Here is a 1,153,433-nt window from a genome sequence, read left to right on the forward strand (position 1 = left end):
CTAAAATTAGAACGTGGTTAAAAAAATAACAATGCAGCCTTAGATTTTTTTTCCTTAGGCTATTTAGAAAGAGCAAGCACTTTGCCTTGTCACATACAGATAATAAAAACATATATATACATTTGTGTGTGTGCGTAGATCTCTTTGGCAGTTTAATACATGAAGTCTATGGACCCCCTCTTTTAAATGCAAAAAATTAAATACATAGGCATACAAAGGAAACTAATTATATTGAAATACAATTTAAAATATTTTAAAAAGCAAACTCACAGATTCCAGGTAAAGAGCCACTGGCCTAAGCCAAACCTTCCTCCTAGCGTACTTATTTCTGTAGAGGGTATCACCATTCTTCCATTCCCCCAGATTCTCCTAGACATCTACAACTCCTCATTTTCATTCTGATATCCAATCAGTTGCCAGGTGGTGTCGATTATGCCTCCATAACATCTCTTGCATCTGTTCCCTTCTGTTCATTCATATGGCCATCATCCTAGTTCAGGCCCTCATCTCTCACATGGACTACTGCAATAGCCTTCTAATTGGTTTCCCTGATGCTAGCCTCCCCCTCTCCAGTCCATCCTCCAGACAGTTGCCAAGGTGATATTCCTAAAGCAAAATTCTGTCTGATCATGTCACTTTTTCTACTTGAGAAGTTTCCATGGCTTCTAATTGCCTCTGGAATTAAATATGCTCTCTTCTATTTGCCATTTAAAGCCCTTCACAATATGGCTCTAACTTAATCTTTCTGATTATACATTCATGTCCTCACATTCTAAGTTCTTTCTGTTTTCCCTAACATAACATTACATCTCTCATTTTTATACCTTGAGTGCCCTTTTTCCACATCTCTGCTTCTTGAAACCCCTAGCTCCCTTTCTCAAATGCCTCTTCCTACAAGCAGCCTTTCTTGATTCCCCCAGCTGTTAGCGCTTTTCCCATCCCCATGCCACAAAGGACTTTGTATTCCTCTCTCTCTCCCCATCTCTCTCTGTAAAATTCTTGAGGGCTGGGATTATTTTGCTTTTGTCTTTGTATTACCAATACCTGGTACATAGTAGGCGCAGATAATAAATGTTTCATCAAATTGGATTATATATTGCTTTTACATATATTATCCCATCTGAGCCATTTAGTAACCCTTTGAGGTACTTATGGCTGCAGGCATATATGTTATCCCCATTTTACACAATGGAGGAGGAGAAGAAGAAGAGGAAGAAGAAGACTATAATAATGTGACTATAGAACAGATAATGTAATGAAACAGGCCTCTTCCCTGAAGGCAAATAGGTGGAAGACTACTAGAACAGAATAATTATATACATTGTCAGATATTTTAACTGTTTCAGATGTTTTTCCTTAATTGATTTTGTTTTCATCATAGAAAGGTTTCAGGTAGATGGAGGGGCTTGGCCTCAGTCTTGAAGGAATCAGGGGATTCCAGGGGGCAGAAATGAAAAGAAAGTGCATTCTAGACTTGGCAGACAGCCAGTACAAAGGCATGAAGACCCACGTGTGGAGAACAACAAGAAAGCTAATATGGATACCCTGGAGAGTGTGTGTAGGAGTGAAGATGATAATTAAACCTGGGAGAGCTGATTAATTTGCCAGAGAGGAAATGTAAAGAGACTAGAATAGTGGGTCCGGTGCAGAGCCTTAATTAGAGGGTGTGATGTGGATGATGATCTAATAAAGAAGGCTGAGGAGGACTCAGAGAGGTAGTAAGGGGACCAAGAGATGGTGTTATGAAAATCCAGAGGAGAAAGTATCCAGGAAGAGACAATGATCAACAGCATCAAGAAACTGCAAAGAGGACAAGAGGAATATGGATTGAGAAAACAGTATTAGGTTTGTCAAGCGAGAGATCCTTGGTAACTATGGAGAGAACAGCTTCAGTCGAATGATGTCAGAAGCCAGATTAAAAAGGGTCGAGAACTGAGAAAAGAGGAAGCAAAGGGAACAAATGAGAGTAGATGACTTCCTCTAAGGGGGAGTGTCGCTGAAGATAGGAGAAAAAACAGAGGCTGATACCTAGAGGGATAATAAGGTTTAGTGAAGGTTTTTTTTTTTAATGGTGGGAGAGACTTGGGCATCATCCTCTGCCTTGGGACTTAGTCTCTGACTGATATTAACCAAGGTGGGCACGAATACTCTGAAAATGGCAGCTAGTTTTCCTTAACAATAATAGTTTCAAAGTTCTCCAGGGGTGTGATTGATGTTCTAATTTTGGGGAAGTTGTCAAGATATTATAAAAGGAACACTGCTGGGGGAGGCAACCCGTGACACTACTGAAAAAAAAAAAGAAATAAGTAGGAAAAGTAGGTTAAATAAAAACCAGTTTCAGTAATGCTACTAAGAGGAAATGGCAGCAGGAGCTAGCTGAAAAATAATGTGGTGTGAACTTTAGTGGTGGATTCTCAGAGATGGGTAGGAGGGTAGAGCTCAAGTTACTGAGCATTCTCTCTCTCTATGTCTCTTTCCATCCCTGAGTTCAACCTTTTTATTCCTCTTGGCTTGAGTACTTGCCTACTCTACCATCAAGTCTGTTGTTAAACTTTCAGTGCGAATATTTACACCTCAGAATTTGGGCAAATACTACAAATCAGGGTTTGATTTATTATTTTGTTGACTGTCTTGATTTAAAGTGAAGGATAATTTTTTTTTTTTTTTTTTTTAGGCAATTGGGGTTGACTGACTAGCCCAGGATTACAAAGCTAGGGTTAAGTGTCTGACGCTAAATTTGAACTCAGGTCCTCCTGACTCCAGGGCCAGTGCTCTTTCCAGTTCAACACCTAGCTGCCCCTGATAAAACATTAATAATGAGGACTAAACTTATGTTATGCATACATTTTTTTTCCTGGAGACCTGACTGTTGAGTATTTACTATCACACCCCTGGCAACACCCCACAATGTCAGGTAGGAAAGGGAGAACGAATAGAGAATGGGAAGAAGCCATGGTCTGGAGAGAAGTCTCTGGATGTTCCTTGGTTGGGAAACAGATACCAGACCTTTCTGCCCCTATCATTGTCACTTACAGGTAAAGCTGACCACAGATTTGATGCATGAATTTAGAGACTTCTCCCTTCCAAATGACAGTTGTACAGACTACTTGTGTCCGACCTATGGTAGCTCATATTGGTATGATTAGCCACAGCTGGACACACTGTACATTGACCTGGACAAACAACAACATAGGAACAGAATGGTGAGAAGTACTCGACAGAAATGAACGTCTTCTCTAAAGCCTCTTCCCTTCAGCAGTCATAGACACAGTTCAAATTTCAGACCTGCCACTTTACTACCTTGTGTAACCTTGGACAAATTACTTTACCATTTTATAGAGAAGTAAACTGAGATTCAGAGTTTAGACTAGGGAATCTCTGGGGTGTCTTCCATTTCTAAATGTAATGATCTTTCCAGTTCCTACCGACTCTATTATCTCCTATAGCTCCTAACCAACTGTCCGTATCAATAGGAGGAAGAAGTCTTCTGAGTATTCTTAATTCTCAGACTGGTAATGTGAAGTTCAAATAGAAAAAGGTGAAGCTGTTAGAATGTGAGCTCTTTCAAGGGCAGAGACCATGTTTTCGATTTTCTTTGCACAATTAGCACTTAGTACAGTGCCCGACACATAGTAAGTGCTTAATAAACGCTTGTTGATTGGCCTATTCCATCTAGTTGCCCTTTCATCTAAGTGGAATAAGGGTTCCTTAAAATCTACCAGTTGCCACATGATACCTGAGACCCTAGGCTGACAGGATCTAACAATAGATAGTGAACAGTGCACTCAGTCTTTGCTGCATTTTCCTGAGATTTGATGGTCATATGATCATAGATTTAGAACTGAAAGGACCCTCAGAGGTCATTTAGTTCAACCCCTTATTTTTCAGATAAGAAAACTGAAGCACAGAAAGGTTAAGGGAGTTTCCCAGGTCACAGGGAATAAATGGCAGAAACAGAAAGCATAAAAATAATAATAAAGTCTTGCCTTTATATAGTGTATTGCTATTACAAGCATTTTTTATATACCATAGGCTGGGTAACCAATCTATTACGTTCACTTTTTATTGTTCTGTCCACCTGGAAAAACTTGTCTTCAGAACAGTAGCTTATATGTTTATGGTCCTGGTGCTTCATCAGGTGTTGTTGAGCTGTTTCAGTCATGTCTGACTCTTTGTGACTCCATTTGGGGTTTTCTTGGCAAAGATGCTGGAATGGTTTGCCATTTCCTTCTTCAGCTCATTTTACAGAGGAGGAAACTGAGGCAAACCAGTTTAAATGACTTGTGCAGGGTCACACAACCAGTAAGTAGCTGAGGCCGGATTTGAATTCAAGAATATGAGTCTTCCTGACTCCAGCCTGGCCCTCTATCTAACTGTACCACCTAGCTGCCCCCTACCATCAGGCACAGAGACGTGTAAGCTCTGTTTGGACCTGCCAACCTGGAAGTGCTTCAAGTAAGGGATTGGTGATGGATTAGGTCAGGGCTGTCCAAAATATGGCCCGTGGGCCGCATGCAGCCTGCAGTGCAATTTTATGCAGCCCACCTGTGGGTTTTAATTTTCATGAGCGAAAAAAATAAAATAATAATTTGCATGGAATGTGTATTAGATTTTTTTAAATCCATCACTAACAAATAATCTCGTTGATGTTAATTTTCTTTGGTGTTTTTAAGAAGTATTACAGACAGAACATATCGCATGGAATATTCAGTCGATCTGTGGGATGCGTTCCTTCTGTATGATGCAGACTAATCAGTATGCACCTACCTTTATACTGTTGTGTTGTTGCTTTGTTGTTTTGTGTTTGCTTTCGCACTTCTCACCTCCGCCGGTCATATTGATGACGCGTGATCCCCCACTTTCTATTAGTGTACTGTATTTTTTATTCTGGGTGCGGCCCTCGAATAATTATTTTATTTTAATGCAGCCCTAAGATAACCTAAGGTTGGACAGCCCTGGACTAGGTGTTTGCCATTCATTCTAAGATTTGCCCAAGTTTCTGAGATCAACGTAAAGAGGCTAATTACTAGGCTGGATACAGGGTGATGAATTTTCTGGCCACAACTACTTAAATCTTTTTTTCTTTCAGTCTTTTGTTTTTATATCCCCTTTATTTTGAGATATATCTTTTTCTTTTTCTAACCGGAGAGCTATCCATTGTAACAAAATGAAAAAAAAGAGGAAACTACAGCAAAAATAGCAGTTTAGTAAAACTCACCAATATATCTGTCAAGACTATTGTATATGTGACGTTCCACACCCAGTTTCCCACCTGTGCAAAGAAGAGAGGGAGGGAGGTGCATTTTTTTTCTCTCTTGGGCCAATCTTAGACACTATTAATTAAATGGCATACCTCTCTCCCAACCTCAACTATTTCCATTGTTATGATTTTATGTGTTTTTCCTGGTTCTTATTACTTTATTCTGCATCATTTCATGAGTCTTCCCACACTTCTCAGAATTCCTCATATTCATAATTTCTTAAGGGCTATTAATTCCATTATATCCACATACAACAATTTGTTTAGCTCTTCCCCAATCAATAGGCACTGTTTCTAGTTCCTTGCCACCACAAAAAGTGCTATTACTGAATATTTTGTTGTATATGTGATCTTTTCTGTCTGATGCCTTTGTGTTACATGCCTAGCCTAGCAGTGAGATCTCTGGGTCAAAGGATATGGACATTTCAGTCATTTTTAAAAAGCATAATTCCAAATTGCTTTCCAGAATGGACCAATTCATAGCTCTATCAGCAGTGTACTAGTTTGATCACAGGAACTATTGAAAATCTATTAAGTTGCTGGGAAATTCTCTGTCAAAATGAAGCTGGGTTTTCAAATGGGCATATCATAAGTAATTATTTATGGACTTTACCTGAATGAGGTCTAGTTTATAGCAACATTAGCAATTCAAGGGCTAGTGAACTATCTTGTTAGGTTACCCCTGCCCTGATTCCTCCTATTTTCCTCTGGCATGTCTAATTGAACTTTTCATGACTTACAAGCAATTCTGCCTTGGGGATAGCAAAAAAGGAAAAACAAATAATGGAAAATTCAAATCTTGCTCTCCATTCTTATAGATTAATAGGTCTGGCAAATTTCAGAGTAGAAATGAGATTGGAACTGTGACTTGAGGCTTGGATTACTGTGAATTTGAATTATTTGTACTATATTTATAACAACTTTCTGTGAATATTTAGGAATTGATTTTTAAGTATTTATGAAAAAAAAAAGCTCAGAACTAGGGAACTAGTTCTATTCTAGTTTATTCTTTTACCCATTCTTGTTTCCCTATCAGTTGAATATGGTTAATGATAATCAACAAGCACCTATTAAGCACTTATCATGTGCCAGGCACTGATAACATTTTTTCCCCCTTTTTAAAAAGGTTATTGTAAGAACTGAGGAATATTTGAATATCAAGGCTGCTTTCAAGACATATCTACATACAATTTCTGCTTACATTTCTTCTTTTCCTCATCTTTTCATTGTCTCATAGAAACAGGTGAATTTTTTCTTACCTATGTGTCTTGCCTATGGACCACCTCCTTTACTAAAGCCTAGGACCCGACTTTGGAAAATCCAGATAGACTAAATGGTAGAATCTGGTTGGGAAGGAATCTCAACTCTCTGGGTGGATCAAAATACAGCAGAAAGCAATACTTATGGCCTATCATTTCCTCATTGGGTGGAAGATGTAGGTTATGGAAGCAAAACAGGCCTGTAGAAAAGCTTGTTGCTCTGCAGTTGGATGCCTATTGTAGCTTTATTCCAGGATGCACCGAGTCCAAGCTTTCTTGTGGTCATGAGGTCATAACTTTAGGGCTGGGACTTTAGATGTCAGAAACTTACAGATGAGAAACTTGAGGCCCAGAGAATTAAACTAACTTGCCCAAGGTCACACATGTGACTGAAGCAGGACTTACACCCAGGTCTTTCTGACTCCATGTCCAGGTACCCCTCTCAACTATTCCCTTGAAGTTTTGGCCTAATCTACTCCTCTGTTTTCCCCTTAAAGCAGATTGCTTTACAAAGCACTAAATTATTCTGTATCCAATCTTCAAACTAATCCTATGTGTAAAGAATGTGACGAGGAGGTCTCTTGCATTAGGAAACATGTTGGACCTTTAATTTTCCTTAACTCTTAAGGTTTTGTGCCATATAGAAAAGAACAATTGTCTTTGAAGAAGGCTGTGCACAAGGATTCTGACCATTCTATTAGAAGACAAGGGTGTATCCTGGAGATGATGGTGTTTGACACTTGTAACAACAATGTTACTAGCTGCTAGCACAGCTTCTTTGATCTGCTTTTCTAAGGAAAGCAACTTTAAGGGGTTAACAATTGTACTTTAATTAAGCATACATATATCTTTCACTTAGTTCAGGGGAAAAAGTCAGCACCATGAACTTCAGAGCAAATGCAAACAGAAATTACAAACAGAGAAAATAACACAAATCAACAGACAGGCTTCTGTCTGACCATAGCAACACATACATAGTTACCAGAGAGAGAAGCACCAACATCTGGGTTTTCAAAGCTGGGGGGGTGGGGGCTCCTTAACAGCTACCCAGAGTCTTGTCTGGCCAAATCACAGGAACATTCTTCCAATGAGTGAGCCCCAAAACCAAAATGCTAACCTCAGAGTATATATACACTTCTTCAGGGTCAGAGGGCGTCACAACCATGTGACTCAGGCTTTCTTGTGACTTAAGGAGGTCATCAAAGACTCTTGATTCAATCAAAGCCTCTTGATTTAAACCAAGGTAAGAGTCAATCAAAGGTACTTGATTGCTTTAGACTGAGAAGAACTAGAACTCCAAAAGAAAAAAGAGCAAAACAAAAAGTCCCACTTTGCTTGCCATTACAACACTCCATGGAATCCTAAGTTGCACAACTTTGGTAGAAGTACAAAGTTTTAGCTACTTATTTTGACTCTGAGAAATGGGTCATTAAATAAAATGGTTGAAGGCTCTGCTAATCATTAGTAATCTGACTAGCATTTGAGCTTAAAATTCTAATTTAAAATTCAGGCTTCCTCTTCATAAATATATTTTATATGATAAGTAAATAAGTTTATAATATTTTAAAGTTGTTTCTGCTTTTTACATTTTTCAAAGTTAACTTTAATGCCTGGCAAATTCCCCACTACTTAGCAGTGCCATGTGGTATAATCAGGTGTATGGCAAACTTCTGCTATATTTTAATCATTGTTGCAAAAAAGGTGTAGGGAATTTTTATGGAGCAGTTGGTGTTGAATGAAGTGACCATAGGGATTTCTGTGGATTTTTATAAGACAGTTGTGGTCTAAGAACCTAAATACAGCAACATATAACATCTTGTACCATTATTAGATCAGCAGCACCAGGAAGATAGGGTGGCTTTTGTTGTTTTGGGGAATTTTACACAAGTGACCTAATATTTAAGTACTTTAAAATATTTTAAGTCATGTTAAAAGCAATTTTGTGCTCCCTAGTACCAAGTGGCACAGAAGTGCAATGCTATGAGTAAAAGGAAATTTAAAAGTTGAGACTGGAGGAGAATTAGAGGTTCTAGAATTGCCCAAAAAAGGGCGATTCTCAAGCATTTCTCAGACAATAGGGCACTCCAGTAAGGAGCAGCACTATATCCTTTTCCCCCTGAAAATAAAGGAACTGAGTTCGAGGATAGAGAATGATATTTCTTCTGGGACAGCACCAGAGATCTGAATTACTACCCTTCAGACAAAGAAGGAAATTACACCATAACGAATCCTATTCCATACCTCCCAAGTTAGTGCCTGATGTAGCCTGGGTGTCCCAGCTTCAGGTTGGGAAAGACTGATGCCAAAATCATCCTGACCTTCTGTGACAATGAAAGTCTGTTGTTGTTCAGTTGTGTCTGACACTTCGTGACCTAATTTAGGGTTTTCTTGGCAAAAATACCAGAGCAATTTGCCATTTCTTTCTCCAGTTCATTTTACAGATGAGGAATTGAGGCAAATGGTTAAACGATTTGCCCAGGGTCACACAGATATTAAGTGTCTGACGAAGGTTTTGAACTCAGAAAGATGAGTCTTCTTACTCCAGGCCTGGCATTCTATCCACTTTGTTACCTAGCTGCCCAATAAAAAAGTACCAGGAGTTAATGACTACATGTGGGCTTTTTGCCAAATGTATGATTAGAAACGAAACTTGTTGCTGGTAGCTTTCCGATGGCTTCTCATGTTAAGAAATGATGAAACTGGTATTTCCTCAAGAAAATCTATTACTAAAGATCAAATGACTACATGCTGTTGCTTCCCTCTTTAAGATTGCCTAATATGAATACCATATTTTAAGAGAAATTAATAATTATCAAGGTGATTTCTGATTGCCCTAATTTAAAAGGAAAACACACAAAATAGGGGTATAATGAATAGTGGATAAAGAATCCGTTTGGAAATAGTTACTTTAAAAGACCAATTTTTCTTAGTAGCAGCAGCAGATGCCAGCATCATAGGTAAAGAGGAGTCCCAGTTGGGACACAGCCCTAGGATTTTGAGTTGCCCTGTTTATACTCCCTCTCCCACTAGTGATGTCAGAATCTGTGGCAGAGTGCCACAAACTAGTGGCATTATATGGATTGGGGGGAATTTTGCTATTCTGTTTAGTTATGTCTTTTTCCTTTAGGAGAAAAAAGAGATCAACTTGTCTCTGTCTAGTCCCATTATACCAACTGACTCCAGCCCAATACTTTCTGTTGGTGGTTTAAGATTCAAATCCCAAGTTAAGTGATTTTGAAACTGCCTTTTTGTCTAGCTTGAAAACCAAAGTATGCTGTACTTCATAAAAGTTTGAAAGATTCAGATTTTTATTTTAATATTCTCTGATGAAATTTACCTAGTGAGACCACTTCAGATTTTTTTCAGGTTCAATTCTATGCTGAGCCTAGGGTTTCTTATATCACTATACTAAACTGGGCATAAAACTTGGAGGTTATGCAAATAAGTTCATCTAATTCAAGATTCTGAAATCAATATTATATGTAAATAATTTATTTTCTTTTTCCCCCTTTATTAATTCAAGCACTGATTCTCTCTCCATCCCACTTAACTCCTCTTCTGTTGAACAAACAAAAGTGAGGAAAAAAACAACTAAAATCCTTCAAAAAGAAGCAAGTTTCTTAATGGATCAATGTTCAAAAATGCATGTCTCATTAGGCATTTTCAGTGTATCATCATTCTTTTAAGAAATGGGTAACATGCTTCATCTTCAGTCCTCTGAACCATGGTTTGTCATTGCCTTGATCAAAGCTCTAAAGTTTTTCAAAGTTGTTTTTCTCAATAATGTTGTGACATTGTATAAACTGTTCATGTTGTACAAGTTTCCCCAATTTTTTTGAATCGTTTCTTCTTACCTATTTCTTCAAAAACATAATTCAAGTTACTTGAAAGGATCCTTTTTGGTTCTTCTCTTGAAATCAATGACAGTTCCACAATGACCATAAAGTATGTGCATTACACTTTGATAGCTGTTAGACACGTTATCATTAGTTTATCTTGTTGTATATATTCCTTTAAGAAATTGGTTCAGCAGTCCTTCAGAAACTCTTCTATAAATAAAATCCTATAATTCTATCTTTTGAAGTCTGTCTGTGTCACTTAAGTATCGATCACTTAAAGACAGTTTATCTACAGATTCCTCTTTTTGCTTAGTAGTCTTTACAAATCTCAAAAGATTAACAATGGCAGCAGGAGTCATCCCGGGTATTCGACTAGCAGCTCCAATCTAAGACGGGAAAAGAGTAAATAAACATAAAGCCACGATCATAATTGCTGTGCTTTAAAGTTTGCGAAGTACTTATTATTAGAATTAATTATTAATAATAATTAATAATTATTAAATACTGTTCAATCTTCACTACAATCCTGGAAGGTAGGTACTACTATCTTCAATTTACAGATGAGTAAGGTGGGGCAGAAAGAAGTTAAGACTTACCTGGGATCACAAAGGTAGTAAGTATGTGAGGCTGGATTTGAACACACATCTTCCCAATTCCAGGTCTAGGACTCTATGCCTTATAGTGATATCCCTAATTCCATTGTGAAAAGAGGAACTACCAACTAAAAAGCACACTTCTCCAACCATGTACAATTAATTAATTGCTTAGAGGTAGTTGTAACAAACACTAATAATGCAGCAGTGAAAAACTTTAGAATGAACTTGCTAATAATAATACCGGATACTTAACACTTGCAAAATTAGCTATGTAAAACATAAATAGGCATTATTCCACTTTATAGAAAAATAAATGACCACACAAAAACATGTGAGCTAGGATTAGACAGTTGTTTCTTCCTAAGATATGAAAACTAGGACAGTGAGGATGGGTTTAGAGGCATTGGTGTCCTCCATTTTGCTCTGTTTAGCCTTATCTAATATACTTTAAACTATATGAAGGAAGATGCCATGTACTTCACAAGTCTAACATTTAGTAGATCGGTTAAAAAACAAAAGGTCTGCAGAAAATGTCATCACTTCATGAAATCCAGAGCATTGGCAGTGCTTACATTTATCAAAGTTTACCTCTTTCTAGCATACCTTGTATATCCAACATATTCCCTTTTTCAGTAAGCTAAAGAAAAAAGTTTGCCTGTAATAAACCCTCTCTAGAGCAGCTGACTGGAATGGGGCCCCCAACAACACCCACAATACTCCAGAGTGTTCCTCAATAAGATTAAAATGTAACTGGGAAATATTTAATAAAATAAATAAAAATACGATACAACATAGATAAAATTAGGTTTTCTAAGTCAGTTTCTATTTGAGTTTGACACCATTGCTCTAGAGTTTTCCCCCCAGGAAAATCTAACCAAAAGTTAATAGAAAGGCTAGGTAGGGTTTATTACATATAATGCTTGATTTCAGTGATTGGCAGCTGGGGGGGAAGGGGAAGGAAGGAGAAGATGGAGGGGACAAAACCTGTGATTTCACTGTTATAGGGAGCTCCTAGGGAGAAAATGCCTGTATGTTAAAGCAGGTCAGCATCTGTTCTGAAACTTTATGGAGTTGCCTAGGGGCACTTGGAGAGGAAGTCACTTGCCTAGAGTCACAAAGTCCATCTATTTGAGAAATAGGACTTAAATCCATTCAGATCTTCTTGACTCTGAGACCTTAGCTCTTATCCACCACTCCATACTGCCCATCATCTGAAATTACTAATCAGTAATTATTACCAAGAATAATTCCATGCCTTTCATAGTCCCTCCTCTCAAATGAGATTTCCACAGATATAAGATCATAGCAATTAAAACTATAAGGGGCCTTAGAGGTGAAGGTCAAAACTCTTGTTTTATAAATGAAGAACATGAAGCCCAGAGAACTGAAGTAACCTGCCTGAGGTCACACAAAGGTCATACAAAGTCAGGACCTGGCGCTCCTAAGCCAAAAGCCACTATTGTTTCCATATCTCTTCTCATTAGATTCTAGTCCCTGAGTTCTAGGCCCTGAAATTTTGAAGCGATGGCACATAACACTGTTGTACTTGATAAAACTCATACTTAAACCATAGTTTTTGACTAGAAGCTCTTTGTTCAAGTCTCTGACATACAAAAATAAAAGTACTCAACAAAAACCTGACACAGCCCCAGACATCCTGACACTCATGACAAAATTAAAGCTCTGCTTCCTCATACATGTCACAGTCCTCTCATGTGTCACTTACTGTTTGTGGACGACTGGAATGCAGCTTCTCTCGAACTTCATGGGACAAGGAAACATCTTGGATGGTCAAATAGTCCAGATCTTTTGGGAGCTGAAGGGCTTCATCTCGTTGAACTTCCTCTATTTCCTGTTGTTGAAGAATGAGACTTAATTCATAAGTGGCTGGTGAAGAAGAAAAGTAGAAAAGTTATGTTACATTATGTACAGATATTATAGATATTCTGTATATCACCCTCATTTAAAAAGAAAACTGGAATCAAAACTAAAATAAAGATTTCTAAAAATAGATTTTATTCTAAATGCAGACTTGGTGTACCCAGTCCCTCAATTTATATTCCAGAGCCTTGAGTTTCACTATGAATTAATGTTTTTACAATAATGATCCATATAAAAGAAGCCGAAAATGAATTTTTGGTGAGCAGGACCTGCCCATCTCTAAAGATTGTGCTAAAGGTACAATTCACCAATTATTTTAATAATCTAAATTAGCAGCTAACATACATACATTCTTCAAGCTACCAATCAATTAAACAATATGTACTAGACTCTGCGCTTACTGTTGGACATACTGGGAACATCCTGGAAAATTAAAAAAGTGAAATAAAAGGACCTTTTGCTTGTTCCATAGACAATAGGGGAAGGGGCTGGTAATTAGTCCAGCTTTAAAATTCAGTATTAGGATGGGAAAAGACAGATTGTGGCAGGAAACATTTAGTGGTGGCAGTGAGTAGACTAATTTTCTCCTGAAGTCTGGGAATAAGTGCAATTACCAGTCTAGAAAGAGAAAGCTTAGAAATTATACTGATGAAAAGCTTCGAAATGAGTTTGTCACAGTGAGTACTCTTTTTCCCTTCTGGAAGTATAAATTTGGAAAACCTATTAAGTCCAATTTATTGGTAGATCTCTATTATCCAAAGAAGAGAATGCATCTCAAAAAAACTAGTGCTTTGATATCAAAATTAAGATAAAAGTTTGGATGCTATCTGTCCCTATCACTAAACTGACAGGCTAAAGTAAGTGTGTGTGTGTGTGTGTGTGTGTGTGTGTGTGTGTGTGTGTGTGCGTGTACATTCAAAATAAATATACAGTGATTGAGGGAAAAATACTGAGATTTCCCTTGGTATCTAGAAGCAGCATGTAGAGGAATACTGGACTTGAATTCCACTTTTGGCTGTGCTAACTCATTTTTTGTGACAATTCTGGATAAGGCCCCAGGATTTTCATAGAGGTGGTATTCATTCACTTCTCTTCTGGACTACTGAAATAATCTAAAATGAGAGATCTGGAAAAGATAACATCTAAACATAATTTAATGATAGGTAAATGACAGATCCATATTACATAACACCAAGGGTCCCCAACCTTTTTGTGGGGAGCAGCTATTTTTTTTAAGGTCCTTGAAATTTTGAGCAGTGAATACTATATGAAGAGGGCACGCTGAGATTCAGAGGAATGTCAATGTTAAGACTGCTGAATGTGATCTAAATAGCTGAGTTTTAAATTTGTTATATTATCACATTAAATTGGGCCACACTAAATAAATGCCAGCGAATCACAAAACCCTGTAAGATTTTGGGAAGAACATCATGGCTGGAAGCTGCCTTCAGTCAGTAAATATTTATTAAACATCTATTGCCAGGCACTGTGCTAGATGCCCGGGGAAACAAAGGAAAAGTGAAATCAGTATCTGCCCTCAGGGGCTTGGGAAAATGACATACATACTTTACCTTCTATTTTCAGTCTGTTCATTAGTTCTTGACATTCAGCAAACTTTGTCAAGGGTTCTGGAAGAACCTTTGCTAACATTGCCATGTCAATTTCTTCATATTTCAAAATGTCCAGAGCACTACAAATACCAAAAGGTTTACTTAACAAGGGAATCACAAATCACATGAAGCAGATAAAGAATCAGAGTCCATGAACTACTTCCATGGAAAGAATTATATTATATTTTAAAATGACATCATCTTCTTATTTTTGCCAACTCTGATAAATTTTAGGAAAAAAAATTTCCACCTAGAAGAGTCATATGCAACAAAAAAATGCAACTGATTAGAGGAACCAAATAAGTCCATCTTTGAAAGTAACCAGACGGAATGAAAGCAGAAAGCTTCCTCTTTTGGTAGAAAATGAAACAAAGTAGCAGTTTTTAAAAGTTCTCAAAATTAATATAAATGCAATTATTGAATGCTGAACTTTGTTGTTGACAAAATCATTACTGCACATGTCTAGTCTGCTCTCCTTTCCCCTTATCTCTGGAGTTCCTTTCTATGACCACTCTAACTCTTCTCCATGCCCATTTAATATTCCCTCCATTCTTTGGGTGGAGAATGAAACAAAGCACAAAGAATAATAGTACAATGTACAATACATTTTTATTTACACTAAAATTTGATGTTAACTGTATTAGTGCATATTCACAATAGGATAAAAATTCCATGGAGCTATGGCTCATTTAATTATATTTTAAAAATTCAATCAAGAAGCACTAGGCATAAGTAAATGCAGATCTGGAGTTATGAGACAGGGAATGGACCTGTGATTTCACTGATATAGGGAACTTCATCTACGAGGGCAGAGAGCCACCTTCTCTGTAACTTATAGTTAACAGAGTTGGCTGGAGCACTGAGAGACCAAATATCTTGCCCAGGACTACACAGCTAATATATGCAAGAGGTAGGACTTGAAACCAGGTCTTCTTTCCAAGGCCATGAGGTCACACTGCCTCTCAGGATATATACAAAATAAGTACACTGCATTCGGGAGGGAGGTGACTAACAACTGGGGGAATCAGGAGAGAAGGGATGGCACTAGAGCTGAGCCTCAAAGGAAGTCAGGGATTATATACCATTACATAATAAACTATGAACATGATGAATACAGAATTCGTGCAAAGACTTGCATAAACTGATGTAAAGTGAAGCAAGCAGAGCCAGAATAACAATACACACAATTACTACAAAAATGTAAATAGAAAGACCCACCACAAAACACATAAAAATTAATGCTGTGAAATTATAAAGAGCAAACTTGATCTCAAAGATATGAGAGAACATTTTCCCTTGCTCTTTTGCAGAGGTGGTGGTGGGGGAGCTCATGGGTGTGAAACACTGCACATAACATCACATTTTTTCCTGATATATATGTTCAGTTTTGCTGAATTTTTTCTTCCTCTTTTTTCTTTTTAATAATTTTTTTTTTATAAGAGATGGCTCTGTGGAAGGGGAAGAGATACAGGAGGAAATCTAGGAGATGTAAAAACAAAATATATCAATAAAAATCTCTTTTAAAATAAAAGGAGGTAAGGAGTGAGAGCATTCCAGGCACCTCTACTAGAGAAGACAGCCAGGCATCTCTTGGCAAAAGTTCACAGAATGTCATGTATAGGGAATATCAAGTTAGTTAGCTTGGTGAGAGTTTAATAGCATGGGAATAATATGCAATTGCCCAAGCAAGATAAGTGATAGATTGTGAAGGGTTTTGAAAACTTAAGAAATTTTATCCTAAAGGCAAAGGGGACCTGGTAAAGCTTTTGAGCAGGTCTATGACAGCATCAGGGGGCAGTTAGGTTGGCAAAGTGGATAGAATGCAAGGCCTAGAGTCAGGAAGACTCATTTTCCTGAGTTCAAATCTGGTCTCAGACACTTACTAGCTGCGTGATCCTGGGCAAGTCACTGAACCCTGTTTGCCTCAGTTTCCTCATCTGTAAAAAGAGCTGGAGAAGGAATGGCAAACCACTCCAGTATCTCTGCCAGGAACCCAAATGGGGTCATGAAAAGTTAGACACGACTGAAACGACTGAGCAACAAACATGACATCGTCAGCCCTGCACTTGAGGAATATCAATTTGGCAGTTATGTGGAGAAAGGAGGATGAACTGGATGCAGCAAGAGTAAGCAAGAGGTGATAAAGACCTGGACACCGCACAGTGGGGGCTACGTAAGTGGAAATTAGCAGAGAACAACTGCATTCAACAAATTTGGTTTAACAGATATTTATTAAGCGCCCATAGTGCAAGGCACTTAACTGTTGATGCTGGAGACACTTCAGTCCCTGCCCTCGAGGAGTTTACATTCTACCAGCAGGATATAATTTCTAAAAAAGAAGAGTTAAACACAAGGTAATCTGAAGAAGAGCGCTAACAATTAGGAGGCCTCAGAAAAGGCTTCTCATGGAGGGCGGCCGCTGAGCTTGAAGTAAAATAAGGATTCTGAGGCATGAGACTGCTTGTGAAAAGACACAGAAGTATCAGATGGAATTCTAAGGATGGCAAACAGCAATTAGACCAGTTTGGCAAGAATGTGGAGCATGTTAAGTGGTGTAATGTGAAATAAGTTTTGAAAGACAGGCTGGATTTTTTGTGTGTGTCAGATAAGGTCTGTAAACCAAGTGTATGTCCATTTATTGGGTAACTGCTAAGCAAATTGGTACAAGAATGTAACAGAATATTAATTATAGCACTGTAGAAAATGACATACAACAAATTCAGAAACATGGAAGACTTGTATGGACTGAGACATGATGAAGAAACCATGAAGAAAATGATACACAGCAACTATAGTAATATAAATAGAAACAGTAACAGCAGCACAAAAACTGGAAGCCTAACAATGAATAATTATAAATGATACGCTTGGCCCTAGATAAGAGTTGAGAAAATGCATCTTCCTTTTTTTTTCAAAAAATTTTATTTTTCATTTCCCTTCTTTCATTGCAAGGGTATGGGACTATGGCTGTGGAATATTGCCTCTTAGACAACTGGGGAATGGCTGAACAAAATGTGGTATATGAATATAATGCTGTGCTATAGGAAATGAGAAAAATGCTTTCAGAGAATCTTGGGTATTATAAATTGTCACAAAGTGAGCTGAACTGGGAGAATAATTTATACAAGGACTGAAGCATCATAAAGAAGGGGTGGGGAAAGAATAACCATTTATTTAGCTTCTACTGTGTGCCAGGCTCTGTATTAAGTACTGGGAAAACAAAGAAAAGCAAAAAAGTCCCGGCTCTCAAGAAGCCCACACTTTAATGAGGGAGAGAACACAAAAACAACTATGTACAAACAAGCTAGATATAGGATAAATTAGAGATAATCAACAAAGGGACGGCACTAGCATTAAAGAGGACTGGGAAAGATTTCCCAGAGGATTTTAAATAGGACTTGAAGGAAGTCAGGAAAACCCGGAGGCCAAGATGAGGAGAGAGAGAATTCCAGGGCAAAGGGGGCAAACAGTGAAAAATGACTTGGTATGGAGATGGAGTGTGTTGTCTAAGGAATGGCATAGAGGCCAGTGTCACTGGATTGCAGAGTGCATGGGAGTGGATAAGGTATAAGACTGGAAAAATATAAGGTGGTCAAAGTTATAAAGGGTTTTGAATGCCAAAAAGAGAATTTAATATTTGGTCCTGGGGTAACAGGGAGCCACTGGAATTTACTGAATGGAAGTGACATGATCAAAGTTGTACTTTAGGAAGATAATTTGGCAGCTGAGTGGAGGATGGACTGGAGTGGGGAGAGGCTTGAGGCAGGGAGATTAACTAAAAGGTGACTGCAATAGTCCAGGCACACAGTGATGAGCATCTGCACCAGTAGGAGTAGTGTCAGAGGAGAGAAGGGGGGAGTGTGTGAGATGTTATGGAGGTAAAACTGACAGATCTTGGCAACAGATTGGTTACAGGTGGAGGAGGGAGTGTGTGAAAGTGTGAGGAGTTAAGAATGACACCTATGCTGACAGCCTGGGTGAACAGGAGGCTCATGGTATGCTTGACAGTAAGAGGGAAGTTGAGAAGTTGGGAGAAAACATAATGAATTCAGTTTTGAACACATTAAGTTTAGGATGTCTACGGGACATCCAGTCTGAGATGTCTAATAAGTCAATTGGTGACATGAGTCTGGTGATCAACAGAGAGGGCAGGGCAAGACAAGTAGATCTGAGAATCATCAGCAAAGAGATAATTTAATCCATGGGAGATGATAAGATCATGAAGTGAAATAGTACAAAGAGAACAGAAGAAGGTCCAGGGCAGAACTCTAATCAAAATCATAATAAATCAAAGGTCCAAAAGAATGAAGAAAAAAATTTCCTTAAAGTACAGAAAGAGATATACATTTTTGGACATGGCCAATGTGGGAATTTGTTTTATTGGACTATGTAACTGTGTATTGAGGGATTTGTTTTCATACTTAAAGAAAAAATTTTCATTGTGGGAGAGAAAAGGAGGTAATGAGAGTGACAGATTAATAGAAATGTTATGTTCCAGAAACTGTTTAAAGGTTATAAAATTAAGAGGCAACATGAAAAAACAGAATGCTGACCCAGCAAAACTGAGTATCATGCTCCAAGGCAAAATATGGATTTTCAATAAAATAGAGGACTTTCAAGCTTTCTCAGTGAAAAGACCAGAGCTGAATAGAAAATCTGACTTTCAAACACAAGAATCAAGAGAAGCATGAAAAGGTAATCAAGAAAAAGAAAGTGCAAGGGACTTACTAAAAGTTGAACTGTTTTGTTTACATTCCTACATGGAAAGATGATGTATAAGATTCATGAGACCTCAGTATTAGGGTAGCTGAAGGGAATATTCATATATATATATTTGTTTTTGTATATATATGTATATGTGAGTGTGTATGTGTATATATATATATATATGTATGTGTATATATATATATATATATGGAGAGAGAGAGAGAGAGTGCGCGAGCGGGCACAGGGTGAGTTGAAGATGAAGAGAAGATATCTAAAAGAAATAAAATCAAATTAAGGGATGAGAGAGGAATATATTGAGAGAGGGAGATAGGGAGAGATAGAATGGGGCAAATTATCTCGCATAAAAGTGACAAGAAAAAGCAGTTCTGTAGGAAGGGAAGAGAAGTCAGGTGAGGGGGAATGAGTGAATCTTGCTCTCATCAGATTTGACCTGAGAAAGGAATACCATACATACTCAATTGGGTAACTTACCCCACAGGAAAAAAGGAGGAAGAAGAAGATTAAAAAAAAAGGGAGGATGATAGAAGGGAGGGCAGATAGGGGTGGAGGTAATCAAAAATAAAATAAAAAGGGGACAGGGTCAAGGGAGAAAATTCAATAACAGGGGATACGTTAGGAAGGAGCAAAATATAGTGAGTCTTTCACAACATGAGTATGGTGGAAGGGTTATACATAATGATACGCATGTGGTCTATGTTGAATTGCTTGACTTCTTAGGGAGGGTGGGTGGGAAAGGAAGAGGGGAGAGAATTTGGAACTCAAAGTTTTAAAAACAGATATTCAAAAACAAAAAAAAAAGTTTTTGCATGCATCTAGAAAATAAGATACACAGACAATGGGGCGCAGAAATTTATCTTGCCCTACAAGAAAGGAAGGGAAAAGGGGATGGGAGGGGAGTGGGGTGACAGAGGGGAGCGCCGACTGGGGAACAGGGCAATCAGAATATACGCCATCTTGGAGTGGGGGGGAAGGTAGAAATGGGGAGAAAATTTGTAATTCAAACTCTTGTGAAAATCAATGCTGAAAACTAAATATGTTAAATAAAAAAAATGTAAAAAAAAAAAGGAAAAAAAAAAAGAAAAAACAGAATGCTGGATTTAGAAATATAAGACTGTGATTAAAATCCTGCCTCTAATACTTACTGAACTGTGTGATCACAAGTCATTGTGATCTTCAGTTTCCTCATTTGTAAAATAGATATTATACCTACTTTATGGGTTTTTTGGTGAGGCTCAGATAAACTATTTCAAGTACTTCGTGAACTTTAAAAGTACTACATAAAAGCCAGTTATCATTATTATTTACAAATATTAAAAATGGGTAATTTTATCTAAATTAATTTACTTCTTCAATGCCATATCACACCTACCAAAAATTATTTTGTAGAGCTAGAAAAAATAATAGCAAAATTCATCTGGAAAAACAAAAGGTTGAGAATATCAAAGGAATTAACGAAAAAAGAAAAGTGATGAAAGGTAGCCAAGCTGTGCCAGATCTCAAACTGCACTATAAAGTGATAATCATGAAAACAACCTGGTACAGCCTAAGAAATAGAGTGGTGGGTCAGTGGAATGGAATAGATTAGGCACACAAGACACAGTAGTAAACGACCATAGTAATTAGTGTTTAATAAACCCAAAGAACCAAGCTTTTGGGACAAGAACTCACTATTTGACAAAAAACTGATGGGAAAACTGGAAAACAGTATGGCAAAAATTAGGTACAGACCAACATCTTGCACCATCAAAATAGGTACATGATTTAGACATAAAGAGCCATACCATAAACAAATTAGAGAAGCAAGGAAAAGTTCACCTGTCATATCTATGGAGAAGGGAAGAATTTATGACCAAACAAGAGACAGAAAACATTATGAAATACAAAATGGATAATTTTGATTATATTAATTAAAAAGATTTTGCACAAACAAAACCAATGCCACTAAAATTAGAAAGAAAGCAGACAGCTGGGAAACAATTTTTACAGCAAGTGTCTCTGATAAAAGCTGCATTTCTCAAATATATAGAGAACTGACTCAAATTTATAAGAATACAAGTCATTCCCCAACTGATAACTGGTCAAAGGATATGAACAGGCAGTTTTCAGAGGAAGAAATTAAAGCTATCTAAATCACAATTGATTAGAGAAATGCAAATTAAAACAAGTACCTCAGACCTGTCAGATTGGTTAATATGATAGAAAAGGAAAATGATAAATATTGGAGGGGATGTGGGAAAATTAGGACACATGCACTGCTGGTGGAGTTGTGAACTGTTCTAACCATTCTGGAGAGTAATTTGAAACTATATCCAAAGGGCTATAAAATTGTGCATACCCTTTGATCTAGCAAAACCACTTCTAGGTCTGTATCCCAAAGAGACCATAAAAATGGGAAAAGGACCCACATGTACAAAAATATTTATAGCAGCTCTTTTTGTGGTGGCAAAGAACTGGAAATTGAGGGGATGACCATCAACTGGGGAATGACTGAACAAGTTGTGGTACATGAATGTAATGGAATACTACTGTGTTATAAGAAATGATGAGCTGGATGATTTCAGATATAAACCTGGGAAGATTTATATGAACTGATGCAAAGTGAAGTGAGAAGAATTAGAAGAACATCATACATAGTAACAGCACTACTGTATGACGATCAACTGTGAATGACTTGGCTGTTCTCAGAAAATACAATGATCTAAGACAATTCCAAAGGATTTATGATGAAAAATGCTATCCACTTCCAGAATACAGCATGAATGAATACTGAAACATACTATTTTCCACTTTTTTTAAAAACTTTTTTTTTTGGGGGGGGAAGCATATCTATTTCTTCTTTCATAACATGACTAATATGGAAATATGTTTTGCACAATTGCACATGTATAACCTATATCAAATTGCTCACCATCATAGTAGGGAGAGAGGAAGAATCCGGAACTAAAAATTTTAAAAAATGAATGTTAAAAATTGTCTTTACATGTAATTGGGAAAAAATAAAATATTTAAAAAATAAAGACAAGAATGTAAAGCAAAAAAATGGGTAGTCAGGATATTTGGGAATTCTTTTTCATACTCTTTACTGATACATTCATTGAACAGACTGAAGTTCTCGATTCCTAGGACATTTCATAAACATTTAAAAGACGCACTAAGACAAAAAAATATGTAGTGAGGAGGGGGTCATGGGTATGGTGATCAAGAAGGGATGAAAGTTTTTTAATAGAAATGAGTGCTGTACTTTATCAAAAGCTTTTTATGCATCTATTGATATAATCTTTGATTTTTGTTACTTTTATTGATGATATAATCAATTACATTAAAGTTTTCCTTATGTTAAACCATCCCTGCATTCCTGGTATAAATCCTGTTTGCTCATAATGTATAATCTTTGTAATACATTGTTGTAATCTCCTAGCTAGTATTTTATTTAGGATTTTTGCATTCATACTCTAAAGAAATTGGTCTATAATTTTCTTTCTGTGTTTTTACTCTTCCTGGCTTAAGTATCACTATCATATTTGTTTCATAAAAGAAGTTTGGTAGAACTCTTTGCCTATTATTCCAAATAATTTATTTAATACTGGAATTATTTGGTCTTTAAATGTTTGACAGAATTCACTTGTAAATCTGTCTGGTCCTGGTGCTTTTTTCTTAGAAAGTTCATTTATGGCCTGTTCCATTTCTTGTTCTAAAATAGGTCTATTTACATATTCTATTTCCTCTTCTGCTAAGAAGGAATAGAAGCTAATAAAAGAGGTTCCACATTTTTCTAATAATTATTATTTTGAATACTGTCAAAAATAAGAAAGATCTACTCAAACTCTTACCTTTGAGGCTCACTTTTAATAATGCTGACTGGGGCTTCTGGAATCAACTTTTTCCATTTGTAGCTAGAAAACTGGAGAGATTTCAGCACTGAAATTCCTTCTTCTAAAGAAGACTTCATCAAAGAAGCTCGATTGTACCGCTGCTGAGATACGCAACCAGCCTCCTTGTAGCCTGGGGAAAGAGAACAGAGGAGCAAGATAAGTTTTTTAAAAGCCAATTATGTCAGGCACAGAAGTCACAGGGAGAAGATATAATTACCTCGGAAAGTAAGTCTGCTATCAGCATTATCAGGCCGGAGAGACACACGAAACTCCACTCGGCTAGTAAACATTCGATATGGTTCGCTGGTGCCCAGTGTGGTAAGGTCATCAATCAAGACCCCAATATAGCCCTCTGTGCGACTAATGATAAATGGAGGTTTGCCACTGGCCCGAAGACTGGCATTGATGCCAGCTATTATACCCTACAAAAAACCAAAACCAAAACCTGAAAAGTTTTAAGGATAATTATGAATACAGATGTGTCATATTTAAAGAGGATCACAACCTAACAGTGTAAGAAAATAACATGAAACATGCCAATGAACTTAAGTGAAGCTTAAAAATATGGCCCATATTTTATAACTGATAATGGCTAATATTTCCTATTAGCCAAAGAACATGATTTTAGATAATCAGAAAGGATACAAGCATTGTTTCTCTTCTCCAGTTCAGAGGTGCAATGCTGTAAGAGGCAGCGTGACATGATGGATAGAGTACTAGAATCTGAAGTCAGTAAGTACAGGGTTAAAATTTTGCCTCTCACAGTGTGTGACTCTCAACTGTGTGACCAAGGGCAAATCATTTGATTTATTGGAATGTCAGTTTCCTCATCTGCATACAAAGCATCTGGAGGACCTCAACATCTAGAGGAACCCTTTCTTCCAGATGGACTCTAAGCTTTACACACTCCACGACAGCAGTAAACACCTTTGTGGAACATATGTCTCCCCGTTTTATGACTTACCTGATAATCAGTTGTTTCTGTGGTGGTTGTTATGAAGGGATATGCACATATATATGAAACTACTTGTTGGACAAAGATCTTTAAGGCTGAACTTTGTTCTACCTCGTTGAAAGTTTTCTGTACCAACAAACAATAAAAACAGCAGGATCCTTTATTTTCTACACCTTTCAGGCAACTGTGTGATACTGTAAAGGTGTGGTCTGCTGTAGAAAACATCAGTAAACTAGTCCCTTCTCATATTTTAATCAAAGACACTCAGTACATGTATAGATTATTTTTATAATGATGAGAAAGTAGAAATTTGTAATTTTCACATTCTGTTGATCACCTTTTTCATAGTATTTTCTGTGATCTTATTCTATTCTTTTGGTTATGTTCCCCTCTTTGAGATATCTTAATTTAAAAAAAAAATAACTTTTATTATTATGAACTTGGCAAATAGGAACATTTCCCTATACACATAAGAACAGAAACTATGAATACCCACTAAATGCAGTTTAGCTCTTTTTATATATTTCAAATTTAATATGGGACAACCAACACTTTTCTGCTTGTGTGTCCTCTTCTGACTTTTCATCTGCTTTTTTCTGTTGTCTTTTTTTTGATGATTCGCTGACATTCTTTTTTTTAGCATCACATTTACTATTCCCTAATTTCTTCCCAACTCTCTTCTACCCTCCCCCCGAATAAAATTCCTTCCTTTTAACAACAAAGAATAGTCATACAAAACAAATCCATAGCTCTATTTTAAAATGTACGTCTAATTCTGTATCTCTAGTCCATCAACTGTCTGCCAAGAGGTGAGCAGCATTATCATGCTTATACATCACCAGTTTTGTGGGGTGGGATTGGTCTTTGCATTGATCAGAGTTAAGTTTTTCCTTATAATGTTATAGTCACATTGTATAATGTTCTCCTGGTTCTGCTCACTTTGGTCTGCTTCAGTTCACACAAGTTCTTCCAGTTTCTCTAAATCTTGTCTAGTCTAGACACTCCCGAGATCCCAGTTCTTCACAAGCTCCAACAGGAATATAGTTATCTCCTGTTTTGAGGGGGTACAGCAAGTATCTTTAAACCTTATTCATACTGAATTTGAAGTGCTTGATGCCCCAGAATGAAGTAATCAAGTGCATTTGGTTGTTCTTTCTTTTTGGTTGCTATCAGGGCTTTCTTTTTTTGCTTTAGAACTGTTCTGAGATGAGAGAAATTTTTTTGGGGGGTAGGGCAGGGTCTTTTTCAGTGGAGGGGAACTTCCTTCAGGACTTGATGAGAAACTCTGATAAAAACAGACTGCAATAATTCCAGGGTCATAACAATTTTCTTAAACTCCTTTAACAAATTCAGTGTTCTGGTTCTCCCCTGAAGAACACATGTACATACAGGGTGAAGGTATCATGGAGCAGCAGGAAGGGAATAGGCATTCTTCCCTTTACACTTATGTGCTGCTCTCTCTTTCCTAGGCTTTCAACAGTCTCCTGCTCTCTGCCAGGGAACATTCAGATCAAGGATGGCATGACTTCTTCCTATTTGACTGTGACTATGATGTTGAAAATAAATTATAAAATTCTGATAAATCTGTTCCAGTTTCTGTCTTCTTAATATCCTCCTCTAGCTTGTATCTATATATTTTGTGATCAACTCAATTAAGTCTAATATCAGACTCTGTAAAGACTTGCTTCTGTTTCCACTGTTTTTTGATTTTAAGAGGCAATGCTGCTCATAATCTCCCAACCTTTTCCATAATGATTTACTAACATGTTTATACTCTAAAAATGGTATTTTTGGTTACCACCTCTGGCAATGAGATCAAATATGTGCTGGTTAGGTTAGTTTCAGGAATCTTTTGAACTCTTTGTTGTGGCATCTATTATACATCAGTTAAACTTCTGTAGGAAGTAGTAAAGGCAAGATCTTTACCTTTTCCCATTTCCAACTTCCTTAGTGACAGCAACTCATTTGATTAGGTCAGGGTGAAGCTGTTATTTTAGTGCTGTCTTCTTTATGTGTCCTTTCTTCTGATTTAGCTAATTTTTATCTCTACTGTAACTAATCATTAGTTTGACTCTATACAGACAGTCAATTCAGAAATGACTGCACATCATTACTAGTTGTTTTCTTTTTGTTAAAATGTGGTCAATTTAACTTTCTGTGTGATAGTTTGATGTTCATCCCATCCTTCCAAGCCTCTTAATGAAGTAGTCATGACATATAGATGTGAGGCTTCTTAGTATGAATGAATGAAAGAAAAACATTTATCAAATATTTACCGTGTGAAAAGCCCTGTGCTAAGCACTGGGGATACTGACAGAAAAGGAAGACAGTCTCTATTCTAAAGGAGTTCATATTACAATATTATATAGTATTCATTATATTATATAATATTCATATTATGATGGGGGAGACAACATATATATATATATACACACACACACACACACACACATACATATATATTATTTTATCTGCAAATCAGAAATAAAAGCATCATGGTCCTCTTATGGTACAGCAGCAAAGAAGATGGCAATATATCCTCTTTAATGTTATTTCCATTGATAAAACTATATCTGTTTATCACGTTTAATTATGTGGTAGTACTAAGGACTTTGGTGGTAAGAAATTTCTTTTCTGGATTTTCAGTAGCTGAAGAAGTGGAGAACATCTCACTCAAGATCCCTGACTCTCTCTCTCAGTGTCTTGCTTGGAATATATGATGTCCTGTCTTCTGAGTCATCTACAAACCTTTGTTATTGTTCCTTTATTAAATCTGAACCACATTTTCCAACATACTTTTTGCTGTATTCTCTCTTTGCAGTAAAGTCACTACAAAAATATGTGGACTTGGCTTGAAAGATGTTTTCAACTTCTTCATATGACAATAAAATAGACAGTAACTGCTCTTGTAATTCCCTAAGCAATGAATAAATATTCCACTTCCAATACCCCCAGGTATTGCCATCTGATCTAAAGACTTCTGGGCTTTGTCATCTGTCCTCACACCTTAAGGACCACCACATTTGGCCTTTCCATCTGACCTGCAGCTCAACTGTCCTGTATGTCTTTTCTCACTAATTAGAATGTAAGCTACTGGAGAGCAGGTACTACCTAGCTTGCTTTTCTATTTGCAATTCCTAAAACATGGGTTAATGCTACAAAGACTGTAAGCCCTTAATGAATAAGGACCTGAGTTCAAACCCCACCCCAGATACTAACTATGTGTGACCCTAGGCAAGATTAACCCTGTAGGCCTTATCTATCCCTATCTATAAAATGGCGGAGGCTGGACATGATTTCTTCTAAGGTTCCTTCCAACTATAAATCTATGATCCCACAAATGCTGTCCCATTACCTTCCATATATAGCCACTTACTTGGGCGGCTGCTTCTTCATAACCAGTGGTACCATTTATTTGTCCAGCAAAGAAAAGTCGCTGAACCAAATGAGTTTCAAGAGAAGGTGTGATCTGACGGGGGTCCAAATAATCATACTGAACACCATAACCTATCCAAAGAACAAGCAAAAAGGATAAGGTAATGTGATCCAGATTTTCCTCCAAGTAGAAATGGTACAAGGAATATCTTTATAATTCATTTAATAAACAAGACAGAGTACCTTCATGGACATAGTTTGGTATTTAGGTTTTCTATTCCTAGACTACAAGCAGTGATGTAAACTATGACCTCTTCTCTATACTCATGCATCCACTACTTTGGTTCAAAACTTCATCATCTCTTGCCTAAAGTATTCTAACAGCCTCTTAACTGGTCTTTCTGCCACAAGGCTCTTCTGTTCCAGGCCATCCTATATGCTGTTGCCAAAATGATTCTTTTCCATGCCACTCCCTTACTTAATAAATTCTACTGGCTCCCAATTACCTCTAGGATAAAATATGAACTCCTTAGTTTAGATTTTAAAGCTATTCAAACCTTATGCCAACCTAAACTTCCAGCCTCATTGTACATAACTCCTGTTTTCTGTTCCTCTCCTATCATACTCTTATCTTCTGTCTGTGCGTTTTTGCAATGACCGTTACATATGCCTGGAATTCATTCCTTCTCATAGGATCCCTCTTTTCAGTCAAGACACAACTCAAATATCATTTTCTACATAGAGCCTTCTCTGATCCCTGACCCAACACCCCACTGCTTGTATTTTCCCCTCCTAAACAGCCTTGTATCTATTTTCTTTATATTTTTTCTGCATATACTTAAACTCCTTGAGAATAAGGATTGTTTCATTCTTAATACTTGTGAATCCCCAGTGTCTATAGCAGATAATGGAGGCTTAATAAATGCTTACTGGCTGATTTACTATCAGGTAAAGTAGTGCTAAACTTACACAGAAGGACAAATATAACCTATTACCTGGCTGTATAATCCTGGCTTTCTCCAAGCCTCTGATAGATGTGATCAGCTGTTCTTGCACATCAGGTGGTAGTGTCATAGAAAGCCCTTGTGGATAGATGAGATCGGAATCCATTCCTTCTGGTTCCAACCAAACTTGATGTATACGGTTTGGAAAACGTAAAACCTTAGATTCAATTGAAGGACAGTATCTGTCAACAGAAAATTTGAAAGAAATGAAGGAAAAACCAAAATTAACAATAACATCAAAAGAAGATTCACTAACTTGGGAACTGCACAACTAGAAAAGCGAAAAAGCAATAAAAAAGAGCTAATATGGCTCCATTTAGACTAGGTCAGGCCACTGCAATTCTGCTCAGATACTAGCTGGGTGATCCCGAGGAAATCTTTTAACCTCTGTCTGCCTCAGTTTCCTCATCCATAAAATGGGAATTATAATGGCATCTCCCTTATGTAGGGCTGTTGTGAAGACCAAGTGAGATAACATGTAAAACACTTTGCAAATCTCAAAGAGCTATGTAAATGCTACCTATTGCTATTATTATCTTGAGAGGCTAAACCAGAGGTGGGGAACTTGCAGGCTGGAGGCCACATGTGGCCTTCTAGGTCCCTGGGGAAGCCTTTTGACTGAGTCCAAGTTTTACAGAAAAAAATCCTTTTATTAAGGGGATTTGTTCTGTGAAGTTTGGATTCAGTCAAAGGGCTACACTTGAGGGGGCAGATTCCCCACCCCTGGGCTAAACTGTTACACTAAATTTTAAAAGCTGATGTAAAGGATTACATTTAACCTCAAATAAAATGGGCATTTCTATATACTTAGAACAGAAAAAGAGGACTATATGTCAAACTACAGGTATCCATTATGTATATCTTGCTTTTCTTTTAAATATGTATAATAAATTCAACATTACACTTGATTTCAAAAAATTACCTTCATGAGTATAATAAAGAATTGGCCTGGTTTGAAAGCAATTTGTCTTGAAAAGATCTGAAAGCTTTAGTATAATGAAAGCTAAATATAATTTAACAGTGCAATAGTGCAGCCAAAAAGAAAACATTAGCTAATGACAGGCATAACTTCTAGGAATAAAGAGGAGATAATCCAACTGTACTCTGCCCTTATCAGACCGTATTTGCAATATTATGTCCAGGTACTACATTGATAAACTGGAGGACACCCAGGATGGTGAAGGGCTTCAATCCTAAGTCATGTTAGGACCAGCTGAAAGAACTAGGAGTGTTTATCCTGGAAAAGAGAAGACTTGGGAGTTGAGGTACAGAGTACAGACATGTATTTCAAGTATTTGAAGGGTTATCATGTGGCAGACATGGTCCAATCATGTCATCCTCCTACTCAATAGACTCCCTATCATCTCCAGGATCAAATACAAAATGCTGTTTGGCATTCAAAGCCCTTTATAACCTCTTTCCAGCTTCCCTGCCGAGCCCTCCCCTGCACCACGCCTCCCCCCCACCCCAATTTTCTTACAACTTATTCCCCACTGGATTTCAGTGACACTAGCCTCCTTGATATTCCATGAACGAGATACTCCATTCCATGAACGAGATACTCCATCTCTAAGCTCTGGACATTTTATCTTTGTGCCTGGAATCTCTTTCCTTCTGGCTTACTTCCAGTTCCAACTAAAATCTCATCTTCTATAGGGAGCTTTTTCCAACCCCTCTTAATTCTAGTGCCTTCTCTCTTTTAATTATTTTCTATTTATCCTGTATATAGCTTGTTTGTATATATTTGTTTACTTGTTGTCTGCTCTAATAGACTGTGAGTTCCTTGAGGGCAAGGACTGCCTTTGGTCTTTTTTTAAAATCTCCCAGCACTTAGTACAGTTCCTGGCACATAGTGGATGGTTTGTTTTTTTTAGATTAATTTATATTTAGTTTTCAAGACTCATTTCCACAAGATTTTGAGTTACAAATTTTCTCCCCATCTCTCACCGCCCCCCCGCCCAAAGTGGCATGTATTCTTTTTTTTTTTTTGCTTTTTGGCAGGGCAATTGGGGTTAAGTGACTTGCCCAAGGTCACACAATTAGTACGTGTCAAGTGTCTGAGGCTGTATTTGAACTCAGGTCCTCCTGACTCCAGGGCCAGTGCTCTACTCACTGCACCACCTAGCTGCCCCTAGTGGCATGTATTCTGATTGCCCCTTTCCCCAGTCTGCCCTCCCTTCTATCACTCCACTCCCCACCACCCCTTATCCCCTTACTTTATTGTAGGGCAAGATAGACTTCTATACCTCACTGCCTGTATATCTTATTTCCCAGTTGTATGTAAAAACAATTTTTAACGTTAGTTTTTAGAACTTTGAGTTCCAAATTCTCCCCCTTCTTCCCTCCCTACCCTGCCTCCTTGAGAAGGTAAACAATTCAACATAGGTTATACATGTATCATTACGCAAAACATTTCTATAATAGTCATATTGTGAAAGACTAACTGTATTTCCCTCCATCCTATCCCATCCCCCATTTGTTCAATTTTCTCCTTTGACCCTGTTCCTTTTCAAAAGAGTGTTTGCTTCTGACTACCCCCTCCCCCAATCTGTCCTCCCTTCTATCATCCCCCCCTTATCCCTCTCCCTCGTATTTTCCTGTAGGGCAAGATACCCAATTGAGTGTGTATGTTATTCCCTCCTTAAGACAAATATGAGAGTAAGGTTCACTCATTCCCTTTCACCTCCCCCCTTCTCCCTTCCATTATAACAACTTTTTCTTGCCTCTTTTATGTGAGATAATTTACCACATTCTATCTCTCCCTTTCTCCTTCTCCCAACATATTCCTTTCTCACCCCTTAATATTTTAGATATCATCACTTCATATTCAACTCACCCTGTGCCCTCTGTCTGTAAGTATATTCTCTTCAACTACCCTAATAATGAGAAAAGCCTCATGAGTTACAAATATCATCTTTCCATGTTCAACAGTTCAACTTTAGTAAGTCCCTTATGATTTCTCTTTCCTGTTTACCTTTTCATGCTTCTATTGAGTCTTGTATTTGAAAGTCAAATTTTCTATTCATCTTTGGTCTTTTCATCAAGAATGCTTGAAAGTCCTCTATTTCACTGCAAATCCATTTTTTTCCCCTGAAGCACTATACTCAGTTTTGCTGGGTAAGTGATTTTTGGTTTTAATCCTAGCTCTTTTGACCTCTGGAATATCATATTCTAAGCCCTTTGATCTCTTAATGTAGCAGCTGCTAGATCTTATGTTATCCTGATTGTGTTTCCAGAATACTCGAATTGTTTCTTTCTAGCTGCTTGCAATATTTCCTCCTTGACTTGGGAACTCTGGAATTTGGTGACAATATTCCTAGGAGTTTTGTTTTTGGGATCTTTTTCAAGAGGCCATTGGTGGATTCTTTCAATTTCTATTTTACCCTCTGGTTCTAGAATATCAGGGAAGTTCTCCTTGATAATTTCTTGAAGGATGCTGTCTAGGCTCTTTTTTTTGATCATGGCTTTCAGGTAGTCCAATAATTTTAAAATTATCTCTCCTGGATCTATTCTCCAGGTCAGTTTTTCCAATGAGATATTTCACATTGTCTTCTATCTTTTCATTCTTTTGGTTCTGTTTTATAATTTCTTGATTTCTCACAAAGTCATTAGCTTCCATTTGCTCCATTCTAATTTTTAAGGAATTATTTTCTTCAGTGAGCTTTTGGACCTCCTTTTCCATTTGGCCAATTCTGGTTTTTAAGGCATTCTTCTTCTCACTGGCTTTTTGGACCTCTTTTGCCATTGGGGTTAGTCTATTTTTTAAGATATTATTTTCTTCAGTATTTTTTTGGGTCTCCTTTAGCAAAGTGTTGACTTATTTTTTTCATGATTTTCTTGCATCCCTCTCCTTCTTTTCCCAATCTTTCCTCTACTTCTCTTGATTTTCAAAATTCTTTTTGAGCTCTTCCATGGCCTGAGACCAATTCATATTTTTCTTGGAGGCTTTTGATGTAGAATCTTTGACTTTGTTTTCTTCTTCTGGCTGTATGTTTTGATCTTCTTTGTCACCAAAGTAAGATTCTACAGTGAGTTTTTTTATGCTGTCTGCTCATTTTCCCACCCAATTCAGAAATCTGACTGACTAGAAGAGGAATTAGAATTGTTCTCTTTGACTCTAGAGGGTAGAACCAGTAAATTGAAAAAAGTCAAATTTAGGCTTGTCTGGATAAACTTCCTAACCATTAGTCCTGACAGTGGAATGTACACCTTTTTGAGACAGTAAGTTTCCTATTATTGGAGGTCTTCAAGCAGAAGCCAGGTGACCAGTTGATGGGTATGTTGAAGAGGGGATTCTTTTTTGAGTACAGGCTGAATTGCGTGGCTGTTGAGGGAGATCCCTTTCAATTCTAAAATGCTGTATTTAAAAAAAAATACATTATTCAGTACATTCTCAGAACAGTTCATTCTTACCGGGGTCCTTTGGCAGTTTCCTTCACATGAGTGTTAAGGTGAATGTTCTCATTAACTATCTGTTCGACTCTTGAGTTGGTATGTGTTAAGTAACATGGTAGCTGATCTTCTGGCTAAAAAAAGATCAGATTTGTTACAAAATTACTTTGAATCCTTAGTTTTCCCTTTAATCAAATCATGAATTATGAGATAATTTATAAAAACTTTTTATTGATATTAAAATATATGAAGAATGAAAGCATTAACTTCATAATTCCTTTTATTTTAAAGAGAAAGTGGCTTATCCAAAGTCACATAATATTTGGAATCATGATTAGAAACTAAAACCTTCATTTTAAAATTCTCAACTCTTAAGTGTACAATATAATTTTTAAAAATTGAAATGATGAGGAAAGCTATTGAGAATTAATAAGATTTTAAGAAGTGTATGGGTAATTTTTTTTTCCTAAATAAATCCTTTTAAAGATTTGTTGTTTATACATAAAACAACAGCATCCAGAAATCTGGAGTGATATTAAACAAATATGAAATGACTTTCTTTAGTGTTAACTACCAAGACTTCTAATGCATTCCAATTACTATCATAGCTTTGAAAATTCTTACCCTAAGCCAGACTGCTTCATTGAGAAAGCTGAATGGTACAGATGGGTTGTCAGGCATCTGCTTATTCAAATTGCTAAAATTAATAGAATCTTTGGCAATTCGGGGTGGAGTCCCTGTCTTCAACCTCCCCATAACAAATCCCAATTTCTCCAGAGTCTGTGCCAAGCCAATAGAAGGCTGATCTCCTAGACGCCCTGCTGGATACGTTTCCAATCCAATCAGAATCATTCCTCTAAGAAATGTGCCAGTAGTAAGGACAACACTCTCAGCATAAACTCTGCTTCCATCCTCTGGATGATTAAAAAAGGGAAAATAAAAGAGAACAAAATCAGCTGTTTTTGTTCTAGTCATTACCAAACTGGATGATGACCATTTCTTTATATCACTTTGATGGGGTGCTCAGACCCTAGCCCTAGGACCATATCTTTTCCCAGCCCAAAGACCCTATCTCTGGCAATAACTCATGAGTGGGTCCCAATGGGGCAAACTATCTCTCCCTGTTAACAAGAACAAGCTATTCCTGTAGAAGTTCCCTTGTACAAACAGGATTATCTTGTACCAGCAGAACTATGATGTACTGATTCCCACAGCTACCATATTTAATCCAAAGGTCAAGCTATAGACATCAACTCCCAAGGCTATCGTTATAGACAGAGATGTATAGAAGTACAGACATACAGATCCCTCAGAAGCCCCTCCCCCCACTCCCAGGCCATGCCAATAGTGAATGATGCCTGCACCCAATGTATAAAAACTGTATGCTCCTCTAGAAGCTGACTACTCCTTGATCCCACCCCCTCCCCACCTAATTAACATAGTTGCCACACAATTCACTGTACCTTTTCTATATAAGGTTTAGCATCACTCCTGTTAGGCTGCAAGTTCCCTAAGCTCTGCTCGCCATATTACCTTTACAATAAACTTTTTGCCACTTAACTGGAAGACTGCTTGAGGCCTTGAATTATTTCCAGATGACTCCGTCTTGTACCTCAATAATTTTGGGGTCCCTGCACCCCTAAACTGCATTAATTTGACTAGTGGAAAGCTTTTAATGAATTTCAATCTCTAGAAATCTGAGATAGGTACTGAATTTGTAAGCTGGACTTTCCTTTGTCAGCAAGTCCAAACTTGCTGGGTGGGGTTTCAAACTTTGTGTCTACAGATACTCATGGGACCCTCTCCAGTTGTCTCAACCTATATCTGGCTACTGGACCCAGATGGCTGTGGAGGAGAAAGTGAGGCTGGTAACTTTGCACAGCCCTCCCTCACTTAAATCCAATTCACTTGCAAGTCATGGCATCATCTTTCTGATGTCATGATCCCCTTTGAGAACAATGGACAAACTGCAACCTGTGAGTAGTCGAAGCCACCCCACTGGGGACCCAACTGGACAGTTCCAGTTGGGCAACTCAGCTCCTCTTCTCCCTTCCCTCCTCTATGTCCTCTCCCTTCTTCTCCCCTCCTCTCTCCACATGGGGTATCACATCCTTACCTGAGGGTGCTCTGCCCAAAGGAAGGTAAATTTTGAAGGCAGAAACCTACCTAGATATCTTGTGGTATTTTGGCTAGATTTCCTTCTTAAAGACCATCCCTTAAACCAGACCTGTACAACAAAAGGCCTGTGGGCCGCTTGCGGCCTGCCAAAGGATTTCAAATGGCCCTGGCCTGTGAAAAATGTAGAGGATGTAAAAGAAAATAAAGATGTAATGAGCACTTTGTCCCTGCCCTGCTTAACCCACCTTCCACTAGTCACTACTGTGCCTGTCATGTCACTTGGCAAGTGGGTTGCTACTGCTCAGTCTCTCCTGTTTTGTCACGTGACCTTCAGCAACCAACCACATCAGTCAGTCTCTAGTTTGAGAGGAGCAAGAATCATATCTTTTTGATGTGTTTTTGGTTGTCACTAAATGTAAACAGTAAAAAAACCTGAAAAATTTATTAAAACTTGTACTGTTTAGCAAAGTAATTTTTTTTATCATTAATGTGATTTCATGATAAATAAAAATCTTAGTAAGTGTAACTAATTGATATTAATTGGAATTTCCCTTTTTAAAAAATATGGTTTATTTGCAAAATAGCTTAATCATTAATCATACCTTTACTTGCTTTGGCCTGAAGAAGTTTAACTTATTTTAATTTTGGCTCCCACCTATGGCCAAGTTGTACAGGTCTGCCTTAAACATAATTCACTCTGGCTCTCACTGACTGACCAACAATAGGTCCTATACCAAAGCACCACTTATTATTGTTTGGGCCCAGATGGCTCAGATTGAATAAGAATAGTAATTGTTTCTCTTTTGTCCAGAAACCCTGAGGGTCTTCCCCTTCCAGTTTGATTTTATTTTTTTAACTAAAAGGGCCATCCCTTGACTCACTTCTTAAACAGCTCTAATCATTGGTTGCCTGAGTCAAAGTGAGAACTCAAAAGACCTTAGCTTAAAAAGGCCACGGTCTCCCACTGCATCCTAGGCCATCTCCAGTTGTCCTGATCTAAATCTGGTCATTGGACCCAGACGATTCTGGAGGAGAAGTGAAGTTGGTGAATTTTCACAGCCCTCCCTCACTTAAATCCAATTCACTTGCAAGTCATGGCATCATCTTTTTGATGTCATGGTCCTCTTCAAGGACAAAAGACAAATTACACCACACACAGATACCCAAGGATTCCATGGATAGATTTCAGAGGGTCTGTGAACTTGGATAGGAAAAAAAAAATCACTTCTTTATTTTCCACTAACAACTAAACTAAAATTTAGCATTTCCTTAAATTACTTAAAAACATGATTCTGAGAAAGGGTCCATAGGCTTCACCAGACTACCACAGGAGTTCATGACACAGAAAAGGTTAAACAGCCCTGTGCTAGAAGTGAGAATGGAAGTAATCTAAATAATTGAACTTTCCTTTTAAAAAACAAACAACAAAAGACCACAAAAACTCAAAGCTTTAAAAACAGATACTATCATAAATCCTATATCTAATATATACCTAATACAACACCACTGACACAACAGTTTCCTGGGTGGTCTGAGTCTGGTTCCGTAAGAAGAAGATCTTCCACAGCTGTCTCTCGAACAGTTAGCAGAGGTGTGGTCAAGATTTCCTCCTACCGACAGACAAGAAATTGGTGAGAAATTTTAGTCAAATTGTTTCCCCACCAATTAATGAGTCCCCCAGTTTCATTTTTCTTTTATTAATCGATAAGTATTTATTGGTCTACCTACTCTATTCCAGGCACTAAGGATACAAAGACAAAAATGAAACTGCTCCTGACCTCGAGGTGACAACATGTGTATAAACAAGGTTATACAAAATAAATACAAGGTAAATCTCTGGAGTTTTTTGGGGGGAGGGAGGAAGGGCCACTAACTGCTCTGCATAAAGTAGGAAAGGCTTCATGTAAAAAGTGTTACTTGGTCAGAGTTTTTGAGGAATAAGGGATTCTATGAGGCAGAGGAGATGCTAAAGCATATTCTAGGCATGAAGGACAGCCAGGACAAAGGTAGAGAAATGTGCAAAAGGAACAACAATGAAGTCAGTTTGGCTGGACAATAAAGTGCAAGAAGGGGAGCGATGTGTAATAAGGTTGGGAAGATTGGTTGGGGGCAGGTAGTAAAGGGCTTCAAAAGCTAAACCAAGGATGGATATATACTTTATCCTTGAGGTAATGGCTGGTTTCTAGTTCATTGAGTAGGGGAGGGACACTCCAGTAAACTCCCTTACAATACACTGAACTTCAGAAAAATCACTTTAGCAGATTCATGCAGGATGGACTGGAGAAGGGAGAAATTTGAGGCAGAGAGATCAATAAGAAAGCTAATCCAAAAGTGCAGGTAAGAAATGCTAGGGGCCCAAACTAGGGATATGGCCATGTCAGTAGAGAGAAGAGGATGGATGTAATAGCATTGTGGAGATAAAAACCTTAAGGTTTGGCAACTGTCTGGATATGTGGGGCGAAGGAGAGTCAGGAATCAAGGACAACATGAACCTGGCTGACGGGAAAGATAGTAGAGCCCTTGATAGAAATAAGACAGTTTGAAAGGGATTATTATTGGTGGCGGATGGGGGGTGGAGAAGGGTTTTACACACACTGAATTTGGGAAGCCTAAGGGACATCCAGTTTGCAATATCCAAGAGGCAGTTGAAGATGTATCACTGGAACTCAGAAGAGAAACTAGGACTGGACAGATTGATTTAGGAGTCATATTCGTAGAGATGATACTTAAAACTACTGGAGCTGATGAGATCACCATGGGAGAAACTACAACAAGAATAGAAGAGGGCCCAGGCCAGAGTGCTGGGATACACCCACAGCTAGGGGGCATGATACAGATGGTGCGCCATGAAAGGAGACTGTGAAATAGGTAAGAGAAGAACCAAGAGAGAGCAATGTCACAAACACCCTGAGGAGAGAAAGGACGTCCAGGAAGAGAGGGTGCTCAACAAAGTTAAATGCATTTAATTCTTACCTGCATTTTCTGTTTATAAAGTTTCCTATCGATCTGAGCTCGGAGACCCCAGACAGCTGGGCCCTTACGCCGGTTCAGTACTTTATAATGTATACCAGACTGATCACAGATCCGGGAGCACAGACCATCCAGGGCATCCACCTCCCTCATTAAATGCCCTTTCCCAATGCCTCCAAAGGAAGGATTGCAGGACATCTGACCTGAGAAAAGAAGATACCAAAACAAAACAAAAGAATACCTTAGTAATCATCACCATGAGATGAAAATGAAAGCCAGGTCAACAACATACTAAAAACTAAGTAAACAAGCAGCCAAACTTTCTTTTCTTGTTGTTTTTGTTTATTGATGTTCCTTCCCTTTCTTTTTTTTTTTTTAACATCGTCATTTCCAGATTTCCTCTCCAACTCCCTCTCTCGTAACAAGCAGTAAAGCAAAATAAATTAACACATTTAGACTAACCTTCCAAAGCGGTAATTGATAATGACTTCTTAACAACTCTTAAGATTCTAGTGATTATCAAAACTGATAGATCTAGAACTGAAAGGAACCTCAAAAGGCCATCTAATTCACCTCCCTCCACTTTCAGATAAGGAAACTGAGGCCCTGGGAGATCAAGTGACTTGCCTCAGGTAATAGAAGTGTTAAATTTCCAAGGCAGTTTTTGAATCCAGGCCCAAAGTTCTTTCTACTATATTCCAACCGAAACTCATATATAATTACATTCTAACAATTCACGTTATTTATACAACTTTTCAAACTAATCTAATGCAATCAAGGTATACCAGAGAGCAAAAGAAGGAAAAAAGAATTGCATTGATAATTCACAAAATAATTAGTCCAATCACAAGGAACACCTTCTGCTGTAAGATATTCAAATGCTGTTCCATCTAAGACTTTGAGGTAGCCCACAAACTACACCAACAGCCTGGGATTTGGCCTGTTTGACTACAAGCCTCCTTGTGTTCCTTTGTCCCCCAGACCTCTTATTTCTGTTTCTCATACTTCAATATGGCTGGATCAGTCTGCCCCAGCCAGAAGACTCGTTTGACATCTGCTATGATGATTTTCTCAATGAAAACTCTTGAGACAATTTCTGGTTCAGGTCTCTCTGGTTGCTGGTGGCAATGGCTGGCTGTTAAATAGCTACTACATACAGCAACAGTGGGCAAGCCGGGAAGTGGGTAGTGAAGGGAATGGACATGTCAAAAAACAAACCCCAGGAAAGAGCAAGAGGGGAAACCCAATTAATTCTTTTTGCAGATCCATCAACTAATGCATGTTAACTTCCATCCAAATTAGCCCACAGTGAACAAAGAACCCCTACTATAGAAGATACCTAACAAGTATTCCTTTTCAGCTTCTGTCTGAAGATCTCCAATGAGCGACCCACTACCTAGCAAGGCAGCTCATTCAACTTTGGACAGCTTTAATTGTTAGGCGTTTTCCTCCCTGACTTAGAATCCTAAAACTGTCTTTTTGCAATGTTTTGCAATGTCTACTCACTGCTCAGGGTTCTACTGCGGTCAAACGGAACAAGTCTGATCCCTCTTCCAAATGACAGATTTCAAATAAATGAACACTGTTACAGTGTCCCCTTTCCCATCTCCCTCCCTCCTTCCAATTTTATCTTCTACAGGCTTAATGACTCTAGTTCCTTCAACCGAATCTCATGTGACACTCAAGAGGCTTCCATATAATCTGACTGCCTTTCTCTAGACATTCCCCAGATAATTAGTGAAGTGAGTCTATCAATTCAGATGTAGTTAAGAGCAGGACAGAATACTATCAGTAATCTGTTCTTATAATCTATGTCTCTCTTTAAGCAGTCCAAGATATTATTAGCTTTTCTGGCAGCCAAATCAGACTAATGAATTAATAATATGAAGCCTGTTATCTCTAGAGTTTTGTGATTTATCCTCTCAATTAAAGAAACTGGACCAAAATCTTGAACTGAATTTTCGGTCCTAAGTAGTGATGATGGTACAGCACGACTAAGTCAAATTATCAACCAATACTTTCAGAGTTTCATGGAGATTCACAGAGTTTTTCTTCACTCTGGCTGTTTTTTCTTGGACATCCAAGCCTCTTTGCGACTATTCTAACTCGGTCATATGTAGAATACAACATAAAGATTCGGCATAAAATGTGGAAATTACAGCTTTACATCTCTAGGAATATTTCACAAAATTCAATTTAGCAAATGTTTGTTAAAGACAACCACGTGCAAAGCGGAAGGGGGAGAAGGAAGCACCTCGAGAAAGACTGAGGGTCACCGACAAGGGTTCTTGTTGAAAAAAATTCTGATAACACTATTTTCAATATAACAGATTTCCTTTGTCGTTTTATTGAATTAGAGGTCCACAGACTTTACCGGACCAAAAACGGTGAAGAAGCCCCAATTTAAAGGCCGCAAAGGTCATCTCATCCAATCCTCTCATTTCACACAAGAGGAAACTGAGTCCCAGAAAAGTTAAAAGATTTGCTCAGGATTAAACGGAAAGCGGCTGATTCCCTTCCCTTTCCCTCAGGATGCACAAACGATAGCATTCGTTCCATAAGAAGTCTAATTCAGCAACTGACCTAACTTCCTGCGGCCCTTTCCCCGCAATTTGAGGCCCCTCCCTGCCACCCTCTCCAAAGCCTCCAGATGCCGGAGGAGTCTCCGGCGGGGGGGGGGGGGGGGGGGGGGGGGGGGGGGGGGAGCGCGCAGGCGCACTTGGGGCCCCTCCATCCCAGGCCCGGCCCCGACCCCGCGGCGGCTGCCCTCACCGATAGTGTCCACGCGGTGTGTGAGGAGCAGAGTCCGGGAGCCACAGCGAGCCGCGGCCGCCGCCGCCTCCGTCCCCGCATGCCCCCCGCCAATGACCACTACGTCGTAGTGCGGCACCGCGCTGCCTCCGCAAGAGCGGGACAGCGGCAGGGGCTGTTTGCTGAGGCGAGCCGCCACCCGGCGACCCCAGCGGCCGAAAGGGAGCATGATGAGAGCGGGGCAGAGGCCGCCGCTGCCGGCAACTGTGACTAGGGCGCCACGGGTAGTCAGTCAGTCAGTCAGTAGGGGCTGAAGTCTGCAGGGGGCCGCCATCTTTGGTGACGTCATGACGCAGCACGCGCGGCTGTCGAGAGCCGTGAGCCCGCCCCATTACTCCTCCAATGGTCCTGTGCTCCATGGGACGGGAGGGAGGAGGAGGAGGACATAACCACGTGCCCCTGGGCTAATTCCCATATGAGTTCTGCTTCCCTTTCCTAGATCTTGGTGTTTGGTCAGAGTCTAAGCCTGCGGTGGGGAGCATGGGGCCCCACCCCTGGTCTAAGCCGTGGGGCTTTGAGCTGGCATCAGCAGTTAGAAAAACATAAAAAAGGACACATTTTATTTTTTACTAATCTCAAACTGAAAGGTGGCCTTTCCTTCAATTATGAATTTAAAAAGGAAACAAAATCCCCTACATTCTGCAAAGGGATGCAGGAGGTTGTCGTAGGGGTCCGTGACAAAAAATTCAAGACACCTCCTCCCTCCCTCCCCTTAACCCCCTAGTCCACGTGAAGAATACAGTGTTTGCCCTTTCCACAGCCCCTGGCCCCTGGTGGGCTCTGTGTTATTAGTTGTGTGTGTGTGTAATTAGATATCTAAAGGTCTAAATTCTTCTTAAGAGTTGTTAAAACATCCTCCCTTTCCTTTACAGGCTGTCCTTTATTGCATTTTGCCCAGTCAACTCTCTCTTTTGCCATAGTTAGCATCCGTGGCTTTGCACAGCCCTCCCTCGTTTAAATCCAATTCACTTGCACCTTATGGCATCACCTCCCTGATGTCATGGTCTTCTTCCAGAATGAAGGACAGACAACAACAACCCTGTCAGTAAATGACAGGCATTTAATAAATGTCTATTAGCTACCATGTACTCTGCTAGGAGCTGGGGGTACCAAGAGAAAAAATGAGACTGTCCCTGCTCTTAAAGAGCATACCCTCTACTGGGAGTATCTACTGGGATTCAATCAGCTTCAGTTCCCCAAGCTTTAGTTCAAGTTCCACTTGGAGGTCAAACTTTTGCAGAATTGGGGTTTCTAGGAAGTAGAAACTTAGTGGGCCCAGTCAAAGGTTTCTTTTTCAAACTGTGAATTTATTTTAGAATCATGTATTTCTGTGGAGAATGTCAGTAAAAATTTAGGAGATAGGATTTGAAGTCTGTACATTAGCATTTCATAACTAACCAAAAAAGTTTCTAAGTCAAGTGACTAAAAAAAAACCATATATTTTCTTGTGACTTTTAGAAACTGGTTTGTATAGCTGTTGAAAATATGTTGGCCTAAATAACATTGTAATATTTTTAAAGTGCAAGTATGTATGAACTAAAATTGGATTTATTTGCTAAGTAAGAAAATAGACTAAAATAGTCTCTGTATTTTCCAGTCAACTGGTTGAAAGTCCTACACACACACACACTCCCCTTCAAGAGAAAAAAAAAAACTTGTTTAAAATCTCAAAATTGATATTCATGACTTTTCAGCTTAAACATTTTCAGACATGGTTAAGTCATAGTTAGTTAATCCTTACTGCTATATTGAAAGGGTTTAAAGTGGTAATCACTCTTCTAACATGTATGTACTGTGAGTTTTGTTGATCTAAAACTTTTAAATCCAAATAAAAATGGAATTTGCAAAATTTTAAAAAAGAAAAAGAAGTCTACAGCCCGTGCCTCTGTCTTTGCTTCTGGGATTTCCCAGGATTCAACCTGTTTACCCATGCCTTCTGCCTTTCACTACATCAGTCCCATCCAAAGTGACTGCCTGTGGTTTCCTCACTCAAGGTGTCCTATGTCAGCCACTTAGGGACTCAGACTATTCAGATTCTCCAGTGTTCTAGAGGCTGATCCCAGACTAGAACTACCTCAGATTTCTGTCTGGACTCCCAGCTCCTGTCTGTTGAGTTGGGCCTCTTGGGACTCAAAGGACTCCCAACATTACCACCTTCCACAAGTCTGGACAAAGGGAGGGCCCTGAATGATCTAATGACTTTCCTCCCTCATGGACTTGTTTCCAGTCACTGATAATCTGTCTAAACTTATTCTTCAATGGTTAGCATACTCCCACTCCATCTCAGAAATTCTAAACCCAGGCTGGCATTATACAAACCCCATTCACAGTCCCCCACTTCCCTTTCCTTTTCAATCTTCCCCTCCCAACTGGGCTCTCTGGAATGTCTGCTCTATAGTTAGCAAACTTGCTTTCATCTTAAACCTTTTCCTTTCTCACTCTTTACATTCTCTTGCTTTCACTGAGACTCACTTCCCCCCGATGACATCACATCCTGGGCCATTCTTTGGAATAGTGGTTGCACTTTTATTCACTCATTGATTGTGATGAGGGAGTGAACCCTCCTTGCTACTCTGCCTCTTTTTTACTTTCTCTCTCCTACTATCACTCAGTAATCCCTCCTCTTCAATCCATATTTATCATATTCAATCCATCTTTATTGCTCATTCAATATTCTGGTAGCTATTATCTATTGACCCTCAGGACATTTTTCTTCCTTCCTCTGTGAGTTCAGCTCCTGATTCAGTCTTTCCTCCCCCAACTCCTACTATCATATTAGGGGACTTCAATGTACATATTGATACACTTTCAAACATCCTAACTTCCTAGCTCCTCAAATGAGTCAGCTCCTATCACCTGTTCTTCTGCTTCACCTTCACTACATGAAGAGATGGTCCTTTCCTTGATCATGCCGTCACTCACAAATGTTTCAATTCCGTGTTCACCAACTCTTAAATTACTTTATCTGATCACAATTTTTTCCTTCCATTTTACCCTCTGTCCTTGTCTCAATCCTGTTCTTTATCCTCACAGTAACCTATAGACCTTCCACACCTTAGTTCTAAGCCATCACATCTGCCCTGGCTTCACTTCCTGTCCAGGGAGTGGGGGGAACCAAAATGTGAGAAGGTGACTATGACTCCACAATTAATGCAAACTACCTTGAGTATAATGTAAACAGCAAAAGAAGCTCTAAATATCCTGTGGGAAAACTCGCATATGACTCTGGGCCATCCGTAGCACTATGCCTTCTTTGTTATGTTTTTATATAATATCTGAACTGGCCTAAGGGTGCTGTGGGGATTCGTCATTCTGTCCTCTTGCTGTCCAGGGCTTGTCTTGTGAGTAATCTCCCCCAATTAACCCTAATAAAACCTATTTGCTACCCAAGCTGGCATTGGCCCCTCTTTCTTCAATACCCTTAGTATTCTCTCAAAGGTGTCTGCCACCCTACAATTGGCATAATCAGGGCAGAATAGATTTGCCACCTTATTCTTCCCTTTCTTCCCCATTTTAACCCCTTTGTGAACTGGTTCAACTTTGCACTATTTTCTATACAGGAGTTCCTTGCTCTCCTCCTAACACCAAATATGCCTCATCAAACCTCAACCTTGGATTACTATCACTAATCTGCTGCCTTCATTCTTATTCTGTGTTGCAGAACATAGCTGAGGACAATCACTAAACTGTGCAGACCTGGTCCACTTCGAATTACATAATTCATAAATTATATGCACAGTGTCCAAATTACATGATCTCAATTGTGCCTTAATTTCATCGAGGCAATTCTTTTTAGCTCCCTAATCAGCTTTTCCAGACTTTTTTCTTTCTCCTTAAATATCTTATGGCTTCCCACTCCCTTCCCTCTCAGCTGAGAACTTTCTTCCTCTTCTCACATCACACAGTGCCTTCTCCCACTATCTTCTTTACTTTTACACAAAGAGGTGGCCCTACTCCTTGCATTGGTGATATCATTCCACCTTGTCTTCTCCAGCAGATTGACCTCTCTATCCTTGCTGCTATTTCACTGATCTCTCTTTTCCTGTTTATAGGCTGCTTTCCTGCTGCCTACAAAAATACCCACATCTCCCAGATCCTTAAAATACCCTCACTTGATCCATCACTCCCTGCTAACTGTCATCCTAGATCTTCCTTTTTGTGGCTAAAATCCTAGAGAAAAATCATCTATGATTAGTGCCTCCACTTCCTCTCCTCTCGTTGTCTTTTATACCTTAGCAGTCTGGCTTCCAACTTCATCATTCGATAGAAACTGCTGTCTCCAAAGGTAACCAAGAGATCAGTTAATTGCTGGATCTCAAGTGCTTTTCTCAATCCTCATCCTTTATGACCTCTGTGTACACTTTGACTCTGTTGATCATTCTCCTAACACACTTGTAACCCAAGTCTCAAAATTCATTAGTATTGGACTTTCTCCTCATTGGTGGAGATCAATGCCCTGCACCTGTGTGAAGAGTTAGGTGGAATTGTAAAGAGTAGAAATGAAGAGAGGCTCTTCAATCCCTTTGAATCTCTTCAGTTTCTTTGGGTTCTGCAGTCACTTTGGGCCTTTCTGGCTTCTAGCTTTAAGAGAAATGGATGATGCCGAACCCTACTTGCTGAAGGAAAAGACTTTGGGAAGAAGTCATTGTGAGAGGAGCTTGTAGTCTCTATGTTCCTATCTCTAGCTTGCTATATCACAGACTTTGGGGAACTTCCTCTCCGGTAAGATCAAGAGCTGTTACCTCACTCCCAATGAGAGAGCTCCTTCACTCTGTATTGTCTGGTGTAGAGTCTCCTATGTATACTTTCTCTGATTTCTGTTTTTCTGTTGGTGTGGATAAATGGATTTCTTTGCCACCTGCTATCTGTATTCATTGTGGAGCTGGTATATGGTAGGAAGGAGGTCAAGCCTTGGATATAAACTTTGGAGTCCTGCTTTAAAAAACCCTTTTAACAAGTAAGTATAATCCAGCTAAACAAATTCCCACAGTTATCATATCCAAAAGTGTATGTCTCATTCTGCATTTTAAGACCACCACTTCTCTGGCAGGAGGTGCTTCACTGTATAAACTGTTTTAGTTCCATTCATTTCATTCTGTATCATTTCATAAAAACCACCTCAGTTTCCTCTGAAATTGTTCATTTTATTGTTTCTCATGGTATAATAACATTTCCATTATATTATTGTTTGACCATTCCCCAACAGGAAGTTACCACCTTAGTTTTCATCTTTTTGATACTACAAAAAAGTGCTGCTACAAATATTCATATATACATATATTTATATATGTATTTATATTTACATATGGGTCTTTTTTTTGTTTCTTTGATCTCTTTATTGTATAGGCATAGTAGGGGTATTATTGAGTCAACAGGTATGATTTGGGGGACGTAGTTCCAAATTGCTTTCCAGAATGGCTGGACCAAGTCATAGCTCTACCAGCAGTGCATTATTATACCTGTTTGCGGCCTTCCAACATTTGTCATTTTTCTCTTTTGTTATTTTTAACAATCTGATGAATATGAAGTCTAGTAGAACCTCAGAGTTGCTTTAATTTGTATTATCAGTGATTTGGAACTTTTTTTGTATGGTTTAGGATAGCTTGGATTGTTTTTCCTGTGAGAACTACCCTTTATATCTTTTGACCATTTATCTGTTGGGGAATGGCTATTAGTCTTATATATTTGAATCAGTTCCTTCTTTCTATATCTTGGATATCAGCCCTATAAAACTTGCTTCAAAATTTTTCCTGGTTACTGCTTTCCTTTCTAATTTAAACTGCTTTAGTTTTGTTTGTGTAAAAACTTTTAAATTCTATATAATCACAATTATTCATTTATCCATCTTTCTTCCATCTTCTGGAACTCAGTAAGATTTGGGTCCCTTCTGATGATACTACTTTCCTTGCACCCTTTCCAGTTCTGGCTACACTTTTCCTCATACCCTCTGACTCACTGGCCTAAGTGGGGGAGATAGACTATCCTTGCTCCCCATTGCCAATCATATACTCACCCTCTGCCATATGGCAGTCCACATCCTAGAGGATTATCCATGGACACCCCGAACATTTTCCTTCTTTCCTTAATGAGTTAAGTGCCTTAGTTTCATAGTTTTTCTCTCTACCCCAACTCCTGACCTCAAAATAAGAGACTTCAATATGCATACTAAGGCTCCCTCTAATACCTTAACTTCCCAGTTTCTCAGTCTATTCCATTTCCATCAGTTAGCCAGTCAATAAGCTTTTATTAAGCACTTAATATAGTATTGGAGATAAAAGAAAGGAAAAAATTCAGTCATTAATCTCAAAGACCTCATATTTTAATGGGAGAGACATGTAAATGCCTAAGAATATACAAGATATATGCAAGTTAATGGAAGGTAATGTGAGAGGTAAGGGACTAGCTGGGAGGAGTCAAGAGACAGGAAGACCTGAAAAGGTCTCCTGCAGATGGGATTTAAGCCAAGACAATTTTTTTCATTTTATGGTTCTTTTTTTTTTAACATTTAATTTTTCCCCAATTACCTGTAAACAACAATTTTAAAGATTTGTTTTTAAAACTCTGAGTTCCAAATTCACTCCCTTCCTCCTTCCCCAGCCCCCTCATTGAGAAGGCAAACAATTCTATATAGGCTATATATGTGTAGTCATGTAAAACACTTCCATAATAGTCATTTTGTGAAAGACTAATTATATTTCCCTCCATCCTATCCCACCCCCCATTTATTCTATTCTCTCCTTTCACCTTCAAAAGTGTTTGCTTCTGATTGCCCCCTCCCCCAATCTGCCCTCCCTTGTATCATACCCCCGCCTCCATCTCTTATCCCCTGCTTCCCCCTCTTATCCCCTGCAGTCCCCACTGCTTTCCTGTAGAGTAAGATAGATTTCTATATCCAATTGAGTGTGTACATTATTCCCTCCTTAAGCCAATTCCAATGAGAGTAAGATTCACTCATTCCCTCTCTCCTTCCCCCTCTTCCCCTCCACTGTAAAAGCTTTTTCTTGCCTTTTTTTATGTGAGTTAATTTGCCCCATTCTATCTCTCCCTTTCTCCTTCTCCTAGTACATTTCTCTTTCACCCCCTAATTTTGTTTTTTTACATATCATTCCTTCATATTCAACTCACCCTGTGCCCTTTGTTTATATATATTACCTCCAGCTACCCTACTAATGAGAAAAGTCTCACAAGTTACAAATATCATTTTTCCATGTAGGAATGTAAACAGTTCAACTTTAATAAGTCCCTTATGAGTTCTCTTTCCTATTTACGTTTTTCTGCTTCTCTTGAGTCTTGTATTTGAAAGTCAAATTTTCTATTTAGCTCTGGTTTTTTCTCAAGAATGCATTAAATTCTTCTATGTCATTGAACATCAATTTTTTTCCCCCATTGATTGCACTCAGTTTTGCTGGGTAGGTGATTCTTGGTTTTAATCGTAGCTCCTTTGACCTCTGGAGTATCATATTCCAAGCCCTTTGATCCCTTAATGTAGAAGCTGCTAAATTTTGTGTCATCTTGATTGTGATTCCACAATACTTGAATTGTTTCTTTCTGGCTGTTTGCAATATTTTCTCCTTGACCTGGGAACTCTGAAACTAGGGTATAATATTCTTGAGAGTTTTCAATTTCTATTTTACCCTGTGGTTCTAGAATATAAGCGCAGTTTTCCTTGAAAGATGATGTCTAGGCTCTTTTTTTGGATTGTGGCTTTCAAGTAGTCCAATAATTTTTAAACTATTTCTCCTGGATCTATTTTACAAGTCAGTTGTTCTTCCAATGAGATATTTAATATTGTCTTCCAGTTTTTCATTCCTTTGGTTCTGTTTTATAATATCTTGAATGATTCATTAGCTTCCATTTTCTCCATTCTAATTTTTAAGGAATTATTTTCTTCAATGAGCTTTTGGACCTCCTTTTCCATTTGGCCAGTTCTGCTTTTTAAGGCATTCTTTTCTTCATTGGTTTTTGGACCTCTTTTGTGATTTTGGTTAGTCTATTTGTTAAGCTGTTATTTTCTTCAGTATTCTTTGGTGGGGGGTCCCCTTTAGCAAGCTGTTGACTCATTTTTCATGATTTTCTTGCATCACTTGCATTTCTCTTCCCAATTTTTCCTCTGCTTCTCTTATCTGATTTTCAAAATCCTTTTTGAGCTCTTCCATGGCCTGAGATCAATTCATATTTTTCTTGGAGGCTTTGGATGTAGGAGCTTTGACTTTGTTGTGTTCTTCTGAATTTATGTTTTGACCTTCCTTCCTTTCCAAAGTAAGTTTCTATAGTCTGAGTTTTTTTCTGTTGTTTGCTAATTTTCCCAGCCAATTACTTGATTTTTAAACTCTTTGTTAGGGTAGGGCTCTGCTTCCAGTCTGGAGGGCATACTGTCCTAAGCTTCAGGGGTTTTGTGCAGCTGTTTTCAGAGATAATTCTAGGGAGCTGTAAGTTCTCTGTTCTTCCAGGGTGGTACGATCTAAGGAGAGTAGTTTACTCCTCTTTTGGCCTGTGTTCTAGTCTGTGAATAACCACAAGCACTCTTTTCTGCCCTGGAACTGTGAGGAGGTTCCCTCTTCATTGCTGCCACAAGCTCTGCTATGCCAGTGCTCCTCCTCGCCCCAGGACTTTGACCCAGATCCAAGTATGGGCAAAGCAACAGAGTCCTGCCTCAGTGCCAGCAAATAGACCTTGTAATCTCCTTCTGATCAGTTGTTCAATCCCCTTAACATCTGTGGGCTGAGAGCTCTGGAAGCAGCCACTGTAGTAGCTGCTGCTGCTTCCCGAGGGCTGTGCTGGGGCTGGGGTTAGACTGTGCTCCTCTCTCACCCAGGTTGGACAGCCCTTTGCTACTGACCTTCCAAGTTGTCTTTGGTGTTTGTGGGTTGAGAAGTCTGGAAACTGCCAAAGCTGCCAGTGATTCAGTCTCCTGAGGCCTGAGGTTTTGCTAGGGCCTGGTCTGTGCTGGTACAGCACTCCTTTCTCAGCCTGGTGCAACAGACCTTTCCTGTTGACCTACCAGGTTGTCTTGGGCTGGAAATTTGTTTCACTCTCTTTTTGTGGGTGCTGCTGCCCTAGAATTTATTTAGAGTGATTTTGAGTTTGCAGGAGAGCTCAAGCAAGTCCCTGCTTTTACTCCACCATCTTGGCTCCCCCCCCTTCCCCCCCCCCACCCTTAGGTCAAGTCTTAAAAGAAAGCTAAAAATCTATGAGTCAGAGATAAGGATAGAGACCATAACAGATATGGGAACATCCAGTGAAAAGGCACAGAATAGGAGATGGGAGTTTTCTCTGTCAGAAACAGGAGGTAACCCAATGTAACTGGAACACAGAACATGTGGAGCGGAGTAAAGTGTAATAAGACTGGAAAAAGGCAGGAAAGGGCAGATTGTAAAAGACTTTAAACAGCGGATGTTCCATTTGATCCTGGAGGTAACAAGAAACTACTATAGTTTACTGAGGAGGGTGATGTTGTCAGACCTGCACATTAGAAAGATCACTTTAGCAGCTGAGTAGAAGAGGGACTGGAATGGGGAGACACTTGAAGCAGGAATGCCAATTATGAGCTCTTGTAATAGTAGTCCAGGTATAAGGTAGAGAGGGCCTATAAAATGGTGGCAGGTGTGTCAGTGGAGAGAAGGGAACATGGGAGAGACATTGTGGAGGAAGAAACAAGATCTGGCAACAGATTAGATATACAATACTGGAAGACTAAGGATCTGGTTGCTAGTTCTTTTTGAATGCCTCCATAGCCACTCTAAGAGCTTCATCTTCGCAGAACTGAGAAGAACAAGCTACAGAATGTCTACGGATACTCTAGTGTATATCTGAAGTATTTCCATTACATGTCATCACAGCTCTCCTGAGAAGAGCCTCCCACATGGAACTCTCCCACATGGAGGTCAAAAGCACAATGCAAATGGTGGGGAACTTGCAACCTCCAGGCCACATGTGGTACTTGGCTGCAGCCTTTTGACTGAGTCCAAGTTTTACAGGACAAATCCTTACAGAAGAATCTTACAAAAGAAAGATATCATACATGCCAAAATATGTATAACAATACTTTTTGTGGTAGCAAAGAACTGGAAACAAAGTAGATGCCCATCAATTGAGGAATAGCTAAACAAATTGTGGCACATAATCATATAATGCAAGGCATCTTAAACTGAGGACAATGTAAAACAAATATTTTGATAACTAAATTTTAATATAATTGTGTTTCTTTGTAATCCTATGTGTTTTATTTTATGCATTTAAAAGCAATATTCTGAGAAGGGGTCTAGTACATATTTCTGTAAACTTAGAAAAATTATTTTTAAATCATTTATTTATTTAATATTTTTACTTGTCAGCATTAATTTTCACAAGAGTTTGAATTACAAATTTTCTCCCCATTTCTACCCTCCCCCCACTCCAAGATGGCATATATTCTGATTGTCCCATTCCCCAGTCAGCCTTCCCTTCTGTCACCCCACTCCCCCCATCCCCTTTTCCCTTACTTTTTTGTAGGGCAAGATAGATGTTTATACCCCATTGCCTGTATATCTTATTTCCTAGTTGCATGCAAAAACTTTTTTTTTAACATCTTCTTTTAAAACTTTGAGTTTCAAATTCTCTCCCCTCTCCCCTCCCCACCCACCCTCCTAAGAAGGCAAGTAATTCAACATAGGCCACATGTGTATCATTATGCAAAACCCTTCCACAATACTCATGTTGTGAAAGACTAACTATATTTTGCTCCTTCCTAACCTATCCCCCTTTATCCAATTTTCTCCCTTGACCCTGTCCCTTTTCAAAAGTGTTTGCTTTTGATTATCTCCTCCCCCATCCACCTTCCCTTCTATCGTCCCCCTTTTTTATCTCCTTCCTCCTTTCCTGTGGGGTAAAATACCCAGTTAAGTTTGTATGTTCTTCCTTCCTCAGGTCAAATCCAATGAGAGCAAGATTCACTCATTCCCCCTCACCTGCCCACTCTTCCCTCGCAACAGAACTGCCACTTTTATGCAAGATAATTTACCCCATTCTATCTCTCCCTTTCTCCCTCTCTCCCTCTCTCAATATATTCCTCTCTCATCCCTTAATTTGATTTTTTTTATATATCATCCCTTCATATTCAACTCACCCTGTGCCTCTGTCTATATATATATGTACATACATATATATATACATATGTGTATATATATATATATATATATATATGTATGTATATTCCCTTCAGCTACCCTAATACTGAGGTCTCATGAATTATACACATCATCTTTCCATGTAGGAATGTAAACAAAACAGTTCAACTTTAGTAAATCCCTTGTGATTTCTCTTTCTTGTTTACCTTTTCATGCTGCTCTTGATTCTTGTGTTTGAAAGTCAAATTTTGTATTCAGCTTTGGTCTTTTCTCTGAGAAAGCTTGACAGTCCTCTATTTTATTGAAAATCCATATTTTGCCTTGGAGCATGATACTCAGTTTTGCTGGGTAGGTGATTCTTGGTTTTAATCCTAACTCCTTTGACCTCCGGAATATCATATTCCAAGCCCTTTGATCCCTTAATGTAGAAGCTGCTAGATCTTGTGTCATCCTGATTATGTTTCCACAATACTCAAATTGTTTCTTTCTGGTTGCTTGCAGTATTTTCTCCTTGATCTGGGAGCTCTGGAATTTGGCAACAGTATTCCTCGGAGTTTTCTTTTTGGGACCTTTAGAGGAGGCTATCTGTGGATTCTTTCAATTTCTATTTTGCCCTCTGGCTCTAGAATATCAGGGCAGTTCTCCTTGATAATTTCTTGAAAGATGATATCTAGGCTCTTTTTTGATCATGGCTTTCAGGTAGTCCAATAATTTTTAAATGATCTCTCCTGGATCTATTCTCTAGGTCAGTGGTTTTTCCAATGAGATATTTCACATTGTCTTCCATTTTTTCATTCCTTTGGTTCTGTTTTATAATATCTTGATTTCTCATCAAGTCACTAGCTTCCACTTGCTCCAATCTAATTTTTAAGGTAGTATTTTCTTCAGTGGTCTTTTGGACCTCCTTTTCCATTTGGCTAATTCTGCCTTTCAAGGTATTCTTCTCCTCACTGGCTTTTTGGAGGTCTTTTGCCATTTCAGTTAGTCTATTTTTTAAGGTGTTATTTTCTTCAGTGTATTTTTCAGTATTTTTTTGGGTCTTCTTTAGCAAGTCGTTGACTTGTTTTTCATGGTTTTCTCGCATCACTCTCATTTCTCTTCCCAATCTTCCCAATTTATTTTATGCATTTAAAAGCATTATTCTGAGAAGGGCTCTAGTACAAATTTTTGTAAATTTTAAAATTTATTTTAAACTTTAATACAAAATGAGAAAATAAAAGCATTGCCATATACACAGCAGAACACGAGAAGATTCAATATAAAACAATAAATTTCCATTTCAAGAAAACCTTTGTAATAAATACTATACGTTTTCAAAGCTGTTTTTCTCTGTTTGTAGGCCTTTTTTGTTCTCTGCTGTGTACTTCCCACCCCTCCCCCCCACCTGTTCATTCCCCTCCCCACCCTAAAGAAGGCTACAATTAAGTATGAATAAATATGGATATACATAGATGTATGTACATATATTTGTACATACATACATACACATATATGTAAGACCATATTATGATTGTTTCCACTTGTCATCTGTATCTTTGAAGGTGGATAGCTTCTTCCTTCCTAAGTCCAAGTCTTTCCATGTTTTTCTAAATCAACCAGCTCATCCTTTCCTATACCATGCAATATTCCAACCCAATCACATCCTATCTGAGAGATTTTCTTTGAAAGTTTCCTCCCAATTTTCTGCATTCCTTCTATTCTTGGCTATATAGGTTTTATTCATACAAGAAAATTTTAATTTGAAATAATCAAAATTATCTATTTTACACTTCAACAATGCTCTCACTTTATAATATAGTTTAAGGTCTGATAACTGCTGAATCTACTTCCTTTATATCTTTTTCCTCCTGGTTTCTTTGAAGCTCCTGACCTTTGGTTCTTCCAAATGAATTGTTATTATTATTTTCTAACTCAGTAAGATAATTTTTTAGTAATTTAATTGGGATGGCACCGAATAAATAGATTAATTAGGTAAAAATGTCATTTTAAAATTATATTGGCCTTACCTACCCATGAACAATCAATATTAATTCAATTGTTTAGATCTGAGTTTATTTATATAAAAAGTGTTTTATGTTTATATTCATATGGTTCCTGTGTCTGTTTCAGCAGGTATACTCTCAGGTATTTTATACTGTCTAGTTATTTTAAATGGTCTAAAACAATATTGAATAATATTCCTGACACATAGTGTAGTTTCCCTATTTTTCTCTTTTGATTAAATCTATTTTAGCTTTAACTTTGTCTGAGATCATGATTACTATCCCTGCTTTATTTACATAACAAATCCTATTCCTGACATTTATTTTGTCTTTGTGCATATCTCTCATTTTTATAATGTTTCCTGAAAGCAATATATTGTTGAATTCAAATTTTTAATCTACTGTCAGTTTCTATTTTATGGGTAAATTCATCCCATTCACATTCTAAGCTATAATTACTTGTTGCATATTTTCCTCCTTCCTATTTTTCCTCACTATCCTTCTCACCCTGTTCCTATTTCTCCAAACTCCTCTGCTTTACTTCTACCCCATACATTGCCCTCCTAACTTCTCCAAGAGTCCCTCCCTTATCCTCTCCCCTACCCTATCTCCTTGCCTCTTATTTCTTTCTGAATTTAGAAGACTTTTATACCCTTCTAGATATATATATATATGTATAAAATATATATATATATGTGTGTGTGTGTGTGTGTGTGTGTGTGTGTGTGTGTGTGTGTGTGTTGTTCCCTCTTTAACCCATTCCTCATGAGAGTAATCCAGCACCATCCACCCTCCCCCTTACTAGCTTCTTCTGTATTAATTTTTCCTTTTATGTCTCATTTGTATGAGATAATTACTCCTTTTTATCTCTCTCAACAGTTTTTCTAAAATCACTGCATCATACATAGCTCAGCCCAAGCCTTTCTTTGAAACTTCCCAAATAATGATAACAGTCATAAGAGTACTCATAATATTTTCACATATGAGAAGTAAACAATTTGACCTTATTGAGTCCTTTATAATTGGTTTTTGATATTTACCTTATATTTCTCCTGGATGTTATATGTTGAATTTTCTTTTAAGTTCTGCTATTTTTATCATAAATACCTGAAAGTCTTTCAGTTCGTTAAATGTGCATTCTTTTCATTCAGGATTATATTTAACTTTGCTGGGTAAGCTACCCTCAGTTGTAACCCCAGCTCTTTTGCTTTATGAAATATACTATTCCAAGACCTACACAATCCTTCAACATAGCAGCTGCTAGGTCTTATATAATCCTTATTGTAGTTCCATGATATTTAATTTTTCTTCTTGTTGTTTCCAACAATTTTCTGCTTAACCTGAGAGCTTTGAAACTTGGCTATGATGTTCCTGTAAGCTTCCCCCATAGGATCTCTTGTGGTTATTGGTGGATTTTTTTTTTCTATTTCTACTTTGCCTTCTTTTTCTAGAATGTCAGGGCAATTTTCCTGGATAATTTCTTATAATTTTGTATCAAGATTCTTTTTTATTGTAATTTTCAGACAGTCCAACTATTCTTACATTATTTCTCTTCCATTTGTTCTCCAGATCATTTGTTTTTCTGATGAGATACTTCACATTCTCTTCAATTTTTTCATTCTTTTGATTTTGTTTAATTATTTATTGGTGTCTTAGGAAGTCATTAGCTTCCCTTTGCCCAATTCTAGTTTTCAAGGAATTATTTTCTTCCTTCAGTTTCTGATTCCTTATTTCAAGCTGGTTGATTGCTCCTTTTTTTTTCTTCTAATTTTTCCTCAATCTCTATTATTTGATTATTAAAGTCTTTTAAAAGTTTTTCCAATAACTCATTTTGTGATTGGGACCATTTGACATTTCTCATTGAAAAAGTCATGGCCTTTTTTTTAGAACCCAGATCTTCTTTATCCCCATAGTAGCTATTGTGATGGAATCCTAGCCACTGCCCCTAACTAGCCATTGCCCCCAGATCCAATATCCCAACTATGAAGAAGTTGGGATATTGGGTCTGGGGGCAATGGCTAGGATTCCATCAGTTGGGTTTTCTCCTTTGCTTACTCATTTTTTTGGTTTTATTTTGCTTTTAGCAGCTCTGGCAGTAATGAAAGTCTCCCTTGGAGCAAGGTGAGGGGAGAAGAGGCTAGAGATTCTATCTTGCCTTCCTTAGAGCCACCCACAAGGACAGCCCTTGCTACAGGTGGGCCTCCCTATTGTAGGGAGGCTCTTCTTTCCATTATAAAGAATGAGATGACAAGACACTGTCCTTCTTCAATCTTTTACAGAGGTGGGGGTGGGGCGAAAGCATGTGTGGAACACCACATATAACCTCAATTTTTTTCAATGTATTGTTCAGTTTTGGTGATTTTTTTCTTTTCTTTTAAAATTTATTATAAAGGATAACTCTCTGGGAGGGGGAAGAGGAAAGGGTATGGGGGAAATCTAGGAGATGTAAAAACAAAAAGATAACAATAAAACGTACTTTAAAAGAGAAAGCCTATGCTGTAATCAAGATTAGACTTGGAAAAATGAACTCTCTGTGAAAGGTATGCTTAATATACATTGTGATTAAAATGTGATTCCACGATGAAGATTGAAAGAAAGATTTTAATCTTGCCAATCCAAAGCCAAATTGTACAAAGTGATTGCAGCCTAAGGACATACTGCTTACTAAAAAGTTTTTGGGGGTTTTTTTGAGTTGTAAAAAGACTCCATCCTAGTTAATTGCTCAAAGAGGGAACCTTAGGACAACTGGGGGTTTCCCTTCAATCTACGTTCTTGTCACTCAGACTTCCCGCCTATTTCATAAGTTTCATTTCCTTAGAATTGCACCCCCCATCCCCTCCTGCGCCCTTGCTCCAGTCAATCCTAAACCCGCACTCCCCACCCTCATTCCTACCTCTTCCTGGAAAGCCTTTTTCCTCCTAGAGACACAAAGGCGAGAGACCCAGGAGACCTCGGGTGGTCCGGGATGGAGGGGACAGTGACAAGGGCTCCGGCAGTCCGGCGCAAGAGTGCTACCCAAAGTTCCCGCAAGAGGCAGGCAGCACGAACCCCGGCTCCCCGCCGCCCCTCTCAGGTTGCCCCCGACCTTAAGGACGCAGCCCCAGGAAAGGGCTCCCACTCCAATGGGTCGGAATCTCTGCGGGAGAAGCAACCCCCTGTCCTTCAGGAGAAGAAACCCCCTGTCCTCCAGGACATGCAACCGAAACCCCCTGTCCTCCAGCAGAAGAAACCCCCTGTCCTTCAGGAGAAGCAACCGAAACCCCCTGCGCTCCAGAAGAAGAAACCCCTTGTCCTCCAGGACAAGCAAACGAAACCCCCTGTCCTCTGGGAAAAGCAACCCCCTATCCTCCAGGAGAAGCAATCCCCTGTCCTCCAGGAGAAGCTCCCTGCCAGGGCCCCGGGGTCTCAGGCCACTAAGAAGGGGCTTCCCCACTCAGAGGTCGGACATACTCAGCAGGAAGGGAGACCCATCCTCAAGGAGCATCACCCGCCGGGAGCCCTGACGCCCGTGTCCAACAAGCAGGGAATTTTGCCCAAGGAAAAGACGGATCCTGCGGTCCAAGAGAAGGGTGTCCTCCGCCAGAACTCCATTGGCTGGAGGCCACAGCATGTAATCGAGAAACTGAAGCTGCGGCGTCAGGCGACATCCCAAGCCAGTGCGTTGGTGAACAAGGTTGTCGACCACCTGCAGCGACGGCTGCCCCTCTGCGACCCAGCCTTCGAGGGCATTGTGAGTAAGGGCACGGGCAGCTACTACGAGCAGGTGAAGGTGAGTTGCCAAGGGTTTGCTCACTCCTATAGCCCCACCTCTCCATCGAGAATGATAATAGCTGTCTTCCTTATAGATCTTGAACGTTTGCAAAATGCTTTGCTTTACGTAATCATTATACTTTACATACATTACTTCTGGCTCTCTGCAGTCCCCTTTTCACCAAATTCCCAATTCCTCTTTGCCTCATTGCCGCGTAGCTGCTCATTTTTCTACGGAGAAAGAAAGCTGGATTTGGAGTGGGAAATGGTTCACATTTCAGCCTTGCTACCTGTTGAGCAAGTCGTTTAACCTCTGTGGGCCTAGGTGTTCACAGATGTGAAACTGTAACTGATCGTTATATGGCCTTTAAATGCACACAACTTATTTGAACCTCACAACAGCCACCTACCAGAGGCATTAGGTCCCCCACTTTACAGATGAAAAACTGATACTCACAAAGGTTAAGGGAATTGTTTGGTCAAGGACAGAAGTGGAATTGAAATAATTTTGATAACTGACATTTATATAGCACTTCAAAGGGCAAAAAAGTAGGAGGGAGGAGAAAAGTGTGATAAAACTTCATGATAGACTAAAAATTAATACATTTTATGTTATTATTTTTGTCCAGATCAGTGATTTTGTTGGTGTAGGGCATCGCCATTTGGTAACTGCTGTCTGAGAATACTGAGATTGATTCTGTATCATTTTCTTATTGATCCTTTTTACAATCAATTCCTGTAACTGCTTAAGTCATGGTTCTTTGTCTCTGTACTTGCTTCAATGTTCAGTTGGCTTGTAATGGGTTAAGCTTAAGAATCATTTCTCTTCAAGGAATTTTGCTAACCTTGGGGAATGTGTGTGAACAAAAAGAGTTTGGGCCTCTGACAGGTTATCATCCTTTAAGCATGTCTGGTTTGCTGTCCAGACGTCTGGGCTGCTATCTCATACCTGGACTCAAACAATGAACACTTCTTAGGCTCATGAGAAAAGGAGCAGGGGTGGGGGTGGGAGGTATTTGCTAGTCCCCATTACCTTCCAAAATTCCAAACATTTATATTGTTCTTTGTGCCTCAGCTCTACAACCCATCACGTTGCCCTTAATCCCATGATTTCATCTACTTTGTTCTGTTCTTTGTTCTGTACTCCTCCAAACCACTGAAAAGGGAGCTATCTATCTGCTGAGGGGAGGGGGGGAGTGTCCTTTGGCATTAATGGAGGAAAGCCGCTGACTCACCTACTGATAGGCATATTTTTGCTAATAATTGTTATCTTGTTCAGAGATCTGCCTCACATTAACCTTTTCTTCAAATTCTGTTGCAGCATGTCCATCTTAGAGGCCTAGGGACACTGAAAAGTTAAGGTGCTTTTCCCTCAGTCACACTGGTAGTGAACCTCAGGGCAGGATTTAACACCAAGTTCTCTCCTAACTCCTGTTTTCTCACTACATTAGAGGTCAGACTGGAATGAACTTGAACTCACTTCCTACCCTAAAGCTTATGATCTTCAGCTTTTCAGGGGAGGGTGCAGGGAAGGAAGAGGGTGGAACTTGTTTCTCTTAGAGCCAATGATACTCCTGTTGCCACCCTCCTTTGGTGAAGAGTTCTCATGACTCATGTTTAGATGTGGAGGATTTACTCACAAAAGAACAGTGAACTTAAGCAGAGTTCAGGCTGGGCTGCCCTTTGCACAGTTTCCCAAAGTGGTCGATACCACCCTTGGGGGCACTGGAACAATGGGGGAAGGCGGTAGAAGTCTTGGGTGCAATTGGGGAGCATTGAATAAAAATAAGGGGGCAGTGGAAGCATAAGGAGAGAAGAGAAGATAAGGAAATTTTGAAAAAAACGTTCGTATATGTTTCATCTGTTGTGTAACAGAATTAAAGTTGCAGTGATTACATTTAGTTTCCAAATAAACACACAAAATGCAACCTAAAACCAATCAGTGGTCAAATACAATGACAGATCTTAACAAGCAAGCGTTGGCAGGCAAGCATTTCTCGAATAATGGGAAGTCCAGCATGCATCAGCAGGAATGTGTGCCTGTAATGACTTGTTTACAATACTATACGGTTACGTGATGCCTTATTGCATCATCAAAATTTCAATGCAGGAAAAAATCCACAAATTTACAATAAATTATTAAATTTAAGATGAGTCATTTAAAAATTATATATTTTTTTGAAATGATGCAAATTAAAAAAAAAGCTGTTAAAGAGTTTAAGAAAGTAGATTTCCAGGGGAGCTCTGAGTAATTTTTTTAAAGAGGACAGTAGGCCAAACAAGTTTGGGAACCTTTGCCTTAACAGTTTGCATGTCATGAAAATGACAGATGCAAGGGAACTGTGAAACCTTAGGAAAAAAGGGTGTTACTCTTCAAAATCTTCAAGTGCTATATATAGTCTTTGTCCTTATGGCACTTCCTTTTTTTTGGAGGGGAAGAGGGGAAGGCAGGGCAATTGGGATTAAATGGTTTACCCAAGGTCACACGGCTAGTAAGTGTGTCAAGTGTCTGAGGCCAGATTTGAACTCAGGTCCTCCTGACTCCAGGGCCGGTGGTCTACTTATTGTGCCACCTAGCTGCCCCTTCTGGCACTTTCCATCTATGATGGATGGTAGGAAACTTAATGCCTTATTTCTATACCATACCCAGTGGTCAAGGTTATAGTTTCCTCTAAATCCTGGGGAGTTTTGCAGTATAATTCTGCATTTGCTATCAGACATCATTTTATTTTGTGAAAATAAAACTGAAATTTCTCTGTGTTAATATTTCTAAGTAAAACTGAGGGTTATTTGCAAAAGAATTTCCTAAAAGCAGCAGTTATTAAGCTATAACTAGTTTAATTAAATTACTATCGAATGCCAACAATGGTAAAGTATTATGAACTGGGGAAGGTTCGTTCATTCATTCACTCAACAAACAATTCTGGGATGTCTACCATGTACAAGGCATTTTGGATCTATAGACTTTAGTAATCAAAATATTGCAGGGATGTCTTGTGTAAGGAATGGGGGATTCATAAGAAGAAGCATGAACATAGATTCTTGTAGGAGAAAATTCTTAGATCCCTATGCTGCAAATGCTTTCATAAGATGATAAATTTAGAGCTGGAAGAGACTTTAGAGGCCATGTGGTCTAATCCCTCCTTTTTTGTAAATGGAAAAAACCCTGCAAAACTGAGGTCCAAAGAGATTAAATGATTTATACAAGATCACAGAAGTGTCAGAAGTGGGATTTTAATTTAGGTCCTTTTAACAATAAAAACATTGGTGTTAAAAAGATTAAAATAAAAGAGATAACGTAGTATCAAAGAGAATAAAATTCCATTTTATATCATGACTGCACTAAAAGTGGTATTCTCTTTGTTGATTTTTCCTCCTATCGAAATCTGTCTGACCACTCCCCAGTCTCCTTTGCTGCTTTCCTATCATGTTCTGTATCTGTGAGTGTTCCCAAGGTTTTGTTTTAGGCATTCTTTTCTTTTCCCTCTATACTTTCTCTTAGTCATCTCATTAGCGCCCATGGATTCAGTAACATCTCTATGCAGATAACTAACGGAGCCATATATTTAGCAGTAAATGCTCCCCTGAGCATCAATTCCACATCACCAATTACTTGTTGTACATTTCAGACTGGATGTCCTAGAGACATCTTAAGCTCAGTATGTCCAAAACTAAACTCATTATCTTTCTCCCCCAAAGCTTCCCCTCTTCTAAACTTCCCTATTTCTATCAAAGGCACCATCATTCTTGTAGTCTCTTAGGTTCAGAGTCTTGGCATTATTCCAGATACCTCACTCTCCCTCACTCCATCTATTTAATTAATTTTCAAATTTTGCTATTTCAACCTTCACAAAATTTCTCACATCTGACCCCTTCAACTCAAAGCTATGTTCACCTATGTTCAGGCCCTCATCATCTCTCACTTAGATTATTGCAGCTGTCTCCTAATTGTCTCCTTGAACCAAGTTTCTCATTACTCCATTCTATCCTATACACTGTTCCCAAAGTAATTTAAAATTATATCTGACCATGTGACTCCCCTACTCATTCAACTCCAGAGGCTTCCTGTTGCCTCAAGGGTAAATATAAAACCTTCTGTTTAGCTTTTAAAAGCCCTTCACAGCCTGGCCCCAATCTATCTCTCTAGCCTCACTGAATATTATGCCCTCTCCCACACTTTACAATCTAGCCAGACTAGTCTTTTATCTGTTCATCATATGTGACATTCCATTTCCCACTGGCCACATCACACCTCCCCTTCCATGTCTGGAATACACTTCTCCTTATCTTTGCCTCTTCTTTGCCTTATTTTACCTTACCCACTCTTTCTTTAAGATGCTGCTCAAATGCCATACCTTGCATGAAGTCTTTCTTGATCTTCCATTTCTGCTAGTGCTCTACCTTCCAGACTGCCTTGTATTTAATTACTTTGTATATGTTTGTATTTATTTATTTTATATTTATACTCAAGGGTGTTCTGGTGAATGTTTAATAGCTGTGGGAGGAAGGGTATGTATGCATATGATATTTTAAGTTTAATCCTCATCATAAACACTTCCTGAAGTCTAGAATAGACAATTAATCAAACAATAAATCAAACCCTGATTTGTAGGCGTCGTTGATTTCTGAGGTATAGATGTGCAGACTGAAGATTTAACAATTTGGTGTTGCAAGCATTTAGAGCTGGCTCCAAGGTACCTGTTTATGTTTCATGCACAGACACACACATTATTATATTATATTATATTATATTATATTTATAATATAATGTTATATATTATATACATTTTAATATGAAATTGTTGTTTTCCCCATTAGAATGTACATTCTTGTTTCATTTGTTGTATTTATATCCCTAGGGCTCAGCACATAGAAGGTATATAATGTATATTTGTTGAGTGAGGTTGAAAAAGTAGCCCAAGAAGCCCCAGTTACATATAAATCAAAGGAGAGAATATTTATAAAGAGCTTTACGTACTTTAAAGCACCACACAAATGTGAAGTGTTAATATTATTATTATTATAACCTAGCAAGGGGAGGATGATGAGATGAAAATTGCTCCTAAGTGATCTGGTCATTCATTCAAAACGTTATTTAGCACCTATGATATATAAAGTATTGTGCTACTTAATATGGGGGATGCAAAGATGAATAAGGCAAAGACAAATCACAGACTCCCTGGGCCCTTTTCCCCCTCAACGAGTGGGTTAGATAAACATAATCTCCAAGGTTTCTGGTCCTTTAAATTCTAAATATATGACCCTAATCTAGTAGAAAGATAAGATGTGTGCACAGGTAATCAATCCTAGAGAGGGTATGTAGGAAATGTACCAGAAGAATGGTATAGAATTTCAAAGGAAGGAAAGATGACATGTCTCTGGAACTAGAGAAGGTTTCATGGGTAAGGTAGCCTTTGAGTTGAACTTTGAAGAGTGGGTAGCCTTTCAAAAGGCAAAGGGAGAGAGAGGTGGAGTGTGGAAGGGGTGGGGCAGGCATTCAAGGCGATGATGATAGCATGATCTTCAAAAGTGCAGAAGCACTGAATGATTGACTGGTTACTTATACCGACAGAAATATGATTTTCTGAATTTCCTTATCTTTTTCATATATGCCTTTGGATATAAGTCTCCTGTCCCTCCTTTCTCTTTCCTTTATTTACATTTCCTTTGTACATTTTAATTTGCCTCTTGTCCACTTGTGATTTGCTGGGGTGGTGGGGAAGGAGTGAGGAAGGGGAGAGAGAAAGCATGGCTTGTAGACTCCACATTGTAGGGGACAATACTGCTAGACTTTAGTCAGGAAAGCAGGGTGCAGATCCCAGTTCTGACACTTCTGAGCCATGCAACAGTTGACAAGCCCATGAACTTCTTTGAACCCATCTCCTCACCTGTAAAATAAAGTACCACATAAATGTTAGTTGTTGCTTTCCTCTTCAGTACTTCCTATAGGATTTTACTTTTGTCTATTTTTACCCCTGATTTTTAAAAACTTTTCATTTTCCCGCTTCCAGGGATTTTTGTTACAAGGAGTTTTTTTCTTCAGTAGAGGCATGGGGGAGCTCAAGAGAGAAAAAAATGAGATGATCAATAATTGAGAAAAATACAATTTAATTTTGAAAAAGTAAAGGTCTAGTTGCCTGGAAACAATGACATTTGTATACCATTTTACAATCCACAAAGTTTCTTATATACGTTATTTCATTTTTATGTTATGACAAATAAGAAGCCAGAGAGGCAGAGTTTCTGGGCAATTAATAATCAATTTATTAGTTAGGCTAGCTGATAATTAATAAATTGATGGTCACTGGTCTCCCTTGGTCACCAAAGTCAAAACCATGGAGATCCCTGACTGCTTAAATACTTTTGAAAAAGGAGGTGCCCTTGACAAGTGAAAATCAACTCTGACTGGTGAACAATTAATGAGGGGGTAGACATTTTAATGAAGAGGTTGACTAAAAGTCTTCAGCTCCTCCTGCTGAAAATGGGACTTGGTCATGAAACTCAGCTGCCCCCAGCAATCTGGACAAAAGAATCCCTCTCTACCTGAGCCTCTCTGATTGGTTTTCTCCTTCATGAGCTGGGTCACCTTAAATTCTAATGGAGGGTCTGTAAGGGCATAGACTTAGTTTCTAAGAATTCACCTAGATTATATTCAGTTTGTAAGATCTTCTAGTTGGGTGGAGTCCTACCTAAGATCACAGAGCTTATTTGGAGGATTTAGGCGATCTCATCTATCAGCAATGGCCTTCAGAGACTGATTAACCTGCAAGGGCTGGTCCTTGAGTGAGGAAATAGAAAGGGAAAACCTCAATCCTAATTTAATAATTGGTTATTAATAGAAAATAATAATTTCTCTCAATGTCTTGTCTAAGATTACAACTATAGGAAGTGGTGAAACCTAAAACTGAAAGAAGATCCACCAACTCTAAGTTCAGCATTCCTTCCTATACTAAGCAGTCTTTTTCAATTATTTGGATCATTCTCTGTCTCTGCTACATAAATATGCTATTACTTCTTTACAAAAATACCTGCAAAGACTAGTCCAATATAAAAAAGAATCCAAACCAGAAAAAAATAAGGTTGGGGACCACAATGAGACAAGATTTCAAAGGATGCCACATAATGACAACAATACTAGCTAGCACTTCGATAATGCTTTAAGGTGTGCAAAGCACTTTATGAAAATTATCTCATTTTTTTCTCACAACCACCTGAGAGGTAGGTGCTATTTATTATCACCATTTTAAAGATAAGGAAATGGAGGCAGATAGAGGTTAAATGATTTGCCCAGGGTCACATAGCTAGTAAGTATCTGAGATTAGATTGGAATGGCTATCTTCCTGACTCCAAGTCCAGATCTCTGTACCACCAATTTGGGGACTTAAATTCTTTTGAAAATCAAAAGAGGACATTAGAAAATCTATCCTCAACCAAGGTGGGAGGGAAGAGTAATGAACATGGAATCCTGTGCTGGGTAGTTAATTCTTTTGCTATGAGACACCAGATTATATCCCAAAGCCAAATCACCTGTCTCAAAAATGTGTGCCAATGGCCAATGGGCAGAATATTACCACCAACATGGTATTTCAAAAGGACTGAGAAGGCTCCCTTTTCTTCCTCCTTACTAATATTTACCTTTCTTCTCATTCTTTAGATTGATAAATACTGATAAAACGTTAGCAAGTTGGAAATTTTCCCAGAGGGGGTAGATATTCCAATATTTTGCATAGTAGAATGATTTATGTAACTTTCCATCCAAATAGGGCTAAAGCCACTAGTACCTTAATTCCTCTGCTAATTAAGGTAACGAGTCATAGCTAGATTGATGGAAAGACAGACCAAAAAAATAAAAATAAAAAAGTTGAAATCAGAAAAGTGATTAAAATCAAGGAGGCCTCATCCAAGGACAGGAGCCTATAAGAAAGCAACATCAAAAGAGGGAAGAAACAACTACACAAAATTACTCCCCAATCCAATGGGTGAATGTCTGAAATTCTAAGAGTTACATGTTCATTTGGCATTGGTCCTTGATCACATGTTCCAATGGAAATAGCTCCCTTCTTCCTCTCTTTCTCCATAAGATTAATAGGCCATTAGAGTTACATTACAAGTAGGCCATTACAAGTCAGTCACTTGTAATTTAGGATAAATGAGGATACCAGATCCTATCTTGGGAAGTTTTAATGAGGAAGAATAGAAAGAGAGCAGGACCATGATGGGAAGGAACCTATCAAGTCTAATCTCTTCATTTTACAGATGAGGAAGCTGAGGTACAAGGAGGTTAAAATGACTTGCCCAAAGTAATTAGAGGTGACATTTGAGCTCTGGTCTTTTGACTCTTTCCACTGTCCCATCTTACATCCCTATGGTACTAGACACCTAAAGACCTATATTGAATACCAGTGAGGGGAACAAAAGATTAAAGAAAAAGGAAGTCTGTCTCATTATTTACCCAGGGCTGTTCCTTCAAGAAAGAGTGGCTACATGGGTAAGTCCATCCTCAATACAGGAAGAACAACTTGAGGTATAGATCTTGGCAATGGTGGGTCACTAGTATTTTTACAAACGAATAACATGATTCCTTACTATAGAAAGGAAGAGCAAAGAAATAATAAGCAAAGATTTATTCAAGGTCCTAGCCCATTCTATGAGCTCAATATACTTCTTTTAAAAAATATTTTTTTTTATGGAAAACTAAACCCAGAAAAACTGATTTGGGGACAAAATCTTAGGAATTTTGCAAATTCAATTAGTAAATGAAAATTCCAAGGAAAATTCAATTTTTGGTAACTCAGCAAAACATTAAAAATTGCATCATACATGTTAATGTAATTTTTTTTGCCTGTTTCACAGATTTCTGCTCCAAATGAATTTGATGTCATGCTTAAACTGGAAGTTTCCAGAATTGAACTAGAAGAATATGATGACAGTGGTGCCTTTTACTTTGTGAAGTTTAAAAGAAATCCAAAAGGAAACCCTCTGACCAATTTTTTAGATAATGAAATATTATCAGCTTCTAAGCTGCTGTCTCAATTTAGGAAAATCATTAAGGCAGAAGTAAACCATATTAAAGGTAAGAAGTTAGTATTCTCTGTTCTTGAAGCTCTGTTTGTACAGATTATATCTGCTCTTTGCCTTTTATTGTAGTCATAGAATTACATAATACATGACACTTAAAAATTAACTCATCTTCACAGCCTACCAGGAAATATCATAAAAATGTTTAATTGTGTGGTTGGTTTTCTCTTTATATTTCCATAGGAAACTGTTTAGGTACATTTCTCAATGGCTTCAGCATTGGTTCATAGATTTTTTTCTTCCTTAAGAGGTTTCAGAATGTTTATGAAGCCTCTCCCATCGTGATTACACAATTCTTCAACTTTCTTCTCCAGACAGAATTACAGAGACATACTTTCGGACTTGGCCACAGAGTAGATTTGTTTTGCTTGACTTTGCTTATTTGTTACAAGAGTTTTTCCTTTTTCCAAAAAATAAAGTAAAGTAGAAGTTATTTATACATGTCTTCTGCCTATTGGCAAATGGGTGGTGACAGTAGGTTCAGAATGAGATATATTTTCACATAAGGCCAATATATTAATTTATTTTGATTGCACTTGTTTATTACAAGGGAAGGTTCAATTGGGTATTGGTGGTAGGGGGAATAGTGAGGAATTAATCATTTCAATTCTACCACTCTCATGAAATTACTCTCTAAGGTTGTTTTGTGATTTTCTAACTGCCAGTTTCAATGATTTATTTTAGTTCTCATTGTCCTTGATCTTTCTGCTGTATGGTACTGATAACTGTTTATTCATTCTGGTTACTGTTACCATTTTCTCACAATCTCCCATGTTTGGAACTTTTGGCAATAAATCTTTGATGCTTTCTTTTCCTTTACTTCTTATATCCAATTGGTTACTAAATCCACAATTCTTTTCTACTCTCTTTACCACCATGCTAATAAAAGACATAATTACTACTTGTCTAGAGTACTGAAAAAACTTCCAAAGAGAACTTTCTGTTTCCACAATTTTCCTTTTCAATCTATTTTTCATATCACTGCCAGACTAATTTTTATTATGCATAGATCTTGTCACTCTTCTGCTCAAATCCTTCTGTCTAGCAAATAAAGTTCAAATTAAGTCACATAATATAGTTCAAGATAAAGAAATGGGAAGGGTTCAAAGGAATGTAGACTCAGAAATACCATACTTATGCATCATGAATACTTTCTTCAAAAATAATTAAGAGATTCTAGATATGGTGAATACTGGATGAGATGGTACTGCAATGTCATTGATTTTCATGTTGCCTCTAGCAATGTGTAACACAACCCATCTGTGCTTGCCTCTCCTGTGTTACTCTTACCCCTGTCTTCCCATAAATGTAAGTATATGGGTGTATGAGTAGGAATCAATTAAACATACTAAAGGCCTTCATTTTCTTTTAAAATCATGAAGATACCAGTAGTGCACTCAAGACTGTCTTTTGGTTATATCTCATTCTTACTTTTAATCAGTCTATTTTCTTTTTCTGATCACACTTTTTTTGGATGCCATTCTTTACTCTTAATTCTTTATATTTCAGTATTTGTTATATGTTGCCTAACACAAGTATTTCTCTACTACTTTGTGAGTGATGTTCACTTTAAAATTTTTCATAAGCTATAGTATTCCATAAATCACAATCAGTAGAATATTGGTATTAAAAAGATGAATCTTTGTTTCTGGGAGAAGTCTGGGGTCATGAATGAAACTTTAAAATTTCCCAAAGGCAATTCAGTCCACTTTCTTTAACCTATTTAATTCTGTGTCCAAATTACTGTCTATTTACAGTGTTTGCTCAAGATATATGTACTGATGGATGTTGTCCTTCTAACTGCACATCATAATTTGGAAAATAGCTTTAGAAAGAATTTATTTATACATCAATGATGTGTTTGGACAAGAACCTTAGTTGTTTTTTTTAAACTTTTATTTTTTGGAAAATTATTGTTTCCCTTTAAAAAGAAAGGGAAAACCATCTATGATAGAGTCCTGTACAGAAGAGGGAGAAGACAGATCATGAAGCAGGGGAAAGATGTATGTGTATGCATACACACAGACAGACAGAAAGATAGACAGAGATACACACATATACACAAGATGAAGGAAAGGGAGACTTGACATCTAAGATCAGGGCTCTTGGCTGGTCACTTGTTTCATGTAGTTTTTCAGCAGGTACTTTTTTTTAGGGGGTGATCGTCGAATCAGCAGGTACTTTGTTAAAGGCTGTAGTGTTTATTTACAGCTTAGTGTATTCAATGGGCTGTCAATGTTGTATTCTCACAGGAGAATCTGGGTGGACAATAGGACATCGTGATATTACACAGGGCTGACCACTTGTCCTTGAGGATCTCCAAGCAGATATAGCTTTGAATGCCCACACATAACAAGGAATGACAAACTTCACAGTGGGATCATTAAAGGAGTGGCCACTGGCAAACTCCTAGAAGTGCTTGTACCCCAGGTCTTCATGTATTGTCTGTTCCAAGCTGCCCCATGGATGGTCTTACCCCATTTAAAGAGATTATCTGACTTAGGAAAGGCAGAAATTCCTTTAATGATGGTTCTAGACATCATTAAAGTAATCAATTCTCTGTAACCTTTTGCCCTTGGACTCCTTACTTGTGACCAGGTTGAAGTTTTGATGGTTAGGCCAAACTCTCTTGAGTGGTAATGGGTCTCATCCAGGAGACTCTGAAATGTTTCAAGGCTTGAGACAACCAGCAACATCTACAAATAGCAGCATTTGGAAGATTTCACATCTATAGGGAATCCCTCTTCAATTTGAACTGTGCTGAATCTCCTTCATGACAGTGGCAAACACTTTTGGTGAGCATTCATCCATCTGTTGTACATGTTATTTTGTTATGGGTCAGAAAATTGTTAAACTGTGTTCTCTTGGTTGTTGTCTTGTTCATGGACTTTTGAATGATTTTGGTATGCCCTTTTGGAAGGAGGGAGCCTTTATGGTGGTGGTTTGTTCTAATGAACCATGAGATCATAAAAAATGAAAATCTTAACAGCTAGGAAATTGCAGATTATGGGTGAAACAACAATCCCATAATCAACTGTCTGCATGAAATAAAATCATCTGTTTAGAACAAATATCAAAATAAGCAACAAATTAGGAAGAAAATATAAAGATGAATAGAAGACACTGTGTGTACTTAGAACAACTCCAACCCAATGGGCTAAGCTATCAACTCTGAAAAATGGTTAAAATTAAAGATATTCCTTAGGGAAAGATAGCAGCAAAAGTAATTGATACATTTAAAAATATGGCAATATATTCATTTTTCTGCATCTGTGTACCCAGTACCTCTCTAAATGAGTTGGGGGAGATATCTTGTCATATCTTCTCTTTGGGTCCTTGCTTATCCTCTGTTTTACGACATTCTTCTTTGGTTGTTTTGTTGTGGCTTTTTTCCATTTCCATTGTTGTAGTTATTGTATATATTGTTTTCCTGCATCTGCTTGCTTTACTTTGCATTACTTCATGTAAAACTTTCCATGCTTCTCTGTATTCAGCATATCTACCATTTCTTACAGCACAGTTAAATTCCATTACATTCACTTACCACATTGTATTTAGTCATTCCCCAGTTAATGAGTATCTCCTTTGTTTCCACTTTTTTGGAAATATTTCAATTTTTGTAGTTAGCTTAATGCTTTGTACTTGGCCTCTTTTCCATGATTAAGTCCTGGGATTTCAAAGACTGATTCCCTTACATGAAGAAGTGGCAAGTGGCACCTAAGAAAATGAAGTCAAGAAGTTGAGAATTCATTATCATGACCAAATCTATGCTTGAAGTGACATCATTTTAAAATCACTGAGGGATTGATTTTCAAGATATTTCAAAGAAGGAAAAATTCCAAAAGAATGCAAAAGATCACAGATAATGCTTTTGCAAAAAAAAAAATTCAATGGTGAGGTGACGTCAACAACTATCAATGCATGTCTAATTTCTCAGGTCTATAAAATCATGAAAATAGTCTCTACCCATTAAAATGATCTTGGATATAAACAAGAAAAGGTGCTGAGCATTCTTTTCTTATAGTTTTCCATGGGCCACCTTTTTAGTCATAAATTTGACTGGTAACTATAGAGAATAATAGTAACTTACAATTATGTAGTACTTTAAAATTTGAAAAGTATTTTAAGCACATTATTTTGAACTTCACAATGGCACTGGGAGGTAAGTACGGCAGGTATAATTATTCTTATTTTACATCAGGAAACTGATGCTCAGAAAGGTGGATGACTTGGCCACAGTCAGTTATTAAGTAACTCAGGTAGGATTTGAGCCCAAGTTTTCCTCACTCCAAATCCAACATGTCATCCATTGGGCCCCAGTGCCTCTCATTATATCTCTCTGTTACTTTTTGATTTTAAAAAGCATTTGATTTGATAGCATGAAATATAGCTTTGTAGAGGATAAGGAGATGAGGACTAGACATGTGATATTATTGATATGGGAAATTCTTTGAGGAGGGAACTCCCTCTACCAAGACAGTTTGATACCTTCTCTGCAGTTTATAGTCTTAGTTGCCTAGAGCATTGAGAAGTTAAGGACCTTGCCCAGGATCACATAGCCAATATGCATCAGAAGTGAGACTTGAAACCAGGTCTTCCTGACTGTAAGGCCATTATATTACAGTGTTTCCTGTGTATATGTTAAAATTATACAAGAAATCAATTATAGATATGGTTACGGAGCTAACTTTGTTTAGTAATACACTGGGCGTTGACATAAAGCAAATCATAAAACCACAAGCCATGTGTTTACTTAAGTTATTGACCAGTGTCATAGAAGATGGTTTATGTACAATATAAAGAGCAGGATTTCCTATTGATGGAGAGTATCTCTAAATGCTTCTGTTTTCAGTTGATACTGTACTAATTGCATTGTCCCAAAATATCAATGAAATCCATAGCACTGTAAATAATATTAGACATCTACCCTCAAAAAACAAAGTGGATGAAATGTATATTGCCTAGAATCATGACATACAGCTAGATGGGCAGTCCTTTACTTAGTCCAGCAATACATATATTTCTTAGACTGAGTACACCTATAGGTGGGCAATGAGGTGAGACCAAAATTGACTATGAAGAGATCAACAGGATCACACTTGGGAGACTGCTATGCCTTGAATGATACCAAACTGCTCACTGATGCCAAAGCTTAGTTTTTTAAAAAAAAAATAATACCAATATCCTCCTGGGAATGGTATATGCTTGCAAATCATGTAACATTATGATTTCTGAAAAATCAAAATTACCAGTAAATCAAGAGCCAATGGAAATATTCATGGTGGGTACCACGTAGGCTCCAACATTTTTGGCAATGATATATGAGAAATGTCGCAAAAAATCATCAAGGACATTTATTGTTTCTTGTTATGTCATGATGTCGTTAGTTTACATTTGCCCAATTCTAGTTTTTAAGGAATTATTTTCCTTGGTGAATTTTTGCATTTTTTTTCCATATGGCCAATTCTGCTTTCCAAGGGCTTCTTTTCTTTGGTGAATTTTTGTTCCTCTTTTACCACTTGGCCATTTTAAGATGTTATTTTCATGGGTATTTTTTTTTTTGCCTCTTTGACCAAGCTGTTAATTCCCTTTTCACAATTTTCTTGTATCACTTTTATTTCTTTTCCTGATTTTTTTTCTCTACTCTTCATCTCTTTCTTTGGCTCTTCCAAGAATTCTTGTTGGGCTTGTGTCCAATTTGCAGTTTTCTTTGAGGCTTTGGTTGTAGATGTTTTCACATTGTTCCCATCTTCTGAGTTTGTGTCTTGATTTTTCTTGCCATCAAGGAAGCTGTTTATGGTCAAGTTCTTTTTTTTTCCCATTTTTCCAGACTATTTCTTGACTTTGAACTTTATGTTAAAGTTGGAGTAGGGAGGCACTGTCTCAAGCTTCAGGCTTTTTTAAAAATTTTTTTATTTTTTATTTTTTTGTTTTTTTTTGCTTCAGGCTTTTTTTTACCCTGCTGTGTGCAGAACTAGCGTTTTTTTGGGGTCAGGTGAGGTCTGTAAGTTTTCAGTGCTTCCAGCGTAGTAGGATGTAGGGAGAAGCATGGTCACTGCTCTCCTGGTCTGTGCTCTGGTCTTTACCCAGGAAGGGCCCCTGTTCCCCTGCAGCTGCAAGCTCTACCACTCTTCTCAGCCTTGGAACTTTACCAGGGCCCCTTCTCCTTCATGAGTGGCCACAAATGCTCCTTTCTGTTCTGGAACTTTGATGCTGAACTGTGTATGGGTGATGGAGTTGTCAAATAGCACCCAGTCCTGTGCCCCGTGTCAGTTCACGGTCCCTTGTAATATCTTTCTGACTAGTGTTCAATTCTCTTACTGGCTCTTGTCTGAGATCTCTCAAAGCTACTACTGCTGGTGCTGCTGCTGCAGCCGCCCAGGCCCACTATTGATGTTGCCTTTCTGCGAACTTCCTGTGCACCCTGGTGTCACAGACTTCTCCTTCTGACTTCCGAAGTTGTCTTGGGCTGGAAAAATGTCTGACCCTGACTTTTATTGGTTGTGCTGCTCCAAAATTCACTTTGAAGTATTATTTCAAAGTTATTTAGGGGAAGATGTTAGGAGAGTTTGTCTGGACTGCTGCCTCTACTCAGCTATCTTATCAAGGACATGTATACTTGGAAAAGAAAGAAGGCTAGTCATGTACCAAGAATATAAAACAACACTTTTAGAAGGTTAGCTTTTGGGAGGATAAAGACTTGATGAGGGTGGGAAGGGACATATTTGAAAATAAAAGTGATGTAAAAAACAAATTATATCAATAAAAACATAAATTTTTTTCTGTTTATATCTACTGGCCATTTATTCATTGTTGAATGGGAATTACCATTGTAGAATTTTGATACTTAGCTATATATTTGAGATGTCAAAATTTTTATCTTTCATATTTGCCATAAACATTTTCCCTAATCTATTTATATAAAGGAAATAGCACCTTAAAAATTCCAGCATATGTGTATGTATGTGTGTATATAAATACATGCATATACATATATGTATGTGTATATGTGTGTGTACATATATATTTGCATAAAATATGTTGTGGGGATAAGCAACTTGGGATTATTAAAAGTGCTACATGATTTCTTTAAAACAAATTGTGAGGAGACAACAGATGAACAATCAAAGCATGATACTGGTACCCCTAGAAATGTTAAGGAACCAGAGGAAGGCCTCTAGTGTGTTGAATGAATCTTCTTAAGAGATTTTTGGGAAGTAAGGTTAAATTAGGATTGCACAGAACGAATAGGTACAGAGGGATTGCGATTTTCCCGAGAAAAGGGAATTAGAACATTTGGTCAAATCATAGCTCCATGTAAGTATATAAGTATGGTTATTTTGATATGTGCCAGAGTCTGCTAAGAGACAGCAAGGGTAGTTACCATGAGGGTACGTACCATAATTAATAAACTCTTTCTCTTTGCTAGTGTCTAGCATAATGCTCAACCACGTAATAAATGTTGTTGAATTAAATTATGTAACTTTATCTTTTAAATATTTAAACAGAAATGGATATTATTGTGGAGAGAAAGAAGCCTTCCAGCCCAGCAGTAACCCTCCTAATTAGAAAACCTGAAGAAATATCAGTGGACATAGTCCTTGCTTTGGAATCAAGGAGCAGCTGGCCCCCAAGTACACAGGGGGGCCTAACAATTGAAAACTGGCTAGGAAGAAAAGTAAAGATGGAATTTAAATTCAGGCCAGTTTACCTTGTATCTAAGCCTGCAAAGGAAGGAAATGGTTTTCAAGGTATTTTGAATATTAAATACTAATAACATTAATTCAAGCATACATGTATATATATATATGTATCTGTATGTGTCTCCATATATATATTCAAGATATTCATATATATACATATGGTTTACTTTATGCTTTTAAAAATAGAATGGAAGCAGCATTGAAAGGACAGAAAATTATTAACTTTCTGTTCGATTGCACCAATCCTGTTTGGACCAAAATTTCTTAACTTCTTTCTTATGTCATAGACTCTTTTGGACCCCTACTCAGAATCATGAGTGCTGTTTTCTCATGCTGTTGAGGTTATATATTTTCATGAGATCACAGCCAAAGATACTTCAGATGCTTTCTGTCTCATATGATTAGAATAAAAGAAAACTATCAAAACTACTTTATAAATCATGTTGATTACTTAGCAAATGACTTGAGGTAGGGAAGCTGCTAAAACGTCTTGTATGCCATTAATTACTACATGGAAATCATATGATACATATTATATGAAATGTGATATGATAACCAAAGGGTCACCAAAATTTCTCTCTGCTTAAAATGGAATTTCTTCTCAAAACATCAAGTTAAAATAATACTTCTTACTGGAAATAACTTGTATTTATGTAATTCCTTTGATTTTTCTCTGACCTTCACCTTACTGATCCTTATCCCAAAATAGCTCACTTTTATATATGTTTTCCTCACAAGGAACCTGTGACGAAGGTAGTATCCAACTTTTATAGTTGGAGAAACTGAGGCTTAGGACTATTAAATGACTTACTTAGGGTTATATAGCCAGTAAGTGTTGGAACTAGGATTCAAACCTAGGTCTCCAGATGCCAGGTCTATGTTCCCTGTACTGCATCACCTCTCCTACATCTGGGAAGAAAGCAGTGCCACAATAAATTGACAGCAAAGTTGCATCTAGAACACAGCTCCGACTAGGTTCATACCACCTTCAGTATACTTTAAGTCCAAATAATCTTTTAGAGAAGTCCATATATTTTACACAAATTTTCTAGTTATATAACCAACCTTTTTATGTGGTTGCCAGAAAGTACATTCATATTTGGAGATCAGTTGAAGTTATTATGCTTCAGTGTTTCATACATTCTGTGGTAGGGTTTAAAAGCCAACTACCTGAGAATATTTTGGTTAGGCTGAGGGAGAGTGGTCTTTTTCAACCTACTTACCTTTACATGAGTATCCTACCAAAAACTCACTTATTAACCACCTGCTATATGCCAGATACGATGCTAAATGCTCTACAAATATCTCATTTGATCTTTACAACAATCTTGGGAGGCATATGTTATTATTATCCCCACTTTATAATTAAGGAAACTGAGGCACACAGGTTACTTGCCCAGGGTTACATAGGTTGTGTTTGAGCCTGGATTTGAACTTAGGTCTTCCCAACTCAAGGCCCAGCACACTATCCACTGCACTACCTAGCTGCCAAAATTCATTTTTAATTATAAATTTTTTTTATGAGTTGACTTCAACATAAATTACTTTTTAATACTAAATATCTATTGATTTAGGAACACCTTCCCTTGCTCCTGCCCCTGCTCCTCCAGTAAACAGAAAAAATAAACCTGAAATATAATTCCAAGCCACTTAAAAAATTTCACTCCTCTTCAAAATATTAGAGGTTATATAGCATTGAATTATATAAAATATCCGGAGACCTGGGTTCTAGTTTTGATTCTGCCACTAATTAATTAGGTACCAGACCTCAGTCAAGTCCCTTAATTTGTCTGGGCCTTAGTGCCTTCATCGGTAAAATAAGGGTGTGGGGCAAGATGACATCTCAAGTTCCCTTTAATTCCAGGTAAAGTAACCCTGACCTGCTGAGGTTTTGATGATGTGTATGAAATTAAACATATTAGAGATATTTTCTAAGGTTAGGATGGTGTTTTGTTAGATAAAATTGATTAGCTATTTACCTGCATAGATGGAACATGATATTTTCATAAACCGATACTTTTCTATTTACTTTTTAAAAAATTCAGCAAACACATGGCGCCTTTCCTTCTCACACATTGAGAAGGACATATTAAAGAACCATGGAAGTGCTAAAACGTGCTGTGAAACGAATGGAGTGCCATGCTGCAGGTGAGTTATGTGTCTGGTTTTCATGCTTCTTTATTAGATGGTCATTAGAATGTAGAACAGGAACCGTTTGTTTTGTTTTTGTTGTTACTTCTATTTCCCTGAGACTAGCAGTGCCTTTTAGTAGCAAGTCCTTTCTTGAATTGATTTTTTAAAATCTATGAAGGCTTTCTCTACAAATCTTAGTGTTAGCGTGCCCCCAAAGAGTTAATTTAGCATACTTTAAGCCTAGATTCAGAGGAATTGTTCATTTACCTTTTAAAGCAGGTTTTAAGATTTTAAATACAGCAAAGAGTAGTATTAAATCAGAAAAAACTAACTTGCTATCAGAAGGATTGTATAGCCAGGAGTGGGGAACCTGCAGCCTTGAGGTTTGGATTTAGTCAAAGGGCCACACTTGAGGACCTAGAGGGCCACATGTGGCCTTGAGGCCCCAGATTCCCCATCCCCAGATAAGCTTTGATGTATGAAGAAACGATCTGCACCCTCCCTTCCCAAATAAAAAGAATCCCAAACCCTACAATGTGGTATTCTGTACCTGCTAACATTCCCAGCAATATACTAAGCACTGCTATGTAAGATATAGTCCCCACCCACAAACCTTTGTAATCTATTCTGGGAGAAATTAGCTCCAAACAATTAGAATACAAGACAGCAAAAGTGCCAGTCTTATAAATGCTTTTTCTTTAACAGGAAAAAATGTTTAAAGTTGATGAAATATCTTCTTGAACAGCTGAAAAAAAAGTTTGAGAACCGGAAGGAGCTGGATAAATTCAATTCCTATCACATGAAAACTGCCTTCTTTCACTTATGTGCTCAGAAACCAAATGACAGTCAATGGCAATTAAGAGACCTAGAACAATGTTTTGATGACTGTGTGAGTTATTTCCTTCAGTGTCTTCAGGCAGAACAACTTGTACACTTTTTTATTCCTAGATGTAATCTGTTTAGTCGTGACCTTATTGGCAAAACCAGTCAGGTATTTCTGTTAAGGCAAATTGAATTTCAAAGAAAAAATAGGTTTCCAGTGTTTGATGAATAAGATTATGCTTAGAAAAGAATCAAGACTTATAGTTGCTGTCACCTTAATAAAGTAATTTCTGAAACTGTAATTGGATTTTCTTCTCAGAGAACAGACATATATTCTCCTTTTGGTAGAATGGGGCAAAGAATGGGAGGTTAGAATGGAGTAGGTGGGGCAAAGAAAGACTAAAAAGAAGGATGTTTCATATTCTGTCAGGCTTTGCCAGAGTAGCGGAAAGGACAGTTTTCTGGCAAACTGGGATAAAAAAATTAAATATCAATAAAAGCTTAAAAATTTGTCATTGAGATGGCAGCCACTTTTAAATTGGAATTTTAAAAATAAGGTATTCAGTAAACAGTAAAGAAATCATAGTTAAAAATCCAAATGCTATCCAATTAGGATGATGACTACAAATCAATTTAATTCAATCACATATTATGTGGTCAACGTTGAGATGTTGGGAGAGCAAAAGTATGAAATGACCTCTGCGCCCTCAAGAAGAGTTATAAAATGATTAAGATTGATTGTAAAAAGCTACATAATGGTACAGGACATGTGGCTGAAGGAATTAAGAGAGGACAAAGAGAAGTGGATTTTTGAAGGAAACAGGCCCCAGGACGAACTGGTTATAGATTTGCCAAGTCATTAGAGTTTCTGTATATGTGAATATGGCTACAAAGAAGTCCTGTCAGAAAATGTTAAGTAGACAGACATTTATTAAACTCTTACACTGCAAAGAGCTGGGGGCAAAAGCAGTTCCTCCTTAAAGGAATTTACATTTTAGTAGGGGAAGACAACATGCAAACACCTATGTGCATGTAAGATATATACACACATATACATACATACATACATACATACATACATACATACATATATATACACATACATATTAAATTGAAGGTAATTTCAGAGGGAAGGCACAGAGGGGGTCTGAGAAAGGCTTGAAGGAAGCCAGAGAAGGCAGAAGATGAAAATGAGGTAGGAGGGCATTCCAGGCATGAGGGAGAGCCAGTGAAAAGACACGGTCAGGAGATGGAGGGTTTGTAGTTGAGTCACTGGATCTGAATAGATGGAGGGGATTCAAGTGTAAGAAGATTGGAAAGGTAGGAAGGGACCAGGTTTTGAAGGGCTTTAAAAGCCATGCAGAGGCTTTTATATTTGGTTCAGGAGGTAATAGGGAGCCACTGGATTTTACTGACTACGGCAGGGAGGGCTAATATCATCAGACTTGTGCTTTAGGATGATCACTTTGGTAGGTGAGGGGAGGATGGATTGGAGTAGGGAGAGATGAGGCAGGAAGACCTACCAGAAGGCTATTGCAACAGTCCAGATGTGATGTGATGAGGGCCTGCATCAGAATTGCTGTTGTGTCAGAGGACAGAAGGGTACATATAGCACAAATGTTGCAAAAGGAGAATCAACAGAACTTGGCAAGAGATTGAATATGACTGGTGAGAGGAAGTGGAGAGTTGAGGATGACACCTGGATTGTAAGCCTGTATGACTGAGAGGATGGTATCCTACAGCGACAGGGAAGTTAGGAAGAGGGGAGGCTTTGGGCGGTAAGATACGTTCAGTTTTGGACATGTTGAGCTTAAGATGTCTACAGGACATTTTGTAATGTCCAAGAGGTAGCTGGAGACAGGAGACTGGAGGTCAGGAGAGAGGATGGAGTAGATAAATAGATCGGGGAATCAATTGTGTAGACATGATAATCAAATCAGTAGGGGCCAACATAGATCACCAAGTGAATTACTATGGAGGGAGAAGAGAAGAAGTCCTAGGATAGAGTCCTGGGGTCATCTGGGAAAAAAGACTGAGGAGTGATCACATTGGTAGGAGAACCAGGAGAGAGCAGTGGTATTAAAAACTATAGAAAAGAGTGTCAAAGGAAAGAGGGTGATGACACCAATGACAGCCAATGATCTAAATTTTTTTCGGTGAAGTATGAGGCCAGATTTTCAGCTGAGGGGGTGGAGGAGCAGAAGGTGAGGTTTAAAGATAGACAATAAAATTTGGAATAGGTGCTGTGGAGAGTGGGATAATGAATTGATTAGAGAGGAATAGAATATTTGCCTTTATTCACTGATGGCTCAGTTCAGATTAGATAAATTTGGACCTAGTCAGCATGGTTTTTATGACTTTGTCCAGCTCTATTCAGCAGCATGATTAGAAGGGAAGGCAGATGGGAGTAATCCAAAGTTGGGGCTTTACAAATCATAATTGAGGATAAAGGGGCAAGGGATTGCTGGGTAGAGGATTGTGTAGAATTGAACTGATTCACCAAGGGGTCAAGATGGGGGAAAAGAGGGGAACCAGTGCAGGGGTGATGGCCTAGAAGATGAATGAGTGGTGGAGAGATTGGAGGTCACATTAAGAGGGAAGAACAATGTTAGGGGTCTAAGCATAGGGGGAGAGGGAATGATAAAAGATTGTGATAAGATAAATGAATTTCAGAGTTCACAAACATGCAAGTGGGACACTTGTGGCCAAATCAAGGGTATGACTATCTCTGTGTATAGGTGAGGTCGATGAATAGGTGATGGGAAGTGAGCAAATTAATGAACCAGGAAATTAAAAGTGTTCCAGGGAATAATAGTATGTATGTTGAAGTCCTTTAGTATGAGGGTTGTAGAGAAGACTGTGAGCCCATTGACGGAAGAAGGTAAGTGCCTAAATGTACTGAATGTTGGAAGATAACAGCTACCAGAATCTTGATTGGGGATAACTATGGATTGATTTGGACCTCGGGAACAAAGTTTACTGAGTAAGGGTAGTAGAGGGAAAGTCCCAATGTAGCAAAAGGGAGCAAGGATTATTCTGACTCACCACAACCAGTATGTATGTGTACTGCAATAGGTACTAAAAAGGATGCAGCAAATCAGGAATGAGGCAGTTCTGAGTGCAAGAAAATGGAAGGAAGGAAAATGTTTAAGATGAAAGTAAGTTTGTTAACTATGGAGCAATAATTCTAGAGAGCACAGTGGAAGGGGTAGGTAGATTTGAAGTGGGTCATGGGATAAGGTGGTTAGGATAGAGGAGACAGTGAAGGATGGAGAGTGGGATTTGTACCATGAAAACTTCGAGTTCAGAATCACTAAGATGGGGAAGAGTATGATGGGATGGGGGTTGGCTAACCATTGAGGAAAGAGTTCAGGAATATTATCAGTGGCTAGAGAGAAGTCTGTTGAGGGAGGAATGTCAGTAGATTGTTAAAGGCCTACAACCTTGAGGCAAGTGATAATGTGTCCTGTGGGGCCTAGGAGGAATGATTCTCTGCAGGAGCAAAGGTACATCCTAGGAAAGTCTAGATAGAAAGCAGGAGGTGGTCATTTGAAGTAGGGCTAATCTAGAAACTGCTTCTAAAGCACTGGGAAGGCCCTTTGGTAAAAACAAAAGCCACAGGTCCAGTCATGCTGGAACAGGGTAACAGAAATAAAGATGCATCATGAGAAGGAAGGGAAAGTTCTAATTCTTTTAGCATATGTAGTCTAATTATGCAAGAAACAGTTTTTTGGGCTTTTTTTTGAGGGGGAAGAGAATCAGGAGAAGGAAAGACTCCAAAAAGCCCAAACATTTTAAATATAGTTTTGATTTTAATAAACAAAGTACAAAAATGTTCTAAGATGTCTACATCTTTAAACATTATATTGACGATTGAACTGTCCCTTCATATGCAAGTCAGATTTTCTCTACTTCCATTCAGATCTGAACTTTCAACGTTCAATCAGAAATTTGTAATACTCTTGTTTCCTCACAATATATTAAAAAAAAAAAAACAAAAAAACCCCAAATCCCATCTTTCCTCCAGATGTCCTCCAGCTTGCTAACTGTTCAGCTTTTGCTAAGTTGAAAGGCAACAACCCCAAAAGTAAGTTGTTCTCTGGATTGTATATGCTTCCAAAATCAATAAATGTTTCTTGTCCTTACACGAGTTCTTGCTATGTTTCTTTCTTCATCTTTTTTCTGCTTGTGTTGTTTATATCGTTCAGCCATTAATATAAGCTCATTAGGAATTTCCTGAAATCATTAAATGCATTAGGTTATCTGAATTTTATTAAAAATTGCTTTTTGCAGTGCTATTCCACATTCTCAGTAGTAATTTGAGGGGAATTTTTAAAGAGATGCTAATTACTGAGATTAAAAACACAAAACACCTGATTTCTTAATAGTAAATTTGCAGATCTTATCATGAAATCTTACAAAATTAAATTTACTCTCACATTTGCTAACATAACTAAAACATTTGTTCATGTTTGCTAACAAGCAAAAATTAAAAATTAAAGAAATTAGGAAATACCAAATTATATCTCCTCACCTGGTTGGCTCTCTCCAAAATATTGATTAATTCACCAGCTACTTTCCAATCATTCCTAGTAAGTAGAGTAATTGATTCCCCTGTATGCCTTTAAGAGAAGAGTCTCATGTAAATAAACTCTTACCATGTTTTCTATTTAATATTGAAATAAGGTATGCTATGGTTTTGTTGATTTACTAATGTAGTTTCGGGTTAGTAAGCAAGTTTGACAAGGATATGAAGTAGCAGAATATCAGGTAGAGGAGGCCTGCTATAAAGTTATAGGAACAGTGAAGAGATTTGCCTGGTTAGAAGTAACGAAAAGTGAAAAGTTCTGTTAAAGCATAACATTCTTACCCAGCTCTTCCAGTACGTCCTACTCTGTGGACATACTCCTCAAGGTTCCGAGGAAAATCAAAGTTAAAAACATGGGTGATATCTAAGACATCAAGACCTCGTGATGCCAGATCTGTAGCTATCAATATTCTTACCATTCCTAGAAAAATTTACAAACCAAAACCAAAGATTTAATATATATATATAATATTATATATTTTATATGCAAACCAGGCTGTTCAATTTACTAAGCCCCAAGGAATACATCTTCAATCAACATTGGAGATGTTTTTATACTTCTTAGGTGGGTACTATTATTTGTTGGTGCTTACAGGTCTTTTTTTTAATTTTTAGTTTTCAACATTCATTTCCACAAGATTTTGAGTTACAAATTTACTCCTCATCTCTCCCCTCCCCCGACCCCAAGATGGCATGCATTCTGATTACCCCTTTCTGCAGTCTGCTCTCCCTTCTATCACTCCACTCCGCACCCCCCACTTATCCCCTTTCCCCTTACTTTCTTATAGGGTATATCTTATTTCCCAGTTGTATGTAAAAACAGTTTTTAACATTGTTTTTAGAACTCTGAATTCCAAATGTTCTCTCTTCTTCCCTCCCCACCCCTCCCCCCCTTTGAAAAGGTAAGCAATTCAATATAGGTTATACATGTATCATTATGCAAAACAATTCCATAATAGCCATGTTGTGAAAGACCAGCTATATTTCCCTCTATCCTATCCTATCCTATCCCCCATTTATTCAGTTTTCTCCTTTGACCCTGTTCCTTTTCAACAGTATTTGCTTTTGACTACCTCTCCCCCAATCTGTCATCGCCTCCCCCTCTTATCCTCTTTCCTCCTACTTTCCTGTAGGGTAAGATACCCAATTGAGTGTGTATGTTATTCAATCCTTAAGCCAAATCCGATGAGAGCAAGGTTCACTCATTCCCTTTCACATCCTCCCCTCTTCCCTTCCACTATAACAGCTTTCTCTTGCCTCTTTTATGTGAGATAATTTACCCCACTCTATCTCTCCCTTTCTCCTTCTTCCAATATACTCCTCTCTCACCCCTTAATTTTATTTTTTAGATATCATCACTTTATATTCCATTCACTCTGTGCCTTCTGTCTATATGTATATTCCCTTCAATTACCCTAATACTGAGAAAAGTCTTCATGAGTTACAAATATCATCTTTCCACGTAGGAATGTAAACAGTTTAACTTTAATAAGTTCCTTATCATTTCTCTTTCCTGTTTAACATTTTCATGCTTCTCTTGATTCTTGTATTTGAAAGTCGAATGTTCTATTCAGCTCTGGTCTTTTCATTGACAATGCTTGAAAGTCCTCTATTTCCTTGCAAACCCATTTTTCCCTCTGAAGTATTATACTCAATTTTGCTGGGTAGGTGATTTTTGGTCTTAAGCCTAGCTCCTTTGACCTCTGGAATATCATATTCCAAGCCCTTTGATCCCTTAATGTAGAAGCTGCCAGATCTTGTGTTATTCTGATTGTTTCCACAATACTCGAATTGTTTCTTTCTGTCTACTTGCAATATTTTCTCCTTGACGTGGGAACTCTGGAATTTGGCTACAATATTCCTGAGAGTTTTCCTTTTGGGATCTTTTTCAAGAAGGGATTGGTGGATTCTTTCTATTTCTATTTTACCCTCTGGTTCTAGAATATCAGGGCAATTTTCCTTGATAATTTCTTGAAAGATGATGTTTAGGCTCTTTTTTTTGATCATGGCTTTCAGGTAGTGCAATAATTTTTAAATTATTTCTCCTGGATTTACTTTCCAGGTCAGTGGTTTTTCCAATGAGATATTTCACATTGTCTTCTATCTTTTCATTCTTTTGATTCTGTTTTATAATTTCTTGATTTCTCATAAAGTCATTAGCTTCCATTTGCTCCATTCTAATTTTTAAGGAATTTTTTTCTTTAGTGAGCTTTTGGAGTTCCTTTTCCATTTGGCTAATTCTGGTTTTTAAGGCATTTTTCTCCTCATTGGCTTTTTGGACCTCTTTTGCATTTGGGTTGGTCTAGTCTATTTTTTAAGATGTTATTTTCTTCAGTATTTTTTTGGGTCTCCTTTAGCAAGCTGTTGACTAAGTTTTTCACGATTTTCTTACATCCCTCTCATTTCTCTTCCCAATTTTTCCTCTACTTCTTTTACTTGATTTTTAAAATCCTTTTTGAGCTCTTCCATGGCCTGACACCAATTCATATTTTTCTTGGAGGCTTTTGATGTTGGATCTTTGACTTTGCGGTCTTCTTCTGGCTTTATGTTTTGATCTTCTTTGTCACCAAAATAAGATTCTATAGTCTGAGCTTTTTTTACTCTGCTCATTTTCCCAGCCAATTACTTGACTTCTGAGCTATCTGTCAAGGTATGACTCTGCCTCCAGAGTGGAGAGTGCTTTGTTCCAAGCTTCAGGGGTTTTGCACTGCTGTTTTCTGAGCTACTTGTAGGCACCTGTAAATTTTCAGTTCTTCTGAGGTGGTATGATCCAATGAGAGGTGTTTACTCCTCTCCTGGCCTGTGCTCTGGTCTGTGAGTGACCTCAAGGACTCTTATCTGCCTTGGAGCTGAGAGGAGGACTCCCTCTCCACAGCCACCACAAGCTCTGCCAGACCAGCATTCTTCCTCACCCCAGGACTGCCAACCAGAATGATGACCCAAATCCAAGCAGGGCAGGGCAAGAAAACCCTGCCTCAGTGTCAGCAAAGAGATCCTTGCACCCCTGCTCCGAGCAGTTGCTTGATTCCTCCCACTGTCAATGGGCTAGGAGCTCTGGAAGCAGCCGCTGCTGCTGCAGCCATCTCTGCCACCCTGGGGCTGGGGCCAGACAAAGCTTTTCTCTCACCGAGGTTCAACAGTTTTCTTACTGACCTGCTAAGTTCTCTTTGGCATTTATGGGTTGAGAAGTCTGGAAACCACCACAGATCAGTGATCCAGTGCCCTGAGGCCTGCTCCACCCCATATGCTCTGACCTGGTCTGTGCTTGCGTGGCCCACACTGGGCTACGCTCTGCTCCCAGCACAATGTGATAGACCATTCCCAGTGACCTTCCAAGCTATCTTGGGCTGGAGACTTGTTTTATTCTGTCATTTTATGGGTTTTGTAGCTCTAGAATTTGTTTAGAGTCATTTTTTACAGGTGTTTGGAGGGATTTGGGGGACAGCTCAAGCAAGTCCCTGCTTTCACTCTGCCATCTTGGCCCCACCCCCTCAAGCCTCTATTGTGCTTACAGGTCTTATGTACCTCATCAATGGTATTTAAAATTCTGAGTCTAGAATTAGTTTAAAGACATAATAAATCTGAAGCATGATTCAGTAGAATAGTAATTGTATAAGCATACCTGTTTTAAACTCGTTCAGTGCTCGCTCACGATCACTTTGTTCTCGATTACCATGTAATGACTGTACAGGTAAACCCTTAATGCTCAGGTCACTGGATATATCATCAGCACTAAAAAAAAATTGCCAATTTAAAATGCAATCTGAACTACTAAATTATAGGAATTTCTAGCGGTACCACTACCAACTCAAGAGGGTGGTATCTTATCAATGCCATACTTCTCAATTATATTTTGGATTCTAATGACAAAAGAGACACAAATAAGTTCAGTAAAATTTGATGTCTCTGAGACAGGTGGACAAATGAAAGACAGTACTCACATAAGTTTTCTCCCTACAAAAATAATTACTTTATCTTCAGGCTTCATTGATTCAACGAAGGAATGTATAAGAGCAGGTTTCTCTTGTTCTGTGGTTATGATTATTTTCTGCTTTACAGTATTCACAGCCTACCCCATTCAAGGAAAGAATATTTCAGCTTTAGAAAAACAGGTAAAGTAAGATACAAATGTTATGTTTTATAAGTTATCACCCTTTAGCCCTCATTCATCCAAAACATAAGCAATAGACTGCTATGCGTAGTTTCATAACTTCTTTAGAGCAGTTTTTTTTATTCCCACAGAAAAACATGAACAAAGTCCATGTCTTATCCCTTGATTTCCTCTGAATGTGCCTTAATATGTGAACTATATCCCTGTTTTTCCTGAACCAGGAAACAATCATTGTATTATATTTTAAAAATTGGTCAAACCATGCCATTTTTTTTAGGCTGGTCAGTTAAAGAGTCCCAAAGACTAGAGTTCCAAAGGCCTAAGGTAGAAAAGTCTTAATAAAAGGAAGAGTCCAAGTCCCTAGTGAAACAGGATTACCATGGGGCCTATATATACCTGCCATCCAGTGGTTGGAGCTCACTCAGACCCTTAAAACACAGAGAAAAGGGGAGGGATTATGCCATGTGTCCCTGCTTAAGATGTTTTCCTAACAGCATGTCAATGACAGGATCTCATTCTCTATGTAGGATATGGAAGCTACAACTGCCTTCACTGACTTGCAACATAAGCCGCCTTATACCCACTTAAAAGAAGTGACACAAATTCCAAGCTGAAAAAGCTTACAGCAAGATCCAGAGTTCCAACATAAACAATCATTGGATCATTCAAATATTTTTGTGAAAGTCGACGTACAGCATCAGGCCAAGTAGCACTAAATTAAAGAAAAGATACATGGAAACATGTTAGGTTTCTAGATTTTGGCTTTAAATGGAATATGTGATAGTGTAAGCCACTGTACTACATACTAGAAGAGATAACAAATATAATGAAGACCTAAGCCATAACCTCATGGAATTTCTAATCCAGTAGGGCAAAAATAGGAAGTGATCTCTCCTTTCCTTCTATGTGTAGGGATGGGACAAGAGGTAATTAGGGAAGTTTTCATGAAGGTAGCATTTGATCTCAGTCATAAAAGGAGGAAAAGGATTTCATTAAGCTGAGAGGTAAAGGAATTTAGCTATATTGTACTGAGTAAGAATAGCTGAAAGTTTAAGAAAGCAAAAATTGAAAAGGCAGGGTGGCACCACATTGTAAAGTATTTAGGTGAGCAACAACTGAATGGTTTGAAAAAGCAAAGACAATCACCTCTACATATAAGGAAGATTAATTTGGTGGTCCTGGGATGGATGGATTGGGGTTAAGTGAGTAAGGATAAATGTGGAGAGACTTAAAGAGGAAGTAGATAAGTACTGCTATGACATTAAGAAGGCCTGGCTTTGGATCCTAGGTTAGACACATACTAGCTATGTGACCCTGGATAAATCATTTAACCTCTGAGCCTCAATTTCTTCATCTGTAATATGGGAATACAGAGGCACTCCTCCCCCGCAAACACATACTCATGGGTGGTGGCAGTGGGATTCAAGGAGGAGAGATATGGATATAGAACACAGAGTGGTAAGAGATGAAGGTAAAAGGAGGTGTCTAGCATAAGTGACTGGTAATGCCACTGATAGAATGTCAGAAAGAACTTTTTTTGGCAAAGAAGAGGTATGACTTGAGAGATGTTACATTTCAGGTCAGAAGGGAAATCAGGAGAAAATAAAAAGAACTGGCAGTTAATCTTAAATGTGGTTTCATTATGTAGTTGTTAACTAGGTTTAGCATTCACTTTGTTAATACTATTCAAGGGAATAACTTAGAACTTTAAGAATTAGCCTTCATAGTACATTAGGAAATTGTGAAATCAGAAGGAGGCTAGAGATTCTGTTAATTCTATTTTATGGATGGAAATAATGTCATTTACATACCTGGTCATAATAGTTTGTCTATCTGGCCGTACATCTAATAAAATCTTCATTATTTGAGGTTCAAACCCCATATCTAACATTTTATCAGCCTCATCTAGAACCTGCAAAAAATTGGAAATGCTATTTTAAACACTTCTTTTAGATCTCATTTCCCCCCCACACCCAACCTAAAACCAATCATTTAAGACAGTGTGGTTCTTAACCTTTGTTTCATGGACCCCACTGGTGATCAGAAGAAGCCTATGGATCTTTTCTCAGAATACTGTTTACTGCCTATATTCATAATTAAAAGAAGTGCTACATTTCAGTTAGAGGTTAGTGAAAATAAAGATGTAATTTCTTTTCTCATTCAAATTTATGAACCACCTGATAATCTATCCACATATCCCAGGTTAAGAACCTCTGATTTAAGAGGATTTCTCTACAAAAGTTATGGTTACTTGATGTAATACACAATAAAATCTCCTTTGGGTTTCTAGGAATTTGATTTTGTAATCTACTTACTTTCTAACACAATAAGTATGTGCCTATTGTGGCCATACATACCTCACTGAGAATGAAATGAATGGTTGTTGGGGTCTTACATTAACAAAAGTTAAAAATAATTTGGGGAAGGTCATTTTTTTTTCATTCCTCTCTTCCTCCTGTCCCAGTCTGAAACAGACTTACCAAATATGTGATGCTATTCAGGTTGATGAATTCATTCATTTGAAGGTCATTGAGTCTACCAGGGGTAGCAATGACAATATCTACACCCTTAGTAACATGTTCAATCTGACCTCTTCTGTCTCCACCACCATATATACAAATGCTGCCAAGAGTCCACAAGTTTTAGTTACAAAAAAAGATCTTCCCAACAATCATGGCAAATATCCAGTGAACAGAAATAATATTAAAATCTAACCAGCAATACAAATTACCTTTTAATTCCTTTATAGGTATATTTTTTACATTCACTCTCGACTTGTAGAGCCAATTCTCTGGTTGGTGTCAGCACAAGCATTCCAGGACCATCCCTTTTCTCTCTGGTTTGTTAGAGTGGAGATCAAGAAGTGTTAGTTATACTCAACAGGAACCATGCTTTGCTATTTTAAAAAAAATAAAAATCAAGTCTTAGTAATTTAATTAGATGAGAGTGGAGGGTTGGAGGATGATAAGGGAACTCTAACCTGACCAAAGCTTTAAGCCTGGATGTAAGAGAACGGTGGTTGGATCCAGAAAAAGGAAGTTAGGCAGAAGATTTTAGTATTAGAGAAACTTATTCAACAAGTCAGGTGAGAGGTTGGCAGGGTGGGTGAGGGGGGTGTCAAGATTAAGATACTGGGAGTCATATGCATGGGTGATAGCTGGAAGATGTGAGAATAGTAGATTATCAGGTATGAGAAGAAAGGTAGAAGAAGTATGAGAAAACATCTTGGAGAAAGTCTATAATTTAAGAATAGGATCTGATACCAAATATTAACTTAGGGTTGCAGGTGATGGATATTTGAGAAAATATTTTGCCAAATATTTCAATTATTTAAGTAATTACTTCTGTGGGGTCTCTTAATTTTTTAGTTACAAATACCCTAAAACTATATGTGGCTGAAATCTATTGTGGAAAGATGCAAGTGTGCCTTAAGACTTGATTTTAGATTAATTCATTAATTATCAAAGATTTTAAAATCCCTCATAAAAAAACAGAAACCAATAAAACCTTTTACACTATCAAAACAGGAAAATAAGAATCCTTACTCTGGCTGCAGGTCAAGATGAATAAATCCTGGCATTAAATAGGCCAAAGTCTTTCCTGTGCCAGTTTGGGCAATGCCAATTAGATCAATTCCTTTTAATATTATTGGCCATGCTTGTGACTGAAAAAAATGACAAGCATTAAAACCCAAACTACAGCTTTAAATGTAATTTCCCTAGTGCAACTGTCTTTTCCCTCCCTCAAATATTATACCCCAGCAGTTTATAGAATACCTGTATAGGTGTAGGTCTTGTGAAACCCACTTTCTTTATATTAGCCATAACATCAGGATAATGATGAAACGCATCTTCAAATGTACATACTGGATTGGGAATGATACGTTTTTCATTTTCTCTTAAGTCATCACATATTATATTATTGTTTTCTTCCCTGTAAAGGAAAAAAAGAAAGCTTAATAGCACAGTCCCTTTACAGCTCACTAATCTGGTGTACGAATAAGCACTGACCCTTCTCTTGTGTTTAAAAATTATACACCATCTGGAGTTGTGAACTGATCCAACCATTTTGGAGAACAATTTTGAACTATGCCCAAAGGGCTATAAAAATGTGCATACCCTTTGACCCAGCAATACCACTTCTAAGCTATATCCCAAAGAGATCATACAAATGGGAAAAGGAACCCCATATACACAAATATTTATAGTGGCTCTTTCTGTGGCGGCCAAGAACTGGAGACTGAGGGGGATGCCCATCAATTGGGCAATGGCTTAACAAGTTGTGGTATATGAATGTAATGGAATACTATTGTGCTGTAAGAAATGATGAGGAGGCAGACTTCAGAAAAACCTGGAACAACTTATATGAACTGATGCTGAGTGAAATGAGCAGAACCAGGAGAATACTGTACAAAGTTATACCACACTGTGCGATGACTAACTTTGATAGACTTGGCTCTTCTCAGCAATGCAAGGTTCTAAGACAACTCCAAAAGGCTCATGATGGAAAATGCGATGCACATCCAGAGAAAGAATTATGGAATCTGAGTGCAGATCGAAGCACATTATTTGCTTTCTTTTTTGTTTTGTTTCTTCTTTCTTGTGGTACATTCCATTGGTTATAATTCTTCTTTACAACATAACAAATGCGAAAATGTTTAATATGAATGTATATGTAGACCCGATATCGGATTGCATGCCATCTTGGGGAAGGGGGAAGGGAAGGAGGGGGAGAAAATTTAAAACTCAAAAGCTTGTGGAATTGAATGTTGTGAACTAAAATTAAATTAATTAAAAAATATTTTTGAAAATTATACACCATTAAGAAAACTTACATATTCCAATATAAATGAGTATAAGAGAGAGTTTGAACACAGAACCATATATTCCTACCTTCTTTAACAAAGCATAAAGGAGAGTAAAACAAGGCCAATAAAAACTGTGTTTACAAATGATGATATATTTAAAGAAAGCTATCCCTGCAAAGCTGTCATAATTTTGACAGATACGTAAAAATTCATACAATGGATGCCATAAGACTTTTACTCCCAGATTAATCTGAGATGGAGTAGTGGTAATTATCACTTTATTCTCAGTCTAGTAGTATCAATTATTATAGAGGTGAGATTTTCCATTTCAATTTGCTGGCATTTGACTTTCTTGGTACATTTAAGCCAACTGCAAACAACCATACAGTGAGTTCACTTGAAGTACTTCAATATATAAAAACTACTTACCTCCACTTATCTACTTGTGTTTGTGACATTAATTTTGTCTTTGAAGATTCTATGTAGAAATCTTTCTTAATTGGAGGAAGACCTCAGTGGAAAAAAAAGAACTCCATTAGTCAAAGTACTTGGAAATTCTAATTAGAATTAAGATGTATATAAATATAAGTGCCTAAATATGTAGCAGGTAACCATTAACTTCAACTGGACATCAAGCTCACTAAAGGAAAATAAAGCTCTTGCAGTGTGACATTTTCAATCATTTTATGACTTGTCTCAACCACAGTTAGCATACTTTACAAAAAGAAGTATTGATTCATAACAATCATGAAATCAGAATGGGTCGTAGAAGTCAACTATTCTAACACAGTCAAACCTAACTTGTTCAGCAATAACCTCTCCAACAACCATGTCAAATGGTCATCTAACCTCTACTTAACATTCCTAATATCTCCAGGGCACCCACCTTGAAGATGCTTTGTTTAAAGTTTTGCTTCTCCTTCAGCCCTCTGGAATTTAGAATAATTATTCCATATGACAACTCTTTAAATATTTAAAGAACTCAGTAAAACTTCTCTTCTGTAGTTCTTTCAGTGTTCCCCAAGACATGGCTTCTAGACCCTTCTTTATTCTTGTTACCTTATCTTTTCTTTTTTTAGATTTCTCATTTGTTTTAGTTTATTTTTTTGTTATATTTTAAGTTCCAAACTGTCTCCCTCCCCACCCCACACTAGAGAAGGCCACCACCTGACGCAAATATATAAATATACATTAAACCATACTATGCATACTTCTATTTATCAATTCTTTCTTTGGAGGTGGATAGCATCTTCCTTCATAGATCCTTTATAGTTGATTTGAATATTTATAGTACTCAGAATAACTTGGTTCACAGTTATTCTTCGAACAGTATTGCTGTTACTGTATATACAACATTCTCTTGGCTCTGCTCACTTCACTTTTCATTATTTCAGGCAAGTCTTTTCATGTTGTTCTAAAATCAACCAGCTCACCACTTCTTACAGCACAGTAGTATTCCATCACAATCGTACACCACAATTTGTTCAGCCATTCCCCAGTTGATGGGTATTCCCTTAATTTCCAGCTCTTTGCCACCACAAAGAAAGCTGATATAAATATTTTAGAACATAGAAGTTCTTTTCCTTTTCCCCTGATCACCCTGGAAAACAGATCTAATAGTGGTACTGCTGGGTCAAAGGGTACACACAGTTTTATAACTCTTAGGCGTAATTCCAGACTGCCTTCCAAAATGGTTGGATTGACTCAAAGTAACATCAACAATATAGTAAAGTCCCAATTTTTCCACATCACCTCCAATATTTGTCATTTTCCTTTCTATCATTTTAGTCAGTCTGATAGGTGTGAGATGATATGTCAAAGTTGTTTAAATTTGCATTTCTCTAGTCAATAATAATTTAGAACATTTTTTCATGGCTATATATAGTTTTGATTTCTTCATCGAAAAATTGCAATGTTCGTATCCTCTGACCACTTACCAATCGGTGAATGACTCATATTCTGAAAAATAAAACAAAGTTCTCTATATATTTGAGATAATGAGTCTTTTATCTTAGAAACTGTCTATAACATTCCCTTCACTCTCATTCTCTTTTCCTTCTAATCTTGGCTACGCTGGTTTTGTTTGTACAAAACCTTTTTAATTTAATGTAATTAAAATTATTCATTTTATATCTCCCAGTGCTCTTTATCTTTTGTTTATTCATAAATTCTTCTCCTATCCATATGTCTGATAGGTAATATGTTCTATATTGCTCTAATTTACTTATGATGTTTCCCTTTATATCTAGGTCATGTATCCATTTTGACCTTACCTTAGTAAATGGTGTAATATATTTTCGGTCTACACCCAATTTTTGCCAAACTGTATTCTAGTTTTCCCAGCAATTTTTACCAAATAGTTTATTCTTATTTCAAAAGCTTAAATCTTTACTTTTGTCAGACACAAAGTTACTATAATTATTCACTTCTGTGTACTATATGTCTACTCTGTACCACTGATCCACTCTTCTATTCCTTAGCCAGTACCCGATAGGTTTGATAATTACTGCCTTATAATATAGTTTAAGATCTGGTATTGATAAGCCTCCTTCCTTACCTTTTTTTTCATTAATTACTGATATTCTTAACCTTTTGTTCTTCCAAATGAATTTTATTATTTTTTCTCACTCAATAAAACAATTTTTTTTGGTAATTTAATTGGGATGGCATTAAATAAATAGATTAGTTTAGGAAGAATTGTCATTTTCATTATATTGGCTCACTTTACTTTTTCAAACTTGGATTTTGGAACCGAACTAAAGAAGACAGGGCAGTTACCTCCTTATTTGGACTTTATTGATATGACCTAAGATTAAGAGGCCCAGTGGAGTATTGGATAGAAAGCCTGCCTAGGGTTGAGGAGAACCTAGGTCCAAGTTAAGACCACTTAACCTTCCAGTGTCTCAGGCAGCTCTCTAAGGCTCTAAATCAGAATATAAGCATAAGACCTGCTTTGGTAACAGGATTTTACTATACCAGTGAAATCACAAGTCTGCATTCCCAAAGCCCTCTTCCTGAAACTACATGCATTACCAACACACACACACACACACACACACACACACACACACACACACACACACTCACACACACACACACACACACACCCTAAGATGGTTTGTAAAAAAAGGACTAGAGAGAGCCAATGTAGTCATATCACACAGTAGTCAGTTACTGCTTGCCTTACCCTTTAGCAAACAACTTGTGCAAAGGATTAAAATAAGATTATGTCCTATAAAACTGTTCATGTTCCTTTTTCAGTACAGAATTCTTCAATAATAGTAAGAGAAGTATATTTTACCAGAATTATTATTTACATTTAAGACAAAACTCACAAAGAATGTTTATGTTGTACTAACCGTCCCACTTTGTTTTAATGTAGTGGAGGTGGTCCTCTTTAATAGCCTCCCAGTCAATCACTGGTACTTTTTTTTCTGGGCCATTTTCATTACAGGATGATTTCAAAGTGTTTCCTTCAGGGTGCAGAGAAGTTAAGAAGGGAAAGTCATGAGAAGTTCAAGAAAATTACTTTGTAACAATTTCTGCTTTCATAAACACTGTCTCCCATTTATTAATAAAGAGAAAACTCTTTAACATAAATTAGTTTTACTAGTTGAGTATGACATGTTGGTCATGACTTCTAAGATATGTTTTTTAATTTAAAAAGTAGGTAATGTGGAAAGAACAACAAACATTCCTTACAGTTGGGTTTGTTTGGTGTTTTTTGTTTTTTTTTTTGAGACAATTGGGGTTAAGCGACTTACCGAGGGTCACACAGCTGGTAAGAGTCTGAGAATGGATTTGACCTCAGGTCCTCCTGACTCAGGAGCTGTGCTCTATCCACTATGCCACCTAGCTGCCCCTTATAGTTTGTGTTTTTTTTTCTTTCCCAAGAAGCGAGTAGTAATACATTATTTACGAATCATAGTACTTACCTTGCAGGGTTGTGAGAACACTTTGTATAACTTAAAATCACTATATAAATATGAATTATACAGTACTATTTTTGAGTATAATTAATTTAGTAATTCTCAAGTTAAACATACATGTCTAACTGTTGCCAGCAGCTGTGGCACTGAATGGCTGGAGATGGCCGAATGCTGTGGAGAGTGAAAAGAGTACACGGGCCAGGCAGAAGAGTACAGCACAGCTCCGTTTATTAAGATGAAGAAAAGGGCTTATATACCTTTTTAGGCAAGCAGATCAACAAGTTCACATGCGAGACATTTGTTACACTGCATGACTTCCTCGTGCTTTGTTCCCTTTTTGTCATAACAATATTGTGTTAATCAGCTCACAGGTGGTGTTTAGTGTGTGTGTGCCATGGGGGTTTTGGAGAGCCCACGTGCTGAGTTATCAGCCCAAGGGCAAGAACAGGCTTCAGGGAAAACCTGGCCTGTATCTTATCCCACAATGGACTTTCTCAGAGCTGGCCCTTTACATCTAACTGTTGTAACAATTCGGCTAGCAGCTGCTGTGGGGGTATAAAACCAACAACAACCAGCACACAGAATGCTTCGAGCCCAAGTTCTTTTGATCTGCTTTACTAAGGAAAGCAATGTTAAGGGGTTAACAATCTTACTTTAATCCAGCATACAAATATCATCCACTTAGTTCAGGGGAAAAAGTCAGCACTCTGAACTTCCAACCAAATACAAACAAATTACAACCATCAACAGACAGACCTTGTCTGATTCAAATCTCAATGCATAGTTACCAGAGTTTAACAAAGTCCAAACATCCGGGTTTACAGGCTGGGGGCTCTTAACCACAGGTGCCCAGAGTCTACGCATCAGCACACCGCCAAGAGTGAGAGCCCCAAACAAATACCTCTGTTCTCTCTTTTTATGCACTCTTTAGCCATCATCAAATGTCATCTGAGGGACCAGAACTTAAGCTCTTACTATTGGTTCTGGTCTTAGCAACTCCCCTTAGGACCCTGGGGGCTTCAAGCCCACATAAGCTTAGCATCTAGTAGCTAGGGGTTTTGGGCCTACTTGGGAGTGAAGATATAATCAGACCTCCCTTCACTAGCCCCACCTGGAGCCCCACCTTAGTTACCAATGCACTAACAAACTCAGGCTTTCTTTACCAACTCATTATGTGCACCTCATTTTTCTCATCTACAAAATAGGATAATAACTGTACATACTACCCAATTCACTGTATTGTTCTGAGAATAATATTGTATATGAAAACCCTTCAAAAACATAATAGCAACTCACATTCCTATGGCATTTTAAAGATAACATTGTATGCTCATAAGAGCCTAGTGAGATGGACTGTACAAATATCCTATTACATTCATCATAGGGTCACAGCTCTAGAACTTTAGAGGTCAATCAACAAGATGATCCCATTCTGAGGGAACTAAGACTCAGGTAGGCTAAGTCAGCACTTCTAAAACTTCTTAAACCCCATATGGGATCTTGACCCACAGTTTATGAAGTGCTAAAGGGGTCAGGAGTGGAAAAAGTTTAAGAAGTCCTGGGCTAAGTGACCACCCCCGGGTCACACAGGTGATCAGATCACAGGCAGGATTTAAAACCAGGAAATAATCACAGAACATACTTCTGCTTTTCTATCCTCCAAAAGCCTAATGCAATACTAAGTTTGTACAAAAAGCAGGTTATACTATGTATGATTTTACAACTTTATATATCATATAGACTTAATAGTGCTGTCTTTTGCTGGTCACTAACACTATTAAGGCTAAGTCAGTATGTTCGAATCAGAATTTTGGGAGTAGTTGTGGATACAATTACAAAGTGACAAATGTCATATTTTTCATGACAGCCAACTAAGGAAGCTAGGTAGCACTGTGGATGGAACACTGGGTCTGGAGTCAGGAAGACCTGAGTTCAAATCTGGCCATGGGCAAGTTACATTCTGTCTCAGTTTCCTCAGCTGCAAGATGGGGACCTATCTGGAAGGGTTGGATCAAATGAGATAATATTTAAGTGCTTAGCACAGGGCCTGGCATACAGTAGGGCACTTAATAAGTGCTTCTTTCCTAAGGCAAGGGGTATGGACTAGAGAAACTGGGAAAACCTCTGGAAGACGAGATTCATTGAAATTTAGTAGAGAAAGGGTGTTGGGGGAAGGAGTAAAATGTTATAGCTGTCAAGGTCCAGCAACAGTCAAAAATTCATTTAATGGCTTTTGCATAGAGGATTCTGTTAGAGTAGTTGTTTACATTTGTGATAGAACATTAGCGTACTCACCAGTTTTTGTGTCCTCTTTAGAAAACTTTTCGATTTTTTTTACTATTTCCTCTATCATTAACTTAGCTGATTTCTGGTTCTCCTTGTTGCCATATATTCTGGTTTCTGACTCGAGATCCCCCTTTATTATCTAAAAATACAGAAAGACATCAATAATCATAACCTTACTATACCCATGTCTCCAAATTCATAATGGTAAAAAATTTAAGTAAATATAATAAAAGTGGTAATGATGTGAATTATCAAGTTTCAGAAGCTGTTTGGCTCATCTACTAGAACTATCTTCTAATTTCACAAGGGATATATGTCTATTAGTTGATCGAGATATTTACTCAGGATGGAGCCTAGAATAAGGTCTAATCCTCTAATAAAGCAAATGTTAACAGAACTGTTTCAGGAAAGTAGAATTTTTTTAAAAGTGTTTCAATATGACACAATGGTCAATTAAGATAAGGATATCATTTCAGTTGACAAGACAATAACAAAAAGATAGTGAAAAAAGCTTTCCAGAGGGCCTCTATCTTTTAAGATAGAGTAAGGGGAAAAGAGATCATCTGAATCTCTTCCCCAAAGCTACATTGCTCACCCTCCAGGAGAGTAAGGGTTTACAGAAACACCATGTGCCACTGAGGCAGAGCACCTGATTAGCTACATAAACTTAAATTCTGTTTCTTAATCACCATCCTATTCCACATATCCCATCCCTTCCCCCTTCCCAAGAACCATCTCACATGACATAAAGTATTTTTTTTCCCCAAGAGGAAAACAAAAAAGTCAGAACTGAAAAATTCATTAAGAAAGTCTGAAAATATGTGCGATGTTTAACCTCCGACCTCCCACCTCCACAAAGGGCTAGGTGGGGGTGTGTTCTCATATCTCTTTGTTTGAGTTCTATTCAATCTTTATAATGTTGTTTACTTTTTCCTGTGCATCGTTGGTCTTTCCATTTACACTGTTGTAATTCCTGCGTATATTGGTTTCTTGGCTCTGCTCATTTCAGATCTTTCCAGGCTTCTCTGTATTTACCATATGCATCATTTCTTATAGCACAGTAATGTTTCATTACATTCATGTACCACAATTTATTTAACCATTCCCCAGCTGATAGGCATCTACTTTGTTTTCAATTCTTAGCTATCACAAAAAGTGCTGCTATAAATATTTTGGAGTACAGGGGGACTTTTTTCTTATTGATAGCTTAAGGTATAAGTCTAGTAACGGAGTTTCTGGCTCAAAGGGTATGGACATTTTAGTCACTTTATTTGCATAATTCCAAATTGCTTTCTAAAATGGTTATACCATTTCAAAGACAATGTATGTGCCTTCTTCCCACAGCACCTCCAACAACCATTTTTTGTCATTTTTGCCAATTTGGTATGAGGTGAAACTCAGAGTTGTTTAGATTTGCACTTCTCTTGTTATTATGGATTTGGGGCATTTTTTCATATAGTTGCCATATGACCTTGGGCAAACTTTTGAGTTTCACCTATAAAACAAGTTTAACTCCTGCCTCACAGGGTAGTTACAAAGAACACATGAATATATGTGAAGAATATATGTGAAGGCAATTTGATGCCTAGGCTGATATAAAAAAAGCAAGGAATTGCATGACAAATTATTAAAAGCAGCAAAGCTAGACATTAAAGTAGAATCAGAAGTTGCCAGTTCATACTTTGCTCACCGTTCACCAGCAGCTTTATGCCAATTCCTTTTCCATTGCCACACTTCAAAGAATACCTATGATGATCATATTTTGTGAAATCATACGTCTAGTCCTAGAGCTTTCTTTTCAAGATGATGAAAATTAACATTTACCTGAATTTTAGAACCTGTTGCTTCTTGAATTTCCTTTATTTTTGTTCCACCCCGACCTATTAAAACATTTATGAATTATACAAAATAAGTATGATAAGATTTGGACAAACTGTTGGGTTAATTATCAGGTATCTAAGACTACTATACTAAACTCAAGGGACTCTCTACTTTCTCCTTCCTCCACTTCTACCTTATGGCTAACTGGTTATTCTGCCCACATACACATTTTTTTTTAAAAGAGAAGAATGAACAAACATTTCTTTGACCTCCCAAAACAGACCAGTTGAAATAAAAATCAAACTTGCATTTGTTGTATTGGGTGCAGTTTTGTTTGGTTTATATATTGCAAGTACTCTTCTCTTCCCCAAACCTGAAGAATAAGCTCCTCAGGGGCAGCTAGGTGGCACAGTGAGTAGGGCACTGGCCCTGGGGTCAGGAGGCCCTAAGTTCAAAGCCGGCCTCAGACACTTGACACATGTACTAGCTGTGTGACCTTGGGCAAGTCGGTTAACCCCAATTGCCCTGCCAAAAAAAAAAATTCAGAACAAGAGTAAGTTCCTCAAAGGCTGGGCCTTTTCCTTCTGTATCCCTACTGCTTCAATAATGCCTTCCTCAAAGGTTGGGCTTAATAAATACTTGCTGGATCGGACTGGTAAAAGGACTAGATTGTTCTACTGGAATAGACAGATAAAAAGGTTTTTTTTTTTTTTTTTCCAGTAACTAAAAGATCATAGCTTTAGAGTCCGTCTACCACCTCGAAAAACAAAAGTGATGGACTCAGAATGCAGATTTTTTTGCTAACACGGGTTTTGTTTTTCTTGTCTCCTCAATGAGGGAAGAGAAGGAGAGTGTTTGATTGATTGAAAAAAATAGAGCTTATCTAGTCCAGTGGTTGTTCTCTCTATAAGAGAAAGTGAGACCGAGTCTCAGAGTTTTATGTAACTTGCTTAAAGTCATACCGGAGAGCGAGGAAATGAGCGGGGACTTGAAATCAGTTCTTTTTGACCATACCAGATATTCCCCAGCTTGTTATTTTACCTAAAACCGAACAATTCCTTTTAAAAAAGGCCTGCGGGTTTTAGAGTCTGTAGGTTTGAAACGCAACACCCCACCCCCCCAAGGGGATCGTAAACACCTTTATCTGTTAACAGCTAACACCTTCTGGGTGTAAACATACGATATGAGACCTTTGGGGGTAGGTTTGGATTGGATTACCAATGAAACCCAACCTCTGAGGAAGGCAAAAGGAATGAGAAGCAGTAAGGGTGCCAGGCTCAAAGTTTACAATCCCTTTCCTAGGAAGAGGAGCTCCGGTCTGTCCTTTCTACAGGGTACGTAGGAATCTATCTCCTCCTTCCCCTTCCTACCCTAATCAGTCCCAAGGGGGAAGGGTGGGGTGGGAGTGGGGGAAGGGGGAGGAATGCTCCCCGACCGACGAACGGGGTACGGCGGGAGTTTGGGTCAGCCTAGATGAAGCTGGGGGCCCCGGCACTGGAAAGGGGTCAAGGGAAGCACAAGTTCATAGCATCAGGGGGAGGGCAGGGAGGCCACACCCTTTGCGAACTCTGCTCCTCAAGCCAAGCCACCCAGCATTTATTAAGCTCCTACAGCATACCAGGTACCGTGTGTCAAAGCAAATCCTTTCTAAATCAATTCCATTCCAATCAAAGAGCGCGTATGAAGAGCCTACTGTATATGACAGGCCTTGGAGAGACCCACGACCACCACACTAGAGAAGGGAGGAGAAGTTAACAGCCCCTGCCCTCGAGGGTCCGGGGTCAAACCCAAAGGCCAAGCAGACGACCCCGCCCTCCCGTGGTCCCGGGATCCCCCCAGCCCCTCACCTATGACCGCCCCTACGACGGAGTTGTCGAGTTTAAAACAGAGCGGCGCTTCTCTGTAGCAGGAGCCTCGGGCCCTGTACTCCAGGACTCCCAAGGGCCCTCGGGAGGCTCCGCGGGCGCCGCCGCCGCCGCCACCCCGCCCCCTTGCATAGCTTCCCGCCGCCCGAGGGGGCACTGTGGGCGTTTTCTTGTCAGGGGCTGGGCCGCGAGAGGCGGAGCTGGGGTTGCGGGAGGCGCAGTTGGTGTGAGGTTCTTTGGTGGACATTGCGTGGGCGGGGCGGGAGTGGCGGGATACGTGAGGCGATGGAAAAGTTAGAAGGAGAGCGTCGGGTGTCTCCTGTCGTCGACGTTAGGAGCCTTCCCGGAGGTGGCAGAGCCAGGAGAACCGAAGCTGTGTCCGGCAGTGACCTGAGCCCAGCCTCGCCGACACGAGGCCCAGTTTACATACCCGAGACCTGCCTCGGCCCTCTGAGACTTCAACACCTCCCGAGGAAGCGATTGGCTGGCGGGTGAAGAGGGGCGGTGCTTCTGGGGCACGGCCAATCTCTTGGAGCCCTGAAAAGTTGTCCCGTTAAGGGGTGGGGCAGGCGCATTAGGGCTAGTTCTTTCTTTGCAGTTAGTTATACCCTGTGTATCTAAAACTAGATATTGATAATGATTAATGATAACAGCTCTGATTAAAGGGACTTTTAGCGTTTGCCTTTCCTCCTAACGAGGCCCCGTAATATGGGGGAATGCAAGTCTTTTTTTTTTTTCTTTACAGATTTGGAAACTGAGGCTCAGAGTGTACGTGATGTTTTCTCCAACACCACACTTCCTTCTTAGTGGACTGCTCAGCAGATCCTCAATCCCCCTTCGACCGTAGCTTTTTCTGGTCTATTTCAGGAAAGCCAGCTGAGCACTTGAGATTCGGAAGCGTTATTTACAAATAAAGGAAAACAATTGGAAAGAATGGAACGTACTCTTGGCTTGGGGTGGGAGCCCCAGATTTCTTGATAATAAGTGGAAGTATTTTGGCGCTTTGGGGGGCACACGTCTTGGGCACAATGTGACTGTTTCTATCGGTAGGTACATCGTTCTGTGCCATACTCTTTTCTTATTCACCCTACTGCAGGGCTCAACTGAGGGCCTTTGGCAACTACACGACTTGACAGTCTTACTTTGAACCGCATTTAAAGACAAGGCTGAGCCAGAGTTCCCTAAATGCAGACACTGTGCATGTAAATGAGTTGGTTCTTCTAACTATTCAGTTATCTTTCTATAACCTGGAGGCAGGAAAGTGTGTCAAATGGAATAGTGTAGAGCATTGGGTAGCAAGAAGCCTGGGTTCTTCTGTGCCCCTGGGAAGATCATTAACTTCTTGTGGGACTCAATTTCCTTAATCTTGAGAGAGTCTGCCTGATTTCCAGCCCTGATTCACTACTACAAAATAAAACACAATATTAGATCAGCTTTTCCACTTTCATTGGTCTATAAACTAGCTATAGTTAGAGGGGAAAAGGTGAGGTAGAGGGAGGTTATGGTAGTAGAGAGGAAAGAGCCCCCAATCTATAGTTGTCCAGAAATTTGCATTCAAATTTCAGCTGTTTTTGTTTGTTTGTTTTTACCAATACAGGTAATCTTTTTGAGTATCTGCTTCCTTATTTGTTTATTTAAAAAAGAAGAGGAAAAGAAAGAGGCATGCACTAAGCACTTTTTATGAGGCAGGCACTATGCTGAGCAAAGAAAAAGTTCAAAGATGGGGATCCCTAGCTGTCCCTGCTCTCAAGGAGCTCACGTTCTAAGGAGGGAGACATTTGTAAGAAATATTAGTAATAGTTGCCCTGCCTTACTCGCAGAGTTATGGTGGGGTTGGAGTGAGGAGAAAAATTCAGCGAAAATAATTGTACTTCTATTTTTCCTTTTTTTTTTCATACTACCCTCCTTTGGGAAGGTAGAGTAGAGGAAGGGAAACCTTGAAGTGAGATTTGTTAATTATTATTATTGAAGGCAGAAACTCTGTATCTATGTGTTTCCCCAGAAGAGCACTCTCTGTGAATGAATGCATGCATGGCTTTTGTTCTTTTCTGAGAAGAGTCCAGTAGAAAATATCTACCTGGGATTTTAAGGGACTTCTCTTCTTCATTTCTTCAGAGTAATAGAAGTCAACTTTTACCTCTTCCTTGAATGGAATTGCATTAGTTACTGAAGTTCCAAAAGGACCTTGTAATACAATTTATCCCTCTATAAATACCATCTCAATGTAAGGAAAGCATTAAAGAAAACTTTTGTCCAACAGTTTATCCATATATATTGCTTCAGTGGTGTCCTCTATGCTTATGACTTGCAGATTAATATCAACAAGTGTTATCCTCTCATCAGAGGACCATTCCTAAATCTTCATCTGCCTACAAGATATCTCCACTTAAATGCTCTATTGTCACCCAAGCTCAAATATTAAAAACTGAAATGATCATGTTTGGTGTATTAAAAAATGAGAAGAACTGAGTGAGATGGGGTGAGAAGAGAAAGATTTAGGGACAAATTGTCTCACTTTCCTCCTACTCCTTTTGAAAAGGGGACTAATATGAAATAAGTTTGGAAAAGTAGGGTGATCTGACCCTACTTTTACTTTGTCTATAATATCACCCTACTTTTCCCAACCTTATTTCATATTAGTTCCCTTCAGGAATTCTAACTTTCTGACTGTTCCTTAGAGTTGATACTTCATCTCCCACCTCCATGCATTTGCATAAGGTGTTCACACTTGTAAAGAAGTCTATCTACAACTCCACTTCTCAAAAATATTTTATTCCTTCAAGGCTCAGCTCTGGAGCTAGCTCCTTTGTGGATTTCCCCAAATGCCTACCTTACTCATCAGTTGTTAGTGCTCTCTCCCTTCTCAAATGACCTTGTATTATATCTATCTGTGTACAACTTATTTTCCCAATAGAATATAAGCTCCTGGAGGATGAGATACTTCCATTTTTTTCTTCATATAACCAGTATAATTTGCACATAGTTGTCACTTCAGATATTTTGTGAAATTGACTTGAGCATCCTTCAAAAGGCTTTTGGAATTAAAAAATGAGGGTGGATGAGTGAAATTGCTCAGAGAAGGTACTGTTGACCACCTTCCACCTTTCTATAACAAGGGGAACAGGGATGAGTGAATTACTTGCCTTTTTTAAAATTCAATTTTATTTTCATTTCCAAATTCCCTCCACACACCTCCCCTGCCCATTAAGAATGTAAAAATACAATATCCATTATACATGTAAAGTCATGCAAAACATATTTCTGTATTCGCCATGTTCTGGAAAAAAATAATGAAAACAAGGAAAAGAACATATGCTTCAATCTACCATTGGAGTACATCAGTTTTCTATCTGAAGGTGAACGACATTTTTCATTATGAGTACTTTGGAATTGTGGTAGACCACTGCATTGATCAGAGTTATTAAGTCTTTCATAGTTGATTATCTTTATAATGTAACTGTTACTGTGTACATTGTTCTTCTGGTTCTGCTCACTTCACTGTGCATCAGTTCATATGTCTTCCCATGTTTTCTGAAACCATGCCCTTCATTTCTTGCAGCACAATAGTATTTGATCACATTCATATAATATATCTTGTTCAGCCATTCCCCAATTGATGGACTTCCCCTCAGTTTCTCATTCTTTGTCACCACTAAAAGGACTGCAATAAATATTTTTGTACATATGGATCTTTTCCCTTTTTCTTTGTTATCTTTGGTGTATAGACCTAGTGGTGGTATTTCTGAGTCAAAGAGTATACATAGTTTTATAACTTTTTGGGCATAGTTCCAAATTAACTCTCTAGAGTGGTTAGACTAATTCCCTTCCCCACCTACAGTGAATTAGTGTATCTATTTTCCCCCATCCTGCCAGCATTTGTCATTTCATGTTCTTTTTCTGTTATTTTAATCAATTTGATAGGTAGGAGGTGCTATCTCAGAATTGTTTTAATTTGCATTTATGTAATTAATAGTGATTCTGAGAATTTTTTAATATGACTATTGGTGGCTTTAATTTCTTCCTTTAAAAACTGCCTGTTCATATCCCTTAAACATTTATCAATTGGAGAATGGTTCTTATTCTTGTAAATTTGGCTCAATTCCCTATATCTTTGAGAAATGAGACCTTTATCAGAAGAACTTGCTGCAAATTTTCTCCTCCAGCTTTTCTTCTAATTTTGGCTGTATTAGTTCTGTTTATGCAAAAACTTTAAAAAATTTTATGTGATCAAAATTATCCATCTTATCTTCTGTGAATCCCTCTATTTCTTGTTTTGATATAAACTCTTCCCTTATCCATAGATCTTACAGGTGCTTTCTTTCTAACTTATTTGTAGTATCGCCCTTTATATCTGAATCATGAACCCATTTTGAAATTACCTTTTTATATAATATGAGATATTGATGTATGTCAGGTTTCTCCCAGACTGCTTTCCACTTGTCCCAGCAGTTTTTGTTAAATATTCTTGTCCAGATAGCTGATATCTTTGGGTTTATCAAACACTAGGATAGATACTGGGTTCATTTGCTTCTGTATATTGTATACCTAATCTGTTCCATTGACCAACTACTGTTAGTTCTTATCCAAATCCAAATTATTTTGATGATTATAGTTTTATAGTATAGTTTGAGATCTGGTACTGCTAGACCCCCTTCCTTCACTTTTTTTACCCATTGATTCCTTTGATGGTCTTGATCTTTTGTTCCTCCAGATAAATTTTGTTATTATGGCACTAAGTAAATTAATTTAGTTAGTATTGTCATTTTCATTATATTGGCTCAGCCTACCCAAGAGCAATTAATATTTCTCCAATTGTTTAAATCTATCTTTATTTGCAGGGAGTGTTTTGTAATTGTGTTGATTAGTTCCTATGTGCGTCTTGGTGGCAGGTAGAATCCCAAATATTTTATACTATCTTCAGTTATTTTAAAAGAAATTTCTCTATATCTTCCTGCTGAGTTTTGTTGGTAACATAAAAATGCTAAAGATTTGTGTAGCGACCTGTGACTTTGCTGAAGTTGCTAATTGTTTCAGCTACTTTTTTTCAGTTGATTCTCTAAGCATACTATCATATTATGTACAAGTAGTGATAGTTTTAAATGCCTACCTTTGTGACCTGGGATAGGAAATAGATGTTTAGAAACTGAAAAAGTTTGTTGTTGTCATTCAGTTGTGAATCCCATTTGAGGTTTTCTTGTCAGAGATACTGGAGTGTTTTGCCATTTCCTTCTCCAGCTCATTTTACAGAGGAGGAAACTGAGGGAAACAGGATCAAATGACTTGCTCAGGATAGCCTGGCTAGTAAGTGTCTAAGGCCAGATTTGAACTCAGGAAGGTGAGTCTTTTGGACTTGAGGCCCAGCCCTCTATCCGCTGTGCCACCTAGCTGCATGTGATAATATTAGGCAGAGTGATAATGAGGTTGCACAAGTGCTGGGAATCAATCACAAAATCATAATTGAAAGTGTCACACAGCCAGTACATGTCAAAGACAGGATTTGAATTCAGGCCTATTTTTGCTTTTTCTTTGTATCCTCCACTCACAGTACAATACACACCTCCACCCTCCAATCCCTATACCCATGGAATAATGCTTAGCCTATAGTAAATGCTTAACCATGTTGGACAATTGACAGATTAATCGATGGGTGGATTCTTGACTTGAAGATCTCTGCCTTCTATCAATCCACTGCCACACTCTGCCCCTCATTTATTAAGAAAGATAATAACACTTGTACTGCCAACTTCCCTCAGCTGTTATGAGCAAAGGAAATAGCATCGGGGAGTCCTTTGTAACCATAAAAAAGAATTGTCATCGGAGAGAATGAACAGTTTCCAAGCAAACAACAAAAAGCCAGATTGTAAATTAGAAGAAAAGTCAGTGTCCATCAATTTTCATATTCAAAGTACCCATACAGAAAGGTTAATTACGGAAATAAGGTAATAGTTCACACTTACATAGGGGCTTTAAGGTTTGCAAAATACCTTAGAGACCTTGTCTCGTTTGACTCTCATTAAGAGCCTCCTAACAGGAAAGGAGATACTATTATTACTGTTGAGGTTTTATAGAGAGGGAAATGGGCTGAAACATGGTAAGTGAGTTTTCCAGTTAGAAAGGAGGTTGAACAAGCCAGTGATCTGTCTACGATGCCACCTAACTGCCCCTCTTTAAAAGGTGAGAGTTAATTTCCTTCCCATGAGTTAAACACACAGTATGTGGGTAAGATACTCTTGACGTCTTGAAAATTGAAGGGGGGGGGAACCCTGAGAAGCTGGTGGAAAGTTAAGAAAAAAAGGGTGCTGTCTCTTGATTCACCTATCTGGGAGCTTGCAAGTTGCCAGGATAATCCGATAACACTTCACGAGATCCCAGTCTCCCCACTTGTGCAAATGGGAGGAGAAAAGATTTGTGTGTCATCCGAGGGCTGTATCGCATTGGGAGGTTTTCTTTTAAAGTTTATCTAATGCCTTCAGACTTCAAGCGGAGACTCCACGCTTAAACTAGTCAGGGAAAAAGAGGATGAAGAGAACGGAATCTCGTTTTGTCTTGGTATTCCCAGAACCAACCCGGTTCCTGACACGTAGAAGGTTCTCAGCAAATGCTGACTGGATTCGATTAGGCAGCACACCTCCAATTTCAGGAAGCCTAGTTTCGTCTAAGTTGTTTTAAGTGCTGCTGCTGAGGCAGAGGGGCGGAGGGAAGCCCTTCTGCATTCTTTGGAAACCTAGGTGGAATTGGCCCTCAATCTGAACACGAAGACTGACGCCACCCGACCCTGCCTTCCTGGGGAGATGAGCGGCACAAAGCGACCAGCATCTGTTCTCCTGTGGCTTAGAATTCACTCCATAATGTCTTCATTCCTTAGGAGCCCAAGGGCTTTATCTGACCCTGGTGGTAGTGGGGACTTCTGTTTTACACTGTATTTAAAGAAATTGTGGTTCAAGCGGAAGACACTTTACTTTTAGAAGTTGGGACAAGTATTGAGACATGATGCCAGAGAAAGAAGAAAAACCAAACAAACTAGCGAAGGAGCTTATGGCCATTCAGGGAAATATCTTTGCTCCTTACTGTGACAGCCAGGTATTATGGTGGGAAGAATGCTTGGCCTGGAGTTAAGATCTGAGTTCAGATTCAGCCTCAGACACTAGCTGTGTAAGCCTAGCAAATTACTTATTTTCTGTCTGCCCCCATTTCCTCAACTATAAACGGGGATTAATAATAGCACCTACATCCCAGGGTTGTTGTGAGGGTCAAATGAGATATTATTTGTAAAGCACTTAATGAGGAGCCTAACACCTTGTAAGAGCTATATAAATGTGTATTATCTTTCTTTTCCCTCCCTGCTGCTCTAATTCAATGAACAAACCCAGTAGTAGCATTCCCAAAATTCACCCCACAAAGACTGATAGTTCTTGCTTAGTAGGAGCATCACAACTGAACAGGAATGGAATTCTTCCTACCATTGGTGTCCCTTCGGTTTCAGTCACAACCCTTCCAAGATTCTACTTTATTTGCTCAGGGTTCCTATTTAGACTAGCCCAAGATGCTCAGGGAATACTGCTAAAGGGAAATCTGATCACTGCAGTGACCAATCATGAATGAGTCCACAGGGCACACAGTGAGGCATCCTGCCCACCTTGTGGTGTGGACATTTTGAACTGAAGGAGTGGTACATTCTTAGTCTAGTCAGTATATTAATTTGTTTTGCTTGACTGGACTTATTCCTTATAAGAGAGAATTGTAACATATTGCCATTGAGAAATGACAATTCTGTAACAAAAAGAAAAGAGATGAAACATTTTAAAAGGAACCTTCTTTTGTCTGGGACATCTGAATTAGATGAATGTGAATGAATGGGTTTTTCAAAAATCATTTACTAAGTGTTTACAATATTCTGAGCACTCTGCTAAGTAAAGTTGGGATGAAAATACAAAAGCAAAGACAGTACAGGGTGTTCCTAAAGTCTGGACACATAGGCAAAAATGCCTATTTTCAAGAAATGAAATGAATGAAATTTTTATTTAATTGGAATATTAACAAATAACATCTTCAATTTGATTTCCATCATTTGTGATTCAAAGGCTGATGCGCTTTGCAAGATTCATGTGACCCAATGCAATAACTCCACATTGCCATCAATTGCCTACGTGTCCAGACTTTAGGAACACCCTATATATGAGGCATATGAGGCAAAGTGTGGGGAGAGGAGGGAGGGATTTTAGGAAAGGAGATTGACACATTCCATCCCATAACAATGGCAAAGTTGATGTTGATTTGCAGCTAGGTAATCCATGAAAGACTGTGGCTTATCATTACAGTTGTATTTATGTTCAATACCTCCTTTCCTTTCTTTTTTTTTTAACCTTACCAGGGTTAAAGACATGAAACAGAATATATATGCAGTTTCTGGAGGATAGGATTTTTTACAAATTTTTTTATTGTTATCTTTTGCTTGTACATCACCCCAATCTCCCAGTCAGAGGCAGCATGGCCTCTTACTTAGGGAGCTGGTCTCTGAGTAAGGGAGACTGTATTCAAATCTCCTCTCTGACTCATACTGACCTAGTGACCCTGTGCAAGTCACTTAGCCCTTCAGTATTCTAGGCAGCGGCCTTAAGACTCTAAGTTACATTATACACAACCACAGATAAATAGATTCTGTGATGACTAACCCTGATAGACTTTGCTCTTCTCAGCAATACAAGGTGCAAAGACAACTCCAAAGGACTCATGATGGAGAAAGCTATCTACATCCAGAGAAAGAACTATAGAGTCTGAATGCAGATTGAGACACACTTTATGCTTGCCTTTTTTTTTCCCCTTTTTTTTCTCTTTTGTTTTTGTCTTTGTTTTTTTTGTTTTGTTTTGTTTCTTCTTTCTCATAATTCATTCCATTGGTCATAATTCCCCTTTACAACTTGACTATTGTGTAAATAAGTTCAATGTGAAGTTATTTGTAGAAGATATATTGGATTCCATGTTGTCTTGGGGAGGGAAGAGGGGAAGAGGGGGAGAAAATCTGGAACTCAAAGTTATGTGGAACTGAGTGTTGTAAACTAAAAATAAAAAATCTTAATTATAAAAAAAATAAAGATAAAAAAGCAAACAAAAGGCTATGTGTGACTCAGAAAACACACACACACACACACACACACACTCACAAAAGACTCTAAGTTGCCTGGCAGCTATAGAGCTTCATTCATTCCTGGAAATCCTTACCTGGAACTCCTTCCATTAATGAAATCATAAGTCTGGGCAAAGACAACAAACAACAGCAAAATTTCCTCAAATATTTCTTTCCCCTCCCAAGTGAGAATTTTGAATCTTAAACAAACAAACAATAAATTATCCTTGGTAATCCTCTTGTTTGTTGAAATTTATCATCTAGAAAAATCTCAGTCAGGAGTTGATTTATTTTTATTTCATTACCAAGGCACTGTCTCCTCTTCTCTCTGAATTCTAGGCTTAAAAAACAAACAAAAGTCTCATCCAACCAAGATGGATCAAAAGTATTTTTTTTCTGCTCTCCTTCTAATCTTGGCTATGTTGGTTTTATTTGTACAAAACCTTTTTAATTTGATAGAATCAAAATTATCCATTTTATATCTCACAATGCCCTCTGTCTCTTGTTTGTTTATAAATTCTTCCCCTATCTATAAGTCTGATAGGTAATATGATCCATGGTCTTCTAATTTACTTGTGATATCTCCCTTTATATCTAGGTCATGTATCCATTTTGACCTTATCTTGGTAAATGGTGTAAGATATTGATCAATGCCCAATTTCTGCCAAATTGCTTTCCAGTTTTCCCAACAATTTTTTTTGGCTAAATAGTGTATTCTTTTCCTCAAAGCTTAAATCTTTACATTTGTCAAACACAAGGTTACTATAACTATTTACTACTGCATATTATATATCTGTTCTCTTACGTATTTCTATTTCTTAGCCAGTACCAGATAGTTTTGATAATCATTGCCTTATAGTACCATTTAAGATCTGGTACTACTAAACCTCTTTCCTTTACTTTTTTTTCATTAATTCCTTTGATAATCTTGACCTTTTGTTCTTCAAATGAATTTTATTATTTTTTTCTAGCTCTATTAAATAAATTTTTGGTAATTTAATTGGGATGGTGTTGAATAAGTAGAATAGGTAGAATTGTCATTTTATTATATTGGCTCTGCCCACCCATGAGCGATTAATATTTCTCCAATTATTTAAATCTGACTTTATTTGTATAAAGAGTGTTTTATAATTATATTCATTTACTTCCTGGGTTTATTTTGGCAGGTATACTACCAGGTATTTTAGGCTGTCCTTGGTTATTTTAAATGGAGTATCTCTTACTATCTCTTTTGGCAGGATTTTGTTGGTGATATATAGAAATACTGATGATTTTATGTGGGCTTATTTTATATCCTGTTATTTTGCTAAAATTATTACTTCAGCTAGCTTTTCAGTTGAATCTCTTGGATTTTCCAAGCATACCATCATATCATTTGCAAAAAGAGATAGTTTTATTACCTCATTGCCCATTCTGATTCCTTCCATTTCATTTTCTTCTTTTATTGCTATTGCTAGCATTTCTAATGCAATATTGAGTAATATTAGCAATTTTGAGTAATTTTAGTGGTAATGGGCATCCTTGTTTCACTCCTGATCTTATTGAGAAAGCTTCTTGCTTATCTTCATTACAAACAATGCTTGCTGATGATTTTAGGTAGATGCTTCTTATAATTTTAAGGAAAAATCTACTTATGCCTATGCTTTTAAGTGTCTTTAATAAGAATGAGTGTTATAATTTGTCAAAAGGTTTTTCTGCGTCTATAAATATAATCATACAATTTTTGTTATTTTTGTTACTGATATAATCAATTATGATAATAGTTTTCTTTATGTCAAACCATCCCTGCATTCCTGACATAAATCCCACTTGATTACCATGTATAATCTTCATGATATGTTGTAGTCTCCAAGGTGGTATTTATTTAGGATTTTTGAATCCATATTCATCAATTAAATTGATCTATAATTTTCTTTCTCTGATTTAGGTATCAGCACCATATTTATTTCATGAAAGGAGTTTGGTAGGACCATCCTCTCCCCCTGCCCTCCTTTTCCTCAATGTACCCACACTTCTAAGATTCCCTCCCTTATCTTAACCCCTTACCCTCCTATTTCTTGATCTGCACACCCTTCTAAGAGTCCTTCCCTTATTCTATCCCCCTGATCACCCATTTCTCTCTAAGTTAAGACTTTTATATGCTTCTAGATGTATATGTCATTCCCTCTTTAACTCAGTTCTAATGAGAATAATGTTCTAGCACTACTAGCCCCCTATCTCCTCCTGCCCTTTACTGTAAGTTCTTCCATATGTTTGTATGAGATAATTGCTCCATTTTACCTCTCTCTACCCAATTTTATTTTTTAGCCTCATCCTATCATAATCAACTCAACCTCAAACTTTCTATCTATATATGCTCTTTCGAACTCCCCTAGTAATGATAACATTCTTAAGAGTTACAGATAACATTTTCTTATAAAGAAGTAAACAATTTGACCATATTAAATCCCTTATAATTGATGGAATTTCAAGGGATTTTTTTCTTTTTATGTGCATGTGAGTATATGTCCACCTTGGTGAATATAAAGCAAGCAGTGTTTTTTTTTTTCACAGTCCAATCAGCCTGGCAGATACAGCAATAGAAGCATGTCTATTTTTGTTCTAGCTGTAGTTTCATCAGTGGTGAGAGTGGGACAACACCCTTTAATTGATTTGGGTGGGGGGTGGGCAAGAGAAGGAGAGCGAAAAAGGGGGAGAGATAAAGGAAGAAAGTTTAAGCATGTTGAAAAGGGTTTGAAGAATGGGAAAATTTATGTGGTTATTCTTTATGATATGTAGCTTGAAATTCCTTGGGCTCCAAACCTGGGTAATGGGAATGGCAAGTTGCTATTCAGGGCCACTCTTTTAGGTTATTTGGGTGGTTTGAAAGGAAATTAAAAAAAAATATATAGGGAGCTGGAAATGCCACCACATATCTTTAAAAATAAGTTTATTGATAATAATGGGCTTTCTTTTTTTGAAGTGATAATACCAAATGACCCTTAGATAAATTGAGGTTTAAATGTTATTATTATCAATTATAAATCCAGATTTAATATTGTCCTGAAAAATATAGCAGAATGTGCTCTTAAGTGTGCTCCCCTGTTGGGATAATTGTGGTAGATTAGAGCCTAAAATGAGGGAAAGCCATTTTAAATCTTTGGGAGTGGACTAGCTGAAAATACTAGGCCTTATGAAGTGCTTGAAATTAATGGGGCCTGTAAAAAATAATACTAAATAATTAAAATTATTTCTTGAGTATTCTATATGATACCATTTGGGAATATAGATCCAGGTATAATTGAATTAATTCTGGTTTCATTTTAAGCGGGACAATTATGATCAGTCAAACTTTATTCTAGTATTTGGCACTGAGACAAAGTGTTGGGAAAATGCATGGATCAGAAAATTTGATAGCTGTGTGATCTTAAGTCAGGCTGTTTTAAAGGTGGTATGGTACTTCCAGGGTTTTGGAAACCTAAATGATATAATGATTGAGAACTACCTAGTTATTATTTGATAATTCATTGTATTAGAAATATTATTAGAAAAATGAACTCTTCCTTGATTCTCTTGGGGTATAGATTGTTAAAAGATACATAAATATGTTTGAAAACTATTTAGAAATATAGAAGATAGTGATAATGGTTCTCTATAGAGTTGGTATAGCAAGGACCTCTTAAAATGTTCTCATCTGTGAAAAGCAGAGCCCTAAGATCTTACCAGCCCTGCTAACAGTTTGAAGTAATTAAATTTGAGAAATAGCGCTGAGTGCTGGACTCTTACAATGGACTTAGGACTGAGCAGAATGTCAGTATTTTAAGACTTTAAAATCTAGCCCCTTGCTCAGGTTAAAGTTAAATTTGAGAACTAACAATTACAAAAGAAAAGATTTAGTTTGCATGCCCATCCATTGTACCACATTGCCCTGAGAATTTTTAAAGCCTTATCTTCTTAGCCTACTATAAATGATATAAAAGGTGGGTCAAACCCACCCACCTTTCAGCATATTTTTTATAAGAAACTCTTGTTTATAGAGTATTTAGCATCAGGCCTTGCCCGTACAGTGCTCCATTCTAATAGTATTTGTATATAATACAAAGCAGCTAGGTGGCACAGTGCCAGACCTGGAGTCAGGAAGAGTCATCTCCCTAGTTCAGTTCTGGCATCAATTACTAGCTGTGTGACCCTGGGCAAGTCAGGCTTGTAACCTTGTTTGACTGACTTCCTCATCTGTAAAAAAGAACTGAAGAGTGAAATGGCAAACCACTCTAGTGTCTTTGCCAAGAAAACCCCAAATGGGATCACAAAGAGTTGGGACACTGAAAAACCACTCAACTACAACAACAAAGTTATATAATATTTTAAATGTTTCCTTATATTGTGCAAATTGGGAATCATTGTATTAACTCTCTGTGTTCTGTAAAAACTCTCAAGAACTTCCGATGGGTCCATGCCCTGTCTATATCAGACCAAGCTCCTTAGGGCTTTCTGCCTGGGTCAAAAATCAGTCCTCTACCTAGAATCTTGGAGACAGCAATGACCTCTAATATTTGGCCAGCATACTTTGAGCTATCCTGATAACAGCAGTTGTGAATCTAAGCTGGTAGAGCTGTATATGTGTTTCCTAGTATGTTAATGTAAAATTAAGTTCATACTTATATTGTGAAACTTGGTTAACAACAACAAAGCTAGAAAAATGACTTCTCTTGTAATTTGGATACTGTTGTGTTCTATTTAAACACCCCTATTCCTCTTATTTGGTTACAGTTGTGTGGCCATTAAAATTAGGCTGGAAGTCACCTACTTACAAAGAGTGTTGTTACTTATGTGCTCATGTAGAGGATGAGATCTTTAGCAGCATCTGGTCCTCCAAAGGGGGAAATGGGCAACTTGGCAGCTAGAGTGAATAACTAGAGTAAATAACTGAAGAGAACAGCTAAAGTGAAAATTTTTTGAAAATATAACAAGATCAGATGGTTATATATGTCAAATATAAATGTTTCTAATGGGATACGAAGGCCATGAGCATAGTCTAATAACAAGTTCTAAAAACTGGGCTCAGAATTTTATATGTGCAATTGTAATGGTCACCCTCTGCACGAATCAGACAATTTAAGAAGGTTAGTTGTTATTTGAATTTCCTAAATATATCAACATAACAATTTGCTAACTTACTTCACAGGATAGTTATAGGTAATAAAACTAGTTTCTTCCCTTTGTGGGGCTTGAATCTGAGGTGAAGAATGAAATAAATGAAAACCAGTCTAAAGTAATTAATTGATGGTGGAGTCAATGTCAATTTTAAAAAATATGTAATTTATTTATTTTTAGTTTTCAACATTTACTTCCATGAGTTTTAAATTTTCTCTCCCTCCCTCTCCTTTCCCCTCCCCAAGATGGCATACAATCTGATATAGGCTTTACATATACATTCCTATTAAACATATTTTCATATTAGTCATGATATAAAGAAGAATTAGAACAAATAGGAGGAACCACAAGAAAGAATAAACAAAACAAAACAATAAAAGAAAAGGAGAGCAAATAGCATGCTTCCATCTGCATTCAGATTCCAAAGTTCTTTCTCTGGATGTAGATAGCATTTTCCATCATGAGTCTTTTGGAGTTGCCTTAGATCCTTGCATTGCTAAGAAGAGCTAAGTCTATCAAAGTCCGTCATAGCACACTGTGGCTGTTACTGTGTACAATGTTCTCCTGGTTCTGCTCATTTCACTCAGCATCAGTTCATATAAGTCTTTCCAGGTTTTTCTGAAGTCTGCCTGCTCATCATTTCTTATATTCCATTACATTCATATACCACAACTTGTTCAGCCATTCCCCAATTGATGGATGTTCCCTCAGTTTCCAATTCTTGGCTACCACAAAAAGAATTGCTATAAATATTTTTGTTGTACATGTGTGTCCTTTTCCTGTTTTTATGATCTCTTTGGGATACAGATCTAGAAGTGGTATTGCTGGGTCAAAGGATACGGACAGCTTTATATCCCTTTGGACATAGTTCCAAATTGTTCTTCAGAATGGTTGGATCAGTTCATAACTCCACCAATAATGCATTACTGTTCCAATTTTCCCACATCTTCTCCAACATTTATCATCTTCCCCTTTTGTCATGTTAGCCAATCTGATAGATGTGATGTGGTGCCTTAGAGTTATTTTGATTTGTATTTCTCTAATCAATAGTGATTTAGAGCATTTTTTCATATGAATATAGATAGCTTAAATTTCTTCATCTGAAAACTGCCTATTCATATTCTTTGACCATTTATCAATTGAGGAATGACTTATATTCTTATAAATTTGACTCAGTTCTCTACATATTTTAGAAATGAGGCCTTTATCAGAGACACTGACTGTAAAAATTCTTTCCCAGTTTTTTTGCTTTCCTTCTAATCTTGGTTTCATTGGCTTTGTTTCTGTAAAAACTTTTCAACTTCATGTAATCAAAATCATCGATTTTGCATTTCATAATGTTCTGTATCTCTTGTTTGGAGATAAATTCTTCCCTTCTCCATAGATCTGAGAGGTAAACTATTCCTTGTTGTTCTAGTTTGCTTATAGTATCAGCCTTTATATCTAAATCATGTATCTATTTTGACTTTATCTTGGTATAGGATGTAAGATATTGGTCTATGCCTAGTTTCTGCCATACTATTTTCCAATTTTCCCAGCAGTTTTTATCAAATAGTCATTGATTCTAAGTCATTGACTATTGTGTCTTGTGTACCTAACCAATTCCACTGATCTTCCACTGTGTTTCTTAGCCCATACCAAGTAGTTTTAATAATTTCTGTCTTATAATAAAATTTAATATTTGGTACAGCTAGGTCACTTTCCCTTGCATTTCTTTTAATTAATTCCCTTGATGTTCTGACCTTTTGTTCTTCCAAATGAGTTTTGTTATTGTTTTTTCTAGCTCTATAAAATAATTTTTGGTAGTTAGATTGGTATGGCACTGAATAAATAATTTAAGTAGAATTGTCATTTTTATTATATTAGCTCAGCCTATCCATGAGCAACTGCTATTTTTCCAATTATTTAGATTTGACTTTATTTGTGTGAGAAGTGTTTTGTAATTGTATTCATATGGCAATTTAAATGCCAATTTAAAAGGCACTCTTAACCTTAGCTTACATAACTATATTAGTAAATATAAAATTTTAAATTAGAAGGGCTCATTTTATAAGCCAGATCTTCAAAGACTTTTTAGATGATTTCTTCAGCTTGTTGTTGGCAGAATGTAAATCAAGTACCTGGTTTAGATAAAGATAGGAGCAGCGAGGAATATGGAAAAACTCACATTCTCTAGTGTAGGAGTTCTTAATTTGATGTTCTTATTAGACCCACAAAGTTTGCACTAATTTTCAACACATGACCTAGTCATTGGCAAAGCAAAATTAAAGTGACTGTATTAAATTATATTGAGATCTGTTTTGCAAAAAATTTTAACAAAAACAGCCAGGGATCTTTACAAGTGATCTGAACTGGAGAATCAGATCTGCTAGAAGAAGATTCTCTAAGTAAAGGCCCAGTCAAGAATGACTAAGAAGCAAGTTTACCAGGAGACCACATGACTGCATAAGGAGATGTTCTCAAAAACCAGACAGCCGCATAAGACATTTGAGCCTTAAGATATAGTGAACTGATGAAATGGACAATAGAAATGGATTGCTAAGACACTGAATGTTTCCATTTCACTCTTTTCCCATGAGCTGCTATCTTTGTAAGGCATGCTTGGGATCCCCATCAATTGGGGAATGGCTTAGCAAGTTGTGGTACATGGTTGTGATGGAATATTACTGTGCTATAAGAAATGATGAGCTTAGTGATCTAGAAAGGCATGGAAAGACTTGCATGAAATGGTAGAGTGAAGTGAGCAGAACCAAGAGAACATTGTATACAGTGACAGCAATACTGTTTTAAGAATGATTTTGAGTGACTAAGTCATTTTGACTATTATAAATACACAAAATAAAAATAAAGGACATTTGAAGAAAGAAGCTATCTGAATCCAGAGAAAGAAAAGATAAATAGAAGCATATATAGAATAATTTTACATAAATATATGTAAATATATATAATATAATATATGTATATATATGTGTATATATATGTATATGTGTATATATATATATACACCTATTTGTGTCTAATGGCAGACATCTCTAGGGAGGGTGAAGGAGGAGGGAAAAAAAGAAAATAAAGAAATTTACATGATAACTTTATTATATAACTAAAAGGAATAGCTTGTACATAATAGATTTTCAGTTTCATGTACAATCATCTTTTTATTATACTATATTATGAAAATGCTTGTTTTATTCCATAAATTAAAAATAGAATAACTTTTAAAGTAAGGCCTGCTTACCAAAGGGTTCTGTCAATTAGCTGGTAAATTTCTCTTTCTCATCCCTTCACAGTATTTTCATCATGTCAAAACACTGAAGCCTCATAGTTAAAAACCCTTAATGAAGTATTGAGTACCTTGAAGTCTTTTTGTATCCTGGTGGGTCAATACTGAGGTTTGTAATTTTCATGTCAGCTGGCAATTCATTGAGGTGACTATGTCCCTCAGTGAATCAAAGGCAGTGGAGGAGAATGAGGAAAATTAACTATGTTGTATCATTTGATAATTGATATTACTCTGTAATATATCCTTTCTTGTCAAAACTCCCATCTCTTAGCCTGGCTCATCAGGAGACCACTCCCAGCCAGAACTAAGGTGTGGTTGAGGAACTCAACTCCCAAATGAGATCCTCACTTCTGTTCTCTTTATAGACAGAAAAATAGTTTGAGGTAGCTAGGCTGTCTCCAGGGGACATTTCTCATGTTCTTGCTTTTTAATCAAGATTTAAGGTGATTTGGTCTCCAGTAGCGAAGGCAAAACCAGGGTGAACCTGATTGACACAAGATTGCTGTAGGAAACTGTCTGTCATGGAGCAAATGGTATTCCTTGAGTGTCAGAGAGAGGTGTAATCAGCCACACTTGTAGGCCAATCTGCCTACTAATCAGGGTTTCCTTACGTTTTCCAGGGGAGGTCCCAATAATGTACTGTGTCACGTCAATCAGAAGGAAGACATACCTCAATTTAAAGGGTCCTGTGACCCTTAAATAGGGTCTTTAGTAACTGTGAGAGATGAACAACCTCAATTTATTAGCTATTGCTAGCCTAAATGATAAATTAATTAATCATTCTTGGAACTTCGTCTCTTAGAATTTCAAATGGCACAACAGCACAGCTCATAGTTTCCTTGAGCTATGCAATTCTCTCTGCCATGACAGGGCAGTAACCTAGGAAGAGGATGAGACAATAACTTCAGCAAAACTGTAGGCTACAAAATAAACTCTCAAAAATCAAGAATGTTTCTATATAATGATATCAAAATCTAAGAGACAATAATAGAAAGGAAAATCCCACTCTAAAATACTATAAAATGTCTAAAATATTTGGGGATCAACTTACCAAAGCACAAAAAATATTTGTAAAGATTCAGTTACAAAGTATTTGTGGTATTAATGTGATTAAAGATCTTCCCTGACCATTTAATAGGCCTCAGGGAGATGGAAGCTTGATTACAGGAGGCTTGTTTGTAGGAAGGCCCACACCCTTTAGCTAACTAGGTGTTAAGCCCCAGACCCACACCCATTTTGCTAACTAGGTGTGAGGCCCCAGGCCCACACCCTTTTGCTGATTAGGTATGAAGCCCTAGGGCCCTAAGAAGGGTATGTATGTATGTATATATGTATGTGTGTATGTATATACACACATACATACACACACACACACACACACACATACATATCTCCTGAGGGTAGCCACTAAGCTGAGACAGAGGACTTCAGAGACACAGAGATGGAGCACTGGGAGAGAGTGAGAGGCAAAGAGAGAACTATAAGGGCTAAGAGAGAGATGCAGAGAGAGAGAGAGAGAGAGAGCGAGCTGCAACGGCTTTCAGAACTGAAAGCTCTCAGAACTTTGGGAGGAGAGGATGCGGGCAAGCAGACAATTAGGATTCGTGACTGAGTATTTACAGGAAGGCTCTAGCAGAGGGGAATGTTACAGATGGCTTGGCTCCTTGCTGCGATATTGTGTTTTAATTTCCTTGCTGTTACGTTGAAGTGGACTTACTGGTTTTGGGATATAGTTGTTGCTATATCGAATTGGAATTATTAGTTTGGGACTTGATCCTCTGGTGTCTGAATAAATGTTTTATTTTTTCTGCCTTCTACATAGAGAGTCTCTTATATTTTGCAATTCCAAACTATACAGGCATATTCATGGTCACTATTAATATGGTGAATCTTGCCTTACTGATACAGTACTTCTTAAATAAAGAGCGGGGGGGGGGGGGGGTGTAGAATCAAGATGTTCGAGTGAAAAATCAGCATTTTTGCCTTACCGTCTCCTCATTCTCTTACACAATAACATAGAAAATGCATCAGTTCAAATTCTGATTGAGAAAGCCAAGAAAAAATTCATAGTGAGTCATTTTTCCAGCCTGAACAGCTTAGGAAGATAGATTTTCAGACATTGGGGTGGGGGTTGGCCAGCAGCACAGCTGTGGGCAGGAGCAGGAGCAGTGTGATAGGGAGCATAACAATATTCAGAGATCATAATGGGACTGAATACTAGGGTAGGACACAGTTACAGGTGTTTGGTCTTCTATTAGTCTAGGTATTTTACATTTTTTAAAGCTTTCCTATTTTTATTTTGCTGTTCAGTTTTGGTAGCATGTAACTGCATTGTGGGTTTTGATAATTCTTTGTATTTCTTCTGGTTTTGTTGTGATTTTAGGGGACTCCTTTTCTAGCAGCGGGAGCAGTAACAGGTGCCATCTGGAAACTTGGATGCCTATTACCCAGACTTGGGTCACAGTTCAAGGACAGAGAGAAGTGGTTATGAGGGAGCCCTACTTGTGTAAGGAACAAGTTCCAGAATCATAGTTGTGTGACTCTGAGCCTAAGAGCAGAGTGGAGACTCAGTTCTAACCTTTAACCCTGCAAATAAGACTGAAGTGGAATAAACCAGTACAAGAGACCAAAACTAAGGGGAAGTCAGCAGTTACTCTGAACCTGCAGAACTTTCTAGTAAACCAACAGTGACTGAGTCCAGCAGCAGTTTTATAGAAACTCAACCACACATAAACCAACAGACTCAAACCTGGGTCAGCAACTTGCTAAGCATAGACTAGGAAGGCAAGGCAGTGAACAGACCACTCCCTGAATCATACCACTTTCTTACAGGCTCCAGCTTGAGTTGTAAAAGCAATAGAACATAAAAAGATAGAAGCTCAAGTCAGACATCCCCACAGAAATAAGCAGAGTCCAAAACTAACATAAAGTCCAAAGTCAAGAAGTAGGCTAGAAAAAATGAGGAAACAAAAAAGAACACGACCATAAAAAAGCTACTATGGAGACAGGAAAGTTCAAGACATAAATACAGAAGAAGACAATAACTAGAAAACGTCTATAAGCAAAACCTCAAAAAAAAAATGCATATTAGACAGAAGCCCAACAAGGATTCCTAGAAGAGTTAAAGAGATTAAAAGAAAAAGAAAAAAAGAACTAAAAACCAAATGAGAATGTAGAGGAAAAATTGGGAAAAGAAATGAGAACCATGCAAGAAAATGACGAAAAGAGAATTGATGGTTTGGTAAAAAGAGGTACAATGCAATGCTGAAGAAAATAGCTCCCTAAGATTTAGAACTGGCCAAGTGGAAACTAATGATGGATATGAAGACTTCTGGTAAATAATACTTTTGTGAGCTGATACAGAGTGGGATACAGAGAACCAGAAAAACAACATCCACAATGACTACAATGATATAAATGGAAAGAATAAACAAACAGAAGGAACTGAATTTTGGGTAATTATAATCACCAAGCTTGGTACCAGGAGAAGATAATAAAATGCGCTTCCATTCCTTCTTTCTGACATGGGGGATTATGGATGTAGAATATTGTGTATACTGTTAGACTGGGATGATAAATTGATTAGTTTGCTAAACTGCTTTCTTTTCCTCATTTTAAAAAATTCTTTGGTCTAAGAAATGACTCTCTGGATAGAAGAAGAGGGAGGGATATATTCAGTATAGGTGATGAAAAAATAAAATATATCAATTACAGCTAAAAATTTTACAAAACAAAGCATTATATAAACAGAAACAGAACAGAAAGCAGAACCAGAATAAAATGTACAGTGATTCCAGTAGCACTAGTGAAAACAACATGCAAAAACAGATGAAGCTTGGCACATTGCAATGGATTTTCTTGGTTACAAAAACAGAGTGTGCCAAGCTACCCTCTCAGCTGTGAGGGTGAGGAAGAAGGATACTTTGGGAATAGAATGTTGTCAGACCCTGTTACTTTCTTGGGTAGATATGTTTACTATTTTGTTGTTGTCCCAAGGCAGGTTTTAATGGGGTATTGTGGTAGTAGTCCTCTGCTACATATATTCCTGTATATGAGGCAGTGACTGTAAAGTCTTTATTTTAAGGATGCAATTTATAGCAGAGGGAAAAAACAAAACAAAACAATCTCTTACATTTTGGCAGATGTTCTACCTGTGCAGGAGACATGTGCTTTCAGACTTGACCAATGTGTTGGTTTGTGTTGTTAGACTACATTTATTTGTTATGAGGGAGGGCAACTACTGAGAGGAAATGTGAGTCAATGAGTAGTAATAGAGGCACAATTTATTAAAAAAAAAAAAGCCCTTTTGCTGTCAGGCAATCTTTCATCTCCATATAGATTGTATAAGCCCGTTGATAGATCTTTTATTTTCCCCATTAAAAGGTGAGCTGCTTGAGAGCAGGGAATGTTTTTGCCTTTTTTTAAAATTCCTAGTACTTAGGCCTTTGGGCTCCTAGTTTTTACTAGTGATCTGGTATTTGATTACTCTTTGATTCAGTGTTGGTTGACTTATTGTTTCTTTAGCTATCTCAGCACCCACCTATTGATTGCTTAATAAGTGATTTTGCAGCATTTGCATGTCAGAATTGTTTGATATGTGGGTTCATTTACCTAAGCTGTTTTTCTCCCTCTTTTTGTGTTTTTTGTTAAAGCGAGAGCTCTCTGGAAAGGGAAAACAAGAGGAATTCCTTCGGGAAATGCATGTCAAGAAAAATCTGAAGATATCCAGAAAATTTTTTTTGTAGTAATTTTTTTTAAATTGAATTTAGTTTTCAGCATTGATTTTCACAAGAGTTTGAATTACGAATTTCCTCCCCATTTCTATCCTCCCATCCACTCCAAGATGGTGTATATTCTGGTTGCCCTGTTCCCCAGTTGCCCTACTCCCCTCCCATCCCCCTTTCCCTTCCTTTCTTGTAAGGCAAGATAAATTTCTATGCCCCATTGCCTGTGTATCTTATTTCTTAGTTGCATGCGAAAACTTTTTTTTGTTTTTGAACATCTGTTTTTAAAACCTTGAGTTCCAAAAATTCTCTCCCCTCTTCCCTCCCCACCCATCCTCCCTAAGAAGAGAAGCAATTCAACATAGGCCAAATGCGTATCATTATGTAAAACCCTTCCACTATACTCATGTTGTAAAAGACTAACTATATTTTGCTCCTTCCTATCCTATCCCCCTTTGTTCAATTTTCTCCCTTGACCCTGTCCCTTTTCAAAAGTATTTGTTTTTAATTACCTCCTCCCCCTATCTGCCCTCCCTTCTATTGTCCCCCCCTTTTTATCTTCTTTCTCCTTCTTTCCTGTGGTGTAAGATACCCTATTGAGTGTGTATGGTATTCCCTCCTCAGGTCAAATCTGATGAGAGCAAGATTCATGCATTCCCCCTCACCTGCCCCCTCTTCCCTTCCTACAGAACTATTTTTTCTTGCCACTTTTATGCGGGATAATTTACCCCATTCTATCTCTCCCTTTCTCCCTCTCTCAATATATTCCTGTCTCATCCCTTAATTTGATTTTATTTTTTTAGATATCATCCCTTCATATTCAATTCACCTTGTACCCCGCCCCCTCTCTCTTTCTCTCTACATATATATATATATATATGCATATTCCCTTCAGCTACCCTAATACTGAGGTCTCATGAATCATACTCATCATCTTTCCATGTAGGAATGTAAACAAAAGAGTTCAACTTTAGTAAGTCCCTTGTGATTTCTCTTTCTTGTTTACCTTTTCATGCTTCTCTTGATTCTTGTGTTTGAAAGTCAAATTTTCTATTCAGCTCTGGTCTTTTCACTGAGAAAGTTTGAAAGTCCTCTATTTCATTGAAATCCATATTTTGCTTTGGAGCATGATACTCAGTTTTGCTGGGTTATTCAGAAAATATTTTAACAGGTTTCATTTTATTTTTTCAATGAATAAAATGCTGTTTTCCCTCCTACCTCCCCTTTTAGGGAATGAACTCCTTAATACCAATATCCCCAAGCAGGCAAAATGCCATGGCCGAAAATAGGTTTCAATTCTTCATCCCTAGTCCTCTGGGATCAAGGTGAGTCATGGCACTGATTCAGAACAGAGTCTTTGAGAAGTCCATCTTTGCATCCCCATTAGTACTCAGCTCAGAGTAAGTCATTAAGGGACGTTTTCTGAAATTGAAAAGGACTGAAATAGAAAGGCTCTACTGGAATGGAGAGACTCCAGGACAAAATGTGAGATGTCCTTCAGTTGTCTGGGGGCAGCTGTATTCTTTCTTCCTTAAAATCATCTAAATCCATATTGTTTGATTGCTGGTTTTTTTTTTACCAACTAAGCACATATTCCACTACATTTTGTCCTCTTCCACATGCTTCTTAGGTTCCATGGATGTAGACAGAATGATTTCCTTTCTGCTTTGCTGCTTATGCCTGTGCTTGTGAGCTGCTCCATGGCCCTTGTTGTAAGAGCCCCTAGAACCTGTGCAAAGAGACTGGAGGAAGGTGAGATGTGGGCCTCTGCTTCAGGGTGGGGGGAGCAATAGGAGGTGAAGAAGAGGAAGAAGGACTCAGCCCAAGGACCCTGAGATTGCCTAGCAGAATGAAGACAGGTAGCAGCACTGGGTGTCTGTAACGGGGCTAGTTAGAGCTGACCCCTGCCCTCGCTGGACCTCCGCGCCCAGGGCCTGCTGAGGTAAACTCAGGGCTCTCAGGTAAGGGTGGGACAAGATGGCGCTAGGAGGAAGGGTCTTGCCCTTGTTGGCAACGTGGCAGTTCCGGGTCTTTGTCCGGATTTGTCTGAGCACAAGGGAATCATGGGGAGAGCGCGGGAAGGAAAGGGGAGGAGAGTAGCAGGAACCAGGGTGGCCCTCGTGCCTACGTAACCAAAGCTATAAAAGTTTTGCTACTAACCTGAATAAACGGAGTTGTTCACCATCTTGCCTCCCACCTCATTCATTGTCCACGAGATCAGGCCTTTGCTGGACAAAGGCCTGGGATTTGGGGTGATAGGGATCCCCGACAAGTGGCGCCCAACGTGGGGCGAGCGGAGCCACACGCACCCCCACGATCCCCAGGGAGCCTCCTTCCTACGAGAGGACTGAGAAGATGGCACGCACAACCCTGGGACGAATTTGCAGTGCGGGAGGAGCAATCTGTGTCTCTGTGGGCAACCCGGCTTCTACGCTGGTGAGGTAAGGAATCTCCCTTATCATGGGGCAGGCGGAGTCCTTAGGAGCCACCAAGGATCAGGCCGCATTTATAAAAATCATAGACAAGACGGCCAAGGATCAGGGGTGTACAATCACTCCCCGGATTATCAGGGGTTTTCTTAAAGTTGTGGAAAAAATATCCCCTTGGACCACACAGCGACCCCCGTTACCGCGGGGTCTTGGAAAATTGTAGGAGAGCAGTTAACAAGCTATGAGTCAGAAAATCCCGGAGGTTTGGAACCCAGCACATTTTTTCTATACAACATTATAAAAGCGGCTCTTGAAGCTGCAGAGGGTTGCTGTGAGAAACAGCCCAGGCAGTTTACAGCCTCCACCCAGACCACCCCCTCCACGTCCCCTGGTTCTTCTCCAGAACAGTCGCCACCCTCCTCCCCAGATACCCTGATTTAGATCAGTTTCAGGAACAAGTGAGAGAGGAGGAGAGACAGAGGCTGCAAAAAGAAAATGAGGAGCAAATTAGAAAAATTGTCAGCTCAGTCGGACCCACAGAAAGCTGTCTGCTTCAAAGAGGAAGTTAGCCAAAAGCAACAGGGGAATAAGACAAAGGCAGAAGTTCCCGCGAGAAAAGAGGAAGTTAGAGAGCAGGCACTCATAAGTGAAACTCGGGCGCCTCCTGGTGGAGGAAACGAATCATTACACCTGAGTGGGCTGACCCCTGGTGGCAACATGTCCCCATTACAACAAATGATAAAAAAGATGAGAGAACAAGGGGAGGAGGAATTGTGGGATCTCCTAGGAGTAAGGGCTTTCCCAGTCATAGAGGAACCCAGCCTTCAGGTGGAGGAGGATGATCCCGACAATCCAGGGCAGAGGAGAGTAAGACAAATTCCTCCAGTGAGAAGACACACTCCCATGTCCCCTTTCCTGATAAAAGAGCTAAAGAGAGCAATCACAGATTATGGTCTCAAATCCCCTTATGTCAAGATTAGACTGAGAGACTTGGCTTCCCACGTACTTACTCCCAATGATTGGAAGCTAGTTATGAGAGCCATTCTCTCCCCAGGTGAGATGGTAGTCTGGACCTCCCTGTTCTCGGAGGAGTGCCGGGATATGGCTATTCAGTATAATCCAGGCAACCCTCAAGGGGCTCAGGGATATCTTCAAATGCTGTCAGGGACAGGGGACTTCCTTATGGATGCTCAACAGATTCATCATCCCACAGAGCTATATGAGAGACTTGCTACCTGCGTGGAGAAAGCCTATGATAAGATACCTGTGAAAGGTGAAAGGACCACGCAGTTATCTGCCCTAAAACAAAAACCCAATGAATCCTTCCCTGATTTCTGTGCCCGGGTCCAGGACGCAGTGACTAAAATAATGGGGGAAGTGGAAGGCACGATTATAGTCATCAGAGAGATTTTAAGGAATAGTTGCAATGTAGATTGTAAAAAAGCCATTGTAAAAAAGATTGTAAAAAAGACTTAGAAAAGATGCAGGGATAGAAGAGATGCTTCAAAGATGTGAGATGGTAGGTACAGGGGTTGTCACTGCACAAGTGAGGGCAGCGGCTTACGGGTTCAAGCCACAACGGTCCCAAAGCCAGCAGGGGGCTAATTAGGATAAATGGTGTTTTCCACGCGGAAAACAGGGGCACTTTAAGGAATGTAGAGCCGCCCCGCAAGCCGGAGGAGGAGCTCGCCCAAAGACACCTTGCCCCAAACGTAAGAAACCAGGGCATTGGGCCTCTGAATGCCGCAAGGGAACACCACCTCCTCAACAGTATTTAAACACCCTGGTGGGCCACCCACCAGCCCAGGAACAATGGTGGGATCAGCCGAACGCCAATACCACAGCGCTTCGCCAACAGTACCAGCAGTTGGCGTCCATGCGGCCCCCTACCGGACTATAGATCTCCATAATAGAGGGTATTACAGTATCAACCCCCTCACCACTGTCATGGCACCTATGCAAGAGACTATTACTATGAAAGCAGGAGAGCTCGGCCTTTTGGTGGCTCCCCCGGCACATGAATACACAGGCTTAGTCCCTATAATTCACCTTTTTCCCAGCAACCTTCCTATTACTAAAATACCTTTAATGAACACCACTAACACAGAAAGTACCCTGGATGTTGGACAAAAGATGGCAGTGCTATTAATATTTACTATGGAAGGTCCTGCCACATATTTCTCACAGGCATTGACCACCCAGCGCCTGCAACTCACCATCAGGGTGGGTGGGCGCCTTTTCACTTGCCTAATGGACACCGGGGCCGATCGCACCGTTTTTCCCCTTGAACGGTGGGACCATACTTGGCCCTTAGGTCCCACACAACACCTCTATGGAATAAGGGGCATACAACCGGCTGCAATGGCTGCCCAACCTCTCACATGGGAATTTGAAGGAAAACAAGGTCAGATCAGTCCTTATGTGGTCTCTGGCCTCCCAGTAATTCTATGGGGGTGAGACCTCTTGGCCCAACTGGGTATTACCATCACCACCCAGAGTTTTTCATAGGGCCCCCTGGCAAGGCTGCACCACCCATTCAGGTCCCAGCCCTCACTTGGACAAGTGATGAGCTGACATGGGTGGACCAGTGGGCCCTGTCCAGAGAAAAAATAGCAGCCCTCAAGGTGATAGTTCAGGAACAATTTGAGGCTGGTCACATAGAACCTTCTACCAGCCCATGGAATTCTCCTGTGTTTTGCATCAAGAAAAAATCAAGTAAATGGAGGATGCTTACTGACCTTCGTTAGGTCAATGCCTCTATGGAAACGATGGGGGCACTTCAACCAGGGCTCCCTTCACCAAACATGGTCCCAAGAGGATCTAAAATTTGGGTTATTGATATAAAAGATTGTTTTTATAGCATTCCACTGCATCCTAATGATACCAGGTGATTTGCCTTTTCCATTCCTTCAGTAAATTTACAAGAGCCTTATGTCAGATATCAATGGAAAGTGCTCCCTCAAGGCATGAAAAATAGTCCCACCTTGTGCCAATGGTATGTTCAACAAGTTCTCCACCCTGTCCACGAGAGCTACCCAACTGTTCTCTTAATACATTATACGGATGACCTTTTGGCAGCTCATCCCGATTGTGACCTCCTGGAAGAGGTCCTGCAGGCCATTGTTACACAGTTAGAAGTTTATGGGTTTACTGCAGCTCCAGAAAAGATCCAGAAGGATTGCCCACAGATTATTTGGGAGTAAAGTTACATGAACAGGAGGTGCAGATGAGACAACCCTGTTTAGAACCTTGTAAGGTCCGCACCTTGGATGATTTTCAAAAGCTTATTGGAGGTATTCAATGGCTCCACCCCTGGTTGGGGCTAACCACTCAACAGCTTGCCCCTTTATATGAAATGCTCCGGGGACCCTCTGACCTTAACTCCCCCCAGCATTGGACCCCTGAGGCCCTTCAGTGCCTTCAGGAGGTACAAGCTGCCACCCATGCCGGATCCACTGTGAGATTCCTTGCAACCAAACCCTTAGAGCTTACTGTCCTTCACACTCCCTCACTCCCCACAGGGGTTCTTCATCAGGCAGCTGGGATTATTGAATGGGTACACTTAGATCAAGAATAGGAAGTGCTCTCCCTATAGCAATCTTGTTGCCCAAGTTGCCTGGAAGGGCATAGTTAGAGCACCAGCACTCAGTGGCAGAGACCCTCAGGTCATCTACACTATGTATACTAACCAACAGTTACAAAAATGTTTCCAAGAGGACCCTGATTGGCAGATTATAATTGGGCACACCTTTCACCATGGTACACCTCTTCCTCTGGCCCACCAATTCACCAGTTGGCCTTGGGCATGGGGGAACAAATTTTCTTCTACACCTGTTAATGGGATCAATGTATCTACTGATGCCACGAAACTGCATGAAACTGCATATACATAGGTCTAGGAACAGCATTCAAGTCTTTAAGATTCCATTCACTTCCACTCAACAAAATGAATTGTTTGCAGTCCTCCAGGCCATGCTTTTAGACACTCCCATTAACATCATTACTGATAGTCATTATGTTGCAGGTCTTATACTGCATTTGGAAACAGCTTATGTCCCTCCCCACCACGATTCTATTACCCAGCTCACATTGGAGATGTGGGGCTCTTCTCCCTTTCTTATCATGCATATCCATTCCCATTCTGGATTGCCTGGCCCCCTTGTGCATGGCAATGCTACAGCTGATGCTGCGCTTCAGGGAGTGGCCCTAACATCACCTGCCCAATTTGCTCATTCCAAATTTCACCTTTCTGCACACTCTCTCTGGCACCTGTATGGTCTCAGCAAAACTGAGGCACGGAGAATTGTAAAATCTTGCACCAGCCGTGTTCCTTTTCTTCCTCCCTACAGGATGTAACCCATTATTCCCCATTTGGACGCTCTCAATATGTTCATGTCTGTGTGGACACATTTTCCAGCTTCACCATGGCTACTGCCAGAACAGGTGAGGCAGTGAAGGATGTGACTGCACGCCTCCTTTCTTGCTTTGCCAATCATGGCATTCCAAAAATCCTCAAAACTGATAATGGTCCCGCTTATACTGCACAAGCCTTTCGGGTCTTTTGCCTGGAACGGTCTATTACTCACATCACTGGGATCCCTCACAATCCCACTGGACAGGCTATTGTGGAATGGGCTAACCGCTCTCTGAAAACTTTTCTATGAAAACAAAAAGGGGGAGCCAGGTCTGGTCCACAGACTAGTTTGAATCTGGCCCTATACACAATGAATTATTTAAAATGCGATGATCATAACACGTCCCCAGCAATGAAATACGTCCTCGGCCCACTACAGAAGTCAAACCCAGGAGACATTGCAATATATGAACGATGTGCGGTTTTTCCACCTGTGGAGTTGGGCGTTGCAAGGGGAAGACATGTCTCCCCTAGAAAGCATTCATTGGCCACGCCCTTTTTGCACACCTACAAACAATCCCAATATCACGCTCTGGCATAATTATACAGGTTTTCTGCCATTTATAGACTGTCTATAGACATCAGTGCCAAAAGACTGTTGTGAGTTTGAATGGGACCAATCAGACTCTCACTTCTTGCCATAACCTCTCCTAATTTACTAATGACCACTTTATTGCAGGATACCCAATCCCTTTATACACTACCAAAGAAGGTCGGTTTACCACAGGACTGGCACAGATAATCCTTGCTATTGGGGGTCCAAGTGTCCAGGTGTTTCATGTCCTGGAGTCATTATCAGGGATGCTCACAAACAACGTAAGCCTTACTGGGCGTGTGTGTCTAGGGACCTCCCATGCCTTCCTGTGGGACTGCACCGGCAACTCCACCCTTATTCCCCACCACAACATATCAGGGGTGTTCAATTTATCCTGTCCAAGATGCTCGGTACATGTATGCATGGGGCAAAAATTTACCAAGGGACGGGTCTTCATCATTACCAGGCCTCAGTATGCCCTCACTGTAGTAAGAACCGAGGGATGGTATTGTACCCCGGCTGGTCATGCACTCTCCATCCTTTGACAACCGGATAACAGCCTTGACTTGCACCAGATGGTGCATCTCATGTGTTGTGCTTGGTATCACCTTGCTGGTGGAACTCATCATTGGTTCTACGGCCTTAGCAATGGCAGCCTCAAACACACAGAATGAGGTTCGGGAAACCACCGAGCTACATGACCTCATGCGTAATGTTTCCCTTGGGTTCAGGCATCCGGCTCAGATAGACTTTTACCAAGCTATTAGAACTTTACAAAATGCAGTGTGGGTATTAGGCACAGAGGTGGAGTATCTGGAATTACAGGCCAAACTACAATGTGACTATCATTTTAACTCTTTCTGCCTTACCTCAAAACAATATAATGCCACCGAACACAACTGGGACATAATCCACATGCAGTTGCAGGGTGCTGTTTTGGACAATATCACGCTCAAACTCCAACAACTAATAAGCTTGGCAGAGGACATTAACCTTGCATCACACGATGATTTGCTCCCTGATAAAACTGTGCAGCACATTCTGGACTTTTTTCAACAAGCTGACCCATGGGATTGGCTGAAGCAATGGCTCATTCCCCTTGGCATAGGGTTTCTGTTCCTGGTTCTGGGTCTTTGTCTCCTCCCCTATCTCTTTTGTTGCCTCCTTTCCCTTATGCACCACTCCCTGTTTGGCATGAAGTGCGACATTATGGTCCTCCGTGACCTGTCCACTTCATGGCAAAACAAAAAGGGGGAGTTGTAACGGGGCGATTTAGAGCTGACCCCTGCCCTCGCTGGACCTCCGCGCCCAGGGCCTGCTGAGGTAAACTCAGGGCTCTGAGGGAAGGGTGGGACAAGATGGTGCTAGGAGGAAGGGTCTCGCCCTTGTTGGCAACGTGGCAGTTCTGGGTGTTTGTCCGGACTTGCCTGAGCACAAGGGAATCATGAGGAGAGCGCGGGACGGAATGGGGAGGAGAGTAGGAGGAACCAGGGTGGCCCCAGTGCCTACGTAGCCAAAGCTATAAAAGTTTTGCTACTAACCTGAATAAACGGAGTTGTTCACCATCTTGCCTCCTACCTCATTCATTGTCCACGAGATCAGGCCTTTGCTGGACAAAGGCCTGGGATTTGAGGTGATAGGGATCCCCAATAGGTGTCCAGGTGGGAAGAGCCTACCTGAATCCTGTTGTTGGTGATGGGACTTACTTAGGCTCTGCTGGAAAAACACAAGGAACCACTCGGGACTTTGGAGACCTTTGGGGAGGATGGGTACAGGGCAGGGAAGACAGACAGGAGGAAGGGATAGTATGTTGAGAAAGGGCTGGGGCAAGGGATGACTCACCAATAAAGGCTCCTACTCATCTCCTACACAGTAGTAGACAAAGTGCTGCCTTGGGGCATAGTTTGGCCCATGGAATCTGGGACCTTGGCTTCTGCCTCTCAGCCTTCCACTCCTGCCCCTATCTTGGCTTGGGCTTGGGCTTCGGCGTCTGCTTCGAGGAGCTCTTCTGCTTCGAGGGACTCTTCTCCTTCTCTGGGTTCTTCTGCCTTGTGCATGTCTGTATTCCTCCTCTTCTTGGAGGTCACTCATGTTTCCAAGAGTATTTATAGTTCCCTGCAGCTATGGCAAGAATTTGATGTATGTTTAGAACCCATCATCTCTTTTAAAGATTGAAGCAAGAGTTCCACCCCTTCCTAGTCCTGCCCCCACCCTGCCATTGGGTAGAACCTTTGGAGTCATCCAATCCCTTTCCACCTCAAGTGATCTTTTCACACTTTCACCCAGACTTGCACCTTCTCCCTCTTCCTCTCTTTCTAACCTCCACCCATCCCTTTCTTTGTGTGGGCTGGTGAAAACAGTTCTCTGGTTTGCAAGACTGATTGAATCCTCAAGATGAGGAGGAGGTCAGGAATAAGGAGAGGTGAGAAGGAAAAAATCCAATTTTCAGATTAGGAAAGGAACAACAAAAGTGCAAATGTGCTTTTTGATTAGGTCATCTGGTCATCTGCCCAAGGGAGCTGTAACACATTCTTAGTGCTCTTCAATTTAATTACACACACACACACATATATGTATGTATGTATGTATGTATATATATACACACACATATATATACATACACACATATATACACATGTCTCTATATAAATATATATGTATATATACATACATACACACACACATATATATACATATGTCTCTCTATATATATATATGAAGTGCATACTAGGTTCAAAAGTATGTTAGGCACCTGTGACAACAATATTACTTGTAGTTACTGTGGAGATGTAAGGCCAATAACACCAGTACACAGGAGGGCTGTTAGGAAAGCAACTTTAAGGGGTTTACAATCTCACTTTAATTAAACATACATATATCATTCGCTTAGTTGAGGGGAAAAAGTAAGCACCCTGAACTTCAGAGAAAACACAAACAGAAATTACAAGCAGAAATTATATAAACAAAGCAAATAACACAAATCAGCAGACAGGGATTCTAGTGGTCTGTCTGTAGCAATACATACATAGTTACCAGAGAGAGAAGCACCAATATCTGGGTTTTCAAATCCAGGAAGGTGGGGGGAGTGTTCCTTAACAGCTATCCAGAGGTTCCACAGACAATCTTCCAATGTGTGAGCCCCCAAGTAAAACCTCTTCTCCTGCAGTTCTGGAAGTTCTGATTCTGAGTTCAGTGGCTATGGTCTGGGTATATATACCCTTTTTCAGGGCCCAAGGGATCCACACCTCTTGTGACCTAATTAGCTAAAGGGTGTGAACCTTCCTACTTGATTGCCTTAGTACTGAGCACTTCAAAAGAAAAAAACAGTAAAAAGTCCCACTTTGCTTGCCCTTATAGCACCTGGTATAACAAAGACAGAAATTAAAGTATATCCTTAACCTCAGAGAGCTTACATTCTGTCTAGGGAGGTTGCAACCTACACCCAGAGAAATTTTTACAAAGCAATTTTAGAGAGAGATGGAGGAAAATATAAAACTAACTCATAACTTTAAATGTGGATGGATTAAATAATCTAATAAAAGAAAAAAGTGACAGGTTAAATTAGAAGTCAAAACTCTATAACTGATTGTTTAGAAGATACACATTTGAAAAATGAAGACATACACAAAATAAAAATGAGAGGATGGAAAAAATTTACTATGAATCAAATGAATCCAAAAAAGCAGGAGTTGGGGCAGCTAGGTGGCACAGTGAGTAGAGCACCAGCCCTGGACTTCAAATCAGACACTTGACACACTTACTAGCTGTGTGATCTTGGGCAAGTCACTTAACCCCAACTACCCTGCCTTCCCCCCTCCAAAAAAGCAGGAGTTGCCACTATGCTACCAGACAAAACAAAATAAAGATTCAAAAAATAAAAAGGGATTAACGAGGAAACTATATTATGCTTAAGGGCAACATAGAAAACAAACCAATATCAGTAATAAACATACATTCCAAATGCCTTGGCATCCACATTCGTAAAGGAAATATCTGGGCTTCAAAAATATACAGACTAACACAATGGTGCCGGGCAACTTCACTATCACTTTATTATTTTTAGATAAGTCTAACACAAAGATAAACGAAAGGGAAAATATGGAACTGAAAAAATTCCTGAAGAAACTAGAGTTAAAATACATGGCATCTTCTAAATGGGTCAGTAAAAGAATATACATGTTTCTCTGCACCACATGGAACTTTTACAAAAGTTGATCATGTATTAGGGCACAGAGATACTGCCAACAAATGTACAAAGGCAAAAGTAATTAGTACATCCTTTATAGATCTAAATGCAATAAGAATAAAAATTGTTTCAGAACCTTTGGACAAAAAAATGTAAATCCAAATGGAGACGATGATGAAATCTTAACCCCTTTGTGGAGGTGGGAGGTCCCACAGGTGTTACACATGGCATATGTATTCTGACTTTCTCAATAACTGAGGAGTTATGCTGATTTTTTCCCCCTTTCTTAAAAAACTCCCACTATTTGTCACATGGGATGACTCTGGGGGAGGGGATAGGGGATGGATACATGGGATCCTATGGTGATGTAAGAAACAGAAGATATCAATAAAATTATTTTTAAAAAATCAATTGAAATGATAATTTTGGCAGGATATAAAACAAATTCACAGAAATCATTAGCATTTTTGTATAGTGACAACAAAATTCAGCAGTAAGAGCTAGAAAAAGAAATTCCATTTGAAATAACTGTGGCATGAATAAAGTACTTGGAAGTCTGCTTACTGGGTTATATGGGAGAACTATATAAATACAAGTACAAACCATTGATAACAGGAATATAGACAAACATAAAAAACTGGAAAAATGTTAATTGCTGATGGGTAGATGGGTAGATATAATAAAAATTACAATACTACATAAATTAATGCATTTATTAAATGCCATGCCAAACTCCCAAAGAATTCCTTTATAGGATAAATAATAATGAAATTTATATGGCGGCCCAAAATGTCAATTGTCTCAAGGAAAATAGCGAGAAAAATGGGAATGGAGGGGTCCTAGGAGTATCAGATTTGCTTTGCTACAAAGCAGCAATCCTCAACACAATTTGGTAATGGTTAAAAAAGAGAGAAAGATCAGTGGAACAGATTACTTATACAACACACAGAAGCAAAGGAACGTAATAGCCTAATGGTTAATAAACACAAAGAACCCAGGTGCTGGGAGAAAGACTCCCTATTTGATCCAACCCTGTTTTTGGAAATTGCTCAGCAGTATGGAAGAAATTAGATATAGATCAACACCTGGAGGTGGCAGGGTGGATAGAATGCTGGGCCCGAAGTCAAGAGTTCTCAACTTCATGGGTTCACATCTAGCCTCAGATGCTACTTGTGTGACCCTGGACAAGTCACTTGACCCTGTTTGCCTCAAGTTTCCTCATCTGTAAAATGAGCTGGAGAAGGAAATGGCAAACCATCCCAGTATCTCTGCCAGGAAAATCCCAAATGGGGTCAGAGAGAGTTGGACATGACTGAACAACAACACCTGACAACAAAGTAGAATGGTTTCCAATAAAATCAGGAGTGAAACTAGACTGTCCATTGTCACCAACTGAAGGAGTGGATGGAGAACTGGCCTCAAAATATAAGAAGACCTGGGTTCAAGTCACTCCTCTTGACACATCCTGGCTGTGTGACTCTGGTTGAAGCAATTTACCTTTTAGTGCTTTAAACTCTCTAAGAGCAACATTTAAGTATCAGAGAAGATGCCTGCTTACCTGCAATGGTAGATGGAGTTTCCTCACCTGAGGGTTCCTCCTTCCCATGAAATCACAGGTATAGTTCCTATACCTACCCCTGTTGTGTTAGTTAGTCTCTTTCTACCACAGCCCTGGAGGGAGACAGGCTAAACACTTGTCCTTACATTAAAATTTAATGCAGAAGAGAAAATACATGGCCAATGGACACTTGTCTAAGTAGAATGCTGTTGTAAATCATGGCTGTCTGTTGTCATCCGTTGACTGGCTGCTTTACCTAATTTTTTGTGTGATGCCGATGCATATGCCCAAGTCTCCTGGGATCCTTTAAAACAAAACAAAAAGCCAAACGGCAACAATCCTTCACTAGATGCAGTTTTTCTATATTTCTTTTCCTCTTTTCATGTTTCCACACCTTAGAAACTGCTATAGAAATGCAAGCCCCTTTTGCTTTAAGGCAATCTTCCACATTCTCCATATAGATGTTTTATAAGCCCATTGATGGACTTTTTGTCTTCCCCATCAAAACGGGAACTTCTAGAGGGCTGGGACTAGTTTTGTTCTTGTATCCCTAGTACTTAGCACATTGTCAGGCACTAACCACTTCTTAAGTACTAGTTGATCCTAGACTGATTATTTCAGGAAAAAACCCCAAACCCACCTCCCCACTATTATACAGTGTACACACAGACAGTTTTAGTAATTAGGTGTTGATGGACTGATGACTGGAGAGGAGAAGAAGCTGGTTGGTGTGGATGAATGCATAGAATGTCCTATTTGATTTGTTGCTTCATTTAGAACTATTTTTCTCCCTCTTTTCTGTCTTTTGTTTTAAAGGAAGACTCTCTGGGAGAAGGAAAGGAGAGGGATTCATTTGGGAAATGTATGTCATGAAAAAATAACAAGATAATCATAAAATTTGATAGATTTTATTTTATTTTTATCAATGAACAAAATTCTCTTCTCTCACCCATTTCCCCCTTCCTACCTCTGAAAAGGAAAAAAAAAGAAAACACATCCCTGAAAACCAACATACCTAAGTGGGCAAAATGCCCACTTCAGTTTCTTGGTCCAAAATGTCTCATAATTAATACTGAGCCCCACCTCTTGTCAGAAGGTAGGCAATATTCTTCATTCCTAGTCCTCTGGGATAAAGGTTGGTAACGGCATTGACTAGGAGCAGTGTCTTTGAGAAGTCCATCTTTGCTTGCCCAAGTAGTACTCAGTTCAGAGTAGGTCATTAAGAGATATTTCTTTTCATTTTTTTTCTTTTTGGAGCGGGGAAAGCAGGGCAATTGGAGTTAAGTGACTTGCCCAAGGTCACACAGCTAGTAAGTGTGTCAAGTGCCTGAGGCCCAAATTGAACTCAGGTCCTCCTGACTCCAGGGCTGGTGCTCTACTCACTGTGCCACCCAGCTGTCCTAAGAGATTTCTTAAAATTGAAAAAGGATTAGAATAGAAAGGCTTTCCTGGGATGGAGGAAGTTGGGACCAAAATGTGAGATGCCCTTCATTTGTCTGGGGGCAGCTGGCTTCTCTCTTCTTTGAGTTCAGATTAAGTTCTTTTTATGTGCTGGCTAGTGCCAACTGAGCATACATTCCACCACATCTCACCCTCTTCTGAAGGCTTCATAGTTTCCATAGATGTGGCTAGAATGTTGATTTCCTTCTGCTTTAATGCTTATGCAAATAGGTGTGAGCTGCTGATTGCCTTTATTTTAGAGTCCTTTTTTGTTGTTGTCCTTTGTTCTTGAAGAGGACCAAAATGAGGTCAGCACAACGGCTCTGTAGACCTTCAGTTTGGTAGTCAGTCTAATATCTCTTCTCTCCCACACTTTCCTTTGGAGTCTCCCAAACACTGAGCTAGCTCTGGCAATGTGTGCATCTACCTCATTATCAACGTGTACATCCCTGGAAAGGGCACTGCCAAGGCAAGTGAACTTATCCACAGCATTCAAGACTTCTCTTGAAGTCTTGAAGTCTCTTAGGGGGCCGATAGCAACGGTCATTTACCATCAAAGACCTGTTCTTCTCATGACCTTCTCATAACCAACACTGTCTTCATTTACCTAAACACAGTAAAACTTTGTGGATGCACCCTCGCAGCAAACATCCGCCTTTAATAAACTATGTGATTGTAAGGAGAGATAGACGGGATATGAGAGTGACAAAGGCAATGTGTGGTGCAGAGTGCTGGATTGATCATAGACTTATCCTCTCCAGGCTAAATATTTGCATTCAAAAAAAGCGGTGTCCCCACGGCAAAATGACGACCAGAAGAATTAATGTCAATAAATTAGAGCTCTTCTCTGTCAGTTTGTTGCTAACTTGGAGGGAAAGTCGACAACGATGGAGCAGAAAAGGAGGGGGCAGCTTTCAAATCTCTGAAGTGGAGATGGGATGAAATGGGATGGAGGGGGAAGGAAGGGGAGGGAGGGGGAGAAAATTTAAAACTTCTGGAAGTGAATGTTGAAAATTAAAAATAAATAAATTAACTAATAAAAAAAATAAACTACTTAGGTTCTCATGCCTGCTGGAGAAACACAAGGGGCCAGTTTGGGCCTTTGGGAACTTTGGGGAGGATGGCCACAGGACAGGGGAGGGCTAATAACCTCAACAGGCTGCAAGGGGTAGGTAGTTGAGGAAAGGCTGGTGCAGGGGATTACTCACCAGTAAGAGCTCGACTTCAGGTTCGTAGGCTTCAGGCTCGCAGGCTCGAAGGCACCAGATTCGTAGGCTTCAGGTTCATAGGCTTCAGGCTTGTAGGCTCCAGGCTCGAAGGCTTTAGCTTCTGTTTTAGCTCCAGCCTCTAAGGCTTGGGCTTTGAAGGCTTCGGTTTCGTTGGTCTCGGAGGCTTCATCTACCTCTGCCTCCGGGGCTGCTGCTGCTGCTTCAGTCTCAGCCTCAGCTTCGCAGACTTCTGCCTCTGTCATGGACTTTCTGCATTCTCGTTGTGCTTGTTGGGGGCGGCTGAAGCCTTGCTCCGTCAATCCTGCTTCTTCCTGGAGGTTGCTCATGTTTACAGTATCATGCAGGCATGGCACGATTTTAAATTTGTGATTTTGAGTTTCTGGAATGCGCTACCTCTTAAAAGGTCCAAGCAAGAGTCCTACTCCTTCACTGCTCTGCCCTCTGCCATTTGCTATTGGCTAAGCCCATTGGAATCATCCGATACTGTCACATCTGAAATTACACCTCTACCCATTCACTCTCACCACTCCCTTGGTCTTTCACTGTTTCTCTCTCATTATCCCATCTTCATCCACCCTCTTCTTTACAGTTAACTAGATTAAAAAGGGTTTCCTGATTCAAAAGACTAAATTGTCAAGATGAGGAGAACAAGTCTAGGGAGAGGGGAGAAAGAAGGAGCCCAATTTGCTGAATAGGAAAGGAACATCTGAAGTGTGACTGAATCTGATGATTATGTTATATGTTTCCTCTCCCTGCCAGGCTGAAGCACTTCCTTACTCTTCAATTTAATACATTTATGTGGTGCCTATAAGGTTCAAGAATTATTAGGCACATGGGATGCAAAGACAGAAATTAATTTAAATCCTTGCCCTTGGAGAGCCTACATTCTGTTAGGGGGTTGCAACCTGTACCCAGAGAAGGAAATACATGTTAATTTCAGGAGGATAAATGCACTAGATGAAGTATGAGAGTCAGAAAATCCTTTACTAAGGAAAAATCCCCCCAGTTCAATTCCATCTGATTCAACGAACCTTTATTTAGTATTTGGGGGCCTACTCCAAGCATGTGAAGACTTCCCCTAGCAGAATGGGCTGATGAGAACAATTTGTTTCAACAGCCATGAAAGTAACTGAAGCAAACATGGTAGAGAACTTAGAGCTTGGTCAGACGTCAAAGACACCAAGGATATCCACTAAATCTTGGGCCATTGGCGGTCGTCCTGACTTCTGTCTTGTCACTGGATTTCGATGACTCTGGGAGAGAGAGAGATTGAGTCTGATGACTTTATGCAACTCTGCTTCACTTAAATCCAATTCAAGGAGTCGTCGACATCACTCTGTGGGCATTGGTCTTCTTCAAAACGAAGGACAGCAATTTCCTACCTGATATGTGCAAGGTACCATGTTTGGTGCTGGAGATACAAAGACAAAAATTAGTCAATAACTCTAGAAGCTTGCCCCTTATTAGGGAAAAAATGGAATTTGTACTGTGGAGAGTGAATCCAAATGGTTTAAAAATGAAATACAAACATGAGAAGGGAAGTATTAACTGTGGGCATCAATAAAGATCAAGATGTGAAAAAGAAGGGGCCCTTGCAAATGGCCCATGCATGAAGCTAAAAATGTCCTAAGGGGGAAGAATTATTGTAATGTTATCACCACACCCATTTTCTATTGACAAAAAAAAGCATGTTAACTCAGATCCTCATCCTCTCCTACCACCTCAACCCATCCCCCTGGAAAAAGCATGAAGTTAAATCAATCAATCAATCAACATTTCATTAAGTGCCTACTTAAAAAACTGGCACTGTACTAAGCTCTAGGGATGCAAAAAGAAGCAAAAGACAGCCCAAGCCCTCAAGGAGCTTACTATCTAATAGAAGACACAACATGCAAATATATACAAGATAAAAAGAGTAATTAAGAGAGGCATTAGAATTAAGAGGGCTTAAGGTAGGCTTCCAGTAAAAGAAAGGATTTTATTTAGGATTTAAAGGAATCCAGGGAGGTCAGTAGTTGGAGCAGAGGAAGATGAGTATTTCAGGCCTGAGGTACAGACAGAGAAAATGCCTGGAGGAGTAGTATTTTATTTGTGGAACAGCTGGGAGGCCAGTGCCACTGGATGAAGAGTGCATGGTGGGGATTAAGGTGTAAGAAGACTGGAAAGGTATGAGGAGGCTAGGCTCTGAAGGGCTTTGAAGGCCAAACAGAGGATTTTTTAATTTGATCCTGGAGACTATAGAGAGCCAATGGAGTTTATTGAGTAGGGGGATGACATGATTAGACCTGTCTGTGCTTTAGCAAAATCCCTCGAACAGGAATTGGAACTCTTCACTTGAGTCGTATAGACTCACCAATAGATTATTGCAATAGTTTAATAAAAAGGTGATGAAGGCCTACACCAGGGTGGTGGCAGTATCAGGACAGAGATGTTGCAGAGGTGAAATCAACAGGCCTTGACAACATATTGGATAGGAGGTAGTGAGAGGCAATCAGGAGCTGAGGATGACATCTACATTTCTACATTCAGAATATGAAGGACTGGGAGAATGATATTGGCCTTTACAGTAATAGGGAGGAGAGGAGGAGGAGGAGGAGAGGAAAAGGGTTTATTGGGAAAGATAATGAGTTTATTTTTGGATGTATAGAATTTAAGACGTCTACATCCAAACTGAGGTATCTTGAAAGGCAGTTGGAGATCAAAATTGACAAAGAGGCTGGGGCTGGATAGGTAGATTACAGAATCATTAGCATAGAGCTGATAATTATATACCTAGGAGGTGACGCAATCATTAAGTGATGTAGTATAGAGGGAAAAGAGAAAAGGGCCCAGGAAAGAAACTTGGGGGACACCTACAGTTAGATGCAGTGATCTGGATAAGTAAGGTTTCAGCCAAGGAGACTGAGGAGTGATCTGATAGGTAGAAGGAGAATCAGGAGAGAGTAGAGTTCTACAAGTCTAGAGAGAAAAGAGTATCAAGATGAAGAGGATAGTTGACAGTGTCAATGAAGGCAGAGATGCTGAAAAGAATGAACATTGAGAAAAAGCTACTGGATTTGACAATTAAGAGATTACTAGTAACTTTGGAGATAGCAATTTCAATGGAAAGATGAGACTGTAAGCCAGATTTTAAGGGGTTAAGAAGAGAGTGAGAGGAAAGAAAGTGGAGGCACCTATTTTAGATAGCCTTTTGAAGGAGTTTAGCCATGTAAGACAGAAAAGATATAGTATGACAGTTGGTGGGGAAGAAAGAATCAAGTGAGGGTTTTTTTCCCCCAGGATGGAGGAGAAATGAGCATGTTTATAGACAGGAGAGAGGAAGCTGATAGACAGTGAGAGAATGAAGATAAGTAATAAAGTGAGGATGACAGACAGCAGAATGGATTAGAAACCAGAATCCAAAAATATGTTGTTTATAAGAAACACAGAGAAACAGAGTTATTTTAACAGAGTTAAAATAAAGAACCAGAACAGAATTTATTATGCTTCAGCTGAAGCAAAAAAGGCAGGTTAGCAATGATGATCTCAAACAAAGCAAAAGCAAAAACTATACCTTAAAAGAAATAAACAGGGAAACTACACAATGAATTTGTGTCAATACTCAACATAAATGTACCAAATTATACAGCATCTAAATTCTTAAAGGAAAAGTGAAATAAGTAACAGGATGAAATAGACAGTAAAACTGTAAGGGTGAGGGACCTCATTTACTCCTCTCAGACTTAGATAAATCTAATCATAAAATAAACATAAAAGAAGTTAAGGAGACGAATAGAATTTTAGAAAAGTTAGATATGATAGATGTCTGGAAAATATTGAATAAGAATAGAAAGGAGTATACCTATTTTTAAGCCCTATATGGCACCTTCACAAAAGTTGACCATGTATTAAAATGTAAAAGCCTAACAAATGTAGAAAAGCAGAAATATTAGGTAAATCTTTTTTTTTTTACTAAAATGCAATAAAAATTACATTCAATAAAGGGCCTTTGAAACAAAGGTTAAAAATTAATGGAAAACAAAATAACTTAATCCTAAAGAATAGGCAGGCAAAGAACAAATCATAGAAATAGTCAATAAATTTCATCAAAGATAGTGTGACAACAGTAAGACAACATACCTAAATTTGTGAGATATAGCCAAAGCAGGACTTAGGGGAAAATGTATATTTCTAAATACTTACATCAATGAAAGAGAGAAAGAGCAGATCAATGAATTGGGCATGCAACAACAACAACAAAAAAACCCTAGAAAAACAATAAATTAAAAGTTTTCAGTTAAATACCCAAATTGAAATTCTGAAAATCAAAGAAGTGAATAATAAAATTAAAAGTAAAATATACACATGTAACTAATGAATAAAACTAGCAGGAAAAACTAGCAGAAAAAACTAGAAGAAAAAAAAAACCACAATAAAATAAATAAACCATTAGTTAATTTGATTGAAAAAGAAAGAAGAAAACCAAATTATCAGTATAAAAGATGAATAAGGTGAGTACAAAACCAATGAATAAAAAATAAAAGCATTTCTTACGAATGATTTTGCCCAATTAAATGCCAATAAAATTGATAATTTAAATGAAATGTAGGAATATTTATAAAAAATATAAAATTGTTCAAATTATCAAAACAGGAAATGGAATACTTAATTATATTTTAGAAAAAGAAATTGAATAACTATAAATGAACTCCCAAAGGACCAAATGGATTTACAAGGGAATTCTACCAAAAATTTAAAGAACAATTAATTCTAACACTTCACAAACTGTTTGAAAAAATAGATAAAGAAGGGTCCTACCAAATTCTTCAAAGATCTGCAATTTGGAATTGTGCCCCAAAAGCTACTAAATTGTACATACCCTTTGACCCAAATAGCTTATACCCCAAAGAGATTAGAAGCATACAAAAAGGACCCATATGTGCCAAAATACAGATCTTTTTGTTGGCAATGGCCGAATAAGTTATGGTACATGGAACATAATTGGTATAAGGTATAATGAAGGGGATGATTTCAAAGAAACCTAGAAAGATTTCTACAAACTGATATATTAGTGAAGTGAGCCAAGCCAGAACAATTTATATAATAAAGATGACGTTGTAAAACCAAACAGCTTCAAAAGACTTAAGAAATTAAACATGATTCCAGAGAACAGATAATGAAAAATACTGCCTACCTCCTAACATAGATGGGATAATATTTCAAATAAGATATACATTTTTGGACATAGCCAATGTGGGGATTTGCTTTCCTTGTCTGGACATATTTGTTACAAGGGTTTTGTTTTCTTTTTTTTTTCTTCCAGTGGGAGTATTTTTGAGGGTGGGAGAGGATGGAAAATAAATTATTGTTAATTGAAAACAGAATTTAATTAAACAAAAAGAAAGAACAGTTGGGAGGACTGCATCTGTTTTTTTTTTTTTTATTTTCTCCAAATCCACTATACTGCGAGGATTTCTTCACTTTAGTTGGCATAGAAGTTAGTGTCTCACACAGTGCAACCTGATGGTGATAGGGCCTTTGAAAATGATTACTTTTGCATTTATAAGTAAGATTGAGGAGCAAGGGATGGACAATCTAGAATTGGGCTCCTCGCTAAGCCCAGAAGTTGTCTTTCTCCTATGAAAGCCCACTTCTGCATTTCTATTTCTCAGCAACGGGTTTTTTTTTCCTCCTGTATCAGCAAGGCAATAATATGTTGTGATTACTGCCTTGCTGATATACCTCCTGAGGGAAGAACTAGCAACATCCTGAATGAGAGGGTGACAGTTTTTCTTTGGAAGAAATGAAAGAAGAAAGAAAAGAGGAAGAAAAAAAGAGTAGAATAAAGGAAAAGAAAATGAAACTCTTTTTCTCCCTTTCCTTCACCTTCATTAGGTAGTTTTATCTATTGCTCCTATGTTCCTGAATAGGTCATTCAGTAGGAAATAGCTTTCTTCAGGTACATCTCCCTCTTCCTTCTCCAACATATTCAACTTTCATGGGTTGTTGGCTCTGGGGATACCGAGCTTTTTTGTAGATCATATGGATCACGCTGACAGATTTCCTCATTTTCAGGAACCAGCCAGCCATTGACCTTCTTCTGCCAGGACTGTTGAGTTTTGGAAGCCTGAATCTATAAGCCAGTGACGATCCCAGCTCCCCAAAACATGGTGACCACAAAGATCTCCACACCTTCGATGGATTGTCATGCTGCCTTTGGCTTTGGATCAGTTCTTCATCCTACATTTGTGTTTTGTTGCTAGCACATTCTAGTAATCCAAGCTGAGATGCTCATGTGAATATATGGTGATTATGCAGGTGGCCAAAACATTGTGGAACGTGAGAAGACGCCAATGCTGACCATAAGTTTCTTCAGCTTTATGTTTTAACCTGTAGGAAGTAGAAAAAGGCAATACATTCTGAGCGGATAGGTGTCTATGACGAATTAATGAGCAAATTTCTAAGACTTTAAGTCTCAGATGAGTTGCCTAACTATACTGATAATGATAATAATATTATCAAAAACAATAACATTGATATGGCGCCTTAAGACAGCTAGGTGGCTCAGTGGATAGAGTACCAGGCCTGGAGTCAGAAATACTCATCTTCCCAGGTTCAAATATGGCCTCAGATGCTGACTAGCTGTGTGATCTTGGGCAAGTCACTTAACCCTGTTTGCCTCAGTTCCTCACCTATAAGATAAGCTGGAGAAGTAAATGGTAAACCACTCTGGTATCTTTGCCAAGAAAACCTCAAATGCGGCTGTGATGAGTCAGATACGACTGAAACGACTGAACAACAACAGCATATGTCAGGAACTGCGCTATGCAATGGGGATATAAAGGAAGGCAAAAATAGTTCCTACTCTCAAGGAGTGTACATTCTAACGGGAAAGAAAACAAAAAAAAAAGGTTCACACAAAACACATACATAGTAGATTGAAGGCAATCTGAGAAGGAAAGATAGCCTCTGAGGGGGAACAGGAGAGGCCTTCCTATAGAAAATGAAATTTCAGTTGAATCTTGAAGTAGGACACGGAAACTAAGAAACACAGTGAAAGGACGGAGCATACCAAGTCTGGGGGACTGCCAGTGCAGATATGGGAAATGAAGTGTCACGTTCAAGCAACGGCAAGTAGGCCATAGCAGAGGGGAGTAAAATGTGAGAAGATTGCTACCGTTCATTCTTTGTTTTCAAAAAGGACCAGTGACATCACTGGAGATGTCTTAACCTGCTCATGAATTGGATTTTAGTGAGGCAGAGTTTCACAATGTCATCATCCTAGCTGTCTCTTCCAGAGTCACTGAAATCCAGGACAAAAGTCAGGACAACTGGCAATGGCGTGGGATGAGGTGGTTCACTTTGGTGTCTTCCATATGTCTGACCAAGCTCTAAGCTATCCCCAGTGCTTGCTTTAGTCGCCTTCCTGACTGTTGGAGCAAATTGTTCTCACTGGTCCCTCCTACCAGGGGAAGTCTTCGCATGCTTGGGGATAGACTCTCAAATACTAAATAAAGTCTTGTTGAATCCAATTGAATTGAATGGAGGGGATTTTACCTTAGTGAAGCATTTTCTGACTCTCCCATCCAATCGATGCATTTTCCCTACTGCTTGGGGAAGTCTTCACAGGCTAGGGGGTAGACATTCCCTTAACACACCGACAGGCTTGAGGACTATCAGTTACCCTGAACCTGTTTTAACATATTTGTTGATTTTTTTGACACCTCACCATGTCTGTGCTTCCACCTTTCACAGAGTTTAAGTTTATGGCTTTCACTTCTTACTGTTTTTTTTTGTTTGTTTGTTTCGTTTCTGGGTTGTTTTTTTTTTTTTTTTTATGACTTTTCCCCAATCAGGACCCCACACCTTTGTTCTCAAAGAGAACCAAAATGACATCGCTATGTTGGGGTCAAGGTATAATGTGTTTGACTGTGACTGATCAAACCAATACTAGCTCAGAAGTCTCTACCACAGGTTGGGTATGAATAGTACACGTGAATCTCTAAATTTACGCATCTCATGTTTCTTTTAAGCAAATGCAATTCTGCTTTGCTCATAGAATACAATGCATTCTTTGATGCAAGTATGCTATGTCTGCATGGGGGTCCTGTGCCAGTGTCTCCTATGTCTCACAATGGATTCCAGAGTTCTTTAGGCTTCTCCTGATCTCCATGTGAGCGCCTTCCTTCTGTGAGTTCTCCATTAAATAGTCTTTTAGGTAAAACGTACATTTGGCATTCAAAAAACCTGGCCAGCCCATCGCTCTCTGCAGTAGAGCCTGAGAAAGGACCTCAGTGTCCTGTACCCTGTCTTGCTTGTTATCTTCAGAATCTTCCTAAGACAATTCATATGGCAGTGGTTCAGTTTCCTGGCATGTTAGCTGGTATACAGTCCAGGTTTCAGAGGCATACGACAATGAGATCAGCACAAAGGCTCTGTAGATCTTCAGTTTGGTAGTCAGTCTAATACCTCTACTCTCCCATACTTTCCTTCGGAGCCTCTCAGACACTGAGTTAGCTCTGGCAATGCGCGTGTCAACCTTACCATTTATGTGTACATATCTGGAAGGTATATTGCCAAGGTAAATGAACTTATCCACTGCACTCCAAATTTCTCCATTTGCTATAATTGATGCTTCCACTTATGGATGGTGTGGTGCTGGCTGGTGGAGAACCTCTGTTTTCATGGTTTTGTTAGGCCAAACTTAGCACGAGCGGCAGAGAATCAATCCATATTTTATTGCATCTCAGCCTCAGAGGCTGATATGTGTATGCATATACATGCACATATGCATAAAAATAAATATATGTGTACATATATCCGTGCATGCACACACACATATATAATGTTGTGAAGTTAGAAATAAGATTTGGCAACAGACTGTACGTGTGGTGTAAATAAGGAGGAATTAGGGATGACACTGAAATTGTAAGCCTGGGTGCCTGAGAAAGTATCCTTGATAGTAACAGAGGAATTAGGAACAAGTGAAGCCTTGAGAAGTTTTTTTTTCCCCCATGAAAAATTCTTACTTTTTCTCCCCCTCATAATTAGCATTTCTTTAATGATTTAAAGTTTGCTATCTCATTTTATCCTCATAAGCACCCTGGGAAGTAGGTATTTATGTTATTATCTTCATTTTATAGAGAGGGAAACTGAGTCAAGCAGAAGTGAAGTGACTTCCCCAGGGGCATACAACTAGTGTCTCAGGAGGGATTTGAGAAAATCGATTTTTGTTTATTGAAAACAATAAAATAAAATGAAAAAGAAGAGGGTGGACTAGATGATCTCTGAGTTTCTTTTCAGATTTAAATCTGTGATTCTGTGAAAGCCAAAGGAGGGAGGATCAAGTGAAGGAATTCTTTGATTGTAGGCATCAGAAATATATGAGCAAGAAGCAACTAATTGGGTGGCAGAAAAGGGACAGAGGATTATAAAAAAAATCAAGAGTCCTTTAAGTCAGACCCTGGAAATGAGACAACTCTAAAGTATGATATGATTATCATGACATCCAGATTTCACCATCTCAAATGTAGGGCTGTTGTACATTTGAGGGGTTTCATTCCAGAACTTTGATGTACAGCATACTCTTGCTTTTCTCCCTTTTAATAAACCATCACTAGTGTGCATTTTAAAAAGTTTTTCCATTAAAAAGTACAACTTTGCTAAATTTTATTTCTTTGTTTGCAAAAGAAACTTAAAAAACACACAAACGCATTTAACTATGAAAATGATTCCTTTAAGTCAAAATTAAATATTACCCCAACTACTAAAAGTTCTTTTGAGTTCTTCAGCTTTCTGAATGAAGTTTGTTACCATCCTGCTGAAACTCATAATAATTTCTAAAAGGAAATGATATAGGCAATTTCTATGGAAGGGTTATAGCTCTTATACCATATACTACAGTAAACTCAAAATACAGATACCACCTCAATATTAAAAGTCACACCCATTTTTTAAAAATTAGAAAAGAACCTTTTACAGCTGTAGCTAGAGAGATAACATTTTAAATTTCTGCTTCCATTTTATTTTCACTTTAAAATAATTTCTTGCTATTTTTTGTTTTTATATCAGCTATACAGGGTGTCTCAAAAGTTTTAATCAAAGTCTAAGTCTTCTGGGACACTCTATTTTCCACTGTGCTTTTTCTAAGAGAAAGCCATCCCTTATAACAAAGAAGAAACATGAGAAAGTTTCTCTGTAGTCTTTGTGCATGACATTTAAAAAAAAATACACTAATGATTATGACAATGTAAACTGGAAAGAACAACTAAAAAAAAAAGTGAATGCTGATAAATTATAAAGAACAAACACAGATTAAAAGAAAAGATAAGAAGACACCCTTACCCCTTCATGGAGGTGGGAGGTGTTGGACATAGAATATATTTTCATACTTATTCAATGTATTGATCAGTTATGCTCCCGTTCCACCTTTCTTTTTCTTTTTGTCTTTAAAAATACTATTTGTTATATGGGATGGCTTTCTGGGACGGGGAAAGAGAGGGACACTAAAGGAAACCAATGATGTAAAAAACAAAAGACCTAAGTAAAAACATTTTTAAAAAATAAAATGTTTTCAGAATAGTCCTGTATTTTTTTTTCTTGCTTTTACATCAACTATATTTCCCAATGAATCCTTCCCCACCTCTCCTACCTAGCGAAAAATAAAAAAATTGGGAGGGGGAAAACGTTTGGCAAAATTAACCAACATGTTGAAGAAATCCTCCTCATAATTAGCATGTATATAATGATTTAAAGTTTGCCATCTCATTTTATCCTCATAACCACCCTGGGAAGTAGGTGTTTATGTTATTATCTTCATTTTATAGAGAGGGTACCTGAGTCAAGCAGAGGTGAAGTGACTTCCCCAGGGTCATACAACTAGTGTCTCAGGAGGGATTTTTTGCTTGGATTTTCCATGCCTACAGTCCCCAATTCTGCAAGAGAAGTGGGGAGAGGTCTTGTATCTATTTTATACATACTTAGATTGGTATTGTCTTGCCCTACTAGATTATAAGCACCTAAAGGGCAGAGACTGCGTTTTGGCTTTTTTGAGGGGAGTAGCATTTAATTCCCTTCTCAATCTGGCTCCAGATTTTTCAAGTCTGATTTTACCCCGGGTCAGTCAGTCAAGCATTTATTAAATCCCTGGTGTGTGGCAGGCACTATGGTAAGATACAAAAAAGGGAGGTTAAAGTCTCTGCTTAAGGGTCTGACAGTCTAACAGGACAGACAACATGCAAACAACTATTTACAAACAAGATACCTACAGGATACACTGGATTTAAGCCCACATTCTATGTTCCAGTAATCTCCTGCCTTCTTACCTTCTCACAGGGTGTTTCTGTCCCTCCCCCCTTACCTGAAATACTCTCTTCCTTTCAATTTCTTGGAACCCCTACCTACCTCAGCTCAAAAGCAATTTCCACCAGAAGGCCTTCCTGATTCCTAGAGTTTCTAGTGTTTCCCATCTCTCTCAAAGGAAAAAAACAAACAACCCCAAATCTGTATTTATTTTGTAGCTTGGACTAGTGGAAGGAAAGGTGACTCTGGAATCAGAGGAAGGCACTTGGAATTACACTTATGACTTCCGTGACCTTGGCAAGCTATTTCTCCAAGCCTGTTTTCTCATCTGTAAAATGATGGAGTTGGACTAGGTGATCTTCATAGATGTGTGTATGTATGTGTGTATATATATATAAACATATACACACATATATATACATACACATTATTTATATACATATACTTTATACACGTATATTTTATATATGTATACACATATTTTATATGTATTTTACTTGTATTATATACAGATATCTTATATATTTATATACATATATTATTTACTTATCTGTGTACTGAGAGGATGTGAACTTCTTTGCAATAGCATCAATTTTGTCTTTATATCCTCAAGTGCCTGCTACATAGTAGGCTTAAGTATTAGATATAATTAATCAACCCACCTAATTCTACCTGAGTCATTCATCTACTACTCTGCAAAAAGGAGGCTAGGAGGTGCCTGGAGTTGGAATTCAGAATAGAGCTGAGTTTGAATCCAGTCTCAGTCCCTTAGCTCTGTGACCTGCTCTAAATCATTTAATCTTTCTCCTTCTCAGTTTCATAATCTGTAAATTGGGGTTAATAATAACCCCCTGGTGGGGGGGGGGTGAAACGTGGGAAAAGAGGAGAGCAGCTAGGTGGGGCAGTGGATAGAACACTTGGCCGGTCTTCCTGAGTTGAATCTGGCCTCAGACACTAGAGGTGTGACCCTGGACAAGTTACTTAACCGTTTGCCTCAGTTTTCTCATCTGTAAAATGAGCTCGAGAAAGAAATGGCAAACCACTCCAGTATCTTTATCAAGAAAACCCCAAAAGGGGGTCCAGTTGGTTAGAACACGACTGAAACCACAGAACTTAATGGATTTTGGTAAGGAAGAAATGAGAAAATACATAAAGTGTTTTTGCAAACTTTAGACAGTTTTCAGCTTGCTAACTATGGCTGTAAGGATCAAATGAGATAACATTTGCAAAAGCCTATATACATGCCAGCTACTATTATATATTAATATTAATTAATAACAATTTAATAGCTTAATAACTTAATGATAATAAAAATTAAACATCTTTTTCCTCTTCTCCTTCTCTCACCATACTCTTTACTGCACAATCAAATCACTCGGTGAAAGACAAACATTTTTCTAAAGACAAATACCCTCAGTGGAAAGGGCTGGGTGGGTGGGCTGGAGAAAGATGGATTCCGAAGCCTGGGAGCGGGGGTGGGGTGGGGTGGGGGGAGAGGCGGGAGAGGCACCGCCCCCAGAGGTTGAGGCGAGAAGGGATTGGCTGATTCCGAATCGGCTCGGGCCAATGCCGGGAGGTCTGTGAAGGGGCGGGCCTCTTACCTGTGCCTTTGAAATTGGACTTGGGCTTATCGAAGCTCCGTCTTTTTTCTCGGCTTCTTGGCCCGCTTCACCTGCGTCCCGAGGACACCATGAGCAGTAACCAGCTTGTTCGAGAAGATTATAACCAGACCCGTCCTCGGAGACCGAGACCCAAGCCCCAAGAAAAAGGCCCTCTGCGGTTCCTGGTCGAGGCTCGGCTCGTGGGGGCCCTTATAGGTGAGTGCTCGGGGAGCCGCACCCCCGCTTCCTCTCCTGGTCCCCTCTCGTGCCCTCCTCGACTCGCCGGTGGTCTCCTCCCCACGCCCCCGCCCCGGGAGAGCCCCGGGAAGGGAGCCTGCGCTCCAGCCGCTGCCCACGTGGCCGCTTCCCGGCTCTGCCTCTCCCCCGTCGGGGGCGGAGTGTGGGGTCCTGGGGGGGTCGCAGCCGGCGACGCTTGGTCCTTTCCCAACGCCGGTGCCGTTTCGAGAACCCTCTCCTCTCTCTCCTTTGTTCCCGTGGTTCTGGCTTGTGGATTGGGGGGTTTGGTCGCCTCTATTTGAATACTTAGTGCTCAGCCCATGCCTGGCACGTAGTAGGAGCTTAATGGACGCTTGTTGACTGACTCAGGGCTGAAAGGATCGAGGATTCGAGCCATGGAGACCCTTTCGGGAGCTCAGATAAAAATAGATCTGTTCACTCAAAAGGAAGACGGTGAAAAGTCCGAAAAAGCAGAGGTGCAAGTTTTCGGAAGCAACCACAGTAGACTTAGAGCCAAAGAACTGGTCGAATGTATCATCAGATGGTATCCACCGGCCTCCGACGATGGTAAGTGACTTAGCCCGGGTGGGGTGTAAGCACACTTCCGGCCCCCGGGGTCTCCAGCTCACGTGCGCTTGGATTCCACCCAAATTCAGCCCCTGGAAAGTAGATTTGTTCCATTCCTTGCATTTGTATCCGCAGTGCCTAGTGCCGTGCCTGGCACATGGTAGGCCCAGTGCGGATTTAATAAATAGCTTTTGCGGCTTGATTTCAAGAGAAGGTTTCTTAGTGGCCTCTTGCTTGGCTTTGGGGATACAAAAAAAAAAGACAGCAACGCAAGACTGCCTATAGCTGAGAATTGGCAGTCACTGGCCCCTCCATTCAAATCCTGCCCCTCTGACTTGATTTAATTGTGGCCTTGGGTAAGTCTTTTCAAATGAGATAAAATGTGTGTATCTGTACACATATTGTATGTGTGTATATATGCATATATATGTATGTGTATGTGTTTACACACACACACACACACACACACACACAGGATCAGTGTAATGAGTAACTGGCTTAAAGTCAGGAAGACTCTTCCTGAGTTCAAATCCAGCCTCAGACAGTTACTAGCTGAGTAACCCCGGGCAAATCACTTAACTTTCACCTCAGTTTCTTCCTTTGTAAAATGGGTTGGAGAAGGAAATGGCTAACCACTCCAGTATCTCTGCCAAGAAAACCCCAAATGGGGTCCCAAAGAGTGTTGGACAGGACTTAAATAATTACTGAACTCTTCTTTCTCTCATTTATGTTTGCTTTATAAACCAGCAATTGTTAGCTTCCTCATCCGAGATGAGGGGCAGGTGGATTTCTAAGGCAACTTCTGGGTCAAAACTAGGATTTTTATGGTCCTGTCTATACATAGTAGAGGGAAGAAGAGGCTCAGGTGAACTGTTGTGAATGAGTAGGAAGTGCTGGTAAGCCATTGAAGACTGCAGAGAAGTGGTGGTGATTATTATTTGAGCCCAGGTGTTCCTAAAAACCTTGGGGCAGGGAGGAGATGCTAAGTGGAAGAATTGGGATTCAATTAGGATTTCCTGTCCCTAGCTTTTCTTTTTTGGAATAGGAGGGGTACAGTTAGTGAATGTTCCTTACTCCAGGAGTTTTTGAACTTAAACTTTTTTGAATTTTGAGTTTGAGATGCCGGCTAGACAAAGGTGGGGAGACGTTTAGCAGGCTTTTGGAAGTAAGATAATGGGAATCCAGGGATGGACGTAAGAGATTTGGAAGTCCTCTGCGAATAAGCTTTTTAAGTTTTGCAAGCCTGGGAGGTAAGTAGGTGCTATGCCCATAACAGATTAGAAAACTGAGGCTGAGCCATGTGACTACCAGGTTACTCTTTCTAGTGTCTGAACAAGATTTGAACTCAGGATTTTCTGAATCCAGGCCCCAGGGCTCTATGCATTGTGCCACCAGATAAACAATGGGAAACCCCTATTTTTAGGGGTAGGAACCAGAAAACAGTGGAAGATGTTGCTAAGTCAGCATGTTGCTTACTGATAAATTGACTAAGAAAAGAACTCCCTACTTGCAAACACAGGAGATTTGGCGGTCTGGACAAAAGGACCAGGGTGAAGAAATACATTAATTGAACTACTTCCATAACCCTAGATATATGCATGTAAGGGTATGTACAACACCTTAGAGAAATAAGGAGTCATGACCTTCTAGTCACAGGATCAAATCTTTTTCTTTCAGCTGCAGATGAAGCACAGAAGGCTGTTGCCCAGATGTCCATTCAGGAAGAGAAGTAATATGCAGCCCAGCTGGTTTTTGTTAATTTTATACAAATAAATTATGTTTCTGTATTTTTGCTTTTTTTTTTTTTTGTAGGGGATAGGGTTGGGAAGGAACAATCATCCTAATTTTTCCTGCTTACCTTCTCTTTTTTCCACCTCTGCCCCAAGATGAAATTTATATCTAGGGGTGAGTAGAATAGGATTATCAGGCATGCTTTACTCTCTCCAGCTGTCCCTCTGGTATTTGAAGGAGAGATTTGAGGTGAAGTAAAGATGGAGAAATGAAAAGGGATCTCTCTGAGCTGTGGGTTTTAGGAAGTAGATGGGTTTCCTGTCTTAAGATCACTGGGGACATGCAGAAGACAAATAGGAGGATTGTTTGGCTTTGCTTGGCTGTTTTCCCTCTGTAAAGACTATTGAAGTCATGCCCAAAAGACAATAGTAACTATTTAGGAGCAGGCTGGGATAAAATAATCCCCACCCCCAGGGTATAAAAAACTAAGGAATTTTTGTTGATGGTTTGGGTAGGCTAGGATGAGGAACATGAAGTCATGGGCTAGACAGGAGGAACAAGTAAAGATCTTGAGTATGGTGAGGGAAGGGGAATGAATTTATTGAGTTAGAGATGAGGCCCAGGTTTGCCCTTCCCTTCCTTTGTGTACCCTTGGTTTTCCTGTACTTATCAACAGGTTTTTTTTTTTTAAAGGCAATCAGGGTTAAGTGATTTGCCTAGGAACATACAGCTAGTAAGTCTGAGGCCATGTTTGAAGTCAGGTCCTCCTCTATCCACTGTACCACCAAGTGCCTATCTTGACAAGTTCAGATAAATCTTTTCCTTCCTGGATCAGAGGTCCTTTTCTTTCTTGAAAGATTGCCTTTATTCTTTTCCTGTTTTAACTCCATTTAGGCAGGAAGGGTTCAAAGAAGATAGTCTTTTGTCTGGGGTCACAACTAGGATATATATACTTCCCTCCAAATCTAGTATTCTAATGAATACTGTAATTCTAAGAAAAATGAGTGGCCAGAGAATTTTTTTAAACCTGAATACCTACTTTCAGTCACTAGTGTTGGACCACAGTTCTCATGGCATAAAAGGGTATAGGCTCTTCCCAAATGAGAAAATTGGAAATGGATTATTTTCATACATTCAATTTAACCTTTGAGGGTAAATGAGTGGGGTGGTGGAACCTAATAGATGAAATTGATTCATGTCTAGGGTTTTGTGCAGAGGATGCTTTGGGCATTAAAGCTCATTATTTGGGCTAAAGGTTAGATTGAGAACCTGGGATGAAGGGGTGGGGTGGGATGGGACAGACAGAAAATACGGCCTCAAGAGAATTCTAGTCACTTAACTGCCTACAGTGCAAGCAACCATCAGAGCTGGCAGACATTTTACTGCCTGTGCTTAGTGGGTACAGCAAAGACATTTTCCTGAAAAGGTGTAGATAAAAAATTGGAGAGAAGTGAGCAGACCAAGGAAAAGGTATTACTGAATAATGATCAAAATGAATACTTCAGTTTTGGCCTGGGAAGAAACGGTGAGAAAATATACCTCTTTGTAGTTGGTGGGAATAATTAAGTTAAACTGCTTATTTTTTTATTTACTTTATTTACTTTTTATTTAAAAACGATGGCTCACTGGGTAGAAAGGAAACTGCATTTAGTGAGCACCTACTGTATGCCCTAAGCATTTTGTAAATATCTTATTTGATCCTCACAAGAACCCTGAGATAGTTTTTTATTGTACCCTTTTTTTTTTTTTTTTTTGGGCAGATAAATGACATGCCCAGGGTACATACACAACACAGCTAAGAAATGTCTGAGGCTTGATTAGAACTTTGGTCTTTCTGCCTAGTGCTTTATTTACTGTAGAGATTGACAAAAAACAGCAATAATATTTTTTATGAGATGTTTCAACGAACAGGAGACACAGTTAAGTGTCCTAGTGGACAGAATAATGGATTCGGAGTTTGGAAGATGCGAGAAACCATCTGATCTTGGCATATCCTTTTTCAGCTTCATTTTCCTCATCTCAATGGGGACGATAGCCTTTGGGATTTTGAGGATCTAGTGAAATAACATGAGATATTACTTAGAAATGCTAGCTACTGTGAGTTCAGAAATCACTTAGTATAAGGAGGTGTTTTTTGCTCCTGCCACAATTTAAGAACACAACAAAATCCCGAAGCCCAAGACACAGCTAGGGTCAGGATGAACATGTGCTGTTCAGGGTATTATGATCTTCAGAAGTCATTCATTGGTATCATGGTGGGGCTTCTCATCTTTGGTAGAAGTGCTTTTGAGATCTAGGGAGACTCTACCTGTTGGGGCTCCGTGGGCACTGGAGGGGTTCTCCGCCTCTGTAGCCTGTTGGACAGGACTTCTTGAGAGACTGAGAGACATTGTCCAATCCTTAAACAGCTTGTGTGTGTGAGGTACAGGTTTGGTGCTGGGCCTTCAAAGACAAAAAACAGCCTCTTGTCCTTTTCTTCCTACCTCACATAGTGCAGATAATAGGATTGAACATCTACATAGCCAGAAGGGTCCTCAGATGTTTCAGTTGTTTGTTGCTTTTGACTCTTTGTTGACCCCATTTGGGGTTTTCTTGGCTGAGACTAGAGTGGTTTGCCATTTCTTTCTCGAGCTCATTTTACAGATAAGGAAACTGAGGTAAATAGGCTAAGTGACTTGCCCAGGGTCACACAGCTAGTAAATGTCTGAGGCTGGATTTGAACTCACTGGGCTCCCTGACTCCAGGCCTGGCATTTTATCCACTGATCATACTTCTGTATAGCCAGAAGGGCCCTCAGAAGTCATATCTAATTCAGCCAACCCTTTACAAATAAGGACAGTGAGTTTTAGGGCAGCTACAAAGTGACTTGCCCAAGGGCATATGGGGGCGAAAGCCTCAGAGACCACATGTGAACCTTGGTTCTCTGACTCCAAGGCCAGTGCTTTTTCCATTGTACTGTATAATTAATAGTCTACAACCATTAGAAAATCTCTGAGCAGAGCAGTAGTATTTCTAGATTTCCAATTAAGAGACATCTGGAGATATGTATCCTGCCACCATTTGCTAAGGTCTGCTAGACTACCTCTAGCCTTTTCAAGTCTCAATAGGAGCTTGCTGCTGTTCTCACCGTCAAACTGGTTCCACCCCTACCTCAAAGTGGGGGTGTGGGGGATGGGGATGGGGGAGGTGTTTAATGAGTCAGAAGGCTGTAGCTTCTCACTAGGACTCAAGAGAAGCAGTATAGGTGACTGAGCCAGGATGCCCGTTGGTCAGCAAAGACTAGCAGTAGTCCGAAGATCAACAGGCCTTGGCAAATTGAGTCATAGCTAGTAAGTGTCTGTGGCCTAGTTAGAACTTGGATCTTCTCTCTAGGCCCAGCACTCTCTCCATTGCATCAACTGAGGAGTGGGGTGTTAAGAAATTTGTATACCGTTGCTTTGTACCTCAGGAAAAAAGAGACTGGACTGTATGTGCATAGCCCAATCAGAGGGAATGGAGATGGGGAAACTTTAAGAGGCTGTGGTTAAAAGGAGATGATTGTATTTTTTTTATCCTGGACTCTTACAATTTCCCCGTGTTCCTTGACTTATCCACTAAATTAGTCCTAAAGGTCATAAAAAAAAACAACACAAAAACTTTGTCTGACTTAAAAAAAAATCTTTTTCATCCAGCTTCAGTGACTCCCACTTGTCTCTGGGATAAAATAAGAAATTTTATTTGAAACTTAGAAGCAGCAGCAGCAGCAGCAAGCAGTTAACCTTTATATAGCATTCACTATGGGCCAGGCATTTTACAAGTACTATTTTAGTTGATCCTCACAACCACTTTGGTTATCCCCATTTCACAGATGAGAAAACTGAGTCAAACAGGGCTTAAATGACTTGTTGATGGTCAAACAACTAGTGAATATCTAAGGTCGGATTTGACTCCAGGCCCAAACCCGTCACAATCTGATTGCAGCTTAAATTCCAGACCATTTTTGTGTAACTCCCTCCTGTATTCTACATTCCAGCCAAGTTGAACTATTTAATGCTTCTATATATGACATCCCATCTCCCATAGACTTTTGCACAGGTTGTTTCTGTCCCTTCCATCTGGGATGACTTCTTCCCTCTGTCAGCTTCTTCCTTACCTCTTCCCTAGCTTCTTTTGAGGTTTGACTCAGGGATCACTTCCTAGATGAGGCCTTTCTTAAACCAACCATTTTTTAGTACTTTATGCCCCCTCTCCAAATTATTCGATATTTACTTTGTGTATGTTGGATACTTAATACTTCTCTATGTATATGGCTCTGCTCAGGAAATACGGTCTTTGGACAGAGGTTATGTTATTTTTATCTGTGGATCATACTGTCTTTCTCAGTGCCTCGCCCACAGAATCAGAGTTAGATGGCGTATATGGGATGTTTAAGGACTAGCATCACTGGTGTGAAGGCCTTTGGAGCCCTTTTCAGGGCTGCTCATCTACCTTGGCACTCAACTCTTACCTATGGCTCCAAGAAGCTGTAGCACGCGCAGCGGCCGGGTTAACTGTCTCAGCAGACAGGCTAAAACCAGGTTGAGAGTAACCGGATAGGGGCAGCTAGGTGGGACAGTGAGTAGGGCACCAGCCCTGGAGTCAGGAGGACCTGAGTTCAAATCCAGCCTCAAGACACTTGACACATTTACTGGCTGTGTGACCTTGGGCAAGTCACTTAACCTGCCTTCCCCTGTCAAAAAAAAAAAAAGATTTTAAATCTCCTGAGAGCAACCCATAGGCCTCAAACCTTTAAGTGAGTTGGGGCAGGGGGAGGGGGGGGGCATCTACCTCAAGCATATAAAGACTTCCCCTGGCAGAGTGGGCAGATGAGAATAATTTGTTCTAATGGCTGGGAAGGCTGTGGAGTGCTGACTCAGACATCGAAGATGCCAAGGTTATCCACGGTATCCTATTGCCATGATCTTGGCCCATCACCAGTCTTTTTGAGTTTTGTCTTGCCGCTGGACTTTGACTCTGGAAGACAGAGCGAGGCTGATGACTTTGTGCAACTCTGCCTCCTCATTCGCTCCCAAGTCAAGACGTTCCCCGGTGATGTCACTGGGCCTCTTCAAGAACGAAGGACAAACAGCAACATCGATTTAGAAGCAGAAGGCATTGTAGTGGCCGTCTAGTCTAAACCTCTCATTTCACAGTTGAGGGAACAGAACCATCTGAAGTTTTGCCTAAGTTCCTATAGTAGTTAGTAACAAAGGTAGAGGAGCTAGGTGAAGTGGATAGAGAATGCTGGACCTGGAGTCAGGAAGACTCATCTTGAATTCAAATCTAGCCTCAGACACTAGCTAGGTGACCCTGGCCAAGTCACTTAACCAGTTGCCTCGTCTTCCTCATCTGTAACATGAGGTGGAGAAGGAGATGGCAAACTATTCCAATGTCTTTGCCAAGAAAACCCCAAACAGCGTTTGACCCCAAAGAGTCAGACACGACTGAATCTCAACGACAACAAAAACAAGGGTAGAATTTGAATCCGGGGCCTTTGCCTCCAAGTCCAGTGTTGTTTCCATTGTGACACACTGTCTTTCAACTTTAATTGCTTGTTGGAAAGAAAGCTTGGTGGGTAGGGGAAAGTAAGATATATTCAGAATTGAACACCGTATAAAAAACAAAAGACCAATAAAAATAAGATACTTTAAAAATGCTGGTTGAATTCAGTTAAATCTACCCCTTCTCACAGAGTCTCCGGGAAGGCTCTCTAATTTACCTGCAGATGCTATTCCAGCATTGTAGCTCACCTAGCATTGTAGACGCTTAATAAATGTTAATTGAATGAATGAGTGGAAAGCATTTACTAAGCTTATTTGCCAAGCACTTTGCACCGGGGATACAGTTAAAAAAAAAAACCAAACCCCGGGCTGTCCCTGCCCTTGAGGAGCTTACATTCCAATAGGGGAGACCATACCCTGGGAGTGGTAACCTGGTAAGGTCCCTAAGATGAAACGTGGAATAATAAAGGCAATCAATCAACATTCCTTTCCAACTGATGAGAGAGAGAGAGAGAGAGAGAGAGAGAGAGAGAGAGAGAGAGAGTGTGTGTGGGTGTGGGTGTGGGGGAGGGGGAGGCCTGGGGGTGGGGGCGGGGGTGAGTAATGGATGACTTCATAGAAAATGGCCCCAGGTAGTACCCAGTTCAGCAGCTTAGTTCCTCCCTGACACAGTCTTTGGAGATTCCATATTGTGCCTAATGAGATCTTTATTGTGGTGGGAGTCATGGGATCTAATTTGGCCAATACTTAGTAGCTAATAATAAGAGACATAAGCAAACATTCAAAAGGCATTCGAATGAAGTACACCAGAAGTACCACTTGAGGGTGTAAAAGATTCACCATAAATCAGAAAGATGGAGCTGGGCCTAGAAACTGAGCCGAATCTGTAGCCTGCAAAGAACTCTGAGTAATGAGAAAACACACACACACATGCACAGACACACTCACTGTCTCTCTCAAAAAGAGAAAATCTAGAAAGAGAATACCTATAGATACTCATGTTTATATAGAAGTGTAGGGACTCTGTACAATTTTGAGTTGTACTAATAATAGCTGATAATTATACAGAATGTACCAAAACTCTTAGTTCAGTTAAGTGGTTAAAGCTTAAACCTGCACTAAGACTTTTAGGACATTTTGTATTGTGCTTTAAAAGTTCACAAAATTATGAAGTCAGCTCTGGATCTCAGGTTCTCTTTGATGGAAGATAAATATTTCAGGAAGACTTCTATATAAATATGACATTATTGTATGTAGTTTTTAATAGTAACTAGACCATTTCAGTGCTCTACCAATTCACAACTGTGCCTGTTAAAACCAGTTTAAATCTCACCTCTATCACCTTTCCAAATAATAAATCATTTATTTAGGATTTTCCTTGAATTAGTGATTTCTCATCTATCTAATAAAAAAAATGCAATCCAATAAACATTAAGTGCTTGCTGTGGGTAGCAAGGTGGCACAATGAATACAGTGCCGAGCTTGGAGTCAGGAAGACCTGAGTTCAAATCTGGCCTCAGACACTTACTAGCTGTGCGACCCCGGACAAGTCACTTAATCCTGTTTGCTTCAGTTTTCTCATCTGCAAAATGAACCAGAGAAGGAAATAACTGACTGATCCAGTGTCCAGTGTCTTACAAGACTTGAATTTGCATCTTAGTGATGAGATTAGATTAATTCCGGGTAGGCCCTTAATAGATGCTTGTTAATTGATTGCCACTAAGATCCAAAGCTGATCCGATCACCACCATTAGCCAGAGAATTTATTTCCTTGCAAAAGATGTAAACTGAGGAGCCTCTTAATTTATGTGTTTCATTTTCTGACAGAGAAAAGCAAGGTTGCCTGCAGAGACAGACTTTCTTGGTGCTGAAATCTTGAGATTCTTTCGAGGATGCTAGGAAGCTAGGAGCTAAAGCTGGAAAGGATGAAGCCTGCAGGTCATTTGTAGATGACTAGAATGAATTTCACAAAGTAAGGGACAGAGATGACATTTGCCCCAGGATTGTCTTAACCTTTGGCCTTTCTGTCTCCTCAGTGCTTCGAACTGTGCCTACCTAGTACGCTGTAATTAATCACTCAGTCCATAAACATTTATTCTTGCCTGCTATGTGCCAGGCACCCGTGTTAAGCCCAGGGGATACTTTTGTTGCTCTGTGAAGTCTGACTCTTTTGAGATCTCATTTGGGGTTTTCTTGGCAGAGGTACTGGAGTAGTTTGCCACAAAAAGAGGCAAAAGACAGTCCCTGCCTTCAAGGAGCTCACAATCTAATGGAGAAGACAACGCGCAAACAAATATATACAAAGCAAGCTATATACGCTGTAAATAGGAAATAATTAAAAGAGAATTAAATGCCTGGGAAAGGCTTCATGTAGAAGATGGAATTTTAGTTGGGACTTGAAGCCAGGGAAGTCTGTAGGCAGAGTTGAGGAAGAAGAACATTCCCTCTGAGAGATGGATTTGTGGAACACCCTAGAGACCAGAGACACTGGATTGAAGAATGTGTGGCAGGAAGTAAAGCTTAAGAAGACTGGAGAGGTTGGGGGTGGGTGGGTAGATAATGAAAGGCTTTGAATGCCTTTTGGATTTGATAGGGAGGTCATAGGATACATTAGGGTGGGGAGAGAGAGTTGAGGCTGTAGACCCAGGCTGTTGCTATAGTCCGGGACTGAGGTGAGGATGGCCTGCCTCAGAGTGGTTGGCAGTGTCAGAGGAGACAAGGGGGCATATCCAAGAAATACTGCAAAAGTGAAATCAACAGGCCGTAGCAACAGATTGGATATGGGAGGTGAGAGATGGTGAGGATTTGAGGATGATTCCTAAGTTTTGAGCCTGAGATACTGGGAGGATGGTGTTGGGGAGCATGGGGATGGGGTGGGTGGAAAAATGGTTTAGGGGAAAAGATAATGAATTCTGTTGTGGATATACCGAGTTGAAGATGTCTCCCGGATATCTAGTTTGAGATGTCTGAAAGGCAATTGTAGATGCAAGATTCGAGGTCCCCAGAGTTTGTGGTAGGATAGGTAGGTTTGAGAATCTTCAGCATAGAGCTGGTAATTAAATCCTTGGGAAGTGATGAGGTCATCAATTGTAGAGGGCCCAGGACAGAATTCTCCCTGAGGGACACCTATGGTTAGAGGGTGTGGTGTGATCTGGATAAGAATTGAGCCAAGGAGTCTAGAGGAGCAGTGATCTGAAAAGACCTTAGCCTAAAAGGGCCAGGGTCTCGAAATGCCTCCTGGTGGATATCAGGCCACTGGACCCAGATGCCTCTGGAGGAGAAAGTGAGGCTGGTGACCTTGCACAGCCCTCCTTCACTCAAATCAAAGTCAACTACCAGTCATGTAATCATTTCCCTGATGTCCTGGTCCTCTTCAAGAATGAAGGACAAACACAAGAAGGATGAAAACTAGGAGAGAGTGGTGTTCCAAAAACCTGGAGAGTGATGACAGATCAAGAAGTCAAGCAGAATGAGGGTTGAAAAAAATTCAGTTGGATTTGGTATGCACTTAACACTCTCTGACAAAGGCTAGTATTTATATTTAAGGTTTACCAAGTGTTTTATATGTGTTATTATTAGTATTATTTGATCCTCACAAACCTGGGGGATACAGATGAAGAAACCGAGGCTGACGCTAAGTGTTAAGTTCAAGGTTCAGACGCTGCTAAATATCTGAAGCGGATTTGAATTCAAGTCTTCCTTACTCCAAGTCACATATTCTATGCACCGAGCACCCAGCTGGCTCAAAATCAGTTATTTTCACAAAGCGGGGCTGGAATAGAAAAGATGAATGGGGCAGCAGATGCCGTACTCCCAGTCCTACATATATCTTTTTTGTACATAATTGTTTACAGTTTATCTCCCCTATTAGAACTGGTGTTTTTTTCTCTTTTATCTCTGGTACTTACCACAGTGCATGGCACATAGTAAGCAATTAATAAACACTTATTGACTGTGAGGCAAGAGATCTGAGTTTCCAGTTCATTCTCCAGAAATTAGGCTGGATTTTCCCCAGGAGACCTGGGTTCAAATACCAACTTTACTACTTACTAACTTTATGTTCCAGTTTTGTCCAGCTCTTTGTGACCACATTTGGGGTTTTCTTGGCAAAGGTACTGGAGTAGCGTGCTATTTCCTTCCCCCTCTCATTTTCACAAATGAGGAAAATGAGTCAAAAAGGGTTAAGTGACTTTCCCAAGGTCACACAGCTAGTCGAGTCTTCCTGACTTCAGACTTGTCACTCTATCTACTTCACCACCCAGATTCCTTTATGACCTCAGGCAAATCACTTGACCTTTCTGGGTGGGCCTGAATTTCCTTATCTGTTAAAATGAGGGTCAGTTGAGATGATCTCTTTGGTACCTTTCAACTCCAGATCTGTGATGCTATAACTTAAATCTATCTGAGCCCAGTTTCCTCATCTGCAAAATGATGATAAATTATTACGATCAAATGAATTATTACTAAGGCCCCTTCCAGCTCTAAATATATGTCTCTGTGATTCTATTAGGTAATAATTTTCCTAGTGCAGTAAGTGACCTCCCTCTAGAGAAATTCTATTCATCGTATAAACTCAATTTAAATCTTAAATCGAATTTAAATCTTTTAAATACCTTCATATATATATATACAGACATTGGTTAAAATTATGCATTACAAAGTACTCTCTTCACAACAACTCTATGAGTTCTATACTACAAATAATATTACTTCCGTTTTACAGACAAGGAAAATTAGCCTAAGAAAACTTAAGTGATTTTGTCTCCGAGGCAGGATGTGAACCTACTTCTCTTGATCCTTGCTATTATTCGACAGTGTCTTTCGTTAGTCAAGTCTCAGTCTGAATAGTATTTGTCCATGAACTAACCAACACAGGAGCTGGGAAGGGGTCTGGGTTCCCTAGTATAGTTTCAATCAATTAACTTAACAAATGGCAGCCAGGTGGCAGTGAATAAATAGGGCTAGAAGCACTCTGAGTTGGGTCACCGACATTTAATAGAGGTGTGGCCCTGGAGAAGTCACTTAACCGTTGTCTGCCATTAGTTTCTTTATCTGTAAAATGGGGATGATAATAATACTTCTCTTGGTGGTCTTGAGGATAAAATGAGATAATACGTGGAAAGCCTTAACTGTTAAGCACTGTGCTATGTGCTGGCTTTAAGAAAAGAAAACCAAACAACAACCCTCCCTCCTCCCCATCCCTGCCCTCTAGGAGTTTACTTTTGACTGGGGAACGACCTTGGGCAAGTCACTGTCCCTCTCAGACTCTCATTTCTGAACTAACAAAATAACAAAAATTTGAGGGAAATGCCTCATAAACCAAAATGAGATATTAATTAGGAAAATAGGGAGTAATATCGTCAGGAATATTTGTATGTTACTCCTAACTCCAGAAGCTTCAGTGGTTCCTCTTTGCATAGGATTAAATAGACTCCTGCATTTAGAGTTCCTTACAATCTTGCTCCAACCTACCTTTCCCGACTGATTACACATTATTCTCCGTCAGGCACTCTATACTCCTTTCAAACTGGGTTATTTGCTTTTTCCCACCTGTGATATTCCATCTCCCAACTGTGCTTTTGGGCAGGCTGTCCATTATTCCTGGAATGCCCTTCCTCTTCATCTAAACCTCTTGAAACCCCGAGTTCCCTTCAAGGTTCAACTCAAGTTTCACCTCCATAAAGAGGCCTTTCCTCATTTCCTGCTCCCGTGCTCCCTCCAAGTGACTGTGTATTCATTTTTTTATATATGTTGGACTTGTTTTCTGCTAACATGTTGTATTTTTCCAAGTAGAGTAAATTCCTTGAGGAAAACACTTGAACTTATCAAGTACTTACCCTGTACTTGACAGTTCTAAATCTGGCTGTGTCCTAGATGAGAGAACAAAATCCCTTCTAAAATATCTATCCCCTGAAAGCTTGTTGCTTTGAGGGCCATGGGCCTTGAGTCTAGGGATTCCCTCAGCCCAAGCTAATGTGCTTGGATTATTGAATGTGATGCCGAAGGCAAGGCTTTAGGACATCTGTAGAATGTCCTCCTTCTAAAACACCTGGGGCACATGGGGAAGGTTGCTCAATCTCTCTGTCTCGGTAGATTTCCCTAGACCTGGTCTTCCACGGAATACTATTGTTGGGTGTCCCCCTTACTTAAGTGGAAGTTGAATCTCTTTGAATTATTTCTTGTTTGAGAGAACTGATGAGAAAGCATGCTACCCACCTGAGAGGTGATTGACTCAGAATGCAAAATAAGACACAGGTGTTTTGAATATGGCCAACGTGGGAATTTGTTTTGCTTGAATATAAATATTTATTACAAGGGTTTTCTTTTTTTTTTTTTCAGTGAAGAGGTGGAAAGAACAAAAATTGGATATTTGTTAATTGATACCTATTGATTGAATTCCTTTGTTAAAAAATCAGTTTGATACTTTAAAAAAACCGGATACTATCAGTTCTCAATGACCTACTCTGTTCCTTCAACACCTAGAACCCTGCCTTGTAACAAAAAAGTATAGTTAAATAGAACAAATCAAAAGGCTGACCATGTCTAAAATGTATGCCTCCTTGTTCACCTACTGTCCTACAACCTCTAGGCCAAGCGTAGGGAAGCATTCTTGCTTCACTATCAGTTCTCTGAAGTTAGGGAAAGTCACTGAATCCTGAAGATTTCTTATGTATCTAGTACTGGGAATAGGAGGGAGTTGGAGGTTTGCCCAGAGTTTTCCTCTGATTTCCTCGTCTCAGCCTCAACCTTTTGGCAGAGCTTGCTTATAAAGTTAATTAACTTCATAGGTTCATAGATTTAGAGCTGGAGGGACATTAGAGGAAATCTAGTTCAATCCCTTCATTTTACCAAAAAAAAAAAAAGCCCAGAGAAGTTGAAATCACACAGTGGCAGAGCTAAGATTTTAATCTGGGTGCTCTGCCAAGCAATCAACAAGCATTTATTAAGTGATTACTATGTGCCAGGTGCTATACTAAGCTCTGAGTATACAAAGTGTTAACATGGGCTTTGTAATGACTCTCAGTTATACAACAACTAGCCAATCAGAAAGGCTTCTGAAGCTCAAAGCTGCTTGACATACCAGTGATCCTTTCCGAGTGAACTCTAGCCAATCTGGAGATGCCTGTAGCTGCCAGAACCCAAACAGCTGAAGGGCAAACTTGAGCTGCAGCTGCAGACTCTAGACCAGGGGTGGGAAACCTTTGGCCTTGAGGCCACATATGGTCTTCTAATTCCTTGGTTGTGGCCTTTTCACCAAGTGAAAGTTTACCGAACAAATCCTTTTATAATTAAGGGGATTTGTTCTATGAAGTTGGATTGAGGCAAAGTGCTGCACTTGAGGGCCTAGAGGGTTAGGCCACAGGTTCCCCACCCCTGTTCTAGACCTGACTCAGGACTTTCTAAACATGATGGCTTATTATGTCTACAGATGTCTTCTCCCTTACCAGTTACCCCCACCCCCTCTTCTCCCTAAGCCTCGAGAAACCCTATTATTTCACCCCTTTCCACTCCCCTTTGAGCAGCTATCTCCCTTTCTGCCCCTTTGCTGGATCTTCTCTGCCCTACGAGCCTTTTCTTTGACAATAAAGTAATTTGTGATCAGACTGTTTCATTTCTGGTCCCTCTATGGACCTGGGGGTCTTTTGTTAACACAAGAAAAGCAGTAACAGTTTCTGCCCTCAAGAAGCCTACATTCTAATGAGGCAGGCAACATGTAAGAAAAAAAAAACAAACCCAACAAAGACAAAACTAGGAACATATAAGATGGAAGTCCTCATTCCTACCCCTAATCTTGTCGTTACTCAGTTGTTTCCAACTCTTGGTGTTGGGGTTTTCTTTGCAAAGACAGTGGAGTATTTTGCCATTTCCTTCTCTAGCTCATTTTACAGATGAGGAAACAGAGGCAAAGAGGATTAAGTGACTTGCTCAGGGATCACATAGCAAATCAGTGTCTTTGGCCGGATTTGAACTAATGTCTTTTTGACTCTAGGCCCTAGCCACTGTGTCACTGAGCTTCCTCCAACCTCTCCTCCAGTAAACTGTTTCTACAGAAGATACCGCCCCCACCCCCCAGCCTCCCAGTTACCCAGTCTAAGAATTATTAGGTTATCTTTCAGTCTTTACTCTTACTTGTAATCATGTCCAATAGTTTGATGAGTACTGGCCATTCTGCTTAATCCATGTCTCTGAAATCCATTTTCCTTTGGCTACTCATTCTTTCTGGCTCAGATCACCTCTCACCTGGGCTATTCGCCTGGCCTTTCTGCCCCAGTCGCTTTTTCCTTGAATCTATCCTTTATATCATTGAACATGAAATCTTTCTAATGTAACACTATGGACACATTATTCCTCAAAAGTCTTGATGACTAAAATAAAGAATAAATCCCTTAAGGATCAGGATTCAAAAATCACCCACAATTATGCACTCCTATTAACAATTCTATTTCAGCATTGCCTCATTCTATTCCCTTTCTTATACCCTTGCCAAACTGGTCCACTCACTAACCTCCATTCTCACTCTTCCCTTCCCTTTGTTCTTGTTAATCCTCATGTCTAAGACAGACTCCTCCCGAAGTTCTGGTCCTTGGAATTCTTTTCTTCCTTCAAGACCCTATCAGATGCAACTTCCTCCATAAATTTTTCTTACTCTTCTCTGGCTACAAATACTCTTTATCTCTTATTGGTCATAGCGTCTTAGACTTCTCTTTACCACTTTTTATTTTCTCTCCTATTATAAACTTCTTAAAAATAAGGAGTGGAGAAGACTTTTGAGAGTCCTTTGGACAGCAAGGAGATAAAATCTGTCAGTACTTAAAGAAATTAATTCAGGCTATTGATTGGAAGGTCAAATACTGAAGCTGAAGCTTAAATAATACTTTGGCCACATAATGAGAAGATGGGACTCATTGGAAAAAACCCTGATGTTGGGAAAGACTGAAGGCAAAAAGAAGAGGAGGGCAGCGGATAAGGTGGATGGATAGTGTCATGTAAACAATGAACGTGAACTTGGACAGACTTTGAGAGACAGTGGAGGATAAAGGGCCTGGCATGCTATGGTCTGAGGGGTCACAGGAAGAGTCAAACAGAACTGAATGACAACTAACAACCAAAGGTAAGGATTGTCTTAGTTTATATTTGTATTCTCAGTGCTCGGCCTTATGTAAATGCTTTTTCAGTGAAGTGAGTAAGTCTAGTGGTCCCTGGTCTGTTTCGGAGTAGCCTAATAACAGCAAAAACTTTCCCCAGGCTTTCTGGCTGATAAGATCATGGCACACCTCTACGTTATAGCCTCCGTTTTAGGGAGGGCCCTCACCAGCCATTCTTCATTCCCCTTCAGGCTCAGCTTTCCTTGTGGACAAGCATTTAAACTCACTTTAATTATTAAGGCGGATTTAAAAAATCGGAGTGTCTAAACATGATTTTTATTAACCGTAACAGCGCTTGCATATGAATTGCTTGGGAACTAACCCAGCAGAAGCAGCACATCTGTGTACAGGTACCATCTGGAGAAAAATGTTCTACAAGGGTGTAGTCGCCACCCCTAATTTCAGTTCTCTATATATTAGCATACTGTTGCCACTTTAGCTAATGTTAGAATAACTGGGCTTGAGAACAATAATGTGTGTTTGATTTTTTAAAAAAAAGCTCATTTTATTAAGTTATTCATCTGTTACGATGCAAAGAATAGTATCCACCAGAGAGCATGGAGAGATAGACTAGAAATGAAGAAACACAGATGCTTAGGAAGGACTGCAAGAGGCTTCATTATCTAAAACTGATTATGCAGATCTTTTCAGCTGTTCATATTGTAGCACGACATAAAAAAGGCAAAAGAGATGCACAGTTGGCTTTCTTGACTAAAGAAATACTGTTTACAATATTGTTTGTGTATCAAATACAAGATCTGTTAGTCTGCAGGGGACAGATGTAACTCAGGAGCTCAATTATATCTGAAACCCATAGAGTGGACAGTTTTCTTATTAAGTGACATTTCTATCAGCTGGAGCATTGATAAATGAGATTTTACTCAAAAAATCCCAACATGAGATTTCCAAACATGGAAACCAAGGCTTTGTTTCTTTGAAATGTGAGCAGCTTGACAGGTCTCAGCGATGATAGCTGAGGAATGGACAACTCTAAAATAATGTTGAGTATGGCTCCTAGCCACTCCCCTCCTTTACTTTAAGTGGAATCCATATTTTATTCAGAATTCCTAATAGTGGGTCATTTCTCCGAAATTAACACTCACATTTATTCCCTACTTCCCACACCCTTTCTTTGCCATAAGTGTCTGACTTAAGTTCTTAGTTTAACTGAATATACTCTATTAGTCTCTTTTAGTGTCTACTGAACAAAAAAACAAGGTTGTCTGGTGAAACATAAAGAGACAAAGCCATAGAAAAGCCTACTGTTGTGTTTTGGAATCTCTGGTTTCTTACTCAAAATAATTCAAATCCATTGCACATTTGGGAATCTTGGACATATACACTTGCAGTGCCAAGCACTCAACTCAAGCATTTCTTTTCCTAAAGCTAATTAATATTGCTAAAAAGGAAAAAACTGGTAAAAACAAGCAATCAACAAACAATAATACTTTCTTCTTCTCAAGTTATTACCTTCACATCTTCCTCATAATCTCCTTGTAGCCCACACCGGAGAACATCTTCTGGAGAAATTGCTCTTTCTGGGGTTCTCTACTTTCCAGAGTGGTGACTAGTTCTCCCCACCTTAGTTTCAGCAAAGCTCCAGCTGTGATTCTTTTAACTCCCTTTTCTAAAGGCCCCTCCTCCACAAAATACCTTTCCCTTTCCTCCTTTGGGTCCTGGAACCAAGAATCAAGATCAAATCAACTTTGCCTTTGTTCCTGGCTGGGGTGTGTATCAGTGCATTCCCCAGATCCATTCCCCACAGTCATCTCTTTAATTTACCATCTGTCTCCTTAATTTAGTCCTTCCCTGGATTCAAATTTCCTGGATTCATACTCTTCTATGTATGTTCTCTCCTCCTTTAGAACATAAACTCCTTGAGGGCTGAGACTGTCTTTGCTTTATTTGTATTCCCAGTAATTTGCACAGTGTTCGGCACATTCTTTCAAAAACAAAGCACCTTGCCACAGTAGATCAGGTTCTTCAAGAATAAAAATCTGTATGCATGAACTGAATTTTACATATATGGATCTTTTCAGGACCGTTATTGGGACTGAGTTCTATGTTAATGCTTCCCATCCCCTCTTCCCCCAAATATTTCATAATACCTTTGTTTTGGCTACCTAAGAAAATAAGATCTTTCTCCCCAAATGATAGTGTCAGTAGTGAAGGCTTCACGTTGAATCAGAAAATGGTCCTGCAGGGATGAGGTTGTGCAAAGGCTTTGTGGGTAGGGTGGAAAAACCTTTTCTTTCCCTTGTCACTTTTTGGGTTTGCTGTGAATCCTCACAGAAAATGGTAAATAAAGCCAATTTGACTGCAGAAGGGGAGGGGTGTCAGTTACAGTTTGATTAGTCTTATGCTGTGCCTCAAGTCAGTGCTGAATTTATGGGGCTTAAGTGCAAGGTCTGAGAAGTCCATCCTCTGCTAAGATCTGCAATGCTACCATGATGAATTCCTTTGGTTTCAGTGGTTCTTCTCCAGGCATCTCTTAAAATTTACCTCAAGAAAAATAAGAGGCTGAATCTGAAATATCTTAGTGTCAATGAATTTATCAATTCCTTTTCCTCCTGAGTGATTGACTGGAGAAATTTCCGAGGTGCCCGTTAGGGAATTAAAAGGGTCCAAAAGGCAAAGAAAGAGGATGGGGGAGGGGCCTTGAAGACCTTGCCCACTGCAGTTTTATCTAGAACTGTCTCTATTCTGGATAGATTGTTCATTGTCAGCATATGAGCCTCATGTCACCTTGTCAAAAAAATTCAAAGAAATTGGGTGATAATTTATCTCCATAGTACTATTTTGGGGGGGGGTATCGTCCATCTACTGTGCTCTGCCGCTCACTGCCCATGACATCCACTTGGGCATGTCACCTAATGTTTCAGGGCCTCTGCTTCCTCATTTGTGATGAGAACATTAAGAGATAGTGTGGTTTTGTGCCTAGAGAGCCATCCTCAGAGTCAGGAGGACCCTAGGCTCAAATCCTATTTCTGAGATGTACTGGATTCATAACTGTAGACGAGTCATTTAGCCTTGAGGTGCTTTAGGCACTTCTGAGTTCAATGTGACCTCAGATACTTAATAACTGTGTGACCCTAGGCAAGTCACAGAACTTCTGTTTGCCTCAGTTTCTTTATCTGTAAATTGGGTCTAATAATAGTACCTGTCTCCCAGGGTTGTTGTGAGGATCAAATGACATGATAATTATGAAGTGCTTAGCACAGTGCCTGGCACACAGTAGGCACTATATAAATGTTAGCCGTGGCCGCCGCCGCCGCCTTTTGGGGTTTATAAGATGCTCCTTGATCATTATTTCTTCATTGCTGTTTCTGCGCCCCAACATAGGTCTGACAACTATCAGTTAAAAATCTCTAAAAATACCACTCTTAAAATTGTCTTGGTAGTTCAAGGAACTGTGGCACACTGAGACTACTTAGAATGAACCCAAGGTTTTTGGGGGCATAACTGATGAAGGGATGAAAGATGTCTTAACACCTGTTACTTCTCCACAATTATTCTGAGTAAAAAGGATCCGTACATTTTTTTTTGGGTGTGTGAGGGCATTATAAGAATGGGATAATTTCTTAAAAGTCATTTTTGCATTGTTTTGGTAGGAATTTGCATGATAATTTTACCCAATAGAGTCCTGAGTGCTTTTCCTATCTAAGAAAATTAAACATAACTCCTTTTTTGTATGCTTCAGATGCCTTATGTTTACTACAGTCTATTGTATTTATTTTATGGACAGCCAAATTTTTAATTTTTTAGGATCACAAGGACCTTATAGGTCACCTAGTCTAATACCCTTATTTTAAAGATTAAATTAAAATTCTGAATTTACAAAAATTAATTTTCTTTCTCTCCCACCCTCCCACCCCCCTTGAAAAAGAGAAAAAAAACCATGTAATAAAGACAACATCTTCATTTTAAAGATGAGGAAACTGAGTTCCAGAGATTTTAAGTGACTCAAACAAGGTCACATAACAATTAAGTGTCAAAATTGGATTTGAACCTAGGTCTTTTTGACTTCAGGCAGCTAGATGGCATAGTGGATAGAGTGCCAAGCTTGGAGTTAGGAAGACCTGATTTCAGATCTGGCCTCAGACATTTACTAGCTGTGTGACCCTGGACAAGTCACTTAACCCTGTTTGCCTCAGTTTCCTCACTTGTAAAATGAACTAGACAAGGAAATGATAAATCACTCCAGTATCCTTGCCAAGAAAACCTGAAATGGGGTCACAAAGAGTCGGAAACAATCGAAACAAAAGAATAACAACAAAACTTCTTGACTCCCAGTCCTGTGCTCTTGGATATTGCCGACCTCAGAAAATTGCTCTTTCTCCAGGTTGTTCTTGTTTATTTCTTTCGTTTGCATTGTTTTAAAAGTTATGTGATGTCACAGGTAACTCACAATTTAGTTCTGTATTTGTTGCCTTTAAGGAAGTAGCTGGATTATCACCTTCACTTTCAGTATGTCTATCAAAACAAAAATACCTCTCAGCATCCCCCACTTTGTTCTAACACTAGATCCTAAATATTTTCTATTATTTATAGATTGCCTCTCAGGTAAAGCATAGGAAGACCTACCCCAGAGATAATATAATAGCATTAGAGTAAGGAGAACTGGTCCTGTGAGGGTTATCTATCCGTAAGTAAGCCTGGTAGCTTTTGGCTCTTTGCCATATATCCCCTAGGATTTTGAGAATGATCAAATCTTGTTTTCTTCCTTCCTTCCTTCCTTCCTTCCTTCCTTCCTTCCTTCCTTCCTTCCTTCCTTCCTTCCTTCCTTCCTTCCTTCCTTCCTTCCTTCCTTTTTCTTTCTCTTCCTTCCTTCCTTCCTTTTTCTTTCTCTTCCTTCCTTTCTTTCTTTTTCTTTCTCTTCCTTCCTCTCTCTTACTCTTTCTTCCTTTCTTTCTCTTCCCTTCCTTCCTTTCTTTCTTTTTCTTTCTCTTCCTTCCTTCCTTCCTTTCTTTTTCTTTCTGTTCCTTCCTTCCTTCCTTTCTTTCTTTTTCTTTCTCTTCCTTCCTTCCTTCCTTTCTTTCTTTTTCTTTCTCTTCCTTCCTTCCTTCCTTTCTTTTTCTTTCTCTTCCTTCCTTCCTTTCTTTCTTTTTCTTTCTCTTCCTTCCTTCCTTTCTTTCTTTTTCTTTCTCTTCCTTCCTTCCTTCCTTCCTTTCTTTTTCTTTCTCTTCCTTCCTTTCTTTCTTTTTCTTTCTCTTCCTTCCTCTCTCTTACTCTTTCTTCCTTTCTTTCTCTTCCCTTCCTCCCTCTCTCCCCCCCCCGCCCCAATTTATAAGACAGGGAGAGGAATAAGGAATGGATCTGTGACTTCATTGGCACAGGGCAGCAGGTCTTAAACTTTGTGGTCTCAGGACTCCTTTACACTCTTAAAAATTATTAAGGATCTATCAAAGAGCTTTTGTTTAATTGATAGTTACTGTATTGGAAATTAATAAGCCTTAGTATTATTAGAAAAATTACTAGCAAAAAATCATTGGTAAAATTTGATCTCATGGACCTCCTGGAAGGGTCTCAGGGACTCGTGGTGGTCCTTGGACTACACTATGGGAATTACTAGCCTAGAGAACTGCTGAATAAGGAAACTCCCTCTACTAATTCTGGTGTGCACCTTTTTTTTTTTTTTTGCAACTTTAAGAGTTGCCTCTAGGTATAACACAAAATAGGCATAACAAGACTAATTATTTCATCTTAAGCGTGCTGAGGAAACTGCTGTTAGTTAATGCTTATTAGGCATCCATCTAGAGGAGAATACTGCTTGAGTGCAAAGTAATAATTTATATTACTTTCAGAGGATATGATGATGATAAATTTGATAAAGTTGCTGATAAATTTGAATTTCCAGCTCCTGCATTCTACCTTATGGCAGAACAGTGTTCAGTCTGAAAGAATCACTACATTTATAATAGCAATGAAGAAAATATATTAAATGGAGGAAAGAATAATGTACAAATACGTACAGATGCCATTGGGTCATAGATTTAGAGGCAATATAGACTAAACCCTTATTTTACAGAGGAAAACCTACATCTGGGTAAGTTAATTCAGCTCATCCAAGAACATCCAGGTATAAAACCTGTGTCTTAATAAACCAGTATGTGAATGAATACAGGTTTTTTGCCTTTACATCTTGTGTACTTTGCCCTAAATTATGTTTTCTCCCATTAAATTCTTCAATTCTGTAAACAGGGGGTGCTTAGCTACCAGACTAAGTATCTTAAAGGCTGCCTATTTGGGGCTGTTATGGGGACTTGAGGAAGAGGGGAAAAATCAGGCAGGCATAAAGGGGTAGTGGGAAGACATTTAAGACCTAACAGTTGGTTCATGTGCTCAGCAAATACCATTACTATGAAGAATTTCAAAGTAGATGTCTTATGAGCAGGTGAATAAAGTATGAGTAGTTTTAAACTAATACAATTTTGCTGCAAAATAAAAAGAATGCTCACCTTAAAAATAGTTTCAGGACCACCAAAGACTTAGTGAATTGACTATTTTTGTTGGGGGTTGGAGAGAGAACTGTGATTTTATCTGTGTGGAGTGTCCCTCTATGAATGCAGAGTGGCTATTCTGTAAATTATAATCTTAGAGACTTGTCTCCGTTACTTGTCCGTGGTCACACAGAGGGACCTGAACCCAGGTTGTCCAGATTCCAAGGCTGGTTCTCTTCACTGCAATGTAGTGCATCTTATCAGTTGAATCAGCTACCACACAATATTTTTTAAGACTTTGTCTATGTGGCCAGGCATGGTGGACTACAACCCAGGGAGGCTGAGCTTGGTGGATTTCTTGATCTCCAGAGTTCTGAGCTGCTATGAGCTAAGCCAACTTGGTGTCCACAGTAAGTTCAACATTAATAAGATGAGCCCTGGGGTAGGGGTGGTATACTGGGTTGCCTAAGGAAGAATGAATAATCCAGGTCAAAAATGGATAGGTCTAAGCTCTCTGACCAACCATTATGGGATTGGGTGGTATAAAGTTGCCCGTGGGTGAGATAGAGAGACCCCAGTCTCAAAAACAAAAAGAGTTCATGTGTAGTTAGATTGAAATGACCAGTGAATTTAACCAACCATCCAGTCAATTTAGTGAAAAAACCTTGTCAGATTGGTTGTAGAGAACCTTAAATGCTTCCATTAAAAAAGCAAACCAACATTGACCCTTAAATGATATCGAAGGAGGCAACTAGATTTCAACAGTCACCTGAATCAGTTGTGATATTCCTGATTTATTTGTTCTTGAGAAAAAGACAATTCCATTGTCATACATGAATTTTAGAAATGCTCATTGAAGTGCACACAATTATATTAAATAAATTAAGTTACTCTTAAGAGAACACAAGCATGTTATTTAAGGCGAAAATACCAACTTTTGTGAGATAAATTAATGTGAATGACCCTTTTTTGTTCCTGTTAAATGAAAGGAAGGCCTAAGGGTAAACTCATTAGTTTAGCTGCCCTCTGCCCAATTCTCATCATAAGTCATAGTTCTTCCTCACTAACTAGCTAGAGGAATTGGGCTCTCTAGGCCCAAATTTCTCCTTCCCATTCACTTCCTCCTATCTGCAGATTTAGAACTCTCTGATCTCTGTGGGAATCAAAGGGAACCAAGGAAGGCACCTTAAAACACAAGCAAAAACAAAGCCTCAAAAGCTTGATAAAGTTTGTTTGAATAATATTTGAAATCTGCCAATTGGTCCAGATGGACAGAGGTGTATGTAGTATTCCCATGAGAGATCTGAAATGTTTAGAAAACCTTGGTCAACTACACAAAAGTGGTGATTGTGATCAGATATTATCATGCCCAGATGGACACATAGAAGAAGGTAGGAAAATTCAAATTTAGAAAAAAGTCAAATGGTTACTCAGTGCTTGGCAAATTGTGCTTCGAGACACCCTGTGGAATTTCCCAACTGGAATTTGTCCCAGTATAAATCTGGGACCATCACCCATTTCCCATAGGATCCATGGACAGCGATACATTATATACAATCCTACAGGATACATGTACTTTCACATAATAAGTCAATCATGTAATATCCAATAATTCTTGTGTAAAAAGAAAGATGGAGGCAGCGGTGATCACATATTCAAAGTAAACAGTTCAAGTTCTTCACAATACAGTTTACAGAGCTTAGCCATGATTAAGACTGCTGGGACAGGCGATTTTATTTTCCTTTTTCTTAAATGAATTTTAAATTCTAACCAGGTCTGTCCATAGCGTTAAACTCAGGCATGTACAGATTATAGGCCAGATGTGCCGGCACACCTGGCTTGGGTGCTATTCAGACCTACGGTCAAACTGTGCCAAACCTGAGGCCTAGGTAGGTGTCCCCATACATTCATAATTCTTGCTGCCAGTGGGGGTTTGATTCAGGACAGATTGTCCAAAAATCAGTGCTACCTGAAAGTTGTGTCTCCTTTTTTTCCCTCCTATCCATTAATATTTGTTAATTGGTTATTTGTTAATAACTCCATTAATACTGAGAGCCCACTAAGTGTATGGAATATGTGAGGCTTAAGGTAGGGCAAAGGTCTAGCTTGATTGTAGCCTGGTTAAGGCTAAATGGGGATTTAGAAGTCAAATGGGGACAGGAGGTTTATGAGCAGCTCTTGAAAAAGTACATCCAAGTGAGAGAAAGAGATGGAGGGGCTAGGTAAGAAAGCCTAATTGCTAGTATCTATGAAACCCGCATGTTAAGGGAAATGGTTGATTACATGGGATCTAAGAATTTTATGAAAAAAAAAAATCTTAGACACAGACTGAGGACAATCCACTTATGTTCCTCTAGCCATTGGCCTACCCTATTCCACTGCTGCTCTGAGAACATAGCTGCCATATACAGTGACTCTTACAGGGAAGCATTGATTGGCAAAATTAATTCTGCTATCTGGAGAGGCCAAAGCATAATCTGTTTCTGAGTGCATGTGTAGCTGGATGTAGACTTAGCCCAGCTGTATTTGGAAGCATATTGGGACACTGTTAGCAATACTTCTTTTTTGCCCTTTGAATTTAGTTGTGTTATGGTACCTTGGGACAGATGGTCTGAGATTTCTCCTGCTACTCTGGGTGACCTTACTACACTGGTTTCTCACAGGCAATCAGTGTTTCCTGGCTGGGACTGAAAAAGGGCTGTTTTCGCTCTTATAAAACAGCTTTCTCATCTTTACTTTCCCTTTAAACTCTCTGCTGGGTTTCTGTTGCATACATTTTGATCCTCAAGCCCTTCTAGTCCTGGTAGATTTCTGACTTTGAATTTTCATAGCAGAGGATTCAAGCTCCCAGATTCAGGGTGGCATTCTTAGACATTACACAGATCTTTCCTTAGTGTATAAGACATGGATGCAGCTTGCATTTAGACGTTTATATGGAGAATGTACTCATATCAGAACAAATTACTCTCTGGGCATTGAAGAGAGGTAATTAGTAATTTTCAACAATGATGAGGCCACCAAATGACCTTACTTTTTTTTTTTTATGAAAAGGGAATGATTTGAGCCCAAAGTGGTGGTGCATACCTATAATCCTTGCAGTTGGGGAGATTGAGACTGGTGAGACTGCCTAAGGTTGGGCAAACCAGGCCATGCTGGAAAAGTGGAGTAGGTTAAATCTTCTGTGTTGATAAAATTGAGATAAGTATTGGGCCCTTTAATGGCACTGTGCTTCTAGCTTGGGCAAGACAGGAAGAACCAGTTGCCCCTCTGAAAAATGTAGGGTGGGGAGAAATAATTTGCATGTTGAATCCATCAAATATTGGAGAAATGTTAAGAATTCTCAAATAACACTGCTCTTCCATCTTTTGATCTGCTCCTGCTAAATATATTTTTCACTGGTTTGTTTTGCTTTGCTCACTACCTTCCCTGGGCCTTTTTTTTCTTTCTGGGGGTAAGCCACTATTTTCCTGGTTCTGTCCTTTCCTTTCATTCACTTCTTGTCTTACTTCAGACCCATCTAAATTCTCCATCTCTCTTGTGTGTGTGCATTCTACCTGTCACTGTCAGCTTTGTGGGAAAGAAACAGCTCCCTTGGGAGAGAAGGAACAATAGGACCTATATCCCATTTCCTTAGAACTCCACTGTTAAAACACATTAATTTCAGAAGAGTTTAAAAGCAGCATTGGCATGACTTGGTGGGAGGCTGTGCCCCCATCACTGAAATAACTGGACCATGCAGCAGTCAGACCAGTTAACTTTGGCTGTCTTCCTGGCCAGTCTGGGTTATCCTATGGTCGAGTGGGTTGATTGTGCAGAAGCCAGTTGTTGCTACAGCCCCAAGCCTGGAATCAACCAATTCGGTTGGCCACAGTTGATTCAATTATCAAGGAAGAGCTTTCTCTAAACCTGATATCCCCAAACACTGGGCCAATTTGTTTGCTTTTTCCACTGACCTCAAACTTTTTCATTTGCACATTTCATAGAAAAAGAATGTTTGGTGCGTAAACTCATTTACCCCAACACTGTCACCCCCAAATTACAGAAATCAACATTTTAAAGTATATTAAGGGATAGCCTAGGAATGACACATCTATCTTGCGATGGTAGCCGTTTCTAATATTCCCGCATATGCTTTTCATGGTACCTTGCCAGCAGTTGGAAACAGTCTTTTGAGTTATAAACATACACAATGGCCCAGTTTTGAAAATAACATTTTTGTATTTAACCATGAAGCAAAAATGCCTTAAATTTTAAGATTTTTACTTCCATACTTTCAAAATACAGTATCAATTTTCATAAATGCTCAAATTTTTCCTTTTTTCATCTAGCCCATAGCTGTGTAAGATTTTTTTTTTCCTTCAGGATTTTAACCTCTGGTACCTTATTAAATGAATGGGTTAATGTAGGTGTACCTTGGAATTTCAGCCATCTCTGAAACATGCATTTTCATGCAATTAGAAGATAATGGGCTCTTAAACTGCCTTTCTTATTCTTCCTGATTCTCATTATTTTATCTTTTAAAAAGGGCTTTCAAAATAGTTCATGCAATGATATGTATGGCTAAAGGAAGTGCTAAGCCTAGAAAGAAAATCAAGAAATTATTTAAGTTTGACTTGAGGCAAGCTGAGTACATCTGGACTTTCTCCTGCCTTACAAATGCTTTGAGATGATCTTGACATTCCAGTCCTTAGAGAGTCAGAAGGGAAAGCTGTTTCCTTGGCAGACTGAGAAATGCTATCCAAAGTCTCAGTTTCTGTCTCTTCTAGGCCCACTTCTTCATCAGTTATAAATAAAGTGGACTCTCTCCATTTGGGATAAAACTCTTGGCTGCCTCTGGAGCCCCCCGAGTCACTACCTGAAAGCTGCACATTCAGTTCCTCTGTCGATCTGATTAGGTTTTGTACAGATAATGATTTGCCCAAATCTTTCTGCACTGGAGGGCGAACAGACAGCAGGGTCTCTCCTCCCATGTCAAAGCTTTTTCTCAGGGAACGATCCTTGGTTGGGTTTGACTGTATAGATGGAACGCTTTCTTTTGAGGCAACGAGGCAGGCAGTGACATCAGAGATACTCTCCTGCATGGTGGCAGGGCTGATCTGTATGGGCTCAGGTTTGGGGATATGTTTGATGGCTGGGAGAGGGGGGATTTGTAAGGTGGTTGGGGCCACCGGCTTGGTCACCTGGTGTATTTGGTTTGTAATGTTGTTGGTGACCACCATTGCCGGTCCATCGCTTTGACTCATTGGCACCGGTGTTGCTTGGCTATGCATAGTTGGGCTGAGAGCATAGAAAGTCTGCGTGCTGAACTCATTTGGTGTAAGTATAAACTGCAGGCCTCGGGAGATGTTGGCGCTGGCCGACCTGGATAAGCAGCCACTAGTTTGTGCGGAACTAGGCAGATCTTTGCTGTCCACAGGACTTTGATAATCGGATGTTTGTTCACATTCGAAAGGTGGAATTTGAAATGAAGCCAAAGTCAGGGCTGATGCAGAGCCTTTCCTTAGGACCTGTTGATATATGTCTAGTAGGCAGTCCAGTTTTGATTCTATAGACTGTACCTAAAAGGCAGAAAAATGGTACACATGAGTATAACATGTCATTATAGGATCATAGGTTTAGGATGAGAAAGGTCCTTGTGGCAAATCCCCTTATGAGGAAACCAAATACAAGAGATGGACCAGGAGTGTCAATTGCGTAAGTTGATGCAAGAATTTTTAAAAATGATTTTTTTATAATTTTACTATGACTTAACTGTAATTTCTCCTATCTGTGCATATATACTTTAAACAGAATTACAAGTAGGTATTATGATTTTACTTTAAAAAATTCAATTTTATTTTTAGTTCTAAATTTTCTCCCTTCCCCATCCATCGAGAAGGCAAGAAAAAAAAAAAGCCTGTTACAAATATGTAGTTATACAAAACAAATTTATGCATTAGCCATGCCAAAAAGAAAAAAAAAAAGAAAAGAAAATATGCTTCTGTCTGTACTTTAAATCCATTTGATCTCTATCTAGAGGTCGCAGTGAGTCTCTAGCACAGTTAAGTCACTGAGTCCTTTGGAACCGTGGTTGGTCATTGTGTTGATCAGAGTTCCCAAGTCTTTCAAAGTTGATTATCTTTACAATATTGTTATTACGGTATAAATTGTTCTCTTTGTTCTGCTCACCTCACTTTGCATCAGTTCATACAAGTCTTCAATAAAAACTTCATCCTACTATCTCTGGTATGTGCAAATGCTCTGTGCCAATTGATATATCTTGGTCCTTCAAGGCATTCTTAAACTCTGATCCTTCTACTGTTAAGTGTCACACAGGCAGTCATGCTAGAAGAGCCAGGATTCAAATCCATTTGATTCTCAAATTAAGACTCACCCTAATGAATCACAGGGCCTTCCAATTTAATGGAATTAGCATTTATTAAATACTTACTGTGCTGTCAGGTACTATTCTAGATTCTGATGTTAAGAGCAAAAAAAACCAAAGCAGAACAGTGTGTGCCATCAAAGAGCTTATATTCCATAGGAGAATGTTACTTTAGGATGTAGGAACTGCTTTAGAAGTTTACATCTTACGTCTGATACTTCCTGGCTCTGTGATCATGGGCATGTCCCTTAGTTTCTCAGATGTAATATGCTTCTTCAAAATACTCTTGATAATATCTGTAGTACCTACCTCACAAGGGGGTTACTGTGAGATTATGTATGCAAGATGCTTGGAAAACTTGAAAGAGTTTTAGAAATGCCAATTATTGCTACTATTCGTATTGATTTTGGGCATCTTTTACTCTCCCTGGCATTTAGTATGTTCTTAATCAATGTTTATTGAATTAAAAGAAGCTTAACTCTAGGAGAATTCTCCTATAGAATTGCTCCTAGAGGTCAGAGACTCTTCTATCAGGGAAACATCCAAGAGTTATGTGACAAATAGAGGTAAACTTTCAAAGGTTGACATTTTTAGAATTCAAAATTAAAATGAAGATGTGTCAATATGCATAATGAGAAATTACAAGATATAGCAGAAAGGATGCTGGACTTAAAATCGGGAGGCCTAGTTTCAGATATTGGTCTCTCATTTAACAGCTGAATGACATTTAGCAAGTCACTTAATGCATCTGTGTCTTAGTTTACCTATCTGTAAAATGTATGTAACAATATTTTCAGTATTTACCTTACAGGGTTGTTGTAGAGAAGATATTTCTTTAAACCTTAAATCACTACTCAAAGGTGAGCTATTAATTGTGATTATCATTATTCAGCCAATTATATTTAGATTATATATATGTGTGTGTGTACATATATATACACACATATATACATATATATATATATACATATATATATGTATATATATTTCAGGTTAAATTATTTTGGCTAGGAGGCTTAGATTATGTGTTTTTTGTGTTAAATATTCAGACAGACCCTGAGAATTTTCCCACTAGCTGTGCATTTAAAATTATAACAAGTTTTCCTTTATTAAAAAAAGTATAGTGATAAATTAAAAGAAGCTAGTAGAAACTAGAACAGAAGAAAAGCAGGCTTTGCCTTTCAGAAATGAAAACATGCAGTGGTTTCCAACTCAAATTATTTTAATCATTGCAGTAAACTACTATATTTATTATTTGCATATATCCTAGAAAAAATACTCTATGTACACACCTAATATACTTTTCCATTTTTCCATTCCTGCTGGGCTTTATCTTTCCTTCTGGATGTGTGCTACCTGAAATGTACCTGACCTCCTATGATGAAGCCAGATAGATAAGACAAAAGGAAGGCCAGACAGCTACCAAGGTTGGCTGAAACATACCTGTTTCTCAACCTTGACCACACGGCCTAGCATGCTGAGGTCATCTGCAGTTTCCAGCTCTGCAGTGTTTTTCTCTCGGCTCTTCTTATCTGATGTGATTTGCCCTTTTCCAAGAATTTGATCAACGCTGTCAGAGAACAAAATCGAAATGAGTATGGCACCTAACAAAAGAAGCCTTGACACAGTCTGGTGGGTGAAATGATTTGAAAAAAAAAGGGAAATACAGTCATTTAAACATATGTTGAAAATGATTAAAAAAAAAGTTGACCTTGTTCTTGTTGGGACTCATTCCAAGAGATGTATGATTTTACTCACATAAACACACCTTTTTCTTCTTCTCTTTCTCTCTCCCTTCTTTCCTTCCTTCCTTCCTTTTTTCCTTCCCTCCCTCCCTCTCTTCCTTCCTTCCTACCCCTCCTCCTTCTTGTCCTCCTCCTTCTCCTCCTCTTCCTTCTTCTTCTTTCTCTCTCTCTCTTTCTCCTTCTTTCTTACCATTGCAGGTGGGGCTATGGCCCCTTCATGCTAAAGACACTTTTCCTTGAGTTGCCATGGCCAAACCATACTCCCTCCTCCCTGCAAAAGACCCAAAACAAAACCAAAACAAACAAACAAACCCAACCTTATTACCTGGTGGCCTACATCTAGTGATAGAGCTTTCCAAATTTAGCTAGATTGGTTCTCAGATGACAGATACAGAGTCCTAGAATCATGGACTCTACGATCTGAGAAACTTCCAAGGTCATCTAGTCTAGCCCATCTATAACCAAGAATCCCACCAACAATATCCCTCATTGGTCATCCCACTTCTGCTTGAAGATCTCCAAAGAGGGGTAGGGTAACCCACTAGCTTGTTGAGGCTCATTCCACTTTTGGACAGTTATAATCATTATGAAATCTTTCCTGCCATCAACCCTAATTTTGTCTTTTTTCAACACCTACCTATTGCTCCTAGTCCTCTTTGGGACCAAGTAAAATAAATCTAATCCCTCTTCTATATGACAGCACTTGAAATAACTGCAGAATGCAACCGTGTTTCCCACTCTCTGTCCCTGTGTCTTCTCTTTGACTGGTACCCCCATGGCATCCTCTCAATTTTTCACACCATCCTGTTCATCCTCTTCTGAATGAACTTCAGAATGCCTCTCCTGAAGTGTAGGGCCCAGAGCTAAACACAGTACTTTAGGTGTGACCCGACCAGGACAGAATTTAGGACCAGCTTCGTGCAGTGGACAGACTGCTGGACTGGGAGTAAGGAAGACTTGGATTCAAATTATACCTTGGACACTTATTAGCTTTGTGATGCTTGATGAGTCACTTAATCTCTCTTAGCTTCAGTTTTCTTATCTGTAAAATAGGAGAGTTAGACTCACTGACCTCTCAAGGTCCTTTCCAGCTCTAAATTATGATTCTGAATTTGTCTCTTTTAACTCAGCCTAGGTGGTGCAGTGCATAGAGTGCCAGGCCTGGAGTCAAGAAGACTCATCTTCATGAGTTCAAATCCAGCCTCAGATACTTACTAACTGTGTGACCCTGGACAAGTCATTTAACCCTGTTTGACTCAGTTTCCTCGTCTGTAAAATGAGTAGGAGAAGGAAATGGCAAACCACTCCAATATCTTTGCTAGGAAAACCCTAAATTGGGTCACAGAGTTGGATATGACTGAAAAATGCCTGAACAATAACTACATGTATATACACACACACACACACACATATATATACACACATATATATGTATATATGTGTGCATATATACATATACACACAGGCATATATACATACATATACATACATACATGTATGTATGTGTATGTATGTATTCATGAGAGGTGGCATGGTTCAGTGGATAAATGACTAGCCTTAGTCAAGAGGACCTCTGTTCAAGCCCTGCCTCTGACACAGACTAGCTATATACCCAGGAGCAAATCATTTAATCTTTTTGTGCCTCTGGCAACTAAGACTTCACTGATTATCTGAGGCTGCTAGGTGTGTTCTAGCAGTGGCTAGAACACCAGCCTTGAAGTTAGACCTTAGATCAAATCTAGCTTCAGGTACTTACTGGCTGTGTGACCCTAAGCAAGTCACTTAACCCCTACTGCCTCCCAAAAAAATATGTCGATTACTTGTATAGAGTTTTCATACCAAGAATTCTCTACAATAATGAAATCATAGGAACCACCACTACCACCACCACCACAACAAAGTGTGGGCACGTGGAAGAAAGCTGCCATAAAGTAAACTGTATTGTGTGTGTTAGCATCTTTGTTCCACTTATCCTATAGGAAGATTATTGTGATGAGAAGCACTTTGGAAGCCTTAAAGAGCTAAATGTGTGATCACTATCACCACTGTCACTGTTTTTGTGTTTCCTGGGTTGCCAGGAGAGCAAACACTAATGAGGTCACAGATTCATCCAAGTATTATTATTTTTAGAAATACCCTTAAAAGAAGGTTATCAAAATTAAAGTTATGATTTTCTAGCTTGGGAAAGGCCAATTATGTGTGGTTTTGTATGAGCTAGTGACTGAAATAAAAGGAAATGATTTGGTGCCGTAAAATCTTTTTTCGCCTCTCCTGACACCATAAACAATTTCAATATGAAATAATATAAATTTCGGTATAAAAATTTAGGGACCTAATTAATAAATCCTTTGAAAGAAAAGCTTGAAATGATTTATTTACCCAGGGGCAAAGTAAAGTGAAGAATTAAAATAGCTGCTGGGCCATAAGGACAGGTAGTGTCTTTTTGCATGGAGGGACAGAGTGCTGGCCTTGAAGATCCAAGTTTAAATCTTACTTCTGGTACTTCCTGGCTCTGTGATCATGGTTTAGCCTCTCTGGGTCTCAGTTTCCTCATATATAAAGAATGGCTGATAATACCTCCTTCCCAAGGTGTTGGTGAGGTTCGTGTGGGATTATGTATGCAAGATGCTTTGAAAAACCAAAAGCTATAGAAATGCCAATGATTATTACTATTCTTATTAATTTTGGCATCTCTCATACTGCCTGGCCTCTAGTATGTTTTAAATTAATGTTTATTGAATTTAAAGGAACTTAATTCTAGGTGAATTTTATCTGCATCAAAAACACCAACAACAACAGCTTGCTTCTATCTTAATTGTGTGTTGGAACTGAATTGCCTGGCCAATTATCTCAGCTCTTTGTTTTATTATACACATGAAAGCCATACCTATCCAAAGCCAAGTTATTTGGTCTGCAAGACTGATAGATTGATTAATTGAATGGAGAAGCTTACAATCAATCTACAAACCCTTACTCTGTTCCAGGCATCAAGTTAGGTGCTGGAGAGAGCAGGAATTATTCCATTCATTTTTATATCTTCCGTAGCTCTTAGCTTAGTATTTTCACAGTATTTCCTATATTTGTTGTTATTCAGTTGTATTTTGTTTTTTTTTGGAGGAGGGAAGGCAGGGCAATGGGGGTTAAGTGACTTGCCCAAGGTCATACAGCTAGTAAGTGTGTCAAGTGTCTGAGGCTGGATTTGAACTCAGGTCCTTCTGACTCCAGGGCCAGTGCTCTACTCACTGCACCACCTAGCTGCCCCTGTTCAGTTGTTTTTAGTTGTGTCCAGTTCTTTGTGACTTTGTGACTTGGGGTTTTCTTGGCAAAGATACTGAAGTGGTTTGCCATTTCCTTCTCTAGCTCATTGTACAGATGAGGAAACCGAGGCAAACAGGGTTAAAGTGATTTGTCCAGGGTCATAAAAGCTAGCTAGTAAGTGTCTGAGGCCAGATTTAAACTCAAGTCTTTTTGACTCCAGGCCCAACACTCTACCCACTGTGGGATGGTTAGGATTTGTATAGTTGGATGGAATGGGAAGAACCAGTTTAGCCAAGGAAGAAAACCATGAGTAAAGGCATTTCTGTAAAAAAACTTTTTTGAACACAAAGGTGACTGTAGATTCCATAAGGGTGATCTCATATTAAATGCAACAAGATTAATTTGATAATACTTTCCTCCTTTTTCGATGTGATGGGGATCTATGTGAATGGAATCCTTATTGCATGCTTCAGAACAGAGACTACTTTTCATTCTGTCTTTGTATTTCTAGACCCTAGCATCGTGCCTCGCACATGGTAGGTGTTTGATCGGTGCTTGCTAAATGGATTACGATATACCCGGAAGAACCTTGTTACCTTCTTGAAGGTTAGTTATGTCATTAGAACAAAAGTTCTGGTAGGATTTACTAGGTTAGTAGGGCTTTTAATAGGATGTCTGGTGTGGCCAGTGTTTTGACCTGAGGAACAAATCTCAGGGCTAGTACATATGTACATTCCAGCTATGAAAAGATCCAGTTACTTACCGTGTTTGAAGACTCTTGATTCTGCAAAGCATGTCCAGATGTCCAGCAGAGTATTGCTCAATGACATCTTTCACATCATAGGGACGTAATGTCTCTTTAAACTTCCTTTTTGCCACATGGAACTTCATAATTCTGCAAAAGAAATGCATTTCCGATGACTCAGTCCTTTTGGTTAAGGAAGTCACTGAGGTTGGTGTAAAAGTGGACATGACTGCAGTACTTCTGTGATCCCATTAGCGTGGAGATTCCCTCCAACCATGGAGACTAAAGGATTTCCAACTATGCTTTGCCATAAGTTTGCCACAAGAGGTCCCCAGAGTGCTGGGGGGGGGGTCTTCCCCAAATTGTCTAGACATCATAAAAAATCAATAATCCAACAAATTATTAAAAAAATTTTCACCATATCATTTCTAAAAAGATACATTTTTATTTATATTTTTTTCTTTTTCATCATCTATATTTTCTGATGTAAGCCTCCTCCAATGCTCCCCAGGAAGAAATCCCTTTTAACAAAGAAAAAAACTAATACTCCCCCCCATCCCCCACAGTTCAACATAACTAACCTACATTGCAGAAATAGTTTGACGTTACATGTAGTGTTCCCTACTGCAGAGAAGCTGGGGGTGGGGTGGAGGGAGGAGGGAATGGGGCTTTCTCATATCTCTTCTTTGGGGCTAGTCTTGGCCATTATAATTCACACCATTCAGTTTTACCTTTTTTTTTTGTTCTTTCCATTTATATTGTTATCATTGTGTAGGGCAGCTAGGTGGTGCGGTGGATAGAGTGCCCGGTCTGGATCTGCCGGAGTTCAAATCTGGCCTCAGGTACTTACTAGATGCGTCACTCTGGGGAAGTCACTTTAACCCTTCCTCTGTAAAATGAGCTGAAGAAGAACGTGGGAAACCACCCCGGTATCTTGGCCAAAAAAAACCCCACATGGGGTCACAAAGAGTTGGACAGGACTGAAAATGACTAAACAAGGAGGACCAATAACATCACCAGGGCCATGCCTTGACTTGCTCAAGAACTGGATTTAAGTGAACCAGAGCTGCACAAAGTCTTACTTTGCTTTTTGCCAGTTCACATAAGTCTTCTCATGCTTCTCTATATTGATCAGATTCAGTATTTCTTAAGGCACTATAATATGCCATTATATTCACCGACCATAACTTGTTTAGCTACTCGCCAATGGGTTCACATCATTTCCAGTTCCTTACTACCAAAAAGTGCTGCAATATTATTTCTTAAGGCACTATAATATGCCATTATATTCACTGACTATAACTTGTGTAGCTATTCACCAATGGATTCACTTCATTTCCAGTTCTTTGCTACCAAAAAGTGCTGCAGTATTATTTCCTAAGGCACTATAATATTCCATTATATTCACCGACCGTAACTTGTTTAGCTGTTCACCAATGGGTTCACATCAATTCCTGTTCCTTGCTACCACATAAGTGCTGCAATAAATATTTTAAGTATAATATGGAGTCTTTTTATTATTCTCCTCTCTAGGGTATATACTGAGCAATGGAATCTCTGGGAAAAGTGAATATTCAAATATACAGTCCAAATATTATTAGCTCCTTTTCATAAATGAGAAAGCTGAGACCCAGAAAAATTAAATAATTTGACCAAGGTGGCAGCTGCTTTAAGTGGCAGAACTCAGCTCTTTTGACTCCAAGTTCAGTGTTCAATCCAATATACCATGGAACCTAAGATTAATTTGGACTAATTGGATTAAATATCCCAGGCCTGTCACCTTTTGATTCTATAGGAAAAAAACCTGAGTAACAAGATTTAGAAGTCTCTCGTTCTGCTTTTAAAATTAAGGCCAAAATGCAATCCTGCTTTTCTCCCCCAAGTGATCTGGATAAAGTTGAAAGGTCTAGACACAATTCCTAGAGATGACATCTATTCAGAAATTGTTCCTGTGGTTGAAGGGGCCTTTTATAAATCTAGATTCCAATTTCAGAGATGTTAGTATATATTCAGAATTCTGTTTTGTTGTTAGACTTACAGAAAGTCCTTTAAGGAATATGTAACTATCTCTTTTTGTAAAGACCACAATAATAATATTCTAAGGTCTATATATCATTTGAAACTCACAACAACCCTATGAAGTAGGTGTTGTTATTCTCCCCATTCCACAGAGGGTGAAACTGAGCATTGAAGAGGTTGTGTCTTGCTCAGGGTCACACAATAAATAAACCCAGTAAATAACTATCTGAGGTAGGATTTGAATGTAGGTCTTCCTGACTCCGAGTCCAGTTCCACTGTGCCAGTTAACTCTAGAGCACCCCCCCTCCCCATTCCACCCCAGCTAAAGATAGCTATGTGGTGGGCCAACAGTTTCTTATAATATACTAATATAGCTACATTTTTTGGTCAAGTCTTGTAATTTCATTGGTGTGGGGGGCCCACTTAGATATAGATCGGAGGAGATGTGTGGTTGTGTAAACCTGCTCACTGTCACAAGGCTAGAATTATGAGAGGTGGTCTTGAGCAAGGCTTTTCTGACTCCCAGGCTGGTCCTCTAGTACACCATGATGCCTCTCATGGCTACCTATGTTTTAAAAAAAAATTCCTAAAAGCATTCAAAGATAAAGATAGGAGATAAAAAAACAGAGTAAAAACAAAAAGTCACGGAAAACAAACCTATCCATGGGAAATGTACACACACACACACACACACACACACACACATACACATACATGCTTGTATGCATGCGTGTGTGTGTATGTGTGTGTGAAAGCACAATTCTGAATACAGAAACTTGTAGTACAAGATAGGCTAAATTCTCCCAGGAACTCCAAATGGATAGATTGTAATACAGTTAATTGCCAACCAGGGAAGAAAGAACCGGAGCTCAGAAAGCTACGTAACAGCCTTTCTGTTTTCAATACAATACATTCCTTATTGGATGAATCATTTGCTTCTCTGTCTTTTATATCAGAGAAACTGTGGCATCGACAACTTCTAACGTGTCAGTGCTGTCTTTGGGATGGTCTTTTTCCTACTGTAGAGCTGAAAACTTAGAGTATACATTCAGTTGTTTTTCTGTAACCCATATCTGTTCATCCCTTCTTCCCTCCATTAGTTTTTCCCCTTATGACAGATTCTTTTCCTACAGAAAGAGTTAAGTAATCAATTATGTAGTAATTAAGTAATCAATAATGCAGGACAGTTTGTTTCAGTTCGGCACCTTGCTGTTTTGGTGTGGTGATGATGATGACGGTGACAGTAGTTAATATTTATTTAGTGCTTAATGATTTTCAAAGTGCTTTATATACATATTCATCTTATTTGAGCCTCTCAACAGCTATTGGAGGTAGGTGCTATCATAATTCGCATTTTACAGATGAGAAAACTGAGTTTGAGAGAGGTTAAGTTACTTGCTCAGTGTCACACAACTAGTAAACATCTGAGGAGGCATTCAAACCTAGGTCATCCTGACTTCCGAGTCCACTACTCACTCCGCTGATCCACACTACTTCCCTATGTCTCTGGCTTTTCCTTCATAACTTTTGTAGAAGCTGACTGATTTTGGCCATATTTGGCCTACTTGAAAGGCTTTCAAGATACTTGTCCAACTTTTGGAGGATTTGTGGGTCACGTTACCATCTTGAAACAGCTGAATAAATGGACTCCAGGAAAAGTTTTCTAGTGGGTGTGATTGTACTGACTGAGGGCCACAGGACTGGGAGTCATCTGCGCGTCATAACACAGTAATATTAGGAGCGGAGAAGGTTTGAGGCCGTAGTGCCATGGCCCATGAAAGCTATTTGCTCTATTTTAAGCTGCTGCTTCTCACCTAGTCATAATATTTCATACAAAAACATTAGCTAATTTAATTTTTATTGCACATAATTTACTGTCTGTAAAGTAGCCAAGACTAAGAAAAAAAAAGCCCATGGTTTATCATTGTGATCAATATTATTATGTCAAATGTAAGGCCATGAAGCTGGCAGGTTTTATTATTTCTTTATGACAAGATGATGAAAAATATGCAAAATGGGTTTTAAAATGTCTAATGGGTGACCAATTTGATTGCTTCACAGAATACTGGCTTTCCAAGTGGCATGGGCTGCCACATTGATTTATCAAAACTATATGCTTACCCATGGGATTCATAATATTTGGAATGTTTGAAACTGAGCATATGAGGCAGACTTACTAATTAAGGACTAACCATTCTAAGTTAGAAATGAGACATTTTTTCCTATTCTTGGAGGTGGGAATGGAGGAGGGGGCTAAAAGATAACCATGACAATAGCTGATATTTCTATAGTCTTGTAAAGTCTGCAAAGGGATTTCTATACATTATCTCTTTGGAGTCTATGAGGTAGCTACTAGAAATCATAGATTTAGAACTAAGAGGTATCTTAGAGGATCCAGTCCAATCCTCTCATTATACAGAGGTTAAGGGACTTGTCTAATATCACAAAGGTAGCAGGTGGCAGAGTCAGGATTTGAACCCAGGTCTTCTGACTTGAAACTGCTCCTTCCACCAAACCCTATTGTTTCCCTCAACAATAAACAGTCAAAAAGGCATGAAGTAAGATAGGAATCGTCTGATTCACTTAAATAAACTTGAGAAAACAGAATGGATTCATAAAACTAGCTAATTTTTTTTTTATTAATTTAGAACTATTTACAGAGTATGATAATTCTCTGTGTTTTCCCAGAGAATATCAAGAAAAAAGAGATTTACACTTCTAGGCTCTGCTAGAGAGGGAGTGTGCAGGTAAGGTGTATGCCATAGGGTAGGTTTCCCTGTAGTGTGGTCTGTGGACTCCTAGGGTGTTGAGACTTTCAGGAGGTCTGATGAGATAAAAACAATTTAAAAAATAATGCAAATATATTATTTGCCTCTTAAAATACTGTTCCCTTTTCAAACTACCATGCAAAGAAAATTCTAAATTTTCTCCGTATACTTTAACCAAAACAACATTTCTCAAAAGATAGAATCCAGAAGCAGATATGGGAATCTAGCTGTTGTCTTCTATTAAGCCAGCCATTAAAGACATGTGCAAAAATATGTAAAACAATGATATCCTTCTGACTTAATTTTTTTGGTTTTGGAAAATATAGTTATTTTTCACAGAAATGTTATTTATGTCAATATATGAGTTTATTTTTGTCTAAATGAATTAATAAATATTTTAACATTTATTAGTTTTAATTTCCAATATGGCAAATATCAATATATCTATATATACCACAGAACCAAGGCTGTTTTTGGGTCCGCAGTTTTTTGTGTTTTTTTTTTTTTTTTGGCAAGGCAATCAGGGTTAAGTGACTTGCCTAGGGTCACACAGATAATAAATGTCAAGTGTCTGAGGCTGGATTTGAACTCAGGTCTTCCTGACTCTAGGGCTCATCCTCTATCTACTGTGCCACTTAGCTGCCCCCTGGTCCTTAGTTTTTAAGAGGGGTCCTGAGACCAAAAAGTTTGAGAACTGCTGGTGTAGTAGAATGTTTCATCTTAGATACCTCTTTATTGGAGGTCTTCAAGGAAAGGCTGGATGATAATTTGTTAGATATTTTAACAGAGATATTTAAATGTGTAAAGGAGCACATTTTTGTTTTCATTCAAAGACCTGAGCATTATTTGTAATAGGTACTTCTGTTATAGATTATAGGCAATCTCAATAAAAGCCTATGTATGAATGAGCTGGTTTTTTTTTAAAGCTCTATTCTCAAGAGCAGAAGGACCCTTTGGAGTTATACCGGGGGCAAAATCTACAATGAACTTTCTAGAAAAACCCAACAAAAAATAACCTTTACTTTCTCTCTACCCTTCCCCACCCTGAAATACCTAATTCACAGTATATCAAAGGGATAGGATCCAATAATCTAGGTAGAACTGAAATTAGAATTATAATGAGCCAAAATTTTCATATCTTAAACTCTGGCTGTGAATTCGTAGCCTTGTATAACTTGCCTCCCTCTTACTTTTCCAAGTCTTCTTACATTTTATCCCCCCTCTTGTCCTCTATTTTAAATAATCTTCCCATCTCGTGACTGCCTCCCATTCTATTCCTCAAACAAGACACTCCATCTCTTGATTCCTCTGGGTATTTTCACTGACTGTTCTTCATTCTTCATGCCCAGAATACTCTTCCTCATCTCCACTTTCTGGCTTCCCTGGCTTCCTTCAAGTACCATCTTCTATGAGAAGCCTTTCCTGATCCCCCTTGCTAGAAGTGTCTTGTCTATTGATGATCTCCAATTTATCCTGTATATAGCTTGTTTGCATATTATCCTCCCCATTAGACTGTGACCTCCTTGAGAACAAGGACTGCGTTTTACTTTTCTTTGTATCCCCACTGCTTAGATCAGTGCCTGGCATACAGTAGTTGCTCAATAAATGCTTACTGACTTATTGAAGGAGTAGATTCTAACTATGTAGAGATTAAGAAATGAGGGATAATTATATTACACTAAAAAGTCACAACTACCAAATATCAGTCTGGAGAAGGCCGATATGAGAAAATGGAAAGAACAAACTATTTCTTGACAGCCTAGTGCCAAGTAGGACAGCAGTGGATAGAGCTGTGGGCCTGGAGTCAGGAAGACTCATCTTCCTGAGTTCAAATCTGGCCTCAGACCCTTATTAGCTGTGTGACCCTGGGCAAGTCAATTAACCCTGTTGGCCTCAGTTTCCTCATCTGTAAAATGAGCTGGAGAAGGAAATGGCAAACAGCTCTAGGATCTTTGCCAAGAAAACCCCAAATGGGGTGACAAAGATTCAGACATGACTGAAACAAGTGAATGACAAAAGTACCAAACATATACAGGTAACTAATAGGGGAAATTGTCAGGGGAAAAAGGGAATATGGATAGATTACTGAACATATTTTATACTGTCTTAGAGTCTAAGCTAAATGACCATAAAGCATGATGGAAGGAACCATGCAAGGAAAGGTCTCCAGAAAAGGAAATGGAGTCTCCTGTTCTTAAGATGGCAGGAAATATTTCCAAATTCTATAATAATAGCTAGTATTTATATAGAGATCTTTAAAGTTTGCAAAGGGCTTTATGTATGTTAACTCATTTGGTCTATGACCTAAAGTTTCTCTAAGAGGTAATGAAATATATCTATCTGGGTTCCTATATATTTAATTCATCCTCTAGTGTAGAGGTTTTTAACCTGGAGTCTGTGAATTTGTTTCTTTTAACATTTTGATAATTTCATTTCAGCATAATTGGTTTCTTGTTATTTCATTTCATGCATTTAAAAAGATGATTCTGTTTTCACGCTGCCATCTTGGTTCCACTCCCAAAAAGATGATTCTGAGAAGGGCCCATATGCTTCACCAGACTGCCAGAGGGATCCATGATACAAAATAAGTTAAGAACCCCTGACCTAATGACAAAAAGGCAACATGAACTCCAGTAGCATAGTGAGGATCATTGAGTCACCTGACTCAATTAAATTAATTAATTTATTATTTAATTAATTGATTAAAGGTTAGTCCATTTGCCATCCATCTCTGCCTCTTTCTTCTTTAGAGAAAGGAGGCCTGGTCAAAGTCTCCAAAACAATATGGACTGGAGAAAGCCCGTATTTAAAAGGTAAATGATTGTGTAGCTTGTCCTTGACCATCTCAGCCTCCTTCCTATCTCTGTAGTACTTGTTCCAATATTCTTCAAGGCTACTTTAAAAATTATCTTTCTCTCTATTCCTGTCCTCAAATCACCAAGATGAATTATGGGATCAGAACTTAATGAGATCATGGAGACCATCTAGTCCAATTCCCTCATTTTATAGATGAGGAACCTGAAAGTCAAGTAACTTTCCCAAAGACACAAAAGTAATAAGCATCAGCAGCAAGATTTGAACCCAGGTCTTCTGACTTCACACTTAGGGTGCTTTCTACTGTACAACATTGCCTCCTTTTTTATTATCCAATCCAATTTGGCAGCTCATCCTCCACAAAAACCCTGTTGCAGTGACTCATCTTGTCCTTGCAATGAATCGGGATTCTCAAGAGATTATGTAAGAGAATCTCCTGCTCTAAAAGTTCTGTAAAGTAAGGAAGGATCTGAGTATTTTCCAGGGGACCAACTCCTGTGGAGGTGTGATCTGGCAACTATTTCTGCAATTGAGGAAGCCCCCACCAGTTCAGCAGCCACAACGAATGAAGACCTGACAAGGAATTTTCTTGGCCCCAAGATCTAGGACCCTATCAGATGGTTTAGTATCAGAAACAAAGGTGATTTTATCAGTAGAAATAATAATAGCTAACATTTCTATAGTGCTTACTATGTGCCAGGCACTGTGCTAAGAACTTTACGAGTATTATCTCATATGATCCTCAAAACAAGGTATGTGCTATTATTATCATCCCATTTTACATATGAAGAAACTGAGGCAGAGATTAAGTGGCTTGCCCAGGGTCATATAGGTAAATAAGTGTCTGAGGTCAGATTCAAACTCAGGTCTTCCTGATTCCTGATATAGCATTCTATCCACTGAACCACCTAACTGCCTCTTAATGACTCTAGCCATCAGGGGACCTTCCTTTTGACTTGCAGCTGAAACCTACTCTATGCGAATTGTCATCATTGTAATCCTGTGAACTTCTTGAAAGTATGGACTATCTTTCTCTTCCTCTCTCTAGCACTTAGTTCCATGATTTGCAAAGAGATGAACATATAATAAAGGCTTTCATTCGTTTGTTCATTCATTCATTCAGTGATAGATTATATTTGCTGAGGACCAAGCCTCATAAAGTCTGGAGAGGTTCATTACCAGAAGTGGGTTACTATATAGAGTAGATAAATATAAATAAATATAAAGATAAATAAATACATAGAGTAGATAAAAATTCAAAATGGTCCTGTCAGTCCTGTGTGAGTCCCCTTCTATTTCTTCAAGGACAGTGCCAGAGTGATGGACATAGAGATTATAAGAATCATATGCAGTTGTTAGATCAAAGGTTAATTTAAATGTTGGTACTTTCAAGGAACTGGCAGCTAGGTGGCATAGTGGATAGAGTGCCAGGCCTGAACTCAAGAAGACTCCTTTCTGAGTTCAAATCTGTGACTCTGGGCAAATCACTTAACTTTGTTTGCCTCAGTTTCCTCATCTGTAAAATGAGCTAGAGAAGGAAGTGCAAAATCACTCCAATATCTTTGCCAAGAAAACCCCAAATGGAAACACAAAAGTAGAACACAACTGAAACGACTCAAAAACAATTAATTTTTAAGAGGTGATCCATTGTCTTATAATCAAGGAATTGTTCCAAGCATGGAAGAATTGAATCACAACCATACTGATGCTTTGACTATAGATGGACAAAAGAAGTGCCTGCCAATTAGATGTATGGCTCAGAGCCCTCCCCAGAGGTGAATATAAATGCATTATCATTAGCCCTAAGTCAGCAAACTTCATTTCATGGAACACTTGGTCATTTTGCCTTGTCCTGATTGTGATGAGCTGAGAAAAAAAAAAAAAAGACCATTATGAAGATGACCACAGTTTATATGTTGCAGATTTTGAAGAAGGAAAAATTCTCTAGGGAACTTGACAAGATGCTCCCAGCTAAATCAGTATAAACTTTGGTTCTCTGTGGCTTCAATGGAAAGGCTAGGAGGAACAAATATAGTAAGAAAATGAAAAGAATAAACTATTTCTTAACAATCCAGTATCAGATATATACATATATATGCACACGCATGCATATATATGTACATGTACATACATATAATATGTAAATCGTTGATTGTTTAGATGGATGAGGTTGGAGACAACTATTAAATTCCTATTTACACCATCACAGGGTCATAGACTATCTTTCCTAGCACTTAGTACAGTGATTAGCACATAGCTCTTTATAAATGCTTGTTGATTGACTGACTTAAGTTCACAATAAAAAAGAAATTTTTTTTTAAGAGGGCTGTTGAGTGACTTGCACACAGCTAGTGAGGTCGGATTTGAACTCAGGTCCTCCTGACTTCAGGGCCGGTGCTGTACTCACTGTGCCACCTAGCTGCTCCCCCCCGCCCAAAAGAAAATTTTTAAAAATGGCCAGGTGTTATTTGGGAAAATTAAAAAAAAAAAGCTTTATATCGATGGGGATGTAGTTATGTGAGATGGTGTCTTAATCAATCAGTTAACCAACCAATTAATCAAAATGCAAATGTTATGTTCTCACTATAGCCAGGCACTGAGCTAGGCTCTGGGGTTACAAAGACAAAAATAAAACAACCCCTGTCCTCAAGGAGCTTATATTCATTTGGGGAAGATAACAGTATACATATTATATGAATATAGAGAAAATATATATATATTATATAATATAGAGAATTATAGAAATACATAATGTAATAAAATATGGTAATATATAATAATAAATATTTAAATATAACAATAGTTATAGAAAATATAGTATAGAGAAAATATGTACAAACAAATAAAAGAAATTTGTGGGTGAGGAGGCAATAGCAGCCAGGGGACCAGGAAAATTCTTATATAGAAGGTGGCATTTGCAGAAATGTAGAGATTCCAACAAGTGGGGTTGAGGAAGGAGGGCATTTCAGGCATGGGGAACTGCTTGTACAAAGGCATTGATAAAGGAGTTGGAATGCCATTTGTGAAGACCAAGAAAGCCAATTTGGCTGTACTGCGTGGTGTGTGAAAGGCATTAGTGTGTAATCAGTCTAGCATGCTAGGTAGATGATGTCATCTTGGTCAACTAATAGTACTATCTCTTATCTCTTCCATTGTTTTGTAATCTTTCTAAGATGTCTTGAAAATTTATCTTAGCTCCTTTAAAGTTGTGTGATCTCCAGTGTGGAGTCCTTCTGCATGTATCTTTGATCAGGTCCAGCCACTCTTCTTGACATCACTTCTTAAATGCCACTGCTACTTATTCCCATACCCCTCGGTATTAAGTAGCATTTCTGTAAAGATGAGTTCAGGAGATGATGGTGGAAATGATGTTGGAAAATGTGGTTAGGGATCAAGGAATGAAAGCAGTGAAAGGACTGTGGTCTATTTAGTCAGAAGTTTTATGCCTATAAATAGGCATATCCCACCTCTAATCCCCAATTAGAAAAATAGAAGCATTGTAACAAATATGCACAGTCAAGCAAAACAAATTTCCATATTAGCCATGTCCAAAGTAAGTCTCATTCTGCATCCTGAGTTTGTAACCACTCTATCAGGAGGTGGGTAGCATGGTGGATCATGATTACTTTCTCATGATAGCAGAAAGCAATCATGTAAAAGAAAACAACACTGAAAAATTTCATTACTCTGATGAATGCAGTGACCATTTGTGATTTATAAGCACCAATAGCACCTCTGGAGAGTAAGGCATACATTAGTAGATGGGGCCAATGTGTGGTTTTCTTTTATTTAGCTGCACTTCTTTGTTACATGGGAGGGATCTATTGGGTATTGGGAGGCATGATGGGAAGTAGCAGTGATGTAAAAAAAATAGCGTTAAAAAGTAAAAGAAAGTAGAATGTGTTGGACATGAAGAGGACCAAACAATATCACAAAAATTAAAACTGACTGTATCTTTATATTCAGGAACTGACTGGTTACCAAAGTGGAAGTCATTTCAGAATCAGTCATCTGTGTACAGTCACACAGTATTAGAATTGTTTGAACAAAGCTAAAACAATCAATACAAGTTTGAAGAAGGGATAAAATGAGAAGTCACTGTGATTACAGCAGATCCAACCTGCCCTATTTGAACAATCTGTCAACTGTGTGAAAGAGAGGGCAAATGTAGGAAGACTGATTTACTATTTCTTAGATTCCCTTCTTTTTCTTCAGATTTCAAACTTTCCGTATGTCCTAGACATTAATTTAAATTGGGGAGGGGAAAAAAACCCCAAGGAAAACTCTAAATGCAGTGTACATAGAGTGCTGGATTCAAGATCAAAGAATCACTTTTGGCCAGGGTTTTGCAAGGTCATACCAACTTTTTCAACTTCTAGACTCAGTTAATCTTGAGTTGGGCTTTCATGCCTGAAGCACATTGGAGGATCAAGACAAAGCTTTGTTGAGCACCCAATGGTGCTAAAAACAAAATGTGTCATTAATGTTGTAGGAAAAGGAGCTTTTATTTATTTATTTGCAGCTAAAAGTAATTTAACTGAACATTCTGTTAATTTATAATAAATTCCAGAGGGGTCAACTAATAGCCTCATTTATTTGAAGAAGTACTTAATTTGAACACAAATGAACATAGCTAGATACTTTCAAATATTTTTCATTCATGTGTTGCCCTTGAATACACAGGCATCTTTATGGCATCTTTATCAAGATGTTATGTCTTCACGTGGGTGAGAGCTGCCGAGGACACTGAACTGAACTGCCTAAGTCTCACACCAAAAATATGGAGGCGGGGGGGAACTTGAACTTAGATCTCTGACTTTGAAGGTACTGTTTTCCATCTACAATAGCAAGCTGCCTTACATAGTAGCTGTGAAATAAAAGATGGGCGAGAAAGAAGGGAGCATTCAAATGACACCAAAATGAAGTACCCAATCACCACCACTTGAGGGTGTCAAAGACTCATCATAAATCAGAAAGGTAGCTAGAAACTGAGCTCGAGAGCTTGCGAAGCCTGCATGTGAATTCTGAGCAAAGAGAAAAATTAAAAAAAAGAGGGAGGAGACAAAATCTTTGCTGATGATCGCCAAAGACATACACACAAATATTGTATGTTGGTGCCGTTGTTCTCATTGTATACTTCTGATTTCCGGCAGCCACCTGAAGAGAACCTTTGTCTGTGAAGGTGGGCTGTGGGCTCCAGGGATCTACGCTCGGCTTTGAAAGAATGGAGACATCGGCCTACAGGTACGGTTTGACTCCTAGGTAATTCCCCATAGAGGCCTGTGTAATTCTTGTGTCATGTTGTGACCTCATTTGGGGTTTTCTTGGCAAAGATTCTGGAGCAATTTGCTGTTTCCTTCTCCAGTTCATTTTACAGATGAAGAAACTGAGGCAAACAGGGTTAAATGACTTGCCCAGAGTCACGTAATTAGTATCTGAGGCCAGATTTGAACTGACTCCAGTCCCCACACTCTATCCACTGTGCCACCCAGCTGTCCCCTTCATGTGTCATAGGATCATAGATATCGAGCTAGAGGGCACCTTAGAGGCCACGTAACCACTTTTCAGAGGACCCAGGGGTTTCAGAGGAGTCTCTCCAGATGGGCTAGCTGGAAGAGATCAGATCCCTTGTGGAAAGGAGATACGTGTCATCTGCTGAAGAATAGAAGACCTGGAATCGGGGAGAAAAAAACTGCACTGTAAGAGTTGGAGCCCCTATGGAATGAGAACCACAGGAAGTGGGAGCTATAGTAGAACTGAGCTACAAGAGATGGGGCAATGGATGACATCAGTGTTGGCAGCTGAGCTGCAGGAGATGGGGCAATTAATGAACATCAGCACTGGCAGCCGAGGTATAGAAGCTGGAGCCAAGGTGAGCAATAATCTGGTTCTTTGGGGAGTACCAACATCAACTAAGAAGAGCTATAGGAGAGCAGAGACTGATGGGGACAAAAAGCTCTGCTCTCCATTTTTATGGAGCCTCCAAACAGGACAGTGAAAGTTATGAGACAGCATTGATTTCTGGCGGAAGGACGGCCCCATCGGGCCCTCTCCAAGGGCTTGCACACGAGGACTTTCTGTACCCATTAACTTATCAAAAATAAAAAAAACCAAACTGGTTACATTTTGAACATTCTGAGTACCTTCAAGGCAAACTTGTGGCTATCTTTAGGGAAGTGCCAGCTTTATATTTGAATGGGGGCCATAAGCCAGTGAATGGCACTATCCAGGCAGTCCCAAGCACTACTTAGATAGTCTCATTAGAGTCTTGCATAATGTGGACCTTAGAGGATATCAAATTCCACCTCCTCACTTTACAGATGGGGGGACCCCCATTTTGTGAACCCAGATGTTGGTGCTCCTTGTCTGGTGATTATGTATCTATTACTTTGTTTAGACAGTTGGAGCCCTGTCTATTGAATCTCTGTGCTAATTTCCCTCTGCTTGTATTTTCTCCATGTTCAGGGTGCTGACCTTTCCCCTGAACTAGTGAATGGCCTTTACCTTCTTTACTTACGTATCTTTAATTAAAGTAAGATTATCAACCCCTTTGAAGCTGTCTTTCCTTTAGAAAAGTAGATCAAAGAACCTGTGCTGGCAGGACATCCTGGATGTGCTAGGGTGCTTGCTAGTACACAAGGTCATCCACTGTATTCCAGGCCATCATCAGTTGTCTTGACTTTTGTCTTGCCATTGGACTCTAATGACCCAGGAAGAGAGAGCGAGGCTGACAACTTTGCACAACTCTGCCTCATTTAAATGCAGTTCATGCACAAATCAAGAAATCACCCATGATGTCATTAGTCCTCTTTGAAAACGTAGGACAAACAACACCAGCAACAACTGCCTCCATAATTGCACAACCACATTAACAAGAGTCCTCTTCCCAGGGCAAAGGAGAGAGGGTAGAGAAAAATCATGAGTCTGTGAGAAGAGGGTTCCTTATTGTACACTCTCCTTACTCACAGCACAGAGAGAAGGGATTGGTTCCTCATCACTCCTTAGCACTCATTTGCTAGTAAGAAACCCAAATGAACCTTCCTTAATAAGTATTTCATGTAAATATTATTAATTATGATAACTAACCTTACATAGTATTCTAAGGTACACCAACCTATTAGATTGACAGAACAAATATTTTTGTTCCTGTTTATAATTGAGGAAACTGTCAGAGAAACAGTGAGTTGTCTATGGTCATACAGTTTAGGTGGGCTTCAGCTGAGACTTGATTATAGGTCTTATGACTTCAGGTCTAAGTGTTAGGAAAGTCAGCCCAGGAAGGATGGGAGGGTCTCAAAAAGGAAATTCTGAAGATGCAAAAAGAAATTATTCCAATGAGGAGAAAAAGGTGTTTTCTAAAGAGGCAGAAACTGATACACAGGGAATTCATCAACAACCTTAGATTTTTAAAAAAGATGACAGTAAAGGTAAGTAAGTGAGGATGAATATGAAAGCTGGCACAACCAAATAAGAATAGTATCAGCAGTCATAGTAAAGTTCAAAATGAATTAAGACTTTCAAAGAAAGGTTATATCAACAAAAAGGTTTTTTTTTTTTTGTTTTTTTTTTTTGCTTCTTTTTAGCTCTCTTGGGAAAAGAGATGATAGGCTCATGCTTGGAGGGAGTGGAATGATGAGAAACTGACAACAGAGAGGAGACAGATACTTTAATCTTCTTTTGCTTCTGTTTTCCCCGTCAAGCAGAATGACTTTTGTACTGAAAGGGCACGACAAAAATGGCCAATTGGAAGTTGATAGATAACTGAGGAGATAGAGAACACCTCATTGTCCTTGATGAGTTTAAGTCACCTGGCCCTTGCACAATGCATCACAGGTGACTGAAGGAACCAGTAGATGTGGTTACTGAACCACTGTCAATGATCTTTGAAGGATCATGGAGGGATACATAAAGAACTAATTCAAATTTATAAGGGCAAGAGCCATTGCCCAATAGATTAATTGTCAATGAACAGTCAGTTTTCAAAGGTAGGAATTAAAGCCATCAATCTTGATAAAGGTTGCTCCTCTTTCACTAACAGAAAAGCTGATCCAAATCACTAACAGTTGTAGAAATGCAAATTAAAAATAGCTCTGAAGTTCTACGTCACACTCATCAGATTAGCAAAGATAGCACGTGAATGAGAGAAGAGTAGCCGATGGAGAGGATTTGGGAAAGAAGGCACACTGATTCCCTGTTGGTGAGGCTGTGGATTGGTCTAGCTTTTCTGGAAGGGAATTTGTAACTAAGCCCAAAAGGTCTCTAAACTGTGTATACCTTTGGACCCCACAAAAATATTACACTAGGCCTATAGCTCAAAGGGATTAAATAAAGAGGAAAAGGACCTGTATATTCAAAGATAGGCATATGTATATATATAGTCAGCTAGGTGGCTTAGTGGATAAAGTGCAAGAACTAGAGTCAGGAAGACCTGAGTTCAAATTTGGCCTCAGACATTTACTAGCTGTGGGACCCTGAGCAATTCACTTAACCCTGTTTGCCACAGTCTTCTCCTTTGTAAAGTGAGCTGGAGAAGGAAATGGCAAACCACTCCAGTATCTTTGGCAAGAAAATCTCAAATGGGGTCACAAAGAGTCGGACACATCTGAACAATAACAAATGCAAAGATATGCAGAGCAACTCTTTTCATAGTAACTAAAAATTGTAAACTGTAAACTAAGGAGGGACACTTACCTATTGGGGAATTGGTAAATGAATTATGGTATATGAATCTAATGGAATATTGTCCCACGAGCACTGATTAAATGGACAATGTCGTAGGAAATTATCAAGACGTCTATGAACTAATGCATGAGAACAAGGAGAATATTTTATATAGTAACGGCATTGGAAAGAAAAACATCTTTGAAGGACTTTAGAGCTCTGATAAACTATAATATATAATGATAAACCATGGGTCTTAAGGACTGAGGATGAAGTGTGCTATTGACCTCTGAGATGTGATAACTTAGGAGACAGAATGAAGCATACATTTTTGTACATGGCCAGTGTGGCAATTTGTTTTGCTAGGCTATGCAGATTTGCTACAAGGGTTTTCTTTTCCATTAAAACAAAGGTTCAAGGTGTGTGTGTGTGGTGGTGGTGGGGGGTGGGGGCAGGGATAGTAGTAGGGAGAGATAATAAATACCTTTTTTTTTTTTTTTTTTTTAAAGAAAGATTGCGGAAAGCAATGGACTGCAGGACTGGAGACAGCCAAATGTTATCCCATTTTTCTAAAAGAGAAGAGGGTGAATTCTGTAAACTCTAGGACATTAATATGCATCTTAATTGCTGAAATATTAGATAACATTAATGGTATGATTGCTAGAGGAATGACTGTAAGGAATCAGCATAACTTCTCCAAGACAGGTCTTGCCATACTAACTTCATTTCCATCACTGACAAGGTTGTTAGCTTGGTAGGTCAGTGGAACACTGTTTTCTTAGATTTTTGTAAAGCATTCAACAATGTCCCTAAAGTTATTCTTGGGGGGAAAAAAGAGACATATTAGACAATTAGATGGCCACAGAACCAGTTCCATGGCCAAAAGCAATACTTATTCATTAATGGTTATATATCAAATTCACAAGTTGGATCAAGTACTCAGAAGAGGGCAACCAAGATCATGCAATATGAAGGTTAGCTAAAGAAGCTGAGGATATCTAGCTTGGAGAACAGAATATTTAGCAGGGAGGTGATAGTTATGTTCAAGTATATAAAGGACTCTTATGAAAGCAGAATTAGACTTGTTCTGCTTGGATTCAGAGGGCAGAACTAGAAACAGTAGGTGAAACTTGCAAGGAGGCATATTTAGGTTGAATTTAAAGAAAAAATGTCTAATTCTTAGTTATTCAAGAGTGGAATGGGCTGCCTTGGAAGGTAATGAATTTCCTTCAACAGAGGTCTTTGAGCAATGTCTGGATGGATGATCACTGGTCAGATACGTTGTAAAAAGGACTTTTGTTAAAGTTGGAGTAGGTGGCCTCTGAGGTCCCTTCCATCTCTGAGAAGCTGTCTGGAGAGCGATATATTTTTTTACACATACTGTGGAGTCCACATTTCTTTATTTTCTGCTCAGCAAAAATAGCTCCACATGAGGATAGCAAGAAGGAGTTAAGAGATGCTAGCATTTGATCTCCAACTGGGAATAAACTGGGCACTGAGCCGAACTATCATTCGTGACCATACAATCTCAAAGTGATTTTGAACAGGGCAATAGAACCTCATTTGTGCAACACCCAGGTCTTTAGGTGGTGCAAAGAGTGAGAATGTAATGGCTGCTTTCACAAGTGACTGAAATATATACTTGACTACTGGGAGAGGGGATGTACAACAGACATAGGGGCATTCCAATCTTCCCAGCATATTCTGAAGAGGGTTTGGCCAAGTGTGTCATAAAACCTCTGATAAGTCTCTCTTGGCCCTCAATTGTACCTTATAACCTGTCAAGAATTATATGACTATTTGGATGGAGAAATGGACAGATTATTACTATCAATCATCCCACTAATGTTATTTAATTTTTCCAGCAATTAAGATGAATATTAATGTTATATAGTTTATAGAATTCACTCTCTTCCCTTTTCGAAAGTTGGGATAACATTTACCTGTCTCTATTCCTACAGTCCATAGCTTTCCACAATTTCTTTAAAAATATTTTTTACATATATTTTGTTTTCCCCTCAATTACATGTCAAAACAATTTTTTAACATTTTTTGAAAAAAAATTTTGAGTTCCAAATTCTATCTCTTCCTCCCTCCCTCCCTCCCCTTCTCCCTGAGATGGTAAGCAAACAGATATAGGTTATACATGTACAATCATATAAAAATTTCCATATTAGTCATTTTGTACAAGAAGATTCAAAGAAAAAAAAGAATTAAAGAAAGAAATTATTTAGGGCCATCATGTCAGGGCTTCCCATATTCTTTTGTTCCAAAGTTTGATTTCCCCAGCTCTTGTCCCCATTCCCCTCATCAAACTTAAACTGAATGTTTTCCCTTGTATTTGCCTGTTTACATTTATATTCACCTTTCTTTACCCCACTCCCTTTCTCCTTGAAAGTCGGACAATTCTTTCCTTAGATGTATCCTATCTCTCTGTAGAAGGAGGTGACAAATTTATGGATTCTTAAGAGTAAGGCAAAAAAAGAAAAAAAAAAGAAAAGAGGAAGGCACTTTGGGTTGAATCTCAAAGTGACTGGAAGCTTTAGGTTATAGAATCTATTTTAAAGCAGATTGAACCTTTAAATGATTGAGCTGCTAGAATTCAAAAAGAAACTAAGTAATGAAGGGGACTTAATTTTATCTTTTTTTTTTGAGTAGTCAAAATATATTTTTCCATCTGTTTACAAATTTTGTCAATGATATATTTGTGTTAATATAAACATCAAGTTCATTTGCCAGGCTTGTGATTTCACTGGGTGACTTCCAATATAGAAACTCTCACTAATAATGTATATTGGCAACTCATTTCTAACTTAATAGTTTCAGAAAGTTGGGGGGAAGGTGAGGAGGGGAATGCACTGAAAACTTAAGTGTTTGCCCATAATCACACAGGTAATATGTGCCAGAAGTAGTACTTTAATTCAGGTCTTCAGGACTCCAAGGGCTGGTCTTTTATCCGGTGTGTGTGTGTGTGTGTGTGTGTGTGTGTGTGTGCGCGCACGCGCGTGTGCGCGCGCGTATGCGCACACACGTGTGTATGTAGGCAGTTCAATGATATATAAAATTTTCCACCATAAATTTGTTCTGTTTATTTGCTAATTCTTTAGACTCATCCTGAAGAACAAAATAACTCTTTCTATTACAACCTAAGTTGGACTTCTCACTATCTCACAACCCCATATCCAATCTGTTGCCAAGGCCCGTTGATTTCACTTTGCAACATCTTTCAAATACGCCACCTTCTTTCCTCTGACACTTCCACTGCGGCAAGCCCTCATCACTCATGCTTGGATTCTTGCAGTAGCCTGCTGGTTCATCTGCCTGCCCCAAGTCTCTCTCCACTCCAGTTCATCCTTTATTCAGCCATCAAAGAGATTTTCCTAAAGCACAAGACTGACCATATCACCCCTTCTACTCAATAAACTCCAGTGGTTCCCTGTCACCTCTAGGATCACATACAAAGGCCTGCATAACCTAGTCCACTCCTGTGTTTCCAGTATTCTTACACTTTACTCTCCAACATGTAGTCTTTGATCCAGTGACACCAGTCTTCTATATGTTCTCAAACAAGACACTTCATCTCGAATCTCTGGACATTTTCTTTGGCTGCCCCACCATGCCTGGAATGCTCTCTCTCCTTAATCCTGTTTACTGACTTCTTTTAAGCCCCTGCTAAAATCACATCTCCTACAGGGAGCCTTTCTCAATCCTTAATTCTAGTGCCTTCCCCTTTTAAGTTATTTCTGATTTTTTGTGCACACACGCGCGCGCACACACACACACATATAATTTGTGCACATTTGTTTGCTAATTTTCTCCCCAATTAGATTGTTACCTCCTTGAGAGCAAGGACTGTCTTTTGCCTCTTTTTGTCTTCCCTATGCTTACTACAAATCTGACACATAGTAGGTGCTTAATAAGTGCCTATTCCCTGATCAACAGATTGGAATTCTATCTAGCAACAAAGATATCATAGTCAAAGGCATGGTCTTTGGAAACATGCAGAGCAATTGTAGTCAAGTCTTGCTATCAACTTATGGCAAGATATTGTGGAGACTGTAGAGTTCCAGGAAGCATCTTTTGCTTTTCAAAGTGGTCTCTCATGAGATGTTCATCAATAATGATGAGGATTATCATACAATTTCCAGGAAGTCATTATCCTGGAAGGTACAGAGGAGTGAGAAGACATCATCATCATCGTCATCATCATCATCATCATCATCATCATCATCGCTAATTAGCACTTACTATGTGCTAGGCAGTATTCAAAAGACTTTACAATTACTATCTCATTTGAACCTCACAACAACCTCACAACAAGGTGTTATAATTATCCCCATTTTATAGATGAGAAAACTATGGCAAACAGAGGGTAAGTGACTTGTCGAAAGACAAACAATCCAGTAAACAGCGGCGTTTAAATTTAAATTTAGGCCCTCCAATGCCAAATAACTCTACTCTGTCACCTACAGCAGTACTGTTTTTGATCATGGGTGGAAGGATTGTACTTTTGGTTAGATATTATTCTATTCTTTACAGGCAACTTTATAGGAAATATTTTAGTAGATCCTATTAGGTTTTATGGTAAGAGAGTCAGAGGAATAAAGTCCATGGAAGTTTTCCTTATTAAAATATAATCTATAAGGACTGTATTGGTCTGAGTTTAGATTGAAATTCTACTCCATAACCCCCATCTCACCTATAAATCTGATATGAAACTTGAGTGCAGTTTGTCATTGGGATCATAGTTCCATAGATAGAGAAGATATGATTTCATATTAGATTCTTAGGACCCCAGCATATTTTCATGGTTCTTGTTAAAGGGTCACAGGCCCTTTTTGTCCTGGGGCTGATTAACTGATAGGTTATTCATTATGAGACAAAAGGCTATTTTTTTTTTAATTTTAGATTGGAAAAATGGGGGAAAAATGAGTTGGAGGCTGAGACACGGTTATGGAGGAAAATTTAAAAACAGTAGTTATTTACTAGGCTAAAATAACAAGAGAAGAATTATCGCTTAGTGGATAGAGAGACAGCTGGTCTTGGAGTCAGGAAGACCTGAGTTGTAGACCCACTTTTGAAATAGCTGGGCTGTGTAACCTTGACCTTTCAATGCCTCAGGCAACTTTCTAAGCGTCTTATAAGTAGAGAAAGTTCACTTAGGATGCTGCTCTGGGGATGAAATTACAGGTCTAGGTTTTGAAAAAAGAAGAAACTACAAGCCATAGTGAAGCAGGAATGAAATGTAATACTGGTGTCATTGGAGGTAAGCAAAAAAAGAAAAAAACCTTCAAAAGCAAGCTGATGGTATATTCCATTTTAAACAACAAAGATGAAATGGAATGTTAATCAGCCACAAAAGCATCAATTAAAGCTCTCAGAATGAAAAGCCATTGAATTTAAAGCTATTGAATTAAAAGCATCTTAGACAAAATTTAAAAGAGGCATCCTCTGAAATTGGAGATGTCTTTCCCAGTTCTCCTTAATCTTAGTTCCTTACCTCTGAGACTACCCCCAATTTATCTTGTCTGTATCTTGTTTGTACATAGCTGTTTGTATGTTGTCTCTGCCATTAGATGGTGAGCTCCTTGAGAGTAGGGGCTTTTTTTTCATTTTCTTTGTATCCCTAGCAGGTGGCAGTGTCTGGCACATAGTAGGCTATTAATAAATGGCAGCTGATTGATAGAAAAAGTTGCGTCTTGCTTGCATGGAGACAGCACTAGTTCTGTGGTCAACAATGAATTTCATTGAAAAGTTGGTAGAATAACAATGGTATGCCCTCAGCTGTTGGGAAACATACATATTAGTTTAGCCAGATTAGAAGTATCGATGAAATGCTTATGTTCTATATACTGAGCAATATGATGATGATTGAGAATGGAGCAAATTTCATCTCACTGGAGATCATGGGAAATGAAAACCTTAAATCATAGCTATTATGGCTGATGATCCAAAGCCACAATTGTAATGGGATGAAAAATATTTCCAAAAGAAACACTTCCAGTGGAATAATTGTGAGATGTCAAGAAAGAGGCTGGGTGATGGCTGAATTACTGGTTGACTGGTTTTCAGTCATGTGGAATTAAGAGGTTGGTAGCTCTTCAAAAAAAGGCAAAAGGGCATTAGAGAGAGCCTTATGCCTGAAGCTAAGAAGATTAGAACATCAAAATCTGACCTTATAACCCAATTAAAATTTTATCACCTGGAGATATTTTTGAATATACATACTCATTTTTATTTAAGGCCAGCTTTTGAGAATAAGCCCTTGTAAAGTCATTCTTTCTAAATAACACAACTGACTTTTTCATGAGGGCACACCTTTACAAAAGTAAGAAGTTGACTTCTATTCAATTGGCTTCTAAATTTTGTGGGAAAGAATAGTTCTTAAATTTCTTGCCTAGGGCTTCAGAATGCCTTTCAAATGCAATTAATGGTAGAAAATACAACAAATTGAGAAATGATCTGGAAATAAAGTACAATGAAAATGATAAAGAAGAAGAAAGCATTGATGTTTAAAAAGAATGGAATATCTATTTGAATTTTTAAAATGTAATAAAAGTCCCTTTCATGGAAAATATGTATATTATTGTAGTGATTGTGAATTAATTTTTCAGAGACATAGCACAGTATAGTGCAGTGATTCTCAAAGTGTGGTCTGAGGACCTCTGGGAGTTCCAGAGTCTCCATGAGGCAAAAACTATTTTTATAAAAATATTAAGACATTATTTGCCCATCAAAACACTCTTGTCTTTTGAAACTACATATATATATATGTGAGGCCAGATTTTCTCATATATACTTCAACTAAAGCAACATAACAGATTGAATGCGGAAGCAGATATAAGGAGGTTGGGGCCAAGATGGCATAGTAGAAGCAGTAACCCAGCCAAACTTCCATTTCCTTCAAAACAACTTTAACATAATGCATCAAATTGAATTCTGTAGCAGCACAGCAAATAAAAGTTCTAGGTAAGACATTTTTAAAGCCCAAGATAACTTAGGAGGTCAGCAGGACACCAGGGTAGGGCCCTGGCCAGTGCAGGCAGCTGCAATAGCTGTGGGCCTTGGATTCAACTGCAGCAGCAGCAGCTTTGGGTGTGCTCAGACTAGAGCTTGTAAGGGGATTGAACAACTGGTCAGAAAGAGATTATAGAGGACCTTGAGCTGACACTGGGCATAGGACCTGGTACTACTTGGCAACTTTATCACCCATATACAGTTCTGGGTCACAGTTCCAGGGTGAAGAGGAGCACTTGTGGTTGGTCATAAGGGAGCAGGGTCCCTGGTCACAGTTCCATGGCTGAGAAGAATGGTAGAGCTTATGGCTACAGGGGAGCAGGGGTACTTCCTGGGTTAAGACCAGAGCATAGACTAGGAGAACAGTGACCACATCTCTCCCCAGTTTTCACCACCTTGGAAGACTGAAAATTTATATAGATACCCAGAATGAGCTCTGAAAAAAGAAAGCAAAAAAGCTTGAAGCTTGCAACAGTGCCTCCCCACTTCCAGGTGATCAAAACCCAATTTTAACATAAAGTTCAAAGTCAAGAATAGGCTTGAAAAATGAGCAAACAACAAAAAAATAACCTGACCAAGTTACTATGGTGGCAGAGAAGATCAAAGACACAAACTCAGGAGAAAACAATAACTTGAAAAGAGCTCCAAGGAAATCCTAAAAGAGAAATGCTAATTGGATACAAGCCTCAAAAGAATTCCTGGAAAAGTTAAAGAAAGAGATAAGAATGGTTGAGGAAAAATTGGGAAAAGAAATGAGAGTGATACAAGAAAACTATGAAAAGAGAATTAACAACTTGGTAAAAGAGGCATGAAAATGATGAAGAAAGTAACTTAAAAACCAGAATTGGAAAATGGTAACAGAGGCACAAAAAATTCTGAAGAAAATAACTCTTTAAAAGAAAAGAATTGGCCTAATGGATGAAAGAAGTAAAAGAGGAAAAATTCATTGAAGAAAAGAACTTAAAAAATAGAATTGGGTGAGTGGAGGCTAATGACTCCATGAGACTTCAAGAAACAATAAAACAAAGTCAAAAGAACAAAAAAAAATGGAAGAAAATTTGAAATGTCTCATCAGAAAAACAACTGACCTGGAAAACTGATTGAAGAGAGATAATTTAAGAATTATTGGACTCCCTGAAAGCCATGACTGAAAAAAAGAGCTTAGACACTATATATTTCAAGAATTTATAAAGGAAAAATACCCTGATAGCTTAAATCCAGAAGGTCAAATAAAAATTGAAAGAATCCACCAATCATCTCCTGAAAGAGATACCAGAATGAAAACTCTCAGGAATACTACAGGGTGTTCCTAAAGTCTGGACACATAGTAAATGTGGAGTTATTGTATTGAGTTCATGTGAATCTTGCAAAGCGTATCAACCTTTGCATCACAAATGATGGAAATCATATTGAAGATGTTATTTGTTAATATTCCAATTAAATAAAATGTTGTTGAAAATTTCATTCATTTCATTTCTTGAAAATATGCATTTTTGCCTATGTGTCTAGACTTTAGGAACACCCAAATATAAGAGCTTCCAGGTCAACAAAAAAAAACTGTAAGCAGCCATAACAAAACCATTTAGATATCATGGAGCCACCATCAGGATCAAACAAGACTTGGCAGCTTCCATATTAAAGGAGTGGAAGGTTGGGAATATGATGTTCTGGGGGCAAAGAAGCTAAGATTATGACCAAGAGTAATTAACCCAGCCAAACTATGAATAATTCTTCAGGGAAGAAAAATGGATTTTCAATGAAATAGAGGATTTGCAAGCATTCCTGATGAAAAAACCAGAACTGAATAGAAAATTTGACATTCAAATACAAGACTCTAGAGAGGCATAAAAAGGTAAAGATGAAAGAGAATTCATGAGGGACTTAATAAGGTTAAATTATATGGGAAGATGATACATGTAACTCCTAACTTTATCATTATTAGGTCATTTAGAAGGAGTCTGCATAGACAGAGAGCATGAGTGTGAGTTGACTATGTTGAGATGATCTCCAAAAAAAAGAAAAAGTGATACACTATGAGAAGGGGGAAGGCAGAAGAAGAATGGGAAAAATTATCTCACATAAAAAAGGAACATAAGGAAAAGCCTTTACAGCAGAGAGGAAAATGCATGTGTGTGTGTGTGTGTGTGTGTGTGTGTGTGCATATATATGGATGTATATGTATCTCTGTGTGTATATATATAATGTATGTGCATATATGTGTGTATGTATATACATATATAGTGTGTGTATGTGTGTGTGCATAGATATAGATGTATATATATATCTGTGTGTATATATATATGTATGTATGTGCATATGTGTGTGTATATATATGTGTGTGTGTGTGTGTGTACACACACACACATACTAGTTGGGCATAAAAATCTATCTTACCCAAAGGAAAGTAGGAGAGGAAGGAGATGAGAAAGGGGGAAGGAATGACAAAAGGGAGGTCAGATTAAGGGAGACCGATCAAAAGCAAAACAAACTTTTGAGGAGAGACAGGATAAAAAGGGGGAGAGAAAGAAAAACAGAAGAAAACAGGATAGAGGAAATACACAGTAATCATGAATTGTGAATGTGAATGAAGTGAACTTAGCCATAAAGTGGAAGTGGAGAGCAGAATGGATTAGAAAGCAGAATCTAACCATATGTTGTTTATAAGAAACACACTTCAAGCAGAAAGACATACATAGAGTTAAAGTAAGGGACTGGAGCAGAATCTATTATGCTTCAGCAGCAATCATGATCTCAGACAAAGCAAAAATAGGCCAAATTAAAAGAGACAATCAGGGAAACTATATGTTGCTAAAAGGTACCATGGACAATGAAGTAATTAATATCAAGCATTTTTTTTAGCAAGTTTATTTTTTTTCACAGCAAGTTTCTCTAGATTTTTCAAATATAGAGGGGAATGGAATAAAATTTATAAAAATAGTAGGTATTCCCCAATTGTTAAATGGTTGCAGGATATGAACAGGCAGTTTTCAGAAGAAGAAATCAAAGCTATCAATAGAGCATAAAAATACTCTAAATCATTATTGATTAGAGAAACACAAATTAAAACAACTCAGAAGTACCACCTCACATGGTAGTCAGATTGGCTAGCATGACAGAAAAGAAAAATGACAAATGCTGGAGAGGATGTATAAAAATAGGTACACTAATGCACTATTGGTGGAGTTGCAAACTGGTCCAACCATTTCTGGAACAAAATTTGGAACTATTCCCAGAGGGCTATAAAACTATGTATACTCTGATTCAGCCATACCTTTGCTAGGTCTATATCCCAAAAAGATCAAGGAAAAGGAAAAAGATCTTAATGTACAAAATATTTATAGCAGCTCTTTATGTGGTGGCAATGAAATGGAAATTGATGTGGTAAATTGGGCAATGACATAATGAATTGCGGTTTGTGATTGTGATGTAATACTATTGTGTTAAAAGAAATGATGAGGGCAATGATTTTAGAAAATCCTAGGAAGACCTGTATGAATTGATGCAGAATGAAGTGAGCAGAACCAGGAGGTCATTGTACAGAGTAACAGCAATATTATAATGATGATCAACTGTGAAAGACAGCTACTTTGATCAACACAATGAGCTAAGACAATTCTGAAGGGTTCATGACGAAAAATGCTATCCCCTCCAGAGAGAGAACTGATGAGCCTTGAGTGCAAATTGAAGTAGAATGTTTTCACTTTATTTTTTTCTGATATAGCTAATATGCAAATAAATTATGCATGATTTCATATGTATAATTGAGATCATATTGCTTGCCTTTTCAATGAGTAGGGGAAGGAGGGAGAGAATTTGGAATTTAAAAAAAGAATATTATAAATAATAAATTTAAAAAGCAGATGTAGGAATCTAGCTGTCTTCTATTAAGTCAGACATTAAAGAGATTTGAAAAACTGTAAAACGATGCCCTCTTCTCGATAATTTTTTGAAAATTAGTTATTTTTCCATGAAATATCAATGTTAACATAAATTTATTATTGTTGAGTTTATTATTATTCTTAAATAAATATATTTAAAAGCAATAAGTTTTAATTTTGATTATATTAAAATAAATTATTTTTATTATATTGATAGGTATAACCCACATAAGTAAAAGTTCTTTGGTGTTCTCAATAATTTTTAAGAGGGAAGGGGTCCTGAGGCTAAGAAATTTGAGAACCTGTGGATAGAACCTTGGATGACTTGAGTTCAGTTTCTGCTTCTAACACATACTGATTATATGACCCTGGGCAAGTCCCTTAACCTATTAATGTCTCCAGCAATTTTCTAAGATCTGCATTGTTAGAAGAACTTTCCTCACATAGGAGATCCTTATGCAAATGAAATTATAGGTACAGCACCACTCCTCCATCCTTCCCCCCTGCCCCATTTCAGTTTCCTTTAAAAGAAATCTCATTTTATCTTCAGATTATAATCAATTTGGGAATTTTTAAAGGTTAGAAAATAATGCTCTTTAGAATACACATTCAAAACAAGTAACTAAATCATTAAATAAAATTAATGCTATCAATTATTGTAAAGCACACATTTTATTCATAAAATAATTACAAAAATTTATAAATTAGTATATTTACATATAATATCACTTAATTATATATAGTTAATTATTAAGTAAAATATGTTCTAGCTATAATCTCTGATTAATATATTAAAACTAATGGTAAATGGTGATGGTAGTGAGTTTAATTTATTCTCAGGTACAATGTCTATATGATCTTTATCAGTTTAGTGTCAATACTCTATTGTAATGAGGCCAGAGGGTAAAATTTAATTACCAATAATGATACGGTTAAAAACAAACAAAATCTTCCAAACAGAAATCTGACTGTATTCTTGGTACAAAAGCCAAGAAATTTTGAGTTGGAGTAATTACTAAATAAATTCCCTCTTTGTGAAGTCATAATATGGCATGGATTTGGATGTTGTGAATTTCTCTAGTGCCTTGCAAACAAAGTCTTTATCACTTCTTTTAAAGTAGCAGAGGGATAGTGAACAAAGTGAAAAACTACCTGTGATTAAACAGGTGATGTACTTGAAAAAACTTCATGATACCGAACATGTTTCTTCTCTTTTGGGGCAGTATTTGCATCCCAAGTAAGAAAATTTAAAACCTCTATTTGAGGTCTAAGTGAATTAGTCCCAATACCTGTGTAAAAAATAGGCAGGAACAAAAGAGAAAAAAATAGACAATAATAGAGAGAATGGAAATTCTACTATTTTATGGAAAATTATCAAACTTTTCTAATATTTAAAATTGTGTTTAAATACTGGCTGTTTATTATCTGATTATTTTAACAAGATTAAATTATACAAACGATCTATTCTGTTGCCTGATGAAATAATGTATGTAAAAGTCATTTGCAAACCTTAATAGTATTATATAAATGCTAGTTGCTATTATTATTATTATTAGTTCAGCAGCATTTATGAAGTACTTACTATGTTCCAAGCACCCTACTACATCCTGAGAGAGAGAGACAGAGAAGAGAGAAAAGAGATAAACACAGACAGAGAGAGACACACAGAGATAAAGATAGAGAAAGAGAAGGGGAGACACAGAGAAACACAGAGAAGAGAGAGAGAGAGGAGAGAAGGTGATAGATTTCAGAGCTTAGGTAACACACCTAGGAGAAAAGTGCCTGGCTCTCTTGATTAGAATCAACCTTAGATGGAGCCCAAATCAATTTGTTTCCCTCAGCCATGAAATCACAGAAGTCAAAAAGAAGTCTGATTGATACTTTTTGTTTGTGTATAACAGTCATCACATTTGGATATAATCTGCCCTGCTACCATGGAATGGGACTCTTCCTTCTTACAAGGAAGAATCTTTAAAGTGTTAAGTCTTTTTTCTCCGGGCTACATATCCCCAGTTCTTTCACCTGATCTTCTGTGGCATGGATTTGAGTCCTTTTAATATCTTGATTTCTCCCATCAAGAAATTCTTTAGACTATCAGTGTAAAGGAGAAATTAGGCTAATTCCTAAAGTATGGCTTTTCTGACTGAATACTATATTCTAGATGTTGTCCGGAAAGGGCAAAATACAGCAACAAGAGTCTTACCTCCCTCCTCACCCCCTCTCAAATTCTGGATACTACATATCTCTTAATGTAGTTTTCTTAGCTGCCACAACATATTGTTAATTCATGTTTAATTTGCAGTCTACTAAAACCCTGTCTTTTCCTAATGAACTGCTATTTAGCTATGCCTCTCCCAACTTGTGAAATTGTTTTTTTGAATCCCAGTGCTAGACTTTACATTTATCATGATTATGAAGATAATGACATAGAGGAATTTTGAGGTGTCAGGAAAGGGAGCAAGACAGATGGCCTCAATTTTTTCAGTCAAGTCAGAGGTAAACTAATTGCTATGAGAGAAGTTCAGGGTGATGGGGCCTTGCGGGGAAGAAGAGAAAATTTGGAATAATGGTGAACACATTATTCCATCTTCCAACTTTGGGCATTATATTTTCATTGGCTGTCCTCCATTACTGCAATTCTCTCCCTCCTCATCTCAGCCTCCTGACATCACTGGATTCCTTCAGGTCACAGCAAAAATCCCTTCTTATGCAAAAAGCCCTTCCCTGTCCTCCTCAATCTTAGGATCATCCCTCTGTTGATTATCTCCAATTTATCTTGTATGTACTGTATCTTTTTTCTATATAATTATTGGCAAGCTGTCTCCCCCATTAGACTATGAGCTCCTTGGGTGCATGGAATGTCTTATGCTTTTCTTTGTATCCCAAGCACTTAGCACAGTGCTGGGCATATAGTGGGTATTTAATAAATGCTTGTTAACGGGTCTTGACTGGACATGATAGCGAATCAATCAAGAAAGCATAAAAGGAGTGCCATACATGCTTAGTTGTAACAGGATAATATGAATTTCTAGTGGAGCCAGCCAAGCAAATCTGGGTAACTTTCACCAGCAACATCCAATAATATCATTTAGCAGCTGAAGAACAGGGGCAGGTGAGGTGATTGTTACAGTCGATGAGGACTGAAGAATGGTAGGTAGGTATGTGATAAAATAAAGACGAGGGGAGTGAGGAGAAGAGATAGTCAAGAGTGAAGGACAGTGCATAGTTGAACTATTTAACTATAGGGTCAAGAAAGAAGGAAGGAAAATGAGTCCAGAATAGGGATAACTAATGGAATGGAAAAGCAGGGAGGGGTGGAGGTAATAGAGCCCAAAGTGATGGCAAAGAATGGATTTAGAAGGAGGGAAGAAGTGAGAGAAATGAAAGGACGGGAGATTGTGATCAGAGAGGGGAATTTTAGCATTCCATAAAAATGTTCAATCACATGATAATATTAATTACCACAGAAAATATATAGTAATTAAAGCTTTACAAGTAGCAAATTCAATGCATTTATTTTTCTGTACTGCCAGCTCACAAATAAAATAATTTTTTCCCATCATACCATTTAGTTTTGTTTTCAGGAAACAATTATGTCATGACTGGGTTACAAAATGTATTTCTAACCACTGATTAAAGTTAACAAAAGTTAAGCACCAATAACATAGGCAAAAACACAAAGGCAAAATAGCACTAACCAAAAAAGATAGATCACATGAATCATGAGCAAGTTTCATCAACAATAAATAAACTCAGATTACCATGGTACTTTAGTTATTAGGCTTGGTGGATGAGTTGTGGGTTCAGGCTAATTGAATTTTCTGGCTATGTAGCAAAGATGCTCAGGGGAAGGGCACTCTTGAATAAGATGTATGGACTTGAACCTCCAAATGCCTTTTCAGGTGTAGATAACTAACGTGATCCTTTAATCTTGTACCTATAACTAGAAAAACAGCCACAAATGGTTCATCCACTAATCAGGCCATCCCCAGAGCACCACGATGGAATCATAAGATTTTAGCACTGAAAGAGGGACCTCAAAAGACAAATGGGACCAAGGTACAAAGTTAAGAGTTGTTCTTGCTGATGTTGCCTGAGGAAAACTAACTTTGAGAGAGAGGGGAAGAAAACATTTCTGTAAGATGTAGAAACTAGAAAATTTCAGAAGTCAGGAAAAAAGGAAAAATAAAATCTAGTTAAAGATGTAAGAAGCCAGAGATGAATCTTCAAAGCAATGAAGCATTGGAAAGTACTGAATAAAAATGATACTAGCTCATGTTTATAAAACACTTCTCTCACAGTAACCATATGAAGTAGGCAGTTAATCTTATTGACTCAATTTTATAGCCAAGGAAATAGAAAAGTTAAGTGACTTGCCAATGATCATATAACTTTTAGATGGAAGAGGCAGGATTCACTTTCAGGTCTTCTTGCAGTCTTTTTCCAATATGTCATGCTGTCATTAAAGAGACAGTGACACAAATGTTGATATAGAGCTGCCTTTGTCTCTCTTGACGAGCAGATTAAACCATAAATGGAGGCCAATTTGTTTCTCTCAGGTATAGGTTGAAACCACAGAAGTAAAAAGTAGAAACATTTTTTTAAAAGTTCTTGAGATATGACAGGTAAATGGGCTAAAAACCTATACAGTGGTTAACAAATATTTTAGTACTTTTTGTGGGTTCCACTAGCCTTTATTCCTCCTCTCTAATTTATGGACATTGTGATGTTTAAAAAGTTTGAGAGACATAGTTTCTGAGTAATTTAATCATTTGATTAATAAGCCTAGCATGCTATTAATAAAAGAGGTCAGTGGTACTCTTGAATGCCAGAGACCCCTCATGGCAATGGGCTTACCCGATGTCCTTGAAAGAGCAGGTGTTCCTGAGGGTGGCAATCAACTCTGATTGGTTGTTGATTAATGAAAGAATGAATATTACAATAAGAGGTAGGCTATATTACAATGAAGGTCTAGAGGTACGTGACACTGAGCACCCAAATCTTGGTCCAAGAGAAATCATTTTCTATATGACCTCTCTGATAAAAGGGAGAAACCATATTTTCCTAGAGCTGTCTGAGTAAACACAATGAGAAGAAATCCACCCATTTGCCGAAACTTAGAATTTCTTTTGCTCTCTTTTATTAGATCTTAGCTTGGGTATGTCTTTGAGCAAGATTTCCAATACTGGTTGATTTCTGGATGAGGAAGTAGAAAAGGGGAAAAACCTTGGTCCTAATTCAATAATTAATTATTAATATAAGAAAGAACCATTTCTCTCAACACCTTGGTAGCTATTATCAACATGGAAAAATCTTTCAAGGTGACTTTGAAAGCGTCCTCTCCCCCTTCCCTCTCCTCCCCTCCCCTCCCACCCTTCTCCTCTCCTCACTTCAGGAATCTTTTCCCCTGGATCTTCACATTTATAGAGCACAGAACCCACCAAAGATCTCCAGGTCTCCTATATTGCCAGTTACTTGAGGTTTTTTTTGTTACCTATTGGCTAACCATGAGAGAGGAAGATGAAGGTAGTTGAGGGATTATTTTATTTATCTTCTGGCCTAATATTGCTCATACATTTTAAAGCTTTCCAGACTCACTAATATTTTTTGCTATCCCAAAATATACCTTACTACTTCTAATATTTACCAAAATCACTACATATACATTGATTTCCAGAAAGTTAGACTGAAGGTATGCAGTGAAAAGTGTCTGGGCCCAGAGACTTGCAGGGGCTTGAATGGAGCAGGATGACAAAGATCCAGCTGAAATTAGGAGGAAATCTATCCATCATTGGAATGTTCATAAATACCTGGGGGTGTTGGGTTACTTCTTAAGTTTTCTACTGGCTCTTTGGCTTTGTATAGACCCAGTCTAAAAGGAAGCATTTTCTTGCACTAGAGAGATCAATCAATAAATCATTAAGTCAATCAGTTAAGAATTCACAAAGTACCTAATATGTGCCAGGCAGTGTGCTAGACTCCCTTCAAATAGAACAAACTCCTATGAAAATTTTAACCAAAGTAAATAGAGACAGCAGACTGAGAACCTGATGTTTCTTTGGGCTCCACTTTCTGAGTCCTTTGGGGACAGAAACTTATTCCTTTGAATGTCTCTTTTAGCTCCTCGTTCATTAAAGACAGGATAAAAGCCAAGGACAGCCTTTGAGTATAACATTTCACTCATGCAAGGCCTAGTATAACTATAAAATCGTTTTGTGTCTATCTTATGTTCAACACATTCTAAGCCATCCTATGGGGAGATGAAGAGATTTAAAAAAAAATAGAGAGTGCCAGTTCACAAGGATTTCAAAAAGTCGAATGGCATTTAAGTTAAATGTCTTTAATGTAGCAAATTATAGTCAAGCCAACTATCATATGGTTTTTCTCCAACTTCGCCTGACTTTTCAGACTCCATCCAACATCGATAAAACCCTTGGCACCGAATCCAATGTATTATCTCTATCATCAAATGGAATAATACATAAAGCACTCTGCAGACCTTAAAATTCTATATAAATGTTAATTATTATTATTACTAGGAGCAAATGTTTCAGCCTTTGATGGGCACGTTGACTAATAGGAACCCAAGGCAGAAATCATTACAAGAGGTTTACCAGTAAAGAGGAGAACACAGCGGCATAGTGATTCAAACGATCAGCTCTGCGCCTCTGCCACCTTTTTCTCACCTACCTGATGGCCCTAATGACAGTTTTCAGTGGTGGGGTGAGGTCTTCTACTGAAACATCACATTGACATCCTTTCTCATCATATACATCATCTGTTCCAAGAGCGGTGTCAGCTGCAAGATAAAATTATGAGTTGAGTAACAAATCCTTAAAGCAAAACCAATGATTTAGAACACAACCTGCTGTTTGTCTTTAATTGAAATATCACCACTGCATAAGCCAAAAAATATAAACCTTCTAATCCAAGATGGGCAGGTGGTCTGATCTGAGCTAATATCCAGTGCCCTTGTACTGGGTGGCTCCCACATCTGGGACATTCTCTTTCTTGTCTCCCATCTCTTAGAATCCTTCCAAACCCAGTTCAGGCACCAGTAGGTTGTTCAGTTGTGTCTGATTCTTTGCGACCCCATTTGGGGTTTTCTTGTTAAAGATACTGGAGTGGCTTGCCATTTCCTTCTCTGGCTCATTTTACAGATGAGGAAACTGAGGCAATAGGGTTAAGTGATTTGCCCAGGGTCACATAGCTAGGAGGTATCTGAGGCCAGTTTTGAACTCAGGAAATTGAGTCTTCCTGATTCCAAGCCCAGCACTCTGTCCACTGTGCCACTAACCTGTCTGCACCACTGTCTACCCGAAGCCTTTTCTGCCTTCTCTACATGCCAGTCAGTGTCTCTCCCCTCAACACTCCCAAATTATTTTCGATTTGTTTTCTTCATATTTTGCAGATTTTTATATATGTTCATGTTGTCTTCCCCAGCAGATTGTAAGATTCTTGAGGTCAGGAACTTACTTTCCGTCTTTAGCAGTTCAAACACCTAGCAACATGCCTGATATATAGCAGGAGCTTTATAAGTGTTGATTCATTGATTAAAAAAAATTGGTCTCTTTGTGCTGTCATTTCCCTTCCTGTATTTCTTCACAGCAGGGTCACAAAGTTTAACACAGTATTAGATGTCTCTGGGTTGCAATAGCCTACCTGGTTGTCCCCATGCTAATCCATTCTCCACTCAGCTGTCAAATTAATCTTCCTTAATCACAGGTCTGACCATATTACCTTTTTATTCAATAAACTCTGGTGGTTCCTTGTTCCCATCAAGATAAAATATAAAATCTTTTGTTTGGTTTTTACAATTCTTCATAGCTTGGCCCCTTCCTACCTTTCCAGTTTTCTTATACCTTACTCTCCTCACATACTCTGTAATACACTGACACAGCAAGAGAGGAAGTCCGACAATTCTAAATGATTTTCTCAAGCTTTGTTGTTGTTCAGTCATTTCCAGTCATATCTGACTCGTTTGGGGTTTTCTTGGCAAAGATACTGGAGTGGTTTGCCATTTCCCTCTCCAGCTCATTTTACAGATGAGGAAACTGAGGCAAACAGACTGAAGTGAGTTGCCCAGAGTCACACAGCTAGGAAGTGTCTGAGGGCAGATTTGAACTTATGAAGAAGAATCTTCCTGAGTTCAGTCCCTGTACTCTATCTACTTTGCCACCTAGCTGTCAGTGGCAGAACTACGTCTTGAACCCAAGTCCACAGCACCGCAGCATACTATGGAAAATCCTTAAAGCAGTTCTGTGAACCACAGTGTCTTCAGAACTGGAGAGAGAGAGACAGACACAGACACAGACAGAAATAGAGAGAGAGAGAGAGAGAGAGAGGCAGAGAGAGACAGACACAGACACAGACAGATAGAGAGAGAGAGAGAGAGAGAGAGAGAGAGAGAGAGAGAGAGAGAGAGAGGCAGAGAGAGACAGACACAGACACAGACAGAAACTGACAGAGAGAGAGAGACAGGCAGAGAGAGAGAGAAAGACAGGCAGAGAGATAGAGAGAGCTGGAGACGGTAAAAATATAGGAGTACTGATAAAGTGTACATTGCATGTAACTGTAGCATGGTATGGTGGCTAGAACTCCAGCCTTGGACTGAGGAAGACCTGGGTTAATGTCCTGACTCAGACGCTTCCTAGCTTTATGACCCTGGGCAGGTGCCTGTTTTCCTCATTTGTAAAATGGTGATAATAATATCCATAGTATTTAACTTAAAAGGTTGTGAGGTTCAAAGGAGTTAATGCATATAAGGTGCTCTCTGAACTTTAAAGTGAATTATAAATGTCCGTTGTTAGTCTTGCTGTTCTCGCAGTTTACAGAGCAGAGAATCTACAGGTGGGCCATTAGGGAGTTTTTGGGAGATGCCTAAGCATTAGACCTTGACATTTTCTTCTGAGTAGATAACATATGAAACATTCTAAATATAGCATTTGAATACTATGTATAGTAAGAACTTCCCTTAAAAACTGTCAAATGCACATTCACGTCCACATTTTATCAGATTTAATACTGTAGGAAACCAAGATGTTTCTATACCCTCTTCCCTTTATTTCCTTATGTTTTGCATTAGTTGGGCAGACTCTAAGCAGGCTCCGTAATATAAGCACATGATAGACAACATTTCAAAATGAGTTTTCATTACTATTCATTTTCATAGTTACTTCAAGATACAGGTATTAACCTAGTTCTTACGTGTGAAGAAAATGCGACATCTCTTGGATCCAGCTTCTCTTTAATTTAGAGGCAGTTTAGGTGGCACAAGGGATAGAGTGCCGGGCCTGGTGAAGTCAGGAGGATGATGTGAGTTCAAATCCAGCCTCAGAGATGCCCTAGCTGTGTGACCCTGGCAAGTCACTTCCCCTCTCTTTGCCTCAGTTTGCTTGTCTATAAAATGGGGATTAAAAATAAACACCTACTTTGCAGGGCTGTTGTGAGGAACAAATGAAATAATAACCGCGACATGCTTAGCACAGTGCCTGGCACACAGTAAGTACCATATAAATGTCAGCGGTTATTATTACATGACTTTTTAATTTTTTGCTTTTGGAGGCAATCATGGTTGTAAAAGTAGTAAGTGTCTAAGGCCAGATTTGAACTCAGGTCCTACTGACTCCAGTGCCTTTATGCACTGTACCATCTAGCTGCCCTGCCATGACTTTTCACATGGGCTACTGCAATTACCTAACCAGTCTCCCCTCTTCCAGACTTTTTACTTTCTAATCCATCCCAGCTAGAGTCATCTATTTGGAACTACTGATTTAAAATCTTCAGTGGTTCCTGATGGCTAACCAAAAAAAAAAAAAAAAAAAAAGATCCAGACCTTAGTTTGACATTCGAGATCCTTCACAATCTAGTTTCAATTCAACCTTTCCAGGCAAACATAATCGATCATTCTTTACGTACTTTGTACTCCAGTCAGAACTGGGCTTTTTACTTCCTTCCCCCAAATCTGATGCTTTTGCCTTTGTTCATGTTTTTTTTTTTTTTTCCCTATGCCTAGGAGTATTCCCTCCTCAACCTGCCCTTGCACCTAATCCTTCCCCAAATTTTCACCTCGCAAGGTCCTGGTCAAATAATATCAGTTTCTCCAGAAAGCCCTGATCTCCGAGCTGGTAATGATCTCTCCCTTATCTGATATCATAGCCCTCTATCTCGTGCGCCTGTTGATTATATTCTAACTTGCATCATATTTATTCATGCGCATGTCACCTCCTCTATTGGCAGAGACCCGCCTTCTTTTATCTTGTACCTCTCCCGGTTCATTGTTTTTGTCGTTTAGTTGTTTCAGTCATGTCCAACTCTTCATTTGGAGTTTTCTTGGCAAAGATACCGGAGTGGTTTGCTGTTTCCTTCTCCAGCTCATTTTACTGATGAGAAAACTGAGGCAAACAGGGTTAAGTGATTTGCCCACGGCTGGATGTGAACTCAGCTCTTCCTGGCTCCAGGTCTGGCACTCTATTCCCTGCACTTCCTAGCCACCCAGTTCCTAGCACAGTGCATTGCGTAGTTGATGCCTAATAAATATATACTGAATAAATGAATGGACCAATGGAAAAGTGAAGTAGGTTGGGTTATAATATATGATGATGATAGTGATGATGATGATGATGATGACAATGAACTTTTATATGGTACGTTTCCTCAACACAACCCTTTGAGGTAATTAGTACAAATGTTATTGTCCTTATTTTAAAGATGAGGAAAATGAGGTTCTGAGAGGAAAGGTGACTTGTCCATGATGACACGACTAGTAAACATCAGAGGTAGAATTCAAATGCAGGTAATTCCAGTATTCTATATCTACTACTATCATACAGTCTCTTTATTTTAGATTCCAGATTTATCTACTAGGCAATACCAATGCTCAGGGAAAGTAGTCAAGGGTAAAATTGGTAGAATCTCAATCCCCTTTGGGTTGGTGCAAGGAAAGATGGTGGAAAATGCAGCCTTGGTTGTCACGGCCTAAGAGCTGAATGGAGATTCTCCCCTTCCCTTTCCCTGAAATGTGTTTGAAAACCACTAAGATACTGAAAATGCCATCTTTCTGGTTCCTAAGTACCTTGAGCAGTCAGTCCTGCTGCCCTTGATGCAATTAGTACATACATTAAGTGCTTACACTATAATCCCTAAAGACTTTAAAAAAAATCCAACAAATCCATTTGATAATCATCCATGGGTGGAAACGTTCTTTTTTAAGAAACTGAATGGTCTTTTCATCAATGCAAGGTTCAAAGACAGCTCCAAAAGACTCTTGACGGAAAAAGCTATGCACACTCAGAGAAAGAGCTATGGAGTCTGAATGCAGATTGAGGCAAACTATTTGCTTTTTTTTTTTCTCCTTTTTTGGTTTTGTTTCTTCTTTCTCATGATTCATTCCATTGGTTATAATTCTTCTTTACGAATAGACTATTATGTAAATAAGTTCAATGGGAAGGTATATGTAGAACCTATATCAAATTACATGCTGTCTTGGGGGGGCAGGGGGGAGAAGAGGGAGAGAAAGAAAATTTGGAAATCAAAAACTTGTGGAACTGAGTGTTGTAAACAAAATAAAAAATAAATTAATAATTTTTTAAAAAATGAATGCTATTTATAGCTTTTGTTTTTACATCATCTACATTTCTCATTGAATCCCTTCTGTCATCTCCTCCAAGAGAGCCATCTCTTTTAATAAAGAATAAAAAGAGAGGAAAGGAGGGAGGAGGAGGGGGAGAAAATTTGGAACTCAAAAACTTGTGGAACTCAGTGTTGTAAACTAAAAAAAAAAATTAATTAATACAAAAACTCAATTAAAAAAAAGGAAAGAAAAAACATTTAAAAATTTACCAATGTTTCAAAAAGCCAAATGTTATCTGAATTATTCTATCTCTGGTCCCCCAACTCTGCAAGGAAGCTGAGGTAGGTGTATTCTTGTATCTCTTCTTTGGGACTAAATTTGAACATTTATAATTTCTGAGTATTTAGTTTCTATTGTTTTATTGTTGATATTTCCATTCACATTGTTGTAATCATATATATACGTATACACACATTTTCCTCTTTATTTCATTTTGTATGTAAGTCTTTATATGTTTATATGTTTCTCTACACTCATCATATTTATTTCCTATAGCAGAGTAATATTCCAATACATTTATATATCACAGTTTATTTAGCCATTCTCCCGTTGGTGGGCATCTACTTTGTTTCCAGTGTTTGCTACCATAAAAATACTGCTATAAATATTTTAGTGGATATGGGGGCTTTTTGTCATTGACTTCCTTGGGGTATATACCCGGAATAAATGAATGGACCAATGGAAAAGTGAAATAGGTTGAGATATCATATCATATCATATCATATATGATGATGATGATAACAATGAACTTTTCTCAGCACAACCCTTTGAGGTAGATAGTACAAATATTATTTATTGTCCTCATTTTAAAGATGAGGAAAGTGAGGTTCTGAGAGGAAAGGTGACTTGTCCATGACCACACAACTAGTAAACATCAGAGGCAGAATTCAAATGCAGGTAATTAGACCCCATGTCCAATACGCTATGCCTACTACATCATACGGTCTCTTTATTTTAGATTCTAGCTTTATCTACTAGGCAATACCAGTGTTCAAGTAGAGAAGTCAAGGGTAAAATTGGTAGAATCTCGATCCTGGTGGAAACTTTGATTCTAAGGATAGGAAGAGTCTGATCATTCTCTTCGAATAATTCCAAATTGCTTTCCAGAATGGTTGGGCCAATTCACAGCTACGCTAACAATACACCACGACCTAATGCAGGCCCTCATCACTTCAAGCCCGGACGTGACAATCATCTGCTGGTGGGTCTCCAAATTTTGTCTCCTCAAACATTCCATCCTCCATTCAGCTATTAAATTGATCTTCCTTAAGCCCAGGACGGACATTTTTATTCAACAATCCAGTAGCTCCCTATTCCTATCAGGATAAAGTATAAAGTCCTAGGTTTGACCTTTAAAGCCCCTTCATAACCTGGTCCCTTTCTACCTTTCCAATTTTCTTATGCCTCACTCCTGTCACATACCCTGTGATCTGGTAATATAGATCTTTTTGCTGTTCCTAACATAAGACATTCCATCTCCTAACTCTGGGCAATTTCATTGGCTGTCCACCATGCCTGGAACTGACTCCTTTTTCATGTCTGTCTACTAGCTTTCCTAGCTTCCTTCAAGTCTCAGCTAAAGTCATACTTGCTGCAAGAAGCCTTTCCTAGTCCTTATTCTTAGTGCCTTCCCTCTGAGATGATCCTCACTTTATCCTACATATGTCTCGTTTGTATATAGTTGTTTGAATGTTGTCTTCCTCGTTAGACTGTGAGCTCTTTGAGAGTAGGGACTTTTTTTTTTTTGCCTTTCTATATATCCTCTGCCCTTAGCACAGTGCCTGACATATAATAGGTGCTTAATTAAATGCCTATTAGCTGACTGTATCAATGTATCCATCTTTTGCAGTCCTTCTAATATCCATTATTACCATCTTTTGTCATCTGTGTCATTTGGCTGAGTGTGAGGTGAAACCTCTGGGTTGTTTTGATTTGCATTTCTATTACTAGTGATTTGGAGCACATTTTTATATGGCTGTTGATAGTTTGAGACTCTTTTATGGATTTTTTGTTTATATTGCTTTGCCTCTTATCTATTGGGTCATGACAGGTATAGAAAGTTTTTAATTCCAGACTCTCCTCTTCTGTCCTTCAGTGTTTTCTGTCTGCCACCTATTTCACCTGTGTTGCTGCCAGGCATTGTATGCAACTAATATTAATGTTATTGGCACATGATTTGGAAGGGCAATCTATATTGCCAATAGGGTGAAATCCCTCAAAGTCATTGTTCTGTTCATTACAACAGAGTTGTTCACCATGACCACTGTCGCTGCCAAACATTGATTGAGTACCTCAATAAATGTAGGTGATACATGGAGGTGTAAGACACGCTTTCTTGTTTTCAACAGGGTAAGTTGGGACCATAAAAAGAACCTATAAAAAGTCCTAAGACTTGGTCTTAAATTGAAGGGAAATAAAAAAAGCATTCATTCAATTTCTTATCCAGTCAAGTTGGGATTTTGCTTTCAAATTTTTTAATTTTATTTGGAACTGTAGAAATTATATCCTGAATTTTGAAATTCAGGAATCAAATTGTACCTTGCCCATAGCATACTGGGAAAATAATTGCTTGGACCTTGGGAATTATTAAAGGAGTTGAAAAACTGGGATTCTGCGTCTTTCGTTGCTTCCAAAGTCCATAATTTTGCTTCCACTGCAAATTCTTTCCACTGGAATTCAAAACTGTGAATAGAAGCATGGTGGGCAGATCCAAATTATCCCCTTCCTGCCTGACTATTCCATCTTAATGTCAGTCAGTTGGTCAGTCAATAAGCATTTACTGAATAGTTCCAATGAGGGCTTAAGCACTGAGGATACAAAGAAAGGCAAAAGACAGTCCCTGATTTCTAGGAATTCACAATCTAATGGGGGGAGACGATATCCAAACAACCATGTATAATCAAGATATCTATGAGGAAAACTTGAGATAATCAGCAAAGGGAAAGCACTAGCATTAGAGGGATCAGGAAAGAGGGTGGGATTTTAGCTGGAACTTTGTTGTTGTTAATTTCTTATTAAGAATTTTTTTTTTGGGGGGGAGTCAGAATGTATTTCTGTCTGCTTCCTACATAGATTACTCTTTCCTTCTATAAGGATAGGGACTATACCTGTGATTTCATCAGTGTGGGGAACTCCCAGGTAAGGAAACTCCCTCTACCTTATCTACAATTTATACTCTTAAAGAGTTACCTAGAGCACTGACAGGTTAATTAATTTGCCCAGGACCACACAGCCAGCCAGTATGTATCAGAAGCAAAACTTGAACCTAGTTCTTTCTGACTCTGTGTCTGGCTGTCTATCCATTACGTAAGCCATGCTGCTTCTCTTTAGTCCAAGATCTCTAAATTTCCCTCTTTAGTCCAAAGGAAATCTCCCAAATCTTTTAATTAGTTTGTCTCTTTGAATTCATCAATGCTCCAAGAAAACAGGACTTCTTTCTTGCCAACGGAACCTTCCCAGAAAGCTCACTAGAGACAACATGGTGTCCTTACAAAGCAGCAGCAGCTGGTCCTGACTTATAAAAAAGCAAAAGAAATGATCTTCAGTCTCTTTAGAATTATAAGAACTGGTGGCAGCTCTCTACCATATTATCCCAAGGAGACTTAAAAAAAACCAAACCAAACCACGAAACAGCTTTAGGATAATCAATCTCTTGCATTTCAGTTCTGTCTTCTTTACCCTTTGGTATTTCCTTTGACCCATACACTTCATGCTTGGATGATTACTTCTTCTTTTTTTAAAGTAGTTACTTATCTTGTTACACATGAAAAATTCACGTCCCTTCTCATCTTGACACAGGATCAGGAGGCTGCCAAACATTTTAATTCCAGGAACTTAAATGACACATGAAATAATTCTACCCTATCACATTGCAGGAGAGTACCTTGATGTGACCATTACTTATGGTGTTGAAAACTAATTCATAACATCATGCCATGAACTACAATTCATTTTCCAAGAGCTCTTTACTTCCTCTGCTGGTTGGGTTTCTTTTACCTTCCCTCACTGCTGTCATTTCCTGACTCTTATTAAATAACATCCTAAATATAGACATCATATTAAATTCTTACCAAAGATATCTCCGACTAGAATTTAAAGTAGCTGGTTGGGCCCTGATGCATGAGCACTGTTTCTGTATGCGGTCCTGCGTCCTTGCTTAAAGCTAATTTCTCTGATACGTGGCAAATGATGCATAGTTATCAAGGGTCGTGCTAGGCTCGTTCAACTTTCCTATTTCTGTTGAGTGTACTGCCATCTTCTTGGCACCCAGATTCACAGCTTGGACATCATCTTTAATGTTTCCCTCCACATTTCCATCTCAATCTTAGTAATTCTAGCTGGAGGCACAGAGGCACATGTGAGGGGCTCTGGAAAATACTTCAGAAAATTTCTTCTGCTTTCAACTGTCCTTCTAGGTTCTTGTTGACTGATGTGGGTTTTCCAACTGTGGTTATTTGTCCCTCATTTTCAAAGAGGACTAATGATATCATGGGCGATGTCTTAACTTGCTCGTGAACTGGAATTAAGTGAGACAGAGTTGTGCAAAGTGGTCAGCCACACTCTCTTTCTAAGTCACTGAAGTCCAGTGGCAGGACAAGAATCAAGAAGATTGGCAGTGGCCCAGTATGGACCAGGATAACCTTGCCATCTTTGAAGTCTGACCAAGCTCTAACTAAGCACTCCCCAGCGACTGCTTCAGCTGCCTTCATGGCCATGGGAACAAACTGTTCTCATCTGCCCAATCGACTGGGGAAAGTCTTCACATGCTTAGAGCAGACATACCCCTAACTCACTGACAGGTTTGAGGCCTACTGGTTACCCTCAACCTAGTTTAGCTGCTGAGATGGTTTACCAGGGTGTGGCTGTTGCACATGCACACCTTCTTGGAGCCACAGGTGAGAGATGGGTGAATCAGGTGGACACCAAAGGTGGATAAGCAGCCCTGAAAAGGACTCAGCAAGCCCTCACACCAGAGGTGCTAGTCTTCTCTGAACACCCCCCCACACCCTGGATTTTCTTTCTTTTTAAAATTTTTATAAAATTATTTATTTATTTTTTTAGTTTACAACAGTCAGTTCCACAAGGTTTTCGGTTCCAAATTTTCTTTCCCTCCCTTTCCTTCTCCCTCCCCCCTCCAAGACAGCATGTAATCCAATGTAGGTTCTACATATACCTTCCCATTGAACTTATTTACATAATAGTCCATTTGTAAAGAAGAATTATGACCAATGGAATGAATTGTGAGAGAGGAGAAACGAAACCAAAAAAGAAGGAAAAAAAAAGAGCAAAAAGTTTGCCTCAATCTGCATGCAGACTCCATAATTCTTTCTCTGGATGTGCATAGCTTTTTCCATCATGAGTCTTTTGGAGCTGTCTTTGAACCTTGCAGTGATGAGAGGAGTCAAGTCTATCAAAGTTAGTCCTTACAGATACCGTGTGTCTGTAATCATGTATAATGATCTCCTACACCCTGGATTTTCTAGCTAGTCTTTCAACAGTGAACAGAACTTGAATGTCTCTTGGCTAACACACAAGATGGCTTTTTGGTGACAGTGAAAAGCATCCCTGGCAGAGAAGATAATAAAAGAGAGCAAAGTGCTATAGAATGATGAGGTGTTATAAATGGATCACTGTAAAGAAATTGCCAATCTCTCTTTCATTTGGCTTCTTCAATGCCAACTATTTCTATAATTAGGGTTTTTAAAAAGAAAAATTAATCAATACTGAGTTGGTCAACAAGCATTTATTAGGTGCTAAAGTTCCAGGGACTGTACAAATACTGGAAATACAAAGAAAGGCAAGAGCAGTCTTTGCCTTCAAGAAGTGAATTCAAATCCAGCCTCAAACACTTGCTAGCTGTGTCCCTCTGGGTAAGTCACTTAAGCTTAATCTTCCTCAGTTTCCTCAACTGTAAAATGGGGCTAATGATAGCACACACCTTTCAGAGTTGTCCTGTTATCAAATGAGATAATATTTGTAAAGCTTTTAGCACAGTGCCCAGCACATAGGGGGCACTTAGTAAGCGCTCATTTCCTTCTTTCCTTCTAGTGGGGGAGACAACGTGTAGACAACTAGGTCCACACAAGGAATGTACAGAGTACATGAGAGGCAATTTCAAAGGAAAAACAGTTGAGGAGGACAGTGAGAGGCCTCTTAGAGAAGGTACAATTTAAGCTGAGTTATGAAGGAAGCTAGGGTATTGAGGAGAGAACTCCAGGAATGAGGGACAACCAATGAAGAATGAAGATGGCAGATGCAGTGTGCCGGGTGAGGAATGCAGTTACGGTGTGTGCGGGGGAGTAAAGTCTAAGACTGGAAAGAGAAGAGACCAGGGTAGATGGGAGGGGGCCCAATTATGAAGAACTACTAAAGGGAAGGGGCAGCTAGGTAGCACAGTGGAGATGGCACCAGGCTTAGAATCAGGAAGACTAATATTCATGAGTTCAAATCTGGCCTCAGACACTTACTAGCTGTGCGACCCTGGGCAAGTCACTTAACCCTGTTTGCCTCAGTTTCTTCATCTGTAAAATGAGCTGGAGAAGGAAATGGCAAACCACACCAGTATCTCTTAAGAAAACTCCAAAATGGGGTCATGAAGAGTTGGATAAAACTGTAATGGCTGAACAACATTAGAAAAGGAAGAGGCCAGGGTAGGCTGAAAGGGGCCAGTTGTTAGCTCTTCCTACTCCCAGAAATGACTTTGTACATATTTTATATCTTATTACGTGTGCATGTGTTATTTTCCCTAGGAGGAGGTAAGATCCTTGAGGTCAGGAATTGCTCATTTTTCTTTGTTTTCCCAGCTCACAGCATAGTGCCTGGCACATAAAAAGTGGGTAATAAATGCTTGAAGAATTGATTTGAATGTCCTTTTCTTTGTGTACAGTTTCCCTATTCTGATACGTGATATATAACCTGCCATGCATCCAATAATTCTATAGTCTTTTTTTTTAAGGAAGTATACAAGTGAAATTTCTATTTTGCAGACAAAGATACTCTTAATAAAATCTGATACACAAATATTTAGATTATCAAGGTTTCTGCCACTAGCACTTTACTTCAGGGTCCTCTTGGAGTGGGGACTTGGGGACCTTCCTTTTATAGTAGGGGTTTTTAACCTAGGACCCACCATGGATAGACTTTGCAGGGAGGAGTCCTACAAACTTGAATAAAAAACAAAACCTATTACATCTCTATTCTCACTGACTTCTGAAATTGAGCATTTCCTTCAATTTTGGATGTAATGAAAAATTCAATGAAAAATTATTTAGAAGGGGTTCGTAGGCTGCAAAAGGGGTCTATGACAAAAGAAGTTAAGAACCCCTATGTTAGGGTATAACTGGAATAACTGGCTGAGTGACTTTTCTGAATTTTGAAACTTTCCCCCCCTTCTACTCATATGCTAAATTTTCAAAATTTTTCTTTTTCCCCAATGGCAAAGTAACAGTTATTTCTTTTTGTCCAGTGGCAAAGTTAAGTTAGTCAATGAAAATATTTAATAGAGCACAAAACGTTTACATGAAGAAAGTTACTCAAATCCTTACTCTATTGCACACTTTCATTCCATCTTTGAAAATTAATACTTATGTGACTTGGATAAGGTACTTAGCTTCCCCAGGTCTCAGTTTCCCCAACTGTAAAATACTGGAGTTGGGTTTGATGGGGTTGGAGGTCCTGTGTCCTTCTACTCTTGCTTTCTTGTACCCTCATGATGCTATTTGATGAACAGAAGGCATCTTTTAAATTAGTTGTCTGAGAAGTTGGAATTCTGAGAACACAATGAATATACACTCATTGATGGAATCCTACTGGTATTCCCAGCTGCCCTGTTCTGCAGACCCAGAGCCTCCTGAGCTCTACTGCCTCCACTGGAAGATAAAGGTAGTGATTTAGAAATTGGTATTTTAACCAACTGACCTTTGGTGTTACCTTTCACGGCGCAGTGGATAGAGGGCTGGACCTGGAGTCAGGAAGACTCATCTCCCTGAGTTCAAATCTGGCCTCAGACACTTATTAGCTGTGTGACCCCTGGACAAAGTCACTTAACCCTGTTTGCCTCAGTTTCCTCATCTATAAAATGAGCTGGAGAAAGAAATGGCAAACTACTCCGGTATCTTTGTCAAGAAAACCCCAAATGGGGTCATGAAGAATTGGACACGACTGAGATGACTGAGCAAAAAAGAATTTATCCCATACTCAAGGGCACGTCAGTGGCTTAGTTTTAGTTGGACAATTGTGAATAAACATTCACAGAATTTTTTTTTTTGTTGCTTTACTGTACAGGAAAGTTTTCAACATTGTGGGGGTTATAAATACATTCTTTGTGGACCTTTTGGACAAACATCTACTTGACATCAATGGGACTGTATAAGGAAGGACCATACCCTGAAAGACACAAAATTTCATAGCCAGTGGTTTGCTCTGGGTGTTAGTGCCTGAAACAAAAATATATATTACATGATCAAGATATATACTCTATATAATATATGTATATATTACATATACATATATGTACATGCATTATATATAATGTTAAATCATTATATAACATATAAATATATAATATATTACATATGATATAAATACTGTACATACTTTATATTATATAATAATATATAGTATATATAAATATATAATATTTAGATTATATGTACTATATAAAATATATAGTATATTGTAATATATAATGTATATTATATAGTATATGCATATGTATATGCACATATATGTATATATGTGCACATATATGTACACACATGTATACATGTATACAATATACACATGCAACACACACACATCTATCTATCTATCATCCATTTATATATCTGTCTATCTATATATATCCAGGAATACATACTAAATGACCAGGAATGTGTTTGCTATTTCAACAAAAATTGCATAGGTAATGTATACATAAATATTAAAGTGAATCCTGTTTTAGTTTTACAAATAATACTTAAGTTTTTAGGATTTTTCCCAGCAAGTGTTTTTCTAATTGGCATTTTCAACACACTTCTCCATGGCTCTAGTGCAAAGCCTCTTCATGCTCTCACCTATGACTATATGATTGAGAAGAGCCCCAAGCAAAAGGGCAGATAAGACAGGTTATGAACTTTGAGTCCATTGGAAAATTTATGAATCTTAGGAAAGACTAGTGCTTGACAGTGACCTGGTCAAAGGTATTGGAATTGAACCATACAGCTACAGCCCATGCATACCAGCCAGATTCCAACACACAATGCTTCATCTCCTGTCTACATGTATGTGCACTGGCTGTCTCTCATGCCTGGAATACTCTTCCTTCTCACTCTTACCTCTTGGAATCCCTAGTTCCTTCAGGACTCAGTGTAAAGCACCTCTTTCTTCAGGAGGCTCTTCCTGGTTTCCTGGAAACCTACTGCTAGCACCTTCCCTCTAATGTTACTTAGGCTTGTATCTATATGTACATATATGTATCTATGCATATTAAGCATGTATGTATATAAATATTGTTATATATGGATATATTCATGTGCAAAAATTTATGTATGCACATACAAATGTGTATATACACAATACATCCACATGTTGTCTCCCCTAGCAGAACATAAGCTCTTTAAAGACAGGCATTGAGAGAGGATTCTGGGAAGATGGCAGAGTAGGTCAGAAAATTCCAAGCTCTCCTGGGGTTCCATGTCCTGGGGTTAGTTGGTTTGAGAGGCTGCCTTCACCCCAGCCACTGGAACTTTTTACCCTGGGATAGTGAGGGGAGTTATGTGTTTGAGGTCAGGAAGATTGAGGGAACCTCTGCTGATGAGGAATGCCAGACCCAGCTGTGCTGCAAAGAGCAGTGGGGGCGAGAAGGAACCAGCACACGCAGGGTGAGCGCAGAAGCAGTGAGACAGAGAGCCCCTGGCTGTGGGCACTTACAGGAGGTTGGAGGTTTGGCTTTGGTTCCAGGCTAGAAGGGAGAACTGGAGATCTGGGGCAAGAGGTGCCATTTCCCATACCCCAGGGCTAGAGGTGATTACAAAAATCAAGCTATTACCACAAAAAATGCACAGGCAAAGGAGAAAGAATCCAACCATAGAAACCTATTATGGGAATAGAGATGACTGGGGTTCATCTTCAGAGGAGGATAATGAAGTAAAGAAACCCCTAAAGAGCAACATCAAATGGTCACTTGCCCAAAAAGAATTTATAGAAGATCTTAAAAAAAGACTTTAAAAATCAAATGACAGAGATGGAGGAAAAACTAAAAAAAAAAAAAAATCCAAGAAAAACAAGAATGTTATGAAAGGAAAGTCAACCAATTAGAAGAGGAGATCCAGAATCTCAAGGAGGAAAATGACACCTTGAAAACTAGAATTGGGCAAAGTGAAGCCAGGGAAATTATAAGACATCAAGAAATAATTAAACAAAACATGAATAATGAAAAAATAGAAGAGAAAGTGAAACATCTTAGAAAAACAACAGATTTGGAGAATAGATCAAGAAAAGAAAGTATAAAAATAAACAGACTAACTGAAAGTTATGATCAAAGAAAGAATCTTGATCCAATAATACAAGAAATAATTAATGAAAATTGTCCCAAAGTGTTAGAACAAGGCAGGGAAGTAGAAATAGAGAAAATCCATCGAACACCACTTAAAAGAGATACTATGAGGAAAATTCATAGGAATATCATAGTCAAATTCTGAAACCCCCAGCTCAAGGATAAAATGTTAAAAGCATCAAGATTAAAACAATTTAAATATGATAGTGCCACAAGTAGAATTACACAAGACCTAGCAGCAGAGACATTAAAGGACCACAGGTCTTGGAACACAATATATCAAAGAACAAAAGACCTGGGTCTCCGGCTGAAAATATCATACCCTTCGAATTTCAGTATTACCTTGAATGAAAAAAAATGGACATTTGACAAACCCTCAGACTTTCAAGACTTTGTTAAAAAAAAATACTCAACTCAATAGAAGATTTGACGTACAAGAAACAAGAGAAACATAAGGTACACACCAAAGACTGACTATAAGGGATTCATAAGGACAGACTGTTTACCTTTTATATAACATAAAATGTAAAATGTATGTCTGAGATTCTTATTAATATTGTCGAACTCATAAGAAAGAGGGGGATAAACCTGACTATGATATGAGTTTAAAAAGTAAAACCATTTAGAAACAGCTAAAAAAGAGTATTTTATACAAAAGTGGTACAAGAGGAAGAAAGGATATAGAGAATTTAGATGGCGGAGGAGGGTTGGTAGTTCTGGTAACCTACTTTCATTGGGAATGGGTTTAAGAGGGAACAACACATACATGTTTAGAAGAGTATAAAAGTCTTTTAAATTTATGAGAAATAAAATGGTACAGGTATAGTGAGGGGGGAGAGGACAAGGGAGGGATTAGGATGAGAGAGGGATTTTTAGAGGGGAGAATGAGGGAATGGGTAAAGGGAATTTAGATTAATGGGAATGGGAGGATAGGGGAGGGATACTTAGAGGGGGGAAGGCAAGTAATAGGAAGGCAATGTAGCAGGTAGAAGTAAAGTAGAGGAGGCAGGAGGGATAGGAAACAGAAGATAAGTACAAACAAAAAACAAAAATCAGGAGTAGAGTATGTTTGGGAAAGTATATGTCTACATACGTATGTATATATCCGTATGTGTGTATATCTAAATTATATTGTAGCCTTCTGGAGGGTGGGGGGAGGGGAAAAGAACAAAGTTAAAAAGTTCACAGTAGAGAACAAAAGAAAACATAAGGAAGCAAAGAAAAGATGGACAATTCTCAACACAAGGTGTATCATTTATCATACAGGCTTTCTTGAAATGAAAATTTATTGTTACATATTTAGAATCCTCTCCTATGTTCTGCTATGCACATGACATGCTTTTTTTTCTTTCTTTATGTTTAAGTTTCAATATTTAAGTTTATGATATGTTTTTGTTTCTTTTCTCTATTTTGTATTTGTGTTCTGATAAAATAAAATAAAAAACTTTAAAAAAGAAGAGAGGCATCATTTCAATTTTGTCTTTGAACCTCAGCACTTAGCACAGTGCCTGGTACATAGGAGTACTTAACAAAATGCCTGTTGATTGATCACAGAAATATAGCTAGAACAGATCATAGACTCATTTAATAGAAGAAGAAACTGCCCAAGATCACACAATTAACTCATGAAAATGCTTAATGAGGCACAGGTCTACAAAGGGAAAGGTTCTTAAATCCTAACTGTATTACAAACTGTCATATAAACCAAATGTCTATTCATGATGCTATTTGAGGAAATATGAATGGAGAGAAACTTTTATTTTAATTAAGCTGTCCAACAAGCAAGAATTCTGAGGTAGAATTCAAACCCACGACCTCTGACCGCTAATCTCACACCCTTTCTGTTGTACCACTCTGATTCCCAACCAGTAACTTGGTCAACTGTTATTAATATAAATTTTAGGTGGTGGGGAGAAGAGGGAAAGGGAACAAGCATTTATAAGTATGTGTAGGCACTATATGAAGCATTTTATAAATATTATCTCATTTGATTTTCAGAACAACTCTGGGAGGTAGGTGCTACCATGACTCTCATTTAACAATGGATGAAACTAAGGCAGATTAAGGTTAGTGACTTGCCCAAGGTCAAAGAGCTAGTCAATGTCTGAGGCCAGATTTGAACTCAGCCTTTGTGACTTTAGGCCCAGGGTTTCTATCCGCTGCCCTGACTCACTGCCACTCAATTTTAGCAGAATTCCAAATGGAAAAAGTGGATAGACTAATGATATTACTATGACATTTGTGGACATAGTCCCACCAGAATGCCACTTTTATATCATGTTCTGCTGACATATTTAAAAGAAAATGGTGGCTGGCAAATGAAGAAGAAAAGAAATGTCCTGAGCTCATGTGTGTAGACTGCATGCTTGGTATCAGCAGTCTTATGCAGAAGAGTTTTCAAAGGGAAACCACAATTCTAATTTATTACATACATTCATAAATTACTGTGAGGAGAGGCAGAACGGCATAGGGTATAACAATAACAGCTAGCATTTATAATGTACTTTACATTTTTTTCAAAGCACTTTATATGTGTTATTTCAGTTGATGCTCAAAACAACCGTATAGGGTAGGAGTTCTATTATGCCCATTTTACAGATGATGCAATTGAGAGAGGTTAAATATTTGAGCCAGCATTCAAACTCAGGTCTTCTTGGCTCAGATAAATTGCCAATCTGTACCCATGAAGAAAGTTTCCATACAGGGAATTCTATATAGTAATGAAATTATAGGTGTGCACCAACTGATAATTATTGTGATAACTTTAATTCTTAAAAATTTATCATAGGCAATAGGGTTAGTATCACTGATGTAGATGCAATTATAGTATTTTTACTATGTAAATTTATTAATTCAGAGATAATTAATATAGAAAGTACTGTTAGTTTACCATAAAATTACTGTGAGAGGGAAGCTTAGTGTAGTGAACAGAGTATGGAACTTGGAGACCTGATTTCATTTCCCAAAGCAAATCTGAGCCTCAGTTTATGCATATGTAAAGTGGATATAATTTTACTTTTACTACCTACCTTACGGGATTATTGTGAGGATCATCTTTTATAACCTTAAAATACTACATAAAAGGAAACTTTCATTATGTCAGTTCTGGGCAGTTGGAGGTTCTTTAAGTACTAGAAGGGGCAGGGGTCTTATGAGTCACCCTGAGACTTTAAAAAGCCACTGAATTATTCATCTCAGCTGTCCTCGTTTTCCATTTAAGTTTTTCACTCTAGTCAGCCTGTCCTTGGTCCTAACTTCAACTTCCTTTCTTGCATTTTAGTGTCTGACATATATAACAGAACACTTTTTCATATGTCAATATATGTATGTGTGTTTTTGGGTCAGTGTTGGGACATGGGAAGCAAATAGTAGGGACAAGTGACATGAGGGAGACCTAACAATTGTTTAGGCTTCTGAAGCTTTAGAAATATATAAAAATAGTAGGAAAAAAAATATTGGCCTAGGAATCAGGAACCAGGGGTTGCTGTACTGTCCATCAGCTTGAATCCGGGAAAGCCATCTAATCTGGAGGAGTCTAGCACTCATCTCTAAAATGAGGATATTGGGTTACATGCATATTAGATTCCCTCCTAGATGTAAATTTTTGTCTCTCTTTTTTTTTGGAGTGGGGAAGGCAAAGTAATTGGAGTTAAGTGACTTGCCCAAGGTTACACAGCTAGTAAATGTATCAAGTGTCCAAGGCTGGATTTGAACTCAGGTCCTCCTGACTCCAGGGCTGGTGCTCTACCTCTTGTACCACCTAGCTGCCCACTAGATGTAAATTTTTGGGATCCTATTGGTCCCCCCTGCCCATGATCAAAGTGGGGTCCCAGAGAATCTGCCTAGGTTGGAGAGATTGTTAAGCTAAGTATTTTCTCTCAATCACAAATACACTGACAATAATTCAAATCAAATAAAGCTTTAAGACATGTGACACAGGAAAAAGGATGAACCTAAAACAACATATTTTATAGATACAGTAATAGATTCTCAGAGAGCCCAAGTTGGTCCTTCTACTAGTATACACTACGTGGTTCTCTCTATGGTGTTAAAAAATCTTTGCTTGTTTAGCTTTCTCTTTGAAGGAGACCATCAATGGAGTTGTGAACTGGTCCAACCATTCTGGAGAACAGTTTGGAACTATGCCCAAAGGGTTATAAAACTGTGCATGTACTTTGACCCAGCAATACCACTATTAGGTCTGTATTCCAAAGAGATCAAGGAAAAAGGAAAAGGATTTATATGTACAAAAATATTTGTGGCAGCTCTTTTTGTGGTGACAAACAATCGGAAATTGAGGGGATGCCTGTCAATTGGGGAATGGCTGAACAAGTTGTGGCATATGATTGTAATGGAGTATTATCATGTTATAAGAAATGACAATGGAGGTGGTCTCAGAAAAACATGACAACAGCCTACATGAACTGATCCAAGATGAAGTGAGAACAACTGGGAGATGGTTGTGCACAGTAACAGTACTGTTGTAATGATGATCAACTGTGAAAGACTTGGCTGCTCTGATCAAGAGAATGATCAAAGACAATTCCAAAGGAGTCATGATGAAAAAATGCTATTCACTTCCAGAGAGACAACTGATGACCCCTGAGAGCAAATCAAAGTATAATTCTCTCGCTTTCTTGATTTTCTTGCTTTTTTTTTGAAATATGGCTAATACAGAAATATGTTTTGCATGAATTCATATGTATAACTGATAGGTTGCTTGCCTTAGTGGGTGGGGGAGGGGTGGGAGAGAGGGAGAAAATTTGGAACTCAATGTAAAAAGAAAAGAACCTTACAAATAAAGAAATAAATAATGATTTTCAAAAGATTTCAAAAGAAAGAGATCATTGAATCTAGAACTGAAGGGGATGCTTTTGACCTGAGGCACTGCTGACATATAGGTTCCAGGGCCAGGTAAATTTTTCTGAAGCTATACTTAGCAACACCGGAGTGGAGAGCTAGGACTGGTAACCTTTGCCATGCATCTTTACAATTATTCACAGGTCTACTGTTATTAGACTTGCTGAAATATATTTTTTACTTATAATAATCTTTGAGTGCATAGTTTACCATAGAGAATTTTAGCAGTCATTCCTATTAGTAAAACGAGTGGAGGTAGAGTGAAATAAGTGGGAGATATTGCCCTAGCGGTCCCCTATCTTTTAAAAGATTGAATCTCCCCATCTTTCCCAGGCTGACAGTGTAGATGGGCTACTCATGGGCTGATCCTACTACTGATTGGCATGGGAGCATTGACATGCTCCATTTATGACCTGTAACAGTTTGCCTCTCCTTGGGAAACCTGGTGGCTCCCTCTTTGGAGGTGGTAGCACTCACCATAACGATTCCACACTCAGTGAAGACACCTGGTTGGCTTAGCCCACTACAGCCCAGAACTCCTGAAGTCAAATGATCCATTAATAAATACCTAGGATTGCAGGCATTCATCATTACACCAAACCCTGCTCTTCTTTAGGAGGTGGCCAAAGCTTGTTTTTTTTTACAGTAATAATTTCATTGTAAATAATAATTCATAATTATCCCTTATGACTGCGTTGCCTCAGGAATTCCCACTTGTTTTTGCTTTTTTTTTTTTGACAGGATTTTCGATTTAATCCTGGAGAAGAAATTCCTTCTCCCAATGCAGATTGCACCTGATCTGCAATTTACAGATTCAGTGTTTCGTTGGGGGCACTAAGAGGCTAAGTGACTTGTCTGGGGTTACCCAGCCAGTGTATGTCAGAGGCAAGGCTTGAACCTGAGCCTTTCCGATTTGAATCAGGTCTCTATCAATGACATCAGAGGTGTCAAACATGTCTACAACAGTCCCTGGTGTGGCCTGGAATCAGATTAAAATATAATTGGGAGATATTTACAAAAGAAATAAAAATACAGTAAAATGTAGTGATATTATACTATGTGGTTAGTTATATTAATTATAAATGATTATACGATTATTATATTAAGTATAATTAATTATAATTTGTGGTATGCTATTTGGTCAGTCAATATGAAGCTCACAGGGATCCTTATGTACAGTTTAGTGGCTCTTGTTTCTATTTCAATTTGACCCCATTGCTCTACACCAAGATGCCTCTCCCACCTGTTGTTTCTGCCCAGAGAATAGTATGTTCTACCGCCACTGCTTAGAGATGGCCATTTTCTTAGAGAGTAATGCTATTGTTGGTGGGAAACTGCTTAGACATGGATAATTTAGGGGAACATGGAAAGTCTGGCCTATCTCACTCATCAACAAATATTTTTAAGTGGCTACTATGAGCCAGGCCTTGGGCTAGGCACTGGTGATACACAGACAGATGTGAAATAGTCCTGGCCTTCAAGGGGCTTACAGTTTTGGGGAAGGGCAGAGGGAATGGAGAAAACATGTACATATAAAGTCTATATAGGGATAATAACTTCACTTTGAGATTTTCTTGAAAAGGGGAATTCTCCAATGTGAAACTCTCTCTTTAGGTAAGCACCTTTTCTTAGACTAATATTCTTAATTACCTAAAGCAACGAGAGGTTAAGTGATTTACCACCCATGTTGTCAGTTAATCAGTAAACATTTGCTAAGCTCCTACTCTGTGCTAGGCACTGTGTTAAGCACTGGGATACAAAGAAAGGCAAGAGATAGTTCCTGATCTCAAGGAGCTCACATTGAAATAGGTGAGACAACATGCAAATATCTATATATCAACAAGAGATATACAGGATATGTTGGAGATATTCAATAGAGAGAAGGTGCTAGAATTAAGGTGAATCAAGAAAAGCTCCTTGCAGAAGGTGGAACTTTAGCTGAGACTTGAGAACCAGGGAAACTAGGAAGCAGAGATGAAGATGGAGAAAGTACTAGGCATGGGGGCCAGTCAGCGAAAATGCCCAAAGACTGCAGATGAAGTGTCCAGTCTGAATAACAGCAAGGAGGCCAATGTCATTGGCTCAAAGAATACTTGGGGGAGGTAGAGTGTAATGTATAAAAAGATCGGAAACAAGAATCCACTTTGTGTCAGAGGAAGAACTTGAACCCAGGTTTTGTTGACACTAGAGGGTCAAGTCTCCATCTATAATGCTTTACCTAAAACGGATATAAAGTAGTTGTTGGGAGAAAGCACTAGCAGTTGAGAGGAATCAGGAAAGGTTTAATATTCAAGGTGGATCTCCAGTTGAACCTTAAAAGAAGCTAAGGACTTTTAAAAGAGGTGGAAGTTAGAAGGGGGTGCTTGTCAGGTGTGAGGAATAGGCAAAGTAAAGGCATAGAAATGAGAGATGAAGTCTCTTATGTGACGAACAGTAAGAAGGTCAGTTTATCCACAGAGTGGATGAAGGGGAATAGTTTCTAATATGACCAGAAAGGTAGGTTAGATCTAGCTTATGAAGAGCTTTAAATGATAAACAAAGGGGTTTTATATATATTATATATATATACATACTTTATATACAGTATATAAAGTATATTGAGGTATTAAGAACCAGTGTATCTTACTGATCAGTCCTCTATGCTTTAGGAAAATCCCTTGGGTAGCTAAGTGGAAGATAAATAGGAGAGAAGAGTGTGTGGAAGCAGAGAGACCAATTAGAGAGCTGCTGCAATAGCCAGGTGAGAGATGATGAGAGCTTGAAGGATGGCAGGGACTACGTGAATGGAAAGAAGCGGGCAAAAGATGTTGTGGAAATAAAAACACCATGATTTAACAACTGAGTGGATGTGTGAGGAGCCTGAGGAACTGAGCAAGACACCGAGAATGCAGACCTGTGCCCTCCAAGTTAAGAGAAGCATTTATTTAGATACAAAAACATGCAAAATCCCACAAGAAGGAAAGCACCACACAGCGTGTAAACTCTGTCAGGAACTCAGATCTCCTGAACTGTCCTGGTACTGAACTCCTGTTTAGCCTGACTCAGGTTACATCTCATTACACAACCCTCGAACTCTGATGCTTCTGATGCAGATGTCACCCTCCGTCTTTGGACCTTCATCCCAGTGCCCTCAAGAGCTGATTATTGCCTTGTAGCATCTATCTCAAGCTTCTGGCTTTTCTTGGAGTAGGAATATGTCCCTATATTTCCTAGTTCCCTGGTTCGGGAGGCCTTAATAATAATAGCTAACTGTTATATAGCACTTACTATGTGCCAGGCACTGTGCTAAGCATTTTATAATTTTTATCTCCTTTGACACTCACAGCAACCCCTGAAGTAGGTGCTATTATTATCCATATTTTACAGATGAGGAAACTGAGGCAAACAGATGTTAAGTGACTTGCTCAGGGTCATGAAGCTAGTAAGTGTCTGAGGCCAGATTTGAACTCTGGAAGAGGAGTCTTCCTGACTCCAGGGCTGACACTTTATCCCCTGTGCCACCTAGTTGCTGAGCATGCCTCAATACCAATTATTAATACTGTGGGTACCTTATCATAATTATAATTTAACTATGTCTATCAAAATATGGAACAAGAAGAAATGAACAAGAGAATTTTGTGGTTTAGCACCCTTGAATTATTTTGTCCTTACACTTGCCAATCAGCAATGTTCAGTAACACTAGAACAATTAAACAAGGAGATACTACTTACTTGTGTAAGATACTGAGTAGTTTCTCTTTAAGATCAAAGCCATTCTTTGCATTGACTGAACCCCTAAGTCATAGATTATCTTGGCATCTTAAGCTAAGCAAATTGTGTGCCACCTATTTCTATATTCCTGGATTCTCTGTTAACAATTGTCAACTAATTTTTCTTATAGGCTAGAGTTTGAAAAATAGTCTGCAAAAATACTGTCAAAATTTCGTGGACTAGTTGCTGACATAAAAAAGGTGACTTTATATTTTGAGTAATGGTATGTAGCATCAGAGGGTTTTTAAAAACAATTAGTCTGGTTTCTCTACAGCAAAAATTGATGATTCTTTCACAATAATGGCTTAGTAATGGCTCATAAAGAAAATAGGAAGATGCTAAACCATTTTGTTTTCTTTGTTCTTCTTAATTGTATATATTGTCATATTTACAATCTTTACTCAAAGAGAAAGGCTTGAGTATGCTTTCATGTACTCCTTCTAATTTGTTGCAGTGAAAATTGCAAAGCAATCCAGAGCTTTTTATTATCATCTGATCGCCCACCTGTTATATACATTGATATCCATGGCTAACATTCTGAATGTTTCTGTAGCTCAAAGAAAATGTCACAAATCAATCAATCAATAAAATTTATTACAACTTATTCTATGCCAGGTTCTATGCTAAGCATTGGGACTATAAAGAAAATATCAGCTCATGTCCAAGTGTCCGCAAAAAGGGAGGACCCTCAACTCTTATTCAAGCACTCAGGCTCACAATACACTGAATATAGCATTGGCTTTATTTTATTTGACAGAAAATGCAAAACACAAAATACTTGAACCCAAGAACTGAAATAGTGAAGAAAATTCTCCTTTCCTCTCTGGCAGGTCCTTGTATTGGTAAATAAGGTGGGACTTTTTTTTTTTCTTACTGTTTTCTCTTTTGGAGAACTTAGGTAATCAAGTACCTTTAATGAGTTTGGCCTTGGTTTCTTTGATTAAATTGAGAATCTTTGATGATCTGCTTATGTCAAGGGAAAGCCTAGTTCATGTAGGTTTGAGTTGTGTGGCTGTGACGCCCTTTGACCTTGAACAGGGTATATAAACTCAGAGGTTAGTGTTTTGTTTGGGGCTCTCACTCACTGGAAGAGTATCATGTGATTTGACCAGATGAGACTCTGGGTAGCCGTTGTTAAGGAGCCCTTCAGCTTGAAAACCCAGATGTTGGTGCTTCCCTGGTGACTAGGTACTTAGATGTTAGACAGAAAGCTAAAAGCCTCTCTACTGGTTTGTGTTATTTGATCTGCTGATATTTTCTGTTCATAATTTTTGTTTGTATTTGCTCTGAAGTTCAGGGTGCTGGCTTTTCCCCCTGAACTAAGTGAATGATATATGTATGTTTGAATAAAGTGAGATTGTTAACCCCTTAACATTGTTTTCCTTAGAAAAGCAGATCAAGAATCTGTGCTGGCAGCTCTTCTGTGTGCTGGTGTTGTTGGTCTTACACAGCCACAGTAGCTGCTAGCTACGTTGTTGTTACGGTCCTCACCTTGGCTAGTCACTTTTACAGCCCTGTGATGGCTGTTTTGCCTCCCTTCTCCCCCCATCCCTCTTTAATCATTCAATAAAGAAACATTTATTAAGTATCTATATGTGCCGAGGAACTGTATTAGGTGTAGGGAATACAAATACAAAAGTGAGACAGTCCTTGTCCTCAGGAAGCTTATGTTCTAATAGGGGGATACAACACATATTGTTGACTGACTGATTGGGGGGGAAGTCTAAATGGCTATATAGGCTACTATATAGGCTATAGGGCCCCCAGGAGGGGAAGGAAAGTTGTCATAACTTTTCATAGACTTGAGTTCAAGACTTTTCTGTTATTTTTTTTTCTTGACCAGGTAAAAACCTATCCTATATATTGTTATATATTGAGTTGTAATCTTAATTGCTTGCAAGGGGACTGGGTTGTCCCTTTTTTAATGGGTACTTGGAAAATACTTGGGGTCATGAAAAGTGGATTCTCATCCCCTTAACCCGTACCATTCACAGACTTAACAGCATCAGTGAAGGGTAAGGCCCAAGTTTGCCCCCCTGAATCATTGCTCAGACGATACTCAAAGGCCCTAGCTTCTGATTAGCACTAAAACTGTCCCATTTGGCTCAGGAACTTAGCATTGCTCAGGGCATACTCCTCTGTGCCCAGGGCACTTTCCCCTGAAATTCCTCTACTTTTTCAGGGACTCCCCATTGTTGCATTGTCCAGCTTGGTCCAGGAACCCAATACTGCTTCTAGCTGCTGTTATTTCTGTTCTCTCCAGAGGCTTCATGTTTCTCTGAAGGGGTCTCAGAGATGCTCAGGTTTTTCCTCCAGGGAACCCAAGCCAGATTTCTGTATTTAGGATTCCTCCTCTCTGATCTCTCAGCTATGGCTTTCTCTGTTGCTTGTGGCAACTCTGTCCTTTGAAGATCATGTGTAAGGGCATGGTTTAGGAGTACAATAAGCCATGACTCTATTAATCATCCTCAAATGGCTTGTGAATGGGGATGTTTCTACTTTCTGTAGGCAGACAACAGTGTCTCCTCATTAGGAGATGGCGATGAGGAGCCAGGCCAATGCCCAACATTTCCTATATGTTCATTTATCAACGCTCCATTACCTGCCTACTATGTGCTAGATGAGGCAGTATGGAGAAGCCGAATTCAGAGGCAGCTTTGATCCCTGAAAAACCTGGGTTTTTGCTTTCGAAAATGATAAATAGAGGCTGGTTTTTTTTTTCATAGGGAAAATGACAAGTTGCAAATGGCAAAATCTAGGTTAGGCTATGCCCCAGGGTGACTATCTTCATTAAAACAAAAAGCTGGCTGATTTGGGCAAGGCAGCTCCAATTACCCAGAATGACTGATTCCATTATTGATTTAGGTAATTGGAGCAGCCACTGCCTGGAGCCTGGCAGCTTTGTCCCAAACTGCTGATAGTAAATTCATGATACAAGAGAAGGCTTTGGCTTCCATCACTTCCAGTCAACCACCACGCCAGCCTCCCTTGCACAGCAATACAAATAGCCTAGGTTCAAAGTAGAAGAGATGGACAGATAGGCAATTTGCCTTGGCCATGACCCCTTCCACCATAATGGCCAAGACAGCTGGTGCCTTCCCTGGAGGCAGATCACATGAAACTAGCTGAGTGGTTGGCAGAATCATTCCAAATTCTTGGTAAGCTTTGCTCTGCTTCCCTGGGTGGTCTGTTTTTAACCATTCCCCATAATAAATGGTCCAGGCTCAACGAATCAGTCTAATTGGGTTCCAGCCCCAGCCAATAGAGCTCAGTTTTACAATAGCCAGGTATATAGCATTTCCTTTCCTCATCACTTGGATCCTTTGGGGAAATGTGAATACCCCTAAGAATTTTCTCTTAATTCTTCCCTTCATTTTGCTGGTGGGACACACTGGCAGAGGCTGCCAAATGCTTGCAAGTGGTGTCAGTAAATACGACAACAGCAAGAATCCTAAAGAATTGTAAGATCAGTTTGTCCAGAGGTAGTCACATTCTTATTTTTGTTGCTCACTCGTTTCAGTTGTGTCCAAGCCTTCACAATTCCATTTGGGGTTTTCTTGACAAAGATACTGGAGTGGTTTGCTGTTTCCTTCTCCAGATAATTTTTGCAGATGAGAAAACTGAGGCACACGAACTTAAGTGCCTTGGCCAAAGTCACATAGCTGGTAAGTGTCTGAGACCAGATGTGAACTCAGGAAGATGAGTTTTTCTGACTCCAGGCCTGGAACTCTATCCACTCTGCCACCTAGCTGCCCATTATTATTATATATAACATATTATGTTATATATAATCTATAGTTATTATTATAGGTAATAGATATTTGGAGTCACTGGGACATTGTATAATATATACATATATGTGTGTATATCTATATCTATCTATCTATCTAGATATACACAGTTATATATAATCCAATCAAATGCTGTGTCTTCTTGGCTCACATTCATTCCCTTCTCTAGGCCTTCATCACTTCTCCTCTGGATAGCAGCCTTCTAATTGGTCTCACTGCCTTTGGTCTCTTTCTCCTCTAATCCATTCTCCACACAGTGGTGAAATTGTCTTCCTAAAGGGCAAATCTGATCATGTCACCTCTCCCCTCTCCCTCCCCCTACTACTCCCAAGCTTCAGGGACTTCTTAGCATCTCTAGGAGAAAACTCGAGCTCTTCTGTTTTGCATTAAAAGTCCTTTATGTATTTTTTCTAGGCTGATTACATATTACTCTGCCTCTTTGGTTTTTACATTTTTTTTTTAACAGCAAACCTGTTTTACTTGATATTGCCTGAACACAACATTTTCGCCACCGTCTTTGTGTTTAAAATGAACTCTCTCCCAAACTCTTGGAACCCCTAGCTCCCTTCAAGGCTCGGCTCAAGGCCACCTCTTAGTCAAGGCCTTTCCTGGAACCCCTAGTTATTGAATCTTCCCCTCCTCTTGAAGTTATTTTGTGTTTACTCTGTATCTATGTTGTAGTTGATTACCTGGGTATGTGTTGTCTCCCTCCCTGCCCTCCCATCCCACCCCAGAATATAAGTGTCTTGAAGGTAATGAGTGTTTTTTCTTTAAATTTTAAATCTCTAGAGCATAGCATTATGCCCATTGCATGGTGGGATTTCGAATTGCACGGTGATTAAACGTGCTGGACTTGGTTTCAAGAAGATCTAAGTTCAAATCCTGCCTCAGACACTTACTAGCTGTGTGACCCTCTCTAAGCCTCAGTTTTCTCATCTGTAAAATGGGGATATTATTATTTTTTTTTTTAGAGGGAGGAAGGCAGGGCAGTTGGGGTTAAGTGACTTGCCCAAGGTCACACAGGTAGTAAGTGTGTCAAGTGTCCAAGGCTACATTTGAACTCAGGTCCTCCTGACTCCAGGGCCGGTGCACTACTCACTGTGCCACTAATAATATTATTTATCTGACAAGGTTGCTGTGAGAATCAAATGAAATAATATATGTAGAGTGCTTGGCATACCTCAAAGTCAATGCTAGCAATTATTATTCACTAGGGAAGCTGGAAGAGATAAATTTATAGCATGTGGATGAGAAAGGGGCATGGATAGGACTGATTTTCTAAATTCTATAAACATGGAGTTGGCAGTCTGTTTAGTTAGTGCATATTTATCTAATGAACACTTAGAATTTTCAATTTAAAAAAATATGCTAATGCATAACATAAACTGTAGTGTTAAAAAAAAAAACCCAAAGCCTCACCAAACTAGCTTCCAATGACTGAGGGCAAGATTCAATGGTTTTTGAAATCTCATAAGTATTCAATAGAACCATGGGAAGTATCATAGGGAGAAACTGTATGAGTGATGGGAATGCTGGTTGTTCCTCGGACAGACTCATGAAAGATGGAATCTTTCACAAGCAGAAGGCAAGGGAGATACCTGAGAACTTATCTCCATAAGTGAAGGTCCCAAGAGTAAATTTATCCAGGAAACGTTCTGCTAAGGCCTATGTGTTCTTCTCTTGGACAACGGGTGGCTTTTCTGCAATGGATATTGCAAGACTACTCATCTATATGGGGCCGAGACCCACAGTTTAGGAAGTAATGAAGGGGTCGAGAGTGGAAAAAGTTTAAGAAGCCCTGGACTAGATGACCACTTGTCAGGGAGGATTCATACTTCCGTGGCAGTAGAACCAAATGACCTCTAAGCTCCCTTTCAACACAGAGACTCTGATTCTAAAAATGAGAAAAAGTTGGGCCAAAATCATGTGGAGGAAAGGGGCATTGGGGTATAGCTGAACAATGCAGCTGAATTCTGTACTGAGGAGAGCAAAAAGGAACCAGTGGACAACTTCATGTTTTTTTTTTTTCCTGTGTCAGCCATGTACTTGTGAAAAAAAAAAGAAAAAAAGTCCAGATCTGTCTAACCCCCTTTTTCTTCTTTATCAAGTATAGCACATCATGAAAACTTTTAAATATAATTTTAAAATTGTTTCGTATTGGTATGTTTTTATGAAGCCAATGGCCAAGTGTGTATTGGAGAGGAAATAATTTAAGATCTATGAATGGAAGATACCATGTATCAGAAAAGTGCTTCTCCAATATGGGCTAGATTCTGGGATTTGTGTAATAGCTAATTTTGTGCTTATTTTAGAGGTCAACTACAGGATGGCTCTGAAAAATCAGAGGTTGAAGGATTCTGAAGATTAGATTTTTTTTTTCTCCAAAGCTGCACAAAACCCTGTGAAAAAGGGTTATAAAGGGAAGCAAAACTCTTACCTCAGACTAGGTAATATCAAGGATATAAGTTGTTTGAAGGGAGACACCACATCTTTTATCTCATGTATATCTCCCACTGTGCCTAGCATAGTGCTGTCCATATGGCATGAAAAAAAAAAACTTATTGAAATGGATAGAACTGACTCAATTGGGAGTTTTCCTAAACTCCCTGAGTAGGGCCTCTTTTCCTGACACAGATGGGATTGGATTCAATTCAATTCTATATTTATTATGTCTGTGCTGTGTACAGAACACTGTCATAGGAACAGGGGCAGAGAGAGAAGAGACATATAGAGTTTAGGTAAAAATCTAGATGAACAGTTCTTAACCTGGAGTTCATGAACATGTTAAATTTTTTTTGATAACTATTTCAATATAACTGGTTTCCTTTGTAATTCTATGTATATTATTTTATGCATTTAAACCTATTACTCTGAGAAGCAGTCCATTGCTTTCACCAGACCGCCAAAGCAGTCCATGACACACAAAAAGCTAATTAACCCTTGGAAGGTAGAGGCATCATTGTAGTGGATCAAGAGCCAGCCTCAGAGTCAGGAAGACTGATCAGGGGCCAAGACAGGCTCATGACACATATTGGCTGTGTGACCCATCTGGCTCAAATGGCTCAACCTTTCAGGGCCCCAGGGCAATTCTTGAAGACTTGGAGAGAAGGTGCTGAGCTTCACTGGTAGAGGAAGTTATATCACCTGGGACTTAAATGGATTAAATCAAAGGTCTAGGTAAAAAATACAACTCTGCCCTCAAACATCCCCCTCCCCCCAAAACTCCACCAGACTCATAAGTATAAACAATATTTTCAAGAAATTGGGGTATGAAAGTCATAGGAGAGATGGGACAATTAGTGGTTGGGACTGAAGGACCAAGAGAGGGATTTTTTTTAAAAAGATGGGGGTATTTTTTGGCAGACTAAGGGCAAAGGAGGGATTGCAACTGAATGAGAGAAAGGGGGAAGGATGGAACAAGGTCCTAGGGGAGGAAGGAGGTGATGGGATCAAGTAGTTGGGTAGAGAGATTAATTAGCCTTATTAGGGTTTGGAGATGCCTCTTATTAAGATAGGATGAAAGGAAGGGAGAGCAGAATTAGTGCTGAGAAGCGTCTAAGGGTGGAGCTGAGGGAGTCCTCCATTAGAAGGCTTCAACTTTCTCAGCAAAATACACTGAGCTGTAGAAAATGTATCTCCTATGACTATGGGTGCTAGAGACACAATAAGGATTCAAAGAGAGAGGAAAAGGTTTAGAAAAATTGTTGTGTGGAACGAGACACTAAGGGAGTCATTGCTACTGTTCTTGTTCAGTGGTTTCAATCGTGTCTGACTCTTCATGACCCCATCTGGGGTTTGCTTGGCAAAGATACTGGAGTGGTTTGCCATTTCCTTCTCCAGATCATTTTATAGATGAAGAAACTAAGGCAAATAGAGTTAAGTGACTTGCCCAAGGTCACATAGCTACTACGTGTCGGAGGCTGGATTTGAACTCAGGAAGGGGAGTCTTCTTGACTCCAGGCCTGGCGTTCTATCCATTATTATCACCTAGCTGCTCCAAGGAAGTCACTAAGGGTGACTAAAAAAAGTCTTCTGGGCAGTAGTGAGAAACTAGTTGAGATTATTCTTGTTTTTGAACTGGACCTTCAATTTCACTGGTAAAGGAAACTCAGGTGCTACCACTGCCACTTAGGGTCTAGTGAGTCCCCTAGGGACACTCAAGAGGTTAAGAGATTTGCCCAGGGTCACACTGCCAATATGGTCAGAGGTAGGATTAGAACCCAAGTCTCTCCGGCTCCAAGGCAATCCTTTATCAACTGCCTCCATGATTTATTATACTGGATGGAATTGGGTAAATTTTGCAACTTTCTTCAGTGATGCACATTAGCCTTGGAATAAGAAGGAAGAAATGGAATGGTGAGGGTGGTGGTTATCTAGATTTGAAGATTATCAGGTGAGAAACATCCAAATGTGCAGCGCAGTGAGTGATTCTTTCTTGATTATCAGGTGGGGAGGGGTCTGTTGGCAATGGAGTAGGTGTAGAAGTGGTGACATTGAGTGGTAGTAGGTAGTGACTGTTATTTATTTTTTAAAGTAACTGTTGGTGTCCTGTGACTGATTCAAAAGGTAGGTAAGAAATCCCTAAAATGAAAATACCATTTTTTTCCAACACAGTACTTCCTCAGTCAGTTCCCATATAGACTTTTGTTTGGACATCTTCAAAATTGTCAGAGAAGTCACCATTGGTAAAGTCACAAGCACAGCTCAGATAATCAAGGAATATTAAGGTTGAAAGTGGTCATCCAGTTTAACTTCTCACTAAATGCATGAATATCTTTTTACCATATCCCTCTACAGGTCTGGTCTTCGTTTGACCATTCCTACTATTTAGTTCCAAGTGTTCATTTCCATTATTATTAAAAAAAACTTTAATTTTGTTTTTGGAGGCAATTGGGGTTAAGTGACTTGCCTAGGGTCACACAGATGGTAAGTAGCTGAGGTTGCATTTGAACTCAGATACTGCTGACTCCAGAGCCAGCGCTCTTATCTGCTGCACCACCTAGCTACCTCCCTTGTTGAGTTCGAATAGTTAGAATTGTTGAAATAGTTCTGTTAGTTCTTCCTTTACGTGAAGTTGAAATTGGTGCTAGTTCTGCTCACTGAACAAGCCTGTTTCTTCTTTCATATGATGACCCTCTCATTCTTTGAAGATGGGCAGTATGTCAGGGTAGAAAGATCACATGGAGTAGAAATCCTTAGGAGATGCCTAGTTAATCCCAGCCCTCCTACTATGTAGCTGTCATTTAACCTTTTGGGACTCTAATTTCTTCATATATAAAATGAGATGCCAGGAAAAGGTCATCTCATTCTGTGCTTCTGTACTTCTTTGATTCTACCTCTCACCTTAGTTTTTTGTTCTGCAGGTTAAACACCCTCAGCTCCTTCAACTTTTCATAAGATAGAGTTTACAGATTTTTCACCATCTTTCCTGTCTTCTGGATATACTATAATTTATCAATAGTTCTCTTAAAATGTGGCACTCCCAACTGAACACCACAGTCCAGATGTGCCTCTGACCAATACAGAGCAAAGTGGAATAATTATTTCTGGTAAATATTTCTGGGACACTATTAGGAAGTGTCAGGAAACATCAGACTGTAATCACTAAGACCGAGCTGGAGCTGGATGACCCATGTACAGGGGTGCCAGAGTAAGAGCAAAGTTAGAATAGCGCTTGGCATCCAGTGGGAAATCCCCAGCTGTTAACTGGATGGAAAAAGAAGAGTCGATGAAAAAAAGAGGTGGATGGAAAAGAGGAGGAAAATCGACCTCAACCTTATGTGAGAGATTTTTGGAAAAGAGAAAGCTCAGTGCCCAGAGAGGGGCTCTTGCTCAGACTCTCACTATGGGGAAGGACCTTTAGTGGCTGTAAGTTAGGGTTCTCAATCTCCCTGAAAGATCTGCCAGTTTCTTAGTCAAGGACTTCAGCTAAGTCCAGAGCTGGAGGGAAGGGCAGAGTCAAACATCCAATCCCAATAATAACACCCAATGAACAGCAATGCAAAGACATCTTGAGTTAACACTGGGAGCCCTGCAGTGCTGGATGTGTCTGTTGTCCCTCCTCATGCATTTCCCAAGTGGAAAGTGCTTATTCTTGAGATCTCTCCTTGCCTATCCTTCCCATTAATGGTATATATGTTGGTGGGAGAGTATGCCTTGTTTTGGAGGAAATGTTCTACTGTGAATTTTATTACTATGCCATAATAAATGACAAAATGGAGAAACTCGGTGGAAATTGGGAAGATCTTTGTGAACTGATTCAAAGTGAAGTGAGCAGAACTAGGTGAACAATTTATATAAAGATAATATTATAAGAAAAAAAAACAGCTTTAAAAGACTAGAACTCTGATCAACAAAATGATAAACCAAGAGTCCAAAAAATGCATATGTAACATGTCACACCTCACAGCAGAGAGGTGATGAATTTAAGAGGCAGAGAGAAACATACATTTTTGGACATAGTTAATGTGGGAAGTGCTTTTGCCAAACTATGTACTAAGGGATTTTTCAAAGGTTTTTTCAAACCTTTGAGGGCTTGAAAATTTTTTTAAATTTGTTTAATGAGGGGAAAGAAATAGGAGGGACATAGAAATAAAAGAAAATTAGTTGCAAAATAAAAATAATAAGCTATTTAAAAAATAAATCTTATTACTCAGCTATTCCAATAAATGCTTTTGCATTAAGGTTAAGAAAAGAAGCAGAAAAGAGAGATGGAATAAAGAGAAGGAAAATAGCCAGTGTAGGCAAGTCGATTATCTGTAAAAATTGAATTGTTGATGGTTATTCCATTGTTGACTATTAGTGAAGTACAAGTCACCACCATTGAACTGATAGACTAAACCTTTTTATCTTTACTCCTTCTGAGTTTATACTGACAGTCTTCAACAGGGCAATTTTAGTGCATTGGTGGTACTAGGGATAAAAATGTAGTTGGAAGGAGTATTTGGATATTATATGATTATAGATTATATTATATGATTATGTGTGTGTGTGTGTGTGTGTGTGTGTGTGTGTGTGTGTGTGTGTGTGTGTATTATATTATACAATTATAGGCCTGGAAGAAAATTCAAAGACAATCTAGTGAGAGTTAGAGTTAGAAACAGAATTAGGGTTATAAATAAAATAGAAATGGATTTAGGCTCTTGTGGATGACGATAGAGAAAGGCGACTTCAAGGGGGAGAACAGGGCAGATTATACTGGGTCTCTCCTAAGCATAGCCATAGAAATGAGGATTGGACCTATGGTTAAAGGAAAATTCCAGATGAAGAAACCTGATCTACCAATCACACACTTACAGAGTTGTCTAGAGTACTGAGAAACTAAGTGACTTACCGAGGGTCATATAGCCAGTATGTATAAGAGACAAAGAGGTGTTCCTGGCTCAGAAGCCAGTTCTATCCACTATATCAGAGATGTCAAACAATACAGCCTAGGGGGCCACATAGATGGACCATAACACTCCTGAGTATAGCCAAAAACCAGATTAAAATGTAACTGGGAAATACTTATTAAAGTAAGTAAAAATACAATAAAACTTAGATAATATTACTATGTGGTTTTCTAAGTTAATGTCATCTGCACAGATCCTTATATATGGTTTAGTCAGCCCCTTTTGCACCTGGGTTTGATACCACTGTACTTATATCTTTATGTCCCTTTGAGCATATATGGGTGAAATCAGGATAAAAATGAACATCAAGATGAGTCCTAAAGTGGAGAAAAGTTACAAACCATGCACCTGAAGAATGTGTGGAGATGGGAAACAGGATAGACTAAGCACTTTGCTTGTTTTTTGGACAATTTTTCATCTAGATCTATATCTATCTATATGAATTTTAGGTTTTTTTTTTTTTGCGACAGTTAATGGAGCCAACTCTTTTTTTCCTTTCTGCTCTTTACCCACCTGTTCAAAGCAGGGGGAGTAGCATTCAAAGCTAATTTGCTGTACCCTAAAAACAGTTCTGACAAGAACCATATGATTCAGAGATTCATCAGGCAAAAAGGAGAGAGGTTGGATGGTAGCTTAGAAGGGGGCAGATCGTCAATTGAAGGGTTTTTTTTTTTTGCCTAGCAAGAGAATTAGAATAGAAGGGAAGGAGCCTATGGAGAAGAGTTAAAATCCTATCTTTGTCAATCACTATCTGTGTTACCTTGGATAAGTCCCTTAATTTCCTTGGGTCATAGTTTCCTCATTTGTAAAATGAAAGAGTTGGACCCGATTGTCTTTCAGGTCCCTTCCAGCTCTAAATAAGGTACTATGAGTGCATTCTAGGCTTGGGGAACAGATTATTCAAAAGAATAGAGATGGACTGTGCTGTGTGGAGGGACAGTGAGCTGGCCAATTTGGCTAGAATTGTGCAAAGGTGAGTAATGTACTCTAGGTTTGGGGAAGTAGGCCTGGGCCAGACTGTGAAGGGCTTTCCATGCTGTATTCAACAAGCTCAAGGTTTCATCACCTTGTACTTGGATTATTAGAACAGTCGTCTTACAGGTCTCCTTCACTTCAGTTTTAACTCCTCTCATCCATCCTACAGCTAGGTGGCTTAGTGGATAAACTGCAAGAACTGGAGTCAGGAAGACCTGAGTTCAAATCTGGTCTCAGATACTCACTAGCTGTGGGACCCTGAGCAAGTCACTTAACCCTGTTTGCCTCAATTTCCTCATCTGTAAAATGAGCTGGAGAAGGAAATGGCAAACTACTTCAGTATCTTTGCCAAGAAAACCCCAAATGGGGTCACAGAGAGTCAGACATGACTGAAATGACTCAGCAACAACCCATCCCACATAGATCATGGATAGACTAATCTTCCTAAGCATATGGCTCTCATCATATGATATACTCCGAAGCTTCAATTTTCCCCCATGGCCTATCGTATCTTAGTTGGCTTGGACTCCATGACTATTAGATCTGGAAAGGATCTTAGATAACAACATTTTAATTTTAGAGATGATGAAATTGAGGCCAGGAGGCCCTCCATTCTGGTCCAACGCCTTTCATTTCACGTGGAGGCTCTCCATAATTTGGCTACACTGTACTTACAAAATTTTATGTATCACTGATTTTTAATTTACTGCTCCAGATAGGTCTACTCACATGATCTTCATTCCCATCTCCTGCTGTTGGAGTATGAACTTTTGAGAGCAGGGACTATCTTTTCTATTTGTATTCTTGACAGCACAGTGCTTTGCATATAGTAAAAATTTAAAAAAATTCTTTTTCATTCATTCATTTATTCATTCTCTACTAGATGCCTCATAGGGTTGGGAAGAGAGGTGTTTTGATAGTTAGAATTCTATGTAGATGTCAGCTAATATTAACTTTCATTTTCCCCTCAAATAGAAAAGTAAAGTGTTTTATAAAAGTAAATCCACATTCCACTCAAGAAAATATGTTGGCCGGCAAGCCCACTTGTCCTGCTGCAAGATGTTCAATCAGTATAAATTTAATTCCTTGACAGAAGGAAAATTCCATGCCTTTCCCAATGTGCTTGCATTTGACTTACCTTGGAAGACTGTAAAAGGGTCATCCAGTAGTAATCTCTCTAAGGCCAGTTGATTTTATGATAGATCAGCTATGACAGAATTGGCAGTGGTGCCTACCTTGCTTTCTAAGTGTTTAATTAAAATCAGAGACTTTGCCTAGTACACATGAGAGACTTAATACAGCACTGTACAAAGTCAATGGCAGCCTGAAAGACCAAATTTGATCTGAAGCAACAGAGACTAAAAGAAAGCCCACATTGGTCTTGATGGGTTTATCTGAGAAATAGCTGATTTTTTTCATAGTTATTAGAGAGGAACTAATGAAATAAATATCCTTTTCAGGCCACTTTCTTTGAAGTGTTGCCTTTTTTTTTTTTTCTACTGAAGCTTTTTAAAAAGTAAAATTATATTCTTTATAGTCTCCCAAATGCTCAAAGGCAAAGAATGAATTTTGAATAAAGACACAGTATTCTCTCCTAAGGGTTGTTTCCTCATTCTTCAAGCAGTCCCTTGGACGATTAGTTATTTAATATGATCTAAATACCACATATCAACTACAAAATGGGCATGGAGAAAATGAAAAAAAAAAAAACCCCAGACAATTCAAAGACAAAATAGGCATGGGGAAAACGAAAAAGCATCTCACCATCTATTACTGGCTTTGGCTGAGAACTTTTGAGACGCAGGGAAGGTCTGAAGCGAGTTCGGTCATTGAAACTCCAGCTTTTCTGCACTTTGGTTGGGCTGCTCTCAGCCGTGATGTCTGTGCTTGGCGATCGCCGGTCTCCCACCGATGCTTGTCTGCTTTTGATACTCTGACCTCTTGGGCTAGCCATCCGGACCCGTTCTTTAAAACTTAGCTTCTGGCTGTGAGAAACAGATGGGGTGTTTTATTATAGCTCGATGTATTTCTTCATCTTCACTTGGAAATTTAATTCGAGTCACCTGTACGCAGTGCGTATCTTAGGCAGTACAGCAATTCAAAAAAGAAAAAAAACTGGTTCCCACCCTCCCCCATCCTAAAAAAAAAAAAGAAGCCTTTCCAATCTGTGTGATTGCACACCCTTGAAATCAATCACATTTTATAGGTAGTTCCTCTTGGATTAACTGTAGAAAGGATTAAAACAAAGCACGGAAATTTGGAGAAAATCCAATGAAAGAGAACTACAAGCCAGCTAAGTTTTTACTTTTAGGAGACAAGCAGGTGGTTTTCCTGATGGTTTTAACTTTAGAGAGTTTTCATATTTATTTCCTGTTCAGAGCAGGGTTCAGTGCATTTCTAATCATTTCTACAGGAAAACAGTTATTGATATACATATATATTTTCCACATGCTGCTTATTTTGCGGGCAAGGAGGTTATGATACTGAGAGATTCATGCATTTTCATGACAGCTGGCAATACTGCATACATATTGTCAGACAAACAACACTCCACACTTCACATTTCCTTTAGGCTGACATTCATTTGTGTGAGACAGACAACAGGCAAGAGAGAACAACTCTGAGATGTAATGAGTATGATGACCGATTAACAGAAACGTGATGCTATGTTCCATGTTCACTAACACAATTTCCTGCTGTTAAACAGGTTATTGATTTGCTGTGGCAGCTTGTAAATTATTTCTGGCAGGGCAGCCAAGTTCTCAAATGCCAGCTAGGTTTGCATTAACAGTGACTGATAAAAGTTGGACTTTTAAAATATCAGACACAGGACATCACATACATCTACAGGTAAGGCATTTCTTCTCTATCCATGTGCTTGCAAGTTGGTGACTCTGCCTGGCGTTCTTTTGCATACGTGTGAGTCATTTCTGCTTTGCCCTGTAAGTCTGTGCTGGTACATTATGAGTATTGTGTATCTGCTTGGTTTGCTTCAGTGTTCCACCCAGAAAATAGCTAGAAGTATTTGCAGGAGGGTGATACACAGTTAGCTGTGTGGACAAACTTGTGTATTGGCTTTATAGGATAATGAGGTCGCAGGCTCAAGGTAGAGTTCCTGGCAGTTCCATGGGATCTGAAATCATTTCATTGGGTCTAATCGAAGGCTGTTGTGTCACAGCCTTTGGGAGGTATGAAGATGGGTGGGAGAAAGAGGCATTTTTATTGACAAGGGCTGTCCAACTACTCATGAAGTGGAGGCCTTGTCTTTTCCACTTACCGCAAGGTCCATTGTCCCAAACTGCAGCATGCCAACAGCAAATGTGTTTAGTGGATATGTATTTTGTAGCTAACGAGAAACATTAACATTTTTTTCCATGCCTAGTTGCTTAACAGATGATACTTTAAGGAGACACAACATTTTATGTGTGCTTATACAGTATGAAAACAAATCAAACCATGAACTCCTGAGGTCATGAAATTCTGGAGAACAATCGACAGCTTGACCATGCACTTGACTGCTCTTCATTTGGATACAAACATGGCTGAGTCTAGCATGAATGGTTGAAGTAGAGGGAGTGGGAGTGGGAGACACATGCAAAGAACATGCTGGGCAGCTTTGTAAAAGGGGACTGTTTCAAGAATTCTTTAAAACAATCACATCAGTAACAAGATTTGTATGTGGTAAACCACATTGTCTAGGTGGCAGATTACCTTAGGAAAAAACAACTAATGTAAAACACCTACATTTCTATATTCTCATACTACTCTATAAAAGTCACTAATGGTTGAAAAAAGAACATCATGTCACTGGAGAGCTAAAAAATGTCACCTCCTCTCACACAAGATGCTAACAAATCCTGGTAAACAAAATCCTACAATTAGCTGACCCTCGACTCATTTTTTTACCTAGGAAAAAGGAAGCAAGTGTTCAGGCTTATTATACTCCAGTTCAAATCACCTCTTAATCTCTGGACATTTGCTTAATCACTTATACTTGTGACTAGTCCAAGAAGCTTCTAATGGCTAGGATGTCTTCACCAAGATTAATGAATGGCTCCAATGATATACAACTATCATTACATATATTCTCTCTTTACTTAATTTAATTCCATTAACTTTTCCAGGTTTATAGATGGCAATTATTATTGAAACTTGGTTTTAAATGAAGTAAAATGATTTTTCTTAAGCTTTGTCTCTTTTTAGCATTTGCTAAATGAATGGAAGAGGTGGCAAGGAGTAATAGAGAGAGAGGCAGCCTTGATGCCAGGAAGACTTGGGTTCAAATCTTGTCTCTGACACAAGTTAGTTGTATGACTCTGTGTGCAAATCACTTAACCTCTCAGTGCTCTAGGCAACCCTCTGTTAGTGGCAGAGAAGGTGCCAGCCTGCATTGGTGGAGAGGGTTTCCTTACCAAGAAGTTTCCTATGCAAATGAGAGCACATAGTCAGTCCCTACCTCTGTCCCTTTCTAGACCTGTCTCTTTCTTGTACTAATTAAATGAGTGGGAAACTGATAGAAAGTGGCAGATCAAGAATAATATGAATCTTATTTGTTCTGTTTCTTATTTCAGCTGCTGCAAAGTAAAAATAAACAGTAGAAATTATTGGTTTCATTCAATCAACTCAGATTTTCATAAGACAAGAAATGACTACTTTAAAAATGAGCCATTATGAAAACAGGGTTCAACATTAACTATAAAACAGAGAGAAAAATGGGTCATATTTCAGTGGAATATTATTTCATTTGCTGAATCCTGGCAACCAAATGGAGTAATGATGAGGGTGAGGGATATGTCTCTATGTACTCAGCTTTTTGACCTTTTTTTGGTACACTCAATAGCTATTTACTAAGGTCCAACAGGAACACAAATTCCGTAGTCTTCAAGAAATTATTTAGTAACAAATTCGACAATATTGAAACTGTCAAGAATACTAAATTTCAAAAGATTCACTATCTTCTTTTTCTTTTTCATAAATGTATATTAATGTGTAGTAAAAGAGTCAAATTCTAATCTCCTAACAAGCAAAACTTTCCTTTAGAGCAGGAGTCCTCAAACTGGCATGTCAACTTGGTTTATTATTTTTAACATTTTGATATCTGTATTTCAGTATAAGTGCTTTCTTTTGTAATCCTGACTATTTTATGTATTTAGAAACATTATTCAGAGAAAGAATCCATTCACCAGACTACCAAAAGGGGACCTGACACAAAAAAGATTAAGCACCCTTGTTTTAGAGGCACAGATCTGGCCTTGTGCCCACTTATTGCTTTTATTAGCCTATCCACTTCTTTTCCTCACTGGAAATTAATAGAACGTCTTGATTAGGCAGTTATTATACTGATTAGGGAGCTATTATTGAAAAGTACACTGATTAAGATTCAGGCTTTCTACTGGTTAGCTTAGGGAATTTACCCTTTTCTTATTTCTTTCTTCCCCTCCCTCCCCTCCACCCCAAGAATATTTATGTGCCAGTGTTTTGAGTGAGAAATTTCTGAATTATCCCTAAGAAATTAATAAGCTAAATATTCACTTTGGGGGAAGGGCATCAAGAAGGCATCAGAATCCAACTAAATCAAAGCTCTGCTCTGGCTAAACCTGGACCCTCATACTTCCAAGCCTACACAAACCAGCTCTAAGAAGATCTTCTCTTCAACAGCAACCAGAAGTAAGTATAGGGTATTCATACAGCCCAGCATGCAGTATATTCCAAAGGTTTCCTACAAGGGAATGTGGCTGCAGCATCATAATACCGCCAACACTATTCCAGTAAGTCGTTTGGGCTTAGAATGAAGTAGTCAGATGAATATGCAATGACGAGTTGAGCCTTTCATATGATTAAGTATCTTTAAGTTCCCGCCTTGGACACAACTGAGTTGAACTCAGCTTCCAGTGCAGCTGGAACAATTTTTCAACTAGATGGATGTGCCAGGGGATTGAGAGATAACACTATGATGGCATCGCTCAATTGCCACTGTAGTAGATATATCATGACAGGCAACAGGCAACAGGGAAAATTACAAGCAGGTTGAAAACCCCCCAATCAAGAGAGAGTCCCTAGAAGTCAGAATCTGTAAAGCTCTAAGGAGGGAGAGGGAGTGTAAACTAATCATGCACCTGATGTTAGTTGGCATTCTCAAAGATCATGTCAATAGACAGGATGCTGGATACCTATGTTTCCGAGAGGTGTACATCTTGAAGAGCTTCTGTTTATTACTACAGAGCTTACTAGGGGAAATAGAGGATCACATTACTAAGCATTTCACTACTAGGAAAGGGCTTAGGTTTTTTTTTTTCTTCTACAAATCAAGCCAAATCAGGTTCCTGCTTCATTCATTTGTAATTCTCCTGTGAATGCAGAGACCATAGAAGCAACAAGCAATACTTTTTCAGTTCTGTTACATGAAAGGAATGCAAGGCCATTTCCAATTAGGTTGAGGGGGAGGGGAAAGAGATGTGAGAGAATCATTATCACAACAAAATTCTGTAGGTGCACACATCAACTTCTATTTTAAATGAAAATGATCACGTATATCATCAGTTACTATGGAACTATCCTTATTGGTAATAAATATTAATTTAATGAATTAAGAATAAATGAAATATTTCATAGTGTTTCAGCAAACATTTATAGAAACATATTGAAGATCACAGTAATTGCTCAAAATTAGTGGCTTGAATTTTTTAAGAAAGTGGACTCATGTAGTTTCTCTGTTTATAGATGGCATCTAGATGCAACCAGTTGTGATTAGGATACATCCTTTTGATCCTTTTGTGTAGGGGTGTGCATGTTAAAAATGACCAGACAGTGGAAAAGAAAAAAAATGATCCATACTTATTATTTGGCAGAGGTAATAGTTTCTTACAATATTATAATGCAGTATGTGCATGTAAAAAGAATCAAATTCCCTTCCTGACCAGAAGAAGAGAACTGGAAGCAAAAATGATGTTCTTGAAACAAATGAACATTTTGCCAATAAAGACACATTTTGACTAAATATGCAGAAAAATAGAGGGAGGTCTCATTTAGTCAAGATTCACATCACATGCAAATCATTCAAAACAACACAGTTAGGAGAAATAGAAAGTGATGAGTAGAAGATATGAGTAGGAGAAACCCGAGGTAGCAGACATTTGGCAATTTTTGAAAATGTCCCAAGACAACAGACCCCCCACACTAAGAGCTATACACAATCACCAAAAATATCATGCTTCAGAAAAGGCACTTAAACATATCACAACACATGATTTCACTAAAACATAGAATATAATTTCTGTTTAAAATTTTAAGATGTTTCTTTTTATGACCATTCTCATGAATACAGGATAAATCAACTTTCACTATCGCTGAAAGGTTCAAAAGACTTTTATTTATACCTTGAAAACTTTACTATGAAGCTTAATGCAAAATTAAGGTATTTAGCCACCTCTCGATTATTGTTCATGATAGAGAACAGGTGTACCATGACACTGAAATCCATAGCTAATCTGCAAACCTTAATTTAATTAATAAGAATACATATGACCTCATTTCCCAGCTAGTGAAAACAAGCTGGTAGGAAGTAGCAAAACTGACTGCTCTGAGTTTCATATTCTCTCTCTACTCCACTTGCTGGAAGGGGTAACATATGGGGGACAGGGACAAAAGATAGACTATGTGAGGGAGGAACTGAAATAGAGATCCTAAATATCAGGATAATTAGATAACCAACCTCTCAATAATCAAGAGTTGGCTGAAGAGGAGTCGTGGTTCATTCAGAAACAAGTGTAATTCATGACAAATAGCTGTCTTTTTGAATGACCATATATGGCAAAACTAGAACATTTTCTTATCTCTGAATAATTCCATTTAAAAGCATTGACATGAATAACATTCTCCACTTATGTGACAATAAGTGGGCTACCTGGGGGAGATGCAGGGAAATACATGAAGTGACTGGGAAAACAAATGATCGTGTGAGTAATGCTAAAGTTTTCTTTATGCTATAGGTAGGTAGGGCAGGCTCAGGCGAGTATAGTAGGAAATGAGTCATAATAGGCCATGTAACCAAAATAAGGACAGACTAGCAGATAGAAATCTTATGTTCACCCTAGCTCAGTTGACCTGCACTAAAAGGTCATGGCTGTTTTCTTGCCAGAGTTAATGTGATCTTTCCCTTTAGTTGGGAACTCTGTTGTAAATTTTTAAAATAATTCTTTATTTACATATTTTGTTTTTACATTGCTTATATTTTTCTCCCTGTATCCTTCATAATTGTATAGAATTATCACCACATTGGGTTGCTCCTGTACCATTCTCCCTGATCTGAGAAATACCTAGTATGAACTTTGTTTAAACATTGCCTTAATAATGAGTGATGTGGAGAAAATATTTTCTCACTGCTACTAAGCATATCACAAAATATAAAATGTACCTCACATGTCATGTCATAGATGTCACAGTGCATTGGAGTGTTTACAAATAGGCATGCTGATAAGCCCATCCAGAAATAACTGGAATGCTATTACTCTTTGAAAGAAGCCTCTGAGGCCTCAAATAGGAATCTGGCATGTACTTGTGGTAGATAATCACAATGAACTAAACAATAAAACTATTAAAAGGCATGTGGGAGACATTCAGGCTGTGAGAACTTGGCTTTGACAAGCTATAAAGACAGGGAAAGATGACATAATGAATTTTTATCTAAAGTCAGGGCCAATATTCCTAAAGGTTTTGTATTGGCCTAAACGTTGAACCACCTTCAAATGGGGCCGGTTTGCTCATTTACAGATACTATACTCTTAAAGCTTAGATTATTAATCTATCTGGTGAAAATTACTATGAAGTCTTATCCTTTTCTGCATGTTTAGCATGGTTAAGGGATAAGTTTGTCATATATCTCAAGATGATAATTTTCACCTGTCTTCCTTGAGCTTCATTTTCCTCCTCTGTAAAGGTGGGGGATACCTAAAAAACCCACCTTGCATGTTTTCTACAATGCTCAAACACGATGATGTATGTAAAGGGTTTTGTAAACTTAAAGGGATATACATAAAAGTTAGTTATTATTAAAAAGGCATTTCCTGCTCAAGTGGAGGGAGTTATCTACATGATGCATCCTTATTCATGTACCTGTGCATCATCATTACATTCTTAGGGAACCAAGACTGATTAAGTATATTTCAGAGACAGGATTAGTGAATAGGAAAGTGGATGCATCAAAATAGGAGTATATATCTGAAATTTGTGAATGGGATAAAAAATGACTATTTTTAAAAGTATTGCTCATTAAGTTGTCTTTCTCTACTAGGAAATGAAAATGTCACTAATATAAAATAAGCTGTGGCTTAATTAAAATGTTATAACAGAAGGGTGGTGGTCAACATAGGATCTAAAAAAGAAGAGAATCAGAGTCTTCGTTTTTTCAGTGTTTCTGGAAAAAAAATGTCCAAGGGAGAGGGTGTTCTGATTTTAATGACCAGGTCTAGTTATCTGGATGGAAATATCCCTTTAATGGAAAAGAGAGGAATTACTTAGGTTACCTTGGCTTGATGGAAATACCCCTTAAGGATATCTGTCTTTTGTCTGATTCTATGACAAACAATCTTTTGATTTGGTCTCTTGAATTGAACCTTTCCCCTGGAAGGGAATCCCTTGGGCAAACAACCAGTAATGGTTATTTTTGTCTTTCAGCTATATCTTCCCTTGTAAACCAGCTAATTGACATTCTGAATTATTAGGCAAGTCTCTAGTGGGTTTGTATGGCATGAGCAGATGTTTCTCTGCCCACTCCCTAAGCTTCTATCCTGAACGGAAAGGGAAAAATCAGGTTTCTGAATATAAAAAGCTAAGGACCAGCTAGGAGCATGTGGTTCCCCCATCAAGGTAAGCCCATGTTATGAGACTCTACCTGGCTTTAAAAGCTCCTGGCCCAGGATTGACTGTGGTCAAATTATGAAGCAGGACAGGTTTGTTTTCAGGAATCTTCATCTCCTTCCAGGCACCCCACATTCTTATGTTGTGTCTGCCACCCTTGATGAAGTGCCTCCTCAAGCTTAATTCTTTCTAGTTACTACCTGTACTCCAGAATATTCTTGAGTCCCTCACCTGCACCAAACATTATCTGTCCCATCTCCCTTCCCCACAGGGTTTATGAATGCATGAATGAAAAAAAACCTAACTTATTAAGCTCTTAATATATTCAAAATAGTATGAAGCTCTCTGTTATCTAATCTGATAAATTAATCTAAGCTAAGATGTTAATGGCTGATAAAGAGATATTTGTTAACTTTCCCAATAATATAACTGCATTTAAAAGAGCCTCTTCGAGCTGGGGCCTTAACTCAAAGCAATGACTCTTGCAGGTGAGCCCCTCAAATCATTCCCTTAGGGAGCTACCTGTTTTGTCCACTTGTTAAGTTCTCCATGCTCATGGCTCTTGAAAACACACATTTGCCTTTATTCTCTAGATTACTATATTTGAATGCCTCAGCATGATTTTTGCCTAGCAGTGGGGCAGTAAGGAGTCACCAACAGCTATTACCCTTCCCCACCTCCCTAGAATAGTCTTTGCTCAATGGAGTGTATAAGGCAGCAGGTGAGTGATCAATGAAACATTTTCAGACAGTCTTGGGAAAGGTCACTTTTAATCATTTTGTATGTGTTGATCGATTTTTCCCAGAAGAAACCCATTTAAAACATCCACCAGATACCTGGCTTATAAACAAACATGTAACAAAAGAGAAATCACAAACCTGCTGGACGCTTCCCCTTGGTCTTTCCTTCAGGTGTGGGTGCAGATGGAAGAGAAACAATGATGATGTCAGTCAATAATGCATGTAAATATTTGACATTTGATGTATGTTAAATTGGGAATTGGAAAAAATACACATCTAAAATAAACCTTTTATGGAAGAAATATTTAAGCAAGTTTCATAAATATGATATCCCTGAAAATAATGATACTGGCAACTTTAAAATACACATACACACACATACACACACACTTTGAACTGCAGACTGTCAGCCAAACATTTATTTAACAACCACATTGTGTGCAATATACAGCAAGAAATGATAGACTTCTCATTAAGCAAAGTAAGCTGTAATAAGAAATATGGGTTTGATTCAGATGGAATAAGCAGACATTTAAAAGGATGCTAATGCCACAGATGTATCCTGATTTATTTTAGTTCAGCCGTCCTATTCTTTATCTGGACTCATTAATGTGTGAATGTGCCTCTGTGGTAGAGTCTCTGACTGAACCAGCTTTTCTCATCGTGTAAACCATTCTCCAGGAATAAATTAGGTGCTTTGGAAATCTACAGGAATTCTCCTGGGCTATGATTGAGTAGTATTTGAATATTTTCCAGTATTAAGTTTAGTTATAGAAAAATGCAATGGGAAATTGCCACATTAGTAGTACCAAAAGGTGTCCTGGTGGTTTCCAAGAGTTAATGCAATTTCCTAAAATCATTTGACTTGTTTCAGACAGTAACCTTTTCACTTGCATTTTACTGCTTTCTGAATATTCTTTCCCACTTGTTTTAAGAAGGGCCAAGAAAAGCATTTTGTCTACAAATTCTGACCTTCATACCCACCCTCAACCTCAACTCTCTTTGAAATGACAATTGTTGCTGCCAGCAGAGGCTTTTGTAAGAGGAAACAGCAAAGCATTAAATTGAAGAACTGGCATATCCATGGGTTTTGGAAGGGGTTTCACTCTCTGCCCTACCCCAGCAGTTGTCTCTTAGCCTATTCCACCTTTATCTCTTCCTCTGTTCTACTTTCCCTGGGTGTCCATAGACACCCCACTGTTCCTGCAAACCAATGTGGAGTGTTAGCAGTGAGCTGGAACTGCCTGATTCATCTCTTAAGGTATTATTTTCACAATTAAAAACTTGAAAGGAAAGGAAATTCTAAGTGTAAATACTTCTTTCAACTACTTTTGAATCTTACTGATCTAAAATATAAAATATGTATTAAATCAGTCTTTTTAAGAAATGAAGACTTGTCAAAGCATGGTGTGGTAGATGGGGCATTAGATTTGGAGTCAAGAAGGCTTGGTTCAAACCCTGCCTCAGACACTTACTGGTTTTGTGACTTTGGGCAAGTCATTTAACCTTTCTGGGCCTCAGATTCTTCATTTGTAAAATGAGGGTTGGATTTGATAGTCACTGGGGTCCCTTTCAGTGAAATCTATGATTCTGTGAAAAGTCTTAGGACAACAAAAGTCCAATTAATTGTGCCACTGACTGCCATGGAAAAACTCGTTTATTTAGTAAATGAAAATGAGACTGTCAGTAATAAATAAAAGCTACAGGAGGTGGCAGACCATTATTTAGGTATTTATGTAATTCTTCCTACTCTCCCCCAACCCTGCTTAGAGAGAAAAGATAGGAGGTGAGGTGGAAGAGGGAGATTATTCAAGTAAAATGACAATATATGCACTAGGAGAATCTGACATGATATTCCCTGCTTATAAAAATCAATTTTTCTACATTCCAAAATGACTTTTCTAAAACTGCTTGGGGGATGCTGAATAATCTCATGTGATAATAAACTACTTTATTTTTATCACTTTAAAATTTAGTTTTTTGGCTTTCTTTCTACCCTTCTCTGTTTAAATTCATGTAGCAAACACTTGTTTGCATAAGTTCCCTCAAGAGGATTAGAAATACAAAATGCTTCCAAATTCTACTTATTTTTTCCTCTTCCAAGATTCATACCCTAAGGAATCACTGGCAATTTGCTATGTTCTTTTTCGTAAAATGTCACAGCTTCTTAAAACTGCAATGGTCTGAAACCTTTCCCTGAGGCCCAGTCCTCAATAAAGTGAACCCATATGGTTTATATGTTTATCTTCTTTATACATGAATAAAGTATTCATTCAGCATGTATCCATCAATTATCTCTAAGGTCCTATGTAGCGCTAAAATCCAATGTCTATGCATAGAACTGTCCTTGGTGCTGATGTTGTTCTGACACTGACATACAGAATCACAGAATTTCAGAGATACCAAGAATCATAGGATAATAGCTTCAGCACTATTAGGGATCTTAGAGATCATTATAGATGAGGCAACTGAGGCCAAGAGAAATTGTAACTTGATCAAGATCACATTAGCAGAGCCAGGTTTAAATTCAGGTCCTCTGACTCTAAGTTCAACACTCTTTTCACAGCACCATGAAGCCTCATTTTCAGAACCATCTAGGACAATTTCCATATTTTGCAGATGAAGCCCAGAGAGAAGAAGTGGGTTGCCTAAACTTACAAAGCTGGTTAGTAGACAGAATTAGAATCAATGTCTCCTCACTATCATTTGAGGAAGTGAGAGTCATTCTGGAATCAGCACAAACAGGGAAGTTTCCCTGTTCAAGAATAGAACCCTGGCTATTGTAGTTAAGGCATTGAATCAGTTCTACTTGACCACTAAGTTCTGAGTCAGGGTTAGACTGGGGTTAGAAGATCAAATGTTTTAATGTCCTAAATGGGAGAAGCAAAGTGGCAATGTTTAAACATTTAGAAAACAGACACAATCCATTTTAACTAACCCATATAAGACTCCAATTCAAGAAACATTTATTGGTTGCCTACTCCATTAACTGCTTAAGTGATTTTAATTGGTGAATGGCTCAATTTAGCAATAGCCACTTGTCAAGGCTCTATACCTTGGAACAGGTACTGTCAATTTTTGTTGAGGTCTTTGGCAGATATTACCTTGACATTTTTGATTGCTAATGATAGTACTGTAATGAATTTTTGATCTGATAGAGAAATTGTTTAGCCTCACTATATAATCAAGTTAAGTCTGTCCTCCTTATTTTCCTGCTTCAACAATTACGTTAGTTTGACCTCAAAGTGAAAGTTTAAGAACTGGAGTTTCTTGAAATAATGATATCCAGATGATACTTATTCTTAATAGATCTGGCAGATTGAGTCACTTGTCTTTTGAGAGGGATTTAGAATCAATATATAGAATATGAAGCTGAGGGATTTTTTTTACCCTTCTAGTTGTCCTCAGATTGTTGCTGTTATTATGGGATGGAGGCACTTAAGGAATAGGATGAATATTAGAAATAGTGTTTTGTGCACATGTATATATCTGAGCCTATACACTGTATCCATATGTAGGTTTAATTTCTGATTATTCTGATATTGTGATGATATTCACAGTTTTTGCTATAAATCATTAAAATTCATGGAAGTAATTGATCACTAAAAAGTTGTTTGTGCACTATTCTTCATGCCAACATACAAAGAATTAGCAAAACAAACAACATACCTATTCATCTGTCTGTGATTATTAACATCTTTAATGAATATTAACAAAGAATTGGTATCATGAGGTTGATTTCAGTGGGTAAAGAATCTAGGATTGTGAGACTCTGGGCATCGTCCTCCTAATCTATTTATTTAGCACCACTGGTAGTTGGCAATGGGTTTCACTGGGCACACATTAAATCTGAAGTCCAAGTTGCTACAAACCAGATTTGAAACTCTCAAAGAGATACACAGAATGAGACAAACCAAACATTAATGCTCATTAAAAACAACAAAAACAATGAAACCAAAAACCCCAAAACAAAAACAAAACAAGCCGGAACAGACATTGAGCACACCACTGACTCTCAGACTGGTACCTACTTGGTAGGACTGCAGGTATGCAAGGCCTTCAAATGAGGCTTCCAGGTAGCAATGGAAACTGATTTCTCATCAGCTGCATAACTACGCCATACACACTATGGGCCGGATACATGATTAAAAAAAAAGAACAAAAAAAAGGAAAGAAAGGAAAAAAAAGGCAGAGGGAGCAGAGGACAGAACAAAAATGGAAAAGCTGATTAGTAAAACAATACACATTAAGGGATTTTTGTCCTTATCATTCATAGTCCTGATACATGCCTGAGGGGTGGAAGAATACTTTTATAATATTGTGAGGTGGCTGCTAGGCTTGTTCCTCTGCAGTCAGTCAAATAAATTCACCAAGCAGCCTGGTATCAGGAAAGAATAGAAAAGCACAAGAAAACCAACATAGTATGATATTAAATAAATTAAAAATTGATTATGGAAAAAAATTGATTTGGCCTAAACCAAGGGCATGGCTTGTTGAACTAGCTCAGGAAACAATACCAGGAAAACTTGCAGGAAAAAGTCCTTGAAAACCAAAATATGATAGAGGAAAAAACAGTCATCCTGAACCTCTTTAATCAAAGATCAATTAGACAGCTGCAAATAGCTTTTAAATAGTTTCAAATCCAATTAGTAAGTAGACATGAGTGGTAAATGATTTCAATTTGTGAAATTTCCTGAGGTGGAACTTATACAATTATTTTGAGGCTAAAGATGAAGACAAATAGTGATAATACAATCCAAGACCAAAATTAGAGGAGGGGAGAAAAGATTCTACAAGGAGTGCATTTTGGGAACATTGAAAGGCTGAAGTTCAGGACTGGCTGTTGGCTCTGTTTATACAATGACAGAGCTTGATGGAAAATTAAAAAAAATTAGTTTACCACCCAAAATACATTTGTTGTGTAGACAAAGCATCCAAATGACAGGCTGAATTTGTCTCTCTTAATCTTGTGGCTGCGGCAAGAAATAGTTACCTTTTCTAGAAAAATCACCCATTAGAGACCACCTTTCTAGGGACATTTAATGAGCATTCTTGCTATGTACTTGACCTGCAAACAGTGTCACGATAAAGTATTTACTCAAGCAACTGGGGCAAAATATGTTGTTGCAACCAACATGTCAAAATAATTTTACTTTAAATGATAAGTTCATTTAAACATATCAGGCCTCTATTTTAGGCTCCTTTCATTCATGATTAGAAAAACCACAGGTATACTATTCAAAGAACAACATTAGTGAGTGGGCCCAGTAATGCATGGGAAAAATATTGTAGAAACGACTATTTTAAAAACACGCACATTAGGGCTAATAAAATAAATTAGATATCTTAATGCAAGGAGGCAAACTACTTTAGAGGGAGCATGACTTTGTGGGGCATGACTTGTGTTGGAATGTGGCAATAGGAGACACTTTATTCAAGTTGAACAAAAAGGAGTGGTTAAATAGCATTGTCCATCAAAAAGATATCCTTTTTGTGAGGAAATTCAGGAATCAGAGTGGTCGATGGCAATAGGTTTTATTGGGTTCATTATATGAATGTATGTTGGCATGGTTGAGCTTGGAGGAAACTATTTGGGGACAATTCAGTGTAAGGAAGATTATTACAGTGGGAGTTTACTGCAGATTTTCTGATCAGAAAGCACAAATACATGATGAATTAAAGAAGAAAGATCACAAATCAGGCATTGAAGTCTAGGATCATAGATTTAGAGATGGAGGGTACCTTTGAGGTCACCTAGTCCAATTCTTTTCATTTTATACTTGAGGAAACTGAGTTCCAAAGATTACATGTCTTACCCAGGGTTACATAGGGAGTAAGTGCCAGAACTGGTATTCGAACCCTGGATCTCTGATTCCAGATCCAGGACTCTTCTCACTAAATCATGTTGTTTCCCTAACAGCTGAGAGATTCTAAATCTGAATGGCACAGTAGTAGTCTTCATATGGGAAGAGAGAGTGCCTGGGACAGAATTTCCATTAGAATATAAGCTCCTTGAGAGGAAGGATTGTTTCTTCGTATTTGTATCTCCAGTGCCTAGTACAGTGCCTGGCACATAGTAAGTTAGGGAGGAGGGTGCACCTGAGTAGATCCAGAACAAAAGTGCTGAAGTATATGTGGGTAGGAACTGGGCATCTGGCCCATTGCATTGAGACAGTTCAGCAACCTAAAGATGATATGATGATTAGTTTTGTGCTAAACTTGAAATGTGGTTTTCGGATATTAAATTGGTATTGCTGATCATTTATTTCATTTGTGTCTGACTTGTGACCCCATTTGGTTTTTTTTTGGTAAAGATACTGGAGGGGTTTGCCGTTTCCTTCTCCAGCTTGTTTTGCAGATGAGGAAACTGAGGTAAATAGGGTTAAGTGGCTTGGCTAGGGTTACACAGCTAGCAAGTGTCTAGGGCTAGATTTGAACTCAGGAAGAGGAGTCTTCCTGACTCCATGCCCAGCACTCTACCCACTGTGCCGCCTAGCTGTTCAGATATTAAATTGCACTATCTATATGTGACATGTGACAATTCATGGATTTTTTTTTGGCATAACGTGCTCTTTATGCAGAAAACCCAACAGATCTGTGGTCATAATGGAAATGGCCACTCATTTAAAATCATTCCCATGAATATCTGTATTTGGATCCTGGTTCTTTGAAATCAAAGCTGGTGTGGACCTTCACTTACAGTCCACACTCATCACTGAGCCTGAAACTCTGTCACCTTCCCCTACCCCCAAAGATCCCAACACAGCAAACCACAACAAAACAACAAAAAGGGACTGAGACATCACTCACCAAGGCCATAAAGAACATTAGGCAGAATGGGTTACACTTCAGAAAGGTTGAAAATTTTCTTTACCCCAAGGCCTAGCTTCTGACCTCATTTCTATCTGACATGTTCTTAACTGCCAATCACTGGCTTCTTCAATCCTCTCTTCTAGTCAAAATGGTTTTTATAGACAAACAGTACAGAAGGGACTAAGTGGCACCTGTCTCAGGGCTGATGCTAGTTTTTAGTCTAAAGCAAAAGGAACAAATAGTTCTGCTAGTCCTTTCTCAAGAATAACCTTGACTTTTCCTCATGTGCGTTTGAGGGACTCTATCTCTGCTAATTGAAATAGCAGAGAAATAATAGGCTGCCAGTACATATTGGGAGATGAACTCAAGTAGTTTCAGTAGCAAATGATTAAGGGACTGATGTACTGACAATTCAGAACATCCAAATTTTTTTTTTCGGCAATAATCAAATTTTGGTAGAAAAAACAAATAGTGTCTAGGGGAGATCCTAACACATATATGCCAAAGGCCAGCTTTATGTGATGAACAATGAAAGATAGAGTTGCTTGTTATTTGATAAATTTGGGGCTATGTAGAAAACAATCTAATTCAAATCTCAATACATAATTATATGCATGTCAGACATAACTTGAATTTTCTTATGGGAGTGGAGAGGATATAAATTAGACACTTAATGATCATTGTGGCCCGTTGCATTGTGGTTTTACTGTATATATTACCTTACATAGTAACTGACCATGTGAATACAGGCTAACATGGAACTTTGGGAAGATTTTCTTTTTAAATACCAATTCAAAAGCTTTGGAATTTTTGATAGCACTTAAGAATTGGGCAGCTAGGTGGAGCAGTGGATAGAGCACTGGGCCTGGAGTCAGGAAGACTTATCTTCCTGAGTACAAATCTGGCCTCAGACACTCACAAGCTGTATATCCCTAGGCAAGTCACTAACCCCCATTTGCCTCAGTTTCCTCATCTGTAAAATGAGCTGGAACAGGAGATGGCAAACCACTCCACTATCTTCACCAACAAATAGGGTCACAAAGAGTTGCACATGACTGAAACGAACGATCAAAAACTTACAAATTACAAGGCTTTTGCAAACATATAAATGTTTAAAAAGATATATCTTTTGTCATAAGTTATTTGCTTTCTCTTAAATGAAAAGTTTATTTAAATATATTATACAAAATACTGCATTTACAGTGGCTATAAACTATGGTGCTTTTGTATTTTTTCACTAAAGCTCTGAAATCCCAGTGATGGTGGTTGCTTCTTGGATATGCACTGAATTATTTGCATTACCCTCCAGAAAGACAATGGCTGTGATTTAAACCAAATAGGATTAGGTTTGGGCTTGTTCTTCTAAACACTTTGCTGTCCAAGAAGGACTTAGCGGATAAGGGAAATGAACGATACGTCAGCTCATGAAGCTGGTTTACAAATCTAGTGCATAGAACAAATTATACAGATGTATGGTGTAGATTCTAGCTTTTGGGCCCCAATTCTGGCTAGTAGAAATAATGGTGAACACATTCAAGAATTATCCTTCTATTTATACTGCAACTAATTCAGTTGACTGCCTTTTAAAATGAACAGATTCTGACTTGATTACTGGTCATTAAGAAATAAAACCTTCTTTGATGGCACAATTTTTTTCCCCCAAATTTCATAATTGTCCTATTTCCCATTAGAAAGTCAAGATCACTGAATACTTTCATATGTTAAAAAATAATTAGAATCAGCATTGGAAGGATAAACAGAAGGATAATTTACAAATTTGGTAATTTTCCTTCCTGTTGGCTAATTTGTAGTTGTTTTTTCTCCCCGTACACCTGGGGCCACTCCTATTCTTCTACATAATACAATGTATCCTGGGTTTCCAAGCTAGACCTCCTCAACCCAAGTTGATTGAAAAACAAATAGCTCTCTATGGAAAGGGGCTCCTTCCTTTTTCATGGGCTCTCCTATGATGCCGTCATTGTACTTCTCTACACCTCTACCAGTTTGCTTCAGCAGCAGCTACTTACTATCAAATGAAAAAGTTCATTTGGGATTCATTTTCCTCAAACAATTTAGGACTTGAGAGGAATGGTTCCTGTCAGATAAAAAGAATGGTTTCCTTTATTCTCTTATCATAAGTGTATCTTGTGATAGATATTCTGCAAAGGGCCTCACTTTCAAACACAGCTGCTGATGCTCTGGAATGAAGCAAGATTAAAGGACAGTGGTAGTGAGGAGAATAATTCATTAATAATACTGAATACACCAAACAACCAATCAAGGCTCTCTTAAGGATTAAGAAATTCCTGGGTCCCAGGACAACTTTTAGAAATTGAAACAACTCTCCTTTACATAAGTCCAGATGTTTTGGCTCCCAGAGCTCAGAAGCAATTTCTTTTCCCCCTAGCTTAGAAAAGGGGAACTTATTAACTCTCCCCCTCCCCCAATTTTATTTTGAAAACTGGGAATTTAAAAATGAAGTCAAGTTTTACCTTTACTGGTAATTTAATTGAGTATTACATATACCTCTGTTTTCCATGCCAACAGGTAACAAGGGAGAACTCAGATTTAAAACAAAACAAAACAAAACAAAACAAAACCCATTCAATCATTAGATTACAAGCACTCTTTCCCTGAGCTAATAAAGAGAAGAAAAATGACTGGTTTCAAATTTTCCTTTCTCTCTCTTTCTCCACTCAACCTCTGGCAAAGGTACCAATAAGCATCAAAATGGCTAAGAAACTGACAGGAAGAGAAGCCAGATACCTAGAAAAAAATTCACATGTTGGATAATCAACTTCTGTATAATCAAAAGCTGACTGTGTATTATTGGGTCATAAGGGGGAAAAGGAATTTGACTGGGGAAAAAAATGTGTGTTAAATTCCCTACAAGGTCCAACAGCAGGCGGCACGCCAGTAAACTATGGATGGCAAAGAAGGGGGAAAGCATTCCTTTGGCTGTTGAACACAAGTTCAGAGCCACTGAATAAGAAGAAATGCTGACTAAAAAGTCAATGCTTCTGTGAACTGGCTTCAGCTAAACATCATGCTTAATTTTTCACTTTCTCCAACACTGAATTCCTTCATATTGCCAACCAAAAATGTACAGTCAGCTTGTAAATATGGTATCTGTTTCAAGTTGCTGCACAAAATGATAGCAGTAATAATTTACCATAAAACTCCAACCTTTACATTCTAAATAAATATATTGACACCTCAGATTCTTGCTATCCTCTCAGCTTGGAAAAAAAAATTGAATATGGGGCTAGTACCATGTTCTGCTCCATCACTTAATGATCAACTCCGTTTTTCTAGGTTACTCACAAAACAAATTAATTCATCCAGTAAGCCACCCAGCCACTGCCCTCTGCTTGGCCTTATTGGTAAGGCTATTCATCTGAATGATGCATGAATGAGGCATTGAAAACGTACATTTTCCTCCTTGGAAAAATTGAACCAATAAACCCAAATCCAAGATGTTTTCATGTTATTGTACATTTGGTTCAGGCTTCAGGCTCCTTTAAACAAAACAACAATTCTCCAAAACAATGAAGCACAAAGACTGTAAAATGTACCCAACAAGTATTTAATGGAGACAGATCCTGCTACCTACCTATTACATAGAAATTTACCTGAATTAGGCTGGCAGCTGGATTCCTTCTTTTCTCAAAGTGTTTCTGGCGGTGCTGTTCCTGCACTTTTAGTGCAAATCCTGAGCCAAGAATACCCTGGAATAAAATACAAAACACAGCCACTTTTGCATTTTTAAGGACACTGTTAAAAAAGTGGATATCAGAAAACCCAAAAATGATTTTTTAGTGATGAAATCCTATCCTTAACAGTCTTGGTTTTCCATGGAGCCTTTCCTGATCCTTCTTCAACCAGAGGTTTATTTTCCTCCAAGGCAGGGGTTGGGAACCTGCAGCTTCAAGGCTACATATGACCCTCTAGAGCCTCAAACGCAGCTTTCTGACTGAATCCAAACTTCACAGAACAAATGAAATAAGGACTGCACTTGAGGACCTAGAGGGCCACTTGTGGCCTCGAGGCTGCAGGTTTCTCCCCCAGCCCCCCATTCCAAGGGTTTTACCAGCATCTGTACCTCTCATTCATTCAATTTTACAGTGTACTTTGGCACTGTATCTCTTTATATGGTTAATTTCATCCCCCAGATTGTAAACTCTAAGAGGGTAGGGATCATGTTTCATGCTTCTTTGTTTATCCTTTAGTGCCTAGCACCATACTTTACACATCAAATCTGCTAATAACTAGTGTTTATGGAAATGATTTGGATACAAAGCATATTACTTCTTATGAACACTGGGGCTGGTGTGTTTACATTTTAATGTAATGTCAAAATATCAGCACCACAGTATTAGAAAGTATCGCTTAAGAACCTTTTGTAGGATGCCATTAATTAGTAAACTAAAGAGGCATTGTCATTTGCTGGCTTCTCCCTGAATATTCCCAGAAAGTCTCACATTCAGTAAAACCACAGCCTTCTCTTGTTTCTTGTTTACTCCATGCTGACATTTCTTGGTGACTCTCAGAGATGGGGGAAAAGTCTTATTAAATGATAATACGGGGAGAGAATGGAATTCTGCTTTGGCAGAGTACTGTTGTTTTAAGTTGTGATGTTTCTGATGGGTACAAGTTTATATTAAGAAAGCAGTTAAAATTTGCCTGCTGCTGATCCACAAGTACTTGTAGCTCTTTGCAAAATCTATGTTAATTTCCAAATTGTCATCAGGCCATGTTGACAAAACAAAAATTATCCTAGTATTGAGGACAGAGAAGGATTAATGTTGGAATCACAGTATCTCAATGGGCTGCCATCATAGACATAAACATATGAATTACCCAAAGAAGGGGGGGATTCTGATCATTTCATTCAGGTGTCTATTTTTTTTCTTTTGTGTTTTGTGCTTTTAAAACATAAATGCCTTTTATAGTGCCTTACATGCTATAGGCACTTAAATGCCTTTTGAGATAAATGCTCAGCATTTCTTACTGTTCTAAGTCTGTTTAACTAACTTATTTCGGAGGATCACAAAACTGATCCCCTACTTTACAATGGATGAAATGAGCTATTTCATTTTCCTGTGACACTTTCTGAGAAGCAGTGCAGTAGAGTGGATAGAGTCAATCTTAAATTCAGGAGAATGTGCCTCTGACACATACTGACTGTATAATCCTAGACAAATCATTTAACATCTTAGTGTTCTGGACAGCTAACATTACATCTTGCAGTAAGGGTGCTAACTTGCATTAGAGGAAAGAATTTCCTTTTTGGGGAGTTTCTTATGTCAATGAATCACAAGTCTAGGCCTATTGCTATTCCTATGATATTCTCATGCTCAGTTCCTGTCTGTTTTCTCTACATTAATTTGCTTATCTGGCTTCTCTGCTGCTTGGAACTTTTGAATAAGGCCTTTGGTGGGGCCTAACTGCCACTATTTTCGTGTCTTTCAAATGTATTCCTAACTATAGACCTACAGCTTTGCTATTGTCCATCTGGGTCCATGGGGACCCAGATCTGTTTGTATTTCAGATCCTATCTCTTCTTTTGATTGGGGTCTTAAAGGATCCTGGTCTTCTGTGGAATACCCTTAGATCTCCACAGTCTTGCTCTCACTTTTCTCACTGGTCATGTGGGACAAGATAATTAAGACTGCAGAACATCGTGGGGATAGCCGATTCCTCCAATAATATGTTTTGGATAGGTTTGTTTTCCATTTAAATATCAAACTTTCTGCATAATAGGGATACCAGTTGCCTTCTGGTTCCAGCACTATTTTAGCTCCCAGCCTTGTTAAGATTGCATTTCTGCATCTTTGTCAAGTTTCCACTTGACGGTCATGAAATTAAAAAGTGTATTCCTTTGGGCCTATGCATTTTGCTTATATACTTAGACTTACATTAACACAGAAAGAGTCTCCCATTTGGTTACTGTTGTACAGTAATGACAACAAACTTGCCAGTAAGTAAAGAATGGATCTTTGGATTTTTGTTTTCTTTCTTTTTTTTTTTTTTTGGCAGCTGAAAGTATGTTACTGCCAATCATTAAACAATGAGTAATTCAGTTACACTTTTGGAGTAGTGGGCTATTATGGCATAATTTACTATTAATAAGCAATTACTGTTTCTTTGAGGTGGAATATCTGACATGTATATATTGAAAATGGGAATTGTCACAGTCCTTGTTTTCCACTTCTTTTTAGTGGCTCTCTTTTTGGCATTTATTTGCTCCATTCATTCAGGTTTAGTTAGATTCCAGCCAATACAATGATTTTGTTTAACCATTTTGGTCCTACTCTCTGTCTTTGGTTTTTATGATAATAGCTGTGGATTCCTGAGTCAGAGTCAGATGATGGTCCACTGTGATGTCCAGATTTCACTGTAAAGCCCAATGATGATAATGAAGGAGCCCATTTACATAGAGCTTTATGGTTTACAACCACTTTTCTCACAACAACTATGTGAAGTAGGAAATGCAACTATGGTTATTCCCATTTTTTTATAGATGAGGAAACTGAGGCTAGATGTTTATGTAACCTACCCATGGTTGCACAACTTTTAAGTGGTAGAGATAGGATTTGAATTTAGGTCTTTTTATTCCATGTCTAATGTTTCCCCTCCTTCCCCTAACCACCATATTGTCTTTTAAGAAATCCATTAGATTGACCTTTCTTATAGTCATCGTTATTTCATTTGATATGTGTCAATAAAAATAAGGGATATACATGGAAAATGTGATAATAAAATTGTAGTATTAAGTCTAGGAAGAAAACACTTTTTTTTAAAAAAGCAAAAGAATATCTATGTATACACAAAAGTCATCTTTTAGGTTGCTACTCTGACTTAGATATGGACTTAAAACAAAAACAAACCTTCCCAATATGGCACCTGTCATGGCTAAGATGACTTCTGAACACTCAAAACTTTATGTCTTTTGTATTTGGAATTTTGGATTGAGACTGTGCCCATTGGAAAAAGAAAAAAAACTCAGCATGGCACCTATCCAGAAAGTGTTACATGAACAAAGCTGTATTTACCGGGCATTGGTTGAAAATCCTATTGACCTTATTCCAGAATAATGAATCTAGGCTATGGTAGTGCTTGTTAAGTCTCTCTCTCATCAGACTATATAAATCATGCCAATTATTAAACCAGGCCTGTTCATTGTCTTATTATGGCATTGTTCCAGTTTTTTCTTCCTGTTTTTTTGTTTTACTTAGTACAGAACCCTCAGATAGAGGCCTGTTAAAATGAGATCTATTAATATTAATAGCAGTGGTAAAGAGAGATAGCATTTATATGGCGCTTAAAGATTTACAAAGTGCTTTAAATATATTATTTCATAAGATCCTCGCAAAAGTACTGTGACATAGGTGCTATTATTATTCTCCATTTTACACATGAGGATACTGAGGCTGAGAGAGGTGAAATGGGTGTGACTGGCTCAGGATCACACAACTAGTAAGTTTCCAAGGCAAGGTTTGAACCAAAGTCTTTCTAGTTCCAAGGGCTCTGCTCCATCCATCCCACCATGTGGCTGCCTATGGATCTAATGTGGTATTATGTTCACGGCAAGTATATTATTGTCCCTGTCATGACCTTGCTTCCCCCCGTTTATCAGTCTTCCGAGTTTCATGGGCGTCTTGAACGAAACTCAAAAGGGAGTACCGGGACAGGCAATAGTGGGATTATATTTCATAGCTTTGCTTTATACTTTTGTACTTAAACAGTATGGATACCAGAGTATATCAGCAATTTGATAAAAAGTATTCCTGCAGTATTAAAGGGAGGGATATGTATAAATTTTGGGTAAACATTTAGTATGGAGGTAGGCAGGAGTATGCTGGTTAATGTTTCATAACCAGTTTGGGGGAAGTGTGTATGCACAACATACTTTTAAGTGCATTATTAACAGCATCTAGGTGGCACAGTGGATAGAAGGTTGGGCCTGAAGTAAGGAAGACCTGAGTTCAAATTCAGTCTTAGACCCTTACCAGCTGTGTGACCCTGGGCAAGTCACTTAATTTCTAGATTCAGTCATAAAATGAGAATAAGAATAGTACCACAGGGTTGTTGTCAGGATAAAATGGTATAATATTTGTAAGGTGTTAATTATAGTGCATGTCACATAACGGGCCCTTAACAAATATGTAATCTTTTCCTATATCATCATCATCATCATTATCGTCATCATCTCCTCCTCCTCCTCCTCCTCCTCCTCCTTCTCCTTCTTCTTCTTCTTCTTCTTCTTCTTCTTCTTCTTCTTCTTCTTCTTCTTCTTCTTCTTCTTCTTCTTCTTCTCCTTCTCCTTCTCCTTCTCCTTCTCCTTCTCCTCCTTCTCCTCCTTTTCCTCCTTCTCTTCCTTCACCTTCACCTTCTTCTTCTTCTTCTTCTCCTTCTCCTCCTTTTCCTCCTTCTCCTCCTTCTCTTCCTTCACCTTCTTCTTCTTCTTCTTCTTCTTCTTCTTCTTCTTCTTCTTCTTCTTCTTCTTCTTCTTCTTCTTCTTCTTCTTCTTCTTCTTCTTCTTCTTCTTCTTCTTCTTCTTCTTCTTCTTCTTCATCACTTTCTCAAATTTGCCAGGGATTGTCAAATGAGGACCTCAGGGTCAGATTTGTCCAGTTGTCTTTTTTTTTAAATGGCTTTATTTAAAAATGTAAAAACGATTCTTAGTTCCTAGACTGCACAAAAACAGGCAGTGGGGTTGTTCTAGACCCTGGGTTTAGACAATCAACATGACAGTAATTCAAGCTTCGAATTGTAGTATTTGCCAGTTTCCAAGGTGTAAATTCTCACAATGAAAATGTAGCAATTGACTGGCTCCAGAATACTTGGGGATGTAGGGAAGATTTAACAATTTCTGATCCTGAAACTTATTCTTCTCTGTTTATTTCACAGCGAGAACTGGTTGTTCTATTTTATTGAGGGGTGTTGGGAAAAAGGAGTGGCGATATGAGAAATGGGGACAAAATGTGCCCAGAAGGGTATGTAGGTAGTGACTTCTCCAGCAACAAGGGAAAAGAAAATCAGTAGTGAGAAGCCAACAGACCCATTCTAAAATGTATTAAAAATGTCAACACATGCCTCCAATCTTCAGCAAAGCTTTACAATCCAAAGGATACAGAGGCCCTAGTGACATTTCTAGCTATTTTGGTTTTCTAAAAAAGGTGCTTGATTATATCCTTTCATTTGTTCATTCATTCGATAAAAGTATATTGAGCACTATATTGTACATTTGTGCTGCTCATAGTAACATCTCCTTGCTCTTGAATTGTTGGGGAATAGAGAGTTACACACAAATGAATTTTCCATGTAACTAAAGTTTAACTCATTAAATGCCAATTAAAAAGAAGTAAATAGAGAGGCAGAATGGCATTGTAAATAGAGGATTGGTCCTGAAGGCAGGAAGACCTGAGTTCAAGTTCTGACTGACATACACTGGCTGTGTGGCTCTTGGCAAGTAATTTAACCTGTGGTCCACTCTACTTTCAAAGTCTATCATTTAAAGATGAGTATTTCTTACACCAGTGAAATCTCAGGTTCAGATCAAATAAAATAAATTAGTTATTTTGAATGAAAGTCTTTCTCAAAAGGTACTACATGCTTTCCTGAATTCTTGAAAGACTTTTATCCCAAAATGTTACTTTATTTTTATTTTTTGGAACTGATGATGATCAGCCTGAACACAGTTAAATTACTTCTTGATTATGCAGTGTTTTCATTAGGAAGTATTAAGTGAGATAGGACCATTTGTTCCTATCCCAAAAGGTCCAGATTGCTGTGTTTTTTGGTTTCTCACATTTATTTTTATAGGGGTCTTTTGGTCCCCTTGTATTGTCAGATTTTTAGTTGTCACTTTCTGTTTTCAGTTTATCTATCTTTAGCAACCTCTTTTCTCTTTTAATTTGCATCTTCTAATAGTCTATGGATGGAAATATCTGTGAATTATTAGGATTTTTGTAGAATAAAAAAGTAAATAGGCCTTGATTGAGGATCTAAGTGCTTCTGTTATAAGACACATATGTGGGTTTTATGACATCTGTTTTGGTTGCTCAAAGGTCCTTTCTTCCTCTTTCCTGATTTTTAGCCATGTTCGAGATAGTTAAGGACAGTGGATAGGTGATCTCAGAATTTCTACCTATACTTAGAAAATCTGCCTATACTTAGATTAGACAGTTCAAGATTATTTTAAAATTTATTTTCTGATTCTTGAGATATGCCAAAGAGTTGAGGCTGATGGGCAAACTGACCTCTGAATAAATGAAGTGGGACAATACATGCTATAGCTAAATAAATCAAATGTTTAGAATGGTCTTTTGTCAGTCAAAAAGCATTTATTAAGCACGTACTGTGTCCCAGCACTGTGTTGTGCACTGACGATATGAAGAAAAGCAAAACCAGTCCCTGTCCTCAAGGAGCTTACATTCGAATGGAGGAGACTACATGTAAATAACTTGGAGTATACAAGGTATGTACAAAGTAAATGGAAAGTAATCTCCGAAGAGAAAGCACTATCAGCTGGGGGAACCAGGAATGGCCTCCTATAGATATTGAGACTTATGTTGACACTTGAAAGTCAGAGAAACCAGGAATTAGAGGGGAGGAGGGAGAATATTCCAAGAATGGAAGCCAGCCAGTGCAAAGGCAAGAAGGGAAACAGAGTATAGATAGATTGTAGAGTGAATGGAGGGGAATAAGGTATAAGAAGATTAGAAAATTGCTTAGGGACCATATAATGAGAGGTTTAAATGCCAAACAGAAGACTATTTTTGATCCTGGAGGTAACAGTGAGGCCACTGGGGTTTACTGAGTAGGAGAGGGCAACATGGTTAGAACTAGACTTGAGAAAAATCACTTGACAGCTGAGAAAAGAACAGGTTGGAGTAGGAGGAGACTTGAGATAAGAAGATCTATTAGAAGGTGGAAGCAACAAGATTTGACAGTAGATTGGGTAGATGTGGTGAATAGCATTGAAATGTTTCTTCATGTGTAATTGGTTTTGCACCTTTCTCGTGAACTTAGCATGTATATTATGGTGATTTTTGTATGTGCCATAACTTGCTGCTGCTACTACTACTACTAGTATCACCACTACCGTGATTACTACTATTACTACTACTATTGCTACTAGCATATACATAATGCTTTAAGGTTTTCAAAGTGCTTTACCAATATCATCTCATATTATCCTTTCAACAACTGTGGGGTGCAGGTGGTATTATTCCCATTTTGTAGACGAGGAAACTGAGGCATCACAGGTTAAGTGACTTACCCAGGGACACAACTAGTAAGTGTCTGAAGCTAGACTGGAAATTAGGTCTTCCTGGTTCCAGGTCTGTCAGGTCCAATACTCTTTCCACTAAGCCACCTAGCTCAGAGCCTAGACTTTGATCTTCCTTAGGGCACCAATCGCCTCTTCTTCTGTTACCCCCCTCCCCAGATGCATGGCACAATATTCTGACCAAAGTAAGAATTTAGCAAAATACATACTTAATGCAATAGTCTTCACATTATCCTTCTACTTTGAAATAGGAAATATTTTTTCCAGACCCAGAAGAAAAGTCCCATTTGTCTTTCACATTCTGCCTTTTGCTCATGATTATGCAGAAGCTTAAGACAGAAACAAATGGCTGTTCCACAGTGATGTTTGGGCTGTGTCATAGTGACCAGGCTCCTCTCACAAACACTACTGGGGCAAAAGGAGAGCCCTGGGGAGGAACAAAATGACGTAAGTTTTGCTTCCTCAAATCCTTTCTATCCCTAGCCATTTCCCATGTCAGTTTCTGTGCTGTGCTGTGAAGTGGGGCTTCTGAGCAAAGCTGGAATTGGTACCATTGCATCTGAGTGTGGACAGAAGGGACACTTTTCTTCACATGAGCCCTCATTGATGATACTTACCCCTCTCTATGCTGATTGGAGGAGGAAAGGAGGTGTCAGGGGAGAGGGAAGGGGAAAGGAAGAAATGGATGGGGAGCAGGGCAAAAAGAAGCATGGTTTTACTAAGTATCTTTGGGTAACCAGAGAGCATAATGATGATCACTGTTTTACCTCTACAAGAGAGCTAAACAGAAATGTATGAAAGAAACAGAAAATGTATATGCTTGTCTACCTGCTGACAAAACACAGAGGCTATGCATTAAGAAAATTGATGGCTATGACATAAAGAAGAAAATATCCGATACTTTAAACACTTAAAGGTCATACTGTTTTAGTGCATACGAATCTAGGGACATAAATATCCAACATATACAAACTCATCTGTAGCAGGGAAGCTGAAATCATAGACCAAACTTAAGCTAGTATGTTTCACGTATAACTTTTAATATCTGTATAGATTTAAAATTTGTGAAGGATCCAAATAATTGATATTAGACCATGTCTGAATGACTGTTTGCTCATAGACAAACAACTACTTAATACTGGTTAAGTAACAAAGTAACCCTAACTAGACTGTTAGTGCCATTTAATCTCTGTATCTTCCACAGCATTCTGTGCAGTGATTCCTACCCAATGGGCACTTAAAAAGTTAGTGGAAGTTCAAGTAATTCTAAGCCATCCACATGAAGGTCCAGGCTATCTATCTACCTATCATCTATCTATCTATCTATCTATCTATCTATCTATCTATCTATCTATCTATCTATCTAAATATCGATCTTATCTATCTATCTACCTTTAAGAATTTTATTTTGAAATTATGGAAGAAAACAAACATTTCCATAGCATAGTACAATAAAAAAGATGATTGCACACGAAATTACAAATCTACCATACTATGCACAGTTTGCTATTCCTTTCAAATATACAACAAAATTATCATGTAAATTTTTCTCCCCCCTCCCCCCCAGTGGCTACCATTAGACACAAATAGGTGTATGTGCATATATATATATATGTATATATATATGCACATACCTATATATATATATATATAATTTTTCCATACGTGCTTCTATTTATCAGTTCTTTCTCTGGATACAGATATCTTCTTCCTTCATATGTCCTTTATAGTTAATTTGGGTATTTATAACAGACAAAAATAACTTTTTCACTTAAACTCATTCTTAAAACAATATTGCTGTTACCGTATACAATGTTCTCTTGGTTCTTCTCATTTCATTCTTCATTATTTTGTGCAAGTCTTTCCATGTTTTTCTAAAATCACTGAGTTCATCATTTTCTTATAGCACAGTAGTATTCCATCACAAAAAATGCCAAAGAAATATTCCTTTTGGCAAATAGTTTGGATAAATGGATTAAATTATGGAAAGATCAACATAACATTTCCTTAAAGGCTAGTTTTGTCTGCTTGATTTTTGCAAAGATACTCACAGCGGGTAGCGCAAAGAAAGAAATGCCAAGGAGGGCAAAACCTGCAGAAAGCAATCTTCCGAGCCAAGTTAGGGGAGTTTTATCTCCGTAGCCAATCGTTGTCAATGTGATCTAAAAACAAAACAAGCAGAACGTGCAACTTAAGTATGTACGAGGAAATTTAGAAACTGCATTTGGGAGGCAAAGTTACTTTTCTACTAAATCATTTTCTGATGTGTTTGGTTGGCCCTCTTGATTACAGGGCTTTAATTTTCTGTGACATATAACAGAATGCCTCTTTGAGAAAAGGAGTAATGCACATACTTGCCCCTCTCTTAAAACGTAATTTTTAATCTTAAAAGGTATCTTCAAAAAAATTGTTTATGTGAACAGAGAAACATTCATTCATGCCACTCCAAGATTGTCATGGATGGGTGAGTTCAGAGTGAGAAAGGTCCATAACACAGTCATTGAGTTAAGTCTAGAGATTCCTTGTTAATATCAGAGCTAATTTTCAGGTTCTATTCCATTAGAAGATTTAGTATTGATGTCTTTCCAATATGGAAATATTTTACCTGATTGCACATGTACAACCTATATCTGCTTGCTTACTGTTGTGGGAGGGCAGGGAAGGGAGGAGAGAAAGGGAGGGATAGAATTTAGAACTTAAAACTAAAGAAATGTCAAAAATTGTTTTAACATGTAATTGGTGGAAAATTATACACACATATTACATAAACACATACATATACGTATATATGTGAATATATATAAAATTGATGTCTTTGAAAAAGTACACTAATTCATTACACTTTTTCTGCAAAAGAGTTTAATCTTTTTCTGTGGACTTTTGGAACTTATAATAGCCAGAGGGATATATTGCATGACCTGATCATGGTAAAAGCATCAGATTTCATAGTTGGTCATTGCATCTCATGTCTTAGCCTGGTTATCACAGAATAGACTTAAAAATACTGACTCTCATCTTGAAAAATCAATTATAAGGAACTATATATTCAGAGCCATGCTCAGGGTGTCCTATGTATTTTACCCACTCTGCTAAAGGGATTCAATTAATTGACAATAGGTATTATCCACCAGGCACTGTGCCAAACACTTGGATTACAAAGAGAAAAGTGAAGCTATCCTTATTCTCAAAGAGCTTATATTCTATCAGGAAGACAAGGTATATACACATATGTAGAATATCTATGAATTAAATATAAGGTGGTTTTTAGGAAGGAGTGCATGAGCAGTTGGGGAAAGATTTCATGTAGTGCTTGAGTTGAATCTTGAGGAATAGCAGGGTTCAAAGTGGCTGAGGTCAGGATAAAGAGCATTCTAGGCACTGGAGTTAGCCAATCAACATGAAGACACAAAGGTAGGAGCTGGAGCTTTGTATGTGCACAACAGTATCTAGGCTATGGCTAGATTCCCTTTCCTCTCATAATTCTTTCCTTTTTATCTTGTACATATCTTGCTTTGTATAAATTTGTTTGCATGTTTTTTCCTCTATTAGATTGTAAGCACTCTGAGAGCAGGGACTGTTTTTTGCCTCTTTTTGTATTCCAAGAAGTTAGCATAATGCCTGGTGTATAGTAGGTGCTTAATAAATGTTTATTGATTGATTGAAGAGTTCATGGAGGGGAGTCATGTGTAAGAAGATTGGAAAGGTAGAAAGGGGCCCGGAAGAAAATACCATATGGTCTCTTCCATGTTAATTTAATTCCCCCTATAGGACGGGAGAGTGGGATTTTGTAAACTGACAGTGAAAACCAGGATGCCCTTCTGTATGTTAATATATGAGAAGTTCTCTTCTTCATCTTCTTTCTATACTTTAGAGATTCTCTACCTTAAAGCCTATCATGACCACAAGAGGCTATATCCAGCCTCACAACCCTTGGATAAAGCATCCCGAGGGTTCTCTTAGGTTAGATTCCATTTTTCCCAGCATTCACTGCCCTCTGCTACTTTTGAAGCCACACAGGTAGCCTACTAGGTTGGCTTCTGGGGAAGACCTTGGGTCCAAGGCCAAACTTGGGAAGAAAGGAGACTCTACAAGGGAAGAGTGAGCTTTCTTCTCCCTGCCTAGGAGAGCACATTGCTTATGTCCTGCAAGGTGCAGTGAGAACTTGGTCCAATACCCAGCTGTCAGTGGCAGTCTTTTTACATTTATTTTTAGATATTTTATTGATGACTTTGTACACCTCATAGTCATTTCCAAATATGTCTCACCCCTAATGAACTCTCTGTAATATTGAAAATTAAGTTAAGAATTAGGAAATTTAAGAAAGTTAATTTAAGAAAAATCAACAGATAAAATGAGCATGTTGGGTAGTGTACGCAACATTCTACTCCCATAGTCTCTCACCTCTCAACCAAGAAGAGGGACATTTCTATTCTCTGGGGCCAAGTTTGGTCACTGCATTTAATCTGAGTTTGATGTTCATGTTCTTCTTACGTGTTCCCCCATGTCTGGAATGCAATCCCTCCTCATCTCCAACTTTTAAGATCCCCAGTTTCCTTTAAAGCTCAGCTCACAACCACTGGCTTCTTTGTAAAGTGTTTCTTGATGTCCCCAGTTGATAGTCTCTCCCTTTCAAAGCTACCTTGTACGGTTATCCCTTCTACATTGCAGGGGTTGGGGCATGGAACCCCACAATCTGGAAAATCTGCAAAAAAATTTTTGGTTCTCCTCTTGTACCAGAGAAGTCTGAATTATTATGGTACTAAAAGATAAAATATGTTGATATTACACAATGCTATACATACATTTTATGCATTCCTGAGTTTCTAAACTTTTTCTGTGTCATCTGCTGGGCTTCACGTGTCATCTGTGGCTTCTGCAAAAGTCCCCCCAAATTCCCATTTAATTTCTTATGCCAACCCATGATATATCAAAACAGTGATGAGAAAAGTTGTGATGTGGAAGGGATAACTATTTATTTAACACATTTTATATATACTTATGTATATATGTGTTGTTTTTGCTGAAAGAATATAAACTCTCTGAGAGCTAAGAGTACTGTCATTTGTTCCTCGCACAGTGCTTAGCATATAATGGGTACTTAATAAATGCTTATTGATTAGTTAGTAAGTGCAATAATTTCATTTTCTCTCACTAATGTTGACCATAGTCAACAATAGGTTGTGAGTTTTCTCCTTCCAAGAATGTTTGGTATTGGTGACAATTTACATGGTGGAGGCTTTATTTCCAGGCATGTTCTAGATCAGATCAGGACCTAGGTTCCTCACAATTTAACCCCACCTACATCTTCATTGACTCATCCAACTTAGAGGTCAATCTGCCTTTTTCTGTATCTGTGATTTTCCCTGGTTTAAACTACCCATTAAAAAAATCTTTCCTTAGTAATTAAAAAGTGCTCAATATTTATCAGCTGATGCTTTGCACATTGGTTGAGCTACAAGAGGAAACTGTCTTTCTCTTCTCTCATCCTAAATGGACCAAAAGTTTATTTCTATCTTCCTATAATTTTTCTGACCATTGGCTTGTCAAACTCAATAATTTTTTTTTGTGAGTGTTGGTACAAGCAAAATTATCTGGGAAATTGTAACACCCCCACACTTCTTTTCCTCACCCCTGCTTTCCTTCATCCAAGAATCAACAAATCTATTGGGATCTATGCCCAGAGCAAGCCCATAACATAGTCTCTTAGACTGAACCTGACTCTCACTTTGTATTCTGTTGTTATGTAGCCTGCTTTCAGAGAAAATGCAAAAAGTCATGCAGACATGATTTTCATGACTCATTATCTTTGGGAGTATTTCAGCCCCATTGTCTTTGGTAGCATTTGGGGCACAGCTTTTATCTTTATTGACATAGTCAAAAGATGTGCTTTCTGGAAAATTCTTCCTTAGTCTGAACCTCCAGAAAAGGACATCGACCTTCTAAGATAACTACAAGTTATGGCAGGTCAAGTATTGATTGCATCGTGTCATATTTGTTTTGCCATCATAAATGGTGTTAAATAAGGTTGCGTACTGGTTCCAGATCTATTGAACTATAGGGAGCAAGATGACATAAAGCCTACTCCTTCTCTGTAGAGCTCCTGAGACTACTTTAGGCCTCCATTATGCTTAGGAACACCTATGGGGGAGCCTCTCTCTTGCCAATGACTGATCGCCAGGGACACCGAGCAAAGGAATCACATAGCTGGTGCCTGATGACTTTACCCAATCATCACAGTGCTCATGGTAAATTAGGCAACAACAATTTTGTCTTTCACTTATGAAACCTTGACTCACTGTGGAAAATCTTCAGTTGCACAGCTTGATTAAAATAAAAACAAACAAACAAACGCCATTGAATTAAATAAGTTTCTTCCAGAGAGGGAAGGAAACAAGCATATATTAAGCACCTACCATGTGCCAGGCACTGTGCTAAATGCTCTACAAATATGATTTCATTTGATTTTCGCCATAACCCTGGGAGGTAGGTGCTATTATTATCCCAATTTTGCAGTTGGGAAAGCTGAGGCAGACAGAAGTTAAGTGACTTGTCCAGGGTCACAGAACTTATAAGTAAGTATCTGAGGCTGGACTTGAAGTCAAGTCTTTGCAACTTCGGGTCCAGCTCTCTACATATGCACTATAACACCTAGCTGCCTCTCAGAGAAGAGGATTTAACTCTGAAATAGGAAACTTGGTGCATCCTTTGGTAGACTTATGGCTATTATTCCACTCCCCGACTCCCCCTTACTGCTTTGTGTTCTGGGATAACACAGCAGGATGGGGGAAGGGAAGGGGAAAAAAAGAAATTAACCTGATAACTTTACTATATATTTAAAAGGAATAGCAAGTTTTACATAACAGATAAGCAGTTTCATGTGCACCTTTTTTTAAAAATTATACTATGTAATGGAAATGCTTGTTTTATTCCATGAATTAAAAATAGAATAAAATAAAATAGAGAATTTAAGGGTTGGGAAAAGTAAGGGAAGGCGCTAGAGTTTAAGCACTGGACTTTTTTCTGTTCAACTCACTTCACTATATGTATTAAGCATCTACTAAATGCCAAGTCACTTTACCAAGTGCTGGAGATACAAAGACAAAACAAAGAAATGAGTTTCTGTCCTCTAAGAGCTTATATTTTACTCAGTTATATAATCTGCATACAAATAAGTAAATATTAAGATAACTGAGCAACAAAAGAGTACTAAGTACTTACTGGGGGATGGTGGTGGTAGATATCAGGAAAGGCTTTGTTTAGGAGGTGAATGTTGAACTGAGTTCTGAAGGAAGCTGAGTATGTTAAGAGGCCAGGGTGAGGAAGGAATACATTTTAAACATGGGGGACAGCCTGGGCAAAGTCATCGAGGTGGGAGAAGAAATACTGAGATGGGGCCACCTAGTAGGGAACTCTGGTTGGATTATACATTGCAAGAGGGGAAGTAATATGGGATAAGTCTGGAAACGTAGGCTGAAGTCAGATTGTAGAGGATCTTAATTGCCAGGCTAAGGCATCTGTGTTTTATTCTGAAGGCAACAGGGATCTAGTGAAGATTTTTGAGTGGGTGAGTGATACGGTCAGACCTATGCTTTAGGAAGATCATTTTGGCAATAGTATGAAAGCTGGATTAGACAAAACGCAAACCTGGAAGGATGAATACCAATTAGTTAGACAGGTTTTGTAATAGTGTAGGTGAGACATGATTAGGGCCTGTACTGGGTGGTGGTGACATGGGTGGAGAGAAGGGGCCAAATGTGACAGATATTGTTGGGGCAAAATGGACAGGATTCGGCAGTTAACTGTATATGGGGCAGGGTGAGAGACAAGGAACAGTCAAAGATAATTCTAAAGTCATCAGTCTGGATGATTGGAAAAATAATAATGGAGTTTAGGGGAAAAGAAGCATTCCATTTAGGGCATCTGAGTTAGAAATGTTGACAAGACATCCAGATTTTTTTTTACAAATTCCACTGAGGTCAACTGTCTTTTGATACTGAAGCATGCATGCATATATAGGTGAGAGTAATCATGGGTGCAGGATTGCTAAAGAAAATAAAGAACAGATCTGTAGGGGTGAGATAGGTATCGTTTTTGGAAAAAGGGTTTTGATAAATTATGACAATATACGTTTAACTATTTTAGGAGTATTAATGGTAGAAGTACTTGGTCACATTGGTGTTGGGGAAAGGACCCATCCTTCTATTATGAGCTAATAATGTTTTATTCAATGTGGATTTGTTTTTTTAGGGAATGAATGGAAACATACTATATATGAGTTCATATAATGATGGGTCCTTTTATAAAGGGGTGTTATCCTTTATAGCATGAGAAACTTTCATGACGATTCATCAAAATATTTTTATATGGTAGAGCAATTAAAAGGTACTCTGATTTTATGTAAAATAGTTTTATTTAAGCATACATGTGTGAATATGTATAAGAAAGACATGATTGAGAGAGGTTTCTTTTACTTCTGTTACTTAACTTCGTTTAGGTTCTTTTTTGGCGGGGAGAGAGCTGGCGGTGGGAGGGCAGTTCTGTGATGTCTCTGACATAAGGAATTACTAGTGTGAAAAATCTCTTCACTAAGTGAATCAGTGATTGATCTGTAGTTGATATTCTCAGAAAATTGCCCGGAGCATTGGGAAGTTAAGTGATTTGTTCAAGGTCACATAGCTAGTATGTGGCGGGATTTGAACCCACTTCTTCCTTACTTCAAGGAGGACCTACCTGCTGTGACACACTCCTTATTTTATATCTATGGTGTATAGAAATAAACTTACTGGCAAGAATGGATTAATTCCCTCTTTAAGAAAACATCTCACAATTTCATGATTCTTTTTATTTTCCGAGAGCTTGAAGTGACCTGTCCAATGTCACATAGTTCGTTATTAGAAGAGATGAGACTAGCACTCAAGGCTTTTAACTTGTAGTCTTGTTCTATTTCTTCTCCATCAAATTGACATGCTCTGTGTGTCCAGGTGTACAATTAGGAGGCCTCCTAGTTTCCGGCTGGTTGCCCTGACATTTTTATCTTTTGTCACCTGTTAGTTAAATATAATATTTTCCCTGCTTTGATCTGAACCCTGCCTTTGAGACCAGATTTTCTTGACCTTCAATATGGAAGATTTCCTTTTCTCTTTAGAAGTTTTGCCTGGTAGAGAATATAGTCATCCATTTGTTTCAGGGTCCTGGTCCTGTTATAACTGAAATCTCTTTCATCTTTGCACTTTGGAGATGGAGTCACTGGGAGATGTTCTTTGTAAAATGTCTAGAAGAGAAAGGCCTCCCACTTAATCCGTACCTTTTATAAAATAAAAATCTCTACTTCTGTACCCAGTGACAACTTTTAGTCTTCAGATTGTTTCACTTAATGAATCAATATCAACAAACGTATACTGTGGATGGGCAATAGGTTTTGTAATTCTAGAAGCTCAGAATCTTGGGAGATTTTTACTCATATTCAAGAATAGTGGGATGTGTGTGTGTGTATGTGTGTGTGTGTGTGTGTGTGTGTGTGTGTGTGTGTGTGTGAGAGAGAGAGAGAGAGAGAGAGAGAGAGAGAGAGAGAGAGAGAGAGAGAGCCATTCAAGATACTGGTAAGTACAGGGCCATCATCAGTCAAAATAGTAGCACTACAAATAAACAAATCAATGAAAACGTGTTGACTTCCTTTAGAATGTCACAGATATGACCTTTTAAGAAAATGCTATGTGGGTTATTCTGGCAAAAGAAATAAGCTGGTGACTAAGTGAGAAGCATATTAAGAGTTTCCCACATACTGTTTAACACACAATACAGTGATTTTTATTGGTAGGGAGGGAAAAAAAGGAATGCTAATGGGAAAGGAGGATAAAGACTGCCACGTTGAGCCCACTAGAAATTGAATTTTAATGGTGAGAATTCATTCGTGTGCCTTAGCAATTTAAATACATTAGAATTCTCTAAAAAAAGAGTAAAGGAAAAAAATACCCCAAACAGAATAAGAATTTGTAGCTTTCAAGGTTTGGTTAATCAATTGTCTCCTTTTGCTGGCACAGAAAATCCTTCTGTTTTCTCAGTTTACACAGTTTATCTTCCCATGAGTCATATATTTTCGTTTGCCTTGTACACAAAAAGGTATTTTAAGCAACCATTTTGCCAGATGACTGCCCTCTTTCAGGTTTTCTGTTTTGTTATATGCGTGTTTGTGTTGCATGTTTCTCTCTCTCTCTCTCTCTCTGTCTGCACAATGCAAAATGTCCATTAGTGCTTGGGTGGGTTTGGAGTGGTGGGGGTTGGGAGAAAGTTATAGAAGAAAATGAAACAATCACATTAACAGAGGGCTTGTGGTTATGAAATGTTCTAATATCTATTCACTTTATTAGTTAAAGAAAAAGTTTCAAGTTAAATCAGGAGTTGTTAACTTTTTTCAGTGTCATGGACCCTTCAGGCAGTCTAGTGAAGCCTATGGACCCCATCTCACAATAACATTAAAAAAGCACATTATATTATTTAAAATATTATTATCCATTTAAATAATAAAATAAATACATAGGCTTCCAAAGAAAACCAATTGTATTGAAATATAGGTATCTGTCATCTATCTATGTGTCCATCCATTTATCTGTTTATTTACCTATCTACCTATTTATTTATCTCTCTCTTCCCTATCCATTTATCTATTTATCTACCTATTTATCCATCTATCTATATTTTTCTATCTATTCATCCATTTATCTATTTATTAACCTATTTATCCATCTATCTATATCTTTCTTTCTTTCTATCTGTCCACCCATCCATTTATCTATCTATCCAGGTTCACAGACCTCGGGCTAAGAACTCCTGCATTAAATAATTCTGATTTTTGTTCCCTGAATGAATGAAATCCTAAATCCAGACCCTATGAGTCAGTCAGTCAAAAAACATTTTAATAGTGCCTACTCTGTGCCAGGTATTGTGCTAAGCCCTGGGATACAAAGAAAGATAAAAGACAGTTCCAGCTCTCAAGGAACTTACACAATCCCTGTTGACATTCTGCCTTCACGGAAATCCTACTGTGATGTATCATCATGGTGTGGAAGTGATCTTGGGTTCCACTCAAAAGCCACCTTCTACATAAAAGTTTTTTTCTGGTCTGCTCCAGCTCCTAGAGCCTTTCCCTATAAGGTTACTTTCTACCCAGTCTGCATGCTGCTTTTATGTAGCTATTTACATATAGTTGCCTTCCTTATTAGACTGTGAGCTCCTTGAGGGCAAAAATTGTTTTTTTTGCCTTTCTTTGCATCTATAGCACTTAGTATTGTGCCTGACACATAACAGAAACTTAGTAAATGCTATTGATTGATTGAAAAAAAATGCTATCCTTGTGGAGATTTAGATCTGACAGGTCTTACCAATTGGGATGAACTTTGCATAGGAACCTAATGAAAGCCTATGTCTGCTGTTTGAGGGCTATCTTAGATCATTGCAAAGAGGCTCTTCACCAGAAGGTTATTGGGTGATTAATTTTTTTGATGACGTGAACCAGATAAAAATGCAAAGTGGCTCTCAGTCCAGTTCTTCAATGGTGATGGTGTCAGAAGGGCAGAAAAAAGGGATGAAGGTTAGAGAGAAGCTAAGGATAATATAGTTCTTAAATTATCTACAAACACTAATTTAATTTCTGGTATAGTTAATGTACAGTCTTTGTCCTATGACTGATAGATGCAGATGCTATCAGAGGAGTGGAACCATATCCACATAGACATTCTTGCTAGAACAAAATGAAGTTATAGATAAATGGAAGAATACTTTACAAGCTCTCTTTGACCAGGCAAATAAAAGAATTGCATCTAAAAGCAATAAGAAACATCACTTAATGGGGCAGTTGGTCATTTAACTTATGGCAGTCATAATGAGCATGAGTAAAGAGAAACATGAAAACAGTGAAAGCTGATATTCTAACATCTGTTGCAAAGGATAAATTGTTAGAGAGATTCCATGATGAACTCAACAGGAGCTTCCAAACTAACTCAAAAGATACCTTGATACTTAATTGACTGATGCAGAGGAAAGATGCTGCAACTGTGTGGGGAAATTTTCTTTGAATCTAAGAAATGAAAAAGGTAAAAAAGGCTTTTAAACTGTTTCATTCAGAGGCCTCACATAGAAACTTTGAAAGATTATTTTTTTAAGAAGAAAGTCAGAGGGTGTTGCTATTTTTTTTAGCATTAAATATCAACAACAAAATAAAATTGTCTGTAGCCTGAGACAGCAAATGACTTTTTGTAGTATAATCATCAACCACTCAGAGCAAAAATAAAAATCAGTATCAAGTTAGAATAAAAATAAAAATATGACATTGCATGTGACTCTGGCAGCTGGACTCTGACCACTTTCATCCTCCCCAGGGTCCGCCCCCCCACCCATGGAAAATATATAAAAGTAAAGACTGATTCTAGTACCATTTACTACAAGTATTTCACCAATGAAAAAATCACTATGATGAGGAAATCAAGAGATTAGAAACCATCTCATCCAGCAAAACCTTTGATCTTCTTAGTCAAGAGACATGGCATCCAAGGCACCACTAATTTCAAGTACAAATTCATTTGCAAAACATTATGGGGGAAATATGGTGGAAGAATATAAATAGTGTTGTTTCTCAAAACATTAAAAAGCAGTTGAGAGGAAAAAAAGAACCTACCCTTAATAAATCAGTAAAGCAACATTTATTAAGCACCTACTATGTAGAAGGCTCTGGGCTAGGTTCTGTGCATGTGACGACAAAATAAAGCAATTTCTGCCTTCAAAGACTTATTTTCAATCAGGGGAAACAATATATACATTTATAAGTTTATATTAGAAATATAGACAATAATCCCCAGCATTTAGCACAGTGCCTGGCACATAGTAGGCAGTTAATAAATGTGTATTATATTGTGTTGTGTTGTTTCCCCCTAAAAGAATGTGAGTTCCAGGAGAGCAGGCATAGTCTTGCTTTTCTAATTGTAATCCCACTGTCTGTTGCAGTGCTTAATAAATCCTTTTCATTAAAAAAGAGAAATATACAAAATAAACACAAGATATTTAATACAAAATATAGAAAATAAATACAAAGGTAAAGTCACTAGTAACTGAGACCCAGTTAAGCTACATCATCCTGAGAACACTTGTAGATATTACTGGAAGATGAGGGGAAAATGCCAAACAAACCAAAACAGTCATTAAAAGAAAGAGACCTGTATTCTCTGTAATAATTCTGTATTCTCATCAACATTGATAAATGGACTCTACCAACTCAGTATCCAATGACAAGTACAATGATGTTTAAGAAGATTAAGTCTATGAGTGTTGCTAGACCTGACTATATTTGAACAAGAGAAATCTGCATTGGAGATAAAACAATTTTAAAGGTACTTAGGGCTGATTTTCAAGATATCTTAATGAGTAAAAAATTTAAAAATAATGGAGAAGATAACAGATTGGATTTTAATAAAAGAAGACAAAAACCCCAAAAGGTAGCCAAAGAGATGCCAGCAGCTGCCATACTATATGCCTGCTTCTTCATCTGTATAACACATTTAAGAGAATGGTCTACGCATGCCTCAAGGGCATTTATGACACAGGATGAGAAGGTACTAGATATTTTTGTACATAGTTTTCTATATCAGACCATATCTTCCTAATCCTATAACTGACTAAAATGTAGAAAACATAAGATCCTCCTCTACTATTTGATTTAAAAAAAAATCTGATTCAGTATAATAAAATGTATCTTAAAGTCTCTCTTCAAAGAATGTGTCTACTATTCATATGTTAAATCATATAAGATTGTGTAGCAGATGTGACCATGGAAAAACTTTGCTTTGTAGTTCACTCTGAGTCAACAGCAAGTAAGGCATAAAACAGGGAGACATACACTCACTTAAGTCATTTGCAGTTGTCATGGGGGACTATCTTGCATGGAATCCAAACAGAAGGATTCCCTATTGATGGGAAGAAGGATTTCTTATAGATGGTGAGCTTCTCCAAATTCTTCAATTCACAGATGCCAATATACTAATTATATCAAGGCCCAGAACATTTCAAAACTGCCTCAAATAAAATCCTTATCATGGTCATGCCCACAAGGACCATCTAGGAATAAAAATAGAAAAGTAAGACAGTCCCTGCCTTTAAGGAACACACTTTCTAATGGGAGAGACAACACACATAGAAGATTTCAGCTATGAGTCAGATGGAAAGGTTGCATGGTCCTTAGGGTGCAGCAGCAGAGCAGATGGTAATATTTCTTCTTTAATGTCATTTCTACTGATGAAACAATATCAGTTTATGATGTGGGACCACTTGACAAAGCCAAAGACTTTGTTGACGTAATGGACAAAGCAATATGCATGGTAAATGCAAGTAGGTGGCAACATATTAACAATGCTGATATGCAGAAGGAGTCATGGAAAAACTAAGAAACATGATATGTATGAACATGGGGTAGGTCATACATGAGATGAGAATGAGATGCAACAGACAATCTGATGCTGTACCTTTCATGGAACAGAAAAAAGACCAGACAATATGATTCATGGCAGTGGGGGGAATCCTTTATGGAAGACTGACAGAAAGATGTGGGCAATAATCTCATGAGATGGAAAAGAATGGAGGGATTGCAATCTGCATAGAGGGTGGGAGGACTGACACTAGTGAGATCATGAATTCATCCATGAAGAATTCAAGTATTACAAGTATTATTATTTTCCAACCAAGGACTTGAGTGAGCAATAACTGATTTTGACATGCTGATAGTTGTGTGGAACTATTGATGAAGTTGCAGATACATTTGAGCGTATGAATAATAGACCTCTTAGTCTTTTGATCCAAACAGCAGAAAAACTTTTGCCAATGTTGAAATGTCAATTTCTTTTAATTTTCTTTTTGTTTTTCTATAATCTGAGGTACAATAAAAATTACCAATGATTTGTCCAGAGAATTCACCTTTATGGAATAGATGTATGCTGTGTGGTAATGGATTTATTGTGGATTCAAAGAAGTTTGTAGAAATTTTGGAATGCTTTACATTTTCACAAAATGATTCCTATTTGGCCTTCTTAATCAAAGGTGATGCCCAAAGAAATATAGTTTGACATTACAAAAAATAAAAGGAAAAAAGATAACTAAAGTCTGTGAGCTTATTAGAGAATACAAGAAAAAAAATCAGGATTTACAGACCTAGCTTGAGCAGTTTTCTAACACTTTTCATTAGGAATAAATTCCTTCACTGAGTCCTCTGATGCTTTATCTTTTTTTTAGATTATACATGTATAATCATGTAAAAAATTTCCATATTAGTCATTTTGTGGAAAAAAGTTGAATAAAACAAAGAAAGAAGGGAATAAAGATGCAGAAAAAGAAAGGAAGAAAGAAAGAAAGTGAAAAATAGTATGCTTTGGTCCATATTCAGATGTCATCAGTTCTTCCTCTGGAATGCCTTATCAAGATTAAGTCAGCAGAGCCAAAATCTAACAGGTCCTGCTAAGCTAGAGGGCTCCGAGAATGAGCCTGGGGATAGACTGCATGTCTACTGGCTCATCATCAGATTGTTCACAGGATGATGACTTTTTTTGGTCATAATAAATCTGGAAGCAACACTACTGACTACCCATTCCTTTAGGATTTTCTTTCCTCTTTGGGATTTTGCGACCCTGCTCTCCTCTTACCTGTATGAACGTTTCTTCTCAGTCTCCTTTGTGGGTTCGTCTTTCATACCATGCCCTCCTCTGTGGGTTCATTTCAATGCTGTGTTATGCCCTTTTCTATTCTTCTTTCTACAGTAGGGGTTCTCAAATTTTTTTTGTGTGTGTGTTATGGGCTCCTTTGGCCATCTGGTCAAGCCTATGAACCCCCTTTCAGAATCATATTCTTAAATAACTGAAACACTAAATTTTAGTTAGAAGTCAATGAAAATAAGGATGTAATTTTTTTTCCCCAACCAAATTCATAAACCCTTATAATAAGGTTGGGAAGGCAGGTAGAGGCCAAGTTGTGAAAGACTTTTATGGGTAAACAGAGAAGCTTATATCTTGATCTTAAAGGTATTAGGAAGCCATGGGGGTTCTTGAATTAAGGGGGTGACAAGATCACACCCACAATTTATGAAAATCACTTTGACTACTCTATGGAAGAACCAAAAGGGAAAGTGTCAAAAAAAAAGAGGAGAGAGAATACAGAAGGAAAGTGTGGTTGACAGCGGCAAGCACGTCATGAATTATTATGGCCAAAAAAATCGAGACTTGAGACAGACTGTCGTTCTTTCTGTTCTTCACACATGACCCACCAGCTCCCATTTCTGCATCTTTGCACTGGTTGTTCTCTGTGCCTGAAATTCATTCCCATTTCAATTCCACTGAGAATTTCTTGTTTCCTTCAAAATGCTACTTACATGACACATTCTAAAGCCATTTCTTATCTTCTTAGCTCCTAGTGCTCCCTCTCCAAATTTACTTTGTATTTTTAAAAATTCATTTTGAACTCAAATACATAAAGACAATAAAGAACATTTCTACATATACAGAACAACATTAAACCATGAATTTATGTTTCACACTGTTCACTTTTTTTGAAAAACTATATAATAAATATTGCACATCATTTTCAAAGCTACTCTGCTTTCTGTGCTTCCTTCTAAATTTTCTTTTATTCTCTGCTGTGCATTTTTAATATTTTCCCTTCCCTTTACACCCCAGCCTAGAGATGGTTACCATTAGCTACAAATATATATGTATATATACATATACATATATGTACACATTACACATATATACATATATACATATACATATAGAACCATACTATGCATACTTCTATTTACCAGTTATGTCTCTGGAGGCAGATAGCATCTTCCTTCATAGGTCCTTTGTTATTAATTTGAGCATTTATAATACTCAAAATGAATTAGTTGTATTTTTTGTATATACTTTGTATTCATTCAGTCATCTATCCATTCATGCATCCATCTATCTTTCTATCCATTTATTTACACATTGTCTATCCCAGTAAAATGTGATCTCCTTGAGGACAGCAACTGTTTTATTATTGTCTTTGTGTCTCCAGTGTCTGGAATAATGCCTGGTGCTTAATAAATGCTTATTGATTTATTGGTGACTATCTGTTCAGGAATAGAGAATTTTAGATCTGCCCAAGTAGAGAATATATTCATGCCAAGGGAATAACAGCTTTCTGAAGTATTACAACATTCATACATTATTGAAGAATTTTAAGGCCTCAAATGACCAAGCTCACTTTTTATGCTGTTGTAGGTTATAGGTTGATTTCACAGGTTATAGGCAGACTTCTACTTTTTACTTCTCATGTTTGCTTTATTTTCATGCCACAGTTATTTATTAATTGCTAATCCTTAACATGGTACATATATGCTGAAGTGGTTTTTCTGAAGTTAACGGCTTTCAATGGAAGTATTCACAAGTAACATTGCATAGCACTCATCCGATGATTACACAAATGATTATTTCGATACTTACCGTACCCCACCAGAGAGCATCTGCATAAGTAGAAAACTGTTTATTTGCATCCTTTTCCACCAGGTAGACAAGGAAAGATGAAAAAATAAGAACCAAAAATCCTATGTACCAAGCTGTGATTAATTCCTGGATATAAAAGGAATGAAAGAATTTTAAATAGGAAAGGTAAAAAAGGAAATATACATGCATATGTAGTTATATATGAAGGAGGGTATGATTGTGATTGTGGTGTGAGAACTCCCTCCACCAATGTAGAACTTAATCAACTTATGACTTAGTAGATATGTGCTAGGTCTTTTCCTGAGGCACACGTAAGTTGTGATTTGCCCAGGGTCACACGGCTAGTAAATGTCAAATGGAGGATTTGAACCCAAGTTTTCCAGATCCCAAGGTCAACATTCTGTCTACTATGCCATACTGAATCTTATATTTAACTGTAGATATAGAATTTTTAGCTGCACAGATTACATCAACAAAGGCACTTGTTTTCCATGTCACAATGCATAGTGTCGGTATATTATTTATGATCAAATTTTGAAAAAAAAAACATTTACCGACCAACATGTAGCTGACCAGCATCAATCAACATCTAACATAAGGATTTGGAATTCAAACTGATACATTTATTTGTTACATTTAATTAAGTACTGTAAAAACAATTAATTGACATTTCACATTTACATAGTGCTTTAAGGATTACAAAGTACTTTCTTTACAGCATCCTCAGGATGTTGGTGTATATTATTATTGCATTTTACAGATGGGAAAACTGAGGCTCTGGGAGGGTGACTTTCACTTTGTATCTGAAGGGGGATTTGAACCTCATGATTCCACATCCAACCTTCTTTTCTACCATGCCATGTATCCAATGAAATGTTTGAATAATCTTGACCCGTGATGCAGAAAGCAAACTTACCTTGCTGTGAGCATAGACAACTGAACCTAATAATTTCCAAGTTCCTCCTCTTCGGTCCATACGCACCATGCGGAGGATCTGTAGGAAACGAAGACTTCTGAGTGCGGATGTTGCAAAAATATTACCCTGAGTTTTTGCAGAAACAACTGCTATTGAAGCGATGAGAACAATGGTATCTGAAAGAAACATGGGACAGTGGCCATTAGTGGCATAATCCGGAATTTTTAGATCTCGAGCAAACATTTTTGACCAGGCCCTTTTGCCTTTGTTTAGGTACAAAATTATCAGAACTTCAGCCTATCTCTTTGTAGTATGGTGATTACTCAGGTGGCATTTATGCCATCAGAGAGGGAAATCAAGGTTGCGGTAGGCAGACGCTTTATTCTTTGCTCTGAATCAAGCTTGCACTTTTGCGCTTGCCCCAGTCAGACTAACACCATAGAGCATTCAATCCTCAGGAAGCTAATTAACGGATCTATGTGTGCCTGCCTAAGATTAGGCAATTTGGCTAAAGTTGATGCTATATATATATAAATACATCATCTTGAGCTTTTAGAGGTCTGGTAGCAGTTAGGTGGTTCAGTAAGTAGTGCACTGGACCTAGGGGCTGGAAGGCCTGATTTTAAATCCAGCCTCAGACATTTACTAGCTATGTGACCCTGGGCAAATCACTTAAACGCTGCCTGCCTCAGTTTCCTTATCAGTAAAATGAGGGATAATAATAGCATCTATTTAAGAGGGCTTTTGGGAGAATCGGATACGATATATTCATAAAGTGATCTGCATACCTTAAAGGTTTATATAAATGACATTATCATATAAATGACTCTTATTAAAAAGACATTGTTGAGAAATCAGTGCCATGTTGAGATACTAGCATATGGTTACTCTTATGTACTTAGTCATTAATGTATGTATTCAGCATGCAAATAATATATTTTAATAGCAATATAGCTTCAACACATAAAATATATACATACATATAAATATATGTTTCACATATCTACATTTCAGTTTCTAAAACACATGGGCACCTTGAAGCTAGGGAAACAAAGTGAATAAAAAAGAGAAAATAGCTTAGAAAAGATAAAACAGGATCTGACATCCTCAATGGTGGAATCTTTCTGGAGGGACAGGCACTTTGTAGTAGAAGAAATGGAGCTGAATAATAGTCTATCATGAAAATTTTTACATAAGTTAATTTGACCCTAATATCCTCAAATAAAATTCCCTTTTTGCTCTGAGTGGACCAGGCCATACAGGGCTTTCATACACCAAAGCAGTGTTAGACTTCAAGGGCACTTACTACATTTAGAATCCCTCTCTGATTTTCCAGGTTAATAACTATATACATATATACATATACTGTTCAGCTCCAGCTTCCTCTGGGTACTAATCGAGAAATGCACAGTGTTCAAGTGAGAGAAAAAAGAGCATTCTATTCTCTACTAATAGTTCCTTGGAGAAGTGAGTGTGTTAGGTATAGGCCAGGAGGGAGCAACTGAAGGAAGATTCTTCATGGGCAGAGAAGGAAGTAGGAGTAGGACCTCAAGCATTGTGTCTAGGGATGGTCCCAGCCTCTTGCCCACCTCCTTCCGGTTTTCTATGTGTATTCTGGTGCTAAAAGTCAGTGGAGATAATAATAATAGCTAGCATATATCATATTAATATTATTATGTAATATATTAACATTGTTCTATTGTTTATTATATTAATATATTAATAATATAGGGCTCTCAGATTTGCAAAGCACTGTATATATGTTCTCATTGGATTCTAACAACAACCTTGTAAGATAAGAGATATTTTCAAATGAAGAAACTGAGGCTGAGAGAGATTAAGTGGCTTGACTAAATTCAAATGACTAGTAAATGTCCGAGGAAAGACTTGAACTCAGGGCTTCTGGTCTCCAGCTCTAACACTCTCTCCGCTGTGCCAGCTGCCTCTTGGTCTAGAGATTCTTTCTCTAATGTAAGTCATATGAGAGGAAGAAAATAATAAAAACTCTAGTTGTTATTTTAATTTGTAAATTTTTAATTCATTTTTTGCTTTTATATCACCCAGGTGGTACAACTTGGTGGTTTATTGGACACAGTGCCGTGCTTGGAATCGGGAAGACCTATATCCAAACTTTGTTTTAGGTCCTAACTTAGCTGTGTGACCCTGTCAAATCCCTCAGTTTTCTCATCTAAAACATTGGGTAAATAATAGCACCTACTTTAGAGGGCTGTTCTGAGAATCAAACAAGATAAAGTGTAAAATGCTTCATAAACCTTAAAGTACCATATAAATGCCATTATTATTATTAATTATCATTATTATTATTAATTTTCAAATGCATTCCTCCTTTCTTTCCCATCCAGAGAGCATCTAGGGTAGTTAGGTAGTGCAGTGGATAGAGCACTGACTTGGAGTCAGAAGGACCTGAGTTCAAATTTGGCTTCAGAAACTAGCTGTGTGACCCCAGGCAAGTCAACCCCAAATGCCTCCTCTGCAAAAAAAAATAAAAATAAAAAATAAATAAAAAAAAATTTAAAAAGAGTGACATGAGGTCCCAGAGAGGCAACCCTTGCTACCAAGAATAAAAGCTAAGGAGCAAGAAAAAAGGTAGCTCTGTAAAACCAGCCAATATGTCTATCGTCTATCAGTACATGCAATGTCTATACCCATGATCCTCCACCTTTTCATGGAAGCAAAGGTGATTTATACATTTTCTTATTTTTTTTCAGGGCTAAGCTTTATCAGACTTACATAGTATTTAATTTAATTTTGTTTTTGTTTCCTGTTTCATTGTTTTAGTTATTGTATATGTTAAACACTTAGCATAGTGCCTAGAACTCAGCACATTTTATTTAGTTGTTTTTTCAGTCACGTTTAAGTCAGTGAGACAGCATGGGGTTTTCTTGGCAATCATACTGGAACGGTTTGCCATTTCCTTCTCCAGCTCATTTTACAGATGAGGAAACTGAGGCAAACAAGGTTAAGTGACTTGCATACAGCTAGTAAGTGTCTGGGTCACATTTGAATTCAGGAAGATGAATGAGTGCTCCTAATTCCAGGCCTGGTACTCTATCCACTGCACCACCTAGTTGCCTGTCTGGTACATAGAAGGTGCTTAATAAATGTTTATTGGTTGACTTTCCTGGTTATGATTACTTCACTTTGCATCAGTTCATATATCTTTCCAAGCTTCTCTGAACTCTTCATATTAATCATTTCTTACAGTGCAAATTCCATTACACTCATGTGCCATAATTTGTTCATCCATTCTCTGACTGATAAGCATCTACTTTGTTTATAATTCTTTGCTACCACAAAAAGTGCTACTATAATATTTGTAGTATATCCTTGCATACAGGGACTTTCTTTTTATCAATGACCTCCTTGGAGGTTTATGCCTATTAATGGGATTTCTAGTTCATAGGATCATGAGATCCCAGGACCATAGATTTAGCATTGGAAGACACTTTTGATATCATCTAATCTAACACGTTCATTTTACAGATGAGGAAACTGAGCTCCAAAGAAGTTAATTATTTTGCCCAGGGCCAACAAAAGATGGGATTTGAAAGGAGATAGATATCTTAGTTGCTTTCCTAGCATGATTCAAAATTACTTTTTGCCGTAGCTGGACTAATTCACAGCTTCACCAATAGTGTATTGATGTGTCTGTCTTAAAATCTACTTCCAGCTCTAAAATTATATGATTTTATGAAAATATTAGCAATATCAGAGATAATAACAGTTTGTATTTATATATTACTTTCTTCTCCACTGCCCTGTGAAATGGGTAGTGTGTTATTATCCCATTTAATAGACAAGAGCATGAGAGTTCAGAGAAGCTAAGTAACTTTCCCATGGTCACCAAGCTATTAAGTAGAAAAGTCAAGCTGGGATTTGAAAGTCTGCATAGTGCCTGGCACATAGTAGGTGCTTAATGAATGTTTATTGAATTCAATTGATTCCAGAGTTAAGATTATTTCCATTTTCCCATCTTGTTTTTGCAGTCTTTGTCAGGAAAGAGCATTGAAAAATAAGAGAGAGAATAATGAGTGAAATATATGTATATATATTATATAATTTATATACACACATACATACATACACATATATTTATAAATATCATAAGCCATAGAATATTTTAAAAATACTCTATATCTTATAGCATGCCAAAATAAAAACAAAGTTCATTAGCAAGAAAGCAGGGGAGAAAAATCAAAGGAACAGTCATGGGTTTGAGTTAATTTTTAAAAAATATGCAGTGACTCAGTCTAAATGTTCAAAGTCACCAAAATATGCAAAGGTAAGAGCAGATCTGATTTAATAATCTCATTGTAATTCAGATCAGAACAGAAAGTCAAAGTTCAGTGAAATTAAACCATAAATGAGGAACCAAAGCAGAAATGGTGAATGTTGCTTGAAAAAAAATTTTTTTTCTTGTTAGGTTACATTCATATGCCAGCGTTGTCCATTAGACTTCTTGTTTTCAAAATTCTCTAGAAGTTTTTCTGTTCTAACAACATTTTAGAAGTTTGAAGCCATTTTAACTTAATTTGGAAGCATCTGTTGCTTTTTATTTCACCAAGAATTCAGTCTCACTGGTGTGATTTCATTTGGAAATGCTCAGTTTCCCTTCTCTTTCTAATGATGTTGGAATGGAAAGAAGTCGCAGTTTGAAGTCAGAAGTCCTAGATTTCAACCCTGGCTCTAATATTTACTACCAGTGTGAGCTTGGACAACTCATTTCCATTCTCTGGAGTGCAGCTTCCTTGTACACAAGATGAGAGAATTAGACAAGACGATTTACAAGGTTTTATTCTTGTTTACCTGAGGGCAATAAAACCACTAACAGGATAAGCTGTTTTTCTGTACTTCATGAATGGTTTAGGGAATTAAGTCATAGATTGGACCACAGATTCAGAATTGATAGGGACTTCAGAGAACTAGGCCAATATCCTTATGGTTTCATATCAGGAAATGAAAATTTCCAGGGAAATTGTCCAAGGTCACATAGATGGCATCAGAGCCAGGATTTGAACCCCGACTCTCTGATGCCAAATTTAGTGTTCTTTCTACTTTGCTGCACTGGCTTTTCATCTGAAATAATAGAAGTTTTCAAAAGAATCGATGAGATATTAGGTGCTGTGAGGGATAATATCATAACAACTTCTCAGCATAACTTATAAAAATGAAAATCATGAAGTTCTGGAATGTGAACTTATAGCAAGACAGAAGTTAAAGTGAATGAATTTGCTCATCTGCATAGTAGAATTTGAACATATGAGAACCCCATGAAAGGAAGAGTGACCAGATCATAAAAGAATGTAAAAGCTTCTTAGAGAAGATCTAGTTCAACCTCCTCATTTTAGAGATGATACAGAAAGGAAGAACATATTGGGTCTCTAGTCCTTCCATTTTTCATGAACTTCATCTGCTCCAACTTGCCTTTCTCTCCTCTCTTTGTCTAAATCATTAGCAAGGCTATTTAGGGAAGGAGGTAGCAGAAGGTATTTTCTCTTTCTTTCTTTGTTCATTCACTGGAAAAAGAACATGGCGAGGATCTAATGAAATGTGAACACCAGCCTATGATCCTTTTTCCTAGTCACATCAAGCAGATGGAATACACAAAAGCCCCTTTGCCTTCTAAGTCCCTTTACTAACGTGCCCATAGACCCTTACCCTTAAGTTTCTGCAGACATCCCAACCTGTACATCACTAAGCCCCATGGAGCAAGCAGTCAGTGAGGAGGCAGGAATCATTGAGTCCAGAAATCACCTCAGGCCCTGGAATTGTATTACTCCCATAATAACATGCCTTGAAACTAGTAACACAAGCTTTCTCTGGGAGAACAACCAAAAAAAAGGCATAGAAGCAGAATCATTGTGAGATTTTTTTTCTCTTTCTGAAACCCCAATGAAAAGGTATAAAATTGAACTACATAATAAGGGGCTATAAAATTTAAGTATATAGATTATAGTTCTTTTGAAAAGAAAAATGCTCTGCTAAAGAAGGATCTATTTTTTTCTTTGTGAATGTTTCTTTTCAGTCTTTATGGGTAAAGGCAAGTATCCATGGATTAAGAAAGTCAGTAGCAGAAGAGATAATAAGGGCTAAAAAAGTCAAGTGGAAAATCAAAAAAGAGTAAGTTACCTCAATGAAAAGTTGTGGGGAAAAGAAAAGGGCATGGGGAATAAAGTAGGAATGAAACCTATGCCCCAAATAACTGGAGCTTTCATAGCTATGGAAAGGGAAGATGAGGCTATAGGCAAGAAAAAAACAATGAAGCGCAGTTAACAATTGAGAAGATGTCCTAACTAATGCTTTAAAAGTACTTTTACCACAAAAAGAGCTGCTATGAATATCCTTGTACATATGGGTCCTTTTCCCGCTTGTGTGATTTCTTTGGGATACAACCCTAGAAGTGGTATTGCTGGGTCAAAGGGTATGAACATTTCTATAGCCCTTTGGGCATAGTTCCAAACTGCTCTCCAAAATGGCTGGATCAGCTCACAACTCCACCAGCAATGCAACAATGTTCCAATTTCCCCACATCCTTTCCAGCATTTATCATTTTCCTGTTTTGTTATTTTAGCCAATCTGACAGGAGAGATGTGGTATCTAAGAGTTGTTTTGATTTGCATTTCTCTAATCAGTAGCGATCCAGAGCATTTTTTCATATGCCTATAGATAGCTTTAATTTCTTCCTCTGAAAACTGCCTGTTCATATCCTTTGACCATTTCTCAATTGGGGAATGGCTTGTATTCCTATATATTTGGCTCAGTTCCCTGTATATTTTAGATATGAGGCCTTTATCAGAGATACTAGTTGCAAAGATTTTCTCCCAATTTTCTGCTTCCCTCCTAATTTTTGTTGCATTGGCTTTTTTTATACAAAAACATTTCAATTTGACATAATCAAAATTATCCATTTTGCATTTTGTAATGCTCTCTATCTCTTGTTGGGTCATGAATTCTTTACTTTTCCATAAATCTAGTAAGTAAACTATTCCTTGCTTTCCCAAATTACTTATAGTATCAGCTTTTACTCCTAAATCATGAACCCATTTTGACTTTATTTTGGTATATGGTGTAAGATATTGGTCTATGCCCAGTTTTTGCCCTACTATTTTCCAATTTTCCCAACAGTTTTTGTGAAATAGTGAATTATTAGCCCAGAAGCTGGCTTCTTTGGGTAGCCAAGAATTGGAAATCAAAGGGATGCCCATCAATTGGGGAATGGCTGAACAAGCTGTGGTATATGAAGGTGATGGAGTACTATTGTGCTGTAAGAAATGGGGATGATGCAGACTTCGTAACAACCTGGAAAAACCTACATAACATAATGCTGAGTGAGCGGAGCAGAGCCAGGAGAACGTTGTGCACAGCCACAGATATATGGATTCTGTGAGGACCAACTCTGACATACTTCGCTCTTCTCAGCAACCTAAGGTTCAAGGACAACTCCAGGGGACTCATGACGGAGAATGCTATCTTCATCCAGAGAAAGAACTGTGAAGTTTGAATACAGATTGAGGCAGACTACATGCTCGCCTTTTTTGCTTCTCTTTTGTTTTTGTTTTTGGGGTTTTTTTTGGTTCTGTCTCTTCTTTCTCATGATTCATTCCATTGGTCATAATTCTTCTCCACAACTTGACTAGTGTATAAATTAATTCAATGCGAAGTTATACATGGTAGTTATATGAGATTCCATGCCATCTTGGGAAGGGAGCGGGGAGGGAAGGGAGAAAATCTGGAACTCAAAATTATGTAGAACCGTGTGTGGTAAACTAAAAATAAATAAATAAATTAAAAAAAATAAAAAAAAATAAAAGTACTTTTAAAGCCCCACACTTCCAGAGGAATAGAAATGAGAAAAAAATCAGGAAATTCAGGGGAAAACTAGTTAATATCTCAAAGCAATCTAGCAAACATCTGGAACATTTGCACCTATACAATTTTCTAGGTACAAGCAATGCAGTTTAGAGAAGGTGAAGAAAGAGACTAACATACTTTTTGCACCACTTAATATTCTAGGACTTTTTCCAAAAGCACTTTGAGAAGATTGTGAATGATAAAAACATATACGGATAATAAAAGCCTATTCTTAGAGTATGCTATAGTTTTGCAACAGCATTATTTATGTGATTAGAGATGGAAGGGAACTTTGAGGTCATGCAATCCAACCCTTTCATTTAACTAATGAGTCAACTGAGGCACAAAGAGGTTAAATTGAACTCGGGTCTTCTGGAATCCAATTCTAGTGCCCTATTCACTACCCATTTTGCTTATTAGTGAATTAAATATAAGTAAGATTTATTATGGGTCTCTATGTGGCACAGTGGTTCAAACATCAAGCCTGGAGTTCAAAGCCAGCCTCAGACACTAGCTGTGTGGCACTGGGTAAGTCACTTAATTTTGTTTACCTCAGTTTCCTTATCTGTAAAATGAGCTGGAGAAGGAAATGGTGAACCACTTGAGTATCTTTGCCAAGAAAACCCCAAATGGGGTCATGAAAAGTTGGTCATGACTGAAATGATTGAACAACAACAACAAGAAGATGCATTATGGGCAATATCTAAGGGTGTTTAAGAAATGAAATACTAAGAAGAGTCATATTGTCCTTGTTATGGAACTAACATCCCTTCTCATGGAACTAAGAAAAATCAAAATTCCAGGTAATCCGGGATGACTATATCCATGAAGACAATTAGTAGGTATACACAATCATTCCTGATGCTTTCCTCTTCTTCATCTCTCCCATTTACAATCATTTGCTAACTCTTGTTGCTTCTACCTGCACATCTTACACTGTTTCCATTTTCACCACTCACACAACTATTATCTTAGTTCAAACCTTTGCAACTTCTTGTATAGACTGTTCTCAAATTCCTAGTCTTCTCGATTCCAGAGGATCTGGAACAATTTCCCAAAATAATATTCCCAAAGCATCGGTCTGATCACATCACTCTGATCAAAACTCTTTTATGCTTTTAGAATAAAATAGAAGCTGCTCAGAACATTATTTAAAGTCCTCCATGGTGCAGACCTACCTTTCCAGACTTATTTCACTTCCCTTCATGAACATTACATGCCAGTCAACCTGGCTTTCTAGCAGTTCCCAACTCTGCATTTTATCTCTGTTCTTTCACAAAGGCCTCATGTTTCTGAATGTGTAGAATGCACTCTTTCTTTGCCTTCTATCTCTTGGAATCCTTAGCTTCCTTCCAAAAATCAGCTCAGTTTGGGGTGAAGCCAAGATGGCAGCTGGAAAGCAGGGACTTGCCTAAAGCTTACCCCAGGACTCTCCAAATACCTATAAAAATGGCTCTGAATAAATTCTAGAACTGCAGAACCCACAGAATAGCAGAGGGAAGCAGGGCTCCAGCCCAAGATAGCCTGGATGGTTGCTGGGTAAGGTCTATTGCACCATGCTGGGAGCAGGGTGGAGCAGAGCCCAGAGTGGGCTGCGCCCAGACCAACCAGACCGGGAGCTGGGTGGAACAGGCTTTAGTGCCCTGAATCAGTGAGCTGTGGCAGTTACCAGACTTCTCAACCCACAAACACCAAAGACAACAGAGAAGGTTAGTGGGAAAAAACTGCGGGGACAGAGTGAAAGGAGTTCACGGTAGGCCACAGCCACTGGGGTGGCAGAGGTGGTGCAGCTCTGAGGCTGCTTACAGAGCTACAGCTGCAGTTGCTTCTGGCCCCAGGCCCACCTGGTGGGAGGAATTAAGTGGCAGATCAGAGCAGGAGTGCAGAGCCTGCTTAGATCTCAGTTGAGGTCCAGGTTGGTGGTTCTTGGGGGAGGAGGAATGCTGGTGTGGCAGAGCCTTCTGTGTAGAAATAGCTCTGAAACAGCAGTGCATCCCCTCAAGCTTGGGATAAAGTACTCTCTACTCTACAAGCAGTCCAGCTGTGGCTGCTTCCAGAGTCCCTGGCTCACACTGTGGGAGGAATCAAGCAGCAGACCAGAGCTAGAGTGCAGGGCTTGCTTTGCCCTGCTTGGATCTGGGTTGCAATCCTGGTTGGCAGTTCTTGGGGGAGGAGGAGTGCTGCTGTGGCAGAGGTTGCAGTGACAGTGGAGTAGAAGTAGCTCTGAAAACAGCAGCACATCCCCTCAAGCTTGGGTTAAATCACTCTCTACTCTACAAGCAGTCATATCCTGACAAAAAGCTCAAAGGTCAAGTAGTTGGCTGGGAACACGGCCAGGTAGTGAAAAAGGATGCAGACTCAGACTCTAGAATCTTTTTTTAGTGACAAAGAAGATCAAAACATACAGCCAGAAGAAGTCAACAAGGTCAAAGAGCCTACATCAAAAGCCTCCAAGAAAAATATCAATTGGTCTCAGACCATGGAAGAGCTCAAAAAGGATTTGGAAAAGCAAGTGAGAGAAGTAGAGGAAAAATTGGGAAGAGAAATGAGAAGCATGCGAGAAAACCATGAAAAACAAGTCAATGACTTGCTAAAGGAGACCCAAAAAATACCGAAGAAAATAACACCTTAAAGAATAGACTAACTCAAATGGCAAAAGAGCTCCAAAAAGCCAATGAGGAGAAGAATGCCTCGAAAGGCAGAATTAGCCAAACGGAAAAGGAGATCTAAAAGACCACTGAAGAAAATACTACCTTAAAAATTAGATTGGAGCAAGTGGAAGCTAGTGACTTTATGAGAAATCAAGAGATTATAAAACAGAACCAAAGGAATGAAAAAATGGAAGACAATGTAAAATATCTCATTGGAAAAACCACTGACCTGGAAAATAGATCCAGGAGAGATAATTTAAAAATTATTGGACTACCTGAAAGCCATGATCAAAAAAAGAGCCTAGATATCATTTTTCAAGAAATTATCAAGGAGAACTGCCCTGATATTCTAGAGCCACAGGGCAAAATAGAAATTGAAGGAATCCACTGATTGCCTCCTCAAATAGATCCCAAAAAGAAATCTCCTAGGAATATTGTCACCAAATTCCAGAGCTCCCAGATCAAGGAGAAAATATTGCAAGCAGCCAGAAAGAAACAATTTGAGTATTGTGGAAACACAATCAGAATAATCCAAAATCTAGCAGCTTCCACATTAAGAGATCGAAGGGCTTGGAATACAATATTCCAGAGGTCAATGGAGCTAGGATTAAAACCTAGAATCACCTACCCATCAAAATTGAGTATCATGCTCCAAGGCAAAATATGGACTTTCAATAAAATAGAGGACTTTCAAGCTTTCTCAGTGAAAAGACCAGAGCTGAATAGAAAATTTGACTTTCAAACACAAGAATCAAGAGAAGCATGAAAAGGTAATCAAGAAAAAGAAATTGCAAGGGACTTCCTAAAGTTGAACTGTTTTGTTTACATTCCTACATGGAAAGATGATGTGTATGATTCATGAGACCTCAGTATTAGGGTAGCTGAAGGGAATATTCATATATATATATATATATATATATATGTATATATATATATATATACACACACACACACACACACACACACACACACATATGTTTATGTATATATAGGTATATGTGAGTGTGTATGTATGTATATATGTATGTGTGTGTGTGTGTCTGTATATATATGCAGAGAGAGAGAGAGAGGGCACAGGGTGAGGTGAAGATGAAGTTCAGAGAAGAGGTGCCAAAAATCATTAAGACGACGACAAGATCCACTGGGGAAAAATCGTTTGAGAGAGCAAAGTGTGTATTGTTTAAGGTATATAGACAGAGGGCACAGGGTGAGTTGAATATGAAAGGATGATATCTAAAAAAAATAAAATCAAATTAAGGGATGAGAGAGGAATATATTGAGAGAGGGAGAAAGGTAGAGATACAATGGGGTAAATTATCTCACATAAAAGTGGCAAGAAAAAGCAGTTCTGTTGGAAGGGAAGAGGGGGCAGATGAGGGGGAATGAGTCAAATCATCAGATTTGACCTGAGGAGGGAATAACATACACACTCAATTGGGTATCTTATGCCACAGGAGAGAAGGAGGAAGAAGATAAAAAAGGGGGGATGATAGTAGGGAGGGCAGATAGGGGGAGGAGGTAATCAAAAGCAAACACTTCTGAAAAGGGACAGGGTCAAGGGAGAAAATTGAGTAAAGGGGGATAGGATAGGAAGGAGCAAAATATAGTTAGTCTTTCACAACATGAGTATTGTGGAAGGGTTTTGCATAATGATACGCCTGTGGCCTATGTTGAATTGCTTACCTTCTTAGGGAGGATGGGTGGGGAGGGAAGAGGGGAGAGAATTTGGAACTCAAAATTTTAAAAGCAGATGTTCAAAAAAAAGTTTTTACATGCAACTAGGTAATAGGATATATAGGCAATGGGGCATAGAAATCTATCTTGCCCTACAAGAAAGTAAGGGAAAAGGGGATGGGGGGGGGAGTGGGGTGACAGAAGGGAGGGCTGACTGGGGAATGGGGCAATCTGAATATAAGCCATCTTGGAGGGGGTGGAGGGTAGAAATGGGGAGAAAATTTGTAATTCAAACTCTTGTGGAAATCAATGCTGAAAACTAAAAATATTAAATAAATAAATATTAACAAATGGAAAAAAAAGAATCAGCTCAGTTTTCATTTCCTCCATTAAGTCCTTCCCAATTAGAACACCTTCTCTTTTCTAATCCCCTTGTATTTACATATCAGAGTACTACACATTGTATTCCCCAGTAAAATGTAAGCTCGTGTGGCCAGTGGCCATTTCATTTTTAATTTTATATTCCCACTGCTTAGGATGGTGTCTGCTATACAAGAAATGTTTAGTATATACTTGTGAAATTGGATTGGGATCAATTTTGTTTTTGTCTTTGTATTTCTAATATATATATATATATACATATATATATATATACATATATATATATACATATATATATATATATGTATATGTTGACTAGAATTGACATTAAGTATAAGGCTAGAGTGAGTAGCCACAGATAAATTGCTTTATGCCAGATTATCTGGTGACTCATTTTGATTCTTCTTTTGGTAATTTGTTCCAGTGTCACAGGAAACATTCCTTACTGCTGAACAGAAATTCTCCTTCTGCACTTTTCTCCTGGCAAATAGTAGCTGCTTAATAAATGTTGATTGATTGATTTCATCTTGTTTTGCTTCTGGATCTAATAGAAAATCAGGGCACCTATCATTTCCTTATAATTAAGACTGTCTTTTATGTTTATATTGTGGCTTATAAAACTCATTTTGCTTGATGTTTATAAGAGAGGCAGCTAGGTTGTGCAGTGGATGGACCACTGGCTTGCAGTGAGGAAGATCTGAGTTCAAATCCTCTGTCAGACACTTATTAGCTATGTAACCTTGGGTAAGCGACTTAATTTTTTTCTGCCTCAGTTTTCTCAGTTGCAAAAAGAGGAAAATAATGGCACCTACTTCGCAAATTTCTTGAAAGATTCAAAGGAGATAGTGTTAGCACAGTGCCTGGAACATAGTAGGAATATATAAATGTTAGCTATTACTACCGATGATGCTGTCATTATAACAATCCTAATAGGCAGGGAAAGTGTTACTGTTCCCATATTACAGATAGGGAAATTGAGGATCAGGGAAGTCAGGTGATTTGCTTCTGGCCACATAGGTAGTAGGTGGCAAAGTTGAGATTTAAGTCCATGTCTTTTGACCACCATGTTCAAGTTTAATGGTTTTTCCAGTTACATTAGACACATATTGTATCTTAAAGCTTTGATTGCTATACCCTTCCATGATTTCTTCTCCAGACAAAATAATTCAAATTACTTGAGCCTTTCCTTAGAGACATATGTTTGAAGTTTTTAGTAATTTATGTTGTTTGTTATCCACCTTTCAAGAATTCTAACTGAAGGCACTCAGACTTGGAGTCCTTTATGTTGGAAAACAAGGAGAGAACTCTCCCATTGTGAAGGATTGTAAGCACCAGCCCAGTTAAGGACATGGCATAAATCCAAATTATGAGGTGAAAATTACAGAAAGAGATCCAGCCAGGCAAACTGAGACTTCGTTAATCTGAAGAAATCTGGGCAGATCAAAAGAAAGATGGGATACACAGGAATGGAATTAGACAGCCAATTAAATGTCTGCTGTGAAATCTGCCCTAAAAGGATAATATTGAGGTTATATACCCTAAGGCATTGTGTCACAGAACAAGGAAGTATTCTCTTCCAAATCCCCCAGTACTGTGCTAGAAAGACTGCTTAAAAGGAGTTCAGAGAAGAGGTGCCAAAAATCATTAAGACAACGACAAGATCCACTGGGGAAAAATAGTTTGAGAGAGCAAAGTGTGTATTGTTTAAGGTAGCCAAAAACATCAGTTTTGCTGGGACAATAATGATTTTTCTGAGGTTAAGAAAAAGCTATATATAGCTGTAATAAAATTAATCTGATGAGGGGACTTCTTGAATTATCATACCCAAGGAAAAGTGGGTAGGTGGTAGTATACAAGAAAATTTGCAGGTTTTATAGCATGTAAGAAAGGTAGTGTGACATAGTGGTGACATAGGACCTAGAAGACATAGGACCAGGAAGACTTGAGTTCAAGTCATGCCTTTGGCACTTACTGGCTGTGTGACCCTAGGAAAGTCATGTAACTTTCAGTGCTTTGGGCAACTTTCTAAGTTTACAATTTGCAGAGAAGGTTCTAACCTGCATGGGAAGAGGGAGTTTCCTAATCTGGGAATTAAAACATAGGTTCAGTATTTATCTCCAAGCATGTAAAACCCTGGCTTTGTTGGAGAAAACAACACAGCACTCTTTTACTTGGTTGCTTTGCAGTGAGGGAGTTACCAATCTTCTTGTCTTCTGTTCAGGCTGAGATCTGGTATGGAGGGATATGGAAGAAAGGTTCCTCATTAAGTCAGAGTCACAACTTTTATGGTGCCCCTCTCTCCTATCAACTGAATCAGTCTGGGAACTGAACATTGGAGAAGGACAGTGTGGAGCCCTAACGTAGGCCCTGAGGCTTTGCTTCAGGGTGACTGGAGAAGAGGGAGTAGCATTCCATCTCTGCAATTGTACCAGGTAGCATGGTGTCAGTGAAGGACTGTGAGACATATAGGGACAACATGCGGAGGAATTACATCCCCCTGGGACTCAGTATTTGCATTTTGGGGAAATATGAGTACTTTCTCTGTACCTTGTTTGGTTCCGGCTGCCACTCCACTGCTAGAACACCTCTTCCCCAAGGATGTTACAGCAGTGAATGTTGCCCATTTCCATATGGCTGTGACCATACCTGACTGGCATTCTGCCTGGCTTGGAGAACTGTGACACATGGGATACCTATGATCAGCTGAAGTGGCATTTTTACTGGCTTTGAGGCATTCCAGGGTCTCCATTCCCTACCCTCCCTACTGCTCAACTGAATTTTTACCAGGTGCCAAAATTCTTTGTCATAGTTTTGAGATGGTACCTTGGTACTGCTTGTCTTCTGCTGATGAGGTAAGACATTTTGAAAACTGGAAAAATTTTTTAGATATTATCTAATTTAATGATGGCAGTTATAGATAAGGAAAATGGATCAATTAGAACTTAAGTGACTAGTCAAGTCAATAGGCATTTATTAAGTATTTACTATGTGCTAGGCACTGTGCTCCAGGATACAAATACAAGCAAAAAAGAAATTCAGTCTTTGTCCTTAAGGATCAAATGAGACAATGTTTTCAAAGCATTAACACAGTTTCTGACACATAGCAGGCACTTAACATATGCATTTTCCCCCTTCCTCCTTCCCTCCCTCCCTCCCTCTGTTCCTTCCTTCCTTCCTTCCTTCCTTTCTTCTTTCCTTCCTTCCTTCCTCCCTCCCTTCCTCCCTTCTCTTAAAGACTTCACATTCTAATGGGGGAAGATAACACCTAAAAGGGAGGTGAAAAGTGGAGTGGGGCAATGATGGTGAAATTCAAAGAATCAGAATCAGAGATGGGAGAGAAAATGAAAGTCTTGACTCCTTCCACAAAATAGAGGTTCCAAAAATAACTCATCAATGGGAGAGAGGAGCTGTAGGGCAGAGGGATGGTCCAGGATGATAAGGCAGAGATATGAGGGAATTTCCTAAACGAGAAGGCTACTTGTGCAAGGTCACACAGCTAGTAAGGGGTGAGGCCAGGACTAAAATCTTGCTCTTCTGACTCTCAGCTCAGTTTTCTTTTTTACTACACCAATACCCCTTCTTATCGTTAGCATAGCTAGGCCAAGCGACAACTCACTAGGAATGTACAAAGTCTACAAATGGACAAATACCATAAGACAGTAAGAGTAAGAAGGATTTAGCTTAGTCTAACTCAGAGCCAAGGGGCATTATTTTGAAAAAAGGAAATTTAGCATGGTCTGATACCAGTAAATGTCAAACATGACCTTTTCTTTTGAGTGTGTGATGTTTGTATTTCTGCCACAGCTACGTGATGGACAATCTCTGTTCCAAGTATAACTGGTTTCTTTCCTAGAAGAGAAGGTGAAGGGGCTCAAGGAACACCTCTCTACATTGTAGGTTCTCAGGGGCAATGACATACTTCTTAAAAAACAAACACCCACAAAAAAATGAAGAGGGACCTCATATGGAGAAAAAAGGCATCTAAAGACAGAAAGGAAATCTGACTGGTCAGGAGATTGGAGAGTGGAAAAATGAAAGGAAGAAGGACGTCTGTAGATTTGAGGCCAAAAGCTCCAATTTTAAGCTCTTCCTGAAGAGGAAGCAATTTGATGATCTCAGGAAAAAGTGCCGGCTTTTCTTTCTTAGGAGTGATAAAGTAGATTCTCAGGGGCTTTTGAATAAGACATCCAGTAAAGGTCAGAAGAAGAAGAAGAGTAGTGGAGGTTGGGGACTCTCTGTTCAGGTGAGCTGAATCAGCTCTTTGACAACAATTGATTGTAATGGCAAGCAAAGTGGGATTTTTTGACATTTTTTTCTTTTGGAGTTCTTCTCAGCATTAAGCCAATCAAGTGCCTTTGATTGAGTCTTGCCTTTCATTGAGTCAAGAGTCTTTGATTGAATCAAAAGTTTTTGATTGGAAACAGTATATATTGCTTGGAGAAAGAGAAGCAGAGAGAAAGAGGAGCAAGTGTGAGTGGGCTAGGGGAACTTGCTTGTGGGGATGCCTAACAGAAAGATTGTTTGTGATGTTGGCACCCTGCCTGTTGACCTGTGTTAATTTCTCAGGCATAAGTCCTGTCTATTGATCTATGTTGATTTTTCAGACAGAAGCCCTGTCTGTTGATCTGTGTTGATTTCTCAGACAAAAGCCCTGTCTGTTGATCTATGTTAATGTGTTAATGTGTTGATCTCTGTTAATGATGGTGCTGGTAATGTGTATAAATATTATTGTAGCCCTGTTAAGCTTTGCTTTCTCAGAAACAGAATCTGTGGGCAGGAGCCCCTGGAGCCTGCTGTTAGGCAGGAGCAGGAAGAGCTTGGAGTGGAGCAGTCCTTGTGAGCTGAGACAAGGAGGAAGAGTAGAGAGCTGCCTGCACATGAACTCAGACAAGAGCTGGGAGCAGTTGACACATGGAGAAGGAATCGTGGGGTTTGCAAGTCAACCTTGAGTCAAGATGAAAGAGGACTTTACTTAGACACTGTGTATTGATTGAAGATTGTAACTTACTGTGACCTAGAGGTGAATGGTGTTTGTATTTTCTGCTATCCCTTAAGGATGATATATTGTGCTAGAGAAGACCCTGGCCTGGCACCTCCTGCTTCTGCATGCAATGATATATGCTGTCTGAGTATTCTGAGGAATGCTATAAGATACACTGAATTATATTTTTTGTTTAAGACTATGTGGCCACCTTAGTAATAAGTTATGTTATGTTGTTGTGAATGTTATGCTTCAGTTTTCTGAATAAGGTTTAGTTCTGAATAAACAGATCATTCATTATACTACGTGATTAGACCCTTAAAATTATTCACAGTAGCAGTCCTCAGGTGTGCTGCCATGATTGGCTTTATGTTGATAAGTCTTTTTTTTCCCTAGGCATAAAAGAGATCCTTCTATAACTTTTCAAAATGGATGAAGACTATCCATTCATGGTGATTCACATAAGCAGAGATGAGTCTTCCAGAAGGAACTTTGAAACTTTTGCTAAAGATTATGTACTCTTGGGTAAGAATCTGGGTACCAGTGGCATTTTCACACAGTTTCCCATTGAAGGCAAGGAATACAGAAGAGAAAACTGATTTTGGAAGTAAGCAGCTGGTTAAAAAGGTGGTTTCTGAGGATGGGATTTGGATTTTTGTACCATGACTTAAATTACAGTAATGACTCACTTCTAGCTAGGGATGGAATGTATTGAATGAAGGTTAATAAGAACATATTTATCTAGTGTCTTAAAAATTTAGTAGGAATGGTTTTAAAGTGAAAAAGATGAGAGAGGCATATGATTGTAATGGAATACTATTGTTCTATAAGAAATGATGAACAGAATGATTTCAGAAAAACATGGAAAGACTTACATGAAGTGATGCAAAGTGAAGTGAGCAGAACCAGGAGAACACTGTACACAGTAACAGCAATACTGCATGATGATCAACTGTGAATGACTTAACTATTCTCAGCAATACAATGATCTAAGAGAATCCCAAAGGACTCATGATGAAAAATGCTATCCATCTCCAGAGGAAGAACTGGTGAAGTCTGAATGCAGGTTGCAGCATTCACTTTATTTCCCTTTATTTTTTTCATGGTGGGTTTTTTTTTGGTTTGTGTTTTCTTTCACAACATGACTAATATGGAAATATGTTTTGTAAGATGAGACATGTATAACCTATATCAAATTCCTTACTGTATCAGGGAGGGAGGGAAGGAGAGAATTTGGAACTCAAAATTTAAAAAGATGAATGTTGAAAATTATTTTTACATATAATTGGGAAAAATACTGTTCAAAAAAGAAAAAGCACATTAAAAAAAAATGAGGGAGGAAGAAAATGTCCTTGCATATCTACCAAACTATACCACTATAGAGGGGAGCTATAATATAGGAAAAGAAAAAGCAGTTGAGGAAATTCAGAATTGAAAGGGCACAAAATCCATGAAAAGAGCCAGCACTGTTTTATCTCAAATATCTATACACATACACAAATGAATCAAGTTTAGACAACAAATAAGAGGCAAAGGGATTCTAGTACAAGGAGAGAAATTTGACTTCATAGGTTAGACTGAGACTTGGTGGAATCTGATCTCTTCCTGGAATATGGCTCTGGATGGGCATACTTTATTAAAAGAAAGAGTCTAGGTAAAAGGAGGGGGGGGGAAGATAATACTCATGAGATCATGAGTTCATGGATTCAGAGATGAAAGGGAGATTAGAGGTTATCTAGTTCTCAATTTACAGACTAGAAAACAGATCAAGAGAAAGTAAATTATTGGCTCAAGGCCACACAGATAGTTAAGTGGCAGGTCCTCTGACTCCAAATCCAGGGCTCTTCCTACTGTCTCATGGTGGTTCTCCAATGTACTTGCCTTAATGAGAATTTCACACTTTACAAGACAGAGGAACTAACAAGTGGGAATTATAGTATGGATCTAGCTCTCACAAAGAGGGAGGGACGTGCTGTGGTGAAAATGATGGGGAACCTCTTAAATTTCTTGTTATAGCAGGAGAGGAAAGCCAAGAAGAGACTGACAGGCACTCTAGTTTCTTTTCTTTGTTGCAAGGTCTTATGAGAACTTGAAATGCAACAGGCATTCTCGCCTTCCAGGCACCTACCACAGCAGTTGTTATATTAACAGCAGCAGGGCAGCTTAGACTAAAGGGAAAGTATTGGGGAGACACAGATAGGCAGAGAGAGAGACAGAGAGAGAGACAGAAAGAGAGAGAGAGAGGGAGAGAGAGAGAGAGAGAGAGAGACAGAGAGAGAGACAGAGAGAGAGACAGAGAGACAGAGAGACAGAGAGAGAGAGAGAGAGACAGAGAGAGAGAGAGACAGAAAGAGAGAGAGAGAGAGAGACAGAGAGAGACAGAGAGACAGAGAGAGAGACAGACAGACAGAGAGTGAGACAGAGACAGAGAGACAGAGACAAAGAGAGACAGAGACACAGAGACAGAGATTGACAGAGAAGAGACAGAGACACACAAAGACCCAGAGACACACCCAGACATAGTCACAGAGACATAGAGACACAGAGATATACAGAGACACAAAGAGACAGAAATAGAAAGAGGAGAGAAGGGTGGGGGAGAGAGAGACATAGGGACAGAGAGACAGAGACATAGAGACAGACACAGACATGGAGAGAGACAGAGACACACAAAGACACATAGAGACACACAGAGACACAGGGAGACAGATTGAAAGAGGAAAGGGGGGGACGAGAGAGAGAAACAGAGAGACAGAGAGAGAGAGAGAGAGAGAGAGAGAGAGAGAGAGAGAGAGAGAGAGAGAGAGAGAGAAAGCACACTGATAAACTTTATTATGTAGATGTGAAAATGGCCAATTAGTGGATTTAGCATAGAACCTATCAAATGTCTCAATGAAGCTTGGATATTAGCTCCTCAACTGCCTGTAAACATTCTATGGTTCTTTATTGCTTAGCATTCCTTTGTCTGTGTGGAAACAGAACTACCTTTTACATACCTGGGGGGAGAAGATATATTAGAAGACGGAAACAAGGTTAGATAACAGAGGATGAATACAAAAGCATGTGTGGTCCTAAAAAAAAAAGTGTTAAAATTCTGAATGAGATGAGGCTGGTGAAAGAAGTTAAGGACAGTAATGAAGTTTATTTTCAGCTCTATTGTGGTACAAGGTGGGGGTCCAAGAAAGGATGGCATTGTTGCTTGGAGGTGACGGTATGATGACAATAGACAACAGAGAGAAGACAGAAGTGTTTTTGATTTTGATTTCTCATTTCGCTTCTCTTTTCTCTGCTGAGAATGACCTTTGGTTTAAAAAAGGTAGTACAAAAATGCCTAATAGGATTAAGTTAAGAAAACCCCTAGCCACCCTTAATGAATTCAATTTACTTGGCTCAGATTAACTTCATACTCATTTAGAAGAACTGGCAAAAGTGATAATTCAGCCACTATCAGTGATATTTAAAGACTGTGGAGAATAGGACTGGAGAAGGATAAATGTCTTGATTTTCAAAAAAAGGAAGAGAATAACGTCTGCCAAGTATTGATTGGTGAGCTTGGTTTCAATCCCTGGCAAAATTCTAGAAGATCTTTTTTAAAAGAGATGGCTAGTGAATATCTAGAAAAAATAAGTGGTTTTCACAAAGAGATGCCATGGTTTTAGTAAGAACAGGCCATTCCAGACTAATGTCATCCCTCCATATCTTTCTCTCTCTCTCTCTCTCTCTCCCTCTCTCTCTCTCCCTCTCTGTCTCATATCAATCTATCTATATCTATCACCATCTCTCTATCTTTCTCTCTATCTCTATCAATCTCTCTAACACCATCTATCTATCTATCTATCTATCTATCTCTATCTATCCATCTCTTTATCTATGTCTATCTATCTATCTATCTATCTATCTATCTATCTATCTATCTATCTATCTGTTTATCTATCTCTATCTGTCTCTGTCTGTCTCTCTTTGTCTATCTATCTATCCATCCATGTATCTATCTATTATTCATTTATTTTAGGCAGTTAAGTGGTGGAGAAAATAGAGTGCTGGGCTTGGTGTCAGGAAGACCTGAGTTTAAATCCAACTGCAGACCGTGAAAAATAAGGCAGATAACACTATGGAAGTCATCTGACTAAAGGGGCTGGTGTCTATCAAAGACAAACCACACTAAGTGATTGTCCAAAGGGTGCATGAGCTGTATGATCTGGAAGAGACTCCCGTGAGGTGGAAGGATGAGAGTGAGCGAACCAACAGACTGATGCTGATAGGCAGAAACTTAGATAAGGAAATCCTTAAATATCTATTTATAGATACAGTGACTGAGAAACAAGAAAGCAGTTGACACTACATTTCAAAGATGACCAAGTCTGTCCTTAACGCTAGAAGCATTTGTAATCAAGACTGGATGATACACTGGGGGAATCAATTTTTTGCTGTTCTTGAATCTTTTTCATGGCCACTGTTATGGATTCTAAGATCTTCTTTTAAGTTTTTTCTTCTATGTATTACATTAAATAAATATTGTAAAATTTTCAGTATTAAATAAATATTATAAAATTAAAAAAAAACCTCACACGCTTGCTTGTTGTGTGTCCTTGGGCAAATCCGTTTGCCTCACTTTCCTCAAATGTAAAATGAGGATAACAATAATATATACTTCCCAGTGTTGTTGTGAGTATCAAATGAGGCAATATTTGTAGCAAGCACTTCTTTTTTTTTTAAATTTAATTTATTTAATATATTTAGTTTTCAGCATTGATTTTCACAACAGTTTGAATTACAAATTTTCTCCCCATTTCTACCCTCCTTCTCACTCCAAGATGGTGTATATTCTGGTTGCCCTGTTCCCCAGTCAGCCCTCCCTTGTGTCACCCCACTCCCTTCCCATCCCTTTTTCCCTTCCTTTCTTGTAGGGCAAGATAAATTTTTATGCCCCATTGCCTGTGTATCTTATTTTCTAGTTGCATGCAAAAACTTTTTTTTTTGGTTTTGAACATCTGTTTTTAAAACTTGGAGTTCCAAATTCTCTCCCCTCTTCCCTTCCCACCCACCCTCCCTAAGAAGTCAAGCAATTCAACATAGGCCACATGTAGCAAGCACTTCTAACAGTGATTGACATGTAGTAGGTACTAGATAAATATTAGCTATTATTATTATTATTGTTGGACAGGGTGACTGAACTGGCATACAAAGTGGATATTGTAAATTTAAGCTACCTCAATTCAATTTTACCAAAGCATTTAATAGTGTCTCATGCCATTCTTTTTGAAAAGATAAAGAGATGTGGGCTAGATAGAGGTACAACCACATGGATTTGAAACTGACTAGTCATTAATGGCTTGATGTTAACTTGGCTGGAGGTTTCTAAGGAATACATTAGGGATCTTTGCTTGGACTTGCGCTGTTTAACATTTTTATCAATCACTGGGATAAAGATATAGATGGTATAAACTCTGCAGTTAAGCCAAAGTTAGGAGAGAGAGCTAACAATTCAAATGACAGAGTCAGGATTCAAAAAAATCTCAACAGGTTAGAACATTGGACTGAATAGAAGAAGTTTAAAAGACATATGTATGAATTCTTACTGTGTGTGTTCACTTGTTTTTAGTTGTGTCTGACTCTGCGGCCACATTTGGGGTTTTGTTGGCAGAGATACTGGAGTGGTTTACCATTTCCTTTTCCAGCTCATTTTACAGATGAGGAAAGTGAGGTCAACAGGTTAAGTGAATTGCCCAGGGTCACACAGCTAAAGTGTCTGAGGCCAGATTTGAACTCCTGAGATGAATCATCCTGATTCCAGACCTGGCACTCTATCCACTGTACCATCTGGTTACTCTAGATTTAAGGCTATCCATTGCTCCACCTAGCTGTTAAAAAAAGTGACTTCAGAAGTATAAGTTGGGGAAGAAATAGTTAGACAGAAGTTTAATTTAAAAAGACCTGAAGGCTTTGATAAGCTACAAGCTCAATGTGTTAATAATGTGTGATATGGCAGTTAAAAAAAACAACTCGTACTCCTGTGGCACTGAAATGTAAGGAAAGTATCCAAGCTATAGATTTACAAGAGAAAATTTCAGAGAAAACACTCCATCCCTCCTTAGTTAACGTAACTTTTTTGAATGACACTTTGGATGACTGAAGAAGCGAATCAGGGAAGAGGCATGGAGGGTGTCTTCATTTTATGGGGTCTTACTGTAAAGATACAGAAATGTTCGTACAAAAATATAGAAATCAGTCAGTCAATAAACAAGCTGAGGATGGGAAAGACAAGGAAAAAATAATTCTTGCTCTCAAGGAGCTTATACTCTGATGAGGGAGACAACATGTATATAAATATACATACAAGATACAGGTAGAATAGATGGAAGGTGACCTTAGAGGGAGAATGCAATAGCAGGTGTGTGTGTGTGTGTGTGTGTGTGTGTGTGTGTGTGTGTGTGCGCGCGCGCGCGCATGTGTGTATGTGACCAGAAAAAGTCTCCTGTAAAAGGTAACGAGTTTTGAAGGATATGAGGGGTTCTAAGAAATGAAGTCAAAGGGAGAGAACTTTCCAGACTTGGGGGGGCAAGATGTATTCAGTGAAAGGTTGAAGATTAATTCTTCGAACCAGAAATGTAGGACTTTAATACTCTAGTTAGGGCAGCTAGGTGGCATGGCAGATAAAGCACCAGGTTTGAATCAGAAAGACTCATTTTCCTGCGTTCAAATCCAGCTGCAGACACTTACTAGCTGTGTGACCCTGAGCAGGTCACTTAACTCTGCCTCAGTGCCTAATGTGTAAAAATGAGTGGGAGAAGGAAATGGCAAACCATTACAGTATCTTTGCCAAGAAAACCCCACATAGAGTCAAGAAGAGTCGGACATGACTGAAAAATTACTGAACTAATGACTCTAATTACACTTAAAAAAATTCCATGTTATCCTTCGTTTCTTTCTTTGTTTCTTCCTTCTTTCCTTCCCTCCTTCTTTCCTTCCTTCCTTTCTTCCTTTCTCTTCCTTCCTTCCTTCCTTCCTTCCTTCCTTCCTTCCTTCCTTCCTTCCTTCCTTCCTTCCTTCCTTCCTTCCTTCCTTCCTTCCTTCCTTCCTTTCTTTTCTTCCTCCCTCTCCCCTTCTTTCTTTCATAATAGTTCTGTGATTTTATCAGTGTGGAGAGCTTCTGGGGAGTAACTTCCTCCACCAATACTTATCAGCACCTTCTCTGCAATTTAAACCATCTGAGTGTTGTCAAAGAGATTAAGTGACATGTCCAGCAGTACACAGGGAATATGCTTGAAAGGTAGGCCTTAAATACAGGTCTTTCTGACCTCAAAGCCAGGTCTCTATTCAGTATGCCAAGTTACCTCTTTGCTACTGACCAAAAATGCAAGGCTACATTCAGACCAAGCCATGAGCGAAATCCCATACTGCTGCTATCTGACCAGAAAACTAAAAACAGAATTGGCTTCTCCCCAATGAATGATCAAGGGAGAAACTTCTATCAAAAATCCCCCATGTCACACAGTGAAATCTAACACTTGAAGATCTTGTTCAGTGTCATACCCTGCATACTTATATGTCAGCAACTGACAATGTTATCTCATATTAACTCTGTAAAGTAAAAATGAAAATATCTAACTAAACACTTTCATTTTGCACACCCTCTGGGTGGATGACTAAGACGCAATGAATCCTGGCACTGAGGCACTTTGAGTAATGTTTGGTATATGAAGTTTCTTTGTGGTAAGAAACTTGATACTGTGATTCAGACATGATGCAAGTTCCAAGAAATCATCACCTACTAGAGAATTACTGGTAGCAAGTCCTCAGGATGTTCTTTGGATTGATTGTATTATTGGCATTCTGAAGATAGAGATGTCACTTTAGCTAAAAAGTTGCAGAATTCTAGTGTATATGATGCCTATGGGTGCTAACATCATGTTAAGTAGTTTTCTGGGGAAATCGATGATCACCTAGTTCCCCTGCTATTCTTAATCTTTTTTTTTTTTTTTAGTACACAAAACAATTTGGTATTTTTAGAAGTGACCAACTGGCTATGGTTTAGGTTCTAATACTCCTTAGGGATAAACACTGGGGCATGGAAATGGACTCGTACTTTGGTGAGGAACAAAATGATGCTGTTTTGTGGAATTGGTTTGGATTAAATAAAGCCATAAATGAATAACACCTAATGATCCATTGGGATTTTACTGAATCTCTGCTTCCTACTGCCCTGTAACTTTTTTTTGCTCTAGTTAACCAAAATGAAAAGTAGGCACTTATTCACTTCAGTCTTTCCTTTCACTAATGAATTTATACTTTTTTTTGATGGATTTTGTTTACAATGAAACCAGGCACACAATAGTTTCTGGAACTTTGTGATTCTGTAATTACTTTGTATTGATTGCTGCTTATCCATTCAACTTAATATTTACCAAGCAACTATTATGTGTAAGGAACTGCAGTATCAACCTGTGAGAGTAAGTTAGTTTTCTTATGTATACTTTAGAAAGGAAGAAAAACAGGCTGAGATGGGTTATTCAAGGTTATGTAAGGCTTGTTCAGCCAGTTTTTTGCAGAAGTAGAATTAAAATTCCTGTTACCTGATATATTAGAGGTGTATAATGAGAAATTTTCAGACATAGCCAACATCTTGAATTGTTTTGCATGGCTATCCTTGTTATAAGGGAGGGCCTTCATTAATTAATCTATCTATCCATCTATCTATTTCTGGGTTGGGAAGAATGAGGGTAGGGAGACTGAAAATGAAAGAAAAGAAAGAATGTCATTTAATCACTAAAAAAAACAACCATGAAGAAAGCATATGGAAGTTCAGAAGGGGACACAGACAAACAGGGGCAGTGTTGGAACTACGTTGTTAAATTTGAAATACACCGCCCCTCCAAAAAAAACCCAAACCAAACCAACTTGTGTAAAGTTGTGTAAAGTAGGGATTCATGTCCATTTTAAGTGCTTTGTTGAGGGAAATATTCATATATGTCTGGTTCATGAAAAAAGGGAAAATTAAAAAAACAAATAACACCCCCCAAACTCAACACATCGCCCCAATCCCAAACCAGACTAGCAATAAGACTGTTCTCCATGCTATAAGATAAAACCCTGCTTTGAACTCACATTTTTCTTTCTCACTATCAACTCCTTTGACTCCTGCCGTGTGATTTTGGAGTATGTCACTCTTCGATTAAGGGAGAATAAACAGCAGGGTTTATTGACAACATATGCTGATGTAATGCTAGAAGTCCTTTGAAAGGAAACCACAGATAGTCACCTTTTGTGGGGAGCTTAACCACCATTCAGCGGCTACAAATGTTGCTACAAACAGAAGACTCAAAAATATCCCAGTAATGTAATGCAAAAAAGGGGTTTTGTGCACAGTTTCATGTCATGACCAACAAATAGCACAATCCCACAGAAATTTGATAAGAGATCAATTCCAGAGTCATCAAATTGCAGATTTCTTGGGGATTAGCCACGGCACTTTGATCTCCAAATTCCAAACACAGATTTGGAGCCTGTGGTGGGAGGAAAAATCAAATATTTTAAGCATTTTGTAAAAGCCAGAAGGGAAAAACAAAGAAAAAGCCAGCCTTAGAACTGCATGGCTTCATTTTCAAAAGAACACACAAATGCACAAGAAAGCATTTAATTTAATAACTAAGTGCATTTACATGAGCAAAGCATGATGGAAAAAAGGGATTGGCTTATCTAAATTATTCATGGAAAAAAAAATAAAACCCCTGATTTTACAGAAATGTCCTGATAAGTGAGGCAAACACATTTCCGGCATTGTTTAGAGAATTGTCTCCCTTTTTTTCATAATATTCTTTATTAGGTCAGGATGAAGGCTCATTCCCTGGAAACATACATACAAACAGTGTGGTAATTCTACTACTCAGAAAGATTTCCTGTATATGGCCAGGGTGGGGGTGGGAGGCACGGTATGAATAAATACAGAGAAGAAAAAGACCCAGCCCTGGTTGAAAAGCAAATTCCTTTAGTTTAAGTGTGTAGTTTCCAAATATTTATTAGTCCACTAAAGCATTTGTCATTTTTCAGTTGAGTCCATGACCCACTTTGGGGTTTTCTTGGCAAAGATACTGGAATGGTTTGCCATTTCCTTCTCACTTTACAGATGAGGAAACAGAGGCAAATATGGTTAAGGTGACTTGCCCAGGATCACACAGCTATTGAGTGTTCGAGGTCAGATCGGAACTCAGTTAAAAGAGTCTTCCTGACTTCAGGCCCCATGCTCTATCCACTGTGCTACCAAGGAAGGTCACAAGGAAGGTCACATAGAAGAGGTGCCACTTGCGCTGAGTCTTTAAAGAAAAATGAGGATTCTGAAAGACATCAGAAGGGTTATATTATGGCAAGGGAGATAGCCTGTGAGAATTTATAGACATGGGAGATGAGGGACTGAGTTCAAGGAATATTTTGTACTCCTAGCTGGGCTGGGGATGTAGAAGGGGAGTAATGTGAAATAAGCCCAGAGAAATAAATTGGGAGTCAGATTACAGAAGTCCTTAAATGGCAAAGTGAGGCATCTATCCTTGAATCTCTAAGCAGGATTCGAACGAAATCCTACTAGCAGGGCATTATTTTGGATAAGCCGACATTTTTATTTGGCATTACTGGGTTGCTATGAAGATTACCAATTTCAGGATCTTTTCAAATGGCAAAAACATACAGCTTGCCCAATTTTGGTAGATATTTGTTTTTAATACTCTTATGCATTCAATGTTTTGATTATGCTTTCAATGCTCTTTTAGAGAATACCACTGTGGGTTATAAAGTAAAGGCATAGTGACTAGAGGCAGCTAGGTGATGCAGTGCATAGACTGCTAGGTTTGGAGTCAGGAAGACTCATATTCCTGAGTTCAAATCTAGCCTCAGACACTTATTAGCTATGTGACCCTAGGCAAGTCACTTGCCCCTGTATGCTTCAGTTTCCTCATCTGTAAAATGAGCTGGAGGAGGAAATGGCAAAGCACTTTAGTGTCAATGCCAAGAAAATCCCAAATAGGGTCATGAAGGACAAATGGGGACACAAGTGAGCAACAACATATGTATTACTGCTTTTCTAAATGCTATAAAATTGCTAAAAAATAAAACACAAATTTCTTTAAAAGTGTTACTGAATTCATGGTAGCCTTTTTATCATCATCTATTTTCTTGGTTGTGCAAAGTATCTGAGACATTTTGATGTTTAAAAAAATGGAATTCTCATATTTAAAATGGTTGGGAACCACTTGTATAGAGAGTTTGAGTAAAGGAAAAAGGCAGGAGGGAAAGAAGTTATATCAGTGAATAAATATACTACAGGTTTCCAAGACAGGTGGAGTAAATGTATGATAAGTTCCTGACATATACCACAAAATTGGCAAAGATAAAAAATGGGATAGATTTTACTTTTTGAGACATATGCCAGAGATCTCAGCAAAAAAGCAAGCATCTGATAATTAATTTGCTTTGATGATAATGTAAACTTTTATAAGGTAGGAGAAGTGATGAATGAGGTTTCTACTCTGGACCAACAAGAAAGAACAATTTGCTGGAGTAAAATGGATATGGAAAGTGGGAGAAAATAATGATGTCTTCCTAGAGTTTGTGACAGGCAAGGAGGGAAAAATTAGGAATAGTCAGATATGTATTCTTCTCTTTAAGATAGTGGATTTTATCAAATCTGGAGAACAGATCTCCAGACCATGGTCTCATGGTTTGAGGTTCTTAAGTAGAATACAGCTCAGGATAGAAGGCACTCAAGATCAAAATTCTAATGACATAGCTTTGAATGACTCCAACAAGGAAGAAAAAAGCAATGATATCTAAGGAGTCCTATTACATGACAGAGCCAATGGAAAAAAGATGTACAAACAACAGAAGCAGAGGCATGTAAGCAAGGAGGAATATTAAAGTATGGTACTGCCATAAAGAAGGCTAAAACCCAGGATGAACTGAAGTGTGCAGAAAATTCTAAGGATAACAAGTAAGATTTAAAAAAATATATATTGGGGCGGGAAGAATAATGAGGAAGGGGCTAGGCCCTCTGTTTGAGATGAATAGGGTGCTGTTAACTTGGTAAAGGCAAATCTATCAGATTCCTGTTTATTTCCATCTTTATGAAGGAAATTTACTTTCAGAGTAAAAATGTATAAGAGAAAATGGGATATTTCAGAACTCCAACTGATGTGTGAACTCATCAATATGGATATTCTTAACAATGATACACATTGTAACATCCATGCTTGCTGATCCTGAGCAACTCTTGTCCATGTTCTCCAATACGTCCACTGCAGGGGTATATCCAACACTTGAGGGCCTTCCTTTCCTCCTCTTAATATTGCATGAATACTAGCAGAACATGTGGGCTATCCATTAGTTATGCCTCACTCTGGTTATATGACAGCCTATTTTTTTTTGCAGGCATCCATTTCTGCTTCTCCTGCAAAATTAAAAAATGTATTTGTAATGCTTTGCAGCCCATTCAGCACCACCACATCCATTGCTGTTGCCCTTAGGGTGTCTTTGGCTTTATTTTTTCAGAAATTATAGCATTCAGCGACTTGTAATCATACAACAGCACCAGGAGAATACAGGTATTAAAAATATGGGCCTGAGTTTTGGGGACAAGCTCCGGGACACTGCAAGAATTGTGCAAATTCTCATCACATGAGTGACAGAATGGAGAGAATTGAAGATAAATGAAAAGCTAATATAAGAGAAGCATCTACATGCTTTAAATTAGCTCAAGTCACCTGGTTCAGACTATATGAGAGTAATTAGGTGGATTTATATCTTGATGAAAAATTATATTGAGAACACTGATTAATGGGTTGTTGTCAACCTGGAGGGAAGAGCTACATCTCCATTCCTCAAAATTTGGCCCTATCCTGTTCAATATTTTTTTAAATCAAAAATCTGGGTAAAGATATAATATCAGAGGATAGTATATATGGGGATGGAAGGAAAGGAACAAACATTTATTAAGCAATTGTACCAGATGACCTCAAAGGTACCTTCTGACTCTGTCTGGGGTCCTCTGAAACTGGGGTAGATACTGTATGCTCTTGCTTTTAGAAATGCTGTAAATGCAAAAAAAATAGTCCAAATCAAAGGATGACTAAGATGTCTCTGTTTCTAATCTCTACATATAAATATCCAAATTCAAGGGATTTCTCTGAGACTCTCTCATAAACACATACTTGGTTTCCAAGTCTCTTGTGGAATAATTCAAGTGGATTAACTCTCAGACCAGAGCAGATAACACTGGATTTACTCTAGTTCATTGACTTTTCAACTAAAGGTAGTCCAGAGGATGAAGTAATTTTAATAAAAAAACTTTTTTGTATCTATTCTCAGAAGATAGCTAGGATACTTAATGATAAAACTTGGTCCTTTCCTTCAAGGAGCTTATAAATGAAGACAAGACATATAAGCAACATATTAGAGACAGGAGAGGTACCAGGAGAATGGGTCAGAATAGAAACAGAAGTTCTAAGGATGAAGTCAGTCAAAAGGGGTATAACTTTTGAAGTACTATGGGAACAAGGAAGGGCCTGTGAAAAAAGATTCTAAAAAATGATTAGAGAGGTAAAAGAAATAAGGTTTGAAGGTCCCAAAAATTCAAGATGAGCAGGGATGGATAGAAGGAAAGGGTAATCACAGAATCTCTGAGTTGGAAACAACCTCAGGGACTGAATAGAAATAGTCTGAATAGAAATCATCCCTACATCATACCTGAAGAGTGGTCATCCAGGCTTTGCTGGAAGAGCTTTGATGAGGGGCAGGCCAGTTCCTGAGGCAGAACACAGCACTTTTGTGCAACAATTAATTGTTAGGAAGCTCTTCCTTATATCAAGCCTAAATTGGCTTCTATGCAATCTCCAAACATTGCTCCTAGTTTTGCCCTTTGAGGCTAAGTAGCCCTCATTTGAGTGACAGACATTCAAATATTGAAGACAACTATCATGTTCCCCCTAACTTTTCTCAAAGGTAAACAATGCAGCACCTTTAACCTTCAATGTGCCATGATTTCAAGGTCCTTCAAATGCTGCAAGTGTCAACTGTTGAAGAAAGATCGAGAAATATGGATGAGAATCAAATCAAATCTTGAATTTCATCCATTGGAGATTACTGGATAAATTTACCTGCTATGAGAATTGATTTTATTTTGAAATATGGAAAATGTACTGAGGGAAGTTAGGCAGAGAGTTGGAAGAGATAAAGAAATGGTAAAGAGTAACTTATTTAGTGAGTTTAGCTGTGAATGTAAAGGCATTAGATGTGAGGTAAGGGAGTAGAGGAGCCCATTTTCATATCCAGTAGGGCCATGAAAATGAATGTTGGGTGCTTCAATATTTATAGGTCTAACCAGCACCATTATATCATCATAGCTGCTTTAAACAGTTTATCTTGTTGGAATTCTACCCTTCGCCTATATATAATACAGCAGAATTTCATTTTAGGAAGTATCATTAGGACTGATTTCAGTAAGATTTGCTTAAGTAAGGGTTTTTTTTTCTTTACAAAGTCAGTTTCAGTTCAGATTGCATCACTCCAGAAATGTGTACATTATTAGCTTTTTAAATTAATTGGTCTCTAAACACAGCACTCACCTCGAAATCAGATTTACAAACATCTATCAGAGTGTGAAGAACTACATTTTTATTTGTTCCTTGATCCAAATCGCAAAACTTACTATTTTTCTGCAACTTTGGCTTTTTAAAATGTTTCTCAAATTTACAGAAAAAATAGAAACATATACTTTGTAAATTACTGGAATAAAAAAATGTAGTTAAATTTTACATCAGGATACATACCATTGCCAAGGAAGACATTCTAGGCATCTTCATTTGTATTTTAAAAGTATAATGGGAGGACTTGCCAATGGGGGTTAAGACTGCCTTGGGGCAGGCAAAAGACACTGCATATCCTCCAAGGACTGGGTTCCTAATGGCCACTCTTCACCTTCCTCTCCTACATCTTAGGGAGGTGACATTGGAAAGAATGCCAGACTTGGAGACAGAAGATGTTTTTGTTTTGCTATTAACTGGCTCCCTTGGTCAAGTGATCTCAAGAAAGTCATTTAATTTTTCTGGGTCTAGGTTTCCTCATTTGGAAAATGTAAAATTCATACTGACTAACTTGCAGCACTGCTGTGTCGATCAGATGAGATTTTATATATTCATATATCTATGTCTCTATTGGTGTGTGCATGTGTGATATAAATATATATGTACATACCTGTATAGATGCACATACGTATACGCGTATATGTATGTATGTATGTATATGTGTGTGCCTATAAATAAATACACATTTGCAACTATCAAGCTTTATATCATGAGCTATTGCTCCCCCCCCCCCCACAGTGTAGTAGCAATTTAGATTTGAAGATCTTTCCCATCCATTAATAGTCCATGTGACCTGCTTACATCACAGGAAGCCATAAGTCACATGTGGTGGGAGGAGCTTCCTGACAGGAAAAGGAAGTTATGTCACAGGAAATGCAAAGAGAGAGAGCAGTTATGGCTGCTAATGGCCACCCTCCTGATAGAACTGAACAGGCTGACTTATCTGTACTGCGAGTTTGTTTTTGGGAAGACCCCAGCGGTGGTGGGAGAGATTTTGGGATGGCGAGGCTCCATGTTGTGATATTGTGTATGGAAGTTTTACTGCTCTGACAGATTGGGTAAAAGACTTGTGGGATCTGGTGCTCTGAAGTCTGAATAAATGATTTACTTCTTCTACCTTCTATGTGGAGAGTCTTGTATACTTTGCAATACAGAACTATAAAGGCATTTTGACAATTATCATCTACGTTGTGATCACTGCCTTACTGATACACCCAGGCAGCTAAGAGGTACAGTGGCTAGAGTGTTGCATTTGAAGTGAAGAAGGCCTGAGTTCAACTCTTGCCTTGGGCACTTAACTTGCTGTGTGACCCTGGGTAAGCCAGCCTCTCTTAGCCTCAGCCTGTTCTGAAGATAATTTGTAAAATGGGGATAATAACAGCACCTACACCCTCCGCATCCCGCCCCCCCCCAAACCAGGTTGTTGTGAGGATCTAATGAAATAACATATGTAAAGTCTCCCCAAAACTTAAAGCACTCTGTGAGCTAATTATTATCATTGGATTTGATAAATAAGGAAGACAACAATTGACCATGAGCCCCTGCTCACTATATCCTGAAATGCGTTGGCAGTGACTTCTGTTTACAAGATTAGGCCTCCTAGAGGTAAATCAGCCCTAATCAGAGGACTCCTCTATCAAATTGAGATTACGGCCTTAGGGCCTGACTCTGGGGACACCAGATACTCCATTACCCAATACAGGGAACCTATTTTTCTCTTATCTAAAAGCTTCTATTTTGGGAGCAGATAAGATCTTAAATCCTAAACCTTGTCCAATATATATGCAGGAAACAGACAATAGAAATATCAGCATGCCTGAAGTCATGGGGCATAAAGTATCCCTGTGGAATGGATGACAAATGACAAAAGAAAAGCAAGAAGAAATGCTCTTTTCTTTTCCCAGAAAATGAGGACACTTGGGACATGACTATTCCTTATACGGTCCTTTCATTCTGTAAAACTCCCATGGGATGACTGGAGGGTGGACAGTCATCTGGCATGTTTTTCTCATGAAGTTTTTAACCAGCTGTTTCCTCTTAGATCTTTTTAAAGGACAGTCTTGCACCTCAACTGGATAAAAAAAAAACTTTCCTAGTTTCAAACTGGGGAAAATTGGGTAATATTTGGATTTAAATCCAGAATACCTGGGTTCAAATCTGGGCTCTGCCACTTAACACCTATATCAGCTTGAGAAAGTCACTTAACTTTCCTCTGTGGGACTCAGTTTCCTCATCTGTAAAAGGAAAGAGTTGGACTAGATGACCTCTAAAGACCTCTCTTGTTCTAAATCTCATTCTATGATCATGTGAAGAACAAAGATCTCCTTTAACACTATATCTGACACCACCTGACATAGCCTGGAATCCAGATCCAGAAAAGAATATTGCAATTCTAGTATTAAAAAAAATCCTTTTGTTTTTACATTACATTCATTTCCTGATATTTTCCTCTCTTCCACCATTCTCCCATTGTAACAAGGATTAAAAAAAGAGGAAAAAATAAAAGCTCAGCAAATCCAACATATGTCAGATAGTATATGAAATATCCCACACTCATTGTCCTACACTTCTGCAATGAAGGGAGGGAGGCAGCTTTTCTCTGCTAACGATCAAACACAAATGGAGGTGACACACAAGAATATAGGTTTTTAAACAAGGCATTCTGGTCACAAATCCATGTTTTTCTGCCTCCCTCATTAGTATCCTATATGTAGCTTTAAAGGATTATGCCGCAATTAAAATAGCATCTAATGAGAGGTGGCAAATTAGGACAAGAGGCTTATCAGGAGACATGGAGTGTGTTCCTGGCTGCACTGCTGACTTGTTATTTGGTAGATGCCTAAAAGGACTCCCATTTCCTGTCTCCCCAATGAGAATAACAATCTTATGCTGAGATCCTGCTGCTTTAGGGGTCCCATGTTCTTCCTGGACCCCAAGTTTCTTTATAGAAAGGTGCCCTCCCTAGAATTTTCCAAAGGGTATTTGTATTATTGTTGGTAAGCCTAATAAGAGTGAGGGTTTAAAATCTAATTTTAAAAGCCACCTACTACACTAACTACATTGTCTGCATTTTCAAATCCTGCTCTCAGCTAGCAGACTGAGTCACTGGATGGTATTTATTAAAAAAAAAAAAAGAAGAAAAATGCTATCGTGCATTTACAAAACTCTGTGGTGGCTTGACTAAAGGACTCCTACTGAAATTAATGGGATTCACGCTGGCAAATCCCAAGCTCTACTTTGAAAATTTGCCCCATAGTGATAGTTTAATGTTGCAAACAGATCGTAAGTCTTTTGGTAGAACATCATGGCAGCTTGTCACAGAAACATAAATGTTAACCAAATAAATCTATGGTGTGACATGTACAGCAAGGAGCATGGAGCAGAGTTTTATGCCATAAGATTTTAGATTTATAGTTGGAATAGACCTTAGAGGTTGTCTAATTCAATCCCTTCAATTTACCATTGAAGAAATTGAGGCCCAGAGACACAGAGGTTTCAAATGGGAGTTGGAATTTGAACCCATGTCCTCTCTCTTATTTTATTTAATTTTGTGAGTCTGCATCTCTCTCTCTCTCTCTCTCTCTCTCTCTCTCTCTCTCTCTCTCTCACACACACACACACACACACACACACACACATACACACACGCACACAGAGGAAGCAAGCGCAATGGTTACAGACCTCACTGATGTTACATTTAGTGTGAACATACGGCTTTAGTCCTAACCCTTCAGCCTTGCAAGAGGGCTAAACTGCAGAACTGAAGTCATGTACCATCCTTAGCCTTCCTGGTAGCATCGACAAGAGGCGTGAACCACCATGCTTAGCATTTCCAGTTCTCTTGCCATTGTATCAGTCACTACGCTTCATTTGAGAATTTGCTTAACACTATAAAGAGTTGTATTCAATTTAGTGATAGCAAGGTTGTAAAATAATTTATATTACATTCTCCTTGACTTCAGCTCCTCTTATAAAGTAAAATTATAAAAACCAATACAGTGAAAGCCAGGAAAAATCCTCAGAGGTCATCTAGTCCATGCTTCTCGTTTTACAGATGGGAAAATTGTGATTCAGTGAGGTCAAGTGCCTGAGGCAACAAGGTAGTATGGTGGATAAAGTGTTGGACCATGGAGTCAGGAAGACTTAAGTTCAAATCCAGTCTCAGGCACTTAGTAGCTGTGTGATTCTACACAAATAACTTAACCTAGGTTTACCTCAATTTCCTCATCTAGCAATATTGTTTTAAGAAGAACTTTGAGTGAGTTAGTCATTTTGACTATTATAAATAATCAAATTAACTACAAAGGACATATGAAGGAATACATTATCTATATCCAGAGAAAGAACTGACAAATAGAGGTACGTACAGAATGATTATGTATGTGTGTGCATATATACATATATATACCTACATATTATATATATATTGTATATATTATATATGTATATACACATACACACATATTTGTGTCTAATGGTAGCCATCTCTAAGGTGGGGAGGAAGGAAAGAAGAAAAATAAAGGAAAAAAAGAAATTTATATGATATTATATATCATTATATATTATATAATATATTTAAAAGAAATAGCAAGTTGTATATAATAGATTTGCAATTTCATGTGCAATCATCTTTCTAAATTATACTATGTTATGGAAATGCTTGTTTTATTTCCTAAATTAAAAATTAAATAAATAAAAATTTTAAAATGGGATAATAACAATCTCAGGATTATTGTAAGGATAAAATGAGATAATATTTTTGTAAAGTAATCAAAAAAGTGTCCTGAGAAGGGGTGTCCAGGCTTCACCAGCCTGCCAAAGGGGTTCTTAACACACACAGAATGGTTAAGGACACCTGCTCTTATGCTGCTGATCTGCTCTGGTATAGTATTGAGGGGTGTGTATATTTCAATGGATTTCATTCCTATGGGAACAGAGGCCTCTAAATGTTAGCGTCTTCTCTCTGAGATTACCTTCTATCTACCCTTTGTATATTGTGTATGTACATAGTTGTTTATATGTTGTCTTCCCCGTTAGTATGTGAGTCTCTGGAGGGCAGGGGCTGTTTTTACCTTTCTTTGTGTCCTCAGAACCTAGCATAGTGCCTGCCACAAAGTAAATACTTAAATACTTGTTGACTGACTAAAAGTTCTCCATGAGAACTCAGGAAAGGTTTCATGCAGAAAATGGGGCTTGAGCTTTTGAGAAAGAGAGAAACTATGAGGTGGAGATAAGGACTGAGTATATTGTAAACACAGAGGACAATCAATATAAAGACATGGAGAGCTTGGCAAATGTTCAAGTACCATGTGAATGCTTCATACCGTTGCTGCTGTTATTATCATTCTATTATATTTATCACTACTTTTCTGGGAGTTGGCTCCCTAGCCTCCTCCACATGGGGAGATGTCAGAGACGCTCTGCAGAAGTATCGGTTCTTGTTACAAATGTGTATGTGTTGTTTCCTTCACCAGAACATAAACTCCTTGGTGGCAGAGATTGTTTCATTTTTATGTTTGCGTCCCCCATCCATGCACAACGTATGACACATAGTACATGCCTCTTAAATGCTTGTTAATTCATTGATAACTATGTAAAGCACTTCCCCTTTCAATGCTATATCAGTGTCAGCTATTATTGTTTTATTAATTTATTGCTTTATTGTTAAGGGATTGCCCCACTCCATCTTGCTTGAATAATTATTTCTGTAATTGTTAAAAAAAAGACATGGAGATGGGAGATGGAGTGTCACATATAAGGAATAGAGAAAATGCTGTATTGAAGAATACAGGAAGAAGAGTAATGTCCATTGAAGGTGGAAAGAGAGATTGGGGCCAACATGTGCTAAACAGAAGAATTTATATTTATCCTAGAGGCAGTAGGAAACTACTAAAGTTGGTCAAATTAGGGCATCACAAGGTCAGATTTGCATTTAAGAAAAATAACACACCTTCGCATCAGTGTATAGGAAGGATGTCCTGGAGTAGGGAGAGACTTGTGGCAATTAGGAGGCTATTGAAATAATCTGGGCAAGCAGTGATGAGGACCTGAACTAAGGTAGTGGCTGTATGAATGGAGAGAAAGGGTCAATACGAGAGATGTGAAAATTTAAATGGCAAGATTTAATGGTGAAAGGCTGATGCAGTTAGTTATTTTTATGAATGCTGGAAAGTCAGGCAATATGAATCACACCCATTCCTGAATAAAAGGTTTGGGTTGAGGTTCTGTGACATTATTGTGCCTCCAGGAATCAGGATGCACGCTGACCTTTTGCCAAGATCTGACAAGGACAGGCTCCATCAGCCAGACTGTGGGGAGAAGAGGTGCTTCTAGAATGGAAGTTGGTGAATATATGCAGTGCCTTAGGCTGCTCTAGACATAGACCTTTAAATCAGGAATAAATTGAGAGATCAGTGAGATTAAAATTCTCTGCCACATTCAATTATCTGCATGGAAAATACTCATTGAGAAATACTTATGGGAATCTAGTTGTGACTGCACTACCATGTACATCTTACTTTTAAAAATCCTATCTGTCCTTCGAAGCCCAGCTCAGTGCCTACCCTGATCACTCTAGTTAGAAATCAGTCAACAAGCATTTATTAAGCACTTTACTATGTCTTTTCTTCAGACATTACATAGTGCTTATGTAGTTAATGTATACAGTTATCCCTGCCACATCGCGACTTTCCCCTTTGCAGTTTTGATATATTGGGTTAGATAGATTATGTATTTTGATATATTGGGTTAGATAGTAGGTTGGCATAAGCAATTAAATGGGAATTTGGGGAGAGTTTTGTGAAAGCTGCAGATGACAAGCAAAGGCCAGCCATGATACAGAAAAAGTATTTTTACTTAACATTGACCTATATATAGCCTATGACCAAATACTTAACCCAATTTTTACAATAAGGTACTGTAAACACCCCATTAAAAAAAAGAAAAATTCAGACTTCTTTTCTGGTATGAAGGGAGGGCCAAAAACTTTTATGTGGATTTTCCAGATTGCCCAGGGGGGCAGGGGAGGGCAGGGAAGGAGGAGATCTCTGAAGCGCCCCTAACCCCCACAATATGGAAGGGATAACTGTATTTGTTGTACGGTGGTCTATGTTAATGTATATGTCATATCCCCTCTGCTTGATAGTGGGCTCCAGGAGAAACTTTGATTATTTCTGAGTTGTCTTTATTTTACCCTTGGAACTGAATGAAACATCTGAGGAAGTTAATAAATAGTTAAGTGGATGAATTAATGAATGAGGGAAGTGAAGCAGATGCTTTGCAAATCTCTCATGCATTTATCAGGTATTATTTGGTAGTATAATTATTTGTAGGGCATCTAGGTGGCATAGTGAACAGAGTTCCAGACCTGGAGTCAGGAAGACTAGAGTTCAAATTTGGCCTCAGACATTTACTAGCTGTGTGACCCTGGGCAAGTCACTTAGCCTGTTTGCCTTAGTTTCCTCATCTGTAAAATGAGCTGGAGAAGGAAATGGCAAACCACTCCAGTATCTTTGCCAAGAAAACCCCAAAAGGGATCATAAAGAGTTAAGATACAACTGAAAAATGACTAAACTACAACAAACAAAATAAATATTTGTACACGTGTAATCCCTTTGTGGGATCGTAAATTCCATCAGGACAGGGACTGTCAATTAGTCCTTATATATTCTTCAAGCACCTAGAACTAGTCAATCAATCAATTGGTCAATAAACATTTATTAAGAGCCTACTATGTGTCAGGCACTGTGCTAAGTGCTGCAGAAACAAAAAGAGGCAAAAAGAGTCCCTACCCTCAAGGAGCTTACAGTCTAATGGGGGAGACAACATGAAAAAGGAATACACACAGAGCAAGCTCCATACAGGATAAATGGGAGATAAATAACAGAGGGAAGGCTTGCTGTAGAAGGTGGGATTTTGGTAGGGACTGAATGAATAAATGTTTATTGAATGAAATCATAATCAATTTTATTATTGAAAGAAGTCTTGGAAATCATCTTTCACAATTTTACCAATGAGGGAACTCATCTTCAGGGAAAAGAAACAATTTGTCCAAGTTAGCGGTAGAGCAAAGACATTTAGAAAAAAATGACTTAAAGAAAGGAGGATCCAGAAGCCAGAATTGAGATGAGAATACAAGCCTTTTTCATTTTGGATGCTTTTTTGTTTACTCACGTTGGCTGTATTTTGGATTTTTTTGTGTTTAATTTGTTTGCTAATAAGGTATGATAATAGAGTTCATAACTAGAGGGAACCTCTGAGAATATCCAGTCCAACCTCCTCATGTTACAGGCGAGGAAACAGGCACCAACAGTTTAATTGACCTGACACGCTCACAGCTAGCTAGTGGAGGAACTTGGACTCAGATTCAGGTTTCCTAATTTTTCATCCAACATTCTTGCTACTCCACCATGCTGTTTCTTTTATTCATATTTAAGGATCCAATTCTTACTGATTAGGATTAAACTGATGTCTAATTATTCCACCTAATTTCTTAAACCTAAATAAACTCTTTGTAAAATGTCCCCCGTAACATATACAGTATAGCATATTCTTAAAAAATTGAAGTTTACATCGGTAAAAAAGGTAACTACTCAGTAAAGTCAGGTAAATCCACATAGCTTTAACTTTTGAGAAACAGCTGTACATTTTGCTGGAAGCAAAACATTCTATGGATTCTCCCAGATCATGCCTGGTGTTCAGGCTACTCCATGAGTTCAAATTTAGTGTACCAGAGTAATAATTTCCTAAAAAGGCACCTGAGTGGCCTTTAAGAACTAACAAGCATTCCAAAGTATTCCCAAGGAGAAGTTCTCTTGCTCTGGGCAATCTGGCCAATTAGGAGATATGCTGGAAGCCAGGTAGCAATGTTTATTATGGGGTGAAATTTGGTATAAAGCAGGACTGTTCTGGATCCCATCCAAGAAGGTGGTGAGGTGCCCACAGGAACTCATTTTGTGGTTATTGCTCTGCCATTTCCCTCAGGGCAGCACTCTGGGAGCCTCAAGTATAGATGGGAAGTGCAAAGTAACTACAAGTTGGGTTATTGCTTTTTTTCCTAGTTCTCTTTCAAGGCAGATGGCAGCAATAGGCAAACTGATTCTGTTACCTTCATGGATGCAAAATACATATCTAGCATCTTGTCTGCAAATTTCGGACCCATTCTTTCTCTTTTTAAAAGAATTTGCTGAGGATTCCCTGATTCCCTGAACATTTTCTGCTGGCTATGGATACCATTTAATTTAAATCAAAAGCAACAAAATAACTGAGCATATGGCATTTCTTGACTATCCAAGTAGGTTAAAGGTTTGGCTAATTCATCATGGTTATGTCTCTTCTGTTCCATAATCTTTTTTTTTCTTTTTGGTATGGTTACTTTGACTGAAATGGAAAACAAATATCATCTTGGTTTGCATCAAAGTAGGCATAGCTTTCAGGAATTAAAGAGGGAGTAGTCATTCTACCCCCTGTCTTTGTCAGACCACTTCTAGAATGTTGGGCTCAGGTCTGGGTGTCACAGTTTAAGAAAGACGTTGATAAACTGGAGAGTATCAAAGGAAGGTAACAAGACTGATAAAGGGCCAATGGGCAGCTAGGTGGCCCAGTGGATAGCCTGCCAGACCTGAAATCAGGAAGATTCATCTTCCTGAGTTCAAATCTGGCCTCAGACATTTACTAAGTGTGTGACCCTGGGCAAGTCACTTAACCCTTTTAGCTTCAGTTTCCTCATTTGTAAAATGAGCTGGAGAAGGAAATGGCAAACCACTCCAATATCTTTGCCAAGAAAACCCCAAATGGGGTCATGAAGAGTCAGACACTACTGAAAAACAACCAAACAACAACAAGAGAATGAAGGAAGTGGATATGTTAGGACTGAGAGTAGAAGAGTTAGTTTTATGAGGAATGTATTGATAAATAGAGCTGTTCTAAAGTGGAACGTGGGCTGTCTTGAGTGGTGGTAGATTCTTTTTCATAGGGAGTCTTCAAACACAGGCTGAGTGACCTTGCCAGATCTGTTAAAGTGGGAATTCCTTTTGGGAATGGGTTAGAGAAAATGCTTACTGAGTTGCCTTCCAACTCAAATTCTATGGTTCTGATAAAACATTCTGTTTTTCATGTGACCATTAGGGCTCAACTTCAGGTGATCAATTTGGACCAACTTGTAAAATTAGTCTATGTGTTTTTTTAGACTGCGGACACATTGAATTAATGGAAAGTGTGAGCTAGAAATATGTCACTGAGGAAATAGTCTAAAAATCTAAGTTAGAACTGTGTGGAGAAGACAAATTAGGTGTGAAAAATAATACAATTCTTTAAGAAAACGCTTTAAAACTAATATAGAAGAAGAAGGAACATGCATATGTATCAGTTTAAACATGGTGGGGGGTGGAGGAAGAGTAGTTTTGGAACTCCATTGATCCACCTTTTGAATATATGGGCAGCTGTCTCCTTAAGATGATCTCACACTGAGAGACCAGGATGGGTACAGGAATGCAGGCTATTATAATACAGCTGTAGTCACTTTACTTTTTGGTTTTAGTAAAGCTAAGAGTCTGGTTTATGATTTTTTTTCTTTTCCTAAACAGAACAGTTATTGACATTTCCTTGAAGCTTGGTATAAAGCTTCAAAGGAATATGTTTGAGAGAGAAATCTCTCTCTTGTTATTTACCCCCCTACTCCTAATCAGGGATCAACTTGCTTTAAAAAAAAAGCTTTTAAAACAAGAATGAAAGAGATAAAAGAGACCTACATATATATATGTGTATATATATATATATGTTATGTGTGTATGTGTGTAGGTGTGTGTATATAATTCTAAGTATAGATTCATGCATAATATCAGACTGATGTCTTATGCTTCCCAGGAGATACACTGCCAGATTGAAAAAGATGTACAAATATAGTTTTCTTCAGAAGAAGACACCAAAGGGCCCAAGGAATCACTGCTAGAAATAATTTGTCAGACTTGCTGACAGATTAGGCTCATTACGATAATTTAAGTACCACTCTTTGGTGACTGGAAGGTCATTAATGAAAGCTAGAAGAGAGGACTATGAAATCACTTTCGTGAGACAATCTGAACATTTTTACCACTTTGGATGCTGATCTGAATAATCTGTGTCAGACTGCAAAGTTAATCACCAAGTGTTTATAGTGGAGGTAGACAGGCCAGGTAAATTAAGGACAATGTGGGTAGTAATTATTAAGTGCTAAACAAAGAACATTCTGTCAACGAGGAGTATAATGATCAATGCCCAAAGCTGTGAAAATATCATTACTACCACGCTGGGAGGGATGTGCATTGATATTTGAGGAAGGCAGAATTTATGATTTCAAAGAAAATCTCATATGTGCCTAAAAGGTCCGGAACTGCAGGATATAAGGAATTCTCTAGGCAGAAGGCAGGAGAACTAAAGCATGTATTTACACTCCACAGTAACAAGCCCACAAACCAGCGTCCCCATTTTGATATTTTCATCAAAAGCTTCCAGGCCCAATAAGTCCGCCTCGCAAGGGTAACCAGGAGGCCACAGAGAAGCGAGATGGTATAAGGCAAAATTGTATACATGCTTCCCCTCTACGGTAAGGAGATTACCCACTAGCCTCCAGTCAGCTCTGCTACCGGCAGCTCAGTTTCGGCTGTAGGTGTCTCCGGCTCCAACCGGAAAAGGAAGAAAGGATCTTCAAGCTGTCCTCTCCCCTCTTATAGAGTTTTTGACATCATCAAGTGCCACCTGAACGACTAGGGCCGATTGGTTCTTGACTTGGCCCCTCCCCCTTGCGTAGACCAGGTTAACACACCTCCCCTCAGCCAGCCCCATGACTCATCACACAGGAAGTTCTCTGATTCCTGGCATGGTCGCTGGGCTTCCTGCCCCGGAAGAGCAAGCCCCAGTGTCCAGGGAAGCTCAATGAGGTAAGCTGAGTCATTCAAAGAAAACAAAGTCCATTCTGGTTACAATTGAACACACTGGAGATATAAGAGTGAGGTTCTTTTACTGAAGACGGGTTCTTACCAGCTTTAAAGTAACTCTCCCCCAAATACAAAGGGAGTTAAATCAATAAAGTGGTGAAAGAAAACTCCTAGTTTTAAGAAAGGACATAGATGTCTTCATTCAATTTAAACGTAGCTAAAAGATTTTATAAAACATGAAAATGTAGATATGTGTAATTTTCACAAGTTGATGATTTCTTGCAGTGCTTTGTCACTGTCTTTTTGGCATCGTGGGGCAGAGAGAAGAGTCTGGGAAGAGAGAACTGGAAAGTTGTTGAGACTTGGCCCTTGCCTACATACAACAACAACAAAAAAGAAACAAACAAATCCCATATTGCAGCATAAAACTGTGAAATAGTCATTCTGGGGATCAACAACACAAATGGGCCGCTAGTCACTTTGTAGGCTACAGTTAGCTGTGATTAACTGGCAAGATGGGCCAGTGGACACTGACCATGTCTACCGTGTCAAAAGTAGTAGTCTTCACGGATGTTCTCATGAACCAATACTTAGGCCACAACAATCTTCCGGATGCTCTCCTTCTGTGAATAATTGAGGGCTTTCCAAGTGGAGTTCAAGGAGGACATTCGGCATGGGTATCAAACCACAGAATCCTAGGGGTCAATGAGAAGTCATGTATTCCATTCTTTTACCTCTTGCTAAGGTCAGAGCTATGCTGCCCTTAGACAAACAAGAACCTGTTTTTAATAAACCACAGGGCTCTATTTGAGATTCAGAGTGGTACAGTGACTAGAGAGCTGTGATGTTAGAATCAGGAAGACTTGGGTTTCAATCCAGTCTCTTATATGTAGTTCCAATGCAACCCTGGGAAAGTCCCTTGACCTGTTAGTGCCCTAGGGAACTCTCTATCACTACAAGTTGCAGAGCAGGCACTGAGGTGAATTGGTAAGGGGAGTTTCCTTAACAGGAGTTCCCCATACCAATGAAATCATAAATACAGACCTAAAAACATGGTACTCTATAAATGTTAGCTTAGATCATGACTATGATCATCATTAATTAATCTGATTTTATTCTACAATGGCCAAGAAAAAAGTAGTCTGAACAAGAACATAATATTTGTGCAACCTGTTGTAATGCATTTACTTCACCTTATTTATTTATTCTGTTTTTTTTCCTGAAAACACTGGGACAACTAACTCTTTTATCTCATGTAGTTTTCATTTGTGATTTTTTGAAATATAATTCTGGTAAACCAGGCATTGACAAAGCTCATTGGGATTCAAATGGAGCTACTAGACTGTGTCTTTAAATCCAGATCATTTCAGCTTTCACTGATTAGCTAATAATGGGCTCCCAGCCCAAGCCTTACTTGCTCACTGTTTGGGTTTTGATGGCTCAGAGCGATTGTAAATAGCAATTGTTTCTGTTATGGCCAGAAACTTTGAGGGTCTTCCCCTTCCAGACTGATTCTTTTGTGAAGTCAGAGCAGGCATCTTTTGCCTTAATTCTTGCTTGGCCTTTAATCACTGAATGGGTGTGGCATCAGACAAACTGAGAACAGGGAAAGACCTTAGCTTAAAGAGGCTAGGGTCTCCCATGGAATCTGGGGCCATTGCCAGTCATCCTGACCTATGTCTTGCCACTGGCCTCCCATGACTGGAGGAGACAATGAGGCTGCACAGCCCAGCCTCACTTAAATCCAGTTCACTTGCATGTCAAGATGTCACCGCCCCCCCCCCCACCCCATGTTACTGGTAATTTTTGAGAACGAACAACAACAGAGCTTTATTTTGTTTTTGTTCAGTTGTTTCAGTCGTGTATGACTCTTTCTGAACCTATTTGGATTTTTCTCGGCAAAGATACTAGAGTGGTTTGTCATTTCCTTCTCCAGCTCATTTTACATATGAGGAAACTGAGGCAAACAGGGTTAAGTGACTAGCCCAGGGTCACACAGCTAGCAAATATCTGAGGCCATATTTAAACTCAGGAAGATGAATCCACTGTGCCATGTATCTGTTTTATTACTTTAATCAAATTCCTTTCATGACAGGCTATGCCACTACCAAATGAACCTCCATTGTAGCATAGCTCATTATTACACAGATTTAGTTAGATTCCAGATGAGAGAGGTAGAGAATAACCGTTAATATAGTGTCTACTATGCATCACGTACTGTGCTGAACACTTTACAAATATTATGTCATTTGATGAAATCATAACAAGTACATACAGTATAAGCTAGAAGTAACAACCCAAATGCGAGTTCTGTCCCTTGAACCAGTTATCACTGGGCTTCACTTTGATGACATTAACTCATTTTCAAAACATTTTAAACAGGAATAAAGCAATAAATGAAAAGACCAGACCAATTGAACTCAATTAAATTGCAGCTATCTCTACATAAAATGACACCCAAACTGTAAAATATGTATTAACCCATATGGGCCTCTAGCAGGAAGGATGGATCAAAGAGAATAGGATGCTATTTTTCAGTCTTTTTTTTTTTTTAAAGAAACATTAGTATCTGAGGCAGGAGGAGAGGGGATTCAAGAACTAAGGACAGCTGATGCAGCCACGGACGAAAAGCAGTTATCAAAAGGTAGCAGGTTCTTTATAGACTGAATTTTCTTTCTAGCTCTTAACGCCAGAATAAATGCTGCCCCAACTCCTGGTATTGGAGAGAAACCAATTTTAAATTGTTTTTTAAAATCTGGGGTGGGAGATTCCTGTAATCATCCACAAAACCTTTCTCATACAGTAAAAGTTGAATGAATTTTGGCTGCCTGACTGTTATCTGGATTGGTTAGTTTTGGTCTCCTGGGGAATAGGACGTACTTTTTGTGAGGCAGTCTGGAATCAGGTTACCATGCCCTATGATGCAGCTTATGCTGGCTGGGAAGGTAGAGAGTGAAACAAGCAAGTCTGAGTAAAATCAAGTCTCTTTAGTTACATGCTTCTGGGTGAGCTATCCCTGAAAATTAAGGATTCCCACACCCACCTGGTTGCCTGACAACAGGAAAAAAATCACATCTTCTGAGAGAAGGGATACTTGGACAAATAAATAGCAATAGCCTGGATCCAGCCCCAGAGAAGCATCTGAGGACTGTGATAATTTACAATTCACTTTGAGTTTTATCTTTTTTCCCCCCAAGTGTGAAAAAATAATGTTGAATCTTGAGATGAAAGACCCAACTCAATAAAACATTCTGTGAAAAAAAAAGCAGCCAGATAATGAAAAGAAATGGTCAATTTGAATAAATCACAGAATGTTAGCATTGTAAGGTATCTTAGCGATCCCTTAGGCCAACCCTCTTTATTTTAGAAACCGAGGCCCAGAAAATGGGAAGTAAGTTTCTTGTGTTCACACAGTGGGTTAGATCTAGCTAGGATTTGAACACACTTTCCAGACTCCCATTCTAGTGTTCTTTCCAGTGTACCATGCTGTTTAACCATAACAAAGTCTTCCAAGTTTATCTTCTATAAAATGGGGTTGATTATTTTTGCCTTACAGAAATACTATGGGGAAATCAATTTGTAAACATTAAAAGATTTCTACAGAAAAGTGAGCTATTCTTATTGTTAATGAAAAAGGCAATTCATATAACTAAATATGAGACAGCTCCATGGCTTTATTGAGAAGAAAACTGGATTTGTAGTTACAAAATCTAGGTTAGAATCCCTGCTCTGCTACTGCTACTTGTATGACTTTGGGCTAATTGCTTTCTCTCTCTTGGTCTCAGTTTCCTATCCTAGGAAATGCGTAAGTTGGGTTAGATGACCTTTGAGGTCCCTTCCAGACTCATGTAAGCCCAATTCACATATAAGTCAAGACATTACCAGTGATGTCTTTGGTCTTTGACAAACAATGACAATAGTTCTAAATCAGTGATGGTGAAACAGAATAATGGGTAGGGTCCTGGAGTCAGCAGGATCCGAGTTCAAATTCTGCCTCAGATACTTATTAGATGTGTGACCCTTGGCAAGAATCTCTCATCCTCTGGGACTTCCTGGAATCAGCTTCTAAGAGCAAAGCTAGCCCAGTGTTCTTCTGCTGGCTAGTTTCCTGTAGAACTGAATGTGTCATCAGGAGGAAGAGGGAGAGAGCCAGGAGTGATCTCTGGGTGACAAAGCAGTGCAGTTCCAGGGATCTAGTTCCCGAGCGGCTTCCCCTATCTGTCAGTCTGAGTGTTTCTCTGTTGTGCGTGTACCTGGGCAGAATCTCACGTAGTGGATTGTGCTATAGACTTCTGGAGATTTTAAGGCACAGAATTCATGAATAGGCCTGGGAAGTAACAAGTTAGTGACAGCTGCATGCCTGAAAACACCTTCTGAACACTATCTGCATGACCTTGGGCAAGTCACTTAATTTCCATTAGACCTCAGTTTACTCAACACAGGCATTTAGGTAGCACAGCAAATGGAGTGCTGAGCCTGGAGTCAGGAAGTCCTGAGTTAAAATCTGGCTGCAGATGCTTGTCAGCTTTGTGATGCTGGACGAATTCTTTAATCTGTGTTTGCCTGTTTCCTAAATTGTAAAATGAGTATGATAACAGCACCTATTTCACAGGATTGTTGTGATGAAAAGAATGTGTAAAGAACTTAGCACACTTGTTCCCTTTCCTCCTTCCTTCATCAATAAAATTAGCACATTGAACTAGATGCTCTTTGAGGTCTAAGATCTCATTATGTGTCTTTGTTAGAGGTCACGAGACTTTTGTAGTTAGGAGTCACGTGACCCTTGATACTTAATATTTAAGAAAAAAAAAAAGGGAAAGTGTCAATTACGGTAATGACGGAAGAAGAGGCCCAAACAATGCTGCAGTCCTCACAGTCGATTTTGGTTTGAACTTCAGTATGAAAATTGAGATGGAGAAAGATCAGAGAGAATGAAGGAAAACTCAGTCTTTGATAAATCATGCAGGGGATAGGATACTTGTCCTAAGTTCATTGTTGGTGTGGGAGCCATGCTATTTGTATCATCAGTAATGACATCTGACATTATGCCACTTTATGCTGGTATCTGAGTAGAAAGGATTCTGAGCACCCTTGTTGGGCGCAGATTCGGTGTTGGTCTGCTTACACCGAGGAAGCACTTAGCAAACACTGTACACACACCTTCGCAAAGTCTGAAATGGAACTGTTGTTATTTAATCATTTCAGCTGTGCCTGACTCTTCGTGACCCCGTTTGGGGTTTGCTTGGCAAAGATTACTGGAGGGGTTTGCCATTTTATTCTCTAGGTGAATTTACAAATGGGGAAACTGAGGCAAACAGGGTTGAGTGACTTGCCCAGCATCACCCAGCTAGTAAGAGTCTGAGGGCAGATGTGAACTCAGGAAGATGAACCTTCCTGACTCCAGGCTCAGCACTGTATCCACTGGGCCATCTATCAGCCCCCAAAATAAAACTAGAGTGAGACAAATAATACTTCTGCTGGACAATCTTTGAATCTGCCTGTGTTAGTAAGTAGAAGACAGGAACCACTACATCTTGCCTGGGGCTGATTGTATTAGCTTGGTCTGGGAAAATCCATGGTGTATGTCCCCAGGGTTCAAAAAACACTAAAAACTAATTAAGTCTTACTCACTAATTGACTGTCAAATAATAAAATGTGAGACACACTGGTAGGGGCTTGTGAGCTATAGTATTAGAAAGACATTCTCTCTACCCCGAGCCCCCTCAACTGTTCTAAGGGATACCCTTAGTGCCTTGAGGGGATATGTAGTAGTTGCCCCTGGGGACCTACTCTGCCAGTGTGGGTGTTGGGAAAGTAGCTTCAGAGCAAAAGTCTGAGATGACTTTAAACCAAGTCTTCCTTGTCTAAACAAGTAAGCCCCCACTCCATATTTCTCAAAGGTCTTTAACAACAGAAATGTGCACTGTGACTTTTGGTACAGGTCATCACATTTTAGGTTTCCAGACCGACAGGGTTGGTTGGTGAGGGACTATGTGAAAGTAGTTATGACGACTTAGGGTTATCTAGAAACTGATAATTTCTCTCCAGCCCTGTGTATCCTTAAAAAAAAATCCAAGCCAGCTAACCAATCACAAACATGTTCTTTTGTGTCAGTGAAATCCTTTGAATGTGATATTTCCATGGTGCTCATTGATGGGCATTTTTGTGACTGTTAGACATTTACCCACCCAAGTAGAGTACTGTGTCATTTATCACAGTAAAGAGGAATGCTGGTACATATTGAAAGCAATGCTCAGTTTAGATCATCCCTGAAGCACTGTATCAATTTCACCTGCATCAATATGGGAGACCCAGAAAAGGATTTGGTGCTATTGTTTCTGGTCTGTATCATTGTTTTGATGCTCACCTATAACACAGAATGGTTTTCTGGCAAATCGCAATCTTCCTTGCCATCCTCTGTAGCGACAGCAGCAACCAGCTGACCAGATACGGATGATGAACTCCAAACCAAAGACGACAATCATCACAAACTCCTATAAAAAGGACAAATAAAGAAACATATTTGTGGTAGGCATTTCAGAGGAAGCTAGCAGGCTTTTGGTTAGCTCTGGACATGTACAGTCATCACCTGAAACTCTTAATTTTTACTGGACCTTGGACGTCATCTAGTCCAAACTTCTCAAACTGAGGCCCAGAGTGGGCAATGACTTACCCAAGGTCTCGAGAAAACTAATGATAGTGCTGAGATTCAAATCCAGGGGTTCTGACTTTTTCTATTACATTGCACCAAGATTTTTTCCTACTATATCATGCTAGTTTTATTTCTCTTTTCCGAATCAAACTACAACAAAACAAGATTCTCATGCATACGTGGCAGCTGGTGGCTCAGTGGATAGAGCACTGGGCCTGGAGTCAGGAAGACTTGAGTTCAAATCCAGCTTCAGACACTTTCTAGCTGTGTGACTTTGGGCAAGCCACTTAACCTCTGATCGCCTGACAAAATGGACCCACTAGATTGATTGAAGAAGAAAATGGCAAACCATTCCAGTATCTTTGCTAAGAAAATCCCAAATGGGGTCATGAAAGATTGGACACGACTGAGCAACAACACATACATGCAACAAAATATTGTTCCTCTTCAAGTCTTTACATTTTAGGGATCTGATCTAATTCCAGATATATAAGATAAATAACTGTCATATCCTGTCCAATCCATATGGAGGAGTAGTTGGCTTTATATTAGCTACCTAGTAATGCAGAAGGTATGAATTTAAAACCAGGAATCTAATTTCAAGTATATATATATATTGGTTAGAAAACATTTTCATTTCAATACATGAGAGGGAAAAACACACACAGAGACAGACAGAGAGAGAGAGAGAGAGAGAGAGAGAGAGAGAGAGAGAGAGAGAGAGAGAGAGAGAGAGAGAGAGAAAATCCTCAAGCTTGTGAGGTTGACCTGCTTAGTCGGGAAGCAAACCTTTACATATTAATTTTGTTCCTTTTTTATAGTTTTAAATGAGGCAGCATGGTGCTGTGGATTGAGAGCTGGCCTAGGAGCCAGGATAGTCCTGGGTTCAAGCCTTGCCTCTGTCGCATACTGGCTGTGTGACCCTGAGGAAATAACTTAACCTCGCCTTGCTCTAGTCAACTTTCTCACTACTCTACGTTGCAGAGGAAGTGCCAACCTGATTTGGTAAAGGAATTTCTCACTTGAGAGTTCCCTGTATTAATGAAACCACAGTTTAATCCCTTTCTTCATAATTTAATCATGTTTTTATAAAACAGCAGACCATGAAACTGTGGACATTCATTTGTAGTACACATCTCTTGTAGGAGAGGAGAAATCAAATCCCAAGAACTTGGTACCCATTGATAAGTTAGCTTGTTGCCCCTCTTTGAGGCATGATAACATCATGGTTATGGATCCATGACTCTGGAGTCATTTAGGAAGAGTTGGGAATTAACCCAGGGAAAAAGGCAAACTCAAACCGGCTCATTAAGTGGCTTGTCATAGAATAAAAGGCCAAAATTACATTTGGAAGGTAAAAGCTTTTTCCTGTCAACAATAACATAATTAACTTGTTGTACTGATTAGCAAGGGAACAAGTGCTATGTTGATCAAAACTGGTTCTTTGCTATTTCATGGCACTCTTAAAACAAAACAAAAAAAATCAGAGTGACCCCAATTCTTTTCTCCCTATGTGGTAGTAACAATAGATGGAGTCAGAAAGTTTGGAGTTCAAATGCCACCTCAGATTTTTACTATCTGTGTCACCCTGGGCAAACCACTTGACCTCTCTCAGTCTTAGTTTCCTTATCTGTAAAGTGGGGATAATCATAGCACTGATCTCACAGAGTTATTTTGATGATCAAATGCGATAATGTATGCAATATGTTTGGCTAACTTTAAAGCACTATAAAAATGCTGCTGCTGCTACTAACTACCTCTATTACTGCTACTATTAGTACTATTATAACTACTTCAACTACTACTACTATCATGATAACTATTTCAACTACTACTACTATCATGATAACTATTTCAACTATTACTACTATTATGATAACTATTTCAACTACTACTACTACTACTACTACAACTCCAACTCCTGCTACTACTACTATTATAACTACTTCAATCACTATTACTATAACTACTTTGACTACTATTACTGTTACAACTACTACTACTTCTCCTACTATCATAACTGCTTCAACTAGTACCATAACTACCTTGACTACTACTGTTATAACTATTTGAACTATTGCTACTACTACTTCAAATACTATGACTACTATTATTATAACTACTTTGACTACTACTGCATTGACTACTACCACTATTCCCACTAGCAATAATAATATAAATAGTGATTAGTGATACATATAAACACATGGAATTAATGACAAGCCTGATGCTTCCCTTATGCTGAAGAGGGTACACAGAAAATGCCCTCTTGCTTGTGAAATGGAAACATCTTGAGTTACTGATGAAAGATGGTGGCAATAGTACAAAAAGTTAAGTCGTTGATGCATACATGATATAAGAGAATCTTCAATTATGTGGTTATGGGGTCATAGGATCATAGGATCATAGGGTTAGAAAGCCATTAAGTTTCAACTCTTCTTTTTTTTCCTTTTTTAAAAATTTTTTTTATTAAGATTTTTTATTTTTAGTTTACAACACTCAGTTCCACATAATTTTGAGTTCTAGATTTTCTCCCCCCCCCAAGATGGCATTGAATCCTATATATCTTCTACATATAACTTTGCTTTAAACTTATTTACACAATAGTCAAGTTGTAAAGAAGAGCTATGACCAATGGAATGAATCATGAGAAAGAAGAAACAAAACAAAACAAAACAAACAAAAAAAAAAACAAAAACAAAACCAAAAACAAAAGAGAAAAAAAACAAAAGAAAAAAAAAGGAGAGCAAACAGTTTGCCCCAATCTGCATTCAGACTCCATAGTTCTTTCTCTGGATGTAGATAGCTCTCTCCATCATGAGTCCTTTGGAGTTGTCTTTGAACCTTGTATTGCTGAGAAGAGTGAAGTCTATCAAGGTTCGTCATTACAGAATCCATATATCTGTGGTTGTGTATAGTGTTCTCCTAGTTCTGCTCCACTCACTCAGTATTATATTGTGTAGGTTTTTCCAGGTTGTTATGAAGTCCGTATCTTCCCCATTTCTTATACCACAATAGCATTCCATTACATTCATATACCACAACTTGTTCAGCCATTCCTCAATTGATGGGCATCCCCTTGATTTCCAATTCTCTTCTACTACAAAAAGAGCCGCTATAAATATTTTTGTACATATGGGTCCTTTTCCCACTTGTGTGATCTCTTTGGGATACAACCCCAGAAGTGGTATTGCTGCATCAAAGGGTATGAACATTTTTATAGCCCTTTGGGCACAGTTCCAAACTGCTCTCCAGAATGGCTGGACAAGTTCACAACTCCACCATCAATGTAACAGTGTTCCAATTTTCCTACATCCTCTCTAGCATTTATCATTTTTCTGTTTTGTCATTTTAGCCAATCTGACAGGAGAGATGTGGTACCTAAGAGTTGTTTTGATTTGCATTTTTCTAATCAGTAGTGATTTTGAGCATTTTTTCATATGCCTATAGATATCTTTAATTTTTTCCTCTGAAAACTGCCTGTTCATATCCTTTGACCATTTCTCAACTGGGGAATAACTTGTATTTCTATAAATTTGGTTCAGTTCCCTGTATATTTTAGAGATGAGGCCTTTATCAGAGATACTAGTTGTAAAGATTTTCTCCCAATTTTCTGCTTCCCTCCTAATCTTTATTGCATTGGCTTTTTTATACAAAATTTTTCAATTTAACATAATCAAAATTATCCATTTTGCATTTTGTAATGCTCTCTATCTCTTGTGTCATGAATTCTTTGCTTTCCCATAAATCTGATAGGTAAACTATTCCTTGCTCTCCCAAACTGCTTAGAGTATCAGCTTTTATTCCTAAATCATGAACCCATTTTGACTTTATTTTAGTATATGGTATAAGATATTGGTCTACGCCCAGTTTCTGCCCTACCATTTTCCAATTTTCTCAGCAGTTTTTGTGAAATAGTGAATTCTTAGCCCAGAAGCTGAATGCTTTGGGTTTACCAAAGAGCAGATAGCTACAGTTGTTGGCTATTGCGTCTTGTGTGCCTAACCTATTCCACTGATTCACGACTCTGTTTCTTAGCCAGTACCAGGTAGTTTTGATGACTGCTGCTTTATAGTACAGTTTAATATCTGGTATGGCTAGGCCACCTTCCCTAGCATTTCTTATCATTAATTCCCTAGATATTCTAGACCTCTTGTTCTTCCAGATGAATTCTGTTATTATTTTATCCAGCTCTGTAAAATAATTTTTTGGTAGTTCAATTGGTATGGTGCTGAATAAATAAATTAATTTAGGTAAAATGGTCATTTTTATTATATTAACTTGGCCTAACCATGAGCAACTGATATTTTTTCATTTATTTAGATCTGACTTTATTCGCATGAAAAGTGTTTCATAATTATGTTCATATAGGCCCTGGGTTTGTCTTGGCAGATAGACTCCCAAATATTTTATAGTGTCTACAGTAACTTTAAATGGAATTTCTCTTTCTATTTCTTGCTGTTGGGCTTTGTTAGTAATGTATAGGAATGCCGAGGATTTATATGGATTTATTTTATATCCTGTAACTTTGCTAAATTTTTTTATTATTTCAAGTAGTTTTTACTTGATTCTCTAGGATTCTCTAAGTAAATCATCATATTATCTGCAAAAGTGATAATTTAGTTTCTTCTTTGCCTATTCTAATTCCTTCAATTTCTTTTTCTTCTCTTATTGCTACAGCTAACGTTTCTAGTACCAGATTGAATAATAGGGGTGATAATGGACATCCTTTTTTCACCCCTGATCTTATTGGGAATGCATCTAGCTTATCCCCATTACAGATAATGCTTGTTGATGGTTTTAGGTAGATGCTATTTATAATTTTAAGGAAGGCTCCATTTATTCCTGTGCTTTCTAATGTTTTCAATAGGAATGGGTGTTGTATTTTGTCAAAAGCTTTTTCTGCATCTATTGAAATGATCATATGGTTTCTGCTAGTTTTGTTGTTGATATAATCAATTATGCTGATAGTTTTCCTAATATTGAACCAGCCTTGCATTCCTGGAATAAATCCTACCTGGTCGTAGTGTATTTTTCTTGTGATAAGTTGCTGCAATCTTTTTGCTAATATTTTATTTAAAATTTTTTCATCATTATTCATTAGGGAAATTTGTCTATAATTTTCTTTCTCTGTTTTGTGTCATCACCTCTTCTTTTAACAGTTGAAGAAACTGAATTCCAGACAAGTGACTTGTCCAGGGTAACAAAATTAGTAAAGAGAAGTTTTGAGAAGAACCAACTAAATGAAAGAATCTAAAATTAACATGATAGACTGGACTTGGCTATTGATCTTACTAGTATTATGAGACTCCAGGGGACAGAAAAACACAGAGGGTGTATTTTTCAAACCTTGCCTATAGGCAAGGGGAAATACTTTGTATATTGTAGAAAGGGACAATCTGTCTTGACATATAAATTAGTAGTGTTATCCTTCCTAAAACCAAATGTGGTATTTGCATCATTTTTTAAGACCAAAAATTAGAGATTATGAATTTCACTATATAAATTTTATTACACGAAGACTAGAGAGTGATATTTCATATTACTTTTCTATTAACTATTACCTAGCAGAAATAAGCATTGTACAGAAGACAAACCAGTATTTAGAGTCAGAAGACATGGATTCAAATTCATGTATAGCCTTGTATTCATGTATTCATGTATAGCCTTGTATGAGATATTTAACAAACCAGTATTTAGAGTCAGAAGACATGGATTCAAATTCATGTATAGCCTTGTATTCATGTATTCATGTATAGCCTTGTATGAGATATTTAACCCTCCGGGTTTCAGTTTCTTAATCTGCATAATGAGGGGATAGGGATAGGAAATATCAGGGACTCAACCTTTTTTTTTTCGTGTGTGTGCCACACAATACTCTTTGGCATTCTAGTGAAGCCTATTGGCTGCTTATGATAATAATGTTTTAAAAATAATTTAAGGAAATGCTAAATTTCAGTTAGCAGTCAGTGAAAATAAAGATGTAACTTTTTTCCCATCTAAGTTCATAGACCACATGAAATCTATCTGTGGATTCCGGTTAAGAATCCCTGAGGTGGGTAATCTCTAAGATCCTTTCCAGGTCTATATCCTATAAGGGAAACAGATCACAGGCTGATTGAGACTTGTCTTGTTCCTCCCTTAATCACTAGCAGTTAGAGGTCTAATTCATCAGTTTTGCTGTTTATTTCCACTGATTAATTCAAACTACTAGACATGATGGTCTCTACAGGGATGAAGAGAGTATGGGCCCAGTATACTGAGGTGTGCTGCACACCCTAGGGGCAAACTTGACCATTGGCTCCCAAGTGAAGGGAAAGGCACAATGGTAAAACCTAGAGATTTGCCTAGGGCACTGAGGATTTAAGTGACTTACTTATATTTCCCAAAACACTATGTATCAAAGACTATTTGATGCTTCATTTCATTTTTAAATATTATCATAAATCTTTCTTTGGTAGTGAAACCTGTTTATTTACTATTAAGGCTAATAATATGATTAGTAATAATAGACAGATATAGTGCTTTATAATTTTCAAAGTGCTAAGTAAATGTATTATTATTATCTTTCCCATTTTTTAGATAGAGATATGAGGCACACTTACCTAAGGTCACACAGTGTTAGAGCTGGGATTTGAGCCCAAGTGTTCTGACTTTAGTTCAGAGCTCTTTCCACTACACCACAGCTAAATTGTATTCTGGAGTCTCTATACTTGATTTAAACAATTTGTGCTAGGGATAGTTCTATTCATTTTGAACCTTACAGTCAGGTATGTAATAGTTTTTGATTTTGCCACTCTTTAACTATAGGTCTCTTGTGAAGTTGGTTAATTTTCCTTGTCTTTGTTGTTGCTGTTGTTCAGTTGTTTCAGTCCTACCCAACTCCTCCTTACCCCATTTGGGGTTTTCTTGGCAAAGACACTGGAGTGGTTTGCCATTTCCTTCTCTAGCTCATTTTACAGATGAGGAAACTGAGGCAAAGAAAATTAAGTGATTTGACCAGGGTCACACACCTAGTAAATGTCCAAGGCTCAATTTGAACTCAGGTCATCCTTACTGTGGTACATTGGATAGAGCACCAGGTCTGGAATGAGGAAGACTTTTTTCTGAATTCAAATCTGGCTGCAGACACCAAGTAGCTGTGTGACTCTGGGCAAGTCACTTAACCCTGTTTGTCTTAGTTTGTTACTCTGTAAAATGAGCTGGAGAAGGAAATGGCAAACCACCACTCCAGTATCCTTGCCAAGAAAATGCCAAATGGGACCACAAAGAGTAGGACATGACTGAAAACAACTAATAATAACAACTTTCTTAGTCTAGGCTTGGCTCTCTATCCACTGTGCTACCTGGCTACTCCATCCTTGTCTTAGTTTCTACCTATAAAGAAACGTTCACTCTTTTCTTAAGAAGGTAGAAAAAGGCCATGTGAAATAAGATTCGATGCTTCCTCAGAAGAAAGGTGTAATGTAAAGAAAGTAATACTATAACTAATTTTTGCTACTTACCTGCTGTAGCTCTCAGAAGCCCAATGATTCACTTTTTTTTATCAATACTGAAATACTACCCACAATATACTTATTGTCTAAAGTAATACGTACATCCTGTTTCGCAATTAAAAATATTTAACATACATTATTCTGTTCGATTCTTACAACTCTGTGAGGTAAGGAGCATTAGATGCAGCATCACCCCCATTTTACAGAAGAGGAAACAGGATTAGAAGTGAATGAATGGATGAAATTCACATGATTAGTAAGCAGCCTTGACAGAGAGGCCTTTTCATACTGACTCCAGGGCTCTGTGTGCTATACCACGTTAGACTTCTAAATGTGCTCCCTCTCTCATTAATCCTTATAACATACCATGAGAAACATATTTCCTGTCCTTGGTGTAGAAGTAAGGAAAAAAGACACAGAAATTAATAAAACCAAGATTCAGTGAGAAAGATGTGAATAATATTCATGTCTATCGCTTCCTAGGACAATGATCAAGCCATTAACCCTATCTTTTGGATATTAAAGATACAAAAGTACTCATTTAACAAACTCTAGAAATAGCTTTTCCACATGTCTAGGGATTTCAAACTAGTCTTGGTGAGTTATGTTATTCTTCTGTTTCCTAAAGTGGCATTAAGTCAAAATTGATTGATTTTTGTAAGATGCTTCAATGCCAAATAGCCCATGTTCTAGTTGTTTTCTCATTAATTAAGAGCACTGTTCGTTAAAACACCAAGTGACCTTTGTCTAATTTGCGAGATAGCTGCTGTGACCACTTAGCTTTTCCTGGTTTTATGCTATCAAGTTGAATTTTTTTGTGAAAATGAAATGTTGACATTATAAACCCTGTGACATTTGCACCAATTCTTGAAGAGCTGTGGCTAATTAGTCACACCAAATTGGAGCTCACAGTTCTATTCAGAACATCAGCACAATCAATTTCCAGCTTTTCTCATTCCTTTTTTTCCCTTTTCTATACTAAAGTAACCTAGGGCAGTCAGGCCAGGATCTCTTCTCATAGAATCCCTATGGGGAAAAGATTTGTGACGTAAACCGAGATGTAAATCTTTGAGAAAGATATCAGTCAGAAGGGTTGTGGGTATAATTATGGGGAAAATGGAAAATTCTGGAACCATAAAAATAAATGGTGATAAAATCTACACAGGACTCTTTCCTAAAATCAGAACATGAAGATCAATGTACAAAAAAAATCACTGAGTTTTAGAAGTGAGATGCTGAAGAGTGGAAATAGCTGAAACAAATGATGGACTAAGTGAATGCAGAACAGTTTATTAAGGACTTACTATGTGCTAAGCACTTTGATAAGTACTAGGGATAATGTAAAAAGCAAAGGTGATAGTTCCTGCTCTCAAGGACCTTATATTCTAAAAGGGAGAGTGGTGTCCAGGGAGAGATATTTTGGTGTGGAAAGTAACAGGGATGGGAAGGGTAGCCATAGGAGAGTAGATTGACACACTCTTTCCAGGTACAATGACAGATTTATTTGATTTTGGCTCCAGAACTAGAAAGAGGTAGTAGTGGTTTTGGTGGTGTGGTAGATTTACAACAGACATCACTTATCTAGTGTTAGATGTTTTAAAACGTCTTGCAAACTTTTTTTTTTGTATTTTGGACTTTACACATAACTTTTGTTTGATGTGAAAACCCCTAGCCAAATGGCTTATTTATTTTTAGTAAATTTTAAAACTTTACACTTAAATACACAATGAGAAAAGAAAAAAAATCTTGCCATGTACATAGCAGACCATAAGAGAGGATTCAGTATAAAACAATACATTTCCATTTCAAGAATATATATATATATACATATATATGTATATATATGTGTATGTGCGTGCATGTATGTGTGTGTGTGTGTGTGTGTGTGTAATAAATACTATACATTGTTTTCAAAGCTGCTCAGCTTTTCTTTGCTTCCTTGATGTTTTTTTTTGATCTCTGCTGTGTACTTCTTACTTTTTACACTTAAATACACAATGAGAAAAGAAAAAAAATCTTGCCATGTACACAGAAGACCATAAGAGAGGATTCAGTATAAAACAATACATTTCCATTTCAAGAATATATATATACATATATATGTATATATATACGTGTATGTGCGTGCATGTATGTGTGTGTGTGTGTAATAAATACTATACATTGTTTTCAAAGCTGCTCAGCTTTTCTTTGCTTCCTTGATTTTTTTTTTGGTCTCTGCTGTGTACTTTTTACTTTTTTCCCCTTCTTTCCCCCTCCTCCCAAAATGGCTTTTTAAAAGCTCCATTAAACATGTGTCAACAGCACCACATCCCACCATTGGTAGAACAGGAACATTTTAGCAGTGTTGGAAGCATTAACTCTTTCAGGCCATTAACTAGACTCCTATTGAACAGGAAGAGGCAACTGATAATAGAGAAAACTAATGATCTTTCATAAAAATGGTAATTTGACTTCTTTTCCCACTAGCATCCCAGGACCATTCTACAGGAGCATACTGTCCCATAATTTCAGAGTAAGAAGGGATCTCAATGCACATTTGGTTAAACTCACTTTAAAAAAAACCTACTATAACTAGATTGCTATTGTGATGGTAGTTGTGATAAGTGGTCATTCAGCCTTTTTTTTTTTAGTAGACCTACAATGATGAGAACCATAACTACCTTCCAAGACAGCCTGTTTCACCTTTAGTCAGCTTTAATCATCATAAAGCTCCTCCCCACCCCTATATATTGGTGTTTATAAATGGCCTTTTTCCAACCACATTTCCTTGTTTTTCTTTCTGGGGCCACAAAGAACAAGTCAAATTCCTCTTCCACAAGAAAGACTTTAAGATTCTTGAAGATAGCTGTCAACTCCCCTGAGTCTTCTCTTTGACCCATTTAATGTTCATTTCCAGTATTGAACTTTGGAATTGGGCTGGTGGAGACAGTGACGTAAGGCAAGGCAAATGGTCCCCATTCAATTTTCTTTCTCCTCCCATGAGGAGACGTAAAAAGAGAAGATCAGTGTTCTCCTAGAAAGGCTCTATCTCCCATATGCAGTTCTCAGAGAGCTAGACCCATTGGTAAGTTGTAGTCTTATTGAGAAAATTATCCCCCTCTTTACAGAAGATTTCTAATGGTACTGTATTCAATTCAAGGACAAGGAAGGTTCCCTCTTGAACAGGAGCTGCCTGGTCTTTTAGCAAAACAGTCATAGTCATGGTGCTAATGATTATCTCCACTTCTTTAAAAATCCGTTAATAAACATTTGTTAAGTGCCTACTATGTGCAAAGGGGAATGATGGAATAGTCCAAAGGAGTGCAGCTGGTGGAAAATGAAAAAACAGCTGGCCTGGTCACCCTTCTTAAGTGGAGGTTCTGGGAGGAACTCTCAGCTTCTGGCCGTCCAATCAGAACCCTCTGTTTTATTTTATTTTATTTTATCTATCTATCTATTCCCTTTATTATTATTATTATTTTCTTCACAGTTATTTCCCAGTATTATTGTACCCCACCCCCCCATAACACTGGGTTCTCCATTTTAAGAAAAAACAATTAAGTAAAACTTTTAGATAAAGCAACTTAGAATTTACAGCATAGGCAATATTCAACCATCTTACTACCAAGAGGAGGGAAATGGGTTTCATCATCTGTACTGTGTTATTCTCACTTCTGTTGCTAATAAAAATTTGCTTGGACATCTGACTATCCGCTGCTCCCTGGTGCCACTCAAGCTTTCTATGTAGAATGTGTAGCTAATGATATCACATGGCCTTTATTCTTACTTTCTGGTAGAAGGAGTGTTTTCCAAACACGATTATAAACCTGAAAACCACATCTTGGACACAAAACACCATGCAGCTCATCAACTTTTAACAGATCTGGAATCAGCAATCAATTCACTTGCTCCTGTTAATTTCTGATTGGATGCATCAGTACTTTAAGGATCTGTGATTTCATTGGTGGAGCACCTAAGCTACAAGCCATCCACATCATAGAAGCCTTGGGGAATTGCCCAAGCCTCTGAGGAGATTAAGTCATTGGCTCACAATCACAGAGCTAGTAAGTACCAAAACCAGGAATTGAACCCAAGTCTTTCTTGCTCTGAATAGGAATAGTAAAAAATCAACCAATCAGAAGCATTCATTAAGTGTTTACTCTGTATCAGGCATTGTTGGAAGCGCTAGTGGTACAAAGAAAGACAGTCTCTGCCCTCAGTAGGCACATACAAGACACAATAACAATGACAACAATAAAATTAAATTCATACAGTATTTTAGGGTTTGCAAAGATCTTAAGTACATTATTTCATTTGATTCTCCAAGAACTCTATGCTGTAGATTCTACTATTACACCCATTTTCCAGGTGAGATAACTGAGACTAAGAGGTTAAGTGATTTGCCCGGGTCACACAGTTACTAAGCATCTGACTCTTGGCAGACAAGTGTCAAAATCTTGGCTCCCAAGGTTCCAGCAAGCAAATATCTATAAACATACTGCCTTGAGTTTACTTGACCATCTTAACTTCCCCATATTAATAGCTCAGCATGTTCTTGACCCTAAATATATTTCATTTGGTCATCCTCCAAGACTTCTGTCTGCCCACACTCAAACTCATGCTCTCTGCTTATTTTAATGTCCATTTTAGGTTAGTGACACAAATTATGAGTGGGAGATGGCTAGGTATTCTTCATCACCCTGCTCCCCACCCCCCCCAAAAAGCCTGGTAGATCCCAAGTGTATTTTAACTAAGTAACTAAAGTATATGATGTTGAGGAGGTTCTGGGTTAAAGTGTATTGGTACTTTACTTTGGCATGTTCCTCACCCTCAACCCCTACCCCTTTCCCTACAGTTGTTCATTCTTGGACAATTTTGCAGCTTTGGCCAGATGTAAAAAAAACCCAGCCAATGAGTGAAAAACACTGGGTTCTTGGGAAAATACAAAGAAAACTAAAACACATTTCATATGCTTGTGATATGCAGGTAGATAGAATTGGAGATGATACAGATACTATCACCTTCAATATTAATGAAAGGTAGCTACTGGTAATAGGCTTGGACATTTTTTTTTCAGGCATAAGGGACCTATGACCATTCAATTGACTCTTGATTTTCTAGTTTGTGGATTATCCACAGTGATCTCAAACCTACACTCCCTTAATGATCCACTCCAGGCCAGACACAGAAAGGGGTGAGAATGTATGTGTGAAAATTTGTCTGAATGTATTACAAAGGCAAATAGAAGATGATTTTTAAATTATCTATTCCCTCGTACCACACATATCTTACTTCTCTTATTAGCATCAATAATCGAGAATTCATTCTAATTTCATAATAATGAAGAATTTATCTGGCCAGAACCAGACTAACGAGTAGGTGTAGTAGGCAACTGTAGTAGGCAACCACTTGTGTTATTTTAGGAGTGTTCCCAAGGACCTTCCTCATTCCAGTCAAGTGACTACTACTTGGAAGACTACCATCACACTTTCGTCCCTTTCCCCTGAATGTTTATCCCTCTTAGAAGTCCCATAGGCAGAAAGTGATATTATGACTTACTATTATTCATTAATGTTTATTCACCAAAAATTAATTTAACTTTTTGTATGAATGAAGAATTTAAGAACAGGTTGGAGGGAGATGGGGGGATGAGAGGAGAAGAAGGAATAGCGGTAGCATGAGGGTATTGGGCACCTGGAGGGGGACAAGAGGGTCCTATGAAAGTTTCAGAGAAGAAGACAGATGTGTAGTACAGGGTTGCCACTGACAGATTTGGCTTTTGAAGCATTACTGCCTGGGCTAGCACTATACCTGGACCTCTGAAATTCTAAGTTGTTACCAGTGTTTTAATGACTAGGAATTTACTCTAACATTTTTTTTTTATCTCTTTAGTAGTTTGCAAATGTCTCAATAAAACCAGACTGCCTTTTTCCCGTCCTCCCTCCCCATGCCCTCCACATAATGGTCCGTTTGAAAATCCTGCATTTTAGCTTTGCATTTGTGTGAAGGAAATCTCAGGCAATACCTCTTTTTTTCTGCCTCTCCTTTTTATAGGGCCACATTTATCAAGATGGTGATGGATGGCTCTAGTTAGACAGTAGGGGGACATAATCTTCTTTCTCCTTTTGTACCTTAACTGACACTTCAGCAGAGGTTTTCTAAAGTTGCCACCCCACACCAACTGGGGTCATGGAGTTCTTTTCCTAAGACCTTGTTGTAAAGTATGTCTTTGTATCAGGAACCTGTAACTGAATCATGAACTCAAAGCTGGACTCATACAAATGATAATAGGTAATTTCTCTCCAGTGCTTTAAGCACTACAAAACATTTTGCTCCTACTTTATCATTTGATACTCATAACTTTGACAGGTCGGTGACTATTATTATGCCTACTTTACCGAGGAGGCAGATGAGACTGAGAGAAATAAAATGAGTTTTCTAGGGTCAAGCAGCTGGTAGGTGTCTAAAGGAGGATTCATCCCCAAGTGCCACTTGTGTTATTGGTTTTTTTTTTTTGCTGTTTGTCCTTCAATCTTTTTTAAAGATTTATTTATTTTTAGTTTTAAACATTCATTTCCACAAGATTTTGAGTAACAAATTTTCTCCCCATCTCTACCCTCTGCCCGCCCCAAGATGGCATGTATTCTGATTACCCCTTTCCCCAGTCTGCCCTCCCTTCTATCACCCCACTCACCCCCACTTATCCCCTTTCCCCTTACTTTCTTATAGGGCAAGATAGATTTCTTTACCTTATTGCCTGTATATCTTATTTCCCAGTTGCTTGTAAAAACAACTTTTAACATTTGTTTTTAGAACTCTGAGTTCCAAATCCTTCTTCCCTCCCCAACCCTCTCCTTGAGAAGGCAAGCAATTCAATAGGGGTTACACATGTATCATTATGCAAAACACTTCAATAATAGTCATGTTGTGAAAGACTAACTATATTTCCCTCCATCCTATCCTGTCCCCCATTTATTCAATTTTCTCCTTCGACCCTGTCCCTTTTCAAAAGTGTTTGCTTTTGACTACCCCCTTCCCCAATCTCACTACTGCACCATCCCCATCCCCTACTCCCCTACTTTCCTGTAGGGTAAGATACTCAATTGAGTGTGTATATTATTCCCTCCTTAAGACAAATCCGATGAGGTTAAGGTTCACTCATTCCCTTTAACCTACACCCTCTTCCTTTCCATTATAACAGCTTTTTCTTGCCTTTTTTATGTTAGATAATTTACCCCATTCTATCTATCCCTCTCTCCTTCTTCCAATATATTTCTCTCTCACCCCTTAATTTTATTTTGTTAGTTATCATCCCTTCATATTCAACTCACCCTGTGCCCTCTGTCTCTGTCTCTCTCTCTCTCTCTGCATGTGTGTGTGTGTGTGTGTGTGTGTGTGTGTGTATTCCCTTCAACTACCCTAATACTGAGAAAGGTCTCATGAGTTGCAAATATCATCTTTCCATGTAGGAATACTTCAATTTTAGTAAGTGCCTTATGATTTCTCTTTTCTGTTTACCTTTTCATGCTTCTCTCTATTTTTGTATTTGAAAGTCAAATTTTCTATTCAGCCCTGGTCTTTTCATCAAGAATGCTTGAAAGTCCTCTATTTCATTGAAAATCCATTTTTGCCCTTAAATATTACACTCAGTTTTGCTGGGTAGGTGATTCTTGGTCCTGAATATCATATTCCAAGTCCTTTGATCCCTTAATGTATAAGCTGTTAGATCTTGTGTTATCCTGATTATATTTCCACAATACTCAAATTGTTTCTTTCTGGCTGCTTGCAGTATTTTCTCCTTGACCTGGGAACTCTGCAATTTGGCTACAATATTCCTAGGAATTTTCCTTTTGGGATCTTTTTCAAGAGGCAATTGGTGGATTCTTTCACTTTCTATTTTGCCCTCTGGTTCTAGAATATCAGGGCAGAGGCAGCTAGTGGTGTAGTGAGTAGAGCACCAGCCCTGGAGTCAGGAGGACCTGAGTTTAAATTTTACCTCAGACACTTGACACACTTACTAGCTGTATGACCTTGGGCAAGTCACTTAATCCCAATTGCCCTGCCTTCCCCCTTTGAAAAAAAGAAGAATATCAGGGAAGTTCCTTGATAATTTCTTGAAGATGGTGGCTAGGCTTTTTTTTTTTGATCATGGCTTTCAGGTAGTCCAATAATTTAAAAATTATACCTCCTGGATCTATTTTCCAAGTCAGTTTTCCAATGAGAAATTTCACATTGTCTTCTATTTTTTTTCATTCTTTTGGTTCTGTTTTATAATTGTTTGATTTTTCATAACATCATTAGCTTCCATTTGCTCCATTCTAATTTTTAAGGAATTATTTTCTTCAATGATCTTTTGGACATCCTTTTCCATTTGGTCAGTTCTGCTTTTTAAGGCATCCTTCTCCTCATTGGCTTTTTGTACTTCTTTTCCCATTTGGGTTGGTCTATTTTTTTAAGGTGTTATTTTCTTCTGTATTTTTTGGGGTCTTCTTTAGCAAGCTGTTGACTCATTTTTCATGATTTTCTTACATCACTCTCATTTCTCCTTCCAATTTTTTCTCTACTTCTCTTACTTTATTTTCCAAATCCTTTTCAAGCTCTTCCATGGCCTGTGACCAATTCATATTTTTCTTGGAGGCTTTGGATGTAGGATCTTTTATTTTATTGTCTTCTTCTGGATGTATGTTTTGATCTTCTTTGTCTCCAAACTAAGATTCTACAGTCTGAGTTATTTTATGCTGTCTGCTCATTTTCCCAGCCAATCACTTGACTTTTGAGCTCTTTGCCAAGGTAGAACTCTGCTTCCAGAGTGGAAAGTGCTCTGTCCCAAGCTTCAGGGGTTTTGCATTGCTGTTTTCAGAGCTACTTGTAGGCACCTGTAAATTTTCAGTTCTTCTGAGATGGTATGATCCAATGGGAGGTGTTTACTCCTCTCCTGGCCTGTGCTCTGGTTTGTGAGTGATCTCAAGCACTGTTTTTTGCAGTGTAACTACCAGGAGGACTCCCTCTCCACAGCTACCACAAGTTCTGCCACACCAGCACTCCTCCTCACCCCAGGACCACCAACTAGGACTATGACTCAGATCAAAGAGGGCAAAACAAGAGAATTCTGACTTAGTGCCAGCAAAGAGATCCTTGCACTTCTGCCCTGATCAGCCACTTGATTCTCCCCACCATCTGTGGGCCTGGAGCTCCGGAAGCACTTGCTGCTGCCGCTGCTGCAGCTACCTCTGTCACCCCTGGGACTGAGGCTGGACTGTACTCTTCTCTTACCCAGGTCCAACAGAGTTTTCCTACTGACCTGCTAAGTTGTCTTTGGCGTTTGTGGGTTTAGAAGTCTGGACACTGGCACATATCAGTGATTCAGTGCCCTGAGGCCTGCTCCGCCCAGTCTGCTTCTGCTTGGTCTGTCCTGCTGTGGCCCAGGCTGGGCTGCACTCCACTCCCAGTGATAGACCCTTCCCAGAGACCACACAGGCTGTCTTGGATTGTAGACTCGTTTCACTCTTGTCATTTCGCAGGTTCTGTAGTTCTAGAATTTGTTTAGAGTAATTTTCTACAGGTGTTTGGAGGGATTTGTGGGAGAGCTCAAGCAAGTTCTTGTTTTCACTCTACCATCTTGGCTCTGCCCCTGGCCACCTGTGTTGTTGTTCAGTTCCTTCAGTCACATTTTACTCTTTGTAACCCCTTTATGAGTTTTCTTGGCAAAGATACTGGAGTGGTTTGCCATTCCCTTCTCCAGCTCATTTTATAGATGAGGAAACTGAGGCAAAGAGGGTTAAATGATTTTTCCAGTATCACACAGTTAGTAAGTGTCTCAGACCAGATTTGAACTCAGGAAATTGAGTCTTCCTGACTTCAGGCCCAGCACTCTATTGTACTACCTACCTGCCCCAGTACCACCTAGACAGATTAGTTTTGTCAATCTTGAATTGAACATGAATATTACTATTTTTTCTTACTGAATTACTTAAAAGATTATTTTTCCAAATAAAATTTGGTGAACTGGTTCAAAATAGCAGTGAATCTCTGTTTTCCAGAAGAATGGAATTAGAACAAAACTGGATCAAAATGTTGTGCAAAATGAACTGAGCCAAACCAATTTTTCATTTGGTTCAAATCCTTGCCTTTTGTGTATGTCTCCTGTTCATTTGTTTTTGAATCTTTAGGTGGTACAGCAGATAGAGTACTGGGCTTGGAATCAGGAAGGCTCATGTTCATGACCTTAAATACAGCCCCAGACACCAGCTGTGTGACTCTGGGCAAGTCACTTAACCATATTTGCTTCAGTTTCTTCATCTGTAAAATGATCTGGAGAAGGAAATGGCAAACCACTCCAGTATTTTTGCTCAGAAAATCCCAAATGGGGTCATGAGGAATCAGATGTAACTGAAACTATTGAACAATAAATAAAAAAATGCCTATTCTGTGTCAGGCACTGTGCTAAGCTCTGGGGTTACAAAAAGAGTAAAAGACAGTGCCTACTCTTATGGGTCATACAATATAACGGAATCAGAAAAAAAGAAGTTTCAGCTAAATGGGAAGGATGGCTCATGGATTTTCTTTGAAGAAGCCAATAAAGGAGCTGGTAGAATATAAATTCACCACGTATTCAAGGGCAACCAGAAACAAAGATGGGCTTATGGGAGGGTAAGGGTTGTAGTTACAGCTGTTAGATGGCACGGTGGATAGAGTGATGGGTTTGGAGTCAGAAAGACTCATTTTCTTGAATTCAAATCTAGCCTACGACACTTGACTAGCTGTGTGACCCTGGGCAAGTCACTTAAGCTGTTTGCCTGAGTTCCTTCATCTATAAAATGAGCTGGAGAAGGAAATGGCGAACCACTCCAGGATTTTTGCCAAGAAAACCCCAAAAGGGGTCACAAAGAGTCAGACATGACTGAAACGACTAAACAATAAATAACCAAGTATTAGGCCTAGGGTGATGAAAAATATAATGGAAAATATAGTTCTTGGTTTAAAAAAGGCCACTGGCTTGTAAAATACACAGAAATCTTGCTCCCATCTGACACTGTGCTAAGAACTTTACAAGTATTATCTCAATTGATCCTCACAACAACCCGGGGAGGTAGGTGCTGTTATTATCCCCATTTTAGAGATGAGGAAACTGAGGCAAACAGAGGTTAAATGACTTGCCCAGGGTCACACAGCTAGCAAGTTTCTCAAACTGGATTTGAAGGCCTTCCTGACTCTATGAATCTCCTTTATCAATGCTATGCAATAAAAATTCTGTAACATTTTACTTATTTACATTAAAAATCATTAAAATTTTGCCCACTCCGTGATTTTCTTCCTATCCCATATGTTCAGCTTTGTTGACACTAATTGGAATAAGGGTAAGCCTAGTATCTTATCATAAGATGTCTTTTATGCCAGGATGTACCTTTTTTGATTAATCTCTGCAATAGGACATTTATGGTAATTAACTGATTTCACTTTTATGATTTCTAATGCTTGAATGAGATGCTGCTTTTCATTTTGGGAACATTGAACATTCTCTCTTCTTCACACAGAACGCAAGACAGTTTCTTCTTTTGCATCTTGCTCTACTTTTTCTGACTCTCGGATATCACCATTAATGTTTCCTGAGGTAGGAGGAATGTTTGTCACCTTTGATACATATCATGGACCTTTTGTTACTAGAGAAGGAGGAAAGGGACAAGAGGGAGGGAGAGAAGGTGGGTCCCTTCCGTTTTTTTTTTTTTTTTTAGCATATTTTACTTTGGCTCTGCCAGATGTTTTGGCATCTGGAGTTTCAGAGATGGAACCAAGGCACTGTAAATCACTGCCATTGACAGGACATAGCTTGAAGGATTGTTGTGAGGGAAAGACTTTTCAAGCCTTGAAGAGTTCTACAAATAGGAAGGGAGGAAACAAACACTTATTTAAGTGCCTACTATGTGCCACTGTGCTAAGGACTTTACAAATATTATTTCATTTGATCCTTACCACAACCCTGGGAGGTAGGTGCTATTATTTACCCCCATTTTACAGCTAAGGAAACTGAGTCGGAGGTTAAGTGACTTGACCAAGGGTCACAAAGCTAGTAAGTACATATTGATTTAGAAAACCATGCATAATTATCTATTTTTATTTATTTTGTTAAACATTTCTCAGTTACATTTTAACCTGGTTTGGGCTGTTGAATTAGATGACCTTCAAGGTCCCTTTGAGCTCTAGATGTATGAGCTATATGAAGGGGACAGTGACATTTAGAGGAATGGCTTTCAGAGATTTGTTACTTCATTAGGGAGTAAAACTAGGGACAGGGTGGAGTTGGTGTTCACCAAAACCAAGATTTTTTGTTTTTATCATTATTATTATGATTAAGTTTAAAATAGTACAAGCTCTTGGCAGAGAGGTGCCACAGTGGATAGAGCACCAGGCCTGGAGTCAGCAGGAACTGAGTGCAAATCCGGCCTCAGACAATGACTAGCTGGGTGACCCTGGGCAAGCCACTTACCCCTGTTTGCTTAAGTTTCCTCAAAAGTTTCCTGTAAATGAGCTGGAGAAGGAAATGGCAAACTATATATGGTATCTTTGCCAAGAAAACTCCAAGAGGGGTCATGAAGAGTTGGATACAATGGCTGAACAGCAACAAAAATGTTGGCTACTCTGTAGATTTCTACAGTACTTTACAAATATCCAAAGGTTTGTTTGGGTTATCTGACTCAAATTCAAGCTTACGTTATTGTGTAATGAAAAGAAGTCTGGGGCCCTGAGTTCAAATTCTTTCTCTGACATTTACTACCTGTGTGACCTTGGGAAAAGTCACTTAACCTGCGTGTACTTCAGTTTCCTCAATTTAAAATTAGAGAGGTAACATTATATAGACTCTCAGACCCCTTTCGGTTCTTGATCTACGGTACCACATATGTGGTTTTCTGAGTACTCTTGAAAAAAATAACATTGCAACTTGCCTTATATTCTGGTCTTGGTTTGCTTACCTATTGTTCAAAGGTTATTTTTTTCTATATAGTTACCAAAACAAAATATTTATACAGTTAATTCTTGAGGGACTTCATGATTTATATACTAAACCAGTAGCCTTAAGGATGTATATTTGTTTTATGTTTGATTATACTCATTTGTTTCTAATACTGTTATTGTGTTCTTTATTTCTTTTCATCAAGGTTTCATCAAAGGATCATGGGAGAATAGAACTGGAGCTGGGAGGGACCTCAGAAAAACTCTATGCATATACTTCACACACACACACACACACACACACACACACACACACACACACACACACACAGATGTTGGTACTAAATCCAAGTAGATCTGAGCAGTGGGGAGGGAAGAGATACATATATTTAACAATGAAAATTTGGAGAAGACAAAATTAATAGAACACATAACAATGTATCTGTCAGCGCACAATCTGTTCAGAACACAACTGACAATAAGTAAGAAAAGCCACAACTTAGTAGGTATAACTGATTAACTAATCCACACTGCTCCTTTTACAGATGAAGAAACTCAGGCCCAAGAGGTTCAGTGACTTGCCCTAGGTGTTGCAATATTAAGTGGCGGAGCTGGGAATGAAAGCCAGGTCCTATGTGACTCCTTACCTTCTTTTGTAGCTATCATTGCATATTTTTCTTTCTTTCCCAGCTAAACTCTTAGAAGAAAACTATCTATGTTCGTTGCCTCCACTTCTCTCCATGTACTTCTCAGTCCTCGAAATGTGACTTTCAACTTAATCATTAAACTGAAATTGCTCTTTCCAAAGTTACCTCTTAACTGCTGACTGCAATGGTATTTTCTGAATCCTCCCTACAACCTTTGGCAGTGTCCTCTTGGATACCCTCTCCTCTCTGTGTTTTTGGGATGCTACTCTCTCTTGGTTCTTCTCCCACTTGCCTGACTATTCCTTCTCAAGCTGTTTTGTTGGATCAGTATCCTATCCATGTCCCAGCCCTTAATTATGGACGTATCTCAAGGCTTTGTCCTTGGTCCTGTTCTCTTTTCTCTTTATATTCCCTGGGTGATCTTATTGGCATCTATGAATTCAATAAATATCTCTATGCAGCTGACTCTCAGATCCATCCATCTATCTATAGCTAGTCCCTCTCCTTGAAACCAGGCGGTTGGAAAACTACCACTTGAAGACCAAATGTAACCTAAATGTGTTTTTTATATTTTTGAATATAACAAAACTATTTAAAAATGTAAAAATCATTCTTAGGTCACTCCCAACCCCTTTTTACTTTGGCATGATTTGAGGGCATGTGCAGTGCAAAATGCACATACTTTGTGTTTAGAACCAAGGCTGCAGTGAAGTTGCCCTATGCAAAACAGGCAAGCACTGCCAAAAAACACCTCAGATTCACAATGCATTTAATTTTTAATTAATTTAACTAATTTTTGGTTGTTGCGTGTTCAGATACCTTTTACTATTGCCAAATTTTTCACAACCCACAGTTTAAGAAGAGCCGCTCTACAACCATAATAATAGATTCCTATTGTACATTTCCAACTGGAGCCAGGTAAGCATCTCAGAATTAACAGTACAAAATACAACCCATTATCTTTCTCCCAAAACCTACCTTTATTTAATTTCCTTATTTATATCATTGAATCCACCAATATAGCTTTACAATCTCAGCCATCCTCCATGCTCACTCTTACCTCTTATGATCAATGAATTGCCAAGTTTTGTTGATTCTACCTCCGTACCATCTCTTCCTCTAGGCTTTTCTCTCTACTTATATTGCCACTGTCCAAGTTCACATTCTCATACTTGAACTACTGTGACAGCCTCCTAATTGATCTCCTTCATACCCTATGAAGCTGCCAAATTGATATTCTTTAAAATGACATCATTCCCCTGCTCAAGCCCCTAGAGTCACTCTCTGTTACTCTAGAATAAAATACAAACTCTTGTTTGGCACTTGGCCATTCTACTCCCTTAGATATATTAAAATTATACCACTTCCCTTCATGTGCTCTAAAATCTAGCCAAAGTAGCTTACTTGTCCATCACATACTAGTCCTACATGCATTTCCTCCTCACTTCTCTCTCTTAGAATCTTCATGTTTTTCAAAAGTCAGTTCAAACACCTCTTCCTACATAAGGCCTTTTCTGATTTCTACCAGCTACTTATATCTCTTCCCACTTAAAATTAACTCTTGTTTACTTGGTATACATTTTGTTTCCACTTTTATGTGTTTATTGTTCCTGAGATAGAATGTAAGCTCCTAGAGGGGAGGACCTGTTTTTTTTTCCTTTGAATCTCCAATGCCTAGTATAGTTCCTGGCACTTAGTAGGAATATAAAACTGCTGATATATTATCATGCTGTTTGAGCAGGCTTCATGGTGTTAAGATATGTAAAGAGATAGATAAGACAACATCCAAGGTTGCTGAAATTTTACTTCAGAGAGGAGGAAAATAAGTAAAAGTGCAACGACCTGTTTGCTTTTACTTTTCCAGGCTATGCAAGAGGAATAGTCATGTAGGGGTGGCATATCCTAGACTTACAAGGGCCCTGATTGGAGGATTTAATATTACAGTTCTCTCCCATGCGTTTGAGAAGCTGGTACTGGATCTCAAACGTGAAAATGATTTCACATCTGACATGCTACAAAATATTCAGTATTCTTAAATTAAAACAGAATAGGGGTGTGTGTGTGTGTGTGTGTGTGTGTGTGTGTGTAGAACCAGCATGAGATTAAATGGTCAAATGAAATCGCTAAATGAGTGTGATCCTATTTTAAGCTTACGCTCTACACCCTGCTCCCCCCCACCACCTCCCCACCAATGTTGGGACTCAATCTAAGTAGGTTTGAGCAGTGTGAAGAGCAGAGACATAAATTCAACAATGAAAACTTGGAGTAGACCATATTAATAGAAGGCACAATCCATCAGTTCAAGGTGTGGGTCCATTAGTATATGGAACCCCTTGATGAAGAAACTCATGTCAGCACCTTCCATTCACCGCTTTTGTCTTATAGAGTTGCCTAGGATTGCCCTTGGTCATGCAGCTACTATTTGACACAGGTGAAGCTTGAATTCCAGTTTCCTAACTCTGATGCTGGCTCTATTTACCCTTCCATGATCCTCTTACATTGATAATGACTTAAATGTAGAAAAGAATCTGAGATCTTGTGCCCTTCAAAACAGATCACATAAACAAGAACAGAGAATGTTGGTTCCAAACTGTTAATCCCAATAGAGATGGAATTTTATTAAACATGCAAACCTCAAAAATACATTTCAGTTGTCACCTCTCTGGAGATTTTGGATTCTCTGCATTTTTCTCTCTTTATCCAAATCATATAACACTAGCCATATAATAAACCTCCTAAATACTTGCTCAATATTTATAAATAAAACAGGTTGTTGTTGAGTGGTGTCCACCTTGTGGACCATACTGGCCATGGGGTTTTCTTGGCAAAGATTCTGGAGTGGTTTGCCATTTACTTCTCCAGTGGATAAGTGACTTGCCCAGGGTCACACAGCTAGTAAGTGTCTGAGGCCACATTTGAATTCAGGTCTTCTAGACTTCAGGCCCAGTGTTCTATCTGCTGCTGGTTCTATCCACCTAGCTGCCTCCAAAAACAGATTAAAATTCTCATTTATAAAACAACCTCAAACTAATTGGATGAGTTTCTGGATTGCCATTTATTTTATTTTAATAGGAAACTTTTAAAATCAATTCTTTTTCTGTATTTAAACAAGCACTCCACAACAACTGCTTCAGACACCTTCATGGCTGTTGGAAGAAGTTCTCATTCATCCATTTGACCCAGGGAAGTCTTCACATGTTTGGGGTAGACATCCCCCTACCTCACCAATGGATCTGAGGCCTGTCAGTTACCCTCAACCTGGTTTTGCCTGTCTGCTGCAGGTGGTCTTACCAGGGTGTGGCTTGCTAAAGCTTCTGGAGCCACCAAGGTTGCTGTTGTTTGTCCTTCGATTTCAACGAGCCCCATGACGTCAGGGAGGTAATGCCATGATTTGCAAGTGAAATTGGATTAAGTGCGGAAGGGCTGTGCAAAGTCACCAGCCTCACTTTCTCCTCTGGAGCCATTTGGGTCAAATGGCAAGATATGGATCAGGACAAGTGGAGATGGCTCAAGATGCGGTAGGGGACCTTGGTCTTTTCAAGCTAAGGTCTTTAATAGGTCTCAGTTTGACTGAGGCAGCACTCCTTCAATGATGAAAGCTTAAGGAAAAATGAGGCAAAGAATGGCCTCTTTAAAAGAAGTAGATCTGGGAGGAGAAGACCTTCAGGGTTTCTGGCCCAAAAAGAAACAATTGTTATTTACATTCTTTCTCGAGGCCAATCAGGGCTCAAATAATGACCAGAGTGATTTGAGCCACAGGTGGACACCAAAGGAGGATGAGCAGCCCTGAAAAGGGCTTAGCAAACCACATCAGAGGTGCGAGTCCTCCCTGGGCACCCCAGATACCCCAATATAGTGACAGAGAACTGGGCTTAGAGGCACAAGGCCTAGGCTCAAGTCCCACATCTGACACACAATGACCAAGTGACCTTGAGACAGGCCCTTAACCTCTTGGCACTCTAGGCAAATCTCTCAGATTATAAATTGCAGAAAAGATGCCAATATGCCTTGGAAGAGGGAGAGTCTTTGTCAAGGAGTTCTCTATCCTAAGGAAATTATAGGTCTAGTCCTTACCCTATTTCTACTATTTTTTTGGATGCTGCAAGGAAACATTTTTGTTTTCATCATAGATGTATCTTAATTAATATTCCACTTCTATGCCAGCACCAAATACCCAGTAAGTGCTGATGGCATCCATCAACAACATAAATGGCACTTGGCTTGGTTTGGGAAAATCATACGGTGTGGGAGAGAAATGATATGTACTCATAAAAGGAAGCTTGGTTCCCTCCTCCCTCTTTATTTGGTTGTAGAATTAATTCTTTCATTGAAGCTTCTATGGGGATAATACAACCCTTGGTTCAGAAAAACATTAGTATTATTTTGACATACAAGTAATAAGGTTACTGATTATTGTGCTTTTGTGGAAAAAGCATTAGATTTGGGGTCAGAACCCAAGATTTAAGTTTTATTATTCATAAATTGTGTGTTTAGGTCAGTTATTGAGACTTTCTGGGTCTTTTTTCTTATGTGCAAGATTCAGATTGATGATATCTGTACTTTTTCTCTCCCAGGGTTGTTGTGAGGCTCAACTAAGACATTGTATGTGAAAGTACTTCTTTGTCTACTGTTAGTCTTCTTACAGATCTCAAATGCTGCCCCCTCTTCCACAGAATCTTCTTCCATGTCCCAGTTGGTAATGGCTTTCCCCCAACAATTGTCATAGCACTTAACGCATCTCTTCTGCACTTAACACATATTAGTTCGCATTATAGTAGCTCTGGTATTTGCCAGACTGGTGTTTGTGACTGTAGGAAAGTCACTCAACCTTCTCTGGGTTTTACTTTCCTCATCTAGAATATTAGGGGATGGAATGGATGATCTTTCAAGTCCCTGCCAGCTCTAAATCTGTCAACTCAATCCATAAACATTTATTAAGTGCCTACAATGTGCCAGACCTCTGATTCTATGGCCATGCTAGTCTGAAAGCGCTGTAAGGAAATGGAACATACCTTGTCTAAACTTCCTATCTTTCCCGGGAATTAACACAGTGCTCCTCATGCATTCAGCACTTAAACATTTCTTGAAGAAAAGATAGATGCAAACATGTAAATTAGTAGAATTCTGATTTCTAAAGCTTTCTGTTTTAAGCATCATGACATATTGGAGAGGTCAGTTTCATAGTCAGGGAGACCTAGGTTCAAGTCTGGAATCTGACACATACTGGCCATTTAACCATGGGATGAAGGGGAAGGGAATAAGCATTTATATATGTGCCAGGGGCAGCTAGGTGGTAGAGTGGATAGGGCACTGGGCTTGGAATCAGAGAATGAGCAAATCTGACCTCAGACACTTACTAGCTTTGTGACCCTGGGCAAGTCACTTAACCCTGTTTGCCTCAGTTCCTCTTCTGTAAAATGGGCTGGAGAAGGAAATGGCAAAACATTCCAGTATCTTTGCCAAGAAAAACCCAGAAGGGGTGACGAAGAGTCTGAAATGACTCAACAACAACTATGTAGCTGGCACTGTGCTAAGCACTTTAAAAATATGCTCTTATTTGATCTTCACAATGGTCCTGGGGGGTGGGTGTTGTTATTATCAAATCAATTATTTACACCCATTTACAGCTGGGGAAACTCAGGCAAACACAGGGTAGGTCCTACCACTACTGAATGTTTGAGGTTGGATTTAAACTTAGGTCTTTCTGACATCAAGCCCAGTACTCTACCCACTGCACTGCCCATTGTTTCCCTGGGAAAACCACCTCACCTATCAGGGCCCTAGGTAACTTTTAAAAACTCCAAAGTTACAGAAAAGTCAACAATTTGTATTGGAAGAAGGACCTCCTCCTTGGGAATGAAATCACAGGTCCTATTAAAACAAAACGAAACAAAAAACATGCAACATTCTATACATAATCAACGACAAAAGTCCATGCTATAGATGCTATTATGTTAGCTTTGGAATTCCAACTTGAAGGAATACTTTGGGCAAAGCTAGATCCCCTACACAATTAATACTCTGCCTGGAAAAGTAGTTGTAGTTGTGAATGATATTTAAGGATCGGATGCCATCCACTCCTTATCTGCCTACTGTTTCATGAGCACCATCTAATACCTGAATAGATGTAAAGTGATACAGACGTGTCAAGTTGACCTCTTTTAAGATCCACACAAAAAGAGTCCCAGAGCAAGGTGCACTGGAAAGTAAATTTAAAACAGAGCTCAGAATGACCAATGACAACTGAGCTGTATGAAAAATCAATAAGGAACTCATAGAGTTTTGGTCCCCACTATGGAAACCAAATAGACAAAGGCAATGTATTTTTCTTCGCTTGAAGGGAAAGGGAGTTTCTCCCTATTTGCCATTTGCCATTCTTTCTTCTAGCCGCTGCCAACCTCGACTGCTAGCTTCCAGGAAGGCATTTCTGTTATGCCAGTTTCCAAATGAGTGTAACAGTGCCCTCTGAGAGGGAAGAAGATTAGGTCATAGTGAAGATGGAAGCATCTGTCTGTTTATAGCTGCTGTCTTCATCCTAGGCAATGTCTCCTTTCACAGTAGTTGACAGAGCATGAGGGTGTGTAGGAGGGGAGGGAATGGAGGCAAAGATAGAAAAGGCAAGGAGGCAGAGAGGCAGAAAGAGAAACTCTTCACCTGCTTATTTCACCAAATCACCTGGTGCTGGTACATAATTCAGCCTCCTGATGGTCCATTTATTTCCATGTTGGTAGAGAAGAACAGACTCAGGAACGAGGCTTATAACATGCTTTAGGATGATTTACTTATTTTGTACAGATCCCCAAATGATATAACATCTCTGGAGATTCTTGCTTTCAAACACACACAATGTAGTATGATTAAAAGAATGGTGAATGCTGAATAATAGAGTTTGGGAGTTGGAAGGGACCTCAGTGGCCATTTACTGCAAACCATACATGAACGGAATCCTCATTATAACTTTTTTCCCTATAACATAGTACAGTAAAAAAAAGGTGAGAGTACATGAAATTGCAAATCTATTATGTACAACTTGCTATTCCTTTTAAATACATAATACAATTATCATGCAACTATTTTTTCCTTTTTTTCTTTCTTCCTCCCTGCCTGCCCTGGAGATGGCTACCATTAGACACAAATATGCTATATGCAAAATCATTTTATACATGCTCAGTTCTTTCTCTGGATTCAGACAGTATTTTCTTTCATAGGTCCTTTGAAGTTAATTTGGGTATTATAATAGTCAAAATGAGTTAATTGCTCAAAAGTGTTCTTAAAACAATATTGTTGTTACTGTATACAATGTTCTCATTTCATTCTTTATTATTTTGTGCAAGTCTATCCATGTTTTTCTAAAATCAACCAGCTTGTCATTTCTTACAGCACAGTAGTATCCTACAACGATTATATATCACAACTTGTTCAGCCATTCCCCAATTGATTTCCAGTTCTTTACTACCACAAAGAGATCTTCTATAAATATTTTAGAACATATATATTATTTTGCTTTTTCTCTAATTATCTTTGGAAATAGACTTAGTAGTGGTATTGCTGAGTCAAAAGGTATAGGCAGTTTAATAACTCACTGGGCATAATTCCAGATTGCTTTCCAAAATGATTGGGTCACTTCACAGTTTCACCAACAGTGAATTAAATTCTCAGTTCTTCCACATACCCTACAACATTTGTCACTTTCTTCTTCAATCATTTTACCCAATCTGATAGGTGTAAAATGATATTTCAAGGTTGTTTTAATTTGCATTTCTCTAACCAGTAATAATTTAGAACATCTTTTTCATATTACTATAAATTGTTTTGATTTCTTCATGGGAAAGCTGCCTGTTCATATCCTCTGACCATTTATCAATTGGTGAATGGCTTGTATTCTTATAGATTTGACAAAGTTCTTTACACATATTTGAGATGTGAGATCTTTATCTGAGAAAATGTATATTAAAATTCCAACTGCCTTCCCAATTCCCCAACTTTCTGCTTTCCTACTGATCTTCGCTACTTTTATTTCATTTGGACAAACTCTTTAATTTCATGTAATAGAATTATCAATTTTGCATCTCACAATGCTATCTCTTATTTGTTTATTCATAAACTGTTTACCTATTCCTAAGTCTGATAGGTAATATATTCAATGTTTGTCAAATTTCCTTGTATTATCACTTTTTATATTTAGGTCATACGTCCATTTTAACCTTATCTTGGCAAACCCTATCCTTATGAAAAGTGTAACATGCTGGTTTATGCCCAATTTCTGCCAGACTGCTTTCCAGCTTTCCCAATAATATTTTTTACTGAATAATGAATTGATATCCCCAAAACTTAGTGATCTACCTTTCTATTTCTTAGCCAGTACCAGATAGTTTGGATAATTATTGTCCTATAATATACTAAGATCTGGTGCTGCTAAACCTCCTTCTTTTACATTTTTTCCATTAGTTTCTTTGATAGCTTGATTTTTTTGTTCTTCTAAATGAATTTTATTGTTATTTTTTCTAATTTAATAAAAATTTTTGGTAATTTAATTGGGATCTCATTGAATATATAAATTATATATATAGTATAATAATATATTACATACATAATACATACACACATCACAATATGGTGTATAATATATATTATATAAATAGTTTAGGTAAAATTGGCCCTGCTTACTTGAACAATTAATGTTCTCCAATTATTTAAATCTGATTTTATTGCATAAAAGTATTTTTTTACACTTTTGCTCATATAGTTCTTGGGTTTGTTTTGGTAGGTATATTCCCAGGTATTTCATATTGCCTAGAGTTATTTTAAATGGAGTATCTCTTACTATCTCTTCTTGTAGGGTTTTATTTGTAATATATAGGAATGCTGATGATTTATGTGGATTTACTTTATATCCTGCTTCTTTGCTAAAATTATTGTTTCAATTAATTTTTTAGTTGAGTCTTTGGGATTTTCCAAGCACATCATCAAATTGTCTGCAAAAAGAGATAGGTTTATTACCTCTTTCCCTATCCTGAGTCCTTCTATTTCTTTTTCTTCTCTTATTACTATTGCTAGAATTTCCAACACAATACTGAATAATAATCATGACAGTGGGCATCCTTGTTTCATACCTAATTTTACTGGGAAGGCTTCTAGCTTCTCCCCATTATAAAGAATGTTTGATGATAGTTTTAGGTAAATATGCTTTTCATCAATTTAAGGAAGAATCTATTTATGCCTATACTTTCAAGTGTTTTTAATAGAAATGAGTTTATCAGAAGTTTTTTTCCTATTGATATAATTATATGATTTTAAACTTCTATTATTATATAATCAATGATGTTAATAGTTTTCCTTATGTTAAACCATCCCTGAATTCCTGGTATAAATTGTGCTTGGTCAGAATGTATAATCTTTGTAATATATTGCTGTAACCTTTAAGATAGTATTTATTTAGGATTTTTGCATCCATATTCATTAGTGAAATTGGCATATAATTTTCTTTCTCTGTTTCTACTCTTCCTGATTTAGGTATCAATATCATATTTGTTTCATAAAAGGACTTTGGTAGGATCTCTTCTTTGCCTTTTATTCCAAATAATTATTTCTTGTAATTAGTTGGTTTTTAAATGTTAGAATTCACTTGTAAATTCATCTGTTCCTGGTAATTTTTCTTATGAAGCTCATTTATGGCCTGTTCAATTTATTTTTCTAAAATAGATCTATTTAGGTATTCTATTTCTTCTGCTAATCTAGGCAATTCATATTTTTATAAATATTCTTCCATTTCACTTAAAATGTTAAATTTATTGGCATATAATTGGAGAAAATAACTATAGTTGCTTTAATTTCATCTTCTTTAGTGGTATATTTATCCTTTTCACTTTTAATAGTAGTGATTTGGTTTCTTTCTCTCTCCAAATTAACCAATGGTTTGTCTATTTTTTTTGTTTTTTTTCATAAAACCAACTCCTAGCTTTATTTATTAATTCAATTTTTACACTCAATTTTATTAATCTCACCTTTAATTTTTAGGATTTCCAATTTAGAGTTTAATTGGGGATTTTTAGTTTATCCTTTTTTTAAAAGTTGCATACCTAGTTCATTTGTCTGCTCTTTCTCTATTTTGATGCACTTATTTAGAGATATAAATTTTCCTCCAACTACTGCTTTTGCTGTATTCTTTAGGTTTTGTCATGTCTCAACATTGTAATTCTGTTTAATGAACTTATTGTTTCTATTATTTGTTCTTTAATCCGCTCATTCTTTAGGATTAGGTTGTTAAATCTCCAATTAGATTGTAGTCTATGTTTCTGTGGTACCTTACTAAATATAATTTTTATTGCACAGTGATCTGAAAAAGATAGTTTTAATATTTCTGTTTTTCTGCTTTTAACTATAAAATTTTTATGACTTAATATATGGTTAGTCTTTGTGAAGGTAATATGAACCACTGAGAAAAAAGGTTTATTTCTTTCTATTCTCATTCAGTTCTCTCCAGATATCTATTATATCAAGCTTATCTAAAATTCTATTCACTTCCTTGACTTTCTTTTTTTTTTTTTTGTTAGATTTATCTAGCTCTTAGGTGGGAAAATTAAAGTCCTCCACTATTATAGCACTACTATCTAACTCCATGTGTAATCCATTTAACTTTTCTTTTAAAAATTTAGATGCTATAGTATTTCATGCATTCAGTATTGATATTGCTTCATTGTCTATGGTACCTTTTGTCAAAAAGCAATTGCCCCATTTATCTCTTTTAATTGAATCTATTTTAGCCTTAAATTTGTCTGAGATCATCATTACTACCCAGCCTTTGTTTTTCACCATCTGAAGCACAATAAATTCTACTCCAACCCTCCATTTTAACTCTGTGCATGTCTCTCATTCTTAGATGTGTTTCTTGTAAACCACATCTTGTTGGATTCTGATTTTTAATCCAGTATGTTATCCATTTCCATTTTATGGTTAAGTTCATCCCATTCACATTCAAAGTTATAATTACTATTTGGGAATTTCCCTCCACCCTATTTTTACTCACTATTATCCTTCTTGGCCTTTTTACCCCACCCCTATCACCTTATCCTCTCCCCTTACCCTCCTAATCTTTATTTTACCCACCCCTCTAAGAATCCCTTCTTTATCTTTTCCTCCATCCTTTTTACCTTTTCCTACACAATTTTGTTTTTTCACTATAAGTTCTCCATGTAATTGTTCAGATTCTGTGTGAAGACCTCCAAGTGGGGGGGACTGGGCCATAGTCCTATTTATGTTACTTGATAGTTTTGTGACTTTGACCTCTGATCCTGTTTCTGCCTCTGCAAAAAGATGTGGTTGAATTGGATGATTTAGAAGGTCCCTTCTAGCTCTAATATCCTATTACACATATATGCCCAGGACTTATTACTGATCTAACTTCTATAGAGGTCAAATTGTGCAGATGGTTGAAACTTCCCATTTGAAAATTTCTTCACTCTTTCACTGCATTTGTTATAGTGGCACAGGAAGATCTTATAAGCTTCAAGAACATAGACACAATAAAACCTCTTTAATTAAGACTGCTAATTTAGGAGTTGTGATATTATTGATTTTGCTAAAGTTTATACTTGTAGGATCTAGGAAGATGAGTTTTGCTAAGGGAATCAATTACATACATGAAATTGTTAGAAAAATGTCTAATTTAAGAGAACACATATTTTGGGTACTTTAATAGAATTCTTTGCATATACATGATGAAGGTGCTAATTTCAAATGAGTCTTCCATTAAAGTAGGGTCCAGCCAGATCATCATTTGTTGACAACTAGAATTCTCACTTTTGATAAAGATGGAAAAAGATGCAGCTTGGCCCTAATTTGAATTCCCTGTCTTTAGTTATATCCATTACTTATGAGGGTGTATAAAGAATCACTCAAATAAGGAATGACTAGCATTCCGCATTCAATAAACAAACACTATCACTGTCTGGCTCCAGTCACTACTGGAATCTGGCTACTGTTAAACTCCCCTGACACTTTAGATTTCCTTGGAGGGAAAGGAAGGGCAAGAGGCAATCAGGCATTGGATTGGGTCAGAGAAAATACCAGGGGATCATGAATTTGATCACAGCAGAAGAGAAAGATGAGATTCAGGAACTAAAGTTCAAATGAAAGTTTGGTAGAGGGTATTAAGGCTTCAGGAATTAGAGTACTGGAAAAAAGGATCAAGAATAGAGAACTGGGCAGGACCAGATGGATGGATGAAGATTTTTCTGATAAAAATTGCCCTGGCTACATATCAGATATTTGGTCAAGGAAAAATAACATTGTGCAAATAACCACAGTTGGTGTAGGTGGCAGGTTATAGAGAACAAGAGAGTAACTAAATCTCTTCTTACTGTAGGGAAGAGAGTAGGAATAGAAATATGAATAAAAAACCAGAATGTACCTGACATACACCTAAAGTATATCTTAAATTTATGAAGTTATGCACATCCTCATTAGATATTCAAAATACAATTCAATAAGCATTTTTTAAACACTTAGCATATGGAAGGCACTGAACTAGGCTTTAATAATAAACAATAAAAATAAAACAATAAAAACGTACATCCAGTACTGTGCAGCAAGATTGCAAATACAACTCATTCATCTTGTCTAAATGTCTATGAAATCCTTGAGGATTTGGATAAGCCTAAATAGCAGCCAACCTAAGAATGATTTATATTTACCTTTGGCATATGCTTTTCTAATTTAATTTCAATATACTTGCCTTGAAGTTCCGAGAATAAATAATACCTAAAGACAATGAATTTATACAGACAAAATCCAGGTAAGTAGGATATAGAAAATCATCCATCTTATCGCTCTTGTTCTCCTAATCAAATTCTCTCCAAGCCTCATTTCATGATCTGAATAGAAAACATCACTTTTGAGATGCTCTCCTTTCAGAATGGTAATGTACTATTACAAAAAGAGCTCTGGTCTTGGGATTTTGTATGGATTTGTATGCTAGCTCTGAGCCCTAGATTGTGACCTCCTTGTGGGCAGGGACTGTCTTTTGTTTCTTTTTGTAACCCCTAGTGCTTATTACAGTGACTGGCACGTAGTAGGCACTTAATTAATGTTTATTGGTTGACTGATTGTGTGATTACGTTCAAATGATTACTTCCTTTAGAGTAAATTTTCTCATCTGCAAAATGGAGATAATATTTTACTAACAACCTCATAGAGCTTTTTGAAAAAAGTGCTCTGAAATACTTTAACAGATCTGTGATCACACTGATATGGGCTATGCCCACCTGTGGTGTACATAATAACTCATCATTGTGATTCTTGTGCCTATCTTCTTTTTTATTTTATTTTTTCATATTTTATTATTTAATATTTTAGTTTTCAACATGGATTTCCACAAGATTTTCAGTTACAAATTTTCTCCCCATTTCTACCCTCCCCCCACTCCAAGATGGCATATATTCTGATTGCCCTGTTCCCCAGTCAGCCCTCCTTCTGTCACCCCACTCCCCTTCCCCCCATCCCCTTTCCCCTTACTTTCTTGTATGGCAGAATAGATTTCTATGCCCCATTACCTATATATCTTATTTCCCAGTTGCATGCAAAACCAACTTTTTTTTTAGCATCTGCTTTTAAAACTTTGAGTTCCAAATTCTCTCCGCTCTTCCCTTCCCACCCATCCTCTCTAAGAAGGCAAGCAATTCAACATAGACCACACATGTATCATGCAAAACACTTCCACAATAATCATGTTGTGGAAGACTAACTATATTTACCTCCATCCTATCCTGTCCCCCTTTATTCAGTTTTCTCCCTTGACCCTGTCCCTTTTCAAAAGTGTTTGCTTTTGATTACTTCCTCCCTCATTTGCTTTCCTTTCTATCACCCTCCCTTTTTTCCCCTTCCCCCTACTTTCCTGTGGGGTGAGATACCCAATTCAGTGTGTATGTTATTCCCTCCTCAAGTCAAATCCAATGAGAGCAAGATTCAGTCATTCCCCCTCACCTGCCCCCTCTTTCCTTCCAACAGAATTGCCTTTTCTTGCCACTTTTATGTGAGACAACTTACCCCATTCTATCTCTCCTTTTCTCCCTCTCTCAATATATTCCTCTCTCACCCCTTTATTTTATTTTCCTTTTTAGACATCATCCCTTCATATTCAACTCAACCTGTGACCTCTGTCTATATATGTGTATATGTGTTGGTAAGCAAAATGGGCTCCTTAGCACTTAGTTCAACAAGTGCCCTTGAAGAGTTTGGCTTTTGTTTGCTTTGAGTAATTCAGTGTATTTCATTGAGTCTTACTAAGTGCTAAACCCTAGGCCCAAACCCCTATTAGATGTAAAACCTATGTGGGTGTGGATTGGCAACTAAGGTGGGGCCCAAGATGGGGCTAACTCCAGGGAGGGCCTAGTTTACATGTCTGGGACAGCAGAGGCTTTTAGACCACGTGGGTTTAAGTCACCTCTTTGTGATGATTCTAGGTCACGTGGGTGAGTCGCATGTGTGACTCACCCCTGACCCTGAAAAAGATATAAAACCAGGGATTGGCTGTCTCTTCTTTGGAGCTCTTCCCCACAGCAGTGGTGGTGTGCGTGACTCTGGGCCAGCCCTTGTTCTGAGCTCCCAGGCTGAACCTAGATGTTAGTAACTATGAATCTGTATTTGGTCTGTCTGTTGGTGTTTGTAATTTGTTTGTAATTTGCTCTGAAGTTCAGTGTGCTGGTCTCTTCGCCCGAACTAAGTGAATGATATTTGTATGCTGAATTAAAGTAAGCTTGTCAACCCCTTCACCTTGCTTTCCTTAGTTAAGCAGATCAAAAGAACCTGTGCTGCTGGCAGCTTTCTGGGTGCTGGCTGTGGGTGGATCTTACACCCCCACAGAAGCTGCTAGCTGGATTGTTGAAACAGTATATTCCTTTCAACTATCCTAATACTGATAAAGGTCTCATGAATTACACACATCATCTTTCCATGTAGGAATGTAAACAAAACAGTTCAACTTTAGTAAGTCCCTTATGATTTCTCTTTCTTGTTTACCTTTTCATGCTTCTCTTGATTCTGGTATTTGAAAATCAAATTTCCTATTCAGCTCTGGTCGCTTCACTGAGAAAGCTTGAAAGTCCTCTATTTTATTGAAAATCCTTATTTTGCCTTGGAGCATGATACTCAGTTTTGCTGGGTAGGTGATTCTTGGTTTTAATTCTAGCTCCTTTGACCTCTGGAATATCATATTCCAAAGCCTTCGATCCCTTAATGTAGAAGCTGCTAGGTCTTATGTTATCCTGATTGTGTTTCTACAGTACTCAAATTGTTTCTTTCTGGCTGCTTGCAGTATTTTCTCTTTGACCTGGGAACTCTGCAATTTGGCTGCAATATTCCTAGGATAGGAGTTTTCTTTTTGGGATCTTTTTCAAGAGGAGTTGGGTGGATTCTTTCAATTTCTATTTTACCCTCTGGTTCCAGAATATCAGGGAAGTTTCCGTTGACAATTTCTTGAAAGATGATATCTAGGCTCTTTTTTTGATCATGGTTTTCAGGTAGTTCAATAATTTTTAAATTATCTCTCCTGGATCTATTCTCCAGGTCAGTGGTTTTTCCAATGAGATATTTCATATTGTCTTCCATTTTTTCATTCCTTTGCTTCTGTTTTATAATATTTTGATTTCTCATAACGTCACTAGCTTCCACTTGCTCCAATCTAATTTTTAAGGTGGTATTTTCTTCAGTGGTCTTTTGGACCTCCTTTTCCATTTGGCTAATTCTGCCTTTCAAGGCATTCTTCTCCTCATTGGCTTTTTGGACTTCTTTTATCATTTGAATTAGTCTATTTTTAAGGTGTTATTTTCTTCAGTATGTTTTTTGGGTCTCCTTTAGCAAGTCATTGACTTTCATGGTTTTCTCGCATCACTCTCATTTCTCTTCCCCATTTTTCCTTTACTTCTCTTACTTGCTTTTCCAAATGCTTTTTGAGCTCTTCCATGGCCTGAGCCCAAGTCATATCTTTCTTGGAGGTTTTTGATGTAGGCTCTTTGACTTTGTTGACTTCTGGCTGTATTTTTTGATCTTCTTTGTCACCAAAAAAGATTCAATAGTCTGCGTCCTTTTTTGCTGCCTCTTCATGTTCCCAGCCAACTATTTGATCCTTGAGTTTTTTGTCAGGGTATGACTGCTTGTAGAGTAGAGAGTACTTTGTCCCAAGCTTTAGGGTCTGCGCTGCTGTTTTCAGAGATACTTCTACTCCACTGTCACTGCAAGCTCTGCCACAGCAGCCCTCCTTCCCCAAGAACTGCCAACCAGGACCGTGACCCAGATCCAAGCAGGGCAAAGCAAGAGAACCTGCCTCTACACCAGCAAAGCACTCCTTGTACTCCCACTCTGGTCAGCCGCTTGATTCCTCCCACCATGTGAGCCAGGGACTCCGGAAGCAGCCGATGCTGGAGCTCTGGAAGCAGCCACAGGAGCTTCCTGCTGCCGCCGTGGCCACTGTGTGCCCTGTCTGCCACCCCCAGGGCTGGGGTTGGACTACACTCACCTCTATCCAGCAGTTTTCCCACTAACCTGCTCCGTGGTTTTTGGCGTTTGTGGGTTGAGAAATCTGGTAACTGCCACAGCTCAGTGATTCACGGCCCTCAGGCCTGCTCTGCCTGACCCTGGTCTGGTTGGTCCTGGCACAGCCCATGCTGGGCTGCTCTCTTCTCCAAGCACTGTTGATAGACCCTTCCCAGTGACCATCCAGGCTGTCCTGGCTGGAGACCTGCTTCCCTCTGCTATTTCATGGGTTCTGCAGCTCTAGAATTTGTTCGGAGCCATTTTTTTACAGGTGTTTGGAGGGATTTGGGGGAGAGCTTAAGCAAGTCCCTGCCTTTCAGTCACCATCTTGGCCCCTGTCCCTCACCCCCCATCTTCTAAAAGAAGATCTCCCTAGGGCTCTGGAAATCTTCTAGGTATTTTTATATCCAGTTGGCACCAGGGAAGCCTTTGACCTCTTTGCCTGTTATTTCTAACTCTTGTTCCATGACTAGTTCATTAAAAAGACAATTATACATTTACTGGATGATCTCTTATATGCCTCTTCTTAAATACACTACAAAATAGAACTTAAGTGTATCTTTCTACTGGCCTTTGGGTCACCCATAAATTGGAGTCTTGGAAGAAAGAGATTTTTTTTTCATGATTTGTAGCAATAGGGCATCACCAGAAGAAAGAATATTGACATTAAAAAGTTGGGGTTTTGTGTCATGGAGCAACCCAAGATCACTGAAGTGTTTGATGTAGATAGAGTTCTGGGCCTTGAGTCAGGAAGACCTGAATTCAAATGTGACTTCTGACACTAGCTCTATGTGACCCTGGGAAAGTCATTTAACCTCTGCCTCAATTTCTTTCCTTTTTTCTTTCCTTATTTCCCTACCTCCTTCCTTCCTTCCCTTTCTCCTTCTCTCCCTCTTCCCCTCTTTCCTTCTCTCCTTCATCCCTTCCCTCTTTCCCTCCTTCCTGTGCTCCTTTCTTTTGTTCCTTCCTTTCTTGGCACAATACAAGTACTGATGGACCAGGTCAACAGCCTGCTCATCCAACTTCATTCCTCACATACTACAATCCATCTCTCAGCTTCAAGCATTTGCACTGGCTGTGCCTTCTCTCCTTGCTCCTATGCCCCCATGTACGGAATATACTCTTCATCTCCACTTCTTATACTCCATGGTTTGTTTCAGAACTCAGCTTATATCATTTTCTATATGAAAAATTTCCAGATCCTCACCCTGGAGTCCCCTCTCCCAATTATATTCTAATTATTTTGTATATTTTTTAATGTACTTATATATGCATATTTGGTATCTCCCGAAAGAATGCAAGGACTTTGAGGGCAAGGAGCTTCATTTTTTTCCCAAATTCCTGGTGCGCTGCCTGGCACATATTGAGCACATAATAAGTGTTTACAAGAGTAGGCAGTTTTCACTAATTTGTTTCTTTTTCCTTTTTGGATTGTTGAGGTAATCTCTTTTGAGAGATCCAGGATTTCGCTGAGAGATTCCTGCAGTATCCTGGTGTCTGCTACAATTAGGACAGTATTCTCCACAAACAGGAACATCTGGAAGAATACACCATCTACAAGGAATTTTTTTATTTGGACTCTGAAGCACACTCTTCAAAACTGTAAAAATACCTTTAGGGAGCATCTCTCTCCATTTTATGCCTCATTTGACTTTGACAATCAAAGGGTCATGGAACAAAGTTACCACCATGACCACATCTCTCATGGCATCAATTTCTTGATGGGAGAATCTTTGTTGAAAGAGAGCCATGAAGATTATATTTTGATCTATCTAAGAAAATACTTTAAAAATACTCAACAAAAGTGCAGGGTTCACCATGACCACTATGCACCTATCTTGAAGAAAATATTAATGATGTATAGGAATGAGTCTTCTGAATAGTTTACACATTTTTGGCCTCTTTCATTTCTTAATCTTGAGCTATATTTTCCTACGTATTTTTTTTTACCATCCTCCTACGCCCACTTTTCCACTGACATCACAGAGTATTGATCTATATGGTAATAAGAATAATAGCTAGCATTTATGTAGCACCTTACATGTGTTATCTAATTTGGACATTGGTTTGGAGGGTCTTGCCAAGTTCCTCACAGAATTTTTTGACCATTTCATCCTATGCCAACACATGTTGGTATGTAAGCATTCATTATGAAGACTGCACAAGGTGAGATGAATATCCTACGAAAAAAATGTTTCCTGTATCCTTTAGGAGCTTTATGAAACCCAGGCTGCCTACTCCTTTATATTCTCTTCAAGGTGAACCTGTGAACCATTCTTTCATTTAGCTGTGACTTCTCTTTCTCTTCTGGTTTCATTTATAGCTAGAATCTCAATATCTTCAAGATTCAATTCCTCCAATAATAGAACAACTCTCTGATCACTGGAAAATGACATAGAAAAATGAATATGTCGAGATGGTCTAAACACTGTGTGAGTCTTAGTCTGCTTTGCTCTGTTTTCTGTTCTTTTGCTTCAGCAGAAGTGTAAAGGGCAGGTTAGGGTTGAGGATCATTTTATATTTTTCTTTCATAGGTTGTCATGGCTAAACAATTCATTTCTAATGGATGACCTACTTAGCTAGGCTAGTCCTTAGACAGCAGACACCATCTTTGGAGCCTTTCCATCATGGGAAGGCTTTCAGAAATGAAAGTTTGCATCATCTGAATCCCTGACGTAATCAAATGTTTTGACATCAGAAAAGGAAAACCTGAGCCTTATAGACTCTCTTCCTTCAAGATTCAATTCAGCCACATGGACCAGCAGAGGCCTTTTGCAAAGGTGCTTTTTAAAGCACTACATAATCAGTATAGTATTATTATTATTGAAACAATGCAGGAGCCTTAGAAGAACTCTTATTTTTTAATTAAAAAATTTTTTTTAGTTTACTGTGTCAGTCTCAATGCTTCTTGGGTTGATATAATGACTTGGGGAAAAGGAGTAGGGATTAAGGGAGAAAGGAAAACTTTTTTTTAGAACAGTGGACAAAAGGAATTCAGTTTCTTTAAAAGATTATTTCTGGTGCTTGAGTTAAAGTGGGAAGTAGAGAGTTCAAGGTTAACAATTTTAGCCCCAGGATACATAATAATAGCTAACATTTACATAGACATTGAAGGCTTGCAAAGACCTTTACATATATTATTTCATTTGATCTTCATAACAGCTCAATATAGGAGGTACTATTATTATCCCCACCTTACAGATGAGGAAATTGAGGCTGAGAGAGATGGAAGTGACTTGCCCAAGGTCACACAGCTAGTAGAAGATCTGAGGCAGACTCTAAACTTAGGTTTTCCTAACTCCAATAAAAGCACTCTATCCACTCCACCAAGGTGTATACTAAATAATTATCAACAGCGACGGGTAAGAACCTTAACAGAGGGCTTGAAAGGAAAATAGTCCAACCTATATTCAACCAGGGAGAACTTAAAAGATTTTTTTGAGAAGAAATCACAAAATAGCCAATAAGTAGCATTATTTAAATGTTAAAAATCTTGGACTATAGAGATAATGAGAATATGTGATATTTAGTGAGTCAACATGTATTTTATTAAGCATATTAATTAAGTATATTAATATACATACCTAGTACTAGAGAAGAAAGGCAAAAGACGATCAGTGGCTCTCAAGAAGCTCACAGTCTAATGGGAGAAACAACATGCAAACGGTCATGAAAAACTCTCTGTGTCTCTCTGTCTCTGTCTCAATAGGGTTTGTACATGGTCATTTGCATTATATAATAAAGACATAGATAGATGAGTGATAGATGCATAGATAGATGATGGATCAATATCATCTATTGATCATCTGTCTGTCTATCTATCTACCTATGATAAACTGGAAACAATCAACAGAGAGAAGGCTCTCTAGCTTTAAGGTAGATGAGAAAAAGCAGGAGAGACTTGAAAGAAGTGAGAGATACCAGGAGGCAGAGATGAAGAGGGAGAGAATTCCAGGTACCAGGAACAGCCAGTGAATGATGTAGGAATGTTTTTGTTAAAACTGTTGGCTTTAAGGTGAAAATTAAGTATTGCCCCTTACAAGCTCAAAGTCTAGTCAATTAGTTATATACTATTGTATATAGAAAAGATACCTTGACTAAGAAAAAGTTTTTGTTTTTTCAGAATGACATTAAAAAAATGGCCATGCATTTATTGTAGTATCCAGGTTATTTTTATCTACTTGGTTAAAAGTTTCAACTTTATAATTAAAGAAATTTTTTTTGGGCAGTCACTAGACATATAAACGGAAATCTGAGATATGGTTATTTGGATTAAATAAATGACATGTTATCCCCATAAACTGATATATTTTTGTTGAATCATAAGAATGGACCATCTCTCATATTAGATGAAGTCTTGCTGGTCATCTTCCTAAATGATTAATATTTCCTCCTTGGTTCCCAGGCTTTAGTTTTTTATTTCCAGAAGTTGTTTGATGATTCGGTCAAGAAAATTTTCATAGCCAATCAACCTGTGACTGTTTGTTGTAATGGTTAGAGCCTTCAGTTCATGGGGGAGCTTGTACTGGGGACTGGAACACCTACAGTTTTCTGCTGACCTTGATTGTGTTTATCCCTTCCTGATCAAGTATTTAAAGAGAATGGACCTGGAGTCAGAAAGACCTGATTTCAAATCCAGCCTCAGACACTAATTGTATGACCCTGGGCAAGTCACTTAATCCATTTGCCTGTTTCCTCAACTGTAAAAAGATAATAGTACCCATTTCCAAGAGTAGTTGTGAGGCTCAAATGAGATAATATTTGGAAAATACTAAAATTATAACCAAATCTTCCTTGAAGCTTCACCCCTTGATGAATTCTACCTTCTTTGATTTTCAAATATATTCACTGAAAACAACTACAGACAATAGTCCCTGTGGTTTTCAGTCTTTGTTTTTTCCCCAAGGCTGGATGTAGGGTCTTGCCTGGCTCATAGAGAATTTTTATTAGGATTCTATTTTATTACTTTAAAAATGACTCACATAATTTTATAATTTTTATTATAGGGATCAGAGGATAGCAATAAAAGGGCAGTCATGGTCATCTGTTATCTAAGCAAGGGAATTGAGATTTTTTAGCCCATTTTACAGACTACATTCTGGATTAGTTCCTCAGATACACTCTAAACACTGCTAAATAAATCTGCAGCTCTAGCCTGGAAAGGCCTCTTGACCTTTCAGAAGATTGCCATCTGGGGGAAGTTGACAGTCCACACTAAAAAAAAATGTTTTCTTTATTTAAAAAAATGTTGCTCTTACTTCCCAGTGACTGTCCTCCTTCATCACCCATGGAAACCTCTTCAGAAACAAAGTACAATTAAGTAAAACAAATAAACATAATGATCAGTATGATATTGTATGCTCAGTTCCACATCTGCAGCTTACCACCCCTCTGATAAGAAGTGGGAGGTATGCTTCATTGACAATCCTATCGGGAGCTGGAATGGGTGACTGCACTGATCAGAATTTTGATGTCTTTCAGTATTGTGTTACTTTCCATTATTGTGGTCATAGTGCGAATTATTCTGATTTTGGTAACTTTATCAGTTCCCAAGTTTTTCTGAACTCTTCATATTAATCATTTCCTAAGTAGAAATAATATTCTATTACATTAATAGATCGTTGTAAGGGCAAGCAAAGTGGAACTTTTTACTATTTTTTTTCTTTTGGAGTGCTTCTCAGCACTAAGGCAATCAAGTGCCTTTGATTGAGTCTTGCCTTTGTTTGTAGGGCGGCCCACGCCCTTTTGCTAATTAGATCACAGGAGGTGTGAAGCCCTCAGGTCCTAAGAAGAGGATAGCCATTGAACTCTGAAGAGAACTCTCAGAACTGTGGGAGGAGAGGTTTTGCTTTGGGGGCTCACTCATTGGAAGAGTGTAGTGTGGAGACTCTGGGTAGCCGTTAAGGAGCTCCTTGGCTTTGAAAATCCAGATGTTGGTGCCAGTCTCTCTGGTAACTACGTATGTATAGCTTTGGTCAGACAGCTAGAAGCCTGTCTGTAGACTGGTATTTATTTGCTCTGTTTATATATGCTCTGAAGTTCAGGGTGCTGACTTTTTCCCTAAGTGACTAATAACTAAGTGAATGATATATGCATATTTATCTAAAATAAGATTGTTAATCCCTCAAAGTTGTTTTTCTTAGAAAAGCAGATCAATGAACCTGTGCTAGCAGCCCTCCTATGTGCTGGTGTTATTGGCCTTACACCCCCACAGCAGCTGCTAGCCACATTGTTGTTACAACCATGTTTGGTTCTGTCTTTCCCATATCAGTGGGCACCCACTTCGCTTCTAGATTTTTGGTACCACAAAAGTACTTCTATGTAAATTCTGTGCATTTATGTATTTGTTGTTTAGTCATTTTCAGTTGTGTTCAACTCTGTGTAACCCTCATTCAGGATTTTCTTGGAAAAATACTGTAGCAGTTTGCCATTCCTTTTCCAGATCATTTCACAGATGAGGAAACTGAAGCAAACAGGGTTAAATGACTTGCCCAGGATCACACAGCTAATAAGTGTCTGAAGCCAGATATGAACTCAGGAAGATGAATCTTCCTGACTCCAGGCTCAGGGCTCTATCAAGTGTGCCACCTAGCTGTCCATATATATATATGTATATATATGCAGGCATACGTATGTACATATACACATATGCATAAATATACAATATACATATGCACATATACCATTTCCTCTGTTTTTTATATCCTCAGGGTATATGCCCAGCAGAGACATTGACATTCCACACTGGAGGGTGCATCACATAGAAATACAGTGAATTTTTAGATAAACCTCCTCAAAAATAAAGTCTAATTCCAAAGGCAGTTCAGAGGAGATACCAGAACATTTCTATTTTCTTCTATCCAAAATTATATAGAATATTCATGAATGAAAAATGATTCTCATTTTCATCATACTTCTGCATTGTCCAAGCCCCTGATGGAGCACCATGAGAACTTGAAACCTGAATCAGATCCCAAGCAGTCCAAATGATCATGCAAAGTTATGGCCTAATATGAGGGAATTTACTGATTATCTTGAGAAAACTAAAGATCTCTTAATCTCCTTTGCACCTATGTTTAGGAACAAAGAGGAACCTGTCCTGGATAGACCTGGGTTAATTAAAAAGAAACTGAAGAATGTACATAGGGCCTATGATCATCCAATATATAAAGCCTCATCTAATAATTTTCTTACCATTCAAAGATCCTCATCAATTTGTTCTTTTCCCTTTCTATGAGCTTAATCATTTGATCAATTAATTAATAAACATTTATTAAATACTTTTGGGGCATTCCTCAGTCAAGAGATCCTAAGAGCCTGCTGAAGAGTAATTCCTCACACTTATGTCCATTTGACGGGAGTCAAGAGGTCAAGAAGAAGGGCTAGAAGATAACATTTTTAATTAATATCAGCTGATGGGTGGTTGCCAGGTAGGTATTAATTCCACAGAACAGAGGAAGATATATACTTTTTTGGGTACTAGGTGGTGCAGTAGGTAGAGTGCAAGGCCTGGCGTCAGGGAGATCTAAGTTCAAATCCAGCCTCAGATACTTGCTAGCTGGGCAAAGCACTCAACCCTTTTTGCCTCAGTTTCTTCATTCGCTACACTAGGTATGCATCTACAGACCTTAAGAGTCTTCAATATCAGCAAAGAATCGAACTCAGGATTTAGTTTTCTTACAATGAGGAAGCCATGGATATTGCATCTCACTACATCTAGGAAGCACTGGACCTATATTATAATTTTATTTTATTTTTTAAAAATACTTTATTTCCTCCCAGTTACATGTAAAGACAATTTTTAACATTCATTAAAATTTTTTTTGACTCCAAATTTTCTCTCTCCTTCCTTCACCTCCCCCCCTCCCTAACACAGCAAGCAATATAGGTTATATTTGATATAGGTTATGTGTGTTCAATCACTACACGATTGTTTTAAATAAGTCTATCAGCAATAAGAGAAAGCCTGGTTATTTTAATTCTCCATGATTATTTGGAAATTAATGTAATAAGGTTGAAAGCAAGAAAAGAAGGGCTATATCCTGGACCTGTGATTTTATTAGTATTCAGAACTTCTAGTTAAAAAAATTCCCTCTACCAGTACAGGTGAGTACCTTCTTTGCAACTTAGAGAGTTCCATAAAAGCCTGAGAAGTTGTGACCTGCTCACGGTCACGAAGCCAATATGTGTCAAGGGCAGAACTTCAACCCAGGTCTTCCCAGGTCTAAGGCCAACTCTCAATCTGCTGTACCCCTGCTAGAAGAGATAGTCAGGTTAATTCTTCATTTGAAGGTTTATTTTATATCTCAAGAAAATATTAACACATGAATAGCTAACTACATGTTGTCAACATCCTTCATCTCTTGAATTGTTCTCAGTTGGCACATGTCCCAACATGACACCACTATGATAGGTCCAGTTTTTGAGTGGATTCAATTCCAAGTTGGGTGGTGAAACAAAAAAGTGTTTTGATATATATATTTTTGACTATAAAAAAAACCCCAAAACCAAAACCTGAGAACCTACTTGAGAAGTGGGGCCTTCAAACAGAGTAGCAGTTAGTGCAGGAAAGCCAATGAGTTTTGGTTCTGGTGGGGTATATAATATTTATATTGAAAGTTTCAGTTGAATAATCCATGTTAGTGCTGAAACAAGGAGGCAATATGCCACGCCCTTCAAAATGATACCATGATAAAAATGTCCATTTCTCTGCTGCTTAATGGTTTTCAAAGTTCTTTTGCCACTCTCACCCTCAGAGGTAGGTATTGCAAATACTGTTATCACCAAAGTGCTTTTCCTAAAGTACAGATCTGACCATGTCATCCCTTCAACTCCAGTGACTCCTAACATTCCCTCTAGGATTAAATAGAAACTCCTTTGCTTGGCATTTAATGCCCTTCAACAACGGATCCCTTCCTACCTTTCTAGTTTTTTTTTTTAAACACACTTTTCTCCTCTTCCCACTTTATGGTCTAGCCATACCAGCCTACTCACTGCTCCTCACGCACAACACCACGGTTGTACCCCATGCCTTGAATGTTCTCTTTCCTCATCTTTGCCTCCTAAAATCCCTGGCTTCCTTTAAGACTCAGCTTAAGTACCACCTTCTGCAGGAAGCCTTTCCTAGCTGCTAGTGCCTTCCCCTCTGAGATTACCTTCTATCTACTGTTGTGGTTCAGTCATTTTAGTCCATGATCCCATTTTAGGGTTTTCTTGGCAAAGATACTTGTTTGCCATTTCCTTCTCCATGAGGAACTTAGGCAGAATTAAGTGACTTGTCCAGGGTCACACAACTAGTAAGAGTCTGAGGTTGAATTTGAGCTCAGATCTTCCTGACTCCAGGCCCAGCTCTCTATCCACTGTGCCACCTAGCTGCTCCTTCCATCTAGTCTTCTACTCTGTATTGCATCTATATATATGCTACCACTAAAATGTAGACTAGTCAACAATAGGGATTGTTTTTTTTTTCTTCCTTTCTCTTTATATCTCCAGGACTCAGCATAGTGCCTGGCACATAGTAAACACTCGAGAAATGCTCGTTGATTGATTGATAAAGGAAGTGGCATTTCGGAAAGGTAAATGACTTTGACAAAGCTGCGAAATTTTCAAGTAAACAAACCAGGATTCAAACCCAAGTTTCCTGACTTCAGAATGTGCAGTCTTCTTTCCATTATACTGCACTGCTTCCAAGCTCCTGTTCCTCCACCGAGTCACACATCAGCCTAAACTATGTTCATTGACATTATCCCTGTTCCTGCTTAACTTTTGAACGCTTACTCTGTTCATCTGAATAAGCAGTAGCATTAAAAAAGAGTACAATATATGTTTTGAAGAGGAAGAAAGAAAGGTCTCTTTAATCATTTCCATAAAATATGTGCTTAGTTCAATTAAAATGTAAAAATTCTCCACCTGATTTAAAAAGAAAAATCAACCTAGCAGTACCATGTCAATCAGGAATCAGGATTGTATGAATATTTAAGCTAGAGATATGAATTTCATGTCATATTAATATTCTAAGAATGATTGCACTTTTCTCAAACTGGGGCCTTATGACACCAAACATCTGGATGAAAACTGAAAAAGGTGTTCCATCATCTGGGATATCTTCCTGTATCTAGACACTGGATAATATTGTGTAGTCAAGGTCAAGATCTGGGGAACCCATCAAAATCTTATGGCATTTCTCCCCCCGCCCCCATCCCAACTTCTGGTTCTTGAGTGGGTTGGGTTTTCTGCACAACTCATAGATTGTTTATTTTAAGATACTGTTTCCTAGGAAAGCCTCTGGGAAACTCAGTTTATAGCACGCCCATGGGGGCAGCAGTCATGAAATGAGACCAGCACATGCATCCTACAAGTTACACTAAAAATATAAAGCAAAACATTTTGTCTAAAATAGCAGAGGAAATGTTTGCTTACTCTACTTTGACAAGGAGACTGAGACCCGGTTCAGGAGAACAGAGGCACATTATACATAGTAGAATCTGCAAAGTATGATTATCTATTAATTTTGAGAGGTAGTGTAGGCAGCTAGGTGGTACAGTACCAGGCCTGGAGTCAGGAAGACTCATATGCCTGAGTTCGAATCTGGCCTCTGACACTTACTAGTTGTGTGACCCTGGGCAAGTCACTTAACCCTGTTTGCCTTGGTTTTGTCATCTGTAAAATGAGCTGGGGAAGGAAATGGCAAACCATTCCAGTATCTTGGCCAGGAAAACCCGAACAGGGTCATAAAGAGCTGGATGCAAGTGAAAACAACTGGACAACAACAAGTGGTGTTACTGGACCTGGAAGCAGCAAGATCTGTGTTCAAATATCATCTCAACACCTAAAAGTTGTGTGACCCTGGGCATATTGTTTAACTTTTCTTTGCCTCGGTTTTCTCTTTGGTAATATGAACACTTAAGCACTCCTGAAGTTCTTCCTAGTTCTAAATCTATGTTCATATGTCAATGATTGCTGGGCTACTGTCACTCTCATAGATTCCCGTGGTTCTTCTGCCTAGCCTGTTCTAAAATAAAGAAACACAAGTTTCGAACTTTAATTTTCAAAATGATAATTACCCATTTTGTCCCTCAAAGTACAGAATGAGGACAATTAGAATATCAAACCTTTGTTTTCTGCATGGCATATTTTGTATATTTGTTTTCATTTACTCACCTTTTTTACTTAATTCACTCATCCTTCCATTCAATTTATTTATTCATTCATTTATCCATGTATGTATAGATGCATGTATGTACCTAGCTGTCTGCTTTCTGGTGAAAGGATTGGCATATATAAGCTTAGCCTGTACAGATGTCTCCAAATGAGTTGTCATTTTTCAGTCCTGTCTGACTCTTTGTGACTCCATTCGAGGTTTTCTTGGCAAAGATACTGGAGTAGTTTGTCACTACCTTCTCCAGCTAATTTTACAGGTGAGGAACTGAGGCAAACAGGGCTAAATGACTTGCCCAAGGTCACACAACTAGTATCTGAGGCTAGATTTGAACTCAGCAAGCTGAGTCTTCCTGACTCTAGGCCTAGCACTCTATCCACTTCTCCATCTCTCTGCCACATGAGCGTGTGGCTGCAAAAAGCAGTTACTCATTTCTCAAGCGAGGAGCTTAATGCTGCCAGGCAGCTGATGCCTCGACAAAATATCTTGAGACTACTTTGCCTCAGCTCCATTACCTAGATTCAGAATCATCCTAAGAGTATAGGAAACTGGGACAACTGTTTCCGAGTCTGAGCTTTGGAAGGGACCATGATAATGGTTCCTTGGCAATGACTATCAGGATCCTTATTCCTGGACCTCTCACTCTGGCACCAAGGGTGAGTCATGGAGGCCAAGGATTCTGTGTTGTAGAGAGCAAGATGATAATAAGCCTTGATGACATGAAATCCACCATCTTGTGATATGGAGCATCCATGCCCCTAAATGTTAACAGACATCTTTGCTAAGAGTTCCGCCATCCTTCCAGTCCTTTCACTTCCTATCATCTTCAACTTCCTACTCTCACTAACCCACATATCCAACAAGTTACCAAATCTTTATGCTACCTCCACAATGTCTCTCAATCTGTCTTCTCTCTGCCTACACAACCACTACCCTCACGCTTCTTACCTGAGTCATCTTAATAGTCCCTTAATTGTTCTCCCTGCTTCAAGTCTTTCCTTATTCTAATCTATCTTCCACTCAGCTGCCAAAGTTATTTTCCTAAAGCACATCTTTGACTCTCATGTCACTCTCATATTCAATAAACGCTAGTGCTTCTATATTACTTCAAGGTTCTTCTCTACCACCTGACAGTAATTTTCCAGACTTTTCCAGCAAATGACATTACTCACCTTCACCATTCAGCCAAACTGGCTTTTCTGTTACTGTTGGTCAGTTATATTTTCAATTGTGTCTGACTCTCTGTGACCCCATTTGGGGTTTTCTTGGTAAAAATACTGGAGTGGTTTTGCCATTTCCCTCTCCAGCACATTACAGATGAGGAAACTGAGGCAAAGTCAGTTAAGTGATTTGCCCAGGGTCACATAGCTAGCAAGTGTCTGAGGCCAGATTTGAACTCAGGAAGGTGCCATCTTCTTGACTCCAGGTGCAGTACATCATCCACTCTAGCAGCCCTCCCATTGGATTGTCTGTTTCTCATCACTGTAATGCACTCCCACTTCACCTCTGCCTTTTCTTCAGGGCTTAGTTTATTTTTTAAAAATTATTTATTTTATTTTTAATTCATGGGATAAAACAAGCATTTCCCTAACATAGTATAATAAAAAAAAGATTGCAATGAAACTACAGATCTATTATGCATAACTTGCTATTCCTTTTAAAGTTATCATGTAAATCTCCCCTCTTTTTTTCTTCTCTCCCCCCTCCCCACCCTTGATATGGCTGCCATTAGACACAAATATGTACATATGTATACGTACATATATATGTAAAATCATTCTAGGGTGTTCCTAAAGTCTGGACGCACAGGCAATTGATGGCAACGTGGAGTTATTGCATCGAGTTCACGAGAATTTTGCAATCTTTGTATTATAAACAATGGAAATCATATTGAAGATGTTATTTGTTAATATTCCAATTAAATAAAATGTTGTTGAAAATTTCATTCATTTCATTTCTTGAAAATATGCATTTTTGCCTATGTGTCCAGACTTTAGGAACACCCTGTCTACATACTTCTATTTATCAGTTCTTTCTCTGGATGCAGTCTCAATTTAAATATTACATTCTACATAAAGCAGCTGTTACCGACTCCCTTCCCTTATTATTTGCTTTTATTTTGTATGGAGATAAACATGAACATGTCTCCCCCTGCAAGATTTTAAGTTCCTGGAGGGCAGAGACTGTTTCATTTTTGTTTTTGTATTACCACTGCCTAGCACAGTTCCAGGCACACAGTAAGTTATGAGAGGCAGCTAGGAAAATAAACATGAAAGGCAGCTAAGTGGTGCAGCAGATAGAGTGCTGGTCCTGGAGTTGAGAGGACTTGAGTTCAAATCCACCCTCAGACACTTAACAGCAATGTTAGCCTGGGCAAATTACTTAACAACAGTTTGCTTCATCAAATAAGATAATATTTGTAAAGTACTTTATAAAACTTAAAGGGCTATATAAATGTAAGCTATCATTTTTAAACCAGCTCCCCTATTTCCCTCTCCTAGGAAGACTTGTAAGCCATCTTCTGTTTAGCTGCTTCTTCCTTCTCTCTAATGTTTTATAAATAAAACAATTTGTACCATTGTCATGTTAAATATTTTAAAACAGCATGAATATATTTATATTATGATATTAGTGATATTGATTGTAGTACTATTATATTTATATTAGAATGTAAATTGATATTAATTAGAGCAATATTATATTATATTTAATAGTAAACTAGGAAGTAGCTCAGTGGATGGAGTTCTGGGCCTGGAGTCAGGAAGACCTGAATTCAAGTGTGACCTCAGACACTTATTAGTTGTGTGACCCTGGGCAAGTCACTTAAATGTGTTTGCCTTAATTCACTGGAGAAGGAAATGGCATTCCAGTATCCTTGCCAGGAAAAGTCCATGGACAGAAAGGGTCATGAAGATTTGGACACAACTGAATGAGTGAATAACAACAACAAATCCTTAATAATTATTGTAATTATATTAACATAGATACTACATTTATACTATATGTTTATATATTTTATTATATTACAATATTTTATTATATTTAGGTTTTCAAGATTTTTATGCCATATTATTTAGTGCTATACTCTCTTCGGTCATTGGTCAAGGATTTCACATGGAAAGTATCAATAGCTCAAATAAAGATGGTGTAAAAACTGCATGACTCTTCATACTTGCTGCCCTCTTTTTCACTAGTCTGCCACCATTAATGAAGACTCAGAAGGGGCTCACACAGGACTGAGGAACATTTTGTTTTTTCTTTGATTCATGGATTATCATGACTAATTAATTCCTCACCAAGAGGCCAACCTCCTGAAGATATACCTCTTTGTATTTTAGGTAGGCCGGTCCGCAGAAAGACAATTCAATCAGCTGGCTGGGGTTGTACTAAAAGTCTTTCCAACCCTGTAGTCTTCTAGAGCTACTGGCTTTTCCTTCATGTAATCAGGGTCACCACTATGTCACCAAGGGGCTAAAATATAGGACTAAATTACAATATTTTAATACTGAAAATTTTATAGGAAGTCAAAATTAAAAAAACCCATATTACAAATTCCCTTTATTTTGCACCTTCACATTTCCCTATAACCAGATGCATTTACTTCCCTGCTTCTGGCTAAAAGGCCTCAAGAACCCAAGGTTTCTGTCCCTATGAGTTTCTGTTCCTATGGGAATTATATAAGAAACTTCTGACTGGGAAAGATTTTGACTTAGAATTAAGGCCTTCTGCCTTTTTTTTTTTTGCCTTAACTACAACCACCTCATTTAAGTTCCTATAGACTTCTTGGGTCCTGAGTGTAAAATGGGTTTAACTTAGTACTTTGCTTGAAACTATAACAGCAATATGATATCCGCTTGCCAGTCCTTGTTTTGAGCCATTATCTTGATATGTTCCAGTACCTGCTAGCACCCATATAGAATACTTTCATCTAGTTCCTAACTTCCAATTATAACTTTATGATTTAGGCACTTTTCTCAACCCAATCCGACTCCTACTTGTTTTAAGGCTACTCTATTCCTAGTTCCTTACTTTGCCTCTGTGATCCACTGCTGTCCATGGTACAGAACATTTTTTTAATAGTTTGAAGTGTGTGCTTTTTTTTTTTTGGTGGGGGTAGGACAAAGGAAATGATGTTTATTTGTTTAAATATTGTAATAAAAGGTTCTATATCTATAGGGTTATGATTGAAATTAAAGCCAGAAAAACCAGATCTATATCATTCAGATTTATTATCAAAACTCTGAACAAAATACTTTTAAAACTCAAGGTCTCATACTGATAATGATTACTATTGACTATTTGGTATTGTGCTTTCCTTCCCTGTACTCTCTAAATAACTTTGTATTTACTTATAATACATTTTGTCACTGATAATAATAGTAGCTGGCATTTATATAGCACTTGTTTAGTCACTCTTCAGGCATGTCTGACTCTTTATGACCCCTTTTGGGGTTTTCTTGGCAAAGATACTGGAGTGGTTTGCCATTTCCTTCTCCAGCTCATTTTACAGATAAGGAAACTGAAGCATACAAGGTTAAGTGACTTGCCCAGGGTCACACAACGAGCTACTAAGTATCTGAGGGCAGATTTGAACTCAGGAAGATGAGTCTTCCTGATTCCAGACCTGGCACTCTATCCACTGTGACATCTCACTGCTCCATATAACATTTAAAGGCTTACAAAGAACTTTACAAATAGTATTATCTCTCATTCTCACAACAACCCTGGGAGATAGATACGGTTATTAAGCCTGTTTTACAGATAAGGAAAATGAGGCAGATAGAGGTTAAGTGACTTGACCAGGATGACAGAGAGTGTTTGAGGGTGGATTTGAACTCAGTTCTTCCTGACTCCAGACCCAGTGCTATATCCACTACCTTTCTTAGATTCCATTGGGCCACACAGCCAGTTTCATACCCTTATTTATACATCATTCTCTTTTAGGTTTCACGTAAATAAACTATAAAGAGACAGAGGAAAAATAGCCAGACTCTACAGTATGGCTATAAAACATATCTCCAGATGACTATTAGAAAGAAGAAAATTATCAGTTTCCAAATTACCCAAACACTTAGTCTGTGATCTCATCCATCTGGGTATTGCCTTTAACAATGTAGAGCACAACTAATCTATGCTTGCCCATCTTGTACAATTTTTTCCATATCTTCCAACTGGATCACCAAAGGCATCCACTGCATGGCCTGGAGACTTCATTGCCCAGCACCCGACAGTGTAGATACACCAGTAGAGCACATATGCTGCCCATCACTCTCGTCATTTGATCCTCACAACAACCCTTGGAGATAGGTACTGTTATTAGTCGCATTTTAGAGATGAAGAAAACTGAGGCAGACAGAGGTTAAGTGACTTGCTCAGGATCACATAGCTAGTAAGTGTCTGAGCTGGATTTTTCCATTATACATTTCTTTGTGACCTCTTTTACTCCACTTATCCTCAATAATTCCTTATTGGTAATGTGCAGCCTTCTCACACCCACAGTTCCACTCTCCATTGCCATCTGCATGATAGTCCTTTTCAATTCTTTAGATCCTATAGCATTTCAGGACTAGCAATCATAACAACAAAACTAATAGAATATTGGTGTTAAAATTGTAGACATTCATTCAGGCAGAAGTTTGGGGTCATTAAAAAACTGCAATTTCTCAAAGCAATTCAGGCTATTCTCCTCCTCCTGTTTACTTATGTATGTGTCCAACTCAATACCCACTTGCCACGTCTATCTGCAATGGATTCCTTGGAGGATGAACTCTTTTGTGTGTTTAACTCGATCCATTTGTTGCTTTTCTCCCCATGGTCAGGCAGATTCTTTTGAGTGATTATAGATCTCAACGGGGAAATTCTGTAGTTGCCCAAGGCTTCATGCAGCTAGCAACATGGAATACATAACCAAGAACATATGGAGGATCTCATCACTTATATGGAATCCCTCTTCAACTTGAACGTTTTACTGGATCTTTTCCATAACACCTTTGGTGAGTCCCCTATAATATTATGCCTCACCTAATATTAATAATACTATACATTTAAGTCCACTCTTACACTGGATTCTATGTGTACTTATATGAAAGGGTGCTGTTGGGTGGAATATTTTGTATCAACAATTCTTACTATACGACCATAGTAAACATTCTTTTCTAAAAGCTAATTGGGACTACTGGCCGGTTATCAATGGGAATCACAATGGTGGAATCTTTGATGGATAGTACAAGAAACTCTATCCCCTCAGGGTTACCTCTAGAACTCCAAGGGGAAAAGCGATCAGCTATTCTCTGGGGAGCCAACCCATCAGTAGAAGTGAGGTGGCTACACGTACATACAATGTGCTATTAATTATCCTCTTCTCCTGAAAGCAAGGGAAAGAGGTTAGCCTATTGGTCCTCTCCCTTGTTATATTATAATTCATGGGGTTTTTTTTCCCTCTTCAAGGACAAACTTGATTATTTTAATCCAGAAGTATGTAGTAGGTATAAAAATATTTGGTTGGGGCAAAGGTGGACAAAGTGTTGAGCATACAAGGTAATTTTTCCAGGCCCCAAACTCTTGTCATAACCCTGGGCCCTTCCTTCTTTATTTCTTATGTCTTTTCCCCTAACGCAGTGGACCTGTTTAGAGTTCTCTCTTCTTTTTTTAAAGCTGTGAAATTTTTTTTATCATATTAAGATCCTCTCAGAAACACACAGCTATCATCCTAACCTACTCTTCAGTTTGGTCAAAGGTAAATGGACAATAACGTTTAATATATCTATATCAAATATAGACACAGATAGAAACACATACAGTTATAAATTTCTAATTCTCCAAAATTGTTTTGGTGGTTTTATCTTGATTTACAGATATGAGGGAAGCCAGGTTAACAGCAGCTTTATTTAATCCAGGCTGCAAATTTTTTTTTTTTTTGCCTGGCTGACATTTAGAGTTTGGGAACATCTAACTTTCCAGAAGCCGATAATGTCTTCTAACAGGTGATTCATCTTATTTTTACCTCCTTTAAACTGCGGCTGCATGCCAAATAAATATCTCCACCTTGTTGTTTCTAAGACAATTCAATTCAACAAACATTTATTAATTGCCTAGTATGTGCTTTGCACCCTCCCCACCCCCCCAAAAAAAACCCAGCCTTTGCCATAAAGGAATTTATCTTCTACTGGAGAGATACAACATGAACTCAGATACGTAAAGTTGGCAGCAAGGGATAGTGAACAGGACCCGAAGTTAGAAAGACCTGAGTGCAAATCCAGCTCAGACACTTACTAGCTATGTGATCCTGAGCAAGTCACTTAACCTCTGTCTGCCTCAGTTTTCTTCATCTCTAAAATGCGACTAATAACAGTACCTATCTCCAAGGGTTGTTGTGAGGATCAAATGAGATGATATTTGTAAAGAACCTAGCACAATGCCTGGCACATATTAAGTGCTATATAAATGCTAGCTATTATTACTCTTTTTGCCTTCATATTCCCAGCACAGTGACTGTCATATAGTAGGTGCATAATACTTATTTCCTTTCTTCCCTTTGCTCTTCCTTCCATCCTTCCTTCTTTCACTCCTTACTCCCTTCTCTCCTTCTTTCTTTCCCCTTGTCCTTCCTTTTCTCCTTCCTCTCTTCCCCTTTCTCTCTTTCCTTTCTCCCTCCCTCCCTCCTCCCTTTCTTCCTTCCTTCCTTCCTTCCCTCCTTCTTTTCCTTCCTTCCACTGGCAATCTATTAGGAAGCTCTCTACTGACTACTTTTCTAACACTTGAAACCCACGTTCTAATTAAATGTAGTGTAGAATGGAGCTAGGATCACATGTGACTGTCCACACCTGTGTACCAATATTATCTGTCTTAATTTTTTTGAAAAGGCATGCATCTAATGAGATTTTTTACAGGCATAACTTCAATATCTCTAACTTGTAAAGCTACTTCCAGAAACATTTCAAATACTTTAACATAGCAACTTACTATATTATTATCCTCTAGTTAAGATTCAGTGTAGGTGGTTAACTACTTGAGTTTTTTTTTTACTCCTTACAGTCACCAGTGGATTGATGATTTAAAAAGTCTTCATGAATCATTTAAAGTTTTATTTGCATTTTTCTTGATGAGAGTCAAGTGAGAAAATAATTGCATAGTTTTCCTTGTTTCTTGGGCAGATATAAAAGCTCTTCTCCTTAAATTGCAAGGTTATGATATTAGAGTTAGCTCACTCTCACTCATGCTTCTTATGTCATACTGTCATATCTTATAGTTTGTCATTTCAGTTAAAAACACAATATAGCCATATTTGAATGGGCTATTATTTATATTCTCTGAGATCCTGTCATATCATATTCAATGCTAGAAGTTTTAGCTGAACAAGTATTATCTTTTTTCTGCATCTGATCTGTATAATCCTATGCACAAAGATATTCTACTCTAGCAAAATTTATTTCTGAAAAATGTTTGTGGCAAGAGTTGTTTCTTTTGCCAATTTAAAAGTTGTAGAAGTGTCATGATAGAAATGGCTCAGGAATCAGAGGACTAAGGTTCAAATACTGTCTCTGAAGCTTGCTAACAATGTTACCTTGGGGCAGTAACTTAACTTTCCTGGTTCTCCTGTTTTCCTTCTCTGTAAAATAAAGGGGTTGATGAGATGACTTGTGAGCTCTCTTCTCTCTCCAGATCTGTGACTCTATGATGGTAAATTGTGGTAACAAGGTAGTTTTTAGTCAAACTTTTCCCATAGGAGTAGAGGTTTGGGAGGAAGTAGAACATGCCGATAAGAAAAGCAGAGTGATTTGGCAAATTAAAAAGAATGAAAATTGATCAGTAAAAAGGTTATGCTGATATTAATTTGTATTCTTACCTGTATTATTACTGGGGGGTATATTCATACATGGGGCTTTCTTGTTCTGGAATAGTATATCTGACCCCCACCCTGAAGTAAATTATTTGTTCCAAAAAAAAATATAACCCTTATGAAGGAGTATGTTGTTTCCATGGATGATTCAATCAGATTGCAATCATGACACCTGATCAGTTTCTGGTTGGCATTATGCAGCAAATCTGTTTTGGGAATAAGACAGCTAGGGCTTATTATTCAATAAGTTTCATCTAGGGAAAAACTTCCTAAATATCTGAGTTATCCCAAAGTGGAATAGGGTGCCTAGATGGTGGTGAGTTCCCCATCACTGGAAACAGACTGCATAAGTTTTTTCTTACATCAAATCTAACATTACTTTTTTTGTTGCTACTTCCACCCTTCAATTCTAATTTTGTTTTCTGATGCCATGAAGAACAGATTTAATCCCTCTTTCACGTGATAACCTTTCAGATGCTAGAAAACAATGATTTAATTTTTCCTGTTTTCTCTTCTTTAGGCCAAACTACCCCAGTTTCTTCAGCTGGTCTCCAGTCCTCCCATAATGCTGGTAGCCCTCTTCTGGATATGTCACGTTTACTCTAAAGGGCATGGATTGGATTCAATCATTTCCAAGATTCCTTTGAATTCTTAAATTTTGTAATTTTATAAAGGGTTCAATGAGCATAACATATGTCTTTCTTGTTTAAGTCCAGAATCCAATTAGTGCAAAAAAAACCTTTTCCCCAAGTCTTCAAGTCTTTCCTTTCTGCTAGAAAATGCTAAAATGTTTGGGGATCATCAAAAATTAAACCAAACAAAAGAATTCATACTTATGAGACAGACAAGCTTTACACTTTACAAAGAAGACAAAAATGTGTTCTTTTAATAGCCAGTTCAACTATTGTACTTAACATAAGATAAAATAATGGGTGTAAGATAGATGCTTACAATTTCAGGAATACATCAATTGGGCAAAGCAAGACAACAGCCATATTTGTTTTGCTACCTACTGAAAAGAATGATGCACGATCAGCAAATTATAAGTTCTTGCTGCGTTTATAATGTGTTGACTATCCAGGTGTTCTGAAACATCTATATAACCAAACACAATTTACCATTTCTCAGTCAGATGATGGCAATGTTTTGAAGTTTTCATGAGACCCTTTTCACATTTCTCAAATTGGTAATAGTCTTCCTGACCACCAACTGTGGAGGATGGGTTGCATACCATTTTAAATGGGTAATACAAAATAAATACTTGTGAATGGTGTGGTCATCATATGGATGCTCCCATTTGCAGGTGACACTGTGTTTATTGCATTAATTCCCAGAATGCTTCAAAACCTTCCTGGAGAGACTGTCACTCAAAGGAGTTTGTCCTATCCTTCTTCACAGGAACGATCAAGTAGATGAGGAATGTTCATTTCTCAGATTTGAACATTCATTTTGGTGTATCAGGAAATGCTTCATGTAGAAGATATTTGAATTGAAATTTGGAGGAAACTAGAGATTCTAAGCAGTGGAGATGAGGTGGGAGGCTGTTCTAGGCCTGACAGATAACCTGTGTAAAGACATGGGGTGAGAGATGGGGTGTCACTTATAAGAAATGTCCAGAATACAGTTTGGCTGGACCCTGGAATCTTTGGAGAGCTACGAATTGCCTCTCACTGATCAATCAATCAGTTGACAAAGAGTCAGGAAAATCTAGTTTCAAGTTCTGACCCCAAAACCGAATTGAAATTGCTGAAACAGAACTGCCCTTGAATTACGATTTGTGAGGATTAGAAAAATCAGTGTTGCTAGTCAGAAGCAAATTTAGCAAAAGAAATGGTGGCCTAGATAGCACATTTGACTTGAGCTGGGTCTGTACAGAATCAAGAGTCTATATGCTTTCCAATCTTTAAGTTCAGTCAAGTCAATCAGCCCCAGTCCATCTACACTGTAGTGTAATCTGAATAACTGTAACTGTAGGGTCATTCCTGTTCATGTTCAGCTTTGTCACTGCACATCCTTGGGTACATCATGACTGACTCTCATTTCCTCCTGTCCCTAAAGATAGAATTATATGGCAAAATGAAATTACATTATTCCCAGAATAGATCATAGGATATAGAACCACAGAAATTTTGAGCTGGAAAGGACTTGAAAGCACATCTAATTCAATTTCTTTGTTTATAGATGAGGAAAGTGAAGTTCAGCTTTACATGCAGCCACCAGGATGAAAAACAACACAAACCAAAAGGAGGTAGCATAGTACTCTGGATCTGCTGTCAAAGGATCTGGGTTTGAATCCTGGCTCTGCCACTCACTACATGAGTGCTTTTGAACAGGTCATTTCAACTCTTTGGGTCTCATTTTTATCTGTAAAATGAGAGGGTTGGACTACTTTGTCCTTAAGGTCCCTTCTGGCTCTGCATATTTGATTGTACAAAAACCCTGAGATCATCCACAAGTAATTGGATGAGAGAAGGTAGCCAATGCTTCCCTACTAATGAGTCTTTCCTCTTCCACCTATCAATTGATCCATCAATCAAAATTTATTAAGCATCTACTATGTGTCAGGCACTGGAGACACAATTACAAAGAATAAAATGATATACATCCACAAGGAGCTTACAGTCTAATGGAAGAGAAAAGTATATAAATAAATATGTACAGTATAAATATAACAGTTTATATTTCTATATAATAAATAATAATAAAAATATAAAGGTAATAAATATAAATATCAATAAAGCAATTGAATACAAGGTAGTTTGGGAGGTAGGGCACAAGCAGTTGGGGAGAGGAGTCAGGAAAAATTTCCTGCAGAAGATGGTGTTGGAACTGAATCTTAAAAGAAGAGGACCCTAAGAACTCTACCTGTACCTTAGCAGGGCAGATAAGGAAAGAGTGAATTCTAGGCATAAAAGATGGCCAGATCAAAGGTATGGAGATAGAAAATGGACTATCATGGGTGAGGAATAGACATCACAGAGTGGAGGTGGAGGAGTAATACCCAGTGAGGCTGGAAAGATAGGTGGGAGCCAGGTTGTGTAGGGTTTTAAAAGCTAAACAGAAGAGTTTTTACTTTACTAAAGAGGCTATAAGAAGTTACTGGAGTTAGCTCTCCCTCCCTCCCTCCCTCCCTCTCTCACTCTCTCTCTCTCTCTCTCTCTCTCTCTCTCTCTCTCGGGGGGGGGGCACGGGGGACTCCTCATGATCAGATCTATGTTTAAAGAAAATGAATTAGTTTCACAATGGTGTGAGGGCCCCCCCCCCAGCTGGATAGTATGATTTTCTAATATATTCCAGTGAGCATGACTGTGAGATTTCTTTCACCTTTGTTTAGCAGCTCACAAGCAGGAATGGAGGAGGTGGAGGTAGGGATAATCCAGGGTTGAGGTTTGGCAAAAAAAAGAATGACAGTACAATAAAGGTGTGAGGGGCTTAAGAACACAGGTCCCTGTAAAGTTGGAATGGCTAAATACTGGGTTGAAGCTAGAGAGAGAGAAAAGTAAAGTAAGAACAGGAGTGATGGCTTAAGAAAATACTAAGGGGTAGAGGGAGTGGAGGTATCAATGAAGGCAAAGAATAGGTGTAGGGGGTTGAAACATAGGGAGAAGCAGAGTGACAGCAGGTTGTGGTCAGATAGGGAAATGTCGGCATTTTAAATTAGGGACATGGAACATATGTGGGTAATGACAAGATTGAATGTGTGACCATCCCCATATGTGGCTAAAGTTGATTAAAGCACTAAGTCATAAGATCTAAGGAGGTTAAGGAGATAGGAGGTTAGGGAGGTTGAAGGAGTATCTTTGTGGATATTAAAGTCTCCTAGTATAAGGACAAGAATTGAAGAGGGGAGGAAAATGACAAGTTAGGTGCTAAACTTAAGAAAGGAGACTGACCTGTGCAGGCCAGCATACTACAGTTTTCATAATACCTATCACAGATAGGTACTATTTCTCAATTTGGTAAACAATCTGTAATAAAAACATTTAGGAGTCTAAAACTAATATCTTAAAATGAATACAATTGAAAGCAAATGGCTCTCCAAGTAAGAATCAGGTGAATTCCAAATGACTTTCTTTCAGGAGAGAGGTTATAGATTTCATATCTTAAAATAAGAGTCTTATAGAAATATAAAGTTCCCCATAGTAATTCAGCATGAAGACCCGACAGTGCTCTTTATAAACATGCACTCACCTCAAGGGAAGCAGATTGTGATTGGACATAGCAGAAATGACAGCTTTGCTTCATTTACTAGGTTACTTAGATCTTGTTTCCTTACAACAATCCCTACCAATTTTTGTTTGGAATTCTCGGGACCAAGTTTGTGGAGAGTCCAGGATTAATATACTCTGATAAACTGGGCCTTTACTATTTACTATTTACTCCAAGAAAATAACTTTTTAGGAAAACAGTTGCAAGCCACACTTGTAGCAAATATTGTAACCAAAACATGACCACGTTTGGAAAGAGAGCTCAGACAGAAAAGTCTGCATTGGGTGATGGCAACGGTACTTTGGAAGGTCGTCTTTAAGTAAGAGAGAAACAAACTCCAGGAAATGCATATGGCATGAGGCTATAAGCTGCAGGGAAGAAGCTTAAGTTCCACATTGTCCTTGGAATTCCCATATACAACTTCATGTCATGTTGTGCTCACAGTTTTGAGTCATTGGATGGAAGCCACAATAATCAACTCTGTCAGTTTTGGAGCTCTCTCAGCCCAATGTTCTACTCAACAGATGTAGACCTTTGATAGAACAGTTGATAAAACCATGAAAACTGTCATCAGTCCCATCAAGATCTGTTTTATTAGTCACTGGAAATAGAAACTAGTTAGAAAGAGCATATGTCTCATACTTAATGTGTGCCAATGAAATCCATTTAGCTGGATTAGAATGTGAGAAAACCTCACATAATTAGAAGACATTTGACCATAGTTTTAAGATTGCTATAAAAATCATTATTTTTCAAAGATGATTTGTAATATTTTCCAGACCAATATTATCAAAATTCCACAATTATCCTGCATTTCTATACATAATAATACAAGAACTTGTGCTGATACACTAAAGAAGTCACTTTCACCAACCCATCAAGAATATGAGACTTATGTAAAGAATGAAATTCCACCTCTTTTGTTCCATATAATTTAAAAGTCAAACAAGCAAACAGATCCATCAATTCTAGGATTTGGAACATGGAAAATGGTCATTGAATGTGCTATGTTTTTTGCCTAATTTGTGTTTATCTGACTGATAGCCTGGTTTGGTTTAATAAAATAGAAATAGAGTGGTTGAGAATAAGAAGAGGAATGGATTTTTCAGGATGGGGCAGGATATGACGATAAGTTGAGACATTTATGATTTTTGGCAAAGTCTGGTGGACTCAGACTATTCAAAGTCATTGGGCAACAGGTGAGGGCAAACTGGGTCCAGAGAAGTGGTAAATAACCAATATGAATTTTTTCAACTCTTAATTACCCCAAGTAACTAATACTGTAAATTGCACAGCTTGTGGTTATCTCTATTGATGGAAGCAGGCACTCAAAAGGAACTGCCTTTAGCTATAAATCACAGGTCTGATAAAAAAAAGGTCAGAGAAATATCCAGGTGAATGAGATGATGTGGAAGAAAGTGAGCTTGAGAGATGTGTCTGACGGTCAAGATTTCAACCACAATGTGATCCACTCTATAGATCTGTGCATGTTTAACTTGCATAAAAACATGGCCCAAGAAGAAGAAATTAGATAAATCATGTAATGTATAATAGGCTTATTTAGAAACAGAATTTAGAAATGAGGGGGTCTTAGGGAAGTTCTTCAGATGAGAAAATTGAAGTCAATCAACAAGTATTTAAATGCCTACTATGTGCCCAGTCCTGTGCCAGGGCTTGAGGATAAAAAGAGAAAAAAAAAGAGAGTTCCTTTTTTCAGGGAGTTTACATTATTTTGAGGGAGCCCAAAGAGATTAATAAAGGAGGTAATTAGCAGAGCTGAGATTTAAATCCAGTCATATGATCCCAAACCAGGGTTTTGCCCACTACCTCATGCTGGGTAGGGTAGAAATCTACTTACAAAAAAATGAAAATCATGATTGTATGGTTTATTTTTTTCCAATTTAATTCTCTACTTTTAATGGAAACAAAAGTCAAAATTTCACTTTTCAAGTTCTGATTTTTTATAATCCCCAGGAAAGAGACTCAATTTGAAATCAGTTTAACTAGCTAAATATTCTATATTAAAATATGAACAACATACTCCTCAAATCATTATGCATGCTAGAATTTCCTACTTCTTTCCCCACTAGTCTACAGCAATTATACAATTAGTATAAGTGACATGAAAATATTAACTGGTGAAAAAATTAGTATGCATACTTTTTTGCTCATTAATTTCCAGTTAAAGGGAAAAAATGGGCAAACCGTGGACACACTTGAGTTTGTGCTGTCTAATTAAAACACTACATTCTTATGGAAACTGTTTTTAGTTTTCATCAGTGATTAAATCATAGTTAGCATGCAACACATTGGGCATATTTCTAAGTTGATTTTAACAATGCTGTTCTCTTCAAAGAGCAGAGTGCCCTGAGATACTTGATAATTCATCACAATTTGCATAAAAGGAAGATGACTAACAAATCTCCTCTCTTATAGGAAAGCACTTAGCAACAGCTTTCTGAGAACTAGTGTTGTAAGTACTGACTGCCCACCATTGTTCAAAGCAGTGCTCCCACTTATACAGAGGCACTCATCTTGTGATAAATCAGAATGCTCTTAACATCAAGGGACTTAAGACTACTTCTCAAATGGCCGTATTCAGACTTACTGCAAATGACTGAACTGCTGCTGGTCAACTCTTCCTTCCTCACTAGCTATAAAAAAAAATCATGATTGCCATGGAATTCAGTGTAATGTTTAGTTATCTATTATCAATAGCTAACATATTAAATGAGTGCTGTTAGTCTCTTGGGTTACTGGGTGTATTTACATTGTGCTCCTGAGTAGGTCTTTACGTTTCATGAACAATAATTTCCTGGCCACCAGAATGGCTGATTTCTGCAAATTGCATCAGAATGATTAATTAAGTGCATTGCTAATGTTAAATAATGCTGGAAAATGATCATAGCTTTGGAGTTAGAAGGCACTTTAGCAGTTATCAAGTGTAACCTCTTCATTTTCTAGTTGTGGGTAAAGGGACTTCTCCAAGGTTATATAAGCGGCAGAGTCAGGATTGGAACTGAGGTCCTTGGGCTCCAAATTTAGTGATTTTTCCACTGGACTGTGCTGCAAATAACATTTTAAAATACCTTCTTTCACTCTCTACCTCTACAGAACATCTAAGGCAGTAAAACTTATTTTGTTCAAATGAAATGCTTTTTCATCCATGTAACTTGTCTTTATTTTGGGGGATGAATTGGCACACCACTTCGCAGGTGTGTAACTGAGTTGGAATTAATAGAAAGGTTTCATTTATGGCTTATTTGGAGAGTCCTTTAAGACAAGAATGGCCACTTCTAGGCTCCAGCAATGCTAAGGACTATATTAGACAGCTCACAATAAGTGGAAAAGAACAGATTTTAAAATTATATTTGCTATAGTTCTTATAATAGTTCATTTGAGTTGTATTAGAAAGTGTGAGTCTCTGTTAGAATGTAAACACCTTTGGAAATTGAGGAGATACCCATCAACTGATGAATGACTGAACAAGTTGTGGTATAGGATTGTGATGGAATACTACTATACTATAGAAATGATAGGCAGGTTGATTTTAGAAAAATATGGAAAGATTTGCATGAAATAATGAAGAATGAAATGGGCAGAACCAAGATAATGTTGGATACAGTAACAGCACTATTGGAAGAATAACTATGAATGACTAAAGCTCCTCTGAGTATTATAAATATTCAAATAAACTACAACAGACCTGTAAAGGATGATGCCATCCACCTCCAGAGAAAGAGTATGCCTACTATGGTTTTATCTATCTATCTATCTATCTATCTATCTATCTATCTATCTATCTATCTATCTATCTATGTGAAATGATGCCCTTCTCTAGTGGGGGTGGGGGGGAAGGAAGGGAGGGTGTAACAACAATGTGGCTAGCAGCTGCTGTGGGGGCATAAGGCAAACACCACCAGCACACAGAAGGGCTGCCCACACAGGTTCTTTGATCTGCTTTTCTAAGGAAAGCAACTTTAAGGGGTTAACAATCTCACTTTAATCAAACATACATATATCATTCACTTAGTTCAGGGGGAAAAGCCAGCACCCTGAACTTTATAGAGAATACAAACAGAAATTACAAACATACATTATATAAACAGAGCAAATAATGCAAACCAGTCTATCTATAGCAATACCTAGTAGTTACCAGAGAAGCAACAACATCTGGGTTTCTTCAAAGCCAGAGTGGGGCTCCTTAACACCTACACAGAGTCTCCACACCAACACTCTTCCAATGAGTGAGAGCTCCAAACAAAAGGCTAACCTCTGAGTTTATATATCCTTCTTAGGGCCTGAAGGCTTCACACCTAATCAGCAAAAGCATGTGGGCCTGGCTGGGGCTTTGCACCTAGTTAGCAAAAGGGTGTGGGCCTGGGGCTTTGCAACTAGTAAGACTTAATCAAAGGCACTTGATTAGCATTCTAAAAGAGAAAACAGTAAAAAAAAGTCCCACCTTAATTACCAATACAGAGGGAGACAGCATGGAACTTAAAATGCAAAAAAAGTAAATAGAATTAAATAAAAAAGAATGTAAATCCTGTACAGGTAGGCACTGTTTCATCTTTTATATTTATATTCCTAGCTTCTGTCACAGTGCCCAGAATATTGTAGGCAATTATATCAATCTTGTTGATTGATTTAAGTGTGATAGTTGAGTGTGTGCTAGATTTGGAGTAAAAAGCCAGGGTTTAAATCCCAGCTGTCCTACTTACTTCTTGTGTGTACTTGGGAAAGTCACTTTACCTTTTGGGCCTCAGTCTCCCCATCTGTAAAATCAAGTAGTTGTATTACACAGCCCCAAAGGTCCCTTCCAGCTTCATATCTATGACAAAAAATAATTCAGACTAAAAGATCTTCAGGGAACTTTTCTTCTAATTTTAAAAAAAGAATTTCATATGTCTAGAAAGTTTGACAGCCTAATAGAAACTGAGAAAACTGCTGATTACATGAGGGCAACTGCATCAGCAGTGGAACTCTCAAAGCAATCTGGTGGTTGATATAGCACATGAAAGAGCCACCTATGTTTCTACCAGATGCCACATTCTTATTCCCTATTCAATCCATGTTCATTTCTGTTCAATTGCTGCCAAACTGGAGTTGTTGAGTACCTGCCATTATACCATATGATGAGAGACAGAGGAAAAGGAAAGAGAAATCCCTTGCAGTGGCTGGTACTTTTCTGATAACTTGCTAATTAGGATATATAAATATAATCACCAAAGTGCTTTCTAATGTTGTCTGTTCTTTATTATGTACTTTAAACCCCCTAATTTGCAACCCATGATTATTCATTACATAAATTATTTTTTAAAAATTCTGGACATAAACAACAAGTAAAACAGGCATTTAAATATACAGAGTAGAACAGAAAAAGAGCACTGTATCTGAAACTATGGCTATATTTTGTACAGCTTGTAACTTTCAAAACTATCCTGCTTGTACACAATTCTTCCTGATTTTCACTAAACTTTGAAACTGATGCACTCCATTGTTTATCCTTTTCATCTCTGATAGAATTTTTGGAAAGAAGATGCATACTCTAAGTGACACAGACATACAATTTGTAATTAGGCAATGTTTAGACTTTATGTAGGTTTCTGTTCATAAGTTTCACTTACCAGAATCAAGAGGCAACTAGAAGCCAATTTTGTGTGTTCAGGGATGGTAGAAAACACTGACAAAATCAAGCAACCAAAGACAAGGAGAAAGCTGAAAAACAGAAACAAAAAATTAAACCCGATAAGGACATTGAATTAAGATTGTAGACAGATACATTTAAATTGGTGATAATAAAAACACTAGAACCATTTAAATTAATAGATGTTGAATTATAAAGGTAGTTGGATGGCATAGACATTCTCAGTGTCAAAATATACATGCTTCTGTTCAGTGTTGAATGATTTGAGTCACTGATATAGTGGCTGATATATACTGATATAGTACTTTTAACTTATTGAAGAGTGTTTCTTGGTAGATGGTTCCCTTTTATTCTCTCTAATAAAGAATCTGTGAGTTCCCCAGACAGTGGTTTAATTGCTAACTTTCCCTAAAAAACAATTTGAGGGTGGGAGAGGGAGGAAGGGCAGAAACTGTTAATTTGCTGGAACAACCATGGACAGCTCCTTTTCAGGAACTGACTACAATTCCAATGACAAGGCATTGGCTTATTTGAAAAGGTTGATACACCTTCAAGATTCTGAACCATTATTCCTTTGTATTCTTAAAAGTAGAAAGAAAGGAGGAGTATGAAATTCCCAATTAAATTAATTTGGCAACAGACTTTACTCCTCTCTAACCATTCTTATTACTGCGGTTGTGGGTCTCAGAAATAGAGTTGTTAACTTTAACTAATAATTCAGGTAAGGTGCTTCTTCTTGGAAATATAGAGACAGATTCTCCAATTTTAGTATCAGGGTGACATAAATCACATGGCTTGATAAAGACCTCAGGATAAGTCACTTAACCCAAAGGAAGGTTCACTTTGAAAATCAGAAGTAAATCACCTTGTGTAGCAGGACAAAAAACCTTGGTTACTTACTCTGGGACAGATTTATAATTCTGAACCACTTATGAAAAGCTCATGCAATCAATAGATTGTCTGCATTATAAATATGAGGAAGATTGGCAGCTAGCAAAGAAGGACTGTTTTTGGTGGTAGTGTTCAAACATCAAAGAGAGAGAAATGATTGTCATTTTTGAGAGAAATTTACTTTACTTCAGAAAAAATATTCAAGGATTCCAAAGTAAAAAAAGAAGGAAATGTGTACTACAAGGTTCACATTGTATTTCACTCTCTTTTTTTCATATTTATATTCATTTTGTATCATACTTTAAACCAGTTCACCAATATATACAATAAACAAATAAGAAATATAGCCTTAGCTTAAGTGGTGTCTCTCAAAGACTCCATGGAATCAATGATCTAAACTGTATGAGAATTCCCTTCAACTATGCATATCATAATCCACCCAAGCCTGCCATTTGAATTTTAAACATATTATTTCCATAAGTTCACTATTGGGGGGAAGGTGTCTAGTCAACATACTAAAAACCATACTTGCTTTCTCTTAAATTTGCAAAGACGGTAATGCGGTCTAGACATTTGTTGTTTATCCCCCTGCTCTCTGTCCACATGTAGCAACAATGTGGCTAGCAGCTACTGTGGCTATGTAAGACCAACAACAACCAGCACACAGAAGAGCTGCTAACACAAGTTCTTTGATCTGCTTTTCTAAGGAAAGCAACTTTAAGGGATTAATAATCTCAGTTTAATCAAACATACATATATCATTCACTTAGTTCAGGGGGAAAAGATCAGCCCCCTGAACTTCAGGGCAAATACAGACAGAAATTACAAACATCAACAGACACACCTTGTCTGATTCAAATCACAATTCATAGTTACCAGAGAAGCACCAACATTTATCTGTCTGGGTTACAAAGCCAGAGGGGTGGGTTCAACAGCTTGCCCAGCAGCTCATCTGCATATTCTTTCAATGAGTGGACCCCCAAAAGTCAAACACCAACCTTGGATCTTATATACCTGTCTCAGGGCCCTGGGACACTTGATTACCTAAGCGCTGAGAAGCACTCAAACAAAGAACAGTGGAAAGTCCCATTTAGGGTGCGGGAAAGTTGGTTAATCCCTAGTACTACCATATACATGGTTTCCAATCAATGACTCCCAACCGTCTTAGTGCTGAGAAACATTCCAAGACAAAAAAGATCCCACTTTACCTGCCCCATTCAGACAAAGGCCAGAATCATTAAAGGCACTTAAGACAAGAACAGAAAAGAGCCTCGCCCTGATTACCACTACACCACACAACAAAAACCACTGGTCAAAGTGGGAATCTTTTAATTTACATGGTATCAAATAAAGAAAATTGACAGCATTAACATTGAGATGCAGCTTCAATATTCCAGGAAGATGAGAAATCATGAAAGTGAAGGAGGGATTTATTTAATCACTTAAACACCTCTATGGATTTCATGATGGCAATTTTATTATTTCTTCATTTTCTTTATGGAACAAATGGATCTTGGGTAGATATAGGCCATGTAATCTCAAGATACCACCTTTCCTTACTATCAATTCTCTTACTTCCTTTTTCTATCATCTCTATTGTTGCATATTCTACACAACAATAAGAAGCACATCTTACCCACATAAGTGATTTTGCAAGGAAAACCTTTACATTAGAGCAACATTTTAGTTGGTAACCCTCAGAGTATAAACCACTACAACCATAGATCCATTTTGGCACATGAAGAATCTCTACTTCCCCCACCCTGGTGCCCAGCTTCCCTAAACTTCCCCTAGAACCTGGAAGATAATCATTCTTATTGCACTGGTCTGCAGAAATATTGTGTGGATCAACTGCTGCTATCACCACTAATGGGATACTAGGCTTCATTGTGCAATCAATCACATGTATTTAGAGTTTAGCATTGGACTGGATGCTGCAGGGATACAAGATAATAATGAGATATGGTCACTAATGATTTATTATTTGCATGTATATATGTATACACACAAATATGCATATATACACACAATTATATATAGGCTCTTATTTTTGTGAAATTGCTACAGACTTTGTTTCAGAGTAATCCAGAGTTCAAATCCCTGTTCTGCCATTAACTAGTCATGATCTTGGTTAAGTCATTTCACTCTTCTAATCCCTATTTTCCTCATTTTTAAAACCTAGGGACTGCACTAAGTGAGTGCTAAGATCCTTTTCCAGCTCTACTATTACATGTTTCTAACCCATCTTCATTTACTCCTTTTATCTTTTTGCCCTTCTTTGGGAGAGACTGACTACAAAAAATAGGGAAAGGTATTTGTAAGAGATGGTGAGTCCCAAAATATTTCAGCTTCTGAAAAGAAGCTTTCATAAACTTGTTTTATGAGCTAAATGAGAATCAATAATACAAAATACAAAATCAAAATACAAAATGTGCAAAGTTTTACTTTAGGGATTTCATGGATGGTTTATAAAATAGATGATACTTCTAAACTAAGCACATGTTTAAAGCATTAGCCAGGGAGGTGACACCATCCCTTAAATGGCATGCTATATATACTCACTAAAAATTTTAAAAAGAGTTTTCACCAAATCATTTAGAATTAAAATCATCTGAAAAAGGCTTCCTAAGAGAAAAAAAAAGTTTCCTAATGACTCTTCATAAAATGAACCAAAGCAAACAACACTATTAAACTATCAACAAACCCAAAGCACTAATAATTTGAATGGCATAAAATGAGGAAAATTATAAATAGGGTTGATCTTTAAATTAGACAGCTCACTGTATTTAGCCTGATGCAAAAAATGAAATGTTTTCATGGACTTCACTCTTGGCCATAGAGCTGAAAGGAATGTTAAAGGTCATCTAAGGCCAATTCCCTCCTTTTAGTCCATGAAAAACTGAGGCCCAATGACTTGTCCGGGGGCCCATTCCTAATAAATAACAAAAGTGGAAGGTGAACCCAGTTCCTCTAACTCCCAACCTAGGACACATTGAACTATATGGAGTCACCCTGGCACTGCTTAGATATACCAAGAAACTCCCATGTATAATGAGTTCTCTGTAAGCATTCTAGGGATGCTATACACTTTTCAAAGCCAAATAAAAGAAATAATAGTTCATATATGTTATTTTTCTTTGAACTGAGCATTGGCAGAAATAGTATGGTAGAAAGTATGCTGGATTTGGAGTCAGAAGACCTGTATTCAAATTTTAACTTTGTTACTTAGCATCAATATATCTTTAGGAAAATCACTGAACTTGCCTGAATTTTGTTTCTCTCATCTGTAAAGCAAGAGGACTGGACTACATGACCCATAAGGTCTCAGCAGCTTTAATGCTATAATCCTATGAAACTACCCTCTCTAAAATTTGCATTTGTCTGACTTTCCATGTGTTTAGCAAGGTTAGTTTTTTACAAGATTTGCAACTATAAGGACATGTCCTAGGCTACGATGAAGTAGTATCATTATTACTACTACGTTTCGTAGCAATGATAGCATGAACAGTCATGAAACAGAGGAAGAGAATCAATCAGCATTTATTAAGTGGCTGCTATATATCAGACTCTGTGCTAAACATTTTTTAAACATATATCTCATTTGATCCTCACAGCAATTCTGGGAGGTAAATAATATTATTATCTTCATTTTACAGTTGAGGAAACAGAGGCAAACAGAGGTGAAGTGACTTGTCTGGGGTCACACAGCTTCTAAGTGTCTGAGGCTAGAGTGCTGAACTCATCTCCTTCCTGGGCATCATTGAGAAATTTAAAGTGTGCCAAGGAATAGTGAAGTCTTACATGTCCAATTTAGCAGCATTCAATCTACCTTAAACAACATAGAGATGCCAGCAGTTACACCCTCATCCAAGAAAACAAAGTACTTGATAAAGAAATCCTTTATTCACTATGTCACCTAGCTGCACTAACATAGCACTTTATATTATATAGTTTATATAGTTCAATCAACAAGCATTGTATAAAGCACTCAATAAGTGCTAAGAATTGTGCTACATTCCAGGGAAACAAAAGTAAAAATTAAAGTCTTTTTTGCTCAATATTCTATTCTGAGAGATAGATATTCATCAAACAAAAATAATATTTAATAAGTATAGATAAAATAGTTTCACTTTGACGTGAAACAGTGCATATTAAGTATTTTGTCAACATAAAGCTTGATTCAAATCCAGGTTATTATTTTCACTGTATAATAGGAGTATGTATATATTAGCATCTATAGAAAACACATTGGCAGATAGTGTTTGCCTGGCAGACATGCTACCTAATGTCAACAAAAGAGTGCATTTGTCAAAGGGATCCGTTGAAGTCTATTTCATTCCCAAGTATCTTGAAATTACATTTCTTTTGAAACTTGGTAATTTGCAAAATGTTCTATCTGAATGATTCTTCTACAGAAGAAAAGCATTTCAAAGACAAAATGTACCTGATAACATGCCCCAGCTCCCACTGCAATTCAAGGAGAATTAAGTACAACGTTACTTAGAATCTTTAAAGTTGATTTGGAGTATGCAGTTGAATAAGTCCCTCTCCTTCCCTCCCTCTAGCTAATGCAACAAGTACCTCTTAAGCTTTAAATATCCATAAAGAGCTTTAATCTATAAGTAGAATTACTGGAATAACTGCAAAGTTTTAAAAGCAAGGCTATCAGCTAATATTTTTGAGTGTTCATCTTCCACATTCTGGATGTTTATATCTGGGTTGAGACGAAATCAGATACTCTGGAAAATAGCATTTTCCATGGTGCTTTCCTTCCTAAGAGTTATAGCTGATGAAATAAGCCCAGACAATCTGAAAGCAGGTCCAAGAACTTTCCTTCAGCACAGTCATTATAATCTAATATAAAAAGGAAGAATACTCAGACTTCTGACTGTAGAAGCAATAGAATCTTAGAGTTGGAAGACACCTTAAAAACCATTTCAGCTCAACTTCTCTCCCAATTCAAGAATCCCTTCCCCAAAGTTTCAGCCTCTATTTTGATACTTCTTCTGATGGGGATCTCAGTTCATTCCATTTATTGATAGCTCTTACTAATAGAAAATTCTTCCTTATGTTAAGCCAAAATCTGACACTGCAATTTACATCATTGGCCCTAGTTTCTGCTCTGTCTGATCCTGCTTCCACATTATACTCCTTCAGATATGTGAAAATAGCTCTCATGACCCTCTAAATCTTCTCTCTCCAGAGCAAACTACAGAACCGTTCTTTCAACTGATTCCAATATGGCAGTGTTTACAGATCCCCTTCCATCTTGGTGGCACTTTCATTCATACATTTTAATGCGTTAATATCTCTTTACTGATAACACTGCTCCAGATGTGGTGTGATCAGGGACAGTGAACTGTGGACTATGAGGAACTAATACCTTTTTTGATGTGGACTTTGATTTTATTAATGTAGCCTAAGATTACCCTAGCTTTTTTTCTTTTATAAATGTTTAAAAGAAAAAGACATGTTCTTAACTTACATTGAGCTTTTGGTCAACTAAAACTTCCAGGTCTTTTTCACATTTTAATCAGGGTATCCTCAAAATTATACAATGCAGTTTAATATCTGAAGTCAAATATTAGATTTTCTAGTTATCCCAGTTAAATTTCACCTTGGTAATTTCAGCCTACTGTTCAAATTTATTAATATATTTTAAAAATCCAGATTGTGTCATCTATAGTAATAGCTATTTCCTCCCAGCTTCGTGTCATGTGAAGTGTTGATGGGCATTCCTTTTGCATATTATTAATTCAGGTTACTTTGATGTTAGTGGTTTTAGTGATGTGGGCACACTTTTTAATGGTATAGATTGTAATCCATCTATGTCTTCAATCCAAGTTGTTGATAAAAATCTTGGGTAGTACACCATCAAGAACATAGCCCTATAGTATCAACAAGATATCAGTCTCAGGGTTGATATTGATCGACATTCATTGAGTATTATTGGTCAACCAGATGAAAATCCTACATTTTACCTTCTTGTGCACAATTCTATCATTTGAGACTTTATTAAATACCTTGACAAAATGCATTATATTTACACAATTCTTTTGATCTACCAGCCTGGTATCTCTAGTGAAAATCCTCTATAAAATCAAAATGATATTTAATTTTACCTGACTTGCTAGTGAACCTTTTTTTCTTCTAGTGATTGCTTTTTCTTCCCCTACCCCACCCTGAGGGCTTATAAACCATCTGTTAAAGACTTCTGTGGATGGTATAGATCATCCCTTCCCTTCAATACACACACACACACACACACACACACACACACACACACATACACACACACACACACACACACACTTTTGAACATAATGACATTTATTGATCGCCATTCTTGAGCATTTCCCATTCCTACTTCCCAAAGATTTCTCAACAGTAGTTCTTAGATCACACCTGCAAATTCTTTAAGTAACCTGAGATAAAATTTGTCTGGATCTCAAGACTTGACCTTATGTGGACTATCTAGGTGCTTTGTCACTATGCTTTCACTATACTACGTTTCATTTCCCTCTTTACCAACTTTGTTCTATACATCCCAGATTGATGATCATTCTCTTTGATGGTGAAGCTAAATAAAATTTAGTTTTGTTTTCTCTCTATCTGCCTTAAGCAGGAATCATAGCCTACTTTTGTTTTCCTCCTTGTTACAAATGTTAATATTTTAAAAATTTTGTTTTACTTGGCATATACTTTTTTTTTTTAAAGCCACAGTTGATTCCGAGTTTCCTACTTCCAGGGGCTAGTCTAATAAGTTGCTAACTCTCACCATATTGATCCTTTGGTTAGGTGGCTCTTTCATCTTTAGTGTATGTTCTCTTAAATCTGGCTCATCAGAGCTCAGACTCTGATGATGTGACTGTTCAGTTACAGTTGGAATTTCACTTTTAGAGTCTCTAATTCCTTTTGCGTCGTTATCCCTCTCATAGTCATCTAAGATGGTGTAGCGGATATAATGCTAAATTTGGAGTAAGAAATGCCTTAGACGTTTTTTACCTATGTGACATTTAGCTTCTCTCAGCCTCAATTTCCTCATCTGCAAAATGTACATGATAACAGCACCTACCTCATGGAGTTGTTGTAGGGATCAAATAAGATAATATATGTAAAATGCTTTGCAAACTTTAAAACTCTATTTTTGTTCAGTTGCTTTTCAGTGCTGTATGAATCTTCATGATGCCATTTGAGGTTTTCTTGGTAAAGATACTGGAGTGGATTGGCATTTTCTTATCTAGCTCATTTTACAGAAGAGGAACTGAAACAAACAGGGTTAAGTGACTCGCCCAGGGTCACACTGCCAGTAAATATCTGAGGCCAGATTTGAACTCATGAAGATGAGTCTTCCTGACTCCAGGCCTAGCACTCTATCCACCATGCTACCCAGCTGCATTTAAAGCTCTATAGAAATGCTATTATTATTGTGCTTATTATTATAGAATCTCTGGTGATATTCTAGTACCTCCGTTTTTCTGGGCTAAATCATCCCTTTAGTCACCTCCCATATAGCCATATCACTCTTGTGCAATTTATCATTGTAGCCTAAACTTTCATTCAATTCAATTTAATTCAATTCAAATATTTTTAGAATTAAAGAAATTCTTCACATTCTACAATATTATAAATGCATTTCATTGGTTATAGGGAGCCTAAGGATGTATGTGGATGGGTCAGAGCAAATAACATCACTGCTGGGAAAACAGTGTAAACCATTTATCAGATTGACAGTAGGCTAACAGCATTGTCTTTGTACATAAAGATATATTTTTTCCCCACATGGTAACTATTACTTATTTATTATGACAAATCATATTTGTTTGGGGCCTAAAACCTATGCTTATGAGACCCACCATATTTGAAGCTCATAGGGATACACCAAACCATTTGAGATGTTCAAGTGATGTGGATATCTTAATACCTGAACAGATACATCATACGAAGGAGTTGGATATTTCCTCTAAAGATGCGGATCATAATTTAATATCTACTCATCTTGGGAGATGCTTATACATGTCCTCTCTTAAATTTGTCACAATGTGTCCACCCAACTTGCTGAAGGCCTTTCTCATGTTCTGAAGTTAATTGGATACCAATGGAACTTGAAGGACATGTATCTGTTACATTAGCAAAACTCAGAGAAATAAGGCTCTTCCTGTTGCTTAACAAATACAATAGTTTTGAAGCTTGACATTTATAGTCCTATACACTCAGGCTCCAATCTGCTTTTCCAGGTTCATATATTCCCAACCCTTTCAGAAATCTGATGTTCCTCCCAAACAGAACTACTCTCTGTCTTCCATTCTTATCCAACTCTCTTCTCTCAACCTTTTTGTAACATTGGTCTTCTTCGAGAACGAAGGACAAACAATAACAACAACACCTTTCATGCTTGCAATGAATTCCTCCCCATCTCTGTATTTTAAAACTCTCTTTCTTTAAAGCTGAGACCAGGTGCTATCTTCTCAAAGAAGTATTCCCTGATTCCTCTACCATCCCATCCTTGTTTCTGACTGTAAATGGTCTTTTCCCTTCTCAGAGTTTTTATAGTACTTTGCCTGGCCCTCCTCCTGGTGCTTAGCATATTCTGTCTAGTGTTATGGTCCCCAGAATCCTTATCTTATCTTCTTTCACTGCTTGATCCTTGAGAACAAAAGCTCTGTTTTCATCCTCACATACCTAATGCCTAACATGTGCCTTGTGCCAACTAAGTGCTTAATAATATTTGAATTGTTGAATTAATGTGCTAAATGTTCAAATATTGAATAACTCTACAATCACAGTATTTCCCCACTGATAAACACCTCAACACACTGTAGTTCTAAAAGACTTAACTTCAGTATGCAATTTCTTATCCGTTTCAGTTCTGTAAAACTACTGGACAAAGTCATCTATATCCATATCCCACAAATTAATAGAGACAGCAAATCTACTCAGTTGCAAAGTTTGGATAAGATAAGGTCCTTGTTCTCACAGGCAGTGGGTAAGGCTAGTTGGCAAGTAAGTCACAGAGACCTATGATGTAAACCATTTCATGCCATATAGAAGTCACATTGTCTTTGTAGTCAGAGGACCTGGGTTAGAATTCTAGCTTTGTCAATTAGTAAATTATGGTTGGCTTATTGCCATTAACTACCTTTTTTGCCTTTGGTCCAATCATTTAATTTCTCTGAGTCTGAGTCTCCTGATATGTAAAATGAAAGGGTTTGACTAGATGAACTCTAAGCTCTCTTCCAGCTCTAAATTGATGATTCTATGATCTGTGTGGCATACTTGTAGGTACTTTAGCAGAATATACTGATTCATGACCTCAATGGAAAATCAAAATAACCACTGACAACTGGATTGAAATAGAAATAATCTAATTTGTAACCAGAAGATCAGGGTTTTCACCTCAGTTTTATCATTCACTGCATGTAAGACCTTGGGTAAGTCACTTATTTTCTCTGGGTCTCTGTTTTGTTGTTGTAAATGAAGGCATTAGAAGAGATAATTTCTAAGGTCTCGATAAGCTCAAAAATCTATCAACTCTGCAGTTTGGGCCCATCACACTTTGGTAATATGCAAACAGATCTTATTCTTTATGGTCAACCAAAGGTAGACATTATAGTATTCTGCTAATCCTAGCTCCATTTGCAATCAAAATAATTATCTTCATTTTCTAAGTGAAGAAGAGAAACTATTTATTCAATGCACATGACCTTCCCCTTTAAATCATCTTTTCAACAGACCATTCATTGCTGACACAATGGAAAATAATCCAATCTAATGGTTTTGATAACATAAACCATGTGGATTAAATTTTCCATCCTTTGTTTCAAAGGACTTGTTTATGCAAGAAAGTGAGATATGACAAAGGTTGTGCCATTTGTTAAAAAATGTTTGACAATAATTGTCTGGGCTTGAAGCATTTCTCCATAAAAATTAAGCTTGTAAATGTATCGTGCAAACTTCTGTTTTAAAGGCTCCTTTCTTATGAGCATATGATAAACTAATGCTCTGAAATTAAAAAAAAATAGAAATTGATCCTGTTTAGACTCTATGGGGAAGCTAGCTGACAACTGATTCTCCCCAGAGATTAGTTTATTGTATTTGGCCTGTAGAGATAAGGTAGTGAAGTGACTAAGACAGCAGATGGAAAAAAATCCCTTTGAGTAGTTAAAGTGCCATTGGCAGCAGACTTTATGATCTGGTATAACATCAGGAAAAAATAAAGCCACCAGACAGATGTCTCCAGAGAGCACAAAACATAAATTCCAATGCTTACTACACCATAGAGTAGCGCTTCAAGAGAAACAGATAAACAACTCCCTTTGGAATTGGTGCTTAATGGGGTTTGTTGTCTTCCTATAGGAAGCTGAATGCCAACATCACACTATTTTGGAAGCAATGAGAGATTCTGTAGATTGTGGAAGGTTGAAAAACAAACATAAGGCAACAGATACTTAACAGATAGAGTTTCCTATCACTGAAAAAAAATGTCCACAATCAGCTTTAAAACCAGTCTTGCTCCTGCTCCTCTAGACTCCCCAAATGACTTGGTATTAAGGGAGGTTAATCCCTCTTAGTATGCAAAAGAGTCTATATTCTATTGCTACTGACACACACACACATACACATATGTACACATGTACATATACATACATATATAAATACTGAAACTAGAACTTGATACTTATAAAACTGAACTACATAGGGAAGATAAACTTTAATATTTATGAAGATTTTTATTATTTTGAGGTTTTTATGGTTTAACAGAAAGTCATTGGAAGTTATACACACACACACACACACATGTATAACATGCATGTGTGAATGTAGGTACTAGATAGGTTTGAAGTTGGAATGTTGGAATTTGAGTCAGGAAGACCAGATTTCAAATCCTGTCTCATATACCTAATAGCTGTGTGATCTTGGGCAAGTTACTTAACCTCTCTCAGCCTCAATTTCTTCATTTGTAAAATGAGACAATAATAGCACCTAATCCAGAGAGTAGTTGTGAAGCTCAAATGAGGTAATATATGTAAGACATTTTGCAAACCTTAAAGCATTATTATTATTATTGTAACATACACACATACACATATATATGAATACATCAGTACATTTTGTTTCAAAATATTTGTATGCATACAGATAAAGCCACAACTTAGAAAAGTATATAGGTTATAAATATAGATTGTTATATAACATCAAGGGGGAAATAGAAGTTTTTATTGCTTTTAAAATGATGAGGGGCACAAGAGGTTATTGTAGTTTGTGTCTGGTAAGGAAGGATGTCTAGAAATAAGTAGAGTTGAACATAAAAGGTAGAAGTGATGTCATGGAAGAGTAAAGAATGCTTAGTAGGGAAGCACTGGCAAAATTTTCTCATCCTATTACTCATGGATGGTCTTAGGATATACATAGGAGACTGTAGAGCTAGAAGTAACATTAAAGATAAACTATTCCTACCCCCTTCCTCATTTTCAGATGAAGATGGGACTCCTGGTTGGATGACTTGTTGAATGTCACAAATGTATTAAGTGGCAGAACCACTATTTAAAACCAGGTCTTCTGGTGTCAGATCCAAAACTCCTTCCAAAATACCATGTGGCCTCATTTTGTTTTGCATTGGTTATCATACTTCTATCTGCATGTAAGACTAAGTCTCACTTTCCTCATCTGTAAAATGAGGGGATTAAATTAGCTGCCCTTTTAAGTCCCTTCCAGATTTAAAATTTTTTAGGTTTTCTAAACCACAACCATTCTAGGAATACTGGAGTCTCATTTTATTGTAGGATTCTATCCTCAGGAAGGGATAATAGGAAATCAATAGGCATGGTATTCCCAAGGTTATTCAGTGGGAGAGCTAGATGTTGGAACAGGTCTTCTAACACTCAGACAGCCATTGTACTGCAGATGAACAGCAGAGACCCTACAGTTGCTCATTTGGATTATACTAAAGCAGGGGTGGTGAATCTATGGCTTTACGGCCACATGTGGCCTTCTAGATCCTTAAGTGCAGCGTTTTGACTGTATCCAAATTTTGCAGAACAAATACTTTTATTTTATTAATATGTTTTTGTTTGTCTTTTATATTTTTATTTTATTTTTTAAAATGACTGTATTTAAAATACCAAAGAATGAAATGTTTCAATAAAATTATCCTCCCAGATTGACTGGCACAATTAGAACATTAGTAAGCCATAAGGGCTAAATTGACAGCTGCTATACTCATTATCTAGTTCTAACTTCCCCCGCCTGACTGGCACCACTACTGCACCAGGCTGGTATGTGAGAGTTTATGGGGGTCGAGTATGCCAGTCTATTATCGGCTTTTGACAACAGTGCACTGTGTTTCTGTTTGAAGTGGAATTTGTCAATAGTTGCACCATTCTACAGTATTTTTTAATTCTGTCTGCTTAACAGCCCATCATGTCAAAGAAGACCAAGAGAATGATGAAGGAAGAAAACAGATTTTTTTTTTAATGAGGATTAGGAATTGCAATATTATCTTGTTTCTGCTAAAGATAAGATGATTTGCTTGCTTTGTGATAACTGCAATACCAATATCAAAGAAATTCAATGCTCATCAGCATTATAACCCTCATAAGGACCACAAATATTTTAAATTAGAGGGAGAGGCACAAAAGGTTGTATTGCAGAAATTAAAAGATTAAAAGCAAAAGCAAAGACTTTCAAGTAGCAATAAGACCTGGAAATAATGCCACTGAAGCAACTTATAAAGTAGTTTATATACTTGGGAAAAAGAGAAGCCATTCAGTGATGCAGAAATTGTGAAAAATACCTTGTTGAAGTTGTAGGATCCTTAGACTCTGATAATGTTTCAAAGTACAAACTTCTACCTCTTTCAAGGAGAACCATAACTGATCAGCAGCATGAATTAGCCTTCAACTTAACAGAACAACCTCACGTAATACTTCAAAAGGAAAATATATATTATTCAATTGCTTTGGATGAATCAACTGATACTACTGACTTGGCACAGGTTTTACACTTCATTCAGGTAATAACATTGTCAACAGAACACAGGGAATAGATATCTTCAGCGGCTTTCAAGATAAATGTCGTGAAGTTGGACTGAATTTGGTAAATTTAGTGAGTGTATGTACAGAAGGTACATCATGGAAAGCATGAAGGGTTTATTGCACAGATTAAAAAATTAACAGATCCAGATGCTCTCATTTCTTTTCATTGCTTCTTAAATCAGCAAAATCTCTGAGCTAAAGCTACTATTTTAATTGACACTTTGCAACAAGTTATAAGTATTGTTAACTATATTCATACAAATGCAACATGGCATTGTCAGTTTCATAACATGCTAAAGTTGAATGATGAGGTATTCAGTGTGGATTTGCCATATCATTCTAAAGTGGGGTGGCTATCGCAGGGACAGGTGTTAGCCAAAATTTTATTTCTGTGAGAACAGACAGTTAAACTTTATGAAGAACAAAATCAGCAATGTGAATTGTTCAAAGATCTCTATAGGAATGCTGCACTTCTGTGTGATATCCTATCAAATCAAAAGAACTTGAATATTTCTTTGCAAGGTTAAACCAAGTCTATACATGATATGTGGCAAAAAATCCAAGCATTTCGAAAAAATCCATCTTTTTTCAAAACACTTCTTCAAAAGGAAATATCAGATGAACATTTTCCCCAGTTGAGCAGGATGACATATGTAAATCATTTGAAGACTACACAGCTGTTATAAACCTAATGATCGGAGAATACAATGAAAAGTTCACTGACTTTGAGAATCATGACATCACACTCAAATTAGCATTTCAGCCTCACCTAGTTGATATCACCAAGGCACCTAAAGAACTACAGATGGAATTGGCTGAGCTCTCAGGTGATGACACTTTAAAGTCATTGTTTGATGCGAAGAAAGATCCAATTCAAATATGGAAAACAGCAGTAAATACCCATGCTTTCAGCAACAAGTTCAAAAAATGTTTTCTTGCTTTTCAACTGCTTATTACTGCACATCCACATTCTCCTACCCAATCCAAATCAAGATGCCTTTAGGGTCACAAATGACTGATACTCATCTAGAGGACCAACTGAAACTGCCGACCTCCATGCTGCAGCAAAATATTCAAATGCTTTCCAAAAAGAAAGAAAACACAACAAAGTTATTGAAAGGTTACTTAACTTTAAAATTAACAAATAGTTTTCATTTTTTGAAATTATTAAGTACAAAGTAGTTAGTTTTACAAAATAACATACATTTTAAAGTATATCTAATTGAAGTTTCTTGAATGTAGCCTTGTTTGATTGCAGCTAAATATTAATGCGGCCTTCCATCAAGAAAAGGTTCCCCACCTCTGCACTAAAGTGTGGACAGAGAGAAGCTGAACAGATTGGTAGTTGGAGTACAGGTTGGAAAAAAAGAGAGACACAGAGATTGTGTCTACATAGACACAGCTCCTGTCAAATGTGACGCCTGGGCTACCATTCCTTCTGATGAATTCTCCTCTGTGAAGCAATGCTGAGTCTCGGAACCAAGAGTCTCAGAACCATGTGCTCACATGATATTATTCAATGGCAATTCAATTTCATGCAACTCACCAAACTGTACAACATGCTCATAAATCTGGACTAAAAAACCAAAACAGCAACAAACAACAACAACAAACAAACCAAAAAACTTTGGACCAGATTGGCAATTTCGTTGATGTAAGGGAATTCCCTGTGAAGAAAGTCCCCGTACCAATGCAAAATCAACACTGATCCTGCAATTCATGGTATTAGTTGCCTAGGGGCACAGAAAAGTTGGATAACTTCTCCAAGGGATCATAGCCAGTATGTCTCAGAGACAGTCTCCCTGACTCTATGGTTGACTTTCTAACCATTTTTGTCATGTTGTCTCTCATTTAACTATGCACAATTTGGATTTTGTCTCTTGTTTTCCCAAGTGCTTCTCCAGTCTTCTGACGTGAACAAGGCAAAGAAATCCATGATTATCTCCTAATTCCTGACATGAGACGGTTCTACTCAATGTTTTTATGTGGCGAGTACAGGAAAGAGGACTGTGTTTTTGAAGTTCAATGGTGCGGGCCATATGAGTATCATCTTGAGCAGGTCATTTGAATATCATTCATGTTACTTATAAATTGCATTATTTGAAAAAGAGGACCACATCATTAGCTCTTCCATGGCCCTCTGTGGCAGAGGGTGTAATAGGATTTCAGAATTCAGGGTCATGTTCAAGATTATTCTCATATAGGTTGTAACCATGAGAAAAGCTTCTCTGTATAGCATAGTTCATTATGTGTTTTTAAGTATCAAAAGACTCAAAAGACAAATGGATACAGCAAAGTGATGCTTCATATTTTGAATTCTTTTTGGCAGGCTTGACTATACCTCTGAATGATTCATTGCTGTTAAGTGATTGACAGAATGGAGGGTAAATCAGTTTCCCCTCTTCATTATTTCTGCTGAGCCATTAGTATCAAATAGAATCGGTTCTAGTTAATCAGAACAGTATTTGATCTTTGTCTTCTGCGTTTAACACTGGCAGGTTGAAAAGTATGGTGGAAAGGAAAGATAGGAAATTAAGCAGGTGCTATTATCTGTAATAGGTGTCAGGTCGCTTTTATATCAGGCTAAAACTTCAAGTGCTAAAAACTTTTTCTGAGCATCTTTCTTTTGCCATGATGCTTTAGGCAACACAAAGAACTTTTATGCTCTCATTTCAAAATGATTTTCAATAATCATTCAGTCTTTTACAGAATTTCTGTAGACCTGTGCATAAGGAAAAAAAAACCCTTAGATATCTTAATGCATTTTCAATTGAAAGAGATATTTTTCTTGTGCTTCTTAGAATAAATTTTTAAAATTCAATACTTTTCACGCCTGGAGTTTATAAGAACAGTGCTTGCCCTCATTTTAAAATTTTAATTTCCTTTCTTCTCAGTATCTAAATTTTAATTTTACAGACATAGATTTCCTAGTATGATGTACTGGAAAGCACAACGGACTGGAAGTTTAGAGATCTGGGTTCAAGTTCAGATTCAGTGTAACTTTGGACAAGTAATTTTATTTCTCTGGGCCTCAGTTTCCTCATATATAAAATTAGCATCATTTGCTTCAAAAGATCATTGTAGGGAAGGACTTTATAAACTGAAAAACTACTATCTACATCTGAGCTATTATTATGTGGAAACAATATCTGCATCTTTATCAACCTGATATATCTTCAGACCTGCTGACCTGCAAGCTCAGTAACCAGGGTCTCCACGTCAGGGATTAATGGAGATGTAGTCTGTTGCAGATAAAGATACTTAGTTAATTCTATCAGTGGTAGGCATATGATATATCCATACATGCCTATGAATGTGTGCTGCACGTATATATAATAAATAAATCACAAGTGACCATGTAATTTCACTAACATGAAGAATTTCAGGTGTAGGAACTCCCTCCACCAACTTAGATCAAGCCATCCATGATAAAGTCTAGGATGCTGCCTGACACCCACAGAAGTTTAGAGACTTGCCTAGGTCACCCAGCTAGTAAGAGGCAGGACCAGAACCTACTTCATTCTGTTTCTAGGCCCAGCATTCTATCCAGTTACCTATGCTACCTCTTATGAACAGATTGTTTTTTACAGATAGTTAAATCATATGTATATGCATATATATGTACACATACATATGTGTATATATACATATACACACATGAATATATACACATATATACATATACACATACATACATCTTGACTTGTGATTTCATTAGTATAGGGAATTTCCTCGGTAGAAACACTTCAGTGATTTAGCTAGGCAATTCTCTATATCTTGCAGTTAGAGAGCTATGTAAGGCATGAATAGGTTAAGTGGCTTGGCCACGGTCTCATAGGACCACATATATCGGCCAGGACTGGACTTCATGATTCCATAGCCAGACCATACCCACTATGTCGCTATGTTATATTACCTCTCAATAAAATATATATATGTATATATATATACATGCATGTATAAACACATGCATGCATGCATGAATGCATTCATACATACATGCATAAATTTTTCTCACTAGGATAATTCTATTTCAGTATGGCTTATTACATTTAATGCTTTTAAATGAAAAGTGGAATATACAGTCTCCTTACAAGAATAGGCTATTTCTGTGTTAGAGATATGAAAAGGAAGCATTTCAGAAGATATTTTTTTCAGCGTAAAGGATTGCTCCCAAATTTATGTAGGTTTTCAGAGGTAGTGGGCACAAGCAGATGGTCATAGAAATTCTTCAAAGATATCTTGAGAGGCATCACTGATCTTGGCACCACAGAAAGTCTAACAGACACACTCTCCTTTGCCAGTAACACTACTGGAGAATGCCACGCCACAGAAAAGGCCTGACGGAAAATCATTACGGAAAATAATCTTGATAGATTGGACACTTCAGTGTCTCCTAATGTTCCATCCACCTCAACTGGCTAATCCAGTTTTGCATCAAAGAAACAGACTCTGGAGAAAAAGCCACTGAAGTATTTCATCTTCTGCTGTCTGTGGGGAAAGCTGCTAGTCTTGCCACATAAAGTAATTATAATGGCTCATATTTATATAGCAACCTGAGATTTCCTTACAGTAACCCTGGGAGTTAGATAAAGCACATAGCCTTATCCTCACTACACAAAAGAGAAAACTAAGACTCAGATAAGCTAAACGACTTGCCCAAGGCTCCCCAGGTAGTAAGTAAATGGCGGAAATTGGTAATGAGATTCACCTATATAATTGAATTATGCAGGCAAGAATCACTTTTACATTTATGAAGATTAAAATAAAAAGCCAATAATATTATTTCTTATTTTGAAGTTTTTAGGATTTAACAAAAAGATGGCTTAAAAGCTATTTTGGGATTAAGTAAGAGTGATTCAGAATAAACTGGCCTCTCTGTTCCAGTGTTATATTCTTGTTTACTAAAGAACAGAACCAGCCGTGGGCAAAACTGTTAAATAAGGAAAATTTATCTCCAATATTCTCTCTCCTTATCCCAATTCCCCGTGCTTTCGATACCTTCTTTCTTGTTATCTAATTCCTTTCAGTTGCCCATTGTCCTGCCTTCTATGCCTGCCCTACTCAGGTATACCCCATCCTTCCCATCAACCTGTTGTGTTCTCTTTCCTGATTTTTATTTCCAAAAAAAGATAAAGGGAGTGAACTCATCTGTTAATAGGTACTAGTGGCTTTAAGTGTTAACCTTTTCCGTTCAAATATTTGCCTTTTAGCCAGGGTCTTCTGGAGATGTAATGCCTTAAGTAGAGGGAGAGAAAATTTCAGACATCATAGAAGACTGGTAGTAGTGATATTTTTCATCAGGCAGGTCTTTTGTGTTTCTCAAATCAATATACTTGAAGGAATACAGAGCATTATTTATTCATTGTGTCATCTTTCCTGGTTTTTTTCATCGTTGGAGAAAGTTCAAGATTGTCTAGTACCTTCTTGAAATTCAATATGGATTAATTGATGAGAAATAATAGGATCTCCTTATTATTATCTTTTCTCTTTACATCAGACTTCCTTCCTAATCTCCACATTTCTGTCAATGGTGCCTCATATTTTTCTAGTTGCCCAGACTTTAAAACTTAGTTACGTTTGACTTTTTCTTGTCTTTCATTCTCCCTTTCCATACCCCCACCCCCAACTCACACTCTGTTCAGTCATCCATCCCATTCCTTATTTCTTTGAAATGTTTTTCACATCTATCCCTTCTTCTTCATTTCTGCTGCCACTGCTTTAGCTCAGACCCTTATGATTTCAAGCCTAGATGACCTCCTAAATAGACTCCAACTCTAGGGTCTCCTTGTTTCAATCCATCATGCACTCTAGTGCCAGAATAATCTTCATTTGAAGACATCATCTTTATCATGTCTCACAAGGTCATTATTGCTATCAAGTCCAAATTCCCCAAGTCCAAACCTTGTCAAATTCAAACTACTCCTACTGGTATCCGACGTTTTCAATTGTTTGGCTCAGGGCAGCTAGGTGGCACAGTGGATAGAGCACCACCCCTGGAGTCAGGAAGACCCGAGTTCAAATGTGACCTTAGATACTTACTAGCTGTGTAACCCTGGGCAAGTCACTTAACCCTGATTGCCTCCCCCCAAAATAGTTTGGTTCACTATGCCCCAATATGAATCCTTTGCTCTAGGTACCCAGCTGGCCCCACGATGGTCATTCTTGTCTGGGCTCATAGTAACAATGATGATGAGGATGATGGTAAGTGGTATTTTTATACACATTATATAGATGAAGAAAATGAAGAACAGATAGGTTAGTCGACTTGCCCAAGGTCATAAAACCAATAATATCTGAGGCAATATTTGACTCCAAATTTTACTCCTTATCACTTCACTTTTCTCTGATTTTGTTTCTTTTTCTGTATCTAACTCTACCTCCTTTCTGTCTATTTAAATCCTGTGCATTCTTCAAAGTTCAGCTCAGGTTCTACTTTCTTCATGAAGCTTTCATTAAATAGCTTAGCTCACACAGATATCTTCCATCTCCAAATCTATAGCACTTATGTTAAGTACTACACAACTTAGCACTTCTTCATCTTCATCTTCACCACTACCACCACCATCATCAATTTTCGTATTGGACTTTTGGGAACTTCCAGTAAGGAAATCATCTGTCAATAAAGACTGGCATCTACTCTATAACTTACAATCTTGGATTGTTGCTTAGGGTACCAGGAAGTTAAATGAGTTGTCTAGGGTCATATATCCAGTATGTAATAAAAATAATGATCGTGATGATAAGAAATAGAATTATAATGTTTTAAAGTTTGCAAAACATTTCACAGGATGTTTATTCTCACAACAACCCTAGCAGGTAGATATTATTTCACCTTTACAGATGAGGAAACTGAGGTAGATGGTAGTTAAGAGACTTGCCCAGGGTCACATAGCTAGTAAGTGTATGAGGTCACATTTGAACTCAAGTACTCCTGACTTCATGTAAGACTTGAAGATTTTATTGATGTTCTTTTAAAAACATCACTGTCTTTTCTCAATGAATTATCTTCCACAATAGAACCATTCCTTGTATTGAAGATGTACAGTTACAAAAAACCAATACATTGGCCATGGCTGACAATATATACCTTATTCTTCACCTATAGGCCATTACTTCTCTACTAAGAGAAGGAAATGGTCGTGGCTTTAATCAGAGCGCTAAACGTTATTTTCCTTCACCTTTTAAGCTATATTTCTTCAACTATTGTTTCAATTATTTCATGCGTATTGGGTTTTTTGCCCAAACGCCAGTTTCTTTTCAGTTCTCTCTGTGTGACTTGTCTAATATGGTGCAGAGTAGATGGTGAATGCTCAATAAATACTTGTTGAGAAATACAGGCTATTGTTTAAATACTTCTTATTCATGGGTATAGCTCAAAAATCACAGTACCCATTTCATCTGGAAATAGAGATTATAGCATTGAACAGGATCATGGTGATAGAATTGATAAGAAACCTGACTACCAAAAATCACAAAGGGAGGCTCTGAAAACTTCACTGAACCGAGGTGATAAGACAAAAAACTTTTTTTATCCCCTAAGGAGACTTATGGGGAAAAAAAACAAACAAACCAGAACTTGCAATTAATACCAAAACATTCTTAAGTCAATGATCCCCTACTTCCTGTGTTGATAAGAAGAGTGATGCTAGGCTTTATAAGTGCTGACCCTTTTACCACACCCTTCTCCACACCAGGCATTGTGTCATTATCATTATCTTGTTTTAGTATATGGTTACACTATGGAAACAGAGGGAGAGAGGGTGCATATCTGTGTGTGTGTGTGTGTGTGTGTGTGTATACATGTTTTTCTTTGAAATGAAATGAGAAGGAAGAAAGGGATTAATTCGTAAACAGAACTGAAAGATCCTGGTCTTGTGAACATTTCCCAGCCATCTTATATTTTCTGAGTTCTAGTAAGTCAGACCACTAAGACTTGGACAATCTGCCTTGCTCCTCCTCCAGCCCAAGAAAAACAAGATTAGTTTTTAAGGCCAAGTTGAAATGGTTCCATTTCACGTCAGCTGTTCACTGCCTCTGCCAAAGAGCTATTCCAGGTACTGACATGGTTTTTTAACTCTTGAGGGAAATGCTTCAGGGTCATAATCCAATATGTATAATGGGGGTAAGAGGAAGAGAAAAAGCATTTATTAAATACCTACTATATACTCAGTACTTTGTAAATATTACCTTATTTGAGCCTCACAACAACCCTGTGGGGAGGTGTTATTATTATCTCCTTCTGTAATTGGGGAAACTGAGGCAGGCAGGATAAGCAACTTGTTCAGGATCACATGACTAGGAAGTATCTGAGCTTGTATTTGAATTCAGGTCTTCCTGACTCCAGGGCTGGTGCTCTATCTGCTGTGCCACTTAGCTGAACTTTCAAACTACTGAAGATATCAGATAACAGTAGGAGTAGTTTGGACTTGCCCCTAACAGGAAGTGGGACTTGAAGATCTTATTGGTGCACTTTAAAAACCTCGTTGTCATTTTTCAGCTAACCTTCCTCTTCCCCTCAAGAATAATTCCTTGTAACAAAGTGTCCTTAAATAAAACAAGCCATTCATTACAAGGCATGCCTTATTCTGTACCTACAGGATCTAGCTAGAGGAGAGGTTTTGTTCTGTGCCATGTATATAATCTGGCAAAATCATCCCATTTGTGGTTCTACTCAAAGTAAAGAAATAGTCATTTTATCAGTTTCTTCTTTCTAATATTCTTTCTGCTTTGCTGTAAATCTCTTCGAGAAGTATCACAAAGTTAAGAATTACTTCCTAAACAACAGGTTTCTTGAAAATAAAAGGGAAAATTTAAAATCTCACTAAGCTAATTTGTAATAGATTTTTTTCAGAAATGTCTAAATTAATTATTGATAATGTCTCAAATGAAGCTCATCAATCTATTTGGTCTTGTGATAATTGCTTACAATAGATGTGGCTTTAAATCTATAGCTGGTTTAAAACATTCCTAGTGTGGCAAAGTGGAAAAATCACTGGATTGGGAGTTAAGAACTGGATTTTAGTCCAGATTTGTCACCAACTAGTTGTGTGGCTTTGGATAAGTCACTTAACCTTCTTTCAATTTCCTCATCAACAGGTAAAAAACTAAATGGTCTCTTCTAACATTCTTTAATTTATGACGTATCTATACCACTCTTAAAAACAAGTTAAAAATGTCCTATGTACAGAACCTTAACATTTATTAGTATGGTTTTGTTAGTAAATCACATCCCACAAAGTGCACCCATCATATTTCGTCATAATATGATCCATCACAAAATGATCTTGGGTTCTTGTCTGTAGAGCACAAAATCTGAAAGGTTCTACTACAATGGAAACACTTTTGAGTATAGCCTTAGCATTAGACCACATATACTTTCTGAGGATCAATCTAACTAATTACAGAAAAATTCGTCATTAGTAGCTAAGTGCTTGGTGATGAATTCTTTGATCACAGCAAAATTGGAAAAAGAGGTGATTTTCACGCAATAGGGGCAAGAAAAAACTGATGAACAGCCCATATGCTCAACCAGCACCCATATGATGCCAAGAGACTCGAGGAAAGTCCTCCAGCATTTGAATGTACTCTCCATACAAGATTTATGAGAGGATATGCAATGGAGTCACACAGGATGAGAAGGGGGATGGGTTGCAATCTGTGTAAATGGATGGAGTACCTGCCTCAATAGGATCATAGATCCACGGAGATATTGAAATATCTAAGCACAACATACTATTTGAACTCAATTTAATTTTATGTTTAGCTACAATTCTTAGGAGTTCTAACTCTTGATTACTCAGAAAAATGGTCCTTAAGTTTCTTTGCTTTCTCCTCCTGGTTTCTTTGGGCTCTTTGTGCTAATCTTAGTGCCTTTCTCAGCTCCTCAGGTAATGTGAAAAATGTTTAGGTGGTGAGTGAATAGATTGCTGGACTTTGAGACAGGAAGATGTGAGTTTAAACACTTAGGCCTCAGATACTTACTAGTTGTGTGAAATCACTTAACCTTTGCTTGTCTCAGTTTCTTCATCTGTGAGATGGAGTTAATAATAGCACATACGTCTGTTGTTGTTGTGAGGATGAAATGAGATAATATTTGTAAAGTGCTTAGCACAACGCTCTGCGAATAAAGGATATACACCTTTTAGGGGTCGTGGTGAAGATAAAATGGGGCAATGTTAGTAAAGTGCTATTTAAAATCTAGCTAGATTTTCTGATAGGTATGAATAAAAACTTAATAAGTCCTTCCTTCCTTGCTTCCTTCCTTCCTTCTTTCCTTTTCCCATTTACCACTAAAGAGCATAAAGATTTCTTCATGTAAACGAGGGAAAATGAAAACAACAACAACAAACAACAACAACAAGCCTCTTCTGGCTCTATGTGAGCAGCCAAGTACCATGAAACATTTAAAGAAATAGATGGACCTTCTTCAGGATAAACTCGCCTGCTTGATTCATGAGGTGTATTTACAACCAGCCGTTGCTACAGATTGGATTTAAAGTTTCACAAACATACAAATTATTAATAGCTGTAGAAACCGATCAGGCATTGTCCAATAATTCAAGCCAAGACATCACAGGTCAATGGATTACAAAACAAAAATGAGGAGCTCAACTTAGATTTAAAATTCACAACATACAATGTTCCTGGCTTAATAGTGTTAAAGATACAAAAGGAAAAAAAATAGGTTATTTAAATTGTGCACAGCTATCAAGAGGTACGATATACATAAAATTAATTGTAAATTAATTGTAAATTAATTAATGTAAATTAATGTAAATTAATGTAAAATTATTGTAAATTAATTATTGAGCAATCGGTTTTGCTGCTATTGTTCTTCCATAAAAATGGGCTCTTAACCTTTTAATAAAACATACACAATATTTAAAATCGATACCTGTATGCCACATAAAAATTATATTATTTTTGATCTGTCATTGCTCTCGTTGGATATGAAGGTGCCCAGTGTAGCCTGGATAGGTAAAGAGGAAGATGTAATATGAAAGACTGTACATATTCTCAAGGGAGCATATATTGTTTTATTTCAATGATAATGAGGTTTGCTGTTACTATTGATTTACTCTGCAATGGATTTAATACATCCTTACTACAATCAAAACATAATTATATAGGTCACATACAGGAATAAAATGAGTAAAATAGATAACAATATGTGTTTCAGAAATCACACTTTTAAATATATGTACCAGGGCACAAATACAATTAACTGGAAATTGGAAAGTTAATTGAGTAAATCCTCTGTTGGTTCAAAGCTTAGAAAGTGCTCTCTCTCTCTCTCTCTCTCTCTCTCTCTCTCTCTCTCTCTCTCTCTCTTTCTGTCTCGCTGTGAGTGTTTCTCTCTCACAAAATACAGCTGTAAAAATGGACAGGATAAAAACTATGTGGTCTTTTTAATGAAACACTGTTTTCCCCTTTTTCCCCACCCAGTGGACTATTATATCCCCATGGGAACTCTATGTAATTTTGAAGTCATAGTGTATCCCAATTGACAAGGAATAGATTTAAAGAAACCTCTTTAGAATGAAATCTATGATTAAATAGGGAATGGTTATCTTTCCAAATGAAGATAATTTGTCTTTCTTTCTTACGAATATTTCTACAATCTATAATAGAATTTATTTTATATAGTATTTAGTAAGAGTGCATATTTTTAATTTAAATAGATGATGTATTTAATTCTAGAAAGATGCAGATTTGCTCTGGGAAAGCAAAGAGAAAACTATTTCTAAACCATATAAGACTGGGTCCTTGGGTAACAGTCTTGAAAAAGATAAACCTATTCTTGCTTATGTCAATAAGGTTTTTTTTTCTTTCTCCATGGGTGTTATGTATGTTGGGAATAGATGGATGGAGAAAGTGACAGTAAGTCCATCTAGTGGACAATTAACCCTCAAAGGATTTATGTAATAAAGGACTTATTTTCATGTGAGAAAAACAGTAACCTCACATCCATCTCCTTACTTCCAGCAAATTTAATGTTTCCCACTGGGCCAGCATTCGTAATGCCTATCCATTCCTAGCTTAATAAAATCACTCCATCAGGAAAATACATAAATATTTATTATTTATTTTTCCACACAAAACATTTTATTTAATTTCTAGAGATTTTGCTGTTGTTCTCTAGATACTACCAGACCCTATGCCCATAAATCCAGTGCCAATTTTCAAATATAGAAAGAAAAAAAGGAACCTCACATTAGATTGTAGAAGTAGCTGCGTGGCAGTTGGTTGTTGGTATTTTCTTCTATTTTGGAATCCATGTTTCTGAAGGAATATGAGGTATGATTTAAAACTGGGTAATTTTCTGAAGTAATTTTCCAGAAGGGATGACACCTTGACCTGCTCATTATAAAATAAATAGTTAAGGGCCCCTTCTTCTGATATCCAATGTCAACGAGTAATGACAATTTCAATACTGTTTGGCCCCTACTTAACATCAAGAGAACACAAAGAAGGCTCTAAGCACATTGAAGCCAAATTGTATCTCTTAAGGAGAATTCCTGGGTTTTGACGTGGAGGAGATTTTAAAGCATAGATAGGCATGGAGGGGTTGTGAACCTTAGGAATCTATTCTTCCTAGTGCAGCAATCCTAATCACATGAGCTGCCTAATGTATCTCAGTTGTGCTTTCAAGGCCTTAGCAAGAGTTACGTTTCAAAGTCTTTTTACTCAAGGTGTCCAAATGTCACTTGAAGAAAAAATGGGCTTCTTTGCAACAGAAGTTCAAGAGATTTAACTTGTGCTGGAATCTTCCAAAATAATACATTTTCAAGCATTCTGCTTCCCCTCTGGCCTGGAATTGGCATGTTTTCAAAACACAGCAGTCAGCAAAATTTCTTAGCAGCCCACAATTCTTCGGTATTATCTTCATGTCTCTTAGTGCTAGACAATGAAAGCTCCTAGTGAAAGTTTAGTTGAAAAAACACACCAATACCTCCCACACTTGGGAGTTGGGATGTCATTTCTGTAATTAGGTGTGTATTGCTCTGCGTACAGCCTAGCTCCTGAAGTTTATTAATAAACTTTTATTCATCATCAACACCGCCTCCCCCCTCCCCCAGCTTTCTGTGACAGAACTACCATCTTGCATTTAAAAAGTTAGAGTTACAATGAGAAAGTTTAACCTGTTAGCTGCCCCATTCAAATATATCGAACATGAAAATGACTGTGGGATGGCTATTCACCCCGTCTTCTCAACTTGTAGAATAGTGAGCAAGTGATTTTTCCACAGGCATTGGGGATATTGGCTGCAAAGGAGGGAGGACGGTCACTTTAAAGATGCATACATGAGTAGTTAGGTGGCATGGTGGCTAGAGTACTATCTCAGACACTTACTAGATGTGTGACCCTGGGCAAATACTCCTGTTTGCCTCAGTTCCTCATCTGTAAAATGAGCTAGAGAAGTAAATGGCAACCCATTCCAGTATTTTTGCCAAGAAAATCCCAAATGGGGTCATGAAGGCAGACATAATGGAAATGACTGTGTGACAGCACCACATAGGTACAAGCACTTTGCTAGCCCTCAGTACCAGGACTTTCTAAATGTAAAGTAGTACAATAGAGGAATGGGCTCTTAGAAGAAGAAACAGGCAAAACAGAGACCGATAGGTCAACACAGATGGCAGCAACCAGTAAGAAGATGTCTCTTTTGAGGCAAAGGCCTCGGATGGACTAGGCATCTGAGCCTGGCATATGATAACGAGTGCTATAAATGGCAGTGAGTGGTGTAAAGCTCAAAGCAGGCTTTACTCATTCAGAAGGCCCAAAATACTACTGGATGCTCAGAGACTAGTTCAGTTCCACTAACACATGCACAAGAGTCAGTCTAGCAGCTCCACTTAAAAATATTAAGGACACATGTACAGAACATATAGGCCTATAAACATGCTTCCTAATAAAATCAGAAAAACTTGGCTCTAGATTAAGAAATGGGTCTCTTGGTATCTTCAAGTTCAATGATCTGTAAAAGAATTTCACTTTATTGTCCAAATACATAAGCTAGTGAGGATCAGGTGCATGGGAAGGATACAGAGAATTGCAAAGTGAAAGTCAGGTTGGCCTCTAGCAAGATTCCCAATCAATTGAGCTATAATTTTAGTTTTTAGGATCACAGGATTTGGAGCCAAATAGTATTTTGGAAATCACTCTAACTGAACCCCTTCCTTTTATAAATGAGGAAGCTGAGGCCTCAAAAGATGACGTGATTTGTTCAGAGTCACACAGTCGGTAAGTAACAGAGCTGATCTTTGATCTCAGGTTTATCTTGACCTGAAGAGCTCGGTTCTTTTCCATTAGACCACCCGCACTGCCTGCTGAGCAAAACCTTTTCTTTCTTTTCTTGTTAATCTTGTACTTCGTGACTGTTACATTTCATTGTGTTTATTGATGTTTTTATGTATTTCATAACAGGGCTCAAAAGAGAGGTCGTTAAACTCTTGTACTTAGAGCTAAACCTGATTTGCAATATAGATTTTGAGAAAGTAAAATCCTAGGGCATTGTTTTATTTGGAAATATTAAAGTCTAGCCCAAAAATGTTGTAGAGAAAGAACAAAATACATAATTTTGCACATAGTCCCATACCGCTGGTGTCATTATGGTATAAAGGGAAGTACAACTAGACTTCTATTGTTAGGTGTCACCAACAAGAAAGATGACAAAAATACTGATCTTAGTTGTTATAGATATTTTGTTGTTGTTGTGTCGTTTTAGTTATGTCTGACTCTTTATGACCCCATTTGGGGTTTTCTTGGCAAAGATATTGGAGTGATTTGCCATTTCCTTCTCCAGCTCATTTTACAGATGAGGAACCTGAGGCAAACAGTGTGACCTGCCCGAGGTCACACAGCTAGTAAGCATCTGAGGCCAGATTTGAACTGAAGTCTTCCTGGCTCCAAGCCTGACGCTCTATCCACTGCACCGCCTAGCTATCCCTATAAGACATAACCTTAAGGGAAATAGTCACCAGAGAATTCATTATCCTTTACTTTTCTTTTTAGGGCTTGTGATCCTACAGTTATTTAGAAGCCTGCTAGACCAATGTCAAATGCTGATGCCCAAGCCATCTCCCGTTACATATTTTAGAGTATTCTGTGACATCATTACTGGGAGTTATTGTGTTAAAAGACCCTCCTGATCTACTTCCTTAGATTGCTCCCATCATTCAATTGCAGCTTCATGGTGTTCCAGGCAGGCCAAAACTCCGAATTTGGTGCAGAGGGTGAGGACCAGAAGAGAAACTGCCTGAGGAATTTAAGCAGTCCACAAGCTGTCAACATGAGTTATCCACCCGTAAAAGATGCCTTTTTATGGGGAAATCCAGAAGGTGGCCATGTTATCTTGATTACACTACATGAAGCACATCTGGGAATTGTTTGCATGAGGCTATTGGCTAGACACTGTGTCTGGTGGCCAAACATTGATTCTAACATTGAAAAGGCTGTAAATGAGTGAAGAGGAGGCCAGGCAACATCGCATAATGCTCCTAAAGCATCTACTCTTGGAAACACACAAGAGGATATGGTTGGAATACTTATTGTTGAAGGATTACTTCAGGACAATAACTTATTGGTTGATGCCAATTTCCTTTTAAATTAGATTGAGTTGGATAATTTTCTCATAGAGAGAACTGATGCATTTTCTTTTTTCAATGTCATGAGACTCAGTTCTGAAGGTAGAAAATACTTAAAAACTGCTATTCTGGGAATGAATGATGGGGCCAAAAAGAGGACTGATTCCCTTTAGACCTCTTCAGGTCAGAAGGGCACTGGACATGGAGTCAGGAAGACTTGGGTTTAAATCCTGTCTTAGCTTTGTGATACTGGGCAAGTTTTAAAAACTCTATATGCCTCATTTTCTTCATCTATAAAATGATAGATTGGACTGGATGGTGTCTAAGGTTTCTCCCATTTCTGAACCTATAATCCTATGACTATCTAATTTTTGTTTGGCTTACTCTGGAGTGGACGAATTTTTGGACTACAACAGGGGCTAGATGCAGTTTATTAATATTTTGGACACCAAGGACTGAATCAGTTAAGTTAAATTCAACAAGCAAGTATTAAGAATATATTCAAAACATCAATAGGGTAAGACACAAAGATAAAAAATTAATCTTTGCCCTCAAGGTCTTTCAGGCAAATGGGAGAACTGACAAATGCCCAAATAACTGTAATACAGAATAGACTATGACAAATGCCTAGGAGAGGAACAAAGCACTATTGGAGTTCAGAGAAAGGAGAGGCTGCTTCTCAATGGGGGCAACAAGGAAGGCTTTATTGGGGCTCATCTAAGCCATACTTTGAGCTTCAGGAAGGATTTTAGCAGCAGAAAATGAGACAAAGCAAATGCCAAGTCATAAGGCAGGTTTCATTTTTTTCTTCGGCATTTCTGGAATATTTGGGGGAAAGTAATGACTTTAGGCTATATCACAAAGAAAAGTAATGCTCAGTGATTTTGATTTTTGAAACGTATATCTTGAAATGCTTTATCACTATTACAAGATAGAACACGTATACGTGAGTGAAAAGAACATGACATTGTTGGCAGCCTGCTAGACTACAAACCCTTTAAAAATATATCTCAGATGAAGATATGGAAGACGTGTATCATATTAATAGATGACATAAATCTGAGATGGATGGCTAATACATGGGATGATATGGTTAGGATCCAGAAAAATCTCAACCTATTGGAATATGAAGAAATTGAATAGGAAAATATGTAAAGTTCTGCATTTGAGTTAAAAAACATAACACAAACACAAGATGAGAAAGGGAGGGGAGGGACTAAATATTATTAGGCACCTTCTATGTGCCAGGCACTGTGCTAAGGGCTTTAAAATATCTCATTTAATCTGAATTAAGATGGAGATGTGTCTAGACAATGATTCTTATTAAAGTGATCTTGTGATTTCTTCAGTAGACTGAAAACAAATATAAGTGAAGGTTGTGTAACGACAGCCAAAACCCCAAACACAGTACAATGACGCATTAATGTAGGCATAACAATCCAGACTCCGAGTACTAGTAGTAGTTCTGGTATATTCTGTCATTATTTGATCACATCTGGAAGACAGCACTGAGTTTCGAGCAATCCATTTTAGAAATAATTTCTGACAAATTAGAGAGCGTCTAAAGGTGGGTGACAAGGAAGGTGAAGGTGACTGGACACCATGACATAGAAGAATCCGTATAAGAACTGGGAATGTTTAGTCTAGAGACAAGAAAAGAGAGGAAGGGAATAGACATTTATTGAGTGCCTACTAAATTCCAGGCATTGGGCTAAGCACTTCTTACAAATATTATCTCATTCGATCCTCACAACAACTCTGGTTGGTGGGCGCTATTACTGTTTCCATTTTCCAGCTGAGGAAAAGTGTTTAAGTGACTTGCTCAGGGTCACACAGAGAGTAAGTATCTGAGGCTGGAATTGTAGGTGCTTAAAATAATAATAATGATGACAATAGCTAGCACTTACATAGCACTTTAAGATTTGAAAAGTGCTTTATACATATTATTTAAACTGAAAAAAAAATCTATCCCCAGAATTCCCGAAGTGCATGTAGTACAGCAACCAGATATTTCTTCCTTTTCTATTAAAGGTACAAAGTTCCCACTAAGAGATAGAATAGATTAGAATAGTTAGCTTTTAGTTCTGAGTCTTCGTAAAACTAAAACCAATTAAAAATTCATTTAAAAGTGGGGAAAGATCAAATAAGTAGAGGTGCATTCCAATAAAATAACCTAGTTTTTTCAATTTTTTATTTAATAAAAAGCCTCAATTCTAGGTTTAGTGCTGAGTTTAATGGAACACAAGCCGAACAGTACAGAAAGCCTTTAGATGTTTAATTCATGCTGCATTTTCATGTTTATTCATCCAATTTAAATTTAAATTTTACAATTACACAATACTACACCACACTAGGAACATACATACAGGCTCACTCTTGACTGTGAGTGACTATGCTAACATAAAATAAAGAAATGAAAAATTACAGAACAATGGTCTGTTAAATAGCCTTAACTAAAGTTTATATCTATCCAAGGGCTCGGGTTACAGCCAAATTTCCATGATGCTACTGACTTAAGAGCCTTTGAAGACCTCTGCCAGAAGACTTTTCCTATCTGGTAAAAAGAAAACAAAAGCAGATCTTTTCCATGAGTTAAGTACAAATCCCAAGTTAACTCATTCCAGATAAAAAGATAGTAACAGCTGACAAGATGAATCAAGTCTCCGAGCACACGGCCCCACCAGCAGCAGGTTTCTATCAGCTTTCATTCGGAGGTTTGTCCTTCACTTAAAAGCCTCGTGTAGTTGTATTAAACAGATGTCAGACACAATTTTATTACACAAATGGAGACAGCCATCAAAACCAACTTTCAGTACCAAGTTATTTGAGGGAAATGTGCCTTTTTTTTTTTCCAAAGAAAAGACACTGTGTGGTACAAAGTCTTCAGCTCAGATCTTTGCCAACTGCTGACTGGGGACTGAGAGAAAACCCTAACCAATGAGCAGGCTTACTTCAAAAAAGTTTTCAAATAAGAAAAGAAATGGCTTACTCAATTGGACGGAAGATTTAGCAACAATAAAAAAAATCTCAAAAATCTTTAAAGGACGCAAGGAATGTACTAAGTGAATTCCTGGCCACCAAAGCCCAACTTAGTGTGGTTTAATAACCTTGCTTTAAATGGATAAACTGGAGAATGCTGACTTCGGTTATCTTAAGTGGGTACTTTTATTTATCTGCTTATCTTTTCCTGTCAGCATTACTGTATTACTTCGTTTTATTCATTATCCAGCCACCTACCTTATTCTTGCTCTCTTCCCCACCCCCCCTTTCTTGGTCTCACTCATTTTGGTCTCTTTCATTTGGTTTCTCATTTCTTGGTCCCTGCTTCCTCCCTCAGTCATTACAATAATAATTATAATAATAGCTCATTTTTATAGCAATTGTTTCTGTTTTTGGCCAGAAACCACGAGAGTCTTCTTCTCCCAGATTGATTCTTTTTTTTTTTGAGTAGGTAAAAGATGCCATTCTCTGCCTTATTTCTTACCTAGTCTTAATCATGGAATGAGGCATTGCCTCAGTCAAACTGAGACCCGTTAGAGACCTTAGTTTAAAAAGGCCAAGCTCTCCCATGGCATCCAGGGCCATGTCTAATCACCCTGATCTATAACTTGCCACTGGACCCAGACGGCTCTGGAGGAGAAAGTGAGGCTGGTGACTTTGCACAGTCTTCCCTCACTTAAATTCAATTCACTTGCATGCCATGGCATCACCTCCCTGATGATATAAGAATGAAGGACAAACAACAGCAACAGTGATGATAGCTAATTTTTATAGCACTTTAAGGTTTATAAAGTACTTAACATATATTGTCTCATTTCATCCTCAGAATAACCCTGTGAGGTAGTGCTGTTTCTATAGATGAGGAAAATGAGGCTGAGAATAGTTCAGCGAGTTGTCCAGGATCATAAAACTAGTAGGTGTCTGAAGCAGGATCTGAACTCCGAGCTTCCTGACTCCAAGTTCAACACCTTATCCACTACCCCAGTTAAACATATCTGAGAGTCCCTTGGAGGTCAAAGAGGCCAAATCAGTCAATACTTAAAGAAATTAATTCAAATATTGAAGCTGAAGCTCAAACACTCTGGCTATATAACAAGAAGATGGGATTCATCGGAAAAGACCCTGATAATGGCAGAGACTGAAGACAGAAGTCGAAGGGGGTGGCAGAGGAGGAGATGGATGGATAGATGGTGTCATGGAAACAATGAACATGAACTTGGACAGACTTTAAGAGATAGTGGAGGACAGAAGGGTCTGGTGTGCCATTGTGGTCCATGGGATCGTGAAGAGTTAGACATGAGTGAATAAATGAACAACAAAAGAAATTAAACGTACCAGTAAGAAACAGACAGGATTAAGTTCCATTCAATGATGTGTCTATTGATCCTAATTTTATAGTTGGGAGTATTTAACCAGAAACGATGCATTTATTTTAGTGATTCTTTTTGGTGTCACAGATCAATGTATATGGATAAAATGGTTGAATGTAAATATAAATAAAACATACCTCAATTTTACCTGATTTGAAGGTTGCTGAACAAAGGTTTTTAAAGATTATCAAAGAGTGTGAACAGTGAAATAGAGAGTTCACTTGTGCTGATTCCATTAAATTGAATAAACACTCATTAAATGTCCACTCTCTGAAAGGCGCTATGCTAGTTGCTGTATCTACAAGGACAAAAACAATTCCTGCCCTCTGGGACTTGAACTGTACTATATACACTTTCATCACTTCATTCTCTTTGCTCTTTGGTGAATCAGTTCAACACTGTACTATCTACTTGAACCCTTGTCTCATCACTCCAGTGGCTCCCTAATTACCTCCAAGGTCACGCATAAAATCTTTTATTTGGCATTTAAAACCATCAGAGCTGGCTTGTTGTTCCTCCATATCCTTATTTAGTGTCTTTTCATTGGCTGCTCTCTTCCCCCAATCCTCCATGCTTGGGGTGATCCTCCCTCCCCTTTTCCCTTTGCCTCCTAGTTTCCCTGGCTTCCTTCCTAGTTCATATCCTACCTTCTGCTAGCAGTCTTTCCCTCTGGGATTACTTTCTATTTTTAAAAAAATATATTATTTATTTATTTTTCATATTCATTTAAAAAATGAGTTCTGAATTTTTTTCCTCCCCCTACTCCCTCCCCCCACACACTGAGAAGGAAAGAAATATGATATCAATTATACATGTGAAATCATGCAGAACATATTTCCATATTAGCCATGTTGTGAGATTACTTTCCATTAACCCTGTATATATCTTGTAGGCATAGTTATTTGCCTATTGTCTCCTCCCATTAGAATGTGAGTTCTTTGCAAGCAGAGACCATAGATATTTTTCCTTTCTTTGTATCCCCAACACTTAGCACAATGCCTGGCACCTAGTAAGTGCTTAATAAGTGTTTATTGACTGATTGACTATGGAAGAACTATACCTCAATGCACGAAAAATTACAAACATAAAGTGGGGAGTTGAGAGCATGGGAGATACAGGATCTAATGAGTTAGGAAAATTGGAAGTGGGAGAGAGCAACTATGGAGATCAGGAAAGATTTCCTGTAGGAGGAAGCACATGAGAAGAGCCTCGAATAAAGAAAAGGAGGCAATGGATAAAAAGAGGTTTCAGATGAGCTTGAGAGAAGGAATAAAGTTATCCTTTCCACATTTCAGGGGTTGGGGTGTGGTGTCCCTGTGATCTGAAAAATCCTTGTAAAATTTTTGGCCTTCCCTTTGTACCAGAGAAGAAGTCTGAATTATTATGGTATTAAAAGATAAAATGTGATATTATATAATACTATACATATATTTTGTGCATTTCTGAGTTTCTAAATTCTGTGTCATCTGCTGGCCTTTGCTTATCATCTGCAGCTTCTGCAAAGCTCCCCCCAAATTCCCATCTAATTTTTTATGCCAACTCACAATATATTGAAACCACGATGGAGAAAGCTGTGATGTGGAAGAGATAACTGTGATTGATGACTATAATTCCAAAAGGAGATACAATCACAGGATCTTACCATGGCTCTAGAAGTATCCAATCCAATCTTTTCTTTTTTTTTAATTTTAAATTTTATTTTTCCTTGTTATGAATGTGAGCATTTCAGCAAAAAAAAAAAAACCAGAGAAAAGGATTGTATATGAAAAAGTGAATCTCTATTATGGACATTTTGCTTTTTAAAAAGCACATAAAAATTTAACAGGATAGTACCAACAATGACTTGGTTGTCTGAAGTGATTGAAAAGGAAGTGATTCCCCTTCAGAATTTCCTTCTACTCTGTTCTACATTCTTTCTTTTCTTCTTTTGTTTTTTTGGGAGGGGAAAGGAATCACTATCTCTACCCAACCACTTTGCTCCCTAAGTAAGGATAGTCAAGTAAAACAAATTCCTACATTGGCTGTGCCTGAAAATGGATGCCTCGATTCTGTCCTTCCAGTCCATCACTTCTCTGTCAGCAGACGGGCAATAGGTTTCATCGTCAGCCAACATCTTCATGTTACAGGTGAGAAAACTCAAATCAGGAGAGGTGTGGTGATTGGCCCAAAGCTCTGCCAGTCATAGAGATTTACAGCGATTTACAGGCACCAGAGGGCCTTGGCAAGAAAGGCCTCCTTTATACTCTGAGACTAGAGTAAGGAAGGGGTTAATGTCTGAACATAAGAGCGATTTTGAGTTGTAGAATAAGGAAGATGAAGGAGCTAAGAGGGATGGCCTCAACGTTCTTAGTTCTAGAAGAGGCAAGATCATCAGCTATGAAAGTGGGGATTTGTTCTGGGGCTTTGAGAAGAGAGGAAAAGGTGAGGATCAATCAAGGAAGACTAAAATGATTCCTAAGGTAGCAGTGAGGTTCCAGTAAAAAATTGTATAATATCGATGTCAGTGAGTGTGAGAGTACCTTGACTATTTTTTTGAACAAAGACGACTGGGTTTTGTTAGGGAATGGCAAAAAGAATGAAGTATAGAATAAATGTCCTATGATGTCTCCTCTGCTTTGTTTCAACTTTCACATATGTTTGCACAGCATCATCGTCTTCCATTTCTACATTTTAAAAGCTAGTCATAGTTTTAAAGGACAGAAGTTAAACATGGCCACGGGAGGTGTAGGTAGGGTAATAAACACTAAATGCACTCAGGGTTGAGTTGAGGGGGAAGGGCTTGAAAAAGATTGGAGCTATTATCATGCGTGGGGTTATAGGTAAGGGCTCAGAATGAAAGCAAGGATGAGAGGTGAACAATGGGAAACAGAATTTCTGATTTTTTTTTCATATGACATACTTTCTGTCCATATTCTTTAATTGTGGGAATTATATGTACAACATGTGACAGACCTCTTCCAGCAAAAAAAAAACTCATGGAAAACCAAAATAAAAGATTTTGATAATGTGGTCAGTAGTGCTTTTTAGAGATGATCAAGAAAGTATCATTTCCTCCGAACTTTCAGAATAGCTTTGCCAAACGTAATGGTTAAATACAGGAAGAAAATTCTGATTTATAGCTGGCAAAAACCAGGTCAGACTGATCTCTGGAATAATGCCCACTAATTAGATTGCTTCTACAAACAAATGCATCTTAATTGGATAAAGAAGATGTCAGTAAAAGCTCTTCTCCTTTATATGCCAACTTGATTCAACATACCAATATCTGTTTACTAGAAATCAGTCTGTAAAAAATTTGGGGCACTGTGTAAATTATTGTATAGAAAGTAAACTCTTTGAGGGGAGGCACCAATTCACTTGTGCCTTTGTATTTCCAGCACTTAGCATGGTAATATTAACAACAGCAATAATAATGAACATTTCTTTAGTGCTTTAAGGTTTGCAAAGAGCTTTTCATCTCTTACATCACTTCATCCTCACAATGACTCTTTGAGGGAGATCCAATTATCATCCCCATTTCACAGATGAGGAAATTGAGACAGATAGTAGTCAAACGCCTTGCCCAGGGTCATAGCTCTTGTCTGAGGTAGGATTTGGAGTCTTTCTGACTCCAAATCCAGTACCTTATCTTCCAGAAATTCTTCACAATGACAAAATCACATTTCTCCTCCTCATCCCTGACTCCCTACCCTACCTTTTAATAAAAAAAATAGTTTTCTTGTTGGGGAGACAGGACATATATGGATAAAAAGACCTAAAAGGCCCTTAAAGAAGTAAACATTTAACCATATGCAAAGAGTTAATGGCAGGATCAATTTTAATGACAGTAAGGGAAGAGATATGAGTGCTGGCAACTGCAAATAGAATCTGAATGGGAATTGGAAGGGATAGTGGTGAGACAGTAAGGGTGAGGTTGAAGACGGCATTGCTGAATTCGATTCAGCCTGTTAAAACACTAGCAGGAAGGAAAGAGTTAAAGTTACAGCAAAGGGAAAAGGGAATTTCAAAGGATGCCAAACCTTGTAACTTAGCTCCAGTTCACACCATGTTCACTCAGTTCAGGTTCAAAAACAATTTGTGAACCAGAGCTAAGTTTAGAATTTGATACTGAAACCTGAAGCTACATTATTTGTCCTTGTTTTTGAGTTTTTATTCAGGTGGAATTCCTTTCAAAATTCAGAGTGCATCTCGAGAAACTTACAATATATAGAGCAATTTGCCTAAAAGAGGTTTTTAGAATACAATGGTTTAGAGGGGAGAATGGCTGAATGTGAAAGTACTCAAAAAAATGTAAAAGCGCCCTACAAACATGGACTATTAGTCTATATTTAGCACTGTGCCATGGTAACAAGAGGGTCTAATGAAAGTGCTTGATGGATGGTGATGATAATGATGACACATCTAAATAATATACAGCTAAAAAAATAGGAGAAATGTTGGCATAACTGACAAAGTACCACGTGTACTTGATTCATTTGTGTCTTTGTGTATGTACAACATGTACGCATATATGTGCTGATTGAGTAACTCTGAAGTTGTGATTCGGCTTTTTCAGACACTTCTGCTTAAACAACAGGTCAGTATCACTCCCATGGGGTATCCCTCCTCTCTACTTCCCATTCTACCACTTGACTTCTTATCTCCTCCTTGGCAAACTTACAGGGCCATATTTTCACATGGACAGATTGTTCTTAAGTAATTACTTAAGCATGTTAGGCACAAACATTTCCCCTTCATATCTGTCCTATGTTAAACAAGTCAGGATGTCTCATTTCAAAGATGACCTTTACTTCATGAGTGAAATATGAACCTCATTTCCATACTATGGTTCTAAGCTTTCTCACAATGGTGTCATTTGGAGAGAACAATTTCTCAATGTACTTTACCTTTTCTCTTCCATTCCAGGAATCATGTTAGCTACACCACTTTGTGTGCCAACACTCAACTTTACAGGGTCCCTCTGGACTCCCCTAGGGCAAAATCAGAGGTAGGGAGGGCTGTTCAAGGTTGGTTCTAAGGACTTTATATGGCGTAGGCTGGGGATGAGAAAAGGACATGATGAGTGATCCTCATGATGAGAGGCACCAGAAACATGGGTTTGGTTCTTTAGGGTCAAGATCAATGGCTGGAAACATGGGCTGAGCTGGGAGTCAGAGGGAGAAAAAAGGTTGTAACAAGTCTAACAGTAGTGAGTAACAAGATCAAACAGAGTGAGGACATTAAAAAAAATGCAGTCAGAAGATCCAGTTGAAGGGTTTGACAGTGAGAGCTTGAGTTCTTCAATGAATTTCCATCATTTGCTATACTTAGTTTCCTAGAGGCCTGGGCCTGGATATACAAGTCTAGCCCGGCCTTCCAGCTCATTCTAAATTAGTTACAATTATATTCTGGGTATAAATGTAGAAAGATCTGTTTGGGGATGGTGTGCAAAGAGAGTGTAAGGTAGTGACAGTGGACCTGCCTATTGAGATCCAGGCCAATTATAAGAGACAGAGGCACCGAAGTTCTTTTTTGTTGTTCGGTCATTTCAGTTATATCTGACCCTTTGTGACCGCATTTGGGGTTTTCTTGGCAAAGATACTGGAATAGTTTGCCATTTTATTCTCCAGTAGATCTATTTTGTCAGGCAATCAGAGGTTAAGTGACTTGCCCAGGGTCATACACCTAGGCAGTATCTGAGGCTTGATTTGAACTCAGGTCTTTCTGACTCTACTGAGGCAAGAGCTGCCTCAATGAAGTCCTTGGAGTGAGATATTGAAATGGAGACTTACTTCTCCCTTCCTACTTGGTCTCTGTGGAAATACTCTGGTAACAGAGAACTGGGCTGATTGTCATTTGAGATATTCTGTTAACTTGAGTCAGCTTCATGGCTTCCATATAGTCCTGTCTGGTACATACTCCTCATAACTCAAACAGAATTTCAGGAAGTCAGAATGACTTAAGCATACCCTGGGAAACTCCTTAATTGGTTTTTAAAATTCAATTCTTTCAAATAAACATGTCACAAGCTAATCACCAGCTTTATGAGGAAAAGGCCACATCTAAGTAGTGTTAGTCATAACTAAGTAGTTGTTTTTTTGGAGAGAATATATCTGTGATTTATCTGTGGAGGGAGTTCCAGCAAGGAAACTTCCTTTACAGATGCAAAACAGGACCTGCTATGGAACTTACAGGTGTAGAAAGCTACTTGGGTACCAAGAAGTTAAGGAACTTGCCCAGGGTCACACAACCAATATGTGTCAGAAGTTGGACTTGAACTCAGGTCTTTTGGACCCTGACTTCCTAAATACTACACCACAGTTGCCATTCAATTTGTGTACTAACATGGTACATCATCATACTTGGGTCAACTGTGTCTCCTTCAGTGTGTCAGGATTTAGGCAGCTGGGTTGTGCAGTGGATAGAGTATTAGGCATGGAGAAAGGGAGACCTGAGTTCAGATCCAACCTCAGATACTTACTAGCCCTATGACCCAATCCATCCTGGGCCATCTCCAGTCATCCTGGTGAATATCAGGCCACTGGACTCAGATGGCTCTGGAGGAGAAAGTGAAGCTGGTGACCTTGCACAGCCTTCCCTTACTTAAGTCAAAGTCAACTGCAAGTCATGTCATGTCATCATTTCCTTGATGTCATGGTCCTCTTCGAGAATGAAGGACAAACACAAGGCAAATTGTAAACTCTGCTTGCTTCAGTTTTCTCAACTATGAAAAAGGGGTAATGATAGCACCTACCTCCCAGGGTTGTTGTGAGGATAATATTTATAAAGCATTTAGAACAATGCCTGCCACACTGTGGTATATAGATGGTAGTTACTATTTCATTTTAAAATCTTTCATTCTTATTCTATGATTTTCTTCATTGACACAATCTCTCAGCGTCCCAGGTTCACCTGGGAAATAAATTAATAAGACGTGATGGATAGAAGAAAAAAAAAGATGACAAAAACCCCAAAATCAACCAATTATCAAAGGTCCACAATGTCACAGTATTCACATCCATGATCATTAAACCATATTAGCAGAACACACACCTTACATTTTGGATAGAATGAGTGTCTATATTAAAGAATTAAGAGTTTAATTGAAGGGAGAAGTTAGGTGAAAAAAAATGGATGTGTGGCACATAAAGAATGCTAGAAGCTGCCATCACAGTTTGGGCGCTCACCCTCTATCAATACTGCAAAGCTTCCACTACTTCTGGAAATATTTAGTTTTACAAGATCAGTTTCACAGAACCCTAAAAGCAGCGGGAGGAGTCAAAACAAATAGCTTCATCAAGTCTGGGGAGAAAGCCATATTCCCACATTGACAAAGCAATAACAGAAGCTTATGGACATGACCAGCTCAGGATTTTAGGATTAGAAGGAATTTGATCTCACAGAATCTTCTGGGGAGGTAGAGGTACAAGCAAACATGGTAAGTTCTGGGAGCTTGTCTTCAGGAGGCATATTGGCAAATGCATCCAATGTGTTTATTTCCCCTAAACTTTGCTGTCTCTACAGATAGCTCTTTGGAGTTCAAGGCCATATTGCTGCTTCACCAACAACATTAATAGAAGGGGACCAGTTTGCTCTTCTGGTGTCGGGAACTTCCCAGGGCTGCTACCTGTTAGTAATTCCCTTGTGGATCAACTTTCCAGAAATTAAGCCTGTAACTGGTTGTCAGTGAAGGTCCCAGTGGCTAATACTTTGACTGAGAGTGCCTTAGTCATCAGTGATATACCAGGGGAATGTGAACACAACAGCTGTCTATTTGATACTTTTTAATGCAATGAGACAACTGGGAGGTGCTTCAGTGCTGATTAGTCATTCTTGCTCTTTCTTTATAAATCAAGATAATAACAATTTTAACTTTACATACACTTTACTCACCTTTCTCTGTTACCCATTTTGCACAATCCATTCCGCAACGCTTTGTGTTCAGTCCCAATTCCACCCAAAACCAGGAGAAGTTTTAGTTCCTCTGGGTGAGAAAAGTTACTTAAGAATGGACCAAATAGATGTGTGGCTACTGAAATGGGACTGTGACAGTTAGTTTCCCATCGGTGAGGCAGAGAGTCAAAGTAATTGCCCAAATAATTCAAGTTTTCTTTTAATGAACACATTAATTAGCAATATGTAGTTAGAATTTTCTATCTGAATTTCAGATAATTTTATTTTTCTTTGTGAAAATCGAATCTCATTTTTCTCTATTTAGGAACACTAGATAAATCTCTAACTCCCACCAAATGACTCACCATAAAGAATATAGAGTGACAGATAGTATTTTAATAAATGGTTTTACCAAGGTATGCTGGTGGTAGAACATGGATAGAGAACTGGATCTGGAGACAGGAAGATCTGAGTTCAAATCCAGATCTGAGCTCAAAGCGTCTCAGACACTTCCTTGTGGTATGATGCTGAGCAAATCATGGGACTGCTTTCTGCCTCAGTTTCCCCATCTGCAAAATGGGTGTAATAATAATAGCACCTACCTTCCAGGGTTGTTGTGAAGATAAAATGGGATAATATTGGTAAAGCACTTTTTGTAAACCTTAGGGTGCTATATAAATGTTGTCTTCATTATGGCTGTTTGTTGTTGTTATTTAAAGACTTGGTATTGGCTTTGTTTACAGAGTTCTCTCATACTAAATAAGGATCAGGCAAAATAAAGTACCAGTAAATAGAATAAGATGACATTACAACATTGAATCGATATCTTAATGGACTTGAGATATTTCCCCATGGTTTTCCTTGGAGGATCTTGCTTTTTCAATAAGCTAATTTACCATGATGAAAAAACAAGTATGGAGAGAAACTGAAGTAGTATGCTACAGAAGGGAGAGCTCTGGACTGAGAGTCAAATGACCAAAGTGGATTGGAATGCTGGTCTTGCCACCTACCACCTGCATGAATGACCTTGGGCCAGCTATTTGGCCTTAGTTCTTTGATCTATAAAAGATGATTAGATTAGATGAGCTTTTAATTGCCTTCTAGTTCTAAACCTAGGATCTTATGATCTATTTGGTCCACTCTTAAGTAACTTTTCTCACCCAGAGGAACTAAAACTTCTCCTGGTTTTGGGTGGAATTGGGACTGAACACAAAGCGTTGCGGAATGGATTGGGCAAGATGGGTGAGTAACAGAGAAAGGTGAGTAAAGTGTATGTAAAGTTAAAATTGTTATTATCCTGATTTATAAAGAAAGAGCAAGAATGACTAATCGGCACTGAAGCACTTCGTCATTTATAATCCAATTAAATTCAATTAAGCTATGCTTAACTAAGTGCCTATTGTGGGCAAGGAGTTGGAGCTAACTGACATTGGCTTGTACAATGCCAAAACTAGCTGTAAGAGAGTTTGGCATATGGAATTTAATCAATTATTGACTTAAGGGGATAGGAAAATGGTCGAATATTATATTATTTTGTGAATGTACTACAACACATAAGCGGTGGGAATAACCGAAATTTGCTAAGCAAGAAGAATTTTAAATCCTTTTTCACATATAGTTTGGAATACTGATATGACAATGTATCTGAATTGGGTTTGTAGACCCAGGAAAAAGCTGTATTATCAGAAGATGTTTACTTCTAAACAATCTATTTTAAATAAGTTTGAATGAAGTAGTAGCTTTAGGATTTGTATGCCTATCTTTGCTCATCATTTATAGGTAAAACTCAAATTACAACTGGTAAATCTGAGAGGATGTCTGTGTGTTTTTTGTGTCTATACATACAAACACACAATGCAAAAGCCCCTAGACATGTCTTTGTGCATGCTTTTGCATCTGTAATAATTCTCACCATCTTATATATTTACCTTTGGAGCATGATGGCTGTGTCATAATACCCAAGAAGCAGGAAAACAATAATTCTCTTGCTAATTTGTGGTATGAGACAAAGTCCGAAAAAGGGAGCAGTATCTTAAGATAGATCATCTGACATTGAATAGTTATCACCATGGACAGAATTAATGTTGAACTACTGTTTAACCCAAATTTCCAATTTCTATTATGATTTCAAGATTGTAAAAACCTTACTTTTGAATTAAGAATGGATGAAGACATTGCTGGAAATGTTATTTACATCTATGAATAACTACAATTAAGTGCAGCAGCACTTCATCTTCCGACATTGCAAGCGACATTAATGGGATAATGATAAAGAACTTTGGACCAAAGTTAAGTATACATCTCACCACCTCATACCTCTAGACATCCTTGTTACTCTTTTATTTTCCTTTGATGAAAATCCTCTCTGGTTCCAAAATCAAGTTGGATTCTCTCAACTATACATATTCCTGTTTATTCACCATCTTTTCAAAATATAACAAAAATCATTTTTTAAAAAACGATGACAAATTAAAGTGAAATTCAAAACTAAGGGCTTTTATAGTCTTGAAATCATAATGGAAATGGGAAATTTGGGTTAAACATTGGTTTAACATTGATTCTGTCCATGTTGATAGCTATTCAATGTCAGATATTCTACCTTAAAAGACTGCTTCAATTCATTAATGTTTTTGTTTTATCTTTTCAGTGTAAATAAAACTGAAATGATCTGCTAGCATTTCAGCATTTGCAGTTAAGCAAGTTACCTAGATATACCACTGATACAGACTACAGTTTAAAGATATATATATATATATGCATATATATATATACACACACATAATATATGTAAATATACCATTTGGAGGCAAAGTAAAAATGATAATAAAAGATATGTGTCAAATTATTAAGACCCCCCCTCTGTATAAATATATAATCACATGTAAACATGTACACATAGATACATAGAATAAAAAAAGCCACAGACCAGAGAAAGTAAGCAAGAACATCATCACATTATATTTCCCAAAGGAGAAAAGAGTAACTAAGCACTGATCAGCAATATGAAGTAATGATAGAAAAGTTGGCCTCAAGGGAAGAACACCTAGGTTCAAGTTCTGCCTTTGACACATACTGGCTTTGTAATTTAACTTCTTAGTGATGTAGTTAACTTTTTTAAAAAATTTATTTTTTATTTTTAGTTTGCAACACTCAGTTCCACAAGTTTTTGAGTTCCAAATTTTCTACCCCTCCCTCTCCTCTCCCCTCACCCCCTAGGATGGCATGTATTCCGATACAGGTTTATTATATACCTTTGCATTAAACTTATTTGCACAATAGTCAAGTTGTAAAGAAGAATTATAACCAATGGAATGAATCATCAGAAAGAATTAAACTAGTTAACTTTCTAAGTCTATACATTGCAGAGTAGGTGCTAATCTACATTAGTATAGGGAATTCCTCACTGGAAGCAGAGTGTATCAATCAAAGAGAAGGTCTAGTAAAACAAACAAACAAATGAATAATAAAACAAAAACAAAACTCTCCAAACACAGTACCTTTACCTAGAAACCACAGGTGAGAATAAAAGTCTTTGGGTAGAATAAATACAACACTGAGTGGGGCATCTGCCAGAAGATGTAGGATAAGATAGTGAAGAAAGTTCATATGCCTTTAATGAGTTTGTCCTGAACCCTTAGGAAGTCAAATCCTTTCCTTGTCTAGTAAGACCTTAATGAATCTTGAGCTCTTATTAATTGAAGTTCAGCGGAGCAGTTATTTCAAAATTACTTTAGTCCCTTGTAGCATTGAGAGTTGCTTCCTAGAACAGGGGAGTACAATCTTAATTGTCCTGAAAGATCCTAATAAAATGAATTATAAAGATATCTGCATCTAATTTATTACAGAATTACATCTGACTAAGTGAACAAGATGGAACTGGGTTTTTGTTGTTGCTGTAAAAATGACCATTTGACAAAATGTTTTAAAAAATAGAATGATCAGGTCTTATATGAGACCTCAGTCTTTGTTTTCCAGGCATAGTATATACACAGATCTAATTTTCTGTATATGACTTAATCAGATATATTTTTTGGACCTCAGTTTCTCCATCTGTAAAACGAGAGGGTCGGACTAGATTAATAATAGCAAGAACAACAATAAAAACATTTGTATAGCACTTACTGTGTGCCAGGCACTGTGCTAAGCATTTTACAATCAGCATCTCATTTGGTCCTCAGAACAACCCTGGGAGGTAGGTGCTTATCCCCATTTTACATATGAGGAAATTGAGGGCAAACAGCGGTTAGGTGATTTGTTCGGTGTCACAGGGCCAGTAAGGTCACTGCAGTTCTTGATTTCTCTTTTCCAATTTATATATTGATTGAGATATCGTGCTGGCTCTAGGGTCTTTTCAATGCTTACGACTAATTCAGGGCTGTGAGACAGTGACAAAACCGTTAAACTTGGGACTGTACTTGTAGAATAGAAGCATACAAGATCATCAGAGCTCATGATGGAATTTAGAAAATGCAAACCAAAAAAGACTGCATCATTTCCAAGGTTAATAGAACAAAATTTTACTCACCCCATAGCCTATCATAATCATGATAAAAAACAAACAAACAAAACACTTGTTGAGAACTATTGCGTACAAGGCACTGTCATTAGTCTAATACCATAGTTAACACTGGGTTTTCCAAGTCAATCTTCTTGATGTATGTTGATCCCAGAGGGGTACCTTGTGAAAGAAGGATGGTTCATAGAAAATCTATTGCTGCTAGCAGAAGAATATAAGCTCATGTCTTACTGAAGCCGAGTCTTTAGCATCCTACTAGGGTATGAAGGGTAAAATAACTCAATTGATATGTGGGAATAGAATGCAGAAGACTAGGGACCTAGCACTGGTTCCTTAACTAACTATAAGTTCTAAAGGATAAATCTTTTACTTTTACTGTATGTCTCTGCGGTTTTCTTGGTGAAGATACGGGAGCAGTTTGCCATATCCTTCTCCAACTCATTTTACAGATGGGGTAACTGAGGAAAATAGGGTTAAGTAGGCTTGTAAGTGTCTGAAGCTAGATTTGAACTCAGATCTTTCTGACTCCAGACTTGGCACTCTATCCACTGTGCCACCTAGGCACCCAATAGATAGAATGCTGGCCCTGGAGTTAGGAAGACTCATCTTCTCAAGTTCTAGTCAATTGAACATTAGACGATTACCAGCCGTGTGACTCTGGCAAATCACTTAACTGATTGCCTCAGTTTCCTCATCTGTAAAATGAACTGGTAATGGCAAACAACTCTAGTATCTTTCCAAGAAAACCCCAAATAGGGTCATGAAGAGTCAGACATAACTGAAATGACTGAACAACATTTATATGTTTTGTAGGGAAATGGATGTAATAAATCCTTTCTTGCACCAATTTCATAGGACTTTGGTAAGGATGTATACACATGTGTGTATGTTTATATTTATGTCATCTACATCTGTAAATGCACACACACACACATACACACACATATATACGTTTGTATATGTGCATAATCTTTACAAAGGCGATAAGATATTCAAATGCATTTAGATAATATATTTAAACACCTTAAAATTCTTGGAAGCCATATGTGTTACATGCAAGGTAGAATCAGTGCCAACGAAGTGGAGCAATTTGCCATTAAATTATTCTATCCAACTTTCTTTTTATCATTCTCTTAATGACTATAGATTAATTGGAGTTTAGAAAGGTAAGAGATGCTCTAGAGTATCTGGTGGGGTGCAGAAGGGATTAATCAAATTCAAGAACAAATATGACATTTGTAGAAGTTCATTTGAGGTGGGAATTAAGATTTCTCCTTTGCTCCATTCATTCTAAAGGCAAACATCTTATTTCCCCAAAGGAGCATTACCCTGATTCACCTCCTACCTTTTTAACATCTCCTCTGCTTTGGCTGCCTCCTCCTCGTCTTCTCTAGACTATTCCTCTTAGCCTTACCTGTTAACTTCTTTATAGTTTTTGAAGGCCAGTTAAAATGTTACTTCTTTCAGGAAGCCTTCCATTATTCTCCTTTCCCTTTCACAGAATATTTTGCTCATAATCTTCTAATACATTTATCCGGCATTATTCCTGATATCGTAGTTGTATATATGCCATATTACCCTAGTAGAGAGTAAATCCCATGAAGGTGGAGGTCATATCCTACCTAAAGCTCATAGTTTAGATTTTTGCATACAGTAGGTGCTTACTAAATATTGCAATGTAATTGAATTGGATTTCTTATGATGATGATCACCACAATATTACATAATGAAGTAAATATAGACATTTATCAGTCACATTTCAACCAACCCACCAATCAATCAAGAAGGAGTATGTGAATACTTTCTATGGGCCAGGCACTGTGCTAGGTGTTGGGGATACAAATTCAGAGACTGAAGAAAGGCTACTTATTCCATGTCCATAACTTTTCTCCTTTTTAATTGATCGGTCACCTACTTTTGTTTACAATTATCCTTTGGCTGTTAAGGATATTTTACAAAACAGTTAATATTTTTATCAAGTAACTATTAATTTACCCAAGAGAAAACATGGCATAATAGAAAGAGAGATGACCTTAGTGTCAGGAATATCTGGATTCAAGTCCTATCCATCTTGGTCATGAACTGGTTGTGTGAACATGGGCAAATCGCTTGACTTCTCATTGCTCTACATAACTCTCTAAAACTACTATAAGTTTCAGAAAAGGTGCTGCCTCACAATGGTAGAGTGGTTTTGTCACCCAGAAATTCTCTGTTCCACTGAAACCCCAAGTGTGGTCCCTACCTAGTCCTAGTCCCTATTCATTTAATGAATTTGATCTGAATTATATATTTTTTGTATTTCCTAAAAGCATAAGGAAATGGGTATTTATGTTCTAGTTTATGCTTACAGGGTATAAGAAGCACAACACAGATAGACCTACAAAACCCTTAGTGTTTAATGCCATTATCTCTTTTGAACCACATTGGTTTGGATCGCTGATCACGACCACTATTGAATGTCACTGCAGTAAAGTACTGTACCAGTGGAGAGACTTCTTAATTGAATAGAAAACTCAAATTGCCAAATTAAAAACACATGAGCTCTCCTCTTTTTTTAAAATAAACTCCCTATGAACTCATGATTTTCCACTCATGTAATAAAATTATTTTAAAAACACATCTTAGATAATATTATTATGGCAACAATGAGCTATTTATGCCCTGTACATTTATAGGGTCTAATCTGATATGAAAACCTTCACAAACATCACCGTTCATTGCATTCACTAACTACTAGGGTTGAATAGGAAAACGAAAAAGAAATTTTATGGACATGGAAGAACAAGTCACCACCACAGCAGTTCAGATTAGCAATTTAGGCAAAAGGTCAAACTTTGCCCTGAGAAATCTGATAACTTCAATGCCTATTTTGAGATTTAGAAGGTTTTGTCCTATGTCACTGGAGAAAATTAGTGTCTTCTAATTTTCATGTTGCCAATGAGAGTAAGATCTAAATGTGGCTAGTCTCATGCTATGGTGGGTCATGACTAAGCATGGTTTTTAGTCCTTGCTCGAGTTTTGAGTGTCTTCTAATTTTCATGTTGCCAATGAGAGTAAGATCTAAATGTGGCTAGTCTTATGCTATGATAGATCATAACTAAGCATGGTTTTTAGTCCTTGCTCTCTGAGGCACCTTTTGTCCCACTAACATTGCCTTTGCTGCTTCAAGTTACATACTGGATGGCACAGGGTACTTCCTATCCATCTTTCTGCTATATCTGGACTTCCATCTACTCTTCAACTGTCAATCAACAGCTCACGTAAACACAGAATAGAGGCTAGAAGTCTTCCTGGGACGTAAGTAAAAAACCAAACCAAGCAAAACCTCATAACTACCCAAAGTTTTGATAAATGGAGTGAGATGTTCATAGGAAGCCTTTGAACTAGGTACTGAACCCCTCTGAAAAAGTAGGACAAATGACCTGGGGACTGAGACTGTTGCCACCAGGATCAGAATAGGATGATATATCTAGATGGAATAAACCTTTGAGGAGAAGTGGTGAGTGATGGTGTCAGAGAACATATGTAGAACTGTCAGTGAGTAGTACATCTCTTCTTCCTCACCCTATATTTCATGGGGGCAGAGATACATTCGGTATTGTGGATGGCTAGGGATGAGGGTGGCCAAGGATGCTGTATGTGCTGGCAGGGAGTCAGGATTCCATGACTGCAAGAAGATGGAAAAAAGTATGAGAAGAGAGGTGGAAAGCACAATGGTTAGAGAGCTGGCCTCAGAGTAGGGGAGACCTGGGATGAAATCCTGCCACTGACACACACTGGCTATGTGACTCTGGCCAGGTCACTTAACTATTGAATCAGATGACTCTCAGGCTATAGGTTGCAGAATAGGTGCTAAACTGAGAAGAGATTCCTCATTAATAACTCCCTGCATCAATGTGGAAAAAAGACATGGAAAACAGAGGTAAAATACGGGTGGTGGTTTGTTAACAAAAGGACTAGAGTTCTACCAGAACAAGGTGGTTTGGACTCTAAGTCTATGGTCATGGGACATTTCAGGGTGTTAGGTGGCAAGCTGCTAGGCCCTGGGTCCTCACTGATTATAGTGCAGTTAGCTTATTCCCACGGGAGCTAAGTGGCACAGGGGACAGAGCACCAGTCCTAGAGTTAGGAAATCATCTTCCTAAGTTCAAATCTGGCCTTGGACACTAGTTGTCACTTCTTCCAGTTTGCCTCAGTTTTCTCATCTGTAAAATGATCTGTCAATTAACCCTGTTTGCCCAAGTTTCCTCATTTGGAAAATGATCTGGAGAAGGAAATGGCAAACCACTCAAATATCTTTGCCAAGAAAACCCCATATGGGATCATGAAGAGTCAGACGCAACTGAAAACAACTGAACGACAACAAAAAACTTATTCACTTTCCTTATAGAAACATGGCCTAGAGCAGTGTTCAAGTTTAATTCAACTCAAACAGAAAGGGGAAGAGAACTAAATGATGCATAAGAATCACTGCTGGCTGTATGCTGACTTAGAAAACCATATATTAACATCATCTCTGTTCTATTATATTTTTATTTTGTTAAACATTTCCCAATTATATTTTAACTTGGTTCTGGTGCTGGCTGAGAATCCATGGGCCTCATATTTGACACCCCTGGCCTTAGATGATAGAGAGGTCATCTTAAAATGAGGAAGACCCAGGTTCATCTTCCCTCTGGAACGTACTGACTGTGTGATCCTGGGTAAGTCATTTAACCTCTCACCCAGACAATTCTATAAGATTGAGTAGGTTATGAATTATACTGGATTCCTCACCTGGGATTTCTCTATACTAATAAAATTACAGGTCCTGTCATATTGCATATTTCTGAACAAGGACAGCTCTGTCCCAGGACCAGCTCCATTTCTTAAATACTTCATGCCAATCTGTATCAATATTTGTGTTAACACCCCCACAAGTACCCTAACTTCCAGTTCCTCAATGTCTTTGACTTTCAAGATCGGTACCTTCACTCCTCCATAGTGGTGTCCATAGTCTTGTAGTCATCATCACCATCATCCATAATTGTTATACTTAAACAATTCTAACTATGAGATTCACATACCCATCCATAACCTGGGATCACAGGACCATAGCTCTACAGCTGGAAAGTATCTTAGAGGCTACTTAGTAAAACCTGCTCATTTTATAATGAACTTGACATCCAAATGGCAGAGGCAGGCTTCAAATCCAGGTTTCATTTCTCTAAGTTCAGCACTATTTCTCTGTATTCTCTATCTTCTATCTATCCTCCTATCCTAAAATTCAGCTCAAGTGCCATCTTCTACAAGAAACCTATTCCCTTGATTACTATAATAGCCTCCTAGCGGTTCTCCCTGAATCTAGCCTCACTCTCCTCTCCAATCCATGCTCCACTAGAGCTGCTAAACTGATATTAAAAAAAATATCTCTGACCAGGACAATCTTCTGCTCAAGAAATCTTAGTGGCTTCTTATTCTTGCTAGGATAAAATACAAACTCCCGCATGGGGCAGTTAAAGACCTTCACAGTCTGTCTCCAACTAATTATTTGAGATTGATTTTGCAGCATTCCTTCTTGTGCGTTCTTTTGGTTCTACATCTCCACAAAGGACAGAAAGTGAAGAAGCAATGGAGAGATGATATGGTCAATTTAGATTAGATAATAAGAATTTCCTGTTGTGATAATTTATGAAGGAGAGCAACTTGTTAAGATGCCCAGGTATTTGGAAACCCAGTTCATTCCTTCCAATTCATGAGTGAAGAAGGCAATTGTTTTTCTCAACTCTGAAGCTTTCGAGGACAGATTATGAGAGGCAAACCAAGAAGCTGCTGGAATTATGAAAAACTGACCTATTTGCTTTTCCTTGTTGGTTATCTTACCATCTTCCTCTGTGCCTTTGTATATGTTGTCTGACATTAATGCTCTCCCTTTTTACCTCCACCTTTCAGAGTCTCTATTCCCTTTCTTTCTCTTTTTTTTTTTGCAGGGGGGAAGGCTTAAGTGACTTGCTCAAGGTCACACAGCTAGTAAATGTGTCAAGTGTCTGAGATCGGATTTGAACTCAGGTCCTCCTGACTCCAGGGCCTGTGCTCTACTCACTGCGCCACCTAGCTGCCCTGTCTATTCCCTTTCAAAACTGAGTTCAAGAGGCATCTTCTGTATGAGGCTTCTTGATGCCCCCAGTTCTTAGTGCTCCAACATCCCTTGAACTTTTTTTGTATTTTGTTGTGCACTTGCTTCAGTTGTGTCTGACTCTGCCTGAGATAGCGGAGCGGTTTGCCATTTCCTTCTTCAGCTCATTTTACAGATGAAGAAACTGAGGTAAAAAGGGTTAAGTGACTTGCCTAGGGTCACGCAGCTAGTAAGTATCTGAGGCCGGATTTGAACTCAGGTCTTCCTGACTCCAGGCCTGGTGCTTCATCAACCGTGCCACCTAGTTGACTTGCTTTGTGTTTACTTCGTATCATATTTGGACTTGTGTCCCTTCCATAGAATGGAAGCTTCTTGATAGGAGGGGTCATTTCATTATTATCTTGGCATCCTTAGCGACTAGGACAGTGCCTAGATTAAACCAATGCTTGCACATTTACTTACTACAATATTCCAAAGAATGGAAGTTGAAATAGTTAACTCAATGATAATAATAGATTTACCTTGGATAATGGACACATTACAATCATTGCATATATAATGAAGTTTCAATGGTAACAAATATAATTTTGGAGTCGTGAAGCCTGATTTTAGTATGTCTAGTCCATTTTGACCATAGAGGCAATTTTAGTATAGTTAATTGAAAGGTGACTCTGACACATATTGGCTAGATGATTCTGGGCAAGACACTTAACCTCTCCGTAGGCAACTCTTTACAACTACAAATTTCAGAGAAAAGGCTGACTTACATTGGTAAAAAGAGTATCTTTACCTGAGAGTACCCTATGTCAGTGAAATAACGCATTTAGTTCTTATCCCTTATTTTGACCACATTGCATCTTATAAGAGAAATACTATCAATGATGAAAGAGAAACAACTAGTGTTAAGAATCTAAATATTTAAAAGCAATAAGGGAGAAAAGATAAATTAAGACACACAAATGATTATTCTATAAGCTCAGTAATTTATCTAACTTTCTCTCCAAATGAGTTTACTGAAAATTTAGTTATTTTACTTTTAATGACAAATTAGTCCCAGATCGTGTTCAATAATTTTTAGATGATCATATTGCACTCTTTGAATACCATATAATTTCTGAAGATTCATGATGAATAAGTACAGGTGTTTCTGTATGTTATTAATAAAAAGATGCTATTATTAACTCAGTTGCCTGATTAATTAGAAGCTTCAAAGAACTGGAAAATGATTGCTATTTTCTATAATTTACTGTTGGAAGAATTAGTAACTAAAAATAATGCCAAGTCTCACTGAGACTATGGTTGCCTTTATCTAATCCTCACAAATTCTTGACATTAGAACCTCTCATCTGAGTTTATGATCTGAAATAATTCTAGCTCAGGATGTACTAAATACATGTTACATGGTGCACAGTGAAGAGCAAGGCTGTCTCATAAGAAATAGGCATTTATTAAGGAAGAAAACAAACCAAGCGTTTACTAAGTGTTTACTGTGTGCCAAGCATTGTGTCAAGCAATGGGGATACATATAGACAAGCAAAAAGAAAGACAGTCCCTAATGCTTCCTATGAGGAGTTTTTATTCTAGTGAAGGGAGACAACACACAAAAGGGAGATGAGAAGCTGAGGGGGAAGTTGAATGGGGGGTGGAACAGATGAAGATACTCTGCATAGGAGCATGATTTTGAAGTCTAGAAAGTCAGAAACAGGACCAAGAGGGAACAAAGTCTGTCTGGCCTGGACCCCTTCACAAAATGATGGCCTGTAATGAATTAACCAGTAGGAGAAGGGGGCAGGCCCTGATTTAGACTTCATAAGACTAGAGATTTTCGGAAATTAACCTGCACATTTAATGCTTCTTTTACAAAGAATGTGTGACAATAACATGCATTACCAGGCAGGCAGGAACTTCAGTTCCTATTTAAATTGTAAATGAGAAGAAACTGTCTTTTCTTTTAATGCTGAGTTGCTCCTCTGGTTGCACCAATGGAGTTTTCAGGAAAGGTTCTAAAATAGATTACCTCATTTTTCTCATCTCCCTTTAGAACAATTTGATTCTGTGGGTTTAGTGAGCCAACTAAGTCTGGATCTCTTTGTTTGTAAACTGAAAAATTAAAAAAATGTAATCATTAAGAATTATCTCCACCTACACTACTGGCTATTTTATGCCACGAAAATAAGCAAAACAATTCAACTATTTTTCTTGAAAATGGCTCAACTGGGTAGTGTGGATTGATGCAGCCCAAGGCTTAATGAGGCTTTTTTTTTTTTTTTGCCCAGTCATTTCGATGATCTCATTAGTGTGGGGATTCTCACCACCGAGGTAGTTTGCAAGCTTATAATGCCTTTGAAGATAGTTTTTTGATTTGTTGTGCACTCTTTCCTCACCCCTTCACTCTCTTCTCCTCACCCCTCACCCCACCTCCCACCCCCAATTCAACATTGGGTAACCTCTTTGAAGTAGATACACTGGTTCCTGGATGAAAGATTCGTATTTGTCAACAGGTCTATAAATTTCTACCTTGGTAGAACCTGCCAGGGTGGAGGTCCTGTTGACATGGCCTTTCACATATCCATAAATCATAGATTTAAAGTTATAAGGGCCCTTAGGGGCCACTGAGTTCAATCCCCTCATTTTAAAGATGAAGAAACTGAGGCTGAGGTTAAATGATTTGCCCAGGGTCACTCAGCTAGCAAATATCTGAGGCAGGATTTGAATTCAGGCCTTCCTGACTCCAAATCTACTACTAGAACTCAGAATCAGTATCTCATTGAGGCATCAGACACAGGCCTTAAATATTTGGTTAATCAGTTCAGCCAAAATAGTTGATCTGAAAACCTCCCCAGACAGTCTCAACGACAACAAACAGCAAGTACATAGAGCAACCCATTTGGCACTGAGATCATAAGATCACATGCTTAGAACTAGAAGGGGCATCATGGGTAAGTTAGTCCAATTCTATTATTTTACATATGAGAAAACTGAGTTTCAGAGAGGTTAAATTACTTGTCCATGCGAATAGTACACAGCACTGTGTGGATTTGGGCCTGATTTGGACTCAAGTTCCTTGGCTCCAAATTCAGTGCTTTTCTGCTCTACTGCATTTAGAAAATGAGAGGTAAAGTAACTTTCCCATGGTCATAAAGTTAGTGTGTGTCAGAGGTAGGATTTGAATAAGGTCTTCCTGAATCCAAGGCTAATCCTCCATGCATTATTAACCTGTGTTCCCTTTCTATGAATATAATATAATAATATCTGTGGATATTAGGGAAAAGCTGGTAAGCAGTTTTTTTTCCCTTAAAGAAAGACAATTGTGACTTTGTTTAGAGAACTGATATACTACTTAAATGGTAAGTAAACTTTTTTGCAAATGATCCAGAAAGTTAGCACACAATTAGGGCATGGCAACAGGGATTTTTCTGCATTTGCACCAAATTCTTCCATACCTTTTTGTAGCCAATTCCTTGAATTTCTGATGCGCAAAGCCCAAGGTTGAGTTTGTTACAGCTGCCAAACTGACAGCTGCACAGCCGATGTGTCAAGTGTCCCCAAAGTTTTACATTTTTATTTGGAGCAGTGTTAATCCACCCAATGAACACTTGGTCACATGCGAAACCAGCCAAGGATAAGGACACTGTCATGTATTTACACAGAACAGCTCTCCGGGGAAAGGGTGTAGTATTGTTATTCTGGGTCAATGATGGTTTAAAATTTTGTCTTGCTAATTTCTAGAAAACATGACCAAGAAAATGAAAGGGAAGGCTGTATTCAAGAGACGTCTGTGACCGACTCAATACGTCGAAGGAGACTTGCATTCCAGATGTGGCCAAATTGGCAATTTGTTTGACTTGACTAGGCTTACTTGTTATAAGGGCCTTGCTTTATTTTGTTTTTCTCTAGGGTAGGAGGTGGAAGGAAGAAAAAAGAAAAAAAATGCTTGTTAATTAAAAAAATGTAAAAAAAAATGAAAGAGAAAGCATATATTTACTAATAATTATCTTGAAATGTATAAAGTTAAGGATATTGATACCTCTTTTCCTTTTCACTAGCTGAATAGCCTTTCTTCCATTTCAATTAGAAAACAACACACTAAAGCTGTACCTATGTGGAAGGAGTATTTTCAAGAGGACTGTGTTTTAGGGTCTAACAATATTTTTCCCTCGTATAAAAGTATAGGAAATTCACACAATTGGTGAGTAAAGAAATAGCTCTTGCCCAGATGATCATATCTTCTTGACCTAAATATTTTTGTTGAGTCCTTTTTAGTCATGTCTGACTCTTCAGGACCCCATTTGGGGTTTTCTTGGCAAAGATACTAGAGTGGTTTGTCATTTTCTTCTCCAGCTCACTTTTCAGAAGAGGAAACTGAGGCAAACAGAGTTAAGTGACTTGACCAAGGTCACACAGCTAGTCAGTGTGAGGCCAGATTTGAACTCAGAAAGATGAGTCTTCCTGATTCCAGGCCCAGCACTCTATCTACTGTATCACCTAGCTGCCGGATCTAAATATATTTTGTGCCATTACCTCTACTTCATTCTTCGAAGTGAGAATTAATAACAATATGCCCTCTAGGATCTCGGAAGGTTGCTCCACATCTGTCATCTCCTGCCACTGATCTTCTCTTGAGGGAGAGGAGAAGTGGTGGATAAAAAGGACAGGCAGGAGGAAATATATGAAGGTTAAGGGTATGAGAGATGGGAAAAGATCCTATCAATCAAATCAGATGCAATACCTTTTGTGATTTTTTTTTTGGAGGGGAGAAGGCAGGGCAATCAGGGTTAAGTGACTTGCCCAAGGTCACACAGCTAGTAAGTGTGGCAAGTATCTGAGGCCATATTTGAACTCAGGTCTTGCTGACTCCAGGGCTGGTGCTCTACTCACTGCACCACCTAGCTGCCCCCTTTTGTGATTTTTTTGGGGGGATCTAGATTAGTGATTTTACTGAGGTAGGGAAGTTGAGAGATAACAATACCCTCTGTACCCCTGGCTACAACTAATCTGCAACATAGAGTCTTATAAACTTGCTTGGGATAGCTAAATGGTTAAGTGACTTGTACTTGGTCACACAGAGTGCATGTGGGTCGGGGCAGGATGACCCAGTTCTTTCTAACTCTAAGACTTATACCCTATTCCCTATGCCATACTGCCACATGAGAGCACACACAATTCTCAGAGAAGTGACTCGTTCAAAGTAAAACGGTTATAAAATGGCAAAAGAGCCAAACTCAGGTCATCTAACTTCTTCATCTGGCGTTCTTTTCATTGTATGTCCTACTAGAGCTAGAAATAGTATGTCTTTTGAAATTTCAACTAATTTGACTGAGATAATTTTATTATTAATGATAATGGAAGACATTTGCATTGCGTTAAAACTTGTAACATATTTATCTTATATACATGATTTAATCTGGTCTATAAGTGAACCAGAATTCAGAGTTTTTTCATTCAAGGAAAGACAATTGAGGGTTGAGAGTGGTGAAATGATAAAGCATTATGTTTAGAGTTGAAACATTCTTTTAAAGCTCAATTCTGCCAGGAGGGCAGCTAGATGATACAGTAGATAGGGTGCAGGGCCTGGAGTAAGGAAGGCCCGAGTTCAAATCTGGCCTTAGACACTTAGTAGCTGTGTGATCCTGGGCAAGGCATTTAGCCCTGTTTGCCTCAGTTTCCTCATCTGAAAAAAGAGTTGGAGAAGGAAATAGCAAACTACTCCAAGTCTCTGCCAAAAAAAAACCCCAAATGAGGTCACAAAGAGTCAAACACGACTGAGCAACAACAATCTGCCAGTAGCTGTGTGACCCTTTACAGATCTTTTGTCTTCTCGGAATCTTTGTTTTCTCATCTGCAAAGTGCTAAAATAACTATATGGCATTGTTGTTGTTATAAAACAAACACAATTTTTACTCCTGGAAGATACTGCTGGAACACTGCTCGTGTTAGATCAGCTAACACTAGTTGGTAAGCTTAGATGTTACTTCATTTCCTAATCTTTAAACTGAGAGGAGTATTAGATGAACTCTATGGTCTTATCTAGCCCTAAATCTTATGACAATATATTAATTGATATTAATTTACTTATGACGTCTTTGACAAAACCGTGAATCCTCTCCTTTGGTTAGCATAAGGAAAGCAAAATATCCACTTGAAAAAGTAAAATCATAACCTTTACTTATATGATTGCAAACAAAGCACATAACCATTCCAATCTGGAGTAAACAGCTATAGTTGAACAAGAAATCTTGTAGAAATACTGCCCAAGAAGCACTATGCATGTCAAGGCCTCTCCTTCTCTCTGTCTGTCTGTCTGTCTCTGTCTCTCCCTCTCCCCTCCATGTCCCTTTTTTTCTGTATCTCTGTATCTCTGTGCCTGTTTGTCTCTCTGTCTGCCTCTGTCTGTCTATCTCTCTCTGTCTCTGTCTCTTTCTCTCTGTTTCTCTCTCTCCATGTCCCTTTGTCTCTGTGTCTCTGTCTCTCTATGTCTGTTTGTCTCTCTGTCTGCCTCTCTTTCTCCCTCATAGAGAAATTTATTTTGCAAATGACAAAAGGACAAAGGGAACCTTCTGAAAATTTTGCTTAGGGGCCCAGAATTTAACCTTAGCCAATTATGGAAAACATCATCTATCATCCTCGATAGAACTGTGCCCTGTAAAAATGTCCTTTTAAAATTCCTAAAGCAGAGAAGAAGAACCTGTGGAATTTTAGAATGGTTGGAATGAAATCACAGACCCTTATTTCCTCTCCTAGCTTGGAGATGGGGCCATCGGTGCTTTCGTCAAATCCCTGCATTCAGTACTCGGTCCGAACCCTTGAAATCTTGCTTACCCTGTGATTATCTTGGAGCCCAGCCAGGGCTCTTTCTGGTACAGCCTCCAGGGTTCAGCAAAGTGAGTGTGTCAGAGCATTCCCATCCTCAGCAAGCCAAGCTTGCCTCTACCATCTCTCCAACCAGTTCCAAGGACTCTTTCAGAGCTCAACAAATAGTAAAACGACCATAATAATTACAACCCTGTGCCAGGCATTTCAAGGGTTTGTTTCTGTAAAATGCCATCTTTACATAATCTATAATACTGTACAAGGATGAAAGGGTTTTGACAAAGCGGAGCTGTTGTATTCTTATCAATGTAACAAGCAACCTGCGGTGGTTTGGAAATAGCATTGCTAAGAGGGAAACCTCTTTTTAAAAATTTAATTTTAAATAAAAATTTGCAATTTAAATCACATCCAATTATAGGGCTAGAACTTGCATATTTATACCTCATGGTGTGCACTGGGAGCTAGTCACTGTGAAAAAATGTAGTTTTGACACATATCTTTCCTATGTGGAGCCATTACTGATGCCGTCTGTTGTTCTTGACCTCTCTTTCACCCACTACCAGTTACTCTGTATTTACTATGTATATATTTGTAATTATCGCTATACATGCTTCTTCCCAGGAGACTGTAAGTTCTTTTAGAACCAGGGCTATTTTATCTTTCATTTTTGTTTTTCTACACAACACAGCACCTGGCACATGGTGAGTAATAATTTATTGAGTAAATGAATTATACACATACACACACACACACGCACACACACACACACACACACATATATATATATATATACACACACACACACATTTTTGTTCAGTTTTTCACTTGTATGTTATTCTTCATGAACCCATTTAGGGTTTTCTTGTTCGAGATATTACAGTAATTTGACATTTCCTACTCCAGCTCATTTTACAGATGAGGAAACTGAGGCAAACAGGGTTAAGTGTTCAGGTTCACACAGCTAGTAAGTGTGTAAGGCTAGATTTGAAGTCAGGAAGATGAGTCTTCCTGATTCCAAGCCCAGTTCTTTATCTACTGTGATCCCTAGCTGCCCCATATATGTGTGTGTGTGTGTGTGTGTGTATATATATATATGTATATATATGTATATATATGTATATATATGTATAGATGTATACAATATACATCTATACATACAATAGCTAGCATTGCATGGTGTGTTAAGGTTTGTGAAGCATTTTACAAATATTTTCTCATTTTATCTTCATGAGAACTCTGCAAAGTAGGTGCTAGTACTTGTCCCATTTCACGGATGAGAAACCTGAAGCAGACAGAGGTTAAGTAGGTTGCCCGGGGTCACACAGCTGATAAGAAATCCAGCCACAGAATCGGGAAGACCTACTGTTAGATCTTCCTCTCACACACACTGGTTGTGTGATCCTGACCAAGTCACTTAACTTCTCAGTGTGCCAGGCAATTTTTTAAGACTGTAAGTTCCAAACAAGTGCTGAGCTGAGTTGATAGAGGAAAGTCCCTTATTGGGGGTTCCTTATACCAACAAAATTACAGCTTGTGGTGACAAATTTATCATATGTATGTATGTATGCATGTATGTATGTATGCATGTATGTATATGCTTCTTAAGATTTAGTCTGACTTTTTTGGATGGTACCAAAAATGGAATAAGAAGTTTTAAATTTGGGGCAGCTAGGTGGCGCAGTGAGTAGAACACTGGCCCTGGAATCAGGAGGACCTGATTTCAACCTGAGTTCAAATCTGACCTTGGACACTTGACACATGTACTAGCTGTGTGATCTTGGGCAAGTCACTTAACTCCAATTGCCCTGTCCCCCCAAAAAAGCAAAAAAAAAAAAAGAAGTTTTAAACTTTATTAGTTGAAGTGTGAAAAGTGAAGTAAACCAAGAAGAGAGTGTTCTCTGGATCTGAAATGAGGTTTTTTATTCTTCTGTTTTCTGCCTGGTTTAGGGGAGGCTGGCTAATTGCTTCAATTCTCCAATTTACTTTTTGGGAAGAGATATGCCTCCTATTTCATTACAATCATATCTACGAGACAGGAATGTTACGGGAACAAAGCAATTATGTACATTGGTCTGGATATCAGATTCTTAATTTGGGGAACATTTTATTTGATTTGTTTCAAATTAGTGAATTCTGTTACCTTGTCTTTTTATTTATTTGTTTGTTTGCTAGGTTTCTTTTGGAGTTCTGGTGTAAAGTCTTGGTAAAGTCTTTCTTGTACTCTCTATAGCCTTTCGGTTGGCAGTCCAATGAATATAATGAAGGTAGAAGACAGGGAAGGATGTTAAGAGAAATCAGAAAAATTTATTTAGTTGTCTGTGATTGGTGTGTGTGTGTGTGTGTGTGTGTGTGTGTGTGTGTGTGTGTGTGTGTATGTGTATGAAAATGGAGAATAGAGTTTTAGGAACTAAAAATAAAAATATTGAAAGGTGAAAGATCAGAGAAGTATAAACAGGTGACAATATTATTATTTAGCTGTGCATGATATTAGATATGAAAAGAGAGTTAAAATATACAAAACTATAATAAAATTTTGTAACAATATCTATTTAGAATGGGAGACACTGGCACAGCATGGTGTGCCCGCATCAAAGAAGGCACTGTGCTCTACGAGCAAAGCAGAATTGCAATAGTTCAAAAGAAATGAGAGATGTGCAAATTTAGAGACATCTCCACTTCAAATGTTCATGTGGACTATTTGTACCTGACCTGTGGTAGACCCTTTTAAGCTCTTATTGGTCTGATCAGCCACAGTTGGACACACTGTACCTTGATTCTGACATAGTGATGCCATTTTGGTCCTCTTTGAGAATGAAGGACAAGCAATATACTCAAAGACTATAATAACATAAATGAAATCCCTTACAAAGAAGCCAAATCACGAGGAACTGTAATGACCTGTATTGGTTCCAGAGAACAGACAATGAAACATATCAGTATAGTATAGTAGAAAAAATCTTGGATTTGGAGCCAGAGGTCTCTGGTCCAAATGTTGCTTTTGCCATTTAAAAACATGACTGTTGACAAGTCACTTAATCCATCTGGACCTTGGGATCCTCATCAGTAAAATGAAAGAATTGGGTAAAAGAATCTCTAAGGTCCTGTCCTAGCCTAAATCTACGATCCTAAGAAGTGTAAAATGAGGGTTTTGCATTAGATAATATCCAAGGTCTCTTCCAGTTCTGAATGTGTGATGCCACAATCTTTCTCTTTGGGAGAGGGATGTGGGGGATATTGGTTATTTTTGTATAATGTTTTTTATTTATTACAATAGAGACCTTAATTCTGGGGTCTGGGCAAAGGTGGTTGGGGGGCGTCTATATTCAACGATGACTATGATGTTAAATTTAAAGTCATCAGTAGAACTTATTACAAAAAAAGATGAAATGAGAAAATATGTGAATGTGCTTTATAAACTATAAAACATTTTATAAATTTTAAAAAGGGGACTTGATCCTCTTTACCTTACATTTAATATTCTCTCCCACTAACTCAATACAAAAAGGAGAGAGGAGAAAAAATCATAAGGTAATCGATAAGAAGGCCTTGAAACACTTGGCTTGGTAGGCCTAGAGATTACTCTTTAATACTTCTGTTTTGCTTCTTAATGTAAACATTTGAAATAAAAAAAGATAAAGTTATAAAGAGAATAAAATGCATCATTAGTTTTTTATCAGTTAAAATTTAGGATTTAGATGTTGGATTGAACCAACTAGGTTATGACAAATGTCTGTTTTGAACTTAATCACCAATGAACATTATCAGTTGCTGAGCCAGGCTTTTCTAATATGCTTAAAAGACTGGTGAAAAAAATCAGAGAGCTGATTCCTCTGTAAGTTTTGAATGGGAAGCTCAAATTCATAAGACAATTATAATAGATTGGGGCCAAAATGTTAATCATATAAATTTAGTAAAATGATAAATTTATTAACCAGTTCAAGCCTCTATAAATTAAAAAGAAACTTTCCTAATAGAGCTACTTAATCCTATCATCTCTAACATGAGCTTCCTTCATTTTAGTAAACTTTTTGAGTAGATTTTTGAGCTTTCAGGATTAATTTTTAAAGGAATATTTTTTATAGAACCTGAAGACTCCAATTTTATGTCAGGATACACATATATGCATATATACATATGTATATTCACATGTATACATATACATATATGCACATATATGTATATTCATGTGCGCGCACACACACACACACACATATATATACACACACATACATATATATACACACACACACATTTATATATAAAAATGTAAGGGCAGGAAGGTGGCACAGTAGATAGTGTGCTTGGCCTGGAGTCAGGAAGACTCATTTTCCTGAGTGCAAATCTGGTCTCATTTACTAGCTGTGTGACCCTGGGCAAGTCACTTACACTGTTTGTCTCAGTTTTCTCCTCTGTAAAATGAACTGGAGAAGGAAATGGCAAACCACTGAAGTATCTTTCCAGGAAAACCCCAAATGGGGTCATGAAGAGTCAGATATGAAAGTCAGACAGAAATGACTGAACAACAACACAAAAATATGTATAATGTATATCAGTGTGGAATAGTGGAAAGAATGTTAGGTTTAGAGTTAGAAGATAAATGTTTGAATCTTGACTTTGTATTTTTATTACCTTTTTGATCCAAGACAAATGTCAAAACATTTCTGGTCCTGTGTTTCCTAATCTAGAAAATGAGAGATTGTATTGAATGGATGTTAAAATCTTTGCCAAGTCAAAATCTATGATTCTAATGAGGATAGCATTAATGAAGGTAATGAAGTTTGATAATGAGACATGAATATTAATGAAAAAGAAGGGAGTTAAACCCTAAGAACCATGTGGATGCAGGCCAGTGATTCTCAGGCACAAGAGAACTTTCTATTGTATGAGGTAATTTGGGGTTATGTTAACACAAAGAAGAGATCTAGGAATTTGGAAATCCTTGCAAATGGTAGTATTGAAAAAAATTACTCCCAGCTATATGTTATTTAGAATTCCAAACACATAGCCAATCTTTCAAAGATCAGGTGATTTTATTGACATGAAAAAGTCCTTCCCTCATAGACCGAAACTTCTGCATGTCTCAGTAGACTCTTCACAAGTGGCTGACAAAAATTGTCTGCTGCTGGCCATCCTTCTGGTGGTGAGCAGATACAAACTTAGACATGCTGGTCAAAACCAGGCCTTGTTTCTAATCTATAAAGCAAGGCAAATGGACTAGATGCCCTCTAATTGATAAACAAGTATTTATCAAACACCCCCTGAGGAAACAGAGAGAAAGGCCACTTTGGGCTCTAAAGCTTTGATTTAAGATTAATTCGGAATTGTTCAAAAATATTTATGGATTACCTCTGATGGTCAAGGCACTGTGATAAACACTCTAGGTGTATACAAAAAAGACATGAACACTATTTCAATCTGATAACTAATTGGTTAATTATTTCTTTAATTGGTAATTCACTCTAATTGGTGTCCTTTGCAATAGTGTGTATTTTATTTTATTCATTTAAAAATATTATTCTGAGAAGGGGTCCATAGGGCTAACCAGCCTGCCAGAGGGTTGCATGACACAAAGAAGGTTAAGAACCTCTGACACTTGACACAGAGTAAGAGCAGAGCTGAATCTTGCCAGGACTAGATAAGAGCCCTCACCAAAACTACATGAGAAGGTTGAGTGGAACAGATAATCTCCACCCTGAAAGTAGGAATAATCTTTTACTTCAAATAAGGTCTTCATTTTGGGGAAGTTGCTAGTTATCCTAAAATGCACTCCTTTTCCACATCTGCCTCTTAGACTTCTCTAGTTGCCTTCAAAGCTAGCTCATGGGCCACATTGTATATAATTCCTTTCCTAATCCGTCCAGCTTCCGCTGCCTCCCCACTTATTTGTGTTTATTTTGTGTGTCTAAACATATAGGTGCGTATGCATGTATACATGTGTGATGCACATATAGCATACCATATATACATATACACACATGTATATGTAGAGAAACAAAACAAATATATGTGTATATATAGTCAGACCTGTGTGTATATGTGTGTGTATGTGCTATAAAGACACATACACACACACAGTCTCCCTTGATAGAATGTAGTTACTTGAAGGAGCTAGGTGGCCCAATTGCTAGAGTGCTTGGCTTGGAGTAATGAAGATCATAGTCCAAATTCAAATATTTACTAGCTGTGTGACCCTGGGCAAGTCATTTAACCTTTGCCTCAGTTTCCTCAACTATAAAGTGAGGATAATAACAATACCTACCTCACAGTATTGTTGTGCAGATTAAATGAGGTATTTATAAACTGCTTAGCACAGTGCCCGACACACAGTGGGTGCTGTATAAAAACTTCTTTCCTTCCCTTCTTTAAAGGTAAAGACTATCTCATTTCTGTCTTTGTATCCATTGTGCCTAGCAGAATGCTCAACATACAGCAGTCACTTAATAACTGCTTGATTTATTGACTGAAGAGAGAACAACTTCGGCAGTCTAGAGGCCTAATTGCCTCACCTATGTACCATCTCCATAATGCCCACACCTTGTGCCACCTGAGTACTTAATTTATTTGAAAGTTGTAGAGCTTAATCTCTTAATAGAGTTAGGATAATAAAGGCCTTAAAGACCCAGCTTCTGAAAATTGACTTTTTTTTCAACTTGCCAAAAATTAGAGTAGTTAAATAAATTATAAGCAAGCTGGAGATGGTTGCTCCTCCTACCTACCTGTTCTGGAGTCATTTTAAAGACTGGCACTACATGGGCATTCTCTTCCTAAAATCTGTTTCTGACCGAGAGAGTTAAATTTTGGTTTCCTATAAATCAGTCAATTGATTCATGACCTGTTTTCTATTTGAGAAAGAATACATTGGCTCATGGGAAATTAAAATGTTCTTTCCCCTACTTTGTATTAAAAAACAGGTTGCATAATAAATCGAGCTAAACAAGGTTGTAAAAAAAGTTGATAACTAAAATAGATTCCAAAGCATCTCTGCCAGTAGTAAACAAGAAAGACTTTTATGTTTGAGGCATTAGTTTCTTCCACATTCATATTTCTACACTAGTTGGGAAAGCTGAGCAATCCTTCTTAAATAATATAAGTATATTGCTTTACTTTCTTTAATAAATTGATACTGTTACCTTTGCACATACAGGTAAGTGGAAGTATTTGATGATAATAGCCTAATTAGAGACTTCCTTACACTCTTGTTAGATACAATACAGATTGCCTATGGCTCTGCAAATCACAAATTTTACTCATTTTACATTTTCAAAAACTGAAATGTAATTACATGGAAATGGATGCCATACTATGAAGTATTTTATACAAACTCAGTTCAGCTCTAGAAACAAGTACAGATACGCAAGTTATTTTCTACACCATAGTACTGCTAATGCAGGTATAAAGCAATTAAGAAGGCAATGTGATGTTCTGAGTATAGCTCTGGACTTGGGTTCAAATCCTGCTTCAGACACTATTAGCTCTGTGACCCTGGGCAAGTCACTTAATCTCTCTGATCCTCAGTCTCCTTATTTGTAAAATCAAAGGGCTTGATGACCTTTTATACTCCTTCTAGCTCTAAACCTATGATCTTATGAATGAAAACAGTTCTCTACATGATGAATGTAATAAGATGAGAGATCATAGGTTTAAAAAATAATTTTAAAAAATTAACTGTTGGGTGCAGCTAGGTGGCACAGTGGATAGAGCACTGGCCTTGGAGTCAGGAGGACCTGAGTTCAAATCTGGCCTCAAACACTTGACTCTTACTAATTGTGTGACCCTGGGCAAGTTACTTAACTCCAATTTCCTCACCTCCCCCCCCCGCCCCTGCAAAAAATTAAAAATAAAGTATTGGATGAATGTAGGGAATCTCTAGACAACAATTCATACTAAAAAGACCTGGTAGTTTTAGGGGATTATAAACTCAATAAAAGTCAATACTAAAATGTGACACTGTTGTGATATGATCTTAAATGACATGAACAGGAACATAGTGGCAGGTGATACTTCTGTTGTGCTCTGCCCAGGCTAGACCAATGTGAGGTAATATATTTAGTTATGGGTCCCATATTTAAGAAAAGAAATTGACAGGGTGATATGTGTTCATAGAGTGGCGATCAGGATGGAAGTAGTTCTGGAAACCATGTCACATAAGATTAGTGGAATAAACTGGAGATGTTTAGCTTGGAGAATTGCTTGAAAATGGGAGGATACAGTTAAGACTGTTGGGGTGGGGGAGCCAGCTTTATGTGTTTGAGAAACAGGAATTAAACTTGCTTCAATTGTTCATAGTTGACAGAACTAAGAATAATGGATAAAATATAGAGGTACATTTCATCTCACTTAAAGGAAAAACTTCTTCAAAATTGGAAAAGGTCATCTTAGGAGGAAGAGGATTTTACATCACGGAGGTGTTCAAATGGAGGCTAGATCACCATTAATTAGTGGTGGTATAGAAAAACTTTCTCTTCCTACATGAATGGGAATAGATGTCCTCTGAGATCTCTTTCTAGTCTGAGATTTATAATTCTATGACATCTCAACAACTAGAATAGGTTGGAAAACAGACAAGAAGAGAATGGGACATTTGTTTTTAGCTGATACTCCTGAAAGTTTGTTATATGAGAATACACGATTTCTTAACATTAACTAAGTCATCATAGAAGACTCCTAATTCAACTATAAAATAGCATTCAGATTATTGCCCCACCATATTAAAAATTCTAAGAAACATGGAAAGACATGTACCAAGTGGTAAAGCAAAGACAGTAGAACCAAGAGAGGAATATACACAATGGCCATAGTAATACAAATGAAATGAAATAAATGATGTTAATGAAGTGAAATGAATGAACTGTGTTCCTGGATTAAGGATTAATAAAGATTAAATGATGAGGTAACCTGCCTTCCTCCTCTCTGCAGAGGAGTACAGAACTACCACTGTAGAATGAAGTATATTTTGTCAGATGTGATTACTGTGTCAGTTGGCTATGCTTTTTTTGGGGGAGGGGGAAGGGTTAAAAGGGAGGCTTTAAAAAGGGAGGTGAATGTTAAGGGAAAAGTCTGTCTGTGCTAGAAAAACAAAAAGCAGAACCTAAAATAAAAAAAAATTTGAAAAATTGAGGAAAAAGAATACTTCCTACTATAGGGTACTAGGAGAGACTGTTGTGTAGTGGCTAGAGAGCTTGTCTTGAAATCCTGAAGAACTGGGTTTGAGCACAGCCTCTAACACATACTATATTACCCTGGGCAAGTCAACTAGCCTTTCAACACTCTAGGCAACTCTGAGTGATGAGAAGGTGCTAATACGAAGAGAAGGTATTGACTTGAATTGGTAGAGGGAATTTCCTTACCTGAAATTTGCCTCTCCGATGAAATAACAGGTCTAGTTCCCATTCCCTTTCCCTAGAGGGCATTCAACAATGAATAGATTTGCTAACATATAGGATCTATCCAATATCATATATAGCTTAGAAAATCAAGAAACATCAGTAAAATGTTTTTATATTAGAAAAACATTTTCTGAAATGTAGAAATAATTTCTTGAAAAATATTATCATATTTCAGAAAAACTGCATTTATCCCCAATTGACAAATCGTTCATGAATATGAACAGGTAGTTCTGAAGGGAAGAAATTCGGGTTATCAACAGCCATAAGAAAAAACTTCTCCAAATAATAATTAGAAGAATACAAATTAAAGCAACTTGGAGGTTCCACTTTACTTCCACCAAGTTGGCAAATTAGATAAAATAAATATCAGATATTGTAAGGACAGTGGGCAGAAAACCACATTAATGCACTGTTGGTGGAGCTGCAAATTTGTCTAGCCATTCTGAGCGCATATTGAAACTATGCCTTCCAAAATTGTTAAATTTATTTATCCTTTTGATGCTGTAATGCCATTACTAGAACTATAATTGAGAGAGGTCACAGAATGAGGAAAAGGCCATATGTGATGAACATATTTAAAGCATCTCTATTTTTGTGTATGTGGTGGTAGAGAACTGAATATTAAGAGGATGCCATCAACTGCAGAACGGCTGAACAAATTAAGGTATACGAATGTAATGGAAAGATATTATATTACAGGAAAGGAAGAAACAGTGTCAGAGAAAACTGGGAAGATTTGTATGGACTGATGAAAAGTGAAGTAAGCCAAGCCAGAACTTTTTTTTCCTATAACATCAGTATTGTTATTTTGAAAAGACTTAAGAATGCTGAAAAACACAATGATTAATCAGGATTCCAGAAGACACAAGATAAAGAATGCTACCCATCTCCTGACAGAGAGGTGAGGGAATAATATGTGGAAAAAAGCCCACAGGAATCTATTTTGCTCAACTATAGTTTTTCTTTTCTTCTTTTTTTTTATTGGCCAGAGGCAGGAAAAGGGAGGCAGGCAGAGGGAGATGGGAAAGAGAAACAAATTATGCTTATAATTTAAAAAAAGAGCTTAATTAAAAAGAAACATTGCATGTCCCAACTTTTAAAGATAAGAAATTGCCAGCAAAGAACATTAAAAACAAATTAATATGAAGAGAATTTAAAATATTTTGTCTCTCTGTATGAATATGTAATAAAACCCTGAAACATTCTAAATGGTAGAAAATGACCCTAGCTATGGTGTACCGTATTTGCTTTTCGATTTTTTTATGTGGTAGAGTTCACCCTCTTTGCAATGAAACAGAGTAGTCATTCAAGTTCAAAAACAGTGAAAACCACTAGCTTTTAAAAAGTGGATAGAAAAAGTGTATAGACATTCCCTTCAGATCTCAGGTACTTTTCAAAGAGAATAGGCTATCATTACTATTTTCCTTCCTGTTTGTGGTCTATCATTTCTTTCAGAATAAGGTATTATTATATTTCCCATTCTGAGTTGATAAAAGGTAAGGAAAGTTTCTTATTTTTGAAAATATATGACTGTGGTAGAATATAGCGAAGGTGTGAATCTGAGAATGGGTATGTTTCATGGCCATCTCTCAAACTCTCTCATGCACTTTGGTATCCAATTAGAAAGGGGCAACAAGGAGTAACAGGCATTCTGGATGAGTCTGTGCAAGGACTAGCTACATATTTGATTATGAGAAAGGACAGATCAATGCTACTCTTTTCAAAATTAACTACAATCAAAGATGACCCAATTTGCTGCAGGGAACAGAGGTTAGTGAAGAAATGTAAAGGTTCAATGACTCTATTAGTCAGGTAATAAGCTTCAGCAAATTGTGAATAACATTGGAATTATATGATCATCAGGTCAACGAAGTAACTTTCTTGATTTACTAAGTCAGAAGACAGCTTGAAAAAGCAGATTTGATTTGAACAAGCAAACCCATCAATGACTCATTCGTTTACTGCATTCAATCATTTCCACAGCTGGTATGAACATTTGTTAAATTTCAAATGAACAGAAGTCAACGTGTTACATTAATTACATTACGAAAGCAATTAATGTAAGCAACATATGCATAAACATTATCAAGTAGAATTGCATATGGTTAATTAAAGTTTCCCTTAAAGGAGACCTGTTTAACCTTACTTCAAGTACCATTTGGGAAAGGGTTCCCTTAAAATGGCCAGATGGCTTGGCTGTGGTGATTAGTTGAATCATATTAATGACATCAAAAGGGAGTTAAAACCACATAGCTTACTATTTGGTTAACAGCAAACATGCTTCCTAATACTCTGGTTATTTTCAAGAGGATTTAGACATCCCAGCCCAGGATAGCTAAGATACTCAAAATCCAAATTTAAGAGTTAGCCTTTCTGGAACCAATTGTGATGTTATAAATTTGGGAAACTAACAGTAAGTAAATCTTAACTGAACTTATCCTAGTGAATTTTCTGTTGAGACAACACATGACATAGCTTCTTCTGGCTGAAAAGTTTTATCTGTTCTTAAAAGTTAGATATTTTAGAACTTTCATTTTTATTAATTTCATTCATTTATCCACCCATTTAGACAAACAACTGACCAATAGATTTATAAGATACTATTTCTGCCTCAGTACTTTCCATTGCAAGATTGCATTTACGGATGGAGACAGCCTGGTTTGGCTTTTTTCCCCTCAAAATACCTTCAATCACTCTGGCTAGCAATTCTATCTTATAAATGATTAAAATGTTAAATTTTCTTAATACTTAAAAGACTCATTATTTTCTCTTTGTAGATCATGACCCTTCACTAATGCAAACAATAAACCAACAAACTGTTCCAGATACCTTAGTAGCCCATATTTGTGAAAATAAATGCATCACCTGGTGGCCCATCTAGTGATGAGCCTCCCTCAACTCATCTAGACTGTTCTTGGAAGAAATGCAATAACAAGAAAAAAAACATTCATATCACCACCAGGACCATCTTCAAAGAATTTCCAGTTTCATACGACTTGCCAGATTTGTGTTCCTCTAATGTAGCTTTGGAGAACTCAAGATTCATAGGAAGGACTGAAATTATTCTGAGTCAATTTTAGCCTCTACCCTCAATCAGATGCATTCTTTAGATTCCACTCCACCATCACTGCCCCACTCCTGAAAAGCTTATCAGCAGGAAATACCCCAGAAATTACTTCAGTTCTGGTATTCACACCTCATTAGAACCCTCAGAAGCCTCTGCCCTTCCTTTGGAGGGCTGGAAGGGAGAGAAAAAAACCTTTCTAGCCCATTAGCTATACTCTTTGAATTCCACTCCATCATCATCATGCCCCTTCTGTGTACCTTCTCTTATTCCTCCCCTTTCTCTGCCCAGCTTTTTAGCTTCCTTTTCTGTGTTTCCTTCCCTTATTAGATAATAAGCTCCTTGAGGGTAGGGACTTTTTCTCTTTTTCTGTTTTGTATCCTCAGGGCTTATAGTGCAGCACCTGGTACATTAACAAATGAATATTATATTATATTGCATCCTATTTATGCCCTTCCTCTCTGGCCATTTTCTTGCTAAAGCTCTTGACTTTTTTTTTAAATGTATTTCACTTTAACCGCTTTTGCACAATCATGTTTTTGAAGATCCATGACATGAAGATGGCTTCTTGCTTCCCAATGCTTACTTTATTCAAGGTTTTAATAATAAAAAAAACTCTCCAGATCTCTCCAGTTTCCTGGCCAACCGAAAATGCATTTGCTGGCAGGTAGTCTCCGTGCCCATAGAAAGTAGCAGAGTTGATGGGCAGTTCAGACTGGCCATTGGGTCTTATTTCACAGAATTCTTCTTCTTCTCTCCTTCAAACATGGTTTTTAACTCCCTTCCCTCATCTGGACAAAATAGGCATTTGATGCCCAAACCCTTTTAAGTTTAGTCCAAGTCACAGAATCTTAGAATTGAAAGGGGCCTTGCAAATAATTTAGTCTCATATGCTGATTTTACAAATGATGAAACTGAGGCCCTGACTTGCCCAAGATAAACCACTGAGATAGCAGCCCCAATTCTATTCTAGTTTCTATATGAATACTGGATGATAAATTTAATCATATTGTATTATTTGTAGACTCACAAGCTGGAAAGAAACCACAAAATGGACTATATTTTAAATCTCCTATCACCCTCAACAAACATTAAGTGCTTACTGTGTGAATTTGGTGAGTGTCGTCCCTGATTTGTGAAATGTGGTATGCAAACGTCATGGAATATGAGAAGAAACAACACATTTGAAGAATTCAGAAAAGTTTGAGCAGACTTCGAGGAACTTATGCAGAGGGAAAGAAGGAGACCCAGGAAAACAATGTATACATTGATAATCAAAACATGCAGGAAAATAATATTAAAAGATTTCTGAACTCTAATCAATGCAGAGATTGGCTGTGACTTGAGAGGATTGACAGTGAAACACACCCTAGCAGAGGGATGGTTGATTACAGGGCATAGAATAGGTGAGCCCTATGTTTGGGACATGGCCAGTGCATTGATTTGTTTCCATTAACTATACTTTTGTTACAAGGAGAATTACTATAAAGTCACAGCTACATAAAAATAAAACATCAACAGGTCATTTAATTAAAAAAGAGGATATTAAATAATTAACAGCTTTATAGAGCTGATAGGGCAAATTTACTCCGTTATTTTGGCATGTGACCTCCCTTATGGTGAGATTAAGAATCACTTTTATTTCATTATATATTCTTTTCCAGGCATGTTAGGGTTTGTCTACAAATAAGGTTTCCCTGTCTTCATGCTTCCTAAACATGTATTGTCTTTTCCTTTCACTATTGGTTAGGTCAGTGTGCCTTCAATGATATTAATGACCTTTTCTACTAATTTTAATGATTTGGACTGTCTACACAAATCCATGCAACAACAAGCCATTTTATAATGGTGTACTATACAAGTCATTGTGCATTGCTTCAAGCTAACTTATCTATTAAATAGAGACATACAAAATCTTTGAAGAGGGTAATTATTCTCTTTGCAGAGCACTTCTTTCCTTTGTAAAGGAATTCCCAAATAGGTGCCTTTAAACAGCTATTTCCTCCAATACATTTTAAAATATAATTTGATTTATACACCTATTCTGGATTATGTTCAATGATTTTTCAGTTATGTCTGACTCTTTGTGACCCCATTTGGGGTTTTCTTGGCAAAGATACTGGAGTTATTTGTCATTTCCTTTTCTAGCTCATTTTACAGGTGAGGAAACTGAGACAAACAGGGTTAAGTGACTTTCCCAAGGTCACACAGCTAGTAAGTGTTTGAGGCCAGATTTGAATTTAGGTCTTCCTGACTCCAGACCCAGTGCTCTATCTACTCTGCCACCCAGGTGCCACAGGATCGTAGTATAATAGATTTAGAGCAAAAAGAGAACTTAAGAGGTCATCTAGTCCGAGTACCTCATTTTTCAGAAGAGAAAGCTACGGCCTAGAAAAGGGTTAAAAAAAACCTTGTCCAAGGACATACAGGGAGAAAGTGACAGTCAGGATTTGAACCCAGGTCTTCTGAATCCAGATTGAGCTGTCTCTTTACGGTACCATTCTGTCCTGAGGAGCCTTCTAGAAACAGCTATATCTGAAACCCTGGCAGTATCTCTCCCAGTCTTGCAAAGTGCTTTAATACATTGTCTGATTTGAGTTTCATTAAGAGCCTGTGAGTGGCGGCACCTAAGTGGCTCAGTGGAAAAAGCAGCAGGGTTGGAGTAAGGAAGACCCGAATTCAAGTTTGACCTCAGATATTTACTACTGTGTGATCCTGGACAAGCCACTTATCCTCTCTTGGTCTTAATCCCCTGGTGAAGGAAATGGCAAACCTCTCCAGCATCCATGTCAAGAAAACCCCAAATGGGGTCACGAAGAGTCAGACTCAGCTGAACAAGACATTATGAAGTGAGTACTGTAGTGTACAATCACCCCCTTTTTGCAGGTGAAGAAAATGAGGCTCACAGTTAAGATGACTTATTCAGCTATTAATTACTTCCAGGATCACATAAAACGTCCTCTTTTACCTCCAGGAATGAACATAAAATCCTTTGTTTGGCATTTAAAATTCTGCAAAACCTGACCCCTTCCCACTTTTCCAGTCTTTTTACATTTACTCCTTTCCACATCCTCTATGATACAGCAACACTAGCTTGCTATCATGATGTTCCTTGAATGTACATAGCTGTTTGTATGTTGTCTCTACCATTAGAATGTGAGCTTCTCGAGGGAAGGGACTGTATTTTTGCCATCCTTTGTATCCCATAGCTTAAAACAGTGCCTGGAACATCGTAAATGCTTGTTGACTGATTGGTCCTTTACCTCATAATTCTTGAGTTCACAGGGATAGTTCAGTTGCATTTATATATTAGAAAACAATTGATAATGATAAAAATAATCGCTAACCTTTATACAATGCTTATTATGTGCCAGGCACTGTGCTAAGCACTTTACAATTAACATATCATTTGATCCTCACAACTCAAATAATTTTGCAATCAACTGGGCAAGTAAGAATGAGTGTTGTATTCTTGGATTTGTCATTTTCTTGCTTAATATTATGTTCTAGCCAAGTTACTTTTAATTCCTCTGTTGGAATTTCTTCACCTGTAGAAAAGATGCTAAAATTCTGTCTTTGAGGAAAGGCACCAAAATGGCAGTAAAATATCCCGGAAACATTAAATGTTTAATAAAAACAAAGACTGGCCAAGAGCCCTTTTAACCTTATGTTACAATCTCATGCAACTGGATGAGGGTAATATTTACAGTTATTAATCTGAAGAACAACCATTAAAACATTTGTCCAATCTATCGCTTAAAACAAAGTTTCATTTTTTGTGTTTCAATAAGTTGAATGAGTTGTAACTAACAAGCAAGAGCAGTACAGCCTGTTGTATAATTAAGGACTTTTGACTAAAGAGATTAAGATGATACTATTTCTTCCTGGGCCCCAATTTCCTAAAGTGGTTACAACAGAGAGCAATATCACGTCGATAACGATGAAACTCAAGCATTTTCTAGTCTTTATTTAAGAAAAACGATAGTTCTGCTATTGTTCATTTCTTCCAAAAAGTCATTGCCTGTACTGTCTTAAAAGTAGTACATCTTGTTTCTTCCAAGAGTGTTTCTTTTTTGAAGGTCTCTGGTGTGTGGTAACATGAATAATTTTAAAGTCCAATGATAGTTGACATTATCCAAGAGGCGTTTAATCACTAAAGCTTATTTCCTAAGATCATGAAAAAAGAAGCCCGAACAATTAAACTACCAATCGCTGATGATCGCCTATTAACTGAAAGCAATTGACATAAAGACTTAAAGTATGCAGTAGTTATGTAAAGTACAAAGTTATATTATTTGAACAATGGTCCCCAAACATTTTGCTGTCTACCGTATGGAGACCAGCTAGGTTCTCTGGCTATTTCTCTTATATGATATGCAGAGCTATAGTATCATAGACTTGAAATGATGATTTTGCCGATGTGAAGAATACATTCTGCTACTTGCTGCTACTGTGTGGCCCTAAGCAAGTTATTTGTTTACCTGTGTGATCCTTGCCTCCACTTCCTCATCTATAGAAATGAGGAACAGATAATCTCAAGGATTCCTTTCAGCTAAGCATCTTTTGGTGTTCCATCCTACCAAAGAGTTTTCATTCCTTTGGTATCTACCTCTTGGCTTCCCTGGCTTCTTTCAAGTTTCAGCTAAAGTCTCAGCTTCCAAAAGAAGCTTTTCTTAATCCTCCTTAATGCTAGTGCCTTTGCTCTGTTTATTATCTCCAATTTATCTTATATCTAGTATGTTTCATACATGGTTGGTTGCTTGTTATCTCCTCCTTTATACTGGAAGTCTCTTGAGAGAAGGTATTATTTTTTGCCTTTTTTTGTATCCCTAGCACTTGGCACTGTGCCTGTCACATAGAAAGAGCTTAATAAATGCTAGTTAATTGATTGGTCCTTTTATTCTCATCTTTTATTCTTATGATCCAATGAGATAATATTTATAAAGCACTTAGTACAATTGCTGGCACATAGTAGGTGTTATGTAAATGCTTATTATTCTCTTCCCCTCACACAGGGCTAAAGGTCTCTCGGACTTGATGTCTACAAAAGCTGCATAGACTGAGGTGCTACACAGCAAAACAATTCATCTATGAAACAAGAGTGAACCTGCCTAACTCATTCTTAGTGTAAACAACTCAGATAGTTTTCCAAGTGAGAGATGAACAAGTCATATTTTCTGGAAATTTTTCTTAAGCTTGTCACAGTTGAAGTGCATGAAAATCTTGCTGGGACTCAGTCCAGAGATTTCTGACACATATTACAAAAGCAAAATTCTTTGTGGTTGTAATTTTAAAAAAATTTCATTTTCCATGCAGTTAATAGAGGACTACAAAACACTGAAATAGCTACACATTTTTATTTCATGTGGCCAAAGTCTGATGGATATCTGGCTTTGGGAAATTTTCAGAGATATATTTCCCAGTGTCGATGTTTTGGAATTTGATTTTTAAAAAATGACCTTTAATTTATAGAATCATGGATTTAGAGCTGGAAGGGGCCTAAATGCCATCAGATCCAGACCTATTATTTTATAATGAGGAAATCGATGCACACAGAAGGTAAATCATTTGTCCAAGGTTGTGTAGCTAGTAATTATGTGATGTGGAATCTGAACCAAGAACTTTCTGATTCTAAATTCTGAGCTCCATCTACTACTCTTTGCAGGTAGAATTTATAATGTAGAATAAAAATAGCAGTATTTTTTTTAAAACAACACTCTAGAAAAGAGAAAGTTCTTGGAGTACTTAATCTGGCTTTCTATATTTCTAAGGAAATATAGTTTCCATTAGCCTTCCCTTAAAGCTTTATAAGAAGAGGATTTGCATTTTTAAAACAGTGGTAAATTCTGCAAGATGGAAGCTTATGCATTCTTCAAAGAAATGTCATTAACCATCTTAACTATTCAAGTTAACCTGCTCCTTGTTACTAATATGAGGTTTAGGGAAAATCAGAATGATTTTTGTACCTGTCTTAGCACTCATCTAAGATTATGGGTTCTTTGAGGGCATGGTCTATGTCTTATTCATCCTTCTATCCTCTCCTGGCCTAGTACTGTGCTGTGCACATAGGAGGTTCCTTGTGAATATTTGTTTATTGAAATGCTAAGAAAATGATTAATTATCATAATTTACTGAGCCTGCTATTATAACTAGGATTATTAATTAGGCTGAAAAATGCATATCCTTCCAAAATCTAAAATAAAAGAGAAGGGAAGAGAGAGGTAGGAATTAAGGAATGAGACAGCAGTAGATATCACAGGACCGATATTTTATATAAACAATTTAAATGTGTGGTTTCTTTTTTCATACTAGTGTAGCTTTTAATAAGCTGATAATTTCTTGGTTTTGCAACATTAATTAATATTTTAAAGTTAGCTCTGTGTTTCAAGCCAAAAGAACTGTACGGGGGAGAAGTTTATTATCTTCTACAAATTAGATTACTTTTATGCAATTAGACTTGGCAGAGGCAGAACCATAATCTAGGTCTTTTGCCCCTAATTCCAATGGTTTTTTCCACTGTATTATATTGGTGGGATCATAAAAACAAATAGTGATGCTTATGATGTTTGGGGAAACCTTTCTCCCCCTTGCCTAAAATAAAATACCTCCTAAACATTTTTAAAAATACTATCTTTAACCTCAGTCACATTGTCGATATGTGTTGGAGGATGAAGTTTTTATTATTATTATTATAATTTTTATTCATTTTTGATATATTCTAAAAAGTACTATGGCCTTTGAGTCAGTGTCTACTTAATGCCAAAGCAACCTATTGAAAACTGAAACAATAATTCATGGCCTACAGGCTGAACCACTGTTTTGACTGATTGTTTCACCCAATTAATGGATTTAGGACTGGAAGCATTTGTAAAGCTATTTTAATTTCAAGATCCATAAATAGTCTATACCCTCTCACTGCCACCATCAATAAAGTGCTGATGTGGATACCCAAGTATGGGGTATCTTTATCCACAATTTAGTGTGTTTACTACTATTTTGGAGGGGTGAAGGGTTTAATGGTTCAGACTTCATCACGGAAGATAAGCAATTCATTTGTAATTTAAAATCTTAGAGAGAGAAGTATCTAGAGTGCTGAGAGGTTTATGTGACTTGACCACGGTTACACATTTGTCAGAGGCCAGACTTGAAGCTAGGTTTTCCTGACACCATGTTTGGACCTCTAGCCTTTACCATACTGTCTTTTTTAATTAAACAGAGTGGCTAGAAAAGCAGGCTCAAAACCAGGAAGACCTCCATTCAAATACTGTCTCTGACCCCTCCTACTGTTTGTATGCTCCCTGAACAAGTCATTTACCTATTTAGGGCTCTAAGCATCTCTAGAAGATGATAAATTTCAGAGAAGGTGCTTACATCAGTAAAGGAAATTTCTTCAACTGAGGGTTTGTTTTAACAATGCAATCATGGGTCCAATCAATCGTCTGATATTTCTTAAGCATTTACAATGTTCCAAGTTCTGCTCTATGATTCTAAGTCCAAAGAAGGAAATAAATCCTACTCTGGTCCCTATTCTATTTATTTTTGCAAATTCTGATTTTATGAATTTTTGATCCAGAGCTGAAAGGGGCCCTAGAGAAGGGACCTGTAATCATTCTTCCTTATTCACCTTTCACTGAAGGGTTATTTACTTCAGAGAGGATGTTTTCATTCTTAGGTTCACCTATTTCTGCTGCCTATTGTTATCTAAAAATAGAGTTCAGCCCAAGTTTCCAAGACCATGGGGAGATGTCTGGGAGATGATGGATGTGTCTCAGGGGATTGAGCCTTCAAGTGGTAAATTAGCAGCAGAAGCAGATGATCTCTTAGAACAAAAATTCCTTTCATATTAAAAACTCCTTAGGAAAAAATGAGGAATTAAAAATGGAAACCAGTGAGAGTAGTATCCAAGTCAAATGTTCATCACTGTTTCCCTTGAGGGACTGGTTAAACTTTGTGTCAAAAACAAGAACTTTGGTTTGATGGCTGCTTCGCTTGTCAGAGATGTTGCTGGTAGGATTCGTGCTTAGGGAGCACCATAGTACGAAGGAAAGGGCATTGGATTTGGAGCCAGAGGACCTAAGTTGGGGTCCTATCTTGCTTCTTACTACCTGGGCGATGTTGGACTAGTCAATAAGCTCACTGTTGCTCCATTTCACCGTCTGTAAAATGAAGGAGGTGACATTTATGGCCCTTTCAAGCCTTCAAGCTCTCTATCTATGATCCTATGTTTTAGGTTGTTGTTGTTTGGGCCTCTTTCAGTCATGTCTGACTCCTTGAGACCCCCTGGGGGTTTTCTTGATGCTTTGACACTTAGACATTTAGAATGGTTTGACATTTCCTTCTCTAGCTCATTTTACAGATCAGGAAACTGAGGCAAATAGAGTTAAGTGACTTGCCCAGGGTCACACAACTAGTAAGTATCTGAAGCTCGATTTGAACTCAGAAAGACTCATCTTCCTGATTCCAGGCCCGGCATTCCATCCACAGGCCCGGCATTCCATCCGGCTGCTCCCTTGCTTTAGGTTAGGGGTTAGAGTTTGCAGACTTCTCAGGTCCTTTTCAACTCTAATATTTGGTGATTTAATTGGAAGATCTTAAAATCTTATAATATTATGTTACACAGGGAGGAAAATACATTGCTCATCTACTGAATGACATGCAGATATTTATTAAATGCCTCCTATTGACTTAGCACTGTGCCAGATACTACATGGAGCTCAAAAATAAACCATGGTCTCCTGCTCATCAAATCATGGCAACTAGAAACAGAACCCAGGGCTGCTAACGCTGTTAATCTCTTTTGTTAGCTAAAATTTACTGCTAACGCTAGTATTAATAGTGAAAGTGTTTGAATTTCCCTAACACTCATTTTCCCTTTTGGGGAAGCATGCAGTAGTAAATAAGAACTTCAGGCTGGAAGGGAAATTATAATGAAAAATTATTATCTAATTAATAACAAACATTCACATAGTGGTTTAAAATTTGTAAAGCACTTTACATACATTATCTTTTTTTAGCTTCATAAACAACTCCATGAGGTACTCACTAGGAAAATGTCTGTATGCATACATACACAGATATACACAATAGGAAAAATACACATATGTATACATATATACAAGTACATCTGTGTGTATACATATTAGGATGCAGGAAAATTCTTTATATAACACGCATATATGCACAAATGTACGTATATACGTATATGTACTTTCTGGCAATGAGGAATTTTTTCCTACTGGTGCAAACTTGTCTTGAAATTTATAGTCTTAGAGAGTGGCCTGGGGGCACCAAGAGGTTAAAGAGACTTGGCAAGGGTCACACAATCAGTATGAAGCAAGTACAAACAAAGGGCTTTTGATTCTGAAGCCAGGTCTCTATTCACTATGCCATATTGTCCATACTTAAAATTTAAAAAATATTTTATTTGTGTTCTCTAAAAAATCATTGTTAACTCCAAATTAATCCATCCACTCCTCCCCCCAAATAGAACAGCAGAACAGCTAAACAAAGAAATGAACTCATTGACAACATCTGACAGAGTATACCTCATTCCACACCTCCACTGAAGATGTTATAACTAAATACAGGTCATAGAGGACAGCTAAATCTAATAGAAAATTGGACCAGATGATGTCCAAGGTCCCCTTTAATTCTATAATTCAGTGATTATATACAATTTGGAAATTCTGATATCCAATCTCAATTTGTTTCATCAAATCACTTTTGTGGTTGGCTTACAGAATCCAAAGAAGAAAGTGCAAGTAGTAACTCAAGAGTAGATTTTTGTGATGATTTGAATGTGCCTTCAAAATATATAGACTAAGGTTATTTCTACATGGGCCAAACAAAATATAAGAATTGCAAGTTGGACCTTTTGGCTCACCATTTAAAGACTGTTGCTGATTCATTCAACTTTGAAAGCATAGCATAAAAATCATTTTTTTTAAAGCAGGGAAGCTAGAGGCAAATAGATAAAGGTCCACTGTGTTTTAATAGAGGAGTAACAGATTATGTAAAGCTTAGGTAAAGGATGAACATCATTAGGATATTCTGAAGGAGCAAAAAGCCTATTTGAACATTTCTTTACTGAAAGAAATATCAAGAAAATGTTAAAGGTTGTAGTTTTCTGATGGTGAGAAGTAGAAAACATCTATAAGGCGCTAATGATCCCACTATTATGACACTGGACTTCAATGACTCAGACAGATTTGCCCAACTCTGCCTCACTTAAATCCAATTCATGTGCAAGTCAAGACATCACCCCATGATGTCATTGGTCCTCTTTGAAAACGAAGGATGAACAAGAGCAGTGGTCCCACTGTTAATAATAGCATAATGAGGTATGGAGAGCTTTGGTGGTTTGCCTAAGGTCACAGATCAATTCAGGTTTTCTAACTCTAAGTTCATTTTCTGTTTATTAGGCCCATTTGTACGATATTTAAAATCACAACATTTCTGGAGAGTCAGTACAAGAATGGAGGGGGAAAGGATGACAAGAGAATGGAACTGAAGAACAGCCTAGAAAGATGCAGAAAGATGGTTCCTTTTGGTTCTCCACTGCTCCCAGGACACAGTGGCATGGGAGGATTCCTGCAGTAGGCAATAGTATGGCTTTAAGGATGATTAAATCTGCTCCCCGCCTCTCTGTTGAGACTTGTGATTACGAATTGACCAAATGTAAAGACGAAGAGCCCTATTTCTTAGAGCTGGGGTTCCTAGGCTTTAAACTCTAGGTAAAATGCTAAGCATAGAAAAAAGCATCTAAGAAGTAGCATATGGCCATTTTATCTTCGATACGGTAATTCATAAGCAACCCAAGCACTTCACAGTTTATCTTCAACTACATAAAAGGTCCCCCCCTGTACTTGGAGCACAGCCTTCCTATGGAAGAGCTTCCAAAGAGGCAGCTTGGGATCACTGAAAGTGCTCCAGTTTTTCAAATGCTATCCAGCTTTCTTCCCCTCTTGCATGATGAGGCAGAACAAATTTTCTGGGATGTCTGCCACCCACTACAAGTAATTTCAAACCTGGGCTTTTGGTTTATCTTAAGCATGTCTCATACTTAAGATATTGTGCAGGCTACGGCTAGTGTCAAAATTGTGAACCTAGGATAAATGCACATGCAATAGTAATAATAATTATGCCACCTTTAGGATTTATACAGTGCAGTAGTTAATCTTGAAACTTGACTCAGTGACTCCCCAGGCCAATAATGGAAGCCATGGGCTCCACTTGGGCTTATCACTCTCTCCCACTCTCTACAGTTCAGTGAATTAATGCACTGAACTTGGAGTCACTAAGATCTGAGAGAGATTAAATGATTTGTCCAGGGTCACATGAACAGCAAGTAAGGCAGGATTTGAATTCAGGTCCTCCTGACTCTAAGTCCATCACTTTATCTACTAGCCTGTTGCTCAATTTTTATTATTCCTTGAGTACTTAGCTAAATTCATGATCATTCCAACCTGAATTTTCCCTTTACTGTTACCATTTGCAACCTGTCTATATCTTATCATCTCAACTCTTGTCTATGTTTATTCTTCATTAAAAAAATCTGTTCAATGCCATGGGTGTCATTCTCTGGTTCTTTTAAGATATCATGAATATGAGCCCATTATTTCGGCCCTCTGTATGTTTCACTCAGCCTCTCTCCATGACCAGCTAACTTCCTTTTCTATTCACACAGACCAGCTTTGCTAACATTCTGTGGCTTGTTTGTATTTACTATGCCTTCTTAGTTCCCTTGTAATTTGAAATCTCATTGGTATTTCAAGAATTAAACCTTCAAGCATTTCTAGTAGAAAGAACATTGAAATAAGATGGTCTTTTACTGTAGGGAATAGTTTGGGACAATTAAAAGAGCTGGTCAATTTTCCAAATACAATGCAGTTTACTTTCTTCCTTCTCTGAAGTTTTGGGCCTACACAATTATTCATACTCAGTGACTGTCCAAGAAATGTATATTTTGGGCCACCTCAATGGGCTTCCTGTTTAATTGTACATCACAATCTGGATAATATGCACTTATTATCCACCTTGTTTTTCCAGTGTGGATGTTTATGTGTTGCTGGGTGAGATGACTAAGTCTTGGGTAAAGTTACGTTTATCGTTGCAGTTGAGGATATGGTGAAACTGATTCAGTTAACTTCTTTAATTGTCTGACTGAGGACAGCATGTGAACCATATTTCTATTTAACCACATGTTCTTGCTTTTTTTTTTTTTGCAGGGGGGAATGCAGAGCATTTGGGGTTAAGTGACTTGCCTAAGGTCACACAGCTAGTGTGTCAAGTATCTGAGGCTGGATTTGAACTCAGGTCCTCCTGACTTCAGGGCCGGTGCTCTACTCACTGCGCCACCTAGCTGCCCCTAACCCCACCTTCTTTATGTTAAAAAATGTTTTATTTCTTGTAAGGTTGTTGGACAACTACTCCTCACTGAGTACTACCAATTAATATTTTCTAACAGGCTAACAGGTTAAATTCTTTATGATTCTTTGTACCCTCTTCACCTTCTTCTGTCACTTTGCCACCATCACTGTAAAAGATGAAGTTGTTCACAAGACCAAGAGCTGTTTTATATTTTTATCTTTTTCATGATTTGCTACGGCCCAAGCAATGTCATCGCCTGTGGACAACTGTCTGGTGATGTGCCTCGGTGCACTCACTTACTGTAGCCAGGCCATTCCTCAGACAACAGACTCAAGTTTATCCCGGATTGATGCTTGATAGAATCTGTTTGAACTTGACCTTTGTTGGAAATCTAAGTCACCTCCATAACACAATGATGCGCTAGAGAAGTACGTCAACATTGCTGATAATAACAGCTATTGTTTAAATAATGTATGAGAGTTTACAGGGTGTTTTATACCCATTATTCCATTGAATCCTTGCAGCTGCCCTTTGAGTTCATAACACTGACTCTAACACCAAAACTCCCTTCCAATCATTCCCCTATAATGTCAATTTTACATATGTGTAAACTGAGGTCCAATGGGGGGATGGAAGATCTAGAGCTAGAATGAACCTCAGAGACCACATAGTCCAGGGCCTTGTTTTTATAGTGTGAGAAAACTGAGTTCCAAGGAGGTTAGGTGACTTCCTAGGATACCATGGTGGCAGTTTGGTGTCAGAAGCAGGATTTGAAATCATGTCTTCTGGTTGAGCTATTTCCTAGCTGTGTGACCCTGCACAAGTCACTTAACCCTGTTTGCCTCAGTCCGCTCATCTGTATAATAAGAGGGAGAAGGAAATGGCAAACCACTCCTGTATCTTTGCCAAGAAAGCCTCAAATGGAGTCACGACGAGTCAGACACGAATGAAACAACTAAACAACAGCTTCTGATTTTATAGTCAAGGCTCTTTCCATAGTACCGCACAGCCTCCAATTAAATAGCTGTCCTTTGTGTATTGTATAAAAAGTTATCATATGTATAACTTCTCTAGCTTTACCCTTTTTCAGATTTTGTTGATTTAAATTCATCTCTACTGCATCCTTGTGAAGTAGGCTGAAGCAGAGCTGACACTTTCAATACAGCTAAAGTTCATCTGTCACAGAAGCCTTTCTTCCCTTCCAGTTCCCCTTTCCTAGCTTTTCTTCTTCAAGATACCCCCTATAATTAGGTTGTTGGGACTCCCAGTAATTCAGCAAATGCATCTTTGAAGCTGCTTCCTAACCCTCAGGCGTCAAGGACTGAGTAACATCAAGAGCGCTAGGATTCCTTCACAGCTGTGCCCTCTTGAGCAATTCTGTTCTATCTGCTGCTCTCAGAGAGGCGTGTTGGCTATGGCTCCTCAGATTCCTGTGCAACATGGTAGGAGTACCTCCCTTCAGCTGGAGGCCAAACCAAGCTGTAGGCAGCTTGGGTGACGCGCGCCCCACTCCCATGCTACCATGAGTGAGGTCCATTCTGTAGTTAGGCCTGAGCACTGATCCTCTTACTAAAGGTCTGTACCTGGGGTAGCATCATTGCTTCCTCCTCTTAATTATTCTTACCTCCATCTTAGCAAAGAAGAGGCCAGAATTTCCCCTATATGCCACATTCCAACCATATATCTACCTTTTGATCCCTGCTTCCACTCTCCTAACCCCTTCTTTCCATCTCATGCTTTGACTACAGTTATCAAATAAACAGTATCATTGCTTTGGGAAAGGGCATGTGGTTGAATGCCCTATCAATCATCTTACCATCCACCCTTGTCACTCCCCAGCCCAAAACACCTTTCCCTGACCACCATTCCTCTATATGTGTTTTTTCCTTTATTAGTATGGAAGCTCCTTGAGGGCAAAAATTGTCTCACTTTTTGTATTTGTATCCCTACTGGTTAGTATGGTGTCTGGCACATAGTAAGCTCTTTTTTTTAGATTAATTTGATATTTTATTTCCCCCATTGTATATAAAAACAATTTTAACATTCTTTTTTTTTCAAATTTTGAGTTCCAAATTCTCTCCCTCCTTTTCCCCCTCCCCCATTGAGAAGGCAAGACATTTGACATGTGCAGATGTAAGTTCTTAATAAATTGTTTTCGTTCGTTAATTCTCCAGATCAATTTTGTTAAAAAGTGCTTTGTTTCCAAAAGAATCGGTCACATAGGTACCACTGTATTTTTCAGAGGGAGGAATCAGGCATAAAGAGACTACCAAGTATAAAGTTCAGGGCAAAATATTTTCTATAGGTGCTAAGGAATGGAATATTCCCCCAGCTGCTCTCTAACTTATCCTTACATTTATTAAGTTCCTACTATGTGCTAAGTTGGCTTGTGGCACGTAAAATATGTAGCAGAGCTCCCATACAGAAGAATAATTTTCAAGCCTGAAGATTAGAAGCTGGGATGGTGAAGAATCATCCTCAGGATTTATATAAGTTGTGGGAGAATTCAGCTCCCTCTTATCTTGGATAGGCAAACTGTAAGGGGTGGAGCTCTTTCACTCGAGACTTCAGAGTTCACTGCAGAGCTAGTATGGGAGAATCAGGCTGAACACAAAAATCTGTTATGCTGATGTCCTACTCTATTACAGCTAATGAGCCAGCAATACCCTGAAACTTCTGCACAATTATTATTACAAAGAGTGAGCTGTCCATATGTACAGCTTCTCATTATAGTAATCATTCTCCTCCCTGCTACCCTCAGAATCTCTATTTTTGATTCCCCTCTGACTCATATTTTCTCTACAATGCTCTACTGAAATGCTTAGGGGAATGTAAGCTAATATCAGCTGCTGGAGGGCTTTCTTAGACGTATTAATGCAAGCATGGTACTGGTGACTTATTAGATTATGACCAGGCAAGGCTTAGGATAAGACTTGAATTGTCTCTTTTTTGATTTATATTAAGAATTATTTCCCATTATTAATCCTGGGTAAACAATGAACTTGGCATTGTGCTTCTATGATAATATGCAATGCAAAGCTGCTGCCATAGAGACTAATAGTGATTCTTGACAGTGACTGTGGTTTTGTTCCATTAGAGATGTGCACAGACATATACACACACATGCGCGTGCACACACACACATGTGCACACAAACTTTGGTTTAAATGTTCTTGAAATGAAAAAAAAATTTTCTTCTATGTGTTCAGAAGTAATATCTCTTACCTTTTTTTACATTTGTGTTAAGGTTAAAGGCAAGCTTTGGTTAATGTCCATAGCAGGGAAGTACAATTAGGAGATTAATGTGCTGACCTTTGCTTATATTTTTATTCCCAAGGTAGGGGTTGTTTTAATTAAAAACTTCTGTCCTGATTATAGGTCTTTGTAGAGCATGTTTCCATTTCATAATTTGCTTGAATTTCCCAAGTCTGCTGTTTTCCTTCAGGAAGCCAGATTCATTTTCATATGCTCATAGGTAAGCAGGATTTTACTTAGATGAATAATTGGGTGAGATGAGGAGTGTAAACAGAAGCACAAATGATGAGCTTCTCATCATTTATTATTGGAGATAGTAACCTAACACTTTGTATTTAGCATCAAGGATGCTTATATTACAATTTTTTTGGACAAACCTTAATTTTATCACTGTCACCTCCACCCTCCATGACTAAAGCCCCTCATACTATTCCTTGGTTACCAGGGCAATCTACTTCACTTACCAATCATTTTTTTAAAAATCAAAACTTAGTGGTCCTGTGACCCATTCTTCATCCTCATATGTCTCTGCTAGCTAACTACCTTGCCAATCTGATAAAGTCATTTGAGTTCAAATATTAATGATTGGTAATTTCCCAGTGTATAATTTCCTTCCAGATAACATGTATTCTGATACCATTCATCATTGGAATACCATCTATTCTAATACCATTTAATTCCCAATAATGAAGACTATGGTAATTCTAAGTACTGTGGAAGGGTAAATGGAGATTTTAGTGGGGAGTGGGTAGAGTTAGCTCCCATATATGTTAATATATATATATATATATATATATATATATACATATATGTATACACATAGGTATATATTTTTCCCATCCTGATCCAGTGAAATAAGATATACTTGTTACACACACACACATTCACACCAACACACACACATACCCCACACACTCAGGATAGATTTAGAAGCAGAAAAGATTTAGAACTTAATTCTGCATTTTATAAATGAGTAAATTGAATTATAGAGAAGCTAAGTGTTTGACCACAGTGACAGAGGTAGGTAAAAAAATAGAGCTGGGTTACAAACCCAGGTCTTTAGACTCTTAGCTTAGTGAATTTTACAATATTCTATACTGTCTGTTTAGTTTTAACACAGACACACACACATATAAAATATGCACATAGATATGCATACACACATATACACATTCCACCTTGTAAAAAATTTAAAGCCTCCAAATATTTTAAACATTCAAGTCACTATGATTTTCACTTTTCATAAAGAGTTAAGATATGATCTTCTGTCAGGAAAATAACAGTATCCTCTAGGTTAATATATCCGATGTCTTATAGTAATTTACAATTTTTAACTGAACAAAGATATAACCTTTCTCTCCTATTTAGAAATGGAAGAATCAGAGGTTTATGTAACACTTAGGAGAGGAAACAGAAGCAAAAATGATGAGCCCATCATTCATTATTAGAGATGGTAACTAACACTTTGTATTTAGCCTCAAAGGTATTTATGTTATATTTTTTTGGACATACTTTAATGTTGGCACTGTAACTCCCACCCTCCATACCCAAAGCTCCCATACTATTGCTCCCTGGTCATCTTCCTTCCATGCTATCGCTCATGGCATACTCCCCTCATCACCTTTCACTGCTTGCTCTAGGAGTAGTAATTTAATCAACACTACTATTCCTGGAAAGGATGTGTTTATCAATTGCCCTATGATCTCACTAACTTCATGACATCCCAGATTCAAGCATTCCACTTTGTTTCTCCTCTGGGCTCATCATTCAGAAGGTAAGCTCTGTGAGGGCAGGGATTATCTTTATTTTTTTTGCATTTGTATCCTTAGTGCTTGGCACAGGCCTGGTGGATAAGAAGTGCTTAATATATGCTTTTTAATTAATCAATTAATTCATTCATTCATCATACCACATCTTTCACTAAAACTCATCACTTATATATCTCTACTCTGGTCTAAATAAGCTAAATTGCTTTCCTCAAATCTTATTTCTAATGCATGTATCTTTTCTGTTTCTCTTTGCTGCACTCATACCAATTTAGTTTTCAATACATGGTACCTCAGGGTAAAAAATTCCTCTAATGAAGTGCATACTCTTGTTGTATTGAGCAAGGATTATTTACAGGACATTAGGTACTATATTCAGCATCAGGTTGATACTTTATTGGCACTACTGAATTATAATTAGTTTGTAACATGCTAGGTTTTTGAGTATACTGTCTACCACTACCTCCTCTTGGATACGATCTCTTCCCTTGGACTCCATGAAACTATTCTCTCCTGATTCTCATCCTATCAGGCTGTCCGACTTTTCTGTCTCTTTTCCTGGATGATCATCCATTGACAGTACTCTAACTGTTCTCTAAAATTTTGTTCTCAGCCCCTTTTCCTCCCTTCTCTTTATGCTCTCTCTATTGAGTCATTTAATCATCTTTCACAAGCCCGATGATAATCTCTATATAGATTTAATAACAATTTAAATTTGAAGATCTTTCCCACCCATTAATAGGCCATGTGACCTATGTCCAATTTCATCCTATGGAAGATGAGACCTTTGCCCCTTACCCCAAGATTTTAAGGCCCGTTTGTTTGAGGAGGGAATGATGATATTGTTTTATATGTTTATTTTGTGTAATCTCTGTTATATTGTAAAGTTCTATTGACACCAGTTATCCCAAAACTCCTATTGATTGCCCCATTGACCTATATAATAGATAAGAAAGATCTTGGGGCCGAAATGTAATAACAATTTAGATTTGAAGATCTTTCCCACCCATTAATAGAACTTGTGACCTGCTTATATCACAGGAAACCTAAGTCACATGTGGTGGAGAGAGCTTCTTGAGAGGGAAAGGAAAGTGTGTCACCGGAAATGTGGAGAGAGAGCCGTTACAACTGAGGGAGAGTGCAGACGTGGTGGCTGTGCTATGAGTGATTGTTGGTGGCAAGGCCCCAGCAGGGGGTGGGAAGGTTATGGGATGGAGTGGTTCTCTGCTGTGACATTGTATATTAAATTCTTTGCTGCTGTGATGGATTGGGCTTATTGGTTATGGGATCTGGTTCTCTGGTGTCGAATAAATGGTTTACTTCTTCTACCTTCTATATGGAGAGTCTCATATTTTGCGATACAGAACCACATAGGTATTTTGACAATTATCGTCTGTATTGTGATTATTGCCCTGCTAATACAGTAGATGACTCAAAAAATTTATTTGCCCAGTTTTACTTTCGTGAACTCCAGTCTCATGTCATTAACTATTGCCCGCTGGGACTCACACATTGGATGTCCTGTCAGCATCTCAAATTCAACATGTCTGAAATAAATTTATCTTTTCCCCTAATTTTACACCTCGCACCAACTTCCTTATTTCATTGTTCTCACAGACAATTCAGATGAGCAACCTCAAAGTCACCCTTGAATTTTCCCTCACCCTCACCCCTGTATCCACTCACCTGCCAAATCTTTTCAATTCTTTTTTCCACAACCTCTCTTGAATTCATCCCTTTCACTGGTCTCAAAGAGCCATCAACATCATTACTTTTTATTGTAGGAGCCTCTGAATTGGTTTCTTTGTTTCCAGTTTTTCGCCTCTGCAATTTACCCTCCAAAAAGTGCCAAAATATTCTTTGTAAAACATAGGTCTGATCATGTCATTCCCTGATTAAAACCCTTAAATGGTTCACTATTTTAGGATAAAATACAAGCACCCCAGCTTTGTATTTAAAGGCTTTCATAAATTGCTTCGAAGCAACCAGTCCAAAGCTACCATCCCCCATTATCCAACCTATAACCTAGCCAAATGGGCCTACTACCTATCCTGAACTTAACATTCTATCTCCTGTTCCCAAAGCTGTCCCTCATGTTTATGCTTCTAAGTTGTTATAATAAATATTCCTTCCTTATCTATTAGAATGTTTCAAGGTTACTTCTTTTAGAGTTCAATTCAGTTGCCTCCTTCTACATGGATCCTTTCTTTATTATCCATTTTTTAGTTCTTTCTCCCTTCTTAAGTTAAATTATCTGGTATTTATTAATCTATTTAAATGGTTTGTCTCCTTGTAAATACATGTGCCTTGAGAGCAGGAACTGTTTTTCATTTTTGTCCTTCTATCCCCAGAGTCTTGTGCAGTGACTAAATAGGTGCTTATTAAATGTATGCTGAATTAAATTGAATAATGTACCACTGAGCATTTCACATGTGGTATACAGCATAGCCATATAATTTATAGTTATCTCTCAAATAACATCCTATTTTGTAATGATTATTTCTCTGATTTATCAGAGTTTACTTTGTTCTTTTGGCTTTAATCAGCTATGATTTTATAAGATAAATGGTTATATGACATGTATTATATGATATTTATAGGCAATGCCTTTCATTTCTAAGTAGCAATTCTAAATTGTAATTGCTAGTCAATAAATATTTATTAAGCACCTAGAATATGCTAGGCAGTATGCTAACTACTTAAGATACAAAAAGAGGGAAAAAAAAGTATCTCCGCCCTCAGGGAGCTCACAATATAATGGGGAAGATAACAAGCAAAAAATGCATAAACACACACACACACACACACAAAGAGACACACACACACACACACAAAGAGACACACACACCCAAAAGGATATAATTAGCAGAGGGAAGGTACTAGAATTAAGAGGGGTTGGGAAAGGTTTTATATAGAAAATGAAGTCTTAGTTGGGACTTTAAGAAAGCCAGGGAAGTCAGGAGGTAGAGATAAAGAAAGAGAAGATTCTGGGCATGGGGGACATCTGAAGAAAACGTCCAGAGCTGAGAGATTGTCTAGTTTGAGAAATAGGAAGGAGGCCAGTGGCACTAGATCAAAGAATAGCAAGAAGTAAGGTGAATGACAACTGGAAAGGTAGGAGGGGATTGGGTTATAAAGAGCTTTGAACACCAAACAGAGGATTTTGCATTTGATCCTGGAGGCACTAGAGTTTATTGGTTGGGGGTAGGAAAGATTCAGTACTAATGGCAGTACTTCAATGGATCTGGGATCTCAGCTGTGTAGGCATGTCTGTAAATTGTGCGGATCATATAATTCATCCCTCCCTCGCCCATCATCTGTGAAGTTCTTGATTACCCTCTGTTAAAAATCTTCTACAAGGACTTCACCCAATGGACTATGGGATTCTTAGGTCTTTTGACATCCTGTGAGTACCAGCACAGCGCACAGATCTTTCCATCAGTTATCTCCCCTGCTGATATAGAACTGGTACATCTCTTTTCCTGATGTTTGATGACATGTTTTATTGCACTTCTTGAGTTCAATTCACCCTAGGCAAAATGCTATGTTGTATTCTTGCTCGTCAACTGTTTTATCCACTGTTTTTTTGAGTGAGTTACTGTAATAGTAATTAAGGTGGGACTTTTTGCTGTTGACCTTTAAGGATTCTGGCCTTTGTTTGAATGGGGCAGATAAAGTGGGTTGTTTTTGTGTTTCTCAGCACTGAGACAATTGGGAGCCATTGATTTGTATCTGATGTAATATTGGGGGTGGGGAACTTCTCCATGCCCAGCCTGGGTGAGGTCGGGGCCCTTCAGGAGCCCTGAACAGGATATATAAGTGCAGAGGTTAGCGTTCTCTCTTGGAGCTCTGAGCCACAGCAGGAGTGGCACGTGACTCTGGGCCAGCTGTTATAATGAGCTCCCTGGCTGTACACCCAGATGTAGAATTGTATTTGGTCTCTAATTCAGGGTGCTGGTTTTTTTCCCCTGAACTAAGCAAATGATATTTGTATGCTGGATTAAAGTAAGATTGTTAACCCCTTAATGTTGCTTTCCTCAAGGAAAGCAGATCAAAAGGACCTGTGTTAGCAGCTTTCTGGGTGCTGGTTGTTGGTGGATCTTACACCCCCACAGAAGCTGCTAGCTGGATTGTTGAGTTAAAAATTTGGTTCTTTGGTTCTTTGAAGATTTTGGCATTCTATGATTTATACAACATCTCTAGAAGAATATTAATGTTAAAAGATGGTTTTTTTTTTGTTTGAGAGAAAAGCTTGAGGCCCTTAAAAGCACTGGTTAAATTTTCAAGTCCATTTCAGCCTGCTTTCTTCCTCCTATTAAATTTTGAGTTCCGTTTGTTTTCCTTCTTCAGTATCCATCCAAGATTTCTGATGGACTAGCTCTATGGGCTCTTCATCTAACTGCATATTATAGTCTGGAGAGTACATATTCTTCATCTACTTTGTGTTTCTTGTGTGGATGGTTAGGATGAACTCTTTGAGTAGAACAAATTCTCATTTAGGAGGCTCTTTAGCGTTCTGGGGTTAATGCAATAAGGAAAGGTCATCTGAAGAGAGTTGCATTTTAGAGGATGCCATTATCAATCAGAATTCCCTTTTCCGTGTAAACTCTATGGTAGACAGACTCCAAGGCAATAGCAAATATTCTTGGCTGCCACATCATCCTGCTTGGCAAGGAAATCAAGTGCCTTGTCACTTAGCTTCTAGGTTGATCTATTCTAGACTCTTCCTTGTGGCAAATTTATTTGCATTGTTCCAAACTTCCATAGGATATGATGATAGTCTGTTTCAATGTCTATAGCTTTATCCATTTCCCACTTTTAAGTATCAATAATTTTAGTAAGTAGGTTATGCATGAATTGTTTTAACTGTATACCATACAGTCTTCTCATCCTTATTTTCTTTTTATTTGGTATTAATTTTAATGTATACTCTACAAAATACTGAGTAATTAACCTTGACCTGACCACTGTCACATATTTTTCCCCAAGGTTGATAATGTCATTCATAATTAACTAATTTTAAAATAATAATAATAATAATATAATAATAACTCACATTTCCATAGTTCCTTATGGTTTATACAGAGCTCTTTCCTCATAATAATGCTGTGAGATAGTGCCAAGTGTTATTACCCCCATTTTATAGAAACAAATCAAAGCAAAAACCAAAGGTCTGAGAGGTTAAAGGACTTTGCCTACCACATACAATGGTACATTCTTCTAATTCTTGCTACTAGGGGGTGCTGAGGTTGGTGAATCACTTGGGTTCAGGAGTTCTGAGCTATATTAAAACTAAAGCTAATCAGGTATCCAGCACAAATATTATAAGGACCTGGGAATGGATGGCCACCAGACTACCTAAAGAGTAGAAAACCAGTCCAGGTTGGAAACAGAACAGGTGAAAACTTGCACACTTATCAGAAATAGGATCAGCCTCTGAATGGCTTTTGTACTTACAGCCTGAGATAGGGAGACCCAGTCTAAGGAAAAAAAAGAGAAAAAAAACCCAAACAAACCAACCCATCCCCATACCAAAATCCCTTTCTCAATATCACATACAGCTAGGATCAGAGCTGAGATTCAAGTCCAGGTTTCCTGACTCTAAGTCTAACATTATATAGCATATTTAAAGCTTTTAAGCACCATATAATACACTTTTAAACTCACAATAACTCCAGTTGTGGACCATGGTATTGGTTCACAATTTACCTGTCTCTAGTTTATTAATAATAACAGTTTAACACAATTACAAGAATAATTTGATCCACATAATATTTGAAAAGTAGTTAGCACAATGCCTAGTACAAAGTAAGCAGTATATAAATGCTAGTTATTCTTATGATGGTATTATTATTCCCATTTTAAAGATGAAGGAACTGAGGCTGAGAAAGGTTAAGTGACTTGCTTAGGGTCACATAGCTAATGATATCTGAGCTAAGATTTGAACTCACGTCTTCTTGACTCCAAATCTAGCGCTCTTACTCACCGTGATCTGTATCTGTATCATATCTTTATATCTATATCCATATCTATGTCTGTATCATCTATATCTATATGCATATTTGCAGATACATACATATAAACATAGTCACATGTATCCATGTTTATGTGTGTATATGTATTTATATATGCATGTTTCATGGGTTGTGAGAATGATGGACAATTCAATTATATCTGTGAAAATAAATTGGGACCTAGGAGAAATGACAAATGCTGGAGGGGATGAATAAAAATAAGAATATTAATGAATTGTTGGTAGAGTAGTGAACTGATCTAACCATTCTGGAGAACAATGTGGAATTATGCCTAAAGGGGTATAAAATTGTGCATACTCTTTGATCTAGCAATAATATTACTAGCTCTATATCCCAAAGAGATCAATGAAAAAGGAAAAGGATCTATATGTACAAAAATATTTATAGGAACTCTTTTTGTGGTGACAAAGAATTGGAAATTAAGGTGATACTCATCAATTGGGAAAAGGCTGAATAAGGTATGGCATGACCAAGTATTATTGTGCTATAAGAAATAATAAGGGAGTTGATTTCAGAAAAAAACAATGGCAAGACCTATATGAACTGATGTAAAGTGAAGTGAGAAGGACCAGGAGATTATTGTGCACAGAAAGAGCAATGTTATAATGATGATCAACTGTGAAAGACTTGGCTATGCTGATCAATACAGTAATCCAAGACAATGCCTAAGGACTCATGATGAAAAATACTATCTACCTCCAGGGAGAGAACTGACAAATTGAGTACAAATTGAGGTATAATTCTCTCTCTCTCTCTCTCTCTCTCTCTCTCTCTCTCTCTCTCTCTCTCTCTCTCTCTCCCTCTTCCTTCCTAACTTCCTTCCTTCCTTTCTTTCTTTCTTTCTTTCTTTCTTTCTTTCTTTCTTTCTTTCTTTCTTTCTTTCTTTCTTATGTGATATAGTTAAAGTGGAAATACAATATGCATGATTTCACATATTTAATTTATATCACATTGTTTGCCTTCTCAACGAGTGAGGGAGGGGTGGGAGGAAGAGAATCTGGAACTCAAAATCTAAAAAGAAAAAAAATTAAAAATAAATAAATAGTAATAAACTTCAAAAAAAGAAACTGAGTTGAGGAGAGTTCTTTAATATATTGGGTAGATGTTCAAAGGAGGGGTCATAGAAAAATATGTAAACAATCACACAAGACGAGAAAGTGTGGATGGTCTGTAATCTGTACTGGCAGGAATGCCTACACTGGTGAGAGCAGGGATTCATTGAGGTACATTGGCATGAAATATTTAGTTATCTTCTATGAAAATTCCATTCTGATGTCCCATTTTAGTTTTCTGAAGGCCAAAATCTCAGGAAGGTCCTACTCAGTGATGAAGTATATATTTATCATCAGAAGACTAGCCTATAAAAATTAGATTGGAGCAAGTGGAAGCTAGTGACTATAAGAAATCAAGATATTATAAAACAGAACCAAAGGAATGAAAAAATGGAAGATAACGTCAAATATCTCATTGGAAAAACCACTGACCTGGAAAACAGATCCGGGAGAGATAATTTAAAAATTATTGTACTACCCAAAAGCCATAATCAAAAAAACAGCCTAGATATCAGCTTTCAAGAAATTATCAAGGAGAACTGCCCTGATATCCTAGAGTCAGAGGGTAAAATAGAAATTGAAAGAATCCACCGATTGCCTCCTGAAAAAGATCCCAAAAAGAAAATTCCTAGGAATATTGTCACCAAATTCCAGAGCTCCCAGATCAAGGAGAAAATACTGCAAGCAGCCAGAAAGGAACAATTTCAGTATTGTGGAAACACAATTAGAATGACACAAGATCTAGCAGCTTCTACATTAAGGGATCTAAGGGCTTGGAATATGATATTCCGGAGGTCAATGGAGCTAGGATTAAAACCAAGAATCACCTACCCAGCAAAACTGAGTATAATGCTCTAAGACAAAATATGGACTTTCAGTAAAATAGAGGACTTTCAAGCTTTTTCAGTAAAAAGACCAGAGCTGAATAGAAAATTTGACTTTCAAACACAAGAATCAAGAGAAGCATGAAAGAGTAAACAAGAAAGAGAAATCATAAGGGACTTACTAAAGTTGAACTGTTTTGTTTATATTCCTACATGGAAAGATGATGTGTATAACTCATGAGACCTCAGTATTAGGGTAGTTGAAGGGAATATATGTACATACATACATATATATATATATATATACACACATATATATGATTTGACCTGAGGAGAGAACAACATACACAATCAATTGGGTATCTAACCCCACAGGAAAGAAGGAGGAAGGAGATAAAAAAGGGGGAATGATAGAAGGGGGGGCAGATAGGGGGAGGAGGTGATCAAAAGCAAACACTTTCAAAAAGGGTCAGGGTCAAGGGAGAAAATTGGATAAAGGGGGATAGGATAGGAAGAAGCAAAATATAGTTAGTCTTTCACGACATGAGTATTGTGGAAGGGTTTTGCATAATGATACACATGTGGCCTATGTTGAATTGCTTGCCTTCTTAGGGAGGGCGGGTGGGGAGGGAAAAGGGGAGAGAATTTGGAACTCAAAGTTTTAAAAAAAGATGTTCAAAAAAAAGTTTTTGCATGCAACTAGGAAATAAGATATACAGGCAATGGGGCATAAACATCTATCTTGCCCTACAAGAAAGTAAGGGAAAAGGGGATGGTTGGGGGAGTGGGGTGACAGAAGGGAGGGCTGACTGGGGAATGGGGCAATCAGAATATATGCCATCTTGGAGTGGAGGGGAGGGTGGAAATGGGAAGAAAATTTGTAATTCAAACTCTTGTGAAAATTAATGCCGAAAACTAAAAATATTAAATCAATAAATAATGATTTATGTAAAAAACAGAAAGAAGACTAACCTAACCACTACTGGAGAGGCTCACCATTAATCTGGCTATAAGATAGCTTTTATATATATGTGTGTGTATATATGTATATATATATATATACATATATATGTATATATATACATATGTATATGTTAAAAGAATGCTTTTTTCAGTCATAGAAACTCACAAAGACCATCTAGCAAAATGCAGCAGAGTTGAAATTGTCACTGGGTGAGGGAATACCCACACTGTTGAAATCATAAATTGCTGAAACTATTATCTTATGATTCTCAAAATGAATCTGCAGTGATGCAAACATTATGATCTTCATTTTAGTAATAAGAAAGCAGATTCAGTGAGGTCACATAAATAATTAGTGATAGAACTAGAAATTGAACCCAGGTCCACATATCTAGGTTGCTTTCTACCATCCCATATTATAGCCTGAAAACTCTAAGTTAAGATATAATTATCTTATGATTCTCAAAACAGGCCAATTATGATATAAATATTATGATCCTTACTTTAGCGACAAAAACAAGTCCATAGAGATCACATAACTAATTAATGGGAGAACAAGAAACTGAATTCGAGTCTTTTCTCTTAACATCTAATAGGCCTTCCACTATCTCATACTGCATTCTACAATACCACAAGTGGAAATCTAATTGTAGGTTGTTATTTGTGCTTATGGCAACAGAAGAAAGATTGCAATTGGAATGTCAGATTGACAGAAAAATAGGATATTTCCTAGGAGTCAGTTTTATTTTATGTGTCCATTTTGAGTGAGGATGAATGTACAAGTATGTTCTTTTTTCATAATTTGCAAAATAGACTTAGTAGTAATAGTATAGAATTTATATACATATGTGTACACACACACACATATATCATTGCCATCTTAGATCCTAAAGTCTTTAAATATACTTTGTTTTTCTAATATTCTTAAATAAATCTCAGGGATAATCTGGGTACTTTTCTTCACTCAATACTAGTATAACAATCATGGAACTATTATTTATTTGTATAATAAAAGGTAAAAGATAAAATCAACTATTTTTAGTGTTGGTAAATCACAAAAACTTCATGTAACAGAGTGAAAGAGTGTTTAGAATAATAGGAGTTGAGAGGGGAGAATTCTTCATTAGAGAAAATACTTATAAGTTCATTAAATGAATCCATCCATTCATTAGGACAGAAATATACGTAGTCATGGATTCAGCAAGTGGTCATTGAGTGTCTGCTATATTCTGAGTGCTATGTTAACAGGCAATACATCATTCTTACCACACCATCAACATTTTTAGTCCATCAGTCATTGAGTCATTGAATACTAGAAGTAGGTGGGTTACAGTGCAACTCTCATTTAATAGATCGGGAACGAACATTTTAGAACCTTTTCAAGTTATCTCTCCTCAAATTCGGGAAATGATGTTAACATCAAATAATAGAAGTCATCTGTGATGATTCACTTCAATTCAAGAGAAGTTGCACACACTTCTGCTTATTTTCATGTCTTTATTCTTATAGTTCTCCTCTCTTAGATTCAATTAGGCAGTTCAAATACTTATATATGTGTTTGCTGCAGTGAAGAATGACAGCAGGTCTGTGTTCTGCCAAATAAAGAGGAAAAATGCCTGAGCAATACTTTTTTAAAACATAGAAACCATCAGCAAAACTGCCAGCATAGAGAATAATTCAGTTTTAATATGAGAACAGTGCAAAATCTTTAAGGAAAGTTGAAGGCCAGATGGTAGCATGGCACACAAAATCTTTTTAGTTTTATTAGCTTGGAAAAAGCATATAAGAAATACATAAAGAATCAATCTATACAGATTGATATATGGGAAGCCTAATCCTAATTATACACTTATGGTCGCCAGACAAAAGTAAAAGAGAATTAAAGAAAGACAAAGGGAAAGAGGAAGAAAGAGAAAATGAATGAGATGGAAGAGAGAACAGTAAAGAGGAAAAGAGATGGAAGAAGGAAGATTCAGACTAATCTTTAAAAAACTTTAAAATATTCTCACATTTGTATAACAGTATAATGGCAAAATTTTCATATATATCCACATATATGTATTGTCTTAGTCAATATTTGAGCCCTATGAGATAGTCAGAAAAGGTATTATTACTCTCATGTTACAGATGAATAAACTGAGGTCTGAAGGACTAAAAGACTGATCAGAGACACGTGGCTAGTAAGTGACAGATCCAGGGCTTGGATCTAAGGCTTCTAATGGGAGAGACAACATGTAAGTAAATAGGTACCCACAAGATACCGACTGAATTGATGAAAGATAACTTTAAAGGGGAAGGCTCTGGCAGCTAGTTGGGAATAGGAAAGAGATACTGGCAAAGGCATTCTACAGAGGGTAGAATCTGAACTGAACTTGAAGGAAGGAATTAGATCTTAAAGGAAAACAGAGATTCTCAGAGGTATAGATGATGAGGGAGAATGTACCAGCCACAGGGGTCAGCCAGCAATAAGGCACTGAGATGAGAGATGGAGTATGGGATAAGACAAAGACATAAATTATAAAATGTCACGTGCACAGATATACAAAACCCATACTTTGTTTTTCTAGCTACTTTGTTCATCACTAAAGAACATACGTAACAGACATATCACATTCTAGTGTTTTGCTCATTATAACAGACGTCCAGCTAAGGACTGCTCCTGTGGCTGTGTTCTGCATTGAATGTGGAAATGCCATAGAAATTTTCTTGAAAAAATTACATCCAGAAATATTTCTGATTCTACTGGAAATACAGATAGCACTAGTGCCTAATTAATACTCATTACTGGAAAGGAGATGTCCTTTTCAGCTCCTTTAAAAGAATACTCTTAGCCATCCCACCCAGGCTTCTTTTCTTCCCCATTCCCTTTTCTTTTCCTTTAGCTCCTACCTTTTGCACATATTGTGTCAGGCCCAGGCATCCTTTTCTCCAATTTCCTGAAATTCTCTTTGCTGTCCCACTGGGACTCTTGCTGACTTCTTGGACCTAAAAATGGGCCAGATCTCAAAGGATCTCTTCTCTATGGGAAAAGATGCTAAGAAATGCACTGTAGGCTGATCTGGAGGAGGAAATACTTTAGAGGACGTTGCCTAACAAAAGAGAGTCCTTTCCCTACCAGAACCTTCTCTGCTCCGTCCTGGTCCTTTTCAGGTCCTGAAACAACAAGGACTAATTCTATTGTCTCCAAGAAGATTTCTGTGATTCTACTTCTCCATCTTTTCTTTCTGAACTTCCCACTGGACTTTGTACTAGAGTTATTTACATGCAAGTCTCTCTACTACATTGTAAGCTCTAAGGATTGTGTGTTCCTTTTTTGCTGCTTTTCTAGAACCTATGTAGGGCTCAGTAATATTTGAATAAATGATAAATACTATTATATCTTCCCTGTAATTCCTTCCTAACTAATCTCCCAAGCTACTATTTTATATTCTCATTTTCTTTCTCCTCTTAATAACTACATATATGCTTTTGCAATTTTAATCATCCTCTCACCTCAAGTTCTCAGTCCTCTCAATCTCCTGGTCCATGTAATAGATTTTGCATCTAACTCTGTGTGTATTCGCAGGCAGGTCTCAAGCAGCCCTGAGCCCAGTGAAAAGAGCATTGAATGTGGAATCAGGACTAGGATTCTAGTTCTTGTTTTGTCACTTTGTAGCTGAGTGTGAACTGGAAGACACCACTTAATTCATCTGAGTCTTGGGTTCTTCCCCTTTAAAATAGGGAAAATAATAATTTCCAGTCTCACCTTAAAAGGTCATTTTAGGGTCAATAATCAGTCAATCAAGGTAACAATAATAAATCATGAATATATGTAAAAACATTTTCCAAAGATGGTTAGGGATAAAAGGAAAAGAGCCTATATGTTCTAAATATTTATAACAGCTCTCCTTGTGGTGACAAAGAGCTGGAAATTGCAGGGATGCCCAATAATTGGGGAATGGCTGAACAAGTTGTTGTGGTACATGACTGTGATGGAATACTACTGTGTTAAAAGAAATGATGAGTTCAATAATTTTAGAAAAATATGGAAAAACATGTACGAAATAATGAAGAGCAAAATGACCAGAACCAAGAGAAAAGTGTATACAGTAACAGTAATATTGTTTTAAGAATGACTCTGAGCAAATTAGTTATTTTGACTATTATAAATACCCAAATTAACTATAAAGGACATATGAAGAAAGATGCAATCTGCATCCAGAGAAAGGACTGATAAATAGAAGTATGTATAGAATACTTTTACACAACTTGGGCTCACTCATGACTCCATTTGCCCTCATTCTCCATATCCAACTTCTGTTGGTCACCAACTCTTGTCAACTCAACCTCCACAGCATTTTTCATATCTGCCTTCTTGTTTCTTTGAGTTCAGGACCTTATCATCCTTTGACTGAAGTATGCAATAGTCTTCTAATTGGTCACCTTGTTGCTTCTAGTCTCTCTTAACTTCACTCTTACTGCCACATGGGTGCCAAATTGACATTCATTCATAAAGCACAGTTTTGACTGTGACACTCCTCAGCTAAAGAACCTTCATTAGATTCCCTCTAGCCTGTGGGGGAAAAATAGCAAATTTTGACATTTAAAGCCCTTCACAGTTTGATTCTAGCCTATGTTTACAAGTATCCTGGATACTACTCTCCTTCATCTGGCCTGTAAAATTACTCTACTTGCTATTCCTCCAATCTAGTATTCCATCTCTTGCCCCTCTGCCTTTGTGTAACCTGTCCCCCATACCTTGGCACATGCTTCTTCCTTTTCTCCGCCTCTTAGAATCCTTAGCTTCATTAAGCCTCCTCACCTCAAGGGTCACCTCCTAAAGGAACATTTTCCTGATTCCTTTACTTATCAATATTCTTTCCTTTTCAGATTTACTTCTATTTAATTAGCTCTTTACATACTGTGTGTTCCATAGAATGTAAGCTTCTCAAGGCCAGATGCTCCTTTCAATCTTACCATTTGTATCTCCAGTATCTGGCAAAGGGCCTTGCACTTTGTTACTTAATGAATATGGATTGAGTTGAATTAAATTCCCAGCACCCCAGAAGTAACACTGTATAGACTGTTCCTCTGGCTCTCAATAAGGTGTAGTTTTCCTCAGTGCTTTATCTACTGTGTGAGCCAGCTTGGACTGGGTCCTGAGAATGGATTATGGAATTTTCAGTGTGTGCTTTGACACCTAGGAAATCAGCAGATGCTACAAAATGAGGGCTTGATTTATTGTTTTGTTGATTGTTGATTTTGTAAATTTATGAAAGTGATTAGAAAATGTTGGTAATGTAGATTAAACCTAAAAAAGTGTCTTGTACTTATATTTCCTCCTCCAGAGAGCTGATTGTTAAACATTTCATTTACCAGTACACTATTGTTAATCGATATTAATTTCTAGGAGCATCCATGTCAAGTGTCTCTATTTTAGCACCATGACTCCAACTCAAGTACTGTGATATTGGTAAGTTTGTATATGAATGTATATTTCAGTGCCAATCCATGCACTGGGAACTCATTTACTTTTGGCTGAATAGAGCATAAATACTGAGGAAACTGATTGCAAGGTCAGTGGAGTTTTAGTGGGGCAAAACAACCTCAGGGATCAAAAAGACCTCAGATGAGGAATAAAAAGGGAGAATCAATCGATTAATCAATCATTCAAATAAGCAGCAAAGTTATTAAGCATATACTATGTGCCAAGCACTGTGCTAAGCACTGAGAGTACAAGAAAAAGGCAAAAACAGTCCCTGCTCTCATTTTAACGAGGGAGACAATGTAAATAAACCACAACATACAAGATAAATACAGAGTAGTTGGAAGGTAACCTTATAATTATGCACACATATGCATGCATATTTGTAACAATAAAAAAATCCTTCTGACCCATAAAGATTTATTATAAAAATTTTTAAATGTTATTTTCTAAGAGATTTGTAAAAGATGAAGGAGTAGAATGGCAGGTTAGTCAATTGCACGAGAACTTTGGCATTCAAGGGCATGATATTTATAACGCTTTATTTAATAATTTATCATTTTCTATCTTATGCCATCTGCTTTTGTTTTACTCTTTCATCACTTAAAATACTGGGGATCTCCCCTCCCATCCTTAGATATTATTCCTTATGCTAAGTAATAGTAGTGAAAGCACTCTAAGTATTAGAGCTTAACATGTAAGTGTGTTTAACTGAAATATGACATATTTCCATGCCTTCTTTCATAATTAAAATGTAAACATTTTTCTTTTGTACAGACCTCTGATTTCATTGTTGGAGAGAGGGATGACGATAACTTGGAAAAAGGTGATTTTCAGATTCAGAAGGGAACTTAGTAGCCATCCAAACCAAATTTTGAATACCCAACTCAAAGTAAAACAAGAATCCCCATTGTAATAACCTGACAAGTAGTCACCTAATCTCTGCTTTAATACATCCATAAGGAGGAAACCTCTAACTCTCAAAGCAGATCGTTCCGGTTACTAATTATAAGTTAAGGTTTTTTTCCTCTTCTAACTAGCTAAAATTTGCATCTTTGCAACTTCTTCCCATTGATTTTTATAGGAGAGAGAGGTGGATAAAGGAAAGAAATCTAATCATTCCACATGATAACTTTTGAAATACCTGAAGACAGTTATTTATTATGTCTTCCTTAAACCACCTCTTTCCTCTCTAGGTTAAACTCCCTTAATTTCTTATGGATCTTCATGTTACAGACTCAAGACATTTCACCATCCTGGCTGCCATCTTCTGGGTGTTCTCTTTCTTTAAATATAATGTCCAGACCTGAATGTGGTACTTTAGATGTGGTCTGATTGTGGCAGAGTTTAGTAGGATACAGTATTTCACTGCAAACTGTTGCAGATTTTATGCCAAATTTTTGCAAAAAGTGGGGTGCGACCACTATGTGAAGCTTTAAAAAAGACTGTGCCGATATTACTTAAAATTATTTATTACTCAACTGTCTTTGGTGCAACATTAGGATGCATGGAATACTTGTGAATATACCTTAAAATTGGGAAGATGCTAGTCTTGCCATATCAAGTGACTTATTCATGGAATCTTTGCCTGCCCTCCCCTGCACCTATGGCTCTTCATTGGGTTGAGTGACAATACCGTTAGTACTACAGTGCTCTAAACAAACCATGGAAGTTGGCTTTCAGAAATATAGTGACAAGGCACATGTGCTGAGAATTCTAGGCTCATGGTTGGCAGTATGTGGCAGATAAATGGGTATCCATATGCCACTGGTGAATACATTGCTACTCTGTTTACCTTTGAAGCAGCAGGATGAATTGAATTATACCATGTGATGATTACATGATGTAAGGTTATAAACCAATTTTTGCACTAAAAAAAGGTGTGATGATTATGCAGTGGTGACTATTATGCAGTGAAATACGATAATCACATCTTTATTTCTGGAAGGTTTGCCTTTTCTTACTATAGCCTAGCATATTTTTAAATTTGCATACTAGCTAGCATTTTTAAAGTTCAATGATTCTCAAACTTTTCGGTCTCAAGACATCTTTACATTCTTAAAAATTATTGAAGACTGAAGAACTTTGGTTCCTGTTTACTATATTAGGAATTAAAGTAGTATTATTACAAAAGTTGTTTTGAACTCACAGACCCCTGGAATAATCTTGGGGTCCCCAGGGATCCTTGGACATACTTTGAGAGTGGCTGATATAGTTTCAAGAACATTATATATCTTATCACATTTGATCCTCATAATAACCCTGTGAGAAAGGTGCTATTATTCTCATCCACACTGTAAAAATGAGAACAGCGAAGCTGAGAGAGGTTAAGTGATTTGCCCAGGAATATGTACTTAGAAAATGTCTATGGCAGGATTTGAACTCAGGACTCCCTGATTCCAAATCCAGCACTCTATCTATTATACTACCTCATTTCCACCTCGCACTATTGACTCATATCAAGATTTCAGTTCACTAAAACACAGCTCTTTTTACAGATAAACCAGTATCTAATTTTGTCCTTTCTATCTTACATTAGTACAATAAATTTCTTGAACCCAAATGTAAGACTTTACATTTAAAACTATTGAATATCACATAATAAAATTTAGTTCAACTTTTGAATCTGATAGCTCTTGGTATAGAAACTCTCTCCAGTGAGGCAGATCAGCAATCCTTCTTGAACTTAGCATCTTAGGGAGTTTCCAGGATGGGAGGAAGTTAAACGACTACCCTATGGCCAGTATATGCCAGAGCCCACAACTTAACATAGGTCTTTCTGATTCCTCTTATTTACTCTGTCATGATACCTTCCTTCTTTTATCATTAAACTTATACAACATAAAACAGGTTGATAATTGTTTTAGAGCAACTTGAAAAAGCAACAAAACAACTACTAATGAACAATTTAGTACCTTTTTCATTAATTGTTAACTTTCCCTTTAGTGATTCATATTGAATCTTTTAAGTCAAAAGTTCTTTCTGGGAGTTTTTCTAACTTTTGGGCTTGGGTGCTATTTTTTAAAGCAGCTCTGGCCTGCTTATCTCTCAGAAACTGGTTGTAATTTCTTTTTGTTTGGGCTGTAGTTGGTCTGTTCCTCTAGACAAGTCCATGTCACTCTGAAATAGCAAGTCTGCTTTAAAATGGTCTGTTTCTTATTTTTTTTCCCTATGGCAGAAGCCAGAAGACAAAGAAATAACTCATAGTGAGACGCAATTCCCCAGTATCTTTTCCCCCAGTCACATGAAAGTGCTTCCCCATTTTCACTTTTTAGTTTTCCTTCTCTTAATAGCATTCTCTAGCAAGGGCTGCTGGCTTGACTTAATCCAATTTTACATATAATAAATAGGACAGGCAACTTGTTAGTCCTATGTCTTTAAATCTAAACTGCCTTATTTAAACTTAAAGGGGTTAAATCTATTGCAGAGAACAGAAATTTCCTAACAAAAATTGAAACAGCAAATCTAACGAGTCGAACTGATTTCACCACACAGTTTTCTACTTGATTTGTTTCCCTGGTTTCCCCCAGCATCTTCCTCTTCTCTTTCTGGTCTGGGCTAGGGGAATGGAGAGTACTGGAGATGATTTAAGTGTCTACTTACACTCTTTTACTCTTGTGTCTCCAACGATGCTAGCCTTGGACTTGAGCCATGGTGCAGCTTGAAAAATGTATTGCTGGGTAATTCTCCTCACCTAAGCTGCAACTGTTACTTTCTTCTGTCTCCATCAGTGAAAATGAACTGATGTTGGCAGAAGATAGTCATCTGCACTTAGGCAAAATTTATTCTTAGTGCTTTCATTTTCCAGAGGTCTGGCCAAATAAAGGACTTTGAGATTGCATATGCCCCCCCTTCCAATTTCATCCTCTCTTTTCTTCTTGCTTTTTCTATTCTATTTCACCATGTCAATTTCCTTTATTCTTTTTAAACTCCATTATGGATCATGGGGCATTTCTTTTCTCTTAAGGTTCTGTTATAGAAGTTGTCATCTAGAGAATCCTGTCTCCTGTCCTATACTTGACCTCTCCTATTAAATCTGATTGCTGAAACTTTTTCTTTTAAATCTACATTTTTATAAAAGTGATTTTATGATCTTGTTTTCTAATATTATTAAACTTATCTTTTCCTTTTTATATAACACTTCTGATTGACTACTACTATTTATTCCTTGATGTTCAACAAGAAAACATAAAAGAATGTCAAGAAATGACCACATGCAATTTTTTTCTATTAGTCCTCTATTCAACTTAGCAATAGCATGTCAAATATTACAAATACAGACGTAGGAATATATTTCTCTATATATCCATGCATTCATATGTATGTACAAATAGACAATTGCATATACATACTATTCATACGTATGCACACAGCATGTCAGATATTATATACACGTACATATGTGTATGTATATATATATATATTTGACACGCTGTTGCAAAGTTAAATAGAGGATTAATAAAAATACATAAGTTGAATCCAAAAAATGCAGTTTTGAAAAGGCTCTTCTGTGTTTCTATATACAGATGTGCTGCATATGTATATAGAAACATTATATACTAGATATTACATATATATGTAATATTTATATATAAACATTTTAAAGACTCATTTGTCTGTTTTAGATATATTTATATAAATATTTACATATATTACAATGTATTCAATATTTACATATGTAAACACAGACAAATAAGAGTCCTTTCAAAATTGAATTTCTTGGATTTAACTCCTTTAGATTATAACAAGAGCAGAACATATAAAGTTCCAGTAATCTGAGTCTTAAATTAATCTACTTTTTGCACTCCAAATATGTTTAACAAGTATCATTTTTAACAAGAAAAACTAGAACACTAAAAGATAAGGTAGTTTTAAGTTAATTAACCTCAATACTCTGATATTTATTTAGAATATTCCTAAATATTGTGACATATTAACTTAGCAAATTCTAATTCAGACAAAAGTTTTTTTTTCTGTGTGCTTTGACTCCAATATCAGTGGACACCTTTATCAATCATGGCTAATCCAAATCAATGCCATTTCTATGTTCTTCAAATTTTGGAAAAAAGGCTTTTTAATCTAAGAAAGTTCATTTTGGCCTGTGTTCAGAATTGTGTTTCGATAAGCCTAAGGTATTAATGTAATCATTCTAGAGCCCTCTATGGCATTGCTTGTAAGATTTCCTCCACAGGAAATGCCCTAGTGCTCATCTCAGACTCCTCCTAGCTACATCCTACCAAGCATTCAAGGGCTAGCTCAAACTCCACTTCCTCCTAGAAGGCTTTCATGATCCCAGGAAAGGGGTCAGTGTGGAATAATGGAAATGGTGGTGAATTTGATGTTAGAGGAGCTTGGTTCAAATCTTGACTTTGGCACTTAGCAACTTAGTGACATTGTGAAGTCAGGTAACCGTTTTGGAACACAAGTTTCATCAGTCTAAAATGAGGGGACCACATTAGATGTCCTCTAAGTTCCCTTTTTGCTCTAGATCTTTGATTCTAAAGTCCATCCAATGAATCTTTATTCTTCCTTTGAATGCCCATCGAACCTTGTGAGCAGCACTTACAACACTTTCTATTATTCTTATTGATTTCATACTTCCTTGTGTTTTAGTTTCCGCATCTATAAAATGAAGGGATTGTACTGGATAAAGAGCCTCTGCGTTCCCTTCCAGCTCTTTGTCTATAATACAATGAAAGAGCCCTTGGAAGTCTGAAGAACTTTAGTACACTGTAAATTCCATGAGGGAAGGGACTGAATCATATCTAAATTTTATAGCTCCTTCATCACCCACCAAATGGTTGTGTGCACAGAAGATACCTGATAAATGTTTGCTGAATTTTGTTCACAGCCTGAGTTTAAATCCTTACTGTTTCTTGTACTAGTCACATGATCTTGGATAAGTCATTTTAACCTGCCTGTGCCTCAGTTTCCTCATCTGTAAAAATGAGGTTAATAAGACTTGTCCTATCTACCTTACAGGGTTATTTTGAGGATCAACAAAATGATGCATGTGAAAACACTTTATAAATGTAAGACATGATAGATAATTCATCAGGATAATTTTAGGTTCTTTCTGGGTATTCAATTTGGGGCTCAATCCCTCCCATAGTAGGTTTTGCACATAGCTTATAACAGACAACAAATAATTTCCGGTAGAGAATGATTAGAGAATGGTTAGAGAATGAGCCTACAAAAGCCCCAGGAAATACCTAGAAATTTCCTAAGGACACTCTCTGCCTGTTATCCTATAATTCTTCTTCTCTTAGTCTTCCATCTGGATATCAGAAACACTGATAACAATCAAGTATTGATGGCCTACTTTGTGTAGGCAATTGTCTCAGCCATTGGGGATATATAAAAGTTATAACCTACTTTTCTTGGGCATGAGCAGTCGAGATATAGAAAAATTGATCTTTAATCAATCTGATTTTTTAGAATTTGTTTAACCACTAGATTTGAAGCAATATAATTTTCTTTTTGTCATGGTAAATGCAAAGCATTTAATCTATATTATGGATTAAATAAACTTTTGGATGTAAGCCAAGCAATCTAGTGACCATTTATAGCATTTTCCTGTGGTGGTTTCTTGGTTTTAGTCTGACTTAAAAATGAACATTTGGCACAGAACTCATTTGCAAGTTGGAGCTTCCTGTATATTTGTTGCTCTCCAAATTATGGAGCCTAAGTAAGAGGCTTCATTAAAGATTGACGTGTTAGGCTCTGTTTTTTAAAAAAAAAATTTCATAACATTTTAAACTGGAACTTGATTTGTGCTTTCAAGAAATATTTCATGCACTCTGACATCCATAGATCTCATCTATTTCTTGACTATAGCATCTTAGAGTAAAAATGAGATGATTCGTCAAATAAACAGTTTTCTGGCTATTATGAATTGTCTCAGATGGGCAGCAAGGACATCACTATATTCTCTGGGGAATGGCTAAAACTTCTGGAGTAGAGACAACGCCTTATTGAATGCTAATCTTTTAGACTGAAGATTAGATGGAATTTTAAAGGAAGCAGCTAAACATCACTTTTGTACCCTTTAAAAATGAGTAATACAGGCTTATACAAGTAGTCAATAACATGAGATTAATCCAAGGAACATATTATATGAAGCTCTTGACAAACTATAACTGCTTGGGTAACAGGCAGATAGATAGCTGTTTCATTGCTTAAAATGAAGGATTCTTTGCCTTCCCTAATTGAACAGGATCATAGCTCTAGTGTAGGAAGGGACCATGGAGGTCATTTCATTTGGCTCCTTCATTTTATACATGGAGAAACTGAGACCCAGAGAGGCTAAGGGAATAACTTATAAGCATCATTTTTGTATTGGCAGTTTTACAGTCTCTTAAAAGATGCCTCCTACAGCATACAGTGCTTGCTTTCATTGAAAGTTCCTCCTCTTCCTAGAGGAACAACCCTCTTAAAGACATTCTTCTGAACTGTATCACAGTATCCAAGGTGCACTTGTCACCTTCTAGGCCAAATATGGTTGAGTTTTCACATTTCTCTTTCAACTTTTTTTTTGGCTAAGACTATTTTTTCTCGTGCCCTTAAGAGTGAACTCTTATCAATGAACTTCATCCTTTGAAAAAAAAATTTCCTCATGTAATTGTTTGCTTCCATTTGGTTTCTGATGAATGCTAAAAACAATCCTAATTTTTACTTCCCCAAGAAGAATTCAAGCTTCTTGAGGATGGGGACAATTTCACTTTTGTCTCTGTTTCCTCAGTACCTACCACAGGGTCAATTTTGGTTATTTTTGGAATGAAGTTGTGAAAAAAAAGAGAATGATGAAGGCAATGGAATTAAAAGACACACGACAAAACCTTCCTTTTAGCACAGATTGCTTTGTGATGATCTTAAGCTTTTGTACAAAATCATATGAAATGATACGTAAGAAACTCTGATGCAAGCAATAATAATAATAACAATTTGTATTATTATGACTTCGTTGGTTAGAACACAGTGCTGGTAGGCTAAGCTATGGTCTCAGTACCTCGGTAGGATGGTTATATTTGTTCAGTGGCCATAGGCTGCACCCTCAACTCTTGGTCAACAGACTTGAAAACATATGTCATGGTCAATAAGTACACAGTTGAAAGGGTGTGGATAGTTTAGCACAAATATATCTCCACTGATGGAAAAATAACTTTTAACCCCTACTAATGATAGAACGGGCAGCCAGGTGGCACAGTGGATAGACTGCTGGACCCAGAGTCAGGAAGAGTCATCTTCATGAGTTCAAATCCAGCTTCAGACACTGACTAGCTGTGTGACCCTGGGCAAATCACTTAATGCTGTTTGCCTCAGTTTGCTCATCTGTAAAATGAGCTGGAAAAGGAATGGCAAATGATTCCAGTATCTTTGCCAAGAAAACCCCAAATGGGGTCATGAAGAGTCAGAAACAACCGAGATGACACAACAACGATAGAACAGTAATACTGTATTTTTATTATTATAAGACAGAAATGGAATATTCTGCCATGGAAGCAAATAGAACATATGTGATATACTGCAGTATTTTAATGAGAGAACTGATTGTACCTTCCATAAAAGGTACATGCCTATCCTGGTAAGGAAACTTTATTCTTCTTTGACCCAGTGGCTGCCAGGTGTTCTTTCTTTCTCTGTGTGAATGGCAAGGATTATCCTCTCAAATCAGGAGATTTATAGGTAGAAAGGACCTCAAAGTCTATTTAGTCCAACCCCCTCATTTTACACATGAGGAAACTGAGGTCCAAGGTCACACAGAAGAAGAAAGATTTGAATCCACATCCTCTGCTACTAAAGGTGGTACAGTGGATAGAAGGCTGTGCCTCTAGTCAAAAAGACTTGAATTCCAATCTAGCCTCAGACACTCACTTAGAGTTATGACCCTGAGCAAGTCACTTAACCTTTATGTGCCTCAGTTTCCTCATCTGTAAAATGGAAGTAATAATAGCATATATCCCCCAGGGTTGTCGTGAGGACCAAATGAGTTAATAATTGTGAAGTATGTGGCACACTCCCAAGCTCCTAGTATTACATAAATGTTAGTTGTTGTTATTTTCACTGTACCACCATCTCATCTTGGTGATTTCTCCACCCCAAATTACACACTCATTTCTGTTGATCAGGAACCAGATTCCATTTCTATAGCCATGATACTCATTCACGAATGGGGGAACAATTCTCTAAAGCCTCTTACCCTCTGAAAAGTCTTGTTCCAAATGAGAGAGGAGTTTGAGATTGTCCTAAAAGAATTATATAGCTTGAGTTAAGTCTGAACTGTTCTCTCTGATCTCCCCCCATGGTTTTCCTCATATGACATTGCTTCCCAACAGGCCGCATATCAGAGTAATTGAGCGCTCCATTTAGCTCTAGTTTACTCTTCTGCCTGTGCCATGCTTAAAAAGACTGTTTTGCTTTTTTTTTCTTTTCCTCTTGGAGATAACCAGGTATGGAAAAACTTACTTAAGATGGAAAATTCTAAGGTAGGCAAAAGGAAAGATATATCCCTTATTCTGCCTCCTAAATCTTGTCCATATGTCTCTTCTTGTTAATGTAATTTTACTATACTGCTGTAGTTACAGCTTCCATTTTATGGGCTTTAGAAATCCTTACTGATAACCATTAGAACTTGTTAAAAGTATGGTACAATTTTATTGCTTAACTCAGTAAAAAAGAAAGTAGCCATTTTAATTCATAGCAGATGTATCTCTCATAAGAAAACAAAGAATCGCTATTATTGTTTCTGAAACAGACCCAGAAAATCCATAATAGAGGATACCTTATTTTTTTTAAAAGAAAGGAAATGTTCTTTACAAAATACATACTGCTAAAAATTGCTGAAGCATGAGTGTCAGTTGGCAAATTGCTTTTTAGCTAGAGGAATCTGCTCCCATTGAAAAACAGCTCACAGACATTTCCCATTCTAGTAATTGGTGGAGGAAATCCTACTGTCATATCGTATTACAGTCAGAAACATTTACTGTCACTCCCCAGGTCTGCTAGTGATGTTCCTCCATAGTGAAACCAAATGCCTAGTAATTCCCTTCAGACATCTGTGGGAACTTTCATCACAAAGATGAGAGTTACCACTGTTCCCAATAGGCCTGGTGGTGGCTTTTGAAAAATAAAATTCCCAAAGGTTTCTGGTTAAAGTTCAGGGGCTCAAAAAAATTGAGAGTCCAAAATAATAATAGCTCACATTTGTATAGTTATTACCTTAAAGCTCATAAAACCCTTCCCTCTCAACAACCTGGTGAGGCAGGTAGTGGTAGTATCATCCGCATTTTACAAAAGAAGAAACTGAGAGTCAGTGAGTTCATGGCAAAGCATGTTCTCTTGGGGAGGGTACGTGGCTCAGTGGATAGAGTACTGGGCCTAGAGACAGGAAAACTCAGCCATTTCCTAGCTATGTGATCCTGGGGAAGCCATTTAACCATTTGCCTCGTTTTCTTCATCTGCAACATGAACTAGAGAAGGAAATGGCAAACCACTCCAGGATCTTTGCCAAGAAAACTCCATATTGGAGTTGTGAAGAGTCAGACATGACTGAACAACAACAGGTTCTCCTCACTCCAAGTCAGATGCTCTTTCCTTTACCCAAGCACTGGATTGGCCCTGAATGGAATTGGATCTCTACTACCATTGAAAAATATATGGAATCAAATCATATGGATTGCCTTAATATTACAGATTCAGGCAAAACTGGTGCTTCCGGGAACAACAGTTAGGCATGAAGTTGTATAATGTGGATGAATTTTTAGGATCCCCCTCATAGATCCTAGTACAGAAACCACAATACTAATTAGATATTAACTGATGCAGATTTGTTATGTTAGTGAAGAAATGGTTAATAAGGGCATGTACTTTGGTCAGTGACTACAACCTATTTAATAGCATACTTGTTTTTAAATTTTAATTTTTTAAAAAAATTCTGAGTTTTAAAGCACCATAGAAAATAATCATTTCCACATATAATAGACTAGAAAGCACTGTACATGAAACTGAATCTTTATGACGTATAGCTTAAAATGTTAAATTAATTCAACATGTACTTTTCAAAGCCTTCCCTCTCATCTGTGATTTTTTCTGGCCTTGTATCTCTTGTACATACTAATGCCATCAATGACCTTTTCTTTTTTTCTTTTTGGCAGGGAGTTGGTGGGGACTATGCTATCCCTAGCTCTACTCTCCCCCTGTTCCCCAAAAGGTAGAAAAAATAAAACAAAACCCTTGAAGCAAATAATAACACTGAAAATATATTAGGCTCTCCTGACTCCATAGGCAGCAGTATGAGCAAAAAGCATTATATTCAGGCTCACTGAGAGTAGCAATTAAGGCTTCTTTATCTTCATATCTCATAAATTTTGTTCAGGGGGTGATGGCAGGTGAATTTTACATAATATTTTTTGTCATGCCTAATGGTATTACAGTGTACTACACAAGCTTCACAAATAATGCACAGCATCTGAATATATATGAAATTGATTTTGTTATGTAATAATACAACAAAGATCTATCTGCTAGTGCTGTTGTCCGTATGACAATCTCATTTTTCCAAAGATGAAGGGAATGCAAAGAGAAACTGACTAATAAGGAGAGGTTAGTTACTAAAGAAGAAATGATAAACTTTTTAGGGAAAGACCCCTTAGAGGCTGAGATTAATGAGGAAGAGAAAGCTAGACATGGTTTGGTGCCAACACAAGATTTTGGGACAGTAGATTTCTAAGACTTCAGATTAAGGATAGCAAGGATCTAATGGCCTAAGTTTCTACAAAGGAAGTCAATTAAAAAATATAGGATGCTCTCAAGTAAAATTCTGAAAATACAAATAAATGATTTTGATGAGGAAGACAAGGGAAAAAATGCAAATAAGTGATTCTGACGAGGAAGACAAGGGAAAGTTGTCTAAAAACACATTTTGTGAACTGATGCTGAGTGAGGGGAGCAGAACCAGGAGATCAATACACACAATTAAAGACACATGGTATCTGTAAGGACTAACTTTGATAGACTTGGCTCCTCTCTTCAATGCAAGGTTCAAAGACAGCTCCAAAAGGCTCATGATGGAAAAAGCTATGCACATCCAGAGAAAGAATTATGGAGTCTGAATGCAGATGGAGGCAAACTATTTGCTCTCTTTTTTTCCTTCTTTTTTGGTTTTGTTTCTCCTTTCCCATGATTCATTCCATTGGTGATAATTCTTCTTTACAAATGGACTATTATGTAAATAAGTTCAATGTGAAGGTAAATATAGAACCTACATTGCATTACATGCCATCTTGGGGGGGGGGAAGGGGAGTAGAGGGAGGGAGAAAAAATTCAGAACCCCTGTGGAACTGAATGTTGTAAATTAAAAATAAAAAAAAACAATTAAAAAAATTTAAAAAAATTAAAAAATGAAAACACATTTTCTATCCACAGGGAACACATCAGCCAACTCAGACTTTAAAAGGATATATTCAAAAGATGGAAGCAAGAGAAAAAAAATACAGCTTTAATGAAAGTGAAGATTTCCAAGCATTCCTGATGAAAAGGCCAGAACTGTTAGATACTTTGACATGGAGATGCAGAAGACAAGAGAAACATAGAAAGTTATGCAGATTTTATCAGTTGGAAGGAACTACATAGGGATGAATTGTTTATATGCTATTAAACTGGTGCCTGCTCAGAACTCTTTTGTCTTCAATGGAAATTTAAATGAGCCAGGAAGAGAGCCTGTGGATGGAGGCGGGAGGGGGGACAGAGGGGAGGGGGTTTGTTCTGTTTTGATGGTCTTACCATAAGAAGGAAATGGGAAAGATAGAGGAGGAATAGAAGGGGAAGAGGAAGGAAACAGTATTTCATAGAACAGAGACGTGCAAGGCGAAGAGTACTCAAACATAGGAAAGAGGTGGGGGAGATGGATATCCATGAATCTTACTTTCATCTGAAACAGATAAAGACAAGTTGAACACAAGTATACCACCACCACTCCTTCCCCCAAATATAGTGTTACAGAAACACTTTACATTCAACAGGGAAATATGAGGAGACAAGGAGAGGGAACTATAAGAGGGAGGGCAAGATGGTAAGGGAATAGAAATAAGCAAAATAAATGGCAATGTTGAAAGGGGGAGCATGAGAGGAGTGATGAAAAGGAAAGAAGAAAGTAAAAACTTGTGATCAGGGAGGTCAAGGGGAAAATAAGAGGGTTCAATAGAGTAGAAATAGACTGCTTTATTTATAGCTCATATATGTTAGGTATATAGGTATAGGTTAAGTATATAGGCATATAGAATTTTTCCTATATAGGTATGTAGATTTTTTCACTTTTGCCATTTTCTTCTTATAGAGACAGGAGGGGGTGGGGCAAGGAGAAAAAAATACAAGAACGTATGATGGAGTCAAATGCACAATACTCATAACCATGAATGTGAATGGGATGAACTCATCCATAAAATGGAAGATATTTTTAGGATGGATTAGAAAGCAAAATCCAAAAATAAATCATTTTCAAGAGACACACTTGAAGCATAATAATTCACACAGCGTTAAAATGAGGGGCTGGAGCAAAATGCTTCAATTGGAATCTTAAAAAAAAAGCAGGGCTATCCATTAAGATTGCAAAGACAGTAAAAAAGATACTATAAAAAGAGATAAGCAGGGAAACTACACTATACTCAAAGACACAACAGATAACAAATTGGTATCCTAATATTTAATATATATGTGCTGAATGACATTGAATCTAAATATTTAAAGGACTGGTGAAGAATGGTGGTACCCTTGACAGAAATAGGCACAAAATCATTGCTACCAAGGAGCTGCTGATGTCAAAACAAAGCATCCTGTATTCATATTGTACACTTTTGAGGGGTTATGGTGTCAGGAGTGAGGAAAGAGGATGATTAGGGAAAAGGGATGTCTGCTGAATGACTAATGCTGGCCTGGAAGCTAGTCTAGCAATTTAAGTGTCAAAAGCAGTTAGCTGAAAACTGTCAATCCCAAGCTATTGCTCCTCTGCAGTTCTCTTTTCTACTCAATCTTTGCTGTCTAATTAAGAGAACAACACAATTTGTGCTGCCTCCTGCTATACTATTTCATCATGGTGCTAGTTCTTTATGGCACTCCAAAGGCAACAGTCAAGCAGAGTCAAGGTGTCTGTTTTAGCAATTATGTCAGAGATATTCTGAAGGTCCTTTGACAACTTCTTGTTAATGGCCATGTAACTACTCTTATAACTTTTCCTTTAAGTGGGAAGGTCTGGTTGGACCACATTGACTCCTCCTGACTGCAGGAAAGGCTTGAAGGAGAGATTTAAGGACATTGATTGTTTTCCTGGAGACTCTCCTATTATCTGCCGCTGGTTTGATACTGACCAAGTTGTACCTGTGAAGAGGTAAAAATGGATGAAGGGGTAAAAGCTTAGATCAGCCTTAATTTCTGAAACTGTGAAGCATGAACTTTGCCATCGACAATAGAAGCTATATATTTTGCTTACTCTTTTGTGCCCACTTAAGTTCAATAGAGTGAGTTTTACTGATTGCTGCTTACGATAATCCATTTATTTATTTATTTTGGAGGCAGAGTTAAGTGACTCGCTCAGGGTCACACAGTTGTGTCTGAGGCTGGATTTGAATTCAGTTCCTTCTGACTTCAGGGCTGATGTTCTACCTACTGCACCACCTAGCTGCCCCTTTACAATAATTTGTTGAAAACAAGTGAAGGAACCAGGCTTTTATGGGCAATTCAAAAAAGATAACAGGGCCATCAAAATCATACCCCCTCAAAATTCCTTTGAATTTTAAGAGGCAAACAAGATTAGTTAAAATCAGTTGGTTAAAATGTTACTATTTTACTGGTATATTATTCTTAGGTTAAATTTATGATATAGTTAGTGACATTTTTGTCTAATACTAGACATGGAGTCTGTAGAGATGGGTTCAAGTCTCAGACTTGCCATTCATTGGCCTCGTAACATTAGCAAAGTCACTTGACATCTCTGGGCCTCAGTTTGCCAATCAGGGTTACCAATTCATAGGATTCTGGAGAAGTTCAAAGGAGACAAATATGAAAGCATTTTGTCATTATAAAGTAAAAGATAAGCTCAGATATTATTAAAAGCAGCTGGGTAGAGCAGTATATAGAGTGCTGGACCTGAAGTCAGGAAGACTCATTCTCCTGAGTTCAAATCCAGCCTTGGACACTTACTAACTGTGTGACCCTGGGCAAGTCATTTAACCCTGTTTGTCTCAGTTTCCTCATCTGTAAAATGATCTGGAGAAGGCAATGGCAAACCATTCCAGCATCTTTGCCAAGAAAATCCTAAATAGGGTCACAAAGAGTCAAACATGACTGAAATTACAAACAACAGCAGTAAAAATTGGTGTAGCAATGAACCTGCAGCCAGGAAGATCTGAGTTTAAATCTGACTGCAGACACTTACTAGCCATGGGCAAATCACTCAAACTCTGTTTAGTTTCATCAACTGTAAAATGAGGATGACAACAGTACCTACCTTCAGTACAATTGTGAGGCTCAAATGAGACAGTATTTGTGAAGTGCTTAGCCAGTGCTAGGCACGCAGTAGGTGCTACATAAATGCTTATTCCTTTCCTTCCCACGACCATTCTGTGTTATATGTCTATGTTTTGTTGTTGTTCAGTTGTGTCCAACTCTTTGTGACCACATGGACCACAGCATGCCAACGTTGTCCATGTGATATTTTTGGCAAAAATACTGGAGTAGTTTGCCATTTCCTTCAGTAGATTAAGGCAAACAGAGATTAAGTGACTTGCCCAGGGTAACACAACTGGTGAGTGTCTGAGGTCACATTTGAATTCAAGTCTTCCTGACTCCAGGACTGGAGATCTTTGCACTGAGCCACCTAGCTGCCTATGTTATATTAAGATAATATGATTTAATACAATTCAGTTTTGGAAGGCAGAATGGTACAGTGAAAAGACCTCTGGGTGTATCACTCTTATGTGGTAGAACTAGGGCCTGAACTCATGTCCTCCAGTAACGGAGAACCAGTAAATCAGGGTTTCATAACTGTTTTTGTATCATGGGACCCACTGGCAATCTAGTAAAGCCTACGGACCTCTTCTCAGAAGAATGCATTCAGATAAAATGAAATAGTCAAGAAACATTCATTAAGCACTAATATGTGTCAGCACCATGCTAAGTGCTAGGGATTAGAATAATCAAAAGATAGTTCCAATTCTGAAAGCACTTACAGTCTAATGGGGGGACAACGCGCAAACAATGATGATGTCAACGATGTTAACAACAACAATAGCTACCATTTATAGTGTTTACTATGTACCAGGCAATGTGTCACTTTACAAATATGATTTCATTTGATCCTCACAACAACATTGGAAGATGGGTGCTATTATTACCAACCTTGGGAGGTGGGTGCTATGATTAACCCCATTTTATAAATGAGGAAACTAAGACAAAAGAAGTTAAGCAACTTGCCCAAACATTTATGTACAAACAAAATAGATATACAAGTAGGTTACATGGATCTCAGGGTACATGCAAGGGAATAAGGTGTAAGAAGACTGGAAAAATCAGGGAGTCATCATGAAGGGCTTTGAATGCCAAACAGATATTTTTATATTTGATTTTGGAGATGATAGGGGGCTACTGGAGTTTATTGAAGAAAGGAGAGTGATATGGTCAGAATTGAACTTTGGGAAGATCACTTTGGCAGTTAAGTGAACAATGGACTAGTGGTTAGAGACTCTTGTTAGGCAGACCAACCAGCAAGCCACTACAGTAGTCCAGGCATGGAGTGATGAGGGCCTACGCCAGAGCGGTGGCAGTGTCAGAGGAGAGAAAATGAAATATGTGAGAGACATAATGAAGGCAAAATCTATAGGCCTTGGCAACCAATGGGACATTAAAGATAATAGAGGAGGGGGGAGTTTAGGATGTCACCTAGGTTCTGATCCTGAGTAACCGAGAGGATATGAGTTCAGTTTGGATATATTGAATTTGAGATGTCTGTGGGACTGCTTCTTCAAGATGTTAAATAGACTGTTTGTGTTGATGTTAAGTAATTGAAGATGTGAGAGTGAGGATTGGATAAGTAGATTTGACAATCACCAGCATAGGCATGATTAATGAATCCATGAGAACTGAAGAGATCGCTAAGTAAAATAGTATATATAGAGAAGATGGCCAGGACAGGGCTGTCTGAGACACCCATAGTCAGCAGAGTGACCTGGATGAAGATCCAGCAAAGGAGACTGAGTGGTCAGAGAGATAGGAGGAGAACCAGGAAAGAGCAGAGTAACAAAAACATAGAGCGAAGAGAGCATTAAGAAGGTTTTCCATGGGGATGCTGCAGAGAGGTCAAATAGGATGAGGACTGAGAAAAGGCCATTAGATTTGGCAATTAAAAGATTACTAGCAACATTGGTTGAAAGATGAGATCGGTTGAAAAATGAGGTCAGAGGCTAAATTGTAAAGGGTTAAGAAGACAATGAGAAGGAAGGAAGTGGAACTACCTATTTTACGTTGTTTTCTCAAGGAGTTTAGCCACAAGAGAGAGGAGAGACATAAGATGATAGCTATCATGGATAGATAGATAAGCGGGGGTTCTTTGAAGATGGTGGAGATGTAGACCTATCTGTAGTGCATAGGAAAGCGGCCAGGAAAGTGTGAAGATAATCAAGAGAGTGGAGGTGACAGAGGGGGCAATGTCCTGGAGAAGACAGGATAGAATAGGATCATTTAAACATGTAGGGGAATCTAGCTTATAAGGAGGAGGGCCACTTCATCATATAAGACAGGTGAAAGCAGAGATGGTGGTAGAAGTCATTTGGCATATGTGAGCCGAGGAGGAGGGAAGAAGGGGGAGCTCAGCAAAATGGCCACAAATTTTTCAGTGAAATCTGAGGCAAGGTTGTCAACTGAGAGGGTGGGGAGAGAGGGAGCTATGGGAGGTTTGAGGAAGAATAAAAAGGTTTGGAGTAGCTGCTGTGGTAAACGGGATAGTGAGTCAAATACAGAAGTGTAAAGTAGATAGGATTGCAGAGGAAAGCAAAGGTTCCTGAAATAAAGATATGTATTTTACTACCCAAGTTCACTCCCCCCAATTTATCCATGGATCCATTAGGGAACTGGGGACCCCAGGTTATGAACCTCTGCAACAAACATTTTTGAGTAAAGGAGTAATGGGGTTGACACAATATATTAAGATTACTTGGAAAGTGCTGTATAGACTGGAGAGAAAAAAATACCAGTTATAAGATTCTTATTATAAGCTAGGAAAGAAGAGAGTAAAACCTGGAAGAGGTCATGAAGTCAGGAAAATAATAGCCACTATATACATAGTGCTTTAAGATTTGCAAATATCTTTCCAAATGTAATCTCATTTTATCCTTACAACAACCCTGGGAGGAGGTATTATTATCCCCACTTTACAGATGAGAATACTGAAGCAGACAGTGTTTAAGCGATCTGCCCAGTGTCCTACACAGCTAAGAAGTACCTGAAGTAAAATTTGAACTCAGGTCTTCCTCATTCCAGGTATAGCACACTAGCCATTGTGCCACTTAGCTGCCTCAAGAACAAGGTACTCTCAGAGTAAGAGTCTGGCAGAGGTGTACATGATGCAATGTCTATACTACATTTTGTGCATTTCATAGGACTTGAAGCCTAATTTTAATATTTTAGCATAACATTGTTCCTATGAAAAAAATGCTATCTACTTTATAGTGATCTGTTTTATGATGTGGGTCCCAAGGATAAATTCTGGAGAAAAGTATAGGGATTGCTTGTTCTTGGTCCAATGCAGCAAGATAGACTAGGGTGGGTAACTTTTCTATCAATCCAGTAAATAAAAGGCTATTTGCTCTGGCTGATCTTATCTGGCCACTTAAGGAGCTAATATTCAATCGAGAAACACTTATTAAGTACTTATTATGGGCCAAACACATAATGGCACCCCCCTTCCCCATTCTCAGGGGACTCATTCTAATTGCCAATATCCATTTAACAACACTTCGTTTCTTTTTTTTTTTTGGTATAATATTCTATTTCCCCCAATTACATGTTAAAACAATTTTAAAACTTAAAAAAAAACAGTTTTGGATTCCAAATTCTGTCCCTCCCTTCCTCTTTCCCCTCCCTCTTCTCTCGCTTCTTTAGAATCAGAATATTCTAAGGCTCAAAGCCTTTGTAGTATGCCCAATAGCCTAGTGAAGTAGTACTCTTTTATTCTTTCTCTGATGCTCTAGTCTTCAATGGTATGGAGTATTTCAGGGTCTTATTTGGTACTCACTTTGACTTTTCAAAAGAAGGAATGTATAATCCAGGGGTGGGGAACCTGTGGCCTCGAGGCCACATGTGGCCCTCTAGGTTCTCAAGTGTGGCCCTTTGACTGAATCCAAACTTCACAGAACAAATTTACTTCATAAAAGGATTTGTTCTGTAAAACCTGGACTCAGTCAAAAGACTGCATCCAAGGATCTAAAAGGTTACTTGTGGCCTTGAGGCCACAGGTTCCCCACCCCTGGTAATCAATCAGTGAGGCTGGGGACTGTGAGGGCTCTATGTAATGAACTTCTGCAGGGAAGAAAAAGTTTCCCCATCAGCGCACAAAGGTACCATTGGTGCATGTTTGCTTAAAAGGGTCCACACTTTGCTTCCTCTAAGAATACTAGAACATTTAACAGAGCCAAGGTTTGCTCACACCTTCCTAGGGTGCGGCAATGATTATCTTAAAGCTTAAGTTCTGGGAGAGCAGAGAAGGTATGTATTTACATGCCTGTTACATTCTTAAAAAATATCAGATAATGATAACTCTGACCTTTACTATATGCCATAATATATTATTAATGACAACCCTTCCTTGGCTTGAGCGCCTTTATTTCAACAGCACACCTGCACATTTGCCACTCAAGGATTTTCCCCACTAATCCACTTTCTTTTAGATTCTTCCTTCTAGTGCGGTTCTGCCTCTCTACTTCCTTATCTTTTGTGCTGGCTCAGCCAGCTGCCCAGTCATCTCTTATTCTCACTCATCACCTGCTGTGTGGTGAGTTGTCGGGTGAGGATTTCCTGCAGGTAGCAGTAGGAACTTCTCTGTTCTGTCCTCTTGCAACCTCTGCCCTTATACATGCACAAAGCAGAATGCTTTCTTCTTGACTTTTATCTTTTCCTGGAACTTACTAATGTTCTATTCTCTTGACCCTTTTTTTCTAGTTGGCTCCATCCCAGGTATTTTTTTTTCACATTGGATTTTCTTCCTTTTCTTTCATTTTTTTCAGAATCCTTTAAAAAATGTGAGCTTTGATTTTTTTGAAAGTAGGCTGTAAAATCCAACAATGGATACCTCATGGGTTTTAAATAGAGTATGAGCTTAGCATAAGGAGTAGTCTTACCAGGATTTTTCCCCTATTATAATTCCCACTCACCTGTACAAACAAACATTAGGACTCATATGGTTCATATTTATGAAACAAAGTATTTTTACATATTTTGATATTTCAGTGCTTATAAAGATCTGTGATTTGTCAGGATGAAATGTGGCACAGCGAGAGAGCATAAGCTCTGAAGTTCTCAGAGGACTTAGTTGAAATTTTGTCTTGGATGCCTACTACTTGTGTAACTTTGGGCAAGTTATTTAACCTCCTGGACCTCAGTTTCCTCTCCCATAAAATTAGAGGTCTGGACTATATGACTTCTGAGGTCTCTTCCTGCTTTGGTTTTATGATCTGTGATGGTACACTCGGCACTAACACAGAGGGCAACATCTCCATGCTGACAAGCTTCAGGAGTAGCTGGGGCCAATCATCTGCCCCCAAACCCATCACTAAATGAATACTTAATTGTAATGAGTCCTTACATGTAGCTGTTTTTGCTCAATGTCCAATTCTGTGATCCTGTGGACCACAGCACACCAATACTATTCATGAGGTTTCCTTGGCAAGGATACTGGAGTGGTTCGCCATTTCCTTCTCCAATGGATTAAGGCAAACAGACATAAAGTGACAGCTAGTAAGTGTCTGAGCCCAAATTTGAACTCAAATCTTCCTGATTTTGGGTCCAGTACTCTACCAACTGAACCATCTAGTGGCCTCTAATATATCGTAGACACTTAATAAATGTTTGGTGAATGAATGGTTCATTTGAGAAAGGTGAAAAATTGAAGTTATAGAGTAAGATTTATTAAGATAAGGGAAAATTCTAGTTATCATATGATCTAATAGCTAAGTAATCAGATGAAAAGTTCAAGTATAAAATTCATTATACTTTAAAGTTAGAAATGAATCTCTTCTCTTGATATTGTATTTCACTGTCCTAATGTGTGAAAGATGGTTTTGCTGTCAGAACATCTCCAACAGGGAGGCAAACAAGCAATACAAAAGCAAGAAAGAAGGCAAAGTAAGGCTCATGGCTGCTAGAAACCACATAGGAGATGATGGTTCCTATGCTTATGATTAATTATAGGCCAACAATTGCATGAGTCATCAGTCATTAGTTACATTATAAGTCTTGATCAAGATGAAAATAAAACAGGACAGAAATCTGTTTTTTAAAAAATCAAGTTACTTGCAACAGAAAGCTCTGAAAGCCACAAAGACAATGGTGTATAGTTTTAATGCATTTTTAGATGAATCTTATCACTTTGAAAAAATTCAGAAAGCCAGAGGCCCAAGAGTCTAAAATGATAACTAGCTAAGACAGATCCCCAATATACTTTGCAAGGACAGAACAGAGTAAAGGTAGAAGTTAAGCATTCATATTGGTACATGATAATTGTAAAAGGCAATGAAGACTGGTTTTAGGGAAAAAAAATAAGCCTAAAAGAGAAGTGGTGAGTATTCAAAGACTTTCTGAACACTTGGATTAGATTCCGCTAACAACTGTACTTTTGTAGACTTTTATGTTTTGTGCTTTCCCAGAATACATCTCGTACTGATCGCGCTATTTGAGGTGCTATTATGCTTGGTACTTTATTTACCTGTGTGCAATCCTACCTAGGTCTATTTAGAAATGAAGTATTCTGAGATTTTCTCAGGTCTATTAAAAAGTATATTTCCCTTTGATGTGTGTAATATGTTGTACTGTACTGGGCAACACAAACAATTCTGTAATCTAGTCTGGGAGTCACCTACGTTTCCCTTCAACAACTCAGTTTGCTTTGTAAGATAGGACTGAAATTAAGAACTTTAACATATCCCTAATTGCATGGGCCTTTAAAAATTTATAATTAAGTTATTTAGGCATGACTAAAGGCTGGGTGTCTTCATGGATAGAAATCTAGCCCTGGATTTAGGAAGACCTGGGTTCAAGTCCTGCTTCTGACACATACTGGCGGTGTAACACTAGGCAAGTCCCTTTCCATCTCCATGTCTGAGGCAGCCATCTCAGATTGTGCTTGGTAGAAACAGAGCTTCCTATACCAATGAAATCATAGATCTGGACCATTTGGATGAGAAATAGCAATTATATATATATATATATATATATATATATATATATATATATATATATATATTATCAAAATCATTAAGCAAAAGGATGATAGAAGATCATTAAAAACAAACAAACCAACCCCAAGGCAATCTATTAGGCAAACTCTATGGGAATTTGCCAGTCTCTGTGCTCAAGGCTTCTTTCATCAATTAGACCGACATCACAAAGCTCCCAAGATGAGAATGAATCATAATCAGTGATTGGAAGGCAAATGAGAAGATCGCCTGGTTCATTCCTCTGCTTGGCAAGTCAATAAACATGCTATTATCCCATTTGAAGAATTTCCCCCATTCTTCCTTCTCTCCCTCCCGTTTCCTCTCCTCCTCCTCCTCCTCCTTTTCTTCTTCTTCTTCTTCTTCTTCTTCTTCTTCTTCTTCTTCTTCTTCTTCTTCTTCTTCTTCTTCTTCTTCTTCATAAAATCACCACTGACAAAAGTCTTCTTCACATTGAAACTCTATTCCATGTGTATTTAAGTTAATTTCTTCTACCTCTGTGTTGGGTGCAGATGGATGGCATCTGGTCACCAGCATGAGTTCCATTATTAAGTCACTCCCCCGCTTTCTTTTTCTTCCAGCTTCTGTAATTACAAGGGTTGGAGACTATCTTCTCATCTTGAATAATTTTATTATCCTACTCTAAACCCCCTTTGATTTCATCATATCTTATCATAGCTTATAATTTGGAGCCTGGAATTAAACACTAGACTCTACTAAGGTCAACTAGTCATTATAGTCCTAATGTTTATGTGTTGTCAAGTGATGGTTGCTGGGGTGAGGGAAAGACGGGCCCAAGTATATTTGTTCTATGGTTGATACACTCAGCTTGTAGTCAGTGATTATCCCTGAACTGTTTTGTTCTATACTCCCACAAAGCCAAGTGTTCTCAGTAATTAATGTATGTGGGCTTTTCATTGTGTATTTGTCCCTTGATTCATTCTTCACCTTTTAAAGACACTGTTGTATTCTGATCCTTATTCTTTATGATGGGTATCATCACCTGGGTGACTTAATCAGATCACTGCTCTTCATTCATGGCACTGGAAAATATGTTAAATGCCAACTGCTCTGGGCCCTGCCCTTACAAAACATCATCAAAGTACGCTGCCTAGGTCATACTAATCCCTTGATAATTAAACTGAGCATGACATCATCACTACTTGTCCCTGAATCCTGGATTGTGTAGTTTATAGGTACTTTCCACAGACTCAATAGAATGTAAGCTCCTTGATGGTAGAAACTAATTTTTTTTATGTCTTCAAAACCTATCACAGTGAGTGCTTGAAACAAAGGAAGAAACTTATAAATGCTTGTGGAACTTAATTTTATCAAATTGGCCTGGGAGAAGTGCTGGTAAAATAAAGAAATGCCCATTTATCTTTTTTTCAGTTTAATACACTAATAATCCAAACAAAGAGCCATATGTTCTTTTTTTTTTAAGAAGTGGAAGGCAGGGCAATTGGGGTTAAGTGACTTGTCCAAGGTCACACAGCTAGTAAGTGTGTCAAGTGTCTGAGGCCAGATTTGAACTCAGGTCCTCCTGACTACAGGGCCGGTGCTCTACTTACTGCACCACCTGGCTGCCCCTAGAAAGGCATATATTCTTAAGGATGAAGGTACCTCAAAAATCATCTAGACCACTGCTCTCATAAAGAGAAATTTAGTTAGACTGATAATATTTTGTTTAGAATCACAAGAACATACATTAAGAGCTGGAAGATCTCTTAGAAATAATCAAGTCCCACCCCATTATCTTAGTAAGGAAGCCCTGAGTTAAAATCCAGCCTTGGATGCTTACTAGCTATGTGACCCTGGTCAAGTCATTTGATCTCTGTCTACCTCAGTTTCCTTACTAAAGTGGTGATAACAATAGCACTGACCTCAGAGGGTCGTTGTAAGGATCATATGAGATAATATTTTCAAAGTGCTTTGCAAATTTTAAAGTGCTATATAAATATTATTATTAAAATGATAATTATAGATGAGAAATTGGTTTGCCTACAGGCACAAGCATAGTAAGTAGCACAATAAAGATTGAAACTCAGGTCCCAGGATCATAGACAGAGAATTGGAAGTAATCTCAATGGCCATTTAATCCAACCTTTTCATTTCACAGCTGAGGAAACTGAGACTCAATGAGATTAAATAATTTTCTCCAGGTCACACAGGTAGTGCCCAAGGTGGGATTTGAACCTAGGTCTTCTGACTCCAGAGCCAGATCTTTTTTCATTGTGCCTCATATTGGAAGCATGTGACAATGTTTCTAGGCTAGCTTATTTTATATTTCCAAGTTGTTCTAAGTAGAAATCGAGACTATAATAAATAACAGGGAAATAAGAATCCTTTCCCATCAATGTAAACATTACACATCTGGGTGGACATTTTCATTATATATCCAAAAATGCCAACACCAAATGAAGAATAAATTCTTCCAACTAGATAATTAAGTAGATTGTAGTCTTCTATTTCTTTCACATCACTGCTCAGTGGTTAGAACTTGCTTATTATGCATTATAAAAAGAGTATGAAGGAATCAGAGGAATCTTAAATGAACATTCAATAACATCCATTTCTCATCAGATAACTACAGAAAGATCCAGGCTGCATAATGTCTTTCCTTATTTAATAGGCCCTGGAATTTTAACAAAAGCCAATGATTTCAACAATGGAACCTTTTTCTATACCTATATGCTATGCATGTTTTGAAGGGTTCACTGAAGATCCCCTTGCCCTCAAATATCTATCATTGAATATCCATACATAATTCTGGCATCAAGTATTCCCCCCCCACCTTATTCTTGAGAGCCCTATTAAAATGCAAATGCAAATGTCTCTAGAATGGTTAACATCCTTCTATAAGTCATGAGTTGTTTCAGCAGATGGACTAAACCAGGTTGAGGGTAACTGGGCCACAAAACCATCGATGAGTTAGGGGAATGTCTACCCCAAGCACGTGAGGGCTTCCTCCAGAAGAGTGTATGGATGGGAACAATTTGTTCCAATGGCCATGAATGGTGTTGAAGCTGAGGAGCACTTTGAGCTTGGTCAGACATAGAAAATGCCAAGGTCATCCACTGTATCTTGGGACATTGCCTGTGATCTTGACTTCTGTCTTGCCACTGGACTTGGATGACTTTGGAAGAGAGAGTAAGGCTGATGGCTTTGTGCAACTCTACCTCACTTAAATCCACAAAGGAGTCAAGATATCACCCCATGATGTTATTAATCCTTTGAAAAAACAACAAATAACAGTTGGTTTTGTATAAAATTAGCTTGTCACATGATTTACAACTTGATAGCTAGTTGAGAGCTGGACCCAATGTAGTCATGAGGGGTCTAGAAAGATAGGTCTGGAGTATAGGTGCATGTTAGAAATGACAGCCTTGAGAGGGGCAGCACAACAGAGAGTCAGGAAGAATGGGCACATGTGTAGTGTGGCAAGGTTAGGGAGCACCATAAGGTGGAAGACAAATGGAGGGAACAGGAGGCAAAAGTTTCACAATTCTGTGTTGGCCTGGCCTTGCTCCTATGTTGTTACTAATTGACAAACTTTAGAAAGGTGCTATGTCAACTAGCAGCCCCTGAAGAAAATATTATGATATACTAAAACTTTTTGAGTTTCAAAAATTGGTCTGGAAATCTTATGAAAAAATATTCACTAAAACCTTGGTATGCCATATATAGAAAGTGGGGATAATAATATTCCCAGATCCAGTTTTATATGTTTTATGTTGCCAGCTTGCAAATTCAACTCAACAAATATTTAGAAATCCTATATGTTTTATGGTATGCATTTAGGATAGAAAGACAAAAATGAAACGGTCTTTGACCTCAAGTAGATTACATATCAGGGATTCCCCCCCTTTTTTGGCCCACATACCCTCTTGGCTTTCAGTAAATTTCCTGTACTCCCATTTAATATAAAATAAGTTCTAGAGTTTATCTTGCATTTGCACATAAAAATAAAACAAAAAATCATTTTTTTTCCATATTCCCCTGACAAGCTTCTTGTACTCCCTGGGGTATAAGGCTAGAGGATTTTGTACCCAAGTTAGGAAACCTTGAACTAGATCAAATGAGTTGATGTATCTAGAGAATTTGAGAAACCTTAAAGTGCTACATGAAAATCATCATCACCATTTGTCACTCTATGATATCCCAGTATCTTGTTGTCTAGTAATCTTATTTTAAAAAATTAAGCGAACTGACTATGGCATGATCTATTCTTGACGAACTCTTACTGGTCTTTAGTGATAAATACCTCTCTTTCCAAAAGCTTTCCAAAAAGCCATTCAGTAATAGCTCTAAAATTTTGCCAGAAACTAAGTGAAGTCAAGTTCACTATATTACAGTTTGAAAATTTTCCTTTCATCCTTTTTATGAAAAATGTGACAGTTGATCAATCTCCATGTCCATCTTGCACTGGAATGCATTCCCTCCTCCTCTGCTTCATAGAAGTCTTGTTTACCTGAAAGAATCAGCTCAAAATCCATCTCCTGCAAGAGGACTTTCTTGTTTCCTCCGGCTGCCTGTGCCTTCTCCTCTGAGATTACCTCCCAACTTCTCTGTGTATGTTGTCTCCACCCTCCCACCCCATCAGAATGTGAATGGGTCAGCTAGGTAGTGTAGTGGATAGTGCACCAGGCCTGGAGCCAGGAAGACTCATCTCCATTGTGGGTGCTTAATAAATTGAGGGAGAAATAATTTACCTTAGAAATTCACTATTTAGTCATTTTTCAGTCACGTCTGACTCTTCATGACCCCATTTGGGGTTTTCTTGGCAAAGATACTGGAGTGGTTTGCCATTTCCTTCTCCAGCTCATTTTATAGATGAGGAAACTGAGGTGAACAAGGTTAAGTGACTTGCCTAGTAAGCACCTAAGGCTAGATTTGAACTCCGATCTTCCTGACTTCAGCTCCAGCACTCTATCTACTGTGCTACCTCAGTGAAATTCCCTGAATTACTGTTAAATCATTTACCACATATATACATACATACACACGTATATATACATACATATGTATGCATGCATGTATATATTATATATACAAACACATATATGTGAGTGTATGTATATGTACACACACATATATACACACACATACACACATATCAGTTCTAAATGATCCTGGGAGGTCCCAGAGCTGCCTTTTTCTCCATTTTCACTACTTAACTGTCTTATTTCCTCTATATACAAATAAATCACCGCATATTTCTTCCATTCAGGTAGATGAATGTGAGTCTTTTTTCCCATAAAATTTCCCATAAAAATACAAAATAGCATCCAACTTCTTTTGTGGTGATAGTCATATTGCCTTCTTTTCATCCCACAGAAGTTTCATCTCAAGAAATGGTATGTAGTGTTCACCCAAGGTTAGCAACAATTCTCTCACTTTAAAGAAAATCCAAAACATGTGAGGACTTTTAGCTTGGAAAAAGTGTCTTCATTTTTTTAATCAACAAATTATTTTTTGTGGCATAGGATATACAAGGTAGGCCTTGAAGCCAGAAAGACCAGGGTTTAGGTTTCACTTCTGACACATACTGGCTGTGCAACCTTGAGTAAGTCACCTACCTTTTCGGTGTTCTAGGAAACTCTTTAGGATTGAAAGTAGCAGAAAGTCTTCCGACCTGCTTTGGTACAGAAAGTTTCCTTATCTAGGAGTGTCCTAGACCAGTCCCTATCCCTTTCCTAATCTTTTATGTTTCCTCTTTATAGATTCAAGAAATAAAGTTCTTAGAGTTCTTGACACTTAGAGAGGAGTGACAAGTTTTTGCAAGGTACACGCTGACTTAATTCTTCAGACAGTACTTTCTGTAACTCCTAAAATCTTAGACTATTTCCATTTAGATGTACCTTTACACTGCTTTCCCAGCCAGGAAGAAGATAACCTGAGTTTTTCAGATTATTTTTAATGTATGACACTAACCATGCTACTCCTATTGAAATGCACCTGAAATTTAATGAAATGCTAAGATGACTACTAACATGATTAAGCAGAAAGTACAGAATGGCTCTTCCTAAGCCAGTTAGAGTCATTGGACCTGCTGTCTTCCTCCGTAATAAATCACATCTGATATCTGGAAGCTGAAATACCATGTAAGCACTTCTGGTCTTACTCTGTCCAAAAAAGTTGGAGAATTTTATTAGAATAAGATTTCTGATGGAAGGGGAAAAAACCACCCTATTCAGACTTTAGAAGTACATGGAGAATTTTTTCCCCTATTACAGCTTGGGTTTGTTTACAAAATCCACAGAAAAGTTTCTTTATATCTGCAGAAGATGTGCTACAGGTTCAAGTTGCTCTGACCCCGAGACTAAAATTACCATTCATTACTTAGCTATTACTAAACATACACACACACACACACACACACACACACACACACACACACACACATCCATCCTTAAGAGGAAGGGAAAGCCCATTTCTAACAAGCTGTAGATAAATATTTGGAGCAGAAAGAAATGAGTCTGAATTCAGTTTTCATTGAACAAGTTCACATATGGCATTAGTAACTTTAGGACCAGAGTAGAAAGGTTAATTAAAAAAGTTGTGTGAATATTAAATCTCAACATGGGAGAGTCCATTTGTACTAACTTTCCACTGATGACTAAACAGAAAATGGGTTATAATTTTTTTCCAGATGAAGCTTAGTTTGAATGATACAAGGGCAAAGAAGTCTTTTACTGTAAGTGTGAGAGATGCTGGAAAGGTTGCTGAGGCAGATTTTAGCACCTCTCTTCCTGGAGGACTTTGAGTTGAACAGGTACATCTCTCTGGGCTCATTTATTAAAGTTTTGTCTGGATAAGACTATATGATCTTTCTAGATTTCTTTTTACTATCTGGTTTTATATTCATCATAGAAAAATATTTTTAGACATCGTAAATAAATGTAGAATTTCTTGATTTATTCTTCCTTGGGGACTACATGTAAGACACTGTCTGTCACAGATGGCAAGGTTCAGAACTGGAAGGGACCTCCAAGATTATCTGGCTTAACCTCTTCATTTCATAGACTAGGAAACCAAGGCCCAGAGGCTAGAAGTCACTTGCTTTAAGTCACAGATGCATTAAGGAGAGGGGCCCAAATTCCAACCCAGGTCCCCTGACTCCTAACCCAGAAGGACCTAAAAGCCTTTTGGGCTTATGGACTTTGACAACAACTCACACATATTTGGTATTTCAAGATACCTTTAGTGCTTAAGGTGAGGATAAAAAAAATTAAAATTATTCCTCCCTGGGCAATGCGTCCCCATCTGACCACACCATCCACCCACCACTTTAGAAGAAAAGGTGATAGGACAATAGATTCATAGGTTCAGATCTGGAAGCGACCTTAAAACCCATTAAGTCTGCAACCTCTTTTACAGATAAGGAAACTGAGGTCCAAGGAGGTTAATGGATTTTAACCAAGGTCAGTGCATAGGTATCAAGTGACAGAGCAGGAAGAGAAGAAAGAAAACAAAAGAGAGTGAAGAAAGAAGCGAAGAGAGTAGTTCCAGAACTGTGGAACGATCTGGAGTACCAGAAGAACAGTATTTGACGTTAAGATTGCAAAACACTTCACTCAGTCAGTCAACAAGCATTTATTAAGCCTTTACTAGAGCCAGACACTTTACATACCATAGCTCATTTATGCTTCACAAAATGTGAAGTAGAGGTAGCTGCATAGAATGAACTAGGTGGTATGGTGGATAGAGTGTTGTATCTGGAGTCAGGAATACCTGAGGGCAAATCTGGCTTCAGACTCATTATGTATCCCTGGGCAAGCCATTTAACCTCTGGCTGCCTCAGTTTCCCCATCTGTAAAATGGGAATAATAATGATATAACACCCCCACCCCACCCCCAAGGGTTACTGTGAGGATCAAATAAGATAGTATTTGTAAAAAGTAACACAAAAAATGCTAGCTATTATAAATTCCCATTTAACAGATGAAAAACTAAGCATTATACTCTATGATTTTCCTTTTATACCAAATACTTCCCATATAACTATATATATATGTATATATATATATATATGTACCTATATAGTTTTGATGTGCTATAGTTTCTTATATTTCAAGAAAAAGAGTTTTTTAAGGGCATGTAAGGAAACTAATTGTCTAAGTTTATAACAACTGCATTGAAGAGGGACCTTTAGCAATGCTAAGTTGTCTCTCTTCTCCCCTGTGACTCAGCATGTGACGGTCCAGGATTTAAACAGCTTTAGCAGGCAAATTGTTATTGAAAAACAAGTCATAGTAGCTCAAACAACTTGCTGCCATAAAATTGTATATAATGATTATTTTCTTGCTGACATTTTCGGTGCCCTTGGTTCTACATGGTTTCTCGTTATTTGACTGTAATAGTAAGTGGGTTTTGTAGTGCTGCAAGGGCCATTCCCATGGTATAGAAAAGGTTCTGAGACCTTTGCTGCTTATGGGTTTTGAAGATCTACACCAGAGCAAATCTGGGCATCCCATACTTGGTTCTGGGAAATCTATCCTGGGCCTGTTGCTTGGTAGAACAGGTAACTTCTATACCCTGCTTAGCTTTCCAAGTGGTATTAAGTTCCTTAGGGTCATAGACAACAACTTGAAATGGCCAGAATCCCTTTGGAATAACTTTAAACTTCATGAGTGGGAGCAGAAGGAAGGATAAGGAGATCCAGCATACCTCTGAGTATCTTCAAGATGAGTCAGGGTGGACAGAAATTTCCTGAGTCTATTTCAGAAACTGATCCTAGCCTTGGGATCCCTTAAGTCACCCCCTGGTTTGAGCCAGTAAACTTAGCAGCTAAAAAAAACCGAAATGAAAACAAAACAACCACAGATCATTAAACTTGTGATTAACTAGTGTCTATTCAACCATTGTATAAGAGGAGACTCTCTAGAGTACTTCTTTCTATCTTTATTTCTCATTTATGTCTATATCTTGTACTGCAAGGCAGATTTTAGTATATTTGGAATTTGTCAGTATTCTTCCTTGGATGTCTCATTATAGCTTGAGGGTGTTCGGTTTTGAGAGCAGTGAGTCAGTCAGTTGACAAGAATCTGCTAAGTTCATTTATGCGCCAAGCACTGTGCAAAGCCCTGGGGATACAAAGTTAAAAAACAAAACAAAAACCCAAACCCAAAACAAACAAACAAAATCTTTGTGCTTGCTTTCAAAGAATTCGAAGTCTAATTGAGTGTGTCATTCCTACCTTTTTAGTCTCAACACCTAACATAGCACTTGTCACTTAGAAAACACTTAAAAATTGGGCATGATCTTGGGTTGGAATTAAAAGGCTATGTTCTATCTATCAAGAAAGAAAGACTTTGAATATGAGAGAAATGGGCCAGCATGGAGTAGGAAAATTCTAGGGTAAGAAGGCAGTAGAGTGATGGTGGTAGATTCCGGTCAGTTAGAAGCATGGCTGTGAGGAGAATGAAACCTGGCTGGCCTGGCCCCATATCCCAAATGGAGCCCCCTGGAAGGAACTCACAAATGCAACACGGAAGCAGGCATGGACTCCTTATAACCTTGGAGAAATGGGGGCTGGGGAAGAGGAGGAATCCAGAGTTTGTTAATTAACTTGCCTAAAGTCACACAGCCACAACTTATCAGAGTAAGGACTTTAATTCCTATCTTCCCAAAGGCAGCTCTCTATTCACTATGTCACTTTGTATCTCAGTTGATCATTAGGAGATATAAACAATATATTTCCCCCTTAATTCATTTAGTCCTTAAGATGATTTGAAGTAAATTTCTATAAAATTTTAAGAATTTGCCGATAATTTTTTCTCTTTTTTTTCTATTAAAATTAGAAGACCAGCAAATATGTGTTTTTCCCCCAGAAAAAAAAATCTCAATTTAAGTATTGCTTCTTTTTAGAATAACATGACAATACGTCTTAGAGAAAACTGTGAGTTGCAGTGGATAGAGTGCTGGCCTTAGAATTAAGAAGGTCTGGATTCAAGAAGGAAGTATATTGGCTGTGTAACCACTTATTCCCTGCTTAGAACAATTGCTGATTTGCATTGGAGCAAGGAGCTGCAGACACTAATCAAATCACAGGTTTAACACCACCCTCTCAACACCTCCTTCCCCACAAATGCCTAGAATATTTTTTTTTGGTAGCTCATAAAGAAAACGTTTTTCTTTAATTTTGCTCTCATCTTCTAAAGGAGAAGTGATTTTTTTTTTAATTTAAGTGAGCTGTGGCTAAAACAAATTGCTACACTTGGTTCACAAGTCATAACTAGGGTAAGGTGACTAGAGCTTTGTCACAGAGCACCGCATTTAGAGGATATTAACCGAATTTGGAGTGCTTCCACAGTGTAGAAACAACAGAGCCTAGAACCAAATTAGGAAGCATAAATTAAAACAGGAAGCTACAAGATTAGGCAAGTCCTTCTCTTCACCTTCCCTGATTCCAATGCAAAGTAACATCCTCACCATGATGGATCTCTTTCTCCTGCCCTCATAGGTTAGGGTCTAAGACTTCATTCCCAAAGGAGAATTTGTTTTCTAATGGTTGTCCTGGGTTCCAAAATTCCCATCTGGCTGGCTGTAAGACAGATTTATTTATTTATAAAAATCGAAAGGTAAAGCTATCACGCGGCTTATCATGTTAACAAAAGAATGGTGAAGAAGGAAAGAAAACATAGGGAAAAGTAAAGTGCCAGAAGTCTAACTTTATTTGTTTATCCTGAATTTCATGCCAAAATTTTCACATTAAGTATGAACTTTGGTGTTAATGTCTCATGGTTCTACTTTGTATAAAGTACATTGGTATTGCATAATTATATTTGTGACTGCAAAACTATGATATGGAAATGGAAGCAACAAATTAAAAAAGTAATTGACAACTTGAATTAGCCTGAACTAATTTGCATTTCTCAAATTAATTTTAAAAGCCAAACTCAAATAAATATTTTAAACCACTTCTTTTCTTCCCAAATAAAATAAAAATTCCAGCCAAATTCTTTGTGAATTTGTGCAAACATATAGCTATAAATTTGTTAGCTGAGGACAGCAAGGCAATCATGAAATTTGGAATAATGGCATTTTCATTGGACAAAATCAAAATTAATCAAGGATGACCTGTATTTGGTCTAAGTGCTATAAAGCAAGAAATGTAAAACAACTTTAATCTTCATTGAAAGATTATATTATAAACACACTAAGGTAATTTAAACTTACAGCATGAGAACATCCAGTTCTCAGCTAATGCATAGTATGTCTATGTCAGAATATTGCTGCAAAATGGCTAGAAGCTGATCCTAAATAATATTTAAAATAAAATAGTGGGGCTTGAATTATCTATTTGGAAATAATAGAAATTCTCCTTTTGGATATAATGCTTCTATTTTCTATAGTGATTTGATTTCTGTGGCAAACACTGCTGAAATCTTTACTACAACTGATATTGGCTTTTTAACTTGTTTGCCCAAAATCTAACTTTTGAAGCTATTGACAAAAAAGCAATAAAAGCACCAACATTATTTAACTCTTTTACATTTTAGATAAGAGATGGTTAAGAAAATAATTTGCTGCGAGCAATAAAATTGGGATGGATAGTTTGTTGGTTTTTGATTTAGTTTAATATTGTTATTATCAAGTTGTTTCAGCTGTGTCTGACTCTTTGTGACCCCATTTGGGGTTTTCTTGGCAAAGATACTGAAGTGGTTTGCCATTTCTTTCTCTAGCTCATTTTACATATGAGGAAACTGAGGCAAACAGGATTAAGTGACTTGCCCAGGGTTACATAGCTGGTAAGTGTCTGAGGCTGCATTTGAACTTAGATCTTTTTGACTCCAGGCTCAGTGCTCTATTCACTGGGCCACCTAGCTGCCTTTTTAATATTAGAGATGCCTTTAAATAGTCTTTTAGAAAGAATGTCAAAATGATGATGGCATCTTTTTCTTTCTTTGTTTTTTCCTTTTGGCCAAACACTCTGAAAATTGAATGAAACACTATAGCTGGATCAGTGATTCATGGAAATCTTAAAGAACAAAATTCAGCATTGGGGAACTCTTAAATATATTCCATTGGCAATAGTTTAACCATCTGGTAAGAAGGAACTGAAATCAAGGTAAAAAACAGAATTCTGGCTGTGGAGTATATTGATATTTATTGGGTTCTCATATTTTAAATATAACAACAGCATATCTTGCTTAATTAAAATACTCCCAAAATTTACCTCCCCAAATTTACATTCATATAAAACACATGCATATATGTATATATATATATACACATACATATACATATGTATACACATGTATGTATGTATGTATGAGAGGCAGCTGTGGCATAGTGAATAGAGAGCTGATTTTGGAGTCAGGAAGATCTGAGTTCAAGTTTTGCCTCTGACAAAGACTGTGTGACCTTAGGCAATTCAACTAATTTCTTGGTGTTATAGGAAATTTTTTAAGACTTTAAGTTGTAGTATGGAGTTGACCTACATTGGTAGAGGGAGTTTCTTATACCAGTGAAATCATGGGATATCTATACTTGTATACCTACCTGTATATTTGTACCTGTGTCTTACCTGTACCCATCTCTCTGTCTCTTTTCTGTCTCTCTCTGTCTCTCTGTCTCTGCCTCTTTCTCTGTCTCCCTGTCTCTCTCTTCTCCTCCCTCCATCACCCTCTCTCTTTCTCTCTCTCTTTCCATCCATCCATCATCTATCCATGTATTTATCAGCTGTATACACACACACACACACACACACAAACACACAAATGTATAACTGATTATGGGAGATATGCTTAGCATCACTATAGATTTATACCACTACATCAGGGCTTAATATACTGAATGTCTAGTAAATTATGGTTAAAAACCAAAAAGAATTAAATTGCTAGAGATGTGAATGCAAGGAGGAAATGAGACAAGATTTTGCAGAAGGAAAGAAAAGTGCCCTAGTTATCTAAACCTCTTCATTTCTTAAGCTAGCCATATTAATGGATGATTTAAGTATATCTTGAGAGGGCTTCAAGATACTAAGGAAAAAGCCTTGTTAAGTGAGGTCAAGGGCCTAAAACAGAGGAAATAGATTATAGCTCAGATCCAATTCTAATTTTTTTTCAGACCATACAATAGAATAGTAGTAGCTCTGAAAAATATGTTATATGTTTATGAAGATAAATTCTGACTAATGGAAATGTTTGGCCTCGACAAGATAAGTGGGGGAAGGAGAGGAAGGAGGTTCAATGATTCCAAGTCAAGATTTCAAGTATTAAAAGGGCTACTGTATGGAAGAGGGAAATTAAACTTATTTTTCTTTGATCCATATGGAGGTCAGAGCTATGACCAATATGTAGAAGTTGCAGAAGTTGTAAATTTAATATGAAATAAAAAGAACTCTCATGATTGAAGTCATTCAAGAATGGAAAAGGCTGACTCAAAAAGCAGTGTTACCTTGTTAAATTATTTCGACATTTTAAAAAACTTTGTGTGACAGTTCACATTTTCTTACAAAACCTTTTTTGCTGTTTTGAATATTGAGATATTTGTGTTTTTTGATGATTAAGTTCATAATAAGGAACTAAAGTAATGAATTCCCTCAGATACTTTAAGTATTCAAATAGAGGATAGATGCCCAACTGGAAGGGATGCTGTAGAGGGGATCCTTTTAATGGAAAGGGGCTTGATCTCCAGGGCCTCTTCTGACTCTGTTTTTATATAATTCTGTTCACCAAAGAAGGAAATGGCAAACTACTCCAGTATCTTTGCCAAGAAAACCCAAAATGCGGCTACAAAGAGTTGGACGTGTCTGAAACACACAAAAAATTCTTTCCCCAATTTGTACAATCTAAACTTTAATGAACATAGCAACAACCTCAGTTCCTCAATGTTTCCACGTTGCCATTACTATTTTTTTCAGGAAGTGATCCCATTAACTAGATTTTACCATGGTAAGAATGACGAGGTCAAATATGCAGCAATGTACCAATGTGGCAGTCGTATAAGCCGTATCAGTTGAGTCGATTATTTGGTAGGTGAAAGGTTTGGCCACGTTGCAACTTCTTTGGCCATACATAATTATAAAGTCTAACCATGTATTAGAGGAAGAATGGAGAATGTATATTTCACTAACTCAATTCAATAGCCATTTATTAAATAACCACTATCTGCTAGGTACTAGGGCAACTAGGTGGCGGAGTGGATAGAGTGATGGGCCTGGAGTCAGGAAGTCATCTTTCTGAGTTCAAATCTGGCCTCAGACATTTGCTAGCTGTGTAACCCTGGTCAAGTCACTTAACCCTGTTGGCCTTAGTTCTTAATCTATAAAATGAGCAGGAGAAGGGAATGACAAACCACTCTAGCATCTTTGCCAAGAAAATCCCAAATGGGGTCATGAAGAGTCAGACGTGACTGAAATAACTGAACAACAAAGCTAGGCACTAGCAAAACAAAGACAAAAATGAAAAAAGTTCCTGTCCTCAATGAGCTTATGTTCTACTGGGAGGATGTGACATACATGTAAATATACATGCAACTATATTATAATATAATTAAAGACTGAAGAGGACAACAAAATGAACATAGAAAGTGTTCTAGAAATATTTATAAGGAATGATGGAATACTAATAGTTGAGTATTGAGTAAGTGGGTTGTATGTGGAAGGCAGCACCTGAACCGAGCCTTGAAAGTTGATAAAGGACCAGAAAGTTGGAAACAAGAAAGGAATGCATCCTTCATATCTAACCATTACCATTACAAAGCAGAGAAATGGACAGATGATTGAAATGGAAAGAGAAAAAGATAAAAAGACAAAAACCATGTACATCCTTGTCTGTCTGCAGGTGGTAGCATGTACTAAAATTATAGAGAGCTGGATCTTAACAGACTCTATTCTCTTGATTTAAACCAGTATGCTGTCCACAGTTCCCATAATGCATACATCTACTCCCACCAAAGACATATTCAGGTGAATTTTTTTCTCTTCAGAAAAATACTCTCCCTTGCCCCAAATCTAAGTTTATTAAAAAATACTCTCCCTTGCCCCAAATCTAAGTTTATTAAAACTCTGTGGAAGCAAAGTTAAGTGATTCTTCCATGATTCATTTGGTGCTTTGGGATCCCCTTGGGTGAAGGGCTCATACAAGCATAAGCCATTATTAGTGATCTCTAATTGTCAGTGGTAAGTATATAGCCAGGAACTAAGTAAATAATATGCCCTAATTTCAACACATTGTTGGGTTTGGAATTGGGGCCAAGTTTTCATGACACAACTCCAGCTGGCATCCCACTGGTGCTAGTTTGTTGGATGGCAAAACATCCTATTCAAGATCCCTAGTGATCTGAAGAACTAAGTATGGGGATTAGGCTGTCAAAGAGATAATGCACTAAGTCTCATAGTGTGTTTGTGGCAGGGTGACTGCAGCATTATATACACCTCAACACAGGTAGAATATACTGTAGTGAGAGCAGTAATTCCATTTCTCTGCCTTTGGTTATGGTGGAGTGAGGGTGGCATTTTCAGTTATTTTGTCTATTGACTAATTTGTCTCTCCGCCAATGTCACTTCTTTACGTGTATCATGTTGGTTTTGGGTTATGGATATTGATACAATGCTAAAGGGACTACCAGGTTAATTCATGTAGTCTTTAATACATCAATCATCTAACAAACATGTATTAATCATTCACTCTATGCCAGGAACTGTGGTAGGTGCTGGGGATATAAAAGCAAAAAATGTTCTACTCTCAAGAAGCTTGCATGATATGTGTTTAAGAGGGAGAATGGTGGAGTAGATAAACAGGCAAGTCTTAAAGTTAGAAAGATGTGAGATTATATCCTGGCCCTGACTCATATAGGTTTGTGACCATTGGCAAATTGCTTAATATCTCAGTATCCTGTGCGAATCTAGAAGAATCCAAGTGAGACAGACTGCTGGTTGGAGTTGGTAAGGGAATTTTCTACCCTGATGAAGTCATGGTTTTAGACTGAAAAATCTTTCCCCAAACCAAAGCAATACAACCCTTTCCCCCCACTGATAAGGAAACTGAAGCCCAGAGAAGTTTAGTGAATTCCCAAAGGTCACATAGCTAATAAATAGAAGAGGGATTTGATTTAAAAATCCTATTACTCTAAGTCTGATGCTCTTTTCCCTGTCCCATGATGCCTCTTTTCTGTGTAGATAATGGGAAAAAAGATCACTTGATGTGTCTTGTGTGGGTTTGAGAATACATGTATACATACATGATGAAAAGAAATGCCAAGTTAATTTATATGGTCTTATTTACATGCTGATCAGTCAACAAACATGCTTGGCACTGGCCTTGGTGCTAGGGATACAAACAGAATCCTCCTACTAGAAGAACCTTTATTATTCTTGATTGGGAAAGCCCAGTCTTCTGGAATAAAGGGTTAAAAGTTTGATCAGGTTCTAGTGATTAAGGATCTATATTAGCTTTCAATTGAAACCCTACTCTAATAATGACTTAAATGTAAAATACTTTGTATTATATCATTAGTCCTTTGAGCTTTTCATTTCCTATATTGCATATTTAAATTGAATTTATTTTTATAGTTAGACTTCAAATAAATTTTTGAAAAATCAGTATCTTTTCACAAAACTAGACTTACTTCAACCAGATCTGATAATATTTTGCACGTATAAATGAGCCCTCTTTTAAGAACTTCAAATTGTTTGCAAACAATCCAACAATCCTACTGAAGAAACAGATGAGAGAGGTTATGAAACTTAAGTAGGGTCATACGTTGAGTGAGATTTTCCCAGTGAGCAAAAGTTACACCTAGGAGATACATTAGGCACTTTTCAAGGGGCATTAAGATTGAGGCCAATGGGAATCTCTTTAATAATTTACTGTTTCTGTATACTAAGTAGTTCTGTCCTAAGGAGCCCTGGCAGGCCAGTATTACCTTATTGATTAAATTATGAGCAAAATACAATGAAGATTGGATTAGAGCAAGGAACACTTTACTGTCTGCTTACCTTAGAAAAAAGAAAGAAAAATGAATAAATCTGCTTGACTTTTTGGAACTCTGATTTTGTTGGATATTACAAGGAAAAGAGGCTCCTTGGTGAAGGCTTTAATTCAGGAGAATAGGAAAACATAGATTTCTAAAAACAATTGTAATGGTCTTTGATGATAGTTTTGCAATAAATATTTCTAACTCAGAAATGAAATGGATTTTAGAAATGAAATATTAATTGGAGTGTACCAAAAACATTTAATTGTAAATTGCTACAAACTCAGCCTTTTCATCTACGTCACTCCTAGTTATTCAAAGCTCAAATCAATGTCTACTTTTCTCCCCAGGGACCTTCTACAAGTACACTAGCCCAAACTGTACTATCACATCTCTGAATTCCTATCGAATTTATATTTGATATCACACAAATGAATACCACAACCCATATTGTCTTATGAATGAAAATTTTCATATGTGCAAGACTTTTCCTTATGCCCAGATTATATGCCCTTTTAAGGAATGAATCAGGGTGCACAATTCTTTCATGTCAGTCAATTAACAAGCATTTTTAAGACTGTACTATGACTCAGGCACTGTGCTAGGCACGGGGTATACAAAAACGAATACAAAATACTCTCTTCCCACAAGGACCTTAAATAAGAAAAAGGGAAACTATCTAAGAAAATACAATATATTCAATACATACACATATAGATGTGTGTAGTACATAGGAAGAAAGGAAACAAGTATTTATTAGATACTTACTATGTGCCAGGTACTGTGCTAGGTGCTTTATTAACAACAACTCTGTGAGGGAGGTGCTATTATGATCCCCATTTTACAGTTGAGGAAACTCAAACAGAGGCTATGCAATATGCTCACAGACACAGGAAATGATTGTCTAAGGCAGAATTTGAACTCACTTCTTCCTAACTCCAAGTCCAGTATCCCATCCACTGAACTATTTAACTTCTACATACAATATAAACGACAAGGGAGTTTACAGAGAGAGGACACTAACAGCTGAGGGTGAGAGGAGAGGGAATCAGGAAAGACTTTTATTGAAGATAGTTCTTGAGCTATGTCTTTAAGGAGAAAAGTGATTGTAAGTGGGGGAGGTGAGGGGTGAGTGCATTCCTGTCTGGGGGGACAGCCAGAGCAAAGACATGAAGACAGCAAATAGAGGGGCATATGTGAGCGTAGAACAAGAAGGCCAGTTTGTCTGGACTGTATTGTGTGAAGAGAACAATACCTAATGAGTCTATGAAGGTAGATTGGCAATAGGTTTTAAAGGACTTTAAGAGTTAAACAGAGGTGGCAGCTAGGTGGTGCAGTGAGTAGAGCAACAGCCCCGGAGTCAGGAGGACCTGAGTTCAAATCTGACCTCAGACACTTGACACACTTAGTTGTGTGACCTTGGGCAAGTCACTTAATGCCAATTGCCCTGCCTGCCCCCTCAAAAAAAAAGAGTTAAACAGAAGAATGTGTATTTAGTCACAGAGTCAAGGAATTACTGGAATGGATTGAAGAGATCGACATGGCAAGACTTATACTTAAGGAAAATGACTCTGTCAGTGTGGGTTGTGGTTCATCCTTCATTCCTGAAGAGGACCAGTGGTGGTGTGGTAGATGTTTTAAAAAGGAGAAAGATTTGAGGCAAAGAGTTCAATTAGGACAGGCAACTGCCATAGTAGAGGAATGAGGTGAGATGGAAGTGAACTAGGGTGGTGGCCATTTGTGTTGTGAGAAGGAGGCAGATGCAAAGCATGTTTTGCAGGTGGGAATGGAAAGATTCCCAAATCGATTGTATATAAGAAGTGATGGAGAATAATGAGTCATAATGTTGAAGCTGTCAACTTAGGAGACTGGAAGGACACTTGCACACTTGATAGAAATGCAGAAGTTTAGAAAAGGGGTTGTTTGGTTAAGGATGGGACATGAAGATAATGTTTTAGACTGCAGCATGTCTAAATGAATGTATTGTAATGTCAATCACGGTACTGGCCAATACTGGAAGATAAATGAATACTTGCTGATTGGCATCTCCAAACTGATGACTGGGAACTGGCATTTCTACTTCAAAAGATGATCACCAAAAATTTCTATTTCAGACAAGTTGAAATTACAGACTGTCAAGCAAACATTTGTTGAGTTTTTATGAAGTCCAGGTCATATTATATTACTCCTTAGGAATATACATATATGCATATATATATGTATATATACACACACACTCATACATACAGACATATATAGAGCCAGACATCTGTGTGTGTCTACACACAGATACACACACAGAGACAGAAAGACAGACAGACAGAGGCATAACACATATGCCCCAAAAGGTTTTTAATCTAGTTTATAAATTGTGCCCCCATCTGCCTTAGGCTCTAGGACTATAGAAGCCTGACACACAAATTCCTAGTGGTTTCTAATCTAACCCATATATTATAATTTGGATAATATCTTTGGCCTAGCAGAGTTCCATAGTCAAATAAAAGTGGTGATTTTGAGGCTAGTTTCTTTTTTAAAAGAAAAAGACCAATTGAAATTACAGACTGTCAGGTAAGTGGTTACTGAGCATCTACTATATACTGGTAATTGTGTGAAGTTCTGGGATTATAAAGACATTTAACACATAGCCTCCAAAGGGGTTTTAATCTAGTGGCTAGATTCTAATCTATACTTTTCACCCTTTAACTGCCTTTATTGTTGAGAATTCAGAGCTATAACACATAGACTCTAAACGGTTTCATGTCTAGTCTACAGATTGTAGTGTGTCTGATATCTTTGGCATAAAGGAATTCTATGTTACAGTACAGCAAAATTTCAGAATAGATGGTCCCCCCACTCTGCCAATCTAAATTATAGTATTTTCTGTCAAGGAGACCATTCCTCTGCTGTATAGGCTAATTCCATTAAAAATAAGGTATTTCCCAAAGGTCTGCAAAATCAGGACTCACCCACACAGACGACTAACGTGATACTTAGGAATGCATCCTTGGAGAAGACTTTTGGATCAAAGAAGTCTCCAGATCAACAGAAGCTTCTGGGGCAGAAATTTGCTCCTGTTTATGCTGGGATATCTGGCAACTTACTGGCAGGGATTAACATTTTCCATTTTTCCAGGTCTGGCAAAATTACAAAGTCTATATGTGGTTATAAATTATTGAAGTAGAAACAGAGAGATTAGAGGAGGTGCTGATCTCTCCTGGGAATAATATTTCCTTTGTCTCAGATCCATAGTTCTTCCTAGAAAGCTGTCAGGGATTGTGTCTTTGATAAATTTTCTTATAGAACATGTTAAGTTCTATCAGTTTACTAAGTATGAAGTGGAAATCTTATATGCTTCGAAAATATGCCTATGCACACAGAATTGAGTGGAGACCTGAAGCAACTAACCAGACATTCTTTTGCTGAAATATACCCTAAATTGCCTCATTTAAAGAAAAATGGGCCTGAAAAGTCCAGAAAATGTCACCACTTTATCTTCTTTGCTTGTGTAGTTAAAATGATGGGTACATTCCTATGAGAAAAGATAAAATAAACTTTAGCTTTTAGCCTAGAGACAAGAATTTATTACTGTAATTCAAATATATTTGGGTTAAAATTAAGTTTGTATGGAAAACAATTTATGGGAAAAATATTGAGAGCTGTAGCAGACTATAAAGCTTAACATGAATCAATGCAGTCAGATAGTCAAAAATGTTAATGTCATCTTAGGCTACATTGAGAGCTAGAGTGCATTTTATAGAGCAAGGGAGGTGATAGTCCTACTGTATTTTGTACTGAGTAGATTACACAGAGAGTATTTTCTTCAATTCTGGGTGCCACATTTTAGGAAGGACATTGACGAACTGGAGAATGTTCAGAGGAGGACAACCAGGTCAGTCAGGAGAGACTGTAAGACCATTCCTAATGAAGACTAGGAAGGAACTAAAGATGTTAAGCTCAGTGAGAGAATTAAATGTATGTGTGTGTGTGTGTGTGTGTGTGTGTGTGTGTATGTATGTGTGTGTAGATGCTATACATTTTCTTTTTTAAAAATTATGTTATTCTTCATTTATGGAATAAACCAAACATTTCCATAACATAGTACAACAAAAAAGATGATTGCGCATGAAACCAAAAAATCTACTATGCACAACTTGCTATTCCTTTCAAATATACAACAAAACTATGATGTAAATTTTTTTCCTTTTTTTCTTCACTGCCCACCCCCCAGAGATGACTACCATTAGACACAAATAGGTATGTATGTATCTATACATATATATGTAAAATTATTCTATACGTATTTCTATTAATCAGTTCTTTCTCTGGATACAGATGGCATCTTTCTTCATATGTCCTTTATAGTTAATTTGGGTATTTATAATAGCCAAAATAACTTACTCACTCAAAGTTGTTCTTAAAACAACATTCCTATTATTGAATACAACATTTTCTTGGTTCTGCTCATTTTGCTTTTCATTATTTCGTGCAAATAAAAAAAAATGAATCAAGTGTGTATATGGGGGAAATGCTATATGTTTTTAAGTGTTCAAAGGCTATCATTTGAAAAAATTATTTTATTTGATTTTACTGTTGAAAAGTCTTGAGAGAAAGCAGAAAGCTATGTGGGGAAGATGCATTGCGTGAATCTGCCCACAAATTCTAATTAACCTCCCAGACTATAAAAGAGGTGCTCTTCAATGCTAATGATAGAGGGAGATTTGGCCTAGTGGCAAGATTTGGCGCAAGGTATTTTATTACAAAGTGAAAAATGGTTATGGAATAAGCCAAGTAGAATGGAGAAATTCAGAATAGGTGTTGAGTAAGGCAGAGTGAATATAAAGAAGGAAGAGCATATGAGTGTGGATGCTTGGAGACAATTCTGTGTTGGATGAGTTGGTTCTAAGTGCAAGGTACAGGCAGGCCACCCCTTCCAGTGTAGCCAGCTGAAAGACTGTGGGTCCTGTGCTCCAATCCCAATGCTTTTTGAATGGCATCAGCATTTGGGAAGCTGTGGTAACCAACCCCGGTCAGATGTAATTATACAAGTGGAACAGTTCTGAGCCACTAGTAGATGCTTCATAGGAAATGAGAGTGCTCTGGGAGAAGTCAATAAATGCATAACCAGGATGTGAGCATCATTAGAAAGACAAGTAACTGTGAAGGGTTAAAGACCTCTGATCAATGTAATGAGCAACCATAATTCCAGAAGACTGATGATGAATGTTACCCGTATCCTGACAGAGAAGTCATGGATTCAAGATATAGAATAAGGCAAGCATTTTGGATGTGGATAATATGTCAATTTGTTTTGCTTGACTGCATAGTTGTTACAAGGGTTTTATTTTTCTTTTTTCTCTCCTTTAAATTGGGGGTAGGTGTTAGGGAGGAAAAAAAACCAAGAGAAAATCTTTGTTAATTGAAAAATAAAATGAAAAGAGAAGCAAATGTGAAAGGCTTTTGAGTCTCTCTCTCTCTTTCCCTCTCTCTCTCTCTCTTCCCCTCTCTCTCTCTCTCTTCCCCCACCTCTCTCTCCCTCTCTCAATATGGGGGAGGGAGAAATTAATGTAAACCAGGGACCAAGAGGCAGAACTAGGAACAGCTAATTGACATTGCAGAGAGGTAGAATTGGGGTGGATGTAGCTGTCCAAAAGGGAAATAGGAGGGAGCAGAAGGATGCTCAGAATATATCAGCTTCCTTTTCATTGGAGGGTTCCAAACAGATTGATGATCACTCAGGAATCTTGCAGAAGGGATTCCTGGCTTTAACTAGACGGCCTCTGAAGTTCTAATGTAAAAATTCTGTGAAATTACATATTATCGATTCCTGCATTATTAGCTTCTAGTACTTAGCTTATCAAATCCTTTAAGTTTTTTTTTTGTAGAATTTTAAAAAATCCTCATCCTTGGTTGTCATTGTCAATAAAAAATCTAATGATATATATGCTATTTTCATGACTGTCTATAGATGTTCATTCTGGTCAGTAACTGGAAGGGTTTATGTTTGATCTTGCAAGCTGCTTGGTGACCACCAGCCTAGTCATCCTAGCTATGACATACTTCAACAGCTGTAGGAATAGCAGAAAGAAGCAGGAGCAATGAACAATATAAGCAAGCATAGGGATAAAAAGATTAGAAAACTAAGGGGAAGATAACAGCACTTGACAATTTCCAATGCTGAAGGAGATTCTGAGAACACATTCTAGTGAAAGGGATGACAAAAAGGAAAACTGGGAGGTAAAAAAAAGGAAAGAAGGGGCAGCTAGGTAGCACAGTGAGCAGAACACTGGCCCTGGAATCAGGAGGACCTAAGTTCAAATGCAGCCTCAGACACTTGATACATGTACTAGCTGTGTGACCTTGGGCAAGTCACTTAACCCCAATTGCTCTGCCAAAAAACAAACAAAAAAACTAAAAGGTATAAAACTTAAAATCCCTAGAAAATGGAGAGAGGACAACTAAAAATTGTAAATTTCTGTTAACGTGTGGCTTCCATAATCAAGACTGCATAAGCTTTTTGTGGCTATTTCCCATAGCATTATGATGTGGGAGGGAAAAAAACAGTGAAATAGAAAAATAGACATTTGCCATTATAGGAAGGTGCCTTGGGAATATTTAATGAAGAATTGATTTGTTGCTGAATATTTACATACTTTGAGCATTTATCTCCTATAGATAAAAATGTCAGACTCATACCTTCACAGACTACCTTAGTAAGCCTCAGTGGCTGAATAAAATGCATTTTTCAGTGATCAGCCTTCTACTGATTAGTTCCACTGAATTTAGTTAGGATAATATTTGAACAACAGACACACAATCTCTTCCTGGACTTGTTCTCAGAACCTTTCCAGTCCCAGCTTGCAACCCACAAGTATGACCATTGAAAGCCCAGGATCATTTTCCAGGTATCATATCAGGATTTTGTTGGTGGGCTTTAGCAAGGTAGAAACTCGAGTGAACTTAACATTCTTCAAGCAGACTAAAGGGTAGGTAGTAGGAGGTTTCATGGTGGGAGCAGGGGACAGAGATGTTGGGAGGGGAAGATACTCAGAATCCATTTGAGTTAATCTACTCCGATACCCCTTCCAATGTAAGTCATGTAAGCATCTCCTCTACAATATTCAAAACAGCCGTGCTTCAACATTTTAAAACATGTTTTTTAAAATAAGATGTAGAAGAGAGACAGAGACAGAGACAGAGGGACAGAGACAGACAGAGACAGAAATACAAAGAGGCAGAAAGAAGGAGAGAGAGATGGAGAGATGGAGAGACAGAGACACACAGAAAGAGACAGAGAAAGACAGAAGGAGAGACAGAGAGAGATAGAGAGGCACAGAGACACAGAGACAGAGGGACAGAGAGAGACAAACAGAGGCAGTGACAGAGAGAGATTACTTTGAAGAAACATATCCAGAAGATGAAAAAACGGGGAAGATGTTTAGAGGACTTAAGCTGGAGGATAAAGAGAAATATGAACATACATATAAAGCTAGATTTGGAGAATATACAAAAGAAAATTTGTAGGAGGTTATGTCAGGGAAAAAATTCAGGACAAAAAGCAAAGGTATATAGTATTACGTGATACAATAAACTCGTGGTTAAATCCAATACAGAATTTAGAAAGGTCAAGGAAGCAGTTTGCCCCAGAAGAGGTTATGGAGTGGCAGAGACTGAAAAAGATCTGAGGACAAAAAATAGGTAGGGATAGAGGGATGAGGACACTTGCAAAGTAAATTTTTAAAAATTTAGTTTAACATTCATTTCCACAAGATTTTGAGTTACCAAAGTAAATTTCCAAAAAGCAAATTTAAGAATTTCCAAAAAGGGAAAAAAAAAGTTGCTGGAAGCGGTGATGTCAAACTGGATCCCTGGAGGTTGCATATCGACTTAAAAAACCATGAGTGAATAATATCTATGTTGTATTGCATTTTTATTTGTTTTGTTAAGCATGTCCTAATTACATTTTAATGTGGTTGAGGCTTCATTAGGGACTTTTGCTGGCAACAGATTATATAACAGGAATAGTTACATTTTGTTATTTTATTTCATTATTCGCTAAAAGTATTCAGTAGATTAATGGTAGGTGGGACAGCAAGTAAGAAAGCTAGACTTGGAATAAGGAAGACCTGCATTCAAATTTTGTCTCATACTCATTAACCGTCTGGCCCTGACAAAACACTTGACCTTTTAGACTCAGTTTTCTTATCTGCAAAATGGGGATTAAAATAACCTACGTTACAGGGTTGTTGTGAGGGTTAATGACATAATAGATGTACAGTGCTTTGCAAACCTTAAAGTGCTATGTGCATGAAAAGTGTATATAACATGAGTTATTATTGTTATATCAAAAACCAGTGAGCATTTATGAAGTGTCTACAATGTGCCAGGACCCGAGCTCAGTGCTGGGGCTGCATAGACAAAAGTGATGGAGCTTATATTCTCATAAGAGTGATAACATGAACATATATAAGCATATTCAGAATAATAATAATGTTATAGTTGCAAACAATTTTAATAATTATCTGCTAAATGACCTCATTTTTCTGGTGAGGAAACTGAGCTCAAACACAGTTACATGACTTGTCTAAGGTGGTCAATAACAGCACCCAGATTTCTGGTAAGTGATCGTTTTACTGTATCTTGCTGCTTTTCTAGCTCCCCTCCCCCATCCCTACCCCGCCACCCCGTGGAGAACAAAAAGGGTTAAGGGAATTGGAAAAAGTGCTTGCCTTGAAGTCAGAAAAAAGAAATGTACTTAAATCCCACCTCTGAGACTGACTAGCTGAGAGAACATGAACAAGTTACTTAGCCATCCTGGGGGTCTGTTTACTCATTGGAAAAACTGGGATAATAATAACTGTGTGGCATACCTCACTGGGCTCCTTGTTAAACTCAGATGGCACCATGTTCATGAGGCACTTTGCAAACCTGACAGCACTACAGAGTTTATGCAGAGGCCACATGGTGGAGTGGGTAGAGCGCTGCCTTTATGGTCGGTGAGATGTGGGTTCAGATCCTGCCATGGACACAGACTAACTGTATGTAATAACCTCTCAGTGCCTACAGATAAATCTCTAAGATTGTAAGCTTTGGAAGTTACCAATCAGTATTAATAGAGGGAATTTCCACATTTGGTGTTCCTTAAATTGGTGAAATTACAGGTATGGACCCTATCCCTTCCCAAATATATATCAGTTACCATTGGCTTTTGGATTACCTGTTGGAAAAATGGAGACCAGTAGGGCTAAAGTCCAGATATCCTTTAGTGTAATGTTATTAATTTCATTACCCTCTGCTTCTTACTTCCCATTCACTTACTCCTTACAAGCCAGCTCCCAACCTTACCTCAAACTGACATCTTAATTTCCAGATCTGATGGTCCTTTCTCAATCTCCATACTTCTTGATCTCCTTGCTGAATTTGACACTCAAGAACCCCTTGTCCTAAATGCTGTCTCCTACTTGGATTTCACAACTTGGCTCTCTTTGGATCTCCCCTTACCTTTTTGCTTCCTCTTAAGTATCCTTTGTCAAAACATTCCCTGTGCATGGAGGCAGAGCCCCAGGATTCTGTCCTGGGCCCTCTTCTCTTTTTGAAATTTTCTCTCTTGGTAAACTAATCAGTTCTGCAATGCTTAACTATGATCTTTATGCAGATGAGTCATGGAGCTAGCTCACAGTATCAATCAGTCACCTGTTACAAATATCCAATTACATGCCCCACAGACATCTCAAACTCAACACGTCCAAAACACAACTTATTACATTTTCCCACAAACCGGACCTCTTTTCCTGACCTTGTTTTTTTCTATTGTAGGCACCCTCATCTTTCTGGACACCCAGGTTTGTAACTTTGGGGTCATTCTTGATTTTTTTGTCTCGAATTCAATTCTCATATACAATCACCTGCTGACTCTTGTCACTTCTAACAGCTGCTCTCAGATTTATTCTTTTCCCCCACCCCCAGCTCACACAGCCGCTACTGTAGTTGAGGCTCTTAGCATTGCTTCTTGGGATTATTAGAGACGATTAAGTGGTGCAGTGGTTAGAGCACTGGGCTTGGAATAACGAAGACCCGAGGTGAAATCTAGCTTCAGTCACTTATTAGCTTCGCAAGTCACTTAATCTGTCTTATTTTCCTATTTCATAATAGCACTTACCTTCTGGGATTTCTATGATGATCAAATGAGATAATATTTGTATAAAGTTTAGCATAGTGTGTGGCACATAGTAGGCACTTTATTCATATTTATTCCTTCCCCCCATTACAAAAGCATCATAATTGATCTCTCTTCCTCAAAACTCTCCCCTATCCAATTCATCATTCATATAGTTCTAAGCTGATTATATTTATAAAGTGCTTAGCAGAGGGAGTGGCACATAGTAGGCACTTTACACATGTTTATTCCCTTCCCCCATTACAAAAGCATCCTAATTGGTCTCTCTGCCTCTAATCTCTCCCCTGTCCAATTAATCATCCACACAGTTACCAAATTGATATTCCTAAAGTACAGTTCTGACCATTTCATTCCTCTACTCAAGAAGCACCAATGTCTCCCTCTTGCTTCTAGAACAAGATACAAATAACATCCTTTACAATGTGGCTTCAGCTTACCTTTCTGTTTATTGTACATCACTTTACTCCTTAAGCTCTAAATCCCAGTCTTGCTATTTGTCACAAAGGAAATACTACCTTCTGTAGTCATACATCCACCCAGGCTGTTTCTCATATCTCAAATGCATTCCCTCCTCATTTCCAACGCAGAATTTTGAGCTAACTTCAGCGCTGTTGTTATGTTGTTGTGCAGTCATTTCAGTTGCGTCCAACCCTCCCTTTGTGACCCCATTTGAGGCTTTCTTGGCAAAGATACTAGAATGGTTTGCCACATCTTTCTCCAGTGGGTCCACTTAGTCAGGCAATCAGAGCTTAAGTGGCTTGCCCAGGGTCACACATCTAGTGAGTGTCTGAGGATAGGTTTGAACTCAGGTCTGCCTGACTCTAGGCCCAGTGCTCTATCCTCTGAGCCACGAGCTGCATCAATTTCAGTGCTAACTTAGACTAAATACTATTTCTTCCTGACAGCTAACCTGATCTTCCAATTGCAAGTTTATTTTATACTCATATTTTATACTTATATTTTTCTGTATATAAGTCATTTCCCACTAATAAAGTATAAATTCTGTGAGGAAAGGGACTTTGTAAGTCCAGCACCTCCTGTAGTGCTTGGCATGTAAGTGGTACTTAACAAATGGTTTTGAACACGTTAATAAATTATCTGATACCCCCCTATAATGGAACGATCATTGACTTGGGTGTCAGAAGATCTAGGATCCAACTGGGCCACTAAGTAGCTTGGAAGAGTTACTTAATCCTACTTGATCTTCCTTTCCTCACCTATAAAACCTCTCAGGTCCCTTCCCACTCTCAAAATTTTATCAAACAGTGTCACTCTGGCTTTAACAAGCAATGTTACCCTATGCCTCTGAAATCTTTCTTCAATAACTTTGTAATACAGTACGTGATGCTTCCTGAGTAACATTGTCGTTTTGTTTTTTGCTTATTTGTTTCTTTTGTAGAAATCACCGGTAATATTTTCAGAGCATGACCCATTTATCCAAATAACAAATCTTTTCTAAGTTGGAAATTTATTTTTAAAATTAAATGCAAGAGAAAAGACATCTTATCTGGCACATAATCTTACTCATCTATCTTTTATGCCCCAGCCTGACTCTCCTCTAGTCATCCTTCCCTTCCCAATTCCAATTCAACACTCATTTTCTCTCTCTCATTTGGATGTCAATTGTATTTATTGACTGCGCTACATGATTTGGCACTTAACTGTATTTTAAGCTCCTTTCCATTTCATTTGTGTTAGTCTTGTCCCACTAACCACACTGCAAGTTCCTTAAGGTCTTATATAAGGTCTTTTGTATTTCCTACAATGCCTAGCACAGTGCCGATCAAGCCCTTAATAACACTTGTTAATATTCAGGGTTGGACTCTGTAATACACATTGGGAAGACTCCCATGATTTCAGGCCATTAGGCAGTTTCCAGGGCAACAAGCCACTTCTGCTTTTTCTCTTTAGAACCCAAAAAGTACAGAAAGTGCAAAATTGCACTGTAGGGTCTTCCAGCCCTACACTTTATCCAATAAGGAAAACATTATGGCCAAAATTTGGGATGTTTTCCAGGGCCTAATGCTGCATGTTTTTCCTTCATGTGAGATTATTTTTTATTTTTATAAAAGATTATGGGAATTTACAAATGAGGCAAATACATAAATGGAATCATTTGGAGAGTTCCCCATTACAAGAAGTATATAAATACCACCTCACAGGAGACAATTCCATTTTCAGATAATGCTAATTGTTAGAAGACTCTTCCTTATATTGAACATGAGCCTATTTGCTTGTAAAATGCTCTATGTGTTGCTAAAGTTTCTTCTGTATCCTCACCTTTATTTCCAAATGGCACCACTTACTATTAAACTTTAACTTTAAAACAAGTAGTTCATACATATTGTACATATATATCATATTGTATATATAGTTCTTAATAGACACATATTGTATATACATACAATAAATGTGATATACATATGAAATAAATGAGATAATATTTATAAAAAGTGCTTAGCATAGTGCTTGGCACATGGCAGGTATTTAATAAGTTCTTCCTTCCTTCCTCCTTCCCTCCTGCCTTCTTTTCTTTTTCAGATTTGACCTATGCTCCTGCATAGTTACTGGTAGGATGAGCATAGAAGACCTGGGAATGAATTTGCTATTTCTGAGCTGTGTGACTATTGGCAACTGACTTCTCTGGCTTCAGTTTACTGATCTGTAAAATTTGGATGATGTTGCTTACATTATTTATCTCAGGAGATGATATAGGTAAAGTAGTCAGAATCTTTAGTTTTCTTCAGGACTCTGCGCAGGTGCCACCTTCCAGAGGAAGCCTTTCCTGATCTCTTAGTGTTGGTGTTCTCTTTCTCCTTCCTTAAGTTATTATGCACCTACTTATCTATTTACAAGTTTTATTCTGCAGTATAATTCTTTGAGGAAAGGAATATTTTTGTTTTTATTTTTGTCTTTGTACCCCTGGAGCTCAGCACAACATTTCACACATATCAGACACTAAGTATGTGTTTGTTGAATTGAGTATATCAAACAACCCATAAGCATTTATTAAGTGTCTACTATGTTCCAAGCACTGTGCTAGGTGCTTGAGATAAAAAAGGAGGGGGATGGGCAAAAGTCCTCAAGGAGCTTCCATTCTAATGATTAAATTCAAAATATTATTAGTATTACTGCTGTTTTAATTAGAATTCAATGTAATTCAGAAAAATACTGATTTTATGTTTTAAGTACTATAATATGCTTAGTGCTTGATGTCTTCACTTAAGGAAATGTTATTTAACAAAATCGTGCCATCAAGATTCTGGTAAAAATAGAAAATGGATTGATTTTAATATTTGCTTTAAAAATAGATCTTCTTCCCTACTAGATAAAGTTATCAGCAGACTTGTGATGAGAATTCACTAAGGGAAGTAACTTTTGGTCATGCCTAAGAGAGCAGACTCCCCACACTGATATGGGTACTTGAGAGCTATTAAAAATAATTTAACAGATAAATATATGAAAGAAAGCTTGTAGCCTAATTCAAAAGTTTCATATCAAGTAGCTCCTCTGAGGACTTATTTTTCTGAACAGAAGAAAATTGTGTGAAAAAATTAATAATAAAAGTTAATGTTAGAACTCTTAAAATTGAATAATGTCAAAACAGAACTACTGTCTGTGCATTTGTGTTCAATTGTAACTTTTAAAAGACACTAGGAAGCCAAGCATGAGTGTAGGACTTCCTTAGTTCAGAAGACAGTGTAGTAGTGTTGTTTTTTTTTTACACTTGGACCTGGGGGGGAGTATCTGCCAGGGGTGGGGAACCTGCAGCCTCCAGGCCCTGTATGGCCTTCTAGGTCCTTGGGTGCAGCCTTTTCATTGAGTCCAAGTTTTACAGAACAAATCCTTTTATTAAGGGGATTTTTCTGTTAAGTTTGGATTCAGTCAAAAGGCCCTACTTGAGGATCTGGAGACCGAAGGTTCCCCATCCCTGGCTAGCCAATATGCAAGAGGTTTTGTTCAGACTTCTTACTTTTACTTCTTTGCTAATTCATATCTCAAAGTAAACATTTTCACAACATAAGGGTTAAGTTCCATTCTTCCTGAAGTAGAAATGGACATTTATATTGGCAAAATGAATTTTAAAAGATAGCTTTTGTCTTAAATGTAAAACATCTATATAGCAGAGGGTGATTTAAAATGCATGTTGAATTTGATACTTTTTGTCTGTATCAATGCTTGTTTCTTTGCTTAATATGTTTCTGACTTATAAACTACTTTCTTTTAAGCACAGGATCCCATTTCAGGTGGATTGGACAGGACATACTCTGAAATCCCTTCTATCTTAGGCATTCTGTGATTTTTGTGACTTCCACAAGTGTTTTTTTTTATCATATACTACTGTCAGCCAGAATTTTACCAAAGCTCCTTCCTAAAATTGCCTCATAGCTTAACATAATTGGCATCTTGTCAGAATAATTTACTCTTAGTAGTCAAGAATGCCTTTCCAGAAAAATCGAATGCAACTTGTTTTGCTTTCTGAAATACACAATCAATTGAAATGTGTGCATGCGTGCCTGCGTGTGTGTGTGTAGCCTAATGGATATTCAAAAGATTATTCAAATAATTGTCTGAATTTATTTTGCATATCTGCACGTTGTCATAAGTATTATTAAGTATCCGTGGATATTCTAAAAACTGCCTTGTATCTCTATTTGGTTTGGTTTTTACTACCCTGGTGCAGACCTTCATCACCTCATGCCTGAACTATTGCAATAGCCTGCTGGTTGGTCTCCCGCCTTCAAGTATCTCCCCACTTGAATCCATCCTCTACTCAGGTGTCAAACTGATCTTCCTAAAATGCAGATCCGGCCATATCATTACCCTTTTCCATTCAATAAACTTCAGTGCCCCCCTATTACCATCAGGATCAAATATAAAATCCAGTTTTCAAAGCCTATCCATGAACTGGGCTTTTCCTACCTTCCCAGTCTTCTTATACCTTACTCCTCCTCCATATACTCTGTGATCTAGTAACACCAGAATCCTTGCTGTTTGTTCCTCACATTAGATACTCTATCCTAGTGTTGTCAATGGCTTTGCTCCATGCCTGGAACTCTTTGTCTCCTTATCTCTGCCTTTTAGCTTCCCTGGTTTTCTCCTATTCTCAGCTAAAATCCCACATTCGGAATGAAACCTTTCTCAGTCCTTACTAATCTTGTCCCTTCCCTTTGAGACTAACCCCAATGTATCCTCTTTATATCTCGTTTATACCCAGTTGTTTGCATGTAATCTTCCCCCATTAGATTGTGAACTCCTTGCAGGAATGTACTATTTTTTTGCCTTTCTTTGTATCCCGTGTTTACAACAGTGCCTTGTACATAGTAGGCACTTAATAAATGTTAGCTGTCTGTCTGCTAAACAAACCCATATACTGGTAAAAGGGGAGAGATGAATTTAGCTAATGTGTCTGAGATGACAGACATCTAATTTCTAGATAGTTTTATGTATAGTTTTTATGTTCTCTAAAAATTCATAAAATTTGTAAAAAGACTAATTCTGTTTAGTGATATAAGTAGAATTGACAAGAAATTGTCAGTCTACTGGAGCATAGTTCTGACCTTCCCAGGAAAAGAGAACACAGATATTTAGTATGGTGTACAACTGGTTAGAACAGGATCTGTAGCCTTAGTCAAAATTTGGGATTATTCTTACACTTATGTCACCCATACTCCCCATGTTTGATAATTGGTATAAAACAATGGCCACCAAAGAATTAGATCTTGCATAGTGCTCCATGTTCTTCAGAATAAAGGCAAAGCCACGTCATCAATGATACAAAATGTCAATTTCAAGAGCAGTTTTGTTCAATGATGCCTGGGAGACTGAAAATGATAATTATGCTTTTGTTCCACAAAACCATGTAATTAAAACAGGAAAACTGTGAAAGCATAAAAGACAATTATCATCTGACATGATAAAATTAATCTATTTGCTTTTTTTATCACCCACATAATATGGTTTGAGTTTATGTGGCTACTGCCCACTATAAACTATTCAATTACTGTGATAATATACTTTTGCTGGCTTTGTAGATGTTTCTATTTTTTTATGCTATTAAAAGTATTTATGAAATGAAAAAGATGCAAGCAAAACAGCTCCTTAAAAAAAGAAATAGTAGGTTTCCAGTATCAATCCTATCCTGATACCAAATTTTTTAAAACTGAGGGCACAGTAGCTTTTTTGGATTGTTCTCTTAAATTAATATACTACATATAAGAGACAGAATGCCATGACAGATAGAAAGCTGGCCTTGGCGTCAGGAAGGCCTGAGTTTCAGTCCTTCTTTCTGACCCAGGATGGCTATATAATGCGAGGCCAGTCGCTTAATCTCTCAATGCTACAGGCAACTTCTAAGACTGTAAGTTGCAAAGGAGATGCAGATCTGTTTTGGTAGAGGGCATTTTATCGTTGGGATTTCCTAAAGCAATGAAATCACGTGTCTTGCCCCCCAAACAAGACGAAACTATGCTCTTATTTTGTGCTTTAACACTACATTAGAACCTTATTACTACTTGAATTTAGTTAGTACAGTGCCTGGCATCTAGTAGGTGCTTAATAAATGCTTGTTGATTGATCATTCCAGATTAAAAATCATTCCCATGAATCACAATTGCGTAAAACCTTGATACAGTTAGCTTTTGGTATAGATGCTATTTCTGTCCTCTAATATCAATACTATGAAAAGGACATCCACTTTCATTAATTTTGTTTAGTCAGCCAGTAGTTGACAAATATTTATTTAGCACCTGCTATTTGTCAGGCACAATGCTAAGCTGTGGCAATACAAAGAAAGGCAAGAGACAGTCCCTGTTCTTGAGGAGTTCAGTGTCTAATGGTAGACAAGATTAGGGTGATTGTGTATTTATGTTAATTAATTTGAGACATCCACTGGAAAGAATCACATCTCTTTCAGGTTTACATATCATGTCTAATTTTTGTGCTCATGCCATCAGCTTTGCTTCAAAGTATTACCAATTTTATCAACCCTTCCTGCAAACTAAGTACTGTGTGAATAAAATTTTACGACCTTTCTAGTAAACATTTCTTTCTTTTAAAGGGGGGGAGGGGATAATATTTTTAAAAATTGAATGAATTTGTTAAAGTTCAGTGTCTTAATTCTAATCTATTCTATTATGTACAGATTAAGATGAAATTTCTTTTGGCTTTTAAACATTTCAATAGGATTTTCTTTAAAACTATACTATCCCCATATACTATATCCCCATATACTATACCCAATCCCCATATACCATGCTTATACTAACTGGATTATTAGATAAGCATCTGCTTCTTCAGATACTAACTTCACAATCAATCTTCTTTATATGCTAGATTTAAATTTTAAAAAAACTCTCTCATCTTCCAAACATTTGTATTTCTTATTTGCTTCTAAAAACAAAATGCAATATTGAAGATTCTTTGATATTTTATCCATTTAAACCCCCTTTCCAAGTGCAAAATTTAGGTGAAACTATTGAGATGGCTTTAATTTAAAATTAACTTCAGCAAAACCTGGGTGACTTTTTTTTTCAGTCTTTTTCAGAACAGCCAAGTCTGGTATAAACTCAGGATTAGGAGTAAGGATTGTTTCATTCCTTCCTCCTCCCTCCACCTTGTAGTCCTAATTCCTAGCACAGTGTTTCCCATATAGAAGCTTCTTAATAAATATTTGCTGACTAATTTGTTGAATATCTAGTCGCAAGTATGGCGTAGACTTAGGTCATCATGACATGAAGCACTTGACACAAAGTCTTGTATAGATTTGACACTTACAAAGCATTTGTGGAGGGTGAGGAAGCATTTTAAGAAAAAAAATTGAAATATCTCAGTATTAGAAACTAAACGCACAACCTCAATGGCTTTTTAATAATGTACTCCCAAACCATAATTCTATGAAAATGGCTTTCATCTTTTTGTATCTTATCTTTTTATATTTGTAAATGAAATATCTAATCATATAGGTAATATGTACACTAGAACTCAATTATAGCACTATCCTTGTGACATATGGCATGTCTTATCATGTAATAGTGAGATCCTTTAGCAAGCCATTTGACAAGGGCCAAAAAGAACCTTATACCCAATGTTATTTCTATGATCAACAATCTAGATCTTAATAGGACATCTTGTCCAACCCCTTAGAACCATGCTAGCACATATTAGGTGCTGAATAAATGCTCATAGCCTGTCTGCCTTCATATTTTACAACTGAGGAAACTGATCCCCAGGGAGGTTAAGTCACTTGCTAAGATCACACAACCAGTAAGTGTCAGAGGTGGGTTTTGAACCAGGTCCTTTGACTCTAGAAAATGTATATTAGTGATGTGTCACTGTATTAATAAATCAAAGTACTTTTTGACAGCACTATTTTGTAGGAGGTGGGTAAGAAATTTCTGTCTCCCTAAGTGGAGAGCCTGGTCTTTTGAAAGAGGGAATACAAAAGATAAGTAGCCAAAAATTTTCCCTGTGGTGGAATGTGTGCTTCTGGAAGTTCACATCATTTTAACTTGTGTTTGAGATTGCAACTAGAAATCTCTCTCTCAAATGTCATTTTGAAATTGAATGGAAATCATATTGATCCTATCCTCATTTGGGGGAAAAGAAAGGGAATATGCCAGGCACTGTATTAAATGTTCTACAAATATTATTTAATCTATCCTTACAAACCTAGGGGGTAGGTGCTATTTTCCCCCCATTTCACATTTCAGGAAGCTGAGGCAGGCAATGGGTAAGTGATTTTTCTAGGGTTACACAGCTCATAAGCATCTGAGGCTGGATGTGAACTCAAGTATTCCCTACTTCAGTCCCAGTACTCTATCCACTGAACCACCTAGCTGCTTCTAAAAATAAGACAAGGAAATGGAAATTGATATATGGTCCAAGTTTAATCTCTCTTGTGTATACCTGTGTATTATTGTTGTCCAGTCATTTTCAGTTGGGTCTGACTCTTTGTGACCCCATTTGGAGTTTCTTGGCAAAGATACTGGAGTGGTTTGCCATTTCTTTCTCTAGCGCCTTTTACAGATGAGGAAACGGAGGCAAACAGGGGTAAGTGGGTTGCCCAGGGTCACAGAATCAGTAAGTGTTTGAGATCCTGAAGAAGATGACTCAAGGACTTCCTGACTCAATGCCCGGTACTTAATCTTCTGTGCCACCTGGCTGCCCGGTGTGTATATACTTTGGATTAAAAACTACAGATAAGCCTATAGGCTTGTAAGCCTATAGGAGGTATGATACCTTACCAGCCACATTCACATTTATGCCAGAAGTGATCATATCCATACCAGGTAGAAGAAGTTAACAATGATTAAGGAATCATAAAGTGTAAAAAAATAATGCTACATGTTACAAATTTAAATGCTTTTGTATTATCAGAAGCCCAGAAAATGATGCTCAAACACTGAAATACAGTAAATTGTTTAAAGCATACAACTGTTGCTTTTTGCCTTTTTTTTAAAAGCTGGTCCCAGATTAACAGCTGGATATAAGCTCAGTTCCTGACTGCTGAGTGCTAATTAATACGGCTATTGACACACAGCACATGTCGCACAGAATTTTTTTTTTGTATAAAATGTCAGTAAGTGGATAACTTTGCATGTAGATTGACATGTTAAAGAAAGATTTTTATTATGATTTCAAAATCATTCCACAGGTTGTCAATTTTTTTTTAAAAAATTAGCAACATTGTTATCAACTGCTTAGACAATCCCAAAGAGATTAATAACATTTGTCTTAATTTGGCAATCATTTGTATCATTCGTATTGTTGTTCTGGAGTGGATGAGTTTAAAAGGTAGTATGTACACTTTTATTCAATTGCAGTTGGTCACTAAACAATCAATTTCTTTTAATTTGTGAACCTGTTCATAAAGATCTTATTTAAAACAACTACGATTGCTTTTAGTAGACTTGGGAACAGGTCTAACTTTTAATACATAGCAAGTAATATAGATTTTATGCCTGCACTCTCTTCATTCTAAAGTGACGAAAAAAGATATTGCTGGGGGATATTTATTTCTAGGAAAATACACATTCTCATCTTTCATCAGAGACAGTAAATTACAGAATCACTCATTGGCTCATTGGCTACCTTAGAGTAACAAAGCTATAAGCAAATGGAAACCAAAAGAGAAACCTGGTTCACTGTGGAGCTAGGCACTTCTGTTTTGCGAAGGAAGAATCACACCATGGTTTCATGTTTATGTAGCACTTTTATCTGAGGATTTCAAGTACTTTATAAACATTAACTTGCCAATTTTCATAGCACCTCTAGGAAGTGAGAAGGACCGTTATTAACATTTAAGAGTGAGACAATGAAAGTCTTCAGCTTTTGGTTAATTTGGTCAATTCAACCATCAGTCATGATTCTAGAGAACCAATGATTGAAGTAGGCTCTCCTACTTCTGACAGAGAAGTAACAGAATCAAGATGCATTATTTGGACATGGCCAATACAAGAACTTGTTATGCTCAACTCTGTATATTTTTATGAGGGTTTTGTTTTTCTATTTTTTTTCCAACAGGGGAGCAAGGAGAAAAAATAAATGCATGTTAATCAAAATAAAATAAAACATCTTGAGAATTAGAGATAAAGCCATACAAGTGAAGCGTAAAGAACACTGGACTCTGAATCAGAAGACCAGGATTCAATGACTGGATTTGCCACTCAATAGCTTGATAACCCACTGAGAATTCTCTTATTCTTACACCCTGAGCTTCAGTTACCTCGTCTATTAAGTGGTCATAATGACAATTGCAGTACCCACTTTGCTGTAAGTAAAGTGCTTTGGTATACAGAAAGAGGTATTTTATCTACTGTATTTTGTTGTTGCTCAGTTGTTCAGACATGTCCAACAATAATATGTCCAACTCTTCATGACTCCACGGGCCATAGCACTCCAGGCCCTTTCGTCCTCCACTATCTCTTAAGGTCTAACCAAGTTCATGTTCATTGATTTATCTCATTCTCTGCTGTCCCCTTTTCCTATTGCCTTCAATCTTTCTATCCATTTATATTATCTCCTATATACCAGTCTAAAAATCCTTGATTTTAAGCTTAATAAAATTGATCTCAACTTTTTTTAAATAAAATAAGATGGGAGCTATTTTTATTACTGACCGAAATCACAGAGGAGCTTACAGTAGTTTAGCACATCACCTCACACAGTGGTGGCAGAATGTCTTTGTGGAAAAAGAACTGGTGTAATAAGCAGGCTCTGCCACCAACTTTGTATCTTTGGTCAAGTGATTTTACTTCTCTGGGTCCCTAGTAATTCTTTCCGTATAATAAGGAATTTGGACTAAATGATCTTTAAGGTTTCTTGTTATTCTAAAATTCTATGATTGTATTTTTTGGCCTCAAATCAGAGATAGACCTGCCCATAGACTATGCTTTCCTCTGCTTCATTAATAGCAGACCCTGAGCCATTTTGTAACAAACGCTTCATGGAAATGGTACCCCCTGTTCTGAGCCAGCGGCTACCAGCACTTCCCTCTGAATATCTCAAGTACTTCATAAGCATTCACTTGCCAAATTTTCCCAGCATCACTAAGAGGTAAATAAGTGTAGAGGATTATTATTCCCATTTGAAAGTTACAGATAAGGAATTAGCTTAAGTGTAGAGAAAACTGGATTGGAGCCTGAAGAACTAAACCAGCCAGTACTCAATAAGAAAGCTTAAGGCAATACCGAATTGAACCTGGACTAACTGATTTAGAGAAATCTAGATCTAGGGTAGACGTACCTGAGATCATAGAGTCACATCTTTAGAGATGGAAGAGAACACGCTATCGTAGATTTAGACCAGAAACATCTGCATTAATTACCTTATACTAGAGATGTAGAATCTGAGGGCCAGAGAGGTGAAATGATTTTCCTTATGGTCCCATAGGTAGCAAGTGGAAGTGCAGTTATTTGAACCCAAGTCCTCTGACTTTGAGGTCCTTTCTAGCTGTATGCCTATAATTCTATGATTTCATGAATATAAGTACAATGCTTTCCCCATTTTATCACACCATCTTCCCTAGGCCCACAAAAGGTTCTAGAATAGATTCATGTGTTGTTTTCAAAAAGAATAGCTAGACTTTATACAGCATGTAAAAGTTTGCAAGACATTTTGCAAAAAATCTAATTTTATCTTCACAACAGCACTGGGACGTAGGTACCATTATTATTATTATTATTCCGGATTTACAGATGAGGAAACTAAGGCAACAGTTAAGTAACTTGTCCAGGCTCATATTACCTCTGAATAATGAATGAATCCCCTGGAAGACATATCTGGTATTCTATCCTACCTTTCTGTTCAATTTCTAGTGCTCTCCAAATCTTGAAATAACTAAGTTGAAAAGAAGGAGGTAACCAGATGTAGTGGGGCAGGTAGGTGGTGCAGTGGATAGAGTGTTGGGCCTGGAGTCAGGAAGACTCATTTTCCTGAGTTCAAATTTGGCTCCACTTTCTAGTTGTGTGACCCTGGGCAAGTCACTTAACCCTGTTTACCTTAGTTTCCTTATCTGTAAAATGAGCTGGAGAAGGAAATGGCAAACCATTTCAGTATCTTTGCCAAGAAGACCCCAAATGGGGTCACAAAAGTCAGACACAACTGAAAAATGACTGAACGAGAACAACGAACCAGATGTGGTAAGTATCATGTAGCCTGAGCAGCCCTGTGGGGATAGGTCACCTTTATGGTTCCATAAAGAGTTAATCTTATGTAGGTATTTGCAACATACACTACCATGGGACCTCATGGAACTTGCATACAGCTTAGCTGCACTCAAATCAGATTTGTTTAATTAAGAAAGATATCTTTGTAGGATTTGATACTCTCTGCTCCTGAACCTATTCTGCATTTTTAACAGCACCGATCTTGGATCTCTTTTCTAGTCCTCCTTTATCTGTCTGTATTTTGAATGATTGGTTTAAAAAAACTCTTAGAGATAATGTTCTGTATTTCAAATTATATCAGTTGTCTATATAGCTAAGCCTGCATACACTCTCTTCTACCCTTAATTAATTACGAGATACAACTGTTTAACAGTGGAGCATATTTAGTTTCTCAAGCATGCTTTCTTCAATCAGAAATCCAGACAGAGTAGGATCAGACTCTTCCTCCTGCAAGCTACCGGGTAACTATCATTAGTACCGTATTCCACTAGCAGTATTGTGAAGGGTGGGAGCAAGAGCTGTCTGATCTGTGAAGACTAAGGCAGAATCCCCCTTTCATACTTAGTTTCAAATTACATAGGAACACTGATTAGATTTCTGATAGTGACTTTTTTTTAGTTAAACTTGGTACTATTGTTCCACATTAATGCATGTAAACCAAAGAGCTGTGGACAGTCACTTCAAAGAAAATTGTTTTCCCCTCTTCACCTGAGTTTAGTGACAGGAAAACTTAAATGGTAACTAAGATACTCCTGCTTTTTTGTTTTTCCAATTGAATTTTGTTATTATTTTTTTAATTCACCTTCAAAATTTCTTTTATCTAAGTGGTTACTGTTAACACAACAGAGAGTTTGACCGAGAAGAAGGGTTCTTCATTCTTGGCCCGCTCTCCCTTGACTTCCAAAAGCTATAGTCCTGCCCTTTCACCCACTCAGCTCTGTTGTAGTGAAAGTATTTTTTTTTTAAAATCACCTTATTCCAACTGAGAAAAGTGACTCTCAAATGACTTCCTAGAGCAAAACAGTAAGTGTGAGAAAAGGCATATGAATCCCAGCTCTCTCTTGACTCAGGCTCCAGCTGTGGTCTTCCTAGTGTTTCTCCAACTCCACCAGAATAAGAAAACAGTAGCAAAATTGATTTGGTAGAGAGAACTTTACTGTTGTCATTATTTTCAATTGTTGCCATAAGACTAGCTATGTGACAAGTCATGCAGCTCACACATAATCTGTAATTTTCCCAAGCACAGTAGGTTTATTTTATTATGAAAATTCATCAAATGACCATCAAGTAGATTACATTAATTTAGAAAATTTAAGTTTAATTGTGTTTCCTAGAATTTTGTCCTGTGTAACTAGCACAAGGCCTGATGCTTGTTGATTTGTTGGTATTACTGTTTTTCAATTTAGCTAATATTGTTTGTGACTTATATATACATATATATGTATACACACATATGTACATATATTTATGTGTGTATATATGCATACATACATACATATATACACACACATATATGCACTGTAGTAGAATGCTTTTGCTTCCTTACTTTGGTATCACCTGTAGACTAGTAAGTCAATTTTTCTCATTTTACAGATGAGAAAAAACTCAACATAGAACTTAAGTGACTTGCTCATGGTCTTGCACAGCTAGTAAATGTCTGCCTTTAGTGTTACTACCACATGAGGTCCCATCCTGGTGTTGATAGATGATCCTGTAAGGTCAAAGAAGACTTGAACTCAAGTCTTCCCAACTACAAGGCCACCACTTTATCAAACATACCATGCTTCCTGTAGTCCATAATTACACCTTGGAAAAGTCCAGGTCAGATCTATGTACAATGAGACCTTTATTATAACAGATCTTCATTCAATCGTTTATTAAATAGCCAATGATAGACTTCAAACTTCCCTTTTCCCTTTTAGATTACTTATCTTATAGCTAATGCCTTATCATATAGATTTAATTCCGAGATTTACTCCATCTGCCCTACATATAGAAAGGATGAGCCTAAGTTGCTCCTAAGTTACATCAGAATAGTGCTTCTACTAAAGAATGTTTAAGTATAACACATAATCTTTCCATAATGTCCTCCAAACAATAGTTTTGGTTTAAGATTAAAATATATGTCTACTTTGATTGATCCCCCCAAAGGTATGATTTCCTAGTTATTTTGGCAGCTGTTATTATAGTTTGTTGTGCTTAAGTGCTTAATTGGGAGCCTTTAGAAAGTTTTGTGTCAAGCTAAAAATATTTCTAACGTACACTTTCTGCTTACTCAAAGCTGCGTGGGGCTGTAATTTTGTAAAGGAAACTTGTTTCCTTAATTGTTCTGTCAGTCGGCAAAAGCACAGAGAGCAAAGCACAGAATTAATTCTGTTTATATTTAGCTGGTCATGCAATGGTACAACCTTCATGCAATTTAGGAAAAGGTTAGGAATGTCAGTTCAATAGAGTCAATTGCCTTGTAATGTACCTTACTCTTTAGATGACATAATTGACTAGATTTCCACAGTAGCGCTTGGAGTCTAAAGAATAATTTTTTCCCCCAACATTGGTAAGATTCTTCTAGGTCAGTTTTTCTAGGAATTCATATATAGTGTTAACTTTGGTAAAATGTTAGTGCTATGAAATTAAACCAATAAATAAATAAAGCTTTCAATATTAGATAGATAAAAATCTGTATCCAGTTTAATGACTAGAGATTTATTTGGATCATATTAACTTATGCCTTGAATTTTTAAAGAACATGTTTCATCATGGAATAGATAGACCTAGAGATGAATAAATTAAAGGTAATTACATTCCTTTTAACATTTTCTAGGATGACTCATCTATTTGCTGAGTCTGATGAGAGGAAGAAGTAGAGAGGGGGAGGAGGAAATGGGGGCAGGAAAGAAAACAGAAAGAGCAAGTGTGAGAGAAGGCAATCCGTACTGTTCCATATCTGGGATAACTATTCTTAAAAATTGATTTTTTAGAATACTGATCTTAATAAAAGTGTTACCATTTCTCAAAAACCAAAATTTCATCAGTGATACACTGATCTACTTAATTTATTATCAAAAATAGTAATATATCAGTAATTCTGGGTAGCTATAAAATCTAAGAGAAAGAACTGATAAATAGCAGTGTGTATCAAATAATTTTACACACATACACATACCTATTTGTGTCTAATGGTAGCAATCTCTAGGGTGGGGGAAGGGAGAAGTGAAGAAAAAAGGGGAAAATTTACATGATAACTTTATTATATATTTAAAAAGAACAACAAATTGTATATAATAGATGTACAGCTTCATGTGCAATCAGCTTTTTAAAAAATTATACTATGTTACGCAAATGTTCATTTTATTCCACAAATAGAAAAAGAAATTTAAAAAAAACGCAAGTTAAGTCAAGGGACACAGTTATTATTCTCATATTGCTCATTCTCATATTGCTTTTAAGTTTAAGAGTGGAGGAAAAGAGGAGGTGATTGGAGAATACTTAATCATGTATGATGTTGTCATTTGGGAGTGATAGATGTACTAGTCTCTTTAATTCCTGATCTGATTGCCGTGCTCCCCAGTGATCTCGAAAAGACATTCCCATTTTCATAGTCCATTAGTTTGTAGACTCAAGTCCCAGTCTATGCTCTCAGGCAACATAAATACTTCAGTCTATTTTCAGCTAAATCATATAATCTGCATATATCTTATTTGTACATAGTTGTTTTTATGTTGTCTCCACCATTAGACCATGAGTATCCATTGAGAGCAGGAACTGTATTTTGCTTCATACATATATCCTCAGTGCCTGGCACGTAGTAGGAGCTTAAATGCTTATTGACTAACTTTGGAAGGGTCATCTGGTAATCCTGTTGAAAGCACATGTCATTTCTAAAATCTGCCACAGAGGTGATCTTTCAGTCTCCACTTGAATATATCTATAATAAATAAAAAGGAATTTACTATAAATTAAGACAAACCATTCCATAATTCAAAAATCACTAAGTACAAGTGAGGCTTATTAGTAAAATGCTGACTGTTCCTTTATTTTTAGGAATGACAGGGACTCAAATCTTAACTCAATTTCTTTAAAGAGGATACCTCAAAAATTTAGTGCAGTATTAAACTACTAATGCTTAAAATTGCACTATGATTTTTATAGAAGGGAAAATTTCTGTGAATATGATTGAGAAATAATAGCTGTGAATAAGTCAGGCAGAGGAAGATCCTGTGTTCATAGTAATACTAAGCTAATGATGACAGAGCAATATATAATCACAGTAAGAAATCCTGCTAGTGCCATAACCTGAAATATATATGAAGGCAAAGCATTCGGAAGCTTAGAGCATAAGAGCGCTGCATGCATGGGAAAGGAAGTACCATAAAGAGATTCATAGATATATTAGTCATTTAAAGAGACCTATGAGACAACCTAACCTAGAGATGGTTTTGATTGTCATTAAGAGTTCATTTGAGGGTGAAGCAGAAAATAAAGTTGGAGACATAGGTGGGAATGGAGAATATAGGTCTTGAAAATGAGTCAGAGTTCAACTTTGTAAGAAACAGAGAGAGGCTGGCACTTCTTTAATAGAAGTGGAATGATGTGATTTGTGAGGGACATTTGAAAGACAAGTAGAGAAGTGGAACACAGAAGGATCAGAGAAGGGGATAACTTGAGGAAAGGGAAAACCAACAGAAGGCCATTCCAATAATTTCAATAGGATGAATTTAGGGAAGATAAAGTGAATAATTTTTCCAAGAGTGAGATTTCTTAAGTTAGTGAAGAGTTGTAGAATTTTTTTCTCCAAAGATATTTAAAAAATAGAAAAGATTGATACCAGAATGAGATGGTCTAAGCAAGCTTCTAGGTAAAATTCAGAGAACAGAATAGATGACTATTCATTGTCTTCCACAGACTAAGAATTTAGTACAGAATGTCGCATATACATCTAGAAGAATGAACAGAATGAAAGGCATCGACTTGGATTGGGTGGACTTGGAAAAATAAAATCACATAATATACTCTTTTTGTTTTCTGAGAAATACCTAAAGACCACTAACAGCATTACACATTACAATTGGAAAGCTTGAAATGAACACCATAAAATTGTTATAATTAACCAGAGGAAAAATTCCTTTCAAGCTCTTGGAATCAGTCCTACATAAAAAATGAACTGAAACACTATTTGGCAATGCTGGGTGAGTAGAGAAACATTTAAAATCCACAGTTCATTCCATAATTTAACAGACTTCCAGGAAATGCAAAATAAATCAAAGTTTACAGAGAGGACACTGGCTACATATTATCTTGATTAGGTTATTAAAAAAAACACCTATGAAATTCACTTTCAGTACCCAAAGATGAAAACTTGGAAACTGGTTTTAAATCCATTTCTCCATAATTTTTGGTCACTAATTCAAGTATAATGTGTTTCTCTTGGACTAGAGTTTATATAAAACAGAATTTAAGAAAAAATATGTGTTATCATTTATTAGCATAAAACAAATGGACAGAGTACTTGGATAGTAAACTAATACTAATAGATAATTGTTGTTGTTGTTGTGTCTGCCTTTTTGTGACCTTATTTTGGGGTTTCCTTAGCAAATATACTAGAGTGGTTTGCCATTTCCTTCTCCAACTCACTTTACAGATGAGGAAACTGAGGCAAGCAGTGTTAAGTGATTTGCCCAGGGTCATAGAGCTAGGAAATGTCTGCAGGCAGATTTGAACAGATTTGAAGATGAGTCTTCCTGATTCCAAACCCAGTTCTCTATCCACTGTGCCACCCAGCTGCCCCTGGCTAATTAAGAGAAGGTAAATATTCAACAGTGAAGGGAAAAGGTCTCAGATAAAATTTTCATATTCTTATTTTGGTTTCTGTTTATCACAACCTGAATAAAATACTTTCTTTTGGTTTTTGCTAAAGGTGAAAGACTTGCTAGAAAAAATTAGTATTTCATTTGTTTTAGAAACATAGGCAATTCATCTCCTTAATTGTTGCTTATATATTGTAAGTAGTAATCCATTCTGTGAGGGCTACAGGCCTCTGAAGGGCTACAGAACAAGCAGAGGATTACTCAATTATAGAGTATATGGGAAAGACATCAGTGAGATACTAAATCTGTATTTATAGGTTAATACTGGAATATTACTAATATAAAGCAATGTTAGAGGACAGTAAAGCTAGAGGCCAAAGGATCTGGTGTTAGAAGATTTATGTGAATTTTGTGATATTATTTGTCTAGTGTGGTTTTTATCAACCACTTTAGCCCCCATGGATAACAACCTTCAGGATAATCTTCAAATACCAAGGACAGCAACATATAACTGTGCTGAATTTCTCAGCATATTCTTCCATGGTCACTACTAAATACAAAAGGGAAACGTTCTTCAGTGTTTTTGAAATTAAAGTCCATCTCTGTGTTTTCTTGCAATAGCCAATGAAATACAGTGTTTCGCACCATGACTAATAACCCCTGCCCCTTTCTGTCTTTTAATGTCACAGAATCAAAGTTTCAGAGTTGAAAGGCACCTTCAAGGTCATCTTGTCCAAACCTGGACTTGAAGAACACTAGTAAGGGGGAAACCTACTACTGTTCAAAAAAGTTCTTTCCATTTTTGGATAGCTATAAATAGAAGGGGACTTTCACTTACAACAATGTAAAACCTACCTCTATGTAACTCCTACTTATTGTTCCTAATTCTGGCTTCTGTGGTCAAAGATATCAAATTTATTTCCTCTTATATGTGACCATCTATTATCTTTCTCCTTCTCCCTCTCCACCAGTCCCTTCCTCCCTTGTTCCTTTGATTGTCCCCCATCTGGCATGATCTTAAGATTACTCATTATTCTGACTACCCTTCTCTGGACACCTATTTAGTTTACCAATGTCATTCCTAAAATATATACCTATTTATTTACATGTTGTTTCCTTGATATAAACTCCTTGATGGCAGAAATTGTTTTTGCCTTTCTTTTTTAATCCTCAGAGCTCAGCACAGTCCTTGGCACATTGCAAATACTTATATGCTTATTCACTTGACTAGTTTTTCTCCCCAATAACACTGCAAGCTTTAAGTCTGATACATCTTAGCACCGAATACAGTATTATGCATGACATATATTCTACATCAATTACACTTTATTCTTTAATAAAAACCTTCATTTGGGAAATTTGGGAAGGGGGAGGGTGGCTTAATATATTAAAAGGCAATATTGTTATAGCTTCACAATATGTTGTCTCACTTCTAATCCATCAAACAGTAAGAATTTACTACCTGCAGAATTTATAGTCAGGAGGAGATACAACATGTACCTCCTTTATAAAAGTAGTTTATGTTTATATGGCACTTTAAGGTTTACAAAACAATTTCCTTACAACATCTCTCTGAAATAAGTAGTGTAAATAGCAGAGTCCCCATTTTACATATGAGGAAACCGAGAATCAGGGAGGTAAAATAATTTTCTCAGGATCACAAACCTAAGTGTAACAAATTTTAGAACCAGTCCTTGAACCCAGGTCCAGTGCCCTTTCCATATGCTATGCTACCTTTCTATCATGGAGTTTGCAGCTAGTTAGGAGATAAATCACAAATGTATGTGAATATGATACTCAATAATATATTATTAATGCATTACAGAGCTACAAAACAAAGTGTAAACTTGAGATCCTAAAGGGAATATAGGTCATTACTGAAAGTTACATAAAGTAGGTGGCATTTTTTGGAGAGGAGATGGGAAGGCAATTGGGGTTAAGTGTCTTGCCCAAGGTCACACAGCTAGTAAGTGTGTGAAGTGTCTGAGGCCAAATTTGAACTCAGGTCCTCCTGACCCCAGGGCCAGGGCTCTACTCACTGCACTACCTAGCTACCCCCAGTAGGTAGCATTTAAACTGGGTTTTAAAGGATGGGTAGGAATTTAAGAGGAAAAGAGACAGACTTTAAAGAACGAAGGCAAGGAACAGAAGTTGGAAAGTACATGGAATGTTTGAGGCAGAGAGGACAGACCAGTTTGCTTGGAATATAGAGTGGATTGAAGTACTAATAAAACATAAGGTGGAAGAGGTGGGTTGGTACGAAGTCCAGTAAAGGAGTTTAACCTTTACTAGATGGGTAATAGAGAGCCAATGAAGATTTTTTTTCAGCAAAGGAGTGAAATGACCACTTATACATGTAAGGAGATCGCTTGGATGGAGTATGAAAGATAAATGGAAGGGGGAATCATTTCAGCAGTATATTTTCCAACAAGGGTAATAGTTTATGATGGTCCTTCCTTCTTGTCATGAATTATTGTGAATAATAAGATAATGCAGCATGCCTCTGTCTTAATAGCCAGATTCACTGGTAGAGATTGGCAAGATTTTAATTTTGTTTTGCCAATGTGGATAACTGACAATCACCCAGAGATTAAATAACCAGTATCTTTTATGTTAGGCTTGTAGCAGAACTTTTTCTTCTTTCCTATTCAGCTCTTCAAATTTTTTGAAAGTTTAGTTCTGTTGTATAAGTGACCTATAGCTTAACTAGAGTGTCTAATGAGGTTCCTTTTCATGCAATATCAGCATTATCCTTGCTCTTTCTGGTCATCACCCTTCACTGTATACTCAACTCATCCTAAAAATTACCATAGTAGTGTTGACTACAGAAGAGACAAAAGGAAAAAAAAAAGAATCCACTTTGTGCCCATGGCCACAGATCTTTATTGCCAGAAGTATATTATCCTGGTTGAAAATAATAATAGACAGTCCATCAAAAGATTAGTGATGAGAAAATACATTCCTTATATTCTGATTTCAGAAGGGACAGTATGTTTTTTTCTACAAAACCAATGATGGAAATATTGGTCAGAGCCGAAGAATAAAAAATGTGACTGGTGAATAAGTGATGCCATGCTTTAATATCTGGACTTTGAAGTGACTCAGTAGAGTGAGCACGTCAGCCATTTGCAGGAAACTAAGTCTGTGACTCATTGCATAATTTGAAGAAAAGTGATACTAAGCACTGATACCACTGATTGTGAATGTGTTACATACATATTATTTATATACACATAGGCAATGGAATGGAATAAGCATTTATTAAGCTTCCTTACACCTATGTGCAAGTTACTCTAAACATCTTACAAATATCTTTTCATTTGATTCTCACAATAACCTTATAAAGTGGATACTATTATCATCCCTATTTTACAGTTGAGGAAATTGAGGCAGACAGATGTTAAGTGACTTACCCAGGGTCACACAGCCAGTAAGCATCCAAGAAATGAAATTTGAATTCAGGTTTTCCTGACTCTAGGCCTAGCAATCTACCATCTGAGCACATGCACATGTACATACATATAACCATATACAAGCACATAACCAGGTGCATATATGTAGGCATGTGCATATTTGGTGGGATCCAAACCTATGACTTCACTGGCATGGGACACTTCTAGTTTGGAAATTTCTTAGAATCTCTCAGAGGGTTGCCTGGGATGCTGTTAGGTTGACATGTCTGTAACTATTTGTCAGAGACAGGAATTGAACACAGGTCTTTCTGACTCAAAAGGTGAACTTCTATCCAATCTGATTGCGTGAAAGAACAGCACACTTTTAAAAGCTGAAGAAAGTAGAAAAGAGAAAAAACCCCTAAATTATGGTAAAATGAATATATTTCTGAAGTGAGGCTCTCAAGGAAGCACTTGGATATTAGGTTGTCTGAAATACAATAATTAACGTTTAGGGAAAATTGACTACAATTGTACTCCAAGTCATATGAAGAGAGTTATTCATCTAAGTAGAGGAAATCAAGCCTTATTTTTCCCCTCAGAATCAGGTAACCCAAAATGGCCCGATTCAGCAGTATTTTTAATAATGTGATTTTTTAATGGTAGCTGGAAAATGATATAAAGCAAATGGGACCTTGGATCAAATGAAAGCACTCACATTCCTGGCCTCTCTTTCACATTCCAATTGAAAACCATCATACAAAAATAGCAGAGTTGGAATATTCTTTTGGATCATCTTAATGGAAGTTTCATGTGAACGTTAAGAACACATTATAGGCTCCAGTTTAGCTTTTCATGCAATATAGCAAAGCTGTTACCATATGAACAAGCAGACAAAGGTGAGCAGAGAGCCCAGCATATACCCCAGTCCAAGCCTCCCTCATGTGAATTAGGCTCAGATCAATTGTTTCCCTCTGTCTTCCTACCAAGTGGCATGACAAGGCAGCTTGCCAGTTTTTTATATTCTGTGCTTTGCTTTATGATGTCCTGTGAGCAGCCAGATTACCTGGAAATCATATTTCTAATATTTTCAAAATCAGGCCATGGGCTGCCTAGGCATTCATAAAGTGAATTCTCTTTATAGTCATTTTAAAAAATCAAACATCATGTTTTTCCTTGCTTTAGTACAGACCTCTGAGTCAGATGTGACTAACAACTAACTGTTCAGCCAAAATAGAATTCTCCCCTCTGCGATCTTCGCATTGAGTGAACTTCCTACCGTTAAGGTCTACTGCAAATCCAGACCAGGTAAAAGTTCCTAATAATACTTTGCCGTTCAAGAGATTTCAGGAGGGTAAGGCCCATGTAGCGTGGAATACACTTGTCCAAATGCAAAAGGAATAAAGAAAAAATGCTTAGAAGGAAGCATGCTGAATAATGATAAATAATGTCACCTTTTATTATCTCAGACCTATTGGAGGGGATGAAAGAAGCTAATTACTTCAGGACTAAGGGCTGGGGAATATGGAAAGTCTTAGTGTTTTACGACTATAAATGCCACTCAATTGCAATCAAATCTATGTTATAGTTGCAAAGGGTCTTAGAGATCACTTCATCTAACCCCTTCACTTTACGAAGGAGGAAGCTAGCTCCCCAAAAGATTAAATGATTTACCTAAGGTCACACAGCTGGTATGCTTTTCACATTGGCATGTCTGCTCTATTTTTAAAAATATAATTTTGTGGGATTGTATCTATTAAAGGAAGCAGTCAATTAGAGAATTTTATGTAGATAAACTCTTATTTATTTCCAAAGTCACAAACAGCAGGAATCTGGTGCATTGGAGAACGGATATATGTTATGACTTGTTGATGGAGACATGCCTATTGACCCTTGAGCATAAGTACATGCAGAGAGGTGGATCAGACCTGCTCAAACATGGATGGAATCATTCTGTTCATGAATGCACAGAAGATACCTGCGCCAATGAATATGTTGCCTCCTTGCTCGTACTTTACCGTGTCCAAGTTAGGATGGCATGAATTTAAAAGAAGCTTTATTAAAAGGTAAAAAAAAATTAATTTAAAAATTTGTAAAATGAACAAAATTATTTCAAAAGTTGATAAAAAGCTGGCATTTTAATATATTGTGTTTAGTATTGCTTTCACTAGAAATTTCTCTACTTTCCATCAACGGCTCTGCTTGGTTTTGACTCCATGAAACATCATGCCTCTCTGAGGGTAAAAGGATCACCTGAAATCTCATCGTCAGGAAAATTGACTCAGCTTTTGATACTCCACAATTTCTCAACTCCATCAGTTGCCTCTCCTCTCTGATTGGACAGAGGGTGGACCGATGCATTCCTCCTGAAGTCTTCCTTTATAGAGGGCTCGGAACTTTGCAGGTAACTCCATTTTCCAACAGTGGCTCAGAACATCATATACCTGTACTGGGTACCTTCTGGTGCATCCCTCCCTTTTAGTTTCTTTTTGTGTGTTCCATTAGATTGTGAGCTCCTTGAGGGCAGGGACTGTCTTTCTATTTCTTATTTGTATCCATAATGCTTAGCATAGTTCCTGGCACGTGCTAGGCACTTAACAAACATTTATGAATAAATCAATAAATATTTATTTATTAAATTGAATCATCGCTAATGGGAAAAGCAAGATGGAACCTGACATGGTACTGGGTACTGCCTACTGGTGCAAACTTTTGGGGGTGGAAATGGGGATATTTGGCCTATAAGCTATTATTTTTGATCACATATTTTTCAAGGTTTTTTTTTCTCCAAAGTTTGGAGGTACAGAGGTCATTGTAATAAGCTAGGAAGATTGAGAGGTTGAATTTAGTCATGTGATTATAGAGCTTATGCTGTAAAAGGTCACAGAGACTATCTAATTGAGGTAATCAGAAATGAAATGGAAAGCAAAATACAAATTCAGATAAGGGAGGGTGAATTTGACAGCAACTTATAGCGGTTAAGCAGTTGGCTTTATGAGTGTATGGGGGATTGTGAAGAATAATTAGTGTCCCTAGGACCAAACTGTTCCATCTTTCACTCTCATTGACTGTCATTTAAGATGTGTTCTCCCTTCTAGACTCTGCAGAGCCACTGGCAGGGGGCTGGTAGTGGGAAGAACACAAACAAAAAGGACAAGGAAAGTCAAGGGACCAAAATGTATGAGAAGCACTAACCTAGAAAAGGGAATGCCTGCTCAGTGTGTATGAGAAGTCAACAAGAGCTGTGGTTAAAGGAGTGGAGAAAGGTGGGATTATACAACCTTTAAAGGAAAAGCATACACTTTTGGTTATCAAATGAAATATTTTGGCAAAAGCCAATGAAAGGAATCAAGATATTTGACTTGGATAAAACAGTTGAGTTTTTAGCAAGCATGCCAATCATTTAGTCTGGGAAGATGATTTCATTGGTGTAGGAAACTGTCAAAGAAGAAACTTTTTCTACCAATGCAGATTGGCCATTATTCAAATTACAGTCTAGGTCTTCCTAGCTGCCATCTTTCCTAGTCACCCTGGTTTGTGGCTTCAATGGCCTCCTCCACTCTTCTCTCTCACTCATCTTACATGAAGAATCAGTTGTCACATATTGTTGATGCTATCTTGATGACACATCTTCCATATTTATTCTTGTCTCTGCTCACATAGCCACCGCTCAAGTACAACACCTCATAACCTCTCACCTGGTCTACTCCAAAAGTCTCTTAATTGATCACCCTGCCTTCAATCTCTCCCCAATGGCACCCAGGTCTGACTGAGTTCATTTCCCTACTCAATAAGGCATCAAAACTCATCATTTAGGATTCTTCTAGGATCATCTATATATTCTTCTGTTAGTATTCCCCCAATCAGACGTGATCCCCTTTGTCTCCATAATTATAATAATAACAATAATGATGACGATGATAGCTAATATTTACATAGATGTTTAAAGTAAGCAAATGAATTTTGCATATTTGATTTGCTTCTACCACTAGCCTTTTAGGGAGGCACAATAGTTATTCCATTTTACAGATAAGGAAACTGGGCCTGTGAGAGGTTAAGTGACCAGGCTGTTAAATGTCTGAGGCAGGATTCAAACTCAGTTCTCTCTGACTACAAGTTCAGCACTCCACTCCTGTACCACATTGTACCATGAACTATAGCTGTTAAGTTGTTTCAGTCGTGACCAACTCTTTGTGGCTCTTTTTTTTGGGGGGGGTGGGGTTTCTTGGCTGAGATACCGTAATAGTTTGTCATTTCCTTCTCCAGCTCATTTTACAGATGAGGAACTGAAGCAAACAGAATTAAGTGACTTACCCAGGGTCACACAGCTAATAAGTGTCTGAGCTAGATTTGAACTCATGAAGATAAGTCTTCCTGATTCCAAGCCCAGTGCTCTATCCATGGAGTCACCTGACTACAGTTAGGCTGTATATTTGTCTAATCTTCCCATCAGATTATAAACTCCTTCAAGGTTGAAATCATATTTATTCTTCTCTATGTTCCCACTGAAGAGGTTATTGGTAAAAATGATGATGGTAGGGAACCATAGGTTTCTAGGGGTGCTCGAGACCCCAAAATACCAACACGCCGGGTCCTGCTGAAAGAATTTGACTCAAGCCTTCTCAGCCAAGGGAAAAGACAAGGTTTATTAAGGATTCACCATAATGCGTTGCTTTAAGAAATCCCACCCTTTGTGACGCCTGTTTCCACAAGCGGGCCAGATTCAATTTACTGAGCTAGATCGAACTTGAGTGCCTTCATGTTGGCAAGATGGAGATTATATACACAAAGATTGTAGGAGGGATTGAGGGGTGGTCTGGGGTGACTAGAGGAGGGGTTCAGGGAGGGTCTTGAGGAGGAGTCTAAGGAGGGTGAGATGAGGTCAGAGTCCAAGAACCAAGAGAATGGAATTAAGGGTTGGAAGTAGCTGAAGGCATGGATATTGACAGTATCAAGGGTTGGGAAGTAACTGAAGGCATGCATATCTATAGTAACAATAGAGGGCAAGGTTTAGGTAGAGATTTGGGCCTAATGATAATGTGAGGCTATAGTCTTGGGGAGGGCCAGATCTAGTTGGAAGATTCAAGGACAGTTCAAGGGGGCTCCCAGAGACTGTATTCCAGATTCAAGGGGGTTCCCAGAGACTGTGCCCTCATCACCACTAGCTCTATAATATAATAGGCACTTTTAAAATTTGAATATAATAGTTCTAATAGTTTGAAAAATTACTGGAGGCTTTATCAAACCCTGCTAAATAGAGTATTTCATCCTTTATGGAAAGATCAATCTAAATTTATGTTAATATGAACAATCAGCTACAACAGCCACAGAGGTGCCTTGTCTTAGATACATTCCTAGAGAATTATATCAATCAGATTTTTATAAAAGTAAATCCTTTTTTGTCTTATTACTTTGAATTTTAATTTCAGAAATGTACTCCCAGAGGAAAACTTTTGGCTTAAGACGCCATAAACATAACCCTTAAGAACTCAGCAAACTTTTGAAAAGTATTTCATATAAGAGAAAAAATGAAAATCTTCTGATAACATAATATAATTCTAATACTTTAATTAGATCTAGCTGCCACTGCCAACATTCAAACAGTGAGATGGAGCAACTGGCAAAACTCTAGGGAACTCTGCATTTGGTTTGACTTTGATTTTTCTCAGATCTGGCTCTACATTTTAAAAGAGGGAAAATTGGAGAGCTATGACTCTACCCAAAACTTTAGTAAAACTATCTGCTTTACTGTTTGGGTTCCTGTACAGAGCATGCACTGAAACTTACCCAGTATTCCTTTCATGGCTTTACAGATCTAGACATTGGGCACATTTTTAATTTTTAAAATGACCAAATTTAAGAGTGAAGAACTCTAGAGAGCCAAAGCCTTCATATTACCTATCTTGTGTGATAATAATTCTTATTGACCCAAATCATAAAATAAAGAGGAGATCTGGGATTCAAACCTCAGGCTTCAGAGTACATATGCAGGATTTTTTCTACTGGGTCATGTTTCATCTAGTAGCATCTCTCCCCAGATTCTAAGTCCCTTGACAGCACAGCCTATACTGTTTTAATTCTCTAGCACACCACCTAGAACATGGTAGAGTCCTATTAAATCAAATTGAATTATTACAGTTATTTGTTGGACCTGATGGTGAATAGGATTCTTTTCTTGTTGGTTTCCTGCTGCCTGCAGGGGTGAGTCGCAGTCCTGCATAAAGGCTTATATAGGGAAATGAGGCTATTTTGGATGATAGGTGAGTCAAGCACCATATGGCCCCGACAGTGTGAGAAGTGACTCTGCCTATACATCCCCCTCCTGTCACAGAACCTCAGAAATGCTTGGTGATCTTTTGTATTTGATCTTTAGTTGGCAATGGGCCCTAGCCACAGGTGTGCATAGACTGCTGAGGGGGAGGAAACACCAATAGGAATGTTCCTCCGGAGTGTGCCCTCTTACTCAGCCCACTACTCTATGATTATGTTTGCTGCCAACATAAGGCACCCTCCATGAAAAAAGACCATGGAGAGGACACCTCAAATGACTCTTTCTGCACTTCTTAATACAGGTGTTTTCTAACAGGAATGCTATAGGAAATCACTAATGCTTCAAGGCTTTCATCAGTAAGACTTTTAAGTACCCCCATTCTCTTGCCCCGAGATTTTAGCAAACAACTCAATTCCTTTCTTTAAATTTAATGATCTGTAACTAAAGCATGCTACATTCTCTTCAGGACCAGTTGATCTAAACAACAATCCCCTCTACCTGTGTTCTTTGTAACATTATCTACTGATACCTCCCTTTTCTAGGACCTTGTCCCCCAAACATTTTTACTCTCTCCAGTATCTTCAATATCTGGTTCCTTCACCTCTGCCTTCAAACAGTACAGAACTCCCCATTCTGAAAAAGCCTTCTTTTGACTGTTAGCCCTCAAGCTAATCATTTTATTTTCCTTTTTTTCATCCTTAACTTGTCTACATTGATAAAATTGCCACTTGTATACCCACTGTCTCCTTAACACTCTGCAGTCTGAGTCCCACTACCTACCACTCTATTGACACTGTATTCTTCAAGGTCATCAATGATTTTCTAATGACTAAATCCAAAAGGCATTTCTGGTCCTCATCTACTTTTCTCCACTCTGAAGTACATGACACTAGTGAGGACAGATCCTTTGGAACTTTCTTTTCCCTTGCCTACCTAATGTTACACTATCCAATTTCTTTTCCCACCTTTCTGATTTCTTCACTGGCCCATTTTCCCTCTCCAACCATCTACATGTAGGAATTTCCTAAAGTTCTTTCTTAATCTCTTATTCTCTATACTACCTTCTTTGAAGACCTTGTCTTCAAATGTCCCATCTACCTACATGGCTTTCAAATCTGTAACTTCAGCTCCAAATTGAAGTTCTAAGTTTTGGATTTCTTGACCTTGGTTACAATCTTCCATTTTCAAATGACCAGTGGATATTTTCACTTGGAGATCTCACTATTATCTCAAACTCTACTTAGCTAAAGCTAAACTTATTATATTCCTCTTCAAATCAGGATTTTCTCAACTCCTTTATTTCTTTTAATAATACCACCACTTTCTCTGTTTGGGCTCAAAATTTTGGAGATTTCTCCAGCTCCCATTTTCCCCTCCTATTTCCAACATCCAGCCACTCATTTAGTCTTGGCAGTTCTTTCTTAGGCACGTGGAAATAATAGCAGTCCTCATTTATATAGTGCTTTAAAATTTTGCAAAGCCTGTTACGCACAAAACACTTTGAGGTTTGTATTTATAATAGTTGACATTTGTATAGTGCTTTGAGGTTACAAAGCACACATTACATACATTATTTTATTTGATCCTCATAACAACACTGTGAGGTAGGTGCTATAGATATTATTATCCCCATTTTACAGATGAGAAAATCGAGGCTCAGAAAGGTCATGTGACTTGCCTATGCTCATACAACTGGTATGCAACAGAGATAAGATTCTGTGAGCTGACACGCTTTCCCCTGTATCATATTGCTTCCTACTGTTTTCCCAGCTCAGGCCTATCATTGTTGTTCAGTTGTGCAGTTGTGTCTGACCCTTTGTAACCTCATGGATCATAATGTCCCTGGGGTTTTCTTTGCAAAAATACTGGAGTGGTTTGACATTTTTCTTCTCTAGTAGATTAAGGCAAATAGAGGTTAAGTGACTTGCCCAGGGTCACATAGCTAGTAAGCATCTTAGGCTGGATTTGAATTCAGGTCTTCCTGGCTCCAAGCTCTATCTACTGAGCCACCTAGCTGAGAAGATCAATCTAAGTTTACAGACCTACCACATTTTACCACTATCTTACCACTAGTAATCTGAAAAATACTATTCCTTTCTTCAGACCTTCTCTTCTTTAACCTATCCTACATTAGTTCTATACTATTACCATATTAATCTTCCAAAAACCATAATGCAAATCATGCATGTTTAGCCTGGTGTTGAAGACCTTCTATAATCTACCTTCTATCTATATTTCCCCGTTCCCATATATGCACCCTCCACTTCAACCAAACTGGTTTACTTGATGTTCACTTAGAGGTGGCTGTTACCTCAGTGGATAGAGCACCAGGCCTGGAGTCAGGAAGATCTGAGTTCAAATACAGCCTCAGATACTTCCTAGCTTTGTGACCCTGGGTAAGCCACTCACCCTCTAGCTATCTGACAAAATGGATCCATTGGTTTATTTTCTGTTCATTAACTACTCTTTTGAATTTCTACCTCTAAACCTCATGTTATCCCTTCTCCTTAGAATGCCCTTTCTTACCCCATTTACCTACTGAAATCTTTTCCATTATCCAATCTGTAGCTTCAGTGTTGTAACTTCCCCTGTGAAGTCTCCCCTAATCATCCCAGACAGAAGTGATCCCAGAGGGCAATCTCTGAATGCTCAGCATCTGTTGACTCTTGTATTCAGAACTGCATAAGCTCATCTCACATACTCAATCTGTTGTCAAGGCTTGTCATTTCTACCTCGGTAATATATTCCTCATCTATGTACTCTTCTCTCTAGTGACACTATCACAACCTGGGTACAGGGCATAATTACCTAGTGCCTAGCCTATTGTAATAACCTTCACGCTGATCTTTTTGACTCCTATTTCTCCCTACTCCAATGTATCCTCCACTCATTCACCAAAGTAATTTCATTAAAGCAAAAGTCCAAAGTCATCCACATACTCAGTAAACTCCAAGGGCTCCCTATTACCTTCAGGATGAAGTGTAAAATACTCTTTTGGCTTTTAAAGCTCTTTGCAACTTAGCCTCTCCCCACCTTTCCAATCTTCTTACACCTTATTGCTCTCCACATACTCTATGACTCAGCTATAGTGGCCTCTTTGTTGTTCCTCCCACATGACCACTCCATATATTTTCACTGCCTATCCCCTATACCTGGAATTTTCTCCCTCCTCACCTCTGCTTCCTGGCTTCCTTGGTCTCCTTCAAAATTCAGCTTGAATCTTACTTTCTGCCAAAGACCTTTCCAGGTCCTCCACTTGTACATAGTTATTTCAATGTCTTCCATACTGGAATGTGAGCTCCTTGATGGCAGGGACAATGTTTCTGTTTTTCTTTGTATAATTTTGTATAATTTTTATATAATTTATATAATCTTTGTATAATTAGCATTTAGTCCCTGGCAAACAATGAGAGCTTAAGAAAAGTTTACTGACTATCTGTATGGCAATTATCATGTGTGGCCTTTTATTGTTTTTATTTATATTGGTATCTTATGTTCTTTGTTAAGGCATAAGCTTTTGAAGGGCAGGGAGAAGATGCGACTTAATACATCTTTGTATCCCTCAAAGAGCTTGGCATAATGTTTAACTTTGTCATAAAGCACTTAATATGATAAAAGAAAGAGCTCCAGACTAGGATTTAGAGAACAATCATTATGGCACTAATTCTGTTATTGACTATCTGATGATTAGAAAGTCGTGTCATCTTTTGAACTCTCATTTTTCTTATCCACAAAATAAAACACTTGAACTAAATGATCTCTAAGGTGGATTAGAGCTCTAAAATTTAATTTTTCTGAGAAATATTTTCAAATGAATAAACATCACTGATTAAATGATATCCATTTATTGACAAGATGGAGAGATAAAGTCTGGGTTATAATGAAGTGAGGTGTGTTTGGAACTGGTTGACTGAATATTGATGAACAAGTCTATATTAACCAGGAAGAAGGTCTTAGGTGGAATGGCTCCTGGGAATCTATCTATGCCCTGGTTCTGTTCAATACTGATGTCAACGATTTGGATCAATTCAATCTAATTGAACAAACAATTATTAAATAGCTGCAAAGTGCAGAATACTATGTTAGGAACTGGAAGTGATAAAAACTTTACATGAGAAAAGTTGTTGCCTAATGCCTCTATGGAACTTACAATTTATTGGAGGACTAACATATAAAAACTACAATAACATATATATGTATATACATGCATACATATATAAATATATACATATATGTACATATAAACATATATGCACCTATACATATGCACATCCATATACATACACAGATAAATTATTACAGCAATATATTATAGTATATTATATATTATATACACATACATATACACATATAAAGATATACAAGATATATATGTATATATAAAACACATGTTATAATTTTTTACATCTTATCTCTCTAATAAATTGTAAGCTCAATAGAGGCATCAGGTGACAAAATTGTCTTGGATAAATACTATATCACTTTCATTATATATAATATATATTTATATATATATATATACATATGTACATAGCTATAGTCATACATATATGTTATTATGCATTTAATATCTTATTTCATACACAATATGCCAATTAGAGAGTTGCAAAGCAAAGTAATACATAAGATTCCAAGGGAGGGTAATTAACATTAGAAGGTATCAGTAAGCACTTCATAGAAAGGGCGGCATTTGAATTGTGCCTTAAGTGTTGGCTGGAAATTCAACAGTCAATTGAGTGAGTAAAGATGTTCCAGGCATAAGGAACAGAATGAGCAGCAAATACAAGAATGAGGATGTGTAGGGTCTTGGGTTTGGGGCTAGAAAACCTTTGATTTCATTTTCTCTTCTACAAAACTATTAGTCTATGAATGAATGAATGGATATTAGAAGCATATGGACTCACTATTTTAGAAAGAAGAATCAGATACGCAATTAGTACCCATGACGTACTGTGACCCCTTCTGGACCTTCCTGGCCAACACAATCTCCCGACGCCACCCAAGTGCTACCTGAAATTGTATCATTAGAGTTTCTTTTTCTGGTTCATAAAGGTTTTATAGTCTCCAAGCATCTATCAAAATATTTTGTGATCAGTTTCTATGGTCCTTCAGAAATGGGCAAAGTGCTAACAATGGGCATGGTAAGACTGGGCTTTGAAAGATGCCTCTCAGACTTGCTAGCTGTGTGATCATAAGCAAAATCATTTCACTCCTCTGACTTAATTTTCTCATGTGTAAATTGGGGAGAATGATGCCTTTAGTACCTCCCTCATAAGGTTATTGTAAGGCTCACATGACATAATGTATGTAAAGTGCTTTATAGTCTTTAAAGTTTTATATATATGTATATATACATATATATATACATATATACATACACATATATATGTATTATTACTAGGCCTCAGGATAGAAAGGTCCTTATGAGGAAGGTGTGATGGGGAAGAAGGCCCTAAGCCAGAGGAAATGATGGAACATCTGCTTCACAAGTAAACTGTATCTGGCCATGGTTTAACTAGCATCTTTAAAAATTATTTTTTTAATTAGTGACTTGTGTAGTCTTAAAGCAAGGAATACTTTTAGTCACATGTTTCAAGGCCACAGCAAAAATGCTAGGAAGTGGAGACAAAATATGTTTAAGTACATCTTTATATAAACACCTTCATTAAATGAGAATCACATTAGATATTTTCCCCCAGCATGGTTTCTTTTCATGCATTAACTTTTAACCTCTGAAATAAAAAGACTGATAAGGAGATGCTGTCACTATTTCTAATCTACAAAAAAGATGAGTGTTTCTAAATTAGAATGGGATAATTATCTGGTTTTTCCTAAGGCATTAACAAGGCTAATCATATCAGGAGATCTAATAACTAATCTCAGGGGAAGATATGACTGGTGACTGAACTCTTTCCTAATACTCTGTGGTTAAAGCAGATTCAACTGGTATCTTTACCTTGCAATCTTGTATTCCCACTTTTGAAATAATTTGTTCCCTTTTAAAACTTAGCGTTAAGTTGTATGTAAAGTGCAGTATTAAGAAGATAATATTGCCTCCATCCAAAAGAAAGCAATGGATAGAAACCTCCGCTGGTTGGTCTATGAGCAGAACATCTGTGCCCATCCCACTGTGATTCTCTGAAAAAGAACAGGTCAGGAAAGTTTCTAAACCAGCCCCACATCAATCAATAACTCCACTGACCATGGAATTTATCTTGTTTTGGGCTAACTCCAACAATTCTGTCAAAATGACTTAATTAAAAAAGATCTGTATGGGAGAAACAAAAGCTAAAGTGTTTTTTTTTAATTTTTAGGGTTAGCATTAGAAGCCAAAGATTAGTTCTATAAAGTCTCAGTTGGTGTTGGTGTTAGTACTAGAAACTAGAGTGTTCTGGCCTCTTAATTAGTTTCCCTGCCTCTAGTCTCCCTCTATACACTTGCTGTCAAAGTAATGTGCAGATCTTACTATGTGACTCCATTAATCAATTAACTCCAGTGGCTTCCTATTGCCTCTAGGATAATATAGAAGCTCTTCTGTTTGGCTTTTAAAACCCTACGTAATTTCAGCTCAGTCTATCTTTCCAGCCTCATCAGACATTACTCTCTTTCCTTCACCCTGCAGTCATATCAAACTGGACACCCCTGTTCCTCACACATGGCACTGCATCCCCCATGCATTTGTTTGCATTGGCTGTCCTACATGGCTGGACTGTGCTCCCTCCTTCTCTCTTTATAGAGTCCTTCTCTCCCTTAGAAACGCATTCAAACATCCTAATGTAGTTCTTCTGAATGAAGCTTGTCCTTACAACTGTTAAGACCCTCCCTTCAAAACTTCCTTGTATTTAACTTTGTATATATTTACACTTCTTAACTTTATATTTATGATCTCTACATTTTTCAATGCACTTATTGGCTTTCAAACCAGAATGTAAGTTCTTCAGGAATGGAAATTATTTCATTGTGGCACAGTGGATAGAGTGCTAGGCCTAGAGTCAGAAAGACTCATCTGCCCAAGTTCAAATCTGGCCTCAGACACTTAGTAGCTGGGTGACCCTGGGCAAGTCACTTAACCCTGTTTGCCTCAGTTTCCTCATCTGTAAAAAGAGCTGGAGAAGGAAATGGTGAACCACTCCAGTATCTTTGCCAAGAAAACCCTAAATGCAGTCATGAAGAGTTGGACACAACTGAAAAAACCCAACAACATGTATTTCTATCCTCATTGCCTAGCAAAGTGCCTGACACATAATAGGGGCTTGATAAATACTTGTTGATGGATTTATAGAGGGACAGGGAGGTTACAGGCTAGGGTAAAAGTACCAATATTCTAATTAATCAGGGTACGGGTACTATGCACTAATTTGCTAGGAGCATTCTTTCTTTTTTAATTTGCAAAATTAGGGTTGGGAGTGAAGTTATTTTTAAAAGGCTTAATGAATTATGGATTTCATCCGCTGAAGCTTTTAAAAGGATACCAGAATGATAGATATAAGAGACCATTTAACATTCTCTTATATTTAAATTATAACCCCAAATTTGCTTGATATGCAATTAAATGGAAAATAAGAATATCAAGTAAATCTGTTCCTAATGGAAATGACTAGTTTTGTAGTTGATCGAGGTCAAAGGTTAATCATCTTTCTTTAACAAGTATAGGAATAAAATTACCTCCTCTGGAAGCTGATTGTTTATCCAACCAAATGTACAGAATCAGATGACTTAGAACTTTAAAGAATTTTAGAAGTCACCTTGTACTATGCCATCATTTTATAGATAAAAAACCCAAGGCACTGAGAAGCTAGATTACATGCACAATATCATAATAGCAGTAAAGAGTAGAGCTGGAATTCAAATCAAGACCCTCTGATTTTCCCTTGGAATGGAGTCCTTAACATTTTTTTGTCTGTCATGGACTTCTTTGACCATCTTGTGACCATCTTGACTCTTCAGAATAATGCTTTTAAATGCACAGAATAAAAGACATAGAACTACAAAGGTATCCAATCATATTGAAATTCAATTATCAATTTATTTTAAAGTATACAGGGGGCCACTAGGTGGTGTAGTTGATAGAGCGCCATGGCTGGAGTCAGAAAGACCTGAATTCAAATGCCTTATCAGACTGGATATGTGGCCCTGGGCAAGTCACTTAACCTCATTTGCTTCAGGTTCCTCATCTGTAAAATGGGCTGGAGAAGCAAATGGCAAACCACTCCAGTATCTTTGCCAAGAAAACTCTGACAGGGATAATGAAGAGTTGGACAAGATTGAAAAAAGACTAAAGGACAAAAAAGTGTATAGATCTGAGGTTATGAACCCATGCTCTACAAGACCTTAAAAGATTTTTAAAGTTTCCAGACAGAACTCTTTGGACTTCTCCTTTCACCATATTATATTCCATTTTTTAATCTCATATTTATCTGTATATACTCTGTTCTTTTTCATCCATGTTATTTTTTGCTCCAATTGAAATGAATTGCTTGTTATCCTTCTTTCAAGATTAAGGATTTGTATTTGTTTGTTTGCAGTTTTTGGCATAGCCCACTCCTTAAAGAGCCCCTTTCTTTAGAATATGTAAAAGAAATGAATCAGAGCAACAATACCTAACATCTGTGTGGAGATTTTCTAAGTACCTTCGCAAACACATTATGTGATAATCTTTATTTTTCAGTCTTTTTTCAGTCACATTTGACTCTTTGTGACCCCTTTGGGAGTTTTCTTGGCAAAGATACTGGAATGGTTTACCATTTCCTTTTCCAGATCCTTTTACAGATGAGGAAACTAAGACAAATACGGTTAAGTGACTTGCCCAGGGTCACTAGCTAGTAAGTATCTGAGGCTGGATTTGAACTCAGGAAGATGTCTTCCTGACTCCAGGATGGGCACTCAATCTGGCTGCCCAGTAGGTGATATTACTACTACTTTACATTTGAGAAATGATTTGCATTTTATAAAACACTTTAATGTCATTACATCACCTGGTAAATAATCCATCAACAAGTATGTATTAAGGATCTACTAAGTGTCAGGCAATGTACTAGGTTGGGGTTACAATGAAAAAAAATTGAGAAATAATCTCTGCTTATAACATATCAGGTGAGATAATATGTACATATATAAGTATATACAGAATAAATACAGAATTAATGCAAAACAAATATATTCATTTAAATAATAAACAACTAATTAAATTAATTTGTATTAAATTGAATATATTAATTAAAATAAATATATTTAAGTTAAAATAAATATATTTAAACAGATAATTAAATTGGTTTATATTAAATACATTTCTTAAAATAAATACATTTAATTCAAATAAAATAAATATAAAGTATCCAGGAAGGAATGATACTAGCATTTGGGGGGAGATCAGGAAAGTCTTCATGTAGAAGGTGGTGCCTGAGCTGCATGATAAAGGAAGAGAAGGATTCTCTGTGACAGAAATGAGGAGTGAATACCATCCAGCCATAGGGAATGGCCAGTGTAAAAGAAAGAATGCCTTGTGTGAAGAACAGAGAGGAAGCCATTTGCACCAGACAAGAAGTTCTTAAGATAACTGTGGAGATTTCAGGGGTCTATGAACTTGGATAGGAAAAAAAACTACATCTTTATTTCAATATAAATAAGGCGTTTCCTGTACCACCCCACATATTTTGTTTTAATCATTTAAAAACATTACTCTGAGAAAGGGTTAACACCAGACTGTCAAGGGCTCCGTGATGTAAAAAAATGTTAAGATTCCCTGAACACAGGATGAGAAGATAAGTAACATGTAATTTGGCTGGAAAGATAAATTGAGGCCAGTGTATAAAGTGTCTTAAAAGCCGAACAGAGAAGATCATATTTTATTCTACAGGCCATAGGGAGCCACTGGAGTTTATTGAGTTGGGATTGATATGCCCAGAGCAACACTTAAGGAATATCTCTTTTGCATCTAAGTGGAGGTAGGCACAGACCTGAGGCAGGGAGACTGATTAGGAGGCTGCTGTCATAGTTTAGGCAAACTATGGCAGACTAAGGTGGCAGCTGTTTGAGTTAAGACCAAAGAGAAGATCTGAGAGCTGCTGTGGAAATTCTATTATGGTTATGAACCTGGGAAACTGGAATGAAGGTGTTACCCTTGACAGAGAGAAATTTCTTTAGATATTAAATATTTGAGGCAGTAGACTGGAAAAGGCCAGTAGACCTGGAATTAAATGATCTGGACTTTTCCACTTTCTGGCTGTATAACTTTCACATCATAGGCACTGATTGAATGCATATTGGTTGATGTATTGAATGTCTGATGTCATTCAACTTGAGCTTCACTTTCCTTATCTCAGAAACAGAGATCATAGCATCTGACCTAGTTGTTACGCAGATTAAATATCTTATAAATAAAGTTCATTATAGTCGTAGAAGCACTATATAAATACATACTTCCTTCAAGAGGTCTTTTCTGATTTTCCCATTTTTAGTGCTTCCCCAAAATGCTGTGGACTTACTTTGTACATATCCTGTATTTCTTGTTAAGGGGCAGCTGGGTGTTACAGTAGATAGAGCACCAGGTCTAGAGTCAGGAAGACCTAAGTGCAAATGTGGCTTCAGACACTTACTAGCTGTGTGACCTTGGGCAAGTCACTTAATCCTGTTTGCCTCAGTTTCCTCATCTATAAAATGAGCTAAAGAAGGAAATGACAAATCACTCCCGTATCCAGTATTGCCAAGAAAACCCCAAATATCCTATATTTACTTATACACAAATATGTTGTAAATCCCTAATTGAAAATATATTCCTTAAGGGCAGGGATTGTCTTATGTTTGCCTTTGTATGCCCATTGCTTGGCACATAGTGGGCATTTAATAAACGTTTGTAGATGGATTTATTGATAAATGAGTTATCCCATCTGTATATGTAGCCTTTACCTCTTTCCTGAGTCCATATCACCATGTGCCCCCAACTCTTCCATTTTTCAATACTTCACTCATCTCCCAGATCACCTGTTCACTCTCCATATTTTTCTACCAATTCTCAGCTACCTTTCCACCCTAGAAGATTGCTCCACCCTTGCGGCTTCCTCTTTTGATTGGTGAGCTCCTCCTGGAAAATCCATTTTGAGGAAGTGTCCAGACCAGCCATGCTCACTCCTTCACTGGGTTACGTTCCTGATTCTCTGGGTTACGTTCCTGATTCTCTGAACTTCTCCACCATTGCCCAACCTTCCTCCTTTTAGCACGTGTGTGTGTGTGTGTGTGTGTGTGTGTGTGTGTGTTATCTTCCTTCATAATAATTTAAGCTCCTTGAGGGGAAGGATTTTTACTTGTATTTATACTCCCAGGCCCTAGCACAGTGCCTAGCACTGACTCGACGCGACTTGTCTGCTAGACATCTCCATTCTGATGTCGCATAGGTATCTCAAATTCATTATGTCTCAAATCGAATTCATCTTTTCCTCTAAATCCATGATACCTACAAATTCCCCACCTTTCTTCTAATCATCCAGTTTTATAACCTTTGGGGTCATCCTCAGCTCTTCCCTCACTCTCACTCCTCATATCCAAGGCTCATCAATTCAACCTCCACCAGGTTGCTCATACCTGTCCTCTTCTTTCCAGTAGTTCTTACCTAATCATTCCCTCGTGCAACATTCTTGAGTGGTCCCTCCTACTGTCAGTCAATCAATAAAAATTTATTAATGTCTAATATGTAACAGACACTGTGCTAACCACTGGAGATACAAAAAAAGGCAAAAAACCCACCTCCCTACTCTCAAGGAGCTCACAGTCTAACGGAAGAGATAGTATGAAAATAACTACATACAAAGGAGCTTTATACAGGAGAAATTGAAATAGTCAGCAGAGGGAAGGCACTAGAATAAAGGGGTATTGGAAGTAATTTCCTATAGAAGGCAGAACTTGAAGTAAGGTAGGGAAGCCAAGAAAGCCAGAAGGTAGAGATGAAGAGGAACAGCGTTCCAACCAGGGGAGAATGCCAGTGAAAATGCATGAAATCAGGAGACAGAGTTTCTTATTTGAGGAAGAACAAGGAGGCCAGAGTTACTGAATTGCCAAGGGTAGAGGGGTGTGGCTTAAAGTATAAGAAGATTGGGGGCAGCTAGGTGGCACAGTGGACATAGCACTGGCCTTGAGGCCAGGAAGGTCTGAGTTCAAATGTGGCCTCAGATACTTGACACTAGCTGTGTGACCTTGGGCAAGTCACTTAACCCTGATTGCCTCATCAAAAAAGAAGTATAAGAAGATTAGAAAGGTGGAGGTAGAGTGAGTAGTATTTGAAAATCCTATACCAGACAGAAAATTTTAGATCAGATTCTGGAATTGATAGGGAGACACTGGAGTTTATTGAGTAGGGGAGTGACATGGTCAGACCTGTGACACTTTAGGGAGATCCCTATTTCCTCTAGTGTGAAATATTAGCTACTAAGCTTGGCATTTAAAAACCGTCACAGTGTTGCTTTAGCCCAGTTTTTCAGAGTTATTTCATCTTACTTCTTGTCACACACTATGAGTTCCAACAAAACTGGAGTCCCTGCTATTCTCTGAAGTTGGCATTAAATCCCCTGTCTCTTTGCTTTCACATTGCTGGTGCTACATGTCTGTAATATCTTCCCTCCTCACCCCTACCTCTGACTCTTCTGCTTTCTTAAAGGCTCAGTTCAGGTACTACCACTTATGGGAGGCCTTTTCTGATGCTTTTTAAAAACACTACTTATTAAGAATTACTAGTAATCCTCTAATTATCTTGCACATGTCTGTGCAAATATCATGTATCTATCTAGTTGAATATAATCTTCTAGAAGTCAGGTTTTCTCTTCCTTTCTCCTCCCTCCCTCCCTCCCTTCCTTCCTTCCTTCCTCTCTTCCTTCCTTCCTTCCTCTCTCCTTTTCTTCCTTCCTTCCTTCCTTCCTTCCTTCCTTCCTTCCTTCCTTCCTTCCTTCCTTCCTTCCTTCCTTCCTTCCTTCCTCCCTTTCTTCCTCTCTTCCTCTCTTCCTCTCTCCCTCCCTTCCTTCCTTCCTTCCTCTCTTCCTTCCTTCCTACCTTTCCTTCCTTCCTCTCTTCCTTCCTTCATACCTTTCTTTCTTCCTTCCTTCCTCTCTCCCTTCCTTCCTTCCTCTCTCCCTTCCTTCCTTCCTCTCTTCCTTCCTTCCTACCTTTCTTTCTTCCTTCCTTCCTTCCTCTCTCCCTTCCTTCCCTCCTTCCTTCCTTCCTCTCTGCCTTCCTTCCTCTTTCCCTTCCTTCCTTCCTCTCTCCCTTCCTTCCTTCCTCTCTCCCTTCCTTCCTTCCTTCCTCTCTTCCTTCCTTCCTCTCTCCCTTCCTTCCTTCCTTCCTTCCTTCCTTCCTTCCTTCCTTCCTTCCTTCCTTCCTCTCTCCCTTCCTTCCTCTTTCCCTCCCTTCTTTCCTCTCTCCCTTCCTTCCTTCCTCTCTCCCTTCCTTCCTTCCTCTCTTCCTTCCTTCCTACCTTTCTTTCCTTCCTTCCTCTCTCCCTTCCTTCCCTCCTTCCTTCCTTCCTTCCTTCCTTCCTTCCTTCCTTCCTTCCTACCTTTCTTTCTTCCTTCCTTTCTCCCTTCCTTCCTTCCTTCCTTCCTACCTTTCTTTCTTCCTTCCTTTCTCCCTTCCTTCCTTCCTTCCTTCCTTCCTTCCTTCCTTCCTTCCTTCCTTCCTTCCTTCCTCCCCTCCCCCCTCTCTCCTTCCTTCCTTTGTTCTTACTTTCCTTCTTTATTACTTTTTTTTTAAATCCCTGGTGGCTAGTACAATGCCTCATACATAGTAGATGCTATGACTATATCATCTCCTGTTCAATAAACTCCAATTGGTTTCCTATGAAGTTCAGTATTTAACTTAAAGTTCTCTGATTGGCATTTAGGGACTGCAAGGGGGCACAGGGGATAGAGCACCAGGCCTGGAGTCAAGAAGACTCATCTTCCTGAGTTTAAATCTGACCTCAGACACTAATTGGCTGTGACCCTGGGCAAGTCACTTACCCCTGTTTGCTTCAATTTCCTCATCTGTAAAATGAGCTGGAAAAGGAAATGGCAAACCACTCCAAGATCTTTGCCAAGAAAATACCAAATGAGTTCACAGAGTCAGACATGACTAAAATGACTGGGCAACAAAAGTTTGGTATTTAAGACTCTTCACAACCGGGCCCCTTCCAACCTTTCCAGTCTTTTCACATTTTACTCCCTCCTACATACTTCCATGGTCCAGTGATACTGGCCTAGTTGCCATTCCATATAACACCTCTCTCACATTGGTGCCTTTGCATTACTGTCCCTCAGGCCTGGGAGCTTTCTCCTCACTTCTATCACTTCACATCCTTAACTTCTTTCAAAACAGAACAAATACCATCTCCTGAAGGAGGCTTTCATGGTTCCTTTCATTTCCCCCCCTAACCCCTCCAATCACACAAGCTTTGCCGTTTCTACTCCATATGTATCTCTGAGCTCTTAATTTAGGTGTTGTCTTTTCCTGTTGTATGTCGTAAGCTCACTGAGGGCAGGGATGATTTCTGTGTTTTTGTCTTTCTGCCAACCATAGCTTATTGAAGGATTAGTGCTAATTTGCAAGAGCTGAATTATAACTTAAGTACTTCAATCTACTGACTTGGGGTATTCAGGTCTTTTGATGGTGCTTCCCAAGCAATGCTGTTTCCCAGCTTGGGCTTGCTCAGTAGGTGATACTTGGCACAACACCACCAGACTGCAGAGAGCGACTCTCATTTCTGTTTTAACAGCACTGATGATTTGACATTGACAAGTAAATGCATAAATTAAAAGGCAGGTTGATTTTTACATCCATTTCACTTGCTTAGTAGAGAGAGAAAACCATCAATATCTGCTAAATGGAAAAGAATAAAAAAGCATGAAAAATGTTTACTTTGCAAAGTATGAAAAGTCATAATTACTGGATGTAAAATCTCAAGAAAGATAGGTGACATTCCTAATTCAGCTATGTTTCAATTTTCTTGCAAGAAAAATTAATTTTTTTTTGTTTTCAATGAGATATTTTAAGGAATCATCTCAATTCTTCAGAGACAGGCATTTGCTAAACCGCAAATATCACATCTTGCTCAATCCATTTCCCAAACAGTAGTCAGGATGATAAGGTTTGTCATATACCAGCAGGAGAATGTTTTAACTGAATTAATTTTCAGAAATAATATGGGAATTGAATCTCTGAAGCCTAATTTACTTCTCCCTGGGATATAGTGACACTCAACAGACAAGAACTATGGGGGAAATATCAGAAATTGTATTTATTAATAGAAATATTTTGGAAAAAATTAAATGAATCCAATGAAAACATATTTAAATGTTTCACATGTTGGGGATTCTGAGGAAAGAGCATTCTTAGACAAAAAGAAGAATATGGATAATGAGGATAAAGTAATTTGGTTTTTATATATTCAGAACTCACTAGGTCACATTTCTTTTAAACATGGCTACAGGACTGATCCATGCTTATTAGACTCATTAACTATTTAGAACATTTACTCTTTCTACCATTATTTTCTTCTCTTCTCTAACTGTCCAGCCAACTTATGAGGTTTGCATTACAAAATGCAGCATGCCCTGCTGGAAGTAGCAAAATGCAGACACTATGCAGCATCTCGTCGACTCAGAAAGGGCTTGAGGTCAGGAACTTGGAGTGAGCCACAACTCTTGCCAGTGACTCGTGTGATCCTTATTCTGCAGCTGTTACTGACACACAAATTACTACTGGGAAATAGTTTGTGCCCAGATTCAATGGAAAAAAAAATAAGCTCAACCCAACCCAAACTAAACCAGCTAGACAGTGAGGAAGGGTCTACAGGAAGGTTACTTTAGAACAGGCGTTCTTAGCATATGTGTGTGTGTGTGTGTGTGTGTGCGTGTGTGCGTGTGTGTGTGCGTGTGCGTGTGCGTGTGTGTGTGTGTGTGTGTGTGTGTGTGTGTGTGATAGAGTCCTTTGGAAGTTTGGACCCTTTTTGAGAATAATGTTTTTAAATACATAAAATTTTTGAAAAACAGATTACGAAGGAAACTATTTTGAAATACAGTTAGCAAAACACTTGCATTTTTAAAGCAGCATCATGGACTCTAGACTAAGAACTGCTTTAAAACTTTTGCAAGTTCTTGCTCACAAATTTTAAGGTCCGATTCAGGGACTGTGGCAAACTAGAAATTTTATGCTTCTTGGGCACTGGCTCTTGTAATCCAGACGAAGGTTTTGTTAAACTTTTACCATAGTGTCTTTAAGAGCACATGCTGAAATTCTTGTCCTAAAAGCATAAACACACAGCACAGCCCTCTGTTGGTCATTAACGATCATCTTCCTGACATTCTTCAGTAATAGTTTTGGTTTCTTCAGCTGAATATTAAAGTTTTAATTCCCAATTCAACATTGGAAAACTTTCATGCATAATTCCAAATTCACAAAAAAGGAAGAGGTTATGAATTAACTACACATATTCCCAATAAATTCTTCAATGTTCAGTTAAAAAGAAACAATAAAAAACGCTCCCAAAGATCCCATCTACATAGAATCACCATTGAACTTATGAAAGAATTGCTGCTAGAAAATTCTACCACTCGTGCTTTATGCCTTTAAATAGTTTCAGTGCTTACTGGGATTCAAATCATTATAAAGCATCTGTGTAGGGTGTTGACCATATAATTTATGATCAGGAGGAAATTGTTTTCTTCTAATGAGTCTGTCATTCAATTAACCAACAGGCAATTATTTAGGAATACCAACAACAACAAACATTTAAGTGCCTACTGTATATATAACCCTATACTAGGTCCTGGGGACAAAAGTTTATGCAAGACATGGTTCCTGCCCTCACAGAGCATATAGTCTAGAAGGAGGAGGAGACATCCAAGCAGACAGCTATAATACAAAAGGTATGATATACCTGCAGGCAACTAAGTTGCTCAGTGGATAGAGTGCTGGGCCTGGAGTGAAGAAGACCTGAGTTCAAATCTGCCCTTAGACACTCACAAGCTGTGTGACCCTGGGCAAGTCATTTAATCCTGTTTGCCTTAATCCTTTGGAGGAAGAAATGGCAAACCACTCCAGTATCCTTGCCAAGAAAATCCCATATGGGGTCACAAAGAGCTAGACATGACTGAATGACTGAAAAACAACAAAATAATATAATAAATATAATAATATAATAAAGCAACAAAATAATATAATGATAATAATATAATAAGACTATAAAAGAGACAATTAGGTGGTGCAGTAGATAGAGCACTGGGCTTAGAATCAGAAAGACTCATCTTCATGAGTTCAAATCTGACATCGGACACTTCCTAGCTCTATGGTGAGCCCCTGTGAGTGGGAGGAGGGGGTCACCTTGCTGCCTAAAGAGGGGGAAAATAGTTTTCACTGGAAACAGATCTGGTAAAAACTCCTGTGTTTATCAGTAGTGAGTTGGAGCCCATGAATGTCCACTGTACTTCCATCCTAGGTGAGATAGGGAGACCCTACTCTATGCCAGGCATTCTGTTAAGGGCCTTATAAATATAATCTCTTTTGATCCACACAACAAACCTGGGAGGGAGGTGCTATTGTGATCTCCATTGTACAGCTGAGGAAGCTGAAGTAGAGAGAGGTTAAGTGATATGCCCAGGGTCACGTAACACAAGCGTCTGAGGCCAGATTTGAACTCTTGACTTTGGGCCCAGTGCTCTATCCGTTGTGACACCTATTGACTTTAAAAGGAATAGTTACATTGAGATGCCTCAAGGACAGATGTGAGACTTAAAGAAAAAGAAAAGCTTTGGAAGTGAGCAGAGAGTCATGAAGACAGCTAGGTGGCACAGCGGATAGAGTACTGGGCCTGGGGTCAGTCCAAATCTGACCTCAGACACTTACTAGCTGTGTGACCCTAGGCAAGTCACTTAACTGCCTCAGTTTCCTCATCTGTAAGACGAGCTGGAGAAGGCAATGGCAAACTTCTCCAGGATCTTTGCCAAGAAAGCCCCAAATGAAGAGCTGGACATGACTGGAAAGGACTGAACAATGACAACAACAAAGGTCGATTCAAGACTTCTTTCTCTCTTGCCTTAACATTTGAACCTGTAAGAGAGCATGTCATGGCTGGGTGTGTTAATGTAAAGGGAGGTGGGCAGCAGAATCCGTTTAACAAAATCACTTCTAGGAAGCTAGGATTGGAGTGGGGGCAATATAAGAGGAGTCATTCTCCTGTCAGGAACTATCCTGAGCTAGAAGTATTGAAGTGATATCTGAGAAAGCTATCATTCATAAAATATAATTGTAAAATGGAGAGACTCTAAATGGATAAATCAAAGATGAATATTTTACATGGTCACTAAGTGAATATCTTCAATTGCCCAGATTTCTTTCTTTTTTTTAGGGGAAGAAGGCAGGACAGTTGGGGTTGCGTGACTTGCCCAAGGTCACACAGCTAGTAAGTGTGTCAAGGGTCTGAGGTCGGATTTGAACTCAGGTTCTCTTGACTTCAGGACCAGTGCCCTACTCACTGTGCCACCTAGCTGCCCAATTGCCCAAATTTCAAAACACATTTGGATGGATATTCTGTAGGGCTTGTCCAGCAATGTGTTTATGTGGCACAGACAGTACAGATGACCAATGAACAGAATTCAAGAGGATGAGGATTGGGAAACTGCAAAGTTCTTTTTACTGACCCCAAGATTTCCAGGAATGCAATGGTTCATCTTTTCAATTTAAATAGTTTACTGGCCTTGTTATATGGCAACAAGATGGGGAATACTGTTACCTACAAAAGAACTAAAGATGAACCTGACACAGAGGATAAAAGCCAAGCTTATGGTGGGCATGAGCAGACTATATCATCTAGACAACAAGGAACTCAAAGGAGAAGAGGGGTAAAGAACATCATGGAAGTTGAGTTCAAATGTTGTCGTCTCCATTTCACTTTGAACTCCTTGATAGCAGGGTCTGTCTTTTTCTTTTCTTTGTGTCATCAGCACTTATCATAGTGCCTGGCACATAGTAGGTATTTAAATGTTTATTAATTGGCTGACCAGAAGATGGCAATCCAAAGAATGACACATGTACACATGGAAAGCTGCACTAGTATTCCCATGATATCCCTTAGGAAATAGCAAGAAAGGCCTCCTTCATTCTGGGTAGATCCTGCTATGGTTCTTTTGGGTGTGTGTGATATAAACGAGAGTCACACATGTTGGATAGGCATGAATAGGTTATGATCTGCATTACTAGAGGGAACTCCTGAATCAACGATATCACACTGTGCATTGTTTTGTGTGGTTTGTCCTTCATTCTCAGAGAGAACCATGACATCAGGAAGATGATGCCATGACTTGCAATTGAATTGGATTTAAGTGAGGGAGGGTTGTCAAAGTCATCAGCCTCATTTTCCCCTCTAGAGCCATCTGGGTCCAGTGGCCAGATATGGATCAGGACAGCTGGAGATGCAGTGGGAGATCCGAGTATTAATTGAAATTCAGGTTCCTTTGATCTGTCCCGCTTGGGATTTGATTAAACAGAGGAATATTGGGGGGAGGGGAGGGAAGGCCATGGAATGTAACATCCATTGGAAAGTCTTACCTATATTAGTAAGCCAATTGCATCTATTTCTACAAAACATTATTTACGGGGAACAGGCCAGTCAGTCCTGGTTTTCTGAAGCTAAAACAAGCTCCTGAAATAGAGTGATTTTATGCAAAAGAGCAGACATTATTAGTTTATTCTCTGATTTTGAATTGTATACTTTATTTGGTTCCTTAATTTACAAATTTGTCTGCTGCTCAGACTAGCTCTTCTCACATTGTTAGGCATAGTCTAGAAAGAAAAATAAATGCATAGCATGTTAACCAAAAAAAAAATTGTTCTTCCCTAAGTAATTTTGTTACAATCTCCATGTTGTACTTTCCATGAATATCTCTCATTGTTCAAACTTGCCTCTCCGAAAATATCACAATAGCAACAGAACCTTTAAAAACCGGCTGATGTACGGGCAACAGAATTTTGGAACAATGGCCAGGATCACATTAAAGATGGCTTCCATCAGTCAAACTGGAAGTTAAGAGGCTTTAGTTTATCTTAGATAAGATAGCTTTATCTTACCTTAGATGCTTCATTTCACAGATACCTTCCTGAAATAATCCTCCACCACCCTGATACTTTTAAACTTTACAGATTCTTTGGTGCATGAAAGTTCCTATTCGTAAAAGGTACTCACTGATTCCACAGATTAACTTTTGTGACCTCAGCTTTAAGAAAAGAGTTAAGACAAAATGATCATGGGAATAAAAGGGCTTCTTCATACTTCCTTTATACAGTTGATGATTTAAAGACAAAGCAAGAGAAGAATACTAAAGCAGAAAAAGACACTGAGCATGGAATCAGGAGAAGTAGTTTCCACTTTTGGCTTTAACATTCTCTAGATGTGGGCACTAGACTTAGCTTCCTCATATTTAAAACGAAGGTAGTGTACTACATAATCTCTAAGGCTCTTTCCACATCTATAATGCTGCTTCATTTTAAGCAAACCAGGTACCAAACTAACTTATGATGCTTAGAACTTATAGTTATTCTCTAGTCTAAAATCCTTATTTTTTGGAAGAGGAAACTAAAGCCTATAGAGGTTAAGTGATTTATTCAAGATCTTCTAAATATCGATTTGTTGTTCAGTTGTGTCTGACTTTTAGTGGTCCCATTTGGGATTATCTTGGTAAAGACACTGGAAGTGAATAGAGCACTGGGCTTGGAATCAGGAAGACTCATTTTCTTGAGTTCAAATCTGGCTTCAAATACTTACTAGTTGTGTGACCTGGGCAAGTCACTTAACCCTGCTTGCCTCAGTTTCCTCATTTGTAAAACAAGCTGGAGAAGGAAATGGCAAACCACTCTAGTATCTTTGCCAAGACAACCTCAAATAGGGGTCACAAAGACTCAGACATGACTGAAAAAATGGCTGAATTGTAAGTATTGAACTTGGAGAGCCCGGATTCAAAGCCCAATATTTTCAGTTCAGATGCTGTGCTCTTTCTACTACATTCTGTCTCTCAAAAGAAGTTCCCAACTCTAAGATGTCTTCTCTACAAAATATTTTTCTGTAAATCCTGAAAAACTTATTGCTAAACTACGTGCAAACTAAAAAATTACACATTTTCGTACACCCAACCCCTCCCTGAACTCAACCAACTTCTTACTAGATGATTCATTATAATAGTTTGCTAACTTAGAACCTGGAGGACTATATAGAAATGAGAGGTTCTTAAGCAAAAAGGGCAGTTGCCACTAAAAAAAGAGAGAAAGATGAGTTTGCCAAAATCCTTTGCCTTAAACAACCCTAAATTAGCATGAAACAGAAAGTTTGGCATCAGTGTGAAGAGTTTCTTTTTATAGAACAAACTGTGGACTTTAAAATCTACTATAGCTGTTTAACTTGGGGAGTTTCATTGCAATTTAAAAATTTAACCCTCCCAAAGATACCCACATGCTAATTAAGCAATTTGGGGATTTGGGTAAATAACTAGAAGTTTTTTGTTTTTATTGTATAATCTTCCTTTAGTTTTCATTGTGAAAATTATTTTCTATGAAAATTGGCACAAATTTGGCACAAAATTGGAAAAATTGCCTACATCTTGCATCTCTCCCCCACTCCATTCCCCAAGTCCTATCACTCCTCAGGAATGAACGAACACATACAAATAAAGAGACATACAAAAAAATTAAGGTTTGGGATTACTGATTTTTCTGCAATCACACCTGTGAATATGGCATGGAAGGTAGATACACATGTGAGAATATGAGGGAGGGCAGTTAGTCACAGAGGCACAGAGTGGTCTTTAGTTTTCAAGTAGAAAAGTCCTTTAAATTAACATCCTTTCGAGAAGAAGAAAACTAGCATAATGTGCTTTGTGGGGGAAAGAGAAAAGCTGAAAGAACAAATGATGTGAAATCCTTTTTTCTGGTGTATATTTCCCATGTGACCTAGGCAAATCAGCCATTTAGTCAGTTGGTCAGGCAATAAGCATTTATTAAGCACCTACTATATGTCAGGAACAGCTAGTTATCTTCTCTGCACCTCATTTTCCTCACCTGTAAAATGGGTGGATTGAATTGGATGTCTTTTGAGGTCCCTTCTATCTATAATTTTACATATTCAAGCCATGCACAAAGCATTTATGCAGAGCCCTTGTTTCCTGTAAGAGGACATTATAGTTATGAATTAATTTATTAACAGATGGTTTTTGAGGAATGCTGTGGCTTTTCTAGTATGGAAACTATGTTCTAGCAGAAGGATGCTAGGTTTTGCTTCAGGAATTCTGAATTGAATTCTGACTGATAATTACTATTTTTGAGGTCATGGGAAATCTTTTAGTATCTTTGAGCCTCAGTTTCCTCATCTGTAAAATGGAGATAGCACCTATACCAATGTTCTAGGTGGTTGGGTGTACTATATAAATTTATGGTCCTATTTATTACTTGAATATGACCTTTGATAAGTCATTTAACGTATCAGATTTCCATTTTCTCATTTTTTAAAATGAGGGGATGATTATGTGAGGGTAGACTAGATGATCTTTAAGGTCCCTTTCAGCTCTAAATCATCCAGGCTTAAGATCATATGGTGCATTAGAGTGCTACCTTTCCTAAAGCAGGGTGAGGTGTCAAGTGGGAGGTATAGAGTGACTATGACAGAGAAAGAGAGAACTCCGAAGGAGAAAAAAAATCAGAGAAGACAGCCATAGTTGCTTTTGCTTTCTTGGCCTTATTAGTTATACTGGAGCATAGAAACAGACCTAAGCATGATTGCAGACAGCAATAAAATTCTATTATCTGACTCTCTAAGAGGACATTCAGCTTTCTTAGACCTCAGAATCACTGACTTAAAATTCAGTGATCCAGAAAAAAATGCTATTACATATTAACTATTATAAATATGGTAATTTAGAGGATCATTGTAAGAGTGATGTTTTTCCAAATGGAGACCCATATAGTTAATCTTGTGATCACTGGAATGTTTTATGAGGACATTTATAAATGTTAAAAAGGCATGTTAAGTACGTTAGCCACTCTGGAAAAGAAATTCTCTTCTTGATCATTCCACCCAGATATTCCTTATTTTGGAAATGAATTCTAGAGTAGCAGAGTCATAATTCTAAAATTAAAAAAAAATTAGCCCCAGCTATGAAGAAATGCAAAGGTGGAAGATGACACAATGGTATTTAGTTCTAATATTAATCGCATTAAAATTTTTAAAATACCTCAAATAAAAACATCAGGTCCTACTCTTTCCTTGTCTTTCTTTCTCTTCTTACTCCTCCTCCTCCTCCTCCTCCTCCTCCTCCTCCTCCTCCTCCTCCTCCTCCTCCTCCTCCTCCTCCTCCTCCTCCTCCTCCTCCTCCTTCTTCTTCTTCTTCTTCTTCTTCTTCTTCTTCTTCTTCTTCTTCTTCTTCTTCTTCTTCTTCTTCTTCTTCTTCTTCTTCTTCTTCTTCTTCTTCTTCTTCTTCTCCTCCTCCTCCTCTTTCTATTTTTACTTCTCTTTCTGTTTTTTCTTCTCTTCCCATTTCTCCTCCTCTTCCTTCTGTTTTTCTTCCTCCTTCTCTTCCTTCTATTATTCTTCCTCTTCCTTCTGTTTTTCTTCTTCTTCCTCTTCCTTTTCCTCCTACTTTTTTCTTTCACTGTTTGATGGCTAGTAACTCCTCAGGTCATTCAAACTTTAAACTGATAGCTCAAACTTTAAACTATATCCCAAATGGCACCAGCTGGTTTTAGAGGTAGGCACCCTGATTTTGAGCCCTCCACTACTTTCTACCTTTGTAAACTTGGCTTCTCAGGTCACTACTTTCCTCATTTGTAGATGATCTCTAAAATACCCTTTGAATATAAATTCCATGATTCTATGAAATTCACCCTCAAAAATGGACTTTATTTTAAGTATGCATGCCACCCTTGACAAAGCATATGAATAACTTTATCTTAAATATGTATATGAACCATAACAGTATAGGAGTGAGCCAACTGCATTATTAAAAAATTCTAGATAATTTCTTAAATAAATTGTTAACACATAGAGGTCGTGTCTCATATGGCTTGGTAAAAACATGTATGTGTCTATAAAATGCCAGTCACTTAAAAAAATTTCCTTTAGCAGCAATGCAAATATTTTAGTTAAATATTAATGGTCATACAGAGTTGAATTTCATGTGTGGTTAGCTTAGCCTTCATTAAAATCAATAATTAAAATAACTGCACACACACACACACACCATGGGAATAATATGTAATACACAAAATGACTCGTCTTAGCTGTTCTATTGCTACCATTTGCTTACTTTCTGAAATAATATGAATTCTTTACATTGGGAGTTTCTTAATGGTACTCCTCACCACAATGTAGTTTATATTAATAAATGTCCATATCAAAATAATAACAAAATTCATTTGGAAAAACAAGAGGTCTAGAGTATCTAGGATATTAATGAAAAGACATGCTAGAGATGGTGGCTTAGCCACACCAGATATTAAACTGTACTACACAGCAGCAGTCATCAAAACTGCCTGGTACTGGTTAAGAAACAGGGGTGTGGATCAGTGGAATAGGATAGGTACACAAGTAGGTGAAATCAACAAGTTTAGCAATCTACTCTTTGATAAACCCAAAGAGGCCAGTTTCTGGGCTAATAATTCACTATTTCACAAAAACTGTTGGGAAAATTGGAAAATGGTAGGGCAAAAACTGGGCATAGACCAATATCTTACACCATATACCAAAATAAAGTCAAAATGGGTTCATGATTTAGGAGTAAAAGTTGATACTCTAAGTAATTTGGGAAAGCAAGGAATAGTTTACTTATCAGATTTGTGGAAAAGTAAAGAATTCATGACCCAACAAGAGATAGAGAGCATTACAAAATGCAAAATGGATAATTTTGATTATGTCAAATTGAAATGTTTTTGTACAAAAAAAGCCAATGCAACAAAAATTAGGAGGGAAGCAGAAAATTGGGAGAAAATCTTTGCAACTAGTATCTCTGATAAAGGCCTCATCTCTAAAATATACAGGGAGCTGAGCCAAATATATAGGAATACAAGCCATACCACATCTCTCCTGTCAGATTGGCTAAAATAACAAATCAGGAGAATGATAAATGCTGGAAAGGATGTGGGGAAATTGGAACATTGTTGCATTGCTGGTGGAGTTGTGAGCTGATCCAGCCATTTTGGAGGGCGGTTTGGAACTATGCCCAAAGGGCTATAGAAATGTTCATACCCTTTGACCCAGCAATACCACTTCTAGGGTTGTATCCCAAAGAAATCACGCAAGCGGGAAAAGGACCCATATGTACAGGAATATTTATAGCTGCTCTCTTTGTGGTAGCCAAGAATTGGAAATCAAAGGGATGCCCATCAATTGGGGAATGGCTGAACAAGCTGTGGTACATGAAGGTGATGGAATACTATTGTGCCATAAGAAATGGGGATGATGCAGACTTCATAACAACCTGGAAAAACCTACACGACATAATGCTGAGTGAGCGGAGCAGAGCCAGGAGAACGTTGTGCACAGCCACAGATATATGGATTCCGTGAGGACCAACCCTGACATACTGCGCTTTTCTCAGCAACCTAAGGGGCAAGGACAACTCCAGGGGACTCACGATGGAGAATGCTATCTTCATCGAGACAAAGAACTGCGAAGTTTGAATACAGACTGAGGCACACTACATGCTAGCCTTTTTTGCTTCTCTTTTGTTTTTGTTTTTGGGTTTGTTTTTTTTTTTTTTGGTTCTGTTTCTTCTTTCTCATGATTCATTGCATTGGTCAAAATTCTTCTCCACGACTTGACTGGTGCATAAATTAATTCAATGCAAAGTTATACATGACAGTTATATGAGACTTCATGCCATCTTGGGGAGGGAGGGGGGAGGGAGGGGAGAAAAACTGGAACTCAAAACTATGTAGAACCGTGTGTGGTAAACTAAAAATAAATAAAGAAATTTATAAAAAAAAAGACAGAAACAAGGGGAAAAAAAAATAAATGTCCATATGAAAATACTGGCTATAGTAATGTTACAGTTTTAATCAACAGAGGGAAACAAGTTAATACTTTAAGTCACACTAACATGATTAGATAGCATCTTAAAGGACATTTTCCTTTATTTTAATCAGTATTTACTCACACTAAATTAATCCAAATGTAAAGGATAATTCTGACTATCTGAATATTGATCCACATACTTACCTTCTAATGGCTTTTCATAAGATATAATGCATGATTGTACTTTATGCCACTTAGGGTTTATTCAATTTGAGTTTTAATATTCAATTAATTAAGCTGAGGGAAATCAATACACAAAGCTATCTACAATTTTATTTTGCCAGCTGATTTACCGACTTAGGACCCACTGTGAAATAAGTTTTAAGTAGTCAAGTAACAGCATCTTTGGAAATTCCTTCAGCAGTCTGGGCCTCAGTTTCCTCAACAATAAGGGATACAAGAGAACAATCATTTATAAAATGCCTACTCTGTGCCAGGCACTGTGCTAAGAACTTTATGAACATTATCTCATTTGATCCTCACAACGACCCTGGGAGGTAGGTGCTACTATTTATCCCCATTTTACAGTTTCAGAAACCGAGGTAGACAGAGGTTAGGTGACTTGCCCAGGGTCACAGAGATAGGAAGTATTTAAATTCTTAACTCAGGTCTTCATGACTCTATCCACTATGCCCATTGGCTGCCTCAGATTAATAATAATAGTTAACATTTTCAAAGCACGTTGAGGTTTACGAAACAATTTTACAAATGATATGTCATGTGACCCACTTAACAACCCTGTGACAGAGGCGGTATTATTATTATCCCCATTTTACAGATGAGGAAACTGAGGCCTAGTGAGGTTAGGTGACTTTCCTAGGGTCACACAGCTGAGGAGTATCTGAAGTAGGATTCTAAACCAGGTTGTCCAGGCTCCAGTACCAGTATCTGATCCACTGTACCATCTTGCTGCATATCTGGAGAACAAGGGAGATGGTCCTGATAATCTCTAATTTTTTTCCCTATCCAGTACACTGTCCAGTGAAGCTATTTTCTTAATTTTGTTCATAATTTTGAGTATCTTTGACCTAACATTATTGTAAAATAATCCATCATTTTCCTTTTTATTTGTATCATAACAACATTTCTGAAGCATAATTTTTAAAAAAAAATCTAGTTTTAATATCCTGTACATTTGAGAAAATCAAGTCTCAAACACTTTGTTCCACTAACATTTTATTGTGAGACCATATAGTGGTATGGAGGTAACCCTGGGATCTCAAAAGCAGAGCCAAGGGGAAGCAGATTCTGGAAGTTCACACTAAGCTGGAAAAGACTGTTAAATCTTTTACCTGAGGCCCAATCAAGCTTAGCTCATAAAGGTTTGTCTCCATATTGACCTCAACATGATAAAATTTTTGCAGCCCAGTATCCCACAATGACTTTCTAATAACATGGAGGGAGGATCTACAGCAATGAAATTTGGGAATTTGATGTAGTAGGTAAACTGAGACATTAAAAAAATTAAGATCATAGGTTTATAGCACGAAGGAATCATTTATTCCCATTCCTTCATTGTACAGACGAAGAAACTAAAGCCCAAGGTCACACAGTTAGTATCTATGAGAATTGGGATTTAAAATCAAGTCATCTGACCCTAAATCCAGTGCTTTCCCACTGCACAAATCTTATAATGTTATGTGTTTTAATATAAACTGGTTTTGAATATGCTAGTGAAAAAGCTTTACTCTCCTCTTTCCTTGATGAGATACCTAATAACAAAAGATTAAAAAAAATCTTTTAAACCTCTTTCTTAATCAAGACAGTCTAACTGGTGAGATGGAAATAATGGACATATTTTCAAGCTTGATTCTCTCCCATTCTTGTTTCCACTTATGAAATGGGAAAAATGTATTCCCACTCCTTGTCTCTTAAGATTTATTTAGTTCTGGAGCAAATCTTGACTTCACTAAATTGATGCACTAGTCTCCAATGGCTTGCCTAGGTTGTCTGCTTCTGAAAAATGGTGCTAGAGCCACTTAGCAATGACCCCTAAGTCCACCACACGTGCAGAGAGATCCATTTCCCTTACTCCCATGATCACCCACCACAGATGCAGAGAGATCCATTTCCTTTACTCCCATGATCACCCCATTCTACTAGTTTACAAGAGTTAATTTCTTTGATACACCTTGAGGATCATCCATTCAAAGAAGGCTGTTACTTTGTAATCATAATAATTTATAATCCTCATTTTACAAATTAAGGTACAGAGGGTACAGAGACAGTGTATGATATAATCATAGTCACAGAGATTACAATCAGTTCCTTATGATTTTTTTTAAAAAATGCAAATTCATTCTATTGCAATTGATGTATTAGAGGACAATTTGATCATAATCAAAATTTTGTGTTTGCTTATATACGATTTCATGTAGCAAAACATGTAGAGAACACAGAAAACTACACCTCTTTGTAAGAACTCATAAGAAGCAACCCTCCCAACATCCACTCCTGCAAGCAAACTTTAGGTCTTTGCACAATTATAAATATTTTTTACATAAAATTTTCCTATTAAAAGTGTCTTTTTTGGATTTAAGTCTTTAAATAGTATTCCTGACAAAGAGGTCATGCACAGTTTAGTTACTTTTTGGGCATACCTCCAAATTTCTTTCCAGAATATCTGTACCATTTCACAGCTCCACCAATTTTTTTTTTACTCATGCATATTAACTATTAGAGCTATCAAAATCCCTTCGGTAGACAAATCAGATATTAGTCACTTCTTGTAGATTGTCTGGATCAATGGCTGATTTGGGCTAAAATCCAGGATTTGAGGTTATGTTCTTTTCCAAGAATTCTATTGTCTCTAAATTCCACTTCTTCACTAAACTCAATTGACAATTTTCTTAGTGATAATTCATACATGGGAATCTAAAAGGAGTAAAATCCTAAAGGACTCTGAGGGGATAATACCATGATGTTATCTTACAGGCAAGTTCACTTTTAAAAATGATGTCCTTCAGTGCTTGACCCATTCAAAATCCTTCAAATCTTATCTTTGAAAAAGCATATGTAATGTCCAGGTATGAGATTTTTGAGTAGTTTCTAAACTCATAATTTCATTCCTTTATCTGAACCATATTTTCCAGAAAAGATTTCACCAAACTCCCCTTTCTACATTTCTGCACTGAAATAAATGAGAATCAAAGTATGCAATTTGAAAGATATCTAAGGCTATACGTACACACACATAATATTTTTGTATATCTCCAATTAAGGATGATTTTAAAAGAATTAAAAGATCACAAATGATAATTGTGCCCCCTCCCTAACCTGCTCTCACTAAAAGTATTGTCAAGGGCAATAACAACTGGGTTTATGGCGCATTGATTTAAATAAAGGATTTTGCTGGTCAGAATAATATGTAACCTTAAAAGCTCTCCTAGGACAAGTTATCTTTCGTATATGCATCAATTATCTTCTAAAGCCCTATAACACATGACTATATATAGGTAAGTGAATGTAGACATTAGGCAAGGTGTTAAATGTAGAGATATATGCTCACTAAGTTCTCACAAGTGTCATGGAAGATGTTCTGAATAAGATCTAAAGAAAATAAATTATTTGTTAATAATGAAGTTTTTCAAATGCTGCATTTTATGTTGTTTAGTTGTTTCAGTCATGTCCAACTTTTCATGATTCCTTTTTGGGCTTTTCTTGGCAGAGATACTGGAGTGGTTTGCCATTTCCTTCTCTAGCTCATCTTACAGATGAAGAAACTGAGGCAAACAGCGTTAATTGACTTGTCCGAGATCACACAGTTATTAAGTGTCTGAAGCAGGACTGGAACTCAGATGTTCCTGACTCCAGGTCTTGCACTTTATCCAGTAAGCCATGTAGCTACCTCTTTCAAACAAATACTCATAAACTAGTAAAAATATTGCCATTGCCAGACTTCTGTCACCTAGCTGCCCCCTTCTGTTTATAGAAGACACCATATTAATTGCATTGAGCCAACGAATTCTGAATTATTGGTGAATTTTCAAAATAATGAAGAAGAGATCGGTGGATTAAAGTGGATGAAAATGTATATTTCCTAATTTTTACATGCAATGTAGTGGGCAGCCCACTGAAATAGTTTACTGATGTTTCTATCTTGGGTAGCTAGGTGGTGCAATGGATAGAGCTCTGGTTTTGTAGTCAGGAGGACCTGAGTTCAAATCCACCCTCAGACACTTACTAGCTGTGTGACCATGGGTAAGTCACTTAACCCTCTTTGCCTCAGTTTGGTCATTTGGAAAATGAATTGGAGAAGGAAATAGGGTCACAAAGAGTCAGACACGACTGAAATTATTCAACAACAGTCTTGAACAGGTACTGCAAATGTGCAACCCACTGAAATGAGAATTGGGAGGAAGAAGATTGTGTTGGATTTCGTTTGGGAATATAACTTGGCTTTCAATGATTCCTCCATTTGCCAGCTACCACAGAACCCATTGAAAGTACACAAACACTCTCACAGAGGTGCCATATGGCTACAAAACATACAGCAGCATACTTTCAGAAGAATTAAAACGGAAGTTGTAATAGGGCAATGTTGACCACAAACAGGCTAAAGAACATTACTAAGGATCACTCGTATGATAGGATCCAAATTAAATACATCGTAGAGAACATGTACTCAAATATGCAAGTGTATCCATGATCTTATTGCTTTGGGTGTTCCTTCCAATGAACTACAGTCTATTCATGTCTGCCTATCTCATGTGCCTCTCATCCGTGTCTCCAAGTTCATCATAGAAGGTCCACTCAACCTGCTGGAGGGCTTCCTCCTTTCCTGTTTCATTACAAGTGGATCATTCTGGCCATCCACCTATCATTCACTTCCCACATGACTAGCCTGTCTTTTCTTTCTCCCATACAAGTCCTGAGGAAATGTATGATTGAAAAAAAGAGGTGAATTAGACATTTAATAAGAATAAGGTAAAATAAATGGACAGCCTGAGCAAAACATAATATCTGCTCTACCATCTCTCCCCTTCAAAAAAAAATAAAAAGGAAAGTATCTGCCATGTTGGGCAAATCTGAAAATCTGATCTCTTTCCTTCTTAAAACTCTTAAGTATATCATGGGAGATTATCATCTTCTGGATCAAATAAAAAAATTCTTCACTTGGCATTCAAAGTCCTTGAGAACCTTCAGCTCTCCTGCTTTTCTAGTCTTCTTACACCTTACTCATCCCTATGTACTATGCGATCTAGTGACAATAACCTCCTTGCTTTCTAGAAACAAGACACTTCATCTCTCAACTGCACTTTCATTGAGGCTGGCCTCTATGCCTGAGGTTTTCTCTCCTTATCTCTGACTCCTAGCTTTCCTGGCTTCCTTCAAGTCCCAACCAAAACCCTACCTTTTTAAAGAAACCTTTTCCAATCCTCATTAATACATCCTTATATTTTTTATTCTGGTTTATCTCGTGTAGATCTTATTTGTAAGTAGTTATTTTTATGTTGTCTCCCCCAGGTAGACTGTGAATGACCTGAGAGCAGAGACTATCTTGTCTTTTTTGTCATTGTTATTAATATCTCCTAGCACTTAGCACAGTGCTAGGCACATAGTAGGTACTCAATAAATGATTGTTTATTTGACCTGACTACATGCACAAATAAAAAAATTGCCATCCTTGTTTCTATTTTAGAATAGACTGTCCTCCAGGAAATCTGAGGTAAGATGACCTAACAAGAAAAGGTAGAAAACAAACATTTGTGTTTTGTGACCCATACACATAAAAGTGGTTGGAATACACATTTAGGTTGAGCCAGAGATGTAGTTGGAAAAAAACAAACAAAAGGAAAAGAAGATATGAGAAAACAAGATACAATCAGAAAAAAAATTTATTTCAGTTGACAGAGGAAAGGGCCACCAAAGGGCCAGTTAGTGGTATGCATTAAGCAGTTTTAAGAGATTCAGTGAAACCTCACATGCATTGCTGCTCAAGAATAATGCACATTGAAATGCATGGCAACTTTCCACTTCTCAGGTTTTTCTTTGATGTGTTTGAAAAGTGTGAGATTGAGAGTACTTTTGAACAACATCTTTAATGAGAATAGCTACCACAGCATGGGGCATTTCTGTCAATGAATGCCACATGGAAGAACAAAGAGTGTTTAATATTTTCATCCTGATTCTGCAAAGAACTTATCTTTCCACCATTTTTTTTATCTGTGAGAATTAAAGGGCCATTATTTTTCTACTAGTCCTGTTTCTTAAATGGAAATAATTCACAAATTATCACCAATTAATGAAAAGAAAAGCTACCCCAGCAAACACTAAGGTGTTGTAACAGGATCATAGCTTATGAACATATTAAGTGAGATCCTTACAGTGCCCAAGGTCCTCTGGAACATGTCATTACTGGGACAGGATAGATAGACAATTGCCTGGGAGGTGGGGTGTAGCAGAAGAGCTAGTACAGAAGTCTAGAACCATCAATTATTCTTAGATTTACCCCACTGGAACCACAGTTTAATGGCTGCGCTATATTTTCTTGGAACATTCTTCATCACCTTTTTATCAACTCCTCATTGGTCAAATATATTATCTTGCTTCCTTTCTCTTTCTCCTGTCTCTCTACTTCCTGGTCTTTTCTTATTCTCCTGTTTCTCTTCTTTTTCTATTTCTCTTCTTTTCCTTTTCCTTCCTTGAGCCCTGGAATACAGCAAACCTTTTTCAGTAAAATCTACAACAATGGAAAAGAGATTGGTCTGACCATCCAGGTTTTGGTTTGGCCTTTCATAGAGGTGGGAAGAAAGTCAAAGTAATCTTCTGTCTCTCTGTGTGTGTTTCTCTCTCTCTCTCTCTCTCTCTCTCTCTCTCTCTCTCTCTCACACACACACACACACACACACACACACACGCGTAGCACACAGTAGGTCTGGATGACAGTCATTGTGACAACCAGTACTAGAGTCCATCAGATTATCTTTGTGCCTCCTCACAAATAACCAATGCCATCTTCCCTTAAATTCCCTCCCCCTCCCAATCCAATAAGTGAGGACGAAATTGAGGCATTGTATGAGAATCAGTGAGCTATGAATAATTTAGAGGAAAGAATATAAGCTGGGGAGAGGATACTATTCAGGCACCCTAATTATCTTTCCTTCCCACACATTAGATAGCTTATAAACTACTAAGTATAGCATCCTTATTTTGTAGTAAGAGAAAAAATTCTAGAATACTACAAGAATAATTGTTTCTTACTGTCCTTGGAATACTTCGTAGTGTAGAATCTTCATAATGAAAGAAATTTGCTGAAACGTCAATACTACAAGAGTCTATAATTTCAGTGGAACAGGTATTTTCTTCACTGGTGAAGATCATGACTCCTTTACAATTTAGCAGATGGTCTTAGAATCATAGAATCACCAAAACTCAGAGTGAGAGGGTACCCAGGATGGCATCTGGTTCAAATAGTCCTTTAGCTGGAATCACTTCTGCAATATTCCTTTACAGTAGACGAGGACATAATTTCCATGTAGACAACTTGGTGATGAACCAGAGTTGAACTTTCTCACTGGTAGAATCCTCCTCATAACGTCTTTAAAACAAAACTACCGAAATGTTTACTTGGTGTGTGTGTGTGTGTGTGTGTGTGTGTGTGTGTGTGTGTGTGTGTGTGTGCATACCAATAAAAACATTCATTTTAGCCACAGGCCCCTGACAAAAGCCAACATGCAAAAAGGTGCAGTCATCAAATTACATGGTTTTCTAACAAGAGAATAAACAACACCTCTAGAAAGGAAAGGATGACTGCCTGAAAAGTAATGTCTCTCTAAACGGTGCCCAGAAAGCAAACTTGGGTTTCTTCCAAGATTTTACATGCTATATCGTAACACTACCCTATAAATATATTCTCAAGCAAAGCTAATTGGACATTCCATTGGAAAATCTACATTGTAACATGCTTAAATAATAATCCATCATTTATTTCTGCTTTAAAATTGTATTTCCTAATAATTCAAATGACTAACCACAGCAGATCATTAGAGGTGTGGAGGAGTATATCTGGCTTGTGATGGATTTTATTTATTTAGTCTCACTAACTCCTATAATCTCTGAAACATTTTCCTGCATCTGCTGTTGGTGCTCGTTTGCCAGGAACTGTGGCCTCTTGGTGCATCTCGGCTTTGAAAGTAACCCAATCAATCTCGTTATTCCCATGCACAGCAAATAAAACTATCATCCTTCATTACTGGTGGAGTGATGTTTCTCATTCAGAGTGGCTCTTCAACTCTATCTCATTTCATGCCACCATTTTTTACTGCCAATGTTCAAAGTTACATTGTGTGCACAGTTTTGGCAAGTGGCCATAACTTTTACTCTGACATGCAAACAAGGATTTTTGTTTGTTTATTTGGTTTGTGTTTGCAGAAATACTGGTCCTGAGACATTCCTTCTCCATACTATCAAGAATGGCTGTTCCGTACTCAATTTTAACTGAATTAGTTGAATGGCATGTAATGTCCTCAGCACTAAAATGATTTCATATATTCTCTATAGTAATGTTCAGTTGTTTTCAGTTGTGTCTGACTTTTTGTGACCCTATTTGGGGTTTTGTTGACAAAGATACTTGAGTGGTCTGCCATTTCATTCTTCAGCTCATTTTACAGATGAGGAAACTGAGGTTAACAGCATTAGCTGACTTGTCCAGGTTCATACATATAGTAAGCACCTGAGGTCAGATTTGAACTCAGGAAGATAAGTCTTTCTAACTCCAAGTCTGGCACACTATCCATTACACTATCCATTATCTGACCGGGGTACTATAGTAATAGCAGCATACAGATGTTCAATAAAAATATGCCCATTACAGGCTGTGCTTTTCACCTAAAAATGTGACATTGCTGATGAAATTCATAGGATCATGTCATCATAGGATTTGGAGCTGGAAAAGGATCTTAGCTATCACCTTGAACAGCCCCCTCATTCCAAAGGAGGAGATTTAGTTGAAATGAGTGTTTGTATCTAGAAAATTGGCTATCTATCATCTCTCTATCTTTCTTTCTTTCTTTTCTTTCTTTCTTTCTTTCTTTCTTTCTTTCTTTCTTTCTTTCTTTCTTTCTTTCTTTCTTTCTATCTATCTTTCTATCTGTCTGTTTGTCTATTCATCCATCCATCCATCCATCCATCCATCCATCCATCCATTCATCCATCCATCATCTATCTATCTTTCTTTATATCTATCTATCTATCTATCTATCTGTCTATCTACCTACCTATCGACCTATCTATCCTTCTATGTAATTTGGTCCAGACATGCTATTTATTAATGCAGAGATCTTACATCATGGAAACTTACTCTAACTATGCGGGTCAACAACTCATCTGTAACTTAATCTTACAGTGTTGCCTGCAGACACTAAGAGGTTAAATTATTTGCTCAGGATTGCACAATCAGTATAGATCAAATGCAAAACTTGAACCCATGTTTTCCAGACTCTAAGGCTAGCCCTGTAAATACTGTACCACATTGCTTAGTAAATGCTTATTGATTAATTGATTGCCCTTCATAGCTTTAATATAGCATTTTTATGTTAACTGAGCTTTAGAAAACTTAAGAAAACCAAAATAAAGGTCCTTCTTAGGAGGAGAGAAAATTAGCATAGATCTAGAGATGAAGGAAATTCAAAGGTGACCTAGTCCAATTCCTTTTTATAGATGTGGAACCTGAGGCTGAGTGTGATTCCATGAAGTGCCTAAGGCCACACAGTTAGTTTCAGAGTCAGGATTTGACTGTGCTCTTTGCACTGTACCAGCCTCACCCTTTCTTCCAACAACGATTTTATTTCTCTAGACTGGAAAGTTAGCAGTTTTCCAAGGTCACTTCAAAAACATCACAGGAAACTGTTGTACAGTCTCCATGTCATCTCTTGCCCATTTATTTGTGTGCTTTTGGCTCTGGCCATCTCTCACATCCTTGCTACCTGGCTGAGTCTATATTTGAGTTATGCTGTATCAAATTAGGACCATATTCATTACTGGAAAGAGTTATTTATATTTTTGTATATGGGTACAAGGAAATGGTCTCCACAGCGTTTATGAGAGTTCAGTTTCCTCTGAGAGGGAAAAGTTAGGCACAAGATCTTGTTAGCACTTTAAAAATTGCCCAGTGTAAAAACGTTAATAGTGGGCTTGGGGTCAAGAACAAACTAGAGGATGATGCCTTTCATAGCTGTAAAAACCAATATGTCAAAATGGGAAATATAATAATTCTGAAAGTATTTAATCCTTACTTTTTTTTTACCCCAAGGTAATGAATGCGTAGGCATGACTGATATAGTGTTTTAGTTCTAAATCTTCCCTTAGGTACTACCAAAATAGCAACTAAATGACTGTCCCACTTCTTCAGGTATGCAATAACCATCATTTCTAGCATTTTATATTTTAGCAGTTCGAAGTGTTCTCAACAACTATACAGTCTTTTATTCATTTCCAGAGAATACTGAAGTGGCAGTATGGTGAAAATTCTGTTCCATTTTTACTCTGAGAAACTACAAGATTTTCCAACTCTCAAATTTCCAAAGGAAAGCTACACACAAGGTTATAGTTAGCAAACATTTGGAGACTTTATGGTCATATGCAGAATACATAATATATATTAGCCTAGTTCTAGTGTTTTTATGCATGTTATATGTGTACTGTGTTGTTCAGTTGTATTCGACTTTTTGTGACCCTGTGGACCACAGCATGTCAATATTGTTCACGGGGTTTCTTGGCAACGATACTGGGATGGTTGGCCACTTCCTTCTCCAGTAGGAGAATTTTCCCAGTGGACTCCTTGCCCAGGGTCACACAGCCAATAAGTATCTGAGACTGAATTTGAACTCAGGTCTTGACTCCAAGCTCCAAGCTGCCTCTATGTATACTGTACCTACCATTTAATCTTTGATTTACCATACTACTTACTGTGTCTAGAAGAGACTTCACGTTGTAATGAAAGGGTGCTGATGCTGGGGCTGGAGCATTCTGTCAAATCCAGTCTTCGATACTTAACTACCTGTGTGACTTTGGGCACGTTATTCATCCTTTCTGGGCTTCAATTTCCTTCTCTGTTCAATGAAAGGATGAGACTAGATTTACTCTAGTCTAAGGTCCCTTCTCGCTCTTGATCTGTGAGGCTATGAACATGATACTTAAGGTCCATTTCAGCTCATCATTTATCACCTATGATTAGTTGAGGGTTAGATCAACACTTATGAGTCGTAAACTTTTGTAAGCAAGATAACCAAAAAATTCAGAGGCAGTTGGAATAAAGAGATAAAGAGAGAGCACTGAGTCTGAAGCAGAGGTTAAAGTCTTGGGTCTGCCCCAGACCAATTCTGTAATCTTGGTCAAAACACTAAATTTCTCAAGGTCTCAGTTTCCCCATATGTAAAATGCAGGGTCAGACTAGATAATTTTTAGGGTTCCTTCCAGCTATAATATTTGCTGTCTTAGAACTATGTTATTTCTTTTAAAAAGAACAAACCAGACAGATAATGCCAATTCCTACCCTCACTCCCAGTATCTATTCACATCAGCTTCTTCTTTAGCACAGGAAATACAGAACGAGGAATTAGTGCCATTCCAGACTTTTATGGAAATCAACCTGTGTGAGTTGCCAGTATGTGTTAAGTCACTTAACTAGAATGTATTATAATGATATATGTGCTTTAGATAAATAAGTGGTAAACACTTATTATTACCCATAGCCTCTAATGAAGCAGCACTATATTGCCTTTTATTGGTAAGTTTCTTAAGTCATTCGGAGATCATTAACATTCACAACAGAGCCAAACAGAAACTGTGACAAGCGCCTCTAAAAATACTGCTTATTGGCAGCCGCTTCATGGAAGAGGTATTTTGTGTTCATTGGAAACATTAGTGTGTGAGTGAAATTTTCCAGCTGTCTACAAAAATACAGACCTGGATCACATAAAGGGCACATTTATGAACTTTTAGAAAAGAAAATAAACATAACAGGAAGTATTACAAAGGAGCACAACTGTGTACTCTCTAGGTTGATTTAGTCTACTGACCCTGAACCAGTTTTGTCTTGATAGATTGGTTAATTGAGATGTAGCTGTTATTCTAAGTTTCTGGTGGTTGTTGTCAACAGTATTCTGCAATTTTTGGTCAGTCATTTTCAGTCATGTCCAACTTTTCATGACCTCATTCAGGATTTTCTTGGCAAAGATACCAGAGTGGGCTGCCACTTCCTTCTCCAGCTTATTTTACAAATGAGGAAATTGAGGCAAACAGGGTTAAGTGACTTGCTTAGGGTCACAGCTAGGAAATGTCTGAGGTTGTATATGAACTCAGGAAGCCAAGTCTTGCTGACTCCAGTACTGGCACTATATCCACTGAGACATCTAGTTGCTTCATGTCTGTTGAATTGAATGCGTTATTATTTGTATGTTTATAGGACCTTTTTCTTCAGTCCTTGTGTTTCATACCTTTGCTCAACTGGAGGAGAATTGAAAGTATGGAACAGTAGAAGAACGGAATCTGGCCCCATGTCATCCAATTAATCAACAAGCACCAACAACCTGTCTATTATGCACTGTGCTGAAATGAGGGAGCCAGGATTTGACGTGCTAGACAGTAAAAGCTGAGGCTTCACATTCCTGATATCTCCACGTGCCTGGTTCTGCCACCACATAGCCAAAGTTTGCTTTGGTGGCAGTGCTTTCAAAAGTGCACATGCTTCTCAAAATGCACAGAAAAAACCCAGACAGCTATTTCCTTTTGAGTTTCAGTGTATGGATTTTTCTTGCTTTTCTGGGCCATTGCATTCATGGTCTCCAGTTACTGAGACATTGGGCTGGGCATCCAACTAGAGCCAGTCCTGATTAATTTCCAGTTTTCTGGAGCCTACCTTTACAACATCTCTTGAATTTGTCCTCCTCACTCCATTCATACAGCCTTTATCTTAGTCATCTCATTCAGACTATTGCAGACTAATTTGTTCCCTTGACTCCAGTCTCTCTGGAATAGTCTAGTCTATCCTGGATGTCATATCTGTCCTATCAATATGAAATTGGTATTCCCCAAAGAAAAGATCCAACTGTGTCATCTATAATGGTGCCATAGTCTCTTTCTTTATATTGACTTAAGTGACTTGTCCAGGCTTACACAGCTAGTAAGTGTCTGAGGTTGGATTTGGACTCGGGTCCTTCTGACCTCAGTCCAGTGCTCCATTCACTGTGACATCTAGCTGCCCTGGCACTTTAGTTTCTTGAAAATAAAAGATGAGCTCCTTGGCTCGGAATTTAATCTGATGCCCTTCTAAGTTTCTTAAAAACAGAGTTTAGGTACCACATCCTAATCAAGGTCTGTCAGTCTGTCATACTCAACCCCAAACTCTACCATCCCCCATCCCACAATTATTAGTAGTTCTCTTGAAATAACTTAGCTTGAATGTGTACATACTTTGCATTTATTTACTTTATACATATCATAACCCCTCCAGTGAAACATAAATTCATTGAAGTTAGGATGTTTTGTTTTTGTTTTTTGCATACTCAGCACATAGTAATGTGCTTTATATTTAGTAAGTCCTTAAATCATGCTGATTGAAGTGAATTGTTGAATTCTGCCTGACTAATGAGTGAAGGATTCAAAAAACCTAGTACTGTAAACCATAATTTTTCTTACTCTTAGTTAAGATTTATTCTATGTAGCTACTATAAGTCATTGGGATCAACAAGTAAACAAGATGAATTATGATTTGGCAGAGTTAAAAATAACATCAGTCTTTGAGGTTGTGTCTATATCCCACATAATAAAGCCAAAGCTTTAATATGATCAAAAAGCCCATTCAGCAACATATTCAAGAAGGTTCAAACTCAAATGTGGAAGGTACAGATTTCCATTCTGATGTATTTAATTCATGAAATTTGATTACCTGCACCTAATTTGCATTTAGTCTCTGATGTATGTAGAAACACAGGGTAAAGCGGAAATATGCTATTAGTTGCTTAATTTGATCAATGTAGATGGCAGAGTAGATGATTTGTCCCAAGTAATTCAGTTTGCTCAGTTGAAATTAACCTCAGAGACGTGCCCATTCTAGGCCTGCAATATATTTCAATTTAAACTTCCTGTTTTTTTTCTAAATCAAGCTGCAATAAGCCTCTTATCCTTGTAGTTGCTACTACAGGGCCCAGTCTTTGTGATAGGAAATTACTTGGAAAATTCCTGGCTTCTTTCAAGTAAAAATCTCATTATCTACAGTAAACCTTTTTCAATCCCCCTTTATGCTAGCGCCTTTCTTCTGTAAGTCATTTCTAGTTTATCCTTTATATGTCTTCTTTGTATGTAGCTGTTTACATGTTGTTTCCCTCTTGTGAGTTCCCAGAGAGGAGGGACTATTTTTTTGCCTTTATTTGTATCCCCAGTGCTTAGCCAGTGTAGGCACTTAGCAGGCACTTAATACATGTTTGTTTACTGTCCAACTAAAATCTTAGAATCTTACAGCTGAAGAAGACTTTATGGATCATTTAGTCCATGTCACCCATTTTACAAAAAAGAAAACCAATGACTTGGTATACAGTTTTGCCCCACAATATCTCAGAAGTTTAGAGCTGGAAGGGCTTTTGAAGATGAAGAGATTGAGGCCCAGATTGTTAGAGTACCTCATGTAAAGTGATAGAGCTGCACAGCGGAACAATGGGGACCAGAAACCAGTTTTCTTGATCACCGCTTGTTTTATTCTGCAAGTTAGTCACAGAGGCAAGACAAGAGCCCATTGGACGCTCAGTAGATCCTGAGACAACCTCTTAGAAAGTAGGTAGATGGGGGTAGCTAGGCAGCACTGTGGATAGAGCACTGGCTGTGGAGTCAGGAGGACCTGAGTTCACATCCAACCTCAGACATGGATTAGCTGTGTGACCTTGGGTAAAATCACTTAACCTTGATTGCCTCTGGGGGAAAAAAGAAAGCAGATAAGTGGCTCGTTGATGATCTAGGAAATGTGGTACTCTTAGTAGGATTCTACTCTCCTCCCCTCCCCCCACTTCTTTTCTTCTGGTAATCACTTTTACTATTGAAGTAGTAAGAGGACATTTTATATTTTTATTTGTAGTGTCCCCTGTGGGTCCTCTTCCTTCTCCTAACCCACACTAGCAGATTAGGACCCCAGAGCAAGGTAAACTACTTCCAAATTCAAGGTACTTCATCAGGCAATAAATACAATGAAAACTATGACCCACAAGCTTCCTTAAAGGTAAAGGTTTACCATTAAGCTATGATAATTCAAACAGCTCATATTTTTCCTATACTTTCTTTCTTCTTTCTTTCATTTTCTTTTTTCTCAATTATATGTAATTTTTTTAACAGTCTTTTTAAAATTCTGAGTCCTAAAATCTCTCACTCCTTCCAGCCCCTCCCCCACCCATTGAGAAGGCAAACAATACGATACCCATCATATTATATGAAGTCATGTAAAATGCATTTCCATACAAGCTATGTTGCAAAAAAAAAATAACACAGGACCCTCCCCCCCACCCCGTGTTAGCAAGCAAAATGGCCTTTGTTTTCTTTGAGTAACTCAGTTTATCTCATTAAGCCTTACTAGGTGCTGGGCCCCAGGCCCAGAGCCCTATTAGGTGTGGAACCTTAGTGGGTGTGGATTGGCAACTAAGGTGGGGTCCAAGGTATGGCTAACTGCAGGGAGGGCCTAGTTTACATGTCTGGGACAGCAGAGGCTTTTAGACCACGTGGGTTTAAGTCCTCCTCTTTGTGATGATTCATGGGGCTGGCTAAGGGGAGGTGTTAACTCCAGAGCCATGCCCTATTGGGTGTTAACTTAATCTATGTGGATGTGAGCCTCCCAGGGTCCTAAGAGGAGGGGCCAACTCAAGAACCAATCACCAGAGCCTGGCCTCTGGTCATTCAGGCGACGCTTGATGATGTCAAAAACTCTATAAGAGGAGAGAAGACAGCTTGAAGATCCCTTTTCGGTTGGAGCAGCAGTGGTGGTGAGTGTGACTCTGGGCCATCCCTTGTTCCGAGCTCCTGGGCTGAACCTAGATGTTGGTAACTATGAATTGTATTGGGTCTGTCTGTTGATGTTTGTAATTTATTTGTATTTTATTCTGAAGTTCAGGGTGCTGGCTTTTTCCCCTGAACTAAATGAATATTCTGAAGTTCAGGGTGCTGGTCTCTTCCCTTGAAGTAAGTGAATGAATCTGTATTTGGTCTGTTTGTTGATGCTTGTAATTTGTTTGTATTTGTTCTGAAGTTCAGGGTGCTGGCTTTTTCCCCTGAACTAACTGAAAGCTGTCTGTATGCTGGATTAAAGTAAGCTTGTCAACCCCTTTGCCATGGTTTCCTTGGTTAAGCAGATCAAAAGAACCTGTGCTTTCCCAGTGTGCTGGCAGCTTTATGGGTGCTGGCTGTGGGTGGATCTTATACCTCCACAGAAGCTGCTAGCCGGATTGTTAAAACATCCCCAAAACAAACAACCAAGAAAGATAAAGTAAAAAAAAGTATCTATTGATGTGCATCGGTTCTTTCTCTGCATATCTTTCTATGTTTTCAACTACTGCTCTGCACTCTGGTCCAAAGCCAACTTTGTGATAATTCAGTTTGTGTATCTGTGTCATAATTTCAGGACTATACAATCCCCCCACCGGTTCTGGTCCAGCTTCTTCTCATTGCCTTAACAAATGGTTCAGGAATCCAGGAAATCAGAAGGAGATGGTTATGGAGGGGAGGAGAGGAAGGAGAAGGAGAAAGAGGAAGAAGGAGGAGGAGGAGGAGGAGGAGAAAGAGGTGAGTTTGGCTCACCTATATACAATGAAAAGAACATTGGTTCTGGATTTAGAACACTGGCTCCAGACCTGAGTTCAAATCTTCCATCTCTTACTACCTATGCCACCCTGGGCAAGTCACTTAACCTCTCTGCTCCTCAGTTTCCTTATCTTTACAATGCAGGTAGGATTAGTTGGCCTCTAAGGTCTCTTCCCAGCCTTAAAACTATGTTCCAATGATTCCTTATTTCTCCTCCAAAAATCCAGGTATACTGCTGTCAAATACAATAGCTCTTGTATTATGATAACCCATATTTTGGGAGGGGGATGGGTCTCTTGAGCCAAAGCACTTAAAACGAACTACTCTTCCATTGTCATAATATGCAACTTAAACTTCAGGGGAGATGGATTGATCCTTAGATCATGACTGCTGTTATTCCAAAGGATACTTTGTTATACCTTGGGTTAGCACTTGACCTATCTGTAAACGGCAGACAAATTTTTAACAGTTACCCAAGAGTCCCCAGCAGAACTATCCATAGTATCGCCTGATGGTAGTTGATATTGGGAAGAGGGAGATTTGGAGACTACTGCCTGATAGTTAATATAGGATTGTCAGATGTGGAATAAAAGAGATTTATCTCAAAATTAGCCAAGATGTATATGTGTATGTGTATGTGTATGTGTGTGTATATATATATGAATATACATACACACATATACATATATATACAAACACATATACACATATATATTACACATGCATATAATATACACACACAAGAATAATTTTAAAGTTCTGTGAAACTATTTATTGATAAGATATCTAAAAACTTAAGTGCTTATTGACAAATAGTAATGGGACAAGCAGGTCACAAACTCCTTGGCAAGAGCTACATCTGATAGGATTTTTCTCTTTTTGTATCTTTCAGAAGCATCATGCATGGCACTGTATAAAAATAGATAGTTGATGGGCATGTGTTAATTTATTTAAATAATAAAAACAAAACTATACCATTCTCTAAAGGGAAAAAAGAGAATGGTTCCCAAATTGAATTTTACAAAATATTTGTCATCAAAATAAAAATGAATAGTTGCAATAAAACTCACAGACCATATATATTAAGACAGCAAGAAATAATAATTAAACCTGATAACAGATATTGGTGCCCTCATCATGAATTGGAAAGGAAGTGAAGGTTGTTTATTATGGAAAGTCCACAATTAGATTTGGTTCATATAATAGGAGGAAAACAGAAAACAAATTATACTAAACTCCAAAAGAAAGCAGATAATGACCTGCTCATGATCTCAAGCAGGGAAACAAAGATAAGTAAACGACAGAACTAGAGAATAAAACTGAAGAAAAATAGTCGAGCACCAGGGAAAGTGAAAAAAAAGTACAACAATATGAGTGAAAGAAGCCTCAAGAGGTTATCCTGGAATTAGCAATGTGTGAGAAATAAAACTTTGGCTGAAAATCCAGGCTCCAAATAGCTTATTGAATGCCATCAGGGGAAAATAAAATGTTGGTACGATATTCTCCACGAATTCTTTTTGACTCAATAATTTTGCATTGTGCTTGCTATGATTTCTCTTTTCTAACCATCTCTAATTTTCCTTTCTTTTTCTTCTCTTTATTCTCCACATTACTAGATTATGAGCAAAATATCCCAAAGTGAGTAATCAATAGTAAGGATTCATTGGACCATGGTTATATGTTAAAAAAAGGACTAACCTATTAATTTTGAGGTAGGAAGGCAAGAGAAAGGTAAAGAAGACATAGACCTTATACTCAAGGACCTTTTAGTGGAACATCCAAAGCAGCTGAGCTTTCATCAGCTTTGGAACTCCTGATATGGGAATTCATGCCACTGAAACAGATTACACCTTTCTACGATATAGTGCACAATTCCTAAGGAACTTCCTGAATCACACAAAGGTTAAATGCCTTGCCCATAAAAATAGAACTGGTAAATGTAAGAGATTCAATTTAAAACCAGGTGTTACTGGATCTCAGAACTATATTCTATCTAAAAATCCATGTCATCTATTTTAGAGTATACATAAAATTGCAAAATGATATGGAGGTCCCATTTTAGAAATGACAAAAATGGTAGAGAAAGGCTAGACAGGAAGTCATACATTTTGTCCACTGCTTAATTTTCACTAGCCTGCCAATTTCCATTAGGCCTTGAACATATGGGTCAGTTATTTCCTTGGCTAAAATTTCAATGATTGATTATAATTATTTGCACCTGATCACCAATTATCTTCCAACATTAGCTTTGCAATTGGTAGCAGTTTAGTACTCAGAAGATGACCTAGATAATTTCTCTCCTTGAACTTAAGCTTGACAATGACCTTGGTGATACAAGAGAAAAATGTTACCCATATTACATCTCTCCCAGGTGAAAACACAATTTGCTGGGATAAAGGAACATTTATTTTTCTGGACATTTGAAGAGCAACTTCGGGCAAGGAAATATGAAGTGAATGTGCATGGGAATTAACATTTAGCACAGATCAACAATTTTGCTGAGAAGTGTCTGAAATCACACTTGGATCTCAAGTTCCCTGGAGTCTGAGAAAGGGCCGGGGTTATCTTGTTTATTATAGCAAGTATAGAAAATATTTCAGGTACTCAGAAAAAAATTGCACAGTTCCAGTGTTTCTGAGGGGAGTCCAGCAGGTGACTAATGTACAGGACTTACTTATCCTGCCTTTGGGGGATATTTGAGTCCAGACACATTAGACAGACCAAGCTGGTTTAGCAAGTTATGCTTTTGGAACCATAAATTGTCTAGCATAGGTGTACTTTTAAGCAACAAAAAGCCTATTTTCAAAAAATAAAAGGTTAAGGCTATGCTACACAACAAACATATGTCCGTGGTGATTATTTTCTGAACCAAAAATCTGTAAAAATGATTTGACAAAGAATTTTTGTCTGATTTCTGAATGTTTTTATGTTAAAAGCTCTTTCAAAAGCATAAAATTAAAACAAATTTAGCAAATTTACTTTTCTGAAATGAATACAATTTCAGAAAATAAATGGAAAATTATTAAAAAATAAACATTGATGATTTATTATTTTGTCATCATTTTTTCCACTGCTAGAATTGATGTCATACCGTTGTTCCATTTTTAATTGTCTAAAGAACTCAACTTGCTCATGAGAATTTTTCTTTCAAGCATCTCTTGGCAAGCTTCTGGACATTTCATTTTCATTATCAAGAGAGATTTTAAAGTCATAGTGGCCAATGATAACTTTTCTTATCCTCTGAAAAGTTGTTAATAAACAAAAGTGATCTCATTATAACGTTCATGTCCAACAGTGAGAAGACAAATTTGCTCTCCTTTTAAAAATAGCCATGTGGTATATTGGAAAGGGCACTGAATTTGTGTTCAGAAGAACTGGATTTAAATTGAGCCTTTTCTACTTACTACCTTGGACACGTCTAGTAACCTTAATTTCATTTTTTTCTTCTGTAAAATGGAGGTATTAGTGTAGATGCATACTAAAGTCACTTCCATTTCTAACTCCTATGGTTCTATAATAATCTCAAAAAATGTTTAAGTATGTCCAATCATCTATGATTTTTGGAGAGTTTATCCTTGTCTCATTGGTTAGCAAGTGTTCAGTATGCTCAGTATTAAGAACATAAGGATATTTAAAAGCGTGACAAAATACAAATGATTTCTATTCTAATGATCTCCTTGAGATCAGTTCATTCTGGACTTCTTATTTTCAATTGAATCCATGACAATTGATAGAAGTCATAAAAATTTGCTTTTCAAAGGTATAAATATCTAATGTACAAATCAAATCTTTAGCATTTTTTTCCTGCATTTCTCCCAGAGTGGGAAAAATTTAGAATTTTTCCTTTGTTTTAAGTTCCTATTCAATCCTAAGTATTCAAAAAGGACATCTAATAATAACAGCTAACATTTATATAGCTCTTTAAGGTTTCAAAAGCGCTTTTATGGGCCACTTGGTGGAACAGTGGATAGAGTACTGGACTTGAAGTCAGGAAGACTCTTCTTTCTGAGGTCAATTCTGGCCTCAGACACTTAATAGATATATGAATCTGGGTGAGTCACTTAACCTTGTTTGCCTCAGTTTCCTCATCTGTAAAATGAGCCAGAGATGGAAATAGCAAACTGCTCCAGTATCTTTGCCAAGAAAACTCCAAATGGGGTAACAAAGAATCAGACACAATTGAAAAAATGATCGAACCATAAAAACATTTTATGTGTTACATTCAATCTTTACTACAACCCTATGAAACAGGTGCTATCATTGTCCCATTTCTTGGATTAGGAAACAGATACTCAGAAAAGTTAAGTGATTTGCCCAAGGCAACACATCCAGTATCTAAGGCAGAATTTGAAATCAGATCTTCCGGTCTCTGAATCTAACACTGTACTCACCTTGTTACTGAGCTTCCTAGATCTAGCACTTATGTACTTATATATAAGAGCTACCAAGTTCTGACCCTGGACCTTCTAAAATTTCTTAGGAATGATGAGACTATTGTCAACTGATTAAAAAAAATCATAGTGACTGAAACATTTTTAATTCATATTCTTTTAATAGGCATCAGTCTCAGAATTCTTATGCAAAGATGTGAGAGAATTTATTTATACTGAACTTCAACAAAATCATAAAGTCATATTAGCATCACCCCTTATACCATAGAAACAGAAAATTTTGAATATTTTTACAATCATAACTTATAATAACGCTGTAATAAATTATATAATTGTAACAGTTGTATTCAATGCAACAGATTTTCAATAATATTCTGTTGCAATTACCTGAGAGTTTCTGGAAATTATATTATAATTTATATTTTTAGAAATATAATGTTTGCATTAGTATCACAAAATCATTGACTGGGTGTAGTTGAAAGAGTACTTATTGGACCTGAGGTTAGAACTGAGTTCAAATACTCACTCTAATATTTTCTAGCTATGTGACCACTGAAACTCAAATTTCTTCATCTGTAAAGGGGGGAAAAGTATTGACATGATTGGATTTATAGATTTGCTGTGGACAAAGAGGGCTTTGTAAGCCTTAAAGTTTGGTATAAATATGGTCCATTCTTAAAGATCTTTTAATGGATAGAGAGATGGCCTTAATGAGGAGGTCCCAGGTTCAAGCCCTAGCTAAGATGTATACTGGCTATGTGACCCCAGACAATTCCCTTAACCTCTCAGTACACCCATGCAAATCTCTGAGATTATAAATTACAGAGAAAGTACTTATTTGCAATAGTAGACATAGCTCCATCTAATGATGAAATCACAAGTTGCTAGGTGACACAGTAGATAACATGCAGGGCTTGGAGTCAGGAAGACCTGAGTTCAAATCTTGCCTCAGACAATTACAAGTTGTATGACCCTCACAATATCTCAGAATTAATTTTCTCATCTATAAACTGAGGGAGGGGGTAGGGATTGGATTTATGACCTCTTAGGTTTTTTCTGGCTTTAGGTGTATGATTCTGGGTCTGGGACATCTCCCCCCCAACTCTCTACCTCCAATTTAAAAAAAGTATCTATCTATCTATCTATTTATCTATCTATCTATCTATCTATCTATCTATCTTTATCCATTCATATCTATCTATCCATATCTATCTATCCATTCATATCTATCTATCCATTCATATCTATCTATCTATCTACCTATCTATCTTTATCCATTCATATCTATCTACCTATCTTTATCCATATCTATCTATCTATCTTTATCCATTCATATCTATCTATCCATCCATTCATATCTATTTATCTATCCATCCATATCTATCTATCCATTCATATCTATCTATCTATCTATTCATATCTATCTACCCATTCATATATATCTATCTATCCATCCATATCTATCTATCCATTCATACCTATCTATCTATCCATCCATATCTATCTATCCATTCATATCTATCTATCTATCTATCTATCTATCTATCTATCTATCTATCTATCTATCTATCTGTGCTGCAAGCTTATTGCAGCCTAGAACAGAGGAAACATAAGTATTTAATTGCTCAACTCTCTTACCTGGCAGGACCTCAAGTCCAAGAACTTTCACATTAACTTCTGTCCTTTCATGAAAATATCCTGCTGTGAGAGGAACAACTTCTCGAACTTTGTGGTTAGCTATATCTATCCTAATGGCAAGACTTAAAGTGCTGCTTAATTTCTGTCACAAATCTTTTGTACTTCAGAAGCAAAATTTTTCTCATAATCGCTTCTATTTTTGTTCATGCTAATGAAAAATTTGGTTCAAACAAAGCAGCCTAAATTAGCTTAGAGGTGCAATGTAGAGATCTGAAACTGTGCTTGGATATTAGGGTGTGAATGAGATTGGTAATGACTACTTCTTTCACTACTTGTTCTATTGTATTTATCTATTATTTATTTGTACATAGTTCTTGCCCAGGATGGAAGTGCAGGGGCAACTTACAGGTCTGATCCCACTCTGATCATCATAGGAGCTTTGAACTACTTCATTCCCAATCTTGGCTGGTTAGCCCCTCCTTAAACAACCCATTGGTCTCCCCACCCTCCACTCCTGTTGGCTCACCATTATTTTTATTGTTGTTGTTTGACTCTTTGTGACCCTATTTGGGATTTTCTTGGCAAAGATTCTGGAGTGGTTTGCCATTTCCTTCTCCAGCTCATTTTACAGATGAGGAAACTGAGGCAAACAGGGTTAATGCCCAGGGTCAAACAGCTAGTAAGTGTCTGAGGCCAGATTTGAACTCACTAAGATGACTCTTCCTGACTCCAGGCCTGGTGACCTATCCACTGCTCCACCTAGGACTCACCATCTTAATGTAAAAATAGTGCAGTCACTGGATCTCCATAGCACCCTGCATCTCAGAACTCAGATGCTCAAGTGATCTAAAGGTCTCAGCCACTCTGGTAGTGAGATTATAGGCATCATGGACCACCATATCCAGATTGACACCAGCTCCATTTTAAAAGAATAGTCTCTAGTAAGAATGTCTTTTCCCCCCATGGAGATACTGGAAGCCACAGAATCAACAACTAAGTGATATTTGTTTGACCGAATATCTGCAGGGATGTCAGGTCTCCTGCTACACAGAACATTTCTCAGTTGCAGACCTGAAATAGGAGTCTAGGTCCTCTGATACCCAATCCAAGGCTCTTTAGCTACATAAACCACACTATTTTTTTCATTTAGTTATTTCCAAATGATTCTGGATGTCATTTAGCATTGTCAATAGAGAGGACAAGAAAAGAAAACTATCAGGCAGGGATATTCTGGCAACATTTATATTACAATTAACACACTGAGTATTATGTATATTTTACCTATAGAATTATCATCCCTTCATAGTCAATATTTCATATTTAATAAAACTATAATTTTCCACCAAGGAACTGCTGTATTATTAGGTATGTTGTTGAGCTGTGTCTGACTCTTCATGACTCCATTTGGAGTATTCTTGGCAAAGATACTGAAATGGTTTGCCATTTCCTTCTCCAGCTCCAGGCAAGGAAACTGAGGCAAGCAGGATTAAGTGACTTGCTCAGGGTCACATAGCCAGTAAATGTCTGAGGCTGGATTTGAACTCAGGTCTTCCTGACTCCAGGCCCTAGAGTTTAGTGAACTACACACTCAGCAGGGTAGCATGACAACCAAATAAGCTAATGCAATGTTAGGCCACAGTAGGAGAGACATAGTGTCCAGAACACAGGAGATATGAATCTTGCCCTATAGATATGGAAAATTGTGTTTGATTCTGGGCACCATGTATTAGGAACGGCTTTGATAGGCTGGAGAACAGCCAAAGAAAGCTAACCAAGATGGTGGGGCACCCACGACAGGGCCATAGAAGAAATGGTTGAAGGAACAGACTGAAAAGGAGTAGACTTAGGGTTCATGATAGCTCTTTTCAAGTGTTTGAAAGACTGTCATGGAGAAAAGGAACTTGACTCCCACAGGACGGAAACTGAAGGAAAAGGTAGAAGTTTCAGAGAAACAAATTTAGGTTTTAAGTAAACACCACCAACAACAATGATGACTACAACAACAACCACCTTTCTAATATTCAGAGCTATAGAAAAGAGTGATGTAATGCCTCTGGTAGTACTAGGTTTCCCCTTCATTAGATGTCTTAACAAAGGCTGAATGACCATTTGCTGGGGATGTTGTAGAAAGAATTCTTACAGAGGTATTTCAACACATCACATTTTTTTCTAAGTGCTTCTTCTGGGATATAATGAAAACCAAAGACTCCTGTTCTAACAAAGCTTACATACCTATTAGGAGGAAGCTACATATACATGCACAACTCTGCTGTCCCAGAAGCCAACCCAAGGAATCTCAGTGGTAATGACATGGGAGACAGTGGCACAGGACCACCCAGCATGGCATGCCCTCATCAAAGAAGGTGCTGTACTCTATGAGCAAAACAGAATTGAAGTGGTTCTAAAGAGACATGAGATGTGCAAATTTAAAGAATCCACCCCAAAAGTTCACATGGACTATTTATACCCAACCTGTGGAAGAGTATTCCAAGCTCCTATTGGTCTGATCAGCCAGTCGGACACACTGTAACTTGACTCTAACATAGTTATGTCCTTTGGGTCCTCTTCAAGAATGAAGAAAAACAACCAAACAACCATCCAACCACCCAATCAAAATAATTCCAGAAAGAGAGAATACATTTTATATGAGTAACAGAATGCATTTCCAGAGTTATGGGTTGGACTAGATAACCCCTGAGCTCCTTTCCAATTCTGAGATCTATGATTCTGGGAAATAAATACATAGACATAGATATATGTATTGATTTAGACATCGATACATAGATATAGATATTCATAGACTTTTTCATCTAAATTAAGACATGATTAGGATGTATACCAATAGACTATATTATGGCTGATACGCAATAGTGGAGGTAAATTGTTTTGCAAGTCACTTAAATTTTCTTGGTCTCCTCCACTGTAACATCAGGGAGTTGCCCTAGATGACTTCATGTGCTCCTTCCAAAGCTAGCATTCTAGGCCTCAATTATTTGATGTCTTTTTAATTATCTGCAATGTATACCTTTTACCTCCTCACAGAGTAACTGTGTACATACACAGAAACTTAAAGGCAGAGACTTTCATTTTTGTCTTTGTATCCCCAATTCCTAGAACAGAATGGGTAATAGGCACTTTAAAACTTGCTAAACGAAAGAATGAAAGCATATTATGAAATTTAAAGTATTATATAAACATGAGTTCTTTCCTAATTCAATGAATTACTAATCCTAGAGAAATAGCCAGTATCCATTCTACATTTTATATGTGTGCTAATTCATTTATTAAAAAATATGTGTTCCAGCTAATTGTAAGCTACTATTCTGAAAATTATCATATTGATGATTCCAATAATCTACTTTGCTACTTTGGAAACTTTTTTATGTAAGCAAATCAAATATAGCCTCATACAAGAGTTGATTAATTCTCCCCTGATGGTAACTGTTGGAGTTCTGACAGTCTTAAAGTCATTGGAGTTCCAGTGCAACCACAACAAAGACTACCTATGCTTTAAGATTTTGGTGAAGCAAAGGCTGACAAAGATGACATTCATTGTGCAAAAGCACTCGATTCTGTTTACATGGTATTCTGGCAATATGGAATATTTAAGTTGACGAAAAGCTTTATATATTTAATATCAGAAAGAAATACAAACCTTTCCATAAAATTTTGCCTAACAGTATGTGACAATCAGCTTTTCCATTTTTTAGGGAGTAACTGAAATGAGCCAGTGAACAGAAAGAATTTAATACTAGATATCTACTTGGTATAATCCAGTTTCTTGAAGCTAAAATCTCATCTGCCTGAAAACTCTTTCATTAGATCCCAAACAGAATTATTATTATTATTAGCTCTTCTTACACTTTAATTCTATTATAACAACACTTATGCTTCCACTTTTTTAACCTCTGAACTATTTATCTGCATTCTAGTAATTTCATTTTATAATATTAAGTATATTCCTCCAATAACTTGTTCTTCCTTTGGGGGTTTATAATGGTGTGGAGCCGAACTTGGGTTCTTGAAGAATGGGAGTAATATACAAGCTCTGGCAGGTCCTACCAAGCTGTGAAGGCTCTAAGTAAATACCCAAGGATCAATGATAGGTTTTTGTTTGTGTTTTTTTTTTTGATCAAGGACTAGGCTAATTGAGTTTGTAAAGGCTCAGTTCCAGAGGGATGGCTCCCTAGAGATAAAATTTTTAGCCAAAGTAACTCATTACGTGAGTCTATGTAAGTGAGCAAAAGCTACCATCTGCCTCAATGGGGGGAATACCCATACTGCTGAAATTACAGATCCTTTTAAGTACTGAGGTTAGATCAGTGCACTGTTTGCTGTTAATGGGGCAGGTAGGTAGTGCAGTGGACAGAGCACTAGGCTTGGAATCGGGAAGACATCTTCATGAATTCAAAACTGGCCTCAGACACTTCCTAGTTGTGTGATCCTCTGCGAGCTACTAAACCCTGTTTGCTTGTTTCTTCATTTGTAAAATGAGCTAGTGAAGGAAATGGCAAACCATGACAAATCTTTGCCAAGAAAATCTTCAAATGAGCTCACAAAAAGTCAGATGCAACTGAAACAACTGAATGACTGTTGTTTATAAATCAATTTGCTTGGTATGGTAAAGCGGGGATTCCCTTTGCATAAGGGAATAGATGGTCCCTGAGGTTCCTTCTTATTCTCAGAATTTGTGATTCCTCACTCGACTCCTTCAATTTCTTCTCCTCACTAGCCACCTTGCTTTTCTCATGGGTACTCTTCTGCTTCCCAGGTCTCATTTTGTGTTGTTTTCCATTAAAATATAAGCTCTTTGAGGGTAGATGCTAGTTTGCTTTCTATCACCAGTGTTTAGTACAGTGAGTGACTCATAACAAACAATAAACGATATTTGTACCTATATTTATCTATGAAAAATATAGTGTGTTTCCCTGAAGCTCATAGATTGGGTCACCATAGGTCCCTGCCCAAGCTCCACTTAATGGCTTTATTTTGGGCCCTCCTGCCTTAGAGTGAATGTCAATGGTGACTGTTTCTCTTTGGAACAGCAACTCTGAGGGTCTTCCCCTCCCAGCTTGTTTTTTCTTTTCCTTTTTTCTAATTAAAGGGGCCATCCCTTGACTCACTTCTTAAAGAGGCCTATTCACTGAATGGGCATTACCTCACTACAAGGGAGTACATGAAAAGGCTTTAGCCTAAAAAGGCCAGGGTCTCCCATTGCATCCTGGGTCATCTCCAGTCATCCTCATCTGGTCACTGGATCCAAATGGCTCTGGAGGAGGAAGTGAGGCTGGTGACCTTGCACAGCCCTCCCTCACTCAAATCAGAATCAACTGCAATTCATGTCATCATTTCCCTGATATCACGGTCCTCTTTGAAAACGAAGGACAAGCACAACTCCAAGAATAGCAAGGCATGTGCTTTCAATGGTTGTCATTTTTTTTTTCAAGTGAAAGGTAGTAATGACATGGGCACATGTTCGACCTACATTTTCCAGATTAGTCAATAACAATTGTTTCTGAGAAATCAGGTTAGGGTCTGGTTAGAAGCATAGGCTACGTGGCTCACATGGGCCTACAGCACCATGACCATAAGACTTTATTAACTCCAAACTCTTACTAATTAATTGAACCAATTAGCTATAAACAAGTTATTCCAAATTCCTAGAATGCTGTGAGATCACAAGAATCTCTTCTAACTTTGCATCTCTACAACACTTGGTTCACATAATCATTAGACAGGAGGCAATCATGTTACAATTCTCAATCTTGGTCAGTCATAGTTGATTGATAATAAAAGCTGATGTAGCAAGTGATTGTTAATTGCTGTTAAGTAACTGTTAAATAATTGTTTCTCTCTCTCCCCACCCAAAGACAGTCAACAAACAAATATTATAGTGAATATTTGTTGTCAAATGAGATGAAATTTTAAAGTGCTTATTAGCACATTGTTTGGAACATAGAAGTCACTTAACTGCTTTTTTCCTTATCTTCCTCTCCCCCCAACATGTGTACTTAGAAAAACCTGAATACCTTTGGAATGCCTTAAAACAGCCTACTCATAATAAATAAATATCAATATTTAGGTAAATGGTTAAGACCAGAAGCACAAAACATTCTGTCTTTAATTATATCTATTTCTGAGAATTTGAAAGCTTTAAGTCACTGTTAGGAAAAGCTGCCTGCCCATTCAGGATTCATTTGAATTCTGTTTGAAGGTGTTCATTTTCTGAAGTAAGCACAAATATATTTGTAGTATGACTATTTTCTGCTGGCAAAGAATCCATTCAAATGGTGTTCATCCACCATAATTAGGGGGCATCTAGATCAGTGGAACCCAAGGTATAAAGAAAAAAAAGAAATCAGAGCTACTTTTAAATAAGCATCTTGAGCTAAGAACTAAGCTACTATAGTAATGGGTTGCTTAGAAAGGCTAACATAACTGGGAAAACAAGAAAAAAAGGACCTTTGTCATTTTGTGAGAACTTTTTGCATTAACTCTTTGAATCCAAGTTTAGGAGTAAGGTATGAAAGAAATTGAGGTACAATGCTTGACATTCAATAAATTCTTGTTGATTGAATGACTGACGTATGAATGAATTAACTTCAAATTCTGATTGGCATCACACTTTTTTGTTCATATTTCATGATCTAACTAATTTTTGCATCTGGGACCATATTTAAAGATGAGAAGATGACGGTCACAACTTCTCTGGGCCTCAATTTCTGATCTATAAAACGGGAGTGTTGAATTATATGTTACCTAAGATGTTTTCCAACTCTATCATTCTCTGACTACTTTTCCTCATTTTTGTTATGATAGATGTAAAACAATTTTCAATTTAGAGGTTGCTTCCATCCCCTGGTGGGTCATGAGACAACTGAGGTGTGTGGTTGGGGGTTGTCATACAGAGATCTAGCCTGGAACTCTCCAGGTCCCCTTTGTTCATGCTGTCTCATTCCTGTGCTGCAAAGGCTATATTCATCTCTTCCTCATTAGCTGCCCTAAACTCTCTCCCTCTCTTAAACTCAGCATCTCCTGCTTGGCTTTATTCCCTCAGAGAGCAGCACCCTGGCTAGCCTCCATGGGTTTGCTTTTTGCTAAAGCAATGACTTTAGTATAATACTGTAGATACACTGAGGTAATAAAAAGAATTCTTTACATTACAAACACTTTTGTTATTACCTAGAAAATAAAAAAAAATGTACGCAAACACCTTACCTTAGATGGTTCTACGGTCACCCATCAAAGAGCTGAGCTGATTTTGCTTGTTTGTTTTTTAAACTGACACTTCATTCCAAAATGCCACATAATCTAATAGATTGCAAACATCATGGCGGGGAGGAAAGACATAGATGTATGTTATTTACCTTGTATCCCATAGCAGCCAGCACATTGTCTACACTTAGTAGTCACTTAAAATTTTTTTGAGTTGAAATAACATTTATTTCATCAATAAAGTATTTAAAAAAGCTAAACCACTGTTAATATCAAGAAAGTTTCCCATTGTTAAATTTAAAGCTACAATTTTTTGACTAGTTCAATAAAGCACATGGAATTAAATCACATTTCCTTCCTGCTCATAATTCTATAATTCTTTAGAGAGAATATGGTCATCACTTTCTGTCAGTCTTCATCATTTGACAGACTCATTATGTCATGGAGGTTACTGTGGGTTCTCACAGTCCAGGCTGGAAGAACACAAGCTCTGGAAAAGTAGGATGTATGGTGCCAGCAACAAACTATGTCTGATTTCTGAGGGATAGCCTTAATGCATATGGACAGACTCATCAGCAGTAAGTTGGCCATTTGGTGATGAAATCTGTGGCCATAGAAAACAATGAAACAAAGTAAAACACATAATAACCCTTGGTCATGTGTGATCCCCTTCCACTGCTGCAGTGACAGTGGTAGAACGGCAGAAAGGGAGAAAGAAGGTTCTAAGAATCCTAAGTTTTTGATAATAACTATAAATATTAATTTGGATCTTAGCATTCTAGATGTAACTCAGGATCCTTTTCTGAAAAATGAGGGGGTTGGACTATGTGATCTTGGAAGTTTCTTCCAACTCTAAATCTATGCTCCTATGACCCTACACTACTTGTGCTAGAGCATAAAATCAACTTTGACCTTTTCTTTATAAATGCAACTAAATGCAAATTTCCACTGAATGGAAGGATAAATCACTTTTTCTTTGGAGTACCAAATAAAGAAGTTGCTACAACTGGCTAGATCCCAATTAGTGTGAACAACAGCTTCTCTGAAAAGATCACATTATTTGAATTTGCATGGAATATTGTCGTTGGGCTGGAACCAATGACTGTAATTTATATAATCAAAATTTCAAATAGTGCCAATTTGAAGACATGCAATCACTTCCGTATTTGCACTCATTGGGACCTAGCTATATCATGGATCCAAAGGCAATAAAAATAGTACCTATTGGGACATTTAGTCATTTGATATGGTGGTGTTCTTGATGAACATTTTTTTGTGAAGTAATCAGGGTTAAGCGATTTGACCAGGGTCACACAGATAGTAAGTGTCAAGTGTTAGGTGTCAAATGTCTGAGGGTGGATTTGAACTCAGGTCTTCCTGACTCCAGGGCCTGTGCTCTATCCATTGCATCACCTGCCTGCCCCCTTGATGAACATTTTCAAAAAGTCAAGCATCACAAGTATAGCTCATGTGCCAAAATATATTGCAAGAGGTAAAGGGGTGGAGAAAGTATAGGGAGAATTGCTAGTGTCTACAATAATGAATCATCATATATTTCACTATTCAATGTCTTCAACACATAGTGGGAGATTCCCAGAAACCTTATGCCAATTACTTCCTGAATACCTTCTTTAAGAAAAGAATAGGAAGGCCGTGGACTCAGGTAGCACCAAATAAATTCAACATTAACAACAAACAATGAAATGAATGATTAAGAAGACATGAGTTCAGATATTCTTGTAGACCCTTATTACCTATGTGACCCTGGGTGTGCCTCAGATTATTCGTCTGTAAAGATAAAAAGATGTTGAATTTGAGGCTAAGGTCCCTTCTCTAAATTTATGATCGTATGAATTCATTACTGACATGAGAGTCATTTCTGAATCAATGGATAAACAACCTCAGTTGTTAAAGCACAGAGCAAAATTAACTTTTAAAAAAACTGATGCAAAATAGAAAAGAAATATGGCATGCAATGAAAATGACTTCCAGCCTGACCTATTTAAAAAGTTAGAGTGGATAGAGAGCAGGCATCTGTATCAGCAAGGCAATAATCACAATATAGATGATAATTGTCAAAATGCCTATGTGTTTACATATCACAAAATATAAGAGATTCTCCACATAGAAGGTAGAAGAAATAAACCATTTATTCAGACACCAGAGAACCAGATCCCATAAGCCATCCACCCATTCTATCACAGCAACAAAGAATTCAATACACAATATCACAGCATAGAGCCTTACCATCTCATAACCATCTGCCTCCTGCTGGGACCTTCCCCAAAACAAGAAAAACTTACAGCACAGCTATCACAGGTCAGCTCTCTTTCCCTCATCTCTAAGTGTCATAACTGCTCTCTCAGCATTTCCTGTGACACAACTTCCTTTTCCTCTCAGCAAGCTCCTCCCACCACATGTGACTTAGGTTTCCTGTGATGTAAGCAGGTCACATGGCCTATTAATGTGTGGGAAAGATCTTCAAATCTAAATTGCAATTATAATTTGTGATATGGAACCACATAGGCATTTTGAAAATTATCATCTATACTGTGATTATTGCCTTGCTGATACATTTGGCATGACAGACAGGATTGCAAGGTATAAGATCTCTATTTGGAAGTTCGAGGGCTTTAGAAGAAGAAATGGTTATCCCAGGATAAGAGGAGGTATGTTATTCTTCCCTAGCAAGGGAATGGGCTAAATGCCAGGACTGTGTGGGGACTGGAAACAGAAGCTATAGAGAGGAGAACCTAGAGATTTGGAAAGATGTTTGCAAGAAATTACAGTTAAGCCAGGGAGAAAACTACCAACAGAAATCTCTGGACAAGGTTGGAGTTTACTCACAGCATATCATATATGAAAGCAGGGACAGACTGTTATGAGAAAGAAATCAGACTCAGACAGTTACCAAAACATCTAACTCAAATGACAATATTTCTTCTATAACGCAGCAAGATGGGGAATCTCAGGGGCAGAACAACAGATTATTGTTCAGGAATCTACTGATTTTGCAGTTAATTTGGCTAGAAGGCAGAGGGAGACAAGGAGGTCAAGAGTGCACCTCAGTTCAGCCCAGGTCAAGTCTAGCAGCCAGTCTGATCACCACGGTGACAGGAGGAGAGAGTGTAGAGAGAATGAAACAATATCAGAGGCTGAGGCATGAAATGCTACTTTGTGGTATGATGCTCCTTTGCCAGAGAATGGTACAGTATCAGACTAGGCTCCTCAAAGAGCAGTGCACCCCATACAGTGAAAGAGGCAAGAAACCCAAGATAATAATATAGTGTTCAGAGATATGTTGGAGGATTTTACACAGCAGGAAAACACAGATGTCTTGAGTAGGCTCACCCAGAGAATGGGAGAAACATTAATATCTTGGATGGTGAGAATCAGTGATGACGGGGCCACAGGAGTATCTGAAGATACTGTGGATTGTATGAGATTCGTAAGTATAAGAACCCTTTTGTACAGCAAATTTTTAGGGATTATAATTTGCAAGGAGGTAACCAAACAACCAATCTGTTAGCTTTAGCTGCAAGAGGTTGTAATAGAGAATATCCTGCTGATTCTATGTGGCCTACTGCAGATAGACCCTGGTATTCACTTAGGGACTATATGAGAAATTTAAAGGAGGAGGTAATGAAGACTGCTATTGTGTTGGGGAACGATGAAGTTTATTAGGATACTCCCTTGGGAGTCTCTCATAGGAATATGATTGTTAAAATGGCTCCCCCCACTTATAAACACCTAATTCTGATTCTGCTAATTGCAGAAGTAGGGAACCCTCTTTCAGAGGTGTTGGATAAGATTTCACAGTTAAGTGACTTAGGAGACTGGGGAAAAGATAAATTTCCTCAAGAGAGAAAGGTGAATAACCAGTGGATTCAACATCAGAATAGAGTGACAAGAAAAGAAATGTTTACTGCTGCTCTATTGAGAGCAGGAGTAGATTTTAGAAGAATAGATGGTATTCCAGCTAATGAGCTATACAAAATGTACCAGGATAAGGGACTTAATAGCAGATGGAATAGAGAAGTAAGAACCGCCTCTACAAATCCTACAGATCTTGAACCCTTATATCCAAGTGAGTCACACCTTCAGGGAGACTAGGGAATAGGCCAAGCCCCAGCTCAGATTAAAGAAACACACAGATGGGATTAAAGACCCCGTATTAATCTGTCTATATATTGGAAAAATGGATCAAATAGTATAACTAGGGCATTGATCGACACTGGGGCAGAGGCCACCTTGATTTATGGAAATTCTGACAAATTTAAGCATGGGGCTTCTATTACCATCACAGGACTAGGAGGGACTGAAGTATCAGCCAGACAAGTCAAACTGGTGATGAAAATTGGACAATTGCCTAAGAAAGAATATAGTGTGGTCATTGTACCTATTCCTGAATACATCATTGGAATAGATATATTGAAAGATATGACTCTGAATTTACCTGAGGGGAGATATCAATTTGCAGTAGGAAAGATAGGAATTAATACAGTTTTAGTGGGAAAAATAAAAATGGACCCAATCACTTTACCTGAACCTTCTAAAGTAATTACTTTGAAGCAGTATTGTGTGCCATGTGGGCAAGATGAAATTGCCAACACTATAAAGGAATAAGTTGAAGCAGGAGTGTTAGTCCCTACAACCACTCAATGGAATAATCCTGTATGGCCAGTATGAAAGTCAGATGGAACATGGAGAATGACAGTGGATTATAGACAATTTAATAAAGTGACTCCTCCCTTGTATGCTGCTGTTCCAGATACTGTTACCTTCATAGAAAGGATCCAGAAATGCGATGGGACTTGGTACGCAGTTAATGATTTGGTCAATGCTTTCTTTAAGATCCCAATAGACTCCAAACAATAGGACCAGTGTGCTTTCACATGGCAGGGCCAACAATATACTTTTACCTGATTGCCACAAAGATATCTGCATAACCCAATTTTTTGTCATAGGATTGTGGCTGAACATTTGGATGAATCAAAGTTACCTGGTATACAGCTTATCCATTACATAGATGATATTATGATACAGGGAGAAAATGTAAAAAGTAAAGCATTTGATACTTTTAATTGAGCATATAAAAAGCAAAGGATGGGAAATTAACCCTGCAAAGATTCAAGGACCAGTTCAAACTGAAAAAAATTTGGGGGTATACAATGGACTCAAAGATTGCAAGAAATTCTCCCACAAGCTTGACAAAAGATTCAAGATTTTCATATCTCCACCAATAAGAAGGAGGCCCAAAAGTTCATAGGACTATTTGGATATTGGAGACACCACATTCCACATTTAGAACAGATTTTGAAATCCTTATATAAAGTTACCAGGGAAAAATATGAATTTGATTGGGGACTTGAACAGAGTAAAGTTTTGAAGAAGCCAAAGCTGCTATACAATTGGCTCTAGATTTATGGCCTGTGCAAAGTGGCCCCGTGGAATTACAAGTGACTGTGTAGGATGAATATGTGAATTGGAGTTTATGGCAGAAACCACAAAGCTGAAATGCACCGTTAGGATTTTGGTCAAGGAAACTACCTTCATCTGGAATACAGCATATATCTTTTGAAAAGCAGTTGTTAGCTGCATGTTGGGCTTTGGTAGAGACTGAACAACTGAGTCTGGGCCATGAAATGATATTAAAGCCTGGAATTTCAATTATGACTTGGGTAATGAATACCCCAGTATCTCACAGAATTGGACATGCACAAGAGGCTACTATAATTAAATGGAAATGGTATATTCAGAATAGCTCAAAAACAGGCAGAAGTGGAGTTTCTGCTCTACATGAATCTATAGCAAATATAGACACTGATAGAAATGACAAACCCCCTGAACCAAGGCAACAGTTGGTACAATCCTTGGTAAAATGGAATGATGAACTGAAGAACAGAAGAAATGTGCATGGTTTATTGATGGGACAGCAAAATATTTGGGCTATAAAAGACACTGGAAAGCAGTACCCTATTACCCATGTACTACGTAGACTTTGAAAAGTACTGGGATAGTTGGAAGTAGTCAATATGATGAACTTATGGCAGTACATCAAGCTATTAAAACAGAGAAAGAAGGAGTGTCATATATTCACTGGTTTGTGCGCAGTAGCTAATGGATTAGCTACATGGATGCCAATATGGAAAAATCAAAGTTGGGAAATTCATGGTAAACAAGTTTGGGGCAAAGAATTACGGGAAGCTATATGGGACACGCCTTTGGTTACTAATGTTTTAATTTTTCATGTAGACGCTCACATGACCCTCACTATGCCAGAACATGAGTACAATGCACATGCTGATTGACTAGCAAAGATTGCTACTGACCATATTGTCCCTACTCTGACACCCACTGATGATCTGGTACTAGCAAAATGGGTCCATCAAACAGCCAGCCATTTAGGCATCCAGGCAATACACCAGTGGGCACAAGATCACACTATCAGTATTTCTCATTCATTGTTAAAGCAAGTAGCAGAGGAATGTTATGCATGTCAATTGGAAAAGGAATGCACTATTCCTTGGGTAGTAACTGGGGAAATAGCAAGGGGAAAAGTTCCAGCCCAAATTTGGCAGATAGATTATATTAGACCACTACACCAAGATAAAGGATGCAAATTTATATATACTTGTGTTGACACCTATTCAGGTGTACTAGTGGCTTGTCCTTATAAGAATGCAACCTAGAAAAATACCTGTAAAACTCTAGATATTATAAATCTATATTATGGAACTCTAATGCAGATTCAAAGCGATAATGGGTCACATTTCAAAGTAATGAGTTGAAGAGATAGTGTGTATTAAACAATACAGAGTGGATATATCATATTCCATATCATCCACAAGCATCTGGGTTGATAGAAAGAATGAATAGATTGTTGAAAGAACAGTTAAGAAGATTAAGTTCTAATAATTTGTATGAACATTAGAAGGATAATTTGTTCCCTCCTTTACATAATTTGAATAATAGATTAGGAGAAAGTACACCTTTAGCCAGAATGATGACCACAAATCTGCAAATTAGAAAACAGCACAACATAAAATCCAAAATATTGAGTATTGGACTGTGAAGGAAGATGTCCCACCACCGTATACAGGAATACCTGGTGCAGCAGGATATGATTTACATTGTTTAAAGGACTTTTGGTTGGATAGAAAAGAGATAGGAAAAATCTCTACTGGGTTATATAAGAATCATATTGGATGGATATTACCTAAATTAGGATTAGCAGCTCAGGGAATATATGTATTGGCTGGAGTGATAGATTCTAGTTATCAAGAAGAAATTATTGTAACATTACAGAATTTGGGTGAAGAACCTATGCAGTTGTGTAAAAATGATAGAGTAGTTCAATTGATTATTATTCCTTGTGAAACAATATCCATTGTGAAAACTGACCCTCCTTCCAAAATAACTAGCAGAGGAAAGGAAGGATTTGATTCTACTGATAGAATAAAATTGGGAGCGAAAGTATGGGTAAAATGAAAGCCGGACAATGTTCCAAAGGCTGCAGAAATTATGGTACATGGGAAAGATAATACTGTAACAGTTGTTTACCCAGGAGAAAATGATTATGAAAGTGTATCCTTGACTCATGTATTCCACCGTGAATGAGGCTATGATAGTCTGCTTCTTTTTGGATTTTTGACTGTTAAATTTGTGTGCTATATTTGTTTCCTGCAGGCTTAGTACCATCCACTTGCAGATGCATGATCGCTTAAGCCAGACGTCACCAGATGTCAGAACATGTTCAAATGTCACCGTTGGACCTGTCCATGACCATGATGTGTCATCCCTGGACCTGGTGTCAACCGCGTTCCAGATGCCAGCTTGCTAAAGAATTGACCTCTCCAATGGGACTCTTGCCCTCTTGGGGCAGGGACAGCTCTACATCCAATTTCAGAAGGAAGAAGCTATGGAGGATGAGACCTTTACCTCTTACCCCAAGATTTTGAGCCCCATTCATTCGAGGGAGGAATGATGACATTGTTTTATATGCTTATCTTATGTTATCCTTGTTATATTGTTGTGTAAAGTTCTGTTGACACCAGTTATCCCAAAACTCCCATTGCCTATGTAATGGATATGAAAGATATTGGGGCCAGATATAACAGCAATTTAGATTTGAAGATCTTTCCTACTCTTTACTAGGCCACGTGACCTGCTTATATCACAGGAAGCCCAAGTTACATGTGGTGGGAGGAGCTTGCTGAGAGGAAAAGGAAGTTGTGTCACAGGAAATGCAGAGAGAGCAGTTATGACGGAGCTGAAGGAAAGAGAGCTGACCTGTGATAGCTGTGCCGTAAGTTTTGCTTGTTTTTGGGAAGGCCCTAGCAGGGGGCAGAGGGTTTTGGGATGGCAAGGCTCCATGCTGTGATATTGTGTATCAAATTCTTTGCTGCTGTGATGGATTGGGTAGATGACATATGGGATCTGGTTCTCTGGTGTCTGAATAAATGGTTTCCTTCTTCTACCTTCTATGTGAAGAGTCTCTTATATTTTGTGATAGAGAACCACATAGGCATTTTGACAATTATCATCTATACTGCGATTATTGCCTTGCTGATACAGCATCATATTCAGGAAAACCCACGTTCAAGTCCTTTCTCTGACACACAACACTGGGCAATCTGTTTAATATCTCAGTACCCTAAGCAATTCTCTAAGACTAATAATTGCAGAGAAGGTGTGAATCTGCATTGGCAGAGCTCCATACACTGATGAAATGAAATGAAAGAGAATTAAAGTGGGAAATGGATAGAGGAAAGGACATTATCAGTGACTGTTAAAATAAAAAAGACCTGGAAATCACTGGAGCCAGTAGTGGTTTAATCTCCTTGACAAGCAGAGAAAACCAACACTAGTTAAGAATATAAAATTGTTTGCAAAATTTCATGGAGACAGATGATAGAATACTATGAGCAATATTGCCTTTTATGATAGCAAGAAAACAAATTTAAAGAAAACCTAGATGAAGACCCAACTAGGTGAAGTCATCCTCAGAGTATTTAAAGATGTAACTGAGAGCAAGCCAACAAACATACCAAAGATGGGAAATGTTTGCAAAATTTGTCTTAGTAAGAAACTCTTTCAACCATTAAAGACACATTTGGACACCTAAGGTCAGAGTTCTGGATAGAAGAAGTAAAAAATGGTACTGAAGAAAACAAAAATGGGAAAAGCAGCTAGACTAAACCAAGGACATACAGAAAAAATATCTGTTGAAGCCAACAATTTTGAAAGCACTGAGGGCTCAACTCACATGGTGGATGAAAAAGAGGAGGATACCAAAGTATGGAAAAAACATAGGATTTTATTATTACCTTCCAAGAGAACTGAGATAATATCTAAGGGAATTGATTAAAAGAGCTCCCTGATCAATTTGTTGAATTTATAGAATGTGAACCTTTTTGGGAGGCACCTGATAGATATGGAAAGTACAGACATGAGAGGATAAGGAAGGTGTCTTTACCATTTTTGAATGACTATGGCTGATCCAAAGATATCCAGATACTTGGAACTCTGGAAAAGCCAGACTTCTGGCACAGACTAAGTGATATATAAATGTTAGCTATTATCATTATTATTATTATTATTATTATTATTATTATTAGTTGTTCCCCTCAGAACTTTTTACTTTCAACTTTTTCCTATTCAGAATCCTACCCAGAATTTAGCAGTGTAGATTCCAATGTGGGGAGATGGGGAGAGCTCTGGATATGAGCTATCTACTCCCCTTAGGGACTCTTAATGGTTGCCTTAGGCAGAAACCCATAGGAATCATATGTGTTAGCCCAGAGCTTTGTTGCCTTGTGGCTGGGGATCAGAGTTCTTAGCATTACACTTTTTCAGCTCAAGACAAAAGCCAGGACAAAACCATAGTTCTTACAGCAGCATGTCGCAGAAATAGATATGAGCTTGCCTAAGCAGCTCAATTGGGAATCATGGACAATGTTCCTGAACTGCAACCTCCTGCGTTGGATTTTTATTTCCTAGGTAGCATAATTCTAGAATCTAGCCTTTTAAACCAAAAGGGAGAGCTGAATAGAGAAAGCCTCAAAAGCTGCCCCCAGAATAATTCTAAATTAAAGAATTTCAGAGGTCAGAACTGAAAGAGCAAGGGCACTTGGGGGGGGGGAGATGGGGGGTGGAGAGCGAGAGAGAGAGAGAGAGAGAGAGAGAGAGAGAGAGAGAACAGAAAGACAGAGACAGAGAGAAACAGAGAGACAGAAAGAGAACAGAGGGACAGAGACAAAGCAGAGGTACAGACACAGAGGGAGAGAGAGAGAGAAAGAGGGAAGGAGATGGCAAAGGGGGGAGAGAGAGACAGAGAGAGAGAGAGACAGAGACAGAAACAAACACAGAGAGGTACAGACACAGAGGGAGAGAGGGAAGGAGATGGAGAGAGAGGTGAAGGGGAGAGTGAGAGTAAGAGACAGAGAAAGGCAGAGACAGAGACAGAGAGAGAAATAAGGAATTTCCTGAACAGTGTGCTTCTTAGAGAAAGAAGATTGACTTTTTGCTTTTCTTTGTATCTCCAGCACATAGAACAGTGTCTGGAGCATATTAAATGCTTGTTGACTGACTTGTTAACTAAGGAGGAAGAGGAGAGACACGGACCTTGCCAATTCTCATTATAATGAATTATCAGGGCAGAGTGGATCCAGTAGAAGGTAATTGTTTATTTAGTAGCCCCCAACATGTGTATTCTTTCAGGAGATATCAGAATCAGAAAGGATACCATGAGTTTGGAGAGACTAGGTAAAGCCACATGGTAGAGCTCAGGATTCACTGAAATGTCAGAGTATTGTCCCTTTGGCTATCCAAATTTCAGTTCCTTATGAGATGGACAGCTGTAAATACCTTATGTTTTCTGTATTTATTTCTAGATCTCTTTAAGTCTTTTTGGATCTTTTTTTGTAGGGTGAAATAAAGGCTATTTTGCACTAAAATGCATTTGTTACCTTGAGTCCTTGTATGAGAACTAGGGAACCTATTCCCCATTTGTGGAACTTAGACATTAGCTATGTTTGGAGATGTCCCAGAGTAAACTCTGGGTGGGAGCAAAATCAGCCAAAGAGAATATTCACCCTCTGGCTTAGGCTTTAAAATCATACCAAGTTTGTAGGATCCCAGAGTGTTCTGTGGGGCCCTGGGCCACAGCCTACATTAATAATCACAAATCCATGGCACTATTTTTGCACTTTTATAATTTTTATGAGAATAATTTATACAGACATTGAAGCATTGATGAGTGTCTCAGAGGTAAATGAAATGGTAGACTTTTGCAAGGAGTGTTCCATAACAGATTACACATCTACTATCCTTTCATTGACTGAATGATAGAGATTACAAAAACCTCACTTTGCTTATAGTTGGCTGACTATAAAAAGGCATTTGATTTGTTGCCCTGAAGGCTCTCCTCCAATCAGGTATCTTCCATGTAGCCAAATAGCACGGTGGAGATAGAATGTTAGACTTGGAGTCAGGAGGACCTGAATTTCAATATTGAATTGAGTTCAATCACACACTTACTAGCTATGTGAACTTAGGCACTTCATTTAAACATCTCTCAGACTCAGTTTCCTCACCCATAAAATGGGGATAATAATAACACCTATCTCCCAGCAATGTAGTAAGAATCAAATGAGATAGCCCATGTGAAAGTGCTTTTCAAACCTTAAAGTGCTATGTAAATGTTAGCTGCTATTGTTAATATACATCAAAATTGTAAGAGATATCTTCAAAGATGGAATAGATAACTTTATTAAATGATTTTCAGATTATTAATATCCAGTGAGGTACAAAATAGGGAAATAGAATCAGGAAAAGGGTTAACTCCTATCATGAAGAAGGTCTAGTGCAAAACTGAAATATAGAAAGGATTCTATGTAGAGGGTGAGGACCCTCAGATGTACCTGTTTGTAGAAAACACTACCACTTTCATCAAGTCCCCAAACATTTCAGAGCCTTCGCTATCAGATCTGTAACCACTTGGAAAAACTGACCTAACTCTGCAGAGAGGAAAAACTCAGGAGATGAAAAATGTCTATTATCCAGACTATGATTCATAGTTGGATGTGCAACTTATAGAGATTATCCATTATTACATATATCTTGAACAGACACTGGAAATGCACAATGATCTGGATCCATGTTTAAACAGGAGAAAAATAACAGACTAGATTATCATTGAGATTCTATTTCTTTTAATAACCTTAGCTCCTCCCTAAAACAAAGACCCATCTTTTTTATTTTTTTAAACACTAGCATTCTATTTTTCTGCTGCTGTTGCATGGATGCATGGGCACTACAACCTCTAAAGAACTAAAGCTGAGAAACATTCAAAGAGGGTCCCTGGTGGGTGTCAACAGGTTGAAACACATTACATGTGAGGAATTATACTGAAGGAATATAAAGAAAAATGTACAAGTGGAAAAAATGATGGGTCAGTCCAGAAGTGTGCTAGAGCCAGCTCATACCACTTTGGGGAAGCAGACTGTTACATTTTCAGTATGAGCATCTACACCTAAGAAAATGGCAAACCCTATAAAGAGAGCTTGATTCATTATGTTATTGAATGTCTAGACTTAAGAAAGTCATGGAGAAAATGTAAATAATACATAAAATTTAAAAGTATCTTGTGCATACCTTCCCCACCTCCTTCCTCCAAAGTCAGTTACTAATCATTTACCAGCATCCCACCCCTGTGCCGTTCATATAATGAGAGTAAGTCGGTGGGCAGCCCACACATTTGACTGAAATCCATTCAATGTAAAAAGAATGCAAGTCAAGCCCACAGAAATTGGATGGACCTTTTGTGGCAAATCTATTTGAAACCACTGACAAAGTTTCACCAGATAGGTAGGCAGGTATGACTAGTGATAGGCATTGTTAGAGAGAATGCCTATGTCAATGAAATAATAGACCCATGGGGTAAACAATTGTTTCACTGTTATTGAATGCCAAAAATTTGGCTTATTTAAAATCCAACACAAGATAATCTAAGTGAGACTATAAATGCAGATGGGAAAATCTACTTAAATATTCCTATCTATAGACATAAATAGAAAGTAAATAGTTGTACACACCTCTAGCTACATGAGTCCTCTTGCCATAACTTGAATTAAATACTCTATAGGTGTGGGGGTCACTAACTGACTATTCCTAACATCTAAATCACATTAATAGTATTTCATTAATTTCCTCTTTCCCTTGTCTCATTGCACACCATGGAATGCATCTTTCGGATGCAAAAAGCTATCCAGGAAAGCACTGCACATCACAATACCGACTCTCTTTCCGCTTTAGACCTCTCACACATACAATGAAATATTGAAATATATGTGTATGCATGTGTATGCCTCCTTCCCAAGACTGCAACAGCATTTTTTGGTACTTAAAACTGAATCTTTAGCCACAACAATTCACCCATATCTTATGCAGAATTATTCTTTAACCTTCTGAAAATACTTCTGGCTTTTCTGTCCACTATCACACATTCCCTAAATACATATGGATAATCTTTTAGTTTTGAATTTGCTGAAACGGCCTTGAAATAGAGACATTAATTACATGCTTAGTCAGAGACAATGTAATGAGGCTCCTTTGCCAGAGTAATTGGAACCCTGCAGTTATGCTCTCCCGGTTATTATAGGGCAGCAACAAGTTTCAAAGAACACAGAACAATCTGGGCAGGTTGAATTATAACAGCACCCTCAAAGTCAATTGGGAGAGTAGTTCATCTATCTTTAAATTAAGATGAAAAGTCTACACAAAGTATTGAACTGTTCTAGTCCTCAACAGCATGATTACCGACAACAAAGCATAACCATTTTAGAGTCATGTTTATTTTAAGATCCATTTCATTCAAAAGTTGATTTCATTGTAGGAAACCCAGGGGACACATGGCTGGTTCCAGAATCCTGTATGTATCAGGATGACTTCAGTATTTTTTTTTACTGTTTTAAAAAGAGCAAAAGATTTATGTGACAAATTGCCCCTGAAAACAAGTAAAAGATAAGGCACTTCTAAGAAAAATAAGATTTTGAAAAAGATCCTGAGGAATATTTTCAAGAAATAGAGAGAACTTAAGAAAGAGTAGGAAAAGGACAAGAGTCTAAAAGACAAAAGAATTCCAGAAATGGAACCCACAGCTTAGAGTGTAATTATAGAATCTCCTATGTATTAAATTAAAAAAATTCTGAATTATAAATTTTTAGAGTTCTAAAGTTTCATTCTTGAAGATTTCAATTTGTATAGCTCATTAAATCCATTCTCCTCCCATGTGAAGACATCATTCTACTATTCTCTAAATGACTGCTTTTCCAGAAACACTATCCATCAAGAAACCTAGCCAAGAGTCATTTGATAAGACACCAGAAGCTAGAGAAAGATGACCTTGGAGGACAACTGTAAATTTTCCCAGGCGCCAGTACTTTTCACACTTTCCTAGTTTGTGTGTGGGAGAGTTGTGTGTTCAGAGGGTTGGAGGAGATAGGAAATAGGAAGGGAGGATTTCCGGTTGAAGGGAAAAAGGGGAAAAAAGAACAATATGGGTTTGTAATCCCTAGAAACTCAGCTTAGTCCCTAAACTTCACGGGGAACTTTACCTCATTGACTTTGCAGACATGGCCTTTTCCTGATGTCCATCCTGCCTGAGACATGAGCCTTGTCTTAGAACCTTCTTTATATATAACAAGTACATCTGAATTCATATTTGTCTTGTTCTTTAAGGTTTACAAAGCTCATTTCTCATAGCAGCATAGAGAAGTAGGTCTGTTTACGCTAATTTCTATAGAGAAAATTTCTTTTAGGCCGACAACTTTATCACCTACCTGTATGAGAATTATTCTCTTTAGGTCAACGTTGGCTGATGTACATGGAAAACAACTGACTTTTTATTAGCCTCCCATATTTTAAGAATTCTTTCAGTCATCATACATACATACATACACACATACACACAGACATATATATGTATATATGTATATATATATATATTACTTACTCAAAAGAAGACATTCAAACAAGTTATTTTTTATGTTTAATTAATTGTTTATAACTATGCCAAAACTGTTCTATTAAATTAATTCTTGAACTTGTCAGTATCATATTTAAGCTATCTAAAATATAATCAACACAGATAATAACAATAACAATAAAAATAAAAATCTCCTAGCCACTGGAGAAATGACATGATGATGATGATGATGATGATGATGATGATGATGATGAGATATAGATCTAACCTTCACTGGGGAAATGATATTATTATTATTATTATCATCATGAGATATAGATCTAAGCTTCAAAGAACAGTAGGATAAACCAGATTGCTCACATCAGTTCTGACTAGATGACCCCACATTTGAAGATTGCTTTTTCTTTGGTTTGGTTTTTGTCCTACATGTGCTATTTCTTCTTCTGCCTTCCCCTTAATTAATTATTTTTGCATTTATTTATCTCTTTATTTTGACAGGCTTTTAATCCCCCCTCTTTTACTGTCCCTTCTCTAGTTGATTAACAATAATTTAAAAAAAGAAAAAGAAAACACTTGTAACATCTGCATAGTCCAGAAAAAGAACTCCCCATATAAGCCATATTCAAAAATGTAAGCCTCCTTCAGCATTTTAAGTCAATCACCTCTTGGACATCTGTTTTTAACTCTATGGGGAACTCCTGCTGTCAAAACTTCCTACACTGATATAGATAAACAACTGGGGTATTTTTAGGAAACAAGAATTTGCTTATATTTAAACCAACCTTCTGATGAATTTCAGAAAGATTTGGAAATAATCAACAAAGAACGAATCCTGACAAGTTCATTCTAGTTTTGTGTTTTATTAGAACACTGTAGGGATCCCCTCATCCCAATGCTATTCATCTCTTCTTGTGTGCTGGGTCCCATCCAAGTTCATTATAAAATGTCCCTTTGTGAAACACAAGCACATTCTGTTCACTGCTTCCCTCCCTCCCCCTCCCCCCCCAACATGTTCTCTCCATCCAGCCTTCAAAAAACAAAACCCTACATTTATCATGGAGAAAATACTTACAAAAATCTTACTAGGTTCCCTCAGACATATTTAAGTACTCAATATCTTGCAATTTTTACAGGTTTGTCCTTTGATGTACCCCCCGCCCCACTACTTCCCAGATAAAGTAAATTGTGTTATTAAACTAATTGAAAATATATGACCTAATTCTCTTGCTATTAATTTTCTTACTGTATTAATCATTCTCATTGACATCAAGCCAATTTCTCATTTTAAGATGTTTTGCCATCATACTGGAGATTTAACAATCTACAGTTTCACTTCAATTAAATAAACTTTTATTAGGCAACTACTACATGTGTGGAACAGAATTAAGAACTAGGGGATAGGGTCAGCTAGGTGGTAGAGTGAGTAGAGCACCAGCCCTGAAGTCAGGAGGACCTGAGTTCACATCCAGCCTCAGATGCTTGACACATGTACTAGCTGTGTGACCTTGGGCAAGTCACTTAACCCCAATTGCCCTGCCAAAAACAAAAAAAAGAACTAGGGGATATAAAGATGAATAAGACATGAACCATCCCATGAGGAACATCAAAATCTAGGAAGTTAAAACAGAAATAACATAATAAATATAAATAATAACAAAAAAGAAAAATCCACAAATAAATATGATAAACAATGAAGGGAGGTACGAATAAGAATACTATTATAGTTTTGACAAAGAGAGAGAAAACTTCTTTCTGAGGGCATCAAGAAAGTCTAGACAACCTCTGAGGTCACTCCAGGTTTTAAATCGATGATCCTTCTTTTCTCCCCAGTTGTATTTGTTTTCACTCTAAAGTTTCTTCTAAATCCTGCCTATGAAAAGAGTGTTTAAGTGGGGGGTGGGGAAAGGGAGGAGTAAGCATTTTTCATGGATTTTGTCTTGATTTAGAGCATCTTCACTTTTTAAAAAGTGATTCTTTCAAGGCTTAAAAATTTAAGGTTAAATTTTACAAATTAATTTAAAAGCTTTTCTCATTTAAAAAAGTAAGAAGAAAAAAAATCTTTTGGTGTTTATAGGTAGGATTCCCACAAGAATGGGGAGAAAGACCCACGTAGATTGTGGAGGGACCAGAATTTTTACTTGCCTATATCTGAGCCAATCAGATCCACTTTCATTAGGTTAGTCATTTCTTTAGGTAGGGGCTGGCAGTACTTGGAAATGCAACCATTTTCAATGTTAATACTAGACAATCGGATTTAAAAATGAAAATTGATATCAACAGTAATGCAATAGTGAAATTGTCTCTCTGAAGACGTTCCAGAATTTTTGCCTCTTCTTCTCCACACTGACCCCTCAAAAAAAGAAAACAAGACCAAGTGGAGAATGGTACACACAGAAGCCTTAGCCATGAACTTGAAGGCCAAATGAATGATCTCATTTAAGCTCTGCAGGGATCATTGATGGGTTTGTGGGTTTAAATCATGGCTCTGTGACTCAGGAACTGTAGATCACATCACTCAAGCTTGCTAGGCCTTCGTTTCCTCATTTGTAAGGGGGAAGAAGAAGAGAACAAATATTTATTAAGCACCTACTATGTGCCAGGTATGGTGCTAAGCATTTTTAAAATGTCATCTCATTTTATCTGTAAAGAAAAAGCACTGGACTAGGCAATCTCTAAGGTCCCTTTTAGCTCTAAATCTATAAATTCACAAAGGCAGCGGCTCTTGTGGTAGGCCTTGATGTATAGGTAAGAATTCAACAGGTAGAATTTGAGAAGAGAGTGCATGCCCAGAAGGGTTGTGGAATACAGGCAACGATATAAGCAAAGATATGGAGTTTGGAAGAGTAAAAACGTTTGGGAGAAGCTGAATAATCTTGTTTCGTTGAGGTATTAGAATCTTCACATGAAAGGGAATGGTTAGAGATAAAGCTGGAGAAGTCAGTTAAAGTCTGATTGTGCCAGGCTAAGGAGCAGACCTTATTAGGTAGGCACCGGGAAGTAATTGAAGGTTTCTGAGGAGAGGAGTGACAAAATCAGAACTGTGTATTAGAAAGATTATTACTCTGTAGGATGTCTTGAAGTGGGAGAGATTACAACAAAGGGGACTCATTAGGTGGTTATAGCAATATTCTAGGGGAGAAGTAACAAGGGCCTGAACCGTACATTATTAGCAGTGGGAATGGAAAGAATGGAAAACATACGAGAAATATTGTGGAGTTAGAACTGACAGTCTTTCACACCTAATCGGCTATAGGGCCTGAGGGAGAAAGAGAGAAGTCAAGCATGAGTGCAGTTTTAAGCTTGGTTGACTGGAAGAATCATGATGACATTGACAGAATTTAAGAGATTCGTGTCAGGCTTTGGGGAAACGGTGAAGAGTTTGGCTTTGGACATACCGGGCTTGTGGTGCTAGAGGAACATCTATGTGGAATTGTGGTTAAAAGCACAGATTTGAAAGTCAAAGAGTTAACATAATATAGTGGAGAGAGATGGCAAAAATGGAGAGAGTTCTGGACAGCCTAGATGTCAATTCTAGTCATGGGTTGGCCTCTAATTTCATGTCCACAAACAAATACTTTAGGCCTCAGTTTCCCCAACTGCAAAATAAGAGTATTAGACTACATGACTTCTAAGGCCCCATTCAGCTCTAAAATGCTATTTCTGTTTAGGAACCAAACAATAACAAAAGGAATGCATTTTTTTTAATGCATAGGGCATCACTTCCCCAAGTATTTCACATTGTAGGAAATGAGTCCAAATGATAGAAATTCAGAGCTAAAAAATATCCTTTATGGAAAATATATTTTGATAACAGAAGAAAAGCACAATTTCTTTAAAATGACTAAGTTTCTTTCATATATCTATTAAGGCAGTAATCTAGTATTGTAGCTCCAGTATTACATTCGAAAGTTTATAGGATTTAAGTTTATAGGATTATTTTACATCTTGTATTTTAAAATTCAAATAAGAGCTTTGAAAAAGAGAAGACTTTAGGAACTGGCCATTAATGATGATAGCTATCATCTGCATAGCTTTTTAATTATATCCATTAAATTTTTTTTATAAGTTCAAATAGTCCGTGACATATATGTGCAGCTTAACGACAAATAGGCCCAAAGGATTCTGAAGGCACTGAGGATTCATTCTTCTACCATTTTAATTTTCTTCACTAATGCTGTCCTTACCAAAACCTATGGACCCTCCCCTATGTCTGCCATTGGTCTAGTGCTGGCTGGCCAGGGTTTAGAGTTATGGGATGTACTGGTAAGAGGGAAGAAAAAGAAAGGAGCAATGAAAAAGCTTAGGTCAGCCATATTTCCTCTATGTCTCCCAACTCTGCAATTCTGTAACTGTAACAGTTGTGAATAATCCCCATCAATTATGTGAATATGAAAAACAGAAATATGGTTTTGAACTTGGAAAATTTGTTTTTGGGGAAAACAAGTACATGTCATATAGATTCATTAGGATATTTTATTTATGAATAGCATGGATTATTTGGTTGTCCAGTCCTGCTCTTTTTCAGATCATATCCTTTTCAATGATTATAAGCAAAGGTATGCTGGTAAATGTTTAACTACAATCTCTCTAGGGAGTGGTAAATATATGCATAACACACTTTTAAATGTATTCTGCATCACTAACATTTTCTTAAATTTAGACAATAAAATGATACATCAAGCCCTAATTTGAAGCTCTTGCTGATTTTAGATGTGTAAATGTTTGCTCTGAAAATTTAATAATCGGCTTATGACCCAGTTCAAGCTGGCTGAAGCATACATCTGGTTAAAAACATGGGGATAGGGTCCTGATATCTAATTTCACTACTGTATGGGTATTCAGATTGTGGAAACTATCTCCACTAATTCAGGTCAGCAACCTATAAGTAATGTGCAGTTTAATAGAACTGCCTGGCGCATTGAGAGATTGTGGTTTGCCCATGGTTACACAGCTAGCCTGTGCCAGGATTTGAACTCAGGCCCTCATGATCTAGCCTCTCAATTACAAGCCTCTCAATTACAAGCATTATGAAAATAAAAATTATACTATTAATCTACCATCAGCAGAAGATTAGCAATGGTTGTATCTATGCTACAGGCATGTTAGATTTTATATTATACTCATAGAAAAAGCTGTTTAAAATGAATTTTGTAAATTGAATAATTTTAAATGCATTAGGGGATTCATTGCATACAACAGAAGTGCAATAAATACTTGTTTATTGCTCTATAAAGGAATAATCCTATTTTAAGGCAAAGTATTTTTTCTGCTTTGTAAATTAGATTAAATTGGATTCAATAAATATTAAATGTTGACCATCAAACAATGAAGTTTGATCTTTTAAATTTATTTTTAAATATATTTTTTCATTCTGAACTTTAAAATCTTGAAAAATAAAATGGGTATTTTGATACACATAGTAGAATAGATAAAGAAGATTGTGGATGAAACTTAGAACTTATGCACTATTTGCTTTGCTTTTAAAAATACACGAATATTTACACACATATATAACATATATGTATACATATATACAGACATATATATATATAATGTATAGACAGACAGATAGCATGAAGCTTTCAAAGCTGTCTTGCTCCTCTGTGATTTTTTTTCTGGACTTCTATTATTTTCTGTGAACTAAAGAAAGCTTCAATGACCTTTTTTTCCTTTTTTAAAAATTTCTTCCTTAAAAAAAAACACAACACTACAACACCCCTATTCCCTTTCTCCCTTGCATCCTCTCAACCCTCCTCCTTTTAAAGAGGAGTATTCTCCTACTGATGCTATGTGTATGAAAATATCGCAAAAACAGACTCAGAAGAATAGAACTTTTGGTTAACGCGGAGAGAAATGGAAATACACATGATGGGTATAAGTTGGCTTTGGTGTATTTCCAAACATGACTTATATGCAAGAACCGGATTTCATTGAGAAAATATATGTAGGAAATAGGAAGTAGGTTGCTAATGAGTTGATGGCAAGAAATACCAGATGAACATCTAGGGCACCAGTACCCACAGAAATGGGAAAAAAGAAAACCTCACAGGAAAACTTCCAATGCACTGGATGGATCTTCTGCTTAGACTCTAGAAAAAAGACAAGAGTCATGCAGGATGAGATGGTATGCATTGGTTGTAATCTGAACCAATCGAGGTAATGAACATGAGACCACATCCTTAAGAATGTACTAGGCACTGTGCTGGATACTGAGGATACAACTACAGAAAGCAAGATTTTTAATTTTTAAGTGGACTTCTTCAATATATACCAACTCAAAGCCTGGAAGTACTGTTGCTGGCCACACTTGCAAATGAAAGACAGGGATCTCAAACAATAGATTGTTCAGGATATTTGCATTGTGAGAGCCTCATAGTGGCACTTAGATTTCTTGTTCATGCCTTTTTTGCCCATTCATTTGCAGAGAAGGACCCAGCAGATATAAGGGGCTGAGGAAAATGAAAGTACTTCATTCATATTAGTGGGTTGGGGAGAAAGTCCACTGAAATTATTTGGAAGTAGGGGCTGTAGGCTGACAGCAATCAGAAGGGTTAAAGGAGATCTTTACATAGAGGCTTAAGATAAGGTCATGCACTCTACCAGGAAGAGGAAGTGAGTTCAAAAAATAGACTTAATCTGTGGTCAGTTTGCACAGGTGTTGTTCTTTGGTCCTTTCCTGCATATTGTAGCTTGAAGCTTTGTCTTTGACTAGACATGCCAACATGCCTTTATCCAGGAGGGAATTTTTAGTCACTACATTATGGCAAATGGAAGTCAAGGTGGCCAGCTGTACCCCTGAAGAGAAAAAGCCCAGAAATTGATAGGAGCGAGAAGTTCAGTAACCATGAACCCAATAGAGATGCACTATACCCATCAGGAAGCAACTGAGATGCTATTAAGCACAGTGAGGAAGTGAGGAGGAGTGGAGATGGCAAATTTATTGGCAAACAATGCTTGATGCAGTCTTCAGCAGGTAGCAGACTCAGAAAGCGTAGCATGATTATTGACCAAAAGACACTGGAGATCTTTCAGCATCTAAAATGTGCATAATCATTACAGATAGTTTGGTCACATGTTTTAAATATATGTACCCTTCTTAAATGTGCCTTGGACAATTGAGTTTTCTTATGTATTGGGTCCACATCTTTCCCTTTGTGTATGATTGTCTACCCTTTCCACTGGGAGTAAAAGGGGAAAACATGTCCCAGGTTTTGGGGAGTAGTGTTCTATTGTTCTTTTTCTTTCTATGCTATTTCATTAAATACCTTTGCTTTGAATTAATGGCATCTTCTGACTAGTAAACATGTAGGTGAAGTCTCTTAAATTATGTTTTTTAGTTTATGCAGACTCACAGAATCAACCTGGGGGAAGTTTTTCTGGGTGCTTACAGGTATAGAAAGATAATCTGTTTTCTTTATGTGAAACTTGCTTGTATTGGTCGTGGGCATACATTTGTTTTCCACTTTGAAATCTAGGGCTAGGATAGAGTGCACAATAATTAAATGAAATGAAAATAATTGGTCTTTATGAAGATCAAGTAAGTATTCTTGCTTTATGCAATATTGTCCTGTAATTAACAGGGCCAACTCTATAATTGCCAGCATATAAGGATGGGGTAGATCAATCAATATTTATTAAGTGCCTGCAATGTGAGAAACACACAGACTCTTGTAGTAACAAAAATCTAAAATTGAGATTGAGATTTTTTTCAGAGCTAATAGACCTTGCTATCTTCAGAGTCTTCTATCTAAAATCCACTTGGCCTTTTCATTGCAAATATTTTTTTCCCAGGACTCTGGGGACTCTTCAGTGCACTCACATAAGTCTTTCTATCTCATTGCTGTCAGTGGGCTCGTCACAGTCAAATTCCTCGTCTTTCCTTATAGCTAAGAAAAATGAATAGCCAGTCCAGGAAAACCAAAGTCAACAAAGAAGAAATTGAAAATAAGGCCAGACATCAGAACTCAGGAAAGGAAAATGTCCTTTTACCTCAAGCTGTTTACTTAGATCTTACAGCAAGCTACTGTAGTACTCGACAAGGCTGATGTTGTGACACTTTTCATTAAATGGTATGATATTCTTTGCTCTCCCCTTTCCCCAATTTCTTTATCTGGAAGTACATACCTAGGATACTTGTCTGTACTACACAAAGCTTTCTTTTGTCAGAGGGTGGGGGGAGGGCAGCTGTGGGCTGCATCCTTCAAGCTAACAACATACTGTTCTGTGATACTTTATTTCAATGTATTTTGGGTATTTCACTTTGCTGTTTATTACCCTACATAACCACCGATTTAAAAGAGTTCTCTTCAGTACCTACAATGGGGCATACTACAATATTGTTCATGCTATTCATGTGTCAAAGACAGTGAGGTATGGGCTAGAAGGAGGTACAATTAGATAAGAAATGGTTTGAATGGGTAAACTCCACGTCCAATGGTTCAATGGTAACTTTCAAGAAGGTCTTTGAGGGAGTCCCTCAAGGATCCATGCTGGGCTCTACACTATTATCATTTTTATCAGTGACTTTGGACGAAGGCATAGACTATACATTTATTAAAGGGATAGCAAAAAAAATGGGTGATAGATTCCAAAAGAACATGGTAAAACAGAATGTGGGGCTTAAATCTAATAAAATGACTTTAGATAGGAAATCAGCTTTATTTGCACAGAAGGTAGGAGGCATGGTTATGCAAGTTCCAAGTCTGTTAAGGGAAAACTGAAGGTAAAACTGTTCAGAAAGAGGTTAAAATGGTAAAATCGAATGTTAGAAGTATCCTTAATAGCTAGGAATCATTCTTATTCTTTCAATAGCTTTTGAGGTTTGTAAAGCACTTTACAAATACTCTCTCATATGATCCTCACAACAACCTTGGGAAGTAGGTAGTATTATTATCCTCATGTTCTGGATGACAAAATTGAAGCAGACAAAGGTTAAGTGACTTCCCCAAGGTCACACAACTAGTGTCTGAGGTCACATTTGAACTTGGGTCTTTCTGACCTAGGTTCAGAGCTCTATCCACTGAACTACTCAGGTGACTATGTTAATGTTGATAGAGCACTGGACTTGAGTCAAATATTGTCTCAGATATTTTTTAGTGATGTGACATTGGACAAGTCATTTAATTTTGCTGTGATTTATGAGTAAAGTGGGGATAGTATTAGTACCTCTCTTGTAAAATTGTTTCGAGAAACAAATAAATTAGGCAAAGTGATTTATAAATGTGTAGTGTTGGAACTGGATTCAAGAAGACCAGAGTTCATATCTAGCCTTGGAAGTTTCCTAGCTGTGTGACCTTGAGCAAGTCACTTAACCTTGCCTGCCTCAGTTTCTTCAACTGTAAAATAGGGATAATAATAGGACCTACCTCACAGGGTTATGGTGAGGAACAAATGATACAAATGTGTAAAATGTTAAAACATACATAGTAGGCGCTAAACAAATGCTTATCTCCTTCCCTTCTCCTGGATTCCCATCTTACCCTAATAAAATAAAGATGCTGTATTTAATATAAGACTTGATTCTTTATGTTATTATAGTTCAAACTTGTGCTTTCCTTAGGTTAGTGAGATCCTATGGGGAACTCCCTCCACTAACACATATTGACACATTCATAGTTTTTAGTTCATAGTCCTAGAGAGTTGCCAGGGGCTCTGAGAGTTTAAATGGGCTTCCCATGCTCACACAGCCAGTGTGTGTGTAAGAAGTAAGGATTAAAATCTTGTAACAGCAATATTGTTTTAAGGACGACTTTGAGCGACTAAGTCTTTTTGACTATTATAAATACACACATTAAAAATAAAGGACATCTACCTCCAGAGAAAGAACTGATAAATAGAAGTATATATAGAATATCTTTACAAATATTTCTATTTGTGTCTAATGGTAGTCCTTTCTAGGGTAGAAGGGGAAGAGGGAAAAAAAGAAATTTACACGATATCTTTGTGGTATACTTTGGGGGAAAATAGCAAGTTGTATATTTGCAGTTTCATGGCAATCATCTTTTTTATTGTACCATATTATGGAAACATTTGTTTTGTTCGATGAATTGAAAATTTTTAAAAATGCAAAAGAACAAACAAAAAAACCATGTACTCACAACTCTAAGGACAATTCACTATGCATCACTACACCATACTTTTTTGGTGGGGGGATAGTTATCTAAGGTATTAATCTCTTTAGAGAGAAACACATTGAGATTATATTTGCAACTATATGAATTTTGACAAAAATACAATCACATAATTTCCTGTTTGGGCCAAGTAGCTTTATTGATTCTGAGGACACATGTAGCATCTGACCTTTAATGGCTATAGCTACCTTACCAATGTCTGCTGGCAAGGTCAAAAGGTCTATCTTAATGCTTTATTTTTATAAGCAAATGTACACACACACACACACACACACACACACACAATATATGAGAATATATGGGGACTCTGCAGGCTGGATGTACAGGGGCTAATCATGGGTCCAATCCCACTTCTGATGGGCATGGGACATTTGACCTGATTCCTATATAGCCTGGGCCAGTTCACTCCTCCTTAAGCAACCTGGTGGTCCTCTGCTCCCAGTGGTTCACTATATTGAAGTTTAACTTAGTAAGGGCACTCAACTGGCACAACATGCCGAAGCTCAGAACTCCTGAGATCTCCAACCTCAGCTCCCCACAGGCAAGTGCTTCCTAGCTGCCAAGTCCTGTACAAGGAACTAGGGATATGAAGACAATACCAAAATCAACTATATCCTCAAGGAACTTACATTCTACCAGATTTTTCAAATTAATCAACATGTGTTTATTGAAAAGTACAACGGAATCAATATTTGTGATTTCAAGGGTGCAGGGGACATCCTGTACCAATGCTGACTGCAATCTCTAACTTAAGAAAGAGTCAACACGACTTGACGTGAACAAAAAAAAAGTAATCACACTAGTGGGTTAATTTTCTTTTTTTATTAAATAGAAAATTACTATCAAGCTTTATCTGGACTATGGATCACAAGTTAATTATCTTTACAGTTTTAACACTGATACATTGATTTTCTAGATATAAAGAATCCTATATATACATATATAAATATTATTTTTTACAGATTTTGTAGAGAAGTTCTTTAAGGACTATGCAGATAATTTTCAGCTCCCTACAGATTTCTTTAAAAAATTTTAATTTATGGGATAAAACAAGCATTTCCATTACAAAGTATAATAAAAAGAGATTGCACATGAAACTGTAAATCTATTATGTACAACTTGCTATTCCTTTTAAAGTAAGTTTTCTAACAAAAGGTCCATCTAAATGTAGCCAGGTTGGCCCTCAGATGACAATCTGCTCCCAGGTCTATATTCACACCTTTTTTAAGCCTTGGTAGGAAAATTAGGTAGGGCCTGTTGGACATTACCAGTTGTCATTTGGTCTTAAGAAAGTCAGGGCCACCTCTACGCCAGAAAAAGGTAAAAAAAGTCTACTTTTTAGGGATTGCATGGAAATGCCTTATTAAAAATAATAGTTTTTCTTTTGTTGCATGGCTATTCTGCACAACATTTCTATTGGAGGTATTTGACTCAAATTATCTTTGAGAAACTCATGCTGAATTCAACTTCTGTTATTATATGCTGAAATCAACAGAAGTAGAAATTACACTGACTAGTTCAGCCCTTGGAAAAACACTGAAGCTAACGGAGAAGACAAAGAGAGTTGATGAATGAGACATTCATTTTTACACATTTTTAGACATGGCTAATGTATTGATTTGTTTTGCTTGGGAGAGGGACTGGGATAGCAACTAGACCTGTGATTTCATTAGTAAAGGAACTCTTCATTGTCTTTTGGTCATTTTTCAGTCGTGTTTGACTCTTCATGACTCCATTTGGGGTTTTCTTGGCATTGACACTGGAGTGGTTTCCCACTTCCTTCTCCAGCTCATTTTACAGATGAGGAAACTGAAGCAAACAGGATTAAGTGACTTGCCCGGGCTCACACAGGTCTGAGACCAGATTTAAATTCAGGAATATGAGTCCTCCTGACTCCAAGGCTGACTCTGTCCATTGCTTCTCCTAGCTGCTCCCGAGGGAACACTTAGTTGAAATATTCCCCACCAAAGTATCTTGACACCTTCTGTCTAACATTTCATTACAGAGCTGCTTGGAGCACTGTGAAAAGAGGGGCACACACAGCCAGTGGGGGCAGCTAGGTGGTGCAGTGGATAGAGTGTTGGGCCTGGAGTCAGGAAGATTCATCTTTCTGAGTTCAAATCTGGCCTCAGACACTTAATAGTTGTGTGACTCTGTCACTTAACCCTGCTTGCCTCAGTTTCTTCATCTCTAAAATGAGCTGGAGAAGGAAATGGCAAACCATTCCACATCTTTGCCAAGAAAATCCCAAATGGAGTCACGAAGAGTTGGTCAAGACTGAACAGTGACTGAACAACAACAACAAACAAAAGACCGGTATGTTTCAGAAGTAGGACTTGAACCCAGATTTGGTGGCTCTGGATCAGCTCTTTCTCTACTACACCACATTGCCTCTTTTATGGAGAGTGAGGAAGTCTATCTGTGGAGGTGGTTTTAGTGAGTCATGATAGAGATGTAAAAAAATGAAAAACCAGGAAAGGAAAGAATCATCAGTAAAACATGAAAAAGCACACAATAAAAGGAAGAAGTTGAGAAGAGGAAACAAACAAGGCAATTTTATTACTACCATGTAAAATGTGACACACTTAAAAAAAACAAACTGTACATGACACAACTTCTTAATTTTAAACACAATTTTCTCTTGTCAATTATTTTTTAAATATTGAGATATTCATACGTACCAATGCTTCTTATGCTCACAATAAAAATGAAATGGTTAAAAGAGAAGTCAAAGAAAGTGTTCTGTTCTATTTGGTTTTCAAATGGAGAGAATAGTAATTCTTTGGAAAGGGAATTGAATTTGGAATCAGAAGAACCATATTCAAATCCCAGCTTTTACATTTATTATTATGACTGGTCATGTCACCTAACCTTGCTGGGGCTCAGTTTCTTCATCTGTAAAACAAGGGGGTTGAATAAGATGACCTTTAATGTTCCTTCTGTAACTTGATCTATGATACTATTTATTTTTCATTGCTAATAACAGAGAAGGCTGTGTGGTACAGTGGAAAGGGTCTGATGTCAGAAGACCTGAGTTGGGATCCAGGGTCTCTCACTTAATTTCTGTGTGACTCTCAACAATTCCCTTAACCTTTCTATTCTTCAATTTCCTCATCTGAAACTGAAAAGGCTGGACTATAGTGGATGACCTCAACAGAGCAGCTAGGGGAGTAGATAGAGAGCCCTGGGCTTGAAATCAGGAAGATTCATCTTCCTGAGATCAAATACAGTGTCAGGCACTTACCAGCTGTGTGACCCTGGACAATTGACCTAAATCTGTTTGCCTCAGTTTCTCATCTGTAAAGTAAGCTGGAGAAGGAAATGGCAAGCTGGTATCTTTGCCAAGAAAACTCTAAAATGGGGTCACAAAGAGTTGGACACAACTGAAACAACCCAGCAACACAAAGATGACCTCAAAGATCTCTTCAAAATCTTAGGCAGCTAGGTGGAACAGTGGATAGAGTGTATGACCTGGAGTCAAGAAGACTTGAGTTTAAATCTGGCTTTAGACACTTCACAGTTGTGACTGGGCAAGTCACTTAACCTATTCCTCAGTTTCCTCAAGGGTAAAATGTGTATAATACTATCACCTATCTCACAGGGTCATTATCAGATGAGATATTTGTAAAGCACTTAACACAGTGCCTTGTACATAAGTACTTAATAAATAAAATGTTCATTCTTCCTTCTACAACCATGATCCTGTGTTCATGCTGCACAGCTGAGCTTTGACTAAGTACTTATCATATATACCAATTTAATAGCATAAAGTTTTTGCGATATGGAAATGTAAGGAAAAACAAAACATTGGACGGGAAGGTAAGCATGAAAGGGGCATTAGATTGATTGAAACCAACTGTAAGCATAAACCCATTTCAAGGGGGGACAAATCAGCCTCTGCACAGCGGCATACAGTATTGATTTTGTTCAATGTTTTGGTTATTTGAGAAATAGAAAAAAATTGTTAGCACACGTTTAGTATTTCATTCAGATGCTCCAAACAAGTTAGGAAATATTCAAGTTTAAATTATTCAGTTGATGTGATTATAATAGATTATCCACTATATTGATTATACGGGGTGTTCCTAAAGTCTGGACACATAGGAAAAAAATGCATATTTTCAAGAAGTGAAATGAATGAAATTTTCAGCAACATTTTATTTAATTAGAATATTAACAAATAACATCTTCAATATGATTTCCATCATTTGTGATGCAAAGGTTGATGCGCTTTTGCAAGATTCACGTGATTCACGTGTACTCGATGCAATTAACCACATTGCCTTCAATTTTAGCACATTCACTTTTCATGCGTTCAATCAAGAGTGTTGCATCGGTGATTTTAATTGAGTACACCGTCTCCTTTAGCATACCCCAGAAAAAGAAGTCGCTGAACAACACAGAGTCTTTGGTGAAATGGTTAATGAGATGTAATGAGATTTCCTATGTGTCCAGACTTTAGGGACACCCTGTATATTTATATTATGGGATTTTTCAAGTTCACTATTGATGGTCAAGAAAACAGATTAATATATGATATTGAAATAAATTGTGTCCCCAGAACATTTGTTGTATTTAAATCAAATATTTTAAGTGTCAAGTCCAATTTATTATCTATAGAGCAATCATAATGAATTAGGTACTGTATAAAACATTAACATTGTATGGTGGCCATTTTATTTTTATTTTTTTGGCCTGAGTCCATCATTTCATAGAAACTTCCTTCATTCATAGCCAACATACCCCTGCAATTTATGATCTTAGAGAGTTTCCAGAGGCACTGAGAGGTTGAGGAAATTTTCAGCAGGAGACCTTGAACCAGACCAGTTCACTGGACTTCAAAGATCTCCCTTTACCTACTATGTAAGGCTGCCTCTTATTATGGTGGTCATTTGGATTTCATTTGGCCATTTTAGATAAAATTCCTATTGATTTTTCCTCTTCTTCTTCCCTTTCACTTTCTCTTCATTCCTTTATCCAATAAATTGCCAAGTCTTATCAATTCTACCTTCATCACGCTTTCCCCATTCATCCCGTGCTTTTTGTTCACACAGTCACAACCCTAATTCAAGTTCTTACCACCTCTTTCCTGGACTATTACATCTCCTCCTAACTGGAATCCCTGATTCCATCCTTTTCTCTCTCTAATTCATTTCCACATGGCTACCAAAATACTCTTCCTAAAGAATGGGTCTGAGTCATGCGAGTCTCCTAGTCAAGAAGAGTCAGTGACTTCCTATTGTTTCTAGGATGAAATATAAACTTATCATTTTGGTATTTAAAGCCCTAGAAAAACTCCACATTACTAGAGTCACAAATAGCCACTTAAGATATTTGCATAAATTATAACGGATCATCTTTTATACACCCAGAGAAAGCACATCATCAAGCTGTCTTATTATTTAAAAACATATCTGATTTGTAATTTTTTTTGAATTTATGAATACAAAAATTATGTAAACAACTCAATTGGCCTAATTGCTATTCTCCAAAATTGGCATTCCATCTCTTGTCTTCTATGGCTCTGTACAGAAATGCCTAGCCTGCCTTCTCAGCCTCTGCCTGTTAGATTCTTTAGCTTCCTTCAAGACTTATGTCAGGTACTATGTCCTACAGGAAGTCTTTCTTTATCTGTCCCCCCAAGCCCTGCCAATTTTTAATGCTCTTTCCTTCCTCAAACACATACACACACACATATATTTTTAGTGTTTTTTCCCTCCTCAGATTATATCTTTCTCTCTCTCTCTCTCTCTCTCTCTCACACACACGTTCTATCCATCCAGAAGAATGTAACCAGGCATTGTTTTACCTTTATAACCTCAGTGCCTCATACAATGTCTTGCATGTAGTAGGCATCTAACACATGTTTGTTGGATTGAAATGACTTTCCTATTTATTCACTAATTTAACAGCTCTTCATTAATAAAAAAAAGCTTTTTTGAATAATAAGGAAATACTATGAGGAGATCCAGCTTTTCCCTGAACATCACTTAGATCAGTATACAGATTTATAAAAGATGAAACTTATAATTTATACTTTTAATTATCAAGGGATAAATTATTCATTTTGTGAATTATATTGGCCCATTGTTTCTCAGTGCTTTGCTTGCCTTTCAATTTCTTTTGCTTGGCACTGCCACCAAAGGATAGACAGTAGACCCTGAAGAGATTAAAATGAAATTCACCCATATTAGCCTTCACACAATCAAATCATTCTTATGAAAAGTCAAGACTATTTAGAGCTATGCGAACAATTTTCCATTGGTCACATGCTACTTTTCTGCATTGACTGGATGATTTCTATTACTATTCTGGCTTTAAAAGATAATGCTATCTTTATGTCATACACAACAGCATTGGTAATCTGTTAAACACAGCAGAGACTGTGTGGGATTCTTTAATATTCATCTTATTTGATAAAATTAGAAGTTTAATCATACTGACTAAATGTTATATGTTAAGAGAGAGGAATATTCATTACTCTCTAGCCCAGTTTATTCACAAAATTTCAGAATATTTCAGTTAACCTTGGTTTATATCTACATATCCATATCTAATCTATATATGTACATATTCATAAGTAAGCTATTTGCAATAACCGATGTCAAAATATACTTTACTTTGTTATAGCTTCAGAACCTAGCTATAATTCTTTATGAGATCCTAGCTAGTATACAATTTGTGTTAGATCTAAAAGGGGGCATTTAAAAATCTATATGTATGGGGTAGGTAAGTGGCACAGTGAATACAGCACCAGCTCTGGAGTCTGAAGTTCAAATTTGACCTCAGACTCTTTCTAGTTGTGTGACCCTAGGCAAGTCACTTAACCCAATTGCCTCTCCCAAAAAATCTATACCTATGAGAAATTAATTTGTTCAAAGAGATGAAATGTACTGAGGCTGCGTGGTTTAGTAAGTAATTAGACTACTATTCTTAGAGCTGGATAAACCTGGGTTCAAGTCCTACCTCAGTCCCATACTGGCTATGTGAGGATGAGAAAGTCACCCAACCTCTCAATGCTCTAACCAGCCTTCTAAGACCTATAGTTGATGGAGAAGGTAGTTATTTACCATGATTAGAGAGTTGCCTCACTTGGGAGTTTTCTACATCAGAGGTATTAAGCACCTGGCCTGGCCCACAACACTCCTGAAAAAGGGCCTGAACTCAAAATATATTTGAAAAATATTTAATAAAATAACTGAAATACAATAAAACATAAATAACATTACATTTAAAAATTAAGCTAATATGTGTCCTGAGGAAAACCTTGTGTGAATTAGTGGCCTCCATTTCCATTTGAGTTTGACACCACTAATATATATCAATGATGTAATTGTGGTTTGAGTTCCTATACTATTTTACATATTTAACACTGATTTAAAAAATCTAATTTATTGTTACATAATATATAATGACTTGCACAACCACTACTGATAACAATGTTAATAGTATAGTTCAAAAATGTTCTTCTTGTTGTTGAGTTGTTTCGTTTGTTTCCAACTTGTCGAGATTCCACTTGGGGTTTCCTCCACAAAGATACTGGAGTGGTTTCCCACGTCCTTCTCCAGCTCATTTTACAGATGCGGAAACTGAGGCAAAGAGGGTTAAGTGACTTGCCCAGAGCCACACAACTAGTAAGTGTCTGAGGCCAGATTTGAACTCAGAAAGATGAGTCTTCTTGATTCCAGACCTAGCACTCTAGCCACTACACCACATAGCTGCCCCAGTACAAAAAAATAACCCTTACTAATTCTGACATGTTAAGAAGGCAGACTTCAGGAAAGGCTTACTTTAAGGCAAATAAAGCAACTTAAATAATTTCCTAATGAAATGTTAAAGGTCCTACCTGCTTCAAAGAATTCTGATGACAGCCTTGTAATTAGCACTGCTTTTTATCATTTCATATACCATTATTTTTAAATATAGCTCATTCTCTTAACTAGGAGCTTTGTCCCCTGCAATCTTGCTTAGTAAACCATTTCTTCATAAAAGTAAACTTCAGTCAGGTCAACTGATAAAAAGGCTGAATCCAAATGAATGAAATTAGGCTGTCGTTGCACATTCACTTAAAAGTAATGGTTGGATTTTCTTTACACATAAAGATTCATTATAACTTTTAAGGTTTTGGATGCATAATGAGTCATTAAATTATTATGCTTAGTTGGTTAGGTTTTTCCATAAACTTTTAATGGAAGCAGCAAGTGATTTTTAATGACAGATTAAAAAAAATTAGATTTATTTACAACTTATAGTAAAATTTTCAGAAACACTTTCTTCCCAACAATACTTGGAGGTAGGTGGTCTAAGTATGATTCCTTATTTTGCAGCTGAGGCTTATGTAGATTATAAGTGATTTGTCTGTGGTCACATAGTAAGTGTCAGAGACAGGACTTGAACTCAGATGTACATTGATTTAATAATTTCATTTGTGTTTAATGCTTTTAGGATATTCTGTTACATATTTTGGGCATTGCCTACGGATGCAGTATTAGTAGTTGGAAAAGTACTAACTGAGCCTTGAGTAAAGAAAGATCTTGGTTCAAATAGTCACTCTGCCACTAAATAGACATGGAGCCAGGGGAAGTCAATAATCTGAGTCTCAGTTTCCTTATATGTAAAATTAGGATGATAACAGTACTACTACCTAACTCGCACAGCAGAGATGAGGAAGATGTGTGTAAATTGCAGAGAGCTACACAAATCACTCATCATTTCAGTCATGTCCAAGTCTTTGTGATTCCATGTGGGATTTTCTTGGCCAAGATACTAGAGTGGTTTGCCATTTCCTTCTCCAGCTCATTTTACAGATAAGGAAACTGAGGCAAAGAGGGTTAAGTGACTTGCCCAGGGTCACACAGCTACTAAGTGTCTGAGGCCAGATTTGAACTCAAGATGAGTCTTCTTGACTCCAAGCCAAGCATTCTATTTACTGCACCACCTAGTTGCCCCTACATAAATCTATATTGTAAAAATAAATTTGTAAAGGAATTCAATTCAACAAAAGCTATTAATCATATGTAGCACACTAGGGATTCAAACATGAAGAATAACAGTCCCTATGCCTAATTGAATAGGGAGATAAGAGATGAAAACAAATACGTATAATAAATATTTGCACATATTAAATATATATTACAGTTTAGAAAATAATAAAGGACATAGGAAAAGTCACTATTATTTTTGAGAATTAGAGTAATTTAGTATTAGTTGAGATGAGAACTTACCCTAAAATGAAGGGGAAGAAGGAATTTGAAAATGTAAAATAGTGAAATCTGTTCCAGACTATTGGGGATGTCATAGGTAAGAATGGAAGAGACAGGAAGGAGAACAGGGAAGAAGGTACTGAAGGAAGTAGAGGTTAGAGAGACAGAGAAAGATACACAGGCAGAGACAGGGAGAGATAAACAGATAATCAGAGATAGATGAGAGCAAAGAAAGACAGAAACAGAGAAAGACAGAAAGCAGCAAGAGACTGGAAAACGGAAATCAATACATAGAAATGCCCAACAGGTAGTTTTCTAGAGTTCATGGTAATGGAGGTGGCTGGAAATACAGGCTTAGGCATCATTTCTAAAGAAATGCAAAGTCAGTTACCTTATATTCAGGTTTGTCAATCAAATCAATTAATTAGAATATCATAATATTTACTTCTATTACATTTCATTCCCTTTAAAGAGCATCCCTGGAGATAAAGCTGCCAATTTTTTTTTTAATCTAGAAGAGCAAAGCAGATTTCTTCTGATGCAATCGCTGCTTAAATTTTCTCAAACTTCCAAAGCCCTTCCTTTCCCTGTGTGCCTCCCTCCTCATGATTCCTCAACCCCCTGCCTTCCCCTCCCCCACCCCAGCTCCTCAAAGCAATGGAAGCACCATTACAATCTATTTACAAACTAGAGACAAGCAACCTTTCTCACTAACAGTCAGCTGATGAAGGTGTTTTGAGGACTTCTATTCTGATACCTCTGTTTCCTACTGCTAAATTTAAACTGGTTGCTGTTTCTTTTGCTGGAAGTAGTTTTGCAAGTTGTATCTACTAGAGGCATGCTTTCTTCAGGAGCGTTTGAACGAGGGTATAGCACCTGTCGGCACAGAGGCTAAAAATAATTCTTAAATAGTCTGGCTGACTTCCCACTTCAATCAAATTAACAGCTGTTACTCTTTTTGCTTCTTTCTTACCTCTAAGATCAAATAATCACAGAGTTAGTGTAGGAAAGTACCTCTGAAGTTAACTTTTTTTAATGGGAAAGGCAGTTATTTTTTCAAATCTTGACCTTGGATGACTAGCTCAAGACAGGGCCACCAAAGAAAGGGTTTGTGAAAGGGTCATCTTCTGGACCTGTTTTCTGCCATTTGCTACTGGTGGTCATTTTGCATCAGCCAGAGCACCTGCTCATATCATCAAGCATTATGTTTTGCCACATTACTTCTCACCCATATGGCCCCTTACAATTTGTGATTTATTACTCCATTGAATATTTCATAGAAGTCATCTCTCCCTTCTCTGAACCAGCATAACTCTTTTGACCCTCCACTATTGCACCTTCTTTTATAGTTTGTCTTGATGTCCTATTCGATCAGTGATTCTTAGACCCCTGGGGGTGGGAGTATGTTTTAGAGAATCTTTCAGAAGATATCTGAGGTTGAAACTATTTTCACAATAATACTAAGATGTTATTTGCCTTTTTCACTCTCACTCTCTCGGGACTCTAAAGTAGAGTTTTCCAGGGGCTACCTTATCTGTGATGATAGCATTAGAATTTTCTAGAGAAAATTAAAATTTTGGAAAATATGGAAAACTCTTTGACCTTGACAACTTGAAGGCTTTTCTGATGAGATCAGTGGTGATATCAATGAATGTGTGTGGTTTTTTGTTAGAAGAAAATGCATCAGCCATCATTTGGAAGATTTGCATAATTCAGGAACCAAAATTTTCCTCAATGTATGTTGTATGTAAAAGAGATGTATCATGTATGATGTATGTATAAGAGATCCATTCAGAGTGTAACCTGGACCAATGGAGTTTAATGTAACATACTATGAAAAGTTAATAGATATGGTTTTAGAATTCATATTGCAACTAACCTTTAATAAATTACTATTTGTTGAGTTTTGGTGTAGTATCAGAAGGAGTAACATTATCTGAAAGGGCTTTTAAAATATGCTTCCGTTTCTAAGCACATATTGGTATGAGGCTGGATTTTCTTCATATTCTTCAATTAAAACAACATGTCACAACAGATTGATTCCAGAAGCTGATATGAGAATCTGCCTATCTTCTATTAAGCCAGACTTTAAAGAGATTTGAAAACATATGTAGAACAATATCCTCTCTCTCACTTTTTTTGAAAATATATTTTTCATAAAAATGTTAACATGTAATGGGTTTATCATTGTTGTTTTAAATGAATTAATACTTTAAAATAGTATCAGTTTTATTTTCCTACATAGTAAATATAATCCATACTAGCAAAAGCCCTTTGGAGTCCTCAATAATTTCGAAGGGTGTAAAGGGATCCTAAAGACCAAAAAGTTTGAGAATTACTATACTGAAGGTTAGGTTCCATAAGGGACACTGTCTTATTCTTTCTTATAGTTATCAGTAATTCAAAAGGTGCTTCCAAGTTTACAATGTACTTTACACAGATTTTTTTTTAATCTCACAGCATCCCAGTGAGGTAGACACTACAGTTGTTGTTATTTGAATTTTATAGATGAAGAAACACAGGTTTAGAGAGATTTTTTTTGTGACACGTCCAAGACCATGTAAGTGTCAGCAATAAGGTTTGAACTCAGATTTCTCCTGATAAAAAGTCCTTTATTGTTCAATATTATATTTTGAGTGGGTTTTCTTAGAGAAATTTATGTTATAGCAAATGCACAAGGTCTTCTGTTATTTTTTACCTTAACTGGGTAAGATAGAGGTCTTAACATTTGTGTGTTTGTGTGTGTGTGTGTGTGTGTGTGTGTGTGTGTGTGTGTATGTCAGAGAGAGAGAGAGAGAGAGAGAGAGAAAGAAATGGGGGGAGGGACCCTTTCTGGTAGTTTAGAGAAGCTTAAGAACCTCTGCTTAGAATAATATTTTTAGTAAAATTATAGAATTATAAGGAAAACAATTATATAGGAATATAGTTAGCAATTTTTTTAAAAAAATCATGGACTCCAGGTTAAGAACACTTATTATAGATACTATAATTGACTTGTAGTCTATATATTGCTGCACTTTTAATTCTATGTTCAAAACTCAGTATCAGTTGTGAAAACATAAAGAAACAGGTCATAGATTCAGAATTTGAAGGGCCATCAGAGGTCATCCAGCTCAACACTTTTTAAAAGATGAGTAAACTGAGGTTTAAATGACTTGCTCAGGTTCTCACAGAAAGGAAGGAAACAATTATTTATTAAGTGCTTATTATGTGCCAGGCAATGTGTTAAGCCCTTTACAAATATCTGACTTGCTCTTCAGAACAACTCTGGGAGGTATGTGCTATTATTATCCCCATTTTAAATTTGGGGAAACTAAGGCAGACAAATTAAAATGATTTATCTAGGGTAACAGAGCTAGAATCTAAGTGTCTGAGTCTGAATTTGAACTCAAGTCTTCCTAGCTCCGTTGCCAAAGGAGCTAGCCATAGTGCAACCAAGCTGCCTCTAAAAGGTTTTGTTCACACTTGTTTTGGAATGATAATAGCTTACGTTTACATAGAGGCTTATGGGTCATAGTTGGTTTTTTAAAACTTACATTATTTCATTTGATTCTTACAATGATCCTGTGAGGTAGATAATACAATCATGATCATTGTATTATAGAAAAGGAATGGTGGTATTCAGAGTAGATGCCAAAGAGACAGTGGATATTCTGGAGGCAGCTCTTTCTCAAATTTATTTCTCTACATCATGCCACTTTCATTCCCCAAACATGTCAGAAATTATTAAATGAAAACACAGTGGCAAAGCTGATAAAAGATGGAAATTGTTAATGTTGAATGGGCTGTGGAAAAGCAGGCACACTAATACACTGGTGGTGGAACTGTTAATTGGTCCATTCATTCTGGAAAACTATTTGAAATTTTGCTGAAGAAAAGGTGGCTAAACTGTCCATTCTGTATGATCTAGAGGTCCATCCCACTGCTAGGCACATACCTTCAGGAGATGAAAGATAGAAAAAAGGTCCTACATACAGCAAAGTATTCCTAGTAATATTGTGTGTGTGTGTGTGTGTGTGTGTGTGTGTGAGTGTGAGACAGCAAAGAACTGAAAACAATGTAAATGTCTATTTATTGGTGAATGGCTAAACATAATGTAGTACATGAATGTAATGGGACATTATTATATTGTAAGAAATGATGATAAACAATTCAAAGAAGCAAAAGAATAGTTATATGAACTGAGGCAGAGTGAAATAAGTGGAGCCAGAAAAACAATACACATAATGATTACTACATTATAAAAGGAAAGAACAATATCAAAAGCCAATTGAAAGCTGTGTAGTTATAATGACCAAACTTGAAACTAAGGAAGACTTGAAAAAAATGTACCTCTCTCCCATCTCTGGCAAGGTGGAGGGACCTTTAATGTGGAAGGTGGCATATGCTCTCAGGCATAGTTGATATATTGGCTGGGTTTGCTGATTTTTTTTATTAACTTATTTAAAATATTTATTTATTTTTAACATTAAAAAAATGACTTCCACATTCTCTCCTTTTCTCTCACCCCTCCCCTGCCCACTAAGAAGGCTTGAATGAATCTTACTGAACTTTTTTTTCTTCCTTTTAAAAGGTTTGTTTTAGGGGATGGCCCACCGGACAGCAGATGGACAGCAATATATTAATATAAAAACAAAAGATACTAATTAACTAATAAGAATTTATTATAATTATAAATAAATTGTGACCGACACTGTGCTAGGCACAGTGGGAACAAAAACAAATAATAATAGCTAACATATAGCACCTACTATGTGCAAGGCATTGTGATGTATGCTTTACAAATATTATCTCATTTGATATTCACAACTAATTATCCCTATTTTAAAGGATCCTCCCTCCCATTTGGAGGATGAGAAAATTGAGGCAAATAGAGATTAAAGTACTTGCTTAGGGTCACACAGTTATAAGTATTTGAGGCTGGATTTGAATTTGGGTTTCCCTGACTCCAGACTCAATGTTCTATCCACTGCACCCATAGCTGCCTTAAAAGTGAAACATTTCCTGTCTTCAGAGAGCTTATGTTCTAGTGGGAGAGATAATATGTAGGTATATAAATAAATGTACAAAACAGATAAAAGGTAATTTTGGAGGAGGAGGCACAAACAGCTAGTGGAAGGGGGTGGTTAATAAAATACATACATATATATATATATATACATATATATATAGTAGCAATTGCTCTGAGCTCTAAGAGAAACTAGCATTCTAAAATGGAGGGGAAGAGAGATGGACAGTCTATGCAAAAAAAGTCACAGAGATGGGTAAAAGAATGCTACCTATGAGGAACTGTAAGAAGGATGTTCTAGCATGAAGTGGAGTAAAATGTAATAAAATTTGAGAGGTAGGCTGAGACTAGGTCATAAAGGCTTTGGTTGCAGTATTGCAACCTTACCTTCCTTACATCCTTCCTTCTAGTTTCAAAGAGTGGGTGTGAAAGGATTGTGGGAAAGATCATAGGTTCAAATATGAACATGTTGAGTTTTGTATGTCTATAGGACATAGAGTTCAAAAAGTTCAATAGATAATTGGTACTATAGGAAAGAACTAAGGGGGAGACTAGCTCCACACATATAGAGCTGGGCATTCCCCAAAGAGAGATGACAATTAATAAAAAGAAATTAATTTTATTAATGAATTCATTTGTGGATAAGGACAGAAATGATTTCCCAAAATTCTAGGCAATGGAAATGAAGATAATGCTGAAATGTTTATGAATATTATAGGACTATTTAAGAAGTTACCTTCGGTTTTCTATAACTAAAATGAATGAATTGATTAGAAATATTGGAAGAGGATTGAAAAAGAAACAAGGTGGATATGAAGAAATAAATCAGCTCAGAGGGAGAGAATTTTTTCTTTTTAAATTAATTTTTTTCAATAAACAAAAATGTACCCCCTACCTCACCACTTTATTAAAAAACACAAAAAAAGCAAGAAAAACAAATTCCTGTATTAGCCATAGCCCTGCCCCAATATGTCCCAATCTGTACCCCGAATCTAGCACCTCTCTGTTGTGGGGTGGATATCATGTTTTATTAACAGTTTCAGAGGGAGAGAATTAAAGAATACAAAAAATACATGCTTTACAAATATACACAGTAAATGCTATCTGATTCTTCAAATCATATGGAAGGGGCCATAAAAATAAAACTGGCTTAGCTGTTTAATCTATCTATCTATCTATCTATCTATCTATCTATCTATCTATCTATCTATATCTGTCTATCACCTATCTACTTGTCTGTTTTTCATTTACTTGCTTTTGTCAAACACTGGCCACCATATTCTCCAAAGGCCAGTATTTGTTGGCTAACCTCAAAACTAAGCCCATCCCAAACAAGTGCAAGGTTTAAAGTCATTCTACTAACATTTGCCAGTTGATTCAATTCCATTCTATTCCATTCGACAAGCATTTGTTAAGCTCCTACTATGAACTATACCCTACACTAGGTATTGGGGATACAAAGACAAAAAATGAAACAGTCTCTTCTTTCAAGGAGCATTTATCTATTGGCTTATAAAACTGGCTGACATATGTGTGTTTGTTTATAAACACATGCTGTTCTTCCATCATTCTGAGTCATCCTTGTGTGTCTGATTTCATTGTCATATCTTCCCATCTTTCCAGCAGTCTAAAATGGATAATATTTAAAAAAAGTGTCACCTTGTGAACCCTAGATTGAGATCTAGAAGGGACCCTCATAGACCATCTGTTCCCATTTTCTTTATTTCTTTATCCTGTACTTAAAAAACATCAAATAAGATGAACATTTCCATATATGTAGTCGACCAGAAACAGAGTATGGCAGGTGAAACTATGACTCTCTTATGTATAGATTCCTTTTCTTTTTAAATATAAATTAAATTTCAAATGTAACTTTCAAAGTTGTCCTCTTATGTAATTTTTTTCTTCCCTTCCTTCTTTGCCCTTCTGTGAATTTAAAAAATTCTTCTATGATGCTCTTTTCTTTTTCTTTTTCCGCATTCTCTTTCGATCTTCCTCTTCTTCCCAACCCAAGTTACTCAAATAGAAATAAAGGAAAAACAAAACTCCTGCCACAAATATGTATAGTGAAGGAAAACAAATTCCTTTGTTCACCACATCCAAAAAGTCTGTCTTATTCTAAGTATTGAAGTTACCATCCCTTTGTCTGGAGGCAGGTTGCAAGCCTCATCAGAGACTAGGATTTGAATGCAAGTCTTACTCCAACATTTTGTTGTTGTTCAGATGTGTCTCACTTTTCCTGGCCTCATTTGGGATTTTCTTGGCAAAGATACTGGAGCGGTTTATGATTTCCTACTCCAGCTTATTTTCCTAATGAGGAAAGTGGGGCAAACAGGTTAAGAGATTTGCCCAGGTCCATCTGAGACTGAATCTGAACTCAGGTCTTCCTGACTCCAGGCTTGATACCCTATTCACTAAGCCACCTAGCTGCCCTTCTTACTCCAAATTCAGTGTTATTTCCAATGTATACCATACTTGCTCCCCCTTAAGAGATTACTGGAATCATCAAAGTAGGATAGGCTCTGAGATTCTTATTATTCATTTAGAGCATTTTGGCTTTTTGAAATACATAAATTTTAGTAGGAATAATGTGAAATTCATAGTTGCTGAACATACTGTTTGGAATTTTCTTTCTGTACTAGTTTGAAAAAATAAGAGATAAACTGGGTACCTTTAGGGTTGTTGTTCTGGTCATTTATTTTGAGTCTATTTTAATTGGAGTTACAAGCAATTCTATGAGTATTTGCTTATGATGAATCTTGACATATAACAATAAATAGCACTATAGCCTGTCTTTTTTATGATATCATATGCATTTGCTTAGCAGAAGACTTACTGAGAAACATTGGAAATTTGCACACTATTGGGAAAGAATATGACAGGAGATGAGTGTGTGTGTGGGAGAAAGAAGAAAAATAGGTTCTTGAACCTGTAATTTTGACTCCTACACTGTTTCTTTCAACTATCTACATCGATGGTGTTTATAATAACTCATTCCTTTAAGGCCACCATATACGGGTTGTAGGGCTATTAAGCTTGCTTGCAGAAACAAATTATTAATATGTTAATTTTAATGACTTTCACTATACTATATTGGTGTTATATGTAACATCCAGAATTCACTGACTAATTCTGAACTATAAGTGAGAGTATATTCTTTTACACTGAAAGTAAATTGCTACGATTGTTTAAAAAAAGGTATATGAATGGTTCGTGATTATTATGTAAAGTCTAAAAGTACTATTTAGGGATGTCATTTTCAGGGCACTGAGTTTTATTATGAGGTGTAAAAATTCAAGATTGTCTCTGATTCTGAACAATAGTTCATTAATATGCTGTGTAATTTAGTGTTTTTTTTGGCATTCACTGAGTACTTTGTTGAAATGGTTTCAGTGCTGCACCACTAACTTTATTTCTTGTGAAGATGAGCCTAAACATTTAAATCAGATTCAAATAATAATGTCAGACCAATTTAACTGAACACATAAAAGGAAAACTTAACTAAAATAGATGAATGTAATATATTTAGTTAAATAATTCATAAGGCACAGCAGTAAGTAGGAGTCCTATCTGTTGAAACAGTGGCAAACATAATGCATAGTTAAACATTTAAGCAATGCAATAAAATACTTTTGCTAGGACAAGAATATGTTTTACTTATGCCAGCATATGTATAGATCAATGTAGATACATAGAAATCTTATGAAATGCAGCTCATGAGTGGGTAATACACAAATAATCTTTTGGCTCTAGCCTAAAGTAACTTTCAGCTGAATGCCAATGATCTCTTAGATTTTTGGCCATACTGCACCCTCTTTTGGTTCTGGTGTTTTTGAGCAGGCATCTGTAGCATTAAATTTAGCTACTGGAGAAGGAGGATATGCTTCCCGATTAATGTGATAAATGGTCTTATTTCTCATTGCTAATTTAGGCTTCTCAAAAATGTAAATGATGAGGAACCAAAAGATAAAGATGATTAGAGTTTAAAATTAATATCATGCTTCCTAAATACTACTTTATTCAAACCATGAACATAAACATATATACAAATGTGTATATTTATATATACCTATATATGTCTTATTATCGATGCAAAGAATTAGCTCTAAATAGAACCTCTAATTTTGGGGAAAACTAGTGTTACAAGATACAAGTTACAGCTTACAATAAATGCTAGAAATTAAATAGTCAGAGAGCAAGGAATTTTATTAAAAAAAGGCAATTCTCCTGAAGTATTATTTTTCAGTGAACTGAGTCACTGAGAGGTGAAATAGCTCAAACTGATCCTGTTATTGTGGCCAAAGTCCTTTACAGAAGCAAAGCTTCATAGGCTCATGATGTTATCATATTTAAAAACATAATATTTAAATCTAACCCTTTTAACCCAATGAAAAGTGGGATTTAATCCCTCAATTAATGTAAGTAGAAGAGAAGTGTAAGGAAGGGCATGTAGGCTCAGTGGATAAAGTGCTGGGCCTGGAAGTCAGGAAGATTTATCTTCCTGAGTTCAAATCTGGCCTCAAATATTTACTATGTGACTATGTGACCCTGGAAAATTCATTTAATGCTATTTGCCTTGGTTTCCTCATCTGTAAAATGAGCTGGAGAAGGAAATGGCAAATCACTCCAATATCTTCACCAAGAGGTGGGGTGATGAAGAGTAAGACATGACTGAAATGACTGAACAACAACAAAGTGTAAGGACGGTCACAATGATTAAATTTTTAACATGTAAAAGAGATGGTTTATATCCTGTGATGTCTTATGTGGTTTGAACCCTTTGGATTGTGTCAAAAGACAGTAGATGATTGATTGGCTAATCAAATAAAATAATCATGTCCAACTCTGTCAGTTTCTCTGTCTGTCTTTCCTTCTGCCCCACCTATCCTACCACACCTGTTTCTCCTTGACCATGTTATTGGAGAGACTGGACTAGTTGAAGACACACAAATTGACTAGGAGATGAGAGAGGTACACTGAAGACAAACATGTATGTACACAGACATTACAGACACCCAGAGAGGAAGCAACTTTGAAGAGCATGAACCTTTGGACCAAAAAGGAATACTAGTTATGCATTCAAGAAAGAACCTCTAGTAACCAAGAGTCACGGATTTGCCATATATACATATACATACACTCATATTCCTGTGGAACTTGTATATTCTTTAACAAGAGTGTACCCCAGGCTTTTGGGGAGAAAATGTTTTGTTCCAACTGTTCTTACTATAACACTTTCGTAAATACTCTTGCTGAAGGCTAATTGAGGCTACTATCAGATAATAAGTTGAAGCACAAGTGTCGGGGCTCATAGGCAATAATACTAGAAATCCCCAGGCCCTTGGGTTAAGCTTTAGAAACCTGAGGAGAGAAGTAGTTGGTCATCCTCTGAGGACTTACCCTACCAAAGTTGGTAGTAGTTGGTCAAGTAATCCAAGAGAGATAGTAAAGCTCCAATTTCTAATGTAATTTCAAAAAATATTTTTTCAATGGCAAAATAGATACTAAAAGAATTCATGTACACTTTCTCCTTCTTATCGGACAAAGAGCGAAATAAACAAACCAGAGCCTATCAATGACCCAGGTTGTTTTTGCCTTGAGTTATGTCAAAGGGTTTTGGATACCAAAAGTGAATATTGTAGTGGAAAGCACACTGGACTTAGGATCAGAAACCCTGCATTCAATTTTTGCCCAAAACACTTATTAGTTGTGTAACTATGAGAAATCTTTCTGAATTACAGTGCACACAGCTGTAAAATAAGGAGAGTTAGCAAACTACCATCTATGGGCCATGTCCCAAGGGTGGTTTAATTTTGTATGGTCCATGAGCACCATGAGGTGTTTGTAATTTTAAATACAATAAAATTTATTTTAAAAAATGCAAAAACAATTTTTAGCTCACTGGCCACATAAAAACATGTGATGGGTTGGATTTGGCTCTTCAGCTATTATCTGAGGCCCCTACACTATTTGATCTCTAAAGTCCTCCCTAGCTCTAACATTCTATGAGCCTATATACTAGAAATTCTATGTTGGCCTATGTATGCTTCATCTTGTGTAGAAATGGAACTTGGTTCTTATCTATGCCAGTGAAATTTCATTTCTGGAAGGTGTTAGTATTCTGCGAAGCCTTTGTGTATTGTGTTTAAAACAGTTTATGCTTATTTTCTGAGGATCAATATAGCTAAGTAGAGAGAGATTCATTGCCAGTGGACTGGACACTTGGTGATGAAGTTTTCGACATGATAACAACAAACAACGCAAAATGTCGCTCAGCCTATCTGAACTTGTTTTTTTTTTTGGAATGACAGTGGTGGAATGTCAGAAAAGGGGCCAAAGGGTGCTAAGAATCACCATGTAGGGTAGCCCACGAACCAACGTTAACTTAGCTGTTGGTACTTTTAATATGAGAATCTTGTCCAATGAATAAGTGTCCATCATCCACACAGTTGCCCTAATTATATTCTTGAAATATATCTGACCATGTTACTGCTCTGCTTAGGAAATGTCAAGGGCTTCTTATTGAATTTAGGATAAAATAAGAACTTTTCTAGGCAGCTAGGTGGTGCAGCGGAGAGAGTACCAGGCCTGGAGTCAAGAAGACCTGAGTTCAAATCCAGCTTCAGACACTTATTAACTGTCTGACCCTGGGCAAGTCACTTAACCTTGTTGCCTCAGTTTCCTCATCTGTCAAATGAGCTAAAGAAGAAATGGCAACCCACTCCAGTATCTTTGCTAAGAAAACCCCAAACAGGATCACAAGTCAGACACAACCAAACAAACAAAAAATAAATTCTTCTTGGCATGTAAAAATCTTTACAATCTGGCTTAATCTGTTTTTCCAGACTTATTATACATTATAGCCCTTCATATTCTCAACAGTCCAATCTGGTTTATATGCATATGTTTCATCTTTCAACTCCATACCTTTGTTCAGGTCATCCCCTTTGCCTCTCAGAATATCTATTTCCTTTCCAAATTCAGCTAGTGCTACTTCTTATATGAAGATTTTCCTGATACCCCCTCCTACCATTGCTACTACTGCCTCCTCAAATGACTATATTTACTTTATATACATATGAAGATACGTATTATATATATAGGGATATATATACATACATATACATATATATATTTTCTTATGTTTCCATAATGTCCCCAGCAATAAGATGTAAAGTTCATGAGAATAGGGGCAATTCCTTTCTTTCCTTCTTTTTTCTTTCTTTCTTAATTTCTTTCTTTCTTTCCTTCCTTATTTCTCTCCTTCCTTCTTTCTCTCCTTCCTTCTTTCTTTCTTTCTTTCTTAAAAGTGTATCCAGCCATTGCATAGCGCTTGACACACACTATGCTAGTATGCACTTAATAAATGGCTGTTGATTGACTGGAGGAACTAAATCATCAGCCTTGATATTCTCACTATAAAATTAAATGAGACAAAAGGAAGTTGAAAGTAAATGGAAGGAGAGCTCACAGGTCCTCCTTGGAGAAGCAAATAAATTAGTTGGAGGAGTTGGTTCAGACACATTGTTTCATGAAATCATTGGTTATATAGGATTATTGTACTTATGATGGCCATCTGGAAAAAGATCGTGATAAAGATAATTGTGTTTTATGTACCAGCATGTTGCAGAGGATGAGGTGATAGAGAAGTTTTTTTTAAAAGAACTCTATAATACACTCCAAATTAAATCACCATACACTTTGATATCCAGTGACTTCATTGAAAATGTGGGTGTAGGGGGTGATGGTAGAAAAATGTGATGGAAGACATGAAATGTGTAAGAAATAATACTCCAGAGATTGTCAACTAAACAGAAGTTTCACATCTATATATCATGAACACTTTATTTATAAAGAATATCAGGAGGCTACTGACACCTATACATTGCAAACCTGACATAACATGACAAAAATGAGATATAATTTTTTTGTTAATTCTTGATATAGGAGTCAATACTGATTCCATTATCTTTTTACAGTCAATCCATCTATTTTTTAAAGCAAAGAACAATTTCAATATTGAATTAAAAGAATAAAAATGAGAAGAACATTTGAAGGTAAATGAGGCAACTGTATTAAAAATAGGAAATGGATAAAAGAACAGTCATTGACATAGTGTATCACCATATCCTAAATAAATTTAAGCAATATAAACCAATTATCACAGTGAGGAGACCAAAGAGTCCTAGATGCAACCTCATTTAGCAAATGCTCACTTAGCTGAGAATATATATCAACCAAGGGAAACATCAGTTTGGAATATCAATCCTTCTGTAAAATGTTATTAAAGAAGATGATGGATATTATGAGCACTATGAGAGAGAGAGAGAGAGAGAGAGAGAGAGAGAGAGAGAGAGAGAGACAGAGAGAGAGAGAGAGAGGGAGAGAAATTTATGAAAAGCTTGGCAAGAGATATAATTAAGGCAAGGGCATTTAGGTATAAAACTGGTAAGAGGACAGCATGCAGATGAAAAATGGAAAACATCTGTCAAGATTTCTATAAGAAATTATATTCTCAGTCAATTGAACTTTAGCTTCCACAGATGCATTTGATCACAGTTGCAAATATATTGCTTACCAAGTATACTCCTGGGAAGCCCTTTCTGATGGCAACTTGTTTTAGGGAATTACCGGACTAAAAAAAAAATTCTTCTCAAGTTTATCCTTGAAACAAAGATCTATCTTTTTTGTATCAATATCTTTTAAGCAAGGCTGTTTAGTTATGAGTCACAAAAACATTACTATCATCTCTGAAGAATTAGAGTTCCAAGTCACCCCAAAGCAATGGAGAGTCACATAATGGGCATGTAGGCTGCAATATATTACCAACCACGAATTACATTGGAAAAGTAGGATCAAATATAATATCAGAGAAGTCTATAACTGAAAATGGAGGTGGGCCATATAGCAAAAGTGAGGGATAACTGATAGATTATCCATTTGCTATATTAGTGACTAAGCAATATCAAGAGCCTTTTGTAGAGGAAGGCTTCCAGAACATTGGCTGGACCCACTTCAGGTGGATTTATCAAAGGTCTTAGATGAAAGTCATATAGATGGGAAAGTTTGGATAGGTAGAGATCTGCATCTTTGGAGAGAATGCCTACAACAGTGAGATTATGTCTTTTTGAAGTGTAAGGGAAGTCTTTATGATTAAAAGATTTATTGCTTACAACTGTGAATACTTTTTACTATATGTATATACCCTTCCTTGTCAGCATCTAGGTGAAATGGTTCCAGTTTTTTCCTCATAGATCCTGGACTCCATTTGGTTTCAGACTTTTCCCCCTACCTCATCCAAACAGCCCCTCTGAAAAAAAAAGCAGTGTGGAAGATATGCTTCATCTAACTGGAGAAGGGAAAAGGGTCAGTTCCATAATAAGAGTAGTGTATAGGGACATGGGAAGCAGCTTCAGTAACAAAATAGTCCTTACATATAACCTTTTCCCTTCCACCAAGCAACTCATCTATCTGGAAGAGAAGTTGAGGAGATAACTGAGAGGGAAAAATAAAACATGCCCATTGTCTTCCAGCTCTAGGATTTTGAAGTTCTTTCTAGGAATTTCAGAGGCCTCTCTTTCATTCCCAGTCTCTAACATTCTTAGAGTAGCTACACAACACAGTGGATAGGCCTGGAATCTGGAAGAATCATCTTCCCAAGTTCAAATCTGGCCTTCAACACTTACTAGTTGCATGACCCTGGGCAAGTCACTTAATTCTTTTTGCCTCAGTTTCCTCATCTGTAAAATGAGCTGGAGAAGGAAATGGCAAACCACTATGTTTGCCCAGAAAACCCCAAATGACATCATGAAGAGTTGGGCATGACTGAAATGCCTGAATAACAACAGTATTCCTACTTGAGAATGTACACAGAATTCCTGAATTTATCTATTGGACAGTGTTTCCAAAGAATGTCTAAGAATGTTGTGTTTAAATATGAATGAACGAAAAATCATTTATTAAGTTTTTACTGTGTTCCATATAGTGTCCTAAGCACTGGAGATACAAATGCACAAAAGCAAGACCATCCCTACCCTCAAGAAGCTTGTATTCAGTATGTTTTGAAAATGAACATCCCCATTTTTCTAGGTGTGACTGCAACAGATAGAATAAGATGCTAATTTCATACTTCTCTCTCTCTCTCTCTCTCTCTCTCTCTCTCTCTCTGTATGCACACATGTACAAGTATATAACCTATATTTAAAATATTATATGGTTAAATAATTAAATCTAGGAAATATCACAGTATAATACTTCAAAAGGTCCAGTATTTCATTGATGTGGATGTTTCTAGCACTGACCTAGATCATAGCTCCTCCATACCTCAGGCCAGTAGTTCTCAGTGTAGTCTACAGATCCCTTGGGGTCCCCAAGACGATTTCAGGGAGTCTTCAAAGTAAAAAGTATCATAATAATACTAATTTGTCTATTAAAATATTCTTCCCTTTTTCCAACTACATATTTGTATCAGGCCAAATTTTCTTCATATACTTTAACCAAAACAACATATTGGAACAGATCAAATGTAGAAGCAGATTTGAGAATACAGCTGCCTTCTATTATGCCAGACATTAAAAAGACTTGCAAAAACATAAAAATCCTACCTTCTCACTTTTTTTGTTTTGAAAAAACAACCAACTTTTTGCAAAAATATGCTATTTATGTATTGCTATTTTTAAATGATTTATTTGAAATTTTGTTAAACATTTTCATACAATCATTATCTATAGACATAACCCACATAAACGAAAACTCTTTGGGGTCCACAATAACTTTTAAAAGTGTAAAGGGGCACTGACATTAAGAAAAAAAGGGTTTGACAACTCTTGTCTTAGGTGATGGTGATTCTCATGAATTGTTGTGGCCAAAAATGCTTATAGCCTGGTAGCCAGGCCTCTGACAATGAGATGTCATGAACATTTTCTAGGCTAGTTCACATATGACAGACACATAGTGTGTCGCTAGGCCTAAATATGAAATAGTTCCAGCTCAGGAGACCCTAAAAGAACTTGCCCCTTTGGGCTGAGGGTGATGTCTATACCAAAACGAGGTGTCAGAGCGAGATTCTATCCTATGACAGATATAAAATAGTATATTATATACATTATATATGTATATATACATGTTATATATTTACATAAAATTTATATATAATATACTTTATATACAGACATATGTAAAATGTCCACTATAGAATGATTAATAAGATATCATTAACATTTTAATTAGGTTTAGCCTTTAAGCCTCAGTAACGTGATAAGTAGACTGGCATATACAATCTTCCCAATAAAGCTAAAACAAAAGGGAAAAAATGAAAGAAGGTAAGGGGTAACATAAAAAATACATGTATAAGGGCAAGTCACTTATTTTAAATAATGTTCTTTTTGCCTTTAAAGACCAGAAAAAAGTTATTTCAAAAATTACTGTGCTTTTAATTTTTTAGTGATATTCAGAAAATTATCAAGTTCTTAATATTTTAATATCTGCAAGTATGAATCAGTGGTGATAGCTAACAGATAATACAGCCTCAATTCTATAAATCTCAAAAACAAAGATAAGGCTAGATTTTACTCACTGTGGCCACCAACACTGATTCTACTATTTTTGCTATTATCAACCATCTCACATGGAAGAGACAACATTTATAAAGGGTCCAGCTAACAAGTTTGGGTCCTCTTTTTGTCCCTCAGTAATTTTTCATACCATAGCATGAAGCAGCTATAAAGAAAATTGATATTCAGTGGAATAGGTTAGGTATGCAAGACACAGTAGTCAATGATTATACTAATCTACTGTTTCATAAACCCAAAGACCCCAGCTTCTGGGACAAGAACTCACTGTTTGAAAAAAGCTGCTGGGGAAACTGGAAAATAGTATGGCAGAAACTGGGCATAGACCAATGTCTGACACTGTATACCAGAATAAAGTCCAAATGGGTACATGATCTAGGTATAAAGGTTGATATTTTTAAGAAATAGGGGACCAAGGAGTAGTTTATCTGTCAGATTTATGGAGAATGCAGGAATTTATGACCAAACAAGAGATAGAGACCATAAAATGCAAAATGGATAATTTTGATTACATTAAATTGAAAAATTTTCGCACAAACAAAGCCAATGCACCTAAGATTAGGAGGGAAGGGAAAAACTAGGAAAGAATTTTTACAACTAGTGTCCCTGATAAAGGCCTCATTTTTAACATATATAAAGGAAATTGAGTCAAATTTATAAGAATACAAAGTCATTCCCCAATTGATAAATGGTCAAAGGATATGAACAGGCAATTTTCAGAGGAAGAAATTAAAGCTATCTACAGACACATGAAAAAATGCTCTAAATCACTATTGATTAGAGAGATGCAAATCAAAACAACTCTGAGGTACCACACCATACCTATCAGATTGGCTAACATGACAAAACAGGAAAATGAAAAATGTTGGAGAAGATGTGGGGAAGTTGGAACACTAATTCATTGTTGGTGGAGCAGTGAACTGATCCAACCATTCTGGAGAGCAATTTGGAACTATGCCCAAAGGACTGTAAAAAACGTGCATACCTTTTGACCCAGCAATACCACTTTTAGGGCTGTATCCCAAAGAGATCATAAAAATGGGAAAAGGACCTACATGTGCAAAATTATTAATAGCAGCTCTTTTTGTGGTGGCCAAGAACTAGAAATTGAGGGGATGACCATCAATTGGGGAATGGCTGAACAAGTTGTGGTATATGAATGTAATGGAATACTATTGTACTATGAGAAATGATGAACAGGTGAACTTCAGAAAAACCTGGAAAGCCTAAATGAACTGATGCTGAGTGAAGTGAGCAGAACCAGGAGAACACTGTACACAGTAACGGTCACAGTGTATGAGGACTGATATTGTTGACTTATTCCTTCTCTGCAATGCAAGGACCTAAAACTTTTCCAAAGGACTCATGATAGAAAATGTCATCCACATTCAGAGAAAGAACTATGGAGTTGGAATGCAGAGTGCAGCAGACAATTTTCTCTTTTGTTTTGTTCTGTTTTCTTTCTCACGGTTTCTCCCATTCATTATAATTTTTTCTATGCAACATGACCAATGTGAAAAGGTGTTTAATGGGAATGTATGTATAGAGCCCATATCAGATTACATGCTGTCTTGGGGAAGGAGTGGGGAGGGAGGGGAAGAAAATTTAAAACTTACAGAAGTGAACGGTGAAAACTGAAAATAAATAAACTAATAAAAAATTAAAAAAAAACTGATATTGATGGAAGACAACATTTCAGAAAGCCAAGCAAATAAGCAGATGAAAAGGATGAGGAATTTCACGGGTAAAAAAATGAAAGAAGTCACCTTAAACTATAAAAAGGGAACTCAGTCTCCGAACTGTACCAGGACACACACACACACACACACACACACACACACACACCCCATTAAGAAACATGAAAGCATGGGCAAAGAAAGCCAAACATTGACACATTCTCCTCCTTACACCGTTTTTTTGGTAAAGTTTTTTTTTGTTTTAATTCTTAAAATGAGTATAAGCAGTGCACTGTGCATTTTCCCCTCTAGATATGAAGAATGATAATCAGGTGCCTTCAGGGTTCAGTAACTTTCCTAACAAATACAGCCCCATATTATGAGAAAGGAGTTATGTGTTACAGGAGGGAATGAGCAGGACATATTGGTTAATAACTGGTGAAAAAACAGAACACCCTCTTCTCCTTGCCCAAAGGGTTTCCATGGGAATCCTGTCTATATTAGCTTTGGCCAAGACTTATGGCTATTTTTAGAAGGATTTGAAAGCAACCAGAAAGTGCCTTTCATTTTGATTCCAGTGCGGAACTGGTATCTACATTTACCCCCTGCTAAATCCTGGAAAAGAGGCTGTATTGACCTATGACTTGGGGGCAGCTCAGAATCAAAGTTTCTCCCCTCCTCCAAGTGTTCAGATGCCAACAAATCTCTATGTCTCCAGTTAAATAGCTCCACAAGTTGCTTAAACTTCAGCTAAGAGGCTGGGCTCCTGCCTATGAAGGGCTGAAATCTGCAATTTTTATGGTGCTCATCCAAAGGCCCTTCCTGGGCACAACAAGTGTTATTAGACCTGGTTTATTAATAAAGATGACCATGTATAGACACACTTCAGTAGCAGTACGGTGTCAATTGTGAAGTGCAAAGCTCGCCTTTTGTAAATAGGCTCTTTTGCTCTGCCTGTGAAATTACTTGCTTAGCTCAGTTCTGTGCCATGCCAGGAGCAGAATGTGCTGTGGGCTTCCGCGTGCTTGGCTCAGTAATACTTATTGGTACTTTGAGTACATCCTTTTAGAAGGAGCTGTCACTATTGGCACAACTTTGTTTGGGGCTATGTAATAACTTCAGGTCAACTTTCTTTTTTTTTCTCTCCCCTTCCCACCAGACTCACACCTTTCCTATCTCATCAACACCTCAAACTGAGCATGAAAAAGAATGAGATTTTTTTTTAAATTGCCAAACCTTATGTTCTTTCCCACATTGTGCTTTAACTTCAGTGCTTGGCCCAGAGCTGTTATAAAATGAAATACACCAAAACTCCAAATATATCTTCCTTTCCTTCTGCTGTAATACATCTTGCCTGGTACAAACTTTTTACTTTCCGGACAAAAAGCCAAAGTCTTCCCTTCTTTCAAATCTCCAAGACTGACTTATTTTGAAGTGAAGGAAGGAAGGAAAGAAGGAAGAAAAAAAGAAAGAAGGAAGGAAGGAAACAAGGAAATAAGCATTTATTGAACACATACTATGTGCTGAGGATTGCATTAAGTTCTCTGTAATTATCTCATTTAATCCTCAAAACTACCCTGGGAGAGGTAGGTGCTATTATTTCCATTTCACAGCTGAGGAAACTGAGGCAAACAGTGGTTAAGTGACTTGCTCAGAACCACGCATCTAGTAAGTGTCTGACAGGCCAGATTTGAACTCAAGTTTTCCTAACTCCAAGCCCAGTGCTTGGCCCACAGTAGAAAGAGTTTTGGGTACCTGAGTTTTAATTCCAGCTACAATACTTATTGACTGTGGGGGACTTCAACAGATTACCAAAGGGGTTCATGGCACAAAAAAGGTTAAGAATTCCTGCTCTGGAGAATAGAACCCATAGATAGAAGGTACAAAAAAGCAGATTTGGGCTTGATGTCAGGAAAAAAAATCATATACCATTATCACTTGATCAAAAGTAGAGTGCAGGAGATACTGGCTCTTCTCTTACTGGAGGGCTTCAAGCAAAGGCTGAATGATCATTTGTTGGGTGTCTTGTGGGGAAGCCTTGTTCAGTAATGGATTGAATTATATGGATAATGAGGCCACTTTCAATTCTGAGACTGAGATTTGGCCAATTCTGCAATTTCCCAGGGTGCTGATGAGTTTACTACAGATACTCTAGCAAAAAAGAAAATATTTGCACAGGGTCTGACTAGATTAGAAGTAATAGGAGGGATAGAAAGGTGCAGAGGTCTTCCTCTCAGGTATGTGCTTTCTCTTTTTTTTGAATAGTCTATATTTCTGATAGGCTTAGGAGCAATAGCTGGAAGCCACAGAAGTCTCTTGCTCTCTCAGCTCTTTTCTAGTGCTGGAGGTGGGTGTGGGTGGGAGGACAGGGCTTTATTGATTGATAATCTGATTGTATTTTATTTCAGGAATAATTATGCATCTTGTATTTCTCAAATGAATATTAAGAATTGTGTTCTCAGTTAATAAAAGTTGGTTTTGATTGATCTGAGTATAATAGTCTAAAAATTTCCTAAAATCCATTATACTTAAGAATAATTATTAAAGACCTCTCTCTCTCTCTCTCTCTCTCTCTCTTTCTGTGTGTGTGTCTCTCTCCCTCCAACCTCTCTCTTCTTCCCTCCTTCCCTCACTGCCTCTGTGTCTCTCTCTCCCCATCCCTCTCCATCCTCCCCCACCTCATTTAGGCAATTGACTATCTTATTGTTCATTGCTTAAAGAATCTGAATTACTGTCCTCAAATCTTTTCCCAGAGTATTGATCTCAACCACTCTGGCAAACGTAGGCCGGAGTTTTGAAAGAATATGCCTTTATCATTTAACTTACGCTACTGTAATCTTTCCAACCCACCACCTCCCCTCACTCCAAAACTGCACACAGGCACTAGAATAATCTTCTTACTGCCCAGCTATGATCATGTCATTCTACTCCAAAATTTTCAATAATTCCCCATTGCTTTTAGGGTAAAATATAAATTCCTTAGCTTAATTTGACTCCCAGTTGCCATTCCAGTTTTAATTCACATTACTACATTTCCCTCAAGCCCAATTGTACTACTTATATTCCTCTCTCTCACAATGCTTTTTATACTCCATGCCTTTATATATACAATCCTCTATTCCTGAAAGGAAATGTACATCTTCACTTTTCCCCTGAGGGCTGTACTTCTTCTTTTTCTGTTGATAAACTTCCTATCCTTCCAAGATTCTGTTCACATTATTTTCTCTAATATGTTTATCATGATCCCCTTAACTTTTCCCCCCTTTCATCTCCATATCCTCTGTTTCACTTCTATGCATTTATTATATTCTAATTTGTATTATAGTCATGTATATAACTGTTCCATCTTCTGTATCAGTTTGTAAGCACTTGGAGGATGAGGATTCTATCTTGTTTGTATGGACTATAGCACACAGTATCATGCCTATAGATGGTAAGCATTATTAAGCATTTATTGCATTATTCGCTATTTGTTATCCCTCAATTATTATTCCTTCTTCCTCCTCACCTGCAAGTAGAATGCAAGCTCTTTGGAGACAGGGACCAGCCTTCAACAAACCATGACAACAATGATTTATTAAGCAACTACTGTGTATATCAGGCTTTGTGTTAAGTGCTGCTTGGGAATAGAGTTAAAAAGGAAGAGCAAAGAACTTAGATTGTACCAATTCTCTCTCTCTCTCTCTCTCTCTCTCTCTCTCTCTCTCTCTCTTTTGGATCTTCACAATACTTTGGACAACTCATGCATCTATCCAATGGTGGGATTCAAATGAATTAACAACCGATTCTCCACCCAATTGAGCTGCCCCTGCTGCTGACGTGGCGGGCACAGGCCCTGCCCCTGCTAACAACTGGTTCAAGGAACTAAACCTAAAATTAGGTACCAGTTCTACCAAACTGGTGTGAACGGGCTGAATCCCACCACTGCATCTATCATATTCTAATCTCTTTTAGAATGGTTTGTGTGCCCATCTTGCGTACTCTTCTAGCACGTAAGTACCTTAGAGTCAGATTGTCTTATTTGCATCCTCCACAGCATCTGATACAGAGCCTTGCACCGAACATATGCTTAATACACATTTCTGATATGAATGGATAATCAGTTTTATCATATGTTTAAAAAAATCTCACATTAGGCCTATAAGGACTCCTATTCAGGACACAAATTGGATATATTTGCTTGGCATGAATATAGTGCCTATTATATTTTAGGTATAAATAAAAGTAAACTAATAATAACAACAAAAATAAGAACATATGGCCATAAATTGAATTCATTTAACTTTGAGATCAAGGATTCCAAATTTATTTTAGTGTTAGGAACTCAGAGATGTGCTGGAGCCAATTTGCCTTGACTTATTAGAACTGATTGTTGAATTATCAGTCCGAGCATTCATAAATAGAAAATCAGCAAACATTACAAATCGAGGCTTGACTTCTTATTTTATTCATTGCCTGGACCCCAAAATGGGGTCGCAAAGAGTCAGACATGACTGAAAAATGCCTGAATAACAACAACAATGGTCGCCCCTAAAAAGTATTCCTTCAACAGATTGAGATATTCAGATTTGGCTCTGCCACACCTAGCTGCAAGTTCTTTGGCAAGTCACTTTGGCTCAGTTTTTTCTTATGTAAAATGATCAGGTTAAACTAGATGATCCACAAGTTGTCTTCTAATTCATGGAATCACAGAAACCAAGAGTTGGAAGGGATCTCAAAGGTCGTTTGGTCCAACTTGTTTATGACCAAGAAAATGTAAAGAATTCTTTTTTAATAGTATTTTATTTTTCCCCCTCAATTACATATCAAGAAAGATTTTAGCATTTATTTTTACAAGATTTTGAGTTCCAAATTTTTCTCCCTCTCTCCCCTCCCCTCTTCTGAAAATGGTAGGCAGTTTGATATAGTTTATACATATGCTATCATGTAAAACATATTTCCATATTCATCACAGTTGTGGAAGAAGAAACAGATCAAAAAGAAAAAAAAAAACCCCCAAAATAAAATAAGTTAAAAAAATATTCTTTGATCTGCATTCAGAGTCCATCAGTTCTTTATCTGGATATGGACAGCATTTTCCTTTGTGTGTCCTTCGTACTTGTCTTGGACCACTGTGTTGCTGAGAAAAGCTGAGTCATTCATAGCTGATCATCACAGGATGTTGCTGATACTTTGCACAGTGTTTTCTTGGTTCTGCTCATTTCACTTTGCATCAGTTTGTACAAGTCTTTCCAGGTTTTTCTGAAATGTGCCTCTTCATCATGTCTTATTGCACAATAGTATTCCATTACATTCGTATACCGCAGCTTGTTCAGTCATTCCCCAATTGATGGGCATTCCCTCAATTTCCAATATTTTGCCATAACAAATAGGGCTGCTATGAATATTTTTGCACAAGTAAGCCCTTTTCCCTTTCTTATGATCTCTTTGGGATACAGACCTATTTGTGGTATTGCTGGGTCAAAGGGTATGCACAGTTTGGTTGCCTTTTGGGCATAATTTCAAATTGCCTTCCAGAATGGTTGAATCAGTTCTCAACTCCACCAATAGAGCATTAGTGTCCCAATTTTTCCACATCCTCTCCAACATTTATAATTTTCCTTTTTCATATTAGCCAATCTGATTGGTGTGAGGTGGTATTTCAGAGTTGTTTTATTTGCATTTCTTTATTCAAAAGTTATTTAGAGCACCTCTTTATATGCCTATAGATAGCTTTGATTTCATCATCTGAAAACTGCTTGTTCATATCATTTGACCATTTTTTCGATTGGGGAATGGCCTGTATTCTCGTTAATTTGACTCAGTTCTCTATATATTTGAGAAATGAGGCCTTTATCAGATATGCTTTCTATAAAGATTATTTCCCAGATGTCTGCTTTCCTTCTAAGATTGGTTGCATTGGTTTTGTTCGTACAAAAGCTTTTCAATTTAACATGATCAAAATTATCTAGTGTACTTTTTTTTAGTGCTGTCTCTTGTTTAGTCATAAGTTCTTCCTCTCCCCATAGATCTGACAAGTAGACTATTCCTTGTTCTTCTAATCTGATTGCTTCATTGTCTGTGGTACCTTTTATCAAGATGTAGTTTCTTTCCTTATCTCTTTTAATTAGGTCTAATTTTGCTTTTACTTTATCTAAGATCATAACTACCGCTGCTTTTCTTTTTTAGCTTTAGCTGAAGCATAATAGATTGTGTTCCAGCCCCTTACCTTTACTCTCTCTGTGTGTGTCTCTCTGTTTCAAGTGTGTTTCTTGTAAGCAGCATATTGTAGGATTCTGGTTTTTGATCCACTCTTCTATCTGCTTCTGTTTTGTGGGACAGTTCATCCCATTCACATTCACAGTTATGATTACTACCTGTGTATTCTCCTCTATCCTAATTTTCCTCCTGTTTGTCCTCTCTCTCCCTTCACCCTTTCTCTTCTCCCTAGGGTTTTGCTTCCATTTACCACCTCCCCTGACTTGCTCTCCCTTCTGTCAGTCCCTTTCCCCCACCCATTTTTTTTAATCTTCTCCCATCCTACTTCCCTATTGGTCAAGATATATTTCTATATTTAACTGATTTTGTATATTATTCCTTCTTTGAGCCAATATGGATTCAAGTAAGGTTCAAGTAATGCCTGCCGGCCCCCCCCCCCATCTTCCCCTCCACTATAATAGATCTTTCTCTCCTCTTCATGTGAGATAATTTATCCTAATCTACTTCTCCCTTACTTCCGCACCCAGTACTCTTTCTCATCCCTTAATTTTTTTATGTCATTCCCTCAAATTCACCTTATATCCATACCCTCTGTCTAAGTATATTCTTTTTATCTGTACTTAACTGATATACTTTTTCAGAGTTACAAGTATCATCTTCCCACGTAGGGATATAAACAATTCAATTCTATTGAATCCCTTATGTTTTCTTTTCCCTTTTTACCTGTTTATGCTTCTCTTGGGTCTTGATATTGGAGGACAATATTTTGGTTTAATTTTGATCTTCTCCTTATGAAGGCTTGAAATCCATCCATTTTGTTGAATGAACTTTTTTCCCCTTGATGTAGTATGCTTAATTTTGCCAGGTAAGTGATTTTTGGTTGTAATCTTAGCTCCTTTGTCCTCCTCAATATCATGTTCCACGACCTCTGATCCTTTAATGTTGCAGCTGCTGAGGCCAGTGTGATCCTGATTGTGACTCTCTGATACTTGAATTGTTTCTTTCCAGTTTAGTATTTTTTCTTTGACCTGACAGTTCTCAAGTTTGGCTATAATGTTCCTTGAGGTTTTTATTTTGGCACCTCTTTGCTCAGGTGATAAGTGGATTCTTTTGATGCCTATTTCACCCTCTGGTTCCAGGACCTCAGGGCAGTTTTCCTTGATAATTTCTTGAAAGATGCTGCCCAGATCCTCTGTCTGATTATCACTTTCAGGTAGTCCAATGATTCTTGTATTTTCTCTCCTGGAACTATTTTTTCAGGTCAGTAGCTTTTTCCCATGAGGTATTTTACATTTTCTTTCATTTTTTCATTCTTTTGAATTTGGTTGATTCATGATGTCTTATGGAGTCATTAGCTTCCATTTGCCCCATTCTAACTTTTAAGGTCTTATTTTCCTCAATTAGCTTTTGTGCTTTCTTTTTCATTTGCCCAATTGTACTCTTCAAGGAATTGTTTTCATCAGTGAATTTTTGTATCTCTTTTTCTATTTGGCCAATTCTACTTTTTAAGCAGTTTTCCAAGCTGTTGACTCTTTATTCATAGTTTTCTTGCATCAATCTCTTGCATCATAGAAACTAAGGCTGAGAAGAGTTTAAAATGACTAGTCCAAGGCCATACAGTTAGTGAGTGATAGACCTGGATCCTGAACTCTGCTTCAAAAACCATTGACAGTCATTTCATTGTTTCAAGCAGTCTCCCTAGTATACTTTAGAAAGGATACTCAAGGAAGAATCCCTTCAGGCCAAGCCCCAGCTGATTGAGCTCTGATTGTCTTAGACTGAATGTAAATAGCAATTGTTTCTGGTTTTTTTGTTTGTTTGTTTGTTTTTTGGCCAAAAAGCCTGAGGGTCTTTTTCTCCCAAATTGATTTTTTTTTGACTAGGTAAAGAGGCTATTCTTTACTTGGATTCTTACCTAGCCTAAATCACTTAATGGGTGTTGCCTCAGTCAAACTGAGACCAGTTAAAGACATTGCTTAAAAAGGCCAAGGTCTCCCACTGCATCCAGGGCCATATCCAGTTGTTTTGATTTATATCTCACCATTGGACCCAGATGGCTCCAGAGGCGAAAGTGAGGCTGGTGACTTTGTACAGCCCTCCCTCACTTAAACCCAATTCACTTGCATGTTATGGCATCACTTCCCCAATGTCATGGTCCTCCTTGAGGAAGAAAGACAAAGAAGAAGAAGAAGGAGAAGAAGAAGAAGAAGAAGAAGAAGAAGAAGAAGAAGAAGAAGAAGAAGAAGCAGAAGAAGAAGAAGAAGTAGAAGCAGCAGCAGCTGTGTGTTGGAGCCTACAATTTCTTATTTGTATTAATTTCTATGTTTGCTACTTTTGAAGTATAAGATTTTGTTTAAAAGGTTAGGGTTCAAAACATTTTTGTACATTTTTTTCTAAAGGTGAAGCTCTTTAAAAACATTAATTACCTAGTCTTTTCTGGGATGTTACATAGATAGTTTTTTTTTTTTCCTGTGGTCCTTTGCTTGACAAATTGTGAGTCACCACTCACTTCTTCTAGGGGTGATTCATCCTGATTCATATTCTTTTAAGGATCAACATACAAGCACACCACATGAAAAACTCATTTGATTTGAATGCTTTTGTATAGTTTTGGTTTTTCTCTATACCAATCCATATAAGCTATTATTAATAAACACTGTTCCATAAACTGCATGTTTCTTTTATGTCTGAATTTCTCATATGTTGGTTCTGTGATTAATATTTCTGGTATTTAGTTGTCTATAAGTACAACTAAGTGTCTGTAAATTCTAACTTAATGACACTCATTTTTGGAAATTTATAATTTCATTTTTGGAAATGCACAAATTCATTTTTGGAAATCTCCAGATTCTATGTTGTACATAAAGTCCTCAAATGAGAAAACAGGGCCTAATCACTATTGTTTATTTTATGGAATATATTCACTTTACAAAGTATTTATTTTAATTTTTCTTTCTGTTGACACAGAATCATAGATTGAGAGCTGGATGGAATCTTAAAGGCTGCCTAATCCAACCACTTCATTTTATAAATCTAGAAACTGAGGGGCAGATAAGTTAAATCAACTGCTCAAGGTCATAGAACTAGTAAGCAGGATTGTAACTCATGTATTCCTGGCACAAAGTTCAACATATTGTTCATTATGTTACATTGCCTTTCCCCTCCATCCCCAAGGAAAAGCCTAAGAAAAACTTAGTAGTTTATGGTGGGATTTTCTAAACTATTTAAGACTTCTTAAAACTTCACAAAACATAATTCAAGATGATTTGGTTAATATTGTTGTAGACAGTGGAGAAGGGACTATGGCTAGATTGAAGCAGAACAGTTGTAGATAAAGATCCCCCATGGATCCACTAACAAGATCCAAATGAAGAAGAAAATAACCTGTATGCAAGTCTTTAAATAAAGGAGGCCAAGGTAATAAGACCAGGAAAGGGAGGGTAAAGAATTAATGCATAAAGGAAACTAACAATAAGAAACAACAGATGAGAGGTATTCTGAGAATTTCATACCGAGGTTCTTTTCATCTGCAGTTGATTATTATGGCATGTACTGACCTCCCTTAAATGCTCGTGCCTCAATTACTCTTCTGTAAAAACAACTCTAGACAGATGTAAAAGTTAATTGCCACCCAAGCAATCTCTCTGAAGTTCTGTCATAGAATTTATGTCTATCTTCACTAGAGCCACAGACCTTTGGGAAATGACCTTAATAATTACACAGGAATGGACCTTTTTGTGGACTGGAGTAGATGATCTCCAAATAAAACATAGACACCACAGAAGAGACGAGTAGGTGACACACATCCTTATGAGTCATTAACAACTAAGATTATATGAAACACCATAGGGCTGAAGTGTTCTAAGAGAAATGTGAAACTCAGAGACAAAAAGCTTTGGGCAATGCAAATTCAAGGGTAGTTAAATCTGCATTTTCTCCTAATTCCAATAAAGATAATGAAGACATTTAAAGAGAATAACACTAACCCATATTTCTCTTCTAGTTTAAAACTCATCTCAAGTTCATCTCCCTCCTTTTGGTATTCAACATGGACTAAATATAATCAACTCCTCTGCCCTCTATAAAAGTAACTAAAGTTTTCAAAAGAGGTAGGAAAAGGATGCTTATGACTAATCTTCCTAGAATATGTTGTAAATTTTGATTTTAATAGCAGGAAACACATAGTAAGCTTTCAACCTGTTTGACTTATTTTTATATAGTAAGCATTATTCTGGGACATAAGCAGTGTGTTGCAATGGATGGGAAGTTGGTTTAGCAACTATCAAGACGTGGTTTCAAGTCCTGCATCTGACACATACTAGCTGTGTGATCCTAGGCAAGTCACTTAAACCTTCAGTGTTTTAGGCAACTTTCTAAAACTAAGGTACAGAGAAGGTAAGATTATTTATCATTGAAATCATAAGTCCAATTCCTAATTCTTTTCTTCTGGACTATGTGCTATCTATCACTTCTCGCTATATCTAACTGTGCCATTTTTTATTTATAAATCCCTATTTTATCCCAATGGTGGCCACAATTAATTCTTGGACATAAATACATTGAAATTTTTTTATCTAAGGAATCTTTAAGAACAAAATAGTACAAACACTTACTGATTTAGAGCACAAATTTATTTGCAATATAATACGAAGGAAGGTGACAAGATTATGAGCATTTTTACCTTGAAAAATAGCAAAAGGGTAAATAAGGAAAAATAAATTTACAGTGGGTTTGTCATGAAATGCAGTTGAGTTGTCTCAAGGACATCTCATAGATGAAGTGAGAGGGAGGACAATGGAGAGATAAGAAATGGAATAGATCTGCCCGTGACTTAAGTAACAGTGCTTCTGGTGACAAGAGCCATTACCAACTCATTACCAGGTACACAATATAAGAAAATATCAGTGACTTGACCAAATAGTTTATTGTGACAAAATCTCAACTCTTAAGCTTATAATATAGATTTTATATTTGGAAGAGATCTTAGTGACCATGTAGTCCAATCTCTTCATTTTAGAGAAGAAATATCTGAGGTTAAAAGAGGGTAGATGACTTAACACCACATCTGGTACCAGAAAAATAAGACCTCACACACACACACACCCCAATTTTGTCATCCTACTACATTATAAACTCCTTAAGGACAGATATTATTACATTTAAACTGTTTTTGTGCCTCCTCCATTGCCTAGAACATCAATTTCATAGGGATAAGAATGGACCTGTGATTTCAATAGCATAGGGAACTCTCAGCTGAAAAAACTCCCTCCACCAATGCTGATCAACATCTTCTCTGCAACTAATACATAGTCTTAGAGAATTGCCGAGAGTGCTAAGACATTAAAAGATGTGTCCAGGATCCCACTGTAAAAAACATGTGCCAAAGTTGGGACTTGAAGCTAGGTCTTCCTAGCTCTGAGGCCAGCCCTTCATGAACTCAACATTGCTGCCTCTCTGTTGCCCATTGGAAGGTATGAATTAAATTTCTGTTGAATGGTCAAATAAAAAAAAACACCTAAATTACCTGAGTAGTTAAATTCCAATTGGGTTTCAAACAAAATGGGTCTCCAAATTCTATTTTCATGATAGGGTTTTCTTTTTCTTTTTTTCTCAAAAGTTATCTATAATCTAACATTCAGATTGACTTTTCTGTAATCTTTACCACTAGATTTTGAATCCTATCAATTTTCACATGCTATTTCTTGCCAAAGTACTCTCATTTCTTCTTTCCCTGTGGAGACAGTGTGTTTGGATGGACAAAGTACTATTTTGGGAAAGGCAGTTTGGGAGTTCCCTTCCTAGCTGGTTCTATGAGTCACAATGTGCACAGGTTATTTGCCTCTTTGTCTATAAACTTCTCCATCTGTAAAATGAATATTAAAAACTTCCACACAACATGTTTTTTTGAAAAATACCTTGAAATTTGGGAATGTGAGCATCACGTTCATTTGTTTTTCGGTATTTAAATTCGATCCCACAAAAAACTCAATCTACCATTTCTATAAAAATAAGAGTATTGTATATATACACACACTCATATATACATATATTTATCATTAATGATTTTTTTCTGGGTTTCTGATCATTTTGCTACTAAGCCTATATATTGGTTCACAAAATGTATTTTCATTGCAGTTTCATAGGACAATTCAATTGTATAGGTATAACTACTTGTGCATTTTCCAGAAATTGGATAAAGGTCAATCACCCCTCCCCAAAACTCAACTCAATTCAACAAGCCTTTATTAAGAGCTTATTATGTACATGTTAATGTACAACATAGATGTTGATGATACATACACAAGTCAGAATGAAAAATTGTCTCTATTTTAAAGGACCTGACACTGTCCTGGGGAAGAGAAATGGGAGGTGAGCAGGGAAACACAGTATATTCAGATAAGCACAGACAATAAAATTTGAGGTAAGAGAGAGAGGGCCCTAAAACTAGGGGGATGAGAAAATCTGAGAAGGAATCTCATACTTCTAAACTAAAAGTGGAAGAGAAGCTGGGTAGAGGCATGGAGGTAGAAGATAGAAAGCCAAAAACTGAAGAAGAGTCAACAGGTCAGATTAAATGGTCAAAGTGAGATTGATGAGTTGACAAAAATTCAAATACACAATTTCTTTCAGATGTAATCCTTGACTCAATATTAAAGCAAACAAATAAAATTTCAAAACAGAAGCTCTTATTTGGCTTGTGGACTTTTTATGGTCTTTAAACCCTTCACAAACCGGCCCCAGTCCACCTTTCAGCCTCATTATACATGACGACTCCATTCACTCTACATAGGCCAGGAAAGCTAACTGTTTAGAGTTTCTTACACAAGACAGTCCATCTCATATCTGCATACTTTTTCACTGACCGTCCTCTAGGCTGGAATGTATTCCTTCCTCCCCACCTCAAAGAATCCCTTATTTTGTATAGGACTCAGCTCAAGCATCCACTTTCTCCACAGTCATTAGTAATCCCTACCAGCTGTGAATGCCCTCTCTTCCAAATTATATCATATTTATTGGTAATTATGGGAGAGAGGGAGGAAAGAAGGAAGAAAGGAAGGAAGGAAGAAAGAAAGAAAGAGAAAGGAAGGAAGGAAGAAAGGAAGAAAAGAAGGAAAGAAGGAAGGAAGGAAGGAAGGAAGGAAGGAAGGAAGGAAGGAAGAAAGAAAGAAAGAAAGAAAGAAAGAAAGAAAGAAAGAAAGAAAGGAAGGAAGGAAGGAAGGAAGAAAGAGGAAAGGAAGGAAGGAAGAAAGGAAGGAAAAGAAGGAAAGAAGGAAGGAAGGAAGGAAGAAAGAAAGAAAGAAAGAAAGAAAGAAAGAAAGGAAGGAAGGAAGGAAGGAAGAAAGAAAGGAAGGAAGAAAGGAAGGAAGGAAGGAAGGAAGGAAAGGAGATAGGGACTAAGAATAGAAGAAAGGAGGGGAAAGGATCAGGAAGAAGAAAGGACAAAAGGAGGGAACAGAGAAGGAGATCAGGAACAAGGAAGGAAAAAAAGAGGGAAAGAGGAAGAAAAGTAGGAAGGGAGGGAAGAGGGGAAGCAGGAAGGGTGGGAAGAAGAAAGGAAGCAAGAGAGAGGAAGAAAGGGAGGGAGGGAGAAAGGAAAGAAGGGAGAGAGGACAGGAAAGAAAGGTAGGAAAAAAGGCAAGAAGGAAGGAGGGAAGGGCTTTTGTGTCATTTCCCTGTCTAGGAGCAGTGGGATGACTATCAGAATGTAGAAGAAGAAATAAAAGCGATGAAACTCAAACTGGCCAAAACAGCTATTTGTTGGGAATGGATCAAAGACATTTAGGTAAAATTTGGTGGCATTCGTTGGTTGAACAGAAATTTGGAGATTTGCTTTGGAACCATAAGTCCATTTATTCCATTACTGCACATAACTGAGGATCAATTACCAGGATAATTTCATTTTAAAGTCTATTTTAGGATAAGAAAATAACTCCTTTTTGACAAATAAATTGGCAAAATGTATTTTTAATAATCCTATTTTACTTACTTGGCTTTAATCTTACACCTGTTAATTCACTTTACTTCTGTACCTTTTGTGATTAAAGATAAGAATGTATAAATGGCTTTAGCTTTAGTAAGTGTGGGTTTTGCCTTAACTTTCCCTAAAACTGGATCTAAGAATAAAAGCAAAGATGACAGATATGTCTGAGAATTGTTCTTGCAGATCATTTAAACTCTCTCTGAATGTTAAGGTTCTATCATGGCATGGAAATTAAAGAGAAATTATAAGGAAGCATAGGGGAAAAGAATATAAATATCCAAGTTAAAGTCATTACAGGATCCCAGGGTTGACTCCCTTCACTTAAGAAAAACAAGTCATGGATAAACCACAGGTGGTTCATGAATCATGACACATCTGTCTGAGTGGCTCCCCATAAATCCTGGTTGTGCCAATCCACCTCTTTGCCTTTTTCTGAATGGAATATATGTACAAGTGAACATGACAGACTTAGTACAGGAAAAGACACTAAGATTTCCCTGACAATCTATCTTCTCTTATTCTTTCCTAAAATCTCTCCTGTGCTTCCACTAAAATCTTCTACTTACTACTCTGGAACTCTTTCAATAGTTTATGGATTTTCTAATATATTATACTGTCAATTTGGATATACTAATAAATTGTTGTAGCTAGATGGGAACCTAAAAGTTTTGTAGTGCAGGAGTTCTTAACCAGGGTCCAAGAGTAGGTTTTAGAATGTCCCTGAACTTTAGTGGGGCAAAAATAAATCTTTTTCCCCCTCTCAGCAACCTTTGTAATACTATGCATTTTTAAAAATTTATTTTTTTTCCAGTGGATAAAAATCTGTTTCCTTTCCTTCCATTTCCCTTCCTCCATAAAAAGAAAAAAAATCCTGTAAAAATATGCATAGTCAAGCAAGATGAATTTCCATATCGGCCATTTAAAAACAATATACATACGTATATGTCTCAATTTACATGATAATTCTATCACCTCCCTCACATAGGAAGTGTATAGTGTATTTCATCATGGGTTCTCTGGGCTTGTGGTTGGTTATTTAACTGATCAAAGTTCTTCAGTTTTTCAAATCTGTTTGTCTTTCCAATCCTGCTATTGTATAATTTTTTCTGGTTCTGCTCATTTCAACATACATCAGTTCATACAAATCATCCCAGGTTTCTCTGAAACGCTCCCTTTCATCATTTCTTGTAGTATGAGAGCATTCTATTATATTTATCTATCACAATTGTTCAGCAGTTCTCCAAATGATGGCTACTCCTTTAGTTTCCAGTTGTATGCTACCACACAAAGCTGATATAAATATTTTTGTAACTAAGTATCCTTTTCTTCTTTCTTTGATCCTTTGCGGCTATAGACCTAGTAATGAAAGTCTTATGTATTTTTATGCATTTACTTCATTCTGAAAAGGCATCCCTAGGTTTCACCATACTGCCAAATCAGTCCATGACAAAAAGGGTGAAAATATCTGATCTAGGACAATGTCACCATTTCCTAGATAAAGAAATTGAAGCCAAGAAAATAAAATCAGCTTCCCAAGGTTTCTCTGCTGGTAAGTGGTACAGCTGGCACTACTGATTTCCAGGTCAAATATTCTTCCTGTATGTGTTGTTTATAAAATTCTTGTCACTGCTCATCAAGTTTGCACTAAATATAATTTTTAAGAGAACTTAGGTCCTATAGAACTTATATCCATAGATGAAGGTAGATTAGGGCTACTACTTAATAATATCTTCCATTTGTATTTCATATTTTATAAAGTGCTTTGATGTGTTATCACATCTGATTCTCATGATAATCTTGCAAGACAGAAGAGGTATTATTACTTTCATTTTACTGATGAAAGAAAGCTCCAAGAGGTTTCTGACTCTTAAGTCCTGTGTCCTTTCCAGTATATCATGTTGAATATACTCTTACTGATGTAACTACAGTGTTTCCCAAATTTACATCTAGATATCACCATCACCTAGGGTAAGATTATTTAATAAGTCAATTGCGATTGCTCTTGAAATCAACCAAATTGACTCTAGAGCCAGATGGCATATATCCTGGGGTTGATGATCATTTCTATCAAGGCAAGAATTGGACCTAGAAGCTGCTACAAGTCTTCCTTAATAATCGCAGAAAACTTGACATTGTGAACTCTCCTCCCTACTCCAACAGTGACTTGCAACATAGATCTCACTCCTGAAAATGATCACTTTGAGGAAAAGAAATATGGATCCTCCCATTACCTAATAATCACAAGGCATCAGTGTTATTTAATCTGTAGATGTGAACTTTATTCCTGGCTCTGCCTCTGAGTATCTTTTTCAAAGTCACTTAAAATCTGTGTGACTCAGCTTTCTCATTTATAAAATGGGAATATCATTCTAGTGGTAACTGACAAAGTTATTATAAAAATCAAATGAGTTAATATAACTAAAAATATTCTGATAAAGTATAAAATCACGTGCATATCATTAATACTTCAATTTAAATATAGTCTGGAATCCGGCTTTCTTTGTATTAAGAACACTGGGTCAGTCCAAAACCCATATCTATCAATTCTACCTGGGTGACCTTGCACAAGTCACTTAACCTTATGGGACTCACTTTCTTCATCTGTAAAGAAAAGGGATTGAACTCAGTCAATCAACAAGCATTTTTAAAGCACTTATTATGTGTACAACCTCCAAGGTCTGGTGCAGTTCTGAATCTATGATCTTATGGTCAATCCAGTGGAATATAAATTTTGTCAGCAGAGAATACATTTATTTATGTGTATGTGTATATATATATATATATATATATATATATATATATATATATATATATATATCTGTGTGTGTGTGTGTGTATACACACATATATGTATTTATACATATGCAACTAGGTGGCACAGTGTATAGTTTGCTGGATTTTAAGTCAAGAAGACCTGAGTTCAAGTCCTACCCCAGACACTTACTTGCTGTGTAGCCCAGGGCAAGTCACTTAATCATTTCTAAACTCAGTCAGTTTTCTCATAGGTAATATAGGGAAAATAATGATAACAGCATGGATATCCCAGAGTTATTTTGAGAATCAAATGAGATAAAGTACATAAAATGTTTTGCAAACTTTAAAGACCTACATAAGTGCTAGCTGTTAGTATATCATATTAATTCCATATAGGATGCATCTTTCTTCAAATCTATTGCTTATCAATCAATCAAATTATAATTTTTTTAGTATATGAGCACTTATACACAATATAGATTTCTTGAAAATATTTCATTTTAGGGGTATAGCCTATGTAGTCAAACCAACACAGTATTTATTTTGTATCCTGCAGACACTAGAAAATTTAGAAAAATTGGTCCTCAAAAATAACTGACGGTTGATTTAGTGAAACAAAAAATGAGAATCAAACCTTTGATGCCCATGAGGAAGCACGGAGCTTGGCAAAACTAAAAAAAAAAAACTAAAGAGAATAACAATATGCTGCTTTAAAAACTAGTGGATTTCCTCTCACTTGAAGTCTTTAGAGAAAATGTTGTTTGACTAATGACAAGGTGTTTCACAGAAGAGATCCTTTTTTAAGGTTGGATTGGACTGGATGGCTTCTATGGAGCCTTCAAGTGTTAAATTACACATATTTTTGAAAGCTTAATGGTAAGAAAAGCTAGGGAAATATAGATTAAAAACCCAGAATTATGAAGGCACAATCATCTAAAGCTAAAAGAACTTTGGAAAATTCATCTAATCCATGACCTTGTCCCCAGGCAGGACTGCGACTATAACAGAGCATCGTCAAAATTTAAAGATTTTTCAGTTCTGTGGCTTAAAACATTCCATAATTAGTGAAGGTATATACAGTTCAACCTCAATACCTTTACTTTTGTCATTGATTTTCATCCTGTTTATCTCACACATCATCATCACAGGCAACCAGGTGGCAAAGTGGATAGAGTCACTAGGCCTGTGGTCAGGAAGGCCTGAATTCCAGTCTTTTTACTAGTTGTGTGATTGTGGGCAAGTCAATTAACCTCTGTCTGACTCAATTTCTTCAACTGTATAATGGGGAAAATTTTGGCATTCAAGTCCCAGGGTTTTATGAAGATCAAATGAGATAATTTTTGAAAAGTGCTTAGCACAGTTCCTGGCACATATGCAAATGCTAGCTATTATTCTTACTATTAATAATAATATTTGCTGTTATTATTAGTAGTAATAACACTTATTATTACTGTTATTACCATACTCAAAATCGTATCCCGCATAGAACTCGGGAAAAAAAGGCACACGCACCAAGACTTGCTTTTCTGGGAGATGCATTTAGGTACAGTATCCATCCTGCTCACTGAATAGACAACAGAGCAGACTAAACATCTTAGTTAAAAACAGTAAGAACACTGTTTTCTTTCACTGTTGTTTCCAATTTAGTTCAGTGACAGCTACTATTAGTATCTGTCAGTATGTGCCTGACAGCATTGGGGAAACTGTGACTCACCCCTGATCACTGGCATGTCTGCTCTGGTACATCAAAAACTCCCTTCAAATGTTCCTTAAAAAAGGTAGAAGCTAGACAATTCCCATTGAGGAAGTAATGAGAAAGAAGAGAGCTGATATCAAGAGGCCAGGCCCCAGGGCAAATAAACAACACGAGAAAGTTTTTCAAATATTTTGGCACTGATTGAATCAGAGGTATGAAACACTATACAGTTCTGAGAGCTGATGGCATACCTGCTGAATTTTTCTTCAGGGAAGGGAGGGACACCTTAGAATTCTACAGAGGAACTCCATAAAAGGAGTGACAACGAATTGCATGAAGCCCTCCAAGATGCCCATAAGAGTCCCATTGCCCCCTCCCCCACCCTAGCCCAAATGCTAACAAGTGCCATGTGACTTTTAGTGAAGTCTCTCACTTTTCTATCAGTAATAATAAATGCAATGGCCAAACTGTGCTTATATGTCTTTGCCAGAGTGGGGAGAATGTCATAGGACAAGTCTGGGTTCCTAGATGATATAAAATATAAGAAAAACAAAATGTAAGTACGGCATCTTTTATTGGAAGAGAGTAACAAGTCTAACGAAAGCATAAGATGTTGGTCCAAACAAATAAAAGATTAGAGCTGACAATGGACAAGACAGTGATTGATGGATTCCTTAATTGATTTTTTCCTTCCCATAATATTTGTGGCCTTAATACTACTTTCCAAAAATAAAGATTTAGGATGGCATATAACTTACTTCTCAAATGGCAACATGAAAAGAGGGGAAAAGGAAGCACAGTGAGAGAGAAAATGGCTCATTAGAGGAAAAGGTCTTGGCTGATATTTTAGAGAAGCAAAGTCACTTGGGTATGTAATGCATAAGTGGGAAATTAGGATTCCTTTGCTGAATTTTGCCTTTTAAAATTCCACTTTTTCTCTTCCTCCCCACCAATCTGTACCATTTTCATTCTTCAAACCCTGACCCCAAAGTCTCTTTCTCTAGAAAATACTCTTACTTTTTTTCCTCAGGCTTAGTTCAGCTTATGTCACTCTCTAGATCAAAAATCTTCAATAACTATTTATATGATTAGGCACAGTGCTTGGCATACAGTAAATGGTATATAAATATTAGTTACACTCCTCCTTCTTCCTCTTCTTCCTCATTGTCATGGTAGTTGTCTCTAAGATAAAATGCAGACTCCTCCACCTACCATTTAAGGTTCTCCATAATCTGGTCCAACCTATCTTTCCAGTCTTTCCCCCATCATTTATCATATGTTTTCAGCTTAGATAGTGATAGAATCCTAATAAAGCTGTCCCCAGTTTCAATATTCTAACTTCCTTATAGGCCCCACTGAACAGCAGGCCCACTGCCTCTACCTAGCCACTCTGCCCCCACCCTCAGACTTAAAATCCTAACTTCTTCATATAAGCATCACTGATCGTTAGAACAACAGGTGTGTCCATGAACTCATATATCTCATAAACAAAGCAGGCATATCCATGTGATGGGATCCCAGTCACTGCCTCTAGCTAGTCACTGCCCCCAGACCCATTGCTTATATTTCTCACAGAAACAGCATGTGTCCATGCACTCAACCACAATCACATTCATCTAATCTCAGACAGGACCACAATCTCAGCCAATCAGAAAGCAGCACCACCAAGATGCCCAAGCAAGAAGTGGACCCCAAAACAATAGAAGGGACTTTTCCTAAGTAGGCACCTGTGTAGTAATAGCAAAAGCTGTCCTTTAGGTGTACTTATGATGCAGAGAGACTTATTATAATATCATTATCATACAGACATACCCCCACAGTGGGTTTTTCTGTATGCGTTGTGGGTAATTATGTGTGCAGTTCCACTGTGACTGGGACCCCTCCCCTATTACCTAATCTTTTAACAAACCCCTCCTACCTTTTAAATATTCATAACTTCTGTTATGTAATTGCATCTTTAACCTATAAAAATCCATCTTACTTTCTCTGAAATTGCTGGTTACTGCTTCATGAGAGGCATCAATCTCATTAAATGCCTATACTTGGATTAGAAGTGGTCTGACTCTGAATTCTTTGAGATGGTTCCACCACAGCACATCATGAAACCACAATAATTTTTGGCATCCCTGGGCAGACAGAGTCTTTGACTCTGACCCTCCTCTTCCCCCCGCATGGAGCAGAGTCTCTGACTGTCTCCCCTCTAATCCAAAGGTAAGCTTATCTCTCTTAGCTGAGAGGTCCTTCAAGTACCTAGGAAGGCTTGACTAGATCACTTGGGCCCTTGTATCCAAAGCCCTTGCGGCTAGCAAATTCCCTCTAGAGGATACTCTGTTTGGAAATTTGGAGGGGAGATCGTTCTGAACTCAATTGTTTTTTCTTCGTCCTTCAGTGGGATGCCACTGAAGAGACGAATGTGGTTATAGAGGAGATTTCCTTAGGCTTACTGTCATTCAGTCCCAACTGCCATCCCACATGACTACTAAACTGTAATAGAGCCTGGCCTCTGTATAGTCTAGAGGACCAAGAATAATTTTCACTATCTGTGCTTTCTGTTTGTATTTGTCTGCTCTGGGTCTGTGTAAAAATCTCTGAATCTGCCACCTTGGAAGATAAAAATGTAGCCAGCCAGAAAAGAAAAAAAAACTGTACCTGGACTGGAAAGATTGATGGTCTCTTAAAGCAAGGTTGTTGGCTAAAATTCTCTCTCTCTGGCTCACTCTCTTTCCTTGGACTCTGGCCGAGTTCTGGAAGTTGAGGGACAGACAGAAAAAAAGAAGGGAGAAACTTCTCCCCTCAGACCTATCTAAGAGAAAAAAGGTCATTTCATTGAACAAAGAGAGGCAGGTTTCAAAGCTGCACTTTGAAACAGGACTACCACTTAACCCTTTCCTGGGTCACAGAAAGAGAAAAGTTTGTGTGAGTTGGGGGGAGGGACTGGCTAGGTAGGGGCAGTGGGCCTGCTCTTCAATGGGGCCTATAAGGAAGTTAGAATATTGGGCCTGGGGCAGCTTTATTAGGATTCCATCCATAGGGCACTAGCTGTTTCTCGAAGTCAACGTGTACTCTCCTATCTTTGTAAATTTGCACAAATTTCCCCCCTTTCCTGGAATCCCCTCCTTTTTCATCTGCCTCTCAAGATCCTTATCTTCCTTTAGGGTAAGTGTAAGTACCACCACCTCTGGAAAGCCTCCCTAGATCACTGCAATTGTTAATTCTTCCCCCTGCCCCCCATTACCATGGCATAGGAATAGAGGCAGGACCTGTGATTTAATTGGTATAGGGAAATCTCAGAAGAGGAAATTCCCTTCAATAAATTCAAGTCAGCACCTTCTCTGCATTCTATAGTTTTGTTAGCTGCCTAGAGTACTAACAGGTTCAGTGTCTTGTTCAATGTTACATATAGCCAGTGTGTTTCAGAGACAAAACTATAACCTGTGTCTTCATGCCTCCAAGGTGGGCAATAAGCATTTTTTAAAGAAATTACTATGTGTCAGGCATTGTGCTAAGTACTTGGGATACAAATATGAGCAAAAAAGAAAAATAATTCTTCCACTTAAGAAGATTACATTTTAATGGGTGAAAAGGAGTTGAAAAGGGAAGGAAGAGACATCCTTACAAGGGGCATAGTTACAAAGTCTAGAAAATCAGATGCAGAGCCAGGAGGGGAATGGAGGATGGCTAATCTGTGCCCTTCCTCAAAATGGAGTTCCCAGAAGGAACTTACTAATGGCAGAAGAGGCCAAAGGTAGACGGATATTCTAGGAGGAGAAGGTCCCAGGTGTTGAGAGGAGTTCAGAATGAGGAGGCTGCTGAGAAATGATGGCAAAGTCTAGAATGTCAGAAGAAAGCTGGGAGAGGAATGAAAGTCAGTTTTCTATGAAGTACATGACTTTTCATCTTCAATTTACTTCATATTTACTTACCTGTATACCTGTCTAATCCTCCCACCTCTTGTCACCCACTAGAAGAAATGTTCCTTGGAAGCAAGAGCTATTCAATTTTTCGTTTTTTGTATCCACAGAACACAGCACAATGCTCAGAACACTGTAGATGCTTAATAAATGATGGTTGAATTGAATTGAACCCTCTCTACTCTGATTGCTATTTCATTCTCTAATTCCTCAGCAATCACATCTCAATTGGCCCTGGTCTATACCTTTTTTTCAGTGTTCAGTGTTGGCTTAAAAAATGTTTTGTATCTCCCAACTAAACCAGGAGGTCTGTGGGTAATGGAATTCTGCCTTTTATTTCTTTTATATTTCTTCCCTTCCTCTCTACCCTGCTCCCTATAATAAGAACAATTATAGTGATCGGTAGTTTGTTAGTCAATAAATGCTGATAAACTTTATGCATAATTTTCTGTCTAGGCCAAAGCAATATTTTTATTAAATCTGTCACAGGGAAAGTGAATTAAAGTTTCAAATTTAAATGAATATGAAAACAGTCCTTTGAAAAAAGGACAAAAGTAGAGGCTATTGTTGCTAATACTTGTCTGGTTGTTAGTGATATTATAAGATTTAAGCTCCATGCAGACTTTCTGAATACAGATAATGCTCTTTGCTGTTACTTTACCATAAGGCACACTTCTACTGTGTCAATAATTGCATCACTAAATATACAGGGTGTCCCTAAAGTCTGGACACATAGACAAAATGCATATTTTGAAATTTTTGGAATATTAACAGACCTTAGCCCCCTTGACTTCTTTTTCTGGAGTATGCTAAAGGAGAAGGTGTACTCAATGAAAATCACGAATGCAAAACACTTGATTGAATGCATAAAGAGTGAATATGCTAAAATTGATGGCAATGTGGAGTCATTGCACTTAGTTCATGTGAATCCTGCATCACAAATGATGGAAATCATATTGAAGACGTTATTTGTTAATATCCCAATTAAATAAAATGTTGTTGAAAATTTCATTCATTTCTTGAAAATATGTATTTTTGCCTATGTGTCCAGACTTTAGGAACACCCTGTAGAAAATTCATTGGAAATCCATATTTTAGCATTCCATCATGATTTAGCAAATGATTTAGCACAAAGTTTATCTATGTTTCCATTTTAAAGTTTTAAGCACCTTTAATATCACTAATACCTAGTATCATCTAATTTACTATAAACAAATTTAAAAGTCTATGCTATGTAACTTCTTTGATAATTTCAGAGAGATCTCCAGTAACAAATATATCATAATCTGTTCAAAGCTTTGTAACAACACGACATGTAATTAACCAGACAAGGTGGTGTAGACCTGTAAGCAGTGCCTGCAGCTGAAGGAGACCAAGGCTGGTAGATCACTTGAATTTGGGAGTTCTGAGGTCCAGTAAGGGCTAAGGCCAATCAGGTGTTTGTATTACCTCCAGTAAAAATATGGTGGGCCAACTAGGTGGGGCAGTAGACAGAGCACCAGTCTGGAGTCGGGAAGACCTAAAGTCAAATTCTGTCTCAAACACTTACTGGCTGTGTGACCCTGTTTGTTTCAGTTTCCTCATGCATAAAATGAGCTGGAGAAGGAAACTGCAAACCATCCCAGTATCTTTGCCAAAAACAATCCCATGTGGAGTCATGAAAAGTTGGATGACTGAAATGACTAAACAACAAGAACCAATATGGTAAGCGCCTGGGAGCAAAGGATACCCAAGAAGAGATCAACAGGTACGTATAGGAAAATGGAGGAGGTTAAAGCTTCTGAGCTAATCAGTCTCAGTATGGGGCTCAGGAGTGGCCACTGCATTTCCAGTCTGGGTAAGATGGAGAGATTTAGTCTCAAAATAAAATAAAATGAAATAAAAAGAAATTAAAAATTACACGTTACTGTTAAAAAAGAAGGAACCTACCTATCTAATAATAGGAGAATGGTGAAGTAGATTACATTCTACTAGCGTCATTGAATACAAAATTGAAAATTAAAAAGAATGCAACAAAATCTGGAAAAAACATTTTTGACATAATGCCAAATGAAACAAAGCAGAACCAGAAGAATCATGTACATGCTTATACTTGCTTATACTCATGTAAGGAAAAGTTGATGAGGATGAATGGACAAAGGAAAATGAGGACTTGGAAGAAGTAGAAATGTTATATTGCTATTTTATACATTAAAGGCAATTAAATGTCAATAGTTATTAAGCAACTGTAGTTGAATGATTGGCAGTCATTTTTTTCTAATACATCTTTAAAATTTTTAAAAAGGGAAAAACCCTATGTCAATATAATTAATTTATGGTGGATAGAGTGCTGGGCCTGGAGGTGGGAAGTCTCATCTTCCTGAGTTCAGATCTGGCATCAAACACTTACCAGCTGTGTGTGACCCTGGACCAGGCAACAAAAGTCATTACAAAACTTGCATCGAAGCTCTACTGCGATGCTTCATTTTGGCATGGAAGTCACCCTAAGTCCCTGGTGGGTAGCTAGGTAAAATAGTGGATAGAGTACCAGGCCTGGAGTCAGGAAGACCTGAGTTCAAATCCAGCCTCAGACTCTTACTAGCTGTGTGACTCTGGGTCAGTGACTTTACTCTGGTTGCCTCAGTTTTCTCATCTGTAAAATGAGCTGGAGAAGGAAATGGCAAGCCACTCAAGTATCTTTGCCAAGAAAACCCCAAAAGGGGTCATGAGTTAGACACTATTGAAAAATGGCTGACAACAAAAATTATCACATAAGGTGTTTGTAAAAGTACATTGAAAATCCCTATACACGACTGAAGAACAACAGCAGGAGTGGCAGCAGCAGCAACAGGGCTGCAGAAGAGACAATGCAGCGCAGAGGAAAGCACTATCTCCAGAGTCTTGGTTCCAGACCTGCCTTTGACCTTCTATGACCTAGAACAAGTCACTTAACTTCCCCGGGCCTCAGTCTCCTTCTCTGTAAAATGAGCTGACTGGATCAGATGCATTCTGAGACATTCAACTCTAGATCTAGAACCCTATCCTAAGCCCTAACAGGTCCTGTCAATCTCAAAACTATCTGATGACGTGTCTAGCAATAGAAGGTGTCTGCTATCTGAGGACCAGCAAAGCTAAGCTCAGAAAGATGCATCAGCAAAAGCCTGTCCATGAGGAATACTTCCAGCCACAGCAACTCATTGACTAAGGTGTGAATTAATAGAGGAAGTATTCTACTGGGTGAGAAATCCCGGGCTCCTGAAGTATTTGCATATAATGATGAAAATGACAAATATTTAATACTTTTTTACACTGTTTACTACAATTGGATTATGTACTAGTAACTTTTTTCTTTTTTTTTTACAAATACAATGGGGTCTCCTCTATCTTTAGAAAATCATCACTCGATCCTGCTATCCCCTCAAGCCTTCATGCTTTTTCTTCACCTCAGCCTCTTAGAATGCCTGTCTCCTTTCAAAGTTCAATTCAAGTACACCTCTTACAGAAAATCGATCCTTATTTTCACCTCTATTGCTATATGTCTCCTGCAAGAAATTCCTTTGTAGTTCATTTTTATATAACTTGCACTTTATTTTCTGTGTTCATACTATTTAGTGTCCCCTCTAACACGCTTTCAAATGTACACTCCTCAAGAGAATGGACTCTTTGTTTTTGTCTTCATATTCCCAACATTCCACACAGCTCCTAACATATAGGAGGTGTTTCAAAAAAAATGCTTGTTGAATGAATAAATGGCTACATCACCTCTATATTCATTTACCAAATTTGAAAAGTTATGGCCTCTTTATTACCAGCTAAGTTAACAAACAGGGAAGAAGGATGTCATCAGAGAGACACATGACCAGGAAAGAAGGTGGTCTTAGAAGTGATGAACAGCCCATGTGCTATACTGCTATCTATGAAGGGTCAAGAAGACCCCCAAGTAGAACCAGAGCTAGGTTATCAGTATGTCTGCTGGGACCCCTCTGGAAGATTTATAGGAGGACATGGGCAAGAATCACATGATTGGTCATGATTTGCCTTCTTGGAGTAAGTATCCATATCAGTGAAGTCATGAATCTATCCAACTCTAAAAGTAGGGTTTATTTATTTATGTGTAAAAGGAAGTTTTTTATCTTTAAAAAATCCCATTATTCATATAGTTATAATTTTAGTTTTCTATTCCATCTTTATGAAATTTTTTAGGAATGTCATAAATTTCCATGGACTTCAATAGGACTTCATGGACTTTGCATCTAGGTTTATTTAAGAAATGAACATTGCGCATTTAAGAATATTGTGGGAAAACTACTTTAAAGAAGAATGAGCATGAAATGTTCCCTAAGCTCCAACTCTAGGGTTGTTTTTACCATCAGGAAAGTACTTTTAAAATAGGTATTTATAGGTTAATATTAGTGTTAAAGAACAAAGAACTTTATAAAGTACAGTGGAGTCAGGTATTAAGAATACTTGGAAAAAATCCAAAACACTGTAACACACACACACACACACACACACACACACACACACGCTCAGAGGACCACATACCCAGGGTATGAAAGAAATCAGAGAAAACAAAGGCTGCTCCAAAAATTTAATGTACTTTCTTCCCTTGTTTTGTTTGATTTCATTGGAACCAGTCGCGGGAAATTCTGCATCTATATGCCACAGGTAATTCTGTTCATTTAGGTCTGTTGTTTAAAAAAACCCTGTGATACTAATATTTTTTCGAACTCTAGACCACACCTTATACCACCTGGTTTTTTATGTTATTGTAGACAAGCAAATAAAATTATAACAAAGGTGGTACAGTGGATAGAGGACTGGGCTTGGAGTTAGGATGACTTGAGTTCAAATCCAATCTGAGAAACTTCCTAGTTATGTGACCTTGGCCAAGTCACTTAAGTTTTGTCTGCCATGGGAGAAGGTAATGGCAAACCACTCTAGTATCTTTGCAAGAAAACCCCATAGACAGTATGGTCTAAGAGGTCACAAGGAGTGAGACACAAATGAAAAAACTGAACAACAGGGGAAGCTAGGTGGCAGAGTGGATAGAGTCTGGCCTTAGACACTTACTAGCTATGTTAGTTACTTAACCCTGTTTGCTTCAGTTTCTTCACCTATAAAATGAGCTGGAGGAGGAAATGGCAAACCACTTCAGTATCCAAGCCAAGAAAACCCCAAATGAGGTCACAAAGTTGGATGTGACTGAAAAATGATTAAACAAAAACAACATCTTTACAATAAGAAGAATGATAACAGTGTGGGGCAAAAGACAAATAAGGTGAAATCTGTTCCTGAATACGGGAAGGATCTTTGATTTCATTACCTTGGGAACTTTTGGTGCAAAAACTCCCTTTATAAAAGAGATAGCAATCTATGAAGCCATAGCTTCATGTATAAATCCTAGAGATTTGTCTGACCTGCACAAAGATTAAGTATTGTCTAGAATCATACACCGAGTATCAAAGGTAGGATTTGAGCCTTGGTCTTCCTGACACCAAGTTCAGCATTCCATCCCCTAAATCTAATGCTGGGAGATAAAAGCAATCGATTGATTTGTTCCAGGAACTAGAGAATATGGATCTTCATAGTGTAAAGACAAATTTTAAGTAGCACTGCTCTTTATTTCATAGTTGAGGAGCAAACACCAACATCAGAGGACCTTTCATATCAATAACAATACCAAGAGGGGCCAAGGAATGGGCATTTTGTGTGGATGGGACCAATCCTCAATGGATCAAAGTTTTCTTGCTGTCCAAGTATTTACTGCAACTATGTACAAGTCAAGTCACAGTATAGCAAATAAGATCCTAATTTTTCTTTTATACTTACATGTTTTTGTATCAAATAGTCTAAGTAACTGGCTAGAGTTTGGGAATGTCTTCATTATACACAGATTTACACTTTATTATACACAGATTTCAAGTATAAACCACTTAATCTGTTTATCCCAGACCTCATATCTCAAGCTCCTACTATACCCCACTGTTCTAGTAGGGCTTGGCACATTGCGAGAGCTTAACAAATTTTTTAAATTATTCATTTGACTCACAACTTTCTGAGATTTCATGCAAATTTTTTAGGGCAGAGCTGTCAATATTTCAGATGACTGAGAATTGATTTTATTTCCAACAACCATGCAATATAATAGGAGACTTTTCTTTTCATTCTACAAATTTAAAAATTTTGAATCACACTAATAACAAAAACTCCTAAACTTTAGACAAAACAAACTAGTGGTGAAAATTCAAATTAGAATGAATGGCTGTTCAGTTTAGCTCTCAGTCTGCTGAACACTGTTGTTTGTGGCAGTGCTGTTTATGCTGATAAATATGCAAATAATTTAGGGTGTTAATATTTTCTTTTAATATTATTTTTGTAAAGATGTTGTTTGCATTCCTGTGAGGCAATGACTTTGCAAACAAAACTTAGTGAAGTGGCAAAAGCTCAGAGCAATAAGTTAATGAAACAAATTACTCTAGAATGACATTTTCTATTATTTTATGAGACTAGGTTCCTTATTTACGATATAATTTGATGTGCAAATTATTCAAGGTTGGCCCCAATGAATAATCTTGTTGTTCAGTCATTCCAGTCATATCCGACTCTTCGTGACCCCATTTGGGATTTTCTTGGCAAAGCAACTGTAGTGGTTTGCCATTTCCTTCTCCAGCTCATTTTACAACTGGGGTCACGAAGAGTCGGATATGACTGAAATGACTGAACAACAACAGTAACAAACATCCTGACTGGAGGTCCAGCACTCCCTACACTGTATCACCCATGCGATGTTTTTGTACTTTGAAGAAGAAGCAGTATGGCAAAGTGGATTGAATATTTAGCTCGGAATCAAAAAGACTTGGATTAATGTCCCACCTCTGATGCCAGATAGTTGACTCCTGAGCAAGCCATTTAACTCATATGTGCTTCGGACCACTCCCTAAGCCTTACCAATAAGTCATGGATGAGTATTAGTCTGAATCATTGGACTAGGGTCTTACACCAAGAGTTCTACATACTGATGAAAACAGACAGATTAGCATTTAACTACTTTGTCTAAACTTGTCTAGTCACTAGTAATTTGACTAAGGTCATATAGGTACTTGATAAAGTCGCTTGAATGTAAAAAGATGCCTAATAAATGCTTGTTTTATTGAATAGTAGATAGAATAGGTTTTCTATTGATACAGTAAAGCCATTCAAAGGAGTGGAAAATGTGCTATTCACATCATTATGATCTAAATTAGCTGACATTTCTCTCATTTTAAATTGTAATAATCTTAATATTCAGGTTTAAAACACAAGTTTATTTTCCCTGCTTATAGCTCTATTTGGTTATTTTTAAGGTGGCACAGTTCTTTCAAAGTTCTCAAATTCTTCACTTTAAGTATAAGATGCTCACAGTTATTTTTGATTAGTCTAAATCAGAAGCATTTGATTCCTTTGAACAAACATTTCATTTAAGTGTCAAGGAATATGTGGTTCTACAAAGATGAAAAATCACAAATTTTTGTCTTCAAGCGCCTTACATTCTACTTGAAGGAAATGACTGGCAGATAAATATAAGAAAAGGTAGGCTGAAATAGGGCCAAAGGAGAGCTGCAAATAACTTCCTCATGTATAATCTAAAGAGGAATTCTGACAGCATTTTTTTGAGACAAACTTTACTGACAGTGAAATATAGGGCTGAATTTATAAGACATTCTCCCTATAGAATCAGAGATTTAGGGATCTGTGAGTCCAGATGCCTCATGTTACAGATGAGGAAACAGAGGTCCATGGAGATTAATTGACTTCCACAAAGGACACAAGGAGTAAGTGACAGAGATGAGAGTTGAACTCAGGTCTTCTTGTGCCAAATTAATTTCTCTGTCTCCTATTCCATACTGTTACAGTACACCTTTGCCTCTCTATTAGATTGGAAAGTACTTTAGGATAAGAGCCATGTCCTAATTATTTATGTAACCCACAGAGATTTTTGAATGGGAAGTTCTCAATAAATGTTTGTTTAACAAATGAATTAATGAACGAATGGTTAGTTTAGCCTAAGAATGCCTGAAATCCAAGTAGCTACAACAAAAGTCTCTGGGTCATTGACTATAGTCCAAACAATTAGACGCTTCTCTTAATTGAGAAATGAGACAAAAGCTCAGAATCTTAGCATTTGGTTATTTTTTCAAAGCAAACAAAGATAAGGCTATTAAAATAATAGCCAGTATTAATTAACTGTACTTTATAAGAGATAAAGAGACACGAATCAAAATGACTATTTGGATTAGGTATCAAAAGAAATTACACCTGTTTGTAACTAAACTTTGGAACTTTGTAATAGTTGTAACTTCAATTATTCCTGTTTCTTAAACTTTTGCTCACTTCTTTAGAACTCTGACAGTAGCCAAATACATCTCAAAGTTTGGGAGTTAGACATCCTTAGCTATTTTGGCTTCTTAGGCATCTGGGACAGCCCAGCTTTCACCTTCTGCTGGGAATCTAGCAGAAGGTGTTGAGATTCCTGAATTCACGCAGGATACTTCCTGTCCAATTCCTATGGGGGGGGGGGATGGCTTTCTGCTCCCTTTTTCTTTTGTAGTCTGTGAGAAAGATCCCAAAGAATTCTGAGACCATGCAGCACTGTTCCTCCTGTGACCTAATGTTCCAAATGGGATCGGGTTAAATGGGTGGCTGAATAGGGACTTCCAACTCTCTCATACAGCCCTTGTTTGCCCTTTGTTTATAACAAGAGGTCATTACTATATCATATCACTTACGTTTTTCCAGCAACACTTCCAAACTTGCTTCTTGCCAGAAACCTTTCTTAAAGGAACCAAGCTTTTCCCCCTGCCCCCCACAATCACCCCTTAAACATTAAACACAGTTTGAAAAATTAAAAAATTGCTTTCCCCCCTCACATTAGATCACCAAGTAATGATAAGAATCAAAGGATTGTCAACCTGAAAGTGTTCTTACAGTTCGCTCATTTACAGACGAGGAAACTGAAGTGCAGGGAAGTCAATCGACTTATCCAATGTTACACAGATAGTAAGTGTAGAGCAGAGAGTTAAACTCAGTCCTTCTGATGCCAAATCTGTTATCCTTTCCTTTATAGGTTGGGGATTTATATATTCAGAAGTGGGTGCTCAAACTGTTTGAAAGTGAACTGGCAGAGATGAAAAGCCCTTATTCACGCAATGATTGAGAAACAGGGAGTTGTGATATTAACAAGTAGGTCAGTTTAAATATAGAATAGCAAAAGAGGATTGAATTACATAGACAAATTCACAAGTGGAAAGCTCAACTTTTCTTAGCTCCACTCAGAATAATGGAGTACAAATTAAAATTCAAAGTGGGTAAGATCACAGAATCATTGATTCAAAGTTGGAAGGGACCCCAGAGGCCATCTAGTGAGGTAGCGAGGTGGCATAAATGGGTAAAACATTGGGCCTGCAGTCAGGAAAACCTATGTTAAAATCCAGTCTGATATTTCCTAGCTATATTACCCTGGGCAAATCACTTAACCTCTATTTGGCTCAGTTTCCTGATCTGTAAAATAGAGATAGTAATAGCAATTACTTCCTGGGGTTGTTGTGAGGGTAAAATGAGATAATAATTGTAAAGTGCTTAGCACAGTGCCAGGCACATCGTAAATGCCATGTAAGTGTTAGCTAGTATTAATTATTATTATTATTATAATTCAACCTTCTCATTTTACAAATAAAGAAACTGAGGTACAAAGAATTAAACAAACTTGCTTAATGTCACACAAGTTAGTGTCAGAGTCAAGATATGAATCCGGGTCTGCTGACTGGGTAACATGAATGAAATATCATGAATCTTTCAGGGATGCCCTTGAGAACTAAAGACTGCAGAGTCATACTTTCATAGCAGATAAGCTGCTGGCCTCTATAAAGAAGTAAAAGATCATTGAAGCCTTAAGTAGGCATGGTTTACTAGAAGAAAGGCATCATAGTTTCTGTAGGAGGAAATTTTATCTTGCCAGAAGTTGTTGTAGGATTAATAAATGTATGGACAAAGGCAAGGAGTAATCAAATGATTTATTTATTTAAACTTTAAAAAATACTTTGACTAGGTTCTACAATAATGACTACTTGAAAAAAATCACTTTAATATGACATTGGAGCAAATATATTCAGTCATGGATAAGGCTGTTTAGAGGCATTCTGAGGTTTGGAGTAAATGGGAATTTCTATGCATGATATGGGGAAAATAGGACTAGCTCCGGCATAAGAGGTTCTAAGTTCAAATCCTGTTTATGACATTCATTATCTGGGTGAGTCACATTTCTGGTGCTCAGTTTCCTCTTGTGTAGAATGAGGGGGTAAGACTCAATGGCTTTTGAGGTACCTTCCATCCTTCTTAGATAGAGTCTAGGACTTTTATGAAGGCTTTTTTTAAAAGCTGGTTCAAGGAAATTCATACCATGATGCTCTTTGAGTATGCACATGACAAAATAGATTACAGTGGAGAAATGAGGCTAAATTAAAAAAAATATTTAAAGTTTTGAGTTCCAAATTCTGTCCCTCTTTCCCTCCCTCCACACCCTCTTCCCTGAGATGGTAAGCAATCAGATATAGGTTATACATGTGCAATTATATAAAACATTTCCATATTAGTCATTCTGTACAAGAAAGCAAATAAAAGAAAAAAAATGAAGGAAAGAAAGTGAAAAATAGCATATTTCAGTCCCTATTAAAACAATATCTGTTCTTTCTCTGGAGGTGGAGAATATGCTTCATCATTAGTCCTCTGGGATTGTCTTGGATTATTGTGTTGCTGAGAATAGCTAAGTCATTCATAGTTCCTCATTGAACAATATTGCTGTTACTGTATACAAGTTCTCCTGGTTCTTTTCATTTTGCTATGCAACAGTTCATATAAGTCTTTCCAGATTTTTCTGAATTCATCTTGCTTGTCATTTCTTATAATATTCAAATACATTAATATTCCATTACAATCATATACAACAGCTTGTTTAACTATTCCCCACTTGATGGGCATCCCTTTGATTTCCAATTCTTAGCCACCACAGAAAGAGCTAAGGCTAAATTTTGAAACAATTTCATTGAGGCTATGTGAGGGAGTGGCTAAGTAGTTGGCCAGTGACCTGCAATGTGGTCAAATGGAAAGGAATGTATTTGGGGAAAACAATAAAAACTATATCATCCGGTTGATGTAAACCTTAAAGATACTTTATAAATGTGAGCTTTATTTTGCTTATATGTTATATAAAAAGCCCTTACATCTATCTCTAGACTCTGAGCTATGAGTCATCACCCCAGAAAGTGTGATCCCTGATCTAGGAATCATTTTCAGCTATTTCCTGAAGACTTCAGTCCACTGTTCTGCTGTGTTTTTAAAAAAAAAGGCCTGCAAAATGTTAGACATGATCAAAATAAGGTAATGGAAATAAAACAGAAATACTACTTGGAACACTGCAAATAGTTCTGGTCATATAACTCAAGAGAAACACAAGAGAAGGTCCAGGAAAGGGAAAATAAAATGATTTAGGAGATTGAAGGTATGAGGGTAGACTGAAAAATTAATACCCTTCGTCTGGAAAAACAAAGACTGTGTGGGGATGGGAGAAGAATCCATATAAAAACAATGGCATAGATGAAGTGAATATGAAATGCATTTAAATTTAAGATAAAGTTACCCCTTACCCACCAGAGAGTAAATATATAGATGTTATTACTCTGAAATTTGCTTAATAATAAAAATATTTAAAAATAGAATAAAAACATTTTGATTACTTCATAGATATTATACTTATAATAGGTTATTTAAGTGACCTAAGAGGTTTTAGGGATCATAAGGGCACAGGCCTAGAGCTAGAAGAGACCTTAAATTCATCAAGTCCTAACCTTCTTGATTCGTAGATTAGGAAGCTAAAGCCTAAAGAAGGGAAACAACTTGCCCAGGGTGATATGGTTCTAATCCTTTGAGGCAGTCTTCAGGGAATGTGAAATCGGAGAACATTAGGTTTGAGGTATTTAATAAATATTTGTCAAACTGAATCATATTTGGAGTCAAAAGACCTGGGTTTGAATCCTGGTTCTGCCATTTTCTATTTTTATGACAATGGACAAGTCACTTACCCTCTCTGTGCCTATTCCCACATCTATAGAATGAGGCGGATTGGGCTAGATGCTCTCTAAGGTTCCTTTTCACTTGAAAATCCTGTGATCCCATAAGTCAGCCATGTTTTCTTCCCTAGACAGGATGTCCCTAAAGTCTGGACCCCTAGGCAATGTGGAGTTATTGCATTGAGTTCACATGAATCTTGCAAAGCGCATCAACCTTTGCATCACAAATGATGGAAATCACATTGAAGATGTTATTTGTTAATGTTCCAATTAAATAAAATGTTGTTGAAACTTCATTCATTTCTTGAAAATATGCATTTTTTGCCCATGTGTCCAGACTTTAGGAACAACCTGTATAATATTCTCTAGAGCCATTATCAGAGATGAAATTTGGCTGGATTATGGTACATAAAATTTGGTGATATCCTGTTATTTCTTCTCTGAAACAAACAAATAAAAATGAATAGATGGTTTGCGAAGGACATATACTTGGTAAACATTTCCTGCTGTGCTTTTCCAATGACTCTCTTTTTGAAAAAAAAAATATTTAAGTCAAGTTTCTTTGAAATTAAGTTTTCAAAGTACTTTTAAGATATCTATAAGAAGGCCAAAGTTCATGTTGCTAAGTTGGATAGTTAAACCATATGTTCAATTATTAAAAAGCATACAAATTTTACTACTTTCTCAAAATTTCCAAAAAGAGCATTGCATATTCAAGTTACCAGAGAGTAAACACTAAATACTTCTTCCAACTAAAACAAAGATAAAAAAGCTTTTGCTCAAAAGATGACTCCATAATGAATACTTCTAAATAAAAACCACTTATGTCAAAATTATTATCAAGCTAAATCATTTTTAAATGAGCAAAGTAATCTATAATTTTACCGTGACATAGAAGTAAAGCAAATCATAGTAGCTAGAAATCCTGCTAGGATCTTGATGAAAAGAAATTTGTTTTCCAGCCATTACTCCTCCCCCCTAAGCCAGCCCTTCCCCTGAAGGCCCTCCTCCCAAGTCGTTGTGATCCAGACTGAAGGTTTGAAATCTGTGCTAATATCGAGGTGAAAATTTACTATTACTATCAACATAGGTCAGGTGCAAGTCATACTGTTTTTTTGGTCTGGTAAAGTATATTACTCCATAACAAGAGAAAAGAAAAACTTGTAGCCAAAGAAATGAGGGAAGAATTCAGAAAAATCTGCAGTATGACTATATCACGTATAAATTCAAAATCAATTTATCAATCGGCAATCATTTGTAAAGCACCTACTATGAGCCTGTGGTTGTTAAATCATTTTCAATCATGACCTCATTTTTTTTTTGGCAAATTATACTGGAGTGGTCTGCCATTTCCTTCTTCTGGTCATTTTATAGATAAGGAAATTGAGGCAAACAGGATTAAATACCTTGTCCAGGGTCACACATCTAGGAAGTATCTGAGGCCAGATTTGAACTCAGGAAGATGAATCTTCCTGACTCTAGGCCTGGCACTCTCTCCACTGCACCACCTAGCTGCTCCTGAGCTAGCTACTAGAATATAAATAAAAAAGAATGAAATAATCCCTACTCTCAAGGAGCTTTATTCTAGTGGGGGGCGGAGGGGAACAAGTACATATAAAAAGAAAAAAGCACAAATAACTACAGGTTAGTCAAGTACAAGTACTTAATGATGGAAGTCCCTAGCAGTTGGGGGGAACAAAGAAAGGTTTCATGCCAAAGGTGATGCTTCAGCTGTTTAAGGAGGAGGTATATTCTGTGAGAAGGAGAGAAAGAGGGAGTATATTCTAGTCATAAGAATAATCGGTTGCGGGAGTTACTGGAGCAAAGGCACTGAGACAGAAGATACACAGCTTCGAGGAACAGAGAGTGAGCAGTTCGGCTAGAGCACAGAAAAGAGGAGGGGAAGTATTGCATAAGGAAGACGGAAAAGCAGATTGATGCTCTGGTTGTCAAAGGATCCAAGAGCTGAACATGGGCTTCTGGTTAAGATGGCCATGTGAATGGAGGAGATCAACTCTCCCACATATACACCAACAATGACCTAAAAAACGTATCAGTTCAAATAAAGATAAAGAAACACAGAGAAAAAACAGTAACCTCTTTCATCCAGTTTAAGACTTCACAAAGACATATGTAGGAGCCAGGAGTTTTTGAAGAAGCATCCTCTCAGAAAACTCAACGTGAGCTCAGGGGAACAAATCAGAAGCCTGAAAATGGTCTGGGTGTAGACACTTTTGGGGAGGTCAAAGACAGTGGCAAGGAGCCTAGGAAATTGAGATCAAGACTAAACAGGGCCTGAAACCTCCCACACCCATCTAAGAATAAAGAATAGGACAGATCTCTATTCTGTATTTGTGTTCTGGTGTTTGAGGCTAAAACAAAATGAAAAAAAAAAAGAAATTCAAATTCTTAATATGTGAAATAAGAGTTCTGAAGGCCCAATGGGAAAATAAATAGCTTGGAGTAGAAAGTGGAAGACCTGACCCAAGTAACAGAGCCCCTGACAAACAGATGAAGCACAACCCAATGCCTGCATGAGACAACAAGACATAGTAAAACAAAGGACTGAAAAAATAAAAGAAATTGTAAAGTCTAACCATATTTCAAAAGATCAAAAACAAAAACTTCCCAGATTTGCTAGAACCAGAGAGCAAGGTAAAAAGAGGAAGAATCTACCAGTCACCTCTTAAAAAACCACAAGGGATTGCAATAACAGGGGTGTCTTCGGCAGAGATAGTGAAATTTGGAAGAGAAATGGGATTTAGAGGAAAGATAAGTTACGTTTTGGACAAAATCTTGGAAGCTTGGTAGACTGCCTTCAGAAATGTGAAGTTAGATGAAAAAAACACTGCCCAACTAAATTATTTCTTTTCACTTATTTTACAGAAAGAGGATACTTAATTTTCCCCCATAGGATCTTTAAGTGGTATTTGTTAACACTCACTGGCAGTACTGAGGAAGATAAATAACTGGTAACATACCAGACAAATCAAATGCTCAAAAGGATGATAGTTCTAAGAACAACATTTGAAATCACTCACTATAAACTTTCACAAAGCTACCATTTCATTCTCTGAAAAAGATCAATTGAGAAACAGAAGTGGAGGATAAATAAAAGATTTTCAACACCTTTGACTTAAAAGATACAGTATAAATAAGTTGTTGCCCCAAAAATGGTACTGCCAGTTGAAGAGAAATTAGAATTTTCTATATTTTACCTGAATTGGTATTTTAAAGTGAAAGCTAACCTGCAATTCCATTTTATTTTGACTCATAAATGAGACGTTATTGATATGCTAGGGTTTGCTAGATGCATGAATTTCTTCCCCTCCCCCAACTAAAGAGGATATCAAAGAGTAATTGGTTTTCCAATAATTATTCATTTATATATTTTCCATGCTACTTATTAGTAGTTCGCTTACTTATTAGTGTGTTTACTTATTTATAAGGCACTGTGCCAAGCAAAAACATTTTATATAAATTTAAATATACTGTTTACAACAATATACACAATAAATTAAAATGTATGAATATGAATACAAAAATAAACTATAGCTGAACTATATGTACATATAGTTTCTGTATACGTGTATAAGTGAATAATGTTACGAAATTTACATTTTCAAACAGTTAATCCAGATAAGAGGAAGGAACTTTATAGACTGTGGGTTGGATAGAGTGTTAAGATTGAATTTATCTAGCCTTTCTAATAATTAGAGCTATCCAAAATTGCAATAGACTGCCTCAGGAAGTAATAGATTCTTTCTTATTGAAGGTCTTTAAGCAAAAGAGTGCTCTGGAAGAGAAAGTGAGGCTGGTGACTTTGCACAGCCCTTCCTCACGTAAATCCAATTCATTTACTTGTCATGGCATCACCTCCCTGATGTCATGGTCCTTTTTGAGAATGCAGGACAAACAACAACAACCTTTTAGGTATTCTCTAAATTAATAGTGATGTGGTTAATGTTACCTCTGTACACTAAATGGTGAAAATAAAACTCAACGTACAACTCAAGAAAAACAAAAGATTGAATTTATCTAGTAAGTACCATAGGGAAGGATGTTGATTTCACAGTCTTAAAATCTGTCTCTGTCTCTGTCTCTCTGTCTCTGTCTCTCTCTCTGTCTCTGTCTCTCTATCTCTGTCTCTGTCTTGCTTCTGTCTCTCCACACACACACACACATACACACACACACACATAAACACACACACACACACACACAAGTACTTGCTTTTAATAGGAAATGAGTCTTCATGACTCCTTTCAATAGCTTTGCCTCAAAAACATATCATTACATGTACGTAGGTAATCTCAATCTTACCATTTTGGGAAAAAAATTAAAGCACGCTGATGAAATCTTTTTTGTAGTCTAGTCTGCTTTGAGTAGAACAGAATTGTTTTTCTTTTCTTTCCTATTTCTGTATTTGACTGTAGCTGAGACAAGTAGGGAGAAAGACACAAAACAGACATTTTATGTGTGTTCGCTCCATAGTTCATTCATGAGGAGGGTCACATATCAGTATGTATAAAAAGGACTTTGCAAATACCACAGAAGATTCATTCCCTTCAGTCACTGGCTCATTACTTGTTTATCAGATACAGCATTCCTGCAAAGTGACTAAAGAGCATAATATGATAATCTAAAATTCACTCCAATGAGTATGAATACAAAATATTATACGTAGTGACGTAAATTATATATTTCTCATGTTCTACTTGTGTGCGTGTGTGCGCGTGCACGTGCGTGCCCAGAATGAGACTATCTCTACAAAGCATTCTGTCTGATTTTTCATAGTGCTCAGTCATTAGATAGATTTCATTAAGAGTGAGTGACATATGCCTTCCACTCCAAGTAAAAAAATAGTTTTTTTCCAATTGACCATTTGCCTTTTGGATGTGTTTAATCTTATATAGTTGCAGGTAAGCTTCAAATATGTCTAATTCAGACATGGATGAAAGAGGGCAAGCAAGAGCCAAAAGATGGTCTCTTAATCCTTTAAAATTTATTTCAGATGAATATATGTTTAAAAGCATTACTTTATACCCTTTGAAAAGCAAAACAAACAACAACAAACAAAAACAACTCTGCTAAAACAAGAAATAGAGAAACTACCTCTTTCTCTGTCTTGATTCCATTGGCAAAAGCTGAAGCCAATTGCTTTATTTCTAGAATTCATCTACAAACATATTTCCCACCGATAGTGCTGTAGTTAGTCACTGCAATATGTAGAAGGATGAGCACAGTAAAACAAAACAAGGGAGCCCCAGGAACTGCCATGTATGAATATGATATTTAATCAAAATACACAAATACCTGGAGGGCCATCAGGCCCACATGCAATGTACACAATTTTAGATATCTAAATAAAAAATCATGTCAGAAGAACCTCGAGTGCTTTAAAAATTTAAGTTACAGCATTAGCAGAAAGAGGAAGTAACTAGATGTGATAGACCTTAATTTTAGTATAGTTTCTCATGAATTCTTACTTGAAAAATGAATTCAAATAAGCTTGGATATGAGCGCTGTCACATGAACAAAAATAGCATGAAGAGTTACAAAAAAAGGGAACTGAATGAATGGCAAATGCATGGAGGAAGGCGAAATATCTCCATGCAGAAACTAGTCATTGGCCCAAGGTATTCAAATTGCCAAAAATACTAAATTGCCCCCATGATTATCTAGACAACATTAAAAAAAAGAAATGGGATGACTATTTGATCTGATACCCTACAGAGTTATAGAGAAGTATGGAAGCTCTGTCAGCAAATCCCACAAATCCATGGAATTAATCTCCCATAGTATAATGCAATAGTAAAACAATATTAACCTCCAATTTAAAATAGGGTTGGGTTCTAAAATGTTTGTGTCCAAAGTCTGTTTTTTTAAATTAGTCGTTTGCAACCCAAAGCTTGTTTTCTCATGGGAGCAATGTTGAATAAGACGACTAGGTCCCTAGGCCAATCTACGAGAGCACATTTTATGTGTAATGTACGTACAGTGAGTCATTTGAATTTTGCTTTATGTGATCTCATGGTGATGAGGAGGTGACTTTGGACTCTTGAGAACTATGAAAAGTACTGCATAAGCTCTGGTCTATAATTTTAGTCTCTTTTGATTGGTCACAGTAAGTCAACAAGTAGTCAGCCAGCAAGGATACATTTATCTTTTTTTGGGGGGGTATAGAGTTATTGGCATGTTATCCCCTCCCATTAGACTGTGATCTCCTTGAGAACAGGGTCTGGTTTCATTGTTGTTGTTTGGATTTTGTTTGCATCTCCAGTGCTTAGCCAAGTCTGATTTAAATTTTATTGATCTATTCATTTAATTTTTAATTTATGGATTAAAACAAGCATTTCTATAACATGATATAATAAAAATGATTGTATATGAAACTGCAAATATATTATGTACAACTTGCTATTCCTTTTAAATATATAATAATGTTATCATGTACATTTCTTTTTTTCTTAACTATAAAGGACATATGAAGGGAGACACTATCTGCACCCAGTATGCTTTTTGACAAAACCATCCAAGACAATATTGTTTCTATAGGAAGGAATGTGTGTTCAGAGGTTCCTCTTAGAACACAGATATCATAAATATGCTAGCTGTATTTAGAGCGATCATGTCCTTCCCTCACTTCCCCGTTGGTAGGAGTGGTGATTCTTATAGAGCTAAGCTATGGGTGGCAGTAAGCTACATAGACTAAGAAAGAAGGGGATCCAGGTCAGAGATAATGTAATGAGTGTTGGGGACAGGGGTTCCAGGGTACTCAGGTGTTAAGCATAAAGTGGAGAAGGGCTTTCTGACAACACAACTTGCTCCCTCTTTCCCTCTCTCCTTCCTTCCCTCTCTCCTTCCTTCCCTCTCTCCTTCCTTCCCTCTCTCCTTCCTTCCTTTCCTTGCTTCCTTCCCTCCTTCCTTCCTTCCTTCCTCTTTCCTCCCTTTTCTCTCCATTTTCTCTCTCTCTGTCTCTCTTTCTGTTTGTCTCTGGCTCTGTCTCCCTCCCTTCTCCACCCTGTCCACTTAGACACTTTAGAGAGGTCGTGTGGTACAATGGAAAAAGTCCTGAACTTGGAGTCAATCAACACTTGGCATTGAATCCTAATTCTGGAAACATGACTAGCAATTTTGGCACCTAGGGTAATTGCTCCCTTGATGCCCAGTGCAAGCGACATCAAATGCACTTTCCAATCAACTTCTGAATTCACAATCTAAAAATAATCCCAAGAAATAATTAAGACAAATTCAATTGGGCAAGAGGGAGACTTCGTTACTATGGCGACTTAGGGGACAGAATCAGATTTAGAAGGATCTCACAGGGCACTTAGTCCAATCCAAGGGATTGAGGGTTTTATATTCTTCTTATGGCCCTCAGAGAGTCCTCAAACAATGCTCTTTCCCAGAAAGTGACGGAAGGATAGTATGATTTCGACAGGGGAGTTGGCATGGCTTTCAGAGGGACAGTAAGAGAAGATGGTCTTTTTGGAAAGAAGGATGGAAAGGGGAAACCATGGGGAGAGATGGGTATGGAAAGGGGCTGTATAGGGGATCTTTTTGTGAGGGAAAGAAAGGAGGAGAAATGTAGCAGTCCATTGTCCCCACGGTTTCCTGAAACTCAAACATTCTTCTTCCCATTCTTCAGCAGTATATGAGCTTAAACTACTCCCACTTCTCTTTTGTTGCTTACAAGAGTATCTGTAAAGTGTTTGCATTCTATAAATTTTTCTACTCTAGGGAAAGCTCCTGATAGTTATCCTTAGGTCCCACTCTGCCAGTTACTAGCTGAGTGACCATGGGAAATCCACTTGGCCTTTCTGACCTTCAGTTTCCTCATCTGTGTTTCTGAGAAAGAGGTGAAAAATTGTGAGGTTTTGGGTACAATAAGGACTAAATTATGTGGTTCGGTAACTTAGTAGGACAATTTTTTTAGCTTCAAAGATAAACATAGGAAGCAGGCCCCAATTTTCTTTTTGATTCTGAAATCTGCCCTCACTGTCTTCTTCTGTCATAAATCTGGTGTTCTATACTGCCTCTTCTATTTCCTATTCTGTCCTATAAAGGGATGTTTCTTTCACCCTGGACTATTTCAAAGTAGCTCATGTTTTCTTTTGTGTTTTTATCTTCTTATTGGTTTTTTTAGCATCTTCTGTCTTTCTCTTTATTGAATGTCTCAGAAGGGACCTGGAGCATTTTGTACTTGGATAATAGTTACTGGACCTTAAATCTCCCCTCACAATAAGGAAGAAGGCTTTGACATGCATACACATTTCAGAAGAAAATAAATCATCTCATCCCAGACATTTATTTCATCACAAGGTGTGGAACAGAAATATCCACATCTTTGGTCACATCATTTCCTTAGCTTAGAAAGGCATTTCCGACCACCTCTTTCTATAAAAGTCATTATACATGGCTTAAATTGGAGGGTGAGAAGAAAAGAGGAACATTTTCATCTGTGACCATTTTACCTGGTTTCTCTAACTATATCAAAGAATTCATGGAAGAATGGAAAGTGAGAACAGAGAGAAAGAGAATATATAGCTGAGGAAGCAATTCTTCAAATTGAAGGCAAGACACAATGAAGGGAACAGATCACTGAGATCACTGATAGGAAATGTAAATCATCAAGATAATAGATGTGAGAACTAAGGAAACTGTTTCTCTACTACCAGAAGCCATCCACGAGTATGAGAAAATTCTTAAGTTCATACATTTTTACATTTTATTGCTTCTTTTCAACTTTTTTTTAAAGGAACTAAAATAAAAGAGGCTTCTATCCATACCAAGCAGACAGCTTCAGACTAGTGCCAATGGTTTTATTGTAATCTGTAAATGTCTTTTCAAGTTAAGTATTTTTAGAATTTTTTCACTTTGTATCAGATTCTTTTTGTACTATCAATATGCTGTTTTTTAATCAATGTAATCTTACCAGGTAACAAAGACAGCTTTTAATTATAATACTGTTAAGAAATATCTAAGATCCTCAAGAAACCTGTTTGGATTCCTGATTAGATATTGTTTTATTTTATTTTTTCTTCCAGGGGTGCAAACTCTTTTAGAATTCAGTTGTGCTTTTTGTTTTTTTTTAATTTGTTTTTGGCTAAGGCAGTCTAAATATCTAACTAGATAGCTAAATATCAAATCAATGAAAAAAAGCAGAGATTACTAAAGGCAACCTCAAATTCCAAGGAAATCTACCATATGCAAAATCCAAACCTCATGTGGCTAAACTAAGGGGAACAAAATAGATAATTGGATAGAGAAGGGCAAGCCACTTCTCTTTCAGAAAGGTAGACCGATGGGCAAACTTTTGGCTGATAAAAGACAATCAGATAGGCTTACGCTGGACCATGGAGTCAATCAGTCAACCAATCAGTCAACAATCAACAACCATACTATGCATCTACTATGTGCTGTAGCCAGGTGCTATACTATGCACTTGAAATACAAAGAAAAATTAGTGAGTCTTTGCCTTCAAAGAGCATATATCTTACCAGGGGAAAGAATATGTCCATATAGAGATACATACAAAATATATAAAAGGTGATTTGGGGGGAGCATACTGGTGGCTGGGGACAGAAGAGGATCTGAATAAGTCTTATGGATAAGGTGGTGTGTGAATTGAGTCTTGAAGAAGACTACAAATTTAATGAGGCATGTGAGGAAGTAGTGCATTTCAGGCATGGGGGACGTGTAGCATTAAGGAAGGAAATTATATGCAGTTATGTATGAGGAATAGTAAGAAGGGCAATTTGTATTGGGTTTAAAGAGAATAATATGTACTAAGCCTGGACATGCACCAACATGACTGATCTTTCAATTTCTAATCCTATGAAATAGTTGGAAGACAGTGACAATAAGAGTGTTTCATAAGAAGGCATTCTAGTAATTAGCGACTGTGTCTTTTCCCCCTCTACTACCTAAAAGTGAGGCCAGGATACAAGTCACAACTGCACATATATAAAGCAAGACCTGTAGAAGTGACAGAGCCCCTGTAGCCATGTCCAATTCTGTAAGGTCACGTGGATTCAGTAGATAATTTCTAAGAACCTTCCATCTCTAACACTCTATTTTTCTACACTAACCAATGAGGGAGGCTTATGAATGCAAGAAAGACCTCACAGAAACTTACATATTCCCTGTTATAATACTTATCTGCATTTTTCCCTCTAAGTTTAATTGAATAATTTAGCATGGCACGTACTAATTTCAAGAAGTTCTACAGGCCCTCAAATATTCTCTTGCCTAATAAATTTCTAACAGCTCAAGTTATCATTCCTGATGCCAGCCCTATTGAGCTTCACTTATATGTACTTCCTCCTCCTGATCATTGCAATATAGATTTTGTTATTATCTATCAATGAGCTTTATTCTGGAAGAATGGAAAAAAAAACTTTCAAAAGAACAAAACAAATGTGTTGATTTACCCTAGGTATGTTGGCAGGCAGTTTCACAAGAGCAATTACACTCAGAGGAAAAAGCAACCCCTGCAGCAGATGACATAACAGGTAACAGCAGCAGTTCCTGGAGAAACAACTAAAGATAGCTTCTAAAAAATTATTTAAAAAAAATTAACACCATTTTTATCTCTGTCCCTCTTACCTGCCTTTCTTCCTCCTGTTTTGTCCTAGCAAGTGCTTAACAAAGGTTTGTTGAATTAAATTCTTCATTTTTGATCAACTTATCTTTCATCAAGAAGGAACAGCTACTACACTCTCATTCATGAAATCACAGCCTTTTCACATTTCAGGGAATAATCCAAGGTTTACTATTTCCAGGAATATTTGTATTAACCTGGGCCTATGAAGGCTATTTGACTAAGACAGTTTCTACCTCTGTATCCTGTAATCTAAATTCAAGTCAGAGTTAGAATTACATATCATTATCTTTCCAGTTTTGTAATGCATTGTGTATTGCATTTTTCACCCCGCGAAGATACCTGACAAAAAAACTAGGTCAGTGCTTTGTATGATGGAAGAAAGCAAAGATTTTTACAACATACCTCAGTAACTCTGAGTAGAATAAATTTTTGGTATCTTGGAAAGAACACTGAAATTGGAGTTGGACAGATGGATTCTAGTTCCCAACACTAACTAGCTGTGTGACTTTGGGCTAGTCATTTTACTTTTTCAGGTTTCAGATTCCCCATCTGCAAAATAAGGGGATTAGACTATATGGTATATAAGGTCTCTATTATCTCTGAAAGAAGTAGTAGTAGTAGTAATAATAGTAATAGCTAATTTTATATAGAACTTTAAAAATACTTTACATATGTTATTACATAGGTTCCTCACAGTAACCCTGCAAAGTACATGCTCTTTGATCCTCATTTTATAAGTGAGACCCAAGGCTGCGAAAGTTATATGATTTTCCCAGGGTTACATGGCTTGCCCGAGGTCATGTAGTGGAAAAGTGTGTTAGAATTTGAACTCAGCTCTCTCTGACATCAAGTCTACCATTCTAGCCACTATATCACCAAGGCACAAAATTGCACTTAGGTTTAAATTCCTTTAAATTTTGATTAATGGGTTAATACTTCTAATATTTCAAGAATATGTAACTCTGTTGGCGTGGGCACTTGTCACGCTGATAGAGACTGTATTCATTTCACTTAATCTTGGAAAGTTGCTACAGCTGAAAAAAAAATTCACCCTGCAGTCAATCTGTTGATGAGCCTTTTTTATGCTTAGCTAACTCACTTCTTGGATGACAGATTCCCATACCATACCATATCAAACTATACCATACCGTACCGTACCGCACCATACCTTGCCGCACCATACCTTGCCCTACCATACCACACTGTACCATATCATACTTTTGCTATAGTATTCTATACTATATATCAATAGTTTGGAGCCATCACCATTCCTTTAGACTTATGTCTTGCCACTGGACTCCAGTGATTCTGGAGGAGACAATGAGGCTTTGCACAGCCCTGCCTCACTTAAATCAATTCACTTGCAAATCAAGATATTATCCTCTTGATGTCATTGGTCCTCTTCGAGAATGAAGGACAAACAACAATCTATAGGTTAAATATTTAAATATAGACATCTTTAATATGATAACATGTCATGATGGACAAGGCTGATACCCAATTGCCACCCCACAAACTATGACATTCTTTAATATGAAAATATATTTTAATAGGAAAATAATACTGGTAGAATTATTTAACCCATATGCATGACCTAAACCTATATTTTGCAGATAAAGGGTCTGTCTCAGAATCAGTAAGATCAGGGACAAAGTCTTGCTTCAGTAGCATATTGGCTGTATAATCATAAGTTGTTTGACCTTCTGGTGGCCCCAAACAATCCTCTAAAACTTTAATTTGCAGATGAGTTGGAGACAAAAGTGGAAAGAATTTTCATATTTGGCATACACCATAAGCAAATGAAAGCAGCTTTCAACCTCACTCTCTACCCCATAAGTTATGGGATTCTTTCATATAAAATTTTCAATAGAAAAATAACTGGTAATAACTTGACTCCTTAACCCATGAACCCTAAACTTAGTATTTAATTTTCTTCTACAATTAATGAACATCCACAAAATTGAATATTTCCATATCCCAAGGACAAAAAAAAGAGAATTGTATATGAAACTCAGTCTTCATTGTGTAAGCTTAATTCTTTAAATATATTTTACATTTAATATGAAAGTATCAACAATATCTTGTTTGTCTGTGTCTCCTTCTGAATTTCCTTCTATTCTCTTCTGTGTAGTTTTATAATACATACCAATGTTCTTTTCTTTCCTTCCTTCTTTTTCCTTCCCTTCCCTTCCCTTCCCTTCCCTTCCCTTCCCTTCCCTTCCCTTCCCTTCCCTTCCCTTCCCTTCCCTTCCCTTCCCTTCCCCTTTCCCTTTCCCTTTCCCTTTCCTTTCTTTTCCTTTCTCCCTCCTTCTCCCTCCCTCCTTCTCTCTCTCTCTCTCTCTCTCTCTCTCTCTCTCTCTCTCTCTCTCTCTCTCTCTCTCTCTCTGTCTCTTTCTCTCTCTCCTTCTTTCTATTTTGGTATCAGTATAATGCTCTATATTCCTTTCCTGCAACTCTCTTTCCCTGAAGTCCACAAATGAAAGTCCTCCTTTGTGCCAATTAAGTATAGTCAAGCAAAGCAAATTTAAACACTGGCTATATCTGAAAATATTCTGAACCTGTCTAATCTATGACTTTTGCCAAGTGGTAGGAAGCACGATTCAGTATCAGTGTTTTGGAATAGTGGTTGGTCTTTCAAAATTATTTTCTTTTAAATTGTTGTAGTAAAAAGTATGAATTGTTCTGCAGTTTCTGCTCACTTCAATCTGCATCAGTTTATAGAAGTTTACATTGGTTTCTCAGAAATTGTTCCTTCTGTCATTTCTTTACAGTACAATAATATCCCATTATATTCATATGCCATAATTTGTTTGGTCCTTCTGCAGTAGATGGGTGCCCACCTTGTTTCCAGTTTTTTGTTAAAACACAAGTGCTACTATAAATATATTCTGTGATATGGATCTTTTCCTACTATCTTTGATCACTTTGGTATATAACCTAGAAATGGAATCCTGGGAATATGAATTTTAGTGATTTTTTAAGTAGAGTTTTAAACTACTTTCTGGAATGGTTGGACCAGTTCACACTTCCACCAATAGTATAATAGTGTGGCTATCCCATAGCCTCTTTAACAATGGCTTCTTTCCTTTTGTTGTCATTTAAATAATCTGATGGTTGTGAACCTAAATCTTTGTATTGTTTTAATTTGCATTTTTCTAGTAATTGATGATTTGGAACTTTCCTTATATGGTTGTTTTTAATGTCTATTTCTTCTCTTGAAAACTGTCTATTCAATGTCTTTTGACACATAATTGTGTGACTTGAGCAAGTCACTTAACTTTCATGATCCTCAGTTTCCTTATCTGTAAAAGAAAGAGTTTGGACAAGATGGCTCTGAGGTTCCATAAATCTATGATTCTATGATTTAATGGGTAGTATCTCTCATTTTTATATATTTTAATCTTTGATATGAGAGCTCTATCAGACAAATTTGTTTGTCTGATCGCCCCTCTCCCCACCCAGGTTAATTGTTTTTTGTTTCATTCTAATTGCATTGATTTCATTTGTGTAAATACTTCATTTTTATGTAATCAGAATTGTCCATTTCATCTTTTATTATTATCTCTGTCCCTTCTTAGGCCAAATTCTCCCTATCTGCAAAGTTGCAAAAGCTATCTTCTTTTTTTCCTCTTCTAATTTATCATATTGCCTTTAATATTTAGTTAACATACGTCTTTAGAACATGAGGTTTAAGGTCTCAGATGTTGGTTAGTATTTGCTCATGGCTTTGATGTAGTTTATGAACTTTGTTTAAACCATCCTGAAGGAACCATTTTCCTGTAAGTCACCTAGAAAGTATGTCTTATTCACTTTGTAACAAAAATAGTATCATTGGGCCTAATTAAATTAAGATTTCCTTTTTTTCTTTCAGACATCCTAGTTCAAATGGCTGCTTGGCAACAAACCCCACAGAATTATAAACTTTGAAGCTATTCCTATTGGGTGAAAATTTCATTTGCAAAAGTCAAACAAATTATTTCTATAGCAATTTTAAAATAAAAATCAGTGCAACCTCTTCCCTAAAGGTTACATTTAATCAAAAACAATTTTCCTCTCTTAAGTATGTTACTAAAGTCACAATTTTCTCTTAAATGTCAGGAAAGCAGAACCAACCTGCAAATCTTTTGCTATGAATTATAAACTAAGTCTCTAATAGAATTTCCACCCTCTGAGTTGTCTTATCCACATTAAAAAATACAAACAGGATATGGTATTTATGGTTATAGATCTATCTAGCCTTTAAAAAAATGAGATGTCTAATTTTTACCTATGGTAACAATTCACTTAAGATTAATAGGTGAGAACCACAGGGAAGGCTAGAAAAGAGAAATTCACCTGCTGGGCTTTGTTACTTCTACAGATGGGTCCATCAACTAGGAAATTTCTTAGTAATTATACTGTGCCCATGGGAAGATGTACCTTTTTAATGCTAGAGGAATGTACTAAATAATTGGCATGGAAAAATGCTTACTTAATGCTAGCATTGCTCAAATTGCTTCAAATATTCCCCTAAATTTTTATGAATATAAAAATGTGGGGGCAATTTTTTGGGCAGCTCAGTGGCACAGTAGATAAAGCGCTGGCCCTGGAGTCAGGAAGGCTCATCTTCCTGAGTTTTAATCTGGTCTCAGACACTTACTAGTTGTGTGAATTTGGGGAAGTCACTTCACCCTGTTTGCCTTAGTTTCCTCATCTGTAAAATGAGTTGGAAAAGGAAATAGCAAACCACTCCAGTACCTTGGCTAAGAAAAACTCAAAGAAAACCCCAAATGGGGTCACAAAAGGAGCAATTTAGGAAACTTCAAAGAGTACTTTTTTGGGTAACTCATTCACTAGGTATTATTTAATATTACAGGTACTTACATATTTTGTTCTACTAACCTGTAGGTTTCATCAGAGCACAGAAATTATTTAAATTTTTTATCTCTCCTACTTCAGTAGGTACATGATAAATGTTCCTTGAATTAAGTTCTATTAAAATAGTTATGGACAGCCAGATGGTACAGTAGGTTGAGCGCTGGACCTGGAATCAGAAAGACCTAGTTCAAATTCAACCTCAGATTAATAGCTATGTGACCCTGGTCAAGTCACTTAACTGCTGTCTGCCTCAGTTTCTTCAACTGTTATTTGGAGATCATAATAGCACCTGTCTTGCAGGGTTATTATAAAGATCAAAGGAGTTAATACTTGCAAAGTGCTGCGGGTTCCCAGCCTAGATTAGGTCAATACCTCCATCAAGGACCTATGATTTTGTAAGTGGGGATACCCTCTACCAAATAGAGTCAACCTGTCCAACTAAACAACAATGTTGGATTGGAGACAGAAGACTGACATTTAAGTCCTGATTCATTACTTCCTGCATGACCTTTGGTCAATGACAACCTCTCTGGACCCTGAGTTCCCCATATTTAGGAAGACGTATTTGGACCAAATGATCTTCAAAGTCCTTTCCAGGTCTAAATTCTGCCTGAGATGTAGAAAGGTCAAGTGACTCAGTCACACAGTCAATGGGTATCAGATCGACTCTATTGGAACTTAAAATACTTGAGAAAGTAATGGCATACTCTCTTTAGGGTTGGTGCGAGATAGATGGAAGCATATCTCATATACCATATTTCCTTGGGATTCAGTGAATGACTGATTCTCTCTCTGATGATTATTCTTTTGCTTTTAACTTGTTCATCATATATCTTGGCAGAGGAGTAGGAGTCCGAACTATTATTTTATCAGCAAAGGGAATCCCAGGTCATGAAACTCCTTCTAGCTATACAGATTGTCTCCTATACAATGTATATCCTCTTAGAGATTTTCTCCGGGGAACTGAGGTAAAGGGGCTTGCCCTGGATTATAGGGCCAGTATATGTCAGAGTGGGAATTTGAACCCACAGCTTCCTAGTTCTGAGGCTAGCTATCTATGCACTATGCCATGTTCCCTTACATGATGTCATAATAGTTTATTTTTATAGTTAATTCTGATGACTGTAACAGTTCCTCATTTCTATAGTATCTTTTAATTTTTATACTAAGTACCCATTAATAGAATCATTATCCTCAAGTATCATTAGGGTAAGAGTATATGCATATTGGATATTCTGAGAGGGTTGTAAATCCTATGCAGTTTACCAAGGAATTTATATTCATCCAAGACCCTTGCAAGTCAAAAGCATAAGTCAAATGGCACCATCTTATGTAAAACCTGTACAAAATATGTTATGAAGCCCTTAGGAAAAAAGCTCTCAAAATGTAAATATTTTTGTCATAGAAAAACTTTAGGCTGCCTGATTTGCTCATTTAAAACGTAGGTTGAAGCCACCCTGGTAAATCCATTATAACATCATTAAACTACATTTTTCTAAGTTAATCTTTACAACCCTCTCAGAATACCCAGAAGTTCCTGGAGTGTTCTTTCAAATTGGTTACCACAGGCCACATAATAACAGAAATGAAAATATACCACTAAACCTGTATCTCTGAACATAAATAGACTTAAACACAACTGAAGTTTGAAAATTACTCTTTAATGAAAGATTTTTCAATGAAGGAAAATGGATTATGGACAATATTAGAACATACAGATTTCATGAAGTAATTATTCCTTCTGGGAAGCAAGTCAGCAGTAAAATAGCAAAGGTATAAAAGCCAAATGTTATTTTTTAACATTTTATAAAATTAATTCTGTAAATTGTTTTGTTTCAATATGCCTATACTTAGAGGTAAAATATATTATATTTGAAGTATATTTCATTTGAATCATTATTATAATTCATTAAATCTTTGACTGACCTAAGCCTCAGATAAGACATGAGGTTTTTAATGTTTTCCCCCTAGCTATACAATAAGTCGTGGGGACATTTTTTTTATTTTTTAAAAAATTTATTTATTTAACATATTTAGTTTTCAGCATTGATTTTCACAACAGTTTGAATTACAAATTTTCTCCCTGTTTCTACCCTCCCCCCCACTCCAAGATGACGTATATTCTGGTTGCCCTGTTCCCCATTCAGCCCTCCCTTCTGTCACCCCACTCCCCTCCCATCCCCTTTTCCCTTCCTTTCTTGTAGGGCAAGATAAATTTCTACACCCCATAGCCTGTGTATCTTATTTTCTAGTTGCATGCAAAAACATTTTTTTTTTTGGTTTTTGAACATCTGTTTTTGAAACTTTGAGTTCCAAATTCTCTCCCCTCTTCCCTTCCCACCCACCCTCCCTAAGAAGTCAAGCAATTCAACATAGGCCACATGTGTATCATTATGTATAACCCTTCCACAATACTCATGTTGTGAAAGACTAACTATATTTTGCTCCTTCCCAACCCATCCCCCTTTACTGAATTTTCTCCCTTGACCCTGTCCCCTTTCCAAAGTGTTTGTTTTTGATTACCTCCACCCCCATCTGCTCTCCCCTCCATCATCCCCCCCCTTTTTTTATCTTCTTCCCTCTTCTTTCCTGTGGGGTAAGATACCCAATTGAGTATGTATGGTATTCCCTCCTCAGGCCAAATTTGATGAGAGCAAGATTCACTCAATCCCCCCTCACCTGCCCTCTCCCCTCTTCCCAGAGAACTGTTTCCTCTTGCCACATTTATGCGAGATAATCCACCCCATTCTCTTTCTCCCTATCTCCCTCTCTCAATATATTCCTCTCTCATCCCTTAATTTGATTTTATTTCTTTTAGATATCTTCCCTTCATCATCTTCAACTCACCCTGTGTCAGCTCTCTCTCTCTCTCTCTCCATATATATATATATATATATATATATATATATACATATATATACACACACATACATATATACATACATGCATATTCACTTATATATACATATACATAAACATATATATATGCATATTCCTTTCAGCTACTACGATATTGAGGTCTCATGAATCATACACATCATCTTTCTATGTAGGAATGTAAACAAAACAGTTCAACTTTAGTAAGTCCCTTATGATTTCTCTTTCTTGTTTACCTTTTCATTCTTCTCTTGATTCTTGTGTTTAAAAGTCAAATTTTGTATTCAGCTCTGGTCTTTTCACTGAGAAAACTTGAAAGTCCTCTATTTTATTGGAAGTCCATATTTTGCCTTGGAGCATGATACTCAGTTTTGCTGGGTAGGTGATTCTAGGTTTTAATCCTAGCTCCATTGACCTCTGGAATATCATATTCCAAGCCCTTCGATCTCTTAATGTAGAAGCTGCCAGATCTTGGATTATTCTGATTGTGTTTCTACAATACTCAAGTTGTTTCCTTCTGGCTGCTTGCAATATTTTCTCCTTGATCTGGGAGCTCTGGAATTTGGCGACAATATTCCTAGGAGATTTCTTTTTGGGATCTATTTGAGGAGGTGATTGGTGGATTCTTTCAATTTCTATTTTGCCCTGTGGCTCTAGAATATCAGGGCAGTTCTCCTTGATAATTTCTTGAAAGATGATATATAGGCTCTTTTTTTGATCATGGCTTTCAGGTAGTCCAATAATTTTTAAATTATCTCTCCTGGATCTATTTTCCAGGTCAGTGGTTTTTCCAAGGAGATATTTCACATTGTCCTCCATTTTTTCATTCCTTTGGTTTTGTTTTATAATATCCTGATTTCTCATAAAGTCACTAGCTTCCACTTGCTCCAATCCAATTTTTAAGGTAGTATTTTCTTCAGTGGTCCGTTGGACCTCCTTTTCCATTTGGCTAATTCTGCCTTTCAAGGCATTCTTCTCCTCATTAGCCTTTTGGAGCTCTTTTGCCATTTGAGTTAGTCTATTTTTTAAGGTGTTGTTTTCTTCAGTGTATTTTTCAGTATTTTTTGGGTCTCCTTTAGCAAGTCATTGACTTGTTTTTCATGGTTTTCTCGCATCCTTCTCATTTCTCTTCCCAACTTTTCCTCTACTTCTCTAACTTCCTTTTCCAAATCCTTTTTGAGCTCTTCCATGGCCTGGGACCAGTTCATGTTTTTCTTGGAGGCTTTTGGTGTAGGTTCTTGCACTTTGGTGGCTTCTTTAGGCTGTATGTTTTGGTCTTCTTTGTCATCAATGAAAGAATGCAAAGTCTGAGACTGAATCTGGGTGTGTTTTTGCTGCCTGGCCATATTCCCAACCAACTAACTTAACCCTTGAGTTTTTCAGTGGGGTATGACTGCTTGTAGACTAAAGAGTTCTATGTTCCACATTTGGGCGGGATGCACCAGCTCTGCCACACCAGCACTCCTCCTTCCCCAAGAATCCCCAACCCGGACTGGGCTTAGATCTTCAGCAGGCTGTGCACTCCTGCTCTGATCCGCCACTTAATTTCTCCCACCAGGTGGGCCTGGGGCCGGAAGCAACAGCAGCTGTAGCTGCCCCACCTCCGCTGCCCCGGGGGGCGGTGGCCAAACTTCGAACTCCTTCTACTCCCACAGCTTTTCCCACTAACCTTCTCTGCTGTCTTTGGTGTTTGTGGGTTGAGAAGTCTGGTAACTGCCGCAGCTCACTGATTCAGGGTGCTAGGGCCCGCTCCGCCCAGCCCCTGGTCTGGTTGGTCCGAGCCATTCACGCTGGGCTCTGCTCTTCTCTGCTCCCAGCTCCCAGCTCCCAGCTCCGTGTGGGATAGACCTCACCCAGAGACCATCCAGGCTGTCCTGGGCTGCAGCCCTGCTTCCCTCTGCTGTTTTGTGGGTTCTGCAGTTCTAGAATTGGTTCAGAGCCATTTTTAATAGGTTTGTGGAGGGACTTGGTGGGGAGCTCATGCGGGTCCCTGCTTTCCAGCCGCCATCTTGGCTCCGCTCCCCCTCCCCCCGCCATGGGGACATTTTTTGTGCAAATATATCTGACCCAGAAAAGTTTCAAATTTGCTTGAAATTAAGAAAAAAAACTTACACACTTTGTTTAGTGTAAACTCCCTTCCTGGCATCTTTATTTCTATTTCAGGGTTTCAAATCATTCATTCAATAAATAAATATTTATCAAGCACTTATACTACATGCCAGGTACTGTGCTAAACTCTGGGGATACAAATATGTAAAAAGAAAGATAGTGCATTCCTTCAAGGAGCTTACAATCTAATAGGGGAAGACAGTACATAAGCAGAGGTATGGGCTGGAGAGTACCCAATGTAGGGGTACAGTGGAGAAATTAGAAAAGTCTCAAAGTAGGTACATCCAGGTAAGAAATGAGGGGATGTTCTGAACTAAGTTCTCTCCCTAAATGGAGGATTTGGACTTCATGGCCCCATCTTCTAATCAGATAGGCAGGAGTTATTGATGACCTGGAGTACCAAGGCTGTTGAGATCTTGAAGGATGATGATATTTTTGTAATAATGAGCTTCCTGGGGCATAGTGGAAAACTCAGAAAAGTCTCATAGTAGAGCAGCCAGGTGAGAAATGAAATGCTCTGAGCTGTGAACACTTGAATTTAAATTTAAAAAGCATTTGTTATATTCCTACTATGTGCCAGGGATATAAAGACAAAAGACAAAGGGGAGTGGGGGAAGGAAACAATCCCTGTCTTCAAGGGGCTTTCATTCTACTAAAGGGAACTGTTCCATACCCAATACTAACATCCTTCCATCCATCAATCAATCAAACAGTGGGCATCATCACCAGCGGTTCCCTTTTACCTTGAAGATCAAATATAAAATCTTCTATTTGGCAATTAAAACCCATTTAAATCTCCTATTTGGCATTTAAAAACCATTTAAATCTTTATAACTTTCAGTAGTCTTACACTCTACTCCTCTTCACATATTCTATGACCTAGTTATGTGAGCCTTTCTCTTGTTCCTTGCATATGACACTTGGTGCCCTTTAAATGACTGTTCCCCTTTCTCCCTCCACTCCTCTGCTTCCAGGCTTCTCTGGCTGTTTCAAGACTTAGCTCAAGTTCCACCTTCTCTCCCAATCTCCCCACTGCTTTTTCTCTGACATTACCTTCCATGTATTCTGTAAAGACTTCATTTGTTTAAAGTTTGTGTTTTTTCTCCCTTGCTATGGTGTAAGCTCCTTGAGGGCAGGGACCATAATTTTACTTTTTTTTTGTATCCCAGTACTTTGCACAGGGTCTGTCCCAGAGTAAGTACTTGACAATTAAATGCCTGTTGACTGCCTGAGCTGCTACTAAGTGCAGGGGGCGGGAGTCACAATGGGCACTGTAATAGTATCTAGAATGGCAACCGTAGTAGTTGAGATGTACGTCTAGGACGGCTCAGAGATAGATGGAGGATGATGGTTGATTTGAGTCCATTTATGATCCTTTGGTATTTGCATGTGTGTGTTTGTGCATATGTGCATGTTTGTGTGTATCTCTGAAGCTATTCCGAGTATTTCTACTCCACTTGCTCAATGTGTTCCTGACAAATTTCAGGAGAGGCATTAACTGATGGCTGTGTTAAATAACTCTTAAATCTGGTTACTTTTGGGTGAGCATTCTGACATCCCCATTTCTGGTGGTTTCACAGAATTACAGAATCTTGTGATTGGAATGAGCCACAGAGATTATCAAGTCTAACTATGACCTGAAGATTTAATACCAGAGGTACTATTGTTTGAGCGGCTTTGACAAACCCAAACTCCTTAGGTTTCACTTTTTTTCCTCTGCAAAATGAGTGGCTTAGAGTAGATTATCTATAAAGTCACTTTCAATTCTACATCCTATTATTCTATAATAAATGGCTACTTGTGCTTTCCAGTGAGGAGAGGGTGAGTGGAAGATAACAATAATTTATCAAGGCATACTATGTGCCACTAAACACTTTACAAATATTATCTCATATGGTAAATAATTTATAATTTATTGAAGGTGTACACTCTATTTCTGGAAAACTTTAATTGCTAAGATAGTTTTCCAAAATTTGCCTTTTTGAAGCTCCCACCTAATGATCTTATTTCTGCATTCCAGGCCCAAGCAGAACAGGATTATCCTCTCTATCATATAACATTTATCTTTTTAAATTTATTTAATTTAATTTTATTGCTCTCCCAAAATGGCTGGATCATTTCACAGTTCCACCAACAATGAATTAGTGTCCCAATTTTTTCACATCCTCTCCAACATTTGTTGCTTTCTCCTTTAATCATATTACCCAATTTTATAGGTATAAAATGATATTTTAAAGTTCTTTTAATTTGCTTTTCTCTAATCAGTAATGATTTAGAGCACTTTTTTCATACGATTACAAATCATTTTGATTTCTTCATTGGAAAACTGCCTGTTCATATCCTTTGACCATTTATTAATTGGGGAATGACTTGTATTCTTATAGATTTGACAAAGTTCTTTAAATATGTGAGATAGGAGACCTTTATCTGAGAAACTGTCTATAAAATCCACCCCCTCCAATTTTCTGCTTTCTTTTTGATCTTGGCTACATTTGTTTTATTTGTACAAGCACTTTTTAATTTAATCAAAATGATACACTCTGTTCTCTATCTCTTGTTTATTCATAAATTATTTGCCTGTCCATAAGTCTGATAAGCAACATGATCTGTGTTCTAATTTTCTTGTGAAATATTTCTTTATATCTAGGTCATGTAACCATTTTTACCTTATCTTGGTAAATGATGTAAGATGTTGATCTATACCCAGTTTCTGCCATATTGCTTTCCAGTTTTCCCAACAATTATTATTTTTACCAAATAATGAATTCTTATCCCCAAATCTTAAATCTTTACACTTGCCAAATATATTTTGCTGCTGTAAATTGTATGTTTGCTCTGTTCCATTGATCTACCTTTCTATTTCTTAGGCAGTACAAAACAGTTTTGATAATTACTTCTTATAATATAGTTGAAGATCTGTTTAGCCTCCTTCCTTTATATTTTTTCATTAGTTCCTTTAATATCCTTGACTTTTTTCTTCCAAGTGAATTTTATTATTATTTTTTCTAATTCAGTAACATTATTTATTCAGTAATTTAATTGGGATGGCATGAATACATAAATTAATTTAGATAAAATTGTCATTTTTATTATATTGGTGCTGCCTACCCATGAACAATTAATATTTCTCCAATTATTTAAATTTGGTTTTATTTGATAAAAAGTTTTTATATAATTTTGGTTATATAGTTCCTGGGATTGTTTTGGCAGGTGTACTCACAGGTGTTTTATATTGTCTACAGCTATTTTAAATGGAGTATCTCTTACTACATTTTTTTTGGAGGGTTTTGTTTGTGATATATAGGAATACGGATATTTATATAGATTTACTTTATATCCTGCTTTACTAAAATTATTAACTCTCTCAATCAACTTTTCAGTTCAGTCTTTGGGGTTTTCCAGGTATATCATACGGTCTGCAAAAAGAGATACTTTCATTCTCTATTCTGATTACTTCTATTGCTTTTTCTTCTCTTATTGTTATTGCTAGGATTTCCAATGCAATGTTGAATAATATTGGTGACAATGGCATCTTTGTTTCACACTTGATCTTACTGGGAAGGCTTCTAGCTTATCCCTATTATGAAAGATTGCTAATTGTTTTAGATAAATGCTTTTTTATCAATTTAAGGAAAAATCCATTTATACCTACATTTTAAGTATTTATAACAGAAATGAGTATTGCTCTTTATTGAAAGCTTTTTTGCATATATTGATATAATCACAAAACACATAATATTTCAAATATTTAATTACTACCATTATGTACCTATTAAGTTATCTTTCCACTCTTACATCAATTGGTTTTCCACTAAACCTCTGGTCACACTTCTTGGAGCACAATTTGGCTTGTCGATATCTTTCCTAAACTGTGGCACTCAGATATGTGTATATATACACACAAACACATACATACAGATACATACATATATATACTATATATATATATATATATATATATATATAGTATATATATATATCTCAGATGTGGCTTGAGTAAGGCATACATACAGTTGAACAGTCACCTTTTGCATTCTGCACATTCCTTTTCTTTTGATAGAAATTGAAACATTAACTGATTGATCATCATATCACATGTTGGGTTCAGCTGGACTTTACAATTCACTAACCCCATGGGTTTTATTGATGTGAATACCAGGTCTTCCTCATACTATAATCGTGCAATTCATTTTTTAAATTGAGGTGGAGAAGTTCATGATTATCCCTATTAAACTTCATCTAATTTGAAATCAGTCAGTTATTCCATCTTGTTGAGATCTTTTTGTATCCAGTCTGTCACTTACTGCATTATTGATCCTTCTTAGCTCTGTGTGATATATAAATGTGATACTGTTAACTATTTCATGCTTTGGGAAGAGCTATTTCCTACCATATGATAGTTAAATGTACCTTTTATTGTCTAGGAAAAGAGTTAACTACCTTGATAATGGGAACAACAACTATTACATTTATTTGCTATTTTGTTCTTCTTTGTCAAATTATGCTTACCTTTTAAAAAGTCATATCTAGCTGCTAAAAAAGCAAATAGGTGGTGCAGTGAATAGAGCACTGGGCTTGGAACCAGAAAAACTCATCTTCCTGAGTTCAAATCCAGCCTCAGACACTTATTATCTGTATGACCCTGGGCAAGTCACTTAACAGTTAACTTAAGTCTGCCTCAGTTCCTCATCTGTAACATGAGCTGGAGAAGGAAATGGCAAACCAATCCCAAATCTCTTCCAAAAAACCCACAAAATGCCCAAAATGGGGTCGCAAAGAATCAGATACAACTTAAACAACTCAACAAAAACAAAGCTTCTAAAAGCTATTTAATCAACATGCAGGGCCTGTGTTTATGCTCTTTGTATCATTCATTTCTGTTTACTGATTTCCCTTATCTCTTACTAGAAAAGGTTCATTACACTTATAGTGTAGACACGCTCTAGTACCCATGAATTTGACCCACAGGATATTTAGGAGAAACAACTAAAAAATGAAAACAGAATTATCTTGCCATTTGCAGCTGTCATTTGAAAGTAACAGAAATTAACCAGTGAAATAAAGAAGTTTTGATACATATCACTTGGCAGCTGTCTCAGACCTCTATTAGTGAAGGAATGGTAGCTCTCTTGTCATATAGAACCATAACTTCTTTCTATTTATGATGAACTGACTTTTCATGTATTACAGTTGGATTGTTCCTCTGGGGAATTGGATTGCAATTGCTATGCAACATTGAAATATGCATGTGCACATGTATTTGTATGTGTATACACATATAGGCATATATACATGTACATACATGTGCAATGCACATAAGTATAGGCATGCTTGTATATATACACATGTCAACATAGATATATGTGTGAATATATACACAGAGAAAATCCTCCAATTACAAAGAGGTGGCATGCCACAGGTCCATCTAGAAGCAGGTTGTTTAAAACTCAGAATACATTTTTCTTGTAGAAATAATGAAAAAAAATATTGTTGGCTTTTGAGATTAGTCTTCAAATACTTGTTTAACATAGCTAAAAATACAATATTTCAGCATCTTGTTAATTTTTAGGGGAAAATACATTACGATTTTGAACTTAAAATGTCAGGGGGCCAGGACAGTATACCATAATGAGAACTAGACTAAACTTCAGAACAGTCTCTTTTCAACTCCACCACTTTGGTGGAGTCTTTGAGCAAATCATTTTAGCTTCTCCAAGCTTCAGTAGTCTCATATGGAAAATGAAGGACTAAGACCAAGGAGTCTTAACTTGGGGTCCATGAACATTTTTTTAAATACCATATTTCAATATAACATTTCCTTCATTATACCCTGTTACTATACATTATTTTTCCTACTTTTCCCAGTGCACCCAAACACGGCTGGTTATTTGAAGAAGAGTCAAGAGTCTCTTGTTGTTGTGTAGTAACAAGCCAACATGGCTTTGAGGGAGTGGTTCTTAGGCACTGCATACACACACCTCCACAACAACACTGGTGAAGTAAGAAAAGGAGAGGTGGGGAGGGACTATAAGAATCAGTTTTTAAGTCAAAATATTAACTCAACTGTAGGTACTCTGTTTTTTGGACTTTTATCTAATGACCAATGTATTGACATACTGTTGGAAGAACTGAACCACACCAATATTGATATTCTAATGATAAATGAAACAAGAAGACAATAGCAAATTGAAACTTGAAGGAAGCTAAGGCGGCTGGGTGGTGCAGTAGATAAAAGCTGAACCTGGGGTCAGGAAGACTTGAGTTAAAATCTAGCCTCAGACACTTACTAGCTGCATCACCCTGGAAAAGTCGCTTAACTGCTCCCTGCCTCCATTTCCTCCACTGTAAAATGGGGATAGCACCTGTCTCACAGGTTACTGTGAACATTGAATGAGATAATATATGTAAAGCACTTAGTACAGTACCCAGCACATAGTAGGTGCTTAACAAATGCCTATTCTTTTCCCTCTCGCTTATTGTCTCACTGGTACTTCTTAGAGAAGCAAACAGAGGAGCTGGCAGAATCAGTTTCGTTGTGTGCCCAAATGTCATTTTATGCAACATTAGCTCATCTTACAGTGTTCACAATGAGCAGAAGCAAAAAGACCAAGATGAAGATAATTGTATTTTACCTGTTAACATCTGGATAGACTAGTTATAGATGTATAAATATTTTCTGAAGAACCTTAGAACTTTGCTTAACCAAGTCAAAGTATACTTTGACTGTGACTTACAGGATGCTAGATCTAGCCAGATAGAACTTTAGTGGCCATCTAGTCCAGTGGTCACCAAATTCTTAAAATCATGTACCTTAATCAGGAAAATATTTTTCATCACAGTCCAAATATGTGCATATTTATTTATTTTAAAATGATATATATATATATATTGTACTGACAATTAAAGTTACTATAAATTATAAATTTATTATTAATAACACAAAAGGTTTTATGTGATACATTTTACTTTAATTACAATTATTTTAAATCAATTATAAATAATTATAATGATAAATTATAAAATAAATTATGTACCTAACACTGCAAAGTGAAGAGGAAAGAATTAGAAACAGGCAAGGGAACGGAATAGTTAGGTAGCCATCCAGAGGAGAAATTACATGTAAACATGGGGATATCACCCAATGATTTTCTACCATACTTTATACAAACACATACATATCACTAGCATGTTAGCATGATATTTATAGATAAATATGGAAAAAAAAAACATTTATTAAGTGCCTACTATGTGCCAGGACTGTGCTAAATGCTTTGTAATTATCTCATTTGTTCCTCACAACAACCCTGGCAGGTAAGTGTCATTATTATCCCCATTTTACAGTTGAGGAAACTGAGTCAGACAGATTAAATGACTTGCCCAGGATCACACGGGTAGTAAGTATCTGAGGAGATGGATTTGAATTCAGGCCTTCCTGACTCCAGGTCCTGTGCTCTATCCACTGTGCCACCTAAAGAGATAACATATATTCATATTCATATGCTATGTTAGAATTTTATTTTAAGCTGGAGTTTAAGCAAATTACTAATTTGGGGGTGATTTTTATATTTAGCAGATAAAATCTACTTTTTTTTTTTTTGGGCAGAGGAAGGCATTTTATTATGCTCCTTGAGAGAGCAGGTTTAGTGCTCACAGGAACACTCATCGATAAAATCTACTTTAAACACACAACTCTGAATCAATAAAAAAAGATGCAAAGGTCTGAAAGTCATCTCTGGCCTTTAGTGTTGAGAAGCAAAGCTTCTGCCTTTTGCTGCATACACACTTTATCACATTAGATCTCACAATAACCCATTGAGGTAGGTGCTTTTATTATCGCCACTTTACAGATGAGGAAACTGACACTGAGTAAAGTTTTCTAGGGTCATACGATAGTGTCTGAAACAGGATTTGAACTTTGGTCTTACTGACTCCAAGCACACCATCCTCTATATCAACTAAGATGGGAAAAAAGCAAAAGCAGCTAAAAGTTAAACAAAAAAAAACCCTTGAAATTCTTTCCAGAACACAAGGAAAAGCTGAACATTTCCCAGCTATTACCCAGTTCATCCTGATTTTATTGGAGGTGAAACCTCAGTTTAGATGTGTTGTTTCTGGGCCAAAGTCATTCTTAAGGCCATAAAATCACCATTGTGGGGTTGTGAAAATATTACAGGAAAAAGAATAACCATATTTTTGTTTCTAGAAACATTTTATTTCTGAGGATCAAATGTAATCCTAGATCATTAGTCATTTTAAGAGGGCTTGAGTTGATCAGTGAATGAAATTCCAGGGCCAAACAGCATTAAATGCTTTGCATGGGTTGAAATAAATGTTTTAAAAACAAGGCAATAAAAATACACATTTAGAAAGACTCCTAGTCCAAACCAAGTGTTTTAGGAAGCTGGTTATAGGATGTACTCTATGACTGTTTTATTTTTCAGAGAAACTTGAAAGAGAGAAAGGTCTGATAAATCCTGTTTAAATGATTTATCATGTCAAAACTTGTTGGGATATCAGATATTTTTGATTTTATAAAACTCATTTATTTGAGATCCGCAAATACTGCTGAATACTTTTTTTGGTCATTTCTCCTTTAGAGTATTATTCCAGGATGGTCATGATTATTTGGTGAGAAGAAAGAGTCAAAATAAATGAGTCAGTGGTAGATTAGTTGCTTAGTAAAGTCATGAAGATGTGGGTTTGAATCCTACCTCTCACATTTATTATCTGTGTGACTGTGCCCAAGTTATTTCAATCAAGATTTTTCCATGTAGAACAAGTCAAATTTCAATAATGATAAATAGATAGGGACTAGAACTGTGATTTCATTGATATAGAGAACTCCTGGATGAGAAGACTCCCTCTACCAATAACAGGTCAGTATCTTCTTGAAATTTGTAGTCTTAGAGAGTTGCCTAGGGCACTGAGATGCATTTCACTTGTCCAGGGTCACATAGCCAATATGTATTAGGCAGGACTTGCATTCACATCTTCCTGTCTCTGAGGCCTGTCTTTCCCACTACTCTCTATCCACTGCTGCCTAGAACACAAAATGAATTTTTAAATATAAAGGAAGCTCCCTATGATATAGAGCTTAGAGAACATTCTACAGTTGCTTAAATATACATCATAATCCCCTTGTTCATTTTTTGAGAAAACTGTTAGGTGCCGGGATGAGGATTCAACATGGGGTTAATTTTAATTCTTCCTTTGTCTTCACCTCATTTCTAATCAATGACAAAGTCCAGTTGAATCCACCACTACAGTATCTCTTGAATGTCATTTCTTACAGTCAATACCCCAGTAAAAGAAAGGGCTTTATTATAACCTGCCTAGATTCTTACAATTTCCCCACAGTCTGGTGCCACCCTCTCTTTCCAGCCTTAGTTCATATCACTCGTTCCAGTCTATGTTCTAACCAAACTGGACTCTCCCCTGCCCCTTATATGCCATATGCCCTTATACATAGAAATCTTTGCTCACATGCTCTCTGTGCTTGGAATACTTACTCTCCCCAACTTTGTTCAAGTCTCATCCACCCTTTGAAGACCAACTCAAATGCCACTTCTCTCTGAAGCTTTCTCTGATCTCTTGACCCTCTCTGGGGGGGGGCATCTCTAATCTTCCTGGTTTGTACCTTGCCACTGAACCCAGATGGCTCCAGAAGAGAAAGTGAACCTGGTGACTTTGCACGGCCCTCCCTCACTTAAATCCTATTCACTCGCAAGTCATGGCATCATCCTCCTGCTGTCATGGTCCTCTTCAAGAACGAAGGACGAGCAACAAACAACCTTCCCTATCAGGCCTCACATAGCACTTCATCAGGTAACTTTCAAATGCATTTTTGTCATGTAAAATTGTCTATCGTACAGTTTATTATAGTTCTCTCTATTTCTGTATTATCACAATCTTGATTATGAACTCTATCACATTAAGAATTATATCTCATCTAAACTTTCTGTCTTGCCCCCTCCCTATTACTTGGCACATCTCTCTGCACAGAGTAGATGTTTAATAAATATTTGTTGAATGAATGAGTAAAGAAATTTGATAAGCAACTTCTGCTAACTGCTAAATTAATCCATCCATCAATCTTTCTATCTCCTATTAGTTGGGGGAGAAGCAAAAAGGGCATAATCGACAGAGCAATCAATCAATTAGCCAGTACTTATTAAAGGAGTATTTATTTAGCACCTATTTTGTTCCAGGCACTGTGCAGGAGCTGTATACAAGTACACATCTTAGAAAATCTTTATGTACTCTCATTCTAATGGGGGAAACAAAAATATCATTATATCTTTATGTGTGTATAAACACACACACATACATATATTGCACAAAGTTAATAAATACAAATATATACTCAATTATTAAATACAAAGTTATTTGGGAGGGAAGGCACTAGCAGTTAGGGGTATCAGGAAAGGCTTTATACATTTGGTACCTGAACTGTATCTTACCAGGAGGGGAGAGGCACACTGTGAGGTGGAGATAAACAGAAAGACCATTCTAGGCATAATAAGCATGTTGTACCCTCTTCTTAACCCCCTCAAGGAATTATGTTAAAATTTAATTTCACATAGACAAATAACTTGAGGGTCTTTTTTCTAACAAAGAACAATAAACCAAATATCCTTGAATGTCTCAGTCATATTTGTAACAAAAACTGTATAGGTATAATGGCAATTTGTAGGTAATTGTTAATTTGACTTACTGAACAAATCAAAAGAAATAAAAAACCTGTTTCTAGCCCTCAAGGACTCTACAACATTATTAGAGATCAGACTTGCACGTGAAACAGAGGAAATAAATGTTACATTTTGTAGCACATGTTACATGTGCTAAAAGAGGCAGAAAATATAGACTTTGGGTTTGGCGGATGATTTAATTCAGATTCCATATAGGAGGAAGAGCTCGAAAAATGACAAGTGGTTTTTGTATAGGCCAAAAGGAGAAGTAAAGGATTTTATATAGTTGTTCCTGTTTAATCTTGCCTTGTTAGGTTCAGAACATCATTTCAACCTGAAAGAATCTTTCTCTGTCCTGATACCGTTTTCTGGCATGTTATTTGTCCCTTCCAGATTTGTTATATCTCTAACTTTTATAAGCTTGCCTTTTTTGGTCTTCATCTAAGTCACTGATAACAATACTGAATATGGTAGAAGCAGAGCCAGAAGCTCATGGCACATCAGTAGAGACCCACCTCCAGGCTGGCATCAACCTATACTAATCAATGGTCTTTAGGTATAGTTATATAAACAGTTCCAAAGTTGGCTGTACAATCATCCGGCCTACTTTTCTTCTCTCTTTTCAACAAGGATATTGTGAAACTGTCAATTTTTTCTAATATCTTTATTATTATTTCTCTAACACTTTACTGATTAACCCAGTAACCACCAAAAAGAAAACAAGCTTAGTCTGGAAAGCCTAGGGCCGTTTCTAGCCTCCAAAATTTGTGACTTCCCTCTCCAAGCTTGATAAATTAGAATTTAATAATCTATTTTATAATTGTGCTTTTTTGTCTCCCCCCCTTATTATTTCCTCATTTGATTTAGAAGTCTAGGCCTATCTGTTCCACAGACCCAGAAAGGATAAATCAAACACACAGATGCTAACAGTTGGTCTTCAAACATCATATCCAATGATGCCACCCTTACCTATGCTCTCGCCAACATGGAATCACAGGCACACCTCAGCGGGCACCAAACTATTTAGCAGAGGTTCCTTAATTGTGAGTCTATGGTTTGTGGAATTCACTTTGTTCATTTTTTAGATAACCAGGGTTTTCAACAATCTACTCCAATTCTACTCCAATACCCAATGTGACATCACCATGACAGTGAAGACTTAAAGATTATGCCAGTTGAGTATAAATTCAAGTCTCAGCTAATCTCAATTCCTCTTAATTTTACTGCCTTCTTTCTTTTGATAGTTTCCAATTTTTCCTTTATATAGCTTGTTTTTATAATAGTGGTTTGCAAGTTGTCTCTCCCTAGACTGTGAGCTCCTTGAGGGCAGGTACTGTCTTTCCTCCAAATAACTGAACTTACTATAATGAAAGACTGGTCAAATGCTGAATATCCACTTTGGTCCATTGAGGGGAGGCAGTGTGAAAACTTTTTAAAGAAATCAGCAGATGATAGCAGTACTTAGTAATCAAAATGATTCACTTAAAACTTATAATTGGCACCTCATTTCCATTCTATCCAAAATGGACCATTGTGAGGTTAATACATGCTTTATATTCTATGAGATTAATGCATAATGAAATCAATGAACACTTTTGCATTTCTAATTTTAGTTATAATTTATCTAGAGGTCTTTATTTGGTTGGTTCTCAGTATCACAATCTTCAAGCATCCTTTCTCTACACCATAAATAAATAGCTATTATTCCATTTCTGATTAAGTCTACATATAAAGTTCAGATAATTTTACTTAAAATTATAGAATGTTTATGTACATCACACACATATAATAAAGGAAACATACCTGTGTACTTGTCATATGTGCATATATTATGCATCCGTGCATACATATACACACATACCCATAAATACATACGTGTGTGTATACACATGCACACACACACATACACTCAGATATGTCTCTGACTTTGTCATTTAAGAAACTTCTGTAGCTTTGCATTGTCTACAGGCTAAAATATACATTAGACTGGCACATTTGAGAAGCCTCTGCAATCTGGTCCCAACTTTCCAGATATATTTTACATTACTTGAGTGTGGTGCAGTGGAAAGAAAGCTAGATTTTAAGTCAGAGAACCTGGGTTTGTTCTCTAGTTTTATTGCCTAATGTCTTTGTCAGTGAGCTTCTCTGTGTCTCAGTTTCCTCATTTGTAAAACGAGGGTACTGGGCTAGATGGCTTTTACAGTCCATTCTAGGTCTAGATCTATGGTCCTATGTGCTTATGATCATGCATTCAATGCTCCAATTACACTGTTAATTCTTCCTCAAATGCAATATACTCAAGATGAATTCTTTAAAGTTCAATATGAGAAGTATTCCAGATACGATGTTGATCAAGAAATGAGATTCAACTGAAGGCTTTACTTGCCTTTACTTGTACTCATCTTGACCCATCTATGTGTGTATATGTATATGTGTATTGATTTATTATGTGTTTATACATATACATACTATATGTAATATATATTTACAGTCATAATAATTGTTATATTTATTTATATATTTAATTTATATACAAAATATATTTTTATATTTAATTATATATAATTATAATAATATATAGTATATATAATCTCCTACCTCTTTCCACCAACCACTTCACTTTGAGGAGACCATTACCTCTTTAAGGACTTTTATTCTTGAATCTCTAGCACCAAGCATTACACCGATATAGTAGGTATTTGACAAATGTTAATTGAACTGAATTCTATGAATTCTGAAAGGGAAGCCAATAACCTTCTAAAGCTACACAAAGATAAATCCACACCACCATATTTATCACAAAAATTTGTGTTGTGATGAAAGTGATTTTCTAAACTTCAAAGTACTTTGAAAATGAGTAACTTTTATTAGTATATCCTGTAGAATATGTTTACTTAATTAAAATCTTCTGTCTTAAGCAGATTATTTAATGACCCTGGCTTATAGCATGAAATCAGACCTTTAAAAATATTTTTTAAAAATAAAATACCTTTAAAATAAATTTTTGCATGTAGATATGTGACCATGCTTTTATTTAGCTATGGAATTAAACCAAAATACTCAAGATAAGGTAAAATAAGTACCTTTATTCAAACAGTTAGTTTTCTGAATTAATTAATATGTAAACAACCTTCTACAACAGGCATTTCCTGACCCCTCTATCTACTGGTGCCTTTGCTTCTAAGGTGACCTTTTAGCTATTTTATTTGTTTCTAAACATACATAAATTTAGAGCTGGAAGGGACCTTAGATGTCATCTAACACAATTCCCTTTTTTACAAATGAAGAAACTGAGGTTGCAAGAGGTGAGAGGATTTGTTCATGTCGCACAGCTACTAAGTGCTGGAAGGAGGATTCAACCTTTGGTTGGCTTGTCAACGAATCCAGAACTCTCCTGGCCACACTGATTCTCACATTGTCACAGCCATTACGATGTAAGCCCCTTGAAAACAAGGACCATTTTGATTTTTCTCTCTATTCCCAGTTCTTAGCATAGTGCTTAGGTGAAAGTAAAAACTTCATCAATTCTTTTTGTGATTAACTGATTGTGATTATTTTTCATCGTTAAGGAAAGCAGCTGGGGGTGCCATTGATATGATGTTGGATCTGGAGTCAGAAAGACCTGAATGTAAATCCTGCTCAGACACTTACTAGATGTGTGATCTTCCCAAGTCATTTAATATTACATGGAATATTTCCCATTTTGTAAAATGAATACAATAATAGCTCCAACCTCCCAGAGTTGTCTTGAGAATAAAATAAAATAAAATTGTGAAGCACTCTGCAAACTTAAAGATACAGACATATATCTTTAGCTTTACATATAATTTTATATTTATTTACATATCTATCTATATCTATATCTATATATATATCTACACATCTCTATTTTCTCTTTATTTATAGAAAATGCTATTAGGAGCACAAAATATTTATGTGTTGCTGTATCACACGGTAAAGTTTTTTATTTGACAAAATTGGTTGGACAGTTGTTTCGATGAATTTAAAAACCTAGGAAGGATGAAATTAATTAATAATTTCCCCTCAAAGATAACTTAAGAATCATACAGATATGCTAATTAACTTGGAATGTGGGTGTCTTCATGTTTATGAATATGAATAAGCATAGATAATTACTACCTATAGTTTTAGGTATTGTTCTTTTGACAAGCCAGGAACACATAAAAATGACATTTCAAAATTTCTACTAGTGTAGATTACTATAGAAAGCTAATGTCTATTCTGTACTTGTCTTTTTTATGAGCATTTATAATAGTCAGATTCTCCCTCAGTACTTAATTAGTCTCTAGTAGTAATTTAAGGATGCAGTGAGGCATTAACTCTTTCAAATAATTATGGTACCATATAACCAGTGGTAAATTGATAAACTTTAACAATAAGCTTTTAGGGTGAGGATATAAGTATAATGCACTTTAAAGTTTAATCTGTATTATTAAAAGTTACTTCATCACTTTTTAAAGTCTAAACATGCAATGAAACAATAAATGATTTGTACCATATTGAAATTTCTGAGGTGTAAATGCTCACAATGAAAATTTAACAATTGGCTCTCATTTCCCCTGCTTACTATATAATAAAAATAATGCTAGCTCACATTTATGCGATACTAAAAAATTTATAAAATACAGTCCTCCAACCCTGAAACATAGGCATTACAAGTGTTATTAGCTAACTTTCTAGTTGAGCGAATTGAGGTTTGGGGAGATTAACTGATTTTTGCTCATGGTCATACAGCTGATGAGCATCAGAGCCAAGGCTCAAACTTAGATCATTTAATTATAAGACCATTCTGCTTTCCACTATCACCCAAGGAAACTGTGTCAGTGATGGACTAAACAATCAACTACAAAAGTCTGAAAGAATTAATGTCTCCCCTTCCTTCCTTCCACTTCATGTTAAAAAGTGATTTAGTAAGGAGAAAAATTAGGAGCAGATAATTCACTGCTAATCTTTCTATTATCAGATTCTGATTATAACTGTAGTCATATTATTATAGACATTAAAGTAAAGAGAAATGATCCAATACAAACTATATATTCAAAGAAAAAAACACTAGCAATTTCTGTTTTAATCTGAAGCTATTTAAGAGATTCAACTCAATTCACTACCTCCCAATCTTTTAAACCACAGAGATAATATTCTTAACTTTCTGACTCATAATTTATGTTCAAACACATAGTGGTGCTTTTGTTGTAATAACAATGACAGCAAAAAGGCAGAAAACTAATTATAAAAATAAGTTATTTTCTCAAACTTCTTAATAATTCTTCATGTCAATAAAATACAATTGCACTTTAAGATACATTTTTTAACCTGACCTAATTTTCATGCACTCCATTTTCAGTTTCTGCTACATCATTTAACCAGAATTCCAAAGTAAATTATCTAAACTCTTCAATACCCTAACAACCTGTCAAACAGTTGTTGTAAAATCAATTTATGTCTGTACTATGTGACTCATTTTTGCAGAAAGTTTTATAATTTACATTCTTTTCTTTGTGTTAAATCGTTCACAAAGCTCACTTTTTAGGATAGCAGTAATGAAGCATATGAAATTTTTCTTGTAACAACAATTTTTTTTCTATTTCAATGCATTATTGGGAAAGCCTTTGAACCCATCAGCATTCTGACAAGATAAATCATTTTAGAAATAAAGGAATGAAACTTGTCAAGTCTCTTTTTTTGTATTCACAAAAATTGGAAAAAATTTGGGCAGATAATTATATCGAAAAATTTCCACCTACATCATTCCTGAGTTTTCTTAAAAGATGATAAAATCCTATAGGATAAGAACACTACCTCTCCAGATTTTAGTTCATTTTGTTTAATTTGTAAAATATTTGGATAAACACATTTAAAAGAAGACATAAATAATGCTTTTACATGCATAATTATGTATAATACATATATAATATATACATAATATGTACATTTGTGTGCGTGTGTATATACATACATGTATGTATAACTTTAATTTCATTAAAGTGCAATGGAAAGGCACATGATGGGCAAGAATAAGTGATATCATATCATCAAGAAAGAAATGAGCAGAAGTTATATAAGGAATGTCATCAGAGAAATGTATGACCAGGAAATGAGGTGGACCCATCACACAGGGAAAGTGAAAGATGCATACAAAGGCAGCCTGTTCAGTTCATTGTTATCCACATAATGTTAAGAAATGTATGGCAAGGCTACACTTGCATGTTAGGTAATTACCCTCTGAAGGTTACATAGGAGGAAATGGACAAGAGGCATTCAGAATGAAAAGGTGTGGATGGACTGCAATCTATACCTCTGGAGGCATTTCACACTGACAGATTATACAGATTTCCAAGTGCTGAAGTTTCCTTCCTATGCCCATCCCACTTTATCTCCATGTTACCAAGCACCGGTTGATTCTCACTCTTCTCATTTATTAGAATGAAGGCTTGAGGGACAATGATGGCTAAAACACAGGTGTAAGAACACAGGAGGATGGAGGGCATGAATATGTATGAATATGTATATATGTGCAACACATACACAACATGGTACAACACACGTGTAAAATATGGTATATATGTATATATTCATATATGTTGCTATTCAGTCATTTCAGTTGTGTCTGACTTTTTGTCACCCCATTTGGTGTTTTTTTTTGGTAGATCCTGGAGTGTTTTGTCATTTTCATCTCCAGCTTATTTTACAGAAGAGGAAATTGCGGCAAATAGGGTTAAGTGACTTGCCCAAGGTCATACAACTAGTTAATATCTGAGACTAGATTTGAGCTCATGAAGATGAGTCTTCCTGACTCCAGGACTGCATTCTATTACACCACCTAGTTGCCTACATATTCATAAATATACATACACATCTATACCTCAATCGGCACACTGAGTCCATCACCTCTCTACCTGGAAGTAGGTAGCGAAGACAGCTTTTTAGAATACAGGTCCACCTTCACACAATAATTATCAGAATAGGATTTTAGTGGACAACTTGACATATGAGCAACAGAATATCCAAACAGCCTGGTCAGAACTATCCATACAACCCTGAACATTGAGGGGTCTCCTTTTGCTGTCAGTAAGCAGTTTGATAGTGACTCAGTGCTTTAAGTCGATATTCTTAGGAAGGAAGAGGCAAGAGGAAGACATGAGGCTCAGACATAGAGGTAATTGTATAAACTCTGCACCATCAAAACGGCTGTCCACCACCTTGTAAAACTCAGGAAGCTGACTGTTCTGTGATTTAAAATGCAGAATGTTAGAGTTAGGGGAGAGCTTTGAGATTATCTAACACAGGGGTTTACAATCTTTTTAGTATTATGTACCCATTCATAAGTCTGTCACAGTTTTTAAATGCATAAAATAAAATATATAGAATAATGAAGGAAATCAATGACAGTTATCCCTTTCACATCTTGGGGGTTAGGGGTCCAGCACCCCTGATTTGGAAAATTTGCACAGAATTTTTTGGCACCCCCTTCCTACCAGAGAAGAAGTCTGAATTATTATGGCATTAAAAGATAGAACGTTGATATTATACATATGTTTCATGCATTTCCGAATTTCTAAACTTTTTCTGGGATGTCTGCTGGACTTTGTGTGTCATCTGTGGCTTCCACAAAACTCCCCCCAAATTCCCATTTAATTTTTTATGCTGACCCACAACATTAAAATCGAGATGGAAAAGTCACAATGTGTAAAGGATAATTATATGTAGAAATAAGGATGTATGTTTTTCAATTCAAGTTCATGTACTCTCTGAAATCAATTTTCAGGTTTCTTGTAGATTCCTGGATCCCATGATAAGAATGCTTGATTTAGCCTAACCCCATTATTTAATAGTTGATGAAAATGAGTCCCAGAGGACCTACATGTACAAAAATATTTATGGTAGCTCTTTTTGTGGTGGCAAAAAATTGGAAATTGAGGGGATGTTCATCAATTGGAGAATGGCTGAACAAGTTGGGGTATATGAATGTAATGGAATCCTATTGTGCTATAAGAAATGAGGAGCAGACAGACCTCAGAAAAACCTGGGAAGACTTATATGAGTGAAATGAGTAGAACCAGAACATTATATGCAGTAACAGCCACATTGTGTGATGACTGACTTTGATAGACTTAGCTCTTCTCAGCAATGCAAGGTTCTAAGAGAGATTCAAAAGAATCATGATGAAAAATGCTATCCACAACCAGAGAAAGAACTTTGGAATTCGAATGCAGATGGAAGCATACAATTTGCTCTCTTTTTCTTTTGTTATTCTGTTTTGTTTCTTCTTTCTCATGGTTCCTCCCATTAGTTCTAATTCTTCTTTACATCATGACTAATATGAAAATATGTTTAATATGAATGCATAAGTAGAGCCTAGATTGCACATCATCTTGGTGGGGGAAAAGAAGGGGGAGAAAATTTGAAACTTAAAATCTTATAGAAGTGAATGTTGAAAATCAAAAAGAAATTAATTATTAAAAAAAAAGAAGGCCCAGAGAGGGGAAGGGGCTTGCCTACATTCTTAAAATCACACAAATAGTGACTAGTATAGTTGAGATTTGAACCAAGATCCTATGACTAGGAGTCTAATGATCTTTTCAATATGTTATTTTGACCTTGGTGTGTCCTTAATGTCCATTTTAACTCAAGTCACTAGATAACAGGAGCATGTGTGTGTGTGTGTGTGTGTGTGTGTGTGTGTGTGTGCGTGCGCGTTGGGGCATCGGGAACACTGTATGATTTGTCACGGCCTTGCCATGGAGAAGATGGGTCTTTGCTTTAGGTTATCTTTACTTTTGGAGGTCTTTTGCTTTCATTCTAAGGCCCACATTTCCTCCCTAGACAAATGTTACCCCATGGCTGATCTCCTGCTTCTTCCCAGTCCTCATTCACATGAAATGCCCCACATGAAAAAAAAAAGATTACTAATTATGGCTCTGGTTTACTTCACCTTTCAAGGGATGATTCTAAACCTGAATCAAGGTATGCTAAAACTACTACTATACATACTTATAGCTAGTTTTCCAAATAATGATTAGGGTCAGAACCAATGATTTTATCTTTCCTTACTAATAGGCCCATATAAATGAAATTTAAAAAAAATAATATAATACCAGATTTAATACCAATATTTTTTACTCTCCATTGGATGTAAAATAGGCTCCCCAAATGTCTGCTCTTGGGGAAGATAAGTGCTCTATATTTGCTGCACACATCAGGTGGCAAGGAAGAAGGTTGGAACATTCTGGTTTGTTGCCTATTATTAGCAATGGAACCTAATTCAGCATTTACTTCCATGAGACTACATTTTCCATCTTGTTAACACTTCTCAGCCTGTTCCCAAACACAAATACAAGAATTGAGGTTAAATGATTTTCCGCATGCCACCCCATAAGCCAATGGCAGCCGTAGAAATATTCAGTCTCTCATAGTTCCCTTAACTGTGTCACCTCCCAACTGCAGAAAGGTATAATCTATAGCTATGCTACTACTTATCACTACTGATACTTTCCTCTTGGTAAACCATATATCTGCAAGTGACAGTATGAATTGGTTAGGTCTCCACTGTTTCCTTTACACCTGTGAAAATAATGGAACTTTCTTCTAAAAAGAGGTACAAAAACAATAAAATGAAATGATGTTTTGCCACAATAATTTTTTTTATATCAAGGCGTTCCCATCATTTCATTTTCAAAATGTTATTTACTCATGAGGCCCATAAATTTCCAAGATGCGTTGATATTAAGCTGTAGCTTATAAATTGTAGCTAATGACAGGTCAAATTAGTAGTTCCTTTCATACGGTAATCTCAGAGTGAATTACAAATGCTAGGTTAGAGTAAGAAAATGCATTCTAAGAGTTTATTTTCCCAAAGAACATCATATGGACTCTCTTCAAGGCCCAATCTGTCAATTACTTCTTGACTGGTACACTAAGTGGAATTTGACTTAATGTACCCCTAAAAAGTACTCTTCTTTTTATGGACTGAAGAGAAACACCCTACACAAAAAATTTTTTTGGCATGTCTTTCAAGAGATACTTCTGGTTTTTTTTTCTTTCTTTCTAGCTAGATAATCAATGGTACTGACAGTTCAACATCTAGTTCCTTAAGCATTTTTTGTATGCAGTTGTAAATAGCTAAGCTCATTTAAAAATATTATTCTTTCTTTCCTCTCCGGAGATTTTTTTCACTGTCACTCTCCTTGTCTGGCCTCACAAATTTATAATAATTCTTCATTTCCCAGGAATCTAATGTCTGTCCTCTACCCAATTGTCCAATGTTTTTATCAACTTGACTTGGCAGAGCCATAACTTTATCATTCTGTCACTATACAACAATAGAATTAGGACAATGAAAGGCATTAATTAGTCTTATTTATACCATTGGGAAATGTTCTTGATGGTCAGTCATCTCCTTTTCTGGTACTTTCTAGTCTGCTATGACACAAATCATGTGTTGTTCTATTTTTAAACTCTCTTTGATCTTTTCTTCAATGTAAATATCTTTGAGAATTCATTATCAGCATTCCTATTTTAAAGTCTCTTAGGGGTTATCTAGTAATTTAAATGCATACCAGATGCATACCAAATACCTATGAGAGAGGCCATTCTCCATTTATGTCAGAAAAATTTTTAAAAAGTTAAGATTTTTTTAGCAATATAAATATCTTTTCTTTTTTTTCAAAGGGAGGGGGAAGGCAATTGGGGTTAAGCGACTTGCCCAAGGTCACACAGCTAGTAAGCGTGCCAAGTGTCTGAGGCTGGATTTTATAAATATCTTTTCAATAAAATAAGCAATCATGGCCATGAGAATATTTGACTAATGAATGCCACTGGTATATGATAAATTATTCTAAACAAACACAATTTAAAATGTATTTTCTATTTGCATAATAGAATATATATTATATATTACATACGTTATAACATACACATTATGTATAATATGTATTTTGTCCATATCTTATTTTGCTCCATAATGTTTATTCTTTCAAGTCAGAGTTGCAATTTCATTAGTAAAAAGGACTTACAATGAGGAAACTCACTCTACCAATGCAGGTAGGCACCCTCTATGCAACTCAGAGAGTATTAGAGAGTTATAGTTAGGGGATGGGTGACAAGAGGTTAATTGAAATATCCATGATCACACAACCAGTATGTGTCAAAGGTGGATCTAGAGCCAAAGTCTTTCTGAGACCAGCTATCTTTTCATTACAACATGGTGCCTCTTTGTATGAACAAAATATGCTTTTTTCCTCTAAGCCAGAAATGTCAGATTTTTGGTCATCAAAGATATTTACTTAATAGCTAACTCCATATAAAGTACTGCATTTGTTCTTTGCGCTAAGATAAATCATGAAAAATTTAATTCCTAGAAGAGACCTCTTGAGGAAAATTTACATGCTGAAGAGTAGAACTCAATGACAAAAAGCCACTTGAGAATACATATCACTTCAGAATAAAGTAGCAAAATGGTTTGTGATAGGCATGAATAATCATTGGAATATATTTGTGGTCTTTCTTCATGTGTCTTCCCAAAGGAACAAATTCTTTCTTGAGTCTCAAACTTTTGCAAAAAAGTCCAGCAACAGATCGTGTCATCTGGTCAGTACAGCACTACTGGAGAAAGTGTACTATCATGAATTAAATTCTGTAGTTGGGGAAAATCCTGATTTTGCATTTCACCTCTGATACCAGTTATGTGACCATGAGCAAAGTCAGTTAATCTCTCAAAGCTTCAAGTGAGTCTGTAAGACTTATCAACTAAATAATAGGAAGTTACATCTCAATCTTTCCAGTAAGGATTTTTTACCAGGATAATAATGCTTTTGGACTACTGAAATATCTGCTTGCTTCTCTTTTCTATGCAATTTATTTTAGCAGGTGAGAAATTAGAGGAACATATTTAGCCAGTGAATAAATGTGCAGATTATTAGAATAGTTTAACATATTTCTTAATGAAGTGGAAAATTTTCCATGGAATGCCAATATGAAATGAAAATGTATGTCCTGAAATTTTTATATAAGCTTATGATTGTGACCTAGGTTCATACAAGAGTCTTCCGAACTAGGTTTTTTTTTCTATTCTGTCATTTGTTGTATGCGTTTATTCATTTTGAAAAAAAAAATTGAATTTTTTTTTACAAATTTAACATTATTCATTTATTACATATGTAAAAAATAATTAGACGATTAACCCATTTGTAAGAGATGTTTAGTAAGTAAGTCAGAAATTCTCTAACTAGGGCACTTTCTGAGCTCTTTTGGTCTCCTCGTTTTTGTGGCAATTAATTTACATTAGTTAAAAAATTTCCTTCCTAACTTACACATTGTTGCTATCTATCTATCTATCTATCTATCTATCTATCTATCTATCTATCTATCTATCTATCTATGTGTCTGTCTGTCTGTCTGTCTAGTTAGAAGTCACAACTAGTAAGTGTTTGAGGTAGTATTTGCATTCAGGTCTTCCAAACTCCAGGTCCAGTATTCTATCTACTTCATCACCTAGCTGCCTTTATTTAATCCACTATACCACCTTCTATCACTTCTAAAAATTATAATTGTATTATTTTTCAAAGTACACAGAAAATTTAAAAAATGGTTTTTAAAAAGTCATTGCATATAAATTATTTATCCATTGATTTCAATTTTTAAAATCTCAGTGATAATGAACATCTCTTAGAATAAGCCTTTTTAACAGTTCTGGCTGGGAGAGTCACATCTGATCCTCTCCTAGAAACAGCAAAAGAATCATATATCATCAATTCCACATAATGCCTTCTTTTGGTTTGTTGGAGTTTAATCGGTTTTCAGTCATGTTCAACTCTTCATTATCCCATTTGGGTTTCTTGGAAAAGATACTGGAGTAGTTTGTCCTTTCCTTCTCCAGCTCATTTTACAAATGAGGAAACTGAGGTAAACAGGGTTAAGTGATTTGCCCAGATATTCCTGACTCCAGGCCTGGTCCTCTAAGTAGCCCCATATCTTCTTGCATTCAGGGGGAAATTAAAGCACATTTGGTAAATGTGGTTGAATAGACTTCAAAGTGCTATAACATCCAGATCTAGTTTTGAGAATAATGGTAAAAGTTCTGGTTTTCATCTAAACCATATAAATTCTTTAATTTCAGAATGATCTGGCAATCTTATAACAAATAATTTCCTTAGCAGGATTTTTAGCATGTTCACCTTAAGGTCTGGCCAAATATAATAGCTAAGTTTATGGTAGTATTTCAACACTTTGGAGTTTCAATCTTAGGAAACATTGGTTATAAAAACATATTTAATATTTTCAAAATATTTTTAAAAATTGAACTTTGATCCCCAAATAGTTTTTATAGATGATTTCCATATGTAGATTTTAAAAACTTGAATCTGTCTAGAATGTACGTTTTAAAGGCAGGAAGAAGGTTTTTAATATGTATGCTTTTGTATGGTAACCAAGCAGAGAGAAATGCAGACTATTTTGAAAAGAATAAGAACCCTTGCTCACATTTGAATGTTTTTGGAGATTCAGGGGACTCACATGGCATAGACAGTAGAGAACAAGAACAGTAGGGAATATGATTTGTCCTATATTCTAATTATTCCCCAGGGATGGATAGTTGAAAAGCCTCATTTAGCTAGCACACTAAGCCATGTGTGATCATAAACAGCGTGCTGGGACCTCAGTTCAAAATCTACTCCTGACACTTACTAGGTGTGAGACCCTGGGAAAGGCACTTTAATGTCATTTCTTCATCTGTGAAATGTGTTTTATTTGTGCATTCCATAGCACAGCCCACAATCTTCAACCTCCAAAGGAAGCACGGGGTAAGGAAATCATAATAATAATTTCTCTTGACTTTGGAATACAGCTGAAACAAGGGGAGAGGTGCGAAAGTTAAGGTGGCAAAGTAGGGGACAATCGCTATGACTGGTTGGCTAGTGATACAGAGGTGGCTTTGAGATTGGGGTAGCTGGGAGGAAGGAGTACCTGAGGCACTCAGTCCTTTCAGCTCCCCAGTTCCAGGCTTCTTTAAGCCTCACCCCCACTCCTTAAGATCATAGCTCCCCTTGTCAAACTGTCTTGAGAGGTTCCAATGATGAGAAGATTTTAAAATTATTCTGTAAATATTCCCTTCAACCTTCCTTGGATATTGGAATTAGGCAGCTGGAAAGGCTGGTTTTTGTAGCAGAAGCCAGTACTTTGCCTAGGGCTTGCTAGGAGCTAAGGCAAAAGGTGTCTTATAATCATATTTTTTTTTTTGCAACTTAACTACCACCTTGCAAACAGCTGCTAAATAAATAAACCTATCCACTCTCCAGCAGAAGCTTTAGGGAAGTTACCTCCAATGATTTATTTATTTCAGTGGGGGTTTTATGAGGCCTTTTGTCTAAAAAAAGATTTGCTGAGAGATCTCTGTGTAAATAGGAATGATTTTGAAATGGGGTATTAGAAAAGAGGAGTCGGAAAAAAATTGCCGTTAAGGTATTCAAAGTCAAAATTAAGGCCAACCAGAGGGAAGGCCCTGACCACATTAAATAAAGTGTTTGGTAGCCAAAATATCAATAGTGGTCTGGCTGTAGTTAAATCTCATGGCAGTAGATAAATTTTCTGTGGCTGCTGCATGGGAGAAGCAGGGACCTCTTAATCTCTACATCTGGGAGAAAATCCCAATTTTTTCCTTCCCCAGTTCCAATGGGTCCACCAGGAAATGAGATGTATTAGATATCACTTTAAAAAATTTTTGAACACTGTGCAATTGATTCAATTGGGTCAATAATTGGGATTATTAACTTATATAAGCCTGGAATCTTTCAAAAATTAAGATCAAAGCAAAGGTAAGAGCCATGGTGTTTGATTAGAATAGTATTTTTACATGTGCAAAGGCAGGATTTATTATACCAGCTCAAAAATTCTATCAGGCCTAGGAGGAAATACAGAATGTTGTGTTTAAACATGAGTTCTAAAAAAATTGATCCATTACAAATATTCTTTACCTTCCACCCTCCCAAAACCCACAGTATATAATAATAATAATTAATAATAATAATAGTTCTTAGCTAGAATTTATTTATAACATAAATTCACATTAATCTTTCTATAGCTGAAGACTATTTGCAAAACCATCACTAATTCAGAACACAGTTGCCTTTCAAAAGTCAAAAGTAATACTTTTTAGATAGACTTAATAGAGATTCCTCCCCCTCCCTTGGCCAGAGTTAGTGTTGGAAAGAAAGGGCTAAAATATTCCATTTGCACTTTCACCATTCAGTTTCATATTTGCATAGCCTAAATAAACATCAAAATTATGGATGGTTTTCTGAATTACTTTGTTAAATTTTCAAGAATGCAAGCATTAAATCAAAAGTCCCTAGACCCTTGGCCAGAATTTAACAAATTATCCCTCTATGAGATGCATATCAAAATACGATTTATGGATCTTCTTAGAACACTTGCTTTCAATAACTAATGTGCTCTGTTTAGACCAGTTCTGTGCTGCTCCCACCCCCTTTCCACCCCTGTCATCCAGCTACTGGTTTTACAGACCAAACAGCTTTAAGAGGAAAACCATTAAAAAGCCTCCAACAGGCTATTTTAAATGCCCCATCTTGGTACAAAGAGACTGTGGGATTATGAAGGCTATAGCAATGAAGTGTAAACTGCCAGGTCCTACCCAAGCTGGAAAGGCTTCAAGTACAGGCCTGAGAATCTAATGTGTATCTGTCATCCTAAATTCAGGGGGTGGGGAGAGGGTCAACAGAGGTTAGCCAATAAGTGATAAATATTTTGGGGTGGGGGTAGGGCATTTCCTAAGGCATGGAGAAACTGTGACTTGGATTAATGAAGGTATTAACCACATTAATAAGGTCACAGATTATTCTATCACAGATCTAGAGCTGGCTATCTATTCTAACCACCTCATTTTACAGATTAGAAAGTGGACAATAGGAAAGTTTAGTGACTTGTTCAAAATCTTGTTCAGTCATTTCAGTTTTGTCTGACTCTTCATGACCTCATTTGGGGTTTTCTTGACAAAGATACTGAAGTGGTTTGTCATTTCCTTCTCCAGCTCATTTTGCAGATGAGGAAACTGAGGCAAATGGGGTGAGGTGATCTGCCCAGGGTCACAGAGCTAGTGTCTGAGGCCAGATTTGAACTCAGGGAGGTGAGTCTTCCTCACTTCAGGCCTGACACTATCCACAGCACCACCTCATTTTACAGATTACAATACTGAAACCGGGAAAGTTAAGTGATGTGCTCAATCACATAAGGGTGGGCGTGAAGGGTGACAAAAGAAGTGGGATCTGGACGAGACCCTCTGACCGTCAAGCCAAATCTCCTTTCCTAGAAGTACTGTCTAAAAAAGCATCACCAACGATCCACAAATATCCAAGGAAATGACAATGTAACTTAAATACAATACAGGGAACATAAGGACAGCCTCAAGGAGGAACAAATAACAGGTTCTAAACAAAGCTACCCTGCGAATAATAGAGGTATTGATGATTCCTGCACTTCTAGCCTGGGCAAAATAGGGTAGTGTCAGTCTTTAAATAAACAACCAAATAAATGAATAAGCGGGAAGTAGATGAATAAAATAAATAAGTGAATGGACAAAGAAATAAATAATAAAATCTGAGAAGAAGCATGGCCTCAGGGCTGAGTCCAGTTCCCAGCATAGCCTGGTCCTATCACTCTAGGCAAGTCACTTAACCTTTCGATGCGCCCAGGTAGTCCCCTAAAACTAAACTGAAGAGTGCAGGGATGTAGTTCAGAAGTTCTTAACCTTTTTTGGCAAGTCATGGACACCTTTGCCAGTTTAGTAAAGGTTTTTCAGAATAATGTTTTTAAATGCATGAAGTAAAATTAATAAGATTACAAAAGAAACCAATTCTATTGAAATACAGTTATCAAAATATTACTTCTCTCAAAGTTTGAAAACCTCAAGTTAAAAACCTTTGGTATAGAGGAATTGTCTCACTGGTTGTTCCAATCTACGCTACTGAGATGAAAGGTCTATTCTGAGGGAAAAAATATTCCAACTCGTGTTATCCTAATGGAGAGTTTGTTGGTAATCGTTTCTTTAGAAGCTCTGCAATTGTCAGTTTCTTTCTTCATGATAACACTGTTCCCTATACTTTAAAGTACTTCAGATTCCTGGTATATACCCTCCTCACTTGGGGTTTCCAAAAAATCATACTCCCTTTCATTTTCATTCCATGCTCTAACCACTCATTATGAAACTCTTTTGATACTTCTTTATCAAGTGGGGTTTCTCCAAAGTTCCATTTTTGGTCCTCCTCTCTCTTCTCTTTTTCCTTTAGTGATCCCAGACATTCCCATAGCTCCACCTATCAAACACACACACACACATACACACACACACACACACACACACAGACACACACACCCCATCACCACCACCACCACCAATAACAACAACAACACATGTAGTTGCTTTCCCAATCTATATTTTCAGCTTGCGTTTCTCTGATGCTCTAGTTCTGTTTCTTGAACTACGTAAAGAATGCATACACCTTGATGTTCCACTGACACCTCAGTGATGATTTAGATCACCAAGCATATTATCTTTCCCTAAAAACCTGAGCCTCTCTTGACTTCATTATTTATTTCAATGGCACCAATATTCACTCTTTACTGATCAAAAACTTGGAGCTGTCTCCTCCTCTCTTACCTCTAGTTTAGTTACCTAATCTTATCAATTCTAGCTTTTCAACATTTTTTTGGGTTCATACCCTCTTCTCTTTTTCCACTGTTGAGACTCAAGTATAGTTCCTCGTATCTATGTTCCTGACCTGCAGCCAATCAGTCTTCCCAACTACACTCTTCCTCTCTCCAAATCATGCTCTACAATGCTAATGAACTTCTCTTTACTCACAGATCTAACCATATTATAATATTCTGCTCAGAAGGCTTCACTGGCTCCCTATTGAGGATTGAGTAAAGTTTAGTTTGCTCTGCCTGAAACCACCAGTTCTTCACACATCTTTCCAACCACATTTCATAATAGTCACCCCCTCTCCCCATACTTTTTGCTCTGCCCAAACAGGTATCCTTGCTCCCCCAAGACTCATGATTTTTCATCTTCCTTCCTTTGCTTATACCTTTCCCTATGCCTGTAATTCTCTCTCTGCTGAACTCACTAATATTTTATAGACAAACCCTTATCTCATCTCCTCCAATTAATCTAACTCTACCAGACCTGAGAAACCCTCTTTGATTTTTCAAGATAATAATGACCTTTTCACCCCTGGACCTAACATACCACTTTATTTCTATTTCTAGAAAGTATTATTCCATACTAGAGTTATTTTTCCATGAGCATTATCCCCTAGTAGGGTGTAAGCTTCCTAAAGGCAGGGACATATCTTATCTAAACAATGTATATCACCAGTGACTAGTACAGTTCTGTCAGTGCTATTCACACAACAGCCACTTAATAACTATTTGCAGGTTCTAATTATATATTTGTTATTTGGATATACAAATTTGTATTAATAGCTTATATCCAGTGGAATAAAATCCATTGTAATTTTACTGTCATTAAGAAAAATGATTTGAGGGGATCAAAGTAAGAATTATCTCAAGAATTCACTTAAGAACTTGGGTTTTAGGAGTGATAAGGTTAAAGTCCAAAACTGCTGGTTGACATTACCCACATTAGTTGTACTTTATACTCCAATTATGACACCAACATAGCACAGAGTAAGGTGAATTTGGCAATTATTTAATTCACTTGATTATACAGAGAGCCAAATTAATAATTCAAAAATCTAAGTACACTTTTTGGCCTGACTTATCTATCCATAAAGGACAGGAAAAGAAAGTGCTAAGAAATGCTTTGCTCAGCTAATAGGAGAAAGGATTCAAATGATAATAAAATTTGGCCTTTGAATTACTTTCCGAATATCCAAATGACAACACTTTGATGGTTGTCAGCCCTTCTTATTCTTTTTATTTGTTATCAGGTTAAAGTTTGGTAAATGATGCTTATATCACCAAAATGTAGCTCTTTATTCCTTATTCTCTAAAAAGGTACTAGATTTTAAATGGAAATGGGTTTGAAATATTAATGATTTGATATAATTTGAGACTTCCATCTAATTCTTTAAGAGAGACTGTTGTGTGGTTCAAACTGGTTCAAACTTTTTTGATCCTGGATACTCATCAAAAAAATTCTGAGCATGAACCCTCAATCTATGTATATTTATTTTAATGTTACATACCTGAACTACATATATCATCTAACTTACATGAAAATAAAAATGATTATGAGATAAAGGTGAAATAAAGTTTTATCTTATTGAGTCACTGGAGTGTACTGAGTAAGGGACGGGCATGGTTAGATTTGCATTTTAGGTATACCATTGACAGCTGCATGAAGGATGGACAGAAGAGAATAGACCCTTGAGACTAGGAGATCAAGTAAGAGGTTATTGTTTCAGTCCAGGTGAGAGGTGATGAGGACTTAAATTAGTATGGTGGCTCTATGTAGAGAAAGGTATAGAGAAAAGGGGAGAGATGTGGTGGATGTTGTGGAAGTAGAAATGATAAGATTTGACAATGAGTTGGCCATGTGGGATGAGAGAAAGTGAGGAATCGAGGATAATCCTGAAGTTGCAAACGTTGGTGACTTGAAAGATAGAGGCAATGTTAACAGTAATGGAGAGCTTGGAAGGTGGCTGGGTGTGGGGGTTAGTGTAAGAAGATCCATGATGGAGTCTGCAAACTAGCCATGTCTGATAATCTTGAGTGACTCATTTTTTACCAATGAAAATGAAAAGGGGTGACAGGAGCTCTTACTGTCCTACAGCACAGAACCATGGAAGGGGTCTAAAATCCAGTGGAGGGATACTTGCTACAGCCAAGAGATGATCTGAGGAATGTAGTATGTGTATCCTGAGAGAGGGAATTTTCCCAATGGCATCTATGCAGATAGTGGTTCAGGGGTCAGGTAAAAATTTAGGTTATAAATGTCCTGTGGTGCTCCTATTAAAGGAGATACCTTGGAAGTTTTCAGCAGCCAAAGGAAACAGTTAAAGTTGAGAGTTTTGGGCTTTAAATGAATGAAGGATGAATGAGGATGAGTTGCAGATAAGCCCCATAATTGGCTACTGTAAGGAGAACGGGAATGTAATCTATCTTCTCTTATTCCAATTGATTGATCCTGCTTAGGACCCCATTTTCAAGACCACTGGCATGGTGAATAGAGAACGATCTTGGGAAAGACCTTAGTTCAAATTCTGCCTTTGGCACATAATATCTGTGTGATCACAAATAAATTACTTAGCTTCTCATGGGCTCCAAACCTCTCTAAGACTACATGAGATTAATTGTCACTTTATGTCTTTCCCTAGTTCCTCTCTTCAGCTCCACACATGTATCTTTAATTGCCTACTGGATATTTCAAACTGAATGTCCTATAAGCACCTCAAACTTAACAAACCTAAAACTGAACTCTTTATCAATTCCCCTCAAACCCATCTCTCTTCTGAATTTACCTATTTCTTGTTGAAGAAATCATGTTTCCAGTTACCCAAGTTCATGATCCCAGAGCCATCTCTGACTCCTTACTCCACATATTTAATCAGTTGCCAAATCTTGTCACTTATACCTCTCTAAATTCTCTTCATCTGTCCTCTTCTCTGTGCACACATGGTCATCACTATCACTCAGGGGCACATCACCTCTCATCTAGACTACTGTAATCTAATTGATTTCTAATTGGTCTTCCTGCCTCATCATACATACAGCTATCAAAATGGTTTTATTTTCCTAAGAGACTTGATTTATTTTTTTACTCAATAAACTCCAATGCCTTACTATCCAATAAAATTCTCTGGTTTACTCTTAAAGCCCTTCACAACTTAGGCCCAACCTACCTTTCCAGTTATATATTATATCCTTTCCCACATCTACAGCCCAGTCAAAGTAGCCTCCTTGCTGGTCTTTCCTCATGACACTCCAAGAAGGTCTTTCTTACCTTTGCATTAGCTGTCCCTCATCCCTAGAATTCACTCCCACTTCATATCCATTTCTTATAATACTTTCTTTCCTTCAACTCTACTCAATGGACAGTTTCTGAAGGAAGATTTTCCCAAACTACTTAGCTGCTTGTATCATCCTCTCAAAAAAAAAATTACCTTGTATTTATTTTTCACATACATTTGTCTACATATTCACATACATTTGTCTTCCTTGATAGAATATAAGCTCCTTGAGGGCAGGGAAAGTTTCAGTTTCATCTTCTTTATTCCCAACATACAGCATATACCACAGTGCCTTGGCATGTATTAGGTATTTATAGATTGATTATTAATTAATTAAAGATGGGTTGCCAATCTTCACTAGTAGTGATTCCATGGCAAGAGTTCCATGTACTGAAGAAATTACAATTGTAGACTCCTCACTCCATCCACCCCCCACCCTTCCCCCGTCAAACTCTGCTCCTTGTTGGAACTTTGCTAGCTGAAGCTGAGGTCAAATTATAAGTAAAACACTGTTGTAATGAGGGAGGACCTTTCGATAGTACCACTAATAAATTCCCTTGGATAGGGCCCAAAATAGGCTCACTTTATAGTTATATATTTGTATAATAGGCTCTGCTGCATATTTTTTTGCATTATTCATTCATATACTTGGAATGAGTCATGAAAGACCACACATAAGAATATGGTCCCAAATCATAACGTGACACTGTTTCCCCTTTTTGTAGTTTACTCTTCAGTAGCATGCTAGCCAATGTATCCATTGCTGTAGTACACAAATATATGTTTGGCAGATAAGACTGAAGATGAATTTGGGGAAAAATCAGACCAAGTTTGGAGGCAACAGTGATAGAGTGAAAAGAAGCCTAAATTTGGAATCAGAATACTTGGGGGTTTGATTCAGCTTTGTCAGTAATTAGCTGCAAGACCTTATGCACATCAATTAACCTCTCTGAGCATTAGTTCACTTATCTAGGGGAAAAAAAATCCTTGCAACATGATAATATTTTTTTCCTACCTCACAATAATGGCAGGGAATAAAGTGATATCTTACATTTATGTAGTGCTTTACATTTAAGAAGTTATTTCCTCACAACAGTCCCATAAAGTATTCGCAGGGTTTTAGGTTCAACTACTTCATGTATAGTGTAGGTGGGTATTTATCCTCCTCTTTAACTGCTCCTGGCTCATTTCCCCCATTCATTCTTCTTCCCAGTTTCTAAGGCAATCAAAGGTTATTTTCTGCTGTTTCTTCATTAAGTACTTTAATTTATTTAATATATTTACTTTTCAGCACTGATTTTCACAAGAGTTTGAATTACGAATTTTCTCCCCATTTCTACCGTCCCACCCCCTCCAAGACGGTGTATATTCTGGTTGCCCTGTTCCCCAGTCAGTCCTCCCTTCTGTCACCCCACTCCCCTCCCATTCCCTTTTCCCTTCCTTTCTTGCAGGGCAAGATAAATTTCTATGCCCCATTGTCTGTGTATCTTATTTCCTAATTGCATGCAAAAACTTTTTTTTTGTTGTTTTTGAACATCTGTTTTTAAAACTTTGAGTTCCAAATTCTCCCCTTTTTCCCTCCCTACCCACCCTCCCTAAGATTCAACATAGGCCACATGCGTATCATTATGTAAAACCCTTCCACAATACTCATGTTGTGAAAGACTAACTATAGTTTGCTCCTTCCTAAACTATCCCCCTTTATTAAATTTTCTCCCTTGACCCTGTCCCTTTTCGAAAGTGTTTGTTTTTGATTACCTCCTCCCCCTATCTGCCCTCCCTTCTATCATCCCCCCTTTTTTGTCTTCTTCCTCCTTCTTTCCTGTGGGGTAAGATACCCAATTGAGTGTGTATGGTATTCCCTCCTCAAGTCAAATCCAATGAGAGCAAGATTCACTCGTTCCCCCTCACCTGCCACCTCTTCCCTTCCTACAGAACTGCTTTTTCTTGCCACTTTTATGCAAGATAATTTACCCCATTCTATCTCTCCCTTTCTCCCTCTCACAATATATTCCTCTCTCATCCCTTAATTTGATTTTTTTTCTAGATATTATCCCTTCATATTCAACTCACCCTGTGCCTTCTGTCTATACACACACACACACACACACACACACACATACATACACACATCTATCTATCTATCTATCTATCTATCTATCTATATATATACATACATGTACGTGTACATATATACATATATATGCATATTCCCTTCAGCTACCCTAATACTGAGGTCTCATGAATCATACATATCATCTTTCTATGTAGGAATGTAAACAAAACAGTTCAACTTTAGTAAGTCCCTTGTGATTTCTTTTTGTTGTTTACCTTTTCATGCTTCTCTTGATTCTTGTGTTTGAAAGTCAAATTTTCTATTCAGTTCTGGTTTTTTCACTGAGAAAGCTTGAAAGTCCTCTATTGTATTGAAAATCCATATTTTGCCTTGGAGCCTGATACTCAGTTTTGCTGGGTAGGTGATTCTTGGTTTTAATCCTAGCTCCACTGACCTCCGGAATATCGTATTCCAAGTCCTTCGATCCCTTAATGTAGAAGCTGCTAGATCTTGTGTTATCCTGATTGTATTTCCACAATATTCAAATTGTTTCTTTCTGGCTGCTTGTAGTATTTTCTCCTTGATCTGGGAGCTCTGGAATTTGGTGACAATATTCTTAGGAGCTTTTTTGGGGGATCTATTTGAGGAGGTGATGGGTGGATTCCTTCAATTTCTATTTTGCCCTGTGGCTCTAGAATATCAGGGGAGTTCTCCTTGATAATTTCTTGAAAGATGATATCTAGGCTCTTTTTTGATCAGGGCTTTCAGGTAGTCCAATAATTTTTAAATTATCTCTCCTGGATCTATTTTCCAGGTCAGTGGTTTTTCCAATGAGATAGTTCACATTGTCTTCCATTTTTTCATTCCTTTGGTCCTGTTTTATAATATCTTGATTTCTCATAAAGTCACTAACTTCCACTTGCTCCAATCTAATTTTTAAGGTAGTATTTTCTTGATTGGTCTTTTGGACCTCCTTTTCCATTTGGCTAATTCTGCCTCTCAAGGCATTCTTCTCCTCATTGGCTTTTTGGAGCTCTTTTGACATTTGAGTTAGTCTATTTTTTAAGGTGGTGTTTTCTTCAGTATTTTTTTCTGTATTTTTTGGGATCTCCTTTAGCAAGTCATTGACTTGTTTTTCATTGTTTTCTCACACCATTCTCATTTCTCTTCCCAATTTTTCTTCTACTTCTCTAACTTGCTTTTCCAAATCCTTTTTTGAGCTCTTCCATGGCCTGAGACCAGTTCATGTTTTTCTTGGAGGCTTTTGATGTAGGCTCTTTGACTTTGTTGGCTTCCTCTGGTTGTATGTTTTGGTCTTCGTTGTCACCAAAGAAAGATTCCAAAATCTGAGACTGAATCTGAGTCCGTTTTCGCTGACTGGCCATGTTCCCAGCCAACTTACTTGACCCTTGAGTTTTTTGTCAGGGTATGACTGCTTGTACAGTAAAGAGTATTTTGTTCCAAGCTTGAGGGAATGCGCTGTTGTTTTCAGAGCCATTTCTATACAGCTAGCTCTGCCACACCAGCACTCCTCCTCCCTCAAGAACCACCAACCTGGACCTCAAGTCAGATCTCAGGCCGGCTCTGCACTCCTGCTCTGATCTGCCACTTAATTCCTCCCACCAGAGGGGTGGCCTGGGGCTGGAAGCAACTGCAGCTGTAGTTCTGTAGCTGCACCACCCCCGCTGCCCCCGGGGTAGTGGCTGAACCTCGAACTCCTTTCACTCTGTCTCCCGTAGCTTTTCCCACTAACCTTCTCTGTTGTCTTTGGTGTTTGTGGGTTGAGAAGTCTGGTAACTGCCACAGCTCACTGATTCAGGGCACTAGGGTCTGTTCTGCCCGGCTCCTGGTCTGGTTGGTCCTGTCGCCTCCCACGCTTGGCTCTGCTCCCCTCCGCTCCCAGGTCTGTGCAATAGACCTTTTCCTATGACCATCCAGGTTGTCCTGGGCTGGATCCCTGCTTCCCTCAGCTATTTTGTGAGTTCTGCAGTTCTAGAATTTGTTCAGAGCCATTTTTTATAGGTTTTTGGAGGGCCCTGGCGGGGAGCTCGTGGAAGTCCCTGCTTTCCAGCCACCACATTGGCTCTGCCCTCTTCTTCATTAATTACTAAAGCTGCAACATCTTGCTCATTAATCAATAAACTCTACGTTTCCACCAAGTACATTATATATTATTCATAAAACTAGAGAAAAACTATTTTCCTTAAAAATTTAGCTTATCTCCTTTATACATAGACATACATACCTATATCCCCAATCACCTAAGCTTAACCAAGTTTACTGGCTACACAATTTTTAGCACTTTAATAAGTTGTAAGAAAATTACTTGAATAATTATTTACAATGTATCTATTGTGAGAAATATCAAAGCTCAAGTCATTTCTAACCATTAATGTGAATGTTGCTTTCTCTCTAACTAAAAATACAGACCTAGTATCCAATTTATAAGTGATCTAAGGAGATGAATAGGTAGTTTTTGGAGGAAGATATACAAGCTATCAATAACCACATAAATGTTCTAAATCACTAATAACTTGAGTTGTCAGAAAACACATTCAAGCACTACTATGGAGCTATGAACAGGTACAGCATTCTTGCAAGCAATTTGGAACTATGCCCCACAAATTATCAAATTGTGTGTACCCTTTGACCCAGTAACACCATTACTTAGTCAATACTCCAAAGAGGTTTTTACAAAAGAATTCAAATATATTAAAATACTTGCAGGAGCTCTTTTTGGGGGTGGGAGGTGGGGCAAAGAATTAGAAACTGAGCAGGTACCTATCAATTTGGGAATGATTGAACAACTTATGGCATTTGAATGTGATGAAATACCATGGCATTTGACCAGACATTAGCAGAAGGCATGGTGGAAGGCTGAATGCATTATTTATCCACATTTTAGAGATCTAAAGAGAGTGTCAGAGGGGAGAAGGATTTTTCCACAGAGACATGACTAGTAAATATACAAAGTAAATTTGTCTCTACATCCAAGCAAAGTGGTCATTCCATTAAATCAAGCTACCTTCAGAGATAATGTAGATACAATATTTTGTAAATCACAAATTTTCTAAGTCATAAACTAATTTCTTTACAAATGAGTTATCACTATATTGCTCTGAGTAAGAAGCAGAGATAGTGCACTATAGTAAACTGAGTTCTGGGTTTTAGAAAATCAGGAAGACCTGGGGCCAAATATAGCCTTCTTTACAGGGTGTCCCCTATGTCTTAGTACACCCTTTATTTACTAGCTAGGTGTATGATCCTGACCCAGTCATTTAATCTCTAGATGTCTGAGGCAGCTCCCTAGGGCATATCTACTAAGTTATGGGAAGGTTGTGATCTGCATTGTTAGACAGAATTCACATGCCCCTTCCTCCATAATAGGCCTTTTCCATTATTTGCATTTGATTACTACTTTGAAATCAAGATTTTCTAAAACTAGTCTCTCCCCATTTTTTTTAAATTACAAAAATCTGTCCCTCCTTTTGCTTCTATGAATTGCTTAGCCTTTCCTGTAATAATCACCATGTAAATGCCAACTAAAACATAATAGTGGTGCTTTTCAGATTTTATTTTAAAATAAACCAAAGATAATCATCATGGTAAAAAATCCACCCATTGGACTGTACTTACAGGCATGAATGGTCACATCTTTTATAAGACATTTCATCTTATCAAGAGTTCTTTTTCTAAAGCTTGACAAGTGACAGCCATGACTAAGAAAATTAGATAAAACTATTAATGAGATGCAACTGCAGTGAGTTGATTCATCTACAAAAATGTTTAAAAAATTTCTCTTTCTCTTATACATCACCCACCTACCTTCTTTGCATCAAACATTTCTTCCTCACAGTTCCCTTTATTTCTTTTATTCTCCCTTTGTCTTTGTGGCTTTTTTCTCACAAAGACCCTAAAGTCTAGAGGTCTAAGTTTAGGGCATGAACAGAGAAATTTGGACTCCTGGATTCTTGCATTATAAGAAGTTGGCAGTGGCAAGTTCAGCCAGTCTCAAGTATGGTCTGAAGAAATACTGTTTCACCAGTGTTCACTCATCCAATGAACCCATCTCCGTACTTGATCACAATCTAGACTATAATTATTTGGTAAAACCTGGGGCATCACCAGGCTGAAGGACATTCAGAATAGACCTTGTATATTAATTTTACCAGAAAAGAAAATATCTTTGAAAACAAGTATAAAATCCATGATCTTTGAAATGTGATTCTAACAGAAATTAATTGCTGTTAGTTCTTGTGCAGTTAAAACTTCAGAAATTAGACGTGTATCATTTTAATAGGAAATACAATTTTATCAGGTTTCAGTGTCACAGAGAGAACTGACATAGAAAATTACTCCAACAGAATACTGATAAAAATTACAAGACCTGAAAATTGAAAATGAAATCATGATGTGGCTTCAAATGCCATGTTTTGAAAGTCTGCACAATAATCTTATCATGAACTACTTACAATGAAATGTTTAAGTGCAGTTACTGTATGAAATACACAGGGTATTGCAAAGGTCTTAGTGCAGTTTTCAGCTATTCAAGCTTAAAAATCACTGAGGTTGAATTTAACAAATGTTATTATTCTTATAATTCTCTTAAAGCTTAAAACTGTATTAAGACATTTCAGGGATAACTTCTATTTAAATGGTTGCCATTGTTTATTATATAGCCTTACAAAGTGTAGTATAACAAGATGTGGGTGGTATTGTTTGAAAAGTGAATTTTATAAATGGAATCATATTTTGATACACTAAATGAATGCCTCACTTAAAGGAAACTACCATATATAATTTTTGCAAAAAAAGATTACTTGCATCATAGAATAATCTTTAATTTAATTTAATTTTTGAGATGCCAAGACTTTGTTTCCCCCTCCTTAATGAAGGACATGGTGGTACCTCACTTCATGGTAAAGCACAATAAAAAGGAATTTCTTGAAGGTGAAGCAAAAATTCAAGACAAAAAGGCAATGTAATTAAAACTGCTTCCTCGAGTTTCCAAGAACCTGCCATAAAACCTGGAAGTGCAAATTGCATGTCAGATTATCTCAGCACATCACTTACCTTGTCTGAAGTCTCATTATTTTCTCTTTCTCATTATTTTCCATTAGTGATCCTGCCCCTGTCCAATACACACTGATTAAACAAAGGCAATAGAAAGCTGTGGGAAGTTCAATGTGAATGTGATACACACCAAATCAAACATTTCTGTATAAAGAACAAAAGCAAATGTAAGCACTTGGCCAAAGGTGTACAAAATTCAACAGCTTTTGCAACCTGCTTGGGTAATCACATGCTCAATATCATTTCTAAGGTTACTGAATTTTTCTGTCATCATAAAACTTTATTTTACTTTGATACAAAACACATTTTTTCACCTTGAAGCCAATGTAAACATATGTTGTAGATGCATTGTGTTTTGTCTTATAAAAACCACCGTAGATACTGATTTCTTGAAGTAAGGAAGACAGTGGTGATTTGTTATACTTTGGTAATGACTACATATAAATATGTACACATGTAAACATATATGTGTAAACATACAGATATTTCATTTATATATAGTAGCCATAAATATATATGTACATAAATACACACATATACACACATACACACGTGTGTATATGTGTGCATGTGTGTGTATTCTATAATTTATAAGATACACCCTCTTTCAGGGTTGAAATCCAGTATCTCGTTAGGACTTGAAAGTGACTCTTGAGTTCTCAAAGACCCTGCCATGAGAGCTAAGCTCTGATAGGTCCAAACCAACCTAGAACAGGTTTAGACAATGGTTCTAGAAATGTTTATCATCAAAGTGCCAGTCTAGCTCAAATCCCCAGAGTCTCACCACTAGGTTGACCACATGATAATAAATTAATCACAGCAACTCAAGAAAACCATTTATAAAAGCTTAGGGCTACATTAATGGAGGAAGTAGTCACATAGAAGAAATCACAAATCTTTGAAATATTGAAATTTAGCATACAGACATATATTCATGTAAATATTCACTGGTACCAAATGAATCTAATAACAATAATCACCGACATGTGCATAAAATTAAGATCTACAAAATTTTTTATGCACATTGTCTCATTTAATTCCCATAATGGGCCTGTGAGAATGGCTTCATTATCTTCTTTTTACACATATAGAGTATGTACATGTATCTATCAAAGTCACATAGCTAATATGAGGTGTAGCCAGAACCAGAAATCCAAATCTTTAGACTCCTAGTCCAATATTCTTTCTATTACATTATATTGCCCCTTAACTTGAAAAAGAATAGATACAAAAGCCAAACACGCAGATAAGTATTGAAAAATTATAGATCAGACAAATAATCTGTCTGATGCCAAATATCTGAATATTTGGAGAAATCTGGATAATTGAACATTTCTGTTTTTATTTGGATGTCTTCTTTCATGAAGACTCAGCCTAAGAAAGGGAACGCAGCATGCATTTTACCTTTAAAAGCATCAAATTTTCGCAACAACAACAAAAACTGGGACACATGGTCTAACAAAGGCTAGTCCCTTTGCAAAGCCTCATTAAGAAGATACCTTATATTCTTGAAATCGGGAATATGCTGGAACAGTGTGACTTTTGATTACTACACATACATTTTACAAAAGATTCACAAAAAAGGGAAAGAAACTTTAAATCCAATTGTTTTCCATGACTTACCAAGCAAGTTTCTCTCCTGGACTGCAAATGTACTATTGCCTCATTCTAAATAATTTATTATGACATGGCTTTCTGTAGGGGAGGACTACTTTGTATAGCATTTATAGAGATTTATTAGTATAAGTATCAGAGGGATATCTTTGAACTACTTTAGCATCAAATATGATCTTATTATATGAAACCTGAATAAAGCATTATGGAAAGACTGCATTATAAAATTGCAATGAAAAAAATAAAGTTTAGTAACAATTTCCAATATATAATTTGCATGTTATAAAATGAAGCAGAAAAAACTGTTTTGATTTCGGAATATATACAGACTTCTCAACTTTTTTTAGTCAGCTACATTTATATTTCAGTAAGCTGAAATAATATTTCATAATCGTTAAAATTAAATTTTGATAGATATTGATGGGATGGTAATCTTAGACACTTCAATACTTCAAGCACCTGTAGTTTCATTAGGGTGGGTACTCCCTCTAATGGGAGAGACCACCATCTTTATATAATTTAGGAGAGTTCCCTCTAGAGTTATGACCCCTCCAAATAAAACTGTCACCACACAGCTGTCCCAGTGGTGAGAATTCAAACTTAATCAAATTAGTACTTGAACAACTGAGTCGCTCATTGGGCCCATATATGAAATCTTTTCAGACTCGCAGAACCAGCCAGAGCTTGTACAAAAGTGTCATAACCCTTGGGAATCTTCATTGATTGAATAGTATTCATTCTTTTCATTTTAACACATATGATTAAATTAAAGTTAAAAGTAGGCCACAAGTAGTATACGCTCTGGCTTGTTACCTGCCAGAAGAAGATTCCTCATGGGAAATATGTATTAGTAAATATTAAAGAAAAATGACTATTGGAAAGAATCACTCTCTGTAACAGTTAGCTTTAACAAAAGGATAACTGTGGTTTCATTAATATTATTGAACACGAGTCTTTACAAATGTAGTAATTACAGTGTTCATTGTTGTTCAATTGTTTCAGTCACGTCTGACTCTTGTGACCCCATTTGGGGTTTTGTTGGCATATTGGGGAGATTTGCCATTTCCTTCCGCAGCTCATTTTACAGGTGAGGAAACTGAGGCAAACAGGGTAAAGTAACTCAGGTTTGCTCAGGGTAACATAGCTAACAAGTGTCTGAGGCCAGCTCTGAACTCAGGAAGCTGAGTCTTCCTGATTCCAGGCCAAGCACTCTATCCACTGGGCTACCTAGCTTCCAAAACCACAGTTACACAATACATCTTATTGGCTTTACCATCTCATAGTAATGAAGGTTCAGTAAAGATTGAGCCCCAAAACCTCTAAGTTCTTTTCTAGTTCTTTGCTCCAAGTTACCTGTTGGTAGATAGGATCACAGACTGTGAGGGCTTGGAGGGACAATGGAGGTGATCTAGTTTAACCTGATTTACTTGAATTTCTGGGACTAAAAGGGCACTTAGTATAGTTTGAAAAATGACTGGCATAATCGCCCTTTTGATAGGTTAAAATTAATATGTGATATACCATATAATGTTTTAGGTACTACACATTTAAATATCATAATGCAAAGAATTGCATTATACCTTCAAATGTAGCCACTAATTTTACATATGCATCTATGGATATGTATATTTGTATATGTATACACAGATATGTCTAATGGTAGCCATCTCTAGGGTAGGGGGGAGGTAAGAAAAAAAGACATTTACATGATAGCTTTATTTAAAAGGAATAGCAAGTTGTACATAATAGATCTGCAGTTTCATGTGCAATCATCTATTTTTTTCCTATTGTACTGTTATGGAACTGCATGTTTTATTTCGTAAGTTCAGAAATGAATAAATAAATAAATGAGCAAACAAACGAACAAATAAATAAAAAGAAGTTATGGGTGGCAAAGAGAGATATGACAAAGTACTCTAGAAATATTTCAAGAGAACATTTTCAGCCAAGGGACCAGGGAAGGTTCCATGGAAGAATTAGCCCTTCAACAGCACCCTGAAGACAGTCAAGATTCTTAAAGGCAATGATGAGGAGAGAGTACATGCTCTGGATAGAATGGACTACTCGGTGATTGCTTCCCACAGTTAGCATAATCAGTCTTCCCAGTTGGAAATACACTTCCTCTTTGTAATTTCCTGTTGAAATTCTTCTCTTCATTCAAGGCCCAACTGAAGTGCTACTTCCTCCATAAAGTCATCCCTGATTCTCCTAAGTGAAAGTGATTTTTCCTTTGTCCTACTCCTTATTTTACTTTGCCTGTAACCTTTCTTTGGTCTTTTTACATTCAACACTGTATCATGAATATATATGTACATTCATCCCCACCCCCCCACCCTCTGCCACTCCTGGCCATTAAATTATAAGCCCCTAGAGGAAAAGGAATGTATTATTTTCCTTCCTGTTTCCTTAGCACCTAGTATGTATTTTACTGCTGAACATGTGGCCATACAATAAAAGTTTTGTAGAACTGATTAGAATTGAATGATCTCATTTTAAAAAATGTAGTATCATTATTTATAGAACCATAACTCATCTTTCCCTCTCTTGCTTTCAAAATTGAATGCTCTTTCTGAAATAACTATGATTTTAGCAAAAGATGAAAGAAAATTACTAGAAGCAACTACTACAAATTTCTCTTGCCAAACTAAGAGAGTCAGATGATGGCTATGTTTTCTACTCTTAGTTACTAATTTATATTCAGGATTCAATAATATCAAATAAGATACATAAGTGCTGGGATATTTTAAGTTTTCATAGGTGATAGTGTGGATTAAATAACCAATAGTGCCTTCCATTACTTTAATTCTATTATTATTGCTTCTTTATTGACATATTATTCATTCAGTTCTTCTATATTTGTCCACCAAAAAATAAAGAGCTTTTTTGCCCCTACTAGGGGACAATCACTACGGCATAGCTTGCCATGAGCAAAATCAGATTTCTAGAAATGGACCATTCAACAATAGCAGCAGACTAAGATGTCACTATGAAGACTCCACTATTATCAATGTAAAAGTTAATGGTATAGTTTTAGTTGGAGAAAGAAAATATAGAAGTCTAAATATATCATATACTTAGACTTGACAAGCTAAGGTATTTTAAAAACCACACACAAACAGAATTTATTAGCTAGTAGCCTTTATCCATTAGTGACTGATAAGTCTATCTACCCCAAATTTCCCAAACAGCAAATCCTACCATTCAAGTAGTTGTATTAATAATATATTTTTTTCCTTCAAACCAAGAGATGCCTCTCCTTCTATGTTGCTAACATACACATGTCCAGGAGAAAATAATTAATTTGCTCTGAGTTGCGGAAAAAGGGAACATACTGGCCTATGGAATGATATTGATTTTCTGACCACATTGGGTAGAAGAGCAAAGTGTGCAACAGATCAGGCTTCCAGGCAGTTGCTATCAAACATACTAATAGTAATTTTTATTTTTTTTAATTCTATATTTCTAATAATCTTGTTTTTGCTCTCCTGATATTTCACATTTATCCAACTTCCTTCTCCGCAATTTAGCTCTTTATTTAGCTCACAAAGTAGGCATTATACTAAGGAAGTAGAGTATTCATCTTTTAGCGTCAGTACCAGTTGCCCTTAGCAACCACCACTTGAAGGGAAACCTTATTTTCATCTGGTAACTCAAAATAGGACTAAAGGGTCAACTGCAGAGTAATTGTAAAAGACAGGTCTTAAGCCTGCAAAATATTCAATACAAGAATCTCTTTCACTTGCACAGCTCTATAGACATTGAGAGTTCTGTTCAAAAATATTTTACAAGTCACATGATTTTCTAAAAAATAAAACAACCCAAACCTCTGTTTCTAAACAATATTCTTTTGGAAATCAGCATAAACATATACTACTACCTGAAGATGGTATTATTCTGAGGTTACAGAGATAGAACACACTCTTAACATAAGGCTAGTGTAAAAAGCGGAGGGAGAAGGGTAAATGAAAATGAATGGACAAAGAATCTTGGTAAAGATTTAGGGAGTGACTGAAAATTGTTGTGGTATTTAATGAAATGCAAATAATTAATTTAAATATAAGTAATTACTAAAAGCCAAAAAAAAATAATCTCACTAGGTTTTAAATTTGAATTCAGTTCATTTAATTTTTAAAAAAGAGGGAAAAGAATGTCTTAAATAATTTATACAAGCTGCATTAAAAACAACTATTAATTCTTAATGGAGTGATCTGTAACTTGTTTTCAAGTATTAAGGAACTTGTGTTCAGACCTAACATCTATTTGCGGTATACTATTATCTGATTTGATTTTCTCTGCACTAATTTCTCATCCGCAAATATTATTTAAGATCGCTATAAATAAAGAAATTCTAAATGTAATTCTTTTTAAAAGACACAGCTCTAATTTACTAGCTATGTTACTTTGGGTGAAGTACTTAAATCTGGGCTTCAGCTTTCATATCTGTAAAATAAGAGAGTTACTAGACAATATCTCTTCAGCTCCATCATTCCATGATTCAATAATGTACAACTTTACATATAAGAGTAAATTTCTCATGATCAAAAGCATGAATACAGCAGTGAAGAAAACAATATACACTCATTCTGCCACCTTACAGAGTAAAAACTTCTTTCTCTTAAATCCAAAGGCCTTTATCCAATCCTCATATTTCTAGGATTGCCTATAGATCTTAAAACCATCTATGACTTCCTCCTAAACACTCTCTTCTACCTGATTTTCATGAAATTACTCTGTTTGTCTTGGTTCTCTTCTTACCTGCTTAACTGCTCTTTCTCAGTCTCATTTCCTAGTTCTTCCTGTCCACTAAGTGTAGGTAACACCCAAGGCTCTAACCTGGGCCCTCTTTATTTCTCTGTGCTCCATTATCAGTTCCCATGGGTTCAATCATCATCTCAATGTAAATGACTCCCTGCTGTCCATATTCAGCCTCTAATTAGCTAGCCCTATATATATATATATATATATATATATATATATATATATATATACATATGTGTATATATATATATGTATGTATATGTATATATATATCACTCTCTTGAATTTTAGTTCTATATCGATATCTATCTATCTATCTATCTATCTATCTATCTATCTATCTATCTATATATCTCACTCTCCTGAATTTTAGTTCCGTATCGCTAACTGGCTACTAGACATCTCTACATGGATATCCTTTAGGCATCTCAAATTCAACATGTCCAAAAGGGAGATCTATATTTTTGCTCCAACCTACTCTTTTTCCAAACCTCTCCAGCTTTGTTGATGGCGCTACCATCTATCCAGTCATCCAGGCTCATGACCTAAAAGGTATTCTTCAATTTTCCTTCTCTCTCAACCTTCAATCTAATCAAGTGCCAAGTTTTGTCAATTCAACTTCCACATAATCTCTCAAATCCACATCATTTTGTCTTCTCATAAATCCTGTAGCCCAGTTCAGGCTATCACCTCTCACCTGGATTACTGCAAGAGTTTCCTAATGGATCTCCTTGTACAAATTAAACCTCCTCGAAGCTGTTGAAGATATTCTTAAAATGTCAACCTGTCTTTGTAAATAACCACTCTTTCCACAAAAATGTTCAACAGCTCCCTATTGTCTCTAGGGTGAAATACAAGCTTCACAGTATCATATTTACAGCTTTCTACAAGGTGGGTCTCACCTACCTTTCTGGTCATTTCATAATTCTCTTCATGCTCTGTCTATTCTAGTCTATAGATATGTCTATATCAAGTGGTCCTCTATATCTGAAACATGCTTTTTCCTCTCTGCTAATTTAACAGTTACAAAATTTTAAGCTAATTCACAATTCATGCTGTATGAATTAGGGTTTATTTTAAAAATATTTTCATTGTATCTGTGTTGTTTTTGATGGAAACCCATTTATGAATAAAGTCCTATAATTTCATACTCTGAAGAAAAAAAATGAAGAATTCTGAGTAACTGGAGGTAGACTATGAATCATTGTCTTGATCATGCTCTTTTGTATCAAAATTTTCAAGGGTGAGAGATTAAATTTACATCAGAAGAGGGCCTAGCTCTCTTCAAAGCATACATCAGGGGCATCTCATTCACGAGGACTTTGTTAATCATCCTAGCTAGTAGTACTAATTTTCTCTTCAAATTATTTTGTATTACTTCCTATGCATTTTGTTACATTTTAAAGTTAGATGAAAATACTGAAACAAATGTTAGAAAAGCCAAGATCTATATTTGAGACATAGCCATAATACTAATTGGTTATGGAACTGTAACAATAATGTTGCTAGCAGCTGCTGTAGGGGTGTAAGACCCAAGAAGCCCAGCAACAAGTGCTGCCAGCACAGGTTCCTTTGATCTGCTTTTCTAAGGAAAGCAACCTTAAGGTGTTAACAATCTCACTTTAATCAAACACATATATCATTGACTTAGTTCAGGGGGAAAAGCCAGCACCCTGAACTTCAGTGCAAATACAAAAGGAAATTACAAACAGAGAAAATATAAACAGATCAACATTTCTGCTAACCAAATCACAATATACATAGTTACCAGAAAAGCATCAATATCTGGGTTTTTCCAAAGCTGGGGCGGGGGGAGCCTAACTGGGCTCTTAACAATGGCTTCCTAGAGTCTATTCAAATCACACAACACTCTTCCAGTAAGTGAGAGCCCCAAACAAAATACTAACCTTTGGGTTTATATACCCTTCTTAGGGCCTGAAGGCTTCAAGATTCTTCACACTTCACACCTAATCAGCAAAAGGGTGTGGGCCTGGGGCTTTGCACCTAGTAAGCCTTAATCAAAGGCCCTTGAATATTTTAGTATTCTGCAAGAGAAAACAGTAAAAAAAAGTCCCACCTTAATTACCAATACAGGAGCACAAAAACTCTTTGTTTAAAAAAATGGTGGTAGAAACTTATCTTAATACTGGCTTAGAAGAATCTAAGAATGAGAGAAATGCACCTTATTTGCAATTATTCCCTGATAAATCAGTAGCTTGAATACTTTTCAAACAATGTTCTATAATGAAAATTGCCAGATGGCTGGTATCATTCTGGGACCAGTATTCTACAATTTAAAATTATGGTCCACGGGTCTATCTCTTAGTATAAAAGATGTCATCCTAATGGGAACATGCAAGGGGTAGAGTGGATCTACTGGATCTATCCACTATTCCAGATGAAAGAAATTTATAGATCTACTTAAGTTATGCTCTTTGTAGATTTAATTCAACTATCTAGGGAATGATTCAAGAAAGACAATGTGACACTGGGCCAGTAAAAACATTCCAAGTTAATATAAACTTGGCAATATGAAATGGTACACAAAGTCTATCACTTCTAATCTGATGGGGGTGGGGATAGAGGTCTTTTAATTAAGAACAACTTTCTAATTGGAAAACATGTTAGTAGTTAACACTACTGCTTTTTGCTTACTAATATCACTATAATGATGGAATTTAGATTGATATGATATTAATGAATATTTAAGACTGGATATCAATAGGATTGTAATGGAGCACTGGACTTTTATTTTTTGGGAAGCTCATCTACCTGCCTTTCTGGATGTCATACGATGTAAGTTTAATCTCTCACCCTTGAAAATTTCAATACAGAAGAGCATGATCAAGACAATGAGTCAGATTCTACACCCAGGAAATGAAAACGGGCATCTTACTCAAAATTCTTCATTTCTTTCCTTCAGTGTGTGAAATTACATGACTTTTTTCATAAATGGCTTTCCATCAAAAACAACACAGATACAATGAAAATATTTTAAAATAAAACCTAATTCACATGGCATGAATTATGACTTAAAATTTTGTAAACATCAATATTTACATTTTTAGGATTGCTTTTCATGGTATAGTTTCTAAATCTTTTATTTTTAATGAGAATTGAATTTTCCCCAATGTGAGTCTAATGATAACATGCCACACCATTTACGTAGAAAAAGGCTGCTTCTGACCCTAAGTAGTATAGCATGATTGCCACAGAGTAGTTTTTGTGTTTCCGTACCATGCCTTATCATCTCTTCTTTTGACAAAACAAAACAACCACATATTTTTTGTGATGGCTATCTAGCAGTAAGGGTATAGTAGATGATTATTCAATTTTTTTGTGGGTGTGATACTAGGCAACTCATATGGGATCTGAACTCATAACATCAGGATCTGGAATTCACCAATTCTCCATCACTGCAATCATTTTTTTTTTTTTTTGCAACTAGTGATTTTTAAAAATCCTCACATGTTAAGTGAGATAATCAAAGTTAGGCTGCATAATTTTCTATTTTACTTAGAGGACACCAGAGGGGCCTTTTTACTATGCAAAGTTATTGTAAACCTTAAAATTAACTGCAGATAGATTATCAATACATGGATTTCCCAGTCATGAGATTTCTGAATTAAGGTGACTGAGATAGAAAACTCTTAAAGATGGATTTTAAAATGACCTTTTAAATAGCTAAAATCTTTAATGATTAACAATAATTAACCTAGCTTTGTCAAAATTTTTTAAGCAAGTGAATCATTTTGTATCTTGAAATAAATTTGCAGGCTATGACTGTTGTCGTCTGTCTGTATTTTTTTTTGCTTATTTTGCTCAAAAAATACTAAGCAAAAAATAAAGCTTTGATCTATTCTGTGTCGTGAAAATTTCATTTGTTCAAATACAGGGTATTCTGGAGTCTCAAAAAGAGTGAAAATATTGAATTGCCTTACTATCTTCTCTCCACCTTTTTATATTTCTTAGTAAAATATGATGCATAAGCAATGAGCAATATTAAGTTCTAACAATTTCTTACTGAAAATCTGTTTTGCTTGTTTTAAATTTAAGGTACACCATCAATACAGTTATTCAGAGAACACTTAAGTGCCAAATTCTGCTCTCCAGAACACAGCTGAGAAACTGGCTGTAACCAGCAACAAAAGACCTCCAGGCAGAAAAGAAAAGAAAAAAAAGAATAGAGAAGAAAAGAAAGGGGAATCATGCCATAAAATTTAAGCACCAAAGCTCATGAATTTTATTTGAAAGATAGCGCATTCACCCTCACTCAGTTTCTATGTGCTCTTATTTTAGACACAATTCTAACAGTATTGGCTATCTCATATCCTAGACCGTAGCAGATTAAAAATCCCAACTTAGAAAATATAGAGTGATTAATTACAAAGAAAGCATACCCACAGCAGTCAGAATCAAATAGAAAACCTAACAGGAACAAAAGCTCCTGTAAGAATGCAAAATATATTTAGAAAGCAGGTCTATTTAATGTCTGGGCAATGCACATCAAAAGCCCCTCAGATCATAACTGTATGACAGTTCAATCCTCTAACTGAGATTCAGAATTATAACCTTATGTCATTAAGGAAAATTTAAACTATGCTCTGTAATGCTTATTGTCTAAGATGGAATGGTGCTATGCAACACATTTTAGAAAGATTTCCATCCAAAACTACTGAAATTTTTTGAAGGTTTTGGTGCTTAATGCTATAATAAATTAGCTTGTGGGATTTTTCTTTCAGTACTTTTATTATTCTATTTAAATTTACAAACTAAAATAAACCCCAGAGCCAATCTTCATTATTTCTCTGGGTTTTTTGCATTGTTCATAACATATTAAAAATTATAGTTGAATCCATTTTACAAATGGTAAGGAAAGTGTTGTGAAAACCTTAGAAGTTTGTAGAAATGTGAGATATGATCCTCATAATAAATCCCAAAGATACTTTGATTGAGCCTACAGAAGATGAGCTCACAATCTGGCACTTCTATTCAATTTCACAAAGCAGGCATTTTATTCACTCGGGCTACAGTCCAGAGCCATAGTCCACTTAATGTAAAGAATAATAGCAAGGTAGAGACTTTTCCCAGCACTAATTCTAACTGAACTCCAGCTAAAAGAAGACAACAGGAATAAATAGCAACAATAATAAAAATGATAATAAAATTTAGTGATTCAACAAATGATGGTACCATAATTTTAATGGAATATTACTGTACTATGAAGAAATGACAAATATGATAAATAGAAAGAAGCATGGGAAATTTTATTCCATCTGATGCAAAGAGAAGCAGAACTCATAGTATATATAAACAATGTAAATGGGTGGCACCGTGGACAAGCCAGGAGTCAGGAAGACTTGAGTTCAAATTTGACCCCAAACACTTACTAGCTGTGTGACCTGGGCAAAGTCACTTAATGCTGTTTGCCTCAGTTTCCTCATTTGTAAAATGAACCGGAGAAGGAAATGGCAAACCACTCCAGTATCTTTACCAAGAAAACCCCAAATGAGGTCACAAAGAGTCAGGCAAATCCAGGCTCACACACTTTACTAGCTGTGTGATCCTGGGCAAATAATCACTTAACCTCTTTTTGCCTCAGTTTCCTCAGTTGTAAAATAGGACTAATACCTGCACATACCTCCCAGTGATGTTGGGAGGATCAAAGAAAATAATAATTATAAAGTGCTTAGCATGGTGCACGGCACATAGTAGGCACTTAACAAATATATATTTATTTTTTGATTGACTGGTACATATTTTTCTTCCTAGAGCGGTAGACAAAAATTACACACCAGATATTTTCTTAATTAGTTCATCTTGTCACTTGTGGTATTGACAAGCACTCTCAGATACTGATCCACCTCTTCTAGACAATTTCTATCCTCCCTCCCCCTGCCATTTGTCATCCCCCTCCCAAGAAAATACCACCACTTTGAGGGAAATTATTGAGCACAAATGGAAAATACTTTTCTCATGCCAGTACAGCTAAGTGTAACTCTCAATTTAATTTATTTCATGTCTTGCTTTGTGTATAAACATATCTGTACTTTAGAGGTAATTTTGTGGGCTTGTGAAATCTCTAGTAAAAGCACTAGGAGATTATGGCTGGTGATCTTTCACTAAAAATCATGGGAGTGGGTGAGCCTATACCTCCTTATCCAATTCTGGAACTGGTCATTCTGCAAACATCTGGAGAATGTATGTGCACATATAAGCTATACTGCCATATAATAGCTGCATTGCTTCTTCACATGCATCGATGTTTATAAAAGTAGCAAGGGGAGCAATGCTTTTATTTTCAGTTCCTTTTTCTTTACTAAAGCTTATTAGTACACAATTAGTAAGCTGTATGTCTAGCAACTGGTGATTTGCAGTAAGTAATTGCAGTTTAGTGCTCTTTCTCCTGTTGCCGCTTGCTAACCACCCACTTAAAACACCAGATCGAAAAAAAATTTTTTTCTCTATAAATTAAAATGTATGCCTCTTTGGGGCTTTATCTGGGAGACATCCAACAAAGACATGAAAAAAGCATAATACTAATTTCTACCCCTGGCTTCATATTAGTGCCTTAATGATTTTACTGACTGAATTTTATTTGCAACAGTGAAAACAGGCACTGCTGTATTTTTTTGTTAATGTTGCTTCTTTTTCCCCTACCCAATGAGTCTGTACTACCAAAGTCAGGCAATGTGGTAAAAGAAAAATTAACCTACTGAGACACTGTAGTGAGGAAAAAATACTCAAATATTCACTGCTTGAATAGTAACCAGGGTTGGTTCCTTTAGTGGCATATTCTTGGCAAATATAGTGGAGTGTGTGTGTGTGTGTGTGTGTGTGTGTGTGTGTGTGTTGTTGTGACTGGTTTTTTAAAAAATAGAACAGAGAAGTCAATAATCATTGGTTAGTATCTTCAACAAGAAAAAATGGAACAGATAAAATTCAATTATTGTGTGGCTGTGGTAAAACAGGCATGCTGCTACACCAAAAGGTGAAGCCACAAATCATTCATTGGAAAACCATGTGGGATTATACAAAAAGCGTTACAAAAATGTACATATCTCTTATAAGGGCAATTCTGCTAGTAGCATATATTCCAAGGAGGTTATTGATGGGAGAAAAAAAGATGTAGGTACACAAAGCTATTGGTCACAGTGCTATTTTCTAAAGCAAAAATCCCTAAGTAAATTAGATTTTCAGTAACTAGAGTGGCTGAACAAATTATGGTGTATGAATGTAACATAATTATGTCATAAATAAAAAATGAGGAATTTAAAGATATCTGGGAAGACTTAAATGAAGTGATGCAGAGTGAAGAAAGCTGAACTATAGTAATAAAAATATATATTACAATAAATATATATCATATATTATATATACTGACCACAGCTGTGTAAATGCAATAAAAAATAGTGATAGATACAAAAAAGTGAAAAGAATCACAAAAACAGACAATGTATTAAAGTAAATATAAATATACACATATAAATATCTTTACCATAAAAATATATACATGTATTCACTATGAATATTTATGCATATATATCTTCATTATAAGTATCTATATCTTTGGGGTTGGGGCTAAAATTGATAAATAATGTAAGTTTACAGACATCAAAATTATAATAAAATTCAAATTCTTTTTTATTTTGATTTTTCTTATTTTCTTCTCTGTGTTTATATATTCGAGTGGCGATACTTGTTAATGGAAATTCAAGTGTGTGTGTGTGTGTGTGTGTGTGTGTGTGTGTGTGTGTGTGTATAACAGTCCCTATTCTTCAGAATCCTTAGGATCTTAGGATTAAAGGCACCTAGTTAGGCTTGCCTATTTTAAACCTTGCATTTTTCACAATTAATTAATTGGAGTATTGGAATAGAGCCTCACCCAAGGAACTAGCTAAGGGCTGATGAATCAGCAGCTGGCTACCTCTATTCAGCCAAAGGCCATGATATTTACGTTTGTATTCCTGAGAGGTGTAGTGGACATAGATGTGCTACAAAAAATGGCTAGAGTCCCTCAGCACACCCCCAGGATTACTGTGGGTGTACTTAGATACTTATTTTGTTCACATAACAGAAGTAAGGAATCCCTTACCATAAACATCTGCTCTACAGTTTACACGTGCTTAGTTTCTCAATCAAAGGACCAAAAAATCCAAGTCTTCCTTATTAATAAGTGCATAACTAGGGGATATTACTTCTGTCAGTCATTCATCCATTGCCTCATTCAATAACTATTTATTGAGCATGTACTATGTGCTCTGAGTGATATAAAGATGGTTAAGCCACAACCCTTGCCCTCAAAGAGTTTATAATCTCATAGGAGAAAAGATGCACAGGCTAACAGATTAGAGCCCGAAGGGCCTTTGAAGGCCTTCTAATCCAACCCTGTCATTTCATTAATGAGGAAACTAAGGCCTACAGAAGTTAAATGACTTGCTCAGTTACACAGTATCAGAAGACAAGATTCAAACATAAGGCCTCTGATTCCAGAGCCAGGATGCTTTCCAGTCCTCCCATGTATAGATACTTATCAGTTTCCTAATGTGCTATAAATACACACAACATATACTCTTAACTCTAACATGCAAATCAGAACCTTTTCCTGTTACTTATGTTCCAGAGTATACATCCACAAAATTTGGAGAATCCCAAGTAACTAAACACTTTGCAGTCTACAGAACACTGCATAAGGTCACAAATACTGGTGCTCATGGACAAACACTTAAAAACTGCATTCAGAAAATCCTGTTTCCGTGCCACACAATAACAATAAAGAATGAGAGAGATATCTTTAGCCCTTGTCCCCTTGAAAAGAAAGCTTGAACATAAAAATTAAAAGCAAGTTAAAATAAAGATTTCTATACTACAGAAAAATCAACGGGGGGGGGGTCATATCATTGGAATTTTTTTGAAATTAGAAGATAATTACACAAAACTTTGACAAAACAATCAATATTTTGACCAACTACATTGTAGGCTTGCTTCTGTGTTTAAGGTACTCATGTGACTGTCACTAACATTCATTTAATGAGTGTTCAGCATTTGCAGGCGTATGGGTGCTAAAAACACACGCATGTGTAATATTACATAAATTTCATATATATCAAGAAACACCACCTTTGCAAAGGAAACTGCAAACTCACTAAAATTATCTCAAATTGATTTCCTCACTCATTTTTCCATAAAAATCTCTGCCAATTTTAAATTTTGGAAAATGTGCTGCGGAAGTTTTTTTTTTTCTTTTCCATTTTATAGGCCTCACTAATGGGATTAAAGAAGTGTGGTCACTGCTCCTTAAGGATAGCGAAGACACAATGACATTAAACAGCATAAATGTTAAAGGACCAATAGAAAAATTCATAGTCACATATTTGAACACACTGGTGAAAACACCTACAAGTTCAAAAAACTGTAACTATATCTCAAAAAGAACTCATATTTACTAATGAAAAATTTGCAAAGTACAAAATTTTCTATCTGCATTTTAAATTGAACCTCTCTAAGAATCTTTATGATGGAAGTGGAAGAGGTTCTCGATAAGAAACTAGATCAAACTATACAGGAATTTTCTCTATAACATAGATGAAAATGTAGCCTGTGTCAGAAACATGATCACAAATTATCAAGCGCAGTATTTTGATCTCCTGCAGTGACTAAAACTTTTTTAGATAAATACCAAAAATATTAGTGACCCCGAATTTTCCTTACTCAGCATCAACAGCCCCCATTTCTGTGTTCCATGCATACATGGATTTTTCTAAATATGACAGTATCCGGATGATTTAATTTGTGTACTGAAATTTTCTTGTCATGTCTGTGAGAGTACTTTCAAAACTGCAACATGATATATAAGTGCAAGGTATTGTTATTATTAGAATTTAGTCATCCGAGCAATAAATGCACTATTCATTCCGTGTTTTTCTTAATATAGCTGCATACCCTTTTATGGGAGGACTTACCATTCCATTGCTTCTACTTAAAGGGCACATGGGTTCCCATCAGGGTCACAAACTGCCTCATTCCTACAGCAATACTTCTTTCATCTATTTCTTTTTTGAAAAATTTAAATTATGATTCCAAGAAACCATCAATCCTTTTGCTAAGTGGCCTGTAAACCACAATTTCACAAAATGCCTTCTTTTTTCCATAAGCAAAGCCAAAAATAACTTTTTTCTCATTTGATTATAAGCAGAATAGCCATTATCTGAGGACTGCCATATCAGACATTAATGGCAGTAATTACTAACCACCCAGAAAAATAAAACACTTAAGACAGACATGTGGTATCCATCAGTGTAACAAAAACCAAAGTAAGTCAAAGAAGATTGCTTGTTCAGCTCAGTCTGTTGTCACTTGAGTCAGAGTTCAATTAAATTATTTCCTTTTTCAACAAGTATTTACCAGACACCCCTGAGTGCCACATACTATAATAGGTCCTTTTTTGCCCCAAAATAAATATTGTCCTCAAAGGGTATACAACCTCAATTCCAAAACTAGTTTGTTTACACAAAATTTATTAAAATCTTTTCTTAGATATTTACATGTAGAACCAAAAAAGGTAATTACTTTGGCAACATGGTAAGTCACTGGCAAAAGGTCAGTACCAGCTGTCCCTTTTTCTAGGACATCAGATGCTGGTCACAGTTCATAAAAACAAAAGTTGTAGGGAAATAGCACGGTGCAATTAGCCATAGTGAATTTTACTTTAGACCTGATAAAATCTATCTCATCACTATGAAGTCTTTTCACTTATCAGGAGCATTCCTGTCTTTTAGAGTTCCCCAAAATATCTGGGAATAATTAACAGAACCAGGCTTAATGGAGATATTTCCAATAAGAGTAATCTGGGTGGGAATTTTACCACTGAGAACATACATGGGTAATATCCAGAGAAGGAACACAGGAGGGATGGAGCCAGATGGTCTAGGAGAGAGTTAGTGTCAGATCTGACCCATGTATTTTGGATTTGCTAGAGAGCATCATCTAATGTGGTCATATTAGGGGTAGATTGGTGCAGTAAAGAGAGGGACTGGCTTTGTACTCAAGAAGGCCTAGCTAGCTTCAATTCTGCTTCTTACTGTTGTACGGTGGTGCAAGGAACTTAGCCTCTCAGTGCCCTAGACAATTTAAAAACTATGTTTTGCCAATGAGCTAGGGCTATACAGGAGAGAGTTTCCACAATAGGAATTCTTTACCCCAATGGAATCACAAGCAGCTAAAAAAAATCAGAGCCAAGATATGCAGTATCTCAACCTCATCAGTGATTTGAACGTAACAATATGTAGATAGCGATGGGATCACCAGAATAATTCTATATTTTCCTTCCAGCCTTAACTACTATAGATGGAAGACAAAAACAGTTTGTGATGGAAACTTTTAGCCAAACTTTATTAGGTGGCCCCATCTAGATAACTGCTTAACCACATGAAAAAAAGTTATTATTGTGAAAAAAATCCAAACTCCATAATGCCTAAAGAACAACACTTTGAACATACATGTTTTAGTCAATAATAGCCAACATATTTGATCCTTTAACACTTTATCTTAGTGCATATTAGAGAAAATGAAAATAACAATTAAAATGTAACAATTTTTTTGTCTTTTCAAAGCACTGGGGGAAATCAATATTTTCAAAAAGATCAAGAATAAAGTATTATTGCGAACATTTTCAAACTTGAAAGAAGGTATTGTAAATTATTGCACCAAGAAATAAAATTCCAAAGCCCAAAACCTATGTCCAGTTGTCTTAAAAGTATCACTAAATTCAGTTCAGTCAATCTATTAACATGCAGTTAGTAAGCTCCTTCTCTGTGTCAGATACTGTGCTAGGTACTAGTGATAAGACCAAATGATGAAATACACACTCCAATGGAATTTACATTCCATCAAGGAGAAAATGTGTAGACATTAGATGTTTATAGCAGCTCTCTTTGTCGTGGCAAAGAGCTGGAAATTGCAGGGATGCACATCAATTGGGGAATGGCCGAACAAATTGTAGTATATAATTGCGATGGAATACTACTGTGCTATGAGAAATGATGAGCTTGATGATTTAAAAAAAAACATGGAAAGACTTGCATGGAATAATGAAAAGCAAAATGAACAGAACCAAGAGAACAGCAATATTGTTTTAAAAACAACTTTGAGTGAATAAATTATTTTCACTATTGTAAATACCAAAATTAACCATAAGAAGAAAGAAGCTCTCAGCATCCAGAGAAAAAACTGATAAATAGAATAATTCTACATATATATGTATGCATGCATATACGTACATATATGTATACCTTTTGTGTCTAATGGTAGCCGTTTCTAGTGCAGAGGTGGGGAGAGGGAAGAAAAAATATTTACATGATAATTTTGTTATATGTTTGAAAGGAACAGCAAATTGTGCATAGTAGATTTTCAGTTTTCATATACAATCATCTTTTTATTGTAGTATGCTTTTTTTATTCCATAAGTTAAAAACAAAATAAAGAGATATAGAAGTTTAGACAGAATTAATACAAAATAATACAAGATAGAGAAATACAAGGGAGTTAGAGATGGATGTCATTAGCTGTTGCGGAGATGAAGAAAGGCATGAAGAACTACAATTCAGGGGGTGGAGCCAAGATGGCAGAGGAAAAGTGGGGACTTGCTTGAACTCTCCCCCAAATCCCTACAAACACCTGTAAAAATGACTCTAAACAAATTCTAGAGCTACAGAACCCATAAAATGAGAGTGAAACAAGTCTCCAGCCCAAGATGGCCTGGATGGTCGCTGGGAAGGGTCCATCCCACCTTGCTGGGAGTGGAACGTGCAGTGTGGGCCACAGACGAGGCTGGAGCAGACTGGGCAAAGCAGGCCTCAGGGCACTGAATTTCTGAGCTGTGGCCCAGATTTCTCAACCCACAAGCCAAAGACAACTTAGCAGGTCAGCTGGAAAACTCTGTTGAACCTGACTGAGAGAAGGGTGTGGTTTGGCCCCAGGGTGGGGGAAGTGGCTGCAGCAGTGGCAACAGTACTGGCTGCTTCCAAAGCTCCAGGCCCACAGATGGTGGAAGGATCAAGTGGCCAATCAGAGCAGAAGTGCAGGGATCTCTTTTCTGGCACTGAGGCAGGATTCTCTTGCTTTTGCCCTGCTTGGATTTGGGTCACAGTTCTGGTTGGCGGTCCTGGGGTGAGGAGGAGTGCTGGTGTGGCAGAGTTTGTGGTAGCTGTGGAGAGGGAGTCCTCCTAGCAGTTCCAAGGCAAAAAGAGTGCTTGAGGTCACTCAAAAACCAGAGCACAGACCAGAAGAGGAATAAACACCCCTCCTTGGATCATACCATCTCAGAAGAACTGGAAATTTACAGGTGCCTACAAGTAGCTCAGAAAACAGCAGCACAAACCCCCTGAAGCTTGGGACAGAGGACTCTCCACTCTGGAAGCAGAGTCATACCTTGACAAAGAGCTCAAAAGTCAAGTAATTGGCTGGGAAAATGAGCAGAAAGTGTAAAAAAAAACTCAGACTATAGAATCTTACTTTGGTGACAAAGAAGATCAAAACATACAGCCAGAAAAAGACAACAAAGTCAAAGATCCTATATCAAAAGCCTCCAAGAAAAATATGAATTGGTTGGTCACAGGCCATGGAAGAGCTCAAAAACAATTTTGAAAATCAAGTAAGAGCAATAGAGGAAAAACTAGGAAAAGAAATGAGAGAGATGCAAGAAAATCATGAAAATGAGTCAACAGCTTGCTAAAGGAGACCCAAAAAATACATAAGAAAATAACACCTTAAAAAATAGATGTTATTGTTGCTTGGTAGGCTTTCCCATCTTAGGGAATGCTTGGAATACATTCAATATGGACTGACCCTCAGGGTAATTGACTTAGTAGTATCATGATGTGCTTTATTCTGAGGTTTTATTTTATTGTAACATGATAATGATTTTAGCATATGGCAGAAGCTCTTAACCTTTTTGGTGTCATGGATCCTTTTGGTAGTATGGTGAAGCCTATGGACCCAAGGTCAAAATAATGTTTTTAAATGAATAAAAATGAAATTTATAGAAACAAATCACTTAAAATTGAAATGTAATCATCAAAATATTTTAAAATAAATTTGCCATACAGTAATATGCCTAGTGGCAGGACTAATAACTACAGTGATTTCAATCATGGTAGTGATGAGTGTAAACGATATCTTGAGATATCTGCAATAATATGAGAATATGATTTCTAGACTTCTAGAAATGTGATTTCTAATAGTGACAAAGTCGCAGGTACTAATGATACTTTTATGATTTATCTATATTTTAATTGAAGGAAATGTGATATTTTCAAAATTGGGAGGAGGAAAATATGTGCATTTTCTCATCCAAGTTCATGGACCCCCTAGAGGCCCAGGTACCCCAGATTAAGAACCACTGACATAGAGGGAGATGAGATTTGCACAATCTAGAAAGAAGTGAGAAAATAAAATGGTTCTAAGGTTGGTCAGAGTGGTTTGCCAAAATAATCAATCTAGGACTCTACTAGAAAAAGTTCCTGCCTAGCCTGTAAGGTCTCGTATCTATCAAACAAGCAAGCAAATAGTATCCATTAATTAAGCACTTACTATATGACAGGCCTAGAGAAACAAATACACAAGCGTAATAATCCCTGTTAAATGGGTTTTAAATCCTAGGGGAAGACAATATTTTACAGATAAGTATATATAGGATATATAAAAATTAAAAACACAGTCATGCATGGGGGAAAAGGGAAAAGAACTGATGACTGGGGGAAATCAGGAAACACCTCTCAATGGTGGTGGCACTTGAGCTGAGCCTTGAAGGAGATTATGAATTGTAGGAAGTCGCGACAAAGCAGGAGAGCATCTTGTGTATGGGGGAGATCCTGGGCAGCGACAGAGATGCTGCAGGTGGAGGCTGTATACAGGGAATAGCTGGTAAGCCATAATAAGGGATAAAGAAATAGATTCCAAAGGACTGTGTGTGGCAGCCCTACACGGGTACTAGAACTGAGTTAACATCTAGGCACTAAGAAGGAGAGAATGAGGCAGAAGAGACTATGGAGAGAAGGCAAATGCACCATGTCTGCTGTTAATGACCAGAGTTAAACTATAAGAACTTTCATAAAGTGTTAATTTTTTCATCTCTTTGAATGGGAGGTTTATATAACAATCTCAATGTGCAAGGGGGTTAAATAAATCCCTTGTCTTCGGTGTCACAGGATATAAAAACCTCTGGAAAGCTATGGTACATAATGACAATTCAAAATCTGATGAAGACATGAGTGAGCTGAGACGTGGTGGGGGCAATAACAGTAGGGTTTTGGAGTCCATCAGGTCTCTCCCTTGATGACATGGCCTCCCTCCTCCACCTCCATCTCCCAAACTTGTAGACAGAAAATCACTAACAGAAAAGAAAAGAAAATATGCTTCACTGTATTCTGAGTCAATCAGGCTTTCTTAGTGGGAGCAACCACAAGTGTGTAACCATCATACTTGGCAAAATAATTGTTACAGTTCTGACATTAGAGGTTTAGTCATTTTTCAGTCGTGTCTGACTCCTTGTGACCCCATTTGTTTTTTTTTTTGTTTTTATTGGCAAAGGTATTGGAACGGTTTGCCACATCCTCCAGCTCATTTTACAGATGAGAAAACTGAGGCAAACAGAGTTAAGTGACTTGACCAGGGTCACACAGCTAGTAAGTGTCTGAGGTCACATTTGAACTCAGGATGATGAGTCTTCCTGACTCCAGGCCCAGCATGCTACCCACTGTACCATCTAGCTGCCCTACATTAGAAAACCTTAGTTGACATCTCACCTCTGATGATTATCACCTTTGTGACCTTGGGCAAATCTTAACTTCCCTCAGCCTCAGTTCTCACCTTTGTAAAATAAGACATGGACTAGATGATCTCTGAGTTTCCCTTTAGTTCTAGAGCTATAATGATATAGTGATGATGGTCTTCCTGACTACAAGGCTAGCCCGTTGATGATGGTCTTCCTGACTCCAAGGCTAGCACACTTTCCACCACGCCATATTACCTCTCTCTTTAAATGGAGATAATATTTGTAAAACACTCAGCACAGCGCTTTACACATAGTAGGCATTATGTAAATGTTAGCTACTGTTTTTATCATTATTATTTCTCTCTACACACAATTAAATGACAACAAAAACATGGGCGATCTTAGACATTGATTGCAAAGTCTCATATTGAGTAACCCTCCCAATTTGCTTTAATGACTCCACTACCATTCTGTTCACTCCCTATCTCCTTCTAAGGAATTTCACTATTCTAAGGAACTTCGCTATTGGCACACACATAAGCGATCTCAAGATTTTTTTTTAATAAAAAGTAGCTACTTCTTGCAGAAAAAATGGAAACTCCTGCTGGAAAGTTTCCATTTATGAAATCACAATTATATAACTATAATTTCAAATGTAATTGCAGATAGAAAGGATGATGATTAAAGATAGAATTTTGTTGTTGAGTCATTTTTCAGTCTTATCTGACTCTTCATGACTCCACCAGGGTTTTCTTGGCAAAGATACTAGGAGTGATTTGCCATTTCATTCTCCAGCTCATTTTACAGATGAGGAAACTGAGGCGAACAGGGTTAAGTGACTTGCCCAGGGTCACCCAGCTAGTGTCAACTCAATCTTCCTGATTCCAGGTCTAGCAGTTTTTCCACTGCACTGGAATTAAATACTCTTCTTATCGGGAGGAAGTAAGGTTATCTAGTCCAATCACCTACCCTATAAAACAATCTACTATAAAACATGCTTGATTACCCATTATATAGACTGTCCTGAACACTTTCAGAGATGAGCAACCCATTGCCTCACGAAGAATTACATTCTAACTTTGTATGGCTCTAATAGTCAAGGGTTTTCTTATAAGTTATGAACCAAAATCTGATTCCGTACAATTTCATAGAATCATTGACACATTGACAGACCAAGATTTTGAACAAGGCGCTTTAACATACCACTAGAGTTGACATCAATCCATTAATCATCTATCATTTCTTTTCCAAAAGAAGAACTTGAAAGATGTTCTAAAATAAATCTATAGAGAAATATTAATCTCATTTTTCTTCTAGTCTCTTTTACTTTCTCCTCCCTTTCTGTCTTTCCCTTTCTATGTTTTTCTCACCTTATGTAGTTGAATATTTCCCTTCCTCTCCCTCCTTCTACTTCCCCTACATTTTTCCATCTTCTTCCTTCAAATTGACCATGGAAATACCACAGAAACTATAACATCTTCTAGTATTTGTTGTGCTTCTTAATTTTTTTTTATATTCTCTCTTCTAACTTTTTGAAAGCAGGACACTTGAACATTTTATATTCTTCTAAAAAAGGGAAAGAAAGCTAAATAAAAATTATTTTTGTAGATGACCTTCAATTTATTTCTTTTCCCCCTGTGGAAAAAAATTTCCTCATTAGTTATCACAGAATATTAGAGTCATCTAGGAACATAAAATGTAGGGCTGAAAGTAACTTCCAGAGTTCAATGAATTCATTTCATTGCCCCCAGGCAGAGCTGTGCCTAAACCATCCCTTGCCAATTATTGTACTATGTGAAGTCCTCCAAGGAATGAAATTCCACAACTTTTCCAGGAACCTATTCCAATGTTTAATAACTGTGTTGGAAAATTCCTTTTTTAATTAACCTAAGTATCTTGTGCTGTAGTTTTTAATTTTCTCCTGATCATCATCAGTTTCATACTACCATAATAATTTTATTTTTGTACTCAAAAACCTTGAGTCATTAAGGTTCCCCATGGCCTGCAGAGAAGGAAGTGAATTTCTGACTCCGGCATTCAAGACCCTTTGAAATCCTACTCCAGTCTATCTGCCCAGCCTGTCTCATGATGAACTCCTTCACAGTTTTCCATTCCAGACACACTGGACTCCTCTTCATTCTCCATTCTCCTCCTGCCCCCAACTATCTCCATGCTTCTGTTCATACCATTCTCAGGTCTTGAATAGATTCTCTATCTCCCCCACCTCCCACTATCTGTTTGTTAATGTCCCTTCCTTCAAGGCAGAACTCCTCCATGAAACCATCTCTTATCCCCTTAAATGAAAATGATATTCCCTACTTATGATTCTCATGGCACTTTTGGATATTGCCTTGAGTTTTTTTCATCCTCCTTAGTATCATAGTTCAAAGGATCATAGATTCGGAGCTAGACATGTCCTCAGAGATTATGTCCAATCCCCTCTCCCCCTTTATTTTATGTTTTCTCAATTACATGTAAAAACATTTTTTAACATCCACATAAACATTTTTTGAGTTCCAAATTCTCTCCTTCCTTCTCTTCCCTCTTCCCTCCCTGAAATGGCAGGGAATTTGATATAGGTTCTACATGTGCAGTCATGCAAAACATATTTCCATATTAGTCATGTTGTAAAAGAAAACAGACCAAAAAGAGTTGTAAAAAAATAAAAAAAAAATAGTACGCTTCAATCTGCATTCAGACTGCATCAGTTCTTTCTCAGGAGGGGTATAACATTTTTCATCATGAACCCTTTGGAGTTGTCTTCTCCCCCCCCCCTCCTCCTCCCCCCGCCATTGTACCCCTCCCCCTGCCCCACATTTTTAATAGAGAAGTAAATGGAGGTCCATGGAGGTTAAGTGACTTGCTCAAGTTTACACAGACATCAGAGTCAGGATTTGAACCAAGGTTCTTTGATTTTAGAACGTTGGCAGTGGTCTAGAGTACTTGTTCTTCCTCCCATTTGTTTTCTTGAGGTCAGTGTTGGTGTTATAAATTAATCTCCCTCTCTATAGCACATAGCAAGTGCCTTGAATATCACAAGTACTTAATAAATGTGAACTGAATTAAAAAATAGATACTAATATTTTATATTTTAATGTAATGGCTCTGCCTGTGAGGATATGTAGCATATCATTCCTATTATCTAAGCTGAATATCACCAATCAATTTAAACTCTTCATAAGCATTTTTCTCACTCTAATAGTTTTACTATAATCTTCATATGTTCCCATGTTTTCCATATTCTTCTTAAAGTAAGGAATCCAAGACTAACCAAAGAAAGATTGTTTTACCTTACCATTAGTGCTACGATCCCAGCATCATGCTTAAATTTTTTTAAACAGTGCAATTAGCTGTTCTCTTGAAAACACATCAGCAACAAACATGTTTGCTTTGATGAGTATTTTTATGTTTCCAAGCTGAGAATATTTATACTCCACATACTCTGCTATAGTAAGTGTGCTATAATATAAGCAAGAGAGTTGCCATGGTTACTTTGGAAAATCTTAATCTACTCTATTGTGTCTGAAGGTGAAATTACTATGTATTATATAAAATTGACGATTACTATTTCTCGAATACCACAATAGTAGAAAATTTAAACTTAAGAAGCAAAACTATTTTAACTTGATGGTTAACACTTGCCTAAATTTATTCCCCATTATCACATGGTCCTTGTGGGAATTATAGCCACAATAAAGAATACAAAGTGACATGGGTTATTATCAATATAATGTTATAGCTTGTCATTGTTTACAATCTTAGTTAATGTAGGTGGTACCTAAATTCTTGTCAGTATAATAATTTCAAAGCCATTTAACTACCACTTTTGGTAAAGCTAATTGATCATAGTCCCTCTATGCTCATAAAGCATAGAAAAGAATTGAAGAGACCCATCTGTCATGGTGGGCAAACTAACGTACTGTGTTGTTTTTCATTGACTGCAGTCCCAGATAAATCAACCTGGGCTTTTGAGCAGCAAGCAAACTATTATTTATATGCCAGGTAAGTAGCCAGGCCTACAAAAGCTGAAGTACTATATAATGGGGATCAACAGGGATTAAGAGTCAGAGTTGGGCGAAAAAGGTTGTACAATCATCTCAGTCAGGATACACATACAATCCCAGGATATGTGGGAGAGTTGTAGGTAGCCAAGGCTCACCAGGTAATGGGCAGAAGCAGTGAGATGAAAGAGTTAGAAGGGAATTTGAATCAAGAAATGAAACAGAGAATCCAAAGCCAAGAAGTCCACAAACATGGGAAGGGCGAGTGAAAAAATGTAGTATCTGGCTCAAGGAAAATACAAAGCTGAGGAAGTTTGCTGACCCAGATCTTTATCCTCCTCCTAACTAGAGAGGAATCAGTCCCTAAGGAAGACTTGGCCTAGCTAGAGGCCTGTGAAGGAAGGTAATTGAAAATAGTCAAACAGAGAGTGTGGGGGCAGGGAACCAAAGGATTCTCCTAAGAACTATGCTACCAATACAAGATTTTATTTATTTATTGTCCTTGCTGCTGTTTTAACAGTTTATGTCTTTGCAGACATTTTATTCAAAAAGTGGATGATCCCCTGCAATTGAAACCTTGTCCAGTGTTCAGGAATACTTAAAAGAATATATACCTATAACAACTGCATGTGTATCTTTGGGATATTGATGTCCTAATTATGTATATGTCTAGAAAACTCAATCTCAGTTCAATGTTAAATTGCAAAAACAAAGAGCAGTTTTCTTTACTAGTTTTTCTTGGTATTTTTATTCATTACACACTTTTGCAATTGTGAATATATACAACATTGCTTAAAACTGAGCTACTAGCTGTTTTAAAAGTATGTGTTTTCATGCTGGATTTCTCTAGGAGAATCATTATAACTCTCTCACCCAGTCCAGGCATGGTAGCCCATGCCTATAATCCCTGCTGCTGGTGGAGGTTGAGGCTGGTGGGTCTCTTGAGCTTGTGAGTTCTGAATTGAAATAGGGCTACAGCTGATTGGGTTAAGTCTAACACCAACACCAGAAATGAGGGGGTTACAAAGATGCCTAAGAAGGAAAGGATCAGCCCATGTCTGAAAGGGAGAAAATCAAAGATCTGCTGCAGACCAGTAGTGGGATTGAGCCTATGAGTGGCTCAGAGTGAGATAAGGAGACCTGAAAAAACTCCAAGATCAAAAAAATAGAAACAATGCCCCAAGTTCCACTGATCAAATGAGAAAAATTGCAAAACTGTCCTAAGTACGGATGCATCTAAAAAGGAACAGTAGTATGGTATATTGGTGGAATGGTAGATGTTGGAGTTAGCAGACCTGTGTTAGAATCATAGTAACTCAGCTTTGACTTCCTAACCTATAAAATGAGGAGGTTGAATTAGATGACCTCTGAGGTCCCTTTCATCTCTAAATCTATAATCTAATTAAAACACTAATGAAATATCATTCATTTTTGACACATACTTTACAGTTAACACTGGCCATATTTATATGTTAAACATGGTTTAGCTATTTCTTATGCAGCAGTAGAACTTAACATCTCTTGAACAATCAATATGTGTTCTTTCCTCAAAGGTTCAGCATAATTGACAGCTTCAATGCTTAGATAATCTAAATGGAAATTAAAATGATAGAAAATGATAAAGAACTTGAATGAGATTCAGAATTATACCTGGAAGGACATTTAAAAATATGGTTATATCCCTGAGTTAAATTTAACATAAACTTTTCAGTGTCACACTGTTTCCCAGTTATTTCTTTCTCATAATTAGGATATTGCTGGGTTGATAATATCAAGTCACTGGAATTAGAATCTGGCTTTCATCCAAAAGTAATATAAAAATGCGTTCTCTCTGTTAGGTCCATTTTCTAGATGGATATAAGTATACATGAATATGACTAGACCTATGAATTCACTGCTATAGGGAACTCCTGGGAAAAAGAAACTCTCTTGAGAAATGCAAGTAGCACCTTCTTTGCAACTTATGAACTTAGAAGGTTGCAAGATCATTGGCAGGTTAAATGACTTGCCCAGGATCACACAGCCAACATGTGTCAGAGGTGTGATTATGTAAGGATATAGTTAAGAAAATTTAAGTATGAGGTTTTAAAATCTTTTTTTTTAACTTTTAGAGCCCCATTTTCTCACCTGTAAAACAAAGATGAGAATACTTATACTTCCTACCTCACAGGCTTGTAAGGAGGGCATTTTAAAAACCTTTAAAGCACTTTACAAATATGTTATGCTTCTTATCTTTTCCATTAAGATGTATTCTCTACTGGTGGTTTCTTCTCAATACTCTTGAGTTTCTCTGACAACAGTGACATTTTATTAATATCTTTGTCAATAAGTAAATATGGGTTTGGTAAGGACTACATAAAACTCCAAAGGCACAAATCTGCCATTGGTATGTATGTATCAGCTGCAAGTAACATGAATCAGATTTTCACAAACATGACAGAAGTACACATCCAAATGAATGTTGTTTACTTTAAATTGGCCCCCTTCCAAAGACAAAGATTGATTCTAGAGCCTACATCACCGCTCAAAACTTTTGAGGAACTCTTTGTTTGTAATTGTCTTCAGTGACTGTCACATTCTCTTGAACATTGTCAATGGCAGTGAATCTTTGTCTTTTGTAAATAGATTCGATTTCCTGAAATAGGACAAAGCCATTTGGACTTCTAAGAAAGGAGACAGATAATTCCAATTTGGGTCTCAACTGTGATGACTTCAAAGTAATCAGACTGTTTTCCTCATGCAATTCATCAACTGGTCATGAAAGTGTCAAAAAGATCGTTCTCTCCCCACCCCAAGTCTAAAGCAACAGAACTACTAGACTAAACTGGAGCCATCGGATTAAACATAGAATTCCAAGGTGACACCATTCAAAGTCATGGAATATGGGTTAAAAAAGGTCTCCTGTTGCATCTCTGTGACACATTTACCTGTTGTTTTTGAGTCATTTCAGTCCTGTCTGACTCCTTGTGACCCCATTTAGGGTTTTCTTGGCAAAGATAGTGGAGCGGTTTGCCGTTTCCTTCTCCAGCTCATTTTATAGATGAGAAAACTGAGGATTAAGTGACTTGTCTAGGGTCATGCTGCTAGTAAGTGTCTGAGGCCAGACTTGAACTCAGGGAGATGTGTCTTCCTGACATCAGACCTGGTACTCCATCCACTTTGCCACCTAGCTGTCATATTTATAGTTAACTCTTAATTGTCTGGGCCAATAAGAATGAAAACTGCTACAAGTAACTGAAATGTTAGGTTAGCTGTTCATGAAAATAACACAGTCAATAGACAAGAATTTATTAAGCACTTGCTATGTGCCAAGCACTTCACTAGTGGAATGCAAATAAAATACAAATAGAATACACATAAAAGAAAAAAAAAGAAAGTCTATGCCCTCAAGTTGCTTACACTCTGATGGGGAAGACAACATGTAAAAGAAAGCTGAAGAAGTTGGGGGAAGGGGGAAGGGCATGATAAATGTAACTTGATAGTAAATGAAGAGACATCTGGCTAGCCTGAATGTACTCCTTAAATGGAGGTTCTGGAAGGACCTGTCCAATCAGAGGGAGAGGTTCCTGGGGAGAGGATACTTCTCAAGTGTGAATTCCAGGACTGAAGTGGTCTTTCAGGATGAAAAGGATTCTGGAGCATGGGGGAGGAGTCCAGAAGAGCACAGCATTGTGTAAAATGAAGCTGAAGAAGGGCAAAGGAATTCTGGCACCTCGGCAAATAGTTTTACTCAACATAGTATATATGGCTAACTGACACCTAACTACCTCCCTATCTCACACCATTTCAAAATACAGTAGTCACTCACGGGCTCAATCCCACTATTCATTAGCATCAGATCCTTGATTTTCTCCATTTCCGACACCGGCTGATGCTTCCCCTCCTTAAGCATCTTTGTGACCCCCCCTTCCCCCTGTCATTTTCAAGTCTACTGGCTGTGAGATAAGGTATATGGATAGGGGCAGCTAGATGGCCCAGTGAATAAAGTGCTGGGCCTACAGTCTGGAACACCTGAGTTCAAATCCAGGCTCAGACACTCTGTGTGACCCTGAGCAAGTCACTTAATTCTATTTGCCTCAGTTTCCTCATCTGTAAAATGAGCGGGAGAAGGAAATGGCAAACCACTCCAATATCTTTGCTAAGAAAACCCCAAAAGGGGTCAGGAAGAGTTGGACAGGACTGAAACAACTAAACAACAAATACATGGATAATCTATCCTGTGAATAATACACACTGGGAGAACTGGAAGTTTACAACAATTCACCTTTACATAGCATTTTAAGCCAACTAATTTTACAAATGAGCAAATGAGATTCAGTAGTTTGCTCAGGGTCACACAGCTTGTAAGTGAACCTAGGTATCTCTTTGCTTCAAGGCCAAGCCCATTCTACTGTATCATGCTGCCTCTCAGACTACAATAAATTATGTTTAGCATTTATAGAGTACTTTAATATTTACAAAACACTTTAAAACAGGACTTCATTAGATCCTCATAACAACCCAGGGAAGTAGGTGCTTTTATTATCCCTGTTTTACAAATGAGGAAGCTGGGGGCCAACATAGGTTAAGTGACTTGCCTGGGGCTACAAGTCCACTAAGTATGTCAAGCCAAATTTGAATTCAAGACTTCCTAACTTTAGCCTCAATGCTGTATTTACTGTGCTACCTAGCTGACTGAAGGAATCAGTATTTTTTTAAAAGCATTTATTAAATGCTTACTAAAATCTAGGCACATTACTAAGCACTAGAGTTACAAATAAAGAGTAGTCCTCAATGTGCTTACATACTACAATGTCTTCTGACAGTTAACAGCCAACTCCTCTTTCAAAAACTATGACCAATTTTTTTTCTTTCCTCTTTGTAGATGATGGCAAAACAGTCTTAGCTAATAGCCCACTTTAACCAACACATTATAAATAATGTGTTGAAATGCATTGTGTACCCAAATCATGGTATTATCTGAATTTAAGTTCTTCATTGTTGAATCAAACAGATGTTGACATCTTGAGAGCTGTCTAAATCATATATGATCTACAAAAGAACATTGAAAACAAGCAGAGCTTTGTTGAATATACATATTTATATTACATAGGCATGCCTAAATACATACATACATATGTGTATGTATATACATATGTGAAATATTTTTTCTTAGATATATATCTACCTAGTAAGTGGTGGTATTTCAATCCACTGCACAAATTATTTTTGTATCTAGGTACCTTATTTTTTTAAAAAACTAATGTCCCGAGGGAAAGAGGTGATTGATTAGGTTAAGAACAAAATGTGTAGGGGGGTGGTCAGAAGGGAGGGGAGAAGTAGCAATTGGGAAATGGTAAGATAAGGGAGGGGAATAAAGAGGGAGGGTAAACTGAGGAAGGCGGTGGCCAAAAGCAAAACTTTGTTGAGGAGGAGAAGGGGAAAGGGAGAAATAAAAGCATAAACAGGGGGAAATAGGATGGAGGAAAAGACACAGATAGAAATTATAACTCTGAACATGAATGGGATGAACACTCTCATAAAACAGAAGCGGATAGCAGAATGGATTAAAAACCATAATCCTACAATATGCTGTTTACAAGAAACACATTTGAAACAGGGGGATACACACAGGGTAAAGGTAAAAGGCTGGAGTAAAATATATTGTGCCTCAGCTAAAGTAAAAAAAGCAGGTGTAGCCATCCTAATCTCAGACAAAGCGAAAGTAAAGATAGATTTAATTAAAAGAGATAAGGAAGGACATTATATCCTGCTAAAAGGCTCCATAAACAATGAAACAATATCATTGTTTAACATATATGCACCAAGTGGTAAGGCACACAGATTCTTAGAGGAGAGTTTAAGGGAGTTACAGGAAGAAATAGACAGCAAAACTATAATATTGGGAGACCTCAACCTCCCCCTTTCTGAACTTGATAAATCTAATCTCAAAATAAATAAGAAAGAAGTTAAGGAGGTAAACAGAATTTTAGAAAAGGCAGGTATGATAGACCTCTGGAGAAAACTGAACGGGGATAAAAAGGAATATACTTTTTTCTCAGCGGTACATGGCACATACTCAAAAATTGACCATGTACTAGGGCATAAAAACCTCACAATCCAGTGCAGAAAGGCAGCAGTAGTCACAGCACACTTTTCAGATCATGATGCAATAAGAATTATTTGTAACAAAGAACCATTGAAAAATAAGCTAAAAATTAATTGGAAACTAAATAATCTAATTCTAAAGAATGAGTGGGCCAAAAAACAAATCAGAGAAACAATTAATAACTTCATTCAGGAGAATGACGACAATGAAACAACATACCAAAACTTATGGGATGCAGCAAAAGCAGTTTGTAGGGGAAGTTTTATATCCCTAAATGCTTTCACGAATAAAATAGGGAAAAAGGAGATCAATGATCTGGGCATACAGCTGAAAAAGCTAGAAAAAGAGCAAATTGAAAACCTCCAATTAAATACCAAATTAGAAATACTGAAAACCAAAGGAGAGATTAATAAAATTGAAACCAAGAAAACTATTGAATCAATAAATAAAACAAAGAACTGGTTTTATGAAAAAACCAATAAAATTGATAAACCTTTGGCCAATTTGATTAAAAAAAAGAAAGAAGAAAATCAAATTACCAGTATCAAAAATGAAAAGGGTGAGGTCACCTCTAATGAAGAGGAAATCAAAACAATAATTAGGAATTATTTTGCCCAATTGTATGCCCACAAATTCGACAACCTTAGAGATATGGATGAATATATACAAAAACATAAACTTCCCAGGATAACAGAAAAGGAAGTAAAATTTCTAAATAACCCCATCTCAGAAAAAGAAATTGAGCATGCCATCAATGAACTCCCTAGGAAAAAATCTCCAGGGCCAGATGGTTTTACATGTGAATTCTATCAAACATTTAAAGAACAACTAATTCCAATACTTTGTAGACTATTTGGGGAAATAGGTGAAGAAGGAGTGCTACCAAATTCTTTTTATGACACAAATATGGTACTAATACCCAAACCAGGTAGAGTCAAAACAGAGAAAGGAAATTATAGACCAATTTCTCTAATGAATATTGATGCAAAAATTTTAAATAAAATGTTAGCAAAAAGACTGCTGCAACTCATCACGAGAATAATACACTATGACCAGGTAGGATTTATTCCAGGAATGAAAGGCTGGTTCAATATTAGGAAAACTATTAGCATAATTGACCATATCAACAACAAAACTAGCAGAAACTATATGATCATCTCAATAGATGCAGAAAAAGCCTTTGACAAAATACAACACCCATTCCTATTAAAAACACTAGAAAGCATAGGAATAAATGGAACCTTTCTTAAAATTATAAATAGCATCTACCTAAAACCATCAACAAGCATTATTTGTAATGGGGATAAGCTAGATGCATTCCTGATAAGATCAGGCATGAAACAAGGATGTCCATTATCACCCCTACTATTCAATTTGGTACTAGAAACATTAGTTGCAGCAATAAGAGAAGAAAAAGAAATTGAAGGAATTAGAACAGGAAAAGAAGAAACTAAATTATCACTTTTTGCAGATGATATGATGATTTATTTAGAGAATCTTAGAGAATCAAGTAAAAAACTACTTGAAATAATAAACAACTTTAGCAAAGTTGCAGGATATAAAATAAACCCACATAAATCCTCAGCATTCCTATACATTACTGACAAAGCCCAACAGCAAGAGATAGAAAGAGAAATTCCATTCAAAGTTACTGTAGACACTATAAAATATTTGGGAGTCTATTTGCCAAGACAAACCCAGGGCCTATATGAACATCACTATGAAACACTTTCCACGCGAATAAAGTCAGATCTAAATAAATGGAAAAATATCAGTTGCTCATGGTTAGGCTGAGCTAATATGATAAAAATGACAATTTTACCTAAATTAATCTATCTATTCAGTGTCATACCAATCGAACTACCAAAAAATTATTTTACTGAGCTAGACAAAATAATAACAAAATTCATCTGGAAAAACAAGAGGTCTAGAATATCTAGAGTATTAATGAAAAGAAATGCTAGAGAAGGTGGCCTAGCCATACCAGATATTAAACTGTACTACAGAGCACCAGTCATCAAAACTACCTGGTACTGGCTAAGAAACAGAGGTGTGGATCAGTGGAATAGGATAGGAATACAAGATGGAGAAGTCAACAACTACAGCAATCTACTCTTTGATAAACCCAAAGAGGCCAGCTTCTGGGCTAATAATTCACTATTTCACAAAAACTGTTGAGAAAATTGGAAAATGGTAGGGCAGAAACTGGGCCTAGACCAATATCTTACACCATATACCAAAATAAAGTCAAAATGGGTTCATGATTTAGGAGTAAAAGCTGATACTATAAGTAATTTGGGAGAGCAAGGAATAGTTTACTTATCAGATTTATGTAGAAGAAAAGAATTCATGACCCAACAAGAGATAGAGAGTATTACAAAGTGCAAAATGGATAATTTTGATTATGTTAAATTGAAATGTTTTTGTACAAAAAAAGCCAATGCAACAAAAATTAGGAGGGAAGCAGAAAATTGGGAGAAAATCTTTGCAACTAGTATCTCTGATAAAGGCCTCATTTCTAAAATATACAGGGAACTGAGCCAAATATATAGGAATACAAGCCATTCCCCAATTGAGAAATGGTCAAAGGATATGAACAGGCAGTTTTCAGAGGAAAAAATTAAAGCTATCTATAGGCATATGAAAAAATGCTCTGGATCACTACTGATTAGAGAAATGCAAATCAAAACAACTCTTAGATACCACATCTCTCCTGTCAGATTGGCTAAAATAACAAAACAGGAAAATGACAAATGCTGGAGAGGATGTGGGAAAATTGGAACATTGTTACATTGCTGGTGGAGTTGTGAGATTATCCAGCCATTTTGGAGAGTAATTTGGAACTACACCCAAAGGGCCACAGGAATGTTCATACCCTTTGACCCAGCAATACCACTTCTAGGGTTGTATCCCAAAGAAATCACACAAGAGGGAAAGGGACCCATATGTACAAAAATATTTATAGCAGCTCTTTTTGTGGTAGCCAAGAATTGGAAATCAAAGGGATGCCCATCAATTGGGGAATGGCTGAACAAGCTGTGGTATATGAAGGTAATGGAATACTATTGTGCCATAAGAAATGGGGATGATACGGACTTTGTAACAACCTGGAAAAACCTACACGACATAATGCTGAGTGAGCAGAGCAGAGCCAGGAGAACGTTATACACAACCACAGATATATGGATTCCGTGAGGACCAACCCTGACAGACTTCGCTCTTCTCAGCAACACAAGGTGCAAGGACAACTCCAAGGGACTCACGATGGAGAATGCTATCTACATCCAGAGAAAGAACTGTGAAGTTTGAATGCAGATTGAGGCACACTACATGCTCGCTTTTTTTCTTCTCTTTTGTTTTTGTTTTTGGGTTTGTTTTTTTTTGGTTCTATTTCTTCTTTCTCATGATTCATTCCATTGGTCATAATTCTTCTCCACAACTTGACTAGTGTATAAATCAATTCAATGCGAAGTTATACATGGTAGTTATATGAGATTCCATGCCATCTTGGGGAGGGAGGGGGGAAGGAGGGGAGAAAATCTGGAACTCAAAGTTATGTAGAACCGTGTGTTGTAAACTAAAAATTAAAAAAAAAATTTTAAAAAAAGAACAAAATGTGTTAATCTCTACACTGAGAATTTAGGGACTAGAGACTGGACCTGAATTTTCATTTGTGTATGGAAAACCCATGTGAGGAAAATCCAGTTAGTAATGCAGATCAGCACTTTCTCTGTAAACTTACAGTTTTGCAGAGTTGCTTAGGGCACTAAAAGGTTAACTGACTTTCCAGGGTCTCACAGTCAATTTAATCAGAAGAGGGATTTCAGCACACATCTTCCTGGCTTCAAGGCTAGCTCTCTATACACTGTACCACGTTACACTGAGAAGATAACAGTCATAAATTAGAAGTATTATTATTAATATTGATATCTTTCATGGTGTGTCCCATCAAAATTCCTCAGAGTTGGTATAAGTCAACATTCTTAAATCAAGCTTCTGTTTGCCTTCTTAAAATGGCATCTACAAACCTTGACATTTAACACAGTGTCTGACACATAGTAGGTGCGTAATAAATGTTTATTGAATTAAATTTTCAAAAATTTTCAAGTTCATTTATACTGTTTATGTGAATATTTTTAGTATTTCCAAATAATATTTACCAGAATTTTGCTTACATCAACTAAGTTTCAAAGAAACAATTTTGCTTATTTTGACCTATGAATATAAAGCTAAGTGAGAAGAAATGTGTTTTTGCAGTATTTTAGGAATATCAATTTGTTAGCAGTGGTGAAGACAGACTGTTGAGGGGAGAAGTTGGAGGCAGAAAGGCCGGTTAGGAGGCCATTGTAATAGTCAAATGGAAGCTCATGAGCACCTTGACTAGGCAAGATGCTATATGAATGGAAAGAAGGGGATGATATGAAAGATGTTGTAGACTTAGCAACTAATATGGATGTGAGGATTGAAAGAGAAGGAAAACTCAAGAATGAGTCCAAGTTTATAAACCTGTGTGCCTGGAAGGATCATGGTATAGCAGACAATTGGTAATGGGGGACTCGGACATGTAAATTTAGCATTTGTCTGCATAGAAACGATAATTGAACTAACAGAAGTTGACAAACTCACCAAAGAACGGAAAGTAAAAAAGAGGACCCAGCACTCCTAAATGAAGGTTAGATAATTATGAACCAGCAAAGGAGCTTGAAAATGGCTGATCAAGTAGGAAGAAAAGCAAAAGAGAGAAGGGTAATGAAAAGTAAGGGAGAAGAATTTGTCCTGGAAAATTGAGTGGTCAACAGTATGAAATGTTGCAAAGAATTCTAATAGAATGTGGACTTAGCAAAGGGCACTGGACTTCAAGTTAAGAGATGATTGTTGGTACCCTTGAAGAGAATATTTTCAGTCCCATAGGGGTCAGAGGTCAGACTGTAAGAGACTGAAAAGAGAGTTGGAGGTGAGAATGTGGAGGCAGTGAGTATAGGGAAGTTGTTCTCCTCTCTCCCACCCCCACCTACCCTGCCAGTCCATTTGTCTCCACCCCCACACAGAGTTTGACTGGAAAAAGAAAGGACATAGAGCTTGAGAGGATGGTTAAGTGAAGGCATTTTTTGCTTTGTTTTGTTTTAAGGTGACCTGGGCAAGTTTGTAGGCAGGTTGGAAAGAGTCAATGGATAAGGAGAGGAAGATGAGGGAGAAGGTCTCAGGTAAAATGAAGAAGAAAGCCCCCTTCCTCATCACGAATTGAATCTGAAGAGGAGAGAACAGGGGATGAAAAAAAAATATTGACACATGGAATAAGGAAGAAGGAGTAAAGTAGGAGGCTGAGGAGAAAGCAATACTGTATATAGGTGACTGAAGGATATAAGCAGAATGTTTGTAATAGCTGATGTGGAAAGAATGATAGAAAGTCAATCAAGGAAAAATATAAGGTTACAGTGCGGCTTTGAGGGTCTGAATGATATTAAGTAACATGAATGCATAGTGAAACCAGTTGATTCAGTTGTAAGATTTTCTCCAGGAGAATATGAATAAGAAAATAAGGTTTATGGTAGGGGTAACTGAGGGATGAAGTTTGGCAAAGAATGACTGGACATAATACAAGAAAGGAACGGATACAATGGTGGTTAAAGAATTTTTGTTGTACACTATGCATTCTCAATTTACAAGTATTTATTCATATGAACTAAGTTTGCTTAAGACTATTAGAACTGGAGTCAGCAAACCTGAATTAGAAATTTGCCTCTGACACTTACAAGTTGTATATCCCTGGTCGAGTCATTTAACTTTTCTGGGTGTATTCATCTATCAGATGCGTGAGCTGGGCTAGATAATTTCTGACATTCCTTCTAACTCTCAAACTATGATCCCATGGCCTAGTTCCTGGTACTTAATTATAATTCCCTCAATCTTAAAAAATTCATTTTCATTTTTTTTCTATTTGCCTAGTTTTTCTCTATATCTAGGAGAGTGCATGGAAGAGACAACCAATCTTTAACCTCCTTCCTTGGAATTTCTGTATGAGCCAGCAGCCTCTGAAATTGACATGAAAGCAGACTGTTTATGACATTTGCAAAGTGGCGTCAGCACATGATGGAGGAAAGGAATAGCTGTGGCCACTATATAATTGGCCAACTCATATTTTTCATGGCAATTATTCCAATCCTCATTCCTACCCTGCAGATACCTTGGTATGGGCTAGATGCTAAAGCAGAGCTTTCTTTCACCACAGAGGGCCAAATCACCAATACATGAGGGAACCAAAGTAAATATCCCTTCTCCACTTTTCTTGCCCAAAACCGAGTTGGCTATGCCAAAATAAGTTTAAGCTGCCCTGTCTCACTCCTACATGTGAGAGAGTGAATCAGACTTGATATTTCACCGGATTTATTGAGCAATTACAATTCCCTTAAGCTCTGAGCAGCACAGCGTATGTATGCTCTGGCTAGACATAGAACTGTTACTGTGGAGGACGCACATTAAAGAACTCTGTGGATAAGTTCAACAATAAGGAGGAATTATTAGAAACTTGTGTTTCTATTTATATTTCCATTCTCTAGGTTAATTATTTACTTGAGTAAGGCTTTCTACATTGATTAGATGTGTGTAGATATGAAAAAGCTTTGTGGAGTCGAAATTACTAGTAAGAGGGCAATACGTATGAAATTCAAATACTTTATTATTCACTAAAGGTTCTAAGACAAAAACTTTTTCTTAAATTAAAAATTTTAAAGTGTTGATTCCACATGCAATTTGTGTATAGGAGCTTGAAAATCAACAGCATTCAATCCTTCTAGATTCTTCCATCCTCACCAGCTGCCAGACTAAATCTCTCTGCTTTTTCTTAGCCAAACGTCTTGAAAAACAAAACAAAAACATTTACACTCATGTTCCACTTCTGTTCCTCTCACTCTCTTCTGAATCCTCTTCAATTTGCCTTCCAACCCCATCACTCAATTGAACCTTCTCTCTCCAAAATTACTAATGATCTTGTAACACCAACTCTAATGGCCTCTTCTCCTTCATTTTCCTTCCTGATACTGTTAATAACCCTTTCCTCCCTGGTAATCTCTCCTCTGTTTTTTTTATGCTAGTCTCTCCTGGTTCTCTTCCTACCTATTTGGCCACTCCCTCTTGGTCTTCTTTGTGCATTTATCATCCATGTCGTGTCCACTGTCAGTGTGACTTGGTTCTTTCCTAATCACCTTTCTCTCTTCTTTCTACACACTCTGACTTGGTAGGCTTATCTTCTCCCACAGGTTTAATTATTATCTCTATGTGAATAACTCTCAAAACTCTATATCCAGCTTTATCTTCTCTCTTGGTCCTATCCCACAGCATCTACTGACTATAAAACTTACTTTTGTGGTAAATGTCTTAACCTGTAAGTATAAGAACAAAATAATGAAAACCATCTTTATAATGGAGGCCCTGAGAAACAGATAATGTAGAATAATCATTAGGCTTTCTTTCCCTGGGCTTATAGTGGCATGAGTAAGCAATGGCAGTAGGGTTAATGATGGTTAGATGAATTAGACATCCCAGAGGTATTTCCAACTTGACATGTTCAACACTTAACTCATTATCTCTACCTCCAAACCTAGTCCTCATCTGAATTTCCTTATTATTTATGGATTATTTCCTAGATTCATAGCCTTGCTATCACCTTCTGCTAGTTAAAGACAGAAATAGCATAGTACAAAGAGTACTGGCTCCAGAGTCAGAGGATCACTGTTTATGTCTTACTTCTGATGCTTACTTCTGTATGACCTTGGGCAAGTCACTTAGTCTTTCTTAGATTTAGAAAAAAGTGGAAACCAAATATAAATGATTTTTTTTCCAAGAAGTTTGAGAAAAAGAGGAGAGATTGAGTATGGCTGCTAGTTAGGACAGAAGGATCTAGAAGAATTGAATGGTGCTGATTTTCAAGTTACTATATATGTTTCTTCATGTATTGATTGCATGGGGAGTCAAAAACTTAAAAAAAATTAACTTAAGGCATCAGTTTACTCACCTGTAAGCTGAGGAGGACTGAATTAGATCCAGGGCACTGAATTCCCTTCTAGATCATTAGGTATAGATGCATTATTAAATTCCAGTCATGTGGTCCAGTCCTGAAGGTACTATCATCCTTATGATGATATGAGCTATCCTACGGTTTTCATCCTGTAACTATCACCATCATTACCCAAACATCCATTAGTTTAAGATTTGGCTAGATGGCAGACTACGCCAGGACAATAAGGGTCACAGGAGGTCAACCTAACAGCTGTTAACAGCAGGGACTGGGAGAGCAAGTAGAGAGGGACATTAGTAACTTGTGCTAACACTGACTTAATGTCATTTTAAAATAAGGATAATGTTATTTTGCAACTTATAACCCCCAAAGACTATCATTCATGAAATTTGCTGTTCAGTCATTTTTCAGTCATTGTCTGACTCTTTGTGAGCCCACCTGGGGTTTTCTCAGCAAAGACAGTCAAGTGGTTTGCCATTTCCTTCTTCAGCTCATTTTACAGATGAGGAAACTGAGACAAATAGGGTTAAGTGACTTGCCCAGGGTCACACAGCCAGTAAGCGTCTGAGGTCAGATTTGAACACTCAGGAAAAGGAGTCTTCCTGACTCCAGGCCTGGCACTCTATCCACTCCACCACCTAGCTGTCCATTTGTGAACTATAATGAGGTAAATACCAAGTGTTGGTATAACTGTAACATGAGATAGCTTCATTTAGTCACCATATTCATTGCGCTAGTACTCTAATTTCTGTTGGAAACAACTGTTTTAATGATTGGTGAGTCATTGTCATGTGCTGAAGGAATTTTCCAGAAGGCCTTTAAAGTAATTATTCGAAAGTTTGAAGAAAGCATCATTAGGCCTACTGCCTTTGCTTACTCATGCCACTATCAGCTCAGTGAAAGCCTAACGATTATTCCATATTATCCATTTCTCAAGGTTCCCATTATAAAGAGAGTTTTCATTATTTTGTTCTTATACTTACAGGTTAAGATACTTACCACAAAAGTAAGTTTATGTCTCACAGGTTGGCCATTCAAACAAGAGTGCCATATCAGATATTCTCGAGCTAGACACTAGGCAATACATTAGGAAGATTTTTTAAAAATGGAAATCATATGCAAAGGAACTGATTTCTATTTCATAAGGAAATGTATTTTCAATTAGAATAAAATAATTATAATAATATTGCAGGTTGTGAACCAGTACTGTTAAACTCTATCCTTCTAAAAGCAGTCTCCAAAATGTCTATATAAAATATATGGAGAGTAGGAGGACAAATAGATGATTGCAAAGAAAGCAGCCATGGTTAGAGAACTAGCAGAACCAGGAGAAAGTAATACAATGGAGAATAGATGAAAAATTATCAAGGAATAAAGAAGTAAGCTCTTAATAAATGTGTTGAATGGGGGAAAAAATCTTAATGTATACTTGGTACCTTTATACAAAATACATTTTTTCTTCTCTCATCTCTTATATTGAAAGTATGCAAACATGACTCATGATAAAGAAGTGGTGGGCATCTCTGTGAAGTCAAAAATAGATAGGGGGGAGGTGGAAAGGAAATAAGCATTTACAAAGAACTTACTCTTGTATGCCAAGCACTGTGCTAAAAGGATTTGCATATATTATCTCATTTGGTCCTCACAACAACCCTGAGAGGTAGGAGCTGTTATTATCCTTCATAACTATTATTATTATTATAATTAAGGAAACTGAGGCAAAAAGAAGTTAAGTGACTTGCCCAAGGTCACGCAGCTAGTAGGTGTCTGAAGGTGTATTTGAATTCAGGTCTTTCTGACCCAGTGCTCTATCCACTGCATCCTCTAGCTCAGGGGTGGGAAACCTGCTACCTCGAGGCCACATGCAGCCCTCTAGGGCCTCAAGTGCAGCCCTTTCACTGACTCCAAACTTCACAGAACAAATCCTCTTAATAAAAGTATTTGTTCTGTAAACTGCTATTCAATCAAAAGGCCACACCCAAAGACCTAGAAGGCCACATGTGGTTTTGAGGCAGCAGGTTCCCCACCCCTGATTTAGTTACTTTGATGGAATCTTTTGGAACATAAAAATGTAAAAATCATGGCTTTTACATGTTGGGTAAGGATCAGTGAGAAATATCTATAAATTTCAATTATTCTAAAACCACATAAAATAATAAAAATGGAGTATTTTGGATTACGTGATAAGATTCTGGGGGCTTACAGGATCTCAAACTCTCCAAAAAAGCTTGCAAGATCTACACATGACAAAGAAAAATGGCAAAGAAAGCATACACTGTACATATTTTTTCTCCCCATGAGACACTTCTAGTAACTTTTAAATCTTAAAATAAAAAATAAAAATTTAAAAGATCCTGTAATGAAGTAACATTGGAGGGCAGGAAGGTGGAATACTAAACACCTTCTTTATGGAGGGCTGGAATCTGAATTTTCCAGCTAGCTCTCCACTTTTCATCAGCAGCTGTGCTTGGTTTAGACTCCATGGAATATCATGCCCCTGACCCGGGTACTTTTGATGGCCTTCCTCTTGCCAACTTCCTTTTGTATGTTGTTTCCACCATTAGATTGCAAGCCCCTTGATGAGCAAGCTTTTCCTTTTTAAAATTTTTATTCCCAGAGCTTAGCACAGTATGTGGTAAATAATATGTGTATATGTACATATGTACATAGTACATAACAAATATTTACTGAATTGAACAGAATTAATAAACTAATTTTAAAAATCATAGTAACCCACAAATAACTATTCATCTTCTGAGCATGTAATATCACCACAAACAAATTTTCCTCTGTTTAAGCAAGTACTGAATACTCTTGGCCAAGAACAAAAATTGTCAGGTTTTAGAGGGAACAGAATCTTAATTAGCTCAAATCCTGAAGATTATTTTTCTGGATAAAACATCCCAGAAAACTAATGGTGTCAGCCTACATAACTTTTACAAGCCTGCCCTTTGACCATTTACCAGGGCTGGAATTAAAAGAACGCCAGTGCCAATCTGGATTAATAGTCTGATAAAACCAAAAATCCAAGCAATTTGACCAACTTTGTATTGGCACTGGAATTCTCACTAAACCGCAGCTGAAACTCTTTCAACTCTTGTTAATTTAGGTGGCTAACGTGAAATATCAATGAAAGGACCCATTCATTGATACCTATTAAATGAGTTCAGCCTACTTTCTTAGACTGCATTAAGATCACCAAAAATCGCCCCATCATTTCCTTAATGTATCGTAGTCAAAATAAAACATAAAAATGCTAGAGAGAGTCAAAATATATTAGTCACAGATAGTTTCAAGGAGAGTTCAAGTTTTAAGATAAATATTAAACCTTAGGAGCAGGGCTGCAACATGCCAGAAATGCTGCTATTATGTCCAGAACCAAGTAAAATATTTGACGTTTTCTTGCTGCAATAGTGAACATTTCTTTCAAAAATCTGTCACTAAATAAGTGTATAACAAAACCACTCTTTCATCCTTATCATCTTATACTGTTTCATTCTTTCAAATGATGAGTTGGTGACCTCCAAAACACACTCACCACAACAGGAGTTCTTTGTGAACACATTGTGTTACAGAGGCTATTATTTCTAATTATGTATTATTTGGTTTCAGCCTTAATCTAACACTGAGCCTGAAACACTTTCTTGGTAAACCTATAAGCTATAAGAATAGGCTAGACTGCAGGTGTTCAGTAAATATTGGTGGTGCTGAATTTAATAAGAAAATATTATTTTACCAGTAATTAGATGTAGAAAAGGTTGCCTGTGCTGTTTCTAACGAAGCTGCCTACATCCGACTTCTGGTATCTTGCTTGCTCAGAGGTGTGTCTAAAAATATGAATGCAGAGCTGAAAACACATTGAGGCAACGTCTACTTTGGGCCACTGAATCAACAGTGTTGAAATTGTTTTCTTTAGTCACATTAATGGCTAATTGCTGACCACTTGGGGAAACTGGCCATCCAAAATAGCCAAAAAAAGTCTGCCTTAGTATGTCACAGTCCAGTTATTTCTGTCATATAGACATGAACAAAGTTAAAAACATTTATCTAAAATCAAACTTCATGTAAGTTTGAGTTCCTTCGATCCACATGGTCCCATGTATAGGAATGGCTCAGTTTCTCCATCACAATCTCGACTTGATTTTATCTGCTACACTACTTTCAAATCCATTTCATTCTATCCCATGCAACAAGCATGAAGAGTTGACTAGTGCAAAGCACTGCATTAGGTTTTGCAGTTATAAAGACAAAACCAAAATAGTTTCTGCCCTCAAGGAGTTTACATTCTACTGGAAGAAGCACAATATAACAGATAAGTCAATAAAAAACATACAAAGTAAGTAAAAAAACATTTGGGGAAAGAAAATATTTTAAAGAAACCTGATCTTGCAAGGATAACCTCTCATTTCCTTTACTTTGGTTCTAGCCACTAAAAATGTAACCTGGCATAGTGAATAGCATGCTGTTGGAGTTGGGCTGGAATTCTCACTTCTAACATTTACTGGTGATGGGGCCTTTTTGTTGTTTGGTCATTTCAGTTATGTCTGACTCTGTGACCCCATCTGTGATTTTCAGGCAAAGATGGTGGAATAGTTTGCTATTTCCTTCTCTAGTTTGTTTTGCTGATGAGAAAAGGTCACACAGCTAATAAGTGTCTAAGGCCACATTTGAACTCAGGAAGATGAGTCTTCTTGACTCTCCAGGCCTGGCACTCTACCTACTAAACCATCTGGCTACCCAAGGGACCTTGGGCAATACTTAACCTCTCTGAGTTTCACTTTCCTTATCTATAAAATAAAGGCAATATTACCTATTTGACCTACTGCAGAGGCTTATTAAGAGACTCAAATTAGAAAATGTGTCTAAAGCACTTTATGTTTTACATACACGACTTCAAATATATTAACTATTGCATTTATATCAACTATGAGAATGATCAATGATTTCATACCCATTGACCATACATACAGGAGGGTCTTGATTTATTATTTAATTCAATAAATATTTATTAAGTGCCTACTGTGTGCAAGACTGCTGGGTTTATTAAATCCTTGCTCTGCCTCTTACAAATCATCACATATTTATTGTGTCTATTCTGTGTCAGACTGTTGGGTTTAAATCTTTGCTCTGAAATTCCACTCCTTTACGAACCATTGTAGGGGGAGGGAGGGTTTAAAAGAGATGGAGGCACTGAATTATCCTCATCTTCAATGGTCCAAGTAATTAGATTTTTTCTCTTTTTTGCCTAAGAATATCTATTGAGTCTCTCCTAGCTTTTGCTATACAGATATTGACAAGATACCCACTTACAGTAGTTTTCATCTCTTTCAAATACTAAAAAATACTCTTTCAAACACTAAAAAAGAATTCAGGAGAGAAATAGTACATTAAAGTGTAAGTCTGATCCACCTCCATATTGGCTGCCTTGCCCCTGAGAAAGTACACAGCCTTACCCTAACCTTCCCCTTTCCACCCGCTTTATGGATTGTCTTTCCTCATTAAAATTTAGCTCTGAGAATAGGGAATTGTTTTCTTGTTTTATATCCCATGACATGTCCCAGTTCCTGATACATAGCACACTTAATAAGCAACATATCTATCTATCTATCTATCTATCTATCTATCTATCTATCTATCTATCTGTTATTTATGTATTTATCTAGAACTGGGGGTGAACTGACATCAAAAGAATCTAGAATAGATCAAATCCCCTGACCCAAGAAACCCAATTAAGCCACAAAGCTAAACAAGCCTCAAAGAAACATCTTCAGTTTATGAAGTGAGATGGTCAGACCAGGTAGAACTCCATGGAAAGAAGGTGAGAGAATGAAAAACATTTTCCTGATGCTTATAAAACTATGGAAATATCAATAAAAATAATCTAATTGATTTTTAGGACCTCTTAAAAACCTATAAAATTTTCTGATTTCTTCCTTAATATTTGATTAGAAACTGAACTGAAATTAAATGGCGGGATTGGTGTGGCCATTTTAAATCATTTTATTTTTTTTTCTTTCCATACTTTAAATTCATGTCTCACAATAGTACGGACAAGTATATAATAAACCACTTTTTTCTGAGTGAAGAATACAGGTGTGAAATGTATCTTGACATACCTGAAGATGTCTCAAGTCAACAAATCAAGTCAAGAAGCTTTTATTAAGCACTTTCCATGTGGCAGGGACTGGGAAGCAAATACAATTTATAATCACATTATAATAAAGAAAACAACATCCAAGCAACTATGGCATACAAGAGGTAAGATTAGGTAAAATGCATCCTCATTGGGATAGCAGGAGTAAGGAGGCAGAGATAAAGAGAGAGCATCTCCAGTGAAAAGAAATGGACTTGGAAAATGGAATGTTGTGTATGAGGAACAGCAAGGAAGACAGTGAGGACACATAGAGAGGAATGAAGGATAAGAAAACTAGAAAGGTGGGAAGGGGCCAGACTGAGAAAGTTTTTAGTAGCTTACTAGAAGTTTACCTCAAAGTAATAAGGAATCATTGGAGTTTTGAGCAGGAGAGAGATGTGGTCAGACTTGTACTTTAGGAAGATCACTTTGGCATCTGAGAGGCAGATGGACTGGGGTGGAAATCAATTCAAAGGCTATTGTGAAATGAAAAGGCCCAGGCCAAAGAGAAGGGAGTTTTAGGAGCTATATGTAGATATATCAGAGTAGGCTCCAGGAACTATAAACATTGGAAAATCATTAGTGTTTCCAACAGTCTGATTCAGAAGTGAATAACAGCTCAAATTTCTACGGCACTTTTAGGTCTGTGTAGCACTTTATGTGGTTGTATGGTCTTTTGTTCTTGAAGAGGACCATGACATCAGGGAGATGATGATATGACTTCAGTGGATTATGTCATTTCATCCTCACAACCACCCTGGTTGGGAGTAGGGTAGGTATGTACCATTTTAAAGTTAAGGAAACTAAGACTGAGAGGAAAGTGCTTCCCCAGGGTCATACATCTAGTAAGTATCTGCAGAAAATTTGAACGCATGTTCCTATGTCCTATTCTTTATCTATAAATACCACATTGCCCGTCAATTGGGAATGATGGAAACTAGTTTTGATTTGCAGCAGGTAAAAAGCTAGCTATAAAAAGGCTAACTTTGGGAAATAGTAATAAAATATTACTAATAAATAATAAATAGTAAGTAATAATAAGGAATGAATAGTAATAAAAAAGAAGCTTGCTTCATAGTCAGGTTTGTTTGATTAAATATGCAGCATATTTAATGTTTTTATAATATTTTAACACATATTTCAATGATGAAATGATTCCTTAGATGAGTGACCCCTGATGAAGCAGATAAAGGGTTGTATTGAATCTCTTGCAGGCAAGATTGCATTCTCCATGCCATTAAGAATATAATGACAATAATTATAGTTAGAATTTATACACTTGAATGTTCGCAAAGCATTTTAAAAATATTATCTCCTTTGATATTCACAACAACCCTGGGAGGTATATGCTATTATTATCCCTATTCTACAAATGAAGAAACTGAGGCAGAAAAGATGTTAGTGATTTGCTTAGGGTCACACAGATAGTGTCTGAACAGGACCTGAACTCAGGTCTTCCCGACTGTAGATCCATTATTCTAACCAGTGGAGTACAGTCTCCTTCATTTATCTGTACACTAGCCTCACAAATTAATAGGATTTACACTGTGAATAGCACTGACTCCAACATAGATGGTCTATATCCCCTCAGAGCTCAGGTGGAACTCTTCATTTTAAATAAAACCTTCATGGGAAAGCTTGAAGTAGAATCTTTTGAAAGGAGTTTGAAAATGTTTTTATGTTACTAATAACATCGACTATGCTCATATAAGGATGTATTTCACAATGTTATATTTTCAGGTCAACTTTATTCCAAAGATAACAATATTGCAATCATTATTCTTAGCGAAAAGGATGAAATTATTCACTATCAAGTGTTTTATGAAATGGCATATTAGTCGCAATTCTCAGTATATAATAGGCTTAATGATAATTTTGATTTTGACTTTTCTTTTACAAATCACTATTTGGGGAGAAATAAATGTTTCATTATAACACATGTTTATTTAAAAATTTCAGGATTTTGCTATTAAATTCCTTGTGTCGTCTGTAAATGACATTGTAATTATGTCAGAACTATAGAACTTTTTTATTGTGGTAACAAACTTAATATCAGGATTACTACGAGTTCAGGTTGTAGCTATTCATCATCATATGTGTATTTCTTCTGGATTTGGTACTTAAACTACCCTTATAAATATTTGTGTCATCATCAGTCTTGACTATTAACTGTTTTGTTTTCTTATCTCTGTAAAGAACTTGATTTTATCCAATTATACATAATGGGAGTTGGTATACATGACAAATATTCATAGCAGAACCAATGTAAGAATACAAATAGATACTGACTATATGTATATGTAATACCTGTATTACATATATAATATGTAATTCATTCAGGGACCAAAAGGTGAGCAATTTTTGGGTGGCTTTTCTACTAGTCCCTGATGGCTCTCTGTGTATGACCATCACAGATAGCAAAGCAGAGAGATGTGCTATGTGGGCACTTCTCTGGTTATATTTTTCTTCATGAATCTTTTTTGGGCTATGGAACCAAACCACGGGAGCATTTTGCTTTAAAATGATCTGAACACCCAGTAGGATGAGGTCACGTATTCATCCAGGGCATGTAGGTTAGTTGGAGCAGCTGACCTTGCTTACCAGCTGTGTTGGTCTTGTAAGAATAAGAAAATGTCATTAATGTAGATCTCTAAAGTGCCCCTCCAAATGAATGTAGCCATCACCACCTTAATTTTTACAAAGCTAGTCTGTAACATTTATTCTGCCAAAACATCTGGGAAAAAGTGAAAAATTCAGTTAACCATCCAGCTATTTGGGCTTTATAAAATTAAGCATCTGGCTGTTTCCATTTACCTATATATCAATGTGGATCAATATCTAGGTAATTGAACTTGCACTTTTTCCAAAAAGTCCTTCACAACCATGCATACTCAGGCTCTTTTATAACAAACATGCATATTTTCACTATATTTTACTTTTCCTCTGATGCCTTATATTTGTGGCATAAATGTTTTGGGCAGGGTGGAGAGGAATCTGAACCTGTAACTTCATTTATACAGGCAATTCTCAGTGTATGGACTTTCTTGACAGATAGAGATAAGATAACAAATATTATAACTATATAAAACAAATAAGTAAAACATACGTAACTATTTTTATACAATGAATTATTCTGTTTGGCACTTTTAAAAAAATATACTTTCTGTATTTGATGTCAGCTGGAATACACAATTGAACCGTAAATGATTATGTAAATTTCTTCTGGTCCACACACATTATCACTCAACTGAAACAACCAAAGTTTCTTTCTTTCTTTTTTTTTAAATCCCTGCTGCTCAACATAACAGAAGGTAGGTTTTGTTCATCTCAAGTGTATTCCTGATCTGCTATGAATTATGCAGAATCCAACAAAACTAAAAATTTCAAATATTCAAGCATACCTAATCAGGTTTTAGGCATGAGCAAAAATTTCAATATTCACTAAACAACTGCTGCATTTTTTTTCATTTTCAAAAATCAATGACTCTAAAAGATTGTCAGAATGGTAAACATGTACAATAATGTTTATATTTTGATATTGTATACATGATAACATAAAAACCTATTTACTATTTCTTCATTTTAAATCCTTATCACAACTCTATGAAATGGACTTAATTTTTATAGAATTGATGCCACTGAATGCTCAAATTTTCTTAAAAGTCCTTTCTTACCACTATATTTTCTTGGTTTTCCTCCTAGTTCTCCGATTATTTTGTATCTGTCTTCTTGGTTGCCTCTTTTTCTTTATCTCACTCTGTAACTGCAACCTTCTTCCAAGGCTCAGTCCTTAATTTTCTGATCTCTTGGTATAGTTTTTCTCAGTCAGCTGAGTCTATTTCATGGTATTAGCCACCACTTCTACACTTATAGCACTCAAATCTATATTACCAGTTCATACCTCTCACTAGAGTTCAATTTCTATGTCTCAAGTTGTCAAAAGGATATTTTCACTTGGATGTCAAGCCACCACTTCAAATTCAATGTGTCCAAAATTGAACGAAGACTTCAATGCAAAAGTAAGTATAGAGGAACGTGGCAAAAAATGTTGGAAAATATAGTTCAGGAGTAACAACAGAGGCAAATGATTTATGAGCTATACAAAAGTCTCATGCTACATATTGTGAATACTTTGTTTAAAAAGAGTGTTGGGAAAAAAGAATCAAAAATAACAGAATAAAAAAATGAAAGTGATTATATTTTAACAGATAGGAAATGACTGGTTCCCATTGTAGGAGTCATTTCTGAATCATCCTTCTGTGCCGGTATACAATCCATACACATCACCAACTTGCTAGAAACAAAATCCAAAATAAACAACAAATTAAATGAAAGAATAAAAATGAGAGGGCATGATGCCAATTGAGACAACCCCCAAATTACCTATTAAATGGACTGTTATTATATAAAATCTGGAAATGAGTAAAGGGCCAGATATCAACAGAGTCTATGTCCTAAAAATGTTTAGCCAATTCAAATCAGCCACCAAATAGACACCAAAAAGGCTTAGAAATCGTATCAACCATCAAATAATAAATCTCTTTACCAAATAAAGATATATGACAATTGAGGGATTTAGAATATAAATTCATTTGTAAGATCTTGTGGAGAAGGATGGTGGGAGTATTGCTTCATATAACAGTGAGGAAGAAAGCAGTGAAGGGAAAAATATGTTTGCAGAAAGCTAGATGAAAAACTGAAGACTCATCCGAAGCACATTTCAAAATAAAACTGGGAGGACAACAAATAAGTGAAAAAATGGAGAAGCTCTGAAATATTTCTATAACAAGCTTTTTTCTCTATCAGCGACAGTGAAACTAACATATATACCTAATGTGCTGCATAAGGAAGTAAAAATGAAAATTAAAAAAAAAGGTGAATAGAGCAACTAGACTAGATCTAAATCAAGCATACACAGATGAGTTCCATCTTGTAAGCAAAACCCTTTCAAAGGCAATGAGAGATTAATTCTCCAAAATCTAAGTGAGGAACACTAAATGCTTGGAAAAAAGTTGGCTGAAAAAATATCAATTGATAGCAACCCATAGGCTGCCTTTCCCATCTCTACAAAGTCTTTCTAAGAGTAATCTACACATGGATTAAAAACAACCTTGATAAGCATTTATTAAGTAATTAGGCATGTTTTCACAAATGATATTTGACAGCAAAGCATATTGTTATGGTCATATAATTAACTAAAAATTGTAGTGAGTAAAACATCCCACTGTATTTAGTTTATTACATATAAAAAGCATTTGGTAATATTGTTATTGATAATGATAAGATACACATAGCATTTTAAGGTTTACAATGTTAATTAAGTGCATCATTTTATTTGATTTTCATGCAACAAAGTGCCTTCTAAATATATGCCAAAATCATGCATAATTCCTTAAAAGATGTAACAAGAAATAACTTTGATAACACTTGACTATTAGCATCAAAACAGACATGAAACAGGAATCTAGGCTCCAAAAAGGTGTCTGTCGCTGTTATGGAAGATATGTGTCACAGAGTTTAAATTGAAGTGATTTCCTATGGATAGTGGAGTCCTCCAGATGTTCCTGTTGGTGCTAACTGCATGAACTCTCACAATATTGCAAAGCTTCCGAACTGAAATCCAAAATCACTCAAAAGAATTTGGTCAAATTATCCACAAAGTAAAAATGAAATGGATAAAGAATGATTACTATACCACGGAATTCTCTTGGACAGATGACACATAGAACTGTGTCATTAGTACATGTATCATGGATACATATTTTAGAAAGACACTGAGTTAGGCCTCCAAATGAACAAAAGGAGTAAAGTACACTGGATTTTAATTGGGAAAGTATGCAGTGCTTTTAATGACCCCAAGCTTCAACTTGAATCAAGAACCCATCTTTCAAAAATCAATATTCTTCCAGTGATTCTGTCTGACTGTGAGTAATAGAATACCACAAACTTTGAAGAATTACAGTTCTGGATCTCCCAAAGGGCAACAGAATGGCATAAGTGTTCTGCATAATACCACCAGAAGAGAATAGTGCAGGAAAAATGGAGCAAAATATGTCACCCAATACCGAGAATGGATCTCTTTTAGAGGATTTCTAGGAGATTATGAACAAAACAGCACAGGTTAATAAAGTATGGATGGATTGTAATATGTACCACTGAAGAAATTCCCACGTCAGCTAGATCACACTTCAGTTGAACTATCTGAAGTTCGTAAATGACTACCTCAAAGGCCAGTACATTTTTACCTAATTATGTCAGTTCTAGATATTTCCTGTAACTCAGGGATTCTTCTCCATCTCTACATTAGTTATAGAAAATTCAAGGTATAGAAAATTGTCACTTTTAAGAACCCAATGTGATTTTTTAAAAATCAAGTCACTTTTAAAAAAACACAAATGTTGGCATGCATTTTCTTGTACTTCTATAACTGAAGGAAATTTCTACAATAATTTCAGTCTAAACATCTCAAACAAACAGAAAATATGGAAATTCGGAAGTTCTGGGATCATTAGTATAGATAATTATCCTAAATTATTTTATTCCATTCAATTTTACAAATTGTTGGTTTTATCTTGTTTTTTTTTTAATTTTTGTATACTCTGCACACAGTGTTTAATAAAGCAGCTAAGTGGTGAAGTGGTTATAGGTCCAGGCCTGAAGTCAGGAAGCTCATCTTCTGAATTTAAATCTGGCCTCAGATACTTACTAGCAGTGTGACCATGGGCAAAGTCACTTAACCCCATCTGCCTCAGATCCTCACCTGTAAAGTGAGCTGGAGAAGGAAATCAAACCATTTAAATATCTTTGTCAAGACACAGATAGAGTCACAAAGAGTTTGACATGACTGAAAAAAAAGACTTAACAACCGGAACACACATAGTCTTCATGGTTCCAAGTGATAAAACATATAGAAAAAAATTTAAAATGACCCCTGCCCTTGAGGAACTTATGTTTTCGTTGAAAAACCAAAACACATTCCACAAAATACTTCTTTAACAGTATAAAGTGTATAAGATTAAGTTTTAAAATAAGTGATGTAGACAATAGGGATGTATGAGTCCAAAGGATGAAAAAATCATTGTTGATTGGCATAGTCACAGAAGACTTCATGGAGTAGGTGGGACTTAAGCTATGCCTTAAACAGTAAAGAGGCTCTGGTTTGAAACAGCACTGGCCTCTTTACATTTATTAAGATGTCTATGGTAGCGACATAAAATAAAGACCAAATCTTTTCCCTGTTAGACTTCACAAACTTAGACAATCTCTTTCTATATATAGACAATGCAATGGTGCTACCTGATTCATTCTAGTGCTGAAACAGGTTCATGACTATAAAACAGGGAGGTCCAACCAGATGGTGCTTATAGGTCTCTACAAGGTCTCTTGAGGTTTAAAAAAAATCCCGTGTCTTCTGTGACATCAATGATATAAATAGTCACAGAATCAATTTGTTTGAGATAAATACTTGTGAATACACCTGGAATGATAATGTTTAGATAAAACCGTAGGCAGCAGTTCCAAATCTAATCTAACTCCCGCTGCCCACCGGCAACTGCTTTTTGTGATTGGACATATAACTGGTTTAACTCACTGATTGCATTATAATAAGGATACATTTTTATTCAGATTTATTGCCACCTCTGAGAGCAACACAGTAGAGTTCTAAGTTGATTAAAGTAATAAAAAAAATATCATAATATAATATCTATAGAATTTGCATGATAACTGAATTATAGTCATCATATTATAGTATTTTTGGCTGCTTCACAATAAATGAGTTAAATGTTAGCCAATCCTCATGATGGACTGTTTATAAATTATACTTTATTTATACTTTTGGAAGACACTGTCTCTAGTAAAGTTTTTCAAAGTATGTATTTTTATCCTTTTGTAAGATTTTCTGAACACTATGCTTGTTTCAATTCCTATTCATAAATACTTCAGTAGCATCAGGGATGCCTACAACATTGTAAATAGCATCCACTTTTGTTCACATTAATAAGATTTTCCATGAACATGTTCACGTTACCTCAAGATTACAAATATATATATATATACACACATGTATATGTATATGTACATGTTATACACACACATGCTCACACACATGATTTCCATTATTCTGAAAAAGAACCTATTTTGCCCTCTTTTTAGAAAGTAGGAACTTTAAAATGGGCAGCTAGGTGGTGCAGTGAATAGAATACCAAGCCTGTCTTCCTGAGTTGAAATCTAGCTTCAGACACTTGCTAGCTGTGTGACGCTGGGTAAGTCACTTAGCCCTTTTTGCTCATCTGTAAAAATGGAGAAGGAAATGGCAAAACACTCCAGTATCTTTGGAGCCATGAAGAGTCAGATACGATTGAAATATGACTGAATAAACTCTAAAATGTTTTCCAGAATATTTTAATTCACTTTGGTAAATGAGTTTCCTTGGAAGGTTTTCAACTATTTTAAATATTAACATGGTGAGAGTTAAAGCTATTTATGACACATAAGTACTGAGTTAAATAAATATGCTTAAAGCATATTATCTTTACACTGATATTTATTCATCACTTCCAAACACCTGTATTTTTAATGAGCTACATATTGACTATAGTTGTAGCATAATGAAGCAGATTCTAAATTCAGTTGCTAAAATCCAGTAAAAATATAATTGGGCATCACTTACACCTTGGGTTGCCAATTCTACCCCTCCTTCCCCTGACTCCATCTGAACTATATTGTTGAGAACAAAATTAAGAAGCCTACGACAGAGCTGATGGAAATTGAGTGAGAAAAGTCAGAATTGCCAAGGCAGACACTAATTAATCAAGAAAAGTCATTCAAGGAACCACAAAGGTTAAAAACTGAAGAGCTCAAGGAAGAGAGAATTATTCAGTGCATGTAAGGAAAAAAGCATAAGATTAGCTCCACTGAATCTGATAGTAGGCAGTGAAAAAATGAAAAATGGGGAGGAGGGCAGGGGCTTCAGGACATGAAATATCTGAGAAATGTTGCAGCTCAAACACAAATATTAATGAAAACCCAGAAGAGATTTCCCTCATCATTAAATGCTGAACAAGTTGTGATATATGATTGTGATGGAATACTACTGTGCTGTAAGAAACAATGAGCAGGTTGATTTTAGAAAAACATGGATAGATTTGCATGAAATAATGAAGATTGAAATGAGCAGAACCACGAGAACGTTGCATACAGTAACAGCACTGTTTTAAGAACAACTTTGAGCAACTAAGTAATTTTAACTATTATAAATACCTAAATTAACTACAAAGGACCTATGAAGGAAGATGCAATCTATATCCAGAGAAAGACCTGATAAATTGAAGTATACATGGAATGATTTTACATGTACATGCATATGGATATATCTATTTATTACATGCACACACATATGTGTCTAATGGTAACCATCTCTAGGGTGGGAGGGTGTAATAGCAAGCACCCTAGCATACCCAGGATGGGCTGTTAACACAGGTTTTTTGATGCGCTTTTCTAAGGAAAGCAACTTTAAAGGGGTCAACAATCTTACTTTTAATAACATTTACTAGTTCAGAGAAAACACTTTGAATGTCAGAGAAAATATAAGCAGAGAAATTAGCACAAAGACCAACAGACAGGGCTCTGACAGCCTGAATCAAAGCAATATTGCTATACACTTTACATGCATTGCTGGATTGAGAGAGCCTTTACATCTGAGCAGTCAGAGAGCTCTGAACATATGGCTACTCAGAGTCTCAACCAGGAAATCAAAAGATCCTTCTCATAAGCAAACCATATGTATATACACACACACATATGTACCTGTATGTATGTATATACATATATATGTATACATATGTGTGTGTATACTTCTCAGAGCCAGAAGGCATCACAACCCTCGTGACTCAATGCCTAGTCAACTTAGTACCAAAAGGTGTGAAAGCCTTCCTACAAGCAGGCCTCCCTCTAAGCAAGTTCCTCCTTAGGCAAGTTCCTCCCCCAATGAGCTCTATGTGACTCAGGATGTATCACAGCTGTGTGGGAGCTTAAAGCAATAAGACATCCTTGATTGAACACATGTGGTCACACAGGCCTATTAATGGATAGGGAAGATCTTCCTACTCCATTAACATTGCAGAGTGGAAGAAGAAAAGGAAAAATGAAAGTTACATAATAACTTTCTTATGTATTTAAGAGGAATAGCAAGTTGCATGTAATAGCTTTGCAGTTTCAAGGGCACTCTTTTTTTCTATTCTACTATATTATAGAAATGCTTGTTTCATTTCTCAAGTTCAGAATAAAATAAATAAAAGAAAAACAAAATAAAAATATTCTTGAAGAGTAAACAAGACTATGTAGTACAAGTACTAGTCTCATACCCTTCATATGGTCTTTGAAGACCTGTATATCAAAAACCAAAATTCACCCTTTTCAACATAGGAGTTACATTGTGAAGAAGAAAACAAAGATGTTCCTTTAGTTCTGGTCACAGAAGTTAGATCAACTCAAAATCTGCTGAGGCTCCCAATGTGACCCAGAGTTCTACATATGGAGTAGGACCAAGGTGAGAAAAACAAGTTAGTTTAGTCACCTCCAGTAAATCTGGTATAGCTCTGGGATCATCTCTCTTACAGATAATGAGATAATTCTAGTTCCCTCCTGAACTGAAATGATTATTTCTGTCACAGACAGGATTTGGGATGTGGAAACAAAAGAACTGGAATTATTTTCTCTCCAGTTCTAGCTAGTTCATTAATAATGACATATTCCTGTAGTGAGAGTCAGCTTAAGTTAACAAGAACATATTTATATAGCGAAAGGCAGAGATTATGCGTGCTGTTTTCAGTCCTATACCTAGTGTCGGAGGTGGGATTTGAACCCAGGATTTAACCCAACTCAAGTACTTTCACCATCACACCACACTGTCTCACAAATAGTACTCTACTAAACACAGGATTTTTTGGGTGAAAGTTATGAACCCAAGAAGGAATCTGATCCTGTAGGAAAACATGCAACGAGCAAAGATCAAAGCTAAAGATGTAGTCTAGTGAAGATTTATGTATATCACAAGCCACCTGGCTAGTTGGTAGCTAATTTTTGTCATTGTGTTCTACTTTTAAATGGGCAAAATTTTCTTAAGAAATCTCCTTGAGATATTAAAATGTTTATAATTTAGCATAGGACAAATGCTGGGCTTTACACGGCGTTAGGTATTCAGCCGATGTTTTTGATAACCCATCGAGATGGCATTTTTTGATATGAGAAAAAAATAGTTTCTACAAAGACACATCATGATGGCCTGGGAGTTAGAAAGTTCTAGGCTCAAATCCAGCCGCTGTTACATTCTGGCTGTGTGACTCTGGGCTAGTCACTTAACCTCCCAGGGCCCCCAGGTAACTCACTAAGACTCTAGGATATAGAAAAGGTATTAATTTTCTCTAGAGCCTGGTGCTTATCAAGTCCTTACCTCCCCACAAAGTTAAAATCACAGGTCTGATCAAAATGGATATAACGTTTTACAATTTGTAAAGTCCTATATCTACATTACTTCATTGCACCCTCACAATTACCCTGTGAGGTGAGTAGATAGTAGAACTGTCATTACCTCCCATTTACTGATGGGGGAAGTTGGGGCTCATAGAGGTTAAACAATTTGTCCAGGGTCAAAGATGCGGAGCCAATCCTTAAACCCAGGGTTTCTGACTTCAAAAGAAAAAGGAGAGATGAGAGAATTGAGAGTGAGGAAAGGATGGTGGGTGTGGTGAAGTGGTGGCATGGATATTCCAGAGTGGTAGATACTCACTTAGAAAAATGAAATGAAAGTGGTCAAAAGAACTGGAAAAGTCCTTTCCTCTTCCATTTCTTCTTCCCCCTCCCACTTCAAGCCATAGGTGCTGATAAAAATCAGAAAGGGCAAGCATAAATTTATTTTCAAAATTATCTACACATAATGAAAGGTTTGTCTTAGGTTGGCTCCCTTTGAATATCTAAATGAATGTTTGGGCTGTCTCAACTTATTTAAGCTGTGTCATATATTTATACCCAAACTCCTCTCAAAAGACTAAAGATTTGTGTGTGTGTGTGTGTGTGTGTGTGTGTGTGTGTGTGCATGTGGGGATATGAGTATGTGTATAGTGGATACAGAAGACAGTAATGAAAGGGAAGCTTATAAAAACAAAGTTGTTACTTATTTTAAGCAAAACTCATGATTAGTGAAAAAAATCTCTACCTGAGCTTTTACATCAACATCATAAAGACTCTTACCGAGTGGAAATTTTTCAGTTGTTATCTTATTTCAAAATTTAATGGAAAGTTTTTCTTTCCTTCAAAAATAACCCAAAATACCACAGCCATTTCCCCCCAAATTCCAGCTGTCTGCTCTTTCTCCTTGTTTCTTCAGTGTTTTTCCCCCAGTCAGTAGTAGGTGTATATTCTGACATGCTATAACATTTTAGAGAGTATAATAGCTGCAAATGTACCAAATTTATTCATTTATATTTGGTTCAAGTCTTTATTTTATTTTACAAAATTTAGTGTTCATATTGCAAATTCACGCAATCTTAATTGGAAGTCAAAAAGCTACCTGCTGCTTGTCCAATAAAAGAATATACTTACATCAAATTCAAGACAGCCTAATAGTTTAATGAGTATGCTAGTGAAGATACATGTATGTGTGTTTGTAATTTTATGGTTTGTCAAGTCGATAGAAAGCAGCTAGGTGGCTCAGTGAATACAGCACTGGGCCTGAAGTCAGGAGGCCTGAAGTCAGGAAGCTCTGGGTTTGAATCTGGTCCAAACACTTATTAGCTGTGTGACCTTGGGCAAGTCACTTAACCTCTATTTGCTTTAATTCACTGGAGAAGGAAATGGCAAACCACTCCAGGATCCCTGACAAGAAAACCCCATGGACAGTGTGGTCTATGGGGTCATCAAGAGTTGCATATAACTGAACAAGTAAAATAAGATAAATGGACTGGCATAGTGCAAAAAAAGCCTGGCTTTGAAATCAGAAAGACCTGGGCTCAAATCCTACTTCTGACATATACTATGTGACCTTGGTAAGTAATATAACCTCTGAGTACTTCTCAACACTCTAAGTTGAAGACCAATTGCAGATGAGCATTGCTAGAGGGCATTTCTTCATTGGGTGTTCCCTACACCAATGAAATCATAGGTATTCAACAGCAACAGCAATTTTAAAAGTCAAAAAAAAAACTACATAGTTTTAAAACAAGCAGACCTGTGCTTTTCATTGGAAATATCTTCCACATCTCATCTCAATATAATGCACTTCCATGTGGTGCCTTTTCCTCTTAGGTAGGTAGGGTACTCCATCTCTTTTTCCTCAGTTAAAGGCCATGTCACATCATTGGACTTGTTTCATCCTTATAAGGAATTTCTGGTATGGAAACTGTCCCTACCATTGCAGACTGGCAACTCATTGTCCTAGATGCTTGTCCTGGGGGCACAGAGTTAATAAGTAACTTGCCCTTAGTCACAGAGCTAGTATGTATGGGGAAGAACTTGAAAGTAAGTTTTAGGAACTCTAAAGTCAGACCTCTTTCTGCTCCATGCCATTGCTTCTCAGACCACATAAAGCAATTGAATTAAGGGGATTCTATTACCTTTTCTCTCTTCCTATAATCACTGTCAGACTTATTCAAGTAAATAGAAATGAATAAAGAATTAAAGTGGTATTTAAAGTATTAAGAATCTGATGGATAGATACAAATAATGGGGGTAGGGGTGGGAACCACTTGGTATAAACCCATAATCTATCTTTCCACCCTTTAACACAAGTCAAATCAAATTCCTCTTCCCAGGTAGGGTGGATGGGAATATGTTTATACTCAAAATTTTACCGCTCCTCTTATGGTTGGAGTGAGGTTTTGGGGACGGGGCAGCTGTCACTATGAGCAGCTGTTCTGCCCACAAGTTTCCTGTACAATACAATCAAAAAAGGGGGGCACAATCCAGAAGATGGAAGACTCAGTGAAGAGAGAATCTAAAAAATGCATGCACATTAACATTCTGGCCCAGAATTTTCCCTTCCCCTACTCTGCAACCACACCAAGACCACATTTCTAATCATAGAAAACTAAATTTTTCTTGTATCCAGGAGCATGACCACTATGGGAACTAAGAGATCTTTTTATTGTAGGACCTAAAGCCAAGCACCATTGAGCATCTGATGCAGAGAGGGAATTGCTCTATCTAATGTGTTTCAAAGGGTGTGTCTAGTGCCCTCTGACATAATCAGGAGAATCTAGCTCGATGAATTTCCTACATAGATATTTCTTGGATGAGTTCATGAAGCAAGTCCCAAAGCTGGCAGTGAGATAGGATACATTAGTGACAAGGTACTTCAGCTATCCAGACATCTGCTAGAAGTCCCTCCCTATTAAAGAACAGCAGCTGAGGAATTCATGTCTGGCTGATAATTTCGCCTTTCAGAAAGTGGAGGAAGCAACAAACAAAAATGCTATTCTGGACCTTATTCTGATCAATAAGAAGGTGCTAGTTACTTATGTGGAAGTTACAGAAATCTTGGTAGTTCATGACTGGTGAGGATGAAAAGGCTAGGCAGTCTGATGCCTACTCTGAATTGCTTGAGAATGGATTTCAAAGAATTCAAAGAATGGGAAGCAAGGATCTCACCACATAAAATTGCAGAGGGGAAGCTGGCTGAAGAGTGATAAAAGAATCTCAAGGGGAAAAAATGAAATGGCACAAACACAAATGAATTTGATGAGAAAGAAAAAGAGAGAACCATAGGAAGAGATTGATATGGAATTCATAAATAAACTTAATTTTTTAAAAGACATATATTGAAGAAGGTAAAAGCAGGCAACTAAAGAGTGGAAAAGTAGTATAAGAATATGGGTAATAAACTCAGAATGATGTGAAGCTGGCAAATAAAAAAGGTTTTTAGTGTTTGGTTTGGTTTTGCTTTTAGTTATGTTGACAGCAAAAAATTAGGAAAAATAAGAAAAGAACAGAACCACTGCTTGGGACAAGCTGATAATTATTTTCAAAGAGAGAAGGAAGAATTACTCAATTCCTAATTTACTTCTATTTCCTTTACCAAGGAAGATGTTCAATTTGGCAAGTATAAAACAAAATGGTTAAAAGAAAATTGAAAAAGGAGATAAATTAAAAACTGCATATACTTACCCTCAAAAGTTCATTTCACTTGGATAAATTATATTCCAGGGTACTGGAAGGATTTGTGGATTTGATGGTTAAGCTGCTGTTACAGATTTCAGAAAAAACTCAAAAATAGGAAAAGCATACAGGACTAAAGAGGGGGGGAAGCATTGTCCTAATTTTCAAAAATGATGAAAAGGGAAATTCTTCAAACTATAGTCCAGTGAGCTTGACTTTGATTACTGGAAAAAGAATACATTATTCAGGAATATATTATTTAAAGGAATGATTAGTGAGCACTTAAAAATGGAAGTGGTGATCATCAGGAGCTAACATAGGTTCACTAAGAATAAGGCTCTTCTAGAGACTTGATTCTAGTGTCTAAGGAATGAAGCAGAGAGTATATCTGTATTTTAGCAAGGGATACAGATAAGAATGGAACCTCTAACTCAGGTCAGCCAAGAATATTGAGAGGTTAAGTGATCTGTTCAGGGTTGCAAAACCAATACATGTCAGTCAGGACTTGAGCCGAGTTCTTCCTGGCTCCAAGGCCAGCTCTTCATCTATTATGCTGCAATACCTCCAAGGCAACCAGGATAGTAAATGGAATTGAAATGGACTCAAAATTCAGCTAAATAGAGGAAGAATGTTCAGCTTAGAAAACAGAAGATAGCATAGGGCATGGGAGCTATTTTAAAGTGCTCAAGGGTAACATGTAGATGCTTGTTTTTCTTGGATGTTGAGACAAAACTAAGGAAAATGGGTGGAAATTGCCAAGAAACTGATTTTGACTTGATATAAAAAATAATTTCACAACAATGAAGGCATGCAAAAGTAGAATGGGTTGCCTTGGTAAGTGCTAAGTTCTTCATCCCTCAAAGGATTTCAGGAAGAAGCTAAATAGTTGCTTGCATATGATAAAAGGAAATCCTGTTTAAATACACATTAAATACCCTGGGTAGGCTGGACTATATGACTCCTGAGGTCCCTCCCACCCACAGAATTACAAGATTCTGCAATTTTTCATTATAGCCCAAGGTCTTCTACCATCACAAATAATAATTATAAATTCAGAGGCAGCTTGACATAGAAGATAGAGGCCCTGACTTAGTGTTAGAAAGATTTGAGTTCAAGTCTTTCCTCAGACCAGATGTGTGAGTAGAAAGTCATTTAATCTCTTGGTGTTCCAGGCAGTTATCAATGGGAGGAGTGTCCACATTGGGAGATCCCTAAACTGATGAAATCACAGTTTCATACCATCTTTTCTTATTGTTGTTGTTTGGTCATTGTCAGTCATGTCTGACTGTTATCCCATTTGCAGTTTTCTTGGCAGAGACACTAGAGTGGTTTGCCATGTTCTTTTCCAGTTCATTTTACAGATAAGGAAACTGAGATAAACAGGGTTGTAACTTGCCCAGCATTACATAGCTAGTAAGTGTCTGAGGCTGGATTTGACTCACAAAAATGAGTCTTCTTCATTCCAAGCCAAGCCGTCTGTCCACTATACCACCTAACTGCCTGCCATACTACCCTACAAAAACAATAACCTCCTATTACATAATAGTGCTCAAATGAAATAATTACTAAACTACTTAAGTAAACATCATATAGAATCTAACAAGGACTAGTATGGCGACAGGCACATAACAAGTGCTTAAAAAATACCTGTTGAGTTAAATGTTGTTTTTGCTATTACGATAACCAGTTTTAGCTTTCAAAGCATTTCTTGTCTATCCTCACTTTAAAGCTCTTTAGAAAGCATCATAGATCACATAGTGAATATGTGCCTATTCACCTACCTGAATTTTGGGTATGTCATTTGCACTTTTTTCATCTAGTGAGTAAAAAAGCACTTCTTAGAATCATTTTTGGTACAATCCATGTATACATATATATATATAAAATATATATTCAACCATATATATATAATATATATATATATATATATATATTGAATATGTATAAAATATATATTCAAATTTATACTTGGCCCAAAGCCATTGCTCAGATAAAGCTATTCTTAATTTCCATTTTATTAGTTTGGCTACATATGCCTAGAGTCTCAGACTAGTCAGTCAGTACCAAGTGGCCTGAATTCAATTGATTGTGTTAATCTGATTAATATAGACAGTTAATTTGGATAATGGACACCTAATGCATTTTAACTTATTGTATGCAGTTTGGCGGTCTACAAGGCACAAATTAACTGAGTAACTACCTACTTTCCCTTCTTCTAGCCTATGCATATTCCCCAAACACACACAACCAACCTTTGTTTACACCATTCTTTTTTTTTTTTTTTTTTTTTGCTTAGGAATGCTCTTGAATCCTATCCCTACCTAAACTCTAAAGCACTACACAACTTATTAATATTATTACTAATCTTTAATTTCCTGCCAAAATGCCCACTTCTTCCGGGTTGCTTTTCCTGATCACACAGATCAGAAACGATCTTTTCTATCTCTGATGTTGCTTAGCCTGAACCATTCATACAGTATTTTTTACATGTGGCGGAGTACTTGTAGTCAATTAATTTCAACAAATATTTATTATGTATACCACTATTATTATGTGCATTTAATTATTTCAACAAACACTTACTGTGGTCTTATTTCTACTATTAGAATATTGACTTCCCTGAATTCAAGGACCATTTTAAATTAGTTTTTGAGAAGCAACATAGCATAGTGGGATGGAAAGGTGGCCTTGAAGCTAGGAAGACTTGGACTCATATCCTGCCTTTAACACACATCGGCTACGTAACTCTGGGCAAGTCATTTCTTAGTGTCCTAGAAAACTCTCCAAGATTGTAAGTTACAAAGAAGATATCACTCTGCATTACTCGAAGAAGTTTCTCGCCAGTAGCTGCCAACACCAGTGAAATCAGAGATCCAAACCTTATCCCCATCCTTGTATCCCTCACAGTATTTTGCACAGTATATCTCTTTTAGATGAACACATGAAACCAATGGACAAAGTTAGAAGGGACTTCAGAACCTATTGTGACAAACCAGTACCTGGAAAAGAATCTCTTCTACAAAATCTGACAGGGGCCACTCAGACTTTGTTTGAACATCTGTAATAAGGTCCATTCCACTTTAGAATAATTCCCCCTAATACTAAGCCATATTTTTTCTCCATGTAACTTCTACTCATTGTTCCTAGTTCTGCTGCTAGGGCTAAGCAGGACAAATCTACTCCTTAACACACAAAGCAGCTCTTCAAATGCTTGAAGGCAGATATGAAAGGAAGGGAAGACAAAGGAAAGACAAGGGAAGGGAAGGGAAGACAGGGAAGACAGGGAAGAGAAGGGAAGGGAAGGGAAGGGAAGGGAAGGGAAGGGAAGGGAAGGGAAGGGAAGGGAAGGGAAGGGAAGGGAAGGGAAGGGAAGGGAAGGGAAGGGAAGGGAAGGGAAGGAAAGGGAAGGGAAGGGAGGGAAGGGAAGGGAGGGAAGGAAAGGGAAGGGAAGGGAAAATGAAAGAAAATAGAAGAAAAAGGGCAGTGATGAACTGATGAATCTATACAGTCTCTGTGATTCTTGTTCTATTTTTTAATATTTACTAAATACTCATTTTAAAAGAAAAATAATAGTAATAATAACAACAACATATTCCAGAACTTTGCTAGGTGTCAAAGCCAAGCTCATTGGCCTATAGTTTGCAGACTCTATTGTCTTTCCTTGTTTGAAAATCAGGATAGCATTTGCCCTTCTCCAGTTCTTCAGCCCAGTCTCCATTTTTCTTCAAAGATCTTTCCAAAATCAGTGATTACTAGCTCAGGAATGAAATCTGCTAGTTCTTTCAGTACTAAGGGATGTCAATTTCTCTGGTACTGTTATTCACCCAGGACAGCTAGGTCTTCTCTGTCTCCTTATGGACCTTGGTCATCAGCTTCCTATTAGCCATTTTTTAAATCTGCACTTTCCAGTCAAAAGATCATTTTTTCCTTTGCTTTCCAGGAGGCAGATACAAAACAAGAGATGAAAAACTCTGGTCTCTCCACAGTCTTTTACCAACTTCCAATCCTTCCTGAGCAACGACCGTATCCCATCTTTGCTCCTCTGTGTCTTCTGCAATTTTTGAATTAAAACAAAGGTAGTCTTTGCTTGTAGAAGGTATTTGCTCTCTGTTGAAAGCAGTGATTGCATTTTCTGTTTTAGAAGGAGGAAGGATTAAACCTCAAAGCTTTCTCAGAAAGGAGGATGATATTTTCAATCTTTTGTTTTCCAAGGCAAATGAAGCACATGACATTTAAACCACTGGGATATGAACCAACTCCATTTCCACAAGTCAATCTTGGGCACACACAGAATACAGGGCTAAGGGCAAAAACCAGAAGGGAAAGGAGATAAAGAAAATTGGGAGGATGCTGTTTCTGCTGGGGGCCATGAAGAAACCAATTTCTGGACACTTTGTTTTTCCAACTTAAATGAAATAAGAGTCAAGCAGAGATGATTTTTCTCTATTATCTATTATTATCATTCTGCCCACCCTGAGCAACAGTTGTATACCTTTTTTGATCTTCCTATTTTCCCCACTTTAGCTTAATTTTTTTAGCAAAGTAATATGAAGTGCTATTCAATTCTATTAGTTCTGAGACTTAGTGAGTACAGACCACATCATAATTGTCTGTTGTCAGCATCGACTTTATCATCCAGATAACTGAATATTTGGCTGAAATTATTTTATTAATGTTCATTAAGACAATCAATCCATTGTGATTACTTTTTCTTATTCAGTAACTATTTTGCATGCCTACAGTGTATATAGGCTGTTTCTGTATTTTAAGCACCTAAACATACTGAAGCAGTATAATAAATGTGAGATGAAAACACCCTCTGAGGCCACCCTCTGGATGATCAAGGTTTTTAAACTGTCTACTCACGAGGGAACCAAAGATAGGTGTTATAAAATTCAGCTCTTAAAATAAAGGTGAATTTAAGTTGCTGCTAGTGTTTGTGGCAGTTACGACAATCACCTCTCCAAACTATTCAGGAATAAACCCTTGCAGCCTGCAAAAGGCTCCCCTGATCTTGGCTTCCTTATCAGTCCTGCTCCTAGCCTGCACAATAGACACTGACTGACCTGAAGTGACTCTGGATCAGGGCCATTTGGAGCTTTAGGATGAATGAAAATGGAATTCCACTTTCCAAATTTCCAAAATTCCACAAAATGGAAAGTCAAGAAATGGAGTTACACACAGAAAGTTGTTAGTAAAACAACATGGTACTCTATACAATAAGCACTTTGACTGGCTGACAGGATAAATGACATCTATGAGAATTTCTAACTTGCACTGTGTTTCTCTGGCTCACCATTTCGAAAATTCAATTTTTCCAAGTTAAAAGTTTGTGCCAAAACAAGTACATACTCCTCAGTTTGGCAATTGGATTTGGACTAGAATCATATGTACATTTCAGGACCCATACAATTCAGGTCCGAAGATCCATGTTGTTATTGTTCGGTTTGTTTAGCTGTGTCTAACTCTTTGTGACCCCATTAAGGTTTGTTTTTGGCAAAGATACTGGAGTGGTTTGATGTTTCCTTCTCTGGTGGATTAAGGCAAATAAAGCTTAAGTGACTTGCCCAGGATCACACTGAAAGTAAAGTATCTGAGGCCATATTTGAACTCAGACTTTCCCAATTCCAGGCCCTGAGCTCTATTCACTGAGCCACCTAGCTGCCCCCAAATGTTCCTAGTCCTACAATGTTAATGAAAGACCTTTCTAAAAATACTATTACCATAAAAAAACAGTTCATGAGATAAACAGATATATGATAGAGAAACAGATAGATATATAGAGAGATAAGTAATAGCAAGGTAGGTGGATAGATGATAGGTAGGTAGATAGATGACAGGCAGATAGACAGACAGACTGACAGACAGACAGACAGACTGGCAGACAGACAGACAGATAGATAGATGATAGATGGATAGATAGATAGATAGATAGATAGATAGATAGATGGAGGTAGATAGCTAGATTGGTATAGTCAAGAGAAAGACCATTGAATTTCAGGTTTTATCTTGGTCACTTGCATCAACGTTTTAGGAGCTTCCACTGCCTGACGTTTCTTGCCTACATACCATCTCTTGGCCACAAAAGACTTTCAGGGCTGGGTTTATCTTATCTGGCTGCTTCTGCCTGCAGCTGACTCTCTTGGCACCTGCTTCCTCAGAGCATATGAGCTTTCTGCCAAATCTGTTTCAATTTGGCAGATTTAAATACAGCTGTTAGAGGTAGTTTATGTTTCTGGAGTTACTGGTTCGCCTTGCCCTAATGGATTCACCATATGTAATTACCGGGCTGGTGTCTATGCATACTACTCTTGAAATTCTCATGTAACATCTATCAGTCCTCTCCTGAGTGCTGCTTGCTCAGTAGAACAGACACTCAAGTAATGGAATGCACACTTGGAAGACTTGGATTCAAGTCTCAGTACTGGCAATTATTAGTTGTGTGTCCCTGGGCAAATCAATTGCTTATTTATAAAAAATATTTGCATACAGGGTTCTCGTGAAGAAATTACTCCAAAAGCATGACCTGATACTATCTCAATATTCTTCTGACAAAATTTCCAGTACTCAATAATAACTAATTCTCTTTCAATAATAACATAGCTGCACCTGAATGAAAACAAATGTGTCTTTTCTTATTTGACTATTGTGAATAATATACACTTTCAATAATAAAGCACTGAATTAGGAGTCAGAAAACCTTGAATGATGTCTCAGCTCTATCATTTGTTAGATGTGTAAATGTTGACAGGCTCTTTGATCCCTCTAAGTCTCAGTTCCTTCATCTGTAGAATGGAGATGACATATTTCTACTGCCTACCTCACAGAACTGTTGGAAGTTGTGTTTTGTATGCTATAAAACTGGCAGCTAGGTGTCTTGGTGGATAGAATGCCGGGCTTGGAGTCAGGATTATTCATCTTCCTGAGTTTAAATCCACTTAACCATGTTTGCCTCAGTCTTCTCTTCTGTCAAATAAGCTGGAAAAGGAAATGACAAACCACTCTAGTTCTTTGCCAAGAAAGCCCCAAATGGGGTCACAAGAGTCAGACTCAACTGAGATGACTGAACAACATACTATAAAACATTGTATAAAGGTGACTTTTTAAAAGGTTCACCAAAACAAAAGATCTTCAGTCTACGGGATCTTTTTGCTTAGTTTGAATAAGCCCTGATATGTTTCTAAGCCCAAAATAACTTTCTCACAGCTCTTCAGAACTTTTGAGAAATTCATCTTTTTGTACAAAGTAAAATCACTGAGATAATATCTTATTTTCTTTCTGTGAAGCAAAGCAAAAAAAACCCTTTCATTTGATTTTGTAAGGATGAAGCTGATAAAAATAATTATGAATAGAAAATTATTGAATTAAATTATCTTTACACAATATTTGTACTTGAATCTATTATTAATTTTTATATAAAATATAGCATATATAATGGCAAAATGGGCAAAATGTTAAATTGAAATAAATTTCTTCAACCTGGGACTCAAGAATCGTAGGTTCTAGTCTCTTCCCTGCCATTCATTAGCTATATGACTATGAATAAGTTAATTGCTTCTCTCTGGGCTTCAGTTTCCTCATGTACAAAATAGTGTGGTTAGACTAGATCACCTCTGAGGTCTTTCTCAGTTGTACAAACTCTGATGCTAAATGTGTGAAAGTATTCATTAAAATTTATTGCAAATGTGTATACACACATCCATGCATGCACACACACATAGACACATATACACACACACAAAGTAAGCATATATCCAAGCTTCCCTTGCCCCTCAAAAAGTATAATGACATTTTCTGAAAACATACTTTTCTTGAGCTTGTTAGAAAATTTAACTACATAGAAATTATGGCTTAAACAGTAATTAAGAAATTCTAAGCATTTGTCAATATGAGACCACAATGAAAATGCAATTTGAGCCACACCAAAGCTGCTGATGTCACAAATTCTAATGTTTGCACTGAAAATGTCCTTAGGTTTCCAGTTTTTCTAATTTACAAAACTACTTGTCCACACTAGTAAAAATGTTATCATTGGCTAAATTAACCCATGACTTCTTTCCCTTCAGTAGCTAAAGGAATATACTAAGCTTTTAGGTACAAATTTTTAATTAGAAAAAAAGGCAAGTTGAACTTCTTGAAGCCATGATTAACATCTACTGGAATTTCCATATAACATAGCAGGAGATAGATAAGACTTATTAGATAAGGAGACATATTAGATAAACTTTGAGTTCTGTTCTATGTCATGCCATTAGCTAGTAGTATGACCTTCTTTGGGTGTGTTTCTTTACCAGTCAAATGGCAACACTAGTACCTGGTCCAACTTTCCTTCCAGTATTTTCAATACTAATACTTCCTTAAAATTATTCCAAAGGGATAGGTTATCCTTAAGAATTAAATCTAATTTTTTATTTAAAAATTCCTCTCTTCCCTCTTCTTTATCTTCAGTGTTTCCCTTACTTTTAGTACTCATGAGAAGGGCATCAACACTTTTGAACTGTGAAAACTTTTTATCCTTAGAGGAAACATTAAATCACTGCCTTGACATTTCAAACTCAGCTCCCCTCTGCAATGACAACTCATACCTACCTACTGAACCTTCCCTTAACTCTAATCCAGACAACTCCAATTCTTCAAACCTTTTAAATTATTTAGGCTGTTCTAAGCAAATTTGATTCCCTATCCAGACTAAACTTCATGATCTACTATATTAATGCCTATCTCACCAACACCCAAGATTTCAACTGATGGCCCTTTTATTATGCAAATTCTTAGCTCTGAATTTACCCCTGCTATTTGTTATTTCCATTTCTGTTGAAAACAATCTTGAAAAAAGTCCATGCAGAATTGGCCCAGTACAAAGACATGTTACTGAACATCATGCTGTTTATTCATCTTTTTATTTATCTGTTGTTGACTTACTAGCATTCTCTCCTTGAGAATGCTTTTTTTTTTCTAAATCTACTCTATTCTCCTTAAGCCCCTACCGCAACTGTCACATCTGCATTATCATTTATCCTTCAGGTCCCTCGAGAGACTTTGCCATTTCTTTGTCCATTAACCGCCAAAGTTTTAAAATGTATGGTATACACCTTTCTTCCATTATCTTACCATCTCACTACTCATTCCCTCATAAATCTACAACTTAGCTTGTTCCATGCCAACTATACTCAAAATGACCCATCAAAGGCAATTACCTACTAATGATATAATCCAATGGCCTTTTCTCAATGCTCCCTCTTACTGCCTTGCCTGAAATATCTGTCATAAATTAACTTTATTAAAACTCTTTCCTCCCTTGGCTTCCATGAGTCTAGGAACACAGAATATAGATGTTTTACAAACGTGGAAACTGAGGTTCAACAGTGTTCAGTGGCTTGCACAAGGTTACAAGGAAAAGACTGCAGAACCAGGATTTGAATTTGACTTCTTTCCGTTACATTATCCTGCTTCTTCCCACTCTTGATTTTGATTTTCACTCTTCTGTTTCCTTCACTGACTATTTTTCCTCTTGCACTCTAAATGTTAGTTTATTAAAAAATTCAATTCTTGACTCTTTTGCTCTTTTTTTTCCTCTTGGTCTCTGTGTCGCTGTCTTTCTCTGTCTCTGTCTGTCTGTCCGCCTCTCCCCACTCCTAGCTTCAACTAAAATCTTCACTCTGATAATCTTTACATTTCCAGCTCCCTCCTCCCTCCCAGAATCCAATCATGTTTCTCCAAGTAGCCAATGGCCATTTCTGCTTTGATGTCTCATCACCCTACTCAGTGGTGTGTAAAATTAAATCCATCAACTTCCCCTCAAAATCATCCTCCACTCCAGATGGCCCTTTTTATGTTACTGATATAAATATTCTACTAGCTACCTATTCTTAAAAGCTTTAGATTCCCCATAAACCCCTTCCTCTTCCCTTTTCAGTACATTTATTGACTCTTTATTTGTAATATGGCCTTTGCTTTGTCTTTTCTCTTCCTGTTCTATTACAAATCCCTCCCTTTCTGTGTCCAGAATCACTACCCTTGTTCAAGTCTTCATCATCTTGTCTCCAGATTATTTGCATTTATCTCCCACTACAGTAATTGTAGATGACCCCAAAGAATCTTGTAATTTCAGAGTTGGTGGGGACCTTGGTGATCATTCAGTTTAACCCATGCCTTAACAAGAATTCTCTATAGAAAACACCTGCCATATGGTCTTCTAGTCTTTGTCTGAGGAATTTCAATGAGGAGGAATCTGTCACCTTGCCAATTCCACTACTGGATAGCTCTCTTAGGTAATTTTTCCTTTCATTGAGCTGAAATTTGCTTCTCTGAAACTTTGCCCTGATATCCCTAGTTCAATTCTAACAAAACAAGTTTAGCCTTTCTCTATATGACAACTTTTCAAATATCTGAAGATAGCTATCATATTCCCAGGAACTAGGTGGCACAATTGATAGAGTACCAACCTGGGGTCAGGAAGACTCATTTTGCTGAGTTCAAATCTGGCCTCAGACACTTACTAGCTGTGTGACCCTAGGCAAATAACTTAACCCTGTTTGCCTCACTCTCCTTGTGTATAAAATGAGCTGGAGAAGGGAATGGCAAACCACTTCAGTATCATTACCAAGAAAATCCCAAATGGGGTCACAAAGAGTCATATACAACTGAAAAATAACTAAACAGCACCAAAGCCAACATCATGTCCCCATAATTTTTCTCCCCTCTAAGGCTTAAATATCCTTATCCTCAAATAGCATAAACTCAAGTATTTTTTTTATCATTTTGGTTATCTTGTTTTGAAGACTCTTCAGTACTGCATATTTCAGTTGGGTTAATCTTCCTAAAACATTGCTAGGGCACACTGTTTATCAGAGTTTTATATCTACTCTTTAAAGAAAAAATAATTGATACTACAATTACATGAATGTTGTGTTAAAAACAATACTATGGTCTTGAAGAGACAAATTATATGACATTGTGAATGTATATGAGGGCTCTAAACAGAACATCAGAAAAAAAACACCTAGGTATTTGGTATTAATGTGGCATAATAGATAAGAACAGCATTTGGAGTTAGTAAGATCTGGGTTCTAATCCTGAATCAGATACTTACTGTCTACAACCTAGGGCAAGTCATTTAACCTCTCTGCCTCAGTTCCCTCATCTGTAAAATAAGAATACTGGACTTGATGATGTCTAAGATCTATTCTAGCTCTAAATTTATAAGCTTGCAAACATTTCTGGGACAGAAAGAATGTTGACATGATTGGTTTTTCTTGTTATCAAGATGGTCAGCTCTGAACCAGAAGATACCACAGTCTTCTCCAGGATGTTATGATAAGAGTCCAGTTTACTTCTCTAGGTAGTATTAATTCTTGAAATCTTACGGGTATGGTCTTGTAATTGCAACAAATTTTCATGATGTCACCAGGCAAAAGTCTTAGAAGTAACTGCACTACTACTTCTTTACTTCTAAAATGCAAAAGGATTATCTGTGCTGTAAATTTCCAAAAATAATAATAATTGTTTTTAAAATACAGCTAGGAGAATAAATTCAGAAAGTATCGAGACACTTTTCTGTGTCTCAAGACATTCAATCTCTAACAATTCTATCTGGTAATAACAATTCATGTTTGTCTTTTTCTCAAGCATGCACATATGTTTGAAATGGAAAACATCTTTTTTGTATATTTATTTTTTCCAATTACATATAAAATAATTTTTAACATTCATTTTTTAAAATTTTGAGTTCCAAATTCTCTCCCTCCTTCCCTCCTCTCTCACCTCACTGAGAAGGCAAACATTTAATATAGGTTATACACATGCAGTCACGTAAAACATATTTCCATAATAGTCTGTTGTGAAAGAAAACACAGACCAAACAAAATAAAACAAAACAAAAACCCTCAAATAAAGAAAGTTTAAAAAGTATGCTTCAATCTGCATTCAGATGCATCAGTTCTTTCTTTGGACACGGACAACATTTTTCATAAGTCCTTTAGAAATGTCTTGGATCACTATATCGCTGATAATAGCTGTCATTCATGACTGCATGATAAATCATTATAGAAGATCCTCCATATTAGAGTGTAAGCCCAGCTCTCCCTTCCCCCTTGCAGACCTTTAGACTCTCCCACTTGGAGACCTATAGGCCCTGAGTAAAGAATAAGAATACATTCCTCAGACATTCCTCTCTGGCTTGGAGACCTATAGGTTCTGAACAAAGAATAGAATACACTCCTCTCCTGCTAGGCTAGGAGACTGATAGGCCCTGAACAAAGAAAAGGAAATATTCCTAAAGCTGCTTTTTGAAGACCTAGCCAGTCTTCAAAAACAAAATGACAGATAGGATCTTCCCCTCCCAAGGGGAGTGGCTACCCTCTCGGTGGTGAACATCTGGGATGGTTAGCAGTAAGTTTTCCTTGTTCAGGACACTATAAAAGTCACCATGTGGGACAGGCACATTGGAGCCTCACCCATGGAGAGGATGCTTTGCCTGGGATTACGTTCAGAAGAACCACCAAGGAGGCTGTAAAAGGAGTTCCCCAGCTTCAGAGAAGCCTTGGGTGCAGGTGCTGAATGTGAAGTGTATGTTGTATGTTTTGTGTGTGTCTTTTGTCGCTGTCGCTGTGTTTGTACAAAAGAGAGGGATTCCCCAGCTTGAAGAAACCTTGGGCGGTGGTGTTCCTCTGAACAGGTGATGCCTCTGTGTGTCTGTGTCTCTGTCTTTGTCACTGCATTAACTGTGTAGTAGGAATTGTTAAATAATGTGGTTGCGGGGTTAATAGAGTATTTCCCCTGTCTTTCAATAAAAATTTTATTCTGTTGGGAGTGTGTCTTATTGCCAGTGCGAATTCAAAACTGAACCTAACCTAGCTTAATCGAACAATGACTGATCATCATATAGCATTGCTGTTACTATGTACAATGTTCTGGTTCCATTCATTTCACTTTGCATCAGTTCATTTAAGTCTTTCCAGGTTTTTCTGAAAGCATTCTACTTATTCATTTCTTATAATATATTAGTTTTCCATCATGATCATATACCACAACTTGTTCAACCATTCCCCAATTGATAGGCATCTCCTCAGTTTCCAAGTCTTTGTTACCACAAAAAGAGCTGCTATAAATATTTTTGTATATATAGGTCTTTTTCCTTTTTTTAAAAAAAATCTCTTTGGGATATAGACCTAGTAATGGTATTGCTGGGTTAAAGGCTATACATGGTTTTATATCCCTTTGGGCATAGTTCCAAATTGCTCTCCAGAATGGTTGAACTGGTTCACAACTCCAACAACAGGACTCCTGTTTTTTCCACATACCTACCAACATTTGTCATTTTCCTTTTCTATTATATTAGCCAACCTGATGGGTGTGAGGTGGTTCCTCAGAGTTGTTTTAATTTGAATATCTGTAAAAAAAACAATGATTTAGAGCATTTTTTTCATATGACTATATGATTTCTTCATCTGAACTTTGCTTTCTTCATCTGAAAACTGCCTGTTCATATTCTTTCGCCATTTATCAATTGGGGTATGGCTCTTATTTTTATAAATTTGACTTAGTGCTATACTCAGTATATACTTGAGAAATTAGGCCTTTACCAGAGAAACTTGCTCTAATTTTTTTCAGTCATGATTACTGTGTATTTCCCTCCATCCTATTTCCCCCATTCTTCCTGTCACTCCCCAAAAGTGTTTTGCTTCTGACTGCCTCCCCCAATTCAGCCTTCCTTCTATCATACCCAAATGAGTGTGTCTGTTATTCCCTCTTTGAGCCAATTCCAATAACTCTGAGGTTCCTTCATTGTCTGCCACCCCTACCTTTCATCTGCCCCTCCACTGTAAAAGCTCTTTTGCTCCTCTTTCATGTGAGATAATTTACCCCATTCAACCTCTCCCTTTCCTCAAACATCTCCATTTAGAACTGTAAGATAGATAGAGAAAGAGAGAGAGAGACAGAGACAGAGAGACAGAGACAGAGACAGACAGGGACAGAGACAGACAGACAGATACTGGAGAAAACCCAAATTCTCTCTAATAGCAGGTAATATACTACTTAACCCCCAGGAAAGTGTTCACAGCACTTTTTTAGACCCAGTCCCAGGCTTTTCCTAAAAAAATAGTGACCACTGCCCCCACCACTTTAGTCATTAAAAGAAAAACAAAACAAAACAACAACAGAAATAAAACTCTATTGACAGTATAAGGAAACTGGAATTCCTTACCCCAAGGTGGTTGTCCTGCCTGAGGTCAATGTAGAATTAGAGTAGAAGGCATTAAATTAAATTAGATTGCAACTGCCACTTACACCAGGTAGCCTCAGGGCATGCTTATGGTTTTAAGTGTTAGTGCATTATTAGTTCCCTCTAGGAGGTTCCTTTAGAAGGAGGAACACATAAGATTACAAATGATGCTGGGCAATAAAATGGAGCAGTACCGCTCCTGAAAGCTAGATGTGGGAAGGAAAAAGTAAAAGTTACAGAAGAGGAATGGATTGTGGTAAAAGTGGAAACACTACAATGAATGAAGTAGAAAGATAAAGGAATAGATGAATGAGGGAAAATGCTAAAAATGCAGATAATCTGAAACTAAAGGGGAGAAAAGAGAAATTCAGAGTAATATTATTCTGAAACACCCAAAAGATCTATCAATATGATTTATTTTGGAAGGCTGGGACAAGTATCAGTACAGACTTCCTATATTGTGTTCCTACTATACTGAAATGAAGCAGTTAATGCTGTTTTGAATAAGGTGTTGGTGCAATGCAATGAAAATATAAAACATTATTCTAAAGTTGGACAGCAAATAATGTCAGTGGGCCATCATAGCAATTCAAGTCTACAATTCAAATGAGGGGAACATTCATTGGTCATATTTGAAAAAATGTTAAGATATTCAAATAGCTTCTTGTTAACAATGTGCAGAACTAAACTGTTGTAGCGAAACAAAATAACGAATATATACTGATTTTAACTAAAGTGTTTATTGTTTTAAAATACTTCTATGGCACATGACTTTTCTTGAAAGAGCCTGAAATCTAATGTGCAAAATAAAGCTTGGGGACTGAAACAATCATAGGATAATGCAAGGCAGAATATAATGAAATGGAAAAATTTGTGGTACAGACATTAAATACTATAGAAGTCAAGAAAGGGAAGAGATTAGTGCAATCTGGACGGCGGAATATCAGCAGGTCCTTAGAAAAAAAGGCATGAGAGAGATAAGAAAAGAGAGGAATAATCACAAGTTACCCTGTGCTTCTGTAACCTCATGGACAGTGATACAGAATGGGATTTGAATTTAACATTACGTCCTTGGGGAACAACTGACAGGCAAATAGAAGTGGAACATAAAACATTTATAGGCACAAACAGTGGGGGTAAAAAGCCCATTTCTTTTTCCAGTCACTATTTCAAACTTTTTCCTCTTGCCTGAATACCTGAACTGCAACCCACCTACACAATTATGTATGATACAGTCGCCTAATTCACTGGGAAAACTAAGTCCATACAATGAGTGTCCCCTCAACTCATGTCTTCTATCAGTGCTTAAAACTCCTCAGTTTCATTCCCGCTCTCTCTACTTCCCTACCTTCCTTAGGAGGAGAGGTACTCAACTCTTGGCTAAGATTGGCTCCTCTCCCTATGAATTTCATGTTATCTAATCTATAACATATTCCAGAATCTTGCTCCAGAAATCCTGCTCTTTCTCATGCATCTCCAGTCTCTCAGTCTCTACTTGTTCCTTCCTTTATGCCTACAAGTATATATTAATCTCCAAACACTTAAAAAAAATCCTGCCTCTGGCTCTTCTACTCTGTCCAGCTAGCATACCTCTTAGTCCCCACATAAACTTGGGTGAATTATTAACCTCTTTTTGCCTCAATGAAATGAAAGAGTTGAATGAGAACACATTCAAATGCAAATGGATCCCTATACTGCATATTGACTTAGAAAATCTGAAATGAACATTATCTATATTTTCACACATTTTTATTTATTTTGTTAAACACTGTTCAATTATCTTTTAATCTGGTTCAGCCTGCACTCAGAAATTTTATAGCCATGAGTTTGAAACCTCTGGACTAGATGACTTCTGAGGTCCTTTTCAGCTCTAAATATAGGACCTTGTGAATCTATATTTCACCTCTTTTTCAAAGACCATATTCTTTTGCCTTTGAAAAAATTATCTATACCAGATGCTTATACTTTCTCATCACAAACTTTTTCTGCAACTTCTTGAAATCTCACGTTGGTCCCTGTCATTAATATTGAAACTGCTCTCTTAAAGCTTACCAGTGACTCAATAATTATCTAATCCAAAGGATTTTTCTGTCTTCACCCTCCTTAACTTTTGAATCATCTGATACTGTTGACTCCCTTTCCTAATGAGTAGAATTTACTCCAACCTTGCAGTTTCTATAACATCACCTTATTATCAATTGTATCACTATGTCTTCCATTATGTTTGAACTTTTGATTTATTAAAATGCCATTTGCTTCACTTGTTTCAATTGTGCAAACTAATGAATCTATCCTAATTCTCAGATGGTGTTTGAATGATCCATTCAATTTAACACACATATATTGAACATTCCCATTATGTGGGGGAGGAGAATGGATAGTTGTTGTATGTGTGGTTTGTCTTTCGTTCTCGAAGAGGACCATGACATCAGGAAGATGATGCCATGACTTGCAAGTCAATTGGATTTAACTGAGGGAGGGCTGTGCAAAGTCACCAGCCTCACTTTCTCCTCTGGAGCCATCTGGTCCAGTGGCCATATAGAGCAGGAAAACTGGAGATGGCTCAGGATACAGGGATAGTGTCAGATCTTAAAGATCTGGGTTCAAGTAAGTCTTACTTCTAACAAGTGCTTGCTGTGTGAAAAGGCCAGAAGACCACTTCTCCGTTCTGTTCATGCTACACTTTAAGTAGATAAGATATAAAGACTGGCTGATTTATTTGATAAAGGAAGTTTCAAAACCAGGAGTTGCTTACATCAATGAAGTCATAGATCCATCTCCCTAAACTAATTAGGTCCCCTTCCCCTCCCCTCAAAGGTATGGGCATCATGGATACACATTAAACAAAAATCAAAATAGTCCTTTCCCTCAAGGAGCTTACATTGGGCTGGATATTATGCAATATTAGTTAAATCACATTAAATTCAGAAGTAGGCCAAGTGTCATTTTTTTATGATATCAGAACACTGAAAAAGATAATAAGAAAAAAATGTTTGGGCACATCTTAACCTAAGTAGTGAGACAAATTCAGATTGGTTTTGTGATGTGTTTTTATAGAGTAGTAAGGCATAGAATATGATTAATAATACTTAATATGGTCCTTCAAAAAGAACTCCCTATAAGATCAAGGGGAAAGGGCCCTCCTCACTTTCCTGGATTTTTCCTTAGTCTTGAACATAATAGCACACACATTCAAATTATTCATTTGCCTTCATGTTTGATTAAACATTGATGAACAGTATATATTATATTTTCTTACATAGCACCCAACACAATGCCATTAAAAAGAAATTCTTTTTAAGGTGAGGGTGATCAGGCAATATGATTCCTTTTTATAGACAAGATTCGACTTTGAAATAATAAATAGAATTTATATATAGAATACAATGAAGCTTGCTACCCATGTCCTACTTAAGAGGTGATGGATTCAGGATGCAGAATGAGGCATAAATCTTTTGGACATGGCCAATGTGGTCATTTGTTTTGCTTAACTGTGCTTATTTGTTACAAGGGGTTTTTTTTTTTCCAGCGGGCATCAGGGATCCTGGAGCGAGAGAAAACAGACTTTTGAGCATTGACAAAAAAAACTTTAGTTTGAGGTTAATGGGAATCAATGAATCTCAGAGTTAAGAAGAACCTCAAAGGCTATCTAACCCAACCCAGACATGGCCCCCAAATTTCCCCTTACTACAACATATACCCAAGGTCATTCAGCCTTCACTTTAATGTTGAGGAGGTCCCTACTAGCCTCTGAAATCATTTATTCCATGGGGGTAGGGTTCATTTGTGAGTTTTATTTTTCCCTAGTTAGTTGGAGAGTATAATCAGTTCCTCTCCAGGAGATTATGAGGAGAAAAGATCCTCTCACACCAAAACATGAGCAGCAAGATACGGTTGGCCTAGACCAAAGTATCACTCATTAAAAGAGAACTAATAGATGACCACAAGTCTAGGTAGTCAGAGATCAATGACTAGTCAAGCACCAAGAATTCAGATGAACAAGGTCTAGTGTATAGGAGGCTGAGTCAGCAAAAGCGCCAAACATTTGTAGAGTTGGTGAACTATGATATTGACAGTCTCTTTCTGTCTCTATCTCCCTCTCTCTTCGTGTTTCTGTCTCTGTCTTTCTGTCTCTGTTTCTCTCTCTATTTCTCTCTGTCTCTCTGTCTCTTGTCTCTCTCTGTCTCTCACTCTCTCTCTCCCCTCCATCCCTCCCTATTGAGCATGAATGACTCTAGTGCATAAGTGACAATAACAGTCTGTAAGTAAACCCTATCTCTGATTAACATACAGCAGAGAAGCTAGGATTACATTCCAAATGATTAAAACAAAAACTCTGAAACTCTGATTTTGGAACTATTTCTAAAGAGAATTGTCACATACTGTATCATGAGCTTAAACTTAACTATTCTTTGAAATATAAAATGATTAAGTTATGTACTTCCTGATATGACTTTAGGATACTTTAAAAATCTTCAGCTCACATATGCTATTGTTTGTCTTATATTATTGCTGAAAGTTTTTTTAATCTAAAAAAGTCTACTTGCATGCAAAAACCTCTTTTGCCAAAGTAAAAGGTGTACATAGACTTCAAATTGATTTTTATAGGAAAGGCAGCATAGGGATCTAGGTTGGGAGTCAGGAAGACCTGAGGTCAGATGTTACCTCTGTCACATACTGGTCCTGTGACTCTGGGCAAGTCAATTAACCCCTCAGTATCTGGGCGATTCTAAGACTATGAGTTGCAGAGAAGGTACCAGCTTACATTGGTAGTTAGACTTTCCTTATCCAGAAGTTGCCTACACACCAGTGATATCACAAATTTTACCCTTTTCTCTAATTATTTTTAACTAAGTATCAAAACTGAAGACCACCAAAATTCTCTATAACTTGTGTTTTTATTTTTGTAAAATGCTCGTATGTAGTAGCATATTTAAATACACTCCTCCAAATCATCTAAAATCTCAAGAATTATAAAATAATTTTACCTATTTTGAAAAACAGCATTCATTATGACAATCTGTGTTCCAGTTATCAAACCCAATAAAACTACACATGTAGGTTTCTTGTAAACAATTGAAGACCTAGGAAATTAAAATAGAAACACCCACAAATCATAAAACAGAACTATTAGTGGTTGCTATATTACAAGGGGGTTTCAAGTTGCTTCGTGCCTCTGTGCTAAGATAAAAGATACTCTGTTGGCATTTTCACTTGCCAAAATAGCCATTTGCAATTAAAAATTAAAATTGGCACTTCTTCTTTGCAAGCAATTATCTAAAGGCAGCTGGCTGTCTTCCTTGTTTACAAGTGCTCTTGTGTCATGACTTCATTCTATTTGGAAATTTGCTTTCCTTGAGTTTTATATTATTAACAATTTTCCCAACATTATCAGCTCCTCACTTTTTAACACTTTTCAATATATTCTAAGTCCAATGGGATATTCTTGAAATATACATCCAAACGGAAATTGACCAAGTAGTTGGTGTTAAAGTATCTCATATTATTTCTCAAAGGTCTCATATCTCAAATATATGAAGAACTTTGTCAAATTTATAAGAATATGAGTCATTCCCCAATTGATAAATAGTGAAAAGGTATGAACAAATAGTTTTTCAATAAAATCAAAACTACATACAGTTATGTGAAAAACTGTTCCAAATCATTATTGATTAGAGACATGCATATTAAAACAACTTTGAGATGTCATCTTACATCTATCAGATTGGCTAAAATGATAGAAGGGGAAAGTGAAAATGTTGGAGGGGAGGTGGAAAAATTGGGACACTAATTCACTGTTTGTGAAATTATGAACTCCAGCCATTTTACAGAGCAATCTGGAATTATGCCCAAAGAGTTATAAAACTGTGTATACCCTTTGACCCAGCAATACCACAATTAATTCTGTTTTCCAAGGTGATTAGGGAAAAAGGAAAAGGACTTATATGTTCTAAAATGTTTATAGCAACTATCTTAGTGGTAGAACTGGAAATTGAGGGAATGTCTATCAATAGAGGAATGACTAAACAAGTTGTGGTATATAGCTGTGATGGAATACTACTGCGCTATAAGAAATGGTGAGCTGGTTGATTTTAGAAAAACATGAAAAGGCTTGCATGAAATGATGAGGAGTGAAATGAATATAACCGACAGAACACTATACACAGTAATAGTAATATTGTTGGAAGAACAATTTTGAATAACTAAGTCAGTTTGCATATTATAAATACTCAAATCTGCAAACTTGCTACCCACATCCAGAGAAAGAACTGATAAATAGAATTATGTATAGTATGAATTTACATATATATATATATATACATATACATCATATATATATATACACACACAAATATATACATATTAGTGTCTTATGCTAGCCTTCTCTAGGGCAGGATTGGGGGGAAGGAAGAAAAAAATTAAAAATGAACAGCAAAGAACAAAAGAAAACTTAGAAAGTAGCACAGAAAAGCAGTATAGTTTTGAAAACAATGTCTAGTATTTATTACATAATTATTCAAAAAAAAGTAAATAGCATGAAATGGAAATTCATGGTTTTACATTGAATCCTCTTTTATGTTGTGCTGTGCATATGGGAATGTTCTTTTTTTGGTCTTTTTATATTGAAGTTTAAAATGAATAAATAAAATAAAATATCACATATTGCTATACACATAAAGTAAAAAGAATGGCATTCTAAACATAAAGGTGGTAAGTGATTTTTGCTAAGTGCACAGAATTAACAAAATGCAATTATCATAAATGTAGCACTTAGCATAGTGCCTGGCACATGGTAGGTGCTTAATAAATGCTAGTTAACTCACTGAAAATGCAAATTATTAAATGTCCAAAGAAGCAAATGATCTTGAAATGACATAACTAATAATGTCAAGTCAGTAATTAAGCACACCCTACAGAGTAGGCACCAATAGACTACAACTCCATCAAGCACACAGCTCTAGTACTTTACTTTTGGGATGCATGGGAGAAAGTGGGAGATTAGAGATAACCCAGATTATGCCACATATAATACCTCGTTTGTGTACTGGTTTACACTTTTCAAACTATTTTCATATCTAATATATATGATGTATATATATATATGCATACACACATATATTTCTCATTTTACCCCACTTATATGAGTTAGTAGGCCAGGTTGCATAGAAAGAATTCCGGATTTGGAATTAGATGACCTGGGGTTGAATTCTGCAGTAGCCACTTAACTATCTGTGTGACTGGGTACAAGTGTATCTTATATTTTTCATTGGCATATTCAGAATAATAATTCAGGGAAGGGAATGAACATTTATATAACCTCTCTTATATGTCAAGCACTGTGCTAAATGCTTTACAAATATTATCTCGTTTGATTCTCACAACCACCCTGACAGGTAGGTATTGTTATTTTCATTTTACAGTTGAGGAAACTGAGGCAAATAGAGGCTAAGTGACTTACTCAGAATCACACATCTAGTAAGTTTCTGAGGCTGAATTTGAAGTCAGGTCTCCCTGACTCTGTCCAGTTCTCTATCCACCATACCACCTGGCTGACCAATGAAGTAATTTGCAAACAGTAAAGTGTTCCAAACATGGGATATTTTTTATATCATTATATGAGTTATTAGTTTCATTTCTCAAAAGAGGAAACTAAAATACCAAAAGTAAAGTAGTTGCCCAAGGTGACAAATCAAATTGGCAGTAGAATTCAGACCTGAGTATCCTGTCTCTTAGCCCTACACTTTTTCCCTATAGAGAAATGATCTCTATCTTCATCCTAAGAACCTTTGAAACTCAAACATCTCTATGTATATTGACTTTAGAAAATTTATAGCACTCACTATGATAGTTTCCTATCCTTAGCTTATAATCAGGTTGGTTTTCTCCAATGCATAGATCATAGAATCAGAATATAATTGTCTAAGTTAAGATACAATAACTTAGAGGTTTAATACAGTAACAAATAGCAATTTACATGTGTCTGCAAGATATTTTTCTCTTGTAACTCTTCCAACACACCCACACCTGCGCACAAACTTATGTATTGATACCCTTCATGTTTTCTTTTACTAACAACATTCTACTTAAAGAGAGACTTGTTTTAAAAAGCAAAAGCAAAATGGGAGGGGAAGAAAAGTATTCAGAAAAATATATAACTTCACATTTGTATCACTCACCTAAAAGACACAGAGAGCCAAAGGTAGACATACTTGCCTTTTAAAAATACCAAGTTAAACAGTTATTTAATAAAACAAACAAACAAAAAAACAGCAGTTAAGTGACACAGTGATAAGAGAGCTGGTCTCAGCGCCAGGAAAACCTGGGTTCTTCTGTCCTTACACATACTGGCTACACAATCACGAAGAAGTCACGACTCTGGGGCTAGGCAACTAAGATTGCTTAGTATTGCAGAAAGTGCCAGCCAGCACAGGTAGAGGGAGTTTCCTCATCTCAGGAGTTTGCTATGCCAATGAAACACAGTTCCAATTTCTATCCCTATCCCTTAATAAAGTTAAAAGATACAAGAAATAATCATCCTTAACAGTGCCTAATAAACATTAAAAAAACCATACATTTGAATGTTTCGTCCACTTTCTCCTCTCTGCTATCACTAGTAACCCATCACTACTAACTATATCTACCCCCAAGTCATTCTCCATCATCCTCATTTCCCCAAGAGTAAGCAATAAAGGAAAAGAACTAGGGAGTATTTCGAATTCTCTAGTAGTCCTAGGCTTTAATATTTGTTAACAAAAACCTGTAGATGCTATTTTTATAGCATCACAATGATTTAATAACAACTTCTACCTACTTAATAGGAATCTTCCTCTACATGAAGCATAACTTTAGACGTGCCTTCCTTGTTTCTTGGCAGTGAAAATGTTGGTCTGCTAAGTAAATCTATCCCTAAAGTACCTCATTAATCACCATATACTTGTTCTTGGCAAAATACACGCTACAAAAACTGTTATTAAAGTAGGATTTGGGGATTCCCAGGCTGGCAGGTCATGTTATTATTTAGTCACATTTTTCTAGAAATAATTTTCTTACAAAGTCCTTTATTATTAATAAAATTATCAGAGGTGCTGTTCCAACCAACTATGCCTTCATTAGCTTTTTGAGAAATCTATTATCTTCCAGGCTATTTGAATTGCTAACTGGTAAAGTTCTAGATGACATTTTTACATAGGACCTTTTGAAGCTTCATACAACTTTCCCAGAGAAGAGGGGGAAAAAGAGCACTTCCCTCTTTTTTCTTTTTTGTTAGTGTGGATCTAGCACCCCTTTCTAATTCCTTGGGAACTGCAGCACACTCAAAATGCACATAGAAAGCTTCATCTTGGTTATACTGATGTGTACAAAGTTCTTTTTCCACTTAATGCTACCACTAAAAGATATCCTTAGGTTCATTCATGGTGAGTTTATTGTTGTTTTTAAGAAAATTAACAAAACTATTTTGAAATTAATGGGGAATGAAAGGCTGCTTTAAACAAAGATGAGGCTTCAAAAACTTATTGTGAAGAAGATATGATGTAGGACAACACTTAGAAATACAATGGACATATTATAATCTTAGCAGCTTCAAATATTCTCACATTGAATAATTTACCTTGAAATTCATGAACCTGTAAAATATATTTTTTTTAAATGAAGAAGCAACAACAGAATATTCTGAGTGTATTCCTGTTAAATATCATACCAAGGAATTTACTAGGATCTGTAATGTTACTAAGTGTTCACCAATTTAGGTTGAACACCCAAGACATAACTAATATGTCCATTATTTAAAGTAAAACATTCCTAGAAACAGATGTGAATATATTGCAATTTAAAGAACATTCAAAATGATCACTTGTGCTTTTTGTTTTAATTATGATGCAACAACCTTCTCCTTGGAAGGTATAAAGGATAACATATGAAGTTGATGGAGGTAAGCTAAGCAAGACTTGGGTCTAGTCCAATCTTGGACTGTAAAAACTGCACACTCCAGAGTCTCACAGATTGCTGAGTTCCACCTGGTCAAACTCAGGAATCACAGTCTAATTCAACTTCTACCCTCTTATTGGAAAAAAAAAATGTTTCAGGCTAGTATGTCAATGCCCCAATAATAGTGAAAACTATGTTTGGATGAAAATATTTGAGAAGCACTTTCTTACATAATGTATACCAAAATCCAGGCAAGCAGCCGTTCAGAGCAAGATTCAAGAGGAAATAAGGAATGCATTGATAACTTTCCCTACAAGCATCTCTTTGTAAAACTGTTTCATAATTTCATTTGGAGGGTGGGCAAAAGGCAGGAAAGGTGAGCTTTCTAAAACAGCATTAAAATGGCCAGATACATAAAGCTGCAGTAGGAAAAGGACTGAGAGGATGAATGGACCTTGTGGGGAAAACAGTAGTAAACCAGTGGAAGGTTTTAAATGCCTAAGGGAAAAGTCAACATTTGCTTCTAATCATTTTCTCATTAAGCATTCAGTGCTAGCTGGTGAGGGTTTTGCTTAAACACACACACTTTATATTGACTTAGAGCCAGGATGGTGCTGCTGGAAACCCAACTCCTGCCTGATCCCTTGCCCAGGCGTCTGAAGCAGCTCCTGCCACTTCAGGAAACATCTTATTAATATCAGATTTGAAGGAGACTGAGCCCCCCAACGCAGGTCTCTGCTATTATAAGGCTTGCGCATATTTTACGTTCCAACACCACCTCCATACCCATCCGCAGTAGCCAGAACGCCAATTTTTAGTTTTATTATTATTATTATTACTATTTTCTTTCCGTTTAGGCAGCTTCTCCCCAGACCTTGGCTAACTTCTCTCTGCCAATAACGAGCTGTATGTACCAACACATTTGTTGTCCGGTGGAGGTGGTGAAGTCGGCTTCCGGGCTAAAGTCGAGCAGCTTTCTCCCTTAAATACCATCTTTTCCTTATTGAGCCCTAATAAGTATTACTGAAGTTCGAAGTATTCTGTTTCCTACATCTCTGACACTTCCTCTTTCTCTCTTCCACCGGCCTCTAGACCACTCACTGACCAGCAATCCCTCAAGCCTTCCGTCTCCAACTCCGGCTTCAGGTCACTGGGCTTGGTTCCCTACCATACTCAAATTTCCGTTTTAGCACCACCAAAAGCTCCTACCGCCGACTCACTCACTACCTGCCTCTCTCACATCCTGCCCAGCAGACGCTGAGCAGAGAAGCACAAATGCTGCCTAGCATGAGAACAGGGCAAGTTCAGGAGTATAAAGAACCTGGGGTCAGAGTGAGGGGGAAGTGTGTGTGTGTGTGTGTGTGTGTGTGTGTGTGTGCGCGCGCGCGAGCGCGCGTGCGTGTGTGTATGTGTGTAAGGGTGTGAGAAAACCAGTTCCACGCCAGGGCGCCCCATCCAGGGTTCTTGGAAGGAGGCGCGGGCAGCGGGCGGGGGACAGCGCGCTACCCGGGGCGCGGGGCACATGGCCACATGCACTCCCGGAGCAGTAGCCTGTGAGGAGGAGGCACAACGCGGGTGCCACTCACAGCACGGCACTGCACTGCACGGCTCCCCGCGCCCGCCGCCTGCTGGCAGCGCAGCCCGCGGCAGCATGCCTCGGGGGGTACTCACACGAACGCGTGGTAGATGAACGCCCACCCTCGGGGTCTCTCCAGTACGTTGTACAGATAATTCTGCAGCCGCCGATACTTGACGTTCCTCCGGCAGCTCTGGCTACTGTTGTAAGCCAGCGGCTTCCCCAGCAGGCTCATCCGGGCTCCGTGCTTCGCCCGGCGGTTCTCCCTGAAGCCGCCGCCGCCGCCAAGCGCGCCGGCGCTGGTGCCCAACAGCAGCAAGCCGTCCCCGCGGGCAGCCGAGTTCAGGAGCACGCGGCCCCGGCCCGCCTCCACATCCTTCATGCCCGTAGCCAGGCGCCCCCCGCCCGCCGCCGCGCTGCTCTTCAGCCAGAGCCCGGCGGAGCCGCCCTCATCTCCTCCCCCGTGGTTGCGGGGCATGGCATCACCACGGGCGCGGGGAGGGGGGCGCCAGCGGCGGGGGAAGCGGTCTCATGCGAGCGGGACGGCGTGGATGGAGCCCCCGGCTACCCGCCTGCCCGACCGCCGCGGCCTGGGGGCGGGGAAGCAGCCAGCCAACAAACCTCTTAGGGTCAGGGGGTGGGGAGGGCGGGCGAGCCAAGGAGGAAGAGGAAGAAAGTGTCAATCGCTCCCGGGTCTGGGGGGCCACACAAGATTAATCTGGACCTGGTCTTTGTGCCTGTCACTTTGAAGGCTCTTGAGGATTTGGGGCTTTTTTCTTTTCTTTCATAGTCCTGTCGCCTCCCCTAACTGCCTCCAGAGAGGGAGAGAAGAAACCCAGGGCTCCCAAAATGCAGTAACTGGCACGCACAGACGAGCGGGCGAGTACACGGACCCCAGTAGCGACCCCACCAGCTATCCTAGACTGGTCTTGGGTCAAGTACTCGACTCTGGAGGCTGACCCCGTGCCCAACGGTATGTTTCTTCGATTGATCTGGGTGGGTGCTCCCAGAAGAGGCAGAGGCAGGACCAAGCAGGAGGCTGATGGGGAAGGTCTTCTGCCTTCCTCAGCCGCTCTGTGCCCCAAGCTAGGGAACTAGGCAACAGTAAAGGTCCGTGTGCTCGACGTGCCTCTGCTGGCTACGCAGCGCGGCCGGGTATGTCCATCCTTAGGTATAGGCTTGAGCGTGAAAAGCCCTGCCCTACGCTACCCCTGGCCAGCCTACTCAGGTACTGAGCACAGACCTGAAGAGGCTGGGGAGAAATAAAAGAAAGACTGATGCGAGAAGGGCTGCTGTCCAACTGTGGGGTTCCCCTTGCAGCCCATAGAGCTCACCTCCTGCCACCCCGCCCCTAGTTATTTCGCTTTTCAAAAAGAGAGGAAGCTACGCAAAACCAAGCGCGGTGCAGAGCGCGCATCCCCTGGGCATCTCCCCTGCACTGTTTCTGTAAGCCCCGGCACCGTTGTTACTTTGTAGCCAAAAAAGAAGACCACACAGCCGGGCAAGAAACTATCCGTACTCCTCAGACTGGGCGGGGGAGGAAAACTCCAGAGTGGTCCCGTCGGAGATGAAGAACCTCTGGCAATGATAACGAAGATAAGAGCTCCTGGTCCCCAGAACCCAGGTCTCTCACGTCAAGAAATTTCCATTTAAGTCTCAGAAAGTCCTAAAGCCTGCCAAGTCGGCAGTGGCGGCGGCAGCAGCCGAGGCTCCTGGGTCTGGGAGAAGGATCTGGGAGATTTAGGAGAACACGCACTTTGTCTTCTCTGCAGATGAGCCTCTAGCTTCTCGGATTCTCCCCCTCCCCCAGTCTGTGTATTGTTGCACTATTTATACATTGAGAAACATGTTGCAAGGAGGGATTTACTGGATCGCCCCGTACGCATTCACTTAGATTCCGAAATCCCTCCCCCACTCTCCAGGTTGCGCGGAGATCCTCCTTTTCTCGGTTCCCAGTCCTCCCCCGCCCTTCAGGTTCTGAGAGCAGCGTTGAAAACGAGTTGATACATAGTCTTTCTCTAATATACACATATATACCATTACAAATAGTATAGAAGCTGTACCAAAGGAAAGCCTTCTTCCTCAGGCTTGGGAACTTACTCCAACTGCAAGAAAAATGATCTCCAAGTGAAGCTGACAGGTTCCAATGGAATGGAGAGGGGAGGGCAGAGAGGCGTGCTCTAGGATATCTAAGTCTTTTCCAAAAAATGTAAAGGTTAGAGAAGCCTGAGGCATAACTCTGCACTTTGTCCCCTTGCCTCCGCTGAGATAAGCATCAGTACATACTCAGCTGCCCATACCCACTCCAACCATGCCTGCTTGCCCAGTGGGGCAGGAGCTTCCTTTTACCTCTTCTCTTATTTATTGTTGGGGCTGCTGTGACAAAGCCCAAATGAGGACTGACCCAGCATTGGGTACTTTTGTCTTCAGTCCATGTCTCTCAACTCAGGTTTTTGCCTCAGCCCTCCTTTCTCCGCAGCTTCTCAGCCCCAGCCCTACAACACCCTCTCAGAGCAGCACAGTTAGGGTGGCAGGGATGCCACGTGACTCCGCTGAACACCAACACTCAGAGACACTCTTTCCTCTAAAACACAGAACACCCACACGCTGAGGAGGTGCTCAGGAAACTGACTAGTGCCCTGATACTGAAGGTAGATGTAGAAGGAAATGGAGGTAGGGGTGGGGGTGTGCAATGCTAGCGTCCTAATGCCGTAGTGGAAGCAATTTCCTATATTTAGACCCCCATTTCAGGATCTGTATAGGAAACTTGGGGTGATAAATCAGAAACTCAAAATGACTCCTGTATGTGCTTAAATTCTGTGGGCTTGTTCTTTACTGCACTGAACTCAAAACAAAACAAAACAAAGCAAAAAAACCAACACTTCCTCCTAACCCCAAACCGTTTTACTCCTCAGACTTCATCTGTGAATGAAGAACTTGGCAATCTCCTTCTAGGCTCTTGCACTGAGGACCGCACCCCCCTCCAGTTAGAACATCAGACACTATGGTGGACACTTTTTCCTGTCAAGTAAAGCTACGATTAATTCAGTGCCCAGAAGAGTGCTCAGTGGCTTCATAATCTACTTCATGGAACTTTACAAAAAAATCTCCTAATCGACCTAAATTTTGGCGTATATGTAATACCCCTCCTTGTAAAAAAGATTTCTGGGTGTTTTTAAGGTGAACCATTTCTACCTAACATGAAGCTGTATAGAAATGAGATAGCAGATGAATAAAACTACAGAAAGCCTTCCTCTAAGGGAATTTTGGTGGGATGGCTTTATTTTGAGGCTAACTTCCTCTCCCCTCCCCATCCTGCCGCAGGACAGGTAGAAGCTGAGTTAGTGGGATTTTATAAGGTATACAATTGAGCACTTTTGGAGCATTAAGGGCCCCGGCATTGTCAAACTCGAAGATCTATGATTTCATTCAACTAGTCTGTATTACATCTAGATAAGTCTTAGGAAAAAATGCCCTGAGGCTCAGAGATTAAACTATTTGCTTATGATCATATAGATACTGTGTTAGAGGTAAGACTTAAAGATTTTGTGGCTCAGAGTCCAGCACCCTAATCCAACACATTGCCTCTCTTTACTGAACTAATGTCTTTTAATTGACCTGATGACAGAAGAAGAATATGCATATTACAAGAGATAGAGAATGTATTTGTGATTTCACTGGTTTTTCGAGGTTCCCTTAGAGATTACTTCCACCTATGCAGATCAGCACCTTTTTGCAATTTACAGGCTTAGAAAGTTGCTAGAGCACTGAGAGAATAAGTGACATCCCTTGGGTCCCACAATCAATATAGGTCAGAGATGGGACTTGAACTCAGGTCTTCCTGACTTCAAGGGCAACTATCAATCCACTAAACTGCCTCACTTTGTGTTAATACATATTTAAAATAACAACCAAAATGCAATGTAGACTCTGTGTGTATTGATATTATTAAGACAATTAATTGGAAATGCACCATGGCATAGTGGATAGAGCTGGCAGTGGAGTCGATTTTCCTGAGTGCAAGTGGTTTCTGGTACACATCTGGCTGTGTGACCCTGGACAAGTCACATAGCCTCTTAATGCTGTCTAGGCAACTCCTAAGACTAAAATTTACTAAGCAGATACCAATCTGACCTAAATTGTCGGAAGAGTTCTCTGTCTACTTCCATCCCGCACTTCCCAAGGCGGTGGCATAACAGGGCTGACCAAAAAAACAAAATCAATTAAAATAGACCCAAAGGAAAATGCTTCCTGGAGGAATAATTTTCCACTTTCCATAGAATATGAGCTTTAAAATATGGGTGTTTTCCCCTCTAACAATGGAGATGAATTTACTTAAAGACTCTCTCAGCAAGTTCTCCCTTTGGCCATACATACCTATTTATAATATAAAGTCTGTGGCCCTGGAGTAGTTTTCCTCTGTTTGAGGTCCTCATGAAAACTGAATCAATTCCTTGTTTTCTTGGCAATATGTGCTGTTACTGTGTTAATCAGTCCAGAAATATACATTTAAAAATTAGTAATGCTAATTTTTAGATACATCCAGAAACCTATTCATTGATAATGTGTGTTTGCAGGTAAATAAAACTAATTACTCTAACTTGCATGAATAAATATTTCTCTCTCTCTCTCTCTCTCTCTCTCTCTCTCTCTCTCTCTCTCTCTCTCTATCTCTCTCTCACACACACACACACACACACAATTAATACCCATTTCAACATATGAAACTTTCACTTGGTTAAACGTCAAAGAAAAGTAACAACTACAAAATCCAGATGTGAAGCTATAGATTGTATAAATTTTGGAGGCACAAGTATTGCTTGTGTTTATATAACTTTGGAGGTATAGGTAACTAGGTAGAACAATGGAGAGAATGCTGGACTTGGAGTCAGGAAGACAAGTTCAAAACCTGACTCAGACACTAGCTACGTAATGCTGGGTAAATCAATCTCTCAGCCTCAGTTTCCTCACCTATAAAATGGGGATCATAGAAGCCCCTACCTTACAGAATTGTGAGGATCAAATGAGATATGTAAAGTTTTGGTGAACCTTAAAGCACATTATAAATGTTAGGTATTATAAACTATTATTACTAGTGTATCTTGTGTTCCATCTTCCACTGCAAAGTAGGTGGGGAAAAGATAGAAAATTTAAGAAATCAAGAGAAATTGTTTATTATTCTCTTTGAAAAGTCAATAGAAACATGCTCTTCATTAAATCATATTCTTTTCCAATGAAAATCAGGTTTTTGAAAGGAAGATTTTACATTCCCCCAGATTGTCTTCTCAGGAATACTCAGAAATAAGGAATCTTGAATATTCCAAAGGTGTTAAAATGTATAATAAAACATTTCACTGCCCACCAGAGGGTGCCAAAATATACTGGCATAGTTCTGTTCCATAAGCATCCTCAGGTCAAGCTGCTGACCAAATTAATATAAATGTCACTTTTTCCCCCCAAAATCTGTGACTAGGATTCTGTTCAGCCTGTGTTTGATAGAGTCATTTTAATTGAGAGCTACCTCAAGAGGTCTGGAAGGACCTAAGTTTTATTTGTGGGAAAGTGAGTTGGTTATAAAAGCCCCTTCTCCATGAAGTTACAGATCTACACAAGGAACAAGTCATAGAATTTTAGAGATTGAAGAGATTTTGGAATCCTTCCAGTGCAATCTTACATTTTAGAGAAAAAGAAACTGAAGTAAAGAGGTTAAATGGCTTTGCTCTAGACCAGGGTTGTCCGATATGGCCTACAGGCCACATGCTGCCCCGCAGTGTGATTTTATGCAGCCTGCCTGTGGGTTTTAATTTTCACTAATGAAAAAATAAGATAATAATTTTCATGGAATGCGTATTAGACTTTTTAATTCCATCGCTAATAAATAATCTCATTGATGTTAATTTTCTTTGGTGTTTTTAAGCAGTATTACCAATTTAATATATCTCATGGAATTTTTAATAGACCTGTGGGATGCATTCCATCTGTACGATGCAGACTAGTCAGTATACACCTACCTTTATACTGTTGTGTTGTCGTTTTGTTGTTTTGTGTTTGCTTTCATGCTTCATGCCTTTGCCTGTCATATTGATGACGCACATTCTCCCACTTTCAATTAGGGTACTGTATTTTTTATTCTGGGTGTGGCCCTCAAATAATTATTTTATTTTAATGAGGCCCTAAGATAATCTATGGTTGGACAGCCCTGCTCTAGACCACACGGTTATTTACAAGTAGATGATGGGTCATTAGAACTCAGATCTCTTGACTTTTTGTCCTTATAAATGCATGTCATAATTTGGATTGTAGATCTATTTTGTCCACTTGGGCTTTAATATGTGAGCGATCAGGTCAAACTCTTGAGTAACACACAGTTCTGAAAACAGGCTCTATAACATTACAGGGCTAGATGTAAGCATCCACCCAACCAACCAATCAGCTTGCCTCCTTGGCTTATTTTTGATTGGTCAGATAATACTCAAATCAATCTGTGATTTCATGGAATTTGTGCTTTCTTCTAACACTGAAGGATACAACCCATCTATGCCTGTCCATGTTAGCCCATGTTCATATCCTTCTATAAATTCCTGTTAGGTTGTACATGAATCTTGTCAGAGGCCTTCTGACATTTCTCTTGACATTGTGAAGATTCCAACTCTATAGATTGACTATCTTAATGTGTCTCATAATTTGACTTATAGACATTTGTTCCCCTACATGAATTTTATGGTGTTGATAGGTCAAACTAAACTCTTTTGAGTAGTTACAGATCTCTGATAAGAGTTTCTATAATATTTTGGTGCTAGATGCAACCATTCAAATGTCATTTGCAAACAGAAGCAAGACCTATCCCTTCTCAGGAAATCCTCATTAAACTTGGACTCTATCCAAATGAGAATATACTCAATTCGAATTTAGTTTTCAGCTTAATTACATTCACCAGAGCTTTCCCATGTTGGACTTCCATGCGCCCTTTCTCTTTTATTATTTTCCAAAGTCCCTGGACCAGAATAGGTAACCCAAACCTGCCTCAGTCTCATCCTTGTTCTCAGTTTCTCTATCCCTAGTGGCCATTCAATCTTTAGAATCAGACTCTTATCCATGGACAGAGGATATAGAAATTACTTTATGGTCTAGACTCTTGACCTTTTCAATTATAGTGCCCTCACTCCACATCCCTCCTTTGGTAGTGAGGTACTCACAGAGTAGGGAACAAAAAGGGGAGCGGCTGAATTTCCATTCCTTGGCTGCCCCAAAAGGGTGGTTATGAGGCTAACTGAATAGAAAGAGAAGGAAATAATGTAAATCCCAGCAGTAGGCATGACGTGTAGGTTTTTGCTGTTGCTGTTGTGGTTTGTGCAGAGATAGACAAAAAAGGAAGACAAGATGACAATGGTAGAAGGCAGATCCTTTCTATGGTTTCCCTGCCTTTTAACATTTCACTGCCACACTAGCAATAAATAAGTCACAAAAAAGTACCAAAGTCTTATATATTTCATCTAATAAACAGAGAATCATGTGAAGAGGATAGTGCTGGTGACAGACTCACGAGCTTTAAGAGCACCACCATCTGGAGCCATTTGCAAATTCTCAGGCTGACCTGAAGGTTTGACTTTCCAGGAGTTTGTTGGTGGGAAAGCTTTGGGATATCTGTTATATGTAAAGTTTGGGAAAGTTGTACCTCCTAGTGCCACTGAGTCTAAGCACTTGAGCTATGTCTGAGGTCTCCTGGATTTTGAATATGCCTATAGACTGGTGAAGAGCCTAGGTTTGGGAAGTGTGCTATTATCTTATTGATTTTATTTTTTTGTTTTATTTCTTTGGTGATGAGTAAGAAACTTTAATTCCAGTCAAAGTTGTGTGGTAGTCTCTATTTTATCATGTCGAAGCAATAGGAGTCAACTAATATATTTTGCACGATCACATATGTATAACCTATAGCAAATTACTTTCTCAGGAAGGGGAGAGGAGAGGAGGAAGGAAAAGAATTTGGAACTCAAAATTTTAAAAAAATGAATGTTAAAAATCATTTTTTCATGTAATTGGAAAAAATAAAATATTAAAAAAGAAAGAAATGATAGTAGTCCATTAAATGAAAATGTAGCAAGAAGGTGGACTCTCCCAGTGAGTGAAATTACTAGTCAAAAGAGTCTAACTGAAGATGTTTCATACTCAGGGCTGTGCTGGAGAAAACTCAAACCAGTTCCACTTGATAAATCTTTATTGTGAGTATTTGCACCTCAGGAATCAGCAAAAACTACAATTCAGGGCTTAATTTATTGTTTTATTGATTGTTTAGAATTAAGAGCATGATGGAGAAAATATTAATGCAGATTGAGTTTAAAAGTGCATCTGGCCTACTCTTATTTTCCCTTGGAGAGTTGGTTGTTAAACATTTACCAACAAACCCATGACCATACCCCTAGATTAAGGAGGTAAGCAGCTCTTACCCATAAAAGGGCAGAGATGGAGAATAGAGGAAGTAGCTCTCTAAAGGCCATAGAAAATATTGGCATTTTTCAGTCCAAACAATCAGTAAGATAAATGTGAGATTTCGAGCAGATGGGCCCACACTACTGAAAAAGGTCAGGCAATAGGGCAGCAGTAATCCCTGGCTGATAAACATACCACAAATGATCAGTGAAAATAAACCTTGGTTGTTGGTATTGCTAAAAATAAACAAAGGAAAAAGCATTTATAAAGCTCTTACTATATGCAGAACATTGTGCTAAGCTCTAAGAATATGAATACAAAAGCAAAGATAATCTTTCTCTTAATGAAGGAGACAAGATTTAGGGCGGTGGTGGCCAGGAAAGGGTACTTTTGTCTGGAAAGTTACAGGAATGGTGGGTGGGTTCATAAAGGGTAGATCAACTTGATTGTGATCCCTGATTCCAGAATTGAAGGAGGGGGAGGAAAGGGTATTTCTTTACTCTTTAAATAAAAAAAAATATTTAAAGTCGTGAGTTCCAAAATCTATCCCTCTCTCCCTCCTTCTCTTCCCTCCCCCCTCCCTAAGATGGTAAGCAATCAGATTATACATGTGAAATTATATACAACATTTCCATATTCATCATTTTGTATAAGAATGCTCTAATAAAAGGAAGAAAATGAAAGAAAGTGAAAAATAGTATGCTTCAGTCTGTATTAAAACAATATCAGTTCTTTCTCTGGAGGCAGATAGTATGCTTCATCATTAGTCCTTTGGGATTATATTGCTGAGAATAGTTAAGTCATTCACAACTCTTCATTGAACAATATTGCTGTATTTGTTTATAACGTTCTCTTGGTTCTGTTGACTTCACTAAGCATCAGTTCATGCAAGTCTTTCCAGGTTTTTCTGAAATCCATCTGCTCATTATTTCTTATAGTACACCAATATTTCATTATAATCATATACTATAGCTTATTTAGCCATTCCCCATTTGATGGGCATCTCTTTGATTTCTAATTCTTAGCCACCACAAAAAGAGCTGCTATAAATTTTTTTGTACAAATAGATCCTTTTCCCTTTTTTGGGACATCTTAGAGATACAGGCCTAGCAGTGATATTGTTGAATCAAAGGGTATGCATGCCTTTTGGGTTCCAGATTGCCCTCCAGAATGGTTGGATCATTTCACAACTCCATCAACAATGCATTAGCGTCCCAGTGAGCAAAAGGTATTTCAAGGTATCTGGAAATGTTGTGGAGGGGGTGGCTAGAAAGTGAGATGAAACATGGTTGGAGCTTTGCTGAAATAGTAGTCCAGGAGAAGGGGTCACCATTCAGTACAGCAGAGACCCAGAATGAGAATTCCCTCAGGTCATAGTCTATTGTGGGCAAAGAGGCAGTTGTGGAAATTGTGGAGGAGATAGCTAGAGAGATTGTGCTCAAAGAGACCAAAGCAAAGTGAAAAGATTAACCTCCTCCTCCAAGTACATTATTATATATCTTATATTATTAGATAAATTATATGGTGTAATGTTTTTGATATATTATTACTTGGCTATTATTACTATTATCATTATTATTAGTAGTAGTAATATGATGATGATAACAAAAATGGCTGAATCTTTTAAATTTGTTCATGGAAATGGGGTGAGATTTTGTTGGGGAGTCAGGACCACGTACAAACAGGTTATCTTTTAAGAAGTCAGATTTAATGATCAAAATAGGTTAGTCAAAGAAAGGGTAGAAACTGTGCAACACTCCACTGCAAGCTATAGCAATTTAAGACCTACTGAATACTTAGTAAGATACAATCTAGTGATGAGAATTATGTGTTGGAACCTTGATATCTTTTGTAAACAACTGAGGACAAATACTAGAGGGACTGCAAAAAATACATATCCTAGAGAATTCAGCCAATGAACCACACCATTGGAACTGGATCCTTATCGCAGACAGAACTACTGCCCACAGTCTCCTGGACATAGCATTAAAACATAAAACTTTAACACAATGTTTTAAATAATAACAAATATTTATATAGTGACAAGATTTATATAGCATATTACAAATATCTCATTTTATTTCTCACAAAACCCTGGAAGGTTGATGTTTTTACCATCCTCATCTTACAAATGAGGAAAGTTATAGAGATTAAGTGATTTGACCAGGGTCACACAGTTAGTAAGTGGTTGAATCAGGATTCAAACTCAGGTCTTCCTGACTCCAGAACAAGTGGTATATCTGCTAACAGATGTTGCCATACCAAGGAACCATTTGTCCCAAAGACATGTAAAGCTGTAAAGCAACTTAATATGTAGAGTATGAGGACCCATCTAGTGGAGTCCCTTTCCTTTAAGTCCTATATGATCTTCTCTGCTCTTTACATTCCCTTTTTCTCTTGGCCTCCTTCTATCTCCCCAACTTCCCATAGCTCCCATAGTTCTTCCCAATGTCATTAGTTTCTCTAGCCAGGCCATAGCAAGTCTATGGAGAATTCCAAACTTTGGATGCCATCTCTCCAGTGCAAAAACTTTCAGTCTTTCTCTTTTCTCTTAATTACTCCAGCTCTCTTACCATAGACTCTTCCTCTATTCTGCCTTCTCCTATCTCCCTCCCATTACCAGTTCCACTCATCCTCATGATGTCTCTTTAGGAAGACACGCTATTTTCCCTAGTTATTAAAGTGAGAAAAGGAGAGAGGTGAGGTAAATATAACTACTTTCTTAGATATGTATTGAGATTTAAAATAGAAAAGGTAACCCTGAGCCTACATTTACCTTTAACCTTTTTCCCTGATTAATTATGACTTTGAATTGTAAATTAATTTAGTCATAAATTTATTGACTTTTAATTTGCACCAGAAATTTATGCTGACAAGATAGAACATTATCAGTAAAACCTTCTTTTTATTAGCTACTTAAATAGCAGCTTTTGTATGAAGGGTAATTTGATTACAGTTACTAGATTTTATTTCTTAAAAAATATATACTTTGCATATTGTTGAGAGGTATATGAAAAAGAAAACTTACTTTCACCCTTGTAGTGTGTGTGTGCATATACGTGCACATACATACGTGTATATGTATATATATATTTATACACACATACATGTATATATATACATATATATTTATACACACATACACACATAATACATATGAATATATACACACATATTCACATAACGCTACTCTGTATAACACATATGTATTGTTATAGCTTAAAATTGAATTAATATTTTTGGGACGCTTTGCATATTGATTTTGAACTAGTCTACTATGAAATTCTGTTATAACTCTGTGCCCCCTAGTGGTGCTGGGATTTTTATATTAAGCTTTTCAAAAAGAGTGCTTAAATTAAAAGTGATCTGTGCAGCTTCAAATGAGAATGCAGTATTTTCAGACCTGAGATCAGATTAACTATCATGGCTTTTTCAGTATCTCTAAGACAGATAAGAAGAAAATTTTGATTTTAACTGACAGTTTTATTGCTATTTCCTGGGTTTGAATTAACATTTTTTTCCTTGTTTCCTTTGTGTTAACATTTAAGATGGACTTTTATTAGAACCATCTGCTATTTAAAGCTCATGTATACACACATATATAGATATTTATATATACATATGTTTTATGCATGCATCCTATATATATATATATAATATAAATATAATCCAATGCTTTTGAAAAATTCTCTTTCAATCATATATAGGGTATTCCAAAAGTCTTAGTGCAGTTTTAAACTTTAATAGCTTGAATTATGCATGTAATTCTATAAAATTATACGCATAAATTTCCATGTTTGGTTTTAACACCAAGAGTGATGAGTTTGGGACTCTCATCTAATACTTGCTCAAATGAATGAATGAATGAATACTTGCTGATTTGACTTACAGTGGTGAGTTGAAAAAAAAACCAGACCATTTGGGGAAAATCAATTGAAGAAAAGCATATGTGTGTACTCATTACTCAGAGATGGAATAAAGAAAATCGGTTTACTGGAGTGGTGGTGGTGGTGGTGGTAATTGGGGTAATTCATTCCAGAAGAGGTTATTGATTCACACATGTGAGTAGGTAGGTATTTTGAAAAAGAGAGGGATTTAGTTTGGTATGTATGATAAGGCTTATGGATAGGCTTATCCTTCTGGTTAAAGTACAATGAGTACGTGAGATTCAAAATATTTGAGTGGGATAAAAATCTATAATAGCTAACATTTATATAGCACTTTAAGATTTACAAAGTATTTTTTCACATTTATTTTGATTATGCCAGCACCCTTATAAGGTAATTGCTATTTTTATGGTCATTTATTAAAGATATCAAGGTAAATAGAGGTAGTTACGTAGGGAGGCACCGATTTATGGCAAGCATTTCTTTTCTGTTCTTTTTTTAAACATTGAGCAACTAGGTGGTACAGTGGCTATATTGTTTGGCCTGGAGTCAGGAAGACTCACGTTCCTGAATTCAAATCTGGCTTCAGACACTTACTAGCTATGTGACCCTGGGCAAGTCATTTCTTGACCCTGTTTGCCTTAGTTTCCTCATCTACAAAATGAGCTGGAGAAGGCAATGGCAAACCACTCCAGTATCTTTTTCAAGAAAATCCCAAATAGGGTCATGAGGAGTCAGACGTGACTGAGCAACAACAACTGCTCCCTATCTTGTCAGAGGCTACTTATGGCGTGGATAGCTCCAAAGTTTAATCTGCTGTTTGTAACCTGGGCTTGTCTGCCCCTTGTGAAAAGCTTTTTTTTTTTAAACAAAAGTTATTTAATTAGACATGTAAAAGATCTGGGAAGTATAAAAGATAAGCTTGAAATATTGCTTAAGGAAGATTATTGCTGATGCTAAGAGTAGTATAGATTAGAAATAAGGAAGAGGCTACCAACTAGATGGCTAAATCCCACAATCTATTCTCCAAATCAAAGTTATTAACTGCTAAAGTCAGATGTTAGAACCATGAGAGTAAAGAAACTACTTTTGTTCATGAGCTGTTTACTCCCTGTACATATCATTCTTATCTTTGACTTTGTGCATTCCTTCCTCTCCTAGCCTGGAATGCCCTCCACCCTCTCTTCTGTTTATTGAAATCCTACTCATCCTTTATGACATCACAGTAGTCCTGCTCTTTGTACGATCTTGTCCTTCTCTGAACCCCTGTTCCACTTACAATTAATACCAATAAGTTTAGCAATAAATTGTTCTCACAATGAAAAGCACAGAATCATACCATAGGGTAAGTCCTTAGATGTTATCTAATCCAACCCCTATCCAATGGATGAACATGTCAAAAACTGGTTATTCATCCAATTTAATTTATTTCACATCACATCGATTCAATCCAACTCAGCAATCACTGATTACGCACCTACTAAATGCCAGACATTGTGTTTGGTGCTGAGGGAATAAGCGATAACTACAAATACACACTAAATTAATATGAAGTAATTTGGGAGGAGACCAGTAGCAACTGTGTAGACCAGGAAGGAGGTTCTTGAGCTAAGTCTATTAAAGTATTGCAAGAAGCAAAAGTGAGAAGGGTGATCAGTCCAAGCAGAGAACTTTTTGTGCAATTGGACAGAAGGAAAGAGATGGAATGTTTAAGAAACAGTAAAAGGGGGAGAGGATTCTGGGAAGATGGCAGAGTAGGTCAGAAAATTCCAAGCTGGCAAGATTTTCCCCCACAAAAGAGTTAAAATAGCACCTTAGGGTGAACAAAGTGTGGGTGGAGACAAAGAAGAATATGGGCACAACCAGGATCTTCTAGGGACAATTTGAGAAGATTTGAAGAAAAATCCCAGGGCAAACATGTCCAGGCTAGGTTCTGTTTTAACAACTAACAGCAAGCCCTGGGGTTAGGTGGTTTTAGAGGCTGCCTTGGCCCCAGCCACAGGAACTTTTCACCCAGGGGTAGTGAGGAGAGTTGGGCATTTGAGCTCAGAAAGATTGAGGGAACCTCTTCTGATAAGGAACGCCAGATGCAGCTGCGCTGAGAAGAGTGGGGGGGGGGGGCAAGAAGGAACCACCACAGGCCTGGTGAGTGCAGAAGCAGTGGGGCAGAAAGCCCCTGACTGTGGGCACTTACAGGAGCTTGGAGGTTTGGCTTTGGTTCCAGGCTAGAGGGGAGAACTGGAGATCTGGGGCAAGAGGCGCCATTTCCCATACCCCAGGGCTAGAAGTGATTACAAAAATCAAGCTATTACCACAAAAAATGCACAGGCAAAGAAGAAAGAATCCATCCATAGAAACCTATTACAAGAATAGAGATGACTGGGGTTCATCTTCAGAGGAGGATTGAAGTAAAGAAACCTCCAAAGAGTAATGTCAAATGGTCAACTGCCCAAAAGGAATTTATAGAAGATCTTTAAAAAGACTTTAAAAATCAAATGACAGAGATGGAGGAAAAACCAAAAAAAAAAAATAATCCAAGAAAAACAAGAAGGCTATGAAATGAAAGTTAACCAATTAGAAAAGGAGATCCAGAATCTTAAGGAGGAAAATGACACCTTGAATATTGGAATTGGGCAAAATGAAGCCAGTGAAATTATAAGAGATCCAGAAATAATTAAGCAAAACATGAATGAAAAAATTGAAGAGAAAGTGAAACATCTTGTAAGAAAAACAACAGATTTGGAGAATAGACCAAGAAGAGAAAATATAAAAATAATTGGAGTAACTGAAAGTTATGATCAAGAAAAGAATCTTGATACAATAATAAAAGAAATAATTAAAGAAAATTGTCCTGAAACTTTAGAACAAGGCAGGGAAGTAGAAATAGAAAAAAAACAACATTGAACACCTCTTAAAAGAGATCCTATGAGGAAAACTCATAGGAATATTATAGTCAAATTCTGAAACCCCCAGCTCAAGGATGAAATATTAAAAACATAAAGATTAAAACAATTTAAATATGATGATGCCACAATTAGAATTACACAAGACCTAGCAGCAGAGACATTAAAGGACTGCAGGTCTTGGAACCCAATATATTGAAGAGCAAAAGACCTGGGGTTCCAGCCAAAAATATTTAAGTATTTTCTTGAATTAAAAAAAATGGATATTTGATAAACTCTCAGACTTTCAAGACTTTAGTAAAAAAAAATCTGAACTTAATAGAAGATCTGACATATAAGAACCAAGAGAAGCATAAAGTACATACCAAAGACTGACCATAAAGGATTCATAAGGACAGACTGTTTACCTTTTATATAACATAAAATGTATGTTTAAGATTCTTATTAATAATTGTTAAGCTCATAAGAAAGAGGGAGTTAAACCTGACTATGATATGAATTTAAAAAGTTAAACCATTTAGAAATAGCTGAAAAGAGTAACTATTTTATACAAAAGAGGTGCAAGAGGAAGAAAGGAACAGAGGAATTAGATGGGGGAGGAGGGCTGGTAGTTCTGGTAATCTACTTTAGTCAGGAATGGGTTTAAGGGGGAACAATACCTATATATTTAGAAAAGTATAAAAGTCTTCTAAATTTAGAAGAAATAAGATGGTAGGGGCATAGTGGGGGAGGAGAGGACAAGGGATGGATTTTTAGAGGGGAGAATGAGGGAATAGGGGAAAGGTGGGTAGAGAAGGGCGTTTAGATTTATGGGAATGGGAGGCTAGGGGAGGGATCCTTGGAGGGGGGTAGGCAAGTAATAGGAGGGCAAGGTAGTCCATAGAAGTAAAGTAGAGGAATCAGGAGGAATAAGAAACAAGACATGCAAAAATATAAAAACAAAGATCAGGAGTAGAGTATGTTTGGGAAAATATATGTCTTTATATGTATGTATATATGTGTATGTGTATGTATATATCTATAGCTATAGAGAAACATATGTGAACTTTATTGTAACCTTTGGGGGTGGGGTGGGGGAGGAAAAAAAAGAACAAAGTAAAAAAGTATACAGCAGAGAACAAAAGAAAATTCACAGTGAAGCAAAGAAAAGATGGACAACTCTCAACACAATATGTATTATTTATCATATAGGCTTTCTTGAAATGAAAATCTATTGTTATATATTTTGAATTTTCTCTTAGATTCTGCTATGTACATGACGTGCTATTTTTCTTTCTTACATTGTACTTAAATTTCAATATTTAAGTTTATGATATGTTTTGTTCCTTTTCTCTATTCTTTATTTGTGTTCTGGACCTTGAGTCTAAAATAAAATTAAATTTAAAAAAAAGAAACTGTAAAAGTTGGCCAATTTGCCCGGAACATAGGGTGCATGACAGGTCCTAATGAGAGTGTAAGGGTGAACCTAAACATGTTTTCAGATTTTGCTGAATATATAGTTATAGGAAAGGCTTTGGATGTGGCCTTGTCTTCTAGGCTTAGCTTTGTCTTTATGTCGTTTATCTGTCTGGTCAACTGCATGAGGGAATAGGAAGGTTTCAGAGTTCAGAAACTTAAAAACTGTGTAACCTCAGACCATTTGGCAGTTATTAGGTGAGTGACCCCTACAGAGATGTCTCTGAATAAAGTAGCCTTCAGGGATGAAAACCGGAGGTCTAGGAAATGTTTACCAAAAACTAAAATGAGTTCTCTGACAGAGAGACATGATCATGAAGATCCATTTAAAAGATAGGTTTGAGCCTGTGAATACTACTTGGCCAAAAGTATTTCCGTGTTTTGTTCTGAAGAGCATCTTCCACAGGGCAAAACAAACAAATGAATAAACAAAAAATACAAAACTACTAGAGAGAAGTGAGATTTTATAGCCAAGAATCTGAAGGGAACAAGAAAAGTCACGAAATTTGGAGGACGGAAAGAAATTTCCCCTTTAATGAGGGTTTTTGCTGGTCCTGTGGCTTAGGTGCAGATTGCTGCTTTTCTAAAAGCTTATGAGCTTTGAACTGAAAGCATGTTTTGGAGCCCACTTTTCTCATGAAGATGAGATAGCGAGCAAAAAACTTCATGGGAAGCCAGAAACTGTAAGCAGAGGGAAGATTCACAGCCCCATATGCAAGATAGCTATGCCTGGCAGGGAACATTTATCAAATGGAGTAGTATCCAGCAGAAATTTTATATCCAGCAGAAACAATGCACCCAGTGGTGACCAGCAGGGAGCACACCAGCAGGAGCAGTGCAATGACATCACCAGAAGACATCAGTGATCTTGCAGCACCAGAAGCATGAACTGTTCACATTCATGTATGACACACAAGTTCCCTACATATATTCATCTCCTTGCACTTGCTGTGGCCACATGACGTTTTTTTTTGCATGTGTACCTCTTCATGTGTGTTCCTTATGTATTTATGGGAGATTTAAACTCAGGCTTATTGGAAAATGTTTTATTGTTACTTTTCTTACTGTGCAATTTTATGACATTCCTTTGCTTTGAACTAATTGTATCTTCTGACTGGTTGTTAAGATAAACACATCTTGGGCAGGAGGGACTCAAGAATTATGGTTCCAAAGTGTGTATGTGGACCCAAAATAGAGCTTGAAAGAGAAATGATAGTCTTTACTGAGGGACATGACTGCAAGTTGGGCAACGACCCCCAAGTGCTAAGTCTAGAAAAAATGGGACAGCTAAATGGAGCAGTGGATATAGTACTGGGTTTGAATCAGAAATATTTATCTTTCTGAGTTCAAATCTGGCTTCAGACACTAGCTGTGTGACACTGGGCAAGTTACTTAATCATGTTTGCCTCAGTTCTTCATCTGTAAAATGATCTGGAGAAGGAAAGAGCAAACTTCTCCAGTATCTTTTCCAAGAAAACCCCAAATGGGATCACAAAAAGTCAGACATGACTGAAATGGCTCAACAACAACAAAAGAAAAATATATTAGACCCACATTAAAAAGAGTTTTAATTGACAGAGGAATTTGTCTTTTGTATTGGAGCTAATAGGGAGGCATTAAAATTATTTCAGCAGAAGAGTGTTATGATCAGATTTTTAGGAATATCGGTTTCACAGCTGTGTGGCAATGAGAGAAGGAGAAAGGGAAGGAGGGAGAGAGGGAAAGAGGGAGAGTGTGAGGGAGAACATTTAGGAGGCTATTGTAGCTGTTCAGGTAAGAGGTGATGAGGACCTGAGCCAAAGTAGTAGCTGTTTGAGGGGAGAGAGACCGATGGCTACAGAGACATTGTGATGGTAGAAAGAACAAAATTTGCCAGGACAGATTAGATATGGGTTGGTGAGGAAAGAATTGAGGATGACTTTCAGTGTCTGCTGGAACACTTTCAGCGATAGTGAATTCACTCTCTACTAAAAGCTCTTTTCAGACAGCCCAGCTCCTATGCCTTATCACATTCAGTATGGGTCCTGGGCTGACTTGCATGGCTCCTGCTTAGAGGCAGTTAAGTGATGCAGTAGATAGAACACTGGGCCTGGAATCAAGAAAATGTGACTTCAAATTTGTCCTCAGACACTTATCAGCTGTGTGACCCTGGGCAATTCATTTAACCTCTGCTTACCTCAGATTTCTCATCTGAAAAATGGAGATAGTAATAACACCTCCCTCATAGGATTGTTGGGAGTATTAAATGAGATAATACTTATAGTGTTTTGCACAGTGCCCAGGACATAGTAGATATTTAATAAATTTTTATTTTCTTCCTTCCAAGAACTGACCTACCTGGTTTCAGAGGGTCTTTGTCAGCAGGTTGTCTACAGAGCAATGAATTTCTTAACATAGTAATTGTCACGGACAGATTTAGATAGATTGTACTCATCATTTTAAAGAAAGTTCTATTTATTCCTATGCTCTCTATTGTTTATAATAGGAATTGGGTGCTTTATTTTGTCTAAAGCTTTTTCTACATCTATTGAGATAATCATATGGTTTCTGTTAGTTTTCTTGTTGATATGGTCAATTATGATGATAGTTTTCCTAATATTGAACCAGCCCTGCATTCCTGGTATAAATCCCACCTGGTCATAATGTATTATCCTGGTGATAAATTGCTATCATCTCCTTGCTAATATTTTATTTAAAAATTTTATACCAATATTCATTAGGGAAATTGGTCTACAATTTTCTTTCTTTGTTTTCACTTTTCCTGGTTTACATATGAGCAACACATTTGTGTCATAAAAGAGATTTGGTAGGTCTCCTTCACCTATTTTTCCCCCAAAATTTATATGGTATTGGAATTAATTAACATAGTAATTCTCAAATATCATCTGCCAAGTTATAGAATGGTTGTGATCTTCTATATTAGATAGAAAAGCAGAATGTACATTAGGAATTCTTATTTTTTTGCATCATAGATTCCTTTGGCAGTCTGGCAAAACCTATGTACCTTCTTCAGCATATTTTTAAATACATAAAATTAAATATATGGCATTTCAAAGGAAACCAATACCTTGGTTTCTCATCCAAGTTCATAGAACCATTAAATCTATATAGATCCAAATTTAAGAACCCCTGTTCTACATGGATGAAGTGAGAGATCTCCAAAGAATAATGGCACAAAATAAACCTAACCCCTTTACAAACTACACTTGAGCTGTTTTTCCATTGTTAGCATATTCTCTCTTAAGTATTCTGTATTCCAGGACAAACATTCCCAGTTCCTTAAACAAATCTTCACATGGAGTGGTTTCAAGCCCACTCACCCTCCTTGGGGCATGCTTCAGTTCTGTTCCTTAAAGTGACCACTCAATTACTTCAACCACCTTCCCAACATATGTGCTTAATGTTCTCCAAATATTTTGTTTTGATACTTAAAGATTTTGTCAGTGTGGGTATTCATAACTGACACAGATAGTACCTCTCTTTTTTGATTTGAGAGGTGATGAATCTCTGCCAACAGAAATAGGTTCATCCTCAAACAATAGCATATCTATCACTGGCCCAATATCTGAAGCTTTTTCAGTTTGGTAGAACATTCCAGAGTTCTAGATCAATTCTAGGGCATGATAGAAGGTGGGAATAGGATTTTAGTAGAGAAACATAAAATGTTGACAGAAAGGTTCTTTTACTCCCCCATTTCCACTTCCTCTCTCCTATTATGAGTTGCTCAAGCCCCTGATCTCAGCTAGAGTTGCTCTGGCTTTCATTTTCCTCCATGAAATAAAGTCCCAAATGGTTAGGAGGCTTGTGAAGTATTAATGTGTCATTATCCTAAGGTGTTTTGGTTTTGAGTTAGAGATAGCACCCGGAAAAGTGAGCAGGGTCCCTTCTTTAATGTTGCAAAGTCACACAGAGACAACACCATTCCGACCTGATGCTTCTGGGTAATGGGAACAATATCCTAACCTCCTTACCCCTAAGAGAGTTAGGCTACTTTTTCCTTAAAAGATATTGAATTCATTCTAGAGACTTAATTGTCTCAAGAGACTAAAGGCTCATGCTTCTGATATCACTTCCTGGTCACTCGAGACCAAAAGAGCCAAGAGGAACTCCAGACTGGCAGAACTCTTGGCTGGCAGAACATGATGGGCAACTTAGCTGCAAGGAGCTTTGCTCAGCTGAATGAATTCAGGAGTTTTTGGTGCATATGTTATTAAATATGCTTTTTCTGTTGTGGCTAAGTAAATCTCCTTTTTGTTAACTGTTGAATGACCTATGAGTATCTCATTTCATACCAGTCTTGAAGATGAATGATTGGAAGATTGTCTTGACTCAGTACTAGCCCAGAAAAGTGTGGTCCGCACACAAGTATACATACTATCTACTTACAGCATAATGTATTTGCCCATTTGAAAATGTTGATAGCATGTAGACTTCGGAGCAGGAGCAAAGGAAGACAGAGACTAGCAAACATCAGACCTTGATAGACAGCCGGAAATGGCCAGTGGTTTTAGAACCACTGCTCTGATTACTCTTAAAAAGAGAGGTAGAAGGCTGTCTCTTCCAACGTGAACTGGCCTCCCATTCTTCCTGGGGCAGGTTGACTAAAGTCCTTCAGCCAAAATAGTAATGGAAGTTTGGAACCTGAAGAAGGACAAATTCTGTCCAGGAAAAATGGAATAAAATAGACCTTCAAACCTGGCCACTGGCCCATCAGACCTTAGTACATCTCAAAATGAGTGGGGGTTGGGGGGTGGAAGGGTTGAGGGCAGTAGAGGGTTGGGCCAGGAAGAAGTTCATTTGGGTATGACCATTTGGGTATAACCAGAAAGAAGGATATGGGGAGAGAGGGAATAGGCCACTTATCACCTTCTTGACAACTCATTTCCAATTTCTTTTTCTTCTACTGATGTATTGATAGTACTTTAAGGGCACTGTCATTTCAGTGCCCTAGGGAAAGGGCCTAGTCACATCACCCAAGTTACACCCTCACCTTTATCCCTGAGATTCTGAATTCCAGGCATACTAATTAGAAATGTAGTTTACATTAGTGAACTTGTATGTTATCTACCCTTGCCTACATTCTATAACCAGGAGACATAAGTAGGTTTTCTTAAATGAACAATGAAAAGAAATAGAAGAAAACAATAGAATGGGAAAGACAAGCAATATCCTCAAAAAATTAGAGCTATAGAAGGAAAGTTTCATGCAATAATGGGCATATAAAAGACAAACGTGGTAGGGATTTAACAGAAATGAAGAGATTAAGAAGAGGCAACAAGAATACACAAAAGAACTATACAAGAAAGATCTTAACCTCACCGATAACCACAATGGTGTGGCTACTGATCTAGAGCCAGACATTCTGGAGAATGACGTCAAGTGGTCCTTAGAAAGGATTGCTAGCAATAAAGCCAATGTAGGTGATGGAATTCCAGCTAAGGTATTGAAAACCCTAAAAGATTATGTTGTTGAAGTGCTGTACTCAACATGCCAGCAAATTTGGAAAACACAATAGTGACCACTGGGTTAAAAAGATCAGTTTATGTCCCAATCCTAGAGAAGAGCAATGCCAAGAATGTTCAGAGTACTGAACAGTGGCACTCATTTCAAATGCCAACATGGTTATGCTTAAAATTCTGTAAACTAGGCTTCAGCAATGTGAACCAAGAATTACCAGAAGAGCTAGCTGGTTTTCAAAGTGTTAGAGGAACTAAAGACCAAATTGCTAATATTTGAGGATAGTTCTAGGAAAAAAATCTATTTCTGCTTCATTGACTACATTAAAGCCTTTGACTGTGTGGATCACAACAAAACATGGCAAATCTTCAAAAAGATGGGAGCTCCAGATAATCTTACTTGCCTGCTGAGGAATCTATATGCAGATCAAGAAGCAACAGTTAGAACCAAACATGGAACAACTGATTGGTTTAATGTTATAAAAAGGAGTATGACAAGAATGTATACTGTCACCTTACTTGTTTAAGTTATATGCAGAGTACATCATGCAAAATTCTAGGCTGGATACATCAAAAACCAAAATTAAGGTTGCTGGGAGAAATATTAACAATCTCAGATATACAGAAAATACAACTCTGATGGCAGAAAGTTAAGAGGAATTAAAAAGACTCTTGATGACTATGAAAGGAGAGAGCATAAAAGCTGGCTTGAAGTTTGATATGAAAAATCCTAAATCTTGGCAAGTGACCCCATCCCTTCTTGGTAAATAGAGGGACAAGAAATGGATACAGTGTCAGATTTTATATTCTTGGGCTTGACGATCATTATAGATGGTTACCCCAGCCATGAAATTAAAAGACCCTTGATCCTTGGAATGAAAGCTATGACACATCTGGATAGCATACTAAAAAGCAGAGACATCACCTTGCTAACAAAGGTACATAGAGTCGAAATGGATTTCCAGTAGGAATGTATGACTGTGAGATTTGGACTATAAGAAAGCTGAGCCCCACAGAATTGACGGTTTGGAACTGTGGTGCTGGAGAAGGCTTTTGAGAGTTTCTTGGACAGCAAGGAGGTCAAATTAGTTGATACTTAAAGACATTAATTCAAGCTATTCACTGGATAGTCAAATAATGAAGCTGAAGCTTAAATACTTTGGACACAGAATGAGATGGGACTCATTGGAAAAGACCTTGATGCTGAGAAAGATTGGATAGATAATACCATGGAAACAATGAACATGAACTTGGACAGACTTTAAGAGATAGTGGATGATAGAAGGGTCTGGGGTGCTATGATCTGTGGGGTCACAAAGAGTCAGACATGACTGAATGAATGAATAATAACATTCTGTACTCTGTATTTTCAGGACTAAAGCTTGAAGGATGTGTTTGCACTTTAAAACTTCAGAGGGGGTGTAGCTGCCAACAATCTCAGCTGGCCCAAGGGAGTTAGCAAATTCAATTTAATTCAACAAGCATTTAGGAAGTGACTGTGCTGTGCAAAGTACTGTGATAAGTACAAACACTAAAACTCCGTCAGTGAACATCTTTTTAGCAGTGACTGATCACATTCTTCCCTAGGTTTGATCTCACCAATTTTTTATTTAAGAAGCTTTGGGAAGTGCTTACCTTTGTGCCTGATTTTCTCATCACTTTCCTGTTTGGCTTGTTCATCGCATCTGGGTCCTTTATTCCAGACTTCTCTGAATCTCAGACTGGTTCCTAGTATGCTTCTTGTTCCTCTTGAATTCAACGTCGTCATGGTTTTCTGGGTTCCCTTGCTCAGCCAGACTCTTGGTAACACAGTATGAGGATGGACTCCAGTCTGTCACAGCTATCTGGACCTTCCACAATCAGTGATAATAATTATATAATATATAATTATATAATATATAAACCCAAGCAGGGAATGACTAGCTAGCAGAGAGATATAAATAGTACTATGTGAGCAAGCAATAATCACAGAACTTTTCCTATGAAGACAGAATGGAAATAAAGAGATACCTACGCCCCCCTTGCAATATAGGTCATGGGGGTACCTAGTTCATTCTTTTCCAATTCATTATAAAGAGCCCCGGTGGAATAGAAAAATAGAGAAGGGATGGGGGCATGACTTGACGACAAGTTTAAATAATGACATCTTAGTGGGATTTTTGTCTTGATGTTTTGACCGTCTCATTATTTCTTACAAAAATTCGAACAATAACTAAAAAGAAACTTAAGGATTTCATTCTTAAAAAATTAAGTATGTAATTTTATGAGTGTAGGAAACAACTCAGTAACATAATCTTGGAGACAGTTATTTGTGGCATTGGGAGGGTAAAGGACTTGCTTATAGGCATTCAATTAATAGGTGTCTGAGAGACATCTCAAACCCAGGTTTTCTTGCTCAGTACTCCTCAAAATGCATTTGATGTTCCAACTATGCTGGTTTGCTTGGTGTTCCATGTCCCTGACATTACATCTCCACCCTCCATGTTTTTGCACAAGTTGTCTCCTGTGTCTAGAATGTTCTTTCTCCTCACCTCTCTTAGATTCTCTCTAGCTCCATTCAAGACTTAGCTCAAAGGTCACCTTCTCTAAGAGGTCTCTCCTGATCTCTGGAACTGTTGTCTCATTCTACTTCCTGTATAATTTTGTATGAACTTATCTGTTTTTGCTTTTTTGGAGACAATCAGGATTAAGTGACTTTCCCAGGGTCATATAGCTATATATGAACTTAGCTGTGCATGTTATTTCCATCCCAAGAAGCCACAGGTGTGAGCTGGGTGAAGGTGGATACCAAAGGTAAATGAGCAGCCCTGCTCTGCAAGTTTTCATAGCAGAAATGTTAATCTTTCTTATACACCCCACACATAAGCAAATTTAGAGTAAATCCCAGGGTTCCTAGTAACCATACTCACAAGGAACAAGTACTCTTCACATTTTGCATGTGCCATGTATGCCGAATATATATCAGAAAAATAAGATTTCCAATACAGGTATGATTAAACTTATACTGTCTTATTCAGGACTTGTTCAGTGAGCTTATTTTGTATTTTACAAAACCACAAGTAGAAGTTAATAGAGTTTCAGAACTGGCAAGGACTTTGCAGATTATCTAGTCTGAAGTAACTGCTGTTGTTCCATCTGGCTTCCTTTTTATCAAGTGCAGGTTTTTTGGCTTTGATGAGGTGTCAATACAAATAGCAAGAGGACATTCATTTCACTTGGAAGAGCTTGTACTCAAGTGTTCCACAGGAAGATATTAAAGCTAATACTCATGTTTTTTCTTTTGCTAATGGTGAGTGGAAATCAGTTGATTTCTTATTTAATTTCTTTTGCTGCCTGCAAACACTGGGGAATACTATTAATAATACACATAAGGATTTAATTTTATTTTGCCATAATAAGCTAAGAACAAAATGTGGATAGAAACATAAATGCTAATGTTACAGACTAGAACTGAAATTCAAGGAGCAATTTTAATTTTAAGAATTTAAATTGTTTTTAAAGTGGTACTTTTTAGAGAGTGACTAGGTATCTGCTCCTTATATTGATTCTGACCTGCTATTGTATTGATCTGAATGTTAAATTAAAAGAGTATTCAGTGATCGCTGCAGCAAACAGACTATTTGGTATTGAGATAATATTTATTACTCCTTCTGTATTATTAGAAGCATTTAACATTATTATTCTGAAATTCATAATTAAAAGCTATAGCTTTGCTAATGTAGTCTAGGTTTTTAAATATTTCTTGAACTATAAATTAATTTGTGTTTCTGTTATATCATACTTAGTTAATCATATGTTAAGGTTTAGTGTAATATAAGAATTCCATAGATCAGGAGTGGGAAACCTGTGGCCTTGAGGCCACATGTGATGCTCTAGGTCCTCAGGTGTGGCCCTTTGACTGAATTCAAACTTCACAAAACAAATTCCCTTAATAAAAAAGATTTGTTTTGCAAAGTTTGGACTCAGACAAAAGGCTGCATCTCATGTGGCCTCTGCTATAAATTTGTTATTCCAACAATGACTCTTTAAATATACCATAAAGGATTCTCCATACTCTCACAAATTTGCAGTGAGAACTTCTGTCTCACTGTATGCTAATCTGTAAGATGGAATCAAATGTAATTTCTCTTCATATAGAAAGGTTTACATTTTTTTTCCTTTTAATACTTCAACAGATCTGGGATCTCATCCATGTGGGTACATCCCTTGCTGGCACAGATAGCAACTTTCATATGTGCCTTCTTATCCACTATGATTCTTGCCTATATGCTTCCATAGATCCTTCACTGAGAATCTATCTAAAATGTTAGAGGAATGATATGTAAGTGTGTTAGAATACTATTTTACTCTAAGAAATGATGGAGGGGATGTTTTCAGAGAAACATAAGAAAACTTGTATGAATTGATGAAAAGTGAGGTGTGCCAGGAGACAATTTGCATAACAGTAACATTGCAAAAGAGGCAGCAAGGTGATTCAGTAGATCGCATACTGGGGCCTGGAGTCAGAAGACCTGAGTTCAAATTTGACCTCAGTCATTTACTAGCTGTGTGACCTTGGGCAAGTCACTTAACCTCTGTTTGCCTTAATCTCCTAGAGAAGGAAATGACAAACCACTCCAGTATCTTTGCCAAGAAAACCCATGGACAGTATGGTCCACAGGGTCGTGAAGAGTTGGATGTGACTGAACAACAAGAAGTAAAATACAACTAGATTGGCATAGTAAATAGAGAGCCTGTCCTTGGAATCAGAAAGATCTGGGTTCAAATCCTACAATCTAACTGGGGAAAACAAGAAAAAACAACAAAACAATCGAAACTAAATTCTGCATAATTAGAATGACTGAGATTGTCTTTAATGAACATATATGAGAAGGAATTTTCCCTGCTTCTTTGCAGAGGTCAAGATTATGGGTATGGAACATGACTCTTTGATATATTTGGTTAATTTTGCTGACCTGGCTTTTCCCCCCTTTTTTATATTCCTTGTTATAAGTGATGATCCTCTTGGAGGAGAAGAAGAGGGATTATATTTAAAAAACAGGTGATATAAAAAGAAAAAAATAATATTTTTTTTAAAAAGAAGTTGAGTAGAAAGAATCTTGCACCAGGAATTGAGACCTTGTTCTACTTCCAAATTCTATTAGTGACTTGCATGACTTTGGACAAATTTCTTCAATTCTCTGATCCTCACTTTTTAAACTATGTCATGAGAGACTTTAGCTTTCCAGCTGTGACATTTTATGATCTCTGATCTAAGTGTACCACTAATAGGTTTTAATGTATATTTTCCCAAGCGAATATGTCTAGTTTGATTCAATTTAATTAGATCTTATTATAAATACAATTTAATTACACTTAATTATAAAGACATTTATCAGACAACTTTGATGTGCTAGACACCATGTTAGGTGATGGTGGAAATACAAAGATGAAAAGTTACAGTTTGCCCTCAGAAAGCTAATAGCAAGGAGGAGTAGATAGAGTATTTGAGTCAGATTCAGGAAAATTTGAGTTTGACTTCAGTTCTAGACAGTTAATAACAGTGTAACCATGGGTTAATAACTTTTTTGAATCTCAGTTTTCTCTTCCAGAAAACGGGAGTGATAATAGCACCTACCTCAAAGGGTTGCTGTGAGTATCAAAGAGGATATTACAGATAAAATACTTAGCAAGCCTTGAAGCTCTTTTTACACATGATGTGATGAAAGAACCAAACCTGGAGTACCTTGAGAGAATCATTAAACTTCTCTGGGCCTTAGTTTTTCCATCATATGAAATTAAGAGGTCAAATCAGATGATCTTTAAGTATATGGTCCCATGAGTTTACAATTATCATTAATAGCAGAAAATACCATGTATAATAATAGGCATCTAGAGGTAGAATATGGTAGGAAAACATAAGGTTCCTCATAAACTACTATAAGGAAATTTGAATAGGGATATCACTTTCTTCTGGGAAGATCAGAGACAGTTTTTTGGAAGAGGTAGAATATAAGTCTGGTTTTTAAAGAAGAGGATTTCAGCAAGCATTGATGTGGAAGAAGTACATCTCAAGTAGAAGCAGGAAAGCGATGGACAAGTCCAGGACTCAGTGGGTGGTGAAGGAGGGGAGCGTGAAGTAAGATTGAAAAGGTATGTTGGAATCAAATGCTGGAAACTCTTAAATTCTAAGTCAAGCAGCTTTTTTTTCACTGCATTTTTTATTACAGGACAGCAGCTAGGTGATAGAGTGGTTAGAGTGCTGGAATTGGATTCAGGAAGACCTGAGATCAAATCTGACTTCAGATACTAGCTGTGTAGGTTAAGCAAAGAACTTAACTTGTATTAGCCTCAGTTATCTCATCTAAAAAAGGGGGCTATTAACTGCACCCACCTCACAGGGTGGTTGTGAAAACCAAATGAGAAAACATCTGTAAAGTGCTGTGTAAACTTCAGAGAGCTATATGAATGCTATCTATTGTTTTTGGAATATAGTATAAAACAACATTAAGGGCAGCTAGGTTGTACAGTGGGTAGAGTACCTGGCCTGGATTTAGGAAGAATCATCTCCCTGAGTTAAAATCTGACCTTACTAGCTGTGTGACCCTGGGCAAGTCACTTAATCCTATTTGCCTCAGTTTCCTCATACGTAAAATGAGCTGGAGAAGGAAATGGCAAACCACTCCAGTATCTTTGCCAAGACAGCCCTAAATGGGGTCATGGAGAGTTGGATATGACTGAAAAACGACTAAACAACGACAAAATAGGACATCAAAAATAGTAACTGGCTTTGATGACTTTTCTAATGTCTCGATTTAATATGGAGGTACGACAGAATTCTCCAAGGTTATATTAGGAGAATGCAAACTCAGCAAAGTTCTACCACATTGGAAAGGCATCATGGGGCCTTAGTGATGGTTCTATTGTCTAAGGACCAGCTAAGCTGAGGCCAGGCTGTAAGGTGATGACATTTTGAACTACAGCAACTCTTGAAGATCTGCTACTGAATTGGAAAGAGCATGCAATGTCCTTGGATAGAGAGATTATAACTGATGAAATGACAACTCTTTGAAACATATTTTGTGGGCTCCTTCGCTTGTTGTTGTTGAATTCCTTCCACTGTGTCTGACTCTCTGTGACTCCATTTGGGGTTTTCTTGCCAAAGATACTGGAGTGATTTACCATTTCTTTCTCTAGCCTATTGTATAAATGAGGAATTGAGGCAAACAGGGTTAAGTGTCTGAGGCCAGATTTGAACTCAGAGAGATGAGTCTTACTGATTCTAAGCCCAGTGCTCTATCTGTGTTCCACCTAGTTTCCTGGGCTCTTTTGCTATCCCTATGTAAAGAAGTATGGAGAAAGGTCCCTCAGCATGGTAGTTAAGTCCTCTGAAGGATTTAAAGGAGAAAATGGAAAAGAAGGGAGCAGAATGAAAAGGCATGGTTAAAATACCGTCTGTCCCACTGGAAAAATACACTCATCAAGAATATGGCATATGTATTTTCTTTGGTACTATATACAATAACCTCATGAGATAGGCTTACCTACTTTATAAATGAGATAAGTAAGGTTCATAGAAGTTAAGCCATTTGTCCAAGATCACATAACTAGCAGATAGTCAGATTGAAACCTAGGTCTTCTAATTCTAAATCCAAAGAATTATATGGTATCATAAGCAGGAGGTGACCAATGAATATTTTTGAGGAGAGGATTAAACTTCTTATGTTTTAAGAAGACTAATGTGAAAGCTAGGAGTCCAGTGTCTTACTATTTAGGTCAACTTCCTTTTTGAAGATGCATTAAGTTACATGAGATGTACCTTGAAACAGCATCATTTGTTATGTCAGATCAAATCAAGTCGACAAATATTTATTAATCTCTTAACTTTGTGCCAGGCACCGTGCTAAGCACTGGGTTTGCAAAGAAAGGCAAAAATAGTCCTTGCCATCAGGGAGTTCAAATTCTATTTGGAGAAACAGCTTGCAAACAACTATGTATATAAAAGATATATACAGGGCAAATGGGAGGCAATCTCAGGGGAAAGGCACTAGCACTGGGGCGGGGCGGGGAGGGGATGGGGAAAACCTATTAAGTCTATCTCTCCGTAAACAAATAACATGTTTGCCCACTATCACCCGTTGGAAGATTATTATTATTATTCATCAGAATGTTGATAATTGATATCAATCAACAAAAAGATCCATGATTTTATGTGTATGGGACTTTTTAAAAATTTAATATTTTTAATTTTATTTTCCCAATTACATATAAAAAGAATCTTAGATTCTTTTCTTAAATTTTAAGTTCCAAATTCTGTCCCTCCCTCCCTTTGCCCCCCTCATTGAGAAGGCAAGCAATTTGACACCCATTATACATGTGTAGTCATGCAAAACACATTTTCATGTAAGTCATGCTGTGAAAGAAAACACAGACAAACAAAAAACTATATCGGACTTTCTTTACCAATGAGATTCAAAGAAGTTAAGTTATAGCAGGGTTACATAGCCCATCAGTGTCTATAGTGAAATCCAAACCTAGGTTATCCTAAATCTAAAACCAGTACTTCATCCACAGTGTCATGCTATGTCTTAGAAGTATTATTAGTCTTTTATCTCATAACACACTAGTTACCACTAAGTATGGGTTTTTCTCTTTTATATACATGTTTAAGATCTGATATTTGGTCAGATATCTGGGTGAATTTGTTATGTGACTTCGGGCAAATTCCCAAAGTTTGCTCTGTCCACTATAAGATTAGCTTAATCCTTATCCTCAAAGACCTTTTAACTATTTAGTTAAATTATTATCCAGCTGTACCTCATACAAGATCAGCTCTTAAATATTGCTTTTCATAGGTTCTGCTTTTGCTGCTACTGCTGCTGCTGCTGCTTGTTTAAGTCTGGTTGCCTCAAACTGTCAATCAACAGATAAACTTTCTCAAATAGGAATTCTTGCACATTACCTCCTCATGGTGACCCTCCATTTCTTCCAGACTCCTTCCAGCATACTTACTGGTAGATAAATCGCCACTCTATTAATGTCATTTATCATTTTAAATTGCAGTTAATCTGGGACATCATTGTTTAAAATAAAAGAAAAAATGAGTAAGTCATCTTAGCTTCAATTGCTCTGATAACTTCCAGTAATTCAAGAACTAACATTATAAATATGGGAAAAACAAGTCTGCTTTTTTCCCCTCTGTTTAGTGTTTTGGTTGTATTTGTGCCCAGAGGACTTGGCAAATCATTGCATTTTTATAAATCTCAAATGTAAACAACAAAATACAGTCTTTGAGTGGTTACATGGCTGAATTCACACAGTTTTGTGGCATATGCAGCTGTAATAAACTTCTTTCAAACTTTGTTGCTCCCACAAGTGCATCTTTGGAAGCTTTCTGTCATGAGTAGGCTGTCATACTTTTAAACATACTAACCAAAGATTTTGAAAAGCTAATCTGAAGTCATTGCAAAAATGGTCCATACATAAAATGATCCATATTTAATTACAAATATATTTATTATATTAGTCAATGCATATTTGTAGGCTTATTAATATTTGTAATATTAATCTTTTATTAGTGAGATCAATTCAATTGAATCTCATAGTACCTACTATGTGCCAGGGACCGTACTAAGTGCTGGGGAAAAAGAGTTAAAAACAGTCCTTGTCCTTAAGGAGCTCACAATCAAATGGGGAAGACAGCAATGCAAACAAATATGTACAGACCAAGTTATTTTGTTGTCTAATGATTTTTTAGTCTCTTCTGGTTTTATGTGACTTCATTTGAGGTTTTCTTGGCAAAAATACTGTAGTGGTTTGCCATTTCCTTCTCCAGCTCATTTTACAGATGAGGAAGAAACTGAGGCAAAAAGGGTTAAGTGACTTGCTCAGGGTCACATAGCTAATAAGTGTCTGAGGTCAGATTTGAATTCAGGAAGATTAGTCATCTTGACTCCAGACCTGACACTATTCACTGTGCCACCTAACTACCCCCAAAGCAAACTATATACAGGATAAATAGGAAATAACTAAAAGAGGGAAAGCCCCGGAATTCAAAGGCTTTTTGTAGAAGGTGGTATTTTAGTTGGGACTTGAAGCCAGGGAGATCTTGACACAAATGATAAAGTACATGAATTCTATCATTATACTCCACTACTTTTTTTAATTCTCTGGAGTGTAATCTAGTGCTATTCATTCCACACAGTATGAAATTGCATTTTGAGAACCAAGAAGTAAGGGACTATAACAATTCAGCAGTATCTTAGCTACTTCATAGGCTCAGAACTGGAAAGTGTAACCTTCTCTAGAAACAAATGAAGGAAGAAGAACCAGAACAGACATTCTACCCTGGGGCTAAGGAGCTTTGCAAGACTTTCAAAGGGTTTGTATGTTTTACAATTCTCTATTTAACCCTCACTTCAGGATTTGGGGAAGGCCTAAATGAGTTTCCAAATGTAACTCACAGGTTGGATTGCTAATATGACAATATCTCACCAGAGTACTTTCACTATTTTAGGACAACTAAAATTTAATTTTTATTCATAGCTGGAAACTTGAGTTTGAGGAACTAACTGTATTTTAATTTTTTTTCTTTCTGACATGTCCTAGATGCTATGCTTGGTAAAACAGTAAAGTGTTTTTCCTAAGGGACCCATCACTTTGTTTCTATAGATAACTTGATATCTATATCAAGCTTGATAGCTGCTGTTCTACAATATAAAATGCAATATAAACTCCTTAATCTGTCTTTTAAGGATTTCCATAATCTGATCCCAACATTCCTTTTCAGCCTCATTTCATGCAACATTCTCCTTTACTGCTTGTACATTTTAAACTGTTTCCTGATGTCATCCTATACTCTCTCACCACCACACATTTGCTCAAGCATTCACCTGGAATGTACTTCCTCCATATCTATGTTTGCTGAAATGTTCTTTTAAAAATCCAGTTCTAGCTTGACAGGAGATACTTTTCTCTTGCTATTTACCTGAAATTCTGCTTTGCAAGATGAAATTTTACCTTATTACAATAGCTCTGAGTAGTTCCCTCACTCAATTAAAAACCAAACCAAATCGTGAGACTCCAGGAGCTTCTTAATACTTATAAGAGAGTCCAAATTCAGCCTGGTATTCAAGGCTTTCTGATTTTTCTCTAACCCTGCCAATTCATCCTTATCTATTCCCCTTCACATATCCTTAAAGGCTACACAAACTGTACTATTCATTGTATTTTCCCATTTTTGTGTTTTTCTTAACCTCTTCCCTTTTCTTGGAACATCTTTTCTCCAGCCTCTGTATGCCAAAAATCTATTCATTCTCCAGGGGTGATGACCCTGCAGCCTCGAGGCCACATGTGGCCCTCTAGGTCCTCAAGTGCAGCCTTTTGACTGAATCCAAACATAGATTTGTTCTGTGAAGTCTGCATTCAGTCAAAGGGCTGTACTTGAGGGCCTAGAGGGCCACGTGTGGCCTCAAGGCCGCAGGTTCCCCTTCCCCATCTCTCTTTAAGGCTAACTCAAATACCGCTTCCCCATGAAGTCTCCTTATTTTCCCTAATTCCCTTAGCCAAAAGAAATTTTGTATTCCTTTGAAATTTCTTAGGATTTTGCATTTCTCCTATGTCAATTTATCATTTTACAGCTAGGTATTTGAGGATAAATCTTATTTTCTTTCCACGATGGAATGCATCTTAAAATTACAAATTCTCTCCTGGTATTGAAGAAGACAGACTTCTGTTTTGTACATAACACCTTTTATTTCTTCTCAGAGACTTTTTATTTCTCTATTTCTGTTCAAATTAGCAAATATTTTAGTCAAATTGTAAACAATTCTTCCCTTGAACAAATGAATGATATTCTCACTTTTTTCTCCCAAATGCTCTTCTCATTTACATAGTGTTTGCCATGAACATACTAAGTAACTGGAAGGTTTTTGAACATGTTCCCCATTGTAATCTTTTTCATCAGATCTTGGTCTGCTTTAGTTGAGTGGGCACACATTTCCTTTCTTGTAAAATGAAAGACCTATTGAGCTAATAGGCAGCCTGCTCCATTTCCATTCAGGAAGCAGTGTTTCAAAATGTACGAGAGCTGTGGTCTTAAAACACTCCAGAGAGTAAGCTTCTTGCATATTTCAGTTCCTCACCAGCCCAGATGAAGGTTTTCAGGCAGTCTGGATAAAAGTCACTGTGTTCTTGTGATGGAAAACCAAAGTAGCACTTAGGATTGTTATTGAGTTTTTGCCAGTAGCTATTTTCTTACATTAGAGACTGTTGTAGGTGTCATTGGGCATAGAATTCCCAATACATTCTTGGTAATCAAACCGGGTGCCAATGATCAGTAAAAAAAAAAAATTATTATGACCGAGTATACATTAGTATTACTGACATAGACAGGGAGAAAACCTAATGGACTGGCAAAATTCCTTTCTGTTGATTAACTAGATCTGAGCTAAAACAATCTAGTACTGAATATCCCATGAATTGCATGGCTGAAAGGTAAGTGGAAACACTGACCTTTTGGCCAATGTCCTAAAATTATTGGTTGGGATTATCTTTCTAGATCAGGAAAGAACTTTCAAGGTCATCTAGTCCAGTCCCATTACTTCACAAATGAGGAAGATGAAGCCCAGAAATGTTATGTGTTCTGCCCGAAGTCACACAGGTAATACATATCAGAGCCAGCGTTTTAAACCAGGATAACACCTCACACACATCTCCCTATCTGTCACCAAAAAAAAGAAGACTTTTATAGGCTCAAGGAAGAGATGAAGGACTAATTAAATACTTCAAAAATACTAAAGTTGGGATTTCTTAACTTTAGCTTCTTAAAATTGAGTTTTCATGAATAAAGAATCTATAAATCTTTAAGCATGTGGATTCATTTTCTTTTCTTTTTTCTATGAAAGATGACATCAGGAGGTGAATTATAGCCATCATATCCTAAGATAGACCTTATATAGGCTAATATGGAAGGTACTTTCCTAACAAAAGGAAGGATGTTCCATTCCCCGCCTTAACTGATGAAGTCAATATAATCACACATGATGAGGTTTTAAGGTGAAAAGGGATACATCTGTTCCATGATCCTGCTATCAGATACAAACTCCTTTCTAATTGAATCAAGGAGGGAATGTTATAACTGCCTGAGCAAAGAAGCTAGCTATTACTCTGGGGGCTCTAAATAACTGGATCGACTTCAAGAGTTTGAATTCCAAGGTTGGACCAGTTGTGAAAGGGCTATGCCATCTACACTTGTTTTAGAGGGGAAGAGAATAAGTGCTTGTATAGCACCTACTATGTGCCAGGCAAGCACTTTGCAAATATTATCTCACTTGATCCACACAATAACTCAGAAGAGACCCAACACCCAAAGGGAGCTGTGTAATGTCTCCATGCAGAAAAAAAAAGCAACAACATTTCTAGGCCTTCCACTACCAGAAGTTGTGAGGGGGCCTTTGCCACATGTGAAACTCAAACATGTGCCCCACTACCTTTATACTTTAAGCTTGAATCTACTTTTTCCCTGGTTACCAAATGTATTTGTGGGACTGTATACCCCAAGTTTATTGTGGGGATGTTTTCTACCTGTGATTCTTTCTATGCATTTGAGAAAATTCCCTTGCTAAGAGCTATTTAAGTCTATTGGCTGATTATTAATGAGAAGTACACCTATGGGAACTCAAGCTATAGTGGTAAGAATAGCTCCACAAGGTTACTGCTAGAACCTGAGGTCACAGTCACACTCTGGGAACCCAATTCGTTTTAACTAATATTCATCTGCATCCTATAGGCAAAGATCACTGGTGATCCAATCCAAGTAACATTTATTTATTAAAGCACATCCTATGTGCCAGTGTTAAACAATGAGGATACAATTAATAAAAAAAAGACAATGCTTATTCTCAAGGAGCTTACAATTTAAAAGGGGAGACAAAGCACAAAAGGAGGCAGGAGAGGGAGAGTGTGAGACACCAGAGGGCATCTTGTCCTGCGGAGTTGGAACCAGGTAGAGCAGCAGACGAAAAGTGGAGTGAACTAAGAATCCAATTTCTGCCCTTTAAAAGGAAGGTATTGGGAGACGTTTGGTCCTTTACACTCCAGCTCTCTAGGCAGAGGGGAGAGGAGGGAGGGAGATGGTGTCAATCAAGTCTTGAGATAAAGTTTAGAAGTGGTGAGCCTGTCCCGGGAGGGACATCTCCTCCTGTGGAGTTAAAACCAGACTGGGCAGCACAGGCAAAGAGGAGTGGTGAAAAGAGAGACTTGAGAACAAGACACAAATAACTATAGCTAGATGGCAACCATTATTATTTATTCCAGAAGTTCTGAAGGAAATAGATGGTGTGACTTTTAAGTACAGAAGTGAAATCAATAGATGCTGCAACATTTAGTATGGGTTTTTTTTTGTTTGAACTTAAACTCAACCAAAGATGTATAAAATGTGGCAAATATCCTTTGGACAATTTAGTGACCTTCAAATTGATTGTATTCCTTTTTTAAAAAAAAGATAAACATTTATTCGTTTTTGCATTCATTTTTTTAAAATTTTGAGTTCTGAATTGTCTCCTCTTTAGTCCCTCTCTCATCCATTGAAAAGGCAAGCAATATGACAAAATTGATTTAATTCCTAAAAATGGAGGTCTAGAAGAAGCAACTACAGTTTTATGATTAATACCCATTAGTCTTTATACGATTAACAGAAAATTTAGACAATTATTTTAGTCAAGGAATTATTTAAGTTCCTTACTAAGATTTGGCAAATTCACATCTAACTGCAGTATCAAAACAATTCTTAAAAAAGAAATGAGCCTCAAAATAAAGAATGGAGAATAAAAAATGTGGGTTGCAGCGTGGATGGAAGTGAGGAAGAAGAGTTGTCATCATGCCCTTGAAAAGCCATCATGGGAATGAGGGCTTAAACTTATTCTGCCTTCCCCAACAAGCAAACCCAGGATCAATGGACACAAGTTGTAGAGAAAAGAAATTTAGGATTCATGTAAACACAAACTTGCTTAGAATAATTAGGGCTGTGTAAAAGCAGAAAAAGCTACTGGGGGCTCAGTGGATAGAGCACAGGGCTTGGAGTCAGGAAGACCTGAATTCAAATCTAGCCTCAGATACTACCTTGTGACCCTAGTCACTTAACCCTGTTTGCCTCAGTTTTCTCCTCTGTAAAATGAGCTGGAGAAGGAAATGGTTAACCACTCTGTATATATCTTTGCCAAGAAAACCCCATGGACGGTATTGGCATACTATGGTCCACTGGGTCACAAAGAGTTGGACACTACTGAACAACACAAATAGAAAGGACCTTTTCCTTGGGAAGTGGTGGTAATTCCTCCTTCACTGGAACTCATCAGGGTTGTTGTCCAGGGGATTTCTGTCCAAGTATAGAATTTACTAGATGATCTCTCAGGTTCTTTCTAGATCTGAGGTGGTCCAAATGGTTCATTAAAAATACTCATAACACCCATAGAGAAACCTGAAGCTTTTATACTTTTAGACAGCCTTGAAGGAATAACTTTTCTGAAATTCTTGTTTCTAACTGAATTCCTTAAAATGTTATAACTCTACTTCTCTCCATTAAAAATCCTCTTTCTCCTTCTCTTTTAAAAATAGCTTGTTGTTCAATGAGCAACTATGTGGCCTGGGTTACACCTGAGCTTTCTCAGGAGTTGTTTTTAAATTGTTTTCTGCCTCCACAGAATGCAAATGATTTTTGCATTGTTTTTCTCCTAAGGAACAAGCTGAAAGTCTTCATAGTTGCATTCTAAAAAGAGATGAAACTGGCAACAAACTACATATTAGCTGGGATGAGTGCAAGCAGGGGCTTGTTTAATCATAGAAAGCAATACGTGTAATATACCATACAACACATCTATAATCTATATCCAATACACACTAATGTAGCTAGGTGGTACAGTGGATAGAGCACCCAATTGGGAGTCAGGAAGACTCATCTCTGAGTTCAAATCTGGCCTCTGACACTTACTAGCTGAGTGACCTTGGGCAAGTCACTTAACTCCATTTGCTTCAGTTTCCTCACCTGTAAAATGAGCTGGAAAGAGGGCTCTGAAATTAGAGGACCTAAGTTCAAATCTTGGCTCTGTCTCAATCTACTTCTGTGTCTATGGACAAGTTACTAAGCTCTCTTGGCCTCAGTTAGATGGCTAGGTGGTGAAATGGATACTGCACTGGGCTTGGAGTCAGGAAAACCTGAGTTCAAATCCAGCCTCAGACACTTACTAGCTGTGTGACCCTGGGCAAGTCACTTTGCTTCTGATTGTCTCAATTTCTTCAACTATAAAAATGAGGATAATAAAGGCCCCTACTATCAAAGTTGTTATGAATAGCAAAAGAGATAATATTTGTAAAGTGCTTAGCACAGTGCCCGGCACATAGTAAACGCTTAATTAATGCTTTTTCCCTTTCCCCGCCTCCAGTTTCTTTTGCTGTAAAATGAGATGGGGGGGTGGGGTGGTTGGGCTATGGTTCTTTCTAGCTCTAAAGCCATGATTCTATACATGAATCACAGAGTGCAATAACTATTGACTATGGATCTCTTCGTAGATAAAGTTAGCCTGAAAATACTGTTCTCCAGAATGTTAAGCACATCACTGTGAGCTTTCCTTCCCATGTGACTCATTCATCAATGCCACAGGAGTTGTTTCTAGTTTTATAGACTTCCTGCATAAACTAAGGAGTAGTCCTTACCTATCTATACAGTAGCCATAAGCATACAGCAGATGGCACTCAGAACATTTAGCAAAATAGTCAAGAAGAGGTCTTCTTTAATTATTTTCCAGTATCAGAAAGCTGTCTGGAAAATGGGATACATTAACTAACAGAAAACAGTCTCTAGTCTTTAAGTTACACAATGGAAACTGTGGCTTTCTGAAGACCACACTTTCCACTCTGAAAAAAAGAATGCATGAAATTCAAAGTAAACATACTCAAAACACCACACTGACTTTCTTTCAATGAGAAGAGCCTTTGTGATACTTTCTACAATCTTTGAATTTTCAGTGTTTTCAATGCTTTTAGAGGAAAATGTTTATTTTCATAGAAGTATAATTTACATTATTTTAATTTTCCAAGGAAAAAAGGGAGAATGATATACATAATATCAAGATAAACAAAAACCCCTCTTACCACAAGTTCTTTTTTTTCCGGAGTATTGGTCATTCTTTCAATTTGTTGTGTTACTCTAGTTCCTGCTATTAGTGTATTATAGCCATATTCTATATTTTGCCTGTCCTGCATTTTTATTCAGCCACCTAAGTTTTGACAACAATATTTGGACTCTGTTCCAAAATCCATTAGTCTCCAGAAGTATGTGCAAATACAACAGAGCCTCAAGGTTTAAAGAGACCTCAGAGACCATCTAGTCCAATGCACACCTGAACTGCAATTTTCTCTACTGTATTCAAGACAAGTTGTCAACTGTTTAAAGGAACAACTTCCAGGATTTTGAATTGTTTCTTAATGCAGTTCATGATGTTGAATCTCCTATGACTTTCTGGATTCTTCTCCATTTAAGTGTCCCATTCTACCTTGGGACAGACCTAATTGTTAGACAGTATTTAAACTGAGCTTAAATTTTCTTCTTTGTAACTTCTATTCTCAGCTCCTGATTCTGCTCTCTGGGACTGCCAAGTCTAATCCCCTTTTCTTCCATAGACCAACTCTACAGTTATGGCTAGCAATCTGTATACTGCATGAGTCACAGTCTTGTTATTAAGCAGTATCAATATAACAGGTGAAAAATATGTTAAAATGTGCATCCCTAGTAAAGATTTGTGCCTAAATCAACAAATTCAATGGATTTAATAGTGTTTCTCATGTCCCTGTTTGAGAAAAAAAACAGCTTATGGAGTCATCAATTTTCAGTGGTTGAACGGTTGTTCTGAAATATGTTGGCAATTCATTGTCCAATATTTTGGAGTATGAAGATTTATAAGTAATAGCGGTCAGAATTAGTGGACTTTGGGGAGCTAGAGACTAATAAACTGTGGGCAATGGTATTTATTTCCCCTGAATTGCATATCTACTCACACTGCTGTTGTGTTTAAATAAGTGCTTTCTTCTTGCCCTCTTGATACTAGTCATTCATACACTTTAAAAGATACTTTTAGTGAGAGCTCTAAATGTTTTTGCTGGCATTTATTGAACATTATCCACAAACATAAGTTCTGTGTGAAACTCAGATGAAGATAAATAACAGAAGCTTATTGTTAATAGGAGATAATAAGTGGTTTTGGTCCTATCCTTTTCATGTAATCACCATTGCCTCCAGATTGTTGTTGTTGTTGAGTTGTTTTAGTCATGTTTGATTCTTTGTGACCCCATTTGGGGTTTTCTTGGCAAAGATACTGGAGTGGTTTGCCATTTCCTTCTCCAGCTCATTTTGCAGATGAAGAAACTGAGGCAAACAGGGTCAAGTGACTTGTCCAGGATCATACTGCTAGTGAGTGTCTAAGGCTGCATTTGAACTCATGAAGATGAGTCTTCTTATTCCAAGCCCAGGGCTCTATCCACTGAGACACCTATGTGTTAAAGGTCGGACTAAGCAGTCAATGTTCAGTATTAGCAGCAGTATTTCAGTCAGTCAATAAGTATTTATTAAGATCCTACTATATGTCAGGCTCTGTGCTTGGGATACAAAGTAAGGCAAAAGACAGTCCCTGCTCTCAAGGAGTTCACAGCTTCATGGAGGAGACAGTGTGAATACCAACTATGTACAAACAAGATATGTGTGTGTGTATATATATATATATATATATATATACATATATATGTGATAAATTTGAGTTAATCAATAGAAGGAAGGTGCTAGCATTTGTGATATGACTATGGTGCTCACCTTTTGATGGATTACCAATAATCCTTTCTTAGACTTTCTTTATCCACAAGAATAATTCTTGAAATTCTTGGTCACTGGAACAACTTGACACCTATCTATGGGTAATATAAGAATTGAGGCAGCTAGGTGGTGCACCGAATATAGAGCTAAACCTGGATTCAGGAAAACCTGAGTGCAAATGCAATTTCAGACACCCATTAGCTGTGTGACTTTGGGGAAATCATTTAACCTCTGTCTATATCTGTTTTCTCACTTATAAATTGCCTATTTCCAAAGGCTGTTGTGAGGATCAAATGATATAATATGTGTAAAGAACTTTTCAAACCATAAAGCACTAAATGCTAGCTATGAAAGTTATTACATTACTATAATCATTATATTGTTAACATAGTATTATATTCATTTATTATTACTGTTGAAATAGCCCATGTACTTTCCAGTGACATATTTTAAGAAGACAATAACCAGATGAAACTATGTTTTCAGAATCTGTGTTGTCAAGACTGTTGTATTTCCTGATAAATATTTGTGAGTACAACATTCATTCAACAATTATTAAGCATCTACTGTGTGCAATTGCACAAGTCATCTTAACTATTTCCCCCTTCCTTACTATTAATACCTGCATGACTCCTAAGTACAGACATCTCCTTCGTTCTGCCTGACTGATGACAACTGTCAATGGTTTGTGCATAATAAATTCTGCTAAGGGTCCAGAAGAAATTCAAAGAATTTAAAGAATGATAACATGAAAATGAGGGCTTTCAGTACAAACTCTGGTTCTTGGTTTCACGTTCATTGCAATTTTACTTTTTTGGTCTGTGGAGGAGACATTGAAAAATCTTAATAATATTTTCTATGAGGTTGCCATGCACTTTGTCTGGCCAACCATTATCAGGTTTAGAATTTTTCTCTTGTGGTTAAAGTGTTCCACACCCTGTAGTCATGCTAGCCATGATGATCTCCCCCCACCCCCCTAATAGTTACCCAAGCCTGTTCCCTTATGTAGCTGAGGGGCTAACCCAACCCTGGCCCAAGGCACCATAGTTGCAATGCCCATCTCCCAGGGTACCTTCCCACTTGTGTGTGGTACATGATACTTCCTCATAACCTTACATTTCCTTGGAGACCTAAACCAAGTAGAATGTCAAGATGAATGTAGGATCATATATGTGTGGGGATGGGAAGGAGGGAGAGATAAGCACCAAGGGCATTTACTGCTAGTGGCACCAGCTGTGGCTAACAGTCCCTGTTTTCTGTAGTAAATGCAACCCTAGTCATTATCCTCTTTTCTTTCTACTTCCACTAAACCTTCTGAGAGCCTTCTTCTGTTACATTACAGTAGAGTACAGTACAGTACAATTTATAGTCAGAGGCCCTAAGTTTGAATATTGGCTCTGTCATTAATTACTGGAATGACCTTGGGCAAGTCACTTCTCTCTGGAACTCCATTTCCTCAGCTGCATAATGAGGGCAATTGGACTAGATGACTTCCAAAGATCCTTAAATCTTTCAACTCTTGATCCTAGATTTCTTTCTCTAAGATTTCTTCCATCTTCAGGTGCTCATCATGACCTATCATCATGAGGGCACCACATCTCTTGACACCGTCTCTACACATTCTACAGTCTAGACCAAGGGTGGGGAACCTCCAGCATCAAGGCTACATGTGGCCCCCTAGGTTCTCAAGTGTGCTCCTTTGATGCTTAATAAAAAGATTTCTTCTGTAAAACTTTGACTCAGTCAAAAGGCCACAGTCAAAGACCTAGAAGGACACAGGTTCCCCAACCCTGGTACACTTACTGGCTGATTTACAGTTCTTCACACAGACTACTCTCTATCCCGTTTCAGTGCTTTTGTACTGCCTATGCCCCATTTTGAGCACACTTTCCCCCTTACTTCCATCTCTTAATTTTCTTCTCTTCCTTCAGCCTCCAGTCTTACCTCCATTTTTTTGGAATTAAAAAAACGTATAAAGTACCCATGAGCATGATTCTGTCCTCCTGATACATTTCAACCCTGCATCTCAAATGCCTGCTGACTTTAGCAAAGTGTAGGAAGGGAAGTTGTGGTTCCTGATGAAATGTGTTTGGGTTTGGTATAACCTGCAGATGCCTAGATAGCTTCCCACATTTGTAGAACATGGCTTCATCAATTGAAACAGGGTCTAGAATTATGTTAGTGGAATATTACTCAAAGTATTCAAATATGAAATCTGCAGTCTATACACTGTGAACCTCTATCTGACAGAACTATCTTCTCTCTGGTTTCTACTCCCATTATTTATTTTGCTGAATATAGTGGCAATTGTTGCTTTTTTTGAGGGGGGAAGGCAGGGCAATTGGGGTTAAGTGACTTGGCCAAGGTCACACAGCTAGTAAGCATGTCAAGTGTCTGAGGTTGGATTTGAACTCAGGTCCTCCTGACTCCAGGGCTGGTGTTCTACTCACTGCACCATCTAGCTGTCTCTGTTTTTTTTCTCTATGGAATTCAAGCTCCTTGAGGGTAAAGACTGCTTCATTTTTCATCTTTATATTCTTTGCCTACCAACCCAGTGGTTGGGTAGGCACTTAATAAATGTTTGTTGATTGATTTACAGTGCAATCAAGTCAAAGGAGATAGAATTGAGGGCTGTCCAACTTTAGGTTTTTATTGAAACAATAGACAATATATTTTGATTTGCCATTTTAATGAGGGCTCTGAGGTAGCTGGGCTTCATTTACTAAAGCATTTATGTAAATTTCTATGCTTGTAGGCAGACCGCATAAATTGCACTGTGGGCTGCCCCTGCGCCATATTTTGGACAGCCCTGAGATAGATCATGGCATATGTCTCCATGCTATTCCTTAAACCTTTGCTCATTATCCCTGGGAAGTCCTGGGGGATAATGGGAGAATTCCTCAGTCACCTGTATGTCAGCTTATAGAGAGGAGTATGTGTATATCAGGGTCCATACCTCTGGATTAGGGAATTTAAGGGAAAAACAAAGAGAAAGAAAGTGAGAGAAATAGATCTATTCCCAGCACCCCCTCACTCCCGCTCCTCTGCAACTGAATTCACGTTATCTGGAAGTCTCAAAACGTTGTATCTTTTCTTGTCATGGCTCCCATCCTTGTTGCTGTCTCCGGATCACACTCTTCTCTGCAGTGCTGGTCTCCAGCGTAGAATCACTGTTCTTAGTAGCAGCAGTTGCCCCGGTGACTTCTCATACCACAGTCTAAACCACTCCTGACTATGTTACAGAAGACTGAAACCCAGCGTAACAACCCTGTGACTGACCACCTGCAGAATGAACAAGTCTAGACCTCAAGGGCAGCAGAAGAAAGAAAGAGGCAGACAAACAACTCTATGCCCACCCACAGGGTATAGATCGGTACTTCCTATCCCAGAGACCCCTGAGGACAGTACAGATTCCCCATTCTCTCTCTACCAATCAATTTATCTATTAATAAATGGGAATTCATTAAGTTCCTACTGTTTTCTGGTAAGGTGAATAAAAAAAATAATAGAAAAAGGGCAATGGGGGAATATCTCTGTTAGTGCTATTTTCATCAACCAAGGCTAGAAATAAAATATCCTCAATGAAATAGGAAATTATTAAAGTAAGGAATGATAAATTAAAATTATATAAGTATACTACACCATCAAAATCACTTGTTCTTTTGTACAGTTCCCTGTTTGGGGTATAACAGGAGGTTGAGGGGGGATCACAAAGAAACCTTAAGTGAAGCCCAAAAGGCTGATGTGAACTGCACTGTGGAGATACAAAGACAAAAGTGAGGTGTATTTGCCCTCAAGGAGATTACACTCTAAGAGGGATTGACGACATGTGCACATACAGGTATATGAGAGACGATTGTGGAGGGGCAGGTTAGCAGTTGTTGTTGTTGTTCAGTTTTTCAGTCCTGTCTGACTCTCTGTGACCCCATTTGGGATTTTTTTTGGCAAAGATACTGGAGTAATGTGACATTTCCTTTTCCAGCTCATTTTACAGATGAGGAAACTGAAGCAAAAGGGTTAAGTCACTTGCCCAGGATTGTACAGCTAATAAGTGTCTGAGGCCAGATTTGAACTCAAGGAGATGAATCTTCTTATTTACAGGCCAGGATCTCTACCCACTGTGCCACCTAGCTGTCCTTGCAATTGGAGGATTAAAAACAGACCCATGTAGGAGACAGTTCTCAAGTTTAGTCTTAAAGAAAACAAGGCATTCTAAGAGCCAGAAATAAGGAAGGAATACATTACAGGTATGGTGGCCAGCCTGCACAAAAGTGTGGAGTGCTATGTATGAGAGCAAGAAAATCAATTTTTGTGAAGAAAAGTAAGGTATAATAAGGCTAGAAAGGTAAATTGGGGCTAGGTTTTGGAGGACTTTGAATGCCAAATGCAGGAGGTTGTATTTTTTCTTCTAGACGTTCTCCAAGTAATAATGCTGGAGAAGGAAATGGCAAACCATTCCAGTATCTTTGCCAAGAAAACCCCAAATGGGGTCAAGACGAGTTGGAGATGGCTGAAATGACTACACAACGACAACAATTGAGAAGGGGAGTGATGCAGTCAGACTTATGCTTTAGGAAAATCTCTTTGGCAACTCTTTGTGGGCTAGACTGGAGACTTTAGCAAGGAGAGCAATTAAGAGACGATTGCAATATTTCAGTTGAGAAGTTATGATGATATAAACTAGTGCAGTGGGCATGGGAGAGAAGAGAAGGGTATAGACCTATAGTGAATGAGGACACTCTCATTTCCTGTTGTCTCAGAAACATTCTAGGACCCTCAATTTCCAGTAGAGATGAATTTCTAATACAGAAGCACCAACAGAGTGCATGTAGGGATATAATTCTGTAAAAGCATAGAGTACATAGAGGTAAGTCATATAAAGAAAGATCAAAGAAATAAGGTGGTATCTGCTTGTGAAGAGCCTTGAATGCCAAGCAAAGAAGTTTGAATGCTATTTCATAGGGATGAGTTTTTGAGCAGTGGAATGACATGAACAGAAAAGGTAAGTCAACTGTGTAGAAGTGATGCTTGAAGCCATGTGAGTGAATATGATTGCCAAGAGATTGCCAAGTGTGGAGAGAAATGAGAAAATGGTGGAGGAGAGAGTTTTGGAATTTTTATCTTAAAAAGTTAGGAGCAGGATAAGGTATAGTCAAAGGGAGCAGAGAAATAGGAGAAGGAAAAGTGGGAGAGTGTGGTTCCTTGAGAAGGCAAAGGAGGAGAGGATGGGCAACTGTCAAATGCAGCCAACAGTAATTTTGGAAAACAGATGAAACACCAACTTGTTTTCAGATTTTTGAAAGATACTTTTGTCTAATACACGCAGAGTAGTAAAGTGAAGACCACCTTCTACTACTCTAGCATGCCCAACTGCGGAACACAAAATACATTCCTAAAGGAATAATAAATTAATGAAAAGAAGTTTAATTTGTTTTCCTGTAAATTATCCAGGGAGCTATACTCAATACTGGACATGGCAATAAATTCAACCTTTTGACTTCCACTTTCTTCAGCAAAAAATTACACAGTGATGAACTGCATACATATTATTTATTTTGAACATTTATTTAAATAGGAAAGTCTAAAATCCCAGTTTCTGAAACGGTCACTGCATTTTTAAACAAGTTTCCACAAGTCTAATGCGAGGCAGAGTGAAAATGATGTTTTTATATTGAAGTCATATGCAAGATTTACTGGAGTAAAAAACGAGCATTTAGTGAATGATTTTATATTCATTGTGCATATCAAATTATGAGAAAAAGAAAATTATCACTGAAATTGATCGGAAAGTGATGAAGTGATTTTAATGTAACAAAATATAGTTAGTAACAAAATTTTACTTCTAGTCTTAAGTCCTGTAATTGCATTTCTACACTGACATATGTATATAGATGAATGTATATTTGTATATGTATATACATATGTATCTGTATGTACAGATACATATAAAGTCAATATAATTAATTATAAATAGAAATAGCAAGCCTTTCCAGATCATCATTATATTTTTTGAGAACCTACTAGGTGCAACACTTGATTAAAATGCACATTTTCATTATTTGGAGGGGGGTTTCTAGTAATTTATATTTCAGTAAACACTCACTTAGGATTGTATTCTCTAATGACTTCCCTTTCTGCTATGCTTAGAAGTAAAAACTTAAGAGAGTCATTGTGGCATTAGGCAACATAAACAAAGGAAAAGAAAGTACTCTAAAAGAAATGAATTAGAACTCATTGTTAACATGACTTCTAATATTGCTTTCAGTGATATTACGAAATATTATTATTAATGCTAATAATAAAGAACAGGTAATTTATTTTCAAAGTAGTCATCATTCTTTCCAGAATAAACCTAATAGTGAATGATAGTGTATTATTATTAAAACTGTTTTCAAAGCTCCAGAGGAGCATAGGGTTGATCTTCCTTCCTTCTGATCTCTCTCTGACTCTAAATTTAGCAGCCAGGACACCTGAAAAAAGAAGAGGAAAATATGAGAAGATATGAAGGTGAATAAAAGAAGACAGAGAGGAAATTTTATTTCCTTAATTAACTTTTTAAAAATTCATAAAGAACACATGCTCTAAAAAAAAAAGAAAGGACAGACAGGTGAATCTGGAATGGTGTTATTATTTTACTTAATAGTGTAATAAATCTACATGAATAAGAACATATTATATTCTGTGAGGATTGAATTAGCTGTGACTGTAAGTTTGGACTCATAAGTCCTGGGCCTAAGGGAAATTAGGGCAGATATGCTAAGAATTAGCAGTAGGTTCAAAGGGACTAAGCATTCTGTTGTAAAGAGCAACTGAAATAATCCAGTTTGTATACTTTAAAGCACCATATAAATATTAGTGCTCATCATCATTCTGTTTCCTCCATAGTTTATTTCACATAACTTTTATTAGGCAAGTATCTATAACTATATGTAGATATTCACATTGGATCTTCATTTTTCTTTCACAAATGTTTCTTTTTTACTTCTAAAGTCAATTTACCTCACTGCAGCATTTGATTTAGAGCTACATGGGACCTTAGAGATAATTTAATTCAATTCCCTCATTTTACAGATGAGGAAACTGAGGCCCACAGGATAGGTGATTTAAGACCACCTAGCTGATAATAGATATAGCGTGAACCCAGATCCTCTCAAGTCCAGTGCTCTTTGTATCACGTCACATTTTTTAAACTTTAGAAGTACTTCCTGCATCCTTAGTTTGGACTTGCTGCTATTCATTGAAAACTATAGTGATTTTCTCATACCATAATGATAGAAAGATCACAGAATCACAAAAACTCAGAAGAGACTTCAAAGGCCATATATTTCAAACTTTGACTTAAGAATTCCCTCTATAGCATACTCAATATATAATCACCCAGCCTCTGTTTGAAGTGCTTAAGAGAGGAAGAAAACACTATTTCCTGAGGCAGCTCATAATCCACTACTGAAATATGACCGTTTGCAACTTCTTCCTGTCTCTGCTAGTTCAGCCCTCTGGAGCCAAACAGAGTAAATCTCATTCTTCTTTCCTATGAAAGCCCTTCAGATACTTGAGTCACATCACTCATGAATCTTCTTCTTTGCTTTGGGGTAAATATCCTCATTTCCTTTAATCAGTTTTTATATAGCGCAACACTACTTTGATTGTAATGCTTTGATTATTCTCTAGCTTATCAATATCTTTCCAGAACTGAACACAATATTCCAGATGTTGTCTGACCAGGACACAGTAGAATATAAAAATCGCCTTCCTAGATGTTGATGCTATGCCACCACTAATTTGGCCTGAAATTTTTTGGTTGTTATAGTGCACTATTGGATTATATTGGACATTGAGCTCTCAATCCACTAAACCTTCCATAGCCTTGTTTTTGGGAAGTTGATTTTTTGAACCCTAGTAAGATTTTACATTTATCCCTATCAAATGTCATCAGACTGTGTCTGCCACTGAAGATTAGCTTTTATAAGTGTGTCTATATTCATCACTAGTAGGTTAACCACTTGCTGGTAAATTCTTTGGCTGTGGCAAGCTGTGAAACCAAGAAATATGCAAAATGGCTCCCAGTCTAGTGCTTCTGTATGGTGGTGCCAGAGTGACAGAAAAAGGGACAGAAGAAGCCAAGAATTACATAGTTATTAGACAACCTATGTCCTTTAACTTAATTGCTGATAATCTAAATATGAGCTCCTTGTTCAATGAGCAATGAAGTGAACATTCTACTGCAGGAACTGAATTGTATCAATATGGATATATTCCATATAAAAAAGAGGAAGTTGGCACTAAATGGAAAGATGGCTCACGGTTTCTCCTTGGAGAGGCAAATAAAAGAGCTGGCAGAGTAGGTTTTATATGTATTCAAAGAAAACATGAAACATCTCACAGGATATTTGATCATCTTGCCTCAGAGTGCTTATGATAGATATTTGCAAAAAGGTCACTATGAAAATAATCTCAATTTACATGCCAATGTCTCTGTCAGAAGATAAAGAGGTAGAGAAATTCTACGAAGAACTTGACAAAACCCTCTAAATTAAATCAACATATGCTTTGATTTAATTTGGAAATGGTGGAAAGAGGCTGGAAATAGGCTGGGAAGGCAAACAATATGTTGGAAAATATGGTATAGGATTAAGGTATAAGGGAGGCCAATGACTTATAGACTATAAAAACATCTTTAGCCTATAATCACCAACACTTCCTTTTATAAAAGAATAAGGAGAGCTTTGAATAACATCACACAAAAAAGTTGATCTTATTTTAATAGGCAGGAAAAGACTCCTTACTAATGTGGGAGTCATTCCTGAATCAGCTGTCTATGTATAGTTAGACTGCTGTCTTATTAGAACAAAGATTAAAATTAGTGTGAACCCAGAAGAAAGAACAAAAAATGAGAAAAAATACACAAATATCCAAATACATTTACAATTTCATCTATGTGGATGTTTCCTCCAACAATATAGATTATAATCCATCCGTGATGCCCTATCTTGTGTAATTCTTATTTATGTCCCCCCATAAATAACTATAGAGGGTTCACACAATATGCTTGGGCACTTCTTCATTTTTTTTGGACATTGCAAAGATACCGAGAAAACATCCAGGCTGACCAGTGGTTATCTGTTCCATTCACTGTGACTACCTCCTCTTCTTTTTTTCCATCGTACATTTCATTGATAACATCTTTTACTCTAGTTCTTCTCCCCAGATTCTTTTTCTGTTAACAACCTGCTCACACTCATCATGTACCTCTCCATCGACTTCTGAGTGATACTGATTTTTAATTCTATGGAGTCTGTGGTGTTCCATGACTCACAATTATGTGCCAATAAGAGAACATTATTAATATTATTATTATTATCATTAAAAAATAGGCCTTTGTTTCAGGGAAAAGGTTGAAGTTATAAAAAGAGAATTGCAATTTCCCCGAAACAATATAGCCCATACTCCTATTGTTTAATTGTGGGTCTAATTAATCGTTCATTTGCAGTGTCTGTGCAAGATGCATCTATACTGTACACTGATTAATGAGCTCTGTGGGTTGTCCATATAATTGGATGTCATCAGGACAATATGATATACAATCAAAACAATACCAATTTGACCCATTTGAAGAAGTTCTTGATGCAAAAATTATGAAATGGATGGAGGGAAGGAAATAAACACTGACTAATAATTTCATATAGATGCTTAGCCAATGTAAATCAACAGCCTCAATGAAAAATAAGCAACACCCCTCCCCCCCAAATCTAGAAAGCATTTTAAGTCAGTAAACATTTAATCAATTTGCTAAGGGAAGAAACATGGCAGCCAAGTATAATACTCATTCAGAATATAAACTTGTTCATAAAAGCTTATGGAAAAAAGGTGGTGGAAGAATGTGTGTATATTGTGTATATTGCTTCATATAATAGGAAGCAGTGGAAGAAAAAAAAAAGGTGTAAGTAAAGTTTTGTGAAACCTTTGCGAAATCCTTGTAAGGGAGATTGAACAAAACTAGAGGGAGGTCAAGAAACAGAAGAAAGATGGAAAATATCTTCAAACATCTAAATACTTTTTTGCCATCAGAGATAGTGAAGCCATTACATTTGGATTCTTTGATTACAGACCTGGATGTATTTATATAAAAAGAGAAAATGAGAGAAAATAAGGAGAGGATAAATATGGGGAAAGTAGCTGTTCTAGACAAAGTGTAGTTCGATGCTGAAGGTATCACAATTTTGTGAGCTCTGGGAGACTGAGTTTCAGGTTGTCTATAAGGAGGTAAAGGACAATAACCATGGAAAAATTATGGACATTGTCATCACAAATAAAAACTGAGGGATAATTTATAACCATTGACCCATATGTCTACATTCCTATTGGTATAAAAGTAGCCTGCACACACATCAAATATCTCCTTGGTAAAGGTATTAGAAGCAAATAGGCAGGCTTTTAAAATCCATATTCTATAGTAGAATCTATCTTCACTCTTGCATAATTACTGAAAGATGTAAAGAATATCATGATTTCATTGTGCTTATTGTTTTCTGGTTATTTAATAAAGTGAAATATTCAATCCAGTGTTACAAAATGCCTTCTTAAAGTCTGCCTTCAATGTCTTTAATGTCTCCTACACATGTCAAAATTATGCAAGATCCCTTGAAAAAAATAGCAGCAGAGATAATAAAGCCTGTTGAATGACAAGGTGTTCATTAATATCAACCAAGGCATAAAAGAGGGAAATGTATGCTCACTAAGTGTGTTAACTTTTGTTATGAGGAGATCCAGTGCAGTCTTAGGTAAATAGGAATTACCTACTGATCCTGAGAAACTCACCATCTACAGGGAGTATTGTCTAGATGCTCCTATTCATGGAGATCATTATATTAATTGCACCAAAACCAGCAATGCTGTAGAGCCTGTTGAGTGCAATCTGAAAATCACTCCAAAGAGTTGGTCTTAAATATCCTCATAGGAAAGATAAAGTGAATGAAGAATGCCTATTCTCATTAGATTATAATATACAGTGGACTGGACAATCTACAGAACTCCCTCATCAATATACTTATATATCTCAAAAAATGTTGCAAATGGACAATAAATTCAATACAGAATTGAAGAGGAGGAGAATACGCTAGAGTGCCTTTGTGAAATCGGAAAGTTCTTTTAATGACTGCCATAAGACCAACATCTACCCCATACAACCTAGGTGAATTTTTCCTTAAAAGATTTTGAAATTGTGTTAGAGATGTAATTGCTACAGGAAGCTTAGGTTCCAACCATTGATATAGTTTGCCAGTGATCTAAGTATCAAAAAACATTTTATAGGGAGTCACAAATTTCCTCTTGTTTTTAACTTTTTAGATTCGGCTCAATGTTCTAGTGCCACCAGATCTTTTTACATCTTGACTTTGTAATCTAATGAGTCTGAGTTCCGTTTCATCTTTATGTGAACTCCAAATTGATAAACATGCCACCTACGTCTTCATATAAGTCATATTACAGGATTAAGGTCAAATTCCTGCACCACTACATAGAAGATCTCCTTCAAGGTTGACATGGAACTATTTATGATTACTCTTTCAGTCTGCCCACTCACTCAGTTCTAAAACCAATTACTTAGGGTATTTTTAGCCCATACTCTTCTGTCTTTTACATGAGAATATCTGAATCTTAATTTTCTCTTTGGGAAATAAAGGGCTTGAACTAGATTATTTCGATAGTCCATTCCAACTTTGAATCTATTATCCTGATGTGACTTATGTGTTCTTAACTAAATGTGTCTTGCAGGAAGGAATAAATAAATTTCTCTGCAATCTTGCCCACTGGTCTCCAAGGGAGATTCTAGTCATAAAAGGACTAAAAAATTGGTTCTGACTTCTGGCTTTGAGAGAGGACACTGAAAGGAAATATTGGATTAGAATAATTTACCTGTCATTTATCTATCTATCTATCTATCTATCAATCAATCATCTATCTATCTATCCATCTGTCTGTCTCTATTCCCCTTGCCCGTTACATATTGCTAGTCTAGAGAAAATTATTTTTTGATTCAAGCTACTTTCCTAGTTTACTATCCTTTAACAGGGAAGGAGTGCCCCAATTATCAGAAGGTTTAACTCCCTTCTCACAAAATGTTAATCACACTATGACCATCACAAATATTGAATAGCAAATAAAGCAATTTTCCCAAACCAATAGCAAAAAGAAAAGAAGAGAAAATCCCTGAAGTCTCTAGTCTAGCAAGCTAGAAATCAAGGACAAGTTAAAGTTCTGGCTTTTCTGCATGTCTCTTATTCCCCAATTCTTTTTCTCTCTCCGGTGGCATCTCCCCAAAAAAGGCCAAGAACCATATGTGTCCTTTCTTAAAGCCAGGAGTCAGAAGTACCTCTTCCTTCCATAAAATTCTCATTATCTTTGCCTCTCAAGCAGAGTGAGTAACCACTTTCCACTTGAACCCCAAGTTATACTATGAACTCTGATACCTGTGTAGACCCTGATTCCTGATTAGCTGTCTAGTTTCTCACCTCCTTTTTCACTTTGGACTTCATTAGCAATTATACTTGCATCTATGTTGGCCCCATTACCACCAATCAAACTCTTTGGTCAACAGGGGTGGAGAAGAGATGAGAGTTGTATTCCTTAGTTCCTGTCAACTTGTCATGGCACTTAGAGTGGCTAGGTAGCTCAGTGGATAGAATGCTGGACTTAGAGTCAAGAGGACCTGAGTTCAAATACTAGGAGCCTCAGATACTTTGTAGCCATGAGATCCTGGGCAAGTCACTTAACCTTTCTCAGACTTAGTTTCTTCATCTATAAAATGTAGATAATAATAGCCCTTAACTTAGGGTTATTGTGAGGATCAAGTGAGATAGTATACGCAAACTCTTTGCAAACCCTAAGGCACTATACAAATGCTATCATCATCATCATCATCGTCAATTATTATTATTATTTATTACTTGTCTGGCTTCCAACCTCTGGTCTCTATCTTGACTTTTATTTCTGGGGATTCTTTGGACCTAGGCCATTACTGACCCAGGCTTCTACCTTGTCTGCCCAGCCTTGTATTTATTTTCTAGTCATGACTTCATGCCTGACTTTCATTTTTTTTTGGCTAGGCCAAGAATTGCAAGGGTTGATACAAAATTTGCAGTTCAAATGAAATATTTGTTCAGCAATGATTCCTGAAATCTATTTGCAAGTTTGTATCAAATAAGTAGAAATATTGCACATGGTATCAGTTTCATGTCGCAAAAATAACTCTAAGAGAATATAGCTGTGTCTTCCACCTTTTAGAAGCTGGACGGCACAATGCTTGGAGCTCTTGGAGTCTCTACTCCCTCCAGCTTCTGGCTGAGCTGTATTCTCTGCTGGAGCACGTCTGTGATCTTTCATTAAGAGTAAGAATATTTGTCGGAAGCACGGCCTCTGCAGCCTCCTCATTTTTCCTTCTTCAAGATCTTCCCTCTGAGTCCTGCCACCTTCCAAGCAGAAAGTCCAAGATTAAGGTCATTTTAGCACACTAAAGCCCATAAACTCAGCCTTTCCTTTCAACTACTCCTCTTGGTTCAGTTCTTGGTTCCTTCAGGGAGAAACCTCATGCTAATTTATTGTGACTACTCGGTATATTCTCCAAATGTTCATCTTTGAAGGTTAAGCTGTAACTATTTATGATCATTTGCCCAATAATCACCAAACATTTCTGGTGTTTGACAGGTATGGGCCCAAGCCAACACCTTTACCTCTTACCCCAGAAGAATCTGGGTCCCATTTGTTTATATGCTGTGGAAACCCTCCCTTGAACTTTCCCCTGAACTCTCCCTGAATTTTCCTACTTGGTCAAGTCTCGGGTGTTCACCCGAGGGATTGACCCATCCCAGTCAACTGGTTTTTCCTTGTGTCCTATGCTCAACCTCCCAATTCTCTGTTACCCCTAACTTAGCCTAGTGCTACGTTGTCTTTTACCTCCAGATTGCCCCAGCTACTTCCCACCTTTGATCCTATCTAGACCCCATTCTCCCTTGGCCACATGTTCCACACCTGGCCCTTCTCTGTTACCTCCCAGTCACCCCAGACTGCTTGGCCACTCCTAGATCCTTCTCAGAGTCTTTCTGTATATAACATCCATCTTGCCTCCATTAAAATGCTCAGATTCCTTAAGAGTCTGGCCACTATGGCGGTTTTTAGAATTATGCCCACCCTGACCAGTGTTTTAATAAACCTTGTCTTTGGCTGAAAGAAAGCTGGGGTAGAATTTAATCTGGCAGGACCTGTGTCACTATTTTGGGGTCCCAGAACTCCTATACCTCAACGATTCTGAGGGTTCCCCAGCATTTAAAACTCTAAGTTATTCTTTGTCCATAAAACTGCCAGAAGTGGGGGAAAGACATGGAGGCAGATGACAAACTGGAAAGTCACTGTTTATGCTGACTGTTGTTGAATTGTTTTTCAGATGTGTCTGACTTCATGACCTCATTTGGAGTTTTCTTAGCAAAAATATTGGAGTACTTTGCCATTTCCTTTTCTAGCTTATTTTGCAGAGGAGGAAACTGAGGCAAACAGCGTTAAGTGATTTGCCCAAGGTCACACAGCTAGTAAGTATCTGAGGCCAGATTTGAACTAAGGAAGAAGAGTCTTCCTGACTTCAAGTCCACCACTCTAGGCACTCAATCCACTGTCTGCCCTTTGGTATATATAAATGAGCTACTTAAAGTTTAACACCTTTTACAAGGTGAAAAAATATCTACTTACAATCCTAATGGAGTGTCTCCTAAAATCTCCCTTGAGACCTTGAGTAAATTTGCCAGAGTCTGAAAGGGACACAGATTTAAACATAATGTCCAGAAAGACAAATATTTCCATTTTACTCTTCCCTGACTCTGACAAGTACACGTCTGCAGTATTAGGAGCACCATATTTTAGGAAGAACAGTTGGAATGAGTCTGAAGGAGGAAAAATAAGAGACTGATGGGGATGCACAAGGAACTCACCAACCAAGTTAGAGTTTAAACAAGATTAGAAGAGAATATAGAAGCAAAGGTTGGTCACAAAATGTATATGAAAGTGTGACAAGATCCTGTAAAAAAAGTGTCAGCAGTACTAAAGTTCAGAATAAGTGGGGGCTAGAGAGGGTGGCTATATTTAGATAAGAGGGAGGATGAAAAGAGGGATAAGACTTTGCTGAGCATAGATGGCACAATGGTGGCTAACAATAAAAAAGGGCAGAGCTCCTCACCATCTGTCAGCAGGCAAGCCCCAAAGCCCTAGGAGTGGCAGCACCTCCAGATCACTGGATTTGCTTCTAGCTTAGGCCCTGAAGCCATCAACCTATGAAGCAATCTCTGTGCAAATGGAGCCTAGCAATTACTTCTGGTGCTATTGCCCTGTTTTCTCAGCAGCCCCAGCTAATGAAGACCCAGAAAAGAGTGTCCAGTACCAGAGTTCTTGGCACTGTCAAATGGTTCAGTATCAGAAACAGAAAAGATTATATCAGTGGAAATAACCATTAAGGAACATTCATGACCATTTTCTTTGTCCTTAGGGACCATATGATCTTTCCATATGCTTTGCAGCTAAAATCTCCTATCTCTTCTGTTGTATCACCTGAAACCTACCTAGTTATGTTAGGGTTTACTAGCTAGATTTCTTTCTCAAAGACCTTAAACCTTATTCACTCTGCATTTTTTTTATTTAATATATTTAGTTTTCAGCATTGATTTTCACAAGAGTTTGAATTACAAATTTTCTCCCCATTTCTACCCTCCCCCCCACTCCAAGATGGCATATATTCTGGTTGCCCTGTTCCCCAGTCAGCCCTCCCTTCTGTCACCCCACTCCCCTCCCATCCCCTTTTCCCTTCCTTTCTTGTAGGGCAAGATAAATTTCTATGCCCCATTGCCTGTGTATCTTATTTTTTAGTTGCATGCAAAAACTTTTTTTTTTGTTTTTGAACATCTGTTTTTAAAACTTTGAGTTCCAAATTCTCTCCCCTCTTCCCTTCCCACCCACCCTCCCTAAGAAGTCAAGCAATTCAACATAGGCCACATGCGTATCATTATGTATAACCCTTCCACAATACTCATGTGGGGAAAGACTCACTATATTTTGCTCCTTCCTAACCTATCCCCCTTTATTGAATTTTCTCCCTTGACCCTGTCCCCTTTCCAAAGTGTTTGTTTTTGATTACCTCCACCCCCATCTGCCCTCCCTTCTATCATTCCTCCTTTTTTATCTTCTTCCTCCTTTTTTCCTGTGGGGTAAGATACCCAATTGAGTATGTATGGTATTCTCTCCTCGGGTCAAATCTGATGAGAGCAAGATTCACTCATTCCCCCTCACCTGCCTTCTCTTCTCTTCCTATAGAACTGCTTTTTCTTGCCACTTTTATGCGAGATAATTTACCCAATTCCATCTCTCCCTATCTCACTCTCTCAATATATTCCTCTCTCATCCCTTAATTTGATTTTATTTCTTTTAGATATCTTCCCTTCATCTTCAACTCACCTTGTACCCGCTCTCTCTCTCTCTCTCTCTCTCTCTCTCTCTCTCTCCACATACATATATACATACATACACACTCACGTATACATATATATACATAAACATATATATATATACACATATTCCCTTCAGCTACCCTAATACTGAGGTCTCATGAATCATACACATCATCTTTCCATGTAGGAATGTAAACAAAACAGTTCAACTTTAGTAAATCCCTTGCGATTTCTTTTTCTTGTTCTTTTTCTTGTTTACCTTTTCATGCTTCTCTTGATTCTTGTGCTTGAAAGTCAAATTTTCTATTCAGCTCTGGTCTTTTCACTGAGAAAGCTTGAAAGTCCTCTATTTTATTGAAAATCCATATTTTGCCTTGGAGCATGATACTTAGTTTTGCTGGGTAGGTGATTCTTGGTTTTAATCCTAGCTCCATTGACTTTCAGAATATTGTATTCCAAGCCCTTCAATCTCTTAATGTAGAAGCTGCTAGATCTTGGATTATTCTGATTGGGTTTCCGCAATACTCAAATTGTTTCTGGCTGCTTGCAGCATTTTTTCCTTGATCTGGGAGCTCTGGAATTTGGTGACAATATTCCTAGGAGATTTCTTTTTGGGATATATTTGAGGAGGTGATTGGTGGATTCTTTCAATTTCTATTTTGCCCTGTGGCTCTAGAATATCAGGGCAGTTCTTCTTGATAATTTCTTGAAAGATGATATCTAGGCTCTTTTTTTGATCATGACTTTCAGGTAGTCCAATAATTTTTAAATTCTCTCTCCTGGATCTATTTTCCAGGTCAGTGGTTTTTCCAATGAGATAGTTCACATTGTCTTCCATTTTTTCATTCCTTTGGTTCTGTTTTATAATATCTTGATTCCTCATCAAGTCACTAGTTTCCACTTGCTCCAATCTAATTTTTAAGGTAGTATTTTCTTCAGTGGTCTTTTGGACCTCCTTTTCCATTTGGCTAATTCTGCCTTTCAAGGCATTCTTCTCCTCATTGGCTTTTTGGAGCTCTTTTGTCATTTGAGTTAGTCTATTTTTTAAGGTGTTGTTTTCTTCAGTATATTTTTCAGTATTTTTTTGGGTCTCCTTTAGCAAGTCATTGACTTGTTTTTCATGGTTTTCTCGCATCCTTCTCATTTCTCTTCCCAATTTTTCTTCTACTTCTCTAACTTGCTTTTCCAAATCCTTTTTGAGCTCTTCCATGGCCTGAGACCAGTTCGTGTTTTTCTTGGAGGCTTGTGTTGTAGACTCTTTGACTTTGTTGACTTCTCCTGGCTGTATGTTTTGGTCTTCTTTGTCACCAAAGAAAGATTCCAAAGTCTGAGACTGAATCTGGGTGCGTTTTCACTGCCTGGCCATATTCCCAGCCAACTAACTTGACCCTTGAGTTTTTCAGTGGGGTATGACTGCTTGTAGAGTTAAGATAATTATGTTCCTCGTCTGGGGGGATTCACCAGCTCTGCCACACCAGCACTCCTCCTTCCCCAAGAACCCCCAACCCGGACTGGACTTAGATCTTCAGCAAGCTCTTCACTTCTGCTCTGCTCCGCCACTTAATTCCTCCCACCAGGTGGGCCTGGGGCCAGAAGCAACTGCAGCTCTAGTTCTGTAGCTGCCCCACCTCCGCTGCCCCTGGGCGGTAGCTGAACCATGAACTCCTTCCACTCCCGCAGCTTTTCCCACTAACCTTCTCTGTTGTCTTTGGTGTTTTGTGGGTTGAGAAGTCTGGTAACTGCTGCAGCTCACTGATTCAGGGCGCTAGGGCACGTTCTGCCCGGCTCCTGGTCCGATTGGTCCGCACAGCCCATGTTGGGCTCTGCTCCACTCCCAGCTCCTTACGGGATAGACCTCACCCAGAGACCATCCAGGCTGTCCTGGGCGGAGCCCTGCTTCCCTCTGCTATTTTGTGGGTTCTTCAGTTCTAGAAATGGTTCAGAGCCATTTTTTGTAAGTTTTTGGAGGGACTTGGAGGGGAGCTCATGCTAGTCTCTGCTTTCCAGCCACTATCTTGGCTCCGTCCCCACTCTGTATTTCATTGATTGGATAACAATAGGTCCCAGACCAAGCACCACTTACTGGTTACTTTTTGGGTTCTCCTGTCTCAGAGTGAATGTAAATAGTAATTGTTTCTTTTTTGGCCAGCAAGCCTGAGGGTCCTTTCCCTCCCAGTTTGATTTTTTTTTTTTTAATTAAAGGGGCCATCCCTTGACTCACTTCTCAAAGACGCCTATTCACTGAATGGGTGTTGCCTCACTCAAAATGAGAACTTGGAAAGACCTTAGCTTAAAAAGGCCAAGGTCTCCCACTGCACCCTGGGCCATCTTCAGTCATCCTGATCTATATCTGGCCACTAGACCCAGTTGGCTCTGCAGGAGAAAATGAGGCTGGTGACTTTGCACAACCATTCCTCACTCATATCATCATCTCCTTGATGTTATGGTCCTCTTCAAGAATTAAGAACAAACCACACAAGCTCCTAAACAGCAGGAACTGTTTTGTTTTTCTGTTTGTGTCTCTTCTATTTGTCATCATGCTTTGCATATAGCAAATGTTTAATACATGCTTTATATTCATAAATTTAAAATTAACTTAGTAATTATATTGCTTCTATTTTCTCTGCCAAGAAGAATGGCATTTGCCCTGGAAATGACAGAATGAAGAAGGCTAACAGGGAGTTGATACACAAGATGGGTAAGACTAGCTGGGCATGTATGATATATGCCTGGAGTCCCTACAACTAGGGAAGCTGAGGCTAGTGGATCCCTTAAGTCAGGAGTTCTGAGCTACAGTAGTACTAAAATCAACTTAAGTCTGCCACCAATATGGCGAGCTCATGGAGCAAGAGGTCATCAGTCTCCCTAAGGAAGGGTGAATGCATCCAGGTCAGAAATGGAGCAAGTCAAAGTTTCTGTGCTGATTAGCAGTGACTGGCTACTGTATTTTCATCCAGGGTACAATAAGGAGACTGTCTCAAAGAAGTCAAAAAGAACAATGAAAACAACAAAAGACAGGCACTGAATAAAGCAATTAGTAGTAAGAGGGCACCTAGATGCCCTTGATCAATTCAATTTGCCCAGATGAAATATTATACCTTCTTGGAAACTGCCAAGAAACTATAGATTGTTTAGCCACTGCCATTATTTTGAAAGGCCATGGAAAATGGTAGAAATAGCCCAATACTGGACCAAGGCATATGTCATAATTTTCAAATATAGTGAATAGAATACACCCTTCAGATCAGTAAGCTTGATTTCAATTCCAAGGAAAATTCTAGAAGAGATCATTAAAGAGATGGTCAGTGAACATTTAGAAAGAAACTTAATGATTACAAAAAGCCAGTATAGTTTGTCAAGAACAAGTCATGCCCTGCTATCCTCATTTCCATTTTTTATAGGCTTAGTAAACTGGTAGATGAGAGGAATGCTGTGGATATTGTCTGCATAGATTGTAATAAAGTTGTTTGATGATGTATCTCAAACTCTTCTTGTGGTGAATCAGAACTGCCAATGGTTGAACTCAAAGAGAATGCAATAATGGTTCACTATCAGGGTGTAGCAGGTGTCCAGTGGAGCACCCCAGGAATCTGTGTTTGGTTCTGTTCTGTTCAACAACTCCTTGAGAGTAGGGATTGTTTCATTATCTGCATTTGTATTCTCACCCTAGCACAGTGCCTTGCACATAGTACGCTTTTAATAATGTTTATTGATTGCCATTGGTTTTTCTAAAGACATGTCTAGTTTGTAGATGACACAAATCTGGAAGGGATAGTTAACATACTGAAGGACAGTGAAAATCTTTTAGGCTAAAACATTGGGCTAAATCAAATAGGATGCAATTCAATAAGGATAAATATAAAGTTTTACACTTGGGTTTAGAAAATCAATATCACAAGTACAAAATAGGCAAGAAATGGTTAGATGGTTTGTCTAAGAGAGATCTGGGGTGTACTGCAAACCCAGTATGAGTCAGAAGTGTGATTTGGTAGCCAAAAAACTATTAAGGTCTTTGAGTGGACTGAAAGATGTAGCTTCCAGGAATAATGAGATAATAGTCCCATTGTACTCTGGTCAGACCTCATCTGTAGTATTTTGTTAATTCTGGGTAGCACAGTTTAAGTAACTTATCAAAAGCAAGATACCCTAAAGGAGAGACGTGAGGCAGCATGTGTCAGGTTAAGTCAAGCTACTACACTACCTTGACCAGCACTTCTAATCAGACCTCAGTGGAGATACTCCAGAACCCTAAGCCTAAAAGCCCTGGGAATAAAAGTTCCAGCCCCTACCTTGGATCACTGGCCCTATATCCTCCACAGCTGTTATCCAGGGAAGCAACCCCTGTGGAGAGGTTTTCTGGAAGCAGGTCCCATGGATCTCACTTAGTTCTACTTTCATTTTGTTGTTCAATTGTATCTGACTCTATGGAGTTTTTGTGGCAAAGATACTAGAACGATTTGGCATCTCCTTCTCTAGCTCATTTTACAGGTGAGAAACTGAGGCAAACAGGATTAAGTGACTTGCCCAAGGTCACACAGCTATTAAGTGTCTGAGGGCAGATTTGAACTCAGATTTTCCTGACCCCAAGCCCAATACTCTATAACCACTCAGACACCTAGCTGCCCCTTTCTCCTTTTATAAGATCTCTCAAACACCGCCGCCCCCACTTTTCTCCTCTGACACTGCCATAAGTCTAATGCAGGCCCTCACCACATTGCATCTGAACTATTGCATGACAGGCTGATTTGTCTCCCTGTCTCCAGTCTCTCCCCACTCCAGCCCATTTTCCACAAAGCTGTCCAACTGATCTTCCTAAAGCACAAATCTGACCTTGACACCCTTCCATTTGATAAACTCCAGGGGCTCCCTATTACCCCTAGGACGGACTATAACAATCCTCTCTTTGGCTCCTAAATTCCTTCATAACCTGGCCTCCTCTTATCTTTCCAATCCTTTAGTCTTACATCTCACTACCCTCCACATATTCTGGGATGCAATGACACTGGTTTCCTTGCTGTTCCTAGAAAAGTCACTCAGTTTCTTGACTGGGCATTTTCACTGGATGTCACACATGTCTGGGAATATGTGGTCTTAAATTCATGCCAGACAAGGCTTGGTTGAAGGAAATAGAGGTGTTTTTTATAGAGAAAAGAAAAAGTTTCAACTTCCTAGCTTCTCTGTTTTCTTCAAGTCTCGGCCAAAATCCCACCTTAAGCATAGAGACTTTCCCCATCCTCCTGAATCTTAGTGCCTTCCCCGTGAAATTATCTCCAATTTATGCTGTACATATCTTGTTTGTACATGGTTGTTTTCATGCTGTCTCTCTCATTATATTTTTAGCTCCTTGAGATCAGGGATTTTTTTATTTATTTCTTTATTTTTTTTGTATACCAAGCACTGAGCACAGCTCCTGGCTCATAGGAAGTACTCAACAAACACTTGCTGATTGATTCACTCATCATCCATTCATTAATTCATTCATAAGCTGGAGGATATTCAGAAGAGGGAAACCAGGATGGTAAAGACTTTGACTCCACTTCCTCTGAGGACTGGCTGGTAGAACTGATTGTCCTGGAGAAAAGAAGATTCAGAGTGGCCAACATAGCTGTGTTCAGTTATTTGAAGGTCTGTCATGTGGAGGAGGACTTGTACTTTTTTTGGCTCCAAATGGCAGAAGCAGGAGCAAAAAGACCAAAGTTGCAAAGGAATCAATTGAAGTGTGATATAGGAAAATTAAAAACAAAACAAAACACCAAACTTCCTGACAATTAGATCTGTCCAAAATTTAATCAAGCTGCTTCAAGAAGTTGTGGCTTCCCTCACCATGGTAGTTTTAGATGCTAGATGAGCATTTGTCTGGCATATTTTTGCTAAGACTAGATGACTGCTAAGGTCTATATGTCAGTCAAGCATTTATTAAGTAAGCTGTTACTATCCACTAGGTGCTGTGCCAGGTACAGAGGATACAAAGACATAGGCAAAATAAATCTTGACTCCAAAGATATTACATTTTTAACAGGGCTGCCAACATACACATATTTAGGTATATTCAACTCTCAAATTATGTTAATTCTGTGGCAAGTCAGTTCATGGAGGGAGGGAATGTGTGGTCTTAAATTCATGCCAAGCAAGACTTGGTTGAAGGAAATAGGGGTGTTTTGTATAGAGAAAAGAAGACTTGTGGAGAGCATAATCTTCTTGTTCTGCTTGGCTAGGGAAGACAGAACAAGATACAACGGATGGAACTCAGAATTGATGCATATTTTTGGCTTCTGTGGAAAAAAAGGAAGTATGGAAGGAAGATAGAAAGGGGAAAGAGGGAAGGAAGGAAGGTAAAGGAAGGAAAGAAGGAGAAGAAAGAAAGAGAGGAAGGAAAGAAGGAAGGAAGAAGGGAAGGGAAGAAAGAAGAGAGAAGGAAAAAAGAAAGAAAGGAAGAAGAAATAGCTAAGGAGAAGAAAAAATCCAGCAAGCAAGCAAGAAAAATGCCAGAAAAAAATAAAGAAAGAAGGAAAGCAGGAAAGAAAGAGAGAAAGGGGAAAGGGGAGAGAGAGACAGAGAAAGAAAGAGAGAGAGAGAGAGAGAGAGAGAGAGAGAGAGAGAGAGAGAGAGAGAAAGGAAGAAAGAAAGAGGGAAGGAAGCAAGGAAGGAAGAAGGAAGGAAAGAAAGAAAGAAAGAGAAGGAGAGAGAGAGAGAGAAAGAGAAAGAAAGAGAGAGAGAGAAAGAAAGAAAGAGAAAGAAAGAGAGAGAGAGAAAGAAAGAGAAAAAAGAAAGAAAGAAAGAAAACAATCAGGCAATTAGAACTGACCAAATATGGTGGCTTAGGAGTCAAGGAATTCCTTAATACTGGAGAAACTAAATCAAAAACTGGATGACTGATCTTCAGGGACATTGTAGAGGGCTTTTTGCTTCTGTTAGGGGTTGAACTAGATTAACTCCAAGGCTCCTAATATCTCCAGGGAGAAGTTGAGTGGAAAGATGCTTATATTTGTTGTAACCAAATTAGGTAAATACATCATTTTAAAACATTAATTATGTGGACAGAATGAGAAGTAGGGCTGAAGCCTTTTTAAAGTCCTATATCCTTGAAAAGTTTAGTGACAACCTACTCTCTCTCTCTCTCCCCCTCTCTCTCTCTGTCTCTCTCGGCTGTGTGTGAGTGTGTGTGTATGTGTGTGTGTGTGTGTGTGTGTGTGTGTGTGTGAAAGCACAATAAAAATTCTAGGAAAATCACCTTGGAATCTTGAACATAAAGGTCAGAACCTTTTAACTAGAGCTAAAATGATATTAGTTGCCAACGAGGGTGTCAGAGGCCCAGGGTAATGTTTTGGATGACTAGTTCCTCTTAGCAGACCAACTAAAGGCACACTCTAAAATCTATTTGGAGGCAGAAATGAGTTGGGAGAAACACAGTTAAAAGGTCAACTTTTGAAACTTTTATTATCTTGACAACTCTCTGCTCTCACCCAAGCACCCTCTTCCTTGTTGCTAGTAGAAGAGATGTAAAAACATGTTCAATACTTTTCTTTATGTTTATTTAATACTAGAAACAAGAAAGTATTATAATTTTATAGGTTTTACTATAAATATGTCCTCTACCATTCCTTCTGGACCTGTTATGGTCTACTAAGGTCATAGACTCAAGGAAATGGTGTGTAGTTTTTTTGTTTGTTTTTGTTTCTGAAATGATTATTTGTGTCTCAAACAAGCATTAATCTTGCATATTAAATTGTTAATGGAGATAATTTATTTCAATCTTGTTTTTGCTCCTGGGTTCAGAATATGATAAAAATTAAAAATAGTTATCTTAACATGATATCCAATACTGCCAACCTAAGAATTTTGTATCTTTTCATTTTGTAATCTTGCTCTTAGAACACTTTTCCTCCCAAAGCAGACATTTTGAACTGTTCTATTTAATTATACACACACCCATACCCACACAGACATGCATATATATGTATACGTACATACATATACATATACATATACATATACATATATATATATATACATATATATATATATACATATATATATATATATATATATATATATATATATATATATATATATATATATATATATATATATATATATATACACATGTTGTGTATATAGCCAGAAATCATCCCTGAAAAGGACCTCATAGGTCATCTAGTCCAGGCTCCTCATACCACAGATGAATGAACTGAGACTGAAGGTAGGGAAATGACTTATTTAACACCAGTCCCCCCCCCAATTGAGCTGACAATCAAACATTTATCAATCACTTTCCATGTGCCTGGCATTCTGCTAAGTTCTGGAGATACAAAAAAACAAACAAACACAAAGTCTACCCTTCACCATCTGTCTCTTGGCTTACCTTATCAGACATTTCATATAGCTTTTCTTTCCTATACTCTTCTATCTAGACAAAATGTCCTACTATCTGTGCCTCGAACTTAGCACTCCAGCACCCATGTCCAAATCTTCACAGAAGGTGCCTTGGTTTTTGCTCATTTCCTCATCACTTCTATCTCTTAGTTTCCCTAGATTTTTTCAAGACAAATTTGGATACCACCTTGATTAGGAAGCCCTTCCAATCCAACCCCACCTCAATTGTCTATGTTCTCAAATCAAATTACTATGTATTCATTTGCCTGCTTATATACCATATTATCCCAGAAGCATATGAGTTTCTTGAGAAGAGGGACTATTTCATTTTTGTGTGTGTACGTAACACCCAGCATAGTGCCTTGCTCATGAAAACACAGAAAATCAATGTAAAACAATGATTATAACCCTATTCTTGAATCCTAGTCCAATCTTTCCTCAGTATTCCATATTTACTAACTTACAAATGTTAACACCTCTGCCCCTTCTGGTTGAGCAATTTTTCTGAGGGACAGCACCTTAGGCAGGTGCTCAGCTTCAGGCTTAGTGGTCTTTCAGCTGATCAGAAGTCAGATCTCCATTAACTAGGGTCATCTAAATAGTGCAGTGGATAGAATGCTGGTCCTGGAGTTAGGAAAATCTGAGTTCAAGTCCAGCTAACTAGTTGTGTGACTTTGGGTAAATCACTTATTTTCTATTTGACTGCAAAATGTGGATTATAATGGCACCTACGTTACAGGCTTGTTGAAAAGATAAAATGAGATATTTGTAAAATGCTTAGCACATTGCCCGACACCTAGTAGGTGCTGTATAAGTGCTTATTCCTTTTCTTTTCTGCTTTACTACATAGGCAGGATACAGCATCACAAGGCTGAACCTCAGAAATCGCTTCCATCCATTTGAGCAGAAGCGTTAACATAAAATTTATTCTTTGCAATTAAAGTATTCTGTCTATCACATTTTCTCTGTATATGTGTTTGTTCCTAAATGTATTTGTCTTGCCTGTATGTGAAGAGCCAATGCAACTGGTTATAATATAGGGATAATATAAAATTTAGGTTTCATCTGGCCAGATCAGGTTCATCTGAGGGTCTTCTGGCTAGATCTAAAGCAAGGCTTGCACTTTGACTCTTAATGGTTTCATTTTTTCTGTTGTTTTATTTATTTGCTACGTGTACTGAATATTGTCTGATATTCACTTTTGTCTTCCTTTCCTTGTTCCAGGTGGCACTGTATAACCCCAACATTTCTGTTTCTGATAATCTCTCTCCCTAGTCTTGGTCAAGATGCAGAGAAAATTTAGATGTTAGATTTTAGTAAGTCATTTGGAAACTTGATGAAGATTCCTTGACCAGACAAAAAGCAAATTGAGTGATCAAAGAGAGAGCTTTGTAAAAACCATAAAGTGATGATGATGATAAATAATAACAGCTAACATTTATGCAGTACTATAAACTTTACAAAGTGCATTCCCATAATTACCTCATTCTATTCTCACAACAACCTAGGAGCTAGGTGTTATTGGTATTCGCGTTTTAAAGACAAGGAAACTGAGGCATAGAGGTTAAAGTGATTTGCCTTATGGTCACACAGCTAGCCTCTGAAGCTGTTTTTAAATTCAGGTCTTCCTGACTCCAGGTCCAGGGCTCTATTCATTGTGTCACCTAGCTGTCTCCCTGCAGAATGTACTTCTTTTTCACCTTCACCTTTGAAATCTCTGGTTTCTTTCAAAACTTAGCTCAAGAAATCTGGGAAGAAAGACAAGAGAGCATAGACACCAGCCCTCTCATGTAATTAAATTATAAAGGACCAGACCATTTCAATTCCCAAAAAGAAATTCTATGAGATCTCTTTTGTCTAATAGTCACTAGGCATCAGGAATTCTATTTTTAGGTGGCACTTGTTCCTGGTATCTTAAGGACCCCTGTTCTGAGACCTAAGGATAATTAGGAGTGGATATGCTAGGCTCGCATTAGGAATGATCCTATGTACTCCCCAGGTCTGCAGAGCTCTAGGTGAGTAAGGATGGGGTATGGAGTATAACCTACAAATATAAGATGTTGGGTTGATTTCTTATATAAAAAAATTTCTTTTTTTATGCTTTGTGTTTCCTTCTTTTCTACCTGGTATTTTCCTGACCTCGTAAATAAGGGCATCCATTTTTCCTCACAGTGGATCTTTTTGTACTCTGCTCAGCTTATCATTGCAGCTTTTGAGAACTCTTGGCTTACTTGTCTGTCTTTCAGTTTGGACAACACCCTTCCCTTCTCCCTTCCTTTTTCCCATATCCTCTCCTCTAGTGTCTGTTAATTGACATCAATTTTTGGCCCATTTCATCACTATTCTTGTCCACCATAAGACGTGGTACCCTTGTCTAAAAGCAAATCACCAAACCCACCTGAACCTATTTCTCCTTCCTCCTCTTCCAACTCAGACAAGGGCCAAGGCTCCTTCTGAAGGCTCTAGGGCTACAGTTCCCAGAATACAAGTCTTATTCTTTCTATCTATACAGCAGAGGGTATTAAGAATTACATAGCTTATAACTCATGTATAAAAGTTAACACAGCTGCTGGTTCTCTAAAACATGACATCCTTGCCTAATGGTAACCAAATGGACATATTCCTGGAGAAACCAATCATATTGATCTCAACATGCTCATTAAAAACAAAATTGGAAGAAATAATGAAGTCGGAATGAAATATACAGATGGCTCATGAGGTCTCTTTGGAAAAGCAAGAAAGGAATTTTTGGAATTGGTTTTATTACTCATCCAGGGGTGACAAAATACTTCATTTCATGAGACATTTGTTCTTCTCATTTTGGAGTGTTTATGACAAGAATTTGCAAAAAGATCACCATGATAATAATTGCATCAATGTCCTTTGCAGAGGGTGAAGAGATAGATAAATTCTATAATAAGCTCATTAAGACATGCCAAGTTAAATCAATATACACTTCAGTGAAAATATGAAATAGGTAAGGACAGTGGAAATATTTTTTAAAAAATATCATTTAAGATTGAAGACTGAGATTTTTAGCCTGCACAGAAGTCTCACAGATACTCAACAAACACTAAACACCCATCACGTGCCAGGAACTATGCTAAGAGATGAAGACTCAAAGAAAAGCAATTTCGCCTCCTGCCCTCAATAAAACAAATGATACTCTAAAGGAACTCATAGGCCCATAGAGATAGAAGGGACCTCTCTAGAGGCCATAGGACTGCTCTTTCTTTTTACTGAAATTGAAGATTAGAGAGGTTAAGTGCTTGTCTGTGATCACACAGCTAGTAAATATCAGAGGTAGAATCTGAACCCAGCTCTTCCTGACTTGAGGTCTAGTACTCTATTTCTTAGAGAAAAGAATTAGAAAGCTATGGATTGGGAGGGTACTAAATAACATCACAAAAAATGAAAATTATTATACTTGGACAGGAAATAGCTTTTTTTGATGAGGAAGTCATTTCTGAACCAACTGTCTGGATGAAATCAGACCACCAACTTATTAAAGCAAGGATAAAAATTACTACAATGCTAGAAGAATAAAAATGAGAAAAATGACATATCATTGAAACAATTCTATCCTGATCTCTTTAAACAAGCTATTGATGATAAGAAATGTATGGAAGGAAAGTCACAGACTACAATAATTTATAAGGAAGTTTATCTGATGTAAATTATTTGCTGAAGGGAGGCCAACATAGACTAAGAAGCACATGACTTATTTGCCAAGTGGAAAAAATATGGCAGGTAAGAGTAACACCGATCTATAATATAAATTCATTTGACAAATATTATAGAAAAGGATGATAGAATATTATTAGCATATTAGGGAGCAAAACCAGTTTAAAGAAGGTTATTGAGAGACTCAATAAATCACAGTCATCTGGATGGCATTAAAAGACAAAGATAGAAAGAGAATAACAAGAAAAATACAAAAGAAAGACCTGCAAATAATTCTATGGCCACTTTTTTCTACCATTGATGAGAGTAGAGTCCATCGCACTTGAACTTTAATATCATAATCTCAGGAGTACTTATAGAGAAGGGAGAAATGGTGCTAAAAAGAAGAAAGAGAAAAAAGCAACGAGCCTAGGCCAAGTGTACAGAAAGAAGATCCATCCTGAGACATCATAATTGTGAGTGGTTTGAGGAATCATTTCACAAAGTATCTGAAGTATGGGAAGATAACAAAGGCATGAAAAAAGTATTTTTTATTCCATACTCTTAAGACTATTTCAGCTTTTATATGTCAAACCCATAGTTTCACATAGTAATAAAGAAAAAATCCAACTCTAATGTAAAAACTAACTTTTGAACTCCTTCAGTTTTCTCCCTTTAGGCTCTTCTGCTATTTAGGTTGAGAAAAGTTCTTTTGAATCCCATCATGCCCTTGGCCACTAACTACAAAGAGTACCCTGGAGCTTCACAATGTTAGAGGAATGAATTGGTACTGCCAACCCTTTCCCTGTATTCCTACAGGTAGCAAAATCCTTGTTGTACCTGCACTATATGCCTATCAACCAATCCAAGAGGGCACAGTATTTGGTGGCTGGTTAGACATTCTCAGGTAGTTGCTTTCTCCTCTGCACTAAAGCTCTCACCACTGACAAAGCCACCTACCTCTTCCTGAAATAAAATTGTTGAGTATACAATTTCCCTTCCCACATTGCTTCTTTTTGGAGTCTTCCAGTTTGTCCTCTCTAGATGGTATAATTCACAGCGTTCTAGGTAAAGATTCATTTTTTCTACAACATATTTCCTCCAGTCTGATGGACTGGGAGACAACAGGAACCATACCCTTGAATAGTAGCTCAATTATGAGACCTTTTTCTCCACAGAATGACTGGGCCATCCTACTGGCGGCCATAAGAATTCTGTTACATCAACATCATCTGCTTGCCCTTGCAAAAGCACATTCTTTTATTAAAACTACAGTTTTGACTCCCTTTTCTTTCCAGCACTCACCACACACCATAGTTTCCACTGTCAATGACTTCCTACTGCTACCCTGTGCCACATGTTGTGGGGAAAAGAAGTAGACTGCTGAGTGCCCTTGGGAAATGGCTGGAAACCAAACAATTGGGGAATCATGTAGATAAAAATATTTGCTTTACCCAACACTTAGGGCTTTTGTGAAGAGAGTGATTTCTTAATGGTAGGGAAGTATGAGAAGGCATTATCCATAGTAGTAGTATTATGATAATTATTAAGATTGAACAAATGTTTAGTGTAGGGGACCCAGTCTAATATATTCAGTGTGGTGCAATAAAAAGAAAGCTGGATCTGGAGGGAGGGAACCTGGGTTCAAATGCCAATTCTGTATCTTAACATCTCTGTGACCTTGGGCAAATCACTTAATTTCTGTCTTCCTCAATTCACGCATCTATAACTTGATTGTTGGATCAAATGATTTTTAAAGTTCCTTTCTACCCTGGATTTGGGAATCTATTTAAACAGCTGCAGATTTCCCATTGCCACTGGTGAACAGAAATATCAATTATTTTTCTTTTGATTAAGATTCTGCTTCATTTGCTATAATGCATGCAAAATAAAGGTCATTGAGTTTCTAACCTAAAACTTTTCATATGGATTTTGGCATTATAAATATGCAAAGATACGTTAAGAACTGGATGTTGGAGCTTGTCCAGGCAGAGTTACTAAGTCAGCCTGTTAAATGAACTGCTCATACTTCATTTGAGATAATAACCAGGCAGTGTCTATGGTTAATCAGGGCCCCTTTCCCCAAACTCTATCTGTCTGGAGGAGGATCTTGTCTCACATTCTCTAGGAAGCTAGAATGTTAGTCATGCCTGACACCCCTGCTCCATTGCAAAACATTCACACCAGCTCCCCACTGGTGTGCTTCAAACCCTGTCCGAGCCTAGGTGCGTGTTCCTTATTTGTTCATTCACTCCTTCCACTCTTCTGTGCACAAGAGCTATCCTTATTGCCATGGAGATAGCTACTCAATGAAAACAACCTTCTGATCTCATCTTAGTCACTCCCACAGTTACTGTCATCTCAGGTTTATTCTGGCTTCTGCTACTTTTGAACAAGGAAAAAAAACTAAAATGTGAGTTTATGCCGTTTTTTCCCTGCTGGCTTCCTTTGCCATCTTTTTCAAATGTGTCACAGGGCAAGCAAATGAAACCCTTTGACCCATTGGATGATCTGTGCTGTATCTTTGCTTGCCACATGCCTGATGGATTTTAAACTTTTTCTTGAATCCTTCCTAGCAGGCCAACCCCCTAGACAGGCATACTACACTCACTTTAAGGAAGGTGTTCCTGCCACCTTATGGTACAACCGTCATCTTTTACTTAACCCTCAGTACTGTAAACAAGTCCTTGCTGGCTCCGGAACATAAACAAAAGTAATCGCTGTGCTTCTATTTTCCATATGTCTGGCCAAGAAAGGTATCTCTCTCTTTCTCCATGACATCATTCCATTTCATCTATTTCCTTCTCATGTAGGCTTTACAGTACTTTTGCCTGTCTTTTTTCCCTCTTCGGTCCCTTCCCTTCCATCCCTGTATAGTCCATCTCCGTGTCTCTTTGCTTACTGTAGCTCAGTAATGAGTCATGGAAACTCCTCCAGCCTTGCCTCTTTCTATTTATCTTACCATCCTTATCCTGTTATTTGTCGCCCTCCCAGCTGCCCTTGAGTAACATGACACCTTTTTTACTTGCCTTCTAAGATGTTATTTTGCCTGGCCAGCTTTTCCATTTTCTATGAGTAGGCAGCAGCAACCCCTTTCCAGTGTTAGACATTTTACTTGTTTTTCCTGCAAAGGAAACTATGCAAAAGAACTCTCTGTGTTATGAACAGTGTAATAGTGCACTGTGGTAAACCTAATTAGTCTCCAATTTAGGTTCCAAATCTAAATGCCACATTATCATTCTCATCTCACTTCAATATCATTATCATTTAAACTCTGCATCCCAGAGGAATGCAACAACATTCCTCTTAGGGTAACTTCAAGGCCTGATATTAGTTTACCTCAAGGAGCTTGCAATACTTATCCCATTTAGCTAGACCCCATTTCCAGGTAGCAGGACTACTATTCATATATGTAAAAATAAACCAGCTCTACTGGAATTTGGATGAGGAATCAGTTAAGTTCAGGGAAATCTTGGGTGGCTTGTACGCCAGGAACCAGGCAAATTTCCATTAAGTCAGATGACTGGGCAGGGTTTACAGAGGTGGCAATTCACTAATTCACTGAGGTGCTTTCCCTCTCCAAATGTATAAAAATTGCCTCTTCTGTACAGTTCTAAAGTGTTTAGGGCTTTGGGAATTAAGAAATAGTGGCTGGCACATAATGGGTTCTTAATAAATATTTATCAATTGATTGAAATAGAAATATGGTACATTGGAAAGGAAAATGATGTGAATACTTTCCAGCTTTGTGATCTGGGATAAATCATTTAACCTACCTGAGCAAAGAACGCTTATGCTACTGACTTCACAGAGTTATTATGAAGATCAAATGTCAGAGATCTAAAATGCTATGTAACAGAAAACATTCTAATCAATCGGACAATCCGCAAGCATTTATTAAGTGCCTACTTAATCAATGGACAATCCACAAGCATTTATTAAGTGCCTACTTAATCAATCTGTCAATCCACAGGCTTAATACTGAGCATCTGCATATTATCAGGTACCACACTAGGTACTGAGAATATAAAGACAAATGCGAAAAATTAACTGCCCTCAAGAAGCTTATATTCTATTGGGGGGAAACAACCCAAACACACAATGAATACAATCTAATTTTGGGGGGGGGATGGGGGGAAGGAGAATGAGTCATTTGAAGGATTTGGAAAGGCTTTTTGTGGAAGGCTGAACATGAGATGCTGTGAGATTTGAAGGAATCTAGGGATCCCAAGAAGCAGAGGTGAGGAGAGTGAATTCTAGGCAAAGAAGATATTGTACAAAAGCATGGAGATGGCGTGCCATGTATAAGGAACAACAAGAAGGCCAATTTCCCTAGTAGAGGAAAGGGAATAACATATAATACAGGTACAATACCTGTATACAGGTATAATACACATATAATACCTGCCTCTAGGCAGGTCTTTACATGCCTTATGGAGGAGGTCTCAGTAAATCCTGGACATAATTAGGAGTCACTGAAGTTTATTGAGGAAGGGATGAACCTGGTCAGTCCTCTGCTTTGAGAAAATCAGTGTGGCAGTTGAGTGGAGGGTGAATGAGAGAAAGAAGAAATCTGAGGAAGGGAGAGCACTTAGGGGTTATTGTAGTAGTCAAGACCGTAGAAATGTATTTTTATTGTCTTGGAGGATTAGAGAAAATAATTAAACCTGCAGTGTTCAATCCAGCATGCCCAGAATAGAGGCACTTATATTCAAGTATTTTATAATGTTACAAAATTATCCAATTTACAATTGTTTTTATAAATCAATAACTAGTGATATGGGTTAGTGTTGTCATCATACAGGTGCTTGATGCACAGATGGTCTGCTTTCTGACCCAGGAATGCATGCTGTTTATGATAATCAGTCCGACTGTTTTTGATTGAATGTCAGGGAGCAGAGGAAAAGGCTTTTTCAGCACAGGATGAAGGGGAATGAAAGAACAGCACTTTATAGGTTTGATTTGGGCACAGGAGGAGGGTGAAAAATAGAAAGTTTACAAAATGAGTGATTAGGGAAATTGGCAAGATTCCACTTGCTCATCCATTGCTCCATTTAAACATATGGAACAGTGTTAAGAATTTAATTGTAATTTAGAAATGGAAGCATCGGGCAATGCTAGCATGCACTATGAGGAATTGGGGATATTAAACAGAAAATTACAAAATGCAATGAATTTAACATCACCAGCAAGCTTCTATTCCTAGTTTTTCTCAGGCATTTAAGAGCCTTGCCCAAGTTCCTTTGTGCTACTCCTGTCTACACTCCCATCCTTGAAGCAGTGACTTTAGGTGGGGTCCTCAATGACTGTCTCAGACAATGGTCTACATGCTCTACTTGGAATCATGAAGATCTATGTTTAATCCTGCCTTAGACTCTTACTAGCTATGTGACTTTGGATAAGTCAATTCACTTTTCTGTGCTTCTGTTACCTTATATACAAAATAAAGGGGTGGAACTCAGTGCCTTCTAAGATCCTGTCTACCTCTAAATCTGCAATCCTTCAAGTCTTATCACAGGCTGCTCATTCTGTTGCTAACTCAAGACTGCTCACAATGTCCATCTATTCTTGACAACAAACACCAACCAACAGGGTCCCACAGTAGGTAGCTACAGTCTTGATGCTTTCACATTGGATAACTTTAGTGAGCTGAGGTGAGTAGAAATGTAGACATGATAACCAGCAAGGGGTGGTCCCCATTTTCTGCTTATCATCTCACCTTTCCCTCTATAGCTAGTCAAATATTTTTCTGTTTCATTCCACCATGAAGGGAGAACCACCTTGCAACAATCTTAGGCAATCCTTTTGTGTCAATGTTTAGGACCAGCATACTGCTGTGTTCCTACACATTAACCTCTTTAGTTACCAGAGAAGAGCAGAGGAGGTGATGCCTGGTGGTCCTGTTTGGTTAGTGCTTTTTTGTTCTCTGTGCCCCCCAACATGTTCTGATGTAAGTAAGGGCAACACATGCTTGAGAGTCATTGAAAGAATCACTGAGGAGGTTGGGCTTCTATCATTACTCATATGCTGATTTCTGCCCTGTGTCTCTTCAAACCCAATAGGTAAAATTAGGGGCTCCTGGTATTCTAAAAGCCCGGAATTTCTTTTACTCCTCCTCCCACCCTACACAAACTACTGCAGGTACCATGTTCTGGCTAGGGAGCTTTGAAAGCACCATTGATTTCACTAATGAATATGAAAGAATAGATAGAGCCTCTGGGTCCTAGGTAATTTCAGAGCAGAGTAGAATTTAAGATTTAAAATGTTGGGTCAGGAACAGTCCTGAAGATCAATCATTTAGAACCTTGAGTGACTAGTATATTGGTGAATATGAGTGATTCAGTCATACCAGGTCACCCAGAGTCAAGACGTAAGCTTCTATTCATCCATCAGCCATGCTTTTTGGTTTTCTTCAATGCCTTCCACACATTTAGGAACTCGGGATATAGGTACTTCTTCTCTGTGGCATCATATTAAGGTTTTGGATGTCAAATAAAGCCATGTGGCATAAAAGATGGAGTGCTGGACTCAGGAAGACAATTTGTTCTAATAAATTGGCAAAGATAAGAAAAAACAAAAATAGTTGATTTTGGAGGAGCTATGGGAAGTCGCGCACATGAATATACTGTCTGTGGTGCTGTGAATTGGTTCAACCATTCTAGAAAGCAATTTTAATTATACTAAAAAATGTGACTAAGATGTCTATACTCCTTGACCTACAGATCCCACTGCTAGTTATCTACCCCAAAGGAGGTCAAAACCAAAAGGAAACTCCCCCATATACAACAAAATATTTGTAGCAGTACTTTTTTATAGTGGCAAAGTAGATGTTCATCAGTTGGAAAATTGATGAACAAACTGTGATATATGAATGTAATATAATATTAGTACACCATAAGATTATGAGAAATGTAGGAACTGCTGCACAGTGAAGTAAGAACCAGGAAAATCATATGCAATGACTTTCATAAAACAAATGAAAAGAACAAAAATTTAAAATGAATACTGTGTAATTATAATGAACAAATTTTCCTCCAGAAAAGGAATTTGAAAATATAATTTTCTCCCTTCTTTGTGTAGATGTGGAATTATGCTTATGTGGCATTGAGTATACTGTCAGACTCAGTTTATATGTTGCTTGATTAATATGTTGATGAACTGCTTCCCTCCCCTCTCTTCTTTCCTTCATATTTTTTGTTACAAGGGATGGTTTACTGGGTATGGAAATTGGAGGGATAAATTTGAAAATTAAAGTGATGAAAAAACAAAAAACAATAAGCCTCATGCTTTTTGTATTAGCTATGTGACCCAGGGTAGGGCACCTAACTTTTATGTGTCTTAGGCAAATCCCTGTGATGTGTATATTAATTCACAAGATTTGTAATTTGAATTAATAGAAGACTTTTGCACCTGAGGAGTTCTCTTTCCTGGTGAAATCACATTAATCCTTTAAAATTTCAGGTATGTATTGGTTAAATATAAAGATGTATGGAACAGTGAGCAGCCCAGCACAGAATGTATGGCATTGTTCTTGGCATTTGCAGCTAACATAGCTAGAGGGTGAAGCCCTGGTGGAAAGGTAAGATATAGCAGGATCGGAATTGCCTTATGTTCTGGTTCAAGGGTTCTGTGTGTTCATTGACTTGAAGATGACATGATGTTAATAACAGCTGTATACTGAACAGCTCCAGAAATATACATCAGAATTATAGGTTGAATTGTGGCCCATGCACTCGTGTAATTTGGTCAAGCAACCTGTGTCACTTTGTGATTTATTTGGACAAAATGATGATCCATCTGTAAGTTTGATATCACCCTGAGGCAGGAAATCAGTCATCTGCTTCAGAATAACATTAAGCCAGCACCAGAACTGTGATACCCCCTTGATATGGTGACATATCCATCCATTCATGCATTCAGCAATCATTTATTATACATACAATTTGCTAGGCATCGAGGATTCCAAGACCGAATGAAAAACAACCCTTTCATTCAAATAATTTACATTCTACTGGTAGATTATTTACAGCTTTCCTCCACCCTGTACCCAAGAGTAAAGAGGTATTAGAGATTGCAGCAGTCCTCAGTGGTTCTATTAAGCATGTTTGGTACATGACTGCTGTTGACACTTAATTAATAAGGCCAATCATTATTGATTCAAATGGCCCACTAAATAAATTTGCCACTAGCAAATTTTTTTGTATTCAAAAGTAAATAAAGTGAAACTCATTAGCTAAAGGGACATTATGGTATACATGAAGAACCTTCTCTCAGGATTGGGATGCTCCTATTGTTGCCTTTAGAAATATTTAAAGTTCTTATTTCTGCTTCCTTGGGACAGGGATGCCAAGGAAGCTGATGCGAAGACCCTGATCAGAGGTTTCCTAAAGCTCTTTTTTCAAAAGCTATATGAAAAGGCATCTGCCAAAATGGAGTCTGGCCTACAAGTCACTATTTTTTTTGACTGAAGTGTGAAAAAAGGAGGGCCACGTATGCCTGCGGCCCAGACAGCATGCAAGCCTTCTTAGGAAAGATTTGGTGGTCTTTCAAAATGGTGACAGGGAATTGAGTCCTTGCCAGAAGATGAAGCCAGGTTTCTAGCACTATTGTAACAGCCAGCAAAGCTGATCCTTAACTTTATCATTTCTCTTAACAAAGATTAGCTTCCTTAAGTGTTAGTGGGTTAGTAAGAGAAGGGTCTCCGCTTTACTTGATTATGTGGAGTTTGTATTTGTCCTACTGCCAAAGCACTCATCTCTCCCACAAATGGTGAGCAGAGGGAAGGGATGGATCAAACACTTAGTAGGCACCTACCACGTGCCATGGACTGTACTAAGTACTTTACAAAGTGCTTAATTTAACTTTCAGTAATATTGAAACATGATCCATGAAATAGTTTTAAGACCTGTACTAGTACTGTAGACTGTACTAGTGTCCGGAGTAAGGAAGCCCTCTTTAGTATGAAGGGGTTCCCTCGTGGATTAGTTTGGAATAATTTGGTGACAGAAATTCATGTTTCCTAAGAAATGCTGTGAATCCCAGACATTGTATGGATGGGCCCACTTAAAAGTAGCTGTTACATACGTGGGCTCCATCTGTGAGCCTTCTGGTCCCAACACAAACTCAAGAAGTGATAAGATGGTTGTGTGGGATTCACATTTCTTAGCTTCTAAGCATAACCCATGATGCAAATATTGCTGTAATATATATGGTCCATGTGCTCTGTAACTCCTTGGGAGAAGATCAGGATATCATCCAGATATTTCATGGCACTTTAGGAGATTTGCCAAAACTTCTTTATTGGGATGTTGACATGTAGTAAGAAGCATTGGCTGATCCACAGGGCATTCATTTTACCAAAATGGGTACTGAAGGATGTGTTCCATCCATCTCAAGAACAAATATATGTTGTTAGATGCCCTTCAGAGACCCAACTTGTTATAAACCTGGGTTCCTTATGCACTCCCTACAACATAATTAATTTGAAGGAAACAGGTAATAATTTCAGACTATAATCACATTGTGCATAAATGAAAGATCTCAATTCTCTACACTTCATGGAGACAAAACACAGGAGGAAATCCACTGGGGACAAAGATGGGTGGATAACTTTCATCTCCCTGTAAGATAGCCTAAGAGCACTTGTCTTCTTTCCTTTAGTTGAAAAATATAGTGCAATGCAAGACCTCCTGATGAATGTACAAATCACAAAAGGAATCTCCACAGTAACATGTTAGATAGGTACTCATCTACCTTATAAAGGGGACATACTTACTGCCTCCCAAGATAGTCCATTTTACTTCAGGGTGGTCCTAATTGTTAGGAAGTTTTTCATGACACCAAACCTAAATTTGTCTCTGTAGCTTCTATCTAATGCTCCTTGTCCTTTGGGACCAAATAGAGCAAGTCTAATCCCTCCTGGGGCAGCTGGGTGGCACAGTGGATAGAGAACTGGGCTTTGAATGAGGAAGACTCATCTTCCTGAGTCAAATCTGGCCTTATACTTACTAGATATGTGAACCTTACTAGCTGTGTTTGGCAAGTTACCTAACCCTGTTTGCCTCAGTTTCCTCATCTGCAAAATGAGCCAGAGAAGGAAATGGCAAACCACTCCAGTATTTTTGCCAAGGAAACCCCAAATAAGCTCATGAAGGATCAGATAGAACTGAAAATGACTGACCAACAACAATCCCTCCTGGGAATTATAATGGTAACTACCTCTCAAAGTTGTTATGATCCTCATATGATATGGATACAAGGCTCTTTGCCTTTATGGCTGTCTTTCTCTGGGACAGGGATGCTTATTAATGCCCTTTCTAAATTGTGGTACCTAGAACTGAAAGCAATACTTCAGATGTGGTCTTGATGGAGTGATGGGGCCTGGGCCCCTAAAAGGAAAAGATCATGTCTTTGAAAGCAACCCAGTCCCTGAGTTTTCCCATATGCTTCAGCAGCCCAGATCACTGGTGCTTCTGCCCAAGGCAACTGGCTCACCCCAGCCCACTTAGATCACCTAATTAATTTACTTCAAATTCCTTTCACTGTCTCTCTTGGCCCACCCTAGGCTACTTGCATATACAGACCACTCCTTAATCCCATCCAGATCCTTTCACTGTCCCTTTAGTATATAAGCATTAGTCTCACCCCCATTAAGTTCCAGATTCACTAGGAACTCTGCCTGCTTCTATTGGTGTTACAATAAACTGCCCCTTGACTAGAAGAGGGTTTGAGTGCATGAATTCATTCCAGGCAGACTCTGCCCTCTACCCTGACATTTCGGGGTTCCCAGCAAGCCCAAACCACATCAGTCTGACCAGGGCAGAGTACAGAGGGTCCATCACTTCCTCATACCTGTAAGTAACCCTCTCAATGTGGCTAACAATTGTGTTGACTTTTCTGACTGCCACATCACGCTGTTGACTCAAATTAAGCTTAAAGTTCACTTAGACCCCATCTCTCTTTTCTAAAATGCAAACTACTGTCTAATCAAGTTTTACCCATTTTATGCACGTACAATTGATTTTTATGAGCCCAAATATAAGATGACATTTGTCCCCATTGCATTTCATCTTCTTAGCTTTAGCTCAAAAGATTTTAGTCTGTTAAGATAGCTTTGGATCCTGACTCTGTCATCTAATATGCTAGTTATCACTGCCAGCTTCATGTCATCTACAAATATGATACGTATGACATTTATGTTTTTATCTAAGTCACTGACAAAAATTTAACAAAAAATGTTAAATAGCAAGGGGGTCAGTACAGATTCTTAGGTACCCCACTGGAGACCTCCTGTTGTATTGCCACTGAACCATTAGTGACTACCACATAAGCAATGAACCCTCAATCAATTTTTTTATATTATTGGCTAACCTACATCTCTCCACAAATCCAGTAAGAGACACAATTAAAAGTTTTGCTAAAATCCAGCTAAACTGCAGTTATAGAATTTCTCAGATCTTTTTTAATCTTGTCAAAAAAGAAAATTAGGTTAGTATGACATGATCTTTTCTTCATAAAGCCATACTGGTTCTTTGTAATCATTGCTTTCCTTTCTTTAATGTTCACTAATCATCTCTTTAATGATTCATCTAGAATTTTCCCTAGTATTAAAATCAAGATCACTGGCCTATAGTTTGCTGACTTTATTCTCATCCCCGCCCCCCACCTCTTTTGAAAATTAGGACATTTGCCTTGTTTCCAGTTACGTTGTATCTCTTCCATTCTCCATCTTCTTCAGTCTCATCCATCAATTCTTTCAGGACCTATGGGAAATCATTTACATGAGCCAGTTAACTTGAATTCATTGAGGGCAACTAGGTCCCCTCCTATTTTTGTTATTTTGGTATAAACACAGACATTTTTTGTTCTTTTGTTTTCAATGCCAAGGTCACATCCCATTGGTGAGAAATCAGAATCAAAGTAAGAATTGATGAGATCTACTTTGCTATTGTTATTGGTTTACTTTGTTTCATCCACACCAAGTCAAGGTCTGATCCCCTCTTTGCCTTTCTTCATTTCTCTAATATAGTTTAAAAAAAATCAAACTACTTTGTCACTTAGCTTTCATTTCTAGCCTTAGCTCATTTTGAGTTTTAGCATTTCTGACAGATACAATTCTCATAGGGTAATGCCATTCCCTCCCAAGCATGTTTTCTTACTTGCTCTTGCTTCTATCTATCTATCTATCTATCTATCTATCTATCTATCTATCTATCTGTCATCTATCTATCTAAAAATCTAAGTGTTCATGTGAATTACTGTAATGGTAAGCAAAGTGGGGCTTTTTTTTTTGCTCTTTTTTCTTTTGGAGTTCCAGTTCTTCTCAGCACTAAGGCAATCAAGTGTCTTTGATTGAGTCTTACTTGTGTTTGAATCAAGAGTCTTTGATGACCTGCTTAAGTCACGACAAGAAACCCTAATTCACATGAATTTGAGTTACAAAGTTGTGACACCCTTTGTGGACTGACCCTGAAGAAGTGTACATATATTCTGAGGTTAGCATTTTGCTTTGGGGGCTCACTCATTGGAAGAGCATTCCTGTGATTTGGCCAGACGAGATTCTGGCTAGCCATTAGGGACCTCCTTCCCATTTTGAAAACCCGGATGTTGGTGCTTCTCTCTCTGGTAACTGTGTATGTATTGCTATGGTCAGACAGTTAGAAGCCTGTCTGTTGATTTGTGTTTATTTGTTCTATTTATATAATTTCTGCTTATGTTTTCTCTGAAGTTCAGGGTGCTGGCTTTTCCCCCTAAACTAAGTGAATGATATATGCATGTTTAATTTAAGTAAGATTGTTAACCCTTTAAAGTTGCTTTCCTTAGAAAAGCAGATCAAAGAACCTGTGTTAGTCCTCCTGTGTGCTAGTGTTGTTGGCCTTTTTGTTGGTCTTACACATGCTAGTAACATTGTTGTTACAATTGCCAGAAGTGGACAGTCTTCATTCACATGGACAAAGATATTAAAGATAAAACGGGAGCATGCCCCAGAACATAGAGTACAGGATTTAGTAGCATGATGATGTTTTTTCACATTTTGCCTTTGGCATTTACTGACTATGGGATCATGGATGCTTTCTCAACTTTAGGGATCATCTAGTTTAACCCATATCTGAACAGATCCACTTTACAACATTTTGGTCATCCAGTCTTCCCTTGGAGACCTCTAATGAAGAATACTCTATAACATTTCTGTAGGCAGTCCATTTGACATTGGGATAACTAATTAGGAAATTTCTCCTTACATCAAGTCCAAGTTTGCCCTTCCGCAACTTCAATTCCATTGGTCTTAGTTCTTCTGATATCAAGCTCTACAAGTGAAGCCCCCTTTCCACATTATAGCTTTTCAAGTGTTTGAAGATATCTATCATTTCTTCCCTAAGTCTTCTCTTCTCCAGGCTAAGCCCCTCTAGTTCCTACAATGAAATCTCATAAGGTATAATAGCATTATTTTCACCACCATGGTTTCTGGATGTTGCTAATTTGTCCATTTCCTCACAAAAATGAAACATGCAGAAGTGAATAAAATTCTCCTGTATTTTGACATGAATTAGGTCTTAAATGACAGGAAGGAATTCAGCAGGGAAAGAAGAGGGAGGAAAGGTTCTCTGGGCATAGAGATCAGCATGAAAGAAGTCATAGAGGCAGGGGAGTGCATGGTACATTTAGAAGAAAGTATGTCAATTTTGCTGGAGTATAAAAGGTGTAGAGGGAGTAATAGAATGTAAGGCTGAAAAAGACAAGATGGCACAAAGTTGTGGAAAGCTTTGAATGTCAGGCAAAAGAGCTGGGACTTTATTCAGAAGGCAACAGGAAGCCAGTGAGGATCCCAACCCCCCAGGAGTAATGTTATATGATTTATGTGTAAGAAAATATTATTCTGTAGTATAGAGGATATAGATTTAAGAAATAATAGAGGGGAAAAAGTTGACAAGACTTGGTAATTGCTTGGATGTTAGAAGTAGGAGTGAGGGTATAAATCTCCTCTCTGCCTCCCCCACCCCCAAGCTAAACTTTGAACATGGGAATCTGGATGAATGATTTCTCAGAAAGAAGTAGTGAAGTCACACTGATGAGAGGTTTTTGGGAAAAGCTAATAAAATCCAATTTATACATGTTGAGTTTGAGTTGCGGGTGGGACATTTAGTTGTAGATATCCTAGAGGCAGCTGAAAATTTGAGTCTGTATCTCAGAGGAGAGATCTGGACTAGGGATATGGATTTAGAAATTGTTAAAGTCAAAAGAGTTAATTATTGCTGAGAGAGTACATCAACAGAAGAGAACAGGGTTAAGGATAGGAAGGTGGGAAAATAAAATTGCCAAGAAGTCAGAAACAGAACAAAGAAGCAATGAAAGAAATAGAATAAGAATGCTAGGATGAGAATGAAGAGAGCATGATATTTCTGAAGCTGAAAGGACAAACAATATATAGTAAGAGGGACTTGTCAATGAGATTAAAAGCAGCAGCCAAGTCAAGATGGATGTGGACTTAAAAATTCCAGTGGATTTGGTGTTTAGGAGGTGATTCATTATCTTTTAGAGAGTACTTTTAGTAGTGAGTAGGGGTAGAAATCAAACTATAAAGGATTGATATGAGAATGGATAGTGAGGAAGTGGAAATTTTGAGCATAGGTAACCTTTACTACAAGTTTAACATTGAAGAATAGAATGGAGATAGAGCAGTATATAGACTGAGTAGAAGACTCATATCAAGGCTTCTTTGTAGGAAGGAGGTGCATGAGTACATTCAGAATAAGATAGGAAGAAATCATTGGAGAGGGAAGAATGAAGATGTATGGAAAACAGGATAACTGCTGGAGCAGCATACTGGAAGAGGAAAGTGAGAATGAGATCAAAAGGGACAGATACACAGACACATCTATCTGTCTGTCTATCTATCTATCTATCTATCTACTATTTTTCCGTAACCACAAGGAAGGAGACAAGAGTGGGTAAGGCTACTGAGATATCTGTGTATCTATCTATCTACCTACATATATACATACTATGTGTTATAATTACTTGTATGTGTACATGCTATTTTTCTCAATGGAATGTAAGTTCCTTCAAGGAAATAAATATTTTATTTTTATCTTCGTATTTGCAGTGCTTTGCATATAGTAGATGCTTAACATATGCTTACAATATAGCATTTAATAATATATGCTAACTGATTAAAGTATGCAGATAGAGGGATGAGTTCTTATTAATAGTCAATAAATACTATTAAAGACATATTATGTGCCAAGCACTGTTTTAAATGTTAGGGACACAAAGATGGTCAAAATATAGTCCTTGCTCTCAAGGAACTCACAGTTTATTAAGAGAGACAACATGTAACCATTTATGTACAAACAAGTGTAATGGTAATTAAGGTGGGACTTTTTGTTGTTGACCTTTAATGATTCTGGCCTTTGTTTGAATGGGGCAGATAAAATGGGATGTTTTTGTATCTCTCAGCACTGAGACAATTGGGAGCCATTGATTGATTTATATCTGATGTGATATTGGGGGTGGGGAACTTCTCCACGCCCAGCCTGGGTGAGGTCGGGGCCCTTGGGGCCCTGAACAGGATATATAAGCACAGAGGTTGTCTTTCTCTCTTGGAGTTCTGTGCCACAGCAGGAGTGGCATGTGATTCTGGGCCAGCCATTGTAATGAGCTCCCCAGCTGAACACCCAGATGTTGATAACTACGAATTGTATTTGGTCTGTAATTCAGGGTACTAGTTTTTTCCCCAGAACTAAGTACATGATATTTATGTGCTGGATTAAAGTAAGATTGTTAAGCCCTTAACGTTGCTTTTCTTAGTAAAGCAGATCAAAAGGACCTGGGCTTGCAGCATTCTGTGAGCTGGTTGTTGTTGGTTTTACACCCCTGCAGCAACTGCTAGATGGATTGTTGATACAACAAGTTATAGACAAAGTAAATTGGAGATAATAATCAGAAAGAATGAGCTAGGATTAAGGGGATCAGGAAGTTTTTCTGTAGAAGACGAAATGTTAGCTGGGAAATGAAGGAAGGCAAGGAAGCCAGGAAGCAAAGATGAAGAGTGAGTGTGTTCCAGGCATGGAGAACAACCAGTAAAAATATATGACACAAGGAACAAAAAGGAAGCCAGTGTCACTGGATGAAGAGTACTTACTACAGGAATGTATGGTGTAAGAAGAATGGAAATTTGTTTGTATGTGAGGTTATGAAGGACTTTGAATACCAAACAGAGAATTTTATGGTTGATCCTGAAGTTAGTGGGGAGTTCCTATTTTTCTGTAACCACAGGGAAGGGGAAAAGAGTGTATAAAGCTACTGAGATATACTGAGCAGTTGCAGAGGGAGCTCCAGAATAGAGTTGCCTATACGCATTATACCAGTTAAGCTTACTCCAAATCTCTCATCCACAGGGAAGTGGTACTTGGTGGACATCCAGATATAATAGAGGAGATGATGATGGGCGGGTTAGCTTCAGTTACAAAGATAATATAGATCTGCAACAGTAGTCCAAGCTCAGCACTGACATCTTGAATAACCTCAGGAAGTGAGGAAGGCTAAAATATGATCAATAACTAGGAAAAGTTGGAATCAAGATGTTAGTTCTTATTACACCTGTTGCTCCATGGGTGGGCAAGCACTCTCTGCATTACTCTGTGGGTGGAAGGAAGTGTCTGTGTTCAGATTTCCATGCGTTATGGGCTGACAGCTCATGACTAATGGTATTCCTTTCCAGTGGTTCTGAAGGAAAGGGCATGATTCTCCTGACCTGCTGTGAGTATAACCCCATGGAGCTGCCTGCTGACAGAAAACATAACCATACTACTTCAATAATCTTATTAACATCTGAGAAAGGAAAACTGAAAAATTGTCACTGTTTAAAAATATCAATCCATTAATCACTGCTTAAATTTGTTGGTTCAATCAGTTATGAATCCACATAATTAAATCATCACCCAGTCCATATTTCCCTACCTTATCAAGAAAACTATAATTAGAAACTGTCAAATCAAACAGCATTACAATATTATCTATTTCAGCCTTCTGAGAGGGACACTGACTTGCCCATCTAGTAAGTGGTAGAACTAGGAATTACATCTAGATCTTTCGACTCCAAGTCTAATGCTTCTTCTGTGCTCCACTTTCATTAGCCTGAATTTTGGCATTCTTGCAGGAGAAACAAAACAAGTCAAAAGCATATAGATACACAGAAGACTCCTGCCTATAGATAAGGAATATTTTCTTCAAGAAGAGTTGAGGGTCACTGGGAATAGTAGGCAACAAATAACTTCACAAAAATGAAATCGATTGTGTCTTAACTGAAAGGAAATGACTAGTCACAGATGTGGGAATTACATCTGAATCAGCTCACTGAACAGTCAGATCTTTGCCTTGCTAGGACAAAGATAAAAATCAATACCGAACTGAAAAAAGGAACAAAAAACAAGAATTCACTATAATATACAACTAAAATGACTCCTAGATGATTTACTTAAATTAGTTGTTGATGATGTAAGCAAGTGAGAAATGGCTAAAAGAACAATTACTAACAGATTGTCACTATTACCTGAGAAAGTTTAATGGATGTGCAACAATCACCATTAAGAGAAGACTAAAAGGCCCTAGAAACCCCTTTGCCAGTTTCAGAGAGATAGAAGCCCAGGTCAAAGTTTGTTTAGAATATAAAATAATTTGTAGAGGAGGATGGTAGAAAATGAGAAGCAATATCATATAAAAATGAGGAGTTTATAAAAACTGTGGCAAGAGAACCAGGACAACAAACATACTTAAAATGGAATACATATTTCAAGATGTCAGAATAAACTCTTCTCTATCAATGGAAAAATGTGGAGCTACCACATTTGAATGATAACATTACAGTCCCTAATGTGATTCAATGGGATGTAGGAATGTCGGTAAGGAAAACAAAGATGAGGAGAACAGTTGGACTAGGCCAAACATACACAGAAGAGGTCTCTGCTGGAGGCAAGATAATTTTGAGTGTGTCAAGGGATTGACTTTTATAGCAGTAAGGCAAAACTCATGACCTCAGAAAGGGCCATGGACATGCCTAAGTGGTTTGGAATCGTGAAGTATAAGAAATTCTCTAGGTAGAAGGCAGAGGAAGTGTAACATTTATTTAGACTCCAGAAGATCACATCCCAGGACCAATGCCCCCAATTTGATATGGTAGCAATAATATTTCAAGACTAGTAAGCCCAGCTCAATGTTGTAACAAGGAAATTATAACAAAATATAACGAGGAACCAAGCCATACTGTAGCCTCCCCCTGCTGCTAGGGCCTTCCTGTAAAAAGTCACTCATGAATCCTAACTTTCCCTCAGCACTCTCTCCTGCAGCTCTGTTGACTCAGAGTTCTGCAACTTTCTCTTGTTCAACACTCTCCCCTCTGCAGTCTCTCTCTGTACTGGCTCTCCCTTTGTGTCTGCTGCCTCACTGTCTTCTTGATGTCTGCTTCTGAATCCTGCCACTCTGCTGCTCCCAATTCTGCTGTTGCCAGTTCTGGGCTCTCTTTTTATACAGTCCTAGCTGTCATCTGATTGACTAGAACTCAGCCCACATACCATTGGCTCTGGCTAGCAAGTCCCCTTAGGGCCCTGAGGGCTTCACACCTCTTGCAAACTAGCAAACTAGTTTGATAACTAGCTTGGGGCCTCACATCTAGTTAGTGAAAGGGTGTGGGCCTGTTTTTAATGAGGCCTCTCTTGGTACCTGAGGCCTATTCAATGGGTGGGGAAAGATCTTTTACTCACCAATTGGCTTTACAACTTTCAAGACATCTAAAAAAAGTACACTATCAAATACTTGGGAAAAAAATCATAAATGTTAATCCTTGCAAAAGAAAAAAAAGGCAATTGAAAAAACATAAATTAACTAAGATACCCACTTTCCCATCTATACAAAATCTTTATGAGAATAATATACACAAATGGAGGTCACCTTTGATGAAAGCTCAAGAAGCAAATAGACAGACTTTTGTAAATTATATTCTACAATAAACCACATATTTACAGTCATACAATTGATGGGGTGCTATGAAGAATATAAAATTCCATGATGTTTATTGATTTGCTATTAAAAATAAAACCAAATCACTTGATTTGATACAATGTTGCCTTCCTCAAAAGCTCTCCTCCAAAATGGGGTCTTTCATGTGTACATTTAAATCATGCAAGATCCTGGAAAGAAGCAACAATAGCAATAATTTCTCTCAATGACCCTGAATTTCAAAACACTTAAATTAGGGAGACAGTATCTACACTGTCATAGGAGATGTACAGGTCAGAGTACTAGAAGAAAACAGATTCCCTAAGGAAGTCATGTTCATCCAGGTGTTCTTGTATGCAGATGATTTTGTGCTGACTACATCAAGTTCCAGAATTGTAGCTCCTTGTAAATGAGACTGATGATCCCTCAAAAGAATTCTGCCTAATTATACAGACTGGAAAAGTAAATGCATGAAGAATTCCAGAGTATATGGTATATACTCAGATGGGCAGTACATACAATTGGTATATCAATTTGTATAGCTTGGACCCACATTGCAGAAGGATAATGTGAATGGGCTCCATAATTGAATAGGACAATAATGGGCTATATTGCTTTTGGGAAGTTCTGTGGTGTCTTAAGTATACCAAACTTCTCCCTGAAACAATGGGTCATCTTTTTAGCCCAAATAATCTTGTATTGATGGTGTGTGAGTATGAATCATGGAAACGCCACAGTAGAATTAAACCTGTAGGCAACCCAAAGGGCAAGGAAGAGACAGGAAATGGGATTAAATATACTGAAAATCACCAAGGTACCACTGCACAAGAAAAATGATATTAAACGAATGACCAAAGAAATATGATCAGAAAAGAAGAAAGTTCACCTCAACTTTCACATCATTCATGGCCTCAAGAAATTTCACCTCATGAACTTTTATCTCACAAACTTTCATCTAAAGAACAGCAGGGACCAGTCTTTAGATATGAAAAGGAGGGGAGTAGAAGGGGGAGAAGGAAATCCCTAGCCTACTTTTGCTGCTCTCTGTAAAACATGAAAGAGGCAAAGGTGCATAATTACACCAGCAGCTAAGTTCTTCCTCTTTTCTTACTGGGCTATGGCTGACTCTCCTAGGAACTGGCTGTCTAGCTTTTTTTATATAAGCCCAAGGAGTGTGGCCAATCCTCTTATCTAGTCAAAAGAAGTTCCTTTTGTCCCATCAGTTACCCTTCATCCAGTGGTCTAGGTGTTATGATGCTCTCAGGGTGATCAAGGAACTCAACACCTTGTCAAGCTGTTGGAAAATACCTTAATTCCTCCTTTGTCAACCTTAGAGGCCATTCAGTCTCTCCCCTTCACCTTTCACTGGATGAAACTGAGATCTAGGGAAATGAGAGGAAAACAATTTAGCATTTCATTAGAAAAGCCCTTCGATAAATTATCAGCCCATTATAAACATTATCACCTCATTAAGCAGGACTCTGATCTGTCACTCAACCCTTTAGGGCACCTGAACTTATTGACTCAGTGGAGGTCTGTGAATCTCGTTTATTTCAAGAGGATGAAATTGTTATTTTTCCATCAAAAATGACATTTTATGAACAATTTTTAGCATTAATTAATTTTTTTTGCATTCCAAATTTTATTTCTCCTTCTCTCCCTCACCTCCACCCTCTCTAACATGGTACAATTTGATTTAAGTTACACATGTTAAATCATGCAAAACTTATTATCATATTAGTCATATTGTGAAAGAAGACACAAACCCAAAAGAAAAAAAAACTATGAAAAAAATAAAGAAAGCGAAAAATGGTATTCTTCAATATGTATTGAGACTTCATCAGTTCTTCCTCTGAAGGTGGATAGCATTTTTCATCATAAGTCCTTCAGAGTTGTCTTGGATCATTGTATTTCTGAGAATGGCTAAGTCATTCACAGCTGATCATCCTTACAATGTTTCTATTACTGTGTACAATGTTTTCTTGGTTCTTCTCACTTCACTTTGCACTAATAAGTCTTTCCAGGTTTTTTCTGAAATCAACCTGCTTGTCATTTCTTATAGCACAACAGTATTCCATTACATTCATACACCACAACTTATTTGGTCATTCCCCAATTGTTGGGCATCTTTTCAATTTCCAATTCTTTTCCACCACAAAAAGAGCTACTACAATTTTTTTGTATAAATAGGTCATTTCCCCTTTTATTACATTGTTTTAAAGAACAAATGAGATAATATGATGAGTGCTTTGCAGACAATAAAGTCCAAATGTTAACTAGTATAATTATAGTCTCATAATTCACTCATAAAAATTTTATTACACTTAGCTCTAAAAGTTGTGTAGGCTTGTGAAGATAGAGTTAAGCTTCAGAAAGGTAAAAATCAGTCATAGGATTTAACCGGAAGAGATGTTAGAAACTCTTTTGTCCAACTCTCTTATTTTATAGAGAGGAACTGAAGCCTAGAAAAGTGGCTTGCCCAAATTCACCTGATTGCTAAATAGCAGAATTAGGGTTTGAACCTAGCTCTCCTAATTCCAAATCCAGGGATATCTCTACACTACCTACATGGTTTCCAATCCAATTATCAAAAACAAAATAAAAAGAACATAAACAACTCTTGAGGAATAGTAACATAATGAGAATGATAAAATTGAATGTTTTAAGTTGTCAGGTATTTAAATGTCAATCAGAAGGTCAAGTGATGGAGTGAATGAGAATTTATTAAGTGTTTACTGTGCACTAGGCACTTTACAAAGGTTATCCTATTTGGTTATCATAACAAATGTGGGAGGGAGCTATTATTACCCCATTTTACAATTGAGGAAACTGAGGCACTCAGAGGTTAAGTTGCCCAGAATCACACAGCTAGTAAGTGTCTGACCTGAGGTCTTTTTAACTCCAGGTCCAGTGCTCTATCCACTGCCTCAGCAAGCAGAAAGATAGCAAATAAATCACTTTCCCTAAACCAGTTCAATTCTTTAACCCTTTCCTCAACTTAAAAAAAAGCAGTTATGTACCAAATGTAAAATAATTACGATAAATCCACAGTAGAAGACAGGATTCTCAAAAGGTAAAATATCTTTTAAGAATTAACCAAGGAGACTTCCAGGAGCTAAGACGGGGGAGTAAGAAGTAAGTTGCTCTCATTCTCCCTTATTGACTTCTAAAAACCCAGAAAATATTTACCTAGGAAAAACCCTGGAACAGCCAAGCCAGCAGAAAGATGGGGTGCAACAGTCTTGTAGCCTGGGAAGTTAAGGGGATTAATGGGAAAGGTCCCTCTCACTGTGGTGGAAAGGGAACGGTACAGAAGGGGAGACATCCCAGAAAGCCAGTGGCAAGCCCCCACCTCAGCAAACCAGGGGAAGATCCTGAGCCCCAAGGTGGTGGAGCAGGCAACTGTCAACATCAGGAACCCTCTGAATGACTTGGCACAAGCAGGGGAACAGGTAGACTCCAGCACCGGTGGGCAGGCATCCTCCAGCAGTCAAAGTTCCCTGTGTTTCAGCACAACCTCAGTAGGCACAGTTTCAGCAACCAAACCTTCCAGTCCCTCAAAGCAGCCCAGGTGAGCAGGTGTCCTCCAGGGGCCATCCCCCCACCAAGAGCTTCAGTGTTGCTGGCCCTAGCTCAGCACCAGGTATGCTGCCAGACTCCTACAGCCTCCAGGTGCCAGCACCTGAGGCCCCAGCAGAAAAAAAACAAAAAAAAACCCCATTAATTAGGTCCCTGGCCCCCAGGACAAGAAGCTTGTGTCACTGCCCCCTGTGCTCCAGCAGGAGAGCTCAACTTTAAAAGCCAGGAAATAGGCAAACAGCATGAGCCCAAAGCAGGAACAATGACCATAGATTCTTACTATGGGGACAGGGAAGATCAAAATACAAATTCAGAAGAGAACAACATTGTCAATATACTCACATCTGAAGCCTCAAAGGGGAATATGAACTGGTCTCAAGCCCAAAAAGCCTTCTTGGAAGAGCTCAAGAAGGATTTTAAAGGTCAAATAAGAGAAGTAGAAGAAAAAATTGGAAAAAAAATGAGATGTATGCAAGAGAGAGTCAGTAGCTTGAAAAAGGAAGGATGAAAGTTGACTGCAGAAAACAAGTCCTTAAAAAATATAATTGGCCAAATGGAAGAAAAAGTACGCTGAAGAAAACAACTCCTTAAGAAGTAGAATTGGCCAAATGGAAAAGGAGGCACAAAAACTCACTGAGGAGGACTCTTTAAAAAATAAAATAGGCCAATGAGAAAGGAGGTACAAAAGTTAGTTGAAAACAATTCATTAAAAATTAGAATTGGGCAAGTGGAAGCTAATAACTCTATGAGACATCAAGAATCAGTCAAACAAAATCAAAAGAACGAAAAAATAGAAGAAAATGTAAAAGACCTCTTTGGAACAACAACAGACCAGGAAAATAGATCCAGAAGAGATGATTTAAAAATTATTGGTCTACTTGAAAGCCATGATGACAAAAAGAGCCTAGACAGCATCTTCCAAAAAATCATCAAGGAAAACTCCCCTGAGGTTCTAGAAGCAGAAGGTAAAATAGTCATTGAAAGAACCTGCTGATCGCCTCCTGAAAGACATCCCAAATTAAAAAAGCCAAAAAACATGGTAGCCGTATTCCAAAATTATCAGGTCAAAGAGAAAATCTTCCAAGAAGCCAGAAAAAACAATTTAAATATTGTGGAACCACAGTCAGGATTACAAAGGACCTTGCAGCTTCTACATTAAAAGACTGGAGGGCTTGGAATATGGTATTCTGCAAGTCAAAGGAGCTTGGATTACAACCAAGAATCAACTACCCAGTGAAATTGAGCATAATCTTTCAGGGGAGAAGATAGACATTCAATTAAATAGGTGACTTCCAAACCTTCCTGAAGAAAAGACCAGAGCTCACCAGCAAATTTGATCTTCAAATAAAAGACTCAAGTGAGGCATAAAAAGGTAAACAGGAAAGAAAAAAAAACAAAACAACAACATGTTATTCAATAAGGGCAAACTCTTTATATCCCTACAATGAAAAATGATACTGGTAACTCTTGAGAACATTTGAAGAGGGGTATACATAGACAGAGGGCATGGGTATAAGTTGACTTTGATGTGATGATAAAAAACTTAGTTAAGTGGTGAAAAGGATTGTACTGAGAGAAGAGGAAAGGAGGAGACAGTAAAGGGTAAATTACATCATGAATACATGAAGAAGCACAAAAACCTTTTACAGTAAAGGGAAAGAAAGGAGGGGGATGAGCATTGTTTGAACTTTACTCTCATCAGATTTGGCCCAAAGAAGGAATAACATAATCAGGTAGGTATAGAAATTTAACTTCCCCTATAGGAAGCAGGAGGGGAAAAGGTAAAGAAAAGGGAGTGGGGGAATAGGAAGGAGGGAAGAAATAGGAAGGAAAAAGGGGAAGTAAAGGGAGGGGGCTGATGGAAAGGAGGGCAGATTGAGGAAGGCAGTGGTCAAAAGCAAAATTCTAGTGAGGAGGGAAAGGGAGAAAGGAGAGGGAAAAGCATAAACAGGGTGGAAAATAGGATGGAGAGAAAGACACAGATAGTAATAAAAACTGTGAATGTGAATGGGATGAACTCTCCCATAAAGTGGAAGTGTATAGCAGAATGGATTAAAAACCATAATCCTACAATATGTTGTTTACAAGAAACACATTTGAAACAGAGAAATACACACAGAGTAAAGGCAAAAGCCTGAAGCAGAATCTATTATGCTTGGGCTATAGGAAAAAAAAGCAGGGGTAGCAGTCTTGATCTCAGACACAACAAAAGCAAAAATATATGTAATTAAAAGAGATAAGGAAGAAAACTACATCCTGCCAGAAGGTAACATAGACAATGAAGTAATATCATTACTGAACATACATGCCCCAAGTGGAATAGCATCCAAATTCTTAGATGAGAAGTTAAGGGAATTACAGGAAGAAATAAACGAACAAACCATGCTAGTGGGGGACCTCAACCTCTTCCTCTGAGAACTAGATAAATCTATCCACAAAATAAACAAGAAAAAGTTAAGGATTTGAACAGAATTTTAGAAAAGCTAAATATAGTAGACCTCTGGAGAAAATTGAATGGGGATAGAAAGGTATATACCTCTTTCTTGGTGATATATGGCACCTATGCAAAAATTGACCATGTATTAGAGCATTAAAAAAACCTCACAATCAAATGCAAAAAGGCAGAAATATTAAATGCAACCTTTTCGGATCATGACGCAATAAAAATTATATGTAATAAAGGGCCATGGAAAGATAGACTAAAAATTAATTGGAAACTAAATCCTAAAAAATTGAGTGGGTCAAAACAAATCATAGAAACAATGGATAGCTTCATCCAAGAGAATGACAATAATGAACCAACATATCAAAATTTATGGGCTGCAGCAAAAGCAGTTTGTACGGGAAATTTTATCTCTCTAAATGCATGCATGAATAAAATAGAGAAAGAAGAGATCAATGAATTGGGCAAGCAAATACAAAAGTTAGAAAAAGAACAAATTAAAAATCCCCAATTAAATGCCAAATTAGAAATTCTGAAAAAAACAAAGGAGAGATTAATAAAATTGACATTAAGAAAACTCTTGAACTAATCAATGAAACTAAGATCTGATTTTATGGAAAAAAAAAACTAATAAAATAGGCAAACCTGTGGTTAATTTGATAAAAAAAAAAAGAGAGAAGAAAACCAAATTACCAGTATCAAAAAAGGAAAAGGGTGAATTCACCATGAATTAAGAGGAAAGTAAAACAATAAGTAGGAGCTATTTTGTCCAACTGTATGACAATGAATTTGACAATCTTAGTGAAATGGATGAATATTTACAAAAATATAAGTTGCCCAGATTTTTTTTAAATTTAAATTTATTTATTTAACATATTCAGTTTTCAGTATTGATTTTCACAAGAGTTTGAATTACCAATTTTCTCCCCATTTCTACCCTCCCCCCCACTCCAAGATGGCATATATTCTGGTTGCCCTGTTCCCCAGTCAGCCCTCCCCTCTATTTTCCCACTCCCCTCCCATCCCCTTTTCCCTTCCTTTCTTGTATGGCAAGATAAATTTCTATGCCCCATTGCCTGTGTATTTTATTTTCTAGTTGCATGCAAAAACTTTTTTTTTTTGGTTTTGAACATCTGTTTTTAAAACTTTGAGTTCCAAATTCTCTCCCCTCTTCCCTTCTCACCCACCCTCCCTAAGAAGTCAAGCAATTCAACATAGGCCACATGTGTATCATCATGTATAACCCTTCCACAATACTCATGTTGTAAAAGACTAACTATATTTTGCTCCTTCCCAACCCATCCCCCTTTATTGAATTTTCTCCCTTGACCCTGTCCCCTTTCCAAAGTGTTTGTTTTGGATTACCTCCACCTCCATCATCCCCCACCTTTTTTATCTTCCTCCCTCTTCTTTCCTGTGGGGTAAGATACCCAATTGAGTATGTATGGTATTCCCTCCTCAGGCCAAATCTGATGAGAGCAAGGTTCACTCATGCCCCCCTCACCTGCCCTCTCCCCTCCTCCCATAGAACTGCTTCCTCTTGCCAACTTTATGCGAGATAATCCACCCCATTCTATCTCTGCTTATCTCCCTCTCTCAGTATGTTCCTCTCTCATCCCTTAATTTGATTTTATTTCTTTTAGCTATCATCCCTTCATCTTCAACTCACCCTGTGTCTGCTCTCTCATGTGTATATATATACACACACACACACACACACACACACACATAGATACATACATACATACACATTCACTTATATATATATATACATAAACATATATATATATATGCATATTCCCTTCAGCTACCCTAATACAGAGGTCTCATGAATCATACACCTCATCTTTCCATGTAGGAATGTCAACAAGACAGTTCACCTTTAGTAAGTCCCTTGCAATTTCTTTTTCTTGTTCTTTTTCTTGATTACCTTTTCATACTTCTCTTGATTCTTGTGTTTGAAAGTCAAATTTTCTATTCAGCTCTGGTCTTTTCACTGACAAAGCTTGAAAGTCCTCTATTTTATTGAAAATCCATATTTTGCCTTGGAGCATGATACTCAGTTTTGCTGGGTAGGTGATTCTAGGTTTTAATCCTAGCTCCATTGACCTCCGGAATATCGTATTCTAACCCCTTCGATCTCTTAATGTAGAAGCTGCCAGATCTTGGGTTATTCTGATTGTGTTTCCACAATACTCAAATTGTTTCTTTCTGGCTGCTTGCAGTATTTTCTCCTTGATCTGGGAGCTCTGGAATTTGGCGACAATATCCCTAGGAAATTTCTTTTTGGGGTCTATTTGAGGAGGCGATTGATGGATTCTTTCAATTTCTATTTTGCCCTGTGGCTCTAGAATATCAGTGCAGTTCTCCTTGATAATTTCTTGAAAGATGATATCTAGGCTCTTTTTTTGATCATGGCTTTCAGGTAGTCCAATAATTTTTAAATGATCACTCCTGGATCTATTTTCTAGGTCGGTGGTTTTTCCAATGAGATATTTCACACTGTCTTCCATTTTTTCATTCCTTTGGTTCTGTTTTATAATATCTTGATTTCTCATAAAGTCACTAGCTTTCACTTGCTCCAATCTCATTTTTAAAGTAGTATTTTCTTCAGTGGTCTTTTGGACCTCCTTTTCCATTTGGCTAATTCTGCCTTTCAAGGCATTCTTCTCCTCATTGGCTTTTTGGAGCTCTTTTGCCATTTGAGTTAGTCTGTTTTTTAAGGTGTTGTTTTCTTCAGTGTATTTTTCAGTATTTTTTTGGGTCTCCTTTAGCAAGTCATTGACTTGTTTTTCATGGTTTTCTTGCATCCTTCTCATTTGTCTTCCCAATTTTTCCTCTACTTCTCTAACTTGTTTTTCCAAATCCTTTTTGAGCTCTTCCATGGCCTGGGACCAGTTCATGTTTTTCTTGGAGGTTTCTGTTGTAGGCTCTTTGACTTTATTAACTTCTTCTGTCTGTATGTTTTGATCTTCTTTGTCACCAAAGAAAGAGTGCAAAGTCTGAGACTGAATCTGGGCCCGTTTTCGCTGCCTGGCCATATTCCCAACCAACTAACTTAACCCTTGAGTTTTTCAGTGGGGTATGACTGCTTATAGACTAAAGAGTTCTATGTTCCACGTTTGGGGGGGAGGCGCCAGCTCTGTCACACCAGCACTACTCCTTCTCCAAGAACCCCCAACACGGACTGGGCTTAGACCTTCAGCAGACTGTGCACTCAGGCTCTGATCCGCCACTTAATTCCTCCCACCAGGTGGGCCTGGGGCCAGAAGCAGCAGCAGCTGTAGCTGCCCCATCTCCACTGCCCCCCGGGGCTGGAAGTGAAACCGCAAACTCCTTCCACTTCCACACCTTTTCCCACTAACCTTCTCCGCTGTCTTTGGTGTTTGAGGCTTGAGAAGTCTGGTAACTGCCACAGGTTACTGATTCAGGGCACTAGGGCCTGCTCCGCCTGGCTCCTGGTCTGGTTGGTCTGCGCTGCTCGCACTGGACTCTGCTCCGCTCCGCTCCCAGCTCCCAGCTCCCAGCTCCCAGCTCCCAGCTCCGTGTGGGATAGACCTCACCCAGAGACCAACCAGGCTGTCCTGGGCTGGAGCCCTGCTTCCCTCTGCTGTTTTGTGGGTTCTGCAGTTCTAGAATTGGTTCAGAGCCATTTTTATAGGTTTTTGGAGGGACTAGGCAGGGAGCTCATCTTGGTCCGTGCTTTCCAGCTGCCATCTTGACTCCGCCCCTAAGTTGCCCAGATTAATGGAAGAGGAAATAAAAGTCTTAAATAACCCCAACTCTGAAAAAGAAATTGAATAAGCCATCAATGAACTCTCTAAGAAAAAATTACCAGAGCTAGATAGATTTATAAGTGAATTCTCTCAAACATTTAAAGAACAAGTAATTCCAATACCATACAAACTATTTGGAAAAATAGGTGAAGGAGTCCTAGCAAATTCTTTTTTTATGATACAAATATGGTACTAATTCCTAAACTAGGAAGAGTCAAAACAGAGAAAGAAAATTATAGACCAATTTCCCTAATGAATACAGAGGCAAACATTTTAAATCAAATAATACACTATGACCAGGTAAGATTGATACCAAGAATACAGGGCTAGTTTAGTATTAGGAAAACTATCAGCATAATTTACCACATCAACAACAAAACTAACAGAAATCGTATGATTATCTCAATAAATGCAGAAAAAGCTTTTGACAAAATACAACATGCACTTCTATTAAAAACACTTCCGTAAAAATGATAGTTAGCATCTATCTCAAACCATCAGCAAGCCTTATATGTAATGGAGATAAGCTAGTAGCATATCCAATAAGATCAGGGATAAAACAAGGATGTCCATTATCACTACTGTTATTCAATACGGTACTAGAAATTTTAGCTTTAGTAGTAAGAGAAGAAAAAGAAACTGAAGGAATTGGAATAAACAAAGATGAAACAAATCTATCACTCTTTATAGATGATATAATGGTATACCTAGAGAATCCTAGAGAATCAAGTAAAAAATTATTTGAAATAATAAACAGCTTTAGCAAATTTGCAGGATATAAAATAAACCCACATAAATCTTTGGCATTTCAATATATTACTGATAAAGCCCAATAGCAAGAGATAGAAAGAGAAATTCCCTTTAAAGTTACTCTAGACATTATAAAACATTTGAGAGTCTACCTGCCAAAACAAACCCAGGAAGTAAATGAGCACGATTACAAAACACTTCACACAAACAAAGTTAAATCTCAGTAATTGAAAATATCAATTGCTCATGGGTAGGCTGAGCTAATATAATAAAAATGACAATTCTACCTAAATTAATTTACTTATTCAGTGCTATACCAATCAAACTACCAAAAAATTATTTATAGACCTAGAAAAAATAATAGTAAATTTACCTGGAAGAACAAAAGGTCCAGAATATCAAGGGAATTAATAAAAAAATGCAAGGGAAGGTGGCCTAGTCATACCAGATCTTAAATTGTATTATAAAGCAGCAATCATCAAAACTACTTGGTACTGGCTAATAAATAGAGTGGTGAATCAGTGAAATAGGTCGGGTACTGTATTGGTAATTAGAGTGGGACGTTTTTACCTGTTTTCCCTTTTGGAGTACAGAGGTAATCAAGCGCCTTTGATGAATCTAGTCTTTGTTTCTTGATTAAATCAGGAGGCTTTGATGACTTGCTTAATAAACAAGAAAGCCTAGTCCACATAGATTTGAGTCACCTGGTTGTGACACCCTTTGACCCTGAACAGGGTATATAAGATCTGAGGTTGGTGTTTTGCCTTTGGGGGCACACTCATTGAAATAGTGCTGATGACAAGACTCTGGGTAAGCCATTGAAGCAGCCACCCTAGCTTTGAAAACCAAGATGTTGGTGCTTTTCTGGTAACTATGTACTGTAATTTGATGAGGCAGAAATGTTCATCTGTTTATATTGTCTCTGTTTGTAATTTTTATTTGTATTTGTTCTGAAGTTCAGGGTGCTGGCTTTTCTCCCTGAACTAAATGAATGGTACATATATGTTTAATTAAATTAAAGATTAATTAAATTAAGATTGTTAACCCAGTAAAGTTGCTTTCCTTAGAAAAACAGATCAAAGGACCTGTGCTGGCAGGCCCCCTTAGTGCTGGTGTTATTGGCCTTACACCGACACAGTAGTGGCAAGTAACACTATTGTTACAAAATGGCATAGTTGTTGCAGTATCTGAAGATTAAAAGGAAAGTATGGAGTTTTGGGGTATTGAGATAGTGGTTGAATGTTTCCCAGTTATTAGTTTGCTCTTTATACTTGTGATGGCTATGGTTCTGTGGACCCCAGGAGCTGCAAAGGCCTGAAGGAAAATAGGCACATAGCAGCGACAAGGAGTGGTTTCCTGGGAGCCCAGAGCAGGGGCCCTAGGAGATAACCTCTCCTTCCCCCTCCCTACCCCACTAGCACTCTGGAGGAGATAAGCCAGAGCAGAGGCTGTGGGAGGAAAAGTAGGAGAGGCTTGGGGGAGGTGGGGATGGCCAGAGACAGGGATTGAGTGGATTAGCCCAGCTCCGGACTTTGCTGGAGGAGTGGATGTCTTGAGATTGTATTGTATGTAGAGCTTTGAAACAGGAGCGGAGAACTGCCTTCTTACAGACTCTATAGAAGCAGTTGGTAAGCAAGAGAATAAGAGGAGAATAGCCTATATGCAGACTCCATAGGAGCAGTTGGTGAGGTGAGACAACGATGGCTGCCAACATACTGACCCAGCCAGAGCAGAGGAGTGCCTGTGTGAGAACTTTGGAAGGGTGAGACAGAAAGCAGTGAGCTGCATGCAAACCAACCTTGGTGAGGTGAGAGCAAGAGCAGGGATCTCCCTGCATCAGGATCTCGGCAGAAGTCAGGAGCAGCTAGCTCCTGCTGAACCACCAGGAGCCTGGGAGCATGGAATTCAGCCCTGGGACAAGATAAAGACTTTGCAGCGAGGTGCTGAGATAAAAACTTTACAGAGAGGCGCTGAGTGTGCTTTTTTGCTGCCTTCCTCTCCAACGGTTTGGGACCCAAGGGGAGGATAGAGTTGTCTATGGTGGGTAGGAGGAAGTGCCGTGGACCCCCACTCTGTTGGCTTTGTTACCCAGGTGCCCCTCAGGACTTGGAAGTGGGGAGAAGGACACATCCCCAAAAGAATTTTATTTGGACTTTTTATTTATGTTGGGACTTTGCTAATTAAAGCATACTGGTACCTGAAGGTGCCAGGAGGAAGCCTGCAATAGGAATGTGGGGAAAAGGACACACCCTCAAGAAAGACTTTACTTGGACACTCTGTATTTACTAAAGAAGATTGTACCATCCTCCTAGGGGTGGATGGTGCTTGTATTGTGAACAAGTATTTTGGGGAATGACACTGAATGATATGTTTTGTTATGTTGTGAATGCTATGCTTTAGTTCCCTGATTGGATCGCAAATGCTTCTATTTGTTCCAGGATCCCTGGCTATTTAGATTGTGAGGCCAAGGATCCTGGAAAGGGATGGAGATGTATTGGTAATTAGGATGGGACTTTTTTACTGTCTTCCCTTCTGGAGCACTGGGGAAATCAAGTGCCTTGGATGTGGCCTTTGTTTCTTTGATTAAATCTGGAGTCTTTGATGACCTGCGTAAGAAACAAGAAAGCTTAATTTGCATGGTTTTGAGTTGCATGGTTCTGATGCCCTCTGACCCTGAGAAGAGTATATGAGATCTGAGGCTGACATTTTGTTTTGGGGCTCTCACTCACTGGAAGAGTGTCATGTGATTTGACCAGATGAGACTGGGTAGCCACTGGAGGCCCCTGGCTTTGAAAACCCGGATGCTGGTGCCTCTCTCTCTGGTAACTATGCAATTCTTTGGTCAGATAGCTAGAGGCCTGTCTGTTGGTAACTGTGTATGTTTGCTCTGTTAATATTATATATGTTTGTAATTTCTATTTGCATTCTCTCTGAAGTTCAGGGTGCTCGCTTTTCTTCCTGAACTAAGACAATGATATAAATGATTCAAGTGAGACTGTTAACCCCTTAAAGTTGCTTTCCTTTGAAAAGCAGATCAAAGAATCTGTGCTGGAAGTCCTCCTGTGTCCTGGTGTTATTAGCCTTATGCAGCCACAGTAGCAGTAAGCAGCATTGTTGTCACAGGTATACAAGACACAATAGTCAAGGACTATAATAATCTACCGTTTGATAAATCCAAAGACTCCAGCTTCTGGGATAAGAACTTGCTATTTAACAAAAAGCTCTGGGAAAACTGCAAAATAGAATGGCAGAAACCAGGCATAGACCAACATCTTATACCCTATACCAAGATAAAGCCAAAATGGGTGCACAATTTAGATATAAAGTTTAATAGTATAAACAAACTAGGAAAGCAAGGAATAGTTTACTTGTCAGATCTATGGAGAAGGAAAGAATTTATGACCAAACAAGCGATAGCGAACATGTTGAAATGGAAAATGGATGATTTTGATTACATTAATTGAAAAGTTTTTGTACAAAGCCCATGCAACCAAGATTAGAAGGTGAGCAGAAAGCCGGGAAACAATTTTTACAGCCCACATCTCTGATAAAAGCCTCGTTTCTCAAATATATAGAGAACTGAGTCAAATTTATAAGAATAAGTCATTCCCCAATTGATCAAAGGATATGAACAGGCAGTTTTCAGAGGAAGAAATTAAAGCTATCTATAGTCATATGAAAAATGCTCTAAATCACTATTGATTAGAGAAATGCAAATCAAAACAACTCTGAGGTATCACCTTACACTTATCAGATTAGCTAACATGACAAAACAGGAAAATTATAAATATTTTAGAAGATGTGGCAAAATTGGAACACTAATGCATTGTTGGTGCAGTTGTAAACTGATCCAATCTTTCTGGAGAGCAAATTGGAACTATACCTAAAGGGTTATAAAACTGCTCATACCCTTTGACCCAGCAATACAACTTCTAGGGCTGTATCCCAAAGAGATCATGAAGATGGGAAAAGGACCCACATGTATAAAAATGTTTATAGCAGCTCTTTTTGTGGTGGCTAAGAATTAGAAATAATAAAGATGCCCATCAATTGGGGAATGGCTGAAGAAGTTGTGGTATATGAATGTAATGGAACACTAGTGTGCTATAAGAAATGATGAGCAGGCAAACTTCAGAAAAACCTGGAAAGACCTGAATGAACTGATGCTGAGTGAAGTGAGCAGAATGAGGAGAACATTGTACACAGTTACAGTCACATTGTGAGATGACTTTCATAGACTTGGCTCTTTTCAGCAACGCAAGGATCTAGGACAACTCCAAAAGACTCATGATGGAAAATGCTGTCCATATCCAGAGAAAGAACTATGGAGTCTGAATGCAGATGGAAGTATACTCTTTCCTCTCTTTTTTTCTTTTGTTGTTTTGTTTCTTCTTTCTTGTGGTTCCTCCCATTGGTTCTAATACTTTTTTACAATGTGACTAATGTGAAAATATGTTTAATATGAATGTATATGTAGGGCCTATATGACATTGCATGCCATCTTGGGTAGGGGGAGAAAATTGAAAACTCAAAAGCTTATGGAAGTGAATGTTGAAAACTAATAATAATAATGATAATCATAATCATAACAATAATAATTAACCTAGGAGAACTAAATACCAAGAATTGTCACTTAGTCCTTCTCCAGGCCGTTCTGAACCTAAGGCATGAGAACAAGCCAAGTCAGAGATTTATGATTCTTCCTGCCCTAGAAAAATATCATATATATATGAAATTAGATGTATATAAATATGAACACATATTTATATATTGCATTGTATATAATTTTTTTTAATTTAAATTTATTTACTTGACATATTTAGTTTTCAGCATTGATTTTCACAATAGTTTGAATTACAAATTTTCTCCCCATTTCTACCCTCCCCCCCCCACTCCAAGATGGCGTATATTCTGGTTGCCCTGTTCCCCAGTCAGCCCTCCCCTCTATCACCCCCCTCCCCTCTCATCTCCTTTTCCCTTCCTTTCTTGTAGGGCAAGATAAATTTCTACGCCCCATTGCCTGTGTCTCTTATTTTTTAATTGCATGCAAAACTTTTTTTGTTTGTTTTTGAACATCTGATTTTAAAACTTTGAGTTCCAAATTCTCTCCCCTCTTCCCTTCCCACCCACCCTCCCTAAGAAGTCAAGCAATTCAACCTAGGCCACATGTGTATCATTATGTATAACCCTTCCACAATACTCATGTTGTGAAAGACTAACTACATTTTGCTCTTCCCAACCCATCCCGCTTTATTGAATTTTCTCCCTTGACCCTGTCCCCTTTCCAAAGTGTTTGTTTTTGATTACCTTCACCCCCATCTGCCCTCCCCTCCATCATCTCCCCCCTTTTATTTTTTTTTCTTCCTCCCTCTTCTTTCCTGTGGGGTAAGATACACAACTGAGTATGTATGGTATTCCCTCCTCAGGCCAAATCTGATGAGCGCAAGGTTCACTCATTCCCCCCTCACCTGCCCTCTCCCCTCCTCCCACAGAACTGCTTCCTCTTTCCACCTTCATGTGAGATAATCCACCCCATTCTATCTCTCCCTATCTCCCTCTCTCAGTATGATGCTCTCTCATCCCTTAATTTCATTTTATTTCTTTTAGATATCTTCCCTTCATCTTCAACTCACCCTGTGTCACACATATATATACACGTAGATATATACATACGTACACATTCACTTATATATATATACATAAACATATATATATATATGCATATTCCCTTCAGCTACCCTAATACTGAGGTCTCATGAATCATCCATGTCTTCTTTCCATGTAGGAATGTAAACAAAACAGTTCAACTTTAGTAAGTCCCATGCAATTTCTGTTTCTTGGTTACCTTTTCATGCTTCTCTTGATTCTTATGTTTGAAAGTCAAATTTTCTATTCAGTTCTGGTCTTTTCACTGAGAAAGCTTGAAAGTCCTCTATTTTATTGAAAATCCATATTTTGCCTTGGAACATGATACTCAGTTTTGCTGGGTAGGTGATTCTAGGTTTTAATCCTAGCTCCATTGACCTCCGGAATATCGCATTCCAAGCCCTTCGATCTCTTAATGTAGAAGCTGCCAGATCTTGGGTTATTCTGATTGAGTTTCCACAATACTCAAATTGTTTCTTTCGGGCTGCTTGCAGTATTTTCTCCTTGATCTGGGAGCTCTGGAATTTGGCGACAATATTCCTAGGAGATTTCTTTTTTGGATCTATTTGAGGAGGTGATCGATGGATTCTTTCAATTTCTATTTTGCCCTGTGGCTCTAGAACATCAGGGCAGTTCTCCTTCATAATTTCTTGAAAGATGATATCTAGGCTCTTTTTTTGATCATGGCTTTCAGGTAGTCCAACTATTTTTAAATTATCTCTCCTGGATCTATTTTCCAGGTCAGTGGTTTTTCCAAGGAGATATTTCACATTGTCTTCCATTTTTTCATTCCTTTGGTTCTGTTTTATAATATCCTGGTTTCTCATAAAGTCACTAGCTTCCACTTGCTCCAATCTCATTTTTAAAGTAGTATTTTCTTCAGTGGTCTTTTGGACCTCCTTTTCCATTTGGCTAATTCTGCCTTTCAAGGCATTCTTCTCCTCATTGGCTTTTTGGAGCTCTTTTGCCATTTGAGTTAGTCTGTTTTTTAAGGTGTTGTTTTCTTCAGTGTATTTTTCAGTATTTTTTTGGGTCTCCTTTAGCAAGTCATTGACTTGTTTTTCATGGTTTTCTCGCATCCTTCTCATTTGTCTTCCCAATTTTTCCTCTACTTCTCTAACTTGCTTTTCCAAATCCTTTTTGAGCTCTTCCATGGCCTGGGACCAGTTCCTGTTTTTCTTGGAGGTTTCTGTTGTAGGCTCTTTGACTTTATTAATTTCTTCTCTCTGTACGTTTTGGTCTTCTTTGTCAGCAAAGAAAGAATGCAGAGTCTGAGACTGAATCTCGGTGCGTTTTCGCTGCCTGGCCATAATCCCAGCCAACTAACTTGACCTTTGAGTTTTTCAGTGGGGTATGACTGCTTGTAGACTACAGAGTTCTATGTTCCACGTTTGGGGGGGAGGTGCCAGCTCTGCCGCACCAGCACTGCTCCTTCCCCAAGGACCCCCAACCCGAACTGGGCTCAGATCTTTGGCAGGCTGTGCACCCCTGCTCTGATCCGCCACTTAATTCCTCCCACCAGGTGGGCCTGGAGCCGGAAGCAGCAGCAGCTGTAGCTGCCCCACCTCCGCTGCCCCCGGGGCTGGAAGCCGAACCAGGAACTCCTTCCACTCCCGCAGCTTTTCCCACTAACCTTCTCAGCAGTCTTTGGTGTTTGTGGGTTGAGAAGTCTCGTAACTGCCGCAGCTCACTGAATCAGGGCGCTAGGGCCCCCTCCGCCTGGCTTCTGGTCTGGATGGTCCAAGTCGCTCAGGCTGGGCTCTGCTCCACTCCGTTCCCAGCTCCCAGCTCCGTGCGGGATAGACCTCACCCAGAGACCATCCAGGCTGTCCTGGGCTGGAGCCCTGCTTCCCTCTGCTGTTCTGTGGGTTCTGCCGTTCTAGAATTGGTTCAGAGCCATTTTTATAGGTTTTTGGAGGGGCTCAGCAGGGAGCTCAGGCTGGTCCCTGCTTTCCAGCTGCCATCTTGGCTCCGCCCCATTGTATATAATTTTATGTTGTGTAGGAATTATATATGCATAATATGAATATATATTCCATATCTAGTTTGTGTATACGCTATAATAATGAAATAGAAAAACAAAACATATAATTAAAACTGCATGTCGTGCAATTATAATGATCAAAAGTGACTCTGAAGAGGAAATATGAAATGGCATCTCCTTATCTTCTTTGCAGCGGTGGTAGAGGCTACGAGTGTGGGATACAACACGTAATGTCAGATTTTGTGTGTTTTTTCCATGTATTTTTAATTATTAGCTATAATATGACTCTCTGGGATAAATGGGAAGAGAGACTCATTGGGAAATAAAGATGAGGTAAAAAGAAAAGGTATTTTTTTAAAAATGTGTCGATCATAGCTTAACTTAAAGTTAGTATTTTGTTTTATATTAAAAAGACAAAATTAGCAGTGTTCAGGGGGAGGAAATATTTGTTGCTGTATGATAACAATATCAATGACACAATGTAAAATGTTTGATCCAGAAGCTCCTTCGAGAGTAAGGCAGACGATAATTACTAGTACATGTGCAGGTGCACCTCTATGACCTCATGATGCTCCCAAGATGCTTTATCTCTTATACCCATCTATGCTTCAGATTTTTTTTAATCATACATGCTTATGACATTTTAGGTGGATGAGTTTCGGATCATTTCAGATGACTGAATGGTGCTAGTCTTAATTCTTTGGGGTACAGAGACAAGTCTGTCTTTACTCCTTATATTCACCAAGCAAAATCGGTTCCTTGAGAAACTCTGAAGAGTTGAAATATGAGCTATTTTTATGTTCCTAATTTTCTCAGTTTTTGAGTTCACCTCTGCACCAGCATGACTTTGATGTTGATATCTTGTTTTCGAAAAGCCTAAAATGCTTTTTGCCTGCAGTGTGTTGTGTTGGATGCAAGAAGCATGCAATTATTATTTGTCCTTTTGTAAGTCAGCATAATCATCACTAATCAGTTTCCTGGGCTCTTTACTCGTCCTTGCTTGCTTTTGAGATTTATTATGTGAGGAAATGTCTACCCTGGAATCAGGAACCTAAGTTCTTATAATCTGTTTGCAATGCTATGGTGCCAGTCCTTGCTATTTTACATATATATACATACATATATATCTATATCTATATCTATCTATCTATCTATCTATCTATATATATATATATATCTGCCTCATTTAATTACAGAACCTTTATGCTTTTAAAGGTAGGTTAGGCAGCACCTGGGAACAGTCAACCAACTTGCAGGGCAGGTATACCAGAGAATAGCCACCCCAGGTGCGAAGTCCTCCGGGGGTCCACATCCCACAGAGAGGCAGCATGGTATACTGGATAGGGCACCGGATTTGAAATCAAAATATCCGAGTTCAAATTCTACCTCTGACACTACCTGTATGAACCTGGGCAAGTACTTATGCACTTGTTGCCTCAGTTTCCTCATCTGTAAAATGAATAGGATGGATTCTAAGGACCCTTCTCATTCAAAATCTCCTAAGATGGTGCCTTAAAGCAGTCTGAACCAATGTGTTTACCTTCAATGGTTAGCCAGAGTGACAGAATTAGTTCAAAGCAAATATCCATTGTCATAGCCTCATAATTGGTTTCCCTGCTTCAATTCACCCCCCACTCAAATTTATCCTCCATACAGTCACCAAATTGATTTTCCTTTAGCACAGTTCTGACTATCACTTATTTCTTTGGTCAAGAAACTCCAGTAGCTTTCTGTTGCTGCCAAGATCAAATATAAATTCCTCTGTTTGGCATTTAAAGTCCTTCACAACCTGGCTTCTACCTACATTTCTCCCCTATGCAGCCAAACTAGCCCTCTTTCACATGACAGAGACAGGAATTATTTTCCACTTCTGTACTTCTTCACTCCTTTCCCTTTATGCTTTGAATACATTTCCTCCTAATTTCCTCTTAGAATCCCTAATTTCCTTTGAGGTTTAACTCAATTGTCACATTCTACAATAATGTTTTCTTGATCCATCCAGACAGTAACACTTCTTCCTCAATTTTCCTTGTATTTATTTTGTATATAATTATACATATATTTTCTTCTGTGGTAGATTATAAACTCCCAGAGGAGAGGTTTGTTTTTCAGTTGTGTCCCACTCTTCTTGACCTTACTTGGGGTTTTCTTGGAAAAGATGCTGGAGTAGTTTGCCACTTCCTTTTCCAGCTCACTTTATAGATGAGGAAACTGAGGCAAGCAGAGTTAAGTGACTTGCCCAGGGTCATGCAGCTAGTAAGTGTCTGAGGCCAGATTTGAATTTAGGAAGATGAGTTTTCCTGACTCTAGGCCTGGTGCTCTAGCCATTGGACCACCTAGCTGCCCTGAGGGGGAAGTACTGTTTCATTTTTGTTATATCTCTAGGTCTTGGGACTCAGTAAGCGCTTGATAAATAAAGTGCTTGGTGATCCATTATTGACAAACTAAGCTCTGGAGGTAATGTCTCTGTCTGTCTCCTCTCCTGGCTTAACTTAAGTCCTGCCCCTTTCATATGCAAATACAGATAGTCCCTAGCCTCAGAGGGGCTTTGAGGTACACCCTTACATTTCAAGTCAAATCAATAAGCTTGTAAGTGCTTACAATGTGTCAAACATTGTGCTAAGTTTGGGGGATACAAAGAAAGGTGGAGGAAGTTTCTGATCTCAAAGAACTCACAATATAATGAGGGAGACAATCAACAAACAACTATTTACAAATGAAGGGTGTGTGCAGTGTCTATGTACTGTGCAGTTTTGCCTACTCATGTTGTGTGTTCACATGGGTCTAAATGTGCCTGGGAGGGAGGCAACTGCATATATATGTGTGTGTGTGTGTGTGTGTGTGTGTGTGTGTGTGTACATATTTCTGAAGTCTTTTCCGCTCACCCTTCTTCAAGAAAGACTTTCCTTTCAGCCAGGAGAGGAAATAAGAGGTCGGGGAAAGAGGTTGGCCCTCCTGTTCTCAGAGAGAGGAGGTACTAGACTAGATATCTATCTGCTTCATTAAATATTGTTAGGCTAGGGAAAATAAGTTTTAGGTTTAAGCTGTGCTCCTAATGTCTATCCATTAATGAGGAAGAACTGCCCAAAGCTATGTATTCAAGATTTGGCTCACTTTCCACCAAAAGCCAATTCTACAATGAACAAACATAGTGAATAGTAAGTACACCAATTCATCAAATTGATAGCAAAACAGAAATCAGAGAAGGCATACATATAAGAACATGCCAGATAATGCAGAGTGAACAAACTCCACGAGTGAAATTACTGAGCTACAGCAAGAAAGAGACTCCCAGATCTCACCCAAGGGGAAATTCCCCAGAGTGTCTAGTGTGGTAAAGTGAGGGTAGGAAGGAACATGGTTGTTTGTTGGCACCTGTACATGTTACTTTCTTTCCAGAGTCATTCTCTCCTTTCAAGGTTCTGAAGAGAGTCTGGAACTACACGTCTTCTCTTTCAGAGCTGAAAGCCGGAAGACTAGGGTCTTTCTTCTCCATAGCTTTCAATGATGCTGCCCCTCAGGAAGGTACAGAGCTTTGAATAATCAATCTCTACCAATGAGATAGGCCGTGTTTAGCCAAAGGTTACACAAGCAAGGATACAGGATACATTAGATATAATCGCAGAAGAAAGGCATGAAAATTAAGGAGGAAGGAGAAAGGCATCTTGCAGAAGGTGAGACTTTAGCTGAGACAGGAAGGAAGCTAGGAGATGGAGATGTGGATAGATAGAATTCCAAGCATAGGGGATAGCCATTTAAAATGCTCAGTCCTGCTTGAGGAATAGCAAGAAGGTCAGTGCATCCCAGAATACATGGAGAGAAACTATAAGATTATGAAAAAGGTTGGACAGGGTCAAGTTATAAAGAGCTTAAAAAGCTAAACAAAGGATTTTATACATGATTTCAATGTAATAATGAGTCAATGGCGTTTATTCAATAGGGGTGTGGTATGGTGGGTTAGGTGATATGGTCAAACCAGTGCTTTAGGAAGATCACTTTGAGTGGAGGAGAGACTTGAGGCAAGGAGATCATCCTTTGCAATAGTCTGTACATGACGGGATGAGAGACTGAACCAAGATGGTGTCAGTGTCAGAAGAGAGAAGGGGCTAATCTAACTCTTATTTGTTGCAGGGTTAGGTCATTGCTTAAAATGAGCTCAAGCTTTTCAGTATAAAAATTCCTAGGGAGGTGGATTCTGAATTGCAAAGACAAATGATTTTGCATCGAGTATTAAAAAATGTTAACTAGACCACCATCGACATAGGCTGAACACCGACATTGGGGAAAACAGCCAGAAAAAACTTTTATTCTCACTTAGATCCACACAAGTTGACTTGTCAAATCTAAAAGACCAGCTTATAGAAAAATTATGAATTTTCTGAGACACCCAATTTTCTTTTTTTTTTTCTAAAGCTTAGTTGCAAGGACTTATGGCATATACTATACATACATATGTGTTTATGTATAGTGCAGCAGTGGATAGAATGGCAGGCTTCAAGTTAGGAAGACTCATCTTCCTGAATTCAAATTGGACCTTACACACTTACTAGCTGAGTGACCCTGGGCAAGTCACTTCACCTTGTTTGCCTCAGTTTCTCAAATGTAAAATAAGCTAGAGAAGAAAACCCCAAATAGGGTCATGACACGACTGAAACAAGAACAACAGTAGCAACAAAAAAAATATATTATAGATAGGTAAATGGATTGATATGATACAATATGATATGATAAACAGTTGCTATTGAGATGTTGGTGTCTAAACACAGGTTTATGTGATTATTTTGAGAGAAGAGAAGAATTTAAGCCTTTAAAAATCAACACCAGGAGGCAAAGCTGTGTTTGTGTGTGTGTGTGCTTTTCGTGTTTCTGTTTGGTTTTTGCCCAAGACAAAGTAATTATGTACCTGAGGTGTGGGAGGTGGCAATATTGTTTTTCTTAAGCACCGTCTAAATTTAAACACTTCAGAAAAAGCCCCAAAATAACGCAATCTAGGTCTGTAATACTTTTCCTTATGTTTCCCATCCTTCTGATCTTGAGCTACTAAGAACCCCTGTTGCCCCTGCATTTGAGAGAGACAGGAAATGAATAGAGGGAAAGTAAGTGTCTCACTGAATTAATTCCCAATGGTTACCTTATAGCAGGCCAGCTTAAAAACCCTTATTTACATTTGCTTCATGTACTGGAAAGAGTGAATCTTAATTGCTTAAAGCTTTTATTCTGTTATATGGTGATTGCCTCTCAATTCATTTCAGGAGTGGCATGGTCTAGTGGAATAGCATGAGCTCTGGAGTCAGAGGCTCGGGGTTCAAATCCCATCTCTGATGCTTACCCTCTGTGATGCCATAGGCAAGTCACTAAACTTCAGCTTTTCATCTGTAAAATAAGTGGGTAAGTGGACAGGTTGGCTTCTGAAGGCCCTACCAACTCTAGATTTGTGATCTTAATATTTTAATAAACGTTTATGAAGTGCCAATGATGTGCAGAGCAACAAAATAGGGGGCAGACAGAAAGCTGACTGACGTAACCCTGACTCTAGTATTATTTGGCATATTTTGACAGTGAACTTCATTGAAAAAAATAATAAATGGAAACAACAGTATATTAGGGGGCAGGAAATCTGGGTTCTAGCTCAACCTTTAACTAGCTAGGTATCCTGGGTCAATTAACTTAACCTCATTGACCTTAGATATTTCCTGAGTAAAAGACTTATTTGGAAGAGATTTTCTCTAAGACCTCTTCCAGCTCAAAAAATGCTATGATTTCAAATACTTGCCTGATTCTATGATTCCACTTCATTGTTCTCTGTCTTAAAGAGACATTATGATGCAGTGAAATGGACTTGGAATTAGAAAGACCTAGGTTTCCCCTGGGCCTCTGATACTAGCTAACCATGTGGCCACAAGTAAGTCCTTAACATTTCTAAGCATCAGTATCTTAATATGTGAAATGTGGGTAATAGTTGTAGTATTTCCTCTAGCAGGTAATTGTGAAGGCCAAGTGAGATTATATAGTGTCAGCAATTATCCCTTGAAGTTAGGAACTGTTGAACTAAAGTAGATCTATCCCAGTGTTTCCCGGATGTTGTTTGTTGTTGATGGATAGTTTTTCAATTGTCTCTGACTCTCTGTGACCTCATTTTGAGTTTTCTTGGCAAAGATACTGAAGTTGCTCATCATTTCCTTCTCCAGCTCATTTTATAGATGAGGAAACTGAGGCAAAGTTAAATGGCTTGCCAGAGTCACACAGCTATTGTGTCTGAGGCCAGATTTGAACTCATGAAGATGAGTCTTCCTGACTCCAGACCTACCACTGTGCTATTTAGCTGCCCTGTACATCAGTAAACAGTACATTATTAATATTGTCTTTGTGTATCTTTTTTTTTACTCCTTCCTTCCCTCTTGTCCTTCCTTCTTTCCTTCCTTCCTTCCTTCCTTCTTTCCCTCTTGTTCCTTCCTTTCTTCCTTCCATCGTTTCCTCTTTTCTTTCTTCCCTCCTTCCTGCCTTTCTGTCTTCCTTCCTTCCTTGTCAAAAACTATTGGACCAAAGTGGACCTACACAAGTTTTTCCCAGCTAGGGCATTATAAATACTATCTTTGTGCGTCTTTTTTTCTTTCCCTTTCTCTCCTTTCCCTCTTTTATCCTCTTCCTCTCCTCTCCTTTCCTCTCTTCCCTCCCTCCCTCCCTTCCTTCTTTCCTTCTCTTCCTTCCTTTCTTTCTTCTCTTCTTCCCTCCTTTCTTTACTATATACCCCAGCCCCTGAAAGACCAATTTCCCTCAATGAGTAGGGGAGCCCTTCTTCTTGCTCCTAGTGTGTGGCTGGACACATTTCCAAATCCACATATTTGCCCTGGAATAAAAAAAATGTTGAGGAGCACTTATTCATAGCACCTGGAACAGTGCCTTGCAGAAATAGGTACAAAATGCTTTTTTGCTGAGGCTGATGTTGAAGAAAATACCTTGAGAGGAACACATTTTTGGAGAGGTTTCATAGAAGAGCCATAAAGATTATTAAAGCATTAGAAAACAGGATTTATGAAACGCAGTTAAAAGGATACGGATTATTTTGCATTATGGGAGAAGAAAAAAAATTTGAAGATTGATTTAAGTACTGTATAGTCACTCCATAAAGGATCTATTAAGAGCAGCACAGAAGGGGGAACATTCTTGCATCTAGATGGGATGGAGGATGCTTTGGTTTCTGTTTGTAATCACACTCAGGCTCTGTCTGTGGTGTTTGGGAGAAGAGAGGTGCTGTGTCACTTCAGAGGCTGTAGGGTGGTAGGATGGTGTTGTCTGTTTGAATGATAGCCCTTTGTTCATGGCCTGAGACTTTATCCTCATTCTACCCAATCTGCTGCTTCATAATGAAGCCAGTATGGGCCTAATTGTTCCTTCTTTCCTTGCCCACCCTCCAAGGGGTGTTATCCCCTAGAGAAAGAATGTTGGGGAGTTGGAAAGTGGGATGAATATAGAGTTTCTGCCACTTACCTCCAGTTCTTGCCCCTCCCAGTATGGACAGACAGAGAGATAGTCACACACATCCATGCACACTTTTGGTTGACTCAACAGACTAGGGTGATTTAAATACCTCTAGCTCCAGTGCCTTCCCCACTAAAACTACCTTCCATATACTCTCTATGTTATATATTCGTGTCATCCCCTTCACTGGAATATAATCTCTTTAAGGTCGGGCATTTATTTTTTCTTTTTCCTCTCAATGGCAATTCTTCTATCTCTTATTTTTGCTATTAATTTTTCTTAAAAATTTTATTTATTTATTTATTTTTATTTAATATTTTTAGTTCTCAATATTGATTTCCAAAAGATTTTGAGTTAGAAAATTTCTCCCCATTTCTACCCTCCCTCCCACCCTAAGATGGCATAAATTCTGATTGCTCCTTTCCCCCGTCTGCCTTCCCTTCTATCACCCTATTCCCTGCCCTTATCCCCTTTCCCCTTACTTTCTTGTAGGGCAATATAGATTTCTATACCCTATTGCCTGTATATCTTATTTCCCAGTTGCATGTAAAAAATAACTTTTTTTAACATCTGTTTTTAGAACTTTGGGTTCCAAATTCTCTCTGTTCTTTCCTCCCCACCCACCCTCCTTGAGAAGGCAAGCAATTCAACATAGACCATGCACGTATCCTTATGCAAAACACTTCCATAATAGTTATGTTGTGAAAGACTAACCATATTTCCCTCCATCCTATCCTGTCCCCCTTTATTCATTTTTCTCCCTTGATCCTCTCCCTTTTCAAAAGTGTTTGCTTGTGACTACCTCCTCCCCCAATCTGCCCTCCCTTCTATCATCCCCCCTCTTGTACCCTTCCACCCTACTTTCCTGATGAAAAGACCAGAGGTCAATGGAAAATGTGAGCTTCAAATACAAGACCCAAGACAGGTATAAAAAGGTAAACAGGAAAGAAAAAAAAACAACCATGTGATTCAATAAGGGCAAACTCTTTACATCTTTACGTGGGAAGATGATACTTATAAATCTCAAGAATTGTATCTTTATTATGACATTTAAAATAGATATACATAGATAGAGGGTGTGGGTATAATTTAACTTATGTGATGATAAAAAACATAATTAAGTGGTAAAAAGGGATTGTACTGAGAGAAGATAAAAGGAGGAGGCTGAAAGGGTAAATTACATCACATGATGAGGCACAAAAACATTACAGTAGAGGAAAAGAAGGGAGGCAGATGAGTATTGTTTGAACTTTACTAATCAGAATTTACTAATATACTAATTAGTTAGTTATATTTTTACTAATTTACTAATCAGGAATTATGATTATATAACCTCCTCTCTAGATTTCTTCCCATCATTCATTTCATCATTTGATAGGTCTCATGCTTCCATATTTCAAGGATATGTAATTTAACTGGTGTGGGTACATTTGCCTCTAATGAAGACTGCAGTCTCTCTGACTTAGGAGATGATCTTCATGAATTACCATGGCCAAAAAATTCATACCCCTATAATAAATATACTAGTGAGACTTGAAATGTAGCAAGGCTGGTCCTCTAACAACAAACTCATAGAACAATACTCAAAGCACTTAACTCTTGATGGGACCTATCAGAATTAACATTCTGTTGTCATAATTTTCCTGACCTGGAAAAGTGACCTCCATATCAGAATAAGCTATCAGAGAAAGAATTGAGTGGAGAGGTCACCTCCTATGATGAAAAAAGATGGCATTATGTTAATATACTGCAATTTGTTTAGCCGTTCACCAAATGTTGGACACAAAAGTTGTTTCTAGGTTTTTAACTGTTAATGAACAAACCTAATGTGAAGATTTTTGTATCATTTTATTGACCACAGACTTCTTGTAATCATTAATGATTATCTTCCCCCAGACAGAAACCATTTCTCACTTCTCTGAACTTTAATATAGCTTATTTTTACACTCTCTTTTTCATTATAATAATTTGCACATGTGTTTTGCCTTTCCCAACTAAATTACAAGCTCCTTAAGAACAGAAGCCCTGTCTTATTCATCATTCTTCTCTTCCTCCACTACTATGCAGTGCCTGCAAATTAGCAGAAGCTCAAATATTTGTTTTAAAGTGAACAGATATATCAAAATTTATTTGCAGAGATGTAAATTTTAAAATAGCTCTTCCCAAACAAGCTACAGCTTTGGTCTTGCACATATGCATTCGAAATATTCAGAAGAGATCTATTTAAATTAAATTAGTGACTTTCCTGTGGCATTAGAATTTATTAGGAGTTGTTTGAGAGGAAAAATTAGCATTCTTCTTTTAACTTTGAGGATGTTTTAAACTTAACTAAAAGTATGGAGTGGGGTTTTTTGTGTATGTTTCATGTGGTCTAGGTGATAGAATATAGGAGGTGGAATTAGGACAGAGTGAATGAATGACAGAAAAAATCATTCATTAAGCACCTGTGTGCTAATCACTGTGTGAAGTGTTGGGGATCCAAATACAAAAGTAAAATAGTTCCGGCCCTTGATGAGTTTATATTCTAATAGGTGTAGATACTACTTATGTTAGATATATGGTCAGGGAAGAGAGTGCCCAGGCAGTCACTGGGATTAATTGACCCATAAGTCAGCCAACTGATATCCCCTTTTCCAGGAACAATGTTAGTATTGATTTGATTAACATAACCAAGAGGTGGAAAGAGGAGCGAGAACAGATTGCTGTCAACTCATAAGGGGGGCTCTAGGGTAGTAACCCAAGGTTTTGGCTTTAAGTATATTCTGGTCAACAGTGTTTTTAGGAACCTGAGTAAAGGAATATATGGCATGTTCATTAAGCTTGCAGAAGGCATGAAAGTTGGATTGATAGCTAAATTTTTTGGATGACAGAATTTGGAATAAAAAAGAAGAATGGGCCAAAGATAATAACTTGGGATTTAACAAAGATAAATGTATTGTAAGGTAAGTTCATCAAGGCGGCCCTTGGTCAGTTTGATCCATCCTCTAATCAACTTAATGAGACTACAAGACATAGTTAGTCCTTTGTGTGAAGTTCACCTCCTATGAAGGTAGATATAATCTCTAGCACCTAGCTGAGAGGGCACAGGGAATTCTTCTGGCTGGTTGCCATTGACCATGCTTGCCTCCATCAAGCAAGGGGAAATAGAAGTGGGGAGGCGGGGAAGACTTATCAGGGAATACTGAACAGAAAAGCCACTCTTTACCTCATCCTATAATTATAAAGTATAAAATGGCCTGGTCTTTTTCTTGTACTTCCCAGAAGTATAAAATGGCAGTTTGTAGGAGAAGCACATGGCAAGCCCCTTGAGCTCAACTAGTCAAGCTCTCCATTTCCCTGCCACCTTCTTTATTTCTGGTTCCTTTTATGAGCTTAGATGAGTGCCTAGAGATCCTGAGAGGATCAGCCTTAAGAGTTTTCTCATGGGTAACCTGAATTTTTGAGTTCCTTAGATATGTCAGTTCCTGTGATCAAGAGTCAGGAACTAGCCCCTTAAAAGGAGAACATTTCCTCTCCAGTATGTTTTTTTGGAGAACAGATGATACTCATAAGAAAATCACTTTACGACTAATGGATTCAAACCATGCCATGAAGGTTTGGGTTGGAGGTAGGTGTCAAGAGCTCACCACTGGGCCAACTTTGCTACTGCCATGAATTATTTAGATGATGAGAAGTGTTCAGAATTCCTCTAAATGTATTTATTTTGGGGGAGGTGGAAAAGGGGAAGAGTCCGCTGGGCTGAGTACTTTGTGTTTTTATATTTTGCTTATGGATTCCTGGGAGTTTTTTATACCTTATGCATTTTCTGTGGTAGGTGAAAAAAAAATGCTGCCTTATAACCAAAACACATACTGTTTATGGAATTGGGGATCCTGTTATCCACGTTCAAGGCCACCTGAAGAGAAGTTATAATTAAGCTATATTTTGGTGATTTCCTAGAGTACAAAAACTCTGTAGTGGGTGCACAGGCCAAAATGATAAACTGTCCCTTTAGGGGTCAATACCTAGGATCAAACCCTACATTTGGGTCCCTAAGGAGTGCCTATAGAGACCTGAACAATGGGTTACATTAAGATATTACATTTAATTTTTAAAGAATTAGCTGCACACATATAGTAAATAGTGGTATATGGCTAGAAAACATTCCCTGTAAAAATATATTGGAATTTCCTTTGGCCACAAGTTCAATTTGAATCATGGGCTTATCAATCTATAACTAGAAGGTACCTTAGAGGTAATTTAGCCCCCTCTGTCATTTTACTGATGATTAAACCAAGGCACAGAGAGGTTGAATGAGTTTTCGTAGCTAATAAGTGGCAGAGCCAGAATTCAAACACAGGTCCAATTTCTATCCTATTCTACATGTACTACCATACTAATGATTATGTATGCTATAAAACTTACAAAAATAGAAATTAAAAAGTGACTAGATAAAAAAGAAATAATATTCAATCCCAGAGTCAATAGGGAGCCCCTGGAATTTATTAGGTAGAGGAGTAGAGAAGCATCTTAGGAAAAGCACTTTGGCAGCTTTGTGGAAGATGAGTTGGAGAGAGGGATTCATGAATTTTGGGGATCAATTAGGAGATATTGAAACAATCTAGTGAGAAGTGAAAAGATCCTGAACAAGGTAGTAGCTATGTGAATTGAGAGAACAGGACAAAATGCAAGCTATGCTATGGAGGAGAATCCACACAATTTGGCATCTGACTGGATATGTAGAGTGAAGTATTGATGATAACACTGGGGTGGTAAAGCTGGGTGATTGGAAGACTGGTGATGCCTTGGAAAAGGAGAAAGGAATAGAATTTTCCCAATGGCACTCATAGAACTGTTGCTGTCAGTGCCCAGGTATTAGTTAGGTTATAAGTATCCCCAGAGAATGATATAGGGTTCAGGGGAGGGTTGGGAGATAACATAGCAGAGGGAGGAATGTTGGAAGATGAGGTAGGAATGGTTGTATTATAGACAGATCTCATGCTTGACTATCTTAAGGGAGGGTAGGATGTGATCTTTGTTATCACCCTCTATTGACTGATTATATATCCCTTTGGATCAGGCCATATCCTCCACTATGGAACCCCCTGGACCAAATGACTCTGGGATCACTTTCAACTCTGAGATTTTATAGACCTAGTAATACAGTATTCTGTGATCAGACTTCTTATTACTTAGAAAAAAGTGATCTGTGTCCTAATGAAACAGCCCCATAAATTGAATTCCAAAATTTGAACTTGTTTAAACTCAAACAAGGGGCAGCTAGGAGGCACAGTGGATAGAGTGAAAAGCCTGGAGTCAGGATCTTCCTGAATTCAAATCTGGCCTCGGAGAACTACTATGTGTGTGATCCTGGGCAAGTCAATTAACCTCTGTTTGCCTCATCTGTTAAATGAGCTAGAGAGGGAAATGGCAAACCACACCAGTTTCTTTGCCAAGAAAATCCCAAATGTGGTCATGAAGAGTCAGATATAACTGAAAAAGACTGAACAACAACAAACTCAAATGATCTGAAGTTTTCTTTTTATCCTTTGAAAAGGGATTTACTGAATTAACCTTACTGACAACAAATATTTAAAACATACAAAGTCTTCCTGAGTATTCATGTTTTATATTGATGGGCTAAAGATACTAGAATCTGCTTCCTAGATGGTAACCAGAAAGAGAAAAGCAATGATACAAATATTTCTATGTTGTTATCAAGTTTCTATCTATGATATGAGATAAGAGCATTTATAAAGTAAGGTAGATACTATTATTACAGATATGCAGAAATTCATAAGAAGCAATAGCCAAATTAAAAAAAACTTTTTTGAATGAGCAAAATAGGGAAAACGAGTTATCAATATATATAATCAGTCACTAAAGAACAGAAATGAAAGCAGTATTATATAACTCCAGTAGACTTCAGGATATTTATGAGAGAATAAGTGTTTTCAAAGTTTAATTGTCCCCATATTTATATATAGTGTGATAATCACAGCTTATTAACCTGTTGATTGATTCCCTGACCCTTAGCCTGTCATTCAACTCCTAAGCTAAGTTTTTTAAATGTCTTCTGTTTCTATAATCACTTACATTTCCCAACATATTCTTCTCTCACTCCTTCCCAGAGCCATCCCTTATAATAAATAAAAATGAAGGGAAACATTAATCTACAGCAAAAAATCTATATATTAAAACATCTTACTCTATATTTTTTCAACTCAATCTATTACTTTTATTTATTAAATTTTTAAAAATATAATAAATAAGGGAGCTATGTGGCACAGTGAATAGGACACTGGACTTGTAATCAGGATCTGAGTTCAAATCTGGTCTCAGACACTTATTAGCTGTGTGATCCTAGACACAAGTTTCGGTCAGTACTGAACAACAATAACATCTTTTTCTTTTCAATTAATGAGTGTTTATTTTCTCACCTCCCACCAACCTGGTCCTCCAACTGGTGAAAAAGAAGTAAAACAAAACCCTTGAAAGAAACATGCATAGTCAAGGAAAATGAATTCCCATGTTGACTGTGTCCAAAAATGTATCTAATTCTCCATCTCAAGTCTATCACCTCTGCCAGGAGGGGAATAGTTTGTTTTGTCATTAATCATCTCCTGGGAAAATGGATATTTCCCTGTCCCATCCAACTTCACTTTCCTCAATTATATCTTTAATGTTCCCTTCTTGTCTGCTCTGTTCGTGCCATTTTTTCTGACCTTCTTACCTTTTCTTTATCAATTCATGTTTACCATATCCTTTGAGACACACACACACATATGTATTTGAGATCCCTCAATTTTAATACTAGATTGTAGATAGCAATCAGAGCCAAAAGCCAGGGCCGGTAGAGTTGGAATGAAGTAAGGGAATATGCGACAGGCAGGAACTCAGTAGTAAAAGTAACAATTGTATTCTAGGATGAAGAGATAGTCCAGGTTTGGAACAGGGTATGTCAAAAGTCAATTGTGGAATGGCTGAACAAGTTGCAGTATATGATTGTGATGTAATACTACTGGGCTATAAGAAATAATGAGCTTGATGATCTTAGAAAAACATGGACTCACATGAAATAATGAAGAGTGAAATGAGCAGAACCAAGAGAACACTGTATACAGTAACAGCGATATTGTTTGAAGATCGACTTTGAGTGACTAAGTCATTTTGACTATTATAAATATCCAGATTAATGACAAAAGACATATGAAGCAAGATGCTGTCTGCATCCAGAGAAACAACTGATAAATAGAAGCATTTATAGAATGATTTTATACATATCTCTCTCTCTCTCTCTCTGGTGGCCATGTCTAGGGTGGGGGAGGAGAAAAAAGGGGAAAAAAGAAAAAAAATTACATGATAACTTTGTTATATATTTAAAAGGAATAATAAGTTGTACATAATAGTTTCATTGCAATCTTTTTTACTATGCTATATTATGGAAATTTTTGTTTTATTCCATAAATTAAAAATAAAATAAAAATTAGAAAATAAAAAAGCAGAGGTATATGTTTTGTTTGAATCTAGATCAGTTAGCTGAGGTGTGTGTGTGGGGGTATCTACCTAGATAAAATAATGGATAACAGGCAGAGCCACTATCAGCAGCAAGAAAAGTAGTTGGCTCTTTGCTTTTTTAGCTCAGGAGCTTCCCTGTTCTTCCTGAATGAATCCTGAAGTCAGAAATTAATTTACAAGTTTGACTGGTCTGGGACTTAGAGGGAGAAGTTAAGTTGAAGCACCTAGTTGGGTCATGAGTGATAGAGGAGATGAAACAGGATGCTTTTGTTACTTTCAGAATAGTTTCCCAGCTTAATCCATGTTTCCAGCCCCATGGAAGCTAACATCTCAGATGATACTTAGGTACTTGCTAGCCAGAAAGCCTAAGGTCCACTTTTCTTAGACACATTTTCATGGTGATTTACCTGACCCAGACCCAATTTTTCAGTTTACTCTCATAGCCTCATATAGAGAAATGTAGTGTCCCCTGAGATCTTCTCTCCTCAGAGAACATACAAATGAGAGAGATTTACACTTTGTACTTGATTGTAAAGACATGAAATAGCAGGGGGCCATACAAAACTCACAGACAAGATAAAAACAGCGATATGACTCAATACATCATTTAGGATACAGAAGGATATTTACACCTTGGCCCTGTCATAACCTGCTATCCACAAAATACAAAAGATGCTCTAATTGTTCTGGCGCAGTGAGAAACAACGCAGCTCGTCTGATGATTACCAGCCGCAGTAAGTTTCTGGCATAGAGTGTAATTATTGGCATCTGTTCTATACTGCTGTAGAAGGCATGTCTAACATCAAATTCGATAGGATTCTGTTTATTTATGCTTACTGACACAATCATCCATGTTTATCATGACATAATATTTGTAAAAATGTTTAGCACAGTGACTGGCATACAGTAGGCACTTAATAAATGCTTATTCCTTTCCTTTCCCTTGTTTAGTTGATCAGTTACATCTGACTCTTTGTGACCTCATTTGGAGTTTTCTTGGCAGTCTGCCATTTCCTTCTCCCGCTCATTTTATAGTCAAGGAATCTGAGGCAAACAGGGTTAAGTGACTTGACCAGGGTCATAGAGCTAGTAAGTGTCTGAGACTGCATTTGAACTCAGGTCCTCCTGACTCCATCCACTATGCTACTTAGTTGCCTCACTTCCCTTGCTTTATGTTCCCTCTCTACTTATGTGTTTTGCATTACTCTAAATGCAGAGAGGCCAGATGAATATTTGTTGGGAAAATGGTAGAGGGGATTCCAGTAAAATATCAGTTAGAGATAATGGTCTCTGCTTTCCTTTATAGACTCTAGATTCTAATTATTTTGAACATACATTTATTTACATTTGTCTGAGTCCCACTGGTTTACGACTTTAAAGGCTTTCAAATGAGTTAGAGGTGAGGTGATGTGCCAACCATTCTTTCTACCATAAAATGGCAACACTTTCGTTGATCCTCTGTGTAAAGCAAATCATTATTTTTGAAACACTGAATTCCTTCCTCCATGCTGTTTTCCCATCCTTCCACTATGTACACCCCACATGACTTTTGACCTACTATTTCAGGATGTGGGACATCTTTTCCTCCCTAGCTCTTTGATGCACCATTTGGCTGACTTGCATTCCTGGCTTTCAACTTAGTCTTTGCTATTGCTTGATTTGTTGATTCTCTAACTCTGGCACTGCATTTGGCTCAGGCTCACCTTATTCTCTTCACTCCAGGGCTTGTTGACTCACCCTGCAGATTAGCCTTTGCCTGAACAGTACACCTGCTAATCCCTGGTAGCACACAGGCTTGTCAGTACTTATACCCTCTTTCTCCATGCTCCACTTCCTCCAGAATTATTTGCTGTCCTTCAGGTGCTGTCAACAGAAGGGTACTGTGCTGCAGGCTCTGAAATCTGCTTTTCAGCAACAAATGAACCAAACTGTAAAAGCACAGTCTCATAACTTAACTCTTCCCAGACTTGCATGTAGCAAATGAATGCCCCTGAAGGGAGGTGTAGTTAGTCACTTTTCCCAGAAGCACCATACTCCCAAAACAATTCACATGAAGAATAAGGGGCCTCCTGGGATTTTTAAATATAAATAAAACTGCACACGTGTCTTTAATGGGAGTAGTACCATATAGAAAAGGGGTGGGGAACCTGCGGCCTGGAGGCCACCTGTGCCCCTCTAGGTCCTCAAGTGAGGCCCTATGACTGAACCCAAAATTCACAGAACAAATCCCCTTCAAGTGAGGCCTTCTGACTGAATCCAAACTTCACAGAGCAAATCCTTTTATTAAGAGGATTTGTTTTACAACGTCATCTCTAACCAGGAACATCCCAGAAGACACAAACCCTCTTCAGGGAAACTCCCTCCAACTTTGACTCCTCATTGTCTTTCCTCTATCATAATGATCAATACCTCTGGCTTGCAAACATCTCCCTGTTTCGTGCTTTTCTTGTTGCTGATTATTAGAGAGTCATTGAATAGGGTTATTTCTGTGCTTGTGCTTCTTAAGAACTTTGGAATCATTTTAATGTATGGACATGAGACACCTTATTGGGGAAAAACATAGAAGTTCACATTTTGTTCTACTAAATCAAATTATTTTTTACAATTAATAAAAACAGTATAGTGAGATTTCATCTTTCTTTTAGGCAACTATGAAAAGGTAAAAAAAATAAATGTAGTCCATTACTGGAAAAAAAAGAGGTTCCCCACCCCTGGTAGGCAAAGGTGACCTTTGTTATAACATGTCTGCCAGGGAAGGTTACATCTCATGCCATGGCCCTACATGGGATTATAGGGCCATAGATACAGAACTGGAAGGGACCTTAGATGTTATAATTCCAACCCGTCCCTTTTTACAAATAAGGAGACTAAGGACTGGAAAGGTAAAGAGACTTGCCCAGGGTCACATGGCTGGTAAATATCTGAGGTAAGATTTGAATTCAGGTCTTCCTTACTCCAAGGCCAGCACATTCTCCACTGTATCATACAAGAAACAGTCTCTATGGGCAGTATTGAGGGATTTTTCCAAGATAGAAAATCAATAATGTTGAAGATAATGGTATCTCCAAAGTCTAACCTGTACCTGGTCAAGAATCCCCTTTGAATGTACTTAGCAGGTGGTCATCCAGACTTTGGTTAAAGTTTTCTTATGAGGAGGATTCCACTACCTCCTGAAATAAACCCAGTACATTTTGAATAGTTCTGATTGTTAGAAATACCCCTCCCCCCTCACATCAGGTCGAAATTGGCCTATTCACAAGTTAGGATCATGGAATCCTAGATCTAGAGATATTAAGTAACTCTAGTCCGCCAATCTGATTTTTACCAACAAGAATAGAGAGGCCCAAGAAGAGACAATTTGGGGCATGGTAGAGAAAGCATTGGACTTTCTGTTAGGAAAATCTGGGTTCAAATCCTGTGTTCAGACATAGAAGTGCTGAGTAACCCCAGCATGTTGCTTCTCTTCTCACTGCTTTAGTTTTCGGATCTGAAAAATGAACCTTTAAGGTCCTTTCCAGTTCTCAATTTATGATCCTGACTGACTCGTTCAAAGTCACACATGTTGTATAAGAATTGGGTACTCTTAAGTCCTGAATACTCTTTTCATCATGCCAAGTCAACTGGCTGGGTTCTGGGGACAGAAATAATAAGTCTAATCTCGTTTCCATGCAACAGTGCTCTAGTATCTGAAGACTGGTACCACATCCTTCCCAAGTCTTCTCTTCTCCATGTTAAGCCTCCCCAGTTTTTTTAATCCCATCCTGGGTGTCATCTTCTGTACAATATGGGGTTGTCAATGACCTTTATAGAATGTGGGCCCAGAACTGGACGTAAGATTCCAGATGTGGAAGGGTAAAAGGCAGAGCAAAGCAGGACTAACACTTCTCTAGTCCTGGATACCGTACTTTTCTAAACGCAGCCCAAGATAATATTACCTCTTTGGACTGATTCATTACACTCATGCTGAACTTGACATCCTTAAAACTCACGGATCTTTTTCCAGACAAACTGTTGTTTACTATACCTCCTAAGATTTCTGATGACCTCTTAGAAGACACAGACTGGTCCAGAATAGGAAAGTGGTGATGAGTGAAAAAACCAACCAACCAACCAAACAAGCAAACATCTCAGCACTAAACTTGAAGTTAGGAAGGCCTGAGTTCAAATATTAGCTCAGATCCTTATTAGCTTTGTAACTATGGGCAAGTCACTTAATCTGTCTCAGACTCAGGTTCCTCATCTGCAAAATAGAGATTCCTAGGGTTGTTGTGAAGATCAAATTAATAACATGTGTACAGCATTTTTCAAACTTTAAATTGCTATATAAATACTAGTAATTACTATCAATATTATTATACTCAGGGCAGTTACATTGCACAGTGGATAGAGCACCAGCCCTGCAGTCAGGAGGACCTGAGTTCAAATCTGACCTCAGACACTAACTAGCTGTGTGACCCTTGGCAAGTCACTCAACCTTGATTACTTCCAAAAGAATAATTTTAAAAATACTCAAGTTACATCTGGGCCTTCAATGATTAAGGTAACAGGGTAGAGTCTTAAATGGGTGCCAGTAGCCAAAGTATATGGTGTTGCCACAGGGCATAAATTTCGTAGAGCCAATACACTCTCTCCCAGTTGCCTCTTAAGTAGTCAGTGGTCAGAAAGAAATGGAGTCATGCTGATGCCAGGGAAATTGGAAACCCAATAATTCAGATGAGTCTATCCTGAGCCCCAGAGGCTTAAATGGATCTGACTCTTACTCCTCAAAGAGCACTAGCCATCTAACAGCATAAAAAATTGGTCAGTATAATTAAATCTGCTGGCAACTTGTAATTTTCCTTTTTCCTTAAATGTCTCACTTTGCCCTCTCCTCTATCACCAGCAAATGCTGCCTTTGTATATTATCTGACAATTGTGCATTTATGCATAATGCATCTTATCTGATCTTTGCATCTTGGTGAGAACTTTCTAATTACAATGCTTGCAAATGAGTTATTCCATTTGGTTTGTTCAATGGTCTTGTGATCCTCTAAAAGTTCCTGAACTCCATCCTCTGAGAAATTTCTCTCATGGGCAGGTGGTCAATCTCAACCACAGCATCATCTATTCCAAGGCCCTTAGCCAACACATTGAATTTTTCTCAGGTGACATCCTACGGCTACAGCAGTGGTGCATCTTAGCTGTTTGCCAGGATGGAGAAATGTTAGTGTAAGAGAAAGGGGACATGCCATTTCTGGGGTAAATAACAGAACAGCATTGAATGTAGATCTAAGGTGGGGCCCATGCTACTGTGGGGAAATATTCATGGCAGCAAATTACCTGCAATGTTTCCTGAGTTTTGCAAGATGGTGTAACTTCTTTTTGTCCAAGTGTCACACTGCTTTTCATTGACCTACTCAAAGAGCAGGAGTTCCATTAGACTCCTTAAAGCATAGAAGACATAGAGAATTCAAGAGATGGTTCACTTCAGCAAGTGTAACACTGCTTTTCACTGACCTACTCAAAGGGCAGTGATATTGTTCTGTATACTGGGCAGTCTCACAATAAAGAGCCTAGCCATCCCGTAACCTTCCCTTCTGCTAGGGCCTTCTGGTAAACACTCACTCACAAATCCTAGGGGCTTAGCACCTAGTAGCAAATGGGTGTAGGCCTGCGGCTTAGCACCTGATAGCAAAAGGGTGTGGGCCTGCCTACAAGCAAACCTCTCCTAATCAAGCTTCCCTTAACTAGCTCCACTTGAAGCCTATTGAATGGGCGGGGAAGATCTTTGATCACATTAGCACCACAAAGACATAGAGAATTCAAGAAATGGTTCACTTCAGCACCTTTAAGGCAGCATATTGGAGCAGGACTTATGAAGATCTGGGTTTAAATCTATCCTCCAATATTTACCAAAGTATGTGACCACAAATAAGTCACCTGACCTCTTTGAACTTCAGTTTCCCCTTTTATTGAATGTGGACCTGTAGAACTTACCTCATGTATATTATGAGGGTCAAATATGTAAAAGACCTTGCAAACCTTAAAGTACTCTGTAGCTATTATTATATTAAGAGTGGAATACAACAATTAAGAAAGGGAGGAAGGCTGCCAGTACATTGGGGGGACCACTTATTGAGGACTTATGAGAAGACACAGACATGACTCAAACAGGACTCTGGCAGAAATGAATGGGTCGTGAACTGTATTATTAGAAGAAATAGCCACATCAATGAAATAAGACATCCATTTGAATATTATCATCTTATTGAAAGGCCGGATGATATAGCATAGAACACAGGCTTTGATATTTCAGAAATTGAGTTCAATTTCTTCCTTTCCTGCTCATCTGTGTGAAGCTTGGGTAAGTCATTTAAACTTTTTAGGTTTCAATTCCTGCTTTGTAAAATGAAAGTGTTGGACTAGATGGCCTTTAAGGCCATCTCAAAGCAACATCAAATATTTTGGGCACCATTTTTAAACTGATTTAGCTTTGCCATCTCCTATATCCAACACTGCAACCAACAGATAGATATGGAGTTAGAATGGGAAGCCTGTATGCAGCACCTACTCCCTAGAAGTACCCCTGTAGTCTAGTCCTTATGTTGTAGGCCCTCAAACCTCTACCGGATTCCTCTGATATCCCAGTAGGCATCAAATACCAAAACCCAGTTCTCTTCAAATAGCCTTCAATACGATCCAACCCTTGTGGCAGTAGAGGGTTTGCTTTGTTTCTTGGAGTAATTTAGAGCTAAGGGAGGGCTGTTTAGATTTTCTAATCAAACCCTATTATCTTACAGATAAGGAAATAGAGGCACAAAAACTTTTTAAGTTACTTTAATTGACACAAGAAGCAGAACAGGGATTTGACCCTCTGAGTTTTTTTTTAAGTTCCCTTTTAGAGGCTTTTTAACCTTTTTGTTTCCCCACCTCCTCAAACTGAAAGCAGCTCATGCTCCAATTATCTGAGTCTGGGGACACAAACACCAAAGGGTCTCTTTACTCATTCTTTTGACTTCCACAATGTCTTACCATGCAAAATTATCTTAAAGTTTTATGTGACCTTAAGAGGCCACAAACAGTGAGTTTTTGACTAGTATTCTTGCAATCAAAGCTAAGCCTTTTTTCTTGTATATATTATATAACCAAATTAACTATCCCACCCTATTTCCCATGGCTGAATTCTGCTATTATAACTTCACTCACTCATCTACCCAAAATATGCCTTTTAACAAATCACATATTATCCCTTTGATTCTTCTTTCGCCTTTCAAATAAGATGATCTTTGTAAAGTGTTTAGCACAGTTCCTGGAACATAGTAGGCACTTAATAAAAACTCATTCCTTTTCCTCCTTCCCTTTTACATAGTATTTCTGATGCCAATGACTGCCTAAAGTCAATAGTCACTTATTTATTAAGTATCTGCCATATGCCAAACACCGTGCTAAGTGCTGAGAACCGCCCCCCGCCAAAAAAAAAAATTAAAAAGACAAAAGACAGGTTCTGCCTTCAAGAAGTTTGGATGAGACAACAAGCACATATGTTCAAACAAGCTATATGTATAATAAATTGGAAATAATTCAAAGAGCAAAGGCACTAAAATTGAAAGAGGTTTAGGAAAAGCTTCCTGTAGAAGATGGAATTTTAGTTGGGACTTAAAGGAAGCCAGGAGACAGAGATGAGGAGGAAGAGCATTCCGGGTGAGGGGAAAAGCCAGAGAAAGTCCCTCTTTATTAGTACAACAATTCACAGGATTAAAAAAGGGTTATCACTCTTCCATCTCAGAAATTCACATCTCTTTGCAAAGATGATGGGTTTAGAAGAATTTAAGTCCATTTTAATTGTGGAGGAAGAATATGAGCAAAGACATGGAAATAGGAGAGGTAGGAATCAGAAGAGAGGACCAATGTTTGATGGAACTATCAAATACACGAAAATGAATAGTATCAGATAAGACCGGAAAAGTTGATGACAACTAGATTACGGAGAGTCCTGAGAGCTGAGATAATGATTTTATACATTATTTTAGGCAATGGAGTCCCACCAAAGTTTTTTTTTAGAAGAGTAATGACAGGATTAGAACAATGCATTAGGAAGATTACTTGGGAATCACTTGGTCTAAGTAAGAAGAGATGAGGAAGTGAATTATGATGGTTTCAGGGGAAATGAACAGAAGGGTTCAGGGACAAGAGCAAATTGCAGAGGTAGAATCAACAAGACTTAGCAACTAATTAGATTCTGTTGGTGAGGGAAGTATGAGTCAAAGCTGACTCAATATTTTCAAGGCTGAATGAAAGGATAGTGGGGGGGTAGGGAAGGGGATAGATATCTATATCTATCTATCTAGAAATATATATATGTATACACACACATACATGTGTGTGTATACACACACACACACACACACACACACATATGGGTTGAGAGAGAGAGAGAGAGAGAGAGAGAGAGAGAGAAAGAGAGAGAGGGAAGGAGGGAGGGAAAGAGTTTAGCCAGATCAGGTGGGTTTGAGAGAGGAAGGACAAGTTCTGCATTAAGGAGACTGTGGTCCAAATACCAGTTGTGGCACTTACTACCTTGCTTGAGCAAATCATGTAATTCCTCCTCTGTCTCAGGTCTCAATTTCCTAATCTATAAGATGAGAAGGTTGGATTTGCTAGCTTCTGAAGACCCTTCCAGCTTTAGATCTGTGTTTCTAAGATTCTAGCATGAGTTCAATTTGAGGCATATTGTATTTGAGGGACTGGCAGGTAAACCCAGGTGAAGCTATCTAGCAAGTAGTTGGAAATATGAAAAGTTGGTAGAAATACTAGGAATAGAGAAGTTTAGGAGCCATGGTCACAGAGGTGATCTTTGAAGCCATGGAAGTGGAAAAGAATGAGAGGCAATAAAATTCCAAACTACCCATTGCATTCCACGCAATTTAACATCAAATACTTTCTTGACCCCAAACAAAAAGAGATCAAAATATCAAAATATTGAGTGATATCAAGAGAATGGAATGAGATACATGTGGTTTATCCAAATGATATTTGTGCCTTTGCTGGGTCTGTATAATTTTACTTTCTATATAGGCTTTTAAACTTTTAATATACAACCCATCTTTAAGCAGACTACCATTAAGCTCAAATCTTGTCTATTGCCTTTAGCAAACTCAAACTAGAAACAATATCCACACAGGTGAAACAATCCCAGAATAATAAAAACATATTCCCTTCTACTGATCCTGTGGAGAAGGGGAAGAGATAAACATGTGCTGGAGATAATTGGGAGATTAACAGTTGTCCCAGCCAGAGTCAAATCATCTGGGCATAAGTGAGTCAACAAACAGGAAAAGGGAAAAAGCTTGTATAGCTTATAGGGAAACGACAGATCAAGGAATAACTCAATTTAAATCCAAGGCGAGAAATTCAGTAATCAATGAACAAGTTACCGAATTCAGGAATTTGGCAGGAAAATATGATCCAGATTTAAATACTTAAAGTACTCAGGAAAGGGCAAGAGAAGGCTTGTGGTAGTGCCATTCAGAGTAAAATAAGGAAAACAAAATAGAAAGAGGAGCCGTTGCTTAGATAATGACAATTTACTTCATGAAAATAATTAGCCCCAAATAGCATTTTTTTTTCTGTCAGAGAGCATTCAATCCCTCTCCCCATTGTCTCCCCCCTTTTCTGCCTCCCACAAGCACATAGTCAGCTCAAGAAAATACAGCTTATATTTGGACATCATCTCACCTTTAAGAATACCTTTTTGAACCTTGAACTCAGCTTGATGCGAGATCATAGATGGCAGGCTTCTGCAAGCTCTTATATTCTTTGATCAGTCATGTGTTCTTTCCCCTCTTCTCCTTCCCAATCCTCCCCACCCCCACTTCCCACCCCACTCAGTTGACTAGGCATGAAAGGCAAGCCCATTATTATGAGTCTAGAATCTTTTAAACCACAGATTCCTCTAATTCCTGATCACTAGGCCCTTATTTAACTTTGAGTAGCTCCATTATAAAGAGGGATGTTAAAAAGAAAATGAAAACTCAGTGAATATAATTTAAGAAGTGTTCACCCATTTCCTAGAGAATTGATTTCATTGTTCCATTTTTCCTTGACAATTATATTTATATAACTTTCTATGTTTCTTTTGTTTGGCGTGTTTACAAGTTGAATAATCTGCTTACCTCTGGTTTCTTTTGCAGGGATGACAACACATTTTCACTGATGATTAAACTCAACTCTTTGAATGTTATTGTAAGGTGCTCCTCATCTTTTGCTTTTTTTTCAGTTCTGATTTCTATTCTATTTATTTGATAATGTGGAAATTGATTTTCCTTCAAAGGTGAAGGCTTTTTACCTGAGTGCTAGAAAAATTCATTATATGGCATTGAAAGTTTATCTCTGCCTACTTTGGAGTTTCAAGTTTTAGTGGTGGGTCAACAGTCTGTGTATATCAACAGGTACTTTACAATCCATTTTCAAAATGTCTGGAAAGTTTTCTTGTATTTTTCCTTTAAAATGACTTTTAGGCTTTTAAATTTATCATTTTTCCTTGGCAACCTATTATCCTTATCTTCGTACTTCTTTTCTTCAAGGTTAGTGGCTTTGTTTTATATAGAATTCATGTATTCTTTCAAAGTCACTACCTTTTGATTCTCTTCTGCAAAATATCTTTCTTCTGTACTTTTGAGTCCCAAATATGTCATTTTCTTTTTTGGAGCCTCTAGTATGTTAGAGAGCTTATCCATTGTATATTCTAAATTGTCTCGATGCTGTTTGTCTTATTTAGTTTTTCACTGAAACCTCTGATTTCTGACGTTATTTCTATTCTGCTAACTTCTTTTAAGGTAAGCTTTTTTACTACTTTGGAAGCATTTTGGAGTTCCTTGTTCTCTAAAAATCTGAATAATTGATGCTCTTTTTCTCATTGGAGGTTTTGGTTCACTTGCCCTTAAAATACAGTCCCTGGCACAAAGTGAGTGCTTAATAAATGTTTATTGATTATTATTGACCAAGTACGATAACTACTCACTGCATTGTAGTCTTTGGGGAATTTTTGTTCATATTTCTTTCTAGTTCCATTTGTTGCATTGTTGACTTATCTGCTTGGCTTATTTCCAATCCATCTCTCTGACTTTTTTTCTTTCTGCCTTTTTACATCTCCCCAGTCATTTCTTTTAGGTTTCCTTTTCGCGTTTTGGTCCCTTCCCCTTCCTCTGATGGGGTGCATACATTTTATCATGCATAGATCTCCCGAATCTGGCTTTCCTCATCATTTCCTAATCAAAGGATATAATGATCTCTCTGGGTTCCTACCCTTTGTAATTTCCACTAGGAGAGGACTTCAGATGTGTTTCTACTTCCCCTTTCCTTGGATGCTGAAGCCTCTTCCCAACCATCTAACTCCATGCAACTACATCTCCCCTCCACCCTGCACTCCAATTCCTTTCGTATTTATAATCTTTTTTGATAGCATAACTGGACAGGATAAACAGGATTAACCTTTTATGAGGTGTCTGGGATTCAGTCTGAGTCATTGCCATAGAGGTACTAGATAGACTTTACCACAGCTGAAACTTAAAATCTAAACCTGTTAAATGGATTTGCTTGGTTTCACCTATGGCACAGGATGGTCAAAGGTGAGTAGGTTGAGTTGGAGTATTCCATTCAAGTATTCCAGCTACTCAGTGCTATTTAAGAAGTTTCTTACCTTGTGCAATATTTCTCTCTTTTCATCTTGTTCACATTGCCTTAATTTATTATAGATTAGTATTTTTTCTCCTTTTGTTTTGAAATTGTCAGATTAGGGGAGTTATCCTGAACACAAGTATTCTGCCATCTTGTTCATCACATTATACCTGTGTCATAGAGAAAATAAAATTGAGTACTTCTGGAACATAAAAAGCCCAATATATATCAAAATATCAGGAAGAACTTTCTCATAAAGCTAGAAGGCCACTTCCCAAAGATGTTGTTCATGCTTCTGGGGGGAGGGGAGTAGGAACTAAGCAACGTCTAAGGTCTCATCTATCTCTGAGATCTTCTGGTTATATTTAGGACTTGTCAGTATACGTTGTTAAATAATTCACTAATGGTAGGAGCCTTGACACCATGATTTATATATTTGGTCCAGACAAATGACTCTTCAGTGCAGAGAACTCCTGAGGTTGAAACTAACTCCACCCATGCTAATGGGAAACATCAGGTCTTATAGAGTCACCTAATGAACTGAGAGATTAGGTGACTTGCTCAGGGTCTTTTGAATGAAAACAATAAAATTGTATTTTCAAAATACATTCTCTATATCAGAATTTTCACTAATTCAGATGTTTGCTTCCTCATCACCATCACCGACAAAGCCCCACATCAGTCTAAATTAGGAGTATTTTGCCATAATTGCTGAAGGGAGCATTGTTGTAGTTTATTTTTTAAAAGACTTTCTTTATGTTTCAGTGTTATTGCTGCTTTCTTTATATATTGAAATGTGCTATAGTCTAAACTGAATTCCTAGAGAGCTTTGCAATCTTTTCATTGCTTATTCCCTCATCTATGAGTCATTGACTCATAAATTTTATATTTTCCCATTCCTCAGAGTCCTGCATTGATCTATTGTTGGAAAAGAAATTGTACCTTCCTAAGGCTCTTTGGCACCCTACCTGTCACAAAGTCTTCCCTTCAGTCTGATGTTTTCATTAAATATTCATTCAACAACCATGACTTTTCTAGAGGCAGTATTACATAATACATAGAGTGTTGGCTTTGGAGTTAGGGAGACCAAGATTCAAGTTCTGCCTCTGAGATATACTAGTTGGGAACCCTGGGAAGACACTTTGTCATCAAATTCCTCAGGCAAAGCACTACAATTATAAATTACAGACAGATGGCCAATGTGCAATTAGAGGAAGTTTTTACATCAGGACTTTGCTCACCCTAACAAAATTCCAACTCCAGACCAAAAAGATACAATAGGTGAGGACAATTGATGGAGGAGGGAGAGAAAGAGAGAGCCAGAGAAAGAAAGAAAGGGAAATGGAGAGAAAGGAGATACAAGGATATCTTTAAAAATCATTTTTTTCAGGCAGATTGACAACAACTCTAAGACTGTTGACTTTTTTTAGCCAACTTTGTAAAGTCATTGATGTTGTAAATGTGTCAGGTTTGTAAGGATTTAGGAGAACCAGAATACAATTATCCCTTCCATATCACAACTTTCCTTATTATGGTTTTGATATATCATGGGTCTGCATAAGAAATTAAGTGGGAATGATTTGGGAGTTTTGCGGAAGCCCCAGACAACACACAAAGACCAGCAGATGACACAGGAAATGTTTAGAAACTAAGAAATGCACAAAATATATGCATAGTATTGTATGATATCAGTCCAAAATTTATAATAAGGTACTATAAACACCTCATAAAAGAAAAAAATATCAGACTTCTTCTCTGGCAGGAAGGGAAAGTTAAAAAAAATTACATGGATTTTCCAGATTGTGCCATGTCCCTAACCCCCACAATGTGGAAGCGATACTTCCTAATAGATTATATCTCCAAAGTTGGTCAGAGTGGGAAATTTACAGGGCACTTAGGTGTGCCCTTTCCACAAGATTCTAGGCAAGCCAAACATTTGGAAAAAGTTTTGTTTTGTTTTCCTAGATATCTGATTAAACCTCCTTCCTACTCTCTAATGGCTGGAGGTATGTGTATGTAGGATCTGGATGGGAAATTCTACTTCTTCCATCTTATTCCTAACCTTCCCACCCCTCTACTGATGTTTCTTTTTGTGGTTCATTTCAGGTGCCCAGAGCTCATTGAGTTGAAGCATGAGGTTAAGTACAGTGAAGAAGTGAGCATTCGGGAATTTGTACCCAAGGTCTAGAGACTATTATTACAATACAACTACAGCTAGGACCTCCTCTTTTTCTTGAATGGTGCCATCCTTTTATGTTTCCACTTTTCTCTTAAAAAAAAAAACTCACATTGATCTACTGCCTAACAATTTGTAAAAAAAAAAAGGTTCTTCTCACACCAAACATGTGAGAGATAAGTAATATAAGCATTATCACTGTTTTAAAGATGAGGACACTGAGGTTCAGAAAGGGTAAAGTGACTTGTTTAAGGTCACACATCTAGCATGTAGTGTTGATAGGGTAGGGACCAATGTTTTCTGTCTCCAAATCTAGTTCCCTTTCCTCTAAGCCACAGGGTTTCTAGCTACTAGGATTGTTTCAGGTTAAAAGTGGGATTTAAGGATAGATGAACATCAAAGACTACTTCCAGGGTTCATTTTCCCCTTGGCTGGTGATATACATTCAACCTTATCTACATCTGCCATTGTTAGAGTTGTAGTAGATTTTAATTTCTGGAAAAATTCACAAGTAGCACCCCAAAGCACCAAGTCTTAGGAGGGCTAGAGGGTATTGTTTTGGGTGATTGCTATCAACACAAAAAGGTACCTGATACAAAGGAAAGGGCAGTATGTGAAGTCGGAAGATCTGCATTCAAATCCCTATCTGAGTAGTCTTAGACAAGTCACTTCACTCCTGTCCTAGGTGGCCTTTGTATTTTTTCATTAACCAGGGTCTTATTTAGACTGCTGTGACTTATGTCATGACTCAAGGTGCCATTGATGTATGTTGTTGCTATTGAGTCATTTTTTCAGTTGTGTTTGACCCCATCTGGGGTTTTCTTGGCAGAGATACTGGAGTGATTTGCCATTTTCTTCTCCAGCTCATTTTACAGATGAAGAAACTGGGGCAAACAGGGTTTAGTGACTTGCCCAGAGTCACTCAGACAGCAAGTGTCTGAGGATGGATTTGAACTCAGAAAGAGGAGTGTTCTTGATTCCAGGCCCAGGACTATCCACTGCGCCACCTAGCTGCCCATTAACATGTGACTTTCTACATATAAAAGTGACACTAAGTGATGGTCCAAACCAATATCATTGCTATTATCATTATCATCATTATTATTTTTTTATTGTGGTCGGAAATGACAAGTGTAGCTCTCATTTGGGGACATTCCCTTTTTAAAAAAAAAAGGAAACTTTTGTTTTAAGTGTGGTTTATTGTAGTCTGTTGTTTGTGTGTTGGGTTAATAGTTTCCGCTGAAGCATCCTCGTTTGTAGTCTCACATAGTCCGCGTGTTGATAATTTGATGGGTTTTGTTTTCATTATTTTCTCCTTATAACGTTGCAAAAGTTCTTTACTCATGCTAAAATAACAGAAGCTTCTTTTAGTGTCAATGAAGTCATTGTCCTTGAGGTATTTATGAGGATCAGTCCATGCTAGGTCTCCTCCCCAACAACAGTTCATGTACCAGAGGCCATTAAGGGTCAAAGGCTTCTCATAGGTACAGAAGAGGCTATCCATGAACCAGACATGTCTACCCTAGGTAATTAGTACTCAGAAAAGACTGTCCAGGAGCTCATGCTTGTGACACTTGCCCAATTAGTATCTCTAACAATAAAAACACTTGAAGAGTGATAACCTCATTGATAAGGACTGATACCAGAAGTAGAACATTTTTACTAAATAAAATTAGGAAATTCTAGCTCAAATCTAGGTGGCGGAGTAGATAGAGTTCCAGGTCTAGAATCAGAAGACTCATCTTCCTGAGTTCAAATCTGGCCTCAGACATTTGGCTGTGTGACCCTGGGCAAGCCACTTAACACTCTTTGCCTCAGTTTCCTCCTCTGTAAAATGGGCTGGAGAATGAAATGGTGAATCATTCCAGCCTCTTTGCCAAGAAAACCACAAAATGGGGTCGTTAAGAGTTGGACATGACTGAAATGACTGAACAGCAACAAAAATGGGGATAATAATAGCACATACATATGTACATTTATATGCAGATATCATATTATCTATATGTATATATGCAGATATATAGCATATGTACACATATACACAATATACCACACATATATTGCACAAACAAGTGTGCACAGAATACATATCCTGCACATATACACATGCGTACCTATTCATATAAATGTGTTTGTATGCCTCCATATCTTATGCATTTGCATATAGATCTGCATATACATATATGCACATGTCAACACACAAGCACACAGTTATACCACATAACCTCATAAATTTGGTGCACAAATATAAATCCATGAAATCACACATATATACATATGCACATAAGTATATTTTGGTTTTGTTTGGGTTTGGATGAGAAAAACATGCTCTGCAGCCTCTTTCCCATAAGGATGTAGATCTATGTGGAGGGGCTGTCCTGCCAATTCTGTAGTTTCAGCCTCCCTATTATGTAACCTTGTTATTAACTCTAAGCTCATTTCTTTCCTACTCCCCCAAGAGGCCCAAAATGGCTTGTTAACATTTGCTGCTACATTTTACATTTTGTTCTATTTCTGATGAACTCCTATATCTTTTTTTTTCCTCAAAACAGTGACTACAGTTTAGAAAATTGGTGGCTGATCTCAGAATACCAAAGAAATAGCTTAGGGGAGTAGTTCCAAGATCACCTGCCCATTATCACCATACTGCAAATGACAGAAGTGCTGACTCAACTGTTTGGTGTCATGCTATCTTTTCTTGTGTTGGCACCGGAGAACTATGTACTGCTTTGGTACATCTTTCTCCACAAATTTGAATAAAGTCTCTATTTTTGGGTACTAACTTATACTGTCTTACTGTACTTTTCCTCTGCTCAGATCGCTCAGATTTAACACGTACTGTGAGTGATTACCCCAGTATGGTATATTGACAGATCAACAGTCTCAAATCAGCAGTGGGGGGAAAAAAAGAAAGAAAAAGCTCGCTACATATGTTCATCTCACCACAGATGCTTTTTTCTCCTTCTTGTTTTTTTTAAGTGCATCAAATATTAATAAATACACTTGTGAAAGCTCTTACATATGTCTCTAAGAGGAACTAATTCTATATCGAAATTCATTTCTGCTAAAGTCTCAGTCTTTCCAAGGGCAAGTCTATTGAAATCAAGAAGTGCTTCCTACTGGCAGTATAGTACTTATGGTAAATACAGATTGCTTGAGCAAAACAAAGGATTTAATTTGAGAAACAAGACAGAAGCAGTCATCTGTATTGAAATTCATAAAGTCAAATGATTTCTGCTCTGGGAAGGTTGAATCTGGGCTTGGATTGTAAGACCATTAGATGATGAGTGAAGTAAGAATGTTTCAGGTTATTTGACAAATAATTCATTATGGTCAACTTTTTTGAAGGCCAATTCTGGTAGGGGCAAATTCAATATCTGCTAAAGTAAAAATGGGGCAACTAGGTGGCACAGTGGATAGAACACTGGGCTTGGAATCATGGATATTCATCTTCCTGAGTTCAAATTTGGCCTCAGACACATACTAGCTGTGTGACCCTGGGAAAGTCACTTAACCTTGTTTGCCTCAGTTTCCTTGTCTGTAAAATGAACTGGAGAAGGAAATGGCAAACCACTCCAGTATCTTTGCCAAGAAAACCCCAAACACGGTCATGAAGAGGTGCACATGACCAAAACAACTGAAGGAAAAAAACTGAAAAAAGAATAAAAAATAAAAGTACTTCAAACAAAAAGCAAGAACTTTCCCTAACATTACAGCAAAAGCAATATGAGGTGATGGGAAGGCTGAGCACCCTTGAGTTACTAATGACCTGGGTCCAAATTACACATATAAGTCACTAAATCTTGCTGAGGCTCAGTCTCCTTACCTTTAGAAGGGTGGTGATAATAAAATCTATTGTACCTTGCAAAATTGTGAGGTTTAAATGAGATTTAGATGCAATAATATATGTAAAGTATTTATATAACTTTTCAATTTGTGGGAATATTTTCCCAGAAAAGTTTCTACCAATATATTGATTTCCTTTGAAATTTTTAATGAAAATTCCTGTTCTCCTCTTCTTCTTCTTCTACTCCTCCTCCTCCGCCTCCTCCTTCTCTCTTCCCAAAGACAATGAAACATGATCTTAGAGGAGATGGCACTAGCAGCTGAAGAAACCAAGAAACATCTCCTGAAGGAGGCAGCCTTCAAACTGATCTCTCAGACCAAAATAATAACCCTGTTTAAAAAATGTATTTGTTATCTTTGGGCTCAATAAATGCTAATGTTAGTCCAAGTAGTATCCTGTTTGGGAGTAAATTTGAATATGGTAATTTCTCAAATAAATCATCCATCACACATTGAAAAGTTTAGTGTTTTCATAATACTGAAGAGAGTTATATGAGTGATACTTGAATTGCATTTTTCTTGTGGGAGAGACAGAAAACTGATCATGCTGACAGTAAAATAAGCAGGAGAGGTCAGAAAATAAGGTTATGAGGAACTGTGATTATTTGAGGTAGAGAAAGGAAGGTTAAAACAGTTTCCAACTCCATTAAGAGTTATGAGAGAGAATTTCACTTGTACCCAATCTAGAAAGAGATGAGAAGAAAAAAAAATAAACTGTGCTATAAGGGTTTGAGGTAGATGTAAAGAAGAATTTGGGCAGTCTGGGTTATAAAGTCTCTAGTTTTCTTCTGAGGAATCAGGACCTTAGATCTGCCTTACTTTGTTGTGCTTCTAGAGCTTAGCAGAGTGCCTGGCACAGAATAGGTATTTAATAAGTCCTAGACGATTAAATTCTAGAGAACTTACCATTACTGCAAAGGCCTGTGGGTAGGTTAGTTATGGCTAACCTGAGGAAATTAGAGGGAAATTAATTCCTATGGAAAAAAAAAGCTGTCACTAGGCTGGACAATAGAAAATATCTGTTAAACTTTCAGCATTTGTTCCTAGAATGTTCTAATTATAACTTGGTCAGTGATAGCTTCATCAGAGATCTGTCCTTCCCTCTACCAGTTCTATTAACCTCTATTTTCCTTCAACTCTGTAGCACTTCCAATTTATTGTTTGTCTTGTCAAACAATTATAAAACTAAGAATTGCTCGGTCATATCCCACTTTGTTGGACAACATGATTGTGAGCCTGCTTAAATGTCCACAGGCCAGTTTTCACCTTGTGGCTACAAGTAATAAAAATTCCTTTGGCTGAGTCAGAAAAACAAAGAGTACTAAGTTAACTCTTCATTACTTTATAGAATGCCTGCTTTTTTATGATTATGGATAATGATAAGTATTGGTGAATCTATTAGCCATGAAAGAACACTAAGGTGCTCTCTTACTAGTCTCGAGGTCCAGTAAACTTTTGGGTCTCAAAAGCCAAACATATCTTTATAGGCTGAAAGGATGGATCAAATGGATCATCTCTAAGGAAGCAAAACCAGATGAGGAAAAATGTGTCAGACACATAACCCACAGTTCCCATGATCTTCCCATGACACGTGAACCAGATTAAAATGTAATTGGGAAATATTTAACAAAATAAATAAAAATACAGTATGCTGTTGTTTGGTCATTTTCAGTTGTGCCCAACTCTTCGTCAGCCCTTTTGGGTTTTTTTTGCCAAAGGTACTGGAGTGGTTTGCCATTTCCTTCTTCACCTCATTTTACAGATGAGGAAACTGAGGCAAACAGGGTTAAATGACTTGCCCAGGGTGACACTACTAGTAAGTGTCTGAGTCCGGATTTGAACTCAGGAAGACGAATCTTAGGCCTGGCACTTTATCCACTGTGCTACTAAGCTCCCTTCCCCCTTCCCAATAGAACATAGATAATGTTAACATGTGATTTTGATTTCAGAAGTCAACATGTATTCACAAGGATTCTTATGTGTGGTTTAGCGCAGAGGTGGGGGAACCTACTACTGTGAGGCCATGTGTAGCCCTATAGGTCCTCAAGTGCGGGCCTTTGATTGAATCCAAACTTCACAGAACAAATCCCCTTATTAAAAGGATTTGTTCTGTAAAACTTGGACTCAGTCCAAAGGCTGCACCCAAGGACCTAGAAGGCTGCATGTGACATCAAGGCCACAGGTTCCCCACCCCTGGTTTAGTGCTTTCCTCCCTCATCTTTTATTTGAGTTTGACACCCCTGATGTAGCGTCAGGAAAGAAGAAAACAAATGTTTATTAAGGGCCTATTATATGCTAAGCTTCTCACGAATACTGTCTCATTTGATTCTCACTTCAACCCTGGAAATAGGTGTTATCTTAAACTCAGATTTTCTTGACTCCAGGCCCAATGCTCTATCCTCTGAAAAACTTAGCTGCCTAGTTGATAGGAGTTCAATCTGTGTTACTGACACCAGCTAGATTTTTGACTTTGTGCAAGCCATGCAACTTCTACGTGCCCTAAGTTACTCTCTAAGTCTATAGGTTACAGAGAAGACCTTTGTCTGCTCTGATGGAGGGAGTTTACACATTGAAAATTTCCCCACATGGATGAAATCTATACCTAGGCAGGTGGGTGCTACAATGGATAGAGCACTGGGCTTGGAATCAGGAACACAAATCTTCCTGAGTTCAAATCTGGCCTCAAACACTTGCTCGCTGTGTCACCTTGGGCAAGTCATTTAACCCTGTTTGCCTCAGTTTCCTCATCTGTAAAATGAGCTGAAGAAGGAAATGGCAAACCATTCCAGTATCCTTGCCAAAAAAAACCTGAATGAGGTAACTGAGGGTCAGACACAACGGGATACAGCCAAACAACAACATCTGGTCCCTACCTTCTGAAAAGAGAAAACAATAACATCGTTCATTTTAATACCAAAAGATGAAGTGTATAAGTATAGGGTGTGGGAGGGGATATGTGGCTTAATTATAATTCAGGTGAGAAAGCTAAAGGGATTTTAGCTGGTTGTATACTCAGCATGGATCATTAGAGCAAGGTAGTTCCCACCAAAAAAGCTAATGTGATTTTTGGCTCTCAAGGCTAGAAGTATATTGTCCAGAGACGAGAGGAAAAACAAACCTTGTACTCTCTGTGTGTTGGAACTCTCCTCTAGCATTGTGTTCAGAACTGAGTGTCCCATTTTTGGAGGGCCATTGATAGACCAGAAAAGATTCTGAAGAAAGTGGCCAGGATGGTGAGGGACCATGACACCACCTCACAGGAGGAATAGTTGAGGAAGCTGGAGACGTTTAGCCTCAAGAAGAGAAGGCCAAAGGTGGACTAAATCGCTGTCTTCTAGCATTGCGAGGATTGTAATATAGACAAGGGGTTAAATTTATAATTTATGGCTATGAAGAACAGAAATAGGACCAATGGATGACTACTCATCAAAGATATCATGATGGCAAATCAGGTTGGAGCTTGGACTAAATAAGCCTTTAAGATCCCAATCAATTCCCGAGTCCATGATTCTGTTTTTCTAGAGGCCTTTTAAAATAAGGATGATACTTATCCATGTAGGGATAGTTTAGGCATAATCCTCTTTTCAGAGAAGGAGAAGAACAAGATGACCCTTCAAAGTTCCATCTAAATCCCTACAAAAACAGAGTGCTGAGGTAGTTTTTAAAAAAAATAAATTTCCTTTAGGGGACTGTAGTATCCTGACAACTTCATTCTCAGGGCTTATAACAAGTCCATCAATTTTTAAATTTTATTGTCCTATCCATAGATTGTGAAGCAAGAAAATAAAATATAAACTATAAATGAATCATAAGACATAAATTACATTTATTGAGGAACACTGTAGACAAACTGCTTGAATACACACACAGACACAGACACATATGCTTCTCCCTCTTCTCCATCTCTCTGTCATATTTAGATAGATATATATACACACATATGTAGACATGTATATATACATCTATAAATGTGTATGTATATACATACACATATGTATATTTAATTTTCTGTCCCAGTTATGATATAGCAGATGTTGAATCTGCTTTTGTCTTTCTCTCTGTCTGAGAGAGAGAGAGAAAGACAGCAGGAGATACAGAGATGGAGTCAGAAAAATGAGAGTACAGAACCAAGATCTGCTAAATCTTCCCTAGAACAAGATGATTACTATAGAATTATGAAAAAACTTGATTAATTTTTAATACAAAGATGTAATTAGGTTAGATATTGAGGCATTAGTGGAAATGTTTGTGATCTAGAGCTGGCCCTGGGATAATGAAACACAATATTATCACAGGTATTTAATGAAAGGGTTTTTGTTTTCAGAATCACAGACTCCTGGAGTTGAAAGATCTATCACAGTTAAATTAAATTAAAAATTAAACTCAAAACATGCTTATCAAGCATCTACAATGTGCAAGTTTCCAAAAATTCAAAGGTTAAAAATTACAGGGTTCTTGCTCTTTAAGAACATATATTCTACTTGGAATAGAGGGAGAAAATACCACATCTGTACAGATAGTACAAAGTAAGGGGTTTTGACTCAGTAGGAGAAATGCAAACAAAGTGCTCATGGAAAATTTAGAGAGGACAATAATAATTTCAACTAGGACTATCAGGGAAGGCTTCATGGAGCTGAGACTTGGAGAGGAGGATTTGGAAAAGCAGAGATGAGACAGACATTGCATTCTAGGGAGACAGCCTGCATGGATGCATGGAGGTGAGAGATAGCAAATTGAATTCTGCAAACAGCCAAATAGATAATTATGTGCTAGAACCCAGAGTACCTGAAGGGAAGCAGAAATGAATAAGACTGGAAAAGAAAGTTCAAGTCAGATTGTAGAGGGCACTAAATGACTGATGATGGACCTAAGATGCAGAATGAAATACACATTTTTGGACATGGCTAATGAAAAAATTTGCTTCTTTTGACTATGCATATCTGTTATGAGCATTTTATTTTTTTTCTTTTGTTAAATTTGGGAAAGAGTAGAAAGGGAGACAAAAGAAATGCTTCTTAACTGGAGAAAAAATTAAATCAAAAACAAAAATTGATATTTATTATTTTCTGAAATTCTATCTCTCAGTGTTTCATTCCTCCTAAACCTTGTCTTCATTCACATCATTCCCTCCACCTCATCAATTCTTTCCCAGGCCATCAGTCCTGCACTGGCTATACTTTCCTCTCTACCCAATCTTGATATCTTAGTAAATTATTTTAAGTCTCTACTATCCTCTGTTCCTGAATCCCTTTCATTCTTGTTTCACCCACAGTTATGCCTTTCTAACCTCCTAACTTTAGATTCGTTCTACCCTTTGCTCATCCATTCCTACTCATAGTTGCTGAAAGGAGCTGAAGAAATTCATACAATTGGGATAACTGGTTTCACTACAAGTTTATGCTTTCAAATTTTAATTGGGTTCTCACTGCAACAAGGCAATCCTTCCACTCTTCTATAATTGATTCTCTAACCCATTCTCCAAAAAAGCTATTACAAACAATGATCAATTATTACCTCTATGCAAATAACTCCTGTATTTGTTAATCCAGTCCTCCTGAACACATCCCAAGTCATAAACTGCCTATTGGATACTTAGAACTGGACATCTTATAGATATCTCAAATTATATTCAAAAGACAACTCATCATTGCTCTCTTTATATTTATCCCTCTTCCAAACTTCCCTATTTTCATCTAGGATCAAAGCCTTGGTTCCATTCTTGATCCTCACTCTTCCCTCACATTTCCAATCAGTTGCAAAATCTCGTAATTTTAAACTACACGTCTCTCTCATATATCTCATTTTCTCCATTTACATAAATACTCTCCAAGTTCAGTCCTTCATGACCTCCTGCCTGACCTATTGCAAGTCTTTAGTCTTCCTACCACAAACCTTGCCCCAATCCAATCTGTCTTCTATTGAGCCAGCAAAGTGATTTTCCTAAAGATAGATCCTAATTTATCAGCCTTACCTACTCAATAAACTCCAGTGGCTCCTTATTATTTCTATTATCAAAAATGATTTCCTCTCCTGTACATTTAAAGCTGTTCCCAATCTCTAAGATCTAGCTATGCTTTCCTACTTCTATATTCACATCTTCTATCACTGTATCTTTGCAATAGTTGTCCCCCATCCCTGAAATGGGCAGGTATGTGGTACAGTGGATAGAACAGTGGGCCTGGAGTCAGGAAGACATCCTCCTGAATTCTAATCTGGTCTCAGACTCTTACTAGCTGTGTGACCCTGGGAAAGTCACTTCTTTGCCTCAGTTTCCTCATCTGTAAGATGGGCTGAAAAAGGAAATGACAAATCACTCTAGTATCTTTGCCAAAGAAAACCCCAAATGGGGTCATGAAAAGTCAGACATGACTGAAAACAACTGAACAACAACAAACAACAAATCCCTGAAATTCATTCTCTCATTAACTCTGCCCTTTGGAATCCCTGATTTATTTCAAGATTCAGCTCAGTTGCCACCTTCCACATGATGTCTTTCCTGATCTCATCAGGTGTTAGTGCTTTCTCTCTTAAAATAAACTTATTTTCATTTTTTATGTATTCTCTATCTACTTATAGATTGTCTCCTCTGTTAGAATGTGAGCTCCTCAAAGGCAGGGACTCTCCTAGTTTTTCTTCATATTCTCAATATTTAGCACAGAGCCTGGCACAGAGTAAGAACTTAATAAATACTTGTTTATTGATTTGATTGTTGGTGGTTTTGGACTTCTCTGGAACTTTGTAAACTTCCCCAGGAAACTCATCCTTGGGGAATCTTGTCATGTTGCAAGATTGAGTCTGCCTGATACTCTCATCTTATCTGTACCCTTTGCCTGCCCTTCTAATTGGATCTGATGATTGGAGGGCAGGCACATGGGCTCTAGGGCCTCTATTTAAAGAGGGGGCCCAGAACAGCTTTTCTTTCCCTTTTCCCACTAGACACATTGCTTTTGGACTTTTCTGGAACTCTCCAATCTGTCCCCTGACCAGGTAGGTACCCTTCCCTTTCTCACATTTTTCATATTCCTTTGGTGTGTTGTCTTCCCTCATTAGATTGTAAGTTCCTTGAGGGCAGGGGCTGTCTTTTGATTTGTATTTTTATTCCTAGCACTTAACGCTGTGCCTGGCACATATTAGGCACTTGATAAATGTTTATTGACTTTGTAGACATTGGAGGGGAGAAAAGGGAGGAAATAAGGACACACACACACACACACACACACACACACGTGAGTTCTATAAGAGGCAAAGTATTACAGTGGCTAGAACGGCTACAATGGAAAGGCATAATCCCACATCTAAATCTTATTAGCTGCTTGACCCTGAGTAAGTCACTTAACCTTTATTTGACAAGTGATAAAAATTGTTCCCATTATAAATCTGTACATTTCCAATTAAAACTTCATAAATATTCTGACTTTTGAGTGGTGACCAAACTTCCTTCCATTGGAGTTTTATGGTTCTAAAACTTTCCATTTTTGCAAGAGTTTCAAGATGCTCTGCATTTATAACAACTATTTAGCATCTGTGAACAGCACTTAATTTGAGGTTGAAAAGACCTCAACACTTGGTGTAATATCATTTTTCTATTTTAAATAAGGCCTATCTACCATTGTAGAACAGGAAGGAACAGCTTTGGGAGAGTGGTGTTTCTTCTTGGTGAGCAAAACCCAAAGAAAACCCAAAAAATGAATAAAACAGTCCTTGGGAATTAAGAGAACTAGAAAAGTGAGAAACACTTAATAAATGATAAGGAAAAACAGAAGACAACCTCAGTCTAAGACCCTGAAGCCACTCACTTAGACAACAGGAGAGAGACATCACTTCACATGCTTTTAAGTTTTCCTTTCAAGAAGGATATAGTTCAATCAAAAGCATGTCTATGTCTGGTAAAGAGATAGGAAAACCACTTAGATGGCAAAGTAGGAGCACAACTGCAGGTTCCTTCTTTCCTTAATATCAACCTGTTCCTTTTGAGAACATGGTGGTCTCTGAGTGTACGGCCATTGAAACATGCAAAGAAAGATAGCAACTGATTTAATTCTAGTAAGAATTCCAATTTGAGAATGTCAGTGAATCTATTGTTCCTTGGTGAAGCCTGTTTCAATCTTACTAGCTGGTGATTTTCTGCTCTTTTTTATGGTACTTAGAGGAACTTTTACAGATGTCTGAGGATGGGGCAATGTAAAACATGGGTGCTCCAAGTTTGAAAAAAAAGGTAGTATTTCTATAATACTTAAAGGTTTGCAAAGCCCTTTTTAATATTATTTAATTTTATCATCACAACAATCATGGAAGGTATAAGCTTCTATTATCCTTTTTTTTTCAGGTGAGAGCACTGAGGTACAGTGAGCTTAAGTGACTTGTCTAGATAGCTGGTAGATAGCTGAGGCTGCATTTTAACTCAAGTCTTTCTGACCCCAGGACAAACCACAACTTGTGAATGGTCCAAGCTGCCTGAAAGGAGACCCAACTGATCAGTTCCTCCCCTCCCCTCCCCTCTCTTCCTCCCCTCCCCTGTCCTCTCTTCCTCCCCTCTCCTCTCCCCTTCCCTCCCCTCCATCTCCCCTCTCCTCCCCTCCCCTCTCCTCTTGGCTCCTTCCTCCTCTTCCGTTACCTCAGGGTGTTCTGCTGAAAGGAAGGTAAATTTTGATGGCTGAAAGTTACCTAGTTAACTTGGGGTTTACTGGCTAGATTTCTTTCTTAAAGACCAAGGCTTAAACCCAATTTCACTCTGGATCTCAGTGGATTGGACAACAATAGGTCCCTGCCCAAGCACCACTTAATGGTTATTTTGGGGGCCCTTCTGGCTCAGAGTGAATGTCAATAGTAACCATTTTTCTTTTGACCAGTAACCGTGAGAGTCCTGGTACAGTGCTAATCTATTGAATTACCTAGCTACCACTAAAGAAATTTGATATTTCAATGGATCAATGTCGGTTTTCCTTCAATGGCACATTGGTAGCAATCCACCCATGAGTTCTTATGCTGTGAAACTCTTTCTTATGTACTTCTATCAATCTTCCACAGAGAGTTCACCTTACCATATAATGGTAACTTCTACATCTCCTCATATGGCATGGCTACCAGGAGGTCAAAATAATTCAACAAATATTCTATATTGTCTATTACGAATATTTCCTAAACTGAAGTGTCACATTTTCCCCAAGCGAATACCAGTTAGCTCAGCACTTTACATATAGTCATCACTCAATAAGTTTTTTGACACATTGGCCCTAGGGCAGATACAAGAAGCTGAAACTGGTGTTCTGTGCACATTGAACTTTCTATTGAAAAGGATTCATTCATCTGATTCGATGTGGTAAACGTCCTCCTCTTCCCTTTCACAGAAAACATTTAATCACCAACACATTTCAAATTTACCTCAAACTCCAGTGTGAGCAAAAAAACCCAACAGATTAGATACCTTCTCCTTAGTACCTACTACCATAGTCACTTGCATTTATTTGTAGTTTTAATTTACATTAAAATTTTCTCTTAATTAAGGTCACATATATAGAGATGAAAGGAATCCCTCAGGTCATCTAGAGTATCTTCTATTTTACAGATAAGAAAACTGAGACTCAGAGAGCTTAAGTGATTTTTAAAGTGCTTTGCAAAACCTTAAGGTACCATAGAAATACTATTATATTATTACCCCCATTTCATCTGAGGGGGAAACTGAGTTTCTATCACAGGTAGTAAGCAGCAGAACCAATATTTGAACCCAAGTCTTCCTGATTTCAAATTCAACTATTATTTCACTATGCTACCCTCACAAGCTCATAGAATTTTCAAACTGGGGGAGGGGGGAATTAATAGATTGTATTACTTCCCTTTAAAGATGAATAGTAGTACAGGAATTTGAATGCATCCCCCTTAACTCCAAATGCAGGACCCTTTCCACTAGCCCATTCTCTGGGTTCAATCTCCATAACGTTCTTTATAAATGATAGAAATGATTTGATAAAAATTACATTCTGATAAGACTAGCTTGATTGGCTGAGGTTGATTTTCTATGCATTAGGAAATGCATGTTTCTTAGATACAGGTTGGGCATGTGGTAGAAAGAAAATTCAGTTCTCCGGACGCTTTGCTCACCTGAACTCATAATAGTATCCTTTATTTGCATAGAGCTTTATTGTTATTTCATTTGATGTATATGATGTATATGAACTAGGAAGTATAAGTATCTTTATTATTATTTTACAGGTAAGGAAACTGAAGTCAAGAGTGGTAAAGGGACTTACCCAGGGTCATATACCAAGTAAATGGCAGAGCTGATACTCAAACACAGACTTTCTGACTCAAAGTCAGATGCTCTTTTTATAAAACTCATTCTATTTCTCCAAGATTAACACTCAGGAAGACATGAGCTAACTTCTGGTAATTGTGCTGTGATGATGTGACTCCTAAAATAGTTACCTATGTACTATTTTAAAGAGGGCATAGAACTGGCAGCATGACTCCTGAAAAAAAAAATTGCTGGCATTCTGCAATGACTAAAGTCAACCTAAACCCACCCTTTACTCTTATCCTTACTCTTCTGCCTTAGATACAATCTACTTATAAAAGGTTAGGTCTATGTTGGGGGTGGAAAAGTCCATGCATTATAATATAGGGGACTTGACTAGACTGTATCTGTGAATTAATTGGCATAAGGCACTTGAAGGTGAGGAGAACTCCTCAAACAATGAAGGTTTGCACCTCCTCTGCAGGCAACTAGGTGGTGCTGTGGATAGTGATGGGAATCAGCAAGACTCATCTTCCTGAGTTCAAATCTGGCATCGGACACTTACTAGCTGTGTGACTCTGGGCAAGTCACTTAACTCTGTTTGCCTCAGTTTCCACATCTGTAAAATGAGACGGAAATAACAAACAACTCTATTACTTTTACCAAGAATGCCCCAAATGGGGCTAGGAAGAGTCATACACAACTGAAATGAACAGCAAAGCAGCTTCTCTACAATTTAGAGTCTTAGAGAGTGATCTAGAACACTGAGAGGTGTTACAAGTAATGACCTCAGGTTCATAAAGCCAGTATGTTTCAGAGATGGGACTTGTACCCAGGTATTTCTTGCTTTTAGGCTTGCTCTCTATCTATTCCATCTTAATTGTCACAAATGTAGCTTTCCTGTCCCTAAATGCATTGATGTGCCAGTCTATCTAAATAGCTTTCCACTCTGCCTTGTGGTTAAAGTAAAGTTGCCTACCCTCATAATGAGGAGGACCTATTCTTCATTTCCCCTAAGTTTTGAGAGCACTGAGAGTGAAATGGGAAAAGGGGGAACAACAACACTGAAGTCTTTGAAGGGGGATGTAGCAGAAGAAAAATGTAACATTCCTAGTAAGGATGCTAACCAAGTATGGCAGGAAGGAGGGTTATTGGAGAAAAGAATGTGGTGCATCAGACAGCTAAGATATCAATGTTTCACAACGTCTTGGCTCTGGAATCTTTGGCACAAATGTTCCTAAGAAAACAGGGAAAGGTTTGGGAAGGGATATTAAGAATGTAATTATTGATTAGAGAAATGCAAATTAAAGCAACCTTGAGATATAATTTTATACCTATTGGCTAAAACAATGGAAGGGGAAAGCGAAAAATGTTGGAGGAGATGTGGAAAAATTGGGACACTAATTCATTGTTGGTGGAATTGTGAACTGATCCAACCATTTTGGAGAGAGATCTGTAATTATGTCCAAAGAGTTATTAAACTATCTATACCCTTTGACCCAGTAATAGCACTTCTTGATCTATTTCCAAAGATTATTAGGGAAAAACGAAAAGAACCTATATGTTCTACAGTGTTTTTAGCAGCTCTCTTTATGGTGGCAAAGAACTGGAAATTGCAGAAATGCCTATCAATTGGAGAATGGCTGAACAAGTTGTGCTATATGATTGTGATAGAATACTACTGTGATATAAGAAATGATGACGATTTTAGAAAAAAAAACATGGAAAGACTTGCACAAAATAATGAAGAGTGAAATGAGCAGAACCAAGAGAACATTGTATACAGCAAAAGCAACATTGTTTTAAGAATGACTTAAGTGAATAGGTTATTTTGTCTATTATCAATACCCAGGTTAACTATAAAGGACATATGAAGAAAGATGCTATCTGCATCCATAGAAAGAACTGATAAATAGAAGTATGTATAAAATAACTTACACACATACACACAGACAGACAGACAGACACACACACCTATTTGTGTCTGATGGGGGCCATCTGTAAGGCAGGGCAGAGGGAAGAAAAAAAAAGAAATTTACATGATAATGGTTGTATATTTAAAAGGAATAGCAAGTTGTACATAGTAACTTTGCAGTTTCATGTGCAATCATCTTTTTTTTATACTGTTATGTAAATCCTTGTTTTATTCCATAAATTAAAAATAAAATAAAATTTAAAAAATGTACACAGAGTCATTGTGACGCTGAGTCATTATTATCTAACACTTGGGTGAACATTGCACCTAAATCCTCAGACAGCTTGAGGCACAGGCCAACCAACGTATAAGACTTTTAGGGACAAATGCAATACGGGGAACACGGTTATAGAGACAAAGGGAAGAATCACCTAATGCAATTCACCTTCTTTAGACCTTCGTGGCTGGCCACAGTCTCTCTTGCTTTGTTCTCCCTTCTTCCAACTCTGAGCTATGCAGCCTTAGAAAAGAGTTAGCTTACAAACATTAGCCCAGAGGCCCTGGACCACACCTTGTATTTATATGCTGCCTATAGACAGCCGTAGGCCAAGGTAGGCCACTGCATCCTGGGCCATCTCCAGTTGTCCTGATCTATATATCTGGCCACTGGACCCATATGGCTCTGGAGGAGAAAGTGAGGCTGGTGACTTTACACAGCCCTCCCTCACTTAAATCCAATTCAATTTCAAGTCATGGCATCATCTCCCTGATGTCATGATCCTCTTCCAGAATGAAGGACAAACCATAAGACAGCTATAAAGTGGAACACGGACTTCTGTTCTCATCAGGACTATTAGCAAGAATTGGAGATTTTTCAGTCTCAGATGCTAAACTCCTTTGCTTCTCTTATTATGGTTATTTTTGAGAGCTACCAAGCGAGGCTTCAAGATCAACTGGCAGATCCTTACCTACTCATGGTAGACCTCCTTTAAGATAATTAATTCAACAACAAATTCCATTAAGCATTTATTAAACTTCCACTGTGGGTGAGCCTTGGTTAAAAGGGAAATATGTTAAATGGTGGGAGTAACATACATTATTGCGTTGTTAGGCTACCAAAGTCCTGAGGGAAGGGAAAATAGGGCAGGTGAATTTTGATGGACACAAAGAAGGGTAAAAACTCAGTGACAAAAAGCCTGGTGTTTTGGAACGCAGGCTGGAATGGGAACATCTTGGCAACCAGGAATGAGCACAAGGGCATTGAATACCCTAAGGAGAGGAGGAGGAAGATATTGAAAAGCAATATAGGAGTGTGCTAAACATATTGTTTAGGGAAGGGAATAAGCATTTATTAAATGCCTACTACGTGCCAGGCTTTGAACAAAGTCTTTTACAAATATCACATTTAATCCTCACAACAACTCTGTAAGGCAGGTACTATATCCCTTGGTTATTGAATGGCTATTGCCTCAGGCAAACTAAGACCTGGGACAGACCTTAATTTAGAAAGGCCAAGATCATCCACTGCACCCCGGACTTTTGTCTTGCCACTGGACTTGGAAGACTCCAGAAAAGAGAGTGAGGCTGATGACTTTGCACAGTTCTACCTCACTTATATTCAATTTGCAGGCAAGTCAAGATATCACCCTGAGATGTCACTGGTCATCTTTGAGAGCAAAAGACGGACAACAACATAAATATGCCCATTTTACAGATGAGGAAACTGAGGCAGACAGAAATTAACTTGTTGACTTGTCCAGGATCACACAGCTAGTACTGCCTGAGGCTGTACTTAAACTTATTCTTCCTGACTCCAGGCCCAGCGCTCTATCTGCTGTTCTCCTTAGCTACTTCCACTAATTCAGCTTTCATTCATTCCTTCAACGTATATGAATTGATTATCTGTAACATATGAGAGACATATTTTACTTATTTAACAGTGTACTAAAGTCCAGCCTGACCTGGTGACCTTTCCTTCCTCTACTATTACTAATCTGTACCACTCCAATCTATGTCACTTGTCCACCCAGCATAAAAATAGAGATGCCACTGTATCTTTTCATAGGAAAACTTTCCTATCTGCCAGGGCAAAGATATGGTATGGATTTGAGGGAGTTATAATAGAATCATAGATTTAGAGCTGGAAGGGACCCATGAGGCTATCCAGTTCTATCCCCTCATATTAAAAATGAGGCATCTAATGTCCAGATGATATAAGGGACTTGTCTAGGATCACTCATGTAGCAAATGGCAGAGCCAGGATTTGACCTGAGGTCCCCAGGCACCAGATCCCACACTTGTTTGACTGTGCCAGGGAAAGGGATGTGGCAAAGAAGTGGAAAAACCAGGCTAAAAGTGTCTTTGCAAATTGATGTCTTAGGCTCAGTTACCAAGGCAATAGATGTCTTTTAAGGTATTTGCATTTTTGTGCAAATCTGTTTTTTAAGGAATTTGAATTTCATTTTAGCTATGATGGTACACATGATTCATTTTCCCCCTATAGACATAACACTGCATTTTATTAAGATATATAATAAAAATTATATTTTTCTTTTTTATATACTCCATAAAAAGACTAGCTTAGTATAGTCTTTTCTCCATTTGTAATATCCCTTGAAATGATAACTTGCTTTTTGAAATGGTTCTGCTACATGATGACCACAACTTAGGCTTTTTAGGATTTGTTTCTGAGATTTCAATACATACTGGAAAAATATAGCTATTATTGTTGTGGGGTCACCGAATCATTGCTCTAGAGGTGGGAAGGACCTCAGAGGTCATCTGAGTGTGATGCCAAGTATTGCTGAGGTGAGGTTGGCACTAGGGGTGGGGTGGGGTGTTATTGCTACATAGGCAAATCCTGTAATATTACAGATTGAGAATTGAGACCCAGGAGATGAGGTGTCTTGGCCAAGATGACACAGGGTATAGCTAGGTCTCGATTAGTATGTACAAAGAAGCCCAAGAAGTGACTGAATGTATTCAAAGGGATAATTTTACAAAATACGATAATTAGTTCCACCTTAGTGGATAGAGTGCTGATCCTGGAGTCGGGAGGACCTGAGTTCAAATCCAACCTCAGATACTTACTAGATGTGTGATCCTGGATAAGTCACTTAACCCTATTTGTCTCAGTTTCCTCATCTGTAAAATGAGCTAGAGAAGGGAATGGCAAACCACTTCAGTATATTTGCCAAGAAAACCCCAAATTGGATCAGGAAGAGTTGGACACCATTGAAAAATGTCTGAACAATTGCAATGACAACACCCCGCCAACAACCAACAACAAGTCAGTTGCAGCACAATGGAAATATACAATGCAAATTTGAATTATGTGACCAATTCACAGTATTCATTATTCACCTTAATTAGATGTGAGTTGTAAAAAGTGGCAGAGGTGGGATTTCAATCCAAGTCCTCTAACTCCTAATCTAGGGATTTCATTTGATTATCTTCCTATTTGACTTTTTAAGTAACTAAAATCCAAACTGTTTATTTGAGAATCAAAAATACTTATGCCAATAATTAAGCATTTTAACAATTAACAGAAAGAGTGACTGGACCAGACCGAGTAAACACAGATGAAACCTGTGATGGAGGTGACACAATTTTACATTCACTGAGTGACTGATTTTCAAGAGAGTTGAAAGAGGGGGAGATACTGAACAACTGGAAATTCACTAATAATACAGTTTCCCAAAGGCAAACAAGAGGACATCAGTAACTGCCAACCCATTTTCCTACTTTTCCATTTCTATGAAATCTGTATGAAAGTGACCTATACATGTATCATGAGTATTCTTGCTAATAATGGAAATAATATTCATAAATAGAAATAATAATAATAAAATAATTAGCATTTATATAGCATTTCAAGGTTTACAAAGTACTTTCAGCATTCTTGCATTTTCCCCTAAAAACCCTAGAAAGTAGGTACTATTATCATCCCCATTTTGTAGTTGAAAATACAGAAGCTCAAAGAGGCAAAGGAGGAGGAGGAGGGGGAGGAGGAGGGGGAGGAGGAGGAGTAGGAGGGGGAGGAGGAGGAGGAGGAGGAGGGAGAAGAGGAGGAGGAGGATGCAGCTAGGTGGCGAAGTGAATAGAACACTAGGTTTGGACTCAAAAAGACTCATCATCATGAGTTCAAGTCTGGCCTCAGACACTTACTAGCTATGTAACCCTCGGCAAGTCCCTTAACTCTGTTTGCCTCAGTTTCCTCATCTGTAGAAAAAGCTGAAGAAGGAAATGGAAAACCACTCCAGTACCTTTGTCAAGAAAACCCTAAATGGAGTCACAAGAGTTGGACTTGACTGAAATGACCTAACAACGACAAAAGTAGTAGTAGTAACAACACAAATAATGATGATAATAGCTAATTTATATAATACTTTTTAATGTGCCAGACACTGTGCTAAGGGCTTTACAATTATTATCTCATCTGATCTTCACAACAACCCTGGAAAGTAGGTGCTATTATTATGCCCATTTTCTGGATAAGAATAGATAGAATAAAAGGGGTAAAGTAGTAAGTACAACTTAGGCCTTCTGGACTCCAAATTCGACCCTCTAACCATCTTACTGTCTAGCTGTTTCACATAATGATATGATAAAACTCCCATTTTTTCACAATAAAAACATGAAAAGGTGGACTTTCACAAATGATTTTTCTATAGCTACATCTTCACAGTCACACAATTGACCCAAAGGTTTAGAGAATAAAAGGTCCTGCTATGTTTTTTATGAGTTGATTGTTTAAAAGCATTTGATTTAGCACAGGGCAAAATGAAACCTTGAAGGTTTTCTTTTATTTGTTATCTATCTATCTATCTATCTATTTATTTAATGACTATCAAGGTAAAAAAAAACATTTACTTACACAAAGTAGAATAGAAAAGGAGGACTACATATGATATTGTGAATCTCCATTTTGTACAACTTCCTTAAAACAAGTATATAAAATATTCAGCATGCTACTTTCAAAGTTGTCCTATCTATATTTCCTTCTCAGCTTTATTTTTTCTCTTCTGTACATTTTAAAAATACTTCAAAGACATTCTTTTCTTCCTTTCTGGTGATCAAGGTCACCAAGGGAAAGACTGCAGAAGGATATGATAACAGGGAATAGGACAGATCTTTAGAGGACGCACATCTCTAGGGGGAAAAGAGATGGCTAATATAGCAGACTGGCAAAGAGTGGGTAGGAGAGTGAGGAGAAAATAGTGACATGGAAACCAAAGAAGAAAAGAATATCTAGGAGTAGAGAGAGATCGATAGTGGTAAAAGCTTTAGCAAGGTTAAGGGATGAAGAGCAAGAAAGAACTATCTATTTAGCATGTACTATAAGAGATTTTTGGCAACCTTCCAGAGACCATTTTCAAAAAATTGAAGATTACTGTAGTAAAGCCTCCCTGATTTCTGACAAGCACTGGTCTAAATTTGGCTTTGTAATATCTGTGGAGAAAGGATTTCTCATGAAATTAATATTTCAAGAAAGATTAGCAAGAAAAGGTTGAACCCACTAAGGAAACTCTCTCTCTCTCTCTCTCTCTCTCTCTCTCTCTCTCTCTTTCTCTCTCTCTGTCTCACTCTCTCTCTCTCTGTTTCTGTCTCTGTCTCCCTGTCTGTCTGTCTCTCTTTCTTTTTCTCCCTGCCCCACCTCTTTTCTTCTCTCTCTCCCTCTGTCTCTCTGTCTATATCTCCATATGTATGTGTGCGTGTATGTATATATGTATGTATTGTGGGTATATGTATATGTATCTATATGTATATATCTATCTGTGAGCAAGGCAATACAGAGCAGTAGAATGAGCACTGGTTCTAGAGTAGAGGGCCTGGTTTTAAAAATTACTTCTAACAGAGATAGACAGAAAAAGTATTTATAAAGTGTCCACTGTGTGCCAGGTACTGTACTAGAGATTTGGATACAAATACAAGTAAGTAAGGCAGTTCTTGCCATCAAGGATCTTACATTTGAATTGGGGAAGGCAATACATCATAGAACGAAGGTAGAAGAAAAGGTTGGGATTTGTGCTCATCATGGCACAGTTTGAAGATAAATGGGCAGTGAAGCAACAAACTAGATCAGATTAATTAAGGCAAGAGCTCATCCCTCAGAACTGAGAGTTTTTCCAGGGATGGCATCCAAGGCAGGAAGTAGAGATAATGGCTAGAGGGGGACTTTGGGCAAATCATTTAACCTAAGTTTCCTCACCTGTAAAATGAGGTCCTTTCCAGCTTTAGATTTATGATATGAATTCTCTATAAACTGATACAATATAGTGTGGGATCTTCCATCATTAAACTAGATTACAAAAGAACCTATAAGGTGCAATGCCTTCCCAATGTATATACTTGAAAAATTTACAATCTTTCATTTCTTTTCAAATATCCCGTTATGGCTATGGGAAGAAAGGCATGTTGATTGCCATATTGGTGGAGCTAAGCATTGGTCCAACCATTCTGAAAGACAATTTGATTTTAATTAACTAAATAAAAGGGGACCTGTGGCCTTGAGGTCACATGTAGCTTTCTAGGTCCTTGGGTGCAGACTTTTGACTGAGTTTTAGTTTTACAGAATAAATCCTTTTATTAAGGCGATTTGTTCAGTGAAGTTTGGAATCACTTAAAAAGGCTTCACTTGAGGACCCAGAGGGCCACATGTGGCCTCAAGGCCACAGATTCCTCACCTCTGATTGCTAAAAGATTCATATCCTTTGATAAAGAGATCCTTTTGCTAGGCATATTCTCCAAGAAGATAAAAGACAGAAAAAGTCCCACATATACTAAAAATTTCCCACCAGTACTTTTTTTGTTATATCAAAGAACTAGAAACAAAGTAGGTATCTATTTACTAGGGAAATTGTGGTGCTTGAAACTAGTGGAAAACTATTGTCATGAGAAATAAAGAATATCAAGAATTTAGAGAAGCATTAGAAGGCTTATATGAATTGATGTAGTGATGTAAGCAGAATCAGGAAAACAAAACAATGACTACCATATAAGTATGTGTGGGAGGTAGCGGGGTATATGTATAAAGAAACTAAATGCTATGCAAATATAAATATAACAGGCAAGACTGGTCTTGGAGAAGGGTTGAGAAAATGTACTTCCCTACCTTTATTGCATAGGTAGGAGACTGAGGAAGTAGAATAGTACACATGCTGTCCATCACATTCAGTTCTGATGAACACCTCTTATTTCTTCTTTGTTTCAAAATCTTTGTTATAGATAATGGTTCACTGGCCTGGGAAGAAGGAAAGCCTGTACTGAGAAATAAATGTGATGCAAAAAAAAGACATCACTAAAATTAAAATAAAAAATAGGATGCCCCACTATATTTTATGTAACAAGAGCAATGCACAGTATATTTGATTTTTTTTCCAGATATAGTTTGGCCTTCCCCCATTTAACAATAGTTCACATTAAGGTCACACTCTAAGCTTTACAAAGTACTATCTTCACAATAGCTAATGAGGTAGGCATCCTCATTTTACAGATGAGAAGGTTGAAGATCAGAGAGTTTGAGACTTGCTTGTGATTCCACAGCTAATACATGTTTTATTCAGGATTTAAACCTAGGGTTCCCTTGACTTCAAGTCTCATATCTTTTCTACTTCATCACACTTTCTATGCCATTCCTTTGTTTTTCTAATACAGATAGCTTTTGTTTTACATTAAAAGGCTTTAAAGATTTTTTGGAGCATAATCATTGTTCCTCATTTCCTCTCTCCCTTAACTCCGTTGGTTCCATAGCTTGTTGCATCTTGACATGGAGCTCTCAGGCAGACTCTGTGCCTCCACCTGGTGGAACCTGGGCACTTTGTTATCTGGCTCCTCTTATGAGCAGTCAGACTCACAAGGTTCAAAGAATAGGATTGTTTTATTGATAAATAATTCCAGATGAATATAAATTCCTTGAGGGCAGGGATTATTTTATCTTTGTATTTCAGCACCCAACATTATCTCTCTCTCTCTCTCTCTCTCTCTCTCTCTCTCTCTCTCTCTCTCTCTCTCTTTCTCTTCTTCTTCTTCTTCTCTCTTTCTCTCTCTTTCCCTCTCTCTCTCTTCTTCTTCTTCTCTCTTTCTCTCTCTCTTTCCCTCTCTCTCTCTTCTTCTCTGTGTCTCTCTCTCTCTATCTCTCTCTCTCTCTCTCTCTCTCTCCCTCTCTCTCTCTCTCTCTCCCTCCCTATCTAATCTAGACATAGATATATACAGTAGGAGCTTAATATGTGTTTGTTAAATTGAATTGAATAAAATAAGAGATTACATAAAGTACTCACTTCCAAGCCTACAGGGAGGCAAGAGACTCTTCACATAAGTCTACCCTCCTTCAGAGATCTGTGTAGTCTCTGTGACTTACAGTACTGTCATGGGTGGGACTCTAGATAAGGCAAAAGTTATACTACATTCCTTCAAGTGGTGCTTTCTGCTGAGGCTCCTTTGTCTTTTCAAAGTCTCTTTCACTGATATCTCATTGGTCTCTGGTCACCACTGGAGCTCCAGCTTTTCCTCAGCTCCCCTCCACTGCTGAGAGATGACGCTGTTGTTGCTATCCTCTGAAACTTCTCAGCAGTGTGGTCCTCTCACTGTTGCTATAGTTCAGCTTGACTTGTTGATCTGTGTAGTTTAGCTCTCCCCCAGCAGATGGAGCTTGTCATCTTCTGGCCATGGGGCTAGTTCTTTAGCTGCTGTTCCACTTAGAGAGATTGACACACCTCTGAACCACGAGGGTTCTGGTCCTCTGAAACCTGTTTTTTACTACTCATAGGTTTCATAGTTCTTGCCCTATCATCCCAAGAGGGATGATCAGAGTGCTATGGTAACACTCCCTTCTTGCCCCCTAAACTAGTTTCTACTCCCACCCAATTTAGGATACCACTCCTGTTTGCCTCCTTGTCCCCAAGATCCCAGGTAGCATGCCTCTCATTCATCATGGAGTCTTGGAGCTTTCTTGTCGGTTTAGAACTATATACTCACTAGCTTACTCATTCACTCACTCACTCATTCACTCACTTATTCACTCATTCACTCATTCATTTACTCACTTATTCCCTCATTCACTCATTCATTTACTCACTTATTCCCTCATTCACTCACACATTCAGTCATTCATTCACTCACTCATCCACTCATTTATCCACCCACTTATTCACTCATTTATTCACTCACTCATTCATTCACTCACTTATTCACTCATTCACTCACTCATTCATTCACTCACTCATTCATTCACTCATTCACTCATTGACTTATTCACTCATGAATTCATACACTCACTCCTTCATTCACTCATTCACTCACATACTCATTCATACACTCATTCAGTCATTCATTTACTCACTCATTCACTCATTTGTTCACTTACTTATCAACAAGCAGTATAAGTGCTTATTATGCACCAGCCACTGTCCTCACTGGTATTTCTGTTTAATTTAGTTCAATTTATAAAAATGATCCCAGGGCAGTTTGCTGAAATATTCCCAAAGAGGAGAGGTGCAAGCAATTGCCCCCAGAGTGGGGGATATTTTGCCATCCTTCCTGTAAGTGTTTACATATAATAAATTTTATACACAAACATATATACATGTATATATGTATACATATACACACATACACACACACATATATAACAATTCAAGAGGCAATACTGCATAATAGATCTGAGTTCAAGTCTAGCCTCTGATATATACAAGCTGTGTGACCCTGGGCTTGGACACTTAACTTCTTAGTGCCCTAGGGAGTTCTCTAAGAATATAAGCTAGAGATGAGTTACTGGTCTATGTCAGTAGAGGAGGTTTCCCCACTAGAAATTACCCACAGTGATAAAATCATAGTTTTGAACCTCTAGCACCCCAAATGTATATCTTTGCAACATATTTGATAAATGAATCAATTGATGACACATACAAATCAATAACTATATATAAACATGTATGTAAATATGTACACCCACTTGCTACCCAGACTTCTCTGAGTTTACCTAGCTTGCCTAAAATGAAGGTTCCCTTGAGGGGCCTTTGGTGCATGCCCAGATTGCCTACCATAGAAGCCTGCATCTTCTACCACATGGGTGTGGGGGTACTGCACTTTGATTGGATGCCTGCATCTCTGAGCATTCTTTTGGGTTGCTATTTCCATTACTGTTTCTGCTGCACTCTTTTTGGCAACTCTTATCTGCTATATCTAAAGGGGAAAGATCCTAATTCACCCAGAGGACACCGTGAACTGAACTGGTAAGAAGGGAAGGACTTTGCTTTCCCTGCTCCCTCCCTTTTACCACTTTGCTTTTCCAAGAAATGGACCTGGGGTGTTTATTTAGGTTCCCCATTGTTTGTCCTCACTTTCAGGTGCCTTAGGTGATCCTCATGGGAAAGGAAGCTTGACCCTTGGCAACCTTGGAGTCAGTATTGCAAAGCAGGGTGCAGCCAGGCAGTCAGGAATGGAAACTCTGAGAAACCAGGATTCTTGGGACTCAAGCCCCAGGAGGGATTTGGGCTGGAAACTGGGGCTGTGCACCACAGGAACCCCGCTAAGCTATGAACCTAATCCCCTTCCCCTCCCCAGAGCCTGAGGTGATGAAAGGTGGGAAGGAAGAAGATTATGCCTCCCACGTGGTGGAGGAGCAAGTTTGTATATTTCTGGCTATACCTTCTGAAGTAAAGATTTCTGTGGAAAAACTGACTGTTCATGTTGAATGGAAGTGGGATGCAGGGAAACACCCCCTCCCACACTCAGGGAAACACCACCAGTGGGGGCTAGACTCATTTGCAGAAAACCAAGATAGCCCCAATCCCCTTAAGTGTATTGGAGAATTCTAGGGGCGGGGAAGCAATAGGAGAAGCAGTCAAATCTAAGCTAAGTGGCCTTCTAGGCAGTGAGGACCTGTAGTGTTGTTACTTTTATAATCATTTATTATATGTAAGCAAAGACAGTTAATAACTAATAATAGCTCACATTTATATAGCACTTTAAGGTTTGCAAAGCTCTTTTATGAAGATAATCTCTCCCTCTCTCCCTCTCTCTCCCTCTCTCTCTCTCTCTCTCAGAGAATAACAAAATTTTAGCATTGGGTGGTGCCTTGGCAGTCATTTTGTCATACCCATAAAGAAAAAGGGATACATACTATACTTAAGAGATTAAATTGGTCATTTAATCACTTGAAAACCTCCAATGAGGGGGAATCTACTATCTCCTGAGACAACCCATTAAATTTGTAGATGGCATTAATTGTTAAGAAGTTTTTGCTTATATCTAGCCTGAATTTTTGTAGTTTCAGCCTATTTCCCCTGGTTCTGACATCTGGGCCTATCAACCTGAAATAAAGAGGACTATCACAGTAGCAACAACAAGGAAATTTAATCCAGTCATGAGAATTGCAGTTTGGGACACCATTAGCAGTGTAGTACGGGAGTGGCTGGGATAGGTAGAAGGGGCAAGGTAACAGGGAGGAAGTTTCATGCCTTGAAGCTGTTATATAAACTGTTTTGCAAAATAGCCAAAAGTCCATATACACGGCTGGGGAGGCTTGAGGAGTGGAACATCTGATCAGAACAGTGGGCTAGATGTGCAACAACAGGGAGTTTCCAGAGAAACCACAAGATTGGCTTCAGTTGGTTGGAACCTGGTCTGACCTTGGAATCAGAGTCAGGTAGCCTCTCTGATGGCTGCATCCAGGGCCAAACATAATAAACCAAATTATTCTTTTACTGGCCAGCCCTACAGAAAAGTGTACAATGCTATTATGTCTCTCTTATTCTCCCTGAGTTTTCTCTTTTCAAGTTCCTTAAATCTAACCCTATATAATATAGACTCAAGACCTTTAAGAACTCTCTATCTTAATGTTATCCTTACTAAACTATAGTACCCAGAACTGAACGTAATAGTCTGGTTGTGGTCTGATTAGGGGAGAGTACAAAGAGGTTATCACCTCCTATTTTCTGAAAACTCTTTTTCTCTTAATGTTTCCCAAGATAGCATTAGCTTTTTGGGCAGCCATATCACACTGCTGGCTGGTATTGAGCTTGAAGCCTACTAAAACCTCCAGATCTTTTTCGAATTATCATCTATCGATGCCTGCCCATCTTGTAGCATAAAGTTGATTTTCTGAACTAAAATGTAAGACTTTATCTTTATTCCCAATGAATTTCATTTTAAAATATTAAGTCCAGTACCGTAGCCTGTCAAGAACTGGATTCTATCTGTCAACCACTGTTTGAGTAATTCCTATATATATTTATACATATCTTCCCTGTGAAGTCTTCACATTTTATTTACCTCACACAAGGGTAATTGAATTGTGTTGTAAGAAATGATGAAGAGGACAGTTTTAGAGAATCCTGGGAAGACAAGCGTGTACTGGTACAGAGTGAAGTGAGCAAAACTAGGAGAATAATCTACACAATTATGTCGATGGGTGGGGGAAGGAGAGAGGGACGGAAGGAGGGAGAGAGAGAGAGAGAGAGAGAGAGAGGGAGAGAGAGGGAGAGAGATAAACAAAGACAGAGAGACAGAGAGAGACACATACACAGAAAGAGACATAGAGAGACAGAGACACACAGAAACAGAGACACATAAACAGAGACAAAGAGACAGAGACAGAGAGAGACAAAGAGAGACAGACGAAGAGAGAGAAAGATAGAGAGATAGAAATAAAGACAGAGATAGCAACAGACACACACACACACACACACACACACACACAATAATATGAATGAGTGTGCTAATCTATCAGGTCTGTTTCAAAGACTATGGAGGGGGTAGCTTCTCTGACAAGAATCCATACTTCTGAACCCTAGCCAGCTAAACATGTTGCAGGGTCCTCTTAGCAATAAGCCGGATGGCATGCCCATTTCACCCGTGGAGCAATGATCCTCTAGAGCCTTCAAAAAAAAGTCTGTTGTATAATCTTATTAAGTAAGGTGCCTGGAGAGGTCATGAAATTGACCAGAGAGCTTTCTGATCAAACTTCTACACAGATCCCACAGGCACTCCCTTGGAGACCTCCTGCCACGTTGACAACAGGCCATAAACAACTACTCTTTTTGTCTTACTATTCAAATCATGTAATCATATTTACTATTGGCTAGTCCATTTCTTGCCATCTTTTCTACAAGAATAGTATATGATACTTTATCAAATGTTTTGCTAAAATCAAAGGACTTATATCTACAATATTGTCCTAATCTACTGGCTTAGTAACTCCCCCCCTTTTTAAAGAATTTATTGGGAAACACATCACCCACTGAAATGTGTATCTTGCTAAAATCCGTGTATATGGACATCAAAGTCTGTGTTACATAAACATTTGTAAACAATTCAACAGTAAAAAGAAACATTTGTATGCTTCAAGTGTCAAAACACACTTTGGATGTAATGAATTTGTACAGTGAAGATGAAAAGTATAATAAGTACTTCATATTAATTATTATCATTGTTAATTCACTACAGATGATCTTCTTTTAATATTCCTTTATATGTTGGGGACTTTTTCAGGTATCTTTGTGTAATACAAGGAAAATTAGGAACCACTGAGAAACCCCTAGCTACTGACAAGCACCCCCAGAAAGAATGGACTCAGATATCTTTGGCATTTAGCAAACCCCCTGGGACTCCGTGACTCCACCAAGGAATCTCAATAGATAGGACCATCCCACTGAAGGATAACCTGGCAGACCCTTTCTAGCAGATATCCCTGGGGCTCCGTGACTCCACCAAGGAATGTAAATGAGATTATCCCACTAGTACGATAACCTGACTGAATCTTTTGATCAGCCAGGACCTTTGTTCCTGTTTTTCCTCCCACTCTGTACCCCCATATCCTATATAAGCCAAGCCATCACCCCAACACATTTGCCATTGATTTGTGGTGCCATACCCCGATGGCCGCCAGCTAATAAATTCTCCACTTAAAACTTATACTCTGTGGTGTGTCTCGCTCGCTTCTGGTACAACATTTTGGAGGCCCCAGCGAGATGAGGCGGTATTTCGTGTTACCGCCCTGGAGACACACACAGAATTCCGGACCTCAACAGGGAGTCTCTGCCCCCGATCCACCTTCTCTCACTTCAGAGGGACGGCTCCTGGGGATTTCTTTTCCTAGGACTCTGATGTGGAGTGATGGTCTCGGAGAATGGGCTCTTTGCTGACCTGTCCCTTTTTGGCCTACGGAGAATTCTGGTTTGTAGACCTCTAGAGGTAAGGTTTTTCTGGTTTGGTTTCTGGTTTGGGGCTAGCCATTTGGGTCTCTGATACCATGCTAAACCCTGACGAGGCTGTGGTACAGAGCTAGGGGGGCTGGGACGCCACCCTTCCTATTGGGGTGTGGGAAGATTGGGGTGTTTTCCTTGAAGAGGGAACCTGGTGTATTTTCTTTCCTCTGAGGGGACCCGCTTAGCCCCAGTTAACTCATGCCATTGGTTATATGTTTTGTGTTGAGTGTGGGAAGATTGGGGTGTTTTCCTTGAAGAGGAAACCTGGTTTATTTTCTTCTCTCTGAGGGGACCTGCTTAGCCTCAGTTAACCCATGCTACTGGGTCTGTTTGGGGTGTGGGAAGATTGGGGGTGTTTTCCTTGAAGAGGAAACCTGGTTTATCTTCTTTCCTCTGAGGGGACCTGTTTAGCCTCCAATTAACCCATGCTGTTGGTCTCCGTTTTGTGTTGGAGGTGTGAGAGAGATTGGGGGTCGTATCTTTGAGGAGGAAATCTTTCCTCTGAGGGGACCTGCTTAGCCTTCAATTCGATCCACACAGTGAATTTTGTTATGTTTTGAGTTTGTCTCTGTGGTGTGTCTCGCTCGCTTCTGGTACAACATTTGCAGATTCCATCTTTAGGAATTGGTTTGAACTAGTTCAAAGGTGAGATTAAGATTGGTTATATGCTTCTGTAAGCTAAAGTTGGCCATGCCTCATACCAGGAAATATTCATTCCTATTCACTTCATTTCTGCTGTTGATTTTTAAGAAAGGTTTTAAAGTCAAAATCTGATGTTACAATTGATTTGCTCCTTTGGGGAATATAGCAAGCAGGCTTCCATGCACACCAGTAGTTCTCAGGGAACTGACTTTCTTTCCCCATGAACTAATAGGAAATCTTTTCCTTCAGTTCTAAATTGAGATTTTTCACCTGCCTTTGCAATGGTAATGACTTAGTTTAAAGTAACTGGAGTCCTTGGTGCTGACTGATTCATCTCTAGTCTATTGAATTAGAACTCACTTGAAATTTTAAATTTAACTTTTCATGTTAAATTCATAGGCTCGTGGTCAGGTTTATTAGGAGGCCCCAGGAGCAGTTTCCTGTACCTTTTCCTTGTTACTTTTTTCTTGGTTTCATTACAGTTAGTTTTTACTTTTCCATGTTGAATTTGAACTTTTCTAGGTAGATGAAGTTCAGGTTAGAGCTTGTCATTATTGGTGGTATTAATTTCATTGCTGCTACCAATAGATTACAGGATTGAATGGATCACAATGTCCTGCTAGTTCGATATTATAAGAAATCAATCAATTAAAATGCATCAAAATTCCTACTGTGTGTCAGATACCGTGTGAGATTCTGAGTATGCGCTGTTCTTTGCCATGAGATTTTTGAGACAGACATTTTTTTTCAAATATCTATGGTTAGAGGGGGGAAATGTTTATTCTGAAGTAATTCTAGACTTTCTTTAGTGATTTTAATCTGACATCCTAATGCTTATCCACTCTGAGTATACTTTGAGGTTTAATGATGAAGCTGCCTTGTCCTTGGTTCTCTTGTCAAGCCTTTCATAGATTGAAACCGAGGGAGAATGCAGCAATCAATGACTAATAGAGGGTTTCAATGTAAATCCCCACTAGTATTGTTCTTGCACTGCTTCCTGATTAAATCCTGTAGAGTATGTGAAGCTGCTTTTAAATATAGAAAACATTCCTTCAAATAAATCTGCTTTAATCTAACAGCAGACTCTGACCTTTTGTTCTAAATTGTGTTGTTTTGAAGTTCTAATGAAGTAAGTTTTATGGAGATCCTTCAATATGTCTATCTGAGATGGGTTTAGTACAGAAAATTTCATTTCTAGGATCCTTCCAATGAGTTTATGTTTCACAGTTGGGGGATGGAGAGGCACAGGAGAAGTCCTAGCAAAGATCAACAGAAAATTATCAAACGATTGGAAAACAGAAACTTTGAGGAAGGATTAAAGGAGGGAAGAGACAGGGCAGCTTACTGTCCTTGAATAGTTGAAGGGCTTTTACAAGGAGCATCCTGACTATGTAGGCCCTTTATCTACAGAAGTCCCACCACATGAAATGAAGTTAAGTAGAAAAAGGTAGGGAGAAGGAAGAAAAGAATCATTTACTGTGTGCCAGGCTTGGATAACTGTTTTATATACTATTTCATTTGATCCTCACAACAACCCTGGGAAGTAGGTACTATTATTATCCTCATTTTATAACCAAGGAAACTGAGGCAGAGTGTCCACATTTCCAGAGTCACACAGTTGGTAAATATATGAGGTTGGATTTGAATTTGTGTCTTCTTGACTCCAAGTCTGGTGCTCAGTCCACTACAATACCTGAGTACAGTCTCTGGTGAGTACTACCTTCAATCAATAATAACTAAAATAAAATTGAAAAAGATAATACAAAATTTCTTGATAATGCAAACCTTAAAATAACTCTATTCTATGACCCTATATTAATATTGAAAAATAAAATATTCTGTACAGCACAGGTGTTCGCTACAGACTGTCATGGAAGATAAGCTACATTTACATAAGATACAAACAGAAAAGAATTCCCAATCGATGGTAAAGTGCTACAGCTTGCCCATGATATTGTGCTAATTACATTAAGCCTTCTCGTGTTACAGGCTTTCCTCAAAGAGATCTATGATCACTCAAAAGAAATCAGCCTAATAATTCACATAGGTAAAACCAAATGGTTGAAGAACAGACTATAATATACTGTTGGATGGCAAGCCAATTGAGTTATTACATTACTATATACATTTGCAACGGATGCTATAGATTGATAATGCCTTGGACCCAGAATTGAATTGAGGAAAATGAGAGACAGGGGAGAATTGAATGTGTGTGAGAGAGAGAGGATGAGAGAGAGAGGCCTAAGTTATTGTATCTGGGAAATTGTACAGTTCTTTCAATGATCCCAAACTGCTCCCCAAAGCAAAAACCTATTTAAAAAAAAAAAGAAAGTGTGTTAAAATCCAGGAAATATATTAGCAGAAAAGGAGGTGAGATGGTGAAAGTAAGGGAATTAATAAAGGAACAGTCCAAGGGCTGCACTGGTAACCATGAAATGTAAACCTCGACAACAACAAAGCAATTGGGAGCTTACCAGTTGTATATTCTCTAAATGGCGCAGTGAGTAGAGCACTGACCCTGGAGTCAGGAGGACCTGAGTTCAAATCTGGCCTCAGTCACTTAACACACTTACTAGCTGTGTGACCTTGGACAAGTCAGTTAACCCCAATTGCCCTGCCTTCCTCCCTCAAAAAATGTAAAAAACAAAAGAAGTACATATTAAACCAATTTAAAAAAAAAAAGAAAGTCAGTGGACTTCAAGTCAAGAAGACTTTGCATTGGAAAAGTGTATTTACTTTTGGGAAATAGGTCCATACGCATGTATGCACACTTGGTTTTTAACCCGAAATTAAATCCTATCTGTACCAGCACTGAATCATTAAAGAAGAAATGATTCATCTGATCTATTATAAGAGGGTTTTTAATGACGATTTTGAGTAGATTCAGGGAAAGATCTTAGTTATTGTTCTGGGAAACACTTGAGTATTGCTCACCAATGACATAGGGTGTAACTTGATGTGTTATAGAAAGAGGAAATATTATCACTTATACTACATTACATTTACATAACACTTTGCAAAGTCTTTCCTCACAAATGCCTTGTGCAAGATGGTACAACTATTATTACCTCAATTTTATAAAGGGAAAAACTGGCTTTAAAAGGCTTTAAAAAGTTCAGTGATATCTCAGTTCATTTCATCAGCATAGCTCCTGCTAAAACCCACATCCTCTGATTCCAATTCTAGTTTTTCTTTTTTTTTCTCTTCCATATTGTCTCATAGGATCTGTTTTAAAGTAGTTAGAGTTTCTTTCAGAGGTAGTGTGGGGGAAGGCATTTCTTGAGAGGGGCAGAGGGAGACATGGTCAGGTCTTTAGGAATATAACTTTAGCAACTGTATGGAGAGGATTTCATTAGTCAGGAAAACCAATTCAGAGGCTATTACAATAGTCTAGAAAAGAAATCACGAGGTACTGGTCTAGGGTAGTGGCCAGGTGAGTGAAGAGAAGACAGATGTGAGAGATATGGTAGAGACAGAATGTATGAAAGTTGGAAACTGGTTGAATATATAGCATGAGAGAGAGTGAGGAACCAAGGATAACTCTAAGGTGGAAAATGGTGTGACTAGAAGAATGTTGGAAGGCAGAAACCCTAGAAAGAAATAGGGAAACATCACAGAGGGAAAGATAATAACTTTTTTGGATATCTTGAATTTGATATGAATATGAGACACCTGGGAAATGTCCAATAGGCAGATAATGATGTGAGATTGAGCTCAGAAGAGAGAAAACGGATGGAAATATTGATCCAGAAGTCATCTGCATAGAAATGATAATTAAGTCCATGGTAGCTGATAGCTGATTGGGGTCATGCAGCTAATAAGTGTCTGAGGCTGGATTTGAATTCAGGTCTTCCTGACTCCAGGCCTGGCACTCTATCCATTGTGCCACTTAGCTAGCTGCCCTATAAGTTATTAGTTGGTCTCTATGTCTTACATGCTTATTCACAAAGACACTTTGAGTATTATAATTCCTCTACTTCATTTAAGGCCCTCCAAAGGGTAAGGGAAGAGTAGAAGAGGAACTAATCATAAGACTGAGGGCTGAAGTGATGATGAGGGAAAAAGCCATGCACCTGGAATACAAAGCAACTTTTAACTTCCCTGAAGACAACCTGCATTCTGACACTGATATTCTTGTAGCAGAAGGCAAAGGTACAGACAAGAAGGTGATCAGGCCTAAAGACCCAACCCTGAAATACATCTATCAAACATTTATTGAATACCTCCTCTGTAGAGGGGCAGCTAGGTGATGCAGCGGACAGAGCACTGGGCTGGGAATGAGGAAGACATCTTCATGAGCTCAAACCCAGTTTCAGACACTTACTAGCTTTATGATTCTAGGCAAGTCATTTAACCCGGTTTGCCTCAGTTCATCATCGATAAAATGAGCTATAAAATGATACACTCCAGTATCTTTGCCAAGAAAAGCCCAAAACAGGGTCACAAAGAGTCAAATATGACTGAAATGACTGAACAACAATAGCAGCACTCTGTAGAGAGCATTGAGCTAGGCAATTGGGGGGGGGGTGTCGTAAAATGCAGGACAAGAACTCCTGTTCTTGGGAGTCCTGCACAGCACCTGAGGCACAAACCTAAATAAAAGCGATAGCCTTGTTACAAGGAATATGTCATGAGTTCAGTGACTGGGCTCGTGATATAAAGTCAAAGCACAATGAACAACAGAGCTAAGTATGATGCCTAACCCCTGAGATATGGATGGATCCCAGGATCATTACCTTCCCCTTGCCAAAGGTCATCTACAGAGAGGAGAGGTTTTCTTGCATCAGAGAGAGACTTGAATTTTGAGGGAAAAGAGAAGTGCAGCTCATCACACCACATATACTACTGCATATGTGGATATTTTAAACAAAGTGCTAATTTATAGGGAAGCAGAAGAGGTTCTAGCCCAGACAGTCAGATGGCAATACACTAAAGCCTACTCTACAATATAATGTAATATGAGTTTCAGTATAACACAGAATTTTCTTGGACCTCCTCCAAGGAGAGTTGATTACAGTAACAACTCAGTTAATTATAACTCATATTAAGTAACGCTTCACAGTTAACAAAGCCCTACCCTTACAACAATTCTATGAAGTAGGTAATACAACTATTGCTATCCCAACTTTACAAAGAAAGAAATTGAAACTCAGAGGGTTCTACATGATTAGTTCATGGTTCTATAGCTTGAAAAGTATCAAACGTAGAATAGAACCCAGTTCTTCTGACTTTAACTTTCCTTTCTAATCCCTTCTCAAACATAGTACACCCACCACCCTCAGAGGACTTCATCTACTTTAGTGAGAAAATAGAAGTCACTCATCTTTAATCTTCAGTCTTTATTAGCTTCTTCCTTGTAGTCTATAAGTGTGCAGGCTCACATCTTTTACAACCTTGAAAAACACTCATTTGGCCCTATCACCCATTATATCTTCCCTCCCTTTCATAAGCACGCTCCTAGGGAAAAAAATCTATATTCACTGCCTTCACTTTCATTCTTTTAAATCGTTTTTCAGCCCCTTGTAATCTGGCTTCCGGCTTTATCTCTGAAGCTGTCCTTTCCAAAGTTACCAATGTTTTCTTAAAGCCAAATTTGATGGTTTTTTTATGCTAGTGGAGCACAAACTCTGGAAGTTCTACCAATCAGAATTAGAAAATCTCAAAAATGAAAAGGGCCCACACACAGTTTATCTAATACTTGGCCAAGAATCACCTTTTGAAAATACCCCAAAATTGGGTATATAGCTCTTGCTTGAAGACCTCCAGTGAGGAAGAATCCATTGGATCCAGAGGTGATGCATTCTACTTTGAGTATATTTTAAAGCCCAATTGCCATCTTGTCTAGTCTTTTGTATGGACAGCACCAACAACAACTCATAATTTATTAACATGGCTAATGTCTCTGTTCCCATTAAGATTCTAATCTCTTTCTCAACTTCTTAAGACCCAAAAGAATGACTAACTCACATTTACTAAATGAAATTGAAAATATAATATACAACATTGAGCAGCTAATCCCCAGCTGCTCCCAAAAATGTCTGAAATTTCATCTGCCTTCTTCTCAGTTTTGCTGGGCTGAAATTAGTCAATCTGCTTTATTTTAGGGAATTGCTCACTGAGCCTCGTGTTTGATATCACTAGGGAGAAGAGAAGCAGCCATCTTTTTAGCAGCCAGTCTCAGTTGGCCAAGCAGATGAATGTCCTCTGTCCCTGCTACTTTAGTAGATAGGCCACTGGAAATTCAAAAGTCAGAACCTACATGCTCTTCTCCCAGGGACTGTTACTGTAGGCCCCACTAAGCATACTAGAGCATGTTGTCTCCTCATCCTTTCCTTGCTGGTACCTGGTGTCTCTCTGGTTCCTTCTATCATCTATGGTGCCCTAGTCTCAGTGGTAGCTTTTACTGTATATAGTCCAACCCATGGAGAGGGGAGGTAGGTAGGAAGAAGGAGAGGAGAGGAGAATAAAGGAGAAGAGAGTAGAGGAGTGGAGAGAGAGAGAGAAAGAGATTTATTTTCTTCATTTCTTTTTGGATCTAATCAGCTTTTGTTACCCTCCAACTACCATAGGTCTTTGACAATAAAGTCTTGCAACATCCTATTCTATTTCTTTGATCACTAATGATATCAAAGGAAAAAAACATGAGCTGTCTGAGAAATAGTTGTTATATTAAAATCTAAATTTGACTCTTTGAAGTTCTACACATTGCTCCAAGTTCTTCCCTCTAGGACCAAGTAAAACAAATTTACTACCTTTTCCATTCACCAGACCTTTAAATTTTTAAAGATAGCTATTATCTAACCTATTCACCTCACCCCAATCCAAGTCTTCTCTTTGATAAACAAAGTAGACCTAGTTCCTTCAACCAATCCTTATATGGCATTAATTTGAGATCCCTCAATGTCCTGGTTGCCCTTCTCCAACTTATCAATTATCTTGCCAAAATATGTTTACAATATTTAAAGACAATACTCCAAATGAGATCTGAAAAAAAGAAAAGTATGACAGTAATAGTACTTACGCTACAATTATCTACAACATTTAGATAATTGGGTATTTACAAGATGAATATGGAATAGATAGAAGGAAATCTTAGAACAGAAAACACTAGTTGTTGCATAGAATGGGAAAAGCTTCCTTCAGAAAGTGAGATTTGAGGTGAGATTTAAAAAATACAGGGAGGTTAGTAGCTAGAAGTGAAGTGAGAGATAGACAGCTAATGCAAAAGCACAGAAATGGGACATGGAGAGTCATGTACAGAAGACATCAAATAGGCCAGCATAAGTATTGCATAGAGGACACATAGGATAATAAAATGTAAAATACTGGAAAGGGAAGAAGGGACAACATTAGATGGTGAAAGCAGAGCCTCAAACTTTTGAAGTCAAGTTCTTAACATAAATGTTATTGATATCATGCCAAGGACCCAAGAGCTGGATGTGGGAAGGGAACCTCCCTCCCGTATGAAATTTCTTCCACCTCTGCATATTATAATTTATAGTCTTAGGCAGTGGCCTGAAATTTAGAGAGGTTGAGACTTGTCCATTATCATAGTATCAGAAGTGGGATTTTAACCCAGTTGTCCTTAGCTCCAACCTCAGTGTTCTCAACACCATTATCATAGTGTCAGAGGTGGGGTTTTAACCCAGGTGTCCTTAGCTCCAACCTCAGTGTTCTCAACACCATTATCATGGTGTCAGAGGTGGGGTTTTAACCCAGGTGTCCTTAGCTCCAATCTCAGTGTTCTCAACACTATTACATGGGGCCTATCTAGTAATGAGGTTAAAAAGTATCATCTGAGAGAGAAAACCAAGCAATAGAAGGAGGAATTAAATGGAGAGTTTTGAGAGATGGGTCATTAGCCTGTTAGTAAGGCATGATATTATATAATCATAGAGGAATTCATCTGCCCAGGGAACTGATGAAGCTTTTTCACTTTGAGAAATAGAGCAGCTCAAAAATTTGGGACTTGTCTCGATGGTATTTTCCATCTATCACTGGGAACAAAGCAATGAGGGAAATGACTTTCCAGTACACAAGTCTTACTGTTAAGGAGGAAATAGTTGCAGAAATAGAAATGATACATAACCTTGAGGGCAAGTGACCATCTATCATAGAGTTAGTTATAAAAGAGGAGAGAAAAGCTGGGTGTGATCTGGCGTGTGATGAGTGAAGACGTAAAAGGGTTTATAGATAGGATAAGTCAGATTCAATGACAATATTCTGCAAAAGAATCATTTCAAGAGAAATAAGACATTTTCAAGAATTAAATTGTGAGAACACTGATGAGAAAGAAAAAAAAGGAAATCTGCCTATAAAAACTGAAGCCTAAATAGGGAGCTCATTGATAATTCAGATTTTCAAAAGAGATGCACAGAAGATGGAAGCAAGGGCAGGTAATCGAGGTTGAATAGGTAGAATTAAAAAAAATCATAGAATATGAGTTTTAGAAGGGAACTCAGTGGCCATCTAGTCAAACCCATACACAAAAAAATGGAGGGTCTGAAAATAGTTCTCCTATGTCCGCCCTGAACCCTCTCCCACAAGAGGGAAGAAGGGGTCCCAGGAGCAGGGAGGTACTGTGGAGGTGTGTTTCAGAGTTTATGTGAATCCCTCTCCTTCCCCCTTTTCTAGTTCTTTTGCTCTGTTGTCTTCCCTCTTTAGAATATAGGCTCCTTGAAGGCAGGGATTAACTTTCTTTCTACTTAAATTTATTTTCCCATTGCTCAGCACAGTGCCTGGCACATAATAAATTCTTAATAAATGCTTGTTGACTTCACTTGACTTTACTCTCTATATCTAATCAGGAAAAAGATACTCCTGCCTCTGGGAGTCCTTTATTTCCCTCCACTGAGCCCCTATTAAGTTAAATTATGGATGTGGCACAGCTGATGGGCCATTAGTTTCCTTGCTTGAGGGACATTGTATTTTGGGTGCCAATTGGTTTCTCTGCTGGGTCAAACAGGTTGCTTGCTCCTAAGAGCTAGCTGCTCAGCCAGGGCTGCTTCTGGCTCCAATTGCTGAGAGGAATTTTTATGAGTCTCTGGCCTTTCAAAATCCAAAAGATTTGTTCTGTCTCTGGTCTCTGTCTCTATTCACCTAAAATTAAGAAAGAACATAACAGAAACAGACAAGACAGAGGTACTATGGGTCCACAGCTACAGTTATCTATGTAGTGAGACAAGAGAGCCCTGGGTAGTCATTATTGTGACAGTTGCTGCTACCTCTGCCCCACTTGATGGACCAAAGCATTTTTTTCTTTCCCTCACTCTAAAGTTTCCGGAGAAGAGAGAGAGAGAGAGAGAGAGAGAGAGAGAGAGAGAGAGAGAGAGAGAGAGAGAGAGACTGAGAGAGAGAGAGAGAGAGAGAGAGAGAGAGAGAGAGAGAGAGAAAGACTTTATAAAGAATTTATCCACTGGAACCTTGTACATATACAGTCAGTTCTGACTCATCAGCCAGTTAAAAGCGTTTTGTCACATGACAGCAGTCAGATGATACCTGCTTTTTCTGAACTGGGAAGAGAAAGAGTCCCTCACATATTTCTGGAAGCAGGCTCATCAAGCTTCCAAGTTGATATTAACAATTTTGTAAGGACTGGGCCCTTATTGGACAATTTCTCCCTTTCCCCAAGTGTAGCTAAGATCAAAGAAATCAGAGGGCTACTGCTTGGGTTGTATGAGAATGGAAGGGGAAGGGCACAACATGTATTAAGTAACTGTCATTGTGTTAAGTGCCTTACAAACACCTCACTTGACTTTTACAACAACCCTGGGAGGTAGGTACTATTATCATAGCTGGGGAAACTGAGCCACACAGGGATGAGTTGCCCAGGATCACACAGTCAGTAAATGTCTGAAGTGGGATTTGAACCTAGGTTTTCTTGACTCTAGGTCCAGAATTCTATTTGCTCTACCACATAGCTGCCTAAGTGACAAAGATGGAAAGAAGGTAGAACTACTTTGCTCCTATTTTTCTTCTGTTTTATCTGCCAAAGAGAATAATCTTATGATTCAGAAGTACAGATCAAAGGTAATTAAAAGGGATGGGAGGATTGTGGGAAGATGCTGGAATTAGAAAATTGCCCAGTTTTCCCAAATGCTCCCAAACAACTTAAATAATTCCTCAAAGTGAATTTTAGAGTGGCAGAAATAATTAAAAGTCAGGGTAAAGTAGTCCTCCAGCCTATGACAACTTGGGAAAACATTAGGAAAGAGCTAACCTCCAAGGGCAGTGGTCTGGCCAAGTGAAATGCAGATACCCCAGGGCAGACATCAGAGAGTCAACAAACAGCAAGCTCTGGAGGCAGCTGTATCTAGAATATTCTGGAACCTTTTCCCCATGTATGGTGTGGGGGTCTAGCAACTGATCAGGGGGAAATCGCAGGGCCCTCCACTGGCCCTGGCTGTGGGGCCCAGACTTGCTGATCAGACACAGTTCCAGGCTACGGCTGCAGGAAAGGAAAAGTGAGCACATACCAATGAATGTAGTTGGATAGGGTCAGGGGCTATGCTGGTTGTGGTCACTCACAGAAGAGCAAAGGCACTGAGTGCCCTGGTTGAGGCTCAGGAGTGGAGAGGAGTACCTGAAATCACTCACAGACCAAGGCATGAGCCAGAAGAGCAGTCACCACACCCGGCCTTGGATTATAGAACACTGAAAGAATAAAAAAGTCAAAGACTCCCAGACACAGTTCAGCAAACAACACCTATGCCCTGGGAGCAGAGCCTGAACCTAGCATAAAACTAATAGCCAAGAAATAGGGCATTAAAAATGAGTAAGCAACAGAGAAAGAACCTGACCATAAATCACTACTATGGTGATAGAGAAGGTCAGGGTTCAAACTTAGAAGAAGAAAATAAAGGCAAAACAGCTACTCATAAAGCTTCAAAGAAAAATGTAAAATATAAAATGGCCCAAAAAGAGTTCTTGGAAGAGCTCAAAAAGAACTTTGAAACTCAAATAAGAGAGGTTGAGGAAAAATTAAGAAAAAATTAAAGTAACATAAGAAAATTGAGAAAATCATGAAAAGAAAACCAACTAATTGGAAAAAGAAATCCAAAAGCTTATGGAAGAAAATAACTCCTTAAAAATTAGAATTAGGCAAGGGGAAGCTAATGATTTAATAAGACATCAAGAAATTATAGAACAAAATCAAAGAATGGAAATATCTCATTAGAAAAACAATTGATCTGGGAAACACATTGAGGAGAGATAATATTGTACTACCTGAAAATTATGATTTAAAAAAAGGATTCTGGAGAGTATACTTCAAGAAATTATTAAGAAAACTTGCCCTGGAAATAAAAAAAATTAAAAATTAAATACTGAAATACTGAAATAAATACTGAAAAAAATAAAATATTGAAAATAAAAAACTGAAAATAAAAATTAAAAAAATCACCCATCAACACCTAAAGAAGATACTAAAATGGAAACTCTCAGGAACATTATAGCTAAGTTTCAAAGCTCCCAGGTCAAGGAGAAAATATCACAAACAACTGGAAAGAAATACTTTAAATATTGTGGAGCTACAGTAAGGATAACACAAGAGTTAGCAGCTTCTACATTAAAAAAAACTGAAGGACATGCAATGTGATATTATGAAAAGTAAAGGAGCTGGGTTTGCAACCACGAATAACCTACCCAGCAAAGTTGAGTGTAATCCTGCAAGGGAAAAAATGGATATTTAATTAATTAAAGGGCTTTCAGGTATTCTTGGGGGAAAGACCAGAACTGAACAGAAAATTTGACCTCCAAGAATCAAGAGAAACATAAGAAGATAAACATGAAAGACAGGTAGCATAGGAATCTTATCATCATTGGAACTGGGTTAAAGATGGGATAATATATACATCTAGGAGAGTGTAAAAGTCTTCTTAACCTACAGATAAATAGGAGGGCAAGGGGATAGGATAAGGAAGAACTTTTAGAAGGATGTGAAGATTAGGGAGGCAGTGGTAGGAAATAAATTAGACTTCCGAGGAAGGATAGGGCAAAAACAGAGAGTGAGAGAAAGATAAAAGTGAGGAAAAATAGGATGGAGGGAAATACACAACTAGTAAGTATAACTTTGAATGTAAAATGAAATGGTTAGCAGAATGGATCAAAAAACAGAACCTGACATGTTATTTACATGAAACACATTTAAAAATGAGAGACATAAATAAAATAAAAAGGGGGGGGGGCTAGAAAAAAAGAATAAAATCCATTTGTAAGAACCAGAGGTCAAGAATATCAATGAAATTAAAAGAAAAAAAATGGAAAGGAAGGAGGTCTAGCAGTGCCAGATTTTGAACTGTATTTTAAGGTTTTAATTATTAAAACTATCTGGTACTGGCTAAGAAACAGAAAGGTGGATCACTGGAATAAAGTAGATATACAATAAAAAGTAGTAAATAATTATAGTAACCTTGTGTTTGACAAATGTAAAGATTTAAGCTTTTGGGATAAGAATTCACTATTTGGTAAAAACTGATGGAAAAAAACAGAAAGCAGACTAACAGATCAGTATCTTATAGCATTTACCAAGATAAGGTCAAAATGAATACATTCCCTAGACATAAAAGGAGATAATCATAAGTGAATTAGAAGACCATGGAGCATGTTACCTTTTGGATCTGTGGATAGAATTTATAAACAAGAGATAAAGAACATTGTGAGATGTAAAATGGATAATTTTGATTACATTAAATTAAAAAAAAGGTTTTATACAAATAAAACCAATGTAGCTAAGATTAAAAGGAAAAGATAAAATTGGGAGAAAATTTATAGACAGTTTCTCAGATGTGAGTCATTCCCCAACTGATAAATGGTCAAAAGACACGAGCATGTAGTTTTCAGAAGAAATCAACGCACACACACAGAGTGTCATATGAAAAATGCTCTATATCATCATTGATCAGAGAAATTCAAATTAAAATTATGTGGAGGTATCATTTCACACCTATCAGATTGGCTAAAGTGATAGAAGGGGAAAATGACAACTGCTGGAGAGGATGTGGAAAACTTGGGACTTGGGGAAACTTGGGTGGAACTGTGAATTGATCCAACCATTTTGTAGAGCAATCTGGAATTATAACAAAAGAATTATAAAATTGCGTATACCCTTTGACTCAGTAGTGTCACTATTAGGTCTGTTTACCAAGGTGACCAGAGAAAAAGGAACAGAACCTGTATGTTCTAAACTAAGCAGCTCTCTTTGTGGTGGCAAAGAACTAGAATTGGAGGGGATGCCCATTAATTGAGGAATAGCTATCTATGTAAGTTGTGGTAGGATTGTGATGAAATACTACTGCACTATAAGAAATGATGGGCAGGTTGATTTTAGAAAAAATATGGAAAGACTTCCATGAAATAATGAAGAGTTAAATGAACAGAACCAAGAGAATGTTGTATACAGTAACAGCAATATTGTTCGAAGAACAACTGTGAACGACTAAACTATTCTGAGCAAGATGAATATTCAAATCAAGAACCTATGAAGGGAGATACTATCCACCTCCAGAGAAAGAACTGATATATGGAAGTTTTACATATATATTTGTGTCAAATGTTGGCTTTCTCTAGTGTGGGGTTGGGAGGGAAGGAGGGAGACAGCTTGGAACTCAAAATGTAACAAAAATAAACAAAAAATTCAAAAAGGTAATTAAAAGCCAGAATGATAAGAGTCTATATAAGAGAGTGCCTTACTGCCCACAATGAGTTCAACTCACTAGGCCCAGATGACTGACATCACAGTGAATTGAAAGGATTAGAAGATGTTATTACTGAGTCACCTATCAGGAAGCTTTGAAAAAGATATGGACCATGAACTGATCGAGGTCAGAAAAATGGAACAAGTTAGAGCTTCCATGAAAATTAGTATTGGGACAGGTCCATGAATGACCACTATACTTCCAGCCTAGGCAAGATAAGGAGACCTAGTCTGAATAAGAAAAGAAAAAGAAAGAAAAGAAAAAGTTATGGGAAATGGGAGAGATTTTGTGGGACTAGACACAGGTAAATGTCCTAAATATATTTTTTCTTCAGAGGCTTTCATGTATAAGAAGGAATAGAGCTGTGTGGTTTGGCCTCAAGGGGCAGAACAAAAAGCAATGGGTGGAACTGCAGAAAGGCAGATGAGGCTCAATATAAGGAAATATCTCCTAACAATAGGAGTAATGTTGGGGGTCTTCAGAAGGTAGTGAGATCCCCATCACTTGGATTCTCCAAGTGGAAGCTGGAAGACAATTCATTGGGGAAATTGTAAAGAGGATTCTTGCTTAAGCATGGGGTTAGACCTCTCTAATTGTTTCCAGCTCTGAGATGATATGATTCAAGCATGATTATTAGAAAGTGTTATTTGTATGCATATATGTACACACACCAGTCAATCTCCAACCTTTCCTAACCATTCTCTAACCATTATTCTTTACATCCCTTGGCAAAAATTGACAATGGATAATGAAGAATTCCAGGGCACTGACTGAGATATACCAAAGACCCCCTATAGCTTACCACAGCATCCCAATGGCATAACTGGGCAAAAGCTTTCTGAGCCCTTCTAGTGAATATTATATGCTCAGTTATAGAGTCCAAAGCCAGCTGGGATACTATATTTAGGATTTTCTGATGTGTAGAGAATAGAGACCAAATATTTTAATTTTGCTTCATTTCTGTCAACACAGCTTCTAATTTGTTTTTAAAACTAATTTATCTCAAAGCAAAATGTTCGTTCATATATGTTGTGCTTTTCACAATCTGGTTTTTAAAAATTCCATGTCTTTAGTTGTGAAGACACAAATGATAATGATAAAAATTCCCATTCTTAGTATAGTTCTTTCAACAAGTTTTTTTGAGGGGTGAAAGAGAAGAGAAGGAGGAGGGAAGGCCATGTTGCCAAAAACAAGCAAAAAATCCCTTTATTTCCCTATATCTCCTTACCCTGTTTCATAAAAGTGAGCATATACTTCTTTATTGAGCAATGAGTGAAATGTTGATACATAAAATGAAGCCTATAGATTTTTATGAGGTAACCTAGAATCTAGCCAGGCCACATACTTCTTAAAATTAATAACATCATCTATTGGCTTGTCAATCATTGTCAAAGATAAGAGTGCCCGAAAGATGATTACTTAGAAATGTGGAGAAAGGAAAAAACAACCCTCTGGTGTTATTCTACAAGCACATGCTTGATTCTGGATTTGGATCCTATCAGCAGCTTTACATCAATGGAATTATGCTGCAACCATGTTTCCTCTTGAAATGTTTTATTATGAGAAAGAGCTAAACCATTTTCCATGAGGAATTGGAATCCTTAATATTCCTATTGGGAAATGGATAGTAAACTCTTTTGCTTTGCTGGAAGCTAAATGAGGATGGAGACTGTTCCATCCAATGACTAGTTTTTGTAAAGTCCAAAATGCTTCTGATTATCTCTAAGGTTGTTATGCAATAGTAGAAGCCATCTGCTCTGGTGGAAAGAACAATGGACTTGGAATCAGAAGACTATGGGCTCTGAAAATTACTAGCTGTACAATTTTAGGTAACTCACTTAACTTCTTTTAGCCTCAGGTTCCTCACCTGTGAAATGGTGATAAGACCCCCCTCACCCTACCTCTTTCACAGAATTGTTAGGAAATGCTTTGTTAATCTTAAAGTATTGTGAACTATTATTGCGAAACTCCTTGAAACATAATTAATTTTTATTTGTTTCAATTCTAAAAACACATATCATCAACAAACATTTTTAAAATACTTTTTTACAATGGAGTGTGTCCTTGAAAAGCTATATGGAATTTTTGAAAATTGATCTGTATTTTAAACATACTTTGGGAAATGGTTTTGGAAATGAATTCTATTATCTCCCTTCTTAAAATAAATATGCTATTTTGTGTGTAATTCTGAAGTTCCATAAACAAGCATTGCTTTTACCTTATAGTAAAAGTGTCCCTGTAATACCTAAACAAGAGATCCACTACCTTTGCTATGTAGACATATGAGTATAAGAATAATGTTTCAAAATAGGTGTTTAAGCCACATACTGATATATGATGACTCTGAATTGATGAGAACTAGGCTGGTAACTCAAGATGGGTTCTTAGATTTTGGGCTAGAGAATAGATGTGCCCTAGCTAATGGGAAGAAAACTGTCTTTTGATAAAACAACATCTATTGAGCTCCAGTAATGGTGAAACACATCTACTTGCCTGTTGTATTGTGTGGTCTAAGACACATAAAAAGTTAAACATCCCTGATATAGAGCAACTCTTTTATTTTACTGAGAAGGAAAATAAGGTCCCATTTAGTCAAGCCACAAGTGGTCAAGTCAGGCTTTGAATCCAGGGCTTCATACTTCAAATGCAATTTTCTTTTTGCTATGATCCACTAATCCTAGTATTTCTTCTCCTAGACATTAGATACATGGTTTTGGGAAAAATAATTCCATGTCTTGATCTAAGTTTTTTCTTCTTCTTATGCGAAATTAGGAGTTTGGAATAATGTGCTAGGAAATGTTTAACAACCAGTTCTCCAAAATGAATGTAACATTTTAAAGTTTATATTATTAAAAATTTTCTCCATAATTTTCTTAAGTCTAGGCAATCAACAGAACAATAATTCAATTCCTGATTTATAGCATTTGCCAATTCCAAAATGTAACTGTTCCCACTGAAAATTTAACAATCATCTCTCATGAACTTGTGTGACCTGTCTCAAGTACACCCTTGAGTTTAGGCTAGATTGATTCCACATCTAACATTACTTCTTCAAGCCTTCAAAGGATCTATGATTTCCTCAGTGTAGATGTTCTCTCCACCTATGCAAGTTACAACATCTCTATGCTTTAAAAGATATTCTTCTTGCATTTTCTTGGGCAAAAATATTCAGAACACGGTGGCCAAACTTCTGACAATGAGCCTCTCTGGACTTAGCTAGGTTTGTCCTCAGACAGCAGATACAAAATCCATGCCCTAGCCAGTCCAAACTTGAAGACTTTCCATCTTGGTACCTGCTAGATGATAGTAATACCAGGCATAGCTTTCATTTTCCACTTGGCATAGCTTTCAAGAACCCAAGGTCAACTCCAATTTACAAAAAGATTTTGAAGTAGAGCTTTAAGAGAAACCTAATCTTCTAGGACATCTAAATATGCCTGTAAGCTAAAGCACTATCAAAAACTAAACTGTATTTTTCCTGCAAGGAAGAATTAAAAATATTATCTATGATATATGATGATACAATGTAATATAATATAATGTAAGAACTTAATATAAGAACACAATATAATAATAAAAGTTATTGATAATATATCTACAAGCCAATATTTACTTAGTATCTATAATCCCATAAGAGAACATTTTATAATTATGGGTTTTATGAAATTTTCTGGGCCTTTGTGAATGAGAGATTATTTGAGGATTCTGAAGAAGCAGTTAATGAGAAATTCGATATTATTTAATACTACTGTCAATAATTTAGATAAATGAGAGCAAAAGTTTTCATTCAATCTACAAATTTCAGTTTCATTCATTCATATAATAGATTCACTCCAGTCTCAGATGAAGAGATGGCCTTTCTCCTTACCAAGGCCAACCCCTCTTCATAAGCCCTTACTGCCATTCCCTCCTGACTTCTCCAGGAAATTGCCCCTGCTCTTTTCTTCACTTTCTCTCTTACCTTCAATTCTTCTCTATTTACTGATTCTTTCTCTGCTGCCTACATGTCCATGTTTCTCTATCTTTTAAAATAATCCTCGCTTTATGTACCATTCAATAGAACAAGATAAACTCATGAGAAAACTCAATTATACAAAAGATCGAACTTTCCACTAGGGTTATTAAACAACTTGTTTTCCAGGATGGACAACCATATTCTTAAATAGTTTAGATATCTACCTACTTGGATTAGATAACCCAATGACAAACAATGAAAATTCTTCCCAACTTATATTTTTCAAAATATTTGAATGTGTATATCAAATTTGTTTAGGTCATACATCATGATAATAGCAGTACTATGCAGCAACCTTTCTTATTTAAGCTAGTTTTAAAAACTCTTTTGATCTCTGAATGTTTATATTTGATATGCGCAACTCAATGAATCAATTCAAAACACAAGAACAATAAGTGGAAAAACTTTTTTTTCTTTTCTAAACAATGATCGATTGCCTTGACTGAAGCTTATGGGTCCCCCCCCCCCGCCCCAATTGAATCTAATTCATTTTAATATAATGCAGTAGGTAGTTAATATATACTTGCTTAACTGAATTGAATTATATATCTGCTGTGAAGAAAACATTATATTTGGTCTTGGAGTAAGTCAAGCTTAAATAAAAATAGGCCCCTGCCCTCATGGAACTTACTGTCTAGTATAGTAATATGAATCACAGAATCAAAGAATCTTGGATTAGGAAAGAATCTTTCTGGTCTCACCTGAACCTCAAAGAATCTCACCTCTATTCCTGAAAAGTGATCATATCTGATGGAAGTGCTCAAATGAATTCATCTTAAGGAGAGAGTAGTTACCAGATAATAAAGGGAAATGTTCATAGCCAGAGAAACTAATCATGGGGATCAATCAGCAAGGAAGTGTTTTAAATACTTCATGAAGACAAAATAGTACCTACAGCTAACAACCAATATGTTTGGGAGGAATGATCAAGGAGAGTCAAAAACTTTAATACAAAATAACAAAATAAAAGCATGATTAAAGAGCAAGCAGTATGAAGTCTGTCTGAGGTTTGAGGGAGGAAAGAATGTTAACAACCAGAAGAATAGGAATCAGGGAAAACCTGGAGGAGATGGGACTTGAGTAGCTCTTCAAAGTTCCAAGAGCTTTGGTGTGGAAGGTCATTTTGGTGTGGTACTTTGTAGGGAATAGTATGAATAAAGGGAAGGGCAGGGAAGGGAGTACACAGAAATTGTGGGTGATCAGTAGTGATTTTGGTAATGTATCAACAGTAGTGATTTGATAATAATTTTGATAATTTGTGGTAGGTAAAATAAAGTTAGGCAAGAAAAGTTGAATGATACCAGATTATAAGGGTTGAAGAGTTTTAACTTTTATCAAGTTGGTATCCAAATGTTTGCATTTTTTTAAAGCATATGTATGCTAAGAAAGGTTGGTCAAGAACTAAAAAAAAGACCTGAAATAAAGGAAAAACTTAAGTTTTGGACTGAAATTCCTTCTTTAAAAATATTAAGCAATGGCTGGGCCATGCCAGTCATCCTGATGTGTATCTTGCCACTGGACCCAGATGGCTCCGGAGAGGAAAGTGAGGCTCATGGCATGGTCCTCTTGAAGAATGAAGGACAAACAACAACCTGGTGTAATAGGAGCTGTCCCACTGGAGAACCAACTGGAACAGGCCAGTTGGGCAATACAACTCTTTTCTTTCCTTATGTTTTTCTTTCTTTCTTTCTTTCTCTTCCTTCTTTGTTTCTTTCTTTCTTTCCTCCCTTCCTTCCTCCCTTCCTTCCTTCCTTTCTTCCTTCCTTCCTTCCTTCCTTCCTTCCTTCCTTCCTTCCTTCCTTCCTTCCTTCCTTCCTTCTTTTTTTCCTTCCTTCCATCTTTCCCTTTAGAAATATCACAAGATATCTTGGGGTTTATAGGCTTAGATTTCCTTCTTAAGGACCATATCCTAAACTCAAATCTTGAATGGGCATTGCCTCAGTAAAATTGAGACCTGCTAAAGACCTTAGCTTTAAAAAGCCAAGGTCTTCCACTGCATCTGGGGTCATCTCTAGTCATCCTGATCTGGCCATTGGACCCAGATGGCTCAGGAGGAAAGAGTAAGGCTGGTTACTTTGCACCGCTCTCCCTCACTTAAATACAATTCACTTGCATGTCATAGCATCACCTCCATGATATCACAGTCCTCTTTGAGAACAAAGGACAGAAAACAATATTGAGCAATGGTAAAACCCAATGTCCTACATAGAGTAGGTTAAGGAAGGGTCGCAGAGTAGTGGAGTGGCAAGAACACTGTTTCTGGAGTGAAAAGATTGAGATTCATATCATATTTCTGATGGTAGAGACATGTGATTTGGGGCAAGTCACTTTAGTTCTTAAGATTTTAGTTCATTCAAGAAGGGTCAAGTAGACAGCCAGTTCTAGAGTTTTTGAGCAGATGAGTAACCCGACTCATATCCATGCATGAGAAAGTTGAGTCTGCCAGAGGCATGAAGGATAAGTTGGAAAGGGCAGAGAATGGAGATAAGAAAACTATTGCAAAGTTGCAAGTGGGGTGGGGTGAATGAAGTCCTCTTCTGGATTGGTGGCAGTAGGAATAGAAAGGAAATGGGTGGATGTGAAAGGTGATGGGGAGCTTGCATCAAGGACACCTGTTAAGTGACTAGATAGGCTAAGGGGGGAGAATCAAAGACAATTCTAAAGTCCTGAAGATGGGAATGTGAAAGACTTGGAGGTGGATGGTGCCACTGACAAAAATAATAAAGATGAAATGAAATGTGGTTCTTGGGACAAGGATAATGAATTTAATTTAGGACATTTTGAGTTGGAGCTGTGAGTGGGACATTGGGCTGGAGATGTGCATTAGGCCATGAAGATGGGTGTCTGGTGTTTTGGAGAGAGAAGTGTAGGCAAAAAGGGTAATAAATAGGAAGTGAATGTGATAACTAGATACTAATGGATGTCAGAGCTCTCAAATGCATATTTATCTTCAGGTTTTACATTTATGCTTTCCCATTTAGAAATGTGACAGATGGGCAATGGAGCCAGGATTAAAACCAAGAATCACCTACCCAGCAAAACTAGGTATCATGCTCCAAGGCAAAATATGGATTTTCAATAAAATAGAGGACTTTCAAGCTTTCTCAGTGAAAAGACCAGAGCTGAATAGAAAATTTGACTTTCAAACACAAGAATCAAGAGAAGCATGAAAAGGTAATCAAGAAAAATAACAAGAAAAAGAAATTGCAAGGGACTTACTAAAGGTGAACTGTTTTGTTTACATTCCTACATGGAAAGATGATGTTTATGATTCATGAGTCCTCAGTATTAGGGTAGCTGAAGGGAATATGCACATATATATATATATATGTATATATGTTTATATATATATATGTATATGTGAGTGTGTATGTATGTATATATGTATGTGTATATATATACATATATATATATATAGAGAGAGAGAGAGACAGAGAGACAGAGAGATAGAGAGAGAGAGAGACAGACAGAGACAGAGAGAAACAGAGAGACAGAGAGACAGAGAGAGAGAGAGAGAGAGAGAGCACAGGGTGAGTTGAAGATGAAGGGAAGATATCTAAAAGAAATGAAATCAAATTAAGGGATGAGAGAGGAATATATTGAGAGAGGGAGATAGGGAGAGACAGAATGGGGTAAATTATCTCGCATAAAAGTGGCAAGAAAAAACAGTTCTGTAGGAAGAGAAGAGAAGGCAGGTAAGGGGGAATGAGTGAATCTTGCTCTCATCAGATTTGACCTGAAGAGGGAATACCATACATACTCAATTGGGTATCTTACCCCTCAGGAAAGAAGGAGGAAGAAGATAAAAAAAGGCGGGATGATAGAAGGGAGGGCAGATGGGGGTGGAGATAATCAAAAACAAACACTTTGGAAAGGGAGAAAATTCAATCAAGGGGGATAGGTTAGGAAGGAGCAAAATATAGTTAGTTTTTCACAACATGAGTATTGTGGAAGGGTTATACATAATGATACACATGTGGGCTATGTTGAATTGCTTGACTTCTTAGGGAGGGTGGGTGGGAAGGGAAAAGGGAGAGAATTTGGAATTCAAAGTTTTAAAAACAGATGTTCAAAAACAACAACAACAAAAAAGTTTTTGCATGCAACTAGAAAATAAGATACACAGGCAATGGGGCGTAGAAATTTATCTTGCCCTACAAGAAAGGAAGGGAAAAGGGGATGGGAGGGGAGTGGGGTGACAGAAGGGAGGGCTGACTGGGGAGCAGGGCAACCAGAATATACGCCATCTTGGAGTGGGGGGGTACAAATGGGGAGAAAATTTGTAATTCAAACTCTTGTGAAAATCAATGCTGAAAACTAAATATATTAAATTTAAAAAACTGGAAAAAAAAAGAAAAAAAAAGAAATGTGACAGATAGGAAGGAGAAACTATACTGTGTGCCTTCTCTGTCTGTCTGTGTCTTTTTCTCTGTTTGACTCTCTGTCTGATTCAGTGTTCAGCTAACATCAAGGAGCTGTTCTTTTTGGTTTGGTAACACTGCCAAGGCTTCTAGAGGGAAGGAGACAACTTTCTGTAGTTTTTGATACCAAGTCACGCACTCCCTTTCTTGTGGTTTATTTAAGAAGCCGTTTCAAGTATGGATATTACAGATGAAAACACATGAAACTCCTGGGTCATCAAAAATGGCACTTTTCCTAAATGCTTGTATCGGAAATTAATCTGTGCTGGCAGCCCTCCTGTGTGCTGGTGTTGTTTGGTCTTACACAGCCATAGTAGCAGCAAGCTATATTGTTATTACAATGCTGTATTATTGTTGGGAAATTTTCTTTTTCTGTTCAAAAAATCTCACTCACTAAAAAAAAGACAAGTGGACAGTTGTAGCTCTTTCTCCATGCAGAAAAAATGAGGTTCTACCATTGCTCCCTAATGTTTTTAAAGAAGCTATTTCAGTGTTAAGCTTATATTTTCCCTTTATTTTATGTCTTCTTTTAAAAATTCAGCCAACTTTTCATCTCATATACAGTTTTCCAGATTGTAAACATTTGGACGCCAATATTTTTATTATTAAGAGTAATGAAAAGACTGTCATTTATATCACATTTTATATTTGAAAACTATTTCATAACTCAGTGTGGTTCTTCACTGCCACAGACCTCAGAAGGATGTCAACAATACTGATCTTTTTTCTGATTACTGAGTGGCTCTATTCTTAGTCTCATGAATAAGTTTTTTTAAAAGTTCCCCTTTTTTTTTCTCTCTCTCTCTCTTCTTTCCTTTGTTGATCTCAAACGCTCTCATGGTTTCAACTGTCACTTCTATGTGGGTGACCACCCGCAAGATTCTTGACTATCTCCTTTCCTGAGCCCTGGACTTGTATTTGCTGCTGAATACTAGATATTTCCATTTAGATATTAAGCTAACAATAGTTCAAGCCCAACATGTTTCAAAGCTCACTCATTTTCTCTCCAAACATTGTTTATCAAACACTCAATAAGCATTTGTTAAGTACTTACTATATGCCAAGCACCATGCTAAGCAGAAGGGTTACAAAGAAAAAGTGAAATGGTTCTTAATGTGTAAATAATATAAGTAGAAGTTATACAAAGTAAATAGGAGGGGAAAGCACTAGTAGGTGGGGGAGGGGAATTGGTTTCTTTTTTTTTTCTTTTTTTAACATTTATTAATTTATTTTTAGTTTTCAACATTCATTTCCACCAGATTTTGAGGTATAAATTTTCTCCCCATCTCTCCTCTTCCCCTATCCCAAGATGGCAGGTATTCTGATTGCCCCTTTCCCCAGTCTGCTCTCCCTTCTATCAGCTACTCCGCTTTCCCATTACTTTCTTGTAGGGCAAGATAGATTTCTATATATCTTGTATATCTTATTTCCTAGTTGCATGTAAAAACAGTTTTTAACATTTGTTTTTAGAACTTTGAGTTCCAAATTCTCCCCCTTCTTCCCTTCCCACCCTCCCCCCAACTTGTGAAGGCAAGCAATTCAATATAGGTTATACATGTATCATTATGCAAAACACTTCCATAATAGTCATGTTGTGAAAGACTAACTGTATTTCCCTCCATCCTATTCCATCCCCCATTTATTCAATTTTCTCCTTTGACCCGGGGTGGGGGGGGGCACGGCAAGGAATTGGAAAGGCCTCCTGCAGAAGGTAGCATTTGCACAGTGTCTTGAATGAAGGCAAAGATTCTAAAAAGCAGAGGCAAAGAGGGAGAAAATTCTAGGAATGGGGAACAGCCAGTAGAAAGGCACAGAGACGGGAGATGGAGTGCTCTATATGGAGAACAAGTTGACCAGTATGGTTGGGTTATAAAGTGTGTGTATGAGAAATAATGTGCAAAAATCCTGGAAAGACAGGGATGGACCAGGTTGTAAAAAGCTTTAAATGGCAAACTGGAGTTCATATTTGATCCTAGAAATACTATGAAGCTATCAGAGTTTATTGAATAAGGAGACATAGTTAGACCTGAACTTTAGAATGACTTTACTTTGATGGCTATTTGGAAGATGGATTGGAGTGGGAAGAGAATTGAGGTAAGGAGAACAATTAGGAAGCTATTGAAATCATCCAGGAGAAGGGTGATGCCCAGAACAAGAGTAGTAGCCATGTGAGTGGAGAAAAAGGGACAAACATGAAAAATGCTGTAAAGGAGGAAATGACAAGATTTAGATACTTTCTTCCTTTCTTGTTAATGTCACCAGTAATTTATGATGGAGAGGTGGTATAGTAGATAGAATTATGGGCTTGGAGAAAGGAAGAACCTAATTCAAATGCTACATCAACCACATATTAGCTTTGTGGTCCTGGGCAAGTAACTTAATCTCACTCAGTCTGTTTTCTTATTTGTAGATTGGAGAGACTGGAGTCAAAGGCCTCTAATATCCTGTCAAGCTCTAAATCTATGATTCCCACAATCCTGAATTCTTTCCTTTTTGTTGTCCATCATTCACTAAAACCTGTTCATTTTTATCTCCACATCTCTGTTTATCGTTAGTTGTTATCTTTTACTAGAGATGAAATTCTTCTAACTGGTCTCCCTTTTTACCTTTACCCCTAAAATCCATCATGCACAGTATGTCCTGCCCATCTTTCAGAGCCGAAATCAATGCAATCTCTTTCGTGAAGCCTCCCGTGTTCTTCCCAAACCAACTTAATACCTTTTTCCTCGCATGTTCGTAATCACTCAGTAGCTTTCTCTATCAGCCTTTCAATACAGTTATATAATTATTTTGACAAAAATGAGAATAGTGACTTGTATTTGCATAAAGCTTTTATGGATTATAAAGTGTTCCCTTTGCAAATGTGAGTTAGGCACTAGTCTTGCAGGCACGAGGCACTTGTCTCATCCCCTTCTAAGTTCCAGGAAGGCACCAGTGAGGTCATTCTAATTGTTATCCTTCACAACATCTAGTGTTATAGAATGCTACAATTGGAAAGTATCATTGAGACTGAAAACAGAGCATACTGAGCTCTCAATGCTTAATTTTTGAATGAATAGAGGCAGCTAGGTGGCGCAATGAGTAGCACACCGGCCCTGGAGTCAGGAGGACCTGAGTTCAAATTCCAGCCTCAGACACTTGACACATGCACTAGCTGTGTGACCTTGAGCAAGTCACTTAACCCCAATTGCCCTGCCCCCCCCAAATTTTTTTGAATGAATAAATGTTGGTTTAGAGAAAATAGTCATCTTATTTTATACAGAAATTTTAAATATCTTTGCTGTCAGTCAATAGTATTCAATGAAAATCTATAATGCACAGAGCACATATTAACTATGGGAAGTGAAGAAAGAAGAAGGCATAGCCTTTCTAGTGAGTCATAGAGTGAAAATGGTGGCAGCATAATGTGCATTGTAGAAATAAAATTATCCATTTATGAGTGTCACTTGGAGGAACTCTACTGAGAAAGTAAAAGAATATAAACCAGAACTGAATTCTGTTCTGCTCAATCATACTTCCCAGAACGCATTCTTTAGGATCTTGGTCTTCTGTCAGATTCCATGCTTTGCTCCACTTTAGTTTTGCAGATAAATCCCATGGAATGGTTTTAAGAGGAGCAGAGACTCATTCTTGGAGTCCATAATTAGCAAACTGAAAGAGCATTTCTGTGCTTCCAGTTATCGAGTTCATGGAAGTTTACAGGATGCTGTGTAGGGGGATGTGAAACACATGTATTTCTTATAAATCTCTGATTTTTAAAATGTAGGCATGGACGGCGAGGCTCCTGAAAGGTTTTTGGATGGTTTTCTGGAAAAAAAAACACTTCCTTCTAATGTCCATCTTTGGTTTTCCTTACACTTCTGCTGTGGCTTTGATTAGCTTACCATTTTTGTAAGTTGATAAGTTCCCTTACTATTGAAGAGAAGTGAATTTTCCCATCATTCTGCCAACCCAACCAAGATAAATGGGCCTTGCCAATATCTCTGTTTAAAAAAATGAAGCTAACCTGGTAGAGTACTATTTTATTGGATGTAGCGTATATTCAGGAAGTTTGACTCTAAAGCTCAGTAGGGGTAAGGCTTGATTTGCTCTTTAGCATGTGAAATGGGGAGAAGAATACTCATTTCCATTCTTTTGAAACTGTGTGTTGATTTTCCCAGCAATTTTGTAAACTAACATTATTTTTGTAAATATTTGATAAAGGACGTAACCAGCTGGGCTCATTCCATTCAACAATTAACAACATCACTTTGATCTTACTCATATGGACACAACTCTTGCTGACTTCACAGTATACTGTGGTCAATGGGCTAAGAACTATTTTCCAAGGGACCAAAAGGGACCTTAGGGAAATTACCTTAACCCTCTGGGCCTCTATTTATCAATTGTAAAATCTCTAATGTCACTTTTAGCACTATCATTCCATACCTCTAAGGTCGACATAATGTCCCCAATCTGTTATAAACTGCCACTCAAAAAAGAATAGAATGAAAAAGATGAGCATCAAATTAGGGATGGTCAAAAAGAATAGGTATTTTTATGGTCAGTGAAAGGTTAAGGTTGTATGCTCAGCAGTTAAGAGGAAATCTTTCCTTGACTCTTCCAACTATTAAGCTACTATCTTATGCCCTTCCTTCCATTCACAGTAAACTCCTGGAGAAAAATATATCTGCTTATTGCATTCGCATTTTTTCACCTCAATCACTTTTCAACACCTTTGCAATCCAATTTCTGACTCTCCAAAGTTACCAATGATCTATCTCTTTATTGCCAAATACAAAGGCTTTTTCTCAGTTCTCATTTTTCTTTACTACTCTGAATAAAACTCTTGATCACCTCCTCTTCATGGATATTTTCCCTTCTCTGGGATTCTGTGACACTGTACTCTTGGTTCTTTCCCAATTTGTCTATCTACTACCTATTTTCTTTTGCTGGATTATAATATATGCCCCCCAAATGTAGCTATACCCCCAATGCTCTGTGCTAGGCCTTTTTCTCTTCTCATACTCTACATTTTTGTAATCTTATTAGCTTTTAGAGTTCAATTTTCATCTCTATGCAAATTACATTCGGATCTCAGTCCTACTCACTCTGAGCTCTACTTGGAGATCATTGATCAGCAAGGGTTTGTTCTGCCTATTATGTTCAAGGAAAGGTGACAAAAGTGCCCATTATGTGCCAGGAACTGTGCTATATACTGAGGATACAAAGGCAAGAGTATGTCTATAGGCCTACAGGCAGAAAGGAGTTTACATTCTAACCGTGGACCTAACTGCCTACTGTACATTTCCAATTGGATATCTCATATTGACCTCAAACTCAATATGTCCAAAACAGAACTTTCTCTCTAAACTAATTCCTTTTCTTTATTTTTTCTTGAAAGTACAACCATCCTTCTAGTCACTCAGGTTCATAGCCTCATAGTCACCCTGAACTTTTTTACCACCCCACCCCCACCTATACAATCCATTTCCAAGTCTTGATTCTGTCTCCACAACCTTTCTTCCACCAATACCCTCTCTTCACTCAGAGGGCCATCATTCTGGTTCAGGTGCTCATCATCTTTCGCCTGGACCAATGGTGGGGAATCTGTGACCTCAAGGCCATATATGGCCCCCTTGGGTGTGGCCTTTTGACTGAATCAAGGTTTCATAGAACAAATACTTTTATTAAAGGATTTGTTCTGTGAAGTTTGGATTCAAAGGGCCACACTTGAGACCTAGAGGGCCATGTGTAGCCTCAAGGCTGCAATTTCCCCACCCCTGATCCTGCACTATTACATTAGCCTCATAATTAGTCTCTCTCGCCTAAGTCTTTCCCCTCTCTTATCCACCTTCTATCAAGCCATTAAAGTCACACTTCTACAAAAAAAATCTGACTGTGTCATTCTTCTGATCAAGAGGTTCTAGTGACTTCCTATCACCTTTAAGATTGAATATAGACTTGTCTGTTTGGAATTTAAAGCCCCTCACAACGTGTCTCTTATCTTTTAATACTTTTTGCATGTTACTCCCCTTTACACATGCTATGGTCCAGACAAACAGACCTCTCCGACACTTCTCAAACATATTTCATCTCTAATGTCCACGGCTTTTCATAGGCTGCCTTCCCAGCTTGAGTGCATTCACTCTTCACCTCTATCTCTTAGAATTCATAGTTTCCTCTAAAACTCAGCTGCAAGACCACTTTGTAACTGAATACTTTCCCAATTCTTTCACCTATTGATTTCCCTCAAAGCTACATTAACACACACATATGTATACATACATATGTGTATACATACACACACACCTATACACATACACGCACACACACAGATATAATTTCTATCTCCTTAGAGGACTCCATTTTTATTGTTCCACTGAAAGAATTTAAATTTTTTTCAGGGCAGAACTATTTTATTTTTTTCTTTGTATTTCCAGAACCTAACGCTGTGCTGAGCACATATTAGGTGCTTAATAAATGCTTGTCAATTGATTTATTGGCCTTGAATTCTATAAAGTGTTGTAAAAAGCCATCTAATTCTAATATACTTAGTCTGACATTTGACTGGCCATCATTAACCTATTATAAATTCAAAGTTTTAAATTTAGCCTATTGGGTAATTTTTCTCATGGCAACATATCTTTGATTTTATAAACATGATCAAAGAGAAATATGATTCTTTTCCCAGAGATCAAAATGACTACATTTATTCCATACTGAATATTATCCACATATAAATAGATTTATTTTTATTAATATTATTATCTACTTCAGCCATATTGTGTTACTGGGATAATATTGGTGGGAGGAAGATGGGCTTCTGTCTTGGGGAGCAGTTTGGGATCATTGAAAGTGGTCTGTGATTTTCTCAATGTTTGCTATCCTGGTCTCATTTTCCTGTTTAATTCTAGGCTTAGCTCATTGTCTATCCATCATGGTTGGCCAAGATATCACACTGATGCACTAATTCACTGTAAGTTCCTCATCAGATAGCCTGGACGGTGTTATTCATTCTTTAGTTTTCTCTTCATTGGTTACTAGGTTTATTTATTTTAAGTAAACATGGATGTAAATGGAAAGAGTCCAAAAGATTTCCTGGAGCTTTTTGTAAATGGCACATTGTCATCGGCAAACAGGAATTTCTGGAAAACTACACCATTTACAAGGATTCCTCCTTCATTTCAACTTTGTGCAGGACATTCTTCATAACAATACAAGTATCTTTGATGAAAGTATATCTCTGTTTTATGCCTTTCTTAATATTAATATTCAAGAGATCATGAGGAAAATATTCTTTGTAGTTACAGCTATCAAAATCATGCAAGGTCTTTTTTAAAAATATTTTTCTTTATTTTATTAAATATTTCCCAATTACATATAAAACATTTTAACAATCATTAAAAAAAGATTTGTGTTCCAAATTCTCTCCCTACCTTTTCCTCGAAAAAGCAAGCAATTTATATCAATCGCATATGTGAATTCATGCAAAACATTTTCATTTTAACCATGTTGCAAAAGAAAAAAACAAATAAAATAAAATAATAAAAATAAAGTTAAGAAAGTATCTGCCAATCTGAATTCAGAGTTTAATTCTCTCTCTGGAGATGGATAGCATTTTTCATCAAGTGTCCTTTGGAATTGTCTTGGATCATTGTCTTTATCAGAGTAACTAAGTCTTTCACAGTTGATCAATATTACAATATTATTATTGCTATGTATAATGTCCTCCTGGTTCTGCTCACTTCACTTTGCATGAGTTCATATAAGTCTTCTCATTTTTCTGAGACCATTCTGCTCATCATTTCTTATAAGATAAAAGTATTCCATCACAATTATGTACCACAACTTATTCAACCATTCACCAACCGATGGAAATACTCTCGATTTCCAATTCTTTGCCACAATAAAAAGAGCTACTATAAATACTTTTGTACAAATAGGTTCTTTTCCCTTTTCTATGATATTTTGCAGATACAGGTCAAGTAGTGGTACTGCTGGGTCAAAGGATTTGTATGGTCTTATGGCACTTTGGGCATAGTTCCAAATAGTTCTTCAGAATGATGCCCAACAGTTCATTAGTGTCTCAATTTTCCCACATACCCTTTAGCATTTATGTCATGTTAGCCAATCTGATAGGCATAGGTGATACCTCAGAATTGTTTTAATTTGTATTTCTATAATTGATAGTTATTTAGAGCATTTTTATGTGATTGATAACTTTGATTTCTTCTTCTGAAAACTTCTTGTTAGGATCCTTTGACCATTTATCAACAGGGGAAGTCGTTCCCTACATATTTGAGAATTTAGGCCTTTATCAGAGAAATTTGTTGTGAAATTTTTCTCTCTTTCTTGTTTTTCTTCTAATTTTGGCTGCATTAACTTTATTTGTTCAAAAACCTTTTAATTTCATGTAATCAAAATTATTTATTTTACTTGTCATAATTCTATTTCTTGTTTGTTCACAAACTCCTTATCCATAGATCTTAGCTATATTTATTTATGATATCCCCTTTATGTCTCAATCATTTATTCATTTTGACCTTATATTGGTATAGTATATGAAATGTTGGTCTATGCCTAGTTTTTGCCAACTGCTTTCCAATTTTCCCAGAAATTTTTGTCAAATGTTGAGTTCTTACCCCTAAAGCTTGGATCTTTGAGTTTATCAAACACTATGTTTATTTACAGTAGTATTGTGTAAGTAATATCTTTCATTAATCCACCACTCTATTCCTTAGGCAGTACCAGATTGTTTTGATGATCACCACTTTGTAACATAGTTTGAAGTCTGGAATTTCTGTGCCACTTCCTTAACATTTTTTTTTCACCGATCCCCTCAATAGTCTTGACCTTTTGTTCTTCCAAATGGATTTTGTTACTTTTTCTTCAGTTCCATAAAATAATTCTTTGGTAGTTTGATTGGCATGGCACTGAATATGCAAATTAACTTAGAATTGTGATACTTATTATATTGGCTCAGGCCACCCATAAGCAATTAATATTTCTCCAATTGTTTAGATCTGTGTTTGTGTGAAAAGTGTTTTGTAATTGTGTTCATATAATCACTAGGTTTATTTTGGCAGGTAGGCTCCCAGGTATTTTATATTGTCTATAGTTATTTTATATAGATATTCTCTTTATATCTCTTGCTGCTGGGCTTTGTTGGTAGTATATAGAAATGGTGATGATTTATGTGGTTTTATTTTATCATCTTGAAACTTTGCTGAAGTTGTTAATTGTTTCAACTAGCTTTTTTACTAGATTCTCTAGGATTCTTTAGGTATACTTTCATATCACCTGCAAAAAACGATAACTTTGTTTTCTTGTTGCCCATTTTTATTCTTTCAACTTCTTTTTATTGTCTTAATTTATTTGTTTTTTTTAAGAGAGGTAATATCTTGACTTGCATGTGAATTAGATTTAAGTGAGGCAGAGCTGCACAAAGTTGTTCACCTCAATCTCTCTTCCCAAGTCATTAAATCCAGTGGAAGGACAAAAGCTAAGATAACTCGTAATGGCCCAGGATGCAGTGGATGACCTTCACATCCTCAGCATCAGACCAAGCTCTAACTTCTTCACAGTTCCTGCTTAAGCTGCCTTCATGGCTGTTAGAAAAAAAATGCTCTCATTTATCCATTCTATCACGAGAGGTCTTCACATACTTGAAGTAGGCATCCCACTAACTCATGGACACTTTGGAGGCCTGTCAGTTACCCCCAATGTGGTTTAGCCTGCTCCCAAGGTGGTTTTTTACCCAAGTATAACCATTGAGCCTCAACTTTCACATGTGGCTCTAATTGCATTTGTAGTACAATATTGAATAATAGTAGTGATAATAGACATCCTTGCTTCACTTCTGATCTTATTGGGAAGGCTTCAAGTTTATCCCTGTTACAGATAATGCTTGCTCTTAGTTTTATATAGATAGTACTTATTTTAAGAAGGACACCATTGATTCCTATGCTTTGTAGTGTTTTTAATAGGAATGGATATCCACTGGGCAATTATGTCAAAGACATTTCTACATCTATTGATATAACCACATTTTTTTGTTATTGATATAACCAATTATGCTGATAGTTTTCCTAATACTAAACCAGCTCTGCATTCCTGGAATAAATGCCACCTGGTCATAGTGTATGATCTTAGTGATACATTTTTGTAATCTCATTGCTAGTATTTTATTTAAAATTTTCACATAGTATAATGTTAAGCAGGATGGGACTTTTTTTAAACTGTTTTCTCTTTTAGAATGATAAAGTAATCAAGTGCCTTTGAATAAGTCTTGCTAGGTGCTAAGCCCTAGGCCCACACCCTTTTGCTAATTAGCTGTGAAGACTTTGGGCCCTAAAAAGGGTATATAAACTCAGAGGTTAGCATTTTGTTTGGGGCTTTCACTCACTGGAAGAGTATTGATGTGGAGACTCTGGGTAGCTGCTGGAGCCCCCAGGCTTTGAAAAAACCCAGATATTGGTGCTTTTCTGGTAACTATGTATTGTGATTTGGTCTGTTTATATTTGTAATTTCTGTTTGTATTTGCTCTGAACTTCTGGGTGTTGGCTTTTCCTCCTGAACTAAGTGAATGATATACGTATGTTTGATTAAAGTGACACTGTTAACCCTTTAAAGTTGCTTTCTTCAGAAAAGCAGATCAAAGAACCTGTGCTGACAGCTCTTGTTGCTGGCCTTGTTTGGTCTTACACCTCAGCAGCAGCTGCAAGCAGCATTGTTGTTACACATAGATATTCATTAAGGAAATTGGTCTATAGTTTTTTTCTCTATTTTAGCTCTCCCTGGTTTAGGTATCAATACCATATCTGTGTCATAATAAAAATTTAGTAAGATTCCTTTACCTATTTTTTCAAATAGTTTATATAGTAGTGTGATTAATTGTTCTTTGAATGTTTGGCAGAATTCACTTGTAAATCCATCTGGTCCTAGGAATTTTTTTCTTAGGGAGCTTATAGGTGGATTGTTCAATTTCTTTTTTCTAAGATAGTTCAATTTCTTTTTCTGTTAATACAGGCAGTTTATATTTTTTGGAAATATTCATCCATTTTACTGAAATTGTCAGTTTTATTGGCATATTACTGGGTAAAATTACTCCTGATGATTGCTTTAATTTCATCTTCATTGGTAGTACATTCATTCTTTTCATTTTTGATACTAGTAATTTGGTTTTCTTTTTTTGATTTAAATCAAATTAACCAACGGTTTATTTATTTCACTGCTTTATTTTCCCATAAAACCAGTCCCTAGTTCAATGGTTTTCTTACTTTCAATTTTATTAATTATTCTTTGGTTTTTATGGTTTTGGTGTTTAATTGGCAATTTTTAATTTTTTCTTTTTCTAGTTTTTTTTAGTTGCATGCCCAATTAATTGCTCTAATCTTTCTCTCTTTTATTGACACACACACTTGGAGATATAAATTTTCCCCTAAGTACTTCTTTGGCTATATCCCACTGTAACCAGAATGGCCTTTGTTTTCTTTGAGTGACTCAGTTTATCTCATTGAGCCTTGCTTCACCTTTCCCTGGTGCCCGCTGCTTCTCTTCCAGGGCAGGAAGCCCAGAGACCCATGCCTGGGAGCAGAGAACTTCCTGTGTGACAATTCATGGGGCTGGCTGAGGGGAGGTGTTGACTCCAGAGCCATCCCCTACTGGGTGCTAACCTAGTCTACATGGACGTGAACCTCCCAGGGTCCTAGGGGAAGGGGCCAACTCAGGAACCAATCAGCCCTGGTCATTCTGGCAGCGCTTGATGATGTCAAAAACTCTATAAGAGGGGAGAAGACAGCTTGAAGACCCCTTTTCGGGTGGAGCAGCAGTGGGAGCAGTGGCAAGCATGACTCTGGGCCAGCCCTTGTTCTGGGCTGAACCTAGATGTTGGTAACTATGAATTGTATTGGGTCTGTCTGTTGATATTTTTAATTTGTTTGTATTTTGTTCTGAAGTTTGGGATGCTGGTTTTTTCCCCTGAACTAAATGAATGTTCTGAAGTTCAGGGTGCTGGTTTTTTCTCCCGAACTAAATGAATATTCTAAAGTTCAGGGTGCTGGCTGTTTTTTCCCCTGAACTAACTGAATGCTGCCTGTATGCTCCCCTGAACTAACAGAATGCTGGATTAAAGTAAGTTTGTCAACCCCTTCACTGTGCTTTCCTTGGTTAAGCAGATAAAAAGAACCTGTGCTTTCTGGGCGTGCTGGCAGCCTCCTGGGTGCTAGCTGTGGGTGGATCTTACACCCCCACAGAAGCTGCTAGCCAGATTGTTAAAACACCCACGTACTTTGGAATGTCTTGATGGCATTTCCCCCCCTTCTTTTCATTCTTTGACTTTGTTTTATTGTTTCTTGATGTCTCATGGAGTCTTTAGCTTCCAGTTGCCCAGTTCCAATTTTTAAGGAACTATTTTCATCAGTGATCCTTTTTAAAAAAAGTTCTGGCCAATTCTGTTTTTTAAGGTCTTATTTTCTTCAGTATTTTTTGGCATGTGTCTTTTTTAACAAGCTGTTAATGTCTTTTCATTATTTTCTTCAATTGCTTTTATTTCTTTGCCCCCTTTTCCCTCTTTCACTCCAATTTGATTTTGAAAATAACTTTTTAGCTCTTCTAACAATTCTTGTTGGGCTCGTGTCCAATACAAATTTTTTTTTCTTTGAGGTTTTGCTGAGACAAAACTGACTTCATTTTCTTCTTTTGAGTTTGTAACTTGATTCTCACTGTCACCATAGTAGTTTTTTTTTAATGGTTAGGTTCTTTTTTTAAAGATTATTCACTCATTTTTCTGCCCTGTTTCTAGAATTGGAACTATATGTTAATTTTGGGCTATGTTCCTGACATGGGAGGTGGAAGGGCACTGTCTCATGCTTAAGACTTTTTCCCACTGCTATTTCCAGAACTAGTCCTGGGAGTTTGGAAGTTTTTGGTGCTTCCAAGGTGGTATGATGTGGGGAGAGGTGTGATCACTGCTCTCTTGGTCTGCATTTTGGTTCTTACCCAGGAATAGTCTCTGATCACTTGGGATTGCAATCATTACTCCTTTCCAGAAGTGAGTTGCTAAACAATTGCCTCTAAGGGCCCCCACTCCCTCTTGGCCAAAAGTGTTTTCTCTGCCCTTCAATGATGCTCTAGAAGTGGGCAGAGGCAATGGAGTTGCCAAAAACATCTGGCTTTGCTTTTGGTGCTAGCAGAGGGTTACCCTTTAATCTCTTGCTGACCAACTTCCAGGTCCCCTTATTATTTCTGATTTAAGAATTCCTGAAGCTGCTCCTGCTTCTGTCACCACCACCTAGTCTTGCCACCGCTTTTTCATCCATATGGACTCTGGGCCAGCCTCCTCCTGGTTATCACAGATCTCTTTTTCTAATCTCCTATGTTGTCTTAGGCTGTAAGAATGCCTCACTCTGACTTTTTGTTGGCTCTGTCCCTCCAGAATTCAATTTGAGGAATTATTTTAAAGTTGTTTGGAGGGGAATGTTGGAAGAGCTCAGCTGAGTGCTTTCTCTACTCTGCCATCTTGGCTCCACCCTCAGAAGTCTTCTGTAGGGTTTCAATATATGCATGGGAAGCAACTTGGATGACAGTCTTTCAAGTTATGTTTTGCTCTATCACGTCATAAAATCATAGGAAGTCCAATCTTTTTCTTTGTATGTATATAATCAAAACACAGTATGCATAGAAGGATCTGACATTCTTTGTGCCTTTTAGTCAATTAAATGACTGTGAATTAAATGACTATGAACATATGGTCTTCTATAAAAAGCCATTTATAAAAGCTTACTATTCCTTTAAATTTTTTTCATTAAAATTAGTTAATTTAATCATTTATTATGTACTCAGTATGTGCCAAATAGCGATCTAAGTGCTCAGAATACAAATGAAGAAATAGGACAGCTATTGCTCTCAAGGAGCTCATATGCTAACTGACAGATACAAAACATACAGGAAGGCTGGTTTGCAGGGCAGATGATAAGACCAAATAATCCTTAGGGATCAGTGGCAAGATGGATAGGAAGGCCATATGTATAGACCATTCACATAAAGATTTTCTAGGGAGTTGAAAGTTGGCACGTGGCTTCGTAGTTACTCATGGTCTCCTGATTGGCTTTTTGGGATAATAATATAGCCTGTGATTTTCTGTGATTTTTGTTTAAGATGCAGCCTTCTTTCAGGAAATATACCCTGATTTTCTTTGAAAATCATCTTTCAGTTCTTTCTAAATTGCACTGTTCCCAGTATAGATTTCTCCTAGGTATACTTGCCTGGTTCAGCTGCCTTTTTATGTATTGTTTTATTAAATGATATTTCTACATACTCACAACATATTGTATATTATTATATGAAGTATTAGAATTAAAATGTGGTAGTTCATCAGTATATGTCATCAATACATGAATATATTAATAAAGAAGCACTGGAATGCCTGTTGCATTTTATCAACTTATTGTCCTTTCAATTTCAACTATAAATGCATTGGGGACAATGTGGCTTCTATTTCATTTTTAATGCTAAGCCAGCAAATCATAGAACACCATGATCTTTGAAGAACCAAAATTCATGGTCACTAAAGGGCAATGGAAAAACTTGTGGTAGGCATAATCAGCAGCATGTTGCCAATGATGACTTGTATACAAGAAATGGAGTAAATATATATCAACCAGGAAATGTATAAGAGAAAAAGGAGTTCAGCCAGTCACATAGGAATAACTGATGAATAGCTTATATACTGCAAAAGTATCCAGAAAATGTTCACAATTATAGAAAAAGGGCTCTAGTACACTAGGCAAATCTTATACAGAAGATTTATAGGAAGATCTTGTAATGGCAAGCAGGATGGGACTTTTTGCTGTTTTGTTTTTGTTTTGGAGTGCTTCTAGGCACCAAGGCAATCAAGTGCCTTTGAGTCTTGCCTTTGTTTCAATCAAGAATCTTTGACTGAATCAGGAGTCTTTGATGACCTGCTTAAGTCATGGGAAGGTCTAGGGCACATGGATTTGAGTTGTATGATTGTAACTCCTTCTGACCCTGAAGAAGCATATGCATACTCAGAGGTTAGCATTTTGCTTTGGGGCTCACTCTGGAAGAGTGTTGTGCGGAGACTCTGGGTAGCCATTAAGGAGCCCCCAGCTTTGAAAACTCAGATGTTGGTGCCTCTCTCTCTCTGGTAACTATGTATGTATATCTTTGGTCAGACAGCTAGAAGCCTGTCTGTTGATTTGTGTTATTTGCTCTGTTTATATTTTCTCTGTTTGTAATTTCTGTTTGTATTTGCTCTGAAGTTCAGGGTACTGACTTTTCCCCCCGAACTAAGTGAATGATATATTTATGTTTAATTAAAACGAGATTGTAAACCCCTTAAAGTTGCTTTCCTTAGAAAAGCAGATCAAAGAACCCATGCTAGCAGCCCTCCTGTGTGCTAGTGTTATTGGCCTTACACAGCCACAGTAGCTGTAAGCAACATTGTTGCTACTGACCTAGACAAGAATTGCATTCAGTAGCTGTAAGTAACATTGTTGCTACAGACCTAGACAAGAACTGCATTCAGTGAAAAGCAGTACATGCCATGTGATCTTGACCCATGGTGTACACCCACATTGATCTCATGATTGTCCATTAAAGTTTGAAAGAATATATTCAAAGAGATGATTAATTTAATATCTAAAATGTCTATTCTTCAAGGATGAATTTTGTCCTTATAAAAAGAAGCAGATTGCAGAAATATCTTTTGGAAATTGCAAGCAGGTTAGAAACAGAGATTTCAATCATTTTCAGAGGTATATGGATTGATGCGCATTTACCTTATCTAGCCAGCTAGTCCCAGCTATACCACACTGTTCTCAGGATATATTCCTATCATGCCAGTTTGTGTGTGTGTGTATGTATGTGTGTGTGCATATGTGTGAGAGCACACATGCATGCCTGTGTGTACCTCTTTGCTTATTTCTATGGAAATAGTCATTAATTACATTATCACTCCTAAAAATTGGTGTATAAAATCTACTTAACTTATGACTCCAATAATTATCCTTACAGTTTCTGAGATGAGAATAACCCTAGCCACTACTTCCTTTTATGGATCATCTTCCCCTATTAGAATTTAAGCTCCTTGATGGCAAGAGATATATTGCTTTTAGTTTTAATATCCTTAGTACTTACCACGGCTAGATGGTACAGTGGATGGAGTGCTGAACCTGGAATCAAGAAGCCCTGAGTTCAAATCCAGTCTCAGATATTTATTAGCTATCTTACTCTGGGCAAGTCCTTAACTTCTGCTTTGGTTTCCTCACCTGTAAAATATGGGGAAAATAATAATAGCTACCTCCCAGAGCTATTGTGAGGATAAAATACGATAGCATTTATAAAATGATTTGCAAACCTTAAAGGGCTAATTATTCTAGTTATTGTTGATATTTTTATTGTTAGTGCCCACAGTATGTTCTCAGTAAATGTTTTTAAGTAAACAGACAAATGCATAAATTCATTCATTCATGTCAGTACATATATTGGGGCCAAACCCGAGCATAATAGACTATGACAGCGTAGGTGATCCTCAAGAAAGAAGTGCAAATCTACATTTCATGCCAGAGAGGTGTTGATAGGTTGTCCTTGTTGGCAATGACTGTACCCTCAACAGGTCTATAAAAAAGAGAGGAATATGTTTCTTTCTCTGGTCCCTAGACTTGGCTTGACATAACCACTTCCAGATTCCATAACAATCAAGTTGATGCTCAGGCTTCCTATCTATGGTTACTTTCAAATTACTCTCTGCCTTCACATCAACTTTCAGAATTAATGGCAGTCACTCCATCTCACTTTGTAGGAACATTCATTCAACTAACATTTTTAAGTATTTATTGTGCCCAGGACTCTGCTAAGCCCTGAGAAAAATAAAATCATTCCTGTCCTCAAGGAGCTTAGATTCTATTGATAAAAACCAATATATGCATAGAAAAAATAAAATATATGCAAAATAAATACAAGAGTGCCTTGAACTAGACCTACCAGATAAGTCTCAACCTTTGTGATCTCTTCATACATGAATCTTTTTTTCTAAGAAAAAATTAATTTCTTTAAATTTCAGTGACATTAAAATTTAAGATTTAGTAGATTCATTGCCAAATACAGATGCCAGAAGGAAAGTGGAGAGACAACACAAATAAAAAATCATGGAATTCTGATTTATGAATATTTATTATCCATCACAGAGTATTAAAGCTGGAAGAAAACTTAGAGACCTTCTGTGCAACCTGTTTTAGAGAAAACACTGAGGCTCAGGGACGTGATGGGACTTGCTGAAAGTCATACAACTGACTATTGACAGAGTTAAAACTCAATATCAGGGGTCCTGATGCTAAGCCTGTGTCCTTTCCACTGTACTATGCTTCTTCTCATAAAGATATTTTTATTTTAATACACACACGCACACACACTGCCATCATTGGGACTAGCTACAAGTTAGGGGAATTGCTTAGTCACACAACTAATAAATGTTTGAGTCAGAATTTGAACCCAGACTATCTAATGCCATGGCTCTGTATCACACTTTTTGTATTGTTACTTGCTGCAGAGTGTTCTTTATTATTTCAAAAATCCCATATGGAGTTGACTTGCCTTATGTGGTCTGGCCTGGGTAACTTCTGATAAAAGCTCTCACAATGTGTTTTACTATTTAAAAAGCTGTATCAAAAAGCCTGCTCACAGTCATCTTCCTTTGCCAACTGCTTATCTGATTGCTCTTTGCTTTGTATATGCAACCATGTCTCTATCACCTCATAATCTACCGTATATAAAGAAAAGTTTGTTTTAAAGAGATAACAACAAATAACAATAGGCTGGACACTTCCCTGAAAAGAAAATCAACGTGGAAAAATAGAATATCAACTGAGTGGCCTCATTTTGTGGCTAGAATGATGAATTATGGGTAAAATATTGAGTCCAATATTTCCACATGTAACTATTATTCTGTCTGCCTCTGCCATCATACAGATTAGAACCTCCTTTTAAATATTTATTTTTAATGTTTTAAGTAATTTTTTTTTGATATCTAACAAGTACACTTTGATCCATGACTATCTACTGTTTTTAAGTCAATTTTCCCCATTCACATCTTTCTGAAATGGCAAGTAGTATATTTAATAATTCACTTCTAAGCACCTAAACTAGAATCATTAAGAATTTACTTATCATTGACTGATAATGATGAAAGCAGCCATGAGAGATTGGTACTATGAGTATGTTATGTTTTTCCATGGCAATTATTACTAATTTAAATAAAAGTTCTGAATTCTAGCAGAGCTTTGACACGAAGTAGTTAGGTTCCACAATGGAGAACACTGAAATTGTAGTCAGGAAGATTAGAGTGCTGGACCTGGAATCAAGAAGTTCTGAGTTCAAATACTGCCTCATATGCTTACTCTCTGTGACCCTGAGCAAGTCACTTAACTCCTCTGTGCTTCAGTTTCTTTATGTTGATGACCTCCAAGTGCTCTTCTATCTTTAAATAATCTATCATCCTATGATCCTGTGACTAAGGATGGGAGACTGGGGTACTATCCAAAGGTACAAAAATTTAGGAGGAGGTAGTCATAGCACTTGTAGTCCTTGGGGGGAAGATAGTGAGGTAGTGTTAATGAGGAGATAGATAGATAGATAGATAGAGAGAGAGAGAGAGAGAGAGAGAGAGAGAGAGAGATTATCTTCTCTTGGTTTTGAAGCTAATATATATGTATACACAATATATGTGTGTGTGTACATACATGTGTATACACATACATGTGTATGTGTATATATACATATACGCACATACATACATACATACAGTTCTGATACAGTTTACAGATAGAAAGGAAGAGAAAGAACCTGAAGAAGTGATTGCTTCCAATAAGGGTACTCTTCATCAACTCAAAGTATAAGCCCTTTAGCCTTGAGTCATATATGGTCAGAAATAGGCACCTAAGCTACAACATGGTCAACTCAGCCTAGGAATTTGGAATGATGACTCTGAGCATGATCTAAGGGACAGCTCTTACAGGTCAATTCAACTACTGTATAAATATTGAATTAGATCGATATGTGCCTATCCTCTACTCCTCACTCTCCCTCGTATTGAACCAGGAAGTTTGTGATACAAATTTCTTTGGCCCTTGCTTCCATGGTTGATGTATGACCTCATTGTATAGGTTTCATGATTATTAAAGTTAACCAGTTTCAGAATTGTTGCATGTTGCATTTTTGCAACTCTAAGCAAAAATGGTACAATTTATTGAAATGTGTATCCTCTTTCCTTAATTTTTATATGGTAATTATCTGAAGTAACATCCTTCAGATAGTGAAGTCAGTGCTACTACTTCTCTAGTTAATGCTTAACTCATGACACTTTATAACTTGGAATGGGAAGGAAAGAGATGGAAAAAATTGGAAAGACTGTCAATATTATTTCTAGAGCTATTGTTATTTTATACAGACAGCTTGTCAGTTCTCATTGGCACCATTTATATTTAAAACTGTGACATGTTGGGAATTTCCTAGTAGTTCAGTTCATTGTTAGAAAAGAAGCACCTGTTCTATGATTCATTTTCTCATTCACAAGTTTACTATTTTTCAGCACTCATCATTATGTCTCTTTGGAGATTGAAGGTTTGTTAGGTTTTGTGGGAAAGAGTAGGATTTTATGCAAAAGCACAATATGTTTCTGCTTTTTCCCCCGAATAATGAAGAAACTACAGTGTGTGGCTGGAGGTCTGAAGTATAAGCAACACAAGACTCACATGACTGACTATGGAAGCATGCTGGACATTAGGAAATATATCCTTATTCCTGTTTCAGCACCACTATAGGAATAAGGTATATTTTAGTTTTTGTCTTCTTTCAATATGCTGTAAGCTCCTTGAGGGCAGAGATTATTTTTATTTTGTTGTCTCTCTAACCTCAGACATCTAATACATATTTTAGCTCGTGAAGAAGGCTACCTTGATTTTGTTCTACCTACATGATCTCTTATCAGATAATTCCTTATATAACTGACAAATTGGGGGTATTCTTCGACCTTCCCCAAACCCCTACAAAATGATATTTAGAAGAAAAGGGAAGCAAGAATCTAGCATGTGATATAATTACATCTTTTTCTCACAAACTTGTAACTCTAGTACAATCTTTTACCTTTAATTTCCTGACCAGCATCTATCACTTATTTAATTAACAAGTTTTCATTCATTCAAGGACATATGATTTCATCTATGTGGGCACATGTACATGGGTACCCATGCACCTTATCTCCCATCATTAGTCAGTGGCTCATCCTCCTCTAGTCCTTTCTGCAAGTTTCCCCTGGATTAATAAGATAATTCTAAAGGTGGAGGGAGGTCGCAACTGTGGTTATGCAGCATTTGTCACAAAAAGTGTGAGAATTTTGTCCTCAGATTTTGTAGAGTGGCAAGATCTCATGTGATCTTTTCCCAAGCTCCATGGAGCTCTGGTTGTGAACTCCCTCTTCCTTGGGAGCTTACTCATTAGTGCCTGGATGACTGTGAAAGGGACTATAAGTTGATGAGGCTGAGCTTATGTAGGCTTATGCTTAGATTCAAGACATAAGGTCATTTGGTGGACACAAACTCAAAGCCTATCCAGCAAGAAAGGATTAGGGGAGCTTGAGTTTTACTGGCTTAGACACCGAGGATACAGGGTCAACTCAAAAGCAGTGAGTCAGGAATTGTCTGTGGCAATATTTAAACCTTGGTCTTCTTGTGACCCCAGTTCTAGTGCTTTATCCCCTATACCACATCATCTGTAAAAGAGAATGAAAAAAAACAACTCTGATGCAATGTCTAAACCACCATGAAACATTGGAGAAGGGCAGAAGTGGAGGTCTTCCTTTGTCTTATAGTAAAAACATTTTTTTTTCTGATTTTTTGCAGTAAAGCTTAGCTATTACTTTGCCTTGGCTTCACTCAAACCACAATTTTACTTACAGAGCTCTTTAATTTTAGGGTTTTTCTACTACAACCTGAGCATTAGTCCTCTCTATTCATGATACTTCTACCTACATGCTTTCCTTTCTTATTTATTTGGGCCTCAATTATCTCTCTTGGATCTATTTTCCAGGTCAGTTGTTTTTCCAATGAGGTATTTTAAATTTTCTTCTGTTTTTTCATTCCTTTGATTTTGTTTGACTGATTCTTGATGTCTCCGAGTCATTAGCTTCCATTTGCCCAATTCTAATTTTTAATTAATTGTTTTCTTCAATTAGCTTTGGTACCTCCTTTTTCACTTGGCCAATTTTACTTTTTAAGGAATTGTATTTCTTCAGTGTACATTTTTTTTTCCTTTTGGCCAATGGTATTTTTTAAGGAATTGTTTTCTACAGTCAATTTTTTGTCCTTCCTTTCCCAAGCTATTGACTCTCTCTTGCATACCTCTCATTTCTTTTCCCAATTTTTTTCTTCTACTTCTCTTATTTGACTTTTAAAATCCTTCTTACGCTTTTCCAACAAGGCTTTTTGGGCTTGAAACCAGTTCATATTTCCCTTTGAGGTTTCAGATGTGGGTATATTGATAATGTTATTCTCTTCTGAATTTGTGTTTTGATCTTCCTTGTCCCCATAGAAAGAATCTATGGTCATTGTCCATTTCTGCTTTTTGCTCAAGATGTTTGCTATTTCCTGGCTTTTAAAGTTGAGCTCTCCTGCCAGAGCACATGGGTCACTGACCCAAGGTTCATTTTTGGAGGGTCAGGGACCTGGTCAGTGGCTTTGTGAGCTAGGGCCTCAGGTACTGGCACCTGGAGGCTGTAGGGGTCTGGTAGTTTACCTGGTGCTTAGCTGGGGTCCTATTGATGGTAGCTAGTGTGTGCTGAGGCCAGGTGTTTTTTTTTTTTGTATTCCCTTAGGGTTATACTGAAACTCTGGGAGTGGTGGTATCTGGCCCCTGGAGGAAGCCTGCCCACCCAGGTTACTCAGAAGCACAGAAAGATTTGGCTGCTGGAGGATGCCTACCTGCCAGCTTGTGTAGTGGTTTCCGAAGCTGATATCTACTGGTTCCCCTGCCTGTGCCAAGGTACTTGGGGAGTCCTGGTGTTGGTGCTTGCCTGCTCCACCACCCTGGGGCTCAGGATCTCCTGCTGGCTTGCTAAGGTGAGGCTTACCACTGGCTCACTTGGATGTCTCCTGCTCTATACTGCTCCCCTTCCACCAGAGCAATAGGGACCTTTCCCGTTAATTTCCCAAGTCTCTCAGGCTAAAAGATTGCTGTATCTCATATATCTGCTGGCTCTGCTGTTCCAGAACTTTTCCTGGGGTGATATAGAGCAACTAACTCCTTACTCCACCATCTTTGCTCTCAGAAGTCCCTTTCCATTCCTGTTTCAAAGGTCTTTTAAAGGTACCTTTTTCTTTTGGTAAATGGTATTTTTTCATATATATGTAAAGATAATTTTCAACATTCATTTTTTATAAGATTTTGAGTTTCTAATTTTTCTACCTCCTTCCCATTCCCCCTCCCCAAGATGGCATGCAATCTGATATAGGTTATACATGTACAATCATATTAAACATATTTCACAGTAGTCATATTGTGAAAGAAGAATCAGAACGAAAGGGAAAAACCATGAGAAAGAAAAAAAAGAAAATAGTATGCTTTGATCTGCATTCAGACTCCATAGTTCTTTCTCTGGATGTAGACAGCATTTTCCATTATGAGTCTTTTGGAACTGTCTTAGATCATTTATTGCTGAGAATAGCTAAGCTATCAAAGTTGGTCATTGCACAGTGTTGCTATTACTGTGTACAATGTTCTCCTGGTTCTACTGACTTCACTCAACATCAGTTCATGTAAGGCTTTCCAGGTTTTTCTGAAATCCACATACTCATCGTTTCTTATAGAATAATGGTATTCCATTATATTCACATACCACAACTTGTTCAAGCACTCCCCAACTGATGTGCATCCTCTCAATTTCCAATTCTTTGTCACCAAAAAAAATAGCTGTTATAAATATTTTTGTACACATGGATCCTTTCCTCTTTTTTATGATCTCTGGGATATTGACCTAGCAGTAGTGTTGCTGGATCAAAGGATATGCCCAGTTTTATAGCCCCTTGGGCATAATTCCAAATTGCTCTTCAGACTCGTAGGACCATTTCATAACTCCACCAACAATACATTAGTGTTCCAATTTTCCCACATCTTCTCCAACATTTATTACTTTCCTTTTTTTGTCACATTAGCAAATCTGATAGGTACGATGTGGAACTTCAGAGTTGTGTAGATTTGCATTTCTCTAGTAAATAGTGATTTATAGCATCTTTTTTTCCATATGATGATAGATAGCTTTAATTTCTCCCTCTAAAAACTGCCTGATCATATCCTTTGACCATATAGCAATTGGGGAATGACTTGCATTCTTACAGATTTGACTCAGTTCTCTATGTTTTAGAAATGAGGACTTTATCAAAGAACTGGCTGTAAAAATTGTTTTCCAGCTTTCTGCTTCTCTTCTAATCTTGGTTGCATTGACTTTGTGCAAAAAATTTTTAACTTTATAGAATAAAAATTATCCAGTTGCATTTATAGTGTTCTCTATCTTTTTTTTCATCATAAACTCTTCCCTGCTCCATAGATCTGACAGGTAAACTATTCCTTGCTCTCCTAATTTGCTTATAGTATCATTCTTTATGTCTAACTCATGTACCTATTTTGACCTTATCTTGGTATACAGTATAAGATACTGGTCTATGTTTAGTTTCTGCCATAATATTTTCTAGTTTTCCCAGAAGTTTTTGTCAAATAGTGAGTTATTATCCAGAAGCTGGAGTTATTGGGTTTATCAAACAGTAGATTACTGTTATCATTGACTTCTGTGTCTTGTAACCTTTTCCACTGATCCACCACTCTATTTCTTAGCCAGTACCAAGTAGTTTTAATGATTGTTGCTTTATAATACCATTTTAGATCCTGTATGGCCACCTGCCCTTACATTTCTTTTCATTAATTCCCTTAATATTCTGGCCTTTTGTTCTTTTTGATGAATTTTATCATTTTTTCTAGCTCCATAAATTTTTTTGTAGTTTGATTGGTATGGCACTGAATAAGTAAATTAATTTAGGTAGAATTGTCATGTTATTATGTTAGTTTAGCCTACCCATAAGCAACTGATATTTCTCCAATTATTTAGATCTGACTTTATTTGTGTGAAAAGTATTTTTAAATTGTGTTCATGTAGTTCCCAGGTTTCTCTTTGCAAGTAGACTCCCAATATTTTATATTGTTTATAGTAATTTTAAAAGGAATTTCTCTTTCTACTTCTTGTTGCTTGGCTTTGTTTGGTAATATATAGATATGTTGATCATTTATTTTATTTTTATTATTTCATTTTGTTATATCCTACAACTTTGCTAAAGTTATTATTTCATGTATTTTTAGTTGATTCCATAGGATTCTCTAAATATACCATCATATCATCTGCAAAGAGTGATAGCTTTGGTTCCTCATTGCCTATTCAAATTCCTTGCTAAAGCTAACATTTCTAGTGCAGTATTGAGTAACAGTGGTAATAATGGGTATCCTTTTTAGTTATGCTGATAGTTTTCTTAATATTGAACCAGTCCTGAATTCCTGGTATAAATCCCACCTTGTGAGAAGTTGCTGTAATCTCTTTGTTAATATTTTATTTAAAATTCATAATTTTCTTTCTCTATTTTGGCTCTTCCTGGGTTAGGTATCTTGCTCCCATGTTTTTTAGTATGATGTTTTCAGCCATGTTGTCAAATATTTTCAATGAGGATGAAGACAGTATGAAGGTCAGCTATATGATGGTAAGGTCTTCCATTTGAAAAGGCTACAAGCCAAGACCAAAGTGGAAGGGAGTATTGGTGCATGATTTTCTGTTGGCAGATAATTGTGCACTCAATGCAGCCTCTGAAGCTAAAATGCAACAAAGTATGGATCAGTTCTCTGCTGCTTGTGCTAATTTTGGCCTAGCAATTAACACCAAGAAAACACAGCCACCATCACACCGTCCACATGTAGAACCATCGGTCACAGCAAATGGAGAAGTTTTGAATGGGGTGGATAAGTTCACTTACCCTGGTATGTATTTTCCAGGGATGTACACATTGATAATGAGGTTGACCCACACATTGCCAGAACTAGTTCAGTGTTTGGGAGACTCTGAAGGAAAAGACGGGAGAGAAGAGGTACTGGACTAACTACCAAACTGAAGGTCTACAGAGCCATTGTACTGACCTCATTGCTGTATGCCTGTGAAACCTGGACAGTATACCAGCACCATGCCAGAAAACTGAATCACTTCCATTTGAATTATCTAGGAAGATTCTGAAGATCACCTGGCAAAAGTAAGGTACCAGACACTGAGGTACTTACTTGAACTAAACTGCCCAGCACTCAAATTTTGCTTCAGAGAGTGCAACTCTGATGGCTGGCCACGTTGTTTGAATGCAAAACATATGCTTGCCAAAAAGACTATTTTATGGAGAACTCACACAAGGCAAGCATTCACATGGTGGTCAGAAAAAGCAAAACAAAGACAGTCTCAAGGTCTCTCTTAATAACTTTGGAATTGATTGTGTAACATGGAAGACACTGGCACAAGCCCACTCAACATGGATATCAGAGAAAGTGCTGTGCTCTATGAGCAAAACAGAATTGAAACAGCTGAAAGAAAATGCAGGGTGTGCAAATTTAGAGAATCCCTCCCAAACTTCATATGGACTATTTGTACCTGACCTGTGGTAGAACATTCTGAGCTTATATTGGTCTAATTAGCCACAATTGGACACATGAAAACATGGCTCTAGTATAATGATGTCATTTTAGTCCTCTTCAAGAACAAAGGACAACAACATCAGCTCGATATTTGCATCATAAAAAGAATTTGGTAGGACTCTGTCACCTATTTTTCCAAATAGTTCTTATTGTGCTGGAATCAATTGTTCTTTAAATATTTGGTGGAATTCACTTTTAAATCCATCTGGCCCTATTAATTTTTTCTTAAGGAGTTCATTGATGCTTGTTCAACTTCATTTTCTGAAAAGGGGTTAAGTATTATATTTCCTCTTCTGTTGATCTGGGCAATTAATAGTATTGTAAATATTGATCCATTTCACTTAGATTGTCAGATTTATTGGGATACAGTTGGGCAAAATAACTCCTAATTGTTCCTTTAATTTCCTCTTCATTGGTAGTGAATTCACCCTTTTCATTTTTGATACTGGTAATTTGGTTTTCTTTCTTTTTTTAAATCAAATTAACCAAAGATTTATCTATTTCATTGGTTTTTTTCATAAAACCAACTCCTAGTTTGATTTATTTAGTTCAATAGTTTTCTTACTTTTAATTCTATTAACCTCTCCTTTTATTTTCAGAATTTCTAATTTGGTGTTTAATTAAGAATTTTTAATTTGTTCTTTTTCTAGCTTTTTTAAATTGCATGCTTGGTTCATTGATCTGTTTTCTTTATTTTATTCAGGTAAATATTCAGATGTAAAATGTCCCCTAAGTGCTGCTCTGTCTACATCCTATAAATTTTAGTACATTGTCATTCTCTTTGATGAAATTACTGTTTGTTTCTATGATTTATTGTTTGACACACTTATTCTTTAGGATTAGATTATTTACTTTCCTGTTAATTTATCCTTCCATGACCTTTTGTGACATGTAATATTTATTGGATCATGACTTGAAAAGAATGCATTTAATATTTCTGCCTTTCTTCATTGGATTATGAAGTTTCTATGTTCTAATACATAGTCAATTTTTATGTGGGTGGCATGTACTACTGAGAAAAGCATATATTCCTTTCTATCCCTATTCAGTTTTCTCTGGAGGTTTATCATATCTAACTTATCTAAAATTCTATTCACCTCCTTAACTTCTTTCTTGTTTATTTTGAGGTTAAATTTATCAAGTTCAGAGAAGGGGAGGTTAAGGTTCCCCACTAGTATAGTTTTGCTGTCTATTTCTTGTTGTAACTCACTTTACTTCTCCTCTAATAATTTAGATGCTATACCACTTTGTGCACATATATTTAGTATTGAGATTACTTCATTGTCTATGGTACCTTTTAGCAAGGTGTAGTTTCCTTCCTTGTATCTATTTTTGTTCTTGCTTTGTCTGAGATCAGAATAGCAACCCCTGCTTTTTTCTTTTTTACTTCAGCTGAAGCACAATATATTCTGCTCCAGCCTTCTACCTTCACTCTATGTGTCTCTCTGCTTAAAATGGGTCTCTCGTAAACAACATATTGTAGGATTCTGGTTTTTAATAAACTCTGCTATTTGCTTTCTTTTTATGGGGGAGTTTGTCTTATTTACGTTTATAGTTAGGATTACTGTGTATTTCCTTCCACCATATTTACCCCCTTTTTACACTTTCACCCTCCTTTCACCCTGTCCCTTCTCACCATTGTTTTGCTTATGACCACTGCCTCTTCGAACCTTCCCTCCTATTACCTCCCCTCCTTTTTCTTTCCCCTTTCCCCTCCTTCTTCCCTATAGGGGAAGTATAAGTATACTCTTTCTAACTTCCCTAATAGAGATAAAGTCTTAAGAGTTACAACTATCATTGCCCCATGTAGGGATGTAAACAGATTAACCTTATTGAATACTATGTATTTTTTCTTTCCTGTTTACCTTTTTAGAATTCTCCTGCATCTTGTATTTGAATTATATCAAATTTTCTTTTCAGTTCTGGTCTTTTTTTTCAAATCATTATTTATTTATTTAATATTTTTAGTTTTCACCATTAAATTTTCAGAAGAGTTTGAGTTACAAATTTTCTCTGCATTTCTACCCTCCCCCCTCCACTCCAAGATGGCATATATTATGGTTGCTGCATTCCCCAGTCGACCCTCGCTTCTGTCACCCCACTCCTTCCATCACCTTTTCCCTTACTTTCTTGTAGGGCAAGATAGATTTTTATGCCCCATTGCCTGTATATCTTATTTCCTAGTTGCATGCAAAAACTTTTTTTTGAACATCTTCTTTTAAAACTTTGAGTTCCAAATTATCTCCCCTCTTACCTCCCCACGCACCCTCCCTAAGAAAGCAAGCAATTCAACATAGGCCACATGCGTATCATTATGCAAAAACCTTCCACAGTATTCATGTTGTGAAAGAGTAACTATATCTTGCTCCTTCCTATCCTATCCCCCTTTATCCAATTTTCTCCCTTGACCCTGTCCCTTTTCAAAAGTGTTTGCTTTTGATTACCAACTCCCCCCATCTGCCCTCCCTTCTATCATCCCCCTTTTTATATCCTTCATCCTTCTTTTCTGTGGGGTAAGATATCCAATTGAGTGTGTATGTTATTCTCTCCTCAGGTCAAATCTGATGAGAGCAAGATTCATTCATTCCCCTTCACCTGCCCCCCTTCCCTTCCAACGAACTGCTTTGTCTTGATATTTTATGTGAGATAATTTATCCCGTTCTATCTCTCCCTTTCTCTCTCTCTCAATATATTCCTCTCTCATTCCTTAATTTGATTTGATATTTTTTAGATGTCATACCTTCATTTTAAGCTCACCCTGTGCCCTCTGTCTATATACATACATGCATATATATACAAAAATATATTTATGTATATATATATATATATATATATATATATATATATATATATATATATACATATATATATATATATATTCCTTTCAGCTACCCTAATCCTAAGGTCTCATGAATTATACACATCATCTTTCCATGTAGGAATGTAAACAAACAGTTCAACTTTAGTAAGTCCCTTATGATTTCTCTTTCTTGATTACCTTTTCATGCTTCTCTTGATTCTTGTGTTTGAAAGTCAAATTTTCTCTTCAGCGCCAGTCTTTTTATTGAGAAAGCTTGAAAGTCCTCTATTTTATTGAAAATCCATATTTTGCCTTGCAGCATTATACTCAGTTTTGCTGGATAGGTGATTCTTGATTTTAATCCTAGCTCCATTGACCTCTGGAATATCATATTCCAAGTTCTTCAATCCCTTAATGTAGAAGCTGCTAGATCTTGTATTATCCTGATTGTATTTCCACAATACTCAAATTGTTTTTTAATGGCTGCTTGCAGTATTTTCTCCCTGATCTGGGAGCTATGGAATTTGGCAACAATATTCCTAGGAGTTTTCTTTTTGGGATGTTTTTCAGGAGGCAATCAGTGGATTCTTTCAATTTCTATTTTACCCTCTGGCTCTAGAATATCAGGGCAGTTTTCCTTGATAATTTCTTGAAAGATGATATCTAGGCTCTTTCTTGATCATGGCTTTCAGGTAGTTCAATAATTTTAAAATTGTCTCTCCTGGATCTATTTTCCAGGTCAGTGGTTTTTCCAATGAGATAGTTCACATTGTCTTCCATTTTTTCATTCCTTTGATTCTGTTTTATAATACCTTGATTTCTCATCAAGTCACTAGCTTCCACTTGCTCCAGTCTAATTTTTAAGGTAGTATTTTCTTCAGTGGTCTTTTGGATCTCCTTTTCCATTTGGCTAATTCTGCCTTTCAAGGCCTTCTTCTCCTCATTGGCTTTTTGGAGCTCTTTTGCCATTTGAGTTAGTCTATTTTTAAGGTGTTATTTTCTTCAGTATCTTTTGGGTCTCCTTTAGCGAGTCATTGACTTGTTGTTCATGGTTTTCTTGCATCTCTCTCATTTCTCTTCCCAATTTTTCCTCTACTTCTCTAACTTGCTTTTCCAAATCATTTTTGAGCTCTGCCATGGCCTGAGACCAGTTCATGTTTTTCTTGGAGGCTTTTGACGTAGGCTTTTTGACTTTGTTGACTTCTTCTGCCTGTCTGTTTTGGTCCTTTTTGTCACCAAAGAAAGATTCCAAAGTCTGAGTCTGAATCTGAGACCATTTTCGCTGCCTGGCCATGTTCCTAGCCAACTACTTGACCCTTGAGTTTTTCAGCGGGGTATGACTGCTTGTAGAGTAGAGAGTACTTTGTCCCAAGCTTGAGGGGTTGCACTGTTGTTTTCAGAACTATTTCTACACAGCAAGCTCTGCCACACCTTCTCCCCCAAGAACTGCCAACCCGGACTGTGAGTCAGATCTTAAGCAGGCTCTGCACTCCTGCTCTGATCTGATGCTTAATTCCTCCCACCAGGTGGGCCTGGGGTCAGAAGCAACTGTAGCTGTAGTTCTGTCCTCAGAGCTGTACCACCTCTGTCCCCTGGGATGGTGGCCAAACTGCAAACTCCTTTCACTCTGCCCCCCCACCCACAGCTTTTCCCACTAACCTTCGATGTTGTCTTTGGTATTTGTGTGTTGAGAAGTCTGGTAACTAACACAACTCACTGATTCAGGGCACTAGAGCCTGTTCCACCCTGCTCCCAGTCTGGTTGGTCCTGGCACAGCCCATACTGGGCTCTGTTCCCCTCCGCTCCCAGCAGGGTGTGGTAGACCTTACCCAGCAACTATCCAGGCTGTCCTAGGCTGGAGCCCTGCTTCCCGCTGCTATTCGGTGGGTTCTACAGCTTTAGAATTTGTTCAGAGCCATTTTTATAGGTTTTTGGAGGGATCTGGGGGGTAGCTTACACAAGTCCCTGCTTTCCAGCTGCCATCTTGGCTCTGCCCCCACATCTTGGCTCTGCCCCACCCTGGTCTTTTTATTAGGAAAGTTTGACAGTCCCTTATTTCATTTTCCATTGAAAGATTGTGCTCAATTTTGTTGGGTAGTTGATTCTTCATTGTAATCCAGGCTCTTTTCTGTTCCAGGCTATCATATTCCAAGCTCTTCAATCCTTTAATGTAGAAGCTGCTAATCTATGTAATCCTAATTGTGGATCCTTTCTATTTCAATTTTTTCTTTCTGGCTGTTTGCAGATTTTTCTCCTTTATCTGATTTTTTTTGGAATTTGGCTACTATATTCCTCAGAGTTTTCATTTTAGGGTCTCTTTCAGGAGGTGATTGGTGGATTCTTTCAATGACTATTTTGCCCTCTGGTTCTAGGATATCAGGGCAGTTTTCCTTGATCATTTCTTGAAAGATGTTGTCGAGGCTCTTTTTGGATCATGTCTTTCAGGTAGTCTTATAATTCTTAAATTATCCCTTCATGATCTACTTTGCAAGTGAGTCATTTTTTTCTCCGAAGTGGTATTTTACCTTTTCTTCTTTTGATTTTGTTTAACTGATTCTTGATGTGTCACAGAGTCATTAGCTTCTTACTTGCCCAATTCTAACTTTTAAATGATTATTTTCTTCAGTTAGCTCTTGTACCTCCTTTTCCATTTGTCCAACTCTATTTTTTAAGGAGTTGTTTTCTTCAGTCAATTTTTATGCTTCCCTTTCCAAGTTGTTGACCTCTTTTTCATAATTGTCTTGCATAACTCTGATTTCTTTTCCCAGTTTTTCTTCTACTTCTCTTATTTGATTTTAAAATTCCTTCTTGAGCTCTTCCAAGTGGACTTTTTGGGCTTGAGACCAATTCATATTCCCCTCTGAGGCTTTGCATGTAGGTGTTTTGACATCCCTGTCCTCTTTTGAGTTAGTGTTTTGATCTTCCCTGTTGCCATAGTAGCTTTCTATGGTCAGGGCCCTTTTTTCTTTTTTGCTCATTTTAAAAAGTTGAGCTCTGCTCCTGGGGTACAGCGGGCACTGTCCCAAGCTTCTTGCACTGGGGGCCAGGGAGGTGGTCCCTGGGTTTTTGCACCAGAGCCTCAGGTGCTGGTAGCTTGCCCATTGTACTGAAGTAGCCCAGCCTAGTAGTGCCTGTTGTGCCAGGGTTTTTGCACTGGCAGTTTGCCTTCTGTGCTGGGGCTGGAGGTCTCACAGCTGGTCTGTTATGCCACTGCTTTGCTGAGTCAGAACAACAGGGCCTTGGTTGCTGATCTTTGCTGTGACTAAGAGCCTCCCACTAGCTTGCCTGGACACCAGCTGTGCTGGGCTGCACTCTCCTTTTCCCTAAGTGAGACACCTTTCCTGAAGTCCATAAAAGTTATACTGGGCTGGAAAATTGTTTCACTGTGTCTGGGAATCTGTCACTTCAGAATTCTTACTGTGGCTTGATTTAACATTATTTCCTATGGAAATTGGGGAGAGCTCAGACAACTTCTTGGCTTCTCTCTGCCATCTTTCTGAAGGTGCTTTTTAATGAGCTTATCCCCTGGAACCTCCCTTTGAGGAAGTAACCATGTCAGCTGGGCTCACTTAAAAACTGGCTCAACCTATCACTCTCTAGACAACTTTCTGATCCTCTCTTTAGTGGTCTTTTATGTATTACCTTCCTCCATTAGAATATAAATACCCAGATAATACAGGAACTGTCTTCCTTTTTGCTTGTATTTATATTCTCATTATTGAGAATAGTTTCTGTCACCAAGAAAGTGATTAATAAATTCTCTCTCTATCTCTTTCTCTCCTCTCCCTCTCTCTCCCTATCTCAGTCTGCCTCTTGTTATCACTCTATAATTTTGCTTCTGCCTCTCTTTCTCTCTTTATTTTTCTCTCTGTCTCTTCCTGTATCTGTCTCTGTGTCTCTGTCTCCCTCTTCTTCTCTCCTACCCTCCTTCCTTATACCTTGTTTTGTTTCTTATCTTGGTCATATTTCAGTGTGAGTAGTTCTTGATAATGATAATGAATATAAAAAAACATACAGAAGATTTGAATGGGTCAGCTATTGGGAACTGTTATTTGTTGTGCCAATTCTTGATTTTTGAGGGAGTTAAAGAATGAGCCTTTTTTTGGGAGGATGGAGAGGGTGGCTATGCTTCAAGGAAAATAAGCAAAAGTCAGAAAGAAGCTAATTGGAAAATGTTAAAGTTGATAGGAGAAATTTAATGACATTATTTTAGAAATTATAGAGAAAAGCAAGAGTAAGACTTCAGGATAATGGCATAAACAGGAAAAGAGCAGCTCTATGTATCACCATCTAAGCCTAGTAAGTTGATCTAAAACTCACCTCTCCATTAATGAATGACCTGTGAAGGGTCTCAAAAATTAATAGGAAGCAGAGGAAACCAAAGGAAAAGGGCAAGAGAGGCATTTGATGTAAATTAAACTCAATTTAGAGTTAGAAGATATGGGTTCAAATATTGACTTTGCTGCTGGTGATCTTTCTGACATTGGACAAGTCGCTAAAACCTCTTTGGGCTTCCTATTTCTGTTATAAAATGAGGTGGTTGGACTAGATGGCTTGTAAGGCTCTCTAGCTCTAAATCTGTGATTTTTTGATCCCAAGAATAGCTAAATGCGAGAAAATTTTCTATTTCAAAAAACGGGGGATAGTAAGGTAAGAATAGTGGATGATAATGGATGATAATGGCTGATATTTAACCAGCACTTTAAGACTTGCCAAGTATTAATAAATATTTTCTCATTTGAGCTCCACAATAGCCTTAGGATATAAGTGCTAACATTATTCTTATTTTTCAAATGAAAAAACTGAAATTTATTGACTTGCCCAAGATCAGCCAGGCAGTATCTGACACAATATTTGAACTCAAGTCTTCCTGACTCCAAGTCCAATGCTTTCTCCAATATGTCACATCATATCTAAGAAAGAAGAAAACAAAAACAAATCATTAAAGCATCCCAATATAATCCCTAAAGGAACATTTGTTAACTGAAGTAGGATATTCAAATTCTGAAATTATCATTTGTGTTATAGAAAAGTATATTGAGGGTGATACAACAGGGAAAGAGAAGGGAAGCTTTCTATCTGTTACAGAGAATAAATTGTCTATTTATAGAGGAATAATACTAATATATAGTACATTTATATAGTACTTTATGGACAAAACATAATTTGAGTGTCATGAGGACTTTGTAAGATAGGTAATACAGATGTGCTCATTTTACATATAAAAAAGCTCAGGGAAGCTGAATGACTTAACTGTGGCCACATTATGGAGGTGGGATTTAAACACATGACTTCTTGACTGCACATGCTATATTCTATCCTCTGCATCATGGTTCAACTTTGGCAGGGAAACAAAGGTTGTGCTAGAGGCAGCTTCAATTGGTTTGAGGAGATAGCCCATTTATTAAATTTTCAGTGTGAGCAGTTACATCTTGGAAATTGACAAATGCTATAAATCAAGGCTTGATTTATTGTTTGTTGATTGTCTAGACTTAGAGAGAGATGAAAAATATCTTAATAATGCATATTAAAGCTAAAAGTGTTTCGTGGTACATTTTCTTTGGATAACCCATACTTACCAGCACATCCCTGGAGGGAACCTTCAATATCTTGATGCAACCCATTTCATTTTTGGATGCTGTAATTATTCAGAAATTTTTCTTTAAATCAAGACTATATCTTACTCTCTGAAACTTTCACCAACTTTTTAAATCAACTTTTTTACTCTTAATTTTTTCCTTTTAAGAAAGGGGTTCTTAACTTGGAGTATATGGACTCCTATTGCATCCATTCAGTTCATGAATTTAGATGGGAACACTTCTATCTTATTTTCACTAACCTCTAACTGAAATTTAGCATGGCCTTCAACTGGAGCAGACAATGAACAAATTGTATTAGCAAGTACCCAGTGACTTTGTCACCAATAAAAATAGCGGATATTTTCATATCACATCACAGTTGGAAATTAATTGAACACTAGGTGAACATTGGCTTGTGAAAATCTACCCTATAGTTTAATGTTCTGATTTAAGATAAGTACCAACAGTCTTAACATTAAAATGTTTTCAGGAAAATAGAATTGAGCTTAAACTGCTCATATTTTAAATGTATTTTCCTTTTACTTAACAGATTAACAAAGAAACCTATGTATTACTGTATCATAGATTTGTTTTATTTTATGTTTTGATAACTATTTCAATATGCTTAGCTTTTCTTATAATCCTATATATTTTATTTCATGTATTTAAAAACATTATTCTGAGAAGTGGTGTATAGGCTTCACCCGACCGTCGAAGGAGTCTATAATACAGGAAACATTAAGGATGCTTGTTTTAGGATCAAATAGAAATGCATCTCATCTCTGTTTCATATGATGAGCCTGGATCAACCAGAGTTAATAAACTGGTTGCAAGTCAGTTTTTTAGCATCCTTTATGGAGCATATCTTAAAATATTTGCTGTACTCTCCTTTTTTTTCACAAGTTCAATATGTACTTTTCCATTCTGGTTCAGTTAAGGTAGTATTTTCCCCCCTTAAAGGAACTGTCTTAGTTATTTCCTAAGGTGCTCCTTTAACTAACATGCATTTACCCCTTGCCTGCCTCACTATAAATAGTTCAGTATTATACTCCTGCCAAAAAGAAATGCAGACAAGCACAGACTCAGTAACTCAGTATATTTTCTCAAGCCTTGCAGGGATTTCAGGCCTACACTGTATCCTTTCATGTATTATTTTACTTATTCACCCATATTTTCCCTTATATTTGCAAAATGAAAATTGAACATTTTCGGCCAGACCAATGTGTGTGTTGTCAAGTTTCTAATACTGGTACCGCACAAACCTTAGCAATTTTTACCAAAAAATACCAAAACAAAAAACATAGACAGTTCAAACAGCCATACTAGACAAAAAATCTTGGGATCCCTTCTCAAAATAATATTTTTAAATGCATAAAACAAAATATATAGGATTAGGCAAGACAAGGCAATAAGCCTTAATAAGCATTTACTATGTGTCAGGTACTGTGTGAGTGCTGGGGGATCCAAATACTGACTGAAAGAAAAGACAATTCCTGCCCTGGAAGGGGGAATGTATTGAAATGGGAGAAGAAAATACACAAAAGCAAATTGAAAAGCCAGGGTGGTAGGGAGAAAGTCAGAAGCAGAGCAAGAAGGAGATTGACTTTTGGCTGGTTTGGGCCCCTTCACAAAATAGAGGCTCCAAGAGAAATTCACCAATGGGAAAAGAAAAAAAGTATTTAAAGAGAATTAACAAAATATTTTAAAAGTAAATTTCCAAAACCCAGGTTAAGAACTACTGACCTAGAAGGAAGCTTCTATATTTTAGTTAAAATGGCAAAAACTTGCTGCTGTCAAGAAATGCATTATTTATCCAAACTTATGAACCCATTTGAGGGACAATAACACTTTAAGAATTCAAAATAGCATGTCAATAAGAGGTTTATAATCTTTGTGAAAATCGATACTAGGCAAATTCAGAGTAATTATGAGCTCAATTAATCTAAGGTGTCACTTTTGTGTTCAAACCAAGGTTTGAGTTTTAAACACCTGTTTGACTTTTGTTTACAATGTTGATCTTAATCATGGCCCTCTACCAGCTCTAGGGGTTAACATCTACCAGACACCAGAAAAATGCCAGTTACGGTGAAAAGATTTTTTGCATTCAGGCTTCCTGAAACCAGACTTAGCTGTCACTGTCCCATAAGGAGGTAAGGCTTACCCTATCAACAAGAAAGCTATTTCTGCCTTCCTTAACACCCACTTAAACTGGGCTAGATGTTCCTATAAGGCATTTTTAGTTTTATTGGCTCTATCTTTTTTGACTGATCTGTACAGTCGAGCCATCATTCTAGATGAATGATAGAATGGGAGTTTGGTTTTCTGATTACAGTGTGATTGGTTGATTGTTCTTGCTAATAATTATAATAATGCATATTCCATTTTCCTTTTCTTCAGCTGTGTTCTGTGGTTCACAGCCATCAAGTATATTTCTGGATTCTCAGGGATAACAGTTTTTTTTTTTTTGAAAATCTCTCCAAGGGTATTACAATGCCATTACAAGATAAAAGTATTTAGGCAGAACACTCCACATTGAATGATAAAACCACAATTATGATTGAAAGTGTTTTTCAAATGCGAGTGTTTGGAGAGACTGTTTCCTGTAAAACAAGAAAGTCTGTACCACTATAGTCCTCACTTACTGAATAAATGCTTTCATTGGAACCTACTGGAAATGAGCCAGTCCACATTAAGGAAAGGCTGCTGCCTAAATGATCTATACGGGCTGCTGACTATTGTCTTTTCAGCCATGAGAAAAGAAAACCAAATATATTAAACTAGTTATCAAGATCCTTTTTTTTTTTAAAAAAAGCAAGTTCATAGGCCCCAGGTTAAGAACCAATCACCTGGAGGGGTGGAGCCAAGATGACAGCTGGGAAGCAGGGACTTGCTTAAGCTGTCCCTCAGGTCCCTCTAACACCTATAAAAATGGCTCTGAACAAATTCTAGAGCTGCAGAACCCACAAAATAGCAAAGAGAAGCAGGGCTCCAGCCCAGGACAGCCTGGATGGTTTCTGGGAAGGGTCTATTACACAGAGCTGGGAGTGAAGCATAGTGGAGCCCAGTGTGAGCTGTGCCAGGACCAACCAGACTGGGAGCCTAGCAGAACAGGCTATAGCACCTGGAACCATTGAGCTGTGGCAGTTACCAGATTTCCCTACCCATAAACGCCAAAGACAACAGAGAAGGTTACTGGGAAAAGTTTCTAGGACAGAGTGAAAAGAGTTTGTGGGTCGGCCATGACCCCGTGGGGTGGCAGAGGTGGTGCAGCTCTGAGGATGCTTCCAGAGCTACAGCTGCAGTTGCTTCTGGACCCAGGACCACCTGGTGGGAGGAATTAAGCAGTGGATTAGAGCCTGCTTTGCCCTGCATGGATCTGGACTCCAATCCTGGTTGGCGGTTCTTGCAGGAGAAGGAGCACTGGTGTGGCAGAGCTTGCAATGTAGAAGTAGCTCTGAAAACAGCAGTGCCCCTCAAGCTTGGAACAAAGTATACTCTCTACTCCACAAGCAGTCATACCCTGACAAAAAGCTCAAGGGTCAAGTAGTTGGCTGGGAACATGAACAGGCAGCAAAAATGGTCTCAGATTCAGACTCAGATTTTGGAATCTTTTTTTTTTTGGTGACAAAAAAGACCAAAACATACAGCCAGAAGAAGTCAACAAAGTCCAAGAGCCTACATCAAAAGCCTCCAAGAAAAACATGAACTGGTCTCAGGCCATGGAAGAGCTCAAAAATGATTTGGAAAAGCAAGTTAGAGAAGTAGAGGAAAAATTGGGAAGAGAAATGAGAGAGATGCGAGAAAACCATGAACAACAGGTCAATGACTTGCTAAAGGAGAACCAAAAAAAAATACTCAAGAAAATAACACCTTAAAAAATAGGGTAACCCAAATGGCAAAAGAGCTCCAAAAAGCCAGTGAGGAGAAGATGCCTTAAAAGTCAGAATTAGCCAAATGGAAAAGGAGATCCAAAAGACCACTGAAGAAAATACTACCTTAAAAATTAGACTGGAGCAAGTGGAAGCTAGTGACTTTATGAGAAATCAAGATATAATAAAACAGAAACAAAGGAATGAAAAAATGGAAGACAATGTGAAATATCTCATTGGAAAAACCACTGACCTGGAAAATAGATCCAGGAGAGATAATTTAAAAATTATTGAAAGCCATGATAAAAAAAAGAGCCCAGATATCATCTTTCAAGAAATTATCAAGGAGGACTGCCCTGATATTCTAGAGCCAGAGGGTGAAATAGAAATTGAAAGAATCCACCAATCACCTCCTGAAAAAGATCCCAAAAAGAAAACTCCTAGTAATATTGTTGCCAAATTCCAGAGCTCCCAGATCAAGGAGAAAATACTGCAAGCAATCAGAAAGAAAAAATTTGAGTATTGTGGAAACACAATCAGGATAATACAAGATCTAGCAGCTTCTACATTAAGGGATCAGAGGGCTTGGAATATGATATTCCAGAGGTCAAAGGAGTTAGGATTAAAATCAAGAATCACCTACCCAGCAAAACTGAGTATAATGTTCCAAGGCAAAATATGGATTTTCAATAAAATAGAGAACTTTCAAGCTTTCTCAGTGAAAAGATCAGAGCTGAATAGGAAATTAGACTTTCAAAGACAAGAATCAAGAGAAGCATGAAAAGGTAAACAAGAAAGAGAAATCATAAGGGACTTAACTAAAGTTGACCTGTATTGTTTATATTCCTACATGGAAAGATGATGCGTGTAATTTATGAGACCCTAGTATTAGGGTAACTTAAGGGAATATACATACGCACATATATACATATATATGTATATCTATATATATGTATATCTATATACACACCTATATATACATACATATATACACACACACACACATACATACATATATATATATATACATATATATATATATAGACAGAGGTTACAGGGTGAGTTGAATATGAAGGGATGATATCTAAAAAAAAATAAAATCAAATTAAGGGATGAGAAAGGAATATATTGAGAGAGGGAGAAAGGGAGAGATAGAATGGGGTAAATTATCTCACATAAAATGTCAAGAAAAAGCAGTTCATTGGAAGGGAAGGGGGGCAGGTGAGGGGGAATGAGCGAATCTTGCTCTCATTGGATCTAACTTGAGGAGGGAATAACATACACACTCAATTGGGTATCTTATCCCACAAGAAAGAAGGAGGAAGGGGATAAAAATGGGGGACAATAGAAGGGAGCGCAGATGGGGGAGGAGGTAATCAAAAGCAAACACTTTTTAGAAGGGTCAAGGGAGAAAACTGAATAAAGTGGGACTGGATAGGAGTGAGAAAAATATAGTTAGTCTTCCATAACATGAGTATTGTGGAAGGGTTTTGCATAATCATACATGTGTGACCTATGCTGAATTGCTTTCCTTCTTAAGGAGGGTGGGTGGGGAGGGAAGAGGGGAGAAAATTTGGAACTCAAAATTTTCAAAGCAGATGTTCAAAAAAAAAGTTATTTTTGCATGCAACTGGGAAATGAGATATGCAGGCAATGGGGCATAGAAATCTATCTTGCCCTACAAGAAAGTAAGGGAAAAGGGGATGGTGGGGAGTGGGGTGACAGAAGGGAGGGTTGACTGGGGAATGTGGAAATCAGAATATTTATATCTTGGAGTGGGGCGGAGAGTAGAAATGGGGAGAAAATTTGTAATTCAAAATCTTGTGGAAATCAATGCCAAAAACTAAAATATTAAATAAATAATAAAACACACACACACACACACACACACACACAAATCGCCAATCGCCTAGAAGGAAACTTCTGCTATATATTAGTTAAATCAGCACATGTCAGTCATTCAATAAGCACATACTATGTCAGGCACTCTCATCAACACAAGGGATTTTTCAAAAGGTAAAACATGGTCTTTGCTTTCAAGGAGCTCACATTCTTTTTTAAAATTTTATTTTTATTTTATTATTTAATATTTTTAGTTTTCAACATTGATTTCCACAAGATTTTGAGTTACAAATTTTCTCCCCGTTTCTACCCTCCCCCCACCCCAAGATGGAATGTATTCTGATTACCTCTTTCCCCAGTCTGCCTTCCCTTCTGTCACCCCACTCTCTGCCTCCCCTTATCCACTTTCCCCTTACTTTCTTGTAGGGCAAAGTGGATTTCTATACCCCATTGCCTGTATATCTTATTTCCCAGTTGCATGTTAAAACAGTTCTAACATTTGTTTTTAGAACTTTGAGCTTCAAATTCTCTCCATTCTTCCCTCCCCACCCACACTCCTTGAGAAGGCAAGCAATTCAACATAGGCCACACATGTCTCATTATGCAAAACACTACCATAACAGTCATGTTGTGAAAGACTAACTATATTTCCCTCCATCCTATCCTGTCCCCCTTTATTCAATTTTCTCCCTTGACCCTGTCCCTTTTCAAAAGTGTTTGCTTTTGTTTACCTCCTCTTCTGCCCTCCCTTCTATCATCTCCTCTCTCTTATCCCCTTCCCCCCCACTTTCCAGTAGGGTAAGATACCCAATTGAGTGTGTATGGTATTACCTCCTTAAGTCAAGATTCACTCATTCCCCCTCACCTGCCCCTCCTTCCCTTCCAATAGAACTGCTTTTTCTTGCCAATTTTATTTGAGATAACTTGCCCCATTCTATCTCTCCCTTTTTCCTTCTCCCAATATATTCCTCTCTCATTCCTTAATTTTATTTTATTTTTTTGGATATCATCCCTTCATATTCAGCTCACCTTGTGCCCTCTGTCTATATATATGTATATTTTCTTCAACTACCCTAATATGGAGAAAGGTTTCATGAGTTACAAATATCATCTTTTCATATAAGAATGTAAACAAAACAGTTCAATTTTAGAAAGTCCCTTATGATTTCTCTTTCCTGTTTACCTTTTCATACATTTCTTGATTCTTGCATTTGAAAGTAAAATTTCCTATTCAGCTCTGATCTTTTCATGGAGAAAGCTTGAAAATCCTCTATTTTATTGAAAATCCATACTTTGCCCTGGAGTATTATAATCAGTTTTGCTGGGTAGGTGATTCTTGATTTTAATCCTAGCTCTTTTGACCTCTGGAATATCATATTCCAAGCCCTTTGATCCCTTCATGTAGAAGCTGCTAGATCTTGTATTATCCTAATTATGTTTCCACAATACTCAAATTCTTTCTTTCTGGCTGCTTGCAGTATTTTCTCCTTAACCTGGGAATTCTGGAATTTGGCAACAATATTCCTAGGAGTTTTCTTTTTGGGATCTTTTTCAGGAGGCGATTGGTGGATTCTTTCAATTTCTATTTTACCCTCTGGCTCTAGAATATCAGGGCAGTTTTCCTTGATAATTTTTTGAAACGTGATGTCTAGGTTCTTTTTTTTTTTGATCATGGCTTTCAGGTAGTCCAATAATTTTTAAATTATCTCTCCTGGATCTATTTTCCAGGTCAGTGGTTTCTCCAATGAGATGTTTCACAGTCTTCCATTTTTTTCATTCTTTTGGTTCTGTTTGGTAATTTCTTGATTTCTCATAAAGTCACTAGCTTCCACTTGCTCCAGTCTAATTTTTAAGGTAGTATTTTCTCCAGTGGTCTTTTTAACCTCCTTTTCCATTTGGCTAATTCTGCCTTTTAAGGCATTCTTATCCTCATTGGCTTTTTGGAGCTCTTTTGCCATTTGGGTTATTCTATTTTTTAAGATGTTATTTTCTTGAGTATTTTTTTGGTTCTCCTTTAGCAAGTTGTTGGCTTGTTTTTCATGATTTTCTTGCATCACTCTCATTTCACTTTCTAATTTTTCCTCTACTTCTCTTACTTGATTTTCCAAATCATTTTTGAGCTCTTCCATGGCCTGAGACCAGTTCATGTTTTTCTTGGAGGCTTTTGATGTAGGCTCTTTGACTTTGATGACTTCTTCTGGCTGTATATTTTGGTTTTCTTTGTCACCGAAAAAGATTCTATAGTCTGAGTCTGAGTCCTTTTACTCTGCTTACTCATGTTCCCAGGCAACTACTTGACCCTTGAGCTTTTTGTCAAGGTATGACTGCTTTCAGAGTGGAGAGTGCTTTGTCCCAAGCTTCAGGGTCCTTGCATTGCTGTTTTCAGAGCTACTTCTATTCTGAGGTTGTATGATACTCCTCTCCTGACCTGTGCTTTGGTCTGTGTGTGAAAGCATTCCTTTCTGCTGTGTAACTACCAGGAGGATTCCTTCTCTGCAGTCACAGCAAGATCTGCCACACCAGTGTTCCTCCTCCCCCAAGAACTGCCAACCATGACTGTGACCCAGATCCAAGCAGGGCAAAGCAAGAGAACCTGCCTCTGCACCAGCAAAGTGTTCCCTCCACTCCCGCTCTGATCTACCACTTGATTCCTCCCACGAGGTGGGCCAGAGACTCTGGAAGCAGCTGATGCTGGAGCTCTGGAAGCATCCACCAGATCTTCTTGCTGGTACTGCCTGCCTCCCTGGGGCTGGAGCCAGACAGCACACTTCTCTCACTCCGATCCAGCAGTTTTCCCACTGACGTGCCCCGTAGTCTTTGGCGTTTGTGGGTTGAGAAGTCTGGTAACTGCTACAGTTCAGTGATTCATGTCCCTGAGGCCTACTCTGCCTGATCTCCTCCACCTGATCTCTTCCAAGCCTGGTCTGTCCTGGCATGGCCCACATGGGACTGCGCTCTGCTCCCAGTATGGTGCAATAGACCCTTCCCAGCAAACATCCAGGCCTCCCTGGCTGGAGACCTGCTTCCCTCTGTTATTTTGTGGGTTCTGTAGCTCTAGAATTTGTTCAGAGCCATTTTTTACAGATGTTTGGAAGGATTTGGGGGGAGAGTTTAAGCAAGTCCCTCTTTTCCAGCTGTCATCTTGTTTCTGCCCTCAGGAGCTCACATTCTACTGGGAGAGAGTATAAACAAACAATTATGTACATAGAAGACAGTTACAGTGTAAGTTGAAAGTAATCTCAGAGGGAAAGCACTAGCAGTGGCATTTAAGGGAGGACCAGCAGAGGCCTCTTGTAGAAGCTAGGATTTGAGCTGAATCTTGAAGGTAGTCAGGGAAGCCGGGAGATGGGGTGAGGACAGCAAAAACATTCTAGGCAACAGAGATAGCCATTGAAAAGGTATGGAGTTCTTTTTGCAGTAGCAAAGAATTGGAAACTGAAAGGTACCCAACAATTGGTGAATGCCTGAACAACTCACAGTATATGAATATGATAGGATACTATTGTGCTATAAGAAAAGATGAGGGTACAATTCTAGAGAAATCCAGAAGGACTCACACGAACTGATAAAGAGTGAAGTGAGCAGAGCCAGGAGAACAATTTAACCACCAACAACAATATTATAAAGATAACTTTGAAAAACTTATCACCTCTGATTAACATAGTGACCAAGCATAATTCATGATGAAACATGCTACCTGTCCCCTTCTTGGAAGAGAGATGATGGATGAAGAGTGTAAACTTAGACATAGTTTTGGGACATAGCCAATGTAGAAATTTGTTTTGCTTGACTATACATGTTCGTGACAGATGTTTTGTTTTTCTTTTTGAATGGTGAGAGTGGTGAAAGGAGAGAAGACAGATTTTCATTGTTTGGAAATAATAACATTTAATTAAAACAAAAAGCCATAGAGTTGAGAGATGGAGTGTCATATGTGAGGGATAGCAAATAGGCCAGTATAGCTGTTTCATGGAGTATATGGAGGGTAACAAAGTAGACTAGAAAGGCAGGAAGGGCCAAGTTGGCTTAAAGTACAAAGAGAAAATTTTATATGTGATCCTGGATGAAATAGGGAGACAGGGAAGTTTGACAAATGGGCGGGTTCAGAGAGCCACACCTAAATTTTAGTTAGTGCACTTTGACAGCTGAGGAGATGATAGACTGGATTAGGAAGAGATTTGAATCAGGGAGATCAACCAGCTGACTATTAAAATAGCCCATTTAGGAGATGATGGGGCAGCTGGGTGGTGCAGTGGATAGAGTGCCAGGTCTGAAGTCAAAAAGACTCATCTTCCTGAGTTCAACTCTGGCCTCAGATACTTACTAGGTCTGAGACCCTGGGTAACTTGTTTAACCCTGTTTCCCTCCATTTTCTCATCTGTAAAATATGTTAGAGAAGGAAATTGCAAAGTACTCCAGCATCTTTTTGAAGAAAACCCCAAATGGGGTCATGAAGAGTCAGATGCAACTGAAAAGAGTGAACAACAACAACAAAAGGAGATGATGATGATCTGTTTCAGGGTGGTAGTTAGTGAATGGAGGAAAAGAGGGAATGTGGGACACCCAAATATACTGGGTCTAACCTAGATGAAAATTCACAAAAGGACAGTGTGAGAAAGAGAGGTTACCCAAGCGTTAGGAGAACTAGGTGTGAGCAATGTCATGAAAACCTTGGGAGGAGAAAGTATCCGGAAAGATAAGGATTGAAAAAAAGTCATTGGAGTTGATGATTAAGAGGTCCTTGGTAACTTTGGAGGAAACAGTTTTGGTTAAATGATGAGATCAGATGCCAGATTTCATGTGACATCATAGTCTCCCTTTTTGTAGTCTGAGAAAGGCAAAGAAACAAATCCTTTACATTGTGCTAAGGGGGTACTGACTGCTTGCTTTCCATCAGTGCTTCTCTTTGTGAAGTTGATGTTGTAGTCAGAGAGAGTCCTGGTCCCTGTGCTAATGTGTGTATTTGGTTTGCCTAATGTAGATGTGACAAAGACAAATTTTATTTTCTGTACTTATTTGTTTGTTATTTTCACTGTGACATACATAACATTCTTTACTTTTGATTTCATGTTATAAATTAAACACACTTTAAAAACTAGGAAAATAATATACACAAGGACTATAACAATATAAATAGCAACAAAAACACTTAAAACTCAACTCTATAATTATAATGAGCAAGCTTCGACCTAAAGAAGAGATGTGAGAATGAATCTCCCTTTTTTCTGCAGAGATCCTCACCTCTGGCTATAGAACACACAGATACTCTCAGACTTTATTAGTGTGTTGGCTGCTAATTTTACTGAGCTATTTCCCCCTCTTTCTTCCTCCTTCCCTCCCTCCCTCCTTCCCATCCTTTCTTTTTCCTTTCCTCCCTCCCTCCCTCTCTTCCTCCCTCCTTCCCCTCTCTGCTCCTTCCTTCCTTCCTTCCTTCTTTCCTCCCTCCCTCCCTCCCTCCCCCCTTCTCTTTCTTCCTCCCTCCCTCTCTATTTCTTTTTTCTTTGTTATAAGGAAAGGCTCTCTAGTTGGTGGGGGGGGGTGTGTGGCAAAAGATATACTGAGATGTAAAAGTGATATAAAAGTAAAAGAAATACATTAAAAATAAAGACAGATAAGTACACCTGATAAAGCCTCAAAAGAGAGAAAGTAGATTTCATAGTAAAGGTTCCTTTATTTGATCTGGGAGTGAACAAATTTGCCATTATATGGGATTACAAAACATGGATCGCTTAAACACAGAGCCATACAACAATAGCATTTGAAAGTTGGATGATATCTCAGGAACCATCTTTTCCAAACAACACTCAAAAAGAATCCTGCTTTAAAATACCCAAGATGCTTTTGTCCAGCTTCTGCTTGAAGACCATTAAGGAATGGGAATGTAGCACCTTTTGAGATAGCCCAATTCACTTTTGGATAGCTTTAATTGTTAGGGAGAATTTATTTTATGTTATCAAGTCTAAACTGGCCTCATTGCAACTCCCCCTACTCCCCCCTCCCAGTGTCTTCTGGTTCTGTTCTCTGGGCCAAATATAACACATCTCATCCTTCTTTAGTCAAATTCCTCCTTAGACATGTATTATTCCATTTTTTTCTGACAGAAACTAAGTAATCCTAGATTTAAGAAGAGACTGCACAAGCATATGCAGGAATAAAAACCCTGTTGAACTTTGAGATCATATCATAACCCCTGAGGCCTCCTTACACTGGAATATCTACTGTATCCTACAACCTTCTCACCCAGGAATATCCCTCAATCATATTGGCCTCTTTTTCTCATTGGTGAATTCCACCTGGGACCTCCATTTTGAGGAGGGGTCCAATCAATCATCCTTCATTGAATTCCCCACTTTGCTTCTGGCCCTCTGAACTTCAACTGCCCCTTTTCCCCATGAATATAGATAGTTCCCTCCTTTTCCATTCCTCTCACCATTGCTTTGTCTTCCCCATTGAAATGTAAGCTACTTGAAGGAAGGCACTGTCTTTCTTTTCTCTTATACTTTTATCCCCAGAACTTAACATAGGGCTTGGCACATGGAAAATCCTTAATGAATTCTTGTTACCTTGTTAGAATCCAATACCAAACTGAAACCATGGGCCAAATGATAACTGGGCACGAATATAGCCTGCTTTCCATAGACTCAATCCTTCCTCCTATATCACATGACTGTATGAAGTAGAATGGTCTCATGGAAAGAGAACCAGGTTGAGAGTCAGGAGACCTGAGTTTTAGTCCTAGGTATGCTACTAATTTACTATATGATCTTGTACAAGTCCTTTTAGGAACATGAGCTTCAGTTGTCTCACCTATAAAACTAGAAGGTTTATTTCAGCTGAGCTCTAAGGTCCCTTCCAGCACTAGAACTATGATACTAGAGAACTTACTAATTGTGTGACCATTTAACATCCCAGGGTTTTAGTTTTTATATCTGTCAAAATAGATGGATGGACTAGACAGCCTCTGAGGTCCCTTCCAGCTTTCACAGTCTATTGGCCTTTGAAATCTGCTTTGCTTGGTGGATTTCAGAAAATCTGGGAAGATTTATATGAACTGATGCAAAGTGAAATGAGAAAAACCAGGAAAACATTGTACACAGTAATAGCAACACTGTATACAATCAACTATGAATGACTCAGTTCTTTTCAGCCACACAATGATCCAAGACAATAACAAAGACTTATGATGGAAAATGCTATACACATCCAGAGAAAGAAGTGATGGACTGAATGCAGATTGAAGCATACTATTTTCACTTTCTTTAGTTTTTTTCATGTTTCTTTTCCTTTTGATCCATTTCTTCTTTCACAACAATGACTAATATGGAAATATATTTTACATGATTGAACATATATAACTTATATCAAATTGTTTACTATTTTAGGAAGAGGGGAGGGGTGGGAGGGAAGGAGAAAAATTTGGAACTCAAAATTTTGTAAAAATTGAATGTTAAAATTGTCTTCTACATATATAATTGGAAAAAATAAAATACTATTAAAAAAGAAATCTGTTGTGCTAACAATCACAGTAACATACAGTACCTCATGGGTAATACAATTAATTGATGAAACCATTTTGAAAAACACCTTGGAATTATGTTGACAAAGTTATTAAAATGCCCATACCCAAAAGCTTTAGTTGTAGGCCCTAAAGAGAAAAGAAGAAGAAGAAGAAGAAGAAGAAGAAGAAGAAGAAGAAGAAGAAGAAGAAGAAGAAGAAGAAGAAGAAGAAGGAGAAGAAGAAGAAGGAGGAGGAGGAGAAGGAGGAGGAGGAGGAGGAGGAGGAGGAGGAGGAGAGCAACAACAACAGCAACAACAGCAACAAACATTTACATGTAGTTTTAAGGTTTTCAAAACACTTTACAATTATTACCTCATTTTTCTCTATAAGCAGTTAGGATCTGCAGTGGATAGAGTGCCATGCCTGGCATCAGGAAGAGTCATCTTCCTGAGTTCAAACCTGGGCTCAGATATTAACTACCTATATGACCATGGACAAGTCACTTAACCCTATTTGCCTCAGTCTTCTCCTTTGTAAAATAAGCTGGAGAAGGAAATGACAAACCTCTCCAGTATGTTTTGCCAAGAAAACCTCAGATTGGGTGGCAAAAAGTCAGATACAACTGAGCAACAACAACACCAATCTTCATAACAACCTTGGAAGGTAGGTGCCATTATTTCCATTTTACAGATGAGAAAACTGAGGCAGAAAGAGCTTAAATGATTTACCCAGGGTCAGTGGATTAAATGGATTATGGTTACAGTTAGGAGTAGGAAACTCATAAATATTCTTGCTAGGTCTAGAATGATGTTTGGTTAGTAGCCAACTCCATCTTGTTTGAACATTTATACATTCTGCTACCCTGGCCACATACTTCATATATCCTGCATGCCTCAACCCACTCCCTCCTTAAGCTGTTTCAGTAAAACATATAAATAGCTTAAGGACAAAGCTTCTGCATGGACTTATACCATGGTGTGCTCTGCTTGCCTGCTGTCCTTCTCAAGATTCTACTGTGGGGGTCTTCTATAAGTAAATCCCCTAATGAAGCATGGACTGATCATCCTGGCTTTGTGTTCATCTTTTCTCGGAATTTCTGCATCACAAGCAGATGCAATAGGACATTTCAATGTCCTGATCTGCGGCTATAATGCAGCTGGATCTGAACTGTGTGTCTGAGGCTGAATTTGAACTCACAGCTTCCTGACTCCAAGCCTAGCATGTTATCCACTGTGCCACCTAGTTGCTTCTAAAAATTAAAAAGATAAAAAGAAAGGCCATACATAAAGTGATTTATTGGGGAATGATTAAGTACATTGTGGTGCATGAATGCAATGGAATATTACTACTTTGTAAGAAATGATGAATATGAAGTATACAGAGAACCCTGGGAAGACATAATGATAGCAATAAAAATAATGTAATAATTTGTTGATGTTCAATCGTTTTTCAGTCATTTCTCTTCATGATCACATTAGAAGTTTTCTTTGCAAAGATCCTGGAGTGGTTTGTCATTTCTTTCTCCAGTTCATTTTACAGGTGAGGAAACTGAGGCAAACAGAATGAAATGACTTGGCCAGGGTCACACAGCTAGTAAGTGTCCGAGGCCAAGATTTGAACTCAGGAAGATGAGTCTTCCTGACTTCACGCTTGGCACTCTATCCACTGCACCACCTAGCTGCTACTTGTGGGACTCCTGATGCAGAATTCTATGTTTTCTGCCAGCTTCAGCTGATAAGCTGGTCAGTTTTGTTGAATTGCTGCCTGGGTAGAGGAGGACAGAAGTGAGGGGAAGGGAGGAGAATGCCTTGGGAAATACAAGTGATGTAAAAACTATACATCTGTGTATATGTATATGTGTGTGTATGTATATGTGTATGTATGTATATATGTGTGTGTGTATATATATACATATATGTAATTATATATAACTACTCTCAAGTGTGTGTGTGTTACGTTATTTACATATATGGTTTGACTAACTAGTTACCTCAAATCTGGGTCTACAGGTCTGAGGACAAAGTTAGATAGTCAGCTCCTTGAACAGGTGTTTTGGAGGTGAATGAATGTGTAGACAGCATCTGAGCTGCCTTCTTTGCCCTGGATCTTTCAGGAAAATAGTCTGATGGTGACATAGATTCATTTGATTTTTAACTGTCCGCCATAGCTGAGTCCAGAGAGGCATGTCAGAATCCTCATCTACACACTTAATGGTGAGAGAATGGTTGCATTCTATCTTTTTGTTTCTCTCTCTGTCTTTTCCTCCATCTTTGTCCCTCTCTCCCTCTTTCTATCTCTCTTCCTCCCTGTCACTTTCTACCTGTCTGGCATTTTTTTAATCACTTCCTCTTCTTATCATGGAGAACAAAGTAGCACAAACAGCACACGTGATTATACTTGGTGGTTTGGAACTTGGCTTATTCTGGTCAATTATGTTGCTGCCCTCATGGAATTTATAATCTGGTTGGGACACAAGAAAACCAGATGTTACCTAGATACTGAGGTTGAATAGACTAGATACCATCCTACGCTGCTTTCTTCCTCCAACCATTCTCTACCTTGTTACCCCAAGGGTTCTTCCTCCTACCCCATCCCCTTCTTGCTCAGAAAATGCAAATCAAATCACCTTCCTATTGCCTCCAGAGAATACAAGTCAAGCAATCATCTCCCTTATTATTCTATTTACCATCACTGCGACTTCTTGAGCAAAACATTCTTCCATGACCACTACACCTCTGTGTGTGATGTCTCCTCCATTATGATGTAAGCTCTTTAGCATCTGGAAATGTCTCCCTTTGTATTTACATCTCCAGGATTTTTTACGCAATGAGCACTTAAAAAAATGCTTTTATTCATTCATTTAATCAATAAGTATTTATTAAGTGACTGCTATGTGCCAGATGCTATACTAGATTTTGAGGATTTATAGAAAAGCCAAAAACAGTTCCTTGATCTGAATGAGTTCAAGTTTACTCATTCATAACAAATAGTTATTTACAGAAATACAGGGACCTGTGAAAGTTTGCATGCAATGGAAAAGTGTATGGTGGATGATTCTGAGCTAATCAGAGAAGGCTTCCTGGAAAAGTAAAATTTGTGAAATGAGCATTAAAGGACCAGAGGTCCATATGCAGAAATGGGGAGAAGGCAGAACAACTATTTTGGGTGAATTAAAAACAAACAAACTCAACCAAAGGCCAGAGGATGGAAAGGAAGAGCTCTTTGTGAAGAATGGTGAAAAGTCTGCCTAACTGGAATAGAGTCTGTTGTTAAAGTGCAGGAGCTTACAAATAAGGTTAGGTAAAGCAGAGAGGAGCACATAAGGTGATTCAAAACCCCCACGCAGGAATTTGCATTTGATAGGGAAGTCCCAAAGGCTTTTTTGAAAAGAGATTTGGCATAATCTGTGAATTTAGTATAAAATTCTGTCTGAAGCATATGTGGCCAGAAGAAGGTGGGTGTGAGATAGAAATGGAAATCTGAGTGAGGAATGAGTTACAATCATACAAACATAAAATATCCCAAACAGATGGCTATTTTATTGTGTGTTTATAGACCTCCAGAGAAGGAGACTTTCAGACCTCCCTTGGAAACCTATTCTGTGATTTGACAATGCTTATTGCCAGGTATGGGAAAAAATATGCCATTCTTCAATTTAAGCCTATTTCTTCTTATTTTTGTCTTTATGGGGGAAAGATAACAATTGGTCATGATCTTGCATATATTTTGTGTATTTACCACTTAAAGATCTTAGAAATCTGTGATTTTGTGGGTGTGGATGCTCTTTCCACTGGACAGATTGCAAGCCCTCTGTGCCTTAGTCTTTGAAAGTAGTTGTGTATTTAAAGAATGTTGAATATTGAAGATTTTATAATATATACATATACATATATATGAGAGAGAAAGAGAGAGAGAAAGAGAAAGAGAGAGAGAGAGAGAGAGAGAGAGAGAGAGAGAGAGAGAGAGAGTCAGAGTCTGAGGGAGGTCTGACTCATGATAGATCTGGAGATGGGAGGTACATAACAGATTATCTAGACCAACTAGTTCATTTTACAGATGAGGAAACAGACCCACAGAGATGAAATGTTTTGCCCAAGGTCACACAGGCAATAGCATCAGAAGCAGGACTTGATCCCAGTTCCTCTGACTCAAATCTGACCCTTTTTCCTTACTGCATCATTCAGAAGGACTCTCAAGGCAGGAAATGAGGGGTTTCATGAGGGGTAAATAAAGTGATTGAAGATAGAGAAAAATGGGAATAAAAAGAAACACAAATGGAGAAAAGCTGGAACTGCTGGTCTCAGATGAAGGGGTAGGTGCAGTAACAAGGGTCGCATGAAGTGGGTGAAAGGGTCCTTTGGGCCAATCCCGTGTCTGGTAATCATTTACACTAGGTGGTTTTGAACTCATCTTTTTCTTGTTAGTTGAAGTCCTTGCTTTTGTGGACATTATAATCAGGTATTACTCTGGTATTTAGGTTGCGTGAGCTATACATGGCTACTAAATAAACAAATAAAAATGTGTGTACACAGACAGACACAGACAGACCACACATTCCTTTAAAAAGGTCTTGTGCTATTTATTTATATATGTACATATATGTATACATACAGAAGGTACATATACATTTACATACATGTATATGTGAATATACATGCCCTTTGCATATATACAAGATAGGTATACACACTGAGTCCATGTATTATATATTTAATATGTTCATATGTGGGCTCTTTGAATGTACATGCATACCTAAATGACAGCAAACTTTTATAAAGGAACGTATATAAACATGCACATATGATACGCATGTACATATGTGTATATATGTATTCAATACACATATGCCACAAAACCTTTTATAAAGCAATGTTTCTTTCAAAAGGTAGAATCACAAATACACATACTTCCCCCAACGCTTGGGAGCTATAACCTTTCTTCTCCTTGCACAATCTTTGTCTCTAAGGAGGAAAAGACGATTAGGTTCTTAGTTTAGCTTGATTCCTCTAGCACATAGTCCTAGTTCCAAGCCAACCCCCCATCCCCAATTCCCTGGGACTCAAATCCCAGGCAACCTGGTTTTTCAGGGTTTCCATGTTGGACTGGCCAGCTGCACCAACCTGCCTACTATCCTGGCTCCAGGATTGCACGGCTCAAACTCTAGGGTTCTATGAGGATTACCTCTGGAACCTGAAACTGAGAACGGACAAGACACAACAGAAACAAGCCCCTACCCCTAAGCCCATTTCTCAGAGCCAGAGTAAAGAAAAAGAGTCAGGAAAGTGGTCCTTTGTGTCTCACTAGTTCAGTTCATGGCATCCATGTTGGGCACGACAGTCCAAAGATGGTAGAAAAGACAGCAAATGATTGTCTCCCCAGTTTTAAAGTTGCAAGCAGCCAGTCATAGGAGGCTGCTTCATGGAAGGGAACACAGCAGGCTCCATGAAAGGAAAAGTAGACATGCTGAAAAGTCCATCATAAGCGTTTCCATGTTTTAACTGAGTGTGATCAGAAAAATTTGGGCTACACGTATAGATCTGTGGCTAATGGAACATTTTTAGATACTTCACACAGAAGATGCACTAGAATTTCCATTCCAGAATTGTAGAAGAATTGTGGCATGGTGAAGAGTACTAGCTTTAGAATTAGAGGGCCTAGGTTCGAATCCTACTTCTGATATTTATTACTTGTGTGACCTTGGGCAAGTCACTTAACTTGCCTGGGTATAGTTTCCTCATTTGTAAAGTGAGGTTGTGTGGTTTGTCCTTCATTCTCGAAGAAGACCATTACATCAGGGAGATGATGACATGGCTTGCAATTGACTTTGATTTGAGTGAGGGAGGGCTGTGCAAAGTCAACAGCCTTACTTTTTCCTCCAGAACCATCTGTGTCCAGTGGCCAGATATTGATCAGGATGACTGGAGATAGCACACAAAGTGAGGGGGTTGGATCAGATTGCCTCAGAGGTGCTTCTCCAGATCTATTTTAGTGTTTGAAAAGTATCCCCAGAAGTACTCAAGAATAAACTTCCAAAGCATGTATTTGAGAAATGTGTTCCTGTTTGTTGTGGGAAGGACAATTCTCAGAAATGTAACTCCTTCCTGATGTGCCTCAATTGCAATCACAGTTACCAAGGATCAAATGGAAAGAAAAAAAAAATGACCTATGATTCAAATCTATTGCTGTCTATGTCAGAACATGCTTTTCTTATTCATTTGAAATATGACGTGTAAGATATGTATGAATCTTTTCTTTCTCAATTTCTTTTCTTGTTTTTCTTTTAAATATGTTACTGATAGAAATAAAGTGTTTCTTGCGAAGAGAATATATTTCCTCTTCTCTTCCCAAATAATAAAAGGCAGCTTCAGGATAGGGGATAGAGAGCTGTCTTTGAAGTGAGGAAGATTTGAAATAAGGCCCATCTCTGATAAATACTGGCTGTGTGACCCTGGGCAGGTCCCTTAACTTCTCAGTGCACTTGACAACTGAGACTATAGTCAAAAAGAAGGTACAGACCTACACTGGTAGAGGGAGTTTTCTCATTTATCATTTCCCTATACTGATAAAATCACAGGTCCTATCTCTACCATTGAAGAATAATATATTCTTTTCAGTTTAGTGGAAGGCTAGGTGGAAGCGTAGCTCATGGGGCTGCTCCATCAGTGCACATAGCTTGGATATGCTTTGCAGATAGATGGGAGCAGAATTTAATTGGAGGAGGATGAACTATATTAGATTTTGGAAATTATATTTTTGTTCAGTCATTTTTCAGTCATGTCTGACCCTTTATGACCCCATCTAGGGTTTTCTTGGCAAAGATACTGGAGTGGTTTACTATTTCTGTCTCCAGCTCATTTTACAGATGAGGAAACTGAAGCAAACAGGGGTAGGTGACTTTCCTAGGGCCACATAACTGGTAAGTGTCTGAGGCTGGATTTGAACTCAGGTCTTCCTGACTCCAGGCCCAGGACTACCTAATTGCCCTGAAACTATACAGTGTTTTCAATTACCCTCAAAATGTTGTCTGAAACAAAAACTCATCTTTTTTTTTTTAAATGTATTTATTTATCTTTAGCTGACAACATTCAATTCCACAAGCTTTTGAGTTTCAAATTTTCTCCCCTTTCCCTCTCCTTCCCCCTCCCCAGGACAGCGGACAGCGTGCAATCTGATATAGGCTCTACATATACATTCTTGTTAAACATATTTTCACATTAGTCGTGTTGCAAAAAATTATAACCAATGCAATGGACCACAAGAAAGAAGAAGCAAAACAAAACAAAACAAAAGAGAGAGAGAGCAAACCATATGCTTCAATGTGCATTCAGACTCTGTAATTCTTTCTCTGGATTTGAATAGCATTTTCCACCATGAGCCTTTTGGAGTCATCTTAGAACCTTGCATTACTGAGAAGAGTCAAATCTATCAAAGTTAATCATTGGACAATATGGCTGTAACTGTGTACAATGTTCTCCTGGTTCTGCTCCTCTTACTCAGCATCAGTTCATATAAGTCTTTCTAGGTTTTTCTGAAGTTTGCTTGCTCATCATTTCTTATAGTACAATAGTATTGCATTACATTCATATGCCACAATTTGTTCTACCATTCACCAATTGATGGGCATCCTCAATTTCCAGTTCTTTGCCATCACCAAAAGAACTGCTATAAATATTTTTGTACATGTGGGTTCTTTTCCCATTTGTATGATCTCTTTGGGATACAGCCCTAGAAGTGGTATTGCAGGGTCAAAAGGGTATGCACATTTTTATAGCCCTTTGGGCTACAAATTGTTCTGCAAAATGGTTAGATCAGTTCACAACTCCACCAACAATGCATTAGTGTTACAATTTTCTGTCATCTTCACCAACATTTATAATTTTTCTCTTTTGTCATGTTAGCCAATCTGACAGATGTGATATGGCAACTTGGTTGTTTTGATTTGCATTTCTCTAATCAATAGTGATTTAGAGTATTTTTTCCATATGACTACAGATAGCTTCAATTTCTTCCTCTAAAAACTTTCTGTTCACGTTCATTGGCCATTTATCAATTGGGGAATGACTTGTATTCCTATAAATTCCTATAAATTCCTATAAAGTTCTCTATGTATTTTAGAAATGAGGCCTTTATCAGAGACATTGGATACAAAAATTCTTTCCCAATTTTCTGCTTCTCTCCTAAACTTTGTTGCATTGGCTTTGTTTGTACAAAAACTTTTCAATTTAATGTAATCAAAATTATTCATTTTGCATTTCCTAATGTTCTCTATTTCTTGTTTGGTCATAAATTCTTTCATTCTCCACAAATCTGACAGGTAAACTATTCCTTGTTCTCCCAGTTTGCTCGTAGTATCAGCCTTTATATCTAAATCATGCACCCATTTGGACTTTATTTTGGTACATGGTGTAAGATATTGGTTAACGCCACATTATTTTCTAGTTTTCCCGACAGTTTGTGTCAAATAGTGAGTTCTTATCTCAGAATCTGGAGTCTTTGGGTTTATTATATTATATTATTAGATTAGATTACTATAGTCACTGACTACTGTGTCTTGTGTACCTAACCTATTCCCCTGATTCACCACGATATTTCTTAGCCAGTACCAAGTAGTTTTGATGATTGCTACTTTATAGTACAATTTAAGATCTGGTATGACAAGGTCACCTTCTCCAGCATTTCTTTTCACTAATTCCCTTGATATTCTGGACCTTTTCTTCTTCCAGATGAATTTTGCTATTATTTTTTCCAGCTTTATAAAATAATTTTTTGGTAATTTGATTGGTATGGCACTGAGTAAGCAAATTAATTTAAGCAGAGTTGTCATTTTTATTATATTAGCTTGGCCTAACCATGAGCAACTGATGTTTCTCCAATTATTTAGATCTGACTTTATTACTCTGAAAAGCATTTTGTAATTGTGTTCATACAGTTCCTGGATTTGTTTTGTTAGGTAGATTCCCAAATGTTTTATAATGTCTACAGTAACTTTAAATGGAATTTCTCTTTCTATCTCTTGCTGTTGGGCTTTGTTAGTAATATATAGAAATGTGGGTTGTTAGAAATATATAGAAATATAGGATATATGTGGGTTTATTTTATATCCTGCAACTTTGCTAAAGTTATTTGTTATTTCAAGTAGTTTTTCACTTGATTCTCTAGGATTCTCTAAGTATATCATTATATCATCTGCGAAGAGTGATGACTTTGTTTCTTCTTTGCCTATTCTAATTCTTCAATTCCTTTCCTTCTCTTCCTGCTAAAGCTAAAATTTCTAATACAATACTGAATAACAGTGGAAATAGTGGACAACCTTGTTTCACCCCTGATCTTATTGGAAATGCTTCTAGCTTATCTGTATTACATATACTATTTGCTGATGGTTTTAGGGCGATGCTGCTGATGGTTTTGGGTAGATACTTTTTTTTCTTCTATAGCAATAGCGATGCTACATGGCTTCAAATAATGAGAAATAATAATCTCTCAAAAATCTAAATTGAGAATGACTTAAAAGGCAACAGAAATTAACACAACAGGTGAATCATCTATAGCCCATCACCAATAATGACTTGTACACAAGAAGAGGCATAAAAGTAATAATGCAAGAAAATTTTATCATCAGAAAAGAAGGTGGGCTGATCATATATCAAGAGTAACAGAAAACAGATGAACAATGTCTGAGCTGCTCTAGCAGCCATGGATTATTTAAAGAGATAGGGAAGGGTCCCAACGTGTTGGATTTGTTGCCACTCTTCTGACCTTACCATGGTAGATAAATGGACAAGAATCAACCCCAGTGAGGAGTGACTGAGATGTTTTCCCTGCTATTTTGAGAGATAACCTGTTATGGGATCTCAGACCCATTGAAGTCATATTAATGGAAAGATCACTGCATTCCCTGAGACAAAGTACCTCATTTTCACCCTAGCCACTTTCCATCTTCCTACTGAGCCTGCACCTCATACACTTCTCCAAATCTTTCTCTGAGACCTGTAATCACATCTCTACTACCATTACCCCTATAAAAGATATGACAGATGCATCTATTTATCTACTAACCATCTTTGTACCTTTTCAAATATTAACTCCTCAATGTATGTTATCTGCCCTTTAGAGGGCAGAGACTATCAGTTTTTATACTACATGCCCAGAGCTTAGCAAAGAGCTTGGAACATAAGTATGAGGATTCATTTATTCATTCAGAATGTAAAGGCCAGAATTTGATTTTTTTAAAGCACCTATCATTATGTCTGTCAATACCAACCTTATGTGTTGGGCCTCTTGGTCAATGTGTATTAGAGATGGGAAAATCTTCTTGACTCTGAGATGACTTTCCATTCTTAGGGCTGTTCATATGAGATACTACTATTTAAAAACAGCAACAACTGTCTTCTTCTACCAATTGGATTTTTGTTTGCTACTCGGTCATTTACAAGTTCTTTGTACGTTAATAGCATTTTCAGTTTGGCTTTGTATTAGATTTTGGTGTTATGAGGGAGAAAAGAAAGAGCTACCAAAGGAGTTTGCAATTAATTTTCATCATCCTGTTTAATTTTTTTTTCTTTAAGGAAATAAGAAGGTCTGCTTTTCAGTGGATGGGACATATCCTTTAAAATTAGCTCTGTTTTCTTTCTCGTGGGCTGTGAACAAACAAAAATCAAAGCCAAGAAACCATAACTCCCAAATTTCAGGAATGCCTCTATGGTTTGAATGGGCTTTCCCAAAGCCCTTGGATGTTCCCTCCTTTAGTCTCCATATACAGTGCATGCTGCTGGTGTTAGAACAGATGAATTCCTTCCCCTCTTTCTCTTGGCCTGCTATCTCAGGATGAGATCATCTAGTAAACAGAATTCACTGATACTGTTCTGGGTGGAACTGCTCTGCAATGCTAATCCGGGCTCCAAGATTTGAAGAGCACAGTGGCATTTTCAGTACAGGTCACTTTTGTCCCCTAAGTCTCAGACTTCCTTTAGAAATGCTCAGTTTGCAATGCATGGGGCTGCTGGAGGGGAAGGAAGAAATGCCAGCAAGTCCTTCCACTGGTCCCTCAGGAAAATGAGTAATGAAGCTTCACATGAGGAGGCACTCCACAGGCAAGAGCTCTGTCTTTTTTTGAACATCTTAGGAAGTACATTTCACCCACATTTATCCCTCTTTGAGAACTACCAGCCTAACTGCTTGAAGCTCTCCTCTTTGCGTCTTTTTGTAACCCTGTTGATTTATATCTTGGTCACTACGCACGCTATGAGCTCCCACAGACTATGTAGTATGCTCCCTAGTATTTGGGCTTTATATTAAGAACAAAATTTATGAAACACTGACTAAGGTTTGCAGAGGGCTTCACATTATTAAATGATTTGAATATCATGACAGTCTTGTGAAATGGGTATTATAGGTATTATTGTCTATATTTTATGAATGAGGCAACTGAGGCTCAGATAGGCTAAACTTTTCCAAGGTTACATGGGCAATATGTTAGAGGCAGATTTTGAAACATGGTGGTATAGAGCACTGGAGCCTGGAGTCAGGAAGATTCAACTTCCTGAGTTCAAATCCAGCCTCAGACACTTACTAGCTGTTTGACCCTGGGCATCACTTAACCCTATTTGCCTCAGTTTCCTCATCTGTAAAATGAGATGGAGAAGGAAATGTCAAATCACTCCAGTATCTTTGCCAAGAAAATCCCAAATGAGGTCACAAACAACTTGACAACAACAAAAACCTCTGACTCAAGAACCAATGCTGTTTCCATTGTACTGTGACTCCAAGTACAGCAAAATGTCTATAGTACCATACAGTAGTAAAGAACAAACAGGGGTTTGGTCCCCATATCCAAGACAAGTCCCAAGCATAACCATTATCCTTGAGCAATTGCCAGAAAGCAATCTTTGAATAGAATTATGATAGTAGGCATAGGATTGGATCAAGGGCAGTTAAGTCAGGAAATCCTTATTGGAGGCTATCATAGGGTAAGAAGAAGGAAGGATATTTTTTCATGCAGAGGGAACAGATTTTTCAAGAGCTCAGGAAAGGCAGTGGGAGGCTCCCAGATTCTAGGCACACTCTAAGTCTTAGTTTCTTCCTAATTATAGCATTAATCTCACAGGGCTGTTTTGAGGATCAAATAGGAGTAATATATGTAAATGACTTTACATGCTTTAAAGTATTACATAGATATACTTTTACTATAATTTAATTGTTATTATTATATCTTAAAGGCAATGGTGATCCATTGATGGTTTTTGAGCATGGGACTGACATGATGAGATCTGTGATTCAGGAAGGTTCATTTGGCAGCTTTTTGGCAGTTGGATTGAAGAGGAGCCACATTGTTAGTCAATAAAAATTTTATTAAGCATCTGCTAGGTGCTAGGCACTGTGCTAAATAGTGGGAATACAAAGAAAGGCAAAGAAGCCCCTGCCCTCAAGGAGCTCAGAGTCTAATAGGAGAGACAAGACATAAAAAGGAGCTGAAAAGTGGTAGGTGGGCTGGAGGATACATGGTACTCATGATAAAGTTCAGAAGAGTGAAGAGAGGCGAGAAATGATGAAATGGGTGCCCTGGGAACCTCCTTAAATGGAGGATATGGGAGTAACTCTTTATTGTCCACCATCCACTGTCCACCTTCTACCCTCTCCAATCAGAGGCGTTGGGAGGGGGTATCAGGTGCAAGAGATTACTGAAGAGGTGTGAATTTTCTAGGTTGATATGATTTTATAGAATAAATTTTGGGTGAAATTTCAAAGGGTTCAGTCAAGTGGGCAATGACCGAAAAGTAGAAGACCAATTAGAAGGCTATTAAAGTAGTAAAAGTGATGAGGGCCTGAACTATTTTGGTGATTGTGTGGGTAGAGAGAAGAGGACAGATGTAGAGGAAGAATCAAAAAGATTTGCCAATGGATTGTCTATGGAGATGGAAAGGAAGGGAAGAGTCAATGACAACTGAAATATAATTGAACTTATCGGAGGAGATGAGATCCCTGTGTAGAGAGGGAAAGATGAAAACAAGGGTCTTGTATTGCCCACCCTTTTGTGTTATCACATCTCATTTTTTTCTCTTTTGGATCTGTGTTTATTTTTTAATCTCAGGGTTGTGGCTGATGCATGTAAGTCCCCACGCACGAATAACAAGTTTCCCAAGTGAGTTCAGTGCCTCTGACAGAGCGCAGATTTTCCATTTTGCATGTTATTCTGATTTGTATGCGATAGAGAAAAATGTTATCAACAAGCCTATTAAGTATAAATTGCCCAAATCATGTTATTATTTCGATGGGAAAACTTCCTGGGCTCAAGGGCTATTCTAGGATAAGAAGGAAAAGAGAAAGCATCTGCGTTACTCCATTCAGCTCAACCACAAATGGACTCTCATCACTAGGCCTTATTGGGGAGAGGAAGCACGTCACAGGAATTGACTCACATAGATCATGGGCCTACTGCAGATCTCTTGGGGGAGACCATAATCACCCATGGAAATAACAAAGATTTTCCCTTTGTGACTAGAAAATGAACTTTCCACCTCCAAAGATTATAATCACAGAGGTAATGTGAGATCTGGAAAAGTTTTCCATTCATTTAGTATTTCTTACTGCCTTTCATTATATATGAAGAAACAGGGGCTAGGGAAGTTATATGACCTTACTAAGAACATACAGCTGGTCAATGATATTCATGCAGGTTAAGCATCTACCACGTGGGGGAAAAAGTACTGTGTTGCTGGATCTATATGGACGACACCCACTCTTTGCACAGTGCTTGGCACATAGGGAGCACTCATTCGTTGATCTCTAGGAATTTACATTTCATTGGAGCAGGTCACAATATTTATATAGATAAGTAAGTATAAGATATGAGGAGGGAGAGGACACAACAACTACACGGATGAGGAAAAGCTTTCTGGAGGTGTCATGTAAACTAACACTTGAAGGAAGTTTGTGGTTCTGAGATGCAAAAATGAGGATATACTGTATGCCGGGCAGGAGGTTCAACCAGTACAAAGGCATGGAGGTAGGAGAGAGAGTCCTGAGTGAGATGAATAGTAGTTTGCCTCAAACATAGAGAGAAGGAGTCATGTCATCATTTCCCTGATGCCATGGTCCTCTTTGAGAATGAAGGACTAGCACAGAGGGAAGGAAGAGAAGGGATGTGAAAGAAGCATGAAAAATTAGGCTCAACTGGCAAGAAAGGATGACAGAGCTGGGACAGAGCAGGACATGATTGCAGTCAATGTCCAGGAACAATGTTTAGAATTAGCTGTTATATCCCGGGGCCTCAGTGACATGGAGGGCTTTAGAGTAGAAAATCTCCAAGGTCATATATAGCTCTAACTCTGTGATCTTGTGATTCTCTTACCTTATGATCTGTGTGACCATAGGCAAGTCACTTAATCCTTCCAGGCCTCAGTTTCCTTGTTCTTAAAATGATAGGTGTGGACATAGATTCATTTCTAGATCTGTTATCCTATCAGAACAACCAGAATAGTTCCCTTGTAAAACATTTTACCATTTACAAAGTATTTTCCTTATAACAGCTGTGTAGGCCAATAGAGCAAATATTATCCTTCCCATTCAATAGGTAAGAAAATGATAGTTTTGAGGGAAAGGTCATTTGCCCAGCTATTAAGTGGCAAAGCCACAGTTGAACCCATGTCGTCTGATTCAAGTACAGTGCTCTGTTATCTAACACCACCGGGACACACATCTCTTTCAAATGAAACGAGAATTCAGAACAATGCTCTAGAGGAATGAGCCCACTGCTCACAGGTCTAATGGGGGGTTAGTGATATTTCTCCCAGGCCAAAATCAAGCTGACCAAAACTCTATTAAGATATCAACTGGATACATATAATATGAAAAGCTAAAAAGAATGGGCAAGGTCACCTAATGCATCTTTCCTACCTCGAACTTCTGTCATTCCATCATTTCTGTGTAGGCGTTCAGTTTGCTGAAAAAGCCAGATTTCAGAACAGCTTTCTTTCGGCATTTTTTTTTAAAGAAAGAAGTAGGGGGTTGGGGGGGGGGAACCTTGCCACACAGTTGAAGTGGCAGTTACAAAAATAGATTTAAAAATAAATTGAAAAATGCATAACAAAAGTTTCAGTGCAAAGATGTATTGAGAAGTGAATTATAATATGAAGTTAGCAAAATGAAACTATTAATACAAGTTCTTTATTAGAGAATCTGGTCTAAGTAATGTATAAATGTGGAAATGGCCATAACAGGCAAAATGAGGATACACCTTTCATACCCAAGGAGGACTGCACTGTGGTTAAATGAGACTTTTAAGAAACTGGTGTGAGCTTGTGGTTGCAGCTTGAGTCAGAGAGCTGGAATGAACCCAGGGGCTAATTTAAAGAGCATGGATAACATCGGGCACTGAGCTAGGTTGGGAATATGAAGATGGAAGTAAAATAGTCCCCATCCTCAAGGGATTTGGATTCTACAGGAAGCAAACGACATGGAAACAGAGAAGTCAATACTAGATATGTACCCAATAAATACAAAGTTTTTGATTTGTTTTGGTTTTTTGCTTTTGTATGTGAGGAGAGCCCTAATAATTGGGGAGAGGCAAGGAGAAAGGCTCTTTGTAGAAAGTCCATATGAACTGACGAGGAAGGACATACCAGGTATTGAAGACAGCCTCTATAAAGGTAGAAAGATAGGAGATGGAATATAGGAGTATATGACTCACAGTGATGGTATCCCAGAATTCTCTGTAAGATAATGATCTAGACTAGTAGCCAATAAGCATGATTTTACAAAGTAACTGTTAGCTATGGCCTTTGAGGGCAAAACCAGGAGCAATGGATGTAAGTTGCCTAGAAGCAGTTTTAGGTTTTATGTCAGGAAAACCTTTCTAATAATTAGAAATATCTCAAAGCAGAATGGATTGCTTTGGGAATGGGTAGGGTCTTTCTTACTGGGGAGCTTCATCTTGTGAACTGTTGTAGAGGGAATTTTTGTTTGAGCTTGAGTTATATTGGATGGTCTCTAAGGTCTCTTGCAAGTCTGAGATCCTATGATCCTGCAAAAGTACTTCGGGGGATAAATGCTGAAGCCAAGAAACTAATGGCTTCCCAATGTACCGCTGCATCACAAACTATGCTTCACCTTTATATCCTCTTCAGCTATTCACCCAAACCATTTTCCCATCTGCTTCCTCCATCTTTCTATGCCCCTCTACCTGTACACAATTTCTACTACTTTCTCTGAACACTGTAATCAAGTGAACAATATTATTACTTCTGGAAAGGATGTCAAGTCAACAAGCTTTTATTAAAAAGCACTTACTAAATACCAGGCATGATGCTAAGCACCTAGAATGCATTTACAAGGTAGTCCCTTCCCTCAAGGGCCATGCATTCTGATGAGGGAATGCAATACGTAAAAGAAAACTGGAAGGGGCACGGGCAGGGAAGAAGATATCCACATAGAGGCATGTTGGAGAAGAATGGAGAGTCGTGATTAGAGGTGGGACAAGTAGGAAGGAGAGAGGATGACTGGCCTTGACACTTTGTCAAAACGGATGTTCCACGAGGAACTCACCAATTGGAGGAGGGCTGTAGTGGCAGAGGGATCTTCCAGGGTAAGAACGCTCCTTGGACATGGTTGACTTGTCAATTAACTGACCTATACATCAATTCACAATCCCTATGACTCCCAACCACAACCTTTCTTCCCTGCCCCCCAACCCCAATATGTATTATCTTCCTCTATTAGTATGTAAGGTCCCTGAGGTCAGGGGCTGTCTGTCTTCTGATATTTGCATGCCCAGTATTTAGGATGGTGTTCAGAATGGAGAAAGTGCTTTAAAATGTGATTTCGTTGATTGATTCACATAGTCATTCCTCTACACATCTTCCCCATTCCTCTCTTCCTTCCCTCTGTCCTAGCCTCTAGCGTCATAAATGCAGTTGCCAACACCCTGCATTTTTAAAGAATAAAGAGGAATACAGACTCCTCACTCTAAATATGGCAATAATGCAGTATTTAATCAACCTCCTCATTACATATTGCCACAGTCTTCTACTCAAGGTATTCATAAAGTCAGGTGGAGGATGGTGCTAATAAGGACACATGAGGTTAAGTCCTTTAATCAATCAAAAAGTATTTATTAACTAAGCTTTTTTTTTTTAAATTTAATTTATTTATTTAACATATTTAGTTTTCAGCATTGGTTTTCACAAGAGTTTGAATTACAAATTTTCTCCCCGTTTCTACCCTCCCCCCACTCCAAGATGGTGTATATTCTGGTTGCCCTGTTCCCCAGTCAGCCCTCCCTTCTGTCACCCCACTCCCCTCCCATCCCCTTTTCCCTTCCTTTTTTGTAGGGCAAGCTAAATTTCTACTCCCCATTGCCTGTGTATCTTATTTTCTAGTTGCATGCAAAAAACTTTTTTTTTGTTTTTGAACATCTGTTTTTAAAAACTTTGAGTTCCAAATTCTCCCCCCTCCTCCCTTCCCACCCAACCTCCCCAAGAAGTCAAGCAATTTAACATAGGCCACATGTGTATCATTATGTATAACCCTTCCACAATGCTCATGTTGTGAAACACTAACTATATTTTTCTCCTTCCCAACCCCTCCCCCTTTATTGAGTTTTCTCCCTTGACTCTGTCCCCTTTTGAATCAAATTAAGGGATGAGAGAGGAACATATTGAGAAAGGGAGAGATAGAATGGGGTGGATTATCTCCCATAAAGGTGGCAAGAGGAAGCAGTTCTGTGGGAGGAGGGGAGAGGGCAGGTGAGGGGGGAATGAGTGAATGTTGCTCTCATCAGATTTGGCCTGAGGAGGGAATACCATACATACCCAATTGGGTATCTTACCCCACAGGAAAGAAGAGGGAAGAAGATAAAAAAGGGGGGGGGATGATGGGGGGGGAGGGCAGATGGGGGTGGAGGTAATCAAAAACAATAACTAAGCCTTTGCTAGACTTTTACTTCACACCACTCACCTTCATATCTAGTTTGCTTCAGCTAAACTAGACCACTGCCCGAACATGGAACTTCATACCTTTGTCCATGCAGTATTCTTTCCCTGGAATGCCTCTAATCTATTTAATTGAGTAGTTCAATTTAAGTCATGTCTGTGAGAGAAACGTGTACTGTGGACCATTACAGCCTGGAGCTAGAAGGTAACTTAGACATCGTTATCCAGAGGGACCAACCATTTTAGAATAAGGACCCACCCTCTCCACCCCAGCACCAAAGAGGCAGCCAAACCAGCCTTGTTAGTGAAGCAGTGTCCTGATGTGGATCAAATTACCTCTGCTACCTGACATCTCTCAAGCCCAGGTATAGATAGTTCAGAACCCTGCATCTAAGAACCCTGGAAGTAGCAGTACTCTTGCCCTGCCCCCCATGACCATCTCCATTTCCTAGGTCACAGGCTTCCAGCCCAGCCCCCCATAGCCATCCTCCAGGGAAGCAACCCTTGTGGAAATTTAAAGTGACAACTGCCTCTTCGGGACCTGTAGCCCCTACCTTCTCATCAGCCCCAGCTTCTGAAGATCCAGGAGAAAAATCTTACTTTTAAAGTCCCTGGTTCTTTTAAATGGTTCATTGCCAGAAACCCAGATGGTTATATTAATGGAAATAAATTAAAGAAGAATTACCATCTACTTTGAAGCTGTTTCCTATGCACCAGTGTGCCTTTCCATGTGATTTTAAGCTAAAATCTCCCGTATATGTTGTCCCTCACCATTAGAAAATGAGCTCCTTGAGAGCAAGGACTATCTTGCTTTTCTTGTTGTATCTCCAAAGCTTTGCACATGGTAAGCATTTAGTAAATGCTTTTTAAAAATTTTACTTTTTCAATCCATTCATTTATGCAGTTATTAATTCATATATTCTTTCATTGGCAGTTTGGTAGCATTGTGGATATAGACCTAGGCTGGGTCCTAGCCCAATAGGGTCAGCAAGATTTATCTTCTAATCCTACCCCAGATACTTATAAGCTTTGTGACGCTGGGCAAATGACTTAACCTCTCTCAGCCTCAGTTTCCTCTTCTGTAAAATAGAGATATTAATAGTACCCACTTCACAGGGTTGTGGGTATCAAATGAGATGATACACATTATAATACTCATATAAAGCACTTTATAAATCTTAAAGCAAGGGCAGCTAGGTGGTGCAATGAGTGGAATACTGGCCCCGGAGTCAGGAGGACCTGAGTTCAAATCTAGCTTCAGACACTTGACACACTTACTAGCTGTGTGACCTTGGGCAAATCACTTAACCCCAATTGCCCTGCCTGCCTTTCTCCCTCCAAAAAAAAATCTTAAAGCACTATATCAATGATAGCCAGTATTAAGTAGATAGGTAATAAGTGTTTATTAAGTACCTACTAAGTACCATGACCTCTGTTAAGCACTGAGGATAAAAATAGAAACAGTATAAAAGATAATCTATGCCTTCAAGGGGCCTACATTGTGGTAGGGGAAGATGATACATCAAGGCAGGGTATGTGGATAAAAAGTACCCACATGGGTGACATGATGGCAATGTGCTTAGAGTGAGGAGCACTGTCAAGAGGGGAAAGAAGCATGACTGTTTTGGTCACATCCCCAAAAAAGAGACTTCCAAATTAACTCGCTGGTGGGAGAAGAAGACCATTCTGGCTAAGGAATTTTGCAGGGTCAGAAGCCCCTGTACACTGGATGGAAATTTATTCATTTATCTAGTGATCTTCAATTCGTGAATTTTCTCATGTGATGACAGAGTGATGAAAAGTGATGAAAGGAATGGTCTTATACTATCCAATGTGTCTATTGGGAACTGGTATCCCTACAGAGTTGTACAGAGTTGGATGGATTGACTGGTTCCCAAGGTTGGTTTCCTGTGGGTGAGAGATTTCTGATTGAATCAGCTTCCTAGATGGTACAGGAACATCCAACTAGTTGCACATTAATCATTTGTTTGTTAACATAGTTTATGCCATTTTTGCAGAAGATCCTTGTTAGGGCAATCCAAGGGAAACATCTGAGTGAATGCCCAGTGCTAGCCCCAAATAATCAGGGGCAAAATAAGGTGACATTTCACTTTTTCACCTTCTTTCCATCTTCTATCTTCTAAGTCAGAGGTTTCCAGCCTGGGAAATGAGTACCCTAGGGTGTATGAGAAGCTTCTCAAGGGCTCATTGGGTATAACTGATATTTTATTTTCTTTTTAAAATATTAATTAATATTTTATTTTTCCCAATTACATGTAAAACCAATTTTAATATTCTTATTTCCCCCCAAATTTTGAGCTCCAAATTCTCTCCACCCCTTCCCTCCCTCTTCCCTGCATTGCAAAGGCAAGTAATTTGACATAGGTTTTACGTGTGTAGTCATGCAAAATACATTTCCATGTAAGTCATTCTGGAAAAGAAAACACAGACAAAATCCCAAGAAAAATAAAGTAAAAAAAAGTGTCTTTGATCTGCATTCAATCTCTACCAATTCTTTCTCTGGAGGTGGATAGCACTTTCATCATAAATCCTACAGGATTGTCTTGGATCATTGAATTGTTGAGAATAGATAAGTTACTTATAGAAGATCATCATACAATACTGCTGTCACTATGTACAATGTCCTCCTGGTTCTGCTCATTTCCCTTTACATCAGTTCATGTAAGTCTTTCTATATTTTTATGAGAGCACTCTGCTTGCCATTTATTAAAACACATAATATTTCACCACAATCATATACAACAACTTGTTCAGCCATCCCCTATTGATGGACATCCCCTCAATTTCCAGTTCTTTGCAACTACTAAAAGAGCTGCTATAAACATTTTTCTGCACATAGGTCTTTTTCCTTTTTGTTTTTTATCTCTTTGGGATACAGACCTAGTAGTGGTACTGCTTGGTCTATGCATGGTTTTATAGCCCTTTGGGCAAAGTTCCAAATGGTTCTACAGAGCGGTTAAATCTGGATACTTCACCAACGGTGCGTCAGTGTTTTAATTTTCCAACATCCCCTCTAACATTTGTCATTTCCCTTTTCTGTCATATTAGCTCATCTGACAGGTGTGAGGTAGTAGCTCAGAATTACTTAAACTTTCATTTCTCTCATCAATAATGATTTAGAGCATTTTTTCATATGGCTATAGATAGTTTGATTACTTTGTCTGAAAATTGCCTGTTCTTAGCCTTTGATCATTTATCTATTGAAGAATGGCTCTTATTTCTATAAAATTGACTCAGTTTTCTATGTGTTTGTGAAGTGAAGTCTTTATCAGAGAAATTCACTGTAATTTTCTTTTCACAGTAATGATTACCAACTATGTATTTTTCTCTGCCTTATTTCCCCCCTGTTTATCCTAATTTCTCTTTCCTTTTAGCCTGTCCATTCTCAAAAGTGTTTTGCTTCTGATTTTTACTTCCCCCAAACTACCCTCCCTTCTATCTATCAGTTCCCCCACCCTTATCCCCTTCCCTTCCTATTTTCCTGCATGGTAAGATATATCTCTACATCTAACTGAGTGTGTATATTACTCCCTCTTTGAGCCAATTCTTATGAGAGTAAGGTTCATGTGCACCTCTCCCCACTTCTCCCATCTCTTCCTCCACTGAAAAATCTCTTCCAGACCTCTTTTATGTTGGCCAATTTATCCTATTCTACCTCTACCTTTCCCCTTCTCCCAGTACATTCTTCTTTCTCATTTCTTAATTTAATTAATTTTTTTAAAAATAATCATATTATCACATTCAATTCATACCTCTGCTTTCTGTCTATGTGTATTCCTTCTAACTGCCCGAATAATGAGAAAGTATATTACATATACTTTTATTATATTATATAATTTATTATATTATATAATTTCCCATGTAGAAATATAGTTTAACCTTATTGAGTTTCTTATGATTTCTCTTTCTTGATTAACTTTTTATGTTTCTTTTGCATCTTATATTTGAAAGTCAGATTTTCTATTTAGCTAGGGTCTTTTCATCAAGACTGCTTGAAAGTCCTCTGTTTCATTGAATATCCATTTTCCCCCTGACAGATTATACTCAGTTTTGCTGGGTAAGTGATTCTTGGTTTTAATCCTAACTCTTTTGCCCTCTGGAATATCATATTCCAAGAACCCTGATCTTTTAATGTAGAAGCTGCTAAATCTTATGTTATCCTAACTGTGGTCCATGTACTAGCAATTTTGCTTTGAAGATCTTTCCCACACATTAATAGGCCATGTGACCTGCTTATGTCACATGAAGCCTAAGTTACATGGTGGGAAGAGCTTCCTGACAGGAAAAGGAAGTGGTGTCACAGAAAATGCTGAAAGAGACAGAGAGAGAGAGAGAGGAAAAGATGTTATGGCTGCTGGTGGCTGCTAATGGCCACTCTCATGATTGTTAGAACTGAGTGGGTTGACTTAGTTGTACTGTGAGCTTGTTTTGGGGAAGACCCCAGCAGGGGCCCAGAGAGGTTTTGGGATGTTGAGGCTCCATGTTGTGATATTCTGTATTGAATGTTTTGGGTTCCTTGCTGTTATGATGAAGTGGGCTAACTGGCTGTGGGAGCTGAGCATTTGGTTATGGGATATGTTCTCTGGTGTCTGAATAAATGGTTTACTTCTTCTACCTTCTATGTGGAGAGTCTTGTATACCTTGTGATACAGAACTACATAGGCATTTTGGCAATTATCATCTACATTGTTATTATTGCCTTACTGTTTCACTACATGATACTTGAATTGTTTCTTTTTGGCTGCTTTCAGTATTTTCTCCTTGATCTGAGAGGTCTGGAATTTGGCTATAATGTTCCTGGGAATTTTCATTTTGGGATCTCTTTCAGGAGGTGATCAGTGGATTCTTTCAATTTCCATTTTACTGTCTGGTTCTCAAATATCAGGGCAGTTTTCCTTGACAATTTCTTGCAAGATGATATCTAGGATCTTTTTTTGATCATGACTTTCAGGTAGTCCAATAATTCTTAAATGATCTCTCTGGGATCTATTTTCCAGGTCAGTTGTTTTTTCAATGAGATATTTCTTCTATTTTTACTCCTTTGATTTTATTTGATTGTTTCTTAATATCTTGTAAAGTCATTAGCTTCTACTTGCCCAGTTCTAACTTTTAAGGAATTATTATTTTTCAGTGAGCTTTTGTACCTCCTTTTACATTTGGTCAATTTTACTTTTTAAGGAGTTCTTCTCTTCAGTGAATTTTTCTATATCTTTTTCCATATGCCCAATTCTCCTTTTCAAGCTATTCTTCTCTTTATTGGATTTTTGTGCCTCTTCTGCCATTTGGATTATTTCAGTATTTTTTTGTGTCTCCTTCACTAAACCATTGACTCTTTTTTCATGGTTTTCTTGCACTACTCTCATTTTTCTTTCAAATTTTTTTTCTGCTTCTCTTACTCAATTTTTAAAATCCCTTTTGAGTTCTTCAGTGTCCTGAGACCAATTCATATTTTCTGGGGCTTTGAATGCTGGATTTTTGACTTTGTTTTCTTCTTGAGTGTGTGTTTTGATCTTCCTTGTCACCAAGGTAACTTTCTCTAGTCAAAATTTTTCTGTTTGTTCATTTTCCATCCTATTTCTTGACTTTAAACTTTATGCTTAAGTGGGGCTCTGCTTCCCAAGTGAAGGGGGCAGTGTCCCAAGCTTCAGGGTTTTTGTGCAGCTGTTTTCAGAGGTAATTCTGAGGACATAAGTTTTGGGCTCTTCCAAGGTGGTATGATCAAGGGAGAGATGGGTTTACTATTCTCCTGGCCTGTAGCAGGAGCTGGTCAGTGAGCAACTACAAGCACTCTTTACAACCCTGGAACCATGACCAGGGTCCTTCCTCTTCTGTGGCCACAAACTCTGCTGTGCTAGTGCTCTTCCTCATACTGGGACTAAGACTCAATGCAACAGAGTCCTGCCATTGATGCCGGCAAAGGGACCCCTGTAAATCTCCTTCTTACCCATTGTCTGATCCCCTTACCATCTGTGGGCTGAGAGGTCAGAAAACCGCCAGTTCTACCACTGATTCAGTCACCCCTAGGCCTTCTCCTGGTTTTCTGGGGCTGAGTCTGTGCTGGCATAGCCTG

The 1,153,433-nt window shown here is 37.7% G+C and overlaps 4 protein-coding genes across 4 annotated transcripts; 1 reads left to right on the forward strand and 3 right to left on the reverse strand.

The window, feature by feature from the left end:
• Positions 1 to 9,995: 9,995 nt before the first annotated feature.
• On the reverse strand, positions 9,996 to 40,987 carry MTO1 (mitochondrial tRNA translation optimization 1). The gene is made up of 12 exons (XM_036767624.1): positions 40,632 to 40,987; positions 37,863 to 38,062; positions 36,382 to 36,499; positions 33,396 to 33,685; positions 32,793 to 32,905; positions 28,371 to 28,561; positions 27,377 to 27,507; positions 23,263 to 23,467; positions 23,004 to 23,175; positions 14,407 to 14,525; positions 12,681 to 12,841; positions 9,996 to 10,744 (listed from the first exon to the last, which is right to left on the reverse strand). The coding sequence occupies exons 1-12, from the start codon at positions 40,837 to 40,839 to the stop codon at positions 10,583 to 10,585; spliced, it is 2,070 nt and encodes a 689-aa protein (XP_036623519.1). The 5' UTR covers positions 40,840 to 40,987; the 3' UTR covers positions 9,996 to 10,582.
• A 15,735-nt stretch (positions 40,988 to 56,722) lies between these two features.
• On the forward strand, positions 56,723 to 77,545 carry CGAS (cyclic GMP-AMP synthase). Its single transcript, XM_036768917.1, has 6 exons — positions 56,723 to 56,914; positions 57,116 to 57,526; positions 66,361 to 66,580; positions 74,094 to 74,336; positions 76,334 to 76,436; positions 77,127 to 77,545. Exons 1-6 carry the CDS (start codon positions 56,723 to 56,725, stop codon positions 77,473 to 77,475), a joined length of 1,518 nt encoding a protein of 505 aa, XP_036624812.1. The 3' UTR covers positions 77,476 to 77,545.
• A 3,494-nt stretch (positions 77,546 to 81,039) lies between these two features.
• DDX43 (DEAD-box helicase 43) lies at positions 81,040 to 101,099 on the reverse strand. Its single transcript, XM_036768975.1, has 16 exons — positions 100,633 to 101,099; positions 98,789 to 98,844; positions 96,974 to 97,103; positions 94,109 to 94,222; positions 91,179 to 91,260; positions 89,719 to 89,875; positions 89,488 to 89,606; positions 88,674 to 88,778; positions 88,423 to 88,564; positions 87,754 to 87,854; positions 86,567 to 86,654; positions 85,773 to 85,900; positions 85,454 to 85,563; positions 82,114 to 82,252; positions 81,778 to 81,865; positions 81,040 to 81,479 (listed from the first exon to the last, which is right to left on the reverse strand). The coding sequence occupies exons 1-16, from the start codon at positions 100,895 to 100,897 to the stop codon at positions 81,366 to 81,368; spliced, it is 1,938 nt and encodes a 645-aa protein (XP_036624870.1). The 5' UTR covers positions 100,898 to 101,099; the 3' UTR covers positions 81,040 to 81,365.
• A 77,590-nt stretch (positions 101,100 to 178,689) lies between these two features.
• On the reverse strand, positions 178,690 to 894,019 carry KCNQ5 (potassium voltage-gated channel subfamily Q member 5). Its single transcript, XM_036768782.1, has 14 exons — positions 893,733 to 894,019; positions 422,724 to 422,814; positions 355,006 to 355,132; positions 304,544 to 304,719; positions 303,628 to 303,753; positions 288,181 to 288,291; positions 278,466 to 278,561; positions 272,052 to 272,146; positions 268,159 to 268,185; positions 259,190 to 259,410; positions 221,183 to 221,291; positions 187,354 to 187,485; positions 183,031 to 183,157; positions 178,690 to 180,781 (listed from the first exon to the last, which is right to left on the reverse strand). Exons 1-14 carry the CDS (start codon positions 894,017 to 894,019, stop codon positions 179,822 to 179,824), a joined length of 2,685 nt encoding a protein of 894 aa, XP_036624677.1. The 3' UTR covers positions 178,690 to 179,821.
• Positions 894,020 to 1,153,433: the final 259,414 nt, after the last annotated feature.

The sequence above is a fragment of the Trichosurus vulpecula genome, chromosome 7 (assembly GCF_011100635.1).
Source record: "Trichosurus vulpecula isolate mTriVul1 chromosome 7, mTriVul1.pri, whole genome shotgun sequence".
Classification (NCBI taxonomy): Eukaryota; Metazoa; Chordata; class Mammalia; order Diprotodontia; family Phalangeridae; genus Trichosurus; species Trichosurus vulpecula.

What these genes read in the sequence shown, in the direction of transcription:
- KCNQ5 (XM_036768782.1), bottom strand. Translation starts at nt 894,019, where the DNA reads ATGAAGGATGTGGAGGCGGGCCGGGGCCGCGTGCTCCTGAACTCGGCT. An exon ending in TTGTCTATGCTCACAGCAAG is followed by an intron (nt 303,754 to 304,543) that starts GTAAGTTTGCTT and finishes TTTTATATCCAG; the next exon opens with GAATTAATCACAGCTTGGTA. An exon ending in CAGCTGCCAGCCTAATTCAG is followed by an intron (nt 272,147 to 278,465) that starts GTAAATTTCTAT and finishes TCCGGCCCATAG; the next exon opens with TGTGTATGGCGTAGTTATGC.
- MTO1 (XM_036767624.1), bottom strand. Translation starts at nt 40,839, where the DNA reads ATGCTCCCTTTCGGCCGCTGGGGTCGCCGGGTGGCGGCTCGCCTCAGC. An exon ending in ATGAAGCAGTCTGGCTTAGG is followed by an intron (nt 32,906 to 33,395) that starts GTAAGAATTTTC and finishes ATCTTTTTTTAG; the next exon opens with CCAGAAGATCAGCTACCATG. An exon ending in ATGAAGAAGCAGCCGCCCAA is followed by an intron (nt 23,468 to 27,376) that starts GTAAGTGGCTAT and finishes GGTTTTTTGTAG; the next exon opens with GGTATAATAGCTGGCATCAA.
- DDX43 (XM_036768975.1), bottom strand. Translation starts at nt 100,897, where the DNA reads ATGTCCACCAAAGAACCTCACACCAACTGCGCCTCCCGCAACCCCAGC. An exon ending in CATCTTGACCTGCAGCCAGA is followed by an intron (nt 88,779 to 89,487) that starts GTAAGGATTCTT and finishes CTAACAAACCAG; the next exon opens with AGAGAAAAGGGATGGTCCTG. An exon ending in TTTGTAGGGAGAAAACTTAT is followed by an intron (nt 85,564 to 85,772) that starts GTGAGTACTGTC and finishes ATTTTTTTTTAG; the next exon opens with TGCTGATGATATATCCAGTG.
- CGAS (XM_036768917.1), top strand. Translation starts at nt 56,723, where the DNA reads ATGGAGGGGACAGTGACAAGGGCTCCGGCAGTCCGGCGCAAGAGTGCT. An exon ending in AGAAGTAAACCATATTAAAG is followed by an intron (nt 66,581 to 74,093) that starts GTAAGAAGTTAG and finishes ATATTTAAACAG; the next exon opens with AAATGGATATTATTGTGGAG. An exon ending in AATGGAGTGCCATGCTGCAG is followed by an intron (nt 76,437 to 77,126) that starts GTGAGTTATGTG and finishes TTTCTTTAACAG; the next exon opens with GAAAAAATGTTTAAAGTTGA.